At 41.7% G+C, this 1,074,174-nt stretch overlaps 6 protein-coding genes and 1 long non-coding RNA gene across 18 annotated transcripts; 4 read left to right on the forward strand and 3 right to left on the reverse strand.

The window, feature by feature from the left end:
• The first annotated feature begins 8,139 nt into the window (after positions 1-8,139).
• KATNBL1 (katanin regulatory subunit B1 like 1) lies at positions 8,140-40,702 on the forward strand. The gene is made up of 10 exons (XM_090033477.1): positions 8,140-8,284; positions 27,049-27,176; positions 32,051-32,091; positions 32,463-32,745; positions 33,599-33,717; positions 33,926-33,976; positions 34,070-34,159; positions 34,882-34,971; positions 35,468-35,561; positions 36,926-40,702. Exons 2-10 carry the CDS (start codon positions 27,063-27,065, stop codon positions 36,956-36,958), a joined length of 915 nt encoding a protein of 304 aa, XP_089889603.1. The 5' UTR covers positions 8,140-8,284; positions 27,049-27,062; the 3' UTR covers positions 36,959-40,702.
• Positions 40,703-53,380: 12,678 nt separating this feature from the next.
• Positions 53,381-64,387, reverse strand: LOC149871923 (uncharacterized). Its single transcript, XR_016440321.1, has 3 exons — positions 64,276-64,387; positions 60,843-60,941; positions 53,381-56,111 (listed from the first exon to the last, which is right to left on the reverse strand). It is a non-coding gene; the product is annotated as an uncharacterized LOC149871923 (long non-coding RNA).
• A 23-nt stretch (positions 64,388-64,410) lies between these two features.
• EMC7 (ER membrane protein complex subunit 7) lies at positions 64,411-74,421 on the forward strand. The gene is made up of 5 exons (XM_090033478.1): positions 64,411-64,746; positions 67,691-67,810; positions 68,722-68,860; positions 70,216-70,296; positions 72,376-74,421. Exons 1-5 carry the CDS (start codon positions 64,496-64,498, stop codon positions 72,526-72,528), a joined length of 744 nt encoding a protein of 247 aa, XP_089889604.1. The 5' UTR covers positions 64,411-64,495; the 3' UTR covers positions 72,529-74,421.
• A 14,691-nt stretch (positions 74,422-89,112) lies between these two features.
• LOC149871925 (fibrinogen-like protein 1-like protein) lies at positions 89,113-94,410 on the forward strand. Its single transcript, XM_090034972.1, has 2 exons — positions 89,113-89,260; positions 92,635-94,410. The coding sequence occupies exons 1-2, from the start codon at positions 89,113-89,115 to the stop codon at positions 93,330-93,332; spliced, it is 846 nt and encodes a 281-aa protein (XP_089891098.1). The 3' UTR covers positions 93,333-94,410.
• A 12,825-nt stretch (positions 94,411-107,235) lies between these two features.
• Positions 107,236-108,828, reverse strand: CHRM5 (cholinergic receptor muscarinic 5). The gene has a single exon (XM_090034973.1). The coding sequence runs from the start codon at positions 108,826-108,828 to the stop codon at positions 107,236-107,238; it is 1,593 nt and encodes a 530-aa protein (XP_089891099.1).
• An 8,556-nt stretch (positions 108,829-117,384) lies between these two features.
• On the forward strand, positions 117,385-310,534 carry AVEN (apoptosis and caspase activation inhibitor). The gene is made up of 7 exons (XM_090034650.1): positions 117,385-117,865; positions 117,925-117,947; positions 152,457-152,652; positions 292,305-292,375; positions 303,183-303,278; positions 305,360-305,714; positions 310,035-310,534. Exons 1-7 carry the CDS (start codon positions 117,385-117,387, stop codon positions 310,142-310,144), a joined length of 1,332 nt encoding a protein of 443 aa, XP_089890776.1. The 3' UTR covers positions 310,145-310,534.
• Positions 310,535-310,612: 78 nt separating this feature from the next.
• Positions 310,613-851,661, reverse strand: RYR3 (ryanodine receptor 3). 12 transcript variants are annotated; one of them, XM_090033481.1, is made up of 104 exons: positions 851,541-851,661; positions 746,452-746,571; positions 717,228-717,335; positions 699,021-699,095; positions 697,360-697,438; positions 692,976-693,088; positions 692,415-692,514; positions 685,907-686,000; positions 674,353-674,427; positions 673,870-674,026; positions 660,097-660,270; positions 654,917-655,038; positions 648,195-648,363; positions 646,972-647,107; positions 642,239-642,334; positions 641,351-641,469; positions 637,340-637,473; positions 635,614-635,855; positions 632,085-632,277; positions 619,677-619,893; positions 619,334-619,438; positions 617,456-617,559; positions 616,470-616,553; positions 612,420-612,579; positions 611,718-611,865; positions 608,005-608,210; positions 606,765-606,939; positions 594,898-595,106; positions 593,669-593,853; positions 591,846-591,879; positions 589,556-589,716; positions 587,685-587,850; positions 580,032-580,118; positions 578,447-578,673; positions 575,719-576,520; positions 575,003-575,203; positions 574,149-574,251; positions 567,343-567,483; positions 530,463-530,736; positions 529,069-529,183; positions 522,097-522,229; positions 520,972-521,075; positions 514,135-514,270; positions 496,842-497,022; positions 494,974-495,082; positions 493,326-493,446; positions 490,765-490,934; positions 483,714-483,934; positions 477,351-477,441; positions 475,558-475,698; positions 474,815-474,859; positions 469,895-470,058; positions 468,874-468,952; positions 466,496-466,585; positions 462,344-462,490; positions 460,017-460,079; positions 458,282-458,357; positions 457,995-458,118; positions 452,105-452,220; positions 451,720-451,787; positions 447,461-447,582; positions 438,079-438,128; positions 437,025-437,085; positions 434,207-434,445; positions 430,731-430,812; positions 410,441-410,571; positions 408,770-409,090; positions 406,782-407,022; positions 404,311-404,398; positions 404,111-404,203; positions 394,898-395,068; positions 390,919-390,978; positions 390,208-390,339; positions 389,284-389,396; positions 379,166-379,265; positions 374,329-374,438; positions 371,648-371,699; positions 368,940-368,993; positions 365,202-365,301; positions 364,931-365,010; positions 364,570-364,646; positions 362,719-362,792; positions 362,459-362,476; positions 361,907-361,987; positions 359,277-359,365; positions 358,307-358,435; positions 357,877-357,981; positions 354,961-355,042; positions 353,271-354,592; positions 347,700-347,758; positions 344,930-345,098; positions 344,563-344,649; positions 342,218-342,415; positions 339,729-339,859; positions 335,435-335,477; positions 334,750-334,877; positions 334,066-334,126; positions 332,543-332,689; positions 329,819-329,953; positions 322,885-323,041; positions 320,796-320,860; positions 320,591-320,691; positions 313,773-313,824; positions 310,613-311,563 (listed from the first exon to the last, which is right to left on the reverse strand). In XM_090033481.1, exons 1-104 carry the CDS (start codon positions 851,589-851,591, stop codon positions 311,468-311,470), a joined length of 14,646 nt encoding a protein of 4,881 aa, XP_089889607.1. In that variant the 5' UTR covers positions 851,592-851,661; the 3' UTR covers positions 310,613-311,467. The 12 variants fall into 12 exon arrangements, with proteins under 12 accessions (XP_089889607.1, XP_089889610.1, XP_089889606.1 ...); XM_090033484.1 differs by lacking the exon at positions 379,166-379,265 and adding an exon at positions 375,825-375,921 and having other exon boundaries at positions 371,648-371,696; positions 674,353-674,430; XM_090033480.1 differs by lacking the exon at positions 379,166-379,265 and adding an exon at positions 375,825-375,921 and having other exon boundaries at positions 674,353-674,430.
• Positions 851,662-1,074,174: the final 222,513 nt, after the last annotated feature.

Genomic DNA, 1,074,174 nt, shown 5'->3' on the forward strand with positions numbered 1-1,074,174 from the left:
TCACTAAATGGAAATGGAATAAAGAAATGCAGCATGCCTTTGATCTGCTTAAAGCAGCATTAACCCAGCCCCCTGCCCTGGCCATCCCAAACAGTAAAAAGCCATATCGACTGTATGTTCATGAGAATCGAGGGGTCGCATCAGGGGTGCTGACACAGCCATCGGGCCCGACCTGGAGACCCGTGGGATATTACTCAAAGGTTCTAGATCCAGTGGCACTCGGGTGGCCAGCCTGTCTTCGGGCTGTGGCAGCCACAGCAGTGGTTGTTGAAGAAGCCCAGAAGATAGTCATGGGTGCGGATATGGAAATACTCACTCCTCATGGAGTTCCCCAGATCCTAGGGACTGAGGGAGGGAAATTTCTTAACCCCTCCAGACAATCACGGTATGAAATATTTTTGCTCTCTAATCCAGGACTTACTTTCAAACATACTACAGCCTTAAACCCTGCAACCTTGCTGCCGGAGCCAGGGAAACCGATGCATGACTGCCTTGAGGTCCTAAATCAAACCACACAGGTGCGACCTGATCTTGCTGAGGACCCAATTGAGGACCCAGATGTTGAATACTTCGTAGACGGCTCCAGCTCTGTCATCGATGGAAAAAGACGAACAGGATGTGCAGTGGTAACCTTGGATAAGGTAGTATGGAGGGAGTCATTGCCGAGCTCATGGTCGGCACAGGCCGCAGAACTCACTGCGCTCACCCGAGCATTACAGCTGGGGACAGACCAGCGGGTTAATATATACACTGACTCTCGCTATGCTTTTTCTACAGTCCATGCACACGGACTATTGTGGAAAGAAAGGGGTTTTATTACGGCCTCTGGGAATAAAATTGCTAATGGCCCCCAGATTATCAAGCTACTAGAGGCACTCCACCAGCCTAAAGAGGTAGCAGTCATTCATGTGCGGGCCCATGGGAAGGCTGCTGAGGAAAAGCATAAGCTTGGAAATGCAAAGGCTGATTCAGCAGCAAAGGAAGCTGCATTTATTGGGGGAGAAGCGGAGGAGGTATCCAAGCAGGCCATGTCCCATGCCATATGGCCAGACATCCAAGATTTAGTCCCACAGTATTCCCCTGAAGAAGATAAATTTGCACAAAGAGCTTGTGCAGAAAAGAACTCCCAGGGGTGGTGGATAGTACCAGGAGGGAAAGTCATGATACCCAGGCCATTGCTTCGGGAGGTGCTGCAACAGCTCCATGCAAGAACCCATATGGGAGGTTTGGCCATGGGTGATCTAGTGATTCGCCAAGCAGTAGCTCCAGGGCTATATGTAGAAGCTCAGCGCATTGCTACCAAGTGCATCACATGCCAGAAAGTAAACCCCCGAAGGAAACCCCCTGTGCCAATGGGAGGTAGACCCTGGGCAGCGTACCCTGGACAAGCATGGCAGATTGATTTTGCCGAGCTCCCACGGTCCGGACATCACGGGTTTTTACTTGTCATGGTAGACCAGCTCTCTGGTTGGGTCGAGGCCTGGCCCACCAGGACTGCCACTGCGGCTACAGTAGTGAAGTATTTGTTGCAGGAGATCATTCCACGGTATTCCCTGCCTGAGTCCATTGAGTCGGATCAGGGACAACACTTCGTGGGAAAAGTGGTTCAAGGAGTCGCGCAAACTCTCAAGGTTACTTGGAAATTACACACACCATGGAGACCACAGAGTTCAGGACAAGTGGAACGTATGAATAGGACTTTAAAGACTTTGCTCACCAAAATCTGTATTGAAACACGTCTTAAGTGGCCTCAAGCATTGCCGCTCGCCCTTACTTGCATTCAAAACACTCCCCGACGGGGCCTTAAATTGACCCCATATAAAATTATGTTTGGCAAGCCGCCTCGAGTCTTACCTCCTGGGATGCAAGAGAATGTAACTTTTGAATTAGGTAATAGTGAGCTTCATATGTACGTTATTGCTTTGCAGTCTGTCTTGTTTTCTCTTCACAGGTATGCAGCCTCCTTTCAGCGCCTGCCTTTAGACGTACCGGTACATGACTTCTCCCCGGGAGACTGGGTCTTGGTGCAGCGGTGGAAAAAGGAACCTCTGACTGAGAGGTGGAGTGGCCCTTTCCAGGTACTTCTAACAACCCACACCGCTGTAAAGATCGCTGGCCATGACCGTTGGATACACCATACCCGTGTGAAACGACATCCACAAGCGTCAGAGGACAACAACTCCCAAGATGAACTCACTCCGGAAGCTGAGTCGTCTTCGGAACAAGAAGCCAGCAAGTGGAGCTGTGAACCTACTGGTGATCTCCAAGTGCGCCTGAGACGGCTTAATCAAAGTTCAGAAAATTAGTCCAGAAAGTAAAAGGGAAAATATGGTGGGAATTATAATGTGCCTTGTTGTTATCTGCATAATGAAAGAAGCAGGATTGCATAGCCTTAGCCACTGGCCTATGCCCCCGCTTTCCCAAATTACTCCCCCAGGGACAAATTTGTATGTTGATATGATGGAGAGGATTGCAAGTACTTTTAATCTTACCAACTGCTGGGCCTGTGGGGGGCTCCGAGAGGCCGGAGAACAGTGGCCTTGGAGGGCTTTTCCTTTGGCCCCAAAATGGTTAGTCAGTGACAAAGCAGATGTTAAGAGTACTGGTCAAGAATGGGATGAGAACCACAGCTGGGATCTTTCCCAAGTGGCATTGGGAGAGTACTGTATTAGCAGTAATGGTACAGGAAGGAGGTTAGGACATAGTCAGTGTACATGGACATTAAAATGGGCCCGAGTATGCAGCAGGTATGCTGATCAATGGAATTCTGCTGCCATTAGGCTCCCAATCTCCACACAGATGCAAAATCTTAAAAGGACAAGAATATTACCTTTCGATCCTGACCCTACCAGATGTCAGGCATATGAAAAGACCCGAGGCGAACGATTTACCTACATTTATAAGTGGCAATGGGCACACCTGAATGGCACAGTGGCAAGGTTTAATGCATATTGGAGTGCCTTGAATGACACAAATGAAATAACCAAGTGCGAGTATAGGGATAAAGATGGCGTATGGAAATGTCAGTTTAAACTGAGTAACTATCACACTGGCCCTTTAGGGCATAAGGGCACCAAATACTATCCCCTTCTTTTCCACAGCCGTGACCCCCTAGCCTTGGGAGGGGAACACAGGGCCCTAAAAGGACATTATTGGATTTGTGAAAAGCGTGCCTATACGGTCCTACCACGAGGGTGGACGGGAACCTGCTATATTGGAGTAATTGTACCATCTTTCTTTTTGTTACCATCTGAGGTTGGAAATAAGCTAGGAGTCTCTTTGTATGATGATTGGAACAGGGCCAAGAGAAGTATTGATGTAAGTTTGACACAGGGTGGCTCCCAAAAGTGGAAGGAGGATGAGTGGCCTCCTCAGAGGATTATTGAGTATTATGGACCAGCTACATGGGCTAATGATGGGAGTTGGGGCTACCAGACACCAATATATATGCTAAATAGAATCATCCGGTTGCAGGCAGTCTTGGAAGTAATTACTAACCAGACCGCCACTGCTCTCGAGTTGCTGGCTCGACAAAGTTCTCAGATGAGGGAAGCCATATACCAAAATCGAATGGCTTTAGACTATTTACTCGCAGAGGATGGCGGAGTCTGTGGAAAGTTCAACCTTTCTAATTGTTGCCTCCAAATAGATAATAACGGGAAGGTGGTCTTAGAGATTGCCAAAGAGATTAGGAAAATAGCCCATGTACCAATACAAACGTGGGAAACTACATGGAATAAGGACTGGTGGTTTCAATTATTTGGAGGACCCTGGTGGAAAAAAGTAGGGTTTGTGCTTTTGTGTGCTCTAACTGGTTTGATTTTTATCCCTTGTCTCATTCCTTGTCTTACTAGATTGATAACCACCACAGTAGAAGGAATGCAGGTTGCAGCAGTCCCTCTAAAAGCACAGACTGTAGCAAAAGTCATGGTCCTCAGAAAAATTCCTCGTAATTATCTTGATATGCCCAAATGAAGTAAAGATCAGAAAGCATCTTGAGGGGGGAATATTGTTAGAAATATTATTAAAAATGCATTATCAATAGCTGTTAGCTCCCATCAATAGTGTTGTCCTTTGAATAAGCACGGCTGCCAGCCCTCCTTGTCTCCTTAATGAGAGAGGGAAGGGGGGGTTGGAAACTGAAGGAAAAACTCCAAGAGCTCTCTTTGTTCTGCAATTTACTATCTCTTTGTTACACTAAATCACACTTTCTTTCATGGCTCCTACGGTTCTTAGGCTAAGATAAGAATAATTGCCATTTTAGCCTTCAGGTTGAACCTTGAGTAACCTTGAGTCCCTTTTGAGCACGCGTAATAACCTAATACATATTAAGCCTATCCGCCCCGCATACTTAAGTAGTTAATTATAATACACATGGGATGCATGATCTGACGTATTCTCATGCATGTTTGTATGAACCGGAAATGAGTTGTAAGAGTTCCTGTTTCTGTACACGTGCCAGAAGAGAGGGGATAAAAGCCTGCTAATGATTGTGCTGGGGGGCAGAGGGTTTTGATCTTTTGTCTTCTCCCTCTGACCCTATTTGCAAATATATACCTTTTGTCTCACCAACAATGTGTGCCTAAGGATTTGTTATTCAATGAGCCTCCAAAGAAAACGAACCGAGAGAGAGTTTTTTTTACCTCACTGTCATGGTGTCCCAGAGTGCGAGCCTCTTCCCGAGGGGGCAAGTGGGGGTTAGGGGGTCTGCTGTGGGGGGGAGGCAGGGTGAGGAAAGCTGCTGTAGATGAATGGTAACAGTGGTGCTGGGGTAGGGCAGATGGCTCCCTCCGAGGCCCGGTGCCATCACTCACTGCAGTCCATAGCAGTGCTGACCCCTGCTTGCAGCCCCCCACCAGGAACAGACTCACGCTGTCCAGACATCAGGGCCCTGTCCCCTCGCCACTCCAGTGACAGGGCCAAGGGCACAGCCAGAGGCCATCTGGTAGGGCCCGTTAGGCAAGAGAGCAAGGAGGGGGGTTATTCCCCCTCCCTTCCATGTCTGGCAGAGCAGACAGGAGCAGGCTTATCTGGCCGCTTATCTTGCCCCATGCACAGAGCACCTTGGAGGTGGAGTACAGTGCCGGCTCTGCCCGCCTCCCGCCACCAAGCTGAGCTCCATGGGGCTGGTGGTGGTTGGAACAGGCAGCTCCATGGGGCTGGTGGTGGTTGGAACAGGCAGACCCCACTGCGATCCCCTGGGGACAGTGGGCCTAGAGGAGGGAATGACCCTGCTCCCTCCCTCCCGTGCCTCAGGGGCCATGCTGGCCAGCATTTTGCTGCAGCAGTGATGGGGGAGAGCGCCAGGCAGACCTCAGGCCATGTCCATGCTGGTAGGACAGGGAGCAAGGAATTAAACCCCACCCTGGCCAGTTCATCTCAGGCTACTGCTGGAGCTGGCCATGCCCCCCCGCTCCCCCCCGTCCAGCTTCCCTGCACCTGAGGGCTGCTCTAGCACCCCCCATCACTTAGCCTGAGCAACTGCAGGCATGTGCCTGCATTTCCTCAGTCCGGACAGAATGTCTGTACATTTGCGAAGTGACTCAATCTAGGCAGATTAGACTAACCTGAAAAGATTGAATCAATTCAGGCTCCGGCTATTTGAATGTCCGTCCCTTGCTTATGAGGGCCAGATCTGGTGAACAGAATTGGTCCATGTGCCCAAGCCAATGCTATCCAGCATGTTGTCCCAGCCCCATGCAAGCTGGATCAGGTCCACTGTCCTGGCCCTGTGCACACCAGATCAGGCCTGCCACTCCAGTTCTGCATGCTGACCCAATCTGGCGCATGGGGCCCTGTCATCTGTCCTGCAGGGCTTGGAAATTTGGTGGCAGGGCAGTAGTGGCTTTGTTAATTGCCACTGCTCCCCTCTTCTTAAATTTCTGGATCTGTGGGGAGCCCCATGGACCAAATGTTTTGGCTCCATAGGCCACACCAGATCTGGCCTGTGGCCAGAGGTTGCACCACTGGGATGGAGGTTTGTTTTAAGTCTTGTTTCCCAGAAATCACAAGGTTTTAATTGGAAAAAGACTAAAAAAGGCTTTGTCTACACTAGGAAGGATTTGCTGGTATTCCATTCCTAATGAAATCATAATGATGCTTAAAAGCGGTTCGTTTCTCTGGAGGCCACTAAAATCACAGACACACACTCATTAGATGGCACAGAAGGTGTATTTGCAAATAGGGTCAGAGCAGAATCAAAAACTCAGATTACTCTGAACCCACCAAGGAATTTTGCAGGCTGTATTTATCTTTTTCCTCCTGGGCACGTGTGCAGAAACAGGAACTCTTACAGCTCACTTCCGTTTCATACAAGCATACATGTGGTTACATCACTACATACATCGCATGTATATTATAATTAACTACTTAAGTATGCAGGGCGGAGAGGTAAATATGCATCAGCTAATTAAGCATGCTCAGAGAGTACTATAGGTCACCAAGAGTTTAAACACCCCCCCTTTCAAGGACACAGTCAGTTGAATTCCAGCTTCTGTAATCTGCATGAGAAAGGCTAGGGAGAAGCTGGGGGAGAGTCTGCGATTTAGTATAAGAAAAGCTGTGGCAAGGCTGGGCAAGGAAAAAAGTCCTTGGCAGTGTTTCTTTCTTATCAGGTGCAAGATGCAAGCTGTGCATTTCTAACAATACTCCATTTCTAACAATATTCCATTTCTAACAATAATATAGATTTATGATGTGATATCAAAGCGGTACTCAACTGCTGGCCTGAAGGCCAGATCCAGCCCATGGAATCATTAGGGCTGTGCAAAACAGCACCGTTCCACTTCAACATCTCTCTCAACGTTTCGACAGAACAGTGTTTCATTTTGAGTTTTGTTTAGTTTCGAAAGCACCGTTCTGTTTCGTTTCATCAAAACAATGCAGGTGGGAGGCTGCCACTGCTGCCTGGCATCAGGGCTGGGAGCTGAGCCCAGTGAAGCAAGGCGGTGCACAGCCCCGGAGCTGCGTGCCTCCCTCTACTGGGCTCAGCACCCAGCAGCTCCCAGTCCCGTGGAGCTCATCCCAGTGGTGGGAGGTGGAGTGCAGTGCCTGCTCTCCCCGCCTCCCGCCACCAAGCTGAGCTCCATGGAGCTGGTGGAGCGGATCAGGGGGCAGCCTGGCAGTGGGAGGCAGGGAGAGCCATGGCTATGCTCCCTGCTGAGCTGAGCCACATGAGGGTGCAGAGCTAGTTAGAGGCAGCTCTGGCTCTCCCCTACCTCCCAGCACCTGGCTGCTGCTTCAAAACTCGAAATGTTTCAAAACGTTTCAGCTGGCCTTGTTTCATTTGGAAGCTGTTTTGAAGCCCTTTATTTTGTTTCAATTTCACAGTTTAGAGCTTGAAATGAGTCCAAACAGCATCAAAACGAAACAGCCGGCGAAACTTTGCACAGCCCTAGGAATCACGTCTTCTGGCCTGTCAGGTTCCCCCTGGGGGCAGAGATTTAGTGGCAGGGGAACTGTGGTAACTTTTGTGCTGATCCCGATGCCAAATGTCTGGATCCGTGACGAGCCACATGAACTGGATGGTGTGTTCCTGAGCACCAGGGACCAGGGCAGGGCAGGCCAGGCCCTGATTTGGGTGCACAGAGTTGGGCCAGGGTCAATGGGAGCACAGCTGGATCCAGCCCACGGCCTGGCCATGCCACCCACCCTGCACCACTGTGACAGCACATGCCAAGTGTCTAAACAGGATTACTTGTGTAACCAAAGGCCTTGTTTTGCTCACAGACCTGTGGCTACACTAGGACTTTTACTGGTGTAGATATGTGAGTAAACCTTTTAACAAGGAGAACGTGTAATATTGTGCGGATGGCAAGGGCATAAAGTATTACAGAGGCCACGCGGGAACTGAACCAACCGGCCTGTGAGCGCTACGGGCCGTTAGAGTAAGGGAAGGTGGGGCGGTCTCCTAACAAGCGGTTGCAGCGATTTTCCCCCCGACTCGGCTGGGCTGGGAGCGGGGCCGCAACGGCAGGGGCGGGGCGGGGGGCATAGGAGGAATACGCCGTTTCTCGCCCCGCGCTTGTGAGGCAACCAGTAGGCTCCCCGGCGCTGTGACGCCGGTGGAAAACAGGGAAGAGGAAGCACCGCGGCCGAGCGGGGTGCGGCAGGGGCGCAGTTCCCGGAGCTGCAGCCAGAGGTCGCCCTGGCCCGGCCCGGCTCAGCCCAGCATGCAGCGCGGCGCGGTTTGAATGGCGCAGGCTCGGCGGAGGGGAGGGCCACGCACAGCGCCTCTGCCTCCGCCTCGGCCCGGTCCGCAGCCGCGCGGGACCATGAGCAGTGGGTGAGTGCGGGAGTCGGGTCCGGGCTGCGGGAGCCGCCATCTCCGCCCCCCGCCTCTCCGGGCGCTGCCGGGAGGGCGCTTCATTCCCTCGGGAAAGAGACCGGCCCCTCCCCGAGGCGGTGGCGGGCTCCCGTGTTTCTAAGCCCTGCCTTGGAGCTTCCGCTCTTCAGCGCAGCCCGATGCGGCCTGGCCGCGCGGTCGCTCCCTGCCCCGGAGGCCGCGACGGCTCCCTTCTGCCTGCGCCTGCTCCTGCTCCGAGGGGACTGGAGAGGGCAGGGGCGCTCCCGGCCGCAGTGCGAGGCGCAGGCGCCCTCCTCAGAGCCGGTCGGCCGTCACCCTGCCTTGGTTGCCTCCGAGCAAAACAGCCGGGGCCAGTCTGCGCTAGCAAGTGCTTTCATGGAGCTGACAAAGGGCACCTGAGCCCGGGGAAGAGGTTCTCGCTGGGCATGCCATTGCAGTTGCCGAATGCCCAGCCCCTAGCTTCCTCATGGGGGCTTATTTGTTATGCCTCACTGGAGCGTGGGCCATGGCCTGCAAAGTCAAACTGGAAGCTTTCCTTAAGGAGGGGTCTACTGAGAGTGTAACAGTTCTTTCTTTGTGACAAATTAAAGAAAAACAGGGACGGGGTGAGGGTAATAGGTTCAAAATGAGCACACTCAATAGGGCACCGAGCAAAGCGCCCTGGACAGCGCCCGCTGGCCCTTGAACAAGCCCATGAAGCCAGTGGACGCTGCCTGGTGGCCTGGAGATGTGAATGGACGGGAGATGGGAAAGCAGCCTCACAGTACCCTGGGGTCCTGCCAGCCAGAGTCTCCTTTCTTTTCAGACAGTTGGTTTGTTTTGCATGGGCAGGAAAGTGGTTGACCAGGAGGTCCTGGGATTTGGTGGGGCTGCAGAGGGGTGTGCATAAACAAAAAGGTTTAGGGGGTCATGCAACCTTGCTGCTGAGGTTCTGGAGGAGGCAGTGAAGGAGGTGTCACCTGGTGCACTCTAGGTAGGCGTGTGCCAGGGTCTTGATCTGTTCACAAAATGGGCATGTGTCAGGGGTGTCCATAAACCACTCTGAATACAGGGTTGGAATCTGCTTTCTCAGGGTTGGAATCAAGTTAGCTTGCAAATTACTTGATCTGCTCTGTTTGCTTTCTTTGGCTCAAGCTGCTTGATTTAACTCTCCTCTTCTTCCCATCAACATACTGGTTTTAACCAGGCGGATTAAGACTCCTTAGAGACTGCAATCATCTTGCTAGTTCAAAAATAGTGAGTTAAAGATAGCTCTGTGTGCATCTGTTCTTATCATTTATTTATTTTTATTTTATAGCAGTATGGGCCTGGTAAGAGTTACCCTGTGAAATAAACAAATGGGAAATTAACAATCTGTTAAGTGCTACCACATGTTCCAAGTAAATTAACTGGGCCCAGAATAGGATAGAAAGAGGGTGTGTGTGTCCCCCTTTCTAATAGTTTAATTTTATCAAGCTTAGATGATCTTTGTAATAATCTGATGATCATCATAATAAGATGTTTAGGGGAGAAGGAAGTGTCAATAGTACCCTGATTTTAAAAGTAGTTTCTTATAAAGGCCACTCACACACCTCTGTTTTGGAGTTGGCTCTGCTGGTGTTAATCTGTCTATAACGCTTCAGTTACAGGCTTTAATTCAATTTTAAGTAATCAGTTTAGATAATTTGACTTTTCACTGTGCCTTGTTTCATTTCTCCTCAACTTGGAGAGAGTTAAGTCAGTTTTACTTAAAAGCTTCTAGTGCTTCAGTGTTTGGCTTGCAAGAGTTGTTGTCAAGTATTTAATTTGGTTTTAAAGGTGTCTGTCATTTGGTTGTAATGAAGGGAGGAGCAGTGGAAATTGTCCTGGAAATACTTCAGTTAGTCTTGCGTACGTAAGATGTCCTGGTCACAAATACCCACATGTTGGTATTAACTTCTCTGCTTCATGTAATCTCAGCTATTTTTATACTTACACTCACATACATGTGTGCGAGCACACCTCCCTGTTTCTGAATTCTCATGCTCTGCCCCTTCTCCCTATATTAAGGAATTGAGTGCTCACCCTGTTCTGCAACTTTTTTTCACTGATGGGTAAATAAGAGGAAAAGCGCCTTTTCTTGCCTGCTGCAGAGAGGAGGACACGGACCAATGGCTTGAAGTTGCAGCAAAGTAAATTTAGATAGGATATCTGGGAAAACTTCTTCATTGTGTGAATAGTGAGGCCATAGAGTAGACTGCCTAGAGAAGTTGTGAACTCTCTATCTCTGGAGGTGTTCAACAAGAGATTGGACAGCCACTGGCTGGGAAGATCTAGGTGTAGCTATGCCTGTTTTCTACCAGGGGTATTGTGTATGCTTCTGAGCTTTGATGGTTGCTTCTGCACGCTCCCCTCCACCCACCCCCCTTTTTTATGTCAAGGTGTTTTTAAGCCTCCCCAGAGACTTCAACTGGGGTGTGTTGATTCTCCTGCTTAGGAGTGAAGCTGGAGGTTCTTGGCTAGCGGGTCTTGCTCCTCTGCTCAGGGTCAGACTGCTTGTCTTATTTGGGGTCAAGAAGGAATTCTATCCTTTGGTCAGACTGGCAGACTGTGGAGGTTGCTATGGTTCTCCTGCCTTACCTGAGGCAAGTTAAGGTGTTAGGTCTATGTTGCATCAAGGATGCAGGTAGTCTTATAAAGAGACTAGATTATGGCTGTATGGGATGGTTTGGATAGGGATTATGTTGCCTCAGGCAAGAGTTGAACTAGAGGTACCTTCCAGCCCTAGTTTTCTGTGACTCAGCCTTTTGTGTGGGGCTACTTGCCCACATTAGCAGGTCTTTCATGTGGACAAGTTTGGTTCTTGCTCCCTGTCTATTAGGAAAAGCAGCAGAGGGCTCTAGCTTTTCTTTCACTTCCCTTTCCCTGCTTTTCTTGAAGAATGCATTGCATAAGTGTCATTGTTTTTCCTTGCTGCTTTCCTCTTGTCCTGGAAACCATCTGAAGCTTTTTCCATCTTGTTTTTTCTCCCCCCCTTTTTTTTTCATTCTTTTTCAAGGAAAGAGCACACAAGTAACTCATGGTTGATTCTGTTTACTGTGTTCTGCTTAAGCCACTTGTTGGTTCAGCTAAAGTGGCTTTAATATGTTTTAGCTCCTTTAAAATGTTTTGCTCCATCAACATATCATATGTGAGGGGAAAGTGAGTTTCATCTTAAATTTCCTGTACCTCTGATGTGAAGCAAGGGTATTTGCGAAATACTTCTCTTGAAGTTTTTGCCAGTTTCCTGCTACAAGCAGTCTGCTTCTGGTGTAGAGATCAGTTTAGGCTACTTGGGGGGTGGGACCCATGCCTCACGCACACCCCCACCCTGCCCCACACACTGAGGGACTGGGGTCTGGGTGTGGGGGTAGCGGGTTGGGAATAAGGGGCACTGGGTGTGGACTGGCCGTTGATGTTGAATATTGAGTCCTGGTACAAAAAAGGTTGAGAACCACTGATCTAGGGTGTGGAATGATCCAGCTTGGACCTGGCCACCTCTGCTGGCACCTGGCTGCAGTGGCATATGGACAGAGCTCCCCCCAGGTTGAAGCTCCTGGTGCCTAGCTGTGGCCAGATCTCTGAAGGCTCTGCAGCCCTTGGCCATAGGATTGCTGACTCCTGCTTTACAGACATTCATAGCAGAAAGGAGTGATTTTAATTGCCAGTTTAGTCATAATTTAAATTGGCAAATAGGCAGCTCTGCTTTAAATTACTGATTTTAATTTGTAGTTTTATTCTTCAGTTCTTTTAGTAAATAAAAGTTGATTCCCATTGGTTGATAACAATTAAGATATGTTAACTTGTACTTAAACTTGGTTTGCTTTCTGTTAAGCAGAAGAATGCATCCTCCATGCCCAAATTTACAAGTACATTTACTTGAGTTTTTAGGTCTCACTTTTTTTTTTTTTTTGTTAGACTAGTCTTGCATGGTATAGATTTTTTTTCATGGCCTTCATCAAGCTGCATTTGACTGGAAAGCAGAATTCATTGATGTTTTTCAATTTGTACCCTTCAAGTTTTAATTTATACCTTTAATCAAAACATCCTGCATTTAAAGCTAACGTATTAAACGTAGTACTGTCAACAGTTATGAGCTAGTAACTTCTAGGTGCTATAATAAGGACTGGAAGGAGCTCCAGGGTCAAGTCCAGTCCCTGCTTATGACCCGAAAGAGATTATATGACATGACTGCCTAAGTTGAACAGTCTCAAGATAGAACTTGAACATAGAATTGCTTTTGCTTTCCCAGATTCTGACAATGGTCAAACCTTTTAATTTCTACTCCTAAACTTGTTCACAGCGTGCATAATACAGTATTACATATTCATTTGTTCTGCGTCAATATTGTCTTTTAAATAGCATTTTTTCCTGGTGTTAACCCCTTAGTTGTATTTAGAAAGCAGTATTTCCTCTTGGTGTTTGAGACCTAACTTTTTTTTCTTTGTACATTCCCCTGGTCATCCTAGTAGCCCTTTTCTATACCTGTTCAAGTTTGAATTCAGCTTTCTTGAACATGAGGAACCAGCATTATATGCAGTTCTCACAGGACATCTCTCTTCAGTGTCTTGTACGATTACATTCATGCTTACCCAGCTCTACAGGATATACCTCACGTAATACATTTTAGGATTGCATTTGCCTTTATCATACCTGTGTCATTTTGGTAGGTCATAGTTATCCTGGAATTGACAGCTCCACCCTGGTGTTTTTTCTCTTCTGCCGTTTCCAGTGAGTGAGCTGCTAGTTCATAGCATGCGTTCTTTTTAGTCTCTGAGTGTATGACTATGCATGTCATAGTATCAAACATCCCATTTTTATTTTTTTATTCTTCAAGATAATCCAGTTTTTCCTTTATGATATTATTATTATTCTCTTTTGTATTGGCAATGTTTGATTAATTTGTCATTACCGAACTTTATTACTGTGCTCCTATGTCATGTACAAAGATCATTAATGAAAATATTAAATCAGACTGGTCCAAAAACTAATTCTAGAGAACTGCACTATTATATTCTCTCTAATCGAGTGCCTTCTTTAATCACTTTCTTGCCAACCTTACAGTTCTTGCAGTAATCCACATTCTTTCAACTTAATTTATTTTCCTTGTTGTGATGCAACGTATGCTTTATTGAAGCCTGGATAGATTTGATCCATTTCCCTTGTCTACAAAACAGACAGTTATTACATTAAAGAGAGACTCTGCCAGACTAATCAGCCTCTACCTTTGGTAAACCTATATCCTTCAAGATCTGAGAACTAGTAGTTCTCATCTTCACACACAAATCTTTCATTCATGCAAATAAAAATGAGCTATTTCAACTCCCAGTTGGCTTTACAGTTTAGAGTAAAATGAATTAATCAGATAAAGGAAACTATTTTTCTCTGTACCTTCCAAAGAAGCAACTGCTTTCTGAAGCTGCTTTTCTACAAAATGATTCCAGGCACTCAGCCATTGATGTCCTTCAGCTCAGTGGTTTGGCTTTCTTTAAACTTCAGCAACAAACGTATACCGTTTGAATGTTTTATTTAGTCGAAATTGTTATAATAATAACTTATAGCATATGTTTTCTTCAGTGTATGTTGTAATAATTTTACATTTTAACAAATATAAAAGAAAACTGATTTATCCACTCTGGCTCCTGTGGGCAGAGAGGACCACAGTCTTTACCAGAGCTGTGGCTTGTGGTTTCAGGAAAAACTTGCATCACTGGTAGGATGTACCAGCTTCCTTCCTTCCTTCCTTCCTTCTAATACTGCTCATCAGTGAATCATAGTGACTTGCATGGCATCTCTCTGACAAGTTGCAGTTTAAGGTAAACTACTGCCAATATGCTTGTTTTTTTTCTAGGCCAGCTAGCTTAGCCAATTAAACAACACCTTTCAATCCCAATGTCTATATAGTAGTTACCCAAGAAAAAGTGTTTTAAACACATTTGCAATAAAATGCAAGCAACCCTGTACCTAATATAACACAACTGTGATGTCCTCAAAAAATCTCTGTTGTTGCACCCCTAGCATTCAGTAAAGCTATCAAGTCAGTTGAGGAAGGGGGAGATGGAGGGAAAGCATCTCTCTCTCTTTAAGCCAAGGCAAAAGTAGTGTTTAGTGTAGTTGGTAGAGGACTGGTGTCTCAGCAGTGGAGAATAGGGTGAGATGTATGAAACTTCCTCTTCTTTCTATCTTTTATTTATTTATTTATTTATTTATTTTTAAATTCATCAGTATATGAGCTTTCAAGTTTCTCTAAGAGAATTCCAGGCTGATTTAGCAATTTTGGGGTGCGGGGGAATGTAGTTTACCTTTGTCATCCCAAACACAGTTTAGTTCAGATAGAGTAGTTAGCAGTGTTAGACTAAAGTCAGGCAGAAAGCAGGGCACAGTGACACTAATGAATTCAGAGAGGCTTAAGCTTTAAGAAGCAACAACTTGCTTTGTCAGATGGCTCAATAGGGACATTCTAGACAATATCATTAATCTACATGTAGCTATTTGAAGTAGTGATTTTGTTTGGAAAGCATTTTTTTTTATACTTGAAGAGTTAAAACAATATACATTCTCTTACAAGAATGTAGACAAACCTCTGTTTTATGGGGTGGGGGGGGTGTTGTTTTTTACACCATGCTAGCTACTGCATTTTTAAATCCCTACTCATGCTAGCAAAAGCACCAGTCTTTATGCAGTAAACCAGGACTGCCCAACTGGTGGCCCATGGGCTGCAAGGGGTTCATTTGCAGCCCCTGGACTCCCATCCCCCTGGACCAGAGACCCCAGCTGCTGCTGCCACTCTCCCCATCTCTACAGCTGCAGTAGCAGCTGGGATATCTGGTGTTCTCCCTCCTTCTGCCTTGACTTCTGCTCTTGCCCCAAAAGCAGTGGGGCATGACAAAGACTAGAATAGTGGGGAAATCTGTAGCCAGGGAGCAGAGGGTGGGGGCAACTGCATGTTGGGGTAGGGGTGTCTGGAGCCCAAACGAATGTGGCCTCTGTGTTATGCAGCCCCTGGCTGCTTAGTTTGAACAGTGGCATGTTATGCAAATAGCTTTAGATTGATATTTTATTGGATAACTGCTTATGCAGCTCTTAGGTGTTCACACCAGGATTTCCAGGCCCTGGTTGGATTTGGCCTAAGAAGATTTCAGGACCAAAAATCTGGAAATTCTGCCATGACTGCTGTGGTAACCTAGATACCCGCCCACCCCCATGCACACTTCTCCATCCTCTAGCTCAGGAGTGTTCAACCTGTGGCCTGTAAATCAGATATGGCCCCTAGTATCATGTCATCTGGCCTGTGGGGCCAAAACTGTGAGCATCACTGCCTTATCTGACTGCAGAGTTGGAAACACTGAAAGCCGTGTGCCTGCAGCTCTGGGCTAGACCTATAGGTTAACCCAGAGCTAGGGGCCTTGAGATAAGATGCACTCTGCCCAGTGTGGCCCTCTGAAATAGTCGACCAGGAATCCAGTCAGGATTGGGGAAAAGTATGAATCCATAGCATTTCAAGTGAAGTATTTTGGGTTCAGTAGGATCCACCTAGTGATATTTGTTGCTGTCTTCTGAAGAAGGGAATGTTAAGAGAAAACTTATCATACATGGGGGCTGCTTGACACAATTAGCATGAGCTGTTAAGCTGCTGATGCCTAACTGGGTACCAGACCATTTCCCCAGGGCAACAAAATAATGAAGATTATGACTGGGAACAAAGTATACAATGTAGCCAACTAGCATTGCATCTTTAAGTCTTTTCAGTTGCAGTAAGTTAAGAGATGGCCATTACCAATTAACTTGCCTGGAAGTCAGAAACTTATCCACACTGTGGAATTCATAGGTTTGGTCTTTGCTACGAAGTTTTCTGGCATAGCTATGCTGATAGAGATGTAAAGAGAGGTTTTGGTATTTTTTTTTACTTGAGTTTTAGTATGACTATAAAAGCCATCGTGATACCATAACCTGAATCTTAAGGAATATGTAAAGCTGTGACCTGACCTTGGTTACATGATTATACCTGTGTACAGGTACGGTATGGGTAGGGATCTAACTGAAATCAACTGGTCAATTTTGCATGCAAATTGCAGGGCCAGCAGTCAGTTTCATGGGTGGAACTGGTCTGTCCCCCCATCCCGTCCCCCCCCCCCCCCCAAATGACAGGCCTCCGATTGATCAAAGGGCCCCAGTGGCCCTACCCTTCACTGCTGAGTGGCTGTGAGGGGCATGAGTGTTAACTGTCTTGCTATTTCAACAGCTCTTCTCCTTTCTCCCCATGGTGGACTGCACAGCTGTGCAGCTGTGGCCATGAGAACAGCTGGATCCTGTGGCTTGAAGAAACAGCCAGCATTTTATTTTCAATAAGTTGTTGCTGGGGGGCTTTTTCATTTTTGTTTTTCCAGGAAACTTACTAAAAGCACAGAGCCCACGCTTTTTGGTGGAGCTTGCCTGAAATCATGGTTTTCACGCAATCATGATTTTGGCATGTCCCTACATATGGGCTTGTCCTTGCCCATAAAGAAATATGTTATACCAGTATTACTAACACTGTAGTGGGGGTACTTAACTCTGTCTGTATAGTTAAGTGGTATAACTAGTACACCTCTTTCATGTTGTTAGCTGACCAGGTTGTAGTTTTATACACGTTAGCATGTCTTTTAAGGGACACTGAGAGGACTTTTCAGTTGTATTAAACTAGCTTGGATTCAAAAAACACACCCTCTTAACTATCAACACAGGCCTGAGATGATACGCAGCATTCCTTACATGTATGATTCTTCCAAGGGTGCCATAGCACCTAATCCATATGCCACGAGGAAAGCAATCCTTCCTCCTTCTGGTCGGTACAGGCACCCCCAGTGTACTGCAGACAAACAGCCTCCATCCTGGCTGCCCCTGAGCAGTGTGCTCTGCTGTGCATATGCATGGACGGACATGAGTTGCACTTTTCTGCTTAGTTATTCCCCTGATGCTCCCATGCTCCTAGGGCTGGCAGGAGGTGCCATGGATGCATTTGGTTCTGGTCACCAGCATACAAGTTGCTAGAGGAGCAGCTGTGGTGTTGAGAGCCACACTTGCCTCTTCAGAGATGCACCAGGGGCTAAGGTGGGGCCAGAATAGGGGCAGAGTAGGACCTTACATGGTACCATTGGAAAACTTAAATTCCAGTTTAATTTGTTTGCCCTAAGGTTCCAAAAAGTAATAGAGGGTTGGTGTGTAACATCACAGTTGAGAACCACTGCCATATATTATCCTAGCAGGCTCAACTTGTTCTTTTCATTTCTTTTTTTATTGAGTACATTTTTTTATCAGATAAGGAAGACTTTCTTTTGCGTCCAAAACACAATTGTGATTAGAACTTAGCAAAGTAAGTATTCTTAATAGCAACTATATTCTCACCCACTGTTACTTGCAGATGTATTTTTTAGAGACTAAGGAAGCCATAAGCTGGGATGTGGAATGAATGAAGAGAATGTTACCCTGCAGCAAAGGCTAGGTCACCGGGTCCAGATCTGTGGAATCTGGTTTTGTCTTTGTAGTGTGTTTTCCTAAATGACCCTCCCCTTCCATCACAAGGCACTGCAGAAAGCAGTAATACCTTGTGGTGATTTTGTGGATTTATAGTTGGAGCCCTAGATGGCAGGCATGGGCAACAACAGTACACAAACATTGGCTCTCCTTCTATGCCCTTTGTTTCCAGTGACTCTTGAGTCTTGATTTAGACTGAACTCTCATCCCAATTCCTACTGATCTGAATCCTAAACATTGTTGTGTGAAGACTTAACTCTGATATCAGAGGTAAAGAATAGTATGGGATATATGGTTGTTGACAGGCACCTTTTAATTCTATGGCAAACTATGAGAAAACAAGATTAATTTGCATGCAAGTCTACTGTCAAAAATAGCAGGCAACTTTAAAATGATGGGAAAAGGAAGAATGCATGTTAAAATTTGTGCTTCTTCCCCACAGCCAGTGGTAAGCAATGATGCCAAAGCAAATTTATCTAGATGGTAGAAAACTTTAAGGCACACTGAAATTTACTTCAAATTCCTTTAAAAACAAAGAGAGAAAAGATTCCTATAAACAAAGGATAGAAATCTTCCCATCAGTTAACAAGACAGAGGAATATATTTCATTACTGTTTTAGTAACCATGCTTGTAATGGTAATAGCGCAAATTGTTCTGACACAAATGTAACTTTTCGACTTGTGTAAAAGCTGCTATGAGACTCATCTCAAGAAGGCAGTTGGCTAAAAGCCCATAACTTAGACTTAGGTTTGTGTTGGTGTAAAGCAAAAGATAAACATGAAAAATTCTATGCAAGATCGCAGGAGAAGACAGCGCCTTAATTACAGGTGAAAGTATGACTACAAAAGGGTGTTTCTTTGTTTTTTGTCTTGGCCACAGATGGAATAATATCAAAATAGATCAATTCAAACTGTAGTTTGGTCCATGCTCTGTCTCATTTGTCATCAGAATTCTAGTGAGCATTAACATTAATGCATTTTCCCCCATATAAACTAAAGGAGGAGTTATCATTTGTCATTTTAGCTCAGTAATAGCCTCATCAGTGTTCTTTCCACATAATTTGGTCACCTTCAGTATATGAGCATGTGGTGGGATGCATGTGCATGAGACTCATGTTTTTTATGTGATGTGCAGGGATCCTGGTTTTCTCTGTTTTAAAAATCACATTCTCTGATTAAACCCTCACAATCTGCTTTTTTCCATGATTAAAGTTGCATATTGGATCAGCACCAGTAAAAGGAAAACTAATATGATTGGTCATTGGCGCTTTTTTGGCTGCTCTAGCCATTAATGGCACCAGCAAATACTGCATGCATGCACACAGCCGCATGCATATGGCCAGGAATGCAGCCCGGCAGCTTCTTGCCCATCGCAGCTGGTAAAGCAAACTCTGGCTTGCATCAATAGATGCTTCTCAAGTAAATCTTAGGATGTCATCCTCCCACTATACTTGGCCTTGGTGAGGCTGCAGCTGGAGTACTGCATCCAATTCTGGGCTCCACAATTCAAGAAGGATGTGGAGAAGCTCAAGAGAGTCCAGAGGAGAGCCACACTCATGATCGGAGCCAGAGAATAGGCCTTATGAAGAGAGGCTGAGAGCCATGGGACTCTTGAGCCCGGAAAAGCAGAGGCTCAGGAGAGACCAGGTGGCTGCCTATAAGTGCATCAGGATCTGGAGGAACGTCTGTTCACCAGAGCACCATGAAGGATAACCAGGTCATAAACTCCAAGACTGTTTTAGGCTGGACATAAGGAAAATTTTCTTTACTGTCTAAGCCCCCAAGGCCTGGAATAGACCCCTCCAGAAGTGGTGCTGCAGGCACTTACTCTGGACCCATTTGGATACTTATCTTGCTGGGATCCTTTGATCTTGGCTGACTTCCTGCCCCTAGGGCAGGGGGCTGGACTTGATGATCTTCAAGGTCCCTTCCAGACCTAAAATTTATGAAATTCCCAGTAATCACCTCTCCAAGTGCTACTGCTGCTACACAGCTGTGGCCCAGTCCCCCTGCCAGGAAAAGGCTGGAGCAACCCCTGGCCCCAAGCCCACAGTGGGCAGATAACCCTGCACACAGATCTGGGGGTGGGGTTCATGCCTGCCATGTCTTCCCTAGGGGGTCTGTGCAGCAGCAGGGAGCCTCCCACCCTTCTGCACCCTCTGGATGAGCTGCCTGTGGCTCTGTCCCGCTCCTGGCCCTGGGATTGCATGCACAGCTAGGGCAGTGAAGCCCCTGCCCCACTCCCTCTGTCACCATGGCTTCTATCTGCTGCTCCCCATGCCCTTTTCCTCTCCCACACTCCTTCCTCCCCACAGACTTACCAGCCAGGATGCTACTCCTACTTCTCCACTATGTGAGGAAGAGCATGGGTATTGGGGAAGGCAGGGGGGGATGGGGATGGGAACAGGACATCTGCTCCCGAGACTTCTACAATTGCAGAAGTTGGCATGGAACTGCAGCAGGGCTGGACCAGCTTTGGAGGAACTTCCTCCAGCCTAACAACCAGAACCTAGCACATGAGGAAGCACCATGCTGCCATGGTAAGGTGCAGAAGCAGCTGCAGTACAGAGTTATGCCCCTCACTATTGCAGGGTGGGCAGGGGGTATCTTGCCTTGGTAGTGATAGCCATGGAGGCAGCTTATGCCCAGAGCTGGTCTGGCTTAAATGAAGCCCTGCACCCTGCTGCAATGTAGGAATCTGGGGCCTATGTCCCCCTGCTACGTCACCCTTCCCCCCCACCCCACCCCAAAAAAAAAAAAAACCCATGTAGCCTGTGGGGCCCCCCCATAGATTTCTTCGAGGGAGTTGCTTTCTACTGTTGCCTGGCTGCCACGTACATGTAAACAAGGAAAAATCCATTGCTTTCTCCTTTTAAAAAGAGAAAATCTGCATTTTTCTCTATTAAAAGAGGAAGTCCTCATTTTTCTGCAGAAAACACAGATCCCTGATGATATGCTAGTTCCAAGTAATAACATAAACAGTTGCAAAATATTTTAGTTTGAGTAATGATAGAGCTCTTAAGTGCCACAGCCATAATAACATTTTGTCAATGGTCAGGAAATGGTGCTCTGTAGATTACGTTGAGTAACATAAAAACAAAAAGCAACAGCAGCATCAATTAAATATGCATACAAGTTAAAGTGTATTAAACCTCCACAGAGATGCTGTCATTCAAAATTAAAGCAGATGTAGTCCACTGTACCTTAAGTTCTTTAATGAATGCTCTTGGGTTAAAGCATTTTATCTTATGAACACTTTTTTTGTAATATTAACATGCACCTATATTGTGAGTATAGGCCTCTAAAAACTGTTGAATGGTAACAGGCTTTAGCCACTTCCAATCTGTGCTGGATTCAGATAACTGCTTAGAAATAAGAAATATCTCATTTGTGTCAGACCACTGAACTTGTACTGAATTGTTTAACAAGGTATGTAGTCTTGCATCAATGCAACTTCCTTCGCAAGACTTAATATAACAGAGGGAAAAAAATGTATTTTAGATTAACATTAGATTTGCCCACATTCTCATACAATATGTATTTTTGTGTAAACCTGATCACTTGGTCTCGACGCTCTAAACTTGTCTAGACTAGCAAGAATTGGGACCGGTAATTCTTACATGGCTCATCCTCTCATCTGAACATGTCCCAACCCTGTCCATGCTGTCTCCTACCGTTTGATAATTGTTGGTCCCATTCATTTTGCCAGGATAAACAACGTAAGTCCTAAGTATATGATGTTGCATGAGGAATGACTGATCCTATATTAAGTGATATGGACAAATTAAAATGGTAAAAACAATACAATTAGTGGTCACTGAAACAAGTTGTAATAGTTAATTCATAGATTGTAAGGTCGGAAAGGACCTCAGAAGATTATTGGGTCCAGCCCCCTGCACCAAGTAGGAAAGATAACTGGGGGTTAGGTGACCCCAGCAAGGTGACTGTCTAGTCTCCTCTTGAAGATTTCCAGGGTAGCTGACTGCACCACCTCTGGAGGGAGCTTATTCCACAGTCTGGGCACTCTAACTATTAAAGAGTTTTCCTAATGTTGAGCCTGAATTGATCTTCCAGGAGTTTGTGGCCATCACTACTGATTTTTCCCCTTGGGTGCCCTTGTGAACAGTTGTTCACCGAGCCTTTGATGTACTTCTCTAATGTAGCGGTAAGCTGCTACCAAGTCACCTCTCAGCCTTCTCTTTTTCAGGCTGAAGAGCGCCAGGTCCCTCAGCCTTTCCTCATATGGCTTGCCATGCAAGTCTCTGATCATGTAGGTGGCTCTTCTTTGGAGTCTCTCAAGCTTGTCCATGTCCCTGTTAAAGTGTGGTGCCCAGAACCGGATGCAGTACTCCAGCTGTAGTCTCACCAGGGCTGAGTAGAGTGGAAGAATTATCTCCTTGGCTTTGCTGGAGATGCATCAATTGATGCATGCCAGGGTATTATTTGCCCTACTGGCTACAGCTTTGTGCTGCAGGCTCATATTCATACTGTGGTCTATTATTACCCCCAGGTCCCTTTCATTCGTGGTGCTAGTCAGTTTGGTGCTGCCAAGACTGTAGGTGTGTTGGGGGTTGCTCTTCCTGAGGTGGAGTACTTTACATTTCTCGACGTTGAACTTCACCAGGTTCCGATCCATCCAACTTGCTAGCCTGTCCAGGTCTGCCTGTATCTGTAGCCTATCTTCAAGTGTGACCACGCTACCCCATAACTTGGTGTCGTCTGCAAACTTGGCCAGTGAGCTCTTCATCCCCAGATCCAAATCGTTAATAAAGATGTTGAAAAGTACTGGACCAAGTGCTGCCCACTTCTCGCCAGGATGATACAGATCAGTTCACTATGACTCTCTGGGTCCTATCCTGCAGCTAGTTTCTCATCCACCTAACTGTCTCGGAGTTAAGCCCACAACCCTCCAGTTTTCTAGTGAGGACATTATGGGATACCAGATAAAAGGCCTTTTGGAAGTCTAGGTATACAATGTTAACCTGCTCTCTTGTGTCCAGGTGGCAAGTTGCCTTAACCTAATCTGCTGTGACTGGGTAAGACCTGCCCGTGATAAAAGCCATGCTGGCTGTCATTCAGAATCTTACCTGCTGCAAGCTTATTACAGATAGATTCTTTGATGAACTTTTCTAAGATTTTCCCTATGATGGAAGTTCGGCTGATTGGCCTATAGTTAGCCGGATCCTCACTCCTGCCCTTCTTGTGTATGGGCACAACGCTGGCCCTCTTCCAGTCCTCAGGGACTTCTCCAGAGTGCCATGAGTTGTGGAAGAGTTTCACCATGGGTTCCACAGTGACTTTGGCCAGTTCCTTCAGCACTCTTGAATGAAGATCATCCAGTTCTGCTGACTTTGTATATATCTGATTTTTTAAATTGGTCATGCACCAATTCTATGGCAATAGTAGGAAGGTGATTATTGCTATTGTGTTCATGTTCTACTCTGTGGTGTAATTTTTTTCCCCCCACCACCACCACCACCGCTTTGGTCCAGTGAAGGGCTGAGGTGAGGTAGTCATTCAGGACTTCTGGGTATCAGTAACTAGTTCTTCCAAGTTGTTGAGCAATGACCTCAGACTCCCATTTGTTTTTTTTTTCTCCTGTTCCTTACGTGCCTAAAGAAGGACTTATTGTTGTCCTTGATTCCTGTTGCTAATCTAAATTCAATTGCTGCTTTAGCCTATCTTATCAGTTCCCTGCAAATGCAGGCTGTCATTGAATAGTCCTCCTTGGGGTCTGCCCTGAGTTTTTCCACTGTTTATAAGCTTCTTTCTTTTTTAAGAGGACTGTGATTTCCCTCTTTAGTCGAGAGCTTCCCAGCCCTTCTCTGCATGGGAATGGACTTCCTTTATACTTCAAGGATCGTGTCCTTTAAGGAACAACCACTCTTTTTGTGCACACATTTCACCTTCAGTCCCCAGTCCTGCAGCACATGCCCTACTAGTGACCTAAGTTGGTTAAAATTTGCATTTTTTTAAGTCCAAGACTTTGATCCTGTTATCTGATTCGTCTGCCTTATGTAGGACAGTGAACGTGATGGTTTCATGGTCACGGTTACCCAGAGTTCCCTCTATATTCAAGTTGGTCACTTTTGGCCAGGACCAAGTCTAACAGAGTGTCACCTCGGGTTGGCCCATGTACCCCGAGTCAGGAAGAGCTCCTCAACACGGGTCAGGAAGGATTGCAACCAATCTAACTTGGCTGAGTTTTTTCCTCCCAGGAGATATCTGGATAGTTAAAATTGCCCATGAGAACCATGTCACAGGCACGTGTGGCCTCAGTCAACTCTCGGGTGAACTCCAGATCGAGTTCCTCCCCCGGGTTTGGTGGTCTATAGCATACACCTACAGCTGCGTGTCTCTTGCTGCGCACCCTTCCAACTTAACCCAGAGGATTTCAAGCTGTCCATATTTAGAGCCAATATCGGCCTCCAAGCATGTATACTGCTCTTTCACACTTCCACTTTTCTTCCCCACCCGGTTGCTTCTATGCAGGGTGTAGCCCTCTATAGCTACACTCCAGTCATGTTAGGAGTCCCGCCAAGTCTCCGTAATCCCTACTACATCATAACCCTCCTACTCTCCAGTAGGCATTATCTCAGCCTGCTTGTTCCCTATGTTCCTGGCATTAGTACATAGGCACCTGAGTCATCCTACTGAGGGCCCGTCTTCCTGCCCCACTGATGGGAAAACTATTCCCTCGGCTCCCACAAAAGTGGCTCTCCCAGTGTCCCTAGCTACAGGGCTTATTTGTATGTTGGTCCCTGGACACGTTTGAATTTGTGTATCCCTGTCCCCCAGGGATTTTGGTTTAAAGCTCTGTCCAGAAGATCAGCCATCCTGGCCATGAACAGGGACTACTTACTTGCCTTTCCTTGTGAGGTGGATGCCATTCCTTCCCAGGAGTCTCCTCTCCCTGAATTAGAGCATCATTTTTGTTTGAGTAGTCAGAGGGGCTGTGTTAACTGCAGAATTATTTCAAATTATAATTTGAGTACTAGTCTGTATTGTACTCCCTATATACATACAAACTTTCAACTTGAAGAGGTCTGTCTGAGGCACAATATTTGGCTTGAGAGAACTGGCATTTGAATCACTGCCTGTAAGATGACAAAACTTTGCATAATGCGTTATGCTATACAGTCTTGAAACTGGAGGCCTTTTAAAAATGATATTGAGAATATAGATGTAGATCTATATCTATCTGTAGATAGATATATCCAGTGCTATATGCTGTTAGAACTGAAACACAAATTTGGAAGGCATTTTCTGGAGCATGTTATTAACCGAACTTAGTAGTTCCTGTGTAATACTTGGGACACCTTGCCCTATTCTGTAAGCAATAAAAGAAATTGACCATTAAATATAAATTGGCTGAGAATATTTGCCAAACTGTCATGGTATGTGTTGGTGTAAAAGACCTACAAACATCAGATTTGTGTTGAAATCCCATGTAATCAATTCCTGGGAAACTGAAGGGCGGTTGAGATCTAGCATAGTGAATTTTGGTAGTGAAAAATAAATTATTACTTGTTAGTGTTTCAAAAATTTATGTTCAACTGGTGCAGAAGCAGAAATTATTCAGTAATACTAAACTGCACTGCTGGATGAGTTGTCCTTTTGGCAAGAAATATAAAATGATTATTCTTAATGTACCTAAAACAGTGGTGGGCAAAATGTGGACCAGAGGCTGGATGCAGCCTGCCAGGCCATTCTATCCGGCCTGCGGGGCCCCTAAAAAGTTAGAAAATTTAATATTTATCTGCCCCTGGCTGCCTGTCATGTGGCCCTCGATGGCTTGCCAAAACTCAGTAAGTGGTCCTCCACTGAAAATAATTGCCCACCCTGACCTAAAACCTCTCTTAAAAATCACAAAATGTCTAAATAAAACCTGAAAGAAAATAGTAAGATCAGTCGCGCTCCACTGGTCACTTGATATATACCAATTTCAAATGTCTTCAGAGCATGCACTTTCCTTGGGGAGCAGCAGTTACTGATCGTTTTTCATCTGACTAATAAAGATTAATGTTATCTTCACTGAAGTCTGGTACTTGATGTAACATAAGGAGAATCAACAAGAACATCTGTATTTGCTAATATATTATGAGTATTAAAGTGCAGTGGAGGAGCTGAGAAAAGCAGCTGCTGATTTACATCTTGTGGATACAGTAAACAATGTAAATTAAGAGCTATGGGACTTAAGTATGTATTCTGTAAAAATAAATAAATAGTTACATGCTGGCCAATTAGTGATTTTTAAGTCTCATGATGTTGAAGGTGATCTGCAACATAGGTTTATGTACTCTTTACATATGGGTTATGGACATGGGTTTATGTACTCTTGTTCTTAAGAAATATCTATTCTCTCACCAGCTAGGTACAGACTATAAAAAAGCCTGAGGCTTGATTCAGTCTCTGCAAGTTGGTCTAAGCTGCACGAAGTAAATTGAAACATTAGTAAACAGACATTTATCTTTGAGTCAGGCAATGCAGCCACATGCATGCAGTGGCTGAGGTCAGAAGCTGGGGGGAGCGGGCACTAGAGCACACCTTTTGGCTGTGTGTTCACTTCCTCTTCTGCCCCTGAGGTCTCTGGGATTTGGAGTCCAAAATTACAACAGCAGGAATCTGCAGGGTTGCTCATCACTATTTCTTCCTGCTTCCAGGTGCCTCCTAGGATTTGTAGTCCACATTTGCTGCCAGCAGTAAATTTGAGCTGGGGAAGGGGTGTTCAGGCTCCCACCTCCTTCCCCTTTGTCAGCCAGCCTTCACTGCTCCAGCTAGGGAGCAGAGTGGTGGAACCAGCCCTGTTCTCTGGAGCAGACAGAGCTGGAAAGCAGCCTGGGATGCTGGGGGACTGTGATTTAACTTGAACCAGGAAGGGGTCTAGGACAGAAGTTTCATAAACTGGTTTGAGCTCAATCAGTTAAGTCTGATGCTGCATTCAGCCAGGTTTTATCTTAAACCAGTTCCAGCCATTTTGGAACTGGTTTATGTGCACTGAACTTCTGTTGTGTTACAGGTTTAAACCAGTTTCTGATCACTTACACTGGTTTATGTGTAATGTCTGTCCCTAGCCACCTTGTCTTAGGTATACTTCTGTTTTTGACGGTTTCCTTTTTCAGTCCTAGATATAGTAATACCAAAAGTTGGAAATAGTTGCTGATTTTTTTTTTTCTCATTTGAAATTTTGAGGAAAAGATATATTTTCTTACCATGTTATTGTCTTAATGTAGGTATCTAAGAGATTATGGCTTCTGAAGCCCACAATGATAGAAAACGAAACCTGTTGCATATTGAAGGTTGTCCCATTGATCTCCCCAGAAAAAGGATCTCTTATTCCCCTAATAAGAACATGAAGAAGGTAAGTGCTATCTTTTATTAATTTCCTCACACAAATTAACTATTTATAAAAGTAAGGGATTAACCTGTTTATCTCAAAATGCACTGTAAATCTTGTTCTTGATACAAAAGCATGTTTGTCCCCAAGTATTTTTTTCTATTTTAACATCAAGAGAAATCTCAGCTCTGTGCACCTTGACATCAGTGAAATGTATATCCTGATTTTTTACATTTGCTAAATGGCCACAGCTCTTATTACAATCAATGAGTGCTACAGTAAATCCCAAGCCAAACATAGTGGCCAACAAGCAAGAAATTGCTACAAAATTTACATCTTCCATTCTCAGAAACTTTAAGCTCCCAACTCACCTCTGTCTCCCCAGATGCCTGTGAACATAACTGCCATAGCCAGTGAACAGGCTGGTGTGTTCAATGTCTTAGACATCAGTAGGTTGCGTGTGTAAATAACAGACTGCTATTGGGCTAAAGAATTGCTACCATCTCTCTCTTTTTTTTTTTTTTTTCCTCCCTGCAAACCCTCCCTCCCTGGGGGAGAGCTGAGGCTCATCTTGACCACCCAAAAGGACCTCTGTAGCAATAACCAGGGATATCCAGCAATATCCAGGAACGACCAATCTGAAAGCATCTGAGACTTTTAAATGGCCCCCCAGTCACCAACTTTGGTTGCAGATCATGTACAGGCATACCTTGGAGATATTGCGGGTTTGGTTCCAGACCACCGCAATAAAGCGAGTCACACGAATTTTTTAGTTTCCCACTGCATATAAAAGTTATGTTTACACTATACTGTAGTCTATTAAATGTGCAATAGCATTATGTTTAAAAAACAATGTACATACCTTAATTAAAAAATACTTTATTGCTAAAAAACGCTAACCATCATCTGAGCCGAATGGTGCCGATAGACTTGCTCGACACAGGGTTGCCACAAACCTTCAATTTGTAAAAGCGCAATGTCTGCGAAGCGCAATAAAGTGAAGCGCAATAAAATGAGGTATGCCTGTATGTGCACGCTTAACTGAGATGAGCAGCTAGAAGATATAGCTGAAATTCTCCCAACTCACCACAGTACATTTTAGTTTTGAACAGTTTGTTTTTATTCCTGTTTATTGCTTCACTCAGAGATGAGAAATTCTTTATGCTCAGCTGTAGGGAGATGTAGAGTATGCTGATATTTATTTACCCTGGAGCTCCTCACTAGTTCACTAAATATCTTTCACATCAAATAAAGTAATGATATCTCTAGTACCCCTCTAGAATCGTTGGCAGTGTGGTTACTAATACTTCATGCAGTTACCAGCATTTCCATTGTCAATTTGAAAGCGAGGAACGAATCCAGTTGAGGACAATGCTTATTCAGAATCTCAAGGGATTGTAAATGATCCACAATTTTCTAAGCAGCTACTAAGTCTAAAAACAAGATCTAATATCAGCATGGATGCTAGGTCTTTAATAGGCTTCCAAGGCCGCGTCCAATTTAGTGCAACTGTGCAGCATATGGTGCTGCAGATGTGTCTGTGGCACCACATACTGTACAGTCAGTTGGTAGGAGCAGTCAAGGGAGCAGCATGAAGGGCTTTTTGATCTCTGGATATCCAGGGGTCAAAAAAACCTGCAGAAAAAAAGCGGAGTGGTGTACATGTCAGCAGCATGCAGCACCCAAAGCCAGAGCATGGTTGGCCAGAGCCACACTCTGCTACCGGCCAGGTTCCGTGTGGCAGGATTATCACTGCTGTTGCAGCCCCGGGATGCCCCCAGAATCCCAGGTAAGGCTGCTGGGACCAGCCCAGTGCTGGCCCCAACCTCTCCTACACCACCTGGGTAGCTTGTTGCACACCAGAGCACACATGGCACAGGCATTCACTAGTGGCACAAGGTGCATTGCTGCTAGCTGTCCCTGAGGAACCAAGTATGCACAGACGTCTAAATACAGCTCAAAAGGCTATTGACAAATGCTACCATGTATAATTCCTGGATTAATACAGCAAAGTGATTTCCATCATAAAAAGATTAGACAGCCTCATGGTCATACAGTCTGGATGTTTATTGCATTTACAGGTGCAGATGGGTTTGTCCAAATTCACTATGTTCTTTTCTTTAATCTGTCAAGCAACCTGCAGTACATCTCCATCTGAAGGGAGACTAAATTAACCAGTTAATTACTATTTTTGACAGTGGATTATGTCAACCTCTTACTGTACCATAGTAGATGTAAACTTTTCTGTTTAGCACATAATAGTAACACTTTAGTTGAATTCTCACACTGACAAGTGGTTTAAGTGCTTCCAGTTTCTCTTGCTTCACCTATCACACATCTCTAAATTATGAGCCGTATCAAGATGAAGCCAGAGAAAAAAATCAGTAAAGGACTGCTTTTTAAATGACTGGGGATAAATATTATTTGGTGTTAAATTAAATTATTGATTGACTATAGATAATCCAGCATTTTCTTGGCATTGGGGGATTTCTGGAACTAAATGTTTCTGAAATCCAAATGAGCAGAATGGATCTCTCTGCCTGACTACAAATGCAGCAGGCAGTGATCAGTCCATGACATAAATACAACAACAAAGCTGGATAGATTCAGTGTGGCCATGTGAGTTGAGCCTGTGGCCACTTGATATAAGCTTTTATGGTGGCTGTGGTAGCCAGAAAATTCTGAGCTGAACATAAGGAATCCTTTTTTCATGGTGACTTGAAGTTTCTGTGCACTGCGTGTCTTGATGAAATACTACCAATCCATCAGCTGATTTTGGGATTCTGCAGTTTGTCTGCAAAAGCCGTATGTTGGCACTAGTCTTTATCCCATGGCTAGTGTACTATATCTTCTATAAAATACTGTAAAACTTTTGGAGCAGAGGATCCTGCTTTATATTGGATTTAAACAATACAACGCAATTGTCTTTCTAGTCTTTTCATTAATTCATGTTCTGATGAAGTTCACTCTCATCATAATCAGTCTTGCAGTGTCATCCAGCACAGGCAAAGGAGGACCTCAGTCCTTATCCAAACCAATTGTCACACTTTTCTCTCTCTGTCCCAGTGTTGCCAGTCAAAAAAGGCAGTACTGTGTTCCCTTTTTACTGTTGTTAGTGAAATTTAAAGATCATAGCCAACTGAAGCCTGTGAGCATGTCTTACCGAGATAATGTAGGAGCAATAAAGGCTTAAAGAGAAATGCCCCACTAAGAGCATTTTGCTGAAAGCAAAGTAAAATTGTGGAGAGGTGATGCCAGAAAGATGGTAATTCACAGTTTCACCCACTAAGAACACAGATCTCTCCATTTCATTTCTGTGCGGTGGGATTTCTGCTAAGTTTCATGGAGCAGAGCTGGAGATGAAGCTGAAGTCAGGCTCCTTCTGTGGTCTGCGTCTTCCTCCAGAAATCAGCACAATAGTTACTGCTGCTCTAAAGAGTGCCCAATGCAGTTACAAGCATGTGGCCAGATGCAAGGTGGAGGGTACTGATTTGGGTCCCTACCTGGGAGAACTGTGGGTACCTGTGCATATACTGGACACCTGCTCTGACACGTGCTAACTGAGTATATGTCAGACCAGACTCAGTTGAGTGCTGGAGTGTGCTAATTGGCATGGTCCAGCCGTGTCCTCATTGGGTGTATTCAGCAACCCTGCACTTCAAAATGGCAGTGGGGGTGCTTTAACTAAAGCTCATCAAATGAGTTTTAGTTAAAGGGCCCCACCTCTGTTTTGAAGTGTGGGATGATGAGTGCACATGACACTGCAGGCACTTTTAATTAAAAGTGCCACCCCCTCTAGCCCAGAGCATGTGTAAAAATGCCCTATAAGTTTGGGGAGCAGAATTCTTGGTAGATTTTCTCCATGACCTTCTACTAAAGTTTTCTGTAAAGCTCAAAAAAGACCCTATTGAAGCAGTAGTTATTGTAAGATTCAGCAGGAGAGGCTTCTGATTGCATGTGGCTGACTTGGACAATTTTGACATTAAATGGATGTTTGTGTAAATTTATGTTTAAATGGAATTAGACTAGATTCTGTACACATGAAAAAGCTCTTGTGCCTTTAGCAGTTTAATACTTTTAATAAATTTGTTGGTTTTGAAATTCCAGATATTAAATGCATATTTTAATGAAGTGGCAGGTTTCTAGGTCTAATTTTAAAGGAGATTATTGGCAAAGAAATGTAACTAGTAAGCTTTTTAATAATGACGAAACATGTATGCTGCTTAACTTTTTTTTTTTTTTTTTTTTTAAACTTTAATCTGTACAGCACAATCTTGGCAGTAGTGACAGAAATTTCCCTTGATTATCCATATGTTTGCAGTATAATTGATGTTGGGGAATTAATTCAGATAAGTGAAACTGAAGCAATCAAGGTTGGATTGTAGATACCAGCTATGCTAGTTACATTTGGTCACTCTACTGCCTCCTTACCCAATATTTACAGCTAATATATTCAGAAGACTTAACCTCATAGCAGTGATTTTCCTCAGTTGCAGTTTCTTCATCAAATTCAGAAGATTTATGTTAGACAATGTAGTTATGCTGTGCTGTTTACATACAAGATAAAGCAAAATCTTCTACTATACCTACTATATTGGTAAAGGGAGAGATGATGTTTGATGTCACAATACCAGCACTTACCAAAGACATCACAATCTAATTACTGAACAGGATGCCCATAGAACAATATGGAGGAAAAGCTACATCTCCATAAAACTGTAGCTCTTTTACAAGTACAAACCAAGGAAGAAAGTAAGCAAAAACTATTTCCATGTTTTGGTTGTATGCGAATAGGGAAGGACCCTAGTCAAGTGGCTTCCTTTTTTTTTTTTCTGTGTAAATTGGACTTGTGTGTCTACCTTTATTGTAATTGTGTGGCTCTTTCTTTCCTTCTGTAGAGTAAGAAATCTTCAAAACAGTTGGCTTCATACACAAACAGGTAGGAAATCTGCAATTTAGAATCTACAGAAAGGAATAAACTATTCAAATTGCCTGAATTTGAACTATTGGTTGAATCTGCATGGATTAATATTAATTTCAGAGCACTTTTGTTTTCTAATTTCTTTCCTGGATACTGTCATGAGTTTTTCCAGAGGAAAGTAAGAAGGAATAATACTAGACAGTTGCTCTTCTAATTTTTATTTAATTACAGTTCTTAAAATATAGGAAAGGATCATTTTCTATTTTAGAAAAGAAAATATTGATTAAAAATTACCATTGCTATATTTGTTAATGTTTTAATGAGTTTGACATTATATACAATGTAAAAATGAAGCAAGACTGATTTAATATATCGTATTGTTATTGCAGAACGACAGTTGGACAAACTTTGACCAGCCCGTGCTCTCTGTTCAAAGTAGTGTATTGTAAAAGAAAAGTTCAACATCACAGCCCAAAGCCTTGTTATAGAAAAAATCAGTTCCCTAAAGTCAGGAATTGTGAAATGGCAAATAAGGAAAATGAACTTGCTTGTGCAGGTAATCTGCCAGCAAAACTACACAATGACAGTCGCACATTGCTATTAAATCCCAGTGATTCTGGTACCTCTCAAACAGAAGGTCCGTCATCAAAATACAGTGGATTTTTTTCAGAGGCAAGTAAACTTTTAGAAGTATTTCTTAATGTAACAGATCCATATTATCTGTAATCCATTGATTTCATTTGGGGTTTTATTTAGTTGGCTCTGGAAACTTTTCATAGCGTGGTATCTTTCATTAGAGTATTTGGTTACCCCCAGCATCTTCTGTACCAGGCCTTTTAAATAAGTAAAGTAAATCAAAGTTAGTCTTTTTCTTGAGTGAATTGAAATTGAAAATTACTGCTGAATGCTGCATTTTCATATTGGTATAGATCATTCATTGTGATATTTTGTAATTGACCAGATATTGAGGCATGTGAGTTATTTTCTGGAGTGGTCACTCTAATTCAAGGTGGGGGGGGGTGCGAATTGAAAATTCAGTAGTAGAATTTTCAGAAATTTTGCCTAAATTTTAAATTCCTAACTCCTTGTTTAGAAACCAAAACAAATATGTGAATGTTTCAAAATTATTGAATAGCCAGGAGTTCCTGTTGAAATTGGTGACAAGTGCAAGCTGTTTGACATCTGTGAATTGTTGTAAATTGCTTTATGTAGATATCTAAGTGTAGGCATCTATTTTTATATGTTTGTAATAGCACTGTTAGGCTTCTGTTGTTGCTGTTTGTTCGAGAGGGGAGGGTTCCTTAACAGAGAATCTTCAAACAGGTAATGGTAAACAATGATCTTTCTGCATCTGAAGATTTCTGAGTCTGTGTCTATATAAAGTTGAAATTCCTCTTACCCATAAAAGCATGTTACATTTGAGATAGAAATCAAAGTTTTCTGTGCCGTTTTTTTTTCTTACAGCAATGTGTTGTGCAATAACTGATTTAAAAATCTTTTTGTATTTTCTAAAAACATTGTTTAGGTTTCTCAGGACCATGAAACTATGGCACAAGTTCTCTTCAGTAGAAATTTGAGGCTGAATGTAGCTTTAACTTTCTGGAGAAGGAGAAGTATAAGTGAACTGGTAGCCTACTTACTGAGGTAAAACCAAGTGGGTTTTCTTTAAAACCTTTTTTTTTAATTCCTTTCCAAAGGTAATAGCAATCCAAACCCTGCCACAGAACTGTAGCCTGTCCTTTGATTTTTTTGACCATAATTTCTGAGTGTTTTTAATTTTAAAGTAATTCTACTGGATTTAAGTGGTATAACATATGATCAAATAATATCCTATTCTCCCTAATATCTCTAGGATACAGGATCTTGGAGTAATAGTAGATTGCCTTCCTGTGCTTACCAGCAGGTAAGAAGAAATGTTTAGGATGGAGGGAGTTTGAGTGGAATTCAGAATTAATACGTTTAAAAGTTCATGTAACTTGACGTATTCATTTTCTAGTTTACAGGAAGAAAAGCCATATATATCAGTTGGTTGCTGCGTAGATCTATTGACTTTAGTAAAATTGCTGCTTAAAAGCAAATATGAAGAGTAAGTATCAAAATGAGTGGTCGTATTAAAAAAAAAAATATGGAGGGTAGAAGTAAATTAATTCCAAAGACTTCCCTAACACCATTCATGCCATGAAGTGCCACTGCACTATATCCACTGTGCACACGCCCAGTGCACCCCTTCCACCCCAGCACAAAAGTCTACATTTGTAGCAGGTGTTAGCTTTCTGCATGGAAACAGTAGGGAAACTAACATGCAAGACCACTTTCTGCAAAAGAGCTTCATGTACGAATCCCTGCCCTGATTCCCAACCCTGTCTGCTCCATTCCCTCCCACCCTCACCATTTGTGCAAAAGCCACATTGTTTCTTCTGCCAAGGGCTCCTCTGCAGTCATGGAGGAAGGAGCTGGCTTTGTCCTTGTACCAAGACTCATTTGCAGTCGGCATTAAAATTGTGAGGACCACCACTACCATCATGAGTCCAGGTTATGAAACTTAAGGAAAGTAATTCTCTAATGCAAAATCTCTTAAGGAATTATTTGTTATATGAGCTCTAATGTATGGCTTTAAAGTGGAAAATAGCAATTTGAGGGTGTAAAGTCATTCTTCATGGATTTCCTGTTTATCTTTTTTTTTTTTTTATCTGAGCATTTACCTACATAGAAGAATCTTTTTATCTTTGCATTGAGCTATAGTGTTGGTGGATATTGTATCAAACTATCAAAATGAGAGATTATTCATATCTAAATATGTTGTTACAGATATGTGCTAGTTGGTTTAAATTGGCTCCTAGCTGTCATTAAAAGATGGTGGTCAGAACTATCTGCACACACGGGGAAGGTAGAGGATGGGTGAGTATAATAGTGTGAATACTGTAACTCATTTCTGTGGCTGTGTAGCCAATTTACCTAGGCTACTTTCTAGCCCTTCTAATGAGACGGATTTAAAAAAAACCTCAGAAACACAGTAACTTGAAATGCACACCACCAAAAAGTGTGTTACTTCTGTTTTAGTGTTTTATGTATTAACTACTTTCAAACCTTCTTTTAAAAATTGCTCCATTTTTAAGGAACAAATGGTATTCTTTCAAAGAGAATTCTGTTTTAAAAGCTTTCTCAATTTAGCATTGCTTTATTAAAATTTCAAAAGTCATGCAGTCATAATGAATACTGCAAAAACTGCTGAATTTATTTGAATGGGAAGTTAATAACGGAGCCCCGCACTCTATTTGAAATTGCAATCCTTCAAAAGCCATACCGACCGTTAAACTGTTTTTTAAGATTGCTATGTACTTATCTGGATGCCATACTTGTTTCTGAAGTTATAATTGTATGCATTTTATTCCAGAAATATTCAGATTTTAAAAGAGCAATTATGTGGACTATGGAAACAAGAGAATCATCTTACCCTGGTTCCAGGATATACTGGTAGTATAGCTAAGGTAAACTGTATGCATTGGTTATAGATGATCATTGAAAGCCTTGATATCAATTACAAGAATATTTATTACACACATTTTGGAGGATGTGGGATTTTCAGTTCTGGAAATATTTTTAATGATCAAGTAAATTGGAAGATCTGGTGATCTGAAACATCTAAGCTGTCCACCTTTTTAATATGTAATTTGTTAGCTGCCCTGTGGCATTCATGGTTTGTTTTGTTTTTCCTTTCCCCTTTTTCCTTTTGTAATGTATTAAACTTCAGCAGAATAAGAATGTACTTTTCTAGTAATGGTATAGTTCTTGGATACTGTGTGGCTGGTATAAAAAGATCAATGGATAGGTAGAGAGAATGCAAGAGGACAAAGATTCTTTAAAAACTGACATGCAAAATAACTGGTGTATGCCTGTAATCATAGCTCAACATGGAATTCATGTGTCATAGAATTTCATTCCAAGATGTCAGGTTTCATTAAAAAAATAAAACAAACTGGTTCTTCTTGCCAAGATAATGCGGGTGGAACATAAATCAGCATAAAGTCTTAGTCTACGTATAGCATAAAGAAAATGGCTTTGGAGTGTTGCCTAATTCACTTTATCTCAGTTGCAGCCTTGTGAAGCCTCACAATTCCATGGCTGTGAGATTTGCTGTTTTGCTGCATCCAAACACCTGAATCTTGTTGCGTTTCGCTGTCCTACTGGGACCTGTTTGCTTGCAGCTGTTTTCTGAACGCTGGCTTTCCCCACAAGGAGATGTACAGTGTTCCATCCGGATAGCAGGGGATCAAGGAATCGGAACCAAAGTCTAGCTTATAACCATAGAGTAACTTGGGCCAGAAATTTTAGACTGCTGCACTGGACTACCTGAAGAGCCGTGCAACAGCTAAAGCCTAGGGAAATGAGCTGTTGAAACTGGCTACAAATCTCCCTTGTGCATCTGGAGAAATAGAGGCCATATGGACAACAGTGTGGAGCAGCAGGCATGAGGGATCTATGTCTGTAGATCATAGCAGGAGGAGGAAGCCTTATCTGCAAACAAAACTAATTTTGAAAATAACTGAGCAATTTTTACATCTTGGGTACTTTTTTCAACTGTGTGCTACAAAGAAATGTAGGGAGGGAGGTTGTTTTTTCCACTTCTCTTCCCTTCCCCTCCCCTCCCCCCTGTGCCCCCCCCTCCCCCCAGCACAAGAATCATGTCTACAGGGAGTGGTCTTGAACTGGGGAGAAGGGTTGTTTTGTTTTGCTTTGTTTTGTTTTCAGATCTTACTTTCTAATGTGCTCTGAAACAGTTGCATACAGTAGGATATATATGGTATTCTCCATTTTGTGTTTTTTAAATTAATACCAGTCTTTCTTCTCCTAGGATGTAGATGCTTATTTATTACAACTACACTGAGATGTTTGGAGAATGAGGTGTGCGTATTTGGCTAAATAATCCCTTAGAATATCTCTGGAATTTGTATTGTTTCCAAAAGACTTCTCTTCTGAGAACTGTTGACAGAAGAGGACTGGATCTTCAAAACCGTTTAATGAAACCACTAACAAAATCCTAACAATCTACTTCACATTGAAGTGGAAAAATGTGTAACAGGAGCAACTTTTACTTCAGTGAGGTGAAAGTGCACTATGAAGACTGTATGCCTTTGCTGCATTTGGGATTTGTCCAGTTACTCAGTAAAGTTGTTTAAGTGCTACTGTATTTTACTAAAATATTGCATAAAAGAATATAAATTGTACTATCATGAAGACAACTATAGAACCAGTTATAAGGAACCAACAAAACCGATCACCATAATGGCTTTTTATCTGTTTCACAAGAGATGTATATGTGCTATTATTTTCAAGTTACATTGAGAAATGTTTATTTACTATCTTATTTTAATCAAAATATTAAAGATGTTTTTGTTTGCACTATTGAGAAACTGTATACAACAAGATGCCTTAATTACTACTAGTGTTTTTAAAAAATGCTTGAGGTATTGAAATACTAATCTATTATAATCAACAGATAAAGACATATTGAACACTGCTATAAAAATCGGGGTTTTGCATCATGCGGAACTCAATTTGTGAAACTTTTTGCACATTGACTAAGTGGATGTTTCCACCATGTCTGATGTTAAGAGACTCATCTCATGTGTGACATAACTAAAAATATATGAATTTAAGCCTATACAAATGCTTATTGCAAACTTCTGCAAATGGGTGTATACATTCACCAAACACTCTTTTTATTATGTGTCTATTTCTAATATGATAATCTCCAGTTCTGTATCATTTAAATGATGTGCAGCTAAGTAAATATACTAAATTTATGTATGTTTTTTCTTTAAGCTCAGAAAACCTTACCTCTTTATTTCTAGAACAACCTCTTCCACACTACTTTTTATTACAGATATTTATATCTACTACTCTAGAAATGTTTACAACCAGAATAAGCCGTATTTTTCAGATATAACAACATTTTATATACTACCTCCTCTTTTAAAAAAGTTGATAAATAGTTTTTCAAAACTATTTAGTTTTCCTGATTTTGAATTTTGGCAAATTTATGCTACCTTTTTTTAAATCCAAAGGGAACCACAATGAAAACAAAATCAAAACAGTTCATAGCTGTCTTGTCTTACTGATGTGATTTTTAGTTTGCCTATTACAGCTTACCTACTGTGGAAAAAATCTGGGTTTTTTTTTGGTTTTTTTTAGGCTAACCACTGTCTTTATTCTGTAACCAATGAAAATTGGTTTTTCCAGATAAAATTCTACAGGTGCCAGCTGTGCACTTAAAACAAACTGAAAGATGGAACATGCACCCACCAAGCAATTGTATCGATGCAAAACAAAGATGATTATAGAACTTTTTTCACACTTAAAATTAAGTATTATAGTTATTGTAGCTTCATATATTCCACTGCACCTCCACACAGGAAAAAGATTTCATGCCTGCTCTTTATATATAGGGGTGTCTCTGAAACATCTATATTGTAGATTCACTATGCGGGGAGTCTAAGTTTCCTTGAGTTTACATGTCATGAATGCTAACTTCTAAGGGTTAACTAGGAAGAAATATCTTCAGAATTTGGTGCTTACATTTTGTATAGTTGACTATCCCCTACCTTGTGAAAGGAGTATGAACATCTCAACAATGCCTTCTGTCCAAGGAATAAGAAATTTGATAGTTTCCAAAGCTGTTATTGCTTCAGGACAATCTTTAAGGATATTAAACAGGGTACTTCAGATAATTTGGAAGTTTTTATGTTTTCCTGCAATCTTGTTTCTATGAGAGAAATCATTTCAAGAGTTCAACCTAGCTGGATTTTTTTCACCTGATAGTTTTTTATAATTTTAGATAACCTTTTTAGTTCTTTTAGCTACAGTAAACTTGAATCAAACTTCACCTTCTACTGGGAGAACTAAGGATGGGTATCTGCCTTTTTTTTTAAAAGATGTCTCCCTAGTAATGCACTAAGTTTGAAATGGAATTTCTTCTTTCCAGCATAGTAAGTGGATTTGTGGAACCAGTACCATAAAGGAAATTTAAAGCAGAGATGTTTCTGTCCTGTATAGTGATCCTTCATGATACAGAAAGATGACCATCTAAATTTCCTTTCTTTTGAATTTGACTTATGATTACTAGATCTTTTAAAAATGCTTTTGAAAGGTAAAGAAGGAAAGTCATATCTTTTCGTTTATGTTTTGGTGGAGGGAAACAAATTTCTTGTCGTTTGTTTTTTTTTTTTAAAAAAAAAAAAAAAGGAAGGTGTCCTGAGGCTAAATGAAATAACTACTGCAATTTCAAATGAAATGCACCTCTTTAATCCAGTGTGCCAAATACATTATGGTCTAGAAGCAAAAGTAAAACTGACTTGTAAATAATATGGATCTTTTCCACCAAAAAATTCTATTTTAGCAAGCTGAATAAGAATACAGTATTAAAAATGTCTAGCATGCGTGCCTTATTTGAATGGGCGTATCTCCTAATTTGTACTTATTTTAGGCAGCTACTAAACTACGTACGAGATGTAAATTCTCTTCAGCCTCTGCAAGAGAAGGCCGAGGCGATCTTGTGGCTGCCTACAAACTCATTGGGGGGTCAGCAGGGAATAGGGGACACTTTACCAGGGCGCCCCTCAGAGTTACCAAAAATAATGGCCACAAACTGTAGGAGAGAAGATTTAGATTGGACATAAGGAAGAAATTCTTTATGGTAAGGGCTGCCAAGATATGGAATGGGCTTCCAAGGGAAGTGGTGGCTTTCTCCAATGTCTCTGTGTCTCAGATCCATAAATAATTTGGGGGGGGGGGGGATTGTTTTAAAAACAACCTTTTGCCTATACCTGTACTGCCACTTGCTGATCAACTGAATGGCTTCTGTCAATGCTGACAATTTCTTTTTTTCCTCGTACAGTACTTTAATCAGATCATAGTTACTAAAGATTAAATTCAGATGGAAGGCAATATTGAGCGTACCTCTGTTAAACTTCTGACCCTACAAAAAGTTAACTTTCACTATAAGTTACATTGAGGGGGGAGAAATTTGGAAAGCAATGAATTCAGTTTTAAACTTGAAGGCTTATTTTTGTTCGCTTTGTTGTGATATTGAAGCATGTATCTACTTGAGAATGGAGGCTGTTACACAGCAGCGTTCTTTATTATACCACTGAAGATGAAATTCTTGTCTTTTGAAAAATACAAGATGCTATGTTGGAGAATATTTGTTTGTTTTTACTTCAGTACTTGCAGAAAGTACCTGAGGCTATACTATTAAAAGAGTTTTGACAGGAGTTGCAGACTAGGGCTTGCCCCAACTCCTATACAGCCCCTGAGCAAATTTTGAACTGGTCTCAAAGAACCAATGTGAATTGATACTATCGGTATCCATGTTTTAGTAATTCTGATACCTTGCTTAATTGTTTAGCTTTTCCCAATCTCAATCTCTTAAGTTGAGTGCAAACAATCCTTGTTTTTAAGCTGATATGATTCTATTTGAAGGAACCAAGAGAGCATATTTTTTCCTAAAGAACAGCAATTGTAATTCACTTCTGGAAGCTGAAAACTCTTACATCTAAGATAAATCTTGTAGTGTGAATTTTCCTAACATTTCAATTTTTATTCTGTCTTGTAATAAAAAAATAAAATAAAATAGGTGAAGTGTGTGTGTTTGGGAGCTTGGACTAGATAGTATGCTATCTAGGTTTTCTTTCCTCCTCTGCCCTTTCCCATTCCACAAGAAAGAGAGTCTTCTGCATTACTCTTCTCATACTGGCAGTAGATGCTTTTTTGCTTTTTTCTTTTACTGAGTTTACAGACTAGAAATGCTGTGTTGCTTTATGCATCCCATAAGTGGCATATGTAATATAATCAAATTATAGCTCAGGTGTTTTTGTTTCTGGACTATTCTTCTGAGTTCTAAATGCAGGGTCCAGCTGACCAGCTAGCACTCTTTTTGTTTAAACGTAATTAATACATGAGAGAATACCAAAAAAACCCCAACCCCAAAACAATTCATTTTAAACTTTTAAAATCCACCCTGAATTACTTGCCATATGAAATGTCTGTTTAGTGTGTGTAAAAAGACTTGCTTGTTGCCATCTTTTTTTTTTTTGTTAGTGATCCCAATTATAAAAACTATTTATTGACAGCCTTATTCAGCAGATTCCACAGAGCCCGGGGCCTGAAAGGCCATGGAGACTAAAACTACACATTACCCTCTTGCACTTAAAAGAAGTTTCTTTTACCCACAGCTGAAACTTAAATTGGTAGAGCAGCACAGGAATACTTTGCTAATGCTCATGGTGTACTTTCATTTTAAACAATGAATTATGCAAAAATAGTCCCTGTGACTTTGAATGTCCAGTCTAATGTATGAGAAGAGGTAATCATGGGATTCAATCTCCATATAATAGTTAATAGCCATATAATCTAAAGACATTTGCCTGTTTTTTCTGTTGCTAAAAAATACAAAAATGGAAGAAACCAAATGCTGGAAAGCTTTAAATACCATGTACTACATTAGTAATACATTTCCAGTAAGAGTTCAGTGTCATTATATAAATATTTGTGTAAAAACATGCAAATCATGAATGCCCACTTAAACTTTTGAAAGCCTGTATAGGGCTTACTTTCTTAACAGGGGAAGGTCTTAAGGAAGCACAAAACCACAGTTGAGTTCCAGTCCAGACTCTGATGGTGTCTTGCTTATGGCCTTGAGCAATATCTTGAATCTTAGCCTTCTCTTCCCGTGTAAAAAACATACAATGCTACTGGCTGCCTTCCTAGCGTGTATGCTTATATTTTTAAGATGGTTAATGTTTGTAAAATGTGTTAAAAATAAAATCTCATCGTTTTCAAAGTGGATTGGTATTTTTCAAAGGCTATTTTTAAACATTTAACCTAGTGTAGCAGTAGCGTATGTAGCTGTCAAGTATGTGGTACACCTTTTTATGCAAACAGATCACCTTGACTGTTTTGATCAGTACAAGTCTCCCTGTCTATTCTAGAATTTTTTTTTTAAGTTCATTTTAATAGTTCAGTCAAACCAATAACTAGTAAGGAAGCTATAATGTAAATGGGCCCCTATCTAAAATTTAGTTATTGATTTTGCATAAGTATGACATCTGTATAATCTTTTACCACTGCAGATTTTTTGAATGAAAACATGGTACCCAAAGTAATGACTGTAAAAACAGTGCATCATAAACCTGATGTAGGTATTTCTGCAAATAGGCCTCTGACTTTTCTATAATATGGTGTAGTTAACTTGCTCACCCTCTTTACAGATGTCTACATGAATTTTTGTGCATAGCAAAAACACTGAATTTTACTGAAATCATAATTTTTTTCATGTTCAAGATCTGTTAGGGTACTTTAACTTGAAATACTAAGATACACAATACCCATGCAGATTGTAATAACTAAAGCTGAAAAAAAAAATCAAGATAATGCTATAACATCCCAACGCTTGTTTAAAATACTTACGTGATTTTTAAATCTCGTGTAATTTCAATAAAGCTCAAAAGGCACAGTCAATTTAATTTACTCAGTTTTATAACGGTTTACAGTACAATCACAACTTACGCGGGGGTTACATTCCAAGGTCAGCATGTATAGCTGAAATCTCCGGGCTTGGTGCCAAGCTGCTGCTGCCCCCAGGCCCAGACAAGGCGGCCAGCTGAGCGTGAGCCCCCCCAGCTGTGCAGGTGCATGTAGGCAATACCACATGGCGCTGCACAGCACTGTACTATGCGCCATGCCCCGGCTGGCACCCAGCCCCAGCAGCTGAGTGCATAAAGCTGCATTCACATAAGTTAAATACGCATAAGTTGCGACTGTACTGTATATCACACTTGCCAAGTTTTGTTGGTTTTTAAAATGCACAAGAAATCTGCCAAACTGTCCAAAGCATTGTCAACATTGCAAAGTAATCCAGTTAAAATATGGAATAGAGGAAATCTTTAGCACTTTCAGTAAATTGTAGGTGTTACTTAAGTGCAAATGGACTACTCCATTTGGAGGAGGTTTTGTACTGCCTGAGTACAGCCTTTTTAAAACCCATATAACTTCCTATTTTATTTTAAGTCACCTTACCAGGATGTGGACTGGATTTCTACCCACCTAGGGACAGAAGTAACACACACCAGTTTAAGTGATCAGAAACTGGTTTAAACCTGAAGAGCAGCGTGGGTGAGAAGAGAGTTTATAACTTATCTGTGAAAAGACACCAAAGGAAGACTCTCAACTAGTACTGGGAAGAGGAGCCTACAACGAATAATAAAAACACTTACAGGTTTGCTGATAGTTTATGCCAAAGCATTCTTAACAGGCTTGGATCACAATTTTCTCTGGAGATGTACATGCTTTAAGGCCTTTGGCTTATCCATAAGAAAGAGGCAGTTCACTCAATAGCTTGAAGCCACCATGGTTTAAGTATTTGTACTAATCTTGATATTTCTCCCAAAAAGACCAAGGAGACTTCAGTAGCATTCAGGAACAACAAGTCTGGCTGTGCTAACAAGTTTCTTGACTGTGAAATCAAAGTTATTTTCATTGTTATAAGGTAAATACATGCTTAGTTTCCTTCATCGGTTGTGGATGGGAAAGCTTGGGCCTGCTGCTGTAGGCTGCAGCTTCTATTTCCCAGCTTGGTTAATAAAACGCATCCAACTGAACTGAACACTTGCAAGAACTCCATGATCTATCTTAAAGGGGCTCAAAAGGTTTATTGGAACAGATGTAACTGAAGGTACGTAAACAAGGATAGGTGATAAACCAACAAAAAACCTATACAGTCCCCTTTCCCCTCACCTACTCTTTTTATCTTAAAAGTACTTGGGAAGTTCCACTCAGCTGGAATGGTTTTCCTGAGATATGAGTGACAGATATAGAAAATGCTATGTATTTTTTCTCAGACATCTCCAGTTGTAACTGCCTACTCTACCATCCTTTATTCCTGAAGACTCCTGGTTTAGAATCCCCTTTTGGCCCAGGTGTAGTTCTGACAGAAGTAAACCTTTCTTGCTTAGAGCCAGACAGGTTAGTATTCCCCAGTTCATAAACTCCCCATCCTTTTCTTATGAACCCATGTAGTCAGAGAGGCTAAATGTATAGAAAATCATTTAAAAAATAACTACCTTAATCTCCCAGTTTTCTGAATTGCCTACAGTTAGGCTTACAGAGTGGCGTGAGATGCATGGGTGAAGGCCCATCGCATCCCTGCACCCTGAAGCCCCCCAGTGACCCCCCCCACAACAGCTGCAGAGCACACTGCTGACCCCCAGCACAGCCAGAGGTAAGTGGGGCCCATAGATGGAGGGGCTAGCTTAGATCAGCTGCAGGCAGGCAGCTGAGTGGAGCCGAGGAGGGCCTCGCTTCACCCTGACTGCTACTTCGCCCAGTCCCCCACGGAGCCACACAACTGGAACCTCGCAAACAGGTGCGTGGGTTAATGCGGGAGTTTGCACAAGAGGGTGAGCGAGAGATAGACTCCTACTGCCAGGCCCTTCACCCCTTGGTGGTGGAGAGTAGTCCAAGGTCACCTTCCAGGACAAGGGAGGACTTGGAGCCCAGGCCAGCCTCTTGCAGCCTCAGTACAGCCTGCAGAGATGCCAGCTGCAGGCAAGGGAGGATCACCCACACCTATTCTCCCTGAGACGAAATGTAGAGTGCTCATCATGGGAGACTCCTGAGGGAGACTGAGAGGGCAATCTGCTGCCCTGACCCCCTAGCCCAGGAAGTCTGCTACTTCCCAGGGGCCTGCATCCAGGACACAGCCGAGAGGATCCCAAAGATCATCCGGCCCTCCGACCGCTACCCTATGCTCCTTATCCATGTGGGTATGAATGACACTGCTCGGAGCAACACCAGCTGGGTTATGAGAGACTACAGGGCTCTGGGAGTGGGGGTTGGAGGCACAGGTGGTCTTTTCCTCCCTCCTCCTGGTTGTGGGTCATGGGCTGAGGAGGGAGAGATGGGTCAAGGTAGTCAACCAGAGACTGTGGTGCTGGTGTCATTGTGAAGGCTTCAGCTTCCACAATCACAGCCCGCTCTTTGAGGGAGGCAGTGGGCTGCTGGGAAGAGATGGCCTCCACCTCACTCTGCTGGGGAGGAGGCTTTTCTCAGCCAAACTTGCTGACCTGCTCAACCAGCCTTTAAACTGAGCCTGCCAGGGGATGGGGGAAGTACCACCACTGCAAGCCCACTGAGCAGTTTTTGTAAAACCAGCAAGCTAAGGCACTCAAGGGAACTCACCCCTACCCCAGCCCCAGAGCGACCTGTAGGAAAGGCAAGGGCCCCCAGTGGGACACTTACATGCCTGTACACCAATGCCAGGAGCCTGGGGAACAAAACAGGAGGAACTGGTCCTCCTGCTAAACCAAAAGGTCGGTCCACATCCGAATGGTTGCAAAGCTTCCTCATGTGTGTGGATGAGCTCTATCTGACTCAAATCTATGAACCAATGAGAGGCAAAGCACTGCTCGACCTGGTATTGGCAATAGGAGATGACTTAATCAGTGACCTAACAACTGAAGGGAAGCTGGGAGACAGCAACCATGAGCTGATCACCTTCACCATCTGCTGTAAAGCAGGAAAGTCAGTCAGCAAAGCAGAAGTCCTTGACTTCAGGCAACCCGACTTTGACAAGCTCAGGAGGCTTGTTGGTGAGGCCCTAAGGGACCATGACCCAAAGGGGAGGGGTGTTCAGGAAGAGTGGTTGCTCCTCAAGGGATGAATCCTGAAAGCACAAGCAATGTCTATCCCATTTCAGAGGAAAGGCAGCAAAAGGGCACAGCAGCCCCCTTGGCTCTACAGGGAACTAGTGGACCTCCTGCATATAAAAAGAAAGACCTATAATGGATGGAAGACGGGATCCACCCCAAAGGAGGAGTACTCTGCAGTGGTCCAGACCTGTAGGGAGTGAACCAGGAAAGCCAAGGCTGCGACTGAACTCCAACTAGCTACATGTATCAAGGACAATAAAAAGTCCTTTTTAGATATGTGGGGAGCCAGAGAAGAAGCAAGGGTAACACTGGACCCCTGCTAAACCATATGGGTCAACTGACAACTGACGCCCAGGCAAAAGTCAACCTGCTCAACAGGTATTTTGCATTGTTTTTTTTTACCAGCCCCAAGGGATGGCCCTGGCCAGTCTGGTATGGGACAGCCAGGGCAAGGGAGAACTATTACCCCACATCAATGTTGACCATGTGAAGGAATACCTTGAGAGGCTGGATACCTTCAAGTCAGCTGGCCCAGACAGCTTACACCCCAGGGTACTTAAGGAGCTGGCAAGCATCATAGCTCGGCCACTGGCACAGACCTTAGAGAACCCATGGTGCTCAGGTGAAGTGCCCAAGGATTGGAAGAAGGCCAATGTGGTGCCTAGCTTCAAGCAAGGAAGGAAAGTAGATTTGGGGAAGTACAGGCCCATTAGCCTGCCACAGGATGGGGTCCTTAAGGATGTCTGTGATGTCCCCAAGGCCCCTTTACCATGCCAAGTAGGCCCAATGGGCACCCTCTATCCTTGCCTGCCACGTCTTTGATGAAATGGTTAGTAGGGAGACTGTCTTTAAGTCCTCTTGGACATGGTTTTGATTGATTCTCTGGACCCCATGGGTTCCCAGACCCTGGTGCATCCAGCTTCAAAATAGATGTCACAATGGGTGTTTCAGGGCACCCTAGCCTTATGGGCTATGCATGGCTCCAATGATCCCTTTACCACACTGCAAGCCTCGTAGCTGGTACCGACATTGTCTGGTCTAGGCCCTGCTGTAATTTGGCCCCCTTGTCCTCCCTGGGCTCTTCACAGCTCTGCCTTGCTCTGTGCCTCACCAGTACCTGGGCTTTCCACAGCCCTGCAAAGTGCAGCGCCCTCTCTGGTCCCAGGGTCTATGCATCCCAAATGCCATGCCCTCTCTGGCGCCAGGGTACCCATGCTGCAGTGGGCCCCCAATGAACCCTCCTCCTTTCCCTATTAGCCTCACCCAAACCACCAGTCTTATAAACAAAAATCATCCTGCAAGCCCCAAGGCTATAACATAATTCGAGCCACACCAGGGGTGCTCTGTCCCTCAACAGTATCAGAAGATGTACCTGCAGTCAGGCCTCTCCCCTTTGCTTGCTCTGGGAGAGCTCCTTCCTCTTTGGCTGCTAGCAGGGAACTGCCCTCCTGGCCTCAGCCCTGGGGTTTATACATGAGGCAGGCCCTGCCCCATCCTGCCAGCTGACTGGGTGCAGGTGCAGACTAATTTCCTCCTTAGCAGGTTGCTATGGCAACCTGCATCCGGGTTCCTGCCTGGCTCTTTGGGCTCTCCCCAGGCAGTTCCTGCTCTTCTAGGAGCAGGACACCCTAGTGCCCTGCAATACAGCCAAACCTCTAGAGGTTTTCTCTTGGAGAAAATCATCAAAGAGACCATTCTTGACAAACTGGATGAAGACAACTTCTTGAGGGATAGCCAGAATGGGTTTCTGATGGGTAAGTCTTGCCTGACCAATCTCATCTCCTTCTAGGACCAGGTGACATATCACCTGAACAAGGGAGAATGACGTCATATATCTCATCTTTTAAAAAGTTTTCAATCTGGTATCCCATGATCATCTTATAGAAAAACTGGCCAACTGCGGCCTCGACTACATCACAGTCCACTGGCTGGGGAATTGGCTTTGTGGTCAGACCCAGAGAGTGTTAATCGATGGAAGTCAAACATCATGGTGTGCCATGACCAGTGGGGACCCTCAAGGCTCTGTCCTTGGGCCTATCCTTTTCAACATCTTCATTAATAATGTGGACATTGGTGTCAGGAGCAGACTGGCCAAGTTTGCTGATGACAGCAAACTTAAGGGTAAAGCGTTCACACCCGAGGAGAGGATGGTGATCCAGGCTGACCTTGACAGGCTCGGAAAATGGGCAGATGAAAACCACAATGCAAGGTACTCCACCTTGAGAAGAAAACCCGCAGCAGCTTATAGGCTTGGCAGTGCTACGCTTGCCAAAAGGAACTTGGGGGTCATTATTGACCACAAGATGAATATGATCCACCAGTGTGATGTTGCAGCTGGCAAAGTGGGCAAAACTCTGGCTTGCACCTATAGATGCTTCTCTAGCAAATCCCAGGATGTCATCCTCCTGCTGTACTCGGCCTTGGTGAGGCCAAAGCTGGAGTACTGTATCCAATTCTGTGCTCCACAATTCAAAAAGGATGTGGAGAAGCTTTAGAGAGTCCAGAGGAGAGCCACGCGCATGATCAGAGAGCTGGAAAAGAGGCCTTATGATGAGAGGCTGAGAGCTATGGGACTCTTCAGCCTAGAAGAGCGCAGGCTCAGGGGGGACCTGGTGGCTGCCTATAAGTATATAAAGGGTGTACCATCAGGATCTGGGGGAACACCTGTTCACCAGAGCGCCCCATGGGATGACAAGGTCAAATGGTCTCAAAATTCTCCAAGACCATTTCAGGCTGGACATAAGGAAGAACTTCTTTACAGTCCAAGCCCCCCAAGACCTGGAACAGACTGCCACCAGAGGTGGTGCAAGCACCTACTCTGGATTCCTTTAAGAGTCAATTGGATGTTTATCTTGCTCGGATCCTGTGACCCCAGCTGACTTCCTACCCCTCGGGCAGGGGGCTGGACTCGATGACCTTCCGAGGTCCCTTCTAGCCCTAACATCTATGAAATCTATGAAGTAACTGTTTAAAAAAGATTAGAGGTTGTGCTATTTTAGGTGTACCAAAGTGCTGAGCATCATATATAGCTTTCATTCAAGTCAAAAGAGTTGTGGATACTGAGCCCTTCTGGAAGTCAGGTCCAGGTTTTCTCTGCTATTTGTGGGGCTGCTGTTGTGCAAATATAATCCATGCAGTCTTGAATAAAAACTTTTATTAATGTTGTAAATACCCATTTTCCAAAAACCTTGAGTGACTTTGGCCAACGTGAAAGCCAAATCAGAACCCTGAAAACTAAGAATTCCAACTGGCTTTCATTCTTGCCTTTCATTCATTCTTACCCTTTTCTGTTGTCCCCATCTCTATCTCACTTTTGGATCTTCAGTTGCATGTATAAGTTCCTAACTGTCACAGCAATACAGCCCAAAAATCTTTCCTTCTTAAATCGCATAAGTAGTTAAATTGCCCTAATAACCTTTACAAATCAGACGTGATGCCTATGCAGTTTGAAAGAGTGTATGGAGCAAGACCATAGCATTGTAAATAAAATACACACCAGATTACTGAGTGATTAGAAATAAGAATTAAGAACAGCAGGTAAGAAAATGTGAGTTTATGCTACTGTGCTTTGGCTCTTGGCTGGATGGGAGATACTGAAATGTCTTCTGCAGAAAGTAGACTATTCCAGTTGCTGGGACAAACCAAAACACATGGACAGTTAGTTTGGCTGCATCCCCTTCAGTGGGGTCTGAGGCTAGAAATATCTGCTGTGAATTAAGTAGATGTGTCAGCACAGCTGATCTGCTTCACTGGGCGAAACCCACATTGCCTCTTGTCCTGTCTGTTGATGGAGTAGGAAGGGGTAATGTGATCTCTGGAGGCAGTTTCAGGTAAGCAAGGGAAGCCCTGCTTTCCCACTTGCCCAAACTCCCATCCAGAGATCCTAGGAGCAAGTCTGGGTGAGTGGGGAAACCCCATTTTCCCCACTCACCTAGGCTTACTCTTGCAGTCTCTGGGGATGGATCTGGGCGAGCAGGACTGCGTGAGGCCCGTCTGTATAACCTGTCTGTCTGTTCATACCCAAAGGCATTGTGCTGCAGTACAAGTCTCAAAATTCTTGCAGCTTAAAGAACTTTTCTGTGTTTTCATATTGTTATACTTTGTCCCAGAAATTAGTCTGTCTTCTCCAAATTTCCCTAACTTGGTGGTTGTAGGATATTTGAAAAAAGAGGGAACCTTCATAGGAGGTGGGGAACCTCGTGTCAAACTCCCATACATTGCTGGGAGATGTCTAGAAGTCCCCTGATGCTGGTGTTCGTATTTGTTCTTCTTTGAAACTAGAGGTAATGGTGAATGCTTTATTCTTCCTCTTGTTCATTAAGAAAAGTTTGTTGGAAAAAACACAAAAGGCCGTAAGGCAACTAAAATAAAACATTGAAAAAACATTTCTGACATTATTTGAGGAGAGCCAGAGAATGAGACAGCATACCCAGCATCAAGCAGTCGAATATCAGCAACCAGAAAATCATGAACTGTGGGAAATATTTGTTTTAATTACACTGGTTTTTATCCACTTTCTGATTTAAGCCCATATCTGAAATTGTATTATTTTATATACAGGAGCATAACTTGGCTGACTCATTTACTGGGGTAATACACATGTCCATGTAAGAATTTGGACAGTCCAATAATCCACCTTCCTTTCCTGTGTGTTATTGGAGTGGAGTTTGACAACATAAGACCAACCCTTCTCTCCTCAAGACTTTCTGGGCGGTTCAAGTTCCTCCCACTCAGTTTTCTTCCACTACTCTAACAAGCAGAAGCACATCTGCCTGGCTCAGTTCCAAACTCCCAATTCAACCCTGTCATTTACCCAAATAAGGGGGAAAATGCCTTCAGAGTGTTCCTGCTTCCACAATGATGCTTTAATAACTCTAAATTCCCTGCACCTGGCTACAAATCAAAACTGCTAGGGTGATATCATACTGTAGAAATGTAGAGGCCTATAATTTAAATGATAACACATGGCAGCTGTGTGTGTATATTCAGTCATGTGCTCCTCATGCATGCACCTCATATTAGTACGTATGCTGTGCACAACATACTGACAAACGCTCAAACCTGAATGTTTATCATTCACACTAAATTGCTCATTTAGCATTTATGCTTATTTAAAGAAAAACAATCAAACCTCTATGCGTATCATAAAAAGTATGTTTTATACAACATTAAAAATGCAGAGCCTTCCCTGCACACCCAGACCCATCCCTGGTAGTCCCAGTCACGAGGCTGGGTGAGCAGGGAATGCCCTCCTTAATCCCTGCTTTCCCCGCTCACCTAGACTCAGCCCTGGAGAACATTATTTTCAACTATCTTTTTTCTCATTAGTCCACTCACTGTGTTGCTAATGCCTCTCTTTTGATGCAATAGCTGTTTTGGGTTTTTTTTTACTGGTCCCAATAATAACTTTTAGGGACTGTTTTCAGCGAGACCCATCTCATTCCTGTCCTTCCACTTTCCTGGGTCTCTGGTTGTCTCGCTCACTTATTCTTGTGTTCCTCCAACTTCCTGATGAAACAGCATAGTCCCAGAGTCTGGCATAGGCCCCTGCCTGAAATCCTAACAGTAAAACATTTTCAGAGCTGCTGCTATCACCTCAGAGCCCAACTCAGCTGTAGCCACAGGACTTTGATTATAGCTATGGACCTACCTGAATCATGGTGAGACAAAAAGGTTTTTGCGGCCCACTTGCGGCATGCAGAGCCAATTTTGGGGGCATTTTGCAGTAGCCCCACCCCTTGGCATTGATTGGCAGAGAGGCCCTGCCCCTCAGTGCTGATTGGTGGAGAGGCTTGGGTGGGGGGAACGGACAAGGGGACAGCTGCCATTTATCTGCTGCCCTTGGTGTCACCCCACCAGCCAGCGGCTTCATCTCCCAGCAGCAAGGACCACTGGCTCCCACTGGGGTGCCAGCATTTTATTTTCTTTAAGCTTTTTTGTTGATTTCACAGACAATCCTGGATTTCGTGGTTTCCACAAAATCCATGAAACTGAAAATTAAGTAGGTCCTTAATTATAGCAGTAAAGAATAATAGCAAACAAGTTATGTGAGTTGTTCACATCATGTTTTTCTCCTTAAACTTGAAGATATGTCTGGAATGACCATTGTGTGTCTAGCTGCCTGTTGTGTGATTGCCTTCCATCATTAGGTGCATTTGATGATTCTTAAAAAACAACTCTCAAGATTTGGCTAAATGGACATATTATTACATTCTCATTTGCTGGCCCATTCACACCCAGCCATCATCTCCTGTGTAATCAATAAACAACAGGCAGCCTACTTAATAACCTTCTTCCACGATTCATATTGATCATTTTATTTTTATTGTTTGTTTTCTACTTTCTGTTTTTACTCTGGGACTGATCCATTTAATGGTTTTGTAATATCTGTTAAATATGAGCCTTTTCTAAAGGCATGTCTCTTTGTTGTATCATCTTTTCTAAAGGCTCATATTTAAGTTATATTTAACAGTTGTTCACTATTACTTTTTTCTGGTAGCCTCAAACAATTCTAAAAGGGTGGAGAGTTGTGATTTTCCTTTGCAGAAGTCATGCTAGCTTGCCCCATCATATTGTACTTAGCTAGATATTTTATTTCTAGCTTTAATTATTTTCTTAAAATAAATGTATTAACTTGAAGTTGCTAGTATCCCCCATAGAAACAGTATTAGCTTCTATAAAGTAGCCAATTTTAATGACAGATTTTTGCCAGCAGCATTGGTATTACATGTGAAGTTCTTTTACACAGCTTTTCCACAAATCCAATCCTGTCTGGTTGACTTACCACACTTAAATTATCAGGAGGGCGTTTCAGCACCTCTTCTGACACTTCAGTGTTTGACAGTGCCTCACCCTTATCACTTGCCAAAAGTTACTCTGAACTCTCTCCAACACCCTCTGGTGAAGACTGATACAAAGTTATCTTTGCTTCTCTGCAAAGTCCTTGCCTTGTCTGAATAATAATTCTTAGCACCTCTGCTTTTTAAAAAACCTGGAAACTAATGAATGAATTATTTCAGAAATCTTTGTGTGGAAGGCATTTGTTATTTGACTCATTCAGTAAAGGAAAAATAATAAAGGCATATTAAAGGATTTAACTCAAAGGACTTACTTTGAGTCACAGGAGGTCTGTGGCAAAGCTGGCATAAGACCTAGCATAAGAACTCAAGTATGCTTGATTCTCAAGCCCTCATATGCCATAAATTTACAAAGCAAGGCTTTATAACAAGGAAATCTGTGAGATAAAGTAACAAGAACTGAATTTGAAAACAGATACCAAAGCCAAGTGTTTGTACAACATTTCTAGGGAATATTTTCTATATTAAAAATGCTATTTTTTGCAGAGTGGACAAAAATGAACTGTTGTGGCAAAGCTACATTGTAAGGACACGTATCACTCACTAGAGTTCAAAATAGTGGTGCTTAGGCTAAAGTCTCTAAATGCAGATGATCAAGTGGGCATATTTTTTGGTGATGAAGTAAAAGCTAGTAAAATTCCTGAGTAATGATATTCCGGCTTAATAAAACAAGTTTCTCAATAACAAGAGATCTCAGGAACTGTAAAGTTACATGTATTTATTGTTGTCTTACATTTGTAATATACTTCCACAAAGATAATCTTTTAGTACAAATACAAAAGGAACTCTGAAAAAGAAATGATAGTAATTGGTTTTGGTTATAGGTAGTTTTATGCTTCCTGGCAGAAACTGGTGGAGGTAGCAACAGGCCACTCTTAAAATGATATTACTGAAGCCATTCTTCAAAGGACTCCCTACCACTTGGAAAATAATTATGTAATTGAAAAGAACCTGTTAAACGTGAAGTGCAGAAGTGAAATATGGCTGCACTGAAGCAAAGAGCAACACCCCCTTTACTATTAAGGGTAGGGGTGGAGGGGAGATTTCACCAAAAGATCATAAAATAACTTCTTATGGTGGATCTGGTTTTAAATACACTCATAAACAGTCAGCACAGGGAACCTGAATATGACTCAAGTATTCCTTATTTCCAAAACAAAGTCTGACAAGCTCTTATGGGAAATGTGAAATGACCCAATCTTCCAACAACTCAAAAGAGTAATTTTAAATATACAGCCAATGGAAAATTTTCTTGGCATTATGGAGATAATTGTTGCATAGCTCCGAGTCTTTGTTGGGAAGAGCATATTCTGCTCACTGGATACTTTGGTGTTTGGGTATTTTTTTAAAAGCACAAAATGTGAGTGAGGCATGCTATGAAAAATCCACCTCACTTATTTGGATAGTGATGTTAGAATGGATTAAAAAATGACCCAGAGCCAAAACATCAAAGTGAAAAATTATCAGTATGCCAGAGAAAACAAAATGCCACTGAAATTACATAAGAATCATGATCACCCTTGACCCAAAGGAGCACAGAGCTATTTGGACTAAACACCAAAGTCTACTTCTCATTATTAGACTGCTACTAATATTGTTTTAATTAAGCTCTTGTACAATTCACTGAATAGCAATGTGATATGCAATAAATTAGTTTGTTTACCATGGGATTCCAGATTAATAAGAGATAATGGTGTATCATTCACCCCAGCAGCTCATTTCAGCATGTCTCTTTGTTGTATCATCTCAAGCAAGCTGTGTCAATGCCTTAGGATACGAATCAAAGTACTTAGCAGAAAAAGCTGGAGAAACTGCAAAGAATTTGATTTATAAAAAGCCTCGGAGATTCACACCTACCACTGTTAGTATACCACAACACAGTTTACATTGCTTCCTTATGATAAACAGTTCAGAGACTTGCATGCAAATGGAGAGAAACTTTAGGGTAGTAGAATTTCAAGTTCTTTAGCTAAAGACAATTAACTCTGATGTAGTTACAAAAGAAATACATACCAGGAAACTGGAACACAGTACTACACTGGGGGTGCATCTACATGAGACATTTATTGCGGAGTTGCCTAATTAGGTCTGCAGTAGAGTCTCAGTGTCTACACATATTGTCCTATTAAGCCACAAGAAACTAATTAACTCCACTGCAGGTTAGTACTTGTAAATACAAGTACTATCCTACAACAGAGTTCTTTAATGTACAACGATGCACATGGAGATGCTGATGGGACTGGCTGGGGCACAAAGGTGGTTCAGTATGGGGGCTGCCTACCGGCTAGCTCCACACTGGAGCTCCCTTGTGAGCCAGCCAGCCCCTCCACAGCATGCTGAGCTGGGTTGGAGCAGCCCTGGATTGGCAGGCTGACCCCACTTCTCCTCTCACTTCCTCCCCTCCAGGCTCCCTGCCAGCCAGGGCTGCTCTGACCCAGCTCAATGTGCTGCGGTTCTGGGCACACATTCAAACACAGCACCTGGGAGCAATAAACTGAGGAATGATATGCACCCGAGTTTATTGCTTTGTCCCAATAGTAAGAGTAGATGCACCCTGGGACTGTTAGATAGTGGCTCCTATTGCAAGTCTTAGATTCCAAACAGAAAATGGATGGAAAGTTATCAGCTCTGCCACCAGCAACTAGGGTATAAATTCAGGGACTGCTCTATAGGAGGAATCAAACACATCTAAACAGAGCCACTGGCTGCATCTACATGAGACACTTACTGCACAGTAGCCCAAAACTACTGTGCAATAGCATCACGTAGCAGAAACTATGATGTGATGCTATTGTACAGTAGTCTCCGGCTATAGCCTAAGCAGTCAGGATCACAAAAAAAGTTGTTGATCAGTGTTCTGCACAGTAATGTGGGTTACTGCGCAGTCAGTTAGTACTTATTTATACAAGTTTATACAAGTACTAAGTGACTGCACAATAACAACTGTGCAGTCAGCATCTTGTGTAGATGTGGCCAATGAAAACAACTGCTTTCTTTCTTGAGCTTATTTAGCATGCTACTGAAAATACCTGTTCAGAGACAAAGTATGTCTCCAATCACGAACAATGAGCGCTGAAACACACACAAGCAGATTTTGACTGACAGATCCATCTCAATAGCAAAACAACACACTGCAGAAAGGACAGTTCTAAGAATAAGAAATGGTCATATGATAAGCAAACAATTGTGGTCACTTCATTTGCTTATTTTTCCCAAAGGTTAAGTTTTTCAGCACCATTTCTTCAGGGGAACATCTAAATTAGAGCAGCCTGTCACTGATTGCCTGTAGAATGCAGTGCTCTCAACATCTTTACAGCACATAGTACTGTAGTCCCATCCCTCTTAACCCTGACCATCAGGTTTTGCAAATATATTAGAAGCTGTCTTCTTACACTGCCTTCTTCTTCAGGAGAGACAGGAAAACATCCCTTGGGGAAGCTGAGTGTTGTGGACACTCTTTACACCTGACATACAGGAGCTGTAAGAGAGATGAAAATCTTATGTAGGGCTTGCACCTAAAAATGGATAAATCTCTCAAGATAGTATTGCACGTGCAAACATAATAAAACATCTGAGATTCTTTGTCAATGTGTTGTAAAGTAGGTAATATACTGTATTACGGTGAGGACACCTTGTGGCTAAAGTTGTATATTATGTAGTCTGAACCCAAATGGAAAAGAAAATTAACATGGCATTTTAAATACATACCAAAGCATCCCAATTTGTATATTCTTGGCAATCTAAATGTTAATAATGAGCAGATCATTCTAACATTATGTAAATAATTGTTCTCTATGTCTGTAAAAGCAACAATAGAGGAATTTAAATGTGCTGAACACACACATTCCCACATCCATACATGATTCTTGTATCTACATAGCTCAATCCATGGTATAATTGATAAATTACTGTGTGTACAATTACTACTGAATAGAGATAATTCCATTTAGGCAGAGGTACATAGGACCAGCACTGAAGCCAAATCTATTTGTTTAATCAATGATTACTTTTATAAATATGGCAGAAATATATAATAGTTCTGAGAGCTATGTGTGCACTATAGCTCAAATTTCAACAAAGGTAGGTATAGTGTGGTCAGATTTTCTTTTCTTTCATTTGTTTTCCTTACAGCAGAAATGTGTGTACTATTTCCCTTCTTTCTAACTCAAAAGTTGCTAAAGGCAGGGGCTAGCATTCTTTTCAAGCAACAGGCAAAAACAAGCTGGTTCAAATCCAGCGTGGACCATGTAGCTTTGGTGGTGTGTCAGCAGTGAGTGGGGTTTGTCTGCACTCACGCTGGAACCCAGAAACTAGGAACTGTGCTCAGTTTACCACTGCTGCTGTTTCCCAGTACCCAATCTCATGCTGGGGTGTGAGCATACCTTTCAGCCAGATGTGAATTACACTGTGTCCAGGCAGCTGCTGCTGGCATTTCTCCCCAACCGCACCTCCCCCACTCCCAGCTGCATCCACACTGCTGCTAGTGAGGAGCTGCACCTGGGCTGAGCAGCTAGAAGCTGCATCCACAGTGCTGCTGTTTCTCCCTGTCTCCCCCTCCTCACCCAAACTGCAGCTCAGGTGCAACTAGAAGGTGCCCAGCCCTGGCTCGATTCCCCACCAGCTGGAAGCTGCGCTCGCACTACAGCTGAGGAACGGGGTGAAAATGTAGTATTGCAGTAATTATAATTGCTTTGATTGCTTATATTGTTATTTTTCTTTTTATATAATGAAATATTTAATCATTAAGATAAAGTTAATCTTGTTATACTTTACTTTTTATAATATTTTTATCAGTCATTATTAGTGATCTGGAATTAACCATCTATTTTAAATTTCCTATTGCTTAGTATAAATGTATTTGACCTATTGGTCTCATGATTTTAGAACTTAAATTTAGTATAAGGAAAATGCTTATGCAAGTTTTGTGACATGTCTGGCATCTGTGGAAAGAGGTAACAAAAGAGTGAATGATGTATGTATGTTTGTGACAACATGCAGGAAAACAGTCCTTTTGCAGCAGGTGAAAATAGCCTTCTGTGGTTTAAAGATGAAAGGCTGTAGTGACGTCCAGTCAGCAGTTAAGGATTACTAAATACTAGATCATACTTCACCCTGATGGTTGAAGACTGCAAGCAACACCCCCCCGAAGATTGCAGACAGCAAAGTCAGAAGATCATGTCCTACCAATCCCAGCCTGCCAACAGGACAAGGAGGATGACCTTTGTGTCTGACTCTGAGGAATCTATAGGCTTGTATGGACAGCGTTCACTATAAAGAATGAACACAAAGACAAGGCTTTGGGTCTTTTCCACCTGCAAGGAGGAGGAGTTTTGGGCGCGTCCAGCAAGACCCAACTCCATCTCTCGTGGTCAGTCTGGCTGGCCACCAAACTGAGCTGAGCAACTTTAGAACTTGGCAACACCTTAACCTTTGCAGGACTGTCTAACTCTGTGTGTGTGTGTGTGTGTGTGTGTGTGTGTGTGTGTGTGTGTGTGTGTGTGTGTGTGTGTGAGAGAGAGAGAGAGAGAGAGAGAGAGAGAGAGAGAGAGAGAGAGAATGCACGTGTGCTTGTCTCGTTTGTAGGAAATGAACGAATTAGTGAATGACTGAATATGTATGGTAATGAGTGAAGCAGACAACCTTACTATTCTTTATCCTTTTCATGTTGCATGTTTTGTCTTATGTTCCAATAAATGCAGCATTGTGCCTTATCCCCCTATAAGATTCCTGCTTGTTTTTAATTCACACTGTATACCCTGTGCACACAACAAAGAGAAGTGGCAGCAGTGCAAATGCAGCTTCCAGCTGCCTGGCCCTACCATGGGCATGGGCAAAAGCAAAGCCTTTCTGCTCTGCAGGCCAGATCCAAAGGCTCTGCAGACTAGATTCAGTCTGCAGGCTGGATGTTGCTTATTCTTGTGGAGGGGAGGGGAAATTCATCACTGGAAAAAGATTAAGCATGGAAAATTTCAGACCAGAATGAAAATATTTCAGAAACATGTAACCATACACAAATGGAGCAATGCAATAGAAAGCGTTTTAACCTTAACTATAGTAAATGCTATTGGCATCAGTTCTAAAGAGATTATTAAAACAATGGTTGGTTTTAGGCATATATTATTAGGAGGAGTGGGGAAATATATCCCTGACTCAGAAAGGAAGATGACGTAGAAGGAGAAAAATGGGAGCTGACAAAGTGGCACCAAGCAGGGGAGGGATGAAGAGTGTTCTTTCAGAAAAAAAAATGATTATCTTCTTAAATTTCTATACTGTATCTATTTGCTATGGTGATGGGTGATGACAAGTTGATACAGAGTTCTACAAAGTATTCCATGGTTTTGTGCCTTTTTCCAGAATAGTGATGTCTTTGATGTACAGTGTAAAAAATTACACAACGGAAAGCACCACATGCACTGAATTTGAAACAGGTACATTGTTAGTAGCAAATAGGGAGCCATGGTGCAAAGATACAGCATGCACTCTTCTCTGCTCCTACTTTGGAACAAAAATATCTTGAGGAGTCCTGTATTCAGGGAAGCACAAAGACTGCATTTGGACTCTGATATTAGCTTACCAATTATGTTCTTAATTTAAAAAATAATAAGCTATGTTAGATGTACTGTACAGTCAGTGTAATACTAGAAACTACCAGTAGGTGGCACAGAGATTCCTTCTAATGATAAGTCCATAAAAAACTGGTGTTAGAAAAGAACAGGCATAGGTTGCTGACTTGTCTACATAAATTGCACATCTACATCAGGTAAGCTGCCTACAGGTTGATGCAAATGAACTACATGCCTTTTGTGTTTCACAGGTTATTATGCTGGATGGGAGAAGTAATGATTTGATCTTTGTACTCTTCTGAGTAGTTCTGCAGCAGAAATTACTTATTTTATTAATAGTATTAAAAATAAAATGTACAATATACATGTACAGTGCACTGTTTTGTGTTAATTGCTATTACTATAACATAGCTTAATAAAGGGTCTCTTTCCTAATGCCCCAGGTAGGCTTTTTCCCTTGACAGAGTTCTACACCATTACTGATGGCTTCCTTTTTTTTTTTTTTTGAAACCATCAGGAAGTGAGTACTGAGTACTGCTTCTTCACTTTCCCCTTGGAAGGTTGTTGTGGATGGTATTCTCAGACTCCTGATCTCCTGCATAAAAGATTTGCCTCGATGCAAGAATTCTTGTGTCATTGATAAGACATTTGAGAGTCCTCTGGGACAGTGAAGTGGTAAAGTGAGATACAGAATACTTTCCCAAGGTTACTGGGGATGACTGCTGCTTTAATGAATAGTAAGCAAGTCAATCAGGAAGGGTGACTGCATTAGGGACTACAAATCTGTACCAGATTAAAAGAATACCACTCTCATGGCTGAATAGACCGACTTTAACCAAGTTTGCTAGGAATCAACTTGAATTGCATCTGCTAAAAGGGTCCATGGGAGAGAGATGTCTCTGATCAAGTGTTCCTGTTCACTCAACATTTAAAAGATGAAGAAACAGATTTTCAGAGGGGCCAGATCATCAGTCAGCATCTTTCTCCACTGGCACAAGATTTATTTATTATCCACCTTGGCTTATAAAGGAAACACATTTTGAAGGCATGACCCAAGGTCTTTCTCCTTTCCACTCAAGAGGCCTGAGAAAAGGAGATAGAAGACCACAGGGGCGAATCCAGGATTTCCTAAAGGGTGGTGCAGAAGCAGCTAACTGCACTGCAGGGATGGCTATGGCTACACCTCCCCCTCCCCATGTGGGCACCATGGGATTTCCTTTCCCCTCTCCCCTCTCTGTGCTCAGAGACATGTCACCTCCCATCCCATTCTACTGCTCCCCTAGCTACCACTGCTGCTGTCCCCAGCAGTCCCAGGGAGTAAAGGAAGCTGCAGAGCCATTTCTGCACACTCCAGGCAGATGCGTAGGGGCTGGGCTCAGCTAGGAATGAAGACAGGGACAGTAGCAGTGAGGACAGGCAGAGGTTACAGGTTCCCCCTCCCCATGCCTGCTCCCAGGGGAAAGGGGAAACTATTCACCCACTGTGCTGTTGCCAAGCTGAGCCAAGACCCTATGGTGGGCAAAAACAGTTCTGGAGCTTCTCCCTTTCCTTATCCAAGGTGGGAAAAGCAGCAGCAGTGGGTGAAGGAGCGGGAAGGGAGGAAATGTGCTTCTCAACATGAAAAGGAAGGGAGGGGAATTTTTCACCTGCTTCAGGGACTTAAAAAAGTCTCTGGAGGTTCCTGTAGTGTGCTCCAATCCAAAAGGGGTGCTGCCAAGTGACTGTGCCTCCTCTGAAGCTGTGAACTGCAAGCAACAAATTAAAGTTTAGTACAGATTTACGTGAAAAATATCCCTTCTATCCAGGTTGCAAAAACACCGACACAGAAATATGATTTAACTATGTGTTTTTGTAAAATCTTTTTCCCTGTTGTGAAATCCTCTTGGCACTATGTTGTTCTCCTGTGTGCCTTGGAATGTAACATCTGTCAGAAATACCACATATTTTATGGAGCATATAAAGGCTGGTGCTATTTTGATGCGCTATTCTGGATTGTCTGAAAGTTTCACCAGGTCCCTCTGCTGCTCAGTTGGTATGTTTGACCATTAAGTGTAGTAACATGGGGATAGGGTTGCAGTATTATCAGTATGGTGATATTATCTTATCCTATCCCTCCTTTTCTTTTGACACATTATCACCTGTCAGCTCTGAGACATCAGCTCTCCGACTCTCGAGCTGACAGCTTTATTGAATGAGCAACAATTGGTTGAAATGACTAACTCAGACAAGACTGAGAATGTTTGTAAGGAAAGCCTTTTGAGCAGTATGTCATCACTTTGTGAGAGTGTATGGCTATGTACAGGCGTTACATTTCTACCTGGAAAAAACCTGTTCTCCCTGTAGAAACAACAAGTGTACAAGCATTCATTCAATTACCCCAAGGGAAGCATGCCCTTTCCAGGAAAAAGATCTTTCAGGTGTCAGCCCTGAAGATCTCCTTTGTGAGGGAGTTTCTCTAGCAAGACTGAATATTTTTATGTTAGTCATTGTTGATGCTGCTGGGTGACTTGGCTAATGGCTCCTGGGTTTACTTTTGTGCCAAACTTATTTGAAGTTTCTGAAACTGAATATCTGGGTGGCTTATCTTTTCAGTGTTTTCTACTGCAGTATTTCTGAGGCAGTTTAATGTTCTGCATTACAGGCACCTCTATGTAAACATCATGTAAAAATTAACCTGAGGGAAACCTTCATTCTGGAATACACAAAGAGCAGAGATCCTCTCCACATTACTAGAATATGGTACAGAATCCAGTCTCTCTTCTACAGATAAGTGGGTTTCTTAGGCTGACAGCTTACGTGTAACCATCTGCTTCAGTAATAATTGTGTAAGGCAAGAGCATCAAATTCAAGAGTTGGTCAGCTGTATCTAGACAATGGGAATCCTTGCAGACAAGATCCAGACCTCATGGCTCCTTGTGGGGCAGACAACCCACTCCTGGAATCCCGTTTGTGTTGCTTCTTCCCAGGGTTACCAGAGCAGCTGTATCAGCACTGCCAGCACGCAGGGGTTAATGTCACCTGCTGCAGATTTGCATGCTGAATAGCAATAGAAAACCACAAAACTGGTGGTGGGTAGGGCAGGGACCACAGTGGATCTGGCAGCTGGGCTGAATCTGGTCTGTGGGTTCTGTGTTTGACACTCCTGGTGTAAGATAACATTGAGTTAAATGACTCTCAGAATCTACCTGCTACCCTTAGCCCAAATTAAGATTTTGCAGCTTGTGTTCCTAGCAGAGCCGGAGATGCTATCTTTTAAGTATATCTGATAAAATAAACTAGTGAGTCACAAGAATTACAGTTTCTTCCCACTTATTTCTACTCATTCATCATTTTAATCTTACAAATCCTTGCAGAAGAACAATTCAGGATATCCCATACGTTGACAAATAAACGGTGGCTTGGTATAGATTTGTCTTTACTGAATGTCTGCTGCTGACAATGACAGCTTCATCATCCCAGGAAAACAAAATACTTACACTAGCAGTTCCCAATGTCGAAACCTCAGTTAGGGTCAGAACATCAGCAGATGGGGTCATGAGGGTGAGGGTCTGTGGGTTGGGAGCGACGGGCCATGCTGAGGAAATGGGGCCATAAATGGGGTCATGCTGAGGAAAAGTTTGAGAAGCACTGACTTGAACCAAAGGGATTTACATTTAATAGGGCAAATGACTTCAATCAGCAAGCAGAAAATGCTGATTTAAATAATAAATTTTTAATCTTAATTCTTTTTGCACCTTTTACTTATTTTCCCAGGTAAACCCAGTTCTTACGGGTTTGCAATCACTTCATATGCAACTAAATACAACCATACTCTAAAATTCCTGCTATTTTTTGCTGACCAGGAAATGCACATTTGTCCTTTTTTAAAGCAATTATGCAGCTTAATAGGCATGTATTTAACCCATAATTTTCACATTTTACATTAGAAAACCATGAACGGTACATTTCTTATTCACTAGATGCTGAGTGATGCATTTGGACTGAAATGGCAGTTCAGCTAAGAATGAGCAGTGGTGGCTCTTGAACACTATGTTTGGGGGTTAAACCCAATCTCTTACACGTACTAGAGACCTAGAGAGGGTATGGGGAGAAAGCCTTTATCAAACCATGTTTTGTATTTGAAGTGAGCTGATCTGGGAAACCAAGGGAACCCTCCTCGCAGGAAAGTGACCACGAGCATATATACACATACTATCTGTTCCAATGCTTCAGAAATCCAGCACATAGGAATAGGCTCAATTAATCGAATCTGTGGAGCACATGAACTAACACACCCAGCGCTGCTGCCTCATGTGCATCTGTATAAACCACGGGCACATGTGCCCCACCAGTAACCAGTCGGGGCAGGGGGGTGTCCCCCACAGTCGATCACAAAGCATCTTATCACTACGGCTGCTTCCGGAATGGGACGTGGCTGCTTCTGGGAGTGTCACAGTGCTCCCGCTCCCCAGCCAGCTCTTGTAGGCAGGGGCACCTGCATTCCTGCCCGCCCGACACCTAAGCAGCAAGTGGGGCCACATGGACCCCCATGCGTCATCACTCGTATAAACGGTCGAATATGCATCAGCACTAAGAAAATGGTAGCAGTGTGCTTGGAAACTAAAAAACCTTCATTTAGTCCAAAAGCACACTGCCACCACTTTCTCAGGGCTGACATGCAATTCACCATTTATACCAACACATGTGACGACACAACACCGGGCCCTTTTAAAAGACCTCAGCACTGTATTGCATACATGCATGCGTGTGCCCATTACCCACATGGGTCACACGCACCTATTCAGGTTCCCCTGGGTGAGTTGCTGCTCTCCCAAGGAGCCACCAGCCTACACTTGTTTCTCCCGGGACACAAATGGCTGCTCCAGAAGAATAACCTAGGCCCCACCAGGGTTCAAACACTCCTGCAGAACAAGGGCCTGTGCGCTTCTAGTGGCAAAACACGCCGCTACCCAGGCTCCCGCGCCCCCTCTCAGGTGCAAGGGACAGGCACAAGTCCCACCCCACCCCGCCCGCAACTTCCGCCTCAGCGGCAGCCATAGCAAACAGTCCTTCCGCCAGCTCCTGCATCACATGACTCACAAGCGGGCAGACGTTCAGCAGATTCCTTCTCCGCATGCGCCGCGCTCGGGCTCAGGTTCCCGGCGCGGACCGCACTACGCATGCGCCGCTCCCTCCTGCCGCTCTTTTCCGCATGCGCCATTCACTAAGCGGTATGACCCTTTTTCCGCGCTTGCGCGGAAGGGGTTTGACCTCTGGCCTTTCCCCCCACCTCCCCGGCCTGGCGACACAGGGTGCTGCGATGGCGGCCTGGCCGGGCGGGCTCTCATCGCCGCTCGTGCTGTTGGTGGTGTTGCTGCTGCCGGCGGGCTTGGCGGGCTCGGAGGCGGCGGCCGGGGCCGGGCCGGGGGAGGCGCCGGGCGGGGCGAGCCCGGGCCCGGGGGAGCGGTTTAAGATCGAAGGCCGGGCCGTGGTGCCTGGCGTAAAGCCGCAGGACTGGATCGCGGCCGCCCGCGTGTTGGTGGACGGCGAGGAGCACGTCGGCTTCCTCAAGTGAGCGCCGGGGCCGGGGCCGGGGCCGGGACCGGGACCGGGACCAGGGATGCGCCCCCCGCCGTGCTGTGTAATACTCTCTCCTGGAAATCTGGGGTCCCTGACGCCCCGTCTGCGTCACAGGGGCGGGTGACGTCACAGGCGTGACGGTTTGTGGAGGGGAGGGGAAGAACTGAGCGTCATGAGTTCCTTTTAGCCTAATTAGGGGAGGAGCTGATGTGAAGGTGGCCGCTCTGTGCAGGGGTCCTGAGTCACTTGTGTGGGTAGTGACAGCCCTTGCGTCCCAGCTGCCTGGGTCTCTGTCCAATTGCAGCACAGCCTTGCCCCATGTCCCCAGTGTATTGAGAGGGTTTGCCAGGCCCTTGCCCCTCACCAACCCACAGAAATAATCCCATGACCTGATCTGGCTGTTGGTTTCTTTCCTTCCTGGGGATGGCTCTAAAGCGCAGCTTCTCAGCCTGGGGTGCCTGGAGATCCTCCTGAGCAGGGCGCACAATGTTTGCACTGTTTGGTTTACCAGTGTGTTTTGCCAGATAAACCCAGATGCTTCCAGTAGCATCTTCTTTGCAACAAAACTGCGCTCTTCTTTGCAACAAAACTGCTCTCCTGTTTTTTCTGCACTCAAAATAAATAAATAAAAGTGGCAAGCAAAGTGCTGGCATTTTCTGAGTGGTTCCGCGAGTCTAAAAAGGTTGAGAACCACTGATCTAAGGATACTGTTGAGGGCCACCTGGGTAAAAGAAATCCACATTTAATTCTGACCTCAGTGAATACCCTGGCAGTTCTCACCTCTCACAGTGCAGGTTGTAGTTTTTGATGCTTTAGCACTCATGCGTCTCCATTACTGTCAAGTTTGGGTGACGTGGTCATGATGATGTATGATGATCCAGGAAAAATACAAGAGGGGTGGACTTTTTTGGGTGATATCTTTTACTGGACTAGTTGTAACCCTCTCAGTCATGGAGTTGGTCCTGTAAAAGATACCACCCACAAAAATCCTTCCCTGTTGGTCAGGATTTTCTCTGTTCTGGATTTCTCAGATAGCTAGGGCTAAGTGCATGAAGGCTTTGACTGAGAAGTAACTTGCACTCGATTCTGCGTCCAATAAGGAAAAAGTTCAGAGAGGAGTATCAGAAAGATATCTAAGCTATAAATTGGAGTTGGGGTGGCTTTAGTGGGCATAACTAAATCATAGCGTCCTGAAGGCACTGGTATATCTAGGCACTGATGGAATATAATCATTTCTAAATTTTCACTCTTGACTAATTTGTGGGAGATGCCTAAACTGTGAAAGCACTCTTAATTAAAGCATACTGCAACTATGAGGAACCAACTTCTAGAAGATCATTTACTAAATTTTACATGACCTAGCTACAATGTTCATTTTTCTTTGCTTGCAGAAAAGTAAAGAAAGCATCAGTTTTGCTATAATAATATTTCATCTTAGTAACCTGGAAGAGTTCAGCATGTTTGTATGTTGTTATCCGAGTCCTGTATTGCAAGAGTGAATAGTGTGCCTTAAATAGCTCTAACATTTCATAGCAGTGAGACTTCCATCTGAGTGACAAGGTACAGGTTTGCCGTGTCTTGTCATTCCTCATGGTTGGTGGCTGGTTGCACTAAAATGGACAGCTAGCTTTTTGAGATGCTCACGTTTTCGATTCTCAAAAATATATTCATAGTAGTAATGATACTGTCCTTTTTTATTGGAAGTGATAGAGAACAGGCTCTTGAACTTTCATATAACCTTTCATAAACTTAAGCCTAGTTTACACAGGTTAGTGATGAAGTCAGTCGCCAGAATTGGACAAAAACACTAATATTTGAGCAAATAACTGCTTTTCTTGAGTCTTCTATTTTTTTAAAAAAACTCAGCTAAAATTGTACCAAAAGAATCCTGCACAGTCCATATGCTAGTGGAATGTGTTCTGCACTCCATTTGTTTAGGGGGGGAGAAAATGGTGGATACACAACAAAATGTCTTTAGGTAATTAAAGGATACAGAAACAATCTGTATACATATATCACTTAAAGGCTGTCATCTCTATGTGGGGGAAAAAATAATTTGTACATCAATTGGGGAGAAAACAGGCTGAAAACTCAAGGGCAAACCCTATTATAAAGTGTTTATAGGCTTTACTTCACTGGAATGCATTTCTTAAACATACTAACTCTTTGCATTTTTGCTTCCTTGTGAAGTTTTAAGAGCATCTGAGAGAGACTTTGGAAGGAGGAGGGAGACATTCCTCCTATTTATTACTTTTACAGTGACCAGGAACATTAACTCTAATTTTCCTGGGGGATCTTTGTAAGTGTCTATGGGAGACCTGTGAGCGTTCACACTTTAATTGGAGGGGAAGGATTGTGTAATCTTTTAATCTAAAATATTCATTGCGTAGTCACTATTTCCAGTCTGACTAAAAAAAATCACTGACCCTTCCATCATTCAATTTTCATCATTTCATTTTGGCATGATATCATACAGGTTTCCTGCATAGACAAAATCTGAATTATTTTTCTTCACTTAAAAACCTCTTGCTCTCCATAATGAAGCAAAATATGCATAAACCCAAGTTTTTCCTGTGGCAGTTTAACTGTAAGAGTTGCAGAAATATAAGACTTCAGTTATTTAGTGCTGGCAGAAATACCAAACACTCTGTACTTTGGTGGGCAGAATAAAAGTTTGAGTCAAATCCTGTTAGGATTTGAATGCATGTTATGATCAATCTGGCTTATGTTCATGATCTTAAGTGATTGTTATTGGATATAGTAGGTTTTTGTGAAAGCACTCCAGTTTAGATTCTCCTCCTGATCACTCTTACTTAATTGCTTTATAGTAGAAATCTTGTAACTTTTAGTATGTATGTATGTATGTATTTATTTTATATCCCTGGTATGATATAGTATATTGAAGTATGGTGGATTTTTATTTTTATTCTCCCAGGACAGATGGAAGTTTTGTGGTTCATGATATACCTTCTGGATCTTATGTAGTCGAGGTAATATCCCCAGCTTATAAATTTGAACCAGTTCGAGTAGACATCACTTCAAAAGGCAAAATGAGGTGAGCATCCCTTATTGTTTCTGCATTAATTTACTGAACCGAATTAATAACCGTACTACCAGCCAGATTCAGTGTTGCTTAAGCACGCTGTAATTCGGATAGGGGTGATATTTTTCATTTTATTAGCAAAACTTTAACTTAGAAGAATTAGAAGAGTTGTTTATTTCCTTCCTTCCAGCAGGCTGACTTCTTGGGTTGACAGTTGTCAGCTTGAAACAGAATCTGCCCCTAAATTCTCCTTCATCTTTTAAAAAAGCTTTAGAATTTTTTTCCTGTTGTAGTTTATAGTCCTTTTCTGTCTTGCATTGTGAGTAGGTGAGAGACAACTCTCTTAAATCTGTCTTTGCTGCTTTGTTCATATTCTCTTCCCAAGTAGTTGATTGGAGAATGGCCTTTCTTTTTCCATAGAAGGAGCAGGCTGCCATGTTTAGTATGGAGAATGAAGGGCTAACCTTGTCTCTCAAATACGAAATATGCTAACAGCCTCTCTTCTGTTTGTCTGCTCCTGATTTCCAAAGCCCTTCTCATCTGTGGCAATGCTACCTTTTATCTTTTTTTTTTTTTTTGAGCTATAGTAGTGTCTTGCTATAGACAAATATGTGATAGTGTGCTATTATTCAATATTTGCCAATTGCATTGCTTGCTTTTCTGTCCCTTAAAAGATTGACATCTGAAATTAAGAATTGCAGTAACTGATTCTTTGTGCTTATTCATAATATTGTTTTAATGAAATAACTCGTGTCAGTTCAAGGTATTTTTTCTCACCAAAGTTAAAAAACTTAACACTACAACTTTTTTAGGCATCATACTTTTTATTAAAGGCAATAGCATCATTCCAGGATTTAATACAAATGCATGTCAAACTTGAAACTAAAAAGTGCTTTTAAAATTACTTAAATTTCCTTCATTAGAGCAAGATATGTAAATTACATCAAAACCTCTGAAGTTGTCCGGCTGCCATATCCACTTCAGATGAAATCTTCTGGCCCCCCTTCTTACTTCATAAAGAGAGAGTCTTGGGGATGGACAGACTTCCTAATGAACCCGATGGTATGTATACAAGTAGCACACAAAGGTATTTACTGCTGATTTGGGATTTTACCTACATTTAGTAGATTTAGTTTCCAGCTACAACAATTAGAATTCCAGGCACAGTAAATTAATTATTTTGCACTTCTAGAAATGGAGAAAATGAGCAGAAAAAGTGCAGGTCTCAAGATACACTTGTTTTCAGAGACATTACATATGAGACGGACATCTCTAGGGATGGATGGTTACCAGCTGCAGTTGCAAGCTGGTGGTTAATGAGAGAGCGTTACCAATAATTGGATGAAGCCGAAGACGCAATATAGATTTAAAGTGTCATCATGTCAGCTAGCAAGAGAATTGTTTTGCTCTTTGTTGTATAAATAAGGAAAGGCATTAGAGCAGGATAAACATAGCCATACTTTCAAATAAATAATAAATAGTTAATATTTAATAACTTCACAGTAAAGTGTTAATCTAGTGATTGAGTTCTTTGCTCTTTGCACAGTTAAAATAATTTGTCTGATGAAAGTCTTACTTTTTGCTTTAAATATTTAAGTAGCATATAAATGATCGTGTTATTACGTCTTAATATGCTGAGAAAAAAATTGTGCTCATGGGAGACCTCTCAGCAATAATAAAAAAAAAAAAATACAGTGCATCTTAAAGTTGGTGAAGAACTTGCCTTTGTGTGAAAATGAGTTAAAAGGCTCGCTTGGTCTCATTCTTTGCTTGCCTTTAAAATGCTGTCATTGTAAATGTGCTTGATTAGCTTTTTTTAGGGAGTGCTCTAACAGTGTCTTTTTCTGTAGCAAAGCATAAGCAACTGATATAAAACCTGGTAGAATAAATACTGCCCAAACTGTATTATGTTCTTAAGTTTTTTTGGCAGTCTTAAAATATACTAACAAATAGTAATTGTACATGCTTACATGTATGTTGATGTTTAATGGAAGTCTAACCATGGATGGCACAATTAAAGGTATCCCTCTTCTAATATGATTTATGATTTGTAATTTTTAAGGGCATCATGTTACAGATGGATTTAATGATGACTAGTTTGACAGGGAATAGAACTCAGTCCTAACCAAATTCTTTTAGATGTTTTTAATGTCCTTGGGAGTGCTCACAATTGAATAGAATAGCAGTACTTGGGAAATTAACAAATAACTTATTTATCATAACACATCTTTATCTATGTTCTTGTTCCTTGTGGAATTTAGACTAGGTTTAAAATTGAGCTAATTTATGCTGTTTGGGTTACATCTGGGCCCACAGATGTCTTCATCGGCAGAGTTGTAATTGCATTTTAATTATAAAAAAACATAACCATTTTGAACTGTGATTTCTAAGCTAAAGAAATATTTTTTTGTGTGTAGGTGATGATGATGGTTCTTCCATTACTGATATTTGTATTATTACCTAAAGTTGTGAACACCAGTGATCCTGATATGAGGCGGGTAAGTAGTAAACTCAGTAGGTGAAACCTTGTGGTGATCAATGGTAATGAAAAGTGTAGGAGAAAAAGTTGATTTTTTTGGGAAGCATTAATAGACCACTGTGTTTATTCAGTGAAAATACAGGTGCAAGTTAAGTTATCAGTTCTAGTATTTCAGACCAATGAGTCTACACATGAGTCTCAACACAAAATTTAAATTGTTAATTAAGTGCACCTAGAAAAGGTATTGTAGCTTATATTTTTCCAGAACTTCTATAAAAAAAAAAAAAAACAACAACAACTCCACCTGCTTCTTCTGTTTCTCTTATAAGTCTCCTAATTTTTGTTCTTCTAGATAGGTTGATCAGAGGTTTACAAAATACTCTATTAAGTATGTTTTATGAGGCTAAAATACTACTGTTATCTTCACCTCCTGTCACTCAACCAAAAATGCAAGGCTCAATGTACTATTTAACTGCTTTAAACTGTGACCAAGGCATTGATGATATGGAATCTTAATGTAGTCATTTACATTTAAGTGATCTTAATGTATTGTCCTTTTACCATGCAAAATGCCAAATAGCGGAAGGCTAGGACAAAATGGAGATTCAAGGTGTTTAGTAAATGTTTTCTGTTGTTTAGAAATATGCATTGCCTGTCTTCGGGTGGCTTCTGCTTTTGGGATTCGCTTGGTTCCAACTCTTCTTCCTCTTAATGACCACTGTCTTCAGTAGTACTTTACAGGTGTTCAGGCATCTTTAAGGAAGGACCTTTAAAAATAGTATTGGGAGAGGATTAATGTCTCTAGTTTAACCTTAATAGAAACTAAAATGTGAGTATAAATAAGTTTGAATATGAAATACCATTACACTAGAACTTCAGAGATTGCATTAATAAAAGCTGTTGTTCCTTTGGTGCATGCCACCTATCTTTTTGTGGGCAGATGGGCTACTTGCACAGTTTTAATTTTTATTAACTGGGTAATGGTGTTCTTATTAATGAAAAATTCCAGATGGTAAGGGACTTGATTTCTTTTGAAACAACTTTTAGGCACATGAAGCATAGAATCTGTGTTAAATTAAAATATGACATGCTTTTCACCAGCACCCTCCCTACAGTGTAAAGTTCAAATTCATTCACTGATGAAGGAGATTTTGTATTCTCTTCAAAAGTTTGCTTTTTTTCTGTTCAAACGGTTCACATATTTATCAAATACATTAAAGGGAATTATGCAATAGCTGTGCTTCCCGTACAAGCATTAAATACAAACAAAATATCAGCAAAAGGCTACTCAGTCGACTTTTTTGAATACCTCATACTTGAAAAACATTTTAATGATTATTGAAATAAAACGGTTTTGGATGTTTGCCTTTCATTTTTCTAATATATAAAATCTTTCCTTAACATGCATAGTATTACACTTTGGAAATATAATTCAACTTTCTGTTAATAACATTCTTAATTTCCTTTAAAAAAAATAAGTGTTTTACTCTCTCCAGTTGAAAGGATATTTACACTAAACCGACTAAAGTAATACTAGCCACAGAGAGATAGATGGCCCTGCATGAAGACTTTTTTTGGACATGGAAAAGGAAGAAGTTTTAAGTCTACTATTAAAAGGCATTAGATCAAAATAAAATAGTAGTTCATAAATTGTTGACTGCAGGGCATTCTTGAAATTTGTGCTAGACTTTCACTAAATACCAATTTTTGTAAGCTGAGTCATGTCTGCAAAACTTTAAAGTATGCAAAGTTTGTAAGAGGACAGAACTTAATGGTTTAATAAGAGCTTACATGAAAATGATAAAATAATAATATTGTGAAGATCAGAGTATTTTAGTTAAAAGTGCCTTTAAAAATGACCTGTAAAAGCTACTTAAGACGTGGTTGTCTTGTCTATACCCAGTGCTTCTAGTACTTTTTAAGTTCTGTGTGTAGTGGGAATTTGGCTGCGGCTGCATAAAGAAATTAGTGCTGTGTCCCTATCTATAGAGACCTATTGCACAGTAAAACTATGATGGAGGGAAATGCTAACTTATTCACCTGGTATTTCACTTGAATTTTCATGAGTTTAATTTTCATGCCTAATTTTTACATGCAGGAAATGGAGCAGTCAATGAATATGCTGAATTCCAATCATGAACTGCCTGATGTTTCTGAATTCATGACGAGACTTTTCTCGTCAAAATCTTCTGGCAAGTCTGGCAGTGGTGGTAGCAAAGCAGGAAAAAGTGGTCCTGGAAAAAGGAGGTAGTTGTTTCCTCCTCCTTGGCCTGAATTTGCACAATTATTTGTTACGTGGTATCATCTGTATGTCTTGCAAAGTTAAAAAGCCACTATTGTAAACCTTATCTGACATGAAAAATGACCTGCTACTACTGTTGTATGTGGTGTAGCTTTTTTAGTGTATTTAAGCTGTTTTGTACTAGGCAGCAAGCAAAAGAGGACCTGGCTTTAATACTCTATCTGTGTAAAGTCATTATTAATGATACTGAATTAACTACTTTACTCTGTAGAGAATGACATTAAAGTAATTAAATTGTATGAAGTACTACTATACATTACTGAATAAGTCTTAATCCCAAGATTTCAGTATGTGTAAAAAGTGGTTGCAAAGAACCTGGAGGCCACTTTTAAAAATGGACTTAATACTATTTTATAATCTGTTCACTTCTGAAATGTATAAAACTACCCTTAAGCTCTGTCAGGTTAATTCTGGATCCCCAATATTCATACAATAAGGAACATAGTTCAGGTCCTTCCATTTATACTGAATGCATTTTTCCCCCTGATACATAGTTGGGTCTTGCTGGTTTTCTTATTAGGTGTGGTATTAGTCTGGCCAGTTATCAGACTTGAAGCCAAGTACAAAACTTTAAAAGCCAACTTTGCTACTGTATTTTCAGTTTTACTCCCATGTTTATACTGTTCCCATCAAACAGTATACTAGAATATGATTACATTATAAGGTTTTTGTTGGGCTATACACAGTCACTTGGGACAAATTAGTTTTTTATTGTGACATGATAGGCTGTGCTATAGTTATTCATTCATTTATTCTGAATGAAGGGACTCTTCAAGCTACTCTGTTACATTCAGGTGGTGTATACATTTGACAAATCTCCACTTAATGAACACTTGTATGGTTAAAATTTAAGGAACTCCTGTTTTACCTCCTTAGTGCCTCTGTCTTTCATTTTTGAGCTCTGTCATGAATAATTATTTTCGGCTAAACCAAACATTTACTGTGATATAAATCCTGTCCTGAACACTTATTTATTGGAAGAGCTCAACATGTTAGTTATTCTTAAAATACCTATTTCAGTTGGTTATTCTTTTTGCAATTCAGCTTTTCTCATTGTTCACTGATGTCATAAATAGGAGCACCCATGCAATAGGAGAAGGTGTATCTGATATCAAAACAGTATTTAAAGCTTGGTCACTGTGAAACCAAAGCAAAGTCAATCCTGATGCTCACTTGCTCAAAAATTTTAATAGGTATTTTCCAAACTGCAAGCTCAACAAGTGTTTATGAAGATGGATTTATCCAGTCTCTTAAGTTTTAACATTGCAGCATCATGAAATGTATGTTGATGGATGCTTTAACTTGGTGAAAACATGGTTTAAAGCACTACTTAGCTGAAAATTGCTGATTTCAACTGTGCTTGGAATAACAGAGCTGATTAAATAGTCAGTTCACTTTTCCATCTGTCCACTCACCCATTAAAGGTTAGATTTTAATAAACATTAAACTTAACCAGCAAGTAGGCAGCAGGAGGGGAAAACATCAATTATCTTATGGTACACATTTATAGCTGTGAAACATAAAGGCTAGAAAAAATAAATACTTGTTCACATGATCAAGTTAATGCTTAAGCAGTAGGAGGGAAATAAACAGCGGTGTCTTTCAGCTGAGCTTAAAGAGTTTACAGTCTTTCAAAAGGAAATTGTGGGTAGTATATGTATTTTACATAAGAAAAAGCTCTTTGTGACAAGTATTCCAATATTGCCTGGTAACAGAAGGTTGCTGAAATAAGGCCTTAGCTGTTCCCCAGATTCATATTGCTTCCATAAAAATTGAGCTGTAATATGCTAAACCACCTGGCACAACAGCACTTTAATAAAGGACTTGTAAAAATACATGGAATTTGCTCTTGCAGTGGGTGAAGCTCTGGACCTAGAAAGCAGGGTTCTAGCTGTGGGATTGCCAATATGCCCCTAGATACAAAAGCTGTGGTTGGAGGAGCTGAGGATTTCTCTCACTGAATAAATAGTATGATGGTTAACTTGTATTAATTTTTGGTTTTAATTGCACTTGTATCAGCAGTTGAAAATATGAACAAATAAACCTTCTTCTGTTGAGGTAGAGTAAATAGAATTTTCCAGACTAGTAATATCCCTTCTTCCTTCCATCATGTCTGTTGGGGATCTTGTTGTGGTCTTTTCCTTCTCGGCCTCTTGAAGGCTCAGATCGAGCGAAAACATTTATTCTTCAATCTGTTCTTGGAAAAATGAAGTTCTTCCTTATGTTAAAAAATAGAAGAAGAAGAAGGTGGCTAGGAGCTGAGTAGAGGGTAGCAAACCTGCTGCAGGAATCCTAGGGATCCAGTTGAAAATGTGGGAGAAGCTGGGTTCATTATAGCATGCCTGCTTAGAGAGATGGAAGCTACCAGTCTTCTCTTAGTTTTCTCTTGAAGTCTCACTCGCAGTGTCGGGGTGGGGGTGGCTGTCTGGAACTGTCATTACCCCTCCAGCGGAAGGGCATCAGCTCCCTGCTTGTGAAAGTGGTTGAAGAGACCATGCTGCTGTGCTTCCTTCAACTATGATGCTCGGCTGACAGAATGCAGAGTATAACTTGCAATACCAGTACTCGTACATTGGGAGTTGCTGGGATACAGAGATGCTTCTACCAAATATTTCATCCTCTCTTCAGAGTAAGATGCAAAGCCAGTGTGTTTTTGGGGGAATCTTCTTAATGACTGAGTGGGGTTTCTGATTTTTTTTTTTTTTTTAACATAGGGGAAAAAATAAAGAAGGGTGATGTTTCTGTTGATACTGTTCCCAAAGCATCTTGGATGTATTAAAGAGGGCCTGGATCAGGGATGGGCTGGATGTGGCCCACCAGGCCATTCTATCTGGCCTGCAGGGCCCCTAAAACATTTAGAAAATTAATATTTTATGATTATTATATTAAAATTATTAAAATTATCTGCCCCTGGTTGCCTGTCATGTGGCCCTCGATGGCTTGCCAAAACTCAGTAAGCAGCCTTCTGCCTGAAATAATTGCCCGCACCAGGCCTGGACTTTAGTGAGGAGTGAGTTTTGGGAATGTATGAAATGATTTTGCCCAATAATTCACCTGTGATGTTTCCACTCTCCAGATACAAGGTCAAACTATAAATGTTTATGCTGTTGTTTTATCTTACTGGGATTTAAATAATGAAAATATTTGTGGTTGCCCTCAACTAATCTGTAAAATGGGGGTGGTGAATACTTTTATCTACCTCGGAGGGTTCCCTGAAGATTGCTTGTAAATTCTTCAAAGAGGATGACGGGTGGTTGTGGTCAGAGGTGGGGTGCCAAGGTTCAGGAAATGAGTGTTGTGTGCCCCGTTCCACAGCCTTGTACAAACTTTATGGGATTTCTGTGATTTGGTTCCTTATCTGTAATATGTGATACATTTTTCCTACCTCATACAGGTATTTGTAGGGATAAATTCATTAATAAATATGTTGTCAGATAATATGATAGAGCACAATAGAAAAACTAATAAATGTGTAGGCTTAGTTTCTCATGCTATATAAATTAATACCTATTACAATTTTCACATTTTGCATAGTATAAAATTAACCCTTTAACCACAGGCTGAGATTTCCAGTTTAGTCGAGGCAATTTAGATATACATCCCTTTTAATTTAGTAAAAGAGAGTCTAAATTCCTAAGACTTTGAAATTTGCAACCTCAGTGGGTAATGGGACTCTGACTGCTAAGAATTGTATGTAATAGATTGATGATAAAAGCTAGCATCTTGGACTTCCATTTATTCCTACACAAAGTAGGACTTTTAAGAAGGAAAAAAGGAAGCATTCATATAATTGTGATATCTTAATTGTTTTTAGAACTATAAATATGTAATGCATAAATTGTCACTGAAGTGCATGAGACTTAGGAGTCATATTCAAAGAGTTAGTAGGAAAAAAAATGAATAAGCATAAAAAATGCAGAAGTCAGAATTGTATCTCTCAAACCGAATTGCTATTAGCAGCCATTTTTGTACTGTTTTATGTATGTATTTGCCTGCCTTTGTTCATGGGACACTGCTAGCTTAAAATAAAAAAGAATTACAATTGTTAAGCTTGTTTTCCAGTTACAGTTACAAATAACATCTGCAATTACGATAACTGGAAAATGAGGGGGTTTTTTGTTTACTTTTTGTGAACTTGATCAGGCTTTTAGAGGTTTTTCTTTTTATAATCCACTTTCCACTGTATTTTTCCTTTTACATTGTTTGCATGTAATTTTCACACATTAAGGAATGGGAGAAAAGCATAAAAGAAAATAAAAAGTGCTTGTAAAACCACAAAAGCTTTGCTGAGGGAGTCAGAACTACATAGATTCATAGAAGTGGGGTTGGAAGAGACCTTGTAGATCACCAGGTCCGACCCCCTGCGTGAACAGGGGGAAAAAAATCGGGCTCAAGTGACCCCAGCCAGGTAGACGTCAAGCCTCGTCTTAAAGACCCCCAGGGTAGGAGCCATCACCACTTCCCTTGGAAATTGGTTCCAGATGCTAGCCACCCTGGAAATTGGTTCCAGATCCCAGCCTTCTCTTGCAGAAGCTGAACAGGCTAGGTCCCATAGCCTCTCTTCGTAGGGTCTGCCCTGCTGTCCCTGGATCATGTAGGTGGCACTCCTCTGGACCCTCTCAATGCTGTCCACATCCCTCCTGAAGTGCGGCACCCAGAACTGAATGCAGTACTCCAGCTGCGGACTGACCCGTGTCACATAGAGGGGGAGGATCACCTCCTTGGCCCTGCTTGAGATGCATCTGGATGCATGACAAGGTGTAGTTAGCCCTACTGACCATGATATCATGTTGTCAGTCTATGTTCATCTTGGAGTCAATAATGACTCCCAAGATCTCTCTGCTACTGTGCTCTTGAGAAGGGTTTATAAGTGTGCTGCTGGTTCCTGCTGCCCAAGTGCAGCACCCTGCGCTTGTCAGTATTGAAACCCATCCTGTTTTCATTAGCCCACCTCTAACCTGTCCAGGTCCTGCTGTAATCTGTCCTTCCTTACTAGCATGCCCACTTCACCCCAAGTATATTACCATGTGCTAATTTTTCTTTATTGTATTGACTAGCTTCAGCTTTACAGTGTTTCTTTAATTCTCTGCTACACGTCATATAATTTATGAATCATTTATAAAATATGCAGTTACCCAGCACTTAGCACATATGTATAATTTATAAAAATACATTTAAAACTGAAGTCTCTTTCTCTATAATGTTAATAAATAATTCTAGTCTAAATATATTAGCAAAAATAATTATATGGTTATCTTAAGCCTCAAATCACATAAAGTCCTAACTCAGTTAAAGCCTCTCTGGCTAACCTTTTGCAGTGTGAGTCTCCAAACTTTTTATGCTGAGGCTAACGCACATTGTCCTGGATATACACCACTGTGCACAAGCCAAACTAAAATTTTCTCTCTTTCCTAATTAGAATGTGATCTGTCATAAAGTAGAAACCTTGAGTAACAATAAACAAAACTGCGTAGCCTGCAATAAGGGTAGATTTGCTTACAGTTTGGTGGCTGCAAAGCTAAAATTCACTGTTTTTGCTGGATAACACCAAGGTTGTTTTTTAAGGTACTAAAAGAACTATCAGTGTGTAAATAACACATCCTAGATGACCTTAATCTTACATCCCCTGGTTTCAAACTCTCCAAAGCAGTATGTGCAAAGATTTTTGAAATGATAAATTAGAAGTCTTTTGTGATACTAATTACTCAGTTGGGTCCCCTAGTATTTTGTGATTCTAAGTGACAGAAAAGGCCAAAAACGAAAGGTCAAAAAAGGCTAAAAATGAGCAGCAAACTCTCAATGATGTTACCTCTCTTTCCATTCTGTTGTAAGGGCATGTATTGTGACTGGAATTAGTGAATGGTGTGACGATGAATATAGACTTGGAATGATTAATCACATAGCTAACAGGTTAGGAGAGAGATTAAAGAAAGAAAGAGGTAGATATTTTTGAGTTTCAGATAGAACATATTCTCTGATTAGTCTAATGCAAAGTAGCATTCAAAAATAATAGGGGAGATTTAGGTTCTCAAAGCACAAACACGGGGCAAAATCTGTTTGTCAAGTGAGGGACATAATGCATGAATTTGAGAAAGATTGACTCTTTAAACTCTTTCAATCTCGGATAAAATTCGATCCAAATTTGGGGTCTACAAAAAGAAAATGTAAGTCTTAAAACAGTATTGTGCAAGTGTGCAGGGGTGTACAATAAGAACAATTTAATGAGCCAGCCTCATTGCTGTGGGCTGGATCCCATGTTACATATTAGTTATTTAAGTATGATTCTAATCCAGGGGTGGGCAGAATCCAGCCTGTGGACTGTATCAAGCCTGTGGCAGACTCCATTTCCTAGCAGCCCCTGCCCACATTGCTGCGCCCAGTTTCCATGGAGACCCCCAGTCACAGCAGTGCCATGACAGTGCAGGGCCAGGGTATCCATAGAAACCGGCCCCAGCACCACTACTCCGGCTCTAGACCATGTTGTCACTGCTGCAAGAGCCTCAGCCCTGGAACAGCTCCCTACCCAGCCGTACACCCTGTCAGCACTGCTGAGTCTAGTCTCTGTGTGAACCCTAGCCCCACGCTGTCATGCCGCTGCTGCTACTGGGGTCTCCATGGAAACTGGTTGCAGCGATGCGAGCAGGGGCTGCTGGGAAATGGAATCTGGATGCTGGTTGGATCCACCATTTTTCCCACCCTTGTTTGAATCTACTCTGCCAATGTCACCAAAGCAAACAAGGCATGTAGTTAGATCTGCCTTAGCCTTAAGACTAAGTCACAAAAAATGGTGGGGAGGAGGAAAAGGATCTTCTTACTTCTTGTTACAACAATTTTTCAGGGACTTGAGTATAATAAGATTGAACTTTAATAGGTGGAGTGGGATCTGGCCCTGAATGTCTCTCAGTTAAAGTCAATCCACTGAGGAAAATATAATAACTATTGCTTCCTGGTGGTACACATCAAAAAGAACGAAGGGAAAGCAGAAGCTTTGCCCATGCCCTCCACATGCCAAGGGGTAAACAGATTATACCATAGTAAAGGTAAGTAGTGTCCATATCTAATCCCTCTGAAACAGATTGTGCCCCAAGGTAAAGACTCTGTCTAAATGGTACAATTTAACTCGGTATCTGTGGTCTAACCTTGTATCCTTGCATGCCAGCCTCAGTGTGACTATCTAGAAATGCACCTAAATGTAAAACTCGCTAGTATTTTACATAGTCCAAGCTAAGAAACATACAGAATGTAAACTGCATAAATGGTGAAAAATAAATTAGATTTTCAAAATTGTTTCTGTTCTAATAATTTCAAATGTTTATAGCTGAACATGTTATTTTGTATCTGTATGCAGTATTTGAAGTGCATTTGATATTTAGTTTATATTTATGTTTATAGCTAACATTTGATATTCATATGTAACTTCACTCAGAAAAGTGACTAAAAATTACATTTTATTATACCAAGCTTGTTCTGTCTTAACCACTCCATATTAGGCTTGCTAAGTATGCAAGTTGAATTTTTTTTGCCTTTGAATTTCTAATGCTACAAAAACAAACAAACCACAAGCTGTGATTTAAGTCCTGTATTTTTACCAATATCACAGATTCTTCAGACCAGAATCTACCGACTACTCTGCCTGATTAATGTGTTTTACTGGGACCATAATATGACAGTATTGATGCAACTTTTGTTGTTGATGTTGTTGTAAAGGTGTAATGACAAAAGGGTTTTCTATGCTATTGGAATTTGATTATTTGATTGGCAGTGTACAAAACAGACTGCAGTCCAGTTTATCCTTTCAAGCTATATTGGTTCTTGAGAGCTACCAGGAATAAAAATTAAATGAAGGCTTTTGTCATCCAGTTAAGTTTAGGTGATAGTGAAAATACAAAAGATGGCCTCACATATTATTTTTGAATCATAATGATTAGCCATTCTAACTGTAACCTCACTTTAATAGTTAAGAATGGGTAAATACCAGAAGAACAGCAGCATAAAGGTGAGTGAAATTTATTCATGCTGAATATTATGAAAAAAAAAGGAATAATGGGAGACTATTTAAAGGAAGCACCTTTAACCTATACATCAGAATGCAAAACTCCACAGCTTCAGAGATAAAGGTATTTTGGGTCAGCAGAGGCATGAAGGTTCTCTGAATATGTTTGGGATCTCCTGCTTTTCCACTGTCCCTCTTTCTCAAGGGGATAGGGAGATACCTTAGCATAATGGGAGGTATGTAGAGTATAGTATTGTGGCAGTGTCAGGGTATTGCCCTTAACTAGATACCCCAGGCCAGACTTGTCCTGGGTATGTTTCTGCCTATAGTATCTACTCGCCTGCTATGACTTGATGTTAAGAGTGTAATCTGTAGAATGGGAGGCAGTTTACCCTGAATGACTTGTGATCTCTTTATAGGCAAGATTTACGCTCTGGAAAGGTATAGGCCACAACCTAGTTCAAAATTGGGGCTGCCCCTTTAAGGGATGGCCCAGTTTGCCAACTCAGTTCCCTGTGAATCTGAGCAGGGCTCAATGGCTGGGAGCTTCACCTCCCCTTCACTCCACCACAAACCACCGGTAATACAATGAAAAATAATCACAACAGAAAGAACAGGAGTCTCTGTATTCCTCTTCCCCATCCAGGAGTGTTGTAACCAAGCAGCTTCACTTCCTCTTTTTTCCCCCCGCACCACTTTCCAACTTCCCGAGCTGCTTCTTCCCACCGGCACTCCCGTTGTCAATCTGCTGGCCTCTTCACCACCTAATAGTCAGCTGCACCTCAGGCTTCCCTCAGGTCCACTCTGGGCTGGGTTGTCTCTTTTACCCAGCTGCTGACAGTCTCTGTTCCCTGTCACGCTGCAGGGAATAGCTGGGGGTGGGAGAGGGGCACAGTCTCATTCTGCTACAAGTATAACACTATTGATTTCCATGCATCCATAAGAAGGACTCATTGCTAAGATCCCATTATGTACGCAGCGCAATAGCTCATAAACCTGGGATCAAAGCAGGACTCTGGGTTCTTGGGTCTGTTGTGACCATTGCCACAACATTGCCTCTTTGTGGGCGGGAAGAAAGTTTTCATTTAAGCAGATTGCCTGTTCAGGGCTGCTTTCCATGCTTTCCCTTCATCTGTCCAAGTTCCTGGCTGATAATTTAGAAGGTAAAGTTCAAGTGGTTCAATACATCTTGGCTGCTTGCAAAGGAATGTATATGTTTGATAGAGGGTCCAGTTTCCTGATAAACCAAAATTGGAAATGGACTTGAGAATGGATTCCCTTGCACTTTATATAGATTACATGGGCCTTGTTTGAACTGCTCTGACAATATATGGTGCTGGCAGAAGTAATTATCTATATCACTAGCAGTCATGTCTTTCATAATAGCAACCAGTTTTTATTGGGTACATTACTAATGCTAACAGGTCATCTGAGCAGGCTGGCTTTCTATGCTTTCTTTATTAGTGTTTGAAGTTTATTTTGTTATTGAAGTCAATATGGATACACCAAGAAAGACATGGAAAGGATTCTACAGAATCAACCATAATTCATGTAAGACTTGTTTAAAACACTAATTGTAGGAGGGTCTTTATTCCAACTTTTTAAATAAAAAAAACACAAACAGCCTTTATCCAAAATTTTGCTATACCAATAGGCAACACCAAGAGCCACATGTTACTCTCAACCCATCTCTGCTGCCATGCTACATATGACACCCCTCTTCAATAGTTAATGTAGGAAAAGAGAAGAAAGCAATGAGGAACTCTGCCTCCTTTACATTTTACACTCAGTGGGCACGACTACATGTGGTTATTTAATGCAGATTAGCCCAATTTAAGACACATTAGGGGCACAGTTCTACACATGCACACCTTTAATGCAGCTTAAAAATGGCCTCCCATAGATGGTGACCTGGCCCACTGACAGGTGCATGGTTCTCCCAGGGCCTGGGTGGGGGAGAGGGTTGCCTGTTGGGACCAGTCACTGGTCATCGCTGGCAGGGGCAGGGGCAGCCCTGGTGCAGGGAGGCAGGGTGGGTAAGGAGGGAGTTGCTAAGTCCCACAATGTATAGACACCTGCCAAAACCCACTTAATCCGTATTAGTTTAACACATATTAAATTCAAGTCTGCTTACATTCATGTGTAGACATGCCCAGTATTATTAGAAAAGCAGCAGGTTTTGTAGAACACCTGTATATTCTCTTACCTGCTTAGCCAGTTATGAGTTTCTCTTTTATATGCTAGGCCAAATAGATCCTTTGGATCTCACTAGGTACTCTACTACTACAGCTGAATAGATTACTGCTAATCTGGTAGATAACCATTCATATTTTTTATGGCTACACTTTGTCCTCTCTCATCTGCACTCTTGATAGGAAACAATTATGTTTTCAAAGACTAATTGCCATCATGATTTAAGCACCATTTTTTCTTTAAATTGGAGTTCATTTTGCCTAATACTACTTCATGCATTTTTAATATTTTGCCCATAGTTTGTGTCTGCACACTTTGTTGCCTAATATTTCTTTTTGTGTTCCAAGTCACAAGTTCAAGTAAGCAATGAAAAGGCAGGTATATTTCTACAACAATAGGATGTTTTACTTTGAATATTAAAACAGTTTATCAATAGAAGTTTGAAATATAAAATAGTCTCTGGTGTTTCTGTGGTAGCCTATATTCTTGTAAATTGTAAACAGAACTGCTTGCTTGCTTTATTCCTATATGCCATTAATTTTAACTAGAAACTTAAACCAGTGCTGGAATTTTTAAGAAGTTTTCCTTAACTCTTTTACAATAAGTACCCGGTGGCAAAAAATTGTCAGTACAACAAAAGAATGTGAGTAGCTCATGTATTTTTTTTTTTTTTCATTCCCGTTTTGGCAAGCAAAAACCCCTGATATTACTTTAATTTTAGAACTGTAGTAACATTTTGCATATATGGTTCCTTTCATATGAAGACCCCACTGCGTTACACAGTGCTGCTTTCAATGGAAGATTGAAGTGGAATTTTCCTTCTGAATTATGGTACTAATCTCAGCTATTGAACAAAGCTCTACACCTAGTCCAGATGAGGTATTAACATTTTAATCACATAATAAATGTAACATCTGCCAGAAGCCAGCACTGCTTTCACCATAATTTTGTGTCCTCTCTTAGCAGCAATTTACAATACTTTTCTCCTGTAAGGCACCTGGCAGCTTCTTCCAAGTAACCATCACCTAGGAACCTTAGTATGGCATGTCCAAGATTTGTCTAAGCTTCAGTACTATAGGCAGGAAGAGCATATAGTACCTCTAAGTCATAAGATGGAACAAGAGGGTTTCTAATAGACAAGGACTTGAGCCACATTTGGCACCAGAAATTAACTTTCCTAAAGTATGAAGTTGTTTGAGTCCACAGTTTCGGTTCAGTCTGCATTATTTTTCAACTGTAATTTTAACAGAAATTTAACAGTAATTTACTTGTTAAATACTTTTTTGTACTATTCTGCTTAGAACTATCTAGTGAATAAAAGTTGATAAATACTGTCAGTATTTACCAAATCATTTACTTTATGTGACTAATTATTGTTGTCTGTGTGTGTTTTCCTTCTGACCATCTCATTTGAACAATCACTATAAAACTGCTGCTAACGCATGGAAGGGATATAATTTATATCATTGTGAAATACAGTCAGTAAATCTGGTTGTAGTAGAAATGAGCCAGAAACACAAGCTAAATGGTTTCTTACCTTCAGGGTTTCAAAATACAACTCTAAATTTGGCCCAAATTTAGCAGACAAATTTCCTGCTTTGTAATGGTCCGAATTAAAACTTGATATTCAAAATACTTCAAAATTTGCTAACTTCAAAATCCATGGAGCAACTTAGCATCTGTAGCCCATTTCTAATTTATAGTGAAGTGCAATGGAAGTCCAAAACTGTTCCAAAGCATTAGAAAATGCTGATTATGATTCCGCTTTTTATGAATCTCAGTAAGGCTGCACTCATGTAGAAAGGTTACAGGATGAGGCTAATAATATTGCAAGATATTTGGACTCATGGATTGTATTAATGTTTATTTCTTGTGTGGTGCCAAACAGTTTGTCAGCACTGAACATATCAATCATAATCATTAATAGGTCATTAATAATTACAAATCAGAGATCGACAAACTACAGCCTATAGGCTGGATCTGGCCGGTGGATGTGGGGCTTCAACAGCATTTGGTGGTGGGAGATGGACAGCAGCAGTTGCTTTCCCATGCTTCCGCGAGGAAAAGCACTAGGCATGGGTTCACTCCATGTGCCACCACAGGGAAATGTGCCAGCTGCAGGTACTCCTTCCTGCCACTGCAGGGAAAAGCAATGGTGGCAGCAGCTGGGTCCTTGTTCCTGCTGCCTGTCAACCTCTAGCCTGCACTGGGTTACTCCAGCCTACAAGCTAAAAAGCTTGCTGATCACTAACATAAATGATGTTCAGTAACGAAGCCTGATGCCTCTGATTCTACAAACTATGCTAGATATAGAAACAAAAAAATATGATGGGCTAGGACTGAAGGTAGCCTAATACAAACTAGGTAGCATGGCTCAGCGTTAACTTGCCTGAAGTGATATAACTTTGAGATGCTCAGAGGGCACATAGCATGAGTTAAACCACAAGTATCCACATATTTAAGCTCATTAAGTGTCCTTAGTATGGTCTAAATGTACTGTGTAACTTCATCTTAAGATAGAAGGGATACAGGAGAGACAGAATAGAGTGAGACCAATGGTTAATTCTTTCAATTTAGATGTTACCTTTAATGAATTGATCTCTTGACATTTCAAATAAAATAGAATATAAAGCTAAAGATGAAACACTTCTTTATTTTTATAATGTTGCCTCATTCCCTGAAGTCAATGGAAAATAAAGGACTGTTTTAAAGGTTTAAGCTGGATATTAGGAAAAACTCTCTCACTAGGAGGGTGGTGAAGCACTGGAACAGGTTACCTAAAAACAAGGTGGAATCTCCATCCTGGGAAGTTTTTAAGGCCTGGCTTGACAAAGCCCTGGCTGGGATGATGTAGTTGGGGCTGGTCCTGCTTTGAGCAGGGGGTTGGACTAGATGACCTCCTGAGGTCCCTTTCAACCATAATTTTCTACGAGTCTGTGGTTCTATTAAATGAAACATCTCTAAGTGCTTTGCTATCTGGTGCTTCAGTGCTTATAGTTAAGCACTTAAATGCTTTGCTGAATTGGATCCCAAGTGTCTACTGTTCTCCATCACTGCATACACTCACTAATTACAAAGATTTCAATTTATTAAAGACGGTGATGTTTCAAACCTTATTGTGGAACTTTGTGCATTATAGTTCACACATGCATACTTGTAAGTGTGATGTGTCAGAATAAAGTCCACCAGTCCACTCAGAGTAAGATCAGGAAGATGCACTTTAGCTTGCCTTCCAACTCTGTGATATGGAGCTGAGGTAGAGCTGTTCACCTGGACTTCAGCAGCAGGCAAAGTACAGTTCCAAAGAATTAGCTCATTTATTTGTGTGCTCTATTTATTTTTCAAGATTCACTTGAAGGGAGAAGCAAGCTGCCTGAAGGAAGAGGTAAGCTGCCTGCCTGGTGTTCTTTTCTCTAGATCTTTTCTTAATAATTCATAATAAAAAGCTTTCTCCAAGATTTGAACAGGGCCAGTAAATAGTCCCAGTGTGCACTGTAAATATGGGAAGGAAATAAAAGATTAACATTCAAAAGCTGAAGAAATGGGTAAGAAGCACGTGGAACTAGGAGTTTGGCTGAGTTCATGATAGGTACAGGGCCAAAGGCAAAATTTGGATCTCTGTCTGAGTTTTCCAGTCACAGTGGTGTTTGGGCTTTGGGTTTTGATTAAATTTATTTTTAATTTAAAGACAGAAGAAAACTTTCAGGGAAAGGGATGCATGACAGTGGAAAATGAACATACCATGGAGCCGCCTGATTTTAGTTTTTTAAGGGTTGAGTTTTGCCGGAGGTAATTTTCCAGTTCATTAAGACACTGATATCAAACAATTGACTTCAGACAGTTCCTTCCACATATAATAAGATATTGTATTGGTAATAGTCAATCAGCACAATGGCGAGTAGTTTGGAACAGAGTGGAAAATTATACTCTGTATGACAAGTAAACAATTTATTGATCTTTTAAAAAATAATTCATTTTGCAGGCCTGAATTTTATAGCATTGATTTATTTTATGCACTTTTTTTAAAACGTGGTCAATAATTTTTCACTTTGGAATCTAAAAGCATTCTCTAAATCTCACTTATCAGGTTCTGCTTCTGCTTTAAACATTACTGCTAAGTATAGATATTCAAAAAGCCTGGGGTGAATCAATCAAACTTACATGGCTTTTTGTAAAAGGTGTAGGTTAGTTTGAAAGTGAACAGATCACAAGTTTGCCTTTTGGTGGGAGGGGCACACAGGCTGCCTGCACTGGCCAAGGCTGGCAGGTTGGGGGTGCTCCTGCACATCTCCCAGTGGGCTCCCCAGGCTGCTGGAGATTGCTGATCACACCTGAGTGCAGCTGATTACCTGGGCCACCCCTGACTGGCTCCTGATTGGATATGGAGGAGCATGTCCTCTCTCCCCCATCATCATCCACCACAGGCATCTGTTGACTGCAGACAGTTCACCCATCCCCTGCAGCCTGGCTGTGCTCCCTGGTCCCAGTCATGCAGGGTATGGGAGTGGGGGGTCTCAGTAGGCTCCTACACACCCACCTTGGGACTCTCATACACCTGTGAGTAGGCACAGCCCCAGGCAGCATGACCAGACTGCAGGGCACAGCCAAGCACCCCTTCCTCTCTCTCCCCTTGTCATCATTAGCCACTGACATGTCATCTGTAGTCAAGCACTGGAGATGCACATGCTCACCTATCCCTGCAGCCCAGTTATGCTCCCTTTGGCTTTGGTCACTCAGAGGGTTCAAGGTGGTCCCTGGGTGGGCTCCCACACACCCACCCACACAGAGGCCCCTATGCTCCATGAGTGGGCACTGCCCCAGGGAGCCCAACTGGGCTGCAGGGCATGGCTAAGCACCCCTTCCCCCTGACTCCATCATCATCAGCCACTGTATTGACTTGGCTCTAAGAGACTAAGAGCAGGGCCAGCTGAGCGCTCATCTGGAGCAGCTGAGCACAGGGCAAGTGATCGCATAACTCCCTGCGAGGGGGAGCTAGTGAGGGGGTGCAAAGGTGCCTCGGATACTGGTGGACAGTGACCTAACATGAATTGATGGGGGATCTGGTACAGAAGTTTGATTCCCTAGTCTAACCTAAATTAATTGAGTGCACACTGATCCAGGTCTATCTTAGACCTGGTTCCGCCATTTTTAAACCAGTCTGTATGTGCCAATCTTCTGTACTGTTGCAGGTTTAGACCAGTTTCCCAGCACTTATGCTGGGAAAAAGTGTAATATCTGCACCTAATCTAAGGAGAATGGTGATAGATTATGGGGAGCCTATCCTGCTTCTGGAAAGAAAATAAATTTTGCACGCTTGCACTGATCAGAAAGGCTTCTAGAACTCCTATTGCCTTCATTAGAGCTTTTAACGGGGGGCCCAGCCACTGACTGAGTTCAGGTGCAGTAAATTTATCCTTCGTGAGCATGGGAAACTTTTGTTACCCATATTCAATCAAAGCTACTATTGAAGTAGAAACTCCTGTTGAAGTTAGTGGGTATTTGCCTACGTGAGGACCATAGCTTTTAGTTCAATAATAAGACCGAGCTCTCTAGTCCTTCATGCTGTTTGACAGTTGTTAATATAGGACCCACACTCTAAGGACAGGGGAATAAGTAATTCAATTTTAATTAAACATAGTTAACTGTCTGCAATAAATCCTTGTAGTTTTCTTGGCTGAAGTGGTGTGCTTTTACTTTTTTTAATCTGTGGGCTGATTTTCTTTACCTGCCCTCAACCAATCTGAACTGTTATCTACAGATGAGAATAGAAATTTATAGAAACAGTATTGCAGCTGCATGAAAGTAAACTCTAGGATGCCCCATGGCAATCGCAATAGTTGGTAAACTATGTTGTCTAGTAGTTTTATCTGTAGACAGTTTGAGAAGCTAGTATTTTGCATGTTCTAGTTCTTACATTTGGGCCCCAGTTTCATTACAGATCTGGTTCAGGGAAATAACAAGCATCAGATCTGATAAATGTGAGCTGTGCTTTTTAAATTGAAACTTTGCCATTACATTATTTTCTATCAGTTTTTATCACATACAAAATTGTGTTATGTCACCTTGACTGATCCGGTACAAAGAAACAAGATGAGACACAATGACAGGACACAGGGCTACACATCAGAAACATCATCCATCAGAAATGCAATCTGATGCATTAAGAAAGGGGGGAGCATGCGAGGGGAAAAGCTAATTTTGGCAGAGACTGGATATGTTGAAAGCAGGTGCTTCTTTTTATCCTCCAAGAGTTTCTTTCTGTGAGTAATAAATCTTTTAATTTTAAATGCCAGTCTGTGTTATATTTTTGGTGTGTATTTCTGCAGAGGGACTGACTGAGAGAAAAGATGAAGCTGAAAAGTTCACTGGGATTTATTCTTCTATTCCTCTCTAAATGTGATGTGTTGACAAGTGCTGAAGAGGCTGTGGAGCTTGCTAATGCCCATCTTCTCCCTCAAAGAGGCTATGAGAGACTGGGTAACAACAATGAGAAAGGTACTCCGAAGAAGGGTGTGTAGAGGGAGGTACATGTGCTACTTTATTTTATTTTATAAGGCTTTACCGTGTGATTTTTTTGTCACCTGTAGTATCTGAGGACTTGAGTCATTAAAATATTTAGGCCAGGGGTGGACCATTATTTCAGCTGGAGGGCCACTTAACAAGTTTTGGTGAGCTCTTGAGGGCCTCAAGGGTAGCCCTGCCCCTTAACAGGTGCCCCATCCCCTGGTTACCATCTTGGGACCAGAAGTCCCGCCCCTAACCCCCTGACCTTTGCCACTGGAAGTCCCTCCCCTTGCCCCAGAAGTACTCCTTTTGAGAAGGGGGGGGGGGGCTGCCATCTTGATACTAGAAAAAACAATCATATACTAAAAAAAATCAAACATCTACTATAACTTATTTTAATTTTATTTTTAAAATATTTTTGTCCTGATTTATGTGTGTTTGCATAGTGTAGCTAGAGGTGATTGCATACTAGCTCAAAATACAGTATTACTCTAGTGTATTGTGTTTGGTGGGGTGTGGATCCAGAATATGTGGCTCTATAAGGTGTGGGTGGGAGGTGGGACTGTATGTGCAGGATGTGGGAGAGTGTGGGTATATTTGGGGGTATGGTGGGAAGGGGTGTGTATGGGAGTGTTTGTGAGGGCTGTGGGATCGTGTGAGGGTGTGGGGGGTTATGGTGGGGGTGGAGTGTGTGGGAGGGTGTGGTTGTGTGTGTAGGGGGGATCCTCAGAGTCCCTGTAGTATGCAAGTCCCTGGATCTGCATGTAGTGGCAGTGAGCGGAGCCATCCCTGCCCGGCCCCCCAGTGCACAGGTCCCCGCACTCCCACCCCAGTCCCCAGCCACACATGGTGGCAGGGTGCAGGGCCAGCCCCATCCAGACCCACAGTGCACAGCTCCTAAACTCCTGTAGCATGTGAGACAGGCACATAGCACACCCCGTGCTCCCAGCCCACTTTCACCCCAGTGGGGCCATACCTGCATTTCCAGGTTCACAGGCAGGGAGGTTGGAAACAGGCATGAGGCGGCCAACCAAAAGCCTCTGCCAGGCAGAGGCTCCTTATCTCTAGTGTCCCTAGCTCGGGGCTAGGGGTGGATCAGGCCAGGCTGGGGGGGGAGGGGGGAGGGGTGGTGGTCCTTTGGCAACCATAGGTGCACTTCCTACATGAAGGTACTGGCTTATAGAGGGGCAGCCCAGGGCCGGGGCTTACAGACAGCTTATGGAGAGGCCCTGTGGGCTGGATGGAATTGCCTGGTGGACTGAATCTGTCCCACAGGCACTTAAGGCCAAATAAATGCAATTGATGTGCCAAGTCCTAACTTAGAGTCTCAAAACCCCTAATCAGCTGCTAATTGATCCTAGAGACACTGCAAGTTCATAGAAAACAGTGTTTTTGTCTGTGACGTTCTCTGGTTGTTTAACTGTCTGCCTCTATGTATGACTAGAACTGCTTAAGTCTTAACAGTGCTGAGAAACTTCACATCAGAGCTCCATCGAGATCTACAAACTAGGAGTTCCTCCATCTGTCTTGTCTTCAGCAGGTCATTAGGCCATTTCAGTTTCCTCCTCTGGTAGGAGGATTTAAACCTGCATCCTCAACTCCCAGCCTAATGCTGTATCCAGTAGACTTGAGTACACTCTGTCATGGAGCAGTCACAAAATATTTCAGTTAAATTATTTTGGTTAAAATGTAGGAGTAGTTCAATGAAATCTGGGAGGCACTGTCAACAAAAAGGAGGACTGGAATATCAGGACCTGGAGGAGTGAAGTAATAGAAATCAAATAAAATGTAATAGCACAAAGTACCAGGTCCTGCACTTAAGGACTAATAAAAAGATTTTCTGCTATAAACTAGGGTCTCATCAGCTGGAAATGGTAAAAGAGAAGAGAGACTTAGACATACAAACTGATTACAGGAAGATGCTGCTGCTGGGAAAGAGGCAAATGCAACCCTACATGTATTAAGTGAGATATTTCCAGCAGAGCTAAGAAAGTGTCGGTACCACTAAACAAGCTATATGAACTCTCTTCCATAAACTTATCTGAAACAAGGACCATAGCTATATGCTATACTAGGATTGTCAAGGACATATATCTGTAGAGACTTTGGCAACAGGAAAGCCTTTTTAAACTGCAACCTTAACATTTTTGCTGTGGTAAGATTTTTTCTGTTTAAGAGTCTGAAAAACATGAGTGTGTGGCTCTCCTGAACATGAAAACACGGCTCGCTTGAACTAGCTTAGTTTCCCAGAAGTAGAATACTCAATTTCATAGTAACCAATTCAGTTCTATACACTGCACCCTAATTCCTATCAATCATTGTCAAAACTGCATAGTAAAAAGCCAGTGAAGGACTGAAAACCCTGGAACTGTTGTAGTCAATTACTAGTGATCCGTAGGCATTTTTCTCACACAGATTGTCAATTTGTTAAGTATTTCACTGAATATAATATAAATATTAAATAATGTAATGGGTTTCCTTTCAATATTATTCATAGAAAAATAGCAGAGCAGTGAAGTACAGTACAGTTCCAATTCATGACTGAGTCACCATATAATGAAATAGACACTAAATAATGCTTATCTTGACAAAAGAGGAATTGATTATATATATCAATGCTGGCTTTTTAGCAGTCCCAGAGTTAGCTCAAAGATTATGCCTTGGTTCTTAGAACTGCTTGAAAACAGTATGAGTGTAATCAAAGGTCTTTTTATGGCTCCATGAATGATTTATAACAAAAACTTACACTGAAAATACACCTTGGTGTACACCCAAGGCCTTTCTACTGCTTTAATTCTGCTCAAGTTTTCCCACTACATACATAACCCATCAGCCTGAAGATTGTGGTACATGAGATGAAGAAAAAAGAAATATATTTCCATTTGTTTTCCTGTTTTATAGTACTGATTTCTTGCTAACTTCTGGTCAGAGTGATGGTACCAAATACAAGGAACAAAGGGCCACATTTTGTTGTTGTGTGACATCAGTATATGGCCACAGTGGGCACATCTGCATGTGCCCCTAACTGTGCAGTAGTTACTGCACAGTTATTTAGCACTTGCTAAAGTAAGTACTAAATGACTGCGCAGTAACAGCTGTTACTGCACAATCCCAGCAGCGCGTGGGTCATTTCTGATCCTAGGGTGCAGTAGGTACTCATTGCTAATGCGCAGTAGCATAGGTGTCACAGTTTGTGCCTGCCAGTGCTACGTCGCCCTAGCATCTCACATAGATGTACTCAGTATGTTCTGGTCACGTATCAATGGAACAAACATTCATACATTCTGGAGGGTGCAGTCAACTATTTAGAAATGACTAATTAAGCAAAGAATTATTTGAAACATACCTTTGTTTTCTCTATTTAGAATATCCAAGGGATTGTTATGAGATTTTTCAACGCTCTGAAGGAAACTCCAAAGATGGTCTTTATGTCATTCAGCCAATGAAAGATCCTTTTGTTGTCTACTGTGATATGCAAGACGGTGGCTGGACAGTAATCCAGCACATTACAGCCAATAGTACTGTGGATTTTGATAGGACTTGGCAGGATTACAAATATGGTTTTGGCTCAGTTCATGACAATTACTGGTTAGGGAATGAATACATGCATCAGTTAACCAGCAGCTCAAGGCCATATACACTTAGAGTCAAACTCGTAGACCTAAATGCTGAAATCAAATGGGGAGAGTATGACCCATTCTACATTGAAAATGAAGAGTCTCAATACAGGATAAGGGTTGGTGTATACAAAGGTAATGCTGTGGATGCTCTGACGCAGGACACAGAAGCTTATCTCCATGACAACCAGAAATTCACAACCAAAGACAGAGACAATGATAACTATTTTCAAAATTGTGCTAAACTAGAGTACAATGGCATTCCAGGTGGAGGCTGGTGGTACGATGCTTGTGCTGGAGCAAATCTAAATCGCAGGAATGTTATATACTGGCAAAAGGACTGCAACAAAGACCATATGTGCAAGTTTGCATGGATGATGGTCAAGCCCAGTGACTATGGCCAGTGTACCACAAAGGCTTGTCCTTGTCACAAAGATGAATTGTAAATAACACAACTACATTTTAAAGGGATGTCATCAATGACGCTTGTAAAAAATCTATTTGGTATCTCTTTGTTTATTGGAATCAGTAGGATCACTGTCGGTAGCAAAATTGTTTTCTATGATTAACTCTTTTAGAAACTCTGGAACTAATTTCAAAATTTGGATAAGAGTTTGAATTCCCTGTTGGTAAGGAGCATTGGAGTCCATTGTTCTGGCTCAACTCATGGCAAAATCAGAGTCAGGTGATGTTTTTCAGAGCTGGGTGTGGTTTGTGATTCTGAATTCCTCCCAAAAGTAAGAAATTTTTGAATCTAGGGATTTCCATTCATTTTTACTTTGAACTTTTTGTACCACATAAGTACAATAAGGGGTAGGTGTAACTATTTAAATGATCACTTTCAAAGAACTAGAGAGGCATGGGTAAGTAATAAATAATTATTAAATTTTTGTAATGTCCTGCCTGAAGACAAAGTCTTAGCTTTGTTTACTATTCTATTAACTGGAACAGAAAATTAAACAACAGACTATGTTCACAGCTAGTCCATGTGAATCCCAGATTCATTATGAATGGACTCTTTTATAGCTCTTCCTAAATATTCCTGTTTCTGAATTCAGTCCTGCCTCTCTACAGGCTGGCAGGGTTGGACCTACAGTCCTGACAGTTATCCATTTGTAGTGTAAGGACCTATTCAATTCACGATTTTATGGATTTTGCAGAAATTGCAAAATTGGGTAATGTCTGCAAAATCTGAGGAGAAAAAGAAAAACATACTAAAACTAAAATGCTGCCTCCCCAGTGGGAGCCAGTAGTCCTCATGGCTGGCGTAGAAGGGGAAATGGGGGCTGCTGGTACAAAGGGGAGCAACCAAGATGGCTGCTGCCCCATGCCGCTTGCTGATGGTTGGCTGATAGGGCTGCCTGTTGTATGACTCCATCCCACTCCATTAATCAGCAGCGAGGGGTGGGGCCACCAGGGCCCCTCAGCCAATCAGAGGTGTGGGAGGGCACCATGATAAGCCCACAAAAATACCTGCTAGCCCTGTGATCTGCCCACGAAATCAGCCATCTGCCTCCTTGATTTAAGTAGGTCCTATACATGTGCTAATGAAAATGGAACTCCCAGCAAGAAACAATTTGACATTAAAGAGGACTGATATGAAAGTCTCATGTTCCATCCATAGAGGGCCATGATATGCATGCAATTCTGAAAAGTTGTTTTTATGTCAATATTTATGGTTGCAGCAAGTTTACAAATACAGTTGCATATTTTCATGAATTTGGACAAAATCCTCAGTAGCACCTATTGGTATATATGTTGTAGGTATAGTTAAAAGATGCATATCACACCAGTAGTTGCTTGAGTCAAGCAGAAAACAGAGCAGGATTGCACCTTAGAGCAGGGGTGGGCAATTATTTGGGCTGGCAGGCCACTTAATGAGTTTTGGTGACCTGTCAAAGGCCACATCTGTGTCCCCCCTACTCTGTGTCACTCCTTTCTTCCCTCCTGGGGCTGTGACCAGTGTGGAAGCCTGAACCCTCTTGAAGCTTTAGCATATGCTGCCCCCTCCCCACATGGCCAGAGTGCACCTGCCTGAAGTTTTAGCATGCCCCAACCTGCCAGGCTCCGGGTGCAGAAGCATGAACGCAGCCCACGGTTGTAGCATGCCCTGTGCCCTGCATCCCTCCCTGCCTGGAGCCCCAACACAGAAACTGCTGGCCACATTTGGACAGCTGGGGATGCAGCCAACAGCTGCCAGGTCCAAAGTAACAGGGTTTGGGACTATGTACTGTATATAACATAAGCTATTCCTTATTTTAATTACACCAGCCACAGTTAATGGTCTTGTCAGCCTTCCTGTTAGAAAGTCTCATAGTGTGGGTTTACAACGCTATAAAATTCTTCTCCTAGTTGAAACTTCATGAACAATTTTATCAATTTTAAAACAAAATGCATCTGGCAAGTTTTGAATTGTAATAAAAAAATCTTTATATGAGTATTCACACACTTCTTGTTTTCTTGTAATTTTTAAATGAGATTTTGTGAGACATTATTCCTTCATATTAAGACTGTTGGTTTTTTTTACGGAATTCATGATGTCCTTCTTAACATTATTCTGAGTTAAGAACAAACCACTAGCTTTAATTAAGATCTGCTAGGTTTGGTTGTGATTGTATTCAGATTTGACATAATTTAAACAAAGGGGCTGCATCCAGATGAGTGCGGCTTTGCAGTATGTGTTGCTGCAAACACGTCTGTGGTGCCACATAGCACACATTTAGGTGTTCTCCATGCTGTAAGGGCACACACACAAGCAGAGCATGCCGTTCAAAAGTGGAGCTGGGCCTCCTGGAGCCATGCTCTGGCTGCTGGCCAGGCTCTGTGTGGCAGAATCACCACTACTGCAGCCCTGAGACCCCAGGTAAGACCCTCAAGGTGCACTGCCACTACTTGCACCCAGGGAACCAAATGTCCGTGCTCATTTGGACATGCCCAGGATTTTTCTTTTGACTACCAGTGTGCAATGCAGTGTTATTGTACTGCCTTCAAAAATGTTCTTATTAAAAAGTTATATGACTTTTCAATTAATCAGCTTTAAAAGTGTTAATAAAAGGATTTAAAAGTATCTGAAAAATTCTAGTATCTTGTGTATATGAATGCTTCTGTCCTTATGTAATTTTTCTCTCTATCACCAGAAGATATGCCTGGTTGCTTCCTTTTTAAGTAATTTTTTAAATAATACATTGCTCTAGTCATTAAAATATTTTCATAGTACTTAGGAGTTTTCCTTTAAAGAAGCTTGCAAATTAGTCTTTGGCAAACTTTTTCTTGATTTTAAAATGGAATTTCTTGAAAATATTAGAAAACTGATGATAACTTCCATGCAAATTAATTTTCAGCAAAGAAACTGCAACATGTCAAGGCAGCAGGGGATGCATAGGAATAGAACAGGTGCTAGGTTAATATAACTCATGTGCTTATGCAACAACATTTTTTTTAATGTTCAAAGAAAGAAAGAGAAGCAAGGGGAAGAAAAAACCTAGATTTCAGAGCTGTAAGAAGTAGGGTTTATGACCAGGGTAAACCCTGAGGGAGAGGCTGGGGGCGGCCGGGGGGAAAGAGCGCTGGATGGTGTGATTCTGAGAGTGGGAGGTGGTGTGGGCAGGGAGAGCGCAGTGGGGGCTGCAGGCTCTGAGAGTGGGGCTGTGTGTACATAGGAATCTTACCTAAGCCGAGGACTCAAAAACAATCCCCTGCTGCTGCTGCTGCTGCTGCTGCTGCTGCTGCTACTGCTGCTACTTCCACAGTGTGGTCTTCTCACTGCAGATGTTGCTTTTGTAACAGCAGTAACAAGGTGTCCTCATACCCAGCTGCTGGTACAAGAGCAATGCCAAGGGGTTGCCCTTGCTGCCAGATCCCAGACTCCATAGGGGTGAGGGATGCTTCTGGGGCAAGTCTTAAACTGGCATCTGGACCTGGTGCCCCGCTTGTCCACACCTAGTTGCAGCAGACTAGATGGATATTAAGTTGAATTGTCTGTTTCTCTGTAGGACAAGACAATGCAGGGTTTATATAGGAAAAGTGAAAATGAATCAACTGTGGCCATGTAATTAATGTGAGGGATCATGTTACAGTGAATTATGGACATTTTACCTTGGAATGAGAACATGCACATGGGTCTTAATACACCAGCTTCACATCTGGAGTTGATTTGTCTTAGTTTTCCTGAGGGCCTTGTGGTTTCAGTCCCTAAGTAGATGTGTCCTCAGAAATCATCTCTGTGGTTAACCAGGGCTCTTAGCCTAGTCCTTTTTACCATCCGAAAAAAATTCTGACATGGTTTTTGAGCCTTGTCTAAGTTTATCCATCAATGGCTACGGGATGAAACCTGCCCACTTTGAAATGAAGATTCAGGCAAATGACTAAAGTGTTGGAAGTCCTCCCATACCATTCTCCTAATCCCCCTTGAAGGACAGAAAAGTTTTCCCATGATTGATACAGTTGCCTGGGAAAGAACCTTAGAGTGTCTCAGCATAAAGGGAGAGGGAAGATGCCATCAGGCGTGCGCTCTATACACCCCCCCCCCCACTTAACTGCAGAAACAGTGAGGGATCATTAATACACCCTTCTGCTGGAAAGCTTGTAACACCCCCCCCCCCTTGACTGCAGAAACAGTGAGGGATCATTAATACACCCTTCTGCTGGAAAGCTTGTAACCAGATTCAGCTAACACAGTTGCACAGACCTGTGTGCCAATCAACTGGGCTAATTGTGCAGTGAAGAAATCTCTGGTGATGAGATCAGAGGTGAATGTATCTGTGTCAGAATACTAAAGCATAAAACAGTATATGGGCTGTCAAAACTTTGCACCAAAATATATGCCATATATGCTAATAAAAGGAAGCAGGTGACAATTCACAAACTGGTTAAACAGACAATGACAACAAATATGTGAAAATGTGACCAAAAGATTGGACAATTCAAAGAAGTGCTTTAAATACAATGTAATGCAACGTTGATAAACAACAAAAAGATGTAATTGGAAATTAATGGACCAAAATTGTCAGGAATTAGGCCTAATAAGTGAACAAAATAACAAGGGTGGCTGTTTCCATTCATTACTACTCCTTGTAGGAGGTTTAAAAAGAGAGACTTTGGAGATTAAAATAGTGAAATTGGATTTCCATGGGAAAAGGCCAGCAGATCTCTGCCTAGATTTCTTCACTGGTGAATCTTAATCCCTGGGAGATCTAGAAGAGCACACGTCTAAAAATGCCCAAGTTCACAATAAGACCAGCAAGGACCCAAAACATATGCATGTGAAATCTACTCTGACTTCTTTGCCCTTGTGGGTCCTTCTTTATCTCTCACTGTCTTTCTCCTATTTTCTCTCTCTCATGGCTTTTCACCAGAAGCTGAGACTCATCTCACTACACTGCACTAATGTCATTAAAATTTATTAAAAATTGGCTCCAGTCCAAATGAACTAATCCTCACTGAATGAGGATTAAAGTTAATTCAGATCAGGGCACTCTGAATTAAGCAATTTAAACTGTATTAATTAACATGTATATATGATGTTGCTTTTAGGAAAAGCAGTCCTAGGAACTTGGATAAGCATTTCTTAGGAATGCAGATAAGCATTGCAAATATCAATCCCCTCAAGGGCAACTCAGTTGGCTTTTTGCAATACAACAGGCACAAAGTAACACCTTTACAAAGTCAAATGTGCCAACAGCACCTCACCTGACTAAGTATCAGTATCCTGACCAGGCCCCCAGTCCTACCTAAACACATGGACTACTAGTCCGTGAAGAAGGGGGCAAACCCCCTTGATCATCTATTAATGCTCAATTCAAATTGAAATTTGATTCAAACTGTGTGATGCAAATCAGTTAACACAGTTTAGAAAATGGTGAGTACATCTACAAATCACTTACCTGCCAGCATGAGATGGTCCATCCAGCTCCTCCCAGTCAAACAATCTCCAGCAAAGAGGTGCCTGGCCAGACTAGTTAGGCAATGTCCTTGAGCAGGGAGACGAACAAGTGTCCTGAGCGCCTGAGGTCGTGTCTGACCTGCCATGACCCAGAACTTCTCTCTGTGACTGAACAACTGCCATTTATCCTGAGAATATCAGTAAAAGCTGTATTTCTACTGCATTTCACTATCAAATCTCCTCTATCTCCTGTTTCATTAAAAGTTTAAAAAAAGAATCGTCATTCTCAAAGTGATAAATTTGAGAAGGATTGTTTGGCAGAATAAAAGACTCTGACTCATATTTTCTTTTACATGAAGAAACTCTGATAAGTTAAATTTATCCTGCATAACCACTTGGTTTCAATATTATTTTTGTTTTGTGGTTTTTTATTCTCTTGTGTAGCCCAATTAATAATTTTCCAATCTTGGCCAGCAATGTGTGTTGGTGTGTTGTGTTGACATATTAACAACTTTGACTTTCTGATTCTAGTTCATTAAAATTAACAGAGCCTTCAAGGGGACTCCATTGTCTTCTACAATTCAGAAGTCACCAGAACAGCAGCGGTTTACACAGGTAGGAAATCCTTAAATGTAATAGTATATGGATGCATCTACATGTCGCCTTACATCGCTGTAGCTACACGCTATGGTGATGTAGCAACCATGAAGGTCTACATGTGATTGGCAGCTACTTCACTGTAGTGGCATACTCCCTCATTTTAGCACACCGCTACGGTGAATTAGTTGCAAAAAAATAACCGGTTATTCTTTCCTTCCAGAAAGAAGTTCTGAAGCACGGCACAGTAGCAATATGATCATAGGGTGATGTGTAGATGTGTCCTATAATTAGTAAATGTAGTTATTTGAGTCGTATTGCATTTAGGTGACTCTTTTATATTATATTTATGATATAATGAGTAAAAGATGTAACAACTGGTGATGAGGACAGGAACGGTAAACCAGGAATACTGTTTTGACAAGACTGCAGAGGCCTAGTAAGTTGAGAATTGGCTTATGTGTATCAAGAGACTGTAAGACTGTACAATAGTTAATGGTATAACTGATGAGAAAAAGGTGACAGCTTTACGAAGTGTAATGAAATTTATAACCTGCTACATAGCCTAACAGTGCTGGTGAAAGCTGGAGGCAAAACATTTGCTGAGATTTGCAGAAATGCTACAAAATCAGCTGTCCTCAAAAACCACCCTTAGTCACAGAGTTATTTTCATGTTTACAACATAGGGTTTAAGCATTTTTGTTGGTCATATAGGAATTAAAGACATGGTCCTAAAAATCAGATCCCATCAATGTTACAGGATATAATATAAGGTCTCGCTTGAACGTATTAATGGCCAACGTCAAGAAAGATGTACTTAAAAAACAATGTGATTGAATGGCTACATAGGCCACATCCACACAAGCATGGACATTTGGTTCCCCAGGGACAACTAGTGGCAGCACACCTTGTGCTGCCGCTAGTTGTCCCCACAAAATGACTGTGACATGCACCCTCTGGTGCATGGCAGGTTACCCTGGGGTGGCCCAGCAGCCTTACCTGGAGTCCTGGGGGCCTTCAGCAGTGGCAATCCTGCTGCTTGGAGCCTGGCTGGCAGCCAGAGGGGACCTCTGGCTGTTTAAGCTCCAGTTTGGAATGGCACACGACCCTATATGCGCTGGTCCACTTTTTTTTTGCATGTTTTTTTTAACCTCTGGATGTACATCTGGCACTGCCAGACAGATACCCCTGTTCTATGTGAGCAGGTAGAAGTCCCACAGTGACAAAACCATAACAGGAAAAACATTAATCAGCTTTTCAGTTCTAGTTCCACAGGACATTCTACATCAGTGACGCTTAAAAAACATTGAGCCTACTATATAGGAGACCTGGGCGAAGTGGCTAGTGTTCGCTTCAGATTCGGATCGGCCGATTTGGGGGACAGTGATTCAATCTGGTGATTTGAATCACTGTCCCAAATCGATTCAGTCGAATCTGATTCGGAGATTCAGCTGCTGCCAAATCTCTGAATTTCCGAATCACCCAGGCCAGGCCCATCCCCTACCCAGTTTCCCAGCTCAGCAATGGTTGCCCTGCCTACCCCAGCACCCGGCACTTAGGGAAAAAATGCCCCAGCTCACCGGGTGCTGCCGGGTGGGAGGGGGTGATCCCCACTGCCCCACACTGCATGGGGGACTCTGCACAAGCCCCCAAACTCCCCATCTCAGCCCCCACCTCCACGGCTGCCCCACCCAGTGCGTCTCCAGCCCTTTAAGAAAAAAACTGAAAAAACCCTGGACTCACCATTCCTGCTAGTGGGGGGCAATCCCCACTGCCCCCTGCCACATGGGTGGCTCTGCATAAGCCCCCTGAAGCCCCAAGCCTGCTGCAGGAGCAATGAGTCCCAAGCGTTTTCTCAGTCTTTTTTTTCTTAAAGGGCCAGAGCTGGGCCGGGCTGGGCAGCCATGCAGGGGCTGGGGAAAGGGGGGGGGGGGGAGTCGGGCTCATGCAGAGCCCCACCATGTGGCATGGGGCAGTGGGAGACAGCAGGGATCACCCCCCTCCCTGGCAGCACCCAGTGAGCTGGGGCTTTTTTTTAAAGCACTGGGAGCTGGAGCCAGGTGGGGCAGCCATGGGGGAGCTGGGGAAGCAGGCAGGGGTTGGGGCCTGGCAGGGGTCCCACCATGTCCCCTTACCCTTCCCTCAGCCCCACCTCCCCTGGCCCCTATTTATCAGCTGCTAGTCTGGCTACAGCTCCCTACTGCAGCCACCAGGGACTGTCCAAATCATCAACGCTCTCCAAATCTTTTCCTAAGATTCAGATAGCTTCGAATTGATTCAGACTTTTTAACTGGTCCCCTGATTCAATTTGGATATGGAGATTCGGCACTAAATTGGGCCGAATCGCCTCCAAATTGAATCACCACCTGAAGCTTCGCATAGCCCTATACTATATAGCTTCAAACAGAGACTTGAATGGCATCTGCTGTGATATTCTTATCACTGTGCAACTCTCAGTGACCCTAACTTTGCAGAATCAGCTACACCAGCAAGTACAGACACACTTCCAGATACTGTTGTGGTGCCTGCGATACATTATTCAGAGAGATCATAATCCAGCCCTTACGCTTAGTTTGTAGTAAATTGTACAATTAATAGAAGCAGAACATTTATACTTATTTTATTTTTGTGCATGTTCTTTTATACCACAAGGAAGGGAATTGGTAGTGCCCAGGGGCTGAGTAAAATCTTTTAAAATAGTTTTGAGCCCTCTAGTGGCTGTCATGATCTTTTTTTCCCAACAACCACTGGAACTCTCTTAGTGAAGTGATGCATGAACATAGCTAAATTGTACAGATTATATATAGTGAATTTACAAAGTTGTTTGGATCCTCAATGCTCAAGTGGTTCCTTGCTATTATTTATGGTGTGATGACTGTTGGATGCAATAGAAGGAAACCTTTAGGTAGGGGAATCATTGGCAATAAGATATGCTTACACTAAGAATGCAAAAACAATTCTTCATCACTCTGCATATGAAGCATATGAAGAACAAGCTCTGAAGCCTTTTCAAGTGAAGAATCTCCATTTAAAAAATCTTAGCTAACCAAAGATTATTACGTGAAAGGTTTTTTATAGAAAGTAAGTAAAAATGTTGTACGTGCTAAAGATACATTTCAGAAAGGAGAAACACATAGGCTGCATTTTCAAAGGAGATGAAAAGAATAAAGTAACAAATGCCACTGAAGTTATCAGACCTGGATACCTAAGTGCCTTTGGCTTCTTTAAGTCCAGCTGTTAGAGCTGTTGATTACATATTGTAGTGGTCTCCAAAGTAGGGTGCGTGCACCCCAGGGGGTGCGCAAGATGATCCATTGGGGTGCGGGAAGAAAATATTAGAACTTCTGTTTACATGTATATAAATATACATATATTGGGGGTGCATGCTCAAAAATTTTTTACTGATAGGGGTGCACAATCAAAAAAGTTTGGAGACCAAAGTCATATTGAACAAGCCAGTGGATTTGTCTTCCAAAGTTTAGAGAGCTTTCATCCAGGATGCCTGAAAACTTAGTTCCAGATTTAGATTATATAAATCTCTAAACTTTGGGGAGGTGTTTTGAGTTTAAGTGTTGGCTTGGCCTATCACATAAATATGACACTTTCCAAAAATTCAAATGAAAACAAAGATTCCAGTTCAAATACTGGACAAATCTAGACATCTCTGAATGAAAGCTTTTGATTCAACATTACTTCCTTACAATTACAGCACTCAGTTTTTTTCTAGGTACATTAGCACTTTGCAGCATTACATGAGATTCTTTAATTATTATAAATGAATTTTCATTTTTCTAAATTAAAGCATTTACTATGTCTCAGTGAGGATTTGATTATTTTCCATTGAACAGGCAGAAACTTTTAACAAGTATGACTGTCCTTAGAATTATTGTGTGTTTGCCTTAGAATGATAGAAAATAGGGCTCCATGCCCTGTTCAAGACAGGATTATCTGTGTCTAAATTATCCCAGACATATGTTTTTGTAACTTGCATTTAAAAACTTCCAGTGAGAGATATTCCCAAACTTCTCTGAGTAATCTGTTCCTGTATTTTTACCACACTAAAGTTGAGAAAGTTTTTTCCAGTATTCATTTCAAAATGTTACTTACCAAGTGTAGGTATGAAGAGACGATACAATTTTTCTGGGAAGCGTACAGTGTGAATTATAATGATTTGATTAGATTATATTAAAAGTAGATATGTACTCAGTACTCACATCTAGAATGGGATCTGAATCTAAAATTTCTCAAGTTTTAGGTACTCAAGATTCTGGTTTGAAATAAATATTCACAACAGGGTACAGTAGAAAATGTCCCTTAAATTCACAGCATTCCCATCCAGGTGTCAGTTTGAGGAACAAAAATGACCTTATGGAAATTTTTAAAATAAAATTAAATAGAGATTGAACTCTCTTTTAATTTTTTTAAACCAACGTACAGAATTGGATACCATGGGTATGATTCTTTATTAAATACTTTAAACTGACTTAAAATGTTAATTAAACCATAATTTTCCTTCAAATCCGACGGATTAGGTAGAACAATTTCTTCAGAAGTCTTTTGTTTTCTTCATTATTCATTTCAATAGAATTTTTCTGTAAAACAAGGCTCTTGGAGTTCTGTCCAGTCCTTATTCTGTCTATGTGAAGGACTATGTGTCCTCAACATATAGTGTAAGAATTATGAATATCTTTCAAAGTTTGGATCTACTTACAGAAAGGAGAATGACAGAAGAAGAATCTTTTTAAAAAATGTTGGGGAGAACTGAGTCTGAGAACACACAGAAAGAGAGAGGAACATGAGTTAATTCATTTTGAAGAAGAAGTATCTATTCAAAAATATGAGTTTGTGTTGAGACTGTGGAAAATATAGGAAGATTTAATTAAACAAAAACCAGGAGGAGGAGGAAGAGAGACCTTTTTACAAGATCCACAATCCATGATCAGTAATCAAAATGAAAGGATGTGTAAATGTTTGTTAAAAGACCAGAAGTACAGATAATGAGTTTGTTTTACACTGTAAAAGTACACAACACATTTTAAAAGGAGTTTTACAGATCTTGAAAACAAGATATAATTAACTACCAAATTATGTTTTGTTGAAGCTCATTTCAGTTATGTTTTGTTGAAGCCAAAGTAATCATACACCATATCAGGAAAGCAGTAAACAGCCTATATTTGTTTTATATAATTCCAGATATTTACAATGTACCCCAAGGTTTGGCAGTGCAATGCCTCAGGTGCTAGCAGCATAGATTGAGCACATATTTCACAATTACATTAAACTGATATTGTTGCATCCATCACTGTGTAATCTTAAACATTTACTCAGTACAGAGTCCATAAACATTTACAAAAACACTCTTGTTCAACAGAAGCCAAAAACTGGCAACAAAAAGATCCCATTTAATTCCAGGAGTAAAAGTTGGGCTGGGATGGTGCAGGTGCTAAGGTACACACGTGACAGCCCAGAGATCACACGTTCAAAGCCATAGCAGAAGTGCTTATAGCATGGCCTGTCAGATTCCAACAAAACTGCAAATTCTGCTAAACACCTTGTCACAAGGGCATGAAGAAAGGAATAAAAGTCAATGCTTTACTTTAGCAACAACATTGCAGTTAGCAGGAACTTTACAACCTTATAAATTTTGCCTTTACTATAGCTTGTGTCACAGAAGTGTACATTAATTTTGCACTGAATCAAACATACTATTTATGGTGTTTGATCCAATGCAAATTAAAAAGAACCCATTATAATAGTCAACTTGGACACGCTCACTATAGACAAAAAACCCCTCTGGATAATGACACAGGAAAATCAATAAATGGGTCTATATAAAACCCCATAATTTCTGTTAATAATCATATGCACCAAAAATAACAGGCACAATACAATGTTTTTCAAAATCAGTCATGTTGTATTCATATTTTTTCACATTACTGCTAGTCTTCCATTAACACTTATTTCCCTTCTGAAATATTAAGGATTTTCCAAATTAATAACTTGCAAAGAAATCGTTGACATGAATTGTCTGGTTGTGGAGAAACATTTTCATGGTAACAACCTTTAATGAAATGATATAGAGATTCCATTGAAAACAATGATGACTTCAGGAAGATTGCCATGAAATCTGCTGCATTATCAACAGTTCAAGAATTTCATGACTACTGCATTGTCATGCTAAGGTATACTGTAGTTGTAATAAGGAGATGGGCCCAAACCTAATCTCTGGAGCTACACACCTCTGAATTTTGATAAAGGCTACAGCTTGATCTGAACTCTATGTCTTGAGCTCACCTCTAGTACTGTATTCATAATTCTTCTTTTTTAATCTGTTCATAAACATTTATCTTCAGACTCTTTTTATATCTGTAACTTCTGTTACCTTTTGCTTTGTTTTCTCCTGGTCTTTTCGTGCTTTTAGACCCTTGACTTTCTTTCACCACTGTGGTCCAGATCATCAGCTGCACTCTAGCATTTTTTTCCTGCAAGGCAGCTCTCAAGATCATGAATGCAGGCTGCTGAGTGTTCTTCCCCGCGTAACAGAATCCTCTATTACATAATGCTCTTTCTGCTGTTTGGCAGAAAGGGCATTATGGGGGTATCTGTAGATCCCTGAAAACCTTGGCTGCTCCTTATGTTTTACTCAATTTATTCCAGGGATCTGAATGCACAGCCCAACACAGGTTTAAAGTCCTTTTTTTCTTCAACCCCCAACTGTGCTGCAAATGCAGTTTGACAGGACCAGAAGATCTAGCCCAACAAGAACTTTTAAGTCCAAACCAATTAATGAGATATTTGTAAAGCTCTTTGAAGATAAAAAGTACTGTACAAGTGGCTAAGTGTTAATAGTATTATAGAAAAAAAATCAACTTGATTCTTTAGAAGTCCTGTTTTCATCTTTTGGTGATACCAACTTTTTTAGTATGTTTAATATATAAGTGAATCTGTGTGATATCAGTAGGTATATTTTCCTGTGTTCTGTGTATTACTAAACTAAAGGTTACTTTTAGGGCAATAAAAATATTAAAGAAGTTTTAAAACTTTTTCTTATAAGCTATACGTCAGAGAGTAGAGAAAAGAAATCTATTATGTAGTGTAGTAAATTCAGTTTTGTACCATCCATTCTCACCATCATATTGACTTATTTTTTAAACAATATTTTTCTAGAATACTTGAGATGTGAAGAATCACTTCAGAAATATCTGCTATCACCCTTGTTTAAAGGTGATACTGATTTGTGTGAGAACAATGCTACTGACTTTGGGTTCTTAATATACACATACATTAATCTCCCATAAACCCTCCTCCCATCCAAAAACATGTTATTCTAAAGGAGAAGGTTTGTCCAGTTGATCTCTTCAACTCTTTATTACTGGGGACTACTGTTTGTGCCTTTACTTAGTCCCTACTCTATTCAATCAGGTTGTGGACTAGTCTCACAGGGGAAATGGTGCAAGCTGGATTGCATGGGACATTTAAAACTAGAAGAGACAAGACTGTTGAAAATATACAGGAAAGAATAATTTTGCACTGCAAGTAGATGGACTGGATGACTTAACAGGTGTAATCCATCTCTCACACAATAAGTTTGCCATTTCCTGCATGAAAGGAAGAACAGGAGGCTTGCTAGGGTACTAACAGGAATGCAGGTCCACTGAGTAACCACGGACACTCATTGTTGTTCACAGCAGCTGCTGCTGCCCTGCTCCTGAACCCAAGCATATCATTATCATGCACAATTTTTACCATTTTTTGTGCTGAATTTTTTGTGTCCTGCACATGGAAAGGAACAACTCTGAAAAGAAAGAACTGCAGCCAATTTACAAAGCCTAGTCAATGTACACTGTTTTCCCCTCATGATATAAGAACATTCATGGCAGTTTGGTATTCCCCTGCCAATATAATTTCTCTTCCACTTTTTTCTTTTTCCACTGACAGAAAAGCAGCATCTTAAAAGTTTTCCTGAAAGTTTTGTTACAGAGAGCATAACAGATGGGGTTAACAGTGCTATTCACGTAACACAGCCAATAACCAAGGTGCCACAGTGTTACTGGGATGCAATCAGAGCAGAACGTGGAAACCAAAACCATTATGTTGTAGGGAGTCCAAGTCAGGATAAATGCCAGAAGAATAGCACTTAAAGTCTGGGCTGCTTTGCGTTCTTTTATCAGGACCATTCTTTTCCTTTTTGTGATTTGGTTACTTATATTTGGATCCATGCTTTTGATGGAAGGATCTTTTGACAAAGCAGCAGAACAGGGAGTTATTTTTACTTTTCGGCAACCGCTATTTGTTTCTTGGGTGCCATCAGCCTTAACCACCAAGCGGAATTTGTAGGCCACACATTTTTTACTTTTTTGCATATGGCCTTTGGCTGGAGATAAAAAGTATTTCTGGGTTTCAAAATCATTTTCCTCAGGCTGGTCTTTGATAAAATCTTCTTTATTCTCTTCCTCATTAAATTCTTCTTCCTTATCTTTCACTGGGCCTTTATAAGTTACTTGAAAAACAGAATCAGTGGCATGTTTGTCCTCCTCTTCTGAGGATGCATAGCTACTGCAGGTTGTTAGCTGGTCTGCCTTAGACCAGTCATTACAAGAACTTGGTGTCTGAGAAGCTTTCACTGTGGCTGAAGTGCTCCGACTAGATGAAGACCATGAAGCCTGACACCTTTCCCTTTTGGCTAAATTCTGTTGCTTGCAACTAAAGCAGGACTTTAGAAGAGTTTTCTGGGGCGTTATCATCTCAAGCTCTGCTATAGAATCAGACCCTTGAAGTTCTGCAAGGTCCTTGGTACGTTTCTCAGTTTCTTTATAAATACGGCAATACAAAATAGTCATCACTGACACCGGGATGTAGAAAGCAGCAATTGCAGTACCAAAGGTGATAATAGGTTCATACAAAAACTGGATCTGGCATTCTTCAGGCGGGACTGTTCGCTCTCCCACAAAATACTGCCAACATAAGATTGCAGGTGCCCACAAAATAAAGGAAATTAACCAAGCTAGACCAATCATGATGCCAGCCCTTTTCGGTGTACGCTTAGCTCTGTAGGTTAAAGGCCTTGTGATAGAAAAGTATCGATCAAAGCTGATAACCAGCAGATTCATTACTGAGGCATTACTAGCTACATAGTCCAGTGCTAGCCACAGGTCACATGCCAGACTTCCAAGAGACCAATGGCCTATTAGTATATAAGATGTGTAAAGATTCATAGAAAATATTCCAATGATGAGGTCTGCACAAGCAAGGCTGAGTAAGTAGTAATTGTTAACAGTTTTCAGCTGACTATTGACTTTGAAGGATATCATTACAAGAATGTTTCCCACTATAGTTATTAGGCTTACAATTGCTGTAACAGTAGCAATTGTAATTACTTCCCAAAGGCTATGCCCTTCCAGTTGTTTGTGGTTAATGGAAGTACTGTTTATAATAGTAGAATTTCTATATAGATTTACTTCCATTCTTGTTCTTGGTATATTATCATCAGGATATTAACACTGTTGCAGACTATTTTTTGTATTTGATAGGAGATTTTGAAGACACCTGTAAAAATTAAAGGGGAGGGGGAGGGGAGGGAGAGAAAAAGAGAACAGCTTATTAAATTGCACTGGCTTTCATTAGAGGTAATCAAAAAAAAATTGTAAAAAGATCCTATCAGATTATTTTAATTCTTTCTTTGTAGCCTGATTTCTGTTCCTCTTGTTGTACACATACATTAAACATACATCTTAGGGAAATGTACTTTCATAATATGTAGGATTTGTGATATTTCTAAACACCACCAAAATGACTGTTGTTTCTTAAGACATTCAGTCATGTTTACTCATGTCTAGAATATTAAAGAAGCATGTCTACACAAGATGTTTACTGCAGAGTTTACTAATTAGCTCCACAGTTAGCATCTTGGCTTCTACATCAGTGGTCTCCAAAGTGGGAGGTGTGCAAGACGATCCATTGGGGTGCGTGAAGAAAATATTAGAACTTGTATTTTTATTTATTTTTTATCTAAAAAAATAAGAAAGAACTTAAGCGTTACTAATATTTAATATACAGATTGACACTGGTGCCCTCACTCAGTCTGTATGTCGGACAGTCACGTGCCACGTATGCTACATGAGATACCCTGAGGGAAGAATCATTCATTTGCTTTCAGTGTATTGCAACGTATTGCAGTTTACACGTGCCCAGTTAAGTGGATTTACGAATTACATTATCTAGTTTTAACTAAACTAACCCTCACAAAATGGACAAGTGGATTATAAAGATTCCCACAAAGAAACCGCGGATTGAAGATAATAGCAAAACCTGAGATGTTGTCAGAGTCTATTTTTGAGGAGATAGCAAGTAAAAATACGACAACTGTCTTTTAAAACTTTTATGTAGTTTAGACATAAAACTACTTGACTCAAATTTAATCCCATAGTAAAACTTGTAGTAATGGTATTACTTCACATGCTAAATATCACTTATTTTTAGGACAATAGTAAATCTGTTCTAGGTTTGTGCTTTATTTTTGATTATAGAGGATAAGTCCTTAAAAATTCTAACCTTGCAAAGAACTGAAGAGGTTAGTAGGAAACAAATGTGTGTCTGTACTGAAAATAGAGAATGCTGCAGTCAGTGTACAGGCATATATAAAAAGCAAATGCTGCAATATGTGTGTGCATGTGTGTGTGTAAAACTGAAAACTAGTTACTGTACGCACATATGAAAAAGAATAAATTCTGCAGTTAATGTGTGCATATAAAAAGAAAATGCTGCAGTCTGTGTGTACATGTGTTTCTTTAAAACAGAAAGTTTACTACAGTCAGTTTTTGTGTGACTATGCATGCTATATATAGGGGTATAGATGTGAATACATACATAAACTTCCACCCTTCTGTGGTTTGGAATCATTCAAATTCATGGGGATATTCAAACATTAAAATAATCTCTAAGTGGAAATGAATTAAGCCTGCTGTGTTCAGTGTCAGAATCACCTCTCCTTACTCTCTGGCCCTTGTGAAGAGCAAAAGTGCAATGAGGCTGAAGTGAGTCTTCTCACCTTAATACCATGTATTATTCTCCTCCGATCTTATCCAACTACCATATTTACTCAAATACAGGGGCTGGGACCTGGCCAGATGCATGGCCCACTGAGGCAAGGTGAGCAGGGTGGGGGTTTATTCCTCTTCTCCCCTGGCGGGGGACTGTGGCCCCTGTCAGCCATTCCCTCCCTCCCCACTCTAGTGGCAGGAGGGGAAGGATGGCCAGAGGCAGCAGGCATGGCCCCCCACCATCTACCTGCCTTGCCAGCATCTGGGGCTGCAGGGCTGAGCCGAGGGCCTGCAAGTGCTGCTAAGGGTGGAGGAAGAGGAGACAACCCAGCTGGGTGGCCGGGGCTGGGCCCTTCCCGGAGGGCTGCAGCTCAGGCTGGGGTTGTGGGGGCTGTATGGCTCCCCATGCCCAATCTGGGCAGGGCTGTCATGGAGCCCCAGCCAGCTGGGAAGGGCCCTGCGGGGCCAGCCCATGGCCGGGCAGGGCCCTTTCCCAGCTGCTGCAGCTGCATGACGGCCCAGCCTGGCAGTATGGATGGGGGCTGGCTGGAGAGTGGGTTTCCTGGGTCAGCTTGGGTGGTGCTGGAGGGCGTTATTCTGCTCTCCTCACTTACAGCTGCCACTGCCGTGACTACGCTGCACCATGCCACTCTGGTTGGGGGGAGGGGGAAGGAAGCTTCAGCCCTACATCTTCCGCCCAGCATGTGGAGCTCTGACTCCGGTGCCTGGATGCCTCCGAAGGCAGCAGACGCCTGAGTGAAAGGCATCTGGGAGCCACAGCCAGAGCTCTAGTGTAGGGCAGAAGCTGCCAGGGTGAAGCTCCTCCCACCCACCCCTGTCCCCACCAGGACATCAGCAGGAGTAGGAATGGGAGGAGCCAGTGGAGGTGAGGGGAAGCTGACTTGGCCTGGCAGGGCTGTTTTTTCCCCATTACATCCAGCTTCAGTGTCTGCTCCTGCTGCACCATGCAGCACCACTTGGGGCAGGGGGAGCTTTCTTCAGCCTAGCAGCTGGAGCCCAGCTTCTGGATGCTTTCCTTGTGCTCCATCTGCAAGGGCTACTGGATGCGTGAGGCAGGCGGAGTGGGCTGAAAGCAGCTGGAGCTGGAGCCAGAGCTCCCCGAGCTGGGCTGAAGCTGCTGGGATGAAGAAAGCTCCCCCAGCCCTGAGTGGTGCTGTGTGATGCAGCAGGAGCCGGAGCTGCAGAGCTGACCGTGATGGGAGAACAACAGCTCTGCCCAGCCCAGCAGCTTGCACCCTGTGCATGGAGCTCCAGCTGCAGTTCCAGATGCCTTCCACCCAGATGTCTTCTGCCTTCCAAAGCATCTGAGAGCTGGAGCCAGAGCTCCACATGCTGGGCAGAAGCTGTGGGGCTGAACCCCACCATTCAGAGCGGTATGGTACATCCATGGCAGCTGCAGGTGAGGGGTCAGAACACCTCCTGCCTTTCTGGGCACCAGCCAGCCTGCAGTTGGTTATGCATCTGCAGCCCCAGGTGCTGCACAGGACAGAGGGTGTGGCTGCTGAGTTCAGGGCCCACTAGTACCTCTGAGCTTGCCTGGAAAGCCCACTCCCCAGCCAGCCTCTACCCATGCTGCTGTGCTGGACTGTCACACAGCTGCAGTGGGCTGGGAAGGGCTCTGCCCCCATGGGCTGGCCCCATGGGGTCCTTCCCAGCCAGCTGGGGCTCCATGATAGCCCTGCCCAGCTTGGGACCAATCTGGACCCAACCCAGGCTGTTCTTCTGCATCCACTCTCAGCAGCATCTGCAAACTGGCTCAACTCAGCCCTGCAGCCCCAGCCCTGGACAGATAGCAGGGCCATGCCAGCTGGCTCTGGCCAGGGCCCCTGCAAGAACAGAGCGGAAAGCTGGGCAGACCCTGACTGGGACAGGGTCCCATGCCCAACTAGAGACAGGGGATTTTAAACCGCATCCCTGGGCCCCTTTGCCTGAGGCACTGCCCTGGCAGGTGTCTGGCCTTAGGGACAAGTCTGGCAAGGGCTGTTCCCCCCTTCTAGGTACACCCCAGCTAGGTTCCCTACAGGCCAGAGTGGGGTTTTAAACCCTTCACAATCATACTTACCCCCTGCAGAGGCCTGGCCACACCCCCATCAGCTTCCCTCCAGCCTTGTGACTGCTGCAAAGGGAAGGGAGGGCTGCTCTGGCACCCCCCAGCTTTTAGCCTGAGCCACTGCAGGCATGTGGCTTTCCCTAACCGTAAATATATCCCTTGTTTAGCTGTTTGGCCTAGAGAGGAGTGTGCTAACTCTGGGGCCATAGAGTTACCAGTTCAAGCGTGGGTGTGTGCTTAGGCTCCTGGCTGGACCCTTAGGTCCAGGAATTTTTTTTCCCCAAGGGAAGTGGTGCTGGCTCCTACCTTGGGGGTGTTTAAGAGGGGGCTTGATAATTACCTAGCTGGGATCATATGAGCTCACACCTACCAGGGGTCATATTCATTCCTGCTCAGGGCAGGGGGTCAGACTTGATGATCTACTTAGGTCTCTTCTGACCCTACATCTATGAAACTATCTGCCTGCATTTCCAGAATTAAACATTAATGTCTGTGCACTTGCAAATCAGTTCAATCTTTGCAGGTTAGACTAACCTGCAAAGACTGAATCAATTCAGGCTCTGGCTTTTTGAATGTTTGCCCCTAGCCCATGGGGGGCAAAGGGAAACCTTGTCTTCTAGCTTCAAGTGCCAACTGTGGAGGCAGAGGCTCAGCTTTGGCTTCAGCCCTGTGTCTGGGGTTAAAGCCAGAGCTGAGTTGTAGGGCTGCGTGAAATTTCACCACCAGTTTTGTTTCAACCTGTTTTGAGGACCTTAACAAGGACATGGTAAGGCTTGAGATAGTCCAGAGAAGGGCGAACCATATGATCAGAGACTTGCAAGACAAGCCATACAAGGAAAGGCTGAGGGACCTGGGACTCTTCAGCCTGAAAAAGAGAAGGCTGAGAGGGGACTTGGTTGCAGCTTACCACTACATCAGAAGCATACATCTAGGGCTCAGGGAACAATTGTTCATCGGGGCACCCTTGGGTAAACTAGGAGTAATGGTCACAGTCTGGACACCCTGGTTGTGAAGTAGCTTTTCCTAATGTTGAGCTTGAAACGAGTCTGAAACGATCTTCCAGGAGTTTGTGATCATTATGTATGCTTCTGATGTAGCAGTAAGCTGCTACTAAGTCCCCTCTCAGGCTAAAGAGTCCTAGGTCCCTCAGCCTTTCCTCAAATGGCTTGCTGTGCAAGTCTCTGATCATATGAATGGCCCTTCTCTGGACTCTCTCAAGCTTTACCATGCCCTTGTTAAGGTGCAGAGCCCAGAACTGGATGGAGTACTTCAGCTGTGGTCTCATCAGGGCTGAGTAGAGCTGGAGAATCACTTCTTTGCAATGGTTTTGCTGGAGATGCATCAATTGATGCATGCCAGCGTATTGTTGGCCCTGCTGGCTACAGCATCGCACTGCCAGGTCATGTTCACACTGTTGTCAAATATTACCCCCAGGTCTTGGTGACAAGTGATGGGGGATTTTCACTCCTGCTGCCTGATGAGAGGCAGCAATTGCACAAGCACCCATGACACGAGTTTTGTCTGTCAGCAGCAGCTAGGGGTGCAGGGCCCCAGAACCCCCCTGCACCTATCTCCTTAACAGCTGGCAGGCTCTGTGGCTGCCGCAGGCACAGTTGCACAAGCACCCGTGACATGAGCTTTGCCTGCCTGTGGCCAGAGGTGCAGGGCCCCAAAACCCAGACCACTACACCCACTTTGTTGACAGCTGGCAGGCTTTGTGGCCTCAGCAGGGGCTAGCAGGCCTGCAGCTGTCACCCCGCTGTGCCTTAACACACGCAGTGTCACCCACATCACGAGTTTTGCTTGGCCGCAGCTTGAGGTGCTGTTTCCCACAAACCTCTGCACCTATCTCCTTAAAACTTGGCAGGCTTTGTGGCCTCAGCAGGGGCTACCATTCAGGATTTTGGGGTGCAGTTTCTCTGAACCCCCTGCACTTATCTTCTTGAAGCTTGGCATATGTCATGCCCTCAGAAGGGGCTACCATTCCTGCAACTTTCATCCAAATCTGGCCAGAAATGACGAAGTTATAACCTGTTTCAACCTTCCCCATTATATCCTATGGGAGAAATGTTGAAACAGGGTCGAAACGGCAAAACGTTTCAATGGAACAAAACGGCACAGCTGTTTTGACTCGAAACAGAAGTTGAAACGGAGCACTGTTCTCTCGAAACATTGGTCGAAACGGAATGCTTCTGGTTTGCACAGCCCTGAGTTGCTGCCTGGGCTGGGCTGGGCTGGATTGTGCAGCGTGAGAGGGGGCGTGACATGGAGAGGGAAGGGGGAGTATGCAGGGGAGACCCAGGACCTCACTGATTTCTTCCAAGAGAAAACAGCCAAACTACTACATTCTTTCTCCTTCCATGTCTGCTTGTTTTCCTTCTTCCCTTCATCTCCAGTAACCTTTATCGTCTCTCTGGTTACAGATGCAAGTTTGTCTTCTCCTCTCCTTGTGTTAGTTCTCTACCACACGCTTGAGTGACCCCCCCCCATCATCCTCCACACATGCCAAAGTCCCTGTTGACTTCTTGGGTTAACCTCAGAACTTGTACTCTCTCTATCCTTATCTTAAATGTTCACAGCTCTTCACAGCCTGTTTCCTGCACACTCTAGCATTGGCCCTTCAGTCTCAAGAAACTGACTCCACTGACTGTAATCAATCCATGACAACAATTTCCAGCACTCATTTGTTAACATTTCAAACAAGCACCCATATGTGCTTTTCTCTTGCTGCCCCTAATGCTAGGCAGGTGCTTCCCATAAACATCTGCAAAGTTAACGCATGTTCCTTAAGATCTCCTCTTGACATTTTCCCTTGCTCTGAGCCTGTACCCACAGAAAAACTTGATGAAACACCTGCTGCTGACTATATGATGCTGATTAATACTGTGTCACATTTTTCTCTTTTACTTCTATCTGTCTGAATCCATCTATTGTCTTGTATTGTGATAGAGATGGAGTGGTGTTGTAGCTATGATGGTCCAGGAAATATATGAAGCAGGAAATGCTTTTTTGTGGTATCTTTTATTAGACCAACTGTACAGTTGGAAGAGATGTTGGACAAGTTTCAGGATTTATATTGTGAGCTCTTTGTGTGTCTATTGATATAATGCCTAGACTCACGACAATTATGGTTTATAAATATGCTCCTACCAATAATAATAATAATGATGATGATCTCTCTGTGAAGAACTGTCCATGGTTCACCATCTTCTTTACATACATTGACACAAGCCATTAATTTAGGGAATAATAACCACATGCGTAGCAGCTCTTACTTTGGCTGACTGTGGCCACAACAGACTACCATGATAGCCATGAACAGCGGTAATACTGCAGAACTGTTAACAAGCCCTAAATAGCATAGGGAGTGTTTATGCTGTTGGGCTTATGACTGGGATGTGAGTGATTGGAGCTTGACTCAGGAGACCAGAAATGAACAAGATCCAGATGAGATGACAGAGTCAAGAGTTTATCATAAGCAGGTGGGTCTCCTGAGATCTGTAAGGGACCAAGACATAGGCAGTCATTCTGACTAGAACAATTAGCCATGGGGATCAGGAACAAAAAGCAGGGATCCAGGCCAGAGTGACTAGCCAAGGGATCCAGAGCAGGCAGCTGTAGCTGTAAGAGACCAGGACATTGGGTTTGGTAGTTAGAGATGATTATTAAATTAAAGCCATAAACCAAGAGCTACCCCCCTCCCCTGAGGACAGGAGTTTAAATTAGATCCAGGAACAAAGAGGTCACGGGACTGGCAAGTCTAGAGCAAAAGGGTCTAGGCTGGAGTCTGGAATCAGCAGGTAGGAACCAGGATTCAACAGGCTAGAAGCAGGAAAGTAAGAACAAGCAATCAGAAATATGAGGTTAGACAGAAGCATCTGTCCTGTTGAGTAAACCTGCTGGACATTAAAAAAGCTACTGCTTATAAACAGGCAGCCAAGCCCACGCAGGCAACTGGGGCCAGCTGGAAGCAGTTAAATTGTTGGCAGCCGATCCATTCAGGTAACCAGGGCCAGCTGAGGGCAATTTAAGCAGCCTGCTGCCCTGACATATGCCAGCTCTGCATCACAACATTTCCTTTAATGCTGTAGTCATTGGATACACTAGCTTTATAATTTTTTCCCCAACTGGTTGTATGCACATATAGGGACTTAAAGGAATTGTTTTGATTAATGTAGTACAATTCTATGCCAGACAAGCATTATTTTAATGTGGCATCCACCATGGTGTGTACTTTGTGTCATGTGAAATTTCTGTGCAGCTATCCATTGTGGCTTGTGTTTTTGTTTGGGAATCCAGTGGCTTTGCGTCCTGTGTGAATAGCTTGGTGTGATCATGCACTTAAGTACAGATGGGTAGTACAGAATGTAATAGCAATATTTCAAATGCTATGTCTCTTGTGCTGTTGGTGGTGGCTGGAACAGTTGTGCAGTAACACAAACTCCAGCTGTGAATTGTGTCACCGGCACACTCTGGGGGAGTTCAACACTGCAAGGACGAGACACACCGCCTATACGTCCTCCTTGTGATGTGGGGCAACCTCATGAGCCTCATGATGCTTTGAGACCCTTGCGAGTGATGATACTGTATCTCCAGCCAGACCCACCCTTAGCGTGGCTATCACAGAGGACATTCCGGTTTTCTGCTACTCTGTCCTCTACTGATATAAAACTCGATGCCTTTATGTCTTCTATTTTTCTAAATAAATAAATATTTCTCTAAATAAATGCCCTCTATTTTCTAAAACAGAAGACACAAAGGCGTCTGGTTTCGATCAATGGAGGACAACCAGGCTCTCCTCTGTGATGCCCACCCTACCTGCTGTGGTGTGGAGGCGCCAGCATGTAGGTGCCGGAGGTGATTTGCCATGGCCCTCACCACTGTTTTCCAGCGTGTGAAACTCTTTAGGGATGGCTCCGGGTACCAGATGTGTGCAGGCCTCACAGCCTGTATTTCCTCTGGAAAGTCAGCGGCAGCCCGCCTATGCGGCAGGGTCGAGTCCCGCGTGGCCTGCGCGGCCCGTGGTCCCGACCCCTTCCCCAGGGCAGGCCCCACGCGAGAAGCGCGGGTCCCTCACTACACGCCAGGCGCGCGGGGCGGCCTCAAGCGGGCGCCCCTTGGCCAGGCCCGGGGCAGACCCGCCCCCGGCCGCGCGTCCCCGGCTCGCTGCCGCCGGCGGCCCGTGGCGTTTCCGGGAGGAGGCGGGACGCGCGGGGCCGGGCCGGGCCGGGCCATGCAGGCGGAGCGTGGCGGCGGCGGCGGGCGGCCCCGCCGGGAAGGCGGCCGGCAGGGGCGGAGGAGGCCCGGTGGCGCGGACCGGGCGGAGGCGGCGGCCGACAGCGGCTGGCGAGGAGGCGGAGGCGGTGCCCGGGCGAGAGGCGGCGCTCGCGGCGGCCGGGGCCGGGGCTGGGGCCGGGCCCGGGGGGAGCCGCGCGGCCGCGGGGCCGCCCCGGCCCCCCGCTTCCAGCGCCGGGTAAGGAGGAGACGGAGCCGCCCCGAGCAGGCGCTGCGGGCTGGGGGGCCGGAGCCTGCCCCCACCTCTGCCCTGCGCAGCACTTGGCATCCAACTCCGGACGGATCCCCGCGGTGTGCGGGAGAGCTGGGGGGCAGGCCGTGTATGTACGCAGCATATGCAGTGCACACGTGCTCGCTAGTGCGCGCACAGCGCCCTCGCCCTCTCCTGCTCTAAGCCTGTAGCAGTGACTCAGCTCAGGTGCCGTGGCACCCTGGGGTGCCCGGAGACCCTTCCAGGGGTGCAGCGGGGTGTCAGCAGCAATGAGCGCGTTAACCTGATCCACAAGATGAGCCCAGAGGTTTCCCAGAGGAACCCCTGCCCTGCTGTCCGCTCGGGCGCGCTCTGCCACAGGGTCGCGTGGTGCTTTCTCGGTAGCCAGCCACCGAGCGTGAAGCAAGAGCTGGCATTTTCCTGAGGGCTGCCTGGAGTCTGTGGAGGACTCATTTGAGGCCTGCCTAGAGTCTGCAAGGCTATAAGATGCAGATCTGCCCTGCCTGATCAGAGCCACTGGCTATACAAATTGGTGTCCCTTAACTGCACTAGCCTGAGTGGCTGCTTGGCTTGTGACTAATACAAAAAAATAGTGCCAGTGGATGTGGAGCATTGGGTTCCCCAATATAAATAGGTTGTCAGCTACTGCCCCATTTTTAGTGTCGGAGGCCCTGTGTAGACGAGGGCCATGTGTGCACAACACTTTAAAGCGGACTAAATGCTCTTTCACCATTTTAATGGTGTCGGTGTTTGCATGCATTGGCGGTGTGTTGCTCATTAATTACAGCCTCAGTCGTAAATCTGGTGGTGTAATGTGCCTTAAATGACTTGGGGTGCAGCAAACTAAAACTGTTCTGTGGAGTTTTAGTTTGCTGCCCCTACAGTCGTGGAGCAAAGCACGGGTACAGCTATGGGGCTCTGGAGGAAACCCTGCAGCAGCCCGGGAAGGCACACGCTGCCCAAGAACAGCTGCGGGCCTGATCTTTTTTTTCCCCCTCCCCTGTAGCATGCCTGAGCTGCATGGGGGCCTGGGGCTTCCCTCTGTGGCTGCAGCACCCCCTGGGACTGCCCAATCTGGGTGCCTGCTGGCAGGTGCCACAGAGGGAAGCCCCAGCCCCGCCACAGCCCAGGGACCTTGCAGGCAGCTTGTCCTCCCCACCCCGCCACTGGAGAGGCAGGTAAGTCAGCAGGGTGTGTACATGACATGGGGGTTTAAAGGGCCTGAAATTGAAACGGTGTTTTTAAAAACCCACTGCTTCAATTTATGGCCCCTGTTTCATCTACACATGCTCTGATTGACTAGACTTCAAGCCTGTGTAGCATGTAGTGGTTTCAAAAGGGATTGCTCTTCTGCATTAGTGCTCCCTGCGTTGTGTGTGGTCTTAATCACCAATCCTCCGGTAAACAATACTTGGACAGACCTAACCATACCCACAGGCCGCTCCAGGATTTTGTAGATGGGGTGTAGGAACAGCAAACAGTGCTGCCAGGTTGGCTGCACTTCCCTGCTCTCAGCTTCCCTTGCTCCTACTGTGGGAGCAGTGGTCAGTGATTTTTTGAAGCCTCCAAAGAATCCTGCCCCCAACTTTTCCCCCTCTTTTCTCTGCAGCACAACCCTCCCCCTAACCCTGTTGCTGCCACTGCTGTGCCCAGCTGAGCCGGGCTCCCTATGCTGCTTGGCTAGAGTGGGTCAGGGGTGGCTCTGGAGCTCCCCTCACCCCCTGTTCAGCTAGGGGCAGCAGGAGGTGGGGATGTGGGGGAGAGTGGGAGGGGAGGAGATATATTACTGAACATAGAGAGGTGGTAAGGTGTACCTGCTTCTGAGCCTTAAAAAATAGTCTCTGGCTGCTGTTCCCACAGTGTAGTCTGAAATGGGGATGTGATTGTGCCACGGTACCCCTTATGAATCTGTCTGCCCCGAACACATTGTATTGTAGAATCAGGATGTTGAAATGTAAAATGAAGCTCCGCATTGGTACTGTTTTTTAAGGCAAGGGCCTTACTGTTTTGCTTGTATGCAGTATGGAATCCCTTGGCAGTGTATATACATACATATGTCTGGAGTCCTATTTTTGAGGACTAAGGCCTGCTTCCCACCAGGAACACAGGTCTAAGGGGTGAAAAGGTCCAATAGCTACACTACTTGAGGAAACCACTGTTTTTGTGTTAGATAATTTGGACATGCAGGCTTTTATTTAATTCATTAGAAAGCACTTTTACATTTATCTTTGTGTTGTTCTTTTTTTAATCTGGATACTCTTTATATGTACTCTTTTGATAAATTTTGATAACTTATAACTTTGGGGGATAACATTTATATCACAGTTTTGTATAAGTATTTGAAATCTAGTATTGTTGGAATTAACTCCATAAGGTTTTCTAAATCCAAAAAATTAGAGACTTAACATTTTTCAGTGATTTCTTTCAGTTTGCTTTGTACATGTGATAGTTTTATTGATATTCAGGTACTTAGTTTGTGCACTAGCATCCCTTTTTCATTTGCTGATCTTATACTAGACTGTTTTTTCAAGGCAATGTCTATACAGTAAGGTTACAGTGCCTGGCAGTAGGACTCTCAAGTATGTTGCAGTGGTCTGGTTGGACTGGTGAGTGCCAGTGCCAGTTAGGAGGGGTGTGTGAAGCGGACCCTATTTAATTCTAATTTGGCCCGAATCAGGGACAGTTATTAGATTCATTGATTCAGATCACTGGCCCTGATTCGATTTGGCCGAATCTGAAGATTCGATGCTGATTCAGCTATTCAGACACAGACATAGCTTTAAAAGTTTTTTCTGTATACCTTGAGGTCCCAGCATGGCTAGTGAACGCTGTGATGCTGGGGCAGATGGAGCGTCCCACAGGAGTATTGGGGGCCCTCCATGTGCTCAGTGGCAAACCTAGAGCTGGACCAGAAGTACTTCTGGTCCACTTCCAGGTCCGCCGGGGAGTACGCCAGAAGGCCCCTCCACCCCCCGGGTCGGCAGTTGGCTGCAGGGGGACCCCGGGTGCCCCCCCACACCCAGACCCAGGAGGCACTAGTCACTGAGCTGGGGGAACGTGGGGCCCCCCTCATGTGCTCCCTGGCGGACCTGTACTGGACTGGAAGTGCTTCTGGTCCACTTCTGGGTCTGCTGCCAAGCACGCTTGGGAGCCCCCTGTGCTTCTGTGGGACACTCCATGCACCCCAGCATCGCAGCATTCACAAGCTACCTGGTACCTAGAGGTATGTAGAAAAAACATTTAAAGCTGTGTCTATGTCTGAATCACCGAATCTTTCTGAATCGATTTGGAGGGTTCCGATTCAATTCGGAGAGATTTGAGTGTCCTCTGATTTGATTCGGATTTGGGGCTTTGGCCACCGAATTGGGCTGAACCTCTGCCGAATTGAATCAGGGACTGAAGTTTCGCACAGCTCTACCACTTAGCCCATGCAGACATGACCGCATTGCTTTTGGTTGAAGTAGCAGCTGGGCTGGAGGAGTATAGGCTGCTTGAGGGTACTGCTGCCAGGTATGGTAAGTTTACCACGTAGACACGGATTAGGGGAGGGGCAGGCAATTATTTCAGGTGGAGGGCCACTTACTGAGTTTTGGTAAGCCATCGAGGGCCACGTGACAGGCAGCCAGGGGCAGATAAATATTAACTTTCTAAATTTTTGAGGGGCCCCACGGGCTGGATAGAATGGCCTGGCAGCCGCATCCAGCCCCTGGGCCGCATTTTACCCACCACTGGACTAGGGATACCAAAGTGATTCGTGCATTTCCCATTGTGCTGCATTAGAGTTCATTAACTGTTAAGCTTTGTCTGTACTAAAGGAATTTCACTGTGTGCTCCCAGAACAGCTATAACACACCTTGTGCTCACTCATAAAAGTATTCCCCATTGCGTGTCTGCCAGCCTAAGTCAGTGATCCACTGCACACTCTTCACTCTGCCAGTGACACTAGTCCACCAGACATCTCAGTCCCAGAATTGAGTACAAGCACAGCTTGCAGACTTGGCTCATAATTCTCCTGCTTGTGTTCTGGAATTGTTGAGTAAGGACCCAGAGGGCACCCTGCAAGTGCTTCAAAGATCGTTTTTGCTTCTCATTTCCTTCCTCAGCTAGCTCTTGGTGCTTCCTGGGACCTATGCAAGGAGTCATGGGGATGCTTCAGGAGCTCAGTAGAATCTGCTAGGAAGTCCCATAAGGTTCCTCCTGTTTCCAGTTTCTTATGTTTCCTGTTGTCACTCCAGGTATTTCCTGAGCCCCATGACTTACTCTCAGTCCCCTTACTGTGGTCCCTGTCTGGCATTGGAGAGAACTTTTGTGCTTGGAGTAGAACTTTTTAAATGTATTGTATATTGGACTTAAACTGGTGCATGTTGTCTCTTGAAAATAATTTCAAACCTAGGTTCTTACACAAAGTTTGTAAAACTACATCTTGATTTTATGTATAAATTCTTTGCTTAAACAGTTGAGGGAAAACTTGATATTTGGATCCTCATTGTTGGCACTATTGTGAATATTTGAGAAGTCTCTGCTCTACTGTGTCTGCATTTATGCTAAATCTAGACAAAATCTGTTAAAATTGTGTCAAATTAAAGTCAGGTTTCTGATCTGCGCAGCCCACTTCTGTGTAGACGAAAGCTGAATACAATTACAGGCAAAAAGAAACCTGCAATTTAGTAAGCCTATAATAACATACACTTTTACTTTAAAAAAATGTTTCTTTTTCTCAGAAGAATTTAAATTTTGCTCTTCTAACCGATCAGAAGGTAGCACAATGGGATATATTAGTGTGATATAATTAAGACAACTGGACTGAGTTTAAATTTCTTATACATTTACAGAGCTATGCTTGGACAATTAACATAAGAAAAATATGGATAATCTCTACTCCTAGCCTACACTTGTCTGTTTACATAGCTTGCAGCCAGCTGTGCTACTTCTGAATTCTGTCAAAGCCCATTTCTTTCTAAGCCCAACATTCAGTTTTCTTTCTATGGGTGTTATTAGCATTTAGCCTGTTAGCATTGGAGGTGATAAGCAATTTTCAGAGAGTGCTGTTTATTATGAATACTGGCTTCATTTCTATAATTGGATTTGCATGGGTGTGAAGGCCTTGCAAGGATCAAATTACAGATTTGGACGGACTGTAATGGCAACAGTTTTGAAATGAGGAGGCAAAGCTTTAAAGCTTTTTGACACTTATTAACAATAACACAACAAAATGATTGTTCTAAATTCAGCTGTAACACAAATCCCCAGCAGTGGTCCATAACAATTTTGTTTTGTTTGATGCGTAGACATGGTAGAGCCCTGATGTCCAGGCCTGTGCTGGTCAATGATTACACATGGTTAGACAGTGCAGTATGACTAAGAGAGTGGTTTGTCTTAGTAGACCTCTTCTCTTTGTGTCCAGATGAAAAAATTATAATCGTTTTAACTTCCAGTATTTGGAGTTTGGGCTTCTTCATTTTCCTTGTTAGGTTTCATGGTATCAGAGGCATTGGATATGTTTTTACCCAGACTTGCAGGGAGAACTCAAAATGTAAATTTCTACATAGTAAAAGGATCCAGCCCGCCAACGAGCCTTTAAACCACTTATCTGGCTCTTAGGGCCAGATTAATTTAACCCCCTGACCTTAAGGCATAATCTGCTTTATCAAAAAAGTAAATCCTTTCTGAAAGCTGGACAAATTATCTTGAATTTTCTTTTGATAATTATCTTGATTAGTTGCACATCAGGTGGCATCAAAAAGCTTAGGGCTTACTGTCTAATTCCATGTTTGTTGCCACATTTGTAATTTAAAGTGCTCTCTCAATTTCTCTTCTCCCTCAATACTGTGTGTCACATTAGGCATGTTTTTGAAGCCTTCTGCTTCAGAGCAGTTGGAAGCAGACTATCTGTTCTGACTTCTCTGGCAATTGAGGATAGGTTACAGTATCTCATTATTATTTCTATTGTTATTATTATTTTGAATTATAGAAACTGAAAGAATAAGCACTGTCTTCTGAATTACTCCCTTTCCTAAAGTTAGCCTTTCAGTAGAATCAAATGTACTTCAGCTTCAAGTTGAAACTTAATTATTTTCATGTGCTTTATTTAAAGGTATAAAATTGGTTTAAAGTAGTATGTAATTTTATGATCCTTAAGTAAATTCTGTCTAATTATTAAGATTTGATTTAAACTTTTGTAGCTTGATAGTGCAGTGGGGAGAGGAGTTATGTCGTATATTTTTTACTAATTGGTTTTAAAATGGAGCCTGATCAGTTTATGAAAAAGATTATATGATGTTGTTTACAGTAGAAGAGCACTGTATGTAGTGATCCAGAAATGTTCCGATTTTTGTTCTTTGTAAAAGCTAAAAGGTTTGCTCATCTAAACGATAATTCTTGATTGGGATGTAACAAACCTATCTTGAGGTGGAATCAGGTCCTGGGCTGCAATCCTCTATCAGCTTTGCTTACTGAGCAGGTCTGATTGTGTTTCCCAGCTCTAATTCTTCCTTTTGGCTGTCTGTGACTACTGATAAATATTACTTGGTTTTAACGATGAAGAAAACTGTACATGACTTCTGGAGTTGGTAGGGAATTTTTCAGCAGCATGGTTCTGTGTTGGAAAATGCAGGTTTGTTGAAACAGAAACTGTTTGTAGGACATGTTTCAGTTTGGATGGAATTTGAGAGAGACAGAAAGGAGAGAAAGAGATGATTGGTAAGCCTAGCTCCATGAGGCACCTCAGCAAATGCCCGTTCCAGTTGCAGAGACAAGGATTTTTTTGGTGATATCTTTTTTGGATCAATTGTATAGTTGGGAAGAGATGTTGGTTCAGTAAGAGAGATTACTAAAAGGAAAAAAAAACCTTGCCTCTCATATATTCCCTGGACTTTGACAGCTGGTACAGTACGGCAACACAACTATGCTAATCTGAAGAGACAGTTTCCCAACTACTGTATCTCCTCCAGCAAGTGACCCAAAGAATGTCTTGCATTCTAAAACTTATCTAGCTCTATCCTAACCATGCAGTTGGTCCAATGAAAGATACCACCCAAAAAAATCTCTCCAGAAAGTGTCAGTCATTTCCTTTCTTCTTCTCCGTTCTGAGGCTATTGCCTTGCTTCTTCAAACCAGTCTGAGGATGTTGAGCCATTCCCAAAGTCAGTGGTTTTTGCCACTGTCTTTACAGCAACCCTTAAGAGTGTGGAGACAGCAATACTTGGATCCGTTTCAGAAGAAGAATGTTTCAAAAGGGCAGCTGCTGGTACGCTCTAATTTTTGTGTGTGAACGAGGTGAGAATGATTCAAATGTAGGAAAACTTCATCCAGGTTGGAACCTGGAGCTTTGTTTGAATACTTCGCAGCTCATTCACTTAAAATAATTAGTATGTACCAGCTGCAGCCCTTTTGAAACTTAAAGGGTACTCTTCATATGTCCACACGGAAGGTGTTTACTGTGTGCTGATTTATTTTGAGTAATTGTTTCAATTTGTTTTCCTAACAGCTGTATTCATTTAACACTCTCTAATCAGTGGTAAGCATCCTAATAACCAGGTCATAATACAGTATTTATAAATTATTTTAAAACAGCTCTACATCTGTTGTGTATTTTTTCTAATCCAAGGCGCCCTCTTCACATGCAGGTAAAGGAGCAATGGGATCTAATGCACAATTCATACAATTGTACCTCCTGCTGTGCCACAAGGGCATGGCAGGAGGTGCAATTGTGAGTTCACACATTAGGTTCCATCAGGTCTTACTGCTGATCCTGGGCTCCCTCCGCACTGGCAAGAAGCAAGCTCTTACAGCTGGGAGCTCCACGCACCCCTGGGGTGGGAGGAACACCACACCCCTGCCTTAGGGTGCGGTCCTCCAGCCCTGGGGGCTTCCTGCAGTTGCAGGACTTGCAGCCCCAGCTGGCAAGGTGCACCCCAGCAGCTAGGAGCCCTCCTCCCAGCAGCAGGGGAGACCCCACTCCACATGCGAATTAAAGCTCAATAGCAACCAGCTATAAAGTTAGTATACCTTTTTTAGGTCTAACTTTAGCAGTGGTTGGAGCTTTTCATTGTGTGACAAGTACTTTGCATGTGTAGTTGGTGTCAGGGTAATTGTGCAAATTAACCAGTTAATTGTGTGATATCTGTAATGCGTAGAGGGGCCAAAATAGGGGAAGTTTGAAGTTCTGTTACTTCTATCTTTGTTCAGATAGCTCTTTTTATGCATTTAAATTATCTGCTGGTATATACAGTGTTGTTTCTATTCTTCCCAGGATCTCTGTGTTAGTTTCTGTAACTAACAAGGAAGTATGCTTAAAATTCATCCTGAAATTCTGTGTGCTTTAAAAGCTAGCAGCATCGAGGTTGTATGTATTAACTGTAAAAGAACCAGAATTGTTTTAAAGGATTCTATATAATTCATTAAGAATCTATGTATATTATGGAGGCAGGTATTATTTGAAGGGAGCTGTAAAATGGTAATAGCTTATAGGTATTTAAGTTAGAGGAATTTTGCAGCACATCTAATTAGCCATGCCTTCTTATAAATGAGGAAAATATAAACATTAAAAGTCTTTTTTCATTTTTTTCACTACCCAGCTTAAAATGTATCATTCTGATTGCTTAGGAAACAGTGTTGGTAATGAACAGCAGGTGGGGTAGGCAGTCTAACCTTTATACTAATCGTATCCATTATATGTTTACATGATTCCCTTAGCAGGCATAGTTGATGGGTGGCCTTTAAAAGAAGTATTGTAAATGCAAGTGCTTCAGAGCATAAAATCACAATGTGGGAGTATTTTTCTCATCTCAGTGTGTGGTGATTTCTGGGTACAGTGTAACAAAATATGAAAGTATTCTGTCAGTCTGGATTCTTAAGGTCAGTTGTTAAAGTCCTTACTACAGGGAAAAGTGCCTACATAGGGAGTGGAGCCTTTAGTCATTTTAGACCAAATCCTGCACATCTTAGTCACATGAATAGTTCAACTCAGTGAATTCCATAGGGTGCATAAGCCAGTGAAGTGGGAGGTGGGCAGTAAGCATTCTGGGGGAACAAAAATTACTAAAATGGCTAGTGGAAGTTTACGTATTCTAGGGGTTCAACATTTTTAGATTCTGGGATATTCAAACTGGGTTAAATTACAGTCCCATTTTGTGAGCTTAAGGACTTGCCTGTATTGTGGCAGGAGTGTCCCCTAGCTCAGCAGCAGGCAGCTCTAAAAAGAAGTACACTGGTCTCTACTGTTATTGGTAGGGATCTACCTAAATCATGGTGAGACACAGGGTTTTTCATAGCTCGCTCACGGGACATAGAGCCAATTCCATGGGTATTTTGTGGCAGCCTGGCCCCTTGGTGCTGGTTGGCAGAGAGGCCTTGGGGGGAGGAGAGACAAGGGAGCAGCTGCCATCTTGCTTTCTGGCTGCTTTATGCCACTCTACCCCTCGGTGCTGATTGGCAGAGAGGCCTGGGGGGAGGGGCTAGGGAGTGGCTGCCATCTTGCTTGCTGGCTGCCCTTCATGTCACCCTGCCCCTCAGCGCTGATTGGTGGAGAGACCCCAGTGGGGAGAAGAGGAACAATGGGACAGCCACCATCTTGTCTGTTGCCCTTCATGTTGCCCTGCCAACCTGCACTTCCCTGCCCCAGCAGTGAGGGCTTCTGGCTCTCACTGGGGAGTCAGTGTTTTATTTTTATTACGTTATTGATATTATTTTTTTTGTTTTTGTGGACAGCCCTGGATTTTGCAGTCTCCGCAAAATCCATGAAACTGCAAATGAAGCAGGTCCCTAGTTATCAACACGAGCTGTTGGTAACACTGCTCCAGAGTCATACCCAGCATATTTCCAGGTTTGGAGCATGTGAATGGAAGCAGGTGGCGAAGGCATGCTCAGGAAGGACAGCACCAGCAGGTGCCACTGTTGCAGTATGGACAAGCTCCAAGTGGGCTCAAAGTGTGTAAATACTTTCCATTTCCAATATTCTCACAGAAGTAAATGGGCAATGATAGGAGCGGTATTGCTCATTTACAGTCATGTACAATCTGATTATGTTTTTTTTGTAGTCATCAGACATTTTCATTGAGTTTAAAAGAACAGCTTAGTGGCTAATGATTTGTTGGTGCTAGAGTTCTAGACAGATACTGGAAAGAATATTTCTGAGATTTGTTTGGCATAAAATAATTTAGACCGGCACAAAGCAGCCCTATATAACAAAACCATGGTCATGGTTTTTTACCCTAGCTTCTGCGTCATTCCTATGCATTTGCTGAGCATATGGTGTCTTCTTATTTATTGCTATAAAAATGCCACCTGCTGTAAGAATGAGGCTTCAGTCCTTCTGCAGGTAGGCTTCAGTAATAGAGCCTTGCCAGTGAAATCTGTAAATTCACTGGAGCATGTGAAAACCTTGCTTCAAGGTTACTGTAAGTTTGCTTCTATTCCTGCCTCTCTTCCCAGAGGATTGTTAGAGTAATGATTCTCTTTTACCCCCCGGGCTGGCCAGGCTCTCTGTAGATAGCACAGTGATGACAGATTAGGACTCTGGGCCACAGCCATCCCTGGGCTATGTCTCTCTGTTGCTAATGCATTGCATTGCTTCAAGCTGGTTGCAACTGTCTGACCATTGTTGCTTTTCCAATTAAACTTTTGGGATGTATCACACTCTTTGTGTTGTTATGTGTACTTACTTGCTTCTGGCCTTGTTATTTCATAGCAACATTGGGAACTCATGGAAACAACAGAAAATGAAATGGTATTGGATTCCTTTTACTTTCCCCTCAGTGCAGTCGTTATCAAGAGAACAAAAGATTAGTGTCCCCTGAGAGAGAGCTAAAAATGAATGTGCCGAGATAAGATCGAGACTGGTGTATTGATGAGGGAGGTTATGACTTGGAGCTTGGATTGTCAAGTGGATCTGTGTGGGCATAGCCTACTGGACCTGCCTGTGACCTATTGACTTCAGTGGAGCTTCAAATAGTTACAAAAGGGCTGCAAATAAGTGTTTGGGCTAGTTAGGCTTAGACACCTAGTTAAGCCTCTTAATCCTAATACAGGATTTTGAGACTTTCTTTGTACTTGAAGGTAATACAGAAGGTATTTGATAAACTATTTCTGATATGTTTTGCATTGGGTATTATGGCAGTTGTGCACTTACGCACAAACGATGCATTTTCTACTGAGCCATGATTTTACTCTATATTAAGTGTGTGCAGATTGTAGAAAAGGTGCTATATAAATTTAATTGAGTTGTTTACTCTAAAGATGTTAGCCATAATGTAGGGTTAGTTCAGTTAGTTCAAGTCTAATTGTAATGGGATACATACTGCAAAGAGGACAGTTTTGGGTAGGATCCTGCAGTGAGTAGAAGGTCAAATGAGCTTCTTTGAGAAGTGACTACTGCACACTTTTAAAGAATAACGTCTCATGTCTTTTATTGTTTGTTTTAATTGAATTAAAGGAGATTGTAGAATAGATCAAACTGTCTAACCAGATGAAAAAATAAGCAAAAAAAAAAAAAAAAAAGCAAAAACCAGCCAAAAAGCCTGAAGTATGTTTTTAGTGCGAGTACGGAGGGGCATACGAAAAATGCCACTATTATTCTTTTTATTGTTGTGTAGCTAAAAATTTAGTGAACTGATTTTTAAAAACAGTTGAAAATAAAATAAAAAGTCTTGCCAAATTTCTGTATGCCACATGAGATTACAATATTATTCCTGAAAAGTCTAATGTGGTTTACATTGGAGTTGTTGGCTCCATTTTATCAATAGCAAGACCATGTTCCTCTACGAATATACTGAACCAGATAAATTGATGGACATTTTATAAATGTCCAGGATAGATAGTGTTGTCTAATTTGTTGATGGGAAGACATAACAACACTTCAGCACCTAAGCTTATTTATCACATTTTTTTGCAGCTCTGAAGATCCTTTTCTGGAGAGAAAATTGGAAGGATGATCTATCAATATAAAAACCTATTCATGATAGCCCTTAGTCATGTGACTGATCCCATTTAAGTTCATTTGCTTATAGAAGTTCTTTAAAAGCAAGATGGGAGAAATAATCTTTCTCCAGTTTAAATAAGTTGAAGAACACTAATGTTTTGTGCAGAGAACTTCAGGAGAAAAGTAAACTGTTGGTTTTCTTCCAAGAACCAAATCCGAACTAGCTTCATAGTATTTCTTTATCTCATGAGACAGAAGGTGGGGCAGGATGGCACCTTAGGGACTAACTTTTTCAGAAAGCATCAGTTCTGTCAGGCCCAATATTGTGATTTCAAAATAAGATGTCTTTTCTCTTCCAAGGCCCATTCTGCCTCCATTAAGCCCACAGAGGGATGAATCCCATTGTCCAACGTTTATGAAGCAGTCTCTTGGTCTTCACAGATTGTTCAGAAATTCTTGTGCTGTACAACAAAGATTAAAAGCTTTCTGCCAGCTACCTGTTCTTTCAGCTGCCCTTTCTTCTAATTAAACTTTTCTTTAGCTTTGGTAGATCTCTCTAAAGGTCACAGATGGAGCAAGCTAGAGAAGAGGATTACTCTTTGTTGCCAGGATATTTTTTTTCACTTCATGAAAGAACCTCTCTGGAGGCATCCTTCTTTTCTTCCTCTGAAAAAAATCATTTGCTTTTTCTCATTTCCCTTACCTTTTCAAACAGTCTGTAATAGGAAAATGGCAGTTTGTGCTAGAAGAGATGTGATATTACTGTGGGTAGGTGGGCCTTAGGAGGGGAAGTAAATCTTCCCAGTTAATGAGGGACAGAGGTCACTGAGGGAGCCTCATCCATGGATGTCTGAAACTGTAAATATGCCAATATAAAAAGAATGCAAAATACATATAAATGACCCCAGTACCAGAAATGGATTACTGTTTTCTGTGAACAATTTTCTTATTTGCTCTGCAATTTTATTGCTGCATTTGTGACATTAAAACTCTATGAATATAATTCTCAGCAGTACTGTTTATTGTTTGTTGTTTTATCTGTTTTATTAGTGTGCCTGTGCAAAAAAACATGAAAAAGGCAGTGCACAGAAAAGCAGTTTGAAGACCGAGAATTTTATTTTGTCTAAACCTCCTAGTAGACTTCTTCAGGCAAAGCCTGAAAAGAATAAAGCATGCAAGTGCAAGAGAAGGTGCAAATACCTAGTTAACTTGTCTGAAGTGTCTGATAAAAATTGAATGACTTTTACAAATGGTTAGTTTCTAATGAATAATTAATGATTAATTGGAAGAGGAATGAGCTTATCTACACAATGTGAAACCCTGAAAGGAAGAAGTATAATGAAAGGTGGTTTAATTATTGTCAGTGAGACAGCAAACTAGATTGACAGTTTCACCAATAGTGATTGTTTGATTTCTCACTCTTTGTATTCTTTGTCATCCATTAGATTGCTGAAAATGCTGATAACATAATTTATGATACAGGGGAAAAAAATCAAACAATAAAATAATGCACCATTTCCACCTTTTATATCTCAACATTGTATGATAGGAGTTTTGTTGTCTGCCAGCCTACATTAGGAACAGCTCCTCTGTGCTCTAGCTTACAGGACCATTGCCATGCTGTTATTGTTTGAAAAAAATGAAAGGCCTGGGTAGAGTTGGATAGAAACAAAGAGCCTATTCCAGGCATGGAGAGAGCATGATAATAAGGTTTAAAAAAAGAGATGGAGAATGGGGAAGTAAAGGATTGAGTAGAAAGAATGGATGGGGAGATTCTAATTTAAATCTACTTTGCCTGATTCAGAGGTTGTATTTGAACCAAGATCTCTCACCTCTTAGGCAAGTGTCCTAGTCATCAGACTGTAGGGCAGCAGGGGCCAACCTTTTTTGGCAAACATGCCACAAATTAGCTTTGCACCTTCCCCAAGTGCCATTCTGATTCAGTCTGCCCAATCTCTTCCTCTGCTTTCTGCTTCCTGACCTGCGCTTCCGGGCTGATCTGCTTTACTTTCTGCTTCCTGCCCTAACTTGTTGTGCTGCCTTTCCTGCCCCTGATCTACTGTGTGTCACACAGAGGCAGCCTGTGCCTCTTGTGGCATTCATGTTGCAGGTTGGTTACCCCTGCTATAGGGTATTCTTCTGTGGGTCTCCATCCCTGCTGTTGGGGTTGTTCCACTTTTATAAAAATAATAATCATTAAACAGGTAGACTTGTAGCAGAAAATTATACAGTCTGTTTCTGAGCATGGATTTCCAGTACACCTCAGAGTACATTTTCACGCCCGTAGAGGTACTGCAGCTTTCACAAGAGGCAGATATAATTCTGCACATACTTTGCCAAGTCTCTCCAGAACGCTTTTCATAATTTGTTTTGGAACATATCTAATTCAAACATACAACATCTAGTTATAAGAAATATTTTAAAACTGATCCTGGACAAATATATTCAGTACGTAGCAACAATCACTAATTTAATTGAAGTGCTGCAACCCTTGTGCCAGTACACTCATATTGCAAGGATTTCTGAAACCTGTTGTTTCTAGTAAGATTAAGCCTCTTGTTTTATATTTACACTTATGTTTTTTGTCTAATATTTCACAAGAAAAGCACATTCTGCTTTCATAAATTACATGTCATTATGGAAGTAACATAGCTGTCAAGTCTTGTGCAGCTCCATGTGACAATTTATACAGATTATTTAATGAGTTTACATATTTGATTATGATTTTCATATAACAGTACATTTTGATATAATAAAATCCTTCATGTTTGATTTTGTGTTAGTGAAAGGTATTAGATTGACAAGCCTAGAAATACAAGTTTTCTTTGTCTGCAGAAAAGTAGCTACGTAAACCTCCCTCAAATCCTGCCTGGCCATTATGTCAACCCTGATCAGGAGCATGGAAAAGATTTTCTTTAGGCGTACTAGAGCTAGTTAACTGTCCATGACCTATGTAGTTCTTAGGTTTTCTTCTGAGTTTTCCCATTAATGCAAAGTATGGGGGTAAGGTGTGATGGAATGAATACTCAGCAAATGCCTCTTGCAGATGCGAGGCCACTGACCATCCATGACTTGGGAACAGCTTTAAATCCTTACTGAGCTAGGCTGGATTCAAACTGGTGATTCAGCTTGAAAAGTTCTATATCCAGTGACCAGTATCATGAAACAAGCTCTCTGAAGTAGTATCATTACTTAAGGGGGGTTGTTGCATTTAGCTCAATTTAGAAAATACTAGGTTCAGGAATGTTTGAAGTCATGTGTGTGTGCGTATGTCTGCAGCTTCTGTGTCTTTAATTGCATAATTATATCCTACTCATTTTCCATGTGTCTTGTCAGAATCTTCAAAGCCAGGGCCTAGACTTCTTGCCACTTAACTTAAAGGAAGAACACAATTGACCTATCCTTGGTATGGTGGGCTTGTAGCCCTATTCCATATGATTGATTATTTGCTGGCAGGTGAAATGTTGGGCTCAGTATTTATGGTTCTTTTCAAATTTGTGGAAGGGGAATATCTTCTAGTGGTTACAGACAACATAGCTATAGATTTAGCCTGAATTCCTGAAAGCCAGTGACATTAAGGCAAAGAGACTTGGGCCTGCATATTTAAATTTTAAGCTGTGCACTATGGTAGGGCTTCTAGTCTTGCTCAATAATAGGGTTGTGAATTGTGAAGACATTAATAATATATAGAAATTAACAGTGTTTGGAAAAGGTGGAAGTAGGGCACACAAGTCTCCTGGCTTGAGGGCTGTACATCTCTCCCAATCCTAAAGAGTGCTTTTTGAGTTAAAGTATCATCATGTGGAATAATTAAGAAATTCTACCAGAGTGGCAAAACATTGCCACCCATTATATATGATGCAGGATGTGTGTTAAACATAAATGTTGATATAATTTCAATAGTAGATTTTATGCAGCAATATGAGAATCTTTCAGGCTTGTTGAATTACTGATTTCTGTAAGTGTTTCCAAGATCAGATGTGTTAAAGCCATACTTACCAAGTGGGTTGAATATATGGAAGTTGAGGGGGAAAGAAATAGAATCATGGTTGTATAGATTAACAGTATACACAATTGTGTTGTAATCCTATGTTGATTTCATAGATTTCGTAGACATTAGGGCTGGAAGGGACCTTGGAAGATCTTCGAGATCTGCTCCGAAGGGCAGGAAGTCAGCTGGGGTCATAGGATCCCAGCAAGATAAGCTTCCAATTTACTCTTGAAGGTGTTCAGTACAGGTGCTTGAACCACCTCCGATGGCAGGCTGTTCCAGACCTTGGGGGTTCGGACAGTAAAGAAATTCTTCCTTAAGTCCAGCCTGAAATGGTCTTGCATGAGTTTATGACCATTCGAGCTGTCTGCAGACAGCTTGTTTGGAACACCTAATCATCATTTGGCAATTCTCCATAGGCAGTGCAGGAGAGATGATCTGTATAGGCTAAAATGCTATACCAGTGTCAACCACACTTTGTAAAGTTGACCTGCTTCTACACGTTGACTTTGTATGTTCCTTTTTTTGGTCCAAAGAATATTGTAACACTTGACTAGAAACAGATACCATCTCTATGCCACCAGAACAATTTTTACTGCAGCACAATGTGATAGCAAATAGATGTCCATGCCCTTTGTTATACCACAAATGCTTTTTTGTGGTCACAACAGAAGGTAGTAATAATTTATGTCATTTTTTGAGGAGGATGTCTATTTGCTTTTTGCTGGGAGAGCTCAGGGTGTGTGGATCTACTTGTGTTCTCCAGCTGCACTGGGCAGGCACTCCTGGGGTTTGAGGGGCCTGGTTTTGTATGCCCTGAGAATTATCATGAAGGATTGGGCCCCTCAAACCCTGGGAGTGCCTGTCTGGAGTTCTCCATCAATAGATATATTCCCCAGAGATTCCTGGAAGCTCATCTCTGTAAATGGGAATGTGTTGCCCATTGTCCGGTGTGTTCAACAGGTGGGACAACAGGCAATGTGTGTTTTGTCCAATGAAGTGGATCAGCTGTGCTGGGAAGCATCCAAGCACAACTGATTTGCTTCATTTGGCAGCATCTGTTTTTACCCTTTGATTTATAATTATCTCTCTGTGCTAAAATCAGTCTCTATATCTGTTGGGGCTGTGCTGAGTGTTTTGTTTTGAAGTTGCTTTGACACGTTTCGAGCTCAAAACAGTGAAATTGAAACAAAACAAAAAGCATCAAAACAGCTTTGAAACAAAATGAGGGCATTCAAAACGTTTCGAAACATTTTGAGTTACAAAGCAGCCCAGTACTTGGAGGCAGAGGAGAGCCAGGGCTGTGCTGTGAGTGGCTCGGCAGCCCCGTGTAGTTCAGCCCGGCAGGAGGTGGGTAGAGTCGGCACTGTCCTCTATGGGGCTGGCAGAGCCGATTGGAATGCAGCCCAGTGGCAGGAAGCGGGCAGAGCCGGTGCTGTGCTCTGACTGGCTCCGCCAGCCCCACGGAGCACAGGCCAGAAGTGAGAGGTAGGCAGAGCCAGTGCTGTGCTCTGCCTCCCGCTGCCATGGGGCTGGTGGAGCTGGTTGGAGTGCAGCCTGGTGGAGAGAGATGGGCAGAGCCAGGTTTGCGCTTCATCTCCCGTTGCCGGGCTGAGCTCCATAGAGCCCGTGCTGGGTGCGGATTACACCCAGCACTGGCCCCAGGTGGCAGCGGCAGCCTCCTGTCATCTGGCACAGATCCAGGGACCCACACCCTCAGGAGGAGTCTGGCACAGCCCTGCAGCCCTCCCAGGGGTGCAGGCGCCTGGATGACAGGAAGCCGTCGCTGCTGCCTGGGGCCAGTGGCAGCATCTGTCTTCCCTGGTGCTGTGTACCGGCTGTGCCCATTGCTGGTCCCAGGCAGCAGCGGCAGCCTCCTGTCATCCAGCACAGATCTGGGGGCCTGCACCCCTGGGAGGAGTCTGGTACAGCCATGCAGCCCTCCTGGGGATGCAGGCCCCTGAATCTGTGCCCAGATGACAGGAGGCTGCTGCTGCCAGCAAATTTTGCTTTCAAGACTTTGAGGTGCAGTTTCTGAAAACCCTCTACACCTATCTCCTTGAAACTTGGCAGGCTTCGCACCCTCAGAAGGGACTGCCTTCCCAGCAATTTGCATCAGAATCAGGCAACAAATGACAATGTTTTAGGCATTTTCATGATTTCCCATTAGCCTATGGGTGAAACGTTGAAACAGCAAAACAGTTTTGATGAAATGAAATGGGACAGTGCTTCAAAATGAAATGAAACAACGAAATGAAATGCTGTCCCTTCAGAATGGCAAAATGGACATTGAAACAAAATGGTGGTGTTTTGCACAGCACTAATACCTATGCATCTCCCCTCTCTGAAATACTAAAGGTAGTATGACTAAGTAACTAAGAAAATAAAGCTTTCTCTCTAATCCTATGTTCCTAGGGCATTTTTTTGTCATTATTTGTTTTTGTGGGTATAATTTTTGTTACTAATGTTGTCTTGTGACAATGTAATTTTAAATGTGTAAACTAATGGCTTCTTAAACATTATAGATGTTTTGCTAAGTGCCAATACAAAACATATTCCATCTCCGAAAAAAAATGTTTTAGAAACCATGTTACAAAATATTTTTGCCAGAGAAGGACTTGTGAATCTAGTTTTCTTTAATGTTTCAGAAATCTGTACCCAAATTGATAAAACTGTGGGACTTTTTTTCAGTTGTGTTGTACCCTGGCATGATGCTTGCCTTCTAATTTTGTGCAGTTTAACTGAGAATTCACTTTTAGTTCACTTTGTCATTTTACACTGCTAAAATCATTGTTCATTTGTTCATAAAACTGTTTTTAGTGATTTCTTGGCACAAACCTGTGCATTTATGTGCTTTAACAACCATAGGGCTTTCCCAGAAGGAAATTATATGCATATAATCTAATGTTTGATATACACAATTTGATAGCACCAGTAATCAATGACTAAAAACATTATTCTTATTCTAGAAAACCAAATTCTTGCTACCACAGACTGTCAGATATGGTCAGTTGGTACAAACTGACAGCTTTTGTACATAAAAGTGGGGTTACCATGGTTGTGAAATTGTCTGGAAAACATCCTATCAAATGCAGAGGTCTATGTGATTAACCTCTTTGTAGGTATACAATTACCTGAAAAGTCACACATTAAGAATAAGAATTGTTCCAAAATACTGCCTATTGTGGAATAATATTGTTAATCAAAATAGCTAATGTTAAAGATACCTAAAAACTCCCCAAAGAAAACCAAAAACCACACAAATTCTGCTTTGTTCTGTCATCATCCTGAGTGTGCATTTGGTTTTGTTCTTACATGTGGTATGTATGATGTGTGTCTTTTGTATAGTCCTATAAAACTTTGAGCATAGTGAGCAAATTAATGTGCCCCTTTGCTATTGTTGGATTAAAAATTTATAAACTTTTCAATAGCTTACAATGCAGAAAGGCAGAATATATATCCAGGGGACATAAGTAGGTTAATGCAAAAGATGAGAATAAAGCTTTGTTCTGTATAATATTATCTTTAGGAGTTACAAGCATATCTTGTATAATGCTTGAATCTTTGTGATGGCAAAATTGTCAAAGTACTCTCCTGTATTTTTTTTGGTTTAAAAAAATATGCTTAATGAATACTATTGCCAAAGTTAAAAAAAGAGGCTGTACTTTACTCATATTGGGCAGATTAATTCCTGGTTCACTCCCATTGATCTCAGTGTAATTAGAACAGGGATAAATTTGACCCATTAATTTAAGCCTCTCCAAAGAGCAGTTTACATTGCTGTGATATTAATGTGACTCTTTCATATTTCTATTTATGCTTGGAGCAGCCACTCAGTTAAGAAAAAACAAGCCCCCTATGTATCTTCCTACATAAAAGCTTGTGAACACCCACTTCATTCCATGAAATAGTATATGAAGAGCACAAACCACTTTATTACTTCTACCACCGTAGTGCCCGAGAACTCCAGCCATGGTCCATGACCCAATGGTGATACATACTGTACAAGCAAAGAATGAAAAGATGTCCCCTTTCCTAAGGAATTTACAATTAAGTATAAGAAGTGAGAACAGATGGGTACAGAAAGGCAAATGGGGGAGTATGAGTAAAGAATGAGAAAATAATGTGCTGTTCTACATTTGCTATATTTCATGGAGACAATACTTCGTTATACCTGATATTATCTTTAGATTTTAAAATGTAGTTGATAGAGTGTGTGTTCTTTAGCAGATATTAGATATTATGAAATATCTTCTTATAAGTAAATAAGTACACAGTCTATAGCATAGTGCCTTGTAGAGGTTTTCAGGCCTTAATTCTTTAGTATATGAGGAATGGGATTGTTACCATTGGTAATTCCTGACATGCTAAGTGTTTTCTAACAGAAGGAAGAAAGGATCAAAGAAATCTGTAAGGTTCTGAAGAGCATGATATTCAAAGAACAGTACCGTATTTACTCAAATATAAGATGCGGTTTCCTCCTTAGTCAGTATGGAGGAAAACCCCTGCCCTGTCTTACATTCATGTACAAGGAAACTTCATTTAAGACTTTGTCCGTCATTAAACTCCTGCCAAAAGCAGCATGTGCTCAGTAATGGAAACCAACTACAGAGGTGATTAAATGCAGTCGATACTGAGCATGACTACAAAACACAAAGCCCATAGTGCTAACTCTCTTTCAAGTCATAGTGAGCCACTGCACTGAATACATTTTAACTTCCTTTTCAGTCCCACAGCTGAGCTGTGTCTTTCTTTCCCATTTCCAATGATGCCTGTTTCTTCACCAGCCGTAAATGTCTGGCAGACCTCATTGAACGGACCTCTAACCAGTTCACCAGAATCCCTCTGTCACTTCTTCTCTCAGGCTGTCGCATATGATTAGCGTAGCTCTGTCTTCCACGAGGTGGAGGTGGAGCTGGGCCAGGTTGCCCTGTGGCTCATCTGCATATACATTTTTAGAGATCCCAGAATTTGTGACAAGAACACCTGGTTCTAGTCATGAGTGGGGCTGATTAGCACACACATCCTTTGTGCAGGGAAGGAGGGTATCAGTAGCATAGACATGTACTGAGCAATGCTGAGCTACAGGGGCACTATGTTTAGTCTGCTGGGGCCCAGCATGATGAACTGTGGGGTAAATCATGAACCTTTTGGCTTTGGAATAATAGCATTTATAGATTGTACTATATGTAAGTAGGTACAAAAGTGCTTCTTAAAAGTGTGTTTATGGGGTACCTGTGATAAAACTTTCAAAAAAGGTAAATTTCATCAATTCTAATGAACTAAATTAGTATAGGCATGTTTATTTGAAAATGAGTAGTTCCAAATTGGCCCCTCACTACCATGTGCTTAGGGAGGTCAGGGTCTCATACAAAAGCGGGGAAGGATCTGCAGGGGTAAGAAGTTGGAAGGGCAGGGGGCCACCTGACCCCTCCCAAATTTACCCTTCTTGCTGTAGCAGTGGGAGGGGGACAAATTCAAGGCAAACCTCCAATAATTAGATTCTATACCTGGAAAATTACCACAAAATTATAAATTTTTCATATATAGAATTGGAGGGGGTCACCTGATATTCAGGGTTGTCTTATATTTAAGTAAATATATTAAGCTGTTGGGGCAAGGGAAAAAATAGCAGAACTGGCTGCAAGGAGTTTTAAATTGTGTAATGCAAAGGAAGTAATTCAAAATTGAGGAAGAGGGAGGTGGACAGATTTAGAAACAGAAAGGCACAAAACGAGGTAGATGTAGTACAATGGCTGGGAAAAGGTATGAAGGAAATGTGCTTCATTGTAAAAAGAAAGACAAGGACAATGTATGTCAGTTACGTACCTGCAAGGGAAAGCAAAAACGCCCAGAGAAAGACCAGATAGAAATTTAATTATGCTACAGTGGCTAGAATGACTGGCAGATGCATGACTATTTAGAGATACCAGGAAAATGCTTCATCCTTTTTTTCAAAAAAAGGAGAATCTGACTAGGATTGTAACGGGGACAACAAAAACTTCTATAGGTTATCAAATTCAAACATTAAGAAAAACCTGCAAATAACGACCCTCACTCCCATTAAGATTTAATTTTAAAATTAAAGTTGTATTAAAAAGACTAGGACCATAATAGTATTTGTTAAGTGTCACAGAGTCATAGAAAAGCAGGGCTGGAAGGGACCTCCATAGGGTTCTAGTCCAACCCCCTAACTGAGGCAGGATCTTTCTTATCAAAAATACCCTATACAAATCCATAGTCTAACCCAGGGGTCAGCAGTGTTTTTGGCCAGAGTGCCAAAAACACGTGCAATGTTGACTTGTAAGATGTTGGCATGCCAGGGGTGGACAGTTGGGGAGCCACAAGGGGCTCGATCCTTGTTGTGGCAGTGCAGCCCTGGCCTTTTCCCTGCCATCTGGCCAGAGGCATGCATGCACCTGCCACTGGCAGTGAGTTGGGTCGGAGCTCCACAGACCCCAGTGAAGCTGCTTGCAGCCTCCCTGCCATCTGCTGCGAGCAGCTCAGGCTCTATGTTGGGTGAAAGAGGTCTGCCCAGAGCCTGGGCCATCTGTGGCAGTCAGCTGGGAGGCTACAAGTGACTGTACTGGGGTCAGCCTGTTGCTGGCAGTGGGTGCATGTATGCCTTGGGGCAGATAGCAGGAAAGCCACGAGGGGCCCGATCCTTGCTGTTACAGCGCAACCTGAGCCTTTCCCCACCATCTGACCCGAGGCACACGTGTCAAGCAAAGTACTTTTATGTGCTGTGCTCTGGCACATGTACTGGGGGTTGCAAACCCCTGGTATGGCAAAACTATATAGTCAATCCTGACACAACACAAGACATGATACCGTAACCTGGCACAGATAAAGCAGGGGGACCACAGATGTCACTGTCCTGTAGCTGTAAAGGTTGTTAATATATTCTCAAGATATCCCTGGAAGAGGGCTACCCCTCTACTGCAGAGGAAGGCAAACACTTGCCCCCCCCCAACAATCCATGCCAATCTGACCATCGGGTAAAATTCCTTCCTGACTCCAAATATGACAATTAGTCTAACCCTGAGTGGAGGTACAAGACCCTCTAGCCGGGAACCTCTGGGTTTCAGAGGTTCATTGATGCACCCTAGTCAAACTTCCTGGCCCTGGCTGCCGGAGCACCCAGTTCCTTTGAGAAAGGGTTAAAAAACCCCTGACACATGTATGTGCTTGCATAGTGTGCCAGAAATAAGTTCTCATCCCTATTGTGTGTAGTTACATAATTCAAACAAGACAATATGGATTACTCTTACACTTTTTCCAATCTTGTGCATTAGCCAAAACCTGTATTGCTTCAGTCCATGCAAAAGGAGGGGATGTGAGGTTCCAGGGAAGTGGCCATTTGAAAATCAAATAAATCAGCATGAATTTGGCAATAAGAAATAGTTGAACTGAAAGCTTGTGCTGGTCTTGCTTTCCTCTTGGCTGCCTTGCAATTCCAAACTCTGCAAAAGCTGTCTGTGGAAGAAATTATACTAACCATGATTTTGCCACAAAAAGACCACCACATTCCTCCTGCATTTATACATATCTGCAAAATGTTTGTTGAGGTTATATATGGGAAATAAGTCTTTTTAAAATGAATGATGGGAAGTGAGAGATCTCTGGGTCAAGGGCCCCTGAAGCGTTGTAAGCTGTCATACTGTCTGTGAGCTTCAGGCACCCTGTTTTATTTTCATCCCCATGTTTGTTAAGAGGACTTTGCTCACCTAGTGGATTCCCATCCCATCCCATCTTATAAAGAGATGGGATATTATGTTTGTTTCTTCATTGGCAAATAACCACTGAACAGTATTGCTTTGGAGAAGTGCATAATTCATTTAACTCAGTGGTTCATGTAACTCAGTAGTTTTGGTTTTTAGGTGCCCCTCACTGGACTCAAGGCATGGCTCCATAACCTTTGTGAATAGTTACATGATTCCAAAAACTAGGATCTGCAAGGAGAGGGGCTGGATATTAGTGGTGGGGGGATCAGCCAGGCAGGGACAGACTAAGCCTATAATCTTTAGGGATGTGCAAAACGGCACTGTTCCATTTCGCCTTGAGTTTTGATGGAACAGCCTTCTGTTTCAGACTTTATTTCGATTCAAAACAGCTGATCCGTTTTGCTTCGTTGAACAGCGCAGCCCTGATTCTCCCCTGCCTCTCACCACCCTACTGTTGGCTGCTTTGAAACTTGAAATTTTCGAAACGTTTTGACTAGCTTCATTTTGTTTCAGGGATTTTGAAGCCCTTCATTTTGATTCATTGTCACTGTTTTGACGTCAAAATGAGTCAAAACAGTGTTGAATCAAAACAACCAGTGAAGTTTCGCACAGCCATAGTGCTTATCTGCTTAGCTTATCTGTTTATTTCTTCACTCCGTGCTTATATCCTTACATCTTGATGCACCCTTCAAAGGATCTGGTTGAGAATCACTGGCTTAACTGACCAGTGTCAATTTTGTTGCCTGTTGTTTATATTGTAACACGTTCTGATTATCTACACATTGGTTAAATGTTATGTGTTTAAGTGCATAACATCTTACAGTATTACTGTTTGTTTTGCATCTTTATTGTATTCCTGTTAATTGCACATTAATTCTAACTGTAACTGTTTGCTTTGTAACTAATTCTATTCCTGTTAACTGTGGAGGAGAAGCATCTGTTAAATGATAGCAATTAGAAGCCTTGAAATGATGGAAGCTAGTCAGTTTCAAGACTACTATCTCGCCTCATTTTCAAGGCTTCTAATAGTAGTTCTGAAACTGACTAGTTCCTTTCCCTTTAGTTTTAAGGCTTCCAGTAGTCAGTTAAAGTCCACTATTAGAATCGTTGAAAATTGCAGACATTTGTCAGTTTGGGTGTGCAGTATCATTAAAGAGCATTTACTGTTTACATTAATTTTGCATGAGTGCATACTTTTGGTAATTGTAAGTTTTTTTTCAGTCCTGAGGCTATGCACTTAAATGAGATATGCTGTGTTCATTAGTTGTCTAATGAAGCTTTCACATAACTGAGACAGGTTCTTTAAAAAATAAAAAATTAACACACAGACTTAGTAGGGAATTTGTGGATAGTGAGGAAAGCAGGTATGTACTCTAATCAAATGACCATATTTCACATTGACTGTGTTGCTTTCAGGCTTTAGCCAATAAGTAGAGATTGATAGCAAATGCTGCAAAATGTAAATATTGTGTGGTTGACTTAGATAATACTATTTTTAAAATAGTGTTTTCATCCTGTTTCATCTTGCACAGTTATGGCTGTTTCTACTATTTAATACAGACTTAAATATTTTAATACTAATGCCTCAAGTCAGTAAGTTGTTATGCTAATAGGAACAAAATGTAGGCAGTCTCAGTGGACAGATAAAAGCAAAGGTATAAAGTGGGAATCAAGGCAGGTATACGTTTACTTATGTGTGAGCAGAAGATGAGATATTTGAAAGTATTTGCATTTGATTGGATAGTAATAGTTTTGAAGAAGAAGAAAATATACGTTTTGGTTTTCTGAAAGTTGAATTCTAAAGTATAACTAGTTGCAGAAACTTTTTAGATGACAGCAATGTATTATTTGAAGCTTCTGTGAAACACTTAGAATTATAAGCTGGGTTCACCTTCCTAGTTTTAAAAATGTATTCTTTACTCCATAGTAAATCTCAGTATTGTACCTGGGAACTTGGCTTCAGAACTCCTATTAACACGTGTAAGAATTTGGTTACTACAGACCTCCCACCCTAAGTCAAGAGCTTGACCAGGAGTTTGCCCAGGAACTGGCCAAGGCAGCATGCTCCAGGGCTATGGTTGTCATGGGTGACTTCAGCTACCCAGACATCTCGTGGGAAGATCACTCAGCAAAATCTGAGCCGTTGCAAAGCTTCCTATCATGCGTGGATGACCTCTACCTGACTCAAAAGTCTACGGGCCAATGAGAGGTAAAGCGCTGCTTGCCCTGGTACTAGCTACTGGGGATGACCTAATCAGAGACCTAGTGATTGATGGGAAGCTGGGTGACAGCGACCATGAGCTGATCACCTTCACCATCTGTTGTAAAGCTGGCAAGTAGGTCAGCAACACTGAAGTCCTTGACTTCAGGAAAGCTGACTTTGACAAGCTCAGGAGGCTTGTCACTGAGGCCCTAAGGGACCACAGTCCCCGGGGGAGGGGAGTTCAGGAAGAGTAGTTGCTCCTCAAGGGAGCAATCCTCTATGCACAAGCTAATTAAATTCTATCTCGGAGGAAAGGCAGCAAGAGGGCACAGAAGCCCCCCTGGCTCTCCAGGGATCTAGCAGACCTTCTGAGGCTAAAAAGAAAGGCCTACAAAGGATGGAGGATGGGATTCACCTCAAAGATGAATATTCTTCACTGGTCTGGTCCTGCAGGGAGCAAACCAGGAAAGCCAAGGCTGCAACTGAACTCCAACTAGCTTTGAGTACCAAGGACAATAAAAAGTCCTTTTTTGCAGATAGGTGGGGAACCGGAGGAAAAGCAAGGGCGACGCTGGACTCTTGCTGAACCAGATGGGGCAACTGACAACTGATGCCCAGGAAAAAGCCAACCTATTAAATGGGTACTTTGCGTTGGTTTTTCATCAGTCCCATGGGACGCCTATGCCCACTACGGAACTAGGGAGGTCCAGGTGAGGGAGATTCCCTGTCCTCTATCAATGCTGACTTTGTGAAAGAACATCTTGAGAGGCTGGATACCTTCAAGTCAGCTGGCCCTGACAATCTACGCCCCAGGGTACTCAAGGAGCTGGCAAGCATCATAGTCCAGCCCCTGGCACAGATCTTTGAGAACTGGTGCTCTGGTGTAGTTCCCAAAGACTGGAAGAAGACCAATGTGGTGCCTATCTTCAAGAAAGGGAGGAAAGCGGATCTGGCAAACTACAGGCCCATCAACCTGACTTCTATCCTGGGGAAGGTCTTGGAAAAGATTATTCAGGAGGCCATTCTTAAGAGACTGGCCAATGGCAACATCCTGAGAGATAACCAGCATGAGTTTGTTGCAGGTAGGTCTTGCTTGACCAATCTCATTTCCTTTTACGACTAGGTGACCTGTCACCTGGACAAGGGAGAAGAGATTGATGTCATCTGGCTTGACTTCAAAAAAGCCTTCGATCTGGTATCCCGTGATCACCTCTTGGCAAAACTGGCCAGTTGTGGCCTTGGGTCCACCACGATCTGTTGGCTGGGAAATTGGCTCTGTGGTCAGACTCAGAGGTGCTAATTGATGGAAGTCAATTGTCATGGTGCCCTTTGACCAGTGGGGTCCCCCAAGGCTCTGTCCTTGGACCCATATTGTTCAATATCTTCATTAAAGATGTGGACATTGGAGTCAGAAGCAGACTGGCCAAGTTTACGGATGACACCAAACTTTGGGGCAAAGCATCCACACCTGAAGACAGGAGGGCGATGCAGGCTGACCTGGACAGGTGCGGCAAATGGGCAGATGAGAACCTGATGGTGTTTAACACTGAAAAATGCAAGGTTCTCCATGTTGGGAGGAAAAACTTGCAGGATCCTTATAGGCTCGGCAGTGCTATGCTGGCTAGCACTATGGAAGAAAGAGACTTGGGGATCATCATTGATCACAAGATGAACACGAGCCTTCAATGTGATGCTGTGGCTAGTAAAGTGACCAAAATGCTGATTTGCATCCATAGATGCTTCTCAAACAAATCCCAGGACGTCATTTTCCCCTTGTACTTGGCCTTGGTGAGTCTGCAGCTAGAGTACTGTGTCCAGTTTTGGGCCCCACAATTCAAAAAGGATGTGGAGAAGCTTGAGAGAGTCCAGAGGAGAGCCACGTGCATGATCAGAGGTCAGGAAAACAGACCTTATGACAACAGGCTGAGAGCTATAGGGCTCTTTAGCCTGGAAAAGTGCAGGCTCAGAGGTGATCTGATGGCCACCTACAAGTTTATTGGATGACCACCAGTACCTGGGGGAATGTTTGTTCACCAGAACGCCCCAAGGGATGATGAGCTCAACAGTTATAAACTATTGCAAAACCATTTCAGGCTGGATATAAGGAAGAATTTCTTTACTGTCCGAGCTCCCAAGGTCTGGAATAGCCTGCCATCGGAGGTGGTTCAAGCACATACACTGAACACCTTCAAGAGCAAATTGGATGCTTATCTTGCTGGGATCCTATGAACTTAACTGACTTCCTGCCTTTGGGCGGGGGGCTGGATGCGATGATCTTCCAAGGTCCCTTCCAGCCCTAATGTCTATGAAATCTGTGATCCTGGAATGCTCTCTGGCCTGGGAGGGGCTCTCTGCTTCATCCCAGCCAGGCTGGCCCCGCCCCTCTGCTCCCCAGCCCAAGCAGGGGCATCGGTCTGACCAGAGAGGGGTTTACAGGAAAACAGATCTTACGACGACAGGCTGAGAGACATGGGACTCTTTAGCCTGGAAAAGCGCAGGCTCAGGGGTGATATGATGGCCACCTATAAGTTTATCAGGGGTGACCACCAGGATCTGGGGGAACGTTTGTTCACCAGAGCGCCCCAAGGGATGACGAGGTCGAACGGTCACAAACTCCTGCAAGACCGTTTCAGGCTGGGCATAAGGAAGAATTTCTTTACTGTCTGAGCCCCCAAGGTCTGGAACAGTCTGCCAGTGGAGGTGGTTCAAGCACCTACATTGAACACCTTCAAAAGTAAACTGGATGCTTATCTTGCTGGGATCCTATGACCCCAGCTGACTTCCTGCCCTTTGGGCAGGGGGCTGGACTCGATGATCTCCCGAGGTCCCTTCCAGCCCTGATGTCTCTGAAATCTTAATTCCCTGCTTCTGCAGCACCAAGAACCACGGTCCCAGAGGCACAGGAGGGCAGGGAGGAGAGTTAGTTTCCCCTGTACCCCCACTGGCAGCTGGGTCTGCCTGCTGTTGCTGCAGCACTTGCTCCCTGCCTGGAATACGCCCCCTTGTGTCCCCTCACTGGAGGCCAGAGAGAGGAGTAATAACTCCTGTCCCTACTTTCCCTCCCCCCTTCACCATGGGCCCTGCCTGGCTGTGTCCCTGCAGCACTGCCATGCATTCTGCCACTCATTCTGTGCTAGGGCAAGCCCCTCCCAGCAAGAGGGGGCTTATTCTTCTGTGGACCCTGGGCACTTGCAGTCCTGGAGGGATTAACTTGCAGCCCCTGGGCTCCCAGCTGGTGGCTGCTCCCCCCTATTACTCCTTCCCCCAAACTTTGTCTGCAGCTGTGCCAGGCAGACCCCGCTGCAGTCCTCAAGCACAGAGGCTGCTTGCATTGCAGTGCCGCCTGGCTGCAGCTGCCACTTGGCCTCTGCTCAAGGGCCGGCATCTGAATAAGTCCCTTCCTTCCGGGAGGGTATTTGCCCCAGTACAGGCCGGGCAAACCCTGCTGCAGTGCAAGCCCCCTCCCAACAGAAGAAGGCTTAATCGGTCGCTGGCCCTGAATGGAGAGCAGCAGTGGCCAGGCCAGACAGACCCCACTGTGGTGTGAGCAGCCTCTTTGTGCTCTGGGCAAGCCCCCTCCCAGCAGGCGGAGGCTTATTCAGCCACTGGCACCGCAGTGGGGTCTGTCCAGCCCAGCTGCAGCAAAGCTTGGGGGGGTAGGGGAATAATGAGGGTAGCAACCACTGTCTGGGAGCCCAGGGGCTGCAAGTTAACCCCTCCAGGACTGCAGGTACTTGGGGCCAGCAGTGGAATAAGCCCCCTCTTGCTGGGAGGGGCTTGCCCCAGCACAGAATGAGCAGCTGGAGCTGGGCCTCACCCCTGCCCCTGCCAGGCAGCTGGAGCAGCGAGTGGTGAGTGAGGTGACAGGCAGCAGCCTATCATGGCTTCCCAGAGCGTGAGCCCCTTCCTGGCAGGGGGCTGCGCTGTGGGGCCAGCAGAGCTTTTGTGAAGCGTGGCGGTGCTGCGGGGGCACAGCTGGGCGGGGCCCCTGGAGGGGGGGAGGGGAGCAGGGATGTGGGTTATTCCTCCTCTCTTTGTCCTCTGGTGAGGGGACAGCTGGGGGCTATTCCAGGCATGCTGCTGTGACAGTGGGCAGACCTGGCTGCCAGTGGGGATACAGGGGAAACTAACTCTCCTCTGTGCCCCACTTTGCCTCAGGGCCCATGGTACCTGGTGCTGCAGCAGCAAGGGGGGAGCACCAAGCAGACCTAGCTAGCTCGGGTCCCTGCCGGTAGCACAGGGAGGGGGAAATTAAAACCCTCTCTGGCCAGTTCAGCCCGGGTTGGCCACACCCTCCCCAGCACAGCTTCCCTGCAGCTGAGGGTGTGCTCTAGCACCCCCTGGCACCTGGCCTTAGCAGCTGCAGCCATGTGCCTGTATTGCCTTAGTCCAGAGTGAATGTTTGTCCTGTTACAAACTGGTTCAGCCTAGGCCGGTCAGACTAACCTGCAAAGGTTGAATCAATTCAGGCTCTGGCTTTTGAATGTATGTCCCTAGCCCCTATGGCACCTCTTTGGATTGGCCTTGTGCTCTGGCATGCATGGGTGGCCTGGAGCTGATATGTGTAGGCCCTGGAGCCATTGTGCAGGGCTGGTCCAGCAGAGTGTCATAGATTTCATAGATGTCATAGACATTAGGGCTGGAAGGGACCTCGGGAGATCATCGAGTCCAGCCTCCTGCCCAAAGGGCAGGAAGTCAGCTGGGGTCATAGCATCCCAGCAAGATAAGCATCCAATTTACTCTTGAAGCATCCAATTTACTCTTGTCGCATGCAGCCTATGCCCCAGGCCAACCCTCTGTGCTATATGCAACTAGCTCTGGGTCCAGCCCATGCCCCACATGCAGAGTGAGCCTCATGTGGGCTGGACACTTTGACATGTAGTCTTGACTGGGGGCGGGCAGTTATTTCAGGCGGAGGGCCACTCACTGAGTTTTGGCAAGCCATCAAGGGCTGCATGACAGGCAGCCAGGGGCAGATATATATTAATTTCTACATATTTTTAGGGGCCCTGTGGGCTGGATAGAATGGCCTGGCATTTTGCCCACTCCTGGTCTTGACATTTTGTATGTTGTGGGTCAGATTTCAAAAGATTTACTTCACCCAGAGCAGTCTGTTTAAACTTGAAGAAATCAATTTATTTGTCATCTTCATATTGAGGAGAGGAGTTTACTCTCTTTGTGGAAATTATAACAGTATACTAGTTCCCAGTAGTGTAAAGCTAGGACCTAATCACTAGAAAAAAGACTTCTTTCCTGTGCTATTTATCAGATGGTTTGTCATTAAGAGGACAAAAATGATAATTTATTTAATAACACCAAAGAGCCCTTTTTGTTATTGGCAAGGTTGTGTATGGTGCACCGTGTTTTTTAGCCTCTTCTGTAAAACAGTTCCTTCTTACATAGGAACCCCCCCCCATCTTTGGTAGCTTCAGTAAATACATTTGCATTTTTGTAGTATGATTTTTACCACCAGATTCAGTTTCATGGTTTTACTATTTCTACACGTACCTTCTCAGTCTGACATCTCAGAACAATGACTACTGTTGCTTCACTTATGAAGATTGTATGATTTATCTATTAGAACACAATTGCTCTGGTTCTGATCTTGCTATATTTATAATGTACTGAGCAGTTCACCTCCTGTTAGTACTGAAAAAGTTCATAATGCTGATCTTAGACTAGTGTCAAAGTGTCTGGATGCTGAGAAGTCATGCCCTGTCAGGCTCGCTGTCAAAGGATGGTGATTGGCAACATCAGACTATTGCTGCTTTTGATTTTAATCTTTTATTTTTCTAAGTGAAGACCAACTGAACTGAAAAACTCATTGAACCTCATGGGCCATGCCCTTAATACTTGCATTTTAAGCTGCAGTAGTTTTGTTACGGTTTTGTCACAGGTGACAGGATAGTTAGGAGGAGTAATACACACTCCTTTGAACTAATATAGAATTTTGTTTTGTTTTGTTGCTTGGTTAGCTGAGTATGTAAGTGTGATACAAACCATATTTGGCGCTCTTCCTAACTCAGCTGAGGTTGTCTAGTTGGACCACATCATACCTACTAACTCTTCGTTACTCTTTCAGCAAGAGGAAGTCCTAAAATAATTCCCAGGCTTGTATATTCCTTAGCTGTGTACTCCCTCGCTAAGGCATGAAATTGACTTGTCTTAATCTGCTTTCTTGAAGAACCAGATGACAGTATAGTTATTATTCGTCCATATTCATGGATTTGTTTAAACCAGGGATTTCATACTCATCCAGCCCCATGGGCCAGGTGAGTGGCATGGGGCTGGTCCACAGGCTGGATCAGGCCACAGATCTCCTCTGGCACCCTCTCTCCTAGCACACCTGTTCAGGGAACAGCTCCAACAGGTCTAGGGTCTGCACCCTATGTAAAATATATGGCACAGTTCTGCCAGAGTGGCAGCTGCTTTGCATGTGGTAGCTGCCCTGGCTGGACTGCGCTGCATGCTGCATCCACCCCAGCAGTTCCGGGACCTTTGCTGCATGTGGCACCTATGAGCCAGATGAAGTGGGCACTGTGTGCGGCAGCACCCCAAAACAGGTGCTACAACTGGCGTGGTCTGGCTGGGATGGCAACCACCATGCAGTCCAGCTGGACTGTGTTCCATGCAGCAGCTGTTCTGACCACTTAGAGATCCATACTGTATGCAGTGTGGGTCCTAGACTGGCTGGAACAGCTGTTGGATCAGGTATACAAAGGGAGAGGGGGAAGGAGTCTATGGGCCAGATCCAGCCCTGTGCCATGGATGCATGCTATCCTGTGTGGGTATGATCAGACCCAGTGCACCAGGATGGGCTAGACAGTGGAGCTCCATGGGCAACTATATGTTTGAAACCCCTGGTTTAATCAGACTTTTCTTAGATGGATAGGTTTTTCTGGTCTTCAAATGTTTCACCAATATCTAGGCTTAAACAAACTATCCAGCCTTTCACTTACAAGATAATTTAATTTGTTTTTGTTAATAATAAATATATTAACATTTAATTGGGGTTACAGCTGATTTAAACGCACTGGCATTAAGTATATTTTTAAACCTACACGATGTGGCAGTTGAGAAGAGTGCATGGGCTAGTGGTTTACAGCTGGGTCATTTGTGTATTTTTTACAACCCCTCTCTCATGCTGTCTCTCAGCATATAAAATTAGCTTAATATCAACAAGCAGCTTCATTTGCTTTTGGGTTTATCAATAAAAAGATTTTTGTTCCGGGACAGGAATTTGCCAGATTTCGTTGTGTGGCACTTAGGCTAGGGACAGACATTCAAAAAGCCTGAGCCTGAATTGATTTAATTTTTGTACTTCCTAACGTGGCTAGGATAAACCGGTTTGTAAGCTAACCGACATCCCCACTGGACTGAAGAAATTCAGGCACTTGCCTGCTGTGACTCAGGATAGAAGCCAGGGGGTGCTAGAGAACCCCCTCTTGCCTTCCATAGTGCTGAGCTGAAGTGGGGCATGTCCAGGCCTTGCAGGATACTCTGATTAGGGAGGGTTCACCCCCCCCATTCCCCCACTGTTGATAACAGAGTATTGAGTATTGAGTAGGAGAGAGTTATGCAGGGAGTTGTTAGGATTTATCAGCCCATCAAACAAAACAAAAGCCTCTCTGATTAGTTCAAGCTCTTAAACAACTTTTGCCAAGGAAGGGACAGAGGGACATTATCAGCTACCTGTTGTTTAGCTCCAAAAAAGCCTTGAGCGGACACTGTCCTGCCTGCTTTTGCCCTGTTTCCCATGGCACAGACAGTAGACAGCATGCAGTATGCTACCTAATGCTAGAGGTGTCTGTGTAAGGCAGAGGTGAGGTGGGAATCCCTGCTTGAGCAGGAAGTGGTGGTGGGGGGTAGGGTGAATCCAAGCAGATGCTGCTGTACCTGCAGTCACTGTCAGAGCTCCAGCTAGGGAGCAGAGGGACGAGGCCAGCCCTGCTGTGGAGCAGAGAGCAGAGGCCTGCCCAGGGTTGCAAAGCATCTGGGATGCTGTGGTTTAACTTAAACCAGGAAAGGGTCTGGGACAGACACTGCATAAACCGGTTTGACCCAAATCAGTTAAGTCTGATACTACATTGAACCAGGATTATCAGCCTTTTTAAAATTGGTTCATGTGCACTGAATGTCTGTTCTGTTACAGGTTTAAATCAATTTCTGATCACTTAAACTGGTTTATGTGTAATGTCTGCCCCTAGCCGTACAGACCTCAGACTTTTTTAAAATAAGATTATAGAATTGCCTAAGTGTAATAATTAAAAAAACACATATACAAGCAACTCTTAACTCTTTCCCAAACATGTTTGTTATACTTGCTTTTAATTATCCTGTTCTGAGCAAATGGCAGTTCTGCTATTGGAGCAGAATTTAGTAATGGTGTCTGTTTCACATTTCTATTCACCATTCATTGTTGTCAAAATATAGAAGGCAAAAGGAACTATTCTTGGCTAACAGACATTTCACTACAGGCCTCAAGAGTAGCAGGAAGACATGGAATAGTTGTCAAATTCTCTGAACAGCTTGACTACCAAATTTTCAAAGATAGATGAGTAAGGAAGTTTACATTGCCTGATCCAGAACTATTTTATAAAAATTAATTGTACTGACTTACCTTTTCATTTAACTATCATAGGCAGAAGATGAGGATGAAGATGATGTTGGTGATGATCTTGAATCACATGGAGAAAAGAAAGAAGAACTGGGAAGCTACTCAAGAAGAAAGATAGTCTCCAACTGGAACCGCTATGAAGATGCTGAGAAAGAGGCACAGAATGAAAGTGGAGAATCTCAGAGAGGATCAGACTTCAGTGTTCTGCTTAGCTCAGCAGGTAAGGATACATTTTAAATCATAGCTCTTGCTCTGATCGTGGGTGCTAAAAGTGGACTTTGGAATGATCTAATTACTAAATTCAGAATTAGCCTAACCAAGTGCAAATTCATTGTTGTTGTCTACTCCTGCTTGGTAGTGCATTGCTGATTCTAAAGATGTTGCCATATTTGCTAAACCAAAACAAACATAACTGTATGGTTCTGACCACTTGTATTTGTTAACATTATCTTGTGGTAATTTTGTTTCTGTTGGTAAAATCTGTCAGTGGTTGAAATTAAAATGTCTTGTCCTTGAAGTCTTTAATACTGTCTTCCCGTTTAGCATGTCCATATGACTTCTGTTGGCATTTTTTTCTTTGCTTTTTTTTTTTTAACAAGAAAGAATAATGGCACGTTTGCTTTCACAGGAGAAAAATATTCTCAGAGAGATGCAAAATGGGGAAAAAAGAGGCCACACTTTGGGCCCGTGCTAGCCTTATCAATCTAACTGTATACTGAAGTGCTTAAGAAAAATGCCAGAGGCGTACTTAAGCTAGTTTTTAAATTAGAGTAACACATTGACATAACTAATGAATAGGATTGCTTGCTTATCACAGTACCTTTTTTGTTATCAAACTAATTGAACATAGTTGAAAATTACAATTTCAGTGTGCCTGGAGAATTGCAAAACATTGGGATTTACAGAATTGTGTAGGGGATCATTAATTGCCTTTTATATTTGTGTTCATAAAGACTAAGAGACTGACAACAGTAGAAAGTTGCTTGATTTTGCTTGTTCTATACATATTTAAAAGTCTGCAGCTTTTTGTTACTTGCCATTCTGTTTAGGCCAAGGGACTACCTTAAAATTTTTCTAATTTAGTTTTAACTAGCTTAGTCTGATATCCTGTACCTTTTTCTACCCTGATTTTCTTTGTATCTGCTGTGTTATCAGCAAATATATATATTTATCTTCAGTATGCTGTGAAGAATTTTCATTCTGTATATTTTTCCATTCTTATTTAGTCAAACAAACTATGCCTCTGTAGCCTGGGACAAATATTAGGCTCACTGATTTTGTATTAAAGTCAGGAAAAAGCTCATCAAACCCTATAATTATTTTCATTAGTCACAAAAGTATAAAAGAGTTATTATTTGACCCCAATGTGTTCTTTTCTGTGAATGCATACTAAGAATTATTCCTGATTTAAATGCAGAATAGGCTTTTAACCCATATCATGTTTACAGTAATTTTTTTTTTTATATTTTAATTTAGCAGAGCTAGGATAGCTCTTATCATTTTCTCTTGCATGTCAGCTGACTTACTGAGGTACGGTAGTATAAAACACGGAAAAATTACCAGAGTGACTCAGATAAAATTAAGTAGATTGCAGAAACTGTTTAATATTGTGATGTTCTTATACTGTGTTCACCAGTATCTGCCATATGGCAATAAATGTTTCTCCCTATTATGCAGATAAAAGCTGATCTATGTCTTACTCTTTTCTCTGCTGACTCCTTATTTATTCTCATTGGTGTAGGGTTATGGCGTAGTTTTGTTTGCCCTGCAGTAACTCATTTTTTACAACTTGAAGCACAGAGGGAGTGAGGACTGATTAGAAACCTTTTCATATTAAAGCATACTGCTATTGCCCATGCGATCCCACTGGTCATGCTGGAGGGATGTCTTTATATCTCAAATTTGCAAGGTAATCAGCTAGCGTTTAGTGCTATTGAATGGTAGCTGTTCTTAGATATAACTCTATAATTTGGTTGGGAGCTGACCTGCACTTTGAACACCAACTGCCCATATGAGCTGTTTTGCTAATGTGTAGATTTTAGCTTTTGGAGTCTGTATGGGCAAAGGAGCTGAGAAACGGTTTGCTTGCTTCACCATGTATTCCCTCTCTTATCAGATGTATAGCATAGGTGCAGCCCTAGTGGACATTGCTGACCTGAAACATGCACAGGGTCCATAGAATGGAATCCATATAGACAACTCATCTCAAAGAACCATATTTAATGTAAGATAAGTAATCATTTCTTTTTCATCTATCTGTCTTCAGCTTACAGAGAGTACTTTGAGAGTATGAGGTAGTGAGTATGTTAATATGGATTTCAGCCAATTTTAGTATAGCAAATGTTTTGTGACATTATTAACAGTTTAATTACCCAATTATGGGGAGATAGTTAGCTGTGTTAGTCCATTCAGAGGATCTGACAAAGTAGTATCTACAAAAGTTCATGCTTCTTTAAATGAATTAGGGCAGAGCAGCACCATAGGGCACTTTGACGTGTGCTCCAGAGTGGGGGGTGGGAGGGGCGTTTTAATTAGAGTGTCTCTCTGCAGCCGCTCTATGTAAAAAATCCACAGCATCTTGTGTATTCAGTGTCTCATGTTTCATAATGGTGGCAGGGCCACTTTAACTAAAGCTTATTCAACAAGGTTTAGTTAAAGCACCCCTGTTGCCGTTTTGAAATGCCGGGCACTGAATACACGAGATGCTGCACCACACTGCAGCATTCTTATTAGAACGCACCAGTAGCTCCAGCAGACTTGATTCATCTAATCAAATTAATCTATTTGATCAGATTTGATTAATCTAACCTTACTGCGGTGGAGTGCCCTTAGAGACTACCTTCCATCAAATTATTTTTCTTGTGATTCATTGTTTAAATTAGAACTTTGGTCCTTTGTGTGAAAAGAATTTTCTTTCTTTGATGCTTAGTGAAGATCTGCTTTAAAGTTAGGAATCTTATGTTTAACAGAAATGCAACTTTGAAAAAAATCTAATTATTTTAAGTAGTACAGGGTAGCTTTGAGCACATGGAAGTAAAATCATAGTTAAGTATTAACCTCAGCAGAGCTTTCTCTAATACCATATTTTTCTCTTGTGTATCACACCTTCAAATAAGATGCATACCTTATTTTTGAAAGGCAGAATGAAGAAAAAAAGGTATTTCACTGAAAATGCTGGTAAGTATGGTATTTTTCCAGGGAAAGCACAGGCAGCTGCAGTAGCGGGGAGCAATTGTGGCTGCTCTGTTAACCTCCTAGCTTCAGGACACATCATGTGCTGCTGGCTTGGTCAAACTACCTGATCCCTCTTTTCTTCTCAAGTTGAGCTGGTTAGGCCAGCAGTGCTTGACCTTAGGGCCTGATCTTAGCCAGTAACACCTGTGGGGTCAGCTGAGGGCCAACTCGTGTGATTCAGCAGAAATCCTTGACTTGGTGCCTGGGGCTCAGCTCTGCTTCAGAAATACAGTGGAGCTAGGCCCTGGGTACTGGGGCAGAGGCTCTTGCAGTCAGCTTCAGCAGTGTCAATCTCTCTTTCCTGGGGGAAAGGGCAGGTAATGCTGCATCTGGGCAGCACAGTGAGTATACAGTGTTCTTTTGATCCATAACCAGTAGCTTGGGAACTCCTCACACTCCCAGTGCTGCCCCCTGGACAGTACTCACAGTGTTATTTACTCTTTCTCCCCTGGCAGAGGGCTATGCGGCAGAAGCTGTTATTACTGTACTGGCAAATTGCCCGTCAAGAATGATGGGGGGGAGGGACAGAGCCCCATGTCTCTCCCTCCCCCCATCCGAGTCCACTCCCCCCTTCCTTCCCTCCACCTCTGTCATTTGGGATTTGGCCCCACTTCCTCCTCCCCCTCTGCTGTGTCAGGCTCGGGCCTGCTTCTCCCTCTCTACATCCCACTGGGTCAAACCTGGGCCTACTCCTCCCCTCCCCCCCACCACACTGGCCTGGGCTTGCTCCTCCCTCTCCTCCCCTCCCCCTCCCCGGGTTAGGCCGTGGCCCATTCCTTCCCCTGCCAGGTTGGGCCTGGGCTCACTTCCCCTTTCCCCACCACTGCATCGGGCCCAGGGTCCCCCCCTCTGTTGCTTCGGGTCTGGACCCACTCTACTTACTGTCGCCGCCACCTCCAGGGACCAGGGCAGGGGGGAAAGTGAGGCCAGCAGCACTGGCTTGGGCCCCTCCAGCTCTGTCCTGCTGTCCTGGCAACACTTCGCCGCCACCCCCTGTCCAGAACGCTTTTGGAGTTCTTTGATCGGTTGTTTCAGGTTGAGACTTTTATAATATTAGAATTTCCTTGTTTAAAATGCACTCCTTAATTTCCTGCAGCTGATGGTGGGGAGCGCGGAGTCTATGTTATATGCATGTGAATCTGGCATCCAAACTTAGTAAGTAAGAAAATGATGTTAAGAAGGAAGCAGTGTTCAGTTTCAGGGTGTCTGACTTTCTGCAGTAGCTCAGTAACAACTTAGATTATATAAAACAGAGGTGTCTTTAACATGTGGCCAGGGAATTTGGGGTGTTGGTACTGGTGGGCATAGTTTGAAGCAGAATTTGGGGCTCTGGGGCCTGGTGTGGACATGACTGTGATGGCAGGGGATGAGCAAGGGTTGTGCAGTATAACCCTCAATTGCCATGTCTTCCTCTGGCCCACTGCTGCTTGCTCAGTGCCTGACCTGAGGCTGCTTGCCCCACCGCTGCCGTAGTGGCTGTTGTTACTTCTGCTGCTGCCTTGTGCTCCAGGCCAGATCTGGCCTGTGAGGAGCTATGATCTGGATCCGGCTTGGGATATGAGGTGAGTTTGACACCCTGACCTAAAGAATTGACCTGATGAAAAAACAAAGCGCAGTTTGCTTAAAGCGTAGATTAAGTTTGACCTGCATACAGCCACAACGTCAGAATTCTGCACTGAGCCAGTGTAATAATCCTATTGCTTTGCTGTTAATCAGACCAATATCAGACTAAGACTCATCTCATTTTAGAAAAGACGAATGTCATTTCAGCATAGTTATATCTGCAGCATGAAATGTAGCATTGAAGTATTGTTCATATGTTTTCTATTTTTATTTAGCTGTTTTTGTAGCCAGACATTAATTAGTATGTGGCAAGAAATGGTATCTTTACATATTTCTTAGTTTACTATTCTGAAGGTATTGCATATATTGGCATGTAATGAGCACATTATTTTTTAATATTATTATTGTTTTGGAATCAATATATTGGCTGCCTGTTATTTTCAGATACCAATAAAGCTAACTTTGACTTTTATCAGAAGATGGGTTATTAGACCATTTTGACAAAGTAGGGACATCTGGTCTTACACTATGGAGTAGTTTGTGCAACAGATTGGTGCCAAGATATATTTCAAACTTAATGTTGCTGTTATAAAAGAAAAATAGGATGATATCAGAATTTCATCTTTCAGTAGTCTGGCATTCTAGACCTGCTGAAACTTAACAAAAGTGTGAAATGGCAGTATTTACTAGTTAATTAAATAAGCACTTGAGAAGAAAATTCCTTGTTGATTTATAGGGGTTTGTCATATGGAGGATACAGGGGACAGACCCCGAGGGGCCAAGGGGGAACCCCGGGGACCAGAATATACTAGGGAAGGAGAGGAAAGAGAGAGAAAAATGAAGAATCCCTTACCTGCAGCTGATGCTGCAGTGAAACCGGAAGTGGCAGTGGGACCCGCGTGGCTTGTTAGCCACGTCTTTTTAAAACTGCGGCCAGCTGTGGGGAGGAGTGAGTGGAGCCGGCGCGGGAAGATAAAAGGTGGTGCGGGCAAAGGAGAAGGGGGAAGACCAGGAGGAGAGTCGATAGGGAAGGTATCCCTGGAACCCCAGTTAGGGGTAAGAGGAGTCAGGACTGTCTTCCATGGGCAGAAGGCTGCCTTGAAGACTGTCGAGGGGAGGACACCGGCATTGGCACGGAGGGAGAGAAGGTGGATATACCTTATCCAGACGAAGGAGTCGAAGGAGAGAATCCAAGGTTTCAGGGCGAAGAAGCCGACAGCAGGGATTGTCCCTAAGAGAGAGTGAAGGAACTCGAATCATCAACCCAGGTGGGATCAGTACGGGTTTGGGAAGGCTCCAGGAGCAAATCCAGACAGGGAACAGCGAGAGGGGCTGCAGAAGACAAGCTCCTACTGTATAGAGCTGTCCAGCAAGGCACAGAGTGGGTGAAAGTAGAGGGACCAGCAAGGGTCCAGCTGACATGCAGGGGATCTGCAGTGTGGAAAGGAGAGTGTGATAACTGCCAGGCGTATGTGTACTCAGGACAGGGCCAGCTAGAAATTCTCAGGGCTAGGTTAGCCCATTTTGTGTAGCCCGTTTTGTGTGTAGGCAGGAATTTACTGGCAATGTTTTTCCTTTGGTTTCTTTCTGTTTCCCACTTCTGGAGGGGTTGGAAGGCTGGTTGCATAGGGCCCTAGAGTTGCCTCAGTCAGGGGTTGGGTTAGACCTCATACATCCCTATCAAAGTGTCCATAACACCAATAAGCGAGGGTTGGGCCGAGAGACATCAGCAACTTGTCGAGGCTGGGTATCAGGGTGAGGTGTAGGGGAGGTTGGAGCCTCGCGGAAGACTGCCATCTAGAGATTCCTGACACCGGAGAAGCCCCAGTAGTCGGACCCCACCACTGAAGGAACAAACAAAGTTGTGGCAGGCGAGATTGGGGTGGAGGCTACCCCGGGGCGGGACGTCCGTGCAGTACAACCACAGGGACGGAGTGACGAGCAGTCCTACACACCCAAAGCTGGGCGGCACGGGACCAGATGATCGAAGCCTGACAGGTGCAGAGTTTAATACTAGATTCTGTGGTTAAACTACTACTTTTTAAAGAGCACTGATGAAATTAATTAATTCAAAACAGAAACTTTTCTTATTTAGAGCTAACAAAACTGATTTTTGTAAGTTATCCTATTTGTACAATATCCTTAATGTCTCAAATTTTGATATGTGGTACCTACATTAAGAAAGATATTTTATATGTTCATAAAATATATATTAATGTTGTATAGACCTTTCCAGAAAATTCTGATTGGTTACATAAAAGCTAATTTTTATTTATTTATTCATTTGATTTTTCAAATATTTTTTTAGCTTTAATGGCAAAACAATAATTTGGTAATATATTCCTTGTTTTTATTTTGGTGGTGTTATTGTCAACAGTCTGAGACTCTAACAACCTCTTGCCTTATATTAATTACATTCAACCTAAGTGGCATTCCAGCTGTGGCTCTAAGGCACGATTGCACTGCTACGTAAAAGAGTTGTCTTTTTATAGTCTAGCTGTGCATTACCTTTTATTGATTGCTTGACTTCTCTGTGTTAAATTTTGTGCGATTCTGCTCCATCATACACCATCTTTTTGGTTTATTGTGTGTGTACTTTTGACATCTTAACACTTATAATAGGACAGTATTTTTAGTACTATAATGGAAAACCTGCTTTTTTATTTCTGTTTGATAGTTTTGAATCTTTTGAAAAATGTTGCTGGTTAGCATTTCATTGTATCATAATGAACTCAACTGAGACTATCATAAAATATTACAGCAGAACTGGAGAGAGAAGAAAATGGGATGGGGCAGTGGTATGGTTTTATCACTGTAAGCCTAGATCTTAGAATTATTATTTAAAAATAAGCTGCAATGTAATGAATGCAGTCTCATAGTTTGTTTCCTGTTCTTTGTGCTTTGGCTAAGACAGTTCACTATATTTTGGTGGACTTTTTATATCAATATTCTATATAGTAGTTTTGAGGGAGGAATCATTCAAATTATTTAATATTATACAGAATAAAACAGTGGTGAAAAAACATTATTAAGGTAACGAAACTGAGCACTCAGAAAAGTTAGGAAATGTCAAAATGAAGGTTGCTTGGGTCAGTGCAACTTTAATATTCCTTTGTGCTGTGTGTATTAATTTTTAATTTCATGATCACTTACTGAATTTTACTCGCAGGACCCCTGACTCATTCAGTGAACAGAACAGGTAGTGCTCCCATAATGAGCAGTTAATTAATATTATGTTTTTTCCTGATCTAATTTACTGCACTCTATTTAAACACAGCTCTGAAGAAAAAACTGTTAATTTCGTCATAGACTATTCTGTGATGGTCATCACTATATAGTAAATATGTGCATACAAGCATGAATTAATTTGTTTTCACAACACCTTTTTTAAGAGTTGCAAATAACCATTCTATAGATAGAGACTTAAAGCACAAAGATTAAGGTAAAAACTTCCATTCGTTTGATGTATCTAGCTTGAGGTGCCCAATACTGATTTTCTGAGAATGTGGCTAGGACCACACAGTTACTGACTGACAGTAAAAAGTTCCCTTTCAGTGATTTGCCTGACATGATACAGAAGAACCCTGTGGCAAAGACAACAATAGAATCCAGTTCTTTAAGATAATATTCAGCTTGCTTACCCATTAGATAATCATTTCTCTCATTGTAGTTCCATGTGCCATTTATTAAACACCTTCCAAATTCTGAAGAAATGAAGCTGGTATTATATTAAATGTGGTCTCTCTTACTGTACAGTTTTAATTAATTCCTCCAGCAGGTCTGTCCTGCTCACTAGATGATATAGGCTTCTCTAGAAAAGATAGTATATGATTATATAATTAGAGGCTATATCAAATGTGTAAGGCTAAATGCAAATGTCTAAAGTGACATTCATCATCAGTGGTTCTCAACCAGGGTGCTGTCATACCCTGAGATCATTTCAAGGATGCTAGGGTGCTGCACAATGTTAATACTTTTAGATGCGCAAAAATGATTTACAAGATAAACCCAGAGGCCGCATCCAGAGGAGTATGGACATTTGGTTCCCTGGGGACAAGAAGCAGCGGTACACTTTGTGCCACTGCTACTTGTTCCTGGGGAACGTCTGTGCTACACCCCTTATGGCCATGCAACAGGTTACCCCAGGTGGGGTAGAGGAGGCTGGGGCCAGCAACTGCAACTAGAGGAGGTACTTGGGGCCAGGTAAGCTGCAGCCATGGTGGGAGCCTGGCCAGCAGCCAGAGTGTTGCCCCCCCATCTCCTTGTGCTACAAAGAAATGCCTGAATGTGCACACAGTGTGTGGCTTTGTCTTTGTCCCCAGGGAACCAAATTTCCACACGTCTGGATGAGGCCTCTTGGTTTATCTTGTAAATCATGTTTGTGCATCTAACAGTATTAACATTGTGCAGCACCCTAACATCCTTGAAATGATATCAAGGCACCCCAGGGTACAACAGCACCCTGGATGAGAACCACAGGCATTTAGCTTTACACATTTGATATAGCCTTTAATTATATAATGATATACTATTCTTTCTAAAGGACCCTACATCTAGCGAGAAGGCAGACCTGCTGGAGGAATTAATAGAACAATTCTTCTATAGCAGAGGCTCTCAAATTGGTCCACGGACCACCACTGGTCTGCAAACTCCATTCAGGTGGTCTGCAGAAAGGTGACCTAAGGCTAAAGCTGACAAACATTAAACCCAACTTCCCAGAACTTTGCTCAAAAACAAGGCACATTCATCGCATTAGAAAGGTAAGACTACTGATATTAAAATATGAGTTGTGTGCTTTCATTTGTAGAACAGAAAAAGTTTATGAAGTGGTCCACTGAGACCCTCAGCAATTTTCAAGCACTCTGTGGAAAAAAAAGTTTGAGAACCGCTGGTCTATAGAATTGTTCTGTAATTTTTTTTTAGTGGAATTAAAAAAAAAAAAAAAAAGTGAAAACTGAGAGCAAGGCACTTTTGGAGAAGTGCCTTGAATCTAAGGAAGGGTGCCTTGAATATAAAAAGGTGGAGAACCCCTGCAGCAAGGGAAGTTTAGGTTAGATATTAGGAAGAATTTTCTCACTAGGAGAGTAGTAAAACACTGGAACAGGTTACCCAGAGAGGTGGTGGACTCTCCATCCTTGGAGGTTATTAAGACCCAGCTAGACAAAACTTTGGCTGGATGATCTAGTTGGGGATGGTCTTGCTTTGAGCAGGGGGTTGGACTAGATGATTTCTTGAGGTCCCTTCCAACCCTAATTTTCTATGATTCTAGGACCCCCTGAGCTAGATGGTAATCAGCTGTGTTGGAACCTTTAGACCAGTTAGACTTGATCTAATGGAGTAACTGATAGCAGCAGTGGGTTGTTTTCTTCTATGGGAATCACTGGCTGAAGGGGCTGGAAGCCTTTGCTAGGGGGTTTCTTACATATTTGCTAAAAGAAGAGAAATGATAAGACTTGAGGATTCTAGATTTCTCTCCAGAATTTGGAGTCTCAGACTTCTACTTATTACCCCAGCTTCTGACTCATTTCCTCTACACTGTTGTTGTCCAATGTCTGTCTCAACCCTTCCACTGTCTCTTTGTTCCATCCCCCTTCACTGTGCTTAGTTGGTTTCTGTCTCTACTGTGGGTTCTTATTCTATGCTCAGTCTTTACCCAGTAAGTCCTTAGGTTGCTATCCAGCCTCCTACTTCCATCTCTTTCCTTAGACTCTGCTATCTCCACCACTGTCAGAACTGCTTTCCTCTCCCTGGCCTCCCGTTGCTTGTCTCCTTGCTGACATTCCTCTTCCTCACAGACAGCCTGTGCCAGTCTCTTCTCATCCACTCGCAATGTCTGCAGCTTCCTCATTTGAGCTCTTTGCCTAACCAGCCACCTTCCCTTATCTATTTGCTACACCCCAGCTCCTTTTCTGATCTCTTGCTCTCCAAGTACCAGTCCCTGCCTGCCCTAGGTGTCTCTAGGCCCTTTTTCTCTCTGTTTCCTAATATCACCTTCTGAATCCCCTAGGTCTGGCTTGTTTCCATTCTGCATTTAAATCAGGTAGCATCCCCTGCCTCCCCCCATGTCTCTACAAATATGATCTGTGAGGGGATGAAATATGAAATAAGGATATGTTCTTTGGAGATTTTAGCTGTTAAGCTCTGGCAAATCTCTACTAAGTATATGTGAGCTGCTATGTTTTAGAAGCTCATAACTTAGTGATTTCTGGGCTGATTTTCACAGTAATGGCAAAAAGTATGTCCCTGACACATTGTGGGTATTTGCTTCAAAATACGGGAGTATTGCAGCGTGAGAAGTAAGTTACCAGAACTTTTTAACATGGGTGAAGTGTATTTTTTCTCTGGACTGGAAAATGGCTTAACAACATTGCCTGGAAAAAACAAAAGCTTCGGGAAAAAAAACACCTGGCCTGCATAGGTAAATTTGAGCAGTTGAAAACAGCGTCTTTTATAGTAATCTGAGGCTCATGAAGCAAGGTGCAAAATGTTTTGAATAATTTTTAGCATTTTATGATTGTTAGAGTGCTCTTAGTTTTATTTTCTGTTTTATTGTTTAACACTAAACCTTTTTAAAATACCAAGACAAGAATATTTTTTCTTCTAACTTAGGCTCCCGATTGAGCTAAACTGCAAGTCCATTGTGGAGCCTTAAGGGAATATGTCTAGAGCCAATCTAGTAAAAATGCAATTCAAGCAGAAAGAACAAAAGAAGTGGAAATGACAGAATAACCTTACTTTGCTAAAAGAATCTTGCCAAGTTTGAATAGTTGCCCTCATTCATTTATTGATCTGTCTTAAGTGTCCCAAAATAGATTTTGATCCTTTCTGGGTTCTTGAGAGTGAATAAATATTTTAGCTTGAGATAAGTGATAAAGGGGCTGATTATTGAACTAACCAAAATGGTATGTTCTGTTTCTAGTGATCTGAGCAATTTCTTTTCATGACTTCAGCTACTATCACCATAATAACCAAAGCCCAGTTTACCTGCTTATTATGCTTCAGTAACATTATTCCTAGATTGCTAGGTAGTGGGTATTAACAACGTTTTGGTAATGAAATGTTTTTTTTTGTGTGTGTGGAGTATTCTAGTGTCTTTTCCTAAGATGGAACAAGTATTCTTACTGTGCATAATCCAGGCAAAAATCTTGTGGCATGAGGAACCATCAGGCGGCAGCATAAATCTTGATGTTGCTAGAATATTTACCCAGTCTTTAGTAACAAGGATATAATTTCCATAGGTACTTAGTACTCTGATGATGGCGTGATTTGTTCTAAGCTGTATAAAGAAATTATTTGAATGTATTGCTTTCAGGTAGATAGGAGTACTGTGGGAAGACGATCTCCTATCCACAACCTGATGTACTGTTGTCTGCCTTGTGTTGGGTTTTTCTGTTCAAATTGATCCGTGCAAATTCCAATTTATTTTTTAGATTTGTCAGATGAAATGTTAAGTTCGATTATTAGAATGAGTATTAATACTGTAGTTGGCATTTTTACATATCTCTGCAGGGATGCAGGGAAAAATTAGAATACTGCATTTACACAAAGTTCACGTATTTTCTGTGGTTTGGGTATTGTAAGAGATATAGGAGAAATTGTAACCTGAGACTGATTTTTGTTTGTTTGTTTGTTTTTGTTTCTTTGTTTTCCACAATAATTTTATTCAAGTGAAAAAGAATGGAAGTAGTGAGACATGCATTCTGATGCTAAGGAAAAAAACGTATGTGCTTCTAGTACTCTGGGGAGTAGTTCAAAATCTGTTCATCTTCATGTACAAATTATTCTTGCAATGCTGCCTGTAAGGTACTGTACACTAAAATCTAAGTTTTCAGTGGTATTCAGGTACCCAGCTCTTATGTGCCATGGATATTTTCATGTTTATATGCCTGCAAAATTGTGTACGTCTTTAAAAATCAGTATCATTTTCATTTTTAAAAGATCTTGCAATTTTTGTATTTTTTCCACTTTAGTTTTAACCTGTGTACATCTTCCTACAAATCAGAAGCGTCTTAGAGCAGCAAGAACAGTTATATTGGAAAACTATGATTTTTTTTTTTTTTAAAGTAAAAGAAAAAGTCTTTTCCCAACAACTTTTTGTTATCCCCCCCACTCTCCCTCCTCTCCAAAAAAACTAAACAAATAAAAACATTAGAATTTCAGTGCACATCTCTTCTACTTTATCTTAGAGAGACATAAGGAGAATTCATCTAAGGTGAGTAACAAGAAAAATTAAATGATTCAATGTCAATAAACTCAGACCATTAAGAGTGTGCAGTTGCAGCCTAGAGAAGCTCATGGAATTCTTATATTTATTGAGAGAGTATTCGTGATACCCTGACTCGGTATCCAGATTAGTCTTCACCCCAGGTATCTAGCACGGTTTTTTTACTTCAATTTAAAAACACCTAAAGAAACAAACAAAAAAATACCCCCTCCAAAACCTCCCTCCCTCAACCAAAATAAAACAAAAAAACCCACGACCCTCCCCCACACAAAAACAAAGCTAAGAAGCCCTAAATGCTGCCCTTCCTTACACGCTTGTTGAAATGCTTGTCTTTATACCTTTTCACTATTAAAGCCCCAACTCGTTTAAGAAGCCTTTAAGAAATTATTGCCCTAGCTCAAATAGTCTTTGTGGGGGATCTACAAGCTCAACCCTGCTATTGACCCATGTGTTTGTCAATTTGAAGTCTCGTGATGGGTTTTCTGTTTTCTTACCTTGCTCTTTAAAGTGTAAAAATATGAAAATTAAACACAAACCATACATTGTAATCATTAAATACTTTAATTATTGAAAAACTGTTATTTATCAATTCTGAGGACAGTGTTTCTAATTATGAGGGTTCAAAAATCATGAATCAGATTTTTAAAAAATTGTATTTTGGCCCATCTTCTGTTAAATGTGTATGTAAAATGTACAGGCCGCCCTTGTTTACCAGTTGCCACGCAAACAGACTCTGTTTGGGGTATAGGGATTTGTAGTTCCCCCAGCTAGATACCATAAGCAGTTGCGTCATTTAACGTTTCCCTGCATGAACCCCAGATTCTCCTGTCCTCAGGAGACTACCCCACACATTTCCCTTTCTTTCCCTACCTTTCCTCTTCTTCACATTCTCCCTCTGTATCTGCAGCTCTTCCCATACATTTACCATATACAAATGAGTATCTGCTCATACTTTACTAACCAGTTCCTTAACACATTCTCTCTCCTAGTTTTTCCCACTGTTCCATTTGTTGCATCTCCAAATTTTCCTTCCTGGTCAGAAGCCACCATCTTTCCTAATAAGCCTGACTTCTGGGGGACATTTCCCACCTCTGATTTGCTGAGGTCAAATGGCCATGGTGATAACAGCCTTTGTCTTCAATCTTATTGAGAGTCCTGAGTGATGCTGGGTAATTTTATGTAAAGGCAGAACCTTACAAAATGAAGGTAGAGATCTGGAATTAATTAGAATTGTTAAACAACAGAAAAAGACAACCTCAAGACTTGCAACAAAATCACAAGACTTGGCATTGCTTTAAGCTTTTTCCATCTGTTCAATACTTCCTCCCTAGCTCTTCCTAATATCACACAAGGCTCATCCTTTTTTGCCCTATGGAAGCAAGCTGTTCTCCATATTACAGTGTGACAAACTAAAAATAGGAAGTGACAGCTTTTATATTGTTTGTTGGATTTTCCTTAAAAATGTGTATTTGCAGCATTCAGAAAGGGACTCTGTGCATCCATGTTTATGCACACGTCTTTGGGTATAGATAAATGAACAAATTATTTTGAGATGAAAGGTTGTGGGACTGTACTACATATGATAATTGCTGCTGTGCACATTCATACTCCATGGTAACTGAAATCTAAAGTATGGTAGTTAGCCCTCCTTACTGCAGAAAAACTGATATGCAGTAAAGTGTCCCCTTTTGATATCACAGTAAGTTGTTCATATACGTTCATAACCTTTATTTTTGCCTGGATCTAAAGCACCATCACACTATGAGATGGCAGAATTGGAATACATGTTAAAGGCTTGCTGCATGCCTGGACTTTCTTTATATTGCCTACACCAGAAAAAGTAGGTGAGCTCACTTACACTTCTGCAAATTGTGTTCTTTTACATAGTGATCCTTGTGTCTGAACAATAAGAATAATAAATGCTAAAAAATAATCATTGTCTAATAATTAAATTTTAGCTATGTTTATGAGGTCAGGTTGGAGTATCTGAATGAAAGGTATTTCGTAGGTAAGGAATAAACCAATGCTACAGCATTTACCATATTCCCCAGATAACTAAGTAAAATTCTTACTGTTTGTGAAAGGATATAGTCTTTAATGCCTTTTGTTCCACCTTGTTATATGATCATGCAGCTGATGTATATTTTCACATCTTTTTGTGGGTGTTTGTAGGGAATGACTGGACAAAAGACAATAAAATAACTTCAGAATTCAAATCCTACTCTGTTTTTTTCACTCGTCCCTGATGCTGTATGGCAAATGCTTTATGAAAGCAGGTATTCAGTGAGACCTAGATTTGATCAACCTCTGAGTGTTAGTATAGGCTACTATATATATGAACCTCTTCCCCCCCAGCATTACCACAAAATAAATGTAACAAGAAAAAAAGTCTTGAAGTATTTAAAGTTTCAGATAATTTTCTCTATAAACCAACAGTTGAATTGAAGGCACGGTAGACATGCATTTTATAGATTAACTCAATTAAAGATCCGTAGGCTTTTGTGAGCAAGAGCCCCCCTCATCAAGTACAATAAATCACAGATGAACAGGGTGGAATTGTAGCCCTATTAAAGTCAGCTGTGGTAAGTTTTCTAGTTTCATCCTTCATATCCTTATTATGCTGCCTTTTATTACTAAGTACTTAAAATTTTCTGAATTTTTCCTTTCCAAGAGTCTCTCACCAACATCTTTCTGTCAACCATTTCAAGTTTTTGGTGTCCTTGTGCTCTTATGCTTGGGTAAAGTGGGAACAACTTGCTTAATCACTGCAGTGCTGTGTCTGAGCATTGGCATTGCTCTGGTCTCCCCTGATTTTTACTTGTGACATGTTATATAGCAGGGGTGGGCAATTATTTTGGCTGGAGAGGCACTTAGTGAGTTTTGGTGAGCTGTTGAGGGCTGCAAGGGTAGCCCTGCCTGTTGAGAGGTGTCCTGTCCCCTGGCTGCTATCTTGGGGCCAGAAGTCCCACCCCTAACCCCTGACCTTTGCCACCAGGAGTCCCCTTTGCCCCTGGAAGTACTGCTTTTGGGTGTGGGGTTTGCCATCTTGGAACCAGAAAAAAACCAAATTATGTATTAAAGATAAAAATCTACTATAACGTACTTTAATTTTTTTCAAAAAATATTTTTGTCCTGATTTATATGTGTTTGCATCGTGTACATAGAGGTGATTGTGTAAAACCTCAAAGTGAAGTCCTCCCTGTGTACATTATTGGGTGGCATGGGGGATATGGGTGGATGGGTATAGGGTTTATGGGGGATGTTGTGGAGTGTGTGGAAGGGTGTGGGTGAATGTGAGGCCCATGTGCCCGCCCATTGTGCACAACAGCAGGCGGTGGCCTCTTGGGGTGCTCATGGTCTGCAGTAGGCAGAGCCCCTGGTGGCGCATGGTCCCAGTGAGCCCCAGGACTGCAAGTGGCCAGGATGCTGGCTTCATTGCACGGGGCTTGGATGCAGTTCCCAAATTCTCTGCCTGAGGCCCTGTGCAAAGCCAGCAGTGCAGGTCATGGGGCTTGGCTGGGGCAGCAGAGGGAGGAATGAAGTTGGCTCGGCTCCATAGCATCGAACTCCCCGCCATTTCTCATGACCTGTGCGTGGCAGTGAGCATGGTTGGGCTGCTGGCTCCATCATGCGGGGCTCCCCCTGGAGGCCCATGGCTTGGGTGGAGACCCTGGGAATTGCACGTGAGTCCTGGGGAGCCCCACATGGTGGAGCCAAGCGGACACCCATGCCTCTGCTGGCCCAGGCTCTGTGCTCCTGCCACTCTGCCCTTGGCCCCTGTTGACCGGAGGCACTGGCTGGGGCCCTGCGCTCCTGCCTAGCTGCCATTTCACTTCCCTCTTGCCTGCCTGCTTGCCCGCTGCCTCTTCCCTTGGCTGCCTGCTGTCACTGTCACTCCTCACCCTCCTGCCTGCTTGCCACCACCTTTTCCCCACCCACTGCTGCTGCTTCTCTACCTGTGGGATTGGGGTCAGAGCCATCCTGGGGGTGAAGGTGGGAGCACAGTGTGTGTTGCCCCTGCGGGAGTGAGCGGGACTTGGCCTTATGTGAGCACAGCAGGGGCAGTCCCAGGTGAGGCCAGATACAGTGATTTGGTAAGCACTTGCCTGTGGGCTGGATGAAATTGCCTGGTGGGCCAGATCCAGCCTGGGGGCTGTATTTTGCCCACCCATGCTATATAGCTTGTTTTGGGTGTTCCAGATATTATTGTGACTAAGGATTTGAAGTGGTGATTTCAGATATTCTTCTGTTTATCAACTGCCTGAAAATGCAAAGGACTGGACTTGATGTCCCAGGAAACTCCTTCTGGTCCCAGGCTTATTACTGTGATATAAATTTATATGAAATCACAACCAAAAAATTAAAAATGGAGCTGTTTAACTTTTTCGCCAAACCTGTCTTTCTCAGTTTGTTCATACCGGTGACGGCTCCGCTATCCTCACTTACGAAGGCTTGAAACCTAGGTAAAATCTGTAACTCCTTTATTTTTCTACTCCTTTTAAATTATACCCCCTTTGCTTCTTGTAATATTTCTATTATCCATCTCTTTCTCAGATGTTAAAAATCTGATCTCTGTCTTGACCGTCTTGTATGTCAACTATTCTAGCCTTTCCTGTCTCATCTTTCTGTCAATCAATTTGAATAATCAACACACTCATTTTCCTTTGTATTGCTTCGCTTTTCTTTTATCCATCCATTAATTCTTGTCTTTTTGCAGCCAGTTTGTTATGAGTCTTCATTTTTGAATATACATAAACTTATCAAATATATAACTTTTCTCATTTTCCCTTATTTTCTCCCTTCTCTATTAATTTTTCTTTGACCTCTTTATTACTCTGAACTTAACACTGATTTTCTTTTTGCCCTTGCAGCACACATCATTTTTGTTTCAATTGATTTTCCTCTCTGCTTTCAAATCCTTTCCTAGACCTACTACTTCTGTTTAGTGTTCCGATACCAAGCCATTTCTCCAGTCTTTTTTATAGTTATTTGAATTAGAATTCAGGTTTTCCACAGCAAGAACTCTTGTCTTTTGTGTGTCTGTAAAAACCTCCTGCATCAAGAAAACTTTTCCCTGAATAATATTAAATAGGTATGATCTCTGGTTTTGGTACCCTGTTTGAATGAAAATTCTTTTTATCTAATATCTACAATACGTGCTACTTCATTTACCTCAGGCTTATTTTTCCTTGGTTAAGAAGTCTAATCCATCAGTTCACCATTCGTATGTAGTCCAAATTAAAGAAAATGCAATTCCTACTATTTGTGGGAGCAGGAGTTAGAAGAGTATCAATTGAAAGGGATTGGCTTAAATATACAGCAGAAATTCTTAAAATTTATATCTATACAGTAGTAAGTGACCAGCTTTTCTCAATGTCATTTTCTGAAGAGAAGAACAGTGATACAGCATTGGTTTGTTAACTGACTGAAGTTCCAAAAGACAAGGGATAGGCCTTTGGACAAAGGGCAGGCCTCTCGGAGACAGCACCGTAGTCAGTGCTAGCTGACAGGGGCTAGCTGGGGGATAATGATGCTAGAGTGTGGAGGCTGCCTGCTGCCTAGCCACATGGCTCTGCATGTTCTGCACTCTGATGCCCCAACCAGCCCCTCTGCTGTTTGATGTCATCAACAGGGCTGATTCCGCCCCCACCCCTGCCAGCTCAGGGCGGTGTACTCCGAGTCAAAGAGCTCTGGAGTTTATTGCATCATGTTAATTTCACATTTGGATGTACCCCTAGTGTATTAACAGTGTGAACTGATCTGCCTGGTTTCTAGTGCAAGGGCTGTATTTTTCTGTAATTTCTTACAGAAATGAGAACCTGGTTGATGTTCAGAATAATTACATACACTAATTTCTGAATACTGCTTCAAATCATTCCATGTTTGGATTACTAGAAAATAGAATCAATTAGAAACTGTTCACTTTGCATTACTTCAAATATATAGTTGTCTTGGTGTGCACTCTATTTCAAATGTGGTAAAACTGTTTTAAAAGAACAATATTAAAGTTGTAAATTGAACATTAAAGATTATGAAATGGCAGAATTAAGGTTTTCTCTGCCATAGGCAATAAGAGAAACTTGTTCAGGGAATGCATCAAGGTGGCTGTTGCTTTTAAGATGTCAATTTTGACTTCCACCAAATTAGAAGGTGGTTAGTAGGTGAAGCAGAGGATTTCAGGAAGAGAAAAAGGTATCTTCATTGTTAAGGCAGATGAATCTCAGCTGATGAACTAGGATCTATCCTTGTCTCCCATAGGTTACCTTGTATAATACTAGGCAAGTCACTTAGGCTACCTACAGACATTCAGTTTCTCCTGGTAGAGTTGCTGCTCTCACCACAAGTGTACTGAGGTTCAGAATTTTTCTTCCAGAGCAAAAATGGCCACTCCAGGAAGAAAAAAACCCGGGAACAACCTAGATCAAATCACTTCTGGGAGGGGTTCTCTTGGGAGAGTGGGTATCTGTATATATTCTTAAATGGATCTTTGCCGTGATGGTGGCTGACTGTGTTTCTCATTTTGTGGGTGCAGATTTGATTTCTTCTGATCTGATATGTAAAAGTGCTGAGCACTAACAGCTGCAACTACAGTCAATGGGATCTGTGCTTGAATGAATGAAGTATGGAACTACTCTGAAAAATAATTTACTAGCCATGTCAACCCAAATTTGGTTTGCCAGTTTCTCTTCGAGTGCTCAGAACTAGTAGAAGCTTTTATAATTTCTCTGTGCCTCAGTTCCCTGAATGGAAGAGGTGTTGTAGAAGAAAATTGATGTTTATTCATCACTTAGATGTTATAGTTATTTGCATAATAAAAAAGCTGGTGCGGAAATTAATAATTTCTATCTTCTGATTAAGATTTGAATAGTGTACCATAAATAAATGTGCCAGACATTGATTCAATACTATATTTTCTCTTCTTTGTTCAGTCTCATGCATTAAATGAATCAGGAAAATAATAGTACCTGACCATGTAATAAGGCTGTATCAAAATGAATATATACAAGGGATGCAAATTAAAGTTGAAACCAGAAACTTTGTTCAGGCATTTCTTACACTGAGTGCCGAACTTTGCAAACGTAACGTTTTTAACACATTTTGTGCGCAATTTTGCTATTTTTACACTTTATACAGCAAAGTGAAAAAAACAGAAAATTAATTACATGACATCATGCTGTTAGACTCATGGGCTGGGTCATCACTGGTATTGCAGTTTTAGATTTACCACAGACTGCTTATGCTAAGAGAATAATTGTTAGCAATGGTAGGTTTTCCTTTGCAGTAGCACCAGGGAAGATTGAGAAACCCAAAGTTTGGCTCTGGGTTTCATATTTGCTCACAGTAGAAGAATGGTGAGACTTAGGAGTCTTGGGTTTGAAATGGAGGGTAGATTGAGTAGGGAGACTGTCTGTTGGGCACTAGTCTGCCTTGATCCCTGTAACCTGCATTTCTCTCCTTTCTCTTGATTGCCCTTGACTCATTGTCTTAGTCTTGCCCTCCTTGTTCAGCTGGTTATCGTCACCCTCTCAAATCATCTAAGCCCCAATCTGTCTTTTCAATCCCAGTTCCTTTCCTTTTGCTTTGTGTTCCTGTATAGCAGTCCTTGTTCCCAGCTCCATATTTAATCTGTTTCTCCATAGGAGGTTCCAGTCTGTCTTCTCAGACTCCTCACCCAAGCTTAGCCTTTTCCTAGCAAGTCCCAGTTCTCCCTTTCCACCTCCAGACTCCTTAGATCCGTATCTCTTATGCCTAGACCTGGCCCTACCCATAGGGAGAGAGAGAGAGGTTTCCTTTGTTCGTTGACTCCAGTTGCTGATTGGCTGTTTTTATCCCTCCTTTGCTTTTTCTTCTTATCAGCTTCACTCTAATTTCACCCTCTGTTCTTAACTACTGGCAGCCTCCTCTTTTCTTCTTTGTCCCTCTCACCCTTTCCTCAGTTCTCCTTGTGTTTGGCTTATTCCCTTGTGAGTTAAGACCAAGTGGAAAAAATGTGGCATTAACATGTTTCTTCAAAAAACATCATAATGATAACAATAAAACAGATGTGAGGGGCAGAGGAAGGTGTGTAGGGAGGAGGAAATATGATTTGTTTGATTCTGACTCATTTTCAACCTTTACTGTAATGTGAATCAGATGACCTTCCTTTGACAATGTACATTCACCATCTCAGCTGATGAGGAGTGTGATATTTTTGAATCTATCAGCTTCACAATCCAAATGATCTAAGTAATGCCCCCTCTTTCTTTGTCAAGGTCTGCTTTCAACCAAGACCTTGTAATGTGGTCTTTTATTGCTGAGTATGTGTGCTTCAGTATGCTGCAGATAAGTGTTAAGGTTACCTAAAGGTAAAGTGACTTTAAAATATATATGGGTGAGGAACAAAAATATCCAGTTCAAAATGGGATTGTTTGATATTTGTTGAAGTGATTGAATTCTGAAATTTTTGTGTCTTGAAGCTAGAGGTCATAATTGATGGCACTGGTAGCAACAAATTTGAGATACCTTGGTTAGTGTTCTGTTCAGGAAATGCTGGTCAAAATGAGCTACCAGAAAGCTAGGCATTAGTGGAAGTTGATAGTCTGATGGTAATAGAAAACAATTGATTTGATTTTTAACAGAAATTTATTGCTAAGAAAAGGTGCCAGAATAACAGTCCTGGGCTAGGGACTGCAATTACACTTGCACCGGTTCAAATCTATAACACAACAGAAGTTCAGTGTATATAAACCTCTTTCAAAATGGCTGAAACCAGTTTAAGATAAACCTAGATGGAAGTTGTATCAGACTTAACAAAGTTAAATCAGTTTATTGAACTTCTGTCCCAGATCCCCCCCCGATGCAAGTTAACTCACAGTCCCCCAACATCCTAAGATGCTTTGCAATTCCCCTGTAACTCTCCCCCCCCCTTCCTTGCAGGGTGGATGGGCTACTCTTAGAACAAGCTGTCTGCACCAGTCCAGCAGGAGGGCCTGCTATAGCACTTCTTGGCTTTTCCTGTAGCCACTGCAGGCACGCAGCTACAGTTCTGGAATCAAAAGTGAATGTCTGTTGCTTATTTGGCCAATCTGTGAGGCTTAGACTAACCTGCAAAGATTGAATTGATTCAGTCTTGGGCTTTTTGGCTGTCTGTACTTAGCCCTGGAGACAAAGTCCTTGTCTTATCTCAAGACAAGGTTTAGCATGGTCAATGTGTACTCTACTCCCTAGGTGCTGCCTCACAACTCAGTTTCCTATCTAAGGAAATATGCAGGGGTCCAAGGGAAAAAAGTACAGAAATATTAAAAAAAGTTTCTTAGAGGCAGGTAGCTGAAGAAATAGTGACTGGAAATTTTGCCATTTGCACTTTTTCTTTTATGGAGTCCTGTTAAGCTCAGTTTTTTCTCTAGTAATTGTTAGCATTTAGGTGCAGCTACTAGTAGACACAGGACGGCTTCACAGACTCAGGTGTATCCAGTACACAGACGACATGCTGTTTCTGATTTATGTAACATTGGATGAAGCTACTTTTGCTGAACTAAATCAGTCTGGGTCTTGAATGAATGAACTAAAAAAACAAGGAAGACTCAGCCAAAGCTGAACCCTAGCAAAATGATGCTGTATAGGTAGAAAAAAATTCAAGAGTTTTCTGCTGTGCTGGAAAACTGATGAAAGAAGCATACCCACAGCTTCACAAGTTAGTCTGAAGTTCAGAATTAATTCACTTTCCTCATACAGCAACATAGATGAAAAATATACTAGGGGTGCACCGACAGAGATTTTGCGGGCTGATACTGATAGTCAATTTTTAAGGAGGTGTATTGGCTGATACTGATCCAATTTCTGATACACAGCCCTGCTGCTTGAAGACCTGTGTCCACCTGGTGAGTCTGTTATGGTGCAAGGAGAAGGGGGAGGGAAGAGGTGTGGGAGGGACACAGATCAAGGTCTCTGCAATGAGGGAAGGAGCTGGAGTAGAGCCTGGGGCACGTGCTGCCCTTCTGGGGTGGGGCAAGGCCTGGGATGGAACTGTGTCTCGTCTAGAGGGCATGGGGTGGGGGTTGGCTCCTGCTGCTGCGCGCACCCTGGGAGGGCATGGGGTGGGGGGAGTATGCCCCCGGATCTGTGCAGGGCAGGGCAGGCTGAAGCTCTGGGCTGGGTCTGGGGCCAGGGCTGTGCCAGGCTGGACTGCACTCGGGGTGGACGGCAGGAGCGCTGGGAGGGGGGCTATGGGAGGGGCTGCAGCCATCCCCAAATCCACTGTAGCCCCCCCCCCCTTAGTCCCCCTGCCAGTGCTGCCACCTTCTGCCCTGAGCACAGCCCGGCATAGACCCAGCCCACAGTGGCAGCCTACCCTGCCTGCACCCTGTGCAGATCTGGGGTACACACCACCCCCTTGCCTTCCTGGGGGTTGTAGCAGCAAGAGCTGCCCCCTCCACCACCATACTCTCTGGACGAGCTGCAGCTCTGTCCTACTCCTCTCCCCAGTGTGGCTGAGCAGCGCATGCGCCAGCTCCAGCCCCATTCTCTCCCTCACTACGGGGCCTTGTTCTAGTCCACCATGTCCCTTCTTTCCCCCCTCCTCTTCCACCACAGCAGACTTACCAACTGCATGCAGCTCTCCAAGCTGTTGGGATGTGCTCGTCATTGTGTACATGATGTGCTGTGGCTGCACATAAGCACGGGCATTTATCGGCTAGATTATCAGCCATATGAGGCCGATTACCAATACAGTCAATTTTCTTTTTATCTATGCTGATCTGATATCAGACTGATGTATTGGTGCACCTCTAAAATATACCTACCGTTTCTGACTGGCCAGATATCTAGCCCACTTTTGCAAATGATACTTTGATGTCATTAACGTGTACTTTGACCTTCATGTCTGGACTATAATAGTGCAGACTCTCTGGGCTTTGAAAAACAGCAGTAGTCTCAGGAAAACTTCAGGACAAAGAATGAAGTTATTTATTTCCCCAAGAATCGTGGCTTAATTTGAGTACATCATCCCTCTATTACTTGTGTTACCTTGGTTTCCTACGTAATATGCTTAAATTTGGGAGGGATCGTATGTTCAAATTGTTACGTGACCTGGGTCCAGAATATCTGAAAGAGTGCTGTATATTCTTAAACCTCGTGTGATCAAAGATTCTGCTTCTCTTATATGATGATGGTATATTTCAACAGTAAAAGGAGATAAAATCTTCTCCACCTTGCACTTCGTTGCTTTCCAGTCCAAAGCCAAGGTATGATTTGCTCATCTAGTTTTATATGGCAGTGTGTAACGTGAGGTTTTCTGGAGAAAAATCCACACCATACACCCCTATACATGTGTACAACATTCCATTTCAGGTAAAAGCTAGTGAACAAATCTGTGTAAAGGTGTTAGTGATTTTATGACTAAGTAACTGTTGAGGTATTATTTCAAAGCATTGTTTTGTAAGGAACATGTCTAGTAAAAATGTTACAGTCTGTTTTTAAAGCTCTTTAATTCTACTAAAAATTATGTGGGCTTGGCATACACCAGGATAATTTAACATTAGGTTTAGATTTAACTATCACATACATGGCTGAATTGGTAGGTGACAACAGTTATTAACAGCAAGTAATTTTCCTAATGCCAACATTGCTTGCAAGTGCAGCTTCTCACACTTCCATTTTTTTATCCTCTTACGTTAACTAACCTTACTCCGTCCACCCCTCATTTACCTTACCTGCTTTCTCCTGTCAGTCATTCCATACTCTCATATTAATTTTCAACTTTGCTCCCTCATTTTCCTATTTCTTCTTCAACTCCTCATCCCATAGATATCCTTATTCACTGTGTTGTGTATCAGGGAATGTAAAAAGAGGGGGGAGAGAAAAAAAGAAGAGGAGTAGAAATCTTCAAGAAAAAGAATAACCTAGTGTTTTAGAGGAAAATTATCTACAAGTTTGAGATGGCTAAATTAGCTCGCATAAATGTAATTTGAAAGCATCAGAATTTATAACTAGTAGGCTTGTCAAAGAAAATTGATCTTCAAATATGTCTCTATGTAAAGTAAAACTTAGCTAAAGAGGAAACATTTTAAAATCTTAGAGGCATTTAATTAGGTTATGTTTTTTAAAGAAGTATGTGGCTATTTGTGTGTTAAGTAAGTGGTATTAAATAGTTTACCTGTATGTGTTCGTTTTGACTTTGTTCTTTTTGGTGGTTGATGCTGTTAATAATAGAGAGGTTTTTACAAGTTCTTGGGATTGCCTTTTCCTAAACCTTTCTGCTAGAAAGTATTTTTAATGTACCTTTCTTTCCCTTCTGCCATGGTGATGGTAAGAATTGTGTGCAGTGGTGTGCAAGAACTACAAATCCCCTTTGGGAAACAAAAATGAAGTGCAGATTAAAGAATAAGTGTTTACAAACTTGCTTCTTAGTGGAAAATACAAGGATTTGGTTGTTTGGAATTAAACACAAAATAAATATATTCAAGCTGTCCCCAGGAGAATCAAATAAATCACATAACTGTAGAGGGACACAATTATTTTTGGTTCCTAATCGTTAAAGGGAGGCTGCAGAAGACATTTTATTTTTAAACACTTAAAAGAAATTCATCCCAAATTCAGGTTTTCTAAAGGCTGTCAATTTTGAGCTTGTCAGTTCGTAAGAATATGCTTTTAAATTGAAAATGAATGCATCCAAAAATAGCTAATGATATTAGTATTTGCCCTACCCCAAAACAACAGTGCATGATAGAAACATATTGTAATGCATTTTGGGAAACTACTGGGACACAGAAGTGCTATTGCTGAAAATGTCATTTTCTGGTGAAAGGGATTCATTTAATCATGGAAAGGAAGCATAATAGGTTAATCCAGGGTGAATTTAAATTGGACAAGATAAATTTTGGTAGCAGCAATAGTATCCTCCCACATTGTCAGTCAGGAAAAATGGTATCCGCATAATGGAGTAAGGATGACATATAATTTATGTAATGATAGATAAATCAATTGTTGAACGCTGTATTAGGGAGAGGATGTGTAGGTCAGGGTTTGTCAGATGGGGAGATGCGTACCCCTGGGGGTACTTGGGAGGCCCTAGGGGGTACACGCGGGCAGGTGGTGATGGAGCGCCACCATGCACCATCCCACACAGGTACTGCCTGCCTGCCGGGACGTGGGGGGCAGGGGAAGGTGACATGTGGCGGCTGCTGCAGCTCCATGTTTGGCCACACACCAGCTCCGTGCCCCACACCCCAATCTGCGTCCGGCTGCCAGGGGTACACTAACCCCAAAAAGGTTGAAAACCCCTGACATAGGTGCATAAAAAAGACTTTTTTTCCCCCCTAAAGTATATTTTTCTGTATTTGAATCCTGACAGCTTGGCATAGCTAAATTCAGAAACAGTATTTTATTTTTTTTAACAAGTTTTAGAAATATTTTAATGCTATATGGGATAATTAATTATAATTGATGTATTAATCAGTTGCCTTTAAGGATTTGAGATGATCTGTTCGTAACAAACAGTTTTTGTAAATTCAAATGCAGCAAGTTTAATCCAAACTTCTGTGAAATTATGATAGTTTAATGAGCACTTGTACAACATTTCAGTCAGAAGAATTAGGGTGAATTTGAGGAGGAAGCAGCTGACAAGATGGAGAGTGCAGAACTTTTGCTTTCTGTCTTTGTCTCTGCTTTTATAAAACCTTGGACATATTATAGCACTTAACAGACTGGACCAAGTTTTCTTCTTGGATACATACGTATAAATCCAGACTAGCTCCAGCGAAATTAATTGCAATAACAGATTGTACTTCCAGAAGGGCCCAACTGTGAGCTAATCTGACCTCCTACGTAGTATAGACCAAGAGTGTCAAACATACAGCCCAGGGAGTAGATCTCACCCTTGAAGATGCTCTCTTTAGGCTGCTGGGCTCCTGGATGTTGTGGGTATGTGGCCAGGGGCAGTGGCCTGCTGCAAGATCTGGGACCCTTGGGCCCCAGTGGACATGCCAGGCAATGGCAAGAGTATGAATGAGGGCTGCTAGAGACTCAGTTGTCCTCTGTCTGCTTTGCCTGTTGCCACCTTGGTGCCTTACCTCCATGTCTGCAGGCTTTTCTTCTCCATGCTGAAGCTGCTGCTGCATTTTCTGTGTAGTTGCAGCTGTGGTATACTGTATAGTTTTGACAGCTCCAGCTCTGGCCTGGGACATGTGGTGGGAACCAGAGCTGCTCTGGTGCTGGAGCTGCCACTGCTGCTGCATATCCTGGGCTGGAGTTAGAGCTGCTGCCACTGCTGCATGCCATAAGCTGGATCCACCCCACGTCCTGGGCTGGCTCTGAGCCACAAATAGCTCTGCAGTCCTAGTTATGACCTCTGATACAGACTAGTGTTTTCCAGATTTTACTCTCATGTGAATAAGAGCATGTCTCTAAAAGTTGTTGTTTAGTTAGTAAATATTTGTAACTATTTAATTTTGTTATAGCTGCTTCTGCTAGACTGAGGAGCTGTTCATTGTTAAAAATCAGTTCCCCAAGTAGTTCTTTTACACTATGATCAAGCTATCTCTTAACTTTTTTTGATTAAGTAGATTTAATTCCTTTAGTCTATCTATAAGGCATGTTCTTGTGGCTCTCCTGAATCCATTCCAGCGTGTTAATATCCATGGATTTTGGACATCCAACTGAATACAGTATGCTACTAGTGGTTGCACCAGTGCAAAACACAGAAACAGTTTAATCTCTATACAGTAAGCTTTGTTATCTGGCACCCATGGGGAATGGAGGGTGCTGGATAACAAAATATGCTGGTTAACTGAGCAGCCCAAAAGGGCGTCTTTGCCTGTTTGGATCGCTGTCCCTCCTGCTGTATCGTGATCTCTCCCGTGGGCCCTGAGGGACAGAGAGGGGGGGCCCCGCACAGGCTGCTATGCCCTGGGCCACGGGGGCTTGGCAGTACAGGCTGCTTTTCCCCAGGCCGTGACGGCTCCACGAAACTGGAAGTGCCACAGTGGGCACTTCTGGTTTCACTTTTCCCTTACAAGCTGGTAACAGAGTTTGCCGGCTTGTAAGGTACTGGATAGCTCAGCTTTTACTGTACTTCTGTTCAATTTTTTCAGGTTTACATAGCTACAAAAATGTTCAGTAATGATTTTGTTTCCAGATCACTGATAAACATTTTAGATAGAGTATGACCAAAAATGTTCAGTATGATAGGACCTGTAGGATTTTTATTTTGTGGTTAATTTTGTGGTTTTCTAATTTCTTAATAACATGTGGTTTGGAATCAAGTCAGAAACTTAAATCAATACCGTTACCCGTGCTTAGTTAAGGACATCTCTGGCTGATGTTCGTTTTAATAGATCTTAGAACAATGGAGGAATTCCAGAGGACTAAAGGTTGCTATTGTCTTGATAATATTCAAAAGGGACAGTTAGATGCATATAGCCTGATTAGCCTGACAACAATCCTTAGAAAAATAGTGGAATCCCACATTAGCTTTTCTATTAGTAAAAATATAAAGGATGGGAATATAATTAATGTCAGTCAACATGGCTTTATGGAAAATATGACTTGTCAAGAATTAATCTGATTTCATTCTTTGAGGAGACTACAAGTTTTGTTGATGTAATAGATGTCGATTTTGTTAAGTTTTTTTAATTCAGTAGGGTGCATTAAGACCTGTGCTGATTGACTAGTGAGCTCAAAGAATTTACTTCATGTGGAGCTCTGTGTTGATCGGTGGTTAGCTCAGAGAGCTCACTGGCATGTGCAACATAGTCAAAGAGGTGTGTGACTACATCACCACACTACCCCTGATGCTTAATAGCAATATTGGGTTTTTGTGATAGGGAACATGACACTTGGTTTTTCAAATTTGTCTTATCCTAAATTGCACAACTGGCTTCAAGAAAGGATTATAACCCTTTTTTTTGTTTTGAACTTATACCTGATCCAGTAGACGACAGTGCCACTAACACTTGTGACTTATCTATAAAATACTAGTACTGATATTTGCCAGAGAATTATAAAAAAAAAAAAATCCCCTAAAAGTATGTAGGTAAGGAGTGTTGAAGTGATCTGCATAGGGTAATTGTGGCCTACTGGTTGAGACATAGGCCTAATACCTGGAGTCCATTCTTGAGTCTGCCACTGATTTTCTGCTTAAGCCTCTTACTGCTTCAATTTTCTAGTCTGTAAAGTGGAGAAAATATTTCACTATTTTATAAGAGTTTTGTGCCGCTTGACTAACAGTGTTTATGGAATGCTGTGGGAGTGTAGGTTTATTTCAGAAAAGCAATTACAGAGGTGAGAATGTATTCAAGAGTTTAGACTTCCCAACCACTGTTCATTTTTCTGTCATGGCCTCTTAAAGAGATGATCCCATACTCCCCTAATTCTCCTTCCTCAGTTTTTGCACGATTCTTTTCGAGAGATGGTCATTCTCCAGAAAATTTGAAATTGTGAAATCAGGGGAAAAAAGGTGTAAAAGTTTATGTAAAATTAAAAAAATCTTTTCCCTTATTTCAGCTAGTTCCATTAGTATTTTTTTAATGCAAGGTGCAAATTGTCACCAATGTGTCAAGTGTCAATTAGGTCATTAAAGTAACTCTTTTTTAGAAATAAATAAAATAAAGAGCCCCTTAGCAAAATGGAAAATGTCAAGAAAAATGCCATATATTTGGTTATAATTTAAGGTTAAATAGGTGTGTCCAGCTAGTGACTTAGAACACAGCTATGGAAACCAATGTTTGTGGGTTGCATTCCTGGCTCTACTATTAGCTACTTAGGGTATGTCAAAACAGCAAGCTGAAGGCATAAATGTATCACCTGTCCTACCTGTAATTTAATTAGTATGGGTAACAGTAGCATGGATGATTGGCTAACAGTGTGTTTGTGTAATTACTTGTATGTTGAAGCAATAGCAGTAGTGAAGACATGATAGCATGTGCTAGCAACCAGAGTGCATCTCTGAGGTCTCTGGACAGATGCACACAGGTTGCTAGACCATCCTACCACATCTCATCTGCTACTATTACATAGGATAGCTGTAATAAAACAAGTAGTGGGATGCCTTATGCTTCTATCACATCTTCATTTTCATTGGATGTGCAGGTATAAATGACCTTGGACTATACACTCTAATACAACGACTTAATTTCCTAATTTCTGTAAAATGGGTAAAATAACTACTCAGAAAATGTTTAAGGTTTAATTTTTTGAAAATTGTTTTTTGAGATCTATGGATAAATGGTATTATAAAATGTGAGTAATATTAATCATTGCTTTCATTTTAGAGAGCCCTTTCATGGTAATTGTGTTCTGAAAGCTCTAAACAAATATTTCCAAGATCTACTTTACGTTGCACTACTCCCTACCTTCTTGAACTTAATAGTAGATCATAAAGAATTCAGATGTATCAGTCAAATGACAAGCATGTTTATTTCTGGCTTCCCTGAAGACAAGTGAGAAATTTTGGCAATTTTGTATTTTAACATTTTATAGAGGAGTGCTGTATTTATTTGATGGGGTTGGGTGGGGAGAACTTTGTCCTAGAATTGAGGATCAAGTGAAAATGAAGTACCTGTAGTCAAAAAAAGGCAGCAAGAACCCACTTGGTGATGCCTCAAGTGGTGCAGAACTCAGGAGAGTGAGGGAGCTGGCACAAGTGTGGGACAGCAAGGGACCCAGTGCCAGACCTGGCATGGAGGCATGGTCTAGTGAGGTACCTGGAGCGGAAACTGGTGTGGAGGCATATGGCAGCATGGTACATGATGGCAGGGTGAAGCAGGTGGGAGCGGAGTAGGCGGGGGAGCAAGAGGATGGGAGTCAAACCGCCTGTCTCCTTCCCCCCCTGCTGGCCTCCCCACCTTCTATCCTGCTTCCATTGCTTTCTCTGACACAGCGGTGGTGGAGTGGACAAATTTAATACAGCTCCCAATTATTAGCTTCCATACATGTAAAATTACAACAACTTTGTAATTTTCCATGTATGGGAGCTAATTATTAGGGGGTTGTATTAAATGTGAAGTTGTCTTGGATTTGGATAATATGGTCATTCAAATTAAATGAAAAATGACTGCGATTAAGTTAAAATGTTCTCAGTTTTATATTTGTCATAAACCATTTCCAAAACATATGCTTGTTCTTTAAAAATGACTAGACATTTACATTACATATGACTTCATAAAATCTGTATTTGTTTTTCTACCTTTCCTAAGTTTGGGAGTATAAGAGGCTTAAAAAAGTTAAGCGTCTTTGAAAGTTTTGAGTAGATTTTTGCAAGCTACACATAGTAATATAGAAATCAGTTTTTTAAAGTGTTTTCAGCTTTATCTTTTCTTTCGTTGAGGAAGGCTAGGTGGCCTGCCATTATTTTTTATTTTTAAAAAGATACTTTGCATCCTGTCTTAAAATCCACATACCTACTTGTCCTTAATAATTAGTAAACTTTGATGGACGAGAACCATCATTTCTACATAATCAAAGCTTTCATTAAAATGCTTTAGCCCTTAGTACTAAGAAAATGGTCTTTTACATGTGAGCTGAGGATAACAGATTCAATACTGTCTTCTAAAATCTGCTGATGAGATTATATCTGCTGCTGCTCATTCCTTTACCAGGCTTCTGTAGGCTGTCGGTTTTAGTGCTGCTCACGTTTCTAAATAGGTACAGTGAAAACTAACGTCATGTCAATTTCATTTCTGTTGGAAAGAAGTTTACCAGTAACAGCCCTAACAGGCTCGGTGCCATTCCCTGTGGGAGAGGATAGAAGTTGTGAGGAGAGTAAAGTAGTTTAAATATGTCTATGAGCAACAAGGTGGCTGAGGGAAGAGTTCAGTACCAAAAAGAAAAAACAAGTCCCTCTCCCCAACCCCACACCCATCCTACAGTCAGTGCAAGAGGAATAGAATAATGGAAACTGTCATGCCTCTAGTAGAGGAGACTCTGGAGTGTGGGGAGGAAAAACAGAAGTGGATTGAGTAGTGCTTTTCTCACGGTAGCAGAGGGTGCTTGTAGGAGGAGCTTCAGTTTTAGGAGCTACTTGTTACCTGGAGAGTTATGTATGAGATGAATCCCCTAAAGAGGCTTCAGGCTCAGCTGCATGGTAGGAATTCCAGCATTTGGCAGTATGAGGTTGACTTCTCACTTGAGAATTGGCTTGGGATAATGGAACCTGTATATATGTATATGTGTATCTTTGGCTCCAGCATCTTATTTATTTAAATTCCTGCCTATTAGATGTTTGGTAGAGTTTACAGGCCAAATTAAGTGGACTGGTAGAGTTAACAGGCCATTTTAAGTGGATTATTGGGGGGATGTACCTGTGAATGGGTGGGTAGATGTTTGCATATTTTTGGCAGGGAGGAGAATAAGGAAGAGGGAGGGAGAGATTATCTGAATAATTTAGAAAAGTATTTAGGAAAGAGAGAAGAAAGAAGAAATTGGAGAGCAATACGAGAAAGGAAAGGAGATACAAGAGTGGAAGAGTAGAAGAAACAATGAAATTGATAGCAGTGCAGGAAAAATGTCTCATCTTTTGTTGTGGGGGGAAGGGGGACAGGAACTATAACAAAAACAAGGGATCTATACTAAGTTAAATTATGAAAAAAACCCATTGAATAGAATATTGACTGGTCCATTAAACAGCGCACATCTGTTTTATTACTGTCAGTTGTAGGGGGTGTGTCTTTTTCAGTGTGCAAAGCACAGGTGTCTGTCTTCATGGTTAGCAAGCTTAATCTCTGGATTAATAGATATTAAGTATATTTTTGATATTAGAATCTCATTGTAAAATGATTTACAGGATATTTTTATACAGAACCAACTTCTATTTAGACTTTATACTCTGGGTTCCCAAAGTCTGGGTTTTGGCTGGGTTTTTTGCACATTTATGATCTATTGTGTTAAAGTAATTCTGTTACCCAGACCCTTTCTTTGTAGTTTTATTAAACTCCCTGTGTTCAACCTTTGAATTGAAACTGTATACATTATACCTATAAGGTTTATTAACACTGTGCTATTATCTCATTGTACCTTTCATAAATTATTATAATCGGCACTCCTTGCTTTAGCTACTATCCTGTTTTTTGCAAATAGGGATGTATTTGCATAGAATAAAATACATCTTTTTAAGTATGATATTTCCATTGGACTAAATGCTCTTTGCTTTTGTAGACTGAATAAAGTACAGATGTGTTTTGTGAAGAGTAACAGAAGCAGGCTTATTAGTGGGAGTTTCTTATATATAATTTCCTGGCTATTAAGCTTGGCAATTTGAAGGATTTTAAGTCTTAGCGAAAAATTCTAGGACAACACTAGAGAGAAATATTTAATATTTTATGTCCAAATACCTTAATAAGAAAAAGAGATCAATTATTTGAACAGTGCAGGAAATCTGTCAAGATAAAACATTTACCTTTTAGAAGGCTTTAACTTGAGGATTAGTATAAAGGAGGATGCACTTAATCGAAATTCACTGACTTACTGTCTATAAATCAGAGGAATATTCTTATGAGTAAAGGTGTAAAGCATGATATGAAAGAAAAAAGCAACTTACCTCCAAGGTATTTGATTGAAGCTTATTTATCTGTGCTCTATCTGAATATACTAAAAGACACTCACCAGGTAGGAAGGTTTTCTATTTGAAATGCATTCTGCACCCTTGTCTTGTGATTTTGTTTTCCACAATGTCTTGTTGGCTGCTGCTGCTTCGTTTTGAAGTGATGTGTTTCCAGTTTATTCCGAGGTATCCCACATACTTGATTTGTTTCTAGATGCAGCATTTTAGATTATTCTGTTCTAATAAGGTTGCAGCAAAGGAGCTGTGAACTTTGCATCTCTTCAGACAATAGAGAAAGAAGAACTGACCCTAGCTAACTCAAGCATTCAGCACCTATTAAAAATTGATTAAAAGCTTTAGCATCCAGTAAATCCCATCTGTTTTCTGTAGACGATTCCAACAGTGAAAAGTTTTTTTTTTTTCTTTTTCCCCCCTATAAATTCAGTAGCCTCCACATTGTATATTGCTTTGAAAAACAAAAATGCAGGATCAGTATACTTCAGGTTTTGGCTTAACTTTTCACCCATGCAATTTCATTTTTGTAAGGTATGACGAAGGGTCTGCTCCTTTGCTTCTAATTCCTCTGTCAGACACAGATGTGAAACGCTGTTCTTGAACAGGGGAAAAAAATCCAAAGGGTGTAGTGTTTTGTCATATCTCAGGACAGTGAGCACGCATGGCACCAATGAGTAGCAGATATGAGCTATTCAAACCAGACACAGAACTGACAGGATGACGCTTTCATACATAATAAACCCATTAATTATTTCTTCTGATGGACAGCAGTGTCTGCTAGAAGAAAAAAGCAGCAGATGATAATATTAGGTTTGATAGGTGCTTTCTGTTTGAACAGCTTGTCATCAAGAAATGGATCCAGGAAAAGACTGCTGCTTTTGGGTGTGATCAGGTAGAATGGACAGGAATTGTTTTGACATATAGGTGACACATATAGGGTTAAAAACTCGATTCAGATTAAGGCCTTTTCATTGCTAGCTGTTACCAGTCAGATGATCCAAAAAGTCATTGTCATGAAATTTTTGGTTTTATTTCATACTGCCTCTCATTTAAGGATCCTAGGTATAGCCTTATTGTCTTCCATTCACAATTTTATTGTGTAGATTCAGCACACTTGTGTGGTTAGTTTTGTTTGGCTTTTTTAAAAACTAATTCTTTTCTTAACTTTTCATTTATTACTGGAAAAGTCACTTGCATGTAAAAAACATACTGTTGAAAACTGCTTACATATCATTTGTTGGCTTTTCAGCTCTCAAATCTTCTTTAATTAGGATTGAATTTTAAACAAATTGCTCTTATTTTAATTCAGTTGTTCTCTTGAGGTTAACTTCTCTCTCGAGGTTAACATGTACAAAATTATGTATATTAAAGATCATTTAACACAGCACAAACACTCCCTTGAAAATCAGTCTGTAAAGATTACAGAATAAAACCTTCATACATTTTGCTCAGATAATTTCCATTAATGCTATTAGGAAAAGTACTTTTGAAATGAGGAAAAAAATCTTAGTTTAAAGAGAAGATCTAATTCTAGCCTTAAATGATCAGAGACTTGATAATGTAAGACATTATTTTTAAAAATTTTTCTTCCCTAGAAACTTAGGAGACTTTTGATTTTTAAATTCCTTTAACATGAGAAAAGGTTTTACCTGCTTTCATTTTTCCTTCACTTGCCCCTGGTATATTTAGAATGGGGAAGAGGTGTGACATTTTGGATGAGCAGAAATAGGTTGCTTCACATGGGGAGAAGAAATTGGACATGAAGTATTTAAAAAAAACTACTTTTATAGGAAGCCCATCTTGCGGATGGAAAGCAATTTTCGTGATGTGCCCCAATCTTGCTTTCTCTATATCAAGACATACTTTCCTTCACCCTGCTTCATAAATTATCTGCAGAAATGTGATGGAGCATCTCTCTACATCATTGGTTCATCCAGTAAGAAAATGTTGAATGCACTTATTTCAGTTCTGTGGCCTCATTCCCAAATGATGCTGGAATGCATTGTGCCCCACAACCAGAACAAAGCTTCTTAGTCACTGTCCAACTCTACACCTCACAAATGATTGCCATGGTTGTAAATATAAGCCAGTCCCTCTATAGAAAGGAATAAGAGCTGCTGAAGGTAAAGTGGATCTTGATGTAAAATCCACATTAACGTTGCTGGAATGAGACACATATTTTCTGAAGTACTGCAATAGCTGTTTCATAAGTCCTGCATTATATTGTTCTCTAGCCTTGAATGTTCACCTGGAACTGAAGTAAAAAAAATCCTTTAAGTGCTTTGGAGGTGACTTCAAGAGAACCAGATTTCATAATACTGGAACCTGAGAAGAAATTGTTTTTTGCTTGTGGCAATAAAGATAACTTCGTACTGGGGTTGTGTGGTCACGTAATCTGGCAAAGCACAAAGAAACCATGTTTGTGGCTGTCCTTTGATCATCGCAGTGGAAAGTCTGGAGCTGCATCCTTTTACTAGAGCAGTAATTAGGCACATACATGCATATATTATAGAACTACCTTTTGGCTGCAAGAAGCCAGAGGCATTACACTATGTATGCTTCAGAGAAGGTCAGCCACCTTGGAAATGGAGCAACAGCAAATCAGTTCACAACATCTTGTTGCAAAATAAAGTGAGGATAAACCTGCTGCCACTTAAACAGCACCAAAGCAGCTTAAGATGAGCAGTTAATTAGTGCAGGAATAAAGAATCTTGTGAAAATTTTGTTCAAGGTTTCACCTGAAAAATACTAAGAAGAGAGGATTAAATATGATTCTTTTAGCTTGGCCTACACTTACCAACGTTGATGACAAAAATAGTGCCTTTCACTAATATACTTAACAAAAAAATTAATATTCAGGTTTATACTGGGAAACCCTTTCAGATGTACACAAGTTCTAAACTTCTAGGAACTGCTATATCTTTAGTGACTGGATATGTATTATATGACCACTGACCATACAGAATGGGTGATGAATTCTTGCACAGATCTGCATGTCATACAAACTTTGAGTGAAACAAAAATCTAATACAGGTTTCCCTTGGTTTTTGCAGTACATGTGTTCCCAGAAAACTGTGCATAAATTGAATATGCATAAAGGGAACACATTTTACAATGTAAGAAATAGAGATATGGTCCCACGGTGATGAGGGAGGGAGTAAGGCTGGGACTAGGGAAGGGGTGGGAGGAGGGGTGCGGTGCAGCCTGTCAGCCGTTCCCAGGGCTGCAGCAGGGAGTAAAGTGGAGGGAACTGTCAGTGGGCAAGGGACTTGGGGTGGGGGGGAGTGTGGTTCTTGCTGCTACACACATCCCAGGAGGGCTGCAGGCTGGGGGGCTGCACCAAGCTCTTCCATGGGGGGCGGTGGCGCATGCCACTGGATCTGCACACGAGAAGAGAGCAGGTTGCATTCAGGGTGGGTGGTGGTGCTGGGAAGGGGGCTGCTGCCACCCTAAAATTTGCTGTAGCTCCCCCCCCCCAACCTGCCCTTCCAGTGCCACCGCCAAACACCAGGAAGAGCCCGGTGCCGCAGCTGGCCCCAACCTGCAGCGCAACCTGCTCTCATTCTGCAGGCAGATCCACGGGCACATGCCCCACTGGAAAGCCTTGCACAGCCCCCCTGGCTGCAGCCCTCCTGGGGTGCACGTAGCAGCAAGAGCTACGCACCACCATCCCACACCTGCTGACAGTTCCCTCCACTTTGCTCCATGCTGTAGCCCTGAGCCCCTGATTCTCCCCACTCCAGCCCCTCCTGCAACAACCCCAGGAGCAGCTGATGCCAGCTGCCTGCAGCTGCTGGGCTGCACCATGCTGCAAACCTCCTGGGGCTCTGCTTGTCCACACTTACCCCAGCTTCTGCTGCAGCAGACCCAGGAGCAGCTGGCACCACCTGCCTGCACCATGGCATGGTGCAGCCCAGGAGCTGGGGTGAGTGGGGACAAGCGGAGCCCTGGGGGATTCGGGGCATGCTACAGCCCAGTGGCTGCAGGCAGCTGGTGTTGGCTGCTCCCAGAGCACCTGTAGCAGGGGCTGGGGTGAGTGGGGCCCCCAGCCTCATGACCCTTTCTCCTCTCCCCACAGACTTACCTGCTTGGGAGAGGCACCTATGTACATCGCATATGAGTGAATTCACCTCGCATATAAGGAAATTGGCTATAAAAACGGTCATTGCGTAAGAATCAATTTGCATATACAGAACCCACATAAATTGAGATAAACCTTTAGATACTTTGCAGTGGTAGATGATGTCAGATACTATTTTAGTTAAATCTGTATCTAATTAATACTGTATAATACTTTCTGGATGTTAAGCATTGACGATCTGAAAAAAATTGAGAGGTTTTTAAAGTAAATCTTATTGCTTTCCTCTGGTATTCTCCCAAACCTAAAACTGCATAAACCAGAGTTACAGAGCATTTCGACAGGTATGTTCCATCTAAGCTATCCTCAGGTGGAAATATTTGATGCTCCTACTTGAAAAAGAAAGCACAAGTAGTGCAGTTATTTATATTAATACAGTTATAAAACTCTTGCTGAAGAAGTTGTCAAACAGGTCAAAATCATTCTCACATCATACCTCTAGTCCATGTATGGTTAGTGTAGTGTGTTCATAAAGAGTTTTCATCTTCGAACCTTCCCATTTAAACCTAGCACCCACCTGTATGTGCCAGTTTTCTAATGTACTGGCAAACAGTCTTTCTAGTAGAATGTGTCAGTAAATCCATTCTAAGGTTAAAAATTACCAAAAATTAGAATTGTAAAATTTTTGGTGAGTATTGCTTGACGTTGCAGTCATTCTTCCTAATTTCAAAGAAGAAAGTACTTGGAAGTGCTTTGTAGGAACTATCATTACTCCCTCTCTCTTTTTTCCCCCATCATTCATTTCCTTATCCTATTAAAAAACAAGTAAACACAGAAATCCTACTTCTAAATGTTGTCATTCAATTCCTGCATTGCTCTTTGATTCTGTTTAAAGCGGTTTTAATATTTCAATAGTGACATTGCTGGAGGCAACAGGACATTTATAGGAACTTAAACGTCTGACCTGAAGCAGGTCAGGTACAGACATTATACTTTTACTGGTTGAAGTGATTGGAAACTGGTTTATATCTGTAACAGAACAGAAGTTTTGTATACATAGACTGGTTTAAAAATGGCAGAACCTGGTCTAAGATTTGCTCCCCCGCCTTTTCCCCTCTCTCACACACACCCCCTTAACCCCCACACAAGGGCAAATTTGTGTCCTGTTTGCTACCTGTCTAAACTATGCCACTTATAGAAAACTGCATAACTTAGATCAGTTCCTCCCGGGGGGAGTTAAATGGACGTATGTACATAGCCCTAGAATGCTCGTTTTCTGGAGACAGTTGTGTAAGTTCCTTTTATTGTATGAGAATAGTTGCTGCCTCTATGAACAAAAAACATTTAATTTTCCAGCTCTTCACTTCTTACCAGAAGTTTGGTCTTCTGGTTTTGTTGCTACTGCACATGAATTAATTATTCACTGTTGCAACTGAAATATTTCTACATTGTGACTAAATATGTCGTTATCTTTCAACTAATTTAAATCCTGCTGTAAAGCTGTAATTTTCAGTGATCAGTGTAGAGTTCTGTAAATTATACTGTTGTCTTCTTTCATTTTAAAGACTTCTTTAGAACTTTTTAAAGGCTAAAGACTTTGTTGTCAACTAAACATATGATTAATGGATGATGGAAGACTGGATGGTTAACTGGCTGGGTTCACCTGACCCCAGATGTCTTTCCTGGTCATGCAGGGGGCTGGACCCAAAGATCCTTCGGGGTCCCTTCCAGCCCTGTGGTTCTATGATTAACATTAGATTTGATTGTTCTGTGTAGAGTCTGAAAACTTTATTTTTAAGTTTTATTATTTGTAATAGTAAAATCTACTCTTAAGGGAAGTGAGAATGTGATACTCCTGTATAATTGAGCAGGAATGAACTCCATAAAATGGGTCTTCTCTGTTCTTAAACGACTACAGGGTAGAATATCTGAATACCTCAGAAAAGCAACAGGTATAAAATAGTTTTTTGGTGGAAGGGAGATAGTGTTTATTGTGAAGTGTGTGAGTACCATGGGGAACCTGACTACTTTGTCAGAATACTGAGGATGACTGTCTTTACAGTTTCCCTTGGACTCTTTCAATAGCAGTCAAATTTATACATGTCTTTCATATGAAACACTTAGAGAACTCAGATATATAGACTTTTTAAAAAAACATTTTCCTGACTGAAATTATACTAACATATATGTTTGGAAAAATGCTGTTGTAAAAATCAGTGTTAATGATGGATTTACATTACTTGTAGGATTATGAACTGCTGATGTTACATATATCTGTAAAAGTTCTTTTTTCCTAATAACACTTCATAATGAGAATTTATGCTATTAAGTGTTAAAATACCTTTAGAGAAATTTTAAGTTTTAAATAAATGAAAATGTCTCAAATGTTAACAACAGTATTTATATAGTATATCTAGTTTATTGCACTAAAACTGAGTATTTTGTTAGAAATGTGACTTTTTTCCGATTGGTATGTTAAAGATAAGTGTTTAGAAAAAAGCATCTTGCCTTTGTTATAATCTTTTGATTCTGTAGGGGGAGAAATAAAGTTTCACAAATACCTAACCTTCAGTAAAGTCTGATCCTATTTGAATAGCTTACTATTTGTGAATCTTTGAAACTAGTTTCCATGATTTTGTCAAGTTTTAGCAAAGTATATGAAAATGTCTAGTTTACTAATAGTTTGATTTCACAAAGCAAATGCAGAATTCACACAAAATTATATTCAGAAATTATTGTTCAGTATTCTGTTTTACCCGCAGAAAATGCTATCTTAAACTTAATTTGTCTTAGATTTTATAGTAAGCTATATGAAAAAACATCCAGTAGATAAATCAGTACTTTCCCTAATGTCAAAGGAACAAATTTGGGCTATTGTGGTTCATTACGGAGGTGAGAGTGGGGATGTTGTTGCTAGAAATTTTTATAAGATCTCTTATGAGAGTGTCAGAAGGATTTTTGAAGTTCTGCTTGTGCATTCTCTCTCATTCTCAACCTGATAATTCTAGTTGCCATAACAACTTGATTATAGCAGTGCATTTGCTGCTGTAGTTAAGGTTGTGTCAGCACTTCCATTATAAGCTTCTGTTTGCAGGAATTTATAATATATCCATGGATTTGAAAAATGGCATAAATGTTGTATCTGTAGAATGACTGATTTTTCTGTGAACAATTTTTTGCAAAGCCTGCTTACTCTTTTTAAAATCTTTGAGTAACTGTATGAAGTATAGGGTATTTTTGGATTAAATTTTTTTCTTGTTGTAGGGCTATAGCAAAAATTTTGGGTCAAAATAAAAAAATGGCCACTTGCAGCATAGCAAGACAGCATCTTGTGTTGCTTTGGCTTAAATCATTTTCTCCTTTGTTTGGTGGCCAGAATCAGTTTTTTCTTGTTAACTCAAAGAGCTGTGGCTCTGACAGGAAACCTTCCTGAGGAGTGGGAAAACACCATCATTTTGAATCAGAGCTTTAAAAAGACTTTGTGAATGTTTATATCCTAGAGATTTTTATGTATCATCAGTTTTTAATGGAGTCTGCCTGTCAGGAGAAATAAAAAAGAAACTATGGGCAGAATTAGCTTGCATTTGAAAGGTCAGTTAATGAGTGAGCCTATATATTGTTGTGTAAGTTTTAAGAAGAAGTGGTGCTCAGATTTTGATTTTAACTTTGCAGTTTAAATGAAATCTGAACTTTTTCCAACATTGAAAACAATTCACAGAAGTTAAGCGTGGTTAATAAAAGGTCCATTCCAGGGTCCGCAGTGGGTGATTCTTTTTAAGGGACACTTTATGGGGATTTTCAAATGGCATTCTTCCATGAGAACTGATCTTTTTTACCTATTTAGTACAATATTATAAATTTCACAAGGCAAAAAACCCTCGACGCACTGAATAATCAAAGAAATGTCATCTTTAAAACATGTTAATTAATTATATCATTGCCAAAATCTCTGGTTGAGGGCAGTAGTCCTGTTTTAAAATGATATCATTCAACTGAAGTTTTATGGTATATCCTATTATTAAAGCAGGTTGGAAATTGTTTTATAGACTCTTACCTTTGAGAGTCATACTGCCAGTCATGCACATAGTATTACTTTTTATTTAGTTGGCTGTTCAGAAACAGAGTAGATTGGTTTAAACCAAATCAGAAAGCAGGAAACCTTTTTTAATTTATTGATTTTAACCTTGTTTTGCATTTATATTTATTAGTTATTTTCCTAAAGAAATTTGGTTCCTGGTAGGTTTGGTGTTTCTTGTTGGCTAACCAGTATGATACAGTATATATTTAAACGCCTTTATTTATATTGGTGATTATAGATAAGTGCATATTTATTTCTTAATATTTACATTTAATTATAATGAAATATATTACATTATATGTTAGTATATTAGAATGCTGAAAATTTTTTCCTTATTTCCTGGATTAGTAAGTTTTTTCTCATGAGTTTTTAGTAACAATCATGTTAATTTAAAATGTAGTGTACACTGAACTGAAGATTCGGTCATTGTTGTTTTTAGATTGTATAGCTCAATGCTGAAAAATGATAATGGATAATAGAAATGTGTTAACACTTCCTGACTCTCCTTCTCTGTCTGAGGAATCCAATTGTTGTGTTGACCCTCCAACACAATATCTGAGTACTCAGGATCTCTAAGGTATTAGATGATTAGATTTAGACCATTAGATCTCATAATAGTGTGTTTCTTTTTGTTCTTTTTTAATTCCCTTTTTGTTTTGGGAATTGGGTTATATAGATGAGAGCACAAAAGAGAGTGGAGGATGGAGTTAGAGGTAAGACTGGAGGTGAAAAGATGCAGTTCTGGGGCTTGGGAGGGACTTGGAGCAAGGGGGAGATTTCCTAGAGGCAACCCCTCCTTTCTAAATGAATCCAGTTTTTGGGAACAGGGATAGCATTACTGGAGCAAAGCATGAAGACAACAAAAATACAGCAAAAGCAAAAAAGATACAGGTATGTTAACCTATTTCTTGTTTGGAAAGAGTCAAACACAGAGCAACAAAAATGATTAGGAGCCTGGGAGGTATGACTTACGATGAAAAGCTAAAAGAACTAGGGTTATTTAGTCAGGAGAAAAGAAGACTGAGGGGGGATTTGATAACAGACTTCAAATACTTGAAGGTCGCTTAGAGACAATGGGCTTTTCTCCATGACCATAGGGACCAATTGTGTCACATGCTAAGTTGCAGGTTGTCTGATTAGTTCTGCACAAATGCCAAAGGTATGAGGGGTAGCTAGGTTGATGCCAGAGGATCAGAGTCAAAGCAAGGTCAGGGAGCAAGCCGAGTCAGGTATTGTACCTGGGGAAGCTGAGTTCCAAACAATCTGAGTCAGGAGGTAGAGGTTGAAATGTACAAGCAATGAGTAGTCAGATCTAGGAATGCATAGAGCCTGGGAGATAAGCAGATGGGATTGGAAGTCCTCACACAGTCCCAGAACTATAATATGACTGGAATAAGAGAGACTTGGATAACTCTTATGACTAGAGCACTGCTTGAAGGAGTTGTGCTATGAAGTCTGTGGGTTTGGGTCAGAGGGGAGAACAACAACGTTGACATTGTGTTGGGTGTGTGCTATAGACCACCAGACCAGGAGGATGAGGTGGATGAAGCTTTAAACAGCTAGCGGAAGTTTCTAGAACATAGGCCCTGGTTCTCATGAGGGACTTCAGTCACCCTGACATCTGCTGGGAGGGCAATACAACAGTGCGCAGGCATTCCAGGAAGTAGGGCTGACAAACTATTACAAAAATTAATCAAAACTAATTACAAGATTAGAAAAAGTAGTTCCAATTAATTGCAATTTTGGTTGCACTGTTAAATAGCGCTCTTCTCACACCCAACAGTCCAGAGCCTGAGAGCCCTAGGTATTCTCCTCAGTGCAGATTTGGTGGTATTGCAGGGCTTGGCTGTACAGTTAAACAATTTTGATTGCACAGTTAAACAATAGTCAGCTCCCTCCACCCAACAGCCTGGAGCCTGTGAGTTCTGTGGCTCCTCCCCTGCCCCCACCAACAGCACACAGCCCCAGTCCTCCTTCTGTACAGGCAAGCTCTCTGATGCCACCAAATTTGCACTGAGAACACCTGGGCTCATCATCTCACAAATCTCAAAAAGGCTTTCACTCAACAAGGACACTCCTCTAGAGAGAGAGGTTGCACTTTTGAAAGAGCCACCTGGATACCACATGAAGAATTGGTACAATACACAAGGAAAACCCCCATGAATTGCACACCACTGGTTATGACACATCGCCCCTCCCTGGAACCTATACAGAAAATCCTCAGAGAATTGCAACCCATACTAAAGGAAGACACAGTTCTTAAAGAGATCTTCCCAGAACCACCCAACCCAGCCTTTAAGCAAGAACCGAACCACACTAACCTCATCACTGGAGGCAAAATTCCTGCAGCCCAAAACATACCGAATGGATGCAGACCATGCCATGACAAGAAATGTAAAACCTGCCAGCATATCTCCACTACCCCCGCAATTACTACCTGCAACAACAGAAACATCAGCATTCCTGGATCTTATAGCTGCATCTCCAGAAATGTAAATTATCTCATCCAATGCACCGAATGCCGTGATGGAAATTATGCAGGAGAGATCAAACAACAACTGTATGAATGCATACTGGATATTTATCAAAGACAAGAATACCCAATTACCTGTGGGTGCACATTTCTCCCAAGAAAACCACTCTCTCTTCAATCTCTCAGTTCTAATCCTCAAAGGGAATTTACAAAATACCTTTTACAGACAAGCCTATGAACTTCACTTCATCAACCTACTGGATACAAAAAAATCACAGACTAAATATAGACATTGGATTTGTTATGACACATTATATATAACCTGCCTAACATCCGACTCCCCAGGTACTTCTCCACTATTTACCAGCTACATTCATTTCCCCACCCCCAACCTGTCTCACCCATTGACTTAATTTACATTGTCACTGACTGGCTTTTTTGTATGAATACCAGCCTCTGGCTTCTTTACTACTCATTCGATCCCGGAAGAGCACAGACCAACTGCAGGTGCTTCCTCAGCCTAACGAAGGGTGTTGGTGCCTGAAAGCTTGCAAAAAAGAATATTTTCCAACTATTGGAGTTGGTCTAATAGAAGGTATCTAAAGAACCTTGTCTACCTATGTCCTTAGACAAACATGGCTACAACCTATGCCCCTTCCCAGATTAAGGTATTTCCTTTTCAAGTTTCTTGCTGTTCTTCATCTAGGAGGCCTTTCTAATATGATGGTAGTCCAGCAATAGAGGTAGAACAAAACACAGACATCAAGTCTTTTGTTAAGACTGCACTTACAAAGCTATGTGGCTTTAAGACAGAGATGGGTAAAATGGCAGATCCAGCTGGCGGATAGACTCCATTTCCCAGCAGCCCCTGTCTGTGTTGTTGTAGCCAGCTTCCATGGAGACCCTAGCAGTGGTGGGGCTGTGACAGCATGAGGCCAGGATTTCTATCAAGACTGGCCCCAGAAGTGCCGGTAGGACATGCAGCTGGGCAGGGAGCTGCTCCAGGGTTGGGGCTGGGATTTTGTGTCCCTGTCTGGGACATGCAGGCAGTGGATCATCATGGAAATTCTGGCCTCGTGCTGTCATGGTTCTGCTGCTGCTGGGGTCTCCATAGAAACCAGCCACAGTGATATGGGCAGGGCTGCTGGGAAATGGAGTCTGCTATGGGCCCAGTCTAGCCCACTGGCCAGATTTTGCCCTCCCCTGCTTTAGGATGTATTCTGGGCTTAGGCTGGTGATTACCCAGTCTGCCTCATACTATTCCTTGTGGGATAGAATGTCTACTTTGCCACTTTTTGATCCCAGGCAGTAGGAGATTATAAAGTCAAACCAGGAGAAGAATAAGGCTAGCAAAGGCCCATTGTAGTCGCCTTTGATTCAAGATTCTTGTTGTCTGTGAAGACGTGGACAGGAAATGCCCCCTCCAGATAGCGGTGCTGTTCCTTAAAGGCAGCTCTGATAGCAAGACTCTCTTCGTCCAGGATCTGATAGTTTTGTTCCTCTTTGGTGAACTTTCTGGAGAAATAGACAGATGGATGGAAAACCTACTCTGGGCCACACCTTTGCAAGAGCACTGCCGTGATTCCTATGTTGGACACATCTGTTTCTACACTGAATATGTAGCTGATGTCTGGGGGCTGATACTAAGACCTCTTTCAACTGTTCAAAAGCACTTTGGGCCTCTGCTGACTAGCAGTGTAGTGAAAGGTGTTGCCAATTGTGTAAAATTTAGTATGAATATCCTGTAGAAATTAGAAAAGCCCAGGAATTTTTGTATTTTCCAGACCGAATATGATGGAACCTAGCCCCAGATTGCCTTCACCATCTTGGGGTCCATCCTAATGCTGTCTAGGAATAGCAGAAATCCCAGAAACTTGATGGTGATTTGATGAAATGTGCATTTTTCCAACTTGGTTTATAATGCATGCTGTTGTAATCATTCTAAGACTGTGTGGACATGTTGGGGCAGTGTTCTAAGGAAATAAGGGTATTGTTGAAGTAGGCCACCAAGAATTGGTCAAGTAGATCTTGTAATATATCATTGCTCGAATGCTGTAATGGGCAGTTGTTAGACTGAATGGGATGACCAGATATTTGAAGTGGCCATCCTGTGTTCGAAAAGCAGTTTTTCCATTCATCATCTGACCAAATGCATACTAGGTTTTAATCTTCATGGAGGTACAGTTTGCACTTCCATTTGGTCCAGTAGTTCTGGGATCAAGGTCAGGTGATATCTGTTGCTGATGGTAATTTGGTTGCATGCCTGGTAATCTACTCAGATGTGCAGATGCCCATCCTTTTTTTTTCCACAAGCAGGACTGGTGCCCCAGCAGGTAAAGTGAACTTTCTAATAAATCCCTTGGAGTATCTCTTGGAGATACTCGCATAGGGTGGTTAGTTCAGTTTTGGACATGGTGTATGTTTATTCTATGGGTATATTTGCCCCAGGCTGGAGATCAATAAAACAATTGTAGTCCCACTGTGGAGGGGGGGAAAGGTGTCTGTGCATAGACCCTGTACTTGGAGGGAAGGCCTGTTGCCATCTGGGAGGGCTGCTAAACCCGTAACATCAAGGGTACAGAGGGAAGTCTTCTGAGCAATGGGTTCCTGGGTCTTCCAACAATGGTTTGGGCATTAATCTGAGATAAAACTTAACTCCTGTGACTTTTATTGCATTAAAAGCTTGTGCTGGGATAGCCAGGGTATTATTCTTAGGTTGGGAGTTTAGGGTGTTGATGCATCTCAAGTTTCAGCAGGGGAAATTTAGGTTGTAGATGAGAAGGAACTTTGAGTATTAGGGTGGTCTATTATTAGAAGAGGCTATTTAGAGAAATTGTGGAATCTTCATCTTTAGAAGTTTTCAAGAGCAGAATAGACAAACACTTGGCTGTGATGGTTTAGTCAAAGATGTTCCTGCCTTGAGGATAAGATGACCTTGTGAGGTCCCTTCCAGCCCACTTTCATATGATCCTATTCTTGCAATAAAACTGTGAGGTCCCAGAAACTGAGGCATGTGGAAGTTAATGCATAGAATCATGAAGGGATATAGGTGCCAAACTTTCACTCTGTCCTGCATAGAGCAACTAGGTAGAATGTGATCTGACTAGCAGATTTCCTGCTGGAAAAAGTGGCCATCTTGAAACTGCAAAGAGTGGCTCTCAGAGTCCAGCTCTGACAGTGCCCTCCACCTCTAAGTTCCTGGGCCAGGTACACCTCTCTGGGAGGCAAATTTGTGTCATGGTGGGCCATTGATGAAGCACTCTGTACTGTGGAAGATAACTGGCTAGTCCTAAAAGTGTGACCATTTGTAGGGCATTGGAAGAGGACTGTCAGTCTCTCTCTCTTTCATTATGGTATAAATTTGATTGAATGCTTTCATGGCCAGCCCTTTGTGTACCCATGTACACCTTTTACCTTTTTTGTTTTTAATGTCTTTATTATAAAGGCCTAAAAAAGTAAAACAAACCACCTTTCACTGAAATAAGTGGATTGTTCATTTAAATGGCTTGGCTAATTTCACTTAAAAAGGGAGTGGTTGGTTGAAATGGGGAGTTGAACCCATTTCTTGGGTTTCTGTCATACTAGGCTGTAATTGTTCCCTCTCTCTGCTCTTTCTTGGCTTTTGGAGTTCTTTTTATTCTCAATTCTGTTTAATTTATATATCTAATCTAATATGTTTGTGTTTTTTAGTGTCTTACTTTGCAGTTGTTGCTAACCCTACAATAGACAAGAGTTTTTGATGTCTTGTTCTCAGAATTAATTTGGATTTTTGTTCTAATTCTTGATGTACTTTTCCATCAAAATCTTGAAATACTGGAGAAAAACCTCCTGTATGCTTTCAAGAATCTTTTATTAAAAGCCACATTTGTAAAGCATTTTCAAGCTTTTTTCCCCCACGCTTTTCAAAAAGAGACTGCCTTTGTCATCTAGTCTTTTGTCAATTTCTACTTTGTCTTTATCCTGTGAATTTGTAGCTTAAGTTGTGATAGGTTAGTGATGGTGATAGGATTATGTTTTAAGTCTTCATGTAAGTGGTGCACATTCTATGCAGGATATTTTTATTACCGTTACCATAGAAAATACTACAATAATATTTGAATATTTTTTTTGACTAGGAAAGATCTAAGGCTATTACTGCAAAGATTTCCCTATAGTTTCTAAAACAATAAGAAATGTGGCAGCATCTTGAGTAGATGCTTATAGATCTTATAGAATGCCGTTGTGGGTTCAGTATTTATAAAGTTACTTAGCACGTGCATTTATAGCACACTGCAGATTAGTGTGTATTTAGGATGGGGTAGTTTTATGTTTCATGTTGTTAGCGAACTATAGTTGGAAGCCTACATTTTGTCTGAACTTTCTGTAATGTAACTCTCTGCTCTTATTAAACTTTCATTAGTTAAATGGGTTTGCTATAAAGTCTGTAGACGAAAGGGCTCTCTTTTCTCCCCAGGCAAGATGTAGGGTGAAGGACGGAAAGGTTTACTTGCTTCTTGGAACAGGAATATAGAACTAACAAGAAGGGTTTTATTGTTTGGCTAAGCTGTTTCAGAAAGGTCAAAGCTGCAATAGTGTGGTAACTTTTTAAAGAAAAAAGAATAAATAAATCCTACAGTTTCTTCCATCCTGTGGCCCCGTCTCTTGTCTGACCCCCTCCTCTGAAGATAAAGTTGAGAGGAGACACATACTGCTGATTTGAGAGCACAGTATCTTTCAAAACATTTGAATTGTTAAAAAAAAAAAAAAAAAAAAGAAAGCCAGAAAATGCAAAGCTAAGGTTGCCCTTCACAAAACTGACAGTTGTTTTAAAATAACCAGTCCTTGCTTTGTTCCAGAAGAGACAACAGAAAAATATATAATTTTGGTGTAGACACGAGGGCCAGTATTCCATTTCCTAAAATTATCATTAAGGTGTTCAAACAAAGTGGTTGTAAAGCAACCATACACTTTAAGAAAGACATGGACAAATTAGAGAAATACTGGCCATGATATGCCAGCCCTTCCCTACCCCCATGCCAGTCCTTGACAGTCAGGAAACTCTCAGCATTGGGATGGAGATGTTATCTATACATTCAGTTTATGGGACTATACAAATGAGCCAGAAAGATGTTTCACATTTTTTGTGGAATAACTTTGTGGCTGGTTTGCCACTTCTAGCACCATAAATGGCTGAACATGTAGTGCTGTTACTATTTATGGTGCAGTTAAAATATTAGTCACATCAAAACTGTGATGTTTTTTCTTGTGAGCCTAGGAGATATTTCTTCTTGTGAATCTTCTGAAGTCAACTGGATTGGGGAAGCCTTAGTATTCTGAATAGGTTTATTTAATCACTATCTTAGCTTCAGAATAACAAGCCCATAGCCATATAAATGCTCCTCCTCCTCCCCCAGCTGAGACAGAATCCTTAAGGTCTAGCATCAGACCTTAATAAGATGATGTGAGACATAGTGAAAGTCATCCAGGACCACAGCCAGGAAGAACTGGAAGGACCTCACATGGTCATCTAATTCAACCCCCTCTTCAAGGTAGGACTGGCCCCTACTAGCCCATCCCAGTAGAAGGTAGGGTGAATTTGTACTATAAAGACTCAACTGTAAATCTGCTCTTTCTCCTTGATTTCAGACTAACATGGCTAACTACATCTTTGAACCATCCCAGCCGAGTGTCTGTCCAACATGCTCTTGAAAATTTCCAAGGATGAAGATTCCACAATTTCTCTAGATAACCAGTTTCAGTGCTTGACTACCCTCATAGTCAGAAAGTTCTTCCTAAACTCCAACCTAAAATTCTTCTTCTGCAGGATAAACCTTCTTAATCTGAGAGGGGGTAGTTTCTCAGTTGGTTTTAAGGCAGACCGAAACCTTTTAGTTTCAGCTATTGGCTAGGAATGTGAAAAAAAAATCACACGTTCTACCCTGACACAGATACACTAGGAAAGTGTCTCTTGTGGGATGCAGCTATGACATGGATGGGCAAAATGCGGCCCGTGGGCCATATGCGGCCCACCAGAACATTCTATCCAGCCTGTGGGGTCCCTAAAAAATTTAGAAAATTGATATTTATCTGCCCTTGGCCGCCTGTCATTCAGCCCTTGATGGCTTGCCAAAACTAAGTAAGCGGCCCTCCACCCAAAATAATTGCCCACCTCTGAGCTATGAGGACAGAAGTGTTGTTTTGTTTTCTTGGCTTATGTTGTTTGGGGAGGTAGGGTAGCATACAATAAATTTCCTCTTCTCCGGGCCTTTGTAGCTTTCCTGCAGACTGCCTCTTCCCCTGGAAACGGGATGCCTGTGTGTGAACATTGGGTAGGGCAATATCATGAGGACATTCCCTGCCTCTTCACTGTGGAAGGGGAAACTCCTAAGCTGCAACTAATCAGCTTGTCAGATCTTTCTGTCAGACTCCTGCTTGTAAAATCTCTCTTGTATTCCTAGTGAGCAGGTTAAACTTTAAAAGCAATTGTTTTTGCATGAAAAAAGGAATAGAAAATTGACTTTAAAGAAGAAAAAGGAAAAAAAAACACCTTTCATCTTTTTTTAATTAAGGTCGTCAGAGCTGACGCATGAAATTACCAAAGAAATATGATAATCTAACTCTAAATTTTGGTTCTGGATGTTGTTCTAGCTCTATTAAGGAAATCCACTAAAAGTGGATGTCATAAATTGTTTTCATGTGGAGAAGTTAGAAGACTTGGATCTATGTTTAAGAATTTTTATTTCCTAAGAAACTGCTCTAAATTCAAGATTTCAAGAAAAAATATTCCTTGATCACAGTTCTAGCGTAATGTAGATTTAGGAAGGTGAAAATCTATCTTAATGGATACTTATGTGCAGCCTTAAGTCAAGTAACTGTCTTCAGTTTAAAATATGAATAAGCAAAAGGACTGCATATATGGATGCAAGATGGTGACCTAAATATAAATATTGATTTCCTTTTCTTTCTTTCTTTTTTTAACAAGTCATGGGTTTTAATTATGTTGACCCTTTTATAATTTGTATAGGCACTGTATATTTGAAAAGTATGTCAAGAAAGATTTCTCCAGTTACTGTGAGCCTCCTGTTGAGCAGTGAATAATGGGTAAACTGGAATAATTTAATAGAATGTCAGTCTGCCGGCATACCATGCTGTATATTTGAATCTAAGTTAGCAATGTCTTATCAGTCTAATTTGAGCCAGTGCTTTTTCTCTTTTTTTAAATCATTCTTTGTTTTCTTTGTCTGTGGCAGAAAACATTGATTTGAAAAAAGGAATCCTAAACTTACAGTTCTTGATTAGCAGTTGGTGTCCTATCTCCAGGGGTGTACTGTGCTACACCTGATAAAATACTCGATAATTATTTAAAATAACAGCTAAGTGCAACCATTTGTTTTCTTTTTTCAGTGGGGTAATTGTGAAAATATTTTGATCTTGTTTATCCGCTATTAAGGCATGTTTCATTTTTATAACTCGGGGAACATGTTTTTCCTTAGAATTGTTTATTTATGTTTTGTCTCAACCTTAATATTTTTTTAAAAGTATTTTTCACCTTTTCTTCTCTCCCCCCGACAAATTCTATCCAGTAGATAGATTTCTTTGAAATAAGGCCAAACAGTATGTTTATTTGTATACAAATCACCTACTCCAAATGCACTCAAACAAAATGCCTCTTTGGCTTCAAGGAGGTAGTTTTGGCAAGACTGAGGTTGATTAACTTTTTGGGGGAGAAAGCAACTTATGTTTAGACCAGCTGTAGCCTAACCTCTCTTTCTTCCTCATAGCATGTGAGGGACTTTGTTTTCAAAAGGAAGAGAGGCTGAGACCTATTTATCTCCCTCTGCTTTGCACTGGTTGTCTGGGTCGCACTGAGGGAGCTGATTAGCTGTCAAAGGCCAGGAACAGACATTACACATAAACCAGTTTAAATGATCAGAAACTGGTTTAAACCTGTAACAGAACAGACATTCAGTGCACATAAACCAATCTGAAAATGGCTGAAACTGGTTTGGGATAAACCTGGTTGAATGTAGTATCAGACTTAACTGATTTGGGTCAAACCAGTTTATGCATTGTCTGTCCCAGACCTTACTGGGGATGGTATGCCCTGTCACGCTGTGGGGGGAGAGCGAGCCCCTTCCCGGCGAAGGGCTGCGCTGTAGGTTTGGGCTGCACACAGCAGCGCTGGGGTCCAGTGCCAGAGCCCTGCAAGCCCCCGCAGCACTCCACAGCACCTCTGATGGCCCCACAGTACAGCCCTGCTGGGAAGCCGTCTTGCACTTACCAATCGCCGCTCCAGCTGCCAGGAAGGGGCAGGTGCCCCTGCTGCTCATCCTTTGTGGGGGCAAGCCACTGAGGGAGTTTGTTCAGTCTCCATTATTTCCCCCTGAGCTTCAGCTGCGGCTGGCCTGAGCAGACCCTGCAGCTGGAAGCTGAATAAGCCCCTTCCTGCCGGGAGGGGGCTTGGCTGCAAGCACACTGCTTACATGGCAGCTGGGTCTGCCCGGCTGGGTCTGCCCTGCCGCTGTTGTCCTGTGTTCGGAGACAGCAGCTGAATAAGCCACTTCTTGTCAGCAGGGAGCTATCTCGAAGCACAGGGCAGTAGAGGCCAGGCCGGACAGACCCAGCTGTGGTGCGAGCCAGCCCTCTGTGCTTGGAGCAAGCCCCCTCCCAGCAAGAAGGGGCTTATTCAGCTGTTGGCCACAGGGTCTGCCCAGCTGGGTGGCAGCTGAAGCATGGAGGGGGGAATAATGGGGGTTGAATAAGCCCCTTCAGTGGCTTACCACCGCAGAGAATGAGCAGTGGGGGCTGGCCCCGGCTGGCAGCCGGAGCAGCAATCAGTGAGCGCACAACGGGCCTGAGCCTGTTATGGCTTCTTGGCTGGGCTGCGCTATGGAGCCAGCAGAGTGGTTGTGGAGTGCAGCAGTGCTGCGGGGGCTTGCAGGGCTCTGTTACCAGACCCCAGCACTGCTGCGTGCAGCCTGAGCCTGCAGCACAGCCCCTCACTGGGAAGGGGCTCACTCTCCTCCACAGTGTGATGGGCTGCTGCTCCCCATAAGGGCTTTGCCCGTCCCGCCACAGTGGCGAGGAGGGGCCACAGCCAGGTGGGGGCCGTGGAGGGAGCAGGGGCAGGGTTATTCCTTTGGCTTCTGGCGGAAAGGACAGCCAGGGGTCTATTCCAGGCAGGAAGTGTCCCAGCTGACAGTGGGGTAGAGGGGAAACTAACTCTGCCCCCTGCCCCCCTCTGCCTCAGAGGCCATGGTGCCCCCTTGCTGTAGCAGCACAGGGCGGTGCAGGCAGACCTGGCTGGGGTCCCTGCAGGTGGCATAGGGAGGGGGAATTAAGCCCCTTTCTGGCTTAATTCAGCCTGGGTTGACCCCCTAGTTCAGCCTGGGTTGACCACACCCCCCAAGCGCAGCTTCCCTACAGGAAGGGCCAGCTCTATTGCCCCCTGTACCTGGCCTGAGCACCTGCAGGCATGTGCCCACATTGTCTCAGTCCAGAGAGTCTGTTTGTCCTGTTACAAACTAGTTCAGCTTAGGCAGGTCATACTAACCTGCAAAGGTTGAATCAGTTTAGGTTCCAGCTTTTTGAATGTCTGTCCCTAGCCATAGAGAACTCCTTTTCAACTTAAATTTCTCCCAGGCATCTGGGAGCTATTTTGCCACTACCGTTGTCTGACACCTGCTTCTGTGCAGCTCAGGCATCACTGAGCTCTATTTCCAAGATACTAGAATCTGACCAATCATCTGCTTTGGAGATGGAGACAAACTAGCTGGGCTGGCATCTAGAAAGTTTCCTTTACAGGTTAATTGAGACACAGTTCAGATTACATGAAGTAAGGAAATTTAATGTGGAATGATTAGTTTGCCTCTTATTGTCATTGCTGTCCAGTATAGGTAAGAGGTAGAAGGGCCACCTCTAACAGATAAATGAAACCTGAATTAGCTGGCAGACCTTCTTGTCTTGAGAATAAATGTGAAAGTCGTGGTGGATGGGTCGGTTTCGACCTGGAAGGGTGTGGGCAGTGGGGTCCCGCAGGGCTCGGTCCTTGGACCGATACTCTTTAATGTCTTCATCAGCGACTTGGACGAGGGAGTGAAATGTACTCTGTCCAAGTTTGCAGATGACACTAAGCTATGGGGCGAAGTGGACACGCCGGAGGGCAGGGAGCAGCTGCAAGCAGACCTGGACAGGTTAGACAAGTGGGCAGAAAACAACAGAATGCAGTTCAACAAGGAGAAATGCAAAGTGCTGCATCTAGGGAGGAAAAATGTCCAGCACACCTATAGCCTAGGAAATGACCTGCTGGGTGGCACGGAAGTGGAAAGGGATCTTGGAGTCCTAGTGGACTCCAAGATGAACATGAGTCGGCAGTGTGACGAAACCATCAGAAAAGCCAATGGCACTTTATCGTGCATCAGCAGATGCATGACAAATAGGTCCAAGGAGGTGATACTTCCCCTCTATCGGGCGCTGGTCAGACCGCAGCTGGAGTACTGCGTGCAATTCTGGGCGCCGCACTTCACGAAGGATGCGGATAATCTGGAGAGGGTCCAGAGAAGGGCCACTCGTATGGTTAAGGGCCTGCAGGCCAAGCCCTACGAGGAGAGACTAGAGAAACTGGACTTTTTCAGCCTCCGCAAGAGAAGGTTGAGAGGCGACCTGGTGGCTGCCTATAAGTTCATCGGGGGGCACAGAAGGGAATTGGTGAGTATTTATTCACCAAGGCCCCCCCGGGGGTTACAAGAAATAATGGCCACAAGCTAGAAGAGAGCAGATTTAGATTGGATATTAGGAGGAACTTCTTCACAGTTCGAGTGGCCAAGATCTGGAACAGGCTCCCAAGGGAGGTGGTGCTCTCCCCTACCCTGGGGGTCTTCAAGCGAAGGCTAGATGTGTATCTAGCTGGGGTAATGTAGGCCCAGCACTCTTTCCTGCTTATGCAGGGGGTCGGAGTCGATGATCTATTGAGGTCCCTTCCGACCCTAGCATCTATGAATCTATGTTTTTGCACACTGATATATGCCTTGGCACCCTTATTTCCCCACATGGAGGAAGGTGAGAGGTAGACTGTGTTCTAGGGGTTAGTCTGAAGAGGGTCAATCTTAAATTACTGGATTTATGTTTTGAGACTTCTTAGCCTTCCAATGAATCTTATTAAATGCCTATTATTAGAGAGGGTGTATACTGCTTTTCCCCAAGTTGTTGCCTGACATGCAAAATCCATCCCTGTGTGTGTCCATTATTTACCAGTATGTTTTCATTAAATGTAATTTATTACATACTTTTGATTGGTACGTTTCATATACAACTAAAAAAACTTAAATTCATTCTAAATGTTTAGTTAAATACTTTAAATATCTGGTGAATTAAGTTAGATAGTCAAGAGACACTTGACTACTATTTTATAAATGTGTATGTTTGTGTATGACATATACACCCATAATATCATATTCCTTCTCATCCTTAGCTTCCCTGTTCTCCAATCCAAAGAAAAAGATAGTGTCCAGTAGATTCTCTTCTGTTCAGGGAAATAGAGACCGTTCTTTCCCTCCCCACCCCACTAATTAGAGACAACAGTAATCTCCTGGAGCCTAAACATTGTTATCTATCTAAATACTGTGGCAAACCGTCTGTTTTCAAGCCAGTCCAAAATAAGGAAGATTCAGTAGCAAATATGTATTCTTTTATGATCCGCAGAAGTTTCTGATTGGGAGATTCGCTACTAAAACTAAAAGCATGATAGTCATTCTGTAGTATGACTATATTATTGAAATGAAAATAATGGAAAAGAATGTTAGGAATGTTGATTTAGTTTATTTGTTTCAAATATGTAGTCATCGATAAATACCAAGCTGATAGGAGTCCAGTATTTATTGATATTACCACACACGCTTCAGAGAGACACCATGGGATGTATACTCAAAAATGGTAAGGAGCCCTTAATGCTATTGCATAAACTCAGCAGCTTGAAGTTTTCTCTTTCAAATTTTTCCTGGAATAAGGGAAATACCCTGCTTTGAGCAAGGGGACTTACTTTCTTATGATCTTACAATGTGGAATTGTTTTTTCCAAGAAATCTAACGTTGTCTAGGGAAGGGAGAACTTCTATTTAATCAGTATTGAACCAATAATTGGCATGTGCTTTGGGGTAATCAGTAAAGAGGAAACATACTTCTCCATAGTAAAGCTAAATATGGATATGGGTTAGGGGACCTCCAAGGAGCTTTTGGGGGTTTTTTGTTTTTGTTTCTGAAGAAGTCTTTTACTCACAAGAAGTATGCTTGGAATACACTAAATCTTCAACATTGAATTTGATTTCAAAGGGATCCTATGACCCCAGCTGACTTCCTGCCCTTTGGGCAGGGGGCTGGACTCGATGATCTCCCGAGGTCCCTCCCAGCCCTAATGTCTATGAAATCTATGAGTCTGTTAAAAAATCTTTAGGCTATGCCTCGGTGCTATTGCTAACTATATATGTATTTGTAGGCCACGTGTTAGGTTATGTCACCTTTGTACCATCAAAGCCTGCAATAGAAAAACACTAGTATCCAGAATGTTGGCACTGGATTTATGAACCAGTCCTGATACCTTGTTCTGGACAGGCATAACCTTTCGAAATGAGACTGACCATGACCTGTTCCATTCAATAATAGGTGAATTTTATTGATACACAGTGATAGAAAATAAGATTAATGCAAGCAAAGCAAGCAGAATGACTACATACTTCTATTCATTTACCAGTCCTAGGGTTTTGCAAGGAGATGGTATGTCCAGCTGGTGTGCGAGTGCTACCTCATGGTTCTTGCTTGAAGAACATCAAGAAACTTGGAGCTTGGGGGTCGATGCTCACTCTCCCCTCTCCCCCACAACAGGATGGGGAAGATGAGCCAGTGGTGCACCCTCTGCCCCCAGTGGCCTCATGATCCCACTTTTTATATTCCCTTTCTCCTGATGATTCTTCATCTCTAGATACTGTTGATTGGTTTCTCTGTGGTTGTCATGCTGTTTACATTCTGTCCTGTCAGCATAATCTTTTGTTTCTTAAAACACATAACATCCATACATCTTAATTTGGTCATTCCCAGTCTCCTAATTTGGTCATCCCACCAAAACCAGGATCTCAGTTTCAGCTGGTCACTGTGACCTGATGCTAATTCTGCATGTTCTGATCTTGTTATGAGTTTCAAGGGAGTACTGTGCTACTGCATGTTTTCTGTTTCCCAGGCTGTTTGTGCCTATGTGTCTGCTAATTGCAGACTCTTGGCTGAGAACGTGAATCTTTGCCACAGACAGACTTTACAAACCAATTAACCCTTGCCATTCCCCTGGACCATTGCTCTAATGCAAACCAGTTTCTAAAAGCAAATTCCTAAATGTCATTCTTTAGTCATCACATGCTATATCAGTCTTCACATTATAAGGAGTATGCTTTCTAAAACATAGATAAAATGTTGAGAAGCATGGCTTCATTTTAGGTGTGGTGGGTATGTAGGAGTAAAAGTAAAGAATTAAGCATGCTCTCCAAAGATTCTATAGTCCTGGTTCATCTGGTGCATAAGTGACCAGCTGCGTTTCATTTCAGTTTCAGTTATAACCACGTGTACTACAGTAGAGATTCTCAACGATGTTGCTGCAACACCCAAAGTTGCCATAAGATGTTTTCAGGGGGCTGCAGGATGCTGTGCAATGTTGCAGCTGTTAGGAGCACAAACATCTACATATGGTCCATAAAATAAATCTGCAGATTTCAAATAGAAATCCATTGTGTCGAAAATATTTTTACCTGTTGCGGTCTTTCCAAGCTCTTTGCATCTGAAAGATCTTTTATTTTTCTGTAGTAAAAAAAGGAATGAAAGCTAAGAGCTGATATTTTTTGAGGGGTGCCTGCAACTTCATGAGGGACGTCTGGAGTCTGAAAAGGTTGAGAATCACTTCATTAGAGGCTAAATTTAATACTTGGCAGAATACTAACTTTTATAAAACTTTGGATATTTGACAAATTATTTGGGCTGTTTTACATGACTCAAGGCCATTAGGGATCTCACAGTGTGCATTTTGCACAGGCATTTACATTGATGAATTTGGTATGGCATTTTTCTAGACAAATTTCCACAGTGTTTTTGCTTTTAACTTGTTCTTGATCCTTTATTAACTAGGATAATAAACTCCCTGCTTAGAATTTTCAGTACAGCGCTAGAATTGGCTATTGAGTCATAGAAACATTATTTCAGAAAGATTATTAAATCAGAGAATTGGAAGACTAGATTGCTGTAAATCCAGACTCTGTATCTAATCCAATATACTTTATCAGGATGGGAAAAAAAGATGATATGAAGGATTCTCGGATAGTTCCATTGATGTATCTTTCAATTTTTTCATTATTGATAGGATTCTTGAGATATCTTACTGTCTAACCTCTTGGAAACTTTCATTTAAAAAAGTTGCAGAAGTTCATGGTGATAAGAGAACTTGTGTTTTTCAGCCATGCATAGTATGGTTTCCCCTCCCATCTGCAGGTTTATTCTTTGGGTCAACAGTACCAAAGCTCAGTTCTAACCAACCAAAACAGATGACAGGAGCATAGCTGCTTATTACTAAAACTAACATTGTAAAATTGTCCATATTCCCTTTGTTATTTAGAATGCGCCTTTCTGAAACAAGTGGCACGGTTCTAAATATTTCAAAAAAGGAAGAGAAAAAAAATGATTGTATCTTGTAAATGGAAAAACAGGCAAAAAACATGATATTAGAAGGAATTTAAGAAGACTCAAGTGAATCCATTATAGCAAGGGTCAGCAACCCCTGGCACGCAAAGGCTTTTTGCTTGGCATTTGCAACTCAGGGCAGATGGCAGGGAAGGGACCACAGCTGCACTGCCACAACAAGGATCAGGCCCCTCATGGCTCCGCCACTGTCTGCCTAGAGGTACGTGTACATGTGCACTCCCCACCAGCTTGTGTGGGACTCAGCATGTCAAATTTAAAGTAAACCACTGTTTTGGGGTGTTTTTTTACATTTGCAAACACCCACCAGCAAAAACCAAAGTTGGTGACTATGCAAGCAACACTGTTGAGCGGTGTTTTTGCAGCAAGAGCACGCTGTTGGGTTATATTTATCTTATGGTCTATGTGGCAGGGCACTAGGTGTGCCTGCTATTTTTAAGGCCCTGGAGCTGGCAGTCTCCAGGTGCCTGATGAGGACAGCTGTTTTGGGCTCAGGGCTGCTTATATAAACGAGGCAGTTGGGCTACTGAAGGAGAGGCAACAACATCACCTGGCCTGAGGGCTGCCGAGTTTCATCCGGAGGTAAGGGAGGAGCTATAGGGGATGGTAGGAGGCTCCTGGTCCTGGGTACGACCGGAAACTACACTGTGCTAGGAGTGGGTGGCCTGGTGGGGCTCCCAGTGGTGCGGGAGCCCCCAGGAAATGCCAGGCCAGTGATCATAGAATCAGTGAGTCGGAAGGGACCTAGACAGATCATCTAGTCCGACCCCCTGCCATGGGCAGGAAGGAGCACTGGGGTGGCAGGGGTCACAAGGCCAGGTGCCTATCCAGTCTTCTCTTGAAGATCTCCAGGGAAGGTGAGAGCACCAGCTCTCTGGGGAGCCTATTCCAGGCTCTGGCCACCCTTACCATGAAGTAGTTCTTTCTAATATGAAGTAGTTCTTTCTAATATCTAACCTAAACCTGTCCTCCCTCAGCTTGTGGCCATTGTTCCTGGTGACTCCAGGGGGGGCCCTGGTCAGCAGACTTTCTCCAGGTCCCTGCTGGTGGCCCTGATCACCCTGGTGAAAGGCGGGTTGGGGTGCCTTAACCCCTAGCCCTCAACTTAGGGTGAGTCGCAGTACACCGGAGGTAGTTGTGGGGGTGCAAGTCCCGAAGAGGAGAGTTGGAGGCCAGGTGTGGTCAAGGCTGCTTGAGCCCTGCGGGGGTTCAAGACCCCGAGGAGGAGAGTTGGGGCCAGGCATGGCTACAGCCACCTGAGCCCACCTGTAGAGGGAAGCCCCGAGACCCTGAGTAAAGGGGGTGTTACGAGCAGTTTGAAGCCCCCAGTGTGAGGGGGGCAGCACGTGGAGCCCTGTGAAGGGAGAAGGGGCTCAGCCAGAGAGAGAGAGAGCTGAGTCCTTACCCCAGTAAGTCCTCCAATGCTGGGAGGTAGAGTTTGGGTCAAATATAATATCTGAGCCCCAGTTGAAAAGGGGCCGGTGCTGTGGAATCACAGCGAGAGGGGGCAGTGATCAGAAGCCCCAGAGAGAGGGTGATGTGGAGACTTGTGAAGGGAGAGGGGGGCTCAGCCAGAGAGAGCGAGAGCTGAGCGCTGACCCCATTAAGTCCTCTACTGCTGGGAGGCATAGTGTGGGTCAAAGATAACACCAGTCATAGCACCACGACCTGCTGCCTGGGGGAGAGGAGTGAGAGTCTGTTGTGAGACCCTGAGGCACCAGTCATGGTATGAGGTACCCTGGCTCCCCATGTTTTTAAAGGGGGACCCAGAGAGGGGGTCCCTGGGATAAGAGTATGGGTCATACATCAGGGCCTGCTAGAGCTTCCCGTGACTGGCCAAGGCGGGGGCCAGGACCAGGAGGGTCCAAAGGGCAAGGAGGCCCACCAAGAGGGACGCCCAAGAGCCAGGGGCCTGGGGTCCCTACTGGCCTAGAGGTGGGCCGGGGCTAGTGTGAGCTGAAGGTCCCAGTGAGGGAATCACACCCAAAGGGGAACTGATGGCAGGGCGATATTTGGCCTGGTATGACGGCAGAGTCCGCCTGAAGAGAGGAACCCGGGTGGGGTCCTAAAGTAGGATTCTGGGCTCCATCATGGGGGAGTGGCACGTATGAGAACATCATGATGTCATCAGTGAGGCTTGGGCTGCGGTGTAGGGGATGAATGGAGCCGCAAATAGCGTCCCCTAGCAGTGGGGCAGAAAATGGGCAGCGTCCCGCCTAATTACATCTATTAATTAATCAATTAAGACCAAGGCATGGTGGGCGAGAAGGCAGGTGGTTAGCCCAAGAACAGGTGGGTGGGCCTCGTGGAGATTGGCCCTGGTAGCCCCGCTGTTACAGTCTACTGTAATTCCCAGGTTCTTCTCTGCAGTACTGCAGCCTAGCCAGTCAATCCCCATGCAATTATTCTGATTTAGATGCAGGACTTTGTATGCATCCTTACTGCTGTTTTAGTGATAAGAATATAAGAAGATAAGAAGTGCTATTTACTGGGTCAGACCATAGGTCCATCTTGCCAAATATTGTCTCGGTGGCAGAGAGTAGATGCTGAAAGGGAAAGCAAACTGGATATGACCAGGGGGGTTTTTTCCACTGTTCCTCTCACACTTGCAGTCTCTAGTATTTAAGTCTAGGAGGTTCGAATTCAGAGGCTGTATCCCTGACTCACATGTTCAGTAGCTATTGGTGCTCCTTTCCTCCCAAGAATTTATCCAATCCCTTTTTGAATCTAGCAAAATTGTCACCTTCCACAACATCTGGTGGCTATGAGTTCCAGATTTTAATTACATGCTCTGTAAAAAAAAAAATTACTTCTTTTTGTTAGTTTCAAACTTACTAGTTACTAGTTTCATTTTGTAACCCCTAGTTCTTGTATTGTAAGAGAGAATAAATAATAAATCTCTATTTACTTTCTTTCTGTGATTCTTCACCATTTAGTATTGTGTAGACCCTTATCATGTCCCTCATGAAGTGTCTCTTCCAAACTGAACAGGCCTAGTCTCTTTAATCTCTCCTCATACGGAAGTCCCTCCCCTCCATTCTACCAGTCATCCTTATTGCCCTTCTCTGGATGTTCTCTAGTTCTTCTATACCCTTTCTGAGCTATGGGGACCAGAACTGAGCACAGTATCCAAGGTGTGGGGCACCACGGATTTATAAAGAGCAGGGTGGATTTGATTTAAATTATGGGTCAGGAAGCCTCAATTTAATCTTTTTTTTCCCCTACAAAAAAATTCATTCTTGTTGTCTTATATAGCTTTGGTTCAAGGCTACGGTAATAGGCTTCAGGATAGCCAGCATACTATCTACATTTCTCTTTAGCTCAATGCTGAGAATTTTGGCTATGGCAATTCCATCTATTTTGTTATGATTTTGTTCACAAATCGTCTTTGGATTAGGCCACTTCTCAATATATCGTTCAAAACCATGCACTACTGTTCCATCACTCGTCTTGTGGGAGAATTAGTTTGGTTTCTCCTGCTTTTTTCAAGTAGCTGCTGTGAAGTGGTTGTTACAGAAGTATTTTATAATTTCAACAATTCTGCTCAAAATGTTAAAGTATTTCTCTCTTGTTTCTATTGCCCCTCTTTCCTTGCATTTATTTCTAGACTCTTCCTCCTTGCCCAAATCTACTCCACCCCTAACAATCCTCTATTCATTTAACTTCTTGAAACGTTGCACTTTTAGAGAGGGGTAAGGGCTTGACTCTGTGTACACAAACTTGCAGAGACAATAGGGCTGATAGATAGGGAATTAGGAGAGACAAATCCACAGTTTGAGAACTGAAACTAAGCATCATAGATGGTTAGTGGGATCTTCTAGACTGAGTATTGAGTCCCATTGGGTAGAGTGGTTTTCTCTAATCTTTACTAAACTATACAGGAGCCTCTGGGAACCCTATAAAATTGGGCCCCTAATATAGCCTATGGCCTATTGTGGCCCATTTAAAACTTTTGTAAAAAGAATTCATTAATATACTGTCTTAAATAGTATATGATTAGAAGTTATAACCCCTATTCCATGATGATATCTTTGTTTTAAAGCATCTTCAATTAAAAACTTTGAGTTTTTTTTAAAAATCTCATTTAAATAAAAGATTCTTTGTTTAAAAAAAATGGTTGATTTTTATCCACCCTGATAAAGCGGCATAAAGATATTTTCTGTTTTGTTTACAGTTCCCTTCTTAATAATCCCTAACATTTTGTTTACCTTTATGATGGCTACTGAGCCAGTGTTTTTAATGAACTGTCCACAATGACTCCCTGTTCTCTTTCATGTGTGGTAACAGTTAATGTATAGTCCATCATGGTGCAGGTATAGTTTGAGTTATTTTTGCCTAGGCACATGTTGTTACACTTATCTATATTGAATTGCAGCTGCCTTTAGTTGCTCATTGGCTCAGTTATGTCAGATCCTTCTGTAGTCCCTCACAATCCATCCAGTTTTTACCACTTCGAATAACTTTGGCAAATTTAGCCACCTCATTACTCACGCCCTTTTCCATATAATTTATTAATCTGTTAAGTAGCACTGGTCCCAACACAGATCCCTGCGGGACCCTGCTGTTTACCGCTTTCCTTCCTAAAAACTGACTGTTTATACTTACTCTTTGCTTTCTGTCTTTCAGCTAATTTCTAATCCACGTGTTCCCTGTAGTCCTATGACTACCTAATTTAGTTAAGAGCCTCTGATGGGGGGGATATACTGTTGTCAACTAGATCATCCTGATCCACCTGCTTATTAACACTCAAGGAACCAGTGGCAATGTGTAGGGGGTGCACAGGGGTGCATAAGCACCCCCTGAGAGCACCAGTGCACCCCTTGTCCAGCTGCGCTCGCTGCATAGGCTATGGGCAAGGGGGCAGGCAGCAGCACCAGTGCCCCCCCTGCAAGCACTGGCCAACTGCTGCAGCTGGCTGCCACTCTCGGTTGGTGGGATCAGCTACAGGGAGACTCCCCTTCCTGTCTGCCCCTGGTTGGCGGTACTGGTCATGGGGGGGGGGGGTCACGTGCCCCCGCATCCAAGATGACATCAGTCACCCATGCAAGGAAATCTAGTATGTTGGTGAGGCATGATTTCCCTTTGACACGTTCCACTGATTTGTCCCTAGAGAAGAGTGGATCTGGTGACAGGATTTCCATAATATCTTCCACAGTGAAGACAGATGCCCCATCCATACTGTTAAATGCATTTAGAAAAACTGAATGCAGTTAGTTTCTTGACAATGGCCTATCATCCTTTAGCACCTCTTTTGCCCCCTGGTCATTCAGAGGCCCAGATGGGACATCTTTGGCTACCAACGTACTTGAAGAAAATTTTCATTGTTACCTTCTATGTTTCTAGCAAGTTTCTTCTCAAATTCTCCCTTAGCTTGTCTTATTACAGTTTTACTTTTGATTTGCTAGTGTTTACCCTCTTTTTTTATTTTCCACATTGGGATTTGATTTCCATTTTTTGAAAGAAGTCTTTTCCTGATTATTGTCTCTGTAACTCTGCTATTAAACTATATTGGCTTTCTTTTGGTCTGCTTTCCATTTTTTTTTTTTTTTTTTTGATTTGCAGTATGCATTTGCTTTGTACCTCCAATATGATATTCTTAAGCAGTGCCTGTGTTGCTTGCAAGTTCCTTACCTCCTTAGGGGGCCCCTTTTAACTTCTAACTAGCTTCCTTATTTTGGTGTACACTCCCTTTTTAAAGTTAAAGGCTACTGTGGAAGATTTTCTTATCTCCCCTCCTATAGGGATGCCAACCCAATTGCATTGTGGTTGCTGTTGCTGAGCAGGTCAGTAACACTTACCTATTGCATCAAATCCTGTGCACTACTTAAAACTAGGTCAAGAATGGCATTTCCTATTGTAAGTTTCAGGACTAACTGCTCCAGGAAACAGTCTTTGTAACACCAAGAATTTGGTTCTGGCCTGATGTTAGATTGACCCAATTTTTTTGTAGATAGCTGAAGTCCCCATTTCCATTTCATTGTTTTTGCCTCTCAATTCCCTTAGCGTTTCTAGGTCACTGCTACCATCCTGGACTGGGGTTCAATAGTATATTCCCAGCCATACTTTTTCTTCTATTGAAACCTGGTATTTCTATTCACAGAGATTCTATGGTACCTCTGTTATCAATTGAAAAGATTAACCTATTTGATTTGACACAGTCTTTAATGCAGTGCCACTCCCCCACCAGTACAACATACTTTGTCATTCCTCTATATTTTTTTATCCTGGTATTACAGCTTTCCCCACTGATTTTCACATTCCACCATCTTTCAAAGATACCTATCTCGTCAATATCATGATTTACTGCTAAGCATTCAAGTTCTCCCACCTTTGATCTTAGACTTCTAGCATTAGTATAAAAGCATGTGTGCTTTTTATTCTTGTCTGGTTGGTTACTTCTCTGTGACCTTTTACTCATTAAAGGTATTTGCTTGTGCTTGTCTTCACCCTGTTTCTAATCGCCTTTTTTTATGATTTCACTCCTATATGGTGTGTCAGTCGGAACTGTGTGCTGTTCTGCACCTGTCAGTTTTCCACCCATTTTTAGTTTAAGAGCTGCTCTACCACTTTTTTTTAATGTTACATGCAGTTTGGCATTGTTTTGTCTCTGGTGGAGGCCACCCCTTGTGTACAGGCTCTTCCTATTCCAAAAGATCCCTTAGTTCCTAATAAACTTAAACTCCTTCTCCCTACACCCTTATCTCACACCACCAGAGGTGGTGCAATCACCGACCCTGAACATCTTCAAGAGGAGACTGGATGATCACCTAGCTGGGGTTACATAACCCCAGTTGTCTTTCCTGCCTCGTGCGGGGGTGGGGGCTGGACCAGATCATCTTGTGAGGTCCCTTCCAGCTTTACAATTTATGAAATCTCAGCCACACATTGAGACTTTGGAGCTCTGCCTATCTACCTGGACCTGCATGCAGCACGGGCTACCATAGTGGTCCTGGACTTCAACCTCCTACTTAGCGGCCTAAATTTAACTTCCAGGACCTCTCTGCTACCTTTACCCATGCCATTGGTATCCACACGGACCATGACCATCAGTTCCTTCCCAGCTTTCCTTAGCAGCCTATCTATACATCTTGTGACATTTGCTACCTTTGCACCTGGTAGGGAAGTCACCGTGCAGTCCTCTTAGAAGTCAGAAACCTAGTGATCTATGTGTCTACTAATTGAATCACCCACTATCACTGCCTGCCTTCTCCTATCCTGTTGGGTTCTGTCCCTTGAAACAATACCCTTGGTGCAAGAGGACGCTGTAACATCAGCTGGAAGGTGGGTCCCACCTAAAGGACAGCAGTGAGTGAATGTAAGCACGCGCAACAAAAACCTTTGACTTTGTTATTTTTTCCAGGTAATACTCTGATTTTTTGTGGTAGGGAACTGAGCATTAAACATGTATCCGTATAATCATACCATTCTTTTGTAATAAACCAGTGTGTATACAGTTGGCATTTCTTTTTGTATATTTTTTCTTTTTTATAAATATCAAAATCATTCTCGACTGTGTCTTAATATAGCATTCAAAATACAGCTCGCAAAGTTGAAATTGGCTAATTACTATTAATTGGTCACTGATGGTTTATTAGTCATTACCAATCCCCTTGGAGTAACACATTCTTACCAGATTTTACTGTATCTGAATTTCTGTCCACATGTATGTGTGAAGACTGGATTTTGTGGAGTCTGATTTTTTAAAAAGTTATAGGCATCCAAATAAAAAGAATGACTGGAAACAAGGCAATATATAACTGTCATTTAATGGGACCATTTCAAAATATTGCCCCTACTAATATTAGTAATGATTATATTTACTACACTTTTATGTTTAATGTGAATTCGATTATTTTATTTAATATGTATTAATGCAGTATTGGATGTATTCATTATCAAAACAAATTCTAATCTCATTTGAATGCCTCCATAATTTGTGGAGTCAATACTAACTCTTCTAATGATTCTTCTTCCAGAAAATGGACATTTATAATTTATTTTCCTTAAATATGAACAGTTTTATAATGTTTACAGTTATACAGTTATAAAGTATAAAATACATAGGTAATTACAAACTTTTAGTTATTAATAGGTATAGAGCAGAATTCCTTTAGGCTAACTGTGAAACTTTTAATACCATAGTCATTCTTTGCAACTCAACTACAAGCTGCTAATTTAGCTCTTTCACTGTTTCCTGTCTTTGCAAATGCATGCTGCCTCGACATTAAAGTTGTTTTCTTTTTTTTAAACCGATATGATATTCCATATTGGTAAGCAGTTTCATTATTAGATTAAAATTTCTATAGAAACTTCTTGGGTAAATATGAACAAAAACAACTTTTCTTGTTTATACTTTTAAGAAAATTAGAGGGATGAATAAATTCAATTGCTATGGCAAGCTTGAGTACAAATTCTGTCTTATTTATTTGCACATAGTGTTTGATGCGTCATAAATTTTCTATTCTTTCTTGACTTTACTGATAGTGTTATGTAACATTATACTACATTGTTACTATCTAGAATAAATGGTGTCATGGTCATGCTGTAGATTATCATTTTTATTTTTTAATATGCTGTTTCTCTTTATTATTTGTCATTTTAAGATTTATTTCAAGAGCACATTATTTTGCTGCATAGTCTTCTTTTTATTAAATCTTTCTTGTGTTAATGACCTGTAATGTAGTGAGCATGATTTAAATTGTACACATGATTATAAAAACGAATACAAGTATGTTAGGGATCGAATAAAATTAAGTTATATACCAGGCTTTTAGATGACTGTATAATTACTATAGTTTTTTCATTTCAATTACAAAGTAGTTAAGAATCTTTATTAGGAATAAAGACAGCTCTTTCTAGGCATTTATGTCCTTTAAAAATGATAGACTTCAGAGGATTTGGAAAGCATAGTATTTAGGATTAAATAGAGAGCTTCTGGATGGTATATACCATTGCTCCTGTCACATCTGTTTGAACAAGTTGGTGTGAACATTAACAAAAGGCTTCCATGTCGCTTGTAATATGTACTATAAAAACATAGAAATCAAGTCCAGGGACTAAGATTTTTATTAAAATTAAATAATTTTTAGTTTAATGTGATGATTCCAGTATATTAATCCTCTTTTATTGTACCATTACAGATGGCTCTAGATACAGTTATAGACATATACATTTTTAGAATATAAATCATGACGTTCTACCCTCAGAAAAGGTACGTTCTAGGAGTTGAATCCTTCAAACACCCCCATGCACATGAATAACTACTTGAATAAATAGTTCTATTGAATTAATATAAAAAAAATTTAACCAGTCTTTGCATTTTCTCTTATGGAAAAAATGAATAATTCATATTTATTGCACATACAGCCTGGAATAACAGCAGATCAGATGCTTGCATGTTGAAAATATTAAGTTTCTGTATTCAAATAGCATCTCATTTTAGTCATTTAAGATGCTTGTCAGGATAAATATATAGTTACAGATTTCCCATCAAAGAAAAACCATTCTGATTTTCCTTTGATTGATCAGTTGTACAAACTACAGTAAAAGGCAGTCCATGTGAATGTTTTCTGAACCCTCCTTCCCTGCAGCCACTATCCACAGCTTATATGTAAAAGTGAAATTGCTAGAACTGTAAACATACTTGTCTATTTTTCCTTCCAACATATTGCCTGTTGGTTGCCTGGCAACCATTAATTTACCATGCATAGGGTAGAAGATGTTAACTACTTTTTCTGCCCTTGTGCTTTGAGCTGTTGTTAATGAAAAGATATGCATTTAAAATGCATGTTTTTTTATATCTTTGTTCATCTATTAAGTCAGGTGGCTTACAGCAATATATCACATCTCTGAAACTTGTAGAGATTTTTTCCCCATGTTAACCATGTTGACTTCTGCTGTTTATTTACTTCAGTAGAGAGGTTTGGTTTATTGGGATTGGTGATAAAAGTACAGTCAGAAGAATCTATTACAATTATTAAAATTGTGTTCAGGTCTTGGACAGATCCCTACTGAAAGGTAGCTTTGTTCTTGCTGGTTCTCAACTCAGATAGCGTTATAACTGTGTGTGGTTCCTTATCATTTTTGAGGAAAAAATCTCATGGCAAATATATTTGTAGTGACATTTTTCTAACTTGGGGAAATAATACCTTTTTTCTAGCTGTTCATTAATAAAACTGCCACTCTTCTCACACTTTCATTGTTGACAAAAGTACACCGATATGTTAAATGCTAATCAGATATGCTTCCTTACTCACTTGACAATAACGTAAAATGCATTTGTTTTCCCTTTTAAGAAATAATACACATGTATATTCAGCCTAGAACATGCCCATCTTGTTAGACAAATAGATGCTTCTGTTTATGATTTCCTTCTTTCTGTATACTGTTCCCAGAGTGGCTAAAGAAAAATAGCACTATTCTCCGAGCTATAAAATTGTTTAATCATAGCTCCTTAAGTGCAATGTTGAGGGGGGGCCTTAGTCAGTTGCACTGGTATCACCATGGTATGTAAAACATACAAGGAATGTTGTTTTACTTTACCCCTCTACCTGCCTTTATCTGTTGTCTTTTATTAGTTGGTGGTGGAAAGTTGAATGGTAGGTGCCCACTGTTGAATGGTTGAATGCTAGTTGCCCACTGTTAGTGGCTTCAAGACCCAGATGTGGAGAAACTTAGGTTTAGGAAGCTCTAATCTGCATAAGGATTTAAGTATCCTGTTTCCAGCAATTTCCAGGAAATTCACTTTCTCAGATGCATCCATTTTACAAACATACATTCATATCCAGTGATCCATTTTAATAGTTGAAAATGGAAAAACTGATTGACCCTAGACTGTCCTGTTCACCTATTCCATCTGCAAAGTTAAGTTAATTAATTAGGTGAAATAATATCTTATATTGTTAGTAAATTAGTGTTATTGCATTATTCTATAATAATGGTATTTTAGGGATTTATAGTATACTCATTATGGCACCTAAGCACTTGCACATAAATTACATTAATTTTATACAGTTACATGTTAAAAGAGTGTTTAAAAACATGAACCATTAATACCTTTTATGCTCATTTTATTGGTAAGGCTGTCTGTTTCATAGTAAATTGGAGGCAGAAAAAACAATGACAAGATTGTATTTATTCCCTCAAATACATATACTTTAAAAAATATTAAAACTTTCCTTCTCCATCCCCCCCATGACAGAATATAAAATAGTGGTGGTAATGATTAGCAAGTATAATGTTTCCATACTCAAGGCATTTTGAAAACATAAGTTAATCTTTCATACATACATGATGCAGGTAAGTAGTAGTATTCCCATGTCACAATTGAAAACCCTGAAGCAAAAAGAAATTATATAAATTCTTTAATGACCGGATTTTTATTATCTAATTACAACTTGAGATTTCCTGATTGTCAGACTAGTCTTCAGAACACTGAATCATGCCTCTTCTTCAGTAAACAGTAAGGTTAAGCTGAAGCAGTAACTTAACCTTTTCTATATGTCTTGATATTGGGGGTAAATTATAATTTCTTGTTGATTAATGGAATAATCTACTAGCCATGTTAGTTTATAAATTTTATGCTTTGGCTTAGGGGACCAATTTTATACGTCAGATAAGGGAAAAATAAGGCTGTACTCTGCTTTACTGACAGACGTTTTTCCTTTAGGATTATATAAACCTTTTTGCAGTACAACTACTTGGAATTAATATTTAAATGTCAGTACTTGAGTGTGTAATCAATAGATCTTGACATTTTGACCTACATTCCTAATCAGTTCATCCTTAGTTCCTTGCAAACTCAAATATCTTTATCTATAACAGGCCTAAAAACTAGTGGCAGGAATTGTGGCTAGATTATTGTTTTTATAAGCATGTATCCATATGTATGTGTAATTAACTTAACTTTCCTGCCTATAGCTTTTAGACTATGCATTTTCCGTATTTCAAACAATACACTTAGAGCCTTGTGGTTTGATACAAGATGATTTGGGGTTTTTTTTCTTTAATTCAAAAGTAGTTATGACATGGGGGAGGTGTTTTAAAAATCCGGGCCATCTTGAGGTTTTCAGAACATGCTGCCTGTTAATGGACCTGCTTATGTTGTGTTTGGGGTCCTAGTTTAAAAAATAACAAGCATACCAAATAATTAAGGGCAGTTGAGGAGAGCCACCTTTTTGTCCTGATATAGTAAATTGTTAAACTTCATGGACAGTAAATTGTAATTGTCGAACTTCATGGAGTACCTTTTTGAAGGTATTTATCCATTTAGATAAATATCCATTTATCTAAATGCTGTCTAATTTTAGAAGGTCTAGTTGATAAACCTTCCTTGATTTGCAATTATGTCTGGGTACATACAGTGTTACAAAGTTTGTAGATTCCATATAGTACTGTTGGCAGCTAATAATGTTGATTTCCAGTAAGTCATTTAAAACTGAATCTAGCAGCAATTTAGAAGTGTACTTCAGGGAGAAATTTTGCACTATAGATGATCTGAAAGGTCTTTCTATCTTCTCATGAAAACAGAAGATAGAAAAAAATGCCCTCTGGCTTCATGCTAGTATTTTTTTAAAAGTTTTTTTAGTTTCTGTTCTCAACTGCAACTGCGTTATCGAGCTTCTTCAGGAGCCAAGCCAACTGTAAAATAAATGTAGCTAGCATAAACAACATACTACCACTCCTTTCTATTTCACTCAATCAGGAGTGAAACTAAAACTAAGCAACCATCATTAGCGTTTGTATGGCTCAAGGAAAGTTGTTATAGATAAAAGGGAATGCCTCTAAAGTGTGTGCTAATTTTTTGTTATCTTCTGATCATTTAGTAAGAAAAATGGCAAGTATTCTTAGAATCAGCAACAGTTTCAGGCAGAAGCAGTGGAGTGTAAAATTAAGTTTAATTTGGTAAGACAGGCTTGATTATTATAAAACTATTTCAAGTAATGCTGTTTCCTTGAAATGGATTTGGATAACCAGGGGAATGCATAAAAACTTTCATTTGCCTTAGTAAGCTGTGTTCAGAATATAACCATTGCCTTGGTAACATGGGACAGCATTGGATAAAAAGGAAATGTGCCTTCTCTAAAGAGTGAGCCCTGTAATGGAAGAGGTTATGCCAGGGGAATGACTGGATATTGTCTAATCTCAATTTGCTGTTCAAATTGATATTGTGATGGCTTCAGTGGATCATATCAGTATGCAAAGTCAGAATAAAATGAAGGAGATTAGATATGCTGGTACATATCAAAAGTAATCTATTATTTTTATGACCCAGTTTTACAGGAAATAATGTTTAGGTTTCCCCAGTTTTCTACAAATCTGTACAAGTCTCAAATGTAGCATTCATGTATATGGTAATTATACATGATAATTACCTATATCCATTATAGTTAAATGACTGTGATTTGTTATAGTTGCCTTTCACAATTAAATGTAACTTGTTCTTTTTATTTTATTGAAAGTAGCAAGCGATTGTATTCCATACTGATATATGTATCATCTATAAAGTTTATTATAATTCATGAGTTATAATTTATAAGTTATTTTGTTGAAAGAATACCAGAAGTATTTAAAATACTAGCAGAAATATAGCTTTGCAGTAATTTGACCAAGTCCCATGGGACCAGATCAGGACTGGCCATGCCCCCTTCCCTCCTTGCACAGTCACCATGGCCATGCCTCATCTCCCCCCCATGTGGCTGGATCAGGGCTGGGCCCCACCTCACCCACCCCATGTGCCAGATCAGGCCCACTGGCCAAATCTAGCATACAGAAAGATTGAGCACCATCCATCTGGCTTGCAAAGCAGAAAGGTTGAGTAGTCCTGATCTAAAACACATATGTATCAGGGGTAGATAAAAGAATTTTGAATTCAGTTCAAAACATCTTAAACCTCCCATCAGATTTTTAACAAAAACATAATCATATCCACATACACACAGATTCATAGATTGTAAGTCTGGAAGGGACCTCGGAAGATCATTGGGTCCAGCCCCCTGCACCAAGCAGGAAAGATAACTGGGGGTCAGGTGACCCCAGCAAAGTGACTGTCTAGTCTTCTCTTGAAGATTTCCAAGGTAGGTGATTGCACCACCTCTGGAGGAAGCTTATTCCACAGTCTGGACACCCTGACTGTGAAGAAGTTTTTCCTAATGTTGAGCCTGAATCTGTCTTCCAGGAGTTTGTGGCCATTACTCCTGGTTTTCCCCTCAGATGCCCTGGTGATCAGTTGGTCACCAAGCCCTTGATGTACTCCCCTAGTGTAGCAGTAAGTTGCTACCAGGTCCCCTCTCAGCCTTCTTTTCCTCAGGCTGAAGAGTCCCAGATCCCTCAGCCTTTTCTCGTGTGGCTTGCCTTTTAAGACTCATCATATGGGTGGCTCTTCTTTGAACTTTCTCAAGCTTGTTCATATCCTTGTTAAAGTGTGGTGCCCAGAACTGGATGCAGTACTCAAGCTGTGGTCTCACCAGTGCTGAGTAGAGTGGAAGAATCAACTCCTTGGTTTTGCTGGAGATGCATCAATTGATGCATGCCAGAGTATTATTTGCCTTGCTGGCTACAGCATCACACTGCCAGCTCATTCATACCATGGTCTGTTATTGCCCCCAGGTCCCTTTCATTCGTGGTGCTAGTCAATTTGACATCATCAAGCCTATGGTGTGTTGGGGGTTGCTCATCCCGAGGTGGAGCACTTTACATTTCTCGACGTTGAACTTCATCAGGTTCCTATCTGTCCAACTTGCTAGCATGTCTAGGTTCACCTGTATCTGATCTTCAAGTGTGACCATGCTCCCCCATAACTTTCTGTTGTCTATGAACTTGGCCAGTGAGCTCTCACCCCCACATCCAAATTGTTAATAAAGATATTGAAAAGTACTGGACTGAGCACTGACCCCTGTGGGACACCGCTGCCCACTTCTTGGCAGGATGACACAGATCCGTTCACTACGACTCTCTGGGTTCTACCCTGTAGCCAATTTCTCACCCAGCTAACTGTCTCAGAGTTAAGCCCACAATCCTCCGATTTTCTAGTGAGAACGTTGTGTGATACTAGATCAAAGGCCTTTTGCAAGTCAAGATATACAATATCAACATGTTCTCTCTCACAAGATTAACATGAAAAGGCATCATATTAGTTCCTCAATGTTTCAAGATTGAATAGTGTTTCCAGAATAAGAGTGAAAACAGGAAATACTGGACCAAATTCAAATAGGGTTGGCAGTGTTTTGTAGTGGAGCGTTGCTTTAATGGAGATTAGCTCTGAGTGCAGCAGGCTGTTGCAGCCACTTCCCCACCCCACAATACTCCTGCCACTGTTTCTTCCTCCTATACAGGCACCTACCCTAATGCTGCCAAAATGCCACAGAAGCTTCTGGCTCATGGGCTGTAGTTTGCAAGCTCTGGAAGGGTAGCTTTCTAGTTGGTGTAGCTTTTTTCTGGTGCTTTTTATATGTCCCTGTCCTTTTTTTGCAATTACTGTAGAATTTCTTTACCCTTACACTAGAGATATTTTGTATTAAAAATATTCTACTGTCTTAACACTGAAGCAAATAATTTTAGTGTTAGCAGTGTGAAAAAACATAACATTGATGTATCTATGTTCTGAAATTCATTTTAAACACTTCTCCATGCATCTAACTTTTTCCCAGGTAGCTGTTTTCTTGCAGTTTCTTGTACCATCCATTTAGTTCTTCTTATAGTTTAAGTTAAGCTTCTTGGCTAAGGACAGACCTTGAAAAAGCCTAAGCCTTAATTGATTCAATTTTTGCAGGTTAGTCTAACCTAACTAGCCCGAACCTTTTTGTAACCATACAGACATCCCCTCTGGACTGAGGAAATGGAGGTACATGCCTGCAGTGGCTCAGGCTGGAAGCTGGGGGTGAAGAGGGGGCACTAGAACAGTTCTCCCTTCCCTATCATAGTGCTGAGTGGCGGGGCATGGCCAGGCCCTGGCAGGAAGCTCTGATTAGGGAGGGATTTCCCCCCCCCACCTCCCTTGCTCCTGATTATCCCAGCAGGGAGTTAATAACAGAGCATTTATCAGCCCATCAAAACAAAATAAAAGTCTCTCTTATTAGTTCAAGGTCTTCTTAAACAGCTTTTACAAAGGAAGGAAGGGAGGGACCAGCTGACCTGTTGATTATCTCCAAAAAGGCATAAGCAGACACTGTCCTGTCTGCCTGTGTCCTGTCTGCCTTATACAGACACCTCTCAGCAGACCACATGCTGGCTACAGTCTGTGCTGTGGGAGAGGGAAGGGGGGAATCCCTGCATGAGCAGGGAAAGGGGGGTGGGCATGGGGAAGCCAGGCAGACCTGCTGTCTCTGCTGAAGCTCAAGTTAGGGAGTAGAGGGGCAGGGCCAGCCCACCTCTCTGGAGCAGAGGCATCTGGGATGCTGGGGGGGGGTCTGGGACAGATTGCCTAAATCGGTTTGACCCAAATCAGTTAAGTCTGATACTATATTCAACCGGGTTTATCTCAAACCGATTTCAGTCATTTTCAAACTGGTTTGTGTGCACTGAATGTCTGTTCTGTTACAGGTTTAAATTAGTTGCTGATCACTTAAACCAGTTTGTATGTAATGTCTGTCCCTAGCCCATGTCTCTCAGCTCAATTTTTAAAATCAAGTTTTACAATTAATTCAGCAAAAATAAAGTAAAAATTCTCACTCTGATAAAAGAAACTACACAGAAGAGTTTCTGTTTTTGGACACTAAATAGGGCTGTGTGAAGCTTCAGTAGCCAATTTGATTTGAAGGAGATTCAGCCCAATTCAAGGACCAAATTTCTGAATCCGAATTGAATTGGGAGATCAGTTAAAAGCTCTGAATTGGAAGCATCTGAATTGGTTCAGAAAAAGATTTGGGAAAGATTCGGCGATTTGGCCATAGACTGAACAGGCAGCTGACACAGCTATCTCCAGCTGGTAAGTCAGTTGGGGTTGGGGGAGGGAGGGATTGAGGCTGGGACAAGCTGCCCAGCTAGGGCGGGGAGGTGTGAGAGTACATGGAGGCGGGGTATTCCTTGCTGCTGCATGCCCGGCAGAGGTGGGGGAGAGGGACAGGTGCAGGCACGGCTCGCTCCAGGTGGAAGAGGGCAAGTGGCAGCAGGACATAGCCCCTGCTCCCAGTGCTGCTGTGCCCACATCACATGTGCCCATGCTGGCTGGCAAGCTGTGGCAGCACAGAGCCTCCTCTCCCAGCACTGGGAGTTGGGGCTGTGCGTTGCTGCCACTTGCCCCCTTCTGCCCGGAGCAAGCTGTGCCTGCATTCCCTGCCCCCCCCCCGCCCTGTCTGGGCAAGGGGCAGTAGGGCAGAGCCCCCACTCCAAGCACCGCACCCATATCCCACATCCTCCTGCCCCTCTCACCAAGTAATGTATCTCCTCACCCCAGTTGGGCAGCTTGTCCCAGCCCCAATCCTTCCCTCCCCCATACCTCTTCCATCCCCTCTCTCCCAACTCCAACAGACTGACCTGCTGGAGGCAGCTGTGTCAACTGCCTGTTTAGTCTGCCAAATCTTTCAGATCTGCTTCAGCCAAATCAAATTGGAACAATTCGAATCTCTGAATCAAATCACCTCCTCCAAATTGGCTGAATCTGAATCCAAAGCAAATACGTGCCGCTTCACACAGGCCTCTAAATTAAGTCTCCGTATTTCAATAAGTCTCCTTGAAATGTATAAATTTGTACATTATAACTTCTTGTGTCTCTCATTTGGTAAAGAAGATATTTGTTAGACTTCCAGTCCAAAAATTTCCTGGCTTGATTTAACTGTAGAATTCTATTAATATATCTGAATTCTGACCTTTAACTTTCTTTTTTTTTCACTAGTAGGTCCCTCTTGCGTAAAGTCTGTCCATTATTTGAACTATGTTGAGTGATTTTATGGTGTGTACAAATGAGGGATATAGTAAAAACTGATCAGTTTCTCCTTTTCTTTTAATCCCTTGTTGTGCTATATGAAAACAGGGGGATACACAAGTGTCATTAAAGAATAGGAAAATAGGATGCGGTAAAAGTCAAATTATGTTATGAAGCATTAGGGAAGGAGAAAAAGGTTTTTAGGGTGAAAAGCATGACCAACACAAGATCAAATGGCTCCAAACTGGCTAAAAAATAAATTTTACATTGAAAAGCAGAAGCTTTCTGACTCTCAGAGAAATTAAGTTTTGTTTTCCAAGCAGATTGAGTCTTTTAGGCCAACTAGTGGGAATAAAGAACCTGAATAAATTTAAAATTCGACTGGATAAGTGTATGGAAAGGAAACCCCCATGATTTGCCAGATGCTTCTGTCAAAAGCTTCTTGTTCTTCCATTCAGAGTCATGCTGATTGCTAAATTCAGGGATAGGCTGGGTTTTTTCCCTTGTTCAGGTTGGCTAGGACTTTGGGGTTGTTAGTTTTTTTATTTTGTTTTGTCTTTGCCTTTCCCTGTAGTGTGGGGCATGGGCCTTTTCCTAGGACCTTTGGAGCCTACATGGGATATTTATAAAGTCCTTGTGCAACTTTAAACTTCAATAATTTTAGATGTACATATGATAGAAGCAATCTGTAAATGGAAATTGAAAGCATAATTCATTAAGTTTTAACACAATACAGCTCAAATTTCTAGATTTTCAACATAACTGGCATCTTTTGTGGTACATCGTTCAAACATAGAAAACATTTTCCAGTTGCTGCTGAGTGATTCCATGTTTTCATTTGTGTTCCTTACCCTATGCATAGCTTATGCTATTTTAAACAACTTACATGAATTACTTTCAATCGCCATTCACAGTTTGCTTCTATCATGTGTACATCCAAAGGTATTAAAGTTTAAAGTTGCACAAGGAGTTTATAAACACCCTGTATTAACCAACAACTTCCTTGTCATTGCAGTAAAATGGTGTTGACCATACCTTCATCTTCATTGCTTTTATCTAAGGTTCCCGATGCTTTGGGTCTTGTGTTTTAGAGTGGTGTGCAAGGGGTTGGAGTGGCAATTTTGAGGTTTCCCAAAATTCCCACATGGCCCTCTGGATTCTGCAGATGATTTACTCCAAAGGGAGGGAATACCAGTGCGGTGTACAGAGGCACTGGTAACAGTGCCGCCTTCATGAGTGCAGCTTGCCTCCCCATTGACAGGCAGTGCATGTGCCACAGTCCCAGTTTCTTATTAACCTTGGCCGCAGTCTTATCCCGCACCTTCCATCTGGTCACCTCTGGGTTGAACTCCCCCTGAGGATCCTCACCCCCTCATGGGGGATGGAGACCCCCAGGGACAACAGGTCCCCCAGATGGCCCAGTACTAGGCAGGTACTTTTGCTCACATTGAGTTTGACTGCTACTGCCGTTTTGTATACCTGTATGTGTTTCAGTCCTTTTTCGATTGACCACTTGTCCATGCAGAGGATGTTGAAGTCGTCCATGTAGGACAAGACCCTCATTTCCACTACGTTATGACCAGGGACCTTAACTCCATTAATTCTAGAGTCTTGTGTAAGTCTCTGAGTTAGAGGTTTTATCACACAGATGAACAAAATTGGAGATCCCATTCATCGGCACTTGGCTGCTCAGATCCATGTACAGCGTCTTTATCGGAGTGATGAAGGTTGATAGGACCCCCATCTTCTTTAGCATGTCAAACAGGAAATGGTGGGATACTCAGTCATAGATTTTTCTCCAGGTTGAGGTTCTGCATCGCAATTTTCTGGGTTATCTTCTGTCGACATTGCAGTGCATCCTGTAGCTGCAACAGGCCTCCAGTGATCAGTCTTCCTGGCACTGTGCATGTCTGGTCTTCATGGATCACCGTCCCTGTAACAGATTTAAGGTGTTGGGCCAACACCTTGGCCAGCAGTTTATAGTCAAATTTCAGCAGGGTTATGAGCCTCCAGTTCTTTAACTCCTCCCTTGGACCATTCTTGTATGAGAGGCTCACAAGACCCTGGTTCATGCATGCTCCCGGGTGGCCGCCTGGAGTCGGTCTTTGAAAACCTTCAGCAGGTTGGGGTCCACCCCACCTGATCCCAGAAGATAACATAGAACTCCTTGGGCAGCTTGTCTGCCCCTGGAGTCTTACTGTTCTTGAAACTGTGGAAGGTTTTGTCAGTTTCCTTCAATGCTCCATACCCACTTTGTCCACCAGGCTAGTCATGGTCACGGTTCCTCTCTTGAATTTCTTTAACCTACCACTCCTCCCCTTACTTCACCTACGGGGCCCAGGCCAGGAAGATGTTTTTCTTGGCCTGTTGTCCGTACCTATCTGGGATTTCACCTTCTGTATTTCCTCCTTCATATCCCAACCCCAACCCACCTACTTGTGCAGACTCTGAAGCTTGTAGTTTAGGTGTTTGTGCTTCTTTTTCTGGAACCAGGCTTGTCTCCTGAAAGTGCTTGTCCTCTCTTTCACACTGGTCCACTACTTGATGTGGTTTCTGTATGCTGGTCTGATGGCTTTCCCATCCTCATGGGTCTGCCTGAAGTCTCGCTGCCTGTCCTTTTTCAAGTACATTGGGAGCAGGGCACCAGGCAATGTAGGGCCCCTGCAAGATGCAAATAGTAATCTTGTGGCTATGCCAGACAAGAAAGCTGATATTTTTAACAGTTTCTTTGCCTCTGTTTTCTTGAACAGGGTCCGGGATATCCCACCTACCAGAGGTAGGGACAATCTTGGGGATAGCTCTTTCAGGCCTGCAGTCAGTGCAGATGTAGTTAGAGATCTTCTGGAAGGGCTAGTCATTTTAAAATCTGCAGGTCCAGATGCCCTCTACCCAAGGGTGTGGACGGCGCTGGCAGGGGTCATCACAGAGCCCTTGGCGCGGCTGTATGAGCATTCATGGTCATCTGGCCAGGTGCCAGGGGAGTGGAAACTGGCTAATGTCCCAGTTTTCAAGAAAGCAAGGGAGGAGGACCCAAGTAACTATAGGCCTGTAAGCCTCACCTCGGTGCTTGGGAAGATCTTGGAGAGAATCATCAAGGAGCACATCTGTGGGGGCCAGCAGGGAAGATCATGCTCAGGGGCAATCAGCATGGGTTCATCAAAGACAGGCCCTGCCTGACCCACCTGATTGCTTTTTATGACCAAGTAACTAAATCCTTGGATGATGGTGTTGCCATGGATGTAGTGTTTCTAGACTTTAAGAAGGCCTTTGACACTGTCTCTCACCCCATCTTCATCAATAAATTAAGTGACTGTGGTACTGATGCCTGCACAGTTGGATGAGTAAAAAATTGGCTGACGGGGTGCACCCAGAGAGTAGTGGTGGACGGTTGTACTCAAACTGGCAAGATGTGAGCAGTGGGGTACCCCAGGGCTCGGTCCTTGGGCCCGTACTGTTTAACATCTTCATCGGAGACTTGGACGAGGGGGTGGAAAGCACGTTGCCCAAGTTTGCTGATGACACTAAGATGTGGGACGAGGTGGACGCACTTGAAGGGAGAGAGAGGCTGCAAATACATTTAGACAGACTACAAAAGTGGGCAGATGAGAACTGGATGGGGTTCAACGTAGACAAATGCAGGGTGCTGCACCTTGGGAGAAGGAATCCACAGCATGCATACAGGTTGGGGAGTTCCCTTCTTGAAAGCACAGAGGCGGAAAGGGATCTTGGAGTCATTATTGACTCCAAGATGAACATGAGCTTCCAATGCCAGACTGCAGCCAGCAAGGCCAGCCATACCTTGTCATGCATCCAAAGGTGCATCTCAAGCCAGTCCAGAGAGGTGATACTACTCCTCTATGCGATTTTGGTAAGGCCGCAGTTGGAGTACTGCGTCCAGTACTGGGCGCTGCACTTCAAGAGGGATGTGGCCAACCTGGAGAGGGTTCAGAGGAGGGCCACCCTCTTGGTGAGAGGGCAGCAGGACAGGCCCTACAAGGAGAGCTGAAGGACCTGAACCTATTCAGCCTTAGCAAGAGGAGGCTGGGGGCGGGGACCTGGTGGCTACCTACAAACTCATCAGGAGAGATGATCAGCAAATAGATAGAGCCCCTTTCTCCCCAGCACCACCTGGAGTGACAAGGAACAATGGTAATAAGCTGATGGAGAATAGGTTTAGGTTCGAGATCATAAGGCAATATTTTACAGTTAGGGTGGCCAAAATCTGGAACCAACTTCCCAGGGAAGTGGTCGTCACCCCTACCTTGGGCGAATTCAAGAGGAGGTTGGATGATCACCTGCCTGGGGTCTTGTGACTAGATGTTCTGTTCAGGTCCCTCCTGACCCTAGCTAGTATGAAACTATGAAACTCGCTTTCGTCATCCAGGAGGTTCATTTTCTATACACCTCTGCCCCCCATTTCTGCTTTTACTGTTAGGAGGCAGTGGTCTAAGAAACAGACTGGCATGGATTCCATTTTTGCTACTGTACATCCTTTGGGGAGGAGAGGACGTAGTCTATCTGTGATTTGGCCTGGCCTGAGCTTTCCTGGGGACTCTGTGCCTCTTTGCTTGCATCCACCAGGCTAAGGTTGCTGATGAGCTGCTGCATGAATTTGGATGATCTGTCTAGGCCCTTCTGTTGGTCTCTGCTTATCCTGTCACTCTCACTGATGATGTAGTTAAAATCTCCTGTAATCACTACAGATTGGGTGCTGGATAGTGCCATTGTCATTTTCTGTAGGAAGGTGCACCTCATTATCCTGTTCGCTGGTGTGTAGGCATTTGCAATATTGATTTTCCTCCCTTCTGTTTTGCAGGTGACTTGTAACTGTCTGCCTGCAATAATTTCTCTAAGCTGCAGGGAGTGCACTTTGTTGCCTTTCAGGAGCATAATGACACCTGTTATCAGCAGAAGTAGTCCCCATGTTGCCAGTGTTTTTCGAACCAGTTGTAGTCCCTGTCACTAGGCAAACCACATTCCTTAAGACAAAAGATGTCTGCCTGCAAGTGATTCAGCATTTGCTCTCATCTCCCATTTGTCCTTCTTAAGCAGACTTCTCACATTTCCTGATGGTGTTAGAATGCCCATGAGGAAAGCTGCTATGGGGGAGGGTTTCTGCTGCTTTTCTTTGTTAATTTCTTTAGCTTTTTGGTGTCTTTCCTTGAACCCAAGGCCAGATTCTTTGCATATCTGCAGATCTCTCTTGGAGAGAGAGGCTCCCTTAGATGGCTGACTGCTGCATGGGGAATCCCTGCCTCTTTTCCATATTATTGGGTCTCCCAGCCTCCTGAGTGTGCCCCAGGGCTTTCTGGGGCTGCTGTCTGTCCTCCCAGGGCCTCCATTTTATCACTGGAGCTTTCTCTATCTTCTAGAGCCCCTCCCTGTTTTCTCCTGGGGGATCCAGGTTTTCAGCTTATCTTTCTTCCTGCTTCTCCATTCTTACCATCTCACTCAGTTCTTTGCCCTCCACCCCTTTTCCAAGGGCTTCCACCATTTCTTTTGGAGCTCTCACATTTTCTTGGGAGGCAGGGGTCTTTCTTTCTGTTTTTTCCTCTTCTTTGCCTTTTCCTATCCCCTTTCTTTCTGTTACTGTTGGAGAGGGGAGACAGGAGGCTGGTTGGGGGGAGTGGTGGGGCATTTTTGTACAACATCCACTCCTTTTATGCTTTTCTTGGTTATATTTGCGTATGCTTGGGTGTACTTCTTGAAGACATGCCCCTTCTTTCCACGTAAGTTGCAGCACCAGTCCTGCTTGCAGTCCTGGGCTTGGTGGCTGGATTCCTGGCACACCTTGCACAGATTCTGGTCATGCATTGTGCCACAAGGTGACTCTGCTCTCCACATTTGCAGCAGAGCTCGGGTGATAGTGGGGCAGGGTGGAGGTATTGTACTTCTCCTAGGCTCCCCTTTTCAGCAATACCCTGGTTCTCCAGGTCCCTGTCCAGATCTTAAATTCATCCCAGACTTCTTCCAGTTCCTCTACTTTTTCACCTTTAGATAAACACCCTTTAAATAAAAATGTTTGCACGTTTAAAAAATAAGACTTTTCAAGTATTAAAATTCACACGAAAATGTAGACTGCTTAATTCTAAAGCTTCATTTAGAAAAAATTGATTGAGGCACTGATCTTAGGTGAATATCTGTGTACACTTTAACTTCTACTGCTGGAAAATGTTTTGGAAAATTGGAAAATGTTTTGTTTTCTTTATGGCTAATGTTACCCTAGTATCACTTTTTGTTGGTAGTCACAGTATTTCAAAGAGGAGCTTATTTGAAAGAAGCAATTCAAAAACTCCAAATGAATGAAGTTAAACCTACTTCTGTAAGAACAATAGCAAAAAAAGAAACCTGAGAACTGAGGTTGAAGAAGTTTAATTAATTTCAAAGCTGCTCACTTGGGAACTCTCAGATATCTCAAAACTTTGCCTCCAGTAATTTTCTGTAGTGTCTGACAAAGTGTTGCTTTTGGAAATGTGGATTCAGCATAGTGAGGAACAGGCAACCTGAAGGTAGTGGTAAGGCTAAATAAACATGAGAAGGTTTATTTTTCTCAGTTTTCTAGTATAACCTCAATATTGTTACCTCTGTTTACCCAAGATCAGTGCCTCAGTCAGTTTATTTTAAAATGAAACTTTAGAATTAAGCTGTCTGTATTTTAGTGTGAATTTTAATGCTTGGAAAGTCTTATTTTTTAAATGTGTGTAAATTTTTATCTAAAGAGTGTTTTGCTTTTATAGAAACAAGAGCTATTTGGACTTTATTGTAAATGACCCTAATAATATTGCACAAATACACCCACTCCTTGTTTCCCCGTTATTTTTTTTAAAAGGTTTCATGTTGAATATGAGCTGTTGTAATCTGTACGCAGCCTTTGATATGTCTCTAGCTGTGAGATTAGTAATGTTCAACTGGAATAAATCTTGTTTCCCATTTGCAGGTTTACTGATTTATGAATGGCATATTTTGAAGACTAAATTAGAGTAGGTTTAAAATTAAATGTTTTCTTCTGTAATCATTTTTATTTTAATGATACTAATAGCGGAAATAATCAGCACAACTTCCTACTTTCTCCTGTACAAGCTTAAGAAAAATATACTTTGCTAATCTATTTTATAGAATACATTTTATAAAATAATCCATCAAAGACACTAATTCAACTAATCCTTTAAAATAACATTAAAGTCAGATTTTCCCACCCTTATTACATTGAGTTGTTCCCTAGTTGGTGATTAGTTGCATTGGTTTTAATCTGACTATACTTGGATTTGGATATTAATTACTGTTAATAAGCATGGAATAATCTGGTCCTAAATTAGACTGAACTATGAAAGGCAGTGTTATTAGCTCACTACAAATTTTGTATGTAGTATATAGCTTTTATTCACACTGTATATTTAATCTTATATAAATAACTGTGTATAGACTTTTGTAAGTAACTGTGAAAATACAGAATCATCTGGTAAATCTGGTGTTCTTGGAAAATGCCCTATAGCTGTTTTTTCCAAATGAGTGGAAAGTGAAGAAAGTTACTCAGGGATTGTAAGACTTTTCAGTGGAGAGAAAAAACATAAAAGACAACAAATAATTATGAAACAATGAAATGCGTGGTACAGAACTGTAAATCAGTCAGTAGAATTCATCACCACAAGCATGCAGTTTCCATCCAGATTCCTATTTGTTATTGGTATTAGGGCAGCATCTGTGCATTGCCCACACACAAAAGAGATATTTTTCTTTCCTAGAGACCTTGCAAACTAGATATTCTAAATGTTATGAAATAAGTTAAAATACGCTACTTTATTTACCCATCTAACTACGATACCAAAATTAGGGAACGAAACATGCACCTTGGTCATCATAGCTCAAGATGGGACTCTCTGTTTATAACCACAGACTACGATTCTCGATCTAAAGCAGGACTGTCCAACCCAGGCCTGGCAGGCCATGTGCTGCCCCCAAGGGGTTAATGTGCAGTCCCTGGACTCCCAGTCTGGACATTGCTCTCATGTTGCTGCTGCTAGATTCCCTGGGCCCCTCCTCCCTCCTGCAACGTTTGCTGTCTGCCCCACTAATGGGGTCAGGATGGCACTTCATGGCCCATGGGGAGTCTGTGGCAGAGGAAGATTGTGGCAAGAGGGGCTAAGAGGATCTAGGGACCCTGCACAGCATGGAGGTGCTGGTGTGGCACAACAGAATTTATCTCCACATGGTGATATGGAGGTGGGGAGACAGAGCATTGCACAGTGTATTGCAGCATGTCTACCTGGCCAAGGGGGACCCGCATGTTACATTCACATGGGTAAGAATTGTGCTTGAGGAGTCTCTCATAGTGTGTCATTAGCCCATATGGCATGGCTGGGGCAAGGGTGCCACATGCTTGCTTTGTGTGTAGCCTATGTGCCTTGTGGCCAGATGGCCTGCAGCCTCCAGCCAATCAGAAGTTGAACAGCTGTGATCTAAAGCAGTGTTTTTTAACCTGTGGTCCACGGTGTATCCATGGGGGTCTGCAGACTTGTGTTAAGCAGTCTGTGAATGACTATGATCAATCAAAAGTATGTGAATACCTACACTTACAATTCAAAGGGGGCTGCACCTCCATTTTAAACTTTTTAGGGATCCACAAATGAAAAAAGGTTGGAAACTACTGATATAAAGTAAAATTGTTGCTATAACTTGGTTATTCCCATTGGAAGCTGGCATGGCTTGTAGTCTGTGCAGTTACTGTCCATAAACTTTGGAAAATGAAATGAAAGGGTCATAATTGTCCGATGAGTGCTTTAAAAGTAGGGAACATGTGAAAGACTCAGACATAAAACCTGCTAGATAATAAAAAAGTATTCATTTTAAAAGTAAAGGAATGAAATGATTCTAACTACAGATGCAGGTAGTAACAATAAAAAAGAACCTTTATGTCCCTAGAAATTAGCAAATGCCGTATTAATTCTTCAGTCCTCTAGTAATACGATGCCTTTTGCACCTATCCATATATTCTAAATTATTGCCTTTCTTCCAAACGGGTTAATGAGATAGTCAATGTATTTAAGGAAAGTTATTTTCCCATTTATCACCAGCTATTAATGTTAACAATGAATATGTCTTGAGAAATGCTTATTCACCTTTTGTAAACAAGTAATAAAATATTTATGTCCATAATTTTTCACATAGAAACTCTGATCAAATGAGCCCTACTCTTCTGTTTTCTTGCATCCCTCATTCCCATGTAGTGTGAACATTAATGTCCTGGAGTGATTTCAGTTAACATGTACAATTATTTTTCTGTGCAAAGATTTACATTGTAAACAAGTGTGTTATGATGCATTTAACTCTGCATGTCAGTCCACATGCAAAACTACCATCAATGTCAAGAAATTACCAGAAACTTGTCAATTCATGGTATGCTTGGTAACGTATACGATCTGACAGCTTCTTAATCTTTTTTGACCTGTACTAGTTCACTGAGGTTGCTTGCAGATGTTTAAATGCCCACCCAAAAAACAGTGCTTTAAACCTGGTGCACTCCTGCACTGAACCCAACACGTGTCCGGAAGAGGCAGCGCATTAGTTGGACATGAATCTGCAGCATCTATATAGATCACATGCTTTAGTGGGGCTTTTTTGGTGCTTTTATCTGTCTTAATATACTATGAAGGTGAAGTAAAAGGGAAAACATTACTGTAGCAAGCTATATCTTTGAAATTACATTTGATAAAAATGTAACTTACATGCTGGCTGCAATTCTGTACTGCTGTAAAGTCTCAGGAAGCCCATTAGTACCATGAGAATGGGATAATTAGCTTTACAACTGTTAGAAATATGATTTGAAGTACTATAAAGGTTAAGGAAGGTTAAGGAATGGGAAGGCAAGAAATCCACTATTCAAAAATATCTTTTTTATCTGCCAGTGTACACCAGCATTCAGGTCCTGAGAGAGCATTCTGCCTCTGCATGTTAATGGGGATGTATGACAGCTTAGAATGAAAAGACTGATCAGTCCTGATCACTGATATTTCTTCCACTGAAATAATATTATCAAATTAAAATGTAGTTTGCTACTTAGCTGTGCTACCCTTTCAATATTCATAGTCTTTGCCATTAAATGGAAATGTTTAATTACTTACGATGACTGATGACTTACTAGTCACACTTTTTAGACAGAATCACTAGTGAATCCAAGCCCTAGCAGGGCAAACCAGGGAATTTTGTTCCTTTAGATTCCTTATTTTGTTGTATATTCAGAACAGCTACCTTAACTGTTGATTTCATCTAGATAAAAAAAACACCATTAGAATTGTTTTTATAAGTACTGAGGAGTTAATTTTGTTCTGCTGTACAGATTTGATCTTCAGTGATGAGAAATGGTTCAACTGTAGTTCAGTTAAAAAACTTTTGAGTTATTTATTGGTGTATGATGCACTTATTGTATTCTTATTCTTTGCCAAAACTGGTATATGTATATGTTCCTATACCTATTGTCTCTTTGTTTTGTTTTGGATATTATCTAAATAGAGTGTAGATCAGTATTCTAGGTCTCCAAGACCATCAGGCTTTAGACCACTGCTAACTGTCAGGTGTGGATATGCTCATTTAATTTTAATTGATATGTATGTTCCATTATGTTCAGCTAATACTTGCTTTTAATTCAGAGCTGTCCAACTTCTGAGTGCTTGGGAGTTGCAGGTCCCCTAGTCACATGCCATGGTGAGCTGCCCACATAGCCTAGAATGATGCATGCTGCATGGGGCTGCTGATGTGCCAAATCATGCAAGTCCGCCATGCCACAATCTTCCCCCACCCTGCATGCCCCTCTTGCCCCACACAGACCCCTCCAATCTCCCACCTCCACACAGGCCCGTCTCCACAATGCACGGATACACTGCAATGCATTCTGTATTTCCCTGATGTGTTGTGGATGACACCTGTCCCTGGCCATGGGCTCCCTCAGTTCTGTGAGCCATGCTGCTCCACCTGAGCCCCAGGGTCAGGGAAGCAGAAACAGAAGGAGGGAGGGAAGCCCAGCAGCAGGAGAGCAAAGGATGGGGAGTGGTGCCCAGACCAAGACTTCAAGGGCCTCACATTAATTTCTTGGGAGCTGCATAGGAAAAAGAGGAGGAAGTGGACACAGAAGGCTACTTCTCTGAATACATATTTTAATGAAAACCTTGGCGATATAATGGAAAGCATAGACTTAGGATGGGCAGTACACATTCCTTTGAGTATCACAAACTTCAGCATCCCTTTTCCAGACGGCATTGGTCATTAGAGGAGCAGAGGGAGGTAAGGAAAGCATTGAATACATTCTTATTATTCTAGCTTAAGGAAGAGAGGCATATAGAAAATAAGATTTTGAAAGAGAAGTAAATCTAAGAAACCAAAAAACCATGGCTATACAGCAATGACTTAAAATATTTTATCCTGCTTTCTGTAGAAAGAGGAATTATTCTTACCAGAAAAATGCCACTTCATCATTTGACATGACCTGTTTATCCTATCTTCAGATGCTTTCCAATCTACATTTAAAGATTTTTTTCCAGCACCCAAAAACAACTTCTTTCCCCAACGTAAGGTGCATAGACTTCATATTATAATGAATGCAACATATTGTATTGCCAGTTATATAATAATCATCTCTCCTTTTCATGAAGTACAGTAAATACTGCAATTTCATATTCATACGGACTATATTCCATTAAGTTGTGTGCTTAAGTCCTAGCTGAAAAATAAGAATGTTATGGCAAGACACAAGTTGAAAAAGCAAGCAACTGCACACCAGTGTCTAGGTTAGCACTTCTAGTTATCTAAATAGGCAAACACCTCATATTATGGATCAACAATGCTGATTCCTCTTTATAGGGGAGAAAAGAGAACACAAACTATTGCAAGGTGCAGGTAGAAGTTTATTTTAAGGGAGCAGCTGGTCCTATATATGGTTATAATTTCTCCCAATAACATGAATGCTTTGGTATTGGATTGGAAATTATATTCTGTGAAGTACCGAAGAGCCCTGCCATGGAGCAGGTTTAAAACTGCATCCTTATAATTAATGGGATTGGTCAACTGAATGACAGCACAGTTGCCATATGGCCTTGTTGGATATAAATAAATCCTTTTTTATCCTTGTTTCGTACTGCTGATAGTATGCTATCACAAACACTATACTAGATGAAGAGCAATTTTATTGTAATAAAGCTGTGGCCTTTGGTTTTCTTCACTGTGGAATTTGGTGTTTAAAGAGAAGGGAAGTCTTTAGGTAAGGTGTTTCAGAATGTGCCTTTTTTTCAGAGCAAGTATCTCTGCCAAACCTACACACAGATGCATAGAGTCTGTTTAGTGATAATTGCTTTCCTGGATGAGTCACATAGATTTTGAAATGGGAAGTCAGTGCTGCTAACACTCATTAAAACAAATAGATTAATTTCTCACTAAAATGAGAGACTCCTTTTAATCGTCTAGTATCATGCTATTTAGAAAAATGTTCAATTATGAAAAGACTGCTGTAATTTAATGGACTAGGAAGACTGCATGCTTCATTAAATTGCATAAAATGCTCTGTTTTTCCTTGACATATAACAATATTCACCTTCATCTTGTAGCTAGATGCAGATTTGAATCTTAAGTTCGATCCATAACATTTCTACTGAGAATAAAATCGCTTCAATTTTTGTATCCTTTGAAAATACTTGGAAGCATCTTCAAAATTCTCTCTCTAAGCCTTTCAGACAAGTTCTCTCTTAGGTTTTATTAACTTCTTAATACAAAAATAAACAGTTGCCATGCATGCTAGGCACCCTACTGAAAAAAGGTTTTTCAGTCTTTCAGGTTGTATGGGGCCTGAGCCCCAATGTCTGAGGCTATGTCTTCACTTTAGAATGAATTTGGTTGGACAGCACCTGGGTTAGCATAGTTTAGGTGTAGGCAGCCACAGTGCACAGCTATGGTACAGTTTCTGTGTCTTTATTGATTCTGACATCACTTCTTATGACTACTGAGGACACAACCTGTGGTCGTTCACAGGTTTTTCTGTAATACTTTCCTGGGGAAGCACTGGACATACCTTCCCTGCTTAGGTACATAGATGGAATAGCAGGATGGTATTGAGGGACTGTTTGTCTTTTCAGTGGTTTAGCATGATTTCTTACAGTATAGTAGGCAGGTTATCAGCCCAAGTGTGAAAGCAGTGCCTAGACTTTAACTATGCTCTTAGAAGACCCAGATAACTTGAGTTGAAATAACCTTTAAACAGGCCATATTGCTGGGTCGCTGACTCTAGGCCACTGGTATCTCAGGGTGCTTACACATGTACTAACTTTCTGACAGGTAAGCTGACTTAATTTTTTTAAGTTGACTTAACTGTCAGAGCATACACACATACATGGAGCAGAGTTGACTTAAAGGTGGTGCAAGATAATACAGAACATCTTTAAGGTGTATTATCTTGAGTCACATTAGTTAGGTTGACTTAGCTCACAAGATGGCTGCCACCATGTCATGGAGCTGCAGGTATGTATGTTCTGACGTGGTTTAATTTAAGTCAGTTTAGTTAAATCACCTTAATTTAAGTCATCTTAGTACATGTGTATGCACCCACAGACCCTGTCATACAATCCCTTTCACTTAGTGAGCTATACCCTTAACAACAGTTAATTTAGTAGCTTCCCCTATTCCCATTGGGAAGTTGTTCCAAAACCTGATTGCTCTAATACAGTGATTCTCAACCTTTTTTGACTCAAGTAACCTCTCCATAACTTTTCTAAATTTAGCAGCACTGTCTGTGGGCAGAGGGAGCCCCTCCATTTTCCTGAGCAAGGGTAATGTTCCCTTGCTGGAATTTCATTCATTGTTCCTGCCAGCAAACTCCTAGTTCTGTTACCTTGTTACTCCTGACATATCCTCAAGCTTCCCAAATGAATTTCAGATCTTAAGTAAACTTTAGCCCCCTCCTTCACACATGCTTATTCTGTTTGACTGGTAATCCCTTACTTCGCATAGTGCTGGATGTTTGTTTATTCTGCTGCAGCCCTGCATCAGCTTTGTATAGTCTTATTGTATGTACTTGAAAGGGAGTCGAGATTAGAGCCCTGACTCCAAGTGTAGCAGAAGCAAATATATAGTATCAGAGCAGCCTACAGATTATCCAGCTGCAAAAAGAAAATAAAATGGGGAACAAGGCGTTTTCCCACTATTTGAAAATAAATGGGCATAATACTGCATTTATGGTATTGGAAATTTTAGCAATGGTTCTTAGTTTGCTTAAGAATTCTAGAGTGTAAAGCTTATGTTAAGCAAGACGGCGGCAGCAGCCCTATGGCAGCCCTGTATATTAGGCCAAGTTGCATCCCTCCTGTTGCTTCCAGGTCCAACCCCACACACAGTCTCCCTGAAACACCCACAGAGACACAACAGTTTCACCTGGTGGCAGCAGCAGCATGGCACCCATCACCCCAGTTGAGAATTGCTGGTCTAAGGGTTGAGAACCTTTTCCACAAACCCATTTCTGGTGGATCACCACAGCCCTGAGTTACTCCCCACGGTGCTGCTGCATGTACCAAGGAACAAATCGAGGTTGCTATGGGATAAATGCTTACCACTGCAAGTCTGCGCTCCACTGCCCTTAAATTGGGTCCTACAGCTGCAGCAAGGGAATCTCTGCCAGCCCATAGTGGCTTCCCCTTTGGGTTGTGAAAGAAATTTTAGGTCCCCCTTTCTGTAGAAGGGGCTAGCCTGAATTATCGCTTGCCCAAAAATCACTCTTTCCACAGACAATCAGTAAGGAGGCAAATATAACAATAGTATTTATTATGGAGAAACGAATTATACAAAAATGTGACCATAGGTTTGGAGGCAGAAGAACAAAATAAGTGCAATTTCTTACCCTCTTATCTGGCTACACCAGGATGGGCAAAGTCCAGCCTGTGGGCCGGATAGGGCCTGCAACAGATTCTGTTTCCCAGCAGACCCTGCCCGCGTTGCTGCGGGCCAGTTTCCATGGAGACAGCAGGAGTGGTTGAGTTGTGACAGCACTGGGCCAGGGTTTCTCTGGAGACCATGCCCAGCAGCACTGGCAGGGCACTCAGATGGGTAGGGAGCTGCTCCTGGGCTGGGATCCTATGGCAGTGACAACCTGGTCTGGAGCTGGGGCACAGCTGCAGTCTCCTGCCCACATGCCCCAGCTGGGGTGTGCAGGCAGCAGATCATGTCTCTGCCTCGACTCTGGACCACTCTGTCACTGCTGCAAGATCCCAGCCCCGGCACCGGAGCAGCATCCTGCCCAGCTTCATGCTGTGCCACCTCTGCTGGGGTCAGTCTCCCAAGAAACCCTGGCCCCACGCTGTCATGGCTCTGCCACTCCTGGGGTCTCCATGGAAACTGTCGCACAGTGACGTGGGCAGGGACTGTTTGGAAATGAAGTCTCCTGGCTAGATCTGCCATTTTGCCCACCCCTGGGCTATACCCTAGTCTTCCTGAGAGTCCAACCAGTATTTCCAGAGTTTTGCCTTTCTGCTGATTCTGCCAGCCCTGACTGCTAGGGATTTTAAGCCTCTAAAGCCTGAGATTCCAAGACTGTGATTCTATCATAGCTAGACTCTAAAAAGCCTCTGAGGCCAGCCCCCTTCAATATTATTTTAATTGGTCATGAGTCACTAGAATCCTTTAGAAATTTCTTGTCTGCCTGAGACGCCTGGAATCTCTTAAAGGGCCATTTCTCTCAGTTGCCTCTCTGTTGTGGAAGTTATTCCCCCAGGCAGACAGATAATGCCCTGGGGTGCTCAACCCAATAGTGTCTCCTTCTGCCTGTGTCTGGGAGTGGAAGTTGTTTTAAGTATTCATGCTTTAGTCTCTTGCCTGAACCATATCCAAAATTATAAAGTTGTACAGAGATAGCATGACATAATCTCTATACAGCGATCAAAGCAACGTAAATGGATACAGAATAACATGGACTTTCCAGCAAGACCACCGCATCCCATATCAGTACACTAAAACACCAGACAATGTTCATGACACCCCCAGTGCTGCAAACCCCCATAGCATAACACGGTTTATGACGGGTGATGCGTAGGGGGTGCACGGGTGCACCCCCTGCCAGGCCACACTCCCTGTTTCGCCAGCGGGTAGGTAGGCGGGAGCACCAGTCCCCTGGTGCAAGCGCCGGCTGGGGAGCAGGGCTGCCAGCAAAAGTGGTTGTGGAACATGGTGAGTGAGACCCCCTGGTCAGTGGGATCGGCCATCGGGATACTTTCCCCCCTGCCAGGTTGCTGACTCAAGAGCCACCAGACACCCATGGTTCATGATAACCTGCTTTTTAATTTTCAGCCTAAATGCATTCATAATCAGTTTACATCCACTTATTCTTGTACCATCCTTTAGCTTAAATAGTTCTTTTCATTCCCTAGTGTTTACTCTGATTCACTTATGCCATATCCCATCTCAGTTTTTCTTTTAATAAGCTAAGCAATCAAGCTCTTCCAGGTTCATTTTGTAAGGTAAGATAAGCTCCCCATTCATCCAGTTTTCTTGGTAGTCCTACTTTGTAACATTTCCAATTTTAGTTTATCTTTTTGAGCATAGTACCTAGAAATCCAAATGAGTTCTTATCAGGGCCTTGAACAATGGCACTTACACTTCCATAAGTACGATGAACATATTTCCCATGATCCGTGCTAAGATTGGATTTATACTTTTCCTGGCTACATCACGTGGCAGTTCAAAATCATCCTGTGATCAAATAGTAAGTTGGACATATTTTGTCAACTTGTGTATTTATCTGTAAGTCTCCACCTGCAAATGACCAGTTACAATGCCTTTTACATTTGACTTTCTTCCTGGGGACAGGCTTTTCAAATAATTTGAATGAAATGACCAAAAAAAAATTAGGATAAGCAAAAGGCCCTTGTGGCCACAAGTCGGCTTCCAAGAACATCCTTCCAAGCTGCACTTGATGCAGCTAATGTGGCTATAGACATCTAGGATTCTTTGAAAGGTCCAGATGACTGTAGAGGAATCCTTCCTTTTTAAAGGAGTTAAAAGTTTCAGTGGCAGGATGCTTGGGGTGACACTGTGGTCTCAGACAACAGCTCTACAATACATAAAGACTAGAATTTCAGTGTACTTGCAGCAAATATCTGAGCCTCTGAGGAAAAGACAAGAAGACTTGATCATCAACCTTTTGCTTCTTTCTTATCTACCCCACAATCTAGACCATTTACCAAAAACAGTTTTGATTTGAGTAGCAAGAGACTGCTTGGACTACTAATGTTTTTTGTTGTATGCAATAATGCATACACTCCATTTGGAAACAGACTGCATTGTTCAGGTTGCTAGGAGTGGGATTACCTCAGAACAGTGCATCTTTGAGACAATAAATAAAGTGTACGTAATCCAGTTTCAAATTGTTCCAGCTCACTCGCTCATGTCCCCATCACTCTTCAGCCAACCCTTTGAGAGTGAGTCTGTTCTGCAGCTGAAAGCAAGGATTTAAGTAACCTTGGTGTCATCAGGTCTGAGGGAAGAAGCAGGTACAGCAATGATTAAAAACAACACGTAGGGCTATGAAATTGGAGAATTCTCAGCATCACCAGCAATATCCTCAGTGAATCCAGCAGTATCCCTGGATCCTACATATGCCTTTCCCAAAATGTGATAGATTTGATCCAGTGCACTAAGTGCCCTCAGAGTAACTGTGTGGGTGAAACTTGACAGAAACTATGTACCAGAATGAACTCACAGAGAAAAAAAAATAAAGGACAGAGAATAGAAAAATAGAAAAATAGTAAAAGCACACTTTTCACAGAACAACCACTCCTTTTTGGACCTTACTGTCTTCAGGCTCAAGGGAAATTTACAAAACCCCTTTAAAAGACAAGCTTGGGAACAATAATTCATAAGCTGGCTGGTCACCTAGAATGAAGGACTGAGCACTGGACTTTCTAGCATAAAGTTATCAACCTGATTCCTGAAATTCTTTCTTCCTGCTACAGGTGATAATCATCTATAGTGATAATCATCTATATCTGAACCCACACAAGTGGGATCAGGCAGAGTATGCTACTCGATGCACACGTTTTCTAAAATATGTGGTGCTGTTGCTTAGAGTTTTGCTCATACCTAACTTTGTGTTATTCCTTGGTACCATCTTCCGAATCAAATGTCAACTCTGGTAGGGCTATTTATCCTGTAGTCAGGTTTTAAGTTGACTCTTCTTGCCTCTAGGTATGAGAACTGCTTCCTTGTCATGTAGAATAGAATCTGTATGGACATTCATTCAGAGAATAAGGAACACTTAAGATGCTCGTTGGCAACAAAAGATGCCACATAAGCAGCATTAAGCGAATTTGTGAAGGAACATGTGGCTGTACTGGTTACACCTCATTGAATCTTGTTACTATTAGCTCAGCATATTCCTACCAGTTTATACCTCATTAAGGCTTGTTATTTGGTTGTTCAGTATTCTAGCAGATGCAATTGATTAATCAAGCCACTTATTTGTATGTCAGTGATATATAGTTGTGTCCACGTAATGTCTGCTGCAGCAGATGTCATTGGAAAAAGATAAATGTTTCAGTTACTGGGCTTGCAGGATTAGCCAAACATTCTGCAAGTTTGGCAGTTTTTCTACTGCCAGATCAGCTTAAATTCAGCTTATAGATATTTAGACGCTTGCAATGAGTGTGATTCAAATGTTGTCTAAACATGTTTTGTGATTTGCCCTGTTAATTTGACATTCTGTCTATATGGGATCCTTATCGATAAAGAAATTGCATCGCAGCTGGGGTCATTCTAATCTCTATAGTTTCAAATAGGATCGTTGTAATGGTGCAGACGTGACCTCAATGAACACTCTCTCTATATATTTTATTTAATTAATCTGTAAAGGTGCATATCTATTCTGCCTTTCAAGTGGATCCTGTCGTGACAGAGATCCAGTCTTTTGGGAATAATGAGGCACATGTATACCTACAATGGGATCCAAGTCAGCATATCTTAAATTGTAATTAGTATAAAGAGAACAACAATTCTTTTTGCAGCCTGCTTTTTCCTAGGCTTTGTGTAGATTCTGCAAAAGAACTGTGTTATTGCACAATATGAAAATGATAAGTTTTGGCAGTTTTTGATCTTCTTTGAGATAATGTTTGAGAGCCAAAGCTTCTTGGAAATTTTAACTCATGTAAGCAAATCTGCCATGTGATTATGAATATTCTGGAAGAATCCTGAAAGATGTAGGTGCTGAGAGAGTTTGAGCCTGGGCTATTTTGTTGAACAAAATAGTGGATCTGGTAGCAAATGTAAAAGGAACCTCACAGGGATCAGTAGTGAAAATCTATTTATAAACAAAGAATGGGCACTTAGTATACATAGAATAGTAGACAGTAATGTAAGATGTAGTTTCAACTTTGGAATCAGCTGTAAACATGAATTTCAACTATTTACAAAGTATTGCTAATTAATAAGCTCAGGCCATTACCTTTTGGATTTTGGACCTTCCATTTCTGTTTGTTGTGCCCTTGCAGCCTCTGGGTGCTATTTATCAAATTGACACTTGATCCTATTGACTGCAGCCAGAGTGGTCAGAACCTCCAAAACAGACATCTTCTCTGTAGGCATTTCGAAATCTGGTATTTACTAGCCCACCCCCACTTTCCTGCTTTTGTCTTATGTATTCAACATGTGTACCTAATGCATCTATTTTTAGCAAGCCATTTGTTATGGTATCGAGTCACCATGGAGTCTGAATCATTTCTGTTACAATCACAGCATGCCTTTTTAACTATCTTTCTGCTGAAGAACCCTAGGCTAGGGAAGAGGAGAGTACTACAGCGTTCGGAGCCAGTTGGACTTGTTGGGCAGAGGAGAGAGATCAAGCTCCAGTAGGCACATAAAATGTAGGTGGTCTAGGCGTAGGAGGAAAGTGTTCTAGGCATAAATATGGCATTAAGTATAGATGGTGGTTTGAAAGGATTGCAGAGTAAATGTGAAATAGGGGAAATCTAAACATTTTTGATTGACAGGTATTCAGTGATTTTTAATGTTTTTAAAAATATTTTGCATTGGCATTGTAATCTATACATATGAAACTCTTGATAAAATCTGTTGGAAAATTAGGGCATATTTTAAATTTGCAAGTCCTTTTTAAGATCTTGAAACCAACATTTCACCTTACCAGTTTCATTCTCTTCCATTTTACAAACATTGATTTTTGTTCCTGTTTCTGGTGGAGCTTGAAATGAAGCATTTTCTTCTTCATCAGTGAGGTTACTGGTGCAAATAGGTTTGTTAGTTAACTGTTACTGCAAAACCTGTCCTGGGAAAATACCAACCTTTAGTTTGTTTGAAGTATAAGATAAATGGGGGTTATTTTTATTTTTAACTCTTAGTCATGTATCTTGAATATTCTGAAGATAAGGTTCTCCTCAGACCATAACAATTTTAAGGTACAGCATGATAGGTAATGCTTGGAGATATTTAGCAGAATCCATGTGTTCTCTGTAATGCACATATGTCTGTCACATTTTTCCTGATAGTAATTACTTGTATTTTTCATATAATATCTGCTTAATTTTATGAGTATTGTAAGTTATAAAAAAGGATAGAAAACCATGGCATAATAATAACCTTACTATTAAGGGGCTGGGGTTTTTTTTTACACTCATAATATTTGATTTTGAGTCTGCAGGTAGGAGAGGACAGAACTTCGATCTGAATGCTTGCCATTGTTTTTCCACAAGAGTCAACATATACACAATTGCATTATGTCCCATTTTAAACAAAGGGAATGACAAAATAGCTGACAACTTTTTTTGAAGATTCCATCATCAAAATGGTCTCAGTTTTGGCTCTTGGGCTTCCAGGGGAAGGAATCCCTTAGGCTAAAGAGTTTTTAGGGTGGTGGTATCTCCCTGACACAGGCATGGGAAAAATGTTGACATTCTAGTGAAAGTGACATATACTTCCATCATTGTGACTGTGAGCAGTTGTAGAGTTGAGTTCCAGCTATTTAATAATGCTGAGGATTGTTTCGGTATCTTTTGTTTTTTAAATACATTTTAAATAAAATTCCATATTTACTCAAGTACAAGATGAGCCTCTTCTACCCTTTCCCTTAATTAGTATGGAGGAAAAAACCCCTTGCCTTACATTCACATTTAAGGAAACTGCATTGAATACAATGTCTACCCTTGAACAGCTGCTAAAAGCAGTAGGTGCTCAGTAATGGAAACCAACTATGAAGCTGATTAAAATCAGCTGAGTACATAGCCCATATTGGGTAAATATGCTAATGGTAACCTACCACAAGGATAGGTTAGTACAGCTCATCTTAATAAAATATGTGGTGGTTCCCATTGAGTGCAATCCCCCTCAGCATTGACTCTTTCAAGTCATGGTAAGCTACTACACAGCTTACACTGAAATTTCCTCTTCATTCCTACAGCTGAGCTGTGGCTTTCTTTCCTATTTCCACTGATTCCTATTTCTTCAGCCTTAAATGTCTGGTAAACACCATCAAACAGGGCCCCAAACAGTTCACCCAGAATCCCTCTGTTGCCCCCTCTGCTTATTGTATACCATTAGTATAGCTCTACTTTCCATGAGGTGGAGCTGAACCAGGTTGTCCTGTGCCTCACCTGCATCTAAATTTTTGGAGGATATCAGGACTTGTGACAATTGCACCAGTTCCAGTCATGAGTGGCGTGCTAATTAGCACATGGAACCTTTGTGGGGTATCTGGAGGATACATGCATAATGAGCAGTACTGAACTATGGGGTCACCATGATGTGAAACGTTATTGATTCTGCTGGAGCCCAGCCCAGTGAACTATCTGGTAAATCTTGAGCCTTTTGGCTTTGGATTAATATCATGCATAGTTTGTTCTATGTATAAGTAGGTGCCAAAGTGCTACTTAAAAGCGTGTTTATGGTGTACCTGTGTTACAATTTGCAGCAGTTCCAAAAAAGGTAAAATGCATCAATTCTGGATTAACTAAATCTATTTGTACTGTATGCAAATTACTATAGTTATGTTTATTTCCAGGTCAGTTTTTTCAGATTGGTCTTCATTTTCATGTGCTCATGAAGGACAGGGTCTGACAGTACAGAGGTGGGGAAGGGGCTGCAGAGGGCAGAAGTTGGTGGGACAGAGGTAAAAGTGTCTACCTGACTCCCCAGATTTATTTCCCTACTGTAGCTGTGGAAAGGGGACAAATTTAAGATAAAACTTCAGTAATTAGATTGCATACTTGGAAAATTATAACAAATACATTTTCCATATATAGAATCTAATTACTGGGGAGTCAACTTGTAATCAGGGTCATCTTATATTTAAATAAATATGGTAAATGGCAAGTGTATTTAAATAATCCCAATAGAATTGCTGCTTAGTGAGGCATCTGTTACCTCTTTATCATGCTAGTTTTTTGTCATTTTCACATGTTTGATTTTTATTTTTCAGATAGAGTTTTAGCTTTATTTGTATACATTGGGACTATTGCAAGTCTTAGTTGCCTTCTGGTTGGTAGGCCTCAGAATTCAAAGGGTTTTGCTGCCATGTGGTCTGGAGATGCTTTTCCTATGCTGGTTAATGGGCACCAGGGCATGCACTTGTTGATGGATTTTAGAAATTTCTGCCATAAATGTATTTTTTTTGTCAATTTGCAGTGGAGTTGCAGTGCAGTTTGCAGTGGAGTTGCTTGAAAACTTTATAAAGAGGAAACAGTAATGTTCCCCATTAACTACATGGAAAGACAGAAGTTTCTGAATGCTGTGCACAAAGCACCCATCTGTGTTTCAGGTCATAGACCCTGACATTTTAATATTTTGGACCTCCACAGGGTAATTTTTTTTAACATAATGCTATGAGGTATGACACCTCCTTGTATGATACCTCATTGCATGGCACTTCAGAACTACATCACATGACACTTCAGCACATGGTGCTTTGGCTTACAACTTGGAAGTTTAATACTGTGCCCATAGGCTTAACTTCTAAGCTTGATGCCCTGGAATATTGACATCTTTAGGCATAGTTCCTTCAAGAACAAGGTACCCTGGTGATATGAAATGTGTACCTCAGGTTTCATACACACATTTAAATAACCTGGGAGAATTCTTCCAGGCTTGTTCTCTGGGTCAAATAACTTATTCAGAGCTACGTGTACAGATGTTTAATGCTGAGGCCCTGAATAGCTGACAGCTTACAGTGCTGACACTGTAGCAGGGGCAGGGGTGCTTATGCAACATCTCAGTGTGCTCTTCGGGCTCCTGGTGGCAGATGGCAGCAGTGAACAGGGGAGACCGGATTGACTGACTCAGACTGTTTATGGTCAGGCTATGTTCCCTTGCAGCACAGTATGGGGATTTGTGAAGGTAGCTGTCTTCTCCCTGCTTCAGCAGGAGAGTCTAGCAAGTTGACTCAGTCTTTCCCTGGACAGCAGGAGATGCTGGAGGAGTACATTCTCTTCTGAGAGAAGCCGCAGCATTTAGAGACATTCACTGGTCCAGGAGAAAACCTTCTGGGAGTAATCTAACCCCGTTTATTCCCAGGTTATTTTTCTTCTGGAGAGGCCATTTTTAGTATGGGAGAAAAAATGTGAACAAAAAGCAACTCTCCCAGGAGAAACTGAATGTCTCTGTGAGGCCTCAGACACTCTGTGTTTGTAGTGATTTCAAGTTTAAGGCTTAGCACATCTTTAAGATAGACTTGGAAGGGGATGTCTTTATCATCTTCAAGACACAGTGCTTTGGCACCTTAGAGTTCTCCAACTGACTGTCTCTAGCCTTAGATTTTTAGGAAAGCAAATAGCCTGAGAGGTGATATGAACCTCAGAATGGTGTGCTTTGTGTCATGGGTTTTGAATACTATCTCATTTATTAGACTTTTGTTTATTAGAGAATCTGCAAAAATTGATTGTAATTACTTTGGTTAAATAAGAATTAGGTGAAAGGTAGATTAGTTTTGCAGGGTTTTTCCCCCCCAGTCATTCTGTTGATATAGGTGCCCTCCCCCTCTTTATTTAAAAATTCCTGTTAATAAAGTGCCCTGTTATATGGACCTTTAGGACAATATTGATGGAACTTTTGATATCTAACCTGTATTTCTAGTGTGTGTTTTCCAGAGCATAGGGAATCCTTTGATGACATGCAACTCAGGGATGTACAGAATTTAATTCCTAATGTAACTTATTCTAGGCTTTCAAGATTTGATGCCATATAGGCTTTCCTGTACTTGTACATCTCAGTTAGGTTCATTTCCTCAACTTCAGTGTTTGGAATCACCAAATACTTGTGTTTATTTCTTTTTCTTTTGTTTCATTTTTGTTTTTTTCACGTAGGCACTGCTGTCAGCAAGAGAATTGTGTTTAAGGACTGTGGGTTTTAAATTCTTGCTAATGTGAGCTAGCACTTTCTCAGATAATACATCCTTAGTATAAACAGCAAGCCGCAAGCCTGTATTACAAATCATTAAGATATTTCAATCATATTCTGATATATGTGTATGCATGTATATGGCAATGTTTCTGTGTTCACAACCCAGGTTGCTAGCATTTGTACTGAGATCGAAACATTACAATGAAAGCCTCTGAGCTTAGTTTTTGAAGCAGAGGGTCCACACCTGTCATGTCTCCTAACCATTTTGATTCTGTTGAGATGTTTCTAACTTAGACAGATTTATAAGTCTTTACTCATGTAGAATATGTGGCTTAAGTCATCAAGTACTGCTTAATTTTATACTTAATTGCTCCCTTTATTTTACAAAGGTCACGTGTCTTGTGCCCATGTAGAGGTGCAAGTTCAAGTTAAGTCTCAGGCTACTTGCGGAAGTTAAAAAACAAACAACCCCTCCTCCCCAAAAAAACAAACAAAAAACCAAACAAAACAACAATGCCCTTTACCAGAAGAAGCAGTGTGTTACTTCAGCCTGACTTGGGCAGTATCTGTATAGACTGGGTGGTTCAGCAGAGCATTTTGATGGTTTTCTGTAAAGCTGATTCAATCAGCTATTAGATAATAGCACCAAAAAAGCCCCCACTAAAGTGCCTGTCTGTACAGACTTTGGACCAGCTGGGTCCAGCTACCACACTGCCTCTTCTGGGCATGTGCTGGACTCGGCACAGGAGCACATGGAGTTTAAAATATGGTTTGGTTTTGGTGGGTTTTTTTTAATGTCCGTGAGTAACCTTATTGATGCTGGTGGGGCTTAAGAATACCCCATTTTAAGGATCAAGTGACACCCTAGAATACAAAAAAGCACCTATGCAGGTTTTTTTACATTGCAGACTAGTGAAGCCTGGCATCTTTTAGCACATCATTAGCATGGCTTAAGCTGGAAATTGTTTGCATAAATAAGGTGAAATATCACTATTGAAAGAATTTGTTACAGTAGCTTATGCAAGAACAAGATTTGACTAACAAATGTTGTTTAAAGTCTTTCTTACTTGCAGTGTATCATTTTTATGCAACTCAATTTTGTGTTTAATATTAATCATATGAATTAAATCCTTTTTTCCATGTTCTTTAGCTCCAAGTTGTGTATTGATGAGCTCACTAGCTTCCTCTGTGCATAGCACAACCTGTTGTTTTGAAATCATTTTCTTTTATTGAATATACTTTGAAGACAGAGGATATGAACTACTGTAGGAACATTAATTTTAATAGGATAAGAAGAAAATTATTCCAAAATGAGGAAATTAATTTAGATAAACTATTTCTATGAAAAAGATATTTTGTCACAAACATTAATTTTGAGTGTGTTTGTGCGTTTGTCTGTTTTTTAATTATTAAGCACTGTAAGTGGGGTATGGAGAAAATACACCAGATGTCTAGCAATTATAACTGGAAAAAAGGTATCTAAGGATGTAATCTGAGCAAGCAAAATGATTTACAAAGATGGTATGCATTAGTCCTATGTTGGCCTTTATGTGGCAGCCACTGAAAATGAAAGTTATGCCCATGTCTAAAGCTATGAACAGACATTCATTTCTATTGGTGGAAATTTCTGAGAAATTTCCAGCAGTAGAAGTCTTTCCAGGAGAGAGAGCATCAAGGCAATGAGCCTGCAGGCATTCCATCTCCCTTTCCTTCCTCACCTTCCCAGTGAACCCTGTGTGGGGGTCCTCCTGAGACCTAAGAGGAGTGGAGCAGCAGGAAAAGACTCCCCCTGCCTTCTGCAGTCTGGTGTCTGGAGAACAGGTAAGGAGCAGTCTCCTCTACTCTACTCCCAGTCTCTAGGAGCAGAATGGAAAGGAGCACTGAGGCAAAACTCCCTGTCCCTTCTCCAAGCTGGGCAGTTCCTGGTTTGGGGAAGAAACAGGGAACAGCAACAGTACCCCTTCCAGATAAGTTTAGGAAGGGACAAGAGCAGCGAGACAAAGCTCCAGCCTGCTCCCTAGACTGAGGACCCCAGTCTGGGGAAGAGGCAGGGAGCAAGAAGTTTCTCCTTCCCTTCCTTCCCCGTCTACAGGCGGGGTGGAAGCAGCTACCCCCAATGCCTTCTTCAGACAGGGGTGACATCCAGCCTGGAAAAGGTATAGGAACCTTTTCCTACCACGTGATTCCTCCCAGCATTGGGATGAGGCAAGCAGCAGCTGCTGCACCCCTTGCCTTCTCCAGACCTGGGAGGAGTCAAATGGTGCGGAAAATGTGCAGATATTTGTTCTGGGAGAAACTCTTTCTAGAGCAACTCTGTTGGGTCAGATGTGAGTTACTTTTCTCCTGAAATAGCTATTTTTGTTCCAGGAGGAACTGTGCGAATACCTGTACAGTCACTGTTTTTACTGAGGGAGCTGTGTTTTCTCCTGGTACAAACTTAAGACCTGTACATGGTCTTAACTTCTTTGCAGTAATGAAGCATGTCTCCTCAATATTTTTTGTGTATTTTTCTTTAGAGAAAACAATTGTGAAAATTAACGAAGGTATGACTTTACAAGTGCAAGGCACAAAAATTCCTCTCAGAGGAGGAACCTCCTGAGCTACAGAACTGGTGATAAGTATTTTTCCTTTATGTTGCTGTCCATATCCTTCAGAGCAAAGAAATTGAATTGTTATAACCAGGAGAACATTTGCTAAAAAATCTGGTGTTAGGGATATGTTAAATTTTAACATTTACAGGATGTAAGTGTAAGCCCCTAAAAAATTTATCTAATGTCAGACAACTTCATTTTCATTAAGTATCCTATGGCTAAAACCAGATGAGATCCCTCTCTCAAAATAACTGAGCCAGATTTTCTCATATAATTGTCTTTTAACATCTTTGAAATATATGTGGCCACCCTACTGATATGGTCATTTTTATTTAAAAAAGAAGTATTTCAAGTACTGTATGTTATTCATCTACAGTGAAAGATAGATTTAAGTCTTATCATTCTATGCTAAGCAAAACTGTATAGTTTTCTTTAATCATTGAGCTCAACAGCTAGTCTTGTTGTTAAAAGCTTTTTGAACTGAGCACAGCCAGCGCTTTTCTGTTTTACAGAAGTTTTGGTTCTTTTGCTGGTGGCATATTTAACTTCCAAGAAGACTTAAAAAGCAGCTTTTCTGGCTTTTTGAATAAGTTCTTCTATCATTGAATTATAGAAGTAGGGTTGGAAGGGACCTTGTAGATCTTCAAGTCCAACCTCCCTGCCTGGGCGGGAGAAAAGATGACTCAAATAAGTCCAGCCAGGTAGTCATCAATCCTCTTCTTAAAGATCCCCAGGGTAGGAGCCAGCACCACTTCCCTAGGAAGTTGGTTCCAGCTCCTAGCCGCCCTAACTGTGAAGTAGTTCTTGCAGATGTCTAATCTAAACCTACTTTCTAATAACTTGTATCCATTGTTCCTTGTCATGCCGGGGGGGGGTGCTAGGGGAAACAGTGTCTCCCCTAAACCCTTCTGGTCCCCCCTAGTGAGTTTATAGATAGTCACCAGGTCCCCCCTCAGCCTTCTCTTGTGAAGGCTGAACAGGTTCAGGTCCCGCAGTCTTTCAGTGTAGGGTCTGCCCTGTAGTCCGCAGATCATGCGGGTGGCCCTCCTCTGGACCCTTTCAATATTGTCCACATCCCTCCTGAAACGGGGCCTACAGAACTGGACGCAGTACTCCAGCTGTGTCTTGACGAGTGTCCCATAGAGGGGGAGGATCACCTCCCTGGCTCTACTTGAGATGCACCTGTGGATGCACGACAAGGTCCAATTAACCCTGCCAACCATGACCTCACATTGTCGGCCCATGTTCATCTTGGAGTCAATAATGACTCCAAGATCCCTTTCTGCCTCCGTGCTCTCAAGAAGGGAGTTTCCCATTCTATAAGAGTGCTGCTGGTTTCTACTGCCTAAGTGCAGCACCCTGCACTTGTCAGTATTGAAACGCATCCTGTTTATGTCAGCCCACTCCTGTAACCTATCCAGGTCTTGCTGCAATCTTTCCCTCCCTACTAGCATGCTCACCTCACCCCAAATTTTGGTATCATCAGCGAATTTAAACAGGTTGCATTTCACTCCGTCGTCCAAATCGCTGATGAAGAAATTGAACAGCGCAGGCCCAAGGACCGAGCCCTGGGGGACTCCGCTGCCCACTTCCCCCCAGGTTGAATATGACCGGTCCACCACCACCCTCTGAATACGACCCTTGAGCCATCTGACTGTGTAGGCATCAATGCCACAGTCGCCTAGTTTTTTAATGAGGATGGGGTGGGAGACAGTGTCAAAGGCCTTGCTGAAGTCTAGAAAGACTACGTCCACGGTGACACCTGCATCCATTGCCTTTGTGACCTGATCATAAAAGGCAATCAGGTTGGTCTGACATGACCTGCCCCTAATGAAACCGTGCTGGTTGCCCTTGAGCATCATCCCTGAAGCTGGCCCATCACAGATGTGCTCCTTGAGGATCTTCTCAAAGAGTTTCCCAAGGATAGAGGTAAGACTGATGGTCCTATAGTTGCCCGGGTCCTCTCTCTTCCCTTTTTTGAAGATGGGGACCACGTTAGCTATCTTCCAGTCATCTGGCACCTGGCCTGAGCACCATGAGTGCTTGTAAAGCCGTGCCAAGGGTCTTGCAATAACCCCAGCTAGCTCCCTCAACACCCTGGGGGGAGAGCATCTGGACCCGCTGACTTGAACATATCCAGCCCCTCCAGAAGCTCTCTAACCCAGTCCTCCCCAACCTGAGGTCTGGAGGCGTTCCCCTCGAGTCCATCTGGCATCACAGCAGGGAAGTCCCGGTCCCTGCACAAGAAAACGGAGGTGAAGAATTGGTTAAAGAGTTCCGCTTTCTCCTCTGGCGCAACCACCAGATTGCCCAGCGTACTTTGCAGGGGCCTCACATTACCCAGTGCCGCCTTCATCCTCCCTATCTATTTGAAAAAGGACTTTTTATTATCCTTGATCTTGGACGCTAGTCCTAGCTCTGTGTCCGCCTTAGCTTTCCTGACAGCCCCCCTACAGGCCCGAGCAGAGGAGGTATACTCCTCTTTGAAGATAGCACCCCCATTCCACTGGGTGTACGCCACCTTTTTGGTAAGCAGGCATTCCCAGATGCCCTTGGTGAGCCAGGGGGGCTTTCGGGCACTCTTGCTCTTCTTGTTGGGATGGACTCCCCTTGGGCCCTGAGTATCGTTTCTTTGAGGAATGATCACTTGTCCTGGACACTGAGTTCCCCTGCCCTCAAAGACCCCAGCGCCTCACCCACTAGTTTCATAGTTTCTAGGGTCGGAAGGGACCTGAGTAGATCATCTAGTCTGACCCCCCGCCATGGCAGGAAACAATTCTGGGGTCAAACAACCCCAGCAAGATGTTCATCCAACCTCCTCTTAAAACCCCCCAGGGTAGGAGCCAGGGCCACCTGTCTTGGAAGTTGGTTCCAGATCCTAGCCCTGACTGTGAAGATAGTTTCATAGTTTCTAGGGTCGGAAGGGACCTGAGTAGATCATCTAGTCCGACCCCCCGCCATGGCAGGAAACAATACTGGAGTCAAACAACCCCAGCAAGATATTCATCCAAGTCAGGGCCTTCCCCAAGCCACTGCCTAAGGCAGGGGTAGGCAAACTGAGGCCTGTCAGGCCCTTCTATCTGGCCCACAGGGACCCTAAAAAACTTAGAAAATTAATATTTATCTGCCCCTGGCTGCCCATCATGCGGCCCTTGATGGCTTAAAATAATTGCCCGCCCCTGGCCTAAGGAGATGACTCTCTAGCCAGTAGGCAGCCCCCAAGAACTCCCGTTGTAAGAAATCTCAGTAGGCCTAGCAAGAACCAACTGCAGCATCATGAAGGAAGGTGGGCAGGGATTTTCCCAGGGTGGTTTAGGAACAGCAAGTCCTGTATCTGTTGTAGGGCTTGGTCTAGTCGTCTCAACTAGTTGAAGTTGGCCCTCCTAAAATCTAGGGCTACCGCCTTGCTGCAGGCTCTTGATACCCTGCGCTGGATGGTGAATTCCAGCAAGCAATGATTGCTGTTGTCCAGGTGGTCAAGAACCTGGAGACCCCTTACCAGGTCATTGCCTGTGGCCAGGACCAGGTCCAACAGGACGTTTCCTCTGGTGGGACCGTGCATCTCCTGGATTAAGTGGAGGTCCTGTATCTCAGCTAGGAACCTCCTGGAACGGTCTGTCCTGGCTGACTGTTCCTCCCAGCAGATGTCCGGGTAATTAAAATCACCCATGACAACTACATCCCTTGCCTTAAGTGCCTCTGCAAGCTGGCCCGAAAAATCCCGGTCCAGCTCCTCCCCTTGGTTGGGGGGTCTGTAGTAGACCCCCACCATCAAATTGCTCTGCCCACAGTCCCCTTGACTCTTAACCCAGAGCACTTCAGCCTGCCCTTCCTCTGACCCCATTCTGCTGGCAGAGGATGTGTACACCCCCACCTTTTCTTCCTTCTCTATCCCGCCTGTAAAGCCTATAGCCCCTAATGCTAACTGCCCAGTCGTGGGATGAATCCCACCACGTTTCTGTTAGCCTTATGACATCTGGGTTCGAACTAGCTATTCTGAGGGCGAGTTCCTCCTGTTTGTTCCCCATACTGCAAGCATTGGCATATAGGCATTTAAGGCCTTGCAAGACTGTGTGTGCCACCCCCCTGTTTAGGAAGACTGTCTGGACCCCCATTTCTTACCTTAGCGCTCCTTGCCTTTGTCACCTGTCTTGCTCGGATGGCGTCTCCTCATCTTCCTGCGGCTCCCCTCCCCCGGCGAGGCTAGTTTAAAGCTCGCCGTATGAGATCAGCCAACCTGGAAGAGAAGACATGCTTGCCTTTAGGAGAGAGATGAAGCCCATCCCACCCCAGCAAGTCCCCCGCCCCCGTACTCTAGAATAGGAGTACTTAACCACTAGCCCAATGGCCAAGTCCGACCCTTGAAAACGTAACTTTGGGCCAGTGGGTCTTACCCAGAGGTTGAAACTTGGCAGCGGGGAGAGGTGGAAACTCCATGCAACTGGCCCTAGCCTTACTTGGGCCATTGCCCGCACACCAGGATCAGCACCAGACTATCCCCCATGTGTCCAGATTGGGCTGGGCTGTAAGAGGGACAAGGAAAATCATACCTACAAGAATATAAATTGTCTTTATCAAAGTTAATTATTTTTAAATTTAGAAAAATTACCCTTATAATTTGGTTGTTTCCATTTTATTTTTAGAATACACAAAAAGTTAAATAATTAAGCTTGTTTATATTTTTTTAAATTTGAAGAAAAATAATAGTTGCACTGCCCATATCTAGTACCCTTAGGTCCAGATCCACAAAAGGACTTTGACCTTAAATTGGGAGTTAGATGTCTAAATTCCACCTATCTCCATAAATTTAATCCTCAAAACCCTGCCTACCCCATAGGCAGCTAAAGTGTATAGATGCCTAGGTTCACACCAATAAAGTTTGCTGGGTGTCTGAAGTTCTGCTGCTGTGAATGCCAGTGCTACTTTTATCTGAGGGCTGAGCATGTTGATGCTTATCATCCTGTCTTAGCACAATCAGGGTCTTCATGTTACTCGTAGGTGTATCCCTGTCTGCTTCTCTCCTGAGGGGTCCAGTCAGTAGCTGTACTCACAGGTGTAGAATCCATGTCTTTTGTATTTCCTACATTTCCTACCTTAGGCAGCTCCTTGTTCAGAGATTTAATTGTAGAATAGGAGATCTGTATATGCTACCAAGCAGTTCTTAAGAAAATGATCCCGTTATAAGAGCTTTATGCCAGAATTTGTGAGTAACAATATATCTGATTACTACATTACACTAAAATGCACTTTCTGAGAACCTTGTCTAGCAGTAGAGTGACAGATGAGAAGACTGAGGGAGGATTTAATAACAGCCTTCAACAACCTGAAGGGTGATTACAAAGAGGATGGAGCTAAACTGTTAGAAGTGGTAGCAGATAACAGAACATGGAGCAATAATCTCAAGCTGCAGAAAGGGAAGTTCAGGATAGGTATCAGGAGAAACTTTCTCACAAGGAGGGTAGTGAACCACTGGAACAGGTTACCCAGATAGGTTGTAGACTCTTCATCCTTGGAGGTTTTTAAGACCTGGCTAGACAAAGCCTTGGCTGGGATGATCTAGTTAGGAATGGTCCTGCTTTGAGCAGGAGTTTGGACTAGATGATCTTCTGAGGTTCCTTCCAACCCTCATTTTCTAGTATTCGATGAAATGCAGGGATTAGAGTACTGACTGCTGAAAATGTAACTTGCCTTTGTGGATATGGACTTTTGGCTGAACACTGCTTTTTGGAGTCCACTGCTGTGTACACACATTCAAATCATCCAGGACAACTCTCCCAAGTTTGTTTTCCTGAGAGAAAAACTGGCCTATATGGAAGTTCAGACAGAGAAACAATGCTGCAGTCCTACAGTGTGAATGTTGGGCTGCCAGGGGTTCGTAGGGCATGCAGCATAGAGAGCTTTGCAGGCCTTTTTCTTGGTGAATGATTGTTAGGCAGGGATCATCAGGGTCAGGGAATGTGGGGGCAGGGTCTGTGCTGTGGGCAGAAGTCTCCTCCAGCGTTTCCCCTGCCCCTATGCTGTCTTGTAGCCCAGCTGAAGTTGAGTAGGGCATATGGTTGTATGCTTCTCTGCTCCCAAGTGCTGTAGTGTGATTTGGGCAGGGAACAAGTCAGGAGGAGAACATACTACCTAACTGCTTCAGCGCTGGGCTTTTCCAGCTTGAAGTGCTCAGAAGGCATGTTCTGCTTTATGCTTGGTTGAGACTAACACACGTTCTTTCTCCTCCTGTGGGAAAGGGAGACAAGCAGCAAAGTGCATTGGCTGCCTGTACAGAAGGTCTGTGGTTAGCTACCTCACTTGGGTTGTTTTTGAGTTATTTTTCTCCCAAATTGGCCACATTTACTCTAAGAGAAAAATTACAAACTTCTGTACACTTGTGGTTTCTCCAGAGAGAGTAGGAACTCTCCCTGGAGAAACTGAACATCTTCGGATGCCTGAGGAAATTGGTAGTTGAAGATTGTGACATCAGATCTGAAGCCAAGCTCATGGTTTATCAAGCAATCGTGATCTCCACCTTACTGTACAAGGCTGAGATGTGGACAACATACAGGAGACACCTCAAGTTGTTGGAAAAGTACCATCAACACCACCTGTGGAAAATCCTTCAAATCCAGTGTGAAGATAGATGCAGCAACATTAGCTTCCTCTCACAAACAAACAGCCCCAAGCATCAATGCAATTATCATCAGACATCAACTTCGCTGTGCCAGCCATGTCATCCAGATGTCTGACTCCAGATTTCCAAAGCAAGTTTTATTATCTCAGCTCAGTCAAGACATATGGTCAAGAGGAGAGAAGAAAAAGCACTGGAAGGGTGTCCCAAAGACAAACTTGGAAAAAATGCACATCAACATCAGCGCATGAGAAACTTGCCCAGGACCACCTCAGATGGAGGAAGAGTGTGTTGCAAGGATCTCAGTACTTTGAAACCTTACAATGACAACAGGGGACAGAAAAGTGGGAGTGGCAGAAACAGCGTGTCACAGACCAAATCAAGAATCTGGAGCTACCCACCCTTCACAGAAACACGTACCTAAATTGCAGCAGGGTCTGATGAGTCTGTTGATCCTGGATCAGCCTTATTAGCCAACTTAGGACCCACAGATAAGACAGTCGTGAAAGAAAGTCCTCCTTGACTGTGAGTGATTGCCAAAGAAGCAGATCTGAGAGAAATAATATACCTACGTATATGACTTGAAAATGGCAGGACTCACTGCAGTAGGTTGTTAACATAATTAAATGTTCCCAGTAGTTTTCTTCCAGTTATTTTGACCATTTGACCTTGCACCTTAACATTAATTTGGTTACTTCATTTTCTGAAGTTTACAAGCAAATAAAAGGGTATGTTCTTATGCTATTTTCTTGTAGCCTGAAAAGTTGTTTAAACCATTCAAAAGAACTGTCACTAATAAGACCAGAGGTGGGAGGGGGGTTCTCTTTGTTTTTTTCTGTTTTGCCCAAGCAGAAGACAGCTACTTTACCAGGGCACATTATTTACTTAACAGGCAAACTTAAATCTATTCTATCATATTAAGAAGGTACTATTCATTTTCAAGATGACACTATTGAGTCTACCTGGTGGAATGAAATACATTTTGCATGATTTTTAAGAGGTAAGTAAACCGCTTGCATGTACCATAGCCTTATTCTCAGACTTCTTTCATTAAGGAATCATCAATTAATATTTTTGAGTATATTTTAATCTGTTTGGAACATATGCATTCTACTAAATACAGATTTCTACTCTACAAATTAGCTTCCATTTTGTTTGTCACTTCATCCGCAACACTGGAAGCTAACTTAATCATTCTCATTTCTCATGCAGGACATTTATACTGAAACCAAAGCTCAATATTTTGTTACATTTTACTTGTAAATAATGTTTTACCTATGCCGCTATGGTACCTATACTCTGTCTCAATTTGAAAGAAAAAGTATATCCTACAGTTAAGATGTTATTTGCTTCAGAAAGTAGACTATTAAAAATTGGGTTCTGGAGGACTTGTTTAACAATCATTTGCAATAATACTCCAACAACATGAAGCCAACTAGTATCAAATTAAATGAACTCATTTCAGTTGACTGATAAATGCTTAAAGAAGTTTTCATACATCTCACTATCATTTCTGCTTGCTATAGCTATGTGTTCTGTAAGGATAGTAGTTTCATTCTACCTGGTAATATCATTGGAGATATTTGCCAGGCAGATTTATGGGTTTCTACCAAATTTTCATTCTCCTTACCACAAATTAAACTGAGCATTGGCTGTCTTGGTAACTAGGACGTACAGTGCATCAGTGCAAGTTATTTGAAAAGCCTTCAACACAAAAGTTAGCTGCTGATTTTGTTACAGCTCTTCTGAACTTCTTGCAAACTTTCTAAACTACAAAATTAGATTGCCTTCTACAGATATGATTAATAAAAGTGGGTACACTTTCATAGCAAGGGCTGAAATTGTCACTGTATTTTCTTTTGCACCAAGCCGGTTAATTTTCTTCTCCGAAGTTTTTACCATCAAAGTTCATATCAGCCTCCATGAAAACTTCAAAATGTACAGAAAAAAGTAAGAAGGCTTTCATTGTGTGGAACCTTAGCCAACAACTAAACACATATTGGATAGGACTTTTGAGGAGAGCATGCAGTCTTTAGTTCCTCTTTTAGTCCATCTTTCCCATTTTTCTACACTACATGGAGGGTACCTCTGTCAATTTTTAATATCATAGATAGCTTTGATGATGGACAGATGGACTCTGGGGAATTATTTTCAACTAATACACAGTTAGATGCCCACAATGCTTAGTTCTAAATACCTGCCCTGTCCCTCTCATGTAAGGCTGCTTACAGAAGAAGTAAACTCTTTATGACACCTGGAACCAGAGAATTTATACCACCTGATCTCTAAGGAATGCATCTTTGTAAGTATTTCCTGGTTCTCAAGAATAAAGATAAATGAAAACCCTTCAAATCTCAGAAAGTTAGATGTTTTCATTTGCTGTATCATGATTACTTGACTCTCCATAAACCCTTTGTTGCATCAAGAGAATTGTTTTGCAGCTCTCAACAGAAAAAAGGTTCCTGCCTTTATATAGACATTCATCCAATGCACACGTTTTCTGATTCCTGATCAGCATTCCCAGTACAGGGTAATGTCTTTTTCCTTTCAACAGGAACATTCAACAGAATGTTTTCACAGGCCATGACAGCAGTAGCAGTCTACCCAGGTGACTAGATAGAAAAATGTTCTCAGGCTTAGACCGCTAGCTTGTAAAAGGCGACTTCAGTGACCACATTCAGGCCATGTGCAGACATTACATTTCCATTGGGAAAACTGCTACTTTCCCTATAGAAACTAGGAGCATACAAATGTTTATTCAGTTTCTCTGAGAAGAGTCATGCCTCTTCCAGGAGAAAGATCTTACAGGTTGATGCCTGGAAGTTCTCCCCTGTGAGATTTTTCTCTTGCAAAAATGAACTCCAGTACACTGCTCCAATGACTGCTGAATACAGCCCCAAGCGTACTCTAAACGTTAGGTCTTCTATCAACAAAAAAAAGTCTACTTTCACAGCAACCTGCATTATAGAATTTGTTTTAGCTGTTCTGAACTCAACAAAGGTACAAACAGTTCTATCCTATGACAGATGCTAGATAATGTCTGCTTTGATAGAACAACTGAAATCAAGCTCTCAGTCTGTAGTATGATTTTACCTTTCCCTTCTTGGTCACATGGCCTCTTGTAATGTAACATCTTACAGGACGCTTCATGTTTGCTTCCTGCAAGCTTAGCTCAGATCAGTTTCTAGTCCAGGCAAGCCCAGTCTAGGCATGCTGGTTATGATTCCTTTAGGAGTTCAACTGTCTCTGGAGTTATGGAAGAACTGCTTTGCACAGGAATATCCCTTTCTCCAATAATCTCAACAGAAACAATAGTGATGCACATGCCTTTAATTGGATGAAGAGCCCATGTGCACTGATTCAGGATACTAGAACCAAATATCCCCCTCCCAGCCCCTGCTCATGCCCCTCACTCACCCCCAACAGCCTGGTGAGTGTGACCTGGCACTTCAGAGCAGGGTCATGCAGGAAAGCTGCTTGCCACTGTGAGCTCCGTGCTGCCCTGGTGAGGTGTCCCCTGCCTGTGTGGCAGCAGCAGTGCAGGGTTGTGCCCCTTGCTGCAGCCATGCGTAGAGGGAATGCATTGCCAGGGTAGCACGGAGCTTGTAGCTGCAAGCAGTTTGCCCACACAGCCCTGCTGTGCCCTGCAGCACTGGATTGCACCTGCCAGGCTGCGAAGGCCCTGGGACAGGGCATCAGGGTGGGAGCCTGAGCCCGTAGTGGGCAGCCTGCACCTGCTCCCTGCTCCACCCCATGGAAAATCTGGGGGGTATGGGTTCGCCCTTACCCCCCAGGAGTGTGCACAGTGGCAGGAAGCTGGCTCTACCCGCCCTGCCCCTTGGAGGAGCTGCCCACAGCTCTGCACCACTTCCCACCAGGGCTCTGCATCCATGCATTGTGGCCCTGGGCCCCAAGCCCCACACACTGCCCTGCCCAACTCCCTCCCTCCCTACCAAGGTCTAAATTCCTCCCCTCTTTCCCCCAACTTACCTGCAGGAGCTGCTCTCCAGGCTGCCTGACGGCCATGTGCATATACATGCACCTGACATTCCCTGCCTTACTGCCCATATCCCACTCCCAGCCCCTTGCAGGCTGGAGCGCTGCCAGCTTGCAGAAAGCTCTTTGCAAAACTTCAAAATCCATGGGTTTCTCTGTTAAAATAAGAAATCCGCGTTTTACTCCAGTAAAGGGGAAAATCCATAGAATTTTTATCCAAAGTTTTCAAATTTCACGTTCAGCAAATTACTAGTCAGCTCTTTTCTTCCTAAAGTCTCATACTGATAGTGAAGAGGTTGCTCTTCACTTTTTTATGTCCAAAGGGCATTTTTTTTTACACATAACTGAACTCTTCAGGTGAACTGTTAGTTTATCTATGTCTAGTGAGAGAATGAGAGGTTAATATGGTTTCCCTTACAAACTTTCAAAATGGATCTTAGATTGTGTCAAAGACCTTTCCAGTTCCAATTAAAGCTCATTCAACTAGGTACAAGCTGCTTCAGTAATCCCAATTAAATACGTCGCCATCACTGGTGCTAGCAGTAGGGTAGGAACATGGGGCTTTGTTCATACCTTTCCCATATACTATGCATTAGTAGACATCTGCATCAGATAGATACTTATCTTCAATAAGATATCAATAAGTTATCTCATCTGAGTTAGTCCATCCATAAGTTCTTTCAGAAGTACATCCATGCATTGCTTTTGATAACAGAAAACAACAGTGGAACCAGTTTATTCTTCCTAGTTTCCATTTGCCATAAGTCTAATGCAACCTTTTTTCCCTTTACAGTCAAGGGGGCGGTTAGGGCATGGTTTAAAACTTTTGTTTTACTGGCAAGAGCTGATCTTTTTAATTCCCAGAGCTCTTTCTTTCCTCTTCTTTGGATCTTTAACGCACAGTTCTGAGTCACTCATCAACACTGGCCTTGCACTATATTTAGCTTCTGCAGTGAGTCATGAAGGATCAGATGAAGGTAAGGAAGATGCAGTTGACAGGTTTGGAATGTTGGCTTCAAACACACACGTGGAGAAAGCCTAAGTGAATTTAGACCATTCTAGTATAGTTTTAATTTGTCTTTCAAAAGCTCCTCAAATGTTTCTGTAAATATCAGTCATTGCTAGAGTATATCAGTACTGTATAAGAATTGAGGAATGGACAAAAACATACTTGTTTAAAATAATTGACCTGAACTTTCTCCACTTTCCTTAATTAAACTAAAATTAAATTAAATCACCTTAACAGCACCTTATTTACCAGGAGCCCACATGGGATCAGGTTTCACTATCTAGACCTCTTTTTCTTTACCTTTTGATAGTAGAATCTGGCCAAGTCCACCATCAAGAAGATTTCCTGTTAATGGTGATGCTACAAAGTGCTCATAATTTTTTTTGAGGCTTCAGGTATCACACCTTAGGACTCACTGGGAATATTTTATGCATTTGAGTTTGTGTGTCCTGGAAAATTTGTAGATACCAGCTTCAGAAGGAAAAAAAGTTAATACCATATTGCTTTTGTGTAAATGGCTTCAGAGTTTCTTCAATAATACTTCAGTTGCATCCAGAGAGAAGGAAAAGTTGAGATAATGGGATATAGAGGAAAAGATATCAAAATGTCAGGTCCCCTCCAAACATTTGCATAATTACCTTGCAGATTGATTCTCTGAATAGGTTGAAATTTGTCCATAAATGACTAGAGGGCCAAATCCTATGCAAGTAACATAAACGATTTATGGGAACCAGTCTAAAAATCCCTGTGAGATGCACTTAAATGCTTTTGAGGGTTTTATATAAGGATTTGGTCATTTAACAACTGCCAGTAGTTTTCTAGTTTTCAACAGAATATGTTGCAAATCTAGTTTTAATCTTGTGGAGCAAGTACCTTTGGGAGAATTGGAAAGCTTTATGAAGATGCTTGTATCTTGTATTAGTTAGTAATCTCTCTGGTGTTACAAACTTCGATGTTATCTTTCCTCCCTTTGGGAATGTGAATTGGAGCAATGTTGCGGTTGGGTTATTATGACAAGACTAGCACTCATTTGAGCATCTTGTGCCCTTAGAAATTCATGTAATTAATTTTGAAATGATTTGAAAATTCTTTCTACACGTTTATCAGTATTTCAGTAAAATGCTCTATCAAAGCATTTTAGAAAGGAGAAATATCATTACCCCAATGTTTCTCAACCTACAAGATGTGCTCCCCGCTCCCAGTCTGGAGGAGCACACAAATTTCCTGGTATGCCACTAACAGCAGCAGTTAGCAGCAACCCCCGACTCCAGCCACTTTCACATATTCCTGCTTTAGCCACCTCTTCCTCTTATCACTGATTGTTGCCAATTCTTTTAGTGGTTAGGGATTTGGTGGCTGATGTTAGGGGTGGGGTAAAAGGTTCATGACTTTACTAAAGTGGGGTGTAAGCCCACAACATTTGGGAAATGCGGTATTATCTCATTTTAGAAGGAAACTAAGTCACAGAGGGCATGCCTAGACATGTATTTACATGCACCTATAATTAATTTACCTTTGCTTAAGGTGTATTAAGGCAATTTGAGGCACATGTAGACACATGCCCTTAACAGGCCTTAAAAATGACAATTTTAGGCTTAGCCCAGAGAAGGGGAAACTAATGCACAGGGAAGGGGAGTGCTTGGGTATAATAACCCAACAGATAATTGCTATGAGTTTGGCATACACCCCCCATACTGTGTCCCACAACGCCTGTGAAGGTTCTGTTCTCCTTTTCTGACCTGAACCTTAGTGGGAGGGAAGTTAGGGGTTGTGTGTGTCTGAGGTGTCCCATCTGGAATAGTGAATCCAGCTCTGGGGAGCATGTTGCTATTACATTTGAGGTAAACTGGAAAGAGCAGGATAAAATAGTAATTGTCAGAGATTAGAGCAGCTTTGTACAAGGTAACACGTTTGAGATCTTCCTTGGCAAAGAATATCAGCCTAAGAAAGAGAGTGGGTTACAGAATATAAACCCATAATTATTTGAAAAGCAAAATCAGGAAGGGTGGTGGAAAAGCATGCAGCGGGTATAACAAAGGCAAGTGAAATGAAAACTAGGAAAACTCCATACTTAAAATATATTGTGGAAAAGCTTTTGAGAAGAAGTGATGTAACACCCCTCTTTCAGGATTTAGGATAGACCGGGGATTGGCAACTTGCAGCCCTTTGGTTGGGTCTGGCCCACAGAGTCCCAATTCTGACCCAAACTGGATCAATCTGGCCTGTAGCCTTAAAAGAGTGCTGACCTCTACGCCAGACAACACTAAAAGAATGTGCTACAGAAAAATGATCCTGTACTGAAAGGAAGAGGGGTTGAACCTAATAAATCTTCTTTCCCTCTAACTGCTATACTATCTAAAAAATTTAGATATGTTGTTAAAAAGCCAGTAAAATGGGCAATATTTTATTCAGTTAACACATACTCAAATATATGAAAATTTCAATAAGTAACTTTTCAAATGAATTATAATCCAAAAAACATCATAAAATTAACATGCGTATATATGCTGTGTGGCTAAGAAACAGATGCGATCTAATTTTATCTGATCAAATAATGGATCATTGTCTTCAGTTTCTTAAAAAGTGACTTTTGGTAGGTCTGTTACTGCTATTAATACCGAACTACATGACAGTGATGTAATATTAAAATAATATTAAAAATTAAGGCTGTATTATACGAATATGCCAAATGATTAAAATATATTAATGCATTATTCAAAAACTAAAAATAGTTATATATGAGTAGCAATAATGTAGAGCAGATGTTGCAGTGATCCACTAAACCAGAAACCCCTCCTTTTTTGCACCATCTCTTCATATAGATGCATTACTTATTCCTTTATATTGTATTCCACCTCTTTCTTCCCGTTACTAAGGAACAAGGGAAACATGAATACAGTGAGAGCTACAGGCAAGACATACCATGTGTATGTGGAAGCTTCTGTTGCCTTCAGTGGAAGAGAACAAATTATTTTATCAATAATAAAGAGTGACTGGTGTTTTAAGAATTTATATACAAATAAATTGGGTTTATTTTTGGTCTTTGTGTCAGAGGACCCTCAAGGCACCTGAAATAAACTTTTTCTAATACATCACCACACTCAGGCACATCATGAATAAGATATAAACAGAAGCTCATCTGTGGTTGCAGCTTGCTGTTGTATCTGACACAGAATTTTAGGTAATGTAACAGCTGTCAATTTCAGCAACCGTTAGCTTTTATTAATACACTCCTTGAAAATTCCCCTTGAACAAATTCCCCCTCTGTGGCGCAAGCAGTTGAGTGCACTTTCCGGTGCACTTAGTAACTGTTCAAGAATGAAATGTTTTAAAAGAAGTGTTGTAGTCCTTATGGTTCCAGTCTTCCAAATGTGAAAACGTGTAGTGACTTTTTACGCCCGTGGAAAGAGAATCCAGCATTTATCATCTTGTCATACTTTGTCTGTGCTGAAGCAGAGTGAAAATTTGTACGAATCTTTTCTTAGCTGCTCTTTTGCAGTTCTGTGGTTAGCTGTGAAACAGACAAACATAGAGAAGCCTTTAGGAAATTATGAGCAAAATGGGAGTAAGAATCTGGAACATGTTCCTGGGGAGAATATCCCCAGAATGGAGACTGCGGGAAGGGTGGAGTAACAGAGATATATCTGTGCTTCCATAGGTCTGAGAAGGAACGATGACCTTTTTTTCTTAACCTAGACCCTCATTAACTGTAATTCTATGATTTTATTACTTCTCTGCCAAAATGGTCATTGAAGTTCCAAACGTGTATCAAGAAACATGAGAGAGAGATACTATCCTGCAGGTTTACTAAAGTGTATAGCAGCCAGTGCTGTAGCGAGGGGTCAGAGCAGGGTGCTGAAGCGAAGGGGTGCCAACAGGCACTGCCCAGCCAGGGTGGGGTGTGGGACAGAGCCGCAAACAAGCATGGGGGGGGCGCATGTGCTCCCCAGTCTGTGTGCGGGGTGAGGGCGGGCTGCTGCTGTGGGCTTTGCCCCGGGCACCAAACTTCATTGCTGATAGCAGCATATTTACCTGGAGAGGCTCATAAGCAGGGATCCTGGTTTTCTCTGATACCCCCTCCCCCCCCGCATTTTTGGATTTAAAGTAACCCAAAATCCACATTTTTCATAATCAACATGAAACACTACTATATGTATATAAGTATATTAGCAGTGCTTCATTTTAATCATAGAAAAATGTGGATTTTGTATTATTTTTTAAAATCTGAAAATTTGGGGGTTTTTTTATCAGATAAAACCAGGATTCCTGTTGATGAGGGGAAATGAGTTCCTTCCCTCTGGTTTGGTCCCAAAATAAGTGTTCTTCTGGTTTAAGTAAAGTATATTGTAGGGAAACTCAAGGTGTATAGTGTGGTTCTACTCTCCGTATCGCAAAAAAGGTGGGGGGGGCGTTATGTAAATGTATCCTTTTCTAATTGAATATAATTATGAGTATTTAGGCAGTCATTTACTTCCCTGAAGAAACATAAGATTTGATTATTGTTAGCGTTGTAAGCTATGCAGAGCCAATCCTGCTAAGAAAATAAAATAAATTCAGGATTGTTCATAAGCAAGGGAAATGGTTGGTATTTTAACTGTCTGCTCCTGGTTTAGACCTGTAATAATTTCAAAAAAGGGATGGTGTTTACAGATATTATTTAAGGTATGAATAAACTTACATTTTAATTGCTTTAAGTGTGAGGGTTGTGTGTTTGTGGGGGAAGTCGCTTCTTTGAATCACTGAAAAGTAGGGCTAAAAGGACCTTGGGAGGTCATTTAATTTGACCCCTGCTCAGGGGAATACTGTCCCAGATTACACCATGTCAGTCAAGTGCTTGTCTGACCTATTCTTAAAAACTTCCAAGGATGGAGATCCCACACCCTTTATGTTGCACTACTTACCATCTTCTTTGTGAGAGGTAGCTTGGAGAGTTTGGGCAGCTCTAGGCTGCCCACATTCTGCTGCCACAGAGCAAATAGATGTCTGCCACAATAAACTGGCACTATTTAACACTACTTTTGTCACAGCCACTGATTTGCTTGCCATTTGTGCCCCCATAAAAAATTATTGCAGCAGAAATGCAATGTTCAGGCCATCTTTTTCTTCCCTAAGTAGTCCCTTAAATGTGTTTTACGTGTGTGTTAATTCTTTGCTGATAGTCATCAAATTACTAGAATTTCACAACTAACTTACTGTGGCTTTTTTAGAGTCTGACCTGCAAGTATATGATTAAAGCTTATTATGAAATTGATACATTACGTATAATTTTCAATTATTTCTTTTTGTGTTTCATTCGGCATGTATTCAACTGAAACAGTGCAAGAAATTTGAGGACTTAGGTCATCTGTTTCTGAATTTAAACAAATTGAATCACTCAGGGACAGGGCAGATTTTAAATAGTTAAAATACTTATCATGTCACCCAAAACAGCTCTGGGAAGACTAACAGAAAATTCTGATTAAAATAAGTCAAAAGGATTTAAAAAAATGAGCCAAGTTCTGGTGAGCAAAGACATTCATTTGGATGCTTATTTTTCTTAAAAGAATTTACTTGTTTCTATAATTCCAACCCCTGATCATACCATATCTCTTCATGACTTAATGTAACATTAGTAATGCAGAACGCCCAAGTAAAGATTCTGGCTTTCTGGCAAGGTAATAAAGCTATAAAAGATTCTGGCTAGTGGTAGCCCTGCTAGGTAAAATGTCACTTCAGAGACAAAGTTTGAAGTACCCTAAAGTTGGTCCTGTGGAGCTTTATGCTGTTGACAGGTGGATCCAGAATTTTATAAAGGCAGGTGCAGGAGCAGGCTGGAAGGTGGACCTTCCCACCACTGCTGACCTTTAGTAAAGAGCCATTCCTACCTTGCTCCAGCTGGGCTGCACAGAGAGCCCAGTTCAGCCAGAGACAGCAGCTCAGTCTTCCTGGGCCTGGTCTGGGGCTGGCAAGCATCATGGCTGTCGGGGCAGGGAGGAGAAACCTGGCTGCTGCCACTCTCTTCTTTCCTAAGCCTGACTCCCCACAGAGCAAGGCAGGAGCAGCTATGGAGCTGCCCTGCCCCCTGGGCAGCTGAGGACAGCAGCATCAGTGGGTGGGAGGGGAGGGAAGGGACAGGATTTCTTTCTTGTTTTAGGACATAAAGAAAAGTCCCTGACTGCTGCTTCCATGCCATGAACTGAAAGTGGGGGAGTGCATCCACACCACTGCACTCCTTTGGATTCACCCTTTGCTCTTGATATTAAATACACCTAAAATATTCAACATCACATTTGTATTAACATCTTTTGCTTTTTTCTTACATTTTTTCATATAAGTGATACAACATTGCAGCACCTATAGAACCACTAGCCAAAAATGCTTATCAATTATAAATGAAAGTTTAGTCTAAAAATATCTGCGTAGTTTCATGTTCTGGATATGATGTTCTGCAATTTTTGTTTCTCTGCATTGCGTTTGAGGTATAGAGCAACATGAGCATCTCTGGCTACATAATACCACCCTATTAGGAGTTCCAATTTTAAAATGTAGGGAAACAGCAAAAGACAATAAATGTAAAAAATCAAAACTCAGAGAACTATTTTTGTATAGCAAAACCAAAGTTTAAATTAATAACAGGCAAATCTTGAAAGGTTCCATTTAAAAAGGTGTAGAAATTTGGGAGTTTCTTTGCAAGATCCTTTAGACGTCCTTAATTCAGTTCTATTGCTTTTACTTCTCTATTTATTATGTGAAATTTAGTGTGCATTACTGTCTCCAAACAGAGGGTCCTATGTTCCTTCTGTGCTGCCAGTCTCAGAGACTTAGCTGTAGGAGTCTTTGTCTGCCTCTGAGAGAACTTCCTAGCCTGGTCCTGTTCCAGGAAATCGTGAGGGTATAAGAGAGAGAGAGAGAGAGAGAACAGGACACTAAGGGATGGACACTGCAATAGTTATAGAAAGACATTTGAGTAGAGCACACCCATTGCATTTTCTGTCTGCCTAGACAAAGAGGTATCATCTCTAAAGTGATAAGCCTAGAATGCTGGCAAGGAATAAACTGAAGGTTGTATGGAAGTTAGCCTGAAGAGAATGTATATACAAAGTGAAGGGTAACACCCAAAACTGCACATTAATGTGTCTAAAACATTCAGATGGTAATGGAAAACGCATCAGGTTCAAACTGTAAGAGCAGAAGCCTGTAGCCAGTTCATATTAGAATATACCCCTAAAAAAGAAACTTAAGTTGAAAGCAAAAACATGGATTGACAATATAAAACTAACAGAATATATCACTAGAATATAAGACGGCAGATGTGCATGTGGTTTTTCCTATACTGCATAGAACAAATTCTAAAACTCAAAATTCTTTATATTAAAACCAAACGTATATTTTATTTTGTAAAAGTTACACTAATGGAGCTCCACATTCATTGTGCCTTGATCATTTATTGTACAAGTCTGCTAACTTAGCAAGTAAATCCCCCAAAAGGCAACCTGTACAGCCTCACCAGTAAAAGATTCTAATGGCCAAATCCTGCCTTCCACTGTATGCACTATCCTCTGAATATGAGACTCGGGTAAAAATTTACACACTTGTACTGATAAGAAAGGATGCTCATATGAGCTGTTATGATACAACTGTTACATCTGTACGATTCTGTGTTGATATATAAGTGTATCAAAGCTATTCCATTTTTAACTTTGCTTCTTTCAGGGTCAATGTTAAGGTCATTTAGTAACCTTGTGCTACTAAAGAATCATGCAAAGGTAATGGATCATACTCCTAAGTAAGCTTAAGGAAATGCAGTCTAGATTGGGGATTATCAACCAGGCTGCTGAGAATGCTGGTCAATAATAGCACTGTTGTCTGTGCAAAAACTTACACGATTCACAAGATAATGCCAGAGATTTCAATTAGAGATCCATCATGTTGAAAAACTGTTGTAGTCTTTCTCAGTTGACTGCAACAGAAGAATTGCTTTATTATTTTCCATAGTCAAAAAGACAGTGAAAGCTAAAAGCTGGTATTTTTCTGGGGCATGCCTTGAGTCTAACGAAGTTGCGAACCACTGGTCGTAGATAAAAGTTCTGTAGGGTGAAAACACAACTGATTGGATTATCATGCCCAGCAAATAGTCTTGAGTGACTCAATGTCTGTCTGTGGGGGGGAAGTATCAATTGGGGTTCCTAGTAAAAGATCAAGACAGCTTTTTCTCTGTGGCTGTAGGGCACAAGACCCAGGGGCAAAAGCCTCAACTGCGGCAGAGGAAACCTAATTTGGAGATTAGGAAGAACTTTCTGACTATAAAGGTAGGCGAGCATTGGAACAGGCTACCTAGAGAAGTTGTGGAATCTTCATGCCTGGAAATTTTCAAGAGCAGAGATTTGGCTGGCATAGTTTAGTCAGGGATGATCCTACCTGAGGCATGGGGCTAGCTAGATGACCCTCTGAGGTTCCTTCCAGCTCTACTTTTCTATAATCCGATGGAAATGGCTAAGATTGAAAAATAAGCTTCTGATTAAAAAAATCATTGTGAGCTTTCACAACTTGTTTGCCTTTTAAATGTTTGAGGGGAAAGGGGGAGAGAGAGACATAATGCATAAGAATTCCCCATTCGTGTGTTAGTGGCATGTGTGAGGTACAGCAAACAACTTGTTTTGTTCCTGTTTTTACTGGGTTGAGAAGTGGGGTTGGAGGAAAATAACAGGTTACTTAAATCTAAGCATTATTTAAGTTTATTCATCTGTTTTCCTCTAAGAATACTTTTACATTTGTTTGAAAACTAGTACAGCTTTTTGGAGTGGGGAAAGAAATTAGCCAACAATTAAAATGATAAAGGATGACTACATGCTTACACTGTCAATGCAAATCTATTTAATGAGAGTCTAAAAGTCTAAAGGCTTTGTTCTCAAGTTTTAAATGACTTGCATAGCATGTTTCTTCAGATCTTCCGAAGAATAGTGTATTTTAATATTTTTCTAGTAAGTGAAAAGGTTAATGTGAAGGTTGATGCCATTGAAGGGAGTTGTATTTGCAGAGGGGTGGCAAGTAAGTTAGCTGAGTCATTTCATCATATGAAGAAGTCTGAACATTGAATAATAAAGCAGCAACTTCAGAGAATTTTTGTTTTTAAAAGCCAATACAATATTCACTGATTAAACTCTTTTTTTGAGCAGATTTAGAAACATGGTAAATATTGATTGCCTATTTGAATTAAAGCCCCCATGGTTGCTACCACACACACTGCTGGACTTGTGGCAGCAATCCTTGGAAAGTTTAAGAATGGAGTTAAGTAGAACTAAGGCCACCATTTTATCCTCAGTTTCATACAAGTGTTTTAAATACTAACACTGTAATACAGTAATTCACAACAATTTCTTGAATCCTGACAATGTGCCTGTTTATGTGATATAAGTGAGATCTGCCACAAGTAAACAATAGATAACAAAACCAACATAGTTCTTTTCTGTAAATATATCTCCTATATGCAGTAGTATCGCTTGGCTCGGAGGTATAGGAGTAAATCTGGCCCACATGCCCTCTACACATGCAAGTAAAGGCACAGTAGGATCTAATGCGCAGTTCACACAATTGCACCTCCTGCCATGCCGCACTGCCTGGCAGGAGTTGCGGTTGTGGAATCACGCATTAGGTCCCACTGTGCCTCATTGCCGGTGCAAGGGGAGCCTGATCCCAGGATCACCTCTGTGTTGATCCTTCCACAGTGGGGGTTTCGTGCACCCTGGAGCCCTAGGGATTGTGGGAACCATGATCCCCAGCGTCCAGGTGTTTTATGCACCCTTGAACCGTAGGGATTAGGGTAGCCACGGTCCCCAGAGCCCAGGGAGTTCATGAACCCTGAAGATCATGGCTGTGAGGATCTCTAGGGTTTGGGTGTGAGTGAAAGCCCTGGACCCTGGGTGCTGCAGCTACCATGATCCCTGGGGCTCACTGGGCATAGCACACCCCTGTGGCTGGTAGCCCTGTCAGCTGATGGGGCTCCCAGCCACACGCGAAACCCTGCTACACATGCAAAGTAAAGCTGCAAAGCAACCAGCTGTAAAGTTAGTACATGTTTTGAGGTCTAACTATAGCAGGTTGGAGCTTTTTATGGTGTAATAGCTGCTTTACACATGTAACTAGTCTCCAGGTAACTGTGCAATTAACCAGTTAATCGTGCCATACCTGGAACATGTAGAGGAGACCCTTATAAAATATGTGCTTTATGGAAAATTTGAAAGACTAAACAAAACCTGACCCTTCAGTATAAGGAGGGTTTTAGTAACTGTGCCTAAAATGGTACTCAATACAGTTTGCCTCTGAGAACATTTGCGGTTAGACTGTGTTCAGTATTGATTTGACTGGGCCCCTTACTGACATCTGTTGTCAGTGACCGGTAATTTTCCTTCTGTAGTCTGGCAAGATATTTGTTGTAGATATGTTTGCAGTGCAGTCTCTTAAGCCCTTTCCATGGTAAATGCACATCAGAACAGTCTCTGAAAGTAGTTTAATTCAAACCTTTTTCAAGGTTTGTGCATGTGAGGCCTCAAATTGTTCATTTGTGCAAAAATTGATTTAAACCAGGAGTTTCCAAACAGTAGTAGATGAGCTAGATGAGCTTGTTGGAAGTTTTACATAAACTTATTTTTTTTTTAAAAACATAGGCCTGATATTTGTAATAAAATGCCTGAGAAGTGAAATGTGTTTGATCATTTTCTTTTAAAGTCTGATGGCAAGTAACACTCACCATTCATACTAGCTTAGTAGAGTTATTCAGCGGTATGTGGTGAATGGTGGTATGGAGATGGTTCTGTATTCTCTTCTGGTGCATTGCTCAGGACCTTTGTTTGGCCCAGCCTTCAGCTTGTGCTCAGCTGCATTGCTTGAGATATAGAGGTGAACTTCATTGCCAGAACTTCTCTTGAGGGGTAAAAGACAGAGAGGCAGACCAGCTACAAAGCCTGCAACTTCACAGCATCTGATGAAGTAGGTTGTTGCCTTACTCCATGTTAGAGCATACACACGTACAGATCCTTGGCATTGTGAGCTGTCAACTTAATGCAATTCACCGTGCACTTAATACACATTGGAGGTGTATTATCTTGTGCTGCATTTAAGTTGACTCTGTTCTACATCTGGGTGTATGCTTTGACAGTTAAGTTGACTTTAAAAGGTTAAGTTGGCTTAGCTGTCAGAAACTTAGTAAGTGTGTATGCACCCTAAGGCAGGGGTGGGCAAAATGTGGCCCAAGGGCTGGATGCAGCCCGCCAGGCCATTCTATCTGGCTGGCGGGGCCCCTAAAAAATTTAGGAAATTATTTATCTGCCCTGGGCTGCCTGTCATATGGCCCTCGATGGCTTGCCAAAACTCAGTAAGCGGCCCTCTGCCCAAAATAATTGCCCGTCCCGCCCTAAGGTGACACCTTGCCCTACTTTCTGTTAAACTTTGCATGCATCTGTAAAATGCTTTTCCCCCTCATGTCCCCTTCTACCTCCTGACACTCTTTGCAGCAAACAAAATTGTATGATCTATCCTACTGTTTTTGCCCCATATTTGTCTTTATCCCTTGTCTGTATGTAGACTGACTAGATTTTAAGACTTTGGGAATAAAGATACTGCCTTTAAAACTGCCTTTACAGCATCTGTCATGCTATTGGTGCTTTACAAGTAATTGTAACATCTGTGCAAGGTGCTTCATTTATGAATTTCCACTGAAAGTCCTCTGCTATTTCTTCAGCCCTTCTCACATGGATGATTTTCACAAGCCAGTGACATAGGGAAGTATAATTCAAAAGCCAATGACCAGTGAACCTGATTACCTTTATATTTAAAAACAAATACCAGTAAATAAATTAATATAAACAGCAAAGTAATGACTCTAAAAAAAAAAAAAAAATTCAGAGGTGGAAAAGGTCATGTGGCTTTTCTTGAGGAAAAATGCAAATATTGAAAGTAATTAGCTTAAATAAAGTTTTAAACTTGACCCATAAGAAAATCAATAATTTGACACTGAAATATTATGTTTCATTATTTGTTCAGTGAAGAAAATAATGGAGAAGATTTACTCTGCCTATTCTAGGACAGGTAGCTACTTCTGTGTAGCCATCACTCCAGCTGGTTTCAAGTGAAGTTCAATATATACTGCACTTGTCGGGCTTCAGTCATTCGGTCCTGTGCCGCCTGGCTTTGGATGTGTATGGCTGTTCTTCGATCTGTCCCTCTGGTCTTAGTAAATGGACGTTCCTCTCTGGGGTAGTCTTTTCCCCAATCCTGCCTGCCACAACTTCGATGATTCTTTCAGTGGTGAGGTCCGACTACTGGGGCTTGTCTACATCCAGGACCACCAGTGGAAGTCTTCTGCGAGGCTCCAACCTCCCCTGTACCTCGCCCTGAACCCAGCCACGATGGGTTGCTGATACCTGTCTCGGCCTGACCCTCACTTGCAAGTATTCTAGTTTCTCCTGGGATTACATGTTAAGCTTCACACTACTACCCACATCAGAGCTACGCTTCATGGGCCTGCCTGGCCGTCTCGGACCTTTATGTGGCAGAGCCCTCCTTCCCAGTGGGTTAACACAAAGTCTATGTCACCAACCTCCCAACCTCTCCAAAGGTGGGAAACCAAAACCATAAAAAAAAAAGAAAGAATATTCACAGTACCCTGTGACTACACCAAAATTGGTCATCTTAGCCCAAGAGTTCCCTAATTAGCCCTGACCTATGCCTGCCCACACCTGGGTGCCACTCTCTTCCCTTCCTTGCGGTGGGTAATCTGCAAGCTAATTAGACCCTCGACATCCTTTCCAGCTCCGGCTATTTAATATTCCCCGTTGGGCCGCTTTATGTCCTGGGGCTTGTTTCCAGCAGCCCCTGTTGCTGCCTAAGCCTTCCGCCTCCCGCTCAGGACTATCCCAGGAGCCTGGCCGAACCTGTATCAATCCCTCTTGACTCGACACCTCGGATCCCGTCACTCTCCTGTCTTCTCTGGGGCCCACCCTGGTTACCCCACTTGCCTTTCTGATGCCCTGGACTCTCTCCCAGGGGTCCTCCGTCGGGGCGCAGCGTGCCCACTGCTTCTCTCTTTAGCCTGCCGCCGGCATCTTTCTCCTGAAGAACTCGGAGGCAGCCTTCAGCCCCGTGGGAGGCAATGCTGTTTCTTCTATCCTCAGGAAGGGGTCCTGGGAGTACCTCCTCTGTCGACTCACTTACTGCCCTCCCTCCTTCTACCTTGCTTGCAATGCCTTTTATCTCCCCGTGCCAGTTCTTCGTCCCTCTCTCTGCAGCTGGCTGCAGTTTTAAAAAGACGCGGCTCACAAGCCGCGTGGGTCCCACAGCCCCTTCCGGTCTCGCCGTGGCTCCGGCTGTAGGTAAGGGATTTTCCCTCACCTTCTCATTCTTCTAGTCTTTCCCAGGGCCTTCCGGCCCCTAGGGGTCCCCCTTGACCCCTTGGGGTCTGTCCTTTGTGTCCTCCCTGTGACATATACTTTTAAGTTTGTTCACCACATTTTCCTCCAGTGTTATGTAATTGTGAAGCATTCCAGGAGCCATAAAAAACGAAACTGATAAAAATTATGTGTGTAAATGTTATCCAGTATGAAAACGGCAAGAGCACAAGGAGGAAATAGCCTGCTCGATATTGTTTATATAGCATAAATTAGTGCAGCTTAATATTCATTGTTGCATCCTTTCTAAGCTTTTAATTGGGTTAACCATGACTTCGTACTCAGATTTTGGAAGCCTTTAGTTTTGGGCCTATCTTCCCTTCAACCATTGAGCTTCTGTACCCAGGACATTTCTAGCCGCCTCCTGAAGGTGAACAGAGAGCTACGTGCCTGTTCCCAGGCACATCCTGGGAGCATAGGGGCATCAGGCAGAGCTGCCCTCCCTCTGGAATGCTGTATGCCTTAACCGTTGAATCGCTGTTCCACATGCTGCAGCAGTGCCTGATGGCCCTGGCTTTCCCACTGGCTGCAGCCCCAGCCTCTGGCCTCCCAGTTAAGGTGACAGTATATGCCAGCAATGTGACTATTTTTATGAGGGTGTTATCCAGTCCTCAGTTGACTGTCAGCAGTTCTAAGAGCATGCCATCTCAGCCAGCGTCAACTGGGGCAAAAGTGATGCATTTCTATGGAGCACCTGGGCTGAAGCTCAGCCCCTAGGCCTGCCTGGAGGCCAGTCTGGGTACTGCGATGTCTTCAAAGCCCTAGGTATTTTTCTAGACCCACCAACCTATCTCATTAATAATTGGGAAGGCCTTGATGAAGAGGTTAAGGCAAGATTACAGCAGTGGTACTGGTTGTGGTGCCTGTCCACCCTCTCCTGCCAAAGACCAGTCGTGGTCATCAACAACCTGGCAGCTGGTACTCTGTGGCATGCATGGTACTCTATAATGGACCTCCCAAATGATCCTGCTTGAAGGGCTCCAGAAGTTCCTTGTTGGACATCTTCTGGAATAGACACCAGTGGCTCCAGCGAGCTGCCCTGTACCTGCCCACCAGTGGAGGAGGTCAGGGCCTAATTGACTTGATGGCTGCCTTCTGCCTGTAAGACTTTTGGAACCTACTCTTTGCTCATTTGGCTGGGATAGTTCCCCTGGCAGCAGCTGGCCTTAGTTTTCTGCATTGGGTAGGGACCTCAACCTTGATCAGGAACTTTTTCTGTTGGATCCCAATTACCTTGGTTGGGATGACCTACTGCCCTTCTACTACAGCCATGCCCATGCCTGGTGGGCCCACTTCTAGCTGAGACCCCAGGGCAGGCTTCTGCAATTTCCAGAGCTGCTGCTGGAGCCCCTGGTCTATAATTTGGCCTTGCAGCAGAGAGAGAGGGAGCAGACTTGTCTGTTTTGGTTTTTGTTGTTTTTTTCTTTTCCTATTTCAATGGATCATTGTAAATAATAGTGCCTAATTATTAAAAATGTTGTGGTTTTCCTCTGGATGTCCTTACTGGCTCTTTGTATCTAAAACACTACGAGAAGTAAAACAGCAAAACAGGAATTTAAAGAAAGTGGCATGTGTTTTTCCATGGCATGTGAACTGTATGTCATGTCTAGCTTTTGCAATGTTTATCCATGCAGCTGATATACAGCTTAGAGGGGAAAGAACCTAGAGAGGTCACTTATCACTGGAAGAAATTGGTTAGCAAATAAGCCGTAGGCATTTAGTTGTACAGTATTTTGTAATGCTGTTAATAGTGCTATATTTTCTGCCTCATGGGGCCACAAAATTTAAAGATAATGGGGTAATATTCACTGTCTCACTGTTGGAATTATTATATATTTTAAAGGCTTTTATACTGACAAGTGAGACATTCACCCTGAAGAAAATCTTCTAAAAATGAACTGGGTTTCTATTTCTAATCTTCAAGTCTGATTACAAGTTAAGATGTGTGTACTTCAGATGTTACCTTTTAGTTCTATACTTGGAATTTTGGAAGTGGTGATAGTTCTTAAGACTCCATTTAAATTACAAGTGTAGCCATATCAAAGTTCTGGTATTCAGTGCTATAAACTTAGAAACATATTTATAAGCATAGAACAGTGCCATTTTAACCTCATGGTTGTTCCCTGACATGATGGAATACAGACCGTCCATAGAGTTGCATTGGTACTGCGGGTTTTTTGAAATTCCTTCATCACTGATGGGAGAGCCAAGTTACTTAAGGTATAATGGGTCATTTAACTACCCAGAGCAAGCCTAGATGGCACTAAAAATGCTAGTAGCATTCTTACTAGCACTATGCAGTTGTATCAGGCAATCCGTTTTCAGAATGTTTTTTTCTTAATCTGGTTAGAAAAAAATATTTTCTAGTTTGTAGTATACTACAAGATCCTTGATATTACATTTGTGTAGACAAGGTCTAAGAACTCTTACTCCTAAGCTTGTTCTCAGTAGAAGTACATTACTGTATCAAAAGCAGTGACATATGAGGATGTTAAAGTTTCATTGACTAAGATTAAATAGATCCTCCACTGTGTGCACATGCACATGTGTAAATTGTCAAAGGACATTAACAGATTGCTAAAAAGGGACCTCTTGTAGCAGACCTAAATGTTCTCTAGAATTTTCCTAGATGAAAAAAGGTGAGAGACTCCATCTTGGTTAAGGTAGAGCTAAATGTTTTCTGAATATCTAATTCCACAATGAAATTTTATACATAACTATTTTATAACTCCAAGCACATAACATTATCCCAGATCACCATTTATCAATTGCATTTTAACTCAGGATTTCCAAGCTCCATATCGACCAATCTTCTTTAAAAGCTACCAGTTAAAATATTGTTCAAGGAAGTCCATTGTCTCCTGGAAGTCGGAAATTGTGTGTCAAGCTGTTGCATAAACCTTTTGGAATTTGTACTATATCACTGCACAAACCTTTGGTGAATAACAAAACTGAGGAAAATGAAAGAGTACTAAAGGTACCATTTATGGTATTATACTGTTTAGGAATACCTGTCAGGTTCTTGATAATGCACTGGCTTAGTTTTATTTCAACGTACTGGTTTTAATAGTATCTGACTAAAATCAGTGGATGCAAAGTTCTTTCAGGCTCTTCTTACATTTTGTTTGATACAATCACACTGTCCACATTTGCTTAATTTGTGGCTTTACTGGTCTCATGGGTGGAATAACTCTACCAACCTAGCTATCCATATAGAGAGCTCTCTCTCTTGCTGCATAGAGAGATCACATTAGCTACAGTGCAATCTGCTACAAAATAGGAAAACTGGAAAAGTAGAAATTGAATTAGAAGAATTTGGTAGATTTCTTTGCTGTGAGAGCAGCTGGAATGCTTCTATCCAAAATTAAAGGAGGATTGACCTATTTCTTTTGGAAAAGTGTAAGCTAGGGGTTGGCAACCTTTTCCTATCGCAGGATGCTGTTTGCATCCCAGCCACGGATTACAAATCTCTGCACCCCTTTTCCCTCCTTCCCCACAGTGATCAGCAGATGCTGCTGAGGGAATAAATGGAAAAAGGCAGGTGATAGGACCATGGGAATGCTTCCTCTGCTGAACACAGCAGGCAGTAGGACACTAGGGACACCCTCTCTGCTGCCCTGACTGGAGCCTGCTACTGATTCCTGAGCTACCACAGGCCAGATCCAGCCTACGGGCTGTAGATTGCCACCCCCTTATGCAAACAAATATCCTTTATTGTTAGGCCAATTTGTAATTACATAGACTGCCTCAGTGCACCAAATGCCCTGATGGAAAATACATAGGAGAGACCAAACAATAACGGCACACCGGAATGAACGCACACCGGAAGTCTATCAAAGACAGGAATACCCAATTATCTGTGGGGGCACATTTCTCACAAGAAAACCACTCTCTCTCCAGTCTGTCAGTTCTAATCCTCAAAGGGAATTTACAGAACACGTTTCACAGATGAGCCTACAAACTTCACTTCATCAACCTAGTAGATATAAAAAATCATGGACTAAATATAGACATTGGATTTATGACACATTTATATCTTTATTTATTTATTTATTATGGCAGATTTATATCTGCCTAACATCTGACTCTTCAGGTACCTCTCCACTATCTACCAGCTACATTTATACCCTACCCACACCCCAACCTGTCTCTCACCCACTGATTCTTCAATTTACATCTTCATTGACTAGCATTCTTGCACGCATACCAGCCTCTGGCTTCTTTACCATTCATTCCATCCAGGAAGAGCATACACCACCTGCAGATGCTTCCTCAACTTGACAAAATGTATTTATACCCAAAAATTTGCAAAGAAGAATTTTTCCAGCTATTTCACTTGGTCTAATAAAAGGTATCAGATTTACCAAAATAACCTTTGTCTGCGTATAGACTGTCCCATAATTTTTAATTTTCCCTGCAAATATTCATAAATACTTTTTAGTATGTACTTTTTAAAACCTGTGGATTCGAGCTGTCCTTTCTCTTCTGTTGACGATAGGAGAGGTGAATTTGTAAGGAAATCAGTCAAAATGAGACTGAGGCTACACTACTTCACTCGATTGTTGCTTTTTCATTTCTGGTCTCTAAGAAATTTGAAATTCATTGTCCTCTGAAGGAGTTTTTGTGAGTGCATGCATACTTTCATTAAGTAAGAAGGTGGTAAGATTGTTACTGGAGGTTCAGTGGGGACACCGACTTGTGTGAAACTGAAGGAATCACCTTCCAACACTTCATTCAACTATTTTTTCACCATTCATTTTCATATGCATATTATTTCATCTTTCCTGATTCTCTTATTGCTTTCTTTTTAATTCTACCATATTATTTCATATCTCCTCTTCTTCCTATTATTTATTTTGACTTTTTTCATTCGTTAACTCTCTTTGGCTGCTTTCCCCATCAGCTATGAGAGAATAGAACACTTTTTGAAACATACATAGTTATATATATTAGGTTTTTTTGTGCAGGTCTTTGTATTTGGACATTGTTTTGTATATATCGAATGTACAGAAAAATCTTAGGACCACCCTATTGGTTGAGGTATCTCATGGAGAGCTGTTTATTATTAATGTAAATATGTAAATGACTTTTTAGAATGAATTATAAAGTTAGGAAAACCCAAGACCCCTTGCACCATATTTAACTAGGGGAAGTGTTACAATTTTTTACCTATATATAAAATAAACTATAGTTGTGGATAAAGTGCTCCATGAAATACAATATGGGAAAACAAGAGAAGACTGTCTCAGGGCTCTGACATCACAAAGGACCTGACTTTATTTTTGCAGTTACCATGATGCCTTCAGAATCTATTTTTGGCTAACCATGGAAGCAGCTAGCATGGGTACTTTCTCCTTTTCTCTGCAGTTCCTCCTTTCTTCTCCCTGTGGTTACCAACTGCTTCATACGTTGTACATAGATAACTTTTTTCCTTGATACGTTAGGGGATGCATTAATCTCCATCATGGGTGCTAATAGACCCCTTTTGACTTAATATTGAAAGTTAGTTTCTTTTCTTGGCTCTTCACAACCAAAATGTAAATCCAGCAAGAGAGACAAAGGAAAAATAAACCACCATCTAAAGGAAACCCAAGCCAGCTTCATCTTCAAAAGTAGGGGTCTCTTCCTTTAATTGGTTACCTAAGTCATCAGAGGAGCCTGAACTATCAGTCTCAGACAAGTCCCAGTCCAGTGGTTAAGGCTGCTTTTTCCTGAAGGACAATATTAGAAGTCTGGTAGAGGTGATTTATTTCACCTTAAAAACAGTAGACCTTCCATCAAAGCCCATTCCAGCCTACATCCTCAGGTTGAAATGTGGTAAGAAAGACAAATGGGGTTGTGTGATACTAGACTCCTACAAAAAGGCCATGGACTTAGAATGGTCCAGTCCAGAAAGGAAGAGAACTGAAAGTGTTGCCACTGTATGAAACTATTCGACCAGCAGCTGGACAAGCCAGTCAAGTTCTCCCAATTCCCATGATGGAATATATCACCTCAGGTCAGACCAGTCTTTACATAGGAAAACTGTGATCCTGCTAGATGGGGGAGAATGTGTCAGGTTTTTTTTGTAGGTTAGAAGAATGTGAATTACCTAAAAGAGACGTTTGATTCTTCCTGCTTTATCTGGTGACCAGTTTTGGTCTCTGCAGTTCCTGCTTCTGTGCCCCTCTGTTGTTTTAGTTCCTTTATAAACCTGCCGAAGTTCATAGAGAGGTTCTGAGAAGCAGCTCAAGAATATCTGGTTTATGGCCACATGTCTCCTCAGCAATGCCCTAACCCTGTATAGCAAATCACTGTGGTCAAGCAAGAATACTCTGTGGGATGAGCCATCTTACTCAGGGCTCCTAGGTGTAATTAAAAATCCTTTTCCAGGAACTAGAGAGTCCTTTATTTGCAATTCCCTCTTTAACCAGTACCAGTATCTCTCGTATTTTTACTGCATTCAAGTCAAATATTCTTCCTAAGCAGTAGCCAGTGAATTAGGTCTTAAGAGTTTATCTTCTGAACAATGTAGTCCTCCCTTCTATGGAAACCTTCCGCCTCCAGAAATGACACTACATCAGACAGGTGCATTTTTACCATAATTAGTTTAGTTGGTTACATAGAAATTCATGAGTTTCTACTTCAGTATCCAAGAACAGGCAGAAGTGAATAGCGTATTAGATAATCTCTGTTTTCTAGTTCCACCAGTCGAGAGGTTCTTCAGTTTCTGCTTGAGCTCTTTGGATCTCAATATTAATTTTTCTAATTTAGCTCTTGGCTTTCTGTGTCTCTTCAGTCTTGGTGGTATGCCTGTGGTTAAAATTACAGCATATCCAGAATAAGGAGCAGACAATTCTTGTGTTTAAAAAGGAAAAAAAAGAGGGGGAAAAAAAAGGAACTCTGTTACTTATCCAGTAGATAAGCAGTGAAGGATGGAAAACACAGTATAGGACTTACAAGGAAGAAGGTACCCAGTTTTATCTTCTCCAAAATAAAAGTTTCCAAGAAGTCCATCTTGATTTCTTCTGTCTGCTGTTGTTCTCACAATGCTTCCAGACAGAGCCATCTCACAGTCTTGCATGAATAAGATAATATGTTGAATTATTTTTGCTTATAGCATTGTGTACAGTGAAAAGTGAAATACTTAAGATTTTATCCCGTATGAATGAAAACATGTAAAATATGTTTTACATCACTCTTCGTAACCTTTTGTCTCTTGTTTTTAATATAGTAGTACATGCAGTATGTCAGCTGTATCATGCACAATATTTGGTATCAAGTTACTGTTTTTTCCCCCGTATATCTGTTCTGTCCTCCGGTTAGCTTCACCTTTTAACCTTTAATCCTTGTATATTATCCAACATTTTAAAATATTCATCAAAGAATGTTGATAGTAATTTACTGTTTGTCTTTTCTAACTTAATGCAAAAAGCAGTAGGCTAATTCTGTCAATTGAAATAAGCTATGGAATATGCAGTCATTTTATTCAGTTACATATTTTAGTCCTAAAAGAATCTGCTGCCTTAGATCCTCTCTACTTTCACAATAAAAAGTATACTGAATAATAATTGCTATTAAAGTAAAAGATATAAAAGGTAGCTTGTTGTTTATAAACATACTTAAATATATTTAATAATACTGCATTGTTTTGAAGACCAAATACTATTTTGTAAAGATTAGAGTCTAACATAAAAAATGCTTTTGTATCTGACAGGAACTTGATCACTGTAAGACATTTTATTAGTATTCATCACGTAAAAGGAAGTTAAATACAGACTAAAGGAATCTATAAAAAATAATTGGTTAAGCCAACATTCTCATTAACTTAATTTGCATTAAACGTGCTGTTGTGAATTGTAGTTAATGCTTTTCCATTTGAAAGGCATGCTTTGTTACTGTATTTAAAAGCCCAGTTAAAGGATATGAGTTAATCTGCAGTCTTTTTCAGAAACTTCTCAACTTGTGGGTCAGTAACTATAGTATCTACCCCTAGAAGCAGTCGTTTGAGAATGAGGAACCAGAAGCCATTTCCTGATCCCAGTAGATGTTTCCATTGAAGTGGATTTGTTTATCCACTTTTCATGCAACCCTTCTCAGATATCTAAGACATCCCTGACAATTTTGTTGAAGACCAGCCACACCACAGGAAATGGTGGCAAGTGGAATTACCAATCAGTGCTTGTTTTGTCACAGTATAAAAGCCTGAGAGCCCCTTGGTTTACTTAATTTCCTGTTCAACAAAAATTCAGCCATGGCACATGGTTTAATTGAGCATTTTTCAATCACAGGCATTCATAAATCATGAATAAAATACTGAAAATCATGGGACTGGCTTTGAAATTAGGAGATTTTAAAAAATATTTGAGGCTCTTTCTGTGTACTTTCTAAATTAACAGCATTAACTGTAATTTATTAATAGCAGTCTAAATTGGTTTGGGGACACATTAAGAGGAATTGTTTCTTCTTGTATGCAATTAAGAATAAAGGACTTGTATGAATTCTATATTCTGAGGAGGGGGCTTGAAGTTAGATACTAAAGTTCATACTTAATGAATGAATAAAGGGTTTTAATTTTCAATTGTACTGAACGAAAGGTTGGTATTGAAGCCAAAAAGAAACAGTAAATGCCTCTAAAAATAAGGCTTCCCAATAGGTGTATTTAAATGCCTAATAGTAAATACCTGCATTTGTAAATTTGGCTTTGGTTTTCTTTATAAATAGTAATCAGTACTTTTATTTCAGCTAAATCATGATAGCTGATAGACTCTGGCAGAACTACATTGGTTATATTCACTTCACATCTGCAGAGTTTCCTTCACAATTGTGCAGACTGGGGTGCTTCTTTTTTAAACAAAGTAGTCATTTTTTCAAATATTTCCAAAATCTTCTTTCAGTTTTCAGATTCCCCCAAATCAGTAACATTTGCTGGAAGGATCTCAAACAGTGACTTAATTTTTTTTTACTTGAATCCAACACAAGATTTTCCCACCTCGCTCCATTTCACATGGTGGGGAAAAAAATCCCCTTGTCTTGGATTCAAGTACAAGGTGGCAAGGGAAGAAGGAGTAGGTGGCTGCTGTGGCTTTGACTCCAATACTGACCCAGACTCAAGGTTGGAGCTGCAGCGCTACCCTCCACCCCCTGCTGCCTCCTCCGTGTCCCCCTATCCCTTGCCACCACTGGAGCTGGCCCTCCAGCTCTGGTTTTGGCCCTGGCTCTGGCTCCACTTCAACCTGGGGTATGGAGCACATGGCTGCTCTGGCCCTCACCTGACCATGGCGGTAGCCACAACTCTGTCCCCAGCTCTGGTGCTGCAGCCAGAGCTGGTGTTCCTGCAACTGTAGCAAACTTCATGTGCTCCATGCCCCTAGCTGAAATGTGGCTTAGTGGGGCCAGAGTTGGAGGATATCTGGTGGTGGAAGGGATGCAGGCAGGAGGAGGTGGGCAGGGCAGGAAGGGGAGTGAGGCAGGGAGGGCAGGTGGGATGGGGGCAGGTGGTGGAGTGGAGTAGTCATGGTGGGGCAGGGGGGTGAGTAGGCAGCAAGGGGGAGATGATGTGGGGCGTGTGGCAGGGAAGAAGGTGTGGGGAAGACAAGGGGCAGAGGTAAGGCTACTGACTTCTCAGTGTCCTCACTGTAGTAGCGGCAAAGTGGGGGAGGGTATGACTTTAAGATGGCTGTCCAATAATTAGTGTTTATGCATGGATAATTATCAACAGATTTATAAATTTTCTGTGTATAGACTCTAATTATTAGGGGGTCATCTTAAATTCAAAGTCATTTTGAATTTGGGTAAATACAGTATCTATTATTTATATAAATTATTAAATTTGTATTTGTTAAATATATTTATTTTTTAATATTTTTAATTCAGTGCACTGCAATAGTGTAAATTCTAGGTGGACTTATGAAGTTTTGTAAAAAGAAGTTGAATCCCTTCTGTTAAGTACACAGGCTTAACTATAGAACTGTTATGGTAGCTCTGCTATATAATATCTGTATGTATCTGATTGTATTCCTGTCTCCTGATCTTGCATTTACTGTTTGTCATATATTCTAAGCTTTTTTGGCGCCCAGGATCTTGCATGTTTTGGCAACAGCTCAACTAATGGGGCTCTTATCTGGAGCTTCTGATCACCACCTGACAGTCCTACAGCAATATAAACATTTTAACTGCATACAAAAAAACCCCATTCATACAAAAACATCTATTTTAGAAGACTTTTTTACACTTGATAATCAAGAACCAGCCAGTTATGAAATGTCGGAATTAAAGTTGCCCATGCAACCTTAATTCTTCATCCCATTTATATATATTATTATATGTGTTTTTACTTACGTGACCACAGACTATTTTTTCCTCCACTGCCCTCAGGGCAAATATAATCTTTAAAGAATATAGCTGACAGACTGTAACCAGCATCTATAAAGCAAGCAAACCAAATTTTTTAAGAAGCTTTTATGTGATTTGGGGAGATTTTCATATGGATGGTGGAAGGCACATACACAGACAGATTGAAGGTCCTTGCTTCCAAGCTAGCTGGGGCTAGAGCTTCTTAAGAAAATTGTTGTAAGAGCATAAGTAGAATAGTAATTCTTTCCTAAGCTTGTTTTTAGAAACTTCAGGACTACTTCTGCTGAATTGTTTTTTAAATCTCCAGCCTAAGACATATGTAAAATATAAAAAAAAATCAGCCAAAATGGTTAATGTGGCAAAGTAATAAACAAGTAATGGAAACTGTTAGGTATCCTTGCATATTAGTGGCACTTCCAGTTCTGATTATAACAGTATGCTGTGTTGTATCTTATACTTGTTATATGTTTACTATATATTTCATAATTCCCTGGGTAATGAAGAGTTCTTAGACTTGTTTCTTTTTCCTTCTGCAGTTTTGAATTGAAATCTGACCTAAAATTGATAGTGTCTTCTGATAAGGCAGAAGATAATACCTATTGATGTCTCTGTGCAGTTTCACAAGAACTTGGAACTCTTCTGCATACCAGAAATAAACACTGTTATAGGGGCTTGAATGAAAGCTATGTTAACAAGTTTAATGCAAAGTTGCACAAATTTCAGCTTTTATTGATCAGGAAAATCTTGTATGGGTTTTTTTTGGAAGGCCTGTTATTTATAATAGATTCATTTAATGTTCCTTCTGTAGGAGATTCCTTCTCACAGTTCCGATTTGCTGAAGAAAAGGAATGGGACACAGAAAACGTATGCCCTAAACAGGTAACACAAGAGAGCATTGGATTTTTGTAAATGCAAATACTTTTATAACATTTTTGTAAATGCAAAATATACTTCCAGACTAGATTTATCTTTTTACTTTATGTTCATGATCGTTGATTCATGGTCAGTATATATTGCTGATACAGTTGTTGATCTTCCACCAGTGTAAAAATACATTGACCATTCTAAAGACATTCTTATATGCTTTTCTGTTCCGCTGTACCCTCTTGGGTTTCTTCTCTCCTGCTGATGAAGGACAGTCCCAGCAGTAATGTTTGGCTTTTTTGTTTTTGTTTTTAAATGGAAGCTAAATGAAAAAAATGAACTCCAAGAGAAATCTACCCAGAAGTAGACAAAGGATTGTGGTCTGGCTTTGCAGGCAACTCTAGTAGGATAAATGCTTAGTAACTGTACTAGAAGTTACCAGGATAACTAAGGCTTCTGACAGAACTTAAAAAGAAGGCATGATGGGATCTGATATGTGATCCCAACAATCATGCCTTCAGGCATTCCTCAGTGCAGTGCACTGAGAGCTCTGGTCAGCTGATAGGACTCCCAGCTGTGGGGGCACAGGGTTGCCTTTCCTGCTGGGAGCCCCAAATGCTGATGGGGATCCCAGCCATGGGCCCACCATGTGCTTCCACAGCTAGGAGCCCCTAGACACAGTTGGGGGGAGGGCGACAGGACCCTGAACTCCCATGGCTGGGAGTTCCATCATTGGAGAGGGTCCAGAGGAGGGCCACTCGCATGATTAGGGGTCAGCAGGGCAGGCCCTATGAGGAGAGGCTATGGGACCTGAACCTGTTCAGCCTCCCCAAGAGAAGGCCGAGGGGGGATCTAGTGGCCTGTTACAAACTAGTCAGAGGGGACCAGCAGGCATTGGGGAAGTCCCTGTTCCTCCGAGCGCTACCAGGAGTGACTAGAAATAACAGTCACAAGCTGGAAGAGGGTAGATTCAAACTAGACATCAGGAGGCGCTACTTCATTGCCAGGGCGGCTAGGAACTGGAACCAACTTCCAAGTGAAGTGGTGCTGGCTCCTACCCTGGGGGACTTTAAGAGGAGGCTAGATGAACACCTTGCTTGGGTCATTTGACCCCAGTACTTTTTCCTGCCATGGCAGGGGGTCGGACTTGATGATCTGCTCACGTCCCTTCCGACCCTACCAACTATGAAACTATTTGATTGGGGCTGTGTAACAGGGGGCCTTCCTGGGGCTGGTTCAATGTTGGCCTGCCCACCTGTCTGTGTGATAACCACCAACCTCTCTCACCTGCCACGCCTTGATGATACATGCTTACTAGGGGTGTGCGAAGCGGGCCATAGTCGATTCAGATTTGGCTTGATTCGGGACACAGTGTTTCGATTTCCTGATTCGGATCACTGTCCTGATTTTGATTCAGCCAAATCTGAAGATTCGATTCTGATTCAGAGAATCAAAGATTTGGCCATATGTTTTCTCTACGTACTTCAAGGTACCAGGCGCGCGCGGCTCAGGAATGCTGAGATGGTGGAGCAGATGGAGCATCCCAGAGGAGCATGGGGGGACTCCCACGTGCTTGGCAGCAGACCCGGAAGTGGACTGGAAGTATTTCCAGTCCCCTTCTGGGTCTTCCGCCAAGCTTGCAGAGGACCCGCCCCACGATTCCCCAGCTAGGTGATCCAAGAAGAATAAACAATTCCTCTTAATGTGTCCTCAAACCAATTTAGACTGCTTTTAATAAATTATAGTTAATGCTGTTAATTTAGAAAGTACACAGAAAAAGCCTAAAATATTTTTTAAATATTTTTAAAACTAGGGGATTTTTAAAACCTAGGAACAGGGTAGGGCCTTGGAAGTGATAGTCCAGAAAGTAGAGCCTTGGAATAGATGGGCCTCAGGGAGGCCAGGCCTTGGAAGCAATAGGCTTAGGGATAGGGGCTGAGAGTAAGGAGGGAGAACATCAGTGAGTAATAACGTGCAAGGTGTGGGGTGTGGTGTAGGGAAAGATTGGAGCCATGCAATTAGCTGTTCAGGTGAGAGCCACAAACATGAGGTGGTCATTAGGGAGGGAGCAGTTTGGGATACCATGGGGCAGTCTCCTTTATAAATAACAACACCAAAGCATGGTAGATGAGATGAAGGGTCAGCTGCCCAAAGCAAGCAGAAGGAGCCAAGGCTGAAGGGACTTCAAGGACTTCCTGGGTACTCCTGGAGGTGGTATCCATTACAGTGGCCAGGTCACTACTTAAGATGTGATTAATGAGCTGTCCAGTGAAGCTGTAGCTGTAAAGAAAGGCAACATCTTGCTGCATCAAATCTTTCCAGCCACAAAATGGGTTGATAATGATCACTTTTCTTTGTAAGATCTCACTTAACACTCGGCACAGTTGCAGCACTCCCATTCTACAAAGTGATTCAAGTTGGAATTAGTGATCACTTGCCAATTGTTCTTTAAAGTATACTTATATATTTCATTTTAGAGTCTTAAAAATTTCTTATACACTTTTGAAAACAAAAAACAAACTGAAGAAATTTGGAATGTGACACGTGTGGGTTATTGAGTAAGCGTAGACCTGTTGAATTAGTGGGGTAAAAGATTGTGGTAATAAGCGTAAAGCAGCACTTTGCCCATAGGTCTCTCAAATATTTGTTTACAGCAGAACAATGGGATTCAAGAATAGAATGGGGTTCTGTTCCATGGCATGACGTGGGACTAACGCTGTAGTGAGCAGGCTTTTCTGCCTGTCCCTTGGAAGTCTGAACACTTTTGCCCTATTCTGTTTAACTTGTCTGTATTTCAGTCCTTCTCTACCCCTGGCTTCTCAGCTAAGTCTTCATTTTCTTGTGTAGTTAAACTAATTTCCATTACTTAGGTTTTTCATTTCAACCTCCTTGCCTAGTTTGAGGCATTTTTCTTGCCCCTCTTGGCTCCATGTCCTACCTATTTATTTTTCCCCACCTCTGGCCTCAGATCTATTCTCTGTCTCCCTCTGTCTGACCAGTTTTAAGACGCCTTCCCTAACTGAAGTTCCCTTTCCCCCTTAGTTTCTTGTCCCAGGCAGTGTCTAGAATTTTGTGGACATAGCTGTGATGATTAGGCATGAGAAAATGGTTAGGAGGTATGCTACATTGGTACATTGACAAACCCCCAGCATAAGAGTATTTTTTGTCAGGTGAGCTTAGATTGTTTTGGAAAGCAGTACAGCTATGCCAGCAGAAAAACTCCCTGTGTTTGGGTCTGCTAGCAGAATTATCCTGCCATAGCTAAACTGGTAGGGGATTTTCTAGTGTAGACCAGCCCCCAGCTGCTTTGCCTCACTAGTCCTTATTTTTCCACATCCCTGTTGCTTGTCAGAGCTTTTTCTCTGTACAGTATGTGGAGGAATAAACTGGAGAGAAGCCATCACTATGGGACAAAACAAGTGAGGAAACGCATAAAAATAGCTACAAAAAGATTTGTTGCCTTCTGTTGCCTGGCAGTTATAAAAGAAAAAAGCAAAGATCAGTCCTGAAAATGGTGGAATGAAATGCAACAATGAAATTAATACACATGAATTCTCATTTCATTACACAGAAATGACTGATTGTCAGAAAACTGCATAGAGTTTGTCCAAGTTGTGTTGGATTTGTTTTTGGTTTTTTTTTTTACTTGGACACATTGCAGGAGAAATGGCTGCCATCTCTGTTAGTGTACAATTTTAAAATAAAGGGTATGTAGTAGAGTCACTTGTATTTTTCCTTTTTTGCCAGTAAAAAGGGTAATTTCAGCGGCAAACTGCATTGCTGCTGCCTGCTGTCTTGAACAAGCACATATTTTTGCTCGTCTGGCCTTTGTATTCTGTGACACATCGCTCCATAAGTCCCTTTCTTGTTTCTTCATACAGCACCTTTTTTAGTAAAGCATCCATCTAAAAATTTTGAATCCTCCTTTTTTCACTATTTTACTTCTCTGTACCACCACTGTTTTTTTCATCTTTTTCTTCTGCTTAGATCCACTTACATCTCAGTCTTTGAATTTCTGTCACTTATTCTAATTCCCCACTCCTTTGAGATGCATCATGTACTTATAAATTTTTTTTTTTCAAAATATATTTACTTTCTGCTCTGCAGTTTATTAAATTGTGGGGTTGTCTTAATTTGTTACAGGGCTCAAACATTTCTCCCTAGTCTCCTTGCACTGTAGCAATTGTCTGACAAGTGCTAGACTTTACAAAGTGCTAGTTCATTGCTGTGTTAATGCAGTGATGTCTGTGAGCTGGCTTAGCACTTAAGGTCAAGGATATTTAAAGCTGTTTAATGCATTTTCCTCAGTGATGAACATTAATGAAGTCTGAATTATCATTTAGGCATCAATGAGCTTGCTTGGTTGCCTTTTGCTTCCAATATTAGGGGCCTGACCCAGAAGAAGAAGCTTTTAAAGTTCAAGAAGCTTTTAAAGCAGTTGCATCTAGCCATTTTTTGTATTGCTATACTTATTAATGATTAAAACCCATAACCTTTGATACCAACCAGAGCTCTCTTTGCCATTCAGCTTTTAGTAAAAGGAAGTGACAAATATGCTTAAAACTAAATAAATCTCAAATAAAACTTATCATAGGCTATACTATAACAAACCACCAACTGCATATAGACAATTACAGGCAAGGTTCTTTGAACAGATGTGATCTCTTTTATTAGACCAACTGAGTAATTGGAACAAAGTTCTTTGTAAGCTTTTGGGCACGAGTACTCTTCTTCAGGCATAGGGAGACTGCTGTTGTTTTGACATCTCCAAGGAATGAAAGACGCTAAAAGTGTGACAGGAAGTCAGGGAGATAGGTGGAAGTTAGGAAAACAATCGGTAGAGAAGGGAGGGAAGGAAGTAGGAGGCAGAAAATGGGTGAATGAATGCCAAAGGTAAGCAAACAAGGTTCGTTGGGTGAATCTGATATCTTTCATTAGACCAACTTAAATAGTTGGAAAAAATAATTTTAAGCAAGCTGATATCAGATCGGCACCAATATTAAGAAAATTATCGTATTGAAAATCGGCCTGATGTGGTTAATAATTTGGCTGATAAATCCCTTGTATGCATGCAGCTGCAGCGCAGCACGTAGGCAGCAAGGAGCACCACCGGGCAGCTTGAAGAGCTGCGTGCAGCTGGTAGGTCTGGTTTGGTGAAAGGGGAGGGAAGGGGCATGGGTGTGGCAGATAAAGGCCTTTGTGGTGAGGGGAAAATGGGACTGGGGCAAGTGCTGCCCAGCTGGGGTGGGGCAAGTGCAGGACGGAGCTGTGGCTTGTGCAGGGGACACGGGGAGAGGGGGGCAGCTCCTGTTGCTGCACACAGTTTGTCCAGGAGCCTCTAATCCAATGCTGTCTCACTTATCCAGCACCTCCTGGAGGACATGGGGGGGGGGGGGAGAGGGGGAGGACATTTGGGGTGGGAACATGTGTCCCCAGATGTGCGTGGGGCAGGATGGGCTGGGACCAGGGTTGCATGGGGCTCTTCCTGCCCTATTCCACCCTGCCCCATACAGATCCAGGGGCACATACCTTCCCGGATGAACGGTGGAATCAGCAGCGGGAGCTGCCAGATGAGCGGGTGAGCACTGGACCAGCGGCTCCTGGATGAGCGGTGCACAGAAACGGGAGCTACCTCCCCTCCCCCTATACCTCCCAAACAAGCCACAGCTCCGTCCTGCACTCGCTTTGGCCCGGCTGGGCAGTGCTTATCCTAGCCCCAGCCGCACTCCTTCCTCACTGCAGGGGCCTTGGTTTGCCTCCCCTACGCTCCTTCCCTCCCCCCTCCCCTTCCACCACATCAGATTTACCAGCTGTAAGTAGCTCTTCAAGCTGCCGGGCTGGTATTAGGAATTGGATTGTTATCGGATGATGTGCTTCCTTAAAATCAGCTATCATATCAGCCTCAAAAATCTTTATCAGTGCACCCCTACTTATAAATCGTTCCTCCTGCCCACATGAGTCTTTTATAAATTTGTGTTTTTAAAGGGGGACAGGAAGAGAAAAGAAAGTTCAAGAGTGAGGAAGGAAAAAGAAAAAAAAAAACCTTTTATTTCAAGCTATGAGCAGTTCATTATTGGGATTATTATGCACCTATAGCTAAAGAATTGCTGAAGGATAATCAACCCAGAGTGAACACAGAATATTCCTCACACTGTTCAACTTAACTAAAATCTAACTTTATTAATTCATTAAATGTAAATTCTAGACAGAGAAAAATACTTAGTCCAATAGTCTCACCCAATCCCAGATGTTATTCCACTGGAGGGTCTGATGGCTAGTCAGTATTCCTGAAAGTAGAGGGTGATCATCTGTGGGTATTATTTTTGGCTGTTGTTCAGTCCAGATGTTGTTGTTCAATGCCACAAACTTAACTTTCTTGTTGCTCCCCTTTTATGCTTTTTCTTTAACTTCATTCCTCTAGCGATTCTTCATTTCCGGGTACCATTGGCTGACTTCCCTGTGATCATCACATGTTCATGTTTTCATCCTATCAGCATATTCCTTTGTTCCAACAAACCCATCTTAGTTTCACCTTTCATTCTTCTTTCATGTGACATTTTAGGATTATGACATTCATGCATTAATATCTAAATTTGATCATCATTCAGTTGCTCCAGAGGTAGCTGCATGGATTGATTTTAGATTGCCATTAAATGATTAATTGGACAGTTGTTCACAGTGTGTTGCGCAGTCTGAAAAATCGCACCATAATTGAGTCTCCATTTATGGAGTAGGTGTCCACATTTTCCATGAAGTGTCCAGATGCAATTCAGGGAGGACCAAATTTTTCTCGGTTGGTCAAATCCTGGCTGGGGAACTGTAAGATTGCTGACGATGTATTTCTGCAACAAGTTGGTATTTGCCCAGGCTTCCCTCCATTGTTCTTCAGTGCTCTTGTTATCATCATAGAGTTTCTTGGCATATTTCCTTAAGGGTTTTCTAGGTTTGAGCCTATCCAGTGGTGGCATAGTGATGTCCTTGTTGATTGGGAGGTTTTAGTTACCAATGGCCTTATGGTATTCCTCACACATGTGACATTGCGGCAGAGCTGTGGGGGAGCAATGTTCACTAGAACTGGAAGCCATGACAGTGGCATACTTTTTAGCACTGCTGATATAATCCACATACCTGCATTTAACTGTGTATCAACAACCTTTGTGTGCATGCTTTTTTTTCCAGACTGGGGAGCAATATTCTGCTACAGAGAAAATAAATGCAAGAAAGGCCAATAGAAGCATGGTTGCATTTGCTCCCCATGTCATTACAGCCAGTTTATGCACAAGGTTGACATATTCTTTCATTTTTTAAGCAACATTCTGTAGATGTTTATGAAAGGTGAGGCTCCAATTGAGAGTTATGCCGAGGTATTTTGGGAACTTCTCATGCCTAACCTCTTCTCCACAGAAAGTAATGACGAGTTTCTGGTCAGCATGGGCATTGTTTAGATAATTTTCCTCAGATTTGGGTGGACTCTCCAACACACAAAATCTTTTTCAAGCAACTTGAAGTCTTTGCAAAGATCTGTCTGGACTTCAGCCTGGGTCCTTCCTTGAGTAGCAAGCATCAGGTCATCGTCATAGCCAAATTTCCAAATGGTGGTGATAGGAAGATTACTTACGTATACATTAAAAAGTGCTGGTGCAAGCACTGGTGTTATTTAGTAAATGGACAGCATTCCCTAAATGGGCACAATATCACTGGTTAGGCAGGAGCACTGATAAAAGGCGGAGGGCCTGCTAGCATCTTTCATTAACATATCCAATCATTTTGTGTCTCTGATTCAGTCAGTCCATGCCAAGTTCAGTTAATTTGAGCTAGTAACAAGGCCCACATTCTACACACCTGGGTTGATAATGCTAGAACATGAGTTGCCTTATTACATTAATAAAAAATAAAAAGAAAGTGTAACATGAAAGCAAGCTCAAGGCTAATAGCTCACAGTACAGATACAAAATGCAAAAGAAAAGTTCAGATAATATTATAATTCACCACTCAAGCAGGTGCAACTGAAGCTAAATGTGACAAGCTACCCTAATACTGTCTCCCAGATCTTCCCTTCTGGTACAGACCTGTGCCTTTCTGTCCAAGCTTAAAATCTTGGCTTGCTTGACATCTTGTAGATGTTTAGCCATTGTTTCATTATGACCTGTCCTTTATCTTCCCAATGCCTTTCTTCATTTGCTCTTGGCAACACTGCCACCCCACCTGTCATGCTAGCCTGGAACCTGGCCTTCATTCACTCAGGTCTCTTCCTTGATTCTCTTATCCAGGCTGTCCTAAAATTGTGCAGATCTTTTTGTAGGACATTTCTGAGTTTTTCCATCTATCTGTACAAATGGAACTCTACTCCAGGCTCTTAGTTTGCGCCTCACTAATGCAGCATCCTTTTCTCTGGATATGACAGGTACATCTCTAATTTAGTTGGTCTGTATGGTGCACCTCTACCCTACTTTCTGCTTGACCTTAGGCTAACACAGCCAATTATGGGCACGTCCAGGTGAGTGCACATGTGCCTCTTGCAGTGCCTCAAACCTCTTTGAGATGCTTCAAGAGGCACATGCAGGAACAAAAAAAAGTTTCCCGTGCTGCAGATTTTCAGCCTGGGGGCAAAATTAGACCCCTGGTTCAGGGGTCAAGCAATACGCTGGGGGGAAAAAACAGGTCAGGGCGCTGTCTCCAACCATGCCCTAAGGCAACCAGAGGCTCGGTCCTCCACTGAAACACTGTGGTAGCCTGCCAGAACATCTCTGTGGTTGGCCCTTTTCCTGGTGCTGAAGCACGCTGCAGGGACCTAGACTGGTTCTGTGCCAGGTAAGTAGGCGGTTGAGGGGCTGGAGATGAGGGAGGAGAGGCCCTTGGGAGAGGCCCTGCCCAGCCCCAGCCCCTGTTCCCTTCCCCGACTCCCTGTTCATTCTCCCCATCCCCACCCTCACTGGCAATAGGAGAAAAGGAGTAGGAGGGTGGAGACATCAGGGGAAGTCTCCAGCTCATCTCCAAAGTCTGTAGCCTCCTGCTAGACTCCAGACTCCTGCTCATTCTCCTACTTGTCTCCAGCCTCCAGAGCCTGGAGATGAGCAAGGGAGCCAAGCAGGAGGCTGGAGATGAGCCCCTGAAGACAAGCTGGAGACATTCTCCTACTGTCTCCAGCCTCCTGCTTTTTCCCCTGCTTATCTCCAGCCTCCCGAGGCGGCGAGCAGGGGGCTGGCGAGCACCTGCAGATGCTGCAGTTGGCAGTGGGAGCGGAACTGGCAAGCACCCACAGACACTGCCAGCGGCATCAGTGGTGGGGACGGCACTGTCAGGAGGGGCACATGCCCCCACCTACCAGTTGCCTATTCCTGGAAACAGCACCCTCAAGCAGCACTGAGAATAATTCGATCCTTCCTGAATTGCACCTGGACGCTTCATGGAAAATGTGGACACCTTCTCCATAAATGGAGAATCAAAGAGAGTCCAGGTTGCAATATGGTGCGATTTTTCAGATTGTGCAACACATTGTGAATGATTGCCCAATTAGATCATTTAATGATGATCCAAAATTAATCCATACACCTACTGCCGGAGCAGTTGAATGATGATCAAATTTAGATATTAATGCATGAATGTCGTAATCCTAAAATGTCACATGAAAGAAGAATGAAAGGTGATAAGAGGAAACCAATTGGAGCAGTGCTCTGGTATGCTTCTTTCTAAACCTTGAACCAGCATAGCTGTGCTAGCTCCTTGGCTAATTAGCACTGTAAAGTGGCTAATTAGACCACCCATGACTGCACTGATGTGTTTCTGATTTAGGAAGCAGCCTGCCCTGAGCCCTGCTTTGTATTTGAGGGCAGAGCTATAAGTTTTGTGGTGTAGACATGGTCATGGAGAAACTATTATAAAAAAAAAATCTGATTGCATCAAGATTATCCATCATCTGTAGTGTGTGTGTGCTTAGAATGTGTTTTGTTCTAATTAAACAGATGCCAGGCTGTTTACTTTACATATGGTAAATAATTTACTTAGGGTAGTTTGCTCTAAAAATGTTAAAGTGACATTGCCAGCCCATTCTGCACACAATTGTTTTTCAATGTTTTCTTCTTAAAAAGAACAAGGAAGCCGTTAATCCAAAAACCTGCCACATTTGTAGTTAAAATAAGCCTTGCATTATGAAGTTTTTGTGTAGCAATGTAGTAGACTGGTAGCAAAGACAGTTTTATGGAAACAGTGTCCAAAAACAGTAGATAATCTTTGTTCCACTTGCATTTTGTTGATCCTAAAATAAATGTTTTTAACAGCAATGGGAAGATGAATACTAAAAAAGGGCAGTTGTTTAAGTATCAGAAATAGAGAGAGTTACTCCCAGTGCCAGCAAATTGATCTTTTCTAAAGTGCTTGTGCTTCCTCAGACAGTGATGATTCACCTTCTGTGGAACACTTTTCAGCTGTTAGAGGGCGAAAAGCTTTGTGGACATTCGGACAAACCTACTGTTAGCACAGCAGTTATTTCCTATTGTAGTTCTTTCATGCGTTGCTGGGGAGCCATCTCAAACCTACCTTCTTGGAAACATTGCCTCCAAGTCTGGTTACTTGTTTTCATGCTACCTGAATGATTCCACTACTTGTTTAGTATTGTTTAAACAAAGTTATTCCATGCACATACAATGTTCAGTCTATATATTTGCAGTTCCTCCTAATGGTGTGAGGAATATTATTTGTAGATGTGTGGATATTTTGCTTGCTTGCATTGTCTTCATCTGTAGAAATTTGTAACGTAACACACTGGAGTTGTTTGTTTCAGTTTCTTTACCCAAGTTTTCTGTCTGTTTTGATTATATTTCAGTTATCTGCTCTTTATGTTGACTGCCAATCTTTAGTCCAAGCTCTTCAGGAACTGCCTCTACATCTCAGGCTGAATGTGGCTGCTGAACTTGTGCAGGTAATGCCCTGCTGTGCAAAAAATTATGGAACAATTTAAATAGTGCAATACATAAGCAATGAGAATGATCTGGGCTAGAAATAGGATTTTAAACCTGAGTGACCACCTGGCCTTTAAATGCAATTGGTGGGTGTTGTATTAAACAAACACACTGCATGAAATTTAGAGGTTTGCAGGTCTGTGAAGTAGAGATACTTGCATCAGCACTTTTTATGCTCCACTGGGACCTTTTGAAATAAACAGAGCATTTCCATGTGCAGTGGATTGAGTTGGAAGCCAAGCTCCTCAATGTTTGGCATGCAGTAACTGCACCATGTCATTTTTTCTTTCTCTGCAACCTTTCCCTGAAGGTTAGAAAACTGAAATTAGAAGCTCTTAACAAATTAAGCCATAGTTACCTTTATTTTAGTTTACTGACCTGTATATATGCAGGACACAGCATTCATGCTTATGTCATAAAACAGATTTAGGTCTGTGTCAAAATGTGAGCCATCAATCAGATAACTGAAGAAAAAGTTGTTTCTATTCAGGATATAGAAAATTAGGTAACAGCATGTCAGGTAAGCGCTGTCTTTGGGCAATGGAAAAGAAAATATCATTCAGATAGAGAGAAGAGTACTAATGAGACTCTTGAGTTACAAACAGCTGTCAGTTAAGATTACAGTCAGATTGCAGTTGATCAACAGCTGAAGAAAAAACAATTAAAAAAAAATCAATCTGTCCTGGAAAGGAAAAAATGCATGCATGAAAGTTAGAGCATCTTTGCTTTCCAGTGCAGTTGCTTGAAGTGAATCAGCTAAGGACATAACTAATTTGTTTCTTAGTTTAGCTGAAAGGGACATCTGCAGATGTAGAGTTTATAAGGAAATCTACACTATGCAGTTCTTTTTTCCCCTATTTTGCAAGCAAAATACCATGCCTAGAGCTTGCTGCGTGCTTTTCCCATTCTTAATTATTCCAAGGGGCTGATTTTATTAGTTTACTGTATTTTTCTTGTTTTATCAAGCAAACAAACAAACAAAAAAGACTACTGTAATTAGGCCCAGGGCAGGAATTCTGTGTTTGTGTGTGTGTGCATGCGCACACATGTGTGCACACAGGTTCTGTGTACCCTCAAGTACGCTGAGCTTGAGTGTGTAGGCTACTTCTTACATTGGAAGCAGCAAAACCTTGTCTGCATGGATGTATAGATTAAATTGGTGAGAGCTAACTGGCATTGTCACTCAGCATCAGCAATTAGCTCATGCCAAGTGCTGCATGGCGATGGCAACATTGCTTCTGGTGTAGGATGCAGCCCACCTGGAGCAGCGCAGTGTGCTTGAGGACAGCACTACTAGGAACATTGAGTTTACTGCATCAACTGATTCAGCGTATGCTAGGATATACATTTTTCTAGCTTTCTCTTGCCCCTGGGCAAATCATGTTGCTCCACTTGCACTCTGCTAGCAGTTTGATAATTGCCAAGAAACCCAGATGGAGCATAAAAACTGCATTTAATGGCTAAGAACTGGTATTCCTTGGTTCACTATATGAAAGTATTTTTGTAAATTTTATATTTAATGTTGTTGTTACAGCTTGAAAAATGAAATATCTAAACTCTTCCAAACCCAGATTACATGCCAGAGGTCACATGAAAGAATGACAGACTCAGTGGTTGGTATTTTGACGGGAAAGCCTAAAATGGGAAACGGATACTAGGCCAAATTCTGCCCTTGGTCATACACAAGCAATTCCTCTAATTTTGAGGCTAATTTCAGTGAGTGAACGTGGGTAGCTCTGCAGGCAGTAATTTGCTTCTTTGTTTCAAGTTGCTGTTTGCTGTATTCAGCACATAGCCTCGTGATTCATTTTAGAACACTGTACGGTCACATCTGTGTATATCTGTAACTGTACAAATGCTTTCAATTTAATTTTTGTACTAGGTTTACTTTCTTGTCGTTTTAAAATCTGTTCCATTGAATTTAATTCTGCCTTAAGTGACTGTGTGTGGGAGTCTGAATTACTGTGCTATCTTTTTAATTTGAACTGCAACAATTGAGTTCACCATTATAAAGACCCAAGTCTTTTCTTGTACTCTTTAGGCATCAACACCTGTAGAACTGCCTCAGATGAAACCTAAAAGTATTGAAATCGGCAAAAGCAGCGTGACTCACTTACGACAACCTTTGGCTCAAAGCAGAATAATGCCAGTCTCTGACCCTATCAGTGATTCTGTTACCTGTTCTCAAAGTAGAGATGGACTTGGCGGAACTCCTTTTCCACCCATTCAGAGAGGCTCTTCTGTACCAAAGCAAGAGACGGATCATTTGGATGAAGAGCTAGATTTACTACTAAATTTAGATGCTCCTGTTAATTCAGAAAACAGCTCTGTGTCAGGTGCATTATCCTATGACGTGACTGATGAGGCAGATTTGAAAACCGGTCACAAAGCAGCTGGTAAGATTTATATTTTTTACTCCTATGTAGTCTGTATTCTTCTTTTTTTCTTCTTTAGTTAAACTCCTGGCAAGTACCTCAGCAATGCTGCTGTAATCATCTATATGCCCCTGACAATCTATGGCGTTGATCTGGTGTGTACTAACCCATTTGTTCTTTCATTTTTAATCTTCCCATGAGATGACCCTTCAAAGAAGCAGTCCTTTTATTTGGTACACTTAAATTCTGAAACTTGCTGCATATACCAATATGGTTAAACCTTATTGGTATAAACATAAGTTTAATTTGGTTTTCAGATACAGCAACATGAGTACATACCAACTTCTTTGTGACATAGTGGTATATAATTCTATTTGGCATTTTGACTTTGCCTTCTGTAACATCCCTCAGTCATAACATGGTTTATATGCTACTTACAAAGTGTATTCCCCACAATTTGTGCAGTTTTTTTCTTGTGAAAATTGATCTGTGTAGAATAGAGATCATTTCTTAGGTGGATGAAAGCACAAAATATTTGATGATCTAACTTCTTTGTTTCCCCAGTAATAACTGATGATGGGTATGAATACCTGATGCAATTATTACAGAGTAATTTTACTGTGGAGTACAGGGTAATTTACTCTGTAGAAAGGGTCAGGCACATAGCCAGCTCTCCTAATATGGCTACCTAAAGTAGGTGATATTAAAGCATCTAGGAACATGAATATTAAATCACCTTGCTCCCAGGGCTGGGAAGCCCACTTACATTGAGCCATCTACCTCAGGGTAAACACACAAGGTATATCTTGGTGTAACTTTTGGGGGCAAATTTTTACTTTGGACTTCCTCAGAGGTACCCGTACACCACCAGAGAGCATCATTTCCTTTACAGTAAACATTAGGTGCTCTTTATACACTCCACTTTTTTGTGGGGTGAGCATGTTATTACTGGTGTGACACAAAACTTAGCCTGTCGGACTTCTGTGCTCTCTCATGGCAATTGCTTCTGCTATAGCAGATGCAGCCTAGAGCTCCATGCACGTATCTTGACAGATAAGTATTTGGGGATTTTAATAAGGCATACTAAAAAAAATGCCTTGTTCTTAATTCTTTAAGACCCTGAAGGGATAGACCAGTATGACAACTTGTATTCTTTTTCTTTTTTTCACAAAGTGGTGCACCTCCCTCTCTTGTGTAGAAGAGCTTGTATTCAACCGCTGGCCTTCATTCAAAGACCTGTTTCTGGGCTTTGTGCCAGCCACCTGCTATGCTGCCATGTTGCAAATATATTAAGACCCCTGTGTAAATAAAAAAGCAGGACCATGACATCTTTGAGATGCAGCTCACAGCAAGATGACAAGAGGTTCAGTTATGAGCTTCATGGAAGAAGGGGCAGTTTCTTTAAAATTAACCTGCTTCACAGTGACTCCTCCTTATTGCTGTTAGCTCCCTAGCAGGGCTGTGTAAAGCTTCAGTGCCTAATTTGATTCGGCAGAGAATTGGCTCAATTCAGTGGCCAAATCTCCAAACTGAATCAGAGGACCCTTTTAATAATCTCTCCGAATCGAATCGGAACCCTCCAAATTGATTCAGAGAGATTCAGAAAGATTCAGCAATTCGGACATAGACATGCGGCTGGTGAACGCTGCGTTGGGCGGTGGATGGAGCATCCCACAGCAGCACGGGGGGGGACATCCACATGCTTGGCGGCAAAACTAGAAGTGGACCAGAAGTACTTCCAATCCACTTCCAGGTCTGCCAGGGAGCATACAGGGAAGTACTCCCCCCAGCTCGGTGATCAGCCACGGGGGGACTTTGGATGCCCCCGCCACCCCCAGATCTCCCCAGCAGACCTGGAAGTGGATCAGAAGTGCTTCTGGTCTGCTGAGCACGCTGGGGAGCCCCTTACCGCCGAGCTCCTGTGGGACACTCCAGCTGCCCCAGCATCACAGCATTCACCAGCCACTTGGTACCTTGAGGCATGTAGAAAAAACATTTAAAGCTGTGTCTGTGTCTGAATCGCTGATTCTCCAAATCAGCATTGAATCTTCAGATTTGTCTGAATCAAATTGGGGACAGTCATCCAAATCAACTAATAGAATCACTGTCCCTGATTCGGGCCGAATCCAAATCTGAATCAAGTAGGGCCCATTTTCCATACCCATTCCCCCTAGTACTCCTACCAAAGTCCATAATCGCTCGTTTAGATGGTAACTGTGGATTTCTTAGGCTATTGACTTATGTAGAATGGAACACCATCAGATATAGAGTGGAGGTAACCTGGAGGACCAAGGGATCCTGTTAGTTGCTAGATACTCTTACTTTTCTGATTATCTAAGTTGGAAAATGTTCTGTCAACAGTACGGTCCTCAGCAGTAGCTACCAAGCTGCAACACAATCACAGTGATGGTAGCTGCTATAATATATTATGTTTTTTAGAAAAAATCACCATGCAGAAAACTGGTATAAATAATTGATGAAAGGTTTTCACCCTGAAGTGTTGTTACACTGAAGAGTTTAATGGCATTTTCCTTTCAAAGGACAGCTTGTAGAGTGTCAGTGAAGAACTTCTCTGATGTGTTGGTAAAATTCGACTGTCATCAGCAAGTTCATTTTGAGCATTAAGAAAGGAATGGAGTCCTTCCTCTGCAAAACAAAGCTCTGCTTCTTAGTTACCACAATCTAAATAAAAAGGACGTACTAGGGAATCAACTGTCAATGGAGGACTTAAATTCAGTTTTTAGTAGCAGTATCATCCCCAGTTTCTTCCTGGTGATATGTCTGAGGATGAATTAAGGGGGCTCATTTTTGGTTATTGGTTTTAAACTTTTCTAACTTTTCCTTTTTCTCAAGAATATAGAAGATGGATACATTTTTGGCTCCTTTTATTTCTGAATCCCTTTTCATTCCTAATGGAAAGTAGTGGTCTTGGACAAATTTTGGCTCTTAATTTAGTCGCATGTTAACTTCAGCTTCACATATACAGTGATATTTGTGTGACTGTTGACTACTTTTAAAATGCATGCAGCAGGCAGGATCGTGAATAATGATGAGGTTGTGGCATTTATAAGATAGGAATGAGTTTGGTGAAGTAATGTTTACCTGTTCATTTTCATGCTTTTCTCCATTTGTGAAACTATATTGGTATTTTCTAACAATTTTCCTTTCATAATGCAATCATATATTGTGAAAAGTTCCAAGGTTAGAGTTAGTTGTTCATGAGAGATTCACTGTAAGCCAGTGATTCTCAACTACGGTGCCAGGCCCTTTGAAGGGTGGTGCAGGAAGAGTGAGATGGTAAGGATGGGTTCAGGCACTCCCTGCCTGGTTGCTTCCCTAGCACTACTGGCAAGGCTGTAATCCCTATAGTAGTTTTTGAAAAAGGGTGCCATTCAGTTTACAAAAGTTATGGAGGGGTGCCTCGACTCTAAAAAGGTTGAGAACCACCACTGTAAACCAGAGACGTGAATCTTAACCTGGCAGTGAAAATGATCCTGAAATGTTCCATGTCTGATTTCTTGAATAAAGCTTGCATTCTTAAGGAGGTAGGGCAGGGTGGCACCTTAGAAACTAACTGGTGCGGCGAGAGGTAACTATTCATAGGTAACAGCCTACTTCATTAGAAGCTAGAGACATGTGCTGTGCTTTTAGTAGAAAACAAACACAAACATGGAGTCACTGTGAAGCCACCCAAAAGCCCCTACCACATGTTACATATATGGTGCAATTACCTGGTTTAAACCAGCCACATCTACAAAGCAATTATCACACCATGAAAAGGTCTATATCCAGCTGTAAAAAGAGCCCACCAGCTATAAAGTCAGTGCTTGAAAATGTGGAACAGCTAGATTGATGGTTCCTGTCCAGCTTTAATTTGAACATGTGGCAGAGTCCAAATAATCATGACAAGAGCTCTGCTGTCATGTTCCCCTGCTGTTCTTCTACATAAGAGAAAATTCTGCTTTTGGTAGAATTTGAGGCTGGCTCTTGAAGGGGGAATCCATTAGGAATCCAGTGGACTGGAGAACTGGCCCTACCTCCTAGGAGCTGTAAACTCTTCCTGTGTGATCATCCTAAAACAATCCAGCAGAGTAGTCAAGAGACAACCCCTAGAAACTTGCCATTTTATTCACTTGCCTGCTTTTTGTGGTTTTTTTCCAGTTAGAGTTGTACTGTATTTAAATACCATCTTCTCTTTTTAATCTGCTGTGCTTTGTAAAAATAGTATTTTGTGTTAGATTGTGTAAACTTTTTGAGACATTACTGTGTGAAGAGGATGGGGACAGATTTTTGCATAGAATTGTTTTTTGTATTTCACTTTTGTTCTTTTTATTTTCCCAGTCCCTCTAAAACTGGATGCAACTGAAGAAAAAAGTCCAGCACCAGAAAATACATCTAAAACCATTACTGAGGAAGAGCTTGAAGACTGGTTGGACAGTATGATTTCTTAAGGAATAATAACTTCTTGATGCCTACATTTTGTCTTGCAATTAATTAAAAAATAAATGAATGTGGCAGAAGTTAAATACATAACATTAGTTTACAAAAATTCAATTAATTGTTTCATTTCAAACATTAACAATGCTGCTTGCCTAATTTTATTTTAGCCAATACTTAAAACATCAAATTATAGACAAACGTTATCATCTAAGCTAAAATGACTAACCTTATTACGGTTCATTAAAGGAGGCTCAGGTAATTAATTAAATCCCAGGGTTTTTTTGTATGTTTTCAAAAACCTGTGCTGTAAGTTTAGGCTGCAAAATATGCAAAGAGCAGACTGATTGCTTAAGCTTGTACTTGCTATCTGTAGTTCACAAAATAAAAGCAATGCTGGTAAATGCAGCTGTGTTTTTAATTATGCATTCTGTGATGTACATTCCTTATATTGGGTACTCAGCAAAAATCAAGACACTTACTTGGTTTGTAGTATTTTATTGCAGTGGGCACTTTATTTGAAGAAAAATAAATGCATAAAGGTAGCAGCTTCTACTTACAGATGATCATAAAGCATTTTTTTTATTTTGGCCTAAGATTTAAATGTAAAGAATGTGTAGTACAGTATACTTCTTTTAACAGCAGCATCTAATAAGCTGTTACTGAAAGAATAACCTTCAAGTGCAGTTTTATACAATAAGACAGAAAAGCAACACAGTTAATAGAACTGTCAATCTAAAACACTAACATAAAAATCTTGCATAGCTATGGCTACAGAGGTTTTTAAGGCACTTAATCGATATTTCAGGGTCGATAAAGTGTTTGAAAATGTTCTTTATTTTAACTGCTTAAAGCTTTTCAAGCTGTTTTGTTTTATACATTCACTAGCAAATACCATGGAAAACATTAGATTGCAGTTAAAATATATTTTTTTCACAATCTGAGGCATGTCACCTGACATTCAAGTTCTTAAGTTTTAGATGTTGTGCATGTAAGAAATGATGCATCTTTTAGCCCTTTCAACTCTTCTACCAAACATTGGGTAAGGAGTGGGAGTACAAACAATTAAAATCATTTCAGTCCTTGTTGGGATTGGAAAGATTAGAGTAACAGAGTCTTCAGTGTAGATTTGTCTCTCTTCTGTGTTTCTTATGTGCTAGGCACAAAAAGCCTATCTAGATAATGTCAAGCTTTTATGTAGGTTTTTAAACAAAAAGTTCATGGTAAAGAGAGATTAAGCAAATGTGACCTTTGAATTTACACCATAAAAATAAGAGTTTTTTCATGTTGACTTGATCTTACAGTTCAATAATGTAGCCTTTTCTCTCATGATAATCTTATCCAAGTTGATCCTCATATTGTTTACGAAAGCAGTCTCCAGCTGGGAAGAAATCCCAGCATCTTTCTTGATACATCTTCCACACGAACGACTCCTGAAACAGAGAAACTTTCTCTTTCATTTTATGCAATTCAAAATATAATAGTAACCAGTAATTATCTTTATTTAGGCTCCTTATTCCCATTGATATCAGCTTGAGATTAGATTGGTCATTTTTTGACATCTGAATTAGATTTCAAGTCTTTACTGTGCTGTTTTCTGTGCCTAAATCCTTGAAAGTTGGAAATGTTCTTTGAGGTAAAATAACTGAATTACTGTTCTGTCATACTGAAGGAAATACATCATAAGCCCGGTCAAAAAACATGTGTCCAGTTTTACCATTGCAAACTTGCAACACAGGGGTGACATCTACACAAAATGCAGACTGCACAGTTGTTACTGTGGAGTCATTTAGTACTTGCAAACACAGGTACTAAATGACTGCGCAGTAACTTGAGTTGTTGTGCAATAGTGTGCCCAAGTAGCTTTTTGGTGATGCTGACTGCACAGTAGCTTGTTACTACTGTGCAGTAGCATTGCATCATGTTTCATGCCACACAGTGCTACTTAACAAGCTGCTGCTCAGCATCTCATGTAGACGTGGCCAGGTATACTTAAACCGGCTTTCGCTCAAAGGTACGTTTCAGAGTCAAACCAGTTTAAATGAAAGAACTGTTTCCTGATCTGCTTTTATACACTAAAACTTTAAAATTTTCAACCCACATAAAAGATTATCTATCTATCCTAATACAGTAAAGAGATTAGTCATTTTATGCATCTGTCCGTAATGCTTTTCGCCACTGTACATGTGCTGCCAAGAGGGCAGGCAGCAATTGGCCACACGGGCCCAAGTTTGAGCCACTGCCAGGGAAGTCTGTGGTAGTGGCGAACATGCCTGAGCAGTGGGGCTTCCCCATGCTTCCCTGCCTGAGGGTGAAAGTGGGGGGTCATGGTGGCAGTGCCCCCTCACTGCCTATCCCCAACACCCCCAGAACAGCTGGCAGGGAGGGAGGGAGGGGAGCATGGCAGGGAGAGGGGAAGGGGGGGTCATGATGGTGGCCATTGTTAGGGCCAGGCACTGGGGAGGCAGGCAAAGGCCGGGGGGGGGATCATGGTGGCGGCTGTTGTTGAAGTCAGGCTGCAGGGAAGGAAGGAGGGGAGGGGGGGTCACAGTGGCGGCACCCCCCGCCACTGCCTGGCCCCGACAACAGCTGGCAGGATGAGGGAGGGGAGGTAGAGGGAAGCCCTGCTACAAGGCAGAGGCGGGCAGGGGAGGAAGTCCCTGCACCTGAGGCTGGAGGAGGAGGTGGCGGCAGAGGGAGTCTTTACACATTCAGCCCCAAAGTGCAAGAGGGGGCTATGTAAACACTCCCTGAAATCCATCATTCTTGATGGGCAGTTAGTTGGTAAAAAAACTTGAAGACCGACACCATGTAGTATGAAATAGACATATATCTGTTTAGTAACTACCCTTCAATATTGAGCTCGGCTATTTTATTAGTGTTAAGGTTTCTTCCACTTTCGAACACTTGTATATTATTATGCTTTCATCTAAAATAAAACTTTAACTTTGGGTTTTAAGATGAATTTAAAGTATTAGTGCCTCGTTATATGAACTTGGCAAAATTCCAGTTTCCTTTGACAGTAATGGCATAAGCATGTCATATATTCTCTGCTACCCCAGCCACTTACTTTAGCACTACAGCTGCTATATACCACAGACCAGGTGCTCAACCCTTGACCCATAGGCTAGATGTGGCCCATGGAGCCATGTTGCCTGGTCCACAAGGCTCCCCAGGGTCCCAAAAATTGATGTGTGGGGAGCAACGGCAGTGTTAACTGCTGCTTCTCTGCTTTCAAATGTCTGGACTTGTGGGGAGCCCTGCAAGCCAGAGAACATGGCCCTGGGCACCAGATTGCAGTAGTGTCTTGCCAGTTCCCGGCATGTGGGGTAGGGCCCATGTGGCCAGATCTGGACATGTTGGGTTGCACAAAGATTGACCCCACATGTTGACCCATGTGGGATCCAGCCCATGGACTGACCGCATGCCACCCATCTATCCCATGGGACCGTAAAATCACCAGTGTTATAGACTGTAACCTCAATTCTGAATTATCTATTGGTGGCAGGTTCCCAGCACTAGTATCTCGGAGTGCTAGGAGGAGATGGTTTATAATATGATAAAAACAAGATTAAAATTACACACAGAACATATAAATGGATGTCCATTTTGTAGTGTTTGAAAAATCTGTTTCCTACTTACCTGACCAGTGTGCTCAGTTTCATCCTTGTTAATGAGATGCATTAAAAAGAACCTGGAACAATCATATGAAATATCCATTAATGTGCAAATAGCATAGCCCTTAATGTGAGCCATAGATGGAGTAGTGGATGAGAGCTGTGCATCTACTAAAAAAGTAGTGTTAAGTACTGAAGTATAAAGTTAGAAGCCTGTTTTTAGGTCAGATTCTGCTCTTTAAGTTTCCAAAACAGATGTTAGCTTCTGTGATAGAGTTTAATACAGATACTGGTGTGAAATCCAAGTTGCCAGGTTTACAAAATAAATAGTGATATAATTTGCATTTACTTTGGAATTCTTTTCACTGCAGTGTTAGCAAAAGGCGTAATTCAAGTGTTGCTCCTAACCTGGCTTCCACGCATATACACTTGGCCCATCAGTGGATGTAATTTGAAGCATAAGTGCTGCTTGGCTAAGTACCAAAAGTGCCCATGTGAATACAAGTTAATTTATGGGCCATCACACAGCTACAACATCACGCTTGTACAACGATAAAAGTTAAGTAATTGACCTTGAGGCTGTAGGGTAGAACAGCCACAGAGACCTTGACTCAAGATCTGTAGTTGATTTTTTCCCTGTACGTGACTATGCAGTTTCACATGGCCAGGTTTAGTTTCTCCCTGTCTTTTTCAAAGGAACCTAAGAGTAGGTAGCTTTAGGCTCCCAAATCCCATTGAATTAAGGCTCTGAAAATTATAGCCTGGATTTCTCTAAAAGTGTTAATGAATGAAAGTTTCCTTGTGATATAAAGATCATTAGAGGCTAAAAAAAAAAAGGCAAGCTACAGTAGGCGAGAATGTGAACATCCTTGTAGAAACTAGCATAATTAGTGACAAGAAAGAAAGGGAAGAGAAACAGCTTTTCTTTTTCAGCTCTCATCATAGTATCTCCTCTCAAGACTCAGTTTCACAGGAACCCTTGATGGATACAATAACAGTGCTCTGCTTTCTGCCACTTAACCTGATCGTTTCAAATCTCTTGGAACAACAATTTAAGACTCACTTACACATTTTAAATCCATGGCTTACTGGAAGAATGCTGCACCAATCAGTCATTTCTGTGAGTAATTATGGTTTCTGCCACTGCCTATTCTAACTGGTTTTCAACATCAGACCATAACAGAAGGTTTCAGAAATAGGTTATTCAGTGCCTGGTATTTTGAATGCAGTTCTGGAAAAGATTTTACACTTTTAACAGCTAACGTATACAAGTGTAATCCCTTTCTACAGTCAAGATACCAGTGAGCTGATCATAATCTCTTCAGATAACTTAGAAAGTTTTAGCTCTGCACACTACATCAAACAAATCATTTGGCCTGCTCATTAGTCAATCTGGGTTGGTTAATTGTGATATACCACAAATCCCTTGGTGGCTATTCTGTTGGGGGTTTTTGCACGTTTCATATATCGTTCAGAAACAAGCAATCACAGTTATGTCAAGCAGTTCATGGATAGGTAAAAAGGAAGTTATATGCTGTTTTGTGCTGTTTGTTTCTAAGCAAACATTCAGGCTAACTTCACTAAGGGGATATAAGCATCATAACACTGAGCATTGCAACACCTAACTTTTAAGAACCTAGAGGAACAACATCCAAGTTAGGTTCCCCACACCATGAAGTTAGGCTGCCTACATAAAGTGAGTTAGCCTAAAAATGGGATTCATAAAAAACAGAAGCATGCAGAGAGCTGCCTAAGGTTGGAAATAGGAAATGCTGAGGAGAGAGCTACGTTTAAAATTCTGCCCCTCTCCAGGACTTAGCACTTTACAGAGCAGAGTCCATTCAAGATTCACAACGTGGAAACACCTCCTGGAATTAGGTATTTGGAATTTTTTTCTTACAAATATGACCAGAGAAGGCAGTGCCCTCCTCTTATCCAACTGTTACAATGCTCACTTAAACAGCTGGAGACCTAAATTCGAATCCCACACTCCTAACAGTGCTCTAACCAGATAGCTACAGAGTATTCTGGAAGTGATGGGACAACATAGCTTCTCCTGTTGCATCTTGCCAGCTCTCTACTTAAATAGCACTGAGTTAGGGACCTAGAACTATTGTCCATTGGGTATCTGCTGTGAGTGCCTACCAGATCCAGCCCTAGAATCATGATAAATTGGGTCAAAGGAAGGGATGACCATCTGATGTGTGAAACTGGAGTAGGTGTAAGGTAAGATGGGACCCAGAAAAAAAACTAATGTCAGAGGTATACATTTCTAATGCTAGTGGCAATTGTGGATCTAAATTTTGTTTTGGGGCATCTAAGAGTCTTCATACTTTACTTTTATGTTCATTTTTGGATTGCAAATACTAAGTATAAGACCAAGACTCCCAGGCATATCAGATAGGCATAGACTTAGTAATGCAGCATTTACAATGTGTACATCAGTATTCTAGTTGTACTTTAAGAGACAAGGTTTTTAGAGGCAAACTTATCTTGGATATATTATAATTGTAATCATACAAAGAAATAATGCTAGTTTCAGCTTATCTCATCTCCATATTTATGGAGAGAAAAGAAAGATGATGATAGCTTACTCTGAAGATGGACTGAAAAAAAAAAATACCAGAGCTGTATCTTAGGGAAATTAAGGAGAACAGTTGAACTGCTAAATTACAGCACAACTCACTTCGTTAGAGCCACATTTTCCCAACTTAAGAGTTGCAGAAACTTTTCTCTGTCCACAAGCTACCAACATGAGTGTCTTCAATTACCACATCTGTTCTATTAGTGTACTTTTGTGTCTATACAATCTATTTTGGGGGCAGGAAGGGTGCACAGAGAGCCCACGTTTGCACTGCAACTTGTTGCATAACAGTAGGCTACAAAATGTATGCAGTAGCTTCAGGAAAGTTGAAGAACCCATTTCTGAGCTTGCATGCAGAGAGTTGTGGTATTTCTTTTCTAAATGCCCTACATTTCTGCTAATAAAGTGCGTCTTATCTTCATGATGTCTGCTTATTGAAATTATGGTTCTTTCCTTCTCCTTTCTTAGGGTTCTTGTTTTTGTTCTAAACCTCCTCTACCAGTTGAGCTAAGTAATGCAAGTAAAAAGAAAAAAAACAAAACAGTTACTATATTTTCTCCCATACAACACATACCTTCCCCCAAAAATCAGTCCCACAAAATTGGGTGAGTGTATTAAGCAAGAAAGCTGATTTAATGCCCAGAATAGAAGTACCCTGCCTTGATTCCTGCTTGACAACGTACATCTACACAAGATGCTTTACTGTGCGTTAAATTAATTTAATGCACAGTAAAGCATCATTGTCTACATGTGCGCAGCAATTACTGCACAGTAGATTAGTCTAATGTGCCACTTTGTAGTAACTGTATATACAGGTACTAGAAATCGGCACATTAAACTAATGTGCTGAAGCAATTTGTTCCCTGTCAACCTAGGCAGCAGGGGGCCACAGGGGACAGGTAAAGCTGTCCTGTCTCAGCAAGATGCTGCCTCCCAGCCATGTGGAGATTGGGACTGTCCCAATCTCCACATGGCTGAGAGGCAGTTGCCCGGCAGCTAGAACAGCTCTCCCTGCCCTGTGCATATCGGGACAGATCGGATAGGCTCAGGGGGTGGCAGGCAGGTGCTTGCTGAGTGGGGACAGCTCCCCCTCACCCTCTAGGGCTAGGCTCAGGGCCTGCTCCAATCTTTCCCCCCAGCTGGCAAGAAGCTGCCTGCTGAGCTGGAACAGCTCCCTGCACAGATCAGAGCTGCCCCCAGAGCTAGGGCAGCTAAGGCCTGGCATCTAAGATTGCCTGGAGCTCCCCCAGGATGCTGCAGGGGAGCAGAGCAGAAGCAGCTTTGGACTGGGCTGCTCCTGTTGTATGCAGTTTGCTCCTGACACAGGTGCATGTGTAGACATGTGCCTGGAAGTGCTTGTCTGAATTTTCTACAGAAAAAAATCGGGTGCAGTAATTGCATGTGTAGCAGCTCTGGTCTTATTATTCAGGCAGCTGACAAAGTCGGTTGATTTTATGGCTCATTCTTCTCTACAGGTGTTAACATTCATCTTTCCTTCTTAATGATCTTGATATTGCACAAATCAAGTTAACCTTTCTTAGGACAATTTTGTTGTTTGCTTGCTGCCCCTGGTCTATCTCTTCCCATTTCACAGCCCTTTTAGTTCAAACTCTTTAACTTTTCATAATAATAGATCCATTCGTGGAGACCAGTGTTCCACAGCAGCCAAAGATTGAGCTGGAGTTAAGTAGGAAAAGGAGGGTGAGGAAACTAAAGGTTAGGATCTGTCCCTGCTCTTTGCAGCCATAATGCTGGAAAAAAACACTTTTCTTTTAATTCTGCTATTCAAAAACAAAATGCATATTATGTTCCAGGGAGTGTTGTATATGAGAAAATACCGTTGTTCATGCATCAGTGTTTGTTCCCACTGGTAGGAAATTTCTTGTTCTTCAAACCTGCTTCAACATGAGATTTGAAGTCTTTATATTGTACCCAGTTTTACCTTCCTTAAAATTTAGTTTTGTTAAAGGCTTTGTTGCTAGTTGAGAAACTCAAGTATTTATACCAGTGATGCATTATTTTTTGCACTGAGAGCTGCTGACTCCCAGTATCAAGAACACACAGGCTACCAGCCATCACAGGGATTTATGTGAAGGCATCATATGATTCATGTTTTGAAAACCCTCAAACTATGGGACAATTTCACAGAAGGATATTAGCTGTGTACTTTCAAATCATTCAGAGATTTGTTTTTACATATTCAAACTGGAAAACTTTGGTCTCATTATTCAGTCACAATTTATGAGAGGTGCTCACAGATTTAGCAGAAAGTCTGTATGATCATACTGTTTCTTGCAGAAAGAACCTCATGGAAAAAAACATTTACCAGCTGTTGCCAATGTAAGTCCATGCTTCAATATGATGCACAATACACTTGGGTTTTTCTAAGTTTAATGGGAGTCTTCATTTACCATCAACAGTTTAATAAGGAAGACTGTAACAGGCTGATGGTTATCAGTTCTGTGAGAGACAATTGCTGATTGAAATCGTGTGGCTGCTGATTTATCTCTTTGTTAATAATGGTGGACTTGGAATTAAAGTCAAGCAATTACCTTATGACAGTTTATCAGGAAATATAAGTTAGTTCTTGCCAGATAATAATCTGGTTCTTGCCTTTAGCAGCTAGGAGCTACATTTACCATTGCCTGAACAAACTGCAAAAATGCAGTGAGGTCTGAATGTTAGTTCTGCAGCACTGGGAAAAGCTTCCCATCTAAAAAGATTGTCGTCTCCTCACCACATACACCCAATATACCATTCCCTATATTGCTAAAGAAACTGAAATTCGGATTTTGCTATGACCTGGAAATGGGTAAGCAATTTTCATGCCAAGTCTAGCACTCTAATGCAAGCTTGCATTCAGTAGACTGCCAGAATGACTGAAGCTAATGAGCATTTGCCAAACTGGAGACGTACGATTACTTGTCCTTAAGGGGAATTCTCTAAATTGCAGTGATTCTGGGGTGTCTGCTGCCAGGCAAGTGTTCAGAATGCTCCAGTGCAAAACAGATATTAGGGAACATCTGCATTTTAAATTCACATGCAACACCCAAATCCAGATGTATATAAGGAAACAGGCATGTCATGCTATGCAGTTCTTTCTTTTGGTGATTCCCTCTTCCATTATGACCAGTGGAATTGTGTTTGTGTTTTCTAATGGCTTTTAATATGTTGTCTAACTAATATCAAACTAAATGTGCTAGTGTCACTTGGTCATAAAACAGTAATAATACTAACCAATGGTTTGCATTACTTTCTTTGTGCTGTGGGTACTTGCTGATGAAGGCACTAGGCAGCACTCTCTCGGGAAGTTTGAGATGATTTGCTTAAAACGGGGGAGGTCAATCTTTGGTCTGCAGGCTAGCTCACAAGCCCATGTCATCTAGCCTGTGGGTCTCCCCAGAGGTCCAGAAATTTGGCAGCAGGGCAGCAGCGGCAGCATTAATTCCAGCTACTGTTGCTGCCAAATTTCCTAACCTGTGAGGAGGCCCGTGGGCTGGATGACATGGCTCTGTGTGCTAGATTGGGTCAGCATGTGGTGTCAGGTTGGCAAATGGGGTGGGCCAGCACACTAGGTTGCACCTGTGGACCAACTCCACGTGCTGGGTCCAGCCCACAGACTAGCCCTGCATCATTCATGTGGCATGTGGTGTCAGAAGTTTGAGCAGTTGTCTACCGGCTCTCCCTCATTCCCCTGTCCAGATGGAATAAAGTGACATACTCCAGAATAATACTTTATTTCAAGAAGAACCACCATGGAGTGTTTCAAAGGGCTTATTATGCGAGGGCACCTTATCCTTCAAAAAGTTTCAAAGGTGATCTGAGATGTTTAAATTGTTACATGTTTCCACCCACTCTGTATAATTCTGTAACTATCATTAAAAGGTTTCTTCTTTGTTGCTTTACCAGCTATTCAACTGTACAATGGATTCAGCATGCCACAACTCAATAAATATTGTGAGAGAAAATTTTCCTTGGCTGACTAGTAGTCCTGTTCTTGCCAGTGTCCTCTATAGTTCCTGTACTACTTGGACAATAAGAAAAGCCATTTTAAATGAACAAGGAGTCCCAATTGTGTAGAACTCCAGAGCAGAACTGTTCCAAAGATTTACCTAAAAAACTTGTCTATGTCCTTAGACCTTAGCTACAACCAACACCCCCCGTTCCAAAGCATTCATTTATTTGAGTGCTGAAATTACTTCTTATTATGGGCTCCAGTTAAAATAAGCCTGTAATAAACTGTAACAAAATATACTCACAGATAATTTGCCAAGTTGTGCTCTTGTAAAGTATGTGTTTCAAAGCCATGAGGTGTTGTGTCAAAATAGTCATTGCCAATTCCACAAATGAAACATTTGGTCTAGAAATAAAAGATGTTAGCAAAATACATAAATTAGATTAATCTAGTTTAATGTCAATAGTAACAATATAAAATACTGCAAAATATATCATCTTTGTTCATACCTCCATATCTTCTCTCACTTGCTCTTGCTGGTCTCTTAGCTCTCCAAAGGCATCAATAATCAGACCTGTTTTAAGTGAAAAGAAAACAATAACTTGGTTTTTCATTATTAATATCCCAAGCGATGGAGTGGGAAAGAAGCAACTATTCCAAGGCTTCATCAAAGGCCAGTATCCCAAATAGCATAAGCTCCATTTGCACTCTTTAGCATGCTGATGTCTGTAAGTAGAACAATCCAAGTTATGAAACTGTCGCATTTCAAATGGCATTGGATGTAACATTTATTTGTGCTGCATTTGCAGTGGGAGTTTACCACTGAAATACAATCCTTCACTGGGAAGGCTTTTCTGGACCAACCACCTTGGTACCTTTAGCTCTTACAAAGATTAGCTCTCAAGATCTTGAGGAAGAGGGCTCTTGGCTGAAGAGAAGGAAATAATCAGAAGCTTTGTAGCCTTTATTCCCAAGGATAACATTTTGCACTCAAAGTAAAAGCTGTGGACCTTTTCTGGGATATTTTCATTTAGGCTCATGCTAGTCACCTTTTTAAGGGCTGGGAATAAGTTATCTATTCAGTGCCAGAATGCCTTGAGCAGCATGGCATTTTTTTTCCCCTTAGCACCCAGGGAATGATTGGGTAGGACAGGCTGTAAAATTAGTGATTGGTAGGTGTCTAGTGTAAGCGATCATTTAATACAGCAGGGGCTGTCAACTGGGGGTACATATACTCCACGGGGGTACTTGGGAAGGCCCTAGAGGGTATGCGCAGGTGGGAGGGGATGGAGCTCCACCACCCACCACCCTGTGCCATTGCCTCCCAAGAGAAGGGCCAGGGTGGGGCAAGGGCAGAAGTGCCCTTCTATGGGCCACACAGGTGCTGCCCAGCAAGTCAGATGTGGGGCGGTGGGGAGGAAGCTTGCGCGCAGCCACCACTCCCATCCACCACCCCACTCCATGTCTGGCCACTGGAGGTACATTTATTTAAAAAAGGTTGAAAACCCCTGTAACAGAGGATCTGATTTCCCACCAGTAGACTAGGAGAAGACATCTGCTAAAGAAGATTGGGGGGTGGGGCAGGAATAAGGCTGTTAGTGGCTGGTACAATAAGGAGACACCTCCTTTAACTGCTTAACTTTAACCAAGGTATAAGGGGAAAGCACTTGGGATCCTAGAAATGGTACTGGGACTAGGTTAATGGCATGGAAAGGAGGCTGAGTACAGCATTTATCTCCACCTGTTCCCACTGGAATGGGTTATAAAAGGGAGAACAACCTGAGCTGCATGAGTTATAATTGAATATTTGCAAGGTGTGGTAATAATTGCTGCTTAGTTAAACCATGAATAAGAGACAGACATTTCATTATAATGACTAAGGGAATAATGACACACCATATCTTTTGACTATTTTCACCTTTTTTGCTAAGTTTGTTTTTTTTAAAAAAAAAATTATATATAATTTAGGAAATCAGGGCATATTCCAATAGTTTAAGATCAAAGGAAAAGAATATGTAAGTAATATTATGCTAGCCCCCTAGCATGTTAGTAAAGCTTCTAGTTTCTCTTTAAGTGGAAAAAATATGTGTGATTTTGTATGTGGTGATGTGCCACACCACCTGCCCCCCTCTTTTCAAAATCCTAGATCCACCCATGGATACAGTTATTACTTTCAGAATGACTCATATCATGTTTGATGGACTGCTAGTACAACAGTGCTTAAACTAGTAGGAGCCAGTCTTTTTGGCAGGTATGACACAAATTAGCTCTGTACCTTCCCCAAGTGCCACATTGATCCCTTTCCTCTGCTCAGTCTGTTGTTCTGCTTTCTGCTCCCTAGGCTGTGTTTTCTGCCCAATCGCCTGCTCTGCCTTCTAATTCCTGTCCTATCTACTGCTGTGCTGCCTGTTCCTTCCCTGAGCTGCTGAGTGCCACACAAGAGAGGCTGCCTATGCTATTTGTGGCACTTCTGTTGCAGGCTGGCCACCCCTGGCTTAAACCATTTTAAGAACTCTATTATTAGCAGCTGAAATGCCATATACAACTAGACAGGCTCATGAGAGACCAAGATCTTTTTACTCCTGGAAATGGAAATACCTTGAATGATGGCCAGTAAGATTACAATAACAAAGAAGAAAAACGTGATGTCAAAGACAATTCGATACATTTCATAAGGATCACCAGCAGGATCTTCAATTTCATCCCCAATGCCACCACCAGCTCTCACACCCACGTACATATGGAACAAGTAACACTGAAAGGGAGACAGAAATAGTTAGCTATAATAGTGTGAAAAGGAGTGAAAGCTGTGTTAAAAGAAACAGTATTTGAACTAACCAGTCCTGAATAACATATTTTTTCTATTTTTTACCCATGTAATTAGGTGCATACTTAAGTAGGTGTGTACTACAGAACAACAAACCAGGGGAAGGAAATCGATCTAGAATTTGCTGAGAACTGACAGAGGCAGGCCACACATGCACAAGACATGGTCATCATGGGCAACTTCAATTATCCAGACATCTCCTGGCAGGAACACTCAGCCAGGTCAGATCGGTTGTATTCCTTCCTGACCTGTGTCAAAGTGCTCTTCCTGGCTCAGGAGGTGCATGGGCTAACCAGAGGTAACACTCTGTTGGAATTGGTCCTGACCAAAGGAGACAACCTGGTGACCAGCTTAAATATAGAGGGCAGTCTGGGCGACAGTGACTATGAAACCATCTTGTTCACTGTCCACTGCAAGGCAGACAAATCTGATAGCTGGGTTAAAGACTTAGGCTTCAAAAATGCAAATTTCAACAAGCTCTGGTCACTAGTAAGGGAAATGCTGCAAGACCAGGGACCGAAGTTGAAAGCTATGCATGAGGAGTTCCTTAAGGAGAGGATTCTTGAAGCACAAAGGAAGTCCATTCCCATTCCCAGAGAAAAGGTAACAGAAGGGCTGGGAAGCTCTCTTGGCTAAACAGGGAATCACAGTCCTCTTAAGAAGAAAGAACGAGGCTTATAAACAAAGGAAGCTTGGGGCAGGCCCCAAGGAGGACTATTCCATGGCTGCCCGCACTTGTTGGGAACAGATTAGAAAGACCAAAGCAGTGAGTGAATTTATCTTTTCATAGTTTCTAGGGTCAGAAGGGACCCGAGCAGATCATCAAGTCCGATTCCCTGCCATGGCAGGAAAGAGTACTGGGGGTCAAACGACCCCCGCAAGGTGTACATCTAGCCTCCTCTTAAAGACCCCCAGGGTAGGAGCCAGCACCACTTCTCTTGGAAGTTGGTTCCAGATCCTAGCCGCCCTGACCGTGAAGTAGCGCCTCCTGATGTCTAACCTAAATCTACCCTCTGCCAGCTTGTGACCGTTATTCCTGGTCACTCCTGGTAGTGCTCAGGGGAACAGGGACTTCCCCAGTGCCTGCTGGTCCCCTCTGACTAGTTTGTAACAGGCTACTAGATCTCCCCTCAGCCTTCTCTTGTGGAGACTGAACAGGTTCAGATCCCACAGCCTCTCCTCATAGGACCTGCCCTGCTGCCCCCTGATCATGTGAGTGGTCCCCTCTGGACCCTCTCCATGTTGTCCACATCCCTCTTGAAGTGCGGCTTCATCATGGTCACGTCTTGCTTTACCAACCTCATCTCCTTTTATGAACAGGTAACTCGCAACCTGGATAAGAGAGAGGAGTTTGATACTGTATACCTAGACTTCCAAGAAAGCCTTTGATCCTGGTACCTGATGATGTCCTCACAAGAAAATTGGAGGGACCAGGAATAACTGGTCTTAACTCTGAGATAGCCAGGTGGGTGGGAAACTGGCTGTGGGGTAGGACCCAGAGAGTCCTAATGAATGGATCTGTGTCATCCTGGCAAGAAGTGGGCAGCAGTTTCCCACAGGGATCGGTGCTTGGTTCAGTACTTTTCAACATCTTCATCAGTGATTTGGGTGTCGGGGTGAAGAGCTCACTGGCCAGGTTTATGCACAACACCAATTATCAGGGAGCGTGGTCACACTTGAAGGTGGGCTACAGATACAGGCAGACCTAGACAGGCTAACAAGTTGGGCAGGTTGGAACCCAATGAAGTTCAACATTGAAAAATGTAAAGTGCTCCGCCTGGAAACAAATATCTCCCTGCACACCTACATGCTTGGTGGTGCTAAACTGACCAGCACCACAAATGAAAGGGACCTGGAGGTAATAATAGACTACAGTATGAACATGAGCCAGCAGTGCAACGCTGTAGCCAGTAGGACAAATAATACACTGACATGCATCAATCGATACATGCCCAGCAAAACGAAGGAAGTGATGCTTCTGGTCTACTCAGTACTGGTGAGACTGCAGCTGAAGTACTGCACACAGTTCTGGGCACCACACTTTGGCAAGGACGTGGACAAGCTTGACAGAGGCAGAAGAAGAGCCACCTGTATGCTCAGAGACTTGCATGGCAAGCCATATGAGCAAAGGCTGAGGGACCTGGGACTCTTCAGCCTGAAAAAGAGAAGGCTGAGGGGGGACTTGGTACATTAGAGAAGTACATCAAAGGCTCATTGAACAACTGTTCACTAGGGCACCCTTGGGGAAAACCAGGAGTAATGGTCACACTCCTGGAAGACCATTTCAGACTCAACATTAGGAAAAACCTATTCATACTCAGGGTGTCCAGACTGTGGAATAAGCCCCTTCCAGAGGTGGTGCAATCACCCACCATGGAAATCTTCAAGAGGAGACTAGACAGTCTTCTTGCTGGGGTCACTTGACCCCAAGTTATCTTTCCTGCTTGGTGCAGGGGGATGGACCTGATGACCTTCTGAGGTCCCTTCCAGCCTTACAATCTATAGATCTATGAATTATAATGGTGTTTCTATATTTACTTTATGTTCTATGGGTGCCTATACATGTCCAGTGAGGCTGCTCTGCACTGTAAGTATGCTCCAGCAGACACCAGCGTCATGTGTATCAGCATCCATGTGCTGAAAATGGTGCCGAGGGTGCTTTAACTAAAGCTTGTCCAACGAGCTTTAATTAAAGCACCTCCCCATACACACTCCCAGTGCACGTGTATAAACACCCTCTATTTCTAAAATAATTTGATCCCACTGCAGAACAGAAGAACAGCATGTGAAGGACAATGTTACAAAGAAAAATACACTTGGGTATCTTAAATGATAGTCACATCCATATTTAGAGTTAATTTTTAGGGAAATTCATACTGAAATAGAATGGCTTATTGGAGAATTGTATCAATTTAATTAAGCACATTTGTTTTCCAGCTCAGTGTGTTCCACAAACATAAGACTATTTAAAGTGCATTTGTCTTAGACCCATTTGTGTACATGTCATTTACTAGTGTTCTAGTGCTAAGCTCACTGTATGCTGCCAGTCTGCAAATCATTACTGTTTAAGAGCTTTCTAATTTTCTGAGCAATTAGATAACTTTGTTTATATCTGTATCCTTTCTCTTTTATTTGCATCTAGGCAATATTAGCAAGAAACACAAAAATAAAGGAGACAGATTATTAAATTATACCAGAGTATGAACTAAACTGCAGAAAACAGTTTAATCCCATGGGGCTTATCCACACATGCAAGCGCGTGCGCTTGCAGCAGCTCAAATAGAAGCGGTGCAAATTTGAGTTGGGGCTTTTTGCCTCAGCACATGTGCTTGCACATGTACTTTGGTGTGAGACAAACTGTGCCACTCGGGGCAAAATAACCCTGCCTTGCTCCTCATCAATCTGCAGCCAGGGGGAGCTAGAGCCCGGGGCCAGCACCTGTGCTGTCCCCAGCAGTATAAAAAGCTGCCTGAACTGGCCCCATTCATACAAAAAGCTGGCAAGTAGTTCAGGACTGCTTGCTCTCAGTAGCTTCTGGGAACCGGCCAACTGGTATCTAGGGACACTACCCCTTATGCCAGCTGGACTGCTGAAGCAGCCTTGAGAGCTCTCTGCACCTACTGCAGCAGTGGGAGCTGTTGCCTAGCTGTGACCTGCTGTGCACCTGCCAGACCCAGATGGGGACTTCATGGCCAGTAGAGGCATCTGCCTCTCTGGGCCAACTGCCAGTGGGCTGTGACTGCAGCACTATTGCCATGTGTGCCCCTGCCTGGCCATCTGGGCAGCTATCACCCAGAAGATGTTCACAGTGTGGTGTGCTTTGAACTGTCAAAGCATGTCCTCCTGGCCCCAACTGGCCTGGAGATCAGCCACCTCCAGCTGGGTCCAAGGTGCTAGCTCTGAGCAGGCTCCTCTACCTGGGTCCTGCCACTTGCCTCCCTAGCAGGAATTCTGGTGTTCTCTATTTGAAAACTGACAAATCCCTGACAAAACAATCCCAAAGTCACTCTGTAAAATACCCTAAAATCCATTTTCCTCCACAATTAAAAAAGAAAGACCACTATAGAGAGAGTGAGAGACAAGAGACAGCGATCAGTTGGGCAATGTTTTATTGATATATCTACAGTGTTAAAGTAATTTGGAAGCCTACCATCTCTATCATCATAATAAAATTAATTCTAAATACCTATATGTTTTGCTGTTTGTCTTTGGTTTTCTTACTATAGAGTAGTTAGAGCTCCCCCTGCCCCCTTCACTAACCAGGACATGGGGACAGCTGCCCCTGCAGCCACAGCTCCTGCCAGCAGGTCTCATCCCGTCTGGCTGCTGGGCGTATAGGATGTGTGCTAGAGGGATGTGGGGTTTGCAGAAGAGGGGTGGGAAGGAGAGTGGTGAGCTGTGGGGTGTGTGGCTAGGTGTGGGTGGATTGTGGGGGGGGCTGCTCAGGAGGGGTGAGTCCCCTGCCCCCTACAGGGTGTAGCCCCCTGCACAGCTCACAGACTTCCCCCCACAGAGCTACAGCCCCCCACAGGGGTTTCAGCCCACCCAGAAGGGGCCACATGGCCCCTGCAGGGACTATTGCCCTCCCCTTTCAGGGCCCACATGTCCCACCCCTGCTTGCTCCCCCAGGCCCTGGATTGCTGCCCCACCTGGCCCCATGCCCTTCTGGCTTCTTCGGCCCCCTCAATGGCTGCCCAACCCAGCCCCACCCCTGCTTGCACCCCCAGACCTTCTATGGCTGCCCTGCCCAGCCCCACCCCCTGCCCACCCAGACCCCACAATGGCTACCCCACCCCCAGCCTGCTCCCCCAGGCCTCCCAATGGCAGGCGGGGAATGGGGCTGGGCTGGGTAGCCGTCAGGGGGGCTCTGGGAGCAGGTGCAGGATGGAGCCAGACGAGGCAGTGATCGGGGCTCTGGGGGAGCAGGTGGGGCCAGCGGAGGTCACCCCATGGTTCCCCTCTCCTCCCCTGCCTTGCAGCGCCACCCCCCCATTCCCTACTTACCAGCCGGAGCCTGGGTCCAGTTCCCCCTACGGGCAGGCAGTGCGCTTCAGCACTGGGGTGAGGGCCAGCCATAGAGATACTTTGGCTGGCTACCAGAACATCTCTGTGCAGGACTGAGCCTCTGGTTGCCTCAGGACATGGTCTGGGACTGTGTCCTGTCCTGCTTTTTCCCCCCACATTTTTTTTTGACCCCTGGATATCCAGGGGTCTAATTTTGCCCCTGTGCTGCAAATTTGCAGTGTGGGGAACATTTTTTCATTCATGCATGTGTCCCTTGTAGCTTCTCAAAGGGCTTTGAGACACTGCAAGACTCACATATGCACTCATGTGGGTGCTCCCATTGTGTTTTGATGACTTCTAGGTCTTGGAATATCTTCAACATCCAGATTCCTATTTCATTTCTTTTTTTACTATAGGTAATATTAGGCCTGTTTTCTTACTTCATTGTGTGATTTGATGAAGGCTGCAGAAGTTCCCACTTTACAGTAATGCTCTCTGTGCCCAATTCTTAAACACAGGAGTCTTTATAGAAAATTGAAGTGGTAAATCTAGAACTACAAGCCATCACTGAGTCATGTTACAACGAACATTCCCATGATTTAGTTCTACTGTGCTGCCTTATTCACCTCTGTAAATCAGTTTTCTTACATTTTGACCACACAAACAATGTCAAAGATATACTCAAGAAAGCCCTGGCCTGTTGTTTATTCACAAAACAGCATTTCAGTCTAAATATTTGTTCTTAATGACACATGCTTTAATAAAAATAAATAAGCACTGTGATAAATCTGATCTTGCATAAGAGAACATCAAATACAGGTCTCTACTACTCAGGAAAGATGCAGCTACAGATAAAAATGTTAAGTCTGAATTATTTTAGCTCATTGGGCAGAACTATTTAAAATGTAATATGCTTTACTAACTTTTAATTATCCCAGCTACTTTGATATGTATGACTGGTAAGTGAGCTTTATGTCAGGTGAGACCTTTATATTCAGCCCACAAAGGGACTGATTAAAACTGTTGTATGGGATAGCATTCATACTCCCTGTCACTCACATATCTGACTTGCTCTGAATATTTTATACAGAGGTCATGAAAAAGAAGAATACAGTTAAGAATAATACATACACTGCATCTCAGTTTTGGGGTCTTTTGTTCTGCAGACAATAGATGCCCGGGGTGATGCAGGCTGAATATGATTGGTGCATTTCCCCTATGCCTATGCCATTCACTCCTATTATAGTGGCCTAATTTTAATTAATTGTCTTTTTAAGTGATATACTGTATAAAATTTAATTATGGAATTTTCCTTGTACAATGAATACATCAAGTTGCCTTTGCACCAGAGTAAAGATTTTTGAGGTACATACCACGTGTATCTCATACAGCCTATATATTTATAGGCCAATAGGTGAAGAGTAGGAAAGCAGCAGCAACATCTGCTTATTACCCACAAATGTTTATCTTCCCAGGCTCACTAAGTCACAAGCATTTTGAAGCTGGGACCTGCTCAGTCAGAAGGTGGCCACCAGAAAGGACAAATCCAGAGTTTTTGGCTTGGCCAAGATGAGGCATACACAAAATCTAGAATTCTTAAAAATAAACTTTTGTTCTGGCTTCATTTAGTGCCTTTTTGTATACAATTCACATCGGGCTTGAAAACTCAGGTTGTAAAAGTGCCAGTGATAATTTAGTTACCGTCATCATGTCATCACACTTCATGTCTGGCTCATCTTCATCTTCACTTTTGTTGTAGAACTTGCGGAAGAAGTTGAATGCCACAACTGTGTAAAGGTACACTACTACAGCCAAGAGCCCTACAGTCAGCACCAGCTATGTATAAAAAAAAAAAAGAAAAGAAAAAGAAGTTTTAATCAAAATCTGAAAGTGTGACATGTTTCAGTGTCAGTCACAGAGTACTGATGAACTACATAAAGTCATGAAATCCTTTGCATTCCCTAAAATACTGGAAGTGGATGATGACATTCCTTTTCTTTTTCAGTAAGGATTAAAGGTGGCAGTTTTGATACTGCTTTTTTCATTCTGCTTCTCAGATCAATTCACTGCTTCATTGGTTCAGATTCTACAATAGAATAAAACAGTTTAAATCTATACTTTGATACCTGATTTGAGATCGCCTACCCTGAGACTGCAACAGAGTAAGCTTGACACTGGTGTGATTGCCAGCCCCAGGACCACACAGAAGTGTCAACGGGCACCTGGGGAATCCCAAAGGGGAAAGCTCATGCAGGCTTCCCTGGGACTTCAGCTGTCTGGGCTGACTACACTCACTCTCCCACCACAAACCTAACTCATCTCTGCTTCAATAAAGTGGCATAAATTGATACCAGCTATGTCATGGCCCCAAATTTTAGGCTTTTGTGGCAAGACAAGAGCATTGATCTGTGTTTAATTTATAGCCTTGGTCCTGCCATAAAATATTTTATGGTGACACAAAGGCAATGTCTTTGTACCATAGAGATGTAATAAGTGAGTTTCTCTCTTTTGTTATAGAACTCTTTAAAAGAATAGCATTCCAGGTTTCAAATTTTTGCTCTTAAGCAAACCTTCCTTGTTTTGCATGAAAACTCAGTACATAATGAATCAGTCATATGTTTGTTACTCATTGGCCTTGGATTTTAGGAGCTGTCATTCAGTAATGCTGTTACTGAAGGGAATCTACATGTGTGCATATATAAAATTAGAAAAAATTAGAGATCATGGTAGAATGGATTTTCATATTAAAAAGAAACATATAAATAAACATTTTAGTGGCTAAGTTAGCAATTCATGTGGATCAATGTGTATACTTTTAAAGCGTATGTCTGTAGTTGAAAACCTGCCATTGTCTTCCAGTGTTCACATCTGTGTTGATAAGAACAATGATAACATTAGCGGTATTAAACTTTGCTTGTCAGGAAATCTAGTCCTGGCAGGTTTATTGAAAAATTGCAACCTTGAATTGAAGTGGCTTCATTAGTACATTCAGCCTTTGAGTTTCCACAGTGACAAAAAGTATAAATCATGAAATTCAAATATTAAATAAGTAAAACAACCAAGTGTAGCCAGTCTGACAAAAATTGATAGGATCATCTTTGGGCCTGAAGTACCAAGACAGCACTAAGTGTCATGCATTAGCAACCTCCTTTGCTTGACAAAGGAAGAGGCCACAACTGGATGTCTTTTACTGAGAAAATGGATGACGTGAACACTGAGTCTTCTTGGGAGAAAGACGAAAGGAGGCTGGAATTACAGGGTACTGATATAAGAGTTCCTTTGGAAGGGGAGCAGCTTACTAGGCAACATTCCTGACACCTATTGGAAAAAAAACTACATGAAGATGTTAGGGGACATTTGGAGAGCGGAGTAAGCATCAGTATAAAAGTTCTCTCTTAGACTCCTCCCCTGAAAGAATCACAGAAGTAGCCTGCTACTGTCGGACTATCCCTTGACATACATGTTAGTATCTGTCACAGCCTAAATGCAAATCCAAGACATGAGGAAGGAGCTACATGTGCTGCAGTTGCTGCTTAAAAATCTCATTTTCTGAAGCTTGACATATATGGTTGGCTGTGGGTTTAAAGTGGTGATTTGAAGGATTCTTTTGGTTCATGACTGTCTGCAAATAGTGGGGACTGGATCTAATGGTCAGGAGGCCCATGCAAATCCTATACTCCTGTGCTGTCAGGCTGGTCTCATAGTTTGTTTTATGCAATTGATATTTTGTAGCAACAAAGATAATGGTTTTAGTTTTTTTTCATTTACAAGCTTGGTTGGAAAACATCGGCCATTTGTTGCACCTTTATGTCGACCCAAATGACTTGTGGTAGTTAGACACACCAGTATTTTTTTAAAGGGCAGCAATAAGTTTGAAAATACAACTATGGCACCTGTACTGCTGCAGTGGGAATTTGTAAACAAAATTTCTTTACAGTGATGGCATTGTTACTCATGGCACTGCTATCCATTTAGACCAGGGCTGTCCAAATAGATAGTATTCTATGTCTGCCTTTATCTCCTGGGCCCCCCCACACTTGCCTCCCACAAGTTTGTATGCTGCTCCCACCAGCCATTGACAGCTCCTTCCATTGCCTGCTCCTAGCATCCTCCCTATGCTGCTGCAGCTTCCTCTAGCTTCTGCTTCTTGCTGGTGCCTTTGGGGATGGCACAGCCTGTGGTTCATGGCCCCAGGTGATTACAAGTAGGACAGCCCCAATTTAGACAATAAATACATGTATGACATTAACTTACACCAGCGTTTTAGCTCAATTTTTTCCTAGAATATTTGTACACTGGATTCGAGAAAGTTATTCCAGTGTAGGTCTGTATACCACGTGACCACTCTTTTTTGCTTGTGCACGAAGGTGGATTATACAAATGTGTCATGTGTCCAGGCTCTCAGGTTTTGTATACAGTACTCACCTGTTTGCCATTATGAGTTACAGAAGACAGAATGGTTCGCAGTGTCTTGAAACCCATAGCAATATCCAGCAAGTGAGCAGCAAAGAAGAAGTTGTTGTAATGGCCAAGGATTGACATTGTTGTGTACCATGCTAAATATAAGAAGGACTGTAGAGAATATGAAAAATTACAGAATATTATCAGATGCTAATCCACTTAGCTGAATACTTCGCTCACTGACGCTATGAACTGTAGGCAGTAATTTAATGGTTTGAGCTTTTGAATCACAATCTGAATTTAGCATCTATATATCATTTACACAAAACAACTTTTCAGTCTTATTCTCTTTCTCTAGCACACATATCACTCATATTATTTAAATGTTTCACCAGTCATGTACATGACATCTTCAATATTTACTTTAAATCTTTCATCTGATTATGATTTTCACAACAGATTTGCTAATATCAGAACTCCATCACTTAAAACTATCCTGTTTATCTAGAGCTGGAGAGCCTGCTATGTAGTAATCTGAATCTCAGTTGTAATATGTGAACAGTAGCTCACACGTGCAAGTGCAACATGCAGGTGTCAAGGAAAGAGAATGCACTGTGTTGCTCTTAAACCACTCCTGTTTTACTCAGACTGTGTCCATGGGGGGCACTCTGACAAGATGAACTGACTAAAGATATGAAATCAATGCGTATTATGTACTGTGAAGTAGGGCCACTTTACTCCTCAATGAGAGCATCCATACAGGGGTTTTAATGTGTTTTAACGTGTGTACATTGACTTTACACCTGTAGTTGATTCATCTTAACTTTTGTCAGTAGACCCTCATTTACCAGTGGGACTTTTAAAGCAATTTTTCACTTTCAGAGGGGACTGTGAGGGTTAAGAGAAGGTCCTAAAGGAGGTTGCATTAAACACTGACCTCTACAGGTAGACTTTGCAGTTTTAAGATGGAACAAGTTTTCACAGACACTACTTATGCTGTAGCTGCTCAAAAATGCAGGACTTAGGTCTCTAAGGCTATCACCTGGACAATTTTTTTCAACCCCAATAACAACTTTAATCCAAAACCCTAAACAGATTACAAATATTTTAAGTGCCTTATTCCTTGTAATAGATTTCAACGATTATAGATTTCAACAATTGTTGTTAATTAAGTTACACGATTTAATATTATAATTGTAATACCTTCTGCATATTAGCCTATGGCATTAATGGTAAATAGTCTATCACAAAATTTAACTTAAGTGTTGAACAAAGTATAAAGACAGATCAAGCATTTTTATATTAACTGCATTAGTACACTGCTAGTAAATTATTGGCAAATGTTATTTTTTGCAGTTTCTTTGTTCATCTATGTTTATTTCACCAAAATATAATGGCTGCCTCATAGTTTTCTACAATGCCATTCACTCTTATTTCTACTTGTTCTGTTTCTATTTGTTAAAAAGGCATCCAGAGCTCTGGGCACAGAATGTATCTTTGAACTTAAAATAAATGAAAATGTCTTTTTTCCAGGCTTCCATACTTACATTGTCAGTGAAAACAACACCAAGCTTCCAAATATGGTATTTTGTATCAGTAGAGCTTAACCTATGAAGCAGAATTTTTTGAAACATAAATGTCAGGGTTAATTAAGTATTTAATGACTTCCTTCCTTACGTTTAGCCATCTAAACACACCTGCATATGTATAGCTAATTTAACAATTTTCTTCAGAAAAAGTAACTGCTGAGTAAGGCTTCTGGAATTCTATTTGCATGTATTTTCCTTAGGTGATGATATGTATTAGACTTATTTTATGCCTGTTCCTTGGGGAGAGGGATCTACTTTAGAGAGTACTCTGCGAATTCTTTCCAGTCACATACTACGGTCAACAGAGCACTCTTCCTTGCCGTTTGGTATTAGATACTAACTAGATAATAACAAGAGTTGCTCAGTCAAAAATGTACTGCTGCAGAAAAGGCTTCTGGTTATTTCAGTTCCTAATATTTGATACTTTCATAGTAATTTTACAACATATATAAACCTGCTTTTAGTTTACTTCCTCTCTAGAAAGAAGCCTTCTCTGTGGGGCTTTTCCATACTGTGAAAAGTAAAACTATATGCTCAGCATATCCAAATTGTTCGTGTCTTTGATAATACAGCTAACACAACTGATTATCTAAAGTGTTCTAAGAATGGCTATTTTTTTTTTTAGCTCTCCAAATATCGTACCATGACATAAGAGATGCCTCATCCGGTTCAGTCTCTTCCAGTGGACTAAAGTCCAGGGCATTTTTGTCCAAACCCAAGAGCTCTGCAATACGGTCTGCTCCATATAAGTCACCATACTTGTTAATAACCTACAAGGGGAAATTAGACACTTCTGATCAGAGTAGGACACTGGTATCATCCATTTCACTTTAAAGCAACATTTGGCAGAAATTTAAAACCTGTCTTCCAGGTTAGCACAGACAGAAAAATGAGAATTCAGAGGAAAGGAGAAAAAGCATTAAAAAAATGAAAACTAGAAGCATAAAAGGCTATTATCTGAAAGTTTCTGTATAATTTAAAGTCATTTAAGCTGGCATGTTTTTCTTTTTTTAGGAGGATGAGGGGGCTTTGTATCCTAAAGATGACAATGGCTGTAAATTGGAACTTCATGGCTGATTGACAGCATAGAGTTATTTAGAATGTATGAGTCTAGGAATTAAGCCAAAGCATTCTCCTTTCTCCCTCCTCCCCCACCCATATCACAACTGACTGTTCCCAGCAGGATTTACCATAACAATGAGATCCATGAAACAAAATACAACTTTCAAATGTTTGTATACTTACAGATCTACAAATACAGCTATTCAAATTAACTAAACAGTATATTGGTCTTATATTAGCTATAATTATTTTCTAGGAAGCCTACCTTCCGTTTTACAAATTTGTCCCAATAATTGTTAGGAAAGGACCTGCAAAGACAAGGAGAAGGTTTCCCTAAGTTAATTAATCCATTAATAGAGACAAAAAACCCCTGTAAATTCATGATCACGGTAATATGTTTTTACCCGTTTTTTTTAAGGTACTGCTTATGCTTTGAGCACAACTCTTTTTCTGGTCAGTGTCATTGCAAGAAGAGTCTGGCCCACGTGAACTATGATTCACTATAAGACCAACATCTTCTATTTTTCCCATTATCCTATCCAGAAGTATCCATGATTGAAAGATGAAGAACTGATTGCTAACTGTTTGCAGGTAATGCTCATCATTACACAATATTGGTAAGGCTGTAATAATAAACCCACACAACATTATGTAATCCAGCCATAAATCACAAATTCTTTTTAGCCTGAAGTCCAACATGCAACACAAATGAATTCTGCATTCTACAGCTAAAGAAATTTCTCTGTGCAGATCATTCTTTCAGTATCCTTTCAGCGTGTTAACCTTCAGCATATAGTAGACTTGGATCAGGTAGGCGTACTTGCAGCACTAATGGCATGGGCCATTCTCCACTAGATGACTCTTTACACTACCCTCTAGTAACGCCCCATGCTGTTGCCTGCTGTCTCCAAAGCTTGGTTTCTTTCAAGTAAAAACAAACAAAAAACAATTTGCAAAAGTATGGAGCTATAACTGTTATGTTACAGAAAACTCCAAAAAACCCAAAAAACCTAGTTAAGTCCTAGATAATTCTCCTAAAATCTCCTCTGACATAGAATCTTGGCTCTCTTAGTTCCCCTGCTACCTCCTTGAAATTACAGAATTTTAACAATGAGAGAGACTGTAACAGGCATTGGAAAATATTAGAAACTTGATCTGTAACAGATAATAAGACCTTCAAAGCAATGCCTTTTATTTCATTATCTCTATTGAAAGAATTCTTTAGGTGAAATATTTTATTGGACCAACTATTTAACTGGAACAGATGTTAGATAAGCTTTCAGGTACAAAGTGCCCTTCCTCAGCTCTGAGCACAGATCTGTGTGTCTGAAAACCTGTGTGACTTCTCCCCCAGCTATACTGTTGGTCCAATAAAAGGTATAACAAAAAAAACCCCCAAACCCAAACCTTGTTACTTGCATATTTCCTGAACCATTGTAGCTACACCAGCACTCCAACCCTGACATTATCTCTAGTGTTAAACAGGAAAAAAGTTCCATGATTACACAAACTTTATAAAATACCTCCAAAATATACCACTTCATCCATTTAGGGATGACAGTGGCCAAGTCTCTCTCATCCAAATCTTGCTACAGATGAGTGCACAGAAACAGGGACATTTCCTTACTTTTCAGCAGGAAAACTGTAACTTGGTTTATCTAGTTCAGTTTCTAGGTTTCTTCTTGCTTACCAGCTAGTAAGATGAGCAATCATTGTTCAGAATTTCTCTGTGTTGGATTATCTCCTCTAATTTTCCAAATCAATACCTTCCTATCTGACAGAAATTGATTAGTTTAATTTGTCTTGCTAAGTAGGAGAGCAGCCTCCTGTTGCTGCCTGGGCTTGCACAGGTCAATGAAAAGATCTACAGTAGAGATTCCCCAGTTCTCAGGGACACTGATTTGGTTTAACCAGCATGCTATGCAGATATGCAGAACGGGTTCAATTAGAGACCTCACTGTAAGCACTTAAAGCACTTCTTCCTGAAGGGTTTGAGGCTGCCTTAGGAACAGCTCCTTTTTCCCCATGGCTGAGATTTTTCCCATGAACAATCTTAGTCACTTCATCCCTCCACTGCTACTCCAAGAAGAGCCTCAGTTCCTGCAGACATGATTCCTTCCTTCCTACAGGGATGCTGAGCACACTAGCTTTACTTGGACAGGCTCAGAAGTCAATTGCTTTGCTATCTCATGTTACTAGGTCTTTGAATGGGAAAGGGCTAATGCATAAAGCACACAGGAGGTAGTATGGTTCTTTCTTTAGGCTTTTCTGCTCAAGCAACTAGTAGTAGTTGGTGTATCACTCTCAGCCAAAGTGAACGAGGCAAAAGCCCTAGTGTTTGTGCAGGCACAGAATGAGCCACAAGCATTGGCAATGTGTAGGGGGTGCATGCAGGTGCATGTGCATCCCCTGAGATTGCCAGTGCACCCCCTGCAAAATGTAGGGCCAACACTGCTGGCGGTGCCTGTGGGTGGTCACCATTTGCCAACCCTCCCTCCCCACCGCCACCCCCCACTAGGGGATCGTCTGAATTTAAGACGACCCCCCCAATAATTAGATTGTATACATGGAAAATGTGTATTTTAAAAATAATTTTCCATGTATAAAATCCACTTATTGCATGGTCCTCTTAAATTTGTCCCTTCACAGAGTTGTAGTGAGGAAAGCAGTGACAAGGGGGCAAGCAGTAGGGAAGCAATCAGTAGGGAGCAAAGTAAACAGGCAGTCGGGGGGAGGGGGCAGGTGGTGAGGCTCGACTCCTGCCCCTTGTCCCCATGCCTTGCTCCCTGCCACTTGGCCCCACCAGACCTACGCTTCTCCGCAGCCTCGGGTCCCTCTTCCCCATCTCTCCTTCCCATATCTTTTTGTACCCTCTGCCTGCAGCCTTAGGGCCAGAGTTCTAGCTTCACCAGCTGCCTGCCTCCTGCTGCCTCATACTCAATTCCAAGATAGAGAGCTTTTTCCTCTGTGTTACAAGAGGAAAGAAACTAATCTTGGAATCAAGTAAATACAGTATTTAGATCTCTTTTAGGACTGTACTTGTCCTTTCCCATAGCTCATCAATTCTGTATGTATTCAAAGAAACATACTACAAAGCTTTTTAAATTTTCAAACATTCAACCACATACTGAGAGCAAGGAAGAATACATTTTACACAGTAGTACTGTGCCTTGAAAATCAAAATGTAGCAGCAATCCTGCTAAGCTTGTGCTACAATATCATTACCTAAAGTAATCAAAAAGTAACCCTTTGTCATTAAAAACTTAATATAAGGAAAATAATTCAACTCCTACACAAGACAGCTTTGTTATCAGAGAAACAAACAGCTTATACTTGCAGACATTACTGCATTATTGCTGACTCACATTTTCCTAAAATTATATTAAAATATATTGCTTTTGTATTATGTGTACATTAATCAAAGCTGAGCATTATTCAGTTTTTTGTTTCTCATTACAATTTCTAATGTTTGTGTCTACATACAAAATAAAAGCCTATCCCAATAAAAATAACATCCTAGGATAAAAGCAATATATTATTTTTATAATAAGCCACAAATTCCTAAGTGATTTTTTTAAAGCAGAATTCAAGCTCATAGCAACAATGTGGCCCTGCTGTGTATCCTGAACAGAACACCTGAACAGGAGAGACGGCTGGAAAACGTATATGTCAAAACCCATTTGATTTGTAATGTACCCAGTGTATATTGCCTATACAAGTGATCATTAGTAAAGGCTCTAAAACAGTCTCTTCAGAATAAGCACTGTTCTGTGTTCACTCTGTGAAAGTGAGAAAGCATCAGTTTGACTGTATTTAACACATGAATGGCCATTTGAATCTCAAGGATTTTAAAGTTCCTCATATCAAGCTCCTCCAGCACTTTAACACCTTGAACAACACTGAGGAAAGGACATAAGGTGGCTCCTTGAATGGACTGATGCATCTGTCAGATCAGCAGGAAGAACATACTGATATGCTTTCTCTCTGTTGCTGACATTTGCATAATTCATACACAGAACAGCAGGTGAGATTCCTATAGATTGCTATGGGAATCCTACACCATGTGCTACTATTTACAATTTTGACAGAAAAGTCAGACTGACTCAAACATACTGTTAATTTTATACCAGGTTTACTTCTTATCACATAAAAATTCTGTCTGGTGAAAAAATATAAAGAAAAAAAAAGAAGACAGTGTATAAAAAAGCCAGGGGAAGTGCTAAAAATATATTTTCAAACACTAATATATTTGTGAAATTTCTTGGCTGAGAGGATGGACTCTCAAAAGCCTAAAAACTGTAAATTAAGGTAATCAAACTGAAGGACACAGAGTAAGGAAAAAATACATTCCCAGTTGTGATATTCATTATGTAAACATATCTTTAGTAATATGAAACTTCATAATAGCCTCTGTTATTAAGTCATTGCTAGGAAGTGCAGAAAGAGAACCACTCTTTATACAGAATAGGTGGTATGGATTAGTGAGATTCTAATGAAAATATTTGGAGAACTGTGATACTTTTTAACACATTAAAAAATGATCAACTTGTTTTGCTTACGGAGTGTTTATGACCAGACGATCCCATTGTCCTTTAATGTCATCCTCTGATGGTTGCTCTGTAATGTACAGGCCATCAAATTCCAACTTCCTGGCAACTTCCTTCTCTCTCTTGAATACTACTAGAGGAACCTTTGAAGAAGATATTTGAGATGTTTGTAACATGTTGCATATTTTTCAAAGTGGGTCTCAACCTTTTTAGTCTTAAGGCATGTCTTCCTAGACTCAAGGTACCTTTGGAAATGGCAGCTCTTAGTTTTTACTCATTTTTTAACTACAGAGAAATAATAGAGCAATTTTTCTGCTACACAGAACTCAGAAACACCCTAGCAGGTCAGAATGTTTTTAATAGTATGGATTCCCATTTCAAATCTTTTCTGAATGAAGTCTGTACATCTAACAGTGCTAACATTGCATGGTAACCTTGAAAGGATCTCAAGACACACCAGGGTGGCACTGTGGCTGAGAAACCGATAAAGTACTATGTAACATTAAGGAATTGGATACTCTAAACAGAGATGGGGTTAGGAGGGTAGGGTTGGTCATTTCAGGGATAGAAAAAATGGATCTACAGAGGTTATAGTGGTGGCTGACCATGATTGGCTTCAGAAGTAGTATCTTTAGGAACTTAAAGCTGTTTGATTAATGCTTTAATTTAATACAATGGGTGTCTGTAGACCTGCAGGGAAGCTGCTTTGACATGCTTTAATTAAAGCTAATTATAGCTAATTAGTGCATCTCCAGTGGCCTCCATGTCTTGTGCATCACCATCTCTGTGCTTCAAAATGGTGGTGGGGGCACTTTAACTGAAGCTTGCTCAACTAGCTTCACTTAAAGCGCCTATACCACCATTTTGAACCGCGGGGATGCTGAGGATGCTGATGTGACACTGAGGGTGCTTTTATTAAAGCGGCCCCTTCCCTCCCAGAGCACATGTAAAAATGCCCATTCAGGTTAGCAGTTAAATGAAGCTGAACTTCTAACATAAAACAAAAATCAAGTAAAGGACGTTACACTTATTCTGACTATCAAATTTTGGTGGAAAGCTCCTGTAACCAGAAGACATCTTTGTGTTGATGCAATTTGTCTGCAAACTCCAAAAAGCAGGTGAAGTGTGGATGACTAGAGTGGTCAAAGATGTACTGACTGCAATGAAAGCAGGATCATTCACAATTCTGTTGTGTTACAGATTTGAACTGGTCCCATCTAGGCTAGGAACTAGTTCAAATCTGTAACACAACAGAAGTTTAGTGTACCTAAACCGCTTTCAAAATGACCTAAATCAATTTAAGATGAATCTGGACGGATGTAGTATCAAACTTAACTGATTAAGGTTAAATCAGTTCATTGAACTTCTGTCCCAGATCTCCTCCAGATTCAAGTTAACTCACAGTCCTTAGTAATCCTAGGATGCTTTGCACCTCCCCTGCAAACCACCCCCCACACTGGATGGGTGTGCTACCCTTGAACCAAGATATCTGCTCCAGCCCAGCATGGAGGTTTGCTCTAGCACCCCCTGGCTTCTGGCTTAGGCCACTGCAGACATGTGGCTTCATTTCTGGAATCAAAAGTGAACGTCTGTTCATTTGCTTATTGGTTCAGTCTATGCAACTTAGACTAACCTGCAAAGATGGAATCAATTCAGCCTTGGGCTTTTTGATGGTCTTTACTTAGATCTAAACTATCCCTAACAAATATCTGTCTGACCTGCATTTAAAGCTCTCAGTAATGGAAATTCTACAACCTCTCTATGTGATCTCTTCTAATGCTTTACCATCCTCAAAGTTAGAAAGCTCTTCCCAATATCTGGTTCAAATACCCCTTGTTTCAATTTAAGCCTATTACCTCTTTTTCTGTCCTCCATGAACATGGGGAATAATTAATTGCCATTCTTTTTGTAACAATCTGTTTGTGTGCATTTGAAGACTGATCACATCTCTGCACATGGTCTTCTCCACCTTACATTAAATAACAACATTTTTTCCAACCTTCTCTCATCTGTCATATTTTTAAAGTCATTTTTGTTGCTCTACTCTGGATTTTTTCCAAGTAGCCCATGTCTTTCTTGAAGTACAGTGCCCAAAGTTGAACACAGTACTCCAGATGAGGTATTACTAATGTTGAATGAAATAAAAGTCTCGCTGTCTCTGACTTGCATGCCACATTCCATCATTGTTTACTTATATTCGCAGCTTGTGACCCACTAAAACCTCCAGGTCCCTTTCTGCAGTATAATGCTCTCTTTCTTACTATAAGATATCTAACAGAATTTGTGCAAGGCATTCAAACACCAAGTTAATGGAAACTTATAAGAGTCTAGATAAAAAATACTATAAAAAATCTCAACTCTAATATTCACGTTATGAGTATAGAAAATTGTATTAATCTATATACATTTGAATTGAAGGGGTGAAAGGCTGAGACGAGTGACACAGAGCTAGTTCTCAAACATCAACAAGTAATTTAGCTTGGGACATACATGCAACTCACCTTTAGGCAGTAGTATCCAATCACACAGACAAAGGAAATCACAGTATGAATTATGGCCAGACCCCTGAGAGTTGGTGCCATGTAACCTGTACTCTCCTCTAAAACAAAAAACACCATTCCTTCTTCCTCCTCATCTTCATCAAAAGAGTTCCACAGATTAGAGTCTTCCTCTACTTCATCAAGAGGCTCTTCTGTCACCTGGGATGAAGAAACACATGCACAAAAACCAAGACATATTTAAGCTTTTCTCCCCTCACCCTTTTTTTTTTTTTAATTCTAAATAACTTAGTGTTCAGGAAAGGTTCTAGACAGGGAGCCCTGGAGAGAAGTCCTTCATCCCCCAAAAAGAGAAGCATAGATACAGCAATCAGTGATGTCCTACGCTAGTTTGTCAAAGTACCTCAAACTGGATTTAGGTGCTGAAACTCTACTGGGTAGCATATTTTATAAATATTCCCCTTATAGGTTATGACATAAAATGAAAGAAAACAAAGCAAGAGTTGCACACATATTGTTACTTTCCAATGCTATCTTTGATGGCCTATGGAAAATTATTTAACACTGTATCTGTCCCAAAACAGATGAGAGCTTTTGCTGCCATGCCACCAATGTGATTCTGGGGCTGCCAGCAGCAGCTGCTTTTTTTCACCTCCCCTTCAACTTGGCACCTGGGGCAGTGGTCCTTGTCACTCCACCCTAGTTATGCCACTTACTATGGTGGCCATTTTGGGGATCAGAAAGGATTTTTTCCTGTTGGGCTAAACTGGGCTAAACTGTCCAGTGGGTTTTCACACCTTTCTTACATTGTCACTGAGGTGTATTTAGGTTGAAAGCAACAGGATTTAACTTAGATATTCAAAAATATGAGGCTGGTTGGTTTGTTGCAACTTGTACCTTGTGTCCAATGTGGAGAAAGGTTAAAAAGTCTGGTTCCTAAAGGCAACTGAGACCTGAGATTTTAGAGGTGATTGTTTTTTTAGGGAAAGGGAGACCTGAAGTCTTTGTGGACTAATGTCCCCCCTTAATCGCCCCTTTGTATTTCTTCATTTGAGGATTTGAAGACTCAGAAGCGAGATGATTTGCAGAGGTAGGTTGAAGGTGGCCTCCTTGAGTCATTGGTTAGAAAGTCCCTTCCAGTATCTGATCTTTGATTTAGTTAGTCTATAAGGTACACCTTTTCCCATGCTTTCTGCCTAGAAAGTAGAAGCCTTGCACTTAAACCCAGTAAGAGCTTGGTATATGAAAAGAGGTGTTGAGTACTTAACACTCCTCCATAGTGTTAAATAAATCAAGTTGCAGGCTGCTGCTTAAATCCATGCCTCGTGTCTGTCATTCACCCTCCTGCCAGTCCTGATCAATTAAAATCCTGGTCCCAATGGAGAAGTGTCTTCATTGCAAAATATAACATCACAATAGACACTAATTAACAACCTTGTTGGCAGTTGCAACAGAAAGAGAATAGACTGAATGGTTATAAAGAGATGAATTATTCCTTCTCATGTAGAAATGGTGCAAAATACGGGGAAAATCATGCACACTTGCTGTGCTTGTTTGGTTGATTGATATGCTATTATATTTTCTTAGGCTACCATTTATGATTAGTAACTTGATGAACAATTTTTTTTGAGGAAAACCCCCGCCTAGAAAAATGGAGAATTGCATTTACTTTTTTTAAAAATTAATTTAATCTAAAAACCAAGTAAAATATTTGAGCGGACACTAGTATATAAACCATCACATAAGTAAAGGCTGTTAGCTCAGCTAGAGGATGAGGAGATTTAATGTGATTTCTAAATGACTTACAAAGGTTTTCCATGTTGAAAAAGTTATCAGTACTATTCACTTAAAGAGCAGTTATTCTAAAGAAACAGACACGTAAGCTGAGGTCCCAATATAGGTTTAAGACAAAAAAAATCAACAAAAATTGTCTTAAAAATAAAGTGTTTTCTAGATCTCTAATCATTCTTGTAACTGTGAGAATGGTTTTTTTGGTGGAGGAGGAAGATTTGTTTTAAATACTCCTTTGGCAAGGTTTGCTATCCAAATATGGAAGGATTGTACCAGTTTATCAAAGACATAAGGTCAAAATGACTATAAATAATAATTAAACTGATTTGTTTATTTTCACTGTGCTGTTTGAATAAAATGCAAAAATAAGTAGGTTTAGCTACTCAAGCTGTAATTAACTCAAGCTGAGTTGAGTTAGCAGAGTTGTTTTGACTTCAGACTAGTCCATGTAGTGCTTACTGTAATGCCTGTCTGGTTTAAGTAATGTTTGGTTAGCGAACCCACAACTCTTGAAATAAATACAATTTTTACAAAGAAAAACGAGAACTATTACTTACCTTGTAAAATAGCAGAATAAAGTTGATGGCAAATGCAACAAATAGAGCAAGAAACCTTAAGTTGTAGAAATTTCTAGCCAAGCAATGCTGAAAATACAAGAAACAACAAAATTAATAGTGTCATGTAGCAAATATCAAAAATGAGGAAATACTTAGGAGTCATCTAAGGGACACAATCTGAACTTTAGTGTTTATAGTGTTAGACAAAACCACTACAAATACTTCTGTAGAATGAGTAGTATTTCTCCTGGAATTTGTGCCACTATTTCTTTTTACTGGTATTGCTTTTTTGTATTTCATGTGTAACTGCATGGAAATCTTTGTGTTATTTGCCTTGTAATGTGAAAAGAATGGGAACAAAACTTACCAACATTTTTGTTTGATAAACTTCCAGGGCTTTAACAAAGTTAGCCATAACTGCCTCAGGTTTCTCTATTTTTTGTCCACGTCTTCGTTTCTTTTTCTTCATTTTCCCTTCTTCTAAATGCTCTGACTGTACTTCCTTTGCTTTATCTTGTTTCTCCCCATCTTCCATACTAGAAGAAAGATGATATAAAGCAAATTATATAAGTAAGCTCCAGTATTGCGCATGCTACAATTTAGTGAGTATAGACGGAGGATGCATCTGCACGTTCATTAATGCGCCTTAGTTTAGTACTTCCTTAATAAAGTACTAACTAAATGCGCAGTACCTAGAGTTACTGTACAGTAGCACTGGCTCATGGTTGTTTAGTGATGCTTACTGCGCATTAGCCTAATAACACTGCATAGTAGGCAATTAGCATGGTTTTTGCTGTGACATGCTATCGTGCAGTGTCATTAGGTGAATGTACAGTAAGCCTCCTGTGTAGACATGCCTAGTGAGTCCTAATTAAAAGAGGCTGGTTGTAAATTTGAGTTAATATGAAGAGGTTGACTAGAGGTGAGTGACTATACGAAGTGAGTTAGAAAATACAACCAAAAAGTTATCTTAGCACTAGATGAGGTGCAAGGATGATAACGGGTCACTGAATGACCTAAAAGGAGATCAGTGAGGGTAAAGGCCAAAAGCAATACAAAATGTGCAGCTACTTGCCACATAAACAAACAATATATATATATATGTACCCAGTGCAAGTGACTCAAAATTATCAGTTCATATGTGTTCAAGGCCAGGATCAAACAAAAAGAAAGATTTATCAAGGTGCTGCACAGAGTCATAGAAGAGTGGGTTCATTACAGTTAGGGAGTCACTGTTATTGAAGTAGGGAAAGGATGAGTAATGAAGAGAAAATTTCCTTTAGAAGAAACCACCTGACAAAAGATGTAGAAGATGACAATCATTTCTTTCCACAAAGGAATGCCCTTTTTGAGAGGTAAGTATCAAGACTAAACATAGTGACAAGGGGATTCGCTTCTCAGATACATAAGTACCTGACTAGGTGATAAATCTGCGACTAGGAAGGTGTAAGGGGTTTAAAATATTGAGGCGTTTCTTTTATTAGGAAATGGAGAGCAGTATGTGGCTTGATATAGAGCAGTGCCAGTGAAATAAGAAACCACATGAAAGAAGTCTGAAGGTCTACATTTGTGTTTTTATAAACAAATCATCATTACAAGGACCCTACATTCACTTTCTCTGAAATGTTCCAGTGGCATGCATAGGAAACAAGCTATACAGAGAAGAAAGGTTTAGGTATATTAAACACAGGTAAACTTTTGGAAAAGCAAGAATCTGTTGCCCAGAAAAATTAAGATTTTGGGAACAGATATTTAAATTAGAATTTTTAAATCAGCAGTGGCTGGCAGGCCCTACTAAAGTACTTATTAGACAATGAAATATTGTGGGAAACAACAGACGTACAAGAGAATCAGTATATTGAATAGCAAGAGAGAAGTCAGCAATTATGTTTTAATTGGAAGGAAGTGCAGGAGGGGAGCAGGGAGAAGAAAATTCAATAAGGTAATACGCTGTCAGCAGAAAGAGGTCATCTTCATTAAAAAATAAAAACTTCACAAGCTTGCATACTAACGTGAAAAGCCAAAAACAAGAGTGGGTGGCACATCTAGTACTGGGAGAATTCCTAGATATATTATAAACAGAATTAGTGAAAAAGTGAGGTGTGCTACTGGCCTTTCAGTTTGGAGTCTCAGAGAAATTAAGTAAATGGAATACAGTCTAACAAAAGGTTTATAAAGGGTGAGTTGAACAAACTAAATATAAACCAATTCAATAACAGGTCAGAACACGATCTGGATAAACAGTAGCTTCTGAAACTGTTTGTTTTGGAGCACACAAGAGGAGATGCTATTGTCTACACACTGAGAAACACTCATCAATGGGTTCTCAGTACTGAGAAACACAAAAGAGTTTAAGTGCACTTGGCAATTACCAGAAGTACTCGAACAATGAAAATAATATGCTTAATAACCTTGGAGAAGGTGGAAGGGAGTGAGGGGGAGACAAATTACATACAAATAGTTTTGTGAAAGTAAAATTTAAGAAACAGATTTTTTTTTTAATTTAGGAAGTTTGTTAGAAACAGCCTAACAGGGAATAGTTAGGAAACAAGAATTCACTGAACCATCATGGAACTTCTTAGCATATACCTTATTAAAGTCACAGAAAACGGTAGAGTTAAGTGGCAGACAAGCGACACAGATTTATTTGGGCCCTGAAATAATCCTTTAAAATTATAATTCTGACCCAGTAATTCAAACATATCAGAAGGTAACTGTCAGCAGGCAAGAGAGAGGAGATAGACTAATGGGCTAAAATGAAAATTTGAAAAATGGACCCCAATATAAAAGGATATTGACCTGATATTGACATAATACATTCTCGCAGTATTTCAGAAGCATAAAAGCTAGGGAGTGCCACTGCCATTGCTTAGACCACTAGGGGGGCAAAATAAAATAAATGGGTATGGTACTATGCCTAGAAGCAGTGCAGACATTCTCTAGACAAGGACTGTTATGTGAGAACCTCTTTGATAGTTATTGCTCTAATGCTCACTGTGCAGACTCGTGCATACTGCCTGGCCAAGGTACTACTGAGATGAAGAGTTTGAACACATGGGCTATATTTAGGGCTATTCTTGGCCAGCTCATCTAGGAACTTCGAGGAAACAACAAGCAGTAAAGTATGAGCCACTTACTCGGCCTTCTCTGATTCCATTTTTATTTCCATTTCAACTTCTTTGGCTATTTCAGAGGTCTGCAAAAAATTTTTAAATTGTCAAAAATGCATACTTTAAAAAGTAATTCCAATTAATTCCAATATTTCTAGTTAATGGTTTTGCAAACTATAAGCAAATAAAATCTAAATAAATAAAACAGCTAAACCATACCTCTTTCTCATTTTGCCAGTTTTAAATTGCTATGCTCTTTGGACAAGCACCTCGGACAATATTTCAACAATGAAACTTTTATAGCAATTCTTCCTCTGATACATTTTTAAGAAACATTATCAATATAAGAATTTGGGCAGATGATTAAGTAAAGCATAGTCGACGTATTGAGATAGATGAAGTGATTAAGATAGACTGAAGGTGAGCCCCAGTAATTTTTCCAAAGTGGATAGGGTATTAATCATAGTAATGGTAATTTTACATTATTACATGCACAGTGGGTGCATTTACTAATGCAATTAATGCACCTGAATGTTACTGTGCAGTAAATTCAGGCGTATTAAGCTTTGGTTGGAAATATGTCTACACATGTGCCTATTGGGAGCAAATTTGCTCCCGATGGGAGCAGTTCAGTCCAGGGCTGCTCCTGCCCACCTGCAGCAGGCAGGGGGAGGTCCAGGCTTCCCCAGGTTCCAGCTCCAGGCTTGCAGGTGGTGCGGGGGTCAGGCCTGGGATAGGAGGGCAGGAGGAGTTGTCTGTGCTCTAGGGGCAGCTCCATCACAGCTATAGGAAGATTGGGGCCAGCCCTGGGAATAGAGGGAGCTGTTGCTCCCTTTGGGGCAGCTCCCTCACAGTTGCAGGGGGATTAGTGCCAGCCCCAGGTCCCCAGGGATGGGGGGGAGCTGTTCCTGCTCCACAGTTGTTCCCTCACAGCTGCAGAGAGATTGGAGCCAGTACCGAGCCTCACGGGAGTAAGGGGAGCTGTCCCTTCTCTGAGGGTAGCTGCAGGGAGAGCAGGCCCAGCTTATTTAAATAGGGTCAAGAACTAAGGGTGAAATTCTATTTCCCTTTATGTGCCTAAATAGCAGTTTCTTAACCATGTATCTGTACATCCCTGCCTCTCTGCTGTGACTGCGTAAGCAGCCATGTATTCCCTCATGTGTCTACTATACATGCACACTTACGTGACCACAGTACAGGGGAAGAAGACTTGCCATCTGCAATTAAATGCCAGAAATGTTACTTGCATGGCTAGAATGCTGTCATTTAGGCACATAAAGAGAAAAGGATTTTGCCCAGGACACCTATTTCACACCTAAGCCATGATAGGATTTATAATAAAATTCACTAGTCCAGTTTCAGAGCCCAGTCAAAAACTTTATTCTGAGGATGGCTAACCTGCTCACACAGTACAGCACAAGGTGGTGCTGCTGTTAGAAATGCACAGCTTGCATCTTGCTCCTGATAAGAAAGAAATACTGTTCAAGGCTCTTCTTCCCCATCCTCCTTAGACTTTCTCATACTGATTACAGAGACTGAAATTTAACTGCATGGCCTTGGAGTATAAACTTTTGAACTATTGTGGTTTTGAGCATGCTTAATGAGCTGTTGCATATTTACCTCTCCGCCCCGTATACTCAAATAGCTAATTATACTATACATGCGATGTATGTGATGATGTAGTTACATGTATGTTCGTATGAAATGGAAGTAGGCTGCAGGAACTCCTGTGTCTGCATACGTGCCCAGGAGAGAGAAGATAAAAAACCGCTTGCAAATGCAATTGGGGCCAGAGGTGATTTGAGCTTCAAAGCTCCACTCTCTGACCTTTGTTTACAAACAAATACATCCTTTTGTGCCGACTGATGTCTATGTGTCTGTGATCTCTGCGTTGCCTCCAGGGAAACGAACCGCCTTTGTACAACACTGCTATCCCCCTTTTTACAAAATGGCTCAGTGGTTACACTATTCACTCAGGATGCAGGAAACTCCATAACAAATCCTTCTGCCTGATTCAAAGCAGGGACTGAAGTATCCCATGTCCCATGAGAATGCCCTAAAACCAACAGACTTCAGGGTATTGGAACAAAGTTTCTATCCTGCTTGGTGAGTGCCCTAATCACTGAACTTTATTTGGTGATACAGTTGAATGGCTGAAACTGGTTTAAAATAAACCTGGTTGAGTGTATATCACACTTAACTGATCTGGGTCAAACTGATTTATGAAACTTCTGTCCCAGACCCCTTCCTGGTTCAAGATAAATCACAATCCCCCAGCATGCTCTGCAGCCGTGGGCTAGGCTGGGCTCTGCGGTCTGCTCCGTAGTTGGAGCAGAGAGGGCTGGCTGACAAAGGCGGGAGGGGAGAGGGACAAGCCCGGCTGGGGATGCAGCTCAGTCTTGAAGGACATGATAGCAGGACTCTGCAGAGTTGCTCATCCCTCCCTCATCAGCTGGGGTCTGGGGCTGGGGGTGGGGGGTTAAACCTGCTGCTGGCTGCAACAGTGGACTACAAATCTCAGACGCACCTGGAAGCAGAAAGAGAAAAAGATGAGCAACCCTGCAGAGTCTGGACTCCAAATCCCAGACACCTCAGGGGCAAGAAGAAGAGCAGGTGGACACACAGCCAGAGAGCCATTTTTTAGTGCCCCCTGGCTTCTGGCCTGAGCTGCTGCAGACATGTGGCTGCATTTCCTGAATCAAAGGTAAAAGTCTGTTCCATGGGTGACCGGTCTTTCCCGAGTTTGAGGGAGCACAAGATCGCTGATGGGGGGGAGGTGGTGTCCCCCCAGCAGCCAATTGCCAAGCCAGCAGTGAAACCAGCAAAACCACTTTGCAGTTGGCGCTTCCAGTGGGTGCACGGCCAATATCAGGGAGTGCACGTGCATGCATCCCCTATGTATTACCAATGGTCTGTTCACTTCTGTTTCAATTTAATCTGTGCAATTTAGATTAACCTGCAAAGACTGAGTTGATTCAGCCTCAGGCTTTTTGACTGTCTGTACTTCACCAGTGAGAGCTCTAAATAATAAGCTACTGAGTAAAAGGAGTGGCAGCCCCAGCAGCATTGTGTCCTTCATCTAGCTTTAGAAAGGACTGAAACTGATGGATGTTTTAAAAGAAAGCGCTTAGGCCTCTAGTTCCAAGAAAGGGTTTACGACTGTAAATATCAACTGAAAGAAACTACCAGTCTGCAGCGTGGTGTTAAGTACCTGATTCTTAGAAAGGGACAGGATTTAGGCCCTTTGCCTCTGGTTGGCATGCCCCACAGCCTAGCTTAGGGAGCTCTTAACTCAGCTGGCTGCCTACAGTGAAACTCATTCTGAGCTGCTTAACCTCTATCTTGAATAGTGGAGCGTGGGTACCCAATTGGGATTATAAATTCCATGGGGCAGTAGAGCATCTAAAAATTAGGCAAAGCAACTTGGCACTACAGTGGCAAAGTTCAACTTGTGAATCTAATCTTCATGCCTGCAGTTAAAATGACTCTCTCTCTCAACATGATGCTAGGTTAGGGAGTGCCAGAGGCACTCCATGCATGTACAGCTTCCTGGACCACAAATAGTGTAACTACTGTAACACAATGCTGTATAGAGACCAGCTGGCTCTTCTTCTCAACTGAGCTTACTGGCAAAATCATAGTGTTTCGCTACGGCCTCTGCATAACTTCTAATGTGTGAGGTTACGCAGGCTTGGAACAGGTGCAGCGTGGCTCAGTTTGGTATTCCCTGGCTGCATCTACATGAGATGCTGACTGCACAGTAGCTTGTTACTACTGCTCAGCAGTAATGAGCAACAATACAGCCAGTGTCACAAAAAAGCCATTTGGTGATGCTACTGCGTAGTAACTCCGGTTTATACTAAATGACTGTGCAGTAATGACTGCTCAGTCAGCATCTCATGTAGAAGCAGCCCCTGACACTGTACGAGCATTATACACATAACCTTATGGCGTATTTGAAAATGACTTTGCCATCTAAATCACCCACACTTTGCAAAAGGATTATTACCACTTAATATATTTTTTAAAAAAGACAGCTTTTAAAAAGTTAATTAACACTCTTTAGGATAGAATTATACACAGTATGATTGCTTTTCGAGGGCTCTCCTGCTGAACTGTAGGAGATAGCTGAGTAAAAAGTAGATTTTATATTTTTCTGCAAATGCTGAAGGGAATTCAAATGAGTTCCCATGAAAAGCTCTTTCGGATTAAATGCCAAATTATTCACTGAAAGCAAATTTTGAGCTGTCTATTAAATTGTAAAATTTATACTTTGAGCTCCATTAATTGGTTATCATATCATATAGTATCATTTCTGTTCCAAGTGGATAATTTAAATAATTCACACGTTACATGAACAGTAAATGTTATAATGTGGAATTAGAAATAAATACTCCTGAATTAGTTAAAGCAAAGCTATAGCTTGAACAATAAGCTGTAGAGCTAAAGTTACAATTAACGATAAATAATTTATGTCTCTTTCCGAACACATGTATGACCAATTAGAAAAAAAATAATTGCAAGAGCTGTATGTGAATAGAAAGAAAAACAATATTTGCTAAAAAAAAAATTAAGTTCTCACTGAGGGATGCTAAGAACGTTAATTTCAAAGTAAATTAATTCTACATACTAAATATATCACATACTTTTCTACTAATGTTCATACAACAGACTTTCACAGATGCAAATGCTACTTTTATAAAAAGGTGTACAAAATAAGACTAGATTTGAAAAACAGTCATGAGCAAATTTGGATTTTTATTATCATTGTAAATAAATAAATAAATAGGTTGAGAAATAGCAAATTTAGCTTAATGAGCAGAAGGAAATGGTAACAGACATATCTTAGTTGTCCAAAAGAATGACTAGAAAGCAAATGGCAAAGAGTTATGTAGTGCATTTTTATATAGAAAGTTGCTGGAAATCCTAAGGGACTGAATTAATACTGATGACAGAAGAGAAGTATTTGAAATAGCCTAATACAAATAAAATTAATTTGAGCTGAGGAGTTAAAGATATGAAAAGGGGTGCTTGGATCCAGAGGTATCATCCAGTACTGCTGTTAGGACTAGTGGAGTGGAACAAAACAAATTGTTCTTATATGGGAAGGACAATTATCATTAACTGACTGTTAAATTAACAGTAAGTCAGTAAAATTGGGCAAAACTACTTCAAAGAGGAGGAAATGTAAAAGCCAGTTTGCCCTTTGTGATCAATGAAGCAAACATAATAAACAAGTTAGGAAGATAATCAAGCATTAATATGGAGGAAGAGTACTGGAGAGTAGGGTGAAGATATAGTACAGCAAAGACTAAGGTAGCCAAGACTAAGTTATTTAGACTGAAAAAAAAAAAGACATAACAAAAAAGAGCTGGAGAGTATCTGGAAAGCCTCTGTTGCACTTTCAGCTTTACTACAACCAAAACAATTTTAAAGTCAAAGCTAGGCAGATACAGTGGGCTATACAAGAGATCTCCCACTTAGCAAATCATCCTGAGAATCAATGCAAAGTGTAAGCAAATAAATTTAGTTTCTTCTAGAATTTTTAGCAATGTAATTAGCTTTCACTGTGAGGGTGATATAATTCATGTCACCTACCTGTGCTCTTTTTTTCTTCCGAACAGCATTTTCCAAAGATGAAGGGCTATCTGAACCAATTATTTCCTTAATATCTCCAAGTCCAGCATCGTGACTGTATTTTGAGCCACCTTCTTTCTTTGTACGAATACCAAAAATATCTGACATGATGTCAGTTTCTCCCTTTTCGCCCTTCACAAACTGCACAAGTTCAGCTCTAATGCCATGCTCAACGCCTTCAGCTTTCTCTGCTTCCATGACATCATCATGGATTCCAAACTGTGTTGGGTCAGGCATGTCCCCTAATATTTTGGTAACTTTTATGTTTTTGGCGCCTTCAACCAAGCCACCTCCAAACACAGTACTCCAAAGTATCTGGAAAATCCCCCATACAATAGTGAAGAACAGCTGGAATAACCCTACAAATAGCATCCAGAAAAAAGAAAAAAATACTTTAACCAATTCCTTTATAGTCATTTTCCTAACTTTTCTGTACTGTTTTCTTAAGTTCTTAAAAGTGACCATTTTTAAAAAGTTGGCAACATTCTTCTTAAGTGCAACACAGGCCATTGCAAAAGCTGAGGCTGATTCCAAGGACTTTTCCTCTTCATCATCTCCAGCTTCCATTACATAATATGGTTCCTCCTCCTCCTCTTCCTCAGGTCTTTCAGCTGAATCAGATTCAGAGATCTGCGATGCCAACTGCATTTCAAAGATTGTGTCCTCGCAGAAGTTCACAAACAGTTCCATCTTTTCTTGTTCTCCACCTTCATTTACAACATCAAATATAAACTGTCTCTTGGATTCTTTCACTTGTGGCTTCTCCCACTGCGTCCTACTAGACTCACTGATTTCAAAGTAAACTCGCTCTATTTTTTTGGCTCCACCCATTATCTCAATGCGGCCAAGGTAAGGCTCAAAATAATTAAGGACACTCTCTGCTGGCTCTAGTAAGCTCTGAAGGCGTGAATCATTTGGCATGTGCTCTGAAAGGTTTGTTAATAATACTGCCACATTAAATCCGATATCTTTGGCTGGCTCATGGAATCTTTCCACAAAATCAACATAGTTAAACATATCATTTTCATCAGCTTCTGCACAGGACAGCAGGAATTCAATTTCTGACTGTGTGTATTGTTTCTGAGCTTCCATTGACTTCTGAAATTCTTTCTTTGAGATAATGCCTTTACCATCTGGATCATATTCTTTGAAAGCATCTGAATTGGTTAGATCTTTCAACTTGAGGAACATGTCGAAGAACTTCAAAATCATTTCTACATTGCTAGATGATTCTACCAGTGTGTCCACCATCTGTTTGCCAATAGTCCCATTTACAACATTACCTATTGTGTAAGTCAAAACAACACGTTACTGGGTGTACCTATACTGTATTTAGCAATAAATTGATTTCACTTTCATATTAAGATGCAAAACAACCCCTTCCCACCTCACTATTTTCTTATTTCATTCTTAACTCTTCAACATTTTCTAAATGTATTTTTCTGGAGTGTCTTTGCCCATTCAACCCTATGTACACTTCACATTATATATTTCTCCTTGAATTTTTTTTTTAGTAAGTCCTGAAAAGCTTTTTCCATTGGCATAATATAATTGTAATGAAACGGAAATCTGCAAGATTAATGTGATTGTAACAACTCAGCTTCGCAGCACAGAAAATAATAATACATAATTTATAAAAATTACATCTGACCTTCCAGCAGTGATAACAGCATCACAACCATGTCCTGTAGAAGATCCAACAGTTCCTTAAGCAGTTCAATCTGACTGGAGTCCTGTAACACAAATTGAGTGCAGGTGGTTTTTTCTTTTCTTTTCTTTTTTCCTCCTTTATTAATGAAATTTATTTGGAAAAAACATTTAGGATGACTATCTGAGACCATGCTGGTTTAGTGAAAAGATATTCATCAGAATCTTTCAGTATCATTTGATTATGGTTAATGATCTATAATCTTATACTAACATAGCAGATTTGCTATTATCATTAGATTGTGTTTTAATAACAAATTCAGGATCTCTGAAGGGTAGGCAGGGGAAAGCAGAACTTCACTGATCTGACTAACCCTCAGATCTAAGAAATAAATCCATCCCTTCTCACCGTAAGATGTAGTAGCACAATACATTAGGTGTCATATCACTAAAATATCAATACCTTTATAGAATATGCTAAGGCTCCTTAATACAACAACACTAATATGGATCTGGATGCCTAACAGTAAAACACACAGACTTGAAAATCTGGTCAAAATTTCTGAAATATTTTTCATGGAGTGAGGAGGAAGTTTATATGCAGTCCAAACGAGAGAGAGAGAGAGAGAGAGAAGTGAAAGGAATGCAGATTGAAAGTGTTAGATCTGGAAGGAAAAGAAGGAGTGTTACACAGGGTTCATCCCCAGTTACACAATGCAGTTACCATGTAGAAGTACCTGAGCTAGCTCTGAGTAAGTTTTCTATTAGCATAGTATGTTTTTCAGCAGGACTAATTAGCCCAGGCAGAACATTGCACTTATCCAGTTAGACTGTTTCTGGTACCTAACCTGGATTGTTCAGAAGTAACATGACATAGCACATAGCACCTGCATACCTATGGACCCCAGAGGGATAGAATGGGATAAGGATGCAAAGACGATGTGTGCAGTAAGACAAAAACTGCCCTCCACCTTGTTCTCCACTTTACATCTGCCTGGGATCTGGTTTACTAGCTATCTGACTGGACATCACACTCCACTCATTTCCCACTTCCCCACCTATTTAAACTTGCCAGGTTTATTAAATGCCTCTTGCTCCCTATGTGCTTACATGCCCCTCCCTATATGAAAGCATCTGAATTGGTGAATGGTCCCTATATCATTGCTCTATATAAAGGTGATGTACACATGTTGTTACCCTATATGTAACGATGACACATATGGGCTCCTATACTCATGCAGGGATGTGTCTGCAGGAGCGTGGAAATAAACTCTGGCATCACGTCTGTTAGCATCCCTGCACATTATAATGGTGGTGAGGTGCTTTAAACTAAAAGATATTGAAGACACCTGGAGCAAGTTCTCAAGGAAACATTTTGAGAAGAACAAGGTGATTAGGAAGAGCCAGCATGGATTCACCTTAACCCACCTGATTTCCTTCTATAAGGTGACAGGTTTGGTTGACTGGTGGAAGAGAAGTGGATGTGATATACCTTGAATTTAGCTAGGCTTTTGACACTGTTTCCCACAATGTTCTCATTAACAAGCTAAGGAAAGAAAGTCTAGACAAAAGTACTGTAATAACTCATTGGATCATCATGCTGAACAAGTAGTAATCAACAGCTCAATATTTAGCTGGTGTAAGACCTCTGCACTGCAGCTAGGCAACTAGATCAGCAACACTCAACTCCCAAAGCAGGGCCAGCTAAGCCTGAGCCTGCTGTTTAGTTCCAGGGCTGCTCTTTAGGGGTTTTTGCAGCACCTGGCCACTGCTGCGCAACAAATTGGCCACAATGTTTGTCTATCTCTCTTCTGTGCAACTTCCCTGGTGTCTGTTTCTGTATTCCTGCCCAGTCCCTAAACTTTGGAACCCAGGCCTGACTTTGGATTGCCCCCTGACTATGGACAGTGGTAATCTCTCTGGGTCTAACCACCAGGCTGAACACCTCTGTGGATCATGATAGTTGGGGAGAAGTATCAAGTGGAGTTCTTCAGGGGTCTGTGCTGGGTCCCCTACTGTTTAATATCTCCATTAATGATTTTGATGATGTAGTGCATGCTTAGCAATTCTGTGGAAGACGCTAAGTTAGATGGAGTTGTAGGCACTCTGGGTAGGACTAAGATCCAAAATGACCTAGAGAGACCAGAAAAATGGTCTGCAATTAATCCAATGAGGTTAAACAAGGACAAATGCAAAGTTCTGCCCTGAGGATGGAATAACTGAATGTACAAATACAGACAGGGGAATGACTGGCTAGGCTGCAGTACTGCAGAGAAGGGCTTGTGGTAGTGGACCATAAGCTGAATATGAGCCCAAAGTGTACCCTTCTTTTCCAAAAAGTCAACAGCATACTGGGGTGTATTATCAGGCATGTCACTTGCAAATCAAGGGTAGTGAATCTTCTGCTCTATTCAACACTGGTGAGGCCTTATTTGGAGAACTGTGTCCAGTTTTGGGCCCCACACTTCAAGAAGGATATGGACTGATTGGAAAGAGTCCAGCTCAGAGCAACAAAAATGATTAAGGGCCTGGAAAGCAACACTTATAAGAAAAGGCTAAAAAATTAGGGTTATTTAGCTTAAGAAAGAAAAGACTGTGGGAAGACTTATCTTTAAATACCTGAAGGGTGATTTATGGAAAAGAAGGAGATGGGCTATAAGGGACAAGACTAGGAGCCATGGCCAGAGGAAATTTAGATTGAAGATTAGGAAGAACTTTCTGACAAAAGGAGAATGGCAATCCATACAACTGACTGTCCAGTGGGTCTTTCCGAGAGCTCTGTCATTAAATAAAAATAAAAAAAGCCACGTACAACAGAACAGAGACAACATTTCTAACTTACTTACAGCTTTCAATATACATTTGATTGCAATTTACTTCTAATATGCATACAAGAAAATTCTTGGTCAGCTGGACATACCTGTGAGAGTTTCATCTGCATATTAGCAAAGACATGAAGGAAGCCAACAACAGCATCCCAGAGCCTACTATGAGCCAGACTCTGCTGGTTACCTATGCAAGGACCCTAAAAATTAAGAAAAACATATTATTTCTTAACCTGATTTACATTTAAAGAATAACTCTTTCAGTTTACAGTTTCTGATTTGAGCAATCCAAGAAATAAATACAATTGATACCGTCCAAACTTTGTTTATCATAAAGCATCTCATATTCAACAGACAGACATTTAGAAAACACCTACATATTTTTATATTATCGGCCAATAGTTCTTTTTAGTTTTATTGAAATCAACAAGGATGAAGCTGCATTATTTGCCAATTTATACTAACCAAATATCAACCTATTTATGACTGTAAATATAGACAGTTATGTGTTAGGTTTCTGTTTACCTGGATATATTCTGTAAGTGAATTAAAAATCTGTTTAGTCACGGCCAAAGCTTTAGAGAAGTTACGCTGTCCAGAGTCATCAATCACATCTTTTCCTGAATAGTACCAATAGAAATCACTAATCGATTCCTATGAACAAATGACAGAATGTTATAACTTGAGAGTGGAAATGCACAGCACTTCTTCCACATCTTCCCATCAGCAAAATTTGAAACAGCAGGTGTGATTTAATTTTTGTGTTCTTTTATTTTTAATCACAATCATATTTTACTTTTTTGGGATTATGTGTTTTGTAGTCAGTACTGAAACACTAACAAACAGGTGTCTTGTTTACAAACTTGAGAGGTGAGAACTATTTAAAGATTAATAAACAAGGTAACATTTTGATATTAAGCATCATAGTTACAGGGTCCCCTTATAGACACTGGTGTTTACTGAGAATTTAAGCACATTATGTTGGACACCCATGTTGTGTGATAAGCAGGTGTGCAAGGGCAGGGGTGGGGGCAGGATTAAGGGTGCAAAAATAACTTCATCATTTTCCTGCACAGAAGCTGGGCTCAGAGTGATCTTTGTGATGTCTTCAGTGCAGGAACACTACTAGCTCAGGCAGCTGAGGGTGTTAGCTTCACAAAAGCAGGAGAGAAAAGGAGACATTTTAATTCTTTTTTGGGGGCATGTTTGTACCACAGTGTTGGTTCTGAGCATGGTCCTCCTACCTGCTTTTGCATGCTACAAACCCTACAATATGCTGGGAAAGACACTCCAGGAATGACCCTCAGTGGCTGATCTCAAAAACCCTGGAAACCAAGGTCTTCAGAGTGGTTGCAGTGGGATGCCCTGTAGAGTCTTCACTGACGTAGTTCAAGATTTGAAGCATGGGAGCAGAAGCAGATGAGCAGCCTGTGCTTGGGAATGTCCCAGTTGGAACATCTTGCTCTCATGGTGTGCCCTTTTTATCTTTTCTTACCTGGAGACGCAAGAGATAGTCTACCGTGCTGATAATAATATTCACTGTTGTAGTGTTGCCCATCTGAGTACGTAGGTAATTCTGAAAATCTGTAACAGTAAATAATTTGTATTTGATAAACATTTACATAGGACAGAAAAAAATACAAGATGATCTCACTACACTTTATGTAACTGCATAGCATAGACTAAAAGAAAGCTATGCAGTTAGATAATTAGCATAATCATTTTCATTGGGTTTAACTATAGGAACAGCCTGTGCTAAACATGCTGTACCTTTTTAATGCTTGTCACTTTGTGTCTCAGAGTACCTCATGACTTTATAGCAGCCTTGAAACTGACAGTTCCTAGTCAGTTTCCTGAAGAAAAATTAAATTATAAAATAGATCCTGGGGACAAAGAGCTCCTGTGCACTCAAGCAGTTTTTGTATTGTAACCCCTATTATATTCTGCATGTTTGCCTGTGGTTCTGTTCTATAATGGTAGCTTAGAATATTTCTCATCTGCATACTCTCATTAGTATACAGGTTTGAGGGGCTGCTTACACCTGTTTTCACTGTTTGTGGTCTGGGGTCATGGGTGGAAATGGGAAGTACAGACAGGGTCACGCTCTGTCCCATATAATGCAGCATGTATTTTTTATCCAGATAAAAAGAAACCAGGAGCTACACTAATATGCTAGGGACCTAGGGCTATATTATGCAGTTTAACATTGAAGCAAAAACAAATATAACTTGATTGGAATTAGTTAAAACCATCTATAGGGCTGTGAAATAGGAGCTACATTACCAGGAGCAGCTAACAGGCAGCAGAATTGCAGAAGAAAGGCTAGGTTGATTAGTGGAACATCAAGACTATTAAAAAGGAGAAAGGGTCATTAACACCTGTAGAACAAAGAGTTTAGAAGGAATCAGGTAGATGTTAATGAGCCCTGAATTCCATTAAGGCTCTAACTGCTGCCCAAAAAGAAATGCTGCTACCACGGTGTTGGTTTTCAAACTTGGGGTGAAGCAGGAATCAAAGGTAGGTGCAACTGCACTGGTGCACGTCTTCCCCCTCCCCCTCATATCTGCCCCTATCTGGGGTTATACTGTTTGAGTGAAAGTGCAGTTGCAAAGGGCAGATGGATAAGATTATGTCCATGGGCCCTTCCTTCTACATTGTGAAGTTTGTGGGCACCTAAATGTTGTTGATGCCAAGGTATACAAAGGTCTCTATAAGGTCAGCCCTCAAAGACAGCAGTGGGATGGCCCTCTGTTTTAATGCCAAATTTAGTGAGTGTACAATGAATGGAGAGATTCCAAACAGGAATCGCTCGATCAGCTCCTCCAAATAAAAGTGCTTCTGAGCACAGGGCTCTGTAGTAGGTCCTGGTGATTCATTATAGTAGAAAGCTGAAAAAAATCCCTGAGCCAACCACTAATATATAGGGCAGGGTCTAAGAGAGCTGAGGTTGCACAGCAACCTGAAGAGGACTGGCCAGAAGAATGATGGAGAACTTCGCTGGTGGCATGGAGGTAATCCCCAGTGGCAGTAGTGTGGAGAAACAGCAGATAACCGCAGCAGCAGTGCAGAGGAGTGGCGGAGACTCTTGGAGGCAACACTTGTCTAGCATTACACCCGCCAGTGCTTCCAGGGGCCAGAACAGCACTCCCCAGCATCAGGGTGGCAGTAACTCCAGTGCAGGCTTTCCCACTACTTTGGCTGGGATAAGCCCAATGGCAACCTCTGGAAGTAGAGAGAAACAGTGTCTCTGCAGTTGCTCTGCCTACCTAGCACTTGCTATTGTGGCTGGCATAGGTGGTAGAGTCCCAAGACGGCAGCCCTGGGTGAGGCTGCCTTCCCAAATGACTGAGGTAGGTGGTAGCTCCCTGCATTGGTTTGCCAGTGACTGTGACTGTGATCTAGGTTAAGATAACTGCAACCAGGATTGGGTTTGAGCTACAGTTAAGAGTTACATTTTTCCTTAAGGTATATGCTTTCCCCTTTCTCCTGTAATAAACCTTACTTTAGTTTAACATTTCCTTGTGAGCAGGGAATTTTGTTCACATTAGAACACCCAATTAAATTTTAGTTCTCTCAGGTTTCTGGGGGCTCAAGCTAAATTTGAGAAGTGGTGTAAAAGCCCTAAAGTTGATCCTGGCCCTTATTACTGACATCCAGTATCTGGCAGAAGGGTTGTGGTACTTACACAGTACACATAAAACTGATGGTTGTTACAATGTAAGGAATAGGCAACCTCTCCTCTCTCCTCCCCCCTCCCAACCCCCCCCCCCCCCAAAACCCCAAACAAAACCAAAACAACTGGGACTGGTGTCTTTTTATGCAGTTGACCAAATCATCAGTTAAGCAAAATCTGCCTTTATTGATGTAACTGTACAATAAGTATATACATGCAAAATATTCATTTAAGGATATAAATGGAGTGCACTGTATCATTCCCACTACTTAAAGTACTGATGATTATTAAATATGATGGACATTATGATCATATTTTAAATCAATTTATGTATACAACAAAATCTTTTTTTGAAATGTCCTGTGATACTTCTAGTAATGTGTATTACCATCCATCCACTTAAAAAATAAATGCAAGCAATCTTAACCCCAAACTCATTCCAATTTACTTACCATTATTATGACCTTCACAGAGCAGTTGCAAAAATCTAAACAGATCTCGAGTAAACTCATCATACTGTAGCACTTTCTCACCTTGAAAATACATAGTACAATGAATTATGTGACCATTGTTTGTTATTACACATGCACAACATATATTCTTCAAACAGCATCCTCTAACAGAAGTGCTTTTTAATAAAAAGCAAATACTATAAGCTGCTTTAAAGTAATTTTAAATAAATGTATTGATAATAATGATAATAAAACAAATTATGAGACAGAAAAAGCAAAGCCAAAATATTTAGCACTCCAATGCATTCATGGTAAAAACTACTGGACTAAATATTTAATAAGTAAATGGTTAGTTGTCAATAAAACCATGCCTTAAGTATGAAAGACACTTCTTTAATTAAGCATCAAACTGCTTATATCCAAGCTCAACACGCAACCTGCTGCAGACCATAAAACTAAACCTAAAGGATGTCAGAGAAGATGCAATTAAAGAAGATTTCTTTCTGTATTTGCAACACACAATAGTATCAAAAGCTGTAAACCCAAACATACCACGCTCACGAACGATGACTGTGGATCAAAGAAAAATAATAAGAATATAGGATAAGAAAATTGGAAGTTACAAGATAATTTCTGTTAAAATGTTTATTGCTAGTATTTTAATAAACATTGACCATATATAAAAGTCTAATCCTAAGTTATTTTAATAAAACTATTAACAGAGACTGCCATGCGCTAACAGACCTGACTTCCAGCTTAAGAAGGAAACACACTGTTTTAATCATTATTTGAACTGATTTCATTATACTTACGAGTTCCTTCTTCAGTAACCATTCCAAGACCTTCTGCTTTATTTTGTCTCTCAAATGCATTCAGGTCAAGAACACTTGTAACAAAGAACAAAATATTGAAAAAGTACTGATGTAGATAATGGCAAAATGAATTTCTCCCATGAAAAAGAGGAAGGCCTTGAATAACTGACCTTACCCACTCTGATGTATATATTAAATGAACAATGTCTTAGATAAAAAAAGATTTTGGGGAAAAAAGTCCAATGATTTTTTTGAAAAGATTCAGGTCTAAATCTCCTCTTGGTACATGCCTAATGCTATCATTAACATCAATACAAGCGATGTAGATCTATGAAAATGAGAAAAAGGAAACTGTAACAGTTTTCTATTTCTTGATTCAAACCTACTTCCTGCTAAAAGGTCATTATTGGAGTTCATTTAATTTTTCATTCATGATGTTTTCTGAATCAAGTTGTTATCACTTAGAAAAAATATGTTGAAAGTCTAATTCCTTTCCCAGGTCAAAATCTACTGAAAAATTATTTTCTGTTCCTAAGACATTACTCCTTTCTCTGAACACAGGAGAGTAATCCCCCTGAAAACATAGTTTCATAGTTTCTAGGGTTGGAAGGGACCGGAGTAGATCATCTAGTCCAACCCCCTGCCAGGGCAGGAAAGAGTACTGGGGTCAAACGACCCCAGCAAGGCAACATAGGTGAGATGTTTTTATTTATATAATCCAAACACATTTTATGATCTGTTAGCCAATGCAATTTATTTAGTTGCATGATGACATATATTTTCCATTTCTGTGAGACAATTATAGTTCCAAACTGAAGGATTATTGTATCTGAAGTATCATTTATATTCTGTTGTCTATCTTCAGGTCAACTTATACAAATTTGTTTTCACTGCAGTCCAGAAAGATACACATGGGCAACAGGGCCTGCTGTATTTGCCCAGATATACAGGAATCAATAAAGAATGTAGAGGCTGTGGTTTAATTAAGCTGCAACTAATGGTGCCCGACTGGTTCGGGAACTTGCACAGGAATCAAGAAATCCAGGTTCTAGACCTAATCCACTCAGGCTAAGTACAGTCAGTTAAAAAGCCCAGGCTAAGTACAGTCAGTTCAATCTTCACAGGTTAGTCTAAACTGTGTAGATTGGATTGCTAAGCAAGTGAACAGGTATTCACTTTTGATCCCAGAAATGCAACAATATGCCCTAGACCAGAAGCCAAGGGGTGCTGGAGTATAACTGTTTGTACTGCTATTTGTTTGGGGCAGACAGCTTGGGTGAAGGCTAGCCCACCCACCCTGCAAGGTGGGGTTTGCAAGGGATGCTGGGGCACTGTGAGTTAACTGAAATCTGTACAGGATCTGGGATAGAAGTTCAATTAACCAATTTAACCTAAATCAGTTCAGTCTAATACTACATCCATCCAGGTTTATCTTAAACTAGTTTCAGCCATTTTGAAAGCAAAGTTCAGCAACTGAAGTTCTGTCCATTACAGATTTGAACTGGTTTCTGGTCACTTGCATCAGTTTGTGTGGAATGGCTGTCCCTAGCCTCAGAGAGTATTTGAACCTGTATCCTTCTGATTTCCTAACGCAGTGAACTAGCCATTATACTACTGATCAGGCATTAGTCTAACTACTCTCCAGCATTCCTTTCTTTTTTTGAAGAATATTCTAAAAACCCACCTATCCTTCTAAAGTGACTAAGATTCACAAACAACATTTCTTTCTAGATCATTTCCCAACCCATTTAGAAACTCTTACCATCCATACCTTGCACATGCAGCAAACCAAGCAATTAGCCACTAAACTAGCTGCAGCCAAACCTGTAACAACTTGATTGGTATTTTTACCTGCAAGATTGCATCAAGCCAGAGAGACTCTGAAAAAATCCAGCATCCTTTTTCTCCTTCAGGTAGTCTAACATTTTCTAGAACAAGAAGATTCAGGGGGAAAAAATATAAAAATCATTATTAGACAATTTGTCAAATCAACACTTTTTGTATTGACACAACTGACCAGAAACAATCTTTCTTCAAGTTAAAGTGCAGTTTGCTGTACTTCGCTGTACTCATGATATTGAACCAACCAGAATCAACCACAATTTGTTGTCATCTAGGTTAAAATTAATCAACATGACAACTGTAATAGCAAAGCACCAAACTGCATGATTCCTTTTCAAAACCAAGTGTTGGAGAAGCTGTAAATTATTACCTGCTGAACAATGGTGTTCCCGCCATTTAGAATAGCAATGCCAAGCTTTAATGTCTCAATGACCATGAGTCCCATTTTACCTGTCAAAGAAAGAGTTAATAATTGAAGCGATGTTATATTGTTTAAATAATCTAAAAAACAAACCAGAAATGCTATTTACTGTAGCTCATATGCATTTATTTTTTTTATTTATTATGCAAAGTTTGTACAGTGACTTATCCACATAATTGTGTATAGACTACTTACAATTTTAATGTCATAGAAACATTACCTTTGCTTGCACTAATCATCTGAAGGACCATCTCAGCAGCTCCACGGTCATGTAGACGAGCCTGCTGATAAAGCGTCTTCTGCTTTTCCATTTCCTTCTCCTGAGTTTGGGAACACAAAATTTCGTTATCACTACACTAAACATGCTATTTTCTTTCACACGCAGCATGACCTGTACAACTAGAGAGATAGATGAGATGCACTCTAGTGTCTCTTGGCTGGACTCGAGAAATTGATGCATAAAATACCAGGTGGCCAAAGAGAAGCCTTTCAACAAAGTGGCCTGACTTTTAATAGATTGTTATATGGAGGATTTTTATTCTTTAAAGATGAAAACAAGCATTCACAGGGCCCAACTCTGGTTTAGGTGGTTTAATTTAAGCCACCTAACCCAGAGTTGGGATCACTGCATGCAAATGTTTGATGTTTGTGAGAAGGTGCATGGGCAACTAGAGACAAGTAAGTTGTGGGGGACAGCTAGCAGGACTGGGAGGGGCTGGCAGGATCAGGGTGGGCCTAGGGGACCATGGCGGGGAGCAGCTGGTATGACTGGGGTGGGGGTTCAATATTTTGGGGAGGAACTGCCTCTTCCAGGGGTGTGCTGGTCAGAGAGGAAAACAGCCTGGTCAGGGTCGGTGGGACAGTGAAAACAGCAGTCCCAGGGTTGTGGAGAGTGGCTGGGCTTTTGCAGCCCCAGAGGTGTGCTGGGACATGTGCATGCATTCATTAAGTTGAGTTAACCCAATTTAGGTCAGGTTAACCCATGCCAATCTAAAGTTTATTTTTGTGTGACAAGAACTAACTTTAGATTGGGTGCACCATTTTTAGGGTGACCGAAGCCCTGTGAACACTTCCATGCTCCAGCATTTAGATTGCCCTAAGCTCAGTTAGGGTGATCTAAACGTTACATCTGTACACACTGTAAGTCTTTAGTTCATGCATTCATCTCTTTCCCTGCATCTTCTGTGCAAAGGGTGTGGGTGAGGGGGAGGAGTGGACAACATTCATTAACAAGGACACCTAAAAGAAGCTACTTTGTTAGAGTCTGGAGGAAGGGTTTAGTTGACAATTGATCTGAGTGATCATATCAAATGTTGTAACAGAAATTAAAAGTGTAATTAAAAGACCTAGACAAATTGCAGGATGGGACCAAAAGAAATCTCATGAGGTTGAATAGGGACAATTGCAAAGTCCTGCACAGAGGATGAAACAATTCCATGCACAGCTACAGGCTGGGGACTGAACGGCTAAGCAGCAACTCTACAGAAAAGGACCTGGGGGTTACAGTGGACAATAAGCTGAATATGAGCCTTCTTGTTGCTAAGAAAGCTAACAGCGTACTGGACTGCATTAGTAGGAGTGTTGCCAGCAGATCGAGGGAAGCAATTCTTCCCTTCCATTCGGTACTGGTAAGGCCACATCTGGAGTCCTGTGTCCAGTTTTGGAACCCCCATTACAGAAAAGATATGAACAAATTGGAGAGAGTCTAGCAACAAAATATGGAGGGGGCTGGGGCACATGACTTCTGAGGAGAGCCTGAGGGAACTGGGTTTATTTAGTCTGGAGAAGAAAAGACTGAGAGGAGTCTTCAGCTACCCGTTGGGCGGTTCCAAAAAGGATGGAGGTAGCCTGTTCTCAGTGGTGGCAGATGACAGAACAAGGAGCAATGGTCTCACGTTGCAGCAAGGGAAGTTTAGGTTAGATACTGGGAAAAATCCTCTCATGAGAGGGTAGAAAAACACTGGAACACGCTACTCAGAGAGGTTGTGGGAGCTCCATCCTTGGGTCACCCAGAAGCTGTTAGCACCTGCTGGGTAGATAGTCTGCATAAGGATTCTCCTTGCAATATGACTCCTTCTCCCCTGCTGCTGTGCAGCAACAGCTACTGTATTAACCCTTTCAAAACTGCAAGCCAATTAAAGCTTTTACAGCAACGATATATATGCAGGTTGCTGGGAACCTATGAGAGGGTTAACAGAAGAGAGGGTGAGTGAGACTGATGAGAGGACTCTGCCACACTTCACTACAAGGGTGAGTTCATGTCATGGCAGGTAAGACTACCTGCTCTTCCTTGCCCCCACCCCAGCATCCAGGGCACAAAAATAAAAAACTACACTGCTGGAACTGTGGTTCGCAACCAGGGTGCTACCAAATTCAGAAAAGTTATGCAGCGGTCCTTGAGGCTAAAAAAGTTTGAGAACACTGACTTAAGGGAATGGGAAAGGAGGGCTGGAAATAGGCAGCCAGCTCAGCTGATTAGTATAGGCAGCTGAGAGGGAGTTTAAGATTCAACAATCAGTGGTGATATGATGAATAAGAGAAACTGGGGAGTGGAGAGTACACACCACTGTCCTTAGTGTAGAGCACTGGTGGTCAGCCTGCTCTGGGCCAGATGTAGTCTGTGAAGCTGTGTCATCTGATCTGTGGGGTTCCTCCTGATTCTGGAAATTTGGCAGTACCAAATCAGTGCTACCACTCTCTCACTGCCAAATTTATAGACCCAGGGGGAATCCCATGCACCATGCACCAGATGACATGGCCTTGCATGCTGTATCAGTCTGCAGCCAGATCTGGTGTGCAGTGTCCACAGGGTCAGTCCACAATATGATCCATCATGATGGGTCAGTGTGTAGGGTCAGGGCCACAGCTGGGGGTGGGTGTGAGGTGCTGGTCCTGCATTCTGGATGGGGCCTGTGGGCTGGCCCACCACTAGATTCAGCCAGGGGCTATTGCGGACCCCCTTCCAGATTTACCAGCTGCCCGCGTACCTGTACCAGCACACAATTTATATTTTAATCCCTTGAATGCCAATTATTGTTATAATGAAAATTAAATCTGCCATTATACAATTTCATCCACATACCTCCCCACAGATATCTTGCATACCCCCAGGAGTACGTGTACCAGAGTTTGGGAACCCCTGGCGTAGAGCTTGAAGAGCAATATTCAAGTATTGCCAAGACAAAAGGGCTCTGTGCTTGACTGCATGAGGCATGTGCACACCAAGAATAGAATATATATACACAGTATTTCAGAGAAGAAATGTTATTATAGAATAGTGTAATACATCATAGTCTGCCCCAGTGTGATAAAGGGAAGTACAGACCACCCCCTAACTCTAAGTTTTCTATCAACCACAGAACCTTAGGATGGTATTGCAAGAGGGATGGAGGGTTCAATACAGAATGTGTAGTTGGATAACCCATCTTGAAGAACTCCAATTACTTTAAATAACAAATGGTTGTCCATAATCAGAATTGAATTTGTTGCTGGAGAACACAAAGAACTCCATTTACTATAGGTAAGTACATATTCTCCTTGTAGCTGCTAGGTTAATTGATTACTTACGTAGAATAAATGTGTCTGATGGAGAGGTTAATGAAAATGGATGCTTCAAGAGATGAAAATGCATAAACACATAAGGGTCAGAATGGAAGGAAGCAAAAAGATGCGAGAGTGAGGGGCAAAGTGAGAGGTGGAACAGAGATTGTGAAGAAAAGTAAAAAGAAATAAGAACACAAAGACAGCAAGAGAGTCAGGCAGAGCTTTTAAGGGAATGCTGAGAGGTTTCAATTTAAAGCAGACCGTGTGCCACAATGTTCTATTTTTTGGCTGATTGCAGAGTTGATTTGCTTTTTTCTGAATAATCTAGTAAAATGCCTTCCATATAGCTATTATAACTGCACTTGTCCTCTAGTTTTCATCTTACAGTTTTGTTCCACTTTGCTTGGACTCTCACCTCAAAAGTTTTCTCTTTCTCTTCATCCTCTTCTTCTTCTTCAATCTGGCAGCTCTTTTTACATAGAAAGAAAAATTGCAAAATAATGCTCAGTTTGAAACAAACAGTGATTATTTCTATTATAGTTTGTGCTGACAGGCAAAAAAAATCACACTTTTTAACAAAATAATTACAGTAATGTGTGAAGTTAACATTTCTAAAATCAAATCTATGCAAATACTGGACCTTTATTTACAACTGATAAAGCAGCTAGGAAAACGATTTAGAAGGGGGAAGCCATTAGATATTGGTGCACTTCAAATCTAATTTTGAACACTAGTGATAAAAAATGATAATATAGCAATATTCCTTAAGTATGTGAGTGCTTCAAAAGTATTTGAGTTCTTTAAATATTTGTCCTCACACATGCATTCATACAAATAAGAACAGGAAAGCCTGTGGCCAGAGAGAAAACAAAGAAGAAGAAGCCAGTAAAGAGGGCATTGCAGGATGAATGAGGGAGTCCTAGGTTCTACTTCCAACTCCTTCACGTACTCATGCATTTTTGCGTTATGTGGTTATAAGATAAAATGCATCTTTCAGGGATGGGAAGCCATGATATCAGTAGCCATCCCATACATATCAATTTTTTAAGCACCTTAGGTGATCAACTCAATGCAAGAAGCAAGGATTTTTTTGTGATATCTTTTTGGAGAGTTGGGAGAGATATTAATGATAATGAAATGTGTCAATGAACTCAATGATACCAATTGAAATTAAGCATGTATTAAGCACACCTGTTGAATTAGGCCTCTCCAGGGACTTAGGCACTGCTTCTCTTAGTGTGTGAATCCTGAGTAGACTCAAGAGAGATTTGGGTGCCTAAGGGTGGAATTCTATTACTCTCTGTGCACTGAAATGACAGTTTTGCAAGCTCATACATGGCCTTTTGGCCACTGAGGTGTAGTTTGCACTTCTATTACCTCCACAGTTTGGATGTGCATGCACATGCATAATGAACATGAGCAGTAGGCTACACACTGGTAGGGCAAGTATATGATAATGAATGTGCCTAAGGACCAGGAAAAAACAGGAGGATAACAACTTTGAGAAGCGGGAGACTTGAGTTCTAGACTCCCTTCATTCACCCAGAGGGGATTTCAAACTACTTTTCTTGAATTTCCCAACTCCGTGCCTAAACTAGCGTGCCACAAATTTGACATCATTAAAACACCTCTTCAGTGCTCTTTTTGAAGCTGAGCTATTATACCTTGCATTTAATAGTCATTTAATACAATGGATTAAGTGAAGTGTTTCTCCCATTGGGAACAAGGGATCAGGCTAGAACTGCCCCCTCCCAGAACTGAAGGCCTCTCACTGAGAAGCATATCCTCCAGGATTATAGGAAAATTGGGATGGAAGGGACCTCACAAGGCCATCTCATCCAGCCCCCTGCTCGAGGCAGGTTTATCCCTGATTAAACAACCCAGCCATGTGTTGTCCAACCTACTTTTGAAAATTCCAGGGATGGGAGGTCCAGAGTTTCTAGGGTGGCCTGTTCCAATGTTTGACCACCCTTATAGTCAGAAAGTTCCTCTCATCTCCAACCTAAATTTCCCCTGCTGCAGCTTGAGGCCATTGCTCCTAGTCTTGTCCCCAACTTGTCCCCAGAGAAAAAAAGCCCATTTCCATTCTTCCTATAATCACTCTTCAGGTATTTGAAGGCTATTATAAACCCTACCTCAGTCTTCATTTCTCCAGGCTAAATAACTCTAGCTCTTTCAGCCTTTCTTCCTTCTCTTCCTGCCAACTCATATATCTCCTTCTTCTGGCTGCCCTAGGGGCATTTGAAAGAACAGCATAAGAAGGGGCTGTGTAATACCTAACTTGTGATATGGTGGTTAGTGTTGGAAAGTCAGAGAGACAGATTCAAAACTGTTTGGAGGAAGGGAGCCTTGACCTGTGTCTCCTGCTTCCTGGGCAAGTGCCCTAACCACTCAGCCTTAGGCAATCAAAACATGGGAGGGCCACCCTTCTCCTTTTCTGGCATTTAACACCCATTAATCAGCCATTTTTGGAGTGCTACATTTTTGTGATGTCTGTGAGCATATACAGCCACATACCTGCCTGACCAGTACATGCTTTGTTTGCATATGAAAACGTACATGTCTACAATGCAAGAGTAACAGAATCAATGTCAAAAAGGCCAGTTATGGAAAAGTGCTATTTTGGTGAATAAAGAGTAATAGAAGTCAACTTTAAATGATGATGGTAGTGCTGCATATGAAGAACTTCAGGCACCTAAGTAAGTTTTCTGGAGGAAACTTATGCATCTATGCCTTCACAGGTACCTGAGCAGTTATCAGGGGTTTTATGGATCATTCACTGGGATTTCAGTGCTTAAAAGTGCAACCTAGGTATATAAGTCCTTTTTGGTTCTAGCTTTTAGTGTTTACAACAGTGCAGCAGAAATGGCAGAACTACATTTTTGGAGTAGGAAAAGTCCTTCCTTAGGGCCTGTGTAAAGAATACAAATTCAGTTCCATAGGGTTGTGTAGTTTAGCAGACTTAGGTCCAGTGATACCATAAAAATAGTTAGAGAATATGAGAGGAACTGCTATTGTCAAATAGAACACAAAGGAGACAGTAGAGGAAAGCTTACAGAATATGTCTGAATAAATTGGAGAAATATCTAGGGGTGGGAATGGGGTTTGAAATTACATACTTACCTTTGCCATCATGGCTGAATAGGAAATATACAAAGCATCATCTTCTAGTCTGCTGGAGGAAGAAAAATGCCATTCACAGTGATTATTATGAAGGTTTAAAATCTCTTGCAGTACTGTCAGAATGCAGGTCCCATTTTCCTCAAAGAGAGCTATGCCTTATTCACCTCATTTCCTTGTGAATTCCTTGGTAAAATTCATATGTATATACAAGAGAGTAAGGTCAGTAACATATTTTATTATTGATAAATAGGTGCAGTGTCTGACAGAGCGCTAGCAGGGTAAATGGAAAGGTCAGTTACCTGGCTGAAACAGAGCCACTTCATTGAATAAAAGATAGCAGAATTCAAATCTATATGATGATTGTGGCAGTTCTACACATGTGCCCAGAACTGGGCCCAGAACTAACTTCAGTTAAAGCTGTTCCAGTTTTTAAGGGACTATCTAATTAAGTAAATCATTAATCACATGGAAGATTATGTTAAGGCAATGTAAGAATACTTTGCCTTTGTCTTCTAAGTGTGAACAAGGCAGAAACAGGCATTAATAGGAATTCAGACTATTTACCATGATTTTCTGAACCTTTTATAACATAAAAAGATTATAAATACCTGCTAACAATAAGAACATTTAACTACTACAGTAAAAGCTTTGTTATCCGGCATCCCTCAAGAATGGGGGATGCTGGATAACAAAATATGCTGGTTAACTGAGTGGCCCAAACAGGCGTCCTTGCCTGTTTGCACCACGGCTTCTCCTAGTACCATAGATTGGAGGAATCATCTTGTCTGTAACAACAGTAACTGATTTGGCCTCATATCTATACGAAATCAAGCCTGGCAATTTTGGGGCTATATATTCTCTAAATCCTACTTCCACCTGCCAAAAATATATTAGCAGTACTGAACTGTAGCTGTGCTAAATCATTTTTACAATCACATTCTGATTCAAAAACCATATTTCCTCACATATAACATACACCTTTCCTCCAAAATCAGACCCCCAAAATTGGGGTGCCTGTTTTAAGCAGGGAAGCTGTTTTCTTCACTGGAAATGAAGGAAGCCTGGAGACACTATGAATGTCATGCAGCTGCCAAGGTGGCTGTCAAGATGGTGAAATCCTATGTTAACTCTCTCACAACCACAGCTGTTGGCTGTGCATGTACCTGAAGCAGGAAGAAAGCAGCTGGTAGTGTCATGAAGAGACTTGTGATGTAGAAATTCCACTTTATCTATAGCAAATTATATAAAGAACTAGTTACAGTAAAGAAATATTAGTCTTGCTGCTGATCTTACAAGGGTTTGGGACCTAATCATTAGGGCTGTGTGAAGCTTCAGTCTCTGATTCTATTTGGAGAACATTCGGCAGCCAAATCTCCAAATCTGAATTGAATTGGTAGACCCATTAAAAGGTTAGAATTGAATCTGAAGCCTCCAAATCGATTTGGAAAAGATTCTGAGAGATTCAGATTCAGATCAGCTAGGGACAGGCAGTCACAGTTGGGCGGGGGAGCTGCGGGAGAAATCCCTGTGGCTGCCCGGCCCGGCCCCATCCACGACCAAGCCTCAGCCTCCCAGCATTTAAAAAATAACAAAAAAAATATCCTGCACTCACCAGCTGCAGCAGCAGGGATCAGGGCCTCTGAAGGCTCATGGCAGAGCCCCCTCCATGCAGTGTAGGGCAGTGAGGGGCAGCGGGGATTGTCCCACCCCCGCCTGGTATCTCCATGGCACCTGTCACATTGCACAGGTATAGCACAGCTCGTCAGGGCACCATGCACTGTCTAGGAACTGGGATAGCTCCAGCAGACAGCAGAAGCTGACCACAGCTCAGCCCCAGCTCCCAGGTAGTGTGCAGCACTCTGCTGAGCTGCGCTGCACTTGCACCATGAGGCAGCTGCTGCATGGGTTCCGGGGGGGGGGGGGCAATTCCTGCTGCCCTTCACTGCCCATCATGGCATGTGTGGGCTCTGCCATGAGCCCTCAGAGGCCCTGATCTCTGCTGCTGCAGCCAGTGAGTGCAAGGTGCTTTTTTAAACTTTTTTTTTTTTTGAAGTGCCAGGAGGCTGGCATGGGGCATGGGGCCCGGGCAGGGCAGCCGTGGGGGCTTCTCCTGCAGCTCCCCAACCAGGGATAGGCAGCCACAGCCAGAGGAGCCACAGGAGAACCTGCAGCCACCCAGCTGTGCCTGCCTCTCCCCAGCTGAACCGAATCTCCAATTCTGATTAAGCCAAATCAAATGGGGACAGTGATTCGAAGCACTGTCCTCTGAATCAGCCAAATCTGAACTGAATACTTCCCTATTCACACAGGCCTACTAACCATGTTGGACACTGACTAGGTCCTCCTGGAAACACTGTTTCCAGGAGATATGGCACAACAGGAAATTCCTGCTGCCTGCTGCTTCATCAGCCTGTTTCCTGGGATGCCAACCTTCGTGGCTACTCTATGTTCCCAGGAGCACTTACTTGATGTCACACAGTCAGCTATGACTCTGCATTCTGTTTTCTAAACACACGATGCATGTTTTATTTGGGGGCGTGCTGAACACAAGAAAATGTGGTAATATTTTTACTTCTGTTGTCACACTAAATTTACCTTAATGGTATAATTCTATGATCAATGAAGAGAAAATAAGGCTACAAAAATGAGTCTTATGTAATTTAGAATGTCACTCTATTTACCTTCTCTCAGTGAGCGCATTGTGACTGAAATAAAGGATAATCTGATGAAGTGGATCAGGATGTTTTTTTTCAGTCTCTTCTTCTTCCTCTTCCTCTTTCCTTGGTGGTGTCTACACAAAGATTTACATTGTAACATTTCATAAGTGGAAACAACACAAACAACAAGCCAAAGCAGAGAAATCTGAATGCAGCAAAAATAATTACAGTTTCATTCTATTCAATTTATGTTCTTTTTCCAAAATTGATGATATTCAGCAGTTTGGAACATGTGAAACATTCTGTTTGTATGGCTATGAAGCATTTACAGTATCTCATTCTGTTACTCTTGTTTGAAAGGAAAGTTGAAGTTTATCCAAGTCAATATGTTGCAAATGAAAGTTATAAACCTTATTCAGCAGAAATTAATCTGTAAACTTCTGTGTCATTGTTGAATCTGCCTTTCTTTTCCCAAACAAATTGATGAGAAGGAAAAGGTATGGAAGAAAGTGTGTTAATGGGAAGAAAAACAATACAACACAATGAAGACCAAAGACTGAACAAGTCTCATGACATATGGTCTAATCTTAAATGATAATCCTTGTCTCATCAGGGAAGTGGTGGAGGGTGCTGATATTTTTAATAAGTGAAATAAAGGCCTTACTATAGCTGTCAGATGTAGAAGAATAGCATCACCCATAATCTCTCAAAAATGCAAATGCTTTTCCAATATACCAGTGCCTCTCAAAAGGCGTTACATGTTTTCTGTGAAAGCCCACAGCAGCTCATGTTGAGTTTAGACCTTATCATATTTTTCTGGTTTGTAACTGATATCTTCCTTTTCCAAGGGGCTTACGCAGCAAGGATATTGTATTTTAAACATTTCTAAGATGCCAAAGACACATCATGAAGAAGGAAGAGAGATATGGTGATCTTTCTGAATGAGAATTAGACTCAGGTTTAAAATGCAGAAGGTCACCAATTCTCCACATCCATTATATATAAAGACTGAATTTCTGCTGAATATGGCTACAACATATTTACATTTCATTATAGAGTACCAACAAGAAAATGGCATAACTTAACTTGCATTAAAGCTTAAAATGTTAAAATAAAGAAAGTATTATGCATCAACAAAAAAATCAAAAGGAGGGAAAAGCATCAATTGTGTTAAGCTTCCAAACAAATAATAATTAACACATAGGAACATAGGAATTACCATATAGACAAAAGCAGTCCATCTAATCCAGTCCCATTTTCAAAAGTGAACAATACCATATACTTCAATCAAGGGCATAAACCACCTTTAATGCACTTAAATATGCATTATTGAGATAGGAGGTAAATTTCTTCCTATCTACAGGAAGCAATCAGCTTACGCCCTGAAGTATGAGGATTGCAGTTTTTATAAATGTAGACAAAAATGTATGATACAGAAAGTTAAACACAGTTAAAATATGTATAAAAATATATATTAAAATGGGCACTGATACCTAAAGCCCAGTTATGTCAGTACTTACAGCCAAATCCTGAACTAGTTTCTCCTCAAATGAATATTCCTCTGTTTCTATCCAATAGTTCTGATAACCATGGAGGAAGAGGTTAATAGAACGGTGCCTGGGAGGGGGGGGTGAAAGTGAGATCAAGAGGGGTAAAAGGAACATAGTATAATAGCTTAGGTAGTTAATGATTAGTAAGGATATGCATTTTGTACAATTTTGATCCTCTGATTGGTCAGTGAAATAAAACCCAAACTAATGGAGATGTTCAGTGGTACATTCATCAGACTTCTGAGAATACGTGGGGTACACTTTGAATGCACATCAAATACCTCCTAATTTCATTATAGTTCTCTGCAGGTGTCTGTTTATACTGGCACTGTGCCTTAATTGTATTGTGATAGCATCAAAAGCCTCTATCTGGATTGAGATACCATTGTGTCATGTTATATAGACATAGTCTTTAGTCAAAGAAGTTTCAAATATACAATAAAAAAAACACACAGGAAATACAATGTGACTTGTTTAAAATAGAGAGAGGTAGTTAGCTGTGTTAATTAGAAGGCAGGGCAGAGTGGCACTTAGAGATCGACTGAAGCACTTCTCAGAACCAGTGAGTCTCTATGGTTAAATGTAGTTAGCTGTGTTAGTCTGAAGTCAAGCAGAAGGCAGGATAGATCTGACCCTTATAAACCAAGTGAATAAAAAACAAAACATGTACCATATATAGTACAAACTCTCATGACATGAAGCTTATTTCATCAGATATTGTCTCTAAAGCCCTATCTACATGTCCAGGTAAAGGTGTGATGGGATCGAAAGTGCAATTCACAAAATCACACCTCCTGCCATGCCACACGTTCATGGCAGAAAGCGCAATTATGGGATTGTACTTTAGATCTCATTGCCTGATCCTGGGCTCTTCCTGTACCAGCAAGAAGCAAGATCTCATGGCTGGATGCCCCCTTAACTGAGTGGCTCCCAGCCATGGGGCACCCCATTCACCTCCACAGATGGGAGATGCAGCTGCCGCAATCTTCCAGCCTCGGAGATGCGTGAACCCCCAGGGCTGGGAGACTGCAGTTGTGCCCTGCAGCTGCCAGGACCCAGCTGGGTTGTAGCACCAAGAGGTATGCTGCATCTGCAGCTGTGGGACTCTGGGTCCAGGTAGCTGTGGGATGCTGCTGGGACCCAGAGTCCACAGCTACAGGGGCTGAGCCTCTCTAGCAGTTGTAGCACTTACAGCCCCCGCTGGCAAGGTGCACCACAGTGGCTGGGAGCCTACAGCTGACAGGGCTCTCAGCCACAGGGGAGACTCTGTTGCATATGAAAATTAAAATACAAAAGCAACCAGCTATAAAGTTAATACATATTTTTGAGGTCTAGCTTCATAGCTTGCTGCAGCTTTTTATGGCACGATAGCTATTTTGCACATGTAGGTGGTCTTAAGGTAATCGCATGCCTGTAACATGTAGGGAGGGGCGGCAGGCAGAAGATGCCACCCCGCTCTGTCTTCTGACTGTATAAAATAGGTAGATAAACTTTCATTTTACATTTCCCAACTTTTTTAAAGGGGGGTTCTGAGAAGATGAGGGACAACAGTAAGATTCTCCGTGCTTACAAATGTTAGCATTTGGATGCACCCTGTTATTCTCTATGTTTCTCTCTCAGTGCAATAGGGAGAGGGTCAGTTTCACACCTTTAGTGCTGCTATTGTTTGAACGGAGACAATGTTTTGCAAACCGAAGTAACAAACAAAGCTTCAAATAATGTAATATTGTGACATTTGTAAGTTGGCATATGAATAAGCTATCTGCAAAGGAAAGTTTAGCTTCAAACATTTAAAATGCAATGTAAATTGTAGTCAGCTCCTAATACAGAGAGAGCTGCACTTATACCCACAATTTTTCCTTATTCCTCATATTAACATAGTGCAGGAAACAATTTTTGGTGCATGTATTCATGGCGGTATTTCCAAGCTAACTCATATTTGTGCCTAGGCGGGGAGGGTGGGGGGCGGAGCAGGAAACGATGATGACACATGAGTCAGCCAGACAATGTGCATTGCAGGGACAGAAAGGCCAGGCTTGGGTAAAAAACTTAGTAGATGCCTATTGATCATGTTTAGAAGTGATACTCCTATTTTTTATCTGTTGTAACCTTTTTGTTCTAATATGCTCAAACTGCACTGTGGACCATAAAAACTTTTTGTAGACCAAATTTCAAATGTAGCTTTTTTCTGAATTATTTCTATGAAAAAAAAGTGATTGGCAGTACATTTTTTTTTAAAGTGGAAAAGTTGTAATTTTTTATTCTTGGTATAACTCTAAGTCATAGGGATTTCTCAGTCTTTACAAAAGAACATCACTTTTCAATTGTGACTATAAGCAGGAAAAAGTAGATTTCTTCCAGAAAGTAAATGGTTAAGTAAAATTTGTTTTTTAATTGAAACAGTGTTGGACTTTTATTATAGGCATAAAACTAAACCCAAAATTTTACTATGCTGAGGGGATGCAATATATATCTACAAACTGATGAATTTTTTTTTTTAATTATATTAGCATTGCCTTGGCTGAGTTGATGCACTGAGATGGAAAAATTCATTTGGTGAAGTTGGTATCATAAGTATCACTGACATAACTTTTACTGACATATAACCACAGTCTTTCATCTCAAATGCAAATCTCAATCCCAAATTAAGGAAATAATGTTTTGTCAAATGTTTTGGTCTAAACTGCCCACAGGAATTCATAAATGGAAAAGTATATATTTTACAAAAACCTAGAATCTGGCTCTAGGAACACACAGTACTGGGCATGGTGGATAAAATCACTTGATATGAGCCTGCAAGAGGCTGAGAAGTGAGACGTTTGGGAAAAATTACATGGAATTCTGTTCCCAGTGGTAAGATTTTTCAGGACATTGCCTATACAGGACATACCTATGTTTTATTTAAAAAGACATTTGTTTTTAGATGCACTCTGCATGCCCTGTGAAGCAGAGATTGTTTAATTCATCATTTTTGTGTTGTTTTTTTTTTTTATCATAATGACACTACCCTAAGCAAACTGATGTTAAAAGTTATTAAGTGGGGTGTACACAAGCTAAAATTACAGGCCATATCTGACATATAGAAATAAAATATTCACCTACAGAGAATATTTTACACACAATATTCATGCTGTGCTTTTGAAACTAAACTACACTTTACTGCAGCATTTTATCAATGGTTCCTAAAGACTGACCAATCAGAATCCCTTCTAAAAATTGTACAAATTCATGTTTTTATGATAACATCAAATCATGGCTGGGAAAGGAGTAAGTGTGCGCATAAGGAAGAGGCTCTCCATAGGTTACATTACCGTTAACATGAGTATAAGCCTGTCATACTGAGTTTTTTCATGTACTTTTTCCAGCCAAACACGTTGAAAGGTGCTCAGGAAGAAATTGCTAATTTTGTGTCTGAAGAAAAGCATATAGGTTTTCATTGAAGAACTAACAACAAAGGCACAAGTTAAATTCAGTAAACTAGTAAAAGATAAAGAAGCCTGTATTTGCAAGCTATTTTTGAATAACTGTCTTGTGTACTATCTGCTGTATCTCTCAATGCACATGTATATAATAAATAAAAAAACAAAGACTAGTAAAGTGCATTCCTGTAAAGCATCTCAATATTTCTCGCATACACCTCAGAGAGAGTATACTTATTACTCAGATAATAATTTTCCTCTTTAAAGCAATATTAACTAATTAATAAATAAACAAAAAGAATTAGTATTTCCAAGCACTGGCAATGTTCACTCTTTGAGAAACTAAAGGTTACAGTAAGTATTTACTTTGCATCACAAGCCTCCTCTTAGAAAAGGAAGTACTTGGAATAGGTTTGCAGGGAAACATTATATAATCTATAATTTTTGGATGCACTGCTTTAAAACAGAGAGCTGCAAAACAATGCATCAGACATTAAAATGGACAATGCACCGGAAAACCTTAAATAAAGACAAATATTTTGTTGGAGAATATCAGAGTCAAATGGGAGACTAACATGAAAATCACATCTCAAGAATGGATCAGAAGGGATTTGCAAACACTGAAGGGCATAGCACTTTCTAGGATGAAAAGTTGTTTTTACTAATTTGCAGGGGTATCTTTTAAACTCACTCTCTTATTGTTAAATTTGGCATTGACCCTTACACCCCAATATAACAACAAAACAAAAATTAGAAAAAAACCCATATTGATATAGGCATTCACTTGCACAGCTTTCATAATTAATAATACACCCTTGAAATAAACTCCCTGGTGTTCAGAGATGTCTTAATGCCACAATCAACATAAATGATGGATTGATAGTTATGTAATTATGTGTATCATGGCAGAATAGCTTTATCTTGCTGTCAAAATGCTGTGAATTGTGTACAGAATAGCTGTCTGTAGAACATTTAAAATCATTTTGCACATAGCAATCAGGAAATAAGTCTACAATCTTAACAATTTTTTTCTTGGGACTTTGCTTAGGTATGTTGAGAAGGCAGTGGATACCAAATACTTGCTCATAATAGCACAGTTTAATAAAAAGTCACACAAACACTGAACACAGAAATACTTGGCCATTCATTTCTCAGCAATATTAGTGAAAATCAGGAGAAAATTAGTCATAGAACCTGTAAGTCTAAGAAGAACTGGGCCTAATATTTCTAACATGGAACAGATTCAGCAGATTTGCCAGTTTTCTACTTCAAAGAGTATTACTTCGTATTTTGTTGAAAATGCAGAATGCAGTAATAGTTCTCTTCCTCTGCATTTAAGTGAGGGTCACACAAACATGCCTAGGATAAGTTTACACAGGGATAATCCTCCCTAGAACAGGGGGTTGGAATAGATGACTTCCTGAGTGCCTCCGTGCTCTATTTTTCTGATTCTCTGATCTCCCATCCTCTAGACAGGCACTCACCAATTTCAAGGAAATGTGTTTTTTTTAAACAGAAAAAATAAGAAAGCTTATTCTTTTTATCACTTGGCTAGTAGTTTTGGAGGTAATAAGTATATCCTGGGCTAAGTAAACTCTGAATAGTTTATTAATAGAGAATTGTGCTTATCAAGAAATACCCACACATTGCTGATATAATGAACTGTCCCCTCAATTTTCCCAATGGTTTGCTCCTTTCTGTTCTACTCATTTGTTACAACAAAAACCTGGTATGTTGTTACATTTTATTTAAGTCTTCCCTTTTCCCTTCTTTACATTCTTCTCAGAATAATATGGTAAACACTTTTCTACCAAGTAGCCTATCTAGGGTAGATCTAGAAAGATTATGAGTTGGCTGCAGATACACTGGAGGATAGAGCTAGGATCCAGAATGACCCAGTTAGAGTGGAGAAATGGTCTTCAGTCAGGAGATGAGATTCAACAAGGACAAGTACAAAGTCCTGCACTTGGGACAAAATAACTGCATGCACAAATATAGAAGATATAACAACTGGGTAGGCAGCAGTACTGCAGAGAAGGACCTGGGAGTTAAAATAGAGCATAAGCTGAATATAAGACCAAAGTGTACTCTTGTTGCAAAAACAGCCAACAGCACCTTAGGTTGTATTAACAAGAATGTCACTTGCAAATCAAGGGAAGTGATTTTTCTGCTCTATTCAGCGGTGAGGCTTCTAGGGAGTACTGTGTTCAAATTCTGGGGCCTATATTTCAAGCAGGATGAGGATGGTTTGGAGGAAATCAGAGCAACAAAAATGATTAGGAGGCTGGTAAGCAAGACTTATGAGTAAAGCCTGAAAGACTGAAGGTTATTTAGTCTGGAGAAGAAAAGACATGAGACAGGATGTGATAAATCTTAAAATACCTGAAGGGTGATTAAAGAGAGGATGGAGAGGGACTTTTCTCTATGACTACAGGGGACAGGACTAGGAGCCATGGTCTCAAGCTTCAGCAGTAGAAGTCCTCGAAGACTAGGAGAAACTTTCTGATTATGAATGTGTTTAAAGCATGAGAACAGGCTACCTACAGAAACTCCATTTTTGGAAGCTTTCAAGAGCAGGTTAGACATGCTTGGCTGCGAGGGTTTACTCAGGAATTATCCCGCCTTGAGCAGGTGGATGGACTTGATGACCTTATGAGGTTCCTCCTCATAGTACAAGCGATTTTCAATTGGTCCTAAAGTGGTAAACCTAAATTTCTTCTCAAGATTTATAGCTGCCAGGACACTCATCCAACTTCAGACATACAAAAACATTTTAATAATTTAATTGATATTAATATTTTAAGATGCAGATGGAATACATTTTGTTAAACACTTTAAAAATGCTCTGTGAACTGTGGCTGCTTGCAGATGTAAACCCCACTCTGCAAAATGTTTTAGTTTAAACTCAGGGCGTTCCCATGCCAAGCCCTAGAGTGCATTCCCAGGAGAGGCAGTGCCTTAGTTGGACCTGGCTTGCCTGATGTGTGTATAGACTAGGTTCTTTAGTGGGGCTTTTTGGTGCTTTTACCTAATAGCTGATTGAATCAGCTTTAGATAAAAGCTCCAAAAAGCCCTGCTGAAGCACCCAGTCTATACAGATCTATACTGCTGTTTCTTCTGGTAAAGTGCAAAGCACTTTTTTTTTTTTTGACATTTCCAAACAGCCAAAGTTCATCAAACACGAATGGTTTCCTTTCTCTTTGTGGAAGAAACCAAATTTATCTAACACACACATGCTCATTGGAGGAAATGCATTCTGTTAGAAAATGAATGTTTTCCAACTTCCAGTGAGAGGTCTCCTGAGAGACCCTACACAAATTTGGAAGAGCACAGGGCAAAGGACAAACATGGTGGCAATTAAACAAATGGCATGACAATAGATCTGTCCTTTACCCAAATGGAACAGGATTCTGAAACAGTTGTTGACCGTAATATCAACAAGTTGTTGACCATACTGGAAGAAAAGGTGCATGGTTTGGAGGCACAATTATCTGGCTATTAAAGCATTAATGTAAGTGAAGATACCTTGGATGGAAATCATGCATTCCTACAACAGACCCAGTAAAGAGAGAAATCAAAGTGGAACTCGGCAAAGTTGGAGAATGAAGAAGACAGTTGGCAGTTTATGAATACCAGGACAAGGCAAACTGTAGAATATTCAGCACAGCTAGAAGCGAGAGATTACTTTCAGGTTCTCAACACAGCTGCTACATAATGAATCTTACATGACCCATGTGGCAGAAGGAGAGAGTAGCAGACCCATTACTTAGAAAATAAGATGTATATATCTGTAGGGATCAAGGGCCCATGTGTAGAATACCCAAGAATATGAGAAGAATGGTATTGGTGGTGGTCAGGGACTGAGTCCTATGAAGGACAGAGGCATCCAATTGATGGCATGCCCCTGCTATCTGAGAGATGTGTTGCATGGCATGATGAAGAGGTAGGAGATTCTCTAAGCACTTCCCCTTCCTGCTTATCCATTTAGGTAACATGTAACAGCCAATAATGCTGCTATTTATGACCATTAGCAGATGAGGGTAAGTGCATGAACCACTAGTCAAAGAAATAAGTTGTCTTCTATACCTGTACTAATGTAAGATATACAGTACAAGAGGAGGAAACAATAAGGATAAACTGGAAGTCGTGGCATGTAAGGAAAACTATGACCTTTTTGGCATTACAAATATTTCCATATCTCTGTTAGAGGGACTAACTTTTTTCTAAGGAAAAAACAGAGGAGGCATTGAATTATATGTCAAAAGCATATACCAGTGATTCTCAACAATAGTGCTGCTCCATGCTGGCCACACCTTTGTTTTCAGGAGACACTGTGTGGAGTCAGACAAGGCAGCAGCAGTGGCGGGAGGGAGCATTCTGCCTGAGAGCTCAGACTGGAGCACCACCACCATGTACAGGATACAGTAAGTGCTGCACCTGCCCTTACACTTCTGCGTGGAGGATGGGTGCACCTCTGGGCTTTATGCATCAAGGCAAAGTCAGGGGGGCATGTTACCCTTGTGTGCCCACATTTACAGAAGGTGCTGCTAAATTCAGAAAATTGGTGGAGGGTGCTTTGCATCTAAAAAGTTGAGAACCACTGGCACACACATTTGCTTTTTGGTTTAAAATGAGGGGTGTGTTAGATATGTCAGGAGTACGTGGGTAAAGGAAAAAAAAGGAGTAAAATAGGGATATTATTGTGGAAGTCATTTGATATTTTGATATGCACCCCCACAACAGGAGAAGGAAGCCAATGACAGAGTCTATGAATTGGTTATCAGGATCATCCAGAACATATGAAAAAGTAGTAACAGACTTTAACTAACTCAGTACAAGTTGGAAGAAGAATACAGCCAAAAATAAAATATCCATCAAGTTTCTGATGTGTGGTTGGCAAATTTATGGTCAAGGAAGTTGACGAATTGACTGGGAAGCGGGCGGATGAATTATTTTACATTCAATTTTAACCAATAAGTAAGAGTTGGTTAGTTAGGTAGCCAGCAACCTGGGTTGAAATGATGCTGAATTTATAGCATTCATGGCCCCAAGTAGAGCAAGGCTGGTGAAAAAAATAAGGAAGATGAACTCCAGAAAAACAGATTTTAACAAATGCACAAAATAGCAGGTGAGGTCTAATACACTGATGGATAATTTAAAAGGAAAAAAGAAGTGAAGGACTGGCTGTTTCCAAAAGATACATCAGAAGCACAATTGCAAAACATTCCAAAGAATAAGAAATGGGAGAAATTACAAGAGACTGACACAGCTGCACAAAGAATATTTTAAATGAACTGAATATCAAAAGATAGACAGTCATTAAAGATATATAGAAAGTTACAGCATAAGTATGTAGGGACAAAATAAGGAAGAGAGATGCAGCCACTTACACTTGTAAGAAGATGTTAAAAGCAACAAGTAGTTGCTTTAAGTACACCAGAATAAAAGAACGATAAAAAAGTGTAGGTCTCTTGTTTCAGGGTGAAGGTGAATGATTAATGGAAGACACTAAGAAGGTCAAGCTGCTCAGTACTTGTTTTGCTTCTGTCTTTACAAAAATGTAACTGTTAATTGATAGTTAGCAAAACAAATATAAAAAGGGGGGAAAGGATGCAGATGAAGATGAGGACATCAAGTAATATTTTACTTTTTTGAACAAATTCAAGTCATGGGTATAGGAAGATATTTGTATCCCTTAGCAATTATTACTGGGGAGAGAGGTGTAGTTCCATAAGTCAGGAGAAAAGCAGAGTGCACATCATTAAAAAGGTGATGGGTAGGGAGGAAAATCCAGAGAATTTTAGTTCAGTCAGCCTGGCTTCAGTATATGAAGTTATTTGAATATATTCTAAAGTAATCAATTTGGAAGCATTTAGACAACAAAAAGGATTACTTGAAATAAACAAGGATTTGTTAAGAACAAATAATGCCAAAGCATACCAATTTTCTTCTTTGATAGGATATTTGGATTGGTGGATAAAGGGAATATCGTAGATGTAACATATTTTTAATGCAGTAAACTTTTGACACGTGCCACATGGCATCTTCACAAACAAGCTGGACAAATATGGACTAGAAGGAACAATCATTTGATGGATATACAATTAGAGCAGATCCTTAGATATCCAAACTCTCTGGAAAGCATATGCTGAAAAGCTGTTTGGAGAGCTGAATTCCTTTGGGTAAGTGAAACTGTGGCATCTTATGAGGATATTGTATACTAACACATGATACATAACAGAAATCCATATCAGACTTAAGAGTAGATACCATATTTACTTGAATACAAGACAAAGTCTCTCCCCTCCCCCACAATCAGCATGGGGGAAAAGCTCCTTGTCTTACATTCGCATACAAGGAAACTACACTAAATACATTATCTATGATAAAACAGCTGCCAAAGGAAACAAGTGCTCAGTAACAGAAACCAACCTTAAAGCAGCCAACACAGAGCATAACTATAAAACTTGTGAACCACACTGGGCAAATGTACTGATGAGAACCTTTGTTTTTTTAATGGAAATTTTTTCATGTTCCAAGCCATATCAGCCAAATCAATTCCCAATCTGGTAGTCTGCCCAGAACCATAAGTGGCCCTACTACTGGCAACCATTCTCCACCTGGGGCTTCAGATGTTTCCAAATCCTTTGGCAGACATCCTACGTGCAGGCCCAAGCCTGGAAGCTTGGGGTTCAGATGCCCCTGCCTTTCGCTTGCCCTCAGCTGTAAGGCCACAGGAGCAAGCTAGGGAGAAGCTGCCCATTTCCATAAAGTAGTCATAAAGCTGAGATGTTCCCACTTGAGAGCAAATGGGAGGTTAACTATTCGTTACCTCCATAGGTACTACCCTGTGGCAGAAAAGCAGTTATCCCTAGCAGCTAGAAAAACTGCCTTAGTGGTCACAGTATTTGCCCTGCCAGGTAGGACAGGTTAGTGCAGCCCACTGTAATAAGATCCATGGTATTGCCCATTGTGCACAGTCCCCCTCAGTGCTCTCTTTCAAGTCATGGTGAGCCACTGCACTGAATATATTTTGATTTCCTCTTCACTCTAAAAGCCGAATTGTGCCTTTCCTTCCCATTTCCAGTGATTCCTGTTTCATCATCACCCTTAAACATCTGGCAAACATAAGTAAATAGGGCCCCCAAAAATTCACCCAGAATCCCACTGTCACCCCTCCCACCCATGGACACCATCCCACGCATGGACTAGTATGGTCCCATTGGGTGAAGCTGGACCAGGTTGTCTTGTGCCTCATCTGCATATAATTTTTTGGAGGATCCCAGGACTCATAACAAGAACATCTGGTTCCAGTCATAGGTGGGGACCTGATTAGCCAATGGATCCTTTGTGGGGGGTATCTGGAATACATACATACATATATATATATATATATTTATGTGTATATATATATATATATATATATATACACACACACTGAACAGTGCTGAACTATGGGGTCACCATGGCTTGAAACACTGTTGACTGTGCTGGGGCCCAGCCCACTGGCCTGTTAAGTCATAAGCTTTTTGGCCTTAGCTTAATATTATGCATAGGTTGTGCTATATATAAGTAGGTACAGAAGTGCTACTTAAAACCATATTTATGGAGTACCTGTGCTAAAACTTGCAGCAGTTTTAAAAAAAGGTAAAATGCCTCAATTCTGAATGAACTAAGTCTATGGATAACTGTAGTAATTCTCCCCCCCCCTTATTTCCATGTGCTCATGGAGAGCAGGGTCTGAGGTGGGTTAAGGGCTGAAGAGGGAAGAAGGTGAGGGGAACAGAAGTTAAGGGGGCTAGCTGACCACCCAGATTTATTTTCCTTGCTGTGGCAGTGGGAGGGGGACAAATTCAAGGCAAACCTGCAATAATTAGTTTCCATACCTGAAAAATTATGAAAATGTAAATATTTTCCATATATATAATCTAATTATTTGGGGATGTCTTATATTCATGGTAATCTTATATTCAAGTAAATAAGGTATATTAAATACAGCAAAGTTTAAGGCAAGTTACAAGTTTGAGAGTAGAAATACAGTATTGTATTAAGTAAAACAGAATACTATACAGTCCCAACACTTACAAATTATAATACTGTATCACACTTTGAATATACAGAACTACATTAAATAAAGTTTTAAAACAGAATAGTTTATTACACAATATCAAGAATTAGTTAAAAAAAAGTTACTGTTTGGATAACGGAGGATGTGCTATAGCTGAAAGACTGCAGACAATGAGTACGTTGATATTAAACTAGGAAGAGGTTTTGAGTGGAGTTTTGCAAGGTTCTAGGTCCATTGCTGTTTAATATTTTTATTAATTACTCAGATGAAGGAGTGGAGAGGATGCATATCAGATTTGCAGATTATGCAAAACTGGATGGGATTAGTAGAAATTTGGAGGATAGACTTCAATTCCCAAAAAGATCATGATAAATTGAAGATCTGGGCCATGAGTAATAAAATGAAATTTAATATGAGTAAATGTGAGGTACTTCACATAGGAAGGAAAAACAAAACAAGAAAATGGGGGGCTAGCTAGCTGGACACTACATTGTTGAGATGGATCTGTTGGCTATAGTGGATCACAAATTAAACATGAAACAGCAATATGATGCTGTTGCAAGAAAGGCAAATGCTGTCTTGGGTTGTTTTAACAGAAGCATCATATCCAAGATGCATTAAATAACAATGCCTTTCCTCTCAGTAGTAGTTAAATCTCAAATAAAATATTGTGTACAGTTCTGGATACCACATTTTAAGAAGAATGTTGACAATTAGACAAGAACCAGGGGAAAGCAATGAAGATGATCAGAGGACTGAAAAGCAGGTGATATGAAGAAAGCTTGAAGGAGCTGGGGATGCTTAGTCTGGAGGAAAAACAAATTTTATGGGGTGATATGATAGTAATTTTAGATATTTGAAATTTGCCATAAAAAGTATGATGAACAATCATTCTCCCTACCTGCTGCGGGTAAGCCAAGAAGCAATGGATTTAAACAACAGGAAGGCAGATTCAGGTTAAAGCTTAGGAAAAACTTCCAAAATATCAGAGCAGCTAGATATTAGAAGAAATTACCTGGCAAAATTGTAGAATCTTTCACAGGTGGCATTTAAGAAGAAACTAGACAGGCATGTGTCAGGGCTGATTTAAATATGGTAAAACCTGTTCTGTCTGGGAATGGGATTGACTAGATGACTTTTTTCCAGCTTTATGAGTCTAGGTTAAGTGAGCAAGGCTAAAGCCTGAAAACACAAGTCCAGAATTCCAAATGTCTATGCTCTGCCCCCACAGCACACATATCGTTTGCAAGATTTATACAGGCCCACCCCAACATAGCTAAAAATTGGGTCTCCCAAGCTAAGCAGTAAAAGCCTTCGTAGGGGTGAGAACAGAGAGGGACATCCACAAAAAAAGGAAGCTAAAAATAAAGGGAAAAAATACTATGGGGATGAGAATCAGGAGAATGATGGACAGAAAAGGACAGAAAGGAGAAAATGGACAGAAATGCCTAGATACAGCTGCCTGGAGTATACCAGGGGCTATATGAGATAAAAATTGGTAAAAAACAAACCAACCCCAACCCTGCCCCCAAAAACCTGAAGTATGCCTTTGTGAAGTAGTGTATTTCCTACACTGGAGTCTTCAATTTAATTATTTGATATAAAAACCTATTTTCTTACCCAGAGGAATGAATTAAATAAGAAAATCTATGACAAGTATTCAGTGGACATTTCAAATGTGTGTAAACAGCTTTCTAAGCATGCCAAAGCACCAAAGATTAGTGTGGTCAAAAGTAATGTAAATACATGTAAATGCCCTTAGGTTTTGTTATTCTTATTAAATTCAGAAAGTCACAGCAATGTCCAATTATAGAAGCTCTGCCAAATCAACAATTTTTTATAATAAATTCAGATGCAGTGAGTGTTAAGAAATTCCTGCTCTTCCTTGAAGTGCTTGCTCCCCAGTAAAGCTCATGAATCAATGAACCTTTAAAGTATCTACCTTGGCAGATTGTACAATGGTGCCATCCTAAAACAAGCGACAACAGCCCTTTTGCGTTGTTTTGACAGGAGTTTGTGCCAGACAGCTTTCTTCGATCTTAGTGGTTGTTCGACCTATGAGAAAACACTTCTTTCAAAATGTGTAGCACGAATACTTCAAAGTTTGTTACATTTAATATGTTTGACTAGTATGCCTGCAAGTTAAATGAACTAATTGGTATTACAAAGCTTCCTATCTTCTGAGAAATCTTGTTTTAAATGAAAAATCGCTCTTTAAAAAAACTTAGGGTCATAGAAAATAGCTCCCAAATTTGCATAAAGACCATACCTTGCTGTCAGCAAATCTCACACATGAGACTCAAGGTACAATTTCCATATTTATGTGCAACTCTGCATGCATAGTCCCTCTGTGAACAATTTTTCCACTATCAGTTGTGCATGAAAATAAGATCTTTTTAAATGGACAGAATGCAAGTCAGACACAAAGGCCTTCTTGTATTTAACTTATATCATTTGAGTATACTAAAGGTGTCAAAATTGCTAATGCAATTATTTTCACACAGAGAAATGAAGGACAGATTGACATTTCTTTGAAAAAAAGATATTAAAAACATACTCACACATCTTTTAAAAATGCAAACCTGTTAACTACAAAGTGCTGAATTCCAATACTGGGGCTGGGAAACGGTTTACAGAATTCGGCAGCGGTAAGCACAACTGCCACAGCAATGGACTAAGCAGAACTTAGATACTTTGGAAGATGAAATTAATTAACAATTTATAAGATATACATTTTAGCTTCAACTAGAAACTTATGTTCAATGATTACATTTGCTGAAGCAACCAAGTGATCATCTGGACTGCCAGAGAACTTCACCTCTTGATTTAAGTTAAATTAACTACAAGATAGATGGATCCTTATCACCTGTTCAAGGTGAAAGAGAGCTGCTGAAATCCTCTGCACACGTTCCACAGTCTTCTCAGGATCAGAGGGCTCATCACTTTTCATAATGTCCTTATACAGGTTTAACTGCCATTTCACAGCTGGGTCTTCAGACTAAAATAAACATTTTGTATCTTATTAAAAATGCTTTCAATAATTAATTGGGCTTTTTATATCCCTTAAGGTGAGAAAACCTGACTGATTTAAAATAATGAATACCACTACTACTGCTGCTTCTACTGTTATGTATTAGTCATGTAGCTAAGGAAGTTTAGAAACAATATCTTATGTTTCCCCTTCTGGTAAACCTCCTATCTGTCTCTACTGTTCATAAGCATGACATTTGTTATACTTGAACAGCTGGACCCAGACTGTACAGCAAGTGCTCTGTGTGATTTCATGGATCCTGGTAAAGTAGTCTGGAAAGTCTGTGATGTCTTCAAATAAATTAAAAATAGGAGGCTAATATAAAAATAAGTACGGGAACAGTATCTTTAGAAGAGTGTACTAGCTTCAGATCTACAAAACTATTATTTTTCTAACTTGTACAGGTTTATAGGGATTATTGAAACCTAAAAATCTAGGAAACTACAAAAAAACCCTGATTTGATAAATGGAATAATAACATTCCAAATTTTTCTATATTTCCATTTTGAGTTTCATCTAATTTCAGATTCATTTTTTATATATTACCTTTTCCTGCAAATGCAAGTTGTTACGTAAATGTTCTTTGACTTCTTCATCTGTGTCTCGCTGCAGAAAGAGATAAAAACCTTTACTTTCTGCCTGAAATTCATCTAATAAAAACATAGTTTTTTTATATTCTACATTTAATTCAAAGTACTGGAACATTATGTTAAGAACATTCAATTTGGGGGGGGGGGGAGGGGGAGTGTTTAGAAAGCACTTAGGTTGTAGCCATAAAATACTGGCCATAATCTAAGGAGAATTAAATGGTAACAAAAAATTTCTTGGGATTTGGTTCTGTGACAACCACATAAAAACAGATTGCCATTTTTCCCAGATAAGTTTATATACACACACAATTGTTTGCACATTTCCACTCATATCCTGTGGGTGTATTTTCCATATGACATATTGCAATATTTAATATGTACTAACAACTTAGGCATCTATGGGTACAACTGGGGAACAGATATAAGGCCCTTGCAGCCCTGGTGGAGAAGGACAAAGGGGATGCCTCCAGCGGGACAGTGCCACTCCACGCAAGACAGATGGCGCAGAGTGGGTACACCACGAGGAAGAAACTCCGGGTCCTCGTCATCAGGGATTCCATCCTAAGGGGAACGGAGGGTCCCATCTGTCAGCCTGAGACCATGGCATGAGAGGTCTGCTACATGCTGGGGGCTAGGGTTCATGATATCACAGACAGGATCCCAGCCTACATTTGACCCTCAGACCAGTACCCCATGGTGTGGGAACAAATGACGCAGCCAAAGGCAACCCAGACCACATCATGAAGAACTTCGAGGTCCAGGGGACCAAGCTCAAGGAGACGGGCACAGGTGGTATTCTCTATTCTCCTGGTGAGTAGACACAGATGACAACATGAGGCCTGCATTGGTGAGGTCAACCGAAGGTTTTGGAGTTGGTGCCACCAGGCAGGCCCTGGGTTCCTGGATAACGACCAGGACTTTCACACAGGGGGCTTGCTGGGGTGGGATGGGCTACACCTCTCCCCTAAAGGCAAGCGTGTCTTCTCTTCCAGGTTGGCTGATTTCATGTGGCGTACTTTAAATTAACTTCACCGGGGAATGGGGCCACAGAAGGATTTGAGGACACCTCCCAACCAGGACAGGTGATGTGCACAAGGAGTACACAGGTAAGTGATAGGGATCTGGATAACCCTGGGAATTGGGGGGTGGCACATGCACCAATTCATGGCCTTAAATGCCTCTATACCAATGTTAATAGTATGGGGAATAAGCAGGCAGAACTCGCTCTCTGGATAGCTAGTGCAAACCCGGACATAGTAGGGCTCACAGAAACCTGGTGGGATTCATCCCATGACTGGGCAGTTAACATTAGGGGCTATAGACTATACAGGCGGGACAGAGCGGGGAGGAAAGGCGGGGGTGTGGCGCTCTATGTTAAAAAGCAATATGCATCCTCAACTAGCAGGATGGGGTCAGAGGAGGGGCAGGCTGAAGTGCTCTGGGTCAGAATACAGGCGGGTCATGGGGAAAGGGACTTAATGGTGGGGGTCTACTACAGACCTCCCAACCAGGAATTCTCAGGTCAGCTTGCAGAGGCACATAAGGCAAGGGATGTAGTTGTCATGGGTGATCTAAATTACCTGGACATCTGCTGGGAGGAGCAGTCAGCCAGGTCAGAACGCTCACGAAGGTTCCTTGCCCGGATACAGGACCTCCACTTAACTCAGGAGGTGCACAGTTCCATCAGGAGAAATGCCCTGCTGGACCTGGTCCTGGCCACAGGCAATAACCTGGTGAGGGGACTCCAGGTTCTTGACCACCTGGATGACAGTGATCATTGCCTGCTGGCATTTACCATCCAGTGCAAGGTGTCAAGGGCTTGCATCAAGGCAGTATCCCTTGACTTCAAGAGGGCCAACTTCAGTGAGTTGAGGAGATTGGTAGGAGAGGCACTGGGGTCCTGGAGAGTAGGGGAACTGGGTGCCCAAGATGAGTGGTCGTTCCTTAAGGAGAGGATACTCAGAGCCCAAAGGGTGACAATTCCAGTGAGAATCAAAGGGGGAAAGAGTGCCCAAAAGCCCTCCTGGCTCACCAAGGGCATTTGGGAATGCCTGATTGCCAAAAAGGAGGTGTGCATGCAGCGAAAGGGAGGAGCTATCACCAAAGAGGAGTATACCGCTATTGCCTGGGTATGTAGGGGGGCTGTTAGGAAAGCTAAGGCAGATACGGAACTAGGGCTAGCATCAAGGATCAAGGACAACAAAAAGTCCTTTTTTAAATACATAGGGAGTATGAAGAAGGCACCGGGTAATGTGGGGCCCTGCAGGATACACTAGGCAATCTGGTGGTTGCACCAGACAAAAAAAGCAGACCTTTTTAACAATTTCTTTGCCTCCATTTTCTTGTGCAGGGAACAGGACTCCCCCACCAAGATTCAGGATGGACTCACGAGAGACTGTGTCAGGCCTAGGGTCAGGGAGACCGAGTTAGCGAGCTTCTGGAGGGGCTGGACATGTTCAAATCAGCAGGTCCAGATGCTCTCCACCCTAGGGTGTTGAGAGAATTGGCAGGGGTTATTGCAGGGTCCCTGGCATGGCTCTACGAGCACTCATGGTGCTCTGGCCAGGTGCCGGATGACTGGAAGAGGGCCAATGTGGTCCCCATCTTCAAAAAAGGGAGGAAGGAGGACCCGGGCAACTATAGGCCCATTAGTCTTACTTTGATCTCAGGGAAGCTCTTTGAGAAGATTATCAAGGAGCACATCTGTGAAGGGCCAGCAGCGGGGATGATGCTCAGGGGCAACCAGCATGGTTTCATTAGGGGCAGGTGCTGTCAGACCAACCTGATTGCCTTCTATGATCAAGTCACAAAATCATTGGATGTGGGGCCACACTCAGAGAGTGGTGGTGGATGATGGGCCTTATTCAACCTGGAGGGATGTGAGCAGTGGAGTCCCCCAGGGCTCGGTCCTTGGGTTCACGCTGTTAAATTTCTTTATTAGTGACTTTCATGAGGGGATGAAAAGCACCCTGTTTAAATTTTTGGATGACACCAAGATTTGGAGTGAAGTTGGCATGCTAGAAGGGAGGGACAGGATACAGCTGGGCCTGGACAGGTTACCGAGGTGGGCAAATGAGAATAGGATGGGATTCAATACTGACAAGTGCAGGGTGCTGCACTTGGACAGTAAGAACCAGCACCATACCTATAGGCTGGGGAACTCCCTTCTCAAAAGCACAGTGGCAGAAAGAGATCTTGGAGTCATTATCAATTCCATGATGAACATGGGCCACCAATGCGAGGACACAGTCAGTAGGGCTAACCACACCTTGTCATGCATCCATAGATGCATCACAAGCAGCACCAAGGAGGTGATCCTCCCCCTCTATGAGACACTGGTTAGGCCACAGTTGGAGTACTGCATCCAGTTCTGGGCGCTGCACTTCAGGAGGGATGTGGACAGTATTAAGAGGGTCCAGAGGAGGGCTATTTACATGATCCAGGGACAGCAGGGCAGACCTTACGAGGAGAGGCTATGGGACCTTAACCTGTTCATCCTTCACAAGAGAAGGCTGAGAGGGGACCTGGTGGCCATCTATAAACTTACTAGGGGGGACCAGCAGGGAATGAGAGAGACCTTGTTCCCCTGAGCACCTCCTGGAGTAACAAGGAATAATGGCCATAAGTTGTTAAAGAGTAGGTTCAGACTAGACATTAGAAGGCACTACTTCATAGTCAGGGTGGCTAGGATCTGGAGCCAACTTCCAAGGGAAGTGGCGCTGGCTCTTGCCTTGGGGGTCTTTAAAAGGAGGCTTGACAATTACCCAGCTGGGGTCATTTGAGCCCAGTTTTCTCTCCTGTTCAAGGCAGAGAGTCAGTCAGACTAGAAGATCTACAAGGTCCCTTCCAACTCTATATCTATGAATCTATGTTTCGCAGTCTGGTTTCTGAGGTTCTGTTTTACTATTTTGAAAATCACTATAAAAGAGACTTACATGGCTGTATCTAATCTTAGCCAAAGAAATCAGCTCTTGATCTCCAGGTGTGCACATATTCAAACCAATAGGAAGCATCTTTTTAAGTGCAGCTACAATCAAGGAAGTTTGTATTGAGTACAAATCTCCTCTACGCTTTGATTTCTTTCGTTCTTGGTCTTGTCCTCCAGACTAGAAATAAAAGACATGTTGTGAATACTCCAAATAATACAGTTTTTCTGGCATATAAAATGATTCCTCACTTCTACTTGCAGACTACAGTTGTTGACAGTTACATTTTGCATAGTTAAAAGTGGTAAAATAAAAATGAATTGTAGAAGTTTGAGTAGAAAAAGTAAAAATATTTCTTGCTTTCAAATAATATGAATATTAGTACTCATTCTTTTGACAGTACTAACCTAATTTTGTTTGATCAATTTTTTTTGCAAACAAATTCTGAATCACATACAGCTTTTAAATCAGACACATAGATCTATATAATTAAAAACTGAACCACAGTTTTAATGAACTATCTGTTTGCATTCTGAAATAGTTTAATTCCTACTGATTGTTGTTAAGAATTGTATCAGACAAGATTCTCCAGGGTCTGAGTCCTAAGTGAATGGATGAAGTGAATTTCCTTTGTTGTTGATCAAAATCTAGAAGGAACTGATTCAGTACAACAGACCACTAATGAATTGGTGCAGGTAAAAAAGTAGTCTCCTTTGGGTGGATTATAGTTAAAACAATTCTGTAATAACAATAAATTAATCTGTTAGCAGCTTTGGTCAAAGAAGAAACTAGATAAAGGAAGCCAAAGAGATGAGAACTGAACAGGTGGCACAAATAACATTTGTTCTACCTAGCTATAATAGACGATATGCAGTGTTATTAAATAAACATTTTTGCTTTAAAAAAATCAGCCCCAAATCATTTATTTTTTGAATTTAACGTAGCAAATCAAATCCTTAGCAATAGCACAGCTTACTGTAAAACAGACCCATACAATTAATGAATTTATGGTAAACAACAACATAAACAGCCCAATCCTGAATTCCATACGTGAACTAAACTCTCAATGGGAATTTTGCCCGAGACAAAAATTCAGGACTGGGCCTAAGGCATAAAACACTACAAAGAGCAGATGCTTGCAATTAACCCTCCACATCCTTTTCCCTCTGTAAATGGAATGCTGTTGTCTATTTTGTGTACATTATGCTTGGCAGATGTGGGGATATGATAGAAACCATTAAAATCCATCATTTGTCAGTTTTTATCACAGTGTTACCACAAATATGACTTAGCTGATGAATAGAATAAAATACTACAAATGGATATTCTGTTGTGTGGTAAAGTTAGGCAAATGATGTCTTTTAAATGGTGACCACAGTATATGTAAGCCAGTGTTACTTAGGCTGCTTCATGATTCAGAGGGAACACACACTGGATGTGGTTGCCTTTCTTAAGGAACTAACAATTGCAAGAGAGTACTTTGTCTCAAAGCTTTGCTTTTGGAAGTGCCTTAGAAAAAGTTTCTACAGTAGCAGTGATGTAATGGCTATACATATATAATGACATCATTTGTACTCTACATTGATAGCGGACGAACAAATGCCACAATGCATCACTGGGACCCAGTGGCGTCACTCTTCCTTTTCAATACTGGAAGGCATTTACGAGGTAGGCATACCAGCAAGATGAGGTAGCCCTACTTTCCTCTCACTGTTCTTCAGAGGGATATTTTGTCCATCAAATTTCCTTTACTTTCAGTTGAAGTTAGGAATGGTAGATGTGTAAAACAAAATAAACTTAAAATCAATACATTTTAAAAGGGTGAAAAAACAAATCATTCTGCCTTTGCCACCAGACTTCTGCCTTCTTAAACTGGAACTCCAGGAAACAGCATTTCCTCCTGGTATATATACAGGTAGAGGCATGCAGAGAAATTTATGCCATTGGTGATAACAAAACATTGCTTCCCTCTGTGCTGACAGATATCTATTATCAATAAATACAATGCCTTCACTAGATGTGCAAGAAATGATAAAATGTCCAAACTATTTGGAATGATAAAAGAGTTTTGCATAGACACAGCTGTGTTGAAATGCACCAGTGTTGAATAACAGCACACAAGAACACTACACTGTTAACGGTTTAAGGCCTGTAGTTTGTTCTCAATGATGTAAATGGAAATGTGCCTAATGACTGATACGAAGACAGCACTGAGCAATAGAACCAACTGGACTTCATACTCAATTGCCATTCAAAGGGAATTCATGTAGACTATTTTGGCCAAACACGATCAGAATTTTTTTTTAAAACCTGTCACACTGTTCTATCGGAGCTCCCTCATCTCAGCGCTAATGAAGGCCAAGCTTATTTACCTGGTGAAGACCAACAGAAGTAGAGCCTGAAATGGGATGGTGATACCAACTACAACTTTGCTTTAGAGAGACAGTTGCAGAGAGATGACTGAAGCTCACTGGAGGATCTTTAAACAGACTCGGTAGAAAACGTGGGAATTGTCCAAGAACGCTCCAAGCCCCAGTTGACTGGGAAGGTTTTTATTTATTTATTTTTGTGGGGTGCATGTGTAAAAGTTGAACTTACATAATCTAAGGTAGTCCTTCTATCTATCTGTAGGCAGGAGAGGGAAGGCAGGGAGGTGGAAAGGGGTACCAGCATTTCATACTTATTTTTGATTTGGAAGCCACAAACTAAACACTGTATGTTCCCTATGGCTATACTTATGCTGTGCTCTAAAGATGGATACATCAAAAATTACAGAAGGCAGAAGGGCAGCAGAGGTGGAATGCGGACCTTACAAAATTACCAAGTAGTGTTACATCCTACACCTTTATGTCAAAGCAGCACCTGGCTCGTTAAAAAGGAATAGAGCTGCTCTGATCAAATGTGGCCAGTTTTGCTGTACCAAGTAGACCTGGGACCTTCATTTTGTGACGCCACTGCTATGATCAATGGTAAGAATGTTTAGAGCCTGCTCATCTCTAAAACTAAAACATAAAGACACATCATGCACTTTGACCTGTACCTTTACTTGAATGGCCTGTATGAAAGAAAAATAAAGGGGAAAAAAGTAAGTATAACAGATGAGAAGATGAAAGTTTTACAAGTCAGTAATAAATTTAGTCTATCAGAAAAGTTACTAAAACAAAATATACATTTGTAAACAGAACAAAAAGATCCCATGAGTGTTTAGTTGAATGAAATCTTACTGAAATAATGATTTATTATTTAGTTTAATTCCTACTAAATAATCAGTCTTTTATACATATCTCTTATTTCTCAAATGTATGTCATACCAAAAAGTGGTTGCTGTAAAAATTCAGACATGTACAATAAGTCACATTATTCATACACTAATTTCACAGGTTTCCCCAGTTTAATAAAAATGAGGAAATGGCATGGAACTCTGAATACTTAAACGGAAAAGAATATTTAAAACAGCTGGAGTATTTTCATTTTATTTCCCAAACTATATTACTATAAATTATGCCTAGCATAAAAATGAAACAAGCCTCTGCAGTTAAGATGCAACTAGTTATAGAATGTATTTATAAAATTAGAATATTGCTTCTAAAGCAGTCCAAGTGTGGAGGCAGTGTCTAAGAAAGTATGAGTCCTGCCAAATGCCCTACAATGGTACCTAATTTTGAAAAGTGTTGTACATTTTAGACTCAAATTTAACTCACAGACACAGCTTTTTTGCCTTTCTTTAAGCCTACCACACTGACACAAAGAATATATATTCCATTTAGATAACGATTTATTAGTTGTCCAAAGCCATGGTATCAGTGCACCATGTAAAATTAGGAAGATAAAATCAATATATATTATTCCTAATATTATAAAAATCTTTCAGCAAGCAAATTCCATCAACAGTTGTGGTTCACTCAGTATCAGAAAATAATGGTACAGAAAACTTGGTACAGACTGAAGAAAAGTGCCTCCAATTAATAAAAAATAATCGAAAGAGAAAGATTAAACTATCATTGTGTGTCCTTGTCTCATTTTGGTTTCTAGAAGATTCAGATATAGCTCTAATTGTATGTTTTCCCCCTAACATATGTACAAATAATGTCAGAAACAAGTGCTACCCAGAATATTAATTTTTCTACCATTCAGCTAAAAATATGAACTCTTAAAAGTTAATTAGATGTTTGACTTTACTCTGGCAAATAGGAAAACATTTACTGGGAATTGTACTTGAGTAAAATGGTTGGATGATGTACACTGTGACAGAACAGAAATATATTATTGATAAGTGAACCAGTAAGGTTAATCCTATTCTATTTATTAACCTGTATGAAGCTTCAGGTGGTGATTCAATTCAGAGGAGATTCAGCCCGATTCAGTGGCCGAATCTCTGAATCCAAATTGAATCAGGGGACCAAAAAACAAGGTCCGAATTGATTCATAGCTCTCTGAACCTTTGGAAAGGATTCAGAGAGCATTGATGATTTGGGTAGGCCCCACCCATTGCAGGAGGGAGCTGCAGCTGACTCCGAGTTGGTAAGTACTAAGGGCAGGGGAGGAGACCCTGCCAGCCTCGCCATGGCTGCCCCGCCTGACCCAGCTCCATACCTTAAAAAAAAGCCCCAGTGCTTATTGGGTGCTGCTGAGGAGGGGGAGTGGTCCCTGCTGCCCCCAATGCCCCATGCTGCATGGGGGGGCTCTGCATGATCCCCCCCAAACCCCTCTCACTCCCTCAGCTCCTCCACAGCTGCGCCACCGGTTCAGCTCTAGCTCTTTAAGAAAAAAGAGCAGAGAAAAGCCCCAGGACTCACTGCTCCTGTAGCAGTCTCAGGCCTTTGGGAGCTCGTGCAGAGCCTCCCACATGGAGCAAGGCAGCAGGGGGTAGCAGGGCTCGCCCCCTGCTGGCAGAAGCAGTGAGTGCAGGGTTTTCTCAGGTTTTTTTTCCTTAAAGGGAACAAGACCAGTTAGCTGGCCCAGGCGGGGCACCCATGGGGGGGCTGAGGGAGTGAGGAGGGGGCAGGGGGCTCGTGCAGAGTCCTCCATGCAACGTGGGGCGGGGGGGGGCAGCAGGGATTGCTCCCCACCTCCCGGCAGCACCCAATGAGTCAGGGCTTTTTTTTTTTTTTTAAGGACTGGGAGGTGGGGTGGGTGGGGCTGCCATTGCCAGGCTGGGAGAGCAGGTGGGGAATGGGCCTGGCCTCAATCATTCAGAGATTTGGTCGAATCGATTTGGGACAGTGATTCAAATCACATCACTGTCCCCTGAATCAGCCAAATACGAATCTGAAGCAAATAGTAGCCACTTCGCACAGGCCTATTAGGAATGACTGTGAAAATAAACCACTTATGCTACATTTTCTACTGCCAGACATTATCCCAGTTCATTGAGATACATTTAAGAAATGCAACAGATTCAATGAGTTGAGTTAAAAAAAGTCACTCAGAAAATGCTAACAATAGCATGAAATTGAAGGACAAAAATCACTTTCTTACAAATCTCGTGTGATCAGAAATAGGCCTAAACCAAAACCCTGCATCCACCCACTTGTGTAATGTAGGTCTTGGCTGTAAACAATTCAAACCTGATTTCATTACTGCCTCACGTTTCTGTGTCTCTCATCTCTATCCAAATACTTCTTTAACAATCATGATACAAGTTTAAGAATGTGAGTCAGTCATATAGAATATCTGTAGAGGCTGCAGATACTCAGCAACTCTGAGAATCAGGCTACTTGAGGACCTACATATGGATTTAGGTATCAAAATGTAGGCACCTTAAGTATGAAAACTATGTAATTGGTACAGACATATATAATTACATCCACTTGCTTGTGTATGTGGGGGCATTTATATAGGCCATGTGAAAAATCCATTATGAACAAAATGCGTTTTTATAAATTATGTTCCCTTTATCACCAAACCTAAGAAGGGTTCAAAAATAACAGATTAGTGGAGTTGAATGTGTTTAAATCATCTATTCCAACACTTTCACTGTCACAAATCTGTTATTAAATGCAGTCCAGGTAACCAGTCTTTCTTAGACTGAATGTTCTCTAACTTACCATTCCCCTCCGAGCAATCTGCTGCCATTTTATCAGAAAAGAAAAATTAAAAAAACTTGCTCAGCTTTTAATACATTTATCTTAATACAAATTAACAAACTAGAATTGTATCAGAAAATACACAATGGGCAATCTATCAATTTTTGGATTACAATATAATATCTTTTGTTAGCAACTATAGATAAATCTGATAAATAACACTTTACCCTATTCTTCTTTCAAACCATGCAAAGATACATACCCTCCTAAATTAATATGTAATATAATTTATAAATAAGTTTTATCATATACATTACTGATGATGGCCCAGAAACTTGACTACTGATAAAGAGCACAGACAAAGTTCACAAATGAACTAGACAGAAGATACTAAAAGACCTTCAGGATGCATCAGGCCAGGCCATGGCATAACACAGAACAAGGGCTGCTCCTCCTTGCACCGGTTGCTAATACTTCTAAGGTGCCAATGCACCAGACAGTGGATTATCTGGGGCACAGAGAATCCTTGCCTACAAACATTTTTATCCCATTAATGTCCTGTACCCCAAGCCAAAATATAAGGTAGCAGAGAAGCTTTTTAAACTGCAGGCTACTTATTATCTAAGATAACATTAAGACCAACTTCTACCAGCCACATGGCACAAAACAGTGAAATTACAGGAGAGTATTTGAGCTAACATATCTGACATTTGTACTAAGTTTATTTACTATATATTCATGCAGTATATACATTTATTTATACACTATGATGCTTAATAAAAACTGTATCTAAATTCTACCATTAAACAATGTGATGACAGATGAAATAGTAATGAAGAGGAAAGTGACATTAAAGTTAATATTAGAATGAAAGGAGTTGAGCAAAGGAAGTCCAGTGATATCATTTAATGCACTTTTTACGTGCTAAACTACAAGAGAGTGTCAAACCTTACAATCAAATTCAAATATTGAGGGAACTTAGAATTTTAATTGAAAGCATTTAAATCATTTGACAGAGAAAATCTTTACTTGTATTTTAGCAATTGCACTACATAAATAGTAAATATAACGTATATTAGGAAAAGCAAAAATTGCCACTGGTGAGGAATGATATATGCTTTATTGGGTACTTCATTATCATAAGATATTTAAGTCATCATGAAACAAGTGCCTACCTAAACCAATGAGTTTCTCTGCAATCACTCTTGCAGATATGTTATCACATGAATAAAGTATTTATCCATGAACACTATAATTTATTATTTATGTTCACACATTGGTAACAACCATGCAAAATCCACATAACCACTGTACTTTGATATTATTTATGCTCATGTAAGCACTGCATACATACAGAAAGGATTATTCTTTCTATATTGCATACATATAAACATGCACATCTGAGTATGTATATGTACATTGGTACAGATTTATATATAATTATAAATACATGTATATACATATCTACATACATACATTTTAGATGCACACAAGAGATGGCCCAATAAAATACTCTCAAATCCAATTTTAATTTGGTTCTGAATCCCTATGAATTTGATCCAGGGTTGGAGCTAACAATAGCTGGTGCCTTTTTTATTTTGTGATTCAGGTGTGGATGAATTGTCCTGAGAAAAGTGGGTCTTGTTACTTTTTCCACCATTCAAGATGGGGATAAATTTCTTTTTTTGAGAAATACAAAAGTAACCCAAAACCTTCAAATTTGGTCTTGAAATGAAACCAGAGACCCTAATCTACATCTGATCTATAAGGAATTCAGCAAAAAATTACTGCCTCTTCAGCCCATTTCTAATATGTATGTTTTATAAATAAAATTATTTATATTTTTATATGTATAATATAGTGTGTGTGTGTGTGTGTTTCTGTGTGTGTACATGTACATGTAAACACTCACATGCATGCTTGCATACACCTCATGTATGTATGGTGATAGTCATGTGATAAACTGCATTTTGTAAGCAATTTATCTTCACTTCATCCACACTGTGCCACCCAATACACCTCCCCATCTGGAATTATATTAATATATCAAAAACTCTCAAGCAAATTCAAACAGCTGCCTTTTAAAAATAAAAAAAGAAACAGTTTTCTATAAAAACATTTCCTCCTTTGCTCCAAATATATATCCTTTCTAAAATGACACCAGGCTGAGGACCAAAGTGGGCACTATTTATACACAAAACAGTGGCAGATATAAAACCTGATATACTGATGTTCTAAATATTTGCATGGAACACACTGAAATTGTTTCTAATCCTGGAAGGGTCCAAAATAGTTAACTTTGAAGTCATGATATGTTTACAGTAGGAAAGAAGTTGTATATATTTTTCAGAGATTTAAAAAAATGCATTGGTATAAAGGTTTTGTTTCTTTCTGTCATCAAAAATTAGATGCAAAGTAAGTCTAGTTTACTGATGAAAGGATACAAAACCCCTATCTCTCTAGAACATTTTAAAGAAGACGTTTTGTAAAAATATGACTTATAGAGAATACACGATTTTAAGTCTGTAGGTATTAGCAATAGTACTCTTGAATTAAAATGTGCAGTTAACTTTTCAGTTTGTTGCTGAGTTTGGAAACCTTACCCAATTCATGCTAATGAAACTTTTTTACTTCATAAGTGTGTACTTTCTCCATGGGTCTGCCAAAATGTATTTTGAAGGCATTGCCTTCGGCATGTTATAAAAACAAATAAAACAATGAATGCTCTCAATAAGGCAAATGTGCATATATAACATATTGTATAAAAAGAAAAATGGGTATATGCAGAGAATTGGTCTGTCCTGCTCCATTAAGGATGAAGGCAAAATACTGCCTGACTTCAGTGAAGAAAGATCCTTGGGCATATTTTTCACACAATATTGTACTTTCAATACTTAAAAAGCCACATTTCTGCCTTTCTGCCGATAGGGCCAACAAAAAGTGCTGTTGCTTTTTGAAGATAAGCATGAAGAAATGTACTGTGTGGAAATAAGTTATACTCAAATGATTAAATGTTTGCTAAATAAGGGAATAATTTAAGATACAGAATCTGCACTGAAAAGGTAAAATGTACAGAAGTATGTTTATCTTAAAGCAGCAATCTGGTGACATTTTCAGAGCTATTTTGACAATTTATATATAAAAAGTTAATCACATTATTGAGGTTTAATGGATTTTACAATGATTATTAACTTACTTTAGACATCTTGCTCTTGCTGTCTCCTGTTAAAAATGCCAAATTGTTGATTTCATTCTGAATCACAAAATTTTGTTCTTCTCTCTTGAAGTTCTAAAACAAAAATCACTCAAAAGTTCAGCTTGAGAAGACTGTAGGAATAAATGCATCATACATAAATCGAGTATAGTGCAGGGAAAGACTGGAAAATGCCACCTTACATGTGATTTACACCACAGGATAAAAACTTCAGCTACCATTCGGAAGAGTTCAACAGAATCAGCATCTGGTTTCTTCAACCAATTAGCTCTGAATATAAAAACAACGAAAGTTTAGAATAAGAAGTACGTGAACAGAATTACTACTACATTATTTGGCAGGCCGGTTATATTTCTTTGACCAAATTCAGAATGTAAATAAGGATCACTGATACACTTTCTAAGAAGTAATGTGGTTTCTCATTGGGCTTGTCTACATAGGGACATTCAGAAACCTTAAGATGAATCAACTAAACACATAACATCAATCTGTATACGTCAAAATGTATTAAAACCCTGTGCGGAAGCTCTTATTCAGTTCTCTGTAGCTTAATATACTTTAATTTTATGTACATTGATTGTATTGATTCCCTACTGTTAGGGGAATCGTTTAAATCCTTCCTCTTGTAGAAAAGCTATCAATGTAAAGTCTTATCAAACCTACCGAAATTGCAGCAGAAGTGCGCTATGTGGCAATTACTTTAGTCTTGGAATTTTTCCCCATGCACCCCCCTGTTACTGATTGCTAGGGGGCCCTGCTGCTTGCTGCTGATCAGCAGGGAGGTGAAAACCATAGTTTTAAATATGGCATGGTTTTTGCCTCCTGACAGAAAGTGGCAGGGCCCCCAGGGGCCCTTTGACCAATCAGTGGTGGGAAGCAAAACCATGCTATATTTAAAACTGCAGTTTTTACTTCCCTGATTATCAGGTGCGAGCAATGAGTGGCAGGACCCCTTTGCCAATCAGTGTGTGTGTGTGTGGGGAGGGGGGGGCATGTGGGGAAAAATTCTAAAATTAAAGGAGCCGCCACACAGCACACTTTAGTCACAATTTTAGTAGGTCCCTAACTATAAGGGAAAACATACCTGGTTTCAAGGAAGTTGATTTGTGGCCATATGATCAGGCCTGCTGAATTAAAGTTGCACAGACAAGGGTGTTTACTAGCCACATTTATATTAAGTTCCTGAAAGTGATTCCTGATAATGTACAACATGATAGCCTTGGGAACAGAATTAAAATATTTTTGGCAATGCCTGGAATGAGCCTTATCCCTCAGTAAATTATTTAGAAATATACTTCACATACTATTTACCCAAATCCCAAGATGTCTCTGAATTTCAGACAACCCCCCTCAATAATTAGATTTTATAAGTGGAAAATTTATACATTTGTTATAATTTTCCATTTATAGAATCTAATTATTAGAGGGGCATCATAAATTCACCCCCCCCACATCACCACTCCAGTGGGGAAAGCGTTGTGGGTGGAGAGGGCAGGCAGTAGGGGAGGTAGTAAGGTGGCAGGCAGTGGGAGCAGACAGTTGGGGGGGCAGGTGGTGGGGAGGCAGTAGCTGGAATCAAGCAGCTTGATCTCTGCCACTTGGCTTCCCCCAAATCTTGACTCTGCTTTCTGTCCCCCCAATCACTTGCCCCCACCCCCCAGTGCCTGCCTACTTGGTACTTGTCCCCTTTTACCCCTGCTACTCCCCCCCACCATGCCAGTACCCCCGGCACCTGACATACCCTCCAGTGCCTGCTCCCTGATGCCTGTCTGCCCTTTGTCTTTGTCCTCCATCTGTCCAGTCCCCCTGATCATCTCCCTCCTGCACCATCTGCCCTTGCACCATGCTTCCCTCCTACACTTACCAACTCACTCCAGCTCATCCTTGTTATCTCCAGGGCCTAGATAGAAGTGCCCCTGCTACAACATCTCATACTGGGCTGGGCTGGGCTGGGGCCACAGCAACCATGTGCTCTGTGCTCCAGTCTGGAGTGTGGCCAGAGCCAGAGGTTAAGTGCTTGGGGGCAGAAGTGGTCGGGGAAGAGGCAGTGGGGGGAAACACTAACAAGAAGGGCAGAGGCAGTGAGGGGGCAAGCAGCAGCTGTGGCTTTGGTCCCAACTGAGCTGCGGTAGCTTCCTGCCCACCCCACCTTGTACCCAAATTTAAGATGAGGGGTTCTTCCCCCCTCATTTTAGATTTGAGTAAATATGGTAATTGATGAAATATTGGCTGTTTTCTACACAAATAATGTTTATATTTTTTTTATTCCTTCTTAACTGAGTGTCCCCAAGGACATGAAGGCAGGGATGTGTGATAGTATCTGCAAAGAGACTGAGTCCAACAAAGGTATGATAATTACCCAGTCCCTCCCATCATTTTGGAGACGCACATCACTGTTCATCAATTATGGGCTACTAAACTTTATTTGTTCTGAAGGCCCAACATATGCCTCCCCACTAGCCAGCATTGCTGTTAGAATACAAAGAAATATGTAAAAAAACAACAGTACAGCTTTCTTTAAGTTAAAGGCCACAGAATAACCATAACTTCCTTCTCAGCATTCTATTAAATTCATGCACTCTTTGTGAACTATATTATTTAAACATAAATTCAAAGCAAATCTATTAAATTGTCTAATTATTAGGCTTCTCACCTGTTATTGTCTACATAACGTATGAGCATTGGATAGAAGGCATAGAGATCTCGGCAAAGAACTGCAAACTCATCTAGGATAAGAAGCTCTGCTTCCTGGGTGTCAGTTTTACTGTCTGCTCTCAGTTGTTCCTCCTCTATCACTATCTTTATGGCTTTCTTCTTCAGTTTCTCCAGTGTTGGAATAAAGTGAGTTTTCAGTAAATCAGGCCTAGCTTTGCTGATGATGGGCTGAGCATAAACTACACATTAAACAAACAAACAAAAAAGTGTGGCTATAATTAATGTTCAACTAATTGTTTTAAACTTATTAAGACCAATCCATTAGACTTTTTAAGATCAATGTCCTTAGAGCACATAACACTTACAAACAGTCTCACAACATCATTGTGACTTGATGTTACTATGTAACTGGCAATATGAGGCTTTGTTCATTTGTGCATCTGCCCCTGGCTGGAATGTGACAAAGTTGCTTCAAAAGTGCACTCTCCAACCAAAGATGAGGGAGGCTGATAGAGGGCTTCTCTGTTTCCCCCCGCGCCCCAACAGTCGAAGCCCATGGTGACAAGAACTGAGAAAACCATAGCAGAAAGACTGCCTTCAGCTGATGGTGGGAGGCAGTGGTTGTAGGGAGGCCGTCCCTGTGTAACCACAGGAAGGCATACTTTCCTCACCCTTGCCACCCCATATGGGCTGCACTTGACAATGTTCATTGGCTTTTGGCAGGGGAGAGGACAGGCTCTAGAACTGGGTCTGCCATTTTGCAGCAATACAAGCTGCCTGAATGTGTACTCACTTGCTTTTCATATAGCTAAAAGCATGCATAATGCCTTACAGAAGGAATGTGGCTTCATGGTCTAAGATGCATAGTTGCATAAGGAGACAGCTAGGTGCCCAGGGCACAAGGGCAGTAACATCTTCCAGTGTGATGGCAAACATGTGGCTACTGGTAGCAGCCACTTTTTGTCATACCCCCTTCCCTTTTTCCCGCAGCCAAGCCATTGCTATTTGCTTTTGCCTTGTTTGCCTCACCCTAGTTTAACCCAATGGAAATATGTTCCTTCCAATGCAAAGTTTGGCTGTCAAGCCAGTTATGGCCTTGAGTAAATTACACCTGTCTAATTGTATAATAATAATTTCCTATTAAAATTAACAGGAATTTTACCTTTGTATAGGGTTATTTAACCCTATTATTGTTCAGCAGGGACTCCTCCAGCTAGTGGAGAGGTAAATAGGTTCAAATTGTCTCAAAAACATGAGAGATTTTGACCCAGAAACCAAACATTGCAAACTGGCTACTTTAACCAGTATTCTTGAATTCAAAGGAACCACCACCACACTCTTCTGATATTGCTCTGTGCCTAAATTTGGCAGATAGAGCATCCCACCTGACCATAGTGCTTTCAGTAACTACATTAGTTTGCATATCTATTCATTATACTTCATCATGTTGCTGTGTACATACAACTTAGCTGACTATGGGATTTAGGTGCCTCAGGTTCTAAGAATTTAAATTTTGGATTTGGGAGCTTAAAAAATATACTAAAATCCTCCTTGTAAATCTAGCCCTCTAAGCTTTTCTGGCTTGCTAGGCTGTTAATCAAATGACCAAAATCTAGAGACCAATTCTTCTTCTATCTATGCGTGTCCTCACATTTTTGGCCCAATAGAAGACATTACCCGAGGAAATTCTTGCCTCTCACATAATTTCTGAACCACCATGGCTACAACATGACTCTCACATTTTTGGTGGCAACACAATGTAGATAAACAAAAACACTATGAAACTCTAAATTGCTTCTTCATGGATATTTATATGGCTAATCATCACCTACTCCTTTGATTTTCTCTTCTTGTTTTTAACTAACATTATTTCCCTTATATTATGTATACTTTACTATGGTAAAGTACATGGAAGTAAATGCATTAACTATTACTCCTATTATGATAGCAAATATTCGCTATACTCTATAAAAATACTTAGTATACCTGCAATTCTCTTCATCCAAGATGCTTCATCAATTCCCAGATTGTTGTTGATGATTTTCAAAATGTTTCCCAAAATGATGCTGAGGTGCTCGGAGGTTATCATTGTACAGCAGGGCCCAACACTTGTAGGCATACTTTCAGGTCCTTTTTCCCACCAGTAGGACAAATAGTTGCATAACATAGGTAAAATGACCTCAATCACATGGGGCATTTCAGTGTATCTTGCTCCAGACTCTGCTAAACCATTAATTTCTCTCATTAATCCATCCAGGTGAGGGATTTCTGGACACATCTCTTCTACTGTATCTGGCATACCTAAAACTTCATACGAGAGTAGAAAGTGAGCAAGCCTAATTAATAAAATAAAGAGAGTATATATGTGCTTGCAGGCATATGAGTTCAAGAACTAAGTGTTCTAAAAAGAAAGAATTAAGGGAATTAAAAAATAAGTAAACATATTTGAATATTCAGTAATAACAATATCACTTAGGATCAAGTCTTGGTCCCTTTTTTCTGTGACTGTAGATGGATTCAGGCATTGTGAATATGACCTTCCCTTATGCAGGCCTGATTGAATATTACCAGCATTTGTGATGCTCAAGGGCATCTTTGAAATCTAGAAGGACAATTCCCTCTTCCATGGCCTCCTGAAGTCAAGTTGCTACTTGATCCACAGTACAGCTATTTAGGCCATCCTGCTCATCTAGTATGGTATATTTTCAAAACACTGGGCAAGTATTAATGATTGCTCAACTCTCCTGTGAACCATGCTGTCCATTTCACAAATCAGGAAATGAAGTTTTAGAGAGATGCCCAGTGAAAGAGTCTTATATACAGAATGGAAATGTTTCTAACTTGAGGTCTCAAATGCCCTTTTACTGGATAAGCAATACTACCCTATGAAAAGACATGACTAGAGCTGGTTATGTTTCAGAAGGACAAGTCTAATGCAAGTAGAAATGCAATTTAAAGTCTGTGTAAGCAGCACAAACGGACATGTACATATTTAGGCTTTAGACACCTAAAGACTTCATGGTGAAACAGGGATTACTACATGTAACAGGGAGTTCCCAACAGAGGAAAATGAGTCAACATGCCATAAGATATGTGAGCCAGTCACAATGCTGGGGACAAAGGAGTGCTAGACACCATGTAGAAAGGCTCCTATTTTGTCAATTTGCCTAAAGACTCACATGGTGGGGCTCACAGTCCATCACAATTTTCCAGTCTATGAAGGCCCTAGGCTCCTAATCAAGACAACTAGATCATTCCTCACGCTGATTTTTAAACACAACTCTTTTATTTTTGTTCAAACAGATAAGCAGAAAACAAACAAACAACTTCTGCATGCCCCACTAGCGACAGATAATTGTGTGCTTACATGAATTATTTTGTACTATAGGTGTGCCCTTAGAGTGATCCCTACATATTATAGGACAAAATTAATAAAAGAATCAAAACACAATGTGGTTTGCATATTTAATTTAATATAAGATGAAAGGGAAGGGTGTAGCGCAGGTTCAGTTACAACGCAGACAAGCCAAAAGGGCTGACAACATGAAAGTAGGAGTTAATATTATTTAATGAACCACAGTTATTGTTCTTATTGTTAGGATTTTTTCCTCTGAAGAGCAGGAAACATTTTTTTAAATTCAGAAATACAGTACTTACTGGCTCGCTCTCTTGCAGTTTTCGTGTTGAAGACCGAGAGTGGGTTGTAACGGTTGAGAGAAGGTTCAAGGAATGCCACTGGAATGGCTGCTGCAAGAGATGCTAAACATTCACCAAGTGCTGGGCACTGCCTGTAAATGACGGAAAATTAAGGGGACATCAGAAAAAAACCTCCATAAAGTGCAACACACATTAAACAGCCGTAGCAATCTTATATTGGGTTTCATTTCCTTTGCGGAAGTGGGTTGGGATTCTCACAAGAACAAGTTTACCATATATGATAATGTACTATAAAGAGCAACTGGAATTTACAGTTGTATGAAAACTCAGTAAATATGACCCTTCGCAACAGAGGCAGAAATAATTTATTGTTAAAGAGCCTGTTGTCCTGATGAAAGGATATTTGACAATCACAAAGTTTTATCTTAACAAGTTAGATTGCAAACAATAATTCTGAAAGGTTCCAGAACGGTACTGTGGTAGGAACAGCAAATTTGCTGAGTGGCACCAAGCCTTGACATGTTTATATAGCAATGATGACACATGCTCATGTATAGAATCAAGCTGCAGGGAGTACATCTGCTTGGAAGAAAAAAAACTCCTAAAAACCAAAAAATTGCCAATATAGGACCAAGAAAGACTTATGTTTCATTACGAGATATGCCTCACATGTTTGAAAGGCATGAGCAGTGAGTAGAACACAAGCTGTAGAAAACTGTTCCTCTGTCTTTGCTACTGTTTCCTTTATTTAATTTGACACCAGCACCACAGTCTTTCCCTTCTAGCACAGAGATGTACTAGATGTAGCATTTCATACCTACAAAAACTTAGTATTAGATAATAATACAAGCGTGACAAAATAACTCTCCTCAAAATTTCTATATACATACCTTTTTCTTGGTACACAAGTGAAAGGGACTCACTACAAAAAATCTTAAAGAATAAACTAATATTCATATGAATTACATTGTATCAAAAGAGAAGTATCAGGAAAACTCTACATGTAGAAACGTAATCTTTTGGCCTAATCAGGTTAGAGAAAAGGAATCCTGAGGTTCACTTGACATATTTTTTCTTGGGAAGGCTGCTAGCTTTCTGCAGGTTTATTACAGATATTAAATCTATATTGGATGAAATAGATTACATATTATTATTCAATGCATAACATTTTGGTGACTGTCAAATTTAACAAATGAAACCCTAACACAATACAAGCAAATCAAAGATGCAGCTTCTTGAACAATGGCAGATACCAGGAGAACAAAATACACTTAGTATTAACATATATTTACTAAGATCTTGGTGTTTGAATAAATAATTTATAAATACAATTAAATGAATAGTGAGCTGGTGGTGCAAGAATAGAATTAATTAAAAGTAACATGACAGTCATTTGAAATGACCAGGCATATGGCTCTTTTTGTACCAAGGCCAAGAATCTGGTTTCCAAGAGAGCCATGTAAAATCAAGCTTAAAAGGTGAACAATAATCTTTCCTGGAAACTGTCCAGAGTCAAAACGAAGCTGTGATATGTTTAATTATAAAGCATGAAAAGTCTATTTAGAATTTGTACAAGAACGCTTTAATGATCAATGTTCTTTCATTAGTTATATGTTCTTATTTTGATTTGCTCTTCTGATACATGGTGCAAATGTCTGTAACACAAGGAGCCCACATCATCCCATTTTTCAGATTCACCTTCTAGTTGCATATGGCCCATGAACTGTACATAAATATAAGCATACAAATACAGGTAAGGTTGAGTCACTTTGTAGGTGGGGTCTATAGTGTTCAACAATCTTCAACAAATTCAACTAGTGGCTGCCTACAACCTTATCAGGGGCCACCAGCAGGGACTTGGGGGAAGTCTGTTCACCAGGGCCCCCCTTGCAGTCACCAGAAACAATGGCCACAAGCTGAGGGAGGATAGATTTAGGTTGGATATTAGGAAGAACTACTTCACGGTAAGGGTGGCCAGAGCCTGGAATAGGCTTCCCAGAGAGGTGGTGCTCTCAACTTCCCTGGAAATCTTCAAGAGGAGACTGGACAGGCACCTGGCTGGGGTCTTATGACCCCTGCCACCCCCAGTGCTCCTTCCTGCCCATGGCAGGGGGTCGGACTCGATGATCTGTCTAGGTCTCTTCTGACTCATTGATTCTATGATTCTATGAACTATTGATAAAAACAATAGCATTTAACAGGAGGATCTAAATGAATTTGTAAATAATTAGTATCTTTTTATCCCACAGGTAAAATCCACATTTCTGTAGACCATCAGTGACATCTGTGTGCACGTCTGGTAATTGTGTGTGTTAGTATATTTGCATAGATAAAAACTGATTCTATGGCTGCAATTTTAGCTACCCATATCTAAATTCATTCCAGAGTCCATGCCAGAGTCAGCTGAAAAGTACCTAGGCAATAAATATGGCAGAAAGGATGCAGAAGTGGGACAAAACTCTTGCCACTTTCTTTCTGCTAGATACTCTGTAGAAAGCCAACACAGCCTTAGAAGTGTGTAGAATGAACCATTTAATTATATACGGGATCATAAATGAGGCAGTTTTTTCCAGTTTTCAGCAGATTTTACATATTATGTTTGCTTTTTTATTGTGATTGCAGTTGTTGCTTATTTTGAAGACATCTACTCTCCCTCAGTTTTACTAAATGCTATTATGTCTTTCATCATGTTCTCCTGATACAGAAATGTTCATATTAATACTGAAATTAAATTTAAAAAACTCAGCAATAACTCACTCTGTAAAGAATTATAGAAAAATAGGGCTGGAAGAGATCATTTAATATTCTGCACAAGGCAGAATTATTTCTATTTAAAACCATTTCAATAAAGAGTTTTTAAAAACTCTTCTTAAAAACATCAAAGATGTGAATTCCTCTGCAGGTAATCCATCCTCACAGTTAGAAAGTTCTTCTTAATATTCCTAAATTTCCCTTGTTGCAGTTTAACAGTAATTTTTTATATGAAATAGATTATTATAAGAAATACAAAATTAGGATTAATATTTCCATAAATCTTCAAAGCCATAAATAATAGAAAAGTTTCCTAACAGGGACAATTTGTGGGCTACATCCAATGAAGTGGGTACATATATATATATATATATATATACATGCATACACACACACACACACACACACACACACACACACACACACACACACACACACACACACACACACACACACACACACACACACGTAGGGCTTAGAACTGGTGGACAGAATTCCCAGGGAAGCAAGTCTGAGAGATAAAGGAATTCAAGGGATATATCTGTACTTTAAGGGTGTCCTCATAAGGGCGCAGGAGCAAGCTATCCCAATGAAATGAAAGAATGGCACGTGAAAAGAGGAGGCTAGCCTGGTTAGACAGCTATCCTTTAATGAGCTGAGACTCAAAAAAGCATCCCACAAAAAGTGGGAACTTGATCATAGTACTAGGGAAAGGTATAAGCATCGCATGGTCATGCAGGGAGAAAATAAGAAAGGCCAAGGCATGACTTGAGGTGCAACTGGCAAGGGTCATGAAAGGCAAGAAAAAGGGATTCTACAAGTATGTCAAAAGTAAGAGGAAGACCAGAGAAACTGTAAGTCCCTTACAGAATGTAGAAGGCATTACAGATGATGAGAAAGCTGAAGCATTTAATGACTTATTCACTTCAGTCTTCACAAATAATGAAAGTTATGAGATGATGAGTGCAGTTGGCAGCCAAGAAAGGGAAGGATACAAACAGCCTTGAATTGTAGAAGAACAGGTTAGGAATAACTTAAAAGGAGCTAGATGGTTTTAAGTCTGGAGAAGCAGATGGATGCACTCTAGGGTAATGAAGGCTTTGGCTAAAGTAATTTCAGAGCCATTGGCTATCCTATTTGAGAACTCATGGAGGTCATATGAGGATCTGAGAAAATTTAAGGATGAGGATCAGAGAAAATTTAAGTTGAAGCATAGGAGGAATTTTCTGACTATAAGGGTGGTCAAGCATTGGAAAAGACTCATCATAGAAGTTGTAGAATCTCCATGCCTGGACATTTTCAAGAGCAAGTTAGACAGATACTTGGCTGGGATCATTTAGTCAGAGACAATCTTGTCTTAGGCAGGGAGCTGAACTAGATGACCTTGTGAGGTCCCTCACAGCCCTACTTTCCTATGATTCTATGATACTCTATGAATAGATAGAATTTTAGAAAAGTTAGACCTCACAGAGAATGATGACAACCAAAGGTGAGAAGCAATCCTCTGTGACTGGTTCTCAGCTTTTATCATCAACCTTTTCTGTTGCTACAACAGAAGAAGAGAGCATCCTTGCATCTAGCCAAAAAGAAAAGGGAGAGTTGTAAATATCTTTAATATGTTTGCTACTTCATGTCCTAAGAGAAATGAAGAGTTAGCAGTGACTTAATTAGCAAATTGCTGAGGCCTCCCTCTCAGCATCACAAGCTGGGGACTGTAGAGCATCATTAACATGGTGCTTCAAATATTTTAGGTAAGATTTTGATAAACACCCCACATGTATCAGAGATATCTTATCAAGATAAAAGGTTTTTTCAAGCTCAGCAGGTCACAGTTTTAATTTAATGGTATAGTGGTTTACAGGGCAACATGACAAGTAATTATCTGCTTTATGTTGGCCACAGTTGACCTAATTTTTAGACGAAGTCAATCTTGTACTTCTCATGAATTCTAAACTTTATATATGGGGGGAAAAATCACCCATATTCAGATTAAATACCATCCATGGTTTGGAATACATGTTCTGACATACTCTTATAGATTACTCTTAAATCCCTTATCACTAGCTAAAAATCAAAAGCCCTCTGGGATTGATATATCTGTCATAGAATGACTGACTGAAGCATCTTGATACTTCCATTAATACTGGGTGCTGAGAAATCTGATCTTTCTGAATCTCAATAATAGCCCCATCTTGTTTTAGATTTATCATTTACCAAGGGATGGAAGAACATTACTCTGGAGGATAAATCTCTTGGCATCATTGACATATTTTGTTACTTTGGTTCTACGATTAGCAGGGATCTTGACCTTCAGACTGAACTAACAGAATCTGAAAAGCAGTTAAGAATCTTGGGCTATTACAGAAGTGCGTATAGAATAACAAGAAATTATCAAATAAAGTGAAGATGGGAATCTACAAGACTTGCATGATGTCATCCCTGCTTTACTGTTCAGAAACATGGACCGTATACGCTAGGCACATCAGAAGACTGAAGAATTTCCACATGAAATGCTTGTTCAAGATCCTGCAAATAAAGTGGAAAGACAAAATGCTGAACACAGTGGTACTGGAGCACACAGAATTGACACACTTAGAAAATGCCATCAAGAGGAAGAGGTTGTGATGGCTCAGCTGTTTCAGAAAAATGGGAGGAGACTGTACCCCCAAGAATATTCTGTACAGTGAGATTTGAGATGGCTCTAAAAAGCAAGGTTGCCCTTTATAGCAGTACCACGTTGTGTGCAAAAATGATATGTAGTCACTCAACATCAAATTAGAAAGCTGGAAGGAGTGCACAGAATCCTGTCCGATCTAGAGGGAACATCTGGCACTAGGTGCAAGTTCAACATGAAGTTGCTTTGACCTGGAGGATGGAAGCAAAGGGCATCTATACACATGCTCTGGGGTGGAGGGTGGGGCACTTTGATTAGAGAAACTTTAATTAAAGTGGCCACAGTGTTACATGTATTCAGTGTTCAATGCTTCATTATGGCAGTGGGGGCTTGAACTAAAGCTTGCTCAACAAACTTTAGTTAAAGTGCCTCCGCCCTCATTTTGAAGTGTGGGGACACTGAATAGATGTGACATGGAGGCTGCTGGAGTGCATTAATTAACATGCTCCAGCAGACGCAATTAATTGAGTCGGTTCTGACATGTGCCAATTAGCACACATTGGAGCAGACATCCAGCACGTGTATAGGTGCCCAAAGTAAGAAAGAAGGAAGCAGCTTGCTGTAAACTTGTGCTTCAACTCTGACACCGTATGGACTGCTGAAACTTGTACCAAGCCATGTCACTCTTGAACTGGGCTTGTCAGTCACAAGCAGATTCATCAGGCACCTGACTAGATCTTTTATATGTACACCATGATCCAGAGGATTGATGACTGGCTATTAATAAACCCACTCTTTTCATAAGCAAAATGAACGAGTAAGTTAACCTTTTCATACTCCTTTAAATTTTCTATTTCCATGCAATAGTGAGTTCCTTTAAGCTACTGAGTAATCTCCTGGAAATCTTTTTTTTTCTCATAAACCATACTATTTTATGAAGGTCCCTGATGACATGAAGGTCACTGAATGTTTAGCCACAGTTTATGCCTTTCCTTACTACAGCTATAAAGGGCAGCTCACTGGTAATATGATTAACACACACAAGCCTTTCAAAGGTACAAAACCAAGAAAATGATCTGCACTTAAAGAGAAGATTATACTTATTACTCAAAAAAAGTGAACGTAGCATCCAACAGTACTTGTTAGCATTTGTTACTTATTAATAAAAAATAAACAACATAAAAATGCCATAAAAATTCAACCCCATTACAGCTTGTCTTAAACCATCGTCTTTTGCTACACTAAATGCATGCCCTTGAGAAAAGTTGTCTTTGCAATCATTTAGCTATGAAAAGAGTATCTAGTTTTATGACCCCTTTTTATGGAAGTTTACATGTAATTAAATGCTATTTTGATAAGTATGGTCAAAGGAAATCTGTATGCAGCTCTATTACACCACTATTGAGTCAGGTGGACATTTTTTATTGTGAAATAACTCGCAAGGGAAGATGAGTACCTCTTAAAAGGGCTAGAGGTTGAGATAGCTTAAGGTTCCATAAAGTTTGAATCTTAGTATCAGAAATGATACTCTCTGGATGGAAAAAAGAAATTGATGGAAAGTATCAGAAGACGACACTTGTAATAGAAAAAAAATCTAGTTTGGGCAACCTGAGAATATACAAAATCTGGCTTTATGTAGTTCTCTTCTGCTGTCTATATTGGCCAAATGGGGAAATCCCTAAATATCATCAGTTCCAGAAACATACAAAAAAGCCTATGGTAGAACACTCTGGACATTCCATCGCTGACTTCAGACTAATTGTCCTTAACCAAAAGAACTTTAGAAGCCAACTTGATTGTGAAATTGCAAAACAAAAAATCACCCACAGACTAGATTATGTTATCCATGGTCTCATCAGGGATTATAGATTCTTATCCCATTATCAGAACTAGTTGCTAACTCCAGTGTCCTTCAAGGTGTTACTTGCCTTGTTCATCAAAATAGATCCTATCAACCCACTCTCAGCAATCCTATCCCTTGCCCTTTATAGAGGACCCTTTCTTCCCCTGTCCTTTCATAGCATCTGATATAATTGGTTGTTGCCTACAAAAGTTCATACCTCTCTGAAATAGTAAGGGGTCACCTCAACTTACCTTCTGCCTGCATTTATATTGTGTTACATATTCCTGTTTCTTAGTCAAAACCATCCTGTTTAGAGAGCCATGAAGAACCACTAATTAAGATAACTGTTTAGGTAGAATTTTATTTTATTTAAAAAGCTTGCATGTTTCTACCACTACAGGCTACAACAGAGTGCCAAAGACTCCTGTTACTTTAAGGGTGAAAAAACAGCAGGGAGAACTTCAGGCAGGAAAAGCTACCCTTTATGAGCTGCCAGGGACCAGGTACCCAGGGATGTACCTGCTACAAGTACTTATTGCAGAACTAGCTGTGCAGAAGAAGCACAAGGGGCTAGAGCATTGTATGGAAGACAAGATACCATTAGAGCAGAGGCCAGGAGCAGTAAGCCAGCAAAGTCAGTCAGGAAACACCTGTGGCAGCTCAGAGAATCACCTGACTGGCATATAGATATATATGTATGTATATATACATATATAAAACACAAAACCTGGGCCAGGGGAGAAAGTCTGGCTCTGAAGGCTGCTGAGGCAAGAGCTCCTATTTGGCACTGGAGCGATCTTGAGGAAGGCAGAGTTCTGTTACCCTGTAGAGGAATTTTACCTAGGATAAGGGAAGGCCTTGTTATGCAGGCAGGTAGCCATTGGTTATGTTTGGACCTAGAAGGTGTTTAGTTTGTGTTATAGCCAGAAGACTTACCCCTTGGTTACAATTTCAACCCATGGTTTGGAAGTGGCTGAAAGGGGAGTTTGCGGAGGCCATGGTGGGTGCCTGAGGGGTGCATTGTGGTTTAACCTACAACAGGGCATGGGATGCATGCCAGTGTTTAGAACTCTCATAGGGGCCCTGATTCAGGGCATACAGTAGGATTAAGTCTGAGGGGGAGTTTAAAGCCTAGAGAGAGAAATGCTGAAACCTAGCTAGGGCAGCATCCTGGCAAGGGCTAGTGGGGCCAGTGCCCAGGAAGGGTGTTGTGAGGGCCAGAAGGTCCTGTGCACAAAAAGGAGAAAAACAAAGGACAGGGAGTCCAGGACCCTAAACAGGCTCAGTGAGTGTACTGCCCAGGATAGGGCAAAGACAGAGCCAGGTTAGTTGGTTAAGCACTGAAGCCCAGAAGCTAGGTCTGGGGAAGTGGATCTAAGCAAAGTGCACAGCCAGAGGAAAGGGACAAGAAGCCAGGAAGTCTGAGGCCCCAGCAAAGCTACAGAGAGGCTTGAGGTGGCCTTGCATCAGGTTGGGGCCAAGTGTCATTAATTGGTAACACCTACAAGGCATGGACATGGCTGTAGGGGAGGTCAGAGGCCATGATTAGCCTTTAAGGCTACTAGATGCACTGGGGAAGTGCCCCGATGGGCCATCAGGGTCCAATGAACAAGAGCCAGATGGAGACCAGCAGGAGCCTAGAAAACTAGCTGGCATCTAGAAGGACTGGGGCTTGCTAAAGGACCCATTAGGCAGCCTCCCTTCCAATCAATTATATTAAGGTGTGGAAGGAAAGTAAGAAGGGAAGGGCATCTTAGAGTTAGAGCTGGGTGAGGATTTCATGGCCACCAGAGGGCATCACAGTCACCCTTGGGGCCTGAATCAATACACAAGCCTACTGCATGCTGAAGTTTAATGCTTTTATGCCAACCAAAAAGAGAGAGAAAAAAAAAATCCAGGGACAGGAATATATGAACAGGCTCTTGTCTTTCTTGGCACATAACTTGTAAAAAAAAAAATCATCTCTTATTTGTCACAAAAAATTTAATCAAATTCATAGGTACCACCTGTAAGTATTTTATCATTCCTTGACACATCCATTTCCTCAATCTGAAACTCTTGCCACACAGGATGACATAATTCTAAGATATGATAGCTAGGGTTGTAGACTTCTTTCAGCCCCCAAGGTACTGTCATGTCAAACCTCTTCTTGTGGATAATCAAAAGTAACAGCTCAAGGAATTGCCCTCCTTGAACTGCTATGCCATCTTGTGTTACTGGTAGCTAGAAAGCACCTACTTATTTCAATCTCCAAACCAGAGAAGAATCTGTCATCAGCAGTAACCTAGACCAAGAAGTAAGGAAGGCAAAACACTGCATTTTACAGGAACAAAGAGAAGTTCTTAAAAACAAGTTATAAAAATTTGGAAATGGAACATTTCTCTGACTACCTCCAACATAAAGTAAAACCTTTCATCTTCACTAGAAAGACAGCAAAACCTACTGTAGCGAGCCAGTTTTACCCACAGCAAACCTTATTTTCTCATATAGTGCCCTGAAAAGGATCTTCAATCTAAATGCATATAGGGGCAATACTTCTTTATCTTTCTAAAAAATATTGTAAGAAGACACTGTTATCAGAACATGGAATTCATCAGCTCTTCTAATTGAAGCAGTTTTCCAGAGGAAAGCCATCTTGGAGAGAACATGGAGGCCTGTGGTTCTGTGCATAGGCCTGTGTTAGGCATCCATCAAGGTGCCAGTCCTGGGAAGAGATACATTTCCTAAAAGGAGAGTAAAACCCAGAGATTCTCCTTACAAAACTTGTCACACTGTTGAGAAAGTATTGAGAAACCTTAGAATGGCCAGTGCATTGTGGATATAATAACAGACAAATATACTTGCAGAGGACTTAAGAGATAAAGTTAATAGAAGTAATTTAAAGTGTCCCGTATTTTGGAAAGTAACTAAGTTATGTAATGTTGGTGACAACAGATAAAGAATGATTTTTCACTTTCAAAGGAAAGTGGATATTGAATCTTTTCTGATATTTATGAATAAGGCTTAAACTTGTTAACATGTTCTCTGTATGTGTCAAACACTGAACATCCACACTGGTAGATAGAGTACTTGTAGATTCAGGTATAAACTTTACTTTTAATACTAAGCCAGGAGATTTGGAATGAATAGTCAGGTTACTGGCAATTTTATAGAAAGATGATATACTTTTGTCTTGGCTAAGATAGGGATGGTTACATGAATGTGGTTGTGTCATCTTGCTATGAAAAATGTTTTAGGAGGGCATAGGTTTGTTTACATGCAGAAATAGGTCCAAAGAAGAAATCATCAGTGATCCAGCACTGAGGTCCTTTTGAGCAGTAGTGCTGATACTTTTTCTTTTAAAAAATTTTCAAATACATCTATAATAAAGAATGTTCATTTTTTAAATTAGGTTGTAAAGTACAGCCTGTTTAATTTACTAGTTGTGAATAACTGTTCAATCATTCACTTAATCTTCCTGCTACCACATTGTCTGAACCTGGAACTTAGGTTGCTGAAAATATAATTCCAAGTTTTATTGTGGAGTTCTATTGGCTTCCCATCACAACTGTGATGATCTAGATCCTCTTCGCTTGTCCTGATAAAAAATGGATCTTGTGTTGTCTGATGTCATTTGAATGGTTCAAACCTGCATGTCTCCTTCTAATGCGTCATTTGGGTTGACCCATAATTCCAGTATAAACTGATCTGTTTGAGAGGGTCTGCTCTTAAGGGTCTTTGAGGGTATCGCCTTTCCATATGATTCTGCTTACAGTGGAGGCCTTTAAATGCAATCTTCAGTGGTAGAATGGGGTTGAGGAGTATGGCTTTACATACAATCCTTGGATCTTTCCTTCTAATTAGAGATTTGAGAACCTTCCATGGGATGCACACAAGCATGATTATATGATGGCCGCTTGGCCAGTAAACTGGACTGCTTGGACTCAGTCATATAGGTTTGGGCAGTAGAGTTCTGGATGCATGCCAAAGAAGCCAGTTGCCATAAGAGGCTGGGGCAGGAGCAGTGGGGAGCAGTGCAGTGTGGGTTGTCTGGAGGAGTGACCAGACGCTAGTCATGGAAAGTTTGGCGTTCAAATGTAACACTGAACTGGTTAAAGGAGGGCTGGTTCAAAATAATATCTGATTATCTTGGTATACTTTTGAAATATTCCAGGAAGTTGAAACCATTCTAAATTGGCTTGTACATCTGGACACTTGCAATTTAAACCACATTTAAAATGGTCTAAAGGTTATGTCTGTCTATACCCCCTGGGAACTGCACTGATTAAATCTGCCTCCACCAAATTCCAGCTCTGTGCACCAGATGATGGGCCAGGAGAAAATAGCAATGTGGGAGGCTGCATTTAATTGGTTAAAAGCAGCATACTAACCTTTCAAATCTAAAGCGGGAAGGATAGCTGCAGAGGTATTAGGTTGCCGTTGGTCTTCGTGATTTAAAAAGGGACAAAACTCTTTGGGATGAGAAAATATTTTGCTCTTTTGATGTGGTATCACCACTACCACACAGAGATAAAAAGACTGCACAGCTTGGTGTAATATACTCTCATAGGAAGGGCTGCCTGGACAGGAATTAGGAGAGAGGGAAAGGAAAGAATAAAGAAAGGAATTACCCCGTCTCCAAAGATGCCTAACATTTATTAGTCTGAAGCTATGGTGAACCAGGGATGGTAGAATGAGCTAAGTGATGGTCAAACACCAAAGAAGAAAAATCAGGTGGATCTGAAATGAAAGGTAGATAAGGAGGTTATAGTTTTGGGCAGAAAAAAACCCATGCTATTCAGTAAAGGAAGGAAGAATCTGGTGAAAAGAAATGGCAGCTTTCCTGGGAGAGTATTTGCCTTATCCTTGAAGGTGGTGGTGGCTGAACTGGCATCTTGCAGGTTGCCTTTGGTATATTTTGGGCTGGGTACAGGATGTTAGCGCCCCTCTTGTGTCTTTGAGGTGTTTTATTGTAATATTAATTGCAGCCCTTCAAATAATAAATTCTCTACTGCTTGTTATTTCTTAGAGAGGGTAGAGGAAGGTATCAAGAGAAATGCATAGTGACAGCACTTGTCATTGCCCCCGAGGCAGTGTATCATCTGTATCTAGAGCAATCTGCAGAGAAGTTTTCAAGGCTTATTGACCTTCTGCTAAAAAGAACTTAAATTCATCTCTGTGCTTTGTTGCCAATTTATCAATCAAACACAGTGTGGCACATTAGTTTATATAATCATAATTTACAGCATTGCTTGATGATTTGAAATTTTCATTTGCAGGCTTGATGTTGACTATGACCTTATGCTGAAGAGATCAAGATGCTTCAGCTCCATGTCCTTGGAAGAACATCTCTACTACCTTTATCAAATTCTGTGGTAACTAGCTATCTCAATAACAAAAGTAGATGCAGAAACTTGCTAGGCCACTCCTGATACCATCTGAGTCTTTTTTGGGGAGGAGGACCTGCAAATATCATAATGGTCAAGGATGCACCTTCCTTGAGGCAAAATAAATACTTTGTTCATTTGATGTTATGAGAAGGAAGGCCATAAAACATAAGCAATACTTGAAGTCTAGAGATTTGTCGTCAGACATTCAACTGTCCAGTACTGAAAACATATTTGGAAGAAAATAAACACAAAACTAAAATGTAAAAGGATCCTGTAGGAAGAAGTGGAAAAAGTTTTAATTAAAGTACTGCTAATTTCACTAAAAACGGTTAACAGAACACTTATAAACAATGAAAAGTATGCCAACATGGCAGAAGCATACCAAATACACCCCTGTGAATGTGTTAGCTGAGATACGGGAATCTGCTGGGGAAAACTTAACACCAGGCAGAGATATCCAAGCTAGTTCTGCATGAACTAACTTCTTGTGGAAGTGTTGTAAGATCTTTTTATCTGAGCAGGCTGGCTAAATTTGGGGGCATTGTCTAGGGAATTTGGTTTACTACAGGGGCAGGCAAAATACAGCCCATGGCCTGCACCTGGCCCATGGGGCCCCTAAAAAATTTAGACAATTAGTATTTATCTGCCCCTGGCTGCTTGTCAAAGATGACAAGGCACCAGGGGTAGTAGGACCCAGAGGGAGCCAGCAGCAGGACCCAGAAGCTACAGCAGCAAAACCCACCTAGTTCCGCCCCACCCCCATCTGGAAGCTTCTGTCTAGCAGAGGCTTGTGGCCTGATACCCTGGGGCTTTTCCTGCCTCACTCTGCTGGAGAGGAAAATTCAGATAACAAGTGGGGGAAGGCAGGGGAGGACTGTAGACAATAGTCCCAGTCCTCAGGGCCAGGTTGAGCCAGTTCCTGTGATCCTGGTGCTGCATCTGGGAAACGTGGTGCCACAGCAGTGGATGGGGGGCGGGAGGTGGAGAGGAATGGCAGTAGGCAGGGAAGTGGCAAAATAGTGGTGGCAGGCAGCAGCAGAGTGGCAGTGAACAAGCATGAGGTGACAGCTGGGTGGGACTGCAGGATCTGCACTGGGGCCAGCACTGGTGGGGGCCCAGAGTACGGCAGCAGGAGCTCTATGAATCCAGGCTGGGCTGTGCCAACAGGGAGAGCGGGGAGCCAGCACAGCTTCATAAAGCTCCTGCTGGCCTGGGCCCCACACCCGTGCAGTCGCATTCTGGGCCCTCCATGGTGCTGGCCCCAGTGCACTGGTGCAGGCCCCATGCTCCCACCTAGCTGCTGCTGTGCTCCCATGCACCTGCTGCCACTCCCACCTACCTGCCACCACCATTTCCCTGCTTTCCTACTCACTGCTGCTGTTGTTCCTCTCTACCCCTCTGCCCATCGCTTCACTACCACGTAGTTCCCAGCTGCAGCACCAGGTCACAGGACTCAGCAGGAACCAGCTTGGCCCCCGTGATGCTTGGCTGGCTCCATGCAGTGCCAATGGGGCCAGTCCGGCTTCTAATGCATTTTGCAGTCTCAGCCATGGAGCTGGAACATGGTGCTAAGTGGCGAGCAGTGGGCAGGAGTGGCAGGGAAGGTCAGAGGTGGCAGATGGGAGGGGGAAGTGGTGGCAAGTGGGAGCATGGGGCCCATACCAGTGCCCCTGGGCCAGAAACATGGAGCCCAAGCTTGGAGGAGCACTTGTGGGGGCTATGTCCCCCTCCCCACATACACATAAGCCCCACATTTATACCCATACCCACACCCTACCCCATAGCCCCCAACAAATCTATACCCACCCACCCATAACCCCCATGATATACAAGAATAAGACTTCATTTAAAGCTATTATACAATCTCCTCTTCAATTTAAGCTATTATACAATCACCTCTATGTACACTACACAGACACATGTAAATGAGGACAAAAATATTTTTTGAAACCAAAATAATGAATGTTGTAATAGAGGTTCGATTTTTAGAATATAATTTGGTATTTTTCTGGTTCCCAGATGGGAAACCCCTTGCTGAAATGACCACTTCTGGGGTCAGTGGGAGGGACTTCTGATGGCAAAGGTCAGCAGTTAGGAGGCGGGACTTCCAGTCCCAAGATAGTTACCAGGGGTGGGACACTTGTCAAGGTGTGGGGCTACCCTTGTGGCCCTTGACAGCTTGCTAAAAACTCAGTAAGTGGCCCTCCACTTGAAATAATTGCTCAGTCTATTATGTATTATTTTCTACTTTTATCTATGATTTACGTTTCTGATTGCAAGCCACACGAGCCTTTTTAAAGGAGAGTGGCATATAGAACTTTAATAATTAATAAAATTAGCAGCAGTATGGCTGCATTAGTGTGCTGCTGTGCCTGGACTAGTTAGCTCTGCTGACTTGCAACCAATCAGGAACCGAAAGATTCTCAAACCTGTGACAGGCATTGAGCAGGACGTGCAGCTTGGTTAGGACAGTTCTACCCCTTTGTGTTTGTGGCTGGAAATGTGAGGATCTGAAGGGCATATGTGCCACTTCAATGGACATTTCTGTCTAGAAGGACCACTGGCTCAACCAACTGTGTGCGCGCACTTATTAACAGTGAAATATGAATATGGACAAACATTCAAGAAAGGAACTTCTTATTGCTTCTGCAAATAGGAAGATTTGTTGCAACAAACTGTTTATTGACTTAAAAGAGTAGTGAAAAAAATTGGTAGCAGATATTAATAAAACAGAATTTAAGAGGAACTGGTGCAAAGAATTTGCTTTTTAAATATATATAGACAATGGCTGAATAAAACAGTGCTGTTTCATCTCACTGAACAATAACAGCTATATATATTTTTTTAAAAAAATCAGGTCAGTGCAATATGATCACAATTTTGCTAGTTTTGTGATCTAAAGTCAAGGACGTTAACATTGTTTCTGGTCTTCAAATGCAGATCAGTTGCATTGTATCTAGATTCAGGTGCCATTTGCATAGCAATTTATACAAATGTAACTCCTGTCTTCTCCATTTTATTTTTTAGAACAAAGGAGAGGCGGGTATTTTTAAATGTTATTTGTAATAAAAATTCTTAGATAACTGTAAAATGCTAGGAAAGGTATTTAAGCTTTGCTGAGTATTTATATAACAAGTTGCATGAGAGAATATTCTACTTCAAGACTTAATGGTGATTCATCCTTGAGAATTACCTCAGAAACTATAGTGCAATGGGTTGTATAAGAGCAACCGGCCTTTCTTTTTAAAGTATCCTTGATATTTTTCTATTGATTTGTCACAGAATACAATAAAAAACCCTGTCTATCAACTGAGGTCACTGCCCATAATACTTTATATTTCATTGAAAAGCTTTGGATCACTTCTTTTTATCAGTTTTCGTTTCTGCTGAATGCTTCATACAAAAATTATACAGAAATGTAACAATACAAAAATAAAGGCAAAATGAGGATAATGTTAACGTAAAATCATTTTGTAAAGTAAAAGTTTATGGTAGTTTTATTGCCAGGGCAGAAATGGATATGGCAGAAACAGAACACACATAACAATAAAAAAGCATTCCAGCTGTATATTGTTAATAGTTGTGCTTATATCCTGTCCATTCAAATTAGACTGCCCTTGTGATGGCAGACATAATATATAAATATCAGAATTATCATTCAGAGAATATTTATAATAAAAAGTTTGATGCAAGATTCAGATAAAGTTAGAATTCCAACCATATTTTATTATAAATGCTTTCTTCTAATTTAAAAAGGAAAAATGTAATTAAAGAATGAGTGCCATATAGATAAAAGATTAAAAAAAGCTATTATGCTTTTGCTTTACTTTGGAAGAAAAACAGGGCACATTTAGAAAAAGAGGTAACTTAATGAAAAAACCCACTACTGTCAAGAGTTGGGAAATACCCTTACAGTTTTCATGGAGGCTATTAAATTGCACCCTAGGAAACTGCCAGAAGGCATGTATACTAGGGCTGTGCAAAATTTTGGCAGCTGTTTCATTTTGGAGGTGTTTGGCCCATTTTGGAACCTGAAACACCAAATCCAAAATGAAGCAGAAGGCTCCAAAACATCTCCGAAACAAAATGAAACCATCCAAAACATTTCAGAAATGCTTCAGATGTGTCGGAATGTTTCAGATCAGCCTCTGGGAAGAGTCCAGGACAGCCCTGCAGCCCTCCTTTTAAAGTGCTGGTAGGCTGGGGCCAGGCAGGAGATGGGGCCAGGCAGTGCAACCATAGGGGCTTCTCTTGTGGCTCCCCCCACTGGCGCACAGGCAGGCACAGTTGGAGGAGCTGCAGGAGAAACCCTCATGGTTGCCCTGCTCAGCCCATCCCACGCCTGGCCCCAGCCTTCTAGCACTTAAAACCCCCCCCCAAAACCAAACACTCACCGGCTGCAGCAGCAGCAATCAGGGCCTCTGAGGTCTCATGGCAGAGCCCCCCCCATGCTGCATGGGGTAGTGGGGGGCAGCAGGGATTGCTCTCCACATTTGGCACCCACCTGGCAGCTGCCCCATGGCATGGGTGCAGTGTGGCTTGGCAGGGTGCTGCTTGCTATCTGGGAGCTGGAGCCATTGGGGCTGAGTGCTGCCAGGGTCTGCTTGATGGCTGGAGACACTGCAGCTCCCAGACAGTGTGTGGCACCCTGCTGAGCTGTGTTGCATCTGTGTGATGTGACAGCTGCAGAGTGGGTGCCAAGTGTGTGGGGGGTGAGGGCGATCCTCGCTGCCCCCCACTGCCCCACAGGGCTCTGCAACCTCTACTCCTCTGGCTGTGCCTGCCTCTCCCCAGGTTGTGGGAACTGTAGGCAAAGCCCCCATGGCTGCCCTGCCCAGCCCCAGCCTCCTGGCACTTTAAAAACAAAAACAAAAAAAGCCCTGCACTCACAGGCTGTAGCAAGAGTGATAAGGGCATTTAGGGGCTCATGGCAGAGCCCCCCATGCAATGAGGGGCAGTGGGGGGCAGCAAGGATTGTCCCTCTTGCATAGCACCCATGCCACAGCTATAACATCACGTGGGTGCAGTGTGGCTCAGCAGGGCACTGTGAGCTGTCTGGGAGCTCAGATGGCTCCAGCAGTCAGCTGCAGCCCAGGACCACTCAGCCCCAGTGGCCCCAACTCCAAGACAGCACTCAGCCTTGCACTGCACCCAAGCTGTGGAGCAGCTGCCTCGCGGGTGCTGGGGGGCTGATTCCTGCTGCCCTGCATTGCATGGGGTGGGGCTCTGCTACAAGCCCTCAGAGGCCCTGATTGCTGCTGGTGCAGCCAGTAAGTGCAGGGCTTTTCTTTTTTTTTTTTTGGTGCCAGAAGACTGAGGCTGGGTGGGGGATGGAGCCAAGCAGGGCAGCTATGGGGGCTTCTCCCATGGCTCCCTTCACCTGGAGAGAGGCAGCCACCCAGCTGTGCCTATCTCTCCCTGGCCAATTCGAATCTCTGAACCAGTGTTGAAATTCCAAAAAAATTTGGCCAAATCAAAACGGAACAGAGATCCAAAACACCGAAATGGATCACTGTCCTCTGAAACAGCTGAACATGAAACCAAAATGAAACAGCTGCTTCGTAGAGCCCTAATGCATACCTTTAAATATAGTAATCTTGGGGAGATTTCTTACTTGGTCTAATAAAAGGTATCATCTCTGAAGCTAGCATTCTAGAATTTTGCATAACCTTAAATAAGGAAGAAGCAGTAAGCCAAGTGAGTAAATACTAATACAGCTCTATTATAAAAATGAAAATATTATACTAGGCAAGCAGATAAACTTTGGTAAACAGCAATCTAACCCAACTGAGGCAAAAGAAAAGCAGTGCAGTAATTCAGTATTGTAATTGAGTGAGGGTGATTGAGGTCACACTGCTGAGCACTGCCTCTGGTAGGGAAATAAAAATGCCTGCTGCTACAGCTGGCCATACTGCTGTTGCTGGCAGCTCTGCCCATTCATCAAACTACCCAAGATGTAGAACTGCCCTGTTACATCCCTGCATAAATTATTCAGGGAACACCCTCCCCCTAAATAAGATAAAGAATTTAAGAGCACATAGCCAAGGTTAGGAAAAACAAACAAAACTATTATTTTGATTCATAAGAACTAATAGACTTGTCTGAAGACCCATAAAAGAACCAGATTACTACAGAGTAAAAGAAGCAATTTCTAAGAGATTTATTTGAATAAAGGCTACTGAGGAGATAACTAATCAGAATCAATAAGTCCATAGTTGCCTGAGATAATTTTGTTTCCTTTTCAGATTCCAACTAGTTGTTTTTTGGCTATTTACCCATCTGATTTTGGCCCTCACTTTGTGCTCTGGATGCATAAGCCTGCACATTTAAACTATGCATGTAGGTGCCTACATATGCATGCAAGTTCCAGAAAAAAATATTGCCAGGTAGGGGAAGAGGGCCCTCCCATCTTTAGCTCAGAGACAAGGGGTTAGGGGACATCAGTTCTAAACCCTTTTGCCTAAAGGGGATTTGGATCTGCATCTGCCTCACTTGCCAGCATAGTGATCCAACCACCACATTACAAGTCAGGCATTATTAAAACAAATCTCTGGTGCTTCTTTTGAAACTGAGCCACTTGTATTTAATAGCCATTGGATAAAATGGACAGAGTCATATGGAAGTTTCTGGCCCATTAATTTCTCTCTTTTTCCTAGTCTTTCTTCCTTGAATGCCTAGGGAGCCAATGTCAAAAGTTGCTCCAGAGAGGAAGTGTAGCTAATGCCTAATCTGTTGCATGGTGGTTAGATAACTGTGCTGGAAACAATTGTAGGTTCAAACTTCCTCTTAGTGAGGGGTTACTAGGACTCAGGTCTCTCATATCTCAGGTACCCTACCCTACCCTCCTCTCCTCCTTCCTTGGAGTCTAATATCTGTTAGAAATTAGTTTCTAGTCTTATCTGGCTTAGATGTCAGTATGTGTTTACAATGGCCACAAATGTAGAAGCATATGTGCCCAGCTACTGTACAGCTTACTGAACATACTCAGTATATGCTGCACACACATGTCCACACTGCTGGGAAACAGAATCATTGCCTGCATTTAAGTGCTATATATACTCATAACATGGCTAAAAACCTGTTACATAAACACACAAAGGGAAAACAGAATTCCAGAACCTGATTTGGACTGATCTGAACAAGGGATAACCCAATACTGAAGTGATGGGAGCTAGCAAGAAACATTCACAATTTACATAAATCATCACATCATGGTTTTTTGCAACTTCTCTAAAGCAGCTGTTTTTAGCCACTGAAAGAAACAGAATGCTGAAATAGATGGACTATTTGTGTAGTAAAACACAGCAATTCCTATATTCCTATAGAGAGGGATGCATAAATGACTCAACACAATGAGTTATTGTTGTGTTGATACAGAACAACAAAAATGTGGCATTACTTCCTGCAAAAAACAAGGAAGTTTGCATTTGAAAAGGTTGTCTAACACTGTCCTAACCACACAGTTGGTCCCATCAAAGTTATCAATGAAAGAAAGCCTTCACTCTTGCATAATTCCTGGGCCATCACAACTGCATACTTTTACGCAAGCAAACTTCTCTCCCCTATTATTTTTCAGAACATTTTGCCACTTCTGCTAAAATCACTGTTAAACTTAAATAAGATTTTAAATTGAACCATCTCCATTTGGATAGATATACAGTAAGTAATATGTTTCACAGTTTCTGAAATGCAACATATCCTTTCATTCAATACCTTTCTACATAGATGTTCTTTCCAGTCCCAAGGGAATATAGACTACAAAGAATTCTGTAGCATGAAACTTGAACATCACCCACTGAAAGGAAGAAAAAAAAAAGTTTGCATAATGCTATGAAACATTCATATACAATCTACTTTAAAAAAAAGAAAAACAGTATATATTTTGTTCATTTATACAATCTGACGAAACAATGACTGATCAAATGATGAATTACATTTTCTCATAATGTTCTACAAAATATTTTTGGTAGGGATGTGCGAAATGGGCCCTTTTTGATTCATATTTGGCCTGAATTGGGGACAGCGATTAGATTCGTGGATTTGGATCACTGTCCCTGATTCAATTCAGCCAAATCTGAAAGTGAAGATTCGATGCTGATTCAGAGAATCAGTGATTTGGCCATAGACACAGCTTTAAATGTTTTTTCTACACACCTTGAGGTACCAGGCACAGCTCATGAATGGTGTGACGCTGGGGAAGATGGAGCATCCCACAGGAGTGCAGGACCCCCCCCCCCCCCCCCCTGCATGCTCGGCGGCGAACTTGGAAGTGGACTGGAAGTACTTCCACTGGAGAATGCATGGGAGGGCCCCCGCACCCATCCCCAGCTCAGTGATCAGCTGCGGGTGGACTCTGTGTGCCCCCTGTGCTCCCTGGCAGACCCAGAAGTGCTTCTGGTCCACTTTCAGGTCTGCTGCCACACATGCTGGGGAGCACCCCCTGTGGTCTTGTGGGATGCTCCATCCACTCCAACAATGCAACATTGACCAGCCACCTGGTACCTACAGGTATGTAGAAAAACATTTAAAGCTGTTTCTATGTTTGAATCACTGAATCTTTATGAATTGATTCAAAGAGTTCTGATTTGATTCAGAGAGATTAAAAGGTCTCTCAATTTGATATGGATTTGGAGATTTGGCCACTGCATTGTGCCGAATCTCCACTGAATTGAATCAGCAACTGAAGCTTTGCACAGCCCTAATTTCTAGCCTGGCAATATTGGAAACATATATTATTTATTTATTTTAATTTTGCTGATGCATATCTAGCATTCTTTGCAGACACCAACACTTAAAAGACAATTAAACATTAGCATTTATCAAAATATTTCAATTAATCAAAATTTTGATTATCAATTTCAAGTTAAAGCACAGCAGTCCACCTGCATCAGTTGTAGGATACTAACTCAAAGCCTTGTGGATTTAGGGAGAGATGGCCTTGAATATAAGACAACCGCCAATACTTAGTATTTATATATGGAAAATTTATAAATTTGTTAAAATTTTCCAGGTATAGAATATAATTATTGGACATTTGCTTTGATTTTGAACCCTCCTACTGCTACAACAGGTAAAATAAATCTGAGCAAGTCAGATAGCCCCTTTGTCCTCTGCCCCTCCAACTTCATTCCCCTGCAGCCCCTCCTGCTCCTCGTTATTGTTAGATCCTGCTCCCCCTCGAGCATATGGAAGTGACGAGCAAATTTGAAAACCTGACACTGAAATAAACATGATCATAGTAATTTGCAAATTATTATGGATACCCATAGACTTCGTTCATTCAGAATTGATCCATTTTACCTTTTTTAAAACCCATGCAAGTTTTTGCATAGGTAATCCATAAACACAGTTTTAAGGAGATCTTTTTTATTTTCTACCCACATATATATAGCATTTTGTTTTTATTCTGTCTCAAGGTCCAAATCAATTACAAATTCTGTACCACAAAGCCCAACAGTCAAGTTCCAATTTTCAACTAAGCAGAGCTCAATTTTTCAAATCTGTATGGCTTTACCACTGGGCAAGTATCCTCCCTCCCAGACCCATAAGTCTGGGGATTCAGATACTCCCCAAATCCATGGCAGGGATCCTATGTTTAAGCCCCAGGTCCAGTGGCCCTGTTCTTGCTTTCTTTTAACCAAAAGGCCAAGAAGAAAGCCAGGGGTAAACACATATGCAGTCCACCATTATCAACAAAAATGTGCAGTTGAGCTTTGTACATGGGGGAAACCCACAGCAGTTAGCCTGCCCAGAGTGTGTACTCCAGATACCACCCACAAAGGATCAATATGCTAATTTGACTCCACCCCATGACTGAAACCAGGTTTTCATGGAGGGCGGGGCCACATTAATCGTATGTGACAGGCAGAGAGAGCGGGTGGCAGAGGAATTCTAGAAGAACTGTTTGGGTCCCCATTTGGTGACATTTGCAAGGCATTTGAGGCTCGTGGAGAAACAGACATAATTGGAAATAGGGGGAAAAGGCACACCTCGGCTGTGGGAGTGAAGAGGAAGTCTAAATATATTCAGTGTAGTGGCTCACCATGACTTGAAAAAGCATCAGTGGTGAGGGGGGCTGAGTGCAATGGGAATTACCATATATCTTATTATAACAGGCTGCAATAACCTATCCTTGTTTGCCCAATATTGGAAAAAAGTTTTTTGTAGTCATGCTCAATGTTAGCTGCATTTAATCAACTTAATAGTTGGTTTCCATTACTAAGCAAAAGCTGCATTTGGCAGCAGTTTAATGACAGACAATTTATTTGATAAGGTTTCCTTGTATGTGAATGTAAGGTGAAAGATTTTTCCCCCATGCTGACTGGGGTGGGGGTAAACCTGGACTTATATTTGAGTAAATATGCCATTACTGAACCTCAAATCAATCCTTTACAATGAATAGAATTACTTTTCCTTGCTAACAGAACTTTTAAAATAAAGATGAAAATTCCTATTTTCATCTTCAAAACATTTTAATTTTTAAAAATTTAAGCCATTGAAGTTTCATTTTCTAGATTCTCCCCTCCGCGCCCCGTCCCCCAGCCACAAAAGGGTAAAACAGCACCATATTCTTGGCCAAAGAGCATTGACACATTTTATTCCAACAACATAAAAGAATGCAATGAAAATTTCTATCCCTTTTAATTTTATATAAGGCATAAAGGAAATTCTCACACTCTAGATTAATGAATGCTGTTCTCAGAAAGCTAAATGGATACAGTGTTCACTGACTTCTGCGACACTGTACACATCCCAGGAAAACTTCTTAAAATGAAAGAAAAGCCAATAGAAAGAAAGAATTCCCATAGAAGTAATTCCAGGTTTGATGCTGGAAACATACTAGATTGGGATCAGCAAGATTCTGGAGTGGAGGGGGGTACTTTAATAGGCTCAGCTCTGAGCATAGGTTTCTTCCATCTGGGTCTCTGCCACCCTTACTGGACCTGGAACTAGAGCCAAAGCTACTGCTCCTCCCTGCAGTGCTACTGCTGCTTCACCCCTGTCTGAGTCAAGCCCTCTGTCTCCACAGGCCAGATAAATAGGTTCCATAGGCCATAGTTATTCTACCCCGTACCAGAAAATTAAGAAGCAAATTTGGCTCAATGCATTCATGCATTCACTAATAAAATAGTACATGTTGTTACAACAGAATTAACTACTGAAAATAAATGGAAAAAGGGAGGACTTACAAAGTAAATCAACACCAAAGTGATGCTGAGCAATATGTTCAAACATGGATGTCAGTATTGGTAACAGGGCTACTGTAGTATAGTTGATATTCTGTGAGACACCTTTAATTTGTGTTCGAGAATGAGTAAATTTTCCAAGTTTAAGGTTTTCTGAAGTCTTTTCCAAATCTTCAGCTGCATTTTCAAAGAATGCCCGTAGTCCAGCTTTAACCAGCTCAGAGCCTGATTTCATGACAGTTCTACAAAATAATATGAGGAAGAAAAACAAAACAAAAAAAGCTTTAATTCAATACTCCATCAATTGCCAATATATATTTCATAAACAGAGATATTTAGAAGACAGATTCTATTCTATCTGTTAGGCGGATAAGTGGACTTAGATGCTTAACTGCTATTCTATTTCACTTTGTTCAAATCCCTGAAAAATCTATTAATGCATGTACTTTGGTAGCACACTATCACCTAACCCTTAAAAGTGAGTCACAAAAAACATGTAAGGAGGAGGAGGAGGATCCACCCAATTTTATATTAACAGTTTTTCAGGGACTTGAGCAGAGTGGAATAGAATTGCAGTGATGCATGTAAATCCACTTACACACCTAATTGGTGGGATATAATCTGGCCCTGACTTGTTGGTTACTTGTATCTATCTCTAATTAGACTCTGGAGTTTCCAAAATATATACTGAAGAACTTCTAAACTGTGAACTGAAGGACAATTACTTGAATTAGTATATTGGGCATGTCAACAACTTAAATGATTTTGCAGCAGTAGACAATTATGAAACAATTAAGCGTTTAGTTTGGATTCCATTTGTGCCTCTAATCAAAATGTCCTCAACTAAAAGGGACAGACCACAAAGTCAGCACTGTATTAGTCCATGGCCTCTGTCTTCAAGTTGCTGCTGATCTATTCTGCACGCTGTTTCCATGATGCAAGCCAATTACAGCAAACATCAATTAAATTAGCACAGTAGATGAGTCACAGATCTGGCAATGTTATCTTTCCAGCCCAGTGCTCTTTCCACTAGACCACACTACACCACTTGAAATTGGGGGGGAATAAAAAACATAAAAATTTAATAAAAATAGTTTAAGAAAAATTTTTGTACATGATTTTCAGTCAGGGTTTCTAAAGTTAATGAACACCTTCTTTAAAAAGCGCTTTTCAATGTTGCTATAACATTCTGAATTTCTATAATGTTTTTATTTTTGAATTAAAGTGTTTTGCTAATTAATCTTTGCTATATGCTTGTATGGTAAGTAAGAAATGTACTTAGTCTCTTCCATCATGCAATGATAGTTATTTAACAGTAAATAACATGAATCATAGAATCATAGGGCTGGAAGGAGCCCCGAAGGATAACTGGGTCCAGCCCCCTGCATGAACAGGAAAGACATCTGGGGTCAGATGACCTCAGCCAGGTGACTGTCCAGTCTTCTCCTGAAGACCTCTAGGGTAGATGATTACATCACCTCTGGGGGGAGCTTGTTCCACAGTCTGGACACCCTAGTTGTAAAGAAGTTTTTCCTAATGTTCAGCCTGAAGTATGGGAGTAAGGCAGAACAAGAAAAATGGTAACTAATTAAATTATTTTTTAATAAAATATCCAGGTTGTTCTTTTTAAGCTTCATCTAAAAAATTATATCTCCAGAAATAAGTGTTTCCCCTACATTATAGTTGGACTTGGATTCCCTATATTTTCAATGCCACAAATGGTACAATTAAACTTTTTAACAGGTTTGTTGCCTTTGGAGTGAAAAGTCCTGGACCCCTGGCAGATGTTCAGTTAAAGGCACCATGGGATCTGATGCACAATCCCAACAACAATGCTACACATGCATGGCAGGGATTAGATCCCCATCACACCATATTGCTGGTACCAGGAGAGCCCAGGGTTAAGATTTGTTAAGATCCTGGGCTTTCCCCACACCAGCAACTAGGAAGCCAGTCTGCTGATGGGGTTTCCAACTATGCAGTATATCTGAGTCAAGAGCTCACATGTGCTCCCAAGGCTGGGAGCCCTGATCAGCCTGGTCACATGTACAATTTAAGGTGTGATGGGAACCAGCCACAAAGTTATCACACACATTTTCTGTAATAACTTTGTGGCTTTTTTCTTGTTTTATCATGCAACTAATTGCATTAATCTGTGACCAATTTACTACTTAAAATGTGATTAACTGGTTAATCATGTCAATCCAGTTCCCATTCTAAGTGTAATGTCTCCCAGGGGCACTGAAAATATAGATAGCATGAAAATGATGCAAGGGGTGCTAGAACTAATAGGAGGCCTATAAAAATAGAAACAGTAGTGTGTGAATCCTAGCTTATATTAACATGTATTTATTAGCTTATATAAAAAATATTTCAGCCCCTTATCTATGCCTTCATGGGTAAGTTGTAGTCTAAAAAATATGTCTAGTTTTGAGTGTGATGTGGTTTATGATAACAGGTCAGACTGAGTTACATTTTACTTACTTTAGTATGCTAATAGACAGTTTAAAATCTTACTCAATACATATCTAGAATTCTTTTAAACCGGCCTAAGCTTTTATGGGTATGAGTAATTGAAATTCTGAAGTTACAGCTTCTTCCCTCAGATTTTCAAGCGGTGTTCCCAACTACACTAGCAAATATGTACCTTAGAATTCACAGGCCACTAACTACTCTTTAGAATCAACATCATTAGGGTGGATGAAAAATGTAAGTTTTCAGAAATACCAATCCAACTGCAAAAGTGTTCTTTGAAGAGCTCCATGACAACTGTATATATTGTAACTAGCATGGAAATAAAGTAAAAATTTCCTAAACTTACCGTGTATCCAGTGACTGAGCTAATATATGCAGGCAGCTAACCACTGTTGTTGCATCACTTCCTGTTATTAAAAAAAAAAGGAAATATTGTGACAGAAAACATTTACAATAAAAATATACAAACATACGCATTATGTTATAATTGTATATCTATGTAACTGATGTGTAATTGGAATCAAATGCCCCCTGCTCTGAAGTCTTTTAGAAGTTAAGGATTATATTTTCCCCCACTTTATCTCCATGTGTCTCTTTCAGATTGCATAAAATGAGCCGGGAGCATTCTCTGTTTCACAATGTACCATTTTTTTCTCCTTCATTTTGTTTGCTCTTTTTCAGTTCCCATTCTTTTTGTTTAAAACTTTATGGATGCAGAGAGTAGTAAACAAGATGCTAAAAAAAAAAAAAAAAGAGGACAGTCTAGTCATTGGAGATGATGTTTTCATAGGTGCTAAACAAAGGTGAGATAGTATTAAAAATTCTAGTCACTTTGTGGAGAACTTAGAGCATGATTTATATATAAATTTTGTCTCTCAGGCCCATTTCTATACATGTTCTGACCTGGACCGATTCAGTTTTGGGGGCTAGACTCAATCTTCTGAGGTCCCTTGCAGCCCTAATGTCTATGAAATAAACTTTGGGTGACGCTACACATTAAGGTTTTCAGCAATTTTTTTTAGTGAAAGTCCGGATAAACTGAAAAAAAGGAGATTCAAATAGAACCTGGAAGTCAACCCCCACTCTAAGAGTTGCTAATTACCTGCTACAGTATAACAGTTCACATATTTTTTCAAATTTGAATTTCAGGTGCGTATTTATTGTTCCCATTGACTTTACCAAACATGGAACACATATCAGAGGGTAGAATTTTGTACACATGTAGCATACACATACTGTGAAAAGTTTAAAACAATGAACTCATAAATCACACTTATTTTCTGCCACAGACCATTTTTCTCATGACTGTAATCTAGGCAGGGCAAAAAAAAAAAAAATCTAGAAATGTATAATGTCTCTCTATATTCATAACATTAGCAATGTCTTTCTTAATAACTTACCAAAAAGTGAAATCCTATGTCTAACAAGGGCAGCAAGTTTGCAGAATAGGCTAAAGCAGAAAAAAAATGCAAAAGGGCAGGAAGAGACACAGAGATTAAAGATTTATTTAGGATATCAGACAGAAAGAACAGCGAGAATGCAAGATATGGAAGAAATAGTTCCCTCAAGGTATATTTTAAATCATAAGAACAAACAATTAGATAAGTGTACTGAGCAGTGAGATCTTGAATATTTTCACATTCTGAAAGCACCTATAAATGACTAAAAGATGACATTTCCTCTGATTTCAATACTTTGCAGCAATTGTTATTTTATAGGGTTGACTCATTCTCTATTGCTTATAATTTTTTTCAAAGCTGAATAACATTTTACTGTTTTTTGACATTCAGAGATAAACACATTAACAACCTTAAGATAACTGAAAATGTTTCAAGAATGTATTACTTATATAATTTTTTTTTTTTTTGCATCTAATCCTCCCTGAAAGGTAAAATTAACCTGGAAATGTTAAGAGGAAAGAAGAGTGTTTTTGGCATCTACTGCCTCATAAATCAAACGTATCCATAGAAAAATAATTAAACAAATATGCAGGATGGGGGTCAAACATACATCTAAAGGTAGTGGTACCAATTACCATAGTTTTCTAAAGAACAAACCTCGCCAAGCAGGGTTGCCTTCCATTTGTTTTAGATTTACAAACTAGAAGTGACTAGAGGAAATGCAGTATGCGTGGAGAAGGCATTTATATAGCTTCCCATTAGCATACTTAAATATCTCACTATCCTTAACACGCTCATGCTGACATGGGATATACTATCATCACCATTTTACACTTGGAGAACAAAAGAGAGATAGAAAATAAGGGCCAGGATTTCAAAGGCACAAAGGTGCTTAAAGATACACAATAAATACCTACTGGGATTTACAAGCATTCTCGACTTACATATTTTAGCACCAATTTCCATGTTTAGACCCTGAACTACCTCTGAAAAATCTCACCCTGTGTGTCTTTAAACTGACATGGAAAGTCTGTTGTAAAGCACAGAACAGAATTCTAGTCTCCTAAATATCAGACTAGCAATCTAATGACTGAACCATCCTACCATTATGTTCCTATATATTATATTAAGAGCAGAGACAGGCACTTAATTGTACTTCAGAATTAATGGATATTAATTAAAGCAAGGAATGTCATTAATTGATCAATTAAGGTAAATTAATTCACATTCACTAATTAACAGTAGCAAATTAGAAGGAAGTATAGACAAATTGGATAAACTGGAGGAAGGTTATGAGCTGGGTCAATCAGGGGTCCAATTTTATTTAATATTAATATAGATTTCATAGATTTCTAGGGTCAGAAGGGACCTACTAGATCAGAGTCCAACCCCCTGCTCTGGGCAGGAAAGAGTGCTGGGGTCAAGTAACCCCAGGCAGGTGCTTGTCTAATATATTTATAGAGGTGGAAAGGACCTCAGTGGGCCATCTAGTCTGACCCCTGCCCCTAGCAGACAAGAAAAGTGTCACCAACCCTGGGGTCATGTGATCCCAGCCAGGTGCCTGTCCAGTTTCCTCTTTAAGACCCCCAAGGATGGGGCGAGCACCACCTCCCTTGGAAGCCCACTCCAGATTCTGGCAACCCTGACCGTGAAGAACTTTCTCCTAATGTCCAGCCTAAACCTTCTCTCTGAGAATGGCTTTATGGCCATTGTTCCTTGTCATTCCAGGGGGTTCCCTGGTGAACAGATCGTCACCTAATTCACGTTGCTCTCTCCTTATGAAATTGTACGCCGCCACAAGGTCCCCTCTCAGCCTTCTCTTGGAGAGGCTGAACAGATTAAGGTCCCTTAGCCTTTTCTTGTACAGCCTTCCCTGCAGGCCTCCAATAAGGTGAGTGAGCCTCCTTTGGACTCTCTCCAGGTTGTCTGCATCCCGCTTGAACTGCGGCGTCCAGAACTGGACACAGTACTCCAGCTGCGGTCTGACCAGTGCCTCATAGAGGGGGAGAATCACTTCCCTTGACCTGTTTGTGAAGCATCTACGGATGCATGACAAGGTGCAATTGGCTCTGCCAACTGCTTCATCACATTGGCTACTCATGTTTATCCTGGAGTCAACAGTGACTCCAAGATCTTTTTCTTCCTCAGTGGAGCTAGAGAAGGTTGCCCCCCCAGCATGTAGGTATGATGGCAGTTCTTCCTCCCTAGATGCAGCACCTTGCACTTATTGAATTGCATCCTGTTGCTCTCTCCCCACTTCCCCAGCCTGTCTAGGTCAGCCTGGATCTGGTTCCTCCTCTCCAGGGTTTTAGCTGCACCCTATAATTTTGTGTGGTCTGTGAATTTGGACAGGGTGCTTCCCAACCCCTCATCCAGATCACTGATGAAGATGTTGAACAACACCGGCCCCAGAACTGAGCCCTGAGGGACTCCACTGCCCACATCTTTCCAGGTTGACACTGACCCATCCATTACCACACTTTGAGTGCGACCCTTGAGCCAATTTGCTACCCATTCTACCATGTAATCATCCAAGGCAAATCCCCTCACTTTATTTATAAGGATGGTATGGGATACCTTGTCAAAGGCCTTCTTGAAGTCCAGATAGATAACATACACCTCAACTCCTGCATCTAAACATTTGGTGGCCTTGTCATAAAAGGAAACTAGGTTAGTCAGGCAGGACCTGCCTGCTAGAAACCCATGTTGGTTACCCCTCCACATTACAATAGCCAGCAGGCTCCCGCAGATGTGCTCCTGGATAATTTTTTCTAGGATTTTCCCAAGGATAGAGGTAGTAGAGTAGAGGTAGATGTTATTTACTTGGATTTTAAAAAGCCTTCCTGTCACACCCAGTTCTTACAAGTAAACTAAGTAGCTGTGATGTGGATTTTTTTACAGTCAGGTGGGTGGAAAACTGGCTTATGGGGCGCACCAGAGAGTGGTGGTGGATGGGTCAGTTTCTACCTGGAGAGATGTGAGAAGGATGTCCCCCAAGTCTTTGTCCCTGGACCAGTACTGTTTAATATCTTCATCAGTGATTTGAATGAGGGTGTAGAAAACACTCTGTCCAAATTCATAGACAACACCGGACTACAGGGTATAGTAAACACACTAGAGGGTAGGGAGCAAATTCAGGTGGATTTGGACAGACTGGGAAGTGGGCGGATCAGAATAGGATGCAATTTAACAAAGATAAGTGCAAAGTGCTGTACCTGGGGAGAAAGAATCACCAAATACACCTATAGACTAGGAAGCACCATTCTAAGCAACACAGCAGTGGAAAGGGATCTCCAAGTCATAGTCAATGTAAAAATGAACATGAGTTGCCAATGTGAGAAGGTAATAAGTAATGCTGTCACAGAGCACTCAGGTGCCCTGCACCTGAGAGCAGAAACAGCTTGGGAGAGACCCCTAGCGGTAACAACCAGGAAGCCCAGCTGCTTGTTACCAGGGCAGCCAGAGCCACAGGTGCTGGTTGCTAGGACAACCGCTGGGGAGTCAGCTGACAGGAAGGGGCAGGGCCTGGCACATATAAACCCCAGGAGTGAGGCCAGGAGGGCAGTTCCCCGTTGGTGGTCAAGGGAGGAGGAGCTCGTCTAGTGCAGACAGAGGGGAGAAGCCTGCCTGCAAGAGCAGCCCCTGGTTGCTGCTATGGGTTGGAGCATTCCCCCACCAGGTAGGGATTGAATGTTGTTTTGGCTGGATGGCTTAGTTTTTTATGTTATAGCCCAGGGACTTTGTGTGTTTGTTGTTTACAACTGGAGGACTGGGTGAGGCTATTAGGGGTTGGAGCAGGCCTCATAGGGGCTCCACAGTAGCGTGGGGACCCTGGTGCCAGAGAAGGCATTTTGGGGTGCACTGACCCCAGCCCCAGAGCAAGGGGGCAGCAAGAAGCCCTGGAGAGAGGGCCATGAGGAGCAAGGAGCCGCAGAGCGAGGGGGGGCCGTGAGGAGCCCCAGAGAAGTCAAGGAGAGGGCCAAAATCACGTCAGTATCATCTCCAAGGCTTGGGCTACAGTGTAGGGAGGGAAAAGGAGCCACAGATAGTGCCCCGTGGCACTGGGGCCTATAACATGGGCAGCTTCCTGCTAATTACATCAATTAATCAATTAAGATCAAGGAATGGCAGGAGAGTAAGCAGGTGGTTGCCCCCCAACAGGAGGGCGGAGTCACCAATAGAAGGCCTTCGGTAGCGATACTCCTGTCACAAATGCTAACTGCACTCTGTCTTGCATTAGTAGGTGCATCATGAGCAGGTCTAGGGAGGTGATACTTCCCCTCCATGCAGCACTGGTGAGGCTGCAACTGGAGTACTGCATCCAGTTTTGGACGCCACATTTCAAGAGGGATGTGCATACCCTGGAAGAGGTTCAGACGAGGGTTGCTCATACAGTTGAGGGCCTGCGGGTAAGATTCTATGAAGACAGATTGAGGGACCTGAATCTCTTCAGCCTCCGCAAGAGAAGGCTGAGAGGTGATCTTGTGGCTGTCTACAAGCTCTTTGGGGGGGGGTGGTCAACAGGGAATAAGGGGTACTCTGTTTACCAGGGCACCCCTCAGGTATACTAGAAAGAACGGCCATAAACTGAAAGGGAGTAGATTTATCTTGGATAGCAGGAAGAAGTACTTTACAGTGAGGGTTGCCAAAATATGGAATGGGCTTCCAAAGGAGGTGGCAGTTTCCCCTACCTTGGAGGTGTTCAACAGGAGATTAAGAAGGGGAAGAAGGAGGACTGAAGGAACTATAAACCAGTCAGCCTTACCTCTATCCCTGGGAAAATCCTAGAAAAAATTATCCAGGAGCACATCTGTGGGAGCCTGCTGGCTATTGTAATGTGATCTTTAATGATTTTTTCTAAGGTCTTGCCAAGGAAAGAGGTGAGGCTAACCAGCCAATAATTACCTGGGTCCTCCTTCCTCCCTTTATTGAATATAGGGACCACGTTGGCCCTTTTCCAATCTTCTGGGACTTGTCCGAGAGCCATGAGTACTCAAACAGGGGTGCTCATTGCATCAGTGATTTTGCTATGACACTGGCCAATTCCTTTAGTACCCTTGGGTAAAGATTATCGTGGCCTGCTGACTTAAATATGGCAACCCCTCCAAGTGCCCCTTCACCAGGTCAGCACTAACCATTAGTGGATTGGTATCTCCCTCAAGCCAGACTGGTTGGGAGGTGTGTTTGTATCCATGACCAGGAACAAAGAAATGGTTTAAGAGCTCAGCTTTGTCCATCCTATCTTATATATTAATATCTTAATTACTTGTCTTAGCAAGTGGGTAATAGTACACCAATGATATTTGTAGCTTACACTAAACTGGAAGAAAGTTGCAAAAACTAGTAGGGACAATGGAATAAAGGAAATAAATCTAGAGAAACTGGAAACTTGGAAAACAAGGACATCGGATACAGCTTGAAAAAATACAGTCCAAATATTGGGGAGAAAATAATCTGCAATACATTCTCAATGAGAAAGAAACAATGGGGAATCAATAATGTAGACAGAAATCTCCAGGCCACAATCAAAAACATATTAAATATACATTTTCAGCTTCAACTACATAGGAAGAAATTCAATATATTTCTGTTCTGACTATGCAGCAAAATATTAGAAATAATGGACTCAGACAGACATTCGGAATCTCCAGGGAGAGTCCCTGCTCTCTCTGGAGAAACCACAAGCATACAGAAGTTCATAATTTTGCTCCCAGAGTTGAAGTGGCCACTCAGGGAAAAAATAACTTGGGAACACCCCGAGTGAAGTGGGTCCCCAGAGAATCTCTCTCAGGTGACAAAACTTCTGCACAGGCAGCAGACACAGAGCTGACCTCCACAATCCTAGTGTCCTTTGCTTCTCTTTCATGTGCCCTCCCACTGGGGAAGGACAGTGTTTCAGTCTTAGCAAAGCAGTGAGCAGAACGTGCCACCAGAGTGCTTTTGGCTGGAAAAACCCAGTACTTAGTTGGCGTGTTCTGCTCCTGGCTTGTTCTCTGCTTCAAATCACACTACATCACTTGGGTGCAGGGAAGCACAGAAGCACACACCCTGCCCAGCTCTAGCTATCCTCCAACATAGCATACGAGGGGGGAAAGGCTGGAGGACTACTTTGTGCATGGAACAGATACCGTCCCCACCTTTCCTGATACCTGCCTACGTTCACTTAAAAACAAAAAAAAGTTTGCAAAGCTCTCTGATCTGTGTGCTTTAGGGATCCCTGGCAGTCTAGCATTCATACTGCAGGCTCTTTGCTTATCTATCTGAAGTTCTGTACAGGTCAGTTTTTCTCTCACAAAAGCAAACCTGGGAGAGTTGTCCTGGATGATTTGAATACATGTCTGTAGTCACTGACTGCCTGTCTTGCATGCATACCAGCTTCTAGTTTCTTTACTATTCATTCCACCCAGGAAGAGCACACACCAACTGCAGATGCTTCCCTCAGCCTGACAAAGGGCATTTGTACCCAAAAGCTTGTAAAGAAGAATTTTTTCCAACTATTTCAGTGGGTCTAATAAAATATATTGGATTTACCCAAACAACCTTATCTGCATATGTCCTTAGACCAACATGGCTACAATCTACGCCCCTGTCAATTTCCAGTGTCTCCAAACAACTTCCTTCCAAGTTGCTGAGGCTTTTACATTTGCTCCTCTATGACCCAGGCTTATGCATTTCATAGAAACACGTTGTGCTAAACCTACTATAATTATGGAAAACATCTCCAAATTATTTTACATACAACTCAAGTGACTTTTGTGAAATCCTAACACCTCCATTGTGTTCAGCAGACCTTTGAAATTCAGCAGAGATAGCAGAAGGAGAGCAGTGCCCACAGGGGATGTGTTGGCGATAGGGCAGAAGGAGCATGCCTTTAGAGGGGCGGGAGCACACCCACCATGGCATGCGGCCACTAAGAAGTTGAACAGCCATGTTTTAGGTCTTTCTGTTTCTAAAATTTGATTCATATCATGTCTATACTGAGAAAATGTTCATATCAAACAATAGCATTTTCAATTCAGCTTCTTATACTCCTAACACCACCTCTGCTTCAGTCTGTCTATGACAGCTGCTTTCTGCCATGCCTCATTCTCTCTTACAAAAATACTCCACATTGCAAGGCAGTGCTTTTATCCCCGCAATATATAGCATTTAAATCAATATTTTACTTTTGCAGTTGAAGCCTCATGCAAAGTGATACAAAGAATTATGTCCTTGCTGTGCATTAAAATTCAGACATTGCTGTGTCTCAGGATTTGGTCATAAAGGACAAAAATAAAGCAAGCCTACAGACCAGAATCAAGGAATAATGTTAAATGAATAGGTTGATATTTTGCATTTTTTACATTTTTTTAAACATACGATTATCATCCCCATTTGCAGTTTTGTTATAAGAACAGCAAAGGAGATTCACTTGAAAAGTTATTAATGTTCTTCAGTTTTAACTAATTATGAAGCTACCATTGTCAGTTCCTCAGACAATGTTAAGTTTTGCTGTGCAAGCGGGATTTCAATAATTTGGTATGTATGCATAGTACAGCTTATCCTCCTAAAATATACCACTCACTGGGTGCATCTACATGAGATGCTTACTGTGCAGTTGACTAATTAACTGCCTAGTAATCATCTCAGCATTTACACATGCACCCCTATTATGCCACACAAAATGAATAAGCTCCACAGCAGGGTTGTAAAGCAAGGTAGTACTTGTAAATATTTACTAGTACTATCCAGCTGCAGAATATTTTTGTGTGCAGCAGCACCTGTGTAGACACTGACCCAGCTGGCGGGAACACGAGGTTGCATCAGTGCTGGGTCTTGCCTGCTGGCTAGTCCTGCACTGAAATACCCTTGTGTCCCAGTCAGCCCCTCTGCAGCACATTGATCCCAGTCAGAGCAGCCTCAGGCTGACAGGTGGACCCCTGGGCCCCGTCAGCTGGGATTGCTGCGACCCGGGTCAATGTAATGTCTGGGCACATGTACAGATGTGTTCCCAGGAGCAATAAACTGTGGAGCAATAAGCTGCCCCCTAATGGCATGTGTAGCTACACCCTTTCTGAACACAAATAATATTTCTGAGCATGGGCGGCTGGTGCCTCCTGATCCTGGGGGAATGGGGGGGGGGCACCAGCATCTGATCGCCACTGGCAGCAAACCAGAAATGCCAGTGGCAACCCTGGAAGTGCTGCTGGTGCTTCTCTCAGTGCACCCACATTCTCAGGTGGGGGGCACTGTCTGTTGCTCCCCCCTCACTCCCTGGCCAGCAAAGGGTAATCTCAGGGAGGGCACATGCCCCCCCACCTTGTGCCTCCCCTACATGTCACCTATGTTTCTGAGAACATGCATGTAAATTGGTTCATTCATTTATGAATGAAACAAACTGAAAATGGGTACTCTTGTCAAACTGTTTATCTCCAATAAATTGAATAATGGGAAATAAGTTGCTTCAATTTTCCCTTAGAGTAAACCTTGCCAGAAACCTATTTGCTAACAACACTGAGAGCCTTTATCAGTATTAACCTATTTTCTGATGCTGGCAGCCAGAGTTTCTTCTGATAGGGTAAGCAGAAATTGGGGGAAGGGGAGCGGGCATGAAGGAAAGGTCTATCATTCCACTGTTAAGGATATTCAGGTACAGCCATTAGCTATAATTGGGCTTTTGGGATGTTTAATAATTTTTGTCTGGCTTGCACCACACTATTATTTTTACATTTTGTTTTAGTTCTAAAGAAAGTTATTTGAGTCCTGGAGCCTGATGTTATCTATTTAGTAATAAAACTGACACAGTAGTTAGTAGCAGCTATGTTAGCTTCTCTCTTATTTTTCTGCATCCTTTTTCAGAGTGTGAAACTCTAGGAATGAGAAACTAGTCTGTACCCAGGGATATTCATAGCTTGATACTGACAGGAGATGGCTGTACTTATTTCAGAGTTGAGTTAAGGGCAGCCAGAGCTTCCTAGCAGCCATATAGTAGCTTGTTCTTCCTGTTGTGACTGCTAACAAAAGGTGGCAGCCTGTGAAAGCAAGGGTGCAATACTACTAAACTCTTAACGTAAATTGCTAAACCAACATACTGTGATACTAATCTTTCAGTCAAAACCAAACATGTTAAAAGATTTTACCTTTTAAAAAAACTATTATTGCAATTATTTGCAGTTTTTACTTCATTTTCTTAATTAAATGATTGATTAAAAAATTATCACTGCCAAACCATGAAATACTTTCAATTAAGAATAAAGATGGAAATGGTAGTCATTACCATTTTACTAAAAAAGTAAAATCTTGATTCATCAACTATTTTATCAATTGGAAGAAACTACTGCCATTTTCAATCATTAAAAAAAACCTTGTATGCTTCATTTTAATCCCACAATATTTATCTTACCTTGCTACCATTTCTTTTTCTTTATTTGAAGCATATCCACTGCTACTGAGTGACTTAGTGGGAGATGAAAGGAAGTACAGGCAATGATTGGTAAAGTACTGGTCAACTAATGGCAGTAGAACCTAAAAGATATGAATACAAAATGTACTTTTGGTATTTATACAAGATATCAGTAAGTATATCCTTCAGGATCTCAACAAGCCACACTACCTTTATGCCTCTGACTATAAAATGCAATTGTAATATAACATCTAAAAGTAATAAGAGTCATTGAGAGAGAGAAATAAAAATCTCAGAACTGTCAAATTCAAACTGAAAAAATGAAATACAACACAACAAATAGTATACTTTGAGATGCTGTTATTCCTCATGAAAATGAAGATGGGACTGGCAGAATATTAAGGATATAGGAGATCTTGGGTTATTCTCTTATCAGTTATCTATTGAGTGAAAGTATTAGGATATAGATAGATGTCATAGTTTACGCATTTCAAATGCCTTAAAAGTGCTTCAGAGGACAAGCAGTGTGTGTGTAGTTTTATACCCTTTGATATACAATGGGGCAGAGGCAGTGCAGCACCTGGGCTCAGCTTTATGGCAGCCTTCATTGTTGCAGCTCACTCTGACCAACTGCCTCTGCCAGTCCACCCCACACCCAGCACTACAGGTGCCAGACTGGCTTGGGACCCCCGTGAGCAGGATATGCTCAACTGGACAGATGAGGTAGAGCCACAGATGAGCAGCAAGTGGTGTTTGGGACCAGAATGGGCAGACAAGGCCAGGGCCAGAATCTTGAGGTGGTGACAGCACGGGGTCGGGGGCTGGGGCACAGGGTAGACCCACGATCTGCTCCCCACATGTCCCTGCCTGTGTAACTGGTGCCAATCACAGGGGCATGTGTGGACTGGATCAGGGCTCTGCCCAGGCCCTGACCCTGTGCTGTCACTGTCCCATGATCTGGCCTCAACCCTGCCTGCATGCCCCACTCCCAGATGCTGCTCCCCACCTGCCTGCATATCCATCCCATCAGCCCAGCTGAGTGTACCCTGCTCATAGAGGTCCCAGGTCAATCTCCATGGAGACCCCACCTTGTCCAGTGCCCCGGTGGTGTGTGCGGGGTAGATGGGCTGGTATTGGATAGAACTGAATGACTCCTCCTCTCCCTGCTGCACTGGGCCATATCACCACCCCTCCTTCTCTGGCCCGCTACACTTCACTGAAACTCCTCAAATGGTCCTCCAACCCAAATAATTGCCCACCCTACCTATGGTGGCATGTCTATCCCATTTTTTCATGTAATAAACCCTGGTTCAGTTGAACATTGTGTGTGGGGAAGTTTGTTCACTTTAGAATACCCAGTTAAGCTTTATTTTCAGAGGTTTCTGGGTGAGGTTTCAAGCCAGATTTAGAAAATTGGTGTTAAACTCCTAAATTTGGTCCTTGTTATTACTTTGGTCCAGAGCCTCACAAAAGGGTTACATTTACAGTATGTAAAACATGTGTCAGTAAAAACATAAGCCAGTAAAAAAGTTTGTCAGTAAAAAAATAAATAAAATAATAATAAAAAAAATCCTGGGGTGGCTTTCCTGGCCAAGACAGTCCCCACCACTGATGAAACTGAGAGCCTATCACCAGAATCAGGAGAGCCCTGTACTCCCACTTCCCCCAACACTACTGCTAGCTACTTCTAGAATGGGAGGACCTACACTGTCCTCCAACTGTTAGAACCAAGAGATCTCTACAGTCCTTCCACTGCCCCTCCCCCCCCAGATCTAGTCTCAAATCCCTGCATAGCTCTTGGTCTTCTGTCTTCCACTTAAGTGAGAGGGGAGGGGATTTAGGGAAGAAGAGAAAGAGAGGTAGGATTCCACTCACTAACACTGGCTTCACAGCCCCTGTCATGCCGCAGTCCACAGCCCCCATCATGGAGGGGGCAAAGGGGATTGGAGATAATCCTGTTGGGGAAAGGGAAGAGGCTGCAGCCCCCTATTGGATCCCTGGCTGAAAAGCATTTTGCTGCACGTAGTGGCAGTGATTTTTAAGTGATCTAGCTGGGTGGGGAAAAGTTGGGGTCAACATGAGCTGTATGTCTGTCCAGCAGCTGAAACACTATGGGCACTTACACACACGATGGATGCCTGCTCCAACACATGCTAATTAGCACACATTGAAGCAGACATGATTAATTGAGTCTGCTGCGAGACTGCTGGAGCACGGTAATTAGTGCACTCCAGCAGCCTCCAGGTCACATGTATTCAGCATCTTTGCATTTCAAAATGGTGGTAGGGGTGCTTTAACTAAACCTTGTTGAATGAGCTTTAGTTAAAGTGCCCCCACTGCCATTTTCAAACACAGGACACTGAATACACCTGATGCTGTTGGTGCTTTAATTACAATGGCTCTCAGAGCTGCTCTAATTAAAGTGTCACCCCTTCCACCATGCCCCGGAGCACATGTAAAGATGCCTTATGTTTATTAATGTTTCCAAGCCTGTTGTGGTTTCTTTCAAAAGTTTTGTCTGTCTGCACTCTTAGAACTACCAACCTAGGGCCCTCTACTTCCATATTTTGCTCCCAGCAGCAACTGGCATCCAACAGGATGTGCCCTTCATCTTTCCATATCACTAACCAATACCGTCTCTGAGAAAAAAAATCTAAACTTAAATAGTCATTAATTTATTCTTTGAAGCTTGAGAATTGTAATTGTATCCTGTAAATGCAAGTACATATGCCATTCTTATGCATATAAATACTGAATCCTGTTATTAAAAAATACTAAGGTATGTTTGCCACAGTAATATCCTTAGATAGCAAAACTCAAAAATTACTTGTATGTTCCTATGGCAACGCAACTTTGGATGCTTTCCACTTTAAAGGTTGGAGGCACGCAACCAGCAGGTGCCTGATTAGGGTGGCCAAGAACTAGGACCTAGTTCTTATAGGGTGAGGTAGCAGTTTGTGGCCAAGAAAGAAAAATCAGCTGGCTGAGCTACAGCTCAGGAACATCTTGGAGGTAAGGGCAGGAGCTATGGGGATGGTCTAGAGGCTCTTAGGGTGGGCATGACCTAAAACTGCACCCTGCCAGGGAGGCCTGGTGGGACTGCTTGTGGTGGGGCAGTCTCAATTAAATACCAGGACTGCTAACCTCCCTGGTGAAAGGCGGGTAGGATTGCCTTAATCCTGGCCCCCACCATCTGGTGGGTAATTGTGTGAGTAGTGGGAGCAAGGTGGCCCAGATGCATTAATAGTGAGATACCTGAGCCCAGCAGGGATGTGAGATCCCAGAAGCCCAAGGGGGTAGCTTGTTGGATGTAGTATGAGGGCCCACTCAGAGTAGGATGCAATAAGGGGCACCTGAAGGATTGAACATATAGGGGTGCAGAGTAGAGCTGCTGAGGGTGGCCTGAAGGGCTGCACCAGGGGAGTACCAAGTAGGGCTGCTCGAGTGGCTTGAAGGGAGGTACCTGGGCCAACCCCAAGTGTGTGGGGAAAATCAGTTGCTTGGTGAGGGCACAAGGTTACACCACACAGAGTAGGTGATCTCGAGGAAGCCAAAGTTGCTGTGTGGTAGTGCCAGGGAGAGAGTAGCTAAGCCCAAAGGCCAAAAGAGATTGCTTGAGGGGAGCAAGGGCAGTAGAGAGTGGCCCAGTGATGGGCAGTATGTAAGAGGCCCCTGTGAGAGGGGGATGGAGTGCAAGAGGCCTGCTATGAGAGGGAGGGCAGCGTGAATGAGTGTGTCAATGAGGCTAACAAAGGACTCAGCTACCCCCAGTCTCAGACTGGGGAGCAATATCAATCTAGATGCCATCTGCAAGGCTTAGGGAAGGTTTGGAGCTGTGGACAGCACCCCCTGGTATCAGGGTAGTGTAAGAGCAGCCTCCTGCTTAATAAATAATGTTAACATTCAAGTCGTGGCAGGCAAGTCAGGGCAGACTGCCTTAGGCAGGTGAGTGGGCCAACCTGTGATCTGGCCACAAGTTTGCCCCCTGTCACAGTCCAACAAAAGAATATTACATTTTATCTATTATAAATAGATAGCCTTTTAGCCTGATACCCTTACTGCATATAAAAATCATTCCTAGAAACAGTGCCTCAAAGCAATACTTCTGCAAATGTTATTTATCACTGTTAGATTCAATACCCAGGCAGATGGGAAAACAGACATTTCCTTACATGCATAACTCTTTATTATTAACACACACCGTGCTCTGCATAATAGCAGCAGTTTTGGTGCATTCCTTAAAGTATTAAGTTACTCACTTTGGCGAAAAATTTAATTTCTTGATCATGTGGGGATTTCTCTGTTTTTCCACTGGTAACAATGGCTTCTGAAAGGATAAAATCAAGGCAGATATGAATACAGCTAAGGAAAAAAGAAACATTAAACTCTTCAAACCTTTAAAACAGCCTTACAAACTTATTTGTGAATAAGTAAAAATTATAATTAATATGGTGGCACCAAAGACTCAATTTGCAATTTAAAAGCAAATAACTAATTATCAGAAGCTTGCCATGTATTTTCTCAATAGCAGTAAGTCATCAAATGTGAAGTAGAAATTTTAATATAATACATTTTCTTTTTTGTGGTAAAGCTTTGATATTAACTACTTTTACATTTTAATATAGGAACACTTCAGAAACTTACCTAAATGTGCAATGAACTCTTGAGCAGAGTCAACATATTTTAAAATCTTCTTCAGAAATTTAAATGCAAACCTTTTTTCCATGGATGAAGCATCCAGTTCCATATCATTAAGACCCCTATTTTAAAGAAGTTTACAGCGGAAAATATTATGAAGACGTCACACATAATATACCTCTATGAAAAGGTCTATAATTTTTTTATTAGTTTATCAAGGCAGGTTTTCATAAATCAAAATCTATCTATCATAGCAATTCTCTTTCCATAAACCTATTAGACTGTACTGACTTCATAAAAGCTCACATTTTTAGAGAAAAATTTTTGTTTACAGTTAATCATTCAGTATTACAAACTTAAAGAACTACAAGCACCTTATACAAGTAAAAATGCACTAATTTTGAGTCTCATCCTGTTGAGTGCTGACCACTCCATTTCCACTGACTTCAATGAAAGTCAAGGGGGTTGAATGCTTTATAGGCTGTGTTTAAATAGAGCCTAGCAGGATTGGATCTCATTAGCTATCCCTAAATTTTTTTTAATACCACTTATCTCACTTTGGGCTATAGAAAGAATAACTTGAAAGTCAATAGGACTTAGGTTACTAAGTCTTGTAGAGGGTGCGCAAGTGTCAAATAAATCAGTGACAGTTTAGCAGTTTAGTTTAAGTGGTTGCAAACCCTATCAGTACAATACTGTACAAGTGTTCAGGGGGTGGCTGTATGTTCTGCAAACAGACTATGCTGCCAAGAGCACCTAGTTGACGGGCCCCAAAGCACACATCCCAGCATGCTTTGACGGCTCCCCAGTCTACCCAGAGACAGCTGACAGCACTCCAGGGCATAGTTTCATAGTTGGTAGGGTCAGAAGGGACCTGAACAGATCATCAAGTCTGACCCCCTGCCATACGCAGGAAAGAATGCTGGGGTCAAACAACCCTGCCAAGATGTCTATCTAGCCTCCTTTTAAAGACCCCTAGGGTAGGAGCAAGCAGCACTTCCCTTGGAAGTTGGCTCCAGATCCTAGCCACCCTGACTGCGTGGGACAGGACTGACTGGGTGGGTGCCACAGAGAACCACATTTCCTCCTCCTTATAATACCCCCTTCCTCCCCTTCAACTGTCAGGCTTTCCAGTAGGAAAGTCTCTCAATTTCTCCTCTAGGAGCCCACACTGGATCCCTACCCCTCTGGCACCAATCAGTGGACCCATTTCCAGTGCAGGTTGGGTGGTTCTGGTCAAGTTTGGGGTTGGGTACTGGTGGTTCTGATGCTTACAGGTCACATGCTGGGGGCTCTGTTTCTGGGAGGGGGCAGGTTTGGCCAGGAGTGGGAAGGGTCAATGAAATGGCTTTGCTCACAGTGCTGATGCATCTTTCAGCATCCTGTCTCTCATTGGAGCATGGGCTGTTGCTATGGGAAAGCCTGCCTCCATAGCCAGAACTAGGGCTTTGCTGGAGCTAGGGCTGGTGCTGCTGGAGGTGCCAGCACCCTAGCTCTCAATTTGGCACAAGCTACTGCCATGAGAAACCCTGTCACCACTGACAGAGCTCTGGCTGTGGTGATGCAGTCACACACACACACACACATGTCCCTGTAGGGGTCCAGGTCAAGGGGTGGAGAAGGGTAGTTGGTGAGGGGGAGAGGCAGGCTAGGGTGCTGGTGGGTAGGATTCCCCTGTCTGCTTAGGGTAATACAACTTCACAGCTTGGGGTGTGGAGAAGAGATGGACTTTTTTGGCTCCTCAGCTGTCAGGGGGAGTGGTTTGCCATGTCTTAGGTTCCAATGGTAGAGTGTAACCCAAGTAATAGACTGTCTCATTGCAGGTTGGTGAGGGGCAGGGGTGGAAAGAACAATGACCACTGGGATGCTGGAGAACAGTGTGGTGACTTCTGTTGATAGGGTAAATGTACAAGGATTCATTCAACTGGTAGAAGCACTATCAGAGGTGTCTTCTACCTCATTGGATAAGGTAGAAGTTTCTACCACACCTGCCATTTTTGATCTGGTATAAACTCCTTGAATGTTTGTACACCCAGGTTTGTACCAGAAAACCTGTGATTCTACCAGCAGAAATGTAATGTTTCTGTGCAACCTTAGATACATAATCATTTTCTTGAGGTGCAAATTCTTCAAGCCATTTCCTTAGAGGCATAATTCAAATTAAATGACAATAATGGTGAGACATCATTTATTAAAAAAGGAAAACAATTGAAAAATATGTTATACCATCCTAATTACAACAGAGGGCAGGGAGCAGTTACAGGCCAACCTGGACACTTTAGATCAATGGGTGGAATGTAATAGAATGCAATTCAACAAAAATAAATTTAAGGTACTCCACCTAGGAAGGAGGAATCCCCAGCACACCTACAGGTTGGGGAATATCCTTCTAGCAGCTCAGAGGCTGAGAGAGATCTTGGAGTCATAGTTGACTCCAACATGAACATGAGTTGGCAGTGCAACAAGGCATTCAACAACGCCAATCGCACATTGTCATGTATTAGCAGATGCATGACCAATAGATTGACGGAGGTGATGCTCCCTCTCTATGCAGCCCTAATCAGGCCACAGTTAGAGTACTGTGTCCAGTTTTGGGTGCTGCAATTCAAGAGGAACATGGAGGATCTGGAAAGAGTTCAGAGGAGGGCCACCCAAATGATTAGTGGTCTCCGTGAAAGACCCTATGAGAGGTTGAGAGATATGGATTTCTTCAGCCTATACAAAAGACAGTTGAGGAGTGACCTTGGGGGCGCCTATAAATTTATCAGGGGAGGACAGCAGGGAACTGGGGATGCACTGTTTACTAGAGCGCCTCAGGAAGTAACTAGGAATAATAGGTGCAAACTAGTGGAGAGTAGATTTAGGTTAGACATTAGGAAGAAATTTTTTACAATAAGGGTTGCCAGAGTCTGAAATGGGCTTCCAAGAGAGGTGGTGCTGTCGCCTAACTTGGAGGTCTTCAAGAGGAGGTTGACATCACCTGGTTGGGATCGTCTGACCTTGGTCCTCTTTCCTGCCAGGGGCAGGGTGTTGGACATGATGATCCATTGGGTCCCTTCCAACTATAATCTATGAATCTATGCATTGTAGGTGAACTTGACCTCAGTGAAATTCTCCTGGCATTGTCTACATCATTTATTTTGTTTGTTTTGTTTTGATACCTTCAAGTCTCATGACCATATCTATTTTAATTTTTTGTTCTATTCTCAAAAGAGACTTCTTTTTATCCTCTTATCTCTTCCACTCTCTTACCTCAATGTTTGTTTGACATTTATTTTGCTTGCTATTTGTTCATGGTCACTCCATTCTTGTGCTTCTTCCCTCTAGTGCTATGTAGATCAGTGGTCTCCAAACTTTTTTGATCGCGCACCCCTATCAGTAAAAAATTTTTGAGCATGCATCCCCAATATATGTATATTTATATTTGCAATATATGTATATTTATATTAGTGCACCCCATCAGTAAAAAATTTTTGAGCACGCACCCCCAATATATGTATATTTATATAAATATAAATAGAAGTTCTAATATTTTCTTCTCGCACCCCAATGGATCATCTTTGGAGACCACTGATGTAGATGACACTTTATACATTTCAGTGTTCTGTTTTTAAAGATTCACCACCTTTTGTGCAACGTAATGACTCTTTATGCATTTATCCTGGCATGCGGTGTACTATTACAGTAACAGCAAGTGTCTGGCAGCTATGTATGCCTGACAGCCATCTCCTGCTGCCTGATTTCACAGTATGTAATGCAACAAAATATGCTGCTTACTTTTACTGAGGATACAGTGAACATACTCTTCTTCAGTTTATATTATGTCATGATTGCTAAATGATTGCATGTAATTTCCAGAAACATCAAAAGGAATTGTTAGCTCCATTGAACAGCAAAGAATCCTATATTGGAGGCAACAAGATCAGCTGTCTTCTTTCTCAATTTACAAGCCCATTTACGAGGAATGAAAGCATCTTAAAGGGACTTCAGACTGTTTCTAATCTATACCTGAGTAAAGCCTGGAAAAATCTATCTACATCAGTGGTCTCCAAAGTGGGGTGCGCAAGATGATCCATTGGGGTGCAGAAAGAAAATATTAGAACTTCTATTTATATAATTATACATATATTGGGGGTGCGTGGTCAAAAATTTTTTACTGATAGGGGTGCGCGATCAAAAAAGTTTGGAGACCACTGATCTAGAGTACATACAGTGCACTTCCAATTACAGACCAGTTTATATGATTTAATTTAACATGTGTTTGAATGAAATTCTAGAGATGCAGTATTTGTATTCACAGGTTTCAAAACATGCTATCTTGATATATCTATCTATTTATATCTCTATATCCTTACATGTAGAGATTTAGCTAGTGATATATCAAGAGAACACATTTTTAAATCACTGCTTGCAATCATTATATCTCTGGTTATAATTTACACACCCACATGCATAAAAAAAAAAATCAGGAAGGGGTTGTTCTATAGGAATGAAATTCATGTAGATGCAGATGACAGCTGCAAGGCCCACTGCAACAATCAAGGCTCATGAGAAAGCTGCACAGGACTCTTCTGGATAACTGCCAACTCTTCTATGTGTATTTGAAACTAGTTTCCATGTTAGGACCGTCACAGGCAGCTTATGGGGAAGAGTGAAGACCAACATTTCAGTAGATCTAATGGTATGCCCAAGTATTCTATGCAATTAACTCAGAGGAGCTGTCTATTTCCATGTATAAGCTACAAAGAACAGTGCTGCTGTTTTAATATACCTGCACTTTGGCTGGTAGCTGTATTTATTACCCTCACTGCTCTGATCTCTACCTACAGAGAATGTAAATAACTGAATGAAGTAGACTTCACTTGCCAGTAATAAAGGAATATATTTTTGGAACCCTATCCTGTTATATCTTTAGCCATATGGTCAGCTTTACTGCAATGAATAGTTCCACTGGAGCCATAGCCATACTACTGAGTCAAGATAGAACACCTGTGTGTGTGGCTGTGGGTTCTAAATGTTAACTTATATTGATTCCTACAAACTCAAGGCTATATTTTCCCTATAGGCACTGCTTTTACAAAAACCCCAAAATTCTAGCTAACTCCCTTTTGCAAAATACAGAAGAATCCCATTATTTACAGGCTCATTTTAGTTTAAAAGAAATAATGTTCCATACTAGAAAACATACATGGCCCTACAAAGTATATCTTAGGTAATTTCTCATTTAATTTTTACAAAAGTATACTACTTAGATGATTCTTCACTTCTGGCCTAATAATTTGTGACTCAATAGCATGAGGCCAACAAATATAGAAATAATGAACTTCCTTTTTAACCACAAAATAAGTCATCACTTAGACCCTGTCTAGCCCTCAGATATCATGATACATGGCATAATGTTTCTCATAATTCAGCTACTCTGTATGAACAAGCTATACTGGGATACACACCAAAGAGTCTCTTTGTCTTATTTGGTTCAACATTGCCCTAAAGACTAGTTGTCACAAAATCCAATTAAAAAATTTTGTTGTGCACATGCATTTCTAGTGCATTAGACCACAAAGTCTGTTTTCCCCAAGATCTTTACTGACAACAGCTGATTGTTAAATTATAAAGTTTTGAGCTGTCTGCCGACTTTTATTTTGATCTTGTTCTATTTTGAATATATCACGATTACGCATGTAACTATACATCTTATTTGTAAATGCCATATCCAAAATTATAATAATTTATCATTTCCTAAGTTCAGAAAAGATGAGAAAATAAAATTATTTACAGATCCTATGCTAAGTGGTAATTAAGCTGTTAATGATTAACATAAAAGAATAAGAGATAAAGAAGTCAACAAGGATGAAGTTATAAGTGAGAAAATATTTTACATAAATACACGGCTTACCTAGATATGACAATACCGTTCACTTGAAGGAATTTAAACAGCTCTTGTGCTTTCTCTCGGTCCCGAGATTTCTCTTTGGCTGTCAGGGTGTCGTAAGGTACCAATAAAGGATGACTACCTCCACCTTTGGTAAGTTGAGAGAGCTATAAGTTTTTTGATTATAACATTCTTTTGCAAATGAAATGGGAACTACCTAATTTACATTGTCCTGCTGTCTTTTGAGCACTAGGGCTCATTTTTCCCCAGTCCCATTTTCTTTGGTTTTCTTTGGAGGATTTCAGTCTTACCTTTGCTCTCCAATTCCATTTTCTTCTTCTTGGCCCAAATGTTGTGATAGTTTTCTGCCATTACCTCAACCATTCCCTATATCATGATCAAGAAAAGAAAAAAGACAGTTCAAAATCAAAAGGTAAATTTAATGAACATTTAAAAAACAATTCCATGCAAATATACTTTGAAACTTGAGTTGGTGTACAAAAACATTATAAGATAAGATAGCCAGTATTTCTTCAGAGTAATTACCTTGACCTGTACACAAAGAGGTATTTTTGTGTCTAATGTGAAACAACGTGAGTAAGGGCAAATCCAGGTCCAGAGATATTTTTCACCGCGTGGTACAGCAGCTGTGTAACTGTGGAGGGAAGGGGAGGACGAGCAAAGACAACACCAAGCACCAATTTAGCGCAGCATGTTGCTACCTCAGCAGCTGGGGAAGGTGTGTGGAGTTGGCCCCAAGATCTGCCTCAACAGATGGAGTAAGGTAAGACCTTGCAGTGCTCAGTCCCCGCTTTCTGCACAACTGTACTTACCATCTCTGCCCATGGCACAGAATTCAGTGATGCCTTTGAATAAGAGTGCTTAAAATCATTATTTACCAAAACGAATAATTGTATTTTTATTGGTACTAAGGCATCCTAGTCATGAATGGCATTTTAAAAGGTACAGTACAAAGAAGAAAAAGATGGGTCCTGCCTTAAGGAGATGATAATCTTAATTATAAGGTAAGAGAGAAGAAATAGGTAGTACATGAAGGGGGAGGCAGGTATGAGACAGTAAAGGCACAATATCAGTCAAAGAAGAAGATTGATACATGAATTTTGGAAGATGGTAAACGCCAACAACATGGAGGTAGAAGAGAAAGAAGAGCTGGCTGTAGTGTTGTACAAAAGAGGATTAACAATGGAAAAGGGTTGGCGTGGGGGACTAGAAGCTACAGAAGTAAGGGAGCAATGCAGCTTTCTATCCATCCCCCTACAGACTGATAGATGGCAGGAAGCACAAGCTAAACTCTCCATAAGAGAAGATATTTTTATTCTGACACAAAAATGAATTATTTTATATTTCTAAAATGACCCATTCAATAGTCAGGGAACAGGTATGTTTAACAACAAAACATACAGAACAGCAGTGCTGTTTATAGCTTACTTTCTTCAGTAAATTTACCTCAAGTAATGATGCCACAGCTATAAATTCTTTTACTCTATCTTAAGAAAAGTCTGGCAATACAGGTGGGCTTTGAAAAATATCTGGAAGATTGACAAACTCATGCTCTTTAGAACTAAGGCAGGAGGCAGTTTCTGAAGATCAGATACTGAAAATATTTTGCTTGCAACTCCTCCAGGGCCAGGTGATACCAACTAGTACTGCCACAAGCAACGAGCAAGGCTGGGGCTCAATGGACCACGATGCAGCTACTTGTAGGTTCCCCGCTGCCTGCTGTGAGCAGCCCAGACTCCGTGACTTGCAGCAGGGGCCTTTCAAGAGCCCGGGCTGGCTGTGGTATGCCAAGCAAAATGGTTTTATGTACCATGCTCAGGCACATGCACCAGGGGTTGCCGACCCCTGAATAGCTGAAACACTGCCAGTAGCCTAAATAGTAAATGTCATTTTCCAAAATTGACTACGAGGTTTCAACAGGCATAGAAGTGTTCTTGTACCCATAAAAACCTTTGAATACCTTTAGCCCTACAAAAAGACACTTCATATTTTTCTCCAGCAAATACTGGAAATAAGAATACAAACCTGAAGTTCCCTAGAAAGGACAACATTAGAAAGATCAAGTGGTGCTGGACTGTATCCATTTCCCTGGAAAATAAAAGGAAGCATTATTGGTTGCTACTTTTCTACTATATATTTTATCACCAAGTTACCCTTGCAACTGGAATTAACATATTTAAACCTTTCAATAGGACTTGTATTGACTGTTATGCCTTATACAGGAATGAAAACATCTGGTAGGTTAAATGTATGATACAGGCTACAATAAGCTTATTTATTCTTGGCACACTTTTTTTATTCATCTAAGTCCAACACGATAAACAATGTGATTAAAGTTGAGCATGTGAGGATGCAGACAGACGAACACTAGAACCATTCCAACAATGTTACCGATTGGGAACTGGTTCAGAACTGCCTTGGTTTAGAGGTGACCACATGCATACTGCCAAGCATTTTGGGTGGAACAGTCACCTTTCAGGTATTGCAAATTTCTTCCAGGGGGTGACAGTGAATACCTAGCCAGTATGAATACATCCCAGTGGCAAGTGACCCAATTTATCAGAATTCCCCGAGAAAGGAAGGAAGACTTTGATTGACTGGGCAACAAGGAAGAGGTTAATAGGATGAGGCAGTTAATTACCACAGCTTTGGGAGTCTCCTGGCTGGATGACATGGCCTAACATGGGGCTAGCAGACAGTTCAGAAATAGGCTTGGCTCTCTAAATGTTGCTGTTCAGTTTGTACCATGAAGCAGGGCCAATGTAACTGGCTAGGTAGCACAGGCAGCTGCCTGGGTGGCAGATTGAAGGGGCAGCAAAAATAGTGTGCATACACTTTACATGCTTATTGGAGGCTGCCTCAGAGGTCTGGGAATGGGCAGAAGAAAGCAGGGAAGCTCCAGCATTGCTGAGCCACCATTCCAGGGCCCTGTCTGGTGCTTGCCCTCACCAACACCCAAGAACATTACAAGGGAGGGTGACAAAATTTAATTTGCCTAGGGTGGTAAAAATCCTTGTGCCACTTCTGACATGAAGATTTGTTTTCTTCAAGCCTCCTTTAAGAAACAAGGTGCATATTATATATGGGGTGTGCTGTATGACAAAAAATACATGATGTATTCATGTAATCACATACTAGGAACATTTTAAATACAACGAAAGACTTTTAAAAGGCCAAGCTTTCTTTTTCTTAGTAATATATTTAGTGCGGTCACAGCCCATTATAGTTCTTCACCAAAAACCATTAGAGGCCTTTTCGTTCAAACAAAAAAAACAAACCTCAACCTCTCAGAGATGCCTCCACTATTAGGGTCATTTAACATGAAACAAAAGGTTGCAAATACTCTGGCAAGGATTTCTAGGTTGGTTATGCAAAAAGGCTTGATTTCCAAGTCTACCCATATAGAAATGGAGAGAGGTTGGTTCCAACAGGCTTCTCTTAGAGACTTCCTTTTCTTTACGGGCATGTCAAGAGGTCTCTATTTCATTTGGATTCAGCCTGAATCAGAGACAGTGATTTGATTTGTCAATGCTGATTCAAACATAGACACAGCTTTAAATGTTTTTTCTAAATACCTTGAGAACGCTGCAATGCTGGAGCACATGGAGCATCCAACAGGAGTGTGTGGGAGGGGCCCTCTACATGCTCGGCAGCAAACCCGGAAGTGAACCAAAGTACTTCTGGTCCAGTTAGAGGTCTGCTGAGGAGTGCGCTGGGCTCCTCCCCACCAATTGGCCACAGGGGGATCCCAGGTGCCCTCCCTGCCCCACCCTCCCGGGACCCAGGAGGCACCAGTCACCAAGCTGGGGTGGGGGGGGGCCGGGAGTCCAGTGCGCTTGCCAGAGGCCCCCAGAGCAGACTGGAAATGCTTCTGGTCTGCTGCCAAGCACACAGGGGAGCCCCCCACATTCCTGTGGGACACTCCATGTGCCCCAGCATCGCAGTGTTCGTGAGCCACCTGATACCTAGAGTTATGTAGAAAAAACGTTTAAAGCTGGGTCTACGTCTGAATCGCTGAATCTTTCTGAATCTCTCCAAATCAGTTCAGAGGGTTCCAATTTGACTCAGAGAGATTAAAGAGTCTTCTGATTCTATTTGGATTGGGAGATTCAGCCACTGAATCGGACTGAATATCTGCTAAATTGAATCAGGGACCGAAGCTTCACACAGCCCTACTTTTCTTTACAAGTCCCTCATTAGTAATGCAGAATATTTATTATTTTTGAGTCAACTCCCAATTTTGGAATCTATCTGTAGCAAGTTTCTTTAAAACAAATCTGAAACACATTTTAGTATCAGTGCTCTGTAAGCAAAGGAACTGACTGATCTCTGTGTAAACAGTTTTGCCTTACTTGGCTGGACTGAGATATGCTGCGAAGCTTTTCATTTTCACGCTGCTGTACCATTGCTTCTCCTTCCTTGGTCCTTTCCAGCCTCCATCCCACAGCCAACATAGTTTTAAGAGATTCTCTTGCAGGCCAACGATAAATTTCCTTTTCCTTTAAGGAAAAATGAATGAATGAATGATACAGGCTTTTTTCCAGTGGCTTGTGAAACATTACGAGAAAACATTCTTCACTCAGTTAGATGCAGGCAAGTCTTATTAAAGTCACCAAGCATAGCAAAGATATGACGGAAGATAAGAATTTATTTTTTATTTCTTTGTTACAAGTTGTTTTTAAAATAGTCATGTTGGTTACATGTTTTCCTCACTGCTAGAACATGTCACCCTGCATGATAAACAAAGTGTAGCATGGAAATGAACTCTAAAGCAATAGGTAATAGATATTTTGCAGTGGTTTAAGAATTTCTTGATCTTTCTGAACAATTTGGAAAAAGCATAGTGCAATAATTTCAGTCCACAAGTCAAAGGTGCTATTTTTCCTATACATCAGCAAACACGAGAACAGGAACATTTGAACTTGTCATCAGGAGTGTTGCTTTTTTCACCAAATTTTGAGTCAGATGCAAAACAGTCACAGATGTAAAATATGAGAAAATGGGCTATTCCTCCACTGGTGTAAATACAACATAATTAGATATAATTGCCTGGGATTATATTCTTCCATTTTTATTAAAAATAAAGGCACTGCATAAAAGAAATGTTGTAACAAGGAAAAATAGATCATTTTACATTAAGTATTTTCAAATTATTGCTATTAGTGTATCACAACTGTTAGAAATAGTAGTCATAAATAACTAAGGCCCTGTACAGATGTTCCCAGGATCTGATCTACAATCACGTGGCTTATTTTAAGTGATGTGATTGTAGATCAAGTGTCAGCTATAAAATATACATATGTTCACTGGTGCTGGGAGCCCAATCTGACTAAGATGGGGCAGGGAGGAGGGGCCGAGATTGGGCCAGAAGGTGCTAGTGGGTCCATGGGGGCTTACAGGTGCCTGGGGAAGTGGGGGTTGTCAGAACTGGGGGGGGAGAGAAACCGGTGGGGGTCTGGGGGAGAGTTAGCAAGATTGTAGAGACTAGTTGGTCCATGGTGGAAGGATTAACAGGACCAGGGAAGGGTTTCATAGTTTCATAGTTTCTAGGGTCGGAAGGGACCTGAGCAGATCATCTAGCCCGACCCCCTGCCATGGCAGGAAAGAGTACTGGGGTCAAACGACCCCAGCAAGATGTTCATCTAACCTCCTCTTAAACACCCCCAGGGTAGAAGCCTGCACCACATCTCTTGGAAGTTGGTTCCAGACCCTAGCCGCCCTGACCGTGAAGTAGTGCCTCCTGATATCTAACCTAAACCTACCCTCTGCCAGCTTGTGACCATTATTCCTGGTCACTCCTGGCGGTGATCGGGGGAATACTGACTCCCCCAATGCCTGCTGATCCCCCCTGACTAGTTTATAACAGGCCACAAGATCCCCCCTCAGCCTTCTCTTTTGGAGGCTGAACAGGTTCAGGTCCCGTAGCCTCTCCTCATAGGGCCTGCCCTGTTGTCCCCTGATCATACGAGTGGCCCTCCTCTGGACTCTCTCCATGCTGTCCACATCCCTCTTGAAGTGCGGCGCCCAGAACTGGATGCAGTACTCCAGCTGTGGCCTGACCAGTGCTGCATAGAGGGGGAGGATCACCTCTTTGGACCTGCTCAAGATGCATCTGTGGATGCATAACAAGGTGCGGTTGGCCTTCCTGACTGCCTCTCCACACTGCCGACCCATGTTCATCTTGGAGTCAATGATGACCCCCAGATCCCTTTCCGCCTCCGTGCTGATAAGAGGGGAGTTCCCCAACCTGTAGGTATGGTGCTGGTTGTTCCTCCTGAGGTGCATCACCTTGCACTTGTCTGTGTTGAAACCCATCCTATTCTTGTCCGCCCACCCTTGTAACCTGTCTAGGTCTGATTGTAGCCTGTTGCATCCTTCCAGTGTGCCCACGTCCCCCCCACATCTTAGTGGCATCAGCAAATTTGAACAGGGTGCTTTTTACCCCCTCATCCAAATCACTGATGAAGATGTTGAACAGTGCGGGCCCGAGGACTGAGCCCTGCAGAACCCCACTGCCCACGTCCTTCCAGGTTGAGAAGGACCCATCCACTACCACCCTCTGGGTGTGGCCCTCCAGCCAGTTGGTGACCCATTTGACTGTGTGGGTGTCTACACCACAGCCCCCCAGTTTCTTAATGAGAACGGGGTGAGAGACAGTGTCAAAAGCCTTCCGGAAGTCCAGGAAGACTATATCCACAGCTACCCCTGCGTCTAATGATCTGGTGATCTGATCGTAAAAGGCCACCAAGGTTGGTCTGACAGGACCTGCCACTGATGAACCCGTGTTGGTTGCCCCTAAGCATGCAGTCCCCTGCTGGCCCCTCCTGGATGTGTGCCAGCATAATTTTCTCGAACAGCTTGCCTAGGATTGAGGTAAGACTAACCGGCCTATAGTTTCCTGGGTCCTCCTTCCTGCCTTTTTGTTGGCAGGGTCTGGGAAGTGCTGGTGGGATCAGAGACTCTAGCCAATCTGCAAGGGGTGTGAGCAAGACCAGGGGGGTTTAGTAGGTTTGTGGGGTTAGGGGGAAAGTTTTGGTTCCTCAGGGGTGGACTGGTGGGATCAGAGGAGATGGTGTCTGTTCTGGGGTGGGCAGACTGAAGGCTTAAAGACAGTGCTGTCAGGGAGCAGAGGAGGGAAGGAAAAGCACAGCCTCAGGGCTGGGGTGAGTGGCTGGGCTTTCCCAGCTCCAAAGCTGTGCTGCAAATGCGTATACACATTCCCAGAACCTGATCTACAATAACATTGCTCACTTTAAGATGCGAGATTGTAGAACTGGTACCACAGATCGTGGATCAGGGTTGCACTTGTATATATATTTGGGTTAGATCAGATACAGGTTGGACTAAGTTATGCAGTTCATGTCTTAGGTGAATTAAAGTTAGACTGGGCTGGCCATTTTTTACTTGATCTAACTTTCCTGAATATCTGAACAGTTCAGCACTTAGTGAAGGATCCACACATAAGCGAACTAAGTTAGATCAAGCAGACATTTTTTTGCCCAAGCTAACCTCCTGAACTTGTATACAGGTCAGCACTTAGGTGTAACATCTATACATACTGTAAGGGTACAGACAGATGTAACATTTGTATCAATACTAAAATATACCAGTATAATCTGGATTAGATGGAATAATAGTTAAACTGTTTTATTCATAACACAGTTTGATGCAGGAGATGAACCTCAATAGCCCAGGAGGGCTGTTCTAGTTCTGTGTTCCTATAATGCAACAATAATAATTATAATGCGTTAGAATTCCCTGGTAGTGTTGAAATGATTCTGTTGCCATGATGGTTCAGGAAATATGCAAGAGGCAAGCATTCTTGTGGACCAACTGCCTGGCCATGATAGACATAGACAAGCTTTTGGGTATTAAAATTCTTTTACAGGAAATTGCTTTACAAACCTCAAGTCATTTTCCACCACTGCAAGTTGTAATTGCCACTTTTTGAATGGTGAAAATAACATATATAGGAGACCCTTGATAATAGACATGTTATCTGGGTCACAACGGTACTTGGTAAAAGAGCAGGCAACAGAATCCTTTCTCTGACCACTAAAAGATGTTCCTAGTCAAGCAACTCACAAAACAATTTACCTACAAATAAAAAAAAAATCAGTTTAGCAGAGGAGTTTCCTCTTATTCCCTCCACAGCTTTGTAGACAGACACCTTCCTTAAGTGAGAAGTGATTTATTTTCAGAGATCTTCAGTATTACTTACAGAAGTTACCATCAAACATTCTTAGTTTCACAGAGCACCAACAGCATTGCATCTGTGGTATTCCCAGCATCAGATTACTCACAGAAGTAGAGACTGAGCACGGAAATTGAATCTAAACTTCCTGCACAGACCTTTAAACAAATAGTTTCACCTACAATTCTTGTTATTATCTAAAATAAAATATATAACTTTTGTCTCTCTTCTCTCTATAAGGATTAAAAAAATGATGCATATGAACCATACTGCTTTACATTAGAACACAGTTCAAGCTTTCTTCCATTACCTTTTCAGTTAATGTTTTGAAAGGCCTTATTAATGGGTGTGTCTTCATGTTTTCATCCAGTGAAACACCATATTTCCATCCACTGTTAGTCTGAAGACATAAAGCACACTTTATTCGTGTCAGAAATCTGCATTTGCAGATGAACAGCTGCAAATCAACCAGTCATTTCAACAAGCAAGATACAAGATTGTAGACCTAGCCAAACACAGTTGTGTATTAGATCTGGAAAATATCTCTACCCAAAGATTTGCCACACATTGTCCTTCTAGCATTTTGCAGGTTTAAGCCTTAAATGACATTCTCCATTTCCTTTTCTTTGTGTCCATAGTTACGTTAATTAATTCTCTCATCTAACCATAAAACTTACAAGATGTGCATGTTCTAAATATAGGTCACCCTTTTACAAGTATTTGTATTTAATAAGCAGATAATAGTGAAATAATTTTATGTCATTTCTTCAGATGTTTTAAAAAATAAACCATATAGATTTTAGTGTTACTCCTGATATGCTTGCATTCTAAATTCAGACTACTACCAATATTTCAATTGCCAGCTAATTAGTTTTTAAATGGGAGAGTTCGCTATCCTCAGATTATCTGCTGCAAACAATGGATGGAATATCTATTGGAAAACTATCTATAGATTTAATATTTACATGGCATATGCCCACTGTGGCAAGTGCAGAGCTGATAAATACAAATCAAAGCACATTTTGAAAGTATCAAGATTGGCAACAAAGTTTAACTCCATCCTACTTTGCTTTTCGTTTCTCCCTTGATATTGGCAAAAACAAATAAACAAACAAAATAACCCAACAACATTCAGGTTTAAGATAAAGTTTTAAACTGAATAAGCGTGTTGAAATATCAAATGGACTACAAACCGACAACAAAATTTAAAAAGTGCTAGGCCACATGGTAGTGGGTGTAAGTCCATTTATTCCATCAGGTCTGCCTTGCTTTTCAGGCACCATTCTGAATTGATGAAGTACTATCTGAATTCATAAATCCCAAGCATCACTATATGTAGCTTTGTAAGCCTTAGTTTTCTCAAAAGAGTGACAAGCACATGAATCAAAACTTAGGTAGTAAATGTAATTTTCAGACTTACCAGATTTCAGTCTCCTTTCAATCTGTTGTTCCCAATTCAAAGCCAAAACATTTTCTCCTACCAGCTGTCTATTTTCCAAATAAGCAGGAGCTATCTCACCATTTTTAGGTAACTTTTTTTTTAAAGCAATTCTGCTATACCAATGCAACCTAAATATATTATCTAAAAACAGCCCCTTTGTATCCAGAAGCATTCAGTTGGAAGCCTTTGGACACAATTGTTATGTACTCAAATTGAATAATGGTGTGCAAGGCTAGCAGACTCCAGTATGTGTGAAATCCAGAGTAAGAGAAAGATGTTTCTCTTAAGCATAATTTTCTCCCACAACTTCAGTGAGAAGTCTCTGCAGGTGTACTAAGGGATGGGATAGTCTTGTCCCTGAAACTGAAACAAACTCCATTTCCACTCCTTAGATGACTTCTCTCATTCGCACATTACTTGTGGTATGCTGGCAGAAAAGTTTCGGTTTGATTAATTAAAGGAGGTATATTGGATCTGGATCATATTTAAGCAGGAAGAAAAAAATAATGGCGGGCACAGAATACTGTAGTTTGGAAGACGTATCCCTTTTAGCAAAGAAAACAACAGAGAGCAAACTTTGCATTATATTTCCAGTATGGTCACTAAACAAAATAAATAAATGAATAAAACCCTTTAAAAGTGATATTTCTCAAATTTAAGATGAAAAAGCTTCTTTCTTGGACTTCCAAAGACTCCTCTGGAAAATGCCCTTCAGTAGGATAACTAAGGAGGGGTAAGTGGAGCACCAACCCCCAGAGCTCACTTAGAAGGACTGCAAATATTGCCCCCTCCCTCAAAGAGGGGATCATGCAGAGCCCTGCATAGGCTAGCCATAGGGAGATGGGCAGGTGCAGTCAAGCAAGGGCAGCACCACACCCTGCAGTGTGTCTGAAGGGGAATGAAACCCTTCCCCCGCAGGGGACTTTGCCATGGATGTCTCAGACCTGTCCCAGTAGGTGGTGTGTGAACAAGGCACCAAGAGGGGCCCCTGGGGAGTCTGCATTGCTGCCTGTGTCATTAAAGCAACAGCAGTAGCGTCTGCTGCTCAAGTAAAAAGAGCTCAGGCAGGTAAGGGTCTTCTCCCTCTCCTCACCACCCTGGAAACTGAAAAAGCTTGTGATACCTCTCCTGTCCTAGGATGATCCAAGTCTATCACCTAGATAAATTGGACAGATTTCCAGTATTCAACCCTCAGTGTTCTTTAGTTGCCTATTTCTGACAACTGTCAGTTTTATAATAATCCCTACCTTGTCAAAGGCCCATTTGTCATGTGAATGTTCGGCATACTTGCTAACAATATACTCTAACTTCTCAGGGAGAGCGAGGCTGCCAAAACAAAGAAACAAAAAACAAAAACAAAATGGTTATTTAACCATTATTTATTCTAACCAGCTGTATGAATGAAAGGCAGTAAGAGAAACTAGTAGTGAAAATATTTCAAGTCAAAATGTCAACAAAAAGTCATGCTTTATAATTAGATTTCCATTTACGAGGAACAGCTCAAGCTAAAACCAGTGGATAGTGACATTAAAGGGTATCTTTAAATACATGAATGCTGGAATGTTACAGAATTGCAATCATAGAGAACCACTTCTTAAGGGTTTTTTTCCTTGGCAGTTGTTAATACAGCAAACAGCTAGGATGATTGACTGAAAAATGAATTCATTTTCCTTGTTATGGGACACAATGACACACACAATGATGCTCAGTTTTTGTGTATAAAATTATTAGAACACATATTTCTGAAAATGCAGTATCATTACTAAATCATCATATACTATATGCTAATTTTCTTTGATATATGAAGTGGTGATAGTTACACACCGAATAAAGATTTTGTCAAAACCTGGCAAAAGGCTAATTACACCATTTATTGATGAGAGTTTAGTGGCCTTAAGTTATTTCTTATCTACAAACATAGTTTATCCCCCTAAGTAATGGAAAAAAATGGAGGTATTATTGGAATACATAATCAATGGAATTTAATTCAGCTGTTATGTGTTGATAACACTCAGTTACCTACCTCAGAGATGTATTGTGTTTATTATATTTAATGTTTGAGAATGTAAAAGCCAAAGTGTTACAATATTGGCATATTCATTACTGGTATGTTGCAGCATTGGTAGGAAGGAGCGTGATTTCCCACATTAGTTATGAACAATTCTAATATCATTAAGAAGTCCATTGCCAGCCTATTCACTTCACCAAAAATAGAGATATGGGCATTAGCAAATATTTGGCAAAGTTTCTAGTGTTACTAGGACTCACTTGACTGTGTTGATAGGTTTGGGATCAAAGTTTCCCTCTGGGTCCAGTGAAGTCTGCTTTTCCAAAGTTGCTCTAATTCTGGTGTCCAAATAATCTGGTGGCAAAGCCCCAGCTATAGCACTTAGACAAGGCAAGGCCATTCGGAAAAGCTCTGGATCATACTTCTGCAGGAGAGATAGGAACTGGTTGGAAAGTCCAATAGAAAAACATGCAAAATGTTAGTGAAGATAAAGCAGCCATATAATAGCAGTATTAGAAGACAAGGAAACACTTTAAAAAAGCAAGCACAAAACAGAAACTCATTCCAGAACAAAGGTATAGTTTTACAAAACATTCTTCATTGCAGAAACTACTATATTTCTAAGGCTCTATTCAAAACAGAGTTAATGCATGTAATTCTTCCACAAGTATTTATTCTAACTTAAGTCATCTCTGGACCAAAGAGAGATAAGTATGGGTAAAGTCAAAGAATTTTGACTGTGTTTATTCAGACAAAACTTTATCTATAAAACTTGCTTTAGACCTTACAGAATTTCCAAACCCTATAGGTATTGCAGAATGCAGCATCAACTCTTCTCCTTCTTCCCTTTAAACATAGTTCTGCTTAAAATTGCATAGGTCAAAGGAAATTGCCTTCTGAAATAGAGGCAAGTCATAAAATTTTAAATTTGTACCAGTCAAGAATTGAATTAGCACATCCCCTCTTCTAATTCAAGTTATTTCAGCTTTAAGGATAGAGCCTTTTGCTACTTTCATGTAATAATTCTACCCCTAGCAATGTGACATGTGACTTATGGTTACCTACTCTAAGGCAGTTGGCTGTAATGAAAAAAGCACTTGATTGGGACTTTGTAGACCAGTGTCACCATTGACTTCTGGATGACTTTATGGAAATTACTTTATACTTCTTTGAGCTCATTTCCTTAGATGTAAAGTGGGAATAATGATTCTGATCTTCCTTTGTAAACTCCTGCAAAATTGACTGATGTTTTCATCAGTTTCATCAGTTGCCATATGAGTATTGTTGTTAACAACTTTTGGTGTTTGGTAATATAAGCATGGCATCTACTTGTATAGGGCTTTGTGAAACAGCTATTTTTCATTTTGCTTTTAGATTTGGCCATTTCGGAGGACACTGATTCATTTTGGTGTTTCAGATCACTGTTTCGTTTCGATTTGGTCAAGTCTGTCTCAGAATTTCAACACTGATTTGGAGATTTGGATTGGCCAGGGAGAGGCAGGCACAGCCAGGTGGCTGCAGGCTCTCCCAGGACTCCTCTGGTTGTGCCTGCTTCTCCCTGGGCAGACGGAGCCACAGAAGAAGTCCCTGTTGCTGTCTTGCCTGGACTCAGCCTCCTGGCATGTTAAAAAAAAGAAAAAAAAAGAAAAAAGCCCTGCACTCACTGGATGCAGCAGTGGCAACTGGGGCCTCTGAGGGCTTGTGGCAGAGCCCCTACCCCCACGCAGTGCATGGCAATTGGGGGCAGTGGAGATCACCACCCACTCCTGGCACCCACATGGCAGGTGCCCCATGGTGCAGATGTAATGCTGCATGCTGTATGGGAGCTGGGGCCACTGGGGTGGAGTGGTGCCAGGCTCCAGCAGCTGCACCAGCTCCCAGACAGTGTGCAGTGCCCTTCCAAGCTGTGCTGCACCCGCGCAATGTGACAGCTGCGGCATGGGTGCCAAGTCTGTGTCGGGGGGGCAATCCCAGCTGCTCCCACTGCCCCATGCTGCATGGGAAGGCTCTACCATAAGCCCCCAGAGGCCCTGATTACCGCAGCTACATCCAGTGAGTGCAGGGCTTTTTTTTAAATGCTGGGAGGCTGGGACTGGGCAGGGCAACCATGGGGGCTTCTCTTGCAGCACCCCCTGCCTGGGAAGAGGCAGGCACAACCAGAGGAGCTGCAGGAGAAGCCCCCATGGCTGTCCTGCCCAGCCCCAGCCCCAGCCCCAGCCCCAGGCCCAGGCCCAGGCCCAGGCCCAGCCCCCTGGCACTTAAAAAAAAGCAAAAAAAAGCAAAAAAAAAAAAAAAAAAAGGCTGCAGCAGCAGCAGTGGGGCCCTTGCGAGCTCATGACATAGCCCCTTCATGCAGTGTGGGGCAGTGAGGGGCAGCAGGGATCATCAACCTTGCTTGGCATCCACACAGCAGCTGTCACATTGCTTGGGTGCAATGTGGCTTGGCAGGGCGCCACGACTGTTTGGGAGCTGAGGCGGCTCCAGCAGTCAGTTGGAGCCCAGCACCACTTAGCCCCAGATGCCTCCAGCTCCCAGACAGTGTGCAGCACCCTGCCAAGCCACACTGCATCATGTGATGTGACAGCTGCCACGTGAGTGCCAATTGTGGGGGGGGGGGTGATGCCCACTGCCCCCCACTACCCTGCACAGCACAGGGGGGCTCTGCCATGAGCCCTCAGAGGCTCTAATTGCTGCTGCTGCAGCCAGTGAGTGTGGGGCTCTTTTTTTTCTTTTAAAGTGCCAGGAGGCTAGGGCCAGGTGGGGGATGGGGGAAGGCAGCCATCAGGGCTTCTCCTGTGGCTCCTCCAGCTGTGCCTGCCTCTGCTTCAGCAGGAGGAGCCATGGGAGAAGCCCTCATGGATGCCCTGCCCAGCCCCAGCCCCCTAGCACTTTAAAAGGAGGGCTGTGGGGCTGTGCCAGACTTTCCGGGGGCAACTCTGAAGCATTCTAAAACATTTCTGAAATGTTTTAGATGGTTTTGTTTAGTTTTGGAGATGTTTTAGAGCCTTCCATTTCATTTCAGATTTGGTGTTTCGGACGCCGAAATGGGCTGAAACATCTCCAAAATGAAATGACTGTCAAAATTTCGCACAGCCCTATGGACCACCACCTTGCTATTAGGCATCAAATGAGCTTGGAATTTATGTGGCCAACTTACAGGCAAATTATCTGTAGTGAGAAGTCTTTTCTTTGTGTCTCTTGTGAAAATTGGAGATTAGTACTGTTAACGCAGGGGTGGGAAATTATTTTGGGCAGAGGGCCGCTTACCAAGTTTGGGCAAGATGTTGAGGGCTGCATGGGTAGCCCCACCCCTTGACAGATTCCCTGCCCCCTGGTTGTCATCTTGTGACTGGAAGTTCCTCCCCCTAACCCCTGACCTTTGCCACTAGAAGTCCCTCCCCTTTCCTCCAGAAGTACTCCTTTCAGCAAAGGGTTTTGCCATCTTGGAACCATAAAATTACCAAATTAAATTCTAAAAGAAAACATCTACAGTATTCATAAATTTGATTTCAAAAGGTATTTTTGTCCTGATTTACATGTGTTTGTGTAGAGTACATAGAGGTGATTGAACAATACCGTAAAATGAAGTCTTACTCTTACATGTTGTGGGGGGTTGGTATAGGTTCATGGGGGGCTGTGTGTGGGTATGTGGGATGTTGGGAAAGGTGTAGGTGTGTCTGTGAGGGGTGGATTAGTGTGGGGGTGTGAGGTGAGAGAGCATGTCGGTGGATATGTGGGGTGTAGGTTGGTATGGGGTTTGTGAGAGGTGTGTGTGGGAAGAGGGTTGCTGGGGTGTCTGAGGGGGTGTGGTGGTCTGCATTTATGGCAGTGTGAAGAGGGTGTGGGTGCATGTATATGATGGGGTGTGCATGTGGGAATCACCCTACAAACATACCCTCCTTCTGTCCCTGCCTACACACACACACACACACACACACACACACACAGTTTCTGCCCCTGCTTACACCCCCTGCTTCTGCTTCTGGCCCTGGGTACTGGTGCAGCCTGGGGTCCCCAGTCTGGCGATGCAACCCAGGGCCATGTGGTGCTGGAGTAGTATGAGGGGAAATGGGTGGGAGTTGAGTGGTGCTGGGCTGCTCAGTTCTGCCAGCTCCCCCTGGGTCCTACTACCCCTGTCTTCTGTCACCTTTGACAGGCAGCCAGGAGCAAATAAATATTTATTTACTAAATTTTTTAGGGGCCCCGTGGGCTGGATAGAATGGCTTGGTGGGCTGCATCTGGCCCGCGGGTCATATTTTGTCTGTCCCCTGTATTAATAAGTGCTAAGATGAAGCTGAAAAGTACAGTTTTGAAATTCATGGACAATTTTTGATGTTGGTATGACAAATGACAAATATATTGTAAACACGCACTCTGAGAAATCTATAAGTGGAAGTGTTAAAGATTTTTCTATACTTGCTTGGCCTGAAAAATTTGGTATAATGGAAGAAAGATCAGTCAAATAGAGAGCAGCCAAATATATGGAGAGCATGAAACATTTCAAACCCATAAATACCTGTTTTCAGAATAGAAGGAAGGAAGATGCCAGTGACTTTAGAGAAGCCTTCTTACGTTACACTATCATGAATGACAGTAATGGTTGGAGTATTAATAACACCTAGACATCAGTGTTTGAGCTGGCATGTCAACAACACTTATTTGAAACAAGGTAAAGATAAAGTTGTTGACAGATGATCTTATTAGATTTTTCCAGCATTGTTAGCATTGTGATGCTGTATTGGTGCAAAGGCAATGGAAATAAATATTACTAAGATCAATATTGTGAACAAGGGTTGGAGAATTCCCTACCACACTGAGACTACTGCTTTCTGAACATGTTCCCTTAAACAGTGAAACGGAGGCTGAGTGAACAGCAAACCAGACCTCTGAATGCTAGTTTGCTGGACTGGAATTTAGAACACTGTAAGTTTGATTAGGTTGCAAAAGAGTCACCCCTTTTTAGATTGTATGCTCTGAACCATAGCACTGAGACATCACCAGGATGTCTTAGCACTATTACAGAAGTAGGCTGTACTGATGGCACCCATCCTCAGAGCCTGGGCAGAATGCCAACTTTGATTTTTCTTTCATCAGATTTCATGGTCAGTGGCTTCTGCTGGATTTCTGAGTCCAACCCACTTCAACCAGTGAGGGTGGCTGTTGGCATATCAAGAAAATACCCTTTGTTTTTCTGTCCTCACCACAATCCTGACCACCAGATGACACTGTAAAATATCAGAGAAGAAAAATGTTTGCTTTCCAGAAAGGGGCTTCGTAGTCTCTGAGACATATTATAACTAGCATAGTATAAAGATACACCCTTTTTGCTTGAAAAAAGGAGATAATGATAAAAGGTTTCCATGGCTGTCATTATTTGCTTCCATGCTTTGCAAAGTTCAGTTGTATCCTATTAAATTCCATTTATGTTATGATTGATGCATAAGTTTTTGATCTCCAATATATATATTGCAACATGTCCCCCTTCATATTTAATGTTAACATACCATTTTATATCATATCGATGACAACATAATGTAGTAATGTTTTAGAGATAACTTTATTGTAAAATTGCAAAAATATTTAAAAAAATGTTTAGTAGAGGTAAGCTGGAGAAAAAGGTAGCATTGGTTTCTGACAAGAACAAATCATCTGGCCAAATTTTGCAGGAGGATATTGCTGTACATAAAACAAAAGATCTCTATCCCTATGTTTAGCTGAAGAGAATTTATAATAGTGGATTTATAATAGTGGATTTATCAAGCATTCAGTCAATTATTACTTCGGATAGAAGCATTCATTGCCGTATCTACTGTATTAAGTAAAAGCAGAGTTAAAATAGGTACTTTCTGTGGTTTGTATCAGCTATTATTACAGTCATGTTTTCAATGTTTATCTCAATTTTAACAGGAATTACAATCTTTACCTTATGAGAGAGGGAATCAAAAATTCCCCAGAAAAGTTTCTCAGTCAAATGCAACTCTTCTTCTGCTGCAATTCCATAACTTCCCATTCCTGACGGGAGGCAGTAATATTTCCAGCATTGTTCATAGTGATTCGTTAGAAGCTGTACAGTTTACAAGAAAATATTGTTATAAAATCCATCTATTTCTTCTGAATGCTATTCACTAATTGGTCAGATAGGATCAGAACCACTACCATCTACTGGAAATGATGAGAACCAACTGTATGTTACAATCCTTCCAGCTAACAGAGATTCTTCTTTTTAGCTAAAGCAACCAGGGTCTGTGCTCCTTAGAAGTACAGGAGTTGTACTCTTGCTGTTGCTTTCAAGTTCTAATGAGTCATAGGGAGAAGAAGGGTGACAAAATTTCTAGATGACCACAAATTTGTGACAGCATATTCAAATTAGCCCAAATAATAAAATATCATATTGTGTAAATTTACACAATGAAATTTACGTTTGGGTGGAGAAAAAAAGAATTGCATAAAATAATTGTATCGCTTTTGACAAAGGGGTCTTCTTTTCACTTAAATTTATTTTGCTCTGACTTCTCACTATTTAGAAATTCTTAACTAAATTGAGCAACTGCAAAGTACATTGAGGTGTTCTCCATCTTACCTAAAAGAGATGAGAAATATGATAAAACAATTCATGCTTCACTGTTTTCTAGGACTAGCTATGTCTGATCAGCTATACTATATGGAGTCCATGAAAATGCATGGCACAGAAGTTATAAAGAAAATATATAACATACTGGCAAGGGCTTAAATGATTATAACCATCTATGTGATGGGCTATAATTCCATCTCATGGGCTTACTAGTAGAACATATTAATTAGAAACCAGAACTTCTGTTTCATAGACAGTTCTAAATCTCAAAAAACAACAAAAGCAAAAAAAAATCAACCAACCCTCATCCTGCTCTCTCAAAACACCAACAAACTTTATCATCAAAATAAAACCCTGAAATTATGAATTTCCCTGTAGAATGAAAACTCTGACATTTCATTTTGAAAGATTAACTTGATATTTCTTTGTGACTTTCTGAAATAGAACTGAGATGGCTCCATTGCCTTCATCAATACTTGCTCCATTTTTGTGGGGATGAGAGAACCCTAGGAACCCTGGCTTTCTGCAGCAAAGAACCAGATAACTTAGGATCCCCAGCATGGGTTAAAACCCAGGCTTTAGGTACTGCATACTCCTATCTCTGTAAAAACAAACCAACAGGCATGCAAGCTGGTGGGCAACCAGGAAGAAAATGTCCTACTAGCTCTGTAGTTGTCAGTTTCATGTGATGGGGCAGAATATTAGACCCGTGGTAGGCATTACTCAAAGGTTTCCTTCACCCCAAACACTTTGTCCTAAATCATCCTTTTTGCCTGTATCACATGTGCACACTTTAACAAACAAACACATTATTGGCATATGTATTCTCCCTAGAGTTCTTCGGGAAACTGGGATATAATCCGCTATTTTCATTTCAATAGGAGAAATGGAAAAGGTAACTGTTCGTCAAGAAAATTCACATGATCAACGTTCAACATACTCTTCACAAGGGAGACATCTGACAATGCATTTATCTGTTTTTTATTTCAACTATTAAAAAATACAAATAAATCCACATTGGTTAGGGTCCATTTAATGTTGTTTTATGTTGCCTGCCTTCACCTCTTCTAAAAGGTGCTGCTGACGTTGCTTTTTAGAATATATTTTCTGTTGAATGCACATATAATAATTATAGCAATGTTTACCTTGAGTGGCATTTTACAGTATTCATTAAGTAAGGGTACATCAAAAACTAGCCGTCTCAATAGTTGCTGTAGCATAGAAGGACGTAAGTGGCTGTAATTAAAAAAAATAAATTACTCATTTAGTGACATGCACATTTGAATGTAATTGCAAAACAATTATAGTCTCTTTTGGAATTCAAGTCACTCATTGAAGGGGTTCTGCAAAACAACAAATCAGCTGTGCATAGAAAACAGGCAGCGTGTAAAATCAATTCAGTCATGTAGAATGAAAACCCTTTGTGAGAAAATTAAGATTATTTAGGCGTGTGATAAGACACGAGCACAAGGATCTTCCTGTATCTGGACTATGCATAGGAGGATGCAATGAGCAGGCAGACTAGTTCTGTTTCTCATGCATCCATGCAGCATCTTTTCACTTTTTTTCTTCCAGACACCCATACAGCACCTTATTATAATGTAGCACAAAGGAAGGGGATCTTTATGGGAAAACAGCAAATTACAGTGGAAAAATCTAAGCTAAAAAGACAGAATATTATCCTGAGACAAAGGTGAATTAGTGCTGTGAAGGAACAACTCCATCTCCCCTTTTGAAACCACTACAAGCATCCCTTTGTCAACATCTTAACATTTTTCCATTGTTAATTTCAAAGTGCCAAATCCTAGAAATCAGTCAGCCATAGTTCAGTTATAGAGAAGTAGAGCTGGAAGGGACCTCCCAAAGTCATCTAGTCCAACATCCTGCCTGAGGCAGGATCACCCCATCCAAATCATCCTATAGAAACCATAATCTAAACTCTGAATAAGACTACTTTTAACCCTACCCAATGCAGACCTTACACCCCAAACTGTCACAGGTAAATCAGAAGAACCATGGCAGCCAATATTCTGCTTCTATGAAATGTCAATGTATGCTCAAGATATCTCAGGCAGAGGGCCGCAAGTACGTAGGAAGGCAACCCCTGCCCCCCAGTCTGTACCACTCTGACCACAGGTAAAATTCCTTCCTGACCCCAGATATGGCAATCAGTCTGAACCTGAGTGGGGGGGGAAAGACCCTCTAGTCAGAACCTCCAGCTTTGGTCTCAACAGAAGTATTGGCATAGCCCAGCCAAAGTCCCCAGCCTTGGCTGTAGCCAACACCCAATGCATTTGAGGGTGACTTAAAAGCACTATGACACATGAAACAGAAAGGGAAGGGAAAGGGAAGGGAAGGGAAGGGAAGGGGAGTGGAGTTGATTGGGGTGGGGGGCAGAGGCAACCAGAAAAGCCCAGAAGCATGGGAAATACCCAGGGTAGAAAATAGGCATAGCTACAACTAGATCATCCCTGACCAGTGACTGTTCAACCTCTTCTTGAACACTGTCAGTGATGGATAGTCCACAACTTCACTAGGTAATCTATTCCACTGCCTCACTATTCTAACATGTCCTCTTTTAAGTGCCTTTTCCACAAGCTGAACATACCTAGTTCCTTCCTCCTCTCCTCAAATGCTTTCCAAGCCCTTCATCACCTTTGCTGCCTGCCTCTGGCCCCTCTCCAATTTCTCCGAAGGTATAGCACCTTATATTTGTCAGCACTGAACATCATTTGTTTAGCTCAACTTTCCAATCTGTTGAAATCCTTCTGAATCATGCTCACATCCTCCAACAGGTTCACAATCCTTCCTAGTTCTGTGTCCTCTTCAGAATTGCTCAAGAAGCTTTCTATGCCAGCATCCAAATCATTAAGAAACAACTTGCACAGCATCGAGCCCATGACAGACTCCTCTGGGATGCCAACTGAAACAGCATGCCATTGTGACATGGACCCATTACTAATTACCCTTTGCTTGCTGCTATTAAGCCAGTTATCTTTCCACCTTAAGGTAGTTTTATCTAGCCCATATTTCTCCAATTATAATAAGGTAATGTGCGACCTTGTCAAAAGCCTTGCTGAAGTCCAGGTACACAATATCCACAGCATTCCCTTCATTTACTCAAGTAGTTACTTTGTCAAAGGAGAAAGATCAAGTTTGCTACAGTGACACGATTTGTTTTTCATAAATCCATGCTGGCTGCCTGTGATCAGCCTTTCCTCCTCCAGATGCTTGCAAATGGCTCTCTGTAGGATGTGCTCCAGGTATTGAGGTAAAGCTATCCTGTCTGTAGTTCCCTGGGACCTATTTTTTGCCATTTTAAAAGAGGGGCACCTGGTCCTGGACCCATGACTTCATGAAGATCATTGCCAAGGGCTCCAAGTTCTCCTCTTAAAAGTTCCTTCAGTATCCTGGAATGAAGTTCATTCAACCTTGCTGACTTAAATTCATTCAGACCCAACAAAAGCTCTCCATCTCTTATTTCCTCCCTCAGCTTGCTCCTTTCTTTATCCAGATAATCTTTGTTAGGTGTCTGGCTGCAGCTTTTTTGTGAAGACTGAGGCAAAGCAGCTGTTAAGTAAATCTGCCTTCTTTGTGAGGAATTCCCCACGACTTGTTAAAAGACCCGCAGATTCCTTGGTCCTTCTTTTCTGGCAAACATACTTATAGAACCTCTTCTTGTTGTCCTTACCCTTCTTTGCAGGTGCAGCTCATTCTTTATCTTTGCCTTCCTGATTTTGTGTCTGCAGGTTCTTCCTATTTCCTGATATGCTTCCTTGCAGCAGACCAGGAAATGCAGCCCATTCTTCCATTGCCTATTTGCTTTCCTTTTGCATCTGAGGCATTTTAAAAGCTCCTTGTGCAGCCACATTGGTCTCTTGCCATTCTTCTTGTGCTTCCATTACATCGGGACATTTTCTTGTTGGGCTTCCAATACTGTGCCATTTAGAAGCTCCCAGACCTCCTGGATGCCTTTATCTTTCAATCTATCTTCTCATGACACCATGCCTATAAACTTGGAGTTGGATGAAATCCATCTTTTTGAACTCTAGCATTCTAATTTTGCTGAGCTTATGACTTCCCTGCCTCAGGATCTGGCATTCTATCATATCATAATTGCTTCCTCTGAAGTTATCCATCACCTTCACATGCTCCACCAATTCTTCCCTGTTGGTCAAGACAAGATCCCAGATAGATGACCTTAGCTGTATCCTCCACTTTCCCTAGTTGTGTCCTCCACACAAGTTAGGAACTAGCTTGGCATTGTTCTTCTACCAAATGTCTGGAAAATTGAAGTCTCCCATAGTTTTTAGATAGATTTGTCACCTATTTGAAGCCTTCCTCATCCACCTCCCTTCCTGATTTGGCAGTCTACAATAAAGCCCCATCATTATATTGGTGCTGCATCTTTCACTTTTCATCTTAATCCAAATGCATTCTTCTTTGCTGTCTTCCTCCTGAACCAGGAAATGAGTGCACGTGTTTTTGACATACAAGGCAACACCACCACCTTCTCTCAATCGTGTCCTGAAACAGAGTGTAACCCTCAATGTTGACCTTCCAGTCATACCAGCGGCCCCACCATGTCTCAGTGATGCCAGCCAGATCACTGTTCTTTTCACAGGGTGCAATTTCCAGTTTATTTTGTTTATTCCTCATACTTCAGATTTGTAAATGGGCATCAGACATACCTTGCACTTTGACCTCCCTTTTGCACCATTCGCTGCAATCCTGTAGCTCTATGACACTTTCCCAGAGTTAGGTTGCTTCTTTGTGTCTTTTCCCTTTTGGACTGTGTACTTTGTTGCTAGAGGGGTTTGATCATCATCACCCATGTAACCTAGTTTAAAGCCCTCCTTACTAGGTTAACCAGACAACACCCAAAGATGCTTCTTTCCATTCTCATCAGATGGATCTCACATCTCTTCATAGGAGTCCTCCACCCAAGAACATCTGTCCGTTGACACCACCATCTTAGCCACATTTCCACTTTCAGGACATAATGGTCTCTGCCTGGATCCTTGCCTTCCAAGGGAAGAATCAATGAGAACACAACTTGTATTCCAAGCTCCTTAATCCCCAAGAGCCTCATAGTCACCTTTGATCTGCTTAGTGTCATTCTTGGTAGTGTCGTTGGTACATGTATGGACAAATAGGAAGGGATAATTGTCCAAAGGATGGATGAGATTTAGCAGTCTCTCTGTGACATCTTGAAGTCAGGCTCCAGGCAGGAAGCACATCTCCTGGGCCCTCCAAGGAAACAAGCTGTAAACTCATGAAAATGTACATGAAAAACAAGGGGCCAAGGGACAAACTTTTCTTCATAAGGCATGTATCATGAAGAAAACCTGTACTGCAGTGCATGAGAAAAAGAAACATGGCCTGATCAATTTCAACGTTCCTCAGTCTTTTAAAATTTGTAGATCTGTGTGCTCCATGCATCCGCTGCCAAGGCTCACATATACACATAACTCATGCTTCAATCTTCCAGGATAGAGATTAGAATCAATTAAAAATAAACAAAAATAATAAACACATCCAAGCACACATTTATTTCCCATACTTCTCAGAAAACCTGATGGCACTTAATACAGAGAAATGCAAGGTGCTCCATCTCTGGAGAAAAACCCACATCACACTTATAGGCTTGGCAGTGCTACACTTGCTAGCAACATGGCTGAAAGAGACTTGGGGGTCATGATTGAGCACAAGATGAACATAAGCCACCAATATGACACCACAGCTGGCAATGCGAACAATACTCTGGCTTGCATCTACCAATTAATTTCAAGCAAGACGTAGGAAGTCATCCTCCTGCTGTACTTGCCCTTGGTGAGGCTGCAGCTGGAGTACTGCATCCAGTTCTGGGCTCTGCAATTCAGAAAGGATGTGGAGAAGCTTCAGAGAGTCCAGAGGAGAGCCATCCATGCACATGACCAGAGGGCAAGAGAGCAGGCCTTATGAAGAGAGGCTGAGAGCCATGGGACTCATCAGCTTGAAGAAGTGTAGGCTCAGGGGTGACTTGGTGGCAGCCTATAAGTACATCAGGAACTGGGAGAACATCTGTCCTCCAGGGCACCCCAAGGGAAGACAAGGTCCAATGGTCATAAACTCCTGGAAGATCATTTTAGGCTGGACATAATGACAAAACTTTACTGTCTGAGTGCCCAGGGCCTGGAACAGATTCCCCCCAGAGGCGGTGCAAGCACCTACTCTGGACACTTTCAAGAGATATTTGGATGCCTATCTTGCTGGGATCCTTTGACCCCAGCTGATTTCCTGCCCCTTGAGCCTGGGGCTGGACCCAATGATCTTGTGAGGTCCCTTCCAGCCTTAATGTCTATGAAATCTATGAAGTTTGATATTGGGAGACTTGCATTTTTTGTTATAGAGCACAACGACAGAAAAACGTGTGACTGTCACAACAAACATGCTGCCATTAATTCAAGGAGACTTTCAGGCTATAATAGACAAAACAAAATATATGCAAGTCAAGTTAGTTTGAGAAATTTCATCATTCCCTTGTGGAAATAGAGCCTTAAATGTGCCCAGATTAAGCTTTGAGGACTGACCTACAAAGGTATGAACTATGTAGAAATTAAATGTTTATTACGTACTCTAGAAATAAATGAGTATCAGAGCTAATTATTTTCCCCTCCCTCAACTCCCTCCACACAAACCACAAACATCTAAACAGAACCATTATTGCTACATTGTGTTTATAAAAAATAAAAAGTTATGGTTAAGGGTCTACCCAATTTGAGATAGGGGCTGGCAGATTATGTGGGCAGATTGAAGACCCTACAGTCATTTTCATGGGCTTGTTGTGGTGGCCCCCCTCTGCCCAATGCCTCTGACTGGCCAAGGATCCTGGAGGCCCCGCCCCTTGCTGCTGCTTGGTGGAAACGGCTGTCTATACTATGGCCCCACACCTTACTTTTGATTGGTTGAGGGCTGTCTATCACATGGCCCTGCCCCTCACACCTGATTGGTGGAGGGGGCAGTGCCATATGACAGGCAGCCCTCTCAGCCAATCAGCAGCGAAGGGTGGCTGCGGCCATCATCTTGCCTGCTCGTTTTCATGCTGGCAGCCCCATTCATGCCAGGTTAGACAGCTGGGAGGATTGCTGGCTCCCACTGGGGAGGCAGCATTTTATTTTTAGTAAGTTTTTTTCCTGCAGATTTTGAAGAGAATGCCCAATTTTGCAATTTCTGCAAAACTGCAATTTGAATAAGTCCTTAGTTATGGTGTATCTCTGTCACCCACAGCAAAGAAACAGCAAGTGTAAGATGCTCGAGATCCTATGTAATATAAAGATCCTATGTAATATACAATAGAGACTAAGCATTTTCTTTTTTTAAAAATACTTTCTATGTTACTTTAAGTTATATGTTTCATATCACAGTAAGGTCTTCCCAATCTATATGATCCAAAGAGAAATAAGTTGTGCATGGTCATTAATATACATTGCAAGAATAATCAGCTTGCTTACAGGTATCATACTTACTGACAAACAGCAAGTAGACATTCTTCAATGGTATCTCTTTGGGCTTTAGTAAGGGAGCGTCCCTTGGAGAGTCTATATATTGTATGAAGTGTGGAATCAATTAGAGAGGCATAATGCTCCGTTCCAGAAAAGAGGGGAGCACACCTTTTCAGTAATGGAAATACAGCTGAGCAAATGTATCTATTTAGTGCAAGAGCTGCCTCTGTGGTACTCAGAGAAACCTGTATAAAAAGAATATGCAACTGTTTAGCCAAACCAGATTAAATAAGAATGCTGCAATATAAGAGATGAAATATTCCTTAAAGATTTAATAGTGTATAAACTGCAAATCTATCAAGTTAAAGAAATGTATTGGGTAATTTGGGGGCAAAAATGTTCTTCAACTTGCATTGTTTCTCAATATTCTCTTTCAGAATGTTTCTGAAATACTAAAAATCAACAAAAAGATACAGGTCTCAATTGCCTCTTAATAGGTATACACTTATGCTGAAAAGCACTATTAATGTGTTTATTGATGTGGTCATTCCCAGCATAGGCAATACTTGATGAAAATAAAAATAATCTGTGAACATGTGGTGTTGGTTATTTCTTGGTCAGAACTGTGTGTAACAGCAATCACTCCATATCAACGAAGTATATTTTAGAATACCACTGTGTTCTCTATTGTGGAAGGCCTGAAATGCAGCTTTTAAGTTAGGTACAAAAGTTACACTTATCACACGTTAAGTATGCAGAAAGTGCTCTATAGCCATGACTGGCCAGACGTCCATGGCACAGAGTGCTTTAACCATGGTGAATCTCACTCTAAGTTAACCCTGAACAAATGTGGTGTCAGACTAAAGCACTTTAGGTTAGAGCACTGCTTTGAATGTCTGTACAAGATCCCATTATGAATTAAGATACGTTGCATTCCACTGGCATCCCAGATGACTTAGTGGGCTTCCCCCTTCCATGGAAGTATGCTGGAACTTGGCTTACTCTGCTGCTCCAAGCTGTCAGCCACAGCGGGGGAGGGGAGTGGGAGGGGGACAGGGGAAGGAGTGTCTGTATCTCTGTATTTTTCTATCATTATACCATGTCCTTAAGCAGGGCAGGGGAATTCATAGACAGAAGGATTGAGTCCCTTGGAAGACAGCAGTGGCAGAAGAGCAGGGCAGGCAGAATGAGCAGTCCATACCCAGCCTGGCCCCAAGTACTTCTGCCCTGCACCCCTCCCCTTCCCAGCATTTATCTGCAGCAAATCCAGGCAGGTAGGTGCTCCCAGCCTTCACCGAGGCTCTGGGGAGATGCCAGTGCCTAGCCTGCCCCTGTTGGCACTCAGCAGTTGGGCTCCAGATCCTGGCCTCCTGGTGTCCCCAGCCTAGCCTGGAGGTCATTTGCAGCTGCGCTTCTCTGTGATTCTCTGTGATTTCTGTTGCTGACAGAGCAGCAGGTGGGGAGAACTGTTCCCCCATGACAGGCAGCCAATCAGGGATGGCTTGCCTATTTGGTTGCGCTCAGGAATCTCCAGCAGCCTGGGGAGCCCTTGGGGCATACTGGGACATGTGCAAGAGCTCCCCCAAGCTGCTGGCTTTGGCCATTGCAGGCAGGCTCTGAGCACTACCCCTGCCCCCCTCCACTGAACAGTGCACATCTGTTCTGTTTGGTCCCAACCTAATTTAGAGCACTTTCAGTAAAGTACAACACTTAGACCACTGCTGCTTTGGACTTTCTGAATGTCTGTACTTAGCCTTAATGCTTACATTCTATGCCATTAAAATGTTACTTTTCATTCCCTGTGATGTTGGATGATTTTCCAGCAGTTGTCTATATATATATATTTTACCTTCCCTAATAATATGTGCAAGTGTAGTTAAAATAATGATTGTGAAACTAATAAAAAAGCCCTTTTACCTTGTCATTTATCTGACTCAGAGCACAGCTCTAAATTTAGATTCCTATTACCCTTCTTTCTAGTCTAACACTATGAAAGCTTTTAAAACTAAAATAATATATCATAATTAAATGTGTCCATGGTTACAAGGTTTTAACTTAGAAAATTAAGTATTTTCTGAGCAGTCAAACATATATATGGTACAGACAGAAATCTTATTAACAGAATTTCACCTTTCTACAACTACATACTCAGGGAGCAAAGTACATGTCAGTCTAATGTGATAGCTTCTATCACCTGTGTATTAAGCTTTAATATTTTTCTTATCACTTTTTGATATAGGTACCAGTTTGATCTGTTGACATGTCTGGAGCCTTATTTGCAAGTCAATCTTTTAACTTTTATGCATGTATTACTTGTATATTAGTATCTGCACTGAAGTCAAATATAAGTATTATTTGTATAGGTAATGGTTCATAGAATCACACTTCTAGCAATATAACTAAGGAATGTATGTAATTGTTATTAGCTAATTACCCCAAACAGTCAGTTGTCCAGGCACTGTCACTAAAATATGAAATAGAATTATAGCCTAAATCAGAAATTCAACCATGTCAATAGTGCTACTAGAATAATTATTGTAATCCTATAATTGCTTGTAACTATGAATTTGGATTTAGTATTGAACTTTATAAACTGTCATTATTACAGCAAATTGGATGAATATATTAGAAGAGACTATCAAACTTGCAAGCTGTCTTGTGCTCTTGTCTTGAACACTTAACTCTTCTGCCTGTACTCAGGGTAGCTCATAATTTTGTGCAAACATAGTAACTTGTGTGTTAAACATTTATAGTTTATGTCATTTTTAATTATTAGCAACATTTCTATTTCATACCATACATGCATTTCTGTCGGTCTGCATAATTATTAAAATAAAATAATTCAGAAGTAAAATCTTGATACTAAACACTTCCCACTTAGAACGTACTAAATGCATTTAAAACTCCAAGGGCATTTTTACATGTGCTCCAGGAGTGGAGCAGGGAGGGCACTTCAATTAGAGCAGATCCGTGAGTCAGTCTAATTAAAGTGCCCAGAGCATTTCATCTATCAGCATCTCCATGCTTCAAAATGGTGGCAGAGGTGCTTTATCTAAAGCTTGTCAAACAAGCTTTAGTTGAAGTACCCCCAACACCATTTTGAAATGTGGGGGCGCTGATACACAAGACACAGAGGATGCCTGAAGTGCAGTAATTACCAGGCTTCAGCAGACTCAATTAATCGAGTCTGCTCTGATGTGCTATAATTACAGCATGTCAGAGCAGCCTCCTGTCTCATGCACAGACACCCCAAGAATCTAGATATACATGCTGTTTTAGATGAGTTTAAACTTTCTGCAATATTTCAAAAGCACACTAGGAAAAATGAAGTACAGTAAAAGCCGCGTTATCCAGCATCTTACAAGCCAGTATACTCTATTAACCAGCATGCCAGCTTGTAAAGTAAAAGCAAAATTGGAAGTGCCCACCATGGCACTTCTGGTTTTGCCAAGCCCCCACAGCCTGGGGCAAAGCAGCCTGCACTGCCGAGCCCCCCATGGCCCAGTGCATAGCAGCCTGTGCAGGGCCCCCCTCCTGGCACACTGACATGGGGTGGCAATGCACCAGATGCAGAGGGAGAGGCGACGGCCTGAACTGGCAAAGATGTCTGTTCAGGCCTCTCAGGTAACCAGCATATTTGGTTATCTGGCACCCCCCCATTTTCCCTGGGTGCCAGATAACAAAGCTTTTGCTATACTATTCTAAGCCAGTCCTCCTTGAATGGGTTCTATGTTACGCATGGACAAAGACCATTCCATGGCTAGTGCCTGGTTAGTCCTCCAGGCATCACAAACTATACTGCTCCTCACCCTCCCAAACCCATGAAGGGCAACCAGGACTCTAGTGTCCAAATATCTATTGTTTAGAGATGACAGACCCATAGGAGCAGGGAAGCAGAAAGCCTCTTTGTCAGTTTCACTTTCCTGGTAGGACCATTGGCAGGGGTTCCAGGCCTATTTGGGATGGGGGGGTAGCCAGATTCTATGCATGGGGTGCTTTGTGGCTCCTAACTTATGGTGTGGATGGGAGAGGAGGGTGGTTGCGCCTGTAACAGTAATCACCTGTCAATTGCTGGATTTTGGTGGGGGGAAACAGAGACATTGCACAATGGGCACTTAAGAGAACAGAATGTCTCCCAATTTCATGCTCAATGAGAAGTGAATTAGCCCATTATGTGCCCCCCTGTGCTGCACTCTTCCTACCTGGCAGATTCCACCCTGCACATATATCTCTATGCAATATATCTCAATGTCAGGTACTTGAGCTGCTTTTTAGGGAAAGGGAGGAATTTCCTAGGGTGATATCTTTTATTGGACCAACTATGTAATTGGGATAAAGTTAGACAAGCTTTCAAATGCAAGACATTCTTCCTTGGGTCTCTGATCACAAAGTGCCAGGCACATTAAGGTCTGTGCGCTATCTCATCCAACTCCACAGAGACCACAACTCTAACAACACAGTTTCATTGGAAGAACAGTAAAAATAGAATAGATGCAAACTGGTCCACTCCATCACCACCATTCCCAGAGCCCTCCATCCCACCACATCCCTGTGGGGGTGGTCTGGGGGGCTCAGGGAATGCTGGGGTTGGTTTCTGAGGGGACTGAGTTTGCCAGGGCAGAGGTAAGGGGATACAGGGAGTGGTGATAACAGGGTCTTCAATGTCTGGGTCCCTGGAAGGGGGTGGATCAGGGGACTTGAAAAATGGCACAGAGTCTGCAGGGACCTGGTTAGGGGGCTTGGGAAACAGAAGGGCTAGGGTCTTTAGTTTGTGCATCCCTGCGGCCAGTGAGGAGGCTTGGGAAATGGCAGGGGCAGTATCTGTATCAATGCTGGGGTGAGTCATGCAGCTCAACATGGAGTCTGGGGTCTCTGGGGAGTCTGGGTCAGTGGCAAAGGTTGGTAAAGGGGCTTAGGGAATGATGGAGGTCTGTGGAGTCCTGGTTCTTGACAGAGGTGAATCAGGGGCCTTGGAGAATGGCATGGGGTCTGAGGTCTGCAGGGTCTAAGTCCATGGTGGGCATGAATCAGGGGGCTTAAGGAACAGCAGGGTGGGGTCTGTAGGGTCTGAGTCTGTGGTGAGGGTGAGTCAGGGGGTTCAGGGAACAGCAGGGTAGGGTCTGCAAGGTTTGTGTTGCTGAGGGATGTGGGGGGTGGGAGAAGGGGTGGCTGGAGCACTCCAGGAATGCTGTGCGTGTGTTGGGGTGGGATCTGGTGGGTCCAGGTTCGAGAATGGTGCAGGATGTAAGGGCTCAGGGAATGGTGGAGGTGGGGTTGAGGCCATTCCAGATCCAGGGGTAGAGGGTGGTGAGGGTTGGTGCTGGCAAGTTGGGGTCAGTGCTGGCATGTCCAGTGGGGTGCTGGTGGGTAATTTTTCCCTGCTTGCTCAGGGTCAGGGCAGGGCAGGGAGGGGGGTTAACAGGTGCATAGCCTTGGGGCTGTTGAGAGGGAGTGGACTTTCTCTGTCCTGAGGCTGAGACAGGGTTTTGGCTCTGTGCTCAGCCAGAACAGTGGAGTCTGGTTGAATCACAGACTGTCATACTGAAGGGGGTGCGGGTGGGCAAAACAATGAATGCTGGGATGCTGGTGGGTGGTGTATCAGCTTCTTTTGGAGAGGAAAGTATACAGCATCCATTTCTTAGGCAGAAACTCTATTTGAAGCTACTTCTACCTCATTGGATGTGGTACAAGTTTTTACTGGAGTTGCTATTTTTGATTTGGTAGAAACTGTCTGAATACTTGTACAGCTAGGGCAGTGTTTCCCAACCTTTTATTACTGGGGGGCATTTTTTTTATAAATTAAAGTAGGCAACACACTTCACTCATATCTGAAAAGGGGTGTGTGTGTACACATACTTTACATATATATACACACACACACGCACACACACATATATATATGAATTTAGTGTCATTTTTAACAGTGCCTCGTAGCACTTGTATGATTTCCTATGGCAGGGGACTAGAATATGTTATGTTTTGGAAAAATTATAAAAATCCTTCTGCCAGATGAAATCATCCTAGTGCTAAGAAGTACTGTTAAAAAACCGTGTTTCCATCAGTAGAAATGTCATGCTTGTATATACCCTCAGTCTGCACTCTGTTCTGTAGGCTGGCATGAATCATCACTGCCTTGAACATGTAACTTAAGTATAATCTTCTAACAAATCAGAATTCTCCAGTCACGCCACTGCTAATATTTACATCTATTTTATACTGATGTAGGTAACCAAGGTACAAGGTAGTGGAGAATGAGGTACTCTATATGTGGCAACACAAAGTGGCAGAAAGTTAGGTGCATTATGATTTACCTGAAAAAGGAGAAACCACATAGATTAGCCTATAATTACTTTTAATTACTATTAAGCAAGGTAATACAGAAAGAGGAATAAATAATCAAAATCTCCATGGGGATGCAAAACACGTAGATCTTTTTCGTTCAGTTCAAACTGTTTGAAAAGGATGCCCATTTCAACAAAGACCTCACAGATTTAAAGTATTTCATTTAATCTGTCAGGAAATTGTATTTCTTAAATGAAAGGTAAAAGAAAATACTGGAAAGCTTATTATAACGCCACTTCTCATAATGTTTCCAGGCTAGGACTGAAAACCTTAGATGTTTCATCAGTCTGAATGAGCAGTTGAACTGGGTGACTGGTGACCAGAATTTCAAAGTGAAAAAAGGAACAACCTAATAAGATACACACACAAAGGAGGTTTAAGGAGGTTCAAGAACATGCATAAAGAAATAATATGGTAGTGAAGGGAAAAATCATGGCCTTTTTTTTTTGTTTTTTGCATTTAAGTGCTGGTACTTTGGCTTTTCAGTCATACTGTAAAATCTTTACATCAAAACTGGTTTGATGCTTCCCCTTCAGTTTTTTTTACTGAACACTCATGGTTAAATGTATGTGCTATAGACATATAAATTGCCATTTACTGCAAGTAAATGATTCATGTTTGCTGGTATTAGTGAGCATGAAAAGACTTGTTTACTTCTTGAATTGTATTTTATAATATGTATATAGCCAATATACATAATAAACACACCTAAACTCACTAACAAAATACTTACAGTATCCAGGGAGGCAGACGCTCTTAAGTCTGGTAAAAATCCAACCTCCAGCAGGTGGAGGAGGAAACTTTGGTCCTTAATACCATAGACACGGTCCAGAAATAGCACCATGGGTGCTTTGTGGTCAGGACAGAAACTTGCAGACATGTCCGGCTCATTGACTGTGCCATCTAAAATATATACATATTTTTTTTATAACTTCTTTTTTACAAAAAAATGTAGCTCAGTTAAAAAAAAGCTCATTATAATTTTCTATTTTAAAACTTTTAAAAACTTGTAATGTACAATAGGACACCCCAGGTCAGATTAACCATTAGACTAAATAAGTGCAATTTCATCATGAGGTTAATGAGAAGTGTGTGTAATTATGCCTTCAATTAAATTACTAAGTCTCTTGTTTCAATCAATAAACTAAATGAAAAAAATATTTAAAGCATTTTTAAATGATAAGCAATGTAAAAAAAGAAAGGTGATCAGACATTGCAAAAAAGATGGTTAGAAAAATATAGGGGGCAATCTTGTATGCCTAGGGCACATGTCAAGTGCAAAACAAAAAAAAAGCTCACTTTTCTTGGACAATCAAAATGCATGACACTCAACATCTTTTACTCTGGAAAAAATGGCATATTAAAATATCCTATCACAAATTTAAATAATTCAATCCCAAATAAAGATTTAATTGTATGTAATTAAAACATTCATCTCAGTGCACTATTTTAAGGATTCTTCCAATGGTTTTGTAATAACTATATGAAATATACAATTACTATATGAAAATGAAGAAAAACAGGTTGCATATTCAGAATATCTTGTAGAGTAAGAATATCAGACTACAGAAATGTCACTCCAAGATAGTGATGAAAATCCTATTGTTTCCTTTAAAACTAAAAAGCATAAAATGTATTTCTCTTCCTTTTATTCCTTCTCTTTGGAATAAAAACGTGTTTCACAACAGTAATAGAAGTTCTTGATTTTATGCAAATATTTTGTTCTTCAGAAGTTTAGTCAGACTTGCTTGGAAAACCCTCTGTGTTTGGTTTTCTATCAACTGTCAAAAAGAATAGTACTCAAGCCTCTGTGAAGCAGCTTAATTCTATTTCTCACATCAAGCTCAGCTCGTTATTATTTAGAACAAACAAAACACTAACTTAGTGTGACAACTATGCTTTTAATGCATCACTTAGAACAAAAACAACAACACACTCTTTTTCTGACTAGGATGTAATATTTTTTTAAAAAGAGGAGACGGAGGGAGGAAGTAGGTAGAATAGCAAATAGTAACTTTAATCTCAAGGGGTGCCTGTAGATGGGCAAGGAGGTGCTCTGTCTGCTGGAGCACGGTAATTATTGTGCTCCAGCCAGCCTCTGTGTCTTGTATATCAGTGTCCCTGTGCTTCAAAATGGTGGCAGGGCACTTTTACTAAAGCTTGCTTGATGCTTTAATTAAAGCGACTCTTGGAACCCCTCCAGTTAAAGTGCCCCACCCTGGAGCATGTGTAAAAACGCCCAGCTCACTGGTCTAGAATCTAAACCAGTAGTGATATTTTCTAGTTGTTTTTAGCCTAAGTCAGAAGTGTTTTTTAATAGGTTTAGTCCTGTTCCAATGGCAATGATGTTCACATATAAAAAAAAAAATATTGTTCATAGCACTTTACTTAATTGCAGAAGCCAAGAGCCAGATGAATAGTAACACAGAACTAACTTCTATTTTACAGAGGGGGGCTAAACCAGTGGGAGCTAAACTTTTTGGCAGGTGTGCCACAAATTAACCTTTTACCCTCCTTAAGTGACACTCTGACCTTCTTCGCCTACTGATCAACTCCTTTGTTTTTTGCTTCCTGCCTTGTCTGATCTGCTGCTTTGCTATAGGCTTCCTCTTCTATCTGCCACTATGCTGCCTGTCCCATTCCCAGCCTGTTACATACCTCAGATTGGCCACCCCTGGTCTAAACAGTTCTTAGTGCTAGGGTACAGCAGTAGAAAAGTCTATATTGCTCCTCCTTACTGTCCTTGTTCAGTGGACAAATAGAGGATTCTGTTTCCAATGCAATGAAAGCTTTCACTAGTCAAAAAGACAATTTTTACCAGGAGTTATTTTCAATTTAAAATATCTGTTTTCTCAACCATGAAGGACATGTAAAGTGCAATGTAAACCATTTCTATATAGTATTTTATTTATATACAAACAAACCCTATGTATGTTTAGAGTATTTATATATAAAAGAATTAAAAACACAAACATGTGTACACATGCAGACTGGAGAAATGCACTTAAGACACTAATTGCAGATTAGGGTAGCTAAAATTGGAAAATTACATCAGTGGTTGATTTTCAAAGTCTGCAAAGACATGAAGCCTCCATCTGTATAGCGGAAAGCATATGGTTTCAGCATCATGTAAAATGTAGTGAAATATTTGCAGAGTATGCATGAACTGTTGAATTAAGTGATGATGTACTCACAAAGGATTTACTTTAGGTTAAAATTCAAAGAAAGCACATAAAAAATCTTCTGCACATTTAAATAATTTTAAAAGTCTACATTATGATAAACTGAAGTTACCTTTATTAACTGTTGATAGCTTTAGTGGTATGCTTATGATCCCAACCAAATCTTCTGTGGGTACTAGGGAACGAAGGATTGACCTGATTCGAATAGCTTCACCTTTCCCACTCTGGATAAGCTGTTAAAACATAATAATACTTATAAAATAAGACACCTAGGGGCCTTGTTACATGTTCATTTTAGGCAGCTCCTTGTGCTCTCAACACCTAGATTGTCCACACATTCACACAAAGTAGTTTTAAGCACTCTTTAGGTGGCATAAAGTTACGCCACTCCAGCCTAGGTTTATCTCTGATCCATGTTACACAATGTGTAGCCACTGTAGGCTACACCTTAGGGCAAACACCCAACCCGCTGCCCCCCCACCCCTTAGCACCTCAGATTCCTGCTCACTTCCCCTCTGCTCCTGCTTACCTATAGCTGCCTGTACTGTCTATCCCAGGGGAGCAGGGAACAGTTAGCCTGCCTGCCTGCCCTGCTGTTTCTACTACTGCTGTTGTCTAGGCTGGGCTCAGCCTGGGAAAAAGCAGCAGCCTGGCAGTAGGTCAAGAAGGCAGAGGTCAGGAAGGCAGGTTAACCCTTCCCTACCTGCTCCCTTGGGACAGACAGTGCAGGCAGCCACAAGTAAGTAGGAGAGGTGGGAGAGATGGGAGGGGGTTGAAGGGAAAGTCCCTGGGACGGTGGGATGGGGCTCCAGGGTGTGTGTGTGTGGGGGAAAAATATGGGTGCCCTAGAGGCCAGGGTGAAGCTCAGAATGGCGGGGGAGGGGGAGGCAGGGGATTCTTACCTTTTAGTCCTCCAGGCCCATCCTGGCCTGAATGTGTGACTGCTCCAAACACGATTAAGCACTAGCACCACTCAACATTTGAACAGCTCACAATGTAATGTGTAACAAGTCCCTAAGTTAATTGAGGAGACACCAAGAAATGACTAACTAAATGCTCTCCATTAAAATACTGGTGCTGATACGTTTTGTGTGAATCACTGCAGCCTCCTACACAGAACATCTACTAGTGCATTGTGAGGGAGGTTCCAGTAATTCCACTTTCTTGCCTGGTTAAAGTAATGCCAAACACGAACCAGAAGCCCCCATTAAAAACAGTGTCAGACTAGGTTCTAGAGAGTCTACAGGTGTGCCTGTTATACAGGAAAAAGCCTAATAGTAGACTTTAATGTAAAAGACTGACATTACTTACCGGTCTAACAATAATATAGGGCACTTTTACATATGTTGTGGGGGAGGGGCAGTGCTTTAATTAAAGTAGCTCTGAATGCTGCTCTAATTAAAGCACCGTGTTTCCTGTATCAGCATCCCCATGCTTAAACATGGTGGACTCAGTTCAACTCCAGAAGACTCAAGTAATCAAGTCTGATCCGATGTGCTGAAATTACAGTGTGTCAGAGCAGCTGCCATGATCGTGCATACGTGCCCATAGGTTTCGTGATGTACAACAGACCAACACTCAGGTACCTATGCCAGATAAATCAAACTTCCAGAAAGAAACATATTTGAATAGAGACAAGTATACACAATGGTTTTGGTTTTCTTACAAATTATTCTTTAAGTTTCTCTCTAAGAGTACTTTTTATAGCTTCTCCAAAAGTACTTTTTGTACCTTCTGATCAAGAGACTGAGGCCACTTACATGCATTTCTGGTGCACAACGTCCAAGCAAGTCTATGAGAGCTGAATAAAATGACATGATTGCATTGCCCATGTGCACGATCTCTTCTTCCTCCTCATCTTCAGCAGCACTAAAAAGTAACCAACATGTAGTCATATTTTTATGACATCATCAGCTTAACATATTCAGCAGTTGTTTACTTAGTATCTGTTTTTAAAGCACTGGGTTTCAATATGCAGATAATATTTTTGAAAAATCTTACAACTGAGCTATAATCTTATAACTGATCTGGTACTTAGAATAAGGCCCGATAGTTCCCTGGAAAAATAAAACCTCATTTTATTCTCCAGTTATGTTGCTACCGGTTGTCAAAAGAGGAGTTATCAATTTTTAAGTAGTTTGCTCTAAGAACTATTACACTACATGCAAATGTGAGTATGTAGTCATAGATGAGGATGTGCTCATCAGAAAATTCTGTGACCATAAGTAATTAAAATAAAGTACTCTGCAATGTGATCTAGAAAAATATGTCTACACATTTTGGCGGTGCTGGGGGAGAACAAACATGAAGATGTGCTGCTTAGGTTGAGATTTTCAGACAACTCAGGAATTTAGACTGCTATGAAAATCTCCATCTTAACCTTTATTCCAAAGTAGTGTTTTTATTTCTGGAATTCTGAAAGTGTTGGATTTAACTAACATATATTATTGACAATATTTTGATGATAATACTGCTAGCGCAAGAGTGAGTGAAATGGAGCCCAGACGGGGCCTTCCTTCCCTAAAGACATCTGCAGACTTGGAAATGTGTAAGGGACAGCTTCCATACATACTCGGGATGAGGGCACTAGACCCCTGAAACTTCTTTCCCTACCATTTGGCCTTGAGGAGGAACCTGCCAGACAGTCTAATTGGTAAGGGTAGGTGCAAAAGTAACCAAAGAAGAGCTGCTGGACTGGCGGAAGATCATAAAACAAGGCCCAATTTCATTAAACCCATCACCTACCACTTGAATCTAGAATCAAATGGAGAGGATCTCCCTAGGGAAGCAGGACTCAGAGGGTGTCTGTAGATGCACTGGGAGGCTGATCTGATGTGCTGTAATTACAACATTTTGAAGCAGACTCGATTAACTGAGTCTGCTGCAGCATGGTAATTAGCATGCTCCAGCCAGTCTCTGCGTCTCATATATCAGCATCCCCATGCATCAAAATAGCAGTGGGGGCACTTTAACTAAAGACTGTTGAATGAGGCTTAGTTAAAGTGCCCCTGCCACCATTCTGAAGCACAGGGATGCTGGACACTGATACATGAAATGCTCTGGGCACTTTAATCAGAGAGATGTTCAGAGCTGCTCTAATTAACATCCCCCCACACACCCCTGGAGCATGAATAAAAACACCTTTATTCCTTATCTTCTGCCATGTGCTACATGCAAAAAAGAACCAGTCTCCACCAAGTAGATGTACATGGGAAGCAATCAAATAGTGAATCTTCATAAAATTTTTTGACTGCTCATGGTTTGGAATGGAATTTTACTTTCCTGAGCTGACTGGTGATTTGTTCCAACTCTCTACCTCTTCTGCCCTCACAACCTCTTCATGTCAGCTTTACACTATATCTGCTCCTTTGCTTCCTGCCCTCATTCTCTCATCCTCCTTCCATTCCACGTTCCTGCTCTCCTCATTTTCCTTTCCTTTTAGCTTGCACTTATAGATTCTAGATTGGGAGCTCTTATGAGCTATTTGACACTTCACTTTTTCAATTCCTTATGCAATAGGGCTCCATTCCTGGTTGGCTGGATTTTAGGCCCCACCATAAAAAACATGTTATCTTCAGCCAGTAAATTAAACATCATCTCTGCTAAGAAAACATCTACATTTACTTACCCTTCTCTTTTATAGCCCTGAGAGGGAAGGTCACGAGCTGGGTTCTCTGAGATTTTAATAGCTTCTTGCATAGCTGCAAGCAAACCATTTCCTCCTTCTCCCCTAAGGTCTGGACCAAAGCATTCTGGACGTCGAATAAGCAGCTTGACAACAACACTAGCATTTTCCTCAACACTTTCACCTGAAGACCAAAATAACATGTTATCCATGCATATAAACCCCAATAAACCCAGTAGCATAACTGGGGTGGAGCAAGAGAGGCACAATCCTTAGTTGCCACCTATGAGGGGATGCCAGGATCCCCCTGATCTGGGAAGTCTTTGCCATGGCAGGGGAAGTTCTGTGCTGCCCTTGCCCACCACAGGAGTCAGGTAGCATAGGGCCACACAAAGCAGTACATTTCAGAGGCAGGGGGAAATGGATCAACCTGGGGCCTTTGCCAGAGCAGGCGCAGCTTTGCTCTCAATATGAATATATGTGGGTGGGGGAAGGAAACAGGGCATCAGGATCTGCTCAGGAGGAAAGCAGAAGCAGCAGCCAGCAAAGCTAAGATATCCCTTCTTCTCACCCATTACAGTGCACGCCCCCCCGCCACACACAACGTGTGGTCAGCATACCCCCTCAGCCCTCAGCACCCCCACCCCAAACCGCTGCACCTCATCATGGGCACTTAATGAGCACCTTACACCACTGAGCAAAACTATGCCAAACTGACAGCACTGGAAGTGATTTTTTTTTATCTAAACAGAGCAATAATTTTGGAAATTAAACTTCCTCCCCTTGCCTTCCCAAGGTTCAACTATCTTAACATGGATAATTCACTTCTAGAATTAGAAGATCAGTTCATTTTTTAGGACTGTCCCATCTCTTCTCTGCTGTACACTGGAAAGTTTGTGTAGAAAAGGCACTCATAACAAACATTAATTTTCAAACTACTACTAGAAAATGGCAACTTTCTGTTCACTGAGAAGTTGGGATAATATTCAAACTTGTGACTTCCAGCTACCATAAATTTATTATGATCTGACTACCAGCTCCTAAAGGTATTCAATCTCAGATTTAGGAAATACATTACAGAGAATAAGCCTGGCATAAGGAGAGATACTAATGACTTCATCGATGCACAGTGTATACAACTCAGTACAGTTGCCAATAAGGATATTAGATATTTTAAGTAGCCAGGGATTTTGCAGGGGGAGGGGAGAAGTCATATGATTTCAAATGGCCATCAAAACAAAGACTATTATTAAATCATAGGCCAAACACTAACCCGCTTACTTCTAAGGGGTATGTATATAGCTACTAGGTGTACAAAATAATTCAACACAATCCTCTTCTACTTAAGAAAGCCACTAGGATGTCTGGATTTCTTTGCATCTCAAAGTTGACCTTTTAAGCATATTCAAAAGTTCTCCCCCAAGGTTTTTACCTCCACATATTTTCTGTTGTAATCCTAATCTGCCTGGGATGCATTTAAATTCTGTCAGCCTAGGTTCTAGAGAGTCTACAGGTATTGTCTGATATACAGGATAAAGCCTAATAATGGACTTTAATGTAAAAGACTGACATTACTTACAGGTCTAACAATAATACAGGGCACTTTTACACATGCTGCGGGGGAGGGGCAGAGACTAAAATTCCCAAATGTTTAGTCTCAGGAAAAAAACATAATTAGATACTCTATAAGGAGGAGGAGAATGGGTGATGACCCGCCCATTTTTCAGCTCAGTATCATAGTCATTAGGACATTTGCCCAGAAACTGGGAGACCCAGATTCTATGTCCTCCTGTGCCAGAGGGGTTCAATCCACTTCTCCTACTTCCCAGAATAGCATCCTAACCACCAGGCAGGGCCAACAGCACCCTCCATTCCTCCTATTAAAGCTTGCCCAGACTCATAGGGCCAGAAGGATAGCATGCAAGAGGGGTTGTGACTCTGTGTCCAAGTGAGAAGGAGGCAGGTAGCTGGCATGCAGAAGGACAATTCTGCAATGCCTTATAAGGGAGGGAGACCTAGGTCTCCTGTTCCTTTTCCCAATCTTTCCACATTGTGTCAATAACTATTCCTCTACCCACAATATGGGTATGACGTCCTCTTCCTTCTCCTCCTCATTTTGATGTTATTCTTAGAGTAAACTAGACACTTATATGACTTAGCAGCATATGGATCCTCCACTGATAGAGCAGGAAAACACTATGTACCTTCTTAGGTGGATTAGGATCAGGACTGCCCTGTCAAAATAGGAGAGCTATGTGTCCATGCAGGGTGGTTTAAGATTGACCTCTGTGGGCATAATAAGTTGTCCATTGAGAAAATAGATGTGCCTTATTGGATAGGTCAGGATTGCACTCCTGAGCCAAGATGCCTAATTTTTGCACCAGCTCTAGGAAAGATTTAGAGCTGAAATAGGATTTAGAACCATGTCCTCTACCTTTTGGCACAGAGAACGTTCTATGCAATTCAGAAGTTAAATTTTCTCAGCAGGACTAAAGACTGTCAAGTCATCTTTAAGATTAGATATATCTGACCTCAGGATATAGTAAGTTAACTACAATAAAAATGTATCTCAAATTATTTTCAATGTATGTTTAGATAGGGATAAATGTGTTACACTTGCTATATGAAGTCTTTAAATAGAGTCTTCAATTTCTACGTATAACCCATATTACAGCACACTTTAAGCATTTCAAATCTTGCACCATTCTGCTCACAATCACAGCAATGGCTCTGCTTTAGAATAGATCCTTCCAGCTCTCATGTTGTGTTACTTACAACTAAAATACTGAACTAAAGATTTTTATAAACAACTCTGAGTAATTTGGGCATTTTCTGTGGCCATCTCACAGGCTCAAAAAACACTGACACCAAGCAGTATTTTCATTCATCACAACACTTCCTAACACTTAGCTGCACACCAAGTACCCAGTGATCCTGCAGCTTTGAATACATACATTAATCAGTGGGGTGCTGCAGCACACTGGTTTCAGAATCAGGCTCCAATGCAAATACAATTAGATTACAATTTTATTTTTAAAAACTGCTGACAGTGGTGATTGCTAACTTATCTCCACTCATGTTTTATATAACCTATGTTTGAATAAAGAAGTGGTTGAGTAGTCCATGCCCAGTTGCTGCCACTGTTAAACAGTATCTCTTAGATCTTTGTAGTGCATATCTGAGGCAGGAAACTATTATTAGGGCCTTACTATACATTAATTTTAGGCAGCTCCTGGAGCTCTTAACCTCTGGATTGCCTACACATTAACATCTGAAACACACTTTAGGTGGCATAAAATTCAGGTTCTGAACACACTTTAGGTGGCTTAAAGTCACATAGCTTGTAACCCAAGGGTGGGCAAAACGTGGCCCGCAGGCCAGATGCAGCCTGCCAGGCCATTCTATCCAGCCCATGGGGCCCCTAAAAAATTTAGAAAATTAATATTTCTCTGTCCCTGGCTGCCTGTCATGCAGCCCTTGATGGCTTGCCAAACTCAGTAAGTGGCCCATCACCCAAAATAATTGCCTGCCTCTGTTGTAACCAATCCCCACAGATAAGCCACCCAGGTTGCAGTCTTCCAGCATCCAAGGATGCAGTGTCCCTTCCCTCGCCCTCCTGTTCTTTGTGAACAAACTTTCCACTCCCTGAACTCTACCGCTCAGGGAGGTGGACGGGGTTCTGGCACCAAGCCAACTCCCCCTCCCACTCCTGGGGATGTGACCTTCCCACCCATACAAACACCCTGCAGAGCAGGTCATGAGGCATAGACAGGTCTGGGATGATACTCTCTTTTTAAATTCTTTTTTTTACTTCTATTTATTTTATCTTTCAGTGACTGACTTCCTTCATTTCACCACCCATTTCCCATCCCCATTTTCTTTTCATACCTTCATTACCCACCCCATCCCATTAACTCTCTGCCTTCCAGCTTCACGTTCCTATTCCCACAATTCATCTCTCACATCCTTCCCCCTCCTTGAGCGTGAATAGAAGCCTGCCCTGGCTCACCATCTCTCTTGCAGCAACTCACAGCTATAGTTCCTAGTCTGGCCCCTGCTTGCTAACCCTCTAGTGGCAAGTCACAGCTGTGTAGGTTGGGGACAGCCAGTAAGGTACGACTGCTCCAAACTCAACCTAGCACTGACACTAATCAACAATTGAGTAGGTCAAAGTGCAACATGTAACAAGGTCCTTGGGAAAGATACAGACACACTGGATGCATCTACATGTGCTTCTATGGCGCTGTTGATAGTGCACCATCATTTAGTGTTTCCTTTTGGAAGCACTAAAAGATGGCACAGTAACAGCCCATGCTGCACCATGTGCTCTGTGCACAGTTATTTTTAGGCACTACATTACCATAGTGATGAACTATAACAAGGGAGTGTGTTGCTATGGTGCCATAGCTGCGGCATCATGGTTTTTACCTGTGGACATTATTATGCTGTAGCATGTTGCTATGGTGATGTAGCATCACACATTGCACCCACTGATTAATGGTCTGGCTTCAGAAGTGCAGGACACCTGCAGCTCCCATTGAAGGCACTGGAAGCTTCAGGTACTGAGAGTTACTCAAAATCAGGCCATAATTATCCTGCCTAAAGTCTCAGCAAAAGTTTATGAGAAATAAAACATGCTTCCTAGATTAGCAGTCAAGTGCTAAAGCAACCCTTCATTCTCTAGCCCAATGTACTTAATTTTAACACCATTTAGAGTATCATGAGGTCAGAATGAGAATAATAAGAATGTCTTTAATTTTATCATTAAAAAATCAATATTAACAAAATATACATATAAAACTGACACTAAAACAATGCATTTTCAGCTGTCCTCAAAATCCCATTTTAAAGCCGTAACCATTTTTTCCACAGCTACATCATTAACTCAACTATTGGTTTTGTTTCCTGTAATACAGTAGTTGAACAATTAATAAAAGGAGAAATTAATTCAGAAGCACATTTCATATATGTAATCTGCTTAAGTAGCAATCACAGTTCAATTGATTTTTAAATTCAGATTATTGTTTGTTAATTTCAATCTTCAAATTTGTAGACAGGACAACCAAAATGTCAAAGAAGTGAATTTTAGAGTGCAGAGGAAAATACACAAAAAACCCCAACTGGCAATAACTAATTGGGTTCAGACTGGACCCTGAAAGGATAGGATTTTAAGATGTTAACAAGCGATAGGTGGAATTAGGGGAGATGTAGTTTGTCTTTCCAGTTCCTTGCTGAAGGTAACTGTCTTGCTGGAGGTTCTCTAGAGAACTGGCAGAGGCTGCACATTCTCAGAGCATGGTTGTCAAAGGCGACTTCAGCTACCCAAACACCTTGTGGGAAGAGATGTGATCAGTTGTGAAGCTTCCCCGCTTGCACTGAAGAGCTCTATCTGACTCAAGAAATCTATGGGCCGACCAGGGTAAGGCACTCCTGGGCTTTTTCTGGCCAAAGGAGATGATTTAGTGAGCAACCTGAGGATCAAAGGGAAGCTAGGTGACAGTGACCAGAGACCACTTTCTCCATCCATCACAAGACAGGGAAATCAGTTAGCAGGGTAGAAATCCTTGATGTTAGGAAAACTATCTTCTACAAGCTTAGGAGATTGGTTGGTGGGGCCCTGCAGGACCATGACCCGATGGGGAAGGATATCCAAGATAAATGTTCACTAGGCCTGTGCAAGTTGGCAGCAATCTGATTCGGCTTCAGATCCGGCCGCTTTTGATGGCCATGATCCAATCTGGAGCTCTGGACCAGGTTTCTGCCTCGATCCAGCCAAAGCAGATGCGAAGCTTCAGAGCTGCCCCGGAGATCTGGCCATAGGGTATAATGGGGAAACAATGAAATAGCTATAACTTTGTTGTTTTTTGTCCAATTTGGATGAAACTTGAAGGAATGGTAGCCTTTTGCTGAGAGCTTGAAACCTGTCAAGTTTCAAGAAGATCAGTGCAGCAGTTTGGGGGGAACAGCACCCCAAATTCTTGAAAGCAAAACTCATGTCACGGCTGTGTGTTATAACACAGAGGGGTCAAAACTGCAGGGGTGGTAGCTCTTACTGAGGCCACAAAGCCTGCCAAGTTTCAAGGAGATAGGTGCAGGGGTTTGGGGGGAACTGCATCTCAAGCTGCGAACAAAAACTCATGCCATGTGTGACACTGCGTGTGTTAAGGTGCAGTGGGGTGACAGTTGCAGGGATGGTGGCCCCTGCTGAGGCCACTACGCCTGCCAGCTGTCGAGGAGATTGGTGCAGAAGGGTTCTGGGGCCCTGCACTCCTAGCTGCTGACAGGCAAAACTCATGCCAAGACTGTCTCTGTCCTGGGGCAGTTGATTGTCTGTCTTGGTTCTTTCCTTTCCTTAGCCTGGTTTTGTAGGTGCTAATTGCTGCTCATTAAGTCGTTATATAGTACCTAGGTCCTCTGTATTGAGCTGGACCCTGAGTGAATCAAGATCGATTGATTAGTAACTGGTAACACAGTAGCTTAGCAGCCAGGCCTGCAGTAGTGTCTCCCCTCCCCACCCCAAGACAGACACAGTCAAGTCCCACAAACACCCAGGGCATGAGTTTTGTTTGTCCACAGCTTGAGGGGCAGTTCCCCCCAAACCCCTGCACAGCTCTTCTTGAAACTTGGCAGGATTTGTGCCCTCAGTAAGAGCTACTAGAAGTGCAGTTTTGACCCCCCAAACTGCTGCACTGATCTTTTTGAAATATGGCAGGCTTCATGCTCTCTGTAGAGTCTACCATTCCTGAAAATGTTATCCAAATCAGACAAAAAACAACAAAGTTATAGATATTTTATTGTTTCCCCATTATACCCTATGGCTGGATCTCCGAGGTGGCTCTGAAGCACTTCGGAAACTCCAAACCACTTTGAGAAGCCTAACAAGGCAGTGCTTTGACCCGGATGTGCTGCTTCAGATCCCGAAGCATCTGAAGCATCTCCAGATCCGAAGCTCTGTCTGAAGCCTCACACAGCCCTAATGTTCACTCCTCAAAGATGTGATCCTTGGAGCACAAAGGAAATCCAGTCCTGTTTGTAAGAAAGGTAGGAAAAGGGCTGGGAGAGCCCCTTGACTCAAAAGGGAAGTATTGGACCTCCCGAAATTGAAGAGAGAAGCTTATAAGTGATGGAAGTCAGGAATTTCCACTGAGGAGGAGTACACAGCAATATCCTGTACCTGTAGGGAGCTGATTACAAAAGCAAAAGCAGAAACCAAATTCAAACTGGCAACAGAAATCAAGAACAATAAAAAGTCCTTCTTTAGATGTGTAGGAAGTCAGAAGAAAATAAAAGGGAAACGTAGGGACCCTGCTAAACGTAATGGGACAGCTGATAACCTACACCAAGGAGAAAATCGAGTTCCTAAATAAATAATTTGTGTTGGTATTCCACTAATCTAAGGATGTTACCCTGCTTGACAGGGTATAAGATGATCAAGGTGGTGGATGATCACTCACCCATAGTTGGTGAAGATCTCATGAGGGAACATCTGGAGAGGCTAAATATCTACAAGTCAGCAGGACCGGATGAACAGGAGTACTAAAAGTATTGGCTGGCATCATTGCACAACCAATGGCAAATCTATTTGAGAACATTCAGTGCTTGGGAGAAGTTCTAGAAGACTGGAAGAAGGCTAATGTAGTATGTATCTTCAAGAAAGGAAGGAAGACCCATGGAATTACAGGCAAATCAGTTTGACCTCAATCCCTGGAAAAATTCTGGAAAAAAATATCGAAGAATCCATCACTGATAGTCTGTGAAGGCAGTATTCTAAAAGATAGCCAACATGGCTTTGTTGCAGGCAGGTAATGCCTGACCAATCTCATTTCCCTCTATGATCAGGTAACTCACCACCTGAATAAGGGAGATGAGGCTGATGTTATATACTTGGGTTTCAAAAAGGCTTTGACTTGGTGTCCCATGATGCCTTCATGGAAAAATTGGGGAACTGTTGCCTCAACAACTTAACGGTCAGGTGGCTAGGAAACTGGCTCTGAAGCAGGACCCAGAGAGTATTAATTGACAGAATTGAGTAAACATGGCATATGGTGACAAGTGGCATTCCTTAGGGTTTGGTACTTGGACCAGTGCTTTTTAACATATTCATTAATGATTCGGAGTTGGGTGTTAAATGCATACTGACAAAATTTGTGGATGACACCAAATTATGGGGGAGTGTGGTCATGCTAGAGGATAGGCTAGGGATACAGGCTGACCTGGACAGGCTCACAAGACCATAGAATGAACATGAGCCACCAATGTAATGCCATAGCTGGCAAATAAGATACAGGCATGCATCTAACAATGCATCTCAAGCAAGGATAAGGATGTCATGCTCCCTCTCTACTCGGCTTTGGTGAGGCTGCAGCTGGACTACCGAGTCCAGTTCTGGGTGCCACACTTCAAGAAGGATGTGGAGAAGCTTGAGAGGAGTGCAGAGAAGGGCTTCATATATGATTAGAGGTCTGGAGAGCAGGTCATATGAGGAGATGCTGAGACATGGGACTGTTCAGCCTGGAGAAGAGAAAACTTAGAGGGGACTTGGTGGCAGCCTAAAAGTATATAAAAGGTACAAGTCAAGGCCTGGGGGAGCATTTGTTCACCAAGGCACCCCAGAGGAAGACAAAGAATAATGGACACAAATTGCTAGAGGATCACTTTAGATTGGACATAAAGAAAACCTTCTTTATAGTTCAAGTGTCCAGGGTCTGGAACAGACTTCCCAAAGAGGTGGTACAAGCACCTGCTCTGGCAATCTTGAAAAAACATCTGGATGCTCTCCTTGCTGGCGTCATCTGACCCCAGCAGTCTTTCCTGCCTAAGAGCAGGGGGGTTGGACCTATTGATCTTGTGAGGTCCCTTCCAGCCCCTAACACCTATAAATCTTGCCGGTAGAATGAAAACATGGTGGTAAACATAGCTATACAGGTATCTGAAGGCAGCAAACAGATACTGACTTTTATTGATTTTTTTCAAAACTACTGCCAAAAAGTATTTTAAATTTAAAAAAATCAGTATCAAGAAAAAAAATATACATATACAAACAAATGTCCATGCACGTGAAATATGTGTGTGTGTATATATATATATACGTATTATGCAGGGTGGGACTAAAGGGGGAGTAATGGCATGGATGCATCTTCCCTACCCCTTTGATTTCTGCCCCTGATCAGCAGCTTCACTGAGGGAGCCTGATTGCCTAGCACAATGTTAGACTGGGCTGGGGGAAGACAAGGGACCTGGTTAAAGGGAAATTGGGAAAAGGAACAGATGGAGAGATTTAAAGGGATAGAGGATTGACCCTTTACCCTTGGGGAGGGGGAGGGAGCCCCCCTCTCAGTACCTAGTCTGTACTTGAAGGAGCAAACACAGTGTATAGCACTACAACTGCTCCATGGGGGACTTGTATACTGGGGTCCAGAGCCACCTATGCCTGCAGCTCCTTCCACCAGTCCTGGTAATGTGCAAGAAGCAAGAAACTTTACATCTTCTGCTTGTGCAGCCACAGCAGAGCATGCTGCTCAAAGCAGCTGGAGAAGGGGCTGCCAGAGGGTGGAAGGAGGCCAGCGTGTTGTTTGCTCTTCCCCAGGCACCAATGGCTGCCCCCTTCCACCCTCTGGCAGCCCCTGCACTGGGTAGCATGCTCTACTGTGTGCAGACTTTTCAGTTTGGCTTGTCCCCCTGCTTTTTGCATGCTCCCAAGGCTAGTGGAAGGAGTCACGGGGTTAGGTGGCTCTGGAACATTGGTGTGCAGGTCTCTGAAGAAGCAGTTGTGGCAGTAGAGGATGCACTTGTTCCCTCAGGTCATGTTTCCTTAGTCATGGTGTTATTCTCTGATTTTGAGGCAAGGATATTTTGTGATATCTTTTATTGGACCAACTGTATAGCTGAGAAGAGCTGTTGGACAAACGTTCGGGCAGTCGGTGCCCTTTCTCAAGTTATCTGGTCCAACAGCTCTCCCAACTATATGGATAAATAATATTACAGAAAATCCTTCCCAGAGACTTAAAACTTAGCTTTCTTCAACAATAAGTGAAAAGCATCTCAATGGACTGGCCATGTTTAACATGGACTCAGATGTGAAAATCTCTTTTAGTGAAGTGACAATTAAACACACTGTCAAGATGCTCAAGAAAGTTTGATTCTGTTTTAAGAACCCAAATAATTAAGTAATTAGAAATGAATGTACATCTCTTATTATTTGCCCAGTCTGTTGTGTTTTATACTTAATGTACAATATAGCAAATCAATGCACATTCTAATAAAGTAATTTTTACTTTAAACTGAATAATATAGTTATTGGGCTCTCACATATTAGTTAAAGTTCTGTTTTCTTTTTAACTGGGGAAAAATGATGTACCAAACCATCTGCTCCCCTGTTTTCCCCCCACCTTCCAAAATCCTAGATCTGCCCATGTATATTATATAAATGTTAAAATAGAGCAACCCTCACTGTGGACAATTTGTGGACAACATATTTCCTTTTTCCTTTGCTCACGGTTAAATTTTGAGTGTTACTTAAGTTTCATAACTGCTGTTAGTTAAATAAGTTTTACTTTATAGATATTATCCCATTTTTTCCAGAGAGGATACTTGGAACACATGGGAGTTGAGCGGTTATGAGGATCAGGCCACACAGTGAGCCAGGGAAGTAGCAAAGGTATATTCACAATCCAGAAGTCCTTCCTTACATTCCAGCTCTAGCGCATCATATTTATGATGACCACTTCAAGTAACATCAAGGACAAAACATCCATAGTAAGAAAAAAAAAAGACATTGCCACAAAAGGTAATATAGTGAGAGGCTATAACAATAAAAACATGGTAAACAGATGTTGGCTATGAAACTATTTCAATGTGATGAAGGGATGCTGTTTGATACACTTGAAAAAAAGTAGACACTTTTAATAATTAGGAATGGAAAAATATGCAACAGAGAACAAATCTTTCCTCTGTTTTGCAGTTACAGATCTAAATTAAAACATAGCATTAAAATTTAGTTTTCAAACAAAATGTGAGACATGTAGTTTCGGATCTCTGTATAGTATTTGCAATATACTTTTAAGTTATATGATTTCTTGGCTCTAGAGAGGTATACTTCTTTGAAAACCACTATGCTATGATTCTTATGTTGATGATGATTCTTATTTTTATGTTACGATCATCGGCCTAAAGTGGAAAAATCCTGGGGAAAATATCCTTGATTAAGTGTTTGCTTAATTAGAAAAAAGCTAAAAACCTAGAGAATTATTTCTTCAACACTTAATAACAGAAAATCCTTGTAAGGAGACAGTAAATTTGTTTTGACTCAATGCTTAAAAAAATTAGAGGTCTTTTATAGGTATTATACAATGTCTGTTTAATTGGTTTGAATTTTTCTTGTAATATTATAGTTAGTTTTTGTACCTTCTTATGAATTTTAAGGATATTTTTGTTTAGGCACAATGTTATTTTTTCATATTTTGTTACAACTACAACAAATGCACATTATATCAAATACACTATTATTTTAGATGTATTATTATATTAAATAAATTATATTTTAGGCATTATTATTATACCATATATTAAATATTTGTCATAGTTAAATACACACACACTATATGATTACATATACACAGGCTGGCAGACAAGGTTAATTAGGGGGCACAATTCTGCCATCTGTCCTTTTTATCTTTACATTTAAAATGAAAAGTTCAATAATGAGAAAACACATACATGATACTCTAAACATCTGGGGTTCAATCTTAAAGGCTTTAGTTGGGCAAAGCTCCCAATGATAACTATGGCTATTTTTGTCAGTTCCATCTGGGAAAGTTAAGTTAAGACAGAATAGGAACTTCAAGATTGGACTTTTAGGTTGAAACTGGCAGGAATTGCAATAATCAGCAAACACCAAGTGTGAGATAGTGCTTATGTTAAGCAAGGCCTAGCATAATTAACAACGCACTAAAACTCCCAGAATCCTTCAAGAAGGTTGAGGAGTCAGCGATTGACATTCTGGTGATCACCTTCTGACCCTTGGATAAAATTCTGACAGTCTGATAAAAATTGCAAGCAAGCAGCTTCTGTTGTGAAAACAGGAAACCACACAGCTAAACCGCAATGATAAAAAATAACTCTATATTATGCAAGCAAAGTCTGGTACATGTTGTAGTTACGTCATTAAGATTTAACATAAGAAGCGTAAAAATTATAATAAAGAGTGTGTCACCTTATATTATAATATAGATGAGTTAACTAGTAACCAGTAGAAGTAAGAATTAGAAGTGCATATGTATATGTGTTATCGTATATAATAGTGAAGTTATGTTAGATGCCTCACTCAGAGCAGAGTGGGGACAGTTTTGTATCTTTTGTCTAAAAAAAGATAAGGGACTCCTTTTAAATGAGCTGTTGACCAGTTCTGAGACTACTAAGTCAGGCAGCTGCACTTAGCCTTCGGGTTAGAAAGCAAGGGCTTGATTTGGGAACCTCGTGAACCAACAGACCTCCTTAGTTTATGACTTTGTGAAACAATAGAAGTTTTAAATTGAACATCCAGGTCTGAGCCTGTGCTTAATTCAGTCCTTATATAATTGGGCACGAACTCACACACCAAAGATGGCCCCACTGCATCTTCTAGACACATAAAGATTTTGGGGGCAAGGAAAGTAAGTGTCTAGCTTAGATGAACAATCCTTTCTGTGCAGGGAGGCACCCAGGAAGGCATACAGCAATCCCAATGGCAAATCAAGAGGTAGCCCAGCCTTAGAGAACTACCTCATAGAAACATCCAGATCAATCCTTATAGCTAAGAGAGGAGGCATCCTAATAGGATCCAGTTCCTCAAATGGGATATATCTACCTAAACCAGACAGTCTGACAGAGAATAACATTCTCTTCAGCCATGGATCATCATGCACATCCATATGCAAAGATTAATACTGGGGGGGAGGGCGGGGCGGCACTAGTTAGCATACACAAAGTTCCCCAAGTCAATTTTATTCTCATCATCTTTGGTATCTATTAACATACCAATGTTAAGCTATGCTTATTTTTACCATGCTTCTGTGTTTGTACAAATGATGGCACTTAATATGAATATATTTTTATACTTTTGTGATCTGTCTTAAAAAGATTGTCAGTGGGTCTATACCTGAATCAGGTGTCAGGAACGATTCTCACTAGACAATGGCTATTTGTAAACCAGAAAGGCTTTGGCATGCATCTCTATCAGGGAAGAGGCAAGACTCTTAAGTGTTTACATGGAATAGAGAGCATAGCAAACAATGACTGAATGCATTTCAAACGGAAAATGCCTCAGATACATACTAATGGAGATACCCAGGTTCACTTGACTGGTCCAAAGTGAAGAGGAAATAATATGCAGAGATTGATATCTCTGTCCTTCTTGAACAGAATAAAGAATAGTTGAGAGAAATATGATTAGAGGTTTATCTGTCTGGAAAGAGAAACTGTTGGTAAGGACAAGTATATTGCTATCTTCCTTGAATCTAAGCATGATTAGGAAAGACACCTCATTTCTCAGTCAGATGTGTATCTGGAAAGGAAATCGCGTGAAAAGATTGTAAATATATCTGTCCTTCTTGAACAGATGAGGAAATCATGATAAGGGAAGACTTTCAGGGAAAAGAGCTGCCTAGGAATGCTGGCCTTTAAGAGAAGATTGTAGTCGCCAGCAGAGAAAGCTGGTGACAACCTGGGAGGAACAGGCAGGAGTATTAACTATTATAAACACTAACAGAACTCATGGAGAAGCTGTTTCATAATAGAGAGTAGGGGGTGCGAAGCAGGCCCTATTTGATTTGGATTCAGCCCAAATCAGGGACAGTGATTTGATTTGTTGATTCAGACCACTGTCCCTGATTCGATCTGGCTGAATCCAAATCTGAAGATTCAGAGAATCAGCGATTCAGACACCGACACAGCTTTAAAAGTTTTTTCTACATACCTTGAGGTAGCAGGTATGGCTCGTGAACACTGTGATGCTGGGGCGGGTGGAGCATTGCACAGGAGTGCAGGGGGGCCCTCCATGTGCGCTCAATGGCAAACCCAGAAGTGGACCAGAAATACTTCTGGTCTACTTCCGGGTCTGCTGGGGAGCATGCTGGGGGCCCCCCATGCCTCCCTGGCTCAATGATTGGCTGTGAGGGCCCCAGGTGTCACCCCACACCCAGGAGGCATCAGTTGCTGAGCTTGGGGGTGAGGGGGTTCCCCACCGGCAGACCCATAGTGGACTGGAAGTGCTTTTTGTCCACTTCTGGGTCTGCTGCCAAGCACACCAGGAAGTCCCCCACACTTTTGTGGCACACTCTATGAGCCCCAGCACCATAGCATTCATGATCCCCTGCTACCTAGAGATATGTAGAAAAAACATTTAAAGCCGTCTGTCTCTATGTCTGAATCGCTGAACCTTTCCAAATCTCTCTGAATTGATTCAGAGGGTTCTCACTCAATTTGGAGAGGTTAAAGGGTCCTCTGATTTTATTTGGATTCAGAGATTCAGCCACTGAATTGGGCCGAATCTGTCCTGAATTGAATCAGGGACCGAAGCTTAGCACAGTCCTAACAGAGATCTAGGTGAGATTTTTCTTCTTTTATTATTTCATATTTCACTCCAAACCTAACAGTTTCTTTTTCTTATGTGGTCTATCTCATGTAATGAATTTTATTTCTGTTTTATACCCCACTGATTGTCTTGTGGTAAGAATGATTTCAGGGCAGCCAACAACTAGAGGCATGCCACAGAGATGGCATACCTCATTCTTTTTTTTTTTTTTGCAGCTCTGGGATGATTTTGGAAAGCTAGAAGGGCCTTTCTCCAGCTAAGTAAGGCCTTGTCAGGCAGACCCAGATGACTGCCTGGGGCTGGGACAGAAAGGGGGCCTGAAAAATCCAAAAAAAATTACAATTGCAAAAAATGTTTTAATATTGCACATATACATATACCTAATACTGTGTCTTTATTTCCCTGAATTCAATGATTGAAGCTGTTGGTGATTTTTTTTCTGTTGTCCAATTATTATTGTCATTACCTCTGATGAAGCGGGGCCCAATATTAAAAGTTTGCCTGGGAACTCCAGGAGTCTAGGTATGGCACTGTGGTCACGTTACCGGTTAGACTGGGATTCTGTCCAGGAGATAAGTCTTTTTGGAACAAGATCTAATCTCTACCTGAAGACGTATAGTCAGAGTGCTGGGACTTGAAACTCTGAGATCACCCCCAGGATCACAGCAATTAGATAAAAAGAGGAAGTGCTAGGAAGCTGCTTCATAATACAGAGCTAGGTGTTGCCCAATTTTTGTCCAAAAGCCTGTCTATAAAGTGTGGGCCCCACACTTCCAATTTCTCAGGAGAGTACCTGAGCTCCCTCTGCTCCCTTCTTGAACAGAATAAAGGTCCCCTCTACACATTACATACATCACAAGGCCCATGGACTTGGGCAGGGCTGACAGCATCATTCACCCTAAGACTTAAAAATGAACAGTCAAGGGTGAAAGATTCAGGGGGCTGTTTAATTCAAAATAAATAAATAATACTAAGAGCAGAGAGTAAATGTTCAAGGTTCCTATCCTCTCAGGGCAGAACCCAGTCTCACTGGGCCAGAGCTAGGCTTTTTGGGTGCAGACAGAAGTGCAGCTCCATACTGCACCTGAGAACACCTTGCAAGAAGTGCTCTGAGTTACAACAATCCCACGGACCAAACAGAAGTTCACTGATAGTTCCAGGGGGAGGGGAATCTAGCCCTGGCTGCAGCCTACAACTGTTTTCTCCTAGAAGTAGTCTCTTCTACCTGCCAGCTCCCTGCCAACCCTGCTGTTTTCAGAATGGGAGGGGGGAAAGAAAGGGAGCAGAGGGAGCTCATTCTAGGGGTTCTCCAGCCAGCACTGGAGTGTGCGGTAGATGAATTGGAGCTTCCCCACAGGAGCACTGGGTACCTGGTTTGCTACCTGCTGTTGCAAGGGGAGCCTGGGTTCATAATCCTGGACTCCGCCTGCTGTTTTATTAGGGAATGATTTGGGTCTCATCAATGATACCACAAGCGTGCCTCCTATGATGTGTGTGTGGCCTAGGGCCCCCTCTATGCATTACATGTATCACACAATTGTCAGGTTAACTGTGCAATTAATACAGACTGGCTACCTGTACAAATTAATTATGAAACCATAAAAAGATCCATCCAACTATAAAGTTAGAACTGGAAAATACGTACTAACTTTACAGCTGCTTCTATTCAGCTTTAATTTGCAAATGGAGCATAGCTAGACCCCCACAGTTGGGAGCTCCAAGCCATGGGGGTGCACTATGTGCTGCACCAGCTGAGGGCCCCACAGCTGACAGAACCCCCAGCAGCAGCATCACTCCACAGACTGCTATGGATTAGAGTCCCATCAGCTGATGAAACTACCATCTGTGGCAGCGCCCCATGGTGGGGAAGGGGGACAGCCCATGGGGCACTACCACAGAAGGGAGTCTCATTAGCACCCCATGGACTTCCCTCCTCATGGGGTGCTGCCATAGATGGGAGCCCCATAAGATGATGAGTGTACCATCTGCACAATGGAAGCTGATGCAAGGGGAGCCCAGGATTATGACTGCCTACACTGGCAATAAGGCATGATAGGAAGTGATGCTGGATCCCCCAATCATGCCTCTTACCATGCAGGTGTGGCATGGCATGGCAAAAGGTGCAATTGTGTAGATTGTGCATTACAGCCCATCATACTTTTACCTGAACATTTAGAGGTGCCTCAAGAGGCAAAACAGGGTCTCAACATAAACTGAAGATTTTAGTTTTAAAAGACCAAGGAAAATTGGACCAGAACTTGGACAACTGGCATGCTGATTCACTGTTGTGCTTATAAGTGAACTAGCCCATCTTTTTTTGTGTGGGAGGCACTAGAGGTTAAAATAAACATTTTCTCAAGTATGTTTACTGACCTAAAATTAAAAACAAACACACTACAAAATCATGATGTATAATATTAGAGTACTTATATTTTCATTGAGGAATTGCTTCCCAATACATGATTAAAAATTATTTTCCCTCTGCCAAATAGCTGTTCTTTCAAAAACCTTCATATTTGATTATTTGATTTGATGATGGCAATAAATATGAAGTATGTCAAGGAAAAAACATACCAGTAATCCTGCACTTGTATGGGGGATAGTATCTTAACCCATTATTTCATTAATCTAGTTTTATTGATACTGACGTGTTTGAAAAGAGGTTTTCTTAAAACATGTAAGAAAGTCTCTGGCAAAAATCAGGACATCAAAAAATTTAAGACTTACTGTTTACAAAGACTGCAAATCTTAAAAATGATAGATAACGTTCTCCCTCTATTGGATTCCAGCCAATATCCGGGTATCCTTTGGCTAGCAGCACTGGGCAGCTCTGAAGGCCACAACCTGCCAAATAGGTGACAACCTGGCAAGAAAAAAAATTAAAAGTTAGAAATATGTATTTCTATCTGCCTCTGAAAAATAATGTTGTTTCACTTAAGGTTCACTTAAGGTAAAGAGGGTATCAGTTTCATGTTATAGATTTTAGATCCCCTGCCAGTGAAAAAATCTATAGTCTTTTTATGATTAAGATGACCCACTCCTATGAGGAAAACATCTATAAAACAAAATACAGTGCTTGAGGTTTTTTTCAGATTTCAAGTTAAAAGAATATAAAGCTGTTAAAGCAATTAAATTAGAGAGTACAAATTTAACAACTGAAAATTATGGTTCTTGCTCTTTATTACATGTCCAGCATTACACAGTGGGAAACAATTTTTAAGTATTCTGGGTAAACAACTGAGCCTATCAAAGCTTTTGCCACTGACATCAATAGGGGCAAAATGTCAGTTCTGTTTCACAAATTGTGAAAATGAAGCCAAAAGACAAAACAAAATGGAAATACAAGTAATTAAATTATGCAGACATGTAAATACTTTCAACAAATAACAGTCCTAAGTTCTAGCAAGAATCAAATTAGGATTCCTACTATGTCTGCTACAATATTTATTAAAAAGAGACTGAATATTTATTCAGCTTATTTATTCAGAATATTTATAAAGCTCTTTTTATAGCTTTAAAAAGAGATGTACTCAAATTTAATTTAGAAGTCTAGAGGTGAATTCCTAAAACAATGCATAGAAAAGTATCCTTACGTAGAATATACGGTTATTTAATCCCTAGTGAGTCTAATATTCCAAGAAGAGATCCATTTCTTTATTTAAGAGTATTTCTAGTGCAGTTCTTAAATATATTTTGAAATTGCTAATGAGCATATTACTCATTTTGTTAACCTATAAAAGAAATATAAGCAAACTACTATGCATCCATAATATAGGGCATCATCTACTTAATTCTCTCCAGTGTTTGTTATAGGCACAAACCATGGCTGGGGAACTATGGAAGCCCTAAATATATTCATTTTTCCAGGAAAGCATAGTGGTCATTGTTCTGATCCAAGGGAGCTGTTGTTTTGGAATAGCTGGTTCTCGATGGAACAGGAATATCCCCCTCCAGAATCTCACTTTTTTGGATGTGTGTAAAATAAGTAGCAGATATTAACACAAAAAACAACTTTTTTTAAGGAAAGAGAGCATCATTATGATTATATAGTCCATTCTACTTCTAATCCCACCTATTAAATCTTGCCCATTAAGTACCAATGTGTATTATACTGGCAAAATACAGAATAGAAAGGAGTTTATAAGAAAGGCAGGGAAAGATTAAATAAATAATATTCACAAAGGAACATGGTAATTTTGAGCATTTTATGCCACTGTTGGTCACACCATTAAGCCATGGGGTAACCATTTTAACCATTTTATATTATGTATATGCACACACAAAAGCTATTTTAAAAGAAAATTAAGGCTGCAAAGGCTGTTCAGTGACTGACAATGCCAGAAATTAATGTTACCTGCAACATAGAGACTTCAATTACATGCTATATTTGTTCTGTAGCACTCCTACCTCATTCCATGACATGTGCCCATTCTCTGGGCAGAGGGAGACCCTCACACATGTGTTCCTCCAGTGTGCCTGGTTGTAGCCCCTGCACCTCCTCCTCCTCCAGAACCTCCTGTTGAGGTTTTGGCTGCACTTTTCTCTTCACTTATTTATTTTTGCACCATCCATGGCCCCATCACACCCCAGGACCTCCTGGTCAGCCTCCTCCTGGTCCTGGCTGACTATTTTACCAGGAAGGAGGCTCTGGCTGGGAAGGTCCCCAGGGACTGCAGAGCCATTTTCCTGGGTCTCATCCATTCCTGTCTCTGAGCGGAGCACCATTGGGCAGCAGCCACTGGCTCTCTGGCCACCTTTGAGTCGGTGGGTGCTATCTGGGGTACTCTGCTCCGTGTCTCCCAGTGGTACACTCCTTTTGAAATTTTAGTCCACTTGCATGTCCCTTTTGTCATTTTTTGTTCCCTAAAATCATTTGTTGCTCTTCTTCTTTCACCATCCCACTAAGTGGCAGCTCTTAGTGATGTAGTAGGCATGGGCCCACATACTCGAAGGCAACAAATAGGCCTACTACATTCAGTGAACAGGGCAGACAGTGCTCACTGAATGAATAGCTATTCCATATTTCTTTTTTATCTTATCTTCATGATTCTGTGCATTGCCTATTTACCATATACTTTCCAAACCTGCATTGGAAAGAAAATCATTTATTTCTTGTGGTTTTTTCTATACTATCTAAGCACTTCACAAACTTTAATGAAACTATCTTCAAAACACCTCTGCAACAGAAAGCAGTACTGCCCATACTATATAGATTGAATGCTGAGTCACAGAGGAATTAAGCCAAAACTGTAAAAGCCAATGCTTTTCTGATTATAAATTAATAATCACATTTTCAAACTCAATTTTAAGTTAGGCAGCTTTTTCTCTGAGTAAGGGGATAGCTATAAATAGAGACCTTAAACTGCAGTTTTTTCTCAAATCCCAAAAGGAGACTTGAATAACCAAGAAAAAGGCCCAAATCATGAAGAAGCACTAAAAATACTAAAATAAAAAAGCGTCCTCTGTTACTGATGTTAACTTAGCCCAAAGCTAAGAATTTTCTTCTGCCTAAAAATGTTTGCTAGGTACAGACATTACACTTTTACTGGTATAAGTGATTGGAAACCAGTCTATACCTATAACAGCAGTTTGGCATACACATAGACTACTTTAAAAATGGCAGGACCCAGTCTAAGATTTGCCCTCCCCACCAAAAAGTGAACGTATGTTCGGTTTGTTACTAATCTAAACTATGCTGCTTATAGAAAACCACATAAATTTAGTTTGTTTCTGCCTCAGGCTTTTTGAGTGTCCGTACCTAGCTGTCAAGACATATATTTTTAGTTAGATTAAAACTATTACAAGTATAAACAAAGACAAGTCCTTATTAAAAAGCCAGATTTGAATTTCTGGAGTCAAACTTCATAGATATAATAGAACTGATACAGACATGTCGAGCAAAACATTCCTGATTTTAGGAGTTCAAAATATAAATTTTCATAATATTTTTGAGGGCTACTGATTATAAAGATGTAGTTTCACAGGATTTTGGGTTTTTTGGGAAAAGGCTAATAAGTTGAATCCAAATGGTTTCACTGTTGGTTTTGAACATCTTCCAATAAAACTGGCAGGACTCCAACAGAATTATGCCAGTTCACATGATGGGTGGTTTCCAGGATCTGGGGCTCCAGAGCTGGAGATTGGAGGCTTTCCAGATCTCTGCAAGTCTTAACTTGACACCAAGCTTCTAGGGCTTCTGAGCTCCTAACATGCATACCTTCCACACCTGGTGAGTAGCCCTGGAAGATTCCTAGGAACTGCAGGAAGAGCTCACCACTACCATGACAGAGTAATGACCCTTCATGGTACCTGCAGGTGCTACAATGTTACAGAGCAAATGATTCTACTCTGCATAGTTGCACAATTATGTTTAGATTACAGATCAACCTTGTGTATAAATCAAGACTGATACTAGTGGCTAAATTTGAAGGTTGATTTATAAACTGGTATAATATAGCACTTTTTATCATTCAGTTTGAGACACAAAAAGAACCAATATTTCAGAATGCTAATTTATATTATATTATTTTATATATAGTATATTATTTTATAGCACTTTCTATGTTCAAACACAGCCCCAATTTATTTCTGTTACAGTTATGAATATTAAGCAGTTCTGCAATAACGGTCTCAGGGGTCTTAAGTTGGCAACCAGAAAATGAGGTGAGCAGTTAAACCAGTTTTCATTTTTGAGTATGACAGTAATTGATTTCTCAGTATTACTTAGGAACTGCTTGCAGATGTCAAAAAACAAAACAAAATGGAACTTCAAACTTTGCACACTCCCGTGCTGAGCCCAGCACCTGCCCAGAAGTGGCACTGCATTAATTGGATCCGACTCGCTCAACATCTGTGTAGATCAGGTGCTTTAGTGGCGCTTTTGTGGTGCTTTTATATAATATCTGATTGAATAACCTTTAGATAAAAGTGCTAAACAGCCACAGTGAAGTGCCTAATCTATGCAGATACTAAGGAGCTAGGTCATCATAACATCCTGCTTCTTTCAGTAAAGCACTTTTTTTTTTTTTAACATCTGCAAACAGTGGCAGGGACAGTAGTAGAATCCAATTTCCCAGGGCAGAATTCAGTTGCCTTTTTAAAAGACCATCCTTTCTTTTCCTGTAGTCCTTCCCTCTCTCACTGCACATCTTTCAACTTTTGCAACAAATTAAGTCTTATAGACTTCTTAAACCTTGTTCCGTCAATTTGGCATTTCCTCACTTGAGTTCCTGAGTTTGAAACGTTAAAATTATTTTAATAGGTTTTCTATGGGCAATTTAAAACTTAAAAAAAAAAAGGCAAATTGAAAAATTCCTACACATGGATGGTTCATATTGACCTTGATGTGGGTCATCAGTGAGGTTTGAAGTTTTGGAACTATAGTGCAGATTTTTTACAACTTGAGCTAGTAGAATAGCTCATAGAAGTAGTACGCTGTTACGTCTATGTTTTTCCACAGTATATGGAAAAATACACACACACTTTGCCAGTGGGTTTCACAGATATTTACTGTCCGCAGTAGAATCAGCAAAGCTTGGCATCGACTGCAAGCTCTTTAAAGGCTGTGTACTCCAGGGGTTAAAGCAGGGCTGGGCAATTATTTCAGCTGGAAGTCTGCTTAATGGATTTTAGTGGGCTGTTGAGGACTGCAAGGGTGCCCTTTCATAGGTGCCCAGCACCTGATCACCATGTTGAGACTGAAAGTCCTGCCCTAACCCCTGACCTTTGCCACTGGAAGTCCCTCCCCTTCCTCTGGAAGTACTACTTTTGTGGGGGTGGTTGCCATCTTAGAACTGGGGAAAAAAACAAATCACGCACTAAAAATCAAACATCTACTATAACATAGTGGGATGGGGGGAGGTGAGGGAGGGTGGTGTGGGAGCCCATGCAGGCTGAGTACACCGGCAGCATGTTGTTCTGGGAACTGCATGTGGCAGCAGGAAGCGGGGCCAAGCTGCTGGCTTCATTGCAGGGGGTTCTGAGCATCTCACATGCAGCTCCCAGGACCCAGCGATGGAGTCAGCAGCCTGGTCCTGCTTCCTGCCACTATGTGCAGTTTCTGGAAATCTGCAGGGGAGCAGGTAGAGGAGCTGGCCTGACTCCATTGTGCAGGGCTCCCCACCACTTCCAGTAGAGTCCTGGGAGCTGAATGTGGCAGCAGGGAAGGCCATTGGCTCCATTGCACAGGGCCTCCCCCCAGTGGCGCATGAATCCTGGGAGCTGCATCTGAGCTGCAGGGAGCCTTGTGTGATGGAGCCAATGGCCTGGGCCCATGGTCCAGGTTTTTAACTCCCACCCAGCTGCAGCTTACCCCCCCCCCAGCCTCCCTACTTGCTGCCCAGAGTTAAGCAGCAGGGACAGAAAGAGGAGCTACTGGAGGTCAGGGGAGCTGAGCAGTTCCCCAGATGGCTGCAGCACTGGCAGCACCAGCCTTGCCTGGAAGCTGCATGCTGGTTGGGGCTGGGGCTGAGGCCCTCCTGTGCACATGGGTGGAAGTGCACTGAGCTGCCCTAGGGGAAGTGGGAGGGGGTTGGCCCCATGTGAAGTGTAGCAGGGGCAGCCGCAGGCTGGGCCAGATATGATTAGTTGGTTGGCAGCCACCCATGGGCTGGATGAAATTGCCCAGTGGGTCATATTTTGCCCGCCCTGGGTTAAAGCCCCAGTATCTCTAGCTACAAGCATTACTTATTTTTTTGTTTTAACTTTGCATTCTATGTACAATAAATATAGTCACATGATCTTGTGACATTTGAAAGTCATGCAGAGACTACTGAAGGAATTACAGAAGCTGCCCTACTATACTTTGATTTATTAAAAAAAAAAAAAGGAAAATCAGATTATTAATTATTTGGACATGAATAAGATAGCAAGAGTTTGTTTAAAGATGCGTGTTTGAAGATCATCAATTCCAGATTAAGTGATGCTGAAGTCCTTGGTTAAACCAAATCTTTTTGATGAGAAGTTTCTTAAATGTTTTTACGTAGGTACCAGAGTAGCAAAGACCTGCAGCATCAACTGCAGGAACAAAAAGACCTAACGGTTTAAAGTACAAGTCAGCTAAACTGTCATAACTTTAGATCCGAACAAAATAGTTTTTAAATTACAGCAGTAGTTTGCCTCCAATTATACTGGATATAAACCATAGATATTATTTCAGAACAGCTTATGGTAAAGGTGCCCCACTTACAGGGCCATGGAGGCAGTGGAAAAAGTACTCTACCATTTCTTTAACCTCAGCACAAGGAGGTGATGTGGTCTACACTACACTTCAGCTGCCTTTATCCCTGATTCCTATTGGATAGGAGGGCTGGCCAGGCCTCTGAGCCAACATGGAAGTGGACACAAACAAGATTACAATGATAAATCAGAATTATTGGATTTTATACTTACAACTTATGGGCGAGCCTTATAATGACCTCAAACCTGACAAGCCATATATTGTGACATAGTGCTACCAAAACTACGCTGAAGAGTACAATTTCCATTTTAAAAGCATTTCAAAAGAAAATGTATGGGTTATTAGTAACAGAGGATCATGCAATATAGCTCATAATGTGTCCTTACCTTCTCTAAGTCTGGTTCCTCTAAAGCTAGTGCAAGCTCATTATTGTCCATTACAGAGGCAGCAGCAACATCTAGTGGAGTGGAACCCCTCATAGATGGGAATGCTGGAGAGAAAGATGGCAGTAGACAGTAATTAAAATTATTTAGTTTGCAGTATTGATAGTCATGCAGCAGAGGGCAGCAGTTACACTGTAATCTAGATCATACTCCAAAATATTCACAAGAAGTATGTTGTACAGCAAAGATTCAACAAAGAACATTTGTAAATGATATGATGAAGGATGGGTTTACACACACATAAGTTCTGGTTTTGATTTTTTGACAAATATATGCACAAAGATATTTATTGCATGATTATTTTTAGACACAAACAAACCTGGAATAACAACTCATCAAAATAATATAAGTTAATTTTAGAGAAATGTAACTGTATGACTGTAGACCTATAACTGTATGACAGGAATATTTGTATTCCATATCTTGAAAGGATATATAATACTATTAAGAGATCATATCAGGGTTGAAAAAAATCCATATATATTCTGTTTCATTCTTTACTGTCACCTACTACTCTTATTATTAAATTATTTCTTTCTTGGGCACACAAAAACTAGTAATCATGCACTCCCAGACTTTGAGAAAAGAATCTGAAACTTTAGGTCATATGACTCAACTTCAGAGAAAGATTTTTAGACTACTACATTTTTTAAAATAAAAAATAATATAGGTGACGTCCTCATATTCCTTTGGCTGATGAGGGCAGCATAAAGGCCAGGCTAAAGAGGCCATTATAAAGATTAAATTATTACAAAATTAACTGCATTAAAGGGAAGCTATATCAATTAATAAGAATTTGGTCCTAAAGCTTTCAAAATATTAGATAATCCAGATTCAGATTTTTCTGTTTGTAATTCAACTCAGAGCAGTCTAATTACAGAAAGAAAGAAAGCAAGCAAGCAAGCAAGCAAGCTAAGTCTTTGCATTAACATGAATCCTAAAAGTAGATTTAAACTTCAAAGAGGTCTTCCCAGCACCTTGCCTTAGCTTGATACAAATTGGATATTTCTATGGTATCACACTAAACCTGGTACTTGATGGTTTTAGTGATTAAATTATGCGACATACCAAGCCCAACACTACTATTTTCCAACAAATAACTCAGATGCTCAAACATGGCTTTTTGGTTTTGGCGGCTGATTCGACAGAAATAGCACAGGAATCGACAACAGCTTGCCACCATCTTAGGAAAAACGATCCGCTGAAGAAGAAAGTTGACAAAGAATATGAAACTCATTAATTATCAATCTGTTTAGAGTCTTCTTGATGAATCCCTAACAAAGGAATTAGGGTATTACTGGCTGCGTGACCCAGAGTGGCATACTTGTCTTACCCTCAGTTTGATTTCTAAAAAGGTTTCTAGACTACCTGAACTTTCCTGTTAAATTCACAGCAACTGAAAACATTAAAATGTTCTTATAAACTATTCTACAGAAGTGTGGGGGGGTTATAAAGAAAACTTATCTGGGAGTATAAAGAACTGCTACACTGAAAAATAATCTACATTTCTGCATCCTAAAGGGATCTACAGATGAGAGTATTTATAAGATGACTGCATAAAAGAACCAAAAAGCACCTGCTAAAAGAACAGAATTAAGGTCAAGAAAACATAAGAGAAAATAGCAGAATTAAGAATTACTCTTCAATCTTAGCTTGCCTCCCCCCCACCCCCTTTCCAGTTTTATGGTCTTTAATTACACAATAAAATACATTTTTTTTCTGCAGCACATCTGCTTCATTCAGTGCACAGGAATGGAGAGCACTCATTAACTCAAAAGCTATTCACTATTTTCCTTGTTGTCCAGTGATTTTTCCTTATACCTTATTTGCTGCACACTAATTGAGCTTAACTCTGAAAACAAAATTATTCATTTCCTTCTGGGTTTTCCTGTGGCACTAATGCCTAAAGTGGATGCGCGTTCCACAAACACTAACTTACATCATTCTTGTGAGATGAGGTTTCACTATCCCCATTTTATAGATGGGAAGCAGGGGCAAAAAAGATAGTCACTGTGGATGTTTATACATATCCTCTAGGAATGGGTGGGGAAGCACTTTAATAAGAGCTGCTCCAAGAGCCACTCTAATTAAAGTGCCCAAAGTGGCTCACGTGTTAGTGTCCCTGCGCTTAAAAATGGCAGTAAGGGTACTTTATCTAAGGCTCGTTGAAAGCGCTTTACATAAAGCACCCCCACCGCCATTTTTAAGTGCAGGGACGGTAATCGACAAGATGCTGGAGGCTGCCAGAGCATGGTGAGTATCATGCTCCAGCAGACTTAGTTAATTAAGTCTGCTATAATGCTCTGTAATTACAGTGCAGCGGAGCAGCCTTGGTGCTCGTGTATAGGTGCCCTCCTGTAGCTCTAGAAACCTGGGTGCCTAATGTAAGACACCAAATTTTTCAGGGTTCTTATCTTTATATAGCATTTCAAATGTCTAAAGTATAGCTGCCATTGAGTACACTTACAATTTCTATTGTTAGGTATTTGTACAGATCAGGCCCTCAGGGTTTCAAGTCAAGTATGCAGCAAATGAAGAACACAGTTAATGATTATTACTTGGGAAAGATTGGCTAAAATTGACTTGTTTAATACTGCCCAGGAGCTCTGCGGTCTAAACACAAGCAGGAGCAAAAGTCAATTTTCCAGGATGTCATTTGGCTGCCTCCTTCACTCCATACCTCCTAAAGTCCTCAGCAACTGAGACAACGCTTCTCCTGACATTAACTTTCCCTAACTACACAAAATTGACTGGTTCCCAGCACATGGGTATCCTTGCACTAAATCATGCAAAGGTTCTGTGGGAAAAAAACCAGAATGATCTTGTTATTACAGGTGTATGGGTTGTATAAGGGGGGTGGGTAAGAAGGTGCATCTGCCTTTCCTAATGACTTTGTAATTTCAATTTTCTTTTAACACTATTTCCTTGTTTGTAATATGTCTCTCTCATTCACATACTGCAGTAACAGCAACTTTAGGGGTGTAAGTCAGCAGGTGGTATTCTGCACCAGCAACACTATGCAAGAGGGTGGGTGGGTTTTTTTTTTGCTTTAAAATGAAAATTAAATGCATTTTAAAAATTAGAAAACTATTTTTCCTTTACTTATTTATCAGAACCTGAATTCATAAACCTATCATGATGGACACCCCAGGAGCTTGCTTAAAATACCAATTTTCTACACGAGCAGCTTTCCAATTTTCTCTCTGTCTAAGCCTCTCACTCTGGAGGAATATTATGGAATAAGGATATCCTTATCCTTGAAATAACTGAAATAACTCATACTTGGGTATGAGAAATAGTCCCCCCACTTCAGAAGCAATACACATATTTAAAAAATTGATTTGAAAATATTCATTAAGGCAATATTGTACTGGTTTGCAACTGTAGAAATTAGAAACAGCATCTATAGGTAAGAAATTGCCATTTGCTACAGATGAATAAAACCAAAAATTATAAAATGCACTTTCCTAAAAGTTGGGAAAAGTCATTTTTTATTGGAAGAAAGTCTGATTTATAGAAGTAAAAACATATGGTAATTCTAGATCAGACTCGCATGAAAATCTCAGTTTTATTGCACACTGTAATAAGGGAGATTGTCCAGCTTGTTAGTCAAGTATTAGTTAATACTCAAAACCATGAGCTCTTTTTCCTATTTCTACTTAATAAATTCATCTTCACATCCTTTAAACTAGGAAAACAACTGTATTCATCACACAATAAAATAGTTTAGTGTGTATTTTGTCAAAAGATGACTCAGTAAAGTTATGGCTTAATTTCAGTAGTCTGCTCTTTCCTACTAACAGTTAAAACACGTTTCTTTATTGCTAAAGATTACAGTTGGGCAACTTAGTTTTGTCAAAAAGTAAATTAAGAATAAATTGTTCTTGGCATCTCCAAAATTATTTGTTAATTTGATACAGAATTTACCAAATACTTTTGGTTGGAAGAAAAATCAGAAACTAGATGCACAAAACGAGATGTCATTGCTCTTGAAAACACCAGAGAGCTCAGGGATTTGTCTATTCATTCTTGATGTGGAAAACCTCCGCAGAGGTGATTTAAACTCACCTCTCTCACTCATCACCATGCCATACATGCCGATACTGTTCTACTTTGTATAAATCACTGAACATTCACCAGAACTGGGAGAGAAACTCTGTTACTGCAGTTTTCCAGGCAAGTGTCCTATCCATCAGGACTGAGAGTAATTTTAATTCTCTTACTCTGTCTCAGTGACTTAAGTATTTTATAAAAAAGTTGGACCACTCCAAGAAGAGGGAATGAGAGCCTAGCAGTTAGGGTAGGAGTGGGCAAAATATGGCCTGTGGGCCAGATCCGGCCTGCCAAACAGTCTGTCCAACCTGCGGCTGCTCCTCTGAAAGAGAATTGTATCCAGACTGCAGTTGCCTTGGCTTTTGGTAACTTTCCAGTGCTGTAGCTGCTGCAGTTCCAGCCTCAGTGGCCAGGCAACCACTCCTCTCTTTGCCCTGGCCTGCCCGCCCCATAGCCCCCAGTGTGCACTCCAAGGCCAGGGACACTGAGCTCTTGGCCAGGCTATCTGTGCACAGCTTCAACTCTGGGACCATTCACAGACCAGACAGCCAAGCCACTGGTGAGAGTCAAAGCTCAGGAATGGTTCTCCCTGCTAGTGGAGGAGGGTACAGAGAAAGAGAGACAGGAGCCATGGGTTATCTGGACCCTGCCAGGCTGGGGGCTGGTAGGGGCATGGGCATTGCTAACGCTGTGCCATGCTGTGTTCCTGCATGCTGTTTTTGTTCACACTATGTTGGCGCAGCTGGAGCGACTTCTGCCTGAACCTGGCATGGCTCCTGTCTGATTCCCAAGTCCCTGGCATGTGACCGGTTCAGACAAGAGCCATGCCAGCCATCCCAGCTGTGGCCACATGGCCTGAAGCAGCTCACAGAAACACGGTGAGGCATTGGCCTGTCCTGGCCACATGTTGGGAGCACAGGACAGGAGAAGGGGGTGCAAGGAGAATGGAAGAACACAGAGTGGCACTGGCTTGACTGGGTGCAGATAACTCAAGGCTCCTGACCCACTTCTCCCCGCACACCCTACCCAAGTCTCTCTCAAGTGGCTGGGCCGGGCTGAACCAGTGCCACACTGTGTTCCTGCATGCCACTTCAGGCCATGTGAGAGCAGCTGGAGGAGCTGGCACAGTTCCTGCCTGACCTAGCCATGTGCTGGGAACTTGGGACAGGGGAGAGGGTCCAGGGAAAGTTGCATAGAGCTTCTGTGCATGTCTGCGTGTGTCTGTGGCATGCAGAGAGCATGTGCATGTTTGTCTGTGTGCATGTGTGTGTGGCCCTCAACAGCTCACCAAAACTCGCTAAGTGGTCCCCCAGCCCAAATTATTTCTCACCCCTGAATTAAATCATTCATGTGCAAGACAGAAGACCAAGTTCAAATTTACTCCCTGCCTGTTAGAGACCAATGGTTTAAACATATGTATCGCATTGCCTAGGTGTACCTCTCAAGCACAGAACAAATTGAACATGGGCCTTCTACACAGTGGGGGAGTGATCTATCCTCTAATCTATGGGGGGAAACAGGGCATGTCCTCTTTTGGCAATTTTCTGAACCTAGGATTTATTTTCTTTTGGGTCCCCCTGCAAAATGCTCACCACAAAGCATTTCATTTAAGGTTGAATGGAATATTTTGTAATGAACTACACATTTTTAAATCTTATTTGTGGTAAGAAAAATTTTAAAAAATGAAATTCAACTTGATCTAAGCTGATTTTTTTCAGTTCTTGTTTGGCAGCCAAACTAAAAAATCAGTTCTTAGAATAGCCATACTTAAGACGCATACTTTTGTTGTTTATTTCCCATACATTTAAGCAGCAAAACTTTATACCCAACAATGTTCACAAAAAACAAGTGTCACAACTATTAGCACAAATTTAGCACGTTGCTTGCAGAAAAGGTTTTGCAGATACCTTTTGTACCAAATATGTAGCAATTATAAATCAGTGAGAAATTTGTAAAAACTCACCACTTGTTTGCTGAAAAATTACTAACAGAAAAATAATCTAAATTAATAATTTATTTACAATTGAATAACTTGATTATGTCCTGATTATTTAAAGTAATTGACGATTCCATGGTACTGTTTTCATGATCAGTACCTCTTGACTGCACTGAACAGCCATTTAGGGTCTTGAATGGACAACAGGGACAAGTGGAAAGAAGGAGAATGTGAGAGCACACAAGTGAAAGGACAGGAACAGTTTTCTACCTGCCCACTGCCTGGAGTCAGGGGGATGGAGCTAGATCAGGGGTCAGCAATCTATGGCCTGTGGAGTAGATCCAGCCCGCGGAAGCATTGGATCTGGGTTGCAGAAATGATGCTTCAGCAGAGTTAGGCAGCAGGCACTTTCCTCATGCAGCAGGGTCCTAGGCCCCACACACCCACCATTTAACCCAAGTTGGGTCATTCGGGCCCACATCAGCTGCCAGGTTAGATGACTGCCTCTTGACCTGCTGCTTAACTACATATTTATTTACACATAGACAGCTGTTTGAAGTGCCTCTTGCTTCCAGTAGGAGTGGGAAGTTATAGGAGCTGTGTTGTATCTTGAGTCCTACATTTCCAAGATGCTTTTCTAATGAATCACCTGCTTTGTAGATCAGCAAGGAAGTTTTCCTCTCAGGCCAAATTTGTATGAGGAAGGATTTGAGGCTTTTTTTTTTGCCTTCTTCACAATGTCAGGAAAGCAGATGGGATTCAATATTAAAGTCTGAAAGTTTTAATTGAGTTAATATTAATATGAACTAATTGTAACTTGAAATCAGGCAGTACTGATAAAGGTGGAAAGGACCAGTCTGCAGAGGTAAATGGTATTCATGATAAATATGCATAGGCTCATCATTTCCTTTTTCTTGCTATAACAAATGTAGTATTGCATGCTAAAAGCACAGTATATTAACAAAAAGAGTGACTTTTCAGATGTCTTCAGTGCTGAACATTCAACTTTGAGTACCTATAAAGTTGCCCCACATTATTAAATCTTTTGTGAGTAATTGCCTTCTTATGGCATCTGTGATCACTAGACTGGGAATTTGATTTCCAGACTGTATTGAATTCAATATTAAAACTGATTAGCATACATTTTGAGACAAAATAATAACTACCATAACATTCAATTAATATGACATTATAAAAATGACAAGGGAATAATGAAAGCATAGAAACCAAATAGTGATATTTTGTCAAAAGGTTTCAAAGTCCTTTAAAAAGAGAGGTTTCATTTTCTCCATCTTCCAGATGGGGAAACTGAGGCACAGACAAGTTAGGTGCTTTGTCCAAGATCATTCAGCAGGCCAAATGCAGAACTGAGAACACAACATAGATCTCTTAACTCAAAATGCAGTGATCTAATCCTAAATCACAGTGCCTATATGTTTATGCCCGCAAGCTACCAGTACATTGTGTTAATGTAATGTATGCTACCAACAAGAAAAGAGAAGAAAATATGCATTGTAGTAACAGCATGGCTCAAATAAAGTCCTACAATTAAATGAAATTTGAACATTCAAAATTAAGATTGTTTTAATTACTGATTAGGTAGCTAATTCTAATGCTGGCACTGTGGTCCTCTACCAGAGACCCTGACTGTGCTTCTTGTCATGTATTCCTTAATGTGTGGCTATATATTCCTCCATGATATGTAGCTACATATTTATTTATACATAAAAACTTTTACATAAAAACAAAATTTTACTAAAGCACTCAAAGTGTATTATTCAAAGATTGTGTTAGATGGAAAAACTATCAGCAAGCCATTTTCATATAATACCTAACATACAAGACACCCTCTATGATGTTTGTCATTCTTATATAATCATTAGAAATTAATTTCAATTCTTACCATCAAGTGATGTCTGACAGTATTCCAATTAAACAAGAATATGTACCCCATGAATTGCATCTGCCTTTATCTGAAATTGCTTCTTATTGCCTAATATGTTTTTGAGGTTAAAGAAAGAAAACTAATGATAAAATACTTGTGAAATTACCTGAGATTTATCTCCTCCAAGCACATTTACCATTACTTCCATAACTGTCTCATGCATACCCAGCACTCTCATTAAGTTAGGATGTTGATAAAACACCTTGTTGTTCATTATATCTCTAAATGGATAGAAAAAGAAACACACATTTTTAATTGATCACATTTCCATTTAAATTATCAATACATTATCAGAGCATTCAGGAGTATAAAATATGTGTTGTAGTACTTCTGCCAGTTCTCCTCAAATGCCCCTTGCATTGGTTCTCTTGGGTCCTTATAAGCATACAGTAACGGGGTGGGGGGACATCAGACCTTCTCACCCACTGGTAAGAATTACCCTTACCAGTGACACAGCTCTCTCATACTTAGCACCTCCTCCAGTTCTCCAGAGCTCAAGGACATCTCTGCCCAGGACACTGACACTGTTAGTTATGCTTGTTTAGAAGATACAATTTACATGTACAATAGCATATGTAGTGACATATCATATATTTCTGGAATTTCAAGATGAAAAGTAAAATACATTCTGCTTCAGAGAAACATAGAAGACTGGGAATAGAGGCCTTTTCTCTCTTTTAAAAAATATTTCCCTTAACTAATTTTTAAAAAAATCTGAAATATTTTAATTTAAATTTCTGTCTTCAAATATGCAACACAATTCTATAACTATGCACACAGGAGTCACACACAGAGATAGGACTATAGCAGTCAGTTATGTCCTTATTAAAATCTGCCTAAACCTGTTACTCAGTAGACAACAAGAATCAACTGTTTACATGGGAGGATATGTCAGGACAGACTCTTAGAATGTTAATCTTACAAAGCTATTTATACTAACTAGCCTTCTGGGTTCCATTATAGGTCATTACCGAGATGGTTTGCTGGTTCCAACCTAATCCCTGCTGGAAATTTGCTATTACAAACATCAGAAGAAAGTCTTTCCTGACCAAAGACTTTTCAATTAAACTAAAGAAAATAAATGAATTTAGACTTCATGAAAGGCACTGCACTGATGCCAAAGGAGATTTAAATGATAAAATGTGGGTATGACTGAAAGTTCCATCGCACCATCTCATGCATACTTTTATTGGAATCATTCATGATCAGAAGGGAATTTTTTTGAGATGAGAAAATAGGCATCTTCATGTCCAGAGAAACTGTGGTCCATGCAGTCAAAGGACCAGTGGAAACAGGTATATTAGTATCTGTGATATGAACACCTATCTGTGAGGAACTGGAATGAAGTATCAGTTCACTTTTCATAGGCCACTGAGTAACTTCATATTAGCACAATAATGATAGTAAGGCACGAAACAGCAACCTATAATTGAAAGATTTTGTATTCTATTACCAAATGGTTACTCAAAACTTAAAGAGACAATAATGTTAATTTCATACCCTAATCCATTAATCATAAGCAATTCTTCTTCTTTTCCCATCCTGACGCTTAGAAGGGAGCGAATCTGACCTAGTGCTGCTAGTAAGTTGATTGTATCTTGCACAGAAGCAGCGCTAATAGTGTAGGCCTTCCTCAGAGCTTGCAGCAGCTCACCAATGCTGTCATACTGCCTACGAAGGAGGGTGTACATAATCCGGACTAATTCTGAGTCTTGCATCTGGTCTTCTTGAGCCCAACGCACCATAGTTTGGGATATGAGCTGCTTCAAGGTAGCTGAAATATTAAACAAAATATGAAAAACATGAATAACTACTGTAGTCAAAGAAGCATACAAGAGCATTTATTAGTCTGTAACTTCAGCTGATAATCACTAGATGAGGATGTATTTGCAGTATGCAAAGACAATACAAGCAAAATATACAAGTTTTTTTAAAACACTTTCTGTATTGCAAATTTATGTTTAGTATTTTTAAGAACATTTAACACTCATGTAAGATGGCAAGTTGATGACACTGAAGAGTAAAGCCCACTACTTAATTATTGAACAGATACAACATGTGCAGCAATGCAAATTTCCTCACACAGCGATATCAGTCTGACCTAGAAGAATTACCCTTACCAGTGACACAGTAAATTTAAACTCCAAGCCAATTTATTCTGTGTTTCCCTGCTGATATTAACAACCTAGTGTTAATTGCAATGGATATCATTCTAATACAAACACCTGTTCATTATGAACTAGATTAAAACTGTCATCAAATTTTGCATATGACACTGCAAAACCATCAGCTGGCAGCGACAGGAGGGACAGAGAGACCTCTGGCTCAAAATACCATACCTAGTAACTTGGTGGTAAAAGTAATCAAGTGAAAGGTGAGAGATGCTAATTCCAATCCACTCACTTCCTGTTTTAGAGCAGGGAATTGAACAAAGGTCTTCCATATGACAGGGCACATTCTTAATCACCAGGTTATACAGGTATTCAGTGGAAGGGGTTTCTTCAGTCCATCCTGTTGGAGATGTTTGACTTTGCATACATCACTTATGCATTTATCCCCTGATGGTTAAGACAGTCAACCTCATAGTATAGCATGGCACAGAACAGGAAGAGCATTTAAGTTTACAACCCCCTCCCCTTCCCCCACAGTCCTCTGCTTCTTACTAGATGATATCTTTTTTTCATAAATGTACACATCAAATTTCATCTTAAAAACAGTTTGGTTTCTTGCCTCCACTACTCACAATGGAAGGCTGTTCCAGGATTTCACTCTTCTGTAGAAACCTTGTAATTTCCATCCCAAATTTGTTTATGGCCAATTTATACCCATTTGATCTTGTGCCTCTTAGCTTAAATAGCTCTTCTCCCACCCTGACATGTACCCACTGATGTATTTCCAGTGATCAGTCACATTTCCGTCTCAGCTTGTGTGTTGCTAGACTAAACAAGCCAAGAGCTTCTCTTGAAGTACACACTCCATTTCATTGACACACTTCTACTTTCTGTGGGAGGTCATTAAATAAAATATTAAACAAAATGTGTTTCATGACTCAAAGTTCAGGAATTTGACTAAATAACTTTCCTCCAGCCTATCCTTTCACCATTATCCAAAACTATTCTTTGGGTGTGTCTACACATGCTTTTACACACGCCTAAACATAATATGCATTTGCCTAATGTGCCTTAAATTGGCATACGTAGATACTCCCTATTTGTTGTAGTTTCTGCTTTAACAGTCTGTCAGTCATAAGTAAAATGTTGTCCTCTTCCTTGCCAAAACACTTCTGGCAGATAGTTTATGAGGTTACTGTAAGCAAGCAACTTAGGTGTATGATTGAATTTTATCTTCATGTCCCAAGAAAGTCTTCATACTGCTTGTTATGACACCTGTCTCTAACGCAAGTATAAATATTAACATTTATGCAGAACTGAAAAATTCATGAGATATGAGATGGCCAACTCCTGATATATTGGCCATTTTGAAAAATCTTTTTGTAGTGAGATTTCCAGCCCAACTGACAGAGCAGAGGTCTAGATTTTTCAGCTTTGCTCATCTCTGATGAGCTCCTTTCATTAAGTCTATCAATTTCAATGCTGTATGCTTCATGACTTATGTTTTTGCTGAATTGAGACAAAGTCACATCTAAAAAATACCACTCACAGTAATGCTGTCCCAATAGCAGTAATGCTCAAACCTACATTTTATGTTCTAACATTAGACTTCAAATCCCAGATGCAACAACCAAGCAATAACAAGGTTTCAAAGTGCTTTACTGTATACTTTTGATTATCCATCCACTGTTTTAGTCATGTGTCCCCAGAGTTATTTAGTGAAATACACAGTAGAAATAGCTGATGCTTTATAAAAAGGACAGGAAAACAACAAAAAAAATTTGACCTTCATTTGCCATTAAAAATATGAAGCTGTCTCTCCCCACATATCCACACATACACTGTGGAAGCTCATTAGGAGGCTTATGTGATTGTAAGAATTATGTTTAAATTTATGTGATTCTAAAATTTTTGTACTGTTATATTTACTCAGTTATCAATATGACATAACACTTAAACAGTAAGTCATCTTGTCATTGAGTAGAGATCAATTTATTTTATTTATTTTTAAACTAGAATCCACAGAAGGTGCAACCTGTGAAAAGTTTTCCTTAATGTAAAAGGTGTAAATTATGTGCAAACCTAATAAAATTTAGAGTTGTATACTGTATTTGTATACAATGCCCATTTAATACTTTCTTCTGCAAAGAACAAGTTTTCATTATGTTGACACTGTGACATGGAAGGCAATAAAAAGAAGAGAGACCAGGTATGAAGTAAAGCTAGCAAGGCTGCCTCTACAAGTGCAGGTAAAGGTGCAAATTGATCTAGTGCATGATCCACACAGTCGCACCTCCTGCCATATCACACATGCATGGCAGGAGATGTGATTGTGCATTAGATCCAATCACACCTATTGCCGGTGTAGGGGTGCCCTATCCTGGACTCCACCTAAGACGGCAAGAAGCAGACATCTACTTCTGGGAGTTCCTTTTGCTGAGAGGGCTTCCAGCTGTGGGAGCAATGTGCAGCCAGGAAAGAGACACTGCAGCTGACAGGGCTCTGGGTTCTGGCTGTGCATGAGGTATAGCTGGGACCCAGAGACCCATGTGGGCCCAGGGGTTTCACGCACCCCTGTGCCTTTGGAATAGGGTGATCATATGTCCCATTTTAGGTGGTACAGTCCTAGATTTTAGAGACTAGTCTTGGCTGGCTGTTGGGAAGGGCTCAGTCTGGCCAGGAGTCGGAGCAGCGTGGAGTGCCTTACAGGCAGGCACCACTACCTGTCTGGCATGCAGCCCTCCTGCCCCTGTTGACTTGTGAGAGCAAGAGGGGGTGGGGGTGGAGGGAGAGGAGCAGGGCGCTGTCTAGGATTTTTTGGATGATGTCCCAGATTTCTGGGGTTTCCATAGGGTTAGCCTATTTGGGGATCATGGCCGGGGGTTTCAGGGCCTGGGGCTTTCACACTGAGCATGGTGCACCCCTGTGCCTGAGAGCTCCATCAGCTAACAGGAATCTCAGCTGCAGGGGAGACCCTATTACATGTGCAAACTAAAGCTTGATAATAAGTACCTAACTATAAAATACACATTTTTGAGGTCTAACTTTATAACCGGTTGGAGATCTTTATCGAATGGTAGCCACTCTGAAAATGTAGCTGGTCTCAAGGTAACTACACAATTTACCAGTTAACTGTGCATTACCTGTAAGACACAGAAGGGGCCTAAGTGACATTATTCCTCTCTTGGAATACTGAAATAAACTGTGTTTTGGTTAGATGTCCTGGCAACGTCAGATGGTGCTTATTACAAGCCAAGTCTGGAAAAATGGAAGAAATGCTGTATACTTTCCTGTGTCACTGTCAAAGGAATGCTATTACTTTTCTTCAACAGAAAATAATACATAGACAACATCCTTGCTTTCTCTACTACAGAGCTTGAGTGTGAGGATAAAGATGAGGAAGGCCCTTTGCTTCATGAAACAAGAGCCAGAAGGAGAAGGGTAGAAAACATCAGATCTTTTTGGCTTTTCTATCTACTACAATCATGTAGAGACTCTTTTTTACTTCCATGTACAGAGACAGACATAATTGGCTACTGCATACGTTAACAAAATATTTTCTTCTGTAAGCCAACTCATGGGAACAGTTTTGTTTTAGCCATTGTGGTATATATTTGGAAAACATGAAGAAAAGAAGAGTAATTCCTCTTATCTCTTGCTTGTGTTTTGGTTTAAGCTTGTATGTAAATATATCTATGTGCACATGTGTTTGTGTGATTTAAAAAGACTAATAGGCTTTCTGAATAAAGTAAATTTATGGAATTTACTTGTTTAAAAAAAAGGTGAAAATGATGATACTAACAAAACAGAGCTTGCTGCTCATAAACAAGTAGCACTGACAAGTGGCAGACAGTCCTCAGTACCCCACCTGGTTTGTGTTACGGCCTTGTTATACAGTAATATTGGGCAGCTTCCTGCAGCTGTTAATTCCTGGATTGTCTGCCCATTAATACCTTAAAGTGGCTTAAAGCATTTGTTATGTGGCTCAAAGTTATGCCACTCCAGGGCAGAATTATCTCTGACCCACACAATCCAGGTCCTATTCCATTAAGGTGTCGCCACTCCCCACTAGGGCTCTCTATAGATCATGCAGGAAGTGCCCCCCATGTGTCTTCTTTAATGTTTTTCATTTCACTCCTTGTCCTCCCCACCCCCACTGATTGGCTGAAACATCCTGCCAGCTGGGCCATTTGCTGCTGATCACTGGGGACGCAAAAGCCAGTTTTAAATATACCACATTTTTTTCCTCCCCACTGCTGATTCGTAGAAGGGCCCCAGTAGCCTTGCTGCTGACTGGCAGGAAGGCAAAAACTGTGGTATATTTAAAACTATGGTTTTCGCTTCCCAGGTGATCAGCAGCCAACAGCCTGACCAGTGGGGCACCTTGGCCAATTGGGGTTGAGGGGGAGGGTGGGAAGTGGCAAAATGAAAACCATTAAAGGAGCCACTGCAGGGGGCACTTTCTGAATGATTTATGGAGATACCTACTCCCCACAGCTGTGCCACTCAAATTGAAGTTCTCCAGTATCCCAGGATCCCAACTTCCTTCTCCCACCCTCCTGTTGGGCTTTCACACCCCCAGCTGCTTAAGGGAGCAGCCCAGGGACTGGATCCACAGCTTTTCTATTCCCTCCAGTCTCCAGGCTCCTACTCCAGGAACTGCAGGCCAGGGAAGCTTTTCTCAACAACACTGAGCCTGCTTGGGTGGGCATCAAGCCCTGGAGAGCGGAGGAGAGGATGGCCAGCCCCAGTGAGCCCCCAGACTCATCTGGGCTCTGGTAAGCCCTGAGATTCAGCTCCGTGGCTTCAGCAGTGCCCTGCTCTGTGCAGCTGATGCATACACAGCTCAGTGAGAGCTGGTGGCGGCTGCTCTGTGGCGAGGGGCAGCCTGCGGCTGAGGAAGCTGCTGCTCTGAGGTAGGGTGGCTGCAAGGCTGTAGGCACGGGGCTCTGCTGCTGCCTGTGTGGATGTCTGCTTCCAGCCAACGTGTGGGGAGTTTGTGCAACCTGACCAGCGCTGCTGTCTCTGCAATGCTCACTCCTTCCTCTCTCTGCACTGGAGTGGGTGCAGTGAGCAGCCAGGGAAGTACAGACCAGCTCCGGATCCAGACTGTGGGGACAGTTACCCTCAAGGGGAGCTGGGAGCAGCTGAGGCCTGGGAGTGCCTGGCCCCCTAAAGAAGCTGGGTGCCAAGATTTAGCCCCATGGAAAGGATGCCAGGGGCCAGCTAATTTAGCTTCATGGAAGTTGTTCTGCCTTTTACCTCCATTAGTTCCAACCCACCCTGCAGCAAGCACAGCCTCAGCCTCCTTTTGCTATCCCACAGGAGCTAGGCACTTGCCTTCCCAGCCTTGGCCTTAGAAGAGAGAATCATACAGAGGTAGGGCTGGACAGGACTTCTCTGCTCATCAGGCCTCTAGTGGCATGTCACAGCTGTGAAGGTGGGGGACAGTTAGAGAAGGCTCCTAGATGAAAGGTGTGATGGCTCCAAACTAGCACTAACATGGATCAACATTTTCACAGCTCAAAGTACTATGTGTAGCAAGGCCCTTACAGCTTTGTGACTCTACACTGATTGGGATTAGCCTAATCCAAGGAGAAACCACAGCACAAGCATCATTACTGGTGACTTTATTGTTCTGAGCAGGAACCCAGACAGAAAGCAAAAAGAGTACCTGGGGAGGTACATAAAGCTACAACATTTAAAGAAACAGTATAGCATGTAAGAGCTGATGAAAAAATACATCACAGTTTGGTGGGGAGCATTATACATTTTTAAATCAGGGTGAGAGTAGGTTAAATTAGATGCCTTTGCTAGCAACACCTAACTTGTTTATACCAACAGTGTGAGCAAAAATGTCAGTAACCATGGCTGCCTGAAAATCACATCTCATTTTCAGCATGACACCCCTTAACTATAACACCAGTGACTAACACGATTTAAAGGGATACCGTCAACTTGAAAAACATTTTAAAAAGTCATTTCCCTGTATTAAGTTACTAGTAACACCTCCAAAGCATCTACAGGGAAATGGCTGTCAAATTTCATGGTTAAGTCTCCAGAAAGCCGATTCTTTTGCAGAGCACAGGAGTTTGTTGTTGACACATCCCAGGCCCTGCTGCTTCTTGCCAACAACACGCTGCCATCACTGTGCCCACACACAGCTCTAGGAGTGTACTTGCATCTATTCATTCTATGGGGAAAAAAGCTACTACTTCAGTCTTTGTGTTAGAAATGTTAATCTGAATAAACAAACAGCTGATTTTGTTCTCTTACTGCTAAGCAGTATTTTTGCAGGGAGGTGGAGCTCTTGCCTTGTAATAGCAGGCAGGCTCCCACAAGAATGGTTAAAGAGAACCCCTGCCCTTCCCAGCAGGATTTAAAGAGGATAACCCCACCCCACATCACACAGTCACTTTCCACAGTGGGTGGGACAGGGTCCAACAAATTCTCGAGTATCTTCCTTTCTCCCTTCCAATCTGACAGTGGAAAGGATTTTCAAATCCCCACCTTAACCCCCTCCACAATCTCTCAAGCAACAGCACTTGAAGCCTGAATAGTTCATCCTCTCTGGTTTCCCCAGAATTTGTTTTTCTTCCTTCTCCTGATTTTACAATAAGGACACAAAATTAAAAACCTTTAAACACATTTGCAAGAAACACCTCCGCAAATACTTCACTCAATAAGGTATCAGAGCGCTGCATCACCAAACCCCCACAACTACTACTTTTTGACTGTACAACACATGCTTCATCTACACCAGAAACATCAATTCTCTTTTTTACATTACATTTTTTCAGGTCTGCCATTAACTTCATGAATATAATGCTCAACTGAAGGAATTGCTACTATATCAACAAGCTAATTTTTAAGAATAAAACATCAGGCTTGTTCTAAGTCTGTGAATAAACACAAACATTGGTAACTAACTGGGTGATCAAAATGTTTTAGTATTAAATAACTTAATTTTAACATTTCATTATTTTTAAGGATTATGTCTGCAACAAGACAATCAGAAATACAAAGGGCTGAACACAAACAAACAATCTACTTCAAAAGGCAATTAAAATTTATGGGGAAAATTTAAAAATAACGTTATGCATCTGAATGATTAAACAGAATTTATAAAGCTTGAATAATTATTGCAGTAAAAACTTATATTACGTTGCATCTTAACTATCGCTGTAAATACTCCAGAGGCATTAACAGGTGGCTTGAGTAGTATAAACAAGCGTTTTTTCTTTCTAAGTGTCCTGGGTTATAGGAATTTGACTCCTTCCAGAAAGCTTTCAATGAAAGATGGACATCTACCAGTGAACACAGCTGTTGACTAAATTTGTGTAAGCATGAAGCAGTAACCCAGCGGGTTTATCTGACACTTTGGTATGGGGGTATTATTTTCAAAGTTTACTGTATGCTGTTAGTAAAAATTCAGAAGGATTAACCTTTGGCCTTATAGGGCTGAAAAGCCGTATGAGATGACAGAAGCATGACACAAGAATTTATTAATGCTAGGAAGTATTGATAAGTGTAGAAAAATGTTTATAAAGATTAACTACCACAAAAGGAATAAGTGGCTGCAGAATGTAACAACACATTTCCAAACTACAAATAAAGAACAGTCTACCTCATGGCTATTCAATTTCTGAGTGGCCAGGGCCTGCATTCCCCTGGGTTGCATAATGGCCCCCCCATGCAACCCAGCTGCACTGCACGGGCATCACTGTGCGGTGCCATACGGGAACTCTCATTGTGTGGTAGGCTGCCCTTTGCTGCACTGTGTGCAGGTGTCTCCACCCCCTAGGGAAAGAGGCAGGGAACAGAAGCCAGGGGAGACAGTGGGAGCACAGAGACCTAGGAAGATCTATCTGAAGAAATTATGCTTCAGGGTATTATATACCAGGATGACAACATTTGCAGTATACCTTAAAATTTAGGTAAATCTAAAATGAGCTAAAGAAATTATTTAAGGAATATACATCATTTAAAATATCAGAATTATTAAATACAGTAAAAAGTATATACTTACAATTTTTGATATATGCATGAAAATACAAAATTAGAGTGGTCACCTTTTCAATTTCAAATGTTTCAGGCCGTTTCAGTAAAGACTTGTATATATGTAGTTAATGTTACACACTATGATCAGCTTTATTGACCTTAATAGGTACATGGGTAAGTCTTTGAAATTTAGGTTTACATTACACAGAATAGAGAAAAAAAAAAGTAGTAGTATCATTATCTATAAACTAAGGAAACTGAAAAGTTTTAAGAGTAAACACTTTGACATTCCTGTACAGTCACCCAGGATATTAGACTGTTCACATCAAACTGGGCATACAATAATGGTATAAATAAAAAATAGGTAACTTTATTCATAATTCTTTTGAATTTTTAAGAAGTCAATTTTAAGAAATGGGTTTGAATTACCAAAATCCTCCCTAAGGTAATGAAACAATAGGGAGAAAGGAAGCTAACTTTGAAAAAACACGTTCTAAAAAGTTGGTTTTTTCCTATGAAACTTTTAAAAATGTGGATTTAAAGAAAGCTATAAAGACTAAATATCAAATTCATGTCGTGTAGAAGAGTGATTTATGAGCTATAAGCAGCATAAAATGTGTCAGCACTTGCACTGTTATTTTTGGTAAGGCAATCATAAACATCAGAGGACTAACCACCTCCTCTTTAGGCAATTCAGAGAGTAGTATACGACCCTGAACAAAGCCATAGCTGAATGTGGCCCTTATGAAATGAACATATTCAAGATTAAATTACTACCTGCCTTCCTCTACTACCACTACTTAGAAGGGAGGGAAAAAGAATAAATCAGTATTTCTTTTTGTTTGTGCTATATGCATTGTGGTCTTTCTGTTAGTGGGTTCAGAAGGCATGTCTGCATGCATTCTCTGGTTGGAACGGCCCCTGGCACACGCTGATCAACAACCCCTGCTTGCACACTTCTGTAGGACTCGCTAAAGTATGGATTAAGACAATCTTGCTCAGTGCATATACTGCTTAGGCTCTTTTAAAAGCATTAACTAAAGCAGATCCCACTGGATGCGTCCACACAAGATGCTTAACTGTGCATTAGTATTGTTTCCTGCAAAGTAAGCATGTGTATTTCCCCAATCCCAAGTAAATTTGCTACCTGAAAATGCAAATAGCAAATTGATTCAAGATTAGTAACAAAATCTGCTCCTGGTCAGCTGTTCACCAGGTGGTGGGAGATAGCTCCCTGCCCCCAGGAGCTTCCTGCTGCCTGTGTGGGCTCCACCACAGGAGCCCAGGCAGGGAATATGTTCTCCTGCCTCAGCAGCAGGAAGCTCCAAGCCCCTGGTTCTGAGATCGTGATCAGAGAGTGGGGGCTGAGAGATCTTTCTCTCCCAGCCCTCACTCCACCATCATGACAGAGGAGCAGGGTACTGGGAGACTCAACTCTTATTGGTATGGATCTCCCAGCACTGGCCCCATAGTCACATAGCCAGTGCTGGGAGCTCCCTGCTGGCTGGAGCAGAGGAGCCTGCTCTCTGTTCAGGTCCACGGAGCTGGCGGAGAGAACAGTCTGGGGAACAGGCTGGGAAACTGCCTGGCAGGGGGCTTGCTGGCATCTGTGTATCCAGATGTGCACAGGGGTCAGGAGAGCTCTGCCCACTGCAGGAACAGGTCTCTCCTACCCAGTGCACATCAGGTCCCAATGTCCATGGGTCCAGGAAACAGCTGCCACTGCAGCTGCAGAGCTCTCCTGGCCCCATGCCGACAGGGACCATCCCATGCTTTTTGCCAACCCCATGGGCTAGTGGGGGGTACAGGACTTGGAGCTCTCCCTGGCTGCTGCAGGAGGACAGAGCAGGGTGGGAGCATGTAGACATGCTCCCTTATAGGTTTACTGCACAGTATTTTTACTACACAGTGAGCTTACTTTGAATTAATGGCACTTGTAGACATGCCCACTGAGAATGGAACTAAGTATTACCACATACTGCTTACATAGGCATAGATGAGAAAGCACTGGGAAAGTTAGGCTGTTAGGCCATGAAGTCAACAGACAGAGAGTGTTTGATAAGACCAGACAGGACACCAAAATAAGGATGAAGTGTACAAGGATCGGGACAACCTGGTAAACATGTTTTCCTATTAAGTGTGAAAGCTGCAGTATTTGGTAAAAACTAGGATGTCTATGCATGATGTTACCAAAAGATGTTTAAGTATTTGGTAACAAATGAGAATATATATGCTGTAAACAAAACATGTTTTTATTGTTCTATAGAGGAGGGTCTGGGAATTTTCTATTAGGCTTGGAGGACATATTCATGGATCATGCCTATACCTGACTGCAAATATCCTGGCCAACACCATGTACCAGCTGCTCATATGTGTTACTGTGTAGGTGCCTTGTAGGCAACAGATCTAGGCAAGCTTTATCACTCCTACCATGCCTGCACTCATTCTTTCTGTAATAACAGTGTCTCCAGCAAACATACTATCTGCAGCAGCAGTAGGGATGGCATCCTAATCCAGCATGTATGTTGACCACCCCAGAGAAGGCCGATTACACCAAATCCATCCTTTACAGAAAACACTGGAAACAGTTCTCATCACAGCTCCAAGCCATTAAATATTCCAGTCTGGCTATTCTCTAGTGAGAACTCAGGCACGCTGGAGATGGAGATGGAGATGGAGATGGAGACAGAGAGCAGGGGAATGTCCTGGAATATTTTCACTAGCATATTTCTTGGTTTGGAGCATGTGATTAAGCATGGGTGAGTGAGACGTGCTCAGACATGACCCAGCCTGGGTACGCTACCAACATGATGTAAGCATGTCCGGAGCATGTGCTCAAGTCACATCACTCCCTATGATAAGCATATATAATGACCTAATAATTGAATTGATAGGTAGAGAACTGAGACCCCCAGGTTTGGTTTCATGCTGTATTGTGGGCCTTCTGTATGGCCTTGTGGGTTGCTTGGTCTATCTATGCTTTGGTTCCCCACCTATAAAATGGAGATCATAGTACTCCCTTACATCACAGGCTTGTTGTGAAGATAAATGCTATTAAAGACTAAAAAGTTCCCAGATACTGTAGTGATCAAGGCCATATCAACATCTAAATTCCAAAGTTAAGTAAATCAAGATATGCAAGCAGAAGGAATACCCTATAACAACTAAATAGAAATAAAAGTTCAGAGGTGACATTCCTACTACGAATTCCTAGAAAGAAAGTTAAATGGTTATATATTTTCTTCCCCAAAGAGTTACAAAATTAATGGTACTATTTTCTATTATTTACCAACACCATGCTCACTACAAAGAGAGGATAACTGTCTCTGCCCTAGGGAGCTTTGTATATAATGTAGGAAGACCCAATACAGTTAAAATGTATGCCCTACATCCCTACCTTCAGTTTAACAGCAGTGACTTCAATTTTAAATGTTCAAGTTACAGCATATAACTTTGTTTTTAAAGGTTGAAAGGATGGGCCCGTCAGAACATTTTCTACTTTGTTCTTTTACAAGACAATCTTTAAGAGCCAGCTGCTTTATACCTATTGTAGATATGCAGTGGGTGCATCTTCAAGAGTATCAGTGGTAAATCTTGAGAGCTTAATTTTTTTTCTTTTTTCCCCCCTTTCTGTCTTTTGAGAGCTTCTCTAAATAACCATTCATTAATGAGCAAATCGAGGGCAGACAGTTTGGTGAGTAAAATGTACTGCTTCTGAAATTGAGGGATCACGGAATTCGAAACAAATGGGATACTAAGGAACAAAAAAGTCAAATCAACATTAGAAAAGGTAGGAAAGAGCACAAAGCATAAAAGATGAATACCCCAAAGAAACACTGACACAAACACAGTTAAATTATACTAAAAAAAAATTATCAAAAGTTGAGATGAAAAATTTCAAAGTTATCAATACAAGAGATTTTATATCTGCAAACAGATTTTTTTTGGATTACCAATATACCGAAATAATATCAAATAAATTGAGATTTCATCTTTCTGTCCCTATTTTAGATGTCTTTATTTCCCCGGATGAGAAAACCATTTCCTGTCCATCTCCCTTGGCAATCATTTTCTCCTCACTGCCCTGTGAAAAATTTGGCTGTTTTCTCTAACTAAACTGTTAAGAAAAACTGCAGCAAAAACCCTACTTCCTGCAGCCCTATTTATGTCAACTGAGAGGTGTGACAGAGCACTGTCAAATGCAAACTGGTGGCTACAGGAATGCTGCTTCGAGGAGGGCTTTGGCTTCCTCAGCCACAACCAGCACATCATGACGAGAGACATGCTGGGATGGGACGGGCTCCACCTTTCCCCTAAAGGTAAGTGTGTGTTCTCTTCTAGGTTGGCAGACCTCCTCCCGTGGGCTTTAAACTAGGCTCGTCGGGGGAAGGGGAAGATGAGGGCGGAGGAAACATCAGACTGCCAGACCAAACAGCACCCACAACTACAGCCCAGCCCAGACCAACGAGCGAAGCAAACAAACAGGTAAGAGAGAGGGGCCAGGGTAACGCTGGGACTAGGGGGTCAGTACACACACCCACAGGAGGCCTCAAATGCCTCTACACAAACGTTCGTAGTATGGGCCACAAGAAGGAGGAACTCACCCTCCTGCTGGCTGACACCAGCCCGGACATAGTGGGGATTACGGAAACGTGGTGGGACGAAACGCATGATTGGGTGGTCAATGTCAAGGGCTATAGGCTGTACAGGAGGGACAGGATAGGAAAGAGAGGTGGGGGCGTGGCGCTCTATATTAAGGGGGAATACACATCCTTGTTAATGAGCAAGGAGTCAGGGGAGGGGCACTCTGAAGTGCTTTGGGTTAGAGTACAAGGCAGTCAAGGGGAAAGGGACTTAATGGTGGGAGTACAGACCTCCCAACCAGGGAGAAGAGCTTGACCAGGAATTCTTGGGTCAGCTCACAGAGGTAGTGAAGTCTAAGGATGTGGTAGTCATGGGGGGCCTGAATTTCCCGGACATCTGCTGGGAAGAACAGTCAGCCAGGTCTGAATGCTCACATAGGTTCTTGGCTAGAGTGCAGGACCTCCATCTAACCCAGGAGGTGCACAGCCCCACCAGGGGGGACGCCTTGTTGGACCTAATGCTGGCCACAGGTGATGACCAGGTTAGGGGGCTGCGGGTACTCGACCACCTGGGTGACAGCAATCATCGCCTGCTGGAATTCACCATCCAGCGCAAGGTGGCAAAGGCATGCAGTAAGGCAGTGGCCCTAGATTTTAGGAGGGCAGACTTCAACGAGCTAAGGAGGATAGTTGGAGAAGCGCTGAGGTCCCGGGGGGGAGAGAAGCCAGGTGTCCAGGGAGAGTGGTCACTCCTTAAGGAGACGATCCTCCAAGCCCAAAGGAAGGTAATCCGAAAGAGGATCAAAGGGAGCAGGAGAGCACACAAGCCTCCGTGGCTCACCAAAAGCATCCAGGAATGTCTCCTTGCTAAAAAGGAGGCTTACACCCAATGGAAAGAAGGGGTCATCACCAGGGAGGACTATTCTGTAGTTGCTCGGGGATGTAGCGGGTAGTTAGGAAGGCCAAGGCAGAGATGGAACTGGGGCTAGCTTCCCAGATTAAGGACAATAAGAAAGTCCTTTTTTAAATACGTAGGGGTAAAAAGAAGGTCCTGGGTAATGTGGGGCCCTTGCAGGACGCCATGGGAAACTTGGTCGTCACACCAGACGGCAAAGCTAACATGTTTAACGATTTCTTTGTCTCCGTCTTCCTAAGTAGGGACCAGAACAGCCACCTCCCTGCGGGGCCCCCCTCAGGCCCCGGGGGAGGCACACCTGGGCCACGGGTTAGCGAGGATTTAGTTAGGGAGCTTCTGGAGGGGTTGGACGTACTCAAGTCAGCCGGCCCGGATGATCTCCACCCTAGAGTTCTAAAGGAACTGGCCGAGGTCATTGCAAGTCCCCTGGCACAACTTTACGAGCACTCGTGGTGCTCTGGTGAGGTACCGGAGGACTGGAAGAGGGCCAACGTGGTCCCCATCTTCAAAAAAGGCAGGAAGGAGGACCCGGGAAACTATAGGCCAGTTACTCTTACCTCGATCCTAGGGAAGCTATTCGAGAAAATTATGCTGGCACACATCCAGGAGGGGCCAGCAGGGGACTGCATGCTTAGGGGTAAACAACATGGCTTCATCAGTGGCAGGTCCTGTCAGACCAACCTGGTGGCCTTTTATGATCAGATCACCAGATCATTAGATGCGGGGGTAGAAGTGGATATAATCTTCCTGGACTTCCGGAAGGCTTTTGACACTGTCTCTCACCCCGTTCTCATTAAGAAACTGGGGGGCTGTGGTGTAGACACCCACACAGTCAAATGGGTTGCCAGCTGGCTGGTGGGCCGCACCCAGAGGGTGGTAGTGGATGGGTCCTTCTCAACCTGGAAGGACGTGGGCAGTGGGGTTCCACAGGGCTCGGTCCTCGGGCCCGCACTGTTCAACATCTTCATCAGTGATTTGGACGTGGGGGTAAAAAGCACCCTGTTCAAATTTGCTGATGACAATAAGATGTGGGGGGACGTGGGCACACTGGAAGGATGCAACAGGCTACAATCAGACCTAGACAGGTTACAAGGGTGGGTGGACAAGAATAGGATGGGTTTCAACACAGACAAGTGCAAGGTGATACACCTCAGGAGGAACAACCGGCACCATACCTACAGGTTAGGGAACTCCCTTCTTGTCAGCACGGAGGCGGAAAGGGATCTGGGGGTCATCATTGACTCTAAGATGAACATGGGTCGGCAGTGTGGAGAGGCAGTTAGGAAGGCCAACTGCACCTTGGCATGCATCCACAGATGCATCTCAAGCAGGTCCAAAGAGGTGATCCTCCCCCTCTATGCGGCACTGGTCAGGCCGCAGCTGGAGTATTGCATCCAGGTCTGGGTGCCGCACTTCAAAGGGATGTCGACAGCATGGAGAGGGTCCAGAGGAGGGCCACTCGTATGATCAGGGGACAACACAGGAGGCCCCATGAGGACAGGCTGCGGGACCTGAACCTGTGCAGCCTCCAAAAGAGAAGGCTGAGGGGGGATCTTGTGGCCTGTTATAAACTAGTCAGGGGGGATCATCAGGCATTGGGGGAGTCACTGTTTCCCCGAGCACTGCCGGGAGTGACCAGGAATCACGGTCACAAGCTGGCAGAGGGTAGGTTTAGGTTAGATATCAGGAGGCGCTACTTCATAGTCAGGGCGGCTAGGGTCTGGAACCAACTTCCAAGAGAAGTGGTGCAGGCTCCTACCCTGGGGGTGTTTAAGAGGAGGTTGGATGAACATCTTGCTGGGGTCATTTGACCCCAGTATTCTTTCCTGCCACAGCAGGGGGTCAGACTAGATGATCTGCTCAGGTCCCTTCCGACCCTACAAACTATGAAACTATGAAATATATTATTACTCAGTTCCCTCATAAATTGTAGTGTGGGGTATCTGTAGAACTCAAAAAACTGGGATAGATGGAGAGTTATTGGATCCATACTGATTACATCTCGAAAAAATCATTTACTATAAGGAAAAGTAACTGTTTTTATATCAGTATGTGCCAGTTCCCAGTTCCCATTGGTACTCTGGTAGTGATGCTACCAGAGAGCCTTATCTCCTGCACTTTCTGAATATGCAGGAGGGGGATCTGTTGCTGGCGCCTGAGTTGCTATGCTTCAGAAGGGACAGTACATGAAGTATTGCTTTACTCAGCACCATGCTTTACTTAGCACCATTCCTTTGGCAAAGAATATAGGTATATAAAAGACGGATGTAGTTTTATGGGTTGGTATCTGTTTATGTTTGCAGTCATGTTCAGTCTCTCCTTGGCCCTTCTATGTTGGCACCTGAAGTAAAAGTGTGGAGGCTAGTTTGAGATTTTATTGGTACCTGTGTTGAAGTAGAGCCAGCTTCAGTATTGAATAGCAATAGCCAGCAGAACTGATCCTTGTGCTGTGCCAAGTCTTCCCTAGCTTTCTTTTGCTGTTAGACCCTGAAGGGTGATGTCTGCTTTGAGGGGCTCTCCCTACAGAGAACCCTCCTCCATTTTGAACATACAGGGCATGTCTACACAAGATGTTAATTGTGCAGTTGCCTAATTAGCTCTGCAGCAAATGTCTCCAGATCTACACGTGCAACCTTATGAGGCTGCAGGAAACCAATAAACCCTGCACCAGGTTAGTACTTGTAAATACAAATATTATCCTATGGCAGAGCTATTTACTGCACAGCAACACATGTGTAGATGCTGATGTTGCTGGCTGGGGCATGATACTTCAGTGCAGGGGCTGCCTGTTGGCTAGCCCTACACTGGAGAGCCTTTGTGCCCCAGCCAGCCCCTCTACAATATGTTGATCCAGGTCAGAGCAGCCCCAGGCTGACAGGTTGACCCCCTGGCTTCCCTGCTAGCTGGGACTGCTCCAACCTGGCTCAGCATGTTGCAGTCCCAGATGCACATGTAAAAGTAGTGCCAAGGAACAATAAACTCTGGTATGAGTTTAATTGTGTCACATTAATATGCATGTGTAGATGTGCCCACAGGAGGGGCATGTGCTACTGGACACTTGAGCTGATAGGTGCCAAAGGGAACAGTACATAGGTTATTTAGAGATACATGTCTCCTTCAGGCTGAGAGGACACACCCTGATTGCTCGAGCAGGCATCCTTTCACCTCTTCATGTCTTAGATTCTCAATTGAAGAAAAGGTAGATAAAAGCTAAGCACTTACTAGGGATGTAGATCACCAAATGACTAGACCTGACACCCTGAAAGTCTTTATTTTGCTACATTAATTAGCCTCAGGTGTCTCACACCATGGTACAAGGGGAGATGCAAGGGGATATCTCCACACTGTTCTTTTACTGCTTTTTATTACTGGTTGGCATTTGTAAAAGTGTTATATTGTTGACTGCTGTGAAGAGTAGCTCAGAGGTTTGCCAGATACACTTGAGATGTAAAATTCCCACATTTGAGTGTCTCTTATTTTGGTAAGAAGCTAGAAATTGTCTCTAACTACAAAACAACATCAATGTTTTTAGTGAGAAAAATCAACAGTAACAATAACCATCTCAAACTTGATTAAATTAAATATTTTTACATACACTTGTACACTTCCTTTTCCCCTATACTTTACATACACTTTATAGAATGGTGTAGCAATAAACTATTATATGTATGCAATACAGATGTCACAACTTGCCTTGATACCCTATAGTTTGAATACACACATTTCTAAGACAACTGGATCTGGAAAGACCAATGGAACTGGTTGTAGTTCTGGGTCTTTTGGTTGTACTCCCAGGTTCAAGTCTCTTGTCTGAGCCCTTTTTAAAGACTGTAGCAGGCTGTCAGTTCATATAACACAGTCTTTATTTCCCTGGGCAAACTTGCCCATAGGGCACAACATAAACCATCAATCAAACTAATTCATAAATAATAAAGGGTTAACTCAGATATTGTGATCGTTCCCAGACCCTGAGAGAGTATCTTGGTTTGATGCTGCAGCCTCTAGCTATACATCTTTCCCTCTCTCTCTCCTAGCTCTCTTCCCTGGGAAATTTTAACTTCCTCTTGGCCAATTATCCCCTCAGCTGACCCAGGCCTCCTAGACAGACCTGAAATTACTTTCTTACTGCCTGCAGCCTGTTACAGGGACTTTGCAATCCAGCTTTCCTAGAGTCTAAAAATGGTGCCCACCTCAGGCTTAATGAACCCGACCTCACAGCGCTCCCCAGAGTTTCACTTAGCTGTGGTCACTCTGGGCTTCCTTTTTCACCTCTTTGAGGACAATACAGACAGAAAGCAAGGAGCACACACATAGCAAAGGAACTGTTTTAACAACAGCCACTTTATCTTTGAAAGCAATGGAGAGTTATATATCACTATGAGCCAGCAAAAGTTCTGCATTGTATTCTCCCATAGGCTCTTCTCACCCATCCTTTGAGTCCAAGGTTTTTGTGTGGTTTAGGTCAGGCAAAATTCTTTTTGACTTTTTTCTTTCCAGTCACTTCTGTTTCTATATGATGATAGTCTTCACACTCTACTTCCTTGTTGCCTAGAGAACCACCCCTTCCTAAAATATAACTCATCACCTATTGGCCTTGCCCAGGGTAAAAACCTGCTAATCCACCAGTGCTGGTGCTCCCTTAAGGAAAGTCTTTTATCCTATGAGGTTGGGCCAGAAGCTGAGAGACAATCAAAAGCTAATAGCTCCAGATTATTCTGGGATGACTCTCCAGTGATAACCCTTCAATGAGGCACCACACACCTCTCCTGGAAAGATGCCTATCTGAATTCTCATTCAATAAATGTGTCTTCCACACACTATATGAAGTGGAGGTTGCAATCTGAAGTAGTCATATTCCATTCAGTTAAAACAGATAACTGAAGTGATTTATTTAAAAATATAAATTTTGTTTTTTGCATTTATACATTTCTGTGGCAGAATCTAGATTTTTGAACTTGCTGTGATATTTATACAACTGAATACCCTTAAAGAAACTTTGTTTTTTGGAAACAAACCAAAATCAGAAAAAAGTGTGGAGGGAGGGAAAAAGGCCCTTTCTTGTTTGCATTTTTGTAATTTTGACTTTTTAAAAGCTGTGATAATTGCAATGCTGAGGAGATGCAAGCTCACCTCAGAGCTGCTACTATTGTTTGTCTGAATACTGTTTTCTGTTTGGTTTGGTAAAAAGAGCAGCAAACCATCTAAAAAAGAAATAGACAAGAACAGCAGCAACATCATTAAATCCCAAGTCATTTTAGCTAGGGGGAAAGCTAAACCTAAGTTGGGTTGACTTGCTGACATAATATGTTAAGTCAGACTTCATGATGGTTAAAATTACGTTCAAATGTGCTACATCAGCATGATATCCCAGCATGTCTAATAAATATCTTATCTCTATTAACCAGTCCATGCAGACATTCCCAGGATCTGATCTATGATCATGTGGCTTACTTTATGCAGACATTTGTTGATGCTGGGAGCCAGGCTGGAAACCCAATCCAAGTCAGATATGGTGGGAGGAGGGGCAGGAAGAATTAGGGGTGGGTTAGCTGGCTCTAGCGGGATTTGACAGTTGAGGGACTGGCAGGATCAGGGCATTGATGAATTCTGAAGAGTGAGTTGGTGGGTCCATGGGGGAAGTTATCAGGGAACTAAACATAGCCTGGTTAGGGTGGGATGGATGCAGAAACTATGTAGTCCCTGGGCTGGAGCAAGCAGCTAGGCTTTCCCAGCTATGGGACTGTGGTCCAAATGTATACAGACGTTTGTTAGATCAGGCTTAGTTAGATGAACTAAGGTAGATTGGACTGGGTATTTTTTGCCCAATCTAACCTCCCCAAACATATGTACAGATCAACACTTAGATCAAACTAACCATAGTTAGATCAACATCTAAGTGTAACATCTGCATGTATTGAATCTCCCTGTTTACTGTATGTCCATTAGTGCAACTTTCCTGGTACTAACATTGGCTTGCAACATTTTAACTACAAAATTGTCTGGGCAAAATGAAATGACACAGTGGTAAAAAAGTAATCCCAACTTTGCTAGAATCTATGGCATGGTAATGACTACTTTTTTTTCCCAACTGCACCCTAAGGAGAATCCATTTATAAATACGTTACAATTGCACATGATCAGAGAAGTTAATTGTCTGGCCCACTAAGCAAGTTCTTTTTTGTTGTCTCTGAAGAATTGCGTGTGCATGCAAGTGTAACTGTATTAGAATTGCCAGCTGTCTTGTATTAGAACTGAAATAACTCTTTCCAAAAAGCACTTTTTCTTTTCAGTTATTAAATAAGAACAAAAGAAGAAAGAAAGAAAAAAATAATGAAGCATGTTGGCCATATGAAACCCAAAGTAGCCTGGGAAGAGTCATTCACTGAAAGAGGAAAATGTATCTGTACTTATTTGAATTTTTCCTTTCTTTAAGTGACAAAGTCCACAGAACCAGCGCCCCGGGTAATTTTGCTTGCTTGAAGTTTTGGAGGTAGAATCAGACCTGTCATTAGAATCTGGAGCACACTGTCCTGCTGTTGAGATAACTTTCAAACTTCATGGGACCTTAATTACTTTTCTAAATGTTATTACTGTATTTTTCTTTAAATACGGGGCGGGGGGAGGGAGTGTATTCCTACGTTACAAGCCTGGTACATTCCAACTACTGACAGCTCTTTGAATTAAAATACTGGCTCTCACATTACACAAAGTTAGCTTCACAAGCAAAGCAAAACAAAACTTCTCTTTTAATAAGAGACGGCAGTCATTGTGAGACTACACACATGAATAGGAAATATAATGACATCTTCTACAAGGATTCAGTCTGGATAGAACTCTCAAGAGCAGAAGGACATGATCAAACACTAGGACTTTTTAAGGATTGGAATAAGAAATGATTTAATGGTGGAATTCGTAAAAACAATAGAATCTGCTGGGCAAACTAGATTACAGATGGACCTTTTCACTTGGGCACTTTTATATACTCACAATAAACCACTCCTGAGTGAACTTGAGAGTAAAGTTAGCTAGTTTTTATATTGGTAGTTAAACTATGGGCTTTGCATTAGTTACTATAACAAACTCGGCTGACTTATCTTTTGGTGTTCATGGGACCAATAACCATTTTATCCCAGATGAAGGAATGGTTTTGTAATAGCAGACAATGTGCAACAGAGGCATCCAAAGATCCAGTGATAGGTTCATCAAGCCTGTGAGCCATAGTCTGTATACCTAGAAAGGCAAATGCTGCTCTCATTCATATCTTTTGTATTGTCTGAGAGAGAAGTACAAAAATGGACCTATGTCAATGATCTTGTTCAGCTTTGTGACATATCCTTCAACACCTCACACAGAAGAGGCTAGAGGGAAACTTATTTATTTTGTTACTTGTGTATTTATTTTAGTTATTTTAGCTATCTGCCAGTTTTTCTGCATATGAGTTTGTCTTTCTAGTCATCCCTCCATAGGCATCTGCTGAAGGAAGAAGCATAGCTCTCAACAGCAGAAGCTGGGAAGAATAATTTGTATGTTGAGGCCCCACAGCTGTGTATAACACCCAATATTTTCTCAGTCTTTTAGGTATAGCAGAAAACCCCCAAACCCTGTATTATTCCAGGATGTATGATCAAGGATATATAGGTATTGGGTAACTACAGACCTCCTATATATAGTGTCACAACAGCCAGGAGTCTTGCTTAAAATGATGTAGCCTCTTGGTTTGTTTGTTTGTTTTGTTTTGTTTGGGGGGGGTGTATTATTGAAATATTTCAATATTTCATTCCCCAACTCTGATTTAAGCTGCTGATATTCCCATTCCTCTCCTCCAGTGGAGGGAGTATTCCATTTGGGGGACCGTGTGAATGCAGGCCTACACAAATCAGCAGATGCTTTTGATCCTGGTTCATCTGAATTAGGATTATAGGAAAGGAGGGATGGGAGGGATGTCACAAGGTCATCTAGTCCAACCTTGTTCAAGGTAGGATCATCCCTGACTAAACCATCCCAGCCAAATGTCTGTCCACCCTGCTCTGGAAATTTTCCAAGGATGGACATTCAACAACTTCTCTTGGTAGCCTGACAATGCTTGAACACCCTCCTAGCCAGGAAGTTCATCCTCATTTCCAACCTAAACTTCCTCTGCTGCAGCTTGAAGCCATTCCTCCTAGTCTTGTCCCCTAAAACTATAGATAAAGGCCAATCTCCACCCTCTCTATAATCACTCTTCAGGTATTTGAAGATATTATGAAATCCACCGCCTATTAGTCTTCCCTTTTCCAAACTAAATAACCCTAGTCCTTTCAGCCTTTCCTTTTAAGTCATGCTTTCTAGGCCTCTAACCATTTCAGCAGTCTGCCTTTATCTGCCATGTGAGTGTACCAGAGGAGCCTGCCAGTAATGTTCATTTTCCATGCTGTATTTCAGGAAGATGAAGCAGCAAAGCCCACCACTGAGGGTTTTCCCCCTCCTACAGTCTGAGGATGACTGGAGGAAACCACACAGATTTAGTTTTTCATCTGTTGGCCCCTTGAGACACTCTCTATAGTCCTCTCTGTAGTCCACAAATGCCAGGAGTATGGGGAACAAGCAGGAGGAACTTGCACTCCTGCTTGCTAGCACGCAGTATGACCTAGTCGGCTTAACTGAAACGTAGTGGGATTCTACGCATGACTGGGTGGTAGATATCGAGGGGTACAGGTTATATACATGAGACAGAGTGGGGAGAAAAGGCAAGGGTGTAGCTCTCTATGTTAAGGAGCAGTACACATCTTCTGTCATCAAGGCAGGAGTGGAGGAGGGGAATACCAAGATATTGTGGGTCAGGATCCAGGGGGGGCTGGGGAGGAGGACTTGGTATTGGGGGTCTACTACAGACCTCCTCACCAGAATGATGAGCTAGACAAGGTATTCTCCAAGCAGGCTTCAGATGCCATACAGGCGAGGGAGGCAGTGGTCATGGGGGACCTAAATTACCTGGATATCAGCTGGGAGGAACAGGTAGCCAAAACAAGCTGCTCAAAGAGGTTCTTACACTGTGTGCACACCTAACCCAGATGGTGTCCAGTCCCACCAGGGGTAGTGCTCTGCTAGACTTGGTCCTAGCAACAGAAGATGATCTCGTGGGGGATGTGTGGGTACACAGTAACCTGGGTGCTAGTGACCACCACTTGGTAGAGTTCACTATGCAGCAAAGGATGACAAAAACATCCAGTAATGCTAGAGTTTTAGACTTCAGAAGGGCCAACTGTACTAAACTCAGGAACCTAGTTAGCGAGGTGGCTGAACTCAAGAGCATTGGCCTAATGGGGGTCCAAGAGGGTTGGAAGTTTCTCAAGGGAGTGATCCTTGTAGCACAAAAGGAGTCTATCCCCTTATGCAGGAAAGGAGCTAAGGGAATAAAAAATCCCCCTTGGCTGAACAGGGAGCTTCAGGAAAGACTGGGGGCAAAGAAAGAGATATATAGGCAGTGGAAGCAGGGGGCAGCCACCAAGGAGGCATACACCACCCTGCAGTGCTATTGCAGGGAGTCAGTTAGGCAGGACAAGGCAGGGCTGGAGCTTAGGCTGGCTACAACAATCAAGGACAATAAAAACACCTTTTACAGATACATAGCAAGCAAAAAAGAAGGCTCAGAGTAGCTAAGAGCCCCTGCAGGACAAATCAGGTCAGTTGGTGGTTGATACAGACAAAAAGGCAGAGCTCTTGAATGAGTTCTTTGCTTCAGTATTCCTTAATACTGACCAAGACAATCTCCCCACCTTGAACATAGATTTCCAAAAGGCACCAGACTGCCCAAGGTTAGTGCTGACTTAGTTAAAGAGCACTTGGAAGGGCTGGATGGGTACAAGTCCCCGGATGATCTCCATCCATGAGTGCTGAAGGAATTGGCCAGTGTCGTTGCTGAGCCACTGGCACAGTTGTTTGAGCTCTCATGGTGCTCCAGACACTTCCCTGAGGACTGGAAAAAGGCCAACGTGGTGCCCATTTTTAAAGAGGGGAGAAAGGAGGAGCCAGGTAACTTTAGGTCAGTCTGTCTTACCTCTCTCCCTGGGAAAATACTAGAAAAAAAATCATCAAAGAGTATATTTGTGAAAGCCCAGCAGGGGAAATGATGCTGAATGGAAACCAGCACGGGTTCATCTCAGGTAGATGCTGCCTGACAAACCTTATATAGCCTTTTATGACCAGGTCACACACTGCCTTGACACAGGAGTAGAGGCTGATGTCATCTACCTGCCATCAACAAAGCCAATCACACCTTGTCGTGTATTAGCAGATGCTTGACCAACAGATTGAGGGAGGTGATGCTCCCCCCTCTATGCAGCACTAGTCAGGCCACAGTTGTAGTACTGCATCCAGTTCTGGGTGCTGCACTTCAAGAGGGACACAGAGGATCTGGAAAGGGTTCAGAGGAGGGCTGCCCGCATGATTAGTGGTCTCTGTGAAAGACCCTACAAGGAGAGGTTGAGAGATCTGGATCTCTTCAGCCTATACAAAAGATGGCTGAGGAGTGACCCTGTGGCTGCCTGTAAATTTATCAGGGGAGGACAGCAGGGAATTGGGGATGCGCTGTTTTCCAGAGTGCCTCAGGGAGTAACTAGGAATAATGGAAGCAAACTAGTGGAGAGTAGATTTAGGTTAGACATTAGGAAGAAATGTTTTACAATAAGGGTTGCCAGAGTCTGAAATGGGCTTCCAAGAGAGGTGGTGCTGTCGCCTAACTTGGAGGTCTTCAAGAGGAGGCTTGCCAATCACCTGGCTGGGGTCATCTGACCTCAGTCCTCTTTCCTGCAGGGGCAGGGGGTTGGACATGATGATCCATTGGGTCCCTTCTGACTCTATAACCTATGAATCCTGCTTTAGAGAGGGGAGTTAAAATGGGTTCAAAGATTGCTTCCAAAATATTTCATAAACCTGGCTATCCCTCTGCATTCCAAGAGAGTTTTGTCTCTGTTGTCGACATGGGTCTCTACCAATTCTCTCAAGAAAGCTATTACCCTGAGGAGCACGGTAATATGGGCTCCCAGATGCTATCCCTCTTACTGCATGAGAGTCACATAAGCCAGATAGGCTTTGCTTTGAGACAGTTCTTTTTCAGTCTTGGCTGGTCCTTTTATTCTGCCCTGGGAAAGGGGCAGACTACCTCATCTAGTCTGGGCTCCATCTTGACACTGGACATGGCTGATCCCATTTGATTAATTACCTTTTTCCACCAGAGAAGGGAGGCTGAGGCAACCCTGACTGGAAAGGGCTTTGAAAATCACCATATACCAACAAAGTCAGCTGGGCTTCCAAACGGGTTACTCAAGAAACGGCAAACACAATCTCTCTTTTCACTTTGGCTTTTCTCAACCTATCTCTATCCCTGAAGGAGCACCAGCCACTGAAAACATTTCAGAAGAGAAAGCAAAGCTAAGGGGGCAATATTTCCAAAAACCAAAGCAGACCTGGACTATTGCACAAGAGATATTATAGCGCCAAACTTCAAGATTTTAAAATAAAGTTTGAAATTGTTCTCAGAAAAGTGCTGTGCTACAGAGTATGGTACATTTATGGAGATGGGAGGGCAGTACAGCAACTTCGGCCAAATACGGACATTACTCTTCTGCTAGTATAAGTGACTAGAAACCAGTCTATACCCATAACAGAAGACAGGTTTGGTGCACACAGACTGGTTTAAAAATGGTGGAACCCTGTCTAAGATTCGCCCTTCCCACCAAAGGGTAAACGTGTGCTCTGTTCATTAGAGGCTAATTAGTACAGGCAGGCATAACTTTTCATCAGCTACAGTCTACTTTGTCACATGCTATCATAAGTACCATAAGTATCATAAGAAGTTGCCAATGAAAACTCATGTCTTTCTGAACCAGTTAGTCTTTAAGGGCGCTTGTACCGTGACATATTACCATGTATACATGACAAAATGTTCCCCTTGTGTGGCTTAATGGCGTCACACTTCACCCGTACATGAGTTTTGGGGTTTTTAAATGAGTTTGCATCATCACAAACTAAACCACATCCTGATGTAGTTTACTTTGCAATGTCGCCATTAATCTGTCAGCCTGCCCCGCAGCAATGGGAGAGGGGGCAGGCTGCACCAAAAAAAAGAATAGGATTCTGCCTTCAGCAGGTGCCTGTGGCTTTCAGGACACCTGGGGCCACCTGGGAACAGGCTGGCTTGCCCCTGGGGCAGTGCAGGGAGGTGGCAGGAAGGCAGCTGGGTATGCTGGATGCCAGACAGGGTGGTGGGCATGATGCATGGGGTGCTGGAAGCCCATGCAGGGTTGGGGGAAGAGTTGGATTGGGCACTGCCGAGCTGGAGCAGCACCCCGCCTGGCCCACCCTGAGGGGTATCACCACTATGAAGGGAAGGACCAGGACCAGGACCCCCACAGCTCAGGGGCTGCTTGGCCTGCCAGTAGCTCATCCCCCGGCTGCAGGAGAGGCAGGCAGGCTCTGCTGAATTAAAATAATAGGATCAGGCTCCTCGCCACTTCTGCCTTCAGCAGGCACCTGCATCCACCAGGACAATGACATATAAACAGTGATGGAAAAATAAAACCCACTGTTTCATTTAAAAACTCATTGTTTCAATTTAGGGGGCATAGAATGCAACCCTGAAGGACTAAACCCCCATCACATGTACAAGTGCTCTGAGATACTACCATGCCCTGCATTTTGCTTGATTTTAGACCTATTTTCTATCTTTATGCCGACAAACAACAAACAAAGAAACAAAAACCCTACAGAGAACCTCAGGAGATAGGGCATACCTTATCACCAGTTACTGACAGGTCCAGGAGTAGCAAGCAGACTAAAGTAGCCCTTGTAATAGAACTTAACATGAAGAAATGATCAATGACAAGAATATTTTCATTTTCTGTTATTTTGTTTATCAAGTGTAGGTTATCTTTGAAGCTAGTAGTAATATCTGCAGTTCTTTGTATATTCACTCTGTCTCTTGTGGGCCTTTATGTAAATTCCAGCAGGCAGTCATCAGTCACTTAGAGATAATTAGCGTATCTTGCATTATTCCTTAAATTACAACCAACAAAATAATAATGCTTTTCAGACTATTACAATGAAATGACCAATTATAGTGAGCCTTCATTTGTGGTTAAGAACAGGATGGTTTCTCTGAGAATCCAATATTTTAGAGACTCTAAAAGTGATTCGTATGTTCTGTAGCATGTATTATGATAATACCACTAGGTGCATTTACCAGTTAAGATAACTGGCTTCAATCAAATCTGTTTATTTTATTTTATTACTAAATTTCTAATTCAGGAATATGGTTAATTTTCTTCCTTTTAGCTGTGTAAAGACTGTAATAAAAATATGGCCTGAAACCCAGCAAGCAATCATGTACTTTTTAGTGGAATTCCTGTTCAAGTTAGTGATGGCAGAGTGCAAAACTTCTATTGGATCAGAGCCTTAGTTAGGTCCTTTCTTCTCAATTCATGGTAGATGTCACTTGTGTGTGTAAAAAAAAAAAAATATATATATATATATATAAATAAACATAATAATTACCCAGAATCATTGGTCTGAAATTTTGTTTATATATATCTGGATCAACGGATACCTACAAATAATAGCATCTGTGGTTATTTTGTGGAAAAAATGCTACTATGGAGTAGTCTAATCATGTAATTGCACTAATTATGCATACCTCATTGTGAGTACAATTGAGATATTATTTATACTCAAATTTAATTTATTTTGAAGAATAAGACACAAAGAGATGGATTAGTCTCAAGTCCCTATAAATATTAGGTTTTACATACGATGAATATATTATATTTGTTTAAATAACGCACAATATTTACTGTAGCCTTTAAAAAAATTAACTGTCCTTTTTGTTCATTTTGGTATGAACAACCTCAAATGTAACATGTTCACTTACTCTGCTCTATAAAAAAGAAACTCTTGATCTCTTTCAGGTATTTTCTATTTCTAAGTTTACTCAGGAGTCAAGGATTTTTTGTGAGTAATATCTTTTATTTGATCAACTGCAAGATTGGGGATCGACAAGAACCACTTTTAAGTAGTGATCCCTGGTAATGTCTCCAATGGCCAAGAGCTCCTGAATCAACAAAAATGCCAAAGCGCACAAAGATAAAGATATGGATGCCATTTTGTCATACAAAAGAAGAACTGCATGTTTGGGGATAAAGTTAGACAAGCTGTAGAATACAAGGCATTCTTTATTAGGTTTGAGGAAAAAAGCAGGCGAAGTGATGATTATAAACAGTGGATCGGGCTGTGAGACTGGAGAGGGGAGAAATTCCCAGGGGTATTAGACAAACAATTAGCAGAAGAAAAGAAGCTTGACTGATGGGAGATTAAGACCTACCAAAAGGGAGGAGAGCTGTAAATTTATCCATCATCCTTATCCACTTAAAAATTGACTGTAGTCATGTTATCTTGTTGAAAAAAAGAAACTTCACAGAATTGAGCTGTACATTAAAATTCACAAAAACTTCATAAGAAATGAGCTGTATATTAAAGTTCCTGTTGAGTAAAGCTGTCAAGTACTTTACAACTTTGCTTATAATACAATATACAAAATGGATACATAATTGCACACAGCTTGTGGCAGAAACCAGACCCTGGACCCCTAAGGAGACCTTTACATTTAGAACAACAACAAAGATTTTCCTGTTTTTAAAGTTGTCTTGACTAATGCTTATGGCTCACCCTCTGTTGAAATGCACAGTGCTGCTGGCTCATATTAGCTACCATATCCTGCTAGCAAGGGTAAATGATTGTTGGGCCCCAAGTAGGGATGGGGAACTGGGTTAGGAACCTGTTCTTGAGGTTCATTGTTAGAGGGAAAGTTTAGGTAGTAAATTTCCTCCCTTTGTCACAAGGGAGATAACTAGAAGCATAGTCTCAATAGCCTCCAGGATTGCTTGTGGTACAACTTGCCTTTCCATGATTTGATTATGTAAGTCAACTGTGTGCTCTACCAGGGTTCCATGGGTAGTAGATGTGATAGTGCCAGCATGCTGAGTTGTGTGAAAAAGTGGGAATCAGCCAGCTATAGCAATAACACATGCCGTGAAAAATACAAAAAACAAATGTAAAGTAAGTTTTGTGGTTGTAGTAGCTGAAAGACTATTTACCTGATCGTCTCAGTGAAGCATTTACCCGAGTGGTTCAATGTCTGACTACAAAAAGGCTTGGTGTATGCAAGCTCTGTAATAGTTGACCATTTGAGAAAGAGGAGATTGTTTTGTATGAGAGAGGAAGTGTGAGTTTGTGGGCCAGTGACCAGGGGTTTGAAGCAACATCAACTCGCTATCTCTGTGTTCCTAGACTGAAGGTTGCTGTGCGACTCTGGTATTCTATATATATATATATATATTTATATATAAGGGCTTAGTTCATCTGTCTGTCGTAACACTCTTGGGGGGGGCGCAGCTCCCAGTGGGGTGTGACTCCAGCCTGTGCTGCATCAAGAATGATGGGTGGGGTGTGGCTGCAGTGGAGCAGGCCAGGCAGATGTGGAGCAGGGGGTGGATGGGCAGAGCAAGACTGGAAGCAGAGCAGGGGTGGAGGGGGCATGGGGCTAGATGCGGAGTAGGGGGAGTGGCATGTGGCCAGACACAGAACAGCAGCAGCGTGAGGTGGTGGATGGCAGCAGTGGCTGCCAAGTGCAAGCTTCCCCCTCCCACTCCATCCCCCCACTCATTCCTGATAGAGAGGGGAAGACACATGGCCAGATGGAATGGTGGGCAGTGTGGAGCAGTGGGTGGGAGTGCAGGACTGGATACAGGGGAGGGGGTGGAGGGCCAGACACGGAGCTGGGGGGGGTGGTAGTGGTAGCTGTCATGCGCAAGCTCCCCCCCACACTCCTTGGAGGTGGTGGTGGCAAGGAGTGGTGGGTGGCAGCACTCTGTCCCTGCCTACCTTCACCCCTCATCATTCTTGATGGGCAATTTGCTACTATATTAATATAACTTTTACCGTTCTATCCTGTTTTATAACTTATATTGTATTATTTCTAAGAATATACTTACATCTGGTTTAATATATCCCTGTGCATGTATTTATTTTGTTCAAACTCTCACAAAGTCCAGCAGATATTCAGTCTAAGCTTTAACTGGTGGTAATTACCGTACTCCAGCAGCCTCCTGCATCTCATGTATCAGTGTCCATGCGTTTAAAAATGGGTGGCAGGGTGCTTGAACTAAAGCTCATCAAATGAGCTTCAGTTCAAGCACCCCCACTGTTGTTTTTAAGTGCAGGGATATAAGATATTCATTTACATAGATACTGTGGTACTTTAATTAGAGCTACTCTCAGAGACACTCTAATTAATGTGCAGCCCTCCCCATCCCCTGAGCATGTGTAAAAGTGCCCTCAGGTTACCTGGCTAAACTTTATGGTTCTTGAGTACTTGTTTCACCTCAGCATGTTAATTAGTTGCCTGCCTACTCCAATATAAATTCATCCATGGACTATAGTTAAAATACTGATGGATGAACAAGGAGAGCTGAGGCAGTATTTTTTCTATACTACAAAGCAAGATGTTCCAAAAATCACTTAATGTACTTATTTAATGCCTTTTGGTAGCGTTAACACTATAATGATAAAATAAATGAATGGTTTTACAGAAGGCATTAAAGTGGACAATTGTTCTAAAGGTATCTTAGCTTGGTTTTACTTACCATTTTTTGTTGATTTTTTTCAAGCACATACTGTGGGTCGCAACATAATGATGAAGTAGTATTTAAAATCACCCTCACATACCAGTTATGTCATCTTTGTGGAATGGTTTTGCCGCACATACCGGGTACACAAGACAGCAAGGAGCTGGTTAACCTAATTTTAATCAATAAAAAGTCATCAGCACAGAGACACAGCATGAAGGGAACCTTGATTGAGGATCTGATTGTCTTTGAGAGCCTTCAGTTTTGTCTTGCTGTTCTGATGAAGATTGACAGCTACTGGGGTTAGCAGTACACACATTTCTTTTTTCAGGTTTGAGCAGGTCACTTCAGCTTTTCTACTGATTACCACACCAGAGAAATAAAAGTAAGAAAAATTGTGTTCTCTTACTGTCCTCAGTTGTGTTTTGTTTGATAAAAAGATTACAAAGTGCAACACTGTTGAGTAGTTATATGATTATGTGACTACATGTTGTGTAGAAAATCAATATTGTTGGGGGTGTGTAACATTCAGAAACTGGACAAAATTCTTCCTTGATACAAGTCAAAGGATTTCACTGAATTATACTGAAGAAGAATTTGGCCCAGTCTGCAAACCCTTCAGTCCCAATTTCCTTTATTGTGGCTACTTCAACTGCTTCTGGTTGCCTCTGAGCCTTTGGCACTTTCCAACTTTGAGGTTTTGAGAGAGTCTGAGAGGTTTTTAGTGGGTTTTTAAAATTTGAGATGTAGTGTTTTAACTGTTTATGTCTTCTTGTGTTGGAAAGCTCTGGCTGTAATTTTGATTGGAAATTTTCAGACAAGAATTTCACCAAAGAGTGTTGATTTATTGAACTCAAAAGAGTTACCCCAAAACATGTTAGGTTTGATAGACTTTGGGTGAATCAAAGGCTGGGTTTTGTAGGATTCCTGGTCAGCTGTTGGCCTCCCAGTAGTCTGAGGTCTCCCTGGATTCCTGCTTTCTGAAACTGGTATCTTTTTAGTTGCAGTAGCAAAATTGCTAAATACATCAAGTTCAGCTGCCGGTGATTCATTAACAGGTTAGGGCATCCCTGCCTGGCAGACTTCTCTTGGTCTGGGAACCTCAATAATTAGGATCTGTGGCACTGGGGCTACCAGATTCCCTACCCCATAACAGAATTGGAAAGCTATAGCAGCTGCAACTCCAACCAAGTCTTTGTTCACTGTTCTGTTACAGAGAGCCTGGAAATCTTATGAGTCCTAACGAATTGCAGCACTCAGGGATTGGGACTTGGAGCCTGTAATCCTTGGACAGGTTCCTGAGGTTTCCCAAGGCAGCTTTACCAGATATGCAGCTCGGGGACAGGGACCACAGGCTTTCCCGACTCCCAAGCCATCTGGATCCCCTGACTTGCCAACTCTGAAAGCTGAACTAACAAGAATGCTAGATCCATACAGCAGTGGTGTGTCTTGGGGTATATATTTTGTTTCAGAAACACAATTTTGGAAAAAATGTTCTTTCATAATTTCCATCCAGTTAATTAAAAAGAAAAAAAGAGTTTTCATTCCTATTCAGGCTGACATCAAATATATAAACAATGATTTTTTCACCCCACAACCTGAAACAAAGCATTATGGCTTGCTTCACCTATCTATGGGACTCTAAATGTCTGGTTTATGAGAAGGTCTCTCTCTTACACAATGACAGTTTCGGTAGCAGATACTGGGGCTCTTCACATGTCACTGTGATGCCAATAATAATAAATAGGCTGTTTTCTTGCCTAATAAGATTTCCTTCAAGTAAAGGGATACTTCTGCCAATGGCTTTGAATGATGCCATTTATCTCTGTGCTCAGAATAACATCTTCATTGACTTCTGAGGAAGAGCCAAACACTTCAGGCCACTCTGCATATTTGCATAGATTATGGCTGTGGTGCTGTCAGTCTGGATTAGTACATGATACCTTGACATTTTGTAGTGCCAGCTTGGTTGTTATCTTTTCTGGGAGGCTTGTATTCTGTTGTCCTGCTGTTTTTGACTGGTTTCCCAATGCTGTTCAACATTGGCTATTCTGATAAATATGTACATGTAACAGTAGCTTTTTTTTTTTTTTTTGCTTGAACAGTGTCTGAAGTGAGGTTCCAAAACTAAAGGAAGAATTGCGGTATTAGTGTAATACATAGGTGTACCCATAAGTTTGCTTGACTATGTGATCTTAAAAAGTAGTACAAACTATTCCAGTAGATCAGAAAATTGTGCTCATGTCCTTTGGGGAATATTCTTTCTGAAGGAAAAAACAGAATAAGCGCTGCTCAATACATCTATGTTGATTTTCACTGAGAAGTGAGTTTTTTTAGCTGTTTGTAGAGAGCTGTGCTTTTATTTTATTTATTACAAAGCTGAAATCCTGGAGAATACTGAAGTGTGTTCTGGCTGATTCCATCAAAACTAGATAAGAAGGTGCCTAGATGAGTTTGTCATACCAGAAAGGATTTGATCCTGAGCCATGACTTTTTCATCCATTTTAAAGCTTCTAAAAGAATGGGTTCTTTTACTTCCATAGCTTCTTGTACAGTGGAAGGGACATACTGCAGGTATACTTTATTTTGCTGCGCAAACACATACTACGTCTTTACTGATGACTTTGAAATACTTTTACCAAGTGCGGCTGAAAGTCACCAATTACAATAAGATTAATTTAAGGAATCAAAGAATGTCTTGATTTCCACATATCTGTCCCTCTAGATTAACCTACAGATATATTACAAAGTCTTCCAAACTAAGGAACAAGACAGAGAATTCTTAATTCCCTCCAAAGTGTGCTGTGTAAATAACTTTTCTTATTTACAGATTTTCTATACAAATTCTCAATGGTTTAAAATCTTAAGTGCCATAATACATATTTCAAAGTCTTACAATTTCCAAAATCTTTGGGTGTGTATAGATGAAAAAGCGGCCTTAAATTGAAGCAGTGGGTTTTAAAAAACACTGCTTCAATTTAGGGCTGATTAAACCCCTGTGTCATGTGCACACCCCACTGACTTACCTGCCTCTCTGGTGAGGAGTGGAGGGCAGGCTGCTGGTGGGCGCAGTGGTCCCTGGGCTGCAGGGGAGTGGAACTGGTGCTTCCGTCCATGGCAGTGGTGCCCCCCGCCCCCCCCACAGGTGGCACCTGCTTGCAGGCACCCAGCTTGGAGGGTCCCGGGGGATAACGGAGCCATGAAGGGAAGCATCATGCCTCCACGCAGCTCAGGCGGGCAGGCAGGCTCCAGGGGGTGGGGGGTGGGGAAAAAAAAAAAAAAAAAAATCAGGCTCACTGCTTTTCTTGGGTGGAGCCTGCTTTCCTGGGCTGCTGGCAGGCTGCCCGAATGGCTTCCTGCAGAGCCGTGGAGCTGCACAGAGCCCGGTGCTTCGCTCTGTGGCTGTATGGGCCCGAGGAGTTTTAGTCTGCTGTGCCCCAAGTCATTTAAGGCGCATTACACCACTGAATTTCCCACAGTGGCTAAAATTAATGCCCAATACACTGTTGAGGTGTGCAAACACCAACACCATTAAAGTGGTGCAAAAGCATTTAGCTCACTTTAAAGTGTTGTGCACACACGCCTCTCACATTATCTACAGCCAAAGCTTTAAAAGTTTTTATCAGCTTCACCTATAGCACTTGCATACCTGTGGTTAAAATCCAACTAAATCTATGCTAGGAACATGCCTACTATTTGACAATATGAGGAAGAAAAAGCACTGTCAGCTTGAAATATTGGGGTAGGAAGGAAATGCTTAATATAACATTGGATTAATATTAGATTAAACCTGGTGATGTGATACTAAAAATGAAGCTTTTGTTATTATGACATGGTTGAAAAAACTACTGAAATTGTGTTGAAATTGCCCATGTACCCATTTTTGAGGATGTCCAGCTGCCAAGTAAAATTTAGAATGGCCAAATAAATACCATTTTTTAGTACCCAAACCTTTCCTTACCTCTTCTTGTTCTACCCACTGATCCAGCTGATGTCTAAATCTTACTGTTTGTTCCAGCACAAGACTGCAAAGAACCAGCTGTCCAACACCACCTATATTGCCACTACTATAGTCCAGTCCTTGATAACTGCACACCTTAAATCATTTGTTTGTCTTGTTCACCTGTTTTAGTCTTGTCTTTTATTGTCAGTCTTCAAGGACAGAGACTGTCACGTTATGTGCATTTGTACAGCCTCTAGCAATAAACTTTAGGTTACAGCTAGACCTAGCAGCAGCAGTGTGTGGTAAAACTACTTTTATATATCTTGATATCTTGCATAGTCTTACAAATATCTCTATTCAGGGATTTCACTTTTCAGTATTCACCACTATTCTTCTCAGGTCCTTATAACACATCTTTAAAAATAACCAAAAAGTAGAACATGACCTGTCCCATAACCTAAAAATAGAGAAAGTATGTCAGTGCCATTACAAGCTGTCTACGGTCTTGACCCACTCATGAATAAAGCATGTGACCTCTCGCTTCCAGGCATTGTCTTCCCCTTATAGACCATTGAAGCATTAAGAGAAAAACTCACAAGTATTCTATATAATTTCCCTTTCTGAAGTTAAATTTTTACAAAAAAAAAAATGTAAGAAGCATGCATTTTCTCCAGTCTCCTTAGGATATTCTCCACTCTCCTTCCATAAATGTAGAGCCAATTCTATCCTAAATACACACACTAGATTCTATGCACAGTGTATTACACTGCATAAATTATCACTAGGGAAAGTGAGTGGGATATGCATACCTCACTTGTCTTCCCTATTGATGTCCCTTTAATAGTGTCTCTCCCTTTCAGCTGCTATGCTATAGTCACTTGGCTCAATCCTTTTTAGCAAAGGAATTATTTTAATGGTGTAATGAATTATTTCAGACTGTGAAGATGCTGCTCTGTGGGTAGATTATGTTGCCTCTACTTTTGTCCTTTTAAGTTCCCAGTACATATGCATGCCTTTTAAAACCTGACTTCTTATTTGCAAAAAGCTTTATAGGGAGAAAATTTCACAGCAGAGCTTAATTCTGCAAAGTTATAAGGATATCCTACCCATATGCCTCTGTGATTGTTACTAGAATACTGTTTGTGCTAGAGAGAAAAATGACTGTTAAATAATTTTGCTGATAAATGGTGTCAGTTCTTTTCCCCATGTATATTTTCAATAAGATTAAAGGTCAGTGAAAAGGGCAACAAGACTGATGAACCATGGAGTAAAGTTTTCAGACAAACTGATCATATCTGGACAGTGTTTTGCTCTGGTTTCTGGTTTTGGGGCATGTGTTAAAGATTTATAGAAGCAAGGTATGGGATGAAAGACTGCTATATTAAATACAGGAACATTATTCTTTCACCTTAGGTCAAAGCTATAAACACTGAACTTGTACTGAAGTGCAAAACTGACAGAGTATACAACAATGGTATCCCTGCTTTAGTAGGAATACAATTTAGTAGTCCAAATGTCATGCAAATGCCTTAAGGAAATATATCACCTTCTCAAAGAACAAAAACCTACATATTAAAGATAAATATGACTGTATGCTTTATTCAATAAGGTAGCAAACAGTTATTTAAAAATAGTCTATAACATAATCACCATAAGTATATATAATCATTTAGGGCTCAGTTGTGTGACAACTCTCCCTGTGTATCACTCATGTGAGTGATTCAGTGACATTAACAGGCAATAAGTAACTGCAGGGTAAGTAGACCCTTACTGAAAACTTATCCAAAATAATCTGCTGTGGCTAAGTCTATGCAAAGACTCCTAAAAGTTATCTCATCCTAGTTCTTTTTATCCCTTTTGCTACAGAAGTGCTTTTAACTTTGTACTCAATAAAACCCTGAACCACATAGTAACTGTAGGTGAAATGAAATGTGAGAATAATGGGAAACAAAAAATAGGGTTAAACAGTGCTCATTTATTCTGATAAAATGAGAAATGTAATGGCCCAAACTCAAACTGTTGCTACTTTACTTAAGTTAGCAAAGAAAAGGGAAAGAAATGTAATATAGAAATGCCTTCAAGCCACATTATTTTACCATTGTAATGCCTATTTCAAAATATGTGCAGTACTATATATATATACTTATATGTACTATATATAAAAGACTTACTGGGAGCTTTCTCTTCTTCTTCTCCTCTAGGTTCTTCTTTTTCTGCTGTTGGTGGACCTTTGATTTTATACAGCAATGAGCGAAGTTTACCAGTCCATGAGCCATCTTCCTCCTCTTCTTCCTCTTCTTCTAGTGGAATGCCTAACAGGTAATAAAATTACTTATAAATAAACTTTATACCTTTAAGATGAAATCCTTCAATAAATATTTAAATAATTCAACAATATCCATCATACAATGTTTACAGATTTCAAGCAATGTTTGCGAGAGTTTTGCAAATAGCAAATTCCATAAAGAAAAATATGGAAAAAACCTGATTTCATGAATGTCAGTTATAGCATTACCCTTCAAAAAAGAAAAGTACCTTTTTTAGGGTGTTTATATGTGTGTCCCAGATATGTTTATCATTTTCTATCAATCTGTCTATTAAATATAAATATATTACTTATATATCCAAATACACAAGACTTCTACGTCATTTTCTTTAGTACAGCGGTATAGGAATTATTTTAGAAAGATAATTAATTATGTCACAAAGGTCATATTTGATTAAATCTCTCTCATTATCTTGAGCTGCAGAACATAAGGCACAATCGGCAGCCTGAAACTAAAACACATCACATACTGCAGTATTCAGTAAAGACATTTATCACTCAAAATTATATTATCTGAATTTAAAAACCCTAATGCATTATCTTCATAAATGTCATACTGATGGTAAAAGCTTTCTATAACAAGTCTGTGAGGTAAGAGGCACCTGAAGAGATGACATTTGATGACAGATTGACAGCAATTTATCATGCCACTTTATACCATATTTTTAAACAATTCTAGATCATGGCAAAGAAGAACAAAAACTATCTATTGTTCGATAGTAATGACAGCAGAAAGGGGATGTTTCTTCTGGATTTGAATTATTGGATAGCTAACTTAACTCCTTACAGGAATAAAGGCAGGAGCGCTAGTAACTCTTATTATTAAAGTTGCCAGACACTTCCAATTATGAGATCCTGTTTTCAGTTGCTTAAACCTTTGACAGACTTTAGACATCTGGGGTAATATTTTATATGTTGAGCGTCTGCTTCAGGCTGACCTTAAAATTTCCATCTAGTTCTTTGAAGAAGTCTGGGAAAACATGTTTTGCTCAAGCTGCCAAATGCTGGTAGTGTGCTGTTTGGTCTTTGGAGCAGGGACTGAAAATTTGGAAAGGCAGGAGGGTGATATCTGTGTCAGGGATGTGACCTTTGATATCCCTATGAAAGATCTCACAAATGTGAGTGAGTGTGCAATAAAGTATAAGATTAAATGTAATACTGGTTAACACAACTTAATGCCCACAGTAAAAAAACTATCTTAACTATACAGTTATGGGTTCTGAATGAGATGTTGACAGTCAGAAAAGAAACCTTGGAATTATTGTGGACAGTTCTTTAAAAGCATCAGCTCAGTATGTAACAGTGGTCAAAATGCAAATAAAATGTTACGGACCATTAGGAAAGGAACTAAAAGCAAGAGGAAAAACATCATTTTGTCATTATATAAATACATGGTGAGCACACCTCCTGAATACTGTATGTGCTTCTAGTCATTCCATCTCAAAAAGGATACACTAGAACTAGAAAAGGTACAGAGAAGTGCAACATATGATCTGGAGCATGGAATATTTCCATATGAGAAAAGACTGAAAAAGCTAGGTATCTTCAGCTTGGAAGCAAGAAGACTGAGGGCAGAGGTGTAGTGAGCTCCTACAGTGCCCTGGGCAGAATGTTGACCACTGAAGAGCAGGGGAGGGTTGGAGGAGGTCTCATCCACTCTTTCCACACTCTGTCAGCAGCTCCTGCTGTGGCTGAGGAGCAGGCTCAGTACATACATCAGGGAGGCACCAGAAGGCCCCTCTCTCCCAAGGATCTTTGCTATGGCAGGCACAGCCCTACAGTACCCAGCCACTGAAGCCAAGCAGCCCTGCTCCCAGAAGTATATGGAGGTAAGGGGTCAAGCGGAACAGGCCCACCTCCACCAACCCAATATTCTTGCCATGGGAGATGCAGCTCCTCATCCACTAAAGTAACAGAAGTAGGTGAACAAGGCACCAGGGGCGGCACCAGGGGACCCCATGGTGGTATACGAGCACTCTATCCCTTAGAGGCAGCTGTCCTATGATAGATATTTCCTGGAGGCTGCTCCTAGTGCCCCCATCACTCCCCTCCTCCAATAATATGCTACTGTGGTACGAGCTGCGCAAACATCTCACAGGGTGGTACCATTCTGTTTGACCCCTCTCCCCCATACACCAGTGGGCACAGAGCTGCCCAGCCTCTATGGCTGTGTGGTATGGGGCATTGTCTGTTGTACCAAAGCATCGGGCGGGGAGGGCATTCTGGTGCCTCCTCTAAGTCAGTGGCCAGGGCTGGTGCCTTGCTTGCCCGTATTAGCTATGCTATTGAGGGAAGATGTGATAGAGGTCTATAAGATCATCAAAGGTATAGAAAAAGTGAGTAGGGAAATTCTATTTACTATACTTTATAATACAAGAGGTAAGAAATACCAAGCAGTAAGTTTAAAACAAAGAAAAAGTACTTATTCAATAATTCACAGAGAGACAGTTAGCTACATTAGTCTAAAGGTAAGCAGAAGGTAAGCTGGGATAGCACCTTAAGGATTAATTAGTTCAGAGAGGCATGAAATTTCATAGGCAACAACTCAAATAGGCAACAATCCACTTTGGTTGCTGCCTATGAAAAGTCATGCCACTCTGAACCAGTTAGTCTCTCTAAGGTGCCACTCTGCCTTACCTTCTGCTTTACACAATGCATAATACATTTGTGACACTCACTGGCACAGGATGTTAGCCAATAACATAAGCAGGTCTACAAATGTACAGAGTAAAGATTCATCAGGGGCTATTAAACACAACTGTTAAGGATAAAAATTATGGCTAGCGACTAGGAAGATATGAGATGGGATGGATCACTCTACTCGTACCCTGTTCTTTATATTCTTTCTCTGAAGCAGATACTTGCCACTGTCAGGGCCAGGATACTGGGCTAGAAAGTTCTTTGGTCTCACTCTGTAGAGAAATTCTTATGTTCTTACTTGACAGCTACCAACTGTTGCAATTCAGTAGTAGAATACTTGTCTGCCATGCGGGGTGCCAAAGTTCGATTTCCAGATGTTCATATAACTACAGTCATAGAGGCACCAAACGTCTGAGCTTCATCTAGACTTTGGATTCTGTCTCAATAGGATGGAAGTTCTGGACAGCCTGCATTTCTCCATATTCCCGCCTAGGCGTACACTTCAAAGAACCTCGTGACCCTCATGCATATACCATGATCCAGAGGGATCAGTGGTTGCCTACTACTTACTATAAGACAACTGGATGAGAAAATTGAGGAGTGAGGATTAGAATTTTCGAGGCAAAAAGAATGGGGTCTGAACAAAGAGCCATAGGTAGGTTAGAGAAGACTGAAAGTCGGAGATAGGGGGCAAAAAGATTCAAGATGAGAAGCATAAGATCATCCTTTTATTTTCTTCAGTTTCCTGCATCACTCATTATAAATTTTTCTATTTCTTCAACAAATGAAGCACAAGACCTCCAGAAAATATTCTCTCTCGCTCTCACTGTACAATCCTATTTTATTCCTAGGTCTAATCAATTTTCTGCCATGAATGAAGAAAGATCTTATGGAAAAAGTGGTATTTTATCATGTCATAAAGATTATGTGATAATGTGTATGCAGAAGGGGACTGAATTAAGGTTGTACAGGTTTCTTGTATTTGGACACTTCTAAGTCCAAACATTATAAATTTTTTATTTTACAATCAGAAAAAACATTAATTCAGAGATTTATTTGTGAGATTACAGATTTATTTGTGTGAGAGGTGAGGTTTGTGAACATGCAGCAGAGACAGGGTTGACAGAGCAGTAGGGAAACTAGGACCTATGGCTATCAGATTCACTCAGATAATCAATTAAGGGTTATGCTCAGCCTCCTAAAAGGAATAAAAAAGGTCTGGACAGCAGAAGAGAGGTCTAGTAGGACCAGAATTAGCAAAATATAAAGGAAAGACTATAAAGACTATAAACTACTGTGTGTTTTAGTTACTCGTTGTGGAAGTGACAGGGAAGCCCAAAGAAGGGAGAGTGGTGATAAATCCAAGAGATGGGAGGTAGGCAGTAACTCATGGGATGTTGGAAACTTAATTTTAAGGCTTTAGGCTGAAGCAGGGTCAAAATCTTCTTAATTCAAATCCTTTCCCTAACGGATAGTGAAAGACTCACCAGCAGAAGAGTTCATATTATACTTGACTCTAAAATGACACATGGACAAATGATGGAATTTGGATTTAGTGTTCTAAACCCTCACCTAGTCCTTGAACCATGATACTAGGACTGTAATTTTGTCCAGCTGATCTCAACTCTAAATCAGAGAAGCCAGGTGGACTTAAATAGAAGGAAGAAACCTTCACAGTATGCCAGCTGTAATTATCTCTTGCCAAGTCTGATTTTAGGGTGTCCAGAGCTTCTCATCTTGATAATGTTTGTTATTTTAATCTAAAACAACACAGCAATAAAAATAGTTAGAAAGTTATATAGAAATAAAAATTATGCACACATTTGAGATATTTTTTGGTACTTAGACATGGTGGCTAGGGACAGACATTCAAAAACCTGATCCTGAATTGATTTAAACTTTGCAGGTTAATCTAACCTGGCTAGGCTGAACCGGTTTCCAACCATACAGACAATTCCTCTGGATTGAGGAAATTCAGGCCTGAAGTCCCAGGCTTCTCCCGGCTTGCTGCTCAAGGGGCAGGAGTGTTTCCAGTGTTGTTAGCACTGAAGCAAAGTGCGTGCGGGCAGTGCATACATCTGTTGCCAATACAGAGCTTTTCAATCCCCCTCCCTGCTTTGTATACTGTCTGCAGCAAACAGACAGGCAAACAAGCCAGGGGTGGAGGGCTGAAAACAGTGTCACCCCTATCTCAGTGTTTATTGGTCCATTAAGAAAACAGAGGGACATTACCACCCACTTGTTGATTCTGCCTGTTGATTCAGCACGAACCCAGCATGTGGTCAGCTAGCTAATACACAGATACCTTCTCTGCAAGGCAGAGGGGAGTGGGGAATTCTTGCTTAGCAGGGAATGGTAAGGGTGAGGTGGGGAACAAACAGCTCTTAAACAGCTTTTCCAAGGAAGGACATAAAGCTACATGTTGAATAGCTCCAAAAAGCCTGTCTGCCTCCCTCATCTCCCACAGCACAGACTGTAGGCAGCATGTGGTATGCTAGCTAATGCTGGAGGTGTCTGTGAGGGACAGGGAAATGCCTGTTTAGCATAGAGTGGGGAGGGGAGGGGAGAGGGGAGCAGAAGCCAGACAGAAGTCTGCAGAAACTGCCGAGCTCCAGCGAAGCCGCAGAGGGGAGGCGCCAGCTCTGTAATGGAGCAGAGAGCTCTGTCCAGCCAGAGAGCATGCTGGGATGCTAGGGGACTCTGATTTATTTTAAACCAGGAAAGGGTCTGGGACAGACACTGTATAAACCGGTTGGAGCCAAACCAGTTAAGTCTGATGCTACACTCAACCAGGTTTATCTCAAACTGGTTTCAGCCATTTTCAAACTGGTTTATGTGCCCTGAATGCCTGTTCTGTTACAGGTTTAAACCAGTTTCTGATCACTTAAACTGGTTTGTGTGTAATGTCTGTCCCTAGCTCAGATGTTCAGTGCACATAAACCAATTTGAAAATGGCTGAAACCGGTTTGAGATAAACCTGATTGAATGTAGTATCAGACTTAACTGATTTGGTTCAAACCGGTTTATACCATGTCTGTCCCAGACTCCTTGCTGGTTTAACTTAAACCAGAGTTTCACAGCATCCCAGATGCTTTGCAGCCCTGAGTGGGGCTCTTTGCTTCACAACAGGGCTGGCTCTGTCTCTCTGCTCCCTGGCTGCAGCTCCGACAGATATCACAGGCACAGCAGTGTCTACCTGGCTTCCCCCTGTCCCCCTACTGCTCACCACTCACTGGTCAAAGAGGGATTCTCCCCCTCGCCTCTCCCACAGCACAGACTGTAGGCAGCATGTGGTATGCTAGCTAATGCTGAGAGGTGTCTGTGTAAGGCAGCCAGGACATTGTCTGCTTAGGGTGTTTTGGAGCTAATCAACAAGTCATTTGGTAATGTCCCTCTGCTCCTTTGGAAAAAGCTGTTTAAGAAGAGCTGGAACTCTTCTTGAGAGAAGCTTTTGTTCTGCTTTGATGGGGTGCTAAATGATCTGTTCTTGACTCCCCGTGTAACTCCCTGCTTGTGAGGAGCAGTGGAGGGGGTACCCCTCCTGAATCAGAGCGTCTTTCCAGGGTCTGGTCACACCACTCTCAGCTCAGCACTGGAAGGGAAGGGAGAGATGCTCTAGTACTCTCCCCCTTCTCCCCTCCCCCCCTGGCTTCTAGCCTGAGCCACTGTAGGCATGTGCCTGCATTTCCTTAGTCCAGAGAGAATGCCTGTGAGGTTACAAACTGGTTTAGCTTAGCCAGGTTAAACTAACCTATAAAGATTGAATCAATTCAGGTTCAGGCTTTTTGAATATCTGACCCTAGCTCTGTTCTGTTACAGGTTTAAAAGCAGTTTTTATCACTTAAACTGGCTTATATGTAATATCTGTCCCTGGCCTCAAGGCACAGATAGCAGAGATATGCCACATCTAAAGCAAAGTTATTTACATCAGTATTTTGCTTGCCATAAGAAAAAAATCAGAAGAAAATCCTCCCATGTTCCTTAAGTAAAAAACAAATGTTTGCCACTCACCACAGTGTATTAGGAGATCATCGTGAAATTCATACAGCTCTTCTCTAATCTCTTCTGGACAGGGGCAGTCCTCTCCCAGTTGAAAATTTAGCAACATATTAATCTATTAAGGATAAAAACAAACCCAGAAATTTAGAAGACAGAAGAGGTCCAAGACAGCCATAATATAACATCAAAATAGAAATATCTTACTATTGGTAGCTACTGATATTACAGACTGGTACAGGAACTTGGTATTCAGAAGAACTAGGTAATACAAGCTTTTAGCAAATAACTGAATATGTCCGTATAGCAATATTAAAGTAAAAATAGTTTGTAGATTTTATTTATTTTTTAAATATTCAGATACAGATTAACAGTAAAGATAAGTTTCACAGATAAGTAACCACCTGTCTCTAAAAAACCAAATAGTTTCTTACACTAGAGAAACAAACATTCAGAAAGGTAGCTGTAGGACATCCTAGCAGAAATTAGACATGTCAATGTATCTTTAATTACCAGTTTTGTACACACAAGTTATGAAGCAAATAACTTGGGTCATTATGAAGACATGCTTTTTATATAGACATTTGTATAAAAGAATCCTCATTTTTAAAAATGCTTAGTGCCTTCAGTTCCCATTAATTAACCACCTTTAAAATACTCTGACAAACTTTATCTAGGTTGCTACAGATGGATTTAGAAGCTTGAATTCTGGCGCTCATGTAATATCTTCTGGCAGTCTTACAATCTATATTTCAAATGACATCTAATTTCCCCCACAGTCCCAGTGCTAGTATATATTTTAGACATTTCTACCCTTGCTCTCCTTACTAATCACATTTAAACAAACAAAAAAAATCCTTCATTTTTACCTGTTCTTGAGCAGGAGAACGAAATTCCTTTGTCTTCTTGGCAGTCAAAGCTGCAGACATGTTCAAAGCTTGCATCAGTTCATTGTACCTGAATCTCTGATTATACTGCAACTTTGATACATAATTGTCTGCAAATGATACAATAGATTCCACCCTGTGTTGCAGCTCACAGTCACAGAAATAATTGAGAAGCAGGCACATCTAGTACAGAAAAAGAAAAAAGCTAATCAGTTTAACTGAGAAACTATACCATAAACTATAAAAAGGAAGAACTTAATGGGTACAGTAGGTTATTACAGGCACTGCTTTCTTAGTACAAATGAGAATAAGATTATTTCTTCACCAACTCTAATTTTTAAGACAGAATTGTCTTAAGTATAGAAGTATTTTGTTACTATGGTCAGGACTACTATTTTGTACTTGTCGACTATTTTTTCCTTCTACATACAAAAAAGAGCTTTACACATATTAAAGCTCTGTCATAACAAGATTTTGAAATGGGTAGGTATTAATACACCTATGAAGAAATACTATAGCCAAAATGGTGGCATCTCAAGAAATTAAATGACTTATCAAAATCATATAGCAAATCAGAACTAGGACCTGAGAGCCCTTAATCCCAAACGGCTGGCGCTAAATATTAGAGACTATTAATCTACCTTTCTTCCTTTAATGTGCACACACACACACATTTACTTTAGAATGGTAAAGGTCACCTGGAGTTTAACAGATTCGGGTAATCTTGTTTGCAATAAGCCTTTTAATGGAGTTTTTGTTTCCTTAATTGCCTTTTCTCCAGCTTCTACAGCTTTTTCTTCTATTTGTGTAACTTCTTCCTTCTCTGTTTTCTCTTCTGTTTCTTCCTTGTGTTCACCAAATACGTTGGGATCAATGAGAAGTAAAATCTGCTTCACATCATCATCATCAAAAACTCCCATTATAAGCAAAGTTCCTATAAGTTTAAGCACAGGAACAAACTGGAACTCAACTTGCCCTCCAACAGGATCGCGGATATGAGTACCACTACAGTGTACTGCCTCCGTGAGCATGCTTATGGCCTTAGATTTGAGTATGTCAAGTGGTATTTCTGGACTGGACTTCAGGTGCTCATCACTGGTCACTATGAAACAAGGAGTTGAAAAATAATAACCTGGTTTCAAACAAGTGCTAAGTCCCACTCCAGGTAATCCATGCTTTTTTGTTTCATCTGGATATAATTTAATAGTTCTGGTTTCATCTGTAATTGGAATGATAAATTCATTGTTCATCATAAGCTTGGCTTGCTTGGCATGTTCCAAATGAATACTGATGAGCAAGTCATAAAATCCAGAACGTAAAAGTCCAGGTAAGTACTGATTATCTATTGTGTAAAATAACTGAGAGATGTCCACATGGCTGCAAAGTGCATAAGCAACTCTAGAGTTACCCAGTGCACAGACTGAGCGATAGAGCTTTAGAGTGTGGTAGTGGAACATCATCAGATCTTCTTGTTCACATAACTCCAAGATGTCAACACACCTGTTATGCAACATAAAGAAATGAAAACACAGTGAGCTTCATAAATTAATTCTGGTGTATTAAATATATCCAAACACAAATTGTGGAAGGGAGAGGAATAACTGTGTAATGAATTAAAGGATTTGGGAAGTCTGAATTGGTTGTTTTAGAGGACAAGTATTTTCCTTACTCAGTAGGCATGTCTACATGTGCTATTAAGGCAAAGCGATAAACTCCAGTGCTTGTCTCATTGGCGCTTATTACTTTCAGGCACCACACTTATACATGCTCCTGGGGATCACAGTACATTGAAGTGGGTCAGAGCAGCCCTGAGTGGTACGGGGCCCAGGGGATCAGCCTGCTCACCCATGGCTACTCCAACCTGGCTCAACATGTTGCAGAGGTCACGAGGGCACTTCAGTATGTGGCTAGCCAGCCAATAGCTTCCTGCACTGAAGCATCCTCATGCCCCAGCTAGGCACATCAATGTCTACATGTGCAGTGTTGGAGAGTAAAAAACTGCACACCAGGATAGCACTTGTATTTACAAGTACTACCTGGTTGTAGAGTTAATTAGTTTCCTTAGGATTAATAGAGCTACACTTGTAGACTGTCTGCTATTTACTGGAGAGTTAATTAGTCTACTCTGCAGTAAATGTCTTGTGTAGATGTGCCCAGTAATTCCTATATCCACATCAGCAAACCAGCAGGCATGATTTACTAGCATTTGTAATAACTATCAGTCCCCAATAAGGAGAGGAAAATACTGAAAGAAAAGAGATATTACAGACAATTTAATTGGTATCTAGAGACATTTTATTAATAGTATTACCAATTTAAGTAATACCAATTTTAGTATTATTTAAAATGAGCAAAAACTTCTCCCCAATCCCCCAGGATTTTATTTTACAGACACAAAACCCGGAAATGCCAAATTTTAAGATAGGAAGGTACTGGAACTGTACTGAAGACTACTGTCCTATTTTCATAGGACAGGAAGTTTTTCTTTTTCTTGAACCACTTCCATTGCCAGTTAAAAATACAATAATTAAATCAGGCTACTAAGCACATATGGTTAAAATCTACATTCTTGCATGGGCACTTTTCCTTGTGCTCTTTCAGTTTTTCTATTGAATAGCTTTTTTAATTTGATCAATTTATGCATATTCTGATGTCAGATAAAAATTGCATCTACTTTATGGTACCTCTAAAGATAAAAATCCAACCTTTAATATACTTTAAAAGGCTCTCAGTTTTCTAACATGTGATTTCAATTAATAATATATCAGTGCAAAATTAAGAAAATATAAAATGCTTTTAAAACAGTGCATAATTAGAGTTACAGTATTTTTATATTCTTTATTTTTGTATCTCAAACTGGGTGAAGATTCAATTGTGTTTTTCAACAGGTCTAATTCCATATTATAATTAAAGGTAATCTCCCCAAGTCTGTAAATTATTTGGTTTGTAATAGCTATTTAGATTTCCTGTAGAACCACACAGCATGAACACTGCATGTCCTTGGTGGTGGGGGATGGAGGGCATGGTGAGCTTCCGCAAGTGACAGCAGCACTGTCGGTGGGGGGAGTGTGGTGGCAGTGAGCGGGGAGCTCCTGCAGGCAGCTGCGGCACAGCAAGGGGGGAGATGGTGAGCAGCCAGCTCCTGCAGGTGCTGCTGGTAGTGTTCGTGGTGCCTTTTCACAGGGGGTGCACCACTGTGCTTAGGGGGGACATGCACCCCCTTCATGTCACCAATGCCATATGGTATTTATAATATAGTAGATGAACAGAAGATACAGTAGATGAAATCAGAAAAACAAAACATTTCTCCACATAGTTCCTCCACAGCCTCCATGTACTCCAAGGCACTCCAATACAAGGACAGAAACCAACTATGTATATACGTTTCTTTCCTAAGAAAGCCATCATGGTTCTCTGAAAACATACCTGGTTTCCTCAGGAATATGAAGTGCCATCATTTGCAGTGGCTCCAGACACTGCACTACCCAACCATGGCGTTCACTTACACGCTCAGTCTCTACCTTTAAGAAGCTGTTGGGCATTCTGCTCCATAAAACAGGCGTAATTGTTTGCACATCAAGGCGAGGAGGACACTGAGGAACAGGATTCTTTTCTTCACTTTTAAAGATTGCTGCTGATAAAGGCATGGTGTTCTATAATAAAAAAAATAAATAAAGCCAAACATTTTTAAAAGAATGAATAGTATCTGATGGCATAAATACTTAAATATGCATCAGTTTCTAAAGAAGAAATACTTAGATATGTGGCTTTTGTTTAATTTATCACTGGGGCTCCTGGGAGATATAATATTTAAGATGCAATTAACTTATTAATTGCACCGTAAAATCGGTAACCCTGCCGCATATTCAAGGAATTAATGACATGACAAAATGCAAAATCAGCCACATAGGTATTTCACAAAAATGTGTAATATTATTGTAAGACAAGGTTCTTTGCGTGAATCTGATATCTTTTGGTAGACCAACTTAAATAGTTGGAAAACAAGTTAGTAAAAGATACCAAATTCATGCAAAGAACCTTGTCTACCTATGTCCTTAGACCAACATGGCTACAACCTACACCCCTGCAATATTATTGTGGCTAATTTCCACAAAAATAGTGACAAACAAGAGCTTGTTCCAGACTCCAGTGAAGTTCTGGCTGGGATGGACAATCCGCTGATGGTACTGGAGCCAGTTCAGGATCCCAGTGCAGTCTCAGGACTGGGACCAACAAGCAGCTGTTTGTCAGTTCCAACCTCAGAAGCCCAACAAAGCTGATTCAAGACTCCAATGCAGCCCCAGGGCTGGGACCAACAGCAGCTGATTGTCAGTGCCAGCCCTGGGACCACACCAGAGCCAGTTTCAGATTCCCACATGATCCCGGTATTGATTGTCCTAGTCCTATCTCTGGTTCATGCTGGATTGTCCTAGCTCTGATTCACACTGGATTGCTCTGGTTCATCCCAAGGAGAGCTCTGGTTCAGCTTTCAACTTGCTGGTACACCAGAGGCCTGGGACAATGAACCCAGGCTCCTCTTGCACTGGCAAAGGGTAGTAATGGTGGTACTGGGAGCTGTAGTAATGGTGCTATTGGGAGCTGATCCCTGATCCCAAAATCATGTGTTATGACAAAAAGGTTTGGCATAGCAGGCGGCATGATTGTTGGGACCAGGGTTAAGATCCCATCATGTCATAAATGAATGTGTGCCAGGGACCTAGGAGGTACCTCTTAAAGATTATATAAATTTAGAAAACAGCACATCAGAAAACCAGCTCAGAAAAAAAACATCAAGTGAATCCCAAATTTCATTATATTTTGATGACAGTACCTTAGTTTTGATATTATAATAAATGTGTGGGTTTTTCAGAAATAATTACGTTTAGCAATATAGGTCTCTCTACTGCACTCTGACATTGAAACCTAGAGATCAACTGGCTTGCCTGTGAATATTACCAGATTTAGAATGATAATTTTATTGATTTATCTTTTAGAAAAGGGTTAAAAATACCTTTAATTTACAAAGTTCAAACTGAACCAAGTTTGTGCTTGTAGGTTGTATAAAAGCTGCTGGAAACAGTTTTGTGTTTGGTTCAACCTGAAAAAAGAGATTTATCACAGTTAAAAGGCATCAAGAGTCACTTGCTAGTTTATGTTAGGAAAAATTACTGTGAAATAGCTTGGGCATTAGAATCATATAAATGCAAAAAAAAAGACATTCAAGTACCTATCACCAACCAAATATAATGAGTGAGGTCTGTAACATACTCTACACTGTAGCACCCCAGCCTTACAAACACCAGCACATATAGTTAATGTTCAGGATGAGTGGTCCTATCAAAGAGAGACTGACTATTCATGATTAAAGATAAACTTGTTTTCAGAATCACAGGTGTATGATACAAACAAGAAAAAAATATGATCATAAGATCAGACTTCATTTTATATCAGTGCATCTATTTCAGATGTGCTAAAGGGCAATTTATTATGAGTGAATTGTGACAGGGATCTTGGCACATCTGTGACTTTAAGGGGAAGGGGCTGCTTGAGAAACAACCTGCAGGTATGGCAGGGGCCAATTACATGCAGATAGAACAAAGGACCCAAGGGTGAGTAAAGGAGATGAAGTCCCCTAGAGTTAGAGCTGGTGCAGGAATTGTGTGGCCACCAGGGGGCGTTGTGGCTGCTCCTGGGATCCGAACCTGCCACACCAATATGAAAGAAACCCTTGGCAGTAGTTTCATCCTCAGTGAGGGCTTTAAAACTCAAACCAGTTAAAATAAAATTGAATTCTGTTTTTTTCTCATTGTTATTATGGAAAAAAAGGAGGAATTGGAAATTATGTTGCAATTTTAAATTGGTGGGAGGATTGACTTAAGTAATTTTAAGGTGACCTTCTCTGATCTTGCAATGCTGAGCTGCTTTGAGAGCTGAAGTAGCCCCTGATGTAATTTAGAGTGCTCCGCAAGCTGATCTAAGCAGTGACAACTTCCTGGCCTGCTCTAGGGATTGCAGCATTGCCCAGCATCTTTACAGCACTCTATGCCTATGCTCTAACTTCAAGATACTATTGTAACTATGTAACTACTGTAATTGTAACTATGTCAAGTTTGTCCATTTTATGTTTGTATGAAACATGCTATTTGGTCTGAATGTATCTCTGTACTTTTGTAATCTGACTTAATTAAAGGATGATCAGTTGCTAGACAGGGAAGAAGCTGGTTTTTGGAATGTGCATCTGGAATAGGAATGAATATCAAACAATAGCTCAAATGTATTTAAAAGGGAAATGTGTCAAGTCTACTCAGACAATGACTAAGCACATTTCAAAAGGAAATCATATGAAGCAGCTCTTATTTCTGCTCCTTTGGAACAGAATCAAGAACGGCCGAGGGCCTTGTTAAATGGTAATTTTGGGCAGCTCCTGGAGCTCTTAACCTCTAGACTGTCTGCACGTTAACATTTGAAACCAGTTTTAATCGCTCATTATGCAGCCCAAAATTAGGCTACTGCAGGGCAGGATTCTCTCTGATCCAAGCTATGTAGCTGTTGTTATACTAAGGTGTGGCCACTTGAGGCTACACCAACTTAGTATAAATACCTCACCCACACCCCCTTCTCCTCTGCCCTGGATCTGGCCTACTGTCCCCCCCAGCACCCCAGATCGCCGTTCACTGTCCCCAACATCCCTTGCTTACTTGTGGTTGCCCCAGGGAGCAGGCAGGGAAGGGTTAAATTGCCTGCCCCACTTCCCCTCCCCCCATTGCTGCTCTGTGAACTGGAAGAGCAGCAGCCATCAACAGCAGCAGCTGGGCAGGCAATTTAACTCTTCCCTGACTGTTCCTCAGGACAGAGTGTGGGCAGCCACAAGTAAGTAATGCCCCAGCGGCTGGGGGGAGCCTGGGGAACAGGGGTGAGGCTTGGAATGGGAGGGGGGATTCTTAGCTTTTAGTCCTCCAGGCCCCTGGTGGCTGTGACTGCTCCGAGCTGAAGCTAGCACTAACACCCATCAACATCTGCGCAGCTCACAGCGTAAGGTGTCACAAGGCCCTGAGAGAAATCTGATTAAGGATTATTGAAATGTTGCTTCCTTCCTTGGATATAAGAATGAATAGGACACCTAACTTGCCTAGGGAAAGGACATCATCTGCCTAATTTATACATGTTTGTTGAGAACGGGACTAAATAGAGAAATAAAGATAGGGAGAAAAGAATAAGATATTTACGGGAAAATTTTTGGAAATTAAAGTTGCCTGGGAAGTCCTGATGCTGAGGGGAAGATTCTAGTCCCCAGCTAATGAAAAGTGGTATCAATCTGGAAGAGGTAATAGGAGGGCTGACTACTCAAAACACGGACTGTGCTTAGTGAGAAGTTGGATCAAGTAAAAAATCAGGGTGAGATTTTTTCTGTTTGATTTTTGCATGTTTGTCTCCAAATCTAATAGTATGATCTACCTTTCCTATGTAATAAAACTTATTTCTGTTTTATATACCTTATTGATTGTCTTGTGGTAAGAATGATTTCAGTGAAGCTGAAAAGTACGGCACGGAGATGACATACCTTATATTTATTTTTTATTGTAATTTTAGGAAGCCAGTGGAAAGCTAGTGGGGTCCCTCTTTCAAATGCGCTGGATGGTCTGATAAGGGTACTGATTTAAATTCCAAAGGAAGGTAAGCTATTATAACTCCTGGTGAGCATGAAATTCACCATATTGGGTATGTCTACATGCTGCTGTACGGTGACGTTGCTACGGTGCTGTACTTTAGTACTTTCTTTTGGAAGTACAGGTGGTTACTGCACCATGTGCACAGTACGTGGTTAGATCTTGCTAAGTTGCCATAGCGGTGCACTAGAATTGGGGAGCATGCTGCTATGGCACTATAGCTGGCAATCATGTCTGGACCCTTGTGATTGCTATGTCGCTGTAGGGCAATGTGTAGATATATGCATTGTGTTACATAGCCTTTAAAGACCACAATAGTTAACACCTTAAAACTGCTAAATTGTGTTTTACAGGCAAAAACAGTTGCAGATGTTGGAATGTTTGAAACTTTCCCTTCTTTTCATTTATATGGTTTGATTCACAGTTCTTTAGAGATAATGAGTGTAGAAAAGTAACAATTTATTTTTAAGAATATTCTAAAAGATCCTAACAATACATTTTGTAAGCTAGATTGAAAAGCTTATGGCTAGAGGATTGTTTTTATTTTCTTTCAGTTTGGTATGTCTTTTATAACAAATTTAAAATATCTGTAGACATTGTAAATCAGCATCATGAAATATTTATGTCACACCACTGGGTATGTCATGTAATACACATGCAGGTATTTTTTCTGCATATAATATGTGTAACTAGTATAACTGATATGATGTGAATAAACCTAAAGCTCCAAAGCTGAAAAGTGTGTCAAACTACTGATGTCTGCAGTCACACACTAAAACAGCACAGTAGGTCACTTCAAGAAATAGTTTTATATTATAGAAAAAATATAAGATCATGATTGTGCAAAATGTATGGCACCCTGCAAAATGAACAGTCAAATTCCAATATTTTCTAAGATGGTAATGCTGCATTTTAAGAAATGCATTTTGAGCATTAGGACATACATTAAATACATTCATTTCTCACCTTTAAGGGAAGGCTTCATAATGACTGAACATTTTGTTTGTTAATTAAGAAGTGCTTTCCAAAGGAGTAGAAAATCAAAGCATTATATGTCAAAATGAAGTATTTTAATAAAAAAAAATGTATGTTTTCATCATGAATCAGAATGACAAAACACTGAAAATACTTTATGCAAGAGGCAAGGTTATCTTTTATTAGATTGGCTATATAGTTAGACAAGCTTTCAAATGCTAGACCTGATGAAGAATGTATTGCATTTAAAAGCCTATCTAAATATATCCCAAATACACAGTTGATCCAATAAAAGATATCACCCTAAAAATCCTTTCCTCTTGCATAATTTCTGGACCATCACAGCTACAACATTACATCTGCACTACCAGATTGTATCTTAGACATTTTTAGAAACTGACTAAAGATAGAAAAAATGTTAACCACTGGTATTGATGGATAGATTAAATAGACAAATCAGATTTTTTTCTATAAGAATATTTTTATTTTTTTAATCTTATGTGAAAATCAGGGCACTGTTGAATAAAATGAACTAAAGATAAAATAGATTTAAGTTCCCAATTGTCTTCTATAACTTTGGCATTGTTGTGGCAATTACAGGGAAAGAATTATAAATCTCTTAATTTTATATGACAATTTCCGCCCTTATTTTTAATGTAGAAAAATATTTTTAGATTGTATAATATTGCCCAGTAGATAGGTCTAAAGTGTGATATTTTCCTCATTTTAGTCAATAGGCTTTTTGGAGCAGAGGTTTATCATACAGATATTGGTCCTTCTCTCTCTCCACTTGAAATAATTGAAAAAATGAAATAGGTTCAACATTAGAATAGCAATTATCTTGCACTCTGTCCAGACATCTGGCTGAAATATCAATTACTTATCTCAAAAGGGGTGAGAGATGAGCTAATTATGGGAGACTCCATTATATTATGTTATTTTAATCCAAAAGGCCAAACAAGACTATTTTCAATGCTATTTTCAAAATCAGAGTTAAGTTTTAAACTATGTGAAATAGCTCAAAATGTCCCTGAGTAATGCTTTATATAAAATATATTACAACTTTATGACAAGTTCTGCATCTTCTATTTTTTTCAATAACCTGCTTATCAGCTACATTTTTAAAAAATCATCTTGAAAGCAATCAATATTTCAAAAGTATTTTTTGGAGAAAGAGACAGGCTTGCAAAAGCACAGAATTTCTTGTATGAAATTCTCATTTAATTTCTTATATAAAACCTGGCTTATAATGTGCCTTTCTGCCACATCAGAAATAATTCTGTGAAAAGACTGTCTATGTAAGTTCTTTGCAAAATTAGGAGCATACTTAAATGAACCATCTTTGGGTCCTAGAGAAAAAAGAAAAGAACTAGTTGTTCTGTACTTGAATAGCAAATTCTGTTTTGGTTGTTGGTGGGAAGGGAATCTACCTTGTACAGTGATCTCAGAGAGGATAGATAGCCACCAAATCATTAAGTGGAGCCAATGGATAATTTGGGAGAACCTGGCCTCTCAGTTATCAGGAGGTGTGGGGTTCATGCCCAAAAGAGTGTTCTTAGAAAGGAAGTTTGGTGGTTGGGGAACGGTCAGAGTTCTGAAGAAGAGCTAGGCTGTCCCAGCTTCCAGGGCACCCCAGCATGTGGCAATGAAGAGATATCAACCTACTGCCAAAGTTGAGCAGTAAGACGATAAACCAGAAATGGGAAACGGTTACATTATAACTCGGCCAAACCTAAAAAATAAAAATAAAAGTATGGCTTCTTTCTCATTCAATTTTGGAAGTCTACTGCAACAATGGAGGTGAACAGGCTTAAAAATCACATTTTAAATAATGGTGTTTATTCCTATATAAATAGCATAACAATTTTATATAGGATGTTTTCAAAGTGAAACATCTTTCATCTTATAAACATATGTTCCTTGAAAAGTACATATTGTTTCATATGGGCTGTGGTTGTCAAAATTTCTCTTTTACATTTAGAAATTTCTCCACTTCATGTATCTGCAGTGTTCTTTATATACACTTTTAGCTCTTAGTAAACACAGATACAACAACACAGAACAGTTCTCCTGTAACCTGACAAAATATTGCTCAGAAGCCCCTGTCAGATGGAAAGAACTTCTGTTTAGTGCCCAGTCCCTTGCAGCTCCCCACTGTAACTTAGGGTGCTTAACAGGAAGTGCCATGAGTTACAGTGAACCCCCTGACCCAACCAACATTCTCTTTTGGGTCTGGGGGGTTGGGGGAATCAAGCTCCAGTTTGGTGCTGGATGCATGTCTGCAGCCTTTCACCCCTAGTCCCTAGCCCCCACCTCCAGTTCCAGTGTTGTCTTCAGGATGGGAGAAAACTAGAGTAGGTAGAGGGGCTCAAATCCAACTACTTCACCCTCCAGCACAGGCTAAGGAAATCCCAACCTGGAGGGATAGAACTCCCTCCCTCCTTCCCTTCCATCCTGAAGACAGCACTGGGAGCAGGGCTGAGCTGCATCAAGCCCAGTCCTGCTCCTGGCACACAGTGACAGAAGTTAATGAAGGTCCTCTGCTTTGAAGCACCTTCATCTAAATCGGTTCATTTGTCATGCAGTCAGGCTCTTTTAAAGTGCCCTGAAGCTGTGCACTTCTGTCAGTGCATGGCTGTAGAGCACTTTCATGGGGCTGATTGTGTGACAATGTCACTTCCACTTCTGTCAGCATCCTTGGTTGACCACCAAGAAACAGTACAGAAGTTCAATGCATTGGTCTAACCTAAATCAATCTGAATTGATTAACAGGACCTCACACCAGGTCTATCTTAGGTCACTTGTATGATTTTCAGACCAGTGAATTTGCACCCAACTTCTGTACTATTATGGGTTTAGACTGATTTATGTTCAGTTAGACCAGTCTAAATATAGTGTCTGTATGTCCCCCAAGTTTCCACCTCCATTTATTCATCTTGTGTATTAGCTATTTTATTGTTGACAAGTTTTACAACTTATTAAACCCTGGAATCTAAAGAAGGTAGAATCAGTGTGAAAATTCAAAAATAAAAAGATTAATAATATATTACATATTCAAAATTAGGAAAAAATGGTCTTAGGCCCATAAATGTGATTCTATTCTACTTTATTCCCAGAAAGGTTGTTTATACAACAGGTATGTGCGTCCTCCTCGTCATTGCTTTTTTGTAACTCAACCTTAGAGCTCAGATAATGGTGTTTACAAAAGTAGCTACATTAATGGATTTTACTTGAGATGGGACTTAGGCACCTTAATCTGTTTAGATGTGCAATCAGTAGACTAGAATCTGTCCCAAAGTATTTCCAAAATCTTAATAAAAATAGGAATATATTCATGGTTTTTAACTGAGTGACATTTTTTTCAACTTAAAACACTTCCTTGTTGTTCTTTAAATATGAAAGTATTACATTTGAAGTAAAAACAAAGGGTGAAAATGATCCATTCTGTTAAATTAGCTAAGCTGCTTATATAGTTCTGTATGGGTGTACATTTTTGAGTAACTTTAGAGTCTGCACTTAAAAGGCCCCAGGATTTCTGAGGGTTACACAAAAGCTGATATCAGATCCAAAAATTATCAGACTCAATTAGGATATTTGATCAGACACCTCAATCCAAAAAATGTGATTTAATTTTTGAAGCTTGAACCTGTCTCTGCTTTTAAAAATATGCTTTTCTCAACAGCATTCTTAAAACTTTAAATGATTTTAAAATAAAGTTAATTAAATAATTATTGTCAGTTATAACATTAGAGTATAGTTGTATAGAAAGGTCAAAATATTGTTTTTCAGATATAAATACCATGAACACTATGATTAAAAGAATTATTAGACAGAAAAAATGTGGTATTACACAATAGGTGTACACTCTTTATGGACACACATTTCTAAATAGCAAGGTATGAATTCTGTTCTACTATCACAAGATTAATTTTCAGTTGGGTAGCTGGGAAGGAAAGAAAAATCTTTATAACCCTGTTACAACAGGCAACTTACTAGATAATTTTCTGAAAAGCTGAAAATACCTGATAACAAGTGCCTAGCTCTTTTCCATTGGCAGTGAATGACAATATTCCGGTAGCCAGGTCAACAAGGCATCCAATCTCTAAATCAACATTACTGCGGCCTGATCTCTGTGAATGAGCAGTTACATCTCCACCCCAAACCATGTAGCAGTTACTACGCTTCACACTGGAAGAAAAATATAAAAACCAGTAGGGACAAATAGTTACTTAGATTCTGATTGCTTAAATATACACCTAAGATGTACAACAGTGGTTTTCAAACTTTTTAGACTCAAGACATTTCTTGACTTTTCTGACATTAGCAGCACCCCATTTCAAAATGTTATAGAAAGATTATTGATGTATTTATGACTTGGCATTAATTATTTTTTTCTGAAGTTCCTTTACCTTAGATTAGATACCTTTTTAAAAATCATTTCATTGTTTTAAATTAAGAACATCGAAATAAAGCAGAAACTCTACTGTTAAAGCAATATTACAATTTAGAATTCATGGGCATGTAAGGAAATCGGAAAATAAAACAATGCATGATCACAGCCCCATATTTATATGGGTGCAATGGTCTGACTATAGGATAGGGACCAACGTTAGTAGCAAACTTTTTAGAAACAACTTCATTTGCTTAACAGTAGGTGCTGGCTTGTGTGTGCAGTAGGCTGCGCACTAGGCTTCCTCTGGAGAAGTAAGCCCTAGTGTTGGTTGCCCAGTGCTGGAGGGCCAGCCTCGTGTCCCCATACTAATGTCAACAGACTGCCTTGATCTCTGTGCCTGATGCCTGCTCATCCTGCAGCTCCCTGAACGCCCTGTAAGCAGCTGCAGCTCATTCTCCACTAGTTCATTCTCCCCAGACCTCTTCATTTGCACTGGAAGCCACTGTACTTTCTGGCTGAGGCCTGATCAAGTCAGCCAGCCTCTTCCCACCATGAACGGCTTCATATGACTAAAGTGTAAGGTGCAAACAGGCCATGTTTGGCTGCTTCTGCAAGGTCCTCACACTCTATGGAAGTTCTTCAGTAATAACTAGAGTCTTTGAATGCTTGTTGTTAACGGTATTTTACAGGGCCAGATTAATGCATAAGCAAACTAGGCACATGCCTATGGCCCTGAGCTGCAGGCAGCCCCAGTCTTTCCCTCCACAGCAGCAGTGTGAATGGCCCCATTTGCCTCCCTTCCTTCTCCTTCCCTCCCTTCCCATGGCCTTGCTGCTACTGTGGCTGCTTCCTAGCAGCAGCTCTGAGCCCCGGTCCCTGGGGGCAGCAGAGCTGGGGTGGGGGGGCAGGTCTCGACCACCCCGGGGCCCATTAATTTGGTTGCCTAGGGCCCACTGAAGGGTTAATATGGCCCTGGTATTTTATGTTATCATAATGAAGGAATAGCTTTTTAAAACACAAAACAACTTGATTTTTATGATCTTTTTTGAGCTGTATAGAATTAAGAAGTTGCTTTCTAAAGCGATGTCCCATTTGTCCAGATATCTTTTTTTTTTGCCTTGTTATAGCAATGAGTCAATATTTCCTGGATGTAGGTCAGAGTGGAAAGGCCCTCTTTAATGTTCCTTACTGATTTTAAAGAGAAGACAGTTTTTAATTTTCTGAGTATCACTCAGAGGTAACATCCGTCTTGCAAACCACAGGTTAATTCAGAAAGGCATTTTTGCTAAAACAATTCCACATCAAATTTGTTTCTTAATAAATACATGAATTAATGACAAGTCCCATCTAACACTTCCAATTTAAATGCATGCTAAAACCTGATCTGTAATTAATTCAGTTTAATTCATCTTTGTGGAAAAATGAAGTTAACTTTGATTTCTTTAACAAAATGAATGAATTTAAAGATTTTCTTTACTAATCAATGAGTATGTTCCCTACCTTTCATGAACCCTGCCTCTCTCATCTCCTAAAGTAACCGTCACTGTGCAATTTTTATTTAGGTCAAAGTTTTCGCTGTAGTAGTGGTAGTCAGGGGTTACCCAGCCAACCCAAACAGAGGATGGGTCTTGACCAGCAAATATTCGCACTGAGTAATAGTACTGAAAAGAGCAGAAACAGTGTGTTAATAGTAGAAAACAGAGTTATTTCATGAAGACAAAAATAGGAATTACTGTTAACAAATAAGCAACCCGAGAAGAAAGATACTTTATGCCCAAAAGCTTGTCCAGCAGCTCTTCCAACTATACAGTTGGTCCAACAACGGATATCACAAAAAAATCCTTGCTTTGTACATTTCCTGGACCATCATGGTTACAACAACATACCAACCCTAACAATTAAACAGCATATATGCATATGCACTTTTATGAAACATGATGTTAACTTGTGGAATTCATTACCACAGGAGGTGGAGGCAGACAGTAGAGCCAGGTTCAAAAAGGCCTGGATAAATTCATGAATTAATAGATCTATTAATGACTATTGAACAGAATGGTTGGAGATGTTCCCTCTGGCATCTTTAAATTAATAATGGTTGGTGCAAGAGAAGGTACTAAATAAGGGATAGATAGATCACTCTAGAGATATCCAGTTCACTGCTTTTACTCTACAGCATTCATTTCTGCCACTGTTGGAGAAAGGATATTAGGCTAGATGTACCATTGGTCTGACCCAGTTTGGTACTTTGTTCTAATGGTTTTCTGCATAAAGAACTTCAGTAATGTAGCATAGCTCCTGTATACTATATTGACTATATTTCCAACATGCATGTTTCTGCATAGTTGCTAAAATTCTGAAATATGAAAAAATGGTCCATTGTTATAGTAAATTACGCTTTTACAAGGAAGTAATAGCAGGACAACAGTAAAGCAATAATAAACTTCCATAAAGGTAAAAAATAATTTAGATAATAAAAAGTCATTCAGATTATTTTACACTGCAATAAAGGTTCAAAACACTTCTGACAGTTTGGGGGATGTCACAAGGTACACATATATGCAGTGATTAATGTTGGGGAACATTTTTATGCATACACAGATAATCCCTTAAATTAGATTTACTACTGCCATGTTTGGTCTCTATCCACAGCCAAAATAATTTACGTTGTTATCATTTACGTATTTGTATAAAAATGGTTATTTATATGAATGTACGTTTGTAATACGGTTTAAACAAAGCAGAAGGCAGGATAGGATAGACCTTAGGTTGAAAACTGACCGGGAGGTTTCTGAGACTTAGCACAGCCTTGCTCCTGTACTGCCTGGACAAAGTGCTGGTTAGACTGTCATTTTGTCAAAGGGGGGAGTTACCTCAGAGCAGCTCTGGTCAAAGCTCTGAAGCCACACAGCAGGATAGGTGGGGACAGGGCTTGGCTCATCCTTAGGTTTGTCACAGACTGGGCCCATAGCTATGGAATACTGCCATATTTTCATGCAATTGCATTTCTTCATCTTACTTTAGGTATAAAATTATGCGATTGTCTCATTAAAAATATTTGGTATTCAGGGACTGTCTTTTTATTGTCTTCACAGCACTTTGCACAATGTTCTTTGTCTAGGATTCTTAGGTGCTGTGGTAGTACACATAATAACTAAGAGCAATAGAACACCAACAAAAAAAGGGAAGCTTTTGTTCCTGACAGAGTTCACTATCATCTTCTCATTTAATCAGAATAACACTTCTTCAGATTCTTGCACATTTCATTACTCTCCATTTCAGCATCCAGATTCTTTAGACAAATTAAAATAAAAAACTGAGAAAAAAGTATTCATGAGTTACTGAATTAAAAAAAGGAATGATTTTGCAAAAATACTTCAGAATACCTATCACAGCAATTCTCCTAGTGTATAGACTTTCAACAAGTTTTTAATAATTAAGACAATCAGTTGGATCAATATGCAATTGTTGATTGCACTTGGGAACAACTCTGATACCTCTGATAGAAGTTTCAGAGGTATTGAGCATCTGTGACACCCTCTGGCTTAATGGTAGCTGGAAGTGTTCAGAACTTCAGAAAACCAGTCTGCTTTCATTTTTGGTGCCTAAATATTATTTTAGATTCCTAAACTGAAGCAAGTTTGAAAACTTTAGGCATTCTGGTTAAATACAAAACCAGCAGCAATTATTTGAAAAAGGATCTTTCAACAGACTGCTTTCTAATGCACACTTAAGCCACATGCCAAATTGTTTTATTAGATAATGTAAAGCAGAATTTAACGTATTTACTTACTGTTGAAGGAACAGTTATTTCTTGACTCTGTTTTCTGAGGAAGAAAAGCAGCATTTTAGAAAAATGGTAAGTTAAAATAGTGCAAACCTTTTTTTAAATTATTAATGAGCACTTGAAATAAGCTCCTTAATATGGATTAATCATTGTTTCTTAGGCAGACTTATTTTTCTGTCCTAGAGTAGTAGTATGCAACAAGCCTTTCTGAAGAGAATCAGGGAAAGGAAAGTGACTGATAAGTAAGGTTATATGTAGGCATTACATTTCTACTGGGAGAATCACCTCTTTCCAGGAACAAATTGGTAGAAATTCAGTTTCCCCTGGAGGAAACATACTCCATGCAGGACAAAGATCTTCCAGGTTCCCACCTGGATGATTTCCCCTGTGAGAGTTCTCTTGCTAGAATGAACACCTGTAGACTGGATTCCTCTACAATCTTCCCCTGTGTCTTTTCCAGGAAAGGAGGGCCATTCCCTTCCATCTGGATTTCTCCTGAGAACTGTGTTGCCACTGCACCTCTGAGCCTTTCTGGCTAAGTATAGACAGTCAAAAAGCCTTTGCAGGCTAGTTTAAGCTGCAAAGATTGAACCAATATGCAAATGAACAGACATTCACTTTTGATTCAGGAAATGCAGCCACATGACTGCAGTGGCTCAAGCCAGAATTTGGGGTGTGCTAGAGCATGGCTTTCTGGCATGTAGCCAGCATGGGCTGTGTGTTCACTTCCTTTTCTTGCTGCCTCTTAGTTCTCTGAGATTCGCAATCCAGACTTACAGCAGCTGGATTCATCACTTCCTCTTCCTGCTCCCAGTTGACTCTGTGATTTGTAGTTCAGAGTCACAGCCAGCAGTAAGCAAGCGGGCACAGCAGGGCAGGGCAGGGCAGCTCCATACTTGGGGAAAGGGGAGCTTAACCCCCTTCCCTGGCCCCAGACCCCAGCAGGAGTTTACTGGGGGGGAGTGGGCAATGAGCCAGCCCTCACTGCTCCAGCTAGGGAGCAGAGGGCTGGAGCCAGCCCTGCTCTCTGGAGCAGACAGCACAGCCCAGTCAAGGGCTGCAAAGCATGCTGAGCTCTGATTGAACTTGAACCAGGAAGTGGTCTGGGACAGAAGTTTCATAAACCAGTTTGACCTAAATCAGTTAAGTCTGATACTACATTCAACCACATTTATCTTAGACTAGTTGCAGCCATTTTGAAACTGGTTTATGTGGACTGAACTTTTGTTATGTTACAGGTTTAAACCAGTTTCTGATCTCTTAAACTGCTGTATGTGTAACTTCTGGCCCTAGCCCCTGAGACCAGGAGACTCTGCTGACAATAGGAAGCAGTGTAATAGAGATTTAGAGCAACAAATCAAAGACTCAGGGCAATATTTGTAAAGTTATTTAGCTGCTTAACTCCCGAGCAACTAAATACTTTGAAAAAAAACTATCCAACTGCCTTTTCTTTCCTAGAGCTTGTGTACTGATGCATTGACATACACATGAATGAAGAGAGTAAATATGCAATGGTTTCAGAGCTAAACATTATACTCATTGTATAATGCGTGAGAATCTTCTACCTGTGTCTTTAATATAGATTAATTTGCTGAGTGTCTAGGATTCTGTAGCAAAGTTTGTTTTAAAGTTATTTAAACTTCCACTTTAAAATGCTGCATTTTTTTAAGAAAGAGAGAATATCAGAAACATGTAACATAAAATTAAAATGTATTGGACAGCATACTGCTATACTATATTATTTTTCTTTTTATCAAAATACTTTTCAAATTTAGATTAAAGGAATATACCACAAGTAGTACCACAAGATGACTGAACATAAATCTAACCTTTTTTGGAAAGCATCAGCAGAGGCACTTTCTGCACCAGTGTTATAGTTAAAAGATGAATGGAACTCAATGGGCATGCTCAAACGGCAATATATCATGTCTGCATTGCTATTCTGTGTGCCAAATGTCTTGTGGGTAACCTTTAAACGAGGTGGGTTTTCAACGGTTCCATCAATTCTTGTTATCTAAAAATAAAATAATTTCTTCTCAATCAATGTATAACCACATAGAAGATTATAAAGCAAGAAGCTATAAATTAGATTTATCAAGAAAAAATAATTTAAAAAATCTCCATCTTTAATTTGCTAAGTGGCCTGAGGGTTAGGTAGAAAAGTCATCTTTACTTTGTTAGGGTTTTTGATGCTTTCCTACATTATATCCTTATAACTGAAGTAAGGAAATGTAATCTAGATTAAATCAACACAATACGGGTGCCCATCTGGTTGAAAAAATATATTTCAAGAGCAGTTCTCAATAGCTTGCTATCATGATGTGCAGACATATCAAGGGGGTCCTGAAGAAGCATGTTCTGGAAATGTCCTCCAATATTTTTCTCTCTCCCTCTCTTTCTCTCTCTCTATATATCTCCTACCTTAGAGCAGAGGCATAAAGTATATAACATCTCATGCAGTCCCTTTTAGCACTACATTTGTACAGTTGCAATTCATACTGAATTCAAATGACCAAGAATTAAATTTTTATGAAGAGGTAGTTGTTTCATTCTTACATGTTATGGTCATGTGGAATGTCCCATATATAAAAACAGAAAATAATATTTGTCTTTTAAAATCCCACTTGTATAAAATTACTTTAGAATCCCATTTTAATTTTAGTGTAGTATCTCAATAACTGTTATCTTGATGCATCCTAAAGATGATTAAAGATGCGATCAAGAAAAGCAAGCAGTTAAAAGGGGATAAAAATTAGAAAAGACAGAAAATATATATTCGAATTCAAGAACAATTTTTAAAAGCCTTAACAGACATGTTGTCAGTACCCAGTGTACTGGTTTGAATCAGTAGTGCATCTACAAGAAGCAATAATGCACACCATATGGGGGTGACCAGACTATCATTAATGAAGCTGGGCCAGGCAAAGAGATCTGGAATTAGCCAAGATTGACTTTTATGTAATATATTACCTGACGACAGCAAGAATTAGTAGGGGTTTAATGTCTCAGCCTAAGTAAACTGTTTAGAAACAGGTGCCTTCTTAACATATAATGTTACCTCTATATGAGGATGATTTTTTGGCACGTTGACAAAAGTTGGTAAGCGCTTGCTAAACCACATAGCAACATCACGGTTCATGTTGACAGCAAAAGGTTCAAAGCCTTCTTGAAGGCCACACATAGTATAATACTTGAAGGTGCTGGCATCCATCCCAAGGTTCATACGGCCAATCTGAGACAAACCGAGTGAGCAAATTGGGACAAAACCTAAATAAATGATAGTGGAAAACAAGAATTATTTGTTTTAGATTTATCCAGTGCAAATTTACCTTAAGTTAATGTAAGAATTAAAACTTAAACATGTTGTCATGTAAGGTTAATAAGCATATATAGAAAAACATGTAGGATTAATTACAGGGATGAGACCATACACTTCACTTATACCCATGATAGGAAATGAAATGAGATAAAATCCCTTCAGAGAAACGTGTGAGGAATTGCTGTATCAGAATGAATTTAATCATTTTTTATACATGTTTTTAAATGAGGAGACAGTTTCACAGGTTAGGTTATTAGTGCTGTGCTTTATAGCTGAAATATAAATGAGAATGTGTAAAGCAGAAGAAGAGGTTTCCTGGTTTAATCATCAGATTTGAAAACTCCAGATTCCTTTGAACCATTCAATCAGATTCTGCAGGACCAATTTCATCCTTCTTAGCAAATAAAACATTTATTCAGACAATTCATCAACCTAACCTGTTTCAAATGGTACCTTGACCCAAGACTACGTGGATAATAACATCAAACAGTGCACAAACACAAGGGCTGAACTGCATATTTTTTTCCAAAACATGGATGACCTGATCTTTTTCATGTCACTAAGTTAAGATCTTTCTATTTTTCTTCTCAGGATTCCAAATTCTTCTAGAACACTTAGATTAAGACTGAAGACACTCAGTATTAAACCACCCAGAAATATATGAGCAGAATTTTTAAACCATTTTTGCTCCTGAGTGCCTTCTTTTTCTGTGGACCTTCAATAATTTATATGTAGGGCGTGGTTTAAATTGTGGGTCCAGCTTCTGGCTTGGGAAAGCATTCCCCAGGCAGCAGCAAAAGCTTAGCATCCCAGGGAAGGGGTTGCAAAATGGACGGGGGCTTGTGGATGAGTACGGGAGGTGCTGTTTGCTCCTCTGGACAGGAAAACTGGTGCATGGGGTGGGGTGCACCTGGGGGCTATCTTGGCAGATGGCCCTGGCACTGGGTAGGGGAGGGGCTGTTTGCCCCTCTGCACATATGTTCTCTCCCTCTGACCCCAACCCCTGGTACCCCAGTTTTCCTGCCTGGAGGAGCAAACATCCCCTCCCCTACCTGGTGCCAGGGCCATCTGCCAAAGCAGTCCTGGCACCCCCAACCTAGGGTGACCATGCATCCCTATATGGGTGGGACAGTCCCAGAATGGGAACATTAAATCCTAGCCCCAGGCTGCATGACTCTGGGACAGCATTTGTCCTGGATTCACAGTATTGTGCAGGGATCCAGGTTTCCCCTTGCAGGCAGGCAGCATTCCAGCCTGAATGGGGCCACCAGAAATGGGAAGCAGGGGGCATCACATGCATGTGTGAGCCCACACACATACACATGGCTGGGAAAGGTGGAGAATGGCTCCCTGCAGGGAACTCTATGGGGGGGGGAGGGGGCACAGGGAGACAGATTGAGGCCTTCACAGTAGGGGGGGAGTGGGACAGCGGTTGGGGGTGCTGGCCAGCCAGGGTGGTGCATAGGGCCCACAGTCAGGGTGTGGAGTGGGATGGAGCCACAGGTAGCTTGTTGGGGGGGGGCAGCTCCCCACCACTGTGTCTGCCCCAAGGGGGGAACATCTGGGGCACATGCCCCTCAAATTTGTGTGCAGGGTGGGGTGGAAGCAGGCTGCCTGCTGTCAGCTCAGGGATCTCAGCCCTGTTGTCCTTTCCCCACCCCAGGGGCCTGACACTGGTTGCACCACCATGGCAAGACACCCCCTGCCTGCCCACCAGCAGCAGGGGCAACAGCAGTGTGGAGTCATACCCTGGGCTACTGCCAGGTGGTCAGGGGATGTGGGGCTTGTACACAGCCCTGAGGGAAATGCAGTAGGGTAGACAGCCCGGAGCCCACAGCAGCCTGTGTCCACTCTACTCTGGCTGTGCCACTAGAGAAGCAAACATCCCCAAGCCTTCTTCTACCTCTGTCTCTTTTGGGACCCCTCCCCGCATCCCCTGGGCTGCTAAGCTTTTGCTACTAGCTTGGAGATGCTTTCCCAGACTGCAGCAGCCGTCTTGTGGCAATGAAATGCCATGATATGGTCACTTGCTGGGTCATATCATTACAAATCATGTTTCATAGCAAATCACATTTTTCATTAAAATCACATAATGTCATGATTTTCACAAAAAACATGTAATAATGATTTAAGCCAGGCCCTACCTACAGGTGCATGCACTGTTTTTAAGGAAATTAGCACACAAAATTTACCATAAGCTACATTTTGAACTTATGGGTTACCTGCTACTTCCTGGTTAACTGCCCCATCTGCCTGATAACTTGTACTAAATAAATGGCAGCTTATCCTTCAAGGAAAATAACATAAATTACCATGTGTTTATGTACAAGAGTGTACAGATGGGCAGTTAGCAGGGAAGAGCTAATGGGATGCAAACCACACTCTAGGTCACCACACTAACTTGTTTGTTTGCCAATATGCTAAGAATTGTATGTTTCACTAGAACAAGTAGATCTCTGCCTGCAGAGTTTTACAAAGTCCAAGAGATTCGGAGCTGATGGATCAAGAAAAATAAATGTACTGCTAAAAACCTTCTAATATGCACAAGAAAAGTGCTGTGGTAGTAGGAACATGCAAAACTTAAAAAGTATCCAGGATTCACATTGTTCATATTGTTACTTATATCACAACAGTGCCCAAAATCGGTATCAAGGCCCCATGGTGTTAGGTACTCTATGAGTATATCAGTAAACTTGTATTCTGTCCCAAAATATTTGCACTATAACTAAGGACAGGGTACAGTAATATATTCAAAAATTGATAGGAATTGAAGAGTAGAAAAATGAAGGAAGCAAGAAAGAATCATATGATCAATAGAAGTATAATTAACATTTTAAAAAAATCCCTACATAAAACTATCACCCTTTGTAGTCCCTGCAGAAGAGCTATCCTAAGCTCGATTCCTACCAATATCTATCACATTTCTTGGTTACTTTCCCCTTGTCTTTATAGACTATTTCCAAACCACTTCTCTACCCAGTATTTTTACTTGTTTTTACAAAAATAAAAATGACCTTGTCATGGGGCGGGGACCCAGGAGCGGCCGTGATCTCTCCTGGCGCCCCTACTGTGCCAAGTTGCCTGTCTGGCACCTTCATTCTCGCCTGCCACATCTCTGATGGTTCTATAATATTAATGGGAGGCTGCCTTACTTGACCCCTTGGGCCCAGTGCTCTTACCCTTTTGGTCCCTGCTGTATATGGATAGATACTGGTGCACCCAACCCTATGGGCGTCGCGTGGCTCCTTCCACCCCAATACCACGCCCCAAGCCTCTCAGTTGTTCCGGATGTTATCTCGTCTATGCTCTTTCCTTAGTGGCCCCGTCTGGGGCCTCTACTCGTATGTTCACCCTCACCGGGCTCCTTATTCCCGTACTTGCCCCACCGGGCTATAGTCATACGCTCGCCCTCACCGGGCTCTCCAATCTTGCACTTGCCCTCACCGGGCCCTAGTCATACACTTGCCCTCCCCTGGGGCTTCTCCGTGTACTCGCCCTCTCCAGGGCCTCACAATTGGCTCGCCCTCTTCTGGGGCTTCACGACAGGCTCGCCCCCTTCTGGGGCTTCTCCTGCCCAGACAGTGCCCCTCTGGGGCCTGTCTCTCTGTACTGATGCGCTCTCGCCCGCTCTGGGGCCTGTCTCCCCGCGCTTCCCATGGTCGGGGCTCAGGTGGCCATAGCCAAGCCTGGCCCCCTAACCCTCCTCATGGGTCTTGCGCCCTGCTTGGGCTCCTCACAATTGGGCTCAGGTGGCCTCAGCCTCACCTGGCCCTCTAGAGCCTTTCCTGGGGCTGGAGTCAGTGCCCCCTGAATGTTGTGCCCTCACTGGGCTTCTTGCTTGCACGCCCCTTCCTAGGGCTCTGCCCACACTAGGGCTCCCACTCACACTGGGGTTTGTCTCGCCCATGCAATCGGGGCTCAGGCAGCCTCGGCCTCACCTGGCCCCTCAACCCCCTTTCTCAGGGTCCTATGCCCTGCTGGGGTTCCTCCCAATACTGCCCCGACTGGACTGGGGTCGGGACACCCCCAAAACGCAGCGCCACTCTCCAGCACCAGGAACCCCTCCCTCTACTGGGGAGCTCCCATGAGGCCTCCTCCAACCCCTACAGCCTCACCCAGTCCTCCGGTGTTATACAAACAACCAAACCGAAAAGACAAAGCCATAAGGCAACTGGCTGTAACACAAAATAAGCCTCCTGGCTATAACATAAATTCTGCACCACCCTGGCTCTCCTTCATACCTCCCTGTCAGGGTTCTCTCCACCCAGTACCATCATGCAGACGCTCAGGGGGTCAGGCTGCGCTGCGCTGCCCTGCCCTGCCCTGCCCTGCCCTGCCCTGCCCTGCCCTGCCCTGCCCTGCCCTGCCCTGCCCTGCCCTGCAGCAGAGCTCCTGCTGCTCAGGCTGCCAGAGGGGAACTTCCTGCTAGGCTTCAGCCTGGGCTGTTTATATATTACAGGCCCTGCCCCCTCCTGGTCAGCTGACCAACTGTGATTGCCCTAGCAACCGGCACCTGTATCCCTTCATAGGAGCAGGGCACCAAAGTGCCCCTGCGACAGACCTCCACAACTCCCTTACTCAGTAAGCTCCCTCCTCCACTCTGCCCTGCCTCCTGAGGTGCATAGCAACAGCACTACATGGTTGGTAGCTAAAAAACAAATAATTTATTTTAGTATGAGTATATTTATTATTTCAGTATATATAAAGACCAGATGCTTTTCTTTTCCCACCAGAAACAATCTTCTAAAAAGCCAAGCTTGTTCTAAATAACTGAAATTCTGACATACATTTAAACCTTGCTATTCATAAGAAATCAAAGTGTCTATTAAATTTGTTTGCCTTATAAAGTTTGTATTCATAATTCATAACTCTGGGCAGAATAAATGGAACAAAATGAAAGCACACAGTATCTGGGAATTGGAAAAAAAATCAGATAAGAGATAGTATAATAATCAGTCTTTTTCTGCACATTATATTTTACAAAACCATCCAGTAAATATTAAAAATAAAGGTTTATTACTGGAAATATTTAAAACACAGGCACAGACTTTATGTGATAATGCACTGATGCTCAGAGAAATCTTATCATGCATGTTTATATCTTATTTTTTGATGTACAATATGCACTCCTGGGGTTCTAATACCCAAACTATACAAACACTCAGACACTTAGAAGCATTATTGAGATGAGCAGATTTTAATGAAACTACACAGAGATTTTCCCAACATTGGCATTTCTATATCCTCATAACTGTATCATTCTAAAATATGCAGGTATAAAGCTGATGTCTAAACTCCTTCAGGAATAGAGAAGATTGGGAAAACACAGATGATAATTCCTTCCTCAAATCTAGTAGCAGAAATACAACAGATGAGTGATTCTGAAGATCCTTTTATAAGAATGCCCCACCTCCTGACCGCCGTATGAAGAGGTTAGCACTGCTGTCCCTGCAACCATGCCCCACTGGCAGCCCCTTTCCAGGTGCCCCCCTGCTCCCAGCAGTATGCTTTGCCGCAGACAGTGGGTGGGGAAGGTAGATGGGCAGGCTGAGGTGGGGCTGGAGCTGTCCTTTACAGCCCAGTTCCTCCCAGAGCTGGCAGGAGGGCTGAGGGGGTGGTTGCCAGACTGTGAGACACAGAAGAAGCACGCTTGGCAGCAGGGGCCATCTTTGTCCCCTAAGGTACAGACTGAGGCGGGGGCCAGACAATGGAAAGAGCTAGGCACAGAAGGGTTAGGTCCTGCCCATGCCAACTTTACCTGCCACCAGATAGATCAGTGGTTCTTAACCTTTTTAGCCACAGGTTACCTTTTCTTTATATTCTTGTTCAGTGAGTATCCACTGGAGTGCCCGGAAATTCAGAGAAGTTGAAGCCTTTTTTAGCCTTGAGTTTAAAAAAAATTGAGAACTATTGCAATAGACTGTATTTAGGCCCACAGCTAAAGGGCAGGCTGCCGGTAAGCTTTTCATCCTCTCCAGCAGAGAGTATATTTTGGTAAAAGGATAAAAGGGCAGATGGTTGGTGGCTTGTCTCCTAACTCAGGCAGCAGGGATCCTCAGGGGGAGGGTTCTGATAATCCCTTCCTTACCCCAACACTACACTAGGTCAGTGTGAAGAAATTCAGGTGACAGTTACATCACTTCTCACTAAGGCATTCAGAACGCATTTCGCATATGGTACTGGAATCAAGACAAAGCAGATAGTGAGTAGCTGTGGTTGACAAAGTGTAAAAATGTTTATCCAACATGACACAAAACTGTAAAAGGAGTATGCAGGAGGAAGACCTATCCAAGTTTATGCAAAGCAAGTTAAATGCTTTAGGAAATGGTTTGGTGTAGTGTGATGGCCAGAACCAAAAAATTAATAAGCAATAAATATGTGCTTCTTGGAGGCATTTGGAACTTTTGTCTAATATGAAGCTTGTATTTTTGTAACCCGCAAATGTAACTCGTAACTGTCTGTGGAACTGACTAGGCCTCAGAGACAAAGCTCTAGCTGCGAAATTGGCTGACCTAATAGTTCTCTCTCATTCAGAATTTAGCCTTGGTGATGATAAAAACTGGATTCAACTGCCCAGCTTATGCAGTACATTTCAAGAAATAACATCTCAAAAAAGCATAGTCAGAGAGTTCTGAAGGGGCTGGTTTTAGGTGGAGTAATGTTAATTTCAAACCTGAAGATGCTGTGTTGCAATTTGCTTATTGGATAAACACAAGCTTGGGCAGTAACTTATTATAATGATTTCTAGCACCTTTTAACCCCATAGGATAACAGCTATAAAGTAATATTATGAATGGCTATATAACTAAAAATTAGCATAATTAGAATATAAAAGAACACACACATCATAGTAACCCTTGGGAAGGACAGAACAGAAGGGTCATTGCTGTCCCATAAGCCACGGATCTCTCTTACTCCCTGTGAGGGCGAGGACCAGATCCTGATTGAGGGACTTTGACCGGTTCAGGGGGGCAGCCCAGTTCAGAGACATCTGACTTCGCTGATTCAACCTGACGTGCATCTTCTAACCGAGGGACTATCGATAAGTTACTAACTAAGTGGGAACTCTTGGTTAATTTCTTTATCTGTTTTATTATCACTGTCAATTTTAATCTGTATTGTTATGTTGTCTGTTTATTAGCTTAACCTTTTTATTAACTATTATATATGCAAACTACATCTTTTCTATCTAAGTAAAATTAATTCTTTTTTGTAAGTGAAACTTGTCATTTCTTTCCTTTCCATCATCACCTCCTCGATCCCGAACCAAAAAGCCCAGTGGCTAATAAAGTTGCAGTGCTCAGTCAGCCTGCAACTGAATTGATACACTCACAGTGCCTAGCTGGCCTGTGACAGTGTAGAAGTAGCAAGTCTGTCATGGGAGATTAGGAAAGGGAGAAATAATTGCCAGGTAATTATTAATCACCATGAAGTCATTACATGTTACAGAAGCTTTGTATTTGGAAGAAAATGGCAACAAAAATATGTATTTATTGATGTTTTAGAATACCAGCAACAACAAGAGGCAGGGAAAGAAAACAACTTCTTAATAACAAGGCACAGGAGGGCAGAAAAAGGAGAAGTTGTGATGAGACCTGGACGAGGTCAGAAAATGCACCCACTGAAGGAAGATCTACATTCACCCTGTAAAAATTATTGTAGTCTGTTGGTACAGAGTATGACTGGTATATAAAATGATCAGTATTGTATAAATGTTGTCCTCTGACCAAATATCTGTAAGCATCAATGGAAACTCCAAATGATGGAAGAGTTTGCTGCAAGGAACTCAGTATTATGAAACCTCACAATGGCAACAGGAGATGGAAAAGCGGGAGTGGCAGAAACAGTGTATTGTGGATGAAACCAAGAAACCAGAGTCATCCACCATGCACAGAAACATGTGCCCAAGTTGCAATAGAACCTGTTGATTCCAGATTGGCCTTGTCAGCCATCTTCAGACCCACAGATAAGGCAACCATAGAAGACAATCATCCTCGACTGCGAGGGAGTGCTGATGATGACTCATCAGTGACAACTGGGACCTGTGCATGTTCACTTGAAAGCAGAAACACACCCACACACACAGAAACTGTACACAGACTGACATTCTGGGATCCTTTCAGATGAAGGTTATTAATAATTACTATGTAATTTATTATTAGTGTTCAAATTCAGTTCTGTAAAAGAGCCCATCAGGATTTATAGTACTGTTTCCCAACTGGTGTGCCGTGGCATTTTGGGTTGGAGCCACACCCCTGCCTGCTGCTGCTGTGGACACAGACAAATGGGGAGTGTGGCACTCTAGCCAGGCAGGGGGCGTGGCTCCAGCCCCAAATGCCAGCCAGCTGGTCATGTGCCATCCCTTCCCATTGACATCTGGCTGGTCACGCACCACACTCTCTTCCCTGCCCTCCCTGCCATGTCTGGTGTGCCACGGTGCTTTCTTATCTAGGTAAGTGTACCGTGGGGTGAAAAGGGTTGGGAAATGCTGATTTATATGACAGTAGTCGCATAATCTTCCCCTCCACAATAAATTGCTAAACACTAACTAATATTTATTTCTGGTCCAAAGAAAGAAGAACAAAAGTAGCCTGTGCCAACAGAGAGACTTTGTGCAATGCATTTTATCAGGCTGATGCAAGGCACTGCCTAAAGGCTTGCATCGGAGGCACAGGGAGTTGTTAAAAGCACTGGCAGGAATATTAGACAAGAACAGACTGGCAGTCTGGAAAACTGAGAACCAAGAGGGACCAAAACTTGTTAGGTTTGTAGCAGTTGGTGATAAAACAACAGGAAGCGAAAAGTTCCCAAGAGGAATTCCAGCAACAGAAGGGAAAATGAGAGAGGTTTGAAGACCAGTTTTTTCCCTTAATTCTGCCAATGTCATCAATACCTAGAAATCACGCTAGGCTGGATTTTTACAAAATGAAAGGTGGGAAAGTCTACAAATATCACAGAATCAACTGCTGCATCTCCCAGCATATTCCTAACACTCCTGTTGAAAATAAGCATACTCTTAACACTCCTGATGACCCAGAAGAAGGAGTGATAATTTTTGGTCTATGAAAAAATGGAAACTTCAAATTATGAAAAAGCTGGTGAGGAGAGCAAAGAGCACCCTGCTGATTACTGAAGAAGAAAGTTAGTGAGAAAGGAATTCATAGATAATACACAGAAAACTATTCTGAACTCTTTAAAGTGCCCCCTCCCCTCCCCTCTCCTTCCTCCCCCCTCCCATCCCACTTGCTCCTGACAAACAGCATCTCTCCAGAAGGAATACTGTATTGATCAGATCTGGCAATGAACTAGCCAACCCAGAAAGAAAAAAACAGTTCCTCCATTCTGGACAGACAAGCAGAGATATTCTCCCTTTTTCTATAGGCTCTGTTCTTTCTATGACCTACTAGAGGGGAAGCTGGCTGCCCTTGTGCTTTACATACCTTATTAAAACCTTTTGCTATTTTGGGGAGGGCGGGGGGCATTTTGTCCCCTTTACACAGGGACATTTGATCCAACTGACCTGAATGTTTTAGGGTTGTTGAGTGCAGATTCTGGAATAGGCAGGCAACTAGTGATGAAGGTAAAATGAAGGTAATTGGCCATGCCCCTATGGTCTTGTGTGGAGAAAGGCTAAAAACCCAGTTCCCAAAAGTAAAAGACCTTGATGGAATTGAACACTGGCATACTTGTACACCTAAGTTAAGGCAATACCTAAAATCTTCACATAGGGAAGTCTTCTTTGATCTTTCCATGATGCCAATGGCAAGAGGATCCAGAAGTGAACTAATTTTATGGGAAGGTTGAAGAGGATCTGCCCTAGTGATACTATGATCTGCACTAGATCCATTTATATACCTGGAGCATGAGAGAAAGTTGGCACAGAGTACCTTTCCTCACTGTTAAGATAATAAAATTTCAGCCTACCATTTAAATCTGTGCTTCCATTTGTTCTTATGTACTGATTCATGTCTTCTCATCAGGTAGAGATGTTACTCTATTTTCTTGCATATAACATGCCCCAGAATATAAAACACATCCTGTTTTTGGAAGGCAGCAGGAAGGAAAAAAAATCTTATTTTGTAGTGAAGGAAGTAACTAAAGTCTAGGGTTGCCAGATCTGGGGTTGTGTGCTGAGTCCAGGGCTAAGTGCTGGTCTAGCCAAAGACTGACCCTGAGCACTAGAATGATCTGGCATGCCAGGTCTGGGGCCATGGACCATCTGCCCAAACTGGCATGCCAGGTCTGGGACGATGCACCAGGTCTAATGCTAAAAGCTGTACCAATCCTGTGTGCTGCCCAGTTGGCATACAGCTGCAGCCACACACAAGCTCCAATCATGCATGCCAGGTCCAGCCACAGGGTGTGGGCCAAATCACCTGGCCAGCTGCCTCGCTAGGGATCTGGAAATTCCATGCTTGGGGAACAGTGGCACCACTAATTGCCATGGCTCCTCCACCCTCCTCTAATAAAGGGATAAAACAGTAGGAGTCCATGGGGTAGGTGGAGAAAGGTTTTCACTGATTTACCACATCCTGGACTAGGGCTCAGGACAGACATTCAAAAAGTCAGAGCCTGAATTGATTCAATCTTTGCAGGCTAGTCTGACCTGCCTCTGCTAGATACCCATCTGTGGTGCAAAACTACAAACAACAAGAGGGCATTACTAGATTGAGGCTCACTCTAATGAGATCTGCAGTTGTCATGGGCAGGTGATGAAAGACCCTATATCCTGTGCTCTTGTGGAAAAATGACATAGGTAACTTAAAACATTATGTGTGCTCTTGTTTTCTTGGGGGGGTGGGTAAAAGGAAATTAATGAGGAATTCTAAGTCTTGGGATAATGAAGAAAAAACAATCTGGCTTCTTTGTAATACTTTGGAGCCTGTCTTAGGTAAGTTTGTGCTACTTGTGCAAAGAATAAGTGGCAAAATCAACTAGTATTCTCCCCTTTTATTCTGGCTTAATCTTGTGTAAACTGGTAGGACAAATGAACTTACCGCACATTTTTAGTAAAATTTATAATTTCTATAAATGCTGTTATTTTATTTATATAAAATTTTTATTGCTCATGTTACTGTACAATTTTGGCAAAAGCTGTAAATAAACTACTACTACTGAAAATTGTTTGAAATCCATTTTTCTATTTTTAGATTGGGGCCAGCAGAGCCATTGATCCACACAGACACAGACACACTATGAATAATTACTTATCTCTGAAATTAATTTCAGGTTTACATAGTAAAGCAACTAAATTACTAGCTGACAACTGTCCTTTGTCCTCAGAAAATGGCAATGTGACGAGGTTTTCAGGCAAAAAGACTCAGTACTGTCATTGGCTAGAAACTAGATAGGCAAGAACATTAAATGCATCAGATCCAGCTAAAAACTCTGAGCTATTCTGTGTCAGTGCAAGGAGATAATGACGAAGAAGGTTCAGTGAGGAAGCCACATGCACAGACTAGGAAGAAAACAATTAATCTTCCAGGGCACTAATTTAGATTTTCTGATTAATTTTAAATAGCAGCGCAGCCTAATTTGCAGACTAATGCTCTCTCAATTTTTCCTAGACATTAGCATTATAACTTAAAAAATAGGATTCAACTTACCATTTTCTAGCTGAAAGTCGGCAAAGGCAAGTTCTGAACCTTTATTTGTTATAAGCAGCTCGCCATTAAGAGTAAAGATCATTGATTTGTCATCCAAATTTATCATACAACCGACCACATCTCCTGGTTGCCAATTTCGTCCAAAGAATCCACTACCCTGGTGCCAACGCTGGCCCTAAAGAAAGAGTGATCAGAATTAAAAGTATATTGCACTTCTCTTTCTGCAAGATGGATTCAAAGCACAGGGGAAAAGGGTAGCGGGGCTTTTTGGTGCTTTTATCTAATAGCTGATTGAATCAGCCTCACTGAAGCATGCAAGGGTGGGTGAGCTGGGTCAAACTGATGTAATTCCTCTTCTGGTAAAGGATTATTTTTTCCTTTTTTCCATATCTGTCAGCACCCACAGATCTTTGCAAAGCAGAGGTAGCCAACCTGTGTTGCATATGCCACCAGTGGCACAGGCAGCCTCTGTGTGACACAGGGCCAGGAGTGCAGGGCAGGGAGGAAAAGAAAGAGCAGTAGATTAAGCAGGGGAAGGGGATCAGAGCAACCAACAGGGAGGGCACAGAGCTAATCTGTGGCACATCTGCCAAGAAGGTTGGTCCTTGCTGTTGTAGAACATGAAACAAAACTCAGAGGTAGATAAAACAAACAAACAAGCAAAAACACCCCTAATGCAAAAGAACAACTTATATGTAGTGACCTACCAAAATCAGTTTTGCGATTTTCATGGAAACTGCAAATTTGGTAGGTCCCCTGTGCAAAACCTCAGTCCCCATGAAAAAAGTGTGGGGACCTTGAAAAAGCAGGAAAATGGGGTGGCAGAAAGGGGGATGCAAATGGGGGGGGAGGGAGAGGGGGGAAGCAGGTGGGTATTTCTGCAGTGGATAATCGTGGCTCCTCCTATGCCTCTGATTGGCTGAGGGGCCCTGGAAGTCCCACCCCTCCCCAGAGGTTGACAGGTGGCCATCTGTCAATATCCAGGGAGGGGCAGGACAACTAGGGCCCATTGGCCAGACGTGTGAGGGACCTTGCTGCACTCTGCCATGAAAATCATGCCCAACACCACACTAGGACAGCAACATTCAGAGGCAGCCTCCATGAATTAGGTTGGTCCCTATTTATATGAATCACATGGGGTCCTTTCATGTTCAACTCTACTACAGTTTCAGTACATGGCCTGTTCACAATCACAAACGTAAACTTATTTTGTTTAATTTTGTAAATAGCCTTTACTAACTTTGTTTCCTTCAAACACAAATGCCTGATCATCTGCTCCCAATTCTAAATCAGGCCGGCATCCTGGCCTGGCCCAGCCAACACGCATATCTCCACCCGTCACAGCTTCAAATTCGAAGTACCACTTTCCAGTCTTCACTGCATAGGACTGTTCTACCCTGAAAAAGCGTATCTTGTCAATGCTAACTTTTTCCATAGCTTGATCAGCTGTGAAAAAAGGAGAAGAAAATATCGTTAGAAAAATGTATACTAAGAATAAGGCAGAGTAAGCAAAAGCTAGTGTTTAACTTTCTGTTGGTCTCAGATTTGAGAGATACTCAGTTCTAAGAGTCTGATTCTTGGGCTAGAGACAGAAATTACACATAAACTGGTATAAGTGATTGGAAACCAATCTAAACCTGCAGCAGAACAGAAGTTTAGTATGTCTAGCCTGGTTTCAAGATGTTAGATTCCAAGATGTTAGATTTCAAGATGTTAGTTTAAGATAGATCTGGATGAATGTAGTATCTGATTGAATCATTTTAGGTTACAGCAGTCTATCAAACTTCTGTTCCAGATCCCCTCCTGACACAAGTTAGGTCACAGTTACCCAGCATCCCAGAATGCATTGAGCCCCCCCCCCCACTAACCTCCTCTCATAAAGAGGGCTCACGTCCACCCCAGTTCCTCTGCTACAGCAGCCGAACTTGGCAGCCTTGCTCCTAGGCTGTTACAGAGCCAAGGCAGAAAAACCTCTGTTCCCCAGCCCAGCTGGCAGTGGAACAGGGAGGGACAAGATAGGTTCCAGCCCTAGTCCCCGCCACCCAGGGTCTGCACAGCGGGTGTGGGTGGGAAGCCTCTGCGGTGGGGGCTTTCCCCCATGCAGCCCAGGTCAGTCAGGAAGCAAATGCCCTAGCCCTGTGCCCTCACCAGTCCCCCACCTCTCAGCTACTGAATGGCGGGAGGTGTGTGAGGGGGTAGGGCTAGGGAATTTACTACCTGGCAGCCATGCTCTGTGGGAGAAAAGTCCCTGCCTCAGGGGCTTTCCTCTCACCTTCTGTGTATACTCTGGTTGGGGGGGGCATTCCCTCCCCTCCTGGCCCTACTCTGTTTGGGAGGTGATGGGACTGAAGTGTTTGCTGCCCAGTGGAGCTGGGAGGCAAAGGTGTCCCCCCACACCTTTTGGCCTTGGGCAGTGCAGGCATCTGCCTGCCTTAGCCAACTCTAGGGTGAACATGAGTTCTGTTCATTATTGGTCCAATCAAGAGAAACTTGAGTAGATTGAATATATTCTGCCTTGGATCTATTTTAACAAGGTTATGAACATACGTTAAATTTTTAATGTTACAGATGCCCTTGTAGTGCTACAAAAGGCGAACATACAGATGCACATGGCATCTGCAGTGCTACCAATATGGTGCCGGTACTGCTGAAATGTCCCTGCCTGAAACAGGACCTGTATCTACAGCATCTGTAATGCTAAGTTTTGTAGAACCATATGTAAAGTATGTTCACTTACATGTAGCACTACTAGGGGTCTCTTGGACTTCCAGCATCTCAGAGTGCTCCACTCAATCTTCCCTACTCATATTAAGTAAGACTCCCAGAACTGAGGCTAAGGTACAGACAGGCAAAAAGCCAAAGGCAGAATTGATCCAATCTATGCAAGTTCTTCCTCCAAGGGGGAGGGAGATAGGGTGGCTGGTTCCTTGACAGCCGGTCCAGAAGTGGACCTTGATGCTGTCCCTGCAGCAGCAGGAGGCTGTGTTTGACAATGGCTTCTCCTAGTCTGGGAGTAGCTGACCAAAGCAACAGCTACCAGCTGATCACTGACAGCCTTCCCATTTCCCCACAAGTGGTCAGATCTCACTGACAGGTTCCCCTGGGAGCAGGATGACCAAAGGAACTGCCCCCTGTCACTCCATGGCTGGAGAGTATGCCTTGTGGTGACTTGTCATACTCCAGCCAGACAACTGTGCAAGTATGCACACCCCACACGGCACTAGTTTTGTAGTGTTATTAAGTACTGCACAGTACTAAGGCCAAATGTTTCAGAGGAAAAAATCAGAGGATCACAAATTGTAATTCTGGAACTGAATGTGTGATCACAAGAGATTTTGGTGCAATACAAGTCTTTACTTCTTAAGGCTGAACCACTGAGTACAGCAATGGAGATTTCATAGGCATTAGTAGGGCTGCTTCATGCAAGCTTCACACAGTTTAGTGCAGTGTATTCCTAAATATTATTTACTAGCAAAGGTATAGGAAATTAGAATCCTGCTTCTGTCTCCACTGAATTCTATTGACGTTTTGTAATGCTATCTAAATGAAAATCACTTAACCGCATTTTAGGTTTTTCCAATGGAAAGCATATTGCATAAGCAGGAGTTTAGGAAGCTTTGATTTGTAAAATCAATTTATAAAATCAAAAAGATTAAATATTTTAAATTAATGATGCACCTCAAATCATAGGATCCAGTACAATAATTTACTCGTGCAAAAAATGATTGTGCTTCAACAGTGGAATTTATTGTGCAAAATATTTTAGATATAAAACATTTCTTCAAACAACATTTGAAAAATATTGAAAATGTAGACACAAGAGCAAAAAAGCTTTGGGCAACGTTTTTTATTTTTATAATCAGACAGGCAGAAGAGCGGGTCTTGAACCACTAAGGGCTATAAAGCTAAGATGAAGTCCATTTTATTCTTTGGAGCAGAACACTGGGGTGATGACCCTATGGTCCATTTAAAAGCCCAAAAGAATTCTAATGACTTTTTAAGGGTGTTTTTAATCCCCATCTTATTTTATGATGTTGTGGGGGGGGGAGAAGGAGGAGAGAGGAGAAGCTGGGGCTCAATGTGCTCTGAAGACAGACTAGTAAAGGTGACTAACCATGTTCAATTAAGAACTTTAAAACTACCCATGAAATGCATTCCAGGAATCTTTCCTTTGCCTAATAAACTCTTTTTGTACGGTTAAATAACATCTACAGTCTCTCCCAGACAAATGACCTGGGAACAGTACTGAGTCAGTACAATGCTGGCAGTGAGACTATCTCAAACTTCCCTTTTTAAGATAACTGTAACATTCCTTTATCCTAGACACCTATCTGTTTGTGATGCAAAACTATAAACAACAAGAGATGGCATGATTAGATTGAGGTTCACTGTAATGAGATCTGCAGTTGTCATGACCAGGTGGTGTCAGATACCATATTTAGACAGAATATGCTCTTGTGGGAAGAATGAGATAGATGGTTTAAACCATGCTTGTTTTTTGAAGAAATACAGGGAACTGGATCTGTCCATTAATGGGAAATAATAAATACCGAGCTAATGAAGAAAAAACAATCTGGCTTCTTTCTAATACTTTGGAGCCTGTTTGTACTCTTTAGGTGAAATTCGTGCTACTTGCACAAAAAATAAGTATCAAAATTCAACAGAATTCTGTTGTTTTATTGTTCACTACTTCATTTTACCTTTTCTTTTACATCATCATATATTATGTTCTATTTTAATCTTGTGTAAACTGGTAGAATGGATAATCTTACAATATTGCTTTTAGTAAAATATATAATTCATATAAATTCCGTTATTTATTTTTACATAAGTTTTAATTGATCATTTTATTGTACTGTTACACCAAAAGCTGTAAATAAAGTACTGCTACTACAACAGTTGTAGAATAGAACAGTAAAAGATACAGTGAATAATTATTTACTATTTACATACTTATCTCTTGATCTGGTGGCTCAATATTATATCCATAACCAGCAAATGTCCGAATAGCTTCACGGAGACTGTCTCTATTTGATTTCTTAGTCCGTTCATCTAATAATGCATATGGCACCAGTCGAGGATTTCGTTTGTTTTTAAGATCCTAAAAGAAGCAACAAAAAATAATTCTTCACACAACATCAATATTGTAATGCAATATAGCCAATGTTATATTCTGCACTTCCTTTTCTGTATAAAATTTTGGCCCAGGCCTATTATTTTTACAGGGGAAAACACGATTATATGGTAAATAAAAAGTCATAAATGTAAAGCTAATAAGTAAAATAAGGAAAACCACAAGACAGTTTCTGTTATGACACAGAGAGAAAGAATGAAAGGAATCAATTGAACTGTTTCTGTGAGAAATGTTACCATTAATATTAGTGGATGGAATTCTACTACTATTAACATATCAGTACTTTAGAAGGAAACTCATCCATCTCAGGCCCTGACAGTATTTTTCAGTCCATGACTACATGTCCATCCACATGATCTAATTTAAGATGAAAGCTTAATTTCATTTTTCAGGCAAGATGTATACTACACTCAGCATTTAGCTTTTTCCTTCTATCTAGCATTTCAAAAAATATTCTGAAAAAAACAGACTCAAACTCAAATGGTTTCACTATGTCAAATGTTTCTGAAAAACTGCTTTACCTGCTGAATGCCATAGGTCCATCCTTGTTTTATTCTGTCTTTTGCCCAGACATTATGTGCATTCTCTGCAAGTTTATCAACTAACACTTCTTGAGAAGGTAACAACTTAACTTCAGAAAGATCTAGAGGGGCAGGTTTGTATCCATTTGACATCATGTAGCTGTAACCAAATGAAAACAACACAAAAGGTGAAATGTACTGTGGGAAACAAAAATAAATACAAGGGTTTTGGTTTTTTTCTCTCAGTTTGGTAATCAATTTTCCGTAAGTCATTTAGTGCTGGTTCTTCCCCACCCCACTTTATAATTTGCTTTCCACAACCCACCATACCATTTTGTTTGGGATCATCCCTGTGTTGTAGCTTGTCATTAACCAAGAATACAAATTCTTAGGGGCAGGAACAATCTCATTTATCCCTATGCTTGACTGTGCAACCCCTATGTGGTTGCTCTAAAACAAACAACAAAAAATTATAAATGGTGTATTTTAGAGAATTTTAAACTTAATTATTTCTATCTTCTACATTAGAAGATATTTATGTTTAATATTTGTACAATTTTTTATTTGGAATTTCACATTATATTTAAAAGTAATGTAAGCTATAGACACTATTTCAAATTATATAGTTCTATTAATGAATAGTAGCATTCATTGGCTATATGCTAACATTTCTTTGATGTAACTGAACACACGAAAAATATTTTGAGTGCTGATCTTCCCTGTTTTCTACAGTGTTATATTTAAAGTGCAATTTAAAATGTAGCATTTTCAAAGCTCTTAATGACTTTACACAAGCCAGTCTGGCAGCAACATTTTGCTTTTACTTCCCTACAGCAGAAAGAATAAATTTAGTCCTGCATAAGAATGTTTAGGATTCTGAAAGGAGCAGTACATTTTAATGTTTATATTATAGACATAATGAACATGAGCCATTTGATGACATTCGTGTTAGAGGCTTTTGCAGGATTTCATATTGTGACAAAGTGAATAAATACATTGAAAGTTTCTAACTGTCTACTCAAATGTGTTCCATATGAGGAAGTTTGATCAATTTTTGCTTAGGTAGTTTGATAGAAGTTAATTACTTTTCCAAAATACTGTAGATAGAATATCAAAAGTTAATTTGTAAATACAGAAAGATTATTTTGGACTGATAAGAAGACAATCCACATAAATCTGAACTCCAATGAGGTCATTGGAAGGAAATTATTTAAAGCTGAAGTCTTAAAATTTTGCAAAGCTTTAAGTATTACCAGGATCAATACAAGATCCCACTAGCAGAGGCTATGATAGATATTTGACAACTAATCATATTTTCTTATTACATTTTCCATTTTTGGGGTCTCCTGGTTGACTGAAAACCCCAGAGTAGAAGAGATAATCCAAGTGTTTTATATGCTTACTTCAGCTTTCTCATTGCTGGATTTTTTTTTCTGCCAGTGGACCCTGCTCTCAAATTAACAGTGAATACAGCTCATGAAATCCTGAGATGCCTAATCACATTCAAAAAGCAGCAAGAACTCAAAATAAAACCATTCTACAAAACTTCAAATAAGGTCTTCAGCAATAAAGTACAGCGTCATTTGCAAAAATGCATATCGAAGGCAGAAGTCTTTAAAAAGTGCTTGACATGAACTGGAATTCTTGTAGATTTATTGTTGAGACTTTCTCATGTTCCTACGCTTCAACTAGAGCCTTTTTTTTTTTTTTGCCTTAAATACCAGTACAGTGTGATTCAGCCCCACTTTGCCTTCACACTAAAGGGATAAAAGGCAGTGAACACTTTTACTTCCTCAGTTTTCTTTCAACTGGAGAGTCCTATACGATGCATGATTCCAAGGGAGAGGAGAACAAGGGCAGGATATGAATGCTTATGTGGACAATCAGACAAAAAGAACTCCTGTGACTGATAAATAAGACCATTTCTCCTTCAAATAATTGGCCACATATACATTGTCATGTGTGGGAGACCCCAAAGCAGTGTCCACACAGCCAGAGGTGGGATTCTGAGTCCCTTAAGTTGGGGGTTTTCAACCCTTCCCCAAGAACCAGATTCAGTTCCTAGAGTGATGTCATCTGATCCTTGGGGCTCCCCCTGGGACTGAAAACTTGGTGGCAGGGGTACAGTGGCCCCAGGGACAAATCTTGGCCCACAGGAACAAGATCCCAGCATGCCAGGCACAGGGCTCAATCCAGCCAGTGGACTGGCCCCACAGCACTCATTCAGCCTGCAGGGCAAAAACTCTGAGCACCACTGAATTAAGCAGACCTCTGGTCTTGAGGCTTCCACAATGGAGTAACACTTAACAAAAGAATGAAAGAAGCCCCAGGTGGCCGCTTAGCACAATTCACTTATTTGAAGGGAGGCTATGGAAATGTCTTGGGTCCTGATTAAATGGTCTATATCAGTGGCAGATAAGAACATAGGAATTACCATTTACTCGGTACCATAGGTCCACTTTGCCTGGTATTGTGTGTCACACAGTGGCAGAGAGTAGATGCTAAAAGGAGAGTGAAGAGTATATCACCAGGGTTTTTTCCCCACTGTTCCTTTCTCACATGCAGCCTCCAGCATTTAACGGAGTTCTAATTCAGAGGCTATATCCCTAATTCCCATGCTCAATAGCCCCTTTCCTCCAAGAATTTGTCCAACTCCTTTTTGTATCTGGCTAAAGTGTCAGTTTTCACATGAGTTTCACACTATAATTACACGCTGTGTGAAACAGAACTTCCTTTTGTTAGTTTTAAACTTACTACCTACTAGTTTCATTTTGTGACAGTAATTAATAAATCCCTATTTACTTTCTCTTCATCATTTAGTATTTTGTAAACCCTTATATCCTCCATCAAGCGTCTCTTTTCTAAACTGAATAGGCCTAGCTGCTTTAGTTTCTTCTTAGATGGAAGCCCTTCCACACCTCTAAATCATTCTTGTTGTCCTTTTCTGGACCTTCTCTAGTTTCCTTATATCCTTTTTGAAGTCTGTGGGCCCGAACTGGGCACAGTGTTCAAGGTGTGGACATACCATGGATTTGTAAAGGGACATAATGATACTTTCAGTTTTGTTTACAGCTTCTTTCTGCCCAGGTGCATCGCTTTACATTTACATGGTGCTCAGTCCATCCATGGGCTGAATCTGGCCAGTAGGCCTAATCGTCATATGGGGTGGTAGGGAGGGGCCTGATGCAGTCATATGTGGGAGCATTGGGGAGTGGCCGAGCCCCATCCAGGCTGAATGGGGAGAGGGGAAAGGAGGCTTGGCTTGGCCCTGATCTGGCCACACAGGGGGAGGTGCTGGGAGGAGTTTGGCCTGGAAAGGGACAAGGATTCCAAAATCTTTTTTACATTCAAAGTCTTTTAAATACAAAAAGCCAGGTTGCCTAATTTATACAATAATGCAGAACTGTGAATTTCCCAGAGCTGCAAAATAAATTTTTCAAAAGCTATATTCCAGATGTTGATTTTTAAATGTAATTGCTAATTTTTGATGTAATAGTGGTTGATTTACATATCTGTAGGGTTAAATTATTCTCGCCCTTATAAATTTTTATATGTAGAACAGTAGTTTTTCCCAGAGTGAAACAGTAAACAGACAACAGAGAAACTCATAGGAAAGCAGAACACACTCATACAAGTATAGCCACATATTGTAATACAATATCTACTATATTCTGCTACATGATCGAATAGGAATCTAAATAATGCTTTAAACTTTTCACTATGTATTCTTGGATCATGTAAGGTTTAAGTGAGAAGTTAAAAGAGAATGCCGTTCAGTGTCACTGCAGCATGGTAATTCCTTTCTCTCACAGGATGACATAATGCAGAAAGACTGACAGTCAGCAATCACCAAAAGCCAGGTGCTGGATCAAAAATGTCCTGTGCCAGTCACATGCGCAGGCAGTTTGTACATGAGAAAATGTTATGGCATCTACAAAGCTATGAAAGTGCCTGCTACTAGTCAGTACTATCATGTGAACATACATTTTAAGTAAGGTAATTCATTAGTAATTATGATGAATATACAGCAATTGTAATAAAGATACATACTTTTTAGGAAGTTTGACCTTTTTAAGATCTTCCTCAGCTGCTAGATTAGAGTGAACAATGTGACACCCAAGGGCCAAAAGGGTTCTAAAAAAATTAAAAGTTGGTTGTTATAAAACAGTAAAATTACAGCTCTCTTCACGTCTTTAAGAAAATGCTGTTTTTCTTTATCAAGTTTTTGTTACTTACAATAAAGAAACACAGTTCTAATTCCAGATTTACGAAGTATTATAAAAATAAATATTCTGAATGATCAAAACTAACATAAGTAACAAAGGAGATTGAATTCAAGTTAAAAATAAGTTTTAAACATTATAGGGCATCTCTACATGTGCTCTGGGGTAGGATGGGAGTGCTTTAATTAGAGCAGCTCTTGGGAGCCACTCTAATTAAAGTGCCTACAATGTCTTGTGTATTCAACATCCTGTTCTTTAAAATGGTAGCAGGGACATTTTAACTAAAACTTGTTCATTGAGATTTAGTTAATGCACCCATTCCAAAATGATGGGGGCATCATGTTTATTCAGCATCCCTGTGCTTCAAAATGATGTGGAGTCTGCAGGCACATGCCAGCAGACTCGATTAACTGAGTCTACTTCAATGGATGTTAATTAACACACATCAAATCAGGCACTGAGCATGTGTATAGGTACTCTTGAGTCTAATCAGGCTTGTCTTTCAGCAATTTCCAGAAAGTAATACTCAGATGGACATACCAACAGCAGTAAAGCCAGAAGGGCTGAGACTGTGTCCTTGGGCATATTTGTGCAAAAAAAAGAAAAACGAAAAAAAAGGCTAAAGTCTGCTATCTCAGAATGAATACAGAACTCCCACAGCAATAATGGTACAAATTGTTTTGCATAGATTTTGGACCTGACTGCCAAAATTATTTACATTTTAACCACCTGTATGGTATGTGGTATCTTAAAATGAAGATTCAACAAATATATCAAACTTGATTGTGTTTTGGTCTTAAATTTAAAACTCACTTTAGAGTTTCAGTTGACATTTGCAAGTTATAATTCTTCTCTGTTTCAGGTAATTTTGAGAACTCCACAAGACAAGGGTGTTGTCTTTTATTATCATCTCGTACCTGCAATACAAAAGAAGAAAATACACTGTTCTATTACTAAAGTCAAACCAATCTTAGTACAGCAAAAATGTATTCGTTCCTTCCACAGATAAAAGTATTATAAACCATATTATCCATCTTTGGATACCTAATGACAGCTATTCAGTATTATATAAATGAGCCTTTTCATGATAAATTAATCATGGAAACATTGAAGAATGCCCTGTAGCTATGAAATACAGTAAAAGACATAAAATCTGCATAAAAAGACCAACAGTAAGCCAAATTCTACAGTTCTTATGCAGTAAAAATCATTAACTGAATGTATGAGTAATTCACTGAGTCAGGATTGCAGGATTTACTGTAATGTGCACAATCTCATGTAAAAACCTTATGGAATCATTTTATATTGTTTTCCAGTTCTATTAGAAATAATGCATTAGTTTAGATAAGCATCTAAAAATGATATGCAAGGCCCATGGCATATGTGCAAGTAAAGGTATGATGTGCATGGTAGGAGGTGTGACTGAGCATCACATTCCATCACACCTTATTACTGGTGCTGGGGGAGACTGGGATCACTATCTGGGGCTCTCTGAGCACCAGCAAGTAGCAGACTCCAGCAGCTGTGAGCCCTGTCAGCTGATGGGTCTCCTAGCCACAGAGGTGCATGGTGTGCCCCTGCAACTGGTTGCCTCAATTAGCTGATGGGGTGCCCAACTGCAGGGGTACATGATGCACTCCAGTGGCTGGGAACTCTATCAGCTGATGAAAATCCCAGCTGCAGTGGTGCACCGTGCAGCTGGGAGCTCCAGCCAAGGATTATTACTAGCAGAGTTCCATGTTCCATCAAAGTGCCAGCCTTCCAGGAGCTACATGTTCCATCAATGGTGTGATAGGAACCAGACACAACGTTATTTCATATTTTGTGTGAAATAACTTTGCAGCTTATTCCTTGCTTATCACGCCATTAATTAATTGAACATGTAGCCTGATAATAACTTCAGACATGATAAATTCGTTAATCATGTCTTAAGTGTAACATGTGCCAGGGCAAGTATTATCTGAAAATGAAACTACTTATGTTTGCAAAACGGTGTTGAAAGATTTGAAAAAGAAGCCTCTTTCACATGACAGCTAGTTCTTTTTGCAGTGAGCAGTCTAAAATTACTATTAAAAATCTTTTACCGTAGTATCTTAGTATATCTGCTCGTGTTCCATTTGAAATATTGACATTCAAAAGCCTGCCAAATTGAAATGTTAACAAAAGTTAACTCATTATTTTTTTTTAAAATTTCAGATGACCCATTCGAATTCATATTGAAGGATAGGCTGAGATTCAGGTCAAGTTTTCCTTTTCCCATTCATCTTATGAAACTGCTTTCTCTCATTGGCAATTAAGAGGGTGAGCTGCTATTGACACATATTCTGCTCTCTTTGCCCAAGTTCATAGCTACATTAAAAAAAAGCTTTGATCAAAGACAGAACATAATCTCCATCTAGGCAAGATTTTTTATTGAAATACCTACGTGAGCCCCATCACCATAGTAACTGATTGCCTGTCTGTGGTGCCTCATTACAGACAGGATTTCAAGAGCATTCAGTGTTGGCCTAACTGGAAGCTTTACCAAAGCATCAAAAGATACAGTGTTAGGCTATCAGCAAGCACTTTAGAAAATTCCTTCCCATAAACCTTCATTAGACTAGCAATATGATTTAATTACAGGAAGTCCTATAAGCTCCCTAATAATCATAACATTTATTGGTTCATAGGCAATTACTGACAGAATTGTACCTTGCCATATGTCCAACCAAGCTCTATCTTATTCATTCCCCATAGCTCGTGGATATTTTCAGCCAGTTTATCCCTGATCTTCTCAAGATGAAGTGGCAAAACAATCTAAAGAAGAAAATTCAAATTCAACAAATTAGAAAAGATTCAATAATGTTCCATTCTCCGAAAAAAACTTCAGCTATAATAAATTACACCAAGACCATTTACCATATTATCAAATATTGCCTTGCCCATAGAGTTCATGGCTAAAACTGGGTATGGTCTAGATTTAATGTTTTTAATTGCTTGTTTAGGTTCTAAATAATATCTATGTAACACTTCCTTAATTATAAGGTGGACGTACCTGGCTGGTGTCTATTGGACAAGGAATGAAGGACGCTTGGGAGAGGAACTGTGTTGTACCCAGCAAATCCCTAACTCCATCAAAATCTCTCTTATACTCTTTTACTGGTTCCAATTTCATCTTCTCTTTCGGAAGCAAAGCTTCATAGCAGGGAGCATAGCCAGCGGGGGGCAAAAACTTAAACTCTCCATGACGTCCACCGAGTAGGAAACGAACCCTATTCAATTGGAGTGAAGAAGTGAAATGCTTTAGAAGCACAGCACATATTAACAAGGAAACTAACCAATTAAGTGATAAAAATACTTCAGTTACTTTATTTTAATAACTGTCTATAAAGATCTGTATTTACTATTTAAAGTTTAAAATAATTATCTAAGAATAACCAATGCTAACATTAGTGTAATCTACAATTTGATTAAAACAGTCAATCCTTGCTAAATGCGAAAAATGACTAACTCATAAATTCCTATTTCAGAATGCATTGGTTTTATTTTAAAAAGATATGGGTGAAGTTCTTAAAAGTATGGATGATTTAGGGGCAAAGTTCAATTTCAATAGGAGTATTCAGTGTACTAACCTAAATTCGAAAAATAATCTATGTACCCAGTGTGACAAAAGCACCTTCCAGGCTTGGTACTAGTATGGCCCCACCCTTGCCTCTGAGCAAACTGTCTGCCTTGTTCATCTGCCACGCCTTGTTGTTAAATGACTGCGATATTAAATAGGCAGGAGGCTTCCCTTTGTGTGCCCAAATGACCATGGGCGATAAGTACACACTGCTACCATTCCTACACGTGTCCCATGCATTGCTGATGTTTCCCCCAGCTAAGTACCACTAGGACCTGTGCTCCAGAGTCTTACATGGGACTCCCACTCCTCACCAGAGCTCGAAGTCCCAGCATCCTTACAGATATTTTCTCCAGTGGTTTGCACTGGGTTCTTTCTTTAGACAGACAAACATACACAACACACACTGGGCCCCTGGCCCCATACACTGGGCTCACAGCCCCTCATTTCCCCTCACTGGTGCTCCTTACTGCCCCCTCACAAGGGCTCCTTTGGGGTCTTCCACCCCATGGGGCTCAACTGGCTGCAGCCATGCCTGGCCCTCTAACCCTACAGCCTTACACCGTGTGAGGCTCAGGTGGCCACAGCTGTGCCTGGCCAACTCTCAGGGCCTCTGCAACCTCAGGTCTCATGGGGAGCCTGTATGCTGCTCCAGGTCCCTTCACTGACCTGGGCCCTGCCCATGAGTCTGGGCTCCCCCTGTGTAGATCAAACCCACCAAGGATGTTGGGGTTTTCAGGTGCCCCTCCTTGCTTTTCACTGGGGAGGTAACTGGTCTGGCATTTCTGGGGAGCTAACCCACCACAGGTAGCTCCACCACGCCACCCTTCTCCGGCAGGGTGCAGCTTAAAGTCATACCCAGGACCATTGAGGCTTCCTTCTTCCCTATAGCCTCACCCTTCAACCTCCAAGGTGTTCCAGGAGCAGCTCAGCCTGACATTGTCTCCTTGGCTGATGAACTCAGAGTGCTGCCTTTCTGGCCTAAGTTTGAAAATTGCCACCACAATCAGCCACTTGGCAGCTGGATGCTCCAGCCCTTAAAGTGACGGAGCACTAAAACTGCTCCATCACACACAGGAAGAAACTCAACACCTATGCTATTTACTTGAATCTAATATGAGGTATTTTCCCTCACCAGTCAGCATGGGGGGGAAAGCTCCTGATCTTAGATTCGCATACAAATCAGAGGTGGGCAGGGGCAGGCAGCTTCTGTGGCTCTGAATCTGGCCCTGAGCCCAGTCTGAGCCAGATTCAGACCCACAGCAGCTTTCTGCTTGCCTTCTGTAGATTCTGCTCCCCCCCCACCCCCTGCCCCACCCCTTCTTACTCTCAGGTACAGTTTGGCTCAGGCTAGATTTCCTCCCAGGCGTGGAATACATGGACACTCCATCCCCTGCCCGGCCAATCAGGAGTGCCAACACTGCTGACTGGCCAGCAGGGGCTGCGTTTCCACATGCTATGCTCCATGAGGTAACAGAGCTGAGAAGTGTCTGACAGTAAGGGGGTGAGGAAGGGGAAGAGACAGACTGGGGAGTGAGAAGAAAGTGCAGAGACTGTGGGGATTGAGGGGGCAGCAGAGGCTGTAAGCAAGGTGGGGGTGCTGGTGGCAGGGAGGACAAGAAGGCTGAGAGGGCAAGGGGGCTACCTGACCCCTTCCAGCCACCTAAACCCCGCCCAGCCACTGATTTCACTCCTATAGCAGTGGGGGAGGGAAGGGGGGATGAATTAAAGACAACCCTCCAATAATTAGATTATATACCTGCAAAATTATAGCAAATTTTTACATTTTCCACATATAGAATCTAATTATAGAGGAGTAATCTTAAATTCAGGGTCAACTTAAATTTGAGTAAATATGGTAATAATTTTTTCAAGAATAAGTCTATGGTTAACATAAGCAATATAGTAACAGCTATTTTGTTGCAAAAATTCTAAATCTAATACACACACAGAGTTACAGATATGAGTTTAATTATATTAAAAACATCCATTAATTTACAGAGTTCTATTACTCCCTTTGCCTTATACTTTTAATAAGAGAATGGACATAAAGGTAATAAAAGAAAACTACCTGCCTGGGTCATCAAGACCAGTGGGGCCCAGCCTTTTTAGCAGGTGTGCCACAAATTAGTTCCCTACCCTCTTAGAGTGCTACTTTGATCCCCTTCCCTTGCCCTATCTGCTGTTCAGCTTCCTGTCTTGTGCTCCCTATCTGATCTGCTGCACTGTTTTCTGCCTCCTGCCTTATCTGTGGGTGTGCTGCCTGTCTCCTACTCAGTTTGCTGTATGCCACGCACAAAGGTTGCCAGTGCCGCTTGTGGCACACATGCTGTAGGTTGGCTACCTTTCATCTAGGTCATACTGTAAACTGATACCAGATCTGAAGCAAATTAGGCTAATCATTGTTGGCTGCCTACATACAGTGATGAGAGAGAGATAATTAGCCATATTAGTTTGAAGGCAGGCAGAAGGTATGGCAGATATGCACCTTATATACTAACTAAGTCAGAGATGCATGTGCTTTCAAAATCAGTGGCTTACTTCATCATATGCTATGGAGTGACTGCAGGAAGCAGAATTTCTCAATAGAAAGCAATAGTTAGAATACAAAGGGTAGAGAAACAGGAGGAAAAAAGAGAGGTGAGGTGGGTAGGAGAGAGAAAAATAAAGCAGTGAATCCATTGAGGGACATAGGAGTCATAAAAGCTAATCCAAGTAATGGGGTAAAAAATCCATAGTATTGGTTTAATGTATGGTTAATCCACAGGTAACATAATCCTGTCCATGAATGATTTCATGTTCTGCAATTTCCTGTTCAAGTTAGTTTTTAAAGTTTCGTTGTCTAAAAACAGCTACTCTGAGTTTAGTTATAGACTGTCCAGGGAAGTTTAAGCATTTTGGCACAGTTTTGTGTGACTTTTTGAAACTGATATCAATATTCATTCTTTCACATAAGGATCACCCCACCTATCCAATGTAGATAGCAGAGGGGCACTGTAAGCAGGTGAGGGTGTATAGGGCATTGGAAAAGGAGCAGGTGAATGAACCTCAGATGTTATAATCGATCGTATTTGGTCTAGTGATAATATGTTCTAAGCCAGTTGCTGAAGAGATGTAGTTTGAGGGAGGACTTCCTGTAAGGAAGGACAGGTTTGTCTCCCATGGCTACCTTGAGATGGTCATTATTTTCCAAGAGGGACTGGATGTCATTAATGATATGCCTAAGGCGTTCCAGCCGGGGGCTGTAGGTGACAACCAAAGAGATTCTTTTGTCCTTGTCTTATGGTTGGTGTTGTAGCAGGTCAGAGCAGAGTCTGACTCTGATTAATTGATTTGATCGGCTATGTTTTCAGTATTGTATTGTAAGAATAAGAATTCCCGCTCCAGATCTGGAAAATGAATGATTCAGGCTTTCTTTCACTCCCCATGTCTATTTATTATTCTACCATAATTAATAGTACATCATGATCTCACTACTTTACAATCTTGTTGACTATCTTGGGCCGTTATATGAATATTTGATTTTTTTTGTTCCCAGAACTAATCTTTATGTAGTAATATGGAAGTAGCTCTACAGCTATGGGACTACTGGAGTGGCAATGGGAAATTTTTACTGGCACTGCCCAAGAAACCATCTATTGTTAAAATGATGCAACATATTGGCTCTTCCAACATTTCATTTTTTAGGGTAGATAGCCCCTGTTATATGCAACACTCTACATTCACTTTCCATTCACTTTAAGTTAATAAAAATAGTTTTAAAAATGTATTTCTTGCTTTTCCAATTTCTGTACTTTAATTAACTGAGATAACATCAATAAGTATTTCATAGAATTTCTTATTTTTGCATAATATCTACTAAAAGTTAATGAGAAATAGATGATCTTATTGATTCACAGTATACTCAAAAAGTTAAATATATTGTTTATTCAACGGAGAACATAGTTTTATCACTGGAACAGACAAAAATTATCTTAAAATTAAAGTGAATATATTTTTGTAGAACATATTCCCCAATGTCCAATACAGCTGTGACTGCAGCTCTGTCCATTACACTTAATTTTCTTAGGAAGAATGACAAAATATGTCAAGCAGCTAATATTGTTCTAGGATACAGACAGGTTCTGAGAAAAGGAGACTCCTGTGGTACCAGCATTTAACATACCACCTGTTCAGTTACTAACAATGGAAGATGCTTATCTCTAAATAGTGACATTTCAAATCAACACACCTGGATCCTCATTTTTTTCAAATTCTTTTAACAGTTTAAAACATCTATTTTTAATTACTTCTCTGTCAGTTAATTTATGTTATCTTAAAAAGAGATTAAACAAATTGGAGTAGAATTAAAGAAACTGTGTTTTCAGGACAGAGATTTAAATCACTCCCTTAATCATCTGAATTACAACTGTGTTATGTTTTTATAGGAGAAGTTGCTACAAAGGATTTAAACAGCTCAGAAGAGGTTGCTGTGTCAATGTAGGAAAGGACCAGGGTTGGCAACTGTCAGTAAATGTATGGATTGCCAGTAAAAATTCTGGCTAAACATGGCTGCCAGCAAATTCTGTAAAAAACCCCCCAAAACTTCAGCTATCAGTGAACACACTAAGCAGTCACAGCTTGATTGAAGTGTTGACAGAGAACAGAGGCACCACCTAGTGTCTGAGCAGGAGTGCAGCACCTTGGAGGGAGCGTCCTCTCAGCTGTTCTTTGTTGTTGATGTGTCCTGGGCTGCCTGTAATACTACAGAGTTTCAGGTAGGCTTCCTTAGGACAGGCTTGTCCAACATATGGCCCACAGGCCGCCATGCAGCCCTCCAAGCTGTTTTTTGAGGCCTGAGGTGCTGCGACAGGAAATGAAAGTAAACACTGTACTTTCGTTTGGGGGGGGGGGGATGATGTGATACTGCTTCCTGTGAGGTCTTTGAATATGGCTTGCTGGGTGATGAAAAGTTCATGATCCAGCCCCACATTCAAAAAGGTTGTACACCCCTGCTTTAGAACATGTGCTGCAATGGGGAGGGGCATCGTAGTATAGTACAGTATAAAAAATTACAATCTTTTCACTGAGAACTCTAGCACTTTCCAGCACAAACTTGGACTTTCTCTCAAAGGGCTGTTTAGTTTGTTGCCACTCTTTTGTCATTACTGCAAACAAAATGCCAGATTTGGCTAAGATAACTTTTGCAAAATCTCTGTTTGCACATGCTCAGTAAAGACTTGAGTTTGTCAGCTGAATTCAATTAACTATGCTCCATCCTGGACCTGAAAAGGATGAGCAAGATTTTCCTAATAACTTATTCTTTTTGCTGTTGATAATGAACAGCACAACTAAAAACAAGGAGATTTTATCTTCCTGTGCCTTCACCATTCTCTGTGGATACCCAGATAGTCTTGAGGAGGAAAAGAAGTAATCAACTTGACTGAAACAAAGAAGAAAGAAGAGCTAGAGTGGGAAGAGTGGCAGCATAGAAGGGAAATTGGGAAATAAGAGCTTAGGATAGAAAACAGACTAGGATCGAGGGTATGAAGGTATATTGGGCCTGGCTGGGAAAGGATACTGATCTAGCCTAGAGACAGTTTGTAGAGAGCATGGAAGAAGGCATCAGGGTTGAGGGATAGATAGGCAGAAAGGTCCATCTACATCATCATCATCGGTATCTCCTTCTTTCTCTTCATCTCAATATTGAATCGCTCTTAATTTTCCATTTTCTTTTCTAAACTTAATTTGTGATATATGAATACCAACTTCCCAGAAGTGGAAGTCTTTTAATATACTTCTGGTTTTTGAATGGATGATTCCCTAAACTGACCAATTCCATTCTGCACATGCAGTAGTGTATGGAAGCGTTAAAAGTTTCTGCCACTGTAACTGGGCTGCAGTTTAGACATATTCTTTCCACCATGATGAAGGAACAGTTTGTTTTGATTCATTTGCACTCCACATTGTGTTATGACTGAATCGGCTGCTTCCTGCTTAGCTACTTCTGCCAGAATTGTTTGTTTTATATCTTTTAAAGTTTGTAGAGATAAGGCTACAAGCTGAATCAAATTCACCAGCAAAAAGCTCATGGTCCTGGAAACATGGATCAAGAAGGTAGAAAGCAGTATGTTTGAGAGTTATTACTTGATTTTCCCACGCTACATTTTGTCTATAATTTTTTCTTTTCAGTTTTTGTAAGTAGACTTTATTCAGCATTCTTGAAAATATGTTTCTTAATGATCAGGAACTCATTCTCAGTGGGTGCCTCTACATGTGCCCCCAGCTGTACAGTTGTTACTATGCAGTCATTTAGTACTTGCAGCAGCCTGCAAATGTCTACGTAGTAACCCATTACTACACAGGCCCAGTAGCACACAAGTCATTTTCAACCCACAAGTCCAAACCTGCGTTGAAGTAGCTCATCTACAGTGACATAGCATCTTACGTAGATGTGCCCAGTATCCGACAATGTAGAACTATCGTTTTCCATATTCTGAATGAACTGGGCAACAGGCTCAAGCACAAAAATGAATTTTTGAGTTTCTCATCCAAAAGACATCGTCATCAAGAATGTCAGTGAGGATATTTGGGAGCAATACCTGGCCACTTCTTCTTCAATAGCAGCCGACTTAAAGCACTTTCTTGCCTATCTGAAGATTTTTGAAAGATTTAATACGGGATGGCTTTTGAGCACAACAAGGCTTACTCAGTGTGGATATAACTGAGTGCTGTACTAATTGATGCTGAAATATGAATGCTGGTACTTGTATTTTTTTGAAAAACTTGACAATGCTTTTTAGTTTTAATACACGTCATAAGAAAATTGTAAGAACTTCAACATCAGAAATGAAAAGCTGCATCACATGGGCAGCACATGCATAATCAGGCTGTGTGAAGCTTTGGTCCCTAATTCGATTCAGCGGAGATTTGGCTTGATTTGGTAGCTGGATCTCCAAATCTGAAACAAATGAGAGGACCCTTTAATCTCTTCAAATCGATTTGGAGAGATTCGGAGAGATTCAGTGATTTGGATGTAGATACAGCTTTAAGTATTTTTTCTACATACCTCTAGGTAGCAGGGGCTCTGAACGCTGTGGCGCTGGGGCAGATGCAGCGTTCCACAGAAGCACAGGAGACTCCCCAGTGCACTTGGCAGTAGACCCAGAAGTGGATCAGAAGCACTTCCAGGTCCACCAGGGAATGTGCAGGGACTCCCCCCCACACCCTCCCAGCTCAGGGACTAGTGCCTCCTGGGTTGAGGGGGCACTCAGGGTCCCTCTGTAGCCAATTGCTGGGCTGGGCAGGGGTGCAGGGAGGCCCTCCAGTGCGTTCCCCAGCAGGCCCGGAAGTGGACTGGAAGTAGTTCTGGTCCACTTCCAGGTTCACTGCCAAGCATGCTGAAGAGCCCCCCACACTCCTGTGGGATGCTCCATCACCCCAGCACGACAATGATAACTAGCCACACTGCTACTTCAAGGTATGTAAAAAAAACTTTTAAAGCTGTACCTGAATTGCTGATTTGCCAAATCAGCATTGAATCATCAGATTCGGATTTGGCCGAATCAAACTGGAGACAGTGATCCAAATCAATGAATCGAATCACTGTCCCCGATTCAGGCTGGATCCAAATTTGAATTGAAAAGGGCCCGTTTCACACATCCCACATAACACAAAAGAGCAGAAGACAACCAGAACTTGCACTGAGTTGTAACAGCTTTTCCATGTACATTTTTACTGAAAAAAAAAAAATCTATACATATGATTTTGGCTTTCTACAACTCTCCATAATCTTACAATATTGCCTGCACTTTTAATTCAACCAGTAGTCTTTAGTTTTGTTTCTAACAGCTACTCCAAGACTCCAGAGTTGAGTACTTCCCAGGAGCTTTACGGAGCACACTGCTAGATCATCTGGAGGGAGTAGGTGGCTACTCCTACTCACAGCAATTGCTATGGATGCAAGGAAGCCCTGACTTCTGGACACTTCTGACCTACGTCACTGTGATGACTGCTTGGGTGCAGACAGAAAATGACAATTTTTGACTGATCTGCCCACAGAAAACAGTCTATAGCCATGACCAAACCAGTACACGGCTGCAGACAGCTTAAAAAATGGCAGATCGAGTGAAAATCTGAACCCCTATTGCATAAGGGGTGAGATGATGATTTTCAAAACTTAGCATCTTCTGTAAGTTCTGTCTGTGCTGCCTGCCAGCCTGTCACTGTTTTCAGAATGGGAAGGGGAAAGTGAGTTAAGTCTGTGGTTTTTCAGCTTCCACTCCAAGGTTGGGGGATGCTCCAATTCACCCACCCCAACCTCTAGAGCTGGCGGAGGAATCCCTAGAATGAGTTCCCTCTTCTCCCTTTCCCCCCTCCCATTCTGAAAACAGGGACAGGTTGGGGAAAAGGAGGGAAACCCATTGCTATTCCCATTGCTAGGGAAACCATCTGCAAGCTGGCAGCCAGTAGCTAGATTCTCCTCCCCTTGGAACCAAGAGTGAACTTCTGCTTGGTTTGCAGGATCACTGTAACTGAGAATACCTCCTGAAACATGTTCTCACTTACAGTGGGGAGCTGCACTTCTGTCTGTGCCCCTTGTGTGCACCTTCATGCAGCCAGTTCCCTCTACTGGTTGTTACTGTTCCTATTTGGAGATGCCTGCAGTTACAGTTGATGGCCAGTGCGAGAACCTTGCCCATGTTGATGGTTTTGATTCCTCCCTCAGCACAGAGCAGCTTATCTGTAGTCCCAAGAGATCCCAGAACTTTCTGCTCAATCTCTTCTTTGGTTTGCCAAGCTGTCCATTTACCAGACTAGGAAGGTGATGCTGGCTGAAGGGGACCTTGGCACCTGTAGGACTGTCTTGATTTCTATCCATATGTATCTTCATGCAGAGTTTCACTGGGCAGCATCCAACAGCTCTTAAGATGCATTTGGGAAGCAATGGGCATTGGTCAATGCTTTGCCCTTGGGGTCCTCCCCGAGGACCCCTGTTATCAATTTATAATCTTCACTCCTGTGTCTGTTTTCTCATTGTTGTCCCAAGGAATCTTACTGTGCACTTAGTGGCCTCCTTCTAGATGCTGGGTGCATCCACATGAGATATTTACTGCAGTTGCCTAATTAGCTCTATAGTAAATACCTGGGCATCTACACACATGGCTCTCTTATATCGCAGGAAATTAATAAACTCTCCAGCAGGGTACTACTACTAAATACACATACTACTCTGCTGGGGAGCTATTTTGTACGCAGCAACACATGTAGCTTCTGACCCAGCTGGCTGGAGCACAAAGGTGCTTTAGTGAGGCATCTGATTTCCAGCTAGCCCTGCACTGAAGCATCCTCCCAGCCAGCCCCTCTGCAGCACATTGAGCTGAGTCAGAACAGCCCCAGATTAGCAGGCTGATCCCCCTCCCTCCCAGTCCTCCAGCTAGCCAGGACTGCTCTGACCTGGTTCAACATGCTGTAATCCTGGGTGCATGTATAAATTCGGCACCCATGAGCAATAATCTGTGGCATGATATGCACCAGAATTTATTGCTGCGCATTAATGTGCACATGTGGATGCAACCACTGTGTGGGATGTAAATCCTGGTGGGTTTGTTCCACTGTCACACCACAACATGTAGGCCTGCCAAAGTTACCATATGGCTTTATGGCTGGTGTTGGAAGGAAAAGGAAGCTGGAAAAGCTCAGAAGAGAGAAGCAGAGTAAGGAATGCCTATCCTAAGTGGATTGTGTTTGTGTATGTTTGTGTCCTGACTCCTAAGGACTGAGGGGTAAGGAGCCCTCACTCCTGGCCTTGCTAACAGATAACATGGTAGGCTGCCAGCTATACAAGGGTGTTCTTGGCTTCATGGAATATATGATAATTTTTTACTCTGGTCAAATAATAGGCAATCAATTGATGAGTCAGTTGACATTATCTGATCTGTCAGTTGAATGGTTAGTCACTGCTAATAAAACCTACCCAGGTCCCTTCTCATGTCTTCCTGCTTATTCTCTCCAGGCAGCCCTGGGAGTTTCTCAGAATTCCCTGACCTAGAAGAAATTTGGCCACTTTTCCTAACTGCAAGGTGGATAAACCATTTGTAGCTTGAGCTTTTTGAAAACCCCCTGCCTTTCCTGTCTGTTCTGGCCTAGTAGCTCTCATGCTCGGGACTCAAGTCCTTCCAGACTTAAAAAGAAATCTTCTTTAAAAAGTTAGAAATACACTCTGAACTTTTTTTTTATCTCTCTATCACTGGTTTCCTTCTTGTTTATTCTTTCTAGGTATTATCTATTAGATATTGCATGCTAGGCCATTAACTCTTTCCTATCTAGCATTTTCACACATCACACCAGGGGAGTACATCAAAGGCTTGGTAAGAAACTGTTCACCAGGGCATCCAAGGGGAAAACTAGGAGTAATGGCCACAAGCTCCTGAAAGGCTGATTCAGGCTCAACATTAGGAAAAATTGCTTCACAGTCAGGGTGTCCAGACCGTGGAATAAGCTCCCTCCAATGGTGGTGCAATCACCTACCCTGGAAATCTTCAAAAGGAGACTAGACAGTCACCTTGCTGGGATCACCTGACCCCCAGTTATCTTTCCTGCCTGGTGCAGGGGCTGCACCTGACGATCTTCCAAAGGTCCCTTCCAGCCTTACAATCTATGAATCTATAAACCCTATCAAGTGTTCTTATATGGGGAAAAAACAAACATGAGAAAACAATCATATGCACTTTCCTTCCCCTTCCCTCCCCCCAAATCTGCAAAATCATCCTGGACTATGAAAGCTAGATTTTTCTGCTTGTAAATGAGCATGGACAATAAAGCATCTTCAGGCAAAGTAGGTCAGCAATGCTTCTTTAAACTTTAATGGGCTTGGGAAGATATATCCCAGGTGCGTCAAACTCACTCCACCCCTGAGTCAGATTCAGACTGCAGGGCTTCCTGTGGTCTGGATCTGGACATGCCAGTGACAGTTGGGTGAGTGGTGATGATGGCAGGGTGAGTAGCAGTGAGGTGGGTGACGGCAGGGCAAGCAGGAGTGGCAGCCAAAGGGGTGAACACAGACATTGCTCATGCCTGGCCACCAATAGCCAACTCTAATTGGACTCCATGCCCCAGATTTCCTCAGCAGGCCCTGCCCCCAAATTCTCAGCCCGTCTATGTTCCCCATGGACCACAAAACACAGTTCTCACATAATAAAAAAAAAAATATTTCAGTCACTGAAGTAAACAGACTTAACAATTTTAGCAAGTCTTAAAAAGGAAGTTACTGTTTGTATGGTGACTTCTCAAAACAGAATCACAATAAACATTTTTAACTGATTTTTCCTCTGGTAAAGGTGGGGAGCTGCTTGTCTATTGTGAGTTAGAAGGCTTCATTTTATTGATCACAATATAGGATGGGCAATATGATATACATTTTCTAAGATTATTTCACTAATCTTCTTCAACATCTCTGCTATAAGAGCTCAACCTCATTGTTGATTAATAATTTATACTTCAATATTTTTTCAAGATTGTCAACCAAAGTTTTAATTAATGCCAAATGTGGTGCTGAAGTGGGCCCTGGTCCAAAGGAAGAGAAAACTAATGTCCTGAACACTCATCAAATAATAATGTTTTCATTTATTGCCAACCTGGGATAGAGTCAAATCAATGACCAAGAAGTTAAAAGCTCTACAAAATAAATCTGAGCCAACCAGTCCCTAAATAAATGAACAACTTTTTTTTTTAACCTTTCTGTCTCACAGTTCTACAGTACCTCTACAATGAAATAAAAGAAATGCATAATTTCCAGCAACATTCAGCCTAACAACATGGACAAAAGAGCAAACTATAAATACAGAAAGAGCAATCACTTACTTGACGCCTGCTGAGAAGCTCACCACAGGAAAGAACAATCCATCAGTACCGAAGTTCTCAAACATTCCCTGTACAGGTTGTCCATTAATGCGGAATGAAATGCTGGGAACCCCTAAATCTAAGCAGCAGCTAACTACATCGTCAGATGCCAACAAATGCTGATTGACAGATGCTACCGCTCTGGATACTCGACCTAAAAAGAAAGCAGTTAGAGATAAAAAGACTTTAAACAATTTCCTGCATATAAGGAGTTAATGACAAAAGAACAACTATATTGCTTCAAAAATTCTGACACGCACTTATCTGAAACTTTAAATAATTTATTTTCCTTCAGTCACAAAAAGCATGACCTTGCCTTCATCTGCTTTGTGACTGTTTTTTTTTTAAGAAACAGACAGCTAGCTATATCCTTCAAACTGATAAGTGGCAGAACAGTGCATGAACTGAGCAAATCACTTGAGACCTCTGAAGCTGTTAGCAAGAAAGAATAGGATCATTTGAAGCAATGATTTCTCTTACTATGGGCTGATGCAAGAGTACTCAGGTACAGTAAAGGATGACCTTTGTCTTGATAAAGTCAACACTAACACACCCAAGTACTTATGTCTTATAGTTACTCACAAAGTGTCAGAGTATGTGATGCATCATAATTACCTTGATGGTATTCATAGGGATGCTGAGAACAAGTAAAGGTGTAAACAAAAAAGGGAGACATAAGCCCAGGCTAACAGCTCTCAACCATGAACAAAAAAAAAATCTTCCTCTAGAAGACTGCTATTTGTTTACTGCCCACTACAAATTTACTTGAAGCTTCCTCTGAAGGATTTGTATGAGAAGGACCAGTTATCTAATACGGTCAGGCAATTACTGCATTTCTGAGTAATTGCTCTAATCACTGTACTTGTTCAAATGATAAATAGCAATAGCATCAACCCTGTTGAAAAGTAATATCTCTGTGGCTCAGAGAGATGAGCACTACCTGGGAAAGGAGGGATCCTAGTTCTGACCCCTGCTTCTGTTGCTGTCTGTGCATTTTATCCAATGACTACAAAATGCAAAATCCAGAAGCAGGAACTGATACCACAACCTAGGAACCTCTCACTTCTAAAGCAATGCCCATCTCCTAAAATCAGAGACAGACTCCCTCTAACTTGCACTCCTTCTGGCTATCCCTGTTGGCAGCTGAGCAGGCTAGCTTCAATGGGGCTTGTGGCTCTGCCTAGTTCATTGCCTGGTGGTCAGGATAGGAATAAGGAAATGTGGGTTCAAGCCTCCTAAAGGTTAGAGGGACCTGGAAACTGGATTTCCCATATCCTGATCAAGTGAAGTAACCATTAGGCTAAAAGGTGGGAGGGCTCTCCTCCTTCATCATATTGTCCATCTACCTAATTTTTTTCTTAGCTCACACTTTCTGGGATTTACATACAATTTATGTACCTACCCAGGGAGATTCGGAGATTTGGGGAATCTCCTCTTCCCCTCCCCTGCTATGCCTTGTTATATTTATCTTTTGGAAGGGTCCCAGGTATGACCGAAAACTGCACCCTCCTGGGACTTGGGGTCATTGTGGTGGGACTGCTTGTGGCAGAAGAGCCCTTAGAAAGTGCCACCAGGGCCAAACCCCAGAGAAGAGCAAGTCTTGGGTACCATAAAACTCCAGTCTACACTGCCTTGTGGGTTACCCCTTGGCAGGAAAAGGCTATGGAAGCTGACCCAGAAATAAAAGTAAGGGCAAAGCTAAACTGTTGACCAGAATGGACAGCTACACCTGGCTCCCTCTGAAAAGTCTTCTCTGGTAGATCAGGAGGCTGAGAAGATATGCTCATCTCCTTGATAGTGAAGGCAGATGGCAAGAGCTGTGTGGACAGTGTAGGGCATCAGCTCAAGTGCTGCAGGACCTGATGGCCATCCACTGCATCCAGAACTGTCTTCAGATGTCTCAACCCTGTCATGCTACTAGATTCGGACAGGCCTAGATGAGAGAGTGAGGGTGACTCTCCACAACTTTCCTGCACTTAAAACCAACTCAGGTGCAAGTCATGACATCCCTGTGGCAATGGGTGAGCAGCAGAGCAGCAGGTGTGGATACATTGGGAGCCATAGCTACAGACCTGCACACAGGTGGCTCAGAGCATAGACTCACATTTCACTAGACTGAAGCAGCAGTGGAATTTGGCAGTCCTCTGGGTGACTGAGCAGCCCTATTTGAGATCACACTGCTCACCTTAATCCTGGTCAGCATACTGTGGCTGATGGGGATCCTGGTATAGTGGTTGAAAACCACACAAAAAGACAAAAAAGACAAATGTGACACCATTCACCATTGGTGCTTGGAATGTGTGCATGCAAGTGGACTGTACAACAGCAGATAGATGAGAAAGAAGAACAGCTCTAGTTGATAGACAACTGGCCAGATTCATCATTCAGATAGTGGCCCTGAGTGAAGCTTGCCTAGCTGAAGAGGGACAGCTAACTGAAAAAGGTGCTAGCTACCATGGGGTGGGGGTAGGGGAGGTTGCCAAATTCCAAAAGGGGGGGCCCCAAAGGGGGATTCAACTGCACCAATGTACACCATCTGTATCAGCCACCGGCTATTTATCAGTGAAGGTTGAGATGCACCAGATAATGCCCCAGACATCCTAGACCAGACATGCTTGGTCACTGATATTAACTCTGTCAGTATAACCTTCACATTTCACAACATCTCTTATTACATTAGAGAAAAAATTACTGTGGCACCAAATGAAAGTAATTTAAACTACTACTCATACTGTACCTCTCATAATAAGAGTTTTAACAAAAACATATTTTCCTAAATAATAATTAGTTTCTTGCTGCATCATGTTTGTTCATGGGCCACAGCCAACACATGCATTTTACTTACTGAGCTTACTACTGAGGAAAAATAATGATGTATTAGGAATAACACCAGCAAATAGTAATATATCACAGCAATTCTTATGTTCCTATTTTCAAACTTATCTTTTATGAAAAGATTGATAATATTTTATATACTTAAACTAGTAGTAGATATAAGGACAGCAAACATAATTTCACTTCAGCTGCACATACAAAATATAAAAGTAATGTGTCACAAAGTAAGAAAGGTAACCAGATGACCCTTATTATACAAAGTTTGTGGTTTTTGTTTGAAATACAGCATGAATATGTTATACATTTGGCACAGGGCTCAGAGTGCTTAGAACTGAAAACAGAATTTTTACTGAACTCAGTGGGAGGTTTTATGCATGGAAGCAGTGAGGTACATCTCCCAGTATAGAAAAAGAAAAATGATTTGCCAAACAGTATTTAGAGAAGGGCACATTAATAAAAGAAAATATTTAGAATCCTGATTTCATTTATACTAGAAAAAAATTGAGAATTCCACCCATGTAAGGGATTCAAATTTGTCTCATTATAAAATAGTGTTTACTACACGTGACCTTGAGATTAATTTTAGGAATCTGTTATTTCTAAATACTTATTTTTAGAAAGCTACTGTAAAAAACAATAGCAACAAAATACTTACCAGACCACAAATGAAGGCCATCAAAACCATAAGAGAAGAGGTCATCACCAACACCATTGCCTCCCCATCCTTCACCACCTCCAGGATAAGGAGCATAGCCTGATGTAGAGGCCCAGCCAACTCGTAGATGAGTAGGTTCCGCCGTCAAAAATGGATCTACCTGATCGATTATTAGTTCAAAGTACCACTTCTTGTATTGTGCAGAGCCCTCAGCAACCCCCAAAAATATGTTTGGCCTTATACTAAAATAGAAAAGATACACCAGATAATACAAAATATAAATGTAATAATGGGTTGCTGCCATACTTTATGCTATTACACTTGATTATATAAACCCTGAGTTTAGGTGTGGAGAGCATCCCCCACCTGTAAACCTCTGCTAAAATATTCTTTATGTTTTCTTTGGCTTTAGAAACTTTTTAAAAAATGCCAAATTCTGAAGCAGCTCAACATGCCATTTATTTTATATATTAAATTTCATGAAAAACAAAACAACAAATTGCATCTGTTTGGCTGGTATAGAAATCTGAAGGATTGATCCACAAGGGAATCATAGCTTTGATTAAATGCAAATACTTCAATAGTATACTTATATTCTGTGTGTTCTTAGTCTGATGCAGTAGTGTCCTCTATAGGGCCTGATTATGTCAAGTCAGTCATACTTTTCCATATAAAATCAATGTTCTCCATCAGAAAACAAACTGATAGCCACACCACAGATTATAAGAATTGGATTTCTTTGAACACTGCTACACAGAAGCACCAAATCAAGAGAGACACCTGCAAAGTGCAGAAGCCACAATTTAAAAATTTTAGGCCGGATATCATAAGTAAGCTCTCCTTCAGAAAGACACTGTGTTGGATAGCAACCATGGCAAAAAGAGAGGCACATACTTTGGCAGGCTATAGTTATATCTAATTCGCTGTATTACTTTAAAAACAGAACACAATTAGTACATGAAGAAATAAAATTAGCATTTGTTAACTTTCTATAAAACCAATATTTTTTACTATCTTATAATACACTTCCATTGCATTTAATTTTACTTCTGTCCTTTCTTTTCAAGGGATCTGTTTGTTTGCAAAGTCCACTGACATGCTCAAAAAAAAAAAAAGAAAAGAAAAAAACACCACTCCCCCAAAACAAATGACTTTTAATTCTTTTTCCCTGTGAATTTTTCAGTTTCTATTCAAAGGCAGTTTGCAGATCATTTCTATAGGCTCTGGCAGACATTAAAACAATGGCATGATGGGATATGATCTCAGGTCCCAAAAACCACGTATCCTGCCATACACAACTAAATCACTATCATAGATCTGGCATCAGGCTGAATGCAGGACTACCCGACTACACACTCATATTAAAGGCACAATTGAAACCAGCCATAAAAATGTTCCACGAAAAATATTTTGTAGAACATTGTTGTGGCTGGTTTCTTATGTTGTCACACAAGTACTTTCCTGACAGTGTGGAAGGTTACTATTTATGAAGCAATTAATAGGTTAATTGTATCCTATGTGTAACATCTACCATGGCCCTATGTTATTTTTAACATCATACTTTTAAATAAACAACATCTAAAGGTTCCTCTGGCCTTTATCTTTCTGTGACTAAGAAACACTGAAAAATTCTCAGAATAAAAAATGAAAAAGAGTGCCCTCTCAACTTAAACTAATAGTAAAGACCTGTTCATTTTCAAATATAGTAATAAACCATGCACAGTACCTCGTAACATCGTTAACTAAACGGGTTTGCAAAAGCAAATCTCTTCGAGGGAGCAGATTGTCACAGATCAAGTTTTGATTTGCACGCACGGCCACTCCATTACAGAGACAGAGAGAACATAGAACATCAAGAACCTAAAACAGGTCAGAGTGAAGTCAAGCAAATACTGTTTGCAGCACAATAACTATGCTTATTAAATTCAACTCCAAAGTATACAGGGAATAGGGAGGATACTCTCTGCAAATATTTAGTTTTAAAAAATTTTAAAAAATAGTTGGCTATATATGAAATGAAGGTAGTTTGTAATTGTGATAACAGGTATAAAAATGTGAAGATAAAGCCTTAATTCCTAAGGTCAGCTGAGAGCAAATTTCCCGCAAGTTTCCCAAGTCTGTTCAGCAAAAATACATGGGAGGTCAGTCACACCTCAGATTTGGGATTTAAAGACAGCCAGAGCCTAAACCTGGACATCTTTTGGAAACACTGTAAGAACTTTTTTTTTTGAGCAAGCTTTAGCAGGCAGGATTAAATTGTGGGGATTATCTGGAGCACTGGGAAGTTGGTTTATTATTTTTTATTTCCTTTTAATATTTTATCTACCCTAGGCCTTTTTTTTTTTTTAAGGTAACAAATATTATTTTTTGTGTCTGCAAAACTAAATCAGAAATAACAAGAAATTTGCTTTCGTGTGAGAATTGTGGTACTTTCACTTCTAATACGTCCTGCCAGAAATGTCACAAAAATGTCCAGAAATGATCACAATGTGCCTGGTTTCAAATCTCATTACTAATTTGCAATATAGTGAAGATTCTTTAAGAATTTCGTTAAGGACTTGACAATCTTTTTGAACAAAGTGGGTGAGCCCTTGTTGGTGTGATTCTAAAATCATTAATGAATCTGCTTTGAAACCATGCTTTCAACGCACAAAATTAAAGAAAATCCACAGGGATTGGAAATAATTTTCACAGAGATCTAATTTCAGCATATCATCTTCTGGTTCCACCTGGATTCTAGAAGGGGGAGAACAATCCATCCAATAGAAAGATAATTGAGGAGAAAAATATTTTTATTTGTAATCAGTCAGGGTGTTGAGCAAAAAGTTTTATGGGGAGGGAATGGAATACTTTGGTGTAGTATAACAGAACAGCAGAGGGAACAGGGAAGTGCCTCGCTTTATCAGGAATGCTTTTCCTCTTTGTGTTTGTTATCTGACATTCTGCTTAATTCTCTAATTCAGAGTATGACCTCAAACCACAGGAAAATAAAGGAGATGATTTGAAAAATTATTCTCTCTGATCATTAAAATTTACACTGCTGAAGAAGCATAAAGGGGGCTGAGCATAAATGAGAATCAAGCACTATTTACAATGCATGTACTGCTTAAATTCAGTTTATGCATCTGCTGAGCATAATTCTCAAAAACTGCTTTTCAGCACATCCCTGAATATCAATTTTGTTTCAGACAAACACAAAGAACATTTTAAAAATCTCATGTGTGGCTAAAGCTGGGTTAATAGGATTCTTGACTTGATATTTCTGACTATAACAAAAAATGTCTAATCTAGCAGGAAACAAGACATTCTGTAACTAGAACAACAAATTCATTTTCACAGACTATGACAGATGCCCAGTCATTGACATTACAGATGGAAAAGACAAACTCTGTCATCTAGCTGTTTCTTCTGCTGGTACAAGATTGTTCCCTTCTGTACTTTTAACACCCATTACACAGTCTACATTTAGATGCTCCAACTGCAAGGGCTTCCATCATTTCTATTCCTCAACATAACAGATATTTCTGGCAGGAAGTACTCCTAATAATTAGCTTAAATTCCTATTATTTAATTTTATTACACATTTCTATTTATATTCTCCTATTATATATTTCCTAAAGACCATGTTTTTTCCTTTCTGATATTTGTTTGATTATTGAACTTTCCTTAGTTATTGCTTAGGCAAGTTGTACCATACCAGACACTTCATCTTCCTTGTAAAAAAATAATTCAAGTCTCCCAAACATTTTGGCTCCTTTTATCTATTCCAGTTCATTAGCTTTTAGATAGTGTTTCCTAGATCCAAAGCAATATGCCAAAGGTAGTCATCAATATGAAGTGAACTGTTCCCTCCTATCTAACTCTGTTGATATTTTTTGCTGCCACTGAACACCCATGTCTAATTTACTTCTGATTAATACTTCAAAGAAAACTTGATTAATACTTTTAAGGATAAGCCTATGCGCAGAACACTGGGCACAGGCAGAAGTAACAATTTTTGCCTGAACTGTCCACAGAAATCAGTTTATAGTTGTGATCAAACACAAGTGTATAGCTGCAGACAGCTTAAAAAATAGGTGATCGGGTGAAAATCTGACTGCTCATGAGGGGTCAGATGAAGATGTTTCAAAACAGAGTGTCTTCTGTAACTTCTGTCTGTGTGCCAGCTTTGAGCTATTTCCAGAATGGAAGGTGGGGGGGAAGGGAGTGGAGGGAGTTCTGTCTAGGGATTTTCAGCCCCCACTGGCGGGTGTCATAGGTGAACTGGAGCTCACCCCACCCTCCAACACCAACTGAAGAACCCCTAGAATGAGCTCCCTCTGCTCCCTTTCCACACTCCCATTCAGAAACAGGAACAGGCTAGGACAGAGGTGGTGCCATTGCCACGGAAAACTAGCTTCAGCCAGCAGCTAGATTCCCCTTTCCTCTGGAACCGAAAATGAACTTCTGTTTGTTCTAGGAGACTGTTCTAACTCAGAACGCTTCCTCCAAAGTCTTCTCAGTCACAGCGGGGACCTGCACTTCTGTCTGCACCCACTAGTATGACTTCTGTGCTTCCAGTTCAGGAGAATGTTGTGTGAATGTAATTTAATGTCAGACATATCCTAACTCTTTTCATTGCTACTATTTTTCCAGATTTCTTCCTCTATATATAGACTTAATTTTTACAACCCGACTCTCATTTCATTATATTCTTCTCCTATTTTTAATCTGTCTAGGCCATCCTGATTTATTTCTATTTTCATTATTCTCAATTTAGTATCATGTATTAATTGTATTAATGCTTTGTTTACTTTCTGTTGGAGATAATTCATTCCGATATTATAAAGGACTTTTCCCTGTGGTACCCCACCGCCCCTTTACTTCTATTTCTTTACCTTCCTACACTTATTGAGCAATAAGCTGTAATTCTGAATTATTTTAAAAGTAAGGGTCTGGGTAAGAGTAAGGTCCTTTTAAATGAAATGTCTACTTTTGAAAAAAAAAGATTTAAAAAATAAAGAATTTTTCAATATTCACTTTTTCAGAGTAACCTAGTTATGTAGTTGGGAAAAGCCCATTTATAACCATATACATTTTAACATTCTTATTGAATATTTTGCTATTTGAATATATACATTTTAATATATTCTTCTTTATTCTAGGGTAAGATTTTTATCTCAGTTACTCTGGTATAAATCCTAGATATCTTTCTTCAGTTCCCTGGGACAAAATCAGTATAAATGAGAAAAGAACCTGACTTTCTCATTACAAAAATCTCAGAATCCAATCAATGGGACTACTCATGTGAGTGGCAATTTTGCAGAATTTTGCTCTTTTTTGTTAGAAGTGTGGAGATCATAGGCAAACTGTTTCATGAGTAAACTTAAACCCCAAGCTATTCTACACTGGTAGACCCAGACTTCCACAGGAAGTACAGTCCCAAGGCCTTGGGTTACATCCATATGTGGCTTAATACATATTCAGACATGTAATATTCCCTATCTATATTCATAAAAAGTATAAATGGACTTAGTCATAGAAAATAAGTTCTCACATACTCTTTGACTTACTCTACACAAGAAAGCAATGATAGATCTCTCATATTTCTTTTTCTTCTTTACAAAGCAATGTGAGTCACATGCTCTTTAATTCTTTTAAGAACAATGTGTCACAGAGGTCACAGAGACTTTTTCAGTTTGTCATGTGTAAGTTACTGTTGAGATTATTGATATCTTTTATATTTTCTCCATCATACCTTGTAATTGCGTCCATGCTTATCCAGCAATGAGATGATAGACTTGATATGTCCCTCAGCTATCAAATTTAAGGCCTCTGGGCTTTCAGTCAAGATGCAGTGCAACACCTCCAAAATACCTATATGAATTTCACAAAAATAATTTTGGCATTAAACAAAGGACAGAGCTTAATTTAAAAACCTGTGAAAGAAAAAATCATCCTAAGGGAAAAGAAATTCTAACTTCTCTTACTTAATATATTACATGCCTCCAGTCTGAAAAAGGATGAAAATATTTTCAAGAAGACATAAGGGCCAACTGTAATGTAAAAGAATCAGACTATAACAAGAAGTTAAACACAGCTGTAAACTGTGGGTTATTATTTTCTTGTAAGAAATCTGGGTTGAAAACATACAGACAATGCAAATTGAACTACTGCTCATCAGTGAGAGGCATTCTTATTACTAAGCAACATTTTATTATAATTGTATTATGTCATTTTAAACTATATTTCAAACTGTAAATTTTTTACATTATCTAATGGTACCCAACACAACCAAAAATTAAGCTATTTGCAATACATTTGGTAGCTGCAAAACTGTTTGCTATTACGAATCATAGGATTCTACTAGACCTTATACATTATTTATTTCACATTTTTTAAACTGTGATGGCAAGCAAGCAAACCAACAAGAAACTAAAAAATACAAAAGAGAAAATGAAAAGGAAACTGGTAGTTTAAAATAAAATGTTTGTTAATAGAAATTTTCTTTGCTTTATTAAAAACCTCATGTAATAAATTTCATGCAATAAACTTGCTTCCTTTCCTTATGCTTGTTATTTTCCAGGTGAAACTGTTATGATTTGCATAATGTAATGGCAACACTATAGTTATACAATTATCTCACCTGAGGAAGATTCTAATCTGTCCAATTTACTTATCAGCCAATCAAGGTTTCCTGAAAACTGGGTACAGTTGTTTCTGTTACCGCGGATGAGGGCAGCTGAAAAAAAATAGATATAACACAAGTGCCATTTTAAGATTCGTGTTAATCACTAATATTAAACAAATATTTTAATAAAGTTACTAAACAGAAACATAGCATAATCCTCTATATTTATACTCCTGCCAGAATTAAATACAAGTTTTAGGCATTTCATTACTAGCACCACCTTTTAGATTTTGTTTAAATCAGGTGACTTAGGATACTGGTAAGGCAACCCAGAGACTATCACTCTTATTTCCTAATTAAAATGAGGTATAAATCAGTAGTCACTAAATCTATTACCATGACGACTGTTTAACATGCTGTGTAAAATGAATCAGGATTTCAGGCTAGATCATTTAGGTATCTTAAACCAGGGCTTAAGTAGAATTGAAGTGCCTGTGTACAAAGTTTTGGTCCATAAAATCACTCATCTCTCATCTTGGGGTGTACTGATAGAGATTTTTGGGGCTGAAAGCGATAGCCATTTTTGAAGGAGGCAAATTGGCCAATACCAATCCAATTTTCAATATGTAGTCAGGTAGCTTGAAGAGCAGTGTGTGGCTGGTAAGTCCGTTGTGGTGGAAGAGGTGGGGGAAGGGAAGGGGCATGGAGGGGCAGATCAAGGACTCTGCAGCGAAGGCCGGAGTGGGGCTGGGGCTAGGGCAGGTGCTGCCCAGTTGGGGTGGGGCAGGGTGTGGGATGGAATTTTAAGATGGTTTGTCTAGGGGGTGCAGAGCAGGGGGTGGCTCCTGCCACTTCCCCCACCATGGGGAGCATGTGCCCCTAGATCTGCATGTGGGGCAGGGTGTTGCTGTGGGCTGGGGCTGCACTGAGCTTTTCCTAGTGGGAACTGGGCCAGGCTGAACTTGGGGTGGTCAGCAGTGCCATTGTGAAGGGGACTATGAGGGAGCTACAGCCACCCCAAATTTTGCCATAGCCCTTCTCAACTCCCCCTCCCAGGGTCACTACCTGTTGTGCCCTGACTGCAGCCTGGCCCACCCCTGCCAGTAAGAACCCAGCATAGCCCTAGTCCTAGCCTGCAGTGGCAGCCTGTCCTGTCCCACACAGATTCAGAGGCACACGATCCCTGTGCTGTCCTGAACTGTGCGCACTGGCAGGAGTCACCCCCCCCGGGGGCCACTTGGACAAGCCACAGCTCTGTCCCTGCTCCATCCCAACTGGGAAGCCCCTGCCCCAGCTCCAGCCCCACTGCCTCCCTCACCATGAGGACCTCGATTTGCCCCCCTATGCCCCTTCCCTCTCCCTCCCCCTTTCACCACAACAGACTTACCAACTGGATACAACTCTCCAAACTTTTAGGCTGTGGTCCTTGCTGCCTACATGCTGGGCTGCAGCTGTGCACATGCACAGGGCATTTATTGGCCAAATTATTGGCCACATCAGGCAAAAAAAAAGCCAATTTCCAATACAGTCAATTTTCTTTATATTAGTGCACTGATATTAAACTGATGTATCAGTGCACCTCTAACTCTGAAGGTATCTAAATACATTAGCTGTCTCTTTGACTTTAAAGTTTTCTGGATTGTTTTTGGGTCTATAAACTACATCTGGTGCTAAGGAGAAGCCAGTTAGTGGGGCAACTGGAAAATGTCTAATTAGGGGGAAATTCCTTTTATAGCTTCAAATGAGAGAGAGTCAGAGACAGTCAATCATATGGAATACTGGATAGTCTGACTCAAGCATGCCCTACCACCCCAAGCATACGACCAATAAATGTTTCTATAGTGGCTTGTGAGAAGGATGCCACCAAAGCAGTGTCACCTTCATATCATAAACCAATCAGAATTAGCATCAATCTGCAATCCTGAAAATAAAAAAAATTGAGTATTGTATTTCAATTTCTTCCTCTTCCTACCTTGTCTCTCGTTTTGCTGGGGGCACTGCATAACTGATGTTCAGTCTACTCTCAACTGGGAACTAGAAATCAGACATTCCTCCAGGTAACTCCTCTAAGGGTGAAGTTACATTAGACCATACTAAGAACACTTTAAATGTGAGTGTCTGTATGTTAAAGCTCATTAACTCATGCTAAGAACTTTGAGACTTTCAGAAGGCAATGCCACTTCAGGCAAAGGTTAACTCATACTTTCTAGTTCATGCTAGGGTATCTTTAGTCTTCTCCACAGAGGTACAATGAGCAATTTGGAGTCCTCCAGCATCTCAGGTTGCAGCACTCCCATCCTCCACCACCTAGTGCAAATGTCCTGGCTCCTAGCTATGTCCCTGCTTGACAACTCTTTAGTGGCAAGTCAGAGGTGTGCAAGCAAAAAAAAAAAAGGAAGTATTAACCCATTAATATGTGACTACTCACAACAAGTTCTAAATTTAACATCAGTTAACTTTCCACAGAGTTAGTATGATCTAAGTGTAACATGCAATATCCTGCTTTTAAAGATGCTAGTAAGAGGTTGCAATCCACTTATTAGTTACGTTAGTGGACTATGGACCTTAGGCACCTTCATGTGATCCCATTCCATCCTAAATGTCTCCCTGAAAAATTGCTAATAGAAAAAATTAAGTTTTTTTCTTCTTCTTCCTTCCTGCTTTACGGCCCAGGACTAAAGCTACTATTACAACATCTTACAAAAACAAATGCATTAATGAATTATCAGGGACTTGAACATGGTTCAAACTTCAGCACCTAAATCCACTTAGCTGACTATGTAAAATCTGGCCATAAACAGCTAATTTGTAATTGTGTGCAACAGTAACAGAAAACGTAACAACTTCCTTGCAGTTCCAACAGTAATTAAATAGTCTCCAAATATTTTTTACTAGAGCTTCTCAGTAGCCAACGGGATAAAACAGATAAATCAGAACTCTCTTGATAATGATACTGTGACAGAATATTCTCTATATCTAAACACACTCTTAATCCATCTGCTGCAGTATCCTATCTTAAGCAATTATATTTGGCAATATTTGATAATTCAAGGGAAGCAACCTTTCTTTAATACTATTTGCATATGACCAATGGGAGATGATCCATGAAAAAGAAACTATGCCTAAGTTTTACCATCTTCTCCAAAAAAATTATATGATGCACAGCACATACTTCCTCACAATCCAGCCAGTTTATCACCTCCACCCACAATACAAATCCCATACTCATAGGAAAGAGCAGGGGCCAAAGTAAGAGAGTATGTAATATCACAGAGGCAGATAATCTACTTCTCCACTGACTCAGCTGGTAGAAATCTGCCCACTGTGGTCTCACCTATGATTAGTTTGTACTATTATCCACCATCTTAGTCATCTATTAACTGCAGTGCATGGTTAAGGGGTCTGTGCACTTTTCTTATCTCTCTCAGTTAGAGGATCCCATTTAGTTGCAAAGAGGTTTAATTTCAGGTTGAACAATGGCCTTTATCTCTATCTCTGTATTAAAATGGGTTATTGCCATTACTGTTCAGCAACATTGAAGATTCATTATGTGTATTTACTTGGAAAGTTCAGAAGCAGTCAAGCTATTAGGTAACATTTATTTTTTCCTCACAGAAGACTTCACTGATTTGCTAGCACTTGGTCAAGCAAAGATAAAAAACAATTACTCTAACCATTGGCTCACGGAAGCCATTTGCCATAGATTTTTGTTATAAAATATATTTATTGACATAAAACTTCATTTTTATGTACCACAATAGAAAATATATGTATTACAAGGATTTTAAAGGTAAAATATAAGAATGAATACCAGGGGAGGCCCAATAGTGCTCCTACCAATTCTAAAGAGCTACAAAGAGTAAGAGTTTTGGGTATGTCCTTTGCTTCTTTCGTCTCTGTCTTCTCTCTTCTGTGAGAGTGTGGGATAGTGAAGAGGTCAAATGTTACTCATAACTTAATTTGGGCTAGGATTTCACCAAGGCAACATAGACTTCCAACTCCATCTGAGAAATCTCATCCTTCAGACTTCATCTAGCCATGTTGCTTTCACTTATAAAATCATTTATCTTGCTGTGGTCACTACTAACATTGCATTAAAATTTCATTATAGACATTTAAAACTCCAGAGAACCAGCTCCACCTGTAGAAGCAATTATGAATAACAGAGGTTCCCTTTAGTGTCTTATGTGAACACACATATTTCTAGCCATGTTGGCAGTGTGGAAAAAAATCATGTTTCAGGTGTGTGTGTTTGTGTGCGCGCGTGCAGGACAGGTTCCACGGGGAGAGGGAATTATTATTTAAAATCTTTCTAAGTTACAAGGTTTAGCTATCGAGATAGTTAAAAATAATCAGCGTTCTTAAAATCCTATGTTTTTATTTCTATCTTTATCATGCAAACCAATGTGATCTTTTATTTTTATGATTTCTTTTTAATTAATAATTATTTCTTATTTGCACACCATAGACAATTTTATAAAAAAAGAATGAAGCCATGGCATGTTGCACTGAACATCTTTCTATCCTTTTTAGCTATTGTGTTGTATTTTCCTACTGGATTTTATTCAATAGCCTCAGTTACCCCCAGTATAATTCAAGGGGATAATGGAAGAAAGTCTGTTTTGAATAAGTAATGTAGCTTACATGACAGAATTTATGCCACATAAAAGTCTTTTAATGTGAAAAAAACAGGAAACCATAAAATTCAGTTTTCATTTTCCTCTACAGCAGATTGCTTGACAACTCACCTAGCAATTTGTAAAGATGGTTTAGAATTTCTTTCCATGCTGTACCATTTACTTCTCTTGCAACTCCTACTAAATGAGCTGCACTGTTGTAATCATTTAAACGATCAATGCAGTTTAGAACAAGTGCCAGCATTCCCTAAAAAGGAGCAAAGGGGAGAAAAAAGTGTGTAAATGAAAAAGTATGCAGTGGTATTTTAACGCATTTTCTGAGATACACTAGAAGGTCAATATTGTCTGAAATGAACAGGGAGCTATTGAGCTTGATAACAGATTTTTGAACATGCATTCTATTTATCTAAGTTATAAATATCCTCTTTAGAACATGATCAAGCTCTGTTTGTCAGCTTGCCCGGAAGAGCTTAAGCTAAGTGCAGTACAAGTCAAGGAATACACAGCATGACAGTCTCACACAGGTCTTCTTTATTTTTTTTATGAATGGAATCTGACTTGCATAAAAAAACCCTCTAGCTATAGCACTTTTCATTGACTAAAAATGTCAATTTTAGTTAAATATACTGGTACCATATATGGACCTGAAAAGATGCTACTTACGTTGATTAAAAAAGGGTGATATTTTGATAGCCAATAACGTGCTCTCAGGTCCAAATACTAGGAGAGATTTTTAACTGATGTTACATAGAGTCAATTATAGTACTGAAAATCTGTAATTCATGTAATTTGAATATTTCTAAACATTATTGAACATACATATCATCCATCCATCCATCCATCATTATTTTATAATAATATTCTCAGGAACAAACAACACTAGATATTAGCATATGCCCTTTTGTAAAATTGGCATTTTCTCATTCCCATGTACAAAGCTCTTGTTTCTAGCCTGGAAGGGTTGGAAAGATATCAAACTTTAAACTTGTCATTGATCCAAGACTGGATATCACTCATCTTGGGTCTGAAGCCTGTGTAATTTTGGGGAGAGAAATTAGCTTTTTGCAGCAGGATGATTTCTTCTAATGAAGGTATGCATTTGAAGATGTTCAGAGGATTGAAATGTTAAACTACATCTCAGTGGGAATGGATTAGGGAACAGACACATAAAGGTAAGACATCTAAAGCCATATACTAATGGCAATTTTCAGAAGGCATCACAATTTACTCTATACACCAGCAGTACATATGTATATTCAAAATCTAACACACATACTCTTAATGCTGGAATGGAATATACAATAATAAAACACAATCTAATAATTCTCCCTAACCTCTTCCTTGAACAGATTTTGTCTGTTTTTCAGTGAACGAAGTTTATTTTGTTTATCTTCATGTTCTAATTCTTCTTCTGGAGGCTGGAAATAAGTAATCAGGTCTTGCAGAGTCTGGAGCATCTCCTCAATAGGCAGGGCGATGGGTGCTGATATCCTGTTGTTTCCACTAAGATAAAAAAAATAACACTGATCATCTTACTCATTAGTCATAAAGATTAAGTTACAATATTAAAAAAGAAACTTATTTGCCTTTGATATCTAAAGCAGCTCCTGTTATTTATGAAACGTTTGCTGACTATGCTCTTGGCATAACAGTAGGCAGCAATTAGTTTGAATTGCTTCTGGTTCAGGCAACTGCTGATTGCCTTCCTGGAACTGGATCATCGTATTTTAGCACCTATACCCATGTAATAAAACGAAGAGGAACAAAAAGTGAAATGGAAAAGATGCAAAATGAGCGAACAAGATGATGAGGGAAAGCAGCAAGATGAAGAAAAAAAGAGATTAATTATCTTACACACACTGGAGTTTTCTCAGATGCTTTTGTCCCACTGTAGGTGCATGTTTGCCAGGCATGTGACTACAAGACTTTTAGCTAGTAGGATTTACTGAGAATGGGTATGTGTTCTGTATACCTGTAATGCTCCTACAATGAAAGTATAAATGATGGAACAGTCCTAAGTGCCATTTGGTTCCTTCACTACTACAGTATGTACATATACTACTATGTAAGTATGCCCCATCAGTGAGGAAGAGAGGTTGTTGGATCCCTGTAGACAAAAGCATTGTGAAGAACTGCAGTTACTGATAAGGTAAGTAACTTCTCCTTCTTCTTTAAAGATCCTCTCCTTCTCTGTCCACGTGGACCCTATTGTATATGATGGGTTAGCTGTTGCCTCACAAGACTGGAGTAGAACCAGCTCTGAACAAAAATCTGTGATAATGTAGTAGTGGATGGGTGATAAATATTTGCACTGAACCCTAGTAGCTGATCTAGAAATTCTGGAAATAATTTTTCTGAAATAAGCAGCATATGTCTACTGGAATCTCAGAGAAGTTGACCCAAATTGAAAGGAAAGATTTTTTTTTAAATGGAGTAGGGCATTTAGACTCTTGGAGAAGAAACAGCCTGTCTCTTATACTTGCGACCAAATCCCTGGAAAGCCTAGATGATATGCAAAAACATTTTGTTCTTGAAAAATAAGAAGATATAATTTGATCATCTATGGTCTTGTCTTGCTATAAGACTGTGCTGGGGCTGTTTAAGTGGGGGCAGAACCTGCTAGTGCTGCAGCAAAAGTGTGGGGGGAGAGGTACAGGGGGCAATATAGGCTGCAAGTTTGAGAGGAGATGGGGCAAGTGGTGGGGGGTGAAACTGTAGTAGGGGAAAGAGGGAGGAAGAGGTGGGGCATGAGGCTGCAGGAGTTGGGGAAGAGGCAGTAAATACAGCGACAGTGTTGGAGCAGGGGTGGGTAGGAGGAAGCAGGCAGCAGCTTTGGCTGTGGCCCTAACCCAGGGTCAGGGCTGGGGCTGGAGTCAGAGCCAGAGCCAAAGTGAGAGCAGCTGCCTGCCCCCTCCCTGCCCCCAACTTCCTTGTACTTAATTCCAAGATGAGGGGCTTTTCCCTCCCCCCATGTTAAATAGGAAAGGGGAACTTCATCCTGGAATCAAGTAATACAGTATTTTGAATCTGCAGACAATCCAAGTCCATATGCTAGCCCATCTTGTGTATATCCGTTATCAGGATTTTTGAAGGGTATGGTAGGGGCGGTAGAATACCCTGTCAGTTACTCATAGAGTCTGTCTACTATAGACAGACATATAAAAGAATTTCTACAAGTAAATTCATGTTGCATCTATTCAGCGGACACCTTGAAAGTAGAACAGTTCTAGTCCAAACGTTGCTGATAAATTGCTGAGGTGACTAATAATGAATCAGTCAATCATCTAGGTAGGGTTCTGTCTAAAGATCTTGCCTCCTTAGATGATCTGCTACTGTAGCCAAAGATTCAGTTTCAGCATCAAACCTGTAATCTAAACCTGCAATCTGTGTACCAAGAAAGAGTGGACTTTTATAGTAGAGGAACAGTTTCTCTTCTTATGGAAGTGAGTTTGTTTTAAAAGATCAAGGAATCCTTTGCTGCTAGTGATCTGAGGATGACACAGACCTTTATCTGGACAATGGTTCAAATCTGCATTACCTTCTCTTCTTTGCTATCTGCTTTTTTAGATGTTGTCAAAAGAGACACTGGCTCACATTCTTAGCAGGCTTGTAAATACCTTATTTTTATGCTTTATTTCTTTAATAATAAATAGCAAATACTTTTTTTTTTATTACCCATGGTTAGGTAACCTTGGAATATTAAGTGCAAAATATCAACCAATTTATGGTACCTCTCCTGGATGACCTCTTATGACATTCACCATTCTTTTGAAGTTTGTTCCGAAGACCTTGGAATTATCTACTATGGATGTCCTGGATGAGCTCAACAAGTGAAGGTGGTGTTAGACTAGAGAACAGGTTCTCAGACTATGGCTTGTGGATCACCACTGGTCTGTGAGCTCCATTCAGGTGGCCCGCAGAAAGGTTGTGGAGCAATCGAGAATATCTATACTTGTAAGGTAAGACTACTGATATTAAAGTATGAGTTGTGTGCTTTGATTTGTAGAATAAATAAAAGTTTAAGTGGTCTGCCAAGACCCTCAGCAATTTTCAAGTGGTCCACAGGAAAAAAAAGTTTGAGAACCACTGGACTAGATGAACAAGCTAATCTGCAGACTCCTCCACAAGGTCACCCCCCTCATGTTCATTCTTGCTCACATGTTTTCAGAAGCTCCTACCATGTGGTCATAGGAAGGAAGGACTGGAAAGCAGCTCATGAGTTCATCTATCCAGCCCCCTGATCAAGGCAGGGTCACCTCTAACAAAACTGTCCTAGACAAGCATTTCTCCAACCTAACTAAGAAAATTTTCAGGGATGGAAATGCCACAACCTCTCTTGGTAGCCTGTTCCAGTGCTTAAACACCTTTGGAGTCCAAAAGTTTTTTCCTGATCTCAAACCTAAATTTCCTCTGCTGTAGTTTAAGGCCATTGTTTCTAGTCATACCCCCAGTGGCCACACAAAATTGAATATTTCCATTATCTTTGTAATTGCCTTTTGGGTATTTGAAGACAGTTATACAATCCTCTCCCTCCCCTCCCCGCTTCTCTTTTCCAGACTAATTAACCCTCGTTCTGTCAGCCTCTTCACATAAATCATGTTTCCCAGGCTCCTTGTAAGTTTTCTTGCTTTCCACTGGACTCTTTGTAATCTTTCCACATTTTCAGAAGTGTAGGGCCCAAAACTAGCCACAATACTCCAAAGGAGCCCTCACTGGTGCCGAACAAACAGAGTAGAAGAATCATTTCCCTTGATTTGCAGTTACCCTCTTGTTAATTCAACCCAGTATGCTGCTAGCATTTTTTTGCAACAAGAGCACACTGTTGGTTCATATGCAGCTTATGATCCATTGAAAACTCAGGTACTTCTCTGCAATATTGCAGTCTAGCCAGTCATTCACTATCTGTACTATGCATACAATTATTCTATTTTAAGTGCAGAACACTGCATTTGTCCGTGCTGGATTTAGGCTTCCATGCAGGATCTGTATGGGATTAGGAGGAAGCGACTTTACTCTGAAACTCAAAATGACCATATAAGTGGCAAATGGAAAAAGGCTTAGCAGGCCTAGAGGTGTAGCCCTGCACAACATGTGGAAAGGTATATGGTACCAAAACGACGCATGCAAGACTTGTCCTAAGTATCTGAAGAACTGTTTCCGAGGCCATTTCCACGAATTAATCTAGACAAAGAAATTCTGCTGCCATACAGATTAATGAGAGTCTGTTAATAGAGGAGAAGATTTCTGAAGCAAAGAAGGATCAAACTAGAAGGAAGGTAGTCACAGATGCCATCAAAATTGAACAAAAATGTATTTTCATCTCTGGTAACGTGTGCTGTAAGAATCCTGGAGCAGCAACAAAGAAGGGACATACAGCTATGGAGATTCAGGTTCCAGAGAGGCCATAAGGTCCACAAGTGTTATGAGTACCATGCCTATCAACCCCAGTTCTAGAGTATCAGACAATAAGTATTACCAAAATGCAATGACTAGTATAGTACTGAGGACAGTGGTACCAAGGAAACGATGTTCGTCACCAGAAGAATAGGATAAAGCCCTGAAGTTACAGTGCATTGTGATTGCACAATATTAAAACATTCATTACAGCAATGCAATTTCAAAACAAACATCTAAGACAAATCTATATGATAATTTTGAGCTGCCTTTTTCATTGGTACTAGGGATGGCAATTAGTGCTAAACCCCATTTGCAGAACTTTCCTAGGGCAGCATTGTTTATTTCCTTTTTTGTTAGCCCTCTTACTCTTCAACCAGATTTGTTAGATATGCACCCGAAAAGTCTTGGTTTTATTTTTCTCTCTTGAATGTTGTTCTCAGTCATTGAGCAGAAAGGTGCTTCCCGCCCCCCACTCCCAGGCAGCCCTGTTCCTAGAGCATATCTGAGTGAAGCAGGATTGTGAATCAGGCACACAGGGCAGCTCCCAAAGGGCTGTTGCAGTTGGTATGCAGTAAGCTTGCTCTCCAGCAGCAGCAGCCAGAGCAGAGCAGCTGCCACCTTATTGCAGAGACCAGGGACAGGCAAGACTGGACACCTCTCCGGTGGTCTGCACAATCCTGCAGTACACAACCATGGGTATTCAAGGCACTAGCTACACCTCTGGGGTCAGCATAGGGAAAAACTGCCCTAGTTAATTGAAGATGCAAGTCCTGCTGGTTATTAAAAATGTTATCTCATTGGTGAAGTAATGCAAGAATTGTCATAATCAATTTACTTAAAATAGCAGGAAGACAAAAACAGGACAGCATACTGGATTCTCTTGCCCAAACATATGCCCCAATATAGAAAATGTTTCCAATTACCACTCATTTTTAAATTGTGTAGCCACTGCTATTTTCAAAAGGGTAAAAATCAACATTGTCTGTAGGAAACACTCTCTGTATACATCTTTGTTTCAGTACATGAACTCCAAAACCACAATCAAAACAGCCAGTTCAGAACTATTTGTATTTAAAGTCTCAATCTTTATTGAGCTAATCTAGCCTGGTAAGTAGCAGAAAAGATTCTGAAACATATTGTAAATTTTGGTAAACCAACTGGCTACACAGACTGATTGGATTTTTTTGGCAGTATATAGTCCTTCTCAATCTGATCCAAGAGTGTTTAACATTGAAACTGAATAGTCCTTTGCATTAATACAGTAAATGTAAGTCAATTTTTTTTCCTATTCATAAAAAATATCCTAGTTTGTAGACATGGTTGTTTAAATACAATCTTGAATGGTTATTTCAAGGAGAGCTAATTCAGAACACGGTGTAACAAATGTGACATCTCTGGCTAAATTTGACAGTTGTTCATTCCAAGAATGGCTTATCTACTGAGCAGGCACATCTCTTTTTCTAGCATTTAGACAAAACCAGAATGCAAGTAAGAACAAGCTGAACAATGCTGAGTCCAAGGTGAGTGTGAGATGAGAGCACAAAAGAGATAGTATAATTATATCAGAGAGAACTCTATTAATCTTCAGATATGCCTAGGCTTTGTCAGTTAACTATACAGGCTTGGAGTGTATATGGATCCCTTTCTTGATGGGATGAGATAGAGAGCAGAGACTTCTGAAGACCATTCTGAAGCTTTCAATGGCACAGAAGGCAGCCAAACATTCACTGAGAGTGACTGGCCATTGGGAACACTTTTCACTTATTCTTCACACTCTGTAACAGGGTTCAGTTGGCTTTAGGGTAGAATTTAAGGAATTGATTTGGATTCTTCAAAGCTACAAGCATCTTGAGTTCTGAATTTTACTTAAGGGCACCATTCCCTTGCTGCATATAACTTTGATGAGCTAAGATAAAGCACTGCTAACAGTCCCTAAATATAAACAGCTAAGGGCTAGAAGGAAGGCATTCTTGGTGGAGAAAGCTGTAGTGACAGAAGTTATGATTTAGAGATACTCCCTTACTTAGAGGACTCAGAAGTTTGAAATTGGGAGGTGGTCCCTCAGTTATGTGGTTAATTAGTTAGAAAGACCAAGGGACTGCAGAGCTTGTTCCACAAGGAAGTTAATTGTTGTTAGTTTTTCATTTATTTTAGGCCTGTTTATTGAACCTGGTGATCACTACAAAATGTCACCTTTGGAACTCAGTTGTCTTTACAGAGTGTGGAACTGATTAATTTCTAGAATTGTAGTAAAGCTTTTCCATTCTCCTAGGGCTTTGATATTGGGGCAGTTGGTAGGGGGAATGCCTGGTGCAGCAGGAAAGAACCTATTTAGGGCAGATGCTAATCAGAAAAATCTTATTTTTTAAGATAACCAAAAGTAGTGTAAGTTGTTTTTTTCAAAAATCTTCTGAGACAGACATGCCAAGAAAAGATGGGATCAAGTGAATGAAGGGATCTGGAGTTGAATCCAAATGTAAGCTTTCTGCAGGCTATGAGCATCTGGATTCATTGGTCAGGTTTGGCCCATTGTAGAGGCAGTCCTGAATGGTGAAGTTTGGACCTGAATCTAATTATAAATCTAGAAATAAATGCATTAAACCAGCTCAGAATATTTGAACATAATAGCATAAACTATGGATAAGATGGTATCATCTACCTTATAAATTGGCTGAATAAACTTGTAGTATTGCGAATGATTCGAGCAGCCTGGGATTCTTCATGCTGGCACCTTTGTAACGTTAGACCATCATCCATGTGGCCTTCTTGGTGTAATATAACCTATTGAAAGTGAAAATAAAGAAAAGAGAAAAACTATAAAGTTGAAAATATTAAGTCTATAAATTAGACTAAATTGTATATGACACAAACAATTTTAATACTTTTCAGCTTGTTTCAATATTGTATACCTCAGTTCCCTAATTTAGATGTTTCTATATTACCTATTTAATAGCTGAAATCTACTTTATTTGAGCATATTTAACACTACGATTTTCGCATTCACATGAATGAATTATAAAAAGTATTCAGATTTTCTTGCCAGACCTTTTAGACATGGTGATGAGATGTATGTAAACTTTTGAGCTTCTTTAAGCTTTTTAAAGAGAGTTGTGTAAACCCATTTCTAAATTAAAACAAGAATGACATCCTTTATAGGCTCAACCTCATTGGAACAGGAGGACAGAGTTCACTATTTTAAGAATATCAAACTATAGCAGGGGTGGGCAAAATATGGCCTGCAGGACAGGTGATTCGTCCAGCCCACAGGCACCCACCAATTAATTGTACTCTGCCCAGACCACACACTTTGCCCCCACCCTCGTGTATAAGAGGGCTCTGGTGCTAGCCCAGTCAGTATGCATAGCTTCTTGCCTGGGCTGCTGCCGCCACTGCTGCAGCCACCAGGGGACGTGCTTGGCTCCCCCAGCCTCCAGCAGCTCCTCCTTGAGTCCCTGCTGCAGTGCTTGCTCCAGACACCAGGCAGGGAAGCTGCAGCTGGGCAGGAATGTGGAGCATGGAGCTAGGGCTGGCGGGAGCATGGAGCCTGTGCCCAGCGGGGCAGCGGGAGTGCAGAATTTGGGTGGCCAAGGTGTGGGTATTTATGGGGTTTGTGGAGTGTGAAGGAGGGTGGGTGGTCTGGGGACATTCCCCCCATGCCCCTATTGCCACACAGGTCCCACCACTGGCAGGAGCAGCAGACAATGGGACCTCAGGATGTTCATGGCCTGTGCAGGCAAAGCCAGCAGGCAGTGCACAGCTCCAGGCAGTTCTTGGGGGTGCATGTGGTGGCAAGGAGTGGAGCCAGGATGGCCTGCCTCTATCATGTAGGCTCACATGCAGCTCCCAGAACTCACATGCCATGGGCGCAGCCCAACCATACCATCCAACTCCAGCAGGGTATAGTTTTAGGTCATTCCCCAGGACCAGGAACCTCCTCCATCCCCATAAGTTCCTACCCTGAAGCTCCAAGTTGTTCTGGGAGCAGCAGATCTCTGGCTGGGCAATGTTGTTCCTTTGGCCCCCTGTAGCAACTGACAGCTCTGCTCTCAAGGCCTAAGCTTACACCCAGACTCTCCACCAATCAGGTGGCCTCCCACCTAACAGTTGACCATCTGATTGGGCCTGCTCCCACCTGCAGGCTGCCTGCTGCCTGCTCAGACCCCTTAAAGTGGCAGACACAACCTGTGCTCTGCCACATTCAGTCACATGTACCTCAAACCATAATTTCACCGAATACTTGCCAGTATCTTCTGGATAATAGTGCATTCAGGTACTGCATACTTTGCAAAAAGAGTGATACAATGTTATTTTAGTTTCTTTGGCACAAGCCCCAGATTTCTGGTCCCTCAAGAACAGCCTTTCTTGTTCTTATTCAAATGATATGTTCCAATGGTACAATCTACCATTATAAGGTCTAAAAATATTTTTGGAAAGATGCAGATGAAATACATTGAATCCAAAGTCATTTCTCTTAATAAAATGTACTTTGAAAATATAAAACCTCATGGGTCTCAGGCTAAAGAAAATTCTTAAAAATACATTGCTATCTTAGATTAAAAAGTGAAGAGTCAGATCTTGCAAAAGTGTTGGAAATTAAAAAAGAGAATCTCAACACAAAGATTGCACTTTTTTTTACCAGATCTAATATTGGTATATGAATCTGTATTTTAAGGGGTAGCAGGATATTCTTGATTCTTATTTCTTTACTACATACTTGAGATACTTTATAGTATATGGAATCATAAAACAAAAAAAAACAAAACAGAAAAACAAACAAAAAACCCCCTCTTAATGTAGCCTTCAGTTAGAAGAATAATTTTACCTTCAAGAAAATTGCTCTGACACCATTATACATACTTTCTTACAATCCTTTACAAGCTTCCTTAAAACTGCTTCATGGAGCAATGTAACATGGCAACAGAATTCTTGATTTATATTTGCTCACAAATAAATAAATAAACAAACCCTACAAAAACTAATTCAATTTTGATGTGAGCCTAATAAACTTAATGGAGTTACAGGAGGGTTCTAAGGGGTGTAGGTTGTAACATACTCATGGTGATTTAAACAACATAGGTTGGCCAGAATTGTTATAGTTTCTTCCCTTGCTTAAATAGTTAAGAGAGGGAGAGGAGTGAGGTGTATTTGGTAGCCATGTTGGTCTTGGATAAAAAGAAATGCAAAACTCTAGAACTCTTGGTTCAGAGGTGATACTTTTTATTAGACCAACTAAGAATCACAAAGAAATCATCTTTTTCTGCAAGCCTTCCAGCACAGATGCCCTTCCTTATGCTCAGGGAAAATTAAACATGGTCAAAAGTCTCCATAGATAGAAAAAGAGAGGAGAGACAACTTTGGAACTTCAAGTTACAGAAGATGCCTGTATATATATTCAGGGGGTTACATTTTCTTCACAAATGTGGGTTTAATAAAATCAGTGATTTTCTGACTATCTTACAGTGACCTCACATCTAACAGGTCAAACTAAACATATTTAGATGTAATTTAAAATGGTCTCTTGCAGACCCTGACCTGCTTCTGCAGTTGTACTTAGCACCTAGGAAAGTCAGACCACTTTGTGTAAAGTAGGGTCCAGCTGCTGCTTCAATGAATAAATACATGAAATGAAGGCAGAGTTATAGTGACACCACAGTGGGCAGATACAGAGTCCTGCAGTCTGAAGTGTCCTGGACAAGCAAAATCTAATTCCTCTCATTATTTGACATTGCTCATAAAGAGTAAGTAAAAGTTGGAGACAGAAAAAAATATACAAATTGAAATATGTAACTTAATAGAACTGTACAAGGGGTCTTCAAGGTTCAGGAGTTAGTCATAGATTGCTGTGGCAAATTGAATGATTATAAAATTTGGGAAACAGTTATTGTTGGAATCACCAAGATGTATTCTGAGTCTCTAATGAGGCTGCTACTTCTTTTTGGACACTGATTATCTGGGGTTCAATGAAGGGAACAGTGGTACAGGTGTATGGCAAGGACTGAACTTCACCACTGTGGCTTCTGCTCTCAAATGTTCTGCACACCTGAGATCTACCATGACCTCAGTAGGCCCTCACTGCCCTGAATTTGAAAGATACCCTAAGACAGAACCAGAAAAAAGATGTTACATGGCATCTCCACCTTCACTGGCTTTGCCTAAATTATACATAGCATGGCATGTGAGTTGTAGGCTTGTGGTATCACCCTATTGCATTATTTCCCTTCTTTCTTTCTTGGGGGGCCAGGCCAAGATGGCCACCCTGAAGAGCGGTGAAACTGGCTCACCAGGACCAGGATGCACGACGCCCTGCAGCTTTTCTGCCTGCTGGTGGGGGCCTGCCTCTCTCTTGAATTCAAGCATGCAGTCCTCCAGCGGATGATGTCCACCTTTGAGGAACACTGGGTCATTAAGGGGGCACTGTGCCGAGTTGAGGTGGGACACCTGCTCCTTGCCCTGTGACACCACCAGCTCCTCAAGGTGCAGAGGTGCACCCAGCAAGCTGAAACCTTGGGCTTTGTCCAGACAGGCCGACCCCTGATGTCCTGAGGTCCCCCGGGGTGTCTCCCCTGGCAAGAACTGTAGACATGTATATGTGTAAATACTTGTTTTGTTCTTTGTCTTTTTTTGTTTTTCTGTCTAAAATGAGCGGGCAGGCCTTGCAGGCCTTGTCCTCGAGGCCCAGGTCCTCGGACCAAACTGTACATAATTTCTACTGCCCACCATTTGTCAACCTTCCCAGAATAAAGGTCTCTTAAAAGTAAAAAAAAAAAGTCTTTCTTTCTTTACCTTTTTCAACAACTTAAGACAATCTAACCTAGCATTTTCTATTTGCACCCCCAAAATAACAGTTAATACCTTGTAAATGGAAACTTCTTGAAACTAACAGGAAAAAGGATAAGGTATGCTGGTAAAATAAAAGTCTGCCTCAGTTCTTTCAGTTCATAAGACTTATATGTTCTACTGCTTACTGCTGTAATAAATATAATAAATAAATATGACAAGCACATACTGCTTCTTGTAAAGCATGTAGGAAAATATATGATGAGTTTGCAATTACTTATTGGATATAAATATAAACTAAACCAATTTTTCTTTCATTGTACAATTTACTTAGGTAAATACTAATAGAACTAGGGGATGTACTTCCTTAAGATAAAATATCTAGTAAGGTCACTAGATTTGTTTAGAAAGGCTGCTTTCAAATTTTTAGCCCTGTACGTTTGTGCATGTTCTTTTCTAATTGAGTCAAACGTTAATTCTTAGTTGCCTTAATCCTGCATGTTGACTACATCTTATTTTGGCACGCTCAGACTGACACTGAGGTAGCTGCTGAGCCTCCTGGAAGGTGATAAGCACATGCAACTCAATTGAATGAGGACTAAAGATGTTCAAAACCTTCTTACATGTCTGAGATCTTAAACAGGTAAAGGTGTTTCTTTCTGTACCCAGTAGGAATTACTTAAATCTTTGGTTGTGTTTCCTACAATCAGAAAACTTGTCCAAAAAACCAATTTTCTTACAGCAACAAAATGCCACCCCACACACACATTTTCTTTAATGTCCAGTTGCACACTTTCTTTAAAGAAGAAAATATTGGGTGCTTTTTTAAACCAGTGTGTGCAGCTAGCTAAAAATATAGAACACTAATTCTCACAGATATTTAATTTTAGAACCAAGCAATTCTAAGCAGTGCATTTTTTAAAATTGATATAAGCACATCAATTAAATCTATACTTTGCAAAACAACCCCAGATTGATAAAATGGTAGCCAGATGACATACAGAAACATTTACATGATTATTTTCTGATTTTAGCTCATGAAAGTATTTTTTTAATGTTTACCTTTCTTTTCAAGGGTCCTAAACGTGCTGTTTTAGCATCCTGTGCTTTATAAGTCAGCCACAAGGCACTAGCTACATGCTGGACAAAGCAAACAGAATCACCATACTTTATTTCAGGGGCTCCCATACCATCTATATCACGTTTATGAGAAGAATCTTGTTTTTCCTTCAGTTCCTGAAAAAAAAAGCATTAGCATAGTACATGCATTAGTACAGTACAAAAGTTAAATAGTGTTTAATTTAGAATAAAATCAATGTAGCAACGATATTAGAAGATGAAGCTAAATGTACATTTTCCAAAACTTTATAATTCACCATGATAAAATCCAGAGTCAGATTCTACTTTCAGAAAACGTATTTTCTTTAAAGTAATAATTATTTAATAAATATAATAAATAACAGAATAAAGAATAACAAATTAATTTTGTATACTGCATAATATAGTATTGGACTGTATGTTGTTATATATTATATTTTACTCAAAATCTATATAACAGGTCTTCAAACACATAAATGGTTATATGGAGGATGGTGATAAACTATTTTCTGCCACTGCAGGGGACAGGGTAAGGGGCAATGTTCTCAAATTGCAGGAAGGGAAATTTAGGTTGAAGATTAGGAAGAATTTCTCACTAAAAGAGTGGTTAAGCATTGGAATAAACTACATAATTAGGTTTTGAATCTCCATCTTTCAAAGTTTTAAAGCACAGGTTAGACAAAGACTTGTCTAGAATGGTTTAGACAGGGATAATCCTGCCTTGAGCAGGATCACTAGATGACCTCCTGAGATCTCCTCCATTCCTTCTTTTCCAAGATCCTATGATTATCAGCTAGTTCTGTCAGAGATGTCCATCATTAAAATGTTCTTTTGCAGACTACAAATAGTCCAGGAGCTGCCCTGTGAGAATCCCTGCTTTAGAGTTTGCACCTGGTGATGATACACAATTGTTCACATCTCTTTTACAACTTGCGGTAGATTACCTTTGGGAATGCTCACCACTTGAGGGCTCTCACAGGCTCTGAGGGGAGCCTGCTTTGGAGGAGCAACAGGAGAAACCTTCCCCAGGTACCATTTTAAGGGGGGAGGTGTGTGGCAGAGAACTGATGGTACGGCTGTGGCCACCTGGGGTGGGGTGCAAGACCCTGAGGAAAGGCAGTTGGGGCCAGGCACAGCTATGGCCACCCAAGCCCACCGGGGAGGGAAGCCCTGTGGCCCCAAGTGAAGGGTGCAGTGTGGAGCCCCAGTGAGGGGGCAGAGATGAGGAACCCCAGTGAAGGGGAAGGAAAACTAGAGAACTGACAGCCCAATATGTTTATATAGAGAGAGTACATTGACATGCTGCTGCTCCGGGGGAGGGGGGTAGTAAGAGTCCTTGTGAGACCCTGGCACACCAGTCATGGTGTGAATCACCTTAGCCTCCACAACTGGGTGGATCACCCATTAGTAGGGCTAGAAGGCAGACCCCAGGAGTGAGAGTGGGACTAGAGTGGCAGAGGCCTGACGTAGAGTACCCTTGAGTGGTCAATGCTGGGGCCAGGACCAGAATGGTCAAAAGGGCCAGAGGCCCACTGCGAGGGATGCCCAGAGCTGAGGGCCTGGGGTTCCGACTGGCCTTGGAGGTGAGGCCAGGGCCTGTGTGGCCAAAGGTCACGGGGGGGGGAGGTACACCTGAGATGGGAAACAGTTTCAGGGACCTAGGCAGCCCAAATGAAGGTGGGGTATGCCACCGGAATGAAGGGATCTTAGAGGGGTCTGAACTTGAGGATTCTGGGGCCCAGTGTGGGGCTGGTGAGTAAACATCTGGATGCCATCTGCGAGGCTTGGGCTGCAGTATAGGGGAGGATCAGAGCCACAGATAGAGCCCTCTGGCATCGGGGCAAGAATGGGCAGCCTCCTGCCTTAATGAACACCTTAATTAATTAAGAACAAGGTGTGGCAGATGAGTCAGGTGGGTGGCATGCCCAAAGGCAAGTTGGGAACCTAGCACTGTGGCTAGGCAGGGAGCCTCACTTTGCCACATAACTATTTAAAGATTTTTGGGAAAACTTCCTTGGAAAGCCAACACATCACTAAACCATATTATGCACATTTCAAAACTGAAATGTTTTCTTCCCAACCACTCTTGGAGGAATTTTTTTTTTTTTAAATTTCAGGTTACAAAACAGAAGCAAGGATAGAATATATAGCAAAATCTGGTATAGTAGAATACAGGGGGCCCTGCCATTAGATAATACAATATGGAAACTGTGTAGCTACAATGCATTATTCTGGTACTTTTCCAAATATTTCAATGGTTTTAAAAATAGGCATAGTGTCTGTGTGTTTAAACAGATAAAATATACTAGATGCCAGTAGATAATCTGCTTAACATATTACATATATAATCATTTTGTTTTATTTGTATTTAATACATTTTTAACATTTGCTTTAAAAGAAAATTGACAGATTTTCTCCACATGTAGACAACAAATATATTTCATTATGTGGCTGAATCACTGTCATGTAGAATCTCAACATTGAAGGAAGAGATTCCAGAAGTTAAACAGAACAAAAATACAATGGAATCAAGTAGAGTCACTGCATTGACTTGATCTATATGGATATAGATCAAGTCAATGCAGCAAAAGAAGCATCAAGAGATGCATAATGTGAATTAGAAAAACCGCTGTTGGACCTACCAACTGTTCCCATAATTAAAATGGCATCAGGTTTGGAACCTAAATTATATTCTTTTTTATCCTACTTTTCATAATTCAGATATCTACTTATGCAAATTGATTTATATAATCTAAAATAGATGTATTACCCTCATTATTGATACAAATATATCAATACATCTGTGACCACGTTTGTAGCAGAGGTGGTATCATTATCAAAAAAGCCAACAATTCCACAATGCTATAGTAAATATATAGCAATAGGGTTTGTATGTCAATTAATTAGCATACTAACCATGGCAGGGTACTAGGTGTGCTTGCCACTTTAAGGCCCTGGAGCTGGCAGCCTCCAGGTGCCTAATGAGGGCAGCCATTTTAGGCTCAGGGCTGCCTATATAAACAAGGCAGTTTGGCTGCTGGAGGGGAGGTAACAACACTGCCTGGCCTGAGGGCTGCTGAGTTTCATCTGGAGGTAAGGGAGGAGCTGTAGGGGATGGTAGGAGGCTCCTGGTCCTGGGTACAACCGGAAACTATACCCTGCCAGGACTGGGCGGCCTGGTGGGGCTCCCAGTGGCACGGGAGCTCTCAGGAAATGCCGGGCCAATGATCAACCCAGTGAAAGGCAGGTCGGGGTGCCTTAACCCCTAGCCCTCACATTCGGGTGGGTTGCATACACCGGAGGTAGTTGTGGGGGTGCAAGCCCCGAGGAAGAGAGTTGGAGGCCAGGTGTGGCCAAGGCCGCCTGAGCCCTGTGGGGGTTCAAGACCCCGAGTAAAGGGGGCATTACAAGCAGTGCGGAGCCCCCAGTGTGAGAGGGGCAGCGTGTGGAGCCCTGTGAAGGGAGAAGAGGCTCAGCCAGAGAGAGAGCTGAGGCCTGACACCAGTAAGTCCTCCAATGTGGAAAAGCAGAGTTTGGGTTGAATATAACACTGGTAGTAGCACCATGACCTGCTGCCCGGGGGGGAGTGAGAGTCCCCTGTGAGACCCTGAGGCACCAGTTGTGGTGTGGGGTAACCCCAGCTCCCCATGTCTGTGGAGGAGGACCCAAAGAAGGGGACCCCGGGACAAAAGTATGGGTCATACATCAAGGCCTTCCAGAGCTTCCCCTGACTGGCCCAGGTGGGGGCCAGGACCAGGAGGGTCAGAAGGGCAAGGAGGCCCACCGAGAGGGATGCCCAAGGAACTAGCAAAATGATTTTTCTCAGGCAAAATGCCCATTGGACTAAGTCAATAGGAATGCATGGAGAACTTACCTCTACTTTGGAAGTGATATTCAACATAAAATTTTTGATTAATTTTAAGAGAGTCAATATTTAAAGAAATCAAAATTCTTCAGAAGTTAGCTACTATTCTACTGCTACTAAGTTTGGGTGAGCCAGGGCTCTTTCAAGCCTTGAGACATAGATGGCCTGCTTTGAAGGCCCCATATTGTCATTCATTTCTACCAATAAGAATTTCAGAGAAATTTTGGAGAAAAATAGCCCAGGAACTGGAATATATATATATATATATATATATATATGATCCAGTGCCATGGATATTGAGCTCTCTAGCTGGGGGCACTTGAGGCTGCTCCCTGGGTCAACTCCACATCCAGTCTATGCTCTCCCCTGTCTAGGAAGAGGCAGGTTGTCAAGTAGCAGTTAGCAGCTGCTGAAAACTTCTCCTGGTTCCTGCTGCAGGAGAATAGCTCCCATACCTTCTTTCCATACCTTGGGACTAACTTGGAGCAGTAAGCTCCACACCTAAGAAATGTCAAAAGCCATTCAAGTTAAATTAGGAGGAGGGAAATCTTCCTTGCAGGTATCCAATCTAGCTTCTTAAGGAAAAGCCAGTTCTCTTCCACACACAATCTTTTGAACAGCTCTTTCTTTTTGTGCTGGGAGAAAGGAACGCATGGAATGCCTGTAAATGGCCTCAGCTCCTGTTTACTATTACTACAGTGGAGTGGAAGATGTTTGTGCTGTTAAGAGTTCTGTGATAATGGTAATTTCAGATCCAAGAGAATCAGAATGTCTTCTTTATCAAGTTGCTTTCTACTAATAGGCAACAGGAATATCACCTCTCACTAGCCACATAATTCCTTTGACAAACTAGCTGCTTCAAAACACTAATTCTACCTAACATCTAACTTGTTGTATATCTTTGGAGATATTACTAAGATAGATTTACTTTTTTCTTGCTCAAAAAAAGCAGACCCCAGCATTTAAGGATAGAGAATGAGTAGAAAACAGGCCTTCATGCTGAATTAAAAACCTAGCAGTAGGGCTGTGCGAACATTCGCCACCACTTCTGTTTCGACACTGTTTCGACCTGTTTTGAGGTCAAAACAGCAAAATTGAAATGAAACAGATATGGTCAAAACAGCCTGGAAACAAAATGAGGCAAGTTGAAACATTTTGCCATTTCAACGCTGTTTCGATATTTCGCCCTTAGGCTATAATGGGAAAGATTGAAACAGCTGATAACTTTGTCATTTCTGGCCAGATTTGGATAAAACTTGCAGACCTGGTATCCTGTTCTGAGGGGATAAAGCATGCCAGGTTTCAAGACATAGGTGTAGAGGGTTCAGAGAAACTGCACCCCAAAATCTTGAGAGTCAAACTTGTGTCACGTGTATGTGTTAAGCCATGGCAGGATCAAAACTACAGGAATGCTTGCCTCTTCTGTGGCCACAAAGCCTGCCATGTTTCAAGGAGATAGGTGCAGGGAGTTCAGGGAAACTGTACCCCAAAATCCTGAAAGCAAAACTCATGTAAGTGTTAAGCCACAGCAGGGTCAAAATTGCAGGCATCCTAACCCCTGCTGAGGACACAAAACCTACCAGCTGTCAAGGAGTTAGGTTCAGGGGTTCTGGGGCTCTGCACCTCTGACTGCTGACAGGCAAAACTCATGTCATGGGTGCTTGTGCAACCGTGTCTGTCTTGGGGGACGGGGGTGGGGAAACTACTGCAAGTCCGGCTGCTAAGCCCTGCTGCGGCCACTAAGCCTTCCAGCTGTCAAGGAGGTAGGTGCAGGGGGGTTCAGGGACCCTGCACCCCTAGCTGTTGACAGGCAAAACTCATGACATGGGTGCTTGTGCAACTGCTGTCTCATCAGGCAGCAGGACTGAAGATCCCCCAACACTTGCCACCACATACCTGGGGGTAATAATTGATCACAGTATGAACTTGAGCTGGCAGTGGGATGCTGTAGCCAGCAAGGCCAACAATACACTGGCATTCGTCAATTGATACATCTCCATATAAACCATTGCAAAGTGATTCTCCTGCTCTACTCTGCTCTTCTCAGCACTGGTGAGACTGCAGCTGGAGTACTGCATCCAGTTCTGGGCTCTGCACCTTAACAAGGATGTAGTAAAGCTTGAGAGAGTCCAGAGAAGGGCTAACCATATGATCAGAGATGTGCATGGCAAGCCATACAAGGAAAGGCCGAGGGACCTGGGACTCTTCAGCCTGAAGAAGAGAGGCTGAGAGGGGACTTGGGTATCAGCTTACTGCTACATCAGAAGCATACATCTGGGGCTCAGATAACAACTGTTCACCAGGGTACCCTTGGGGGAAAACTAGGAGTAATGATCACAGTCTAGACACTCTAATTGTGAAGCAGTTTTTCCTAAAGTTGAGCCTGAAACAAGTCTGAAATGATCTTCCAGGAGTTTGTGAACTGAACCCCAAATTCTTGAAAGCAAAACTCATGTCGTGTGTGTAAGGCACAGAGGGCTGAAAACTGCAGGGGTGGTAGCCCCTGCTGAGGCCACAAAGCCTGCCAGCTGCCAAGGAGATAGGTGCAGAGGGAGTCTGGCTTCTGGGGCCCTGCACCTCTGGCTGCTGACAGGCAAAATTCATGACATGGATGACACTGTGTGTGTTAAGCTGCAGTGGGGTGAAAGCTGAAGGCCTGCTAGCCCCTGCTGCAGCCACGAAGCCTGCCAGCTGTTGAGGAGATCAGTGCAGAAGAATTCTGGAGCCCTGCACCCCTAGCTGCTGACAGACAAAACTCATGACATGGGTGCAACTGACTGTGTCTGTCTTGAGGCTGGGGTTGTCTGTATTGATTATTTCCTCTCCTTAGTCTGTGGTTTTGTAGATGTTAATCCATGCTCATGAACTTGTTAAGTAGTAGCTAGGTACTGTGTATTGAGCTGGTCCCTGAGTGAATCATAATTCACTGGTAACTGGTAACACAGTCGCTTAGCAGCTAGGCCTGCAGTAGTGTTTCCCCCCTGCCCCCCCACCAGTGCCCCAAGGCAGACACAGTTACACAAGCACCCATGTCACGAGTTTTACTTGTCCTGCACCTATCTCCTTGAAAATTGGCAAGCATTGTGGCCTCAGCAGGGGATACCATTCCTGCAGTTTTGACCCTGATGTGGCTTAACACATACACATGACACAAGTTTGGCCCTCAAGATGTTGGGGTGCACTTTCTCCAAACCCCCTACACCTATCTTCTTGAAACACTTCTTCTGGCACACTTTATTCCTTCTGAAGGGACAACCATTTCTGCAAGTTTTATCCAAATTTGGCCTGAAATGACAAAGTCATAGCCTGTTTTGACCTTCCCCATTATATCCTATGGGCAAAATGTCAAAACAGAGTCAAAATGGCAAAACGTTTTGATGGAATGAAACGGAACAGCCGTTTTGATTCAAAACAGAAGTCAAAATGAAACACTGTTCTGTCAAAATGTTGAAACACTGGTTGAAATGGAACACTTCTGTTTTGCACAGCCCTACCTAGCAGCTGAGTAACCCAGCCAAATCAATTTGCAAAGGGCTCCAAGTCTATTTGAACTGACAGTGACAGTAATATATTATACAATGAGAGGAATGCTTCTTCTAGAACAGGAGTGGGCAATTATTTAGGCTAGAGGACCACTTAAACTAGGCCAGGCCATACAGTGTGCAGATGCCTCTGCCCCACATCCATTCTCCACATCCATGGTAGGAGCAGGGGTGCAGTGAGTGGACAGGTAGGACAGCTATTTGACATGCTGCATCATACCCCATCCCATGTGGGCCTGGCAGCTGCAGGGGGAGGGGATGCAGAGGGAGGAGGTGGAGGAGTCTGCATTGCTCTGACCAGCCTAGCCCCAGCTGTGGCAGAGCAGAGAGGCACAGAGTGCTCCTCAGGCTCCCAGCAGTGGTTGGTGGACCAGATAGGATCAATTGTCAAGGCATATAGTCTGTGGGCCATATTTTGCCCACCCCTGTACTAAAATATACCAGTGGACTCAGTAATGTCTCCTTCAGGGGAAGGTGTAGCTCTGACTCCTAACTCATATAATACAATTTGCATAATTTATTGCAATATGGTACATATATTTCATGATTAGTTAGTCTAGGCTGAGATATAGACATACTTTTTATGTTACTATTATGCAGCATAGGCTCCCCCCCGCAATCTAGGACTAGTAAATCAGGTAGAGAGACCTCCTGTATTTGTCCCGTATCCTGGACCAAAGTTTCCCTTTCTGTTTACTACAGCTAAATTCTGTTTCTTTCCTATTATGACAAATAACACACATATAGCTAGGGAAGTGCTTTGACTCCTACACATGATTAGTTTGAGTCCCTGAATAGAATATCATACATAATATTTTTATCCTATCTACTTTAAATCAAGATATTCAGATATAATAAGTAGCTACTCAATACAAAGAACATTTACTCTTGTTTACCATCACTATTCTTATCTTCATTCATTTGAATGGAATATATCTGTCACTTTTCAATGTTTATTTAAGCCTAAACAGACAGCATTGTAATGCCAAGACTAAATGGAATGAAATTACAAACTACTCCTTTGGGATACAATTACAACGTCAAAGACCCTGGGGAAATTATGTTATGTCACATTTATGTAGATTGCACCATGATGTCCAAATAAGATGAAACTATTTCAATGAATATTTATAGTGAGGACATTTTGACATCAAAAACATTTATAAAGATTACTATGCAATGTCACAAATGAAATGAAATTATTTTGTTGTCAGTTATTAATGCTAGTGGATTAATTGCTTAATGTTTGCAGAGCACTTTGAAACTTTGATCATATAAAGTACTTAATCTTTCCTTAGTATTAAGTCTTTGAAGTTCACGTCAAGTTGAAATAAAGTTACTTCACTCGAAGTTTAAATGGAGCATATTATGCTCTTGAAATTAAGCTGTGTCAACAATGCATTACCAGTTAAATTTTTTTTTTTAAATCAACTTTTGCTGAACCATTCTTAATTTTCCTCTAGTAATGCTATTAGGTATGCAACAAAAAGTTTTAAACCTGAGAAATAAAAATACAGCTTGAATTTTGGGTCAGCTCTCATTTAATACTTGCAGCACAAGCTACCAACTTATCTGTTTATCTCCTTGTAGTTTATCCACTTTTCCAAGGATTCCTTCCAGTCAGGTCATTTGATAATGCCAAACAAGGGAGGAGAGGTAAAGACCAGCTGAAATGGGTAGATAGGTCAGTATTCCTGGGAAAACCCTATATCTCTTTACACAAACCTTGTCACTAGAATACCTGTACTTCCCCCCTGCAAAATCTTCTCTGACTACAAACCATGATCAAGTTGCCTCCCCTTCAGTTAGCATGAGGAAAGCAAGTCATACCAAATGGTCTGGGCAGTGGCTAACTAAAAATCAACGGTCAACAGAAATAAAAGAGTAGGAAAATAAGGATGGCAGAATGAAGATGAGAGAGCTGCTTGGGACATGGGGAAAGGAAGGGAACGTTCTGGCAGCAATCTGTGGAAGGCACTTTGGGAAAGCAGAGGGTTCTCATTCTGCAGAGGGAAGGCAGGAGCAAGAGAAAATGTAGCACAGAGGAAAAAGAGGTAGTCATAGGTAGTTATCCATATTAGTCTGAAGTCAGGCAGAAGGCAGGGTAGATTTATAGGCAAACTGAAGCTTATATAGCATAAGCTTTTCTGAGCCCAAGCTCACTTCATCAGATGCTGTGAAGGTACATGCACAAAGCCATAGGTGACTGGTAGGGGGTGCACATGCCCTCCTGATGGGGTTGGTATCCCCACCGACGGTCGACGCTGATGCTGTCAGTAGGGCTGGTGCCCTCCCAGATTTGAGAGGCACCAGTCACTTATGCACAGAGCATTATGAAGAAAATAATTTGAAGATAAAAGACAAGAAGGGAGGGAGAGCAGGGAGAGTGGTTGGGTGGACTGCAGTGCTGGAAGGCAAACAAGCAAGCAATAAACCCATAGGAACAAAAGGGTCACAAAAGGTTATCCAGGTAATGGGAGAAGAACCCCGAAGTCTTCTGTTGGTGAGGAAAGCAAAGGAAGGATAACTGCAGATACAACAGCTTGTGTTTAGTCCTTCTATTAAAAAAAGGAGTGAGGAAAAAAAGTTTAATTAGAGCTTTCAAGATTAAGTGCCCCTAAAAGTGATTAGATGGACTGACTGATGGGCTTTATTTTAAATGGAGCCTGACATGGTCCAAGATCTCCCTGTGTTAAAAGGATTTGCCATACAGTAAAAATCTTGATTAAAAAGCAAGTAAAAGTGTGGCACATAGGATTATAAACAGCTTGATCAAGGCAATTCATTGACATTTTGGTGTACTTTGCCAGTGACCATTTATTGCTGAGTATTTCCATTTCTATAGCTCAAATATACCATAATTCAGAAAAAATACTAGGCTTGGAATCCATTTTCTAATTTCTCTCCCATCCTCTCCAAAAAAGGAAATACTTCCTTTCATTTTAATTCTCCGTATGAACTGCGTTATTTACACTGTGGCAGCAAACATGTATTTACTACTGAATACTTGAACATTTTGCAACTGTCATATAAAAAAGATTCTAAGATATCTATCCACTGAATTTTATTCCAAAGTCTAATTAAGTTTACAGTAACTGTTAAAACTATTATGTCATCCTGTCTTCCATTTAAAGTCCCAAAGATAGTGATAGCCTGGCAGTAATGTAGAAATGATGCAAAATCCTAGTGCATGAGTCATCTGTGACTTGTAAATTCATTAGAATGTTATTTACTTTGAATGTGATTGTAATTTTTTTATAGCCACTTGTCTACACTTAAGAAAATCAAAGTTTAAGTATAAAATATGAATTTTGAACTATGAAAAGTTTTATAATACAGATATTTTCAAATCATTCTGGTTCCTTTCTCTGATTGTTCTCACAGAGGCTAATAATCAGCATCTGAGTCCAAGTACAGCAGTGGAATGGGAACATCCCATTTCAAAACAGGATTCCATTTGCTGCATGGGGGACGTGCTGCCTCCTGTCATAAATTTTAAAAGGATCTTTGCCTTAAAACAGAAATCCTGACACTTTAAAATTTTGGTGGCTAGAAGTAGCCTTGTAAATCTCCATTAAGCACCTAAATACTTAATATTTATTAAGTCATAATATTTAGAAGTGAATACTCTAGTTCTCACTGACTTCTGAGAGAGACATGGGTATTCAACACCTCCAAAGAATCATATCAAAAGGAAGGTTAGAGGAACTCCTACCTTCATTCATTCTTATGGCTCATTCTCCTTTATTTCTTATCTATTTTAGAGATTTTAAGGAAGAATTTACATTTTTTAAAATTATTCTTACTATCTGAATTGTTTGGGAAAAGCAACTGAACAAACAGAAATGAAGTACGCTGAGTATACGTAAGCAGATTTGCAAAGCAAGAGCAGCAGAAAAAGTGTGGAAATGATAAACAGTCTTGAATAACAGTCAGAAGAATGTTATTCTGAGCAGAGTAACCCAAATGATAACACTGCTGGAAAACAAGACTGAAGCAAGAGTTAAGAGGGCATGTTGATTCAACAGCAAAACCAGAAAGAAGATATGATTATGATCTGTAAAATGCATTAAAGGGTTATTGTAAGGATTGAAGGCATGAGTTACTATTGCCATTCAATGAATATAGAGTATGAATTACGGATATTCAATCCCGATCTTTCACAGGGTTAGGTTCTAAACCCCTCCTTCTCAAATCCCCCTTGCAAAGATCTGGGTTTTTGAAGTGAATAGAGATTTATAAAACTGCAACAAACAGCTGTATGGGACAGGTCCAGCTGTTTGCTATGGCTTTTATTTTCAAAGGGTCATGTTTCTCTGATCAGCTGTATGGGATCACAGATGAATTCCAGCTGACTGAAGGAGAGACGGTGTTTGAACTAAAAGCCAGAGCAAACAGCTGAGGCTGCACACAGACATCCAGGGAGGTTAGGGGGAGGTTAGATTATGTTAAAAATAGCCACCCAATCTAATTTAGTTGCCCTAACTTGCTCACACTAGTTAGGTGGATCTAAGTATGAAATACACAGAAGCTCAGGACAGTTAGATCAGGCTAAAAATGACTGCCCCAACCTAAGTTAAGTGTACCTCTGAGGTAGTCTAACTTAGGTCCAATCTAGCTGAATTTATGTACAGTTCCCAGTGTAGTCTCAGCTGCTGACCCCAGCCATGGGGCTGCACTTTTCCTACCCCATCCTTGACACCAGGTTATTTTTAGTGCCCCAGCCCCTCCCTTTGATCCTCCAGATGGACATCCAGCTCCCCCAAGCCTGCCAACCCTCCATCCTACAAGTTCCTCCAGTGTGGGGGAGGGGGACAGGAGGTATGGGGAGCAGGTTCACCAAGGGGCGCTTGTCTGTCTGGGGATGGGGAGTTTGGGGTGTGTAAATTGCCCCTGGTCCCATAGGTGGGGGGAGAGTTCCCCATCCCTCCCAACTTTTCCCATGGACCCTGTGAGCCCCCTAATCTTGCCAAATCTTCCTAGACTCCACCAAAACCCCTGTGGACCATGCCTCCTCCCCAGTCCCCTAATCTCTCCTACAGATGCCCCCTTGATACCCCTGTGGATTCCACCTGTCCCACACATCCCATTGTGAACCCTCTGGCCCTCCCTGAGCCTGCTTGCCCTCCTGATCCCTCCAACCCTTTCCACTAGTCCCCTCATCCCAAATTACTTTAGATTGGGTAGCTATTTTTAACACAATTGAACCTCTCCAACCTCCCTGAATGTCCATACAATGCCTCAGTGACTCATTTTTAATTTAGGAGCTCACTGCAAATTAAGCAGGATGCAAACTACCCAAATAAGAAAGATCCAAGTTCTACTACAACAGATAAGCTCGTACAGAATTTTCTCGAGCTTTCCTATGTTTACAATAGGAAATGTCTTGACTGTGGAGGCTGAGAGTATTTACTTATTTGAAAAGGCTATCAAGATTGTAAAGGGTCATCAGTACTAGTATTAAAGAACAGAATTGGGAAAGGTTGAGGTTAAAGGTTAGAGGAAACTTCAAGAACAATTAGACAATGAAGCAAGATGCCAAATATGTTGCAAAATTGCCAGCATTGGGAAAAAAACACGTCTTTCTCAAGTCGCATGCAGGATTAATATTGCTTAGCCCCTTCATTCCACAAGGGTCTGGAAAATTACTTAGTTACATATTCAGCATTCAGGGGATAGTTAACTCCCCACTAACCTAATTTCTGGTCTGTCTCCACTAGTCAGAAGTATGTTCTTAGGACTTTATATGCAGCTACACTAATAAAAATGAACATATTTAAAATGTTCAAACGTAGTGTTTACCATACAACTACAGTGACAGAAGTCTTTTCATAAGGATGGGTTAGGTCTGAGGTTCTCAAACCATGATTTTAAAAGTTCTGAAAACCCATTAACACAGAATTTTTTGTGATCACCTCTCCAATCACTCATGATTTTGTGGCATTCGCAGTTTTATAGGACCACTTAACCACATAATATCCCCATGACATCTACAGCAACTTGAGAAGTAATATCAGGAATGTATTTCTTTATTTGTGACTTGTTTTACTAAATGTTTTACCTTCTAGGAAAACAAATTTAACTGCATACATTTTAGATATTATTATGCATTTATTTTTGGCTAGTAATTTTCTCCAGAATATTGTAATTTAAAAAATTGTTTTAGCATTTTTTATTTTCACGCTCCATCTTGCATTTCAGATCATTCATAATCGCTTCCTTTTCTGATGATTTTTCTAAAACGGTGAAACTAATTAAAATGCAGCAGTTAAGCACCTCATCTTTGTTAAAAAAAAAAAGAAAGAAAAATTTGATTTAATTATGGCTTACCTTTGATGCTCTAAAACAAAAGGCAGTGGATGTTGTATCTGATTTTTCTCTCTCTAACAATATCAGACCCTCTTCTTCACTCAGAGCCAAGTACTCTCCTGTTGTTATGTGCCGAAGGCGGAAAGGCTGACCCCATCTGATGTTACTTCCACTCCAGCTAAGAAAATGAGACAGGAAAGGTTAATGTACACCTGAAATACAGTCAACATATTTCTGTATTGACTTTTGAGACTTACTGAATATTCTGAAAAATGCTACTTTAAAAAACAGTTCTGCCTGATGTCATCATATTTTCAGCAATTTTCCCTTAGTCTATGTATTATTACAGATGTTTTATTATTATTATTATTATTATTAATGTAAAGAATAAAATAAGTTACACCTATTTAGTCAAGGTGAACCCAAAAACTAGTAGAAGGTCCAATAAAACTTCCAGTAATGTAAGAAGGCTACCACAAAACACTGCATATGAAATTACAGTACCTTATTCGAAGGGGTTCCACTCTCCATAAGGACCTTGCACGGACTCCAGCTCCTCCTGTTTCATAGAGTACCTTCCTGCTGACAAATTGAAAAGGTCATCTTTTGTACTTATTTTAAAATTGACACAGTGACAGATTTTAAAACTTCATTGTGCACTGTTATGGAGACCATTTTTCCCTCCATAAAAATGGGAGGTGAATAGAGGCAGAATTCCTACTCATCATCACTATTTGATATACAAACTGGAGGGGCACTGATATGGATTGAAAAGTTAAAACTGTCTCCTGGACACCTAATATTATTGGTGGGCGTTAAATTTGCAATAACTTAGAATCTGCTGAGCGTTCATCAGTTACTCTCTCTTAGGAACTGATTGTTGGGCTTCAAAAAATGCAAGCAAAATATTTTGCATCACTTTCTTGTTCACAAAAATCTTTCATTCAAAATGTTTCTCAAACAATAGTATGAATTAGCAAAGCTCTAAATACATACCAGCACAATACTAACATAATTATATGCATATGCACACATTCAGAAACCATTATTTCCAGCAAACTGAGAAATCAAAATGCCAATTGCAAGGCTTGGAATTCATTGGTGGACAAATATCTGAATTTCAAAAACACTACTCATATCTGCAAGTATTCACAAGCAAATGAAAATATTGTAATGTATTGCAATAATTGCAATTATAACCATGTGAGTAATACATAGTATATTTCATTGATACAATGACTCTGTTGCCTTGATTTTATTAATAGGAGACACCACCTAAAATAGAAATAAAAAAGCTGAATAAATAATGCTTATGAGACCAGAAAGACATAATATATTACTTCAAGAAATTTAGAAATAAAACAAACAAAACAACAACAAAAACCAGAGAATCATATTTACTTAGGTACCAGCCAAATAAGTAATGTCCAATTTCTAAATATTGTAACATTAGCATACCCTTTTAAACCTAGTCCCACATTTCTAAACAAATTTGTTCAAAAGGTGTTTCTCTTAAAATATATGATTTACTAAAGAATAGGAATACAGTCATGGAAGCCCATGACATGTAGCTCATGAATTCCACTCCACATTCAGTTTTGTTTGCAAAACCATGAAAGATGGGGAAGTTCAAATACACAGCTTCAACTTCTGTTTAGCACTGATGCTGTCTCAGTCTTGCTTTAGGGAGGGCATAATGGCCACACTCCAGTTTTCAGTAGCATTATTTTGGAGAAAAGGAGCAACTATTCTGTGAGTATATCATTATTTCATAGTTTCATAGTTTCATAGTTTGTAGGGTCGGAAAGGACCTGAGCAGATCATCTAGTGCGACCCCCTGCCATGGCAGGAAAGTATATTGGGGTCAAATGACCCCAGCAAGATGTTCATCCAACCTCCTCTTAAAGACCCCCAGGGTAGAAGCCTGCACCACTTCCCTTGGAAGCTGGTTCCAGACCCTAGCCGCCCTGACTGTGAAGTAGCGCCTCCTGATATCTAACCTAAACCTACCCTCTGCCAGCTTGTGACCGTTATTCCTGGTCACTCCTGGCGGTGCTCAGGGAAACAGTGACTCCCCCAATGCCTGATGATCCCCCCCTGACCAGTTTATAACAGGCCACAAGATCCCCCCACAGCCTTCTCTTTTGGAGGCTGCACAGGTTCAGGTCCCGCAGCCTGTCCTCATAGGGCCTGCCCTGTTGTCCCCTGATCATACGAGTGGCCCTCCTCTGGACCCTCTCCACGATGTCGACATCCCTCTTCAAGTGCCGCGCCCAGAATTGGACGCAATACTCCAGCTGCGGCCTGACCAGTGCCGCATAGAGGGGGAGGATCACCTCCTTGGACCTGCTCGAGATGCATCTGTGGATGCATCCCAAGGTGCGGTTGGCCTTCCTGACTGCCTCTCCACACTGCTGGCCCGTTCATCTTGGAGTCAATGATGACCCCCAGATCCCTTTCCGCCTCCGTGCTGATAAGAGGGGAGTTCCCCAACCTGTAGGTATGGTGCCGGTTGTTCCTCCTGAGGTGCATCACCTTGCACTTGTCTGTGTTGAAACCCATCCTATTCTCGTCCGCCCACCCTTGTAACCTGTTGAGGTCTGATTGTAGCCTGTTGCATCCTTCCAATGTACCCATGTCCCCCCACATCTTAGCGTCATCAGCAAATTTGAACAGGGTGCTTTTTACCCCCTCATCCAAATCACTGATGAAGATGTTGAACAGTGTGGGCCCGCGGACCGAGCCCTGTGGAACCCCACTGCCCACGTCCATCCAGGTTGAGAAGGACCCATCCACCACCACCCTCTGGGTGCGGCCCTCCAGCCAGTTGGCGACCCATTTGACTGTGTGGGTTTCTACACCACAGCCCCCCAGTTTCTTAATGAGAACAGGGTGAGAGACAGTGTCAAAAGCCTTCCGGAAGTCCAGGAAGACTATATCCACTGCTACCCCTGCATCTAACGATCTGGTGATCTGATCGTAAAAGGCCACCAGGTTGGTCTGACAGGACCTTCCACTGATGAACCCATGTTGGTTGCCCCTAAGCATGCAGTCTCCTGCTGGCCCCTCCTGGATGTGTGCCAGCATAATTTTCTCGAACAGCTTGCCTAGGATCAAGGTGAGACTAAGCGGCCTATAGTTTCCCGGGTCCTCCTTCCTGCCTTTTTTGAAGATGGGGACCACGTTGGCCCTCTTCCAGTCCTCCGGTACCTCACCAGAGTACCACGAGTGCTCATAAAGTTGTGCCAGGGGACTTGCAATGACCCCGGCCAGCTCCTTTAGAACTCTAGGGTGGAGATCATCTGGGCCGGCTGACTTGAATACGTCCAACCCCTCCAGAAGCTCCCTAACTAAATCCTCGCTAACCCGTGGCCCAGGTGTGCCTCCTCAGGGGCCCGAGGGGGGCCCAGCAGGGAGGTGGCTGTTCTGGTCCCTACTTAGGAAGATGGAGACAAAGAAATCGTTAAACATGTTAGCTTTGCCGTCTGGTGTGACAACCAAGTTACCCATGTCATCCTGCAAGGGCCCCACATTACCCGGGACCTTCTTTTTACCCCCTACGTATTTAAAAAAAGACTTCTTATTGTCCTTAATCTGGGAAGCTAGTCCCAGTTCCATCTCTGCCTTGGCCTTCCTAACTGCCCCCCTACATCCCCGAGCAACTACAGAATAGCCCTCCCTAGTGATGACCCCTTCTTTCCACTGGGTATAAGCTTCCTTTTTAGCAAGGAGACATTCCCGGATTCTTTTGGTGAGCCACAGAGGCTTGTGTGCTCTCCTGCTCCCTTTCATCCTCCTTGGGATTATCTTCCTTTGGGCTTGGAGGATCGTCTCCTTAAGGAGCGACCACTCTCCTTGGACACCTGGCTCCCCTCCCCCCCGGGACCTCAGCGCTTCTCCAACTATCCTCCTTAGCTCGTTGAAGTCTGCCCTCCTAAAATCTAGGGCCGCTGCCTTACTGCATGCCTTTGCCACCTTGCTCTGGATGGTGAATTCCAGCAGGCGATGATCGCTGTCGCCCAAATGAGAGATAAACTTAATATTAATACACTCTTTCTGCTGCTCAAGAGAAGAAATAGTTGGGCTTAATTTAGGTTCTGACAGACCAAGAGGGCAAATTAATTCCACAGCTGAGCTGCTCCATTTTTTGCTGCTCAAATATTCAGACTGTCACCTTCAAGGAAATGAAATCCTCAAATGCTTTGGCGATAAGCAGAGAATGATGCAGTTCCTGGGACACGTAGGCCAAGTCCCACAAGACTGTAAAGGTAAAGATCAGCACTTTAAATTGCAGCTGAAAATGAACAGAGTAGCTGCTGGATTCTTTACCACTTTCAGTTTGAGTGGCTCACTATAACAGTGATTCTCAACCAGCATGCCATGGCTCCCTGTGGTGGCTTGATAGCCTTTCAGGGATGTGGTGGAGTGCCATACCATGTTAGTGTTATTGGGTGTGCAAACATAATTTACAGAATAAAGCCTTAAATTTCAAGTAGGAATCTATAGGATTAAACATTCTGGTCTGCTGTGTTTTTTCCAAGATCTTTGCAAAAGAGGAATTGCTCCATTAAAATTCTCTCCAGTAAAAAATTAAGTGAAAACGAAAAACTGGCATTTTCAAAGGATGTTTTGAGTATAGCAAGGGGTGCCTTGAGTCTGAAAAGTTTGAGAACCACTGCAGTAACATAGATACAGTAATCCACACCACTAGTACCATTTCTGGAATATGATACTGAGGAGCATGTAAATTTAGGAGATGTCCGAGTGTGGAGAATTAAGAGATTACTGATCCATTCAGTGACAGTACATCTCCTTGTTTGAGCCTGCTATTGATTTCCATTGAGTCTGATAGCATTCTGTCGATGGGAGGACCATCTCGCTGAGATGAAGGCATGAATTCCCATCCCTTCTTTATCCTTCAGTGCACATCTTTAGTAAAGCATACACCTTTTTCGTGAATTCCAAGTCCCGCTATGATTGACCATAGTGACTCTCCTCTCATAGCATCATGTGCTTTGCCAAAGTCTATGCGAACTTAACATACACTTTCACAACTTTCCTTTTCCAGTAACACCCTCATTGACAATATCTGATTACAAGTTGACTTATCTTTCTTGACCCCACACTGGTTATCTCCCACAATTTTCATGCACATATGGGAGCAATCAGTTTAGCAGCAGGTGAGAAAAAACTTTAATGCTTTGAATCCAGATTTCTGGCTTTTGGCTGGAAGATTGTCTTATTCATTCTAAAACATGACCTAGGGGTTACATCAGGGAATTGAAAATCAGTAGATATAAGACCAGTAATGAGATCTTCAACTTATTTCTTGGATAAGACTCTAAATGTTTTTGTACTTCCATTTCTTAATGTGGAAAAGGGAATTATGACATTTACATTCCCAAAAGAGGTCTGATGAGATTAATTAATTAATGTTTTTAAGTGATTTGAACTCCTTTAATAGAAACTATGATAAAAACAAGACAGAAGGTAGGCAGGATGACATCTTAGCAACTAACTGATCCACATAGGCAGCAGCTTTCACAGGTGATGGTCTTCGGTACACATCAGTCTTATACATTGATGAAGACTTTTCTGAAATGTCAGTTGAAAAGCCTGACATTTGTTGTTGTTGCCATATTAGTTCATTTGGATCAAGCAGTTTTCATAAAGGACAAACATTGTGATATTGCCCTATGCAGAATGTTCAGCCAAGCCAGTTAAAGAGCTTGAAAATATTCAGACTACAGGTGCCAACATGTCCACTAATCTTTTCTGTTGGAGATGTTGGAAAAATGTATCTTTGGAGAGAAATTAAAAGTTGCCATCTATGCTGTGTAAGAACCTTATCACACACTTTTAGACTAGTTAATCTGAAGTTAAAGCAAATGGGTATTCTTTTCTTCTATGATGTTATTTAATGTAACTATTATACCATCATCTTTAGTAAATGATGGAGAGTCTACTATTTCACCTAACAAAGTTAATGTCTTTCTTAATGAGTACATTGCCACCCTGCCTTACCTTCTACCTCACTTCAGACCATCACATCTTTCTACTATAGAAGTGCAAATTGTTTATTATTATATTAAACCAAAATACATTTTTCTGACTCTGAGCATGAAACAAAGATCCATTTGTATAAGCTCAATAGTTAAAAAAAACCCCTAACAACTCCAAACAAACCAAAACAACCCCTCTCCCCCTCCCCCCCCCAACCCTTCCATCTTATTGTCTGGAACTGGCTATCTTCTCTTTCTCACCAGTACCATAGCAAAGGGAGCGGGGAGGGGAGGAGTGGGGTGACTGCCCCAGGCGCCAAAGGAAAGGGGTGCAAAGAGGCATTGCCCAGATGGGGCACACATGGACTAGACCTGAGAGCGGCTCGTTTGGGGTGGCATGGGGATGCGAGGTTCCTGCAGCTGTGTGCACTCATGGGTAAGCTTGTGGGGGCATGTGCCCCCTGGACCTGCACATGGAGTAAGGGTGGGTTGTCACTGTGGGCTTTGCTCCAGGCACCAAACTTAATTGCTACAGCACTGTTTCTCACATCAATGGTAGCATGTAGATCTGCCTTAATATGTTTTGGAGGGTGCATTTGCATGCAGATGTATCCATATAACTTTTCTCTTTATGTATTTGCTTTCCCCTCCTGCCAGAAGAGTCAGTTGAGCTACTCAATAAGCATCTTGATTCATGCCAAGTTTAAACATGTGCATCATAATTTCCAGTTATTAATTCCTTTGCATCTCTCAGACAGTTAAAGAGGTTAATGTCTGTGATTATATTTTCTTTTCCCAAATGTGAAAAGGGAAAGTGAAAGATTAAGAAATGAAACAGTGTGGTCAATTTTTAGCATTTGTGCAAAGGAACACAATAAATTGCAGAACTGCTTCCTCTGTTAATATTGGGATTGTGTTCAAAGAAGCATGATAGATGTTCAAATAGAAAAAACATGAATGCTGAAAGAGAAATCACCACAAGAAAGTTCTGCTTAGTTCAATGGTAAGGAAAAAGAATAGTTTGATGGCCAAATCCACATTTGATCTATATAACATGATTTTGTTTCCTCTCTACAAAATACCATTTTCAAAGGGGACTGTTCACACCAGTTTAGTTTAGGAATATTTACCCTTTAAGCTTATTGACTTCCAAGTACAGGCCTTACATGACAGTGATAAAGGTACACATTTTCTGTTGCTTGAATGTCAAGGCAGGAGTGACATCAGAAGCAAGCCAGACTGCATTTTGTCTGGAAAGGCCTATTACATTTGTACTTACCTCTTAAGAGAGCTGAACTTTTGTTGCATATGCTTTTTGTTTTACAACAGAATGTACAACAAATTATCTCAAATTACATCTAAGCACATTGGTCTGCAGAATTCCTGCCCTAAAACCTATAGAATAATGTGCATTTGTGCACAAATGTGTTACATATCACTGAATATACAGTGCCTTAAACTATATTCTGAAAGGAAACTAAATTGTCACTGTAGGTTAGCAATGTGCCTCAGTGATTTCCAGATCAGTTCTGCTTAGTATAATTTTTGTTTGCACAGCTGTCAAGTCTGGAAGCTCAGCTCATGATCTGAAAGATGTGTTCTGTACATGCATTATCAATCATAATGAACATTGTGCTAATCAAATTATGGCCACACTTATGTCATTTACATCTGATCATCTTTCAAAAGTGTTTCTGAGAACAAAACATAATCCCTGAAACTGAAATATATTTAACACTTTCACTGATGATGTCTGAACCATATCTAAGAGAATCTCAACTATCCACAACCCCTTAGTAATACTCCATCATGTTCCTGACACTCAGAGACCTGGATCCTTTTTGTCTAAACCTGCCTCTGCAGCTGCTCTATCTTGCAGCAAACTCTTTTGCACACACCCTACTGTGAACTAAATCAGGGTGGGAGAATTACATTTCTCCTTTTCCATTCCTGCTCCTTCTGATCCCTTCTTTCTCCTTCTCCTTTTATTCCTTTTCTTCTTGTTTGAACAAAACTGAGGCCGCTCTCCCCTCACGCTCCACATTGCTGTCATCCTCCATCCTATCCAGAATATTTTATTTTTTATTTCAACCTCTGTTTCTCCCCTCCCCTTCCTTTACTTCAAGCTCTCCTCACTGTCATCTTCCATGTTCCATCTGATTCCTTAGCTGTGCATTTCCTCACTCTCTGGCAGAGGTACAACTAGGCAAGAGGCAAGGATTTTTTTTGTGTGTGATATCTTTTGGGCCAGCTATATGATTGGGATAGACTTAGACATGCTTTTATATTCAGCACAGACTATTACAGCTACAACATCACTTAAACTGTTATCTGAAGCATATTAGGAATGTTGGTGTCCTGGGCAGAGATGCTATTGATTGGGGGAAGTAGGAATGCCAAATACCAGAGAGCAGAGGACGCCATTAGTTCAATATGAGATCTTAAAGACTGGTTGTTGCTGCTGTGTGTTGCCCTGTACCCTGCTTGTTCTGCCCTAGTTATGCTCTTGTCTTCATCATCCCTATTCTACTAATCAGCAAAACTAGCTTCACCTAGCACTCTATGAACTCTCTCATCACCCTAATAAGCTTCCCTTTCTTGATTGGCACCTATTCTTTTGGAGTGTCACTCATCATCCAGTCTTTCATGCCCTGTCATCTGGCCTGTCCATGACTTCCAGACCATTGCAGCTGTTATTTTCTTCTCTGCTCTTAGGCATGTATGTGTTCCTTGCTCTCTTTCCCCTTTCCTCCATTGATGCGGTGGTTGATCATGTCTATGCTTCACTTTTTTGTGTTGCTAATTCCTTTTCTCATTTGATTATCCTATTAACACTCCAGCACTGGTTAATTCTCAACATCCACTTCCATCATACCTTCTCTCAGGCTGTGATGCATGCCTACTACAAATTCTGGTGTCATTCCTTCGCTAAAAAATCATTATTTCTTTTTCCAGTGTGGCAGGACACTGTTGGTGTCTGCCACTTTAAGGGCTGAGCCAAACATCCAGTAGCTGCTTGATTGCAGTAGCCATTTTGAGACACTGGCTGCCTATATAAAGAGAGCAGATTGCTGCTGGCAGACAGGCAGAAACACCACCAGGCTGAACTACTGAATGGAACATCTGAAGGTAGAAGGAAGAGGGTCTTGGTCCTGGGCATGACCTAAAACTGCACCCTGCCAAGAGTGGGTGGACTGGTGGGGCTCCAGTTGTGTGAGAGCCCCCAGGAAATATCAGGCCAGTTACCACACTGGTGGAAGGCAGGTTGGGGCACCTCAATAACCCCTAGCCTTCACATCACTGTGGATAGAAGCTGGGACCAGGTATGGCTACGCTCACCTGAGCCTCCACCAGAGAGGAAAAACCTGTAGCCCCAGTGAGCAGTCACGGGGCAGAGATGTAGAGCCCCACTGAGGGTGGTGGGAAGCCATAGGGCTGGGAGCCGTGTGTGTGTGTGTGTAGATTTGCGTAGAGTTGCCCTGGGAGGGGCCAGTGCAAGCTTGGCACAGGTTGGGTAATTGGCTGGCCACTACCCTGGTGAGGGTTATGGACGAGGCCCAAAAGATGCCACCCAAGGTGTGCACTAGATAAAGCCTGTGGCCTAAGGGGGCCACTCTGAGAGGAAGCAAGGCGGTATAAGTTGTGGATGCATGAAGGAGACCCTGTGAGAGGGGGTGGAGTGTAAGAGGCCTTAGTGAGAGGAGGGTGGTATGAGTGTGTGTATGAATGAGGCGCGACAATGAGGCCTAAGCTTGGTCCAGCTGTAGGCCAGGAGTGTTGCGTCACCTGGATGCCATCTGTGAGGTTTGGGCTGGAACGTAAGGGAGGACTGCAGCTGCAGAGAATGCCCCCTGGCATCAGTGCAAGAATGGGCAGCCTCTTGCCTAATTAGAACCAATTATGAAACAACAAGGTGTGGCAGGCGAGTGAGGCAGGAACAGGTGAGCAGGCCAATGGTGGGCCAGTCCCAAGAAGGCCCCCTGTTACATCTCACTTTACCTTAATTCTACCTAAACATTACTTTTCCAACTTAACTATCCTATACCCAGAATCATAGCTGCTTTTTCACCATCTTCTCAAATCCTCACCCAACTCTAGCTCCTTAATACCCCATCTCTGTTTCATCTATAAATTCACTGAATACACTTTAAAATAACTCTCTGGTTTTCCTTTCCTTATGCTCCTGCCTAGACTCAATACAAACTTGCTTCTACCCCTTGTACTCAGCTCTTAAAGTCTGTACTTAATTCTTCCTAGCCAAATCTCAGAACCAGTGATCCATTAACTAGTTTCTTCTTTGACAGTCAGCCACCTTTTACATAGACCACAATGCTATTCTTTTATTTTCTTTGGTTTTCATTATTCCAAAGTATCTTGACTTACCTTCTATCTCCCTAACTGCTCCTTCAGCATTTCTTTCAGAGTAGTCTCATCTCTCCATCATCCCACTGTTGGGATTCCATAAAGAAAGATTTTGGAGTAACTGAGATATCAGTTGATGAGAACAGGACAGGAGTTTTGGTTATATGGGTGAACAGGATTCACGGAGCTAGCATCCAGTTCTGTTTCTGAGAGAAGGTCTTCACCTCCTCTTGGGGTGACCTAGTGCAACTCACAGTTCCAAGTTGCCTAGCAGACAGTCTCTTCAGTAAATACATTTATTGGGTCAAAGGCCAGTAAGCCAGACCAAGGAAGTAAACCGAGTCATACAATATTATACAATCATAAACTGATATCTCAATTACCACAGCACCTTTCTGTATGGCTTTGACACATTCAATCTGGATATCCACTAATACCCTTTCAGAATACTGCTGCAAAAGTCACTTCTCTGTTTGCGTCCCTTTTATGGGTCCCCTCTGTTTCTCATGAGATACAAGATACTTATCTACATTTTGCCCCATTCAGCTAGCAATACCAATTTCATCATCTGCTTGCTGACTTTTCAAATGGGGTTATTTACGGTTTCTCTTATGTTGTCCCTTACATTTGGGAGATACTACCTATAAACATCTGTCAAACAAACTCATGTTTCTCATTAAATTCTGTTTTAGAAGTCTCTTTTTGTGTTGCCTATAGATTTTTTTTTTTAAATAATGGATAGGCTGCTGGTGGGCTGAAACAACTGCTTATCATTCTAGCCAATGTTTTCTCGTTGTTTCCCTATACTTCCCCATCTGTCTGTCTCCATCTGTTGCCTTTTGTCTTGTATTTAAATTCTACATTCCTTGTGTCAGAGCTAATCTTGTTTTGTGTTTATATAGAATTTAGCAAAATGGGGCCCCAACTGCATGATTAAGGCTCTAGCACTATGGTGGGCAAAGTAGCAGCTATAACTGCTTGTTGTTTTCATTAACAGTAATAACAACAACCACTACCACCATCATACTACTACTTACTACTAATTACATAGTTATTGCTCCTCCATGTGCCTTTATAACAGCATCTGCATAAATAAGGTTTGCAGAGGAACCTTCCCAGCTTTTCCCTCTATGCTACCCATCATACCTTAAGCTGGTGAAAAACCTTATTTTCTGCTGCACAATAAGCCTGTCTCCTATGCTAATATTCTTCTGCCTCCATGAAGGAAACAGAAGTGGTTCTACAGAGATAAGATCTGTCACTATGTGAACTACACCATTAAGTATGGCTTTCATTGAAGAAATATTCTGCAAAATTTAAATAAACAGGACAGAAGAAACTACCAATATGTGACATATTGGTAGTTTCTTTTATTAAAGGAACTGTGTTCTGGGCTTCCTGGAACAGGCTGAACAAATGGATTGTAGTAAACACCATTCTTTCCTACAAGAAATAGACCCTGAAGCAAAGAGGTTGTTAGCCTCCTCATTGTATCTAGTTCTAAAAATGCTATGGGTTTTCTGTTCTCTGTCTCTCTGTCTCTCTCTCACACATACACGTACACACTTTGTATAATTTTATATTGTTATACATGTGTACCCTTGTATATAAAAGTATTGAGGAAAAAAATAACTGAAAAGAGAAGCTGTAATTTAATTTTCATGGAGAAGGAAAAATGTATGATGTTCACTTACTTTTGCTGTAAATCATTCTGATCTGTAGATGGGATTGTCAAACACTCATCATGGCCATGAAAAAATCGTACCACATGTCCACCCAGTAGAAATCCTGCAAAAGAATGAAAGTCTGTCATTATCTTGTTAAAAACATTGATAAAATAACTATCCAAATGTTGTAGTGATTGTGAAAATGACGTTACAAAACTTGGATTTATCCAGAATTTAAATTCAGCAGTGAAACTGAGCAAGTAGGTAAAACAATTGGTCTTGAATAAAATATATTGCGTATCAATAGTTTTGAAGATGACAGATAGGATAGAGAATTCTCCAAATTATTGAAATTTAAAATGTCTACAATATAAATGAGGCTATCAGCTTGTGCTGACAATTATAATTTGTGTCAAAATGAAAACTTCACAAACGTAGCAGGTGACTGGGGGAGAGAAAAACACATCTCTTATGTAGATTTTGCTTTTAATGGAGGCTAACTTTCCAACCCATTTAACACAGAGATTGCAGGTCAAATATAGGCACTTTGTCTCACAGCGGCAAAGTGGAAAAAAAATGATTCATCAGGACCTTACTGTAAACTGTTCTTATCTTACCAGTTATCATATTTACTTGAACACAAGAGGAGGTTCCCACCCCCCAGTCAGCACAGGGGGAAACAAGCCTTTGTCTTACATCTGCATACAAAGAAACCTCATTAAATGTCTATCATTAAACTGGTGCCAAAAGCAGCATGTGCTCAGTAATGGAAACCAACTATAAAGGTGATTAAATGCAGACAATACTGAATGTGACTATAAAACACATAGCCCATATGGGACAAATATACCGATTAGAACCTACCACTATTTTAAAATTTATTTTGTCTCAGGCCAAATTAGTCAAATCAGTTCCAAATTCCATCTGGGGCTTCAGATACTTCCAAATCCATGGCAGGCATCCTACATGCAAGCCCCCAGCCAGAAGGTCTTGGGGTTCAGATGCCCCTAAATCTCGACTGGCCTTAGCCAAACAGCCCCATCCCATCTCCATAAAATAAAGTGTGTAGCTGAGATCCTCCCACTGGAGTACACTCTCTTAGGGGTGCCTGCTAGCATTTCAGTGGACAAGTTTCCAACCTCAGCTACACAAAGCCATTCAAGGGCAGGGAGAAGGGGATCTCCCTTTCCAGGTACAGCAAAATCACTTGAACCAAGACTACCTCCACCATGGTGGTGATCATGGCATGTCCCCTGCCAGGTAAGTACCACAAGGAAGAGTTAAGTGCAGCCCATCTGAACAAGATATGTGGTAGTATCCTTTTTGTTCAGTCCCCCTCTTTCTACAGTCAGGGTGAGCCACTACACCGACTATATTTCAATTTACTCTTCACTCACACAGCCGAGCTGTGCCTTTCTTTCCCATTTCCAATGGTTCCTGCTTCTTCACCAGCTTTAAATGTATTGAAAATGGGAGCCCAAAAATTCACCCAGAATCCCTCCATTGCCCCATCTCTCAGCCTGTCACATGCAATTAGTGCAGCCCTACCCTTAACAAGGTGGAGGTGGACCAGGTTGCCATGTGCCTCATCTACATATAATTTTTGGTGAGTCCAAGGTCTCAAAACCCAGTTTCAGACACGAGTGGGGGTTAATTAGCACTTGGATCCTTTGTCAAAGGTATCTGGAGCACACACACACATATTGCGCAGTACTAAGCTGTGGGGTCACCATGGAATGTTGATGCTGCTGAGGCCCAACCCAATAAACTACACAGTAAATCACGAGCCTTTTGGTTTTGAACTAGTATCAGGTACAAGGGGGAAATAACTTGACTACTAAGGCATTTTTCCTAGTTCCTGGGGATAACCACTTTTCTGGCAAGAAGTAGTACCTGGGTGGAGGTAACGTATAGCTAACCTCCCACTTCCACTTCCAGTGGGGAGATCTTGGCTTTATGCCCACTTAATGGAAATGGGAGATTTCTCCTTAGCTTACTCCTGAGCTGTATGGCTGAGGGCAAGCAAAATTCAGGGGCATCTAAACCCCAAGTCTCTGGGCTTGGGCCTGCATGTAGGATGCCTGTCAAAGGATTTGGAAGCAGTGGAAGCCCCAGGTGGGGGTGGAGGATGCCTGCCGGTAGTAAGGCCACATCTGGTTCCTGAGTGACTCACGGGTTTGGATTTAGCTGATTTGACTTGGAACTTGAAAAATGTTCCTTAATAAATAAATAAATAAGTATATATAAGGATGCCTGCCAATGGATTTGGAAGTATCTGAAGTTCCAGGGTGAAAGTCTGGGACAGATGATACTTGATGGTTGTACCATACACAGTGTTTAGGATAATTGAGTTTTGCCTGCTCAACTGATACAGTTTTTTGAATGCTTGAGTTCTGCTAAATCTATATGATTTGGAACTGATTTGGCTGATTTGACCTGGAACATGGAATATATTAATAATAAAAAGTTTGTACTATATATAAATATGTACAAAAATACTGCTGATGGAGTATCTATGCTTAAATTTGCAGCTGTTTCAAAAAGAGTAAAATGCATCAATTCTTGATGAAGTCAATGGGTACTATATGCAAATTACTACAGGGTTTTAGTTCAAGGTCTGTATTTTCAAACTTGCTCCTCACTTCCATATACTCAGGGAGATCAGGGTCTAACAGTAAGAAGGAGGGTAAGTGGCTGCAGAGGGAAGAAGTAGGGGGAAAGCAAAGGGGAGACCACACATTACCATATCAGTGACACAAACACAAGAAAATCTGCATGATACCTCCCAGGTTCCCCACCCATTTAGTAGGGTTTGTGACACATAGTAATTGGAAATATTTCTCAAAATAAATTATCCACTTGTCAGCTAATACAACAAATATACAGAAATGCAAGTTCATTTGCTGTTTGGGTGCCACTAGAATCCAGGATTCACTGTAAGTATTACAGACAAGACTGTTAGTAGACTTCCATCCCATTTTTAGATTCAACATATGAGTACACTACCCAAGTTCTGGAATTTGACTTATCCCATATTAAATTTTCTAAATTTTGTGAGGTTAGACCATTCCTTTGATCATACCTTGTTCAAACCATTCTTAAGAGCAGATGTTACTACATTTTCTGAATGTCAAGGACAAAATGTGCACTCGACCAGCCACACAAAACCTATTTCTATGCTCAGATAATCTAAAAATAAGAGATATGTGGATCCAATATAAAGCCAGCCATGGCCAACTCCTTTCCTTTCACCTTCACTTTGAGAGCCTCAATCTATACCCATCCCACCCCCCAAAGACTTACTTGGAGGGAGCTGTGGGAGTTGCTCTCCCCACTGCCTAGCTGTCACATGCATGAGGGTGCATGCACATGCATGTGACACCCCCTGCTTCATTACCCTCCTCCCACTCCCCCCAGTTGCAAGCATTCCCTTGCATGCTGGAACTCTGACAGCCTGCAAGAGGAACCTGCTGTTCCCCACTTTTTCTGTGATTTTCATCATAATTGGTTGACACTGTCAAGCATCTTTGTGACCCCATTTTTTTATCACTGTGACCCCATTTTTTATCATTACAACCCCAAGGTTGGGAACCGTTGCCCTAGAGCCTTACCTAAATTACAACAGTCTCCCCACCCTATATACTGTATACCCACCCTTTATATGTGCTTCCATTTGGACATTTCCTCTATATCAAGCCTTCTGATAGGATCTTTGGAAAATAGTCTTATTTCTTTATTTCTTCTGTGTCTGAACCCATGGACCTTCCCCTATACAGTTATAATGCTTTTAGGATTTCTTTATTAATTCTAGCACATTTACTCTCATAAAAGAACTGCAGTGACCTTACATTTTTGCATAGAAAATGACTTGGTAAGTGCTGTTCCTGCTGCAACCAGCTTTGAAAGTCTGACATTATCTGTCACTAACTAATATTAACTGTCATTAAGTGAACTCCATGACCACAAAAAGCAAACCAAAAATAACTTAAATTACCAATTCAAGAATGAATGGAAGTTACATTTGATCTAATGATCAAAGTGAATTGCTAAGCCTTCAAAATGTGACCCTCATTTTAAATATTCTTGTTGTATACTTTTCTAGCACAGATACATATAGGCCACATACAGATGCTCAGTTTCTCCTGGAAGAGTCTATGCTCTCCCAAGAGAAACCATGAGTGTATGGAAGCAAAAGATTCTCCTCTGGGACAAAAATAATTTGGGAATGACCAGGGTTAAATCAACCCCAGGAGAAACTCTCCTGGTACAGTGAATGCCTGTACACATTCTCTTCTGGGAAAAGCCATAGCATAGTCTCTCAGCATCTCAGGGACTTTCTTCCAAACCCTCCAGGGAGATGATGTGCTGCTCATCTGAGCTCCAGAGAAGCAGGGCACAGAGCATGCCCCTTTTACAATCCTCACATTATGCTGAAGGCAAACACAAGATGACCTTGAGCAGTGTAGGTCAGCTAGTCAGGGCTACCCTGTGCACTACTGCCAATCTGTCACTGAACAAGACTGAAGCAACCTGCAGAGGATGCTGAGATGTGTGCACAGAGTGCTAAGCAGTGACAGCAGTGCAAGCTCTCTGCTCTTCATGGGCTTAGTACTGAAGTTCAGGGGTCTGTTCAGGGATCCCTGGGTAAGTTTTTTTATCAGGAGAAGAACCCCAGGAGACTTCTCCCAAATCATATGATTGTGTATGCAGTCATAGTTGAGCACATGCAAGTACACATGACAGGGACCCATATTTTAAAACATGCAAATGTAAAATAAGCAAGAAGTTGTAAATATAATTATGATACTACTTCAAAAATGAGTAGCCTTGCCAAATATATGTGTTTGAGAACTGTATCCTACACAATTTGGTCCCCAGAAGGTGATATAGAATTTAAAAACCTGAGGACAGTGTGTACTCATGAAAGTAGAGGGCTAACAGTTTGAGCACAGCATAGGGCAGATGCTTTCCAATATTTCTGTATGAATGTACTTTAGCCTCAACAGCTAGGGACAGAAGCTACACATAAACTAGTTTAAGTGATTGGAAACTGATTTAAACCTGTAACAGAACAGAAGTTCAGTGCACATAAACCACTTTCAAAATGGCTATAACCAGTTTAAGACAAACCTGGATGGATGTAGTATGAGACTTAACTGATTTAGGTCAAACCAGCTTATGGAACTTATGTCCCACGTCCCTTCCTGGTTCAAGTTAACTCACAGTCCCCTACCATCCCAGGATGCTTTGCAGCCCTGGGCGATGTTGTCTGTTTCAGTGGAAGTACAGACTGCCATACCCTCCCTAACCTACTTCCCCCCTGCATTCATCAGTCAATAGAGACAGGGAATTGGCAGGGGAACAGATCCTCAGACTCAGACTCCCTTAGTCAGAGTCTACACAGCATGTGCAGGGGAGGGAAAGCCCCTGTGGTGCAGGCTTTTTGAGCCCTCCACCCTGTTGGGGGCAGCCTCGGGAACTGAGGGAATATTCCACCTCCTGCTCCCCACCAGAGCTGCTTGCTTCAGCTGCTTCCACAGGAGGGAAGGGAAAGGAGCTCCCAAGGGCCCAGGGGTGTTGTCACCAGGGAGCCCCAACTCCAGGGACTTCCACCACTCCAGCCAGGGATCCCCTAGCCAGGTGCAACCCTGGGGAGCCAAGGAGAATTCCTCCCCTCCGTCTTCCCAGCTGCTGATTGTTTCAGCCACTGCCACAGGAGGATGGGAAAATAAGTCCTCTGGGCCAGGTACCTGCCCATGCAGCAAAGCATGGGAGCACTAGGGAGTCCCTGCCTCAGGGGGCTTTCCCCCCGCCCAGTGAATGTCAGTTCAGTTGGTTCTTGGTTCAACCTACGTAGCTGAGGGGAAGCTGCCTAAATTTAACTGATTCTGTTTCAGGGTTTTTGACTGACTGTACTTAGCCAATATCTACAACTTTTTGGCTAGCATGTATTCAGGAAAATGAAAATTATGGCACATTTCCATGGTGAATACTAGGTGGCTATTCAAAAACAGTTTTTATGTGGCACTAGAGGGAGGATTTGAACACATCTTTAGAGGTAAAAAATCATTCCACAGAACATTTCAAACAAATCAATTATATAGATATATATATATCAGTTTCTCGGATTCTCTCTTTCTTAGTATGCCTTTTCACATAAAACTGCTTTGAGTCCTGTTTCAGCCTCTGACTTACCTACATCTCATCTCCTATTGTGCCCTATCACACTTCCTGTGATCTGCAGAATCTTATCTTGTTACTCTTTACTCTTTTTGTGTTCTTCTTTCACTACTCGTTTCGCTTTGTAACTTAAAATTACATCAACCACTCTTACCTGTGAGTTCAATTTCAGTGCTACCTAACCTTCCCTTTTTCCCTTCAGTCATAACCTGTTTCTCTTCGGTGTTCATTTTTCACACTTGTGTAATTTACAGTTATGCTTCTTGGTTCAGGGATGGTGCTTTTTATTTTTAGATTCTGTAAAGTGCTGGCAAAAGTTATATAATACATTAAAATATAATTTAATATAACAAACCTTCTGTAATACTACTTCCTGAGCATGTTGGATGGACATTCCATAGCGTTTGCATAAAGGAGGCATCCACCTGAATGTTTCCATTTGACATGGAGAGATGCTGAAACAGAGGTACAGACAGACAATCACACATGCCCCTGAGCAAGATGCATGAATATTATTTCCTTAATTTAAAATAGTCTTCTTTCAAAAATGTAAAAAAGATAAATATTTAGTTGAAACAACTTTTAATATCTCTAAAATCTTAATGATATTTCTTGTGATAACTCCCTATTCTCTTGAAGTCATAGTGTCAGATGTAGTAGGCTGGCACCTATGAAAGCTTATGCCTGTCTGAACAAGTTTGTTTGTAAGGTGCCAGCCTGCCCTGTCTTCTGGCTTTCTTCAGAATAACACAGCTACCTACCTCTCTTTATAAAGTATGTAAGTTTACTAAGTGCATTTTGTCCATATCTATGCACTATTACTAGTTCTATTCATTATTAGGAGTAGCTTCAGCTTTTGTTTCTGCTTAAATGATGGTAATCAGAAGAAGGTTTTCTAAGCAAAACACCCTCTTACCAGGTATCTTTCAGAGGACACGCTGACCAGGATAAGATCATCACCAATCCGGACTTTTTCACCTTCTGACCTCTGCTTAGAAGCAGGATGTATTGTCCACCAGCATGCCTCACCTACAGGATACAGACACTTATGTCAATTATTGAGCATGTGACAAAAATATATCAATATAAGGCATCATGAAGATACTTTTGTACAATATAAATATACTTTATTACTTTCTATTTACTGCCCCTGCTCTCTTCAAGTACATTCATAGGCTGCACCTGTGAAAGTATACTTTTCTGAACAAGTAAGTTTCTAGGATGCCACCCTGTCCTGCCTTTTATCTGACTTCAGAATAACACAGCTACCCACATCTCTTAATAAAATATATGATGTTTACTAAATTCTTTACTATATATTTTATAAATAACTTATCTGAATAATATTTGTGTTCTATACACACTTTCTTTTTTCTGTCAGTTCACACCTTTAATGCCAAAGTTCTGTCAGCCAATCTGTGTTGTTACTGAAACCTGGCATCTAAAATTGTGTTTTATTCCATGTCTCTTTCAGTGTGCTTCACAGAGTCACCAACCATTTAAAAACATAATTTGGAAACTATTTCCTACAAGGATCCTACAACTACTGAGTTGCTGACTGACTTCCTACACTGATCTTAATTATCAACTCATTGTGTGCCTTCCCTTACCTACTGTCTTGCATATGCACACCATCTTATTGTAACATTTCTATTGTGGCTTGTAGAGTTATTATGCTTTATTTAAAAAAATAATATCTACCACTCTTACAATATTGCTGTGTTACAAAAATAGAACAGTTGACCAATTCAGTATATTCTGCTGCCAGTGCAAACCTTACCTGCTTAAAAAGACTTTTCAGCACTGCCCTTAATAAGAACACATATAACAGTCCCAGGGAGATTATACATCTTGTCCCATATTTTAACACCCCTTGGTGGCTATTTATAGACAGGTATTGAAGATTCAAGAATTGTGAGGCCATGAAAAGTAGGAAGGAATTACACATAAATAGAAGAGATGGTCAAACATAAAGAAGGCAAAGAGCTGTCTCACCATTTAAGACAATATATTATTAAGAGATACTTTTGCACCTGACATTTATTCTTTTCCAATAGTCTTTGTAAAGTGGCATATGAGTTCTATAGAGGTAATTATGAAGATTATGACAGAACACGGGAGAAGACGGACTATGAGGAAATAAATGTTCTGGGTTTTTTCATGCTAATGTCCTTAATAAAAAATAAAAGAAAATTAACAGAAATTAAACAACAGAAATTAAAAGGGAATATACACACACTTGATTCCAAACAAAATGTGCTTCCATATCACCATTCAATTGCTCTCAAATATCCAGTAACCTCAGACTTCATACATGCCACATAAAGTACACTCTTTGGGTACACCTATACTTGTGCCTGACTGCATAGTTGTTACTGTGCAGGCATTTAGTACCGCCATTAAGGCGCAGTCCCAGAGGTGCACTGGTTGTTTCCTACCCCACTACACACTAGTTTGTTGCTACTGTGCAGTAGCGTTGGAATCATGGTTCATTCCTGCTGACGCTACATTGCCATAGCTTATCACTATGGTGATGTAGTGTCTCATGTAGATGTGCCTGTTAGCCCTGAAATGGATTCAAAAGTGCACTTTAATAGGAGGAAAAATATATTTACTTGTGATACGTACTACTTCGTTCAAAAGCAGAGAACTTATCAAAATGCTTAGCACATACAGTCCTGTAAAGACTATTTTTTCAATGTGACGTGTATATGAAAAAACCTTTTCAGTACATGTACAAAAAAGCAAATACTAAGATGAATTGCCTTTCCAGCTGCAGATATACATTACAAAGCCAGGTGTGCACATAGAACAATACAGAGTACCTCCAAAAGGGGGAAAAAAAGATACCAGGTTTGATTGGCACAGGAGTTCAAAGACATAAAAATGCATATAGTCCTTAAAGTTACATGTCAAAAGAAAGGACAGCATCATATAACAGACTAAGCAATAATCATGTAACAGATTGAAATTACCTACTTAATCCCCTTCTAAACGCACATTTGTGGAGACTACATAAGAGTGACAGAAACAATATTTTAAACTACAGTTTCAAAATAGTGTGTAAGATAACAGCTAGCCCAAAAAGAAATAGTAAAATAACCCCCTACTCCCATGTGAAGTTTTCATATACATTAAATGTTACCCCATCGTATTCCTGACCTCTGCTTTTATTTATTTATTTAGTTTGTATCTATATCTATATTTATATAAATAAAACTCACGAAAACACAGGTTGCTGCTGAAACTAATGTCCCCTCCATTTAAGGCCCCAACTTGGCCAAAGTATGTCAGCCCAAATTTTCCACTGTATCCCAAAAATGTGTCCATAGCTGGCAGCTGCAGGAACAGCTGTACTTTTATATGCATCAGATACTATCAACATCCTGGGCTCCCCCTGCTCTGACAAATAAAAAGCTCCCTCAGTTGCTGGGGAATTTCCAGGACCCAGAATCCCACCAGCTGCAGGACTCTTGCTTCTGGCAGCCGTGGGGTACTGACAAGACCTAGAGCCCCCAGCTGGGGTGCTGCTGGGAGAGAGTCCCACAGCTGCAGGGTACTGCTGAGGCTGAAATCTCCTCAGTCTGAAGACTCCGGGCCGTGGCTGTGCATGGTGCACCCCTGCAGCTGCCAAGGCTCCCAGACTCAGAGGGTAGACCCTGCTATATGTGCAAATCAAAGCTGGACAGAATCCAGCTATAAAGTTATTGTACATTTTCCAGCTCTAATTTAACAGCTGACTGTACCTTTTTATGGTGCAAGCGTTCATTTGGACATGTAGCCAGTCTAAATTAATTGTGCAATTAATCTTGTAATTGCATGATACATGTCATGTGTAAGGCCTAAGAACCATGCAATACTAAAATCTTCTCATTAACACAATCAGGGCAAAAGAAAGCTTACATAAATGAAAATAACAAAATCATGATAAGATTAACTGGGATGTTTCAATGGACTATAAAATGCAAAATATTTGATGGCAAATGAGTTATGTTTATATCTACTATTTTTTTCTCGTAAACAACAGTGCCCCCAGCTCAAAACTTGATGTTGATTTTGAAGTCTCTGTCTTTTATTTTGCCCCATTGTTATTAAAAAAGAACTTTTATATCAAAGCTCACTTTGGTCTTTTCAATAAATATATACTTTGATCAATGAACTAGTGTGTGAAGATAAGAAATAATTTTACTATGTAACAAATATGCTAAATACAATACATTTGAAATAAATACATAACACTGTTTTTTATTTACTGGATAAAAATTATATTTGGTCCATATATTTTTGCCAGTATTTATACTCTTATGGTTACATGAATTCTTTGCATTGGCTAACATAATTTATTTCACATTTTCCTTCTGGTGCTAAAGCTTCAGAAACTCAATCTTATCATTTGTTAGGCTAGGGACAGAAGTTACACATAAACTGGCTTAAGTGATCAGAAACTGGTTTAAACATGTAACAGAACAGAAGCTCAGTTCACATAAACCAGTTTCAAAATGGCTGAAACTGGTTTACGATAAACCTGGTTGAATGTAGTATCAGGCTTAACTGATTTGGGTCAAACCAGTTTAAGCAACTTGTGTCCCAGACCCCTTCCTGGTTCAAGTTAAATCAGAGTCCCTCAGCATCGGAGCAAGCTTGCAGCCCTGGACTGGGCTGTGCTGACTGCTCCCTAGCTGGAGCAGTGAGGACTGGCTGAGGGGGGTGGGGAGGGATATAGGCCAAGCCTAGCTGCAGATGTAGCCCAGTCTGCAGGGGCAGCAACTGCCCCCCAGGGCAGGCCCCAGCTGGGGTCTGGAGCCAAGGAGAAGAGTTAAACAGCCCTTCTCCCACTCAAACTTATTGCTGTCTGTGATTGTAGCCTAGAAATCCCAGAGGCACCTGGAAGCAGAGTCCTGCTACTCTGATTCTGGACTACAAACCACAGAGACTTTGGAGGCAGTGGGAAGAGGAAGCGAATCCACAGCCCATGTTGGCTACATGCTACAGAGCCATGCTGTAGTGCCCCTGGCTTTTGGCCTGAGCCACTGCAGGCATGTGGCTGCATTTCCTAATCAAAGGTAAATGTCTGTTCACTTCTGTTTCAATTTAATCTCTGCCATTTAGACTAACCTGCAAAGACCGAATCAATTTAGCCTTGGGTTTTTTGGCAGTCTGTACTTAGCCTTAATGAAATAAATGAATGACCAGTATGCAAGTATATAATGCTGATAGCTTCCATGTTTCCTAAAAGCATTCTTAAGCTTAGCATGACTGGCAATTATTTTGTCAGAGAAAAGCTATAAATATTGACATACCTGCTGCATTTTCTCGTAACCCCACATCAAATGCAAGTTTATCTGTCTGGGATCTTGATGTTGTCAAACATGTTAAATACTGCAAAACATATTGAACTTATTAAAAAATGAAAATGAAAGGAATCAGCTAAAGCATGCATTCTAGTCAATGCTACTTGTAAGAGTTATATAACCCATTCCAACTGTGAAGATTCAATCTCTCATTTTTCCTGATGATAGATAAGACAGGAAGATGTCAAGCTTGATCCCAACTATACTCCTCTTCTTCCTGCACAAGAGTTGTCCAGTCTTACTTCTATAAAGGTATTAAACTCCTACCCTCACTTTGCAATAATTTCTTCAAGTATAATAAAAGTCCTCCTCCAAAGCGTAAAGGTTCAGAGACAAAATAAGATTTTGAAACAGCAGCACTGCTCATGAGGAAAACACATCAGGTTGTTCAAAAAGTAACCATATGCTTCCTTTAACCACTGCTACATGTTCACACAGTGTATCCAATTGATGACAGATTACAGAGAATAAAGACAGAACTACCAGAGATCAAAAGAAATGTACAGATTTCTACCAGAGGGGAAAAGAAGATGTTGTTTAAGGACATCTATTCTGTTTCCTGTTTCCATGGATTCTTTACTTTTCAGTGGGACAACAGCCCGCAGCAAAGACAAGCCAAAGCTTTCTAACTTGTTTCCAAAGCAATCAAACAAATAAAATTAATGTGAGGGAACATGAAAATATCCTCAAAAGCATATTTGTGGATATAGTCCCTGAAAATTTTGGGAAAAAATAGAAGTCCTATTATATAAAAGAAACAAGGTTCTTTGGGTGAATCTGATATCTTTTATTAGACCAACTTAAATAGACAACTTATACTCCCTACTATATAAAAGACACTTCCAAAAAAAAATAGGCTCTTCTGGTTAGCAGCAACTTTCTCATACCATCTATTAGCATCAAACATTTTAATGGATTCCTAAGCATACAGAAGTTAACTGCAAATAGAAGTGGTTTACAGTTGTATCTTAGACTGCTATGGGCTCAAAAATGGGAATCAGTAATTTAAAAAGCTCTCCTGCCTTAAATGTTGTTAGTGTATATATAATAATGAACTCCTACAGTACTTAACCAGAAATGTAACTATCTTTATTGACCTTATGACAAAATGTGTCATTTTAGCTGTTAGAAGTTATGCTATAATTGACACCATATCATAATAATTTTCAGTGGTTCTCGCCATACAAACTTCCATTAGGCTATACAAAATAAATAAGAAAAGATTTCTCATCAATTCATTTTACATTATTTTTAATCTTTTTTACTCAGTAAATAACAGCTATCTTTGACCTGTACCTTAAGACAACATAAAATTACTTGATTTACAAATGGTTGATAATGGTTCAGGTCCCCAAAGATATGAGTCACTTTTGAAAACATTGACTGAAGTGTTCTTTAATAGAATAATTGTTTCCTTGCATGCATATGAGGGTTGCAACTTGATCTAAATTGTTTATTAATATGAATTTAATCTTACCCTCAAGGTCCCTTCCAACCCTATGATTCTATAAGTTTAATCTTAGCAATTATAAGAACAAATTAAAAAAAAAATTAACACGTTTTTCTCATGGTAAATATACAGTTAATTATAGTAGTTCTACGGCACTTACCATTCCACTAAATGAATGGCGAAGTAGTATAGCGTGGCCATAAAGCAGGGTTCTGTGACCACCTCCTTGAGCTGCCTGTAGAAAATGACACAAAATGTTCACATTTCACGGTGCTACATGCAATAGAACCAGTCACATAAACATCTGAACAGTCACTGGAACTGGGCATACAGATTTTCAAAAGGGATTGGAGAAGTATAGATGCATCGCAAAAGTCATGTACATTCAAAAAAAACCCCTGAGTTATTCAACCAGTAAATAAGTATTTTTGAAGTGAAACATTTACATGAACTCTAATTCACAAGTAATTATTGTGATCTAATTGTAATTTTAGCACGTTAAAACAAAGAACTTTTCTATTAGTGGTATGTTCTGAAATGAAATGAGTAAAGATACTTCTTACCTTCCTTATAAACTTCTCAGAAGCATTCAGAATAAAAAAAAATATTATGAAACTGAAATCTGAAGAGAGAAAGTATGACTACTCTCCTAAATAGTTCACATACCTATGTATTTTCTTATGATCCTGCATAATAAACAATCAATGCTCAGTGACCCTCATGCTGCCATAAGCATTTGCTAAAACTAGTTTAAACCTTTAACAAATGATTGCAGCCCACTTTTTAAAATATTTATTTAGTTGAGACATGAAAAAGTGTTAAACATTTAAGATGAAAAATGTCTTGTGTTTGAAAGCTTCTCTAACTTTATTCTAACTACATAGATGGTCCAATAAAAGATATCACTCTAAGAAATTCTTGCCCTCACATAGTTCCTAGCTGATCATGGCTACAATATCACTCTTCCACTACTGTAACTTTCAAGACTTGTGAGACTAAAGAAAATGTGTCATTTTAAGCCAAAAGGTTTTGTTGGACTGCTTCTTGGAAGTGGTGCACTTGCAAATACCATTATCAAACTTTTCTCTACAAAGTTACACATTTTTAAGGTAAAAGAAGAAGAAAGAGTCATCAGAAGCAGCTGAGATGCCAAAAGTTGGGGGTTTTTTAAGGTGACTGCCAAATTCCAACCCATGATTCTATGAAAACACAGTCCTTATTTTTTTCAGTAAATAGTTTTCTCTAGAGATTACTATCAGAAAACTGTGCCCAACTAGCTAATATTAAAGAACACTCTCTTTACGTTCAGAACATTTCCTTGTTTTATTTTATTTTTTTGGAAGACAGAAAATGAAAATGTGCTTCAAAACTATAACTTAATAATATTTTCATATCATACTTCTACCATTTTAAAAATCTTTTTTCATTGTTCTTTTTGAACTCTGCACCTCTATGTCAACATCCTCCAAGCACTAAAAATCCCAATCATCCACCCTCCAAGAATTTCTATAACAGAGTGATTGCTCCAAGAAAAAAAAAAGAAAGCAGTTACCTTAAATCATCAGTTATCTATGCAAAGTAGTGTCAAAAGCAAATTCTCTTATAATGCATGGGATGCATACAAACATTCACCACAACCTTTCTACAATCATGCAGCTTGCTTTAAGCTGTGTGATCATAGACTAGGAGTGGCATGTACAGGCATTTGCCAGTGCAGGGAGCCACACAGGCAATCCAGTGCAAATAACTTGGAAATGTGGGAGAGGCAGATGGGATCAGGAGGCATAGTGGTTTGACAGGAGGAAGGGGATGGTCAGTGGGTGGGAAATCAGAGGGCTAAAAATAGCCTGGTCAGGGTTGAGCAGGGGTAGGAAGAGCACAGCCCAAAGGCTGAGGTGAATGGGTGGGCCTTCCCAGTCCCAGGACTGCACTCTAAACCTGTGCAGATGTTCACTGGATCAGGTTAACCCATTACCAATCCACATTAGTTCACCTACTCAGGTGAACTAGGTTAGATCAGGGCCACCATTTTTGGCTTGATTTAAACCCCCTGAATCTCTGAACCGTTGGGAATTTAGACTGACCTCACCCTAATGTCTATAGATACCCATGATCAGAACTCTGTCCAATGTCGGTGTAGAATAACAAGAGCTAATGGGAGGATAATTGCTTATACAAAGCTTTATAACAACCAGAATTTCTAAGAGAACTCTAACCCAATCAGTATTTTAAAAAATGAATAAAGTTATTGGCATCTTTCCCATTAAAAAATGAGTAATACATTCTAGTTTGAATGCTGCATGTTTTAACATGCAGTGGGGGGTAAGGAGCAATTACATTAAAAAAAAATACAATTGTTATTGCATTTTGCCTGCCAAAGTAAAAAATCCAGCTGGCCATCAACTGCCATAGCCTACTGATCTGAACTTTCTCAAAGAGCTGCTTGATGATTTAAAGGAAAAAAAGATGCAGCATCCCACACCACAATTTTGCTTTTATTACTATTTATTAGACCAGCTATGTGTGGAGCCAAATAAGTGACATTTTGAATTGTATGTCGTGTCATTTTTGTGGCAAAGAAAAATGTATATTTTCTTTTATTCAAAAGATATATAATAGAATTTTGTATATTGGAGCAGAGGTTGGGGGGTAGTAGATGAGAAAGAGGGAGTTAATAATTAAATATTAATATGAATGTACCTCAAGCATATCATCTGCTAAAACACTTAATAACTGGAAAACTGAAAAACACTGAACCAAATTCAGGTATGAGTAAAACAGCTGTATTAAGTAACCATACAGTGATCTGCAGGGAAATGAATATATGAACTGCCCACAGCTACACATAAAGAGTACTTGTACTAGAAGGTTTAATCCTAGTGAGAGAGTGTGCATTTAGATAGGGGTTGTGACACGATCTAGTGTTCAGGAAGCAGAAAATTTACTAAAATTTGAGGCACATAATAAGACAGCCCAAATATTATGTGTTTGGCCAGCAAAGCATAAACGCTGTAGCAACTGAGCTGGTTCACAAAATGACCTTCACAGTTCTTTTCCAAGCCACAATTTGAGAGCATATACCTACATACAGCTCAGGATCACTAATGTCGAACATCCAAATAGCTTGAGTAAGGCCTCCAGAATTCTTCTACTGGAGTTTGGTTTGTTTTCTTTATTAGTTTTAAGGCTTACATTTTCAAGCTTTGTAGTTAGAAATGCATCTAAAAACAAAAAGCTGAGATCCTGACAAACTCATGTATATATGGTCTGAATTTCCACCTTTCATTTCCACCATTCATTTGAACACACCACCCCTTTTCATTTATATGGATGTAGATGTTAGTGCATGGCCTTTTGAAGACGTATAATAGGAACAAACCTGATAGTAGAGGCTTAAAATGTAAAGAAATGATGATTACAGTTAAAAAGTCTGACTTTTCTACCAAGGACTCTTGGTGAAATACAAGTTTCCCTCTTTACTGAAAACAGGAAATACTTTTGGTAACTCTAGAAAATGACTTTTTAATGGCACCAATGCACAAGAAATGCACTAAGAAAGAACAATAAATAAAAGCAGAAGTGGAGGCAGACTAGGCAAGCAAAAGTGAGAGAATAAAATGTGGATGATTACTATGCATGCGTGTGTGTGTGCATGCGTTTGCGTGTGCGCACACTTACAGCATTAAAAAGAAGAGGGGCAGTCATGAGGCTAACAAAACACTGAATAACAAAGAGTAATTTGAAGGAAGGCAAGCATATATGATCCTGCAAATACTATTAAATCTCACAGCATTCATTATTAGGAAAATCTGATAACTTATTATTATTGGCAAATCAGACAAAGAGAGGTTTGTCTTGCCAAGGTTACACAATGACTCGGTGGACAAACCAGGCACAGAATCTTACTCCCAGCCCCATTTTTTTTAACCAAAATCTTAATGGAAACATCATGCAAATTCAAAGCTACTTCTAATTCTAAACATACAACACCTGTATTAAATACTCAATGCAACTTAATTTATCAATATCTAGAACAACTTTGTTTTCCATTCAGTATAAAAATAATTTATTTCACACTGTAAACAGGACCTCAAGTTACATTTCAAACAATATATCATGACACTGACTGATAGCAGAACAAATCATAATGAATCAAAAAGCTTTTTCCTAACAATATGGAGTCTATTACATAGCTTTCACTAAAACTTATTATGTTAAAACACATTTCAATGAGAACTGCATACATGAAAATATCAAAACTTGATCATTTGGTAATTTTCCATTCTGGCATATGTATTACTTCTTAAACATTTTTTTCTTTAATATAAATATGAAGATCTGGAAAAAAACCCATGCAATAGTGATAAAGAAGTGAAAACATAATATCTACAAATTTAGATTAAATTCTGGAATATGATGCATATTCTTTCATGCTATTTACAGAAAATTCTTTACCATAATGAGGGACAAATCCTAACACCATTACTCAGTCCCAGCTCAGTTAAACAATCAGTGACTTCTATTGTATGTGAATTTTTTCTGAGGAAGGGTGGCAGAATTTAATCCTCAGCATCACTCTAATAATAAAGAAGAATTTGACTGCTAGCAGAGGCTCATCTTTAAGTAAAAGTTGAGAAAACATTAGTGTAAAAAGTATCAGGTAAGTATTTGAAAGGTTGCATCCATAAAAAGGTGTCACTATTCTCCTTTTCCTTGGCAACACTAACTAGCAGCATTGAGAATATGTTAATGGGCACGGAGACCAACAATATTTTGCTGTTAGAAATGCTTAGTGGAATATTTGCTACTAACTTAACACAGAAATATGAAAGGCCCAGAATAATTAATTCCACTTCTTTCTTTCTGGATTTTTTTGTTTTATTAACCAAGAATATAGTGCAGATCTCTAGAAATGTGAATAAAGTATCATAAAGTATCATAGTTATAATGGGAAAAAAGCTTTTCTTAATCGGTTTTCAATAAAATATTATGCATGCATTAAGAACAAGTGATTAATAAGAGATTTCATTTTATCTTTGCCTTCTTGAAAACTTAAGTGAATTAATTACAAGTTTGACTTGTGGAAAATAAACAATATTTTCCCCAGACAAAGGCTGAAGCTAGAGTAGTTTTATTCCAAGCAAATTTAATAAAGGAGAAAAAGTAATTACACAATGTGCTATAGTCTCAGTAGAACAATAAACTCATGTCATTGAAGAGAGTTATAACATTAAACATATGGCCAAATGTTGTTCTCGGTAACAACACCAGTTAAAAGCAGCAGAAGAAAATCCAACTGAAAAGTCAGCTGTCAATCAGGAAAATTTTAAGGAAGAAGAAATAGGGCATTTCTCAAAGGATTGTCTTCACATGGGTTACCAGTAATTTTCTTGAGTTTGAGCAATCTTTCCTGAAGTAGGTGGATCAAGCCCAGAGTGATTTGTAAGGCCACCCCATGAGAGATCATCTATGCGTAACAGGGGAGCTTTGATGAAAGCTGATGATGAAGTTGTTAAGTGATGGTGCAGTGGTTAGAAAAGATACTGGGATTTCACAAATAAGTCAGTCAAATACTGGAATATCTGGTTCACAGATTTTAAGGCCAAAAGGAACCATTATTATATCGTTTGGTCTGATTTTCTGTATAGTGCAAATGACCAAATTTAATCTAGTTACTTCTAAACAAGGGCAAAAGTATATCTTCCATAAATATATCCAACCTCGATTTGAAGATTTAAAGAAATAGAAAAATCATCATATTTGCACAGTCTGCCCATAGCCTGATGATTAGGGCACTTTCCTGAGAAGTGGGAGATGCCATTTCAGATCCCACCAAGCTGCGAAGAGCCTAGAATCCAAGTTTCCTTATTTCTGGTGGAAGTACATCACCATGCACTATCCTTTGCCTAGTATTTCCTATTGGCCGCCCCATAGGTAACTTTGTGATCAGTGCTTATTTATGAGAACACAATATGGATTCAGAGAATAGGAAAGTTGTGCACTTTCTCGGGGCAGAATATGATTGACCTTTACAAGCACACAGGCTGTTCAGCGAGAGAATGGAAAAGAAATGCAGCTGCTCCAGTAGATGTGGATGGCTTAGACAAGATGCTCTTTTTTGGGTGAGGGACCACTTGGACACCTAGCAGGTAGAATAGGATTGAACTTCAGCCTTTATTATGATTTTTTGACAACCTCGTATGTTCAACAGTCCTTGAAAGAAGAAGCTTAGAGTTTAAATAAAATCTATGACAGCCAGAATTATATGTGAATATCTCAAGTGTTTGTCATAGAATGGCCTATAATCTTTATCAAATAATTTGAGAGATGTATTATTTACTTTATGCAGTATTTAGGTCTTTTCATGATCTGCTTTTAAGTGGTAAAAGAGTAATATTTATTGAAGTACATATCAGTATTTTAAGGTTAGGCTCAAAACAATCTCTCTTTTTATGACAGAGGAAAGCTGCAGCTGACTGCTCCAGTGACGTGTGGGCAAAACTGCAGATATCTTGTAAACATTTATGATAACAAAATGAGCAAAACAGTTGATTTTAAAAAAAGAAGGGAAACAACCACAAAACCATAATCTAAATGAGCTGCTATTAATAGATATGTAAGTTAGTGCCTTAAAAGATATGGAATGAGATGAAATTCCTGCCCTAAACAGCTTGGTAGTCAACACTATATTTCTAACATTTGTAGGGTGCATACAGTCATTAGTTGCACCTGGTCTACATTCACATAGCTCACTTTAAGTTAGAGATTTAAGAAGTCCAAACGGTTGTTGTTCTCATCTTGTCCTTTTCTTCCATCTTTGCTCTGCTTTCCTTGGTGGATCTGCAGGAGAGATCCCTCTTCAGGTAAATGCTCTTTAGCAGTCAGGCCAAGCCAGGTGTTTCCTCCCTATCTCTGAGTCTTCCTAGAAAGGCAATGAAGCAACTACATCTATTCTCCTCCTTCCCATGTGAAGCAGTTGGTGGAGACAGCAGGTGCTTAGAGCACTCTAGAATCACATCACAGCTACTTCTGAGGATCTGAGAAGTGGTGAGACATAGCTAAGAAAGCAGCGCCTTTAAGTTCCCCATCTGCAGTTACAGAGCTTATTGCAACCCTTCAACTAAAAGGCCCATTGCAGGGAACATTATTAAATAACATTTTCTTTTTTAAGAAACTCTCCTTTGTGGGGTGTAAGTTGGACACTACTGTACTATACAAAGCAACTATCATATACTTCCAAAGGTTTATTGCAGAGGTTTTTTTAAAAAAAACAAACTGACTTTTACAATAACTTCAGGACTTCTAGTAATGTTCCCTTTTGTCAGATATGGCACAGTGAAAATTCCTGTTGCCAATTTTGATGCTGTCACAGGCAGCTTTTTTTCAAGTCTTTAAGTTCCTAAATATAAAGGTATTGTGCCTACCTTTACTCGCATCAAATAATCTTCACGTACTGCTTTGTAAAGCAATTATTTTCTAACAAGTCACTACCAGTAACACAGAATGCATTGCAACCTGAAACTATATTTCCACAAAAGGTTTATCTTTACTCTTCTACCTATTCTTACAAAGCCACTGTTATAATGTAAAATGTGCATCAAGGTTAATTTAAAAATAAAGAGATATTGAGCAACAAGAAATGGTATCATTCCTACGCAGTTAATTATGATATGATATCCTCAGGTAAGTACTACTTGCTAATATTACCTTTCTATAATGCACCATATCTCAAAAGGTCAGTATCTAGCCATAAGCCCACCAAGTGTTAATTATTTTCAGGAGAATTATGTTCTCACAGTCCGATAAACTTCACCACTTGGGGGTGGGGGGGGGGGGAGAAGCAGTCCATGCTATCAAGACCTTAATAAAAGATTTGTTACACTTCAGTCAACAATGTTTTGTTTAAAAATGTTAGTATCATTTGACTTTATCACTTCAACAGGATAAAAAACAAATCTAGAATAGATTTATCTGTCTTGTCTACAAAATGAAACAAATTTGAATCCTTTTACACTGTAATAGAGGTATCACATTGTCACATTCCTATCAAGTGAACATCATTTGCAAATGCATCATAAATTATCAATATTTTCTATTTGTGATCAACCAGATCAAACAGGTTACATTTTTAAAGACAAACTCTTCACACAACTTTTTTCATGAATAATGAAATCATGAAAAAATAAACCTTTAATTAGGTATGCGAAGTGGATGTAAAAATCCATTTAAAAATAGAATCTTGAATTTCAATATTTTTTGACAAGTAGGTATTTTAATATCTAATTTGATCATCTAGAATGCTTAGAAACAACATGTTTTATCTGTTTAGACATTTAAAACTATAAGTAACTACAAGCAGTTTGAATTCAGTTAAAAATTCTGCATTATCATACTCAAATATTTTAAAGGCTATTGTTACCCAAGTTCAATGATCATATCAGCACAAGAAAAATACCACCGTTTGTAAAATATTAACTAATTATTATGTTTGTTTCAAAACAACACAAAGATGGTGTACAAGCATATCTATTTAGAATATGAGAAAAGACAAATTAAACATTTAGGTCCCACAACTTATTCTACAGAAACAGGAATCCTATATTCAGAAAAGTAGGAGGTATAGAGCAATATGGACAAATATTAAGGAAAAGATTTAACGTTACATGTTCTTTCACTTGAAAATGCCTCTACTGTGTGATCAAATCGCTATCTGTTACCAAAGGCTTGCCCAAATATGGGCACTGTGGGCCAGATTCTATTTCTACCTATTAGACACATTAATTTATCTTAGGCACCCATGTGCAATTCAATCTGACTTGCTCAAGTCCCTGAAAAAATGGGAATGGAAAGGGTCAGTGGAAGGTCCTCTCCCCCTCGCTGCTTTTTGGGACTCAATTTAAAGGTAAGATGGCAGTTGCTGTAAAATAAAATTAATGACTGGATTTTCAGGGACTCAAAGTGGGACAGCATAGCAGTTAGGAACCTAATTCATTTGTATGTCTAATGAATGGAATCGAATCTGGCCCTCAGAGTATGTCTGTGTGACTCAAGACAACACCGTGTTGTAATATGCCACTCTTGCCATTTATGCGCTCCTAAACTAGAAGTAGAGAAATGAAGTAGCATAGCTGTATTGGTGTCATAGCATCACACCAATGCAGTTGTGCTATCTCTAGTCTAGGAGATAAACAACAGCTGAAAGCCTAGTATAAGCAGGAAATGGAGGATGATTGTGTGTATCAATATATTGGTATGTCTCAGCATGGACAAATTATACAGATACACCCTTAGGGCCTGACTCCGACTTATTGATTTAAAAAGCCATCTCATTCTTAACTTGTCTGACAGATTTCAGGGAACTCACTAAGAAATATTATAGTATTCATTTTGAACAAGGTGCAGAATTAACCTAATTAAAAATGGATTATTTTTCACTTGCTGCTACAGACCTTCAAGTACGATAGTTGCTCACATACTAGACATACTTCTACCCAAAAATCAACACCCCAAAATTAGGGTGTGCATCTTAAGCAGGGAAGCTGATTTTCTGCCTGGAATAGGAGCACCCTGATTTGTTTAGCAGGAGCATCCAGTTCTACTAGGTAGAAGCAGTGCAATTTCTAGTTAGGCAACTGAGAGAGCCTAGTGACTTAATTGCTCATTGTTCATCACTCCACAGCTGTTAACCATGGGATCTTCATTTTAATAGCGTTGATGCTCCACTAATGAAGCTAAGTTTTCTTCTGGTAGTTTTAGTGTCTACTAGCTAATCCTGGTTTCTCTTCTCCTATTTTCCACCCCTATAGACTATTTTTAGCTTTTTTCAAAATTTTAGATCCATCCATAGAAACCAGTCTTCAGCACAGCTAGGTTACAGCTTCTGTTTAAGTAAGAAAGGGAGGGTTATAGAGCTGGAGATTAGGCTCCATCCCATAAGTCTGGGAACATCTTTTTTTTTTTTTTCATTTTTCCTTCCAAAAATCAAAGTGAGTGTCTTATTTGGGACCATCTGGTATGCAAGAATACATGCTTTCTTGATGGTGGGAAGTGCACACTTTCCTAGGGGTTGTTTTTTTCAATGAGAGTTAGCCTAGAAAGGTTGGTCCAATACCTATTCTGTCTACAGAGAAACTAAGCTCAGCTTGAGAATGCTTTCAGACTAAAATTGTAGATTTCTCTCTGAGTACAAACTTGACCTTGGAGTTTGGGTTTATTTCAGTCTGGGTTAACAGTCTCTACTTTTCTGTAGGAAAAAAAAGGTAATGTCTGGGTGCTTTCAGTCTTCTTCTTCTGTATCACAATTCCACTTTGGCTAGACTTTCTTATCAACCTCCTCCCTACTTCTACATTGTATGTCACCTGGACTAGCTCATCAATTTAACTCACATTTGTCTGCTTCACTTTCAGTTTTGCCATGACTGCACAGAATTTGAACAGAAATGATGTACTATGGGTCACTTCATGGTGGGCAGACTAAAATCCTTAATACCATTCTCATTAAGTTTTCCAACTTGCTTTTCATTTCTGCCTTTATAACTGTCTGAATAGGCATGCATGGAAGTCATTTACATGAAGTATTGTTCTCTTGTCATTTTTACAGAGCAGCTCCATGACAGAGAGAGATACTATAAATGAATTCATTAGTGGCCCAGCTTAATGCATCACCTAGAATCCTGGCCAGTTCCCTACAAGCAAATATAGTACCACTGTGGACTCATTTACATGGATCTGGGATGAGTACGTATTGCAGTGGTGATGCTCTACCTGTGCCAGACTAGATTGGGATAACTCAGCTCTGTATATATATCCTGGTTTGCAGTAGGTTTAAAAGGATTTATATATGAGGAAATAGTGAACTGTACCATGAGGTCACCTATTTCAAACAGCTTTAGAAATTTCCCAGGTTCAGCACCTTTTCTATTTAAAATTTGGAAAAATGTTTACTGTAGGAAACAGAATTTGTCTATGCAGAATATTTTAAATGACTGATAACCACCTGGAGGTGTAAAACCCCATCCAAAACCATAAAACAAAAGCCACAAAGAATAAAACTCTTCCAAACTTTCACTTACAAGTGAAAGTTCTAATTTACTACAAGCACAACTGAAGTCAATTTCATGCAAAGTAAATTTGTATCAAATGAAGAAAGAAGAACATACCCATTCGGAGAGGTCACTAGGCTAGCAAAGTCAAAAACAAAATGGTAAATGTAAACTTAGTTATATACACAACTTTGTTTGGGATGTGTTCAAAATATCTTTGTAATAGTTGCTGTTCACTTGATTTTTAAAGACAGTACAAGCTAGAACAATTTTAGATAAACAAAGACTATGAATATTTAAAGGACAGAATTACCACCAGCAGGAATTTTTATCTTTGAAATAAACAGTAATTCCATGTTTAACATTTATTCTTTTCCAGTACAGCACTGTTACTATCAGCAAAATGGTTAGTAAGCAACATGCCATAGCACAAAATGACCTGCAAGAATCTGTAAATTACTGGCATGGCATCACAGTGGTTTTCCATAATTATATTTATGAGGATGAATTCAGTCAAGAAAAGCGGTCAGGATGTAAGTTAGCTACACTTGATTTATCATGAAAAAGACAATGGAATAAAAATTAGGAGACATGCTTTTCTGTTTCTATTTTATTAGGTCGAACAAAATGAAAAGGTTCTTCCTTGCTTTCTCATTATAACACAAACACTCTTTCTTATCAAGACTATCATCAGTTTGACTGGATTCATAAATGGTATAAAACAGCGACAGTATAAAATATTACTCAATAGCCCCAGATTTGGTTTAATCTCAAAAAAATGCTTTTAAATATCAAACTTGAAGTGCTGATCAAAAACTTTTTTTAAAATTTCCCTTATTTGCAGCTAAAAACACACATGCATAGACTGCACTATACTGTTCTGCATAAGAGATAAGGATGCCATACATACAATCGTTTGGATACAAACCCGCAGACGTAAGGAAATGAAAGGCTGAGTCAACCAACACCGCACAGATACACATATATCACAGCAACCATATTTGCAGTAAATATGTCCCAAAAATTACTTAATTTTTTTCAGACCAAGTACCATGGCCACTGGCAGATTTTAATTTAATGGGCTATGCAGCATGGGGGTTGACAAGCGCTAGGCAAGGGAAGCTAATAAGCTCCCCCACTTGGCAGCTTTAAACTTGCATGCAGGGCAAGAACTCACAGGTTCTGGGTGCAGGAAGCTTATGGCCTCCCCCTGCTCAGGTTTAAACATGCATGGCTGAGCTGTCTAGTGTGGGCTGCATGGCATGCAGGTGCTGGGCAGGGGAAGTCCAATCAACTTTCCACACTTGGTAAGTTTAAACCTGCACAGACTGCTTTGCTTGTGGATTTGTCAGGCACTGGGTGAGAGCACTCTATCAACATGAAATGCCAGACAGGGGAAGCCTTATGCATGGGTTTAAACCTTCTGAGTGAGTGGAGATCATCAACCCCCATACCCTCAGTACCTGTGAAACTGAGTGCTGCAGCTCAATGTAGGGCTGCAGCACTGGGCTTTAACATACCAAATTACTGTGCAATACAAACTGGGCACATTTAGATAAAGATATTGCATACTAAATGCAGAACATCTTTTTGGCTGGTTTGCCATTTTATTATGTCATAAATCACTTGTTTGACATTTTTCAATTTATGGCTCAATTAACATATTAATTATGCCATAAATGTAACATCTGCCAGGTGACTGTATGCTTGCAATTGTGATGCTAAAGGAACTCAGTTTTTCCAGGCAGAGAGAAGACCAAGATAGTGCCTATATATATATATATAAAATCTCTGAAATGCTTCTAGAAAGTACTTTTATCAAATATTAGGCTCATGTATAAATACATGATGGTTTATTATGGCATTATTTTTTTCTTGGCATTCCTTTAGAATAATTTGCAACTCATTCATATCCTCACTTTTACATGTAACACATCTTATAGACAGTTTGATAAATCATACCACTTGCTACTACATCATCATGTAGTTATTCTTTATCCCTGCATGTATGTATACCTACATATAACTAGGTACATACACCAATATAAACACATGATCCATATTTGAAATATGTTACTATGCATATGTGAAATATATACATATTGATAATTCTACAATCCTTCTATATATGCATGTGCCTGTAGAATTAACACAAGGTCCACACACAAAGGATAGCAGAACTAAGTGCATAGAGAATGTATACTGAGTTTCTTTAATTATATTTTGATTTGAAAATAATCTGATTAAACAAGATGGATTATATTTAAAAACTGGAAAACTATAAAACATACAAGACCATCATATCTACAAAGAGAAATAACTTTCAAGGAAAATGAATTTGAAGGCCTAAAAAATTGATATTCCATTTAAATTGGAGGACTGCAAAGAAAAATTACCAGTTTTAGATGCCACAGTGGCTTTTTTTCCTCCAATTAAAATTCTGTAAACCTGCTATTCATGTTGATAAATACTTCTGGTCCTTTGACTACTCAGTACTATGCATGGAAAATCATGGAGGATTTGAACTTCAGAGCACTTTAAACATCACACTGTAATTCTATTGACATCAGTGGGAGGCTGGCTCAAACTGAAATTCCCTCCTTCACCCTCAGAGCATTTGCAGAGCTGAATAATTAAAAAAAAGAAACAAACAAAAGCAAAGAAAACACATGCCTGTGTTAATATTAATATTTTTTGGAAGGATATAGAAATTTGACTAGCTGTTTTGGATATAAATTAACGTAGATCTGGCTGAAAAATTCTACAAATGTTGGTCAGAAACACAACTTTATTAAAGAAATACGTTTGACCCTCCCTATCAAAAAATATTTTAAATGGTTTTAATGTAGTCTGTTCCCTACACAATTTCAAAAAAAATGAAAATCTTATTTAAAATGAAGTATATACGGTTAATTTTTAAAAAAATCACTTTGCATTTTGGAGTGGTTGTTTATACTTTTGAATAAATTCTACTGTTAAATTTTCAAAGTTGTCTTTGGTGCTGTTTGTTTGTTTTTTAAGTCCTGTAATAATAAATATGAAACCTAATACAATTATCTAAGAATGCATGTGAGGCTTGTTCCAGCTCCCACTGAAAGCAGTGAGAAGATTCCCACTGGGTTCAACAGTCCCTTACGGAACAGCCTGTAATGGTTGTGCTTACATAATAAACATTCACATAGTGCTGGGAAACATTTATCTTTCCTTGTAAAGAGAACGCAGTCTCTTGAATATAGTTAGGAAAACTTCAGTAACCAATCACAATTTAACCAGTCATAGCTAAAATATGCTTTCATTTTCTTGGAAGAACTAAGAATTACTGTATTATAATAAAATGCTTAAGTAGTACTCTGATGCACACCTTACAAATGGATAATATCTGAATCTGTTTTAAAACAGTAAGCTGGTGCAGAAAAGTGAATAAATCATAGTATGAATGTTGGCGTGCACGGGTAGAGATTTTGGGGGGCCAATACTGCTAGCCAGTTTTTAAGGAGGCATATTGGCTGATACCAACCTGATTTCTGACACACAGCCCAGCAGCTTGAAGAGCACTATTCAGCTAGTAAATCTGTCATGGTGGAAGGGGAGGGGAAAGGAAAGGGGCATGGGGGGAGCAGATTGAGGCACCTGCAGTGAGGGAGGGAGTGGGGCTGGGGCTAGGGCTGAGGCAAGAGCTAGGGCATGTGTTGCCCAGCCAGGGCAGTGTGGGGGACAGAGCCATGGTTTGTCTGGGAGGGGAGGGGTGGAGGGGCAGCTTCTGTCACCGTGCACACCTCAAGAATGCATGGGAGGGCATGTGCCCCCAGATCTACGCGGGGCAGGGCAGGCTGCCGGTGTGGGCTGGGACTGCACCAGACTCTTCCCAATGGGGGCTGGGCTGGGGTGTGCTAGGGGTGGTGCTGGGAGGGGACTACGGGGTGGGGGAGGCACAGCTCTGGCCCCACCCTGCAGCAGCCTGCCCCAGTCCACACAAATCCAGAGGCATTTGCCCCCCATGTCCTCTCCAGGTACATACAGGAGCCACCCCCCCATACCCTCTGGATGAGCTGCAGCTCTGTCCCATGCCCTGCCTACCCCAGCTGGGCAACACTTGCCCTACCCTGGCTGGGCAACGCCTGCCTCAGCCCTGGCTCACCATGGGGCCTTGATCTGCCCCCTCCATTTCCCTTCACTTCCCCCTGCCCTTCCGCCACAACAAACGTACCAGCTGGATGCAGCTTTCCAAGCTGCTGGGTTGTGCTCCTTGCTGCCTATGTGCTGCACTGTGGCTGTGCACACGCATGAAGCATTTATCGGCCACATCAGGCAAAAAAAAGATGATTTCCAATACAGTCAATTTTCTTTATATCAGTGCTGAACCAATATCTGAATGATGACTTGGTGCACATCTATATGAATGCAATTTATAATTCAACAGACAAATTTCTGAGCTTAATCTGTAGAAATTCCTAAGCTTAGAATAAATAATGCATACATTAAAAATGTTTAAGTACTGATTTCTGAGTAAATAACACAAAAAATCCAAACCTCAGTTGCTTAAAACAGACTCTAATACCTCCTTTGGGAAGGAAAATAAACTGTTTTTTTAAGTAATGTTCAATTCTTACTCCCCCTGTATGAACCTCTTCTATTTTACAGAACTATGCAGAAAAAGAAGAAAATAAAGCACATGCAAAGAATTTCAAGTTTAGGGAAGACGACAAAAAGTCAAAGGAGAACTTTAATTATGAAGCAAATTTTAAAATAAATCAGCATTTTTACAGGGAGGGTGCTACCTTTTGTTTGTTTCTTTTGATAATATTAAGACCATTTATGCTTCTGACATTAGTTTTATCCCTCATAGCTTTACTGTTCCTTCTGCCTGATTTGGCAGTGAAATCATAACTCTCAGTATAAATCTGAGTACTAGTAGGCTCAAAGAGAAGAGGAGTTCTCTGACCGCCGCTAGCATAACTAAAAAAAAGAAAAACTGAAGGACCATCCTGAAGTGGGCAGGTTGATTTGCATAATTAAATTTCCTTGCCATTTAGCACCGTGTGGTCCCACAAGGTATAAGTGTTAACATTTATTACAGAACTAAAATTAATGAACTTATCTGGGATAAAACATGTAAACAGCTGCGGTGTATAGATGTGGAGAGAAGTAACTTTTGAAACATTTGAGAAGGGTAACACTTCAGCCAGAGGACATGTGCACAGCCTCTGTTGTACCACCCTGTTGGAATACTCCAGCCAGGGGTTGCTCCAGGTACTGAAGGATGACTTGCACCAGAGCGGACAGTACTGGAGAGGAGTGGTCCCCAGGGGTCTGGCACTAGGGTGGAGGGAAGGGATGAGGGCTCATTTCAGAGGTAGTGTTTTGGGCCACTTAAGCCACTTGTGGAATGTTTCAAAGGCAAGTACATGTGTACAGCTGAACCTCTGAAGCATTTCAAAGGCATTTAAAACATTTCAATTTTTACTTCTGTCCAAAACCTGTAGTAATTGATTGACCAAGATGGGAAAAACTCTGATGGGAGGATTAGCTTCACTCTGAGCTTCTAGGCAAACTACAGTATTAGACTATATTGTGATCCTTATTTAAGCATCCCATCACAGGGATCAGCAACTTTGTCTGATATGAGTTGACTTAAGAGCCCAGACCAGAGGAGCCTATAGATCCAGCCTCAAAGGACTAGAGATGACCACAGCAGATATCTGATAGAAGTCCATTCACCTGTGGTTGACTGAAGGCACACTAAGCTGTATTTGAATGCGGTACATAAGGTTTTGACTTAGATGAGAGTTTTGTCTTCCCCCACCAGGCCGGCCACTGAGCAATAATACAGAATTGGTCATAACATGCGTACACTGTACACTATTCAGTTAATTTTATACTATAAGATGTTGAATCTCTCCCTTAATGAGGTAAGAAGCTGTGTTACTAGGTTTCCAATAGTTCATGTCAGATAAACATAACTAAAGGTTACCAGGGTTTTTTGTTTTAAATTCCTAAATGCACAAGCATGAATTATGAACACTAGGGAATGAAGCCACATATCTGCTTTTCAAGGGAACACAAGCTGCTTCCTCAGTGTAATATGGCATGCAATTGAGTCATTTGGCATTGTTAACACACTAAACAAAGTTTATGTGTTTATTACTTGAAAATATATTTGAATTTTCTCAAAGTAATTTTGATCCGATCACTGTATCAATCAGCCAAATTGAAAGGAATCTCTATCTAGGTTTGAGTTCAGGCCAATCTCTACGTAACTTATCATTATCTAGTGCCAAATAAATGATTCAGTACTATTAACTCACTGCTGGAGCATAAAAGGAGAAAGAGATAGGCTGTGAAAGAATAAACCACAGTTTTTAAATTCAAATAGCTTTGTCAATAATAAATAATATATTTCTAAATTATGTTTACTTGTTGAATCTGATGACACTTCAATATGAAAATTCTTCTTTTACTTATTTTTGTGGTCCTGTGATGGCAGTGGTGATCTGACATTACACCAATGATGCAAGAAAAGACTTGCAGCAGTTACTTTTCCACATCATACTATTAATGTTATTTTAAAGAATGTTTGTGTTGTAATATATTTAGAGATGTCAACACATTACTATAGACATTACAAACCATCTTCACTTAAGAACTCCTGCCCCCAAACCACCAATTAGGTATCTACAAGTAAGCTCTCTAAGAAACAATCCCTTAGATATTTATCTACAGGAAGAACCTTATATAAATGATGGAAGTAAAGAATGTATCTAAATAAAATATCACCTTATTTAGATGACAAATGGAATGTAATTCCTAAGAGTTAACTTCACTCTAGTTCATTTAAAATTTAAAAAATATTGTTTCAAAACTTTTCAAAGTAAGCTTTCACTTCAATGCAGTGCCCTTGAGTGCTTAGAGGTTGATGAATAGAAAGATTTTACCCTTTTGGTTTGTAATTGCTGATTTCATAAGAATGCTACCATGCAGATGCATGCAAACTTATGACTAGCAACTAGACTAAACCTATGAATACTCTTGTCCATCTTTCCATAGCCAGATCAGTAGAAATTTTTCTTTAAAAAAGATGCTCGTCTTTTCATTCACCCTCTAAACATAGGTTCCATACACCTGCTGCTCAATGCAATGAAACTATCCAGTTCATAAGGATGAGAAAGCAATACTACCAATGAATAAAAGGAAGATTAAAGGATCTGCTACTCCTTATTCTGATGGTCCCTCCATTTTGAAATGCCTCAGATCAGGGCAAAAACATTAAAAAAAACAGTCCATATGTGAAAGCCTGATATTTCTGACTGTCAGAATAATTTACTTACCCCTTCACTGGCATTATCTCCTGTGTTAGCCAACATTTCTTGAAGCGCTCTGACAGAGAGGGACTGTTCCAGTACAAAATTACAGATGCAAAGGTCTGGAGGAACATACTGTAGAAACAAAATAGACAAAGGATAAGAAGGATATGGAAGGCTAATTAAACAAAATGTTCAGCACAGGCATATGCCCACATAATGACCATTCATTTTAAAGTGAAAACAAGTTTGTTTTTCATGTTCACATCAATTCTTGTATGACAACAATGTTTTTCAATCATTTCTTTTTTTCAGATCACTCTGGTACTGTTAAAACAAGAGGTTTTTGGAATCAAAAAGCAAGATGGTCTCCTACCATCCTTTAAGGGTAGTGAGCTTTTTTTCCTAAAATATTTAATCATATTTAACCAGGGTGCCAAATATATGGCCTGCGGGCCAGATGTGGCCTATGGAGTCATGCCATTTGGCCTACTGGGAGACCAGCATGGCTTGATCAGGCGGGGCCTGCCACAGAATCCACGCCCCTTAGGCCCTGGTAGACACGGCAATCAGCAGCAGGAGGGCAAGCAAGGGCTGATACAACCCCAGTCACCCTCCCACCACCTTGCCTATTGCCACTGTCCTGGCCTTACTTCTCTGGTTGCCAACTCCTGCCATGTGCCCTCTGCTGGAGCTGGACCTGGATATGCTGTGGCACAGGGCACATGGAGGTGACAGCTCTGGCTCCATGGTGAGGGGGAGCTGTCACTGCATGCCCTGGCTTGGAACTGGAGCTACTGCCACCACTGCATAGAGGCCTGGGGCACAAGGTGAGTTTCACATCCCTGAATTATGTCAGAAACATTTTTATTTTCTTGCATCACTAGAAAACTAGACAAGATCTACAATTTTACTTGACATTCTAGTCCTGTTGGTGCCACAGGAGATCAAGGGCTTTAAAAAGTCTTATTCTAATGTATTTCACCTCATAAACAAAACACCGATTAGAATATCAAAATGTCTGTATTTACGTAATCATGATCTCTATGTTCTCTAAAAGAAAGAGCAGATTATCTTAAGTCCGTTAGTTATGGAACAGAAAAGAAGGGTTTGGTACCTGAAAACGTTTGTGTGTTTTTAGCTGTTGGCATATGCCAAAGATCAAAGTCTTTGATTTCAGATGCCGATGGCAAAAGGTCAGATGGCAAAAGGTCAGAAGCTAACACAACAAACTCTGTAATTGTAATTTATCCCTCTGTATTAACAGTGCTGCATATACACATCCCTGTCTGTGCCTCATTTCAAATCACTTGAGTTCCCACACAAGAGAAAGACACTAACCTTGAACAAATTGCAGCTTGGTAGCGTGACGTCAAAAAAAAATATCGGTACCCGTGGTGACCCGATAAAAATGAAACTACTTTAGTGAAGTTGTAAAATTAAATAATATACTATGTGTGCCATCCTGTGACCAAACAGGACCAGTACCACCCAAGTAAAAATAACCCCCCTTTTTTCTGAAACCTGAGCAAACAAAGAAAGCACAAGTGCCAACTCATTAATTATTCATGCCTAGCGTATAGTAATTGGTCACCTTTGGCAAATATAACTTTGAAAGAACTTCCGCCCAAAGCAGAGAACTATGTATACACTCAAGAAGAACAGATTGTGCACAAATATTATCTCTCCGCCTACGTATCTTTCTGGTGTATTTCCGTCTTGCCGGCCCATATATCTCTTTATCTCTGTTGTAATCTTTCTTATCATGAGTTCTCGGTAATCTGCAGACTGCAACGGTTTATGTGAATCGCCCGGAATCTGTAACAAGCAACTCTCTTACCCACCCTGTAAATGCTGGGTAACATGATATCTGCATGCTGTAACTGAATAAATCAACTCCTCTGCCTACGCTGCAGCACATCAGTAGCGTAAGTAAAATAAACCTTTTGTACAACCATACGCTGTGTTTAAATTCTCTGACTCCTGCTCACCATTATCACCCACCTGTCTGGTTATAAATCCCCCTCCTCGCGCCAAGCCGGTCGTGCCAACCTAGGCTCACAGGTCAAGGGTGCACCAGCATTATGGGCGCGACAGCATACATGTGCTCAAATACTTTACCTAGTAGGGTCCATTGGGGCCATTATGGGACAGTATCTGCCTGCCACCTCCCAAAGCATAAAAGAACAGAGAATGGCCAAACTAAAGGGAGACCGACCAGTTTTTTGAGATAAGCAATGCCTTAAGCTGATCCTAAGCTGATTGAAACCAGCAAGATTGTAAATGGCACTAAGTCCCATAAAATGATTGTTTACCTTGGTAAATAATCACTGTTGTCCCTTGCAAATAAGCATTGGATTTTTTAATTGCATCTCTTTGATCTATGGCAGTGTGGGGATCTTAATCCTTCACTGAAATTCTTTAGGTCAGTTTAACAACAACAAGTAGGACTAACAACCATTCTATAATTCATGCATCAATACAGGATCCAGACTGTAGCAGAGAGACAGTAGGTCATCAAACATATATCTCAGTACTGTCAGCAACTGTTCTTTGAATGATTTTTTATGCATTCCAGTTTAGTCAACAAGCAATTAATCAATATACACAAAGCAGTTTTTTAGAATCAACCTAACTAAAATGGATGTGAAACAAATGAGTCTATCATCTGATTTAGACATAGGTCAAAGATCTGACTATCACTGTGGTCAAGCATTCAGACTGTGGTCAAGCATTCAAACAGGCTACATAGAGAATTTCCATCCTTGAAAGTTTTCAAGAGCAGGACAGACAGACATTTGTTTGTTTAGACGAGTGTGATCCTGCTTTAAACAGGGAGCTAGATGAACTTGTGAGAACCTTTCTAGGTTCTCTTTCACTTTCTTATGAGCTAATGATCATGTAAGGTAGAAACTGAGATGGGGACTTATGGTAATTTTGTCCTTGTGGAAGACTGTGTATAGAAATATGATAAAAACAACAGTTTCCCTACCCTTCAGACTAATATAAACAGCACTATAAGGTCTAATTTTAATGTAATAATGTAAACAAAGCATGATGCTCAGAGGTACAGGGACACATCAACCTAGTTAAAACCATACTGACAACCCAAGGAGAAGTGGGCTCCCACGAAGTAGAAATTACAAGATTTAGCTCCCTGAGAAACCTAGTTACTGTTGCATAAAAGAATATCAAACATCCCTGTGTAAGAGAAAAAATGAGTTAAAATTGCTTCCACTATACTCTGAGTGAACTAAGGAATAATCCAGGTTTCTTCAAAGATATGGTCTCAAAATCAGTAAGATCTAAGTTTCCAGACAATGTGGTATCTCCTGAATTAAGAATTGTCCATTATTTCACTCCAATTAATTTTTTTTTTTTTGCCTTGAGTTAGGATGCTGGGAACATCAGTAGAACATCTTCTCTCAGCATTTCCAGCCAGTATTCATGCCATGAGATGCAGAGAGATTGAGTCTGGATTAATAATATGTCCATTGTTCTGGGCACTACTGTTGATACATGGGTAGGTTAGTTGCAAAAATGGCAGCACCAGACAGGGGCTTGTCTACTTTTTCTCTAAAACCTCAGCATTACAGGAATTGTCAAATAGTCAAACATTGAATAAGAAATGTGTCTTTGATGGAGATTTCGGGTTCACACTTTCCATGAAACAAGATATGACACAGACAGTGATTATTTCATGGGCAAATAAAACAGTATCTGGTTGATCCCATTTGTGCAATATATTTCAGATGACAAAATCCTGATGGATCAATCATGATCACGTGAAACCTGCCTGCTTAGTGGTCTGTAATTCCAGAGATCGTAGAGCTGCTAAAGGTATATTAGCTATGAAGAAATTCCACAAATAAATTGCTTGATACTTAGTGGATAAATGAATACTCCCAAATCTGTTCATATAAAACACTTCTCTGATATTGCCTGTCATAACATGGTTTTATATTGGATCATGGACTGAAGTATCAGGCAAGCTGATCAGAATGTCTATAGCTCTCAGACACGTGCAACTGCTTGACACCAAAATCTCTGAGTTCGATGCAAATCTGTTTATTCCTCACTCGTGCTTGGAAGGATCTGAGACTAGAGTTTTCATGGCACAAGTGGTATAAATAGCACTCTGTTGCATATCTGAATGGGGTACTTAAACCAATTTAGTGATGAGACAGCTTCCTGGAAAATTTGTGATGCCATGTTGATGGGTGCATGCTATAACAGGAGACAGATTTCAACCTGACTTGTGTTCAGTGAAGTCTTACGTGCTTAGTTACTTACTGAAAGAGACCATATAAGTGTGTCCCAGTGCTTTCCAGGACCCAGATGATGACACTGATTTATTTCCCAGCTTCCATTAAAATAAAATAACTGGTTTCCCTGGTGGCAGGATAGGCAAGAAAAGGGCAAAGATCTATCAGAAGTGAGTCCATGTGTTCTTCAACCACACTGTTCAGGCTGTTTCAAGGTATTTGTCAAACACACTGAGAAGGAAGAAAGTGAAGGTCTTAGAAACAGGAGCTTCAAAAACTCCCTGTGGTTTCATTTGTTTGTGGAAAATAATAGAAAGGCTTAGGAGCCTGTCCATAGTGTTCTAGGTATCTAAACGGTGGTGTGAATGCTTACAAAGCTAAGGGTGACCTGCAAGTCTTTCATGGAGTGCAGGGGTTTTTCCAGTTCATGATGGACAATTCAGCACCCTGAAATTGGAAATCTTTTATTGTAACTTGCAAATCCCTGGAGATAGCCAAAGAACTGCAGTCATGAACAATTCTCCTTGTGCAGATTCCACAGATTTTGTGGCAGAGGCATTAATTACTACCTAGAGGTTTTGACTTAAGCTAATTCCTACATCCTCATGGAGTTTAGATGTAAATTCCCCCACCTTATGCCACTTTAGTTGTACATAGGTAATGATGCTTTAGCTGGTACTTGATGTAGCAGTACAAGTCCAGATGCCTTTTTTCCCTGTAAGCGTGACCTTGAATCTGGGTGCATCTATCAAAAAACCGATGCAGAACTCAGTGCATGTAGAAATATTTGAAACCATAACAAGATATCTAGGAGCTAGCTGGAACTGATGTTGGCATTTGCCAGAAGTCTTGTGCTGGCTTTATCAGATCCTTGCTGACTGGTATAGTCCATTTCCATGGCATTGACAAATGGAACAAATTCTAGAGCTTCTCTTGTATAATCTCACTGGGGATTTTCAGAGAATCTGCCACCCTACAAAACAAATCCTGAGAAGCCTTATACATGTAGAATTAGAATAGGGTAGCAGTAGCCACATCTTTATCAGGCAATGAAAAAGAAATTGCAGCTGGAATGAAGTCAAGCTTCTATTGACATCTCTCGTTAAGTACCGGTTGATATTATTACTTACACTTAATGTACTCTATAGCGTCTTATTGGAGATTGGGGCCTACCTCAAGGATGAATCATTGAGAAAGGTCCTCTCTTAGGTGTTATCCCCAAAGGGTCCAAGATGACAAAGGTCAAGAGCCATAAGTAAAAAGAACATGGGGATAGGTATCATGGAACCTGTACATTTTTGGGTCAGGATCTAGAATCCCTATCAAATGTGCATGGGTAGTAAACAAAATCAAAATTTTACTATCCTCTGGAACTCACAAGATGAAAGAGTCCTTGTTAAGCCATGGAACAGTGTTTATTTGGACCTGTGGATGGACTATAGAGAACTTGAACTATAGAGAGCAAGCATTACACAACCCTGCCTTAAGAATAGTTTCATAGTTTCATAGTAGCTAGAGTCGGAAGGGACCTAGGTAGATCATCTAGTCCGACCCCCTGCCTTAGCAGGAAAGAGCACCGGGGTCAGATGACCCCGGCAAGGTGCTCATCTAACTTCCTTTTAAAAATCCCCAGGCTAGGAGCCTGCACCACTTCCCCTGGAAGCTGGTTCCAGGCCCTAGCCGCCCTGACTGTGAAGTAGCGCCTCCTAATATCTAATCTAAACTTACCCTCCGCCAGCTTGTAACCGTTATTCCTGGTCACTCCTGGCAGCGCACGGGGGAACAGGGACTCCCCCAATACCTGCTGATCCCCCCTGACCAGTTTGTAGCAGGCCACAAGGTCCCCCCTTAACCTTCTCTTGTGGAGGCTAAACAGGTTCAGGTCCCGTAGCCTCTCCTCATAAGGCCTGCCCTGCTGACCCCTGATCATACGAGTGGCCCTCCTCTGAACTCTTTCCATATTGTCCACGTCCCTCTTGAAGTGTGGCGCCCAGAACTGGACGCAGTACTCCAGCTGCGGCCTGACCAGTGCCGCATAGAGGGGGAGGATCACCTCCCTGGACCTGCTCGAGATGCATCTGTGGATGCATGACAGGGTACGGTTGGCCTTCTTGACTGCCTCCCCACACTGCCGGCCCATGTTCATCGTGGAGTCAATGACGACTCCAAGATCCTTTTCTGTCTCCGTGCTGGCAAGAGGGGAGTTCCCCAACCTGTAAGTGTGGTGCCGGTTCTTCCTCCCCATGTGCAACACCTTGCACTTATCAGTGTTAAACCCCATCCTATTCTCATCCGCCCACCGTTGCAACCTGTCAAGGTCAGCTTGTAGCCTATTGCACCCTTCTAGTGCACCCACATCCCCCCACATCTTAGTGTCATCAGCAAACTTGAACAGGGTGCTTTCTACCCCATCATCCAAGTCACTGATGAAGATGTTGAACAGTGCGGGCCCGAGGACCGAGCCCTGCGGAACCCCACTGCCCACATCCTTCCAGGTCGAGAAGAACCCATCCACTACCACCCTCTGGGTGCGGCCCTCCAACCAGTTGGCGACCCATTTGACCGTGTGGGCATCGACACCACAGTCTCCCAGCTTTTTGATGAGGACAGGGTGAGAGACAGTGTCGAAAGCCTTCCGGAAGTCCAAAAAGACTACATCCACAGCAACCCCTGCGTCTAATGATTTGGTGACCTGATCGTAAAAGGCCACCAGGTTGGTCTGACAAGACCTGCCACTGATGAACCCATGTTGGTTGCCCCTGAGCATGCATTCCCCCGCAAGGCCCTCCTGGATGTGTGCCAGGATAATTTTTTCAAAGAGCTTACCCGGGATTGAGGTAAGACCAACTGGCCTGTAATTTCCCGGGTCCTCTTTTTTTCCCTTTTTGAAGATAGGGACCACATTGGCCCTCTTCCAGTCCTCCAGCACCTCGCCAGAGCACCACGAGTGCTCATAGAGCCGCGCCAGGGGTCCCGCAATGACCTCGGCCAGTTCCTGTAGAACCCTAGGGTGAAGATCGTCCGGACCAGCGGACTTGAAGTACCCTAACTAACTCCTCGCTAACCCCTGGCCCAGGCGTGTCTCTCCCGGGGCCCGAGGGGGGCCCAGCAGGGAGGTGGCTGAACTGGTCCCTACTTAGGAAGACAGAGGCAAAGAAATCGTTAAATATGTTAGCTTTGTCATCTGGCGTGATGACTAAGTTGCCCATCGTGTCCTGCAGGGGCCCCACATTACCCGGGACCCTCTTTTTACCCCCTATGTATTTGAAGGACTTCTTATTGTCCTTAATCCGGGAAGCTAGTCCTATCTCCAACTCTGCCTTGGCCCTCCTGACTGCCCCCCTACATCCTCGGGCGACTGTAACATAGTCCTTCTTGGTGATGACCCCATCTCTCCATTGGGTATATGCCTCCCTTTTAGCAAGGAGACATTCCCGGATGCTCTTAGTGAGCCATGGGGGTTTATGTGCCCTCCTGCTCCCTTTGACCCTTGTTGGGATTACCTCCCTTTGGGCATGGAGGATCGTCTCCTTAAGGAGCAACCACTCACCTTCGACATCTGATTCCCTTCCCCTCTGGGTCCTCAGCGCTTCCCCAACGATCCTCCTTAGCTTGTTGAAGTCAGCCCTCCTAAAGTCTAGGGCTGTTGCCTTGCTGCAGCCCTTTGCCACCTTACGCTGGATGGTGAATTCCAGCAAGCGATGATCACTGTCTCCCAGGTGGCCCATCACCCGCAGCCCCCTCACTAGGTCATCACCTGTGGCCAGCACCAGGTCCAACAAGGCGTCTCCCCTGGTGGGACTGTGCACCTCCTGTGTTAGATGGAGGTCCTGCACTCTGGCTAAGAACCGACGTGAGCGATCAGACTTGGCTGACTGCTCCTCCCAGCAGATGTCTGGGAAGTTCAGGTCCCCCATGATGACCACATCCTTAGCCCTCACTGCCTCTGTAAGCTGACCTAAGAATTCCTGGTCGAGCTCTTCTCCCTGGTTGGGAGGTCTATAGTAGACTCCCACCGTTAAGTCTCTCTCCCCTGGACTGCCTTTTACTCTAACCCAGAGCACCTCAGAGTGCCCCCCCTCTACCCCCTTGCTAATTAACGAGGAAGTATATTCCTCCTTGATGTAGAGTGCTACTCCTCCACCTTTCCTTCCTATCCTGTCCTTCCTGTATAGCCTAAATTTGATAGATACTAAATTTGTCAACATATCTCCACTGCTCCCAGTTTATTCTTAGTTTACAGCCATTCTCCACTCCCTTAAATGCCATTGCTTTTACATATGCAATCTATTGTTTTATCTGGTACTTTGGCTTAGGCTGTTCTCACTTCTTTTATAGACCTGAAAGGCACTTTGTCCAACATCTCTTCTAACTATAGAATTTGTTCAATAAAAGATATTACTAAAACCCTTGCTTCTCCACTATGTATGAAGATCACACAAACATAAAATAAAAGCTAGCAAAGCACAATAAACAGACATACATGCACCAACTTTACATGGATAATTGACATTATATTTAGCCGTGTATAAACCCACCCACACACACATACAGATAAAACCATATTTCTGGACACATTAAATATAGATGTCAGGCAAAGGCACAAGTCTGCCTATTACTGAGAATGTCATCTCTGCCCATATATTTTGTAGGTATAGCTTAAAAAGTTCTCTAAAATTGTGACCCATAATTTTATTATATCTAATACTATGCATATACACAAAGTCAATATGAATTATTAGTAACATGTTTATTATAAATTGTTTCTTGTGTTTACTTATGTTTCTACTATATTCCTGCAAAACAGTCATGTTACATCTAAACACATAGATATTAGAAAGATGCATATACATAGGTAATACTCTAAAACAGAATCCATTTTTAAATAGTTTCACTGTACTCTATTAAAATAGTTGCTTATTAGGCTAGGCTGCTCTTGGTCTGCTGTTTGGTACTATGTAAACCAGTACAACCTACTGGTCCATCGTCAGGATGTTGGCAACTAAACCAGCACCTCCACCTAGGCTATAAAAGCAACTCAATGAACCTAGGAGGGTTGTTCCAGTATCTCAGCTGCCTCAACAGTCACAGTGCCCTTGGGACTGATTTACTAGACTATTAAAATAGTAAAGTAAATAGAATTTCACTGTCTCACCCAGAAATTAACTTATTTTAGCTCAAACTAGCTTATATCATAAAAAATGTGCTTCATAAAATTTATGACCATGAAACTGATTTTAAAGTCAAAATATCACAATATGACACTGAACATGAAAAATGGCATGTAAGTAGATATTATCTCATTTCCAAAGTATGACATGAGGAGAGAGCAAAGGCTCCGAGCAATTTCTGACATTTCATCACCATTTTAACACATTTAATTAAGTCTACCAGGGGGAATAGATCACATAATTGTAAAAGATGATGAGTCTTTGTGCTTTCTCTCATTATAATGACTTCCATGATTATCCACAAACCTTCTTAACGATTCAGTCATTTTGATTATCTAGATCTTGTCCACACTGGGCTCAAATCAGCTTTTAATACAGGTTTTAATGCATGTTGAGAAACAAGACAAACTTTAAGATTACATTTAGAACTTATGCTAGGAACATGATTGGACATAAGGGAATGCAGTTTATAAAACAGTTTTAGCCACTAGATTGGATTGCATTTCCTGCATAATAATGCCAGTCTACAATAAAGAACTTAAATACTCATTGAGTCTAGGACATATTAAAGTCAACTGAAAAATCTCCAGAGATTTCAGAAGGCATTGGATCTGTTTCTAAGTTGGCTGTATTTATCTCTGGAAATGTTATCTATCTAATCATGAAAGTACTAACATGTTTTTAAAATGTGTAATCATTCTTATGTATGATCTGAATCCCTGTTTGCACAAGTAACAAACACAACACCATGTTAGTAAACCTAAATAGTACCTTAACATATTTAACCAGGGCTGAGAGTTCTGTAGCTAATACAATACATGGAAAATTAATACAAATTTATAATTGTCTATGTACAGAATCTAATTATTAGGGAGATGTCTTAAATTCAAAGGCATCTTGGATTCAGGTAAATATGGTCTTAGGTATCACATTACAATAATATCAACACTACTTTTATACCTATATGGCATCAAAAGAGTTTTGCTATATTTCACCAAAGCACACAAGAATAATAAAAGAATAACAAGATGTACAGAAGCTGTATGATTCATATAGCTCATTGCCTTTCTTAATCAATCTAGATAGCATAAAGGTTTTTTAACTGACCCAAAAGACAGGCAGGATGGTCAAAGTCCATTTGCTTGCAGTTCTCTATTTCCCAATTATTTAATTACTACAAGGTCTTTGCCTGAAAAGCCTCTGTATAACCCAGTTGGCATATAGCCCATTCCATGTATTTAACAAGTCCTCAAATAGAAAACAATTTAGTGAACTCTCTTCTTTAAAAATGTATAGTCTTCTCAAATGCAGATAATTTAACAGTTTTAAGTATCATGTTCAATCCCTGAATGGTCAAAAATGCTTATGGAAACTAAGCATAACTGAGTAGAGAAATCTAACAATCCTTTGGTACATAGCATATTTAAATGAAATAAATATATTTTTTACTATCAAACAGGATTCATAAAAAATGGTAACTTTTTCCATAAATAAATCAGATGTAGAGGACATAAAGCAGATTTTTTGTTTTAATTTTGTTAGTTAAATCTTAAGTTTTCTGTTCAAAATTAATTGCTTAAAACGAACTCTGACTTTAATATAAAATATATTAAGGTGTAATTTATTATAATCTTGTAAAATGTTTAAATAAAAAATAAATATCAAACTCTGAGTTACAAGCTGCATATTTTCTGGGGTGAAAAAAGAACAAGAGGAAGGATCCAATGACTACGCCATCAGTTGCAAGAGTGGAAAATTAATCACATGTATGTGGACATTTGACTCCAGGAGACATCACCATCTACCTTATCAGGATTAAATTCCAGTTGATTTAGTTGCTTGGTACAAAGTGTGTAAAATATCTAGTAAATAATGTTAATTATCTAGTAAATAACTAACATATCTGGCCACTAAAAATATAAAATTAACAGGAATCATAGAATAAGTATACAGATGATCAATCACAGATTATAGAATTGAATGGGGTTATTGAATTATAGATTGAATTAAACAAACATCTAGCTCCTCTCCATCCCCTTCCCCTGTCCCGTACAAATGGAGAAAGGGGTTTCTACAGATTCCTTAGGCAGCCTGTTCCATCAGTTACATTATGTGAAAATATGGGACTTTTTCTGAAATTTAATCTAAATCTGCTTCACTGAAGTTTAAATCCATTGCTTCATGTCCTGCTCTCTGTGCTCCCTTTTTTTAACGGTAACATTTCATATATTTGGTAACTGTTATTACATGTCCCCTTAATCATCTTTTCTTCAAACTACGAATACTTATTTTTCTCAAACTTTTGCTTGTACTGCTTGCTTTATAACTCCTTTATCTTCTTTTGTCACTAACTTCTGGATCTTCCCTGTGCTTTCTTTACAGCCATCATAAAAGGAGTCCAGATCTGTACAAAATACTCAAATTGAAGCCTAACCCACCCAAATAAAGTGATCATTTCACCTCCCAAGTCTCATATATAATACTTTTAATGCAACCCAGGACAGCATCTCTCTCTCTTTTTTTTTTGGTAATGGTATCATAATGCTCACCTGTGCTGGGTTTGTGATGCACCAAAAATGCTAGATAGAATCATAGAATCATAGAAGTAGGGTCGGAAGGGACCTTATAGATCTTCAAGTCCAACCCCCTGCCAGGGCAGGAGAAAAAACTGGGCTCAAATGATCCCAGCTAGGTAGGCATCAAGCCTCCTCTTAAAGACCCCCCAGGGTAGGAGCCAGCACCACTTCCCTTGGAAGTTGGTTCCAGATCCTAGCTGCCCTAACTGTGAAGCAGTTCTTACGGATGTCTAATCTAAACCTACTCTCTAACAACTTATGGCTGTTATTCCTTGTTATGCCAGGGGGTGCTGGGGAAACAAGGTCTCTCCCAAACCCTTCTGGCCCTCCAGTGAGTTTATAGACCCTTCTGAGCAAAACTACTGCCTCATCAGTTATCGCCCGTTCCATATTTGTGCATTTGCTTTTCTTCCTTAGGTGTATCACCTTGCATTTGTCCTAGTTGACTTCTATTTTATTGTGGTATAACTAGGACAGGGTAATCATGGTAGCTGCCCTAAATGGGGCAGGAGAAAAACAGCTACCACCACAACCACACAATCATGCCATTAGTAACTATCATTTAAATCATGATTTAAATTGCCTTGATTTAAAATAATTTATCCTGACATGGAATATGTATAAAAAGAGAGCTGAATGTAACCATTGTCTTTCATGGGAAAGAGAAATTGGAATCAGGGCTATCATGGCTGGGAGGAGGAGGTATGGATAGGCTGGTATCAGGCAGGCTTTTTCATCAAGAAGGTGGACAGACAAAAGCAGGAATTTGGCAACTCTTGACATCAGATGGTGGGTGGCCAAGAAACTGACCTGTACAGGAATAAATCTATGCCAGGGGTGGGCAAAATACGGCCCATGGGCCGCATCCAGTCCACCAGGCACTTTCATTGAGCCCATAGCACTCCCCGATGAACTGCACCTTGCCCAGCCCTTCTGCCCATGAGGGTGGGAGGGAGGCACCGCATGTGCAACTATTCAACAATACCCTATTGGGCTTTGCTCCCACCCTTATGGGTGGAAGGACTCTGCCCAGCCAGCAGCTTCTGGGAGGGGCTCTTGCTGCAGCCAGAACCTGCTTGCTTAGGGCAGCAGGTAGGGAAGTGGCAGGGCTGGTGAGGGAGGAAGGGAGTTGCAGCTGTGTTGAAGCGGGAGCGCAGCATAGAGTCTGTGCCCAGAGCAGAGGGACAGAGGGAGTGCAGAGTTCAGCTGGGCAGGGTGTGGGCATGAGGGTGGGGGGTGTAGAGAGCCCCCACACACTCTCATAGCATGAAGTCCCCACTGCCTGGCAGCAGCCGCAGCCGGGGAGGTCAGGACGCTCGTGCCCACTGCAGGCATGGCGGAGTGTGGGGACCTGCGCAGAAGGTGGGAAGGGGAAGCAGCAGGATCCAGTGTGGGGCTTTCCCTGCTGTGAGTGGTGGAGCTGCAGGCACATGGTGCCAAGCCCCGGCGATAGCACAGGCTCTGCTCCCTCCCCCAGCACTTTCTGGAGCTCCACCTGCATGAGGCATTAGCGCCCTGACCTCCCCACCTGCTGCTCCTGCCAGGCAGTGGGGGCTGGCATCATGGGGAGGAGTGTGTAGGGGGTCCTGATTCCCCACACCCTGCCCCCACAACCCTCATCAACATATACATACACACCAATTGGCCTTATGTCCCCCTACACAGCCACACCCCCTCACAACACCCCACACAGTATAAGCGTGACACTTTATTCTTGAGGTATTATGCAATCCCTTCTGTATACAGTACACAATCACAAGTCATGACAAATTTCTTTTGTAATAAAATTAAAATATAGTAGGTGTTTGACTTCTAATGTATGATTTGGCTTTTTTTCTGGTTCTAAGATGGCACCCCCCCCCACCTAAAAGGAATATTTGGGGGGGGTGCAGCAAGGGGAATGACTTTTGGTGGCACAGGTCAAGGGTTAGGGGGCAGACTTCTGGGCCCAATGTGGCAGCCAGGGAGCAGGGCAACTGTCAAGGGGCTGAACTACCTATGCAGCCCCCAGCAGCTCACCAAGCTTGTTAAGTGGCCCTCTGCCTGAAATAATTGCTTGCCACTGATCTATCTTCTCAGTGACAAGCACCTTACACTCTGACCCTTTCCCAGCTTCTAAAACCTTCTGCAGTGGTTTTAGCTGAATGCTTCATTTTCATCATTTAGTTCTACAGTACTAATTAAAACCTAGTCTTTACATTAAGTTCCTTGGATCCCTCACACTACCCTGAGCATCAAGGACAATGTGGCTCCTCATACTGTGTTCATATAAGGTAGTATGGTGGGTCACAAGTTTCAAGGAAATTAGAGAAAAATCCCTCAGTGAATTTCCCCTAAGACTTTGTTCTTCAGGTACCTACAGAGGCAGATCCAGAGAGGATGTGGGAACTCCACTGCACCCTCCCCTCTCTATGGCAGTCAGTGCCTGGGCAGTGAGCTCTACGAGTACATTGGCTCAACAGAAGTAGGCTCTGTACTTCCAGCTAGAGCTGCCACTGTCACAGCACCAGAACCCAGGGGGTGAATCCATGCACACTCTTTTCCCAATGCTGAATTTGGTTAAACAGGAAAAGTGGGAGTAGCAATTGCATTCACCCCTTAGGTTCTGGAGCCAAGTCAAAGCAACAGGGGAAGGGTACCCTCTATCCTGGCTTCTGGATCCTCCCAAAGGTGTTTGTATTGGCTGAAGCCAATTTTAAAATCTGCAAATAGAAAAAAAGTTTACAAGCTTGGTATCAGTATGATATTTCTTGATGGAATTTCAAGGGTTTTTTATCACTTAGATTTGGAAAAAAAGAAGCAAATAAGGAATTCTATAACACACTCCCCACTCCTAAACACCTTAATTTAAAAGAATGCATTTAAGATTGTGAAATTCAGCATTCCAACATATGCACTATATAATGCAGCCCCTTTTTTCTATTCATTATAAGAGTCTTTAATTGCATGACTCTTTTTTTTTTTAAACACAATTCCCCTTCCTCATGCACTGCACAAGATGAACTTGCTATAAAGATAAGCCCTTCAGATACTGAATGTGAAGTAGGGTGATCACTTTTTTAAAATGTAAAGGCAAAACATATGCTTCTTCCCTCCACCCCCCCCCCCCCCAGCTGAAGCATGGCTAGAGCAGAGTGGAGCAGAGCCAGGCAGGGGCAGGGACAGGAGTCAATATAGGCTCCCCACCCTGCTGCCTTTCTCCTGGGAGCCCCACACTGGCACTGTGCCTTTTGCCTGCCCAGCAGCAGTGGGAGGCACAACTCCATGCCTCCACCACCTTGGCTGCTTTTGTGTGGGCAGGAGGTGCACAGCTGGATCAGGGCTCCTGGGAGAAGGGCAGCAGGGTAGCGAGCTCCAAGCCTGCAGCCCAGATCTGATCCCACCCACTTCCTGCGCACAAATTTGTGAGGTATGTGCCCTGCATTCTTCCTCCCAGGGGGGATGTGAAACAGTGGGGAGCCACCCTCCCCTGCACCCTCCTGATAAGCCATTCATAGCTCTGTCCCACTCCCCAACCTGGCCTCCTGCAATGCCCTGGCTGGCCAGCGCTCCCAACCCCAATCCCTGCCCCACTCCCTCCCTCACCATGGGGGGCCTCGATCTGCGCCCCCACTCCATGCCTCTTCCACCCCCCATAGACTTATCTGCAGGGAGTTGCTCTCCACGCTGCCCAGTTCTTTCCTGGCCATGTGCATGTGTGCCAGAGGCCCAGCACCCAGAAACCAGCAGTGGTGGTGCAGCAGCTGAGAGGAGTTAAGCCCTCAATGCCCAGAGCAGGGCACAGGGTGGGGAGGAGCCCAACAACATGGGAGAGGCCTGGAGAGGCACTCCAGCAGAAGAGACCCCATCGAGCTGCGCCCTGACCACCGCCACCTGAGGTCCCACAAGGACAAAATATTTAGGGCTGGCAAACCCAGAGAAGGGCCTGGCTAAGCAGCCCCTCACCTAGTCAAGGCCCTAAGGGGAGGGGCCGCTGGTGCTTCCTGGACACCCCCCAAGAGGCCCCATTGGAAGGAAGACTATCTCTTGCCATGGGTCAGGGACTATATTAAGGGATAGATGTTATTAAGATTGTTCATGTTTGCACCTTATATTTTATAATTGAAATGTTGTATTGTGATATTGTAAATAATGTTATTTAGGGTTTGACCTTGGTTATTGGTTAGTGTTCACTGTGTAAATATATGTATATGATATTTAGTTTTATGTTTATATATATTATAACTTAACAAATTGTATATAGTTAAGAACTTTGGGCTTGGACTAATTCTATAGATGAAAGAGGTATCTGCTTGAAATTCTGGCATCCCTCTCACAGCACCCCTCCTGCCTACCCATCCCATTTAACTGAGAATAGGGCACACCCTTGGGTGTACCCAGGTTACATGTAAGTAAGACTTGGACTGGTTGGAAGAGGAGATTAGGATGGACATGTTAGAGAGGAAAAAGAGAGAGCTCAGGCTTCAGCATACAGGAAGTATCTATGCCCCTAGAGTATTCTCTCCCAAAATCTGTAAGAGAAACCAGGTTGTCTGAGTCTTACCATTCCTCTGATGTCAGTAAATGAATTGGAAAGCCAGTGACAAGGTAGGTGTCTTATTCCTCTAGTGCTGCTCCACACACTACTTCTAGCTATCAGTTACTTTGTGAGCTCAAGTGCAGTGGATCTATATTACAGGCTGGGTGTCAGTAGGATATTTCTTGATGGAATTTCAAGTTCTTTTTCCACTTAGCCTTTTTCTCCCCTAAAAGCAAATAAGAAATGATACAAAAAGAAACCCCCACCCCTAAACACCTTAATTTAAAAGGGTTCAGTTAAAATCATGAAGTTGTTTTCCAACTTATGCACAATGTAATGCAGCCCCCTTTTTCTTCTCATTATAATAAAGCTTTAAATTACATGACACTTTTTAACACAACGCTCCTTCCTCATCCAGTGCACAAGATGAACTTGCTATAAAGATGGATCAAAGTTGTACATCAAAGGGAAATATCAAATATAGGACCTTTGCTTCATTAGTTGCTCTGAAGAGCTTTCATGCTTTTCAAGCATTCTAAATTAATGGAAACTTTGGCTTTAATCTCTCAGTGTCTTAATTCCCAGTCTTGACATGATGATTAATATAGCCTCTCCTCACTCAAAAGGGTGTTATGAAAATAAATTTAGGTTTGTGAAACACTCAGTACTGTACCATGAAAACCACAGAAAACTCCATGGGGAAATGCACAGTAACTCTTCAGAGCATGATTTGACTATCATACAGTTAATAAAGTACTAGGTTGTACACTGAATAAATATTGAACAGCAGTTGCCCATTAAAAGTGAGCACCTTCTGTGCACTGAATGAGGCAGGGGTCCTCTGGTAAGAAAAACATGGCATGGGATTATTTTTTTAAAAGTTTCTTAAAGAATAAGCATAAGGGGCTTGAACTTGTGACTGCAAGCACAGAAATGAGTATTACCAAGTAAACAAAGAAATGCAGACAGATGGCCTTTTTGACCATAAGACCAAAAATATTAGGTCTTCATTCTGATCATATAACAGAAAATTAACCAGAGTGTAACAGAAGAGTACAGAAAAACATCTTTATTACAAGCCAACGTAATGCTGCACTCTGGTAGACAAAATCAGCCCAAAAGTCAGTTAATCCCTAATATCAAGCCTGTTTCACTTTACATTACATAGGAAAAGTATAGTGCTGTACCCCCTTAAAAATACATGCAGCAGAGCCTACTTCTGATGATCTTTGCACTGCAAAGCATACAGGCCCTTAATATCCCACAACATTGAGATTAAGTTATCCTTCCTTTTTTGGAATTTGTATTCGTTTTTTTGCTTATTTGTAACATTCATACATTTACCCAGAGAACAGGGTGAGCTATTATATAATAAATAATTTCATATAATAACTTAAATAAAATCAGTATAAAGAATAGATTTCAAAAGCTTTATCAGTCAAACCATAATACTGTCCCTTGATCTTTCTACACTAAATGTTTTTCAATTGAATTAACTTGAAAATTCATTAAACAAGGATGCTGCCGTGTTAAGGGATTTTTTTGGCAGATCACTCTAAAACCTTACAGTGCATATCAATCACTGATTGCTTTACACAGCTAATAGTAAAAAGTAAAAATATGTTAATCTATTAATTTTTAATTGAGGCCAGTATTAAATTAACTATTAAGTGCATGCTATTTTAACAGGCAAGGTTCTTTGGGTAGACGTGATATCTTTTATTAAACCAACTGAATAGTTTGACAAAAGTTCTTAGCAAGCTTTTGGGCTCAATCACCCTTCTTCAGGCATAGGAAGTCTCTGCTGTTCGGAGACTCCAAGGAATGAAGAAGCTAAAAGTGTGACAGGATGTCAGTGAGAATGTAAATAGGAGGAAATTAGGAAAACAAAAAGGTAGAGCAGGGAAGGGGGAGGAAAAAAAGCAGGGTGGGGGGTGGAAAACCAAAGGTGAGTCAGGGAGACTCTACAGCAGTAGTAATTCAAGGTAGAAAAGAAGCTGACTGTGAAAAAGTAAATACCTGGAAATTAGGAAGACAAAGGGCAGAAATAGAGGGGAGGAGAGGGGAGAAAGTGGTGGGGGGAAGAAAAGTGTAAGAGGTCAGGACTGGCAGGTTTCTGGTGAATCTGATCTGGTAAATCAGATATTAAAAAATGTATTTTAACAATACATGTTATATTGCAGCATAGATTTATGTAAAGGGTAAAAATATGCATATATTTGTGCTTTATTTTGAATAATGAAATAGCAGCTCTGCTATCAAAAATTTTTGGCAGAGGAAAGCAGGGCAGATGCTTTCAAGTTCTGCAGTGTGGAAACCTTTATGAATATAAACAAGTCATTAGTACTTTGATAATGGGCATCAACTCTACTTCCAAATCAGATACTAAAGACCACAAAATCATATATCCACTCATCACTTCAAAACACTTCATTATGAATGAGCATAAACTACTGTGCTAATTTCCTAGATATACATTTTGGGTAAAAGGCTCCTTTTGTGAGCTGAACAGTGTAAACTATTCTGTCATGTTTTTCTAACATGGCTCCCCACTTGTTTACCTTTTTTGCAAAATACAACAACATTAAGACCTACAGTACTTGGTGGATTTACTATTATGTATCCCACTATTAAGCTTAACATTTTTTAAAATAAATATAAGGATTTGGGGACCAAAACAAAAAGTAAAGACGGAACCTTGCTTAATGTAGCTTGGTCTGAAAACAAGCCAAAGGACTTGTTAAAAGCAAGCAAGATAAATGTTTCAATTAGCTAGCTTCTCGCTAGTCATGTTGATTCCTTTATTTTCCATGAACAAAGAGCAGTTCCATAGTCTGCCAAGAGCTTATACATATCTTTGCCTTCATTTCTAAGCATGTTAAATATAAATACTGAAATACAGGGAAGGAAGTCAGCATATGGATGCAGGCATTTTCTCCAAATGCTCCAAAAGTTTGCAGTAACTGAATTTGGACAAATACTCTGAACAGCACTGCTGATTCAGAGTATTCTGAAAAACATATTCAGCAGTTATTACATTGAGTGCACTGTTTCTAAGTGGAATACACAATACTAGCTGACTACTCAGCCATGACACAAGCCCAACAGACTTGCAAATGAGCCTCTACAGCTTCTACTGTATGCATTAGGTATCATACAGAGGCCCCAAGTACATTGTGCTGTTATGCAGATATAACTTCCCAAAAGAGCATACTTTCTTGGACCTGACATTTTTCAAGCATTTTTGTGGGCCACTATAGAAACGGGGAAAAAAATCTGGAAACTTGCCTTTGGTTTGGCCTCTCAGAAAAAGACTCCACTTTATACTCTTCCTAGGCACATACAGTTGTTTCTGCACCCAGTCTACATTCAAGATGCTCATGATAAGCTGTGTGAATGTAGACCAGGAGCAGCATGGACAGGCATATGCTAATCCTGTGATCTGCATAGGGAAACTAAAGTAAGAAACTCAGGTGGTGGTGTTGGGGGTGGGGGACACTAGTGGGCCAAGTGGAGGGTTTGGCAGCTCCAGAAGAAGGGCTGGCAGGATGGGAGGTGGAGGCTTGTCCTCCAGGGGTAGGTGTTGAAAGGACTAAAAATAGCTCATTCATGGGTGCGGTGGTAGGAAGAGTGCAGCCCTAGGGCTTGGGTAAATAGCAGGGTTTTCCCAGCCCTGGGGCTGCACTCTGAATTTGTACAGGCCTTCAAAAGATTGGGCTAACCTGTTCCCAATCTAAGTTAGTTCAGCTCTTCACCTCATACAGGTGAATCCCTATAGGATTAGGCATTTAGATTGACCTAGCTCTAGGCATGTCAATTTAAATGTAATGACTGTATATATGCTCTGTTCGCATCTTTACTCAGAAAAGAAAATTATTTTTAACTGGAATTTTCTGGATGACAGTAAAATAATAGAAAAGAAAAAGAAGTGGGTAACTTTGCATGAAATGAGCAGGAATATACTGCTAGGATACAAAGACATTCACTTGACCTTATGGAAACTTATTGGAGAGCTACAAGCTATGCCCTTACCACGGTGATTTACTGTGTATTAAATAATACAAGCAAAGGACATGCACTGATTTCCTAATGAAGGCAAAGAAAAAGAGGAACTAATTTATTGGTGATTATTCTCCATTAAAAAATTCTGGAGGACAGGAAGAATAAAAGAAGGCCCAAGAGCAGCCAGGCAGTAGATATCTTAACTGAGGATGAATCCCCAGCAGCAAGTATGATTTAATTCTTTTTGCATGTCCATCTAAAACAAATACCACATCAATATTACTAAGGTCTTATTGTTGTAATGATATGCATTATGTTACTAAAATGATACTACGCAAATAATATGGTATGATGCAATTCAGAAATATTATGTTAACAACTATGGCTAGTCAGAGAGTATGATCACTCCGAAATAGACGTTTCCAGAAGCCAGAAAAGAATCACGTAGAGCTGGGTGCTTGTTCCATTTCTTCCAACAAGCAGACCCCTAATTGATCACTAAAATGAGTCACAACAGTCTAAAAACAAAACGCCAAATCAACAAGTGATTTCTTACTTCAAGATTTTTTTAATTCAAGGATTTATTCTACCCTACTCTTTTATTTCATTATTATTTATTTCCTTTCCATCCACATATTTTCCCATTTTGACCTACCATTATTCTGTCTTCACATCATTACAATTGGTGTTCCACTTTCCGTTCTTGTGTCCCCGTCTTTATTCGGAAATTTATTTCTTCTTTTAGAAATTTAAAACACTTTTCCTCTTTCCAATCCTACTTTAAGACCCTTGTCCTCCTTTACTTTATTACTGGCTCTCTTTGTACTAACTGTTGTTATACTTGATAAGGAAATTAATTTATAATAATAAACCATACTGTTCTTTAGCTTGTAGAATGTGCAATATGTTCATGAGACACTGAGATTTTTTTTAATTCCCATCATAAACAGTAGCACACCTACTACAGGTAACATTTGTACATCATTTAATAAACTGTAGGTTTAAATCTTTACATAAATATTATATAGTCTCTCACAGAGCCAGGTTCTAAAACATTATGGAATTGGCTTAAAAACATACATTTACAGTTCTTTTAATTTACCTTCTAATTTTTGAGCTTCAAGGATGCACTGTTCTAGCTTTTCTCTGACTCAATAAGAAATAGTTACATTTTTTTCTTTTAACTAATCTGAGATTCTCACCTAATTACTTGCTTTCAGGACATTTAAAACAACCAGAAATATTGTGAAACTGGAAACACTGCCAACAATGTTCTTCCTAAGACTTATTCCTACTTTTAACAATATTATAATAATCTCCTCCTTTATATTTCACTGCATTTTTCAGGTGTATACAAGTATTAAGAGATACAAGAATCTTCTCCTGAAAAAGTAAATACATCTAATGCCCCTTTACATAGAAGAAATTCAACATTTTTAAAAGGTTCAAACAAAATCAAAAAAATGAGTTTATATCATAGTTAAGTAAATTCCACTAAATTATATACTCCCTATTCATATCATTACTTTAACTGGAAAAGATTAGGCACCACATTTTCAAAAGAGTTTTGCAATGCATGTAGGCAAAACCTAACATACCTACACATCTATTCATAATTGACTGACATATATGGCCAGGTGTGCAATTTGCACATGTATACAGGCCAGTTTTGCCTTAAGCCCTTTGAAAACTGGCCATTCTAGTTAGCTGTAGTTAAATTTTGTAGTTAGCTTTCTCATCGTGTGACGAAAACAGGCAAAACTTCCTAGGAACATCTTTAGCTACTTTTGTATACTAAATACATGACTTTAGCTCTCCATGGTTCTGAAAGAGCTTTTAGGTTTGTCACTTTACAAGATTTTTGTAAAATATCTAAAGTACCTGCAATTCCTTTCCTGCAACAGTTTTCTTTTGACTCCAAACAATATATAAGTCTTTATTAATTAATTAAAGGCAGAACTGATGTATAGACGGGGGGGATATCAAGTAGAAGTAGGGGAATTACTTTGCTTCTGAACACAGCTTTGATAAGTTTACTGCTAGAATATAATAACCAGTTTGGGGGTCCAAATTTCAAGAAGAATATGGAAATACAGTTAATAGGTCAAAAGATAGCTTGGATCCCAGAGCTAGAAAGCTATCCTTATGCTGCATGTTTTCAGGAACCCAGTTTATTCAACTGATGAAAGAGAAGGCTGAGAGGTGACCTGGTCAGTTTGTACACATGGATGATACCTGAATGTGAGGGCAGGGCTTTCCAAACAGTCAGTGGCTGGAAGCTGAAATGATTTCAGAGCTGAATTTATCTAACACACATTTCCTTGTATTGAGGATATTAAAACACTACAATATTTTTCCAAGCTATGTAATGGACTCCCTGTCACTTGAAGATCTAAGGTGAAATTAAATATCTTGTACAGGATATTTTTCTCCAGAGTCTAGACTGAAACATAAGGGCTCCATATACAAGACACCAGATGGGTCTACTACATTATAACTGTCCTCTTGAATCTTAGAGTGTAGATTTCATAGACATTAGGGCTGGAAGGGATCTTGGAAGATCATCAAGTCCAGCCCCCCGCCCGAAGGGCAGGAAGTCAGCTGGGGTCATAGCATCCAAGCAAGATAAGCATCCAATTTACTCTTGAAGGTGTTCAATGTAGGTGCTTGAACCACCTCTGATGGCAGGCTGTTCCAAACCTTGGGGGCTTGGACAGTAAAGAAATTCTTCCTTATGTCCAGCCTGAAATGGTCTTGCATCCCCTGGGGCGCTCTGGTGAACAAATGTTCCCCCAGATACTGGTGGTCACTCTGATAAACTTACAAGTGGCCATCATATCACCCCTGAGCCTGCGCTTTTCCAGGCTAAAGAGCCCCATGGCTCTCAGCTTGTTGTCGTAAGGTCTATTTTTCTGACCTCTGATCCTGTGCATGGCTCTTCTCTGGACTCTCTCAAGCTTCTCCACATCCTTTTTGAATTGTGGAGCCCAAAACTGGGCGCAGTACTCCACCTGTGGCCTCACCAAGGCTGAGTACAAGGGGAGAATGACGTCCCAGGATTTGCTTGAGGAGCATCTATGGATGCAAGCCAGCATTTTGGTTGCTTTTCTAGCCACAGCACTGCACTGCAGGCTCATATTCATCCTGTGGTCAATTATGACCCCCAAGTCTCTTTCCATAGTACTAGCCAGCGTAGCACTGCTGGGCCTACAAGGATGCTGCAGGTTTTTCCTCTCAAGGTGGAGAAGCTTTCATTTTTCAGTGTTAAACACCATCAGATTCTTGTTCACCCATTTGCTGAGCCTGTCCAGGTCAGCCTGGATCGTCCTCCTGTCTTCTGGTGTGGATGCTTTGCCCCAAAGTTTGGTGTCATCGGTGAACTTCACCAGTTTGCTTCTGATTCTAATGTCCACATCATTAATGAAGATGTTGAATAATATGGGTTCAAGGACAGAGCCTTGGGGGACCCCACTGGTCACAGGGCACTATGGTGATTGACTTCCATCAACTACTACCCTCTGGGTCTGACCATGGACCCAATTTCCCAGCCAGCCAGATCATGGTGGACCCAATCCACTGATGTAGATGTACAATCAAGCCCCTAAATATGAAACTCCTCTTATAATACTCTTACAAGATATTTTAAGATGAATAAGTTAGCTGTTTTCTGAATCGAGAGAAGAATGCTGAGTAGCTAAGTAGATATAAAGGGTTGCAACTTCATATTAAATGTGTTCACCTGCTCACAAATATAAAGACGTGTTTTAACTCTAGGGATCTTCAAATCCAACTCTACATATCTGTTTAGTGCCTTCTGAATATATACTAAGTGTTTGGAAATTTGCATCTATATACAGAATTTTTCTTGAAAGAATACTTCTAAATAAATAAAACAGAATAATATAAGTCATTAAAAATATAGCAAGTAATCAGCTTAGGTATTGTTATTCATGCAATCATCTTGAAGCACTATACAGATGTTAAGTTCACCTCACAACATTGTTTTGAGCTAATTATTATACACATTTATAATAGGAGGAACCCTCGAGGCAGGTCACAGATCAAATTTAGTGGCAGAACTGAATAGAAAGCAGGGGTCCCAACTTTCAGTCCCTTCTTTTAATCACAGAGCTATAAAACATACTGAACTCTTGTCATGAGAGGTTTCTATATGCAGATAACACCTACTAATGTTTTCTCCCAAGCTGCTGCTTTCCTAAAAAACTCAAGAGAACTCTTCTGAACAGAGGAATGAGGTGTAACCTGTGGCAACGGCACATCCTGAGAGGAAGGGGAAAATGGAACCTGGGAGAGAGGGGTGCAAATATAATAGCACTCACTACTGATTGTTGGCCATGCAACCATTGTTGCCAAGCCAGAGCTTTTCCTGTCTCATGTGCCACCACTGCCCCAGGAACAGAGTTATCTTGTTATGCGTCTGACCTGTGGTATAGAGGCTGTCAACTAGCTAGCATTAGAGTTTTCTCTGGACATGTTGCTGCTACCCAAGAAGGTCAGCGTATGCCACAGACTTTTTGAACAACTATTCAGTGGGCACATCTACATGAGATGCTTACTGCGCAGTTGTTACTGTGCAGTCATTCAGTACTTGTATAAACAACTACTAAATGACTGCACAGTAACTGGAGTTACTGAACAGTAGTTCCACCAAACAGCTTTTTTGTGTTGCTGACTGAGCAGTAGCCTGAGAAATAGCATTGTGTCATGCTTTCTTCAACACAACACTACTATGCAGTAGTCATGAGCTACTGTGTAGTTAGCATCTACAGAAAATAATTGGATGAAAAAGTGATACAAGGAAAGACAGACAATGGAGGATGACAGTAAGAGCAGCTATTGATGTCCCTGGAGCTGAACTGTGAGCATTGCTAGAAAAACAGAATGTGCAGTGTCAGTTTCAGAATTCACTAGGAAATATTTTTCCAAGCTATGAACAACCATAGAATGGCATATTTTTGCATACGGAAAATTAGGAAATAGCGAGCAAAAGTACTCAGATGAGTGCTAAATAAAAGATCATCATGTGTTGCTAGCCATTCTCATTAATAGGATCAAGATACTAGCAAAACACTGACCAACATTGTCCCCTTGCTTTACTTGTGGCAAGTTAGGGTGGTCTGCCTTGCAGCTGTGTGGCAGGGTTGATTGCACAGTTTTAGTAAAATGTTGGACAAGGATTTGTATGAGATGGTTTGGATAGGGATGATCTTGCCTCAGGCAGGCAACTGGACTAGACTGCCTCCACAAGTCCCTTCCAGCCCTGTTTCCATGATTATAAGAATTGCAAAAAGAAGATTAAAATCAAGGGAAGAGGATAATACACAGACTTCAGGGTTAAGATTTTACCAGAATAAAAACACTGAAAATTTGGAAATGTGGGTATTGTATTTCTGATCATAATTATTCAGTTTCATCTGCATCCTATTTTCTCTTCTACACCTCTGTACCAAGGGTAGATGGACACTAGTTTTGGCCCAAGACAGTCCAGTTATGAGACAAACAATGTACTAGAAAAGCTTGTTTATTGTGGGTATGGGAGGAGTTTTGCTTAGTGAACAAACAAATTCAATTACATCTTGAATCATCTACATGAACAATCACATGCAGTAGCCAGATACAAAAACCACTCCAGAAAACACATGGCTTCATTTAGTCTGATATTCTCAAACATCACATTCTCAGACTCCCTGATTTTATGCATGCACTTGATAGCAACATATTTGTTTCTTTTATAAGTGGGCCATGTAATGATTACAGATTGAAACTTTAGAACAGACATCTGTCTTAGAAATATTCCCTCCTCTTCAGCATGAACATTAGGTAGCTTCACATCATTTTAGTCTTTCATTTCCTTCTTTCTGCCTGTTTTTTATCTTGTACTTCCTGTTTCATATAACATTGTTTTCTGGAAAATTATTTTTTTTCTTGGACTTCCCATCTATTAGCTTGAATAGGAGAAGCGAGCTGTATAATTTAACCTTTATCTTGTGTGCCGCTGTTGTAAGTATTTCTACTGTGCCATAGTTACTTGAATCTAAGATGACATTGCAATCATTAAGATTTCCGTGTGTAGAATCATTGGATTCTACACACGGAAAATTTATAAATTTGTTATAATTGTACATATATATAATCTAATGATTGCAACATCATCTTAAATTTGTCCCCCCACACACACTGCTTGCTCCCTAGCCCGTATTCCCTGGCACTGCCCCCACAGTGTCTGCCCTGCTTACTCCCCACAGCCTCTGCCTCCACCTACTACTTACTGTTCAGCATGATGAAGCAACAGGAAAAATAACTGCAAAGCAGGCAAATTCACTTGTACTTATTTACAATCTACAGTCTACCTTCCAGCAATAAAGATGGTCTGCAAATTAGGTTATATGCATGGAAAATTATACGTTCATTATAATTTTCCTTGTATAGAACCTAATTAGTGGAAGTTCATCTTAAATTCCTCCCCCCCTCAATACTATGGCAAGAAAAGTAGCGTTGGGGGTTGAGGGGTCAGACACTTTTTCCTTGTCCCCTTACATCTGTGCCTGTTCCCTCCCATCTGTCCCCCCTGCTGCAAACTCCTGCTGTGTGCCCCATGCTGCCTGCCCCTGCCTTCCATCCCCTGTTCCTCCCTGAAGTCTGCCCTCTCATGCCCTGCTCCTCTACCACTCCTTATTCACCCCACCCTTATCTTCTGCTGCAGCTCCGCTCCTTGTTGCAACACTCTTCGGCAGCAGGGCAGCTGTTGGCCAGGTGGGTTACGCTGGATGGAATGAAACCAGAGCAGAGGATAAGGATGAAGGGTGGGTAGGCTGCAGGGGGTGCAGAGTGGGAGAGGCAGGGGGGCAAGGCACCTGCACAGGGGACAACAGATGTGGGAGCAGGCTACAGGTTTCCTGCTCCCCCTGTTGTCTCCCCCACATCCTACCGAGCTGTGTGCGCCCTCCCTTGCCAAATAAACCATTCTGCCCCCATAGGGATGCTTCAGCTCTGGGGATTTCCTGAACCCCCAGGGTAGGGAGATCACCAGTGGCAATCCTCCTGCCCTGGGGGTTTCATGCACCCCCAGGAAGGATGGATTTCTAGGAGCACCTCAGTTGGGGTGTCTGGGGCTCCCAGCTATGGGAACCTGCTTCTTGCTGGTGCAGGGAGGTGCTAATCCCTGGTTTAAAATCCATATATATCCAATCCTGGGCTCCCCCTTCACCAGTAATAAGGAGCATTGGGCTCTAATACACACTCCCACAATTTTGCCTCCTGCCATCAGTCACTCAAAAAAGGTCATTCTATTCTGATACAGCAAGCTATTTCCCCCCTTCTGCCTCCTCCTCCAAACCTTTTATCTTCTTGATTTGTCCTAATTAGATTTTAATATTTCACTAACGTTCTGATCCTGCAAATCTCACTACATTTCAGTAAGAACAACTACATTGTATTTACAGTCTGTGGTTAAGGTGTCTGAACTCCTACAACTCTCCACTCATAGACTCACATAATCAGGAGGTTGGAAGTGACCTCCAGGGTCACCTCATCTACTCCATAAGGGAAATTACTGTGCTCAATTTCTGGGCTGAAAAGAAATGCAAATATAAATGTAGCATGACTGTCCCTCCTGGAAAGTAGGGCAAGGACCTTACACAGTGGTCCACAGTGTGTTCAGTATGTTCCTAATCCCTGGTTTAAAATCCATGTATATCTAGTAACCTCATCAGGAAAAATGCAGAGAAACACCACTATAAAAGCAAAGAAAGAAAGGAAAAAAATGGTAGGAGAGCAGGAAGAAGAAAGGAATTGGGGTGCAAAATATAGGAAGATATACAATGATGCAAACAGGAATTCTACTGTATTCTAATCCTGCTAATGTAAGCCTCCTTTATTAAACACTGCTGTCAGATATTCTACCAGTATCTCTTTTCTTTCTCTAACTCCACCTCCCCCAAAACTCTTCTCATTAGCTCTCTTATCTGTAATTTTCTTTAGTCTTTCCTTATAATCCTTCCCTCTCCCTTCTGTTTCACATCCAACATCTTTAATACTTTTTCCATTACTTTATAATCCTCTCCCAGGGTTTGTAACTGTCTGCCGAGTCAGCCTTGCTGGAAGCAGTACTTAACGTCAATCACTGAGGGGAGATCGTGATACTAGCATAGTCGATCCCAGGTTTTAGGTCTGTAAATCTGTACAGTACAGTATACAGTAAATCTGTATAGTAGGAAAAGGTATTTTTATTACTAAACAGTTCAGGGAAGGTGAAATTTTAAACTGTTTTGTAAAATGTTAGTGTTTTAACAGGGATATGTATTTGGAAATGGTAAAGAATTATCTACAAAATTGCAGCATAGTTTGCCCTGTCCCAATGTTTTGCCTCCTAAAGCTAACTGAAAACTAAGAGCCTTTGTGATAATTTAATAAAGTAGCAAAAAAACAGATTTATATGAAGGTCCATATTCTCAATATAATATATGGTGGTACAGCCATCCAGTCCCCTTTATCATTTAAAAGGCAGTAGGCAGCAAAAGCTCCAACCTGAGAATATACAATTCAGTTAAACTCTGTGGATTAGAAATGCCCCTTCAGTATTTCACATTTATATTACATACATTAAAGGGTACATTATATTTACTTATGCTTCTTCATTGAGTTAACATTCATACATGAGTTACTTTAGTTGAAACTACTTATTGGAGTAATTCTTACTTTAGCTTCTGATGTTGGTTCCAAAAAGCACAGGCGATTTCCAAGTCCCTCAGCTGCCAGGCAGAACTTTCGTTGTTCTTTGTGGATGTTGGCAACGCACTGAAGTACTACTTCATCATCCTGTCAAGAAACATGAGTAGTAGTGAGAATACATAAAATACCTGTAACACTGGGGGCAACAACATCTAAGCTACATTCATATGAGCCTGGGACAATGCACCTAATAATAGTTATTTAGCCATATTTTACTTTAATGTATTTAAATATATATCTGCTTTCTCCTCTGTGACCAGGTCAGTCACGTTTCAAATCCTGCATACTGCTGTATTCCAGCATGGGGTCTAGTATCCCAGTTTTGAGAGGCGAGCAATTGAGACCACTCACTAACTTTTCTTTAGCAAACAATGCTAAGCTGAGAAAGGTGGTCTCTGGTTTAGGATTATAGGCTAGTGCTCTTGTAATTTGTTTTGTTTTTTTATCATTTCCCTGTTTTATAAATTATTCTGTGATCTTACTATAAGCCACCCAGAGTCCTTGTGGGGGAAGACAGTATATAAATAAACAAACAAACAACACATTGAGTCTATTATCCTGCTCTGCTCCCCTTACCATGTCAGAAGAAAGGGAAAGGGAGAGTGGAGCCTGTGGCTCATAATTCTACTTTTAAAAAAATTTCCAAGTCCATTGAACTTGGAAGTGTTTCAAATTTCCAGGGGGGAGTAGAAATGTACATCTTGATTCAGTCTATCGTTGCAATGTTACTGGTGCTCCACCTAACTGCTATTAATCTATTTGTCTATGGACATCATAGAACAAAAAGACTACTCAGATCTCTGATGCTTCTGTCACATTCCTGAATAACCAATAATTGCAGAATTTATAATTGTATAAACGAATTAAATCCTTTGACTGTTATGGAAGCCAATGTAAATCAATCAAAAGAGTTAAACTGGATTTAGTGGTCCCAGGACAAAATATTGAAAAGCGGCGTAATCAGAATTGCGACAATTCTGCCTCTTCTTTTAAAGCCTGCTACCCAGACATGCCTGGCAGTCTAATCTTTTGCTTCTAGGCTTATTTTCCCTTTAATCTGCCCCTAGGGTTGTAAAATGCCTTCTGACCTGAATAGGCACCTGCAGACTTCATTTCATTTTTCATTTCTTTTGATCTAAATTTACTGTAGTTTAGGGGCTGCTAACATGCAAGAGAGACTTGGAAATTCTGAGACCTCTATCTGAGGTCAGCTCATACTGAATTTAACCAGGATTGGGGCTGTGGTTGTATGAAATTCTAAAATCCTGGCCAGTTGAGGCTATTCACAAATGTATGCCAAATTCATCAAACATTTTTAATAGAAAAAACCCAGCAAAGGTGAAATTTTTCATTTTGACATTTTCATTTTAAAATATTTTATGATGAAAAAATTAGAAACAATCAAAATCAAGCATTTATTTTACATCAAATCATAGATACTGTAGCAGTTTTGATTCAGCAAAAAATACTTTGTGTTGACTGAAACATTTTTTATTAAATTTTTCAACTTGGATCATCAAATTTAAAAATACCTCTATTTTCATAGCTCTAACTGTAATACTAGGAAACATTGTCTCTACAATTGTTCACTTATAAATAAAAGTATTCAGAGTTCATTACTAATTCATATTTCCTACCTGATACTGTCAGCATTACATAATTCTGTTATGTACTATCCATATTCTTTCTGTTTACAAATAAATATGATTTTGAGAAGCGGTGCTTGGTAATGTGACTTCTTCATGTCTATAATGGGACCTCCCATCTAGCTGAATTCTGGCAGGAGCTCTCTGTCATTCAGCAATGACAGAGGTATTGGTCATAACCCTTGCTTTTGACGAAAATGGTGTACTAGGCTAAGGAAGTTTTGTTAAGAGGCCTTGCCTTAATTTTCTTCTCTCATTATAAAAAATGGATGGCAGATTGATTTCTTTATCAGCTGGAAAAAAAATAATATTTGGGGGCATAATAATTATATTAATCATTCTATCTCTTCCATCAACAACCATTTAATAATATTTACCTTAAAATATCAGCCTAATTTATGTTACATCTACATGTGTACTGCATTAATATTTTTATTAACATGTAAAAGCCAAGGAAAGCCCAAACAAAAAAGTTAATATTTTACTTATTTATTTATTAGACGTATAAACTGCTCTATTGAAAAGGCTCAGAATGGCTTACAATAAAAAATTGCCTATACAGAGGATTCCCCAAAGACCACACCCAAACCTGAGAACACCACTTCCAGTTCCTCCCTCCCCCTACCCGACACCTACTTTGCTCAAACCCCCAATAGCCTAGTGGGCAAGAAATTCTAAGTGGTGGAATAAGAGCAAAGGTGGGGTTAAGTTTGCTGTCAACCATTCAAAATATCACTAAACACAAAGGCTAGAGACAGCCTTTCAAAAAAGCCAGAGCCTGGATTGATTCAGTCTTTGCAGGTTAGTCTAACTTAGCTAGGCTAAATCAGTATATAACTGACAGGCATCCCAGAAATGCAGGCACATGCATGCAGTGGCTCAGGCTAGAAGCTGGAGGGGAGTGGGGGGCACTACAGCAGCTTTCCCTTGCCTTCCATAGTGCTGAGTGGAGAGGGGCATGGCCAGGCCCAGGCAGGATGTTCTAATTATGGAGGGGTACCCCCATGCCCAGCAGTTGATAACACTATGTTTATCACCCATAACTCAATGTTTATCACACCATTAAGAAAACAAAGAAACACAAGCTTCTCTCCATTAGTTCAAGCTCACCTTAAATAACTTTTTCCAAGGAAGGAATGGAGGGACATTACCAGCTACCTGTTGATTAGCTCCAAAAAGCCCTAAGTGGATACAGTCCTGTCTGCCTTTGTCTGGTCTCCCACAGCACAAACTATAGCCAGCATGTGGTATGCTAGCTAATGCTGGGAGGTGTCTGTGTAAGGCAGAAGGAAGGGGACAGTTTATGCTTAGCAAAGAGTGGTGAGGGAAGTGGGGGGAAGCAGGGGGAAGTCAGGTAGATGCCTGCAGTCTCTGCCAGAGCTCCTGCCAGGGAACACCTGTGTGGTTCCTTGTTTATAATGGGACCTCCCATCTAGCTGAATCCTGACACTATATATAGCAGAAAGGAGGGGCCAGTTCTGCTGTGGAGTAGAGAGCCCTGCCCAGCCCAGAGAGCATGCCAGGATGCTGGGAGAGTCTGGTTTAACTTAAACCAGGAAGTGGTCAGAGACAGACATCATATAAAGTGGATTGACACAAATCAGTTAAGTCTGATATGAAATTCAACTAGGTTTATCTCAAATTGGTTTCAGCCATTTTCAAACTGGTTTATGTGCACTGAACATCTGTTCTGTTGCAGGTTTAAACGAGTTTCTGATCACTTAAACCGGTTTATGTGTAATGTCTGTCCCTAGCCTAGAAGTGCTGGACATCTTGTATTCACATTCTTTCAGAAAATACTGCCTTTTATACTTCCCTTAATAACTAATTTGAATTTAAAAAATCAAATTCATGCATGATTAAAATAGGAACACAATTTTTAGATTTGTGCCAGCATATTTTAAGCATATGGCTGTCTATAAATCTACAGAATGAAGAGCTGAATTCACTTTTGCTCTTGTGACAGTTGAGATTGGTACATTCATTTTTACTACATATTCATATATGAGCATGTTGATTTAAATATTACTTGAAAGGAAGTTATATTTCAAGTCTGTGAAAGAAGTGCCACTCAGAACATCTCATACTCTGAAGATAATTTTTCAAAGTAGTCTGCATTACCATACTTCTACAAGGAACCAAATTCTCTATCTCCTGTCTAAACTTCATTCTGAAACAGTGATCCCTAATGCTCAGTTATAACACACACAGGTGCAAAAATCCTAAGTAATAAAGAAAATACTCAAAATTAACTTGCAAACTGTAACTCCTTGGCCTGGCAGAACTCTTCCCCTTTAGCTTTCAGAATGAAGCCTACTACAAGAATCTCACTATAATAGGCCTACAAAATCAATTTTAATTGATCACTGACTTCAGCTGTGGAACAGTGTGAGCGTGTTCATATTGAATAAATACATGCATTTTCAGTGGCTAGGGCATACTATTGCTTCTTATCAATTCACTAGTTTTTTTCAGCACAATCCAGATTTGAGAGTAAAGAATGTCAACAGCCAATGAAACTGCCACAAGAAATGCTTTACTTATATCACTGTGGATACTCCATTGAGAGTTTGGCATATTTATTGGGTAGTATGGGTATAGACCAGACTGGAAAACCACCACCTAAGGGTATATAACATATTTAAAACTGTGCAGTGACTGCATTTAATAATGGAAGTACTTTTACATATTTGGCTGAAACAAACATTTTTGTTACAAAGGGAAAAGATAAGATGGCATCAGAGATGCCAAGTATATAGGGTCCTGAGAGCCCTGGCTTCCCTTAGGAAGAGGGCTGTCACTTGAAATGCATAAAACTTCTCAAATGTCCTTCATCTTATGCATTTCTTCCCCCGCAAAAATGAAAGTTGGTACTTGTGGATGGGATTGCATTTACTTTGCCATTTAGTGATGCAATATGCAGTAATCCAAGACCAAGTTTTCACTGTTTTTTCTGAATAATAATGGTATAAGTAATCTGAAAATCAGTGAAATGCCATTGTAAATTCTTGCTAAGAAATAAAGGAGTTTTGCTGCAAAACTGCAATAAAGACAAGCTGTTCCTTCAAAGGAGCACATAGAAGTGCTTTTCCATACACTGCACTTATTTAAAGGGGCAGAAGGTAGTCTATAAAGTGCCATCATACTCTAACTCATTCAGAGGGATGTGCGCTTTCATAGGTATCAGTGACGTAGTTAAAATTATTATGCAAGTCTTTGAACATACATCTGGTAACAGCAGCAACATCCACATGCCATTAAATATGTTGCATTACTACTACAGTAACTATGTAACAGACACAGACATTTGTTTGAAATCAAACTTGAGACCCCCTTGACTTCCTCAAGGTGATGGCAAGCAGGCATCCCATGTTGCTGGCAAATTCAACCTCAGTAAAGATTATACTACTACGCTCTCACCAGGTAGAAGTTACTTAGGGGAAATAGTTCAGTTTGCTTCTGGAGGAGGGTCAACCCCCTCCCTTCAGAAAAACATGACAAATGATTAGAAATATAATCACCTTATATCCTTTATGGTACATATTTGTGCTAAAATGGTAGAAACGTAATCATATTTATATATGTTCTCCCTTTAACTCCTTCTTCACTATAAAAGCAATTTTGCCCAACAGTGACAGACTATTACATAAATCATGCTGCTTAGACTATTCATTGTTTATATATAAATGCAGAAAACATATACTAGGGCATTTTCATTACTGTAGGTGAGCAACCTATATTGAACTTATTAATTTAGAAAGAATGGGGAAAGTGTTTTTAAGGTTATATACAATGCATTAGCACAACTTTGCATAGACTGTTCATATCCAACAAACCAAATAAATTTAAAATATTTCACTTTATTTTGACATGCAAGTCATAAAACTTGATTATAACATCATTATCATGATGTAATCATGAAATGAAGTAACAATATAAAATAGCTTCTAATGAAATATATAAGCTACTGCTTATGCTTTGGCCAAGAATGTAAATAAAACATGCCAACATAAGACATGTTTTCATGACTGGATGGTATAGCATTAACTGGACATTTCCCTGTAATTTTTACTTTCACAGCCAGGGGCTGTTGTGGCACTAGATACAGAGGCATATCTAATCAGCCAGGTGCCCAGGGCAGCTGTGATGCACAGAAGCAGCAACGATTTCTGACTGCTGCTGTGGCTCTGGTGTAATTGTGTGGGTGTGTGGCCCTTCTCACCCCAAAGGTTGTCCTACTGTAGTTACAAAGCTTCTTCTGTTGGTACCCAGAGAGTATGACAGGGTAGGAGGAGGAGAAGGAGGAAGTAGACAAAATGACAAGTAGATGGGAAAATGGAAAGTTGACTGGGACAAAGAAGCTGGGGTGTTAAAAAAACTAGGAATATAAATTAGTGGCTGAGATGGAATCTGTGGACTTTACTGAGGGTACTTAGAGCAATCTAAATGGCTGAGTGTGCAAGCATTCACAGGGCTTAAATTGTCCCAAAAATGGAAAGTTAGTTCAGCTCAGAGATGAACTAACTTTAGATCAGGCTGGCTTACCCTGGTCTTAAGTGGGTTACCCCAACCTAACAAACAGCTGCACATGTTCACAGCACAGGCCCAGGGCTCTTTGGTTTTAACCCCCTTCTCCTACCCACAATAGTGATAAAGCTATTCCCCCTCCCAACTACCCATCCGATCCAGGCAGCACCTCCCCCATGGACTTGCCAACCTACCCCACCAGACCTGCCAGTCCCCTCCTGATCCCATCAGCCCCTCCCTATTCCATGTAACAGAGGTTAATACAATTTACCACACAGAAAGGGAGAGAAGAGTAGCAGCTACTGTTTTCAAAATGCTGGGATTGTTTGCCTTTGCTAAATATAAAGGCTCAGTCATCCCAAAAGGCATGCTGATAAAATGATTACTATGAAAGACTAACAGACTAGTGGAAAATGCTAGCTTGGTCATAAAGTAAGGAAGTATTTGTGAGCAAGACTGCTGCTTCTGTAGACTACTGTTCTATAAGCAACACCAAATGCATGAAAGCCAAAGAAATTGTGAATGCACCAGTTCCTAAATGCAATTTATTTTCTAAATGAACTTTAAAATATATTCACTTCATGGATTAATGTAGACATCCTTTAAATATACCTTCACATACCAGAGTTCTTGCCATTACATTAATTTTTTTCCTCTCTTCTCTGAAGAAATGTTATTTTACTTAGATGGAGCCTTACTTAAGGAATTTGGCTATATTAGACGAAGACAAAAGCAAAAGTATAGTAATAAAATATTTGTGTCCACAAACTTTTAGATTCCTTTCTCTCTCTCTCTCTCGTTACCTTTTCCCCTTGAAATAACTGAGTCAACTCAGAATTAAGTAACCAACAGCAAGTCTTTCTATAAAAAGCACATCATTGATTTAGAAAGTCCCTATTTTCTCATGCAGCTGCAAGTAATTGTTGCTTCAATCTATGCAGTAAAGGAGAAATAATACTGAAATCTATGTACCAATATATACTAGGAGACGAGAAGCAAAGTAGCAGATCACAACAGATGGTGCTAACAATGGAATATCTGAGAATATATTCACTCTACAGTACCCTATCATTAAACTCTTTCACAAAATATAGAAATAAATGTGTACTTGTACCATTAACCTAAGAAATGCCAAAGACAATTTTCTCAGGCATATAAAATATATATGTATAAAAAAAGGTCCAGATATCAAAATAATGCATTTTTTTTTGAGTAATGCATTTTGAGATTACTGTCATATGATAATTTACATACATACTTGTAGTTATAATTACATATAGTTAGGTGACATAACTGAATAATAAGCAGGTATAGGTTTTAGGCTCCTGGCAGATCCAAAGACATCCAAAGACAATGTCTCAGGAGTTAAAGACAGAATCCTGCTTCATGTATATTATTATTATTTATTCAAATGTATGAAGTTTAATTGTCCCTAGGACAATTGTTAATTGATGCTCTAGGTCACTTTTTCAATAAAGAACAGTTACAACATAAAATTGACAATGGGCTGCCCACAAATATATCCACCTCAATCCAAAATTTCATCAACAGCTTTCACAAAGGGGGCGGGGAGGAAGGGAGGAGAAGGGGATAGTTTTAGCATGAGAACAAACCACCTAAATCTAGACTGGTAGCAGTTCACTGCTTCTGGGAACAGCATGTACAGCCATTTGCTGCTGCCAGGAGTGGTGTAGGGAGTCTGAGGTAAGTAACTCAGGGTATGGGGGGAGAGGAGACAGGCTAGAGGGATTGTGGGAAGGCTGATATGTCCGTGGAGGCAGAGGGATTGCCTGGCTGGCAGGAGGGGGATGTGAAAAATAGCCCAGTCAGGGTAAAGGGAGTGTGGAAACAGTAGAGTCCCAAGGCTGGGGTGAGGTCATTCACAATATTGGGTTTCTAGACTGGGTCAACCCTTTCTTGAGTGCACCTCCTGTACATATATCCTTTTGTGCTGTGCTCAGGAGATTAACAAATCTGCACTCTGCCAGAGGAGTTCCAGAGTTGAGGAACCATTACAGAAAGCACCTTGCTAGCCTCTTGATTATAGTTAAGGGACTCTAACTGAAACACTATAAAATGTACTAATTTAAGAATATTCCAGGATTATTGTATTTAGTTAGGTCCTGCCTGAGAAGTACCAAGTAAAAGAGGAACAAAGGACCTCTTGGATCATTAAATACAGTCACTGCTATCGGGCAATCATCATAGCCGTAAAATCACTTCTACTATCCCATCAATCTCCATTCAAAAGCTAATGATATATTTTGTTACCAGTACTCTTCCTGGCAACCTGTTCTCATGTCCTTCTAGGTTTTAAATTGGTTGTTTTGCCAAAGATGAAGACTTTTCAGTCGGTACAAACTGGTGAAAAAGACTCCTCAAGCCACCTTTAACCCAGCGTTTGGGATGTGCTATACTGTACTTCAACTACAGTGAGAATTGATTTTATGAGTTTTGTACAACATTCATGAAAACATAGGAAAAATAATTTAAATTTGGGATGTTAACTCATAATTTAATTGAGCTGTTAATAATAAGTTTTCATCAGCAGCAGATCACCTACAGAATATTATTAAAGACGATATATATTTAGTATAAAAGCCAACAGTACCAAAAGGCATAATAAAAATGATTCAGTTACTTTCCTATATTTTACTTTTTTGGCATCTAACTACATATTGACAGAAAATAAATGATACATCTGATCACTTAGCACAAATCATCATAACTGTACTCCATACTAGTTACAATAAAATTAATAGTCCAGAGTCTCAAATTCAAACAAAAAACACACAGTCTTAGTGCCTACACAATGCTGACAAAACAAGCATGAGATTTGCAATCTAGATTAAAGAGTATGGTTTCTGGATTTTTGCCCAGAAACAAACTACCTCACTGCTTTTTAATAGCAGGATATCGGTATTAGCCATAAAACCCCCTGTTTTTATAGTGTTTGCATCATTCTCTCCTTAAATCTCCCTTTATTTTAAATAATTTAGTTTTAAAAAGAAACAAGAAGGCCACATGTTTTTATACACAGATATAATCACGTTTTAATGATTTAAAAAAATTATTAACTGTTAGTATAAACAAACGCTCAAGGTCCAGTTCTGTTACCGTATATAAAAGTTGTAGAAAAAAATTGTTACATATAATAGAAGCAGAAATATACTACTCTTACAGGCACTTTGGAGTCTCTCACTCTAGCTTTCAGGTCAGCTCATTCAGACGTTGGCTAGTCCTATAGTTACATAGGATGTCCGTCTCCCCACTGAATAAAAGCATGCTTCTAGAACATCTTAATCTCCCAATACACCCCTGCATCTGTGGGCTTTAAAACCACTTCAAATACGTTAGGATTTTTTTTTCTGCTGCTGGTGATTTTCCAACCTCTATTTCTTGCTGAGAAAATGAGTTCTCCCAGATTCAGCCAACCATCTGCTTCTAGGTGTTTCCACCTGAACAGACAACCATTAAGGTTTAATATCCCAACTATTTTCTTGGTCTGACAGAGACATGCTAATATCCTAATAGGAAATGACTCCACAAGTGCTAAAGTAGACGATGCTAAAATCATTTAAAACAACTGCAAAACACACTTCATAAGTTGTACATAGATGCTCCAGTCATCATGGAAGTATGAAAATCTTTATACCATAAGGAAAAATACCACATTTTGCAAACAGCTTGGCTAATAAACCTCCTGATTATAATTATTGTAATTTAGAAGTTTTATAGTACTATCTGGGCTCCAAAATTTGACAGTGACTATATTACAAACCAATGAATTAAGTGGATATCTTAAAAAAGCCTGCAATCCCATTTCACAATTAGCTTTTCTGCTAAAAAATTAATCAATTGAGATGCTACCAAAACTGCAATCAAACTTACTTCAGACTGATTAGTTCTGGAAAACAAACATTTCAGAATTATCTTCTCTGCAAAAGGTAACAAAATCAAGCATTGCCTCTTTACACATCTTTTATTTTAAACCAATTGCCAATATAATAGAAAACTGGCTGAAAGAAAATCATAAAATATGATACAAAGATGCATACAGCAGTTTCTGTGTTGCATGCAAGTAAGGTATTGATTGTAAAGCACTCCAAAGCACAACTTTCAGTGAATTAGTAAGTTAATAAAATGTTCTTAAAAAAAAGTTATGAACTGATCTGCATAAAGGGCATGGTTTTAGAGAAAGCAACTTAAAACTTCAGTAATATCCATGTATATAATTTTGTGCAAACAGTGCTATTTATATATTGCATGTAAATTTTGCATATGGTGTCAGTTTTTAAAATACTATGTGGGATGAGGCATCAACTTGAATTCTCTGGTAAATAAAATCCTAATTTTCTTCAAGGGAAAATTAGTCAGTCACAGTTCTCCCCAGCATGATACAACCCTAATGAATGAGGAACTTACAGTAGGGTAGTAGAGTTTCCACACCCTCTCTATTGATCCTACCTTTGAGTGGCCATATATTTTATTATAAATTGATTAAATGCATTATTTGATATTCATATATAGAACATGTAATTCTCAGTTCAGCAGCATGTCCACATTTTGTTCATTCCATTTATACACTATTCACTCTTTAAAATAAAACAAGTATTACTTATATTCCATCAGCATGGAAACAATTCTACCTACATATATATTTCTCCATTCTCAATTCAATTCTTTCCCTAGTGTCCATCCCTCTCCCCACTATTTGCATAAGTGCATTGGAATAGTTAATGAATTTATGATATTCCCCAAACTGTGCAACTGTGTCATGGGACCTGGCATTTTTACTTTCAACTTTTCCTAGTGTTTTCAAGATAATACTTTCAACTTTTCCTAGTGTTTAAAAACAGTAGAAAAATTGTAGATTGCTGAGAAAAGAGAATGAATATAACTGTGGAAAGAATAAAAAGCTGCATGAATTTCAAAGCAGGGCAAAAATTCATGGTCAATATTCTACCATTGTTGGCAAGCCTGCACTCAAAATCTACTATGCCAGACAATAGTGCCCATAAGCATCCTGAACTGCTTTCTGAAACTATTTTGTAAAATGGAAGCAATGTAGATACACTGGTGTGGCACTGTGGATTGGGTAATTCGTAGGCCTGGGCAAAGCAGCTAGTATTTGCTTTGGATTCAGATTTGGCTGATTCAGGGGACACTGATTCAATTCAATGATTTGAATCACTGTCTTGAAGCGATTCAGCCAAATCTGATTCAGAGATCTGGCTGCTGCTGCTGAATCTCTGAATCACACGGGCCCTATCCCCCGCCCAGTCTTCCAGCCCTGCCCACCCCAGCGACCAGCACTTTGAAAAAGAACCAACTCCACTTACTGGCTGCTGCCTGGCATGGGGGCGATCCCCGCTCCCCCCACTGTCCCACACTGCATGGGGGGCTTTCCTACAAGCCCCCTGACCCCTGCTGCTGTCCCAGCCCCCCCCCATGGCTGCCCTGCCCACCCTAGCTCCAGCCCTTTAAGAAAAAAACAAAACAAAAAACCTTGGACTCGCCAGTTGCTGCCTGGCCGGGGGGGGGTGATCTCCACTGCCCCCCACTGCCCTGCACTTCATGGTGAGCTCTGCATGAGCCCCTAGAAGCCCTGATGCCACTGCAGGAGCTGGTGAGCCTGTTTTTTTTTCCTTAAAGGGCCAGAGCTGGGGCAGGCGGGGCAGTCATGGGTAGGCTGGGAGAGTGGGCAGGGGCTAGGGGGCTCATGGCAGAGCCCCCCCATGCAGCATGGGGCAGTGGGGGGCAGTGTGGATCACCCACCCACCAGAGAGCGGCCGATGAGTGGGGGCTTTTTCTTAAAAAGGCAGGGGCCCCCCAAGGTCTACTCCCCTCTCCCCTCCAGTCTCCCCTCTCCTACACCCCACTTACCAGCATGGAGTTTGAGTTCAGCTCCCTGCTGCAGTGTGTAGGGTCTGCCTGAATCACCAAAGCTTTCCAAAGGTTTTCCAAATCAATTTGGAGAGCTTCAAATTGATTTGGACCTTTTAATTGGTCCTCTGATTCAATTTGGATTCAGAGATTTGGCCACCGAATTGGGCCAAATCTCCTCCAACTTGAATCAGCACCTGAAGCTTCACACAGCCCTAGTAATTTGAACTGACAACAGCACCATGTGAATGTGATACAATGCTTCCAATTCAGGAGGTACCTTCCAAGATACAACATACCATATTTGAGGGTACAGGCATTTCTTAAATAAAATAAATACATATGTGGTCAAGCAGTGCTTATCCTCTACAGGAATTTATTTGGTGTAGATTTTGAATTATATTCTACTTGGCCCTCTATGCTTTTTCCAATGTTTGGTTTCCTCATGTGCTTTTTGTCTGTCATATCAAAACTGTTATAAAGGACCATATAATGATTATGATTAATAAATACTTTTGTTTTTAACTAGTTTTATCAAAGTTTAGTCCCAAAATGTCTCTAAATAGAAGCTTTCAGTTTGATTCCGACTGCATATATACTGTTCTAATCAGGAGTAGTTCCAGTAAAGCCAAAGGAAGAATAACTGATATACATTTTATATGAGATCAGAAAGTGATCCGACGTATTTTGTAAAAATTTGGGGTGGAGAGGTTCTTTTAAGAAATTAATAGTCAATAGATTTTTTATAAAGTGTTCATAAAATATATAAAGAGTTAACAAATATTGTTGTCAAAAAGAACAATGCAACAAGTCAGTAAGAAAAAGATAGATGTCATCTATTACATATTGGTAATATCCACTGTCGTAATGGCTAATTAACAACAGCTACAATAAAATGTTTAGGCAAAAGGTATAACATTTGAACAAAGCGGTCTTTGACAACAGTTTTGTACGGTCTTAATGTAATGCAGAAAATAGAGAGGGACAGGATTAAACAAACTAGTCAATTTTTTTTTCCTCACTCAATATGAAATACCATTTCTCTCTCTGTCGGTGATAAATTACTTAGTTGTAGTCCAATTTCACACCCTCTGGCATTAGACTAACATCATATACACAATTCTGTGATCCATATATCCTTGGATTTGCAACATTAAAGAAGGTAATTGGCCAAGGGTGACTCAAGCCAGCCAATGTGTATTTAAGTTCTACTGATGAAACATACAGAGACTAACTAAAGGGCATAGTCCTTAAATAAGTTTAATATCAACTTTTTTCAGCAGGAAATCAAACTTGGGTCACCATTTCTACAAAATACCTGTAATTAACTTCATCTCCATTGCAATGTTTGCTTTTCTCATATATGGTTCATTTCATCTTCTCTTTTTCAAAATGTAAGTTTCTTACACCACTCTTTAAAGAGAAGACCATGAAGCCCAGCTTGTACCAAAAATTAGATTTCAAAAACAGAAGATTTTGCAAGATCATTAAGCCAAAGGTAATGTTTGAAAATTACTTTATAGGGGGCGGGCAATTACTTTGGGAAGAGGGCCGCTTACTGAGTTTACTAAATTATTTGGTAAAGCAGCCAGGAGAGTTAATCCCATATATAAATATGGGAACTCTCCTGGCTGCTTTACCAAATAATTTAGTGTAATTTAACTATGTTAAAAACAGTTTTGAGTTAGTTTATTATTACATTTCGGTATTACAGCTTCACGATTCTGAAACTACTATGTTTTGTATTTATTTAATGTCATGTCAATTGGCTCTTATGTTTGTTGCCTTATTTATTAGAAGCATTTGTAGTACTTTTCACATTTTACATGAAATGATGATTGCAAAAGTAATATGCTTAGTTTTCTTACCAACTCATTAATGTTCACATCTACACAAGATATTTACTGTGGGGTTGACTAATTAGCTGCAAAGCAAATATTGTGCACCTACATGTGCACCCCAGTGGGCTGGAGTAAATTAATTCACCCTGTAGCAGGATAGTAAATACAAGTACTACCCAGCTGCAAGAGTGTTTTACTCTACAGCAGTGCATGTGTACATGCTGCCCCAGCTGGCTTGGGCATGAAGGTGCTTCAGTGCAGGGGCTGCCTTATGCCCCAGCTACTCCTTCTGCAGCATGCTGAGCCAAAGAAAGCAGGCCCCAGGCCCCCTTGCCAGCCAGGGCTGCTCTGAGCGGTCCCGGGAACATGTGGAATCGGCACACCCAGGAGCAATAAGCTATGGAGGTTATTCATGTGCATTAATTGCATGTGCAGATGTGCCCAGTGAGGCTCAATTACATTTTGTAGATTCCTTGAATTAAGGATTATATAAGTTAGACTAAAAAGTGCACGTGAAATAGTTTAAGTTGCAAGTGACATTTTTACATCTAGATGCTAAATTCTTTAGTAATATTTGCTATTTAAGAATTTGACAAAAAATTATATTCCTTTTATTGTACATTTTACCCAGAAAAATCATGAATTATCATTTCTTTAAAAAAATACCTTTAATGAAGTCAATCTTGAAATGAAAATTTAAAAAAAAGAAATCAGCACTTTTAAAAAAATTAATTTTCCCATGAAGCGTTTGCAACATTGTGTGAGTATCCGAGTTATACTCACAAACAAAAGTCAAACTGAATATCAAAGCAAAATAACATATAGAAAACATTACATTTTATTTTTAAAATGATTTTAATTATGAATACAAGTAGTGATATAAACTAATCACGTATGGAGGGAAAAGAGTGTACGTAACAGTTTTCTGGACACTTTTTGCTAACTACCAAACATTTTTACTGACATATGTTTTACATAATGTCTATGTAACCCCTCTTCCAGGCTCTGGATGACAGTAACAAAGGCCAGGTTCAAGATTTAGGTTTAATGCGAACTTTTAAAATCAGGTTAGAGCCCCTATCCAGAAACCTGGGACAGTACCATTTCATGACTGGATTTTGCAGTTGGGTGCTAATTCTGTCCCTTGTAACCAAACAATCACCCTCATCACTTCACTGAAAATAGCTTGAAAGATTGATTCACTACACAAATGACATGTTCAAGCAGGCTGAGTCATGTGGTTGAACACAACTACAGTAATTTTAGAATTTGTAAAGAATTTGTAAATCTGCTTCTACAAATGCATAAAACTCATTGTACAGTTGAAGTTAATTGCAGCTGTGTGCAAAATGGTTGTGACTATCTTTACAAACTGCTTAATCAATTTTGGAAATGCCTTCCATGCATTGGTAGTACAAAGAGCAGCAATATGACACGTGACATGCATATGAAATATATTTGGGCCTTCAATATATTTAGTCTTTGCTACTTTCATCTTTGGAAAGTGAAAGTATAGAATTTTTAGCTGCCCTCATTACATTTGTCCTGTTAGTTCCAATTGCCAATATATTGCCTATTGGTATTCCATCTTTACCTAGACATGCCTTGATTGTAGTAAAAATAGGTTTTACGGGTGCTTTTTTCAAAACAGTAAAATGGTTAAATTTATATTGCACTTTACCAATATCACTGTCAAAGTAAATTACAACCATGCCCATTTTCTCTGTTGCTGTTGATTCATTAATTAACAAGCTGCACTTACAGGTTTTCAGTTTTGTATACAATTCCTCTTTGGTCAGTTTTCCTGTAGCATTCTTAAGCATCATACATGTTATTATTCATTTACAACCGAAATCTATTGCAATTTTTGAGTCAGGAAACCAATCTGCACTATTTTCAGAGATATTGTTCACCACACTTAGTGGTAAATTCTTAATCTGAAAATTTATCAAATTGGTTCTCACACTTTTTTTTGTAAGCAATTATCCCAGGATCTGTTTTCTTGGCCTTGACTCAAAAATATGAAGTGTCTTCCTCATCAACAATATGTAGCATGTTTTATACTATTAAAATGGCTGTGTACCTCTTGTACACCACTCCATGTTACATTAAATATGCAATACCAGTGGCATTTAGAATTGTGCTTGCTTTCCTTATCTTCCCAAATCCATCCTTTGAATTCACTATCTGTAGTCCAAGCAGACTGAAATGTACATATTATATCTACAGTTGTTTTCTTAGCTATAGGATTTAAGCTTACCACTTACTCTTTTCTCAGCCATCATTTTTTATGCAACATGAATGATCACAAGTTGAAGAATAAAGTTTTACTTGACTGTTTTACACCATGCTTCCCCCACCACAGTGATCCCCTATTCATCCTGCTACCCAGGACCACAACCCCCAATTATGTTGCCCCCAAGCCAGCCCAGCCCCAACATTACCCCACTGGCCCCACTTTTCCTGTCCTAGCATGAACCACCATTCACTGCCTTTTCCCACTTCCTGTCCCCACAGCTCCATCCCAGCCACACTCCCCACTTCTGGTCCCACCCAGTATTTCAGACTGTCTAAGGCCATGTGGCCCCACCTACTTTCAAGGTAAGAATGTTACACACAAGCAACAGCTGGTGGGACATGAAGGCAGCAAGTTTCAGCATGCATGTACAGCTCAGCTCATGCAGGTCTTCCCTTGAGTAAGTAAAGATTGAGACTCAGGCCTTGACTTCAACAAAAAAGTGAGTGTGCTCTTTACATGAGCTAACCTTCTAGTTCATGGGGAAATTAAAAACTACCTTCCCTAGGATTCCAGATCTAGCTGCTTGGCTTGAGTTAAGAATACACGTTTTTATTCATAGTCCTAGCAGGCAGTGTCTGGTTAGAAGCTAGACAAGATGGTAATATTTATAGTATTGAGCCCCTGCTTGTCTAGCTAAATCAGCAGAGCCCCTAGTGATGATAGAATGTATGCCAGCAAAACCAGTTTCTGTCAGTATAGCTATACTACCTCCCCACTTAAACAAAAGTTAAGTCAGCAAAAGTCTCTCTCTTGATGCAGGCACATCTACACTGGGTTTTGCCAGCATGTCAGCTCAGAGGCATGATTTCTTTTCATGCTCTTGCTCACCAAAGTTATTAGGGCTGTGCAAAGCTTTGATAGCTGATTCAATTCAGCAGAGATTCCGCCTGATTCTCCAAATCTGAATCAAATCAGGAGACCCTTTCATCTCTTCAAATCGAATTGGAACCCTCCAAATCAATTTGGAGAGATTTGATGATTCAGATAGACACAGTTTTAATGTTTTTTCTACATACGTCAAAGTACCAGGTGGCTCATGAATGCTGAGATGCTAGGTGAGATAGTGCATCCCATGGGAGCATGGGGGAAGGAGGGTTCCCAGCACACTTGGCAGCAGACCCAGAAGTGGACCAGAAGCACTTCCAGTCCACTTCTGGGTCCACCGCAGAGCATGCAGGGAGCCCCTCCCCTATACCCGACTTGCCAACTAGTGCCTCCTGGGTCTGGGGGGCACCCAGGGTCCTCCCACAGCCAATTGATGAGCACGGGGGCATGAGAAAGGGGGCGTCCCTTGCGTGCTTGGCAGTGGACCCAGAAGGGCACTGGAAGTACTTCCAGTCCATTTCTGGGTCCGCCGCCAAGCATGTGGGGGGCCCCTCCCACGGTCCTGTGGGATGCTCCATCTGCTCCACCATCTCAATGTTCATGAGCCATGTCTGGCACCTTGAGGCATGTAGAAAAAACATTTAAAGCTGTGTCTGTGGCCGAATCACTGATTCTCTGAATCAGCATCGAATCTTCAGATTTGGATTTAGCCTAATCAAATCAGGACAGTGATCCAAATCAATGAATTGAATCACTGTACCGCAAATCAGGCTGAATCTGAATAAAATATGGCCTGCTTTGCACACCCCTAATAGCTATACTACTGGAAAATGTAGTGTAGACCAAGTCAAAAGAAAAAGAACCTCAAGCAGTCCAATGGAGCATTAGATTAACATTTTGGTCATCCAAGTGGAAAAAGGAGCAGTGAATGAGTTTTTGGCTAGGTACAGATATTACACTTTTACTGGTAAAAGTGATCAGAAACCAGTCTATATACATAACAGAACAGAAGTTCAGCACACAAAACTGGTCTATAGCTGTAACAGTACCGAAGTTCAGCACACAGAGTGGTTTAAAAATGGCAGAACCTGGTCTAAGATTTCCCCTTAGGAAATAAATGGTCTAAGATTAGCCCTTGTGGGCATGTCCAGATGAGTCTACACGTGCCTCTTGCTACATCTCAAAGCAGTCTGAGATGCAGCAAGAGGCATGCTGGTGACAAAAAAATCCTTCCCTGCACTGCATATTTACAGTGGGGGCTCAAAATTTGATACTTGGATATTTAAAAAAAAAAGCAAGTGACCTTTGGGGGGCAGGGGACCCACCCTTCTGAGCTTCCCCTCCACAGGTGCTGGCCCCAGGACACTAAAGTGCATGTCTGGGAACATGCACCAAGGCAAAAATCCATGGTTCAAATTTGCACTGCTCTTATTTGAGCTGCTGCAAGCACATGTGCCTGCTTGTGTGGATGCACCCTCTGGGTTTTGTTGTTTTGTTTTTAGAATTTAAAATCTGTAAACCAAAGAGAAAAAAAGGTAGATTCCTGCTCAGGTTAGACAACTCAATGTAGGATTTCCAGACATGTAAATCCTGCTGATACACAAAAGAGAAAGCAAGAAATAGAGTGAAAAAAACAATCTAACATGTATGTGCCTATACAAGTCTATGATTCTATTTAGAACTTGAAACATTGCAAAGCAGCAAAATATAAACATTTTATTCAAAGTCCAAAACATTTTCAGTTTGACCCTGTTTAGATCCTTTTAATATTCACTCCCATGAATATTCCTGAAAACATATTTGTAAAAATGACTGGAGAATGGATTTTCTTCATATATTCATCAGGACAGTCACCAATTATTTCTTATTCACTGTTTGTCTTTAATTATTAATTGGTTCTATGTTTAAAAGTTTCATTCAGACTATCATGTGTAAAAAACAAACAAACTGGCCATTTAACCCAAACAACAAATCTAACAACTAATAATCAAACTGAAAAAAGTTGAAATTAATTAAATGCTGAGAACTGTTTAACTAAAAAATGTACTGAAAATTAATGAATACGAATTTTGCAGGAATCTGAATTGGTTCCTATATGGTTTTGCAAACAGAGAATGTCTTAAATTTATATGAATAAACTATAATTGTGAATAAATTACCAATTCAAGCTTCAGTAAAACCTAGCTCTATGGGTTTTCTGTGAGTGGATAAGACCACCTGAGGGCACCAGTTTTAAGACCTCATTTTAAAGGCAATATATCAAAGTTATTTTGGGGGAGTGTTCGCTGGGGGTAGGGGAGGAAGCAGAACTTGAACATGTCAATCACAAGTCCTGTATAATGCTGTTTTATGAAATATTACATTCTGGCTCCTAGCTCTACTATACCTTAGGCGCATCTACACATCACCACATGGTAAGGTTACTACAGCATCATGCTTTAGCACTTCTTTTTAGAAGTACTAAAGCACAGCGCAGTACTGCTGGTTGCTGTACCTTGCACTTGGTTAGCTTTCGCTGCTCCGTCACCATAGTGGCATGCTATAACTGGGGAGCACACCGCTATTGCGATGTAGCTGCCTATTGTGTGTGGACCTGCATGATCACTATGTCACTGTAACATGCCATAGTGCATTGCTACGTCACCTCAGAGCAACATGTAGATGCACTCTTTATCAAAGACATCTCATTTATATCATGCACCTCATTAAAACTCAATTTCTTATTTTATTAGATGATATATTAATGCAGTCCTGCTGTCACTTCCTCTGCTGAATATCCACTATAGTCAGGATTCTACATGGAGGAAGATGGAACTGATCTTAAAATTGAAAACAGACAACTGCTTAACAATATACCATATTTTCCTCACACACTCCCTGTACTTTTCCCCACTCCCCCAATGAGTGCCCAAAAAACTGTGATGTCTGTTTTAAGTGGGGATGCTCTCTCATACATTGGAAAAGGAGCACTTACTCCTTTTTATAGTTTACAACACAAGATAACTACACATATGACACTCTTGACCAATCTTCATGGCTCTACCCCATAATAATTATGGGAAGTTTGTTGGGTTTGTATATTCTTTTTCATAGTCATTTATTAGAATGTGATTGAGAGGTAAGATATCTAAGGGGAAACAAATTGTTCTTTTTTCCCCCGCAGCCAGTTGTACTAGCATATCATAACCAGCTTCAAAGTTGGCATCTTTTCCTCTTTAAAATGAACGACTTCTATAGCTGGCTGACTATGTTTTCATGACAGTCTTAGAAGAAAACTATTATTTTCTCCAATCTCTGACAATAAAATAACTTAGATGGGAGATTGGACTAATTATTTTGAAATCGCCATTTAAATTGTGTAATTAAATTCATTAACCAATGTTGGTGTTGTTACATAGATTACACAATATTTTTATATATAGCAATATCTCAACATAGTTTCTATACTCATAATATTATTCTATATTTATAATATTATTTTTATTTAGATTGTTTAAATTTTACATTTAAAACCAAGTAAGGCTTCTACTTCCCATACGAAAGCTCTGGTTTCTAGTAAGTGCTCAGGAAAAAAATGCTGTTATAAATGATTATTCAGTCCCCTGAAGCTTTCTAGATTTCTAGACATTATACTAGACATTAGACATTATGCTGTTTCCTTAAATTAACCCAGAGTCTATGTATCAAAACAGTGAACAGTGCTCCCTATCTTAAATACCTCTTTGCTTCATCTCACGGATCACAACACAGAGATTCTATTCTCACTTTAGCTAAACTATAGAGTCTGGGTTTTATGGTTTCCACAGGATACTTTGCGACTCCATAGTCTTCATCATCAACATGGGGCATGCTGACTTTTGCAGTCTCTTTGAAAGACTACTGTTGCTGCCATCAGCTCTATTTTCATGCCTATCCTCTATAATGTTTGTTCTAACACACTTTTTCTCTCTGTCACCAAAAATAAAACTGTTCTCAGCTTTGGATCCAAGCTATTTCATACCTCATTGTAATCACACTTCTTATATCATCGCTTTATAATTTCGGCTGTCAAGAAAGTTGCTAAAATAAGGTGAGCTATTTTGCCAAAAGGGCATGACTCTTGTGAGAATCTCTTAAGAGTGTTATACAATATCCACTTAGAAATTTCATGTCCAAACCCTCAACTTTCCCATATATTTAAATGAATTTCTTCAGTCTGCAACTGATATTAAGAAAAATTCTATCCATAAAGACCTTCTAATGATAGCACTTCAAGCATAATTCAAAACTACTGTGTTCTTCTGAACTAGAGACAATTATTGTTTAAAAACAAAGACATCTTCAAATAATAATGTTTTCAGAGTCTTGGAATTAAAAAAAAACCACATATGCATCTCTGCTGCAATATGCATAACAGCATAAAAAGAAACTAAATGTCTTTATCATATACTGATATTTTCCTCCAAAAATACTTGCATCATAATTAAGCATTTAGCAACAGGTCATGTAAATGTATGTTAAAGTCCCATTTAGGTTAAATGTCTTATAAACAAATCTTTTGGCAAACTATGTGTTAACTTATAAAATCAAAGCGTTTGTGATAAGACTGTCACACTATAAATCACCAAGAAACAAGAGTAATTTTAAATATCCATTCAATTACAAAAAATGCATCAGTAGAACCAGTCTTATTTTCAGACTTTTAATTAATCATTTTCAACATTATTTTTTGCATATTAAAAAAATTCTTCATTCAGTAATAAAATGTCAGTTTTCCTTTCCCCAGTAAGTACATGAATTTCTGCCAATAAACACGGTCAGTTCACTGCAAACTGATCCTGACGATGACAGCAGAGTTATTTGATGGGAATCCACACACCACCACCTGATGAGTCTCAAAAGGTTCTATATATAGAGCTGGGGTTTCCGTTGTCAGTTCACTCCCTTAGCAGTAGCTGGGTCAAAGCCTAACCCAAGCTCTGGAACATACTTCCGTATCTTATAACAGGTCACTAGCGAGTCAAACAGTAGGCAAATTGTTGCACATTTGACCAGGAAAATGAAGTAGTTTTCACATATAATTGAGCTTCTTTTGGTGAGTGTGTCTTTCATAATGAACATATATCAATGATACTTAAGGAAAGGATACAAAGCCCTATTTTTGAACATGTTAATCATAATTTCTGTCCAATTTATTAAGCATGTCTCTCCTTTGAAAGTTGTGTGAAAAACAGCAACAGGTGTAGCTGATATGCAAGAAACAAGTCTGATGCACACATTTGCAGTAACTTGAGATTTCTTAAATGTGTTGCTGTGACAAATAATTCCTGCTGCTTACTTGACCCTAAAATTGTCCTAGAGAGCTCTGCAACTAGTTTAATATCCTTAAAAATTAAATGCTTCAGACATTATACCTATGCTCCTTACTTGACAAGTCTCTCTCTGGGGCTTGTGGAATTAGCTGTTTACATGTACATATTAACTCCAGTCCTGCTTTTCAATATACTTTCCAGGGATTTAGTCTTGGTCTTTTAGTATTGCATTGTATCCAAAGTGCTGGGCAGTGGTAATAAAGGGACAAAATACAATAAACAACAATGAATATGAAAAGAAAATACAGATCAAAGGCTCTTAGAAAAAGCAAAGTGGCATACAAAATATTTAACAAATCATAAGAACTCTTAGGCCTAAGAGGGAAAAAGACTTTGGCCTGGTATTTAAAATGATGGAAAGTCAGAAAAATGAAGAAAGGAGTAAAGAAAATTCCTAATAATAGAACTATAAAATAAAAAGTGCACTATTTACAGAATCTAGAATAAGAATAGAACTATGATAAGAAATTAGATGTGAACTAAGGAAGAAAAGTCAGTAGAAGAATGAGAAAATGCAAGACTGTTGCCTCCAGAAAGTCTGAGAGAACTACCCAGGGTCAAATGAAAAGAAAAGGATTTTGAAAAGCAGGAACGAAGAGGAGCTATTACCTGAATTGGGTGGAATTTTTCAAGCTAGTCATTGGCCTCCTTCAGGACAGGAAACATGTATCCATCTGCCCTGCCAGATTGAGACCCCTTTGAACTCAGGTTGGATTTCATAGACATTTGGGCTGGAAGGGACCTCGGAAGATCTTCGAGTCCAGCCCCCTGCCCCAGGGACAGGAAGTCAGCAAGGATCATAGGATCCCAGCAAAATAAGCATCCAAACATCTCTTGAAGGTGTTCAAAGTAGGTGCTTGAACCACCTTCGGTGGCAGTCTATTCCAAGCCTTGGAGGCTTGGACAGTAAAAAAGTTCTTCCTTATGTCCAGCCTGAAATGGTCATGGAGGAAGTTGTGACCATTTGATCTTGTCATCCCTTGGGGTGCTCTGGTGAACAGGCAATCCCCCAGATCCTGGTAAGTACCCCTTATAAACCTATAGGCAGCCACAAGATCACACCTGAGCCTGTTTTTTCCAGGCTGAAGAGCCTCATGGCTCTCAGCCTCTCATCATACGGTCTGTTTTCCTACCCTCTGATCATGCACGTGTCTGTCCTCTGGACTCTCTCAAGCTTCTCCACATCCTTTTTGAATTGTGGAGCCCAAAACTGGATGCAGTACTCCAGCTGCGTCCTCACCAAGGCTGAGTACAGTGGGAGAATGACATCCTAGGATTTGCTTGAGAAGCATCTATGGACGCAAGCCAGTGTTTTGCTCATTTTACCAGCCGCAGCATCACACTGATGGCTCATGTTCATCTTATGGTCAATCATGACCCCCAAGTCTCTTTCATCCATAGTGCTAGCCACCATAGCACTGACGAGCCTATAAGCATGCTGTAGGTTTTTCTTCTCAAGGTGGAGAACCTTGCATTTTTTGGTGTTAAACACCATCAGGTTCTCATCCGCCCATTTCCTAAGACTGTCAAGGTCAGCGATACTTAGGTTGCCATTGTTAGACTCCCCTGGAATGAGCTGGAAGAATTTTTGGAACTGGTGAAGAGGTCTATGGTAGCCAAGAAGATTATCCTCCAGGAGCAGCTAGCTATTCTTGGCCTTGATTTACCCGCTGAGTTGTGACCCCAAGGATGGACTTCTTGGGAGCATCCAAATGAGTGTACATATGATTTCCCCAGGGACATATAGCAGCAACACATATATGAGCTGCTGCTAAATGTCCCTGGATGAGGGGACGTAAGGCACACATGACCTGTGTTTTTGGCTCTCATCAGCTTTCTTCAATACCAATATGAAAAAATAAATTAAAAATGAATTAATACCATAGAAGTAGTTCTAAAATCACTTTAATAGAACTTCCTTTGGATAAAGGAATGTATGCTACAAAGAGACTGGAGTACTCTGAGGTTTTGAAATTTTTTTTGGATTTTTGGCAGGGGAGTTATATTTGGTTTTTTAAACAAATATTAGGTTACATGGAAAAGGAGGTAATAAAGTACATGACAATCCTACAAGTCTTTTCAATTTTAGTTAGAATGACCCTCTCAGAAAGTGCTATATACCAAATGAAACTTGCTCTGAAAAAGATGTAAATGCAGGCAGGAATGAGATAAAATAATACATATACAATAGGATTAATCTCCTGGCAGACTTTATTCATGGGGGAACCTTTTAAATGTAATTTTTATAGTTGGCTCATCTTGCGTTAAAGTAATAAAATTGAACTTTCTTTATTAAAGGTTTGTCCAAAATCGCAGTAAGTTACTTAAACACTTAGAATTTCTACTGAATTATTACATATCAGTGTCACAAGCTATTGTAGATTTTTATATTGACACTACCTATCACCAAAGAATCTACCAATAATAACTTCAAGAATTTAAATCATTTTAATAAAAAATAATTTAACTGAAAATCTAAAATGTTACTAACGAGTATTCAAATTGAGTTTCATTTAAAAAAAAGAGCTATAGCATCTACATTTATTTAAAATATTGACCCTATGGAAATACCTTTTATAACAATACCTTTTGTGGCTTTGAATTCAAACTAATTTCTACATTTTAAGTAACTTTTTGGTATTGTGATATGCCACCCTGTACATACCTGTAATTCATAGAATCATCATAGAATCAATGAGTCGGAAGGGACCTAGACAGATCATCGAGTCCGACCCCCTGCCATGGGCAGGAAGGAGCACTGGGGGTGGCAGGGGTCATAAGACCCCAGCCAGGTGCCTGTCCAGTCTCCTCTTGAAGATTTCCAGGGAAGGTGAGAGCACCACCTCCCTGGGAAGCCTATTCCAGGCTCTGGCCACCCTTACTGTGAAGTAGTTCTTCCTAATATCTAACCTAAATCTATCCTCCCTCAGCTTGTGGCCATTGTTCCTGGTGACTCCAAGGGGGGCCCTGGTGAACAGACTTTCCCCGAGTCCCTGCTGGTGGCCCCTGATAAGGTTGTAGGCAGCTACAAAACCCCCCCTCAGTCTCCTCTTGCGGAGACTGAAGAGATTCATGTCCCTCAGCCTGAATCTCTTGTTGAATTCTTTGATGCTTCCTACAGTCTAGAAACTTTTCAAATAAAAGTTCTGCCACTGAACTTCATTTCTTTTATAGCAAAAAATATTAACAAGAATTATTGAAATGGTTATTTAACCTTACCATTTGTTACAATCCTCAGTTATGAATGGTTGGAACAAGAGCAGGAGATAAATTTCAGAAAAAAGTTTGCTGAGTTTTCTGGGAAATGTTTTAAAACAAAAGAAAAAAAATACCTAGCCTTATCTATTATTAAACTTATCAGTTAAGCAAACAATTAAAACTAGGAAAAATACTTGAAAGACCATAAACCAGACTCAAAGGTCACAGTACGCGTTTTGCTAGACCTCTTAGAAACAATAATGCAACCAAAAAACAAACAAACAAAAAATCCACATAAAGGGAAAAACGGTCATATTGTAAAGCTGTCAAAAAAAGAGACCTGATAGGGCATTCAATTGCTGTCCATTTCAGAAAAAAGTATTTATATTGCCTTAGATTAACTGACAAAAATAGTAGCCTCAAAGTTAGATCAAGAACTAGAATTGTTCTGAGAGCAGAAATCATGAGTAAATAAAATATAAATTGACAGATTAAATTCCACAGACTCACAAAATTCCTTTCAAACACTGGATAGACACAGCTACACCACTACAGGAATCCTCAGAAATTTGTGAACCTCAAAATTACAATGAAAATATTACAACTCATATATAAATAACAGTGAAGTGACTAAACCGTTCAGGTAAATACTTGCGTCAGGTAGGGATATCTTATGTCACACATGCTCTTCTTAATAGAGATAACAGAGAGGTAATAAGAGATTATGTGATGATGAGAAATATCCAGAACTACTAACGAGAATACAGAGGATTGCTACACAGGTTGAAGGACCTTGGCTTTACATATGAGAACTGATTCTTTTTCACGCTCCCAGGCCAAAGCATAAAATAACCTTCACATTTACTCATAGTAAGCAGAACTGGAAATCAGCAACAGAAAACTAGAATCAGCACAGAGGAAGAAACACCGTTAACAATTTTTGGGAATGACAGAGAAGAGATGTGGCATTCCATGTATCCTGGCAACATGACAAAGCTACTTCATGTCATCTTGGCAGCATCATAAGTAAACAGGAGGAACAAAGGCATAAAGGCTAGAATAGCAAAAGCCAGTCATGTCTTTGTAACCATGAATACAGTCAGAAAAAGCTAAACTCCATATATTTAATAGCAAAACAATTTAAAGGCTTTTTACTTTGTGTGCTAAAACTTGAAAACTTATTGAGACATTATTATCTAATGTCATTCTGCTATGGGTCAGATGGAGGGTGCCAGGTCTGTCAGCTGGCCAGCTCAAGCCAGCAGACCCAATCCAATGAGGCAAGCACGGCCATAACCCTGCCCAGCCACTCAGCAATGAGCAGACGGCAATTACCATGACATGGTCCAACTGCCCAGTCACCACCACCCAACAACAGCCATTCAGGACTCAGACATTTAGCAGTGGGAGAGGGGTGGCCACTGCTCAATCTCCACCGCATTTCTCGACCCATGAGGAGTCCTGCAGGCTGGATGCAATGGTTCCATGGGCTAAGAGTTGAGCACTCCTGGCCTAGATAAATCCTACATAACAAATATTGGCAAAATATCTAGAAAAAGCCCAACACAAAGGATGGAGCAGAAGCAAATAGGATTAGAAATAACAGAACATTAAAAGAAAATGGTTGGGATGTGCATTCTGCAAGCAGCATAATAAGGTGCGCTATTATGATAAAAGGTGATGAATGATAAGAGGTGTCAAAATAGACCAAATACATTGTGGAGATGCACAACAAAGAGAGAATTAAAAAGCACAATAGTGGTTCTTAGGAATCAAAGAAACAAGACTGCAGCATAAGACTGCAAAAAACAGAAGAGTAATGATGGGCTTATGTTCAAAATGAAATAAAGATGCATAGATGAATGAAAAATTAACTATGCTGCTACTGACAAGATGACTTATCAATCAACTACTACTTGCAAAGAACCTCCATATTTGTGAATTAAATACTTCAGGACTAAGTACAGACATTCAAAAAGCCCAAGCCTGGATTCATTCAATCTTTGCAGGTTAGTCTAACCTGCCTAGACTGAATGAATTTGCAAGTGAATAGACGTTCACTTTTGATTCCAGAAATGCAGCCACATGCTTGCAGTATCTCAGACTAGAAGCTGTAGGGGTGTTACAGCAAGCCTTCTCTTCCTTTTGCAGTGGCCAAAAGGCTGGACGGAAGTTGATTTGAAGGGGCAGAGTAACCAGGTCTTGGCAGGCTGAGTACAATTTGGGAAGGGTTTAAACCCCTACTCTGGTCTGCAGGGACCCCAGCCAGGGTATGCCTGGAGGGGGAGGAGAGAAGCAGACACTGCTGGGGATCCCCAGCCCCCTGACCTCTGCTCACTCATTTGCTGCTCCAGTGGCAGGAGCAGGACCATGCCCAGAACCTGGTAGCCTGAAGGGAAGGGGTGGGGGGCGTTAATCTCTTCATTGCAGGGGAAGGTGGCACAGGCTCCAGTAGACTCTGCTTGTGCACCCAGGGCCATGGCAGCTAGATGCTAGTAGCCTAAGGGGAAGTGGAGAGTGGCACAGGCACCCACATCATGCTGGCTCCATCCTATGCTGAAAATCTCCTCAGGCAGGGCCCACGCCACCTGGCCCGAGTTTCTCAGAGAAGTGGTGAACAGTGCCCAATGCCGATACAGGTCTGGCCACAGTGAGGGGGTGAAGGAGGGAGGATGTGTCCTGGCTACAGGCATGAGAGTTGGGGGAGGAGCCAAGCCTAAATCACAGAGACCAACTCACTGCTGCCTCCCACTCAGGTACCATGGCCTGGGCTAGGCCAGCCCTAGGGATACGGCATCAGTGCCCGACACCTATAGCCCCCATGCACCTCCAGTCCTGCATGGGGGCTATAGTTTGCAGGTGGACTGCAGCTGGAATGGTTCCCTGCCCTGCTCCTTCTCCCAGAGTCAGCGGAGTGAACCATCGCAATGGGTGGAGAGAAGGCACCTGTCACCTGCCACCTGCTCATGGCAGTGCCAGGCATTTGGGGCAGGGTGCCGCAAGCCAGTTGCTACCCAAGCCCTTGGGTGGTGGGGCTGGGCTGGACCAGGCTGCAGCAGTCCATTGCCTCTCTCTGTCACTGCCAACACACCCAGCCCATAGCAGCCCACCCTGAGCACCTGGTGCTGCTGTGAGCAGGTGGTAGGTGACAGGTACCTCACCTCTGTCTGCCTCGATGGTTCTCTCTTCCACCACTGGGAGAGGGATGGGGGCAGGGAGCCATGCTCAAGCCTGAGTCTGCCTACAAACCATAGTTCCTGTGCGGGGCAGGAAGTGGCAGGCACTGACCCCGCCTCCCTAGGGCTGCCCCAGTTCAGGCTGTGCTACTGGTGTGGGAGGCAGCAGTGAGTTGGGCTCCATGATTACCCCTGGCTCCTCCCTGTCCCCCCTCCATGCCTGCAGCTAAGACACATCCTCCCTCCCTGGCCCTCTCCCCATTGCCAGACCCTCAACAGGTGAGGCTCTCTGGTCCTCTGAATGACTCAGTGTAGTGTGGGCCCTACCTGAGATGATCTTCAGCATGGGATGGAGACAACATGGTGTGGGTACCTACACCACTCCCTTCTTCCCTCAGGCTACTGATGTCTGGCCACTGCAGCCCCAGGTGCATAAGTGGAGTATATTAGTGCCCACGTCACCCCACCTTTCAATGGGGGCATTAAACCTGTCCTTCTTCTCAGTTACTGAGGTCTGACCATGCTCCCACTCCTGCCACTGGAGCAGAGAGGTGGGGTGGGGGGCTGGGGATGCCTGGTAGGCAGACCTGGATGCACTCCAGAGCAGGGTTTTGCAACCTCATGCCCTTCTCAGCAAGCTAGAGCAGTCATACTGCTTCCACTAGGGAGGAGGGAAGTGTATTCCTACTCCGCTGGAATACACAGCACAGCCCAACCCAGCCAAGCCTGGGCCTGCAAAGCATGCTGGCATGCAAAAGGACTGTTTCATAGTTGGTAGGGTCAGAAGGGACCTGAGCAGATCATCAAGTCCAACCCCCTGCCATGGCAGGAAAGAGTACTGGGGTTAGAAGACCCCGGCAAGGTATTCATCCAGCCTCCTCTTGAAAACCCCCAGGGTAGAAGCCAGCACAACTTCTCTTGGAAGTTGGTTCCAGATCCTAGCCGCCCTGACAGTGAAGTAGCACTGCCTGATATCTAACCTAAACCTACCCTCTGCCAGCTTGTGACTGTTGTTCCTCGTCGCTGCTGGTAGTGCTCAGGATTCCCCCAATGCTTGTTGGTCCCCCCTGACAAGTTTGTAAATAGTCACTAGATCCCACCTCAGCCTTCTCTTGTGGAGGCTGAACAGGTTCAGGTCCCTTAGCCTCTTCTCGTAGAGCCTGCCCTGCTGACCTCTGATCATGTGGGTGGCCCTGCTCTGGACCCTCTTCATGTTGTCCACATCTCTCTTGAAGTGCAGTGCCCAGAACTGGACATAGTACTCCAACTGTGGCCTGACCAGTGTCGCATAGAGGGGGAGGATCACCTCCTTGGACCCGCTTGAGATGCTTCTGTGGATGCATGACAAGGTAGGGTTGGCCTTCCTGACCATGTCCCCACACTGTTGGCCCATGTTCTTTTTGGCATCAGTAATGACTCCAACATCCTTTTCTGCCTCTGCACTAATGAGAAGGGAGTTCCTCAGCCTATAGGTATGCTGCTGGTTCTTCCTCTCCAGGTGCAGTACTTTGCACTTGTCAGTGTTGAAACCCATCCTGTTCTCACCTGCCCACCCCTGTAACCTGTCTAGGTCCGATTGCAGCCTATTCCTCCCTTCTAACATGCCCACTTTTCCCCACATCTTAGTGTCGTCTGTGAATTTAAACAGGGTGCTTTTTACCCCCTCATCCAAGTAACTGATGAAGATATTGAACAGTGCGGGCCTGAGGACCGAGCCCTGCAGAACCCCACTGCCCACATCCCTCCAGGTCGAAAAAGAACCATCTACCACCACTCTCTGGGTGCAGCCCTCCAGCCAACTAGTGACCCATTTGATTGTGTAGGTGTCGACAAAACAGTCTCCTAGTTTTTTAATGAGAATGGGATGAGAGACAGTGTCAAAGGCCTTCCTAAAGTCCAGAAAGACTGCATCCACTGCTACACCTGCATCTAAGGATTTTGTGACCTGGTCATAGAAGGCCAGCAGGTTGCTCTGACAGGACCTGCCTTGAATGAACCCTTGTTGGTTGCTCCTAAGCATAATCTCCCCTGTTGGTCCCTCGCAGATATGCGTCAGGATAATTCTCTCAAAAAGCCCACCCAGGATTGAGGTAGTTTCCTGTTTCCTCCTTCCTCCCTTTTTTGAAAATGAGAACCACATGGGCCCTTTTCCAGTCCTCTTGCACCACGCCAGAGCACCATGAGTGCTCATAGGGCCATGCCATGGGTCCTGCTAATTCCCTCAGCACTCTGGGTGGAGATCATCAGGACCTGCTGATATAAATACATCCAGTCCCTCCAGAAGTTCCCTGACTAGGTCCTCACCGACCCTAGGCCGGGGTGTCCCTCCCCTGGGTCCTATGGGGGTCCTGGGTGACCCAGTCCCTTCTCAGAAAAATGGAGGCAAAGAAATTGTTAAATAGGTTAGCTTTGCTGTCTGGTGGGAAGACCAGATTTCCTAGCGTGTCCTGCAGAAGCCCCACGTTCCCCAGTACCTTCTTTTTACCCCCTATATATTTAAAAAAGGACTTTTTGTTGTGCTTGATCTGGGTAGCCTGTCCCAGTTCCATCTTTGCCTTGGCCTTCCTGACTGCCCCCCCTGCAGCCCTGAGCAACCAAGGTATAGTTCACCCTGGTGACTGTGGTTTAACTTAAACCAGGAAGGGGTCTGGGATAGAAGTTCCATAAACCAGTTTGACCTAAGTTAGTTAAGTCTGGTACTACATTCAACTGGGTTGATCTTAAATCAGTTTCAGCCATTCTGAAACTGGTTTATGTGCACTAAACTTCTGTTGTTATAGGTTTAATCAGTTTATGTATAACTTCTGTCCCTAGCCTAACAAAACACAAGCACTAGAAATATCAACCCTAGAAGTACAGACAATATTAAACAAATAAATTAATCTCCATCTCCGAACTGTAAAATCAATAGAGATTGTCCCCACCCTGCAAAATAAAGTCTATTGAAGAATACTGCATACAAAATTAAAACCAAAAGCATACCAATCCTTTTGGACAGATATAAATTTAGGGCTGCAACCATAAATGAACTTATAAAAAATCTAGCGCTACTGATGTTTTCCTTAGTATTTTAATATAAAAGTGATTTTGATATAAAAACTCAGTTCAGACACAAAAATTTTTTTTACTGGGGTCTTTTATTCAATACTCATTCATTACTACTGTGCCTATTTCTACACAGTGTGCTGACAGTTTCTGCAAGTCCACTGCATACAGTAACTGAAATGGGAAAAACTATAAAAATACTGAAAATGCCAGAACATATTGATTTAAACTACATTAATATCAATCTTCAAAAGATAAATGTTGAAATACTGTCTTTTTTCCAAAGGTAAGTACATATTATATATGTAGGTGCTTTGGGTTTTTAACATTAGCAATATTTTAAAGATAACAGAAACATGGACTTTCAATATCAATGTGCTAAACAGCCAATCAAGCAAGCTCTAGTCTTTCTATCCCTGTTTACATTTCCCTGGCATTTATTAAACCAAACAAACAAACAAAAATACTCTGTCATTTGCCATCAGCAGTATAAGCTTTAAAATAACAATACCGTCATTGCTCTCAATAAGGCAGAAAATGAAAACTCGCATCAACAGAACACTGCTACATTTAGCAAAGAAAGGTACAAAGGATAACAGGCTTTACCTGAAATAACACTATCACAACCATCAAACTTGTACTCTGTGCAGTGATACATCTACATACAAAATCCTACCATACTTTTAACACTTCTACCTGCAATTGCAAGTAGTTTAAACCCCACAGGGATGAGACAGCTGGATTTATTTTTTAATTCTTGGAAAAGTTGTCTTTTTTAAATTAAAGAGGCAACTCTTAAGGAAGTTGCCAATAAAAAGAGCACACACTAATGAAATGTTATTAAGAAAATGTTTAAATTATTCTTACTCTAATAATTGTATCAGTGGACATGGTTCCTTTAGATCTCATCTAAAAGAGTCCAAACCCTCTATGTACGCTACACGTCTCACAAGATTTTAGATGACACAATGTTCTACCTAATTACATCTGGCCTTCTCAGGCATATGATTACTTGACAACAAATAGCATCAAATTCTACTGAGACCTGACAAAACAAATTTGATACTCCTTCAGCTCACATCCCATAGTGTTCAACTAATTTCAGATGTGACTTTTACTAATGGTTATGAAATGCAATTAGCTCATTCAGCACTTAAGCTTCTTTGGCTCTTCCACAAAGTTACATTAGTCAGACTGGCATAGCTAGTTAATAGATAAAACAGTAAATGCTTCTAACTTGAGATTTAAGACTGTCCTGCTCAGGGGATTTAAGAACTTGCTGTAAGCAGGGCTGGATTACTTGCCCAGAGATCCAGAGGATTCTCTCTATTCTAAAATATGCGAGACTCTTTTAATGATTAGGTCCTTTCAATTAGGATTTGAGTACTTATCTCTTCCTGTCCTAAGAGCTCTTTGGACCTGGTATGGACCCCTTTACTTTGAGAGGGGGAGGTCCCCAGTAAGTACATATGTTTCCTTTAGTTTGGTCCATAGGCAGTTTTGTTCTTTCAGTCTCATCCCTTCCATATTTTTGCTTAATTTATTAGTGGACAAGAATTGTCTACTGGAAGGTAGACAGAAACACTAAGAAGTAGGTTTGAGGTATGATTAATGACCCTAGCAGAAAATGCAGGGTTTATGTTGAATTTTTAGAGTGGCTGGTAAAAACTTATTTCTGAGTGTGGTTAATCTGAAAGAAAGGGGCACACCTGGGATGTTCTTATTCAGGAATCTAACCATGTGCAACTGGTGCCACCTTAGTCAGGGGTGGGGGCATGCTCCCCCAGTGACCAGTCAGCTATTGGGGGGAGGAGGGTACCTCGTGACCAGTCGTGCTGACTGGGAAGTGCTCCTGGAAGTAGCCATGATGCTTCATCCAGTGCTTCCACTCCCCAGCCTGTGCTCACAGGGAGGGCACCTGCCCCCCTACCTGTCACCTGTCAGGGGGTGCACCAGCACTCTCAGGGAATGCACGTGCACCCCTACGCACCCCTCTTCACATTGCTACTGATTCTAACTATGGTTGCTGTATGCTTTGATAGCCATTATATAGAAGCTAAAAAAGCTAAACAATTTACCATACCCTGGAGTTGTGTGTATGATCTTATCAAAGAAGACTGTAAAACAATCCTGGCTAAGTGCTGGGAATACTGCTGGTTCAGTGATTCCAGATTCACTACAGTATTTCTTGCTGAGGAATAACTCTATGCCATACCATGTCTTTAGTATTCACATTCTCCCTGATTTGTGAAGGCCAGAAGAATTAGTTTCATCACAGCTAGTGGTTAGCACTGACCCCCTGGAGAGGAGTTATCTTTAAAAATGTTCTGTTGTTTTTGCCTGAGAAACCACTTAATATTAATGTTTTCCAATGGAAATCAACCTCCCATTTTCAGTGAAGATACTAGAGAACATTTTAGCAAGTCATCCCTATCCATTTAATGAACATTCAAGTTGTTTCACTTTTGACCAACCATGTGTATATCTAGTGAGAATTCAAGGTGCTGTTCAAAACTATACAGGCCCAGTTGTAGAAGAGAACGTTTCTCCTGCATGCCATCACAGTGAAAAAAAAATGGAAACAAGCTCCTGGTACCAGTCTTTCAAAGGCTTCCTAAGCACTGAGATTCACTTTTCACTTTTACTGTATAAAGGGCTGGATTAGTTAACTTCTGAGCAAAGTGCTTCTTTCTTATTTCAAAAGGATTTAGCTATATTGAGGGTTGAAAGGTCACAGAGATAAAGGCAAAAGGTAATTAAAGATGTCATCTCATGATATGGCTGGGAAAATGCTTTAAGTTACCATGAAGGCCAATTAACTGGAAATACTGATTAATGAAAGTTTTCATAGATTTCATAGACATTAGGCCAGGAAGGGACCATGGAAAATCATCGAGTCCAGCCTCTTGTCCCAGGGACAGGAAGTCAGCTAGGGTCAAAGGATCCTAGCAAGATAAGCATCCAAATGTTTCTTAAAAGAGTCCAGAGCAGGTGCTTGCACCACTGCAGGAGGGAGTCTATTACAGGCTTTTAGGGCTTGGACAGTAAATAGGTTTTTCCTTATGTTCAGCCTAAAACGGTCTTGGAGAACTGTTGTGACTGTTTGACCTTGTCATCCCTTGGGGCGGTCTGGTTAACAGGCGTTTCTCCAGATCCTGGTGTACACCCCTTATATACTTATAGGTAGCCACTAGGTCACTTTTCCAGGCTAAAGAGTCCCATGGCTCTCAGCCTGTCTTCATAAGGCCTTTTCTCTTGCCTTCTAATCATGCGTGTGGCTCTCCTCTGGACTCTGTCAAGCTTTTCCACACCCTTTTTAAACTGTGGAGCCCAGGATTGGATGCAGTACTCCAGCTGCAGCCTAAGGCTGAGTACAGTGGGAGGATAACATCCTGGGATTTACTTGAGAAGCATCTATAGATGCAAGCCAGAGTTTTGTTTGCTTTACCAGGGACGTCATTGTATTGGTGGTCCCTGTTCATCTTGGGATCAATCATGACTAGGGCTGTGCGAGGCTTCGGACTGTGCTTCAGATCTGGAGAAGCTTTGGATGCTTTGGTGTCTGAAGCAGCATGTCCAGATCAAAGCTCTGGCTTTGTTAGGCTTTCCAAAGTGGTTCAGAGCTTCCGAAGCACTTTAGAAAAGCTTTGGAGCCTCTTCAGAGATCCGGCCATAGGGTATAATGGGGAAACAATGAAATATCTATAACTTTGTTTGATTTGGATGAAAATTGCAAAAACTGTAGCCTCTACTGAGAGCATGAAGTCTGCCAAGTTTCAAGAAGATAGGTGGAGGGGTTCAGGGAAAACTGCACCCCAAATTCCTGAAAGCAAAACTCGTGTCACGTCTATGTGTTACAACACAGGGGGATGAAAACTGCAGGGGTAGTAGCCCCTGGTGAGGCCACAGAGCCTGCCAAGTTTCAAGAAGATCAGAGCAGGGGTTTTCCTGAAGCTTGGCAGGCTTCATGCTCTCAGCAGAGGCTACCACCCCTGCAAGTTTCATGCAAATCAGACAAAAAACAACAACGTTATAGATATTTCTTTGATTCCCCATTATACCTTATGGCCAGATCTCTGAGGCAGCTCCGAAGCTTCAGAGCTGCTTCAGCTGGATTGAAGCGGAAACCTGGTCTGGAGCTCCAGATCAGATCCCTGGCATCTGAAGCAGTCAGAGCCAAAGCCAGATCGAACAGCTGCCTACTCACACAGGCCTAATCATGACCCCCCAGTCCCTTTTGGCTGTGGTGCTAGTGAGTGTAGCACTACTGAGCCTATAAGCATGATGTGGGGTTTTTTCTCCTGAGGTGGAATACCTTGCATTTTTCCATATTGAATGTCATCGTGTTTTTATCCACCCATTTTCTAAGCCTATCAAGGTCAGCTTGCATGACTAGCCTAGCCTCAGGTGGGGATGTTTTACCCCAAAGTTTGGTGTCATCGGTGAACTTGGCCAGTCCGCTTCTGACACAACTGTACACATCGTTAATAAAGATATTAAAAAGCCTAGGTCCAAGGTCGGAGCCTTGGGGGACACAAATGGTCACAGCACACCATAATGATTCACTTCCATTGATTACCACTCTCCAGGTTCATCCAGACAAGCACTCACGTGCCCCTTGCTCCATCTCAAATCCGTTTGAGATGGCGCAAGGGGCACATGCAGGAATGAAAAAGTGTTTGCAGCATGGCAATAGGGCAAGTTTGCAATGTGGGGAGAAAATTAGACCCCGGATATCCAGGTGTCAAAAACAACCACTCTGCAGATCAGTGGAGCAAGGCACAGTCCCAGACCATGCCTGGAGCCAGCCCTGGAGTCAGTCCTCCAGAAGAGACACACTGATTTTGGCCAGAGCATCTTTTTGGTGCTCCTGCTTCCCCTGGCATTGTCCAAGGTAAGATAGGGAATAGGGGTGGGGAATTTTATGGGTGTGGGTGGGTGTGAGGGGTGGAAGGGGGATGTGGGGGGAATTGGGGGTGGCAGAGGGGATATCCCCAGGGCTTCAGGGAGTGAGTGGCCACAGCAGCTGCGGTGAACCTGCAGTGCATGGAGGGACTTGGCCCAGACCAGTGCATCTTGCTCATCCAGCTTTCCACTGGAACGGGTCACATGGCTCTGGGAGGCACACACAGGAGCTGCACCTCCCAGAGCCAGGTGACCCGCTTCGGTGCAAAGCTGCACTAGCAAGCCATGCAAGGATAGGCCAGGTCCTGGCACATGCCACCTCCCCGCAGGCACAGCAGGGCAGAAGCAGGACACAGGACGGTGCACAGAGACTGTGTGCTGGGCCCAGCTGGGTCCTACCAGCCCTTGGGCTGCTCTGCCATCAAGCCAGGCCTGTGTGGCCCTGCTCTGCCTGTGGGGAGGTGGCACGTGGCAGGACCTAGCCCATCCCCATGCAGCTCGCTAGTTCAGCTTTGCACCAGAGCAAGTCACACAGTTCCTGTATGCACCTCCCGGAGCTGTGCGGCCCGCTCCGGTGCAAAGCCAGACTAGCAAGCTGCACCAGTCTGGGACAGGTCCTTCCAAGCACTGCCAGCTTCACTGCAGCTGCTCTGGTCACTAGCCCCCTGCAGCCCCAGGGACACCCCCCTCCACTCTCAACCCCCCTACATTCCCCTGCCACTCCTCACACCCACCCACACCCATAAACCTCCCACCCCCATTCCCTAACTTACCTTGGACAGCATCACAGGCAGCAGGAGCACCAAAGAGATGCTCTGGCTGGGCACTGCATGTGGTCACCGAGATCTGGGAGCTGGCAGCAGTAGGCTCAGGATGCCCCACTCTTGCTGATGCTGTGGAAGGTAAGTTATGGACCATGGGCGGGGGGTCTGTGGCCCTCCAGGGGGGATTACGTATGCTGTGTGGGGAGGCGGTACCCTGTGGGGGCTAGGGGATCCACCCCTCCTGAGCAGCCCTGCCCCACAAGGTCCCCCACACCCACAGTCCTCCCAGAAATTGTCCCACACCTACCCACCGAGCAACCCACATCCCTCCACACACACACACACACCTTCCCCCACACCCCTTCCTGCAAACACCACATCCCTCCATCACACACCCATCATGTGTGAAGAAAACAAAAAGCTCACATCAACACATATAGGCATTTAGAATTTATTTTATTATGATGATAGACAAACTGGTAGGCTTCCACATTGCTTTACCATTGTAAACATACCAATAAAGCATTGCCCAACTAATCGATTCCCCCCCCCGGGGTGTCTGTGTGGGTGTGTGTGTGGGTGGGTGGAGTGGTCTTTTGTTTTGATTGTGGAAGAACATGGATTCTGGGGTATTTTTAAAAATGGATTTGGGATGCTGCTGCAGCAGTCCAGCTGGCACAAGGGGTAGTGTACCCAGATACCAATTGGCTGGGCCCCAGGAGCTCCTGAGAGCGACTAGGCCTGAGCTCGGCTAGGGCAGCCTTTTGTGCTGATGGGGACAGCACAGGTGCCACCCCAGGCTCTAGCTCCCCCTGGCTGCAGATCCAGGAAGAGCCAGGGTTATTTTCCCCCAAGTGGCACAATTTGTTCCACAACAAAGTGCATGCCCAAGCACATGTGCTGAAGCAAAAAGCCCAAGCTCCAATTTGCACCACTTCTATTTGAGCTGCTACAAGCGCACATGCTTACATGTGTGGATATGTCCTCTGGGTCTGACCTTGGAGCCAATTCCTCAGCCATCAGACTGTGATGTAGCCGCGGCCACAGTTGGCCAATTTTTGTATGAGGTGTGTCAAATTTTAATTATGCCTCTTAAAAAATCTAGATCGGCAGCTGAGGGCTGGGGTGGGAAATGATTGGAGTACAGATTATAGTCATAGACCACAAGCATTCCCAGATGTGCATTCACAGATGCATATGCTATGGTTATCACAGATGTGTAGCATATGCTTGTACATCTTAGTGTCTGCAGTGCTTCTATCAGCACTTGTATTCATTTAAAAAAAACAACAAAGAAAACCAGGCCTGCTATCCAAGATGGCTGTATGAAACAGCACCGTTTCACTTCAACTTCTGTTTCAAAGTTTCAATGTAAAAGCGTTTTATTTCTAGTTTAGTTTCATTTCGAAAGCACTGTTCTGTTTCATGTCATTGAAACAGTTTTGCTGTTTCAATGCTGTTCCGAGTTTCGCTCATAGGCTATAATGAGGAGGCATGAAACTGGAGAAGCAGCCTCCTATGATCACAGGCAGACTGGGGGCCCACACCTCTGGAGGAGTCAGGCAGAGTCCTTCTGGGGATGCGAGTGAGAGGTTGCTGCTGTCACCTGAGACAGGCGCTGGGAGCTGAGCCTGGTGGATGGAGGCGGAGCGCAGCCCTGGGACTGCACTCCATTTCCCCCTACCCAGCTTAGTTCCATGGGGCTGGGAGCCACTGGGTGCTGACCCAGTGGAGGGAGGTGCAGTGCAGCCCCAGTGCTGTGCAGCACTTCCTTCTGCTAGGCGGCAAGCTGCTGGGCACTGAGCCTGTGGAAGAAGGTGGAGAGCAACCCTAACGCTACATGCCACCTGCCCCAGCACTGTGCACCGCCTCCCCTCACCAAGCTCAGCACCCAGCAGCATGCAGCCCCAGGGCTGTCCTCCACCTCCCTCCACTGGGCTCAGAGTCCAGCAGCTCACAGCCCCATGGAACTCAGCCTGGTGGCATGAAGTGGAGTGCAGCACCAGCTCTGCCCACCTCCCACCACTGGGCGCAGCTCCATGGGGCTGGTAGAGCTGATCAAACCACAGCCTAGCATCAGGAGGCAGGCAGAGCTGGTGCTGTGCTCCCATGAGCTCCACCAGCCCACGGAGCACAACCCAGCAGCAGGAGGCGGGTAGAGCCAGAGCTGCACTCTCTGCCAAGCTGAGCCACATGGGGCTTTAGAGCCACTTGGAGCACAGCCCTGATTATGATCACATCTGTATCCTATAGATGAAAAATCTAACTCCAAATAGAGAGCAGAGATGGGGCATGAGGAATGGGGGAGAGGTAACGGATCTCCTCCTTAACAACATGGCGAAAAATTCTGTTCAAACAGGTACATTTGTGACTTTTAATGAAATCTGCAAAGCTATCATACATTAAATACTTTGGCAGTTTTTTAACTAGTTCTCAAAAACCCAAGTGTAAACTCACATGAACTAATATCAGACTGCAGGTGATGTGAACTTCTATAACACTGAGGTTTGCTGTAAGCTAAGATAAGATTAAGAATTTATACATCTATTTACCTATCTCCATCACAGCCCATCTGCTCTTCCTGATTTACCCAAGTAATGAAGTTGTAAAATAGGTAATTTCTGTTAGGTATGAACTATGAGGTAACAAATTTAGAGCATCCAGCATTAGAATGAGAGAGATACAAAGCAAGAAGGATGCAGGAAGAAAAAATGAAAAGTTTTACGTCATATGATGGAAGGAAAGCCGTGAATGAAAGAAAAGTATTTCAACCAGTAACTTCAATAATTGCATAAAGAATACAGTACATCTCTTCCTTGGCCCTCCCACCCAAACTCCTCTAAGGGCATGTACACACTTTTGCAGGATCCAATCTATGATTACATAATTTACTTTAAACTGGTTTAAGCCAGGAGCCACACTGGAAATATAATCTCAGTAAGTCTGGGTACAAGGAGGTGTGGATTGGATTGGGAGGAGCCAGCAGGTCCATGTGGCAGAAGTTGTTGGTTCTGGGAGGGGTTGGTGGAATTGAAAGGGGGTTTGTGGGTCCGCAGGAGATGGGTTGTTTGTGCAGGGCTGGGGCTGTGGTCAGAGGGCTAAAAATAGGCTGGCCATTAGCCTATTTTTCCTACCCATCAACAGGAGAAAAAATAGCTTGGTGTTGGGTCGGAAAGGTACCCCAGCATTGCAATCAGACACAGGTTAGGCCAGTCTACATTGTGCACCTCCTTAGGTGAACTAAGTTAGATCAGGCTGGCCATTTTGTGCCCAGTCTAAACTCTGCAAAAGTATATACATTTTGGTACTAAGTTTAGGTTGATTTAAGTCTATGTCTGCATATACCCTACACATATAACCCTTCATGAAGTATACAGCTTTGTGGATGAACTCAGATGAACACTAATAAATACTCTCAACCAACAAGAAAATAGATCAATCAGTAGTGTAACTAGTGGAGCAAGAGGGGCACTGCTTGGAGTGATAATATTGTGGGGGTGAAAAATAATGTCACCTGGCAGATGGATGTTTGCGTTTGTGACCATGAAGGAAATCAAAAGTTGCCACTTTCTCTTTCCCCCAGCTACTGGTGAGAAAATGTAATATTCTATTTCTTTAGTCCTTAAAGCAGTGAGAGGATGTTCTTGGAAATCTCAGTTTCAGAATCAATTTTCTCTCTGACTTATTAGTTCAAGAGGTTTTCATATTATTTGAGAAATTAGCTGGTCTAGTGATTAACCGAATCTATTTACATCTGTCAGGTTAGAGCCCCAGAGAATCAAGAGAAAGCTTTCCTTTACAACATCATTTCAAAAGCAAATTAGTTTGCAACTGCAGCTGGCTTGTCTGTTATAACTGTGAAAAATAAATTCTCCCTCTGAAAATAATATTCTTTTGCATGGTAAAACCTTCACGTGCTCTCATGAAAGGGACAGAGAAAGAAACAGGTATTTATGGTCACAAAATCCAAGCGTGATTCAACAGGTTGAAATTCCATTTTGCTGGCTGCTAGGTTACTGTCCCCCATTCTCCCTTGACAAGAAAAGCAAAAATATCTGCTTTTAGAGCCAAACAATGATTTATAAGACATATGCCCAGTTTTATTTATTTAAGAGTGAGGATCCAAACCTGCATCTTATTTGAAGACATGCCAATATTATGACAATAACAATACTACCGAGACAAAGTCTGCTGTTGAATATAGATCTAGCACTGGAGTTTCCTGACGGTCAGAACTCCTGTCTAGATCAGTCTGAAAGTTTTGCACCACAAATCAGGATCACATGGTGGTTTTTTGGAACTGTAAACATCAACTGAGATCCACAAAACAGGCTTTCCCTGACATGATCTCAATAAGCTGCTACCACGGAGGTGTTTTCCATCTCCCTTGGCCCTGTGGTTATTATAGGCTAGAAGTATCAATGGCCTCTGCCTAGTGTAATACAGAGCTCAGACAGCAGTGACATTTTTTGAGTAGCCAGGCTCCTGAAAGTGCTCTGCATTACGTGCACAGCTTCAGAGTGCTTTTAAAACAGCCAACTGCACAAAAACATAACCCTGGTTAAATCAGGTATTATGTTCAGGTGTTCAAAAGCAGAGCATCTTAGGGAACTTGTGTTCCCTTCAGGGTTAATTTTTTTTTTTGGGCGGTGGGGGGTTGGGCTAGTTCTACAAGCCCAGCTCCACCTGTTCAGGGGGAGGGAAAGGGAAGGAAAGGGAGCTTCCAACTGTTGAATGGCCAGAGCTCATTGGGAGGGGATGGGGAATGGAGCCCTCTCACCTTACAGCCCCCCCAGCTACCTTGGCTGGCATACTGCGGGGAGCTGGGTTAAGCCTGAGAGGCAAGGGGCCTGTATTCCTCCTTCCCCCTCATATTTGGCCATTCAACAGCCAGGATGGATGGACCCCCCAGTTGCTGAACAGCCAGAGCTGAGGGGGAGGGGGTGGGGAACAGAGACCCCTTGCCTCACAGCCTCCTCCCAGCTACCCTGAATACCCCAGATAGGGTAGCTATAGAGGCCTGTATGACAAGGGGCTTCCATTCCCCCCACAGTGCCCGTTCGCGCTGGCCATCCAGCATCCAGGAGCTCCCTGCCACTCGCTGACAGGCCCAGAGCTGGTGGTGGAGGGGGCTGGAGGGCCAGTTTGGCAGCCTCCTCAGAGGTGCCCCTGACTGCTCGTTAGGGCTGGTGCAGCCTGGCTGTTGCCCCACTCTCCCCGCTAACCCAACAGGGGCTCTTTATGTAAAGTGCCGTAAGTTAGAGCAGAGCCCTAACATCTATCTGTGCCCATAGTGTAATGAACAGGGCGGTCACTGGGCCACCAGAACCAGACATCAAACCTAGGTTAACACAAAAAGATTAGCAGCTTCACTACCAGCATTACAACCACCACACCAACACGAGTGCAACCACTGCTGCTGCCCCATGCATAGCTGGCACCCATCATGTACCCAGTTATACCTCTGCCTGTAAGAGAACTTGATGTGAAGGATATACACCCAATAAAGTATCCTTAAAATGTATAGGGAAAGGAGCCAACAGGAGGAATCAGGCCTTCAGTCCTACCGAACAAAACTGTTAAGATAAAATCATAATTGTCTTTGGACTTTCTGATTTAAAGGTTTAACTCTGACAGGAGAAGATAACTTTCACTGAAATCTTAGAAATCAATTGTAGGCCACCTGGAATTACAAATGCTTGGTGCATACACATGTTCACAGGATCAAGCAGCTTTCTTTAAGTCATACGACTGTAGATCGGTTCCTGCTTGTGGATACATTTATGATGCTACTAGCCATTCTGGGAACCCAGGCTAAGTCAGGGGGAGGGAGGGGAAAGGGGATTTGGGTTGGGGGAGTCCAGGCAGGTCTGCAGAAGGGGTTGTCTGTCTGGGAGAGGGGCTAAAAATAGCCTAATCAGGGTGAAGGGATAGTAGGAATGAAGCTCTGGGGCTGGACTTTCTGAACCCAGGGGCTACACTCTGAATGTGGACAGATGTTCACTAAATTGGGCTAACCCATGCCTGATCCAACTTATTTCACCTCCTCAGGTAAACTAAGTTAGATCAGGACAGCCATATTTGGCCCAATCTAACCTCCCCAAACTTCCATACAGATCAGCATTTAAATTGACCTAACTGTAGTTAGGTCAATCTAAGTGTAACATTTGCATCTACCCACTAACTGCATGTCTTCTCCGCATTCTCAAAAAGGATGCTCTCAAGCCTGGCTTGGTCATCTACACCCACACGTATTCCAGAACCTGGAAATATGCCGTGAATCACATTGCTATCCCACACAATTGCTCTCAAGTGCAGTGGTGATCAAGATCCCAAGAGTAGACAAATGTGGACATCTTTTCAGGTACATCACTGGTAGATTCCTGGGTTAGAAGTGTGTATGTAAGGGATGGGATATACTGAAGAGCATCCCTGCTAGGACACGCTTGGGACACTGTAGACAAAGCTAAAGTTGTTTGCAGGCCCTAGTTGTATCCCATATATTTACATTTTTGGATTTCTTTAAACTCTGAATTCCTAGGATTTATAATGCTTAAAATTGCCCTTTAATACATTTCCCTTTGATTTTTTTAATATGTACTTTCAACATTAACATTCCTCTAGGTTTTTCCAGAAAAAAAAAATATAACAGAACGTGGTTTGATATGGGAGCTAAAATACATGGATAGATAAATTCCAATTTATAACCATATCCAAGAGAGTTTGTCTCCTGAAAAGGAGTCACACACAAGCGGATACTTTACTAGGTAGGATTTGATTTGGAAGATTTAATTATATAAAAACAAAATCATAGGGGTCTGAAAAGATTTACCATAAGCATGTTAACAAAAATACATTAACATTACAAATATTACATACAGAAATAGAAATGCATGGAATGAAAATACAGATGCTTATCTAAGCTTTCTGGCTTACACCTATGTTCAGAATTGCCTGAACTATATCTCTGAGTCTGGCCTTGCATAGCATTTGGATTTTAACCCAAACTTCAAGGCTCAGGTCCATCTTTAAATAAAATGAAAACATTGTGATATTTTCTATTGCAAGGACATCAGGAGGGAAATGAAAAATCTCCTTCCAAATAGACAACACTTACATATTCTGTGTTTGTGCCTGGAATGTTCTGTTTGACCAGTAAAGAATTTTAGAAAATGTACTAGCTAAAGATAATTTTTTTTGCATGCTTGATTTCAATATATATTTTAGTCTAGCATTCACAAGAGACTAAATCGACCTTGAAGCAGATTTTGGTTCTGATGTTATATGGCAAATATTGTTATTGTCATGTACTCCACATACAAGAATTGGGGACAAAATGTCCATACAAGTTGCTTCTAGAAAAGCAAAATATTTTAAGACTGGGGGTTGTTTTTTTGTTGTTGGTTTTTTGTTTTTTTTATAGTCAACTAGCTTAGAGCAAGGGATCTGACTTGTCACCAAGTCATGGCAAACACTGGAGGGAAATTCCCTGAAGTAAGCATATTCAGTAGATATTGTGAACTTCTCTAGATCCTGCCCCACAGAATAGAACTGTAAACATCTATTGTATCTAGCCTAAGTATTGCAAAGAACTACTTCATATAGTGCTAATGAATGGCGAATGTTTTTTGCTGCTATTGTGAACAAGCAAGAGAGTTAAGTTGCTAAACTTTTAACAAAACCTTCAGGAACAAATGGTTCATTTATACTGGACTGTGGCATACCTTACAATATACCAGTATTATTAACAGTAAAAAGTACACTGAAAATGTACACTGTGTCACTGCTCTGAGCAGGAAACTGAAAGCAGAAACAGACATTCACTATCCATTGCAGGAAGCCAAAATTGTAACCCTGAGGTCTCAGAAGCTGGTAATTAAAAATGTTTAACTAACTAGCATACACATATACACACACATAGTATGTAAGTTCCTGCACTTATGGAAGTTATTATTCTGGTAGTAATAAAACATAAATAAAGAAGGCCAGGAAAACAAAAGACCCTTTTTGTGCTTTTCCTTCTATGCATTCACATCCAAATAATCTGATATTCAAATAAACCTGAGAATTCTCCCAGGTTTGTTCTTCTGGTAGACATACAAAAAACTAGAACTCTTGGTTCCAAACTGATACCTTTTATTAGACCAACTGGAAGAAATTTACCTACAGTCGTGTATACAGATATTCAATTACTGAGTCTCTGAACAGTGGAGAGTTTGCAGTGCTGACACAGTGCAGCTGGGGTGGGCTGTGCTGAAATGGGCTGTGCACACGTTACTGTGCTCTGAAGGCTCCCTTAGTCTACCTCGTGACACATGGCAGCAGTGCACAGGATAGCCCTGACTAGCTGACCCTGACTCCCCATGGTTAGCCTGTGTTTCCCTACAATACTATGTAGGGATTGTGAAGGAGACATGTTCTACCCCCCACTGGAGCAGCAATGTCCAATGACTGACACTTTTTCCCTGGCTGAGGAAAGGTAGGGGGGGTAAAAGAGGGGATGCTGGAGGACTTTATTCTCTTCTGAGAGAAGCCATGGTATGGGCAGACATTTTCTCTCCCAAGAGAAACTCTCCTGGGAATGATTTAACCCTGGTTATTCCCAGATTATTTTTCTCCTGGAGCAGCCATTTTTACCCTGGGAGAAAAAGGCTGGACATCTGTACACTCAGTTTCTTCTGAGAGAGCAGTCACTCTCCCAGGAGAAACTGAACATCTATACAAAGCCTTAGTAGTCAATATTACCCTCTGCCTTTAAAAATACGGTGGCATTAATGAATGCAATGAAATTATTTAATTCTGTAAGAAGACTTTTAAAAACTATTTTTAAAAAAAGAGTGCTGGTTAGGGCTATGCGAAACAGCTTTGTTCCGTTTCATCTTGAGTTTCGAGGTTTTGATGGAACAGAGTTTTGTATCAAATATCATTTCAATTCGAAACAGGTGTTCCATTTTGCTTCATTGAAACAGTAAGGCTGTTTTGACTCTGTTTCTATGTTTTGCTAGATTGGCCGGGGACAGAGAATAAGCCCAGCTGGGCTGACTTCCCATCCCTGGTGTTAGATCAGGCAGGGGACAAGGAGTCAGCCCAGCTGAAATGTTTTGCCTAGCCTCAATTTGTTTCAAGCCTGTTTCAAAGCCCTTTGTTTCATTTCAATTTTGCTATTTTGACCTCTAAATGAGTTGAAACAGTGTCAAAATGAAATGGCTAGCAACATTTCGCACAGCCCTAGTGCTGGTCTCCTCAACAGCATAGAAACAGAAATGCCCAGCTATGTCTCACAGATGTGCACTGCTATTAGTTAGAGGAGATTCTGCAGTAACACAAATTGTGGGAACCTCTGCATTTGAGAATAATCTGAATGTAAGATTCTCAGCTGAATCAAACTGCATATTTCACAAAGGTAAAAGGGATGCAATCAAAGTATATTTTAGCCAAAGAGAAACTCAACAGGAATGGAAGCCTGTTGACCATTAATTTAAATGTCTTACTCAAAAACATCGAGACAGCACTGTGCAGGTACCTAAGCTACCTCTGTGCATGCAAGCTGACAAACCAGAAGTAGCCTAGTCATATAGACACAGCAGTGCACCCAGTCTAAATGGCTCTGCCAAAAAGCTGAGTTCTGAGACCTACAGGAAATTAATTCAGCTACAGCACTGTGAAAATACAACTATACTACTTCCATTTTATAAATCAGCTCAGGTATCCTTGCATTATGTTACTTTCTTAATAGTGAATGTAGTGTTAAGGAAAGGAAATACTGGCAATATTCTGGTGCAATAAAGTTACATAGGTTGCATAAAAGCTTTTGTTTAATTTTCTATAGAATTAATATTCAGTATAATGTTGTTCAGCATAATGGGCCCTTGGCAGTATACCTGTAGGTAAATGATTTAAAACAGAAATATTACATTGTTTATAGGCTAATGTTTTTTCATGTCTCTATATGTGCTGCTTTTAAATATATATATTTATAATAATAAGAGGGAGAGAGATATCAATCTGCTGAACAATGAGGAAAGACATAATTGGACTGGATAACCAGATCATAATCATGCTTTCCATACAGTATTTCTATGAGACTAGAATGGTACCAAATCTTTCAAAATAAAAACTTATCAGAAGTATCTACAGGGCTAGGGACAGACATTACACATAAACCAGTTTAACTGATCAGAAACTGTTTTAAATCTGTAACAGAACAGACACTAAGTGCACATAAATCAGCTTGAAAATGGCTGAAACAGGTTTCATAGATTTCATAGACATTAGGGCTGGAAAGGACCTCAGAAGATCATCAAATCCAGCCACCTGACCCAGGGGCAGGAAGTCAGCAGGGGTCATAGGATCCCAGCAAGATAAACTTCCAAATTTCTCTTGAAGGTATTCACAGTAGGTGCTTGAACCACCTTTGGTGACAATCTATTCCAGACCTTGGGGGCTCAGACTGTAAAGAAGTTCTTCCTTCTATCCAGCCTGAAGCGGTCCTGATGGTTTGAGATAAACCTGGCTGAACATAGTATGAGACTTAAATGATTCAGGTCAAACTGGTTTATGGAACTTCTGTCCCAGACCCCTTCCTGGTTTAAGTTAAATCAGAGTCTCCTAGCTTCTTGGCATACTCTCTGGGCTGGCTGGGGTTCTCTGCTCCAGAGAGATAGGCTGGACCCTCCCTTCTACTCCCTTGCTGGAGCTCTGGCAGAGACTTTCAAGCACAGCAGCATTTGCTTGGCTTCCCCTGTCCCCCTGCTTCATTAGTCAAGCAGGGATTCCCTCCCTCCTCTCTCCCATAACACAGACCATAGCCAGCTTGTGGTATGCTAGCTAATGCTGAGAGGTGTCTGTGTAAAGCAGACAGGACAAAGGCAGACAGGACAGTATCTGCTTAGGGCTTTTTGGAGGTAATCAACAGGTACCTGGTAATGTCCCTCCTTAGAATGTTCCCTTCCTTGAAAAAAGCTGTTTAAGAGGAGCTTGAACTAATGAGAGAGGCTTTGTTTTTGATGGGGTACTAAATGCTGATAACAGAGCTGATAAATGCTCTATTATCAAGTGTGTGCAGGGGAACCCCTTCCTAATCAGAGTGTCCTACTGGGATGCCATGATCCCGCTCCCTCAGCTCAGGACTGTGGAAGGAAAGGGAAGGCTGCTGTAGCATCCTCCCGGTTTCTCACCTGAGCCACTGCAGGCATGTCTCTGAATGTCCTCAGTCCAGAGGGGATGTCTGTGTAGTTATAAACTGGCTCAGCCTATGTGGGTTAGTTTTACCTGCAGAGATTGAATCAATTCAGGCTCAGGCTTTTTGAATGTCTGTCCCTAGTCCAGGAGACTACCAGAGTTAGAGAACATGGGGTGTATACAAACATTCAAAAGATCCAAGAGAATTCTACCAGCTTTGTTCTCTTGATAGAAAATGTTACAGGGCCTGGTTGGGCACTCCACAGACATCCTGAATGGCTGATGTAACCCAGACAAGAGCCCCCTGTGCACTCATCCCGGCGTACTTTTCAGGCTCCCCTGCTTACTGGAGACAACCAGCGGCAGTCAAGGGCACAAGTCAGCACTGATTAGCTCCATAGCAATGGCCTCCTGCTCACAACATTTCTTCCTTCCCAGACTTTGAGGAAGGCGATACAGGGCATATCTGATGTCTTTTAAAACCTGCCAATTTCCACTCCAGTAGCAGATCCCTACCTCTATGGCACCAGTTAACAGACCCAGTTCCAGCACAGGTTGGGTGAGTCAGGTAGAGTCAGGGTTGAGTGCCACTGGGTCAAGTTGATGCTGCTGGGTTGAGTGCACTGGTTTAGGTGCTGTGGCTGGGACTGACCCAGATGTGGCTGGGGCCAACCCGGCTCCCTCACTCATTGAGACTGGGGCAAGGACAGGGGCTGGGGCAGAGCCAGTGCCAGCGCCAGCTTCCTTCCTGCTGCCTTTTGGGGGAAGGGGTGGAGCCAGCTCTTTGCATGCATGTTGATCATGAGCACTTGACCCAGTGTTGGCAGTTCAGGGTCAGGTGCTGATTTGTTGGCATGCATACAGAAAGCCAGCCTGGCCTCCTGCTCCAAAAAGTAATATGAAAGAAGCCAGCCCTGACAGTAGAAGCAGCCACTGTCAGGTAAGACTGTTGGGTTGGGTCCTGGTGGGTTGGGATCAGGTCAGATGCCCCCACCTGCTCAGGGTGTCAGGGAAGATAGCTGCATAGCTCCTAAGTTGTGGAGAGGGGCCTGGGTTTATTGGCCCCAAAGCTGTAAAACGGAGTGGTTTGCTGCATGCTGCAGCAGAAGAGTGCAGTCTGAGTCACGGGCTGCCTGGAGGGGAAGGGAGTGTTGGGGGCTGAGCAGTGCATGCTGTGATTCTGGAAAACAGTGCTGTAACTTCTATCAGTAAGCGTTCAAGTGTTCATTCTCCAGGTAGAAACTCTCCAGGGACCGCTTCTACCTCAGAGGCAGTACATTTTTCTACCTGACTCATCATTTTTGGTCTGGTAGAAACTGTGCACACATGTGTACATTAGGATTTCTATCAAAGAAACTGAGATTTCACCAGTAGAAATGTAATGCTTGTGTGCACATACAGTATTTGTGGACACAAATCATAGTTACACATGGTTATGTTATTAAAAACAAAAAAAAAAGCTGCTGTGTGGACACAACTCATTGCATCTGCTGAAAATAGATAAGTGTGTCACAGCATGATTTCACTTATTGTACAAAGTAAATAAGGGCCTTACAGCTTCACCTTAGACAAGACCATCTGTTTTCTTATATCCAGCTGCTAACACTTCAGTTACAATTTATGGTAAGTTCCACAATTTATACATCTGCCATACTATTATCTGAGTCTGTTGTACAGTTAAAATTTTAAATGTCTTAAGCTACAACAAAAACAAGTGAAAAAATTAAAAGGGTAGTAAATGCTGCACTGCCAAAATAATAAATCTAATTATAGTCTTTTTCCTGCAGCACAAGTAAAAAGTGTTTTTGGAGGGTTATTCTTTTGTTGATGTGGCTAGTTGACCTATCTCCACCAGCCTGTGAAAGATTCTTAGTCATGGTTAAAGTCTTCCAAGGCATAGTTCTATTAGTTCAAAATACTACTTAATAAAATAATACAAATTTCACAAATAAAAGAAGCCATAGAGACTCTTTAATATGCAACTTCTTTTTCAACTCCGGAACTAAATGGTAAAGTTGATTTTCTCTATAGAGCTCTTCCTGCCACCCTTTAAACTACCAAGCTTTCTCCATTTTAGCCCCTTCAACAGGCTAGAAATTCACCACAGGTACAATAGGCATATTTGATTATGCTCACTGTAGTTTCTTAATGGTCTCTATCCTGTATTTGGTTTCACATTTCACATGTTTGTTTTGAGACAGTGAGAGTAGGGAGCTTTCATCTCAATGCCCTCTTCCTCCCTGGAACAAACAAAGCAAAATAAAACAAAACAACACAACACAACAGAACCCACTGAGTTCTCAAGAATCTGTAAAATGCAAAGAATGAGTCTTCTAAGAGCCTTGCTATGCAGATCTAATTAATCTGTGGGCCTTGTTACTTGGTAATTTTAAGCAGCTTCTGGAGCTCTTACTCCCTGAGTTTGCTGCACATTAACACCTTTAAGTGGCTTAAAGCACTCAATATTTCTAGTCTGCCTAGAAAAGAGACAGTGTGGAGAGTAGGCTCTGGAGACAAAAAAAGATCAGGTTCTTTGGTATTCAGGCAGCAAGGTAGTCCTGCCCCTGCCCACCAGTGGTGATGACAGGGGTGCACGTGCACCCCCTGAGAGCACTGGTGCACTTCCTGACAGGCCACCCTCGCTGCTTAGGTGACAGGCAGGGGTGGCAGGGAGGGGTGCCGGTGTCCCTCCTGTGAGCACTGGCAGGGAGTGGGAGTGCTGTCGGTGAGACGGGCCATGGAGGGACTCCTCCCCCCTGGTTGCTGGGGGGGCACATGCCCTCCCTGACTAAGGTGGCACCAGTCGCCCACGCTGCTCACCAAGCCGCTAGTGGCAAGTTATAGTAGTTCAGGTGAAGATCAGCCAGACATGTTTTTTTGCCTTAGGGTGCGACTGTTCCACTAAACCGAACAGCACTAAGCCAATTAACATTTGTTCAGCTTACAGGTGTAACAAGGCCCTGTGAAGTGTTTACATTCTGTAACAAGGGAAACGCTAGAAAATCTCAAAATAATTACTACTAATAATACTGTGCTGGTACGTTGTTCAAGATGGTGATTTGCATTGGAAAAATTATAGCTGCAAGTATGTAGTAAAGCATCAGAACATAAAACCAAACTAGAGTTTAAAAGGAAAGTATTTCTTGTTAATGATTTTAGATGTATAAAAAACCCACAAAATATGCTCAGATTAATCACAGAAAAATCTGGAAACAGGATGAAGCCTGAGAAATTTAAGGCTTTGACAAAAATTATTGAAAGCTAGATGACTAAAAATAAAGGGTTGACTGAGAAAGTGCCATCTGAATTTTAAATACAGCATGTCTGTTATGAAAGACATGATGGACATTAATGGCTGCAGTAAAGCTATTGTAATATTTAACGTTTGCATCCTTTCAAGATGTGGTAAGCACCGGGAAAGAAGTTGCTTGTAAATTGGAGATAATATTTGCATAATTTTCTGTGGAGTACATCCATCTATCTAAACCCAAAATATAAGTATTTATTAATAAAATATCAATGTTGTGTCATGTCTCATTTTAATGAAACATTTTTATCCTGTATCACTAGTAACAAAAATTATTATTTGCAAATATAGTAAATTTTGCCCTACTCAATAGTAGCAGACTATTATCAACATGCTAAGTGAAATCTGTATTGCTAAAAAACAAATAAGAAACTAGTCAGCCGCATCATAGAAAAATAGAGATGGAAGGGACCTCAGGAGGTCATGCAGTCCAACCGGCTGCTCAAAGCAGAATCATCCCCAACTATATCATCCCAAGCAAGGCTTTATCTAGCTAAGTCTTAAAAACCTTGAAAGATAGAGATTTCACAACCTCTCTGGGTAACTGTTCCAATGCTTTACTACCCTCCTCATGAGAAATTTTTTCCTAATATCTAACCTAAACTTCTCTTGCTGCACTTGAGACCATTGCTCCTTATTCTGTCATCTGCCACCACTGAGAACAGTCTAGCTCCATGCTCTTTGGAACTAATCTTCAGGTAGCTGAAGGCTGCAATTAAACCCCCTCACAGTCTTCTCTTCTCCAGACTAAATAAGCCCTCTTCCTCAGAAGTCATATGCCCCAGCCTCCTAACCATTTTAGTTGCCCCCTAACTGTATTTATCCCTCCTCATGCTATTGCATGAAAGTTTCAGCTTTTATTATAAAAGTCAGTCAGTCCATCTCTACTCTACATGTTTATGGGAAAATAAAAACTTCAAAATGTGAAGTCAGCATACCCAGAACAGAAGGCAAAGAAAAAGAACTCAATTTTTTTTAAATGTCATGGGGTTTGGGGTTTGGTTTTTTGGTTGACTAATGATTTTTGAATGCTTAGGGTTTGCAATACTGGGGAAGAACACAGAAAGCAGACGAGCCCAGCATCATGTACCCAATTATTTCTCTCCCTAGGAAATGCTTTAAAAATCAGATCTTGGTTTCCCACAATCTCTTTTTTGTTTCTAACTAGACTCTGACTGGAAAGCAATGTGCAGATTTACCAGCAAAGAAGTACGTTCATTTTACTGACATAAAATCCATTCACCAGTGATCCAAAACATGTTTGCTATAGGAATTTACATATTAGAGGCATAAAAAGTTGTAAACAGATCGGTGCAGGTTAAATTTAATGATCCTGGTATTACAGCTGCTTCAAATCAAACAATGACCCTGCCCAGATAATAAGATACCCAAGAATTAGTTATTTATCATTGGTTTGAGCATGGTATCTATAGTTCCAAACACAAGTTATCATCTTATTGCACTTCTATGTTTTCAATCACTCTTAATGGTAGAAGCATGATTATGTGACTACTGTTCTTCTTAAATCAATGTAAATTTTCTGTATCACTGCTGGGTTCAGTCTCTCCTTCTGACTGGGCTGCATTCCTATTCTGTCACAAAGTTTACAGATACAGACCTGAGGTTCACATTGATCACTGGCATGTTGCTTGGTTTAACTAGTAACTAAAAAAGAACACAAGCCTCAGAATCACTACCACCTTCCTTATACTTTAAGTTTTAATGCACCATACTCATAACGAGTTAGAATATTTCAGCAAGCTTTTAATAGGATTTTAAAAACCGCTAACATGGTGGTCAATGGAAGAAGCTAGGTCCCCTAATACATGACCAATCCTCCTGTATTACATTCTTTCCCTGTGATTGGGCCTTCTCACTATCTCATACTCTCAACTATGCTTTTGTGACTTTTAATTCACTTTTAAAATGCTACAACATCCCGGCACAAAATGTCAAAATCTGAAGCACAGTTATATCTGACAGCATTTAGTTCCCTTTCTTCTCATTTCCCTGTATTTTGTATTCTTTTATCTCTGTGCTTCTGTTTCTTATTCCTAATCCCTGCATATACATTTTTCACTGTTCCTCCCTCCCCGCCACTTCATCTCTTGTGTCTGCACCTCCCTGAATATTTCAGCCTTCCCCCCACATACCCTGCTGTCCATATTTTATTTAATACCAGTACTTCATCTAGCTGCTTTTTTAGCATATTAAAATGCCAAGTGTATGGAAATTGATTTTAAAAGTCCTCAATTACTGTCTTTAAAAACTGGGTATAGGTTTACTGGCAAGTTTACTAAATTTCAAGATTTATTTCATAGATTTATTTCATAGACATTAGGGCTGCAAGGGACCTCGGGAGATCATCGAGTCCAGCCCCCTGCCCAGTCAGCTGGGGTCATAGGATCCCAGTAAGATAAGCATCCAATTTACTCTTGAAGGTGTTCAATGTAGGTGTTTGAACCACCTCCGCTAGCAGACTGTTCCAGACCTTGGGGGCTCGGACAATAAAGAAATTCTTCCTTATGTCCAGCCTGAAACGGTCTTGCAGGAGTTTGTGACCGTTCGACCTCGTCATCCCTTGGGGCGCTCTGGTGAACAAACGTTCCCCCAGATCCTGGTGGTCATCCCTGATAAACTTATAGGTGGCCAACAGATCACCCCTGAGCCTACGCTTTTCCAGGCTAAAGAGTCCCGTGGCTCTCAGCCTGTCATCGTAAGATCTGTTTTCCTGACCTCTGATCATGCGCGTGGCTCTCCTCTGGACTCTCTCAAGCTTCTCCACATCCTTTTTGAATTGTGGAGCCCAAAACTGGATGCAGTACTCCAGCTGCGGCCTCACCAAGGCCGAGTACAAGGGGAGAATGACGTCCCGGGATTTGCTCGAGAAGCATCTATGGATGCAAGCCAGCGTTTTGGTCGCTTTCCTAGCCACAGCATCGCATTGCAGGCTCATGTTCATCTTGTGGTCAATGATGACCTCCAAGTCTCTTTCTTCTGTAGTGCTAACCAGCATAGCACTGCCAAACCTATAAGGATGCTGCAGGTTTTTCCTCCCAAGGTGGAGAACCTTGCATTTTTCAGTGTTAAACACCATCAGGTTCTCGTCTGCCCATTTGCTGAGCTTGTCCAGGTCAGCCTGGATCACCCGCCTATCTTCTGGCATGGATGCTTTGCCCCAAAGTTTGGTGTCATCGGCGAACTTGGCCAGTCCACTCCTGACTCCAGTGTCCACATCATTAATGAAGAAGTTGAACAGGATGGGTCCCAGGACAGAGCCTTGAGGGACCCCACTGGTCACAGGGCACCACGATGAGTGACTGCCATCGATTACAACCCTCTGGGTCCGACCACAGAGCTTCTGATGCTTCTGATTGCCAAGATGCTTCTGATTGCCTCTATGCTAGGTATTGAGGAACCTGTAAGTAATTTATTTAGTCCCAGAGGGTTAGTTAGAATGAAAAAGATCCAGCATGTGTGTTAACTATGTATATATCTTTTTTAAAAGTAAACAATTTACGATGAAATATGGTAGGTCACTGCAACACTAAATCATCATTACTTTGATTAAAGTAATCTGTTTTCTAATCAGAATTTGTCTTTGTGTACAATATATTGCCAACATATTTGCTACGCTGACCTACAGGACTCTCTTAACCTTCTATATATCCTAAGTGAGTTTAGTAAAGTAACACTTGTACACTTTAAAAAGAAAGGCCGTACAAGTACATTTTGACATATTACTGACAACAATGATACAAAAAATTATTTTAAAATGTATAGTACTTATAGTAAAGCAAACACAAACATGCCAGAAGTCATATTCTTGGTTTAAATGTTTTTAATAATCTGATTTTCTTCACAATATTAAAAATTTGTAGCACAAGCTATCCTTACATCAACATTCAGTTTCTCTTGAGCAAGTTGCTGATGGCCTTTTTCCCCAGGATAAAAATGGCCACTCCAAGAGAAAAAGTAGCCTGAAAACAACTAGGGTTACATCCCCAGGAGAGTTTTTCTTAGAAGAGCAAATATCTGTTGTGGCTTCTCCCAGAAGAGAACACAGTCCTCCAGCATCCCTCTTCCTCCTCACCTTCTCCCCTCCCCTCTCCTTCTCACCCCGCCCCGCCCCCATCTTCCCCAGGAAGAAACTGTATTGCTCACTAAATTCTGCTCCTCCAGAACTTATCCACCTCACAATCCCTACATTATGCTGCCGGGAAACACAAGCTAACCATGCACAATCTAGGTCAGCTAAATCAAGAATGCCCTGCACACTGATACTATCCATCACCAGGCACACTAAGGAAGCCTGCAGAGCATGCTGGATAATATGTACAGATGCCCCCTTGGCTATACAATGTTAGCACTGCAAACTCTCCACTCTCCAGGGCCTCAGTATTTCAATGTCTGCACATGTAACTCTGGGTAAATTTTTCTACCACAAGAACAAACATGGGAGGATTCTCCCAGATTATTTGTATGTGTGTATGCAGCCCTAAGCACTGAGCAATAAGCAAATATTTTAAAAAACATTTTGTGGACAAAGTGAATACAATTTTAAGCCCAAATATGCAATAGGAAGTGTACATAAGCCTGTTTACACTGAGGTGTACAAATCCAAAACAGACACTTCAAGAGAGATTATGTATTTATACAGGCCTTTTTCCATGTAAACCTTAGCTGAAATGCAAATCAGAGATGTGCACAGATGGTTTGGAGCATGTAATAGTATGCACACACACCTTTGAAAATATATGTCTAGCAGCATAACATTTGATAGTTAAAGGAACTATATGAAAGTAAGAAGGGTGTGTGTGGGTATAAGTATTTTGTTGAAAATCCAAGAATCTCTATTAACAACTTTGTTTCATAGCTAAACAAATATACTTTATACACAGTGACAATATATAAATGCCTGATCTATACTAAGAGACCGAAACCACTAGCAGGAGGATTAGGAATTTTATATTCTCATTTGTGTCTCTCAGGATTATGGATTAGAAGGTACACACATACAGAGAGGGAGACTATCATCATCCAGTCACCCTATCCTCATAAATCATGCCTCCATGGCCCTTCCACTGGATTATTTCTAATTTGTCTACACCTCTCTTAATGTGAAAAGGCCTAAAATTGGATGAAGTACTCCAAGTGATGCCCCATCAGTGCCAAAAGAGAAAAACAATCACTTCCCTTGACTTACAAGTGGCATTTAGTAATATACCCCAGTAAGCGATCGACTTTTTCCCCACAGCATAAGCACCTTTTTTGGGCTCATATTCATCTGATGGTCCACTGATACTCCCACCCCACATCCTTTTCTGCAGTGCTGCAGCCTAGCCAGTCATTTTCCAGTCTGTATTTATGAACAGCTCTGAACAGCTGAATATCTGAACAGCTGTCTTCGAACTTGCTAAAAAAAACCCCACAGTCATCTTCTAAAAGTACATATTTGATTCCTAAGATCAGTAAAAAGCATGGAATGCTTTTAAAAGGTCATTATACTAGAAAAACTCTTGAATCCTTAATGAAACAATACATTTTCACTATGACTTGTAATACAAGTAGGTCATAAATTAAGCTTTTATGGAGCATCATGACACATTATGGTGTGATAGTGAAGGATAGTGTTATTGCTAATTTAACATAAAACAAATCAGAGATAATGTTTGGTTATTATCTATCACTCTCTGGATGTCAAATTTTCTAACTCTTAGCTAGAGATCCCACACACTATGTAAATGCAAAAACTCATGAGCGTTGTCATCTGCATTACAAATGTTGCTGAGATACACATCAGTCAATACACTGTTACATTTTCTCTTTGTATCAAGTAAATCCAGTAGCCTCTTATTAACAATTATTACTACTTGCTCTCAAGAGAAGGCAACAGAGTTTGAGTATAATATGTCTATATGATAAATAAGTATTGTGATGCCTATTGTTCAGATAATATGCACTAAAAACATGAAAAAAACACGTAAATTACAATGTACAAAGAAACTGAAACATTTATAATACCAAAGCCAAACATATGAAGGTACTAGTGGTATGCATATATCTTCAAAAGAATATAAACTGCATTAATCTCTAAAAATATATTAATATTCTTTACCATAAGAAGAAGGAGGTGCTGGTATTCAACTACTATTTGTTTCAGGTTGAGCTATAACTCACAATGTACACAGAATATATCTGCAATGTGAATTACCAACTAACTCTTGTTAGGAACCAGAATTATTGGATACCAAGACTATTTTGTTACTAAGACAACAGGAATATTAAAAAAATATACAGTTTCATGAAGATTGGATTCAGATTAATCATTCAGAATCAATATAGAAGTAATGCTTGCTGTGTTTGGTTGAGGACCTGTGATAATCTCTTAAAGGAAGCCTTAAAGAAAGGCCCTATAGTGGCAGTGTTTGAAATTCCAGATATCCTTTCACATAACTGGGATTTAGCACATTTAATACTATGTGTGGAACAATGCTGTGATAATCCCACCCAAAGACTATAAGTTTTGTGAAAGATATGGTTATTTGTATATAATAAATTTAAATTCACATGATTTCCAGAAACAATATAACTTTTAAATGAAAAAGAATTTCACCTTTGCTGAACGAAATAAAGGTAACATATTCTACAGCTTGAAATGTGAACTATTATTCACAGTAACCTGTTAAAAAATTATTGAGAAGAGATTGATGTCATATATCTTGACTTCAAAAAAGCTTTTGATCTGGTATCCCATGATCACCTCTTGGCCAAACTGGCCAGTTTGTGGCCTTGGCTCCACCACGATCCGCTGGCTGGGAAATTGGCTCCGTGGTCGGACCCAGAGGGTTGTAATTGATGGCAGTCACTCATCGTGGTGCCCTGTGACCAGTGGGGTCCCTCAAGGCTCTGTCCTGGGACCCATATTGTTCAACATCTTCATTAATGATGTGGACATTGGAGTCAGGAGTGGACTGGCCAAGTTTGCCAATGACACCACACTTTGGGGCAAAGCATCCACGCCAGAAGATAGGTGGGTGATCCAGGCTGACCTGGACAAGCTCAGCAAATGGGCAGACGAGAACCTGATGGTGTTTAACACTGAAAAATGCAAGGTTCTCCACCTTGGGAGGAAAAACCTGCAGCTTCCTTATAGGCTCGGCAGTGCTACGTTGGATAGCACTACAGAAGAAAGAGACTTGGAGGTCATCATTGACCACAAGATGAACATGAGCCTGCAATGCAATGCTGTGGCTAGTAAAGTGACCAAAACGCTGGCTTTCATCCATAGATGCTTCTCGAGCAAATCCCGGAACGTCATTCTCCCCTTGTACTCGGCCTTGGTGAGGCCGCAGCTGGAGTACTGCGTCCAGTTTTGGGCTCCACAATTCAAAAAGGATGTGGAGAAGCTTGAGAGAGTCCAGAGGAGAGCCACGCGCATGATCAGAGGTCAGGAAAACAGATCTTATGATGACAGGCTGAGAGCCATGGGACTCTTTAGCCTGCAAAAGCGCAGGCTCAGGGGTGATCTGATGGCCACCTATAAGTTTATCAGGGGTGACCACCAGGATCTGGGGGAACGTCTGTTCACCAGAGCGCCCCAAGGGATGACGAGGTCGAACGGTCACAAACTCCTGCAAGACCGTTTCAGGCTGGACATAAGGAAGAATTTCTTTACTGTCCGAGCCCCCAAGGTCTGGAACAGTCTGCCAGCGGAGGTGGTTCAAACACCTACATTGAACACCTTCAAGAGTAAATCGGATGCTTATCTTGCTGGGATCCTATGACCCCGGCTGACTTCCTGCCCTTTGGGCAGGGGGCTGGACTCAAAGATCTTCCGAGGTCCCTTCCAGCCCTAATGTCTATGAAATCTATGAAATGTCTATGAAAATATATTACAAGTGTTCAAATAATCTCTTATTAGATCAACTAGATTTTTGCAAAAAAAAATCTTTAATTGCAAGCTTTAGCACACAAACACCCTTCTACAGGCATAGAAGAAAAGACTATAAAGTTCCCTTGGGTAGAAATGAAAGTTCATATTTCATAGGAGAGTTGAAGGTGTGGTAAAATCTCTTGTTTGGAACAATTCATTTTATATGCAGATTAAGCTCAGAAAAAAGTTGGAATAGTCTGTTTACCTTGAAGTTTTTTGTGGTAAGCACTTGCATGCCAATTAGTGGAGCATGCCGGTTTGTAAGATGCCAGATAGCGCAGCTTTTACTGTATATAGCTTGCAGTAACATAGATGCATAATCAAAGGATACCATGCCCCTGCTTGCTCTAAGGGATTCTTGGATATTGCTGTACCCTGTACCCTATTCCAAACCTACTCCTTGTAACTAATAAATTTCTCCTTTGTACCTAGCGTGGGTGACTTATTGGGAGAGGGTCTAAATTATGCTTTGGGGTCCCCTTGGTCAGGCTGACTAAGGGAGACCACTATTTGTGCTTCAGACTGAGGGAATCAGCCCAAGTCCTCAAGGACTACTAGTTTCATAGTTGGTAGGGTCTGAAGGGACCTGATCAGATCATCAAGTCTGACCCCCTGCCATGGCAGGAAGGAGTACAGGGGTCAAACAACCATGGCAAGGTGTTCATCTAACCTCCTTTTAAAGATCCCCAGGGTAGGAGCCAGCACCACTTTTCTTGGAAGTTGGTTCCAGATCCTAGCCGCCCTGACCATGAAGTAGTGCCTCCTGATGTCTAGCCTAAATCTACCCTCTGCCAGCTTGTGACTGTTATTTCTTGTCACTCCTGGGAGTGCTTGGGGGAACAGGGACTCCCCCAATGTCTGCTGGTCCTCCTTGACTAGTTTGTAAATGGCCACTAGATCCCCCCTCAGCCTTTTCTTCTGGAGGCTGAACAGATTCAGGTCCTATAGCCTCTCCTCGTAGGGCCTGCCCTGCTGTCCCCTGATCATGCGAGTGGCCCTCCTCTGGACCCTCTCCATGTTGTCCACATCCCTCCTGAAGTGCAGTACCCAGAACTGGATGTAATACTCCAGCTGTGGCCTGATCAGTGCTGCATAGAGGGGGAGGATCACCAACTTGGACCTGCTTGAGATGCATCTGTGGATGCATGACAAGGTGTGGTTGGCCTTCCTGACTGCCTCCCCACACTGCCGGCCCACATTCATTTTGGCATCAATGACGACTCCAAGATCCTTTTCTGCCTCTGCACTGACGAGAAGGGAGTTCTCATTATGACAATAATGAAAGGTTAATATATTTAAGTAGTGTTAATTTCAAGGCTGCTTAAGGTCCCCTAAACTGCACTATAATTTCCTTATTTAACACAGATGTTTTCTGATAATGGAGTCATGCTTCATGCTTCACACATCTATCAGTAATTTGCACAAGTCCTATGCAGATGTTTAAGAATTGTGCAAGAAAGTTTATTTGATCACGCAGATAACACAGTCAAGTCTGCTCACTAAAGTCAATTTGAATACCTCACTGTGATATGCATTATTCCATATGTGTTAACAAGTCTGGGAAAATTCTGAGGGGAGAGAAGAGACCTTACCCTTATAACAAATGTGAAAATAACAAAGTTTCTTGTCTTAACTAGGATTTGAATTTTTATTATGTATTGCATTATAAGAATACATTTTTTCCAAGTGAGCATGAAGATCATAGGTAGGGACTACATATCTGGGTCAGTAAAGAACATCTCTATTGAGTGGATGCAAAACTGAACAGACTGGATGCAGTATTTACCTTCTAAGTTGTTAAAAGTAGAAGCCACTGCTTGTTGCTATGTGAGAAAACTGTTTAAGTGCATGATTCTTTCCTAGTCTTTATAGAGAAACTATGACACAGTGACTAACATGGTTCTTTCAGTTATAATTCTCTGTTAGTAGAAGCAGCAAGTGTTTCAGCTTTATGTATTGTATTATTTATAGTGACAGAAGTCATAATTTATACATGTTCCTATATATGCAGAGACTGATGAAGTTGATAATCTGAGAGAGAGTCCCCTAGTTAAGTGGTAGGTAGACTAAAGGACTTCAGAGACTTTACTGCTTTACAACAAAAAGTATTTAGTTGCTCTCATTCATGACTATCTAAATTGAATCTCACGATGGCTACACTATTCTTACTTTTACTCAATGCTTCCCACTTTTTAATGCCTCTTTTCTATGTTGTAGTAGGGTTGGAGTGTTGTGGCTGTGGTGGTTCAGGAAATGTACAAGGCTGGGCTTAGACATTTGGGGAGGTTAGGGGAGGTTCAACTAAGTTTTAAAAAAAGCCACACAATCTAAGGTAAGTCAGGATGGGAAGGACTAGTGGGGTTGGGAGAATCAGGGGCAAGCAAAGTTGAGGGGTTTGGGAGGATTTGTGGGGGATTGGGGCTCAAGCAGGATCTGTGGGAGGGATTGGGAGGGCAGGCAGCCTCTGCTGGAGGATTGGGGGATTAGCAAGGTCTGTGGGGGAGACTGGAGAAGCAGATGGGGTCCAGGTGGGTTTGGTGGGATCAGAGGGACTTCCAGGGTCTGAAGGAGTCTTATAAGAAGTGGGGGACTCTGTCCCCCATCACCTAGGACCCAGGGCTATTTTTATCTCCCCCAACCCTCACCCATTAAAGTTACCCCCCATCCCTCCCCCCACTAGGACTTATTTGCTCAGTTCCCTGTACTGGTGAGGGCTGATAAAACTGGTGCTGACAGTGGCTTGCAGGATGGGAAGTTTGGCAGGCTGCAGGGGAGGCACTGGCTGGTCTGTGGAGGGGGGCATTGTCCACCTAGGGGTGAGGGGAAGGGCCAGGAGGCTAAAACTAGCCCCGTGCCAGGGGGCAGGTAGGAAAAGTTCTGCCCTGAGACTGCACTGGGAACTGTAGAGAAGTTTGGGACAATTGGATATCTAGGATTGGACTGGCTGTTTTTAGACCAATCTAACCTTCTGGGAACTTTTATACAATTTGCGCTTAGATCTACCTAAATAGGGATCTAAATGTAGGTCTACAGCAGGGTAAACTGAGTTAGATGAAGTGGCATTTTTAACATGACCTAACCTTCCACAAACCTCTCCAAATGTCTGTATGCAACATAAGAGGCAAGGGTTTTGTGTGGTATCTTTTACTGCAGCAACTGCACAGTTAGGAACAATGTTAGATAAGCCTTTGGGCATCATGTTTTCTTCCTAAGAGCTGTTTATTTGTGATATTCTAACTTTGATAGTTAATTTATCCTACTTCTGTCTGTTTTTAATTATAATCACTATTTATGTGTTTTTTTTCTTGCTTATGTAATAAATCATTTTGCTATTTCTTATACCTTGTGATTATTTGTGGTAAGTATGATTTCTAAGCAATTAACTACTACAGGTTTGTTGCTCCTACAGGAGTTAGGACTAATCTTTCTTGCAAATTGATGAGAGTTCCAACATCCATTATGCTGGAACTTGTCAGTGTCAGTACTCTACTTTCTTTTCCATTGGATTCCCAGAAACTTTTTTTTGCACAGATTTCAGCCTCCTCTAGCTTTTGTAAGACAACTACAGCTAAATGGGGACTAGAAACAACTGGTACTGTGAGTGTTTAAACATGTAAGGAACTTAATTATAGAATAAATCTAAATTGTAATTATCCCAACCAGCGTAATTAGAAGACAAATTTGGCAAAATACAGTAACAGGTAAGCAACTCTATTTGTAACAGAAACAGAGCTCTGAAAGATTAACCTTTTAGGTTCAGGGATCATCTTTTTCTATGTTTCTCTAGCACACCCAGCAAAATTAAAATCTGATCCATAACCCCAGTTCTTGATGCAGAGGTTTAACTGACCACTATTGAGCCTTCATCAGGATAAGCAGCCAGAGATTCACTGCTGCGGGGAGTGATTTCAGCTCCTTTTTCTGACACTGCCTGCTGAGCAGCCATTTCAACCTCAGGTTTTGGTGGCAAAAAAAGAGAGATGATACCTTCCCCCAGCAACAGCAAACCACCAACTGTTGCTCGTGCACCGCTGCCATTGTTCTGTCCTCCAAACTGCTCTAACCAGATCAACTGCAGGAAAGGTGTGTGGTGAGGTGGGCATAGGTCAGTGAGGCACCATCCCCACCTTCACCCTCTCCCCTTAGGCAGCAACAAGGGCTTATGCCCCACTTGCTACTCATCATTACATTATTACCTTGATGTTACCACAATATATATAAAATAAAAACAACAATAATGAACCACAGTTCAAGAAGAATATGGTAAATGATAAAAAGCTTTAGTTTCAATTTAAAAAACAGCAGGTTGGGAAGGACTGGTATGGAAGATACGAAGTGGGAATTTTGGATATCTATGAAATGGGAGAGTTTCTACACGATTGTACGTCTTCAGAAGACAAACAGAGATAAAGCAAGATACTATCATGTGGATAGTCTTAAGACTACAGGAGACATGTCTACACATGCTATTAATGTACTTTAACCTTACTACATAGTAAAATAAGGGACAGTAAGCTTTCTTTAGGAGCTCATCTACACATGTGCCCATCAGGAGCAAATTTTCCAAGGCTGGCTGGGGGCACCAGGGTCAGGCCTGGACTCCAGGAGACAGCAAAGCTGTCTGACCTCTGAGGCAGCTGCTTCCTATCCCTATGCCCTGATTAGCAGGGGCTGGGAAACAGTCTCCTGCCTCCCAGCTCTGTGCTCTGATTGACAGATCAAGGCATGGGGCTGGGAAGCAGGCAGCTGCCTCAGGCAGGGGACAGTGTCTCTGGCCCCGCTCCAATCAGCCCATCAGAGCAGGAGCTGGGAAGCAGGCAGCAGCCTGGGGCAGGGAACTGTTTCCCAGCCACTTGTCCTGATCTGCCCAGGGGAGGAGACAATTTCCCTGCCCCCCGCTGCCTCCACTTTCATGGAGCAATTTGCTACGTGTGCTATTACAATTGCACATTAGGCTAATTTATTGTGCAGTAAATGTAGATGATGATGCTTTACTGTGCAGGAAATTAGTCTTCCGTGCAGTAAAGAGTCTCATGTAGGCACACCCAGTATTTGCTAAACACTTTAATTAGTGTGAAAGAGAAATAGACAGACAAAGTAAAGATGTCCAACTAAAGTCTTTCTTAGTAGGGTTAAAAAATGTATTTGAAAAATTATGAACAAAGTGAGTCTGAAGATCCTTCGTGATACTCTAGGCCTTTTCTTTTTTTATGTAAACCCAACAAAAATAAGTTATCTTCATCTATAAAGTTTACTGATATATAAAATAAATTTCTAAACTCTAGTTTGTTCTATGCTATTTATTGTGATAGATGGGGATGCTGAAAACAAGTAAACTAGAGCGGTGCCTAAAGATGGATATAGTTTGGAAAGGGTTGCTAATTAAAGGAGATCTGATGTTGCAACTGTCAGAGCCTTCCTGATGAATTCCAGAAAACAGTATGTAAAACTTGTACAGAACTAGTCTCATTCCATGTTAAAATGTACTTCTAATTTTATGTCTTCGCACTCTAGAAGCAAGAGCACATGAAGTACAATACTTATTTGGCTGAATAAAGACTAATGAAAATTGGCAGAGGCAGTTTTTGTTGTAAATCATCAATGAGCTGAGCTTTTTAAAGTTACTTCAGATGTTTAAAGGAAATATAATCAAAGACAAGCAAATGGATGCCACTAGCAAAATAACTACGATAAGATGACGAAGGGAAGCAGGAAAATGTTGTATCCATAATTTAATTTTCATATTGATCTGAAATTTGGTTCAAAAAATGAACTAAAATGTGTGTTAAAAAAAGAATGCCCCTTTTAAAAATCACTCTTGCCCCAAAAAGGAAAGATTTATTCTAAACTTAAAACTTACCACACTAGCTTATGTGGGTCTCAGATAATATGTCGTTGTTGCCTACTAGCTTAGAAAGGACCATGTTTTTTACCACAGGCATTACTGATAAAAAATACATCTTAGAATATTTCAAAACAACTTTTTAATTAAAGTATATCCAATGGTGGATATTAATTTTTTAAGTATTAATGTTCTCCTTTTTTAATAGAGATAAACACATAGTTAATTCTTTGCACAAAAGTATGTATAATTCATATTTATAGGACATAGTCCCAGCAAAATATTCAATCAGGATACGCACATGTTTTACTAAATACTATCCAAACACATACAAAGGCATAACCATTGCCCTGGAGAATTCAGAATCTATCAAATGAAAACCATTGTTCAAATCTAGACAAATCAGTCAGGTGTACTTGGCTAGGTGATTGATATAATTAAAGTATAAACAAAAGTATTTGGCTGCATTTGGATATATAAGTATTTTTTAAAGGATATGAAAATTGTAAAGGAAAAATGGATAAGACTTTTTTTAAAGTGTGGGCCTATCTGGTTATACAAGGGGAAGCCAGCCTACAGCATGCAAGTTGCAAGTGACACAGCCTCTGCATGTAGCATGTGGCAGACTGGGAAGCAAGGGAGCCAGGAATACCATGGCAGATAGGATAGGGAGCAGAAAGCAGAGAAATAGGTTGGGCAGGAGATGGGGATTGGAATGGTACTCAAGGAGGGAGCATGCAAGCCAAACAGACTGCACCAGTCTTTATGCTATTAAAAACATCCCTAAGTTATGCCAGTATCACTGAAAGATTCAGATCCTAATATCTACTAGGAAAAAGTAGGGTAAATATGGTGCGAGTACATACTAGGTAGGAGTCTCTGCAAATCGTGCCAGAAGTGTCCTCCCCCCGCCCAGTGAGTACTTTAATGTTTTTCATGTCATCATTCACCCACCCCTTGCGTGATTGACAGAGGTTTTAAATATGCTGTGGTTTTCACTTCCCTGGTGATCAGCAGCAAATGGCCCAGCTGGCAGGGGCCCTTTCCCATGAATGCCTCATGCCTCCCAAGGCTTGGGTGGTACAGCAACCACCTGCAGGTGGTGGCGGCAATGTTGTCAGCAGGGGTGTGGCAGTGATAAGCGGGGACTGCCTGCAGGCAGCCGCAGTGACATCCGCAGCGAGGCTGGGCCAAGCGAGGAGCACCTGCAAATCACCACAGTGGTGTCAGTGGTGAGGTGGGGGTGGTGATCAGAGACCACCTGCCACCACCGCCAGCAGCTGCGGTAGCAGCCAATTTCAGGGGGGCATGTGCACCTTCATGCACCCCCTTCACCAATGCCCTTTGCCAATCGGGGGGGAGGGGCAAGTTATGAAATTAAAAAGGTTAAAGGAGTCACTGCAGGGGGCACTTCTGGCATGATTTACAGAAATCATATAGGCAGTTTCCAGGGGCATAGATGGACATAATAGGAGCCTATACATGTGCTCCAACCTGTTTTAATTAGAATGCATTGGAGTGGACTCATTTAATCAAGACTGCTCATTGTTCTAATTAGAACTCTAGCATCACCACACATCATGTGTATAGGCCCTTGTGGGTTTAAAAATGGCTGCTGAGATGCTTAAGTTAAAGCTCATGGAATGAGTTAGGCACCCAATGTTTGTGGTGCTTTAAGTGTCTTAAAAGTGCTATAAAGCAAAGGGACAGATGACACCATGCCATAGCTAAAAAAGACCCTGGAAGTAGCAGAAACAACTTTGAAACACTTCAAACTATGTTTATTCTCACCACCAGAGCTTGATAGGGAATTGCTCAGTCCACTAGCACCCAGTAGCTTTCCTTTCCGCAACTCCCCATCTATGAATCACTGCAAACTCTTCTGCCCTGGAATGATAGTTCTTGCTCCTTCCTTTTTAGGATAGACAGCTACCACTGTTGCTGCCATCATTTTTTAGATGTTGCAGCGACCATTTTCTAGATCACCACCCAGGAAACTTGGCAAACATCAAATTACCCATCATGTGAACAAGCTGCACCACAGAACACAGAGACCACTGTTGTCTTCACAGTCTGGGGTAAGGACAGATGTAGACACATACACTTGTACTGCTGGCCATAGCCCAGACCAAATAAATGTACATGGTGTTGTCAATCATTGAGACAATTCATTATCTTACACTGTATTCCCCTGTTCAGCTGAAATTTGAACAACAGAAAAGTGGTCTATTCTCTCTTCTCTGAATAGTTTACAAAATATTTGGAAAAATTCTGTATATGTTTTTGTTTTTTTTAAGTAAGGTGAAAAATCACTGGACACACACCATCCTCATAAAAGGGATTAATTTAATTTTTCTAGCTAGTGCCCTTAACGCCTATGCTGATATACATAGAGAAAAGAGACAATTTAACAGGAAAAGTACAGGCATTTTACTACTATTATACCCATGCTTTCCTAAGGTTGAAAGAAAACAGAAAATATTGAATAATGCTTTTTAAAAAGATTAAAAGTTCCAACGTATTTTAAACACCATCCGAATAAAATCAGACAATCTCATTTCAATTTACAGAGAAGATTTCAAGGACTAAGACAAGTTGTAAGTGGCTCAATATGGTTTCATTATGATGACTGAGCAGTAATAAAAATGTAATAAAACAGAGGAGTATGCAGAAGGGTTCCAGCATCTGTTGAATTTGATGTTCCTTACAGATTGCTGACATGATGTCTGTTAATGAGATAATATGTATTTACAAATCTATATTCAGTGTGCATCAAGCTCTAAAATCAAAAGAAGAAAAAGATTAGACAGACATTTCTGCCCTTGGACAGCTCCCACTGAAGTCAATGGAACTTCACAAATGTATCAAGGGTTAGAATTTGGCCCAAAATTAATGCAGAGGTGCTGGACCTGTAGTCCATCTGGCAGTATATCACTGTCACTAATGGTGACAAGCACCTGATGTTTCAGAGAAAGATCTAGAATAGACACACACACACTATCCTCCACAAACCACTCAATGAAAGTTTTGAAATAAGTATCCCCTGAGGCGTTTCCCTTTAAACCCATAAAATTAAACAGTGGACTTATTATTCACTCAGGAGTGTTCAGAGTCATTCTGAAACATTTTAAAGTGCAATTATTACAAGAGTGTTATCCTTGTAAGTGTCTAATCTGTTTCTGAATTCATTTAAGATCTTTGCCTCTGTAATATCCTGTGGCAATGAAATTGACAGGTGTTTGCCACATGAAAAATCACGTACACACCTTTTATTATTTTACTTTATGTTCCTTTTTTGTTTGCTTCCTTTAGGCAAATAGTCTCAATCTTTTCTTCTGCATATTACATGCAATAAAGGAGAATGCAGTCCAATTTACCATCTTAACATTGCTTTGACCTTACTATGCTTGCCTCTGTTCAGAAAGATCAATGAATGAAAAAGAACCTTCAAAAGTGAGGAGAATCTAGTGTATAGGATCAATTTAGCTTATATTTGCCAAGAGATTAAAAAAAAGCACAAGGGTTGAATCATTTGCATCAGATAAGAGGGAGGGTACTGTGATGAAATTTGTTGAAGTCAGGCTGGATTTGGTTACCATGGAGTCAAGACTCCCACAGAAAAAATTACAGCATTTTAAAGCATTTGTTGGAGGCACATAGCTAGTCAAATAAATGGTACCACACCACTTTCAGGCTTTATAGGTCACTTAAACTTTACCTGCAAAGTGGTAGCTCCAGGGAGGTCTTTTTGCAAGATTTTAGCAAGTGCTACAATCAAAGGCAAACAGCTCTTTTGTTTTAACACAGACCTGAAAGCTAAGCTTTCCAATCTGAAAATCCTTCCCTGAGAACTGCAACTAAATTTCTTGTGTGATTCAAGTCTAGACTGTACCAGGTAAATTACCCCCGACTGTAGGTTCCACTGCCTGGGTGGAGGTAGTTAACCACAAGTGTTAAAAGAAAATAGCTGCATCTGTGGTCAACAATAGGTAAATTCTTTGTTTGGAAACTGAAGAGTTAACAGCTAGTGACCAGCACCACTAATTTCAGTTTTGTGACTGCTGAATTTACTTTTAAAGCTGACAAGGAAGGAAATTCATTTTTTTTCAAGAAATTAAGTTGCTAGCTTTTCTTCTGATTTAGACCTAGCTAAAGAGTATGCTTAGTCAAAAAAGTATTTTATGGGCCTTACCCATATTTGTCATTCATAAGACTTAGTTCTAATAATTTTTATTACATGTAATTCAGCTAATGGTATACCTTATCATAAGTACAAAAGCAAATTCCTAGAGCAGATTTCTATGACCAGATACTGGACTGACATCAACTCAAAAAAGAAGCAAGACATTTATCACCACTTTAAAGATGAGACCCAGTGAAAATTCATGAGTGAAAAAATAAATGGTGGGAGAGATTCAACAGCCTGGCAACAGCCACAACACATATAGTTTCTTCAGCACAACCAAGGTTACCTTGAGTGCTTGGCCCATACAAGCTGTCCCTCTGAGGAACAACTGATGGAACAACACTCCTTAAAGACCAATACAGGATGGAAGGAGCATTTTCAAGAGCTCTTAAATTGAGATTCTACTGTTAGCAACCATATCATCAAAGCCATTACCCAATACCCCATTAAGGACTATTAATTTATCAAGAGGCTTTGAAAGTCATTAAGAAGATGAATAACAAAGCATGTAGTCCAGCTGAAATTTATAAGCAAAGTGGAAAAAGTTCTCATCTGATTCCACCTCATTATTCTGAAGATCTAGTAATATGAACATATTCCCAGTGACTTGGGAGATACCAGAATTGTTACCATATTCAGGAAAGGAGATGGATCAGATTGCAGCAGTTATTGTAATATTGCAGTCCCATTCATAGCTCGGAAGCATTCTCTTCAATAGATTCACTTTCCTCATTGAGGAGATTCTACTCAAGTTCCCATGTAGCTTCAGATTATTCAGAGGTACATTAGTTATGACCTTTATTGCTAAACAGCTGCAGGAGAAGTGCTGCAAGCAACACAGATCTTTACATGGCTTTAACTGACCTGACTAATAAGGGTCTATAGAAGATCTGATGAGACTTGGATGCCCACTAAAATTTGCTACCATAAGTAAGACTTCATCATGACAACATGATGACAGCAGTCAACAGAAGCAATGGCTCAGAAATGCACCCCTTCACTATTAGAACTGGAGTCAAGTAAAGATGTGTGATTGATTACATCAACACTTTTTTCACCAGTATCGAAAAACTTTTCTGTCTGGGTGTGCTTCCCTAGCTGTCCTCCTCCACAGGCTAGCACACATGGCAGTGGGTGCAGTTTTAGGTCTTACCTAGGATTAGTCTTCAGGTCTTCCTGATCTTACATGTCCCACTCTGGGCTTCCCCTAGATGTCCTAAGCCTCTCCTGGGCTGCTAACTACCAGGCCCCATGGCCCTGGTTCCATCTTGCCACCAGGCCCCATCTTTGGCTCCCCAGCTCAATCTCAGACACCTGTCCATGATCCCTCCTCCTCAGATGGCCAAGAACCTGCTATCATCATGCTGGGCTGCACACTCCTTGACTCCTTCATCTTGGCTGTGGCCACACAAGGACCTTTGGCCTTTCCTAGGCCCTGCCCCCATCTCAGGCCAGTCAAGAACTCCAGGCTCTCCTGGCTCTGGCAGTCTCTGCTATGGTCTGTTTTACCCTTTGGCCCCTCCTGAGCTCTGGCCCCACACAGGCCAGTTGAGATTCTAAGCCCCCTAGCTCTCAGCCCTTGCATCTTTGTGGGTCCACCCCCTCCAGCCCCTCCATAGATTGCTCCCTCTCTCTGGGATCACCCTGAGACCCCCATATGTTTTTCTCAGTGCATCCCCCTGCTCCTCTGGGCTCATCTGGACCTCTCAATAGGTTCACATACTCTGCCCCACTCATGGAGTTCACCCGGACCCCTCACTAGGCCTCCCAAGTGCTCAGCCCTGCTCTCAGGGTCCATATAACCACTCAGTAGGCCCACAGACTCTCAGCCCCTCTCCCAAGGGTTGCCTGGCTTCTCACTAGGTCCCTGTGCACACAGCCCCTTCTCAGGGCTCTGGATCTCCCACACTGGGTCTCCATAAACCTCCTTCATTCTCTTACTTCCCATCCAAAGATGTCATTTTGCCTACTGGCATTCAGGACCTGCAGCCTTCCTGCTGGATGATGTTCCTCCACCAGCTCCCAAGATGCTACTGCCAGCCTCCCTCTCAGGCTCTGGGCTTCTACTGTGTCTAAACCCAGCCCTCCTCCAATCAGGTGACTCCCTTGACCAGGCATAGCCTCATCTCAGTTCATTGCCTCTGCAAATAGGCCTGACCTCACCTGCCGCTGGCTCAGCAGGCTGCCTAACCTCCTAAAGTGGCAGTACATACCTCAAGGTACCAGGCATAGCTCATGAATGCTGAACTGGTGGGGTGGATGGAGTGTCTGACAGGAGCATGGGGGAGCCACCTGCATGCTTGGCAGTGGACCCAGAAGTGGACTGGAAGTACTTCTGTTGTACTTCCAGGTCTGCCCCCAAGCACGCAGGGGACCCCCGCTGCAGCCCCCTAGCTTGGCAATCAGCTGCTGGGGGACCCCAGGTGCCCCTGAGACCCAGGAGGCACCAGTCACTGAGCCAGGGGGTGGGGATGGTCCCCTGTGCATTCTGCGCCCGACCCAGAAGTGGAACAGGAGTGCTTCCAGTCCAGTTCTGGGTCCACCACCAACCCCGCTGGTGACCTCCCTGCATGCTCCTGTGGGATGCTCTGTCTGCCCCACTATCTCAGCATTCACAAGCCACCTGGTACCTTGAGGTGTAGAACAAACATATAAAGTTGTGTCTATGTCCAAATCATCAAATCTCTCTGAATCAAATCGGAGCTTCCCATTAGATTCCGAGAGATTAATTGGTCTCCTGATTCGATTTGGATTCAGAGGTTTGGCCACTGAATCAGGCCAAATCTCCTACAAATTGAATCAATGACTGAAGCTTTGCAAAGCCCTACTCAAGGCACAATACAATTCAGCTAATTCACCCACAACTACTTAGGCCATGACTAAACACAAGTGAATGGCTCCAGATCACTTAAAAAATGGCTGATCAGGCAAAAATCTGAACCCTTATTGCATGAAGGGTCAGATGAAGATAGCTGCTTACAGATGTTTAGAAGAACACAAAAACAAAAACAAAAAAACATGTTTTACTGGAAGAATGTTAAGTTGACCTAGCTCCACAGCCTCAGTATAGATTGAGTGCTTCAACAGGGCTGTTTGGTGCTTTTATCTAAAGCTGATTCAATTATCTATTAGATGAAAGCACCAAAAAATCCCCAATAAAGCACCTAACCCATACAGGCATTGGGTGGGTCAGGTCCAACTAAGGTGCTGCCTCGTTTGGGCATGCACTGCGCTCGCTGCAGGAGCATGCCAAGTTTAAAGTAAAGCACCAGTTTTTTTGGAGGTTTCTTTCTAACATATGTGAGCAGCCATAGCATCTTCTTTAAATTGTTTCTGCCTGCCTGCCAGTCTCCAAGCTTTTTTCAGAATGGGAGAGGGAAAGTGAGCAGAGGGCATTCAGTCTGGGGTTTTTTCAGCCCCTGCTAGAGGGTGGGTTGAGTGTTTTGGAGTCCACTCCTCCGCCTGAGGTCATTGCTAAGGGAAACTGGCTGCAGGCTTCCCCTCCCCCCTGGAACCAACAGTGAACTTCTGTTTGGTCTGGGGTATTCTTGTAACTCAAAACACTTACTGCAAAGTGTTCTGATTTACAGTGGGGAGCTGCGCTTCTGTCTGTGAGCTGCTCAGTCTCTACAAAGCTATCAGGAGTAAAGAAGAGTAAACATTTGTTTCAGAAATAAAGCAAGTGGGGATGGCAGACTACTAGTATTTTAAAACAAACATCACCTTGCATTTTACTTTAAAATCCTTAACAAATAAACATTGTTTGTATTCCTCTTAATAAGCATTAGTGTAAATAAAGCTAAGTGAAATTTCCTTTATCTTGCCTGGCTTCCCTACCTATGCCCTTATCCCCACAGGAAAAAAAAAACCAAACACTGGGAGTTACTGATTGGTGGATATGCCATTTTTAGATAAGAAACTTTAATATACAAACTTCCTCTTTCAACAAATAGATACAAATCAAAGCATTAAAAAATGTCCCCAAAACACGTATATTTCCCCGCTTTATCATTTCCCTATTTTCTTCTGGTTCTTCACAATCTCCTACTACTCTGGCTTTGGAGACCTTTAATGCTCAAAAACTTTGCTGTAATGAGCAGAATTCCAATTTCTACAGCTTTGTGAAGAAGCAATGCTGGCTACTTTGCTGGTTTCTCTCTCTGCTATTGAAGAACATGCTGTCCTCACCCATGAAATGCCATATCCTTGCAGAGGGAGGCACTATTTCCCTATGATACAGACATACCTATTTCTGTTAGATTTGCACAATATCCCTACTTCTGAAAAAATACAAATACGTATGACAACTTTCCAACTGTTCCATTGTATATATACTCTGAGTATGTCATTTCTCTTCCAATGAATTGAAGTTTTAGACAGAAAAAAAATGTCACGATGAGGTCACGAAACTTGTGAAAGGTCTTCACATCTCTCGTATGCTTTCTGCAGTGGGTATAGGAACATTATCCTTATGGTCTGTTCTTCTGATAATAGTCTAAAGGCCTGAAATAATCGGGATGATGGTATCCATAAACCATTTTATTGTTAGAAAATAGCAGAGTATGCATCAAACATGCCCCATGCTAACCTGCATTCATGTGCCAAATGACAAAACTTATCTCTTTTAATTAATTTAGTAACTTAACAATCCTTAAAAGTCTTGGTATATATGAGAATATAAACAATTTCATTTTTAGTGCCTGAATCCAGTCTCTTTCCATTGCTGAGATATGAATCTCCACTACATCTAACTTAATTTTATTGCTATACTATCTCAAGTGTCATGATTGTTTATTTGAATTTGTCTTTAAACAATGCAAACCTCAGCCATATCTTTAGGTTCCCTAAACTTATTTGCTAATGAGATCTTGTTAATCACTGCTTTTGAATGCAAAAAGAGACTGTGTTTTTATCTTGCACTGTTTATAATATCCTGGGTACCTTCTGGTGGTATGAGACGCTATCACCTTTCCCTCTGTCTTAATTGAATTTGATAATACAGAAAACAAACACACTGGTTTGTCCATCTAATACATAACTTCTCAGTTGCCCAAACATTCCTTTTGTTTGATTCTATTGGAATAAATCGTCTTTGTCTTGGCATTGTCCTTAACATCTACAGATGGTTGACTCCAGCTACTTATTAGGCTTTTTAATATCGCCTGGTTCAAACAGTATTCTCTGTGACTTCTTTCCTTCCTGTTTAAGCACTCTGCTGTTGTCCACTATGTACTCTGAAGCACCAGATGCAGCTTTGTCTATTCAAACAGAAATGTGACTCTTCAAGCTATTCCTCACAGTCTTTGTACTGTTTTATTACTTCAGGTATGCTACTGTTACTTTGTTATCAGCTTGCTTTGTAGAGATAACATTACTTATCTTTTTATCTCTGAAACATGTAAGACATTCTTTTTCTTGCTCCACAACTTCACTAACTCCACCTGGACCTAAAAGACTGTCATCAATTGTGAATTCTATCTGACGAGAGCTCATTCAAAAAACAGCCTTGTAATTAAGGTGCATAGAGTTCAAAACCCTGGCTCTGCCACAGGCTTCTGTTGAGAAGTTAGGCAAGCAACTTAATTTTTCCTGTGCCTCAGTGTTTTCCTTATGGCCAGGGACATAAACTGGTATAAGTGATTGGAAACTGGTTCAAATCTGTAACACAACAGAAGTTCAGTGTGCATGAACTGCTTTCTAAAGGCTGAAACCAATTTAAGATAAACCTGGATGGATATAGTATCAGACTTTACTGATTTAGATTAAATTGGTTTATTGAACTTCTGCCCAGATCCTCTCCAGATTCAAGTTAATGAAGTCTCCCAGTATCCCAGGATGCTTTGCATATCTCCTGCAACCCCCACTTTGCAGGGTGGATGAGCTAGCTCTCACTCAAAATGTCTGCTCCAGCCAAGCAGGGAGCCTGTGCCATTGGCCGCGTTTCCAGAATCAAAAGTAAATGTCTGTTCACTTGTTTATTGGTTCAATCTATGCAATTTAGACTAACCTGCCCATATTGAATCAATTTAGCCTTGGGTTTTTTGACTGTCTGTATTAAGCCTATCTGTGAAATGGTGAAAAATACTCTTGACTCATTCTTTTTCTTGCTTTTCTAGAAAATGAGGCTTTCATCTCAACAAGAAGGCTACTGCAAAACAAACAACTCTATTTGCTCTCTTTCCTGTGATGTCAAAGCATGGATTAACATCTCCCCTTTCCCACCCTAAAGTTTGTTAGTACTTTCTCTTAGTTTCTTTGTGAAGACCAACTGATTAGTATGGCCCAATAGGTAACTGTACACTACAAGTAAATGGCTCTTTATCTGACAAGTAGCCTAAAATTATAGAACCTAGATTTCTTTATAACCAGGTTGTTTGCAACCTACTTAGCTCACAGTAGGTTGCCAAATTAAGGATGACCTGTACAGAGGTTTGTGCGACATTTACATCAAAGGGCACTGCTTCTCCAGTCAGCCTGAGCTTGTTAGGGATCCTACACATGAGACTGGAGAAGCAGTATCCTTTGAAACAGAAGCTGCAACAAGCAGCTGGACTACCTATGCCATACACAGGGCTGTTTCCTGTGGCTCTGTGTATCCCTAGTTACTTTGTAAACCATCTTCTTTGCAAGGAGTAGTATTTGGGGTTATAATATAATCCTTTTGAGAGGAAGGAGGGAGTCAAAGAATACAATAGTTTTAATTACCAGTATTCCTAATTATCAACATAAAAGCACTCTATTTCTCATAGTATCTTCTTGATATAATTCTGCTTTCTAATTTATCCTTTAATATTATTGGTCTTGAATACCAAGTAAATTAAAAAGGGATATAATAATGGGCCACAAACAGGATTTTCCACAGATTTGCTAATTTCATTGACTAAATATTAAGTCTAAACAGCTCTGACCTAATACCATGGTGGAAAGGAGATGGAGCAAGACATCTCACTCTGAGATGGGCATTTGTAGACTACACATTAAAACAGGTTAAATGCTCTTTTGCACTGCTTTAATAGCGTTGCTGTTTTTACAAGTTTGCAAATTTGGCAGTGTACTGTACGTGAATTCCAGCTGCTGTAGCAAATTTGGCAGTGTAATGCACCTTAAATGACTTTGGGGCACAGCAAATGACTTTTGGGGTGCAACAAACTAAAACACCTCTGAGGAGTTTTAGTTTGCTACCTTACAGCTGTGGAGGGAATCACCAGGCTCTGTGGCTCAGGAGCTGTGCAGACAGCCCGGCAGCAGCCCAGGAAGACAGGCTACACTGAAGGAAAAAAAAACACAAAAAATGGTGATCCTGATATATATATATTTCTCCCTGGAGCCTGCTTGCCTGCCTGAGCTGTGCTGGGGCCTGATGCTTCTCTCCACAGTTATGGTGCCCCCCGGGACCACCCATATCAGGTGCCTGTGGACAAGTGCTGCCTGGGGCCGGGAGGGGGGGTACCACTGCTGCAGCAGAAAGCACCAGCCCCCCACACACAAAGTTCAGGGACTGAACAGCCTGCCAGAAGCTCACTCTACCATTCCTGCCTCCAGAGAGGCAAGTAAGGACATGGGTGTACATGACACGGAGGCTTACTTTGCCCTAAATTGAAGCGTTGTTTTTAAAAAACCACCGCTTCAATTAAAAACCTTATGATTGTCTACAAATACCCATAGTTCTGTGCTAGGAGTTACTGCTTCCTTTTTCTGGCACCAACATTTTCAGAAAGGTTGTCTTAATTGCCTGAAGCCTTCATGTTTTCCTTTCACAGACAGAGAGAAAGCTACAGGTTTCCCTTGCTTTATGCTGTACATGCATTCCTAGAAAACGGTGCATCACTCAAATTTGCATAAAGGGAACCCACTTTACAATGTAACAAATAGGAATGTGTTCTAAGATCTTGATTGTACTGACCCCCAGACCCATTTCTACCACTTTTACAAGATAATTTTGGTACTCACCAACAGCAGACAGTACACAGAAGCAAAGGGCTGTGGGTTGGGGGGGGTGCAGATCAAGGCCCCGCCACTGAGGGAAGGAACAGGGCACAAGCAGGAGCAGGGCCTGAGGTGAGTGGGGCCCCGGCCAGGTTAGGTGGTGGGATGAACGGAGGCCCTAGAGGCACATGCCCCCCAATCTGTGTACAGGGCAGAGGTGGCTGCTGCTGCATGCTGTGCTACAAGCCCTGCTACCCTGAGAACCGCACGATGCCAAGTGCGTCCCACCACTGGATAGGCAGGGAGTGCAGCGCAGCTGCAACAGGAAGCAAAGTGCTTAGGCTTCCACCACACCAATTGCATAAGAGTGAATTTACCTCGCATATAAAGAATTTTTGTTATATAAAGGGTCATCCCATAAGGGTGAATTCGCACATACAGAACCTGCATAAAGCAAGGGAAACCAGTATTATGAACTTTAGACCTGGTTTCTTTGCTATATATTTCAGCAGCTGTCCAAGTAAAAAAAAAAAAAATAGAGTAGGAAACGGTTACGGAAAAACAAATATGTAGGCTGTGACATCTACTTGTAAAGTGCCTATTAAGGTACCAAAAGGTTTTTCTCACTATTAAACTACTGAAAAAATTATTTTGAAATGTATTATATTTTGCAGTAGAATTTACAGCTGCTAAAACATATAGCAAAGGTATGAGTTCTTTAAAAAATCCTGAGAAACAGCCATAATAGTCTGATTGTCTGTTTTTCAGGTACCTCTATACAAAAGGGGAAAAAAAGCCACAGCTTTTTAAATGTTGACAGGCAGGCTATTTGAATTAGAATAAGAAAAAATAGTTTTGCTGGACACTTAGGTTAGATCCAGACATATAGACACATGTGGTCTGTGGCACTGCAAACCTCTTTGTGGTGTCACAAACCACATGTGTTGTACATTAAACCATGTGCAACATTGCTAATTATCAGCACTGGGACAAAATTTGCTACCAGGATTTCCTGGTACCAACCCCCCCCCCCACAAACAAACAAACAAACAAATAAATAAATAAACCCTGGGAAAAAAAGTAGCACAAAGCATGTCAAAGTGCTGTGTGCCAGGCTGAATGCAGAGACAGGGGAGCAGACAGCCAGTGGGAGGGAAGGCGTGGCTCTGCAGCTGACTGGGGCACAGTGTGCCTTGAGACAGGGGTTTCATATGCCTCAGTGTGGGGGCTCCACAGCAGAGCCCTTGTACTGAGGTATGCTGAGACAAGGGAGCAGGCAGCCCTTAGCATACCATGTGCCTTGAGACAGGGGTGAATGAAGCTTCTTGGGCTGCCTGCTCCTCCTTCTCCACATGCCTCAGCATAGGGGCTCCAGTGCAGAGCCCCCAGGCTGAGGCATATGGAGCCCCCATCTTGAGGCATACTGCACCCCTGCCAGCTGCTGAGCCACTGTGCCTCGGACTGCCTGTTTCTCCATCTCCACATACTATTCCCTGGCTGGCTGTGACTTTAGGCCTGCCAACTAGCCCTACACTGAGGCAACCTGTTCCCCAGCAGCACCCCTCTGCAGCACATGAAGCAATGAGACAATGTGTCCTTCTGCAAACCACACAAGTAACAGCTTGCACTGCAGCAAAAAGTAGGAGCACAAATTTGTGCCACTACTATTTGTGCTGCTGCAAATGTGCACACCTGCTTGTGTGGACGCAACCTTAAGGTGCAAACAGAAGGGGCCCCTGCAAGCACTCTACAGCCATGCCCAAACGTAAGCGCACAGTTGCAGAGTGCTTTAAAATGACCCGATCTTGCAACAATCGGAACCCTTATTGTGTGAGTGTTCACATGAAGATGCTCCAAAATGGGGTGCCTTCAGTAACTTGTGTCTGCATGTGCCAGAAGCAGGGCTGGGCTGACACAGCTCAGCCCTGCTCTCAGTGCTGTCTTCAGAATGGAAGTGGGGGCAGGGGAAGGGAGCAGAGGGAGTTCAGTCTGGGGTTTTTTCACCTCGATGGAGGAGGGGCACTCCAATCCACCCACCCCACCCTACAGCTGGGCAACCCAAAGAATGAGCTCTCTCTGCTCCCTTCCCCCCTCCCATTCTAGAAATAACACTGAGGATTGGAGGTGGGGTGGCACTGCTAGAGGAGAATGGCTGTAGGCTTGCAGTCACTCTAAACAACAACTTGATTTCCCAACCCCTGGGACCCAACAGCTAACGTCTATTAGATCTGGGGGATCATTATAATTTACAGTGCTTCCTGCAAAGCACCAGGAGTTACAACAGGGAGCTGCCCTTCTGTCTGTGCCCTTAGGATGCAACATATCCAAAGAATTCAGCTGTGAGAACTAGTGTGACACACCTTTATGTAAATGAGTACACCTTTCTGCATGGTACCAGTACTGTGTTAACCTTTCATAAAACTCTGATAAAATTTTATCGAGGCATTTATTCAGATCAGGCACTACCAACATAAAGTCAAACACATTTGACAACACATAATGTCAACTGACTTATTATTAAGGAGTGATTTAATGGAAGTTCAAGGACTTTACAGTTTCCTCTTTTTCACTCCTTAATAATGGGAAAGAATCTCTAGAGAAATTCTACCAGGACTTTTACAACTTCTACCCCCATCAAATAGACTCTGGAACACTCCAAAAAAAATTCATTTCTTAGGCACCACTGTGAAAGCTTGCAATACCCACAACACACCTCAACTGTATTGGAAACCAACCAACTGCTACAGATGCCGCCATATCAGAAAGAGACGAAAGACTGTAGGCATTTCCTTGGTTGTTCCCTCACTGACCTCCAATCAGCCATTTTTAAACAACAAAACTTTTAAAACTGACTAGAATGTCAAATTGCAGAACAAGAAATGATATACAGACTGGATTGTGTTAAGTATGGTCTTAAACTGACATGTAGATAAAATAAAAGCACCTTAACACTTTAGCATTTATTATTAGAAACTTCTGAAGTCAATAGAGATGTTTGGTACACAGATGGAACATCACTATAACTATGCTGGAAGCATGCATGGAAGCATATGTAACTAAAACTGACATGGTTCAACAAATGACAGAAGCTTAATTTATATCTAGGCCTAGGACATTGTTTCAACTATATTTTGTGAGAAAAACATTGTTGGTCAATAAAAAAAAATCATTTTACAATAATAGTTTATATAACTGCAGAGGAACTTAAATTTGCAGGGTCATTCATTAACCAATCCTCTGCTTCACAGAAAATTGATCAATAGCCAGGGTCAGAAAAATACTGTAAAGATATAGCAATCCATAATTAGGTGGATAATAATAGGTAAAAACCTTCAACTTCATTTGAAATTGCCAATTTTGGAGACATGATACTACAGTTTTATTATGCTGAAACTTAATACAAAATTATGCAAACCATTTTTGAACTTGACATCAACACATCAGCTCTTCCCTCCCAGACAACAGTGTCCCTTTATTGATAGGAGCTAGAAAATTTAGCAGGAAACCTATTGGCTTTTGTAATAATAGTAGCATACCAATTAGAATAGTTAGTTCATTAAAATATAACTTGTCTGTTAAATGCTAATCTGCAACTGTATGATTTGAACCAATTTCTACCAAAGCAATATTATTTTTTATGCTCCTTAATCAATCTATGCCTAACATATCAAGTGATTACTGATGCATGTATTAGATTTCTAAATTACTATAAATGGAAAAGTACTATACATAATAGCTGCAAGGAAGACTCCTACAACCTACACCATCCTTCATTAGCAATATATTCTACGAATCAGAGGTAATATATATTGCCCATGTTTGTTAAACATATTACAACATATTTGTTTTTCTTCTCAATCCTGTAAAAAATGGTGCTACAAACCGTAAGTAAACAAAACTGTTACTGACTTCTATGTTTCTGGAAATAGTAAAATTCTCAACTGAATAATAACAAAAAAGCAAATCTGTCTTTGAAAGGTTGCTGCATTTCATTTTATTCTATATGAAAGAAACAGTAAGTTTGTTTTTGGTTTTGTCTTAGGTTTTACAAGGATGCAAATCAAAATATTACGTAAAATATTTTTAACATATTATGAAAAAGGCATAACTACCTCCAGGCAAGATAGTATATTAGCACAAATAAAACGTAATAGAAAGAGAAAGACCTAGTACACATGCTGAGTCATATTGATGTATCTAAATAAAATAGTCCTATACTCCAAAATATTATATATTCATGTTACCTGGTACATTAAACTGCCAAGTCACTACATTTTACAGTGCAGTTACCAAGATTCAAAACACTTGCTCATTTACATTTTAGAAGCAACTATTGTTAAATGATTGGTTTATGGACACATCGAGCTATATCTCAATGCAAACAATAAATAATTCACATAAAATAAAACCAGATATTTAAAACACAAATGAGTAATGGCCAGGCTTAGTGATTGATGGAGACAATTTATACTACTTGATACTATTTCTTTATAAGGCACTCAGCAGTTGTCTCAAACTCAAGTGCCTTGCTGAATCAAGGATTTAAGAGTACAAAGTAAATGATAACCATGTGAATATTTTGATGCACATGCTTAGCGTCAAGCATGTGTTTAAGTGAACTGCTGGATTGGAATTTAAGCAATGTTATTTTATTTTATCTGACTTTGAGCAAAGGCTAAAAGATGCTTTCCAGATTTTGGCAAGAAACAAAAACATAAAACAGCTTTCGAAAAATATGCATAGTATAGTTGTCACCTTCTTTTTTTTTTTTAAATAAATCAAAACCTCATTCTTATCCAATAGACATCTTTCATAAATACTTAAATTTCTTAGTTCTAAGAATGTTACAAAGAACCATTCATTTTCACTTAAAGAAAATTAATGAGATTAAATGTGGAATCTTGTTCTCACCTTAACAAGCATTCATATGACAACCATATTTTGGTCTTATTCCACATGTAACTTCTATTGGTACTATTGGAGACACAGCTGAAGTTGACAGTTATGCTTATTAAATAATTTTGAAACTTATTCAGAGATTTTTCTTTAAATTTAAAAACACCTGTCCAATGAATAACATTTCAATCACCTTCAGTTGACAGACTCCAAAAGTGGCAAGGAATTTTATGCTTATAAACATTTCTTCTAAATACAAATAAAATTCTCAGTAGGAAAATATTGCAGTCAGACCAGGAAAGTTACAGTACACATCCAAGTCACAGAACCTTTGTATTTGGAAGTAAATCCAAACCTCATACCATTTTTGGCCCAGCGCTGCCAAAAATTGTACACTGACTGTGCAAAAAAAATAAATAAATAAAAATCAGCATAAATGTGAAACCCTAGCCTGGCAGTATCAATCAGAGGGTCTCCTATTCTATGAATATTTCTGTCAGGACCTGAATCAAGCTGGATTAGAAGCGAAAAGCTGTAGTCACAACATATACATACTCAAGCCAACCACTACCACACCTACAACCTATTCAAGGCCTGTTCTCAACATCTTTGGCTACATTGGAACAACATAGTATGAAGCCTACTGATCTTGATATTAGGGAAATCTTTGCAAAGTAATGCTCATATTTTAAAAGAAAATCATATTAAGAGTTGCCTCTCAAAATTTATAGTGACTTGTTACATTTTTTGCATTATTTTTGTAAAATATATTATACATGGCCAGTTTTCTGTTGAAGATATGATGTCTTTAGAATTATGTTCATAACTGAAGTTGATTATTATTAATGGTATGAACCTACCTCATATAGAATGTGATGAAGTGAGCTCCAACTCTCAAAAATTTATGCTACGTCTTGGATTTACTCATACCTAGACTCCTGGTATTCCCAGGCAAACTTTTGGTATCTGGTCCCCCTTTGCCAGAGATAATGATAATAATAAACATTATTTTCACTATTTTGGGGTCCCCTTTCTGTCCAGGCTGTGGACAGCTGCCCAGTTCACCCATGCCTGTGTCCAGCCCTGGATTTAGTTAGTCTATAATGTTCACATCTACCCTGCCATTTATCTGCCTTGAACATGGACAAAATCTATTCGTATATATTCCATTACACAGTACAGAATGAGATATTTCAGACAGTGCAATTCAGAATGAGTATTCATTTCTTGGGTGGTTGAAGTCATTTGGCCTTAGGCATCTAGCACCACCTGAGGCGTGCTATTATATATGCTAGGCATGCGGTGTTAGCATTACCTTTTGTACCTAGTTTTGCTAATGCTATTTCAAAGCATTTCATCTACTGAAAACCCAACAGTTTTTAATTCAGCTCTGTTTTTGTTTCTGAATGGCTGGTTTTAAATCTTAACCTGAAGTTCTGATGTTCTTACAGCTAATTTATAAAGGACATCATTAACCGTACTAAATTTAAAGGCACACAACACTGATGCTCAAAAAATTACAAAAGCCTTACTGTTTTTATGTATTCTGTAGTCAAATATGTAAATACTTCTCCCTAGCCAGAACAGGGGTGGCGGTGTGGCAGATACTGCCCACCCCCCAAAGCCAAAGGGGGCAGGGAAGAAGTTTATTTCCTCCTCCCTCCCATGTCCCATTGGCATAGACCCCAGCCCCTGCTGGGCATTTCTCTGCTCACTGCTCCAGTGGCGGGGGTGTGGTCAGCCCCAGCACCAGCATGAAGCAAATAGAGATGGGGATTTAATTTCCCCTATCCCAGCAGCATGGACCCCATCTGGGGTCTGCCTGGATGGGGCACAGCAGTCTGTGTCAGGGTCCCCCCCCTCACTCCTGTAGGGGCCAGGGTGTGGCCAGGTACCAGCTGGCGTTGCCCCTTCAGGCAAAATGGGCAAGGAAGGGGTTCCTCTCCCCAGGGACCCCAACTGTGGTCTGCCTGGCAGGAGCAGAGCAGCCCCTGTCAGGTATTTCCTCTGCCTTTGCCACTGGAGCAGCTGGGAGCATGGCCAACCTTGGCAGTACCCTCTAGTGCCAGCATGGACTCGAGCTGGCATCTGCCTGGAGCCCCCTCTTGCTGCTGCAGCAGCAGCAGGGCGGAGGTGTGGCTAAATGCTGGTTGGCATGGGCCCTTGAAGCAAAGGGGGCAGAGAGGGGGTTTATTTCTTCCTCTGCCCCCAAGGGACTGCAGCCAGGGTCTGCTAGCCCCAACTACTGCTTCTGTCAATCACTCCCTGCATGGGGTGAGTGGTAGAGTAAGCCCCCTTCTTGCCCCCTTTGCCAGGTGCAAGAGAGAGAAAGGAATAAACCCCATTCATCTAAGGGGCCATGCTGGCCAGCCTCTGGCCATGCCCCTGCCCTTGCCACTGGAGCAGCAAGGGGGGGAGTGACCCTCACAGAGCAGCAGCCCTACCCTGGGGGTGTTTAAGAGGAGGTTAGATGAACATCTTACTGGGGTCATTTGACCCCAGTATTCTTTTCTGCCATGGCAGGGGGTCGGACTAGATGACCTGCTCAGGTCCCTTCCGATCCTAGAAACTATGAAACTATTAAACTATAAGCCCCTGTAATGGTGTCCCAGGAGAGCAAGTCTCTTCCCGGTAGGGAGGCTGTGCTGTGGGTGGGTGTGGGGTGAAGGGAGGGGGCTTATTCCGCAGCTCTCCCCACACAGGGAGCAAATCAGTGGAGCTGGTGGTTGGGGCTGACAGACCCTAGCTGCAGTCCCCCAGGGGCAGAGTGAGGAATAAACTCCTCCCTATCCCCTTTGTCTCAGGGGGACATGCCAGCCACTGTCTGGCTATGCCCCTGCAGCAATGAAGGGGGAGCACCAGGCAGACCCCGGCTTAGGTCCATGCTGATGGGACAGGGAGGGGGGAATTAAACCCCCTCCCTGGCCAGTTCATTTGAGGCTACTGCCTGGGGCTGGCCATGCCTCCCCCCGCCCCCACAGCACAGCTTCTCTGAGCACCTCCTACCCCACCCCTGGCTTCTGGTCTGAACCTGCATGTGCCTGCATTTCCTGAGTCAAAAGTGAATGTCTATTCACTTGCAAGTTGGCTCAATCTATGCAGATATTGAATCAATTTAGGGTCTTGCTTTTTGAAGGTCTGTCTCTACCCATGATGATCAGGTCCAGTGCTTTGACTGTCAGGAAACTATTACTATTTTATCAATAATGAAGACTAATGCAGTAGTGAAAATATAGCTCAAGAAAACTGTATTCCCTGTACTGTTTTATTGAAGTATTTATGTTGCTATCAACAGGGATCTGATTTTCTATTTCCCACAGAAAAACAGAGAAAACCATGGATTTCCCAACTTTGAGAAAAAATGGATTTTCCCTTTTAACAGAGATACCCATGGATTTCCCACTTTTGCAAAGAGCTCTGCAGACTGGAAGAGTTTCAGCCTGCAAAATCTTCTTGCAAAAAGGGCGGGAAAGTCCCAACCCTGTTGGGAGGGGGAGGGAGATGGGGAAAGGGCAGGGCCAAGGCTTGGCTTAGGCTCACTGTTGGTTCCTGAAGCCTAAGGTAAGTGGGGCTTGCAGGCTGCTAGAGGCCCCCTCTGGCAGGGCTGGTGGGTTGTGGGTCAAGGCTGAGGGTCACCTGCAGGACTGGGCAGGCACCCTGGGTGGCAGGTGTGGGTGTGGATGACTGCCAGAGATGAATAAAAAGCCAAAAGGACAGGTGGTGGGCAGGGCATAGGTGTGTGGCAGGGGGCTGAGGGAGCTGGAGAGGTGTTGAGGGAAGCCCCACATGGAGTGCTTGCTGGTGGCATGTCGACCAGGAGTCACACACTGTCAGCCCTTCAGGGAAGCTGCACAGGGAAGCATGAAGCCCACTCAGGCTGATAGCACATCATTCCAGGTCCATACACCACTGGCTGGGTGGGCACTCCATGTGGGGCTTTCTCCAACACTTCCCTCAGCCCCCAGCCAGCTTCCCACAGGACTGCCTACCTGGAAGCTGCACACGGAAGCATGGAGCCCACTCGGGTTGATAGCGTGCAGCTTCTGGTCCATGCGCCATGGCTCCCCAGATCTGTGTGAAGGGCAGGGGCAGGGTGGGTGCACACTGAGGCTCATGCTTCCTGCCCTGCTGCCCTTCCCCAGGGCCTCCACAGTACGGCTGTGTGAAACAGCACCACTTCATTTCAACTTCCATTTCAATGGGACAGTGTTTCATTTCAAGTTTTATTTAGTTTCAAAGTGCTATTCCATTTCATTTTGTCAAAACTGTTTTGGTGTTTTAAAATTTTGCCCATAGGCTATAATGGGGAAGAACAAAACTGCCTATACCTTTGTCATTTCTTGGCAGATTTAGATGGAAATAGCAGGGCTGATAGCTCCTTCTTGGGGCATGACATCTGCCAAGTTTTGAAGAGATAGGTGCAGGGTTTTCTAATAAACTTTACCATAAAGACTTGAAAACAAAACTCATGTCACTTGTAAGTGTGAAGGCACAGTTGGGTGAAAACAGCAGGCTTGGTAGTCCCTTCTGAGGCCATAAAGGAGATAGGTGCAAGGGTTTCTGGGAAATTGCATCTCAAGGTGCTGACAAGCAAAACTCATGACATGTGTGACTGTGCGTGTGTTAAGGCGCAGCTCATTTTCCATCCCTCCCCCAGAGTCCTGGGATTGGAAGGGACATCAGGGAAGGATCACAGTCACTGGCCCGCTACATATGTCAATATCAGAGCAGTCCCTCCCCTTCTTCCCCCTCCCTCTCTTTAGTTTCTGTTTCCCTGCAAGTGAGGCCAGCTTCGAAACTCAGAACTTTTGAAATGTTTTGACTGCCCTTGTTTCATTTTGAGGCTGTTTTAAAGCCTTCTGTTTCATTTTGATTTCACTGTTTTGGGCTCAAAATGAGTTGAAACAGTGTCAAAACAAAACCCCTGGCCAAATTACACACAGCCTTACTCCACAGCACAGCATGTGCAACCCAGCACGGCAGGGAGCAGTGGGGCTGTGCAGGAAAGCTGCTTGCTGCTGCCAGCTCCATGCTGCCCTGGCCACACTTCTCCTGTGTGCACAGGGGCAGCGTTGGCAGCAGTGCAGGGTTGTGCCCATAGCTGCTGCCCCAGCCTGCAGGGGAAGTGTCGCCAGGGCATCATGGAGCTCACAGCAGCAAGCAGCTTTCCTGCGTGTCCCCACTGTGCCCTGCCACATTTGGTCACGCATGCTGCGCTGCAGAGGCCCCAAGGGAGTGCATCAGGGTGGGGAGCATAAGCCCACAGCTCGCACCCACCCTGCCCCTGCACAGATCCAGGGGCGGGGGGGTGTGCAGGTCCCCCTGACCCCTGGGAATGCATGCTGTATCTGGAAGCCAGCTTCGCCCCCACCCAACCTCACAGCAGATAGGCAGGAGGAGTGAGGAAGCCAGCTCCATGCTCTTTCTGCTGCAGCAGCCACTACCTTCTGTTGGGGCCAGGGAGCTGTGGACCTGGGTCCCTGACTCCATATCCCTGGCAGCTGGGGGCCCCCTCCTGCAGGGTTGGGGGACAGGGGCATAAACAGGGATAGGGAGGGAGTGAAAGGCATGAGCAGGGTGGAGGTGGGGAGCACAAGCAGGGCTGGGGGGGGCTTTAATTTTAATCACAGATTTTGGGGTTTTTATCAGAGTACTTGCATTTTTTTTTAATCAGAGAATTTGTGATTTTTTAATCAAATAAAACCAGGATCCCTGGTTATCAACCTATGCAGGAAAGAACAAAAATCCTGAATTCATATTCTGACAGATAAGTGGAAAGAATAATTTTCAAATAATGTATTTGTAGCATGTCAGTCTACACATGCCATCTCATCCATCTCAAACATTCAGAAATCATAAGCAACTCCCACCTCATTGCCTCCCCCCACCCAAAATCACAGAATTAGTTTAATAATTGCATTTTTAAAACATAACAAATATAGGATTCTTTTTGCTTGACCCTTTCAAAGTCCCAATTTCAAGTTTGACTTTAAAGTGTAAGCACTTGATATTACAGACAGAGAGCTAGCTGAAATTCTCATATTATCACCAGATTACAAACTCTGGAATTTAAAGAAAAATAGGCAATGACAATGCAGCACATGCAAACTGTTTAATGATTTTCAGAACTTACAGTTTGAATCACATACTCTGTTTCATGCCAGTTCCATGTGCAACAACTTACGCAAATGATTTAATTACTTTACATATATTGAAATTCCTTTTAGTAGCAATATACCCTACTTCAACAAGAAACCTCTATTTTACAGGTATCACATCAGACTCTGATGGCAAAAAAGCACAACTGCACCTTAGCCAAATGCAGAGAGCTTGAGTCTGAGCCTACCTAGGGGTAGGTATGAGAGAGTTCTCAATGTGTATCTGTCACTAGCACCCTTGGAAGCTAAAGAAAAAGATGATTTCCCCATACATACAGGCTTTTAAATTCCTATGCTAATTACCAAATCTTAAATGAATCTAAAATTACTTCAAACAAATTATTGGAATAGCAGACAAGTGCTAATTGCAGTTGAAAAATGATACTTGCTCAGTCTGACAAAGGGTGTTTGTGCCCAAAAGCTTGAAAAGAAGAATTTTTTTCAAATATTTGAGTGGGTCTAATAAAAGATCAAATTGACCCAAAGAACCTTGTCTGCCTATGTCTTTAAACCAATGTAACTACAACTGATACTGCTGAAAATTTATCGTTTCTCAAAAATATACTAAAGCCACTTCACAAATGTTACAATACTGTGTATAATATTCGCTGTGACTTTCCCTGTTGCTGTACTTTTTTCCCCAAATCAAACTTGCTATGAAGTTACAGATATTACACATATTGTGGAGGCTGGGGGTGGAAAATCAGTTACTGTTTATTGTGGAACAATCATTGTATTAAATTTAGTAATGTCAGATATCTCAAAAATAGATCAATGCTATTTCATGAGTTACTATTTGTCATGAGCAGGGTATTGCAATCCTAAGAAATTTAGCACAAGAAACTTTTGAAGTGCCCAATAATGTAATTAGCTAAGTTTATTACTAAAATTAGAGATTTTGAGGTTTTTTAATTGAGAAAATTTACTTCTGACAATTTTGAAACACTTAAAAGGTACTCAAATTGACTAAATGTAACAGAATTTCATCTAACCAAAAATCATACAAAATACAGGTTATTCCTAATAACCTGTATTTTCTAAACCATTTTTATGACTTAAGACAGATGTGCATTGAGAATGGGCATACATACCTGAAAGTGCCAAAAATGTCTATTTTGTGGCTATAAAGCTGCCATTTGGACACTACACAAAATAGAATTCAACCTTTAATGTAATTCTGTATACACAATTATTAAATTTAAAACATTTATTTTATTTTCCTTCCTTACAAACTGTATTACGTTAAAAAAAAAAAATCACCCTACCATTTTTACATTAGTGTGAGATAACAATCTGACCTTCACTTTATGTAATTACATCTGACCAATCCCTGTTTGCAATGTACACCTTGACCTAGCACTTCATATAGTTAAAGTTCTCTGCTCAGTTTACAATGCAATGAGATGTCAGTGAAATGCAAATCATTAGATATCACACTAATTATTACCCAGTAAAGCACTGCAGGTATCCTCTGACACAGTGGTTTTCAACCTGTGGTCCTGCAAACTATGTCTAAGGAGTCCGAAAAAGATGACTATGATCAATCAAAAGTATGTGAATACTCACATTTACAATTCAAAGGGGTCAGAGCACCTCCATTTGAAACTTTTTAGGGGCCCGCAAAATGAAACAAAAGTTGAAAACCACTACTTTAACAAACCTCTAGTACAGCTGACAGGATAAGGTGTGGTGTCCCCTATTTACCACTCTAGAGGCGCTACACAATTTGACTTCCAACATTCTCACAAAACAAGAATAAATCCCTACTTCTAATTCTGCTAACGAGATAAATCCAAAAATAACACTTCATGAAACTACTCTAAGCCTTGTCTTTTGATCTCACTCTTTCCAGATTTCCAGAGCCCATTCATACCAGACAAAAATTCTCTTCATCTTTGTAATGATGCATATCCCCAATAATGAATCATCCAGAACTGGTGAACTGCTCCCATAGTTCCATCATTCATTAACAGGATCAACTACATCTCCATTACAGATATCTACCAATATATTAATTACTTTTGTCATAGTGTACACATTTTTATGCAACTAAGTACAATACCCTATACAAAGGAATACATATCATGCTTTTGCTTTACAAGAAGATGTGTAAGCTTATTCTATAAGTAAAACTGTGATTATTATGAGAAACTGGAAACTTTTTGTTAAATTTCCCTCTGCAAATTGGTTTCTCTCTCATCATGTGTATGATTATCACCAGCACAAAAAACAATTGAACCAGAACTGTTTAATGGTACCAGGATATTTTTAACAAACATATTAAAAAATGAAAGATAGTAAAAACAATTTGTGAGAAAAAGTTACTATGATATTTAGTTATGCCATAAACTTTTCCCTTAGCTCTCATTGTTTCCCCTATATTTCATTCCTTAAATTTGAGGATTGCAATGTAATATATATTCTTCTCAGAACATGAATGTGTCTAGATGCATTAAACCAAATAACATTTATGCCTGGTTTGTTAAAGCAATACAGTATTATAGAGAGTTAAATTATATCCTTAACATACAAAAGAGAAGACAAACTTAGGTCATGCTCACATCTTTTTAATGTATCTTGAAACAAAGTTTGCTGGACTCATGTTATTTACTAGGGCTGTGTGAAATGGCTATATTTCAGTTCAGTTTTGGATTTGGCCATTTCAGAGGAGACTTATTCATCCTGGTGTTAGATCACTGTTCCGTTTTGATTTGGCCAAGTCTGTTGTGGAGTGTCGGTATCGATTTGGATCGGCCAGGGAGAGGCAGGCACAGCCAGGTAGCTGCAGGTTCTCCCACAGCTCCTCCAGCTGTGCCTGCCTCTGCCCCAGTGCAGGGAGTCGCAGGGGAAGTGCCCATGGTTTCTCTACCTGGCCCAAGCCTCTCAGTACTTATATATATATATAAAAAAGCCCTACTTTCACTGGATGGAGCAGCAGCAATCAGCGCCTCTGGGGGCTCATGGCAGAGCCCCCCCATACAGTGCAGGGCAGTGGGGGTCAGCAGGGATCACCCTCCCCCCACTTGACACCCACACAGCAGCTGCCTCATGGCGTGGATACAGCATGGCTCAGCAGGATGCCACACACTGTCTGGGAGCTGGGGCAGTTCCACTGGTCAGCCAGAGCCTTGCACCACTTGGACCCAGCTCCCACACAGTGCCCTGCTGGGCCACATTGCACCCATACCATGGGGGAGCTGACGCATGGGAACATAGGAAAGGCAAAAATGACAGCTGGGTTTCACAATGAATCAGATCCAGTTAACGTGGCAGGGGATTAAGGAGAACCACTGAGATCAGGCAATCCATTTGCTGCCTTCTATAAAACCATGGGAATGTCACCAACAAACTTACATTGTTTGCTACAGATACAATTCATGCCTCTACAAAGGGTCAAACCAGGGCTTAAGTGGGACTTAAGAAGCTCAAGGTCTACTTTATGTAGAGTGGTAGGGACGCAAAAGTACTAGGTCAGATTGTTAAAAAAATTATAACTGACTTGAATTTAGTCTGCCTATGATAATTAAGTATGATCATATACATTTAGGTTATTATATTGTGTTTTTTTAAGCTGGGGTGGGGGGTGACACATTTAGATTAGAAACAGACATGGGAGCTAATCTGACTCATTAAAACAGGTTGCAGAAAATCTTTTACAAAGACAGTTTCAATGGCAATTAGCTTGAATTAGTCACAATTTTATGGGGCAAAATGTTAATTCAGATACTTCATGGGTACTTAATGTGGGACAATAGGGATGGCCTAGGATATCAGGATAAAAAACTTTATGGCAGGAGAAATCCCAGGTCTGTTTTTAAACTAAGTCTCAAACTTGTTATTACTGAAAAGGCTAGAAAGGCTGCAAACTGAAAAGTGAACAATGATCCATTAAAAATATTCCATTAATTTATTCCATTAAAAATAGTTCTTAAAGCACAGCTATAAACAATGATACATTGTTTCATCTTGGAAATTTGTACATTCTTTCTATTTTAATTCTATATAGTAATTTTATAGATATTAGCTTGATAATAATGTAAGATGTGAAAACAGATGGGTGGCAAAGTCCTGATTTCACTTGCAGCTATGTTGTTTTGGTTGTTAACTGGAGAAGAATGGACCAGTAAGAAAAACATTGCATAACTTCTTTTCCTTGTGGTTTCTCCACGTCAAGTATCCTAAACCAGGCAATACCAGAAGGTTAACAGAAAAGCAAGAGTCTTCTCTAGACGTAGATAATGATGCAAGGTATGGCATTAGTGGTAGAAAAGAAATCTTCACGTAAAGAAGGATATTGTGGAGATAAATATACAGATTTTAAAGGTAAATTTAGATTTTGTTTTTATTGCCCAATACACACTTTTAAACACAGTGCACCTCTCTAGATGATGTTGCTCCATCTGATCCATATCTTTCTTAAAAAGACTGGAATTGTGGCTTATCAATGTGTGGAACACAGTTATTATTCATGAAAGCATTTCAGAGATGAGTTAAGCCCAAATTTGAAATTTGTGTGCCCCTTGAATTTTGAAAGGTATGAAATCTGATTAAGGACTCCAAGACTAATGCTCTAGTTAATGCCCACATGTAGTTAATTAATTAATTTGAAAGCAATTAGAGGGTAGGGCGTGGTGGCCCCTTAAAAACCACTGGTTTAAGAGAGACATGAGCTTCTGTAGGCAAACTATGGAGGGCTTTTGGGCACATTTTGCCTCAGAGAATAGATCTGGTTGGTTGGGGCTTTTCATAGGTTAGATAACTCACCTCCAATGACGGGGCAACAGTTGGTTGGCACTACTGCTGGAGCCACTGCATTGGTGTGGCTTCAGAACCCAGGGGGTGAATGCTGCCACTGTTAGTCTTCCTCTGATTTCCCCCTGCTGCTGCTTTAGGCACCAAAGCGCAACCAAAAACTCCAAATTCATCAGTGGATGAGGTGTGGGGGTGAGGAGTGGCTGCATTCACCTCTTGGGTTTCAGAGCTATGCCAATGCAGCAGTTCCAGCAGCCATGCCAACAAGCCCTATGGGCCACAATTTAACTACTCACAGGACACCATTTGGGCACCTCTGACCTACTTTGTCAGACCTTCCACCTCACTTCAATCTAACATGGCTAACCACCTCTATGCTCAATTTACATACAGTGATAACTTTTCTTTTTACTCTTCAAAATGAAGCACTGACTAAGCTATAATTTGCAATTCATTTTGCTATTTTATTATTTCAAATATGACTCTTAAGATATGTAATAAAGGTTCATGACAACACATTTATATTCTTATCCTCTTCTCCTCCCATCTGTATGGGATATCATCCTAATGGGTGGGTGCTTTTTTAGTAAAGTTCTTATCATAGTTTCATAGTTGGTAGGGTCAGAAGAGACCTGAGCAGATCATCAAGTCTGACCCCCTGCCATGGGCAGGAAAGAATGCTGGAGTCAAACAGCCCTTGCTAGGTGATTATCTAGCCTCCTTTTGAAGGCCTCCGGGGTAGAAGTGAGCACCACTTCCCTTGGAAGTTGGTCCCAGATCCTAGGTGCCCTGACTGAAGTAGTGCCTCCTGATATCTAGCCTGAATCTACTCAGTCAACTTATGGCCTATTCCTCGTTACTCCTGGTAGTGCTCAGGGGAACAGGGACTCTCCCAGAGCCTGCTGGTCCCCCTTGGCCATTTTGTAGATGGCCACCAGATCCCCTCTCAGCCTTCTCTTGTGGAAGCTGAACAGGTTCAGGTCCCATAGCCTCCGCTCGGAGGGCCTGCCTTGCTGTCCCCTGATCATGCGAGTGGCCCTCCTCTGGACCCTCTCCATGCTGTCCACATCACTCCTGAAGTGCAGCATCCAGAACTGGACACAGTACTCCAACTGAGGCCTGACCTGTGTCGCATACAGGAGGAGGACGACTGCCTTAGCCTGCTCATGATGCATCTCTGGATGCATGACAAGGTGCAGTTAGTCTTACTGACCACGTCCCCACATTGGAGTTCATGTTCATTTTGGAATCAATAATGACACGAAGATCCTTTTCTGCCTTTATGCTGACGAGAAGGGAGTTCCACAGCCTGTAGGTATGCTGCTGGTTCTGCCTCCCCAGGTGCAGTACCTTGCACTTGTCAGTATTGAATCCCATCCTATTCTCACCCACCCACCCCTGTAACCTGTCTAGATCTAGTTGCAGCCTGTCCCTCTCCTCCACTGTGTCCACTTCTCCCCACATTTTAGTGCCATCCGTGAATTTGAACAAGGTGCTTTTTACCCCCTCATTCAAGTCACTGATGAAGATGTCGAACAGTGCAGGCCCAAGGACTGAGCCCTGGGGGACCCCACTGCCCACATGCCTCCAGGTCAAAAAAGACTCATCCACCACCACTCTCTGGGTGCAGCCCTCTAGCCAATTTGTGACCCATCTCACTGTGTAGGCATTGATGCCACAGTCACCTAATTTCTTAATGAGAATGGGGTGAGAGACAGTGTCAAAGGCCTTCCTAAAGTCCAGGAAGACTACGTCCACCGCAACACCTGAGTCCAAGGATTTTGTGACCTGGTTGTAGGCCACCAGGCTGGTCTGACAGGACCTGCCTCAAATGAGAACCCATGTTGGTTTCCCCTAAGCATGATCTCCCCTGCTGGTCCCTTGCAGATGTGCTCCTGGAAAATTCTCTCAAAGAGCTTCCCCAGGACCGAGGTAAGACTAACGGGTCTGTAGTTTCCTGGGTCCCTCTTCCTCCCTTTTTTGAAAAAGGGGCCACATTGGCCCTTTTCCAGTCCTCTGGTACCTCGCCAAAGCACCACAAGTGCTCATAAAGCTGTGCCAGGGGTCCCACAATGACCTCTGCTAATTCCCTCAGCACTCTGGGGTTGAGACCATCAGGACCTGCTGACCTGAACATGTCTAGACCCACCATATGTTCTCTGACTAGGTCCTCACTGGCCCTGGGCCTGGCAGTGTCTCCCCTGGGTCTATCGGGGATCCAAGGGGAGGGGGGGTGCCCCAGTCCCTGCTCAGAAAGATGGAGGCAGAAATTGTTAAAGAGGTTTGCTTTGTCATCTGGTGTGACCACCAGATTTTCAGGATGTTATGCAATTTTTTCGATGTTCTATAGGTACTATTTTATATGATTTACTTAAATTCACTTAGATGGCTACTATACATTTTTCTTCTTCATTAGAAATATTACCAAGCCAGCTAGTCCTTGGTTGCCAAACTTTCTATAGCTAGGTTCTCTGTAAGATGTATTATTTTAGATGGATCAATGGCCCATTAAATCCAGTATTATAGTTCCTGGAAATGAACCAGACCCAATGCCTCAGCAGAAGGTAGAATATTTAAGTACCAGTAATAAACTCCAATTGCTTAATGCTGTACAGCTAGATAGTAGGATTTCCCTTTTCAATTCTGGAATCACCCAAGTACCAGTCTTCAAACTAATTAATTTCACAGGTAAGAATAAATCTTATAGAAGAGCTGACATTCCTTAAAGTTCAACATGATGAGGCTTTGTGATGTCAATGGTCAGAGTTAAGGTTGCTTAATCAGTGTTGATTTGTTATTCATGATTACATGTTGATTGACTGAACAAAACACTGTGTATGTAGTGAAGAGATTTCTAAAGTCTGTCAAGGAAAAACAAGACTTCTGTAGTGCACAAATTATTTAGGAGATATTTATCTACCTACACAGTTAAAATTCCTGTGCAGGCTCTCATTATCTCCCATCTTAATAAACGTTTCAGTTTATCTGGCCTTTATTAACGCAATCTTACCCTGCTTATATCCATTAAGAACTTTGTTCTTAACCTACCCACCCTGCGAGGGAAAGGGCGTGTTGCGGGCAAATGCAAAGCATCCTAGTATGTTGGGGGATTGAGTGAACTTGAATCTGGAAGGGATCTGGGAAAGAAGTTCAATAAACTGATTTAACCTAAATCAGTTAAATCTGATGCTACTTTCATCCAGATTAATCTTAAACTGGTTTCAGTCATTTTGAAAGCTTTTATGTGCACTGAACTTCTGTTGTGTTACAGATTTGAACTAGTTTCCAATCACTTATACCAATTTGTGTGCAATTCCTGTCCCTAGTCCACATTTAATAACTCCAAATCTGAGACACACTGGCTTCCCAAACCTTAAACACTTTTCCCACTATTTTCCCCTCAAACTAAGTTATGTACAACCATGGTCCAGTGCTAGGAAACAGTAAGCTTTATGTCTACTGCTAGTTAAGACTTTTAAATTCAGACAGAATACTGTGGAACTTGTTCTACCCTTTGCTACAGGAACGTATAAGGGACTATAGGTGCTACAAAGACCCAAGAGAAAATTCTGCTTAATGTGTTCCCATATTGCTCCCTGCCTTCATAAGTCTTGTAATAGAGAAGGAGGCTCAGAGTTGAAGGGCGCAATCACATGATACTGAGTTGTAGAATGAAGCTGGTCTGCTGCCCAGGGCATTGTCAACTCTAGGGAGACTACTCTGAACTTATGCTGGCTGCTGTTTTAGCCCCTGAAGCAGCCCAGATCCTGGGAAACAGAAGTGGAGTAAATTCCATTTTATCCCCCTTTCTTCGGGCTGCATACCTCGTGTCAGGGGCGATGCATAGGCAGTGCACAGGGGTCCACATGCACCCTCTGCCAGGCCATGCTCCCTGTTTAGCTAGCGGGGGCAGGTGGGTGCACCAATGCCCCCCTGCAAGAGCTGGCCAGGGAATGGGGCTGCCAGCAAAAGTAGCCGCCCCACTTCCGGAAGTAGCTTTCATCTCACTCACTTTAAAGGTGAGTGAGATCAGCCACTGGGGGGATCCTACCCCCTTATCCCAGTTGCTGACTGGTGTCAGGGGAGGCAGGTGCCCTCCCTGACTCAAGAGGCACAAGACATCCATGTTCTGTGTTACGTCTCTACCACTAGCCCTTTGTTTAAATTTCTCTTGTAGCTCACTGAAAATATTCCCTGCCATCATGTTGCTGACTTCTATTAAAGATCTCTATGGCTCCACCACCTCAGAAATTTCTTGGTGCATCCCTGACTGTCAATATCAAACTAGTAAGCAAAGTGTGAGCGGCCACTGTCTGTGCTGAAGCAAGCCTCTCAGAGCAGCTTCAAATGCTTGAAACACAGACAAGTATGCATGCACGAGACCTTAAAATCATTATAGTATACAGGATGTTAAGCTGCTTTGTGGCAGATGGATTATTTTAACATTACCACTTCATACTTATTCTTTGGTATCACCAGGGATACAGATCTGATAAAAATGCATCTGCTAAGCTCATCTAAAAAGAACCATCCCTATGCATCACCAATTAAAGTTGAACACTCTACTGGGCTTTTTGTTGTTAAAAGGTAAGGTCACTTTAATAATTATGAACAGTGGCTAACACCAAGAATTAAGGAAGGTCTAGCAAAAAACTAGAAGTAAAGAATTCTAGTAAAGAGATAAACAATAACAATACTGAGAGTTAGGGTAGGTCTATCTTGATCCTTATTATTTATATCCAAGAACTAATTAAGACACCTGCATACTTATTTTGCTATCTGTACAAATGAAGTTGAGCACCTGATTTTCAAGAAGCTTAGATGGGCAAACATGTATGTCAGCATACAATTGCACCGATTATGAGCAGTAATGATCTAGTCAAGTGATCACAGGATCATAGGAAAGCAGGGCTTAAAAGGGACTGTCAGAGATCATCTAGTTCAGGCCCCTACTCAAGGCAGGCTCATTCCTGACTAAACAATTCTAGTCATGTATTCTGTTCCTCTAATTCAGTGGAGATACCACAACTGCTCTAGGTAGCCTGTTCCAATACGTGATCACCCTCAGCATCAAATGGCTTCTCCTGATCTCCAACCTAAATCTCCTCTGCTGCATCTTGAATACATTGATCCTAGTCCTGTCTCTTATGGCCAGAGAGGAAAGCTCATCTCTATGCTCTCTCCCTTCAGGTATTTGAAGATTCTTATCAAATCCCCCCCACAGTCTTCTCTTCTCCAAACTAAATAACCCTAGCTCTTTCAGCCTTTTCTCGTAAGTCTCGCTTCCTAGGCCTCCAACTGCTTTTGCTGCTCTTCACTGGGGGGTTTTTTGGCTACATCCTCCATGAAGTAAGGAGCCCAAAACTGGACACTGTGCGCCACATGAGGTCTTACTAGTGCGGAATAGTGCAAGAGGAAATCTCTTCCCTCGATTCGCAAGTGATACCTTTGTTAATGCAGCCCAGTATGCTTTTGGCCTTTGCAACAAGAACACATTGTTGGCTGGTATTCAGTTTATGGTCCACTGTATGCCCCAGGTACTTTCTTGTAGTACTACAGCCTCAAAAACCATTCCCCAGTCTGTATTTGTGCATGCAATTATTCTGTTCCAAGTGCACTTTGCACTTATCCTTGCTGAATCACATGCAATTAATTGTGGACCATTTTTCAGCCTATTCAGCTGGATGCTCGCCCTACTCTCGGGGGGGGGGGGCAGGGAGGGTGGTATCTGCAACTCCATTGGACTTGGTGTTGTCTGCAGATTTGCTAAGTATGTAACTTGATCCCCATCATCCAAATTATGATAAAGATTTTAAACAATACCAAACCCGGGACAGACCCCTAGGAAACTCCACTTGATACCTCCTCCCAACTACACATTGAGTCACTGATGATTCCTCACTGAGTATGATGATCCATCCAGTTATATATCCACTTTATCCAATCTGTATTTCCTTGGCCTGTTAATGAAAATGTAATGGAAGAGGGTGTCAAAAGCCTTGCTCAAGTGAAGGTATATCACTTCCACTACTCTCCCTGCATCCACAGAGCCCGTTACCTTATCATGGAAGGAAATCAGATTGGTCAGGCATGACTTGTGCTCCATGATCTTTCCAGATATTGAAATTAGGCTAAATAATCTGTAGTTCCCCAGATCCTCATCCTTCCTTTTCTTAAAGATGGGAATTATGTTTGCTCTTTTACAGTCATCTGGGACCTCACCTGACCTCCACAAGTTCTTAAAGAGGATTGCCAGTGGCTCCAAAATTACTCAGCCAATTCTTTCAGTGCATCCCATCCAGCCTTGACAACTTGAAACCGTCTAACTTCTCCATGTAATCCCTAGCCCGTTACACAAGGCTGCTTGACTCACTCCCTCTCTTTGCTGCCAACTGTGCTGGGCAGATGATAGCTGCCCCTATTTCCAAAAACTAAAGTACCAAAATGCATTAAATATTTCAGCATTCTCTGCATCATCCATAACTAGATTGTCTTCTGCATTTTGTAAGGGACCTATGGTTTCTTCCTCTTAATTTTCACATGCTTATAGAAACCCTTTTAATTGGCTTTTATCTCCCTTGACAGTTGCATTATGACCAAGTTTTCATTTTTTTGTAGGATTCCGTTTTTGAGTTTCAACTAACCAAAGAGACTTCTGTCTAGCCAAGCTGGTATCTTGTTGCACTTCCCATTCTTCTGTGGCAATGGGATAGCTTGCTCTTACATACTTTCAAAGGCCTCCCTGGATCCCTTTCCCTTCAAACTTGCCTCCAGGGAATTTGCCTATGCACCAGAACCCTGAGTTTGCTCAAATCTGCTTTGCTGAAACCCAGTGTCTGATTCTGATTTTCTCCTCCTTTTCTTCCCTTAGGATCTTGAACACTATCATTTCCTGGTCACTGTCATCCAAATTACCTTTCACTTTCACATTCTCATTCTCAACCAATTCCTTGGTGATCAGTGAGATGTGTGAAATTTGTGATGATAATCACAGATAATTATTTGAAAGACATGCAACACTTTCACAGACAGTTATTTCTTTATACCTCACTAGATTTCTGAAAATCCAAAGGGTTCTTGCCAAACTCTGTTGAATAGGACCTCTAAGCCAAGCCGAAACAAACAAAAAAAGGAAAAAACCCACAAGTAAAGACCCCCTCCTTTTTCCTTCTGAAAAACTTGTGTGAGTCCTTCTCTATAAACAGCAGATTGCTGCACCCACCATCTATGACAGAGCAATTTCCTTTTCTTACCCATCAGGTCTTACATAATGTCTGGATTCTAGTGTTTTCATCTGAACACTTGTACAATTATGTCAGTGAGACAAATGAAAAAGGCAGCTGCTTGGGAACAGAAACTGGCATGGGAAGAATAATTTACATTTTTTTAAGTTAGTACAACCACTGTTACCTATTTACAGGTAAAAATGGAGCATTTGTGACAAGTATTGATGAGAAGATGACATGTGCATTCACACGTATACACACACATATTCCATATTTACTCAAATCCAAGAATTTTCCCTACTCAACAGGTGGTTTCTGTGGCTCTGACCCTGATCCGGGACAGAGGCATAGCCTCTCCCTGAAGCCTCTGCTTTGCACTGACTCTGTTCTTCCACCTCTGCCGCATCTACCCAGTCCCTACTCCTGCCTCTGCCCCTCCCCAGCCATCTCCCATTGCTACTTCACCTCAGTCATGGCTCCAGCTCTGGTTCCACTCTGGCCAGGATCAAAGCACATTGTGGCTCTAGCCCATGCTTTACCAAGCAGCCGCAGAGATGGCAGTGGCAGCTCTCACCCCTGAGCCAAGGTAAAGCTGTCACTGCTACAACTGCTGGTGCCCGAGCCAAAGCTGAAGCCATGACTGAGGGTAAGTGACAGCTGGGGGACCAAATGGGAGGGGCAAGTGGCAGCAGGGGCGGAGGAGGAAAGTGATACAGGGCAGGCAGCAGAGAACAGGCTGCTCAATTCCCATCCCCACCCTTTCCCATGCCACTGCTTTTCCCATTGCAGCAGAGAGGGAAGGATGAATTTAAGATGACCTTTCAATAATTAGATTCTATACATGGAAAAATAAATCCAAATTTTAAATTTCCTCATGTATATAATACGATTATTGGAGGGCTGTCTTAAATTCAAAGTTTTCTTGGATTTGGCTAAATGCTGTATTGTAAGCATCCATGAAAAAATATCATTACACTGGGGAAACAGGATTCACTGAATTGTCTCATATGGTCTACCTGTGATTTGCTAAGATTGGACATCAAAATTACTTTGAGCAGGATGAGGCCCAGCAAATTTCTGAAGTATGTTATTAGTTATAACACACCATTTATCAGTATGACTACTACAGCACCGACTCTAACCTGGAAAATTAGTTTGGCATATTTCTCTGTAAGTGCATATAATAATGACTTTCATTTTGTTTCCTTCATCAATCCCCTGTTAAAAGTTATTATGCTGGTATTTTCAATGAAGCAAAATAAATGCCACCGGATCCAAGACATTACCTCATATTCATTTGGTTTGGCAGCGATGTGTGGCAAAAAAACTCTAGAAAAATCTCCCCTGTGAAAATCTAAATCACAACAGCAAACAAACTTATCTGAGATACTTAACCAACGTGCACTAGCCTAACAGCAGGATTCTTTCAAACTCTTCAGCATGATATTGGAAACAGCACACTGTCATAATTTTTTACAACAAATGCTATAGGAATGTTACAAACAAGCACTTTATGTAATAAACTTAAATCAGGTATTGTCCTCCCACCCACCAAATATACACCACACACACGAGTGTACATAAAAATACTCAGTCATTCAGTGTTCAGGATAAAGGCAGGGTATAGGCTGTAAACAAAAACTAAAAGAAACAATCCTAAACATTATCTAAAACAACTTCAGACATATTTTACAGAATGAATTAAAAAAGCTGGAAAAGTAAGGGGAAAAAAAAACCTTACCTTGAACCTTTTCAAAATGTTTAGGTAATTGTCAGGGAAAGTAAAGAATAATAATTACTGTTATATTAACAAAGTCTTTTTCTTTTATTTCTATTATTTATATTGCTGTAATACATGAAGACTCCAGTTAGATGTCAGGACATCCTTAATCTATTCAACATATACACAAAGAACAAAAAACTATTCCTGCCTCAAAGACCTTACAGTCCAAGTATATAAATGGAGCTAAAGATTGAAACACTTTAGAAATGGGTATGGATATCAATTTAACTGTTCCTGAAAGGCTGGCACTTTTGGATATAAAGAGTTCAGTCTTAAAATGATCTGGAAGTGAAACATTCTAAAAATCATTGGAAGTGTCGGGAATGTGGAGCCCTAAAATACCAAAATGAAACTTTCCTAGAGCAAAAGAATTAATGTGTCTGTGAAAGTGCTAGAGGATAATTACACGAGTTAATCTTTTGTTTTATACTTCATCTAAAAGGCACAAAGTGGTGCCTATACTGTAGTTCAGTGATTCCTACAGATTGAAAAACAAGAATGATTAAGATGTATTTGTTCAGTAGAAAATTCTATTCCACTAGAGGTCATTCTTCTGATTTAGGTAGCCCTAATCCTGAAAAAAAGGATTCTGGCTAGGGGAAAAGTCTAATGGGCCAGTTTCATTGACGAAGAACAGTGCTTATGAAGGGTCTGATGATAACTATGTTGTATACATGCAAGCATGGGAAGTACAAGGTGGAAAATAAAGTAATTTATGGCCCTTATCATTGTGCCTAATAAATTCCCTGTACACTGGGGAGATCTGGAAACATTTTAATAGCTTTTACCATTTCCCTGAATAGGAGTAAATTGCATGGAAAGAGTGAAGGAGTGCTGCTGCATTTGTGCCCTGCAAGGAGAACATGTAAAGGGAGCAGTCACAACCCTGGGAAATGAAGAATAGTATCCCCTTCTTCCCATCTAGTTTCCTCTAGAGCTTCTTAAACCCTCTCATATGCCTTAGTGCTTAGCACTTTATTCAGTAACAGCTAAAAAGGATTGCAACAGAGTCCCCCTGGACAGTGCGAATAGGTCACAGCAGTGAGAACTGCCATCTCAAGTAGCAGTCATGGCTCAACTATGGAGGGGCTGTTATTGAGAAAGGGTGTTCCATGGAAGAAATATCTTGAAAAAGTGAAAAGATAAAAGGGCATGATACCGTTGTCAGAAGAAAGCATTTTCTCCCAAAGACTGAGCTACCCACCAAATGTATTTCAGAAAAGTGGTCCTTTTGGGGGGCTGGGAGGGAATATTAACCATCAGTCAGGGTGGTTAATTGGGGCTGATCTTCTCTGGAATGATCTGTTTCTTCAGGAACTTCTCACAGCCATGAAAGTGCCAGTGACACTTCATCACACATAACAGTTTGCATAAGCAGCTACCTTCCTATGTCCCTCCCCACTCCAAGTAACAATGTGTGGCAAATACCTATTTTGGATAGTGAGCATGTCTATTTGGAGGCTTAGCTTTTTAAAGTTGTATCATCAGCTCTAGGGACTCTCTGTTTCTGAAACACTTTCTACAATGAATGAAAAGCGATGATGGCATGGGAAAAGGAGGAGGGAACACACTTTAACCAACAGGAATTTCTTCATCTCATTTACACTACAACACATACCAAGGTATAAAGGGGGTGGGGAGGAGAGAAAAAGCCATCCCTTCACCTCCCATCAGCAAAGTTAATGTGTGAAAAGCCCTTGCATAAAAGTCCAAATTGGTTGTCATGCTAGGTTTGTGTAAAGCCTTAAAGAAGAATGGTGTGAGGACTGTTTATAGAAAATTGCACTGGGTGAAGGCTATTTTGCTAATTAACACCCCCAGCCAAATAAATCCTTGCCTTCTCTTAAAATGAACCTCTTTTGATTAGAAATCTGTTTTCTGCTTATTTGTAAAGATCCCAATCCCACCTTTGTTGGTATTCCCTATACACAAGTGTGCTTCTGAATGCATGTGTGTGTGTTGGAAGGGGGTCAGAAGGGGCTATTCTTGCTTGGTTTATTCATCGTTTTAGGGCTCTCCTATCTGCAAAGCTTCTGTTAATGTCAGTGAAATCTAACCTATACAGAAGTTTCAGAGGTCAGGTATTTGGCATGCAGCATTTAGAAACCCAAGTACAAAGTTGATGAGGACGCTTCAAACACAGGGGATTACAGCGGAGATAGGTCTCCTTATACCAAATTGCAACTAAGGCTGGCTATCGAGCAGATTCAAGAAAGAGCCCACTGAGACTGCCTGCCTAGTGCTGTTATAGCTCATATTCTTGCATTATTTTCACTGACTAAACGAAGCCTCCCACTTTACAAAGCCAGCACAGAAATTTTATGTTTAATGCAATGCAACAGAAATAGACACAAGACAGTAAAACGATCTGCTACATGACCTAGAAAAGCAGATACTTACAGTTCGTAGGAACTGTATTTCATCTTCCCCTCCTTCACCCCCTTCAGCCATGGCTCTTGAGGAGTCAGCTCTGCTAAGACTCTGATCGCCTCCACTGGCAGCTTGCTGTGCTCGTACAGCTCCTCTTCTCCTATCAGTATTAGCATATAGCTAATCCACAGCCATATAGGGAGCCCAGCTAACTCCACTGCACTGCAGACTGTCAGTCAACCCCCTCACTGCCAGAGCCAACTGCGCTGCCTTCCCCAGCTACACAGCAAGCAAATCCTTTTATTTTTTCTCTTTGCCCCCTACCCTAGAGAGAAGCCTACTGCTAAGGTATTGCAGGAAGCATTCTATGCATCAGTAGTTTTCCTCAAATGTCTGCCCACAGCAGCAATAATGGTGAAGCATTAATAAAAAGCAGAGCTCACATTCCCATTTTCAGAGATTAGGGTCTACAATTTTGCATGGAAAAGTATCAAATCTAGAAGTGTGGACCTTTGGTTTATACAAAGAGATGCAAGCTCAATGTTCATTGGAAGAGCTCATTTTGACAAAGGATTTTTCAGCCTGCTTACATTAACTTCTGTTTATTACTCCTCTGCATAGGCAGCTGTGAGTCTAATTGGCAAGACGATTTAATGGTCCAAAGCTTCTGTGCAATTGTTAACGCTGTCCCTTTCAATTGTAGTCATAGTAGGGATTGCAAACTTTTCATTTGAACCATTGTAAAGCTGCACTCAAACATTTATGGCTCTACATAATTCAGTTCGAGATCTGTAAATTTCTATTATGTTAAAAATAAAGCTGTTAAAATTACTTTAAATCCATGTTAAATGAAAGAAAGATTAAATTAAGAAGAATGAAGATTAAATTAATAATAATATTTAGCATTTATATACAATTTTCTCCACCGTAAATGTCCAAATGAGCAAGTTATAAATGGAACCTCAACCCTGGAACACCATTTCTCCAAGAAAATGTCCAGATTTGTGGTGCCAGAAAAGCTAGTTGCAAGGCTTTCCTCTAGGCAATAACATGGCCCATAACAGCATAATATCCAAGTGCTTCACAGGCATTCATTGAAATGACTAATACATATATGTAAGGTATAGTTGTATGCAATTCCTATTTTACTGATGGGAAACTAAGGAAGAGAGAGAAAATGACTTGCATGAAGCAACACAAGATATCAGTAGCAGAGCCAAGTATACCAGTAAGCAATTAGCCAGTGGTTTGGGAGATCTGACTCACCTAGTCTTGTTTCCACTAGGGTACCAGGTGCAGGGAAAAGTAAGGAGGAGAAGGAATCATCCAAACAATGGTCTCCTGGTAGGAGCACATATTAGCCCACCAAGTCTTTGTACGCTGTGACCAGAAGGAAAAAGGTGATAGGAACCCCTTGTAATATATATTTTAAATGTTCAGATGCCAAACACAGGTGATTTCTGCTATTCAGGAAATCGGTTTTTTCTGTTTTAAAAGGGTTGAGTCCCTTCTCTTACATAGTTTTCACTTGCTGTCCACTAGGAAGCCTCCCACAAGGTTACAAAGAGAAGTGAAATACCCCTATAAAAAGCTCACTCCAAGAAATAAGTCTACAATTATACCCCAAAAGACAACTAAATGTGGTACTCGGTATTACACTGAAAAGGCAGCAGCAGTTGGAGAGGCTTGTGTTCTGCATACACTTAGCTGAATTTTAGCAATGACTACAGGTTTGGCATGAATATTTTTTGCTATGCTAGTGTGTGTTTAATATTTGTTTTTAAAGCAAACATGCTACAAAATACTGTACTATATAGGAAAAAGATTCTAAACTACAATCACTCATAACAAGTTAACATGCATTCTTGCAATATACAAAAAACTGACCATAGTTAGGGGTATCCAGTTTTTATGCAAATTTTTATCCATATAAAAACTAAGCATCTTTTCAATTTGGAAGAGTATAGCGTCTGAAGGTTTTGTTCCAAAACAGTTTAAAGGAAATTAAATTAAATTTACATCACCAAACTATATTTGCTCATTTTCTACCAAGCTGGGTATAATTCTCATCCTATGGAAGTTGGTAGAAATTAAGTCACCTTTAACTTAATGTGTCCAGGATTTTAAACAACAGATAATAGTTAATTTTCTGCTTATTTTGATTTGAAAATTCATTTAGACTGTACCAATGCATAAAGAGGTACCAGATATCCAAAATTCTGCCTAATATCAATTCATATCAGTGGCATTTGTTTTATTATATTTGTTAGAAAGTCCCTCTTTATTTTTCTTTGCTTAATGCTTGGTTTTATAAAATTCTCAATGTGTTATTTTAGTAAACAATTTCCTGCCCCAGTAAGCAAAATATTTTGGTTAGATTACATGTTTTTAAAATTGACAAGTGAACTGTAACACTTTTACAATATTTGTAGTCCTTAGAGTTTTCTTCTGCTTGATATTATGTCTACATGTTTAATGATAAAAATATTCAGTTGCTATCACAGAACAAAATTTACAGTTTTCTCAAGAAGCCATAGCTGTCAGGGTTTTGTTTCATGCTTTCCCCGAGGCTCTCTGAAATTGAGACCTACCAGTTTATGAAGCTGCACTTAAGCAGATAATTCTCACTTGTACAAAACAGTACTTTTGATTTCTAATCTCTATGTTCCAATTCATCTTGCAATTCAGTTTTGCAGATTTATTAAAGCTATGATGGAAAACAATTTACTCCAGATCACTGCATTTTTTTTTTTTTTATAATTCAATTCAAAATGGCCACACATGCATTTCAGGGAGAGAAGTAGGTATATAGTGGGTACATCTACACAAGACATTATCTGCACAGCAGCCTAATAACACTGCACAGTAGTGTGCCAAGTAAAACCCAGGCTAATATGCTACTGTGCAATAACTGTCAGTTACTGTGCACTGTTTTAGTACTTGGTAATCCAAGAACAAACTCAGTGCGCAGTAACTATGGTACATTAAAGAATATGTAGACACACCCACTATAAACTACTTTAATTCAGAGTTTTATGCATATTTTTAAAACAATATTGTGCTTAATTTTGCACTTAATTTTTTTCCAGTGAGTCGGTCTACTGAGGTCAATCAATCAAAATCAAGACCATTATGATCTCCTGATTTATTTCAACTGACTATCAATTTGTTGTTTTACCATATCTCCAGCTGAATCCATTCTTGGCATGGGCTATGGTTCCTTAAAGTTAACCCCAAAACTTCTTATCTACAAAATTTACAGAACATAAAAAGTATCTTCCAAAGAAATATATTTTCTGTCAGTCATCAACATGTTGCTTTGCTTATATTCCAGAACACAGAAGCTCTAGTCTCTTACAAAGAGATACATGATGACTCTTCACATGTGTTCTTGCTTCTAGCTTGTTTTTTGGCAGGCTTTCTATTGCTTCTGCCAACCAATAAGTCAGAATTTTCATAGTGGCACCAGCCTAGCAGTGGAAACCAGTAGCACAGAGAAATTTACAACAGGAAGTAAACATCCTTGCTGTGGCAACTAGAAAATATCTGGAGCTAAACTAATTTTAGTTATGTTTGTTTCAACTTTTATAAATTGGCTTAAACTAAGCAGAGATGAATCATAAAGACTATAAAATAATTTATAAAATGTGTGGATGTAGATATGCTCACTGGCATTTTTATAGGTGGGACATATTAGGTGGGTGGAATCACCCTAGGTAGGGTGACCTCTCAAACTTCGAGCTTCACTAAAGTCTTAAAAGGGGAAATCTAAGCTTGTCTAAGTGATCAGCAGTGGTTTAAGAGCATCGTCTGAACCAAGGTGAATTTTACCAAAAGAATCTCACTCTTCGTGCTACAGTTGTTCTCTATCCCATTCTTATTTAAGATCTTGGAGAAGCGACTTGTTTATCTATATTTTGATAATCACAATCTACTCGTTTATCTTTTGAATACCCTACAATAACAAATCATAATGCTTTTGGCTATTTTTTTTTAAATAGCTCTAACACAGAACCTTAAATACAAACCCCTGTCAAGTATGATTTGAATCTTATGACCCAAATTAATGTCCTATATTTTGGTCTGAAATCAGATTTAAATTAGGAAGGAACCATCTTTTAGCACGAACAAGGATACAGCAGAAATCTTAGTAAAAAAGCTGATCACTATAATTGCAAACTATGATAAGAGAAACCTGTAATGAACTCTGCTGTGTTTATCAGATTTCTGTAGTTACTCAGATTATTCCTAGTCAATTTATCTAACAGCTTTCACTTTCACTTTTCAACTATGCCTAATTTTAATTATAAGGAGTGGGGGGGAAAGGGCAGGGAATAAAGTGCAGTTGACTTTACAAAATACTGGTCATGATTACACTTGTAGGAGTTCTCTTTTAGGTTTAGTGCATGGTCTTTAGTTTTTAAAGTGTTCTGTTCATTGTAAAATTTGTGCACATTTAAAAAAAATAAATCAGTTGGCAAAATCAGGACACACATAAATATGCTAATCATGGAAGAAGAGTATCTCATAAATGTTTCTGAATTCTTACCAATGATTCTTGGTTCACCAATGAAATAGATGAGCGCTTGAGCAGACAATCTTATATCACTTTTTCACAGTCCTCAAGATCATCCTGCTCCTGCATTAAAAACAACATGTAACAGTTCACTCAAATGAAAAATAAGTATGATGCGATATTGAGCAAAACATTAAAGAATATATTTCAAATAACAACAGCCACTGCCATGAGGAAGTAATCAGATTTGCTGTGCATTCCCCATGTTATACCCCAGATAAACTTATCCTCCATCCACACAGAAACATTGAGTGATACTATCATTTTCTCCCCAATTTGAGCAAGTGATACATGTGTAATCCTGTTAATAATTATAAGTTCCCACTAGTGGCACAAAAGACTCAGTACACATAAGCAAGTTCGAAGGATTTTGCTACAATACCTACTTCTACATAGATCAGAGCATTTTTATTCCATTATTTATGATTGTGATGATAATTTATATTGCTCTTGCAAGTTTATACATCTTACTTTTTGGAACCAATTATTATGGAATTAGAATTATCACAGCATATAGTTTAGATCAGAATATTTCAACTTTTAAATGGTCAGATTTAAAAAGCATTTCCCAATTTCTTTGCTTTCTAGTCATTTAAAATGGAGCATGGTTAGTTTATTTGTAGGCATATCTAAAACTCAGCTAAAGGTCTGCACCTGTTCTTTTCTGTTCTGTTCTGCTGAGGATTTCAACTTCCTTGTGGCTTTAAAACCATCTTAGATGCTTCTACTTTGTTTTTTCAACTCAGAATGGTTTTGTTTTGCACTGTCAGATCATATTATACAGTTATTCTTAAACATAGTACTGTAGTATATAATATGCTTTGGAGCCCACTATACCTTCACTATCCAACATATGTTTGAGCAACCTCAATGTTCTTCCAATAAAATGAGAAGCAAAGACAGTAATTCAGAGGATACAGTCAGAACCTAAAAGGATCACCTGTTTTGCACAGGAAAGCTACTGAACTCTGAGGCTGGAGACTTACATAGGCCCTCAAAGCCCATCACTACTGTTTCTGAAGGCAGTTTTTAAATGTAGAAAAATCTCAAAAACACAGTTTTGATATGAAAAGGTAGGGGAAAATTGTGCATACACTAGGTACTACATTTAGAGTGGCAAAGTCAAGTAATAGATTTATTAAAAAAACCCGCAACTTTAATTAATATTATATTTTCTTTTGTATTTTGGAGTGCAATTTCTTTTCAGCCAATTTGAAATGAATTCACTTGAATAATAAAAAGCTAGTATTAATATATAAACATTACATTTTTGACATTGTATCATAACATATTATAAATACACCAGGTCGTTTTTAATCAAACCTCATTTTAATAGAAATATAAATCATTTTGATATTCTAATTTAGTAAAATCATAGATCCATTTTCTTTGCCCAAAGCCCCAGAACTCTGACCTGCAAGACCCATTGCTCAGGCTCTATGCCAGGAAAGCATACATTCACAGCATAACACATGGTTTTCAAGTTTATTACCCAGTCACACAGCAGCTCAATATTATCTCATGAGAGAGGCTCTCTCCATGAGATGTTAATAGAGATGAGTTTTACAACTTATGAGCACCATTTGTTAACCTTAATAATATCTGATGTAGAAAAGGTTTCTTATTCAATAGACCTTTTCCAGTTCCTTTAGGTGATGTAGGGTAGTGGAAACCTCCATTAGAGGACTCTTCAGAAGAGGCACTTGATTTCCCATGACCTCCTGATTAGAGGATGAAAATAATACAAGATGCTATTATGCAATATGGAGATGATCTGCTTAGTGTCTGAAAACAAAATTATCAGACGTTACTTCCCATAATATTTCCATAAAATGGTATTTAGGCTGACTGCAGGGAGGCCAATTGACCTCACAGCTAAAATAAAAATTGCTACTTACACTTGCCAACACTAGGAAGGATCAGGAAGGGATCACTGTTGTACATGTAAGCTGCCTAAAATGGTTAAGATTCAATAGTTCAAGTAAAATTCATAATCTCCCCAGTTCTGTGCATCTAGCCTACATCAAATACAGATACTCCTATTACTACAGTGGACAGAAACAGTAAAGAGAGCCAGAAATAAAGAAAAACATTGACGAACATATGCTGAAAAACACAATAAAATTTGCTATACTTCCCTTTTTTCCTTCTAATTTGATTGATCTTCAAAGCTAATGTTAGATTGCCATCTGGTGGTATAGATGAAAAAAAAACTAAGGTTGGGCATCATATGGTAAATGTGAGAAAACTAGTGTTATAACAATAATTTGATTCAGACTCAATTTAAGAATAAAACAGATGGCAACAATTTTTTAAAGACACTGCTTGCACATTACTAGCCTTTTCTCTTTTACAAGTTAAACCCAAATAATTTAGATTAGAATATCAGTCTCACTTTTCAGTGCATTTTTGACCGATAAGCTGCTAAGGGTTACGTTATTAGGTATCTGTCTTGAGAAACAATAGGGTGAAGTTTCAGCTCACTTTGTATCTATGAATGTGGCTGTAGAGCCCAATTCTTAAAATGACAGTTTCTTTCGAACTTATCACATCCTGAATGTGGTGTGGGGTTCTTCCTGAGATATTTTTGCTCAAAAGCCTTCACTCCATGCTTAGTAGATTGTTTCCAAGTGCTTCAATCCTTAGCAAACTTCTCCCAGTTGTTCTCTTTCACATCTCTTGCAAACATCTTGAAACGGAGATTTCTACTATTTCTTAAACCATAATCTGAAGCTAGTTCCCACTCTGGGGATAATAGTATAGTTCCCAATTACACATAAATGTTGCAAAAAGCAAACAAACAAACAAAAAACACCCCACAAAAAAACAAAAACAAACCCAGCATTCACGTTTTAAATATAGTGCCCAACAGTTATACAGAAATGTGTACTTGCAACATGGTCAGCTCTACACAGCGGAGTGTAAAGTAGGGCTGGAGATCTCACTGGCTTGGTCAGCCAGGACTGTGGACTGAAGGAGCTAGAGTCAGACCTGGAGGCAGCTGCAGGCTGTTGTTCCAGCACTCTAGAGACTAAAGCCCTGGATCCACCTATTCATCACGAGGCAGCAACTCTATGGGAAGTCCCATGAATTAAGGAAAACATACGTCTCCCCATCCATCAAGGCCCCTGATGCTCATGGGCCATTTAAAACCATATCCGCACAAACCATGGGAGATATGGATATTTGATACACAAATGAAATATTAAAAAAGACAAAAACAACCCCAAAAACAAAACAAAAAAACCACAACTGTAGCGTGCAACTGTGGTCCCTCAGAACACATCATAAAACATAAAACAACTCAGTGTTCATTCAACAAACATGGAGGTATCACGGCAATACACTCTGCTGTTTCTAATGGTTCTCCTGATGTAAATGTCTGACTTCACCACCTAAATGTAAAATTATAGTTGCTGTTCTGTATCTGTATCAGCCATATGAAAGAAGAAGGAACTAAAGGCTTATCTGAGGACAACTGACTGGTGTGTTGGGGAGAGGGGGAAAATTAAGGTGCTGACTATGTCACCACAGTGTTGATATTTCTTTACCTTTTACATGTCCCTTCCTTCTGGCCTGTTAAACTGTGACCCTAACCCCTATGTTTTTTCTATATCAAAGTTGGAATTCCCCCTCATTTCTTGTGCCAGTTTCTGGGGCTATACAGGAATAAAAAATAATAATAATAATAATAATTTAAAAAAAAACCTGTCCGGTGAAAAGTTTCTTCTTGCATGAAGACTAGGAGTATTTCCACATCATAAAGAGGAGTTCCATTCAGAGCACTCCCTTCAGAAGAAAGCCAAATTCTTGGAAGAAACAGAAGTAAAATAAAAAGAGCCTTAAAAGAATATAAGAACATACTTTAAAAGATATCTAAATTAAGTAACAGAATTTGTTTTTGAATGTGTGAATGCTAAATCTGTGTTTATTCAACTAGGTATTAGGGGAAATATTTCATGGACAGCAAAATAAATTTCTGCTATCAGTTTGTTCAGTTTTAAGCTTCTGATCCAAAAATCTAAGCCACTCAAGTTACCTAAAAGAATTATTTTTCTGTGAAAGAAAAATATTTCTACAGCTATTAAAATTACCTGACACCCTCCCCACTTCACTAACTTTATTCCTAAAAGCTTTTGAGTTTTATGATCAACTTTTCTAAAAATGTCAACCTCTGGCTGAAACCACACCTGGGAATTTCACCACATAAAAGATGGTTACAAAACCGAGTAAAACAGGCAGTTTTAACAAAAAGAATCAGACTACCTTAGTAGAAGGCATTCAGTAGATTGAACCAAGCATATTAAAAATGAGTTAAATTATCATTTTAAAGTACCACCTACGGCAGCACATTATGAACCACCTGGAGTTTATGCAAAATTTTATTCAGCAAACCAGCCAATGGGGAATTGAAGAAATTCAGTTTTGTGGTAATAAAAGCATGGCTAATCACTTTAAAGTCTGACAGTGACAGAAAATATTCAAAGTAGCAATATTCAGTAGGCTGTTGTCCTAAGACAGAGCAGTGACAAGCTAAATACACATTTATAAATATACAGCATGACAGTATTTGAGAGTTAACATGTAATCACAATTATTTCTAATAGAGCTACCAGGTGGTTAAAAACTTTACCAGCATACAATGCCCAAGCCAGATTAATTGTAGAACTGAAGCTGTGAGAAGAATTTAAAATGAATAATTCATCTAACAAATATAGGTTCTTTCTTCTTGCTAAATACTTATAAGTACATCATAGTCAAATCCAATTTATTCATTCAAGTTTTTCCCCCTGAAAATCAAGTTTGTTATATTTATATCATATTTTGTAGTCGAGCTAAATAAATTAAAAACTGTGATTGGTTAGGTAACTGCATAGGGCTTTTTAATCCCTACCTAGAAAAATGTACAGGCATTTCCCACAGGAATATTTTTGGAAAAGAGAAAAAAAGAAGAAGAAAAATTAGTTATCAGCAAGAGGTAGAAAAGTTATTTCTTAATATAAAAAGATTAGTGCCAGTTACTTACTGGTATTAAGTAACATAGCTAGCAAAATCATTTAAAAAGGTGACAAATATCTGCAAAACATTTCAGTATTCATCACCTCTTATGGAAATTAATGGGGGTCATAGCATAGGCCTTTGTCACAGAGCACAGTTACTCATTAAAAATACAGACCGTCTTTATCCTCTACTTATTCATTTTACTTACGTCACTGATGGGACCCCAGGTGACAGATAAACAGTTTGGCTAGGCTCAGTAGTAGTGACAGGACACAAGGAAGTTGTGTAATAATATCCAAAGGTTTAATTATTCCCTGCAGAGTACCCTGAGATCACACAGAAAGGAGAAAACTCATTATGTGGACTGAAGCCCTAGAGACTGACAAAACCATCAAGGGGGGAGGGGGAGGAGAAAGAGAGTGAGAGAAAGAGACAGAGAGACTTTTGACTTCTTTTAAATCATGTTTATTATAAGAATATTAAGAATACAAGGTGAAAGTGCAAAAAAAAAAGACATGGCCTACCCAGGAGCCAAGCAGGAAACACCTGTCAGAACAAAAACCACTCACGTCACCAGAGATTGAATCCAGTTTTTCTGCAACACCTTTCGTGTGACTACACATTTAGGATTAGTTGTGCTTCCACCTTGCAGACTGCCCACCCCACTCCCCCGTGGCCACGACACAAACTGGTCCACATTTTGTTACAAGGTCAAGCATCATATGAGACATGCTTGGACCAAAAACAGAAGACTTGGAGGGCATCAGAGCTGATCCCTAAAAGCCAGTTTCTACTGCTGTTCAGAGTTGCCATCTTGGCCTGGCCTAGCAGGAAGTTGGCTGGACAGATCAGTCCCCTCCACTGCTCAGTACAGGATAGAAAAGAAGAACATATTCCTGAAGAAATCCAAGTTCAGAAAGCCAAAGAATAACAACGAGTGGCTGCAGCTAGGGGCAGTGCAGGAAGGCAAACAAGAGTCTCTTCCACCTTTTCCTAGGAAAAAGGGCAGGTTGCCAATGCTGCTGGATCTATGTGATGCACAAAAAGTGCCGCTTCCCAGGGCCCTGTGCAGCAGCTGCTACTGGAGATCACCAGTTCTCTTGGTGATGGTCAGCTTGTACAGAGTGTGCCAGACCAAGTAGGTTGGGTATTAGCTCCAAATCATGTCAGGGAATGCAATGAGGACATGGGCATCATACACTTTGCCCACATGTACAGTGCCTTCCCAGACAGGATCTCAAATCAGATCCCACCACTGTTCTCAAGTTCTCACTGGACACAGGGAAGGTCAGCAGGGTACCAGGTATGCCACTCATTGCTGTCCACACCCAAAGAAGTAGGCAGTAGGGCTGTGCAAAACAGCTTGAGTTTCAAGGTTTTGATGGAACAGCAATTTTGTTTTTAATTTCATTTTGATTTGAAGCCACAGTTCCATTTCATTTAGTCATAACAGTGACACTGTTTTGACATTTCACCCATACGCTATAATGAGGAAACTCAAAACAGCATCTCTCTTTCAGCAGGCAGATGGGGGCCTGCAACCCCAGGAGGGCTGCAGGAATTGTGCCAGTCCTCCCAGGCCTGTGGGCCTCTGATCTGCCTGCCAGATAAAGGAGGAAAGCCAGGTGCTGCCACCTGGGACTGGAGAAGGGAACTGAGTCCAATCACTCAGTTCCCGTCCCCAGTGCTATGATCAGGCTGGGGAAAGGAACTGAGCCCGGCTGATCTGAGTTCCCCTTCCCAGCGCTAGATTGGGCTGGGATGAGTTTCTTTCCCCATCCTGATCCTACCGCTAGGGAGGGGAACTGAGGCTGGGCTCAGGTCCCCTCTCCTGTGCTGTGATCAGCTTCCCATAGCCCAGCTGTGGAAGGCAGGGAGAGGCAGGGCTGCACTCCCAGCTGAGCCACATGGGGCTGCAGAGCCACTGGGAGTGTAGCCTTTATTCTCCCACCACCTGGCTGCTTCAAAACTCAAAACATTTTGAAACTTTCGAAATGTTTCCACTAGCCTTGTCTTGTTTTGAAGCCCTCCATTTCAATTCAGTTTCGCTGTTTTAAGCTTGAAATGGGTTGAAACAGTGTCAAATTGAAACAGCCGGCAAAATTTGGCACAGCCCTAGTAGCTAGTAGGCAGCTATCGGGGGAGAGGGGGGAAGTGTCTGTCTAGTAAGCTACCATCAGGGAAGGCTTGTTGCAAATGAAGGTGACCCTCTGGTACAAGGCAGCTTTCACTTCCACCAAGAGACATGAAGCAAAGCCTACAGAGTGCAAGGCCAGCTAGGGCTTTTCCTGAGAGTTGGGGGGGACCAGGCTGATTCAAGGAGGTGGGTCATCTTGATGGAATGCAACTGGACCAAGGAACTGATGAGACTTCCATGGGCTCAGTACCCCTGCTACAAGGTCAGGTTACAGACCAGAGTTCCTGCAAGGGGAGGGACTTAAAAATGGGAAGAAAATAAATAAAAAATGGAATGAACAATAGGGCAAGGGAAAACCAGGCAGAAGAGAATGTGAAAGCTTTTATGGAGATAAAGACAGAATGTAAAGTGAAAAAAAAGAAAAGAAGGGTTATGAGAATACAGCAAGTGAGATGGAGTGAAAACAGCAAACTTCAGAAGGAAAACAGGAAACAAAAAACAATATGTATACACTTAACTTCCAGAAATGCTGCCATCAAGCATCAGGATGAGACTCTAGATAAACAATACATTTTCACCAGCATAATTAGCCTTTATGCTCATTTTAAAAAAAAAAAAAGGTATGGATACATGACAGAAGACTATGAGGGTTGAACTCAGTCGAATCTTGTTTAGAATCATCCTAGCACAAGTAAGTACATCTACACAAGACACTTTACTGCAGTTGACTAATTAGCTCCACAGTAAAGTGTCACTGTTTACACATAGGCCAGTATTCAGGCGCAGTAAAGTCATGAACTCAGCCATAGGATAGGACAGTACTGTCCCCAAGAGTACCATGGCAGAGAAATTACATGCACTGAAACATACATGTAGCTGGTGAAAGAAAGGGGCTGCCTGCCACCTAGCATTACACTTTAGCAACCTCATGCTCCAGCCACCTCTTTGCTCCCAACCGGAACCTAAAACTGACTCCCTGGGCCTGCTGCCAGCCCAGGGCTACTCCTCCCTGGCTCAGAGTGCTGTAGTCTCAGGCACACATGCAGGCACTGTGCCAGAGAGCAGCTGATACTGGCTCAAACTGCACCAGAGTGATGACATCACCTTAATGGCAAGTGTAGAAGCACCCACTCAAGGCTAAAATAAACCACAGTTATGTGTCCACATTTTGTTTTGATGTAACCATTTGCTTGAAGTAAGTAGGCTAAGCACTGTAATAGCAATAAAGTGACCAAAAAAACCTACCAAGTGCCCCACTGCTAGTTAATCTGTTAGTAGTCTATCCCCCCCAGAATTTCCTTTACCTTGCATGTTCCATCGATTCCTTGGGTTGACTCTGACCTCAGATAACATTGCTTGCTTAGTTTGGGCTTGCTCAGGACACTTTCAGCATATACCAACTGTAAATTTTATCAGACACAGTGGATCATTTGACATAACAGTCTACATGTTTGACCAGTGGTATCTACTAGAAGTGCTATGACCCACAATTTATGAAAATACATTTCCCTATTTACATTCTCATTTGTTAGCTATCCATCCATTAGGTACTGTCAAAAATCTTAGATTTTGAGAGCTCTTTGCCTTTCTGCAATGTTTGGAAAGTGCCTAGCATTCTAAGCCCTGATCCCCAACTGACGTTATTAGACTCTGCAGCAAGAGAACAACAACATTTTATAAATAGAAAGGCAGAAGTCCATGTCCTGAAGTGATGCAAGTAGGAATTTAAGCAGCCAAATTGCAAGCACTGCTAGAATAACTGTGTTTAGAAGTGGCCACATAATTACATACAAACTAAGTTGTTTTTTTGTTGATTTTTAATTCTATTTAGTCAATACATTTACCAGCTCTAAAATTACTTCAATATAGCTCTGCTTGACAATATTCAGTATTCAAATCCTTAATGCCCTTGAAGCAAACCTTACCAATGCATCTTCATCAAGCTATAACACTGGTTAGTAGCATAACACATTAATACTTACCCACTGACAAGTCTAAGGATTTCCCTCTGACAGGAGGTAGCATGTTGATAACCCACTACTTTTGTATTAAAAGCAGAACAAACAGTAAATCAGCTGGAATTTTTTTTTTACAGTGTCATTTAAAATAATATTTAAAGTGGTCCAGCTGTAGAGTGGACAACTGGTGAATTTTTTAATTGAAATAAACAAACAGAATAGAAACAACATAGCATAGGCATGGCACATCATCATCATAATCAAGAGGTATTCTATTTTAATCATCTCAGAAGGATTATTAGCTTAGTTGTATTATCTTCTAGTACTAGCGGTGACAATTCCTGAACATCTTCTGATGTTTTCCCTCTGTTGATCCTTCCTTTTTACAGTGTATAGCTTTGTCTATTTGAATGAGAATTTGCAAGCCTTATTAGCATCCTACAACGTATACCTTCAAAGTACTTATGCCATATAGGTAACTTTCTTGATCCAAATCATCTCAGATAACTTGCTTGCAATAGGCATTGGTTAAAATTTTGCTTATTTAGACCTTACTTTACAGACCCAAAAATGAGGTCTTAGTTTTCTGTTTTACCTCCAAATGGAATAGCTGTGTGTACTGCATTGGATGCAACAGTCTAGTGATGTTTTTCAAGGGAGCAGCCAATATCTCTGTTTAATTCTTCCTCTTGAACAAATTCACAAGTCAGCGATGTTTAGTTAACAGTTCAAGCCAATCCCCCCAACAGCGTGTTGAGCCAAGTCAGAGCTATGGTCCCAGCTCTGACTTGGCTCAATGTGCTGTGGTACCAAAAGCAACATGTAAACACTGCCTGGGAGCAATAAACTCTGGTGGGACATGAACCAGAATTTATTTGTGCACACTAATAGGCACATGTAGATGCTTCCAGTAATAGGAAAAATATCCCATCCATTAAAATTGAGTGGCCTGATGCACATGGGTTTTCTTACAGTAATGGGGTTCTGAGCAAACGTTGACAACCATACAGTTCAAGCATAGCTGTGGACATATAAGGTATAGAAAGATAATTACACAAAAAATAGGTCATGTCAGTAGCAGAAGATATTTACTAATTAGGAAATTAAATTCTAGGAAGCTAACGTCTACAACATTTTATTCAATGAGAGCAGAAGTGTCAGACACATCCCACGGGTTGAATTTGACCCACTGAGAATCATTCCATCTGCCCCCTCTCTCTCCCCACATTGTCCCATAGGCTACCGCAAGTTGGAGGTGAGATGTGCTACAGAATTTGTGGTCCCTGGATCCCAACAGACATAGTCATTGGCAACATCCTTACAGACCTATGCTGCTGTCACAATGCAATTGCACGCCTGAGGACTTGTGCCTCTGTCTGAATATGGCTCCACGCTGATGGCTAAATAAAGCCCCACTGTAGTTGCTGCTGGCCTTGCAGATCCAGCCCAGGAGCAACCCTTACAGTGCAGATGTGGTCCAAGGGCTCAGTGAGGTTGACACTCCCGTGTTCAAGGATTCATTTAAATATGACATGTTCACAGGCAAAGAGTAAACAGGAAACTCAGTGAAATGTTGAATACTATTGTTTCAAATTACCTTCTAATTGATGGTAGCATTCTTACCATTTTCCAGAATCAGAGTTTAAATAAAGTGAATACAAGTCAAGTGGGATCACCTAAAGAAAAACCTCTGTTGGAATTTGTCAGAGAAAAAATACTTTTAAATATATTATGCTTTTCATTGACAGAATACCTTAAAGAAGCCAAACAAGGCAATGCATGGTGAACCATTATACAGTTTAAGTGAAATACATTTTTTCTACTGTGTGGCTCATAAGGGTTCTTCTAATGATAAAACTAAGATTGGATATCAATAATTGTTACAAATTCAATACAAATAATTAAGTCATATGTAGCATTTATTCAAAATGATATAAAATAATTTCATATTAATGAGAGAGTCCTTACAGCTGACACTACTGTTGGTCTATAAGTCCTGGTGTCTCAGCATTCAGGCCATGGAACTAAACTGTTGCCACTTGCACACAATCCATACTAGAAATATAAGTAATATCCAGAGTTACAATATAGTCTACATTTTTCCAGATGTCTTTATTCTAGATATCACAGCTGCTTCCTGTTTTGACTCTACAGCGTGTGAGTAGGGCAGTTTTACCTAGTGGTGGTGGTGGTAACACCACAGTTGAAAAGCCCTGAAGTAGCATGAGGCAGCACAGCAGTGGTTCTCAACTATGGCGCCACAGCATTCAAAAATGAAGTTATGGAGACGTGCCCAGAATCTAAAAAGTTTGAGAACCACTGCTCTAGACACATGTACCCTCATCTGGAGGATCATCATAAACACAGCACCCATTAGCTGTGTTTAAAAGTCATTTAGTGCTATTTAAAAAAATAATAATGCATAGGTATATTTCTGGCAATTGTTGCATCATTTTAACTTTTTATAAAATAAAAAACCTATTGTATAAATAAAGAGATTTCCTTGTTTATTCTTCAGCATATTTGTCAGATTATTCTTTTCGATCATCCCCCCCAATATTCCATTCATTCTCTTTTCCCTCCGTCCATTCCTGCTGTTCTCTATTCTTGCTGCTTCTATTTTCTCTCACCTTGCTCACAGCTTCTTCTTTTTCTTTCTTCCCTTCCACTATGAAGTTTTGCCATCTTTTTTCTTCCCCCAGTGCTAAAAGTGGTCTGAAAAGAGAAGGAAGTCTTTCATCTCCCCTGCCCCTGCTGCTCAGCACTTAATTCTACCCCTACCTCCGTCCTCTCCTTGCATCAGTTCTGCCTCTGAATCCAGCTTTTCCCTCCCAGTCTCAGCGCTGCTTCTTCTGAAGGTCCCTGGGATCCTCTTCCCCAGGTCTGGGAGATGGCTGCCAGGTTGTACACTCTTCCTTCCCAAATCACATGATCCAGGAAAGGGAAGGGACAAAGCAAAGCAACATTGCTCCTAAGAGAGGAGGAGAAAGATGTCCTGAGCAGAGGGAGCTCTTTCTGCCTCATACCTCACTCCTTTCACCTCCAGAGAAGGACTGGAAAAACTCACCTGCCTCCTGCACTAGCCCCGACTTGATTTGACCTAGGAGGTAGGTAAATAATAAAAACAGCCAATAAAAGGCTTCTGACGGTGGTGCAAAAAAAGTGCCAGCCTCTTCACCTTTCTTCTGGAAACTGTTTCTTCAGTGGCGACTCAGCACTTTTCAGTGCTACACCTTTTCCTGCCCTTCTGAGGTCAACCCCTTCCTTCTCCAGGTTTGTCTTTGTCCTCACTCACCTTCCCACGTCCACTTCCTGAGCTCAGCCCACTCCCAGTCACACTCCCCCACCGCCCTCAGCGGTTTAGTTCCCCTCCTCTCCCAGTCTTCTTCCTTCCCTGCCCCAACCCCCTCTTCATTCTGGATTCCACCATCTCTCTCCCCTTCTCACTTTGTTTAAGCTATCCCTCTTCGTATCCTTTATGCCATCTCTCCCCCCTTCTCACTTTATTTAAACCAATGTTTGTCAGCCTGTGGGGCACAACCCAAAAGTGGGTCACAAGAATATATGGAAGGGTCACAAACAAACTTTAAAAAGGGAGCAACAAACTTTAAAAATGGATCCTCTATTAAAAGAGAAAAAACATAGGAAACCATGTAAGCTTTTCCCTTGTAAGCTATCAGGGTGTCAGCCTGCCAGGGGCTGCTTGGGCCCCCCCTGCCCCACACACTGGGGGGAAGGTGGTGGAGCAACAAGTCAGGAGTGAGGGGCACTGGGTGTGGACTGACCATCAATGTTTACAAATGGGTCCCATTACAAAAAAGGTTGAGAACCACTGGTTTAGACCTTTGTGAGTGTTGTCCTTCCCCCGTTCTCACCTTTCCCAGGGTTGGCTTTTGTTCCACTCTACTTTCCCTTTGCTAACTTCTGAATCAACATTTCCATACCTGTTTCCTTCCACTTTCCCCTCCATGTTTCTGCAGAAAACCAGGGCTCTTTAACTCGCAGGTGCTCCAGTTTCTGTGCAGAAGCACCAGGCAAACACCCCTAATTTCTCACACCTGCCTTCTCACTTGCCTTGGAAAAGGCTGTTACCTGATGCCCTCATAGCCTTGCCCAGCTGCAGTAACAAGAGCCACCTGAGCAGGCAGTGGACTGGGTGGCATCTAACCACAGTGAAGCCCTTCTTCTCCCCTGCTGGGAGTGCAGGTTTTAGCACCTAAGGAGGCTGCCAAAGAGACTCAGAAAGGTGGGACGCTCTGACTATCCTTGCATCTCTGAAATGTACCAAGTTTCTAGGAACATGAGCCAATTGATTCTCAGATTCACTTGTTTCCCATAATTTTGGGGTTCCCCTCACTTTATTACAGAAAACTGTTTGTATGAAAACTAGAGGCTAACAGAGTACAGAAACTGCCCCCCGAGGAATTTACCCTAAAAGGATGAATCACACAACATTATGCTTCATAAGTCAATATATTTTGTATCCTTTCTCATCCACTGCATTTCAGATTTGGCCAAGGAAGAGTTGAAAAGCATGTACCCCCTTACAACAAACCAATCCAGAACTGGAGATCCAGAGCCAGTTGAATTGAAAGTCCATCTCCCTTGAAAGCAAGCCAGTAGCTATGGAAGCAGTAAAATGGAAAGGCACTGCATTAAGATAGTGAACAACAGACACAAATTAGTTTACTTTGGGCTTGGCTGCACCACTGCAGTAGCAGGTCTATGTCACCTGCACCAGTGAGGCTGCTTTGGGCTTGGCTCCGGTGGCAACCTCAAGCCTACCACAGACTGAGGACTCAAAAGTGGGGATAAGCCCAGAACTAACTTCCAAGTCCACAGTAAATCAAACACAAGCAGAATTTATGTTTGCCAATCAGCAAGTAACTTTTGGGGGCTCCTTGGAAATACAGGAAAAGATTTTTAAATCTTTCATTTAAAAATAATGTGTAAGATTTCACAGCTTTGCCTGTGTTTGGCTCCTTTTCCTTTACATTCATTTACAAAACTGCCTGTAATGGACTTCAATCTAGTTTACCTATTTTTACAAGCCTTTTCAGTGATTCCTTTTTGCTTTTTATCACTTTTCCTGACCAGAATAATGTGACCCATAAAAAACACCACATCTAGTTACAGACAAGTGGAAACCTGCTTGCAAGCACTACTGGTTTGGAATTGATCACTCCAAATATTTCTTCCCCAAAGTCATTTTGCATTGTTGTGGGTATGCATGCCACATATTTAAGGCAGTAGTATAAGTTAGAAGTGTACTTAGATATACTCCAAATAATTTATTTGATGTTTTTATGTGTAGAAAAAAATCTTTGCTGGCTATAGGTAATAACATTACTTTAGGAGAGTTGTCACCAGACTACACATCTTGGCATTTAAGATATGAGTTTGGATCACCCGTTACTAAGCTTGCCAACTTTCATTTTTCCAGTGAAAGCATAATTTGAAAAATTCTTGAATTTGTTGGTGCCCTTTCCACAGTTCTTTTTTACTGATAAGATTAGTGTCCATGAAACAAGACATCTGAAATATGTTAATAGAAAAATGTTACTAGGTGCATGATGGTTGAAGTTCAAAGCAACAGAACTCACATTTGCCTTTTAGGGCCAAAAAGGATTATACCAATTTTGTATGCTCCTATTTTATACCCAACAAGATTACAATGGTTGTGTCTAAATCTTATTTAAGATTCCAGAAAGAGAACTGAAAAAGCTCAGGGAACTAACACCACCCATGCAAAAAACCTGAAAAACAAAACCAAAAGTCATTAATCTAGAGGCTGATCACAGAATGGTAGAGTTAGAGCGGAGCTGAGATTTCTAACCTGTCTATTAATATAAAATAAGTGGCAGGTTGTAAGGTATCAGTCTTTATCATGTTGTTCTGGTTACTAAATTATGTTAATCCAATACACCCCTGCCACACTTACTTCAGATCTGACATATTTTTTTTTCAGCAGCAAATGTTTTCCAAAACAGAGCCCACTACACTCTAAATGTAATGTACTATAAGAAAACCTGATGTTCTGAATTTCTATAAATCTATTTCTGATCTAAAGCTTCTCTGATCCAGGAATGTTGCTAAAATATCTAATACTAAGTTTTCACTGATCCCTAAACTAGCAGTACTTTTGCATCTTTGCAGCTCTTTCCTGCCAATGTGATAAGCAACTTTACTTGGGAAACCAGCCTTCTTTCTAAAACATGAGGTGGCAAGCTATATGGAAAAATGCAAAGGTTATTTAACTATCTAAACACTTAAGAACCGCAGGCCTGGTAGGCCAGTGAATATGCCATATGCAGGGGACTAAACAGAAAACTGCCTGGGGATAACAGATTTTTTCTGTTATATTTAATTTTATTTCATGGCATTACCTGTGAATATACAAGGTTGCCAAGTCATTTTTATTGGGAACATTTTTGTAAATAAGGTAGATTTTGAAATTTTAGTACTTTCAAATGTGAAAACTTGAAATATGATCAGAGAAGAGGAAAAAAATGAATATTGAAACAAAATGTAATTAAGCATTTTATGTTATACTTTTGAGGTGTAACTATTTAACTATTTTTCCTATAGTCTTTAAAGCATTAAAAACAATATTCTGTGGGCTTGTCTGCACAAGACATTTATTGTTGACTAAATAACTGTGCATTAAACCTCTTGGCACCTACATATGTGACCCTATTAGGCTGGAACAAACCAATTTACTCTGCAGCAGGATAGTACTTGTAAATCATAGAATCACAGAATCATAGAATCAATGAGTTGGAAGGGACCTAGACAGATCATCTAGTCTGACCCCCTGCCATGGGCAGGAAGGAGCACTGGGGGTGGCAGGGGTCATAAGACCCCAGCCAGGTGCCTATCCAGACTCCTCTTGAAGATCTCCAGGGAAGGTGAGAGCATCACCTCTCTGGGAAGCCTATTCCAGGCTCTGGCCACCCTTACAGTGAAGTAGTTCTTCCTAATATCTAACCTAAACCTATCCCCCCTCAGCTTGTGGCCATTGTTTCTGGTGACTCCAAGGGGGGCCCTGGTGAACAGACTTTCCCCAAGTCCCTGCTGGTGGCCCCTGATAAAGTTGTAGGCACAAGATCCCCCCTCAGTCTTCTCTTGCAGAGACTGAAGAGATTCAGGTCCCTCAGCCTCTCTTCATAGGGCTGACCATGGAGGCCCCCAACCATACGAGTGGCCCTCCTCTGGACCCTCTCCAGGTTCTCCACGTCCTTCTTGAAGTGCAGCACCCAGAACTGGACACAGTACTCCAGCTGCGGCCCGACCAGCACCGCATAGAGGGGGAGCAAGACCTCCCTGGACCTGTTAGTGATGCCCCTGTTGATGCAGGACAGGGTGCGGTTGGCTCTGCCTATGCTTCATCGCATTAGCGACTCATTCATCCTGGAGTCAACCCTGACTCCAAGATCCCTCTCTGCCTCTGTGCTGCCAAGAGGGTCAGCCCCTAACCTATAACCATAATGCTGGTTCCCTCTCCCCAGGTGCAGCACCCTGCACTTGTCCTTGTTGCACCGCATCCTGTTTAGATCCGCCCACTTCTCCAACCTATCCAGGTCTGCCTGGATGCGGTCCCTGCCTGCCGGTGTATTCCCTTTACCCCACAGCTTGATGTCATCAGCGAACTTGAACAGGGTGCTCTCCACACCCTCGTCCATGTCGCTAATGAAGATGTTGAACAGCACTGGCCCAAGGACCAAGCCCTGGGGGACTCCGCTGCCCACACCCTCCCAGGTCGACATCGACCCATTCACCACCACCCTCTGGGTGTGCCCCTGGAGCCAGTTTGCCACCCATGTGACTGTGCATTCGTCAATGCCACAGTCCCTCATCTTGCCCACCAGATTTGGGTGGGACACTATGTTGAAGGCCTTCTGGAAGTCCAAGAAGATGACATCGACTTCCTTCTTCCCATCTAAGCTCTTTGTTACCTGGTCATAGAAAGAGACCAAGTTAGTCAGGCAGGATCGGCCTTGCACGAACCCATGCTGGTTACCCCTCAGCATCACTTCCCCTGCAGGGCCCTCACAAATGTGGCCCTTGATCATTTTTTCAAAGACCTTCCCCAGGCTAGAAGTGAGGCTGACTGGCCTGTAGTTACCAGGCTCTTCCTTCCTCCCCTTCTTGAAAATAGGGACCACATTGGCCCTTTTCCAGTCCTCAGGGACTTGGCCCGAGCACCACGAGTCCCCAAACAGCCATGCCAATGGCTCCGCAATGACACCAGCCAATTCCCTCAGCACCCGTGGATGAAGGTCATCCGGGCCAGCCGGTTTGGACACATCTAAGCCCTCCAGGTAATCCTTAACTAGGTCTGAACTAACAGTCAGGGGACGCGCATCCTTCCCAGGCCTCTCTACGCTGTTACCCGAGAGTACCCCATTGTCAGCAGACAGGAACACGGAGGCAAAGAACTTGTTGAAGAGTTCTGCCTTCTCTCACGCTTTCATCACCAACTGCCCTGCCCTGCCCTGCCTCGTAGGGGTCCAATGTTACCCCGAGACTTTTTCTTGCTACCTATATACTTGAAGAAGGACTTTTTGTTATCCTTAATCCCAGAAGCTAATCTATGCTCCAGTGCTGCTTTAGCTTTCATTACCAAATCCCTACAAGCTTGGGTCAGGGAGGTGGGCTGTGCATAAATAAACTCCAGAGCTTATTGCGCTGGAGTTAATTGCTCTCAGGTGCACCGTTTGAAAGTGTACCCAGAAGCAAATAACTCCAGAGCAATAATCTTCAGAGTTTATTCATGTGCAGTAATAGCATGTGTAGACATGCCTGGTAGTAACTGAAGTGACAAGGGCAGGTATGAACTCTTCAACTAGAATTTGATCAAACTTCCTGTAACCCTCCTGCCAAGCACTGAATGGCAGTAAAAGGGAACGAATTCAATCTCCGTGGTTCCTACTAATAAATAATATTTAGCTCCAGTGAACCTGAACATTTGGGAAAACTAATTTGTAACCTCTGGTTCTTCAGAATAAGCAAAATGTGTTACTTGCAGGTTATGAATTAACTAACAGGCATATAGTAAACGAAAAGGCCATTAACAAGTGAAAACACCATTACCAAAAAGTGGGCTCCTACAGATGTGCAAGGAGCCTGCTCCAGCGCACTGGAAATCCAGTGCATCAGACAGACTCAGTTAACTGAGTCTTCTGGAGCACAGAAATTGATGCACCCCAGCAGCCTTCCATGTCACATGTATCAGCATCCCTGTGCTGAAAAATGGTGATGGGAGGCATTGAAATAACACATATTTAGTTCAAAGTGCTCCACTGTCTTTTTTTCAGTATGGGGATGCATAGGGATGCTGATACATGTGATGCACAGCCACTTTTAATTATTGCATTTTGCTAATTAAAGCACCCAGCATCACATCCCAAAACACATGTAAAAATCCCCTACAATTCTGGGGAACCTGAAAGAGAGATCAATAGCAGGTGAGCCAACCCTCAATCTGTTTGAAAATAGTTGTGGCCTATTCCTTTTCCTGCAGGTTACAGTGGCTCCTAGTTTTCTCTGTTTAAAAATGCCAATTTCTCTGATAAAAATTTCACAAATTCTTTGATTAAAACCCCCTAAATCCATATTTTTACATGATTAAAATGAAGTGCCACTATACCTATAGGTTTCAGTTGAACACACTGTTTTATAGATCTATTTACAATTCTAAAGCAATTTCGAAGCCAGTGCCTCAATCACTATAATAAAATACATTCTAAATAACTATAAATTTGTTGTTTGATTTTGGGTTTTTTATCATGGAAAATCAGAGGTCCCCCTTCCCCTTCACTCCGCAGGATGCAGGTTCAGCTGCAGCTGTTCCCCCACCACTGCTTTGTGGCACTGAGCAGCCCTGATATACCAATGTCCTGCCCAAGGCATTGCCCCTCATTCCTAACCCACATCTCCCCAGCCCTGCTGGTACCCCTCACTCCCAATCCACAGTCCTCTGCCCCCCAACATCCCTGCTAGAAAGGGTCCCCAGCTTCTGGGCTACAGGGCAGGGACCCAGGTCTGCAGCCTGCATTCCCACAACAGCTGCACCCAAGCCGTGGCTGCCACCCACAGGTGAGTGTAGTGCAGAGCCCAGCTTCCCCTTGCCTACAGGCAGCATTGCCAGAGTGGAGCCCATTAAGGGGCAGATGTTGACCGCATGCTGTGGGCTCAGCTCCTTCCCACTGTACTGCCCTCCCCCTGGGGCCTCTGCAGTGTAGCAGGTGGGACCTGGCACAGCAGGGCAGTGTGGGGTGGGGAAGCTCATTGCCAGAACCAGGAGCTCCACACTACCATGGCATCCCTGCCTACCCAGCAGCAGCAAGGGACACAACTCTGTGCCACCGCCCCTGCTGCTGCCAGGCAGGCTGGGGATACCTTGCCATGGTGACATGATGCTCATGGCAGCAGCATCGAGCTTCCCTGCTCTGCTCTGCCACACTGAGTCCTACCCACTGGGCCTTGGCAGCCCCAGGCAGTGGGGTGGGAAGCTCAAGACCACAGCGGGCAGACTATGCACAAATTGTAGGGGCATATGCCCACCATGCCCCACCTGGGAGTGCACACAGTGGCAGGGAGCCAGCTCCACCCCCACCCCATCCCGCTCCCTGCAAGTAGAACCAAAGACTGGACACAGTATGCCACACAAATTATCCTCCTCTGATAATTCATATATTCAAAACAAATTGGAAGCATGCTGCCATTTGCATTGCTGACTAATTGCCATTAATAAAAGCAATCTCTTGGCAGCACAATCCCCAAACACGCAAGTGGTATTTCATTACTGAAAACTTTATGGTATGTCAAGCAAAAATAAGGCATTTAACCTGGTAACTTGATCCTATATTAGGTACTGGTATGTTAGATAATCTCTCTCTTCCAAAATACATGGAAGTTTAGATCAGTGTTATTTGATTGCAGTCTTCATTTTTTTTTCATAATTATTAAGTACTATCCCTCTGTGCTATTAAAATTCATATCTGGAGGTTTGTGAAGTGATTTTTAAAAATATTTTGTATAATGCATAAAGAAATTTAAGTCTGTGAATAACTGGTTCTCCACCTTTACTATGTAAACTATTTCACAAAGAAAGACCCTATCATCATGCATCTTCCCTACAAGAGCTGAGAATTTACAAACACTTGGATCTGAAAAGTTTGGTTCACCAGAAGGGCCTTCATACCACAGATTGCCAACAGGCCAAACACTTGAAAAGCACTTTGGCACAATGGGATAATGACAACATTTTTACAAAAAATTGTCACAAAACTTGCTTTTTTCCACTTATTATTATTTGCTCATGAGTAGTATTATATAAACTCTGAGGATACCCTTATCTGTGGTAGGGAGGTTTTATTGGTATGCAAAGACTAAATTAGGTATACAGGCCTGGAAGGGACCTCCTTGTTTATCAGATCCTGTCTCCTAATCAAGCTTCATATCTTAAAGTTTTTTTTTTTCTTCTATGCACTTACTACTTGTGTCAGAAGGCTGTTACAATTCCTTCTGGATTATATTAAGACCTTCCTCTATACTGATGATGCTTTTCAACTTTGTGTCACCAGCAAAATTCCTCCTTTTTTTATTCCAAGTTCATTGATGAAAATATTAAATAAGGTCTGGAAATGATCCTTGAGTAAGCTCCTTCAAGTTCATTAATGTCTCTTTCAACACAACCCTCTTTTTCATCTATTTTATCAAGTGCCTTACCTCCGCCAGAGTTCTTCTATTAATCCCTATTTATCCACCTTTACTAAGAGCTTCCTGTGGGAGCTGAAATGGGTCTCCTTTGTGCCACCATTATGAGCTAGAAAGGGAAAGGGGTATAGGACCTATAAGAGTGATGGCTTAGGTTGGGAGGGTGAGGAGCTCTAGGTGGAAAAGGTTGGACTCTAAAAATAGAGGAGACAAAAAGGGCATGAGACTAAAAAGCTGGAAAGAATCCAAATGGGACAAAATGGACCTGGAGAAGGATCAGTGGTATGTAATTTAACTCAGTTTTTCCTCCATTTCTGTCCTGCATGGTGATGCTGCTCTTCTTTGCAGTATTCCCTTTCACAGTCTTACAGCAGCTGCTGCTTATTTTTGCCACTGAATTTGGCCCTCCCCATTGCTGCTGGGGGTGTGAATTGGTGGTGAATGTGGAAGGAGTGGAACGGCGTATTGCAGAGGTGGCAGCAAGCTGCTTGGGTGCTGTGGAGAGGAGCAGCAGCTCATGGTAGTGGGGGAGAGCTATGATCCACAGCAGTTGAGGTCTGCTATTCTAAAAGGTTGCTGTTCTCTGCTAAAGAGCAAGCCTCTCAACTATTGAAAAAACAAAAAGGTATGGCAGATATGGTAGATGGGAATATTGGAGTGAGGCCCTGACTGGGGGGAGGGACCCCAAAAAGTGTCCTCAGCTTGAGGAGGTACCATCCTGTTGTATCATATGCCTTACTGAGGCTCTGCATAACTTTTCTTTACACAGTCAATTATCTTGATAAATAAAGATATCAGATTAAACCAACATAATCTGGCTCTAGTAAACCTATGTTCAGTCTTACCCTGTTTTTTGGCCTTACCTCCATGTCTCTAACTATTCTCCTCTTAGTATTCATTTAATTTTTGAGCCATACCATACTTACCTTTAATCTTTATCCCCTCTTTGCTGCATAAAGACACCACTTCTTTCATTCTTCTTTTTGTATGCATATGTCTAAAGAACTGTTTTTTCTACTCATTTCCTTCTCTATGTCTAGCTCAACTTTTGGGGGGATCAGCACTTCTTGCTGACCTGTAATGCTTAGGGTTCTTTACTGAGCAGTCATCCCTCCCCCCCACTCCCCATCTTTCTGTTTCTCTCCAAAGCTCTAATAGCCATCCAGTTAGGTCTGAAACCTACCTACACACCTCTTCTCTTTGCTCGGATACACATTCCAGATGATATTAACACCATTGATCCAAAGGAATTTCAAGCTTCAGATCCTTGATCTCTTAAATCCTGTGGAGTCCATTAATTCCCCTAATTTGCTTGTTGGAAAAAACAACAACAACAACAAAACCCACAGACCCTTATTTACAGACTACTTTCCTTTATCCTTCCTTATCCTTTATTTCAACTGAATCTGTCTGTGATCACTGAATCCATGGGTATTCTCTGACCAGCTGTTCTGTAATGCCTTCACTACTTTCCAGAATGAAATCTAAAACTGCATTACTCCTTTTTGGTTAAATAACTATTTGGTGCTGATGTCTGGCAGCTATCACATTCAGGAATATTAATAGTAGTTCTTCTTCAAGCTTGTCTGGGAAGCTAAATTCTTCCATAACTGATAGTATTTGTCTCCCTAGTAACATTACAGATACCTCAATTCATAATAAAATCTTACTGGGGGAGGGAGAAGGGGTCTATATCTAACAGCACCATGTGCTATCATCCTTTTCCCTCCACCTAAAGTGATTGAGGCTGTTGAGGGGGGGGGTTCCCCCCCTTTTCCTCCCATCCTACCTCTACTGGTTTCTATTTCAGTCTGTCACATCATTGTCTATCACAGTATTGGAACAATGTTACCACACCACTTCTATATTTTATGGGTTGTTCAGGAAAGTGAGAAATAACCGTCAATATCTGATGGCTAATCATTATTGCTGTTCTAATGTGTTTCGTTAATCCACATTATATAAGTTCTTTCATCCTGACCCAATAGTTCACATTCCTCCATTTTTGTTACCCATCCTGCTTGCATTAGTGTACAATCACTTAAGTTTCTTACTGAATGCCCCCATTTTACTAGCCAGATCTAGCGCAGTTCTTTTACTAACTTTTATCTCTTTTTCATCTAGTATTAGTATTTTCTGTCTCCTTGTGGTCTATCCTCCCCAGTGATAAACTTTTATCCCCTTTACCTACCTAACTTTATTTTTCCTGTATACCCAAACCTGGTATAGCAATAACATCAGTCTCTCCTCCTCATCATCAGTTCATATCTTAAGGTCTTATCAATTATACCAGCCTCAGTTCCGAAATCTAGTACCCAGATGCACAGTGAAATATGTTTATTTGTCTAGGAATGCCCCTCAATGCTCACATAGCTAAAAACTAGAGCTGTGAGAAGCTTTGGTCCCCAATTTGATTCAATGGAGATTCGACCCGATTCAGTGGCCAAGTCTCCAAATCCAAATCAAATCAGAGGACCCTTTAATCTCTCCGAATCTAATCAGAACCCTCCGAATAGATTTGGCAAGATTCAGACATAAACACAGCTTTACATGTTTTTTCTATACCTCTAGGTAGTAGGTGCCTCGTGAATGTTGCAAAGCTAGGGCGCATGGAGTATGTAACAGAAGCATGGGGGGATCCCCAGCACACTTGGCAACATACTTGGAAGTGGACCAGAAGCAATTCTAAGCCGGGGGGGCACACTCCTCAGCTGGACCGGAAATACTTCCGGTTCACTTCTGTGTTCACTGTCAAGCATGTGGAAGCCCCCCGGCACTCATGTGGGACACTCCATCCAACCCAGCATCACAGCATTCACAAGAAATGCTGGTACCTTGAGGTATGTAGAAAAAACTTATAAAGCTGTGTCTATGTCCTAATCGTTAATTCTCTGAATTGGCATTGAATCTTCAGATTCGGATTCAGCTGAATCAAATCAGGGACACTGATCCAAATTAACAAATCAAATCACTGTCCCTGATTCAGGTGGAACCCAAATCGAATAGGGCCCGCTTCGCACACCCCTACTAAAAACCTCTCATAATATTTAAAAAAAAAAAAAACAACAACCCGCAAACATGCATTGATCTTCACTATTTGGTCATGCCTTCACCATCCTTCCCTAGGGACTAGAATAATTTCATTAAAAGACTTCCACTTCTTTGAATGTCTTTTCTATCTTGGCATAGTCGTACTTAACCTGTTCCAGTCAGAATACCCGGGTATTAAATATGATCAGTGGATTCTTTCCCACTCCTTTAAGACTCTCTTTCAGTCTATATGCCTTTTCTCATTTTATAGTGCAGCAAGCTGGTACCTCAGGTCTTTCATGGTTCTTCTAATGGCTTACCCTCATGATTGCATGCTTCCATGGATCAGACTCATCAATTAGGGATCTTCCCTTCAGGTCCTCTTGTTCAGAAAATTTTAAAGCATTGGAGCAGCCTACTTTTTTGTTTCCTGCATTAAGTCAATGAGATGCCACTATATCAAATTATTCTACTTGTGGCAGTCATATGCTTTGGTTGACATAACCCAAGAAAGAAAATATTTATTTGGGAAACAGTCCTGGTCCAGTAGAGAACACAAGAACCACATAGCACAAATATTGTAGGTCACACATACAAAAATAAGGAATTTTATTGGGACAATTAGAATTGATACTACTTCACCTACCCAGCATTCCAACAGATAAAGCATACCTCAAGCAACTATAAGCTCTTTTTCCTATTTATCTCCCTGGCTCTTTATTCTTTAGCCAATTCATCTTAAATCATTGTAGAAGGGCCATCTATTCTTCCCTAAAATTTCTCTGGGAGTGAGTTCATTCTTGTTTACTCCAGTCCTGCTTTTCTGGATTTTCTTCCTGGGGACCTATGCACCACAGTAATGTTTTTATCATCACATTCCTCTTTTCAAAGCCTGACCATGCTACCATCATACCTGCCTCAATGAATCACTGGATTGATCTTTAAAGTGGGGAAGTTGCGTGTGCTTCCTCACTTCTATATGATTAAGGCCTGAAAGCCTCTACCACACAAATGGGTATGAGCACTTTTTTTCTTTTTTACTCTCCAGAAAACCCATTTGTCTATATAGGTCACCTCAGAGGAACTGTCTTGAATATCACTATTTTAAGAATGTTCCAATTTATTTTTTTAATTCTTTGTTCAAACATGTTTCCCCTATAACCACTTTAAATAGATGTCTCCAATAACCATAACAGGGCTTTTTAAAACAAATGGTAATTACAAATCTTTTCTTCCAAATCTAGGGTAGGCATTTTAGCATTACTAATCTTAGTTATTTAGCAGCAAATGAAAATGTAATGAGATACCTTAATTAACTTCTTTAATAAGATTCTGCTGCTACTAGACTTGAACTCCAGGGAAAGCATAAGATACCAATTACAGATTATCAATTGCAATTAATTCTTCAAAATATTCCCAAAATGAAGGTATGGAGGTTTCAAAGAAAGATGCTAATAAATGTCTAATGTGATTGAAACATTTTTTTTCCCTCAGTTAACATAATGATACTCAGAAGTGCCATTATACTTAAGGGCCAATCAGCAATTCTAAGAAACTTACAATTTAGCCATTTCCATTCTCATAATCTGAAGATCAATTTTGGCATTCAATATTAATTAATTAAAATTGAATTTAGGAACACTGCAGAATTGAGAAAAGAAAAGACAAGGAAGTAGCATTCTGTTCCACAGCCCCCTTTTTATGATTCTGTAATCTCTGCAGAGTTTGAGAATTTTAAGGCAGTGGGTTCTCAATCAGACTCATTTCTCCTAAAGAAAAGAAGAGTGGAGGGAAAGCTATAAAATATTTGGATGGCATTGATGGTCACCACTTTCCACCTTTTATTTTTATATATATAAAAATATGTGTGTGTGTGTGTGTGTGTGTATTGGCTTGACATTTTTTACCAATCCTGTGGATATGATGTGTTTTATAAAGGAAATAGTTATAATTTTTAAAAACAATAAGAAGTAATTGTTATACTACGACACAAAAATATATCTTAAAAACAGCCATTTGTGAATTGGACATTGATTTCAATACACTCAGAAATAAAACTCCAAACTCTATTGTGGTTTTTCTTTTTCCTTTGTTACTTCTATGTGTTGGTTACATATATATTTCAACAACAAACTGGGTACATCTAAACGTGCAGTTACCCCAACTAAATAAACTTGGCTGATCCTGGGCACAGTATTTACATGTGTACCTCAGATAGCAGCAATTCAAGTTGGGATGGTGCAGCCCTGGACTGGCAAGAATCTGAGTGGAGGTTCAGCCCTTGGCTCTGGGTGGCAGTGGCTGGTGGCAGAGACATTGCCTGAAGCATGAGTGTACTACAGTGTGTCACTAGTTGGCAGGCAGCCCCCACAGTATAGCATCCTTATGCCCAAGCCAGCTGTGGTCACCATCTATACATGAATTTTGGTGCACTAAATGACTCCCCCATAAGACAATATTTGTCCAGGACAGTACTATCATATGACGGAGTTAATTGATTTACTGTGCCCTAATATGGGTGCACTTGTATATAGCTAATTAGTCAGCTGCACAGTAAAGCATATCTGTAGATATGCTGACTGTTTGGTAGAATTATGCCGTAGAGCTCAAACCTGAGCTCCCAATATGTAGTAAAATTTTTAGGAGCCTTGTCTCCAAATTCTTGTAAGAAATGTTGTATAGAACCCATAATGGAGGCATTTTTCTATATACATGTTGTGAAGATGCTTAATTATGGAGGTCATATTGTAAAGTTAATTGGCCAACAAAGAAAAAAATGCTAGCTGCTTACATTCTTATTTTTAGGCAGATAAATGAAAGAATGCACAAAACTGTAATTTAATAGACAAACTTTTGCTTAGTGCCAGGTGTACTGAGTATTTTATTTGAAATGAATTGCAAAAAACTTCAGAGGCCAGAGATTCTCAAACTTTGTGATACTGCAACCCTGTAAAATAATTTATAAATTTATGTGACCCCCCCGCCCCCGATTAAAGCTATTGATTTTGTTAGGATTAGGTAGGAGATAAATAAAGCACATTTGCTTTTGTACATTAAATGAAATATATTTGTCAAAAAACACTTTATAAAGATTATCAAATTCAAAACTGTTTCACTGAAAAACACTGTCAAATTAAAACTGTCAATACTTTCCAATAAGAAGGATGAGCTTACTTGGTACTGCTTAGTTTTTCAAACCTGGGCTTTATTTTTGAGGCTGTCAGTCTCATTTCATGCTCCACATTTTATTTTTGATTTGGTATTTTCTCTCTACAGTGGCAACTGCTGGAAAAAAAAAAACTACTGAAAAAACTTGCACTCAATCGCATGCAGTCAATTGAACTGTTGACAGATAAATACTGAGCTTCACTAAATCATACATGATATTAGAAAACAAAAGCAACAACTTCCAATGTGGGTGATTCCAAGAACACATGCATTGCTGCTGGGTGAGGGAAGCAGGCAGTGCATTTGTGTATTGGGGAGGGAAGAGAAGTTTGTGACCCCCTGTTAAGTTGCTCATAACCCCCCTGGGGGCTCATGGTCCACAGTTTGAGAATCCCTATCATAGGATGTTGCCCTGCATCTTTTGAATAACATTTTGTTTAAAAAATAACAAGAATAAAAATCTTCCTCAAACAGGGAATTTGACAACCTTCCCTTTAAAAAAAAAAAAAAAGACTCTGGAGTAGCCCTTGACTTTTAATTTGACTAGAGAAGCACGTAGAGAAGGTATTTAGGGAAAATGGAGTGTGAAGGTGGAAAATAACTCATCCATGAATAGAAGTTATGTATAATAGAAGTATAGAAGTTATGATGGGTGGAAGGAGAGGAATCATTTTGAGTTAAAGTTGCCAGAGAACTTCAATGCTGAATTTCAGCACTGATATATCCAGCAGTCATTCATCATATTTGATATGAAGTTTCTCATAATCCTAAAACATTAATTATTTATCATGGAATCAAAGTTGGAGACCCTACAGGTCATCTACCCTAACTTTCTGCAAGGATACAGAATTTGATGTTCCTAAGGGCTAGGGACAGAAGTGATTAAAAACTGGTTCAAATCCATAACACAACAGAAGTGCAGTGCACATTAAAAAGCTTTCAAAATGGCTGAAAATTGTTTACGATAAAGCTGGATAAATGTAATAGGTTGAATCAGTTTATTGAACTTCTGTCCCAGATACCCTCGATATTCAAGTTAACTCACAGTCCCCCACCATCCCAGGATGCTTTGCACCCCCCTTGAAACCTCTCCTCCCAGGGTGGGTGGGCTAGCCTTGGCCCACGCTATCTGCTCCAGACCAAAAGGAAGTTGTGCTCTAGCACCCTCCCCACCAAGCTTCTAGCCTGAGCCACTGCAAGCATGCAGCTGCATTCCCAGAATTAAAAGTGAATGTCTGTTCACTTGTCTATTAGTTCAATCTACACAGTTTAGACTAACCTGTGAAGACTGAATTGATTCAACCTTGGGCTTTTGACTGTCTGTACTTAGCCAAAGAATCCCAGTCTCATGTTGGAATCTACTTTACAAGGAGGTTTTCAGTTTACCTTAACAGCTTGTTCTATACCAGACTATTAACTATAAGAGCTTGTATGAACCATAAGAACTTACACAACTCCAGTTCAAAAACACAAATTGTTCAAAATAGTTTCAAAAGCCGGTTTTATATGTTGCTGTCCCAAAAATCCCAACCAGACTGAGCTGGACATTATGGGCATTTATACATGTGCTCCAGGAGTGAGTGTGTGTGTGTGTGGTTGGGGGGGGGGCACTTTAATTAGAACAGCTCCAAGAGATGCTGTAATTAAGGTGCCCAGAGCATCTCATGTATCAGTGTCCCCACACTGAAAAATGGTGGTGTGGGCATTTTGATGAAAGCTCATAAAATGAACTTTAGTTAAAGCACCCCTGCTGCCGTTATTTAGCATAGGCATGCTAATACATGAGATGTTGAAGTATGGCAATTATAATGCTGCAGATGAGTCAATTAATTGAGTCTGTCCTGACTCTGTGTAATTCCATAATCACATGCAACACACGCTGTAATTACAGCGTGTCACAGCAGCCTTGCACATGTATAGTAAAATGAAACTGTATTCCACTTGCATGTATTAATGTATACTTCTAAGTACTATTTAATTTCTAGAAAGCTAACTTCCACATAGCCCAAGATTATAACTGTACTGAGGTAAGAACTCAGATGTCATTGTGAACTATGTTCCTCCATACCACTTTGGGAGATGACTATTTAGAGCAAGACCCATTTGCACAGAACTGTTTGGTGGATTCTGTGCTCCTTTAAAGCATTATTGTCTGCTTGCCTGCAGACCAGCCTGCAGCTGGGAGCAGCCCCAATCAGGCAGTCATGTGGCAGTCAGGAGGCTGCCTGATTGCTGTAGGGCTAGGCATTCAGGGTATTAGTCAGGCATTGAGAGCACTGGCAGGCAGTTGCAACTAGGGAGCCAAAGGATGAACATCAGCTGGCCTGAGTACTCCTGCTCCCAGAACACCTGGAGGTCTAGGAAGGCGCTATGGGGATGAAGGATGTTCCTGGTCCTGGCACATGACCTGCAACTACACCCTGCTGGGGTTGGATGCTGTGGTGGGGCTGCCTGTGGCAGGGCAGTCTTTAGGAAATGCCACACCAATGCCTCTCTAGTGAAAGTGAGTATGGGGTGCTGGAAATCCTTAGCCCTGCTGCCTTGCGGGCATCCCATGGATGGGAAAGACTAGAGAAGATCACTCTGACAGAAAAGCACAGGGCCCGGGCCCCTTTAATGGGGCCTGAGGCAGGGTCCAGGCATGTCAACAGAAACCTGAGGCCTGAGTGGGCCATAGGCTGACTTAGGTGTCCATCGATGTGCCTGGACCCCTGAAGCCCAAGGGGCATAAGGCCCAGAAGCCTCAGTGAGAGGTTGGAGTAGTGGCCCTAGTGAGGGTGTGAAGTGGCTGCTAGAGGCCATGTAGAGTAGGGTCTGAAGGGGCCTGAAGGACTATGTATAGGCCAGAGGCCCCAGTGAGGGGGCAGAGTTGAGGCCTCAGTGGGAAGTAGGTGTCCAAGGCATGTCTATGGACACCTGAGGCCAATTTTGGGCTAGAGGCTGGGCCAAGGTATGTCAACAGATACCTGAGGCTAAGTTTGGACCCAACACTGAGTGCAGCCCAGCTTAGGTGCCAGGGAAGTAATGATGAAACTGGATGTCATCTGCAAGGCATGGGACACAGTGTAGGGATGGTATGAAGCCATGTGTTACACCCTTGCATCAGGACATTAAATGGGCAGCCTTCCACCTAGAAACAACTTCTCTTTAATTACAACAAAGACATGGTGGGAAAGTCAGGTGGGCAGACTACCCCAGACAGGTGAGCGGGCCAAAGTAAGTGACTGGCCTTGAGAGGGACCACTGTCACAATCATGTTTTCATGTTATGCTTCCACTTTAATTGCCTTTTTTCAAAGAAACCATTGTTCTCTTCGTAAGCTTAAAGGTGCTGGACTCAAGGGATTGGTAGAGAGAGAAGAAGGGGAAGGTTAGGGAGGTTTTTGGGCTAATTCCAGCCTCTTAATATGCGTAGACACTTGGAGCAACCTATTAAAGGAGGAACTCTCCCTTACAGGAAACAGCAAGAGCTGGCAGGGCAGCGTAAGCTGTACTCACTGAAGGGAGTTATTTATGTCAAAACACTCTCCCCCACCCCCCGCCCAGCATAATCAGCTTACCAAATATTTAACTCCCTTACAGCCTTGCTGTGGTTAGCAAATGGAATACTTAAATCAGCCTGAGAGTAGGTGAGTAGGTGTCCTCTATCATCACTTTCCCCTAACTTGTTAATTTTTAAATGATTTTCTCTAACTAACCAATAATGAATATTACCAACAGCCTGTGCTTAAAAAATCTTCTCCAACATCCTGGGAGGGTATGTTTATTGGCAGAATAAACCAGGCCCAAACACAAGACACATTTTATTTATATGAAGTAGAACAGCAGTAGCTGAAAATGACTTGCCCAGGATAAACTAGCAAGCTCTTATTCATAATTCAAGATAGCTTATGGGGAGGATAAATTTACTTCATATACTTTTAACTCACTGAAGCAGCTGACACACTTTAGAGCCCTGTACAAATTAAAATAATTTTTAAAAATCTGTGGGAGTAACAAAAGGGTTTGTTTTTTCAGGGTCTCAAACAGCATTTTCTGGCAAATATTAAAAGCCTTGATGCCTAGATCACTTTCCATAAGTAGCACAGACATTTCAGTCCTGTAAAAGAACAATGAAAGATAAAATTATTACACAAACTACTATCTATGCAGCCACATCCACCTCTTTTGAGAATAATAGCTTACACTTGGAAAAAACAGATACGTCATACTAATTTTACAGTACAAAAAGAAAAACCTGAAACATACTTTCCATTTGTATCTCATCAAATGAAAAAGTTAAGTCAGTTGAAGAAAATATTTATTCTTCCATCAAAACCTAAATAATCAGCAGCTGGCTATACTAAAAAAGTAAATGAGAAGCTACCATTTAAGGCACTGATTGTGATGTCAAAGCAGCTTGCCAAAGGCAGCTTTGGCAGCATTGTACACTGCATGAAAGGCAGTGTACAATGCAGAAAGTGTATTATGCCATTGGAAAAGGTCACTTTATAATCAGACGCATGCACTCCTCCCCAACATGTCCTATTCATAGCACTAAAGCAGCTCTTGGCATACATCATCTGATACTCACATAAGATATTTGTATACACATCATAGTTTAGATATAAGCAAATTGTGCACTTGCATATGAAAATCTCTGGCATCTACTTGAACATGGCCAATACAATTTTATCACTTATAAACAGGAGACCTGGTGCAAAAAAGGTGAGCTTCCAACTGAAGTAACATTCACCAAAACTGACACAATTCCTTCAGAAGACTTAAACCTTCTGTAGCAGGACACTAAGGTGCCTGCTACTCTCAAGGCAGAGGCAGGAGCCCAGGTGCCAGTTGCCAAGACAACTGGTTAAGGAGGGAATTGGCCGCACCCGCACCTTTCCAGTCAGCTGACTGGAAGGGGCAGGGCCTGGCTCCCACATAAATCCCAGGCCTGAGGCCAGGAGGGCAGTGCCCTCCTGGCAGCCAAGGGCGAAGGGAGCTCTGCTGGAGCAAGCAAAGGGGAGAGGCCTGACTGTATGAGCAGCTCCTGATACTGTTATGGGATGGAGTATTCCCTGGTAGGGATTGAATGATGTTTAAGCCAAGTGGCTTGGATGTTTTTTATAGCCCAGGGGCTTGTGTTTTGTGTTTGCTGTTTTACTGATGGCTCAGGTGAGGCTATTAGGAGATGGAGGAGGCCTCATGGGGGACCTGCAGCAGTGTGGGAACCCCAGCCCCGGGGGGGGGGGGTGAGTGCCAGTGAGATGCAGTGCAAGACAGGGCTATGGAAAGCCTGAGTGCCAGGAAGGTGCAGAGCGAGATAGGGCTGTGGAAAGCCCAGGGAGGACAAGGGGAGGGCCAAATTACAACAAGGCCCAGATAAAACCACATCGGTATCATCTGCGAGGCTTGGGCTGTGGCGTAGGGGAGGAAAAGGAGCCGCAGATAGCACCCCCTGGTACCAGGACAATAAATGGGCAGCTTCCCGCTAATTAACATCCATTAATTAATTAAGATCAATGCATGGCAGGTAAGAAGGCAGGCGGTTGGCCCATAACAGGAGGGTGGGGTCACTGATAGACGGACTCTGGAAGAGGCACTCCTGTCATGCCTCTTCAAGAAACATCTATAGCAACTCTCATTTCTCACCTTTTTAAAATATTTAGCTTTTACCTAAATGTTATCTGGTGACTCGGCTTTGTCTGAATAATAGCAAACAATGACAACGTTTCATAAAATAAGGAGAGGTTTGAAGAAATAGAGAAGGAGACAAGATAGTTGACTAAAGCTTCTACTCAAATGGTCATCACAATACAACTATAAAATGAGGCTCATCAAGTAGACATAACAGGAAAAAAAAGATGCGAGTAGATAATTTGATCAGAGTCACTACTGTGATGTGGGAATAAAAACACCAAAGATGACTTTAAGATGTCTTGGGCAAAGCATTTTCAGGAGAACTTGGGAAGAATTATTTTACATAGTACTGTATGAGTAAGTCCTTCATCTGAAAGTCTTTGATCTGGTATCCCATGATCAGCTTTTGGCAGAACTAGCCAACTGCGGCCTTGGGTCCACCATGATCCGCTGGCTGGGGAATTGGCTCCATGGTCAGACCCAGAGGGTGGTGGTTGATGGAAGTCAATCGTCGTGGTGCCCTGTGACCAGTGGGGTCCCTCCAAGCTCTGTCCTTGGACCTAGTTGTTCAACATCTTCATTAATGATGTGGACATTGGTGTCAGAAGTGGACTGGCTAAGTTTGCCAATGATACTAAACTTTGGGGTAAAGAATCCACACCCGAGGACTGGGGAGTAATCCAGGCTGACCTTGACAGACTCAGGAAATGGGCAGATGAAAACCTGATGGTGTTTAACACCGAAAAATGCAAGGTTCTCCACCTTGGGAGGAAAAACCTGCAGCATGTCTATAGGCTCGGTAGTGCTATACTGACTAGTACTATGGACGAGAGGGACTTGGTGGTCATGATTGACCACAAGATGAACATGAGCCATCAATGTGATGCTGCGGCTAGAAAAGTGGCCAACATGCTGGCTTGCATCCATAGATGCTTCTCAAGCAAATCTCAGGATGTCATTCTCCCATGTACTTGGCCTTGGTGAGGCTACAGCTGGAGTACTGCATCCAGTTTTGGGCTCCACGATTCAAAAAGGATGTGGAGAAGCTTGAGAGAGTCCAGAGGAGAGCCACACACATGATCAGAGGTCAAGAAAACAGACCTTATTATGAGAGGCTAAGAGCTATGAAACTCTTCAGCCTGGAAAAGCTCAGGCTCAGGGGTGATCTGATAGCCACCTATAAGCTTATCAGGGGCGACCACCAGCATCTGGGGGAATGTTTGTTTGTTCACTAGAATGGTCCAAGGGATGACGAGGTTGAACAGTTCTAAACTCCTGCAAGACTGTTTCAGACTGGACATAAAGAAAAACTTCTTTACTGTCTGATCCCCCAAGGTCTGGAATTGCCTGCCGCCGGAGGTGGTTCAAGCACCTCCTTTGAATGCCTTCAAGAGAAACCGATGTCTTTCCTGCCATGCCTTCAGTGTTGTTGATTCAGAGGGGAGGTTGCCCTTAGAAGTTGGTGAGCTGTAGGTGCTTTTTATATTACCTTTTTGCTCTCTATGTGCTCCCTTGGCCTGCTTGGCTTGGAGTTCAGATCCCATCACCTTGAAGTCTCTCTTTTTGTCTACTTGAACTAATGCTGGGCCCCTCCAATCCTAGCCCTTGTCCAGGCTTCAGCTGGTTCAGCTTCAGACCCTTTTTCCTCTAGTTGAAGCCCATTAACCCAGATCCCCTGACTTGGGCCCTGGCTCTTTGGGCCTTAGCCTCACAGTGGAGGGTGCCCGCCAGATATACCCCCTCCACCTCTCTGGCTACTCCCAGTCCCCTGGTTATTCAACAAACATAAACATATACCAGCACAACGGAGATATACACAGACTGTTTTCAAAGTTTACCCTTCTGTCTGTGAACATCCTCTCTTGAACTATAACTCCCAAGGCTGGGTCTGTGCTCATGTTTATGAGTAGCTTGACTATCCCTGAGCGCTGCTTCAAGCAGTCAGCTTCCCTGTGGGAGCTCCTCTCACTGCAGCCTGAGGGGCTTGACTGACCATTCTGGCTCAAACCCTGGGTTTGTATGCCTGGAAGCCCTTCCACTCCCCCTTTTCTGAACAGTGGCTTTTCTGAGCCACACAGGGGTTTCTCCCTTCTAATTAAGGACCAGCCTGCACTCCTGTCCCTGCAGCTGCACACAGCTGGCTTGGCCTACTACCCTCTCCGAAGGTGACAGGAGGCCCCTGGTTCCCTGTTGCATCTTTCCCCTCCCCCACCCAAAGCTCCTCCTGCACCCAGATCAGCTGGGGACAGTGGGTGAAGGGAGGGGGAAGGGTCTGCACCATCACATCCTCCTAGATCCACTCCAGAAGAGGCAGCAGGACCTTGCAGGCAAGTGGCAGGGAACCAGTTTTCAAGGAAGAGGGTAATGTGGAGACACCTGGAAGCACCACATGCAGCAGCAAGGGACCTAGCAGTGCAGTATGTGACAGTAAGGGACCTAATTAGCAGGCAACCAAGCACAGCAGCAGAATTCAGCACTAAGAAAGCTGGCACGTAGCAAGACATCTGACAATGAGGTATGCAGCAGTGAGGGAACTGGCAAGGAGACACCCAGCATGTCAGGCATATAGCATTGAGGGATCTGACAGCACAGCATGTGAAGGTGAGAGACCTAGTGAGGAGGTATCCAGCATGGCATTGGCTCATCACGGTAAGGTACCTGGCAGTGCAACACATGGTGGCAAGGAACATAGCAGCAAGGCAAGTGGTCATGAGGCACATGGCAGGGGGTGGGTGGCAGCAGGGAAAACAGAAGATCATGGTGCCTGATCACCACTGGCCAAAATTTAAAAATATAGAAACCACAGTTCTGTGGAATGGTGGAGGAGCCCCTCAGAATTGTCATTACAGATCACATAGGAAAAAGAGGAAGTAGTGGTAGAAAAGTGAAGATATTGAAAGGGGTGAGGGAGATGAGAACAGTAAAGAGAGTGAGAGGGAGGATGCAGGTGAAAGTGACCGGTCTCAAGTTGTAGGAACTAAGAAAGGAGTAGGATTTGCCAGGGTTTTCTTGCCGAAACTTTCTATAGATTAAGGTAATGTTTATTCAATTTATAACTTGCTAGTTCATGTCAGTAGATATGCTTATAATACATAAGAACAAATTAAACATTTTCCACAGGTGGAATCTAATAATTGAGTGGTCATCTTAAATGCAAACTGTCTTGGATTCATGTAAATTCAGTGGATGGTTGACTGCCAGATTAAGGGACTAGATTTTAACACCTTGCTGGTTCCTAGGAATTTCTCATAGAAAAGTTAACAAAAGCAGTGTGCAAGTATTTTATAACAAGTTTTAAGAAACCCAAACTGTACTGTCTTGTAATACATATTAGGATTTAGGTTACTTAAGGATTCCAAAGCTGCTAAATATTGCAGAGTTCTGAACCCTAATAGGATCATAGGAAAGTAGGGCTGGAAGGGGTCTTATGAGGTCATCCAGTCCAGCCCCTGCTCAAGGCAGAAACATTCCTGCATTCCTAGACCATCCCAGCCAAGTGCCTCTCTAACCTACTCCTGAAAATGTTCAAGGATGGAGATCCCACAGCATGTCAAGGAAACCTGTTCCAATGCTTGAGTACCCTCATAGTGAAGAACTTCCTCCTAATTTCCAAGCTAGATTTCCTGTGCTGAAGTTTGAGGCTATTGCTCCTTTTCCATTCCACTATAGCCACAGAGAACAGGCTAGTTCCATCTTCTTTATATATCCTTCAGATATTTGAAGACTATTATCAAATCCTCCCTCATTCTTCACTTATCTAGACTAAATTGCCCTAGTTCTTTCAGCATTTCCTCTTAAATTGTGTTTCCCAGGCTTCTAATCATTTTTGTTTCTCTGTGCTTGACTCACTTGAATCTGTTCACAATTATCTTGAAGTGTGGTGCCCGAAGCTTTACCAGTGCCCAGCAAAGCAAGATTTCATAGACATTAGGGCTGGAAGGGACCTCGGGAGATCATCGAGTGCAGCCCCCTGCCCAAAGGGCAGGAAGTCAGCTGGGGTCATAGGATCCCAGCAAGATAAGCATCCAATTTACTCTTGAAGGCAGGAAAGACATCGGTTTCTCTTGAAGGCATTCAAAGGAGGTGCTTGAACCACCTCCGCTGGCAGACTGTTCCAGACCTTGGGGGCTCGGACAATAAAGAAATTCTTCCTTATGTCCAGCCTGAAATGGTCTTGCAGGAGTTTGTGACCGTTCGACCTCGTCATCCCTTGGGGCGCTCTGGTGAACAAACGTTCCCCCAGATCCTGGTGGTCACCCTTGATAAACTTATAGGTGGCCATCAGATCACCCCTGAGCCTGCGCTTTTCCAGGCTAAAGAGTCCCATGGCTCTCAGCCTGTCATCGTAAGATCTGTTTTCCTGACCTCTGATCATGCGCGTGGCTCTTCTCTGGACTCTCTCAAGCTTCTCCACATCCTTTTTGAATTGTGGAGCCCAAAACTGGACGCAGTACTCCAGCTGCGGCCTCACCAAGGCCGAGTACAAGGGGAGAATGACATCCTGGGATTTGCTCGAGAGTCACTCCTTTTAATTTGCAAGTGACATTTCTGTGTAATACAATCCAGTATGCTTTTGGGTTTTTTGCAACAAGAGCATGTTATTGCCTCAACCATAGCCGGTCCAGTATAATTTCCAAATCCTTTTTTGCAGTACCAAAGCCTAGCCAATCATTCTCCATTTGGTATTTGTACATGCAATTATTCTGTCCCAAGTGCAGGACTTTACACTCGTCCTTGCTGAATCTCATCTGATTGATTGCAGACCACTTCTACAGTTCCTATATGTCATTCTGGTTCTTAACCCTACCCTCTAGAGTGTCTACAACTCCACCCAACGTGGTTTCATCTGCAAATTTGGTAAGTATGCACTCAATTCCATTGTCCAAATCATTCATGGAGATTCTAATAACAAAACCAGAACAGACCCCTGGGGAACTCCATTTGATATCTCTTCCCAATTAGACATTGGGCCATTAATGACTACTCCTTGAGTCTAATGATCAAGCCAGTTATGTATCACTTGAGCCAAGGCTAGCCTACCCACCCTATGAGATGGGGTTTGTAGGGGAGGTGCAAAGAATCCTGGGATGCCTGGGGGCTGTGAGTTAACTTGAATCTGGAGGGAATCTGGGACATAATTTCAATATAATTTAATATAATTTCAATATTGGACCTGCAGGGGGGCTGTCAGGAAAGCTAAGGCAGACATAGAGCTAGGACTAGCATCCAAGATCAAGGATAATAAAAAGTCCTTTTTCAAATACATAGGGAGGATGAAGAAGGCACCGGGTAATGTGGGGCCCTTGCAAAGTACGCTGGGCAATCTGGTGGTTGTGCCAGAGAAGAAAGAAGAACTCTTTAATCAATTCTTCACCTCCATTTTCTTGTGCAGGGACCGGGACTTCCCCGCCGTGATGCCAGATGGACTTGAGGGGAACATCTCCAGACCTCAGGTTGGGGAGGACCAGGTTAGAGAGCTTCTGGAGGGGCTGGACGTGTTCAAGTCAGCAGGTCCAGATGCTCTCCACCCCAGGGTGTTGAGGGAGCTAGCTGGGGTTATTGCAGGGCCCTTGGCACGGCTTTATGAATGCTCATGGTGCTCAGGCCAGGTGCCAGATGACTGGAAGATAGCCAATGTGGTCCCCATCTTCAAAAAAGGGAAGAGAGAAGACCCGGGCAACTATAGACCCGTCAGTCTTACCTCTATCCTTGGGAAACTCTTTGAGAAGATCCTCAAGGAGCACATCTGTGATGGGCTGGCTTCAGGGATGATGCTCAAGGGCAACCAGCACAGTTTCATTAGGGGCAGGTCATGTCAGACCAACCTGATTGCTTTTTCTGATCAGGTCACAAAGGCAATGGATGCAGGTGTAGGTGTTGCCGTGGACGTAGTCTTTCTAGACTTCAGCAAGGCCTTTGACACTGTCTCCCACCCCATCTTCATTAAAAAAACTAGGCGGCTGTGGCATTGATGCCTACACAGTCAGATGGATTGCAGATTGGCTCAAGGGTCGTACTCAGAGGGTGGTGATGGACGGGTCATATTCGACCTGGGGGGAAGTGGGCAGCGGAGTCCCCCAGGGCTTGGTCCTTGGGCCTGCACTGTTCAATTTCTTCATCAGCGATTTGGACGACGGAGTGAATGCAACTTGTTTAAATTCACTGATGATACCAAAATTTGGGGTGAGGTGAGCACACTAGTAGGGAGGGAAAGACTGCAACAAGACCTGGATAGGTTACAGGAGTGGGCTGACATAAACAGGATGCATTTCAATACTGACAAGTGCAGGGTGCTGCACTTAGGCAGTAGAAACCAGCAGCACACTTTATAGAATGGGAAACTCCCTTCTGGAGAGCATGGAGGCAGAAAGGGGTCTTGGAGTCATTATTGACTCCAAGATGAACATGGGCCGACAATGTGAGGTCACAGTTGGCAGGGCTAACCGGACCTTGTTGTGCATCTCAAGTAGAGCCAGGGAGGTGATCCTCCCCCTCTATGCGACACTGGTCAGGCCACAGCTGGAGTACTGTGTTCAGTTCTCTGCACCCCATTTCAGGAGGGATGTGGACACCATTGAGAAGGTCCAGAGGAAGGCCACCCACATGTTCCGCGGACTACAGGGCAGACCCTATGTTGAAAGACTGCGGGACCTAAACCTGTTCAGCCTTCACAAGAGAAGGCTAAGGGGGGACCTGGTGACAGTCTATAAACTCACTAGGGGGGACCAGAAGGGCTTAGGGGAGACACTGTTTTCCTTAGAGCCCCCGGCATGACAAGGAACAATGGACACAAATTATTAGAGAGTAGATTTAGATTAGACATCCGCAAGAACTGCTTCACAGTTAGGGTGGCTAGGAGCTGGAACCAACTTCCTAGGGAAGTGGTGCTGGCTCCTACCCTGGGGATCTTTAAGAAGAGGCTTGATGACTACCTGGCTGGACTCATCTGAGTCGTCTTTTCTCCCGCCCAGGCAGGGGGTAGGACTTGAAGATCTACAAGGTCCCTTCCGACCCTACTTCTATGATTCTATGAATACACCAATTTAACATAGTTGGTTCTGGAACCAACTTCCAAGCGAAGTGGTGCTGGCTCCTACCTTGGGGGTCTTTAAGACAAGGCTAGATAATCAGCTTGCTGGGGTCATTTGACCCCAGTACTCTTTCCTGCCATGGCAGGGGGTCGGACTTGATCATCTGCTCAGGTCCCTTCCGACCCTACTAACTATGAAACTATGAAACTTTACAGGTTCCATCTAACCGGTATTTCCTTAGCTTGTTAATTCAAATGTTGTGGGATAGTGTTGAAAGCTTTGCTCAAGTCAAGTCACGGTATATCATATCCACTGCTTTTTCCCCATCCACATTTCTGAGTGCTTCTCAACATTATAAAATAAAGATCTAAAAACTCACATCATACCTGTAGGCTTGGCAGTGCTTCACTCACTAGCACTATGTCTGAAAGAGACTTGGGGGTCATGATTGACAACAAGATGAATATGAGCTGCCAACACAATGCTGCAGCCGGCAAAGCAAATAAAACTCTGGCTTGCATCTACTGATGCATTTCAAATAAGACCTAACATGTCATTCTCCCCCTTTATTCAGCCTTGGTGAGACTGCAGCTGGATTACTGCATCCAACTCTGGGCTCTACACTTTAAAAAGAATGTGGAGAAGCTCAAGAGAGTCCAGAGGGGAGCCATACACATGATAAGAGGTCAAGAGAACAGACCACATGAGGAGAGGCTGAGAGACCCGTCTCTTCAGGTTGGAAAAGCATAGACTCAATGGGGACTTGGTGGCAGCCTATAAGTAAATCAGAGGTGTACATCAGGACCTGAGAGAATGTCTTTTCACCAGGGCTCCCCTACAGAAAACAATGTCCAATGGTCACAATCTGCTGGAAAACCATTTTAGACTGGACGTAAGGAAGAACTTATTTACCATCTGAGCCTCCAGAGTCTGGACTAGACTCCCCCACTACTCCAGAAGTGGTGCAAGTACCTACTCTGAACACATTCAAGATGCGTTTGGATGACTATGTTGCTGGGGTCCTCTGACCCCAGCTGACTTTCTGCCTTTGGGCAGGGGGCTGGACCAGATGTTCTCACGAGATCCCTTCCAGCTCTAATGTCTATGAAATCTATGAAAAAAATAACCAGCCATTTCTTCCTTATTAACATGTCACATACAGCAAACAGTTCTGACTTGCAAACTAAAAGCCAGAAGCAAAATCTTTTTTGGAAAGACAGATGTATTTTTATCTGTTTTGATAATGTACGTTGTAACAGCTATTCATTAATTCATTCGCCTGAAATTTATCAAGAAAGAAGCGTTCTTTTACGTCTTGTAACCTGATTTATTATCTTTAAATGATGTATTTGATTTAGCTTGTGTTGCCACATACTTATATAGTCAAGCAATTAAGAACACACTTAACATCTTTAGACTTTTCAAATATAGGAACCATTCTACAAGCTGATCTGTGAAGGTGTGGACATATGTGACCTTTCAAACATTTCAGAATGTTACTGTTTGGCAACTGATTCATAATTGTTGCATGTCAGAAGTATGCACACATACAGGGCTTAACATTCCAGGTAAGAGTCAACTTTTGGGTGTTGGAGTGCCATGACTCTCATGCTGGGGAATGAGCACCCAATCCAGCCAGCCTTTCAGTGGGCAAGTGGGTGGGGGAAGTGCTGGCATCTATGCTTTGAGGATCCCAGGATGTGGATGACCTCTGGTTAGGGCTGTTCTCACTGACCTGCTTCAATAGCCTGCACCTGAAAGAACCCTGCAGTGTACTTGCCTGTTTTTGGGTGCCCAGGAGGTGAGGAAGTTCTTAGACCTGCATTTTTGGGTTCTCAAGGGTTGGGGGATCATGTTGAGAAGCCATGGTTGAGTATGGAGTAAAGAAGTGCATGGGACCTCATCAGGAAGAGGTATCAACAAAAGGGGGGAAAAGGGGAAGTAGAACTCTAGCTCTGTATAAGTGTGGCTTGTTACAGGAGGGGAAGGGGAGGGGAGAGGAATGATGCAGTGTGGGATGTGGGGGGGACTGATGTCCCAAAATGTTTGGTGTCCAAACATAATATTGATTCAGTTCATAGTGAACTGGTTGAAAATGAATATGAGCAACAAGGATCATAGTCTGCAAGCAGTTCACTGGGAGCAGGAGGAGGAACAGGAAGAAGGAGTCAGGCACCAGATCCTGCTCCTGGAAGGTAAGCAACCCAAGGCTGTCTGTGTTTGGCTTGCTGAGTGTTTGTTTGTTGGGCTCTGGGTGCAAGCTTGGTAAAAAAGGGAAAAGACTATGTTGCATCTTCCTTTCCAGAGGTGTGCTAAGAGATGTTGATTAGATGGACCACTGGATTGAAGTTTCAATGTTCACACAATATTGTTAGGCAGCATTCATTATAAAATTAACACCAGCCTCCCTTGCTTTGGCAATGACTAAAACAAAATTCCTATCCAATTGGTTTTATCTTCCACTTAATATATAATTGTATTTGAAGGGGTTTGTAGAATGAAAACTCATTTTATACATGTCTCCTTACAAAGCACTCATTTATCAAGCGTTTGTAACTGCTGAATACATGGCTAGGATTAGTTTTTGATGAGTTTCTAGACAGTCTGCTTTTGGCTTGTCTAAAATTATCCCAACCAAGTAGTTGGTCCAATAAGAGATATCACCCACAGAAATCTTAGGCTCTTGCATATTACATGGATCATTATGGCTACAACATAACTCTAATATATTTCTGACACTTTAGAAGCTTTAGATGTTACAAACAATATTTAAGAATTTTGACTTCCAGCAAAAAAATTAGACAAAGTTGCCATTTCACATATCCTCGTGCACCAGAGAGTTATTAGATGGAAATACCAGGTGTTAATGACCCAAGCTATATTTAAATCACTGAATATTTGGAAAAGGTTCTTCAACACTGTTTTTGGCCTGTGTGATACTAGTTTTTCTCAACCCATTTTTCCGTGGGACAGTATACTACAAAAAAAGTAAACACTATCAGCCCTGTTGGCAACCATCCATAGCAGGAAGGACAAGGATAGGAATTCATCTTCCCCCTAACTTTGCTCTTCGTCAACATGGTTGAGACACTTGAGTATAATCAAAGCAATACCTTTGCCATATGTTATTAGTGGGCTACTCTTTCAACTCCATTTTCAAAGACCCACAATACTTGGTGTCTTTTTTTAAGTTGCTCAAATAGCCTCTTTCAGATGTTCCCAACCACTCAGATGGGGGTCCGGTACCAGGCTGTGGGTGTCTGCCTGGGCAAGAGACTTCCACCACTGGCAGTCACATGAGGGGTTAAAGCTGGAGGGTGAGACAGCCCCAGGAGGGAGGCAGCCAGCTCCATGAGCCCTGTCCTGATCTCATGCTGGTCTTCAGGAAAAAAAAGGTTGGGAACCACTGGTTTATATGCTTTAACTACTTTCTATTATTCTTTCTTGCTGAATGCTAAAATTGGTATGAGCCTTTAGTACCTTTTCCTTGGGGACTTGCACATCATGTGGTCAGGTTTTATTTTTAGTAATTGTGACAGGATATTGGGAAAGGAAAGATTTTTAATTAAAGAAAAAGAGATTGGGAGGATTTTTGGTATATCCAAATGTCCAATATAGATATATTATATTCCCAAATCTGCCACATACCTTTTGGGTGACCTGAATTTTGGACGTGTCTCTGAATCATCTGCATTTACCCATCTGTAAAAGGGCTGCATTGTAATATACCTGGACTCAGAACTCATGGTAGAGGTGATAACTTTTATCAGACCAGCTAGATTTTTCCAAAAAAAAATTCTTTAATTCATCTTATAAGCAGATTAGGCTCAGAGAAAACTTGGAAGTTGTTTGGTAAGCAGGATGTAGTCATATTTCCTTCTGGTTATGGTGTTTTGTATTTCATAGAGGAGTAAATAGATGGGATGCTGTTCTGGGCAGGCATTTCTTATCTGGCAAAGTGTCTCAGCTTACTACATCCTGCTTACCACCAAACAACTTTGAGGTAAACAGACTATTCTAACTTTTCTCTGAGCCTAATCTGCATATAAAATGAAATGTTCCAAACAGGACATTTTACTACACCTTCAACTCTTCTATGAAATATGAACTTTCATTTCTACCCAGGAAAACTTTTACAATCTTTTCTCCTATGCCTAAGAAGGGTGTTTGTGCCCAAAAGCTTGCCATTTATTTTTATTGCAAAAATATAGTTGGTCTAATAAAAGATAATCACCTCTACCTTGAGTTCTAATTCCTTTTGCCTCGAGACCAGTAGGGTTACAACCTGGACCCATGACACATTGTAGTATACCTTACACTTTGTAAGCTAACTGTTTACAAAGCATTTTGAGATCTTCAGATGAAAAGGACTAAGGAAAATAATTGTGTTATGGACAAACATAAAGTTAAGTTTTGATTAACCATAAAGATATGATAATAGCTTCTCACTGAATAAAATGTTGCACCATTAGGCAAGCTAACATGAATCTATAGTTGAAATTTGGTTTGAGACTTTTACAAACTAATCTTGAACAAATGCAAATCATTCCACATTCTCTCTGCTGACAGTTCAAGGATCCCTTGTACACTTTAGCTACTTCTAATGAATGAAAAAAAAAATAATTATGAACAAAAGCAAAATTGATGTATTATCTTTATGGCACAGACAGGCCTGGATGTCCTTGTCTGCTTTGCTATTCAATCATGCCCTTCATTACTGTAGGAGTGCAAAATCACATGCTCTGTTACCACTAGAAGTATTTCATCTGTAAAAATTCTTGTATTTTGTTTTCTCTTACATGTCATATCTTTCACAGTTTTTAAAATAAATTTCCAAATATTTTTAAACCTTAAGTTCTCTATCACAAGCTTAATGAAAATGAGGTTTGCCTGTGTTATAGCAATTAGATCATCAGAAATGACTTGTAATAGAAATTTCCCAATAAAGAAGCAAGTTTTTGATCCAGAGTTTGTAATGTTTCTAAGCTGTAGAGCTAAACTAGAGCCTGTCAAGGCTTAGCATATTTAAAAAACAAAATAAGTTGTGTGGCAGCTTTGAACAAACTACTGTGCAAAAAAAAAAAAAAATTTTCTGCAAATTTTTAAAGACTTTTAATCAGGCAACAAAATAATCTTGTATTAAAAGATTTTGTTAACTAATTCCATTGAAGCCATTCTACCAAAGGTTTGCCATCCCACCATGATAGAAGGACCTTAAAAGATTTTTTCCACCCCCAGCATGGTGATGTGGTGAAAGATGAATACAATAATCTGCTAAAGCTTGTTCATGGGAAATGTAACATACCTAGCTTTCTGTGGCCACCAGTAGGGACCTCCGTGTCTGTGGAGGGCTTTGTATTTTAAGGGAGTGAGGATGGTGCTAGAGAAACTTCTATAGTCCTTTCAAGGGGCAAGCAAGTGGGTAATCTATATGAAGAATCCTGACTCTAATGTCCCCCAGGTTATTTCTTTGTACGCATTTCATTCATACTACCTCTCCATTTCTTTTCTAAGATTTACTAGAGAAATCTGGAAGCCATGGGATAACTAGGCAGGGTGAATGGGGTAACTGCCTGGACATTGATTTGGGGGGAAAGAACATGTGAAAAAGAGATCTCAAATTGTGATTGTTGCAGCAACCAGAAATTACCACTGCCTTCATGCCCCAAGCATCCCTCTACATCTGTAAACTGCTGATAAAAATACTCAGAAAATCCTAACCTAGCCCAATGGGTGAGAGGTGATGTGGTCTAGCCCCATGGGAGTGGGGGGGAAAAAGCTTGAGCTGGTCCCAGATGGGGGAACAGGAATTAAGCCAGCCACACTCTGGCCCCATGGGGACAAGGAGTTATGGACCATCCCTGTCCAGCCCCAGGGGAGAGGAATGGCCTGGCTTCACCCAGCTACAGGAATGTGGGGAAGGGGTGTGACCTTGCCCCTACATACTGTGTGAGGCTTGGGATTTGGAAATTTGGCAGAGGAAGAGGGTGGCCATATTTATTGCCACCACTCCTCTGCCACTAAATGTCCTGATCCATGGGGAGCCCTGGTAGTTGGATACCCATGGTTCCATGGGCCACAATTGGCCCATGAGTTGGAGTGTGAGCATCCCTGTCATAAGCTATTTTGCAGCTGTGTATGGGAGCATATCTGTGTACATGCAAAGGAGAGAGGGTAGGCAGACAACTCTTCAGGGCTTTTTTAGATATAGGGTTGCCAGCAGACAAAGGGGAATAAACCTGAAGGCCCACAAGCCCATTTAATAAAAGCCTGATAAAGCTGATAAAAATTTCTTCTATTTGGTTTAGTAGAAAGCCTTTTGAATATTATGTTAATTGGGCCTTTTCAAGAGAAACACTTGCTTCAACAAGTTTATATTTTTCCATGTATGCTTTTTAAGTACTTCTAATTACCTAACTAAAATTGAAAACAGTTTCTGCATTTTAATTGAATTGTAATTTCCATCCAAAAGTGGTTTGATACAAATTGCAATAAAAATTAACAAATAAGTGATCTTTTATTTACCATTTTCCAAGCCAACTTAAAATTTAATCTGAAGAAAACTTGTGTTTTACACCTGCTTGAATCTGTGTTCTCTTGGTTAGCAAAATGATATTTATTTTAAAGGCTATTTGTGGATGCATACATCTTAATGGTTATCAAGCACTGAGAATCAGTGTTTTCTTTAGGAAAATAATTAAAATAGACAAGTGAAAAACTAGATTATAATTAATTATTTAAATCAAATTTCCTGGTTTGTCATGCTTAAAACTTTAAATTTGCTCTCACCTGAACAAATACATATATTGTTTTCTTCTTGAGTAGTGCACTATAATGACTTAAATATCCAGACTTTCCAATCCCTGTTCAAGAACCCTACCTGCATCACTGATTCCATTGTTTCACTGTACTTATGAATCTCAGGGGGCATATCCCATGTTTCTCTTTTCAGACAGTCTAAGACTTCTTCCCATTCAGCTGCAGGAGAATTTGTCTGTTTTAGGGGGAATTATGAGAAGTGTATTCCAAGACGAGTGGTACTTACATGAGTTAGTTTAAGCTCTTAGCACAAAGTTGAGAGGAGGTGGTAGAAGTAGAGCAGACCCTAGGTTTGAACCCATATATCTGGTTGAGTAAACCAAACAAAAATTAAAGCACCCCCAAACCTGGACAGAGGTTTCTTGATGTGAATGGTAGAAGCTAAAACCTAGATAAAAACCTGACTCTGTGGACACTGACAGAAGTGACAGTTTGTTGCATGATCAGGGCCCTAAAGTACTCAACAGCCATGCAGCAACAGAAGTGCACAGCTGCAGAGAGCTTTAAAATGCCCAATTGTGCAACAACCTGAGCCCTCATTACATGAGGGTTTAGATGAAGGTGCTGCAAAGCAGAACACCTTCATTAATATCTGTTAACACATTCTGACTCCAGTGCTGTCTTCAGAATGGGAGAAGAAGAAGGGAGGGGAGGGAGTTCCATCTGGCGTTTGCCCAGTTTGTGCACATCAGGGGGCACTCCAATCCATCCACCCCACCCTCCAGTGCAGACTTGGACCAAGCTCCTTCCTCTCCCTTCCCATACTCCCATTCTGAAGACAGTATTGGAGTTGGGAAGGGGGAGGGGTGGGGCTAGGAGAGAGCAGCTGCAGGCATGTAGCCACTCCAAACTGGAGCTCCATCTCCCAACCCCCTCCTCCAGACCCACTAGCCAATGTCTGTTGCATTGTGAAAAATGCTGTAACTCATGGTGCTTTCTGCAAAGCACCATGAGTGACAGTGGGGATATGCACATCTGTCAGTGCCCTGTGTGCTGTGTTGACATTCAGCAAATTTACTGTAACTTGAAGAATGATAATAAAAGCTTCTTTTTTTTTCAAGTTATCCTGTTAAATGAACAAAACATTTTATAATCTATTTGGAATATGTCCTCCAAATCTCATTATAAGTTTAGAAAAAAGAATAAGATAGTTTAGTAGATAGCTCCTGAAACTTTGCTGAATATGTTATTGGAAATGTAGTAGTTTTCATGCTTTCTGTCTTCTTTTAATATTGTCTTATTCCCAAAATAGCAGTTAATCATGACTCGTTTATATATTGTAAACTGCAAATGCACAATAAGAATAGCTTAACAGTGGTAGAAACTGAAAGGCAAATCTTTAAAAATTTAAGCCCATAACTTGTTTGTTTCCTGTTTTCATCCGCACACAGCAGCAGAGATTTTAATATAATAAGTAAAATATTATACCCTGTCATCTAGGGTTTTGGTACTGCGCTTTCAGTAGCTGCTTGACTATAATTTATACTCTTGCTAAATGACCAGTTCTGTGCATCCACATCAAAAATACCATTTCAGCTAGCAGCACAGAAAATCTCCTATATTTTTGGAGGGAGCATCAGGTAAAGCAAGAGCCTGGGGGAGAGAACTTTTAACTCCTATGCAGAGTCTGCCACTGCTTTATTATGACCTCAACCTTCCTGAATGTACTTGCTTATAGACATTGTTATCATGCCACCCTGAGGATATGTTAAGACTTAAAGTTTGTCAAACAGTAGTATATACTGCTATAATTAATCATTCCTTTAATTTTTATCACAGAAATTTTACTATAACCTTAGTTTTACTACCTCTGAAAGTACCTTTCAAATCCATATATTTAGTGGTTTTGTTTGCTCCTGCTATTTGCTAAGGAATTACCTGCTCTACTGCCTTTCTTCAACTTAAAGTTCAAAACTGGCAAAAACTGTTATGATTTTTGCATGTGTCCCAATTAGGATCTTGAATTCCTTGATCATTTGCATAATTCAGGTTGTCTTATATGTACATGTGGAGGATTGTGTGCAGGAACAGCCCTGTTTGTGTTGAAAAATAAACCACTGTTCCACACATTTTCAATCTATGAAATCCTAAAGCTATTAATATAGTTTTTAACTCCTGATGGTATGCATACAAGCAAAGAACTTTTCCTTATACAAAAGCTAACAGTATTTTACCTGTTTAGTTTGTCCTGTATGATCATCTTTAAAGTTAGGCTCTCACTGAAGAGTGAGACAAACGAGTATACCAATACTGAAGGATATTCAACTTCAATTTGCAGAAGCCAATAGACATATTAATTAAAAGAAATAGAACAGTCAAAGAAGACAAAAAGTTTAAGCAAATGTATCATTAACTTAAAACAAAAGTTTCAAGAAGTTTAGGAATAAAAAGTACATCATATATTGCAAAATACATCATATACAGATTTCCCTCTATTTATGTAGGTTCTATATATGTAAATTTATTCTTATGCAATGACCTTTTTACATCCAAAATTTGTTTTATGCAAGGTAAATTCATTCTTTTCTGAGCAGCATAGGTGTGTTCCCTTCTCCCCCAAGCAGGTAAGTCTGTGGGAGGAGGGGGCAAGGACCATGGGTCTGAGGCCCACTCACCCCAGCCCCTGCTGCAGGAGCCCTGGGAGCGGCTGACACCAGCTGCCTGGAGCTGCTGGGCTGCACTGTTCTCTAAACCCCCCAGGGCTCCACTTGCCCCCATAGGCAGGTGGTGTTTGCTGCTCCAGGGGCAGCTGCAGGAGGAGGCCTGTGGGGAGGCACAGACCATGGCAAATTTTGGAGTGGCAGCAGTCCCCCTCCCATCTCTGTGGCCCACCCCAAGCACTGGGGAAAGCCTGGTCCTGCTGCCAGCCCCAGCCTGCAGTGGCAACTTGGTTTTGTCTTATGTGCAGATCCAGGGGCATGGCACAGCCCCCCAGCATGCAGCCCTCCCAGGGTGTGCATAGCAGCAAGAGCCATGTCCCCCATCCCGTGCCTGACACCCAATGACAGTCCCTTCTGCTTTGCTCTCTGTTGCAGCCCCGGGAGTGGCTGATGGGCTGCACTACACCCCTCCCCTCACACCTTCCCTAGTCCCAGCCTTACTCCTTCCCTCACCACCATGGGAACATATTTGTTACTTTATAAACTGGGCTCCCTTTATGCGAATTTGATTTTTGCAGTTTTCTGGGAACTTATGTACCACATAAAGTGAAGGAAACCTGTACTGGTGTATTGGAAGGTGTTACATTGTGAAAGGGCTTGTCTACACAGCTACAGTTAGCTTGTTATTCCAATTGTGTTAGTGGATACTGAATGAGAGAAGACACAGTGGAAAACAACAGTTGCTTAGTGTCAGTCTCTAATGAATTTGAAGGCAATATGACTTATGGTTGAGTATCAAGTACAAGGTGTGATCATCTATCTTTTTAACCGAAAGGAGAAAAAAATGGACTAATTCTGCAGAAGTCCTGGGGGGAATTCTTTAACAGCAAATTTGATGTTGTTGATTTAATAAATCAAACTTTAGAATGTCAGGGTATAGCTAAGTTTAATGGAAAGAGCCATTATAGATTGTCATTCTAGATTGTTTTAGATGTTCAGCCCCATTAACCAAGAAAGATAAATTTAAAATGTAACAAAGCACAGCTGCTTAAAGACAGAAAACTGCAGGGAAGCTTATAGGCTGTTCTTTAATTCTGTCAGTGCTGCTTCACATAATTGATTGGTTAAAACTGTCATGGCAGTGCCCTAAAAATCTGTCCCAAACACAAAATGATCCTCAAGCAGGGAGACAGAATTCCAGAAACTACTGTAATCATCAAGATGCCACAGTGGAACTGACTCTTCTTGAAATCTTGCATGGAAGAAAAGAGGCTTACCAGCAACAAAGTGAAACAGATTATACATAGCAAAGCATTGAGAGTAAATTGATTGCTTGGCTAGGGAGAGACATTACACATAAAATGGTTTAAGTGATCAGAAACTGGTTTAAACCTGTAACAGAACAGATGTTCAGTGCACATAAACCAGTTTCAAAATGGCAAAAACCAGTTTGCAATAAACCTGGTTGAATGTAGTAACAGACTTAACTAATTTGGCTCTAATTAGCTTATGCAATATCTGTTCCAGACCCCTTGCTTGTTTAAGTTAAACCAGACCAGGGGATGTACCAAGAGGGGCAGAAGTGCTAACAAGCCCCCATGGCTTGGCAAAGGCATCCAGGGATGCCTGAGGGGGGAAAAAAGGAGGCATACAAACAATGGAAGCAACGAGCTGGCACCAAGGAGGATTACACTACTGTGCCCATTTCCGTTCGATAACTCACTCCTGTGCTGCCTTCACCCGGGCTGCTGGGCTAACTAGCCCGGGACTCTTGTGTAGACCCTGGAGGATTCCTCAATGACTCTCAGGGTGACCCCCAAACTCAACTGCCATGGCTTTGGATGGACCTTCAGTGGAGGGGGTCCCCTCAGAGGATGCTTCCAGAGTTGTCACGAGTCTTGGCAGATGCCTGTGGGGTTCCAACCTCCCCTACACCCTGGCCATGCACCACCCAATGAGATGGGCCTCAGGATATTTTTGACTGGCCCCTTTGGATGTCTTCCCCTGTTCCCTCATCCCACTTTACAGGCCAGCCCTGGACTCTAACTCAATCCAGAGGGCCGCATGACACTCGGTCTTTGGCTCTATCCCTCTCAACATCCCACGCGCCCCATGGTGGATGTTGTTGGCAGTCGCCGAGTTCTCACATGGTTCCCTATCTTTGAGGGATGATGCTAATTCCCTGGGCCTGGTAAAGGGTGCCAAGCTACCCTGCTCTAGACCCAGACCGAAATTAAATCCTACTGTGAAAGAAAAGCATGAGCTGACCGCTCACCCTAGAGAAGCCCTGCACCGCGGGAAGTCCCGGTGTAACAAAACTCAAAAGAAACTCCAAAACTCGGGCGATGTCCTAACACTAACTCAAATGGGGAGTATTTGTTTGTGTCTTGAGGGGTATCCCTGAGGGTAAATAACACCAGTGGTAGAAGCGGGTCCCACTTCCATGGATCTCCTTGTATGCAGCGCCTCAATATTCATTTTATTGTTCCATTAAGGCACACCACCAGGCCATTGGTTTGAAGATGGTACAGCAAGGTTCGGAGTTTTTTTTATCTGAAGTGTGCGACACTCTACCCTCAGTACCCTGGACATGAAATTCTGCCCCTGGTTGGTCAATATTTCCTTAGGTATCCCCATCCTGGATATCCACTTTATCAGTTCTTCAGCTATGCATGGGGTGGTTACAGCCCACAGCGGGACTGCCTCTCAATACCAAGTGGCATAATCAATGAAGACCAATATATACTGGTGCGCTGCTCCGAGGCAGTGGCCCTACAACATCCAGGGCTATCCAAGAGAAAGTCTCATCTATGATAGGCATGGGTTGAAGGGGAGCCTGCGCAGGGTGTTCAGCCCTTGTTTTTTGGCATTTGGGGAAGGCCACATGTTGTCAGGCCACATCTTCCCCCACCCCGGCCAAAAAAACCCACCTCATTACCCTTGCAATGGTCTTGTCTTGCCCCAGGTGCCCTCCTGTGGGGCTAGAATGTGCCAAGTGCCATATGGCCTGACAGAACCCTCTGGGCACCACCAGCTCTGTGTCCTCCTCGCTACCACGGACTCCTGTAACAGGTAGGTTTTTTTCTATTTTTACTTCTCCCTGTGTTACCTCTCAGCTCCGTGTTCTTGGGAACCCTGACACAGGATGCAGCCTGTCTGACTCACAAAGAATTCCACCCCCCTCCCCTCCTCTACCTAAACAAAACTGATTAAGATGCAGTGGGAGACATACCTAAAACCCTCCAGATAAGACAAGAGCAACTGCCCTAGGTCTCATTTGCATCCAAGATGGAACCAGATGACCATTCATTTACATGGGAGATGGAGAACAGAAAGCCTGAAGCAGAGACTGCAGTGAATTCTGGGATCAGAGAAGCAGGGGAGCACTGCATGATGGGGAATCTGTGCTCCAAATGCTAATCAAGCCACATTTACACACACCCAGCTCAGCATTTATCAGACCAGTTCTAATCTGGATTTACAAAGGACTTCCCCCCCACCCACAACACACACACACCAGAACTAAGCAGAAGTAAAGTTTAATAGGCATCTCAGGCCATACATTCCCTGGTCCCACTATGGGAGGCCTATTTAAACTTGATTGGCTAAAACTTGGTTGCCAGGTTAGGGAATGCTGAGGCAAAGAGACTGGAGTCAGAGGGGTATGGGCAACATTTGAACAATGGTAAAGGGTTCATCACAGCGTCCAGCCCATTGGAGCCCTGACCACAAGTGTTGTCATACTTTTCCTGGGATGACTGGTGGAAGTTCTCCCCACAGAAGGTTATGAACACTCCAATAATTGCCTTAAGACTGTTAAAAGACTATAGTAAGATCTGGAAAAGTCATGCTAAGCTGAGGCTTGTTCACAACAAGTAAAAATCCAAAACCCTGATGCTGCAAGCTATCTATTGTTTCTGAAGAAACAATGAGTATCCCATTAGTATATCTGCTATCCATAGGAATTTCAAGCTGGCTCCTAAGTGTCTGGTTACTCCTTAACCTTATGTTTTTCTTGATTATCAATCAGTTTCTTGAGATGTTCCAAACCAGATAACCCCTTGTCAATAGAAAAGACAATTATTTACACTATTAAAATGCTTTGAAGAAGCTGAACTGAGGGTATAAAAATCTGTAAAAAAAGCAGCAAAGTGTGTGTGTGCTTCAAGAGGAGAAGCCTCTCTGACACCATCCACTGTTGTTCTCAGAGAAGCTGGAAGAAACAGATTGTCTCCCTTCAAGGATTGTGCTAAGAACTTTACCTGTCAGCATTGCAACCCGAGTGCCTTGGACTGGTGAGATCCCAGCTCTCGCTCTCACTCTCTCTCTCTCTCTCTTTCTCTTTTCTCTCTAGGCATAAATTTCTGAACCTGAACTGTATTAGTTAAGCTTGAGCTAAGTTTCCCCAAATACTTAGTGAAACCAGGGTAATATTGTAATTGTTTGTGTTTGTTTTTCCTTTGCATGTCTATTACTACTAGTACCATTATATATTTCATATACTTAGCAATAAATAACTTTTATAGTCAAACTGGTAGTAACTGGGTATATTTTTCCTTCTCTACTTCTCCTTCCCCACTTGCTCTGCAGCAACGCTTCTTTTACCTAAGCTAAAGATCCCTGTGAAGCCCCAAAATACTGTGGGGTCTGCTCATCAAGAGGCTAAAGATTGAGATGTGCTGAGTTTGAAACACATAAGGGGATCAGCTTGTACAGGCTGATTGTCCCAGTTTGGCTCAGACGTGCCCTAATGAACTGAATGCTGGCCCATGAGGGTGTCAGCTGGACACCCAGCTGGATTCAGAGGTATTCTGTTTACCTGTGTGCTTGTGTCTGACTGCAGTTTATTGTTGCTCTGATGAACTGATTCTTGGCATATGAGGGTGTCAGCCTGTCCATGCTGATCAACCCAGCTGGGTCAGGCGTGTCATGTTAATCTGGGTGTGTTTGTGTGTATATGACTGATTTGGTGACTGGAGGAACCCAGCCCCATTGAAACTGAGTCCTGCAAGATAGTTCCATTGGGGGTGAGGACTTGCAGAAGGGAGATATACAGCTCCGTATAGAAACACAAGTAACACAAGCAGCACATTGATAGAATTACAAAGAAGACCCTAGAAATGATCCCAAATTAAGGAGCACACGCCAAGGTGATGGGCAAATCTGGTAACATGCTCTTCACCTGGCAAATTGGCTAGATGGTCACACCCAGAGTGGCGGTGGATGCGTTGTTTTCAACCTGGAGGGATGTGGGCAGTGGAGTTTGCCAGGGCACAGTCCTGGGGCCTGTACTGTTCAACATCTTTATCAGTGATCTGGATGTGGGTGTGGAAAGCACGCTGTCCAAATTCGCTGATGACACCAAGTTATGGGGTGAGGTGGGCACACTGGAGGGGAGGGATAGAATCCAGCTAGAGAGTTTACAGAGGTGGAAAGATGAGAATAGGTTGGAATTCAATGCAGACAAATGCAAGGTACTGTATCTAGGGAGAAGGAACCAGCAACACACCTATAGGCTGGGGAACACCCTTCTTGTCAACACAGTGGCAGAAAGGGATCTTGGAGTCATTGTTGACTACAGGTTGAACATGAGCCACCAATGCGAGGAAGCGGTCAGTAAGGCTAACCACACCTTGTCATGCATCTATAGATTCATCACAAGCAGGTCCAGGTAAGTGATCCTTCCCCTCTATGCAGCACTGGTCTGGCCACAGTTGGAGTACTGCATCAAGTTTTGGGTGCCACACTTCAAGAGGGATGTGGTTAGCATTGAGAGGGTCCAGAGGAGAGCCACACAAATGGTCAAGGGGCAGTGGGGCAGGCTCTATGAAGTTAGGCTAAAGGGCCTGAACCTATTCAGCCTCCACAAGAGAAGGCTGAGAGGGGATCTGGTGGCCGTTTACAAACTCACCGGGGGAACCAGTGGGAAATGGGCGGAGGCTCTGTTTCTCCGGGCACCACCCAGGGTTACTAGGAATAATGGCCACAAATTGTTAGAGAGAAGTTTCAGGCTGTACATCAGGAGACATTACTTTACAGTTAGGGCTGCCAGGCTCTGGAATGGGCTCCCAAGTGAGGTGGTGCTCTCTCCTACCTTGGGGATCTTCAGGAGGAGGCTGGGCAGATATTTGGCTGGGGTGATATGACTCCAACACCCGTTCCTGCCCAGGGCAGGGGGTCAGACCTGATAATCTGTTTAGGTCCCTTCTGACCCTAAGTACTATGATACTAGACTCTCCAAGCATCCTGACATGCTCTCTGGGCTGGATGGGGCTCCCTGCTCCACAGCAGGGCTGGCCACTCCCCTCTGCTCCATGGCTGTAGCTCCTGCAGAGATTGCAGTCACAGCAGAGTCTGCCTGGCTTCCCTCTGCCCTACCCACCACCTCCTTGCTGCTCAAGCAATGGTCCCACCCTCCCATCTCCCACAGCATGGACACTAGCCCCATGGACCCTAGACATGTGGTATGCTAGCTAATGCCAAGAGGTGTTTGTGTGTGTCTCCAATTTCACTGGGACAGGAAGACAGAACAGTGACCGCTTAAGGCATTTTGGAGCTAATCAATAGGTCATCTGATAAGCTGTTTAAGAAGAGTTTTAACTAATGGAGAGAAGCTATTGTTTTCCTGATGAGGTGATAAACATTGTTATCAGCTCTGTGCTGTCTTGCTTGCCTGTCAGTTTACTTCAGACAGTATAAAGAAGCAGAGAGGGAGATTGAAAAGCTCTGTATCATCAACAGATGTATGCACTGCATGCCTCCAATTCCCTCATAGTGCTAGCAGGGGGCTGGGGGCTGGCAACACTTGCACCCCTTAAGCAGCCTGTGTGGAAAAGCCTGGGATAGTGCAGGCAGACCTCCCTAATCAGAGGTCTTATCAGACAGCTCAGTATTGTGCAAGGGAAGGGAAGGCTGCTCTACCACCCCACAGCTTCTAGCCTGAGCCACTGCAGGCATGTACCTGAATTTCCTCAGCACAGAGAGAATGTCTGTCCAGTTACAAGCCAGTTCAGCCCAGCCAGGTTAGACTAACCTGCAATGATTGAATCGATTCAGGCTCAGGCTTTTTGAATGTCTCTCCTTAGCCTTTATGAGCATGTTTGGCTTGACTTATGGCTCAGAAGTATGATGGTTGCAGAAGTCAGTGTTGCTGTCACAATACTACAGTGTGCTTGGGTGATAAAAATGATATTCACCTTATTTCTGGAGAAGAAATATTGCATGCAAGAAGAATTTGTGGCTTTGGTCAGGTTTCAGTGTTGCAATATAACACTTATGTTATTTTTTTATATAAATGATGAGAATAGTAGAATTATGTAAATCTCTAATGATCGAAAGGACACAGAATTTGGTAAAAGAGATTACTTGCCCTGGCTACAAGACATATTGCAATTATCCCTGGGAATCTTTCTAATAAATTAAAACCATGGCCTGAGCTGTCTGGTATTGTTATGTAGAGGCTCCTGATATCCTAGTCTGAATTAAGCAATCACAGATAATCTGTTGATTATATTAAAATGAATGTATGCACATTTTATGTATACAACTTAAAGTAAAGCTCAAAATGTATGGTTCTTCCACCTCAGTTTGTATCTCCTCTCTGTTTCATCTGAAACTTGGGAGAGAGTCAGAGAGTCGTTTATTTGATGATGTCTTCATAACCTAGTTTTTAGAGTCATTTTATTACCATTATTTTTCTTGTGGTGGTGATTCTTAGCATTGCTAACTAAAACTTCTAAGTATGTCAGCAGTAAAGAAAAGCCTGACAACACTAAACTTAGAAGGCTTAAATACTGGAAAGCAAATTAAAAATAAAGTTGGAATAATTTTAATGTTGTTATTCCCTGAACTGTTTATGCTTGAAGTTGATAGTATGGTTCCATCAGGTATGCTTAGAAGAAAATATCATTGATGTAATTCAAGACTTTCCACACTTCTAATATTTTCAAAGACTTGTTGTTTGGCTCTCTGTTTCTCCAAAAATATCTTTGCAATTGTTAACACCTACAGTGTTCATATTTTGAAGGTAAGTGGTGATAATCAGTACACAAGAAGTTCCCACCAGGATTGCATGTTAAAAAATCATGGAATGGGTCTTTCATTTCCCCTTCCCTTCCTAGAGTTTATCAGCCACTGACCCTAAAATGCTAGCTTACTACAGTGATAATAAAGACTTTAGAACAGAATTGTCAGTCAGACAATGCATCATCTCTATGGAGAAGATGATGATTTGCAATTATCTTCCTCAGAGGATGATTATGACAACTTTGTGACTCATTCTCACAAATTCAATTTATTTATCCTTTTCCAAAAAATTTCTCTCTGGAGAAATTAAAGTCAGTAGCGTACTAGGAAGATGTACAAACAGGGCACCTCTACACATGCACTTTACTGTGTATTAGACTAATCTAATGTGGAGTAAAGCATCACTTTCTACATTTTTGCCACTATTAGTACGTAGTAGGATTTATGTAAATCACAGTTGGATAGTACCATCCAATACAGGTACTACCTGATGGCGCTTTACATTAATGCACTTAAATGCATTAGATTGCACTTAAATGCATAGATGCTAACTTAGGAGCAAAATTGCTCCCAGTCAGCCCAGGCAGCAGGGGGTCACAACTCCTGCTCATCTTAGCTCTGAAGTCCAGGGAGTGGGGGAAGATATATTCCTGGCTTTGGAGAGCAGCTCTGGGCAGTGTGGAACTTGGGGCTTAGTCCTGAGCTCCAGGGGGCAGGGGAGAAGCTGTCCTCAGATTCAGGGGCAGCTCCTGGCAGTACGGAGCTCAGGGATTAGTTCCTGTCCCCCCTGCCAGGCTGGGACTGCCCTCAGTGCCGCCTGCCAACGCAGGGCTGGCACCAAGGCAGCTGCAGCCAGAGCCTGGAGCCCCACTACCCCCTTCCCTTCCTCCCCCTCCAGGCTGCTGCAGGGGGAAGAACAGAGCAGGAGCTGCCCTGGGCTAAACAGCTCTCATTGAGTGCAATTTGTTCCCATCAGGCACACACGTAGACACATGCCTGGGAGTAGTTTACTGCACATGAGTTTACTGCACAGTAAATTCATGCATATTAATTGCACATGAACATGTGCCCACAGTATGCCAACATCTTTAACTGCAGTATAAAACTTGGTGTCATATCTGCCCTTCTGGCAATTAAGGGCTAAACATTTTAACTACATCTTTCAAAGTAGCACTTCAGGAATATTATTGTAGCGTAACCTGTCAGCTTCATTTCATTAATTCACCATCTACACTGGTTTCCTATCTTGTTTCCAGGTAGAACTCAAGTAAGTTTTAATTCATCAGATCCTAAATGATTTGAGACTCAACATCTCAAAATGCCTCGAGATGCTGTGACAGTTGAATTCAGAGCTACTATAGATTAAATGGCAGTGTTTAAATAGCAAGTGTTCATGTGAGGTGAGGTATTCAGTTCTAGAAATACCTAATCTTTCATATTTTCCTTGTGTGACTATTCTGGCCAGCATGTAGACAAGAATGAATCAACCCTGTACTTGCATTTAGCCCTCCTTTGGACTTTGCTTGCTTTGAATGCAGATTTTTTTTTCCAAGGAGGTGTGTGTGTGGTTTGTGAGAACGTATCACTTATTAGAAAACATTACTCAGTGACAAGGCAACAATTGCATGATATCTTGAATCAAACGTGAGCGGTGCATGGGAAAGGATGAATTGTGGCATTCTTCATATCCACATCAACTAAAATCTTTGGCAATGCTAATTAAAATTGAGAGAGTTTCATACATACTAGTAAAAATTGTGTAATTTTAATTTAATAAAATGGATTTTAAAAGGTTTAAAATGGATACTTTTACCTTGTACTGAGGGAACCTGAAATATTAAGATGGAAGTTTTTTTTGTAAATTGATCACTAAGTGGGGAGAGAGAATTGAAGGCACTCAGAGCGAACAGCTAAAAGTGAGGGAGGATAGTTAAGTAGAAAAGAAGACAGCAGGTATGCATTTTAAGAGCTTTGAGAATAAAAAGGTGATTGGAGTATCTCAGGAAATCAGCAGGGCAACTTTATCTTGTTGATAAAGGGGAAAAGCTCAACTTAAATAATCAGGTTTCTCAGAACTATGTAATTATGTATTCTACTGGGTGAAAGTAATAAATGGGAAAGCAAAGATGAAAAATCACTTTATTAGTATAAGACTGAGGGAGGCAAATTATTACTTATTGTTCCACAGTTTATTGCTCCAGGGAAGTTTCTGGGCATACGTTTTACACATGTGCCCAGACTACAGCACATTGAGCTGGGCCACAGCATCCCTGGCTGGTAGGATAACTCTCCCCACCCAACCTGTCAGCCCAGGGCTGCTCCAACCAGGCTCAATGTGCTGCAGACGAGCTGGCTGGGGAACAAGGGTGCTGCAGCAAGGGGCTAGGCAGCAGGCAACCCCTGCATTGAAGCATCCTCGTGCCCCAGCAGATCAGCTTCTACACATGCACTGTTGCATATGAAAAAAAACTCCACAGCAGGGTAGTAGTTGTCTCTAATTGTGCAATAAATGTCAACTGCAGAGTAAATGTCATGTGTAGATGTGCCTACTGTTTGGTAACGAACAAATTCCATCATTAAACTGGCCTCCACATAAGATAGTTTGATTTATATTTTAATGTACAATCTACTAAGAAATTATAGTACGTAGACACTTTTAGATTATTTTTACTCTACCTGTTGGCCATGCCTTGCTGCCAAGGGTACATAGAAAATAGTATAAATTAAGTTACTTTCCTAGTACATTTCCAGACAGAGTCCCATATGAGGGGCAATAAGCTCCATATTTATTCATGCACTTTAATTTTATGTGTAGATGTGCCCAAAAAAGGGCATGAAGTTCATGTGTGGTACACCTGACAAAAAGATCGACCCCCTACTGTTAGAATTGCACAGCTTACATCTTGCTCTTGATAAGAAAGAAATACTGTCCAAGGCTTCTCTCCCCCAGTCCCTCCTTACCCTTTCACATGCTGATTACAAAAAACAGTTTAGGCTATAATTCAACTGCATGGCCTTGCGGAGGAATGAACCTTTGATGAACTCTTGTGGTTTTGAGCATGCTTAATAAGCTGTTGCATATTTACCTCTCCGCCCCGTATACTCAAATAGCTAATTATATTATACATGCGATGTATGTGATGATGTAGTTACATGTATGTTTGTATGAAACGGAAGTAGGCTGCAAGAACTCCTGTGTCTGCACACGTGCCCAGGAGAGAGAAGATAAATGCCACTTGCAAACACAATTAGTTTGTTAGAGGTGATCTGAGCAGCAAGCTTGCTCCTCTCTAACCTTTGTTTGCAAACAAATACATCCTTTTGTGCCGACTGATGTCTGTGTGTCTGGGATCTCAGCGCGCCTCCAGGGAAACGAACCGCCGTTTGTGCAACACTACTACAGCATTATGAAAAGCCACTTTTGTAGAGACAAAGACGCAAAGGAATGTAAACATCATGGAGGAACAGGAGTTCATTTTAAATTTGCAGCAGTATAACTAGATTAATAAAATGACAATTAGAAAGCATAGGTGGCATATTAGAAAGATCTTCACAATAGATTAGCTAATGAAATGAGGATTTTTAAACTGGCTTGGACAATGTGTTAGAACAAACTGTAAATAACCTTTCTGCAGCTGTGGGTAAATACTCTTGATGAGCGTGAATTTTAGTTGAGTGAAATGTCCCTCCATATTATAACCTTCAAACGTTTTTTTAGACTCAGGACACTGAATATGAACCACATGCAACTGTGACGGGGCTGTCCTAGGACCAGCCATAGTATCGGCCCATCCATCTGTCTAGGGCAGTCCACCCTGATGAATCCAAATAAATTGATGGAAAAATGTGGGAGGCTGCCTGTTTAAAGCCCTGATTCCAAGAGCATAATACACAGCTCTGACCTTCCCTTTACCATGTCCCATGCCTTGCAGATGGCATCCAAATCACTCCCAACTCTCCTGGACCCATAGCTGAGCTGCACTCAGCTTCTGGCCAAACTTGGTCTCAGGTGTCTATAAACATGCCTTGGCCACATGCCCTCACCGGGGCCTAAACTCCCACATACATTATGGGCTCCCTGCCTCTCATTAGGCTCCTAGCTCCTCACACTCTGCCTCTGGACTGGGGCAACTACTCTGCCCTCTCACTCCCCTTTGGGAGCTTCTGGGCCTTATGTCCCTTGAGCCCCTCTGGTGTCTGTTGACATGCCTGTACCCCACTCTTGGCTTACAGCCCACTCAAGCCTCAGGTATCTGTTGACATACCTGGACCATACTTCTACTCGGGCCTCCCTGCTACCTGTCAGCTCCATGTTCTTGGGGAACCCTGACACAGGACACAGACTGTCTGACTCACAAAGAATCGCCCCCCCTCCTCTAGCTAAACAGAAGCTGATTAAGATGCAGTGAGAGACGCACCTAAAACCCTCCAGTTAAGGGTGACAAAAGTGAAACAACTGCCCGAGGTCTCATTTGCATCTGAGATGGGAACAGATGACCATTCATTTACATGAGTGATGGACAACAGAAAACCTGAAGCAGAGACTGCAGTGAATTCTGGGATCAGCGAAGCAGGGGAACACTGCATGATGGGGAATCTGTTCTCCAAATGCTAATCAACCCCCACACCCAGCTCAGCACATATCAGAAAAGTTCTAATCTGGATTTACAAAGGACTTTTCCTCCTCCCCCCTCCCCCCCGCCCCACACACCTCTAAGCAAAAGTAAGTTTATTAGGCATCTCGGGCCATACATCTCCCGGTCCCACTATGGGAGGCCTATGTAAACTTAATTGGCTAAAACTCGGTTGCCGGGTTAGGGAATGCTGAGGCAATAACCGAGTCAGAGGGGGTATGGATAACATTTGAACAATGGTACAGGGTTCATCACAGCGTCCAGCCCGTTGGAGCCCTGTCCACAAGTGTTGTCATACTTTTCCCCGAGACGACTGGTGGAAGTCCTCTCCACAACGGGTTATGAACACTCCAGCCTTAAGTCAGTTAAAAGACTATAGTAAGATCTGGAAAAGTCATGCTAAGCTGAGGCTTGTTCACAGCAAGTAAAAATCCAAAACTCTGATGCTGCAAACTATTGTTTCTGAAGACACCAAAAGATATCCCATCAAGTATATAATGTCAAGCTGGCTCCCAAGTAGGTGTTTCCTGAGTATCAATCAAGTTCCTGAGATGTTCCACCCAGATAACCCCTTGTCAATAGAGAGGACAATTTGATTTACACTATTGAGAATGCTTGAAAGAAGCTGAACTGGGGGTATAAAAATCTGTAAAAGAAGCAGCAGTGTGTGCTGACACCACCAGCTTTCTTCTGGAGAGGCTGAAGGAGGCAGATCATCTCCCTTCAAGGATCATGCTGAGAACTTTGACCTGTCAGCTTTGCAACCCAAGTGCCTTGGACTGGTGAGATCCCAGCTCTCTCTCTTTTCTCTTCTCTCTCTCTAAGCACAGATTTCTGAACTTGAACTATATTAGTTAAGCTTGAGCTAAGTTTCCCCAAATACTTAGTGAAACCAGGGTATACTGTGACTGTTTGTGCTTGTTTTTCCTTTGCATGTCTATCACTACTCGTGTCAATATATTTCATCTACTTAGCAATAAATAACTTTTATAGTCAAACTGGTGGTAACTGGGTATATTTTGCCTTCTTTACTTCTCCTTCCCCACATGCTCTGCAGCAATGCTTCTTTTACCCAAGCTAAAGATCCCTGTGAAGCCTAGAAATACTGTGGGGTCTACTCAACAAGATACTAAAAGACTGGGACATGCTGAGTTTGAAACACGTAAGGGGGATCACCTTGTACAGGCTGACTGACCCAGTTTGGCTCAGACGTGCCCTAATGAACTGAATGCTGGCCCATGAGGGTGTCATCTGGACACCCAGCCAGATTCAGAGGTATTCTGTTTAATTGTGTGCTTGTGTCTGACTGTGGTTATTGTTGCTCTGATGAACTGATTCTTGGCATATGAGGGTGTCAGCCTGTCCATGCTGATCACCCCGGCCAGGTCAGGCGCATCACGTTAATCTGTGTGTGTTTGTGTGTATGACTGATTTGGGGACTGGAGGAACCCAGCCCCACTGAACTGAGTCCTGCAAGATAGCTCCACTGGGGGTGGGGGCTTGCAGAAGGGAGAGATACAGCTCTGTATAGAAACACAAGTAACAAAAGCAGCACATTGATAGAATTACCAAGACCCTAGCCCTAATAAATGAGCACACCCCAAAGTAGCGGGCAAATCTGGTAACATCCCACTAGTACAATACTCCTACTCAGGCCTCCCACTAGGCCTCACTCATTTAGGCCTTGGGCCACAGGACCTCCTAGACCCTATGCTGTTGCTCAAGCCTCACTCTCAATCTTTGGGCCCTGGGCCCTCCTGGCCTCCATGATCTTGCCCAAGCCTGTTACTTTTCTCTCAGGGTATGCTCCCCTAGCCTTTTCCCTCCACAGGGTCACTCACAAGGTAGCTAGGGCTAAGGCTTTCTGGCACCCCATACTCGCCTTTCACTAGGCAAGAACTGGTGTGGCACTTCCTGAGGACTGCCCCACCACAAGCAGCCCCACAACACCATCCTCCCCAGCAAGGTGCAGTTTTAGCTCATTCCCCAAGGCCAATGCAGGCCTACCTGCCCTGTAGGGGTGTGCGAAACAGGTCATATTTGATTCAGATTTGGCCCAAATCAGGGACAGTGATTCAATTAGTTGATTCAGATCATTGTCCCCGATTCAATTTGGCCAAATCCAAATCTGAAGATTTGATGCTGATTCAGAGAATCAGCAATTTGGCCATAGACACATCTTGAAATGTTTTTTCTACATACTTCAAGGTACCAGGCATGGCTTGTGAATGCTGCAATGCTGGGGCGGATGAAGCATCCCACAGGAGTGCAGGGGGCCCCCCGCATGCTCAACGGTGAACCCGGAAGTGGGCCAGAAGTACTTCTGGTCCACTTTCGGGTCCACTGGGGAACACACAGGGCCCACACCCCACCAGCTCTGTGACTGGTACCTCCAGGGTCTGGGGGGGGGGGGGGGGCACCTGGGGTCCCCTGTGGCTAATCACTGAGTGGGGGGGGAAGGAGATAGCCCCCAGTGCACTCCCTGTAGTACTTCTGGCCCACTTCCGGGTCTACTGCTGACTGTGTTGGGGATACCCCCACCACATGCTCCTGTGGGAGGCTCCATCCGCCCCCACAATCACAGCATTCATGAGATACCTGGTACCTTGAGGTATGTAGAAAAAACATTTCTATATCCGAATCACCAAATCTTTCCAGATCGCTCCAAATCAATTCAGAGCGTTCTGATTTAATTTGGAGAGATTAAAGGGTCTCCTGATTCAATTCAGATTTGGAGATTCAGCCACCAAATTGGGCTGAATCTCTGCCAAATTGAATCAGGGACTGAAGCTTCACACAGCCCTATGTAAGGCACACTATAATTCAGCTAATTCACCCACAACTACTTAGGCCATGACCAAACACAAGTGTGCGGATGCAGATCACTTAAAAAATGGCTGATCAGGCAAAAATCTGAACCCTCATTGCATTGTGGATCTGATGAAGACAGCTACTTACAGATGTGCAAAGTAGCTATTATGCCATAAAAAGCTCCAACCAGCTATAAAGTTAGACCTCAAAGATGTGAACTAACTCTATAGCTGGTTGTTATCAAGCTTTAATTTGCATGAGTGGCAGGATCTCCCTTGTGGCTGGGAACCCCATGAGAAGACCTGGATCCCAACCACAGGGATCCACCATGCCTAGCCAGGACTGAGCATCCTGCAACTGAAGGGACTCAGCTCTAGCAACTGCTGACTCTGGGTACTGGCAACACGGGGACACAGAGTTCCACAGCTGGGTACCAACAGCCAGGAGGTGCAGTTGCCCTGGGGATGCATGAAACCTCTGGGCCTGCAGGACTGCAGTAGCCACAGTCCCCCAGGCCTGGGAGTTCTACAAACCTCCAAGCCTGGGAGATTGCCACAGTTGCAACCCCAGGGGTGCCTCTGCAGCTGGGAGTCTCTCAACAGAATGGGCTCCCAGCTGTGGGAGCTTCCTTGTCAGTGCAGGGGGAATCCCAGGATTGGACTTCTTTTGCACTAGCAATAAGGCACAATGGCATCTAATGCAAAACCTCACAATCACATCTGCTGCCATGGCAAGAGGTGCAATTGTTTGGATTTTGCATTATATTCCATTGCACCTTTACCTGCATGTGTAGAGGGGGCCTAACTTACTCCTAGCTAATTTTCTTTCTGAAATTTCTTATTTTCCTGCTCACTTGACTCCAAAATTTAGATGGACTTAGTTTTTGCATAGTTGTTTTAAAATGAATTGTATCAATGCAAGTGTGAACAAGCTCAGATTTTGCTAGATTTTCATCATTTGAATCACATCAACCTTATTAATTGCACTTATAGGACTCCATCAAAAGCCTATATCAGAATAAGTCTTAATTCTGAACTATGGATCAAGGTCTTTTTGCATAAAATCTTTTCTGCAAAACTTCCCTTATCATTTGGCCCTGATTATCACTTCCTGATTTCTCACATGTCCACCCCCACTTTCTCTGAACAGTTACTAATTAGTAACACCAATTCAAAATTACAAGATTTTCAGCTGAACTATTCTCTGTTTGACTTAAATGGTAGACTGGACACAAATACTTTGTGTGCTGTTATTTCTGTTTTCTATATATGTATCTCTTCTATCTTGAAATTTTCACCAAGTAAAACACAACTAAATTGAAAGGTATTAAAGGTATACTCAACGTGGAGGAGGTCCTCTGGCTTGATGACTGAAAATAAGCATTACAAGTACTTGATAAGAAAAGATGGGAAATGTTGCAGTAATGTTATTAGTTAGAGAGCAATCCAACTACCTGTACACTTGTAGCACTGCTAATATTAATAAAAGTCAATATGATTGGAAACTATAAGCTTAATCTGTTTCTGTCTTTATGCTGTCTCAACCATGTCTTCCAATTGTCTCTCATTATGGGATTTATTACCCACTTAAGAGCAATATATGCCTCACTATCATCCAGACCTGATGGTATCTGATTGCTGATTTCTGAAACTGACATTGTAGAAAATGTTATGCATCTTAAAGCACATGCCATTTCAAGATTCCTGCTGTTTGGGGGTTTTGTACATCTTACAGTGCCTTTTTATCAGAAGGCCGTAAGTGTTAATTTTTGGTCCTGTATTTTAATTACATTATCTTCACAGTGGAAACTATAATCTGGTATTCAGTGGGCACATCTACATATGCAAATAATCTGGGAGCAGCTTATTCTTGAGTAAACTACTCAAGAGTAAAGTGTCCCAGACACACGTCTAGACATGCAGGGATGCGGGAGAAAATTTACTGCTCCTAATAGCAAACTGCTTCCACTTCATGCAGCCCTGCACCGGGCTCCTGCTGACACACAAGGGAGCTGGAGGTTCTATTCAGCTGCCTGCAGATGGTAGCCACCCGTAAAAGAAAGCCCCACATGCTGCTCCCTGGCCAGCTACTTTTCTGGCTGGGAACAGTTTGCAGAGCATGGAGGCAGTGCACGACAGCTCTGTCACTGCTGCCTCTGTCCTATGTGTCATGGAAGCTCAATTGCCTCCTTCTGGAAGAAACATCCTGCACCCAGGGCTCCTGCTCACCATACCACTGGCTTAGGCGGCCTGCCACAGTGACCACCATCTGGCCCAGAGCAATCTGGGCCCTGCTAGCCCAGGCTAGCACCCCCATAGCACCTGCCTGACTAGCCTCACCATGCTCCCTACTGTAGCCTACCTCAATGACTGCTCATGGACCCCCACCCCACTGCATGCCCCTAGAACCATGGGTACTGTGGACAGTTCTCAGAACAGCACCTTATTCCCCTTCATAAAAATAGACCTCCACCTCCACCTTTCCTCACTCACAACAGAGCCCCTCCCCCCCCGACCTTCCCACAGAGACTCTCCACCATCCAACCCACCCACCACTACCACTAATAAAACACCCTCTTCCCCATGCTAACTATTTACAAGTCCTGTGTGTGCGCCCTCCTCTAGCAGGGCTGCAGCTGGGGGCTGGGCAGCAGGAGATACAAATGCAACCACCAGAGCCAGGATGGTGTCCAGAACCTGGCAGTCCTCCTCTATGGCTTTCACTGCCCTGGCCACCAGGACAGCCTGCCACTCCAGGCCCTGAATGTTCTGCTTCTCCAGAGCTAGGAAGCTCTCTCTTATCATCCAATACACCTGGTCCCACTGATGGTCCCTCTTCTCCTCACATCCGGTACCTTAAAAAAAATTGTTTTTTGTTTTGTCTTAGGTTTTGGGCAGCTGAAAAGTTTCAGGCCCTAGCAGGTAAGAAGGCAACTGGCTTGGGTGCTTGGAAAGCATTTCTGAGGCTCAGCATGAAGCTGGCAGATAAAAGCAGAGAGTTTGGGGGTCCTAGAGTCCTAATCTTGGTGGGCAGAGAGCCCTTTCAGCTAGTTGGGTAACTTTTTTTTTTAGTTGTTTTTTTTCAGTTTTTGAGCAGCCAAGAAGATTCAGGCCATAGCAGGTAAGAAGACAGCAGGCTTGGGCACTTGGAAAGCACCCCTAAGGCTCAGCATGAGGCTGGCAGATAAAAGAAAGAGTTTGGAGCTGCTTATTGCCCCTTTCTGCCAGGCAGAGGGCCCTTCTAGATGTTCTGGTAAAGTTTTTTTTTTTTTTTTTTTTTAAGATTTTTTTTTTTTTAGTTTGCAGCAGCCGAGAAGGTTCAGGCTCTATAAGGCAGCAGGCTTGGGAAGCAACACTTAGGCTCAGCATGTGGCTGGGAGTTAAAAGATGGGACTTTGGAGCTGATCATGGCCCCTCTTTCTGGGCAGAAGGTCCTGTTTCAAGATGTGTTAATTTTTTTTTCTCCTTTCCACACATTCCCCTCCTCCCCCACTGAAGTTGCTGGGTTATGTTTGCCTTGTGACCAGGTTTAGTTCATGCTGTGGTTCTGTTGGCAGGCTTTTTTAGGTGAACTTCCCTGTGGCTGAAGGTCTTGTGCTGTGAGCTTAAGATGATAAAGTGCTTAGTTCAAGGTTGTGTGTTGCCTCCTGTTTGAAGTCTCCATATATGGCCATCTGGGGCTACATCTTTTTTTCTGCCCTGGGGCATGCCAAGACAAAATGCTTTGCAGAAGCCATCTGACCAGTTCCAGAGCTCAGGCCTGAAAAAATGTAGGGCTAGTCATGGCATCCCAAAAACCAAGGGTTTGGGATGCCACAACTAGCCCCAAGATTGAAGCGGAGCTTCCCTGGCAGCCCTAGGAAGGTGAGTCAGTGCAGCCAAAATGTATTTTGAAGGGGTTTTTTTGCTTTTGGGCAGCTGAGAGGGTCCAGAAACAAGCTGGTAAAAAAGGAGTTTGGGTACTTGGGAAGATCTCTGAGGCTCAGCATGAGGCTGGCAGATAAAAGCAGAGAGTTTGGGGTTCCTAGAGTCCTAATTTTGGTGGGTAGAGGGCCCTTTCAGCTGGTTGGGTAGCTTTTTTAGGGTTTTTTTTTTTCCAGCTTTTGAGCAGCCAAGAAGGGTCAGGCCCTCGCAGGTAAGATGGCAGTAGGCTTGGACATGTGGAAAGCATCTCTGAGGCTCAGCATGAGGCTGGCAGATAAAAGGAGAGAGTTTGGGGCTGCTTGTTGCCGCCTTCTGCTGGTCAGAGGGCCTTTCTAGATCTTCCATTAACTTTTTGTTTTTAGCTTCAGGCAGCCAAAAAGGTTCAGACTCTAGCATGTAAGAAGACAGCCAGCTTGGGAAGCATCACTTAGGCTCAGCATGTGTCTGGTAGTTAAAAGATGGGACTTTGGAGCTGATCGTGGCCCCTCTTTTTGGGCAGAAGGCCCTCTTCCAAGATGTGTTTGTAACATAGGTGGTAATCCAAGAGGTACCCCCTGTCAAATTGAAGGGTTCAAAGCAGGTACACAAGCACTGTGGGAAGTGTAGGGTCTCTCCTCCCCCTATAGAGTGGTGCCAGACCACCAATGGGGACTTAACCATATACCTTTTAGTGAGAGACCAGTACTGGGACCATAACCAATATAAACCAGGGGGTATAGGGGACACTACAGTGCCCCAAGGGAGCATGCCCCAGGACACACAGGATTCAACAAAGGTTGGGCACTTACAATCATTGACAAGAGACAGGGTTAACAAAATATAAAACACAAACAGCAGAACAAACAATATGGGTTGGTGAAATATAAAAGCCACAAAATGTCAAATAACAAGTATTATAGGGCCTAGGTACCTGGAGGGGGAGAAAACACAGCAATCCCTTTACAACAAGAATTTCTCCCTATTACTTCACTCACTCCAAGGTATCTCAACTGGGATGTGAACTCAGATTTCCCACAGGTTGGGCAGAAACACTACCACACAGCCACCAGCACTAGTACTATACCAAACTGCTAGGGGTTTTGACTTTCCCAGAGCCCCGGCCTCACATTAACCTACCTGGTCTCTTATTGGAGGAGCTGGAAGCAGGGCTGGGAACCTCTCAGGTTGCTGCTCAGATCCTTACTGGAGCTGGGGAGCCTCTCCTGCTGGCCACAGCCTCTCATAGGGGATCCTGGAGCCCAGCAGGGGACCTCTCCTACCAGCCACATGCCACACTGCTGAGGGTCCCACTGCTGCCTGCAGGCCTCACTCCTTCAGGTGCTTCTGGGACAACTGCTTCCACCCAGCTCTTTGAAGCTCCTTTCTTGTGGTCCCTCACTAATCTCTCCTGAGTCAGCTGTGCTGCCCCTCTTATCCCCCTCCAGGTGACCCAAGGGGTCAATCAAGGGACATGGAGGGTGAGTCTCTGGGGCCTGACTGGTGAGAAAAGAGAATCCCAAGTCCTCCAATCATCTTTTACCCTTTCAAAACCCCTGGGCTAAGTCACTGCCAGCTAGCCTGTCACATGTTAATTTTTTTTTCTTTTTTCCTTTCCCCCACACCACCGCAATCCTGAAGTTGCTGAGGTATAGTTGCCTTGTTGTTACCAGGGTCAGTTAGTGCTGTGGGTGTGGTACACAGGTGCTTTAGGTTAGCTTCTTTGTGCCTGGAGGTCTTGAGCTGTGAGCTTGAAATCCTAAAGTTACCAGTTTCAGGCTGTGTTGCCTCCTTTTTAAGTTTCCATATATGGCTGTCTGTGGCTACATTTTTCTTCCTGCCCCGTGACATGCGAAGGCAAAATGCATTGCAGAGTCCATCTGAGCAGTGCTAGGGATCAGGCCTGCGAAAATGCAGGTCTAGTCATGGCATCCCAAAACCCAAAGGACTAGCCCCAATATTGAAGTGGGGTTGTACTCTCTGCAGCTATGATTTTTGCACATACCGCAAACTGAAGATGGATCAATAAACCTCAATTACTTGGCTGAATGATCTCCAATGAGAGCCTCTATGGTTGTAGTTTGTCCCTTATTGATACTAAAATCATATCTTTGAGTCAGAAGCACCTGTTTGTTGGGGATGGTATCTTCTGGATGAGATTTGAGGTCTAATTATGGATGTTTTGTCACTAAAGAAGACTAGGGAACTTAGTTATGACTTTTGAGGCAGTTTCAAAATTCAGTTTGATCCTACTTAATGCTACAGCTGCAGTTTTAACAAGGGCTGGCTAAAAAAAAATATTATATTCACTTTCAAGAAAAAATATTGTGGGCATTAGTTTGTTTCGGGGGAGGAGAGATATAAGGTCAAACCAAGATGAAAATTGCATATTTTTTGCAGAAGATAAATCTTGTTGTTTTTTATTTCAGAAACTCCATAATCTTGCCAAAGCAGGGACTTTTTAGTATTTTGAAAATGAAATATGGTCCTATGGGAATCTGGGAGATCAAGCTCTGCAAAGCCTGTCAGGTAATATGCTAAGGGACCTGGGAGCTATGATGATGTAACACTTAAAACGATCCTCCTCTCTTCTAGAGTGTTTCTGGCCAGTTGTGAAAGATATGGAAGCCCTCAAAGGACCTGTGACTATGCAGGGCAGGCTGTTGAGTGAGTGACTAGACACCTGGTGAGAATGGAAGCGGGGATTACTGGCTCTGTGGCAGATTGCCAGCGGGATGTTGAAGAACCTAACAATTTGAATACTCTGGCTCCACAGCAGCTTTTTAGGCAAATTGTGGAGGAGGTGGAAGCCTGGATGGTCCTAGGTCCTAAGATCCCTAGTAGGTAGGCTATGATGGAGGTGATTAGCTGAGCTGGCAGGAAACCACATAGGTTACTGTTGTAAAACTGCCTTGTCCCCTTTGGAAGATTATTTTAAATTGACTGATTGTTATGGAATGGTTTATGTTCTCTGAATCAGCATTTTCTGTTGTAAAATTTCTGAGTAACTCTAATTTTATCTAAATGGTGTTTTACTATTTACCATAAATTGCTGTGTAATTATGCTGAGTGCTATTAATCACTCTGGAGGTAGCTGTGTTTAAAATTTGGTAAAGATGTTAATTTGTAGAAGCAATGTTGTATAGTGGTGGCAAAGAGGAAGAAAAATGACAAATCAGAGCTATGATTACAACTCTTGCATAGGCTTATTGCCCTTTTAGCAGCCACTTAACTCCTCTTCACCTGAAACTTATTTTGTTACAACCCCAACAGAACAACATCTAATCTTATGAGAGCTCTTATCTCCATAAGCTTGTCCCACTGAGCAAGGAGTTCAGGGCAGTGAAGAGAAATGATCTTTTTTCTTTAAGTCTTGTTTCATGATAGAAGTGGTATTGGATTGGGAGGAAGGCTAAGCATTTGTGCCCTGAAATTTCTTATTTCGCAACATTGGGTAGCAGACCCTTAACTGATATCTATTAAAGCCAATGGCCAACTAAAGATATTATATAGCCTTTTGATGTACTGTCTGTGGGAGCATTAACAACTGTGTACAAAAGGAAGGAATGCTGAAATCACATATAGACATTACACTTAGACCAGTAGATCATAGATTGTACATAAATCAATATAAAGCAAATGTAGATCAATTTAAACCTGTAACTGTACAGAAGCTCAGCTCATGTAGACTGGTCTAAAGGTGGTGCAAGTAACCTAAGACAGACCTGGTGCAAGGTTGAGATTGAGATTGATTGAGGTTAGATTGATGTATCAAACTTCTGCATTGTCTTCCTATTGATTAAAGTTTGATCGCTGTCCGCTGGCATCCCAACCTGCTTTACAGCCCCCCTACCACTGCTTTATAGAAGGTGTGCTAGTACTAGGCTTGCACTTGGCTCCTCCAACCCCACTGCTGGGCTCTCACAGTGCCGAGCAAGCACAGCTCCTCCTCTGAGGCCTGCCTCCTGCCTCCAACCATCTGTCAGCCATGGGCAAGCAGTGGGGTGAGACGGTCTCTGTATCTCCTGCATGAACCCCAGGACCTGAGCACCTGAGGAATGCCACTATTTTTTCAACACCCTGTCACAAAGGACCCCACAATATATATGCAGACCCCAGCACTGAGCCCAGGAGAACCCCCATGCTCAGGCACAGTCCTACATACCCTGATCCTGGTACCTGTACACCCAGCCAGGGACCCCCCATTCCCCTACACTTGGGCACAGTCCCACTGACCCAGACACTGGCACCTGCACACCATACCTAAGAGGCCAGAGCCAGGCACCCTTTGCCTGGACACCAGCATAGCCACCTCCCCACTCCCAAGCAGAAGTTGGTGTGAAGTGAGCAGCTTGCCTCTGGTGGGTCATGATGTTTGGGGACAGAATATTGTCTCTTATGGGTTTACAGGATAGAGAGAAGTCCCACATGATATATTGGTTCAAATTAGTATGCTGGTGGGGTGAGGTTGAGCCCTGTTCATTTTCACAATGATCACGATTTTTATTCCTTTAATATGTTTATTAAAACTCCTTGCTACGAATATAACACTGCTTAGCTTTAAGAAAAACCACAAACATTAAAAACACAATAACTACATATATTAGAAACAATGCTTGAAATGCACTTCCTTCCCAAACAATGCTATAAGAATTAGTATTACAAAAACAGATACTCACAATCCTAGAATTCTGAAAAAACAAATCCCCAGATATACTTTCATTTATTAGTTATGGTTTTAGGGTTGGTCTCAGCAGTGATAGGAACAAGTCCCCTTCCTTTGGTCCCACTCGGGTGCTCCGCAGCTTCAGCATGAACGGGAGTTCTTGTTCACGGAGAGGGTGGTTCAGGTGATCAGTCTGATCCAGCCTACACTTGCGATTCTTTCTTCAGTGTTCTGCAAGTGAAGTTACCTCCAGATTGGGACTATAGCTTACAAGTTATATACTGGGTGAGTTGCTGTCATGGGCCCGTCCTACCTAAACCTGTCACTACCCCCAAATTGGGCTCAGATCTTACTCAACAGATTTTTCCTGGGTGGTCAGTTTGTATCCTTGCTTTTTGGAGATTTTCCACAACACTGCGGTGACCCATCTTTCCCAACCCCCTTTCACAAGCTTCTAGGATTTGATGTCTCAGAATGTTTACCGAAGGGTCATTTTTCTTGTTCCTAGGTTAACTTGTCAAAGGCCTCTCAAGATAAGATTGAGAATCTAAAATTTTTAAACAAACTTGTTGCAGGCCAGGCAAAGTAAGCAATTGCCTAGATAAGAACATAACCCTTGCCTTTTGTCTTAACTGGCTAATGGGCAGTTATTACAAGAATTCGAACTATTACATTCAATATGACAAATATCAGAACTGGCCCTGCACAGAAATGACCCTATAACATTTGTGGCTCAGTCACTGCCAGCAGGTACTTGGGTCATGGTGCAACTGGGGCGCTGCAATTCTTCCTTGGCCCATAGCTACAGGGTCCAGAGTACTAGCTCCAGGCGAGTGGGGAGGCACCAAGCATCTAAGCTGGAGTAAGCACATGGATGCCACTGGAAAACTCAGGAGCAGGTGGGACATGGCCAGTTGCCTTGGTGTTGCATATAGGGGTCACTGAAATTTCCAGGCCAGGGCACAGGGCATTGCCAGAATGAAGAGGACGTCTGTTGGAAGCCCTTGGAAAGTGGGAAGTTATGAGAGTGGCCTAGCCAGTTGGACCATGGTTACTCTAGAGAGAGAGGGAGAGCCAAGTGCCAGGACCCACACCCACTGTTCATTCCACCTCTTTGCAGCCAGACCTTCACTCACCCATGGACAATGAGAACCCATGGGCACCACTGCAGTCCATGTAAGACCTCATCCCACACTCCTGAAGCATGTATATAAATGCCCTGAATATCTGTACCTAGCCTAAGTCCAACTCACAATCCCCACTTCTGAAGTTGATTTCAAGTCAGCTACTCAGTTGAACATAAAGATTAGTTTTCTAGATTTATTCCAAGAACTCCAAAAAGCACCAGTTTTTACACCATACAAAGAGTTTTCAATTCCATGGGTGTGATGAAAGAATTAAATGTGAAGAAGCAAATTTGTCACTTAATTTTTTTATCTGATAGTTATTTGCTAAAAAATGCAGATTCTTATGTAATAGAATTTGGATGCTTCTGAATTTTCCCATTATTAGATACACTGTCACTTTTCTTAACAGCTAAGTAAATGCAAAAATTCAGGTGGCAAGGACATTATAATCTTGAATATTAGGGTAGTTCAAATGCTCAAACTACTTGGGACTCCTAGGATTTAATTCCTACATCCATATGACATTATAAAATGCATTCGCCCTGGATTTAAAATAGGCATGGTGGGAGATGTTTACAAGGGCAACAATTACGGAAATTACTTATTTGTTAATTTTCCTTTACAATTAATCTGCAGTCAAACATTCTACGTGTGTTTTTTCATCCTCCAGCCAATTTTCTCACAGGCATTTCATGAGTTTTAAATCCTTACTTACCCAAGTGTAGGCATTCCAAGGCTTCTTGGACAATCTGAGGAGTTGTGTGTAATGCTTGCAGGGTTTTTTTCAATCTGAAGTATAAAAATGAAGTAGGTTGAGTTAAAATACAATTAGTTGGGCTAGATGTTGGTGAGTTTAGACTTGCACCCTAGTGAATGTAATTAACATAGTTTATATTTAAAGAGCTCTAAATATAACCATGTCCCGGTTTAAGGAACTTTAATTGTTTTTCGGACAAAGAAAAACAGATTTGACACACATATTTTATGAGGTCCCAGCAAGCACTGAGGAGGTGAAGGAGGATTCTCTCCTTTCTAAGAAAAGCTTTGCTGGGTAAGTGAGTTTCAAGGAATTTTCTTAACATCAGGATTAATAACAAATGGGATTACTGAAAATTAGTAGTGACATATATTGCTTTTGTATGAATGTTTTCCTTCTCAAGTTTTTTCTGGTTGCCCTTTTAATATTGCAGAACATAGAGTTTTAAAGCTATCCCAGCTTTGCTTTTTACTGGAGTTTGACCTACATAAAAGCAGTTTACTTTATTTTCTGTTTTCCATGGTTTCCTTTTTTACCAAGCAATTACTCCGCCTCTAGAATGAGCTAGATATCTTCTTTAATTCCTTGGTTGTCTTCTCCCAGCTTCAACTTTAATATGTGTATTCAACCGACATTCACAGCCCTCCAAAAATCATAAAGCTATTTATTTTGATAAGGTGTCCTAAATATTGCCACTGCTCTTTTCTCCAGACAAAGCCATAATTCCCTTCTATACCCTCTTTCCCCCACAAACATTCCATATGTTTTTTTTTCCTATAGAAATGTATATTTTAGGACAGAAAATACTACTGTAATTTAGAAGAGACTATATTTCTTCCTGGTCCTGGGTGTGGCCATAAACTGCATCTGACTGGAGGGCTTGGTGGCAACATAGTGGGGCTACTTGTGGCAGGGTAGCTCCTATAAAATACCACAATGTTGCAACCTCCAGAGTAAGGCAAGCATAGGGTGCCTCAAAACCCTAGTTAGTTCCCACTGCTTTGTGGGTACTCCTTGATTGAAGAAGTGCTAAGGAACATCGTCTTGACAGAAAGGCACTCTTGTGGAGGCATTAAGTTGCCAGCAGCAACTCTTATCTGTTGCTCTCTGGCTGAAGCAACAACCATCAAGGCACTGAACATCTGAACTCAGTCTGACCTTCAGACTCTGTCTTAATGGTCTGAAGTGGGTATGGTAGGTTTAGGGCAGTATCAGCTCCTCCATTCTTGCCTAGACATGTGCACAGAAGGTCTTGGTGTGATGGTCGCATAGACCTCTTCCACATACACCGTGATGCAGAGGATCACCAGTTGCCAAAATATTTCTCCCTAAATTATGATAATTTCCCTTATGTATAGTTTCTCACAGGTTTTTAAATATTAACTCTCTACAGGTGTCTTCTGTGAAATGCAATGCAATCATCTTAGTGATGACACTTAATTTATCCACAAGCTCCTGTGCTTACTTTTTCTCCCTCTAATGCTCCAGAAGAGTTATAATATCTTGTTATTTTTAAAATGCTGTCTTCCTTGTTCAGTAGCTATAATAGCTTTATGTATTAGAGAATACTATAATCATTTGGGCTGGAATTGGGTCATATCCAATCCCCTGCACTGTGGCTGTCATGTGTTTCAAATTCTATTTAGTTTAGTGCCTTTTCTAGGCAGAGCTCTCTGGCATCTGATCTTGTACAGTTATGTAAAAAATGTCTGTGTTTTAAGATCTGTTCTTAGAGCAGTGTAGATTAAGGGAAGGTTTTATGTAAATCTAAGAAGTTAAGTGCTGCTGAAAAGAAGGAATCCTGTGTCAGGCCACTTCTGCAAGACCCTAAAGCTGGGCTTCTTCAACTAAATTTTTTGACAGCAGTGTGAAATAATAATAATGATACTTAACCCTTTTTATGTAGCACTTTCCATCAATAGATTTCAAAGTACTTTATGAAGGAGTTCAGGATCATTATGTAAACAAAAAGTTGGAATGAGATCTCCAGAAGATCAGTAGCTTCTTAATGTTCAAACTTCAAACTTTCATGCTCCCATGCTTTAACCTTAGGGTGACCACCTTTTTAAAATGTAAGGGTAGTGCACATGCCCACCCCAGCCCCCATGCTGCCAGTGCTGGCATGGCTGGAGCAGAGCTAAACAGGCAGGGTGGGGGTGGATGTGAGCTCCCCACCCTGCTGCCTTACCCCCAGGAGCCCCGAGTCCACAGTGGGCAACCCCATCTTCTCCCACCCCCACTCCATGCATAAATCTGGGGCACCATGTGCCCCCCTATGCCCCCATCCTTGGGGGGTGCATGCAGAAGTGAAGAGCCATGCCCCATGGATTCTGTTTCAGTCCTCACCCTGGCCCCAGGCCCCATGCGCCGCCTTGGCTGGACAGCACCCCCAGCCCCAGTCCTTGATCCACTCCCTCCCTCACCATGGGGGCCTCAATTTGTCCCCACATGCCCCCTGCACTCCCACCCCATTATAGACTTACCTGCAGGGAGCTGCTCTCCACACTGCCTGACTCTTCCCTAGCCATGTGTATGTGTGCAGATCTGCACATATACATGGCACCCTGTGTGCCTCACTCCCAGAAGCCCCTTGCAGGATGGAATAGTTTCAGCCTGTAAGGGGAAACTCAGATCCCTGCACAATGCTGCAGATCTGGGACAAGTGGTGTCCCAGAGTTGTGCTGCCTGGGATCTGGACTTGATCCCATTCCAGGACTGTCCCACCAATTAAGGATGGTCACCCTAAACAGCCTTTTCCTTGGGGGTTGGAAGAGGTTAAATTCATGACAATCATGTGTTTGGAACATTTTCCACCTGCAAAACTGATAACAAACATTAATTCTCATGTCACAGATGTCAAAGAGGTAAGTGTTGTTCTCAGTTTAAATGATTTGCTCATAGTCCTGAAAAGAATAAGAGGTGGACATTGCAAAAATCAGAGATGTAAGATTATGTCCTTAGATTTAACCAGAGTTGTGTGTATGTAACTAGGAGGCAAATTCATTTAGCTTAGCCTAGTGACATAATTGTCATTATAATGAATGAATAAGAAATTGTAGGAATGGGAGAAAGTTTTCTAACCCAGCAGGCCTTACATATTAACTTCTGTTTATATTTATTAAAGTTATTAGGAAGAATAAATATAGATATATCTTAAATTCTTTTTTTCATTTACCTTCTCTACCAGCCTTTCCATATATTCCTTTTACTTATTTACATAAAACAGGCTGAGATCCTGCAAGAGACCAGTCTGTGAAAAATCTTGTTAATTCTGAAGCACATTGACCATCACACTTTAGAAGTAATAGCTAGCTGATGCAATGCCTGTGTGTCAAGTATGGGATCATAGGTGCTTGTAGAAGAACTCAGTAGAAACACTTTTTCAAAGTTTTCTCTTAAGCACAGTAGCTGAAAAAAATATTTCTGTAATGAATACTAAAGAAGTTATTTCTTTATGCAAAAAGAGCATGTGAAAATAGAGGTTTTTTTAGGAAAACAGAACAGCAGGCTATACAGACAAACATTTGGCTACAATAATGCAGATATTAAATAAAATTTAAAATGGGACGGGGGAAAAATAAACAAGGAGAGACTTATAGGGAAAACTGAGACTGGAGGGGAAACATCTTTCTGTGGTGGTTAGTCATTGAAGTACACAACAAGGAATGAAAAAATCCACTTCAGTATTTTCCTTTGGCAAATGGGACGATTTCCCTGGAGAATAGAGTGGGCTAACCCATCCACCTTTGTAGAACTTCAGCTTTCAGAATGTAAAAAATGTCTGGCACTGAAGTTGTAAAAATAGCCCTCTAAACACAAATTGATGCAAATTTCTTCCTTCTTTTCTCAAGTCTGCTGATAAACATAGCATGTCTACTTGCTTTGCAGACTAATAGTTCCAGTTGTGAACTGGTCTGTTTATAGGCTTCCAGAAGTCCTGAAGAAACTTGCAAATTCATTTTCTCCAGGCATTGTGGAAGCTTTTGGAAAAACCTATGACTTTTGAAGTAAAACTCTTGTCATATCACTAAATTATTTTGAGTATTTTCAAGTATGACAGACTTTGTCCACTTAACCCTCTCAGTTTCTGTTGGATATGCTACATTTAATGCTTTTCTTCAGTTGTTAACTAGTTTTGTTGTTTACTGTTTAAACTATAGCTATATTTTATTCTGGAGATTGCTGCAATTTAGTGTCCTTGATTAACTGATTCTTGAGCACATCTACAAATAACACATGGGCAATGTTTTAGTATTGTTTCTGATAAAGAATGGTATGTAAATATGTGATAGTGACATTATTTCTGTTACATGACTTAAAGTACTGATTCTCAAGTAGGGGAGAAGGGGATGCATAGTAGAAATGGGGGTGAAATCCATAATTTGCATAAAAATGACTGATTCCTGTTCAGGCATGTTCTGTGTTTTTTATGCATAGTTTCATAGTTTCTAGGGTCGGGAGGGACCTGAGTAGATCATCTAGTCCGACCCCCTGCCATGGCAGGAAAGAGTACTGGGGTCAAACGATCCCAGCAAGGTGTTCATCCAACCTCCTCTTAAACACCCCCAGGGTACGAGCCAGCACCACTTCTCTTGGAAGTTGGTTCCAGATCCTAGCCACCCTGACCGTGAAGTAGTGCCTCCTGATATCTAGCCTAAATCTACCCTATGCCAGCTTGTGACCGTTATTCCTGGTCACTCCTGATAGTGCACAGGCGAACAGGGACTTCCCCAGTGCCTGATGATCCCCTCTGACTAGTTTATAACAGGCCACTAGATCCCCCCTCAGCCTTCTCTTTTGGAGGCTGCACAGGTTCAGGTCCCATAGCCTCTCCTCGTGGGGCCTGCCCTGCTGCCCCCTGATCATATGAGTGGCCCTCCTCTGGACCCTCTCCATGTTGTCCACATCCCTCTTGAAGTGCGGCACCCAGAGCTGGATGCAGTACTCCAACTGCAGCCTAACCAGTGCCGCATAGACAGGGAGGATCGCCTTGGACCTGCTCGAGATGCATCTGTGGATGCATGACAAGGTACGGTTGGCCTTCCTGACTGCATCCCCACACTGCTGGCCCATGTTCATCTTGGAGTCAATGATGACTCCAAGATCCTTTTCCGCCTCTGTACTGACAAGAAGGGAATTCCCCAGCCTGTAGGTATGGTGCCGGTTGTTCCCCCCCAGGTGCATCACTTTGCACTTGTTGATGTTGAATACCACCCTATTCTCATCTGCCCACCCTTGTAACCTGTCTAGGTCTGATTGTAGCCTATTCCTCCCTTCCAGCATGCCCACATCCCCCCACATCTTAGTGTCATCAGCAAATTTGAACAGGGTGCTTTTTACCCCCTCATCCAAGTCACTGATGAAGATGTTGAACAGTGCGGGCCCGAGGACTGAGCCCTACAGAACCCCACTGCCCACATACCTCCAGGCTGAAAATGACCCATCCACCACCACTCTCTGAGCGCGGCCCTCCAGCCAGCTGGCGACCCATTTGACTGTGTGGGTGTCTATACCACAGTCCCCCAGTTTCTTAATGAGAACAGGGTGAGAGACAGTGTCGAAGGCCTTCCAAAAGTCCAGGAAGACTATGTCCACTGCCACCCCTGCATCTAATGATTTGGTGATCTGATCATAGAAGGCCACCAAGTTGGTCTGACAGGACCTGCCACTGATGAACCCATGTTGGTTGCCCCTAAGCATGAAATCCCCTGCTGGCCCCTCATGGATGTGTGCCAGAATAATTTTCTTGAACAGCTTGCCTAAGATCAAGGTAAGACTAACTGGCCTGTAGTTTCCCAGGTCCTTCTTCTTACCCTTTTTGAAGATGGGAACTACGTTGGCCCTCTTCCAGTCCTCTGGCACCATACCAGAGCACCACGAGTGCTTGTAAAGCCGTACCAGGGGTCCTGCAATGACCTCAGCCAATTCCTTTAGTACTCTAGGGTACTCTAGCCGATCATCTGGACCGGCTGACTTGAATACGTCCAGTCCCTCCAGAAGCTCCCTAACTAGTTCCTCACTAACCCTCAGCCTAGGTGCGCCTCCCCTGGGGCCTGAGGGGGGCCCAGTGGCGGGGTGACTGTTCCGGTCCCTGGTTAGGAAGATGGAGGCAAAGAAATCATTAAACACATTGGCTTTGTCATCTGGTGTGCATATTCATCCAGGGACAATAAGGATGCCCAACTGTCCTGATTTATCATTTAGAAAGCATCTGATGTATTGCTTTAAAATTTGGTTTAATTGTTCTGCCCATCTATTTAAGAGTGGTATGCTGTGGAAAGGTGGAGTTGGTATGCTTCCTTCAAAAATAATATGATCTGAGACTATGTTGTTTGGAAGACCACATAATCAAAAGACACGATGGACAGGCCTTTGCAGGTGGGAGTAGGGAACTAGGGCAGGAAGTGGACCATCTTTCAACTAATCTACCACAGCAAGCATGGTGTTCTGGCCCTTGGATGTTGGTAATTCCATTGTGGAGTCTGTGGTAAGACGGGCTCAAAGTCTTCATGATGTCTGTGCTGATTCTAACAGTCCAAATGTTTTGTGATGGATGCTTCTTCAGAGAGTGCAAAACCACACATACACTGTACAGAGTTTGTCACCTGGGGCCACCACAATGGTTGGGAAGCTTTGTGGAAGGTATTGGTTTGGTAAAGTGGCCTGCCCAAGGGGTAATGTGCCAGGCTTCCAGACACAGGGCCCCTTCAGGGAGGTACAAGCCATTCCATATCTATAAATCCTTCCTTCCAGATATGGAGGAGTTGAAAGGAATTCTGGTGGGTTTTGTGCATGTTTCAGGAGTCTTTTCAGGAAAGCTGCTCCAAGCAAGGAAAGGAAATCCAGAAATGTGTTTCCCCAAAGGAAATTCTGAAGTGAGATTATGTTTTGGTAGACACACCTGTATCTGGTTTCTCCATATAGTATTTGCCTTTTTGAGAAAAGGCTTCTACTTTTTTGTTTTTGCTCTGTGCACTATGCACCTGTACAATGACAACATTGTATAGTTACTGGCCCCTGGAAGCCCACTCAAACTAGGTCTTACAAATCCTGGTCTGCCTACACATCCCTGTGCCATAACATAATTTGTCCCTGTAGTGGGCTATGCTCGACTCTGGAGCTGGGGAGAATTTCATGGACCTTACAATGGCTTGTGTCCTTGATTACCCATTCAGGTAAAGAATCTTTTAGTTATAGTAGAAACAGCACATGGCTTTCCACCAATATCTGGGCCTATCACCCAGAAGCCAGGGACCCTGGAAATGAATTCCCTTGCTTTAACCAGTCCCCTACTTCCTTGTAGCTTGAATGCCCATCAGTGGTGTTCACCCCTGTCCCTTTTTTTTCCCCTTCCAACTCTATATTCATGTGGAACTACTGGCCATAGAGCAAAAATAGAAAAGTAGAAGCCTTTTCTCAAAAGAGCAAATACTGTATGGAGAAATCAGACATAGATGTGTCTACCAAAACTTTATCCCACTTCAGAACATGTTCCTTCAGTGCCTTCAGCTCAGCACCAGACTGTACAGACATCCCCATGGGACCTTAGCATCTGGGCAAAATCCTATATGGCAGTCATTCAGGATGTGTATTACTTCTCTCAAACACATCTTGGAGGTATTGGAGTATCTTGAATACTTTTCCAATAGGTAGGACTCAGTTGGGCATGGGCAGTCTTTAACAAGTAAAGAGGGTAGCTGAGTGTACTGGTTTAGAATATTCTGTCTGGGATCCCTCTCATTTGGGTGGTCCTGGCACTGGAGGCAGTTTTCCCAGCAATAATCCAATCCAAAGGTCAATACTTGGCAGCATGGGTGGCTGGTGCCTCCTGATACTGCGGAGGCACCAGCAGCTAATTGTTGACCGGGGGCAGGAGGATCCCCTAGCACCCAATTGCCACAGCAAACCCAGAAGTGCTGCTGGCACTTTTCTCGGTGCCCCCACAATCTCAGGGGGGGTACCGGCCATTGCCCCCCACCCTCCATCCAGTGAAGACAAATATCAGGGAGAGCATGATCGTCCCCTGCCCCACCCCCCGTGCCCTCCCAATGTGCCTCCCCACCTATGCCTGGTAGAACCACTAAATGTGAGGCTTGTGTTGAGCCAGTCATAGTGCTCCCAGAAAAAGCAGGAAGTAGGGGGTTGGTATTAGGTTAAAGTGAGGGAGCTCCTTTCTAGGGTCCGTAGCTACTGGGTGATAGGCCTAGACACCAGTGGGAAACCATGTGTTGTTTCCACTATAACCATAGGGTTTCTGGCCTGAATGGGTACCCCAAGGATACAAGCCGTTGTAAGGTACATGAAATTCTACCCAGCCCCAGAGTCTAGTATACCCCACTGCAAGGCGAAAGAGTCCAGCATAGCCCACTGCAGGGTCCAACATAGCACAATCTAGGGGTAGACCAGGATTTGTAATTAGGAGCTGGTTTGAGTGGGTTTCCAGGGGCAGTAACCATAACAAGTTGTTATTGTGCAGGTTTCACTGGAGATTTGGCTGGACAGGTGGATTTCCTCTAGCCAGGGAAGCCACAGTAAAAGCATGGGTTCTTTCTACAATTACAATCTTGTTCAGTAGGGCTTGTGCAGGGCCTCAAAGTCCCTCTGCTTTGGACAGTGGGTTGGATTCTGTGAGGCTGTGTAGGAGCTTGCAACTCCCTGAACTCCAGCTCTTGTAGAGCTGGGTATCATTCTGAATGTAGAGGCATCTGAAGGCTTCCAATTCTGAGGGGGATCTACTAAGGCAAGCTCATCCTTCACCTCTTTACAGGCTAGACTGGAACTGGCATACCAGGGTGGTGGCATTCTAGCAGATGTCATATGCCCTTTGCTGGAACTCACGGGCATAAGTGTAGCTGAGCCCAAGGTCTAGAAAACATTCCTCAGAGTAGTTTCAGCCACCTTGATCCAATAAGGATCACCAAACTGGAAAGAAAACTCTTGCCAAAAGGATTCCTAATCTAGGAGAAGGGGATGGTTCTACTCTAACAGTTGAGAGACACAGGCTAAGGCACTTCCTGCAAGGAGACTGAGGACAAGGTCCTTTTTTGTTTTGACCTAGAGGGTATTCTTGGAAGTAAATGAGAAACTGTAAAGAAAACTGATTGATGAAGTCATGGAATGATTCTCTGGAGCCATTATGTAACTTAGGAGGGGTCAAATAATGGTATTCCATTAGCAAGGGGGGCAAGAAAGGCTTTTTGAACAGTCTCAGTCACAGTCTTCCTGAGCCAGAAAAATCCCAATTTTTCTCCTGAAGCTGATTCACTAGGGCCTGGAAATCCTGAGTTGCTGGCTGCAGGTGGATAACCTGCTTCTGAGGCTCCAAGTTCTTTGGTGGAGGTGTAGGATCTCAAAGATGGAGGAAGAACCATATTTCCACAATCCAGGTTCAGAACTTGGGAGGAAGTTGTGTATACTAATAATCCCAGCAATCTGTCAGGCCTATAACTGGGGTGTAGGCAATCAACAGGCTAGGCCAGCACCTGACAGGGTGGTAAGGGCAGAGGTGTCAACAGGAAGAGGCCAAGAACAAAGAGAGTCAGGCACCTTGGAAGCAGGACCCAGAGAAAAGGAAATGAGAAACAATAAGTAGGGACTAGGATATGAGGACCAGAGTCAGTAGTTTACCAGAAGCCAGATAGATGAAGTCAAACCAGGTATTGACCTGGTTTCTGGGGTGTCAATCCAAGGGTCAAGGCAACAGTTGATCAAGGCAGGAGGGTACAAGGTAGCAACTCCTTCTTTGCTGGAACAAAGCCCTGAAAGAAGTGGGAGGGTTTTATACCTTGTGGCTCCCATTGACTACCCCAGGTCACATGGTTCCCCATTGGGAAGCTTATAGACAGGCTCAAGCTTCAGCTTAGGCTTCTATTTATGAGTACAAAGGATCTGGTTTTGAGTCGCAGAGGGCATGGCAATGAGGGTCTTAGAGCACTAAATGAAAAGAACTTCATAAATGTTTTTTAAATAACCATAATAACATATTTGTCTATTATCACGTTCTTGGCAATGACTGAATGCTGTTGTGTGACTTTTTATTTAGAGAGAAAATGATCATATGAATCCTTATAAGTGAATGTATCTTTAGTAATCATCAGCAAATAAAACTGGGTGTGTTTTGAATTACATAAATGTTCTACTTGGCTTATTAATGTGGATGCATTTGAAGTCAAGCTCATATGATCAACCTACTAGAAAATAAGTGGTAGGTCATGTGTTTAGGTCAGGGGCTGTTATCCACTATTATCTTCTTTCTGTTTTAAACATCTTATAGTGGTTAATACAGCCAGATGTATGTGATTCTCAATAAAAAAACTTACCTTTCTTCAGAAGGACATACAACTCATTGAGAGGTAAGAGTAGTTTAATGAAGAACAAGTAATTTGTGAATTAAACAGCTAATATATGTTGCTTGGAAACTTTCATATGGAATTTATGTAACTTTACGGAATTTACTTTAGATTGGAAATATATATTTATTTTTCTTGAATATATAAATATAATTAATAACCACCACCAAGATATGTTCAGAGTATGGTAAGGAGCACAGGTTTCCTCTGTTCTGTTTTCAACTGTGCTACTTATTGACCATTTAGGCAAGTAATATTCTTGTCTTAGCATAAGAAAAATGGGGAATTTCATGGGGGTATTTATTAAGTTTTACATTATAAAGCCCTTTAAGATTATCAAGAGTGAATTTCTATAAAACTGCCAGACTTAAGTGCCCTCAAAATGCCCTCAATCCTCAAAATGATTCTATAAAAATGCCACTGTGATGCTCCATGCTTATTTCCTAATAACTTCTTTATCAAATCTGCTGATTTTAATGGTTTAAAAATATTTTTTCCTCTTAACTATATGCTCTGGAAATTCCACTTTCCAATCTAGTCAAGCTGGATTCCTTCCTTTCCTGAATCATTTTGTTAATATAGATTATTTGGCTGAAAAGTAGCTAATTGAACTCTTGATCCTCAAAATGGAATAAAATCCAGCTCACACAGCTATATCTGTTCGGCTCTGCTGAGCCAGCTGGTGGATTTAGAAAAGGGAAAAATGTTTTTTTGTTAAAGTATGTAATTATGAAATAGAATTACAGGAAACATGACTGCTGAGTAGAATTTACTTTTTAGTCATTTTTTTGGCATTTTAAGTATCACCTTCCGGCACCTTTACCTAACACCAGTATGCATATGGGCAGCACAGGTATGATTAACAATAGTATCCTCTGGTCCCTTATCATTTAGTAAACTGAGACTGCTACGGGGACTCTTCAGATACCTTTATGCTGAAGTTGTATTTTTAATATAAGGTGAAGGCTTCTGGAGCTTTGGATAAGTGCCCATTTTGTGTTTATACAAACTAAGCCAATTACAGCTCCACATAAATTTTGCCCTTCCACTGGGTATCTGATTTTAGACTCGCTGGAGACCCTAATAAAGTATGTAGAGGAGGTATGTGTTTGAGAAGGAGAGAAAAGAAGTCAAGGAGTTATTGAACTAAAATTTGCCATTTTTATTAATCTCCAAACTAATTTTAGAGGCAGGTCACTTATATGACAGTAATTCCCATTAGCGCCATGACATAAAAATACAGTATTGCACAGTATCTTACCTCTTTTATTTATTTTACCACTTGGTTTACTCTACTATTTGTTTTGTCTAATTTGCTGAGCAAAGTAAGCTGATCTCTTTATATGCCTGCTCAGTCACTGCCTGGCAGGGTTTTTGGAGCCAGCTACCTTTAGGGAAGCAATAGTCTTCAGGATATGATTCTGAAATGTCCAAAAACACTAGAGCTCATAGGTATCTTGGAATAGTAAAAAGTGACAGAATATGTTAAGAAGGAAAAAAGAATTAACTTCTTTGAGTTACAGTTGAAAGACGAACAGTGGCATAATGTAAAAGACTCTCCACCCTATCTTCACTAAACCTAGATCTTCCTTATTAGAATGTATTCATTGTCATCTATGAAGCTGACTTTACCAGTATGACTTAATTTAACAATTGAGGAAACAAGTCATAAACTAATCATAATTATTATTTGATTGACTTACTCTAAGTGACACATTTTTTAGTCTCTAAAATTGTAGTTAGAGACTTGACTGTGGCTTACCTTGCAAACACTTTACTTGTTTGGTCTCAAGCTTTACAGGTACAATTTTGATAAAATGTCTGTGTTTTAAAGTGATAATATATATATGTGAGAATCAGATTTTCAGTTGCACGGATATAATCACACAAAATCCTATTGACTTCATTGGGATTTGCTTAACCAATTATCCCAGGTAAATCTCTCAATTTATAGTGCACTCAGAATATTATAAACCATTATTGTCCTAGAAATTATGATAAACACATGTATTAGATTTATGGATTTGAATTTGAATTATCTGTGAATGTGTTTTTAAGTTATGGTCTATGATTATTTAAAAACTTAGAAAAGCTGCATTTATAAGGCATTATGCTTGTTCCTAGTTTAAAGCATTATGCTAGTTTCCTTCTGCAGCATTTTGACTACCATCTCAACCTGTTTTGTATCTGAGACTTTATTTAAAGCATAGTCTCCTAGATACCGAATCCATAATCAGTGTTCTTTAACTATAAGAAATTTCGGTCATTTGGATTTAAATAAATACAGTAAAAGCTGCAGTATCCAGCATATTACAATCCGTTATGCTCTACTAACTGGCATGCTGGCTTGTAAGATAAAGTGAAACCGGAAGTGTCCACTGTAGCACTTCCAATTTCTCTGAGCCCCCACGGCTGGGGGCAAAGCAGCCTGCGCTGTGGAGCCCCCACGGCCCAGGGGCATAACAGGCTGCGCGGAGCTGTGTAGGGCCCACCTCCCTGTTCCATGGGGCCTGCAGGGCCTGTGAGAAGGGCAGCAATGTGGTGGGAGGGACAGCAATGCCGTGGGAGAGGCAGAGAGACACCCCAGATGAGGTGGGAGAAACCATGGCCAGGGCCTCTCAATTAACCGACATACTGTGTTATCTGGATAACAGAGCTTTTACTCTATTTGCAGAAGTCTCTTCTGTGTTAAATTTGGCATAACATTTTGTTCTGGGGTGCATCTTAGTAAAACAAACCAGTGTAATTGTGTTGTGGGGAACTCTCACCAAAAACATAAAACAAACACTCCTCCCCCCCTCAAAAAAACCCTTCTCCCTGTTTAGTATATGATATTAATATATTTTCCTCTCCCCACTCACATCTACAGTTTTTAAAACTTTGGGAAATGTTGAGGAAGATTTTATTCCATATCCATCAGGATTGTTCTTTTTCTCTGTACTAGGCTAATCTACATATTCATTAATGCACAGTAGTTACTGTGAATTAACTATAGTTACTGCGCAGTACAACCAGCAAAAGGTTTTTTAGTGATGCTTACTGTGCAGTAGCCTAATAGTACTGCACAGTAGTGTATTAGCATAGTTTTTGCCCAGCACACTACTGCACACTGTTGTTAGGCTACTGAGCATTAAGCATCCCGTGTAGACACACTCACTGACTCCTAAAATGTTCTTCAAGATACTTAGCTGAAGTGAAAAAAACTGTATTGTCTCAAATAATCCAAATAATTCTCCATTGAAAACCTGTGCAATAAAAATGTTAGGACCACAGTTTTTTATTCTTATTTTTTCCCTCATTTTTTTTTATTTCTATACTTCTGTCCATTTTATTCCATTAGCATCTTCTGCTGGCTGTAGTACTAAATTTTATTTTCCCACTCTACCTATGGTCAGGTAGCAAGGTGGCTGAAAGAATTTGCTGAGCAGTAGCAGTTTATCAGACAGCATTAAATAGCAACAAAGCATGAACTTGGTGTTTCCATTGTTTGCTTCTTAGGAGGAAGCGAGAATTACTGGGGCAAGTAGGAGGGCAGATCAAAAGGGATAAACTTGCAAGCACTGGTAGAATACATTTTGGGATTCATAGATTCCCAGAAGTAGGGTAGGAAGGGACCTTGTAGATCATCAAGTCCAACCCCCTGCCCTGGGCAGGAGAGAAAACCGGGCTCAAATGTCCCCAGCTAGGTAGAAGTCAAGCCTCCTCTTAAAGACCCCCAGGGTAGAAGCGATCACCACTTCCCTTGGAAGATGGTTCCAGACCCTAGCCGTCCTGACCGTGAAGTAGTGCCTCTGGATGTCTAGTCTAAACCTGCTCTCTAACAACTTGTGGCGGGTGACATATGTAAGGAGTGTCACTGGCATTTGTCTATACATGCAAATACTGTAGAGCAAATCCACCCTGGGCAGGCATCTACACCTGTGAGGATTTTGGAGAAGGTTTGCTGCTCCTGTCAGCAGTCTGCTCCAGGCCTGCACTGGCCCCATGAAGCAGCAAAGGGGAACTCTAGGCTCTCCCTGGATGCTAGCCCATAGGTAGCAGGAAACATGAGCCCAGAAGATAGCTGTCTCCTGAAGGGGGCTGGGCAATTGCTCATTGCCTTTGGGAGCTGCCTACTGCTGGGGTGGGCGCTGGTGGCATTGCCTAGGCAGGGACAGTGTCCACCTACCCTTGCAGCCATGAGCTCCTGGTCCCTGCTCCCCAACCGGGGGCAAGGGACTTGGAAAGAACTGCAGGGGAGGGACAGGTCCCAGCTCCCTGCCCCCGTCTGCTGGTGGAGCAGCTAGCAGTGAGCCCCTGGCTGGGGAAAGCAGGCAATCATGGAGCGGGGTCTGGGAGCTCCATGCTGCCAGGGCAGAGGGACATTGTTCCCACCTGGTCTCTGGTAGTGGAACCACCCTGGCAGCAGGCAGCTCCTGGGGGCAGGCAGCAATTTCCTGTCCCCTTCTGCCCAGGTGCCTGGGAACAAATTTACTCCCAGTTGATGTTGACACATGCTGTAGGGTGCTGTAATTACTCAGCAATTAATGTGTTACTTGCATTTGCAGGTAGCAAATTAACTGCCAAGTAGAGGAAATTACTATACGGTATGGGTCACCACATGTAGATGATGACACTTACTATACAGTAATTAGCTCTACTACACAGTAAAGCATCTCGTGCAGACACACCCACTAGGTATTAAATTAGCAACATGAGTCTTTTTATGGAGTTCTTTTCAGGAGGGATACATCTGGTGTGGTACTAGGGAACAGAATATTGTGGAATTCTAGCAACCCCAGTTTGGGATTGATAGTTACAATTTAAGCTAGCATGGAATTTTCTAACAGAAGTGTTGTCAGAACATGACAATTTGTTGTATTTTAAATGATTTATGAAAGCAGCTTGAGTATGATGAACTTTTATTTAATCAAAAACATTCTTGGCGACTGTTAGAGAACCTGGGTTTCCAAGTTGTGCAGCAATTTTGCAAGTCTAGTTCTTCCTATCTCTCTGTTGCAGAGTCTGGAAAGCTGTATAAAGATATGTAAAGGGATCTGGGACTCCTGGGTGTCTCAGCTGTAACTGGGCTCAGCTCCTGGCTCTTCAACAAGGAACCTGGAAGCGCTGAGAGCTCCAGCTCCAAAAAACCTAAACATCATCAGAACTCTTTCAGGTTTCCTGCCCCCTCCTCTTATGTGAGAATAGCATCTGCTACTTTCACACTTCTCTTCTCTTCTTCTCTACTCAGAATGTTGCTGGCCTTGAGGGAAAGGGAAGAAATGATTTCCTCCTGTGGCTGTCATGTTTGGTTGCTCTTCCTTAACTCATGTTCTCCTAAAGAAGGAGGAAAATCAAAATCATGTTGGAGCATTTCATGATTCCAAGAGTGCCTCAAGTTCTATCCAAAATGCTGTCACTGAGAAAAAAATAGTAAGTGTTAGCAATGCTGGAATTCTTTATAATTTCCTGAGTGAAGTGTCAGTGCTGTATATAATGCAGAAACAATATAAACCTCTCTAGCCAAAGTCTCCTTTAATACGGTTGCTTAATTTGTGCAACATAACATTGGTTTTAGCTGATTCTGTGATGGTTAGGCATGAATAATACAAACTTGTATTTTTTTTCTCTGCTGTTATTTGATGTGTCATTTTCACTGATAAATGGACAGAGAGATGTCAGCCTGTGGCTGAATTTTAAGACCTATTTGAGGATCTCAATATAATTATTATACTCTGAAATTGGCAGATCCATATTTCCTTTTGGTAACAGCCCTTGATGCCTGTGCATAACAAACGGATTTCTTCTGTAAAATGTAACAATTCCTGGGGAGGAGTTTATTTATCAGTGGGTCAATTTAAAAAGGGAGTTTTACACAATGTGGTATAATGACTCTTTCAAAGTCAAAAAGCCTGGCTGGTCACAAAATTCATTTTTTAAAACAGGCTTAAATATGTGAATGATGTTCAGAAGCCAGCGCTATTAGCTTCTATTTGCAGCTGCATGTTAAAGAATAGAGCACATTTGTCAATCGGTAACAAGTTCATCATTCATCATTAATAATGCCATGCAGTTAGGATCTCAAAGCCCTTAGCAATTATCAGTGCGTAATATATACTACCATTTTACTCCAGTTCTGCCTTCACAGTCAGAGTTCCTCTGTGGTAGCAGGATTTTTTTTTCCTTCTGGCAGAAGTAAACTATCTTTGCCTAGTGGAGTGAGGCATGGCATATGGGATGAAGGACTAGGGATATGAAAATAGGACCCTGGATGGGGAGGAATGAAGGACTATGAGCAGTCCCCAAACTGTGCAATGTACTCAGCAGACACCACAGGATTAACAGCCTTTGGGTATTTATGCCTTGTGTATGACACATGCAGACTGTGCAGATTCAAGACTTTTTTGGGTGGGGAAATTTCTAGGTCTGCTCATTGCAAAATTAGCCTTTTCAGTGTGAGTGAAGTGTAAATTGAGGAAGTGATATCTGCCTACATTCAGAAAGAGCTTAAAATAATAGTGTTGGGAGGTGCTAGCTCCTCCATCCCCCACTAATTACATTAGCTTGGCAACTCTGATGCCTGTTGAGAAGATATTAAAATAAATTTTAACTATTCAAGTGCTGATTGCTGCAGAAGGGGGAAAGGGGAGGAAATGGGAGTTAGGTATTGCTATGAGAAAGGAATTATGGAAGGACGAGCAAAGCAAATACAGTGTGTTTCTCTCTACATTTAACCAGGGTTAGCCCAAACCAGGGCCAAGTACCCCCACAGCTAAGCCCTACCTGAGAAAGGGAATCCTCACTGTTTCTGGTCTCTCACATGCATCTGACAGAAGATTCTGTGATGCTTTGTGCAGAGATGGTCTGAGATTCTTTTCAAGACAATTGTGTAAATTTGTGAAAGAGCTTGTTTGATGTGAGAAAATTATGGGAAGGGCATTGGAGGACTTCAAGTTATTTTAGCCTGTGTCCTCACTACAAAGAATTCTGGTTTCACCATAAGTTAGTCGAGCCTAATTCATTCCCAACTGATAGCTCAAGCTTAAGGTATCTCCAGATCTGGATCAGAGATTTTTTATGTGGACTAAAAGCCTGGATAAACTAACCAGTTACGGTATATTTTCAAACACAGAAGAGGGATTTAGAAGAGGGAAGCAGATAGGAGAACAAGAAAGGAAGGGAGAGTGCAGAAGTAACAGTGATCCTAAAGTTGAAATGAGAAAGATCTGCTTTCTCATCCTAGAAAGTTGAAGGCAACATAGAGTATATCTACATGTGAAATTAATTCAATACAGTAAACTCCAGTGCAGTTTACACTGGAGTTTATTGGTCCCAGGTGCAGTGTTTACATGTGCGCCCAGGACCACAGCATGTTGAGCCAGGGCAAAACAGCCCCAGCTGGCAGAGGACCCTAGGGGACAGACTGCCAGCCCAGGTATGCTCTGAGCCAGCTCAGTTTGCTGCAGAGGGGCTGGCTGGGTCATGAGAATGCTACAGTGTGGGGCTAGCAGGAAGCCAGGCACTCTAGCACTCTTCTGCACCAGCCAGCTCCGGTCAGTGTCTACACATGTATTGTGGTGGAGTAAATAACTCCACCATCCTATACTACTTGTGTTGGGCGGTGGTGGAGTTTATTAATTTACTCCAGCCTAACAACACCACACATGTAGATGCTGATACTTTACTGTGGAGCTAATTAATTAGCTCAACATTAAACGTCTTGTGTAGGCATGTCCACAGTGAAGAACAAATAATCCTCTTTAGTTACTACTCAGAGACCCCCTGATCTCTTTTTAAGCCTCTTTTTTTAATGTTGGGCATTGGTCTGCGAAATGAGGACAGTAAATAGACCCCTATTTGTACTTTATTCCACAGCCATAAATAAAATTGGAATTCTATTCACTGAATGAGTTTCACACCCCTATGGTACCACCTGGTAAAGAAGTTGGGTGCCTTTCCTGTGAAGGTAACTTGGTATTTTGAATAACACTGCCTTTCTACAGATAGTATGGAAAGAAGGTTAATGGAAGAGTGGCAATTGTGAAAAGGGACTGTGAAGGTGCCAAGACCTCTTTTGAACTAACGCTGCACCCTTTCTGGAGAGTTATAAAAGACCCATTCAGGGAGATGGAAAGAGTCGGTGTTTCTTCAGCCACTCAGAATGGTTGAGCAGGTTTATATAACTTGTGTGTGTGAACATCTTTTTTATTAAGGCAAAATAACCAATGTTTTAAAAGGAAAGACTATTCTGAAAAGTTCCACATTAGTAAAAAGAAAACATTTTTTCAATATTGAAAAAAATGTAACCTTTTTATATATCCCGTTCAATACTAAATTTAGTAAATTAGCAATTATCTCCTTCCTTGCACAGTACCGTACCATAGTAGATATTCTCTAAAATGTTTCTGCTGAATTGTTTCTCCCTTTCCGTGAAACCTCCTTGGCTAATAAGTGTTTTAACATTTTAGACATTGCCTCTTTGCTTTGGAGATGGAGTATCTATTAATGTACAGTTGTTTATTATGCAGCGTGAGCTGTGGCTCTTAGTATTCTTTCACTTGCAGAAATATTACTGTGAATAGGAGACAGTTATTCCTAATATGGGAATATATCCAGTTGTTTGAACCTTCTGTACTCAATTGAGCTGAGAGCAGTAGAGTTTTATAAACATACCAATTATTGTCACTAAAGACAACCTATATTATTCAAGAAATTCATTTTTTTAAATCTGCTGGGATCTTCTTATGGCATCTTATGGCGCATCCAGATGCATGTGGATGGTTGGTTCCCAAGGGACAAGTAACAGTGGTGCACCTTGCACTACCTTCTTATCCCCAGGGAATGCCCATGCCACATGTTCTTTTGTGCATGGCAAGTTGCCCTGGGTGGGGTAGGGAAGGCTGGGGTCAGCACTGTGCTTGCCCCAGAGACCTTACCTGGGGGCCTGGGGGCCTCCTGGAGCTGCAGCAGTGGAGCTGTGTGGAGACTGGCCAGCACCCACAGCATAGCTCTGGGTGGCTTAGCTTCACTTTTGAGCAGCACTTGCTACTACTCCGCTTTTTTTTTCTGTGGGTTTTTTTGATCCCCAAGGGTCAAAAAAAAACCCATGGGAAAAAAATACGGTGCAGCGCACGCATGGGCAGCACTCTCTTGCAGCATGGAGAACATCTAAATGTGCAGTATGTAGCGCTGCAGACATGTTTCCAGCACCACATACTGCACAGCTGTGCTTATCTGGGCGTGGCCTCAAGTAGTACATATGGGGTCATGAGTATTATTGCCTTAATAGATTAATAAAATTATAAGTGTAGCTAACTATGAGAATATGTTTCATTCTCAGCTGTGGCTCAACTCTGTATTAAATCGTGGTGAATGGCTTTCAGATCTAACAAGTATAGGAACTCAATAGACAGCAGGCAATCTAATACCTCCTAAAAATTGGACATTTGAAGGTAACTTACATAGTAAACTTCTGCTTAAACTCTGTCCTTGTTTGTTTCATATAAATCTACAGTAGGTGACTATGTAGGGTAAATGAGGCAGCAGACAGGTTGCATTTATCCCATGTCAAGATGAAAAGCTGATTACACAGATGGGTGCAGATGAAGTGGAAGCATTCTGGAGATTAGGTTTTGCTTTTGATGTGCCCTACATTACAAAGTGATATAATTGTTTCATATGGGTTGCTTTACATCAGCTCTCCTTTCTCTGCCTCCTTATCAGAGCATACACACACAAAGAAATTCTCATCAAACCAGTGTAATCATTAATCTCCATTTGAAAGAGCTAAATTTCAAAAGCAGAACAGCCTTATTGGCAACAAGTCTTTATCTGTTTCATATTCTCTATCTGCTTCTCAGTGACTCGAGGTGAACAAGTGGCAATAGAGATGAGGCACTGTAAGCTTATTAGTTATTAAATGGGAAGGTTCAAATACATCTGGTTTGCAAGACATCATAGTGACTACAAATTTGCTAGCAATAAACAAGTTTAAATTGGGCAGCTTTTCTTTCTGATCAGTCTTTCAGGTGAAGGTAGATGCCTTCTTTCCTTATATGTCACTTTGGTTTGGTTGGTGAAGGGTCTGAACCTCAACTGAGGAGAGGACATTCTGCCGACAGTGTTCACTACAGAAAGAGTGAACAAAAAAAATACCTCTTTTTTCCTCTCACGTTTGACAGTCACTAGAAATAACCATAACGATGCCAGCCAGCTTGGGTATGCTTTATCATTTGCTTAGAGGTCCTTTTAGCGCAAGTTTATTGAAACATTACCTGGCTGTGGGATCACTAGTGAGGGCCTTTCCCTTCCTCCCTGCTGCCCTCCAGCACGGGGCATTAGAGGGATCAAGAGCAGGAAGACTCGTTAGGGAAGAAATCAGTCATCGCCCAAACTCAGCTCCCGCATTGCCCCTGCTGGGGTTCAAGCCCTGCCACTTAGGGTAACTTTAGAAAGATTCTTGGGTGAGGGGGATGTTAGAAATGCTTTGTCCCCATTCATTTGAAGTGAAAGCTGGGCCTGGAGCTGCTCACATTCTGCCGCTGTTTCCACTGCTGTACCCTAGCAGCCCATTTCAGTGGCGGACAAGGGTCTTTGGGTAGATGGGATCTCTTTTATTAAACAAACTAAATAGTTGTGTGTGGGGGAGGAAACTGTTCTTTGCAAGGTTTCGGGCACAAACACCTCTTCCCCCAGGCATCGGGAGAGCCTGCTGGCGTTTTGTGCCCGTGGCCGGCATGGTGGGGCTATGGCACCGGGCATCTGACGCTGCCTGCCGGCTTGCGGGGCTCTTCCATGAGGGCCGTCCCCATGCCCCCGCCTTAACCCCCCGCCCCTGCAGGGCCACCTCTTTGTGCCCTCAGGTTCAAGGCTAGGAGCTGGGATGAGCGCTCCTGGAAGGGGGGCACGGGGCAGGGAGGAGCTGGCGCGGGGCTGCCTCGTCCTCCCATAGCCCTGAAGGCTGTCCCGGAGGGGGGCTCTGCCTCGCCCGGCAGCCTCCCTCCTTGGCGCGCGGTTGGCTCCCTCGCCAATCCGGGGCGCCTGCTCAGGCTGAAGATTGGTCATTTGCCCTGTCATTCCTCCCCGGCTGGCCTGGCCGGGAGCCCAGGAGGCAAGACTGAGGCAGGCAGCGGCGGCGGCGGCCGCGGCCCCGGGAGGGGAGGCAGGGGGAGCCGGCGCCACCCCGCAGCCGCCCGCCGGCCCCGCAAGGTAAGCGCCCCTCGCGCGCGCGCCCCGGCCCCGGCCCCGGCCCCGGCCCCGGCCCCGCTGATGCTGCTGGGGGAGGCGCGGGAACCGGCTCGTTCCTCCCCACTGCGGGCTGCCCGGAGGATGCCCGGCTCTTCCTGGCATCTGTCTCTCTGCTTCTGCAGAGGCAGTTCCTGGACAGTGCCACACGCTCCCAGGCTCCCCTCCCATCCGCAGCACTCGTGCAAGATGTCGCAGGTGTGTGTGTGTGTGTGTGACACTGTCAAAAATGGACTCAGGTGCCCCCCCTTCCCGGTCTGATGGTGCCGGAGAGATCCAGCCAGGCTTGGCTTTCATGGATGCAAATCCCTTCCTGCTCCAGGGGGGCAAGTGGCTGGAAGGCGTGTGATGACTGTTTACAGCGTTCAGACAGTCTGTTACCCTAAGTGCGCAGGGCTTAGGGGGAGACACCTTAGCGCAGGAGGCCGTTTTAACTCGTGCCCTGAGCCAGAACAGGTCTCTGGAAAGTTGCAGGGAAATGTCTCTTCCCCGCTTCATGGGAAAGGCTGTTCATATAGAGTCATAGGGAAGCAGGGCTGGATGGGCTCCCCAGAGGGCATCGAAACCAACTGAGGCAGGATTATCCCTATCCAAAGCATCCCATACAAACCCTACTTAAGACTGCCATCAGGCCTGACACAACACTGACCTAACACCCTAACCTGCAACAGGTAAAGCAAGGGAACCATGGCGGCCAATGTCTGAGAGGCACGTGCCCCCGTGCCCCCCTCTGCAGGAGTGTGCACAGCAGCAGGGAACAGCCTCCCACCTCCTGAATGAGCTGCCCGTGGCTCAGTCCCACTCCCTGCCCATGCACCACCCTCGCTGGCAGTCCCCCAGCCCCACTCCCTCCCTCACTGCGGGGGCCTCAATCTCCCCCTCTCCCCATATACTTACTTGCAAGTAACTGCTCTTCACTGCTGCCTGGATGAATTGCTAGCCACATGCACACATGCATGTGCAACAATGCACCTGGCACCCCATGCTCCACTTCTCCCAGCCCCAAGCAGCCCAGTACTCTGTGGTGAACAGAAAACCTGGATCCCTGCAGGATACTGCAAATCCAAGATAAATGTCACCCAGAGTAATGCAGCCCGGGACCGGGTTTGATGTTCCCATTTCAGGACCATTCTACCCAATTAGGGATGGGTGGTTACCCTAACCCCTAGAGGAATACGATTCTGTAGCCAGGAACCTCTAGCTTTGATCCTGTCAGGAAATTATTTAGATTATGGAAAAATTATCAGTGCACTACATGGATGCAAATTGGGAACCACTTGTCTTCCTTGGAAACATGCAAATATCACAAGGTTTGTGCATATAGGGCAGAAGCCCCTTCCCTTCCCTGCCCCCCTCCAATATCATGTTATGCTAGCAGTCATAGTCAAGAGGAAATAACATAAGTCTGACACCTACCCCCTGACCATGGTTTAGTCATAGTCTTGTTATATGGTTTTGTGCAATTTGCTTAGTCTCTGTTTTCCTACCTGTGAAATGGGATAATAATGCTTCTCTACTTTCTTGGAGCTTTATAATAAGAAACGCTGCTTACAAGTGATTGAAGAAAGCATTCAATCTTAGTACATAATCAGTTATAGCATCCATTATCCCGTTGTGTTTGGAACACTTTGAAAATGTCAGCTGATATATACATGTAAAATGTGTTTAAATATTTGGTAATAACACAAAAATAAGTATTTCTGGAATTGTACTGATAATATGATCAGTTAAAAAAAATAGGTAAAACATACCTGCATAACTCTTTGGACCTTTCACCTTTCAGGCAGAAATAGTCCATGCTTGTCTTCTGCTTAGAGGTGAATCACTCTGTTTTGGTAAGTTTCAGTAGAATCAGTTCACCCAGTTGGGATTAGGAGGAAATTGGGCATGATGAAAGCAGAAGAAATTCTGTTCTTTTTCCATGAAAAAAACCAGCCAAAGTTTTTGAAAATTTTTTTCCAATGGTTCTCTAGTGGAAATATTTGAGGACAAAGGGTTGGAATTTTGTACGTAACTGGCCCATACAGAGAGGAGCTTTTCAGTAAAAATTGATTTTGATTTGTGCAAGGCATTGGAAACAGGGCCACTATGCACATACAGTATTTCCTTATATTTTCCACCGAGACTGTAAGACATATAGCTATATGTGAATGACACGGTGAACTAGATAGTAGGAAGTAAGCAGCTAAGGAAATCTTCATGAACATGTTGGAAGGCATGTTAGGATGAAGATAAAAGGCCCTGTGAAAGCATGGGCAAAATTATTTCTATAAATGTTAATTTTTTTCTACCTTCACCAAATGTTTCAAAGGAAAATTCAGAGTTTCCTGTGAATGCTTCATAGATTGTCATGAAGCAGAGTTTTACTGTATCCCTTTATTTAGTGTGCAGGTTCCTTCTCTCAGCCCTTTTGCATTGAGAATAGGAAGACACAGGAGGGAGCCCTACTCTGTTACACCTGAGTTTCACAACTGGAAAGGTCAAGTAATGGACAAATATCAAAGAGGACATGCTCATAGATGGCAGCTTTTTATTTAAATAACGGAATAAAAATACAACCAAGTGTAAACTTTCTCACTTTTATAACTTCATTACCAAAATAGTTTTATTACAAAGATATGGAAAAATAATCAGATGCACACAGAAAATGAGAATACTCTTTTGTGTCCAGTGAAGAAAAGAACGATGTGTCTTTTGACTCCACTCCCCCTGAGCCTCCAGAATGAAAGAACACTTCAACTATTTTTTGTTTGAATAACCACTGATACTGTTGATACAGATCAACAAAGAGGGTGGAATAAGAACAGGTCTTCATGCTGTCAGTAATAAGTAAATCCCTACTAATAAGATGTCCCTTGATCCTGTAAGCATAAACATTTACAAGACTGGAGCCCAAGGCTACAAAGTAATTCTCTGTGATGATCCAGAGGTGAGTGTGTTTTTGACTGGGTATGAAGGAGGAAAAGAGGGGAAGCATGGATGAGTATTCTTCAAGTATTTTTCTTTACGTGTCTGCAAAGATGAACTATCTTTCTGACTTAGAAGAAGAAATGCTTTTAGTATATAGAGCGTGAGCAAGAAGGAACAGCCTTTTTCAAAAACGACTTTTCCCAATGAATCTGGTCCAGTATATCCAAAAATGCACACATCAGCTTTATTCTTGTTCCAGCCAAACTGTTTGGTGCAAACTAGTACACCTAGAAGAGAATTCTCTTGTTGAATGGACTGATCTCTTATCTTTTCTGCATTTTAAATATTTATATTTTGACAATATATTAGTCAATTACTTGACTGACTGAATATGTATATTTTGTTAACTGTATTCATTATTGTGATAAGAATATAATAAAAAAAGAAAAGAAAAGCCAAAGACCTTTTTTACTAGGAAACTGGGAGTTATTTTGTGCATGTCATAAGTGTTTGAGGGACTGTAATGCACTTATACTTTATGTACTCAGTGGGCGGGTCTACACGTATGCCCGACTGCGCAGTTGTTACTGTGCACTTATAAAGTACTTGCTAAAGCAAGTCTCAGCAGTGCATGGGTCATTTCCAACCCTACTGTGCAGTAGCATCGGCGTCAAGTTCATGCCTGCCAGTGCTATGTCGCTGTGGTGAAGCGCTACATCGGCATAGCTCATTGCTATGGCAATGCAGCATCTCCTGTAGACGTGATCAGTGACTGGAGTATGAGCATTTCTTTAATATACTTATTCCTTATGCTCATATTGCTTACTATATTCTGCTATTCATCATTGCCTTTCACAGCTGTCATTGGCTGTTTGTGGCTATGAGGTTTACTGCACTGTCATGTTTCTTGGAGTTGTTTAGGGATAACGCAATTTAGGGACTCGTGTGCTGTTTTTAATGACATGCTTTAAAATGCTGTTGTCTCTCTGTACCAACAAAATGTAACTTGGGGTTTAACATGATTATTACAATATTTAGCTGAATTCAAGGTGACTTCAAATTTAGAATGATCCCCAAATAATTAGATTTTATGTATGGAAATTACAAATTTGTTTTAATTTTCCATGTATAAAACCTAATTATTGGAGGGTCTTCTTAAATTCATCCTCCCACCCTCCTTCCACTGCTGCAGTGGGGAAAGCATCTGCAGGGGGGCAGACAGCCTGCTCCTTGCTCCCTCACCACTAGTGCCTGCCTCTCCAACAGTAACTTCCTTCACTTCTGCTTACTCTGTGCAGCAGCTCTGGCTTTGGCTGTGGCCCAGGCCATAGTGAAGAAGTTGACTACAGCCCCAGGGAGGCAGCAGCAACTCCAGCCTTAGCTTTGGCCCTAGCTCTAGTTTTAGCCATGGACCTGGGTTAGCACTGGAGCCATAGCCACAGCAGCTGCCCTGCTATTGCACGTTCTCTTCTGTGCACCCTTCCATGTACCATATCATCTCCTCCACACTCAGCCCTGCACCTTGTGGTCTCCCCAGGGCCAGAGCCAGAGCTGGAGCCTCAGCAGCTGCCTGTCCTGGGCCATATTCAAATCTAAGATGAAGTTTCTTTTCTCCCATGTTGAATGGAGAAAAAAACCTTGTTTGGGATTTAAATAAATATGGTATCATTATTCTCAGCTTGATTTTCCACTAAAGGCTCTACCTCCTTTACAGTACTGCAGTCTGCACATCCTAGAACTTCCTACATGAACAAAGACCATTTGGCATTTTGAGAGGATTCCTACCCTCCTCAGAGTTAGGGTTTGTCATCCTACTTGCACAGTGACTCTGAGATGCTACTATCACTAGGGCCTTTGCTGTTTGGGAGAAGAAGAATAAAAAAACAGAAAGTAGTGCCGTACAAGTCCTCATGCAAGCAGATTTGTCTCCCAGACATCCATGTGTCTGTTGACAGCAAGCTGAACTTTTCATCATTAGGTCAGATATCCGGCCTGATTTATCTCAAGTTTATACAGTCTTGTGTGATGGCTTATTTGCCTAGAAGCCCATATCTGAGTTGATCAGGACCTCCAGTAAAGAAAAGCATCCTGCAAGACTAGTAGACTCTTTATTGTAAGAATACTTTGTGGAAAACAAAAATGGACTCCCCAAAATTGGCATCTGTTCATGTGCTAATGCTTCTTAAGGTATTGCATGTTATGGGAGCACTTTGACTTTAATATGTACAGCTTCATTTATATCACTGGTATAAATATAGGCATAATTTCTACAAAATGGCTGTTATCCTTGACTCTGACATACATGTACCTTAGTTGTATTACAGCCTCTTCATCTCAACAATATTAATGTGCACAGGCAAACTATATAGCTGTAATCAAAAGCAGAAGAACTATGTGCACACTGCATTACACAATATATATAAAAAATATGTCAGGGAGTTGTAACATGGGACTGGAAATGTTTTTTGGATGTCAGCCCTGGTGAATTCATATTATCTTGTATTTAGCTTATCTATATAGCCATGTATATAAAGATTGTGCACCCTCCCCCATACAACTGTTTTTCAGCAGGTTAAAGGTTCTTACAGCTGATGGTGGTCATTTATTTTCTTCATATCTCTTCTCCTAACAAGATGTAATCAGCCTAATTTGCTGCAAAGATGATTCAGTTAGATATCAGGAAAACTTTCTACAGAGGCTGGGGAATCTACCTCATTGGAAGTTTTCAACACCAGATTAGATAAACAAATGTCAGCAATGGTTTGGGGAATACTGAGCCTGCCTCACTGTAACAGGCAGCAACTCAGTGCTGTATTGCTATCCTGTCCACTTCTACTTTTCTAATTCTAGAACAAAATGCTTTTAAGACATTTATCTTTAAGTGATACTTGAAAGGACATGGTAAAGCACAAAGGTTTTGGTTAACACACAACTGTTTTTAATAATTTGGAAATTAAAGGCGGAAAAGTACAAGAAATCTGAACACTATGAAGTTATCTAGTTTCCCTTAACTCAGCTTCAAAAAACCACCAGCTTCAAATATGCTTTTCTGTGAAGACAAAATATTTAGCATGTGCATTTTTAAGGGTGTATTTACAATGATATAATCTACATATGTTTCAGAAACTGCAGAATTGTCACCACACTCATGCATGCTAATAAATGCTAATTAATATTTTATGACCTGGCTTATGCATGGAGATATAGTTGGAGCATGGAAAAGTAGCCTTGAAAGGATCTCAGGGTCTACACTTCTGAAATATTCTTTGTAATATTCATGACCAGAGTACATGAATGTATCTTTGACTCGTCTGTTCTTCACATTAGTCTGTACACAAGCTTTTCCTTTCTCCCAACAGTTTAAAAAATCCTCCCCTGCCATGATCAAAAAAAAAAATAGTCTAGGCTCTGATTTCTTAGGGCACAGATACATGTTCAAATAAAGTGGAATAGAAACTAGCTATAGAGTTGTTACACATTTTTTAAGCACTAACTTTATAGCTGGTTGGCTCTTTTTAAAGCTTGATAAACATTTTTATGGTGTAATAATTACTTTGCACTTTTGGCTGGTCTTTATTGTGCAATTAATCAGTTAATTGCATAACATATTTAACATGTAACAGGGGCCTTTGTGGTTTCATGACTGCAAACTCCCTTTGGCAGTGTGCTCTTTGATTTATCCAAACTCTCAGAGCCAGAATTATCCTCATGGCCATCAACTAGCTCATGAATTGAACATAGATTGTTTTTGTTGGTTTCCCCATAAACATTACATCAGATGTGAACTTCTCATCCCCATCTTCCAAGTGCCTCACACATCTACTTCTGATTTGACTTAAATCATGCATCTGTGAAATGTTCCCTCCCTAGTATTGATAAATAACATTGGAATTAACTGTTTTTTAAATTCAGATTATACACTTTAAGCCCTTTATAAAGCCCATTGAGAAGTTATTGGGAATCTTAATAGTTACTTCAGTGGTCTTTGGATCAGTTCCTTTATGCATTCGACAGTATGGTGTGAAGAATTTTTTTTCCACATTTCACTTTGTATTACCATTTCCCCCCTGAGTTACACCATAGCAAAGGAGAAAGAAATATATTTTCTCTCTGAATTTGTGAAGCTGCCATATTCTCTCCATATGCATTCTTAGAAGACATAAAAAAAATCAATTGTAAAACTACAAAAATCAAGAGGAGTTAAAGCAGAAGATGCAGCACGCCAAATGGCTTCTAATTTTTTTTTTTTACTTGGGTATTTCAAGAAGACAATAGGACATTAAACATCTTTACTTCACTGGCAAAAGTACCCAATATTTTTATAACTGTGGCGATTAAAGGACATAGCACCAAACAGATAAAATTGAGAAATGTAGGGGGTCAGTCTTTTTTGGCCAAGTGTCTTTTTCCTATCTAGGTCTAGATATGTGCATCAAAGAAGGGCAAAATAGATTGTGAATGAAAATCCAAAATTTCCATGCTTCTTGTCTTGTTAAATATGAGTTATTTTGTTAAACATTATAAAGGTTATCCTGACTATTATGTTGGCAATTAAAACACTTAATTGCTAGCATAATATTTATTTTAAATAAATGCATTTTAATGTGAATCAATATTTCCATAAGGCTCCCCAAATATGGTGTTGGAAGTAATGGTTAGGCAAAAGCCCTTTGTTCTGAAGGGCAGAATTAAAATGTTTCTTTACAGTTTTGTGAAGAAACTTGAACATACATTCAACTCAACTACATGAGGAAATAATCTGGTACTTTGAGCTCATAAAACTGGTTCTGGAATAAAAGAAAATAGCACTGATCAGTGAATTCCCAGAAAATTAGTTCTAGCAGAGATATGAATTACAAAGCTAACATATGTAGGCTTCTTCAAAAAAATAATATAATGTGCTTTAGAGCAAGTGTGTTTGAAGAAATCCAAACTTAAGGCCAATTAAAAGCTAAAATAAAAGACCATATATCTTGACCAAGTATTGCAGTTTGTCAGTTACATGTTTAGAAACAAATTGGTCTCAGTTTTTGTTAAGAATCTGAAACATGGCCTAGTTTAACTGTGGCATTTCTGTTTACTCAATTGGAAACACATAACCTTGACTTATGGGTATGTACAGTTGGTTGAATACAGCTACAAGTCACTTTACTGCTACATTCAAGAAATGATAAGAAAATATACATGCTGAATAAAATGTTGTTCTTGTTTACTCACTTCCAGAAGTCTAGTTGCAGGTACAAGAGGTAATGTTTGAGCAGGCCTTGGGCAGCATGTACCATGTAGTGGTAACTATAGTCTAACTACTAAATTCAGGTACTATTCTACATTTTTGTGAAAGGTATATGAGGCTTCTTACTTCAATGAACACTGCTCATTAAAAAACCTCATTCAAGATTCTGCATTGTAAGTATTTTCTAACAAGTTTTTTTCAAATCCTCTCTTCATCTATCACCATTATTTTAAGATTAGCAAGTGCAGGCAGGGGATTTGGTACCATTTGCACCATAATGAAAGATTTGGCCTTTAACCAGAGGCATTCTTAGACTTGTTGTCAAGCATTTTGGATAAAGATTAGATAAGAGACTGATTATCCTACAAAACTGTCATGCTCACACAAGGACTAAAATATACAAATGGGACAAATCAGTTTTACATAATTTTGACTGCTAGAGATGTCAGATTTTTATTACAATGCATTTCGTAAAGAGAAAATGATGACATTTAAGAAACATGAACAAAAGTTTATACAAACTGTTGCAGTCTCTCATATGCATGTTTTTTTAGTTTGTTGGCAAATCAGCTGACTGGTAACTAGTACAGCTTTTCTAAATAAGACCTCTGTGCCCTACAGGCAAAAGATGTTTCCTTTTGACTGTAATTAATTTTTTCATTGGTGTTTGAGATTAGCTGAATACTGCTGATATGTCCCTGATGCAAGTACAGAAGGATGGCTTTGTGTCTTTGGCTATAGTGCCTTCTTTGATTTAACGAAAAAGAAGCATAAACTCCCTTTTCAATATATGATTTGAATGCCCACAAACTGAGTTTGAATGAGTCACAGCTATAACAGTATATGTATACAGCAAAGCACAACTGTTTGTGATTAAGAAACAAATTACACATGCTTTTTGTAAAATTAATTAAAAGATGATCATATCTGCTTTCATTTTTAGCATTTTGAAAAATACTTTTAGGTTTCCATATATGTCAGTTAAAAATGATCATAATACAGGCCTAGCTAGAAACCTGAGTTCTAGATCATATTCATCAGTGGGTTGCTTTAGTTTTGGGCAAGTTCCTTTAACATTCTTTCCTCAGTTTTTAATTCAAGTGAAATGGGAAGGAATGTAATATTTGTTAAGGATATTAATTGGTCACGTTAAAGTGGAAATACTATGGCTCTTGCAGGCAGAATGAATGGTTAGGAGGGTGGCCTCACTCACTAGCACAGTGAGGGGTGGGCACAAGACTGGCAGCCAAGACACCTGTCATCTCTGGTGCAGATCCTTATAGTTACTCTTCTTGCCTCCCTCAACACTAACTGCTGCAGCAGTACCAGTTAGTGGAGGCAGTAGCATCCTTGCAGCAACACTGGGATTTTTTCATTTAGTTTTCTAAAGCAGACAGAAGAGGTCTCTCTGCTTCATCTGCAAGTATGCATAATAAACTTAAATAATATTATTTTCCATACTTGCAAATAATGATGAGAACACATCAGATTTTCAATCAAAATATTATACAAGGACCTGACAGTGCCATCAAAATTTCTGTTGTTAATAACTTTGCCAGACTTCAGCCATGGGGACTAAAATTTTTATGCCCTATTTCAGTTAGAAGAATGCAGCTGCTTCTGAGAGAAAACATGGGGGAGGAGATAAAATGACAAAACAGAAACTGACGGGAGAGCCAAAGGGGAAAACATTGTTTTAGGAAGAATGGCCGGTATGTGTTCTTTCTTGTAGGCCTCTGGTTATTCTCTTGATCTCTGTAATCCTTTTGGTGTCCATTTCTGCTTGCTTGTTGTATTTCTTTCTTGTGGGGTGGATCACAAGCCACTGTTGATAGGATGTCAGAGTTTAACTCCCCGCCCCAAACACACACACACACACACACACACACACACACACTGGATGGAGAGAGATACACAATTTATTAGGTTAGGAGATAAGGAAGAACTTGCTGACTACACGAGTGGTTAAGCATTGGAATAGGCCACCTAGAGAAGATGTGGAATCTCCATCCCTGGAAAACTTTATGGGCAGGATGGATAAATACTTGACTGGCATGGTTTAGTCAGGGAGAATCCTGCCTTGAGCAGAGGGTTGCACTAATGACCTTGTGAGGTCCCTTCCAGCCTACTTTCCTATGATCATTCGCTCGCTCTCCCTATATATATATATATATATATATATATATATATATATATGTAGCATGTATATAAATCGACCAATCTATTGATCTATATATGTATATATGTCTATCTAGATATTGATCTGTTCAGCTATCTATATCTATTCTGTAGACACACATACATACCTGCTTTATGGGAAGCTATGTATCTGTTATGAAGGTACTGAACTGTGCTAACTCGAAACATTTGTGATAGGATCACTGACATATCTACTGGATCCAATTATTATACTTGTTTGATAATATGTCTAATAATGTATGTTTATTGTTTAAAGGGTTTTTTGTATGGCTTGGTCCATGTTTCTCCTGAATCCTTTGCTAATGGCTCCCCACCTGTATATTGTTGCTTCTAGTCTAAGTTGACATTGGTCATGCTTAACATTCTGATAAGTCAATGGGCTGGCAACTAAAACACTGAAGATGAGTGATACAGGGTTTCAGACTGTGGGGTCAATCATGACATTAATTACTGAGTATTGGGTTTATTTTTTATTGCATGATGCTATTGCTCCTTTCAGTAAATCATGTCAGGAGAATTTTGTGCATCAGAATGAGGGTGGAATACTTGAACTGAAAACTGACTTTTGATTGAATACACCAGTCCAAAAGTGTAAGTTGTTAGTTTTCTTCTAATTCTTTTATTATCATATCCCCTTTCTTCAAGTTAGATTAATGCATACTTTCTTTTTCTTCTCTTGTCCTTTAAGAGCTTCTTATTTTTCTGTTTGCCCTCTTCCATCTTTAGCCTCCAATCTAAAGATCCTTTTTACGTTAGAGAATATCATCTTATTTCTTGAACTCTCAAAGCCCTCAAATCACAATGGGTGACAGTTTATTTGCCTAAAATAGGCATGCTTATAACTGTCGGGGAGGAGTGGTCATCCTCTACCGCCTCCCCGCGGCAGGGTCGCTTACCGGTCACCCAGGGTCTGCTCACCGGGTGTTGGGCGTTCACACGTGCTTGCCTCGCCTGCCGTGAATTTGATGATATTAGAGTTGGTTCCGGTGTTCTGGCGCATGTTGTCCAGTTAGAAGACTCCTCAGTGTCCGCGTGTCCTGCGTTGCTGAGGGCTCCGCCACCCCTACACCCTCACCCGTTCCACCGGGTGGTGGCCGCCTATCCGGCTCAGCCACTAAGATTATCCAGAAAGAAAACATATAGATTAATGCAAAATATTATGGCCAGGGGTTCCATGCGTGCAGCGACGGCTTCAGCCTTCAGCCGCCAACCTCCTACGTTCCCTGTATGCCGTGGCATCTAACCCCTTGCTAGCTCCCGACTAGCTCTGTTAGGGACCTTGGTAGGTTCCTCAAGTTACAGTTGGGCTCCCTGCGGCCATTCTGTCCCTATTGCTGGAGCTATGGCACTTACAGACAACGAGTGCCCCTTATATTAGAATCAATGCGGTACCCGGCTCCCGCTGGGTTACAGCCACTTCCGACCGGCGATATAACAGTTCACTATTTACCGGTTCCCTGGGGCCGGTCCACTCTTATAATACAATCAATGTGGCGCCTGGCTCCTGCAGGCTCCAGCCGTTCCCAGCCGACCGTATAATAAGTCAATCTCCCCCAGGCCATCCGCCCAGGCTCCAAGGACCCTGCTGGGGCTGGCCCCTCTGCCAAAGGCTCCTACCACGCCAGAGGACCGCTCGCATCCACTGCCACAAGCTCTGCCGGATTTCAGGCTCCCTGCCGCCTGCTTCGGGTTCCACGTCCTCCTCTCTGGCCATCCCCGGCCTCTCTTTTATGTTGGCCTCGTGGGCATCAGCCCCTCCTCTCCCCACATACCTGGGGAAGGTAAGTTCCCGCCCCGCCACTGAAACCGGCGGGTGGCTGATTAGCGGGGCTCCGTGTGGGCGTGGAGCTGTGGAGCCCGCCAGCTCCTTCTCTCCCTTACAATAACTGGCAGCCCATGGGCCAGATCTGGCCCCTGGAACTGTGTCATCCAGCCTGCCTGGCTCCCCACAGATTTGTTGGGAGACCTGGGGGCCTTGGCCCAAGTGCTAGATGAGGCACATAGGGCAGTGTAGAGCCCTGGAGACCAATCCTGACCACCCCAGTGCTGTTAGGCCCTCAGAACTGAATTCCATATGGACAGAGGCAGCATGGGCCTCATTTGGCCCGTGGACTAGCCCCATGTCATTTGTCTGGCCTGCAGGGCCAAAACCATGAACACCACTGGCATAAAAGCATAGCCTCTTAGCTTTGCTGTTGTGTGAGAGGATTGGCTGAAATATCTGAAGAAGCATTACACTATACATCCTGCTCACTGCTAGCCAATGGTATTAATATTCCTGTGTGTGATTTGCTTTTCTGTTTTTAATCAATGATGCCAGAACAATTAGGGATTTAGGATTAAACAATAATTACATAATATGCAGGAGAGGAGAGAGACAGCTGAAATAATCATGTCCCAGAAAACACACTTGCTAAAGTGTGCTAGAGGCAATATTTTTATTAGACCAACTAGACAGTTGCAAAAAAAATAAATTTCTTTATTTGCAAGGTTTTGGGCACACACACACTTCTTCAGACATAAGAGAATGCAGAGATTATATAATTTCTCCTAGCTAGAAATGAAAATGCGTATTGTACAGGAAGTAGTGTAATTTCTTTTGGTTGGAAAAGTTCATTTTATGCAAATTAGGCTTAGATAAGGGTTGGAGCAATCTGTTTACCTCAGAGTTGTCTGATGGCAAGCAGGATGTTGAATTATGCTTCTTTCTTGTTATGATGTTTCATATTTCACAGGAGAATTGGTGATGGAAAGGGTCTCCTGGGCAAGGAATTTCTGTTGTATTGAGGTTGCTCTGCAAGTATGCATAAAATGCATAAAAGTTTGCATAAAGTGAACTTTTCCAACCATGAGAAATTACACCAACTCTCTTGTACAGTATGAATTTTCATTTATACCTGGGAGACATTTTACAATCTTTGCATTCTGCTATACCTAAAGAAGGGTGCACATTCCCAAAAGCTGCAAATAAAGAATTTTTATTTGCAACTGTCTAGTTGGTCTAATAAAAATATTGCCTCTAGCACACTGCTTGCTTGTACTCTTAGACCAACACGGCTACAACCTTTATCCCTGAGACTTGATGAAGTGCAAATTCACTAGGAGCTAGATTCTATTCCACCCTTTAGGTGTTAGTGGACTTAGGCATCTAAGTATGAATCTATTACACCCTGCTGGTAAACAATAGCTCAGTCAGAAAGTTGGGAGTCCTCCTCTTCCTTGATCTGTTTGGGTTACTTACTCTTATGGTAAGATGATGGTCTGTCTAGAAAAATAGATACATTCCATAGATTCATGGACTTGAATAGGACACAATAGAATTGCATTTCAGCACTTAAGTCTTCAGATTCCTAACACATAGAATTTGGAAGTGATAGTCCATAACTGTTATAATCTCTCTTCTATTCAATATTTTCCCTGACATCCACTGTCATTGGTTTAGAGACACCAGAGAAAATATCCCCAGCTGTTCTGTTTAATAGCTTTTAATAGATCTATCATTCACAAATGTATCTAGTCTCTTTCTGACCTTGCTATACTATTTGTATCTACAACAGGGGAAGACAAAGTCTGGCCCACGGATCAGATCAGGATCATGGCAGACTCCACTTCCCAGCAGCCCCTCCCCACGTCACTATATTCAGTTTCCCTGGAGACCCCAGAAGCAGGAGAGCCATGACAGCATGGGGCCAGGGTTTCCATGGAGACCAGCCCCAGCAACAATGGCAGGGTGTGCGGAAGGGCAGGGTGTTGCTCTGGGGCTGGGATCTTATGGCTATGACAATGTTGTCCGGAGCTGGGGCAGAGCTGCGATCAGCCACCTACATGTCCCAGGCAGGGGCATACAGGTGGTGGGTCACAGCTCTGCCCTGGCTCTGGACCATGCTGTCACCACTGCAAGATCCCAGCCATGGCCCCAGGACAGCTCCCTGCCCTGCCACATGCCCTGCCAGCACTGCTGGGGCTGGTTTCCATAGAAACCCTAGCCCCACACTGTTATGGCACTGCCACTCCTGGAGTCTCCATGGAAACCAGTGGACCCTCCCTGTTAGTCCTCAGCAATGCCTGAGAACTAAAAGGGGGGTGTACAACCAGTGGAAAGGAGGAGCTATCACCAAGGAGGAGTACTCCTCCTCAGCTCATGAGTGTAGGAGGGCTAGTAGGAAGGCCAAGACAGAGACAGGAACTCAGGCTAGCATCCAGGATTAAGAACAACAAAAAGTCCTTTTTCAGTACATGGGGAGCAAGAAGAGGGCACCAGGCAATGTAGGGCCCCTGCAGGACGCAAATGATAATCTTGTGGCTATGCCAGACAAGAAAGCTGATATTTTTAACAGTTTCTTTGCCTCTGTTTTCTTGAACAGGGACCAGGACATCCCACCTACCAGAGGTTGGGACAGTCTTGAGGATAGCTCTGTCAGGCCTTCAGTCAGCACAGATGTAGTTAGGGATCTTCTGGAAGGACTACACATTTTTAAATCTGCAGTTCCAGATGCCCTCCACCCAAGGGTATTGAGGGAGTTGGCAGGTGTCATAGTGGAGCCCTTGGCTCATCTGTATGAGCATTTGTGGTCATCTGGCCAGGTGCCAGGGGATTGGAAACTGGCCAGCCATACCTTGGCATGCATCCAAAGATGCATCTCAAGCCGGTCCAGAGAGGTGATACTTCCCCTCCATGCGACTTTGGTCAGGCCGCAGTTGGAGTATTGCGTCCAGTACCAGGCGCCACACTTTAAAAAGGATGTGGCCAGCCTGGAGAGGGTTCAGAGGAGGCCCACCCACTTGGTGAAAGGGCAGCAGGACAGGCCCTATGAGGGACCTGAACTTATTCAGCCTCAGCAAGAGGAGGCTGAGGGGGACCTGGTGGCTGCCTACAAACTCATCAGGGGAGTTCAACAGCAAATAGAGCCCTTTTCTCCCCAGCACCACCTGGGGTGACAAGAAACAATGGTAATACACTGATGGAGAATAGTTTAGGTTAGAGATCAGAAGGAAATATTTTATAGTTAGGGTGGCCAGTATCTGGAACCAACTTCCCAGGGAAGTGGTCGTCGCCCCTACCTTGGGCAACTTCAAGATGAGGTTGGATGATCACTGTACCCACCTGGCTTCGAACATCCCATCACACGCTATGCATCCCTAAAAGTTTGGGGTTTTCCGCCTGTCCGTCCCTGTGGTTCCACTGAGTCTTTCACCTGGATAGTCTCTCCCCAATCTCACCTGCCACAATTTCAATCTTCTCCCAGTGGTGGGGTTTAACTATTGGCGTCTCTAATGCATAGGACCCCGGGAAAATGATCTTCTGTGAGGCTCTACCTCGCCCTTACACCCCATCTTGTTGAATCCTGACAATCTCTGGCCAAGCCCCTCCAATAGTTGAGGCTTCACACCCTTTTCCTAATAGACTATAGGAAAGTCAGGCTAAAGGCCCACTTGGCCCCCTTTCTCCTCACAGCCAACTGGCCCTGCCCATGGTTGTAAAGTACCTGGGCTCCTCACCTAACAACCCCTCCAAAGGTGGGTAACAAAAAAAAACCACAAAAAGGATATCACCACTGAAGAAATAACAGATACTGAGGGATGGCCTTCGCCCCCTTTTTGCCTGCTCCTACAGACTGCCCTACTCTAACTGGCTGCGGCCTCTAAGACCCTTGACAAGCGTAGGCTGGGTCTGGGTCAACCTAATGTCTTCCACGTCCTCCGCTTCATTCTTTATCGATCCTGAGGATTCACTGGATCCCTGATGACCCCCCTCGGCGCGTCTCCCCTATGTCTCCTGGTGAGGCAGCTCTATGTGGCTAGTGCCCGTCTTCCATTGCCCTTCCCGCTGACTGTGCCCTTCAGCCTCTGCCTGGAGTACCTCCTTGAGGCTGTCCAAACCCTCTACGATCCCACCTGATCTGGTATTCTGGCTTCTGCTGACTCTTCTGACCCTATGCAGGCAACTCTGGGTCTCAAGCCTCTCCTGCTCTCTTCTGTCTCCAGGTCTCTGCTCAGCACTCTCGCCTCCTGCTTCACTGCCAGCGGCGTCCTCCTCATAAAGGGTCTTGCTCTCTCCTCCTGTGCTGCAGGATGCAAACCCCCCATGCTCCTCCCCTTCGCAGGGACTCTGGGAGAGATTCCCCTTCTGGTGCTCCAGCTGGTCTCTCCCCTTCTTTCTTGCCCGCGGCTCCTGTTATCTCCCCCGGCCAGCTCCTGCAGCTGACGTTATCAGCTGGCTGCAGCTGTATAAAGACACGGCTAACGAACCACTCAGGTCCAGCCACCATTTCCGGCTTTGCCGCGGTTCCAGCTAGAGATAAGAGTTTTTCTGTTTGCTGCTTGTTTTTTTCTTTTCCTTCCCTGAACATCTCCTGCTCCCAGGGTTCTCCCCAGGCTCCTCAGGGTTTTCCCCCTTGTTTCCCCCTGTGACAATCACCTGTCTGGAGTCTTGTGAATGCAGCATTCATTCCTGCCTATGGCGGGGTGTCAGGCTAGGTGGTCTGTTCAGGACCCTCCTGACCTTAGCTACTATGAAACTATGAAACTAGCCACAGCGATGTGGGCAGGGACTGCTGGGAAATTAAATCTGGCTACTGGCCAGATCTGCCATTTTGCCTACCCCCATCTACAACCTACCTCCTGGGGCAGTGAGTTCCATAAAATAAATATGCACTGTGTAAGAAAGTACTTGTTAGTTTTAAACCTGTGTTTTATTAATTTCAGTGGATGTGCCCCAGTTCTGGTATTCTGTGACTCGGTGAATCAGTTCTGTATTCAATTTGCCCATGCCCTCTGATTTTATAACCCACTATCATATCCCCCATCAGCCTTCTCCTTTCCAAACTGAAGAGTTGTAGCCTTTTTAGTCTTTCCTGGTATGGCAACTGCTCCATCCCCCTGATTATTCTGTCTGTCCTTCTCTGTGCCTTTTGTAATTCTACTATATCGTTTTTGAGATGCAGAGACCAAAACTGCACACAATATTCAAGATGTGGGCATGCCATGGACTTGTATAGTGGCACGATGATATTCTCCATTTTGTTTTTGATATTCTCCATTCTTAATGATGCCCAATATTTTATCAGCTTTTTGGTCACTGCTGTACATTACACTGACATTTTTAGAGAACTGTCTACAGTGATTTGAATCTCTCTCTTGAGTTGTAACAACTAGGTTAAAGCCCAGCTGATTCTCCCCGTGTCCTCCTAGGTTAGAGCCCAGCTGATTCTTCCCATGTCCTCCTATGATGTTTTACTGATCTAAATGACAGGAAACACTGCTCCCTTTATTATTGCTTCAGGAGCTTCAGTGAAATATTCAGTCTTATTTTGAACAAGTTCTTTTCTTTCTCTACCTCCCCACCAAGTAGGAAATCTGAGATATGATTCAATATTACAAAGCAGATGTGAGTCTGCATAACATTTAGAAGCTATGTAATTATATAGCCAAGCATTATACTTTCTATAATTAATTCCATCTGCCATCATCTGGGTTACCCATGATTTAATTGAAAACCTAGTTTTTTGTCTTATTGAGACAGTTGCTATGCCATATCATACCCCTATACTGATGTCTTTGGCCCCTGTTGGACACAGCCCTCCTGCTTCTACACAGTGACCTAATGTATCCTTCTTCTCTTATCCTGAAGCTCCTTTTTAAGTAGTTTTGTGGCAAGCCATCAAAAAATGTATTTATAGACATATTACTGCTTTTGCCTCTGGAAGTGATGCAGTGCTAAATTATATTTACCAGAAACAAAACTTAAAACTGGTGATGAGGAATGTCTTGGGAAATTCTGGGTCCTTACCCACTTAGGTTAAGAACTCAGTAAGCTCCACAAGCAGAGGTCAGAATTTACCATGTTTTGCTTAGTACAGGCTTATTGGGAATCCAGTGAAAGAGTCAGCAAACTGTTGGTTTATAGACTGAAACAAGTAAACTAATCGAAATAAAATCACAGCTATTTTGGATAGGAAAAACAAAATATATATGACACAATTGACAATCAATGAACAACATAAGCAGTTTTATTCTAAGTTCCAGTTGTCTCATTTAATGATGCATGCAGCTGCTCTAGGAGGTTTAGCTGCTTTACAAGATTTCATCACATTTTTGAAGCTGCAGCTCTTCAGCTCTTTGAAAGAAGTCCTGGAATTAGCATAACTGGATCTGGAAATCAAATGCATGAAAATGATAAACCTTCAGTTGAACTCTTATTTTTAAAATTCTGAGATCTAAAAATTCTACCTCCCAAATACTTGAATATGTATACTGAAACCAGGAGTCAAATGCAGTCCCTCACATTTAAGGGGAGTGGTCATCCCCTAACCAGGTAAGGATACCACAGAGTATGGTAGCTATAGGCTGATCTACTTCAAACATGTTTTGTCAAAATACTTGCTGTAATGGCTTTGTGCAGAAGGCTTAGCAAGATCCTATCCCAAATCATTCATACCATTCAGTTGTGGTCATAGACAGGGATATGATAGTCTCAAAAAATGATTGCCATCATTGCAGTGTTTGTTGAGCACTGTGGGCATAAACAATCTCATATTGAAACTGCAATTTTTAGTGGCAAATCCAGCATAAGGAATGTTTAGCAATTCTCATCCACAATGTGATGAAGAATTTGCTTGAAGTAATCCAGAACAGGGGTGTCAAATATATGGCCTGTGGACCCAATATAGCCTTGGGTCCTAGACAGGGCACATGCTACATGCAGCGCCCCACTGCACAGCCCTGCATGCTGGCTACAGTGTGCACAGACAGCCTGGGGACCAATCCTGACTGGCCTCAGATCCAGTACTCAGGACCAGTCTAGTGGGGAGCCACATGCAGCACACTGTCAGCTTTGTGGGTCATGGGCAGTGCTCACAGTACTGCCTGCATACCACCTGCACAGCCAGAGCCAGCCCACAAACCAGCCCAGTCACCCTCATCTACCTGCTGGAGCCAGATGAGTTTGCCAACCCTGATCTGGAATCTATTCTAGAAAGTGGCCATAAAAACTTCTACCCTCTAGCCTTTGAAATGAAATGAATATTACTAAATGTATGTGCTTACCAGATTGCTGTTTGTACTGAGTTTACTATTCTTCCATTTTATATCAGAAAATTTTAAATTGAAATTTAAAAACATTTCTCTGGAAGTAGGAGGCTGAGACTGAGTTCCTGTAAAAACTAACTTACAGTCAAGCCTGGAGGCTGCAGTTTTCCAACCTTGCAACATTATTCTATAGCAGTGTTTCTCAAACAGGGTGTCAGGGCAGATCCTTTGAAGGGTGCCACACAAAGTTGGCACAGTTAGGTGTGCAAATATGATTCATGAGATAAACCCAGAGATTTCAAATAGGAATTCACAGTGTCAAAAAACATTCTTATCTGTTATGGTTTTTCTAAGATCTGTGCAACCGAGGAATTGCACTGTTATTTTTCTCTAGTCAAAAATAAAGTGAAAATGAAAAACTGGCATTTTCTGAGTAGTGTCTTAAATCTAAAAAGTTTGAGAACCACAGTCCAATGGCTTTAGTCCTTAGCTAGGCAGTCTTTAGTGATTTCAGAAACAAATATTTTTGTATATATAATTGAGCTAGATAATGGAGAAGTTCTTTTCAGAATATTAAAAACTCTATTTTTCACCTACCATTAAGGCTGATCTAGCAAAAAACTCTATTTTGTTCCTATTGGTTATGATGTTCTGTTCGTAAACTGTTCTGTTACTGACTACTGGATTGTGAACTATTAAGTGTCCTTAGTCACTGGAAAGATGCACAAACAAGTATATGTAATCAGCATGACACACGTAAAACAAGTATATTTGTGCTTGTGCATCAAACAAATAATTCCTATCACTTATATATTGAAATGGCTGTACAGTAATATTCATTATGACACTGTAATATGATACATGAGGGCAGTGATGATGTGTAGGGGGATGCACAGGGGTGCATGTGCACCTCCTGAGAGTGCTGGTGCACACCCTGACAGCGTTCCCTGCTTAGGTAATGGGCAGGGGGAACAGACGAGAGCACTTTTGCCCTCCCCTCCCCCTGAGAGCACTGGCCGGAGAGTGGGGGCATCAGGAGAAGCTTGGGAGTGGGGGCACCAGGTGCCTTTGGCTGCAGGGGGTTTGCTTCCCGGTCACAGACTGGCTGCTGGGGGGGCAAGTGCCCCCCTGACTCAGGAGCCACTAGTCGCCCATGCATGAAGGTGCACGGCAGGACAGGGACTGCCTGTCGAAGGAGACTGCTCCTGCTGGATATGTTGGTCTCCAGACCTACACCAGAACTTATGTTCCATAGTGGCCCGATGGTATAATGATCCCTTTGGTTAGAAGTGGAAAGGATGTTAATATGATAATGGAAGTATCCTTAAAGATTACTTTGCAGAACTGTAGTTTGGGAAATATCCCAGTTTGTTGGAAACTGTCCAGCTCAGAGACCTTGGCTTTCTAGAGAAGTGCTTTTAGCCAAACACCTTGTGTTATTTAGATGGAAAAGTAGATTGTTTACAGAGATTGAAGGCTGGTGCAATGACTAGGCTATCAGTTAATGAGCAAGTGACATTTCTGAGAAGAGGAGCCTCAAACAGAACTGAAAATAATTGCTCTAACTTCTAGAAACTTTGATCAATACCTAGTACATAAAAATAGAGACATTACCCCCTTTTCACTTCCATGCTGTCTTTCTTCCCCTCCTTTCTCTTCCCTATGTTCTTTTTTTGGTGTTTAACTACTGTCCTTTTCTGTTTTCCCCTTATTTTGGAGATTTTTTTCCCCCAATAAAAAAGTGGGAGGGGAAAACTCAATATAAAAAAATCCAATGTTTTCATGTATTTTGAAAAATGAATAAAAATAACTTCTTGAAGTTAGCTGTAGAAGCCTGTGTTTTATTAAAACTATAATTTACTCAAGAAAAAAGTTCCAAGGTAGATTCATAGATGTTAGGGTCAGAAGGTACCCCAGTAGATCGAGTCTGAACCCCTGCCCTGGCAGGAAAGGTGCTTGTCCAGTCTCCTCTTGAAGACCCCCAGGGTAGGGGAGAGCACCACCTCCCTTGGAAGCCCACTCCAGATTCTGGCAACCCTTCCTGTGAAGAAGTTTTTTCTAATGCCAAACCTAAATCTGTTCTCCATCAATTTGTGGCCATTGTTCCTAGTTACTCCAGGGAGTCCCCTGGAATAGGAGCATCTCCTATTCTCTGCTGCCCTCCCCTGATGAATTTATAGACAGACACAAGATCACCTCAGCCTTCTCTTGCAAATGCTGAAGAGATCTAGGTCCCTCAGTCTCTCTTTGTAGGGCCCTGCCTTCAGGCCTCTGACCATACCAGTGGGCCTCCTCTGAACCCTCTCAAGATTCTCCGCATCCCTCTTGAAGTGCGGCGCCCAAACCTGAATGCAATACTCCAACTGTGGCCTGACCAGTACCGCATAGAAGGGAAGCATCACTTCCCTGGACCTGTTCATCATGCACCTGCTAATGCATGACAAAGTGCAGTTAGCCTTGTTGATCACTTCATCACATTGAAGGCTCATGACTCTGAGATCCATTTCTGCTGCTGTGCTGCTGAGAAGGTCATCCCTCAGCCTGTAAGTGTGTTGGTGGTTCTTTTTGCCCGGGTGTAGCACTTTGTACTTGTCTTTGTTGAACTGCATCCTGTTTCATTCTGCCCATTTTTTCAACCTGTCCAGATCCATCTGGATCTGTTCCCTACCCTCTGGTGTGTTAACTTTGCCCCATAATTTGGTATCATCTGCGAACTTGGACAGGATGCTCTCTACACCCTTGTCCAAATTACTGATTAAGACATTGAATAGCACCGGTCCAAGGACTGAGCCTTGCGGGACTCCAATGCCCACATCTTTCCAGGTCAATATCAACCCTTCGACCACCACTCTCTAGGTGTGACCCCTAAGACAATTTTCCACCCACCTGACTGTGTAATCATCTACATCACAGCCACTCAGTTTATTTGCAAGAACAGAATGTGATACTGTATTGAAGGCCTTCTTAAAGTCTAGGTAGATGACATCTACCTCAGCTTCTGCATCTAAGCATTTTGTGACCTGGCCATAAAAAGAAACAAGGTTAGTCAGACAGGATCTACCTGTAATGAACTCATGCTGATTTCCTTTCAGCATTATTTCCTCTGCTGGGCTCCCACAAATGTGATCCTTAATGATTTTTTTCCAGAGTTTTCCCAAGGATGGAGACTAACTGGCCCTATAGTTTTCTGGTTCCTCCCCTTCTTGAATATAGGGACCACACTGGCCCTTTTCCATTCTTCCGGGACCTGACCAGAGCACCATGAGTGCTCGAACAGCTGTGTCAGCAGCTCTGCTGTGACACTGGCCAATTCCTTCAGCACCCTTGGACGAAGTTTATCCAGCCCCTCCAAGTGCCCCTTCACTCAGTCTGCACTAACAATTGGTGGGCTGATGTCCCTCCTGTGTCTATCTATGATCCAACTGGGAGATTTGTCTTGGTCTGTTTCTAGGAATACAGATACAAAGAACTCATTGAAGAGCTCAGTTTTGTCCCTCCTCACTGTCACCAATTGCCCTAGTTTGTCCTGTAGTGGTCCTATGCTATCCTGTGCCTTCCTTTTGCTCCCTATGTACCTGAAGAAGGACTTTTTGTTGTCCTTAATTTTTGTTGTCAGCCTAAGTTTGAATCCTGCTTTGGCCTTCCTGCTGATTCCCTACAAGTGCAAGCCAGGGAGGTATACTCTTCCTTGGTAGCTACCCCATTTCCACAGCCTGTATACATCTTTCTTTGCCCCTAGGTTTTCCTGGACTTCCCTGTTCAGCCAAGAGGGCTTCTTAGTGCCTTTTCCCCCTTTTATGCTTAATGGGATTGTCTCCTGCACCTGTAGGATCACTCCCTTGAGGAACAACCACCCTTCCTGCAGCACCATTTCACCAACACTCTTGAACTTTAATGCCTCACTAACTAATCTCCTGAGCACACTGAAGTTAGCCTTTCTAAAGTCTAGTACTTCAGCCCTGCTGGTTAGTTTACCCTTCTCTGGATAGTAAATTCAATCAATCAATGGTCACTATCCCCTGGGTTACCTTGTACCTCCTGATTCTTCAACCAGGTCATCCCCTGTAGCTAACACCAAGCCCAGCAAGGCATTCTTCCTAGTGGGATCCTATACCTCCTGCGTTGGGTGAAAGTCCTGTATGCAGGTTAAGAACCTACATGAGTCATGTAGATTTGGCTGACTGGTCCTCACAGCAGATGTCAGGGTACCCATGACAACCATATCTCTCAACTGTATGGCCTCAGAGAGCTGTCTGGAGAATTTCAGATCTAGCTCATCCTCCTGGTTTGGTTGTCTGTAGTAGACCCCCATTACCAAGTCCCTGTCCCCCTGACCCCCTTGTATTCTGACCCACAGTATCTCAGTTTTGTCCTCCTCTGATCCCATCTTGATTATAGAGGATGCATATTGCTCCTAAACACAGAGAGCAACATTCATCCCCCACTCCTTTTCCCCATTCTATCCTGTTTGTACAACCTGTAGCCCTCAATGCCTACTGCCCAATCGTGAGTAGGGTCCCACCAGGTTTCAGTTAGTCCAACCAGGTTGAAGTTGCTGCTTGCAAGCAGGACTGCAAGTTCCTCCTGCTTGTTCCCCATGCTCCTAGCATTAGTGTAGAGACATTTAAGCCCCCTGATGGGTGCCCTTGGTACTCCTTGTCCTGATGTCTATCAAGCCCCTTAGTGCTTACCTTAGTGCTTACCTGAGCTGATCCAATGCATTGCTCATGGCTCACTGATCCTAGGTTCTCCTTATCCTCTGCTTCCTCTGCGTCCCCCGATGAACCTAATTTAAAGCCCTTTGGAGGAGATCAGCCAACCTGTAACAGAACAGACTCTTACCTTTAGATGTTAAAACAAGTATGAGTTCTACTGTTGGAACCCTTGCACCCCCTTTTTAAAATATCTTTTTAGTCTAATCATCTAATTCAGTCTAGAAACCCCTCCATGCAAGGGCACATTAGGATTTTTGTTTCTGAAGTATAATGCGGATCTAAACTGCTGCATAAATAATGAATATATGTACAAAACAAGGATATTCTAATTAAAAAGGTACCATCAAAGAAAGATCTTCCATTCTTTTGTTGGTTCTTTTCTTCATTTGTTCTTTCTTTCATTCACTCTTTCATTCTTTCTTGTAATGTTCTCCTTGAATCCCCTTGTGGATTTTTGTGGTTTTACAACCAGTGGCTTATGTTTTTAAATGGTTTTTCATTTCCCAGTTGTTTAATTGAAAGACTAACACAAACAGAAAGAAAAGGTTACAGTGGGTATAGTAAATCTGACTTCACACAAATTGATGACATACAAAAAGAAAAAACAGAATAAAATTTTTAATGACACTGTCAGAAACTACATTTCAAACAGTTTTTAAATTTTTAATATTACAGCATCTTTAAGTAGATATTAGTTGATATTTATAGAAAATTGTAAGAGAATAGTATTCTTCACAAATCACAAAAGACAAGATTTCTATCCTAAGATTTAGAGGAAACTGTTCTCTGTAGGCTGTATTTTTTCAGAAGTTAAAAGGTTGTCATCTCTTCCTTTGTCTCTACATGGTGCCAAACAAAAGTTTGAAGCAGACAAAATCAGTGAACCAATCACTAACAAAATCTACTTTGAGAAAAAGCTATCAATGATACAATTAGGTATCAATGACACAATTACTGATACTGATCTGAGGCTCTGAGGACTATCAGATAACTGAAGATAACTGAAGTTTACATAGTCTACATAACAAAGTGGTGTAGAAAGCCTCAAGGATCTTTCCAGACCTTGGAGGGGTTGGACTATAAACTGTGCAGCCTATAATCTGGCAGGTGTCACAACCAATTATGGTTGTTCTATTTTTGTTTTTTGTTTTTGGGGATGTTTTTGTTGTTTTTTGTTTGTTTGTTTAAAGTGATTGATGAAAGAAACTGTTCTGTTACTGACTACTGGATTGTGAACTATTAAGTGTCCTTAGTCACTGGAAAGATGCACAAACAAGTATATGTAATCAGCATGACACATGTAAAACGAGTATATTTGTGCCTGTGCATTGAACAAATAATTCCTATCACTTATATATTGAAATGGCTGTACAGTAATATTCATTATGACACTGTAATATGATTAATGCACCAAACAGTACTTTAATAGCTCAAGAACATCAGGCAATATAAGAGGATTGATTTTTTGCTCAACATTGACCAGGAGCTACCACACAGATGTATCTGAATTACATTATTTTTTTAATGTAATTAACATGGGAAATGACTCATATATTTGATGCTTAACGGAGCTCTTGTTGGTAAATATTGATGCTGTAACAGGACCCACAGACTGGGGTTTGTTATGATCCAGCGTATTTCTGGTTTTACTTTGTTTTCGAGATATTATTGTCCATTCAAATGCTTTGATCACCAAATTAAATGTACAGAGGGTTTAGCGATGTTGGTAATAAGTCAGGCAAAAGGTAGGGCAGGTGCAGGAGCTGATCCAGGGGAGCTTTCTGAACTCCATCACATTTTGGCCCATGTTCTCTAATATTTTCCCATTATTGAATACTTCATTTTGTTAGAAATAGAAAACTGAATAGACTTTCTCCTAAAAGAACATAGAAGAAACTATTTGACGAGAATTTTTGAGATGGTATTATATTCCAGTATTTTAAGCAAACATTTAAAATATTTTTATGTTGAATATTCAGATTCTTCATTCACAACCACTAATTGGTATGGAAAGACTCCGCTTTTTTCCCCCAAATACTGTAAATTATTAATGAAACGAATAAACTACTCAAAATGCTAATAATGTAGTCTTCCAGGTGAAAATATTACTGAAAAAAATCAGTATGTCTTTCTTTGTTTGCCTGTCAAACTGCTCAGTCCAAATGTACTGTAGATGTCAAATTTACAATGAAGAGAGTTAATTCTAAGATAGGACAATACTGAAATTGCTTGTCATCCTGTTCTTACACAGCTAAAAGGTGCAATCATAACTTTTGTTTATTTCAGCTGGCACAAATGAAGTAATGGTCTACAAAAAGCAAGCAGCACAATAAGCCATTTTTACTCTTGGTTGCTGCAAGATTTTTCATTATCATGTCTACTCTGCCTATACTTTTGTCAAAGTACTTTTACATATAACCTGTAGATTATTAATTAAGAGTTTTAGATTTTAATGTTTATTATATTCTTGAGATCATAAGGAGATGATTCAAATATCTGTATATTGTAAATTCATTTCAAGGGATCTCCCCTCCCCCCACATAAAGCCCTGGATGGATTTGCTTGAGCAGAATGATGAAGTCAGGACAGTGACTAAAACCCAGCTGTGTTTTCAAAATGATTTTCCATTTCAATCTTTGCATTTTCTCTTGATTACATTTTGAATTCATATTTAGAAATCACCATTTTTTATGTACAAAGTAGTGTCCAACTTCATTGTACCTTATTTTGGCAACCTTCGACCTTATGTTCTGAACTGCACTGTGATGTGTTATGTGAGGTTGTTGGCAAGCTTTAGAAATCTATTTCTTATGTGGAAAAGCTGTCCAATATTTTTAAGAGTAATTATGGTTTTAGCTTCTGATGGAGAATTTGTTTTTATCCCTTAACAATTCTTTGTTATAGTAAGACAGAACAATTTGTCAAGGCAATAGGCAATGTATACTTTAAATGAACATTCCCAACATGACACAGTATACTTACTATTGTACAGGTAATATTTTAAACCCACATTTTAAACCTTTGTTCCAATTATTTTTTAAAGGAGCTTGTTCTGATAACTGTTTTTAGGAAATCATTTTCTTTAATATATAATGATTTTTATAATATATATGTGTATGTGTGTGTGTATATATATATGTGTGTGTATATATATATGTGTGTGTGTGTATATAGATATATAATATAATATCCAAATTGTAGTGTTAAAAAGTAACTTCTCTCCACAAAGAGACCAGTTTCTGCTCACTTTATAATGGTGCTGTTTGAATTGCTGATAAATGTTAGATTACCAGACCTTGGAGTGTTTGTGAAGCAACAAAAGGAAATAGATATTTAGAAACTCTCTGATACCTTCATCGAGCAATATCAGTGTTATTAAATCCCTTTATCTTATTTCACCTTTATTTGAGGAGCTCCCTGTGGTTCAGTGGCAGAATCCTTGTCTGCTACATAGGAGTCCTAGGTTCAATTCCTTAATGCTTATACAAAAACAGCCATGGAGGCACCAAGTGCCTCAGTGGCCTAAAGAGGGGACAGAGGATGTGGGCAGCCTCCATTCCTCCAAAAAACCTCTTGCCTAGGCACATGAATTGAAGGTCTGGGTGACCTTTCATGCATACAGCATGATCTGGAAGGATCAATGGTTGTCAAGCTGTCATTTGACTTGTGAATCAGCTCTTTGATGTGTCCATGCCTTTTCTACATTTCACTTGGCTAGTTTTAGGGTGATAATTAGCAATGTTCAATGGAAACAATTGCTGTAACAACTACAGGGTGAGGCACATACTTCTGGGAAAAGAAGAGCCTGTAGTTATCATGCTATGTGCTATGAATTGTTTTTCCTGGTTGAACAAACTAAGCATATTAACACTTGGTGCTAGCTGGATGGCAAATTCCTAAAGATAACAGTGCTTCTGGTAGTAGTATTGTTTGTCCCCTTTTCTCACTGAGTCTCAGTTGTTCAGCATGGTGTACTGAAGAGAATATCTTCTAGGTGTAGTCAATATTCAAATATTATTTATAAGATGCATCTTTATATTGGGCTTCAGGCTTTTGCACCTTTGAGGTGTCCTTGCTTCACATTTTTAAGATCTATCTCTACTACTGTGAGGATTTGAAACTAATTTTTAAGTGAAACTTCAGTGTCTTATGTAACTTCATGATTTTAGCAGATATGAAAATTAGTCCCATGGTAGTGGCTATGCTCACTTTGTATGCAGATGCATTTCTGTGGTGGGTGAACTGATGTGTACAGTATATAATACAATTCATGTGAGAGGGATCATATAAATGTGAAATCAGATGTGTGTAACAAGGCAGTCAGACACCTGGGGCAGCAAGCAGTGGTCAGGGCCCATGTTCCTGACTCTTTACTACTGCTGCTGTCAGAAGCTTGGCTTTCTACAATGTTATAATGGAGATAGTGTTAGAACGATGCTGTATACGTGATGGTCCAGGAATTATGCAAGAAGCAAGGAGTTTTGGGGGTGCCATTTTTATTGCACCAATGGCTTGATTGGGATATAGTTAAACAAGCCAGGATAGGGGGCTGGGAATATTTCTCTCAAGGTCTGATCTTTGTTGAGTATAGGCTGCAACTATTCAATGATTCTTTGAACTGGTCCCAATGTGGAGTGGTAGGTGACCACCAGGGGTATGTGGTCACAGGAGGGGTTTCTTTTTGTATTGTAGTAGTGTAGCCTGGGTACACCCTTGTGGTGGGCCCTGGCCTTAGTTGGAAGGGATGGGGTGGTCAGGAGAGAGTGCTGTGAGAGGAATGTGTCATTAGAGGATAATTCGCTCTTTCCTCTATAGATCCAAGCCAATACGAACTCTTAACTATATAGATATTTATTATTGTTTACCCAACAGTAATATCTTGGAAAACCATCTACTGCCTCAAAGGCCGTCCAATGCCTCCTGTACCCTAGGGACCGTATACTGATAAACAATTGTCCAGACATTTAGCACTCGATAATCAATACACGTGTGGTGTTTCCCATTTTTTTTTCTTATGATGATAATGGGCGAGACATAGGGGCTTTTTGACTCAGTGATTATCTGATGGTCGGGCAGTTCTTGCAGATGGTATCAAATCTCTTCCATTTCGGCCAGCGGAATGCAGTGAGACCACTCCCGAAAGGGTCAGGGATCACTGGGGCAAATTTGGTGTTCCACTCCCTCAGCCTTCCCCACACCCCACTCATGGAGAGAGAAACCCTTAGTTCTGTCCTGTAGCTTCTCCCGCAGCTGCTCCTTCCAAGCTTCAGATGCAGGGGAATCCCCAAAATAAAACCACTTGGGGTCTAGTGGGGGGAAGCCGGGCCAGTTAGACGAGGCTACTACCACCACCTCCCTGACAGTGGCTAGTCTCTGACTGGGACAGATCACCACTTCCTGTGCCAAGGGATTCACCACTATGATGTTGACATGTTCTTAGGCCAGCCCCTGAGGAGCAAGCAATTTATCGGGCGCTTTCAACACCTGAGAGTCTTTCCTATAGGGGACAGCTTCAAGTACCATGGTCTCAGCCTCCTGGGATCCTTCAGTCCATCTGCAAGCAATGGGTAAGATTCTCTGCCCCTTTGCAGGGATTTTTGGAGGATGTTTTCCCTTCAAACCATAATTCCCCCAAACCGGGGGATCCTCCTTTTGTGCTCCTCCATCTCCACCTGGCCTCGAAACACAGAGCAAGCATTTTTAGTTGTTTCCTATAGCTAGGGCCCTTACAGTACTAGGGCAATAGCTGGAAAATGTGGGAATTAGTTCATATAATAAGGGGAGCCTCTGACTTCCACCCTGGGTATGGGCATACCAAGGCAATGGTCGCCACTTCCCTATCAGTCCCTACCACAGATGCAAGGGACTGAATTCTTATTTTAACATATCCATGATATAGATATTGACTTTGACAAAGGCCACATAGTCCCAACCCAAAGGAAAACAATTGCAAATGTTTAAAATGAACTTTATATAAAGATTCAAACAAAATGGTTCCTTGAGACCCACTATCCAATACTGCAGTACAGGGATGCTCTTTGACCTTCACAGGTACTTCAGCCCAGGGACCTATTAGCCCTTCTGGTATTATACTCATGGCTGTGGCTCTAAAGTCTGACCCTGTCTGGGGTGAAACCAACTCCCTTTTTCCATTCCCTCCCCATTTCCCAGCCCCCATAGTGTTTTTAGCCTTCAGAAAACCCTGTCAGGGTTCTCAGGACCTGAACATCCTCTTGTCACATGACAATATTCCCCACACTTATAACATAGTCCCACAGCCTTAGGCTGGGCCCTTAGTTGGGGCCTCGGATAATTCTGGAGGGTTTTTTGGGAATTGTCCCAGTGACGGTGGCAGTCAGAATGGGCGGGGAGGATTCCTCCTCTACCTCATGAGACAGTTTGTGATGTAAGTGTCCTTGTGTGTTGTACTACCTGCTGGGTGTGTAGCCCCATCCCTCAACTCTCCTGCCATGACTTAATGTTATTTTATAAAGAGAGAGGGTTCAATGGAGATCTTCTTCCTGGAAGGGCTTTCCTGGGAAACGGTAATACTCACAATTCAGGTGCAATGATCCACGGGGCTCTGTCTTCCCTACACCCCATCCACTTGCCAACCAGATGAGCATCAGCACAATGGTGGTTTGGTCTTGCTGGCTTGACCACAGCTTGCCTCAAGGGGAATCGTGCGTCCAAATGAGTTTGGTTGTTATTTGTCCGGCCACCCCTCCTGCCTCAACAAGTAGCCTTCTCTTCCTCGAGGCTGGGCAAACTATATATGCATAATGTCATGCCTACTGTAGTGTCTCTGGGTATGGCGCTTTGTTCTGACGCCTCTTCTCTCTCTCTCTCTCTTATTTTCCTTTTTTTTTCCTCATTCAAAAGAAATAGGCTCCTGGGGAGGAGAGGGAAGCAGAGATGCCTCCTTTCCCCAAACCTCCTACAAGGGCCTCAAATGCTTTCCCTGCTCTGCCTGCTGCAGGCGGCTCAAATGCCTCTCCTGCTTTGCCTGCCAGTGCTACACCAGCTGCACGGCTCTTTGCCCGTGCCGGAGCATCAGTGCTTCTGACATGCTTCAAGCCCGCATGCTCTCTCTCCGGCTCCTCTGCCTGCCAGGTTCTGGTGGGGTTTTTAAATCTTCCCACGGTGGCCAGAACAACCACCACATTTGGTCCAGCTGTTCCCCACCTAGGAAACAGCTGATTAAGTAGCCGGCATAATGCTGGCTCATACAGCTCCTGCTCTGGCTGCCCAGTGAGAGGTAAGTTCCCCCCGTGGGAGAGCAGTTTATGGGGTTTGGGGTCCATGGGGACCAGCTCCTCCCCTTCAGAAGCCTGTGGGGGCACCTCACTGCCACACAGTTCCTCCTGCAGGGCCACAGCCATCACCCTACTCACCAGGCCCTGGTGAACCAAAGGCTCCTTAGGAGGCCACAGGGTTTCCCTCAATTTGAGGATCTCTTCCTCCTCTTGTACCTCCCTCATAAACTGGGCAAACCCAAGTGGATTGCTTTTCTGCCCAATCAAGTTTATATCCCTCACCAGGGCCAAACTATAATAGGCCCCAACCTGGACATATTGGACCTGGCATGGTCTTCCTCAGCAGGGTTAAGAACCCCTTGTTCCACTGCTTGCTGCACCACCTGCTCCAAATGCAGCAGGTACAAGGATGCTGCCTCCCCTTTTTGTTGGAAAGTCCCAATCATTTCGTAATAGGTTACCCCATAGGAGGTAGACCATCCAAACACATCTCTCAAAATTTGTAAGCACTGTTGTACAGAAATTCCAGGGTTCTGCAACTTGGCGGTCCATATAACACTGAAAGCAGGTTCTCTTAACACATCTAAGAGCCAGCATCTCTTTTCCTCTTCTGGGAGTTGCCATGTGATCCAAGTCTCCTGGATGTGTGTAATCCAGGCCTCAAAGCCTTCCTCCCCAGCTGGGACTGGCATCCTACCAGAGAATATCCTGAGCCTTTTATATGCAGCTCTATCATTGGATGAATCAGTCACTTCCCTAAGCACTTGCTTAAGGATGTTTACCCAGTCTATAGAAGCAGTTTCCCCACTTGCCCCAGAGGTGCTGGCACCCTCAGATCCCTGGGCACCTGTGGGATCTGACATGATGCTCTATAGAGAGGCACAGCACCAACAACAATGCTCTGCCTTCCACCACAAACCTGAATGAGCCCCCAAAATGTAGTCTGGGTACACACTTGGAGTGTGCCCTGTCCTCAGTTGGAAGAGATGGGGTGGTCAGGCAAGAGTGCTGTGAGAGGGGTGTGTTACTGGGGGATAATTCCCTCTTTCTTCTATAGAGCCAAGCCAATATTATGTACCCAATAATAAAATAGCTATTAATATACAATACAATAAGAATATTTACAAATCAATAAGGATCATAAAAGAAACAAATATATACAATAACCACAGATAAATACACAAGCAAATAAACACAAATATCCATCAATAAATTCAAGCATCAACTTAACAACCCAACCTGAATCATCTTAATAATATTACAACACTGGTGTATCCCTCTCTCTTTCTCTCTCTCTCTCTATATATATATAGATGTGTATAGATAGATAGATAGATACCAGTGTTGTAATGTTATTAAGATGATTCAGATTGGGTTCCTACACAGGAGGCACAAGTTTTTCCTTCTTTTTCTACACACTGTATTGGGTGAGACCCTTCAGCATTATCTCAGGGTGAAGAATCAGCATCTCCACTGTTCCTGCTGAGGGAAAAAAGGGGGACCTGTTTCCCAGGTGCTCACAAGCCCAAGGATCCACCTGGGAGGGGTCTCCTGGAGTCACAGGTGCTCTGTTGTGCCACCTTGGTCCCTGCCCTTTGGATCCTCCATCAGGGCCCGGACCGCCTTGTGCAGGTCCCAATGCCGGCTTTCACCTTCTGCCCCTTTGTTAGAGCTTGGGCTGCCTAGTGCGGGTCCTGAAACCCAGACCTTGTCTTCTGCCTTTCATTGGGGCTCAGGCTGCCTCATGAGTGTCCTGAAACCCAGAACTCTAGGCTCCTGTTGCACCCAGCTGGTGCCTCTGGGTGCTCAGCCTCATGCCAGGGAATAGATTGCAAACCTGAGTGGCCTAGTGCTGCTCCAGGTTTTGGGACACTGTGCATTGCCATGTGCACCAGGTGATCCAGTGGTTCTCTAGGGCAGCTCAAGCCACCGCTTGTGGCTCCCAAAGCCTAGGCTCCTTACGCTGAAATGTGCATGGGGATGCCTGGTCACCTGCTGAGGTTGCAGGCTCTAGCCACTGCTTGCAACTCCCAAAGCCTGGGCTCTATGCACTGAACTGTGCACTGAACTGCACAAAGAGGACAGGAGCTCCCCAGCTTTTCTCTGCTCCACTCTTCTTAAGTCCCTCACTGCATCTGCCCAGCATGCCAAGCACACTTTCCTTTTATACACAGCAGTCCTACTGTGCCACAGTTCACAATCAGGTCAGAGAGGGCCTCTCCCCCTCCCCTTGAAAAAAGGGACAGTGCCTGCTTTCCCCAGCTTGTTTCTGATTGGTGGCTTGGCTCCACCAGTTGGAAGTGTGAATTCCCAAGCCCCAAGGTGCTTCAGAGCTTGGTCGGGTGAGTCTGCCACAGTAGCTTACTGCAGGGTATTTGGGTGGCTCTTTCAAAGATATGGTCTATTTCTGTACTTCATTGTTCTTGTTGTATAAAAGTAGATTTTAGACTAGATGTTCAGCAACATGATTGTTTTAAGAACAGGTGCAGTGGTATCTGAGGGCCTGACTGTAGAAAACAGATTTTTGGTGTGTTTGGAATGATTGCTGGTCTTGTGGACATAAGTATAGTAGTCTGCGTGTTTTTTTGTATATGGTGATATCCGGGCTGTGAATTGTGATGTCTTGACAGTTTATGTTAATGTATGAATCTTTCAGAGAAAGTTTGATTGAGGGGCAATAGTTGTTATACCTGCGGTGGAAGTCAGTAAGTCCAGGTGTTCCACCCAGGTGATGGAGATACCATATATGTAACTCAGATATGGTACGGGTTTGATGGTGTTGCTTTCTAGAAATTCCTCCTCCAAGTGGCTTATGAAGAGTTTGGCATATTGAGGAACTGTCTTTGTGCCCATAGCTGTACCTGTGGTTTGAAAAAATTGTTGATTTTTGAAAGTGAAGTTGTTATGGGTAAGGATGAAGTGAATGATTTGTGCAACATGTTGTTGCAAATCTGAGGGTACTCTGTATTTTTGTAGGTGCTTTAGGCAAGCAGCTCTGCTTTCATGGCATGGGATGTTAATGTATGAGCTGGTGACATTTATGATTGCAAATATGACCTCTCAGAGAGGTGGTTGATATTCTGAATTTTGTTGAGGAAGTCTGTTGTGTCTTGTAGAAAACTTGCTCTTTCAATGACAAATGGTTTCAGAATAGTTTCTGTGAATCCTGACAGGTCTTCAGTGAGGGTACCACAGTTGGATGTGATGGGGCTGCCAGGGTTACTTTGTTTGTGAATCTTTAGGAGCATATAGAACTTTCCTGAGGTAGGAGACTTGGGGATTAGTAGAATTCATTTTTTATGAAGCTGGTGTGGGAGGAATGATATTATCCAGTACCAGAGTGAATACTGTTGTTGAAATCTCCCCAAATTCTGCAAAACATTTGGGCATGTGTAAATGAAACAGGGGCCCTAAATTGAATTTGCACAGCACAGGTGCAACAGAAGCTTAGAGGTCTGGTTTTCAGGACCCTCGATTTAGGGTCCTTTAAACCCCCGTGTCATGCATACACCCTGCACTTACCTGCCTCTGCAGCAGCGGGGAGGGGAGGGTGAGCTGCCTTTGGGTGGAGCAGCCCCTGGGCCGGGGTGGGGGGCAGAGTGCTGATGCTTCCCTCCGTGGCAGAGGTGGCCCCCCCCAGGTGGCACCCAGTTCAGGTGGTCCTAGGGGGCACTGCAGCCATGGAGGGAAGCACCAGGCCCCCACCAGCTCAGGCAGGCAGGCAGGCTCCAGGTAGTGGGGTGGAAATCAGGCTCCCTGCTTTTCTTGGGTGAAGCCTGCCTTCCCAGACTGCTGCCAGGCTGCCTGCAGGGCTTCCTGCAGAGCCCCTGAGCTGCCTGAAGCCCAATGCTTCACTCCAATGCTGTAGGGGCAGCAAAATGAAACTCCTCCTCAGAGTTTTAGTTTGTTGTGCCCCAAGTCATTTAAGGCGCATTATGCTGCCAAATTTCCTACAGCACCTGGAATTAATGCGCAATATGTCACCGACACATGCAAACACCAACATCAGTAAAGCAGTGAAAAAGCATTTACCCTGCTTTAAAGTGTCATGAACACACACGCCTTGTTTCATCTACACATGATTGATATCAGAGGGTTTTCTGTTGGCTTTATTGATGTAGCTTTGATAGTTGAGGATGACTATAGCTCTATTTTTGCCTGCTGGTTTGATTACCGTATTGTTGTTGGATCTTAGTGACTGTATGGCTTTTTTCTCCAAGACTGTAAGTTTTCTTCTTCTGTGGCAAAGAGAGTTACCAAGGGTCTGTACATTTTCCCTTCCCACTTAAATAGTTTTATTTAACTATAACTCAAAACAGGATTCTTTCAAGCTCTTAGCTTCCATTGTTAAACAGTTAAACTCACCTAACCTTTTGTTCACCCTTCCTTACTCATAAGAGAAGATTAAAAGAGCTAAAGATATTTATCTTCATTAAGTGACACTTCAGGGAAACATAACTGTAATATAAAGAGTCCCTGAAAGCCATTGCACAGATGAAAAACAACAAACTATATAGTCCTGATAGAATACCAGATGACATCAATACGCATGACCTACATGCTGTTATTCTGAAAATCTGGAAACATGAATTTGAGTGTCATCTCCCCAGTGACTTGAGAAATGCCAGAATAATAACTACAGTAAAAGCTGCTGCAGAGCCCCCATGGCCTGGAGCATAGCAGCTTACGTGGGGTCCCCCTCCCTGTCCCTCTGGGCTCGCGGGGCCCGCGGGAGGGGCAGTGATGCAGTGGGAGGGGCGGCAGTGCCCCAGATGCGGCGGGAGAGGCAGGGGCCCAAAAAGGCACAGATACCTGTTCAGGCAATGTTATCTGGCACCACCCATTCCCCATGGGTGCCGGATAACAAACATTTTATTGTATATATAAAAAGGGAAATAGATGAGATTGCAGCAGTTACTGTGGCAATGCACTCTTGTCCTTAGCTGGGAAGATCCTCATCCACATTCTCCTCAAAAGACTCACTCCCCTTGCTGAGGTTCTACCTCAGTCCCAGTGTTGTACCTAATTCAGAGGTAACATCGATATTATCTTTGTTGCTAAACAGTTGCAGGTGAAGTGACATGAGCAATAGTGATATCTTTACATGGCCTTCATCAATCTGACTAATAAGGTCTTTAATTCAATCAACAGAGAAGCTCTACAGAAAATTCTGATGACACTTGGATGCCTGCCAAAATTTGTTACTGTCATCAGACTTCTTTATGACAGTATGATAGCAGCCATCATAAGCAATGACTTGGAAACCCTTCTCCATTTGAACTAGATTCAAGCAAGGATGTGTAATTGTATCAACACTTTTTTTGCATTTGTATCACAGCTATTCCACATCTCATTGCTGACAGACTTCCATCTGGGGTCAGCAAACAGTATTGCAAGGTTGGGAATTTCTTTTACATTAACTGATTACATTCCAAATCCAAGATAACCAACACCTCCATTACTGATCTTTAGTGTCATTTGAGTAGGCATATGACAATTGTGTCATATGCCTACTCAAATAAAGAGCTCCAGGTCACTCTCAACTACTTTGAAGCATATGAAATGCTTGGATTTACTGTCAACTTCATAAAAGCCAAGATACTTTACCAACCCACTGCAAACAATTCAGCTGCTACCCCACATTTTACAATTAGAGGGCAGTGCTTGGAGAATGTTGAGAATTTCCCCTACCTAGACAATCACGTCTCCCAGAACATAAACATTGATGATATTCAACACTGAATTAAATCTGCCATTGCTACTTTTGGACATCTCCAAAATCATGTTTTTGATGATTACGACCTCAGATCCCAAACCAAACTTCTGGTATACCAAGCTGTTGTTATCCCTATCCGATTGTATAGGTGTGAAATCCAGACAACATATTGGAAACACCTGAAAGCCTTGGAATGTTACCATCAGCAATACCTCTGAAAAATCCTACATGTCAGTTAGAAGGACAGAAGATTGAATGCTAGTGTCCTGGCTCAAGCAACCACCACCATCATTGAAGCCATGTTTATATGACACGAGTTCCATTGAATAGGACGTGTCATAAGGATGTATGAAAACTGGCTCCCTTAACAGGTCCTATACTCCCAACTCATCAAAGGTCAAAAGAAGGGATTCAAAGACACCCTGAAGGCCAAAATGATGAAATGTGATATTAACCTCAATACCTGGGAGACTTGAGCATTGAATCGTCTCTAGTGGCACCAAAAAGTATGACAAAACTTCAACCATTTTGAGCAGATTCACCTCGCTATGGAGGCAAACAGGCAAGAGAGACAAAAAGGAAAGAGCTATGACCTCATATCTCCAGGATCCACTCTTTCCTTCTAGAAGTATATGCCACATCTGCAGTCAAACATAGAACTCAGGTGGCCTCTTCAGGCATTTCCAGACTCACTGATTATTTCTCTTTCTACTGGAAGACTGTTATCCTTCCATCAAGGTACTCCCAATGATGAAGATGATGACTCATGGATATGGAAGAGTTATTTCAGTTGCTATGAAACAGAATAACTGAAACCGAAGTATGAAATTGGAAGTGTATAGCAGGAAAAATGTCTTCACGGTTTGATCACAGCAATTGTTTATAGATGTGTGGAGATGCTGCTCCAATGCACTGTAATTACAGCGTGCCAGAGCAGACTTGATATGAGTCTGTTCAAGCATGCTAATTGGCATGCTCCCAGTAGTCTCTACATCTCACGTATTCAGTGTCCCTGTGCTTCAAAATGGCTGCCACTATTTTGAAGTGCAGGACACTGAATACACAAGACTCTGTGGGCACTTTAATTAGAGTGGCTCTCGGAGTCACTCTAATTAAAGCAACCCACCCCCGGAGCACATGTAAAGATGCCCAGTATGCCTATTATTAACAATCTTTCTAAGAACTTGGTAGCTCTGTTGGAAAATAACAGAACTGAATAACCAAAACTGTTCTTTGAAGATAAGCTAGGGATTGCACTTGAGAGAAGATCTGTATGGATCCCTTTACTTAATCTGCCAAGACATTGAGATCATTTGGTGACTTTGCGTTCTTTCTTTTTTGCTAATGTCCCCTTACTGTGTCTGACAAGCATTTCTCACTGCTTCCAGGCTGGCTTTTTGCTCCAGGTCATTATGCACAAATCTACCTTTTGTTCTTGCAGTTGAGGACCATGATGTAACGTTTCCAGATGTGCTAAATCTTCAAGTGTCATTTCATTTTATTTCACTTAGTCAAGAAACCCATGTGCTTTGTTACTAGATTTCTCTCTTAGCTGGTTTTCTGTCACTTCAATTGCCATTCCCCAGTCTTGGGCTCAGTGGAGACAAGGATGAGATCTGGCTTCTAGCTGACGGAGTGATTTGTATTTTACTTTTCTCTATAGATAAGGACCCATTTATCTGACCATAAACACGGAAGAAGGCAGGGCAGGGCAACACCTTAGCCCCCCTCTACATGTTATATCTATTGCACAATTACCTTGTTAACATGTGCAATACATTTAGACTGACTGCATGTGCAAATTTAACTACAACGGCTTAAAAAGTTCCAACGAGCTATACAGTTAATGCTAAAAATATGTAACAACTTTCTAGCTGCTGTGATTTCCTGGCCTCTGGGGATCACTATCCACCTCTGGGAAATCACAGCCAATGCAGTCTTCTACCTGTATGGTGCTCCAGGCAGTGGCTGTGAGATTATAGGTGCTGTGCTCTCCCAGCCATTTCAGTCTTGCAGCCTCAGGGCACTCCATGCACCCTGGCAGCTGAGAGACTGAAGAACACCCCATGGCTGCTGAGGCTGAGAGTCCTGCAGCTGATGGGGCTCTTGGTCCTGGCTATACTACCCATGGCATCTGGCCTGCAGGGATTCCCATGGGTCAGGAAATTTGTTGATGGGGGAACAATGGAAGCAGTTTTGCCTTGGCCACTGTCGTTCAATCATGTCAGACCTGGGCCCACCCCCACCCCATACCAGTTGTGGAGGGCTGCTCCCTGCCCTGTGTATCTGAATTAGGTCTGTTATACCCTGCCCTGTCCCCATGTATCACAATCAGGGCTGGGCACTTCTCTAACCCTCCCGCCCCCAGTCCCATACCCAGATCAAGCCTGCACCACCCTCGCCATCCCACCACACATCCAGATCAGAGCTGAGACACTCCCTGCCCTTCCTGTGCTGCCCCCCGCCCAGGCAGCCAGACTGTGATTGGGCAGTGCACAACCACCCTCCACCCCGGACTAGATCAGGCCCTTGCCATGACACCCCTGTGTGCAGAATTGAACCCACCATGAACAGCCTTGTCCCTCTGGCCCATGGGGCAAAAAGGTTGGGCACCACTGATCTAAGATCTCTCTCAGGTTTTTTAGGGTGCTTTGGGGGCTCTTTTAAGTCTATACATATAGTGTCTTGCTTAATACATTTATCTTATAGATGTTCATCCTAATATATAAACATGCCTTTCAGTATTTTTATTTGCTAGATCATGAAAATGGCAGACGAATCTTTCTGTAATATATCTCAAGTGCAAATTATCCAACATATATAATGCTGCACATATCAGATTGCAATTTTGATGCTTTTACTACTTTTATCATCCAATTAGGAGAGAAGCAGTAAACTCCATTGACTCTAAGGGCAGGGACAGAATGCTATTCTGACTCATAGATACTGGCAGGGAGTGGACAGGGAGCATATAGCTTCCCTAAGTGAAGAATGTGTTGTAAGACAATTAACCAAATATCAGGAAATCTTCCATTCATTGTAGACTACCAGCCTGTATTTCCACTCAGTCTACAGAAAAAAATGATGTAGAATATCTGCTTTTTCAGTAGTAACAAGGACGCCTAAACTTCGAGGGTTTAGGAGGTTCTCTGACACTGTCAGAATTTTAACAATTGCCTTGGGTGATCTTGATTTCACAGTAGGATAGAAACCTTTCCCATTGGAATGTATAGCTTAAATTCTGTCTGGGGTGAATCTGATTTTAATGTCCTGATACGTACACACTGAAAAACATTATTTAGCTTAGTGTAATTAAGGGAAAGACCTAATTGATTTTTTCCTCTAAAGTGGACCAGCATTACTAACAGTGGCTGAGATTCACAGATAGGGTTGATTAATATTAAATTAAATAAAAATTGCCCAGTAGATGTGTTTGCTTTTAATGTGGAAAGAAAGTCTTTGGGTCTAATTTTATTTTCGAAATTCTCCATGAGGTGGTAGTTAACAAAGCAAATGTGTGTACTTGATTTCTAGCTCAGCTTTTCAGCCAAAAAAAAAAGAGGATATGATTCCAGAAATCAACATAGATCCAGAGACCTGCTTTGGTTATTCTGAAAGGTTGGATGAGAAGAAAAATATTGAACTTTTGGTGTGGAAGAGGATGATATTATGAAATTGACAAGAGTAAGATAATATATGGGAAAAAGGAGACTGGAAAACAAAAGCAACCTGTACTTCAAAATTAAGCTGAAGTGGAACTGATGTTATAAAGGATGTCACTTGGGGATATTAAATTAGATGCATAATATAGATACTGTGCCTGTAGCTTTCATGGTGCTATTAGCGCATAGTCAGTACATCATGTTTCATCAATAACATGTCTAGCCAGTCAAGAAAGAGAACGCAAACATATTGGTCAAACTCATGATTTAATAATGACTCTTATCTTTAAGGAAGACTATGAAATTAAGTCTAACACAGGCTGACTTGTACTAATGTATTTAGAGCAGATATTTTCTGAGCTTTCCATCATGTTTTCCATTTTATTTTCCTCTGACAAAGAACATGTTGTAGTAACAATTCCCTCAAGGGGATTCTGAGTGCAGGCTATAGTCTCCACAGGAAATTTCACAAGGAAAATCAAACTTGCTGATACTAATGGGAGAAACGTTTCCAATTTAAGGAACCAATAAAATACATGAGTAGATAAAAGGTGGACACTCTACTCTGATCAACTTCATTTAAAACAGGCCTGACCAACTTGCAGCCAGCCAACCAGCCATTAGGTGGTTAAATTGTGACCTACTGGGCTTGTCAGCATGGCCCTAAAATCCAGGGAGTGAATGCCACCACCACTTGCCCCTCCTCCCCACCTCACCTTTCCCACTGCTAAATTTAGGGACTTTGCTCACTGTTGGCAAATGAAATTGGTGGCAGGGGAAAAAGCTGGGGAGTGGCAGCTGCATTCACCTTCAGGGTTCCTCAGCTATGCCAGTGCAACAGATCCAGTAGATGCACTAACCAGCCTTCACTTTGACACCAGAGGTAGATTGTCTGGGCTACAAGTCCATTGTCCTGATCTGCTCCATGGGACCAAATGATTTGGATGCCTCTGATTTAAAATAACAAAGGAAGAAATAGGAAACTAGGACAGGCTAATTAAACAAATCCTTATTGCAGATTGTATCAAATAAAACCATGCAACCTGTCCTTCTTTTTCCCAGGGAAAAAATATCCCTCAGCAGATTTTTCCAAAAGTAAAGATTATCTCAGTGCATGAAATGTACTACCTTGGGCTACTCAGTGCTCATTTACAAAACCCAAGACAAAATCTTGGAAGTTGTACAAATTTTTTAACTAGACTCATTCACATAATTGCATGGTAACAACTGTATATCAAGAAACGGTAGGAATTTCCCAGGAATTGCTGAATTTCTATGTAAAATCAAATTGTGAAACCTACCTTAAACTGTAGTAAGTTTATCACTTGTAGAGTACTTCACACCAGAACGGGGCCAGTATTTAGGAAGGTTTGAGGAGAACAGGCTTTGGACCCACTCTGGAAATCCTGTCTCCTCTTTGGTGTTTCTAGTCTGATATTCTCTTACTTTAAATCTTGATTTTCTCACATGACTATAAATGTAACTTCACCCATCTCAGAGGGATGCTTGTATTTATAAAATATGTTAACTCCTCTAGTAAGTGTAACGAGACTATTTTCATTTAAATAATGACCCACATTCTTTTATCAAATACATGCTCAACACCTTCTTGAACAAATTTGTCTAAAAATGCTGTTAGAAAAAAACTCTTGTAATATATTTTTGCTGACATTTAGATCCCTCATTTTAATAATTTAAGTAGCAAAAATAGGCCTTGTATAAAAATCCTGAAATCTTGTTAATGTCAGAACTGTGCTATTGAGGCTATAACAATTTATTAACATACCAGTAAATAAATGAGGGAAACAATATTAAAATGTTTTTTAACAAGGACATTTTTTCACTTTCCAAAGTACTCTTCCAAGAACAAAATACAAACTTGCAAACGATGTTACTTGCACTTGTGGAAAATTCAAACACTCTTTTTCTCCTCCATACTGTCTTTTTTCTCCTTAATGACTGCTATTCCAGAATGTTTCCTATATTTAGACAAATTGTACACATATTTATAAATTGCTTGTTCCCTTTTCTCTGCTTTGTGTAGAATGGAATATCGCTATTGCTCTGAGAGAGAGGTCCTTTCCTTGTGAACATACCTTTGCAGAATTAAATTTCATATTAATAACTTACCAGAAATTCAAAAGGAGAGCCTTCTGAAACAAGAGCACAGTTTGGGGTTTATGAAAGAGTATTGCCTGTGCACATAATCCTTTACAAAACAAAAATTGCCAAAAATCCAATCACTTGTGCTAGTAAGGTTAGAAATTTAAAATAAAGCAGGCTTGCAACTTATAACAAGGGATTTCATAATTATATGTCATAGTGTTATCCTTTTTCCTGAACGATCTGGCTTCTGTGGGAGATAGAATAGTCGAGCACATAGACCGGGGTGAGCAAAATGTGACCCATGGGCCGCATGCGGCCCACCATGCCATTCTATCTGGCCCACGGGGCCCCTAAAACATTTAGAAAATTAATATTTATCTGCCCTGGGCTTGCCAAAACTCAGTAAGTGGCCCTGCACACAAAATAACTGCCTGCCCCTGACATAGACCTTGGTTTGATGTGACACCCCAGGATAAGACACAGAATTACACACAACCGAACAATATAGAAGTTTACATTCTTTATAATTTACAAAGTAAAAAAATTAAATTATTTTTGTGTGACCCTTCTGCTAGGCTGGCAGTAACAAGGGCCAAGTTCAACTTAGGGATCTTATACAAATTGATTATCTTGGCTTGAGCCCCTGCTCAGAAACCTGAGAAAATAATTTCTGCCTGGGTATTTATTGCAATGTGAACAAATTTCCGCACTCACAAGCAATATTAAACTATAACAGGGTTCGTTGATGGGGGGAAAGGGGAAGTGGGATGACAAACAGATTTAGAAAATCATTAGTAGCCCACCTGAGCCTATTACTAACGATTCAGCACAGTCAATATGATCAGAGTTTTGTCCTAGTCCCACACATAGTGAGCAGCATAGTCCATAAAGACAATGTAGCTACAAGCCCAAGGTTTCCCTTGCCTCACCACTGCTATGGAGTGCTACTTCACTGCTGCTGTACTGCTCCTCACTACTGCTGGGGACTGCTTCTCCTTGGTTGCTATTGTTGCTTCTCCCAGCTGCTGGAAGGCACTGCTCCTTGGTTGCTGTTGTTGCTCCTCCCTACCACTGCAGAGCTTGCTCAGGTACTGCTCATCACCACGTGGGGATGCTGGTTCCACTATAACCCACCATCACTGGGGGACACTGCTCTGCGGCTGCTCACCACCACTAGGGAGGCTGCTTCACTGCTCACCGTGACCATCAGGGGCTCTACCACTGCTATTGCTACCCCTTGCTGTTGCTGTGGGGCACTGCTCCTCTTTTGGTTGCAGAAGGAACCCAATTCTTTTAGAGCTTGAGCAACCTCCACAGTCTCAGCTCCTTCAGAATCCAGCAGGTACAGGCTTCTACCTGACTTGACAGTACCCTAAAGAATTCAGCTTTTCAGAACCAAGGGAGTAATAGGTTCAGATTCATCCCACTAAAGGGATTTGCACATCACCAATACTTACCTCTATGGCTGGATGGTGATTTTTTTTTTTATAAAAATGTATGTCTACATAAGGCTATATATATCTACACTCTTCATATCACACCACAAAAGGAAAAACCTTTCCCCATTACAAAAACAACAACCACGCATTTGTACAAAGGCCCACTGGCCACCCAAACCCATTACAATACCTGCATCGCATGCAATACATACAAAGCAACTAAGTCCATCCTGGTCCCTTGGACCAGGCCACTTCCTTTTCATCCCGCCCCACTTGTGGGGTCACATACTCAGTTCAAGTGTCCTCTCCACTGTTGTCACACCAGGTTCCGCTGAAGGAGCCACTGCTGCTGTTGCTGTCCTCTGTTTCACTTATCCCTTCCTCTTCTTCACTGCCTTCACCCCACTTTCCACTCAGGGGCGGCAGGGAGGGGTTGGAAGGTCCTGTGCCACATGTCTATGCCAAGTGACTTTGGCTGTGTCTTCTTCATCCTCTGCTACCGGTTTCTAGTAGTATGTCCGGAGTTCACTCAGCGCCATTTTCATACAGTCCACTACCTCGACATATACTCTCCATTCCCCATGGAGAGCTCCAACCTGGAACATCCTCTTGTGATTTCTGAATTAAGGGGTCCCTTCACCTTAGACTTCCACATAAGACATGGTGAGCACTGAACCCTCAGCAACATTTACCAAACTTTCTCTTACAGTATCAGCCCCCTTATGAACTTTACAATTTTAGAAGTCAGGCCAATGCACGCAAGCCTGACTTCCCTAACTTTTTATATTCAAACTGTTAAAACATGTTATCACAGTCAAACAAATACAAAAGAGTTTTTCACTCCCTTGCCCATGAATACCAATACAAGATCTGAAGATAAGCACCACAGAGAGATTGTCACACAGCTACGGTAGCAACAGAGTCATATCTGAAAGGTGTACAAATACTTAAACTGGGCCCCAACACATAACAGCAAGGTAAAAAGTATGCATTGAGAAATAGGGAAGATTCATCAGGAATTGCTGTATTTTGCAGGAATCCCTTGACAAACTCTGCTTCAGCATTTGCAAGCTGCAATTCTCACTTCTTTTAAAAGGGAGAAAAACCTGTAACCTATGAGCAGCTTTTCATGCAGTTAGAATTGTTCCTCAACTCTGGTTTCTTTTCTGGGGACTTGTAGAACTTCCCCCCCCTGATTTTTATAAGTGTTTCTCCCTGGCTTCTCCTGCCTGATATCAATGTTTGTAGAAGAAGTCAATCCAGTTTACAAAAGTAGTAAGCACCCATGAAGTGACATCCAGCTTCGCAGGGGAATATAAAACAAATGCAGACATATCTAGCTCTGTCACAAGTAAAATCTGGATGCTGTGGTGCAAAGAGGGGAAGTATAGGAGCATAATCACAGACCTACTCAATCAACAGCTGTGAGATCAAAGAGTTTTCCTCCAACTTAGAAAGCTCCAGATGAATAAATAGTATCCAATGAACTTTGTTGCTAGTTTAGATGTTATAGTTAAATCAGATAAATGGATCCAATTCTTTCCCTTCAGTTTAGATGTTAATGATCTCCTCAAGACTGCATGGGTGTAAATAAAGACAAAATCTGATGCCCAATCTTTTTTCAGTTGTTTAGGGATGATTTAGGGGTTTTATCTGAAACAGGTATCAATGAAAGCTATGGAGTATTGAGGATTTAAGGGTTGTATTTCTGGCAGTGCTGTGTGAGTGAAAATAGCAGCTCACATTTTGCAGCAGTGTGCCTCTTCCTATGTCTTAATGTATCATCTATAGGAGTGCAACACCACTTAACAATGAGAAAATACAGCAGCAAAATTGAAGAGTAAATTTGTTTCGGAAGGTAAGCTGTAGAGCTAATTCCTAATATGGAAGTGAATGGACGAGGAGCACCTGGGAGTATATGTTATAAGAATAACTGTGAGGGCTGGTGGTGTGTATTGCTTTTTATTTTAAATCTTTTAAGGCAAAAACTGGCATAAAAATATAGCGAGGGAAAATTGTGATGCTTTGTAATTTGTGGTTTGTTGTATCAAAATTGCCTTAATCAAGTTTGACAGGCTTCTTTCTTTTTCCTTTAACAGGCAACAGTGCTGTAGAAGATTAATCAGATGCCTTCTGTACATTCCCTGCATCACATGCTGTGTCACGCAAACCTTGAAACACTGACCACATAATTTAAATGCATGAATAATTAGTTGAGCATAATGGAAGGCACTCATACTATCCTCCAATTGTACAGCCCCATTATGGAACTCTGCTACGTCAGCTTCTATCTCCCCGAGGGGAAAGTTAGAGGATTTACATACAAGGGCTGTGTAACTCTAGACAGATCCCATAAACGTTTCCATAATTGCTATCAAGTCAGGGAAGGATCCCAGACAGCAAAACTGAGAGAGCATCCTTCTGAAAATATTGGAGATATTTTTTTCAAACAAACTACCACTCGAGACATTCTTACTGAGCTGTATAAATTGACTGCTGAAAAGGAGAGACTGGTAGCTAACCTGCTAAATTCACACAATATTTTGGGGATTAAAATGGGAAATCAGGATGGGAAGCTTCAGGATGTTTCAGGAGTCATGGCATTGCATAATGAAGATAACATGGACTTTAAGGATCACCAAGAGTCCTTTCTGGGATCGATGGACAAGGAAACCAGCTTGAAAAACAAAAAGACAAGGAAATTTAGCAAAAGGAAAGAGAACATGGAGGAGTTTTTATACAAGAAAGGGGGAAAAAAGGTTCATGAAGATGACTTGCAGCCTTCTTCTGTATTAAATAGGAACGAAATTCAGTTGGGAAATAACAGGATACTTTCCAACAGATTACCTCCTGGCAGCTCTCCCAGTTCCTTTTCCATTTCTAATTGGCAGGCAGCAGAAACCAAGGAGGATTTACCACTGGACACGCAAGTTCAACCAGAAAGATGGAGAGAAGCCGGGTATTTTCTTAAGATCGGTGGGCCTGTGGATTCGGATGCAGACCTTTCTGATTCTCTATCTGAATATGACAATGAGGTGTTTGGAAGCTGTATTATGTACCCCACTAGTAGTCTATTGAATGATGCAGAGGGAAATCTTAAATCTGTGAAGCTACAACACAGCAGCCCTTTGCTCAATTCTCAGCAAGACAACTTCTCTAATAGATTTGAGGCCTTAAATAAGACTGCAGAGACTGGTAACCTGAATAACTATAAGTATGGTGAGCAAACCTGCAATGAGAAACTTACAACCAGGGTTGTTGCTAAAGTACAAGATTTAAAAGCTTGTGTGCAGAAAGTCGTACAGACTAATGAAGAATCTGAGACCATTTCTTACCCTGAGTTTCGAGGAGATGAGACTGGTACTCCTATTCTTGCCACAGTGCACAATGAATTTATTCCCAAAGCTGATATATTTACTGTAGATGACGTTGCTGTGGACTCCAAAAACACTGTGATGCCAGCAAAGGAACGAGGTGGCTCTGTGTTGCAGCACGAAGGAAAGAAAGCATGCATTACTGATGAGTCATGCAACCTTACCAGAGCAGTCAATAAAACCCTTCTGAAAGTTAGACAGAGTGACAGTTTAGATGAAGCTGCAGAATGGAGGAAACTGCAACAAATTACAAGAGCAGACAGAAAACTACCAGGCTCAATGCATGACCAAAGACCTCTGGTACCTCAGGAAAGCAGCAAACGTTTGTTTTTAAATCTGCCAATAAATATAAGTCCTAATATTTCTCAGACAAATACCAATCTCAAACCAGAAGAAAAAAGGCAGCTTTCACCCTCTTTAGCAGCAGTGAGTAATGTTCTTAATTTACATCCGTTATCTAACACACACAAACAAATGTCACCTATTCCTTCTCCTTTATCTTCAAGATTGTCTAGCCCACAACTTCACCATCGGATTCTTCCACTGCCTACACAGAATGCTGAGGAGGAATCAGCGTTCAATGATTATTGCGGTGGGAGAGACAATGCCATGGACTTCTTCTTTGCTAGGAGTTTGGAATCGCAGTTTCATCTGAAGTTTCCTGAAACTGAAGAATCAGGATTTTCCATAAGACAACCCAGCCAGCATCTGAGTGCAACTGGAGAGCATTTTGAAAAGTGCCGTATACTGGGAACACTAACTGCACAGACACAGCAACAGCTAAGCCCAGGTTTGTCTTGTTTTTGGCATTAAGAGCCTCATAGAAATACAGATCTAGAATTGTTATTCTGGTTTAGCTTGTTGTTTGTCTTTTTTAATAGTACCTAGTCCCTAGCATCTGAATAGTGCATTTGTAAGGGAAGTAAGTTTATTACTAGTAAAGGCTTGATTAGAAAAACTGAAAATGTATTGGGCTTTTATATTGGCAGTTAGGTTAACAACATTTATCTTTAATAAAGTGCTTTGCTTTGTTTGGCTTTGGTATTATTGTTACCAAGTGCCTGTTCACCTAGGACAAAAATAATGGTTAAAATTATTATTTTCTTTTAGCATTACCTAACCATGGTTTACCATTTATTAGGAAATTCATAAATACTGCATAATTAACTTGTGGTAACTAGGTGCATATTTTCCACATCAAGTGAAAATATGTACTTCCTAATTTCCCTTTGTGTTCTGTGGCTTTATGTCAAACTGACATAATGTGTTTTATCATCCAAAGTACTTTGTAGTAGTTCTGACTGACTTGTCTGACTAAATTAATTGTCAGGATGCTAGCATGTACCATTTAAATATGGTACATTCAAGTAAACACTATGATAACAAAATGCTTGCATTTTCAAAATCTTGTAAGTGTGAATTATGTTATACTATTTTTGTATGGGCTACTTTCTGGCACAGTGATCTGTGTATCTTGTGAGCTGGCACAGAAGATTTCTCCTTTTATTTTTTCCGGGTAGATAGGAGTGCTGGCATAGTTTAGTTCTGATGGAAGCTGGCTGTGACTAAGATTAAAGAATTGTGGCTCTAAAAAGTTGAATGTACAAGGATGGGTTAAATAAATGTTTTTTGTCCAATCATTGGTTGGAGGTGCTTACACACTTCAACTGGATATAAGACTCCACCTGTCTGTGCACACCAGCTAAGTACAGATAATCAAAAAGCCCATGGCAGAATTGATTCAATCTACACAGCTTTCTCTAAACTGCATAGATTGGACCATGAAGACATGCTTTTGTGGTTTTTTCTTTGTTTCTGTTTTCTTTTTTTGCCTTCCTCTAAAGTGTGGGATATTGGGCAGGGCTTCTAGAAGCAATGAGGTACTTTACAGTGACTGGTTGGTAGGTCGTGCTCACATGCAAATTGAACACCACATTTAGGTCACAAAGGATTATCCCTCAGATCATATAGGCATGGATTACTGATTTTTTTTTTCTGCCTTCATGTGTAGTACAGGGCATGGTCTATTTTCTTATGTCATCTGGGCATATTTTGCCTAGCACTTTCCCTGTTCTTACTGGGACCAATGGCTCTCTTACTACGTTGCATTATAGGATCTTTATAATAAAGAGCCTTCTGTTTTAATGAAAAGTAGAAGTAGCTTGTGGCTTCTGTTGAGCAGGAGGGGTCAAAGTATATACTGGTGTGCTCTTCTGGACTTCTAGCAGTTAACTCCTTAATTTGGGTAAAGTTCTAATGTGAACTTTTAAGACTCACACACTTCTCTACTAAATATTTATAGATAATTTAAAAGTAGCTTGATAATTTTGTTCTGTTTATAGACCAGTGTTTCATTCAGTACTCTGAAGACACAAACACGTATGAATTCATTTAGGACTATCATGAACAAATCAGGGCTCTATAGATCCAGACACATATTTGCAGGGATGCGTGTTTGTAAGTCAAATTTGTGAAATCTCCAGTGACTGGGGAGAAAAAAAAAGAAATCCTCCAGTTACTGAAGAAAAATAGTTGGGGGTGGGGGGAGGGACACACCAGTGTTCCAGAATTTTGTATATACCTGTATTTTTTGCTCCTTGCAAACAAGAATCAGGACCTTGCACATAAAGGCGATTGGTTGACATATGGGACTTTTCAGTTAATAAAGTCTCTATTTTGCCCTGTATTTGCACAGCACCAAGCACCATGACTGGAGTTTCTGGGTGCCACAGTAGTATAAATGAATAGTATAGAAGACTAAGTGGGGATTAAAAGACTGAACGGAATTTAATAAGAGTTTTCAATTACCTGAAGGGTAGTTACAAAGGGGATGGAGCTAGACTATTCTCAGTGGTGGCAGTTGACAGAACAAGGAGCAGTGGTCTCAAGTTCCAGCAAGGGTTAGATATTAGGAAAAACTTCACACTAGGAGGGCTGTAAAGCACTGGAACAGGCTACCAGAAAGGTTGTGGATCTGACTGGTCATGTAGGTTTTTGACCTGCATGGAAGAACTTTATTTAGTATAGGAGGTGAACGGAATGACCGGGGCAAGGTTTCACTGAATTTGGTTCTAGCCAAAGGGGATTACCCTCACTCTTCAGATCTCCCACCAGGTCATCTGGGAGATAGTGATCATGTGATGATAGAATTCACTATCAGTCGTACGGCAGGGAAGTCAGCCAATAGGACAGAGGTGCTTGACTTCAGGAATGCTGACTTCAATAAGCTTAGGAAAATAGTGGGAGAGACCCTATGGGAAGAGGGACTGGATGGGAAGGGAGTTCAGGAAGGGTGGTTGTTCCTCAAAGGAATGATCCTCAGAGCACAGAAACGGTCCATTCCAGTACGCAGGAAAGGTGGTAAAGGGGCCAGGAAGCAGTCTTGGCTTACCAGCAGAGTCAAGGGGTGCTTAAAAAAGGATAAGGAGGCTTACGGACAGTGGAAACAAGGGGTAGTCACCAAGAAGGAATACACAAGTTCTCCCCATACTTGTGGGGAGAAGGAAGGTGAGGGCAGTGATCAAAATCATGTTGGTGACCGAAACCAAGGACAATAAGAAGTCTTTCTTTAGGCATATACAGAGCAGGAACAAAACCAAGGGAAATGTGGGGCCCTTGCAGAATGGGATGAGACATCTGATAACAGACAGTCAGGAGATACCTGAACTCTTTAACAAATACTTTGCATTGGTATTCCTGCATGCAAATGGTGGTCACCCATCTGGTCGGATACTGGATGATGCAGGGTGGCAAATGCCAACCAGTGGTCAGTGTTGAACTGATGAGGGATCCATCAACACTGTACCTTTTCATTAGGACAAGAATTTTTTACCATACAGTGAAGTTAAATGGACAAAAACATTTTTTTAAGGGAGGAACTCTGAAATGTAGCAGTTTAACTGAAAGCTGGATCAAGAGCTGTATGAAAAGTTTTGTTCACAAGTAAGGCGTTATGACTTTATGACTAAGAAAATCCCTGTCATAAGATCATGGTTCTGATTTTTGTGTCTACAAGGAAGGGTCTGATTGGATATTTATTTTTCTCTTTCATCCTGGATACTCTGTACATGCTTTTGCAGTCAAAGACAGAATACCTGGCTGGAAATGACTACTGGTAGATATATTGAAAGCAGCTGCATGATCTGAGAGGCAGAGAATGATATACAGACCTGCCATCATTCTTCACCATCAGATCCTTTGTTTATACTAAACAGTAAGGATATATATTGTTGGTTGTATTTTTAGTTGGTCAGGGTGGCTATCTATAATTCACTTTCAAATATTAATTTCTGGATCTCAGCAGTTATTCCCATCTTAAATGCAATCTTTGATTCTGTGAGCAAATCACAGGTTTTATTTTAGCAAGCTATTAACTGGACAGAATTTGCATACTAAAAATAAGTTTAGTAGAATTGTTGGAAGTTTTTTCCTACAGGAAATAAATAATGATCTTGGAATTATCAGACAAGGTTCTTTGTGTAAATCTGATACCTTTTATTAGACTAATGCAAATTGGAATTACCTTGGAATTATCAAAGTCTTAATAAAAGTTTGAAAAGATATCAGGGGTCTCAAGAAATAATACACCTCACTCCCATTCTGAAGCTGCTTTAGCTTACTGTAGCAGGCATTTTCATGGTATTTGTTTTAATAAATGACAATCAAAACTTGTTCACTGCTTGTTGTGGCATATTAATCCTGCATTTGGGATGTATCTTCAAAAATAACTGAATGTGATTTTTATTATAGGGGTTGAGATCAACTGACAGTGTTCCATACCCAAGTTGGGTTAGAGAGCAACTTGAAAATATTTCCTTTAATTTTTTTAATCCAAAAGCTAACTGTCACCCATTTCATCAGCAGTTTAATTCAGCAATAAGGTGTGTACATGTTGCACTACTAGGGTGCATACAGACCTTCAGGGAAGTTAGAGGGAGGTAAGATTGAGTTAAAAAGCCATCTGATCTTAGGTCACCCAGGTCCAGACCTTACACTTAAATATCTAGTTGGGTCCATCTAAGTGTGAACACTGTACAGATATTCAGGAAGGTTAGATCCATTTAAAAATCCATTTAAAGATTTGGCTGACCAAATCTAATTTAACTGTGCCTCTGAGGTAGTCTAACTTGGATTGGGTCTGGTGAAAGCAATTTGATTGAACTTCTGGACAGGTTTCAGTAGAGCCCTGGGGCTGAGAGAGCAGAGCTACTGGTCCCAGCCCTGGGGCTATGCTTTTCCTACCTATCTGGCACCGGGCTATTTCTAGTTTCCCATCCCAGGCAGATCCTTCCTGCGAACCAACCAGCCCCTGCTTCCCCCAAGCCCACTAAACACCCCATCCCACAAGCTGCTCTCAGTACTGGTTTTGCCAGTGATCAACAGTGCTGGGAGCCAAGTCAGTCAGGGTCGGGGGAGGGTTGGGCAGGATGCGGGGGTTGGTTTGCCAGGGGCTGTTCATTTGGTGAGGATAGAGCTCCCTAGCCCCCTTAAACCCTCCACAGACTCTGCTAGTCCCCCCAATACCCCCAAGCCTCCCCAGCAAAATATACTACCCCCTGATCCCCCCCAACAGACCTCTGCTTATCCCCCCCAATCTCCCAGGGACCCCATTTGCCCCCCCAATTCCCACAAACCCACCTGTGGACCCCATTTACCCCCCAATCCCTCCCATGGACTCCACTACTCCCCAGATGCTCCCAAGCCTCCCAACCTCCAATCCCTTCCATGGAACCTGCTTGCCTCCTGATCTCCTCCAGTTTACCTATGGACCCTGCTTGTCCACCCATACCCCTCTGTGGGCCCTGCTTGCCACCTAATCCCCAAAGCTCCCCCCCACTAACCCCTCTCTTCTGGATTTAATTTAGATCAGGGGGCCATTTTTAACTTGTTCTAACATCCCCCTAACTTCCCTGAATGTCTGTACATATCCCCAGTGTGAGTAGTTCTTATGCATGTGCATAATGTTTTACAGAAGTCCTCAGACATGGAAGTCATGCATGGAAGAGAGGAGTTGTGCTGATTGTTAGATTATGCTGTTAAAAGACTTGACTGAAGTTCTCCGGGTGCATCATTTAACCTGCTATTATGGCTCAGAGGAGACTCCCATTACCACTCTGAATGTGGTTGGTATCAAGCATTCAAAATACATAGATTCCACCCCCCAAAAATCAAAATTTTGCAAAAATATTCTTTAAAAAATTCTTCTATTCTATTCTGGTATTCTCAGACCATGTTTTCAGACTTTCTTCCAAAACTGAGAGAATTGGGGGGGGGGGGGGGGGTTAAATAAAGGTTTTGAATCTCAGATTCTGAGCCTTTAAGAAAACCAGGCTACTGAGTGACTTGCAATGCATAATTATTGCAATGTTATAAGTAACAGCAAACCCTAATTCAGAGAAACTACATAAGACATGTTTAGGGGCTCCATTTGATTAAGATCTTTGGACACTACTGAACTATAAAATACTGATTAGGAGCCTTATGTGAATAATTCAGTGACATCTTAATGCAGTTAAAGCTTCCATTTTCTTGTTGTTATTATTATGCTCATGGTGAATGCTGCTTGGCTATCCTGGTGATGTTTCCTACAGCCAAAGGAAAATAGAGTGCACACCTAGATATACCCAGGCTTTGGGTATAGCTTGTCTTCTGTTTTTTCTCTTTTCCTTTTTTGTGTCAACAAATAATTAAAATGCACATAAAAGCATCAGTTAAAAAGCAGATATAGTTGCATATCTGTAAGTAGTCCCAATCTGCTCTAAGTGCACCTGTTTTTACATCTGTAGCCTATCAGTGCTTTCCTTCTGAACAACTACAGCATTCTGCAAACTTTTCAAATAGACTTACCTCAGTGGTAGATTTTGTGCCTTCAAAAAGGTGAAAACCCTTCCTTCAGCTCCATCCAGTAGAATTTTCCCATCCTTTAGGAATCAACCCAATTCAAAAGAAATTTTCATATTGACAGGTAAAGCACTGGAGAACTATTCAAGGCTGTTTTTCCCTAAGTAATATAGAATGACACTTTGTCTCATTGTCTTAGTAAGAAGCATCTAAGATGGGAGAAAAACCAATGTATTTGTCCCTCATTTATTGTTGTAGACCTGCTGGCCAGAGCAGAAGACTGAAGTGGTGAGACTAAAGTGATCATCCCTAGTTCTTTATACAGCATCTATGAACTTGATAGAGTCACTAAATGTGTCTTTGTTTACTTTTCCTTAAAATGTGTATAGTAATATCTTCTTCTTAAAGCTGTAATAAAAACAAGTTGTAAACTTTTATAAAACAGTTGAAACTAATTCAAAATTCTATATATATTACAAGTGCAAGACATCGTATTTCAGTGTGTTTGTGTATTTATGTATGTCTGAGAGGTAGAGCTGGCAGCACCATAATAAGACCTTATTATACATAACTTTGGAACCCTTCAGACATTCAGGCAGAGATGTGAGAGAATCTGATGCTCAATCCATACAGTCACACATCCTACCAGGCCACATATGCATGACAGATGTGATTGTGGGATTGTGTAACAAGTGGGCCGTCCCGGGGCCAGTCCAGATGTTGGCCCACCCATTTGCCTAGGGCAGTCTGCCCACCCGCCATGCCTTTAAGTTGTTCCCAGGTAGGAGGCTGCCCATTTAATTCCCTTGATGCCAAAGGCAAATACATGGCTCCAAACCTTCCTTATATTGTGTCCCCTGCCTTACAGATGGCATCCATATGCACAAAATTTCCCAGCTCCTTATCTGGGCTGCACTCAGTACCCAGTAAATACATAAGTACCCAGCCTCAGACTTGGCCTCCTCAGATCTACCTGGGCCCCCATTCTCCCACATGGGGGCTTCTTCCCTGCCCTCTGGGCCCTCAATACCCATGTCCCTCACTGGGCTTCTGGGCCTAATGCCCCCTGGGACCCAGGCATCACTCAATGGACTTGGGCCCCGTATCAGGCCCCTTTTTCCTGGCCTAGACCCCACCTCAGGCCCCACTCAGTGAACCTAAGCCCTGTGCTTTTCTGTCAGGGTGTGCTCCCCTAGACTTTCCCCTCCACAGGGTCACCCACAAGGCAGCTGGGGTCGAGGCTTTCTGGTGCCCCATACTCACCCTTCACTGGGGAGGCACAGGTGTGGCATTTCCTGGAGACTACCCCACCCCTGGAAGCCCCACCACATCCTGCCCAGCAGGGTGTAGTTTTAGGTCATTCCCCAGGAATCTCCTTATTCCCCACAGTTGCTACTGTGAACCTCCAAGCTGTTCTGGGAGCAGCAGATCTCCAGCTGGGTGATGTTGTTTCTTCAGCCCCTACAGCAGCTGCCAGCTTTGCTCTTAGGGCCTAGCCTTATACCCAGGCTCTCAGCCTCTCCTCCAATCAGGCACTTCCTGCCTAACATGTGACTGCCTGATTGGGCCTGATCCCACCTGCAGGCTGTTTACTGCCTGCTCAGACCCATTAAAGTGGTAGGCACAACCTGTGCTCTGGTACAGATTGAGCATTGGATCCAATCATGACTTATTGCTAGTGTAGGAAGAGCCTGAGATGACAATCCAAGGTTTCCCCTGTGCTGGATCCCACTGTTGTGAGCCCCACAGCTGATGGGTTCATAGTAGGAGCAGCATTCCACGTTGCCTCCAATGTGAGCCTCATCAACTGAGGAGGCTTGCAGTAAGGCCAGGGTTCAGCGCATTGATCCTGCTGAGAGGCCCATCATCTGCAGGTCTCGCAGTGGGGGCAACTCATGGAATGCTCCCTCTGCTGCAAGCCTCCTCAACTGATGGGGTGTGAAAAAGGATGGAGCTAGACTGTTCTCAGTGGTGGCAGATGACAGAACAAGAAGCAATGGTCTCAAGTTGCTGCACATGAAGTTTAGGTTAGATATTAGGAAGAATTTTCTCACTAGGAGGGTAGTAAAACACTGCAATAGGTTACCCAGAGAGGTGGTGGAATCTCCATCTTTGGAGGTTTTTAAGACCCTGCAAGACAAAGCTTTGGTTTGGATGATCTAGTTGGGGCTGATCCTGCCTTGAGCAAGGAGTTGGATTAGATGACCTCCTGAGGTCCCTTCCAACTCTAATTTTCTATGATGGGGCTCATAGCCATGGGGGAGTATCTGGCCACATGTTCAATTAATAGGATGATAAGAACAAGCAACAAAGTTATCACACATTTTGTGGAATAACTTTGGGGCTTATTCCTTAACTGGTTAATCGTGACTTAATTCTAACTGATAGATGGGGCATTTAACTTTCTGCTTATGACCCAAAAATGTCATTTGGAAGTTACATGTACACATACTAATTATAGATAAAAACTAATGATGAAGAAGATTATTAAGATTGCCAAATCAAACTCTCATAAATTGAGAAATGCTGGACTTGTTTGTACATTGTCTAAGTCAATTTTATCTTTCTCCCGGTGCTTTCTAAGTAGAATTGAATTTAAGTTACTGCTAAAATAAACACAAGTGATTCTTGTAGCCTCTTTCAAGCTTCATTATAGAGATGGGGGGATGCCTTGTTGGACCTAGTGCTGGCCATGGGTGATGACCTGGTGAGGGGGCTGTGGGTGCTCGACCACCTGGGCGACAGCGATCATTGCCTGCTGAAATTTACCATCCAGAGCAAGGTGGCAAAGGCATGCAGTAAGGCTGCAGCCCTAGACTTTAGGAGGGCAAACTTCAACGAGCTAAGGAGGATAGTTGGGGATGCGCTGAGGTTCCAGAGGGGAGGGGAGCCAGATGTCCAAGGAGAGTGGTTGCTCCTTAAGGAGGCGATCCTCCAAGCCCAAAGGAAGGTAATCCCAATGAGGACCAAAGGGAGCAGGAGAGAACACAAGCCTCCATGGCTCACTAAAAGCATCTGGGAATGTCTCCTTGCTAAAAAGGAGGCATATACCCACTGGAAAGAAGGGGTCATCACCAGGGTTGACTATTCTGCAGTCACTCGGAGTTGTAGGGGGGCAGTTAGGAAGGCCAAGGCAAAGATGGAATTAGGACTAGCTTCTCAGATTAAGGACAATAAGAAGTCCTTTTTTAAATACATAGGGGGCAAAAAGAAGGTCCCAGGTAATGTGGGGCCCTTGCAGGACGCGTTGGGAAATTTGGTCGTCACACCAGATGACAAAGCTAACATGTTTAATGATTTCTTTGCCTCTGTCTTCCTAAGTAGGGACCAGAACAGCCACCTCCCTGCTGGGCCCCCCTCAGGCCCCAGGGGAGGCACACCTGGGCCAAAGGTTAGTGTGGAACTAGTTAGGGAGCTTCTGGAGGGGCTGGATGTGTTCAAGTCAGCTGGCCCAGACGATCTCCACCCTAGAGTCCTAAAGGAATTGGCCGAGGTCATGGCAGGACCCCTGGCACGGCTTTATGAGCACTCATGGTGCTCTGGTGTGGTCCCAAAGGACTGGAAGAGGGCCAACGTGGTTCCCATCTTCAAAAAGGGGAGGAAGGAGGACCCAGGAAACTATAGGCTAGTTAGTCTTACCTCAATCCTAGGAAAACTGTTTGAGAAAATTATGCTGGCACACATCCATGAGGGGCCAGCAGGGGACTGCATGCTTAGGGGCAACCAACATGGGTTCATCAGTGGAAGGTCCTGTCAGACCAACCTGGTGGCCTTCTGTGATCAGATTACCAGATCATTAGATGCAGGGGTAGCAGTGGACATAGTCTTCCTGGACTTCTGGAAGGCATTCGACACTGTCTCTCACCCCGTTCTCATTAAGAAACTGGGGGACTGTGCTGTCGATGCCCACACAGTCAATTGGGTCACCAACTGGCTGGAGGGTCACACCCAGAGGGTGGTAGTGGGTGGGTCCTTCTCAACCTGGAAGGACGTGGGCAGTGGGGTTCTGCAGGGCTCGGTCCTCGGGCCCACACTGTTCAACATCTTCATCAGTGATTTGGATGAGGGGGTAAAAAGCACCCTGTTCAAATTTGCTGATGACACTAAGTTGTGGGGGGATGTTGGCACACTAGAAGGAAGCATCAGGCTTCAATCAGACCTAGACAGGTGACAAAGGTGGGCAGATGTGAATAGGATGGGATTCAACACAGACAAGTGCAAGGTGATGCACCTGGGGAGGAACAACCGGCACCATACCTACAGGTTAGGGAACTCCCCTCTTGTCAGCATGGAGGCGGAAAAGGATCTTGGGGTCATCACTGAGTCCAAGATGAACATGGGCCGGCAGTGTGGGGAGGCAGTCAGGAAGGCCAGCCGTACCTTGTCATGCATCCACAGATGCATCTCAAGAAGGTCCAAAGAGGTGATCCTCCCCCTCTATGCGGCATTGGTCAGGCCACAGCTGGAGTACTGCGTCCAGTTCTGGGTGCTGCACTTCAAGAGGGATGTGGACAGCATGGAGAGGGTCCAGAAGAGAGCTGCTCGCATGATCAGGGGACAGCAGGGCAGGCCTGAACCTGTTCAGCCTCCAAAAGAGAAGGCTGAGGGGGGATCTAGTGGCCTGTTATAAATTAGTCAGGGGGGATCAGCAGGCATTGGGGGAATCACTATTCCCCCGTGCACTGCCAGGAGTGACCAGGAATAATGGTCACAAGCTGGCAGAGGGCAGGTTTAGGTTAGATATCAGGAAGCGCTACTTCATGGTCAGGGCGGCTAGGATCTGGAACCAGCTTCCAGGAGAAGTGGTGCAGGCTCCTACCCTGGGGGTTTTTAAGAGGAGGTTGGATGAACATCTTGCGGGGGTCGTTTGACCCCAGTGTTATTTCCTGCCATGGCAGGGGGTCAGACTAGATGATCTGCTCAGGTCCCTTCCGACCCTAGAAACTATGAAACTATGGCAGTCCCTGCTGATTCTTTAACTGAGATTGTTGTGTTTGCCTGATATGGGTGACAAGCATTTCCCCATGGTAATTTGTTTCTGAGAGGTTAACTGAAAACAAACATTTTGGGAGTAAGGAAAAGATTGTTGTTGGGTTTTTTTCAAAATACAGGCTAGGTGGCATGTTTCTAAACAGCTAGGTAGTAACTAGCTAACAAAGGTCTATGTTAAAATCTTTATAGTGAAACTTCTTTCACCTGGTAAGGAATATTTGTTATAAACATGAACAGTTAATTGAATAAGCATCTCATATTTAATACACACCTAAGCAATTCTAAACTACTACGTCTAAATATACAAAAGACAACATATTTTTTATTGAACCAGCTCTATATTTGGGAGAGATGTTAGACAACCTTTCAGGCAGAACTTGTTGTTTGGATTTTGCCTCATACATTTTCTGGACCATCACAGCTATAACAACACTCCAACCCCATTTATAAGATAAGCAACTTGGTTTCTTAAGACATGAACTGTCCAACAGCAGCACATTAAGGCTTTTCAAGGGGTTTACTAGAGGATGGATTTGTGTCCCTTGATGTTACAGATTATCTTGGGCTTGTGACTGTCCAGAACTATGCTCCAATGTCCGGCAAACTGGACAACTTTACTTCTTCCACCCACCACTGGCAGGGTAAATAGGATAATTTTAGCCAAGCAAATGGACAGATCCCTGTGACATGCTTGGGATCTGCCCCTGACATCTCTGACACTCCCTAGTGGTCAGACTTGCCTGCCCTCACTCCCCACTTCTCTTACCTTCTGTCTCTTGCCTGCCATGAGTTGATCTTAAGGTATTTAACTAGGGAGGCTCCTTCAGAAGCGAGGGTAGCCTTTTCTTCAGTGCCTCCTTTCTCTACAGGTCTTGGGACCCAATACCACCAAACCTTGGGGTTCCTCTTCAGGCAGCATTCACCTTTAATACAGCCCTAGTTGTGCCTTAGGGACTATGATCATGGCCCCTATCTTCCCCTATAGCCACACCCATACCTTGTAGGCATCTCTGTTGTCACTTGGATGGAGTCTCTGGGTCCCAAATCAAAACTGGGCCCCTCAGGCCCTAAAACTCTTGTCCAGGCTTTAGTCTTTTTCCTCTGGCTGAGCCCTCTCAGCTGAGGGCCACTTCCTCAGCCCCTGGGTTCCTGGGCCTTAGCCCCACCTGCTCTCTACATCATCCCCCTGGGATTCCCAACCCCAGGAAGGTGGCTTTTGCTTTCTGTGCCGGCCCCACCTGACCTAGGAAAGGCTGCTCTAGCCCTGCACTACCCTGTAGTTCCTGACCCTTACAGGGAGCTGTGTGGCCTCCACACCTCCCCCTGTAGCCACTGGTCCTCCAGTGTTTCAATTTAAATGCAGAAAAATTAACTAGAATGCAGAGTGTTAACCCTCTAGTTAAAACACATCCAAAACCCTTTCAGAGTTATAACAGTTGCCACAGTCCTCCCATAAGAAGCTGACTGCCTAGCCTCATGAGGTACTTGATTTTCTGGGGCAGCCGCTGAGCCCTCAGCTCCTTCCTCTGCAATTTGCAGGCATAGACTGCAAGCCTCACCGTGCGGCCTGGCTTATATACAGCTAAGTCTTGCCCCTTCTAGTCACTTGACTGCTGCCTTTAACAACATGACCAGCATTGCCAGGTGTATGATAATTATCATATTTGTATAATAATTTCAATCCTTGTATGATGCATGATAGATTATACTAAAAGTGTTCAAATTGTACAAAAAATCTTGAGATAGTAAATTGATTCAGCATATGCAAAACCTAAGCCACTCTCAGAGAATCTTAACCAACTTTCAGGTTCACTGTCAATGCTTTCTTATAACTGCTTGCCTAGAAATAAATACTTCAACTTTGATGACCCAGTTCTCACTCATTCACTGGCGATTTACAGTGAGCAATATAAAATAACTGCATAATGATCACATAACTAAATCTCATTGTGTAATACTGCTAAGAGCTTTCTTTTAAATGCAATAATATACAGTCTTAAATCAATAGAAAGTCAAAGGGGTTTTATGCTTGCCTTGTTTCTAAATTCCAGCCATGTACCTAATGTGATGATAACAGCATAAGGCAACATGATGTTACTTAAAAAAGAAGACAACTTATTTGCATACTTTTTTTCAGTGTACGATGGTTTTTCAGACAATATAATAATTTGCGCTTAAGATCTGGCAACACTGAATGGACCTGTGGATTTCCATACTGCCTAACAAGCTGTTGGAACTCCCCTACCCTGCAGTCCTGCCTGATTACCCAGCAGTCCAAGGCTTCAAGGCCTGGGTCCCTGCTGCTGCCGGATTTCTCTTGGTCGCTTATCCAAAGTGCAGCTGGCCCCAATTCATCTATCTCTCTGAAAAGTAACAGGGCACCTGGTTCCCTGTTATGATCCCCTGTCTTCGTCTTTGTCTCTACCCGCAGTTGTACCCTTGTGCACTAAGTGGCTTTCCTTTCTGTTTCCTCAAATCCCACTTACTAAACGCAATCCCACAGGAGAATTCTGTAGCATGGTCTAGTACATCTCTGAATCTTGACTTTTATCTTGTTGTCAAGTAGTTTAAGTTTGGGAAGGACCAAGTGGTAAGAGACTTTACCACCTCTTTTCTGATGACCCAGATGAGAATGGCTGGCTGTTGAACCTCTTGGAAGGAGGGAAGAGGGGCAAATGGGCCCTACCCAGATAAAAGAGGGCATGGTAAAAGCTATTCTTCATCATTGGAGGAAGGCATAGAAGAGAGTTGGCAGAGGGAGGTCAGAGAAACCCCTAATTACTTTGAAACTTTCTTGGATTTGTATGCTTTTGCCCCTGAAACACTACTAAGAAAAGCCTGTGTTTGCATAGGAACCAAAACAGTTTTTACTTAAAACCACTTAAGGAAACCATCTAAAACCACAAAAGGAAAAAGAAATTGAAGATGACACTGTTCCGGGTGTGGGCCAAGAGATATCTGTTGAAGTCACGTAGCACTAATTCCTTATGTGTGGTAGTCTCTATCACAAATCTAATGCTGAAACAACTGGATGAGATAGACTGAGTCAACTTTAGCTTTCAATTTGTTTGATTGTGTTCATGGTAACCAATTAAATCATCTGTTACTCGGTGCTAATAAAATAGTAACTGAAGACTGAGATCAGTGTAAGGTTTCATGTCTGCTGTTTAGTGGGGGCACCAAAAGTGATGAATGCAAAGTTACTGATTGAATTTTTATATTTGCTTTTCCTAATTAACCAACTAGTCCTTGGATTTGGAAAGGAGCAAACAAGGTTAATAAGAGGGATTCCATAATCAGAACGTGTTTTCTGCTCTTACATTAGACCTTTGGGGGGAAAAAATAGTTTTATATAAATGAAACTCTTTTTTAAAAGGTTCTGAATAGGAGACAGCCCATCAGTGGGGTAACTAGGGTGGGGTGAATGGGGCAGCTGGCCCAGGCACCAACTTGGGAGACTGAAAAAATAACTGGCTGCTGCTGACAGGCAGGCAGTCACAATCTTGATCGTGGTAGCAACTGGAATTCACCATTGCCCTTATGCCTTGGGCACCCAGCTGTGTCCCTACACTGCTTCAGCCTATGTTATTCTGTTTATTGATGCTCTTCCTATAAGGAATGAAAAGGGTTTATAAATGTCTTCTCTAATTTACTGATGCAGAGTTTCTAGTTAGTATAGTTTCTGTTTGCTCTATGGAAGCAGGCAGTCTGTGAGTACTATGGACTCTATACATAAATAGTGCTGTGAGGTAAGTTTACAGTCACGTGAAGAAATCAAACTCAATTTGTCAAAATTAATTCACATGGAAGTAGTGTACATAATGTATTGGTTCACAACAGTATATTCATTGCAAATGCTCTTTGGAGGTGTTGCAAAGAGGGTAAAGAATGAATAGATTGGGACCAGATAGTATGAGTAGACACAAGTAGAGAGAGAGAATTCATAAATCAGAGTAGAGTTGTATAATTTGGAAACTTTTGTAAACATGCTGAAATCTCATGTTCAGGTTTTTGAATCAAAAGAGAACAGGTACCCACTACTGAAAATCATAAAATTGAATCATATCTGAGCCTAGGTCAATTTAAATTCAATTTAGAGGATCTTATCAGTAAACCTTTGATTATTTAAGATTGTTGTCTTTCTGCTAGAAGTATAAATTGATTATATAAATTACAATTTGGGCTTCTATCCACTGGTAATTGAGTAGAGCAAAAGTGGCTCAGTGCAGCCTATACTTGAGGAAAGAGGAAGCTGAGGTAAGATGTAAAAAAAGGAAATAGAAAGATGCAGATACTGAGATAAATGCAACATTTTTGCCATTTGGCTTAAATAATTTTGTTCAATCTTTTTGGTGGCTTGCTTACATCAGTCACAACAGAGTATAAAGGACCTTCCCCCCATCTGTGGTTTGCCTTCCTTTCCCTTCCTACAACTCTTCTCTTTTCCCACTAGCACAGACACAGACATTAGTTGGCTGTCCTCCTGTGCCCCCTTCCTCTCACATGTACACATGCACCTACTTTGCCCCACTACCAGAGGCCATTTCTTAAGATCCTTCATACACAATCTCATCCCTCTGCTTTTCTTGTCCTCAGCCTTTCACTCTCCTCTGGCATGTTCCTTTTACAATGCAAGTGTGCTTAGTTTCTCCCACCTTAAACAAACACAGATGCATACATATAACCCTGATCCCTTTTTCTTCTTCAACAAAGACACTCTTTCCCTTCTCCCTCTCATCTTTTCCACTAAATATGTTCTTGCCTGGAGTTCCTCTCCTACAGTTGCATCCAAGACTCTCTCCAGTCTGGCTTTCACTCTTTGTACTACACTGAATCTAAAGTCTCTAGTGCCTGTTCCTATCCAAAGCTCAGAACCAGTATTATATCCTCATCTTCTTTACCATGTCAGTATTCTTAAATACAACTAATTATGCTCTTGTTTGAAACAGTGCCCTCCCTTTACTTCTAGGCTCACTTTCCTCCCAGTTCTTCTTTCTCCAGTTCTTCTGTTAACATTTCCTATAGTTAATCCAGTTCCTGTTCCTTTCCACTTTCTGTGGGAGTTGCACAAAGTTCTGTCCCTGGTCTCCTCTTTATGCAGATGCAAGGTGTAGAGGGATATCTCAATTGTAGACACAGATTCAACTATCGTCTTTAAGCTGATGACTCTTTCACTACCCCTAGACCTTTCTCCTTTTCTCCAACCAAAGTCTTGTCTATCTGAGTATTTCATGGACAGCTAGGTGTCACCTAATGAGTCAATGTGGCTAAAATAGAGCTCTTAACTCACCCATTCCCCCCCCTCCCAGCCTTTCCTGCTACCTCCTTTCAACCACTGTGAATAATGCCCCTGCCTGATACACAGGCCTGTAACCTTTGTGTCCTCTTTAATTCAGACCGCTCCCTAGCCCCTGGCATTTGGATTATGCCTAAAACTGACTAATTCTGTCTGCTGAACATCTCTACAGGAGCCTTTTTTATCCATTACTATAAAATTTTCAGGCTCTCATCTCACATCTTAAGTCTTGTAACACTTTTCTTTTTCTAGGTTTGATCAGTCTTGTTCCTCTCATATCTATTCAGAATACTGTTTCAAAGATGACTGACTTAGTCTGTCACTTCAAACATGCCATCCCTCTCTTTGCATCCCTCCACTAGATCCCATTTGTCTATCACATTAAACATAAGATTACTTTTCACTTTCAGAGGCCTTTATAGCTGATCCCCACTTGTCTTATCTGTCATTCATTAATAAGACCATCCACTTCCACCTTCAATTGACTCATGGTACCAATTTCCCTATCCCACCTACTGACTTTTGGAACAAGCACCTTCAAGTTTTCTCCCCTGCAATCCCATCTTCTAGGGAGAAGCTTCCCATACACATTCACAAAATTTCATCATTCATCTCCTATAAATCTCTTATTTAAAACTTTGCTTTGCTTTGCTACCTACAGAAAATATTGTGTTAATTAGGTTGCAGGTGTTCTGAGATCATTGCCTATCTTCCTGACCAATAATATCTCGGTTTCATTTTCTTCCCCATCTGTCTTTACTGCATCATACTTTTTTTCTCGTCTTACATCTAGATTGTAAATGTTTTGAGGCAATGACTAACTTTTCATTTTGTCTTAGTACAGCATCTATGGCTGTGTGTAGACAAAACGACGGGCATGTGTGCACGACACTTTAAGATGAGTTAAATGCTTTTATACTGCTTTAATGGTGTTGGTGTTTGAATGTATCAGTGGTGTATTTTGCAGTAATTCCAGCTGCTGTAGCAAATTTGACGACGTAAATGTGCCTTAAATGACTTCAGGCTGCCCTATGGAGCAAAGCACTGGGCTCCATGCAGCTCAGGGGCTTCACAGAGCCTGTGTAGGCAGCCTGGAAGCAGCCAAGGAAGATAGGTTCCACCCAAGGAAAACAAAACTTGCGAGCCTGATCTCCACCCCCCGAGCCTGCCTAAGCTGAACAAAGGCCTGGTGCTTCCCTCCATTGCTGCAGTGCTCCCTGGGATCACACAAGCCGGGTGCCTGCGGGCAGGTGCCACCTGGGGGGGCCACCACTGCCACAGAGGGAAGCAGCACCAGCCCCCCCCCGCAGCCCAGGGACTGCTCCGCCTGCTGTGAGCTTGCCCTCCCCTCCCCTCCCCACCACCAGAGAGACACCAACGTGCACAGGAATGTGCACAAAATGGGGGTTTACTTGGCTCTAAACTGAAGTGGTGTTTTTAAAAACCCTCCGCTTCAATTTAGGGCTCCCATTTCATGCACCCCCTATTACAATGAGATCTGGATCCATGATTAGGGCTTTTGGGCATTGCAGTGAAGCATATACTAAATAATTTATTTTGAAAACTTAGTGGCAGTACCAGACAGGAAGAAATGATGAAGAATCTGTACCTAAAAGTGAAATGTGATGTTGGCTAATAAACCATTTCTTAATTGAAAACTGATTTATTTAAAAGTTGATTTATTCTACACCATTCCCAGGAACTTAAGAGCAATTTTAGATCTAAAGTTTTCTTTTCAAGAAGCTGATAATGATTCAGTTAAAAAGTATTTACTTGATAGTTCATACTGATTCATAACAACACAGTTATACTAAAAGGCATATTCAACATACTTGTCTGACCTTTAGAGTTGGTAAAAATAGTATCTGCATGTATTTGTGTATTAGGGATGTAACTATTTTTAAAAAAATCCTTTTAACCTCCTTTAATTATATTGGTTAAACAGTTAACCGAGGACACAGCTGCTGCTGGTAGTCACTCTCAGGGCCCTTTGAGGAGCCAGGGGGAGGAGGCAGCAAGGCCAGCCAGATGACACAGCCCACCTGAAGCCCTGGGCTGGGAGGGAGGGAGCACCTGTAACAGGCAGGCTTAATTGACAAGTCATTAGGCTGCCCGCTGTTTTCCTCTTTAACCTCCTAGGCCAGTGGTTGTCAACCTTTTTTATACCAAGATCCATTTGTAAACATCAATGGCCAGTCCCGACCCAGTGTCCCTCACTCATGAGCCATTGCCTCCCACCCCCAGGCCCCCGAAGCCCAGTGTCTGGGGCAGAGGGTGGATGTGTGGGATGCTTGGGGGGGCCCCAAGCAGCCCCTTACAGGCTGGAACTCTGTCACCCTGCTAGGGAAAAGCCACAATTTCCTACCTTTTTCTCCTTTAAAGAAAAAGGAGAAAAACTCCATTTTAGAGTTTGTTGATCCATTTTTAAAGTTTATTCATGACTCTTTCATATATTCTTGTGACCCACTTTTGGGTCATGACCCACAGTTTGAGAAACACTGTCCTAGGCTCTGGGTACTAATCCCTCCTCACCCCTTTCCTCTGCCTCCCCTCCTCCTTACTCTCTCCTGCCTGCCCTGCTGCTTTCTGGTTCCTGCTGGGGCACTACATGACTTCACTTCCCTGTTTTCCCACCTGGACTGTGCCCCACCCCATGCTAAACAATAACCAGTAAGCTAAATATTTATCACTGGGATTTTGGGTTAAACAATTAATTGTTTAACCTTTAACATCCCTAGTATGCATGTATGTTTTTTTCTTTCTTTTGGGATTAAATTGCTTAATGCTATTCTTCCCCAGCATGTGGCTGTTGTAGCATAGTCCAGGATATAGTCCTGTGCAAGGTGTTCCCAGCACCTGAGAAAATGCAGTGCAGGAAATACTGGAGGCATGTCTCACTAAGCAAGGAAACTCCAACTTTCTCCACTTATGGTGACATACCCAGAAATCCCTGGGGTATATCTTGATCAAGTGGGGAAAGCCAGGCAGGTGATCCCAGGGCTTGAGGGGCCTGATCATTCACAGGCATTTCCAGGGTATATAGGACCAGGCTTCTCAAGCCTGGGACAATGGGCAATGTATATTTTACCCAGTGGAGCAGATTAACTATGCTGGGCACATCTGGGACCCATGCCGGCACAGCTGATTTGCTTCATTTGGCAACATCTGTTTGTAACCCAAGACTCCTAACCAGTGAAGCTACACCATTCTTTAAAATATTGTTAATAATATGATACTGAAAAAGAAAACAAAAACAGAGTATTGTACATCATTGACTTACTCTCTAGACATGAAGAGATATTAGCATGATAAGAATTAAACCAGCCTCTTCAAGATAAAGTCTTCAAATTTTAAAAACCCTATGAAGAATGACCTTAATAGATATTGTGAGAAAATAGCTCCAGTTTTAATTGAATGACTTCCCAGCATGACAAGCTTAAGTAACAGTTGTATTTTTGTCTCTCTATATAACATGTGACTGTTTGGGTAAAGCCAATCACTGATGGGTAACCAAGTGAATTAAATTGGAATGAAAAACCAGAGACAGCTTAATGTTTTATGCTGGTCATAGATTAATAGTCTTGTGTTCTGTGGGACAAAAGGCCAGTGCATTCACACTGCTTTGGAGTTTAAGACACTGTGTTCATAAAAGACTTATCCTGATGAAATGGAGTTTTTTCTTTTCAATATATAAATGGTTTCCTGAAGTAAAAATTGAGACACAGTGGAAGTTGTTCATTATTAGAGGAATATATATGTAAGCAACCATTTAATACAACATTAATCAGTTTTGAGCATGGTTTATCTAAATTAAAATTAATATGGTTCAGTTGGTTCTTTTTTCTGGAGCAGGATGCTATATAAGCTGTGATCTATTTCAAACACTGACGCATGTAACTATGAACTGATAATATATAGAGAGATTCTTTAAATGAAAGTCTAACTAAGAGGTGTCTTTTTACCCTGTTTTAAATAAGTAGAAAAATATATTTTGTTAAATTTACCAGTGAACCAAACTTCACTTCTAATGTTGTTGAGTAGATTATAGTTTCTATTACAATCTGTATTCCTCTATGGACAATTTCTGTCTAGATTACAAGAATATAATTTTAATATTTAATTTCCCATGTAGAACTTTTTTTAAAATGTGTATCTCATGAAATGTGCAATATTGTAACATATGTTTTGAAAATGAATTGAAATATTTAATTTTAAAAAACAGGCCTGATTCATTATGCACTGTATTCATACATCTACATATTTTTAAATTTATATTTGAATGTCTAAGTACTATACAAATAGTTAGTGAATGTTATTTAAAAGAACCTAATATACTGCTTACTGAGCACGTCTTATGAGACGTTTAACTGCACAGTAACATATTTTACTGTGAAGTTAGCCTGTGCATCTATGCCTGTGTAGGGGATAAAATGGCCTGGCAGGCTGCACTTTGTCCATCCCTGATATAGGCAGCCACCATCATCTTCAGCAGAGCATGGGGTGATGCAGTTGCTAAGGTACAAGGTTGACAACACAGAGGTTGCAAGTTTGAAGTAATAACAGAAGTGCTAATGGCATGGCCTGTCAGATTCAACAAATTGGTGAATTTTGCTAAATATCTTGTTATACAAGCACACAAAAAAGGAAAGGAAGCTTCATGGGAAGTTAAACCCAATAACTAAAAGGCAGAAAAACCCCTCAGGCAGCAGAGTTAAGAATATTTTTAAGGTGCTTAGTTCTCCTAAAAAAAAAAAAATACCCAAAACAAAAAACAAAAAAAAACAACCCTTCTACACTACTCTAACTGAAAGTAAATAAGTTTAGGGGAAAAGGAAAAAAAATGAAAACAAAATATCCTACATTATATAATTATTAAAAAATAGATAAAATGATTTCCTTATGTAAAATTATTATGGGACTAAGTAGCCTTACTGGATTCCACTGTGAAGAAGGTCTTTTTCTAAGCTCTTACCTCAAGGCTGCCCATAGCAGCCAGGTTTTGTCATATCCCCTCCAAGTCAGTCCCCAAGGTGGTTGCCCCATTTGCCCCACCCTAATTCTGCCAATGATTACATGAAAAAGAAACAGAAAAAAAATACTAATAAATTCTGTGAAAACTCTATGGTCCCTGGAAGCCCATGGGCCTGCAGTCAGATATCCCTTTTCTATAAATTTGGTCAGTGAAAACTAAGAAAAATGGCTGTAAACTGCATGCAGTGATTGTGAGGTGGAATAAGTTGCCTGCTATCCAATTGCTTTGAAAAAAAAGTTTCTGGACAAACATTCAAGTCCTCTGATAAAAAGATGTAAAATATAGTTTCTTTGGAGGGTCAGACCCATATTTCCCTTACTTTTTTCCCCACTAATCCACGGCATGGAGAAGAACCCTGAAGATAGGTTAAGACAGCTAAACAATAAAAGATTAACTTTTTATGACTTGAAAAACAGAAGAAAAATACTGAAATGAAATGCTGTCTGTTGAACTATGAGAAGATTTGGAAGATGAAAGCTGGAAAAATATATTAATCAAAAACGATGCAGGAAATGACAATGCCCATGTTAACATATTTCCTGCTAATTTTAGTAGATAAAATATAACTTCTGTGCTCCTACTTAAAGAGACTACACTAAATGAGAGTGAGAAAGGAATAAATTATTATAATGGAACATATCTTGCTCATAATTTTAAAAACCATAACTTCATTGTATTTTGAAGGAGCATTTCTACAATAAGCCATTAATCCATAAGCTAAGTAGTCAATGTACCATGGAAAGGGTATGAAATGAAAGAAACAAAGTACAAAAACTTGACTAAAACCACTTAGCTCTTATGCAGCATAATTCAGCCTGCACATGACAGTAAAGTACTAAAAGGTGAATATTCCTGAGAACAAGACATATGTAATGTTTTTCTTTCAAAAGTCTGGAAATAGTATAAATATTTAAACATTTATTTCTTAGAGATTTATCAGATGGAAATAGATAATAGATTTATCAAACAGAAATAGATCATGTGGAACTCAATGTTAAATTCCACATATGGCTGGGAGTACAAATATATGAATTTTGACACTGGTTGAAGAAATAGAAGAAATATTAGGATAAAGCAAGGGTGTCATGGAGGTGCCTGTGGAGCTGTCGGACCCCTATGGTAGTAGTGCTAACCCCTTTGGCTGCCGTTGGTGCTGTTCCAATGTGGTTCCAGAACTCAAGGTAACACTGCTTGCGTCCTTCATCCCTACCCACTGCTGAAATTGGTGGTTTTTAGTTGCCACTGGCAACTAAAATTGGCAGGAGATTAAAAGGTGAGCAACTGCAGTTTTAACTCCCTAGGTTCCAAAGATGCACTAAAAAAGTCTAAGATTCCTGAGCTAGAGGTATATGCAATTAAAAAAAAATCACATAGAATTACTAAGTTTGAAATTACATCACTGACAGTTGTGTTATTAAGTGTCAGTTCATCTTCAGTGCTGTACATAACTCCACAATTATATTTACCATACTTTTCCATTTTCCTTTAGTTTCTTCTTGTTTACTCTTTTTAAATACGAATGATTTTAATGGAAGAAATATTAAAATAACTGTAAGGTAAAAACAATTGTAAATGCAAACATAGAAAAGGAAGTATTTTTTTAAGATGTATATGTCATTCCAATGCATACCTAGTGAATCTGTGATGACTAGATAATCCATTAGATGTGTAGGTTAGACATTGGAAAACTAAACATTATTTCATCAAAATCTCATGGGCATCTTCCTCTCTCTCCCCTCACCCCCCAATAAATTAGGGTCCATCCAATTTTAGGTCCTGTGCAAAACATAGAAAGCAATATCCCAACTATAAATGGAAGGAGATAACACTCTCACCCTCACATCACAGTAAAAGCTACTTGAAATGTAGGTTCACACCTATGGAGCACTTTACCTTTGATTTTAACTCTGTAGTAAGCTTTTAACTCTGCAATAAAGAGTGAACACAAAAGTATTGTCCCAAGGTAGAAGACTGTATTACAGTGGCCAGACATGTAATCAGCAAATTTTGTGCCTTGGGCAGAGATGCTGAAGAATGAAAGGTAGAAGAGGGAGATCACTGAGCACCAAAAAGCAAAGAGCAGGATGGAAACACTGGAGAGACTTGTCAGTCCCAAAGACTCAAAGATCCAGGCTGCTGCTGCTGTTGCTCCTGGAGTTTGGTCTCCCCACACAAGGGCTGTTGCTGGTGCCATAGTATAACCTGGCATCTGCACCAGTCTGGCATCCCCTTTAGCTCGGCCTTCCCACCTCTAGTTATGCTACAGATAGTGGTTGGCCACTAGGGGTAGGGACAGACATTACACATAAACTGGTTTTAGTGATCAGAAACTGATTTAAACCTGTAACAGAACAGACATTCCATGCACATGAACCAGTTTGAAAATGGTCAAAACCGGTTTGAGATAACCCTGGTTGAATGTAGTATCAGACTTAACTGATATGACTCAAACCAGTTTATGCAATGTCTGTTCCTGACCTAGGTGGGAAACAGCTGACTCAGGGTGAAACTAAGGGAACACACACACACACACCCCTTCTCATTTTCTGAGGTAAGGAATCTCTAGAGAAATTGCACCAGGACTTTAATATCTTCCATCAAACTGACTCTGCAACACTCCACCTGGCAAACTCATTTCTTGGACACCTTTGTGAAATTGCAATAGCCATATCACCCCTATTTTGTATCAAAAACCAAATGACTGCTATCGTTACCTCCACACCACCAGCTTTCATCCTAAATACATCACTAAATTCATCATGTACAGCTAAGCTCTAGGGCTAGGTACAGACATTAAACCTACCACACTTTAAGCATCCAGAGAGTGTTTTAAGGCCATAATTGAACATTCATGGCTCTTAGAGCACTTAAAAAATGGCACACCATCCTCTAAGTTAACCCTCGATGGATGAAGGATTAGGCTGAAGTGGTTTATGTTAAAGTGCTTTATTGAATGCCTGTGCCAGATCCACTCGAGGGTTAACTTACAGCACAATCACCACCATCCCAGGTGGCATTGTGCAGGGCTGCCCTCTAGCCTCAGGTACAGCTTGTTTGCTCTGCCCGTGCACTAAGCCAGCCCTGGCCCCTCAGCTGTCACTGATTCAAGTCAGTGACAGCCTCTGATCACAGTCCTGCCTCCTCCCTCCAGCCAGCTGTGAGCTGCAGCTGGCATGGGTGGGGGAAGGGTGGGTGTCTCTCTCTGCAGCTGCCCCAGGCCCACAGTGTGGCACTGCCTGGCTGGGGAAGGTGGGGAAAGACTGCAAAGGAAGGGCTCTTTGTCTCTGTAGTAGCCCTGGCCCTATGGCATGCCAGTGCCTGGCTGAGGTTGTTGTGGGGACACAGATCCCAGATCTCTTTCCACCACACGTCCTCTGAGCTGGCCAGGAGGGCTGCCCAGCTAGGGGGGGCACAGTGGAAGGGGTCCAGGCTCCCTCTCCCTGCAGCAGGCCTGACCCCATGGTGTGCTGCTATATGGCTGGAGAGGCTGAGGGGGAAAGACTCCAGGGTCTCTCCCCCCTATCCACCATTAACAGTTGCCAGCTGGTGGTGTGGGCAGAGCTGGGGAAAGGGGCTACTCCAGCAACCTCCTGGGAAGCAAGCAGCAGAGGCCCTAGTGGCCAGTGTGGGCAGACTCTGAGCCCCTCCCCTGCCCATCAAACAGTGAATGTCTGTTCAGCTTGCTCATGCTGTAACTTATAATGCTTTAAATTAAAGTGAGATAGTTAGAGTGCTTCCAACAGGGGCTTTTTGAATATCTTTACTTAGCCTATGTTACAGGCATATCTGCCCTGATCCCACAGACAAGAATCCATACCTCAGAGATCTAGAACTGGGTTTCATGCACTTATGATACAATCCCAAAATTGTAGCTATTCAAATCAACAGAATGTTTTGTTGCTCACAGAATTTAAGTAAAGAAAACTATAGCAATATGACTTTGATGCCAAAGTACAGAGTAATAAAAAGCATGAGTAAAACAGGCCAACAAAAACAACTTGAACAAAAATATTTCTGACCTATTAATCACATGTTATTATAATATGTTTAAGAAACATCTGTAGCCTTCAGGGGAGCTTTCAGACTAGTGTATTTGCATTAGTGGCTGCAGATGTATTATTATGGTTTAATTACTCAGGATATAGGAACTCAATAGTTCAGACTGAATATGCAGATACCAGGAAAACATGATACCTAAGTATAGATTTGGTGAGTGAACATGATTTAGATGGATTGCCATCTTAGGCTGCACAGGAACCACTGATATATAACTACAAAGTAATGGAAATGTAGAGACAAGGGCCTAAGATCCAGAAAGATTAAAATATAAGCAAAAGAAATTAGGATAATTAGTAGACCTGCTCCCCTCCAAATAAAGACCTGGAATACATAACATAATTGTATACTGTATATGGCAGGTCTATGCCTCAGGAGCTGCAGTGGAGGCCCCTGACAACTGTAGTTCCTGCTGTGCTCAGAATCCCTGTTGTCCCTTCTATTCTTGCTTGTTGCACCTTGCTGGAATTGATTCACTTTGGAAGTAGAAGGCTGCCCAGGCCCCTGAAATAGCTGCTGGTCTGCCATTGATTAGTGCACTAATAATACTGGACCTTATGGGTCCATTTTTAAATAACAATCTATCACTTTTGTCCTACTTATCAAATTTTCTTATTAAATTAATACATATTTTATATGGGAGTGGAGAGGTAAAAAATAAGGCTCAGGATCAACTTCAACATATATGCATTCACTGGAATTTTGTACAGGCTTGTGAAACATTTGGTCCCAGGGAGCTCCTGGCCCTGGCTTCCTGATCAGGGCCAGGGGACTTGGAAAGAGCTGCAGGGGAGGTCCCTTGGCCTGATGCAACAGTGGGGCAGTTAGCTGCTAGCTCGCTGATAGCACCAGCAGACCAGGCCAGGGTGCTGGGACCTACTCCATCCCTGCAGCTTTTTCCTCAGTCACCTGATTGGGGCACGGAGCTGGGACCTTCCCCTGACTAGGACAGTTCCCAGGCCCAACCCCACAAGTGGGGTGGAGGCTAGGGGGCCTGTTTCCTGCTCAGCTCCGCAAGTCTGCAGCTGAATGGGGAACAAGCTGGGGAGCTGGAGACAAGGATCTCCCATCCCCTGTTCTCTAATCACAGTCTCAGAGGAGGGGGCTTGGAGCTCCCTGCTGTCAGGGCAAGGGGCCATAGCCTCCACCCAGGGTCTGGAGACAGAGCCCATTCTAGCAGCAGGCAGCTCCTGGGGGCAGGGAGCAATCTCCTGCACCCTGGTTGACAGCTGACCCAGAACAGATTTGCTCCTGTCAGTTGTCTACATGAGCACTACTATGCCATTACTAGTGCAAAGTAAATTTGTTACTTGCATTTGCAGATAGCAAATTTACTCATGATTACTGAGGTTTACTGTGTGGGCCCCTAAAAAATGTACAAAATTACTATTTATCAACCCCTGGCTGTGTGTCATGCAGCCCTCAATGGCTTGCCAAAACTCAGTAAGCGGCCCTTCACCCAAAATAATTGCCCGCCCCTGGGTAAATGTGGTGGATTGTGCATACAGAACACACAGACTATTTGGGGGGTTCAGCCATACCTATATTGTTTCACTGAAGAAATAAGATCTAATGTATATGATATTTGTGTAGTTATGGCTTTGTAGGGTCACAGAGATATTTTTTGCCCAATTCCATTTATGCTATTTCAGGGAACCAGAAATCATATGACGTATCCTTTTTGCTTCTTTCATGTCTCCATGTTGGCTTATTCAATGGTCTTTGTTCTTCCTGTAGCCTACATGCTTTTCTTTTGCTCATCTCTTCTGCATTATTCCTTCTATGTATCACCTTTAAGTTGTGACACACAGCACTTTCTCTATTCCATGTGCCCTTGTGCTTTCCTGCCTTCATTATCAGTATCTTCCAAAGAAGGCCTTGAATTCATTGTCTGTCTTTATTACTAGCCTGTGGCTACAAAGGGTGATTTGCTTTCTGCTTCCACTTGTGAAAGAACTAACATATTGTTTCATAGGTGGCTGCTAGAAATGCCTAGATCAGGATTTCCAGTTGGGGTCCATGGGATGCATGTGGTCTGTGAGGGGTTAATTTGTGACCCCTGGGCTTTCACCCATCTGTCACTTCCTTCACCTCTCTGCCTGCAGCAGCAGAGGGGGACTCTAAGTTCCCCCTCCCTCTTCCAGGTTCTGCCTCCTGTCCCTGACCCTGGGAACTGGAGCTGTCCAGCATGGCACATCACATGGTGCTGGGGAAGGCTGTAGCACTGTGAGCTGAGGGTGGGTGTTGTGGCACCCACATGCGTGCTGCAGCAGGGGAGACCACAGCCCATGTACTGGATGCAGAAAAATGGGTGTGCTCACACATGCTGTGCAGTAGGGATGAGGGCCATGGCCAGGAATCAGAGTGGGGGCTGCCTGGAAAGGGTGCAGTGGGCACTGGTGCAGTATATGGCCCGGGGGGGACCATGGCTTGCTCTGGTACAGTCTGTGTTATTCCATCCACCTAGAAGTTGAACAGCTCTGTCCTAAATAATACCTTCTAGCACTTTCTTACAAGGCAGTGTCTAGGAAAGTTTTTAGGTGCAGAGAAGAGCAGAATGACTGAGGAAGCAGCCAAAAGAAAGATTTTGAAGGTGTGTTGGAATTTGACTTACAGATAGATTGATCCCTTTAAGTGAGATGCAAGATTAAATTGAAAATATAAGTTTTGAACCTTCAGTTATGGAAGACTGTGAACCTAAAGTCATTGGTGTTATTTTTAGTAAGCGTCTGTTGTTCAGTAGGATGTGCGTGCCAGATATCCTTTCAACCATTGTCTGTTCATCCAGAGCAGTGTTAAAATAACATTATACAATAGCTTATTTTTATTATAAGGTGTTTATAAATATTAACCAATACTAATCTAAATTCATCTGAATTTTGAATCAGATCCTAAGGCATATTATTTGTAATAAAGTGGTAACAACAGTTACAAATAATTTTATTCTTGTACTCTACAACTTTAGCATATATTTGGGTAGTTTATAGTCTTATGCCATTCACTGTCACAAAATTAAATTAAAAAACTTTCACTGTTCATGCACATTGCTTTGAACTTTTTTGAGAAATACCCATCTATCCACAGTCATTTTCTAATATGGTATAATCCTTTAATTGTGCCTATGCAAATATAATTTTGCATTAAACACCAAAAACACAAAACTTTAATGGATTGTGCTATTCAGTTTTTATCCATTGTTTTGAGTACTGAACATAACATTAGCTGAAGAAAAGACTTACAGTATTAGCAGTTACTCAGTGCAGTAGGGGCCCTAACTTTAACTAACTTTTAACCATAAAACTTAATGGAGCATGCTGGGATTTTCCAGAAAATGACTTTAACTGTCCTCATTCCACTGAACCACTTTCTCCTTTCTGTATTCTGATAGGAAACCTGATAGAGTGAGACTAATTGTTCTCCTTTGATGGGACACAAGGACTGAATAGAGCTCAGGAGTCCAAATTAAATTTAGAATTATTTGGCAAGTATATAGAAGATGCATAAAAAACTTGCTATTACAAAGGGAAATGGACAAAAAGAAACCAAAATTAAGCCATGTTACCGTCAACTATTTGGCATCTGATGTTGAAGATAAAGCAAACAAACCCCTGTAAGTTTCGTTTTTGGAGAAAGAGAGAATAAAGTTACTACTAACCTTTTTGTGTTACTCTTTCACATGTGAGTTCTGTTGCATGTGGTCTCTTAGGACGTGCAGAGATGAAACAGGGGTCCTAAATTGAAGTGGTGGGTTTTTAAAAACACCACTTCAATTTAGGGCCCTTTAAAACCCCATGTCATGCACACACCTAAGCTTACCTGCCTCTCCAGCAGTAGGGAGGGGAGGGCAAGGTGCGGGCAGAGTGGTCCCTGAGCTGCAAGGGAGTTGGTGCTTCCCTCTGTGGCAGCAGCATGCTCCCCACCTACCAGCTGGCGCTTGCCCACAGGCACCCGGGCCCCCTTGCAGCACAGGCAGGCAGACAGGCTCCAGGGTGGTGTTGGGGGATGGGGGGAAGATCAGGCATGCCATAATTTTTTTTTCTTGGGCAGACCCTGACTTCCTGGGCTGCTGCCTGGCTGCCGGCACAAGCTTCCTGCAGAGCCCCTGAGCTGCACAGAACCTGATGCTTCACTCTGCGCCTGTAGGGTAGCAAACTAAACCTGCTTGGAGGAGTTCTAGTTTGCTGCACCTGTTACAGACCAGCTGGGCACTGTGAGTGTATCAATTCTATTGCAGGTCAACTGGGTGCTGTGAGGGTATCAGCCACTGGGATTTTCAATTCAGTTTTGGATCGAGGAGGTCTCGTGGTCAGGATCCGATCCTCACTCACACCGAGAGTCCAGAGTCTGGGTTTTGAACAGCAATAACCGTTCTGTTCCCTCCTTCCTGCTGGTCACCTGACACACGCGCTTTTTATACCTAGTCTTATGCTAATCTATTGGTTTTAGAGCCACTCACAATCTTGCCCTATAGCTGTTACCCTATGGGATTGAAAGGTGTTAAAAATGATCATAAAAAGTTACTACCTAGACTCAGGTTTATCCAATAAACAAATTACAATGCAGCACCTTTAGGTTTGAAATTGACATCACTCCACCTAAGCTCCAACCCTTTTAGGTTTCTCTGAATATGCTTTCTTGGGATGTGCTTTCCTGGAATGTGTTGGGTGTGCCAGGTAGTTGGATCCATTTTTTATCATCAAGGCTGAACCCTGAGCAAAAACTGTTAGGTCAACTGATCTTGCAGCTACAGCTTCACCTTTGGGGCCCAGTCAGTTCCATGATTAATATGAAGAGTTAGTTTAATAATTTTGGTTAAACTTATGACAGACAAGTTACATTTGTGGGTTATGAACTTACAAGCTTTATATGAGCTAATATTACCTGTTAGGCAAAATACCAAATGCCTCCAAGAAGCTCATATTTATTGCTTATTAATCCCTCTGGTTCTGGCCGTCACATGCACCCCAAGTCATTTAAGGTGCATTATGCTGCCAAATTTGCGACAGCAGCTGGAATTACTGCTCAATACACCACTGATGTGTGCAAGTACCAATGCCCTTAAAGCGGTGCAAAAGCATTTAACCCGCTTTAAAGCATCGTGCACATATGCCTTCAATTACTATGACCTTGAGTAGGGAAACTATCCTTATTCAGGACAGCACTTAAGTACATATTTAACACAAAGATTAAAAGATAAGCATATATTCTCTAGATGATGGTTTCTGGAACTGTATCATATGTGAAACTTTTCTAATAGATTCCCACTCTACTATAATTCTGATAACTTTTTAAAGGCAAAAACATCAAATGAAGTGGACTTCAGCTTGCTCAGCTTGTACTAGCAACTGGTATTTAATATACATCTATTCTCTAGTATGTCAGTGAAATGTAATTTTATGTGCCAAATATCCATTCAGATAATAAACCTTTCTTTAATTAATCCTTGAACTTCCCAGGGATACAGCATTATCCTGTCCTGAGCAATGTAATATAATTACATGGCACAGATGCAAAAATGAACTGAATGGCAGAAATATTTTAAAGTTAATTAAGCAGACTACTTCCATGGTGTTTAGAAGTCTAAAGCTTTGTTTTGCTCTGCCAGAATTGACCAATGCCAATAAAAAGAACTGGTTACATAATGAAGAATGTTCTTTTGCCTTTCATAATAGGACTCTGGGGCTTCTAGAAAAGCTTGATAAAGATGAGATGCTGTAATTTCTTTTGAAGTTTCACTGGGAATGTTTTTTCATTTACTAGTGTTAGGGTACAAACACAGAGCATTTTTTTAGATGTCATGTAGTCAACCATATGCTAAGCCTACCCAAAAAAGCCTTTGTAAAATCAAGTATAAAAAAGGCCATACTGTTCTGCTTTGATTGGGTTCAATATGCAGGCATGCCAAAAGCAAGACAGTTTATAAAAAAAAAAAAATCAATTTTTTATCATTGAAGACACTGACGCTCCCAGAGATGTTATTAGTTAGGTATAATTGTAAAGGTAACCACTGGTGTGAGTCCCTCTCCATTTTCCTTCTCCCTCAATTCCCATTGTAAATTGGTTTAGTAGATGGTTACAGGGGGGTCAGTTCTTTATCAAGACTTTGTGTCATTTGAAAGCAGTGAACCATGAAAGGATGCTGAAGGGCGATTGCTTTCACTTGGTGACTCATGAATCTGTGGCTTTGATGACAACTTCAAGCAAATAGATCTGCTTTATTTATTTATTTTTATTTATTTTTGTTTTTGCAGACTCAAAACCCTTGCAAATATACAGTCCCTCTTGATAAGCTTCTGTTGGAAAAAGGTAACTAGGAATATTTTGGTCATAGCTGAAAATCAAAGGCCTATTTTTTCCCTTCCTTAGTCACCCTAATATACTGTTCAGAATACTACCACATAACATATTCATAGAATCATAGGTCCCTTGTAACCCTAATTGTCTCAGAAGGTCATCTAGTCCAACCCCCTGCTCAAAGCAGGACCATTCCTAACTAGATCATCCCAGGCAAGACTTTTTCTAGCCAGGTCTTAAAAATCTCCAAGGATGGAGAGTCTACAACCTCTCTGGGTAACTTGTTCCAGTATTTTACTCCCCTCCTAGTGATAAAAATTCTTCCTAATATCTAACCTAAAATTCCCTTGCTGCAACTTGAGACCATTTCTCCTTGCTCTGTCATCTGCCACCACTGAGAACAGTCTTTCTCCATCTTCCTTCAAACCCCACCCCATCAGGTAGTGAAGGGTGACTATTAAATCCCCTCTCAGTCTTCTCTTCTTTCAACTAAATAAACCCAGTTCCCTCAGACTCTCCTCAGAAGTCAAGTGCCTCCAGCCCCCTCACCATTTCTGTTGTCCTCTACTGGACTCTCTCCAATTTGTCCACATCCTTTCTGGAGTGGGGTGCCCAAAACTGAACACAGTACACCAGATATGGCCTCACCACTGCTGAAAAGAGCGGAATACTTACTTCCCTCGATCTGCTGGCATTGCTTCTATTAATGTAGCCCAGCCTGCTGTTAGCCTTTTTGGCAACAAGGGCACACTGTTGGCTCATATTCAGCTTATTGTCCACTGTAACCCCTGGGTCCTTTTCCACAGAACTGCTGCCCAGCCAGTCAACCCCAGCCTGTACTGGTGCATGGGATTATTCTGTCCTAACCATAGGACTTTGCACTTGTCCTTGTTGAACCTCATGGAGGTTCCTTTTGGGCCAGTCCTCCAATTTTTCTAGGTTACTAAGAATCGTAGCCATACCCTCCAGCATATCTAGTACTCCCCCCAGTTTGGTGCAAACTTGCTGAGGGTGTACTCTATGCCATCTTCCAGGTGGTTGTTGAAGATATTGAACAAAACTGGACCCAGAACAGTTCCCTGGGGCACTCCACTTGGTACCAGCTGCCAACTAGACATCAAGCCATTAATTGACATTTATTAGTGAATGTTTAGGATTGGGAATCCAGAAAAAAGATGACAAAGCTGATATGGAAATACAGAGCTCCCGAGTGAGGGACTAACAATAGAGGGATGGGGGTGAGGAGGGGAGCGCAACTAGGTTACAGGCGATACTACTACTCTCTGAGCCTGATGCTTCAGCCAGTTTTCTATCCACATTACAGTCCATTCATTCATCCTGTACTTCCTTAGCTTGTCTGCAAGAAAGTTGTGGGAGACTGTATCAAAGCCTTGCTAAAATCAAGGTACATCACATCCACTGGTCTCCCCACATCCTCAGAGCCAGTCATCTCATAATAGAAGGCAATCAGGTTGGTCAGGTGTGACTTGCTTTTGGTGAATCCATGCTGACTGTTCCTAATCACCTTTTCCTCCAAGTGCTTAGAAATGGATTCCTTGAGGATTTGCTCCATGATTTTTCCAGGGACTGAGGTAAGGCTGACTGGCCTATAGTTCCCTGGATCCTCCTTTTTCCCTTTCTTAAATATGGGCACTATATTTGCCTTTTTCCAATTATCAGGGAGCTTATTTAAACATTCATGGTGATGGGATATGATGGCCAGTGGCTCTGCAATCACATCAACTAGTTCCCTCAGCACCCTTGGGGACATCCCATCCAGCCACATGGACTTGTACAAGTCCAGCTTTTCTAAATAGTCTCTAGCCTGTTCTTTCACCACTGTTGGCTGCTCACCTCCTCCTCACACTGTGCTGCCAGATGCAGTGCTCTGCCTGTGAAAATAGAGTTGAAAGAGGCATGAAGTACTTCAACATTTTCTGCATCCTCTGTCACTAGGTTGTCTCCCTGATTCAGTAAGGGACCTATACTTTCCCTGATCTTCCTCTTGTTACCAACATACTTGTAGAAACCCTGCTTTTTTCCCCTTCACATCCCTTGCTAGCTGCAACTCCAGTTGTGCTTTGGCCTTCATGACTTCATCCCTGCATGCCCAAGCAATACTCTTATGCTCCTCCCTAGTTGCTTATCCAAGTTTCCACTTATAAGGTTCCTTTTTGTGATTTGGTTTACTGAAGAGGTCCCTGATAAGCCACATTCGTTTTCTGCCACACTTGCACATCAGGATGGTTTGTTCCTGCACTCTCAGTAAGACTTCTTTAAAGTACAACCAGCTCTCCTGGACTTCTCTCCCCCTCAGACTGGCTTCCCAAGGTATCCTGCCCATGAGTTTCCTGAGCGAGTCAAAGTCCAGGGTCCTTACTCTGCTGCTCTCGATCCTGAGGAACGGAAGGATGCTGAACTCAATCTCATACCTTGGGCAGCGGCAACCATGACATCATACACTTCTACATTCCCCACCAAGTCTTCCCTGTTTGTGAGAAGCAGGTCAAGAAGAGCACTGGTCCTAGTTGACCATTCCAGCACTTGCATCAGAAAATTGCCCCCACTACTCTCCAAAAACTTCCTGGATTATCTGTGCACTGCTGTTGTGCTCTCCCAGCAGATGTCAGAGTCATTGAAGTCCCCCATGAGAACCAAATCCTGTAATTGGGAAACTTCCACTAGCTGTCTGAAGGAAGCCTCAACTACCTTATCCTCCTGGTATGGTGGTCACCCACCATTTCATAGATTTCATAGACATTAGGGCTGGAAGGGACCTCGGGAGATCATCGAGTCCAGCCCCCTGCCCAAAGGGCAGGAAGTCAGCTGGGGTCATAGGATCCCAGCATGACATCACACTTGTTCTCTCCTCCAACCCTAACCCAGAAACTTTTGACAGACCTATCTCCAGTTTCACAGCAGAGCTCTAAGCAAATATATGGCTCTTTTGCGTGAATTGCAACTCCTCCTTCTCCTCTTCTCCCCTGCCTGACTCCTTCTTCCACGGCTGTCTCCAGCTATGCCTGTCTTTCTGTCCAGCCTTCCCCTGCAGCTGTGGGCTGGAGCCCATAGGCCGGCAGGGGATAGCAGGGAAAATGGGCATGGGTTTGGAGGTAGGGAGACCCAGGAACTCTTGTGCCCTGCTCCAGCTGAAAGCTGCAAAGCATAGATATGTAGGCAGCCAGGGTTGGCCAGGGACAGCAGCAGCCACAGGTCCTGCTCCCTAACCCCAAGTGTTTCCCCCTGATGCAGAGGTTCCAACTGTGCCTTCTCCCCATCCCATGGTCAGAGAGATAGTATGTCACACTCCTTTTTACTAAATCCTGTTACCATGTCTAGCTCAGCAGCTTTGGAAGTATGATGGTAAGGTCCTTGTTTCTTGGGATTCAAAGACCAGCTAGCCAAGTCAGCACAAATCTGACTCAATGCATATAAATTTTTGAGATGACATTTCATTCATCAAGACTAATAAGATTTAGTTTATTCATGCAGATGTCTTTATTTCTGAAGTGTTGCTAAGTTAGACACATGGAAGTAATGAAGCTATTTGTAACAGGGAGTCTGTTGACCCTGTTATGAAGAAAAGGGAGGAAAAACTTACTGAGGAGTGGGGACACAGACTATAGGTGATGATGTTATCAAACAACATCTCCCAGCCAGAGATCTTAACAGCTGAAAAGAACTTATACTTATTAACCGAAAAAGAACCAGGGAAATGCCTTAAAAAGGATGTTTCCTCCAATAAACAACCCCCGGAAGGGGACTGAGAAGCAGAGATCAACCCAGTGGGTTGAGGCAACTTATGCAGAGGCACAGGAACTTTGCAACGAGCAACTGTTGTCCCACGCATCACGGAGATTCTTACCTGAATTGTGCAGAACAGGTGAGATTCTTCTAAAGAACAGGAGGGGAACACGGATCACTGAACCACTAGTAGTGGAATCTAAAGAGATGAAGAAAAGGAATTAACTAGTAAGGTGAGCTCAGCTGAGAGCTACACACCAGACTTAAAGACTATAAAGGACTTTGCTGACACAGTGCTCTGATGTGATCACGTTGTGCTTGTATTGAGCGATAAGTATTAATTCACCTTGTAAAGATCTTGAAATCATCTTTCACTTGTTTATTTATTCTCCCATCAAAGGCATGGCAGGAGAGCGAACAGCAAAGATTATTGTCAGAATTTACTCCCTGTAACATTGTGTATAGTTTAGAAGAAAGCAACAGGATTTTAAGTCTACTGAATGAATTTAACCATACATCCCAGCCACTGTATGCTAAGATCAAGTCTGATCTTTAGATGACTAAGATGTGGATAATCAAGATTTGACTGACTTTCTTCACGTTGAGGAGAAATGAAAAAGCGTAATGTTTCAGACGTAACTACTTTATACTTTGTACTTGTCTCAGTTGTTGCCTATATTAATGCTGTTATATTTTTTCATCCCTTGATCTCTCTCCCAGAGTAACTGTGCTTTTTAAAACCCATCTTTTCCTTATCAGATAGTCCCACACTCTCTCCATGTTTTTCTCTTTTTTTGAAGGTATACAGAGTTGGAGATCTGTCCCTTTGTCAGGGCTCAGGTATATGCTGTAGATTTCTCTTGAGCGAATGTGTGTACATCTTCCAGTTTCAGGATAATTTATGAACAAACGCAACAACATTCTGACTAAGATAGGATGCCAAGAGGATGGTCTTTCCTAGGCTCACAGGGCACTAAGTCTACATCTGGAGAGCTATATCCAAAAGGAACTGCTGCTGGATCATCCAAGTTAGTTTTTGAGAGATCAAAGCTTAGCATGATAGGCTTTTTTTGTTTTGTTTTATACATGTACCTAAATGTTGGCATGTCTTCTTTTGTATCTGCTGTTGGAATATTTTTCTTCTGCGGCATGGGGTGGCCGCCCTAATGTGTTTGGATCATGAGATTTGGATTAGGGAATAATAGACTTCCAGTTACAAAGATGGTGTATTAGCATTCTTGAGAAAGATGCTGCCTCCAAGCATAGGCAGTGGAAGGCTGGGGCTAACAGGGCTAAGCTTCCCTTCCCCCCCCCCCAAACTACACTGGCAACAGCAGCTCTAGTGCCATGCTCAGTGCCCCCACCATGTATTTGTCCACTGCTGTGCACACAGCACCAGCACATGACAGCCCCGGGATGGCCCTGCAGAAAGAAAGGGTGGGGTCAGGTGGGTGCTAATATTTTCTAATACTGCTTATGCCTCCAAGTAGTTCATTTTGTTTCAGTCTTACCGAAGTGATAACTTGGTAACAGAGGTGTCAAGGAGCTTGGATTTCTTATGGATTCTGTTTTGGTCGGTTGTTTCCAACTTGCACATGTTAAGTATTCACACAGTAAAAGAGGCAGCTGATTTTTGGGTCCTTTGTATCTAGGCTATTTTTTATTCCCCATAGTTTGAGGAACCTGCTTTCCCAGATAAATGCATCCTCTTAAGCTTTTAGCAATTGGTTGCCAAAAAGCATTTTTTTAAAGTGGTTAAGTACATGATTATAATCTTCTTAATTGGAATCCTTTCACAGTTTGTTTCTGTTCTCAACTCCCCATCATCTTTCTTCTGTTGTTGTCCTCTGGCTCTCCCTTTTCCTCTCATCTTAATCCCTCTTCTTGGGCAGCTTCCAGATTACTTCTTTACTTCTCAGTTCCTATTTTGGGATGTGTCTACACTGTTACTTAGGCCCACTCCCAGGTCTGCTCTCTAACTCTAACCCACCCTGCCTTGGCAGCAGTCCTAGCCCAGCAAACATTCCTCAGCACCAAGGCCTGAGGCCAAGTTCCACCCTCCTCCCTTCCCCTCAGCTGGCCCTCCCACGGTGTATAGTCAAAATTCACCTGAGCTAAAGGAAAACATGTAACAGGGTGGCCTGTCCCTTTAAGAAAGAACAGTCTGCCCCATCTAAAGAGCCAAGCTGTGGAGGTATTTGGCTAGGTAGGGAGTGTACCACTAAGATTTTTGTAAAGCTCTTCACGAATAAGCAGGGGTGGAAGAAGCAAGCTGTAAGCAGAATCCCCTGGAATAGGTAGGCTGCTGTAGTGGGGCCAGAGCCAATGGGCTCCCCTCATAGTGCCCATGGGGAAGGCAGAAGGGTTTTTGTTTTGTTTGTTTATTGGTTAGCTTGTTTTTTTTCCTTAAAGACTGGGTTTCATTTGGAAGGACTGGCTGACGGTCTCCTCAGGGAGCAAAATGTGTAGAAGCCAGCATGCCGGGCAGCCCATTTGCAATGCTGTTAATTTCATGCCTTCCTTCTGATGGACCATTGCATCAGAAACACTTATGAGCAGAGTAAGTCCAGGTGAGCATGCATGCATATTTGTTTAAGTTGCAGAAGTTAGTCCCAGGTAGCTGACTATTGCTGGGCAAGATAAGTTTATACATTTGAGGGAAGTTTTTCATATGAAGCTGCATGCACATGTAGCAACATCCAGCCTTGGGGCAAGTTGTGTTATCCCCCAGTGGCCCTTCATCACTTTTGTTCAAGCTTCAGCCGTTCTGACTTTGGTCCCTTTCCTCTGGCTGTCACCTTTAGTCCTGGCCCATACATCCTAGCCTTGACTCTACCAGCCTCAGCTCTATTCCAGCCTTACCCACTTGTACCCCAGCTTCTTAGTATTAACAACCCACAGTAATAAAAACCACAAACATCATCAGTTGACCTGAGTGCCTCTCTCCATGCTCTCCCCAGTGCCTACCCTGTTTGGCTTATCTCAGCTCTCACCCACCTGAGCCTACTCACCGTTACAGCTGTCTCTCAGTTTTGTGCTAGCAGCTCCTTCACCTAGCACAGTTTGGGCCAGATTGCCCACTATGCCTCAGGAGCTGAGTTTATATCTTCCAGGGCTTCACACCTGCCAATGAGGTGATCCTCTGACTAGCTACAGATGTCCTACACAGTTTAATGAGCTGCCTGCCCTCATCTGCTGCAGTTCCTACTGTTGTGGCACTTACTATCAGCCCTAGAGCCTCTATCATTTGGCTGCTCCTGTCTGCTCCTGCAGGTATCCTACCCAGCTGCCTACTGGATTGTCCTACCCAGCTTCCCCTGGATTTTCCTGCAGGTATCCTACCCAGCTGCCTACTCCTGCTTCCAGACTTATTATCTAAACAGCAGGGATTAAGGTACATTGCTACATCAAGATTAGGTATATAGAGAGATTACAAATATAACCTAGAGTTGATAGCACTGCCAACCAATCAAAGCTGTTTGACATTTCCCACTATAAATCCCTGTATTCACTAGCTTTTAAACATTTGCTCTACAATTCTGGGTGCTGGGTATCATCAGGCTAAATGTATTTGCAAAATGTCAGCTACAATAGTTCAGCTATTTGCAAGAAGGAGGCTGGAGAAAAATGTTTTGCTCATGTTAAAAAAATTAAAACCCTTCTGGTGTATTAAGAAGTTTTATTACTTTGAGCAATGAAAAGTGATAAGGACCTCTTCTTGTTTCTCTAAAAATCCATCAAAACTTAACCAAACACTGAAGTTTGGAAAAATTCCTAGTTGGCATATGCTCAGTAGAGACTTCCTAGACCTTTAGTGCTGAATTCTATTTAAAAAAAATTGATCTGTGCAGAGCACAGTCCAGGCCAGAGCTAAGCAGTGCTTTCCCCATTACTGTGGGTCAAGCTAATGCTGAGTACATGAACTGAAAGCATCCCTATCCTGTTCTCTTAACGATCCTCAGTGTGAAGGATAATGCTGCCTGATTTTAGGAGAGAAGTTTTGGACTGGAGGTGGGGGAACTGACTGGGGCAAGGAGCCAATGATCAATTTACTGCTTTACATCATAAAAAATTGGTTTACCTCACTGTGTAAGCCATCATCAGCATACTGGAGCTCGATGATTGAGCTTGGAGTAGTCTTGGTTTTAGTTCCGAGTTGGCTGAGATTTATCAGTTTACCATCAAATCAATAGTTTAACTCCACTTTGGATGCGTCAACACATGACTCTACATCACCGTAACAATACATTATGGTGACGTAGCATCAGCAGGCACAAACCGTGATGCCACAGCTATGTCACCGTAGCAACATGTTTCCTCAATATAGCATGTTGCTAGGGCGATTGTAGCAGCTAAAAATAACCATGCACTACCTTTTTGGAAGTACTAAATGATGGTGCAGTAACAGCGGCATCATAGAGGTATGTGTAGATGTGTCCTCTGACTAAGAAGCTTGTTGATGGTCAAATGCAGTAATATCTGATGTAAGGAATGTTGAGAAAAGTGTTGGAGTGATGACACAGCCTTGCTTAACTCCAGTCTTAACCTCAAAGGGATCTGTGATAGACCCATTATTGAGACCCACTGCTTGTATACTGTCATGAAGCAGGGGATGAAAAAATAGTGATGAATTTTGGTGGTTATCTGTACTTCAGAAGGATCCTCCACAGTGCTTCTCAGTTTATAGAATTGAAGGCTTTTGTAGTCTGTGCTCACTCAGAAACAGATCTTCAGGGAACTGTTCACATCTTTACTGAGGCATACAAGAAAATGGGACTGATGCCAAATATTCAGAAGACTAGGATCCTTCATCAACAAACTCTTAATTAGTAGTCTCCAGCTCCAGTAATTCAGATTCATGGTAAGACTCTAGATAATGTTGAGTAGTTCCTGTACGTTGGAAGCTCTCTGTTGCAAAGGCTGCCATTGACAAATCCAGCATTGCCTCAAATGTGCAAGTGTAGCTTCTGACACCTGAGGAAATGGGTGTTTGAGGACTGTGATATCAGATTTGAAACCAAGCACATGGTTTATCAAGAAGTTGTAATCCCTACCTTACTGTACGGAGCTAAGACACAGACAATATACAGGAGGCACCTTCAAGTTGCTGAAGAAGTACCATCAATACTGGCTGTGGAAGATCCTTTGAATTCAGTAGGAAGAGGGGTGCACCAATGCTAGTGTCCTCTTGCAAGCAAACACCATGAGAATCAAGGTGATAATCATCCGACACCAACTTTGCTGGGCTGCCCATGTCATCTGGATATCTGACTCCAGAAGCAAGTTTTATTCTCTCACCTCAGTCAAGGCATATGCTAAAGAGGAGGGCAGAGAAAGTGCTTCAAGGACGTCCTCAAGACCAACTTGAAAAATGCAATATCAACTTGTGAGACACTGTCTGCCAGGACTGTCCCAAATGGAAGAAGAGTTTGCTGCAAGGCTCTCAGTACTTTGAAACCTTACGATGACAACAGGAGATGGAAAAACAGGAGGGGCAGAAACAGCATGTCACGGACCAAACCAAGAACCCAGAGCCACCCACCCTGCAGTGAAACATGCATAACAGTCTCTTGATCCTGAATTGGCCTCATTAGCCATCTTCAGACCCACACATAAGACAACACTCATAAGGCAACCATGGAAGACAATCATCTTCGCCTGGGAGGGATTGCTGATGAATGAATGATGAATGCGATCCATGTCCATGCAAGATTCAGTAGCGCTAGATTCCGCCACACTATTTAGCAATTTTGATGGATCTTTGAATATAATATAAATTACATAATTTACACATCAATCCTCATTGCAGCCCTCAAAAATGTATTGTCTACTTAAAGCAGAGGTTACTTTGTTAGTCTGCCTTCTAATAGAAGAATAAATGCTATGGCATATAGTGAATGCAGAACAGTTGTGAAAAGAGAACACAATAAGAACACACAAGTAAAAACATGCAACTTTGTGATTGTGTATTTAACATTTAAACTGGATCTTCACCCACAATGATAGTGGGGTTAGGGGGTCTGAGATAGCTCTTAAGCCTCCCATTGTTGTCCTCTGTCTGAAACAGACTAGCTTCCAATTGCATAGCTTTCTGTTGGGATTTTCTATGTATTCTCCCTTGTTGTCTTCAGCATACTAGCTAGAGTAGAGTTTTAAGCTTTTCAAGGATAATTGCACATAAGGTTAGACCTATTTAAAAATAAACCAGTGTGGTAGGCATGGAGCCACAAGAGAAGACTTACCCTGCGTGAGCAAGGAGTGGAGCGGCGAGAAGTTGAACCAAGCCAAGAGTGCAACAAAAGTGAAACTGTGGTAGGAAAAAGTGCCACGCTAAAGGAAAAGAAAAAAAGGGACTGATGAAGCCAAGAGGAGCCGGGAACGGCTCTTGTGCTGGCATGGGCATGCTTTCTGGCAGCATGCCGGCACTGATTCTCCAGCCGGCCCCTTGAGGCTGGGATAAAAGGCCCAGCTAATGAGCAGCCAGGGGGACTGGAAGTGGGTTCTCCAGTGGGCCCAGAGTGGCCTGGAGCAGAACAGAGCCTTACTGAAGGGAAGTGGTGGCTGCCCCAGGAAGGGGCCTTCAAAGATAAGCTGAGCCATATAAGGCTAAGTGATTTACCTGAAGCAACACTGTGGGCCCTGAATATCTCCAGTCAAAATTGGACCCAGCAGAAACCTGAAGAAAAAAGGAGAGATGGGCATCTGAACCATGGCAAGTACAGATCCGAGAGAGGGAGAGAGACACCGGGGAGCAAGGTAACCCAGGGCCAGGAAGGAGCTTGGGCTGGACCGAGTATGGCCTAAGAAACCCTGGACGAGGCAACGTCTGAATCTGAACAGCATAAATTCAAGGAGCCAGACCATCAGAGCCTGTCCCAGCCCAGGCCTAGCAAATGGGAAATAACACCTTTGGCTGGCATTAGGCAGAGTGTAGTGGAGGCAGAGCCCCAGGCAGGAAGATGGATGGGACAATTGAAGGAAGGCACCAGGACAGGTGGGACATACCATTTAAAATAATGAATTCCACCAAGACGTGGCAGGTGAGAACCCCTGGGGGGAACTTCTGGAATCTAACCCAGTAACAAGCTGTCTTTTCCTCAAGTGATGGCAAAACCAGAAAAACCCATACGAACAAGGCGCACTGGAGAACGGCATGGGAGGTTACACCAGAAACACAGGGGTTAAGTATCTGTCCCCGTATCAGTATTCTGTTAGCCCATCCACTAAAGCTACAGTTCAGAAATGTTGACTAGTAGTAATTTGGACACAACAGAATTATATCAGGTATTTCCAAGCAGACATTTCATAAATGTTGTATTCATAAACATCATTAATTTGGGATAATATTGTATAATTAGTGTATATGTCTTGGACATTACATAGAGGTCTGATCTACTGAGAGTATTTTTGTGAGTGCTGTAAAATTTGGCTTTTTACAGGATGTTCCTGGCACTCTTGTTGCTCAGAATTTCTGTATGAGCTGTGACCGATGCTGCAGTGTTGCCTGTAGCCACTAGAGGCTGCTTCTGGACTGCTGAGATTCAAGCTTCAGACAACAGTTCTGGCTGCCACAAAGAGAAGCGGCTGTGCTGCTTGCTGTGTTCGGCTAACTAGGGTTAGGTCAATCTAAATGCCCATCTGTGCAGACGTTGGGCAGGGAGCCACAGAGCGAAAAGAGGATCAGAGCAGTAGGGGATCAGCAGCAGAGGTTGGTGATTGGTAGCCTGCAGCAGCAGATGGGTCACAGGTGTCCAGCCCATTGATCTAAAAGGTTGCCAACCCCTGACCTAGGTTAAGAAAAGTGATTTTAGTCTGAAAGAACGAAGTTTACAAAGTTACAATATGAGATCTGATAGTCATTTCTGATCTCTCTCCATTTTGGGTGGATTTATGTGGCCCCTTTTTACACTTTTTTCCTGTAAGCTTCATTTTGTTGCATAGGCTTCTAAACTGTCCCAGAATTAAAATAAATAGAACTCCAGCTGTTACTGCAAGAAAATGATCAGGCATTTTGGATTTCCTCCAGGATTCCTGTCTTCAGCAGTGGTTCTGTTAAGATTTGATTTTTCTGGTCCAGAGAGCTTCCATATAAATATCTTTACTGATTTCATAAACATCAAAGATTGATGCCAAGCTTTTGTCTAATTTATCTTCTCCTATAGAGATTTCTCATTATGGCTGAGAACCTTAAAGCAAGATTGTAACCTTGCCTGCTATATAGTTTATTATTTATTTCCTTAATACCAGATAATTCTGCTTAAAAACATGATGGACAGAAGGCAAGGCTTGCCTAAATCATTAGAAACAACAAGTTATGCTTGCTGTAAGCTGGGAGAAGTAGAACTATGAACCAGTGATTGAAAGTTACACTGACAGAGATGGTCTTCCCATTGAGACAGTTCTTTTTTTTTCTGTTTCTGCCACAGGTTTCCTGAAGAAATCTGAGCAAATCACTTAATTCCTCTGTGTCACAGTACCCACATGTAAAATGGAAATAAAAATACTTTCCAGTCTTCCAGGGCTGTTTTGAAGATAAATTCATTAATTTAGGTGAAGTTTTAAGATGCTGGGCTGACGGGGGCCTACCATTGCATAAAAATAAACTGTTAATCTGTTTTAAGAGGGATCTTGCATTACTTGTGCAATGACCTCTGGTTGAAATTTTACAACTGCAAGTTTTTAAAGCATGGGACCAGAAGCATAGGTGAAGAGAGAAAAAATTATTTGCGGGTGCTGAGTGCATGCGCATGTTACCTAGAACAAAACAGAACTAGTGCACTGTTTATTGGCCAGATTGGCATGTATTGAAAATGAGTACCTGCCAGAGTCCTATGAGATGCATCAAACCCACACACACAAAAAAAAATCAAAAGGAACTTGTGCTATAACATGATGTCCCTAACACACCTTGGCAAAGCTTTTCTCATAAATTCACTCTGCAACAAGGAATGGATACACAACCTGTCCTATACTGGCTGTCTGGGCAGTAGGTCCTGTTACAACACTTGGCCACCAGGTGGTGGGGAAGTTGGTTTGTAACATGCCAGCAACTACTGCAGGATGAAATTGACTGGAGTTAGGGCCTTGTTGTACTTTACACTGAAAGCTGCACAAATGATAATCAGCTTAGTATTGATCAGCTTAGTGGTGCAGTTGCATCTTAAGGCAAAAAACCTGCTCTGGTTGCCCCTCATCTGCACAGCTGTGACTTGCCACTAGATGCTTGGTGAGCAGGGGCAGGGGCGAGACCAGCTCTGCTTCCTCCAGGCAGAGCAAGCTGGTCTGAGTGCCTTAGCATACCTGAGGGACCTGAGGAGAGTGTTCAGAGGGAACTCCCTCTGTGACCAGGGATGGGTCTATAGGACTGTCCTATAGAAGCACTGATTGATCAGGTGTATGTATTGCAGAGAATACACACAAGTTCTTTACTGTGCCTCTCCCATCCCTCAACCAGAAATGGGAGGAGCAAAGGAGATATTTTATTGCTTATGTAAGTGGCCAAGCAATACCTAATGCACAACCCTTCTGGGTTCACCACACGTGTATATATACCAGTAGCACCTAGTGGGGGATACTCGGCATCTGTTTTTTCCCTAGTGAATCATAAAAAAACAAAACAAAATCCAAATTTAACTTTTTTGTATTATAATAACAAAGATACTAAAATTGAACAACAGATTGAAATTTTACAATGAAAACATTAATTTTGTGTGTGTGTGTATATATGAATGTACACAGCAGCAGGGGTGGCGGTGCAGGATTGTGCCCCTCAGTGTTGCTGTGCATGCAGGGGATGTGTCACCAGGGCAGCGTGGAGCTTGCAGTAGCAAGCAGCTTTCCTGCATGGCCCCACTCTGCCCTGCAGCACCAAGCCATGCCCACTGGGCTGTGGAGACCCTGAGGGAGGGCAGCAGGGTGGGAGCTCAAGCCCGCAGCAGGCAACTTGCACCTTTTCCTGCCCCACACAAGATCTGGGGGCACAGTTCCCCCTACCCACCCAGGAGTTTGCACAGCAGCGGGGAGCCAGCCCCACCTCCCTGCCCCACCCCAGACAAGCCACCCACAGACCTGTCCTGCTCCCCACTGGGGCCTTGTGGCAGTGCATTACAGCCCTGGGCCCCAAGCCCCATGTACTGCCCGGCTGGGCAGCAGCCCCAGTCCTGCCCAACTCCCTCCCTCTGTTTCCCTCCCCCCACACACCAATTATATGTGGAAGCTACTCTCCAAGCTGCCTGGCAGCCCTGTGCATGTGTGAGCACACATATGCACATGAAACCCCTGTTTGACCACCCTCCTCCTGCTGCCTCCCAGCCCCTTGCAAGCTAGAACTCTGCCAGCCTGCAGACAGCTCTTTGCAAAACAGCAAAATCCATGGGTTTCTCCAGGAAAATGAGAAATCCACAGTTTCTTCTGGCAAAGGGAAATGTCCATGGTTTTCTCCATTTTTCCTTGGGAAACAGAAAACTTGGATCCCTGCTGATCAGTCAATGCTGCAATGCTGTTTCAATCTATCAAACCCTGTTCCTGTTCACAGAGCGAGTTCCCTCTAAGCACTCTCTGCCGGGCCCTTGGGCTGCCAGCCTCCAACATTTTCCTCTCCCTTCCAGCATGCTCAAGGTCTCACTGACTTTCCTAACCAAGGTGGACGTATTTTGAAAAGCTCTCTTCTCAGTACAAGGGGGATACATGCAAAACAGGGAAGGACAGTGGACACTTTGGCTAGGTACAGATATTCAAAAGGCCCAAGGCAGAATTAATCTAAGTTATGTGGTTTTCTGTAAGTGGCAAAATTTACATTGGTAGCCAAAAGAACACACATTTGCCCCTTGGTTGGGGGCAGAAGCTTAGACCTGGTTCTGCCATTTTTACCTTGGTCTATGCATGCCAAACTTCTGTTCTGTTATGAGTATAAACTGTTTTATTATGCTGAACTTCTGTTCTGTTATGGGTATACACTGGTTTCCAATCACTTATACTGGTAAGAGTGTAATGTCTGTACCTGGCTCTTGTGTTGCTGGCCTTTTTCTGCTCTATATCCTTGCTGTTCTCTTTTGAAAGTAAATTGCACAGTTAAGTAGATGCGAAAGAGCTCTGCCTCCTTCTTGAACAGTCCCAATCAGCTCCTTTGTGCAGGAGCTGGAGAAATGGGCAAGCAATCAACAAAAGTGATTTCCCTTGCTAAAATCTGTTAGAAGGCTGTAGCTTATCACTGGTTTCAGCTCCAGCCAAAATTTTCCCACCACTATCATGAGAATTGGCAACTCTGAGTATCTGAACCAAAAGAGATGGTGGCATTAAGAGGTAGGAATGTACCTAATGAAAAAGACAGGAGAAAATGAAAAAGAAAGGAGAAACTCAGGCATTTTCAGTTCTATGTTGTCCCTGGGCCCACCCAAGGTACTTTTCTGAAATTCAATAGGAATAAGTGTATCGTTAAAAAAATATCAACAAAAATAATCTAGACTATTTATACGTAGGGTGACCATATATCCTAGATTGGCTGAGACAGTCCCAGATTTTACAGGGCGTCTCAAGGTCACAGCCACTGGAAAAAATTTAAGCAAAAGTACCAGATTGGTGGGAATCTGGGAGCTGGGGGGTTGGGGCTGTGTGTGTGCATGCGTGCATGCATGTGCATGTGTGTGTGCTTCCAAGCACATGTGTGTTGCTGCAGACAGAGCCAAAGCAGCTATTGGGATGTGCTGGGAAGCATGGTACCTTTGTCACTGGAGCAAGGGCTGAGGGCTGGGGTGGGGACTGGAGTGCTGGCCAGGCTGGGGATGCTGCATGTGCTCTGTCTGCCCTGCTCTGACTCATGGCTCTGGTCCCATTCTGGCACCTGCTGCTGCATCCTGGCTGTGTGCTGCTGGGCTAAGTCAAGATCAGCCACATTGCAGCCCCATGTGGAGAGCCCAGTCTGGCCTGGCCACATCCTGCCCTAAGCAGAGAGGAGAGTGTGAGGCTGGGGCTGGCTGCCTCTGCCCAGCCAGGGACTCATGGCCAGGATGCAGCTGCAGGTGTCAGGATGGGGACAGGGCCAGGGCCAGAGGTATGAGTCAGACAGAAGCCATGTAGAGCCCCCAGTCTGGCCAGCACCCCAGTCTGCAGCCCCGGTTGTGGTGAGAAAGGCACTGTGCTCCTGACAGCTGTTCTGGCTCTGCTCACTGCCACACACTTCAGCGTGCATGCATGTGTGTATGTGTGTGTATGTGCATGTGTGCCCTCCCTTGTCTCTCTCCATCCTGGATGTCCCTAAAATAATTATGGTCACCCTATCTATAAAGGGAATTCTAGAAGAAGAAATCACTATATACAAATACCCCAAAACAAAATCATTCATTCTCCTTTTATGTTCATGCGTAGAGTAGCTGGACAGAAAGAGCTAACTTAGTGGAATGAGTCAAGATCACTTCACAACTTGCAGTTTGTGCTACTGTTGGAATCCTCTGAGTAACTGGAATACAAATAAACTGAGAACGGGGAAAGCCATGCATTCCTCTGCCATTCCCTCATTGTTCAGAATTCCTCTGAAAGCAACCAGTTAGGCTAAAAATCCCCTTTCTACCATGTTTTCTAATTATATCAATAAATGCACTGGAAGTTTTTTAAAATATTTGCATGGCAGTTTTATGCATCTCATGCATTTTAATTCCATATTTCTCCTGCAAGATGTTTTTGTTTGTGCAGGTGGTATTGTGGGAAAACTTTTGTCTCATTCATTGGTGAGCTAAGTGATCAACTTCTACAATACAGTAATGGGTAGTGAATAACACAGGGGTGCTCAACCTCCAGTCTGAGGGACAAATGCAGCCCATGGAGCCTTGGAATCCAGCTTGTGGGCTGGGAAATCTGGTGTCAGGTGAGCAGTGGCAATTTTGCAGCCCCTCCCCACGGCCGAAATTCCACGCTCCACAGGGCAGGGTGGAGCTGGGCCAGGACCCTCCCTCCCCTGTATGGCCAGATCAGAGCCAGGCTATGCCCCTTTTCTTCTGCATGGCTACACTGGGGCTGGCCCATGCCTCCTCCCCCTACTGGGCTAAATCTGGGCCAGGTCACAGCTCCTCCCCCTGAGGGACCAACCCAGGTCCAGATCAAACCCTCTTCCACTGTGTGGCTGGATTGGGGCTGGGCTGTCCCCACTCTGTGCTCCGTGCAACCGGATGGGGCCCTGCCAGATTTGGCCCACAAGTGGATTGGGCACTGCCCATCTAGCACTCCAACCAAATGACAAATCAAGATTTTTTATACAGCCAAGGGCTGTATAGAGGTATGTCATGTGGAGGATTTCAGGAAGGGAAAATGGGGGAGAGCTGCATTTAATTCTTTAAAATAAGATTAAATAAATCTTTGTTTGGCTTCATTGATCCCAAGGTGTTTTAAGCAATTACATGACAGTTCGATATTTTTAACACTACTTCAAAGAGATTAGAAAAACTCATTTTACAACTCCTGGTATTTTCCTATGTGCATAGAATGGTGAGGATGCATTGGCATTCCAGCAATTCTGTATTAATAGTATTAGTGAAAATTAATATTTTTAGTCAAAAGGGTGTACAAAGGTATAGGGGGTGATCAAAAAGTTATAAGACTTAGACTTTATTTTAAATAATAGTGTACAAACAACATTTTTATGAGCTGTCTCCTTCAAAGTAATCTCCCCCAGATGATATGCACTTGTCCCAACCTTCCTGCCACTCTCAGAAGCAATGCTGGAAGTCTTCAGCTGTGAGTTTTTTGAGTTCTGCTTTCACATTCTTATGGATGGTTGGAATGTCATCAAATCCCCTTCCTTTCAGCTTCATTTTGATTTTTGGGAACAGAAAAAAATCACATGGGGCAAGGTCAGGTGAATTCGGAGGGTGTGGTATCACAGGAATTTTTTTTCAGCCAAAAATTCTTGAATGGAGCCAGCAGTGTGTGAAGGAGCGTTGTCATGGTGCAGAAACCATCGACCATTTTCACACAGCTCATGGCAGTTTCTTCTAACTTTATCCCTGAATCAAATCAAAACCTCTCTATAAAAGGCCTGATTGATTGTTTGACCACCTGGTACAAATTCCTGATGAACAATACCCCGAACATCAAGTCTTAGAACGTTTTGATCAAACCATGTCTTCAGTTAACATGCCGTGATGTGAAGATGTAAGATCTTGCAAATACATCCTGTGAGTGACTCTACTTAAACTTGCTATTTTCTTGGAGGTCCAGTGCTGCTGCAAAATAATCTGTGCCTTTAAATTTGAATCACTGACAGCACTGAAACATTAATGTAAATGTTGTTTAAAATTTGTTGAATTCTTTTATTTCTAAGATATGAAACACCATGAGTTCTTAAACCCCATAAGCATGGCAGTGATAGTGTACTTCACAAGCATGGCAGCTGATGAAATACTACTCCCAATGGGTGCTTCACTCTGAATGCTATATGAAGCACTACTGAGTTCATGTAGAAGTGGAGGAAAAGATTAAAGTTGTATCTGTCAGTAATGCTATATCCATAGATATTTTAGTGATGAATTGCCTTGCATGTGTCATGATGCTCTAAGCTAAAATGAAGCTTCAGAGCAGAAGAGGAATGAAAAAAATACATTATATTTTTAGACAGTACACACAAGCTCAGCGTGGTAGAGAGTGACTAACTTATTTTTATGCATATTATGTTCATAGAATCATAGAAGTCGGGTCGGAAGGGACCTTGTAGATCTTCAAGTCCGACCCCCTGCCTGGGCAGAAGAAAAAACTGGGTTCAAATGATCCCAGCTAGGTAGGCATCAAGCCTCCTCTTAAAGACCCCCAGGGTAGAAGCCAACACTACTTCCCTTGGAAGTTGGTTCCAGAACCTAGCTGCCCTAACTGTGAAGCAGTTCTTACAGATGTCTAATCTAAACCTACTCTCCAACAACTTATAGCTGTTATTCCTTGTTATGCCAGGGGGTGCTAGGGGAAACAAGATCTCTCCCAAACCCTTCTGGTCCCCCCTAGTGAGTTTATAGACTGTCACCAGGTCCCCCCTCAGCCTTCTCTTGTGAAGTCTCTCATTGTAGGGTCTGCCCTGTTGCCCCGGATCATTCAGGTGGCCACGTTCTTTATTTGTGATATGGGAATAGTTAATCTATTTTGTTTACAGCTGCAGACTAATTTTCAACTCATACCTGAAATCAGGAATGTGTTTCACTCATAGAGATGTAAAAGTCAGCAAATGAGATGCCTGCTATCTTTAAGAGCCCAGCCAAACCCATCAGGTATGGTTGTGAAGAGTTTTCCCTGAATCTTATTCCATATAAAAACAGGTATCAGGAAAGCCTGAAGAGTCATTAAAAGGTTCTTAAATGTGGAAGATCACGTGATTAGGAAATGAAAGCCATAAAGACCTGGGTGTTAACTTTGGCTTAATATATATGCTGTGTTGTTGAACACTCAGAACACCATGCCAAAAGGGAGTGTGAGGAATGCGTGGGAATGGATAGCATGATTCATCCCATCTTCTCAAACTAATGAAAAAGGTGAGAAGAGAAATGAACTCTTTTCAAAGATGTTTCAAAAGAAGGCAAGTGAGTGAAAAAAAAGGCTTCTCATGAGAAAGAGAGACTCCAGGCTGAGGGGAAATGCTATGTCTTGCAGTGGCCCAGAGAACCATGGATTCTACAATGGTAATTTTATAGTTAGAATAGTATCATTTATTTCTTCTAACTTCAAAAACTTTTTTAACAAGGTTTTCATGTAATACGAATATGTTTCATATTAAAGGTCAGGTAGTGCCATAGTGGATTCTACATATCCCTGGAGGACAAAGCAAATGGTGGATGTTGAAAATTGGTAGGAAAAAATGAAGTATCATAAAGAGTCTTTCTATTTTATTCCTACTAATTTCCCCCGACCCTTTAAGCATACACTTCAATGTGTAAACCAGTAGTGTAACAAAAAGGAGTTTCTGTTTGTTTACATATTGTTAAGACAGAAAGAAGCAACATTCCTTTTAATTAAATGAAGCAAATATTAAACCTAAGTAGAATCATATGCATACCAGTGATCCTTATTTCCAAAGGGTGTCACAACCATAACAGTCTTAAGTCTAGGTATTTGGGTATAATTGATCATTACTTGCAATTACCTTTGATTTTTTAAAATATACTAAAACAGGAGAAATTTAAGTTGGATATTGTAGAGGAGTAGAAATCTGAGCACTGTGGTTTTTGAAGTTCCTCTAGTTGGAATTTTATGCTTACTAAAATAGACCTAAAATAAAATGTCTGGGATTTTTTATGGGGGACTGTGTGAGAGTGTTTCCAGGGCTTCACCAGCTGTAAGATCAGTGGTATTTTCCTTTCTGTGTAATAAACAACCCTGCAAAACAAAGCTCAGAAAGTGGACAGGTTTCTTAATATGTAATTTGTCTGCAAAAGGGGAAGTTGGTAGTGAGAAGAGGAGGTAACAGTGATGATGATGATGAAAACTTAGCAAATTTTCTGCCAATTTCTGTCTGTCTATATTATTTTGTGCTTATTCAACTATTTGCAGAAGTTGAGAAATTATTTTTGTTTTTACTGAAAAACTATAAGCTGTTAAAAACAGACTGTTTAGATGAGGGGTGTTCAATGTCCAGCCCATGGACCAAATGTGGAACCTTGGAATCTGACCAGCAGGGCTCCCCATAGGTTGGGAAATTTGGCAGCAGGACAGCAACGGCAATACTATCACCCCTCCCAGCTGCCACAGTTCCACATCTCATGGGATAGGGCAGAACTGGGCTGGGACCCTCCCCTTGCATGGTCAGATAAAAGCCAAGTCAACCCCCCGATCCCGCTTCCTCTGCCCAGCCAAGTTAGGGCTGAGCTATGTCCCCTTCCTCCTCTGAGGCTGGGCCAAGTTCCTCCCCACTGCAGGGCTGGCCTATGCCCTCTTCCCTCTGCCTAGCCAGGCTGGGGACAAGCCATGCCCCCTCCCCCTGTGGAGATGGCTTGAGGACCCCTCTCCCACATAGGACCAGTTTGGGGCTGCACCAAGCTTCCTTTCACCACATGTGGATTGTGTCTGGGCTGTCCCCTCCCCGCCTCTGCATGGCTGGATGGGACCCCACCTGATCCAGCCCTTGGAGGGATTGAGCAGTGCCAATCTGGCCTGCTGACCAAAAAGTTTATATTTAATTTATGTAGTGAATATTAAGTTTCTATATACAGGTTTCCCTTGCTTGATGTGGGTTCTGTATGTACAAATTTGCTCTTATGCAATGACCCTTTTTATACCAAAAATTAATTATATGAGAGGTAAATTCACTCTTATCTGATCGGTGTGGTGGATGTCCGCAGACAGCTGCTTTGTGTGGTGCGTTGTGTGAGTGACACGCACCAAAATATAGACGCCTGTGTCGATCTGTGTTCCTTACTCATTGTCTGTGACACGTGTTTCTGTCATTGCCATCCCCATTATGGTACCATTCACCACCGCCCTGAGCTTGTGTGTACTGTCTACTGTTGGTGAGTACCAAAATTGTATTGTAAAAGTGGTAGAAATAGGTCTGGGGGTCAGTACAGTCGAGGTCTTGGAACGCATCCCTATTTGTTACATTGTAAAGTGGGTTCCCTTTATGCAAATTTGAGTTATGCACCATTTTTCAGGAACACATGTACAGCATAAAGCAAGGGAAACCTGTAATGTCTTACCTCGTTTCAGAATCCATGTACTTAATTTAAAAGCCTATGACAACTAGAGGTTTTTTTAAAAAAATAGTGATGAACTTCAGTATAAAAACTGTTGAAATTAAATTATTTTTATGCATGAATGTTGCAAAATATGACAGTTTGAAGTGCTGCAAAAGCAGTAGGATAAAGGAAAAAAGATAGCTAATAAATATGAACCTTGGAAAGAAGAATGGAGATTGAGAAAAGGAAGCACTGAGAAAAAATGATTTTCTATAGAAGTGTAAGGATTTTAAGGGGAGGAAGGAAGGAGAAGAGCAGAATAAGGACACTGGACTTAAGGAAAGCGAACTTTAGTAAACTCAGGGAACTGCTGGGCAGGATTTCCTGGGAAGCAAGCCTGAAGGAAAAAAGAATCCACAAGAACAGGCTGTATTTTAAGGAAGCCCTTTTAAATGTGCAGGAACAAGCTATCCCAATGCAATAGAAAAATGAGAAGTACAACCGGAATTTAGCCTGGCTAGACAGAGATCTCTTCAATGAATTGAAACTCAAAAAGGAATCCTACCAAAAGTGGGAAACTTGGTCATAGTACTAGGGAAAGGTATAGTATGGGTGTTCAAGGAAAAAAATTAAGAAGACCAAGAAATGATTTGACATGAAACTGGCAAGGAATATAAAAGGCAATAAAAAGGGATTCTTGTCAACACTGGCAGTCTCTCAATACAAGGATGACAGTCGTCCAGTATGTAGGGAAGCCATTGCTTAGTTTGGTGATTACTGAAGAGGTCAATATGAGATCTGCATGTTTGACTGCAGATATGGCAAACAATTCTAGAAGGAAGATGTGGGTCCTGGTGATGTTGGTGATCTTGGTTGCACAAATTAATATATTGTGAATTACTTGACCTATTCTAGATTATTGGTTCATTCTTTGATATAGAACATTATAGAACTCAAATGAGGAAACCTATATGCTTTCCTGTGGCTAAGTTTAAGTTTAAATCTGATGACAGGTAGGCAATTGTCTTGACCACCCATGCTTGGAAAAGGACAAGTTTGGTAAAATGGCGTGAGCCATCTGAAGTGTAAACACTGAAGCCATTGAAGGCCTTTGAGCTGTGAAAAAATTTTTGCAGACTTCCCAAAGGTTTCCCTGCAAGTATATTTTCAACATCAATGTTTTTCTTGAGCTCAGGGTTCTTTCTAAAATCTATTTTTGCCTGCCCTGTGGGGTTTTCTGTTGTCTTCCTTGAACTTTTTGGAGCTCACAGGAGCCCTTCATTCAGTATATTTTTTAGTGAGGAGAGCTATCGAAAGAGTTTCCAGTATCCTCTGCCCTGCATGCAAAATTAGTCATGCAGATGGGTGGATCTAGGATTTGAAAAGGGTAGTGCTGCTGATGTGATGTATCATCACATATAATACACCACCTATTTTTCTCCAGGTAAAAAGAAACTAGATGCTTTACTAATATGCTAGGGGCCTAGGGCTATACTATTAAGATCAAAGTAAAAACAAATACACCTTTATTGAAATGTGCATAATTTGTCATATCATATATTATGTAAACAAACACAACCAACTAGGCAAAATTTTTCAAAAGATGTTGTTTCTTTAGTCCTGTAATCATTAGAATTAAATGTACATCTCTTTTCAGTTTCATAAAATCTAGCTTTCTTGAGCATCTTGACAATGCATCCAATATTTCACTGACAATTATCAGTTCAGATGTGGAAATGTTTTTAGCTTGAGTTAAAAACAGTCTGCAGGTCTATGAAATATGAGGTCCATTACTAGGAAGAGCTAATGTACATGCAGAAAAGAGGATAGCTTGATTTGTGGAACATCAAGTCTTTTTAAAAAGGAGAAAGGATTATTAAGAACTGTGAAATGAGAAGTTTTGAAGGAATCAGGTAGATTACAATGAGTCATGAAGTCAAGTGCTGCCTGAACAGAAATGCTGCTGCAGCTGACAGCTTGTTGGTTTTAAACTTTGGGTGGACTAAGAATCAAAACAGAGGGGGAGGGAAGTGGGGTGGAGAATATAACTAACTGAACCACTGCACCCCCCATGCATGCCTAATCCTTAACTGCACCTTCCTTGGCACCTTACTTTATGATTTTATTGAGTAATTAGTTTAAAAGGTACTGCAGAAACTGTGCTTTTAGCAGGCCACAATGTCCTGAAATCAAAACACTACGCTTCAGTCCTCACTGAAGATAATTTACATGTTACATTCCTATTTCCATCTCGTTGGATGTAAAATTATTCAGAAAAGGTTTGTTGCAGGAATCTTGTTTTATGAAGGACTTTTTTCCTTCTTTCAGTCAAAATAATGAATCTGCTTTAGTAAGAACAGGCAGTGACTACATTTGGAAAATTTCAGTCCAATGGCTGAAAGTTTTGAAATACTGGACTGTGTGACTATAAACAAGACTGTAGAATGGAATGCATTCTGCATACTGAAATACATTATCACAGCAGGAGCAGCAGAAATGCTATTTAGCTTTGTTCTACAGAATGAAATATGTGGCATTTAAATTTATTCATTTTCTGTTTACTATAGGCACATCTGACATTCTCTCAAATTGCAGCACCATTGTATAGTGAAATAACCAGGAGATATTACTTAAAATGTCTTCTGGTGGTTGTATGTCTCTATCTTGTACTTGACTTTGTTCTTAATTTTATAGACACTCTCTGCATATCAGATTTAATTGTTTTCTCTGCTTAGCTCTAAGTAATTTCCCATTAGTTATAATAGTCTGTCTGATGCTTTGAAATTTATTACTTTTTCTTTGTTTTGTATTATTTGGACCATGAAATAATGATAGATTTGTAGGCTTGGAAGGAACATAGTTGGTTGAGTTCAACCCACAATGTTCATAGCAATTTGTCTGTCATTTTATGATGTAGTGAATTAAGACGTAGTCACTCAATAGTTAAAATACTCAACAAGTTAAACTCTTGAATGCATATTAATGTCATAGCTAATAGATATTCAAATAAAATGTCATCTAATATATATTGGTTGAATATAAGTTTCCAAAAGTTTTCCATTTCTTTAAGCATAAGATTTCCAGGAAGCAATTATCCACATAAAGAAGACTGAGAAAATTACTTTTCAGCCTCTAAATGTGTAGTATGCCACACTTGTGTAGTATGCCAGAGCAAACTCAATCTCCAGAGAATTTCTCACCCCCTGGGCAAGTACAAGTGTAAAGTCACTTATTTTCAGAAAAAAAATAGCTCTGACATGCAGCTTAATTTCTTAATTAGATAAAATTACTATGCTGTACTTTATTAACTGGCTGATAATGACAAGTACAGTGGTCACTAAAAGCAACATTATTTTTGTGAGTGTATTCCTGGTGTGGATTTCTTGATGCATTTTATCCCTCTCTATAGAAAACTCTTGATTTGGTTGTATAGGTACTAAGTCAAGAGTTTTCTGAAGAGAAGGATAAAGATACACTTCAGTCTCTCCCCTTGCTTTTACAAGAAAGGGGGCTGTTATGTTTTTTCCCCCCTCTGTTTTTCAAACAAATATTTTGGAGTAAGAAAAATACATCCTCTGTTTTTATTATATAAAACAGTATTGATATAAGGCCTACTATCATCAGAACATTATTGTATGGAATATTTCCATTGAAGTCAGTGAGCCTTTTTGCTGAAATAAGGGTATTAGAATTCTGGATTCTTAGTGATTTTATTTTCAAAATATATCAATTGCTCTGGAAAGGTACTGGATTGAAATAGTGAAAAGGAGCATCATTTTTTATAGAACATGGCACTGTTAAGCTTTGCAGCACAGTACTACATCTTCCCAATTCTCAACCTTAGTTCGAAGGCAACTAGCTTCGAGCATCAAGGACAACAAAAAGTCCTTTTTCAGATATGTGGGGAGCTGGAGGAAAAGCAAGGGCAACGTTGGACCCCTACTGAACCAGATGGGGCAACTGACAACTGACGCCCAGGAAAAAGCCAACCTATTAAATGGGTACTTTGTGTCGGTCTTTCATCAGTCCCATGGGATGCCCATGCCCACTACGGGACAGGGAGGTCCAGGTGAGGGAGACCCCCTGCCTTCCATAAGTGCTGACCTCATGAAGGAGCATCTTGAGAAGCTGGATACCTTCGAGTCAGCCGGCCCTGACAATCTACACCCCAGGGTACTCAAGGAGCTGGCGAGCATCATAGCCCAGCCTCTGGCACGGATCTTTGAAAACTCCTGGCTCTCTGGTGTAGTGCCCAAAAACTGGAAGAAGGCCAATGTGGTGTCTAACCTCAAAGAAAGGGAGGAAAGTGGATATGGCAAACTACAGGCCCATCAGCCTGACTTCTATCTGAGGAAGATCTTAGAAAAGTTTATTAAAGAGGCCATCCTTAGTGGACTGGCCGACGCCAGCATCCTAAGGGATAGCCAGCATGGGTTTGTTGTGGGTAGGTCTTGCTTGACTAATCTCATTTCCTTCTATGACCAGGTGACCTATCACCTGGACAAGAGAGAAGAGATGGATGTCATATATCTTGACCTCAAAAAAGCCTTCAATCTGGTATCCCCTGATCACCCCTTGGCAAAACTGGCCAATTGTGGCCTTGGGTCCACCATGATCTGCTGGCTGGGAAATTGGCTCTGTGGTCAGACCCAGAGGATTAAATTGATGGCAGTCACTCATCATGGTGTCCTGTGACCAGTAGGGTCCCCCAAGGCCCTGTCCTTGGACCCATATTGTTCAACATCTTCATTAATGATGTGGACATTGGAGTCAGGAGTGGGCTGGCCAAGTTCACCGATGACACCAAACTTTGGGGCAAAGCATCCACGCCAGAAGACAGGCGGGTGATCCAGGCTGACCTGGACAGGCTCAGCAAATGGGCGGACAAGAACCTGATGGTGTTTAACACCGAAAAATGCTAGGTTCTCCACGTTGGGAGGAAAAACCTGCAGCATCCTTATAGACTTAGCAGTGGTGGCTAGCACTACGGAAGAAAGAGACTTGGGGGTCATCATTGACCACAAGATGAACATAAGCCTGCAATGCGATGCTGCGGCTACTAAAGTGACCAAAACGCTGGTTTACATCCATAGATGCTTCTCAAGCAGATCCCGGGACGTCATTCTCCCCTTGTACTCGGCCTTGGTGGGGCCGCAGCTGGAGTACTACATCCAGTTTTGGGCTCCACAATTCAAAAAGGATGTGGAGAAGCTTGAGAGAATCCAGAGAAGAGCCACACGCATGATCAGAGGTCAGGAAAACAGACCTTACGACAACAGGCTGAGAGCCATGAGGCTCTTTAGCCTGGAGAAGCGCAGGCTCAGGGGTGATCTGATGGCCACCTGTAAGTTTACCAGGGGTGACCACCAGGATCTGGGGGAACATTTGTTCACCAGAGCGCCCCAAGGGATGACAAGGTCAAACAGTCATAAACTCCTGCAAGACCGTTTCAGGCTGGACATAAGGAAGAATTTCTTTACTCTCCGAGCCCCCAAGGTCTGGAACAGCCTGCCATCGGAGATGGTTCAAGCACCTACATTGAACACCTTCAAGAGCAAATTGGATGCTTATCTTGCTGGGATCCTATGACCCCAGCTGACTTCCTGCCCTTTGGGCGGGGGCTGGACTTGATGATCTTCCGAGGTCCCTTCCAGCCCTAATGTCTATGAAATCTATGAAATTAGTCTGAAAGAAAATGTACTTCTAAAATAAGAAGGTAGCTCAAATTTGCATTTCTATCCCACTATTAGCCCCGCTACTGCCAATAAGGGTCCCTCTACATGTGCAGGTAAAGGTGTGATAGGATCTAATGTGGGATCCACACAGTTGTGTCTCCTACCATGCCACACATGCATGGCAGGAGTTGTGATTGTAGGATTAGATCCCATTGTGCCTTATTGCTGGTCCAGGTGGAGGCTGATCCTGGGTTCCCCCTGCACTGACAAGAGGCAAGCTTCCACAACTGTGGAGCACCGCCACAGCTGGGAGATTGCAGCAGCTGTGGTTTCCCTTTCATGGAGGCACATCATGTACAGGCATGACTGGGAAACTGCAGTTGTCCTCTGGAGTGCCGGGATCCAACATCCTGCAGCTGTTGGGTGCTGCTGGGGCTGAGAGCTTCTGGACTCCCAGCCCCAGCTAGGCATGGTGCACTTCTGTAGCTGGGAGCCTGATCAGCTGATGGGGCTCCCAGCCACAGGGATGACCCTGCTACACATGCAAATTAATGCTGAATACCAACCAGCAAATGTGTACCAAAGTTAATACACATTTTTTAAGTCTAACTGTATAGCTGTTTTGAGCTTTTTATGCCATGTTAGCTACTTTGCTCATATAGCTGGTCTCAGTTAATTGTGCAATACTGGTAGCATGTAGAGCGGGGGCTAAGAATTTAGTTTAATAGTTTCATAGAAACTTCAGCCATTGTGTTTATTTGTACTGTGATCCCTTGGCTACATGAATGGGAGTTTTTCATAGATTCATAGATGTAGGGTTGGAAGGGACCTTGCAGAACTTCTAGTCTGACTGCCTGCCCTGGGCAGGAGAAAAAACTGGTAACTGGGCTCAAATAACCCTAGCTAGGTAATCATCAAGCTTCCTCTTAAAGTTACATACTTCCACACCACATTGTTAACAGCTCCAACAATTACCAGCTACTACTGATCTTGAAGTGTAACAACTCTGTATTCTGTGTTCAGTTCATCTTCCATTCAGGGGAATGGGAGTTGGAGGTGGAGCCCTACATTAGGGCTGGTCAAATATTAAATGGCTCCTCCAACAAAAGTAAATCAGCTATGTGAATATTTTCAAGACCAGAAATTTGTTTGGTTAATTTTATTTCATGAGATCATGGTATGTGGAATTTGACAGTATTTGAACACTGACTCTTTAGTCTTTAAAATGAACACTAGCCCTGGATATTTTGTTAAGACAAAAATATTCTAAATTCTAAAGTTCCATGTTCCTTCATTTGTCTCTTGTTATAAAATGTTTTAATAAACAAAGAGAATAAAATCTGTTCCATGTTGTTGAGTGAACAAAACAGTCTATACACATAATTTGCAAGCCTATCTTTAGCTTTATTTAAGAGCACTTTTAGGACAGTGTCTTGTCATCTTCAACTATACATTTTTAATAAGAACAAAGAGAGCAGAACTGAGTAATTATTGGTTAGCCAATCCTGAGGCACAGGTAGATTATTTTTGTCATTGCCAGATGGAGGATCATATGTTTTCTTAAGGGATCTGTTATTAACTGTCCTTTATATTTCTTTTTTTTATTTGCTATAAGTGAACATGCCAATGACCACAATAAACATATACCTAACATGCTTACATAGCCAAAGAATTACTTAACATACAAAAATATGATCTACATGGGAGGAGGGGATGACAAACAAATAAACTTTACACAAACCACTGAAAAATATATCAAAATCAAGAATGGTGAGACTGTTGTAATTTCTATACATATTGGGCAATTGCGTAGTTTAGTAAAAAGTGCTTTATTAAATGCATAAGTCTCATGTAAGATATACAGAAACACTCTGACTATATATGTTTATGTGCATACACAATAGGGAGGATCTCTTTAAATATTTGGCTTCAAGCCCAGCATATTTGGTCCTATAATGATATAGCTTGGTCCTATAATAGTGCTGTTTAGAACCCAAATGGCCTGGCATGGTTCCATAATACAGATTTTCATTTTAGATAAGCTTAGATCACTTACTGTAATTGCCTTTTTTTGGCAATCCGGCAGAGCTGGTGTCTTTTGCCTTATTAGAGTCTTAGCTGTGATATTCAGTAGGCACGTGCCTTGATCCAGGCCTTCCTACTGGATGTAAATTTTGGGACATGTCAGCATTGCCTTTGTGCTGAGTTTGGAAATGTTACTAAGAAGCTCACCCCACCCATCCTCTCCTGCTTCACATGTACGAAATTCTAGAAATTTGGTGATGTAATGGCTTAACATGGTCCTGGATGTGCACCAGTAAACATACCCTGGCCACATCTACATGAGACACTGACTGTGCAGTCATTATTACACAGTCATTTAGTATTTATATAAACAAATACTAAATGACTGTGCAGTAACTGAAGTTACTGTGCAGTAGCATTGCCAAGTGGCTTTTTCATGATGCTGATTGCACAGTAGCTCATTACTATTGCACAGTAGCGCACATTGTGTCACGCTTCCTGCCACATGATGCTACTGCATAATAGTAACGAGTTACTGTGAAGTCAGAGTCTCATGTAAACACAGCCCTTGAGACCCAAAGCATTACAACACCTTTGGGCATGTGCTCATCAGAGGTGTAACGTGACTCCTGAGTGCCCTGGGTGGCAGCAACACACAAGGCAGCATTGCTGGCTGCGCTGCTGGTGGCAGAGTGGCAGCTGGTCCTGAAGCATAACTGCTTCTATTAATTTTTTTTTTTTTTTTTTGCATTTCATTATCTTATTGGTGCTCAGAATCACTGTAAAAAAAGTACATTGCCTAATTTCTGGGATTTGATATGCATGGAGAGAGAATGATTCAGGAGGGCAAGTTTCTTGACAATGCTTCCTGGGTATATACACAGGGCAGCATGGACAGACCTAAAACAACATATCATCTGTTAGTGATGTACATATGGGTTCATGGGCCATAACAAGTAGGAGTGTGTGGTTGCTGTGGGGAAAAAAACAGAGGCACAAATTCACACCACTGCTTTTTGCACTGGTGCACGTCCTTGCACATGGAGTTAGCGCAGGAAAAAATACTCTGTGTGGTGAAATGGAGGCTGGGGCCAGCAAGTAGGCTGGCTCCAGCAGCTTTATCTGGGGGCCTGGGAGTGTCCCAGGGTACCAGCAGTAGGGATCCAGCAGCAGGGATCTTGGCTGGCAGCCAGAGTGTGACTCTGGCTGGCCAGGCTCCCGGTCTAGCAGCACACACTCCTGCTGTATGCGCTATGCCAATTTTTTTTGCAGAGGTTTTTTCCCAGTTTTTCCCAGATTTCCCAGAGTCAAGAAAAACCCTGCTGCACTGCAAATTTGCAACACAGCAAATGGGTGCACATGTGCCACATGTGGTTTGCAACATGACAAACAATCTTGTTGTGCTACAAATCACACATGCATATCTGGATGCACCCATGGTGTCATGGTCCTCGTAGCATGCTACACTCAGTCTGCCGTTTGTAAAACATAGTTTCAAAGTCTGTTAAATAAAAGATACTTCATTTTTCTGTAATGTTTGTAGACTTGAATAACATGGACATTTCATCTAAAAATGTTGACAGTGCAAAAGGAAAAGGGGAGTTAATTTTCCTTACAACAGGGATTTTTACCTTCTGTCACAAAGACACCCCATGCCAAGACTATAATATTTGTGAGTTTCTTTCTCAGTCTAATGAGTTGTAAACACTTTAATTTTCAGCTAAAAATATATTATGTTCTGTTTTCTGTGTATGGATGTCTTTAAAGTCTAAGTATTTTAAAAGCATATCCTCCTCTCCCCCCAAAAAACGTAAGAGTAGTATCCTTGACAGTTTACAGTTCTGGACAAGGAAAATCAATTATCAGACTCCATCCTTAGAATGCTAATTTGTGCCTAGGGGCTGACTAGTCTATGCTGGGCAATGCTTTCAACTTGGTAATTCTCCCAGATGTCAACACAAGGACATTTGTGGGTCATTAAGAAGAGTTTCATCCTAATTTATAAAGCTATAAACTTCAAAATGACTGTCTAAATTTTGGCTAGCATCATATTTTTAGCACCTTAATAAGAATCCTGATTTTCAAGGGTGTTGGAGTATTATGGTTTCCATGTTCCAATTGGCTTCATTGGAGGTTATGAGTATGAAAGGTCTTTGAAAATCAGGCTAGTAATTAATATATATATATAGCATTAGGAGTCTATAAATTAAAAGATTTTTCCTTTATTTGATATAACTATACATTTACACATTTTACAGGTTATAGACACCAGGGGGCACTGTCATTCATGTAGGGAAACTCTACTTTGGTAGTGTTGGGTGATGTTTTAGCCATGATGATCCAAGAAATATGCAAGAGGCAAGGATTTTCATTGGTGATACCTTTTCATGGACCAACTGAATGGTTTGGATATACTTAGACAAGCTTTCAAATGCAATGCATTCTTCTTCAGATATACTTTGCTGGTCATTCTTCAGTACTCTTTCATTTTATGTCTTCAAGCTGCAGCTAACTGTGAAGCCTGTTGGTTTTTTTTGTTTTCTGGTGGGTTTTTTAGATTTAAACTAGCAAGCTTCTATTAACTAAATAGTTCTTAGTTGTAAAGGGGTCGCTGTTAAAGCAGACTCATTGATTTATTGAGGATAAAGCTTTATTGTTACCTGATTTGGGGATGGAAATTGACATTGTACTACACTTTGAATGCAATTAAATACTCAATATTTTAATGTTAACCTATGAAGAGAAAGGGGATAGAAGACTCCAAGAATTTGAAATGTTGTTACAGTTAGTTTTTACTGTTGTCAGATAGTTGGACTCCAAAGGAACTAATTCATGTTTAATGACATTTATATAAATCATAATTTTTAACTAAAAGCATATAATAAGATTATCCATTCTACCAGTTTACACAAAATTAAAATGAACAAAGTGTATGATGATATAAAAGAAAAAGTCAAAGTAAGCAGTAAACAATAAAATAAAATGAAAGAATTATATTTGATTTTGGCCTTTAATCTTTGTGTAAGTAGTGCAAATACACCAAAGGAGTGCAAGACAGGCTTCAAAGTACAGTTTTAGAAACTGTAAACTGTAAGTGAGATTTTTTTTTCTTTTTTATCCAAGTATTTAATATTTCCCGTTAGTAAAGAGATCCATTTCCATCTTATTTCTTCAAAACACATCATCTACCTCATACTTCCCACAAGAACATATCCTCTTTACACATGGAGTCCAACATCACATGCCCATGACAACTGCAGATCTCATTAGAGTGAATTTCAATCTAGTAATGACCTCTCAATGTTTGTCTAGTTAGGTGATAGGTGTCTAGGCCAAAGGACATCTTTAATTCTTCAATTTATGTCTTGTTTTAAATAGAGGAGGAATATGGGGTCAGTGACTTAGACATTCCCAGGCCTTTTATCTGGAGGAGAGTATAGATACAAAGCAGAGTTTATTAGGCAAAGGAGAGGCTTCTAGAATGCACTTCTTAGGGTATCTGGTAGGTGTAGAATTTTCAACCAGTAGTTTAGCAGTCTTCATTGAGCTAAGGTGCTTGCATATATCAGTCCGGTTTTCAAGCCCATGACTTTCCTCTCCACCTACCCCCCACCCCGTATACAGAGATAAACGCTACCCTAAAAAGTAATTAGAAATCATTTTAGTTTTTGGGTGGACCATAGAGTCAGCATCCTAGAATTCTACTTCATATGATAATATGGAGTCTACCTTGAATCCATAGATATTTAGTGCTTCCAGAGTCACTCTTCTGCCCATCTTACTGGAAAAAGATAAAACTGTACCCAAAGATTGTTTTGCTCCAATATTTACATTTTCAGTGTGCTTATTCCAGCTCAAATTCTTGCTAAAGTAGATGCCAAGGTATTTAAAAGAAGATACAACCTTTAGTTTCTTTTCCTGTAAAAAAACAATCTTATTTTCTCCTTTCATTTCAAAAGACAAATATCTGTGTATATATTTAAGTTATTTGAGGTGCAATACTGTTCAAAGGCATCTCATAACCTCAGGAGACCTAACTGGGATTGTAATAGTATTAATACATCATCTGCATAAAACTAGAGTGATTCAAAATCATGGGTGTGTGGAATTGATTCCCTTTTAGCACCTGTTTTAGGTCATTCAAGAGTAAGTTGAAAAGTAGCTGAGCAAGCATACTTCTGTGTGTATTTCTGTCTTAGTTGGGAAAATATTAGACAGGGCACACTGTCAATCTCATAATGCACACTAGATGCTGTGTTTGAATAGTAAATAACAGCTGATTGTAACAAAGGTTTGTTCATTGATGTTATTGCCAGTTTTCCCATAATTTTAATCATTCTATGGAGTCAAAACCTCCTTCATATATAGACTTGTAGATGTCAAATGATTATACCTTAAAAATATTTAGATGCTAGTGCAGCATCAACCAGTGGTCCATGCAGGAATAGTCTTCTCTAAAACCAACCAGCTCTTCTTACAGAATATTATTTTCAGACATATCAGAATGAAAAAGTAAATGTCTCCCAAGTATATTTTACACATAAGACTAATAGGATGATAGTACATGAGATCTCTCATGTCACTGTTTTTAATTAGGAATTATATTTTACTTCTAATACTTTGGATGAATGCCTTCTAAAATAATAACTTTAAAAATTTTGGTCAGAATTGGGAACCACCAGTCAGTGTATTCCTTGAATTTTTCTCAGGGTAGAAAATCAAGGCCAAGGGCCTTTCCATTTCTCAGAAAGAATATATATGATCTTACTTGAGATTCAGAGAGGAGATAATAATTTTCTTGCAGCTTAATAGATAAAAAATTCCTGCAGCAGAAGCTACAATTTCCTTCACCATGTACAAACAAGTTGTTAAATGTATTTTTTAAAAACAATCCCATGTATCTTCAGGAATATATGCATCAGAAATTAAGCTTAATTTTTTGTCCCTTTAGCTCTAATTTGCCAAAAAATGTTGGTTATTGTTATTTTTCCCTGCAGCTCTCAGTTCCTTCTATAACCAACCCCTTTTGATATTTTTCTTGGCTTAATTTTTTATGGTCTGTTTTAAAGTTCTTTATCTGTTGGAAGTTAGTATAGTCATTTTAGGCTTGTATTCATCCAAGGCATCTATTAAATTATCTTCAGTTTGTGAACAGTCCTCATCAAACCAGGATTTGTCACCAATAGAACTTATTCTCAGGAAAGATGTTCTCTTTTGTGAGGGTATTTTCCAACTGTTGGACAACTGTTTCATATTGGTTAAGTACTTCTTGGGCTTTTTGTACTTTGAGGTTATGACAAAGTGTCCTTAAATAAGAAACACCTTTATCTCATAACTCATTATTCCATTTGAATTCTCCTTTACTGGCTACTCATTTGGGAGCTAGTTGTGTATTTTTGGGGAAGGCACACCATGAGATTCAAATGGAATTTTTTAGATAGAGGGAAAAGTACTCATTTCCCACATGCAGTAAAATTTCAAATGATTTCTACTTGTATCACATATATGATTCTGTTAATATATAATCAATCATGCTTGCCCCTTTAGTTGTAAAAATGTGAATGCCTGAGGTACATCTTTGTCAGTTTATCCATTAAGCACGCTCCAATTCTCTTGTGCAATGAATTTTCAAGAGGCATCACCTTCCCTTATTCCTTTCCTTATCACATAAGGTTGCTGGGCGGTTCCCCCATATTTCATCAATGATATTGTCAATATCATGAGTGTCAGTACTACCAACTCTATCATTAAAATCACCTGCTATTATTATTTCTAAGTCTAGAAATTTCTTCAGCACAAAAGCATTATATAACAATTCCCATTTCAAGATTGCATCAGATCATGATGTGAGTGTTGAGAAGTAAATATTAATGAGAATGAAGGGAGGTTTACCACAAAATGAGAACTGCTAGTAGGTGGTGAGGGTCCATTTCAATTTCTAATTTCTCAATCAGACTCCTTATTGAAATGAGTGTAACCAAGCCTCAGTGCAGCTGCCCTTTGCTTATGTCCTTCCAGCCATATTTATTAAATGAAATAATTCCAGGAATGGACACCATTTTCCTATAACATCTCTCTTGTAAAATCACAATATCAAAATAAAAGTTTTCCACAATGGGTCAGTTAATTTGCTTGACAGCCCAGTTATGTTCCAAACTAAAAGAACAATCTTACCTACGTGTATAGCAGTTTGCTTCTTTTAAGAATTTAATCAATCCCTGGATACATAGATAGGACAGTCTTTGGTGGCACATGCCTTAAGACCATGTCGAGGTGAACAGAGGCATGTGCTTGCAATGGCACAAACAGTAGCATTAGAAATTTGTGTCACTACTTTGTGCTGCAACACACACCCCTGCATGTGCGCTTTCATAGATTTCATAGACATTAGGGCTGGAAGGGACCTCGGGAGATCATCGAGTCCAGCTTTGTTGCAGGACACATTGTCCCACTGTGGGCAAACTGCTCTTGCCCAGCTCCTGCTAGCCCCTGGTGTACTGGAGCAGCAGGGGCACAAATGAAGCATAGACACTCTAGCCAGCAACCTGAGTGTAGAGATACTTTGGCTGGCAGCCAGAGGACCAAGCCTCACTGGAGGACCAAGCCTCCATTTGTTCTGGTCCATATTATTGTAGCGTGTGCTGCACTGCTTTTTTGCTGGTACATGTTGTAGTGCTTGGGTCCACACTTGACCGGCACCCTAGCCCCTGGTGACATCAGGATGGTACCCTGAGTTAGCACCACCTACATGTTCTGGTTGGTGTTCCTGCTGGACCACCACAACTTGATGTTCTTCTTACAAGACAGTTCCTGGCAGATGGCTTGTGGGATCTCATGGCTTGGTTTCTTCATGGGGCTCCAACCTTCCCTTTACCCTACCCTTACCACATCCAAGGCCAAGATGGACATTGGTATCCTGGGGTGTCAATTATAGATGATTGCTTCTCATCTGAGAGTCCCACCGTTGAGGGGATGAGAGATCTCCCAGCTGTTTGTAGGCCATCCTCTGTCTATGGACTGAGGCCCCTACAACTGAACTTGCCTCAATCTTGAGGTATTTGTCACGGAGTCATGCAGGTGCCCCGTGACTGTGAGGGTGATTGGCAGAGCTGCCAATCACCCAGGCAGCTCAGGTGCCGGTTGCCAGAGTGACCAGGTGAGTCACATGGCCAGAAGGGGGCAGGGCCAGGCCTTTATAAACAGCTTAGGCCGGAGCCGGCCTCACAGTTCCCTTCTGGCTGCCGCAGGAGCAGGAGCTCTGCGGCTGAGCTGAGCAGCCCGAGGCAAGTGGGGCAGCCTTACCGAACTAACCGGCTGCGATGATGCAGGGAACAAGATCGCCTTCAAGGGCAGGTAGATTCGGAGGACTGGGCGAGGCTGTTGGGGAGCGAGGAGGCCTCAGCGGGGCCCCCCCAACAGCTTGGGGGCTCCACAAGTTCGTGCCAGCGAGGCACAGGCCCCAGAGGGGGCGATGCCCCAGAGGGGGCGAGGCGCAAGGTGCGCGGTATTGGGCCCCGGAGGGGGCGAGGCCCCAGAGGGGGCGAGCTGGGCCCCAGAGGGGGCGAGGCGCAGGGTGCACGGCATTGGGCCCCAGAGGGGGCGAGGCCCCAGAGGGGGCGAGTGGGGCCCCAGAGCGGGCAAGGCCCCAGAGGGGGCGAGGCGCAGGGTGCGCGGTATTGGGCCCCAGAGGGGGCGAGGCCCCAGAGGGGGCGTGACGCAGAGGTGATAGCGCCGGCCCAATGGCGCCGAGACTAGGGCGGCGGTAAGGCCGGCCCAATGGCACCGAGAGTTGGGTGGTGGTGACGCTATCGGCCCTGTGGGGCACCTGGTGGCCGAGAGGCACCTGACGGGCGAGGGACAAGACAAACGTCCCCCGGAACAGCTGCGAGGCTTGGGGCGTGCTGAAGGGGAGGTTTGGAGGCACGCGTAGCCCTTAAGGCGGGGCACAGGTAGACACCCCATTGGAGGAGCAGGAATAGGAACATCCGTACCGTCCACCAGGGAAACAGGCAGCCTCCATACTATATATATTAGACATCAAAGTTGTGGCGGGCGAGATTCTGAGGGTGCTACGTTCACCCTAACGTGACGGTGAGTGGCGCTAGGGAGTTTCACGGCCGTCCTTAGTGCCCACTCCCTCACAGTATTAGATTAATAGATTCATAGATATAGGGTCAGGAGGGACCTTGCAGATCTTCTAATCCAACCCCCTGCCCTGGGCAGGAGAGAAAACTGGGCTCAAATCACCCCAGCTAGGTAATCATAAAGCCTCCTCTTAAAGACCCCTAAAGTAGGAGCCAGCACCACTTCCCTTGGAAGTTGGTTCCAGATCCTAGCCACCCTGACTGTAAAGTAGTGTCTTCTAATGTCTTGTCTGAACCTGCTCTCTAACAACTTATGGCCATTATTGCTTGTTACTCCGGGAGGTGCTGGAGGAACAAGGTCTCTCCCATTCCCTGCTGGTCCCCCCTAGTAAGTTTATAGATGGCCACCGGGTCCCCTTTCAGCCTTCTCTTGTGAAGGATGAACAGGTTAAGGCCCCGTAGCCTCTCCTTGTAGGGTCTGCCCTTCTGTCCCTGGATCATGTGAGTGGCCCTCCTCTGGACCCTCTCAATGCTGTCCACATCCCTCCTGAAGTATGGCACCCAGAACTGGATGCAGTACTCCAACTGTGGCCTAACCAGTGTCACATAGAGGGGGAAGATTACCTCCTTGGCCCTGCTTGCGATGACTAGTGCTGTCATAAAGGAAAACTCAGAAATAAATGTCAACGGAAATCAATCAGCATCTACTGGTGGTCCCCTGGGTCTTGTTTCCCCAGGCTCCTGCCTGGGTATCTCATCTTACCCTTAAAGAGCTGTGCCCTGTGGGCTAAGCAGCTTCCTGCTGCAACCTTACAGCCATAATGTGGAGGTTCTGATGAGTCATTGCCCCTTTCTATCTCAGTCCAATCTGACCAGGCTGTGTCTGCCTGGGTCGCTCCTGCCATCACTGCAGCTGCCCAACTCGGTGGCCATGTTCTGCTCCCCACCGTGCACTGGCCCAATGCTGCTGCAGCCCCGTGGCTCTGTGCCACTGACTGCTCTGCTGCCCGGCTCAGTCCCAAGCTTCTGCACCTCCTCAGGGGCTTTCTGTCAGCATAGCTCTTCTGTGGCACATGGTCCACTCCTGCCAGCCTCAGTGCCATGTGATGTTTCCCTGCTGTGCTTGGTGGTGTTCTGTTGCCCCGCTCCCAGGGTTTCTTCTGGGCATGCTACTGCCTCAGCATGCAGCCCATTCCTGCCGGCAGTGCCCTGCGGCATCTCCCCACTGCCTGGCTCTCTCTCCTTTGCGCCGCCCACAGTCACTCTCCTGGCTGCCTTTTCACAGGCCCGCTTTTCTCCTGGGCCCTGTCCTTTCTCCCCACTGATTAGCAGGCTCAGGCTGCAATGAAAGCAGTGTGCCTGAGCCTTTTGTCCTGATGCCTGCCCACAGCTGCTGCTCATTGGCTCACAGTGTGTGATAGGGAGAGTCAGGGTGGGCTGTGTCTTCCCCTTCTTTTTACTTCATGTTTTTTACATTCATGCTAGGAAGTCTATACACTATAGGCTATGCATTAGTTCCCTTGGCAAGAAAATGAAATTAAAGTAATCACACAATCACATCAAGCAGCTGTATCTTAGGGCACAGTGTCAAAAGCTCTTCACTAAGAGGTTCTGCTGGAGAGATATTTAAGGTTTTTTGAAAATGTTATGACTTTTGCTGGATTACACTAATTAGATATAACATAATTTATTTTACTGTTCAGAATGTTATCATTTAAATGGGTATTGTACTTACTAGTAGATGATCCAGTATTGTATTGAAGTTGTTGGGAGATATGAGTACTTAAAACTGTAGTCAACCAGATTTGAAAATGTTGGCCTTAATGCTTAATGTTTAAGACAAGTTCTGTTTTCATATTGCATGGGGAATTTGCAAATGGGTAGGGGAGTGTGAAATTAAAAGCAATTGCATTGCATGTACATATTAGGGGTGTGCAAAGTGGGACATATTCAATTTGGATTCAGATTCAGCTCTATTTGGGGGACAGTGATTTATTGATTTGAATTGCTGTACCCAATTCAATTCAGCCAAATCCAAATCTGAAGATTCAATGCTGATTAGGAGAATCAGTGATTTAGCCATAGACACAGCTTTAAATGTTTTTTCTACATACCTTGAGGTACCAGGCGTTGCTTGTGAATGCTGAGATGGTGGGGCAGATGGAGCATTCCACAGGGGGCAGAGGGCCCTGCATGCTCGGCTGCAGACTTGGAAATAGACTGGAAGTACCTATGGTCCACTTCTGGGTCTGCCTCTGAGCATGCAGGAGACTGCCTCCTGCTCCTCCCCAACTCACCAATCAGCTGCAGGGGGACCCCTGCAGACCCAGGATGCACCAGTTGCCAAGCTGGGGTGTGAGGGGAGGGTCCCTCTCACACTTCGCAGTGGACCCAAAAGTGGGCTGGAAGTGCTTCTGGTCCACTTCCCGGTCTGCCACAGAGCATGCTGGGGACACCCTGCCCCCCCACCGCGCTCCCATGGGATGCTCCATCTGCCCGACCATCTCGGCATTCATGTGCGGCCTTGTGAGCCTGTACCTTGAGCTGCCTGGAACCTTGTGCTGCCTGGTACCTAAGTAGAAAAAACATATAAAGCTGTATCTATGTCCAAATCATCGATTCTCTGAATCTCTCTGAATCAAGTTGGGGGGTTCCAATTCTATTTGGAGAGACTAAGGGGTCTCCTGATTCAATTCAGATTCAGAGATTTGGCTGCCTAATCTGGCCAAATCTCTGCTGAATTGAATCAGTGACTGAAGCTTCGCACAGCCCTGGTACATATGTTAACCTTCTGCCATGGGTCACAGCAAAGAGTTAAAACCTAATTTTTAAAAATGCTGCTGACTCTGGTTTCCCTATTGTCATTTTCCACCAGACTCTTCAAGGAGATTGCTTGGTATGCATGTGTGCCTACAATAAATAAGATAAAGAAAGATGACTTGTGGCCTCCATTCATCACTCTAAATGTTCACACTTTAAAGAATTTACTGAAATTGCTAGATTTATTACTTTTTGCTCTTGATGGATAGAAATAGGAGGTATTATACATTGAAAATCATAGCGGTTACTCAGGTCAATCTAACAGAAAAAGAAGCCATTATTTATGTAAGGCCAAAACCATTGCAAAGCTAGGGTAAGTGTTTTGAAAATAAAAAGGACTGTGATGTTTTTCTTTTAAGCATATTTTTATTTGTTCCATACAACTTATCATATATGATTAATAACCTTTAGCATTATAAACTATCATGGATGGGTTCAAAAGTGACACAGGCCATCTTTGCATAAGTGCCATGGTTAGTTACTTAATCTAGTTCAGAGGAATTTCCTTAGTTAACTGTTATTTATCATAACGGGAACTTGTACACATGACAGCTGTCACAATGTACATGTAACAAAAATGTCATTTGTGTGGCTTAGTGGCATCACACATTACACATGTGCCAGTTTTCGGGGGTTTTAGATGAGTGTGCAACATTACAAATTCCAATGATGCAGCTGTAGCTCACCTTGCACCTATAGGAGAGGTGGACAGGCTTCACAGAAATAAAGGATCAGGACCCTCACCGTTTCTACCTTCAACAGCTGCTTGCTGAAGGCAGAAGTGGTAAAGAGCCCAATCTTTTTTTTTACTTTTTTTTGGCGGAGCCTACTCCCTTCTCCTGTGGCCAGGGGGCAATCTGCCAGTGGGCCAAGCAGCCCCTGAGCTGTGGAGGGCTCTGGTCCTTCCCTCCACAGCACTAGCAAGTCCCTGCCCCTCCCCCTCCTGGGCTGCCTGGGCAGGCTGCTAGTGGGCTGGATGCTGCCCCAGCTCATAGTCTCAGGGAACAGGTTTGGGGAACAGTTGGATCAGGCCAGGTGCTGCCTCCAAGATGGGTCAGCATCTGGCCCACTAGCAGCCCACCGGGGCAGCCCCAGGGGGTGCTGCTGCTGCAGAGGGAACAACTAAGGCCCCCTGCAGCTCAGGGGCCCTTCGGTCCACCAGCAGCTTGCCTCCTGGCCATATGCAAGCTCAAACTCCAACAGAAAAAAAAGGATTGGGCCCCTCACCATAATGTGATGGAAAAATTGAAATAGTGAGTTTCAGTTAAAAAAAACACCATTTCAATTTAGGGGGCATAGAATAAAACCCTGAGGACTAAACCCCTGTCAAGTGTTCAAGCACCCAGTCATTCCAAACAGATGGGTATGGAATCCATTCAG

The sequence above is a fragment of the Crocodylus siamensis genome, chromosome 2, assembly GCF_052110815.1.
Source record: "Crocodylus siamensis isolate JL-2025a chromosome 2, ASM5211081v1, whole genome shotgun sequence".
Lineage (NCBI taxonomy): Eukaryota > Metazoa > Chordata > Crocodylia > Crocodylidae > Crocodylus > Crocodylus siamensis.

Excerpts from the sequence above, each read along its gene's own strand:
- KATNBL1 (XM_090033477.1), top strand. The coding sequence starts at position 27,063 with ATGGCTTCTGAAGCCCACAATGATAGAAAACGAAACCTGTTGCATATT. Across the intron at positions 34,160-34,881 it reads CTTAAAAGCAAATATGAAGA|ATATGTGCTAGTTGGTTTAA; the intron begins GTAAGTATCAAA and ends ATGTTGTTACAG. Across the intron at positions 35,562-36,925 it reads ATACTGGTAGTATAGCTAAG|GATGTAGATGCTTATTTATT; the intron begins GTAAACTGTATG and ends TTCTTCTCCTAG.
- EMC7 (XM_090033478.1), top strand. The coding sequence starts at position 64,496 with ATGGCGGCCTGGCCGGGCGGGCTCTCATCGCCGCTCGTGCTGTTGGTG. Across the intron at positions 64,747-67,690 it reads GAGCACGTCGGCTTCCTCAA|GACAGATGGAAGTTTTGTGG; the intron begins GTGAGCGCCGGG and ends TTATTCTCCCAG. Across the intron at positions 67,811-68,721 it reads ACTTCAAAAGGCAAAATGAG|AGCAAGATATGTAAATTACA; the intron begins GTGAGCATCCCT and ends TTCCTTCATTAG.
- LOC149871925 (XM_090034972.1), top strand. The coding sequence starts at position 89,113 with ATGAAGCTGAAAAGTTCACTGGGATTTATTCTTCTATTCCTCTCTAAA. Across the intron at positions 89,261-92,634 it reads GGGTAACAACAATGAGAAAG|AATATCCAAGGGATTGTTAT; the intron begins GTACTCCGAAGA and ends TTCTCTATTTAG.
- CHRM5 (XM_090034973.1), bottom strand. The coding sequence starts at position 108,828 with ATGGAAGTAAATCTATATAGAAATTCTACTATTATAAACAGTACTTCC.
- AVEN (XM_090034650.1), top strand. The coding sequence starts at position 117,385 with ATGGCTCCGGGTACCAGATGTGTGCAGGCCTCACAGCCTGTATTTCCT. Across the intron at positions 117,866-117,924 it reads GCGAGAGGCGGCGCTCGCGG|CGGCCCCCCGCTTCCAGCGC; the intron begins CGGCCGGGGCCG and ends GCGGGGCCGCCC. Across the intron at positions 152,653-292,304 it reads TGTTCTGCTTAGCTCAGCAG|GAGATTCCTTCTCACAGTTC; the intron begins GTAAGGATACAT and ends TTCCTTCTGTAG.
- RYR3 (XM_090033479.1), bottom strand. The coding sequence starts at position 851,591 with ATGGCTGAAGGGGGTGAAGGAGGGGAAGATGAAATACAGTTCCTACGA. Across the intron at positions 409,091-410,440 it reads AACTGCAAGAGAGCGAGCCA|TTTTAGGTATGCCAGATACA; the intron begins GTAAGTACTGTA and ends TCTCGTATGAAG. Across the intron at positions 390,979-394,897 it reads CTAAGATTAGATACAGCCAT|CGAGACACAGATGAAGAAGT; the intron begins GTAAGTCTCTTT and ends CTCTTTCTGCAG.